Source organism: Ochotona princeps, chromosome 12, assembly GCF_030435755.1.
Source record: "Ochotona princeps isolate mOchPri1 chromosome 12, mOchPri1.hap1, whole genome shotgun sequence".
NCBI lineage: Eukaryota > Metazoa > Chordata > Mammalia > Lagomorpha > Ochotonidae > Ochotona > Ochotona princeps.
In genome coordinates, this window is record NC_080843.1 from 57205850 (window position 1) to 58345950 (window position 1140101).

At 40.5% G+C, this 1140101-nt stretch overlaps 4 protein-coding genes and 2 pseudogenes across 18 annotated transcripts; 2 read left to right on the forward strand and 4 right to left on the reverse strand.

Moving 5' to 3' along the window:
• Nucleotides 1–22199: 22199 nt before the first annotated feature.
• RFC3 (replication factor C subunit 3) lies at nt 22200–57082 on the reverse strand. 2 transcript variants are annotated; one of them, XM_058670866.1, is made up of 10 exons: nt 56934–57082; nt 55026–55163; nt 52231–52298; nt 49482–49579; nt 46136–46317; nt 45460–45596; nt 45280–45378; nt 40651–40720; nt 38868–39068; nt 22200–22258 (listed from the first exon to the last, which is right to left on the reverse strand). In XM_058670866.1, exons 1-9 carry the CDS (start codon nt 57018–57020, stop codon nt 38877–38879), a joined length of 1071 nt encoding a protein of 356 aa, XP_058526849.1. In that variant the 5' UTR covers nt 57021–57082; the 3' UTR covers nt 22200–22258; nt 38868–38876. The 2 variants fall into 2 exon arrangements, with proteins under 2 accessions (XP_058526849.1, XP_004577601.1); XM_004577544.2 differs by lacking the exon at nt 22200–22258 and having other exon boundaries at nt 38775–39068.
• A 43583-nt stretch (nt 57083–100665) lies between these two features.
• LOC131481512 (ubiquitin-ribosomal protein eL40 fusion protein-like) lies at nt 100666–101086 on the forward strand (annotated as a pseudogene).
• A 72376-nt stretch (nt 101087–173462) lies between these two features.
• On the forward strand, nt 173463–667987 carry STARD13 (StAR related lipid transfer domain containing 13). 9 transcript variants are annotated; one of them, XM_058670870.1, is made up of 16 exons: nt 173463–173498; nt 294183–294315; nt 360727–360760; nt 606794–606865; nt 609145–609226; nt 625993–626056; nt 637036–638399; nt 639893–640111; nt 641196–641355; nt 649257–649455; nt 656846–657056; nt 657632–657746; nt 658584–658805; nt 660532–660749; nt 664318–664494; nt 666188–667987. In XM_058670870.1, exons 2-16 carry the CDS (start codon nt 294286–294288, stop codon nt 666303–666305), a joined length of 3285 nt encoding a protein of 1094 aa, XP_058526853.1. In that variant the 5' UTR covers nt 173463–173498; nt 294183–294285; the 3' UTR covers nt 666306–667987. The 9 variants fall into 9 exon arrangements, with proteins under 9 accessions (XP_058526853.1, XP_058526851.1, XP_058526852.1 ...); XM_058670873.1 differs by lacking the exons at nt 173463–173498; nt 294183–294315; nt 360727–360760 and adding exons at nt 429592–429608; nt 588151–588191; XM_058670871.1 differs by lacking the exons at nt 173463–173498; nt 294183–294315; nt 360727–360760 and adding exons at nt 564940–565157; nt 588151–588191.
• A 3321-nt stretch (nt 667988–671308) lies between these two features.
• Nucleotides 671309–672113, reverse strand: LOC101530498 (ribosome biogenesis protein NSA2 homolog; annotated as a pseudogene).
• Nucleotides 672114–707156: 35043 nt separating this feature from the next.
• On the reverse strand, nt 707157–759120 carry KL (klotho). Its single transcript, XM_004577687.2, has 5 exons — nt 758326–759120; nt 717139–717649; nt 715442–715710; nt 709285–710386; nt 707157–708111 (listed from the first exon to the last, which is right to left on the reverse strand). The coding sequence occupies exons 1-5, from the start codon at nt 759118–759120 to the stop codon at nt 707777–707779; spliced, it is 3012 nt and encodes a 1003-aa protein (XP_004577744.2). The 3' UTR covers nt 707157–707776.
• A 216515-nt stretch (nt 759121–975635) lies between these two features.
• Nucleotides 975636–1130485, reverse strand: PDS5B (PDS5 cohesin associated factor B). 6 transcript variants are annotated; one of them, XM_058670877.1, is made up of 35 exons: nt 1130330–1130485; nt 1090307–1090432; nt 1085933–1086136; nt 1082192–1082278; nt 1081995–1082092; nt 1081280–1081406; nt 1069976–1070056; nt 1064781–1064921; nt 1062685–1062800; nt 1058199–1058293; nt 1050322–1050467; nt 1048010–1048161; nt 1046742–1046855; nt 1039974–1040055; nt 1037677–1037725; nt 1034185–1034324; nt 1032243–1032358; nt 1031195–1031300; nt 1028069–1028229; nt 1016733–1016856; nt 1014620–1014778; nt 1010648–1010716; nt 1007990–1008126; nt 1003763–1003886; nt 997738–997942; nt 996094–996208; nt 994343–994475; nt 993595–993714; nt 992656–992718; nt 992006–992151; nt 990480–990585; nt 983481–983914; nt 983280–983387; nt 980201–980339; nt 975636–978407 (listed from the first exon to the last, which is right to left on the reverse strand). In XM_058670877.1, the coding sequence occupies exons 2-35, from the start codon at nt 1090412–1090414 to the stop codon at nt 978372–978374; spliced, it is 4341 nt and encodes a 1446-aa protein (XP_058526860.1). In that variant the 5' UTR covers nt 1090415–1090432; nt 1130330–1130485; the 3' UTR covers nt 975636–978371. The 6 variants fall into 6 exon arrangements, with proteins under 6 accessions (XP_058526860.1, XP_058526862.1, XP_058526861.1 ...); XM_058670879.1 differs by having other exon boundaries at nt 990486–990585; nt 1130330–1130484; XM_058670878.1 differs by having other exon boundaries at nt 983280–983390; nt 990486–990585; nt 1130330–1130484.
• Between the last annotated feature and the right edge of the window lie 9616 nt (nt 1130486–1140101).

Below are 1140101 nucleotides of genomic sequence, written 5' to 3' on the forward strand. Positions count from 1 at the left end.
ATAACATCCATCAAAAACACACAACAACAACAACAATAAAAAGAGAATAAACACACATGTAACCCCACAACTGAACGATGTAACAGAGACTAGACTACAAGGAATCAAGGAAAATCAATGCAATGCATTTCTACTAAGGAATGAAGACAGAGTCAGATTTAAGTTTAAGAGACTGCCTTGTGTTGCTCAGGGCTCACATGGCTATGGGATGTTCTGCACATCTTCTCAGGGAATGACTCTTGTTTCAACTTCAGTTTTATGGTGGTAACTCTAATTATATTTTGTGTGAACTTTACCTTTTTGCACTTCCAAGTTATTTGTATCTTTCTCAATAAGTTCTTTGATGCAATTCATTAATCAATCATCCATAAAAGACTGATTGCTTGTAAATACCTTAGCTCATTAATATCCCTTTTATCACTGTTATTTTACATCTCATGAGTAACAATTCTAGTTTTTAGTGTAATTTCTTTAGTACCACATGGACCATGCACTAGCATCTATTCCTACATGAAGGTTCTTAATTCTTTTTCACCACTGTGGTGACACATTGGTGATTTTGTCACATGTTCATTAACTTCATGTTGATGAAAGTCTACTATTTTTCTCCCTGTTGTGGCTCTGTAGTTAAGGGGATGTATAATAGAAGTGTAGTGGAAATTGACATGTTCAGAGGTGGAGATAAAGAGCAGTAAGTCTCTATGCATACGGAATAAGGATGGAGTCTCAGGGAAATGGCTGAAGATGTCCTCACACTAAGATGCTAGACTCTCCAACACTGTTCATGCCTACGTTGTCAGGAGACACTTCAATGGCAACATGATGAACTTATGAATGTTCAGGAAAGATATCCACTGTAAAACCAGAGGGGAAATCAGTGGGGAGGGGAGGGACCTTGGGGAGGTAAATGGGAAACCCCAGTGCCTATTAAACTGTGTCATAAAACAATACAATAAGGAATGGAATGCTTGAAGAAACTTTATTATTCATTTCAAACATTCTTGAAGGCCATACATAGATTAGAAAAAATATTTATCTCAATATTGTCTCCTAAGCAAATCAAATCCAGTCCCTTTTAGTCATAGTCCTAAGTTTGCTTAGCCCAACTTTAGAAGTTAAATGACTCTTTAAATAATCACAGAATGGAGATAGAGCAAACAAGAACAAATGAAAACATGCTTTATCTATTTTTCAGGTGGAAGCAATCAACCAGCGATCCATTCATTCACTTAGCACTCTGCAAACATTTATTGAGTGCCTACTATATTTATTTTTAATAAAATATAATGTCAGGTTTTCAGAATGTTTGAAAATTGGTAAAGGTCATACAATTTGTAAATATTTTTACTCTCTCTTCCAATCACTCACCAGGAATGAATTTTGGAGAGAGACATGCTTAACCTGTGTGTGGCTGGCACAGAAAGGACTAAACTCTGCATGGTGATGGCCTTCTGTCTCATGAGGTCTCCTTACTGCCCTGCCTTTGCTAACAAGCACCTCCTTGCTGTGAGTTGGCTTCTTCATTACAGAGTATCTTTCAGATGATAAATATGTTTTCTTTACCATGCACTCTGTGTCTATTGGCACAGCCTGAGGATACAAAGTCAAACAAACAAGTAGGCTTGGGGCAAATGTTCTCATGTCTCTTGCCATTGAGATAAAAGGGAAGAACATGAAGGAAGGACAAATGAAATCATCTGCTCTGTGAATAAGGAAAATCTGGAACCAAAGGACTGTGAAACATTGTGGTTAACACCATTACTCAACATGACTTAGTACCAGTAGGTGTGTATTAAGACTCAATCATTACACTGACCACAGTTCTTCAACTCTGTTTTGCTAATATATAAAACAAGGGCCACTTCACTTATCCAAGGGCCAGGAAAATTGAGAGAAGTAAAAGTTCTGTGTCAGGTGGAGAGAACTTCTTCCATTTTCCCTCATTGTGACTTCATGGTTTGGGTCCTTAAGGCTTCTATTTTGTGTGGTTTCTGAAGTCTAGAGAAAGGATACAGAAAGGTGGAGCGATGTGGCATGTGAAACAATTGTTCCCAAAGATAACCATGCATGACTCTTTGGAACTTTATAACCTAGTACTTCACACAGGAAAGAGGCATTTTAATTTAATTATCTTGAAGTGGGAAATTACTCGGATCATCTGACAGGGACCAATGATATCAGTAGGTTGTTTTTAGAGGGAGGCATAGCATCCCCTATAGCAGTCTCTGAGTTTAAGTCCCGGCTCTCCTCCTGATCTTTTCTTCAATGATTTGAACTCTAGGAAGTAGCGTGGCTGAAGTAGTTGAGTCATTCCCATCCATGTAGCAGACCTAGCTTACATGCCAATTTCTCCAGTTTAGCCATTTTGGACATTCAAAAAGTAAACCAGCAGATAGAAGCTGCTTGCTCGCGCTCTCTCCCTCTCTCTCTCTCTCTCTCTTGCTCTTACTCTTCTTTCCTCCCTCCCTCTCCCCCTTCTAACCATCTCCCATTCCAAATAAGTAAAATTTTAAGAATTTTCAAAAGATTGCAATCAGTGGAAGATGGTTGGATAAAAGCAAGACGTTGGAGTGGTCCTGGAAGTGAACATGCACCAAGGAATGCAGGTGTCCTCGGGGCAAAGAAAGGCACAGAAATAGAGCTGCTGGGAACCTCTGCAGGAGTCAACCTCAATGACATCTTGGTTTAAGCCCGGCAAAAGTGATTTGGGACTTCAGAGCTCTTAAAACAGCTATATGGTAAATGCTGAGGGTTTTCACTCACTGAATTTGTAGTCGTTTCTTATAGCAGCCATGGGAAACAAATGGGATGCTGTGTCCCTACTAAATAGAGCAAAGGACTGAGAATGAGTTGATCTTGATGCAGTTGTAACTCATTCACAACCAGTTGGGGATTCTCACCAATCACATTACTTCTGTGAAGTGTGACCTCCTTTTGCAGCAACTTTGCTGTCTGGTAGCCCTGACAGTATGTGACTGACATGGTTCTAGGGGTACTGACCACTTATATCCATGTCCTCCTGTCCTCTTGATGATGTTCTAAAATGTCACTTTGATTCTCTTTTCTAGGTCATTGCACAGGTAACCATAACACCACACCATAAATCCTAGATATTGGCAACGAAGACACAGAATACATAACGTATTTATAAATCTCAGCATATGTTTTCTTAGTGCACATAAGTTTTTTTTTTTTAAACATGGTGCTATCTACGGGGGATTTATTTTGAAAAAAAATATATAGCTTTGCACCGGCCAGACAAATGGCCCAGCTGTTCCACTGTGCCCACTGGGCTTTCCTCCCCTCCACTCTCTGCAGTAATTTTAATGAAAGCCCGGCACCAGCCCTCAGCACAGGTGGTGGGCCCGGCCCACCTGTCTTGCTTCCTGACAGGCTGTTGGACATGGATGCCTTCCACTGACTAAAAGTCATTATTATTTTGCCTCCTCACCCTCTCTGCATTTTCCCCAGGAAGCTATTGCGCAATGTTATATATTTAGAAACCTGATGTAAGCTGTTTATTATTTTGTCACCCTTGAATTTCCCAACAAAATACATCTCTGTGCATCACTCTAGACACACTGGAGAAGAATGACTGCAATAACGGCATCCTGCTGTTTTATCTGCTTCATTTTCTAGGGAATGAGCAAGCTCACCCAAGTAGCTGGCACTGGGTATCAGCTGAGGAGAGCAGTGCAGTGAGACTTTTGCCCTTCACTAGTCCTGGGCAAGGATTTGAAGCTGAGCTGTGAATTGCTTTCAGGCTGCCCAATTCTGTGTAGATTTTCACTGAAATCAAAATAAAAGCCAACACATTCTAAGCGCGCCTCAAACAGCCAGACTATGGGTGCTTAGCAATTCTGACAGGATAATTCTGAGAAGGTTCACTGTGTTTTGTCCACTCCACAAAGGCTGGCTCCCTCCCTTTCTGATGTTTGCAAAGGAGATTTTGGTATAGGGGTGTTTGTTCTGTGTCAACAATCTTGCCTATGTCTGGAGCCTCTGAATAACAAATTGGGGCTTTCTAAAATGAGACTTGAAGTTAACATGGTGACAGAAACTATTTCTGTATTTTAACATGAAAGGGATATGCCAGGAAGAGATTAACCCTCACTGTTGACAAGTCTGATATTGACAAGGCTCCTCCTGAAGGTCAGAGGACAACGATGTCCTTGTCTCTCTCCCCACTTGATGTGCAGGCTCTGAAGCACTCAGTTCCTCCTCTACTGCCCTTCTTGGGAAGCCCCATCCAGCAGTGAATTTAGACTGCTATAAGGACAAAGAGCCCATACTGGAAGCTGGAGATGAAAGGCAGAACTTTGGACACCGAACATGCAAGAGAAGTATTACAATATTCTCCTTTGCCCATAAATACGTGTCTCCTTAAAAAGGTGTATTTCCATTAATGGAAGAGTCTACTTTTCTATGTTTTCTCTTTTCTGTGAAGAAGCAAATGACTATAAAAAAGTAACAATGATTCCTAGGAAACCCTCACTATTCTCCTTAGCTCTTTGTGTATTGTGGCACACCCTTCACAGAAATCAAATGTTATCCATGAGTCAGTCATCTAAAGGTCAATACTCTTTGTTAGAAGCAACAGAGAGAAAATACAACTGATTTAAGCAAGCAGAAAAACTGTTTACTAAAAGAATACTGTGTCTCTAGTTCAATCAGCAGGAAGGCCAGAGGATTCAAGTTAATGTGAAAACAGGCAGGGTCAGAGTAGAGTGGGGTGCCAAGTGCAGTCTGTCACAATGCCACTAACTGCTTACCACTAGCAGCTCACACATGCCACTATCAGACCGTTTCATGTCCTTGTTCTCAGAAGTTGACAGGAGCTGCTGCTTTTGCTGGATTGCTGAATGCTGTGTTATCCTCAAACTAGCCCCTAGACTCATTCCTCAGTCAAATTTGAATCTTAATGTCACACTCCCAGGAATGTTTAAATGTTCAAGCCCGGATAAAAGCAGCATCTCTCAGTAGGGGAGAGGATATCTGGTCATTCCAGCCACTGAGGCCTCCCATTCACCAATTCATCACACTTCGGAGGCCTGTGTTCCGAAAGAAGGGCCCTTGACTACTGAGCAGACACATAATAGCTGGCGGTCAACACAGGTCTAGCTTCCTTCTCACCCAACATCTACATACACAATATCTACAAGGATATTTCACTTTGAAACACCTTTGCTCTTACAATGTGATATTTCTTGAAGAAGTAATTGTATCTCCTTCCCAAGGAAGGAGGGAAACCTAAGCTTTGATCCTGGTGCTTCCAACTCAAAATCTAAAAGCTCTAAGTGATGTTCTGTTGTGTTCCATCATAATATTATGCCATCAACAACCTGAAACATAAAGGTAAACCAAAAAAAAAAAACACTTAAAGATAATATTTATTTAAAAAAAAAAGATGCACAAATTGGTACAGGTTTTGTGGGAAATAGTACAGAGCTTCCGGAAAAAGCTACAAATATAATTGTCCCACTGCTAAGTGCATACCAAATGGAAATGGAAATACTGTTGAAAATATTTCCCAATTAAAATCTGTCAGGGGTTGCGGGTTGGGTGGGGGGATCCCAGTATCTACAAAATTGTACCGTAAAATTTAAAAATTCAAAATAAAATTTAACAACAAAAACAAAAAAAAAGAAAATATTTCCCAATTGTCATGTATATTTCAGATCTTTTTCACAATGGTTAACAGATGAAAATAACTTAAGGATCCATCAGTGGATGAGTCTGATGGAAAAATGGTATATAAATATATATCACATAGTACATAATATGTGATACTACCCAGTCATAAAAAGGATGAAATCTTATATTGTGCAACAATTTATCAAGGAAGTTTGATAAAATAAGCCAACACCCCCCTCCAAAAACTGTAAGAACATGATTTCAGTATTTATATATACATTTTAAATTTTATCTGTATACATGTTTAAATTTTATCTGTATACATGTTTAAATTTTATCTGTATACATGTTTCATGTATACAGATTTAAGATCAAAATGATATACATGTCTACTCTTTTGTGATACAAGCAGGAAGCTCACTCCAGGATGCCAGCACTATGCTCCTGTACTTCTGGAATCATGAACCAATAAACTCCTGTCTTCAACACTGCATGGTGTCAGATACTTTCCTAAGGCAATATAAAATGGAGCAAGACACAAGGCAACTCCCCCAGGCAACAGTGGCATGAGATCAATGAATGAAATACATTCTCCATACTTTCCAAAGATCAATAATGCTTGTTGGAGTAGTTTTGCATATTTTCAAAAGAGCTGTTCTTTTTTTTTTTTTTCCATTTTGAAAGAAAGATTTTACAAAGACAGAAGGGCCTTCCATCTACTGGTTCAGTGCCAAATGGCACCAGTAGCTGGCGTTCAGCAGATCTGAAGCCAGGATCCAGCTGCTCCTTCCAGGTCTCCTACGTCGGTGCAGGGCCAGGAAACCTGAGCCATCCTGTGCTGTTTTCCCATGCCACAAGCAGGGAACTGAATTGGAAGTGGAGCGGCAGGAACACAAACCAATGTCCATATGTTATAACGGTGATGCTGGTAGAGAATTAGCCTGAAACTCCACGTTACCAGCAATGTTTGCATATTTTTAAAAGGAACTTCAGTGGTCTGAATTGTGATTACTCTGTATCCTGAAACCAGTAGAATCCTAGAAACCTGGCTCAGCACATTGGATCCTACTCATCACTTTCTTCTCTGGAAACTCTCCTGGGCTTCTATACCACTTCGATCTAATTGTGCATCTCTTGCTGTTTCTCACCATTACTCACTATTTCAAAATAAGCTTATCTTGCTTTCCTCTGCCCACAATCTAGACAATAATCAGTCACTACATTTTTTTTTTTTACCTATACACACTAGGCTTTCTCTCTCTTTTAAACTCCTATCTCACACCTCTAGCTTGTGCTAAATGTCTCAAAGTTGCATAGCAATGCCTTATTTCTAAGAATGAACCTCCACAGTCCCAGCGCAATAGCATAATGATTAAAGTTCTCAACTTGAACGTGCCAGGGACCCCATATGGGCCCCAGTTCTAATTCCAGTGGTCCCGCTTCGCATCCAGCTCCCTGCTTGTGGCCTGAGAAAGCACTCAAGGACGGCCCAAAGCTTTGGGACCCTGCACCCACATGAGAGACCCAGAAAAGCTCCTGGCTCCTAGCTTCGGGTTGGCTCAGCTGCAGCTACTGCGGCTGCTTGGGGAGTGAATCATCTGAAGGAAGATCTTCCTCTCTCTTTCTCCTCCTCTCTGTATATCTGACTTTTCATAAAAATAAATAAAATCTTTAAAAAAAGAACCTCCAGGAAAAAGAGCTCACCTTTGCCCCAATTATGTTTCCACAGTTGTATTTGTGTTCTCCATTCTTCACAAACTAGTATCAAAGGCTTCAATACACTGTCTCGAATCTCTCTTATTTCTTGGATTATAACTGCATTAATCAGCTTTTCATCACTATCATAAAATATCCAAGACAAGCCATTTATAATGAAAATAGGAATTCGTTGAGCTCGCAGTTTTGTAGACTAGAAGTTCAAACAGCATGATGCAGTATCTGGCAATGTCTCCAGAGTAGATTACAGAGCAAGAGCAAAGGATAGGCCAAGTGCCTACCCTGGAAGCAGGCAGGCAGGAAGCACAGGGCTGTAACTGTTCTTGAGACCTCAAGAGACTGCATAAGGATTGAAAACAGGCTGCATAGGGAATACCTCACATCCCCAGTAACCTAAAGATCTCCCACCAGGCCTTAACTCCCAAAGGTTCCATAAACTGCCAAAGGTTCCATATCACCATTCCAGGCACGAAACCTTGAATCATCAACATTTGGGGAATTCTCAAACTCATGTCCAAACCACATCAATATCACTTTCTGCTAAACGATTTTCAAAGATTTCCCAGTGCTTCAGAAATTCTCTAGTTACAAACTTTATACTATCAGTGACCTAGTCAACATTTTACAAACTCCTTCCTCCTTCAAACAGACCCCCAGTTCACTCACTAACACTCAACAACATCCCCCTCAACATAATCCCAAGTCCTGCCCTGTCATATTTATTCTTCCCATATTCATTTCATTACTGGTTATGCTATTCCTTCCATCTTTCACTTCCCAACCCTCCCCTACCAGGTGGACTATTTAAAGAAACCAGAAGTATATGATGGCAAAATCCTAAAGATGGTTGTCTAGATAGGCTGAGTTATCCCATTAGTCCCTGGGCTCAGTGAGGGAGGGGAGAGGTAAAACCAAACAAAACCAAAACAATCAAAAAAGAAATGGGCTAGAATTTCGGAGACTGGGGTTAGAAAGATTCTGGCCTGTGACCAGTAGATGCTTGACAGTTTAGAAGATCCCAGTGTCTCAGTTTTAGCACACAAAACATCAAAAAGGAGCTACAGCTGTGGAGTAGAAAATCTAGAATAAGTACCTCATATGGTCAAATGGAGTTTGTGTATGACCATGCAATATCAAACAGGAGAAAGATACCATTGTGCCAAGCAGCACAGAAGAGATGACTTAGGACAATCCATCTTATGGTAGGAACAAGGAAGACACATAACTACCTGGGTAAAATGACTCACGGCCACTGGAAATGTGAGATACTCCACTGAGGCATGTGTAGCTAGATAATGGAAACCCAGACAGCACACAGCTTATTTCCATATCTGAATATAGTAAAGACACACCGCTTTCCCCAACCCACTCCTCAGTTATGAACACAACCTGGCAGTGGACAGAAAGAGGGCAAATAGATGACGATATAATGTCTACTACTCAGAAGAGTGGGACCCAAACAGAATTAAGCTCAGATGCAAAAATAAAATAATAAACAAATACATAAATAAATAAAGGAGGTGCATTTATTGACCGCCAGTTTGTTGTCTCAGACTTGTATTTGCACTTAATATTAGTATGTATATGCAGTAATGCATTGCTTCACAACAGCAAAACATTCTGTGATATGTATTATTAGGTAACTTCATCATTGTATAAGCATCATAGGATGGATTTACACAAACCTAGATTGGGTAGGTCAATCACTTGATATGAATTCAATGCAAATATGCGACACCATAAACTAAAGATATATGAACCTGCTTCCAGGGTTATAAAACATACTGTCTTGTATAAACATTCTTTAATATTAGCAGGAGTATACCAATAAATAATAATAAAAGACTTACCATGAGCTAATATTAACATGGCAAATACCTAAATCGGTACCATATTTATTAATAAGCCTACAACATGTATCTAGTGTTATGTGTCACACTTTTATACATATGGCAGTGTGTCTTACAAAAACATCACCACAGACATGTGAGGAATACACTGAACTATATTGTCACCACAATTCTGATATCACTAACATGATAGGAATTTTGCAGCTTCATTATAATTATTGTGTCCTGTTGTTTGTATATATACTATGTTTATACATCTTTTTCTTATTAAGTCATTGTGTGATTATACATATTATGACAAACATAGTCTGTCAATGAAAAGATTTTTATATTAGAAAGTCTGATTTACAAAGAAAAAGAGAGACAAAAAGATCTTCCATCTGCTGGTTCACTCCCCAAGTGGCCACAATGGCCAGAGCTGAACCAATCCGAAGCCATCAGCCAACAGCCAGGAGCTTCTTCCAGGTATCCCATGTGGGTGCATGATCCCAAGGCTTTTGGCCCATCCTCCACCACATTCCCAGGTCACAAGCAGAGAGCTGGCTAGGAAGTGAAGCAATAGGGATACGAACCAGTACCCATATGGGATCGTGGTGGATGCAAGGCAAGGATTTAGCTACTCAGCAATTGTTCCAGGCAAAGTGAAAAGATTTTCTAAGTGGAAGGAATATTGTTTTAAATATTCCTAGATACAAAATCATGCAAACTGACCAACTAAGAAAACAAGCCATGGTCCTCGGCGGGAAACACCCTCCAAAAGGACTGCAGGAAATCATTTTCACAAATTTCCTTAGAAACGCATGTAAGAATGTATCAGACATAATGGAATCTGAAGGCATGGGGAGACAATCTGTAAACTCCATTCCACAATGAAAAAGCACAGGGAAACTTGAGAAAGGTTTAAACCAGAGGACCTTGAAGTGATGTGGAAATAGTGAAGCTCATTTTAGTCCCATATCTTGATTTTCCCACTTGTAAAACTTCAAGACATCTAAATTGTCATTTCAAAAACAAAATAAATGAAAACGCTTAAAATTTAAGATACAAATGTAAAAAATATAAAGATATATACATCAAAATATATGCACACATCAAACTCAGAAATGTACAAATCCATAATACATAAACTTTGCACTTAGACGTATATTTTAATCTGATCAAAATGTGTCTCATTTTCAAAATGTTGTAGTGTGTGCACAGTTCACTGGAAGACATACTGATTTACATAAAATCATTAACAAATGTAGTTTGCTAATGCAGAAAAACAGCCAGAATATAACCATAAAGTATGAGAGTTAAAAACAGGAAAAGTTACGTGAAAATATTGAGGTCGAGTAAAGTCAAGAGAAATCTCTAAGTTCTTATTTCAAAATAACTGCTAAAATATATGTCTCTTTGCAAGCATCCGTCAGCATGCTTCCTCTCAGTCCTTAGGAGTCCATTTTTGTGTAGAACCTAAGTAAAGTGGCTGAACAAACTTTTCTAATACTGGATTTAATGGTCAGGCCTAATTTCTCTGTGATGGAGATCAGCCAAAGACCTGGGAAACATGCTGACAGGAACAGATATCTGAGTGACCTAAGTGAATGGCAATAACAGTTTTAATTAATTCAAGGACAAACTCTTCATCTTATAATGGCTAAAGGTGAGACGTGTGGGACTAAATAAATGTGTAATATTCTTTGAGTATTATTTCAAAAATTCTAAGAAATATCCTTTCACGCTATATAATCTGAAATAGCTTTATGAATGCTTTTACAGGCACCTTTCCACCCTTGAGGTGAAATTCAATGCTTTCAGAAACTTTCAGAATAGGAATTTCTATTGCCCATAGAAACATTCCTTACATTCTCAAGGTGAGGCTTATTGCAAAGGCTGCTGACTGTAATTGTTGCTCAGCTTGGGGATGGCACAGGTAGTGTCAGCAAAGCAGCAGCAGGGGAGCCGCATTTTTCACGTGACAAGCATCTCCGCCCAGCAACAAGCTGGAGTGATCTGCACGTGATCTCCCAAATGTGAAAGCAAGCACCCTTGCTTTATCAAATTCATTTTGCAATCACAGAAAAATTAATACACTGGTAGGAAATAGAGATCATTTTCCTAATATTACCAATTCAATGCCACTGAAATTAAGTTTATTTGCCACTGCCATAAACAGGTCCTAAAATTCACATGCTGCGTTAATTGGTACAACAAGCTTTATGCCAATATGCCTTGAAGTAGTATATGATTTTCTGTTTAAATATGTTTCATTCATAACAAAAGAGATTACAAAAGGTTTTTGCTCCTTTAAGAAGCCTCGGCAGGACTTGTCGGCTTATAAAAATGAAGAATTGCTAACCAGGAAGAAGTTATTTAAAGGGACATAAAATGGCTGTTGCCAAAGTAACATCCCCCTGATTGGAGGAAAGCCACAGCAGGGGAATCTTGCTGTAGAAAGAAATACAACACATCTCATTTTCTTTCTGCTTTCTTTGCTTTGACTGAGAGGGAAAGAACAAGGAGTTCCTCCATCCTCACAGCTGCTTGAAACACACATGCAGTCAAGGCTGTCAAGATACTTCCTATGACTGAGGAACAGACCACAGCACATGCAGAGAGCAGAGAGTCAGCACATGGAGCCCACAGCAAATGCAGAGAGCCAGTGCGTGGAGACCACATCATAGAATGAGTGCTGGAGGCAAAGTGAAGGTTGAGTCTGGAGATATTAGGATGTAGGAGAAACATCATCACTGATCCAAATATTTACACCACTAAATGTAGATGTCTTTAAATGTTATCTGTGTGGTAGGGGTGCCAAGCAGGCCAGTGTGGGATGACACCTTCTCCCGCAACATCCTACGCAGCTCTCTGCAAACGCTGGGTTTCTGTACTGCCATTTCTTCTGAGTGCATTCCTTTATTTTCCTTAGGGGCACTGTTCTGCTACTTAAGGTTTCTATCTCCAAAAAAGGAAAGGACTTCATGCAGCAAGTGGCTTCAATCTGCTCCAATTGCCGTAACAAAATACCACTGCCTGGATGGCTGAAAAACAGACATTTACATGCCCACAGTTCTAGGTGCTGGAAGGCTAACAACAAAGTGTCAAGATGTTTAGTTTCTCCCAAAGCCTCTCTGAGCTCACATGTGTAGACGGTATTATTTTTCTGTCATCACATGCCCTTTTCCCTGTGTATGGCCTCCGTGCCTCTTCCTATTCTTTTAAGGATAAGTCCTAAAAAATTATAGATTCCATCTTCTGACATCATTTAACCTTCATTACCTCCTTAGAGATCCTATCTTCAAATACTAATGAACATCTTGGCAGACAGAGCTTGCTTATACGATTTTGAGAGAGACACAGTCTAGTGTGCTACATGCAACCACATAAGAAGTCTTCATCATCTACCATTATGTAAGGGATGCTATTTGCCAAACCTACAGGATGCATTGCTTATTTCAAACTGTAAATATATACATATACATGAGCATGTACATCTTACAAACTGTTTTAATGTAAAAGTCATGCTCCTTAAAGATAAGAAAAGCATGGAAAATAAGAATCATATGTAATCCTGCCACCCGATCTCTGCTAAAATTATGCTTCCTTCCTTCGTGACTTTTTAAAGTATTTTTACAAATCTGTGATCTTTACACATAATGTCTTTTATAGGACCTCATACTCATAAATAAGTGTGTTCACACACCTTTCCTTAACATGAAGCTCAGTTTCATATTCCAGGCCTGATAAAGCAAAATATGTAAACCACCCAGCTTACTGGCAATTTCATAAAGTTATGGGACCAATTCCTAAAATTGCTTTTACATGTTAAAAATGAAATTGTATCATGTTCAACCCATTGTCATTATTTAGATTGACTTATTAATTGCAGACCAACAAATTAACATATTGTGAAGTGATACAAACTTGACTTCTTCAAGCTACAGCAGGATGCAAGGCACAAATCAGAGAACTGTAGAGCTAAGGATAATGCAGAAGATATTTTACCCTATTTTCTCAATTTGCAAACCTAATGCCAGGGTGAATTAAGACTAACCAAAGGGAGTGGGAATCAAGATGGCAGAATAGGGTAAGGACACGTTTAAATCGACAGAGAAACATTAACCAGTATGAAGCACAGAAGGCACATTCCCGGAAATAGAAGAGGACAGAACAACAGCAGAGGGGTACCTGGATACTGCCAGACACAGGAAAGCAACGAAAACAACAGTGTGGTGTTGCAGTGACTGATGCCCCTGCAGCATTCAATAAGAGACAACCTGAATTACACCAGCCGCCAGAACCAGGTGGAAAGGGACTTTCGTTGCAAGCTCCAGAGCTGAATCTAAAGAACTGTTCATCCTGCTGGTCTGTTTGAATTGGCCAGGAGCAGAGAGAATGGCAGATTTCAGACAGCAGTGCGGGAACAGGATGGATTTCACAGCTCAGTCCACCCCCCTAGAGCCGAACTGGGCGCCATTTTGTTTAAGGAGCAAAAGGCAAGGGAAAGGACTGAGCGTATGCTCAGCTGGGAGTGAACTTATTTCTAGCTCAGTGAACTGCAACAATGTGGCATCCTACAGGTTCCATCAAAGACAGGTCCAGGTATCCCTTAGACCTGTTGGCCAGTGGATCAGGAATTCTAGTCGTGGCACATCAGGCACCATTTTGCACAGTGTGGCAAAAGTTTTAGAACTGCAGGGACAACAGTGAGCTACACACATGCTGAGCTTGGAGCAAACTCACTGAGCTCAATGTATTGCACTGGTCCCACAGGAAAATAATACCAATTATGGCATTGTACAAGTCAAAATAGGTCCCTGTAGCCGTCAGAACTAACAGCCAACAGGTTCCTGCAAGATTACCACCACCACCAACAACGTAGCTATATAGGACACCTAGTGTCTCTCTAATCCTGGGACCTGCGCCAATGGGAAGTGGGAGAAAGCTTGTACAGACAACAGTACAGCCTTAGCACAGGACCAAATTAACACCCAAATTAACACCTAAGCCATGTAAATGGCTTAAGCTCAACCAAACGTCATAGATTAGTAGATTGGATTAAAAAACCTATCTGAGACACATTTCACCAACAAAGATCAGTGGAAACTCTATCTCATGGATTTTGATTTTTTGGTTGTTGTTTCATCTCTTCAAAATACTTTCTTCTGATTAAATTCTTCAGTGACTTATAGATCATACAGTAGCATCATTTTCTTCAAGAAGGTTCTTGATTTTCTTTTCCATTTCTTCAGTGACACATTAGTTATTCAGTAGCATGTTATTTAACTTCATAGTATCGTTAACTTCTTTTTTCTTCCTGTTGCTGATTTTGTTTTGCGGCTCTTCATTAAAGGGGATGTATCGTAGCTGTGTAATGGAAACTATCATATCAAGTAGCAAGTTACTTAACTCCATGGCATTATAAATTTCTCTGTCTTTGTTCTTGTTGATTTTGTATTGTGGCTTTTCATTTAAGCAGACGTATAGTAACTGTGTAATGGAGACATATCCAGATATGTGGATACAATGCAGTATGCATTTCTACTTCCAGACCAAAGGTGGACTCCCAATGAAAACTGTTGACTATGTCTTGACAATAGGAGGCTGGACTCTTTTGCCATTGTCCTTGCCCACAATGATATACATATGACTGTTTATGTAGAACCATAGTATAGTAACAATATAGGGGCATCAGTGATGGGAAGGGGATTGAAGAGGGGGTAAGGTAAATCCCAGGGCCTATAGAACTGTATCATAAAATGATAATAATAACTAATAAAAATAAGTAAAAAAAATTTTTAAAAAGGAGTCAAAACAAAACAGAAAATATGAAGCCAAAATTATTCTTGTTATATCTGATGGAGGTAAACTTGGGGGATTTAGCTTATATGTATATGCCCAGCAACTTTGAATTCAGTGTTAGGCAAGCTGACACAATTAGCCATCATGGCATTAGACCAGGCAGGACTTCTCAGAAGAAGCAAACAGGGAGAATGCATGTTCACTTTCAAGGGCAGAACTGACTGTTCAACTGAAAAAAGCATGTCTTGCTATTGATCCAAAAGGGACTCCCATGGTAAGAATTTTCATGACACTATGTTCCCTAATCAACTAAGTAAGATTATTAAAAAATAATAAAATAAATAAATAAATAAAAACAAACAACAAAAAAGAATTTTCATCCCTCAGAAGCAGTGTTATTAACAAGGCAAGGGGGAGTCCAAGTTACAACTAGTCAGACTCCTTCTGTGAGAACAAGACAGTGGGCCCCACTAGCATGACCCAGTTTTTCATTCTCTAGATGCACTGGGCTTTTTCATGAAGCCAATGGCCAGGCAGAGATGAGATAGACTGTACTGAAGCAGCTCTGCTCCCACCTCCATAGATCACACCCAACATCAATCTCTGCTGTTCATGAGTTTTGTTGTTGTTGTTGTTGCTGCTGTTTATTGTTGTTTTTTTTTTTTTTGAAGATTCAATGCTGGGTAGATTAAATGTCATCCCCTAAATAATCTGTATTGAGTCAGAACAACACATTTAGTACATCAACTTCAATTCTGTTCCATACTAAAAGCTGAACATACATCCTGTTTTCTTTCCAAACTTATGTCCAGGCATGCTATTCACTGTACCATAACAGCAATTCCGTGATAGAATTGTATGCTACCTTGAATATACTTCAGTAATAAAATGCCTCTTATTTGAATACAATTGCCTTCCTATTATTAAGCTCTAAGAAAGATATTTTAGCTTAAAGCTTAAATACCTTTTCAAATTGAGGACACTGGAGTATGATATAAAGTTCTCTTCTACTCTGTGTTACAGTGCAAAGTTAAGTTACAAAATTCAAAATTTATCTCCCCCTCCATGTCACCTTCTACTCAGAATCAGCTGGAAGTAGTAGTTTCTGGTTGAATCAGGTTGAGGTCCCACGAGCAACTGTACTAGTCTCAGTCTGGAATGGATCTGGAGTTCTGAAAGCCCCATGCTTCACAGCAATTCAATGTCTATTCTCTCAGAAGCCTTGCAATCAAAGCATCCAGAATAAATTTGACAGCCAGAATTATCACAACATTGTGTCATGCACAGTTTAGAAAGCCATCTTAATATCCTTAGACCAGTTATGATAGACAAAATTACTTTCCCAGAAATGGAGCTTCCAAGATCTCAGTAAAAATACAATAATGTCAGAATCAAAGGATGAATTTTTAAATTCCATCTCAATTCACTGTCTTTTTTTCCAAGACCACTTGATTGGATGCTGTTATTGCTTATTTAAGTTCAACCAGGAAAATTTTTATAGGAAAATGTGTATTCTGAAATGATACATTTAACATTTTTGAAGATTTATTTATTTTTATTGCAAAGCCACATATATAGAGAGAAGGAGAGACAGAGAGGAAGATCTTCCATCCGATGATTCACTCCCCAAGTGGCCACAACAGCCAGAGCTGTGCCAATCCAAAGCCAGGAGCCAGGAACTTCTTCCAGGTCTCCCATGCAGGGGCAGGGTCCCAAGGCTTTGGGGCATGCTCGACTGCTTTCTCAGGCCACAGACAGGGAGCTTGATAGGAAGCAGGGCTGCCGGGATTAGAACCAGCACCCATATGGAATCCTGGCACATGCAAGGCAAGGACTTTAGCCACTTGGCCACCACACCGGGCCCACATTTAGCATTTTTATTTACGACTTTCATATTTTCAATGAAAAAAATCCATCCATGCTTCCTTCATCTCTACTCACTCCTGCTAAAATAAGAATTAAATCAAGCTAGTTTTATTGTGTGGATACACAATAAAAACTGTTCTCACATTAGGAGGCTTCAAATCAAAAATAATAAGCACCATTTACAGCAGCTAAAGCACAATTTGTAAAGCAAACCGAGGAGTATCTTGGCCTTTTCCAGGATGGACTGTTACACATTAACATTTCTTGCAGAACCAGTAGAATTCTTTGAGCTAGTCTGTCTGTATTTAATTATTTTAGTTTCATTTTAATCATGCTGGCAAGAACATAGGCTTATGTTTTGTGAATGGTTATGATTAGAGCTGGTTGTCAGGGAAATCAGATTGATATGTTTTTGGCTGTGTGGGCATAGGCAATACCTTGTACTATATTACTGTGGTCTGCATTTTCATTCTTCTGTCACAGCATTGTTTGAAGCCTTTCTTCCTCTTTGCAAACCTAGATTACAACATTGGACAGCTCCAAACTCCAAGTTCATTCCAGGTGCTTTTATTCCCCATCCAGCAAGGTAAAGAAAGACCTCTTCATTCCATCTTCCTACAGTTTGGTGTTTCAGACTTCTCCTGCTGTCCTGAGCACTGACTCTACGTGGTGACATACCTTTATTACTCCAAGTTACAATTATTTTCCACCTGGGGTGACATGGCTATCTCTATCAATGTTGGAAATATTTGGGCCATGAAATTGCCTTAAAAGATTTAGTTTCTAGGGGGATGGTGTGAAGGCTTACTTGACTAATCCTCAACCTGCAAGCTAGTGCTAGCATCCCACACAGGCACTGGTTCATGCCCCAGCTGCTCCAAGTCCTATCAAGATCATTTCTGTGGCCTGGACAAGCCATGGAGGGTGGCTCAAAGCTTTGGGCTACTCCACCCATGTGGGAGACATGGAGGAGGCTGCTGGCCACTGAGTTCATATCATCAACTCAGCTCCGACTACTATAGCCATTTGCCAAATGAACTAGCAACTGGAAAATCATCCTGTCTAGAAAGGGTTATTTCCAATTTACCCATAACAATGTCCAATAATAAACTGATTTTAATGCTTCTGAATTTAATTTTTTACTCGAAATGAATGAAGGAATTACCAACAATTGCTAACTCACTGCTAAGCAAAAAGTTCACTGCAACAAGCATCTACAACAAGAAATTCGAAAGGCACCAAATAGATGAGCTAAGTCTGAAAAGGCTAAAAAAAAAAAGTCCCAAGACTAGCATAAAAAGAATAAACCAAATAGAGACCAAGAGAACAATAATGAGATGAATGAAGACCTGCTTCTTTGAAAAGAATCAACAAAATAGAAAAACCAGTTACCAACTTGACAAACAAACAAAAAAAGAGGGAGAAGACACAAATCAACAGAATCAAAGAAGAAAAAAGAAATATAACACTGGATACCTCGGACATACATGGAAAAATCAGGAATATCACAAGAACCTATACACCAATAAATAGAAGCCTATAAGAAATGCATAGGTTTCTAGACACATTCAGTTTACCAAAACTGATTCATGAGATAATCAAAAATCCTGACTTATCATCAGGACAAGGATTGAATCAGGAATCAAATCCCTCTAAACAAAAAGCCAGGGCTGAATGGTTCCATGATTGAATTCTACCAAAGGTTTCAAAAATAGCTTACACCAATCGTCTACAAGCTATTCAAAACAATAGGAAGGGAAGCAATCCTTCATCACTTCCTTACCAAAACCAAACAGAGACACAATTGAATGGGAGAATTACACACCAATATCCCTGGTGAACATACATGTAAACATTCTCAACAAAATACTAGCCAACAGGATCCAACAATACATTAGACAAATAATTCTCCCAAACCAACTGGGATTTATCCCTGGCATGCAGAAATGGTTTAACATATATAAATCAATAAATATGCACATCAATTAAATGAAGAATAAAAAGAATCAAATAATTCTCTCAACAGACACACAGATAGCATTTAATAAAATCCAAACCACCTCTTGCTAAAAACCCTAAGCAAAATAGGCATTGAAGGAACCATCTACAACATAATCAAAGCAATAAACAAAAAACCCAACACCAGCACCATACTGAACAAGAAAAGGTTGCAAGCTTTTCCACTAAGATCTGGCATGAGAGAAGAAAGTCCATTTCACCACTGCTGTTCAGTATCATATTGGTAGTCCTAACTAGTGTTAACACAGAAGAAAAGGAACTTAAGGTAATTCAACATAATAAACAGACTTGGAACTCATAAGAGAGTTTGGCAATGTAGCAGGGTACAAAAATAAACAAATATAAATCAATGGCCTTAATATACAAAACAAGTGCATGATTGAGAAAAAACATGTAAGAATAATTCCTTTTAAAAATATTTAAAATATTTTAAATAATTTGGAATAAACCTAACCAAAGACATGGAGGACCTCTTTGATGAGATTCACAAAAAAAATTAAAGAAACTGAAGACATTAAAGATTAAGAAATTTCCGTATTTCTGAATCAGCAGAATCAAAGTCATCAAAATGACCATATTACAGAAAGAAATATACAGATTCAATGTAATCTCACTCAAAATTCCAACAACCTTCTTCATAGAAAATTCATCTCATACTAAAATTGATCTCAAAACTCATCTCAAAATACAACAGATATTGAATATCTTGAAGAAAAAATAAAGCTAAAGGAATTACAATTGCATATCTCAAGGTATACTACAGGGCAGTGGTCATCAAAAGAGTCTGGTACTGATACAGAAAAAGAGAGCATCACTGGAACAGTACAGAAACCTCAAAAAGGAGCCCGTACATGTACAGCCAACTAATCTTTTGCAAGAGAACTAAAAACAACCCAGAAGAAAAGGTTGCTCTATTCAACAAATGCTGTTGGGATAACTGGAATATTCACTTGGAGTAGCAAGAAAGAAGACCTGCTCACCTCTCACCTTACATGAAATAAGCTCTAAATGGGTAAGGACTTAAATCTGCAACCAGAAATCATCAAACAATTAGAGAAAACCATAGAAAGCACTCTGCAAGAGTGGGGCATAGGCACGACTTAAGAAAGTTACCAAAAGCACAAGCAGTCAAAGACAACAAACAAGTAGGCTACATAAAACTCAGAAGCTTTTGTGCAGCAAAGGAAACGATCAACAAAGTAAGGAAGAAACCAACAGAATGGAAGAAAATCTATGCATAGCACATAACAGAGAAGGGACTGATATCCAGGATTTACAAGGAGCTTCAGAAACTCAATGGCAGCAAAACAAGCAACACTGTTAATAAATGGACAAAGGAAATGAGCAGGGATTTTTCAAAAGAACAAATTCAAATGGCTAATAGACATATGAAAAAATTGCTCATACGCCTTAGGGAAATACAAACAAAAAGCACACCAGTGAAACTGACTCACATTTGAAACTCTGCTAACAATACCTGCTGACATGGATGTGTGGGAAAAGGTACCCTACTTCATTATTGGTGAAAGTATAGACTAGGGCAGCCAGCATGGAAGTCAGTATAGCTCTCAGACAACTGAAATTGAACTACCATATGACCCAGTCATCCTACTCCTGGGATTATATACAAAGGAAGCAAGATTAGCATATGAGGAAGTAACCTGCAACCCTATATTTATAACATAACACAATCCACAAAAGTGAATACATGGAAACAATCCAGATACCCACTGACAGAAGAATGGATTAAAAGAACCATGCTTCATCTCCATAGAATATTACTCACATTAAAAAGAATGAAATTCTGCCATTTGCAACAAAATGATCCCAACTAAAGACCATTATGATCAGTGAAGTAAGCCAATCCCAAATGGACAAATATCGTATGTTCTCTCTGATATAAGGTAATTTACACTGTAGAATGCATCTCTTGAATAACAGGAGAATTAACAAAGGAAACTATTAAATATATCTTTACAATCTGATACTAAGTTTTCTACCATGGCTTATAACTATAATGCCATGATACACTTGAACAGCAGAAGGGTGGACCTATGACTGCTGCTGAAGGACTATATAACCTTAACAATGTGCAATCAGAGATCTTTATATACATCATAAGACTCAGCTTACCAACAGAGTATATGATTTGTGCATCAGCCCACGAGTCTATTCATGGTGGTTACTTCTCAAAGTAATTCATACTGAATGAGGCAATGAGTGAACCTAAGATCCGTATCCTCACAACTGGATGTACTTTACGGAGGAAAAAAAAGTCCAAAATTAACACTAATCATTTCAATACAGTTTTCTTAGGCATGTTTTCTAAATTTACTAATTCTTATTTTCAAAAAATAATTTTATGTTGTAACAATCATGGACATGCTTTTAAATCAATTGGTTTCACTAAAATTCTCATAGATATGATTAAATATAATTTAGTTCAATATTTTAAATATCTGTGCTTGATCATCAACAAAAAGCATAAAACCGATATAATTTTTTCTGAAAGTTAACCAGATTTTTAAAACAATACTTTTCTTAAATTTGGTTGATGTTTTCAAATCAATTTCTGTTGCACTCAGATACTCACAAATACTGACATTTACAAACTGTTTCGATATCCCTCAAATATTTCACCATCATGTCTTATATGAACATAATTTATTTGATTTGATTTAAAATCAAAGCCTTATCAAATGTGAATCTTTGTGCATAATAAGGCATGGGCATCCAGACTAGGTATCAAGTCAGCTAGGACTTCTGCATTCCATTGTCAAACAGACTAGGCTTTTCTTGGTTCCTCACTCATTTCCAGCTTCCTGCTAATCCATACGTGGGTGGGCAAGGAGCAACAGAGATGCTTCAGTAGTGAGGTCTCTGCCACCCTCACAGGATTCCTGGACGAAGCTCACAGCTTCCAGCTTCAGCCTATGCCAGAGCCAGCAGTTACAAGTGTTAGAGAGTGAGTCACAGGATGGGAATCCTTGCGACCCCGTGCTCACATGCACCTCTCTCTCTTGCGACCCTTACACCCACGTGCTCTCTTCTCTTCTCTCTCTTCTGTTTTTCTCTCCTGCCTCTTATTTTTTTTACAATTATTCATATTTTCCACATCTAGTCATAATTGCAGCTATGTTTTGTTTCATCCTAATGCATCATGTTCTTCTAAAATAGGCACATTTTATTATTCACAAAATAACTGTTCATATCTGCAAAGAAATACGCTTGCTCAATTTTTCTCAAATCAGAGCCTTCTTACTTCTCGTTTTGCTGTCAGTTTTGCTAACAGAGCTAGTTATAAGAAAGTGTTCATTTTCCTTACCTCTGCAATTTAAAAGCAAGCAAACAGCTATTTTGGCCGATAGCCAAAATTCAACATAAGGGACCTGAAAAAAGAGGTGAGAAATGAAAACATACATCTAAAAAAAAGGGCAAACTTTTTCCAGTCCAAACTATTTAAATGCAAGAAAGAATAAAAATTTTCTGATTTTTCTAACAAAGCAGAGAAATGCTGTTTTATGGAATATTTGGGGCTTTTAAATATTGCCAAATAGCAAAATAATTTAAAGCAAGGAAAAAGCCAGCACCACATAAATAATTTATGAGTTTGCAGGTGAATGCTAATATGAACATGAATTAATGCCCTCAATCCAAGAACCAGATTGATTCTGTTAGAGCATAAACCTGACCATATCATTTTTCTAATATAATGATTTTCTTTCTCATAAAAAAATGCATAACATTGTTAGAAGTGGCCTGTAAAACCCTACCTTAGAGATGTGCCGGAGAGGGTTTATACCAAGTCATATTGGCTGGCTGTCAAATTTGTGGGGATGTTTGACAGCAAGTTGCTTACTAATAGCTTGAAATTGGCCATGGTGGGACTTGCTATAACAGGGAAATCAGTAAACACTACAATCCACTATCTTTAATTATTTGTTCTCCCAAAGAGTTAACCGTTAAGCCTCTACCAGTATCCCCCAAAAGATGTAAACAACCCACTCCCAAACTCGATGGACCTCTAATATCAACTTTTGAAATCTCCTACTTGTCACAGCCACTTTCCTGGTATGTTCCTTTCTGTCTTGGGTCTCACAAACTCACTACTGTCAGTTGAGACTATGTAAATTACCATATAATTAACTCATGTAAAACCACAAACTCACAACTGCTCAACTGGCACCATATTTTCTCCTTACATGTTTTTTTCTTTGTCCCTCCTCCACTACCCCATTTACCTCTATTCTCTTTGCAGAAGAATGTGAACCCCTCCACAAAGAAAGGAGGTATCAACTTCTACTATAACCAAATGTCTTTAAAAAAAAAAAAATGACCATGACCATGACCATGACTGTGACTCAATGGGGTAAATCGCCTTTTGAGATGCTGACAGCCCTTATCAGCTGCTTGGCTTCCAATTCAGCTTCTGGCTAATACGCCTGAAAGGCAGCAATGATGAGACCACTTTAGCTCCTGCCACCCACATGGCAGACCCAGATATCCCTGCCTTCAGCCTGACTCAGTTCTGACTATTGAGGTATTTGAAAGTGAATCTCTCTCACACACTCTCTGTCAAGGAATATACATTAAAAAATTAACTATTTTTTAAAAAGGCATATAGAAAATGCTCAACAAATGTATTTTCCTGAACAAATGATGAATAGAATTTGCACTTAGTGGTCTGAATACAAAATTTATATTTACAAGGATCCCTTTCTTGCATGGACATGAGCTACCAGTAGGAGCAAGGAAGGAACGGGAGAGTAGGGTAGCAAGTATTATGCTCTTAAAACTACATATATGAAAAAAAACCCTATATATATGAAGTACATGAAATTTTCTTCCTTTATATAACTAAAGTAAAACTAAAAAGAAATGAGCTACAAAATTACATATAATACTGAGAACAAATTATAGGTTTTTAAAATGCACAGCTATATTTAGAATCATACCTATGAATATTTGTACCCTGTTATGTTCATTTGAAGAAAGCCTAATCATGATTCCATATCATCTGCCTGTTACAGCTCTTGTGCTGGCAGGAACACCTACATACACCATTTTATGGAAACAATATGGAGCAAAAGGTTCAGAACTTGAAAACTGACCATACCAAAAGAGGGCAGAGGCAAATTACTCCTAAGTTTTAAACCAGTATCTTGAAAGAAACAAACAAAAAATAGTTTTCCAATGCAAGCAAAAAGCAAAGGGAGTAGCTGATTTAACAGAATAGCCAGTCAATTTGTTTCTAATGCACTAAAGGTTATATTAGAGAACCTAATGTCTGTACACAACTATCATCAACATACGGTTAATGTTTAAGCTCAAAACTTACTTGCCTCATAAAGCAGAAGTGGAAAGGGGAAAAAGAAACCAGAACGTGGTGCAAACTGGCCACTGAATAAGTGAAATCAGATGGAAGGAACTCAAGGAAACTCCTACAGTTATATTGAACATGGAAAGAATTAAAAAAAAAAAAAAAGACAGCCATGAGACAGGATCTGGAAAACTATCTCATTTGGGCCAGATGATTTCAAAATCTCAGAGGGGAACATGACTTAGGTATCTGTGAAGTTCTATGGACAAATGTCAGAAGGCTGGTAAGAAGTATGTGAAATTCAGATTAATCTGCATGCAAATAAATGTATAGTTATCAGCTAATAGGTGGTACCTGAGGCCTTGACCATGGACAAGGTCATTCAGGGAGAAGCATCTTATGAGAATATCACAATAAAACCATATTTGTATGATAAATTTCTATTCCACATCTGAGGCTTGGCAACATGAATAATCAGTTAGAAACAATACTACGAGCCACTGCCACAGGAAAGCCATGGTGAAAGGCTGACTCCAGACAGAGCAGTACTCATTGTTGGACTCAAGGAAAAAGTTCATTACATATAAAGCAAAATTTCACTGAAAACATTCACTTCTCTATCATCTAGACTACACTGATTGTTTGAAGATAAAAACTAAACTGAGGGGATGGCATGATGGCTCAGTGGCTAAATCCTCATCTGGGCACTCATACATATCCCAGCTGCTCCGTTTCCCTTCCAGCTCCGTGCCTACAGCCTGGGAAAGAGTGGATGATGGCCCTAAGACTTGGGGCCCTGAACCTGCACATGGGAGACCCAGAAGAAGCTCCTGGCTCCTGGCATCAGATTGGCACAGCTCCAGGTGAGTGAACCAGTGGATGGAAGATCTTTTATCTCTGTCTCTCCTTCTCTGCCAAACTGTTTTTCCAATAAAAATAAATGAATCAATCCTAACAACAACAACAAAAAAAAAAGCTCAGCTGAAATGGGTTAACATGTTAACATGAGAAATATAGAAGATACGAATGTTTTTGGTTTTGGTTTTGGTTTCTTTGCTTTTTTCGGGAGGAGAGGGAGAAAAGATGCAACAAGATGGGGGAGGATAGGGAACATAAACGCACTTTGGAAAACAGGAAAAATGAAATTAAATATTTCCAAAAACTGAGAAGGAAATTCTGCTTTAGGAATGGCTAGCAAACTTTCCAGTAGGTAAGTATAAAGCCTGAGCAAAGTATAAAAGACAACTGGTACGGACAGAAGGAAAACAAGTGGAAAACAACCGCAAGGCGAGCAGAAGAATAGAGCATTTTCATCTTTCATAGCTTTCAGTCTGAATACTGGCATAGTAAGCATTAACATGGCAGCTAACATTCTTACAGAAACTCTGAACTCTTACTGGCTTTGTTTATGGTGTTCCCTGGATAGGCTTGGTCCAGGTTCACGTCTGCACATAAGAAAAATTTGAGAGAAAGGAGATTATCTCCACGCAAAGCAAATATCACACAAAAAGGAATGAAGGTGAAGTCAGGAGGAACAGCTGCAATGCACAACGTTTGGGGTCATCTTTCTTTACTATGTGAGGCATGGGGCTAGTGTCCATAGCAGGGCCTAACTGAATATTCAAAACAGGCAGAGTTGGAGGTGAGGCTCCCGTATTAACCATCTCTGCACCCTCTTGGATCTGTCATGGTATCATCAAGTGTAGGATGGTAGTGGGAGTGACAACCATGATTTGATAATTTAAAAAAAAATTATTTATTTTTTACTGGAAAGGCAGTTTTACACAGAGGAGAGACAGAGAAGAAGATCTTCCATCTACTTCTCCAGTTCCCAAACGGTCACAACAACCAGAGATAAGCCAATTCAAAGCCTGGAGCTGGGAGCTTCTTCCAGGTCTCCCATGCAGGTGCACGATCCCAAGATTTCGGGCATCCTTCACTGCTTTCCCAGCTCACAGGCAGGAAGCTTGACGGGAGGAGCAGCAGCCAGGACATGGACCAGCACTCAAATGGAATCCCTCTACTTTCAGGAGGAGGATTAGCCAATTGACCCATTGTACCAGGCTTGATTTTATACATTTCAATGACTTAATGAACCTGGAGGTAGAGATTTGTATATTTATAAAGCAACAAAATGACATGCAGCTAATGAAGTAAAAACCATGTTTTGTTCTTATAGTTCTTGGAATTGTTAAAGGTATAAATTAGCCACACATTGTACCATAGGTTATTATAGCGCATACCAATCTTCTGAGTGGTCTTGGATCTTTTTTGCTGCCCTTTCCTGAATGTAGCTCTCAGAATAATCATAAAATACTCTGGGAATGTAATTCTGATCCAGGCCTTGTACTTCTTTCCCTTAGATACATGTTTTTCAAAACCATTTGAAGGTACATTGGTCCTGCAATGCATAATCCAAGGAGGACTGCGTTTTCAGGTCCCTCAACTGTGGTCAAAATGCAGCCTGAACAGGTGAGGTTCTATCATTCATCCAGGGCAGTTTCCTCGAGATCTTGTCAAAGCACTCACAAAGGAGCGGACACTTTTTTTGGTCCTGTGCTGTCTATTGGTAAAACTTGTGTGCTGCGTCTTACCACACTCAAGTATTCGGCAAAACAGTAGCCTTAGCTGTAGTGGATGAAGTGTGTAGACTGCTTTTCCTGATGGTTGGTATAGGAGTGGTCGCTGATAGCTTCCAAATTAGTGAGCCTGATCAAGAAGTTGTAATTACAAACTTTTTTTCAGGAGAAAAAAACAATTTCATGATAAATTCCCAGTTTCAAATCCAAGATGTGTCCACTGTGTTCGAATTTATGTCATTTCTCTCAATAATGTCACACAAGCCCCAATTATTGCTGAATTTAGTACAAATGTGGGTTTTTTAATATAAATCACTAATTTAAATATCTTGAAATAGCTTACTATATAAGATGTAGTTGATCATTACATACTGTTTTTTCTTGTGATCTTACCAAATTCTTTTTTTTTAAAGATTTATTCATTTTATTACAACCAGATATACACAGAGGAGGAGAGACAGAGAGGAAGTTCTCCCGTCCAATGTTTCACTCCCCAAGTGAGCCGCAACAGGCCAGTGCGCGCCAATCCGATGCTGGGAACCTGGAACCTCTTCCGGGTCTCCCACGCGGGTGCAGTGTCTCAATGCATTGGGCCGTCCTCAACTGCTTTCCCAGGCCACAAGCAGGGAGCTGGATGGGAAGTGGAGCTGCCGGGATCAGAACCGGCGCCCATATGGGATCCCGGGGCTTTCAAGGCAAGGACTTTAGCCTCTAGGCCACGCCGCCGAGCCCACCAAATTCACTTTTACGGTAATGGAATTGTTAAGATTTCACATGGAGACAGTCATCTGAGCTGCTAATAAAAAGAATTTTCCTCCTTCTCTTTATTTCTTTATGATTTTGGTATATTTTTCTTCTGTTATTAAAGTGCTCAACATATATGTGCTAACAGCTCTGGAAAGAAACATACTTGTATTAGCTTTTCATCATGACAATGACACAGCAGAGGCAACTAAGCTTATCAAAGAAAGGTTTATTTCATTCACTTTTGTAGTTTCAAGTAAGAAGTAATGTAGAAATACAAATATGTCCTGTGGTTTTGCACAAAATGACACTAGCAGATGGTAATAGTAGAGTGGATTTAGACAAAAGGTCACATGGTGAGTAGAGGCTAGATCCAAACTTGTGCTTTTATAATGATCCTCTCACAAGATTACTTTCTGGGAGCATGCCCCCAACGAGCTAAGGACCTCCCACTAGACACCACTTCCCAAACTTTCATCAACTTCCGACTACACCACCTAGGGAATGAGCTTTATAAATGGGCCTTTACAGAGCATTAAATCACCAAATCATTGCAGGAATGACATAACTCATTTTAAAAGGCATCAAAAGCATAAAACAGGAATAGATACATCAGAAAGCAAGAATGGTTAAGTGTTCACTACAAAACACTGATAAATTATTTTTTCTATTTTTCTGTATTTTTAAACTTTAAGAAAATCAAAACCAAAGCAAAGATCTAGCTGTGAGAGAGGACCGAAGATAAGAAAGAAGACCAAGGACACTGTCAGGTTTTTGAGACAGCCTAAAATTGGCAGACACCAAGGCACAAGTGAAGGGATCAGGTTTAAGAAAAGATGAGCAGCTTCTCTACTGTATCAGGAGAATTAGGATGCACACAAATGTAGATACAGTGACACAGGATGCATACTAATGAAGATAAGGTAATATAGAATGCATACAGATTTAGGCTTGCTAGCTAGCTGATAAGATAGGGTTATTTGCTCCAAATAAAGTTTCAACACAGGCATTGCAGAGAGTTAATCAGAGAAACACTAAGTTTTGGGAGTGTTGACGGTCCATTTCCTAGTTGGTAAATGTTAATATTTACTAGTGCAGAATCCACATTCAGCTGCTTGGATCCAATTTCTAATCTGTAAATAACATCTAGCACACAAACTGTTACAATTAAATGAAAAAACAAAAGAGCGTTTAAAGAAGCTAGCATGGTGATTCACATAAAGGTTCTTGCTGTTATTCTGCAGGTCAGTAGCCTCCTCCCCACACCTACAGCCAGTGACCACACAGTGCTCTCAGGAGGCCACTTAAGTTTCCTGTGCTGCTATTAACAACCAGAAGGCAACTTCAGGGGAGAACCAGCAAGTCAGAGAGCTGCACCGGATACAAGAGCTACCAAGTCAGGAAGGTATCACAGAATGCTTATAAATCAGCACGGAGGTTTCCTTGTAAACCAAGATTGGTTGTTATTAAGACATGCTAGAGACCATTGAGTTCACAGAGATCACTATCACTGTAAGGCTATACAAAGTAGACTTCCATTTGAATCTTAGTCACCGTGACCAAACGGATAAAGAACATGTTGCATAATATCAGTTGAATAAATAATTTTTAGAAGAAATACATGATGAGCCATGTAAAAAATGCTTAACTTCTACAGAAATTAAAAACTGGGACAATCAGCTAGAAAAACGTAGTTCATCAATTTGAGATACACAAATTGATTACGTTTTACTTGAGACGAACCAAGAAAATTGCTGCCAAGAGTTCAATTTTTATTTCTGAAGGTATGTGTTTTTATGATTAAGAGTGTTATAACTGGAAAATAACATTAAAAGTATTAACTGTAATTTTACTTAAACACAGTACAAAATAACACATTAGTAAAACTATGACAAGAATTGTTCTGATATATAATTGTACAACTTCATGATTTCAACTCATATTTAGAAAAAATTAAAACTCGTGGTTTTATACTCAGGGTTTCGGCCTTTAGGTTAGAATCCTAACTTCAAGAATTTCATTGCCAGTGAAAATGTTAACTAGCCTTGTACTGGTTCTCCTACTGTAATTAATTAGAAAATCCTGAAACATATGTACAGTGACTCTACAACTGGCAGTGCAAGACTGCTACACTACAACTCCCTGCTTTCTGCTCAGGACTTTACATCTAGCAGATAGGAAGAGAAACGCCAAGCAGATTGCTGAGAAAAGGAAAAAATTCAGAGAACTTAAGGTGTCTGTGTATACAGGCAGATTTCTAACAAAACAAGCTACAAAGCAAAAAATGTTCCAGAAATCTGTAAAGTTGCCTTCCAATCTTTAAGTGATTTCTAACATGCATATACATTAAGACTCCGTAAGTCCAGAAACAAATCTAAAACAAACAAACAAAAATCAGTACACAAAGATTTGCAGAAATCGTTAGCTTAACAATTCCCAAAGCTCACACAGTACTGAAAGACAATTGAGTTCTGGAGACACATAGCATGACAAGCATGAAAAGGATCAGGATGATAATCAAGTAACTGCTGCCAAAATGAAGTTAACGGGGCCCAGTGTAGGAGCTGAGCAGCTGAAGTCCTCGCCTTGCAGTTGCTGGGATCCAATATGGGAGCCGGTATCTACATGAGAGACCAAGAAGCTCCTGGCTCCTGGCTTCAGATTGGCTCAGCTCTGGTTACTGTGGCCACTTGGGGAGTGAATCAGTGGATGAAAGATCTTTCTCTCTGTATATCTGACTTCCCAACAAAAATGAATAAATAAAATGAAGTTAACAATTACAAACAAAGATGACAAAATTCAGATTCTTGATAACGAACATTGTAATAAACACATAAAGAGACCCAGAGAGGTGGCTGTGGCTGCTCTCACTCCTGCAGGAAAACTGCATTGAGTTTTTCTGGCTTCTGTCAGGCTAATTAACATACCAGCCTCTTCTCAGCTGTTGTAGGTATTTAGGGAGCAAAATAACAGACAGGAATTCTGTCGTTTTTATTATGGCTCTGTCTTAACTTTTTCTTTTTTTTTAGTTGAAGTAGGTAACAAATATGACCCATAATCAGGAAAACATCAGTCAACAAAAATCCAGAAATGACAGAAATAAAGGAAGATACATTTACAGAAAAAGATAAATAGAAACATAAAATACAAAGAAGTGAAAGATCTCCTATAACCTTAAAAACTTATTATCTAAAATGAACAGCTCAGTGAATGGTACTAAGAAAAGTTGAGACAGCACAGAAAATAACAGTAAATGTAAAGGCAACATAAACTAAAAGTGAAGAATGCTGACAAAAAAAAAAAGTTTAGAAAAATAAAGATTCTGGCTTATGAGATATCAAGAGTCACAGAGGGAAAGAGCATATCACAGGAAGAGGACAGGACATTTTTGAAGAAAACACCTAAATTACTTGAAATTTGACATAGTACAAAATCCACAAACCCAAGAAACACAAATTCAAAAGAGTATAAAGCAAAATTAACACAAAGAAAAAATCACATCCAGACTCACCTTAGCCAAACTGCTAGAAATCAAACATATGAAAGTTAAAAAATATTGAAAGCAGTCATAGCAATTTATATACACGTGTGTACATGCTTATGTGCGTACACACACATATGACTGTAGACATCTCTTCAGAAAGAAAGCAATCTAGAACCAAAAAATAAAGAGGGGAAAAAAGACTAAACAGAATTTTCAAAAAAGGTAAAAGATAAACAACCTTTGGGACATCTGGAGTAACGAGTTTGATTGAGGGTGGCTCCACTAATTCCAGCTTCCTATTAATGCACAACCCAGGAGGCAAAAAGCAGCTTTAGCTCCAGCCACCTCAGTATGAGATCCATGAGTTTTTGGCTCAGTGTCAGCTGATGTAGGCATTTGGGGGGTGAACCAACAGATGGGAAATCGTCTCCCTGCCTTTGAAACAAAATAAATTTTTAAGAAAATGTGAAATATTGACATTTTTGACAAAAGAACAAAATAAATAAATAACCTTGACATAATTCATTAACAAATTTGCCTAACACTGAATGTTAAGAAGCTTTTCCAGGCTAAAGGCAAACGATAGCAGATTGAAATCCAAACCTACAAAAAGCAGTTAGGCATCAACAGAGAGTAATTTCTACCAGTTCAAATTAGCTTTGGGTGAAGAAAACAACAATACTATGACGTTCTGGGGAAACTGTTGTAACTTCGTGTGTTAAGCTGCTGCCTGCAACACCAGTAGCAGTCCTGAGGGTTCCACTTGTGACTAAGTACCCTGCTAATGCACCTGGGGAATCAGCAGGTGGCCAAGGTGTTTGAGCCTCTGCAACCACATGGGTGACCCAGAAGCTCCTGGAGCATAGCTTTGGAGCAGCCCATCTCTGGACGTTTCATCTTTTGGAGAGTGAACCAGCAGACAAAAGACTTCTCTATCTTCTCCCTCTGTTATTGCTTATTGCATCTGTGCCTTTCAAATAAATAAATAAAAATGTTAAAAAAAAAAAAAGGTTGGGGTATTATGATGTTCTATGCCAGGTGAGGCAACCATGCACCTGTGAGTAGGTAGAACTTGTAGCTTCATACGTTCAGGGCTGGATGCAGCCACAGTAGCACACTTCACTGAAGAAAGAGAACAAGGAAAATCTGACTTTGCTGGAAAAAGAATGGTAGGCTTCAAGGGGAAAACTGATGCAGCATTTTACTAATCCAAACCTGCATGCCTGATGCATACAAATTAAACACAGAGAACCTAGAAGTGAAAATATGGCTAAGATAAGTCCACATTCAAACCTAATGAATTCACACTAGAAAATAAAATTCGGGCCCGGTGGCGTGGCCTAGCGGCTAAAGTCCTCACCTTGCATGTGCCAGGATCCCATATGGGCACCGGTTCTAGTCCCAGCAGCCCTGCTTCCCATCCAGCTCCCTGCTTGTGGCCTGGGAAAGTAGTCGAGGATGGCCCAAAGCCTTGGGACCCTGCACCCACGTGGGAAACCCAGAAGAAGTTTCTGGCTCCTGGCTTCGGATTGGCACAGAGCACCAGCCATTGTGGTCACTTGGGGAGTGAACCATCAGATGGACGATCTTCTTCTCTGTCTCTCCTCCTCTCTGTATATCTCTGACTTTGCAATAAAAATAAATAAATCTTAAAAAAATAAAAAAAGAAAATCCAAGAGAATACTAAAATCCTCAATCCATGTGGAGCTCAGTAGCTTTATTATTTCATGATTTGTACAAATCCAATATACCTAAACTACTGCCCACTAAACATCCAACAGAAGGGTAAGGCCAGTTTTTAAAAAGAGAGGAACCCAATATTGTTAAACTCAATTATTTACAATGTAAAGATTTCAGCCAAAACCTGTAAAATGCGGCAACAGCGGAGAAGTACAATAAAACATAAAGGGCAGAGGTGAGGGGCCAGATGTTTAACACTTTAAATTAACCTTTATAAATGTTAAAAATTAAAGGAAAATGCTTGAGACAACAGAGAACCTCAAAAGGAAAAGGTACATAGAAAAATGGAAATTAAAGAGTTTGAAATGTACAAACACTGAAACAGAAAACAAGAGGCCAGCAGATAAGAATCTGTCAAGCTAGCAAGCATGAGTAATGGAAGTCTCAAAGATGAGAAAATAGACAGAATATTTGAATAATAACGGCCAAAACTATGCAAAACTGCTAATTTAACACTACTGATAATCTGATGCAAGAAACACAGTGAAGTCCTAACCACATAAACACAAAGAAAACTATAGTAGCCATATTAGAGTTACACTACTAAAAAGCAAAAGGAGAGAGGTGGCAGAGTGGACAAAATGCAGATAAAGCAAGAAGAAAACCAAGTGAAGAAGGAGTAAATTTCCACCAGAAGTACTACCACAGTGACTATACAAGGAAAATTAGATTTACAGCAAAGAATATTATTAGAAATAAAGAAGGTATTTCATATTGATGAAGGAGTCCATTCATCAATAAGACAGAGATCATAATAAGTATGTAAATAACAGTGAGCTTCAGAATGCAGAACTCAATTAGGCTAATGTACAAGCATGCATGGAGACTGTAATTTTCCTCAGTACATGATAAAAAATTAACAAGAATACTGAAAATTTATCTAGAAAATCCTCAAGTGCAGGTATTAGGAAATTTAACAGGTTTCTGACACACCTGCTGTTCAAAGAAAAAAAGTGAGTTTAGAAATTAATATGAACACAAGTACCAAATTTTGTTGGAGAAAGGTATATCAGTATATGCGATGGAAATGTTTAAGCTTTAAATGACATGAGAAAATAATTTAAAACTTTCATGGTAAGACCCTGGAAAAGCATGAAAAATTAAATCAACATTAAGCAACAGATACAAGAGGTACAGAGCACAAAATGGACAATATATCAAGTTAAGGACACAATACAGGAGTAACTTGAACTTTTTATGTTGATTATAAGAATGTGAAGAAATACAACCATTTCAGAAACCATTTCAACAACTTCTTGAAAGTTAAATTCACAACCTATCCTATATCCAGTCATTCCATTTCTATGCACTTTGAAAAATATAAACATTATCTCCATGAAGACTTACACTTTATTTATAACAAATAAAATCTAGAAACAAAAAGCCCATCTACAAATGATTTTTTTTTAATATATATAAATCATACCCAAGGCACATTCGAGGATATAGAAGAGGACAGAATGACAGCAGAGGGGTACCCGGAGACTGACAGACACAGGAAAGCAGCAGAAACAACGGTGTGGTGTTGCAGTGACTGATACCCCAGCAGTATTCAGCAAGTGGCCATCCAAATTGCACCATCAGCCAGAACTCCACAAGCAACCAGGTGGAAAGGGACATTCATTGGGAGCTCAGGAGGTGAACCCAAAGAACTGCCCATTCTGCTGGTCTGTTTGATTTGACTAGGAGCAGAGACAGGCAGGTCCCAGAAGTTCAATGCAGAAACAGGATGAATTTCACAACCCAGTCCGCCCCCAGAGCTATACTGGGCACCATTTTGCTTAAGGAGGCAAGGGCTATGGGGCAGGGCTGCACATGCACGGGGCACAGAGCAAAATCATTTCTGGTGCAGTGAACTACAACATGGCATCCTACAGGCTCCAACCAAGATGTCCGGGTAGCCCTCAGACCTAACAGGTATCAGAACTCCACCAATGGCACATCAGGCACCATTTTTATTGTGTGGCAAAGGCTGAGAAACAAGGGACAATAGTGAGCTGCACATGCGCTGAATCGAGAGTGAGCTCATTTCCGGCTCAGTGAATTACACTGGTACCACATCGAAAATAATACCGACTTTGGCATCCTACAGATCAAAAGAGATCTGGGTGAATATGAGACATAATAATCAGCAGGTTTTGGCAAGTTCATCAACCACAATAACCTAGTTATATAGGACACCTGGTGTCTCCCTAATCTTGGAAACTGTTCAAACCAGAAGTGGGAGAGGGTTCTACAGACAACAGTGAAGCCTCAGCATGGGGAGAGTGGCAAGCCAGGAACTGGGGCTACAGAGACCATGGTGAAAATCTAACATAAGAACCTTGACCTGGAACTTGCTGAAGGGAGTGGCACAAGAGACTGCAAATAAAGAGCCATGTACCAACCACAATAAGTAAAATTGAATTGTAGACTTGTGGGTGACACAGCTTAGAAACCTGCCCAAAGGAGAAGAATCTGCTAACCAGAAGTACAATGACCAAGAGCAAAAGAAGACACAGAGTCAAAATGAATATTACTGAAGACTCCCTTGCAAAGGAGCAAAACCCCTTCCCAACCTCAGAGTTCACTGAGGAAAACATCAAGAAAATGGGGGATAGAAAATTCAGAAAACTCATTATAAAGCTTATTAACAAGGAGAGGTATATACAAGGCACTGAAGGAATTTAAAGAATATGTCACACAGGAAAAAGCAACACTGAAACAAAATCAAGCCAAATGATCAGAAATGCAAGATATAATAAAGCAAATTAAACATTCAGTGAAAAGTCTCAATCATAGAATGAAGGAAGCAGAAGAATCAATCTCAAAACTGGAAGGTACTTCTCGTCACCATGGGGAAACAATCAGCTGGAAACAACTGGGTCAAGTTAAAAAAAAGTATTCACATGATTAAAAGGACAAATATAAGAATTATGGGAGTTACAAAAGGTGCAGAAAGAGAACTGGGTTTAAAAATGTATTTAATGAAAAAATAAAGGAAAACTTCCCTAATCTGGAGAAAGAATTGGGAAACAACATCCAGAAGCAGCACAGAACTCCCAAAAGGGTTGACCAAAGCCATCTTCACCACGAAACATGATAATCAAACTCTCTTCAATCTTACATAAGATCCTTAAACATGCACCTGGAAAAAATCAACTGATCTATAGAGGAATGGCAATCAGACACACTGCTGACTTCTCACGGGAAACTCTACATGCCAGAAAAGAATGGAGTAACACATTCCAGATTCTAAGAGGAAGAAATTGTTAGCCCACAATAATGTACCCAGCAAAGCTTTCCTTTGTCTTTGAAAATGAAATAAAATTCTTCCACAACAAAGAAAATCTCAAAGAATAATCTTCTTCCAGAGCTGCCCTACAAAAGGATACTTACATATTCTCTTGACAGAGTAAAGAAATAGCAGTGACCAAAACCAAAGATACATGTGAAGAACATTCCAGTAAATAAACAGAAGACTGAATCAAATAATGCACAACCCATTACTAAATGACAGGACCAAAATACCACCTTATCATACAAAACCTGAATGTAAAAAGTGTAAACCCATCAAACAAATGTCATAGTTTAGTAGACCGGATTAAAAAAACAAAACCCATCTATTCGTTGCCTGCAGGAGACACAGCTCACCAACAAAGATCAGCCGAAACTATATCTCATGAATTCCAATGTTTTTATTTTTATTTTTTCAAAAGCTTTTTTCTCAAATTCATTGACGCACAGGTCATACAGTAGCATAATTTTCTTCAAGAAGGTTCTTGATTTTCTTTTTCATTTCTTCAGTGACACATTAGTCATTCAGTTGCAGATTATTCAACTTCATGGCGTTGTAAATTCCTATTTTTCTTCCTGTTACTGATTTTGCTTTGTAGCTGTTCACTTAAGGGGCTGTTATAGTAACTGTGTGAAGCAAATTATCATATCCAGATATGAGGATACAATGCAGTATGCATCTGTACTTCCACATCAAAGATGGACTCCCAATGAAACTGTGAAATATATCTTGACAATAGGATGCTGGACTCTGCCACTGTCCATACCTGCAATGATGGACTTATGACTGTTTATGAAGAACTATGTTATTATAATCATATAAGATAAATCACTGGGTAAGGGATTTGGGGATGATGAAAGGGAAATCCCAGAGCATATGGAACTGTATCATAAAATAATAATAATATAATAGAAAAAATCAAATGTTAGCAAGGATGTGATACAAACAGAATCTTTGCACATTGTTAGCAAGAATGAAAATTAACCTAGTCATTATGGAGAACTGTAAGGAGGTTCCTCAGAAACTAAAACAGACCTACCACATGACTTACGTGGTATACTTGAAGAAATGGAAATCAGTATATAAAGGGCTGGCACCTTCACTCCCAAACACATTTAGAGCACTATTCACAACACCAAGATAAGGTGTACTGAGTATACTTAGTGTACAACAATAAGTAAAGGAAACAGGATGTATACATCCAACAGAGTACCATTTAACCACAAATATGCATAACATCCTGACTTGTAGACAAAATGAATATAGAGATCATTAAGCGAAATAAGCCAGAAACAAAAAGACAACTATTGCTCAATCTTTCTCATATGTAGAATTAAAAATAAGTAATAGTTGATGTGAATTTATAGTAGTGATTACTAGGAGCTGGGGAGGGTGGTAAGAAAAGCAGATTAAGGGTACTAAACTATCAGAAGTAACAGCTTTTAGTGGTCCACAGCACCATCAGTGACCATAATTCACACCAATGTATTGTCCACTGTGGTAAGAACCAGAACAGGAACTGGCAAGTAGCAGAGTCTCACTGCCGACTGGTTTACACTGTATATACGTGTTGAAATTCTGTACTTCACTCCATAAATAATGTCCAAGTATCATATTTTAACTAAAGCTATTTAAAAACATGTGGAGAGTGTGGTACAACACAAGGGCCACATAACTCCCATTCCAACCTCTAAGTCAGTGAATGGCAAGTGGGAAAAAGTTTGCATTTCTGGAGTTCTCAGAGGATGCTACTGCTATTCCTAGGATTTACCTCTCAGAAGCAGGGCTCTAGAGAAATACAAATTACAAAATTAATGATGATTACAGGTAATCATCTTTAAATACTGTAAGTCAATTAAAATTTTCAATTACTTTTTTTAAATTACAGCATTCACAGAGTTTTAAATCTTCCCTTCCAGTCATTTCAAGCTGCTACAATAAAAGTTTGATTTACTCTTTACATATACCTTTTAACTTAGTCAAGCATAAATTCATCCTTTCTTTCACTCTGCTAAGTCCTGCTTCTGCTTCCAAAATTAAATGAATTGTACAGGGTCTGCCAGAAAATTGTTAACCAAACCTTTCACTCTATGAACCAAATTTTTCAAACAAATGTTCCAAAAGTGGGACACAGCTGGGGGCCAGGGTGCAGAAGAGGAAGGCAGGGGTTGAACACTATGTCTGCTCACAGAGTAATTTTTACAATAAGCCTTTGCTTCAGAACTGCATGTTGAATATTCTTCAGGAGTCCCCTACACTTAAGTTAATGAAAATATGCTTGCGTCTTAGTCGCGATGTAATACCAATCCAAATCCCTGAGAATCCTGGAAGCAGCAGGATAGCTGCAGCCACCACAAAAATAGTACTTAAAATTTTCTTTATACTCATGTTGTTATGTTTAAGAATTAATTCCTATATTTCCTGCCAAAACTAATTCCCAGCTGGGAGAACATGGGACTAAAGGTAATGAAACGCCAAGTCCCACCATGTATATGAGGCCAAAAGCTGAACTCTAGATGATATGAAGTCACCTTTGCTTTTTGATGTATAAACCTTCAACAGGTAAAGGACTGGATGGAATGTGAATGACAGAATCAGCCCTGAATGCCTGAACACAAACACTTAAATTAAAATCATTTCCCTGAAATCTAGTTTTTCTACTTATAACCTTTTCAATATATCTGAATAATATAAATAATACAAAAGAAATAATTTAACCTAGAATATCATCAGAGTACTTATTAAAAAAAGAAAACCCACATAAGACATGATTAAGTAATTTTATTTTACCCAGGGCTCCCCACATATAAATTGTATAAGAATGCTGACATTGAGAAATAACAGGCAGAATTACCGATAGAAGTCAGAACATCATGCCTTCCAATCCATCCTCCATAAACTTCTTATAAAGTGCCATAAATTTGGCTACAAAGGCTTCCAAATGATAAATGGCCTTGCTACCCAGCTGGAGACGATGTTCATAATAAGCTGCCATCTGGGCCACTTCCCCTTTCAGTTGTCCATCGCAATTATGCAAAAGTTCTGAGAGGAGACCCTAAGGAAAAATAATGGGTGATTTAAAAGGTAACCACTAAAATCAGTATTAGCCTAACATTCTTTAGTACTTTTATTAATAAAGAAGTAAAACTAAATTTGCTCCTTAACTCACTAAGTTCCAAGTTTTTAATTCTAAAACTGATTCAAAACTTAGGACTTATTTCAAAGTTACTGGAAGTGGTATATAAACTGCTCAACTTCAATTTTTTCAGGGTGTCCTATTTATACAACCATGGGACAATACTAGTTCTTGTTCTGTGAATCTGTAATTTTCATTCAAGAGGAAAACTTATCTTTTCTATACTGTAAAGAAGTGGTGGCTGTCTGCCACATTTTAAATGTCAAGCACAGATGGTCTCCGACGTACAACTTTTCAACTTTACAATGGTGTGAAAGCCATATGCCTTCATCAGAAACCATTCCATGAATTTTAAATGTTGATCTTGCCCCAGGCTAGTGAAATGCAGCATGCTCCTCTCAGGATGCTGAATAATGGCAGGGCCAACAGCCAAAGCTCCCACTGGCCAAGGGAGGAAATAGCCAACACTCTGCAATATCCTGTGTTAACCAACTGTGATGTTCAGGAATCACGTTAACTGCATTCTCCATTTATGATATTTCCAACTCAGAATAGCCCTATTAAGACGTAACCCCTCAGAAACAGAACAGCACCTACATGTAATTGCACAAGAACGCAAGGATATAAGCACAAAGATATTTACTGTGGCATTATTTTTGTACTAATAATCTGAAAACAACATAAGATTCCACCAACAGGGATCATATTCAAGAAACTGTGATCCATACAATTGAATTCCACTCATACAATGAGGTAAATTTGCATGATCATATAACATAAGCCATTCTATATTCTTGACTGAAAACAGTTTCGTGAAAGTACATACACACATAACAAAAAAAACAGATGCCTGTGAAAAAGTGGTTATCTTGTAGAAAACAAGGGTGGACTTCATTTTTTTTCATTGTTATCTTTCACAACATTTGACTTTTTTATACTGTCCTATAATTTTAAAAATAGTAAACCATAACTCCCTGAATTTCCGAGTATCTAGCAGACAGTAAATGAAGCTAGAGGAAGTTCAAAGAACAAATTTGAAGCCTGGGCTTAAAATGTTCTAGTCTGGACACAACCTAGCTCTTCCAGGTACTGAGTTTCACCATTCGAAGTGCTTACTGCTTGGTTATTTCATGGTTCTTCTTCTAACCCTCCAAGTCTCAGCTAACATATATCTTTCTCACAAAAGCCACCAGAGGCCTTTCATAGCCCCACATGTCTAGGATTTCACTTAGCTGTATCCTTTACAGCACTTACAACATCCCCAAATCTGCTTTCTTCTGTTTCCCTTTGAATCTCACTAGAACATAACCTACTGAAGGCAGGCCCTCCACTCTCTTGTGGCTTCTAATCGTGCCTGACACAAGAAAACCCTGGATAAACATCCATACAAATGATCAGAGAAAAAGAAGTTACTTTTATTATTGTCCTCCTACAAAAGCCTTGTGATCACACAGTCCATATGATACGGTAATAAACAATTCAAGATGTGAAACAGGGTTACCTTCATTATTATCTCAGGAGGAATGCAATGTGTTAAAAGCTCATAGAGCCTTCCACGGACTTCAAGGAGCCTATACAAAACAAAACAATTGATATTTTACAAGAAAAACCAGACTTTCCAAGTTCCCATTATGTTATTTTACTTTATGAATTAAACAATCAAATTCTGCATACTCTCTTACTCAACTTTATCTCAGGCACACACAAAAATGTTTCTAAATTCATTTTATTTGTCAGAAATAAAAATTTTTAAATGAGATATCAAATCTAATGTTACTAACACTATCAAAATATCACAGAAGTGGTAGAGAAAGGCCTCTCACAGAGCTGGTGTGAGGACAGTTAAATATTTTACTGAATTATTACTAAATTTACAAAAACTGCTGCTGTTTTTTCTAAGTTTTCTTATTTTATTTGAGATGTAGAGAGACAAAGATGGAGAGTGTTCCCATCTGTTGCTTCATTTCCTGAGTTTGCAGTGAATGGGCCTGTACCAAGTCCAAAACTGAGAGCTGGGAACCCAATCCAGGTCTCCCAGGTGAATGGCAGAAACTCAACCAAGAGGCCAACACCAGTGCTTCCCAAAGTCTGTGTATTGACAGGCAGCTGGAGTTTTTAGCTGAAGACAAAGAACCCAGGCCCTCCCCTACAGGCTGCAGGTGTTCCGATCAAGGTCTTAACCGTTATTCTAAATGTTTGCCCTGCTTTAGTTCTTTGGTTCATTTTGGAAAAGTTAAAACCTTTACTTTAGGGCCCGGCGGCGTGGCCTAGCGGCTAAAGTCCTCGCCTTGAAAGCCCCGGGATCCCATATGGGCGCCGGTTCTGATCCCGGCAGCTCCACTTCCCATCCAGATCCCTGCTTGTGGCCTGGGAAAGCAGTCGAGGACGGCCCAATGCATTGGGACACTGCACCCGCGTGGGAGACCTGGAAGAGGTTCCAGGTTCCCGGCTTCAGATCGGTGTGCATCGGCCCGTTGCAGCTTGCTTGGGGAGTGAATCATCAGACGGGAGATCTTCCTCTGTCTCTCCTCCTCTGTGTATATCTGGCTGTAATAAAATGAATAAATCTTTAAAAAAAAAAAAGCCTTTACTTTAAAAAAAAAATCATGAATCACTACTCTGATTTACCTGACGTATGGGACACCCAATGTATCATTTTAGTAAAAATCATTATTTTAATAAATATTAAGAACATCTTATAAATTAGTCTGAGTTACATCAACTTATTATGTAGCTTATTAAGTTTTAGTAAATTAATTCACTTACTGTATCTATGACAGGGATATCTAAATGGGTTGAGAGTAAGACCATAAATCCTTCTATCAAAGAAACTAGAATTGTCTAGAACTCTTCCTTTTAATTAAATGTCCCTAATTCAGTTAGGTCACTTTTGTGTAAACCTGTGTCTAATCATGTGCACAGTAAAGATTTGATTAATATTTTCCTCAGAGGACTGTTACATGAGTTAAAACAGATAACAAAGTATAACGGCTAATAGAATCTTTCACTAAAATATTTGCTGTAAGACAAATTAAATGAAAGTCAAGAATACAAAATCATAACAAGTCCAGGGGGTCAAAAATCATCATTCATCTGGTATCGTACATAGGCCACCTTTAATATTTTTGGTCAGCATCAGAGCTTTCCAGATCTGAGCAAAAGTTCTTTTTACATAGCACAAAGGAATCAAGTCCCCTAGTTTTCAGTCTATGCAGAGCCCTTCTTTCATATGCTCATTTACGAGCTGCCAAACTTAGGGAAATTGAAAGAGAAAGTATCAACAAATATTACAACAGGCAGTACCTAAAAGCAAGAAAACTGTATTACTACTACCACCACTACAAACACCAATTCCCTTCTTTGAAATCAGAACAAAACAAGAAAATCATCTTCTGAGTGGATACAGTTTATAGAAATAAAAACCTCAAAGACATGCTTTGTTTGCTCTGTACCTCTTTAAAAGCTAGTATTTGGAGGCCAGCACTGGCCTAACAAATAAAGCACCACCTTTCCATCACATATGGGTGCTGCTTTGAGTGCCAGCTGTTCCATTTCCAATCCAGCCTCTGGGAAATGCAGCACAAAATAGCCCAAGTACTTTGGACCCTGTCACCAACATGAAAACCCAGCTGGAGTCCCTGGCTGCTAGCTTGGCCTGGCCCAATCCTGGCTGATCTAGCCATCTGGGGAGTCAAAGAGCAGATAGAAGGCCTTTTTCTGTCTCTCCTTCTCTCTTTGTAGCTGTGTCTTTCAAAAGAAAGAAAAGAAAAGAGAAAAGAAAAGAAAAAAAGAAGGAAGGAAAGAAGGGAGGAAGGAAGGAAGGAAGGAAAGGAGGGAGGGAGGGAGGGAGGGAGGAAAACCTAGCTAGTATTTCTTGGGTTTTTGTTGTGACTCAGAAGGCTAAGTTGTCATTTGCGAGGCGAGCATCCCACGACAGAATGCTAGTCTGAATTCTGACCAGCTATTTCTGTTTTATCTCTTCATTAATGCACCTGCAAAAGCAGTAGATGAGGGCTCCATATTTGAGCCACTGGAATCCACTGGGAGACCCAGATGGAGTTCCCGGCTCCTCCTTGGCTTCAGATTTGCCCAGCCCTAGTAGGTGTGGCTGTGCAGTGAGTGAATCAATGGCTGGAGAAGCCATCCACTATCTCTGCCTTTGTCACTCTGCCACTCAAATAAATGAATCTTAAAGGAAAAAAAAAACAATAAAAATAAAAGCTTAGTATTTCTTCACTGATTATGATTATATTATACAAACTTTTCCCTAAAGACTTCTTCTCTGATGAGAATACTTGTGGTTGTCGCTTCTGAAAACTACTGATTTAACTAAAACAGCTGAACTATAAGAATTCAAACCAAGCCCTAGAAATTCCACATACTCACCACGTTGAATTTACTGTCCACCGCAATTATTGCAGGTGGCAGTCAAAGAAAACATATTAAAAACCCTTTGAGTGATCTTTTAAAAAAATGAGGATTTGTCACTTACATCACTCAAAAGGAGAAACGTTATTTTAAGGCAGGGAAGCTTAAACTCTAGTGGTTGCACTCAGTTACTCTAAACCTTCCAGGACACACAGATGGATTCTCAGTTCTGTCAAGCATCAAGGAACAGGCGACTGTGCTTCAGGGAGCCTGAGGAACCTCCTGCACGCTTCCCAAGCACAGTGGGCCATCACACTGTCATTCTTAAGATCACGAAGAGCAGACTGTCCTTCTCAATCAGTGCTGTCATCATTCAAATCAGTAGGTGTTGAGGCATTTTACATTTGGTCTGCCACTGAGTAATAGAGCCACAGGAAGAACAGAAACAAACTTTGGAGCAAATGTGCCCCCCATAAATATTTCCTGTGCACCAACAGTGTCCGCTCAACAGTACCCTTGGCATAGCCTTTCATCTTACATGAGCACAAGTTTTCTAGTGCTCAAAACAGCATCACACAATCTCTTTTGTTCTTCAAAGGCACATGTATCCTTTGCAGAGCAGTAAATTTTCAATATACAAAAGAAGAAGCTGAAACTCCAAAATGAAGTTACCTGATAAAGGACATCTGGCTAAAAAGTCAGGTAAGAACAGGAACCTGACTCATGTTTTGATGTGTTTCCAGCATGTGATGTAACTTAAACACTGTCCTTTTCAAAATCAGAACATGAAACACAATGTGTGAATATTAACTCACTAGGGATCCCAAAACAACCAAAAACCTTAACATTTGCCTCATTTACACTTAAATTCTGCTTTTAAATGCTAACAGCTTGGGCACCTGTGTGGTGGCACAGCACACTAATTCTCTGCTTCTGGTGCTGGTACCCATGAGCCCCATTTCAAGTCCTAACTGCTCTAGTTCTAATCCAGCTCTCTGCTGATGGCTCAGGAAAGTGGTAAAGGACAGCCTAAGACCTTGAGACCCTGTACCCAAGTGGGAAACCAAGAAGTTCCTGGCTCCTGGCTTCCAGCTTCAGACTGGCTCAAAACAGGCCATTGTTGCCTTTTGGGCAGTAAACCAGCAGATGGAAAATCACTCTGTCTTCCCCACCACACCCCCTCGTTGCTTTTTTTTTAAGATTTATTCACTTATTTTTTTAATTTACATAAAGAAGGAGAGACAGACAGGAGGATCTTCTATTCACTGGTTCACTCCCAACTGGCCACAGCAGACAGAGCTAAACTGATCCAAAGTCAGGAGCCAGGAGCTTCTTCCAGTATCACACTTGGCTTCAGGGTCCAACTACACTATCTTCTACAACATTCCCAGGTCACAAGCAGAGAGCTGCATGGGAAGTCGAGCAGCCGCGACACAACCCAGCATCCGTATGAGATTGTGGTGCTTACAAGGCGAGGACAGCCACTGAGCCACCATGCCAGGTCCTTTAACTCTTACTTTCAAATAAAATTAAATCTCAAAAAAAAGGAAGAAAAAGCTTAATAAAATCTTTAATACCACAATTCAGGAATTTATGACTCAATTTCTGAAAGGAAAGGAAATTGACTCTTTGGCTTAATAGCTTAATATTTTGATTCCAGATTTCATTAGAATTCTAAATGGTGGGTTGTTAGTAGAAATCAGCTAGTATGTATACTCTCTTGAGACTTAAACCTTCAGCAGCATCATTTCCCACTGCTCACCTCTGTGGAGTTTGCTGACTGACAATGGCATTCGCGGTCTCCCGCAGATACACCTCCCAGTCTGTCTCAGGGATTTCTTGATCTGCAGTGAAAGGGTATCTACATGACAGGGAGGACACGAGTCAGATGGAGGAAGCTCCTGATTCAGGAAGTCTCCTGTGGCACCCTCCCAGCACTCACTGTTGGACTCTGCATGCTTCGCACATCAGTAGGGCTTTCCGGAGATTTCTGCGGGACTTCTCTGCCAGCCGATGGGCCAGCTGGGAAGGAAGAGTCAGACCTTCTTTCTTGCACACAGCAGTTAACACATGGCAAATCTATAAATAAAACCATTCACAAGAATGCCTAGACATTCTGAGATTATTTCTGTTGGTATCATTAAATATCCTTTTAGCTGATACTCTCAAACATTTTATAAGTTTAATTTCTTATAAAAAATACCTTAACAATCTATACCCAACATAATATCACTTGTTATCACTATTTTGCAAATATTTTTCAAAATCAATGAACAGCAGAAGAGCTATTTAGTATAAGAATGACAAGGAAAAAATAAACCTGCATTAAATGTTTCCTCCATACTCCAGTCTAACCCTACAGCTAATTAAGTTGCCGAGACACTAAGCAATTAGCCCTTCCACAAGTTAACAAGAGGAACATTTTGTAAATACCAGTATCTGGTGTTTACTATCAGGAATATACATTAATTTATGCACTTTGTAATGATCCATATTCACCTTCACAACTATTCTTCATTCACTTATGTGTACCGGTAAGTTTTTACCAAAATGAAAGGGAGATGACATTAAACTTAGAGAGTATAAACTACTGCTGTGAAAGGGTTAAGCTGATTTACCTCTTCAATGCTGGGAGCAGGCACACGAACCGCCAGGCACCTGCTACGAATGGGTGGAATCACTTTGGATGTAGAATTGCAACACAAGATCAACCTGCATGTAGACATGTATTTTTCCATTGTTCTGCGCAAGGCATGTTGAGCATCTTTGGTGAGTTTGTCCACTTCTGTCAATAACACCACTGGGTCAAACAAAAACAAACACACTGGTCACTTGATTTCACTCGAAGAAAAGAACGGTCTTCTTTTCCTCCTAATAATTATTCAGAGTGAGATCATAAATAACACACGCTGGAAACACTGGCATGAGAAAGGTAACACAGCAGGAAGGTGTCTGAACATCCACATCCAAACTATGTCAGATTCTTCACCCAAAACATTCAGATGTGAACAAAAGGGAACAAGCAGCTACAGCTGAAAAGGCTCTCAGGGTGTCAGCACCTATGTGGGAAAACACGCATTTAAACTTAAAGAAAAAACAAACGAACAAAAAAAGATTGAAAGGCAGTTAGAGAAAAACAGAAAAACAATGATTTTCCTTTCTCAAGGTCACTCCCCAAATGGCTCCAACAACCAGGGCAGCAGTTTAGCAGCTTCTTCCTGGTCTCTCAGAGACACATGCCCAAGCACCTGGGAAGTGGAATAACCAGAACCATTGAGGGTAGCGGCTTAACACACTATGCCACAACACCAGCTCCTTGGACAGTCTTAGGAAACAAGAACCCCAAGATCGCCCACAAGAACATACTGGAAAGGAGTGTATGCTACCTTAAAAACAGCCTTCAGGGCAAGTCTGATAGAGAAGTTTGGGGTTTTCTGTTTGGTCGTTTGTTTGTTTTAAATGAAGTTTCCTACCGAAAGTAACGTGCCACCAGACGCAAAAAGCCAATCTAAGCAGATTATGACAAAGAGGACAAAGGAACAAAACCCAATAAAGAGGGAGAGTGGAAGACAGGGAACAGAGCCTGCAAACCTTCTATCCCTTTGTGAGAACAAACACGCAGGATAGCTCCAGGGGCCCTCAATCGAGAAAAACTCTCTCTTCTTCTCCTTCCAGAGCACACAGAAAATCTCACTCCACTTTCTAAATAAGGACTGTCAGGAAAGAATCACAGCTGACTCAAACACAGTTAAAAGGGAGGAAAAAAAAACAGAATCATTTATCTATGGGTACAAAAATAACAAAAATTTTTACCTAAACTATTACTTACTTTTTAAATACTGTTCCTTTAAATTAACAACAAATTTAATAAAAGAACATCTAGTGTTTTCAGAGATGTCAATTCCACTGTAACTGGAATGAAGTACGATTACTACTTCAATGATCTTAAATTGTTTCACTTTTAAAGATTTACAAATTCGGTGTTACTAACTTTTTACTAAAATTGAATTTAACTGCATTACTGTAATAGCAGATTAAGAGCACAGTGTTCCCCAAATATTTAATAAATAATTAGTCCTCTCCATCTCTGGGTTTTGCACCCAGAGACTCAACTAGCCATGGATCAAAAACATAAAAAAATTCCCATTTGTATGGGAATGCATGACACTGGTCATTACTCCTTAAACAAGGCAGTATAGAAACCATAAAGCATTTACCTTGTCGCACTCTAAGCAGTCTAGAGATGATTTGGAATTCATAGAAAGATGTGGGATGTGTGTAGGTTATATATAAAAGCTGTGCCATTTACTGCAGATTTAAGCAATATGCAAGTTTCGGTATCTCTGAAGAGTCCTGAGCCAATTCCTTATAGATAAACTTCTGTTTTGCATAGTGATACTAAAAACAGTGACTGAGTAATAAAGGTAGGAAACAGCATTTTTTTTTTAAATTAACATATTATGATCATGACCAAGTGATGTTTACCTCAGAAAATCAATAGTGACTTTGACATTACCAATGATATAAACATAAACTAAGAGGAAAAATTGTAAAGCCATACTCATGAATGCAAAAGCATGCTTAATATCGCTTCTCGGCCTTTTGGCTAAGATCAAGTGTAGCAAAAGCATGATTAAAATTTTCAATAAGAAAAGAAGCAATGAATACTTTCCTAGTATGACCAGACACATAGACCTCAAAGTCCTGCCACCCACTGAGCGGGGAAGCTGAATCTTCTATTCTAGCATCGTGATATGGATGTCCACTACCTCTAGCAACACCAGGAACAGTACTGCAGCACTGGCCAACATAATTAGATAAAACATTCATAAACAAATTTGAAAGGGAAAAAAACAATCTCTATATGAAGATGCCATGAATGTTTACCTAAAAAACTATTAAAAAAAAACTATAGAAAGACTACTACAAATAGCGAATTACAGCAGGAAATTTTTTTAAGCAATCTGTGACATAAACTTTTAAAAGTATAAATTTACATTAGTAAAAAATTTATTTTGAAATACAAAGACTGACAATGAAAGAAACAGCCTTTAAATACACAGGCAATTCACAAAACAATAAACAGAAATAATGAGCAAAAGGAACAATAATCACAGTCCCAGAAGAAAAACAAAAAAACCACTAATTTCTCAGCTAAACTAATCAAAAAATTATTTGCAGTTGATAAATATTGGGACACTCCAGACACTGCTAATACAGATCAGGTACTGATCTGTATTTCCGTCCATAGAAGAATTGGGCAAAATGTATCAAGACATTAACTATGTTTGCATATTGAGTGTGGGCAAAATGTATCAAGACATTAACTATGTTTGCATATTGAGTGTATGCATATATATGCATAGAAAAATACCAAGTAAAACCCACAATGTTAACCGTAGCTGTCTCTAGATTGTAGCTGACTTTAACAGTTGTTTGGGGACAGCATTGTGGCTTAATGAGTCAAGACACCACATGCAATGCCCATATTCTATAATCAGAGTGTGTGACCTGGGAGTCTCAGATCACAGCAAAGCATCCTGGGAAGCAACAGACAACGCTTCCAGTCCTTTGGCTCCCTCCATGTGGGCAGCACTGATGGAGCTCCAAGCTCTTGGTTTCCTCCTGCTCCAACTCTAACTGTTGTGGTCATGTGGTGAGTGAATCAGAAGATGAAAATCTTTCTATCTAGTCCCCTCTGTCACTCAGCCTTTTAAGCAGACAAAATGTATAACAATGGAGGGAAAAAAACCTTTTAAGGCATGTAGTTTTTTATTTTAGACAAATTTTTTTTTCAGTTACTTACCTTGTTCTAAACTGTCAGTTGTACAAAATCCAACTGCATTAAATCTAAGAACCCATGAACACAGCAATCACACTACTCTTATTCATTTCTGTGGCTCCAAAAAAGCAAAAAGAATTACTGCTTGGAAACGTAATAAGATGAAATACTTTATCACATACCTTTAAAATCTCTTTGAGAGCTTGTTTCAAGTTGCTGTGACTGCGCCACTGTTTTCAACATCTCTTGAATTACTACTCGGTCACTATTTCCAGCATCACTACACAAAACAAGAACAACTGTATGCAGCTTATTTTGAAAATATTATATTTTATTCCTAAAATGCTATTCCAAGAAAAAGTAAGAGTTATTGGAAGAAACGTAATTTAAAATTTTAATTAAAAAGACTTCTCTGATTTTGGTTATATACCTTCAAAACTGAAACATTTTAGAATCAATAAAAGAACAAACAACATTCCATTTGTATTAACATCATTGAAAACACTATGTTCTGACATTAACTTCACAGTTAAGAGAAAAATAACTAACACTTTTCCAAACTCTATACACCCTAAGATTTCTCCATTAATTGACAGTACTACATTAATGTATTTAGTGTGTTTTTCTTGATCACTTTCCCAGCTAAAAAATCAAAACATACCCCATCAGTATGGAGATACTGAAAAACTGAAAACTCGTCCAACCATATGATCTAACTATCCCATTCCTGGAAATATATCCAAAGGAAGTGATATTTGCAAATGAGGTAACCTGCAACTCTACATTACAGCATGACAATCCACACTAGAGCCATGAAAACAACTCAGATGCCCACTGAAATAGGACTGAATGAAGACTCTGCTGTATATACAGAATACTAGTCAGTGTCTACTGTGAATCTACAATTTGTAACAAAATGATCCCAACTAGAGAACACTATGCTCAGTGAAATAAGCCAATCCTCCCTCCAAAAAAAAAAAAAACAAAAAAAAAAAACTAATACCATATGTTTTCTCTGATATAACGCAATCTTCATGCAATATACAAGAGCCAATAGTTATATTGCATGATGGCTTAGTGGCTGGATCCTCGCCTAGCATGCACCAGGATCCCAAGTGGGTGCCAGTTCGTGTCCTGGCTGCCCTACTTCCCATCCAGCTCCTTGCTTGTGGCCAGGGAAGGCAGTAGACAATGCCTCAAAGCCTTGGGACTTTTTTTTTTTTTTAAGATTTTATTCATTTTATTACAGCCAGATATACACAGAGGAGGAGAGACAGAGAGGAAGATCTCCCGTCTGCTGATTCACTCCCCAAGTGAGCCGCAACGGGCCGATGCACACCGATCCAAAGCCAGGAACCTAGAACCTCTTGCGGGTCTCCCATGCAGGTGCAGGGTCCCAATGCACTGGGCCGTCCTCGACTGCTTTCCCAGGCCACAAGCAGGGATCTGGATGGGAAGTGGAGCTGCCGGGATCAGAACTGGCGCCCATATGGGATCCGGGGGCTTTCAAGGCGAGGACTTTAGCCGCTATGCCATGCCGCCGGGCCCAAAGCCTTGGGACTTTGAACCGATGTAGGAGATCAAGAACAGGATCCTGCCTCCTGGCTTCAGATTGGCTCAGCTCTGGCTGTTGCAGCTTCTCGGAGAGTGAACCAGTACACAAGAGATCTTTCTCTCTGTATCTCCTTCTCTCTATAAATCTGCCTTTCCAATAAAAGCAAATAAACCTTAAATTTTCATATATACATACATATGAAAACACTTAGTATCTACATATATTCTCACACAAAAACTGTACAATGGAGACGAGCATACCAAGAAGTGAAGATTCAGTGCGGTATGCATCTCTACTCTCAAATAAAAAGAGGACTCCCAACAAAGCTGTTACATGTATCTGGAAAATAGGATGTTGAACTTTCCACCATTGTTTATACCTAGACTGTCATGATACACTTAAATAGCAGGATAATGGACTTGTGACTGTTGCTGAAGGACTACTCCACTGTGACAAAGGAGAATACGGCAGGGAGTAGAAGGGGCAATCCCTGTACTTGTGGAACAGAATCATGAAATTTTAATTTTTTTTTTCCATTCCCAATCTATATAATATTACCTCTACATTTATAATTAACCCTGTTATTCCAGTCTTAATTATCTTTGATACACTTATATTTCCCTGCCAGGGTTGTTATAATCCACATAAAGCTTTTCATACAATGCGTGCTACAGAACAGCACACACACTTCAGCTTCCTACTCAACTCCTCCTGCACCATCTCGTCCCCTCCCTCTCTCAGAAAGGGATCTGCCATTTTCCACAGGATGCCAGAGCCTGAAAATGCCCTCCACTCTGCTCTTCAAGAGCCCATCAGGCTCTAGACAGGCTTTCAGTCCAACACAACGCAGCACCCAAAATCACTTCTTCCCTGCTCAGCCACATAACTGCTGCTGTCGCACGCCCTAATCTCCTCATCTTATCCTAACTGATACAGACACATCAGTTGGTAGACACTTACAAAACTCTCAGAGCAGTAAGCTGGAATAAAAAAGTAGTAACAAAACATCTGACAACCCAAATCAGTTTCTGAATTATTTACTCTAAACATGAGAAACCTTTTAAATATACTTTTTTGTTTATCATGGTAAAAATTAGTCAATGTAATTTGATAAGAAAATAATCACACAACACACTTTATGTAAAACAATGAGCTCTACAGAGCAAGAAAAATATATATAATCCTGAAATTACTTAACAGACAAGGAAAAGCGGGAAGGCTCTACACAGCATCAAATAGGGCAATTTCATTTCAATCTGACTTGTTTATAGTCTGTGCTCCCATACATATAATTTTTAATTCAAGAACTTATTTTAAAAGAAAAAAGTGAACACCATTTTTCCAAATATATTGGTTTTTATACAGTAGCAATTTACCTGGGATTAACTTCAAGATGGTAATTACTTGCAATGGTGCTGATTTCAATTTTCTTTTTGGATGGAGTCTGTGAACAAAAAAAATCCAACTCTGTAAAATATTTAGTTAAAGCTATTTCCCCTCTATCACGTGGCTTCTTTACTTTTTCTGATATAAAAAATTTATGCTTGCTAAAAAAAGATGTAACCACTATTAACATCTTAATTTCAATAGCCTCATTCTTTTAATTGCAAATGTTTTATTTCTTCCTTCACACTCATTGTCACATCATCACTGTAAACCATCTGGATATCTCCTTTCACAGACAAAGTTAAAAGAATATATGTATCGGGCGGGCCTGGTGCCATAGTGTAGGGTTTAAAGTCCTTGCCTTGAATGTGCCAGGAACCCAAATGGGTGCTGGTTCTAATCCCGGCAGCTCCACTTCCCATCCAACTCCCTGCTTGTGGCCTGGGAAAGCAGTCGAGGACGGCCCAAAGCCTTGGGACCCTGCACCCTCGTGGGAGACCTGGAGGAAGTCCCTGGCTCCTGGCTTTGAATCGGCGCAGCACTGGCTGTTGCGGTCACTTGGGGAGTGAATCATTGGACGGAAGATCTTTCTCTCTGTCTCGCCTCCTCTCTGTAATCTGCCTTTCCAACAAAAATAAATAAATCTTTAAAAGAAAATGAATATACGTATCAAGTGTTAATGTTTCTTATGAAAAAAATAAAGGCAATCAGACACATCTGTGTTTTGCTCTTCCAGCTCAACACCACATCTCGCCATCTCTCACAGACAACCAGTACTATTACAATCGTGTAACAGTCTGTACTGACTGCCCAAGCTAGTCATGAGCATCTTGATGTTTGCTTTTGGTGATTCAACGGCTACACCTGATGTTCCTGTGCCTCCTCTAATGCCTCATGTCATTTTCACTGCTCCGTGAGCCAACCCTGCTCTCAGCTCCTTCCTGAGAAGCCTGTTTGGGATCAGGTGATTTCTCCCCATTATACTGTGCAGCCCTGCCTTGCCCGGTCTGCAGGGCCAGGAGGTTTCGCACACCTGTCTGGATGGGTGCCCCCACACATTCTGATCAACGGCCCCACCCATCAAACCTCGCTCCCTTGCTTGCCACTCCTCTCACATCTGAACATTTTTGCATCTAAAAAACAATTTTAAAAGATATGCTGAATTTGATGGGATGTGTTTTCTGAGCTTCAATAAAGCATGCATGTGTATAACATGTATAAATAAGACGGCTTCCCAAAACAATCCAACAATTCGTTTTTCTACTGGCAATCAACAAATACTCTGTGCTACATTCCCCACATACAGCACATTTCCTAACGCTTCTTCATTTGGGGCAGTTTTGACTCACACTGATGACTACCACAAAAGCCCAACATCGTTACACATGTCCCTTGCCCACTCTCACTCTATTTCTCTTTTGAATATTTATAAATCAACTTAGTACTAGGTTATCTAACTTTCCATTGTCAATTTATTAAATATTTTAACATATTACCAAATTATCAAATATTTGTGACAATCTACAATTTTTCTATTGACTATGTGTATCATCAGATGAACTTTGGAAATTCATATATACCCACGTATCTATTTCTTTTCTTCTACTGTTTCCATGCTTTCCAATGAAAGATACTTGACCCACAGGCAGTAAATGTCCTCTAATACAGACAGTCTGATAGGGTTTTGTTTTAACACTGAAGTTTAATTCATCTGGAATTTACATTTTCACACTTTATGCACACTTTGTTACCGCAAAGAGAACAAGTTATGCTGGTTCATCTTGCCAGCCCACTGATTTTAAACAGCCTCTTAACATTTCTGGGCTCTATATTCAGTTACACTACTCTAATTCCCCATTTCTATGCTAATATAATATAGTTTTAGCCTCACAATATGATTTTCAACCTGGCATAACACAAGCCCCTTCTCTAATCTCTTTCATAATTACTTTATCTAATCTTAGAAATGTATTCTTCTACAGAGATTTTTAAGATCATTTTCTATAATTAAAAAAGAAGTACCTGGATTTCAATCGTAATTTATACTGTAACTGTAACTGAGGGAGAAGACTTCGCAATACTATGACTCCCACTGAGACCATGCCAAACATTACCATCTAATTTTTTCTTGTATAATAGTTTTTCCATCAGACATGTTTTATAAGATGCACCACTGACATCTCAAACTCACTAAACATAGGCTAATTGTAGCTGGAAGCCCAGCGACTCTCCCCAAGATTCTATCAGTAGCACTACCATCCATATGCAGCATAAGGTTTTTCCAGAAATACATTCTACCAGAGGCTATCAAGGGTATTAAAATGAGCATGACAAAACCTAAATATATACATAACTACATCAAAGATTATATGAATAACCATAATCAAGGCAAAACAAAAGTTAAGAACTGAAAAAAAAAAATTAATGTGACTGGGGACAGCACTTTGGAGAGAAGGAGCCACTTCACTTGGTTATCAGGTTTCATAAGAGAAGAACATGACAATGCACTGCACAGCCCACATCACACAGAGCTGCAAGCTTGGCCGGAGCCAGACAACGGGAGAGTTCTTAACACTGTACACCCACCAGCCTCTTCTCCCAGGCAGCTACCCCATCTTATCAAGTCGCTTGATGTCACATATAGAATTTCTATCATAATCACTCCAGTCTTCGTAGTATCTTCACTTTTGTTTTTGCTCCCAGAACAATGAACTAGACAAACCTGAGTTCTAGTCCAGGCTGACACACTGATTTACAATAAAATGTGAACTCTACTTATACTTACTGTGATGGTCTGATGTTCGATTCTTAATTTCTCCACTCCAACACCATAAAGTTCGCGTAGGATACACATAATCCTTGTCTTTTTCCCAGCACCTGAGGGTCCATATACTAACAGGTGAGGAAAGTCACCACACTGAACCTGGGGTGAAAGAACAAAACAAGGCATTTCCCGCTCATCAAACGGAACATCTCTAGGTAGAATCAAATCACTTCTTAAAACCATAGAATATTTTATCTACCATGAAATTCAAGATTCAAATACATATCTGTACTAAACTCCACAATGTTCATTTCCTCTAGCGCTTAGTTTACATAACCTATATGCAGAGCACAGTACATGTCAGATGTAACATTCAATGCTAGAAAAGCAGAAATCCCCAAATCTGGCTACTAGAATCTGTCAGAGAACTTTCGAAAACAAGGAATGTTTGACGACACGGACCATCATCTATGAGCTTAAAACTCTGTACCTCTTAGAGAATGAGGCCTGACTCACTTTGGACTCTTACAACAAGCCTGTGGTAAGAACTGGGGGCATCTAGCTTCTTGGGAAGGAAAACTTCACAGGGGAAGAAGGCACCCAGCAAGTGTACCAAGTCTAAGGGCATTCCAGGCCTGTGGCTTGACTCCTGCTCGGGAAAGTGAGGCCAGTACAGACACTCAGCACGAAGAGGAAGCTGGAATGGGATCCACTCTCCCACCACTGTGCTGCTGAGGCCTTCCAGGAAGACAGCTGGCGGGGGGAAGAGGACTGCTTAGGGAACGCAACGCAGCAAAGTACTAAGTGGGAAGCTGAGTACCAGTCTGTGGGTACCTACAGGGGATGTCAGAACACTGACCGTGTTCTGGGAAAGCTCCCCAGGGAACTGGGAAGATCACCCAGGTTAGGGGAAGGATGTGGACACAGTTACCATTACTTGATAAAGTCACTGGATTCAAAAGCTCTCTAGGTAACCATTATATAGACGAAACAAAAGAGATTCTTAACAGATGTGATTATTACACTGATTTTAACACCTTATGAACTCTTCCATCTCTGGCACCGCAAAGAAAATCTCAAGGAAGTACGCATCTAACAAGGTGCCTTCAAACAGCAAATGCCCACAGACACCTGCTGCTTTTGTCTTTTCAACTCTGACCTAACGAAACACAGAGAACAACCCTTACACAGGGCTCTTGACAGAGTCTCAGGTTCAACAAAAAACCGGTGTACATCTCAAAAGCAACAACGTTAACACCGAAGACCAGTGTATCAAATTGTGGCGCAGATGAATATTCAAGATTTTGTGTAAGAAAAAGTAGTTGTAAAAAAAAATGCTTTCTATGACAAAACCAGAGTCAAAGTTATTGCTGTCAGTGTGTCTATAAAGTATAAATGTATTACACGTGGAATTAGTACAGATGCAATATCAATACTCAAGGAAACTTCACCTTTTAACTTCACATCAACTTTTTAAATGTTTACCAATGCATACAGGGATAGGTATACACATATATATGTATAAATCAGATTAGCTTTCTTTTTGCTTAATCATTCCTCAGTTTCAAAAAGCACCTGTAACTCTGGGAAAAGTGAGGTATTAGAAGACCAGAGAGGGGGGAGAAAATGCGCCCATCGACATCCTATGCTACATTCAGGTTTGCAACCTGACTGAATCATCGGCCTGCGGGGGCTGCAAATAACACCTCTCGGGACGCTCCTCAAGTTTGCTGTCAGGCACTTCGTGCTGGGTGCAAGGAGGAAAACAGTCTCCCCGTTCAGGAGCTGGACCCACGGGCACCTCGTCCCACCAGAGCCAGCAGGGACGCGGCGCGGGAGGACGCGGAGCGGGCGGCTGCCCCGTCGGCGCCCGGCCCTGCCCCGGGTCGCCCGCTCCTCCAGGCTCCCTCGGACTCCCCGGCGACTCACCAGGTTGCGCAGCTGGGCCGCCTGCTCCTTGTGGTAGTCCAGGCGCGCCAAGGAGCAGGGCCGGTACTTGTCCACCCACAGGCTCATGGCAGCTCCACGGCCCGCGCGCCCCGAACCCCGCCAACCCGACGAAGTTTTCCCGCGAACGCAGGGTCTCCTGACGTCACCGGCGGCACGCCTGCGCAAACGACTCCAGGCCGGGCGGCCTACGAGAGCCGGGTGGGGACAGACTGCACCGCCTCGCGTCTCCACCTCGTGGTACTACTTACTACTGGGTATTTCCTAGAGGGGTTATTTTGTTCTGTTCTTGGTATTCCGGAACCTAGGAAGACTGCTTCTCGGCGTCACTCTGATGGGATGAGCGTCAAGTCCAGGAGCTTCAGATGGCACTCCTTCCTGGAGCCCTGTCCTGAGGCGTCTCATTCACTCACTGGATTTATTCCACAGAAGTTCACGAAGCCGCTATCCTAGGATTGTGTTCTTGGTACTAGAACACTCCCGGCTCAGGGTTCTTCTGTGTTGACACGCACCCAGTAAAGCTTCCTGGAATATTTTTAAAATGTTGTCTAATCCTCACTCTCTGCAGTTACCTCTCTTCCTCAACATTGTTAAGGGATTGAAAACCGAGCAAAAGAGCCCGTAAAAATGCCAGCGTGTGGCCTGCGGGGAAGAAGACTGCAGAATGACAAACCATTCTGAGTACAAAATGTTTGAAAGCTTCTGTGCATTAAAACGAACAGAGCAATGTGACACCCTCAGGAAAATGAGTCCTCTGCGAGACCCTATAAAATGCGCCAGTCAGGCTGCACATCGGGCACACAATGCAGTTTCCTACTGGCATGGAATATTAAGCCCCGCTTACTTAATGCTTTCACTTTGTGGTTCAGAATCCTGAGTCCTGTCATTCTTCTGCCGTGTTTTACAGAACAGGAATGGATGAGCCTTGCATCAAAGTGCCCCACCCTTCCAGGTGTTTAATATGACATTACAAGGCTCTCCTTTTAATCTTATTAAGTGAGGTACTCCAATGGGAAAGAACATTATTGTACATAATCACTACCGCCACCAAGACACATTTCAGGTATGGTCCTTGTGCTCAAGTAGTTTCTTGAAACAGGTCTGAAAGTGTTTCTGCCTCTGAACACATTGATATTCAGTGTTAACTAAGCTGGCTCCCTCACTTCCTTTGGCTGGCCTAGCTTTGGTCAACTCCCTGAGGCACCTGCCTGAGCAACTGTAACACTGCACAGATCCTTTTTACACGTCCTTTGCCCCTCTCCTATTGGATTCAAATGACAGGAAAGTTTTGAAGTGAGAAGACCACACATAGATAAGAAGCAATGGTGTTGAAGTGTCATCTGTGTCAGTATGGGAATTATGCAAAAGGAGACAATGCAAAGAATGATTTGACGAAAACAAAACAGGTGTTGGGATGATCGGTGACTCGGCAGAACAGAGTGACTCTGAGCGCAAAGGACAACTTCAGTAAAGAGAAGGAGTTGAGAATGGAGTCATCAGGCAACCAATGGGTTGTGGGTTCCAAGGGAGAAAAAACACCATCGAAGGACAGGACGCAGAGACACAAGAAAGATACTTAGTTCACCCACCATTACCGGGTTTTGGAAATCAAAATGCAGCACCCAGTTAAACTTGCATTTCAATTAATATTTTAGTATGTCTCAAACAATACTTGGAATAAAAAATATATCTGTAATTCATGTCTAGATGTTCTTTCATCTGCCATCCTAATCCAGACTTTTGAATATGTGGGATGTAAGGATGGCTACAATGGAAGTGGAGTCCTTGAGAGGGCCAGAAAGTAGAAATTATCCAAGAAGAAGGCATAGATATAAAGCTAAGCTTAGCAACCTACAGCTCCAATCAATGATTGTGACCCTTGGGTTCTCCAGCTTTAAAATGAAGTTAAAGGGATCTGATTTCCATGGCTCATTTGAGGATTAAATAAGGTGGCACAAATACCTAACACATATTAGACTTTTATTTTGATTAACAAGGACATGGCCATAAATATAGCCATGGAAGGACATCACAACAAAGACGGTAAAAAGACACCGAGGTTACTAGGTTAAATCATCACTTGGCTAACTTGAACAAAAGTGAGAAAGCTGACAATTAACTGCATGCAAACAACATTAACAAACATTAACAAGTGCATGGTTACTTTATTTGGGTTCTTTGGTTAAGTTTAACAGGCCACTCCACCACTTTTACCTGTGGAAAAACCTACATTTGATTGTGCCAGAGAAAGGAGTAAGACCCTTCTGCAGACTAGAAATAATTTTGTTTTTATTCCTTTAAAGGAGTGAAGAAACAAGTTTTAAGGATCTTAAGAGGCTACAGATCAGTTAAGAAGGAATGCACATTATGTTTCTTTTATCCACCACTAAAAATACCTAAAAGGAGAAAACAATAAAACAGTATCGACTAAAACCCTTTGGGGGATGGAGTGTGGCATTAAGTGCTTTAAGCTGCCACCCATAGTGCTGGTGCAAGTCCAAGTTGCAGCTGTTCCCTATTAATGACCTGGAAAAGCAGCAGAAAATAACCCATGTGCTTGTGCCGTCTTCTCACTTCAAAACTTTCAAAAACTTGGTTGGGTTTCTGATGCTTGTGTGGTTAGCCCAGATGAAGCTTCTGACTTCTGGCTTTACTCTGACCCAACTCTGGGCATTGTGGTCATTTCAGGCATGAACTAGAAGATGGAAGATTTCTCTCTCTGTCTCTCTCTCTGTCTCTCTCTCTCTCTCTCTGCCTCTCTCTGTCTTTCCTCTTACCCTTCTTCTTTCTCCCTCTCTTTCTCACTCTCCTTCCCTCCCCCCTTCTCCCTTTGTATTCCCTTTCCTCTTTCTCTATAACTCTCCATTTCAAACAAATAAATCTTAAACAAAATATCTCTGGTTTTTAACACCATTGTTTGATTTTCTTCTTTTTTCCTATGTTGGAACATATTTGGAGATCCCTACGTTGGGATGTATTTGGAGATACCTTTTGGGAAATAACTCAGAAAGTTTTTGCTGGCTTATGATTTCTATTTCAAAGGTCTTCTGGCAGCACCCAGTCATAATTCCATTTCCTCATTCAAGGAGGGCCCATGAGCAAATTCCTTTCTGTACTTCAAAAATGTCTGGCTAATAAATCGTTAGTAGTCAGTGGACTGTACTTAATGGAATCATGAAACCAAATGACTGGGTTCTGGAGAATGCAATATAGGCTACAATGACCAATGACACATGTCATTTTTCACATCTGTATTACAAAATCTGTACAATTCTCCATGGTCTCTGACTGGGCTATTTAATACAAGGAAACAACAGTAAAGTCTGGGTTAGCAGGGGACAGCTGAGGTACTAGGAAGGAAGCTGAATTCCTCAGACTTAGCCTAGGTCACCCTGATAAAAGCATAGCAGGTTGCTTTTTTGAGTGGACATTGCAGTGCAGCAGTTAAGACACCACCTGGAACGTCTACAGCCATATTGCAGTATTTGGTTCAAGTTCCACCCGCTCTGCTTCCAATCTAGCTTCCTACAAATGTGCACCCCACAAAGCAGTAAGTGATGGCTCAAATACCCAAGTCCCTTGCCAAAGACCAGCTCTGGCTGACTTGAGAGCTTGCAAAGGGTGCGTGGATTGGCAAGAAGACAGGAAGGAGGAGCCATGGACCACTACGGCATGATGCTCATAATGGACAACTCAGAAAAGCTGCCTTCTTTATCTATACTGAAATCATCACAAGCTTTTGCACAACATCCAATTGTTCCATTTTTACTTCATGGTTAAAAGAATGGTTACAAAAACAATTCTAAAAAACATTATTATTATTATTATTTTACTTCAGAGAAAACAGTTTCAGTAAACCATTATTCATTCAAAGCTGCAGTCACCCGGCTGACGTCAGGAACTCCACGGCTGGCAGCACATGCGGTTTACTTATATCCAAAATCAATTTTCACTAAACCTAAACCAATATTACTTAAAATAGCAAGAATACAGAATTAAAAGAAAAGCTTGTAAATGAAAGGAATTTATAAAGGCATATATTGTAGATTCTTTTTTAAATCTTATAATCAGTCATATACTAATCACCCTCGCCTTCACCTAGTACTGATTCAGTTGCTATTTGTTCCTTTGTTAAAGGGCAGTGAAAGGGATCAGGGCAGCTCAGGCTTTCTATGAACAGAGGGCCTTTACAAGAAACTTCTTTTTTCTTTATAAACTATTTTCTTACCCTAAATACCAGTGTTAATATAAGGTAGATGTTTTAAACCATTTTTTAAGCCATTTTTTCTTTGGGGGTTCACATTTGTCTCCCTTTAGAAGATGCCCCATATACTTTCTGCAGTGAATATAGGTGTACAAATATCTGCACATACTCACACTTGCAACTGTTTTACAAGTTTATCCAGATATGGAATTGCTGTCTTGTGGTGATGTTATATGTAATGTATTGAGTAGCTGGCATACGTTCCATGGCACCCTGAATCATTACAATCCCACCAGCAATACACAAAGGTTTCATTTTTCTATATCCTCAAAAACTGATAATTTAAAAAAAAAGTTTTTTAGCCACCTTGGTGAATTTATACAGAAATTTCACTACAGTTTTAAACATCTTATCATGTGTTTAGCATAATCAGAAGAGACTTTTTTTTGTAAAATGCCTATTCAAGTCTTCTTTGCCAACATTATCAGTGAAAATTAGTCAACAAATTGAAAGATGGAAATTATACAGTTTCCAGTTTTGTATTATTGCCTAAAGGAGATAAATGCATCTGTGCAAAATGAATAGCATTTCTTTGATTTAGTGCTCCTTATCTAGCTCATTAGAGGAAACCCAACAAAGACAAGATATTTGAGATCTTTCATTAGATTTTGTCTTTCTGTTCACCTGCTGCTCATGATTAAATCTGTTGTGACCAAAGATAATTTGTCAAAGTGGCAACAGTGCTACTGATTTGCTTTTTTCTCTAGAACAAAGATTCATCTTGTAGCTCTTCACATTATTATTAATCTCCTGCTTCTTAGTATCACCAATTTCTGACCTGCTTCTTTAAAGCAGCCATGAACTAGAATGCCAAAAGAAGCAGACAGAATCCATAAATAATAATCCATAATAAAAGAGAAAGAATCCACAGGAACGTCCTCCTTACTTGGACACCCACAGAAAGGATACCAATCAACGATGAAAATTTTTCTATGCCCTGAGAAAAACTCAAGGCAGAGTTTCTTATGTCCTTTCCAGAGAGAAACGATGACACTGTGTAGGCCCACGGAATACACCTTCACACCGGATTCAGCCTGCACCCCTCAGGGTGCCGACTCTGCTCTGATCTCATGACAGATCTTTCAAACTGCCTCAGAAAGAAAAGAAACAGTCCAAACTCAAGTCATGTGTATTGCAATGTGTTACCGTTTGCTTGACCTTGACAGAAACTTCTGGGGCAGGTAAAATTAAAACAGATTAGTTGTCTCAGAGGAGGTTAAGTCAGTTTTTTAACCTTTTAAAAAAGATTTATTTTTATTTACTATGCAGATTACACAGAAAGAGAGAGAGAGATCTTCCATCCACTGATTCATTCCCCAAATGACCACAGCTGAAACCATCTAAACCCAAGAGACAGGTCCTTCTTCCAGGTCTCCCACATGAGTGCAGGCGTCCAAGGCATTGAGCCATCTTCTACTACTTTACTAGTCCATAAGCAGAGAGCTGGATTAGAAGTGCAGCAGCTGGGATGCAAGCCGGTGCCCATATGGGAAGCCAGTTCTTCAGGCTATGTATTAGCCTTTTGAGCCACCATGTCAGTCCACATCCATCTGGATTGTCAGAGATGATTCAGTCCTTCAGCAGTATTGGTATCCAGCAGCTGATAAACTGTTATCTGAAAAGCTATCACGCTGACCTTGCAGGTTAAAAGGCCTTAGCCTGTTTTAGTTTATGAAAAACTGTATAATATAAAATGCATTATTTCTATTTCAATATTTGATGATTAATCATGTTTTCCAGAGATGATAGCTTGCTTACAACTGAAACTCTGTAAAAGCAATGTGCTTCTGACCATGTATTAATTCATTTCCAATACCAATAATCTGCTATGTGGAAATCAATCACCTGTTCCACATCTGGAGACATTCCTTTCATTTATTTAAAGAGATGAGCAATATGCTATACCCAATTGATAGAATCCTGTGAAATATAGAAAGCTTTTGTTATAAACAATGTCAATAAAGAATACAAGAATGAATCAAGGTTTGGCTTCCCTATTGATTATCCTTGTACTTCAATCCTCTTTCATGTGCCTCACACTTTCTGACCAAATATTCTACTACATCTCTCATTCCCCTTACGTCCCAATTTAGGAATGATCACATTTCATAAGAACTTATCTAAAGGGGAGGCTTTGAGTTGCCACAGCCACTGTTTGGTACTTTTGAATATTAGTTACTAGAAATTGAGTTTCAAAAAGCAATCACGTTAATTCATCATCTCAAGGACCTCTTTAGTTTTAGGTCATGTTTTAAAAAAAACATTGGTATCTTAAATTTTTTTTATAATATTGCCATTGAAAATGTTTCTGCAATCTCTATACAGAATTTCATTGTATAAGTAGATACATTCCGGGCCTGGTGCCATAGCATAGTGGTTAAGGTCCTCGCCTTGAACGTGCTGGGATCCCATATGGGCACCGGGTCTAATCCCAGCGATCCTGCTTCCCATCCAGCTCTCAACTGCTTTCCGTCTTCAACTGCTTTCCCAGGCCACAAGCAGGAAGCTGGATGGGAAGTGGAGCTGCCGGGATTAGAACCGGCACCCATATGGGATCCTGGGGTGTTCAAGGCGAGGACTTTAGCCGCTAGGCCACGCCGCCGGGCCCGTCCTTGGCTCCTTTCATGCTTTGTCTCTGCCATTTCAAGGGATGATCTTCAAGGTCATGCTGCTTCATTGTGATGTGGTTTAGAACATAATATACCAAAAATGTGGCACCATGACATATTTTATATTTCTAAATCTAAGAAATTTGAAAAATGGCAGGTATAGGAAGAACTTTGGCAGCTTTCCTGGAGCAGATTATTAGATCCGTGTGTTGAGTATACTTCCTGTACTCCAAGAAGAGCGGTGTCTTTCCCGAAAGACAGAAGTTAAGTTCCTGAGTAGAATCTGAAGGACCAAATCTTGGTGAGCTCCCCCATGTTTATCACTCAGCTCCTATTCATTTGTCTTACCATATTTCCCACAGCTCTCCACTCTCCATCATGCCTTAGACCACCTTTTCACGGAGTCTTTATTTTCTTATGAAGCCTCTGTTATCACATAAAACTTATCTGAATTCACGTGCATCCTTCTCCCTGTCTTACTATCAGTTTAATTTCCAGGACTCCTGCCAATGCCTAAAACAAGAAGTAGGTAAACATTGTTTTTCCTTCTTCACTTTGTTAATCATTTCCTTTGTTATACAAAAACTTCTTGGTGTGATGTAGTCCCATTTGTTTATTTTAGCATTGACTTCCTGTGCTTTTCTAAGTCTTCACCTATGTGTGCATCCTCAAGAGTGCTTGTTATGTTTTCCGCTAAGAGTTTGATGGTTTCTTGCTGCAGATTTAGATCTCTGACCTACTTATACCTGATTTTTGTATAAGGTGACAGGTGGGGTCTAGTGTCTTATTTATGCAGGCTACTTTCTATTTGTCCCAACAGTGTTTGCTGCAGAGACCAAACTGCTTTTCTGGATTATTCTCAGTTTTCTTATTGAAGATTAGTTGGCTGCATATGTTTGAGGTCCCTTCTGGGAGTTGCTAATCTGTGCCATTTATCTTCTCTGTTTCTGTACCAGTACCAGTACCAGACTGTTCTGATCACCACTGCCTTGTAGATGTCTTGAGACCTGCAATTGTGATTCCTCCAGCTTTATTTTCTTTTTCTTCAAGATAGCTTTAGGTGTTCATGGTCTCTCGTGTTTCCAGAATAATTTTTGCATTATCTTTGCTATTTCTTAGAAGAATGTGCTAGGATTTTGATTGAGATGATACTGAATTTGTATATTATTTTTGGTAATATGAGCATTTTGATTCTTACTTCTATTGATCCAGAAACATAATAAAATTTTCCATCTTTACTGCCTTCTTCTATTTATTTTTTTAATGTTTTATAGTTTTCATCAAAGAGGTCTTCCATATTTTTAGTTAGGTTTATTAAAGCAATGAAGCAACTAACAGAATGGGAGAAAGTTTTTGCACAGTACACAACAGACAGAGGACTAATATCTGGAATTTACAAAAAGCTTTAGAAACTGAGTCACACCAAAACAAACAACCCTGTGAAGAAATGGGCAAGGGAAATACGTAGGCACTTTTCAAAAGAACAAATTTAAATGGCTAGGAGACAAATGAAAAATGTTCATGCCCCCTAGCTATTAGGAAAATATAAATAAAAGTACACTGAGGTTCCATCTAAGAATTGCCTACATTGAGAAATCTACTAACAATACCTACTGGCGTGGATGTGGAGAAAGGTACCCTACTGCACAGCTGGTGGGAGTGCAGGCTGGTGCAGCCACTGTGGAAATCAGTATGGAGAGTGCCAACTGAAAACTGAAAACTGATCTACTATATGACCTAGTTATCCCACTCCTAGGATATACAGAAATTGAAATCTGCATATGAGAAAGTGATGTGCAACTGTGTAATTATAGCAGCACAATCCACAATAACAAAGACATGGAAACAACCTGCAGTATACCTACTCTGTGGAATGCTACTCAGCCATTAAAAAGAATGAATTTCTACCATTTGCAACTAAATGGTCCCAACTGCAGGCCATTATGCTCAGTGAAATAAGCCAATCTCAAATGCAAAATGACACACATTCTCTCTAACAATAGGATATTAGATTATTCTACCATTGCCTATGCCTATAATGCTGTAATACACTTAAGTAGCAGAATGATGGACTTGTGACTGTTGCTGAAGGGCTATGCTATCGTAATATATGAGGGAAAATGGGGCAGGGGGTATGGAGTGTGGAATGGAGAATCCCTGTGCTTATGAAACAGTGTCGTGAAAATGAATATAAAGACTGTAATATATAAGAATTTCTTCCCTTCATCTCTGCATAATGACAATAAAAAAAGGAACAACACAGAGGACCGCATTTGGAAAATCTAAATGAGCCAGGACTGACAGTGACACCTACGTTTCCTATCATGGACTAGTTTTTATGATATGGCCACACCTAACTCAAATAGAAGCTGAAAAAAATAAGGAGGTTATGGAAATAAAAGAAAAAGCACCGGTCCCGGCATGTTAGGCTAGCAGTTAATGTCCTCACCTCACACACACCGGTGATCCCATATGGGCACCGGGTCTAATCCTGGCAAACCTGCTTCCCATCCAGCTCCCTGCTTGTGGCCTGGGAAAACAGTCAAGGATGGCCCATTGCCTTGGGACCCTGCACCCAGGTAGGAGACCCAGAAGAGGCTCTGGGTTCCTGGCTTCAGATCAGACAGCTCTGGCTGTTGCGACAGCTTGGGAGAGAGGGTGAATCAATGGACAGAGATCTTCCTTCCTGTCTCTCCACCTCTGTGTATATCTGACTTTCCAAAAAAATTAAACTTTTTTTTTCTTTAAAGTACTAACATAATTTTTAAAAGAGCTTTTCAAAAATGAAGTTGAGGAGCCTTTAGGGAAGCAGGACTCACATTCAAGCTGCTCAAGCTGCTCCCTGGGAACATGAGTCTAGGTTATCTTGACCTTTTAACTCTGAGCTTCTGGAGCAGTTAATTATAGCAGGCCAGAGACCTAAGATGCACATGAAGTAGTTAGTGGACTCTTGATTTATGGACACACAAACACACACACACATATATATATAATATTCTTCATCTTTCATCAATCACATGGCCCCGGCCATGCAGCCCGTTTTTGGCTCCAACAGACAAACGATTTGTCATATCAATGCTGTTCAAACAAGCTCCCACAGTCCCTGCCTTCTTTCAAATACTGAATCAGAGCTATGTGAATCTGTAGTTCCCAAACTGTAGTTTTTAAGGTCTATAATATTCTTCCACTTGTCTAGTTGGTAACCTTGTCTTGATCAATATCTCTATGTGTCCCAGAGTAAGAGACATAAGTAGATAACTTCTGTTTGGCCAAACATTTGTGATTTTGCTTAAATTGCACAATCTTAGCAAAGCTGTTAAATGCTCTTTGAGAAATAAGATCCTCAAGAGAATATTAGATCTCTCATCAGAAATTTCAAGGACGTGCTGATTTTAATGCATAAGCACAAATTTTAGTAAAATTTGTGACCAGAGATCATGTTTTGATAGAAAAGTACAGTGATCAAATAGACTAATCCTCCTCCCTGTGGAGCTTACACCCCATACGGGTGCTGGTTTGTACTCTCACTGCTCCACTTACAATCCAGTCCTCTGCTTTCACCTGGAAAAGCAACAAAACACAGCCCAAGTGTTTGGGACCCTGAATCCACATGAGAGACCCGGAAAAAGCTCCTGGTTCCTGACTTCAGAGCAGCCCAGCTTTTGCCATTAGGAACATTTGGGAAGCGGACCAATGGATGGAAGACCTTGTCTCTCCTTCTCTCTGTAGAATTTGTGTGGGCTGCATGGGGGGGGGGGGGGGGCGGTGCCGGTTGGGTTGAACTAGGCTTTAATGCCCATTGACATGTATGAGAGCTTAATAGGATGTGAGACAGACTGGACAAGTCTGCCGTACATACTGGCAAGCACGGGAACCAGTGCAGCAGGCAGGCCTGGTGGGGTTATTGTGGATTGCTCCAATTAGGCTGCAGCTACCACTGGTTTGTGTGAGGGCCGAGGGTGTGGTAGGCAGAATCAGGCTGGACTGCAAAACCCATTGGTTCATATGGAAGACAGGGCTGGATACAGAATTGACCCAGCAATTGCAACTACCAGCATGTGCATAAGCTGATTGAGGCGACAGACTGTGCCAGACCCTGTACTGGCAAACACACAAGAAGCAGGGCTAGGATCACTTCAGGTGAAGTTTCTTTCGATCACTCCAATCGAACTGCCAGACTCAGAACCGTAACCATGAAGAGAAGTGCAGGTTCCATGGTCTGACCATGGAGTGCAAGTGTCAAGCTGAGTCTCTGAGGACAATGGACGGCATATCCCGATGCACATGGAGGATATGACAGACCATTGGAACCTGCAGAGGACACGTCGTAACACAACAGAGGACAGAGGACAGAATAAATCGATCAATTATCCCAGCCATGTGTTGGCAGTGAAAATCTGGGCAAATGGAGACTCTAAAGTCAAATATGTCAGTCAGTGGATTCTGGAGACATTTCATCATGCTTGAAATGATAACACTGACAGCAATTCAGAACTGCTGAACTATCAAAACCACTTGAGCAGAAGCCTTGGAGCATGTCCCACATTGAAGACCCAGGATGGGCAGGAGGCTGGGTGGGGCTTCTCCCTTTTTCTTCCCACTTACCCCAGATACAGAAAAAAAAAAAAGAGTAATAATGTGGAAACAATGGTTCTTACCCACTTTCCTGTAGCCCTTAACCCTTTGTGTTCTAATCAACTATGTAAAGATTGTCAAAATAAAATAATTACAAAAAAAGAAGAAAAAAAACCTTGAAATTCAGGTCCAGTTCAATTTTTCTTGAGAATCTTGCAATCAACAAATGAACCAGCAAACAACTACACATGAGAGACACTGTGCTAATTTCCTCCCTCCACTGTGGATAGGTGCATTTTTACTCATAGTTTATGAATGAAGAAATTGAGGCTGGCTGGTGTCAATTATGGATATATGGTTCTTCTTCCTGTAGAATTCTGGTGCTTAAGCACTGTGTGATATTCTTGTGAAAGTCAGTTCACACATGCATTTATTCCCAGGCATAAATGTTCTACCACTTTCTTTTTTCCAGGGCTTCAGAGATACACCACAGTTTTATTCTTTTGATATTTCATAGCTGCATGTATGGACAAGATCTGGCTAAGATACAGACTGCTTTTCTGGTCTTGCTACTCATTCTCTTCTTGGCTCACTTTCCTGTCTTGAAGACAGAACTTAACTCTCAGTTTCTTCTTCTGGATAAAGAATCCAAACTTCTCTGAACCAAAACGGAATAATGTACAACCCAGAAAAAGCACAGGAGGGCAGATCTACAGAGCTGCCCAGGAGACTCTAGTTCAGAAAAACTTCAGTTTTGCAACTGCTTTTACTCCCTCTCTCTCTCTTTCTTGTTCACCAATCAGTGCCAGCTTTGTTGTATACCCAGACTTCTGCTTTCCTACAGTTAATTCCACTTTTTGTTTTCATTCTATTTCAGATCTTCTTCGTTATCTCCATGAATTGTTTTATTACTTTTAACTGCTTTTTCCTACCTTGGTTCTTACTACTCTCCGAGCATGTTCCAGGTGTTTTATTCTTATGATCCCTCTGGCATCTTAATTTCTACTGTTCAAAATCCTATCTAATCATGGAAAAGCAGTGCAAAGATTTTTGCTGTCATAAAACATTGCCCCTTTTTCAGACTGCTTCTCATTAGTTGTTTAACATAATATTCATATAGCTATGGTACTTAACCTGCACTACTGTAGAGATTCATTTATCCACTTGAAAGTCGGATTTTCAGAGATTTTCAATTTTGTCCTGAGTAACATGCAGCCATTTCTCGGGTCATGAAAGAAGTCTGATAAGCAACAGAAGATTGGTAGCACAGACTGATTCCAAGAAAAGATAAATGATACGTATTCTCAATGTGTGTATCTACTGGTTATAAGGAGAGGGAATGTGACTCAGTGGGGTGACCAAATGGGGCTTGATTTCTCTCACACAACCAAGAGGCCCCAAGACAGGCAGCTAAGGGATGGTGCAGCAACACCCTGCTGTAGACACAGCCTCGGGCTCCTCAGCTAGTAGCTTTCACCCTTATGCACCCTTATGTAGGAACAGCCTGTCCTGACCCCAGACTTCAGTCCGCTGAGCCAAAGAAAAGGAACTAGAAAGAGAAACTGGAGCAATATTTCAAGAAAAAAAAAAAAAAAAAACCTCTCCCTCCAGCCTCCTAACAGGCAGTTTCATACAGCTCATTGTTTAGAATTCTGTCAGGTAACTATCCTTGCTAGAAGACAGAATCAGAAATGTATTTTCTTCCTAAGCTGAGAATCCTGATGTCCCCAAATAAATTTGAGTTTTAACAATAACAAAACAAGAAAGGTCGTATATTTAGTAGGAAACAACTAACATCTGCCCAGACAGGCTTGGAGTGAGAGTTGAGTGAATGGCGAAAATGACTGGAAAATGAGACAGGTGCAAGAACAAAAGGTCTTTCATATTATGCCCAGGGACTTAAATTCACAAGATGAGATTTATTTTAGGGAGGAATAAACAAAGCCTGGAAGCAGCATGAAGGTATTACGATTGGAACAAATAGATAGTAAAGCTGAGAAACCAGTCAGAAATGCAACAAGAACTTGAAAGCATTGACAGCAAATTAAGTAAATTTACAAGACATTTAGGTGGAATTGACACAATGATTATGAGTGAAGTAATTGTAAAAAAGATTTGTAAACTTCTGTATTCAAATGACTGAGTCATAACAAACCCACTAAATTATAAAAGGTGAAATAAATTTTAAATAGAATTATTTCTATATGTCATCTGTATATCATAAACCTAACGTTATAGCCAAAGCCCTTAGTGAATGTTGCAGATAAACACACGAGAACACGCTCTATCTCTCTGGTTCCCCTTCTACTTTAATTCTTTATTGGCAATTTGAAAGTAAATTTTCATGTATTACATGCTAAAATAAAAATATCATAGAATCTCTGAATAAAGAATAGCTACCACAAGCAATCACTCTAAAGAAAATTTGCCTTCTTTTCCAAGGGAGCAAGTTTTTACCTAAATAATTGTTTTTTCCCCTCAAGAATGTTAAGTGTTATTGGATGAAAAAGTTGAGTTTTCAGTGGATGCCAGGGTGGCTCAATTCTTTTTTTCTGAATTTTAAAGTCGTCACTGTTATTCCTCAAAGTAAACACTGTAATGCAACAGAGCCTTTCAGAAACTTCTATTCGAAGACTGTTTTCCAAAGATGTAGATTACAGCGCCCCACAGTGGCCTGAAACGTAATAAGGCATCTTCCGCAGACACAAAGGAAACCTGTTTACAAATGGTATATGGTAGGAACATATGGTGTTCCTCTCCCGATCCATAGGCTTACTTTCTGCAGCATCAGTTATTCACAGTGAGCCATAGTCTGAAATTATGAAATAAAAATTTCACAAATAAATAATTTGTAAGTTTGAAATTGCACACCATTCTGAATATTGCAGCATGGTTTCATGGCATTCCACCTGGGATGCAATCATCTCTTTGTCCAGTATGCCCAGGCTGTATATGTTGCAATCCCATTAGTCACTTGGCAACAAACTCAATTATCAGCTCAGCTGCCACAGTATCATAGCACCAAAACACAAAAATGGCAATGCTGATAACTTACATATGCCAAAAGAAGCTATAAACTCATTTCTTTCAATGAAAAGGTGAAAGTTATTTTTTTTAAGATTTATTTATTTGTATTGCAAAGTCAGATATACAGAGAAGAATATCTTCTGTCCAATGATTCACACCCCAAGTGACCCCAATAGCCAGAGTTGAGCCGATCCGAAGTCAGGAGTCAGGAACCTCCTGCAGGTTTTCCACGCAGGTGCAGCGTGGCAAAGCATTGGGCCATCCTTGACTGCTTTCCCAGGTTACAAGCAGGGAGCTGCATGGGAAGCGGGTTTGCCAAGATTTGAACTGGTGCCCATATGGGATCCTGGCACATGCAAGGCGAGGACTTTAGCTGCTGATCTACCGAGCCGGGCTCAAGGTAAAGGTTCTTACTGTCATCATACATACATGCATATAGGAAAGTCATATAGCATATATAGCACAGTTTGGTACTACTGTGGTTTTATGCATCTACTGGGGGATCTCCTGCTTATAAAAGGGGACTACTATGTGTGTTTCCTAGAGCTGATGTAACAAATTACCACAAGCCAGGTACGTTATGATAATAAAATGTCATAGTTCTCAGGTCAGAAGTCCACATCAACGTGTTTGCAAGATGTTTTCTGAGCTTCTGGTGGTTAGCAGTAATCCTTAACCTTACTGAATTTGTAGAGCTATCACTTTGTCTCAGTTGGTACACAGTCTTTTCATCTGGATATTCTTGTCGATGTCTGCATGTCTCAAATCTCTTTTTTTTTCTCACAAGGACACAAATTATTGATTTGGGGGCTCCTCACAAACCTAGGATCCTCTAATAACCAGATTAGAATCAAACTTAATTCTAACTACAAGACCATATTTCCAAATAAGGTCACATTCACCAGAATGTGACATCAGGACAGAGTTATAATTTTTGGAGGGGATCCAATGCAGTCTATTAGGACAACCAATACTCAAAGGAACAGCAAGCTTCCTGTATTCAAAGTGAATCCCGCCATGGGATTCCATTCAGCCTTGTTTTCAAGTTTCTCTGATGGAGAGGTCTATTCCAGTATATTTCCTACAGGCTGAATTGTTTTTTTCGTTAAATACTTTAAAATTGATGAAGGGTTTTGAAATTATTGAATCATCAATATTTTTTCTTTCCCTTACAGCAATAAATCAAAGACAGACTATTGCCTAGTTTCCTCACATGCCTTTCCTTTCATTATTGCAATTTCATTCACTAGATGAGTTTACCCTGAACATTTCCATATTTTCAGTTAATTTTTATTTACAGTTTTGAAATAGGAACCTGTGAACCATGAAAAAGCTAAAAAAAATCAACTGAGCTCCTTTGATATTAACCAAAAAAGATGTGTATGTCTCCTAGACATGTAAATAATGTTAAAATACATTATAAAGGCTGAACTTTAAGATTAAACATTTTTTGAAAGGTATTCAATAAAAATGTGTTTAAAATTTGACTCCCTATGGTTGGCAGAGATTTCGTTTGTAGTTGACAAGAACATGGAACACAATTTTGTATTTTAAATGATCGTGACTGATCAAAGGGACAAATAAAGATATTTGAAGTACCTTATATGTAGCTTTGACATAACGAGGTTTAAAAAAAATTTCCCTATAGAGTATAATTAAATGCATTCCAACATTCTGAGGTTTCAAGATACTGTGTACAGAAATTTCCTTTTTTCAAACTCCAGTGGAGTAAGACAGACAGTAGGCACCTGAACCCTTTAGAAGTTGATGAGTACCATGAAGACCACAGGTGATGTGACTGACTGTGACAGGGGTATAAGGTGAAAGATGCTTTCTTCTTTGGCTGATGTAGTTATGGCAGCCCACCTTAAAAGGATGCTGTTAGAACCCAAGAATGTAGAGACAGATTTTTTTTATATCAATACTACCAAAAGGACTGAGAGTGCTATTACTGAGATCAAATTCATTACTCTCACAGTAAGCAGTCTAAAGACAGAAAAAAAAAAAAGTCAATGACTTCAAAATGAAAGTTGAAGCCAGAACATTTATTTCTGTGCTGATGACTCATCCAGAGACCTGACTGAGCTGTACGGGGATGGCCAGAAGCCAACCTGCAGCGGGAGAGTTGCTTCAAACTCAGGCCCTGCGCTCAGAAACAATTTTATTCTATCAGTGCTGACCCTGAGAGAAGCAAGCTCTCAGTAGCACGTAGCTGTAATCACTTAGGCTGGAACTCTGGGAACCCTTGCTGCAGTCCACCACTGTTCCCTTTTTCTGATCCACAACCTGCATAAAGTTCCTTGGGAGGTTCCTGATGCTTGGAAGGATAGATCTAGAATGACCGAGAAAGTGAAGGGAAGGTTTAAAAGTGCCCAATTTGAGGTAGAGAAGCTGATAGAGACGTGGCAGTTCTTAACCTCATCCTTTCAGAGCTGTAGAAGAGGGCTGCCTGGAGAGAATAACCCAGCAGAAGGTCTACACTGAAGTTATAGTCAGGCTTAATTTTGCATCAGAGACCAAGTTTCAGATGCTCTTCAAGATCAACCAAGAGCCACTGCTAGTAATATTTTTAATTGCCTTTCTTCTTACTCTTTAAAAACCAAATGCCTCAGTCACATGCCATAAAATGTGTGCAGTCAGTGTTAACAAATGTGTACACAGAGGCATAAGTGCCTCACAACACAGAAGTGAGCAAAGCCATCACCGCACGGATTATCTTCTCCTGCTTCCTGTTTCATTCCCGCCTTGCATCCCTGGGTTCAAGAACACTAATCTGCTTCTAGATCTTTCCTAGAGGCGCATATAAATTTAGTCTTATTGTATGTGGCCTTTTGTGTCTGGAGATTATCACTCTTGCCTGGAATTTCAGTAGCTCCTTATGTTTGTATTTAACAAATATTCCACTATGTGGAAACACCACAATGTATCCATTCACCTCTCAACAGACACGGGTTATTTCTACTTCTTTGTAGTAAGAATGAAGACACTATCAGAATTCATTCATATACAAGTCTTTTGTGGAAATATGCTTTCATTTTTCTTGCATAAATATCTGAATGCAACTGCTGGGTTGTAAGATCATTAGAAACTCCCAGTTTTCCAAATGTGATCATATCGTTCTGTATTCCCTCCAGTTCTGTACAAAGGGTTCCTGCCAAAATCTAACATCCTGTCTGTATACACATGCAGAACATGCCCTGCCCAAATCAATGTACCCATGCATTTGATTGAACATGTGGTGCTAGTCCCCTGCAATTTGTTTTTATTTTTGTTTCCTGAATGGATAGTAACATTAAGTATTTTTTTTCAGATGCCTATCGACTATTCATATGCCTTCCTTTACGCAGGGTCTGATAAAATCTTTGGCCCAGTTTCAATTGGTTTTGTTCTTTTTCTTAAATTATAGAAATGATTTATGTAATATGAATGCAGCCCCTTGTGATATACAGTATCATGCATATTGTCTCCAAATATTTTATCTCTTTTCATTTTTATTCATGTTCATTTTGATTAATAACAGAATATTCTTTTTCCCAATGTATTGATGATTTTTCATTTCTGTTTTAAATCATCATTCCCCTAATTGGAGAATATCAAAACACTCAATCTATATAATTATGGATTGGTCAATGATGAAATACATATTGGTTACAGCATTAAGGAATGTTTAAGAAACATAAATGCTTATTTTACTAATAATAGTTTTCCACAGCTGCTGTCACAGATGACTACAAATGGAGCAGCCTTTCTGCAATCTCATAGTTTGGTCATTCGGACATCACAGCTGGGTTCAGATGGCTTTCTCCTGCGACGTCACAAGTGTTTAGCAGGGCTGCGTTCTTCTCTAGAGGTTTTTAAAATGAGTCCACAATCAAGTTCGTCCAGACTGCTAACAGTAATCAGCTCATCAGTCACAGGACTCAGCCATCCAGCTCCTTGCTGGTTGTCTGCTGGGGCTCGTTCTCGGTTTCTGGGGACTGCCCACACTTCCTAGGGCTTCCCTATTCCCAGGCTAAGCAATGCTGGTGGAGTTCTTCCCTTGTCTCATCTTTCCTGCCCGTGTTCTCTAGTTTCTCTGACTCTTCTTCCTTCTGCTTCAACTCACTAAGCAATAGATTAAACACAAAATAAGTTTCTTATTTAGTTCAACTGACTAGTAATCCTAATTCCACCTGCAAATGCTTCTTCACTGACATTCCTAGGTTCACGCATGGATGACCAGGAAATGGGAATTTTCAGGATACATCTTTCGAATTCTACCTACCAGATCAATGTTATAGTATATGTAGAAACAAACAAACAAACAAAAACAATATCTGACAGGTTGGAACTAGAAATGTTAACATTTTTACATTGGAAGTGAGGACATGAGACCTAAGAGAAATAATTCACACTGAGGTTAAATTTTGGCTTTCAATGTGAAGATTACAGATGAAGGGCACAGCACAATGGCTCGATGGCTAAATTATCACTATGCAAGCTCCAGGATCCCACTGGGCACTGGTTCCTGTCCTGGCTGCTCCAGTTTCCATCCAGCACCCTGCTTGTGGCCTGGGAAAGCAGTGGAAGATGAACCAAAGCCTTGGGCTCCTTTACCCACGTAGGAGACCCGAAGCAGGCTTCTGGCTCCTGGCTCTGGATCGGCTCAGCTCTGGCTGTTTCGGCCATTTGGAGAGTGAATAATGGATGAAGGTTTTTCTGTATCTCTTTCTCTCCATAAATCTGATCTGACTTTCCAATAAAAATAGGTAAATCTTTAAAAAATAATAAAAACATAGATGTTAGATGAAGAGCAAATTACATTCTACCGAACAGATGGCCATTCTTTAACTACTGTTACATCGCGTGTGAAGAAAGAAAACTCATTTTTCAATTTTGCTTATTTCCCTTTGCTCAGTAATTAATTTGATGAATACTTGAAATAATGATTTAATAATATTTTGAATCCACACACCTATGGTCCTAAGGAGTATGTTTATTGAGAGCTTGTTGACCTACTTGATGAGAAATGCCTAACATTAATGATGGAAAAGCTCCTAAGAGTATCAAGCATTAAAAAAGACTGAAAATTCTCCATCTTTTACCTTTTCTCCCTATCTCATGGAAAAGGTACAGGAAAATAAATACAATGCAATAGCTGGTCAGCTGCTGAACAGGTCTGTCAGAACGGGGGCCTGAAACAACCACAGGGCCTCTTCTCACAGCTATGAAGACTGGGAAATCCAAGGTCAACTGTGAACAGGATTGGCTGCTGGTGAGGCACCTCTTTCCAATTTGCAGTCACTACATGAGACCGTCTCTCTTTGTCCTGTGTGACCTTTTCTCCATATGCATGTGGAAAGAGGTTTTTTCCACTTCACAAATCCATATAGTGATTCTGTGTACACATTATCTCTACGATTGCCAGAGCATCCTACTTAACTGATCTTTTTGATCTTTTGTAAAGTCTTTCTTTTTCACTTGTGACAGTTTTAAAGTCTATTTTTAAAAGATTTACTTATTTTTATTTGAAAGGCAAATTTCAGAGAAAAGGGGAGAGAGAGAAAACTGTCTTTCATCTACTCCCAAATTGCTGCAATGGTCAGGGTGTTTCAGGCTGAAGGTAGGAGTAGGGGAACTCCATCTGGGTCTCCTAGCAGACTGCAAAGGCCCAAGCAGTTGGGCCATCCTCTGGTGCTTTCCCAGGCACGTTAGCAGGGAGCTGAATGGGAAGCGGAGCAACCGGAACTCGAAATGGTGCCCTTGGATTCCACAGTCACAGGCAGCAAACTAACCTGGCACCTACAAGGTAAGGATTTAACCACTTAGTCATTGCGCAGGACCCTATCTTGTCATTCTTTTGTCCCTCTTTCCTCTCTTATTATCTGTAGTGTTGCGGTTTTGTTTGCTTTTATAGTGACATGCTTTGGCACTGTGTGTGTATGCACCTTTTCGGAGTATTTTCTTCATGGTGACCATGGAACATAGATGAAAAATTTTGTGGTTTTAACAAACTATTTCAAACAAACAATGGTAACATTCAATAGCATATGAAGACTACAATTTTACTTCTCTTCAGGCATTATTTGATTGTCATAGTACACCTTTTCATATCGTACATCCATCAGTATACTTTCAAAGATTTTCATACTTGTCTTTTACATTCTGTATTAGAATTGAGTGACTTAGCATCAGTTACAGTATTACCGTGTTCTGCATTTGTCTGTATGTTTGCCTTCACTCGTGTGATTTATAGTGTCACACACATGTTTATTGCTATTTATCTCTTCATTTCAGCTTGAAACACTCTCTTTCACATTTCCTGTAAGAAAGCTACAGAGCGGATAAACTTGCAAAATTCTTTATCTTTCCTTTATTTTTGAGGGCCACTTTTCCCAGATTCAATCTCCTTGGCTGACACTCTGTATTTCACTCTCAGTATTTTGAGCATATCAATGCCCTCCTTTCTGGACTGCAGGATTTCTTCTGAGAAACCCACTGATTCTTGTATGAGACTTCCTATTATGTAAGATGTGATTTTTCTTTTGCTGCATTCAAAATCTTCCCCTTGCCTTCACTCTTGACAATTTGATTATAAATGTGTCTCTGTGTGGATGTTTTCAACTTATCCTATTTCTGACTCTGAGGTTATTAAATCTGAATTCACATCTCCTCTCCCAGATATCAGGGAATTTTATCCAGTACATAAACTTTCTACCCCTTAATTTCTATTTCTTCCTCTGTGACTCTTCTAATTATGAAACCATTGGTCTGGTTAGTGGCGTTTCATATGTCATCAGGGCTTACTTATGCTTTTTTTCAGTTTTACTCCACTGACTGAATCATTTCTAATGACTGGTCTTCAAGTTGATTATTTTGTTTTATTAGGTTCCCTACCAAACCCCTCTAGTGAAATTTTCAACTGATATTTTGCATTCTTCAGTCTCAGAATTCCTGGGTTTTCAAATATCTTTTAATTTTTTGATGAAAAATTTTATTTGCTTCATGTATTATTTTCCTTGGCTTATTAGGCATTTTATTGTAGTTCCTTTGAATTCTTTGTCAAATAATCTTCACTTACTGTTGTTCTTGTGATTGTGTCATATCCCTCTATTTCTTTACATTTCTGGTTACTTTATGTCTGTGATTAACAACAACAAAAAACTGGGCCCGGCGCAGTAGCCTAGTGGCTAAAGTCCTTGACTTGCATGTGCCGGCATTCCATATGGGCACCAATTTGTGTCCCAGTGGTCTCACTTCCCATCCAGATCCCTGCTTGTGCCCTAGAAAAGCAGTTGAGGACAGTCCAAAGCCTTGGGACCCTGCACCCATGCGGAAGACCAAGAAGAAGCTCCTGACTCCTGGGTTTGAATCAGCGCCGCTCCAGCTGTCATGGCCACTTGGAGAATGATTCATCATCGGATAGAAGATCTTCCTCTCTGTCTGTACTCCTCTCTGTATGTCTGCCTTTCCAATAAAAAACAAATCTTAAAAAAAGTCCATTCTATGTGGACTATTTTCCCACAAGGAAAAGTTGTGCCAGTGAGCTAAACCTGAAATTATGGGGGTCTCCTAAATCTTTTCTAGTGCTTGTAGATTCCTAAGTAAAGGGACTTACTGATTTGTTGCCTCAGAAACTGGTAATCTCTTATTCCCACTGCAGTCTTTCTGGTATACCCTGAGTTTTCTGAAATATCAACACATTGCGTCTCTCTTCTGTCGTAGTCTGCTGGCGTTCCAGGTGCCCCCTGCAGAATCAATTCAGGGTGTTTATGCAGGTCAACGAGAAACCAGGGACTTAGGTAACCCTTTTCCTACAAAAATGTAAGCACTGAATGTTTGGCCTATTCTTTTTCTCTATGAGTTTATCTGTTCTTTCCTTCTCTCAAGTTGCTATGCCTGATTGAAGGAGGGGCTATGACTCACCTGGGATGCAGCAGCCTGGTTTCTGGGTGTATCACAAAAGGAAATGGACCATATATTGTTTTTGCATCTATTTCTCAGTAGGAAGAAAGGTGGTTGGGGGCTTTCTGTTTTGCCATACTTGCTGACATCACTCCCAGATCTTTGCAGATTTAATGAAATGAAGATGGGATCATTATGATAGGATCCGATCCAATATGATCAGTGTCATTACACAAAGGGAAACTTTGGATATAAACACACATGGAGAATAATATGAAGACTCACAGGGTGAGCATGGTCATGTGAGTAAGGCGATTGATTTCAAAAGTAAATTAAACATCAGAAGCTAAAGCAAAGAAGAATTTTCTCCTACAGTCAAATAGAGAAAGCATGATTTGCCTACTGATATTTTCATTCCAGGCTTCTGGGCTCAGAATACAAAAAAATGCCAGTTGCTTGAAGGTATTTGATATTGAGGGCTTTGTTACAGCATCCCCAGGAAACTAATACAGAGCTCTTTAACAATCTGAGCTTCTATCAATATTCCTTCTTTCCCACCAAGATACACGCATAGACACAATCACATCTGAGGGCTTTCTATCTTCTACCCAAGAAGAGAAAATGCAAAAACACAGGGGACAGTTGAGCTACAGTGGCCATAATTTTTGAGAAACTTCAAAAGCACATAATTGTTAACTTGATAATATTTCACCAAAACTAAACCATACAGATGCTTGCTTATAATTCATAATCTGCTCAATATTCATCACTAAGTCTGCTCCCCAACATCTGTATGCTGAGAAATTGTCAACATTCTTTTCCTTCTGAATTTTTATTGTGATGAATATGCACATAGGAAGAATATAAAGGAATTAAATTACAAAATTATAGATAGTACAATCTTGACATTCATAAAGAATATGGTTAAAAATGCAAATGTATGGCTATCAGCAAAACATAAAACAGTGAAACAGTGGGCTGATCCATCAGATAGCAATGACGGTATTTAGTCAACATTTAAATAAATTTTTCCATTAAAATAAATACCATTATATTTATTTTCATTTTTCTTGGATTCACACATGTCTAGCAACACTAGTTTTTCTGTTAGAGCAGAGTCAAAACAGCTTAATATTCTACTATTTATATAAAACAATTTCTAAAACTTCCTCACTTTCTTTTCATATACCTTGCCAAGACTAACAGCTGATTTTCTTGAGGGGGTCTGTTTTTTTGCAAAAGAAGAAAAGTTTGACATTTCACAAAGAGTGGAGAAAAAGAAAACATTCAAGAGCCAAGTGATGGATTCCATAATCCAACCTCAGCCTGTATAATAAAAACATATGCAAATCCCAGCATTTCATCAACCTTTGAGGTCAAGACTGTAATGGTAAATGGTAAAACTACAAATGTCAGAGGCTGCTGTAATTAAAGTCAATCCCTTAATGTCAGTGAACATGGATGGATGTCGAGACTTTATCCAAATCATAACGATAAGTTGATATTGTGAGAACTTGCCAGATAGTTTTCTAAGTTCTAAAAAAAAAAAAAGACTGAGTTAATTGTAGCATAAGCACTGCCCTAAGGCTTCTTGGAAGATACCAACACAAAATTTTGTACTTTAATATTAATCTTAGATAGGATTAAAGGGCGGTATAACTAAGCATATTCAAATTTAACCTTAAGATAGACAAAGTAAGCATAGTCTTAAAAGGATGTAATTCTTGTTTAGGTAGCCTTTGAATTTACAGAGCAATTGGAAATGCAATCCTTAAAAGTGCATCAGAATAGAAAAGCAGTAACTCCTGCCCTCCTGCCCCAGATGCCTACCTGGGAAGCAGTCTTCCAGTTTCTGTTCTTTATTAAAAACATTTGTCTTCATGCCAATCAACACAAGCATTTGGTTTTTAAATTCTGTGGTAACAATATGGACTATTAAAAATACTAAAAGTGGCCAATAAAAATATTTACAATAAATGTAAGTTTACTTTAGGAATTTGGTTTCTTTGTGTCATGAAGGCTGATTGTATTAATTGTTTTGTTGGCTGCAACCACAGATCTTTAAAACTTATATCCCGGGGCCTGGCGGCATGGCCTAGTAGTGTCTAATGTCCTCGCTTTCAACGCACCAGGATCCCATATGGGCGCCGGTTTGAACCCCGGCAGTGCCACTTCCCATCCAGCTCCCTGCTTGTGGCCTGGGAAAGCAGTTGAGGATGGCCCAAAGCTTTGGGACCCTGCACCCACGTAGGAGACCTGGAGGAAGTTCATGGCTCCTGGCTTCAGATCGGCGCACCACCGGCCATTGCAGTCACTTGGGGAGTACATCATCGGACGGAAGATCTTCCTCTCTGCCTCTCCTCCTCTCTCTATAATTCTGACTTTGCAATAAAAAATAAATAAATTTTAAAAAAACACTTATATCCCATCAATTCAGAAATCTCAAATCTATCACTTAGGTAACTGCTTAGAGTTCTGCTGAAAGAAGTTGGTTTCTGATTTCTTCCACCAAATGCTGTAAATATAAAATTCAGTGGTCTCTTGATAAAGTACTTCTCCAATCCTACACTGCTTTGGGGCTATTTTCTATTCAGACGCATCAAACAGAGTAACTTTTTCATTGGCAATGTATTGTAAAGGATTATGCAAACTTAAAAGATTGAAGGAATCTACATACGCTGGTTTCCTCATCAATGATAACTGAAAATTCTTATTAGATTGAGGATTAAATCTTTATTAGTTTATGGGATTACTGGGCAATAAGAACAAGATATTGTGGTGATTTTCAGGAAAACCTCTCCTAATTTGCCTTGAAATAATGAACAGCCCTGAAAAAGCAAGAAGCAACCAAAGGGAAAAAGAAGAAAAAAATCTCGCAGTTTCCCTCATATTGGAAGCTCCATGAAAGCTAAGCAGTGCTTTTCACTGAATCTCCTGACAGAGTGTTTGACACAGAGTCAACAAGCCATAAATAACTGTTGAATGATGGAAGCAAAGGAGTGATGAGTATCACAGGAGGCATTTCTACCAATATTTTGACACACTTTTACCTTGGTATTTTTATTTCCACCTAAACATTTCCCTTGCAGTTCAAAATGAAAAGATAGGTGAAAGAAAAAGATGAAGATGGATATTTTTGCCATTAGTTGCACACAATGTTTTGGAACAACCCCATGAAAACCCTATGACGTAAACTAGTCGATACCATGGCACTGATGCGTTGCAATAATTTATTACATATGCTGTAGCTTAGCAAGCTACAACCACGAAAGATACACACTATAATTAATAGCAAATATTATAATGGTCTGTTTATATAGTACTACTGCATTGGCTATTGCTCATTTACACCATTTGTTCATCACCATAACTCATCCATCAATACAAACATACTAGGCTCTGAATATCTAAAAGAAAAAAGACCATTCTTTAAGTTTTATTTAGGTATAAATTATATACCTCACAATTTCACCATTTTAAATGTGAAATTCTATGATTTTTAGTAAATTTACAGTCGTAGAGCCACCAAAATCTACTTTTAAAACATTCATATTGCTCCCAAAAGATGCTTTTTGTCCATTTGCGGTCATTCCTTGTTGTCACCTTCTGCTCTCAAAACAGAAAAACAACAAACAATATTTTAGTGTCCCATTATAAGATATAATTATAGCAACATATGTTTTCAATATTTACCTGAAATTTAAACTTAATCAGCCACTCTGTACTTTCTCTGCCATCTTATCAAGACATAGATCTGAAAGCTATTTTTTATTGTTGATGGATTTATACATCCTTATCCTAATCTCTTCACTAGCAATCAGAAATTCATTATTAAAAGATGTCTGACTAATGATGTATGTTCTTACAAATGTGTGCTGTATTAATCACCATTAAGACAGCCAAGAAGTTCTAAGAAAAGGCATTTCCAGTGAAGTAAACCATCTCATATTTTCCAGATGAGAATGTAATTACCAGGGGACTTCAGACTAGAGGTCACAGTTGGGGCTGCTCTGGGAAGCTATAAAGGTTTATGATTCTCTCTGCTGCATCCTGAGGCAGTATACTTCTACCTTTGGCATTCTTTAGAATTTTAGAATCAGCTATAGTAAACTGCACATTTAACCATGTCTGGAGTAGGTGCAATCGTCACTAACAGGGCGCTTCGTTCAGTAATTCTCAAGCCACGTGGAAATCACAAAAAAGCAAGATCATCTTTGCCCCGTTCATTTCATCACTGTATTGGAGACCTGAGTTCTTACACCAGGACATGAACCTTCAGTTGAAATATTAATGTCAAGACAGCATTACAATGCGGCATATTAAGGCACTCCCAGTGAAGCTGACATCCTATATCAGAATGTCAGTTCAAGTTCCAACTGATTCCCTTTCCCACTAACGTTCCTGGCCAGTGTTTGGAAATCCTGTCACCAAGGCTAGAGACCTGGGAGGAGTTCCACGCTTCTGCCTTTGGATTGGCCCTGTCCCAGCCACTGTGGCCTGTTGGTGAGTGAAAGAACCAGGAGATGGAAGGTTTGTCTCTCTACCCACCCCCCAATCCCTGTTTCTTTCTTCAAGTAAATAAAATAAATATTGAAAAGCTTTGGTAGACTCAACCTACGCAAATGTTGGGTGCAGAATATTCTGTACTGGAGTCTCAGTCCCAGTCATGAGATTCTTACTTAGTGCCTTTTATTCAGTAACTGCTATTGGCTCATCTAGTAAATTTCTCAATAAACACATCCTAAGAAGATGCTGTGAAGATGTACCCTATGCTAGCTAGGGAAAGGGAATTTAAAGATTGTGTTTGTTTTCTTTGTCATTGTGGGCCCATAGCCTAACTCGGTGACCTGAAAGATCAGTACCCAATTCATCCACCCAAGAAATTAATGCATTCAGCAGTAAGAAAAAAGAAACACTTGTTGTGGTCAATAAACTGACTGTTTCACTGATATTTCTCAGCAAAGTTTTGAAGCTCAAGAAAATCAGACCATTTTTTAAAGTTCCAGTTTTTCCTCTACTTTAACCTTCTGCTTTTATTTGCATACTAAAGCATTTTGATTTTTTTCGCTTTCTTTTCCTGGACAGAAATAAGAAGGTAAAAATATTGACTGGGATAATACTCTGCTAGCTCTGTCTTCAGACCAGAGAGGGTATACCTAAGAAGACGTTGAACTTGACTGGACAATAAGATGCTGGACTCTATGTTTGGTGTATGCTTGCAATGGGGGAATCTCAACTGAACTTGAGCTGTGGTTATGCAACAAGGTGGAGGAATCCACCATGGTGGGAGGGTTTGGGGAGGGGTGGGAGAACCCAAGTATCTATGTAACTGTGTCACATAATACAATGTAATTAATGAAGTTAAATAATAATAATAAAAAAATATTAAATATACCTTCCTAAGCCTATAAGTAGCAAATACTAGTAGGCTGAAGTGGTCAGTGAGGGATGCACTGAGGAGAAGTGTGCAATTGGAGAGATGGAACTACAAATCATGAAACAGGTGACTCAAGCAAAAATGCAGAGACAGAACCACTGAGATCATCAAAAACACAGGTTTGTGCTAATATGAGACACAGACTTATTAAAGCACTTTCAAAAATTAAGTGTGTGTGTATGTGTGTGTGGGAGAGAGAGAGAATTTCTTTCTGCCCTCTGAACAGTTGCTAAGACCTATCTATTTTGTCCTCTGCCAGTATCACATTGATTTGGTGCTGGGTTTATGAGAAACATCAAAGAGGTCATAGAAAATGGAATTAGAAAATGAGCTTATGCTGATACAAAAATATTTTTTAAATCCTGCATGTTCCCATCATCCTATGAACTTTTTAAAGATCTTTCAGATGATAAGTCAGAATTAGATAGAGGCTTCTCCAAATGTACTCTTTTTTAAAAAAAATATTTATTTATTTTTTATTGCAAAGTCAGAATTATAGAGAGAGGAGGAGAGACAGAGAGGAAGATCTTCCATCCAATAATTCACTCCCCAAGTGACTACAATGGCCAGTGCTGCGTCAATTCAAAACTAGGAGCCCAGATCCTCTTCTGGGTCTCCCACGAGGTGCAGGGTCCCAAAGCCTTGGGCCATCCTCAACTGCTTTCCCAGGCCACAAGCAGGGAGCTAGATGGGAAGTGGGGATGCCAGGATTAGAACTGGTGCCCATATGGGATCTTGGAGCGTTCAAGGAAAGGACTTTAGCCTCTAGGCCACGGCACCAGACCCATCCAAATGTACTCTTATTTTTCAAAATTAATTAAACTATTCTAGATTTATGCCTTTCCATATACATTTTGGAATAAGTTTGTGTGCATGTATAGAAAAACCTACCACATCTTGATAGGAACTGCATTAAAGCAACAGCACTATTTGGAGTTAAAGTGTCCTCCCATGTGTGAAATTAATTTATTACTTACACTCTGTGGTAAAATTATCATGTTGACAATATACTTTCTCAACGAGATGACGCCAGTTTTCTTTGCCAAGACAAGTGATGAAAGCTATAGATCTCTTTTTCTACAGGAATGGCCCAGATGCAGATTCAAACAGGGACTGGACAAAGCATGGTAGTATAATGAGCACAATGCCACATCCTAGGTCCAGGGCATCAATGTTACCAGTGTCCTACCGCAACAACAGAAAGCAGCTGAACTCAAAGTATCAGGACTCACTTACTGAGGGGATAGTCATTCAACCTCACCCTAGAGAGTCAAGCCTAATTGTCACCAGACAGAGGGGATTGTTTAAAAGCAAAATTTTCTCTTTTTTTGTGGCCTATAATTTCATTTGAATTCCATGGAAATCTTTTTTAAGACAATGTTCTGATGCTTCAAGTCATAATTTAAAATAATACACAACTTGAGAATAGCAATACAGTATATTGTTGAATTTACTGCTTCAAGCTAATGTAAAATACTAAAAGGATAGCCGTATAATACTCTCATGATCTTGTATCCATGCTTTATTATTATTCAATGATTAGTAGCATCATTCAATAGCTAATATCATGTGCCTTATGGACAATAACTTGATGGGAATGCAAAATGTCACAGCCAATAGGCAAACAGTATGATGTTTCCCGAAAAAGATAAAAAAAACAAAACCCTGTTTCAGTAATACCACTCCCAGCTATGCAGAATCTTGAAGATGTATTTCACACCCATGTTCATTGCATCATTATTCACAATTTAAACAGCCTAAATGTCCATAAACAGATAAATGGATTAAGAAAAGGTAAAATAGGGCCCGGCGGTGTGGCTAGCGGCTAAAGTCCTCGCCTTGAAAGCCCCGGGATCCCATATGGGCGCCGGTTCTAATCCTGGCTGCTCCACTTCCCATCCAGCTCCCTGCTTGTGGCCTGGGAAAGCAGTCGAGGACAGCCCAATGCATTGGGACCCTGCACCCGTGTGGGAGACCCGGAAGACGTTCCTGGTTCCCGGCATCGGATCGGCACCAGCCCGTTGCAGCTCACTTGGGGAGTGAAACATCGGACGGAAGATCTTCCTCTCTGTCTCTCCTCCTCTCTGTATATCCAGCTTTCCAATAATAATAAAATCTTTAAGAAAAAAAAAAAAGGTACAATAGACATACAAGGAAATGTCATTTAATGTTTAAAAAGGAGATCACACTATGTTCTACAGAATGGATTAACCTTAAGGGTGTTAGCACAAATAAAACAATCGAGTCTCGGAAACATAGGGACAGTATGACTCTACTTGTGTGAGCAATCAACTTTCCCATAGAAGAATACACTACTACATACAAACAAAAAGTAGAAGGATGGTTGCTTTGAGCCAAGGGGAGGGAGAAACGGGGAGATGTTTGTAGCTACAGAGTTTCAGTGCTACCAAATGAAAAAATTCTACATGCCTCTTGCAAAACAAAGTGAATGTAGTTGACACTACTGAATTGCAGATTTTAAAAGAGATGATGGTAAATTTTATGTTACGTTTTAATCATTTCTTTAAAAGGACAATAGTTGTTATACTTAAACCCAATACTTTTTGAGTTACACAAAGAGGATTGTGGATTTAGCTTCTAAACGTAGTGATCTCCATATAAAATGAGTCTTACTGAGGACTGGACAGAGATTATTTCCAAATTTGCATTGGAAATTGATGCTAATTATGCATCGTGATGTGCAAAGCCTGAAAGGGAAAGTCATTTAAAATAGATTAAACGATGTGAAATAAAACTTCCAAAAGCTGTAATTGAAAGTGTCAGAAACATTAGCTTTGAAACAAATAACATTTAATCACATAGATTACACAGAAGCATACATTTCTACAGGTTGTTTTCTTCAATCAAATTTACATTTTAATCGGCTGAGACTTTTCATCACTTTTGGCTGGCTAGTTCCAGTTTGTCAGAACTTAAAAATTAAGGAAAGGACAATGTATTTTTAAGCTCAAAGACAAAGAATGTTGTTAATTAGAGGACTTCAATACTGTTAGTGTCTGAGAGCGGTGAAATGAAAGGACATTTTGTCTATCTATCCTTATTTAGTTTCGTGAAGTTTAAAAGTCACAATCATCATGTATATTCATAGAATGGCTCTGAGGAATACTAGAATGTGAAATGTTTCATTTGGATACTTGTAAAAGGCAAGAAACTGATGGACCATAAAAGGATACTTTTCAAAATAAGAAAATGGGATGAAAATTTTATTTTGGTGTATAATTTTTTTTTTAACTTTGGGCAATTCCTTTGTGAACCATGACTCAAAACCCGCTAACCACAAAGACTCACAAATCTGATTTTCATAAAAATTGTAAAACATTTCTATAACAAAAATAACAAAACTTTAAAAAGAAAATCAGAAAACAAGTGACAACCTGGGAGAGAGTATTTGTAGTTCTGTTACAGAGAAATGAGCTGTTGAAAAAGACGTCTGTAAGCACTGAAGCTGACTGCTGATGTGGTGCCCTGATGGATTAAGTTGCCACTAACTGTAAATTTTTTTTAATTTTTAAATAAATTTTCAAGAGTTCCATTTTGACTTGCAGATACAACTCTTAGAATATAATATTTCCTCCTCCCTTCCTTCCCTTGCTTTATTACCCTCCTTTTACCTCTCTTTTCTTAATTGAGATAATACATCTTAAAATCTACATTACAGTGAATTAGCTTAATACTTCACCCAATAACTTTAACAAGTAGAAAGCAAAAGAACCCTAATTTAGTGGCAATAAAAAAAATGACTGTAAGCAATATTTAAGTAAGAAAGCATCATTTTATCCATACATAGTAAATGTTAAAGTTATCACAGATCATTAAGACTGTAGTAGTAGGGGCCCGGCGGCGTGGCCTAGTGGCTAAAGTCCTCGCCTTGAATGCCCCGGGATTCCATATGGGCGCCGGTTCTAATCCCAGCAGCTCCACTTCCCATCCAGATCCCTGCTTGTGGCCTGGGAAAGCAGTTGAGGACGGCCCAATGCGTTGGGACACTGCACCTGCATGGGAGACCCGGAAGAGGTTCCTGGTTCCCGGCATCGGATTGGCGCGCACCGGCCCGTTGCGGCTCACTTGGGGAGTGAATCATCGGATGGAAGATCTTCCTCTCTGTCTCTCCTCCTCTCTGTATATCCAGCTTTCCAATAATAATAAATCTTTAAAAAAAAAAAAGACTGTAGTAGTAATAATTTTCTTAACCACTGGTTTGAGAAAGATATAAAACAAAGTTTTACAAAACTATGTTTGCAGTAATGCTGACAGGCAGGCATTTCCTCTTTTGTGTGCTTTTAAATTTTAGCTCCCACATATAAAGAACATGCAATATTTATCTCTCTGCCTTATTTCACTCTAATGTTGTACAGTTGGTGTAGAATTTTTGAAATTCAGGGATATAAAAGGTCTTCAAAAAGTTCATTTAAAAAGTGTATCAAGAATGATGCATGGATTCCAAAATATTTTGCAGAAAAATATCTTAGCAGTCATAGCATATGAATGCTTTTCTTTCCTCACTAAATTAATAGCTCTCTTCTTCTCACTTGAAGAAAGTGCTCCATGTCTTCTCTTAAGACCGTCTTAATTGTCAGTATCACTGCCTTTGTACCATGGGAATTTAAAAAAGTAAGGGTGATTTGAGCACAGTACTGCAATAAATCAACAATGCAATAGATAGCTATGAGATGACCAATGAGCAGATGACATCTACAATGCAGATATGCTGCACAAAAAGATCTTTTTTGCCTGAGTTGGGGCAGGGCAAGACTATTAGCACAAGATCTCAAGACTCTACTGTATGTCATTTAAAACATAGGAGTTGTTTATTCTGGAATTTTATATTTAAGATACACACTCAAACACATACACATATAACCACAGTGGACCATGGTTAACTGAAACTGCAGAGAACAAAACTGGAGATAAAAGAGGACTGTTGTAGTTCAAAATATGATACTTAATGCTTGATTAACATAAGGGCAATTTTATAGTTCCCCATTCCATATCAATAATAATAAATATTAAAAATTAAATTTTCTTGGCAACAAAGCCATTTAAATATTATTGATAAATCAAGTATTGTGTTTGATTGTACCAGAGATCAGGCAAGCAAAATTAGAAAACAGAATTCTGGTCCTGGCATGGTAGCCTAGTGGCTGAAGTCCTTGCCTTGGCTTGCACTGGGATCCCTTATGGGCACTGGTTCTAATCCCGGCAGCCCCTCTTCCCATCTGTCTCCCTGCTTGTGGCCTGAAAATGCTGTTGAGGATGGCCCAAAGCCTTGGGACCCTGCACCAGCGTGAGAGACCTGGAGGAGGCTCCTGGCGTCAGATTGGCTGGCTCCAGCCGCTGCGGCTGCTTGGGGAGTGAATCATCAGAGGGAAGATCTTCCTGTCTCTTTCTCCTCCTCTCTGTATATCTGACTTTCCCATAAAAATAAATAAATGAATGTTAACAAAAAAGAAAGCAGAATTCTTTCACCTTAAACCTTGTTCTCCAAACTTCATTTTCTCCTAAAAGTTCCTACAATTTGAATGAGAATGGGTTTAGCAGATAGCTTTTCTAGGCAACAGCCAAAAAAATAAGCTTGGTGTAGGCAACAAGGGTGTTTAAAATGAGTCCAGTCCTCATTGTGTCTAATACACAGACAGGCCATTAAAATGCAATTACACAAGAAGGACTTAAATATGGCCATCTAAACTTCATAAGGGATATCTGAATGAGAAATGCAGAATTTGGTATACCGAGAGCAACTGATGTTGCCATAGTAGTGAACGTAGATTGATGTTGCAAGTTCACACTTAATGAAAGAAGCATGGATTTTAAGGAGCTGTAATTTTTACATGGCGCGTATTTTGAAAGTGGTATGGAGGATAAAACATTTGCTGATATGAATGCTCAGTTTGAAACTGTGGGATAGGAATAATAGGGCAAGTCCACTAAAAAGGACCAAGTAAGACCCACATCTCAGGGAGGTTTCAGATTTCAGCTCAGACAAGAATGCAAGAGGTTTCCAATAAAAGAAGTTAAAGCTGTCAAAATGTGGTTTACCTCATTCAGTGCTGCAAGGCACAACAGGCAGTTTTCAAAGGGAAAGGGGATGGGGAAGAGAAAGGAAGCCCAATGGACAATATGGTTTTGGTCGAGTGAAGGTATTTACACAGCCACAAAGCAGCACGTAGGGTGAGAACAAGAGAAAGGAGGGACACTCAAAGAGTTTCTGATGCTTTGGATCGGAATGGAAAATGAAGTAGGATTTTCTGTCTTCATCATTGCTGAAAGCATTTGCTCTCAACTTTCACAAACATTGAACACAGCAGTGCCCCTCAGCAGATGGGGCCTCCAAAAAAACGCACACCAGGGGCCATCCGTCGAGGTCTGGCATCTCTTCTTTTCCTCTTGTACTTTATCATACATTTTCTTTTTTTATATTTATATATTTTTATTGGAAAGTCAGATATACAGAGAGGAGGAGAGACAGAGAGGAAGATCTTCCATCCGATGATTCACTCCCCAAGTGACCGCAACGGCCGGTGCTCTGCCAATCCGAAGCCGGGAGCCAGGAATGTCCTCCAGATCTCCCACGCGGGTGCAGGGTCCCACTGGGCCGTCTTCAACTGCTTTCCCAGGCCACAAGCAGGGAGCTGGATGGGAGGTGGAGCTGCTGGGATTAGAACCGGCGCCCATATGGGATCCCAGCACGTTCAAGGCGAGGACTTAAGCCGCTAGGCCATGGCACCGGGCCCTATCATACATTTTCAAGCAATACATATTTATTGGAAGTTTACAGTTCCAGGTAGCTGAAAACTCTAGATGAAGCACATTTTCTGCCTGCTTTGCTCTGAACAGCAATTTGAGTGTAATTATTTCAGCCAAGAAAAAAAGGCTAGGAGACAGCCGTGCAAAGGAACACCCGCAATCGGAAATAAATTAAGCTTTTCAAGTATCAGTTCTTGATGAGTGAAGATCTTAATGCAAGTTGAAACACGAATCCCATTTGCTGTACCTCACAAATTTTCCATGACAGCATCTCACTGCTGTCAAGTGCAGCAGTGTTGAGCTATCAGGTGAGCAAACAGAAGTGACAATGGAGTTGGTGATAGACGTTAGAGAAAAAAATACCTGCACAATTATTATTCCAGTCATTAAAACATCCGCATGGAAGAGCAGAACTGCCAAATGTTTCTCACCTACTTTCTGTTCGGCCTCCACTCATTGGGTGAGGAGGAAGTGTCCTCCTTGGGGATGAAATCCTTCTCTGCTTCCGTACACTGTGCCTTCTCCAAAGAGGACACTCCCTCCTCACCCAAAGACTCAGTCAATAGGCTACTGGAACTCATAAGAGATTTTGGCAGGGCAGCAGGATACAAAATTAATGAAAACAAATCCAAGCTGCAAATAATTCCATGGCTGAGAAAGTCCCTTTTAAAATAGTGGAGAGGAATCTTAAATACCTAGGAATTAAGCTAAGTATGTAGAAGAACTCTATGATGAAAATTACAAAACATTAAAAAAGGAAATAGAACAAGACATTGAAAACTGGAGAAACTTAGCATGTTTCTGGATTGATCGGATCAGCATAATCAAAATGCACATATTACTAAAAGTAATATACAGATTCAGTGCAATCCCAATCAAAATCGCAACAGCATTCTCGGAAACAGAAAAGAAGATACAAAAGTTCATCTGGAAACACAGGAGAACATGAATAGACAAAGCTATCCTGAAGAATAAAAATTAATCTAGAGGAATCACAACTCCAGACCTCAGGAAATACTACAGAGCGGTGGTCATTAAAACAGTCTGGTACTGGTACAGAAACAGAGAAGGTCAGTGGGACAGAATAGAAACAACAGAAGTGAGTCTACACATGTATAGCCAACTAAGCTTTGACAAATTCAACATAATATTCTCTGAATTAAAGATATCACTTAGAGCATGAGATGTAAATAAAATTATTCCATTTATTATCATTGTGTAGTAAAAGCCTAGATATAGTTCACAGCTTATGACATATCTTTTCTCTACCCTCATGGACAGAAAGAGCATGGGGTCTTGCACAATTATATATACCGATATTCAACATATATGAACACATCAATCATTTGAATAATCATACACAGTGATATTCAATTCTGAGACCTGAGTATACCTACACTTATTTGATAAATATTTGTGTAGGCGATGAGATCTATGATAGGATTCAAGTCTCTACCCAGGCATGCTTCTTCCATCCTGCTTAGAATTCTGCAAAATTTCATATAGTCTTTTAACATACTGCCTTCAAAATTTCAGCCATAATTAGTTTCTACTGCTCTTGATGAAAGAACCCTGATACCACAGGCATTTTCAAGGGCAGACAGAGGCCAATGTGACTACTAACAGAAGAAATGCCAATCATGTACACAAAGGTTTCAGTATGAGTTCCAAAGCCTAAGTCGTCAGGGAAGATGTGCCAAAGTATAGGGATTAGTTTGTGATCGTTTCTTCTCACTTGGATTAGTTGGTTTACAAATGAAGATTAGTTACTTTATGATGACTAATAATCATGCTGTAAATGTAGAAGTCAGGTATAACATAATTAAAATTCAAAGGGAAATAAGTGAGGGCACTGTCCTATGAGGGACGCCAGTGAAGTGCAGAGGAACTCCCGGGGAAGTGTGGTGGAATTTGCAGCAGCGAAGTAAGATGAATAAATAATTCAGAACCATGAAGTTAGGAACTTGGAGCAGCTACTAATTCCAAAACATAGTGTTACTGAGGATGAACAATGAGAAGCCAAAGTTGGAAAAACAGGTTACTGCTAGAGAGGCAAAGAGTTTTGATGTGCAAGCATCTATTCTGATTTTAAAAATAAGGTTACTATTGCTATACTCTGCAGAGAACCCTGAACCTCTGTGCGAGGTGAGTGTGACAATCTCTCATGAATTTCTATAATGGACCCTCTGCAAAGGGCACAAAGGGCAGTTTGGAAAGGTTTGCTATATCTGTCGACACAAGCAAAGGCTGTGAAAGGCCTTAAATGTTAACCAATGGGAAGTTACTAAAGGTTGATGAGCATGGACAGAAATTTATCAGAGCAAATCAGCTGCATCAATAGCTTGGAAGTGAATCAATGGAATAAAGGCAAGAAGGCTGGAAGTTGGGGAAATATATAAACATGCTTGTACACTCACACGAACAGGCCAATGGTGCAGGACAGAGAATGCAGAAACAGATGCACACAAATAAAGAAATGAAAGGATCTTTGAATATACGCACGTGGAGGAGAGGCTTGTTCACAAAAGCAAGTGTAGCACTTCACACGCCACTCTAGTGTTGAAGTACCCAGTTTCAAGTTGAACAAAAACAGCTTAGAATTTTAGCTTTACAAAAGTTAGAGAGGCCCATTCTTCATGACTCGCCAGATGTCTCTGAGAGGCTTTTTAATGTGTATGGTTTTTTTAAAAATATTTTTATTGTCATTACTATTCCCCATGATACTGTTTTGTAGGTAAAGAGATTACCCCCCTCCACTTCTTTTCCCTTTCCCATTCTTTCACCACAATCAGTTCTCCCATATTATTACAATAGTATAGTCCTTCAGCAACAGTCACAAGTTCAAATGTATCACGGCATTATAGGTATAGACAATGGTAGAAAATCTAGTACCACATTATCAAGGTATATTTATCAGTTTCATCTGAAGTCCTCTTCACTGGAGAGCAGAGATGCATGCCGCAACATATCCTCACTTCCTGGCACATTAGTCCACACTATACAATTCATCTGAGAGAATATCTGTGTATACATGTTTACCTACACATGTATTTCTTTTATATCTTTTATGAATGTTACCTTATATCAGAGAGACCATATCATATTGGTTTCTTTGGGATTAGCTTATTTCACTGAGCATAATGATCTCCATTTTGTTAGCATAGGGGTACCACAGTTTCTTTATCCATTCATTGTTTGACAGTAATCTGGGTTGTTTCCATGTTTTGCCTGTAGTTTGTGCTGCTCTAAGTAGAGAGGATCACAGGTCACCTTGTCAGATTTCACTTCCTCTGGATATAGTCCCAGGTGTGGGACCGCTAGATCATACAGTAGATCAATTTTTAGTTGTCTAAGCACTCTCCATACTCACTACCTGTTCTAGCCTATATTCTCACCAATAGTGGAGTGGGGTACCTTTTTCCCCACACCGATGCCAGCAGGTATTGTTAGTAGAGTTCTGAATGTAGGCTACTCTCATTCGAGTTAGGTGGAAACTCAATGTGGTTTCTATTTGTATTTCCCTGACAGCCAGAGAGCCTGAGCATTTTTTCCTATGTCTATTAGACATTTGAATTTGTTTTTTTGAAAACTGCCCCATCTTCCTTAACTCATTTCTTCACAGGTTGTTTGTTGAGTTTCTGAAGCTCCCTGTAAACCTTGGACGTAGGCCCCATACCTGTTGTGGAGTGTGCATAGATTGTCTCCCATTCTTGGTATTGTTGATCATCTCCTTTGCTGTACAGCAGCTTCTAAGGGTGATGTAGACTCACATATTTGTTTTAGTTTGACTGTCTGTGCTTTTGGTGACTTTTCCCAATCTTTGCCACTGACTCTACCTTGCAGAGTGCTTCCTATGTTTTCCAGTGATAGTTAGGGTGCAGAATTACTTCCTTGATCCACTTAGAGCTGATTTTTATATAAGGTGAAAGTCAAGGGTCTAGTTTCTTACTTCTGCAAGTGGATATCTAATTGTCTGAACAATTTTGTTGAAGCGATCACACCTTTTCCCTGGGTTATTTTCACTTGCCTTGTCAACAATTAGTTGGCTGTACATGTGTGGGCTCACTTCTGGGGTTTCTATTCTATTCCATTGGTCTTCTCTATTTTGACACCAGTACGGGGATGTTGAGATTGTCACTGCCATGTAGTGTGTTTTGAGGTTTGGAATTGTGATTCCTCCAGCTTGATTTTTATTCTTCAAGATAGCTTTGGCTGTTCATAGTTTCTTGTGTTTGTGAATGAATTTGTCTATCATCTTTTCTAATTCTGACAAGAATGCTGTTGGGATTTTGATTTGCATCACACTGAATATATTTATTTATTTTGATAATATAGACATTTTGATGATGTTGATCCTACCAACTCAGGAACATGATAGATTTCTTCAAGGTGAGGACTTTAGCCACTTGGTTATTGTGCCAGACCTGCAGATGTTTTTTTTGTAAATCATAGCTCTCATTCAACTCAACAGGAAAGCAATGCTTCTCCTGTTCTGCTAGTTCATTCCAATCAGACTGAAAATTTTTTAAAATTTCAAATTTGAAGTGTTGAAAACTAAATTTGAAAGCTGTCTAGAACCTCAAGGTGACAGTCTTGTGAAACTTGTTTTTCCTTGAGACATAACTGGGCCCTACATTACCCACAAATCACAATTGTTGACCAGAGTCAAGAGGTGACGGTTCTCACCCGATTGTCACTGATGTAAGTAAAGTGCCCAAATTGTGTTTGTCTTGCAAGTCGAGCATCTCCTCTCTGCATTTCTGAACTTAACAGCATTTTCTGTGGTTTTTTAAGTCTTCCCCAGTAGAGAGGGTGCAAAAAGAGAAGTACAAGTGCGAACTTCCTCAAACCTTTTATAATTATCTAACTCAGAATTTCAAATTCTATGAACTTTCCCTTTAAGCGAGTCACAAAGCAGCTATTGGGGTTTTATAAACATCTGAGGGTCCTGTGTAGACCCTGCCTAGTATTGTTCTTTTTAAACCATCTATTTTCTAGTTTGTAGCATGGTGTTAAAATGATTGATTGAACAAATAAGTTTATAGTGGTTGAAGAAAGCAATGCTTACCCAGCTGAACCAACTACAAATCATACATCATTTTGCAACACTAAATCTTTGGCCCATTGGAAAATAAATAAAATAAATAAAAAATAAAAAGCCATATGCCCACAATTCTTAATGACAGCATGGAGGGAAGTAGGTGATTTTTGCATCAATCAAATACTGCTGTTTGTTGCAGAAGCAATTCCCAGACCGAAGGCCTCTGTGAAGGTAAGCTGTTGGCAGACACCTCACTTCTTTCTGGTGGTTTCCAGCACATTTACAGTGGTACAAACACATCTTTCATCCTTAATACACTTACAACTGAAGATAAAAAAAAAAGGACAATGCACTATTATTACAAGCTATTCACATCATTCGTCTTGAAACACTACTGAAGCAGCTTGTAGCTTTAACCATACAGAGGAGGTTTCAAGTCAGTTCCATACACACTCATTGAACACCTGTATTTTCCAGTTGTGTGGCTGAGTTACAGACATAAATAAAACGTAACAGAGCCCTGTGCAGCTTTTTTTTAAATCATTTGAGACATACAAGGAATAGACAAGGAAGAAATGACAACACAGTTAAATAAATGCAACAACTTCTGTGCCTCCTAGAGATAAAAAGATTCTTGGAGGGTGGCTGTTGGGGGCTTCTTCCCTACCAGCAGAGGACCTGTCTGGAGGCAGTGATGATCCGTCTAGACTGGAGAATCAGTAATGCGCATGTCTGAGGATGTTGGACAGAGGCACTTGGGGCAGAGGGAACAGATCCACATGTGCTAAGGGGTGAGCAACAGTACTGGAGTTACTATAAACCCTCAGGAAGGAGAGGCGAAGTTCAATCACTGTGAAGTGTGAAGGGGGCCAGGAGGGAGCATTTAAAACCTTGCACAATGTTTCTAGATCTTTGCTTATCCAAACCTTTATCCTCCTCTCCAATTCAAAAAGCACTTGGTTTTGTCTGTTTGGGTTCTACCTACTAGTTAGAAAATCTGCTAAACAGCAAAGGCAGAACTTCCTTTCCAAATGAATATTCTTTATTTCCCCCAAAGAAATTTGCCTGCTAAACTCAAGAGTCAGTGCAGTGTGACCAAACATTGGCAGGTTACTTTAAACTCTCACTTGCTGGGGAAATTGAGCACCATGTACTCACCACAGCTTCTGGAGTGCAGTGTTAGACCACAAATACTGCTGCTGTTATTATCATTCTTATGGTAGTCTCTTAGCATAATGCTGCTTTATTGCCAATTAGATAAATGAACCACCTCAGTGTAAATCTCTACAACTAAGCCCAGTGGAAAGTAGGTTGAGTACTGGGATAGTAAGCAGCACTCTAGGATTCTGGAGATGTACCAGAGAGAGAAGCAACAAGTACCTGAAGACAGGAAGTGCCCTATTCCAAACTTATCCCATCACCCGCTTCCGGCAGGAACGCTTAAGATCCCTAACTGTGTACAACATCCCAGAAGGCTCTATGAAAGTTCTCATCCCATCCCGATGGACAGCATGGAAAATGGTGGCCTCTCAACTCCCACCTGTGCCCAGGCTTTAGGAATCTGGGTTTTCAGTTCTCCCTATACTGTTCTCTTGCTGCAGCATTTGATGAACCCTTGAGCCTGAAATCCACACGGTCCACTGAAAATCACTTTATTGGCAAGATCTTAGTCTACTTCTTCCCTCCAGAAATATCTTCTTAAGTAACCTGAGCTATTTTTTTTCCCAGCTTGCATCCTAGAAGAAAATTAGAAGTTGAGGTCAAAGTGCCCTGATGTGACTATCAAAGCTAATAACCCGAGCATGAATGTCAGCAAAGCAGAGGAAGGAAAGGCCCCTGAGACTGCTATTCCATTATAACTGTGTGTTTGGACATAAATATGTGTAGGATGAGATTGCTGTGGATTCTCACCATGTTTGTTTCCATAGCTTCTCTTTTAAAAAGCATCCTGGTCTTAGGAAGCAGCAAATACCTAGGTATCTATCAGAAATAAAAATGCCTGAATCATTTCTTAAGTGGATTATGCATTGCCAAAATGAAAGCCCACGCCAGCCTGACCAGCTCCTGCTTGTTACTCATGGCCCTCACACACAGAGGCTGCAGGCATGAGGTCACTGGGAAAGCCAAGCTCCAACAGCAAACATCACGAAAAGCACTTTGCAAGGTAAACTCTCTGACTTAGCCAGCAGGGCTCTAAGTCCCTAGTCACAACAAATCCACAAATATTTGATGTGTGTCTATTTGTACACAGAAGTGGTTAAGCACTATGTAAGACGCCGAAGACTAATATGGTGCTCTTTGAGATCTAGAATTTTATGATGATCCTTATGAGAGGGAAAGTCACAGAAATGACCACACCAGACCAAGTGCAAACAACAGAGCTAGAGCAGTGTCACGTCACTGACAACCCTGAAGCTAGCAGAAGTTTCAGGGACATGCTGTGCAATTCAGTACCTGTGAAACTGCAGCAATTAAGTTTGGTTTCTGAAGCCTGTTTTCTCAGCTCTACAACGGTGTTAAACCCACAGAAGAGTTTGAGGCATCAGGTGAAAGAACATGTGGAAATGTTTTGCAAGCCACCATGAAGACATCCATGTTTAACCTCTTCTTCAGGTGGCAGGTGATGCTACTTAGCCCAGATCAGGTCTCCCACGTGGGTGGGTGCCTTGGCCTGACCTAGACATGCCCTCTTCTATTCCCCCTCCAAAACACTCCGTCTCAGGTCTGTTGCCTACCTACAAGTGCAGTTCCCTGATTTGTGGAAGACCCCAGAAGTCACTCTTTTCTGTCAAACATGCCCTCAATCATTCCCACTCCAATACGTCCCCAGACCTCTTCCCTGGGCAATCTGTAGGACCCCCACCTGGACGCTGGTGTGGCATGTCCTCGCACTTACCTTAAAAAAAAAAAACCATGCTTTCCCTGCTTATCATAAAACAAAACAAAACAAAAACAAAAAATAAAATAAAAAAGTAATAGGCAACTATCCTGGCTTATTGGTATAATGAACACAAAATTTACATTAACCAGGCCCAGAAAGCCCGCCAGCTATTAGCTGCTTTACTCCCAGTAATGCAGCAGTTGCCTAGGTACAAGGCAACCACAGCGGTGGCCTGTAGCTAGGGACGGACATTTCCTATGAGCACATTTGCCAATGATCTAATAAGCAGTTATGTTTACTGATCTTGTAGTTAGCTGTTAATTACTCAATTTGAGCATGCAAATGAGTTTGTGTGTAAATAGATACAGGCACAAATCTTAATGTGCAGTGTTGGGGTCTCATTGGAAATTTGGTCATGATTCTTCATTTTTCTATACTTGAAAATCAAGACCTCAGTTTTTAAAGTAGTTCCTGAAACAAAAAGTAAAATTCATGAATAAGCTTAGGTTTTTGATGCAGTTATTCTCTGAATTTTCGGATCTTTTAAAGACATTATCTATTAATTCACTGTTACTATAATTTGAACAAACAGTATGTTATGTTCTGTGTGTCTCAATATTTTAGGTCTAAGAGATGAGTAATAATAATAACATAATAATTATTTTCCAATAACATAATTGGATATATAATACAAAATATAACACAATTTTGTAACACACGTACATGCACTAACTAAACTTCATAGATTTTTGTTATTTTCCTAAGCTGTTGTATGTGGTGATATGACATAGGAAAGGACTTCAAAAGGTGTGTAGGGAATGGAATTAAAATGAAAAATAGAATTTAAAAATTTTGGCTTGCAACAAAAAATGAAATCCATTTATAATTTCTTAAACCATACACATTTTGATGACTTTTTTATTGTAGGCTGGGTATTATACTCAGTGGTCACCACACTACAAAAAATGTAGCAAGGCCTGCTTCCTTAGATACTTCTCCACGACCCTGTCTTTGGGGACGAGGAAGCCTTTTACTCTGGGTCCAGGGAATCTCTTTTGTGTAAAGAGATGATGCCTCAGATGTTACACTTGCCAATTTTGGCAGTGTTTTGGGGGACATTCAGATACATAAGACTGTCAGTGCAAATCATGGTCAAATTATTTAATTAGTGGAGGGCTATGTTCATGATTATAAAATATAATGAAAGTATGCCATCGTAAATATTAAAAGGATGCTGGCGGCTGAGCAGTCACTCAGATGCCAAAAGCAGATCTTCACAAAGCCCTTGACAGGCAACCCCATCACCCTTGAGAGCAAGCCAAGTGACACCATTGAGAAGGTCAAGGCCGAACATCAAGCCAAGCAGGACATCCCGCTTTGACCAGCAGCATCTGATTTTTTACTGGAAAGCAGCTGGAGGATGACTGCACTCGGTCAGTCTACAACATTCAAAACCAGTTCATCCTGCACCTGGTGCTCCACCTGCCCGGGGGCACCATCTAACCCTCGCTGTACCAGCTCACCCAGAAGTACAACTGTCGCAAGGTGATTCATCCCAAGTCTACGCCCATCTGCACCCCTGGACCATCAACTGCTGTAGGAAGAAATGCAGCAACACCAACAGCCTGCATTCCAGGAAGAAGGTCAAATAAGGCCCCGACCCCTCCTGCCCTGAAAGGAAAAAAATTAAAAGAAAAAATAAGAAAGGAAGGTAGAAGCAGGATGGGAATGGGAGAAGGATGAACGGTAAGGTGGGAAGTGTCATGGTGCCTTTAAGTATGTATATACAAAACGATGAAATGTGTTCACCATAAATACATACAATTTTTAAAATAAACCCAATATTTTATAATGTCCTGGTATTATTTGCAGCATTTCAATAAAGTGTGAATATTTTGATTTTCTCCTCACATCCAATGCTGTAAAGTCTTCCTTCTCTTTCAATATAATTTCTTCTCTTTGTCCTGTTTTTCGGTCACATACTATAGTCCCGCACAGCCAGGAGACAGTAGAGGTGGCACAGGAGGGCCTTCAAGGAAGATGGCACAGGATTGTTTCAAAACATTTATTGGAAAATCCTCACGCAGGTGCACCCAGCATCGTGAGCTCCTGCATAAACAAGGTAGTGTAAAAAGTGAAACAAAACTCCAGCCTAACCAATCAGAAGGCACCTGCCAACCTCTAAACAGAGACTCTACCATCAGAAACTACCAACTAACCTTTAACGCTGGACTTGGAGATTTAACCAATTCAGTATTTCTCCTGCTTGTTTCTTTGAAAGCCTGGAAGAAGTGTCCTTTTCACTTCTCCTGAGTGGAGGCCAAATCACCTGGGATTTGACACTGCATCTAGAGCCATTCTTCCAGAGTTCAACTTACTGGGATGGTACAGGTGGGAATACTTTTTATGTATTTTTTAGGATTTTCCATATTAGAAGCAATGGTCCAGAACCTCACTATCTAAAGTAACCAAAAATGAAACTACACTATGAATTTCATTTTACTCACCACTGCATACACATTTTGTGAATTTTGGAAAAGCATTATGTCGCTTGTTGATCAGAATGCCCCTCTTAGGTTTAAACATCTTACTGTTCAAGCAAAATAGGCATGGTTAAAATTGTATGCTGTGCATGCTACAACAGCTGCTTTCCAGTGCACAGGAAAGCACCTTCTCTTGAGGAGATGGGACTGCTTGCAGTCAATCCTCCAATTCTTTTTTCAAGAAAGCTGAAAGGACTATTCTCCAGTATCGCAACACTTTGGTCCCCTCTGAGTCACAAAGAAAATAAGAGAAAGAAGAAAGCGGAAATAGAAGTCATCAGGTCCTCTATTATTTCTAACAGGTGTTTAATACAACCAAAAAACTTTTCCTAGATTCTACCGTTATGAAACAAAAGTTACCCTCCTTGTTTTAGAATTCCCAATCTCTTCTCTCTGTTATTGAAGCTGCTAAGAAACACAAATGCTTAAAAACAAATCATCTCTTCTTACTTGGCTGCTCTATGAATCAAAAATAATGCACCAGATTTAAAGAATCTAAGGAGTGACATACCCAATGAGCTCAAACCTTTGCCAGATAATTCCTCCCTTGGATCAAAGGAGAAGCCACTGTGCACAGTGCCATTGAAGCAAATGGGAAGCAGGGCCTGGGTTGCCTTTCCTTTGTCTGTGTCACGCACCATTCTTGCCTGTAAGTCAGTAAGAGCTACTTCGTGACATCATCTGTAAGACTCTAGATATTTTGGATTATGTGCTGCCAGAGGCTAGCTTTTAACATAATTTCTTGAACTTTACCTTCTTTACTTTTTTAGTAGGCATTTTTAGTAGGAAATACTAAGAACCAAAATTCTAAAGACTTTTTTAGACTAAATAAAACATCTCTGAGAAAAATGAAATTTAGAATATAGGTGTTTTTTACCGAAATTAGCACCTACTGTGTCTCAGTGGGTCTATTTATCGTGTTTATTCAGTCCTGCTGCCATCCCCTTCTTCAAGGTCTGTGAACAACAACTCAGCGGCCCCTCTTACCACTGGCTTACAAGAGCAAGAACACTTACCGCGAACCTCTGCTCTGTAACTGCTTACCATGAACCAAATGCCAGCACACTTCCTTGCGCCACTAGACTCAAAGAAGCAAAACAGAATTCCAGAACTCTAGTCTGGGACCACGACTACAAGCAAACACCATGTCATACAAGAAACAGGCATCTCTAGAGACCATAGTGACAAGCAGCAGTACTAGTTCAGCCTCCCTTTCTGGAACATTTGACTGAGGCTTCAAACTCAGACATGAGTTGTGAGCATGACCTTCTCGCCAGTCTCATTTTTGAAATGAACTAGGCAGTGAGCACTTTCATCTGTCACGGAGGAGACAAGTGTTAAGAAGACATTCTATAAAATAAAGGAAGATTATACATGAAGATTTTGGAGAAACTGACTTGAATCTTCAAGAAATATCACAGATCAGTTTTACTGATATTTATCCTATGGTAATATTTCATTCTCCTATCACTTCTATCACCAAAAATACTTCACTTAGAGAGTTGAGACTCAGAATATAGGCTCTTGGAGCCAGCCGTGGGGTGTAGTTGCTTCAAGCCACCACCTGTGGTGCCAGCTTTTCAAATGGGTATCGGTTCATGTGCCCAGTATTCCACTTCCAATTCAGCAGTGGAAGGTGGCTCAAGTGCTGAGTCCTTGAATCCATATAGGAGACCCGGATGACTGTCCTGGCTCATTGGCCTGGCCCAACCCTGGCAGGTGCAGACATGTGGAAAGTGAACCAGCAATACACAATGCCCCCACACCACTGCCACCTCCAAGTGTGTGTCTAACTGCGCTTTTCAAAATTAATTAATAATTAAAAAACAGTAACAAGCTATATAGGCTCTCTATTTAGAGGTACCTCGTTCAGGTTATGATTCTAAAACACATAAGCAGTATGATCTTCAGCAAGTATTCTAAACTTGCTGCCTCAGTCTCCACACTGTTAAAACACGTCCTATCATGAAATCTATAGAGCATGACAATTTAGAACTACATGATATAATACTGGGGAAAAATGTTTTACTGGGTTTCTGTCTCCTACTGTTATTTAACATTTTCTAATCTCATTTTTCTCATCTGTAAAAACAAGAAAAAAATCATCTTGCCTGATTTATCGTGTTGATGTCAACGTAAGAAGAGAGAAAACGCTTGCCACATTGCGTGGTACATAATATGCCTTTGATAACCATGAGCTTTAATTGATAACTCAGGCTTTTCTGCAAAACTGCAGTCTCTTCAGAACGACCTTCAGAAACACTGCCATCTAGCGGCAGCCCCAAGCACCCTCCGAAATTTCTTCTATCTCAGAAGTTCGTTTTCAGCGACCTTTTCCGTTGTTTCAGGCTTGTTGATGGAGCAGGCTCTGCTCAACTTTTAAAGATGCCCTTCTGAACCGTTGGCCACTGCTGGCCGCTGCTGCCTGCCCTGGGTTCAGGCAGAGTTGGAACAAGAGAAAGGAAAACATACTGGAAACATTAGCCCTTTGTTTACAGAGGTTCTAACAATCCATTTGCTTCTTTCCCGTGTTGACTCAACCGTGGGCACAATATTTCCTTAAGCAAAATCAACCTGCATACTAATGAAAAATCAACAGCACAGCACAGGGCCGAGAATTAGCCAGAGCCTTACTGCACAGAGCTGTAACCCTGTGGGATCAAGTGGAGAGCGGATACGCCGAGCTGGGAAATTAAGGAGCAGGTCCTGTGCGGAAGGTGGTGAGGGAACTATGGCTTAGCTCAGTTCCGCAGGGTGCCCGGGGCTCTGTTGGAGACCTGGGGCGGCTGGGAGCACCGTGCTGGTGCTCGCGTAGGCTAGAACAGGAATTGCCTGGAAACAAACTGGGCAGGTCGCAGCTCAAACAGAAATGTGATAACTAAAGGGTGACCTTTGCATCCTGTGCTTGAATGTCATCCGTCATGTTTTCATGACCTGCTTTTTTGCAGGCAAGCACATTTGCACAAAGAATGTCTCTCGGGCTTTAGCGTCAGGGGAAATTTTCCAATGGACTGATAATTCTCCTGAACCTTTTACTTCAAAAAAAAAAATAAGTAAAACTGTCTTATACATGAATGTGAAAAAAAAATACATCAATAAAACCCTTTGGTTTGTAAAAAGAGCAAGACATGTATAATTCTGTGTAATTATATTTAAAAACTTCAAAACATGCAGTCAGATAGGTTGAATTTTCAGTTTTCAAATTAAGCAAATAATCCTTGGGAGCCAAAGAAATAAGGGGGAACTTCAAAAAGTTCATGGAAAACGAATTAAAATGTATGTTTGCTTTAGTACACATTTTTTTTAATTCATGCATACAAGGAGTCTTTACAATTTTCATGAAGATGCATATTATTAAAAAAGCACGGATTACAAACAGTTTAGAGCATAATTAACTTCCATCTTAATTCTATTTCCCTTGAACTTTTGGAAATGTCCTATATTCACCAAGTCCATTTCCTGCAAACATTCGTTGGCATAAGTAACAATATAGACCTGATGTTATATTTCATAGAAAATAAAGTGCTTTCAGACAATGCCCAACTCACATGAGAGTGAGGATTTGATGCTTTCAAGGAGGAAAGTGGGCAATTGAAGCAAATGAGTGATAAAACAAATTATATATAAAAAAAACCTTAAGAATCTCAATAAGTAGTTCTCAAGTCAACAAACAATATACATAATCGTTTCAAGGTTATTTATTATATATTTTAAATCAGAGACTTATTCTTTATTTAAAAAAACACTTATTTATATGAACAAACAGGATGACAGAGAGCAAATGGAAAGAGAGACCCAGGAGGGAGAGCTCTTCTACCCACTGGCTGGTTCATTTCTGGAGGGGTCTGAGCAGCCCAGGAGAAGCCTGCATTCAAGCCTCCCGGGAGGGTGTCAGGGCCGCCAGGACTCTTCGGCAAATGCATTAGTAGGAAGTTCATTAAAACACAGCAGCCAGAACTCAAACTAGCACTCTGAGAGGGACCATGGGTGCCCCACGTGGAGGCTTACCCCCAGCACCGCAATACACATCCCTGCTTCCTCGCTGAGATTCACAATAATAGCACTGAGCCTATTGTCACCTATTTTGCTGAAAATTCACCAACTATTTTAATATGATAATAGGAGGTGGAGAAACCAACGAGATACTCCTGCTGCTCAAGGGGGTCACACTGAGCTCTACTTGTGATTGTGAAAAATGAAACACAATTTTGTTTTCAGAACATTTTTGGTTAAAAGAACTAATTTAATCTACTTTCACAGAGACGTCAACAAAAATGTGGAAAAACTATAAAGACACGTTTTACTATTCAAGTTTCTAATGCAATTAGTGGTATGTTAGACTGTATCGGAGGACCACAGCAGGCTATGCGATCTGAAGCATTTCTCTGCCTTCACTGTAACGATATTCTTGTAATGGAGTTAGATAACATCGAACGGACACACACACACGGCAGCGGTAGTTTTCATAGGTTTTGTTTGATTTGAGAAGTACAACAATAGTCTGGGAGTCATAATCTAGTGGTTGAAAATTAGCTTTAATTTTCTGGCAACTGTATCCAGCACAGACTCAGATGAGCTCCTGTAAACGTGAGTGATAAAGGCTTAGGAATGTCAGAAAAGAAATCATACTGGGTAGCCAAGTTACAACACCAGGACCCATGATACATTGATTTCTATGAGACTGGGTCAGCGTGATCATTCATGCTTCATTTCAACATGTTCTTTGAATATACACAGAAATGAGAATACAACAAATTACAGTGTACTGGCCGAGGTTCAAGCATTCCACGAGTCCACTGTCTTATGTACCAGCTCTACGTCCTGCATACAAGTTCTAAGATGAATGTACCTGCTGAATAGTATGCATTTACTTATATTTTTTTTTACTGGATTTTTTTAGTCCCCATGATATGATGCATTTTCATTAATTTATTTATTTACTTGAAAGTCAGGGTGAGAGAATGTATATGGAGTCCACTTCCCACATGACCGCAACAGCTAGGGCTGGCACCTGGGGTTTTAAAGCCCAACCAGGCCTCCCATATGGGTGTTGGGGGCCACAGTACTCCTCTCCTGCTGTGTCCCAGATTTTCTTACAGCAAGCTGAACCAAGAGCCTGAAGCAGGGTCCAGCGCGCTGGCTCAATGTTACCTCCTCACCTTGCAACCACCCAGGATCCTATATGGGCTTCGGTTCATGTTCCAACTGTTCCACTTCCCATTCAGCTTCATGCAGATGGCCTGGGAAAGCAGAGGATGGCCCTCAGCCTTGGGACCCTGCATACATGGGGGAGACCTAGAAAAAGCTCCTGGCTCCTGGCTTCAGAGCAGCTCAGCTGCGGCAACTGTGGCCTTTTGGGGTGTAAACCAGCAGATGGAAGGTCTTTCTCTGTCTCTCCTTCTCTCTCCATAAATCTGATCAGCCTTTCCAGTGAAAATCAATAAATTTTTTTTTAAAGATTTATTCATTTTATTACAGCCAGATATACACAGAGGAGGAGAGACAGAGAGGAAGATCTTCCGTCCGATGATTCACTCCCCAAGTGAGCCGCAACGGGCCGGTGCTGCGCCGATCCGAAGCCGGGAACCTGGAACCTCTTCCGGGTCTTCCACGCGGGTGCAGTGTCTCAATGCATTGGGCCGTCCTCTACTGCTTTCCCAGGCCACAAGCAGGGAGCTGGATGGGAAGTGGAGCTGCCGGGATTAGAACCGGCGCCCATATGGGATCCCGGGGCTTTCAAGGCGAGGACTTTAGCCTCTAGGCCACGCCGCCGGGCCCAATAAATATTTTTAAAGAAAAAAATAAAGCTGGAAGTGTCAACCGGATACTCTGCAGTGAGTTGCAGTTACCCCAAGCAGCTGCTTAGTGTGCAGTGCTACAGTGCTGGACTCATGATAGCTTTTTAGCTACATCTGCAACTTCCAATAACCTTACAAAAGCGTTTTCTAAACTACATATGATTCTAATCTACCTTTTAAAATTAATGGTACTATCATGTGACTGATGTACCTTACAGATTACGTGAACGCACCTCAGCAGACTCCACCGCTCATTCCTACCTGGCATATTCTGATTAATGTGGTTATTTTCATGTTAAATTTGGGTGCATGTGTTATATCATCACAAAAGCCAAGGCCATCAACTACTTGTGTTTTTGTCAGTAAATAAAAGGAAATTTTTTTTTTAAGATTCAGTGTTCATAAAGGAAGTATGAAATTTGGTATCTTACAAATGTGATGGCAGATAGATACCTATTTCAGAAAGTCAGAATGAACAAATTAACACAGGGAAGAAGATAGAATTAACACTACAGAAACCGAATTCTAACTGTCTCATCCCACACCAGGGAAACTAGTTAAATTTGAGTTCTTGTCAATTCCCTAAAGGAGTAAGTTTTCTTTTGATTATAATACACTTGGACTTATTCCTAAAGGGCTACATATAATCTAAATTAAAATCAAATTAAATTTATAATAAGCATACTAGGGAAGCAGTCCTCAAACAGACACATAAAATAGATAGTATGATGAACTTTGCATTGAGATTTTTTCCATAGTGTACTGCAAGTAATTTGTCCGTCTTAAAGATATAGTACAAAGGTTTGTGAATTGTTTAAATAAAAAAAAATCTTAGTGGTTGTGCAAAACTGTCTCCGAAGCAAAATCACTTTTATTAATTTGCTATTTGACTGTACTTCCTCATGTGGAATGAAAAAAATGTGAAATATCAATTATCATATTAAAATTTATCTTAGGGGCCCGACACGATAGCGTAGTGGTTAAAGTCCTTGTCTTGCACGCGCCAGGATCCCATATGGGTTCAGTTCTAATCCCGGCAGCTCCACTTCCCATCCAGCTTCCTGCTTGTGGCCTGGGAAAGCAGTCGAGGACGGCCCAAAGCTTTGGGACCCTGCACCCGCGTGGGAGACCTGGAAGAAGTTCCTGGCTCCTGGCTTCGGATTGGCTCAGCTCCAGCTGTTACGGTCTCTTGGGGAGTGAATCATCAGACAGAAGATCTTCCTCTCTGTCTCTCCTCCTCTCTGTATATCTGACTTTCCAATAAAAATAAACAAAACATTTTTTTTTAAATTATCTTAATCCTTATGCTACGGTCATTGTAGCACAGTGTTTTGCTATTTATTCATTTTGCTGGTGTACTTGTAGTCATCGTGTAACAGTTGAGGACGACATTTTTCTCAAAAACTAGGTCTGATGATGGGTTGAGGTGGGAAAAAGTCTTTGGCGTGTGGATGCCAACTTTTATGTGGATTAAGGTGTGAAAAAATAAAATTGATATTATCACATAGTTATGCACATTTAGTACTTTTAATTTTTAAGATTTATTTATTTTAATTAGGAAGGTAGAATTATAGGAAGAAGGAAAGACAGAAAAAAATAATCTTCCATCTGTTAGTTCACTCCCCAAGTGGCAACAATGGTGAGAACTGAGCTGATCCAAAACCAGGATCTAAGAGCCAAGAGTCAACTAGTTTCTTCCAGGTCTCCCACACTGGTGCAGGGTCCCAAGGCTTTGGGCCATCCTCGACTGCTTTCCCAGGCCACAGGCAGGGAGCTGGGTGGGAAGTGCAGGAGCCAGTGCACGAACCAGAGCCCATATGGGATGTTGGCACTGGGGAAAATTAACCAAGAGAGCCTTTGCACAGGGTCCAGCATTTTTAGTACATTCAAATTGTCTGTCTTCTTTGTTCTTAACAGATGGGTCACTGACCCTGGAGGTAAATCTGTGCTCATATAAAGATTCTAGAACTGTGCATTTGTCTCTTGGAATCCATGGCAAATCGGTTTCAGGAATGTCCATACTGAAATCCACAGATGTCCAGATCTGTATGAATGATGTACTGTTTGTAGATAACCTACACACATCCTCCTGTGTGCTTTAACGCATTTGTAATTTACTTGAGAAACTTTATATCCTGTAAATTCCAGGCAAACGGTTATTACACTGGTTCGGAAATAACCAAAGAACAATGTCTGTAACAGTTCAGTATAAGCAAAATTTATTCTCTTAACTCTTTTTTCATCCCATTTGGTTGCCTGTAGATGTGAAAATCAGGTGACATTTGTTAACCTGGTTCTGTCTCTCAAAACATCAATTTATTTCATAAAGCTTAATCCAAAACATCTATAGTTTGTAGGTGGTTCACACATGAGTTAAGAAGTTGACTGGGATGGGGCCCGGTGGCATGGCCTAGCGGCTTAAGTCCTCACCTTGAATGCCCTGGGATCCCATTTGGGCGCCGGTTCTAATCCCGGCAGCTCCACTTCCCATCCAGCTCCCTGCTTGTGGCCTGGGAAAGCAGTCAAGGACGGCCCAAATCCTTGGGACCCTGCACCCGCGTGGGAGACCGGAAGAGGTTCCAGGTTCCCGGCCTTGGATTGACGTAGCACCGGCCGTTGCACTCACTTGGGGAGTGAATCATCAGATGGAAGATCTTCCTCTCTGTCTCTCCTCCTCTCTGTATATCTGACTTTGTAATAAAATGTGAGCAGAACTAATTACATGAATACATTTTTAAAGGGTATTTTTCCTTCCTGAGTCCATGACATTCAAAACAATGCCAAGCTTAAGCTGCTGGGAGCAGCACTCTCCCCTTCTCTCCTCCCTTCCTCCAGATACAGGAAGAAAAAAAAATGAAACAGATGGTCTCATTCAATTTTCCCCATTCCTTGACCCTTCCCACCTAAATCAGTGGTCCACATGAGCTTCCCTTCTTCTCAACTATGTAAATGTCATCAAAAATAAAATATAAAAAAGAGTGAAAAAAATGCCAACCTAACCAGGAAGACATTATACTCCTAAATGTAAAGCCAGAGAACGTAAAACATGATGCCAAAAACATCTCTTGAAAGATCCGCAGGAATGCGAGGAAATGAGAATTAGTTCCAAAACAGATCACTGAAAAGATTTGTATTCTGGCAGCTCCATTTTGAATCCAGTTTTCTGTTGATGGCCTGAGAAATCCCTGGGTGCCCACAAGTACCTGGGAGACAAAGACAAGCTTCTGGCTCCAGCTTTGGATCAGCTCAGTTACGGTCATTGCAGCCATTTGGGGAGTGAAATATTGGATGGAGGACCTCCCTTTCTCTGTAAAATCTGCCTTTCAAATAACAATACATACATTTTTACTTAAAAAAAGCAGAAGTTATGATTATTTCAAGGACATTCTATAATTGCTCGCTGACAATGCAAATGATTCTGATAGGTATGCCCTGAAGTTATTTAGTGATATTACTAGACAAGATTTAGTAGATTCAGCAGGCGTTTACAGTCCTTGCACAATTTTCAGTCATAAATTAAAATGTAGATATACTTATTTTACTCATGGAAAGATTAGGTCAATTGAAAATTCAATTAATAGTGAAGCATGCTGAGTTATTGCTAATAAACTCATGCAGTTGTGAATACTCTTTCAGAATGTAGACAGCTTGAAGGGAGTCTGAGGGCTAAGGGATAATATTCACTACTATAAATATAAATAGTCACTCACATAAATATATAAATATTACAACACCACTTCAGATGATGTTCAGGAGTTTGTTTTAGTAGTAAAACAAGTTTTATTTATAAACAGAAACTTTACCTATTGTGCCACAACACTGACCTGAAGTCTATTGCTTTAATTTGCATTTCTTTTTTAAAACTCTATTTATTTATTCACGATACAGTTCCATAGGCTCAGGGATTTCCTCTCTGCCCTCACCCCACTGATTTCCCCTATATTATTACAATAGTATAGCTCTTCAAAAACACCTACAAGTCCATCATTGTGCTATTTAAGTGTATCCTGACATTGTAGGAATGGCTAACGGTAGTGCGTCCAGCATCCTATAATTTCATCGGGAGTCCATCTTTTATTCTGGAGTAGAGTCAAAGCCAACATAAACAAATGGGACTACATAAAGCTTAAAAACTTCTGTACAGCAAACAATCAGCAGTGAAGAAGCAACTAACAGAATGGGAGAAAATCTTTGCACATTATACAACCAATAGGGAACTAATATTCAGGATTTACAAGAGTTTCAGAAACTCAAGAATAGCAAAACAAACAACCCTGTGCAGAAATGAGCAAAGGAAATGAACAGACTTGTTTTTTCAAAAGAACAAATTCAAATGACCAATAGACGTATGAAAAAATGGTTAAGCTCCCTAGCTTTCAGGAAATAATACAAATGAAAACCACATTGAGGTTCCACCTAATCAACTGAGATCGGCCTACATTCAGAACAACACCTGCCACTGTGAATGCAGGGAGAAGAAATACCATACTCCACTGCTGGTGGAAATGCAGGCTATTTCAACCACTAAGGAAGTCAGTATGGAGAGTGCTGAGAGAACTGAAAATCGACCTGCTGTATGACTGAGCTATCCCACTCCTGGAAATATATCCAAAGGAAACGGAATCTGCATTTGAGAAAAGTGATCCATAATCCTATATTTACAACACAACTTGCAATAGCGAAGACATGGAAACAACACAGATGCCTGACAAAAGAGGAATGAGTAAATATTCTTACATTTACTCTATGGAATACTACTCATCCATTAAAAACAATGAAATTCTATCATTTGCAACAAGATAGTCCCAAGTGGAGACCATTATGCTCAGGGTAATAAGTCAATCCCAAACAGACAAATATCATATGTTCTCTCTGAAATAAGGTAACTTTCATGTAAAATACAAGATAACTAGGTATACAGGTAATCATCCATGTAGATATATTCATCTGGAGAAATTATAAAATAGACACTATCATATTGAGCAGTGAAGATAAAACTAATTTTTATAATATCACAACCATTAGTTCTCCAATAAATGTCATTTTTCATACTTCCTTCCTTTGCACATCAACTGAAATTGAAACTCACATCTTCTATGACACTTTCCCCACTTCAGGTTGAGTCTGAGATACATTTAGGTACAATCTAAGATATATATAAGCACTGTAGATTATTGGGACGGGCCATGTTGAGCTGCTAAGAGCATAGTTGTTGCCCTAGGACTATTCAGATTGAAATCCGGCTTGACCAATTACCAACAACAAGATTTTAAGTAATCTTACTCCAACTTACTCAACTTGCAGGTGTGTCAATTTCTTCACCTGTAAAAGGTGAACAGGAATAGTATCTGCTGGACTGAACATGGTGGTATAGCAAGTAAAGACACCTCTAGGGACACCTGCCTCCCGGGTCAGGGTGCCTGCTTGGAGTTCCACCTCTGCTTCCAATCTCCCTTCCTTGAATTACCTACCCTGGGAGGCAGCAGATAATGGCTCAAATGCTTGAGTCTCTCCCACCCTTGTGGGAGACCAGATGGCATTCTGGTTCCTAGCTTTGGATTGGCCCAATGCCAACTTTTGTGGACACTGGAAGAGTAAATCAGTGGAGGAAAAACCTTTTTGTCTCTCTGTCCCTTCCTCCCTTCTCCTCTCTCCTTCCCTTTTCCTCTTCTCTCCTCTCCTACCTCTTCTCCTCTCTTCTCTCTCATCCTTTCAAATAAATATAAATAAATGAACTTCAAAAACATGATAACATCTGTCTCAAAAGGTTTTGATGAAGATACTTTAATCAGTTAATGCTTATGACATATTAATTATAACACATTTAATATATAAAAAGGAATAAATAATTGTCCCCCCCTTTTTTTTGCACTTTCTGAAATCCCTTGTATAAGGAAGAGAGATCCAGGCCCGATCTGGAGAATAAGGAGAAAAGAACAAATCATTGTGGCAGCATTTTTTAAGAAGAATAGCACTGTCCTGCCCCATGTTAAAAAAAGATCCACATACCACAAGTGTAATTTAATGATATTCTTGCTTATGTAAAAGTACACAGTAGATGCCCACTTGAATTCAAAGTGATTTCTTCTCTCCAATTAATGTCTTTATGAGAGATAAACTAGGGTTGCAGAGGACATATAACATACAACTTCAGAGAATAAAAATGTATGTCAGATACAGAGTTATTAACTAATTTTTCTGAAACCTGCACAAATGAGAGGCATCCCAGGAAGTCAATTAAAGGAAGAGAATGTCTAGGCCACATGGTAGCAGTGCAACCTTCTTTAATTTACAATTTGATAAAGGAAGTAGAAGGGGGAACTACTGGGAGAAAATCTATCATTCCATTTAGGAGATTTGACACATTGTGCTCAGGTGGTAACAGCACATTCCTAAACCAGCCTGCTTGGTTTTACAAGTTCATGGCTTTGCCTTTTGCATTTGACCACATGTTTGGCTGCAAAAGCAGCAGAGAACTGCAGGCGCTCTGTCTGTTGGTTCTGAAACACAGAATGGACAAGCACATTTTACCTTAGAAGCGTTTCCTCCACTCAAACATAGCTGTCACTCTCAGCCTTGATATGTACCCCAAAATCTTTGCAGACTGATGTGAAATAATCCCCAATGACACTTGATGTTTCGTGTCACTTCAAAGACTTTTAAAGCTGAACGGAGCCATAGAAATTATCTGGTGACAGCCTTAAACTTTGTAAGATGAAGAAATGGAAATTCAAAAGAGCTGTAAGCCTTGGCTGGGGTCATGCACTCAGGTAAAGGTGAAGTCAAAACTAGATTCCTAAGTTGATGATGCGAGCAAGGGCCTTGTTCCTGCTTGAGCTCCAGTTGTACATGCTATATAAAAGGTCTTCAAAAATTCATGAAGATTTGTTATGAAAAATGACACACATTTTTAAATATTTGCACCAAAATAAACATATCACTTAATTCCCTTTTTCCAAAAACTTTCTGAAGTATCATTACATACTTTTATACTGCCCTTACTTGAATGACCAATTTGTTCACTGAAAACAACCTAGGATATTAGGAAAGCTCAAACAAGCAACGCAAAACAAGACAAAAATCTATAAAGCAGTGAGGTACTAAGGATTGTTGCTGGCAATGAAGACATAGCAGCCAGGATTATGGCACAGCAGGTAAAGCTATCACCAGTGACTCCAGCATCCAATACGGACACCAGCTTGTCCTGCAGCTACTCAATGTCTGATAAAGCTCCCTGCTAATGGCCAGGGAAGGCTGAGGAAGAAGATCCAGGTGTCTGGGCCCTTGTGTGTGAGCCGTCTATGCAACAGACCCAACTGAAGCTCCTGGCTCCTGACTTTGTCCTGACTCAGAGCGCTCTCTCTGTCTCTCTCTCTCTCTCTCTTTCTCTGCTTTTCACTCTTTGTAAAGACACAAATAGATACATAAACAAATAAATGCAGAAAAACAAACAACAAAAATAGTCAATCAGATAAAAACCAAAAAAGCCTAAAATATAGGCTGCATGTAAAGAAAAACATGATTATATACAGTTTGACTAAAAACACTGATTCTCAATCAGGTTAACATCAAGCATTCCACATTGAGCAAGGAGATCAGTAAAAATGTAGTTTGCAAAAATTTCAAACCTCATCTAAAATACTTACAACCTAAGTCTCATTTATATCACTGACTCCCTAATGATTCAACCAGAAACGCATGCTCAATCAGCCACAAGTATTTCTTTCATGCATGCTATGTACCCTTTAATCTTATTCTCAGTGCTAACTCAAAGCATCCTATTTAAACTCGCATTGCAAAATTAGCTTAAAAATAAAAGCTGTATTTATAATACCTACCCCCTTGATGGTGTGCTGGTTTTGTTCCTAGGGCACAATGTAGTCATATATCAAAGAGAAGACTTCTCTTTGACCAGGGAATCTTAGCTGGTTAAGGCTATTTAGAAGCTTAGAAATTTTTGAATGACAAAATATCTCCTAACAAATCATGAAATGATACATTAAAAATACATAATTTATTTTTTTCAATGTATAACGGACTATAAAAGTAAGCCTTGAGTCAGATTAACTTTTATTTAGATATATTTTATTTGGACTTTTAGCAGCAGCAAGTTCTTGGCTTCCCAAATCCTTTGTTCGCTGATGTTTGGTGGTGGGCGAAGCTAGGAGATTGGATCATTTAGCAGGCAGGCGTGCCCACAAAACCAGAACAGTGCCCCGTTGGAATGCTTCACATCCTTGGTGGCTGTCTGGACGAGTGTTACTGTCTAGGAGTCTGCTCACAGTGATTTAACCAGGTGAGGCCTCATCAAAGCAAACAGAGAGCACCTGGGTTTTTTCTTACTGAAGTAGTAATTCTGTAGGAAAAAAAAAATTCCTTCTATCCACTTAGGCTATGAAATAAATCAACAACACTCAGAAGAACAGGAGAAAAGGCACCCTAGGGAACAGAATAAGCTACTGGTGTAAAAATATGAAATTTTTCAACATTTTGATACCATTTCTAAAGTGATTTATGTAAGGGCAAAAAAGTGATTTATGTAAGGACAGTCCGGTGAGACTGTCCACAGCGGAGATGCACACTTTGCTTACCCTCCAGCAGCTTAATAGCAGGAACTCAGCGGAGCGCGTTGTTGTATTACAGGCCCTCTTATGAAATGGCGCATGTAGTGGGTACTTGTAGGTCAGAATGAATCCCTACCGTGTTACAGCCTTGTGCTGCATGATCCCTATGAAGGCAGACGCCAGACCCTGGTGGTGCCTGCCTTCCAGAAGCATCTGTCAGCACAGGACAGATGAATGAACTCAGCCTCCAATGGATGAAGGAGAGGAGTTCAGGGGAAGCTGTTTTAGAGATAACAGCTTGATGGGCTTGCTGAGGCAGCCACAGAACCACCTCTGTTCAATGGGCATCTGAGGCCACTGCAGCTCCACCTCACTTGACACAGTCAGCTGCCAGTGAGGCTGGTTAGATTTCTAATAAATTGCTCATTTCTACAAAAAGGAAAAAAAAGGAACAGGAGCTTTTCTTTCTTGAGGTTTCTTTCCCACTGCCCTTTCTGTGGAGCAACAGTCAACACAGGATCTCTCTCCTCCACGTCTGCCAAGTACTCTCCCCCCTCAGAGGGCAATGACCCACATTTGTGCAGCAGAGAAAACATGTCTCATTTCTGTCACATTGGGCCACCCTGCTCCCTGTCGGTACGTGATGTGACTCACCATAACTCTCCACATTCATGCTTCTGTCTTTTTATTTCCAAGATTAAAAATGCATGTGGAACCCCTATCGTTAATCCTTGCTGTCAGTCAACCCAACGATGTGTGTTTATGCAGCTGCGGATTCCCAAGTCAGTCCCTTGCAAGGGAGACAAAAGTACTGAATGTACCTTTTTGTAAATCAGTAAACACACCATGTCTCCATCATTAAGGGTTTAAATTCAACAGCTTTGCCAACAGGGGCAGTGGTGGTACATACACTGGCCAATGAAAAGATCTCTGTTCCAAGCCTCCTGACTGAAGAACCAGTGTTTGGAAGGTAGGGGATGTTTTTGGTTCAAAGAAAACTGGACTTCTACAAGAATGTAGTGTTTCACACTCTGTCTCATGCCCACTCTATCTTTTAGCAAAATCTGGAGATCCATTTTGCAGTGTGGGTACCTATCCTTGCTCTGGTCCCATCCACTTCTGTCTTGAATTCACTGAGGTTCTCAGAGCTTCAATCCTACTTCCCTTTTCTAAGCAGCTCAGCAAAGAAAACTTACATGACTTCTGCAGATCAAGCTTCAAAGTAGACAGATGCCCAGAAAAGATTCATCCTGCAGAACCAGGGGCATTGAACATGCTGCCTGAAAATAGGGCATATTGGCTAAGTATTTTTATTTTTAAATTTTTAATTTTTTTTTTCAATCTGAGTATTTTTAGATGAAGGAAATTGAGAGGACCTAAGGGGATGAAGCTCTCTCTGACTTTTCCTGCCCTGTCTCCCCTGAAGTTTGTCATGGGACAGGTATCTTTGCCCAGTACTCAGACGCAAAGACCATCACTCACAGGACAAGATGAATTTGAACCAACAGATGACCTGGCTGAGTACGCTGTTTCTTACAGTCTGATCACCCTCTTTTGCCTCAGTCATATTTCTGCATGACTATCCGAACAAGCACATTTTTTTTTTGCCATGATTCAGAAAACACACATGAAATAAATCTGTGCTCCTTCTGGTAACCTGTATTTTGTTACAAGAGCATCAGCGCTAGCCCCAATGATGAGCACCAGGAAGTCAAGACTTATCAGCAACCACAACCTTGTTCAACGCTTTCATCTTCTCTGCAGGGGGCACTAGACATGCTGAGTTGACACAACCCTTCCATACATGCTCAGTCACCACCTAGTTCACAATGAACTGGGGAATTTTCTATATGGTTGCACCATATCCTCCTCCTTCTTCTTCTTTCTAAAATATATTTGAAAGGCAGAGAAAGAGAGAAAAAATCTTGTATCTACTGGTTCACTCTTTGAATGGCCATACCTACCAGGCCTGGGCCAAGCAAAATGGAGGAGCCTGAAGCTTCAGCCTCCTCTACCATGTGAATGCTGGGGCTCAAAGCACTTGGATTATCTGTGCTGCTTTCCCAGGCCTGTTAGCAAGGAACTGCATCAGAAGTGTAGCAACTCCAATGCAAACCAGTGCCTTTTGGGATGCTGGTACCGCCAGCATGTCACATGAACGTCCTCACCACTTGTCATTTAATTCATCCAGTAAACCTTTATTAGGCCCTTACTCTGCCAGAAATGAGCTTACAAAGGAAGTACATTTTGCTTAAAATTTCTTGAGAAATGGGGAGGGCAGTATGATGCTATAGTATATTAAGCTGTCTCCTATAAGGCCAGAATCCTCTATGGGCACTGGTTTGAGTCAATGCTGCACCACTTGCCATTCAGCTCCCTGCTAATATACCTGGGAAAGCAGTCGCAGGTGGGGAAAGTACTTAGTCGGCTGCTCCCTGTGTGGAACATCTAGAGGAAGCTCTGGCTCCTGACTTTAGCCTGGACCAGTCCCAGCCACTGCAGCCATCTAGGGAGTGAATCAGAGGACGGAAGCTCTGGAGAGATCATTTCTAATAGCATGGCGTTGTGTTCATGCAGTGGGTGATGGCTAACAGTTTTGAGTGAAGCCTGAGTAACCAGCAGGCTTCAGCAGAAAAGAAAATACAGAGAAGAATTAGCCCTTGTTTTTCTCATTTGCTAGCTTGCTGTAAGATGGTAACTATTGTTGTCACTCACAAATATGCCTGTAAGACATGTTTAACTAATCCGCTGACTGCCTGCTTATTCAGTAACAGATTCTTTGCCAAAAGGCAGACAACGTAGTATAAAAAGGGACAAAGCCCTTAGCAATATTTCATGGACTTCTCATCACATTTAGAGTAAAATCCATGTTGTTGTCTACACTACAGGCCCTGAGTTACATGATCTCAGCTTCTAATCCATTTACTAGTCTCTCGGCTCCCACTATGCCACAGTGGATCTTTGCTATTTTCAAATATTACTACCCTGGGTAATTTCCTGGTCTGTTTCCTATTTCTGCTATACATTCTTGGCTGGATTCAGATCTCACCTTCTCTGAGGCCCTTTCTGACTGCTTCTAACATAATACCCAGTGCCTCTTCATCATTCTTTCCTGCTTCATCACATAATTCACATCACTTCTCACTATCTGACCTCTTCTCCTATTTTCCTTTCTTATTGTCTATAATATTGACCAGAATACACAATTCATGAGTCTAATATTATTGACCAGTTTTTATCTTCACTGTCCAGGACAAACCTGGCATTAGCCAAGAAAAAGCTAATAGACAGCAAATGAGTGTATAAACCAATACATAACTTGGAAATTCTCTCATGCTACAGAAAAAAGATGTATTGAGTATGAGCACTTACACACATGATCTGTTACAGAATAACTCAATCAGTGCCTCTGTTGTACTAATCCTACAATGATGTCACCTTCTTTCCTATTAACTGGACAACTAAAGGAGGTTGAATTTCTTAATAGATATCAGTTGATAACTTTCTCATAGGAACTAAAAACGTGGCCTACAATTCACCATGAAATTAAACAACAGGAACTCAGCCTGCAGTTGAGGAGCAGAAAAGGCTTCCCAGAGAAAGGAACACCTACACTGAAACCAGAAGGAAGTGAGGGAGTTGGCTGAACCAAAGAGATGAGCATTTACAGAACAGGAGGCTGGCCTGGAGTCTAGTATTGAGGGAGTTAGGGGAGAAAGAAAATAAAAGAAGATCTATGTATCTGAAATATTGAGAATTGAGCACGTATGACATGAGGTTGGGCAAGGAACTGAATTAAAGAATCAACACAAGTTCATTGATGATTTTTTTTTAATTTATTTTATTTTTATTACAAAGTCAGATATACTGAGAGGAGGAGAGACAGAGAGGAAGTGGAGCTGCTGGGATTAGAACCAGCGGCCATATGGGATCAAGGCGAGGACCTTAGCCACTAGGCCACGCTGCCAAGCCCAGTTCATTGATGATTTTAAGAGTTAGGCGCTATGATCAAGTTTGTCTGAAAACTATCCATTCAGCCATAGTGTAGAGAGTAGGCTGGGATGCAGCAGAACTGGCACAGAAGATCAGTTAGGATGTTAATAACCAAGACAAGCAATTATGATAATTTGGACTAGAGAGGGGATTCACAGATGTTGAAAAGAAAGTTGATCCTAAGACTGGTGAGAAAGTAAGTAATAGACCATGTGGGCGACTGATTGTCCTGGGGAGACTAGGGAAGAGGATATCAGTATTGACGTCTCTTTGTTCTGAGATAGATTGCAACTACTCCCTCCCAAAAAGCACCTATTCCACAGTACAACAAAATATGATCTCATTTGGAAATCTGTTTGTTACAGATGCTAATTAATTAGGCTAACATGAAATCATGCTGGAAGAGGAATAGACCCCTTACGTTGCATGATAGCAATCAATGGAACAGGGCAATTTGGACCCAGATATGTGTACTTAAGGAGAATGCTATGTGAGGGTGAAGGCAGAGACACCTCCACAAGCTGAAGAACATCCAAAGCCTGCCAGAAAACCACAAGAATCTAGAAGAGAAGCATTGAAAACATTCTCATAGTCTTGAGGAGGAGCCAGATGGATCCCTTCATCTTGGATTTGCACCTCCTGAACCATGCTACGGCACACTCTTTTTGTTAAACATGGCACTTTATTATGTCAGTCCTGGAAAATGAGCGTGTTGCCCTCATTGCCAGCCATGAGTCCCCATAGACTGACTCCAGGTCGAATGGAGGGGAGCAGGCTGGGAGACATTGTTCTTCACCTCCTCCTGCCCCCATGGGAAAGACATAAAGAAAGCCAATAGGAGTCAAAGACACCATTTAGATTAACTCCTATCTTCATTCTCCCACCCTACAACCATATTTATTCAGCCTGTATTTCTTTGAGACCTACACTGTTTCAAATGCTGGACAGAACTTGCAGTGTTACCCATGTATACTGAAAGAGACACTTGTTTAAGAGTGGTCAGGACAATGACAGCCGAACTCTCGGATTCAGGCGAGAAGCAATGAGAACATTTGGATGACCTTCAAAACAAGAATTTCTAATTGTGAAGGCTATTATTGCTTAAAAACCTTCTCAGACAATGTGGTAATAATTCTGTAGTTTGAGTCAGAGGAAATTTTGCTGGACAGGATGTCCAAGAACACACTTTAGGGAACAATCGTAAATTATCCAGGCGAGGAGGCAGGATTACTTCATTGTTTCCATATTCATTTTCTATAAATGCTCCTTGTGGAGGCTCCATGCCACGGGTGGTCAAACTATAACAGCTGAATGATACAGAGGAAGATGAATCAAAATGTCATGCTTGTTCTTTTTATTACCATTTCTTACTTTTATTTGTGAACTCTATCCTCTGAACATATTTCTATACAGCCTTTTCAGTTAATAGCCTCCAATTATAAAAAAAATTCTATTTTTATCTTTGTACTTAAGTTGTAGGAATGTTAATTAAGATATGGAAATTACAGACAGTTTGAGGTTCTCACGTCATTTAGTGTAGACATAGATCGTAGTGTTATGGATATAATCAAAGTAGCAGAAAATTTTTCACTTACCAAGCCTTTAATGGTGTTTTATAAGTACCATCCAATTTTCTTACCCAGAAATTAGCAACAAGATAACTCTCACATATTTTGCTATTTTTGATTTTTTTTTCTTTTATTTGAAAGACAGATTTACAGAGAGACAGGGACAGAGAGAGAGAGAGGCCTTTCATCCACTGGTTCACTCCCCAAATAGCCACAATGGCCGGAGCTGAGCCAGTCTGAAGCCAGGAGCTTCCTCCATGTCTCCCATAAGGGTGTAGGAGCCCAAGAACTTGAACCATACTCTCTGATGCTTTCCCAGGTACTAAGCGGGGAGCTGGGTTGGAAAATGGAGCAGCCAGGACACAAGCTTGCACCCAAGTGCATGCGAACACAGTAGGGGAGGTTTAGCCTACCATGGCATGGTGCTGGCCTCATTTTGTGTATATTTTTTATATGTCTACATTTTGCGTTTTAAGAACAGAATTTTAGCATGCTGATAACATTCTTTTAAAAAAATATTTCATTTATTTGAAAGGCAGAGTGACAGGGAGAGGCAGAGAAAGAAAGCCAGCAGGGAAGATATGTATCTTTTTTTCTACCTATCTTAAGGCCATGACTCCAAAGCCTGGAGCTAAAATTAAGCTAACAAAAAGGAAAGATTACAAGTGTACTTAGTATAAGATTTATATGACACAAGATGCTTCATAAGGCTATAAAAATTAAAAGAAACAATTAAACCTGAATGTTTTTATGCCTGATAAAGGATGCAAAGTCAGGGATAAATACAGACAAAAAGGTATGATGAAGAAGAGATGTTAGATGGGTAAGGCCTGTCTATTCAGTTTCCTACTGTTTCCCTCCATTTTTAGAGGTCAGCGGGAGGCCAGAAAGTCCCTTGGAGGTTTCATGATCTGCTCGAGGGTGTTGTAAGGGTGGAGGGGAGGCAGAGTGACTTCCTCCTGTTGCTGCTTTTGTTTTCAAATTCTCTCAGCTTTAAGTTTCCATGTGGCAATGTGCCATATTTTGTAATAGTGGTTCTGAACCCCAGCCAGCCCAAGATTACTATTCTATGGCTTATCTACTTCATATTTCCCACTGTTGTTGATAAAAAGAGAGCTGGTCAAAGTAGAAGGCACAGAAGTGACCCGTGCCAGCATAAGCTGGAAGATGACATATTTCATTGGGAAAATAGCTTGCAATATATGGTTATTACATGGACTAGCCTGGACTAGAACCATGGAAATTCCCTACATTTTCATGTAGGAGTGGCAAGTTATTCAGCGTTGGGATCCAAAAAGAGAATGATGAGGAACTGCAGATATTTGACCTAGCAGTTAAGATACCAGCTGAAACACCTGTGTCCCATCTTGAAGTGCCTGCTTCAAGTCTCTGCTCTGTTTCCAATTCCAGCTTTCTATCACCGTGTACCTTGAAAGACAGCAGGTGGTGGCTCAAGTACTTGGATCCCTACCACCCAAATGAGAAACCTGGTTTGAGTTTCTGGTTCCTTTCTTTATGTAGCCCAGCCTCAGCCATTATAGGCTTTTGGAGACTGAATCAAGAGATGGGATCACTCTCTCTCTCAAGTAAAATTTTTTTTTTTTTAAAAGAAGAAAATTTTTTTTGTATCTTCCTAGTCCTGCTTATCCAGCAAAACAGTCACCCAATATAGATGTTATTAATTACAAATATTACATGTATAGCAGAATATGACTTGGTGATGAAATCATCTCTCACTTTCTCATTACATACTTAAATGGTGTGAGTTCCTTTAATCATCTTTGAGCATGGCCTGAAAATCATCCCTCTATGGCTTCAGTTCTTAAATCTGTAATCTAAAAAGGAAGTGAACAAAACGACCTTTACAATTATTTCCAACATAGCAGTTTTATAGCTGAACAGGCCATTTTGTACACTAGGAATCATAGCATTCTGCAAGGTCTCTTTGATTTAGTTTACAGGTTAGTTGTCTAATCAGGTTGCGTTTGATCAGCTCCCTCCTTCACTGAGTGCCTGGCTCCATGTAGAGAAAACTCAGAGAGCAATCACACTTCGTCTCCATGATCCCCCTTATCACCTCTTCCTGGGACCCATCTTCACTGGAACTTTTACTGTACTGCAGGCCCAATTTCCTCAGTCTGTAAGAAGTGCAGCTCTAATTTAGGAAACCCCATCTGACCCATTTCTTCCCCAGCCTCAATGCTAGAGGACTCTGTTAAACAGCATGTCATTGTCATTTTGACAGAAATCCTCTCGCATTGAATAATAATGTCAGAAGAACAAATTCTGAGTCAAAGAACAATGACACCAAAGTAAAAATTGGCTGATACACCACAGCAATTTTGATAACTATAAATCTTGACATAGAAACAGAATATTTTATAGCATTTCATTACACTTGAATCAAAGTACCTTTAACAGAATGTCTCATTTAAAAATATGAAAGTGCATTTTATTTGCAGTAATCACCTAAGGGCTATATATAGCATATTAAGATAAAATTTCACAAACTGTGCATAAAACTGGTTTTATTGCTATAAAGATCTGTATTAATAGGTACTTAGTCATCATCTGTATGTAATATCATTGTGGATCATATGTGATCAGAAAGTCACATGTGGCAAAGAGGATTAGCTGTCTACAACATTTTTCCTAAGATTCCTCAACCAGTATTGCACAAAACATTGCCACTCACAGCTCTCCTGATTCCCCTCAACAAAGTTTTCTGAAGTGTTCACTGTCTCATCAGCCACCTGTGACTATGTGCTTTTGTTTCATCTTATCAAATCAACAGGATGAGGTTAAAAATGTGGGCTTTCACAGCAATTTTTCTCTTATTTTGGCCATATATCCGCTCATCAAATCACCCCAACTGCAAGCCATTGTCCTATATATCAAGTTCAATAAAGGCAACCTTGTGAAATTACAAGACTGAACTTCTGGTCACTGGATGTTGATTACAGCATTCAGCAATACTATGGCCCCTGCTCAAGACCTTTATCGTAAAGTACCGTCAGTCTTATGCAATCCTGTTGGGTCACAAAGAAAGACAAAAACTTAAACGAGGGACTAAAAAGATTACAGAGAGCTAAGAAAGTGTTTATTGGAAAGGGTCAACCTAATTTAGGTAGGCCAGAAAGATTCTCTGAGTAAAGGACACGCAATTTGAGACCTAGCAGGTGAATAAGTTATCAATATGAAGGAGAACATTTTAAGTTCCTAAAGTAAGAAGAAAGAATGAAGAACTGATCAACCATAGGGCCAAAAAGAGAGAGGAACTAAGAGCTAAAGGGAGAGAAGCCCAGGTGTTATACAAAATGATACTTAGAGTCAGTCAAAAGTAGACGCAGAGAGCTTAAAGTTCACTATAACACTTAAGGAAGACATGGTGTTGTTTTAGTCTAGGATGTAAAGGTAAAGATAGATGGTAGTCTTGAAGACATAGCTACCACTGATGATCTATAATATATGGTAGATGGCGGGGGGGGGGGGTTCTGTCTTGCGCACTTGGGTGGATGGCAGCAACATTCACTGAGCTAGTGGCCATTATGAGAAAATTGAGTTGCTGGGGGTTGAAAGAGGAAATGCAATTGTGGCTTCACTGAGGTTGAAGTGCCAATTAAATGTCCAAGTGGCAACATGGAGTAAAGCGCTGGCCTGGGACTCCATGGAAGATCTCTATGGGATTATAAATTTGATGGGGATTATTGTAGGAATGCTATGTGAGGCTGTAAGTATACATGAGGTTCCCTAAGGAGAACATAGAGAAAGAGAGCTCATAAAAATAATAAACACAGAGTAAGGCTTCTGACCCAGCCTTAAGGAGCCCCAATGTTTTAAAATTGCTAGTATGATCGTATTTTGGAAAAACTAAGAATACTGCAGGATAACAGCATAGTACCCAAGAAGTCAAGAAATATTATCAGAATGGAGGAAATCACCACTGGAATTACACAATTATAAGTCAACTAAATGAGGGATAACCTTTGTCATTTAGGTATGTGTACATTGCTAATGTTCTTACCAAGAGCAGGTGGAGAGTGAATACCAAGAATTGCATAATAACGGCATGAGTGATAAGGGCTGTTTTGACTTGATGGATCAAGTGTCCAGCTTCTTTCCACAAAGTGCCAATATTGCCTGGTTTCCTGGAGCAATTATTAATGTCTCCCTCTTTCGGTCTCAGATGTGTCTTGATTTGGATGATAAATTATGTATCTCCCTCTTTGAAGGGCAGGAGAAGGGTGGCAGCTAGAGTGAAGTTTGCACAAAATAGTCAGTCTGAGTCCTCTGCACAGGAATGACAACACGGATGTTGAATGAGCTCCCATTTGAAGATGGCACAGAGTACAATGCTTACTTCCACTATTTACTGGATGTAAGTTCTCAACTGAATTTATTTAAGCTCTCTGGCAGTTGATAGCCTAAGAGTGAGGATTTCATGTAAAGGCTTAACATAGTGTTCAGCAAAGATGAGTTCCCTTGTCTGCATTCCCTGTAATTTGTCCTTTTGCCCAGGTTGTAACAATTCTACTTCATTTCCTTCCCTCTCCTTTTCTTATTATTCCTCTCTCCTCCTTACCCTAAAACAGCTCAGCATTTCATGAAAGAGGAAGCTTCTTATTGCTGCATTTCTAAGGAAGTACATGTCTTCGTCACATGCTTCACTCTTCAGAAGAGTTGGTGCTCGTAGCTTCAATGCCATTCTTGCTGAGCAATTTTATTGATCCAAGCTTTTGATTGGTACTTAGAGAGTGCGTCTTATTAGTGCTTATACCCCATAGAATGCAGAGAAAATTCATAGACGTATATAAAGTGGTTCCTTTTCTCAAGTGCAGGGTCTTTCAGGATGACAACACACTGCACACCACATACCTGCTGCTATGATTCCCAGTACGTTTGCTCTTGGCTACCATTTACTGGGCACCTGACATGATGTGCTGGGCAACTAGTACTTATTGTAGCCCTGATTGTTGTGTATGATATTTTAATCATGATTCGATTTTACAAATGAAGAAGACTGGTTCCAAGAAATTCTGTTAACTGCTCAGAACTGCTAACTTGGAGTAGCTAATCTGGGGTGTGAACCTTAATCCATCAGATCCTGATGCTCACGTTCTTTCCATCTCTCAGGGAAAGTCAAAACAATAAAATGTCATTCCAATATTTCACAATTGAAAAATTAATGTGCCACCCATATAAATGGTTTAACAAAAGAAATAAAAATCATTTTGCAAAAAATCAACTTTTCTTCATATGTTAAAACATGAGGAAGCTCATGCAGAATGCATATTATAAAAATAAAGCCTGTGTATGCACTTAAAAATTTGTAGGAATCAAAATGCAGTTATCATTTCATTTCATTTTCCCATAAACTTTTGGAGGTGCACCCAGAAGCAGCACACTAGGAGCAAAGTTAAAGAGTGCAGTTCCTGAGCAGACCATAAATCCTCAGGGAAGAATGTACTCAGAATGTGGCCCAGTGGCTTAAGCCGATGCTTGCCACACCAGCATCTCACTTTGACAGAAGTCCCAGCTGCTCTACTTCTGATCCAGCTCATTGTTAATGTACCTGGGAAGATGGTATGAAATGGCCCAGTTATTTGACCCCCCTGACACAATGTGGGAGACTTCGATGGAGATCATGTGACCATTTAGGAAGTGAATCTGTGAATAGATGATCTCTCTTGCTCTCTCTGTGTATGTGTATTGTTGGTTTGATACTGAAATAAATATATAAATTTCAAAAAAAAGTATGGGCCTGGCACACTGACTCAGTGGTTAGATCCTTGCCTTGCAACCACCGGGGTCCCATGTGAGTGCAAGTTCATATCCCAGATGCCCCTCTTCCCATCCAGCTCCCTGCTTGTGGCCTGGGAAAACAGTAGAAGAAAGTCCAAAACTACGGGGAAAATCTGCCAAGGGGGTGGGAATTTGGGGGGAGGGCGGAGTCCCAGTCTGTACAAAACTGTACCACAGAATTCAAAAATTCAAAATAAAAATATGACAAACAAACAAAAAAAGAAGGTCTAAAGCTTTGAGACCTGCACCCATGTGGAAGACCCAGAGGAAGCTCCTGGCTCTTGGTTTCGGATTGCTCAGCTCTGGCCCTTGTGACGCCTTGTGGAATAAACCAGTAGATGGGAAGCTCTCTCTCTGTATCTCCCTCCCTGTATCTATGTCTTTCCAATAAAATAAATAAATCTTTTTTAAAAGAGAAAAAAACCCAATTGCAATCCGAAAGCATTAGAGAAGGCCATGTAAACAGATGAAATTGACTTGTCTGGGAAAATTGGTTAGGACAATTTTAAAGGTGATTATATAAGATGGGCAAAGTGTTGTATAATTTGCTCAATAGAAATGTTTTCCAACAGATTAGATATATACATGTCCACAGTCCCTTCTCTCCTCAGCCTTGACTGTTTAAAGCGAAATCGCTTACATTGTCATGAAATCAAAATGGACAAAATCCATCATGCTACATTCCAAGAGCTCCACACTTCCCTGACCTGAACTCTGAGTTTTACAGGCAGAAGCAGACGTCAAGGGTGCAGTGACGGAGTTTGCTGCAGTTTACCCATGGCTCATTGCTTGCTTTCAGCTGCTGCCTGTAGCACAGAAACGGAACTGCCTTTAGTGTGATTTAAAGTGCGCCTCAGAAGCTTGCTCAAGGATGCTTGACTTTCATCACTGCTGGAAGGGTACTTCAAGCCCGGGCTTGGCAACTCTGTCATCTTGCGCAAATCAAGACTGATTGATAACAAGATTGCCTCACCCAGGCTTCATGCCTTTCATCTGAGCAAGCCTGAAACCACTCTTGGGGAAAAAACCATCTAGTATTTTCCTTTCTTTTCTTTTATTCTTTTGTAGTGTGGTGTGCAGATGCAGCTGGGTCAGGTAGGGAGGTCAAGGTTAGCATTTGAGCTTGGGTCACAGGGAGAGAGGTGGAAGGAGTGCGTAAGAATGGAAGGTTCCCACGTTCATGACCTACAGCTGACATCAGGGTGGGGCCATGCAGGCTTTCTTTGTCCAGCCAAGCAGGCACCATTTTATGGGCAAGCCCTCTGGAAACTGATGATATCATTTGTGGGTGTGGTTCCAGGCACTTTTCCCGCCTTTCTTTTGGAAACAAACAGGCTATTCTTCCAGGCAAGAATTTTCGTTCTAGGCTCTAACGAAGCACCCCATCGTCTGGTGTCTCCTTCAAAACTACAGTTCATGCCACAGAAACTTTTGCAAAGAATGTTGCTTTTCTCCTGGTTTGCACTGAGTCAGGAATATTCTGTAACTATTTTCTCCTGACTTTCAGTTCACTGTGACTTGCAGCAAAGGTCCCAGGATGAAAGAACTCCAGCAGTGTGCTCTGAAGTAGTAAACCCCCTGGAAAAAGGATACATTGTGCTCTACTTGACAGATACAAAGGAGTTTCAGAGAGGTGATGGAATTGATCCCAAAAGATCACTTCATTTTGGTGTTAAAAATTTGAAATACATATCTATGAGGGGGTCTTCAAAATATTTATTGAAAAATCTGTATCTTAAAAATTATTCATGAGTTATTTTTTAACAAATACACTAAAATAAATGTATCTCTTAATTTTATTGTTCATGAATTCTTTGAAATATCCTGATACGTGGGCTGATCACCTGTATTGCAATGCGGCCACCTGAGTGTTTTCTTCCATTTCTCTTATCACATGGGCAATGATTTAGTCACTTGGATAGTTCTTCATATTTATATATCTCACTCCTCCATTAGCTATAAAGCAAGGGCAGTAACTGTAACTGTCCCTGCAACATTCAACTCCAGGAACTGCTGTGATTGCTGTCATGTTATATATATATAAATGCCAATCCCACGCATGTTTGTTTCCCACCCTCAAAAATGGGCTCAAAACCTTTACAATTTGGCTAAAAACATGAAAACTGTTTAACTGTGAGCATTTTGATCTCTCAAAAAATGATTTTTAATCTTAAATACTGCCCTAAGGTATTAGGGACAAAATGATGAAACTTTCTGGACTCAGGCAGAGGAAGTGCTCATTCCCCTGACAGACAAGCTGAGACTCTTGATGCACACAGTGATTTGATACGGTCTGGGTGTCCTCCAGGGGCTGTGTGTTGAGGGCTTGGTTCCCAGTGTGGTAATGTTGGGTATTGGTGAATATTTTAACAGGTGGGTCCTGGGCCCAGCACATCGCTCAATGGCTAAATCCTCACCTTGCAAGCACTGGGATCCCATGTGAGCACTGGTTTCATTTCCCAACCTCTCTACTCCCCATCCATCTTCCTGCTTATGCCTAAAAAAGCAGTGGAGGATGGCCCAAAGCCTTTGGACCATGCACCCATCTGGGAAACCTTGAAGAAGCTCCTGGCTCCTGGCTTCAGATCAGCTCAGCTCTGACCACTGTGGCCATTTGGGGAGTGAACACAGAAGATTTCTGTGTCTCCTCTCTGTAAATCTGCCTTTCCAATAAAACAAAAAAATCTTAAAAAGAAAGAGGTAGGACTAGGGGAAGGTCCATGGGTCACTGGGGTTGCTGCCATCAGAAATCAAGGCAGCTTTCCTGAGACTACTTGGTAGTTTATCTGACAGGGCAGTTATAAAAAAGAGATTGTCTAATCCCTCTCTGTTCCTTGCACTTCCTCTCTCTGCTGAAGATATGATAGCTGGCATTTTAACCATTACAATCTACCAAAAGGTGACAGAGTCAAGAGACAGAGGGCTCTTAGCAGAAATGAACTGATGCAGGTTCCAGACCCTGAAGTCTTCAAAAGAAGGAACCACATAACCTTGTCTTCCTCATAAGGAGCCAGTGCTAAGTCTTTTGCTATCATGATACAAAGCTGTTTAATATAGTGCCCTTAGAAGCTCTGTCAGCATTGCACAGGATGTAGTAGATACTAACACACTAGTATAGAGAATTTGGAACTCAAAGTAGGTATGTGGTGTAAATTATGACATGCCTTGGGATTTCCACATCCCAAATCAGAATGCCTGAAATCAAATATCATTTTCCAATCCAGCTGGTTGCTAATCTGCACCCTGGAAGCAACAAGGAATGACTCCAGTAGCTGAGTTTCTGCCACCCACATGGGAGCCCTATATTGAGTTCCTGGCTCTTTGCTCTTGACTGATCCCTGAATCTCAGCAATTTGGGACATGTGGGGGATAATGCAGCAAATGGGACTCTCTTCTTGTTTCACACACACACGTGTACACACAAACACACATACACACATCCTTCTCTAATAAAGTAACACTTTGGAAAAGAGAATTAGAGGTTCTTAACCGTATCGTCAATATGCCTAGTTTTATCTGCAGAATTCCAGCTACTGAAAAAAAAATCAAACAATCCTATAGAATTATTTAATCTACCAGCTTACTAAAGAGGAGGTGAAATATTTACCATCAAAATGAAAACTTAGGGTTCAGTGATGTGTTGAAACTGATTAAGCTACCACCTGCAACACTGGCATCCCTTATAGGCACTATTTTGAGGTTCAGCTGATGTACTTCCAATCCAGTACCCTGCTAATAGCTTGGGGAAAACAACCAAAAGAACAAACAGCAACAACAACAACAACAACACACACACACACAGCACTCCCACTTGGCAGACTGCCATTCTTAGTTTTGGTCTGGCCCAGCTTTGGCTACTGTAGGCATCTAGCCAGCGAACCAATGTCTGGCAGATACTGCTTTCTCTGCCTTATCTTCTCTGTAACTCTGGAGTTCAAATTCATCTTTTTAAAACAGAGTTTAAAATAAGAATGAAATATTGACAAGCTAACACAAAAATCATTACCAAAATGCACATTTGAACTCTTCTAAGTTAAATAAAGGTCCATTTGTGTGTAGAATTAGAGATTCTTGGGACAGCATTGTGGCTTATAGATTAAGCTACCACCTGCTGTGCTGGCATCCCTTGTGGATACTGGTTGGAGTTCTGACTTCTCCACTTCAGATGCAGCTCCCTGTTAATCCTGGGAAAGCCACAGAGCATGTCTCAAGTGCTTGGGCCCCTGTACCCGTATGGAAGACCCAGAGGAATCTCTTAGTTCCCGGTTCTGGAGCATCCCAGCCCCAGCCATTGTAGCCATTTGGGGAGTGAACTAGCAGAAAAGAAACAGTGAGAAAGAGGATGACATTTCTTGATTATTGAATCTGCTATATTCTAGTGCCATTGTATAGCACACTGAGCCTCTACCTGCAGCTCCCGCCTCCCATAGGGGTGCCATTTTGAGTTCAGGTGACTTCATTTCCAATTCAGTTCCCTGCTAATGTGCCTGGGAAATCAACGGAGGACAGTTTACACCACCGGGTCCCTGTACCTGTGTGGGAGATTGAGAATAACCTCCTGGCTTCTGGATTTGGACTTGTCCCACTTCAGCTGTCGTGGCCATTCGAAGAGTGTCTCTTTGCCTCTCTTCTCTCTGTCCCTTTGCCTTTCAAACAAAAATAAGAGAAACATTTTTTTTAAAAAAAGAGAAAATACAAAATAGAATATATTCTCAGATCAACTCTTCACAATAAGAACTATTTTGAATCCACAACTCACCTTGTAGGAAACATTTTTTTCAGCCTCACATAGAACTGTTATGACAGAGGTTTTATATATATATATATATATATATATATATATATATATATGTATATATATATAAATTATATAAATACCTCTTTTAATAGGTAAATACATGACTCAAAAGCTACCTTTCCAGATACACGAAAACCTTTAGAGAAAATGTTCGAGCACAATAGTGTTAAATACGCTTTTGTTTATCTTCCAAATTTTTGAAATTAAAATTTGATGCTAAATTTTCCTGCCAGTACCGTGCTTACTAAAATGTTAATGGTTAGCTCCACTGTTTCATTCTCCAGTCACCTCTGATATTGTAAATTGCACAGTATGAGAAGGCCAATCATTGATAGTGAACTGAAGTGTTTTCAAAGAGGTCAAGTGGCTGATAATACAATCAGACCTCCCTTTCCACAGGTTCTCTATCCGGAAGTTCAGCTAACACAGACGGAAAATCCTCAGAAAAAGAAAAATTGACCCTGTATGCTGTTTAGATATTTTTTTCCCTAGTCACTATTTCCTCAAAAGCACAGGATAATAGTATCTGTAAAGTTGTTACGTTGCATTAGCTATTATGAGCAAAACAGAAATGATTTAAACTACATAGCAGCTACAGATTCTATACAAACAGGGGACTTGGACATCATCATGTTTTGGTATCCACAAAGGCGCCTTAAACCAATTCCCAGAAAATGCCAAGGAATAACTGTAGTTCTTTCCCAATGAAAATTTAGGCCTACTCCCACACCCTAAGCCACCTCTCAGCCAAAGCTTTTGTCCTGCAGAAAATCTCCCAGCAACACAACACAAGGTGGTGCTGTTGTATTTATGGTAAACTGGGCAGCAGCCTGACCACTTTGGCTGTCTGTAGCTCTAATGTGAAAGTGTTAAATATGTGCCAAAGGCAGGAAGGAAGCTATGAGTGTTCACAGTGTAGTCATTCTTTCAGATAAGAAGAGCTAAGGAGGACCTCCATGCTCCTAAATCTGCACCACGAAATAAATGAAATTTGTTCACCTTATATGAATACAATAACTTAATAAAATAAACTCTTAAAAAAGGAGAGTTTCAAAAAAAAATTAAAAAATAAAAAAAAAAGGAGAGTTTCTTCCTTACCTGGAAGCTTGAGAGGAAATCATCTGAACAAAGGAAAATGGAAGACTACAGAAATGAGTTTCTTTTTGTTATCAAGTGAGGGCTACATGGAAAGTGAGGGCAAGAGGAGATGTGACCCAGCCTAGTTCCCTATCTTGAGACAGGATTTAATTTATAAATTTTGAATCAGCTAAACTTTTCCCTCGATGACAAGTTTCCCAGGGAAGGAGATAACAATCACTCCAAGACAAATGAGCGATCCTCCTTCCCTGGATGCAGCAGTGGTAGAAGGATTTGGATTAGCGACTGGGCCTAGTGAAAAGCATTAAATGAACGCTCCTCGCTGCTCGGCTCAGCTGGCACCCAGAAGGACCTCAGATCGCACATCTGCAAGGCACACATCTGTGGTCTCACCCACGGCTCAGGTCATCAAATCATCTGGAAACTCTTACAAAACACAGATTCTAGGTTCTCTTCCATAAATGTGTTGAGTCAGAAAATTCAGAGTAGGGCTTGGAAATTGTATTAATAAAAGATTTGAGTTAATACTCTCTCTGGGAAACTTTCTAACTGAGGATTTGAAAATGAGACATGGATTTGTAGGCAAGCAATCCACCAGCAGCCCTACACACTGGTGTGCAGACGTTAGCAAATTTGAAAGCTCTTAAATTCCACCTGGTGTTAGGATTTCCATGCATCCTTAACACAATGGTCTTTAGAAAAAAAAAGTGAAACAAGGAAAGTGAATTATCTCAATTTTTGTCCTCCATCCTCTGTTATGATACCATTGATTTTTTTTTTGAAGATTTATTTATTTGTTATTTGAAAAACAGAAATACGAGAGAGAGAGTTGAAAGAGAGGATGCTTCCATTCACTACTTTACTCCCCAAATAGCTGCAACAGCTAAGGCCGCACCAGGTTAAAGTCAGGAACCTGGAACTTTCCCGTGGTATCCACATGTGTGGCCCACATCCACCCAGTTCCCACACCTGACTGAAATCTACTTCTGCTTGTAGTCAGGTTGAAAAAAAAAAAAAAACAATCAGCAGGAGCCGCAGTTCTATGGCTGGGTTCACTCCTGAGTTCCCAGTGAAATCTGCTTTCCCCTGGGCTACAAGTGGAGCTTCGACCTCCACTGGGATCTGTTCACTGCAGCACAGCTCTTCCGTGTCCAGGTGTCCCTGTCATCGGCCTGTGCTCTCCTATTTCCCAGGATTGCTCCTTTCTGCTTCTCTTTTGCTAATCCTTCCATGTCTGCTTACGCTTGTCCTCACTCTACTCCATCATCTTAAAATCATAATAATCAACCTTGGTTAAATTAAGCACTTGGGATATCTTTCATCACATTCTCATGTATATTAGCAGAGCCTGGACGGGAAGTGAAGGAACCAAAATTCAAACCATCAGCACTCCAATAATGGGTGACGGTGTCAAGGGTGGCAGTTTAACCCACTGCATCACAGTGCTTGCCCCGGGAAAATATGTTACCAGAAAAGCCCAGTGGGTTCTTTCCTCAGCTTACTATAGAAATAAAAAGTTGGAAACCAGCTGGAGACAGAGAAGTTTGAGAGGTGACCAGGGGAGAAGAGGGAAGGGGAAAGACCACCCCCCCAGAGAAAGCTGGGAGGTGGGGTACCTCACAAAAGGGGGAGGGAAAGAGACAGACACTGAAGGTTTGAGGAAGCATGTTGGGATTTTAAGTGTTCCCTGACCCCTCCTCTCTAGGCATGAATCTACAGCTAATATGTTCTCTATTGGTGGTACCTTAACCAGTTAGGAAATGGGTGGGCAATGTTTGTGCCACCCACTAGCAGGTGTGGCCAAGACCTCAGCAGGCCTGGATGGTCTTACCTATCCCATGTCTTGAATTAAATTTCCAACACTTTGAGGACTCTGAATGGATCTGTAACCAAATGTCTGTATTTTCAAGCTTGTGAAATCAAGAAATTTGGAATTGTAACTGTGGTTAAAAATATGTTAGTAACAGTACTAATAATATCCGTGTTCAGCCTAACTCTATGAGTTGATTGATACTTATGAAACTAGCATTCTATTTTGGTTTTTATTCTTTTTTGAAAGTCTTTATTCTTATTTTCTGTTTTACAGTTTCGCAAGTATAGGACTTCCCCTTTCCCTTCTTCTTTCCCTTCTGCCTTCTCTCCCACTGTCCCCTGTATCTCACACTAACACCGTCCCTCGGCTGTCCCCTGTATCTTACACTAACACCGTCCCTCGGCTGTCCCCTGTATCTTACACTAACACCGTCCCTCGGCTGTCCCCTGTATCTCACACTAACACCGTCCCTCGGCTGTCCCCTGTATCTTACACTAACACCGTCCCTCGGCTGTCCCCTGTATCTTACACTAACACAGTCCCTCGGCTGTGGTCACAACGGCAGCATTCTGTTCTTTACGTGTTTCAGTCTTAATTCTTACAAAACTAGAAAAGTTAAACTCCTCAAATATCTGGTTAGTATGTAAGTCAGTCAGTCACACACGGGCAACTTCAGTTGTATAGAAATTATTTATAAAGGAGCCTGTTTATGAAAATTTCCAACTCAGACTATTTAGTAACAATGCAATTCAAATCATTCCCACCCAAAGGTTTCATCTGAAAAAATCAGAAACTTACTTTATAGTATAAAATTAGTTAAGTCTACTTTCTACTTCCCCTTGCTAATGTAATGTGACTTCTATGTTATTTTCTAACTAGGAGATTTGGCATGCACAGGCAACTCCTGCAAATGGATAAGTATACCACCAAATGGGAAAGCTACATACTCTGCAAAGCATAACTGTGACATCACATTCAAATACTTAGTTTTTATTATTTGTAGTCTATAAGCCATTTACAATGGTTAAGAATGTCACACTACTATAGTTTTAATGATCTATGATTATTCTAAAATTTATTGTGTATGGGTGAAATGATCATTTTTTCCATTCAATTGTAGTTTATAGCCATTGTCTATATTCCCACTGAATTAGGGTCTTCTGGCTTTTTACTTGGTAAAATTCTTATTTGGTGAAGCATTAAGCCTTTTTATTGTAAACTTATGATGTTATCTCAAACTGAAAAAAAGAAAGGGAAAGAGGGACATTAGGGGGGACAGAGGGCAGGGTGGAAGGAACAGAGGAAGGGACTGTCATAATAATTAGAATTGTACCTATGAACTATGTTAGAGCTGTTAAAAACAATAATAATTAAAAGCATTTTTTGAAAGCCTTAACATTTTACAAAAAGGACATTCACAGGATGTTAACATTGTGGTATGTTGGCTAAAGGCAAGTCTTGCAAACCTGGCATTGCGTATGAGCACTGGCTAGAGTCCTGGCTACTCTGCTTGTGATCCGGTTTCCTACCAATGGCTTGGGAAAGCCGCAGAAGAATTCCCAGTTGTTTGGACCCCTGTATCCACGTTTGAGAACCACATGAAGCTCCTGGCTCTGGCCTGGCCCAGTGCTGGCTGCCAAGGCCATCAGGAGAGCAAACCAGTGGATAGAAAATCTCCCCCCTCTCTGTAGTAAATAAAACATATAAAAAAAATTTCTAAATCTAATTCATTTATTTCTCAACAATGCAAAGATCGTGATTTTCAGCTGCATGCGTTGAATATAAGAAATAGTTCGGTAAATACTAAAATAAACCCAAGCTAAATTCCACTAATGTCTTAGATAATCTGACAACTAAATCTTCAAACCATGTTTCAAAATGTAGTGCTGGGCCCAGTGCAGTGGCCTAGTGGCTAAAGTCCTTGCCTTGAACGCCTTGGGATCCCATATGGGCACCGGTTCTAATCCCAGCAGCTCCACTTCCCAACCAGCTCCCAGCTTGTGGCCTGGGAAAAGCAGTCAAGGATGGCCCAAATCCTTGGGACCCTGCACCCGCATGGGAGACCTGGAAAGAAGTTCCTGGTTCCCGACTTTGGATCGGCGCAGGACCAGCCATTGCGGTCACTTGGGGAGTGAATCATCGGACGGAAGATCTACCTCTCTGACTCTCCTCCTCTTTGTATATCTGACTTTGTAATAAAAACAAATAAATCTTTCAAAAAAATGTAGTGCTGCTACCAGCATTTATCAGCCACAAATCTCCCTCTTGCTCAGTTATTCAATCATGCTGTACCAAACAACGTTTAAGATCTTGGTGTTTTGATTATCCACATAATTACATCTGCATTTCTCTGATTTTCCTTGAGCCCTACTCATCCATTCAAGATCATCTGAAAATGCATTTATTTCCCTTAAATCAGTTTGCTAACACAATGGACCTTTTCGTACTGCAACTCCAAAGCCCCAGTGAGTAAAAATAGCCTGTGTTCCCTGGAATGTTCTGAACCATTTCAGGAAAAAAGAATATCATTGAATCAGTATTACTTGAAATGTCCTCTCAAAAAAAAAATGCTAGAGCTATTTACAACCTTATGAAATACTCAGGAAAATGTCCTCAGAACAAAGTAGCCTTTCTTTATCATGAAGTCTTAACTTACTCCTGGAGCCCCAGCAAATTTTGATCCTAGTCACAGACAGACATAAAGCATGAGGGAATCAGATGACACCTCAGTAGTCAGTGTGACATCATTCTGTTTTGAACCATGATGGCTATTTTCAAGGCCATTACTGCTGCTTGTCTCTGAAGGACTAAGAATGCCTTCTCCCTGGAGACTGAACATTTCATTCCTCATTTACCCCCTCCACAGTGTTGTTAGTTAACTCAGGCTATGATGTAAGCTTGTAATTTCTCAGCTGGCTCTATCTTAGCTTTGTCGTTAGTCAAATTATTGAACTTGCGGTATTATATGTATAAAACAAAAACCATCTACTTCATAATACTGTGTGTATTAAATTTAAAGGAACTGAAACGAAGTAGTTTTTGCTATGAACCAAAAATCCGGTCCCAAGGCTATGGCGCCATGGGGAATTAGGTTATGGGGCCTCAATATGGTGATTAGGTCATGAGACAAGAAGCACCAAGTCCCTTTTCATGCTGTTTGCACCACGCAAAGATGCAGCAAGAAATGACAGGCTGTCAACAAGAAGGGGTGCCTGGATCTTGGTCTTACCCAGAACTCTGAGAAACAAATGTCTGTGTGCCAGTCACCTTGGCATGTTTTACTAAAGCAGTCCAATTGGACACTCCTTCTGAAAATGTATGTTTTATGCATATTTACTTTATGTAACTTACAATCTGCTATGCAGATGTAAGGAATTGTTAAATATAGGTTATTGAGAACAATGACTTCCAAATGGAAAGAGGGGATACTCAACTGAGGCCCAGAAAGGCAATGTTGGAACTTCCATTTGAATTACACTTAAAGAAACAGATAAAAATCTAAAAAAGTATTTTAAGTATGAATGAACTTTAACTCATGAGCTAATGCTACTAATTTTTCTGTCTTCACACGATGTGGCCATGCAACTTGGTTCCTGAGATATTGTGAGGGCCACAAGAGATCTGCAAACATTAGCATGTATACACCTTGTCCTGTGTAACAGGTAGAAAAATAACCTTCAAGGACATCACATCCTAATTTCCAGAACCTGCAAATATGTAACCATAAGTGGCTGGCACACACACACACACACACACACACACACACACACACACACAGTGCTGTTGTCAATATGGATGTTGAAATAGGGAGACACTCCTGAAAATTTAGGCAGGCATAATGTAACCACCTTATAAACTAACAAGGGGAGTTGTAGTGCCACAAAGAACCAAAGATCAGAGTGATGTGCTTACTGGGAGGGATCCCAGGCTTAAGAATGCAAGCAGCCTCTAGAGCCAGAGCAGGCAAAGTGACAGACTCCTCTGCAAGCTCTGATGGAGCTGCCAACACCTTGATGCTAACCCGGTGAGATTTCATTCAGAGTTTGCATTAATGCAATCTCTTAACTTTGTGCTAATATACTACAATAGCAGTAAGAAAGTGATAGAGGAGTCTCCAAAACATTCATGAAAAAAAATTAAATGCATGTATTTTTCAATGTTTGGACCAAAAGAATCTTACCATTTTTTTTTAACTCCACTTTCCCATGAACTTTTTGAAGTGTTTTAGCATATCCTAAGTAGATGAGTGAAATCTGTTGTTTAGTTTTAACTAAGCTAATGACCTCAAAATGGACAAATGTCTTAAAAGAAACTCCTGCAGACATTCTGATGTTGGAAAACAGCTGCATGTGGATACAAGTAATAATTAAAAAGTAATAATAAATAATTGAAGTAATGTGGATACAAGTGAATAAACAGAAGCATCAGAGGTGAATTTCATCTCATGCCTCAGACAGTCTGGAGGTCAAGACAGAGATGCTCCGAATCATGTAATTTCATTTTTTTTGCTACAATTTTGTAAGTAAAAGCAATGTCTTTTTCTAATAACACAAATACCTGTAATAAAACATTATTCAGAATTATATATCTATTATGCCTTTTTAGAATGAATTTTAAAACTTTGGAATGATTACAGATTTGATTCATGTGTAGTTCTTAAAAATACTGCCAAGCCTTCATGTTCCTCTAACCCAGGTTTCAATGATGATAATGTCTTCCTTACTACAGAATACTGACAACTAGAACATAACTACAATATTGACAGAATTATCTTATTCAGATTTCCCCAGTTTTACCAGCACTAATTTCTGCTTTTGTGAATGTATGTGTATTTTAGCCTTACACAGTTAAACTACATAGTAGATTCAGGGAACCACCACTACACTCAACTTACAAGAGTAATTCCACAACCCTTACATTCCCAATTTTAGTCACATCTACTCCTACTGCCCTTAAACTTCAGCAACTGCTGATCTGTTTTTTGTCCCAACCATGCAGTCATTTCAAGAACAGAAAATAAATGGAATCATTCAGTATGTAATGTGTTGAGGCTGACTTTTTTTCACTCAGTTTACTTCCCTTGGGAACCATCCAAGTTGTTATATATCGGTTTTCCATTGCTATTCACCAGATTGCCACACATTTTGTCTGGGGACAGCATGGCGCAACTGGGACCTCTGCTCCAAATCTCAGAAAGTTTGAACCAAAGCCCACTTTCCTTGCTGGCATCCCTGGGGATGTATCTGTCTCTAAGTTTTTTTCAATTTGTTGGCTAAGCTTGGTGTCTTGCAATTGAAGGACGGAGGTCACTGGGTCCACGCTGGCTGTATGATGGGAGGTAAGGTTGTTTTCAGAGTCGGCTTGCATCCTTGCTACGTAGGCTCTGTGGCCTACATCCAGCAATAACAGATTTCCTCCCAGGCTAGGAATCAGACTTCTGTTTCTACATCTCTCTGTCTTAACTTCAGCCACAGAATAGTCTCTGCTCTTAAGTATTCATACAATAGGGCCCAGTGCAGTGGCCTAGCGGCTAAAGTCCTCGCCTTGAATGCACCAGGATCCCATATGGGCTCCAGTTCTAAGCCCGGAAGCTCCATTTCCCATCCAGCTCCCTGCTTGTGGCCTGGGAAAGCAGTTGAGGATGACCCAAAGCCTTGGGATGCTGTACCCATGTGGGAGACCTGGAGGAAGCTCCTGACTCCTGCCTTCGGATTGACCCAGCACTACCCGTTGTGGTCACTTGGGGAGTGAGTCATCGGATGGAAGATCTTCCTCTCTGTCTCTCCTCCTCTCTGTATATCTGACTTTGTAATAAAAAATAAGTAAATCTTTAAAAAAAATCATTCTTTAATACAATAAATACTTATTTTTTAAACATATTTAACACACCATTCTGCATACTGTGACACAAACATAAGAAAAAATCTTTGTCCTAATGGAGCCACAGTCCTTTACGAAAATTCCAGAGTTGTGTGGATTTGTGGTAAGTGAGGTGCTGGATGAAGACGAGAACACTATGGGCACACAGAAGCGGAGGTGCATTCAGGAACCATCTGGGTGGTGCAAGTAAGGGAAATTCGAAGGAGCTACCACAATGGCTCAACTGACTAATCCTCCACCTTTGAGCACCAGCATCCCATACGGGCTCCTGGCTGCTTCACTTTCCTTCCAGCTCCCTGCTTGTGGCCAGCAAAAGCAGTGAAGAATGGTCCAAGGGTTTGGGATCTGGCATCCAAGTGCAAGATCCAAAGGAGGCTCCTGGCTCCTGGCTTCTGGTTCCTGGCTTTGGATCTGCTCAGTTCTGGCCATTGCAGTCATTTGGGGAGTAAACCAGTGAATGAAAGAATTTTCTGTGTCTCCTTGTCTTTGCAAATATACCTTTCCAATAAAAATAAGTAAATCTTTAAAAAGGTAGAGAATGAAATACATTAATGCTACAAGACACTGATAATTTAATATATGGGGGAAAACTACCAAGCATATCAGTAACAGTGTAAGAGTGAGAAGTGGAGTTGTCAAGAGGAAGGCAGCTAGTTTTTTTTTTTTTTTTGACTTTTTTAAAATTAATTATTATGCATTATGTGACAGTTTCATAGGCTCTGGGAATCCCCCCACCCTTCCCCACGCCCCTCCCCCCAAGGCAGCTAGTTTTGCTGCTACTGTTGTTCCTTATCTTCTCAATGTCAACTGATATTCCACTTTGCTTCCTTCTTGGCATTTCTTCTACTCCAGGTAGCCTGGTTTTTATGATAGTGCTTAAGATAACTTAATAATTTCTCTATGCAAGTGGTGGAATATAGATGCTCCACATTGGCACTTCAACTGAATCTACCTCTCTTCTGCTTTTCTCTTTCTTTTTTTGAAAAAAAGTATATTTATTTGAAAAGAAAAATGACACAGAGAGAGACAGATAGAGATCTTGCATTCATTGCTTCATTTCCCAAAAGAGCATCATGCGCCAGTCCAAAGCCAAGAGCTTCACCTGGATCTCCCCTGTGAATGGTAAGGCCCAAGCACTTGAGCTATCTTCCACTGCTTTTCCCATTCCATTATCAGGGAACTAAATTCAAAGCGGAGCAGCTAGGAGAGAACCTGTTGCCCACAGGGGATGCTGGAATTGCACGTGGTTGTTATATTTACTGTGCCAAAACATCAGGTCTTAATATCAACTAACATGGATTAATGTCTTGGGGTTCAAACAATATTCTCAGGAGAGGAGTATACTGGTCTAAATTGGCTAATTAGGCATGGCGAAGAAGGCATTTCCAATGAGGCCTTCTTCGAGGGCCACCGTAATGTTGATTACAAGCTTTTGGGAAAATGCCCTACAAGAAAGGGCAAACAGCAGACTGAGCAGAAATGACACCAAAACCTGGGAAGGTTCATAGCACATTTGGGGCTCCTGGAAGAAAAGGACTGATTTCTGGACCCTAGAGATAGGGGGAGTGTGGAGGCGTCTATGTAATGATGTAATGTTGAGGCTGAAGAGGACAAAAAAACAAAACAAAAAACCAATTATGGGAGATCTTTAAGTAGACCAAAGTTTTGGTGAATTGGTCCTTTGTGCTATAAACCTAACAATTCTGTTGTGTACATCCAGTCACCATTTGTGACCCTATTGACTGCAGACACCTTCTTCATATGACCAGATGAGACCGCTGTGTCACAGCTAATGACACAGGATTTTGTCTCCTGCATCACTGCTGTAACCGTTATTTTCAGTGCCTTCTCTGAATCTTGTTTGACATTCAGGCATACAGAACCACTGCTTCTTACAGATATCCAACATGCCTGGGACCTCTGATGTGTGTGCGCATGTACACACATACACACACATATGAACACACATGCACACACACACCCATACAGCACCGTGACTGAACCACCTTCGTTTATGACAATGTAAATAGAACGAAAGACAACAAATGAATTAGAACAACACATGATTTTAGGGTTTTATTTGAAATTTGTAAGAATATGTAAAGTGAGAAGGTTCCAATATGACATTTCAAACCAACTTGCCTAGAATTAATAAAGGAAAAAAGCACTAAGATAGAGGACATTGACAAAAAAGGTGCCAGCCTAATAACTCAAACCTAGTTGGCATGATGCATTTAATACAAGACATTTCTATAATTTGAAATATATCACAATAATGATTTCTGTTCTCACCCCATTTGTAGAATTTTTGGTTTTCCCAAGCTGCTCCTTGATGCTCACGAATTGTGGCTCCAGATTTCAAAACGTATAAATGACTCTTTCCAATTGGCTCTCCTTTATAATAATTTGAATTTTCTTTTTAGAGTTTCTGGTTACACCCTATCATACAGTCACCATTAAATCAGCTTTATTTAGCTCTGGCTTCCTGAGACACTTTCTAATAAGCTCTGGCCAATTTTTCATAAGATATACCTATTTTTATTGGAAATTCAGAGTTACAGAGAGGGATAGACAGAACAGAGAGGTCTTCCATCTGCTGGTTTACTTCCCAAATGGCAGCAACTTCTAGAGCTGAGCTGATCCAAAGCTAAGAGACAGAAACTTCTTTGGAATCTCCATTGTGGATGCAAGGATCCAACTCTTGTACTGTCCTCTGCTGATTTCCCAGGCCAGAAACAGGGAGTTGGATAGGAAATGGAACAGCTTAGGCTCAAATTGATGCCCATATGGAATGCTGCTAATGCATCAAAGGATTAGTGTGCTATGCCACCGTGTTAGCCTGATTTCTGATCATTTTCATTGTGGACTGTAGAGAGGTACTTCATGGATCTAATCGAAGAAAATCATTGTATCTTTAAGACACAGGAAATGAATAAACAAGTTGGGTGAGTCTTAGTGACAGCTCCCTTCTTCAGTCCCATGTGCCAGTGGCATCTTTCCTTTCAGGTGGCCAAATGCAAGCTCAGGTACAAGGATGATGTTTTTACCTAAAGACAAGTGAGAGTACACAAAGTAGAAGGAATTCTCTGAAACATAGCACTACAAGTCACACCTAGAGTATCAGTTCTCGCAGACAAAGGGACATTCCCCCAGAGGCACTGCTTCCTGGGTGTATGGAAAAATGCACATCTGTGGGATAAATGGGTGGCTCTTCTGTGCTTTTTGTCTCCTTGCTTAGGATGTGGAAAATAAATGCTAAATAATGGTTGAGCAAAACACCATTCCGGGGCAGATCCCTATATACTATCATCTTTAATAATTCAACACACAGAGTCAATTTCGGGTTAGGAAATAATTTGTTCCCACTGAAATTTTAACTTAGAAACTTTAGGAATCTGAATTTTACAGAGAGACGCTTATTAACTGCATGACAAATTTTGAGGCTCTATTGTGCTGCAGCTTTCCCTTAGCAAATTTCTGGTCTTGGCTCAAATCTATCATTGAGCTGACTTTTACCCAAACTGACACCTCATGAATAATTCACACTTCTGGAAGTAAAAAAGTCCACGAAAAAATTATTGTTTTTGCTACTGACTTGAATAGCTGAGATACTTGTCATCTCCCCATATTAATTTTTGATGGCTTGCTCCTTGGATAACAAAAAATAAAGCCAAAGAGTGCTGAAAGGAAATAAAACTCTTCCTTTTGTACTGGGGGATATACAGCAACGGTTTTTTTCTGGTGCATAAATCAACATCTGGAAGAAAAAGAACCATGGCAACCGAGATTGGCAGGTGCCTCGAAAGGTAAGAAGAGTATAATCAAAGCACAGTGGATAGTACAATATATACAAGATAAGTACTAAATAGATTATAATGATTGAGTTATACTCAACGTTTTTGTAAATGGTCAAAAGACTCAGAGCTTGGATCTTAACAACATTTCTCAGAATTCAGGACCGAAAATACATTCAGATGGCCAGAGAGAACTGCACTTTTCCAAAGAAGCCTACCCATTCTCAGGGAAGGGAGGCTAGCTTTCACAGCCTTTTCTGTGTTTTCACGAAATTTGCATTCATCAGGGTTCTGCACCACTGAAAGTTTATTCATTAGGATATTTTTACTGTTTTATCTCCTTTTAACATAGATAAGCATTTATTTGAGAGGTAGGAGACAGATGGACAGAAAGAGAGTTTCCATCTCATCTGCTGGTTCACTCCCCAAAGGCCCACAACAACTGCTGATGGGCCCAGGTTCAAGCCAGGAGACAGAAGCTCTAGCTAGGCCTCCCATGTGAGCAATTGGGATGCAATGAGACAGGCCGTCACCTCGTGTTTCCAGTGTGTGCATTAGCAGGAAGCTAGAGGCAGAAAGCAGAGCTAGAAATCAAATTTGGATGCTTCCATGAAGCATGTGGGTTTCTTAACAGGTGGACTACACACCTATTCTTCCTTCTTTTTGTAGACCTTAAAACTGCATATAAATTCTGCTTTGTATAATTCACAGTAATTTATCCTCAAACCTTCACAGATACCTTCACATTAATTATGAATCACTCCAGACATAGAAATCAGCATAGTCTGACACACCCACCTTTATTTTCCGATTGCTGATCCATGTGATGTAATGTGTCTGCCCTTATGGTTTTTTTTAATGGTTTTGATTCTGAAAAAAAAAACAAGCACAAAGCTTCCAATGACAATTTAGTGTTTTTTTGTTTGCTTTTGTTTCTTTAAATGGAGCTTTGTTGAAAGGCATGATACATTTTTAAATGTTTATTTTTTCTAAGTATCTGTTTACTTGGAGGGCAGAATGACAGAGAGCAAGAACAAAAGAACTCTTCAACCCACAGGTTCTCTCCTGAAGTGGCCAAATGGACAGAGCTGCTCCAGGATTAATCCAAGCATCTGGAGTTCCACACGGGTGGCAAAAGCCCAAGTGCTGAGTCATCCCACACTGCCTTCCCAAGTGTATCAGCAGTGTGCTGGATCTGACGGAGCAGCCAGGCCTTGACTGCTGGGACTCCAATCTGGGATCCTAATATTACAAGAGGCTGCTTAGCTTGCACACTACAATGTCAGCTGCCCAGTGCCAACCCCCAATACCTTTTATTCATCCTGGAGTAAGTTGTAAGCCTCTTCATGGAATGATACATATTAGTCCTCACAGATAAGACCAAAGAATTTCCTGCTTACTACATAATTTTCCAGGCCCATTGTGGTGGCTCAGTGGCTAAATCCTTACTTTGCATGAGCTAGGATCCCATGTGGGTGTCAGTTCATCTCCCGGTTGCCCCGCTTCCCATCCAGATCCCTGCTTGTGGCCTGGGAAAGCATTAAAAGATGGCCAAAGCCTTGGGATCCTACACCCCCGTGGGGGACCTGGAAGAATCTCAGGAGTAATTGCATGAAGCAGTGATTCAACAACATGCAGAACTCATGCAAAAGATGCAATGTGGAGAAGGTCCTGCTTGATTGGTTCTATCCTCACATCTACACCAGGGAAGCTGGCAAACAATCGTTTTTCTCGCAGAGAATTCTCAAACATGTCTCTCACTTGAAAACATTAACATTATTTTTAATAATCAACACAGACATGACGATAACTGTGGAGATGCCTCCCTGCCCAAGTGATGTTCTAATTCTCCATATCTTCTCTTTCTAGAAGTCAGGAGGAAAATACACTCATGTTGCAAACATGTGGTAGTCCTTTGAGATGGAGAGGAAGGAAGCATCGGTGGAAAGGGAATTTACTAACTAGGGTCTCTGATGCAGCCAAAGACCAAACTGGAAAAAGCAGTATAATTGCCTAGATAACTGGATCCAATCCACTGGTATATTGAATTATATGAGCATGGTTCAATCCTTAGTTACAATCCTATTTCAGCTTTAGCACTAGTAAGGTTTAGAAGATTGGGCACTCTAACTTTGTAATTCTGAGGCTCAATCTCCAGAAATCCTTAAACTCTTGTAGGATTAGAAATCTAGTAGGTGGTGAGAAATATAGCCAAAGGTCATTCTGAATACGTACTTCAGTATTTCTGAAGGACTGGAGAGAAGTTCCAGACAGAGCAATGCTTTGCTGTAAAGTGCAAACCTTCCTTTGTGTTAGAAAAACTCAGTGGGTTCTTTCCTCAGCTTAGTATAGAAATAAAAAGCTGGAGATCGGCTGCAGACAGACGAGTATTGCTTGCAAAGTGATCAGGTGAATGTAGAAAGAAGAGAGAAGGGGAAAGCACCCCCCGGGCAGAGCCAGGAGATGTGGTGCCTCTTGAAAGGAGAATAGGAAAGACATGAGATTTTCATAAGGGTCCTAGGATTGTAAATGTTCCCTGAGCCGTCCTTGCTGGGGGAGAAATCTGTGGAGAAGGCGTTCACCATCAGTGGTCTCTCAATCAGTTGGGAAATGGCTGGTCAGTTCTTGTGTGACCCACTTGGAGGTTAGGGCCAAGGTTTAAGAGGGCTTGGAGGGGCTCTCTCTGGAGTTTTCATTTTCACCTTGCTTTCCTTCATGAAACTAACAGGACAGATGGTATTGCAACCTTAATTTATTTGAGAGACAGAAAAAGCTCCATTATGAGCAGTTAGCTCATATTCCCTAGAAGGAAGAGTAACTTGGTAGAAAGTTGAACCCCAAGGCATCCATCAGTAGCCACATCAGTCTCAATCAGTAAACTCCGACATGCTTAAGGAGAGCTATAGAAACCATGTGTGTAAACTGTCCTTTAAATAAACAAAAGATGGGCCCGGCGCGGTAGCGTAGCAGTTAAGGTCCTCTCCTTGAACGCACCAGAATCCCATATGGTGCCAGTTCTAATCCTGGCAGCTCCACTTCATATCCAGCTCCCTGCTTGTGGCCTGGGGAAGCAGCTGAGGACAACCCAGAGCCCTGGGACCCTGCACCCATGTGGGAGACCCGGAAAGAAGTTCCTGGCTCTTGGCTTCAGATTGGCGCAGCATTGGCCATTACGGTCACTTGGGGGGTGAATCATTGGACGGAAGATCTTCCTCTCTGTCTCTCATCCTCTTGGTACATCTGCCTTTCCAATAAAAATAAAATAAATCATTAAAAAAATAAACAAAAGATGAATAAGGAGCCAATTGCAGAATAAAATGTAAGAGTTAAAGCTAATAAAAAAAACTTTTAGGAGAGAACACAAGAGCATATATTTATAACTTGGTGCTAAGTAATGACTTAGGTTTGGCACCCAAAGTGACAACGGTGAAGCATTTTATGCAAATACATATAAACAGTTATATGTATATTTATATAAACACACACACATACATTTGGACTTGGTCAAAACTAAAAGATTTTGTGCTTCAAAAGAAATCCTCAAGAGAGTGAAATGATAATCCAAAGGACGGGAGAAATATTTGCAAATAATATATATATGAAAGTGGTATGTATCTAAACTACATGAAAAACTCTTAAACTCCACAATAAGAGTTTACAAACAAAAACTTACAAATTCCAAAAATGTGTGAATAGACATTTTTATGGAAAAAGTTAGAAAAATGATAAATAAGCCCATGATGATTCTCAGCATCACTGGTCACCATGGAAATGCAGTGAGCTAAAAGGTCAACTCACCATGAAATGCCCCTGCCGAAAAAGGTGAGACTGCTATAACGAAAAAGATAAACAACAGCCAGTGTTGGCAAAATTGCACAAAACCCAGAATTCTCATTCATTTCAGGTAGGAGAGAGAGATGGTGCAGCTGTTTTGGCAACAGTTTCACAGTTCTACAAATGTTGCGTCCTGTGTTACCATGTGATCCATGAGTCCTGCTGCTCAGTGACTACTCAAAGGACTTTAAAACACAAAGTTTTGTCTCTAAATGTTTGTAGCACCATTACTCAAAACAGCCGGAAAAATGGAAACATCAAAATAAGCATCACTTAGTGAATGAATAAACAAACATGATGGAGTTTTATTTGTGGATTTACAGTTGTACAATAAAACTTTTTTCTCTCTCTTTTTTTATGACTTTAAACTGACATACAACAAAAGAAAAAATAGTATGTGTACTTTTACTTAGCTAGAAAGATAACATAATACATACTACACCTTCGAAAAATCTTTGCAACATGCTAAGTGAAAGTCAATGAAAAGGTCATATATTATGTGATTTCATTTATCTTACACATTCAGAAATCAGCTCATATAGCTGATAACACATTTCTGTTAGTATACTAAAAGCTACTCAATGATACACTTCAAAATGATGAGATTTCTGATATGCAAATAATCATAAACTATTACTGTAAATTTTGATAAGGAATCACTTTGAGTGGCTGCGAAGTGGAGCTATAGGAGTGGACAACAGAGGAGGTTCAGTTCCTTACAAATGAAAGAATCTGTACTGTGATCATTTTGAAAGAATGCTTAGTTTTCATGGTCTGTGTTTCACCGTTGGAGGTTACCACTGTGTTCACAGTGTAAAAAGAAAGGATCTCAGGCCCAGCGCGGTGGCCTAGTGGCTAAAGTCCTCGCCTTGAACATGCTGGGATCCCATATGGGCTCTGGTTCTAATCCTGGCAGCTCCATTTCCCTTCAAGCTCACTACTTGTGGCCTGGGAAAGCAGTAAAGAATGGCCCAAAGCCTTGGAACCCTACATCCGTGTGGGAGACCTGGAAGAGGCTCCTGGCTCTTGCCTTCAGATTGGCGCAGCACCGGTCACTGTGGTCACTTGGGGAATGAATCATTGGACGGAAGATATTTCTGTCTCTTTTTCTCTATATATATCTGACTTTGCACTAAAAATAAATACATTTTAAAAAAAAGGGTCTCCTAAGGTGAGGAAAAATGGCATTGTGCATCCAGGTTTGAAAAAAAAAATACCCTGTCACAGATTTCACTCCATAGACTTTGCTCAAGAGATTGGTAGATAACCTGTTGAATTGCAAATATCTAGAAATTCAGGTCAACCCCAGATAATACACTCAAGTAAGGAGCAAGATAAAATTTGTTTCTTTTGTGATTTCATCCTTTTTCTTTACAACATGAATAGCAAAGGCACTGGACTAGCTGTGTAGGCATAGATATTTTGATTAAAGAAATATAATTACATTGATAATACTAAGCATGGGTTAGGATTCAGAGAAAATAGAATTCTTATAACTTGTGGACTTTTGGGTGGTAGCAAGCAGAGGATTGTTTATCACTTTGAAAACAGTTTAGATGTTTTTTAATAACTGAAGCACACACTTATCAATTATTTGAATCCCAAATTATTACATCAAAAGAAATGAAAGCCTATATTCATGCAATAACTTGATGAGAATGTTTTAACAACTTTTTTTTTTTGGTGATTATCCTAAACTAGAAACAACCCAAATGTCCCTCCATTGAGGAAACAATGAACAAATTGTGCTAAATTTCTACCATAGGACCTGACCTATTGGTAAAAGGAACTGCTGATTCCTACAACAACATAACTCCGTTTTAAATGAATTTCTCAAAGCAAAAGAACTCAGACTCAAAGGGCCACAAACGCTGAGATTCCATTAATGTTCCATTCTTTCAAGAATGAAACTACCGGGATAGAGAATAACAGTTGCTAGGAGCTGGGGGTGGGAGAGGACTGACTGACCAAGGAAAGGGACATGGCGGGGAGGACAGTACATTCTACATCTTGGTGGTGGTGGTGCCAGGGATGGCTCAAAATGCTTTAATAAAAGGAGATGACTTTCAATGTACATGAAAGTGGTAAGAAAAGAAAAAGAACTCAATAAATTTACTTAGAAAGATGACATTATTTGAATATAACTGTCCTACAAAATAATTGAGTCAGAAGTGTTGTATTCAAACAGAATACTATTAATTATAATAAAATCGGAGACTTACTAAAAAAACTTTTCATGTTATACACACATATGCATTTATTTGTAATCTCCAGGTAATTCTCAATAAATCATCTGGAGTTGCCTTAGATGAATGATGCTCTTTTTAATAATTCTGCTTTTAATTTTTTTTTTTTTTTTTTGGAGAGGCAGAGGGAAAGAAGAGAGAGTTCCTACCCACAGATTCATTCCTCAAATGCCCACAGTGGATGGAGATGGGCCAAAGGCAGGAGCCAATCCGGGTCTCCCGTGTGAGTTGCAGGAGCCCAACTATTTGATCCACTACTGCTGCCTCCCAGGTGTGCCTTAGCAAAAGCTGGGGTCAGCAAAAAAACCTGGAATCCAATCCAGGCACTCCAACGCGGGATGCACATGTCTTCACCATTAAGTTTAAGTTCCTGGCCCAAAGGACAATTTTGGTTACACTGGCGCTAAAATCATATTTGAGTTTTTTCCTTGGAATAGTCACTGGACCTAGAAAAAAAATGTTATTAATACAACTGTTGGGAATAAATTATCACAAAGACATTTTAGTTTATTCTTGTCCCTATTACAAAAATTCATGTAAGCATGTTATCTTTTTCGTTATGTTCCAGGAGGGAAAAAGTAAAAATAATTAGAAATTTTTAGTCCTAGAGCAGCATTAGTAAGATTTCATAAGTTTGTACAACAGATGGTATATGGTATTTATTAATCCTATTGTTGATGCTTACGGAGTGACTCATGAACTGCCTGCTGAGTAGTGAGGGGAGGAAATGGTATTATCTTGTTTCAAATGTTGATGCACTGCAGCAGGACTACAAATCTCACTCAGCTTTAGTCTCAGCTTTAGTCTGGCTTCTTCCTAGTTGTACTAACAACAGGTAAAGTTTCCTTTACTACGTGACTCAACACCTCTCACTGATTCTTTTACTGTGACTTTTACACTTGGGGTCAAATTTTTACTCCAAATTTTAAAATAGCTGCAGTGATTTTGCAGCAATGTATTGAACTGATGGTTCTCTGTGTGTATGAGGAGCCACACTAAATTTGCTTGCACATTCTATTTGGATTTGAGTAAATCAGACGATTCGTGTTCTGGCTTCCCTTAATCAGAAAGCAAATTAAAGTACAGGGAAATTGAAGAAATTTTTAATAATTTTCATAGGTTTAGGGTAACAGAGGCAACATAGACCCTGTAAACATAAAGAAATGGTTTTAGCAACTCATGGTCATTGCAGTCTATAGGCTAATGATAGAATTTGTGATGATGTTGTACTGCAAAATTTTAATTGTGGCTGGCAGGTACTTAAGGTCAGCCAGTGGTTTCTGAGCTGTTTTGAAATACATTATACAAGTATCTTAATGTAAGAGATGATTTCAAAAGGCTCAGGAAAATGGGATTAAAATGGATTTATTTTGTTGCAAACAGCTATGCAGTTTTCACTTTTTTTTTCAGTTTTTCATAGTATAGACTATGAAAAAACATTGCGTGCAAATAAATATCTTTTAATTTCCTTTTCCCTTGCTCTTCTTGAAGTGTCTGCAAAGATGCTTCCCCCACTCCTCCACTTTCAATATTATTATTGAGCTCAGGTTGTTTCTAGATTGAAATGGATGAGTGGGCTATGAACTTCAGAAGGTAAAGAGAGAATTCCCACATCTCAAGTTTAAAACTTCGAAGATAAAGTGTTCAGTTGAGGAACAAAGATAACATGTTAGATGTTCAAGACTCAAAATGAAGCTGAGGTCTTTGGGGCAGTTTTTCCTACTTTAGGAGAATTTGGTATTTTATTTAAGAAGACAAGTTGAGTACATGAATCTGAATATGATGGTTCCTTCCCTGTTATTTTTTTTTTTTAGAAGTTCTTGGAGCCAGCTGTGTGAAAAATGGCTTTATGGAAATACAGCTGTCATTCTCTGACAACAGCATAATGTCTGTGTATTTTGCAATAAAAAAAGAATCTGAGTGGGAGCATTTGGCCTAATGAATAAGTGCCTGGTTGGGACATTTGCATTTCTGCTCCCAGTTTCAGAGTTACAGCCCCACGTCCACTTCCCATCTAGCTTCCTGCTAATGCAGACCCTGGAGGCAGTGAGGCCTCCAGTAATGGAGTTTCTGGCCCTTGGCTTCAGCCAGGCTCAGCTGCAGACATTGTAAGTATAATATTATGTATATGATGATCATCGTATGAATAGAATTACCCTCTGCTGTTCATTAGAGATATGTAATCTTCCCAGAATTATGACAAGACGGCCATATGGGAAGATCTAGAGAGCCGAGGTCAAAGGGGCCCTACCAATAAAAGCAGGGGGTGCACATTGTCATAACAAAGCTGCCCTAAACTGTTAGCGCCTAAAAGGCAGAACTGAAGTCCAAGACAGAGTAACATTCAAGGAGGAAACATCTCAGAACATGTCAGAATTAGGAATGTCTACCTAGTACACAAGTCAGAAGCTGCAGGCAATAAAATAGTCATATGTCACTACAGGGATGTGCATTTTTAAGTAACTTCATCATTGTAAAAGCATTGATGTGTGGGGCCCGGCGGCATGGCCTAGCGGCTTAAGTCCTCACCTTGAACGCCCCGGGATCCCATATGGGCTCCAGTTCTAATCCCGGCAGCTCCACTTCCCATCCAGCTCCCTGCTTGTGGCTTGGGAAAGCAGTCGAGGACGGCCCAAAGCTTTGGGACCCTGCACCCTTGTGGGAGACCCGGAAGAGGTCCCTGGTTCCCGGCCTTGGATTGGTGCACACTGGCCCGTTGCGGCTCACTTGGGGAGTGAAACATTGGACGGAAGATCTTCCTCTCTGTCTCTCCTCCTCTCTGTATATCCGGCTTTCCAATAATAATAAAATCTTTAAAAAAAAAGCATTGATGTGTACCCTTACAAAATTTAAACGATATAAGTAAAATGCTGACTGTAGTTTCTTGTTGTAATCAAGAGACATGGAAAATACAAGATGGGTAAAGTTTCTTCCAGTGCAACTTGGGACATTGCTTATAGTGTACTTTTTTTGTTTATTAATGATTACAAGGAGTAAACTCTAAAATAATGATGTATAGTTTAGCAAATACCTAAACCAAACGCCCTGAGACTTACAAGATGGACAGTACTAGTCTTGTAACTGGCAACTCTGAGCCCAAATCCTGGTGTTCATTTACAAGACATCAGGATTGAACAGTTTCCTAAGCACATACTGTCAGAACCAGCAAACCAGTCATCAGAGGGTGTTTCTCAACACATAAGGTACCTTTTTCTCTGGAGAGAATGACAAACTGAGCTAGTCTAATTTACACCGCCGTTCTCACAGCCATTGTCACAGTGTCTGCACACACCCCAGCCAGCAGCACCCTGGGTGCTTGACATAATAGCTTGTTGCCATGACCAAGTATTAAAGTACAATTATGAATACAACTGATTGTGCAATACTGTTATGCAACTGGCAGTCTAAGAGGTTTTTATTTTCCAGGTTGAGAGACAACCTTTATCGAGCTTACCCATATGAGAGGAAATAATATCTGCACAAAACCAAATATTTGTTATTATAATTTCTGCATCACAATTGAACTCCAAAATTTTCTTAAAAGCAGTCCACTCAATCAAAACCTTCTGCTTCAGATTCAAGAGCTTCTTTGAAGTCACAATAACACTAAAATACGGTAAAGGAATGATTAACATTTTGTGAACCAACATTATGGTTAAGATCTCACAAAATGATAGAACTACTTCAGCACCATTATCATCTTAAGGGACTATCTTTGTGTGTATCAACATGATCCAAACAGGTCATTTTCTCCCCAATTATCAAGAGAACAGAAAATGTAAACCATTTCTTTCAAAGATCTGCATAGATGCTGAGGAACTAACCAGTCCCAACTAAGCAGGCTGTGGTTTTGTTCAAACCTTAGAGAGTCACTGCTTGGCATGGAAGTCAGTCCCCTGCTGCAGTGGGGACAGACTGAAGCCCACTACCAAGCACTGGCTGCACAGCCAGAACTGAAACTGGCATCCAAATGTGATAGTGATGTCGTGGGTACTGGCTTGAACCACTACATCACAGCATTGGCACCAGGAAAATGTCTGCTCTCAGTGAAGTACTTCCTATATAATATCACAGCACACGTCAGCTAGACATGAAATGTCTAAGTGTGTTTTTGTTTGCTTGTGGTCTAAGCTGGATAAATTTATTGGCATGCTTATCTGTAGCTTTTCTTGATGAGTCTGTTTTTAAGAATGATCATTTCAAAGGTACATAAATCTGTGCAGAGAATAAAAAAGTTAATATTTCCAAGAACTGGTTGAAACTGAGAGGATGCAGAACAAGTAAGCAGAGCTTAAACTGCACACCTGTCTGTGTGGGGTAAACTCTGGATGCACTTAATCCCGATGGATTAATCAACTGACTGGTAAATTTACCCCTTTTGATTTCTGACAGGACTTAAGGTGACAATTAGCATGGCTTAAACGCACAGACCACACGGATACCAGCTAAGGTGTCCAGAGTTTACATTTACATTTAGACTGCATTGGCAGCTTGTTGGATACCCCAAATGAGAACACTAGAACAAACTGTGTAGGTGTCTTCTGTGAAATGGAGGGATATGTGATGGGAAATCAGGGCACTTGTCAGAGCTAGAGGGTTATGAAGGTGTTTTTCTCAAGAAATCCTGTGGTTACAAAGGCACCCTTAGATATGAGTTCCAAGGGGCCTAGGCTAAGTTTACACAGGATTCAATAAACAGGCTCTCATGTGAGCTTGTACATGGGGAACTAGGACAGTTTTCTGTTATTTTATTCTTGCCAACCACTAGCATTTGGGAGACAAATCACACTTTTTATGGTAGACCGGCATTCTCCCGTACCTCAAGGACCTAGAAAGTCAGAGAATTTGGTTAAACTACTCTGGAATTGTGCTTCTCACTGTTTATACACAAGTGTATTTTGGGGGACCAAAACTTCAAACTCACTCCTGGATTACTCATGTTCAACTATCATGATAATCAACTCAACATTAACACAAACTATTAGTTTATAATTATAGTCATTGCAGGCATGACCCTCGGTATTTTATAATGATTATTTCTCACCTTTGTAACAATCTCATGATATAGGTAGAATCATTAATTACATTTTGTAAATAAATATACTGGCAAGAGGCTCAGGCTTTGCTCAGTTTGACTTCTACTTAATGCCGAACCTGGAATTCTTCCCACCACAGCCACCCTATGTATGTGTTTTTTTCTACAGGGCTGAATGCATTGGTGAGACAATTCCTGCTGTGTACTCTTTGTCCTGGAAATTTTTATAGACATCTTTCATTTTGTAAGACATCTAACAAAACAAACCAAGAAGAAAGGTGAAACAGAAAAATCCCAGTGGAAACAGCACACACCCTCCTCTGTATTCCTGATATATACTGCAGATGTGTGTAGCAATTCTACATACCTATGTAAGACTGGATTTTGAAAAGTTCACGAAAAATGATAAGTTTATTTTGATGCAAAAAACCCCTGGAATTCATGCAAAGGTTTTCAAAACACAGAAGTCGAAATTAAAAGTTTGTGTTTCAAAAAATTAACGTCAACACGGTTTTTTCCTAATACACATTTTCCGCGAAGTCTATGGAGAATCCTCGCATATTTATACATTTTACGGACACATACACACTGGCAAAATTCACAAAACTTCAGAATGACCAGATAAGAAAAAGCGGAGGACCTAAACCAAGTCCTTTGGCTCTCTGAAAGCAATGCAAAGGCAGGCTTTCACAGGAAAAGGCACAGAAGAGAGTCTGGAGGACAAGAGACCTGCTCCTCCTGGCCCTGCCTCTACGCTGGGGGCAGCAGGAGCTGCGGGGGTGCACAGGCAGTGTCTCAAACAGCTTCCTCCATGAAGGATTTCAAAACAGAAATCAAACCCGGTCTTCTACTTTCTGAAACTGCCTGCCTCAATGGCTCAGGCTAAGAGAGTCCTTAAAAAAAAAATGTTCTCTCCTTTCATTGAAAAGCCTTGAAAGCTAGAAGAAAGCAATCTTAATGGAGATAATTTAAGAAAATAGCTCAAGTGATGAGCACTCTTGAAGATGTTAAGAAGCACCTTGAAAAGCTGCAGGAAAAAAAATGTGATTTTAGTTTTTTTTTTTTTTTCTTGTTCCTCTAAAAAAATCTCCTTGTAAAGTTGAGGCAGCTTTAAGGAGGGGGAAAATCTAAACCATCGTTTCCTCAGTGGAGGCTAGAGCCGACTGCAGGTAATATCTGTTACTGCTCGTGGAGCCAGAGCAGAACAAATATTCCATTACATGCAGGCAGCTGCTCAGGGTTTAGTGGCTTCTGGTGTCAGAGGTAAAGAACTTCAGTTGAAAATGTTTTTTACTGCAAGGTTTGCTACAAGGACTTGGTGCTGCTTTTAACATGTATATTCTGAAGCATGCAAGATTTAGAAATAAAAAAAAGTCCCCACTGTGAAAATCTCACCCCTTATACATCTCCAGGAGAGATGGTGGCCTGAGAGGAATTCTCTCCCACCCACTTTTCCCCTCTGACCCTCCCTGGACTACTCATATCCAACAGACACTGCATTTGTACGTCCGTCCATTCATCTCCCTTGCTATCACAGAGTACCTGTGGCTGCATAACCTATAAACAAAACAGGCATATACTGCGCTCATGCATTGGGAACCTAGAAGACCTTCGTCAGGAAGCCACATCTGTTAGTCCTCTGGTAAAGCTTTCAGGGCCGATGGGATCCCAACAAGGGGGCAACCTTGCAGTGAGACAGGAACTCAGAGAAAGGGAAGGGCCACTTTTGTTCTTCAATAAAAAAAAAATCACTCTCCAAATAATTAACTTGGGGCTCCCATGAAACTATTGCAACCCCTTCTGAGGACAAGGCCTCTAAGAACCTCCCAGTACGCTTTACTTCAGAAAGTTCTATTACTGTTTACCAGCACACACCGAGAAGCAAAATATTAACCCTTGCAAAATATTAACTCTTGGGGTACATCCTCAAATCATATCCAAGTCATAGCATGGATACCAGGTACTTCAAATTCATGGAAGGGCCCAGCATGATGGCTCAATTGGCAACATCCTCACCTTGCAAGTGCCTGGAAAAGCAGTGGGGGACAGCCCAAAGCTTTGGAATCCTGCTCCCACGTGGAGAGTGCGTTCTTACGATGGGACTTGACTGGATGAATTTGTGTTATCTGATTATTATAGGAGAAAAAAAATTCTTTTTTCTTTTAAAAAGACATTGTGACACACACACACACACATGCACAGAGATATCTTTCCTCAGCTGGCCTACTCACCAAATGACCACAGCGGGTAAGGCTGGGCTAGGCTGAAGCCGAGAGCCAGGAACCCCATCCCAGCATGCCACTTAAGCTGGCAGGGTGAAGCATGTGGGATTCTGGGTCTCAAGTACTAGGTTAATAGGTTGTACCACAACCCTGACCCTTTCTTTTTTCTTTTCTTTTTTTTTTTTTTTCACTTCTATCCCATTAAAATTAAAGCAGATTTGTGTTCTAGTTTATCTGAGGTGACAGATACTATCTATAACAAAGTAAAGATACACACAGCCATGAAAGAAAAGATTTTTTTTTCCATAAGAGTCTAATAAACCTGAGCGTGGTTGTGGCTTGGCTTGCTTTTACTATGATTATGATATTTTTGTGTTTGGGAGCTGTCACATTAAATGACTAGCTTCAACCCTTTTGCAGACCCAAATCTACCTTTCAAGTCTTAACACCTCTAAGGAACAGATACCATGGAGGAAAACATCAAGATGGCAATGAATTTACCAAATCAGATAGAAGTTTATTTTAAAAAAAAACTTATTTATTTTTACTTGAGAGAGTCACAAAGAGAGAGGGAGAAACAGAGACAGAAATCTTCTACCTGCTGGTTTACTTTCTAAGCAACCTGTGTCCAAGCTGAGCTAGTCTGAGCCTGTGAGCCAGGAGCTTCTCCCAGGTGTTCCACATGGGTACAGAAGCCCAATGCCTTGGACCATCCTGCACTGCTTTCCCAGGAAAACAGGACACTTGACTGGAAGTGGAGCAGCCAGGACTTGTACTGACACTACAAGCAAAGCATTAGTATGCTATGCTACTGTGCCAGCCCCAAACCGTTTGTTTTTCTTACAAAATGATGTTAATTTGCTCTTTCAGAAATTATGAACTGGGTCAGGTATGTGGTCAATAGATTAAGCCACCACCATCTGCGCCGCTACCAGTTCATGCCCTGACTGCTTCATTCTGTAGACAGCTCCATGCTAATGTGCCTGGGAAAGCAGCAGAAAATGGCCAAAGTACTAGGACTCCCGGTCCCACACAGGAGACCCAGAAAAAGCTGCTAACTTCAGCTTGGCTCAGTGCCAGTTGTTACAGCCATTGCCAGGTAAAGCAGCTGATGCAAGAGTTCTGTCAATCTCTCCTCTGTGCAACTCTTTCATATAAATAAATACGAAAGTAAGAAAGAGAGAGAGTGAGAAAAAGGAAGAAAGGAAGGAAGGAGAGAGGGAGGAATGGAGGGAGAGAAGTATGGATGGAGGAGAGAGGGAGGGAGGAAGGAAGAAAAGAAACGAAAAGGAAGACGCTAAGGCTGTAGAAATGTGATGGAAAATATAAAGGATTTCAGAAAGCCTGGTAAATTTGTAATATTTTGCTAAATCCCTCTGCACAGAGAACAAGGTTACATTTCTAAGGTTACATTTAGGCCTCAAGGAAAGTGACTGTAATCCTTCCAGGTTCCAAAATGTCACAGTCAGAATTTTCATTCTTGCACAGAAATTCTCTGCAAAACTTCCAGAGCAAAAATTAACTATAACAAAAACCTACAGAATTACAATGTATATATTATATATACGTATAGACCAAGTCCCTATGCATTGAAGCAAACTATAGTTCGGAGTTTCCTTCATTTATCCATTAGGTGGTGTGTTACTATAGCAATCAATTGCTTAAAATAAATGTCTCCATCAGAGATTTGACACAGCCAGAGCAAAAGAGAACACTTCCCATATGTTACAAATCTATCCTTGTTAGTCTTTAACAAGGCACTGCTCCAGTTGTTCTCAAATAGATATTATTTAGAAACATTGTTCTAGAGATTCTTAAGCCATAAAGATTTGTAATGACTTATCCCAGCAGCAGGAAGGGTGTGGTCAAATTTGTAAAGGCATGAATGGAGCAGTAAAGTCAACTAAAGTATCAACTGCTTGTGGTCCTACATCTCCCACCGCAGGAAGGTGAGGAGGACATATCAGCCCTCCCTTTATTGTGGTCTATTCACCACTTCAAGGGCACCCTTTGTTTAACTTAGTCTTCCAAGGAGTTACTCATGCCAAGGTGGAATACTTAGTGAGAAATAAGACTTAAAAGTACTGATTTTCATTTTGTATCCACTCATCTTTAAGGCTGGCATGACCATCTAGAAGTCAGGACTAGTTCAAAAAGCCAAAATCAAGCAGGGCACGGAGAGCTTAGTGTTTGCAGAACATGTCTGTTACTGTAAGACGTTGTTTTCTTATCTGTTGGACTGGAAATAGGGTAGTAGCTGGTTTCAAGGAGCTAGAAGAGCTGCTTTCTGCAGCAGCAAAGGAGGCTCCTCCTTGAGTGCCACGTGCTGGTTTTACACAGGTAGAACCACCAGAAGCTCCGCCTCCACTCACAAAAGGGCAGTGAGAATTCACTTCCTGACTAGGAAAGGGTCAGCGAGGGCAGGAAGCACTTGGTTATAACTGGGTTACAAAGCACAGAGGAGGACAAGTCCCTCAGCCAGAGGAGAGACTTGGGCTTACGCACAGGAACACGCAGGGGAGGAGTCACCCATAGTGGCGTTGTGGGCACCCACAGATGTTCATTTGTATGGCTAAGGCTGTTGGCTGAGCCCACAGTGCTGGAGCAGCTCCGGGTTTGACTGCTTCGGGCAATTGGCTTAGTTCTCTTCCTGTACCTTGATCCAGCTGGATGGCTTACAAATGTTTGTTTTGGGTCATCAGAGGATCTTGTGAAATGGATCAGCACAGCTCCAAGTGTATGTTTTCCTTGACAATGAATTCCTGCTGCCTTGCTGTGGGAAGTACATCCTTTAACAATGAATTATGTTACTCTGAAGGGTCCAGTCGGAGTAATGAAAATAAAACAGAACAAGATGGAAACAAGTGCAAGAGTCTACTCCGGCTCTTCCAGTTGCTACTTATATAGTATGGGTGTTTTACTTACTCTTTAGGTGCCTCCAGTTCCCATCTGTTAAGTTGGGGCAATAATGGTACTGAATATTTATAAAAGCACTGAATCACTACCTAGCACAGAGTAAGGGCCATGCTTAGTCTTTTAAACAAATAAGTACAATTAAATTATAGTCAAGGCACTTTCATATTAAAGTCATATTTCAGACTAAGATCTCAAAATCCATTTTCTTTTCAGTACGTGTTAAATCTCAACTGAATCAAACTGAATAAGAGAAAAACAGATCATTGAAAAGGTTGACCTTATAGGAAAATCAAAACAAATGAGACTTTGAAAATGAAAAAAAATCAATAATTAGATTGATTTATCTACTTGACTGATAAGTAAATACAATAAAATTTACTTAGAAAATTCTATGGAACATAAGGAACACATAATGCTCAATACAAAAAGAAAAATGTTGACTGACTCAGCTATAGTGTTGAACATACCAAGAAAAATCAAGTGAATTTCAAAAATTGCTGGGTGGGGTTGGGACCATCCCAATAGAAGAATCCAGGGTGCTCTGGGTTTTCTAATTTTCATAATTATAAACTATGGGAAATAGCCTCTGGATTTCTAAACACATGTTCCTCATTGCCACTCCCAGTGATAGAAAAAGGATAAGAATTTTAAAGTCACCTTAGGAGAGTTCAAATTTGTTAAAGACTTAACAATGGTTTTCATTGTTATAAATATCAGGAGCTGGTATTTCCCCATGTTGGATCCTTCTGGGTCCAGATCAGCAAAAACAAGGAAAAAAGAAGACCAGCGACTTGCCTCTCTTGCTTTTGTATCTCAGAGCCTGGCAGTATGAAGGAATCAGGCCACAGGCAAGCCCCCTGCAGACACTCCAGGGCAATCTGAGCTACTTTAATGAATGAGTCTGGGACCAGGAAGCTGAACCAAATTTCCTTAGCTACCTTGAAGTCAGAAGACGGGCAGGAATCATGAAAATTGCTGCAATAACCTAAGAACTATCTGTGCAAAAATGCAACAGCAATCAGGTGCTCCCTACAGGCCTAGAGTAGGGGGTATGTTAACTGATGAAGTTCTTCCTTCTCCCCGAAGTTTAGACTGACCGAAGTTCCCTCAAGTCATCTCCCAAGGGACTGTTCTACCTGCCAGCGTTCATATGTCTCAAGCAGGAACAGTAAGAAACTGTCCTTTCAACACCAACTTGACGTTCTTGCCTTCAAATTGGACAAAAGCCCCTTGTGCAATCCAGATAGGGCGTACTGAGGACTTACTGTTTGAACACAAAGGAGGCTGCATAGTGGGAACCACTGAGAGGTTCAATGAGGTAAGCTGGGTGGGGGTGTTGGGGATTAGGGAGGCATGTCACTGCCCCCTCGGCAGGGAGTACCCTGATAGGTACCCACCCAGACCACTGCCTCAGCAGAGTTGGTGGCTCTTCTCAAGTGTTTTTCACATCCCAGTATTGAGCACAAGGGAGTGTGGAATAAAGAGCTGAACAGACTTGAGTTCGTCTCTTGTATGGGCTTGTTTTGTCACCTCTGTGAGTCTTGATTTCCTCATAACTAAACAAGATAATGACATATTTCATGGAGATGTGATCAGAACCTAACATGATAATGTAAAGCAAAGGTCTAGCACAATGGCTGGTGGTCACACAATAATCTGTAACAATTGTTGAGCTCCTATTGCCTGCTTAGGTCCATTCTCTACCCTCTCTTCCTTTGTAAAACTCTGATTGTCTTTACTCTTTCATCCCAACATTAAGGTGAAACAGAACAAAAATAGGCCTCGGAAGATCAGTCCCCTTCTGACAACATGTATCCATCCATCTCTGAACAGCTGGAGCAAGGAATTTTCACACCCTAACCACAGAAGACCCTCTGTTGCCCACATCAACACTCCCACCCTATTAGGACACAATGGATCATTCCAGAAGAGCCCAACACAACTGATGTGTGCGTGTGTATTCTGAAGGGACAGTAGTGAGCGACACTGCCATTTGAGTGTGTTGTGTGTGAAAGAAGCAAGTGTGTTTGTGCAGCACACCGAGCTGGCTGTAAAGCGAAACTCTCCCAGGGAACTGTCCTACCTGCTGGCACAGTTCCTATGTTTAGGAACAGTGAGAAATTGTCCTTTCGATACCAACTTAAAGTTCTCCGACTCCCTTGCTTTTAAATTTGACAAAAGGCCCTTGAGACCAGGGCACTGCCTTGGTCTCAGGGCATTGACTACTAAGAGCATGTTTTAACTGAGAGAGAGTTCTCAGAGCCTGGTAGTATTTTAAGAGAAAATAAACAAAGCAATGGGTAGGGCTGACCTATTTCAATTTCTAAATAAGTTTTCTATCTCAGAGCCATATCTCCTCATCATCTAACCTATCGTGCATCCAAGTCCAGGCACCACAACACCTTTATCTGCTAAACTTCCTCTGTTTAGGCTTTGTTCTCTGATCTGCAAGGTCCACTCTACCCTCACCTGGCCCAGAATGCAACTCTTTGCTATTGTTTCAATTTGGTCTGTTTTAGAGATGGGGGTGGTGGTGGAGTTGATGCTCAATCCTTAGTAATCCAGCCATTCCTTGGTACCTACAGAATCCAAATGCACAGACACTCAAGTCCCTTACAGAAAAATCCAAGTATGTATAACCTATACACGCGCTCCTATATGCTTTGAAACATCTCTAATTTACTTAGAACACCTAATAAAATGTAAACTCAGTGGAAATCTGGAAATCCTTATTCCACTGGGGTGTTTATGGAATCATGATAAGAAAAAAAGTCCGTGCCTGTTCTTTGCAGACACAATTTCACCCCCCAAATATTTTTTTAAACTTTTCTGGGGGGCTGTCTATGACATGGACATCCCATATTGGCACTGGTTTGATCTCCAGCAGCTCTGCTTTTGATTCAGCTCCCTGCTAGGGGCCTGGGAAGATAGCAGAGGATAGTCCTAAGTGTTTGGGCCCCTGTGCCCATACGGGAGACCAAAAGTAAGCTCTTGGCTCCTGGGTGTAGCGTGGTCCAGCCCCGGCTGTGGTGACCATGTGTGGAATAAACTAAGGGATGGACGACTGCTCCTCCCAGCCTCTGTAACCCTGACTTTCAAATACATACATAACATTTAAAACTAATACTTTTTAAAATTTAAACTTCTCTCCTTTTTCTTTCTCTCTTTCTCTCTTACCCTCTTCCTCTCTTTCTTGAGGCTACAGGCACAAGGGAGAAGGAAACAAACCCGACAGGAAGAGGCCTTTCATCCACTTGTTTTGTTCCCTGGATATGTGAAAACCTGGGCCTGGGTCACACAACAGCTCTGAGCTGGGATGAATGTTGCATTTGGCTGCAATGCTTGACTGGATCACTCAGACATCCTGTGCAAACTCCTCCTCCTGGGAGCACTTCTCAGAGCATGGCACCTGGGTTCCAGGAGGCAGAGTCTCAACACGGGCATCTTAGAGAAAGTATTCTAAGAGCCCCAGATGGAAACAAGAACTTTTTAGACCCAGCCCAGGGAATCACAGAGCATTGGGGCCCTGGACATGACAGGCTGAAGCTGACTGTGCCTGCCTAGATTCAAGATCATGGCACATGGCCAAGGCTTTGTGTTGGGAAAGATAGCCACAAACAAATAGGCCTTTGAAAATTGCCCCATTACTCTCACAGTGAAGAAAAAAATAAATCTTGGGCCCGGCAGCGTGGCCTAGTGGCTAAAGTCCTCGCCTTGAACGCCCCAGGATCCAATATGGGCGCCGGTTCTAATCCCGGCAGCTCCACTTCCCATCCAGCTCCCTGCTTGTGGCCTGGGAAAGCAGTTGAGGACTGCCCAAAGCCTTGGGACCCTGCACCCGCGTGGGAGACCCAGAAGAGGTTCCTGGTTCCCGGCTTCGGATTGGCGCGTACCAGTTGTTGCGGCTCACTTGGGGAGTGAAACATCAGATGGAAGATCTTCCTCTCTCTCTCTCCTCTCTGTATATCTGACTTTGTAATAAAACAAATAAATCTTTAAAAAAAAAAGAAAGAAAGAAATACTTAGAGAAATATACAAAAAAGATGACACAGGATATTGGAGAGTTCAGGTTTGAACTCAGGAGTGCATGGTACATTTAATTACATTTTTACTTTTCCTCACTTTATATGCTTACTATATGTATACATATTCTCATAGGTGAGCTGTATCTCGTATACCAGGAAGTGAAGATACTTTGCAGTATGCATTTCTACTCCCCAATAAAGGAAGAATTCCCTGTGAAATATTTAAATAAACCTCAATAATACGATTCTAGATTTTCTGCCTTTGTCTGTACCTACAATGCTATTCTGCAGGTGCATAGCCAAATGTTGAACTTGTAACTGTTGCTGGAGGACTATACTGCTGTAATAACGCAGGGGTGTGGGTGGGGGGATAGTGGAAAGGAATGTGGGGAGGAAGGAACGGACGGAGAATCCCTATACCTACAAAATTGCATCATGGAAAACAATAAAATAAATTTTTTAAAAATACACGTGTGCTTTTTTTTTAAAGGAACCAATATCTTCAATTCGAGAAAATTCTTGTCTATGTTCCTCGTAAACACTGCCTACCCACCAACTTTTCTGTTTTTAAGAAAGAATTCACTAATTCTCTTTAACCAGATCCATGTCAGTCAGAATTAAAACGTTTCTTACTTGTTTGAAAAATTCCCCATGGGGTCCGGCATTTCAGCAGGTTAAACGGCTGCGACTCAGGCATCCCAGATGCGCAACGGTTCTTCACAGCTGCTCCACTTCCAATCCAGCTCCCTGGGAAAGCAGGAGAGGACGGCCCAGCTGTCTCAGCCCTTGCCACCCTGTGCTGGACTCCTATGGAATTCAAAGCTCCTGGCTCGGACAGGGCCCAGCGCGGTCACGGTGGCCACTTGGGAATTACACCAGCAGATAGCAGATGCATTTTTCTGTTTTTCCCTCTCTGGCATTCTGCCTTTCGGTAATAAGTCAACAAATGTTTAAAAATTAGTAAATAAATTTTACAATTTTTTCCACGGGAGCTCCACAGCACGGTGCGAGGTGGCGTGAGCGACTTCCCGGCGGGCAGCAGGGTTTCGCTGCCTGTGCAGCTGCGCCCACGGAAGCATCTCACTGGCCCAGGCTGGCGACCCACGGCGGCACTTCCGGGAGGCAGGACGGCTCCTAGCGGTTGGCGTCCTAGGCTATGTCCAGGCCCAAAGTCGGCAGCTGAGGTAGAGAGGCGAGATGCGGGTCTAGCCATCTGTGAACCAGAGACTCTGGGGAACGAGGGAGGGGCCGCTGTGGACGAAAGGAGGCTGCAGGAAGGATTTGCTACTGCCCAAGGGGACGACAAGGAAACCTTGGGCATACTGTCTGGAGTGGCACAGCACCCCTCAGCAGTAACACCATTAACACCTGGGAGAAGGCCACTACCCCGCTGGTGTGGACAGTGATGCTACAAGGAAAACCAGCAGGCCGCAGTTGGTGAGTATCCGCTATAGTTATTTTTGTTTACATTTAATAACTCGCATGAGAGAGAAGGCCGTCCCGGCGTCCTCCCGGTGAAGCAGGTTCCCAGAGCTGTCTGCCATGGGTTGCAGACAAGTAAAGCCTGTATAGTGTCAAAAACGGTTTACCCCTCACCCCTTATTGGTTCTTTTTCGTGTAAGTGTGTGTTTCAATTCCGCTTATTTTTGTTTTGTCCTTTCTCGAGTTATTATTAATTTTATTTTGTCTTTCAGGATCCCAAACTCAACTGAAGAACTTACCAAACTGGTATCAACTCCAAAGTTCTTGTCAAAATGCATCTCTCACATTCTTACTGAGCTTTTCAACAACAGACTTAGCCGGTGGGAGATGGCACCCAGACGTTGTTTAACCACTGCTTCTGAAATAATGCTGGCCCGCTGCTCCATACCTCCTCCTTCTCCTCCTGCTCCCCCAAGATTGAGCATCATCACTTTGAAATAAGGTTGAGAAAGATGCTGTGCACGGTAAGTATTGCTTTTGTCTGTTTACTGTCCCTCCTGGAAGTAGCTGGGTCTGTATACCATATACTAGAAATGCGGATTTTCTGGGTATAATTTATAACATGTTGTATAACATTGCGAGGAGATGAGACATATCGGCTTCGTCTTGCCAAGTCACAGAGCTATTTCAGAGTGACAGAGGCAGTGTGTGATTCAGAGGGAGACACTCCATGACCTTAAATAGGACAAAATGAGATGAGTGCGTGGCAGAAGCATTTTGAGACTCAGAGCTGAATCAGCAGAAAACTAAAGTGAACTACCATTCAACAGAGTCCCTAGGAAGTGAAGGAATAGTTAGGGCACTGAGCACCCAGGGAAAGAGGTTTCAAATAAAAGGAGGAAGGACGTACGAGCTGTAATGGGCTGGAGGAACCCTGAGAAAAGCAGTTTAAGTAATTGATCATTTCGTTTCTGGTGGGTCTGATTGCTAATTTGAGTTGATTAGTAGAAAAAACTGTCACTGTTTGTACATTCTGAATTTTAAGAAAAGATTTTCTTTGGCAAGAAACAGAAGTCAGATGGGTTTCAGAACCCTACTTATTTTCCCTAAATGGCAAATAATTTCTTGCCTAAATTGGACTAAAATATGATTGGAATTTCTTTTCGTAATTAGTATGCAGCTTTTAGAGATTTTATACAAAACTGGTCAAGGAGAACACTCACTGGTGAAGGTCGTGAGATGGTGGTTTTGATCACAGAAACAATTGCTACAAGTTTCAGTACCAGATTTCTTTAAAACTTGATGACCTAATGTGATGATGAAAGCAAAATGAGCTTGTATGGAATCTTTCAATGAATCAGTGAACTATGATATTCTAGTAGTTACCCTTGAACCTGTTTTTTAATTAATAGACTTTTAGAATAGTTTTTCAGCCTTATCAACAATCAGACATGTTGAGCGGGAAATTTTAAGTTCCCATCTCTGCTTTGTTTCCCGTCCTATTTTCCCACTGACTTCTTTGTTATTGTACCATTTTTTCAACTGATAATTCAATACTAAAACATTAGTATCAAGTAAATCTGTAGCTTATATTAGGATTCAGTTTTTTCAAGCACCTATGTGGGTTTTGATAAATGCATGATAGCGTATATCCCCCATAACTGTATGGGCAGAATGATTTTACTGCCCTCAAAATAGCTTGGGCTCTACTAATTCATCCTACTGTGTACACTGAACCCCTGGTAATCCCTGAATTTTTTCTGCCTGTATCTTTTTTCCTTTTCTGAAATATCATAGAGGAGGAATCCAGCACAGTCTTTAGCCTTTCCAGATTCATTTTTTTCCCAGTAGCAATCTGCATTTAAGATTCGTTTTTGTCTTTTGGTTGCTTGATAGCATTTTCTTTTTACGGTTGTGCCACAATTGTACCACAATGTATTCCTTTTTATGTAGTAAAGAATATTTGTTTGCTTCTAAGTGTTGGCAGTTATGAACAAAAGCTTCTGTTAATATTTGTGTGCAGGAAAATTTTCATCTCATTTGGGTAAATCTGTCTATGGCTAATACCTCTGTGAGCTAACAGTAAACATCAGGAACAAATAATGACCACAAGGCCCTATCATCAAAGATTAAAAAAGAATAAGTGAATCTTTCGATCTCTGTGAACAAAGGAGATAATTAGGTGTTGGTGAGAATGTTCTTGTAGTAACCCTTACCACTTACTGTTAGATTTGCTGACCACCCGTGAAAGGAAAATATCAGCTGATTGTAGAAAAGGATGCAACATGGCATCTGCTCTCAGGCCTTTCCTCCTGGCAGCAGAGAAGCAGAGGTAGAGAGAGAAACTGCAGCAAAAAAGGCAAGTGGGTGAACGTGCAGGCGTTTTTATACCCCTCCGGACACGGAAGCTGGTTCGGGTCCTGCTGCGGTTCCTGTAGGTAAGGAATGTTGACTGAGTCCATCATTGGTCTGTCAGGGCTTTGCTGCTCTAGTGACGTGTGGGATCTCAGCTGCTCTTTCCGGATCCAGCCGCGGACCGAGTGACATATCGGGTCTGAAAGCAAGCCCAGCCTCCCTCCTGCACCCATGGCAGCCACCACTTACCCAAACATGACCCTAGGGTCATCCCATACCTTCCACATTGAATTGTAACTAACTTAATTGAATGGAGCAGAGGTGAAACTGTGAGGATTCTAGACTTTTGGCTTGGAAGGTCTGGCAACTTGCTTGGTACTTTGAGGAGCCCTGAGCTGCTGGGTAGGAATCCGTGGATGAAGAAATTACCTAGAAACTTCCTGAAACTGCCTAGAGAGGAGAGGCCCAACTGATTCAGTGTCATTGCAGCCCACACACAGTCATGTCTCTTAGCCTTCGTGTAGATTTTAGCTTATCATTCCCCCAGAGGACTGCATCCTCAGCCAATACCACGCAAAATAAGACAGTGAAGTGACCTAGTCAGCCTGCAGAACCCTGGACGTTAAATAATAGATGTTTAAGTTAGTAATTTTGGGGACAATTGGCTGTACGACAATAGATACCAGAAATCCTCTGATTCAACTAAATTTAACTCAGTTGAAATTTTGCTTGATTAATTTGAAGATTACTTTTACATTCAAGGTGGTGGCTATCCTTAGTTAATCTCAAAGTGGTAAGTAAAGAACTAGTTCTGCGTGCTCCAGTCATTGGTGCCTTGGACTTTTGTGGCTATGTATACTACTGCTGTCACTGGTGGCTGGATTATTGTCAGGGCTACAAGAGTCACCTTCACTTGCTTTGTTGCATTTGTGAGAGCAACATGGGATTGGAAGACAGACAATTTATGTTGCTTCTCAGCTATACACTAATTATTGCCTAAAGCATTCCCATAGATGGCCATGTGAAGCATAAGTAAGAGTGTTTAGAAAGCTCATTTTGTGGCAAGGTTAGTAAATATTGCAATAAGAAATGTTGTAATAAACTTTGTACGAACCAAAAATCCACTTTAGCATAAAGTTGAAAAATATTAGCTGTAACTCTGAGAAAATACAGCCTTTATAGGAAGAAGCAATCCCTCTAAATCTAATTTTCTTCCAAAGACTTGCCTTATTATCACATTAATTTTACTGCATATATAATATACAGGCTGCCTCTCTGAGATTATTAGCATTCTATCTATTTACTAATTCATTTCAGTAATATTTACTAAGCGCCTTACATGTGCCAGGCATGGACCATGCTAGGTTCTAGAAATAAATAAAAGTATAATCGAGAGGAAAGAGGGGGAGAGAGAGAGTAAGAGAATGAGAAATAACCCCCCCAACAAATTAAGATACAGTTAAAACACTGTACTAAGATGGAAAAAAAGGATTATTACTTTAAAATAGAAGTCGTATGAGAAGTAAAGGAAATTTCCTGGAGAGAAAGGATTCAGATTGGAGCTGAGTTGTGGGAGAGCAGAGGTCTTGCTCACCCATCTCAGTCATGGGTCCAGCTCTGTTTGACAGAATAGTCTAGCCAGGGCAAGGGCACTTCAAAAACTTTGTGGGAAAATGGATTTCAAACCCATTTATTTGGACCAGAAAATGTTTGAAATTTGTGCAGCATACTTCGTCATTCACACGTTCCATGAATTTGTTGACAGTCCCTTGTGTTTACTGAGTGCTATTTGCAAGACACTGGCCTAGGTCCCTGGTGAAGAACTCAGTCACCAAGGATGAATTCACAAATCAGGCTTTCCCTCCCAGGCAGAGCCTGTGGGGCAGCTCGGATAGATTCAGTATCATCTAGTCCAAAACTCACTGGTAGTCTGCCGGAGAAATTTGATCGATAGATAGTTTGTTGTGTGAGGTGTGAATATTTTTTTTGAGTAAGGTTTGATGTGGCTTGAATGAGTCTCTTGAGGGTTCATGTGTTGAGAACTTAGGCCTCAGAATCACAGTGTTGAAGGTGGGAGATGCAGAAGAAGTTCCTGGCTCTTTCGTTTGGCCTGGCCTGGCCCCCTCTTTGCAGCTGTTTGGAGAGTAAACCAGCAGATAGAAGATCTCTCTGTCTCCCTGTCTCTGTCTCTGTCTCTGTCTCTCTCTCTCTCTCTGTTGCTTCCTCTCTCACTCTAATTCTGCCTTTCAAGTGCATAAAATAAATCTAAAAAAAAAACCAGTAATGTTCTCTGTTTCACCTTAGCACCTGTCCAATGAGCTCCCTTCTAAGCCCTTTCAGGTACATTTTCCAATCAGCTGCATCTCTTCACGGAAAAAGAAACAGACCCATGGAGATCCCAAGACTTTCTTGGACTTACATTTGGTTCTTTGCACAACCAAAACCAGATTTGGGATGTTTCCTCCAGGTTCTTTCTTCTTCGGAATGGCATCCCAGTAAGGATGGTTGAATAGCTGAATAGTTAAAGATTCTTGCGAAGAGGAATCATGACTTCGTTCTTAGCCTTCGAATTTTACGGAGATTTAATAATTTTAACTCAGGCTTTTTCTTTTCCCCTTCCCTCTCATCCCTCCCCCTGCCCCATATTCCCCTTCATTTCCCTTCTCTGTTTCATCAAATACTTGTGGCACATTGTAGCAGGTGGATAAGTACAGAGATAAGAATGTGGCAGGCAAATAGCTTTCTGGCAATTGCATATCTTTATCCTATGAAAAGGTGTGTACTTCCTCTTCACAATGGCTTCCGGTTGCCTTGAAGCGAAGAGGCCACATGCAATGTTCAGTTTCATTTTACTGTTGGTTCTGGTGGGTCATAGTTAACAAGCATTATTGCACATATAATCACTAGCTTTCTTTCAATAAAACATCCTGGCATCTCTCATGGAGTAGGCAATTATTTAAGTTCTAGGATGAACCTATCACAGAACCTTCCTCCACACAAGCCAGGAACAGTAGTCAAATGCTAGAAGATACACCTTGCCTGTTATCTCCAGGTGCTGGTAGATACTTTTTCTTTTTTGGTAAGATTTATTTATTTATTTGAAAGTGAGGGGGTGAGGAGAAAGAGAGAAACACTTCCATCTGCTGGTTCTCTTTTCAAATGACCACGATAGTCAGAGCTGGGCCAATTTAAAACCAGGAGCCAGGAGCTTTTTTTGACTTTACCGTGTGGCTGCTGGGCTCCAAGCACTTGGGCCTTCCTCTGTTGCTTTCCTGGGCTCATTAGCAGGGAGCTAGATCAGAAATGCAAAATCTGATACTGTTTAGCTGCTGCACAAATGGGATGCTGGCACAATAGGTGGCAGCTTTTATCCACTAGGCCACAACACTGACTCTTCTGGTGGATTTTTTCCTTCATTGGAAAATCAGAGAAGAAGATCTTTCATCCACTGGTTCACTGCCCAAATGGCTGCAACAGCCAGATCTGAGCCAATCCAAAGCCAGGAGCCAGGAGATGCAAACCGGCATTTATATAGGATCCCAGCACATGCAAGACAAGGACTTTAGCCACTAGGCTACCGCACCGCCCACCAGGTAGATTCTTTCTTTCTTTCTTTTTTTTTTTTTAAGATTTATGTATTTTTATTGGAAAGACTGATACACAGAGAAAAGGAAAGACAGAGAGGAAGATCTTCTGTCTGATGGTTCACTCCCCAAGCGGGCACAAGGGCTGGAGTTGAGCCAATCCAAAGCCAGGAGCCAGGAGCTTCTTCCAGGTCTCCCACACGGGTGCAGGGTCCCAAGGCTTTGGGCCATCCTCAGCTGCTTTCCCAGGTCACAAGCAGGGAGCTGGATGGGAAGTGGAGCTGCCGGGATTAGAACCGGCGCCCATATTGGATCCTGGGGCGTTCAAGGCGAGGACTTTAGCCACTAGGCCACGCTGCCGGGCCCCCCGGATTCTTACTTGTTTTCCTTGTTCTCCAGGAAGCTAAACAACAAAATTCCTCTTTATTTTTAAGGAGTGGAAAAACAAATCTCAATAAAAACATGACAGTTTCAGATTAGCTAGAGCATTTTGTAATCCCTGCCTTCCCCTGGATCTCACCACGAGGTGCCTTGTGAGACTCACACCAAGGTTCATTTGCCACCTCCGACACGAAGAGCATGTGCAGACTGGAACAGGCTTTCGGGGAAGCCACTTCCCACATGTGCTCTCTGGTCTTCTCATTGGTATTCGGGAAGAGGAGGCTGGTTCTTTCAGGGAGCGGCTACTATGACAGCCCAGACTTCAAGAAAATAAATCCTGCACATTTGATGTACTCCTTTAAACTTAGACCTCTTTGGACCTGAATTGGAAAGGTAAGCAGAACTCAGCCATAATTCTTGAACTTTGAAACCGTGTGTGTAATTTGAGTCCGTTTCTTGGAAACTCTTTGTGGCTTAATGTGAAACTTTAACAAGCTGCCTAACCTTCTGCCTTTAAGAGTAACAGCTCACTGTCAAAATTACACACACTGCTTTTTTTTTTTTTTTTAAAGAAAAAAGAGAAAGACACTGCTTTAAAAAATTTAGAAAGTGCTCCATAATGAACTGGTCATGTAGATTTGTGAATTTTTTTTTGTAAGTGTGGAAGTGTCATGACAGGCTGGGTTTTCTCTCTGTTTGAAGTGTAATCATTTTGCTCATTGAAAAATTGTCAGATTGTCTTTGCCTCTTGAAAATGGGTCTGAGCACATGACCAATCCTGTAAAGGTAAAATCTTGTTGGAATTATAGCAAATGTCAGTTGAAATCTGTGAGTTGTTATCCCAGATATCTTAAGTGTCGCATGGACACGGGAGGGATTCGGTTCAACCTGCTGCTCCCCTTGTGTTGGCACTGTTCTGTGAGACGGGGAAAATCTGTTAGGATCAAGTGTTGGTGTGTGCGTGCCAGTTCCTTGTGATTGTAGCAAATTAAATTGTGAAGTTGGAAGCTATTACAGCACAGACTAAGAGCCAGGGATTTGTTCAACATAAAGTGCTGGAGAATAGGTTCAGCAGCATTTATGGTAATTACTTGTCTGATGTTGTTAATGAAGTCCCAGTAGTTCCATAGAAATCTAAAGGACCTTTTAACATCCTTGTTCAAGATTGACCTGACTCTAGAGGCGGAATATTCAGTGCTTTTAGCTTCCTCATGATCTGTTTCTAAGATGGCAATCCTGTGACATGTATAGCTGTCATAGTGGAAAACTAAGAGGTTGAAACTTCTTTTGGTGCTCTGGAAGCCTTACAGAAGATGTAACTATAGAGAAGCTATTCTCATTTATTAAATCTTTGTGCACCCCTTTCTACTCTCCTGCTTTTCTGTTGTCATATACACAGGGACTAAATGAATGGGTCCTTATCTCAAACTTCTCCCTGAGATCTCCAAACTCCCTTTCACATCCTTTACACAGAAAGTACCAGCCTGCATGCTCATGTCCTTGCACACAAGGCCATCAGTTCTTTCTCCACAGCGTTTCTGTCTTGTGACAGTGACAGCATTTTATATTTGTATCTGCATCCATAGTGCACACTCTGCAATGTAGGCTCTCTCTTACAGACTCACAAGAGGAACTCCAGAAAACTGTGGCTAAAGTCTGAAGGTCAACAGCTGGGGTGGGGTGGGGGCTGCAGACAGTAAATTTGGGACCTATCTTTTTTTCCCTAAGCTTTTTGTCTTCTAGGGTTAAGGTGTGATACCTGACCTGAAGTATTCTCATGGGCCTGGGTACTGATCAGCTGCGTAGAGGGCAGTGCAGGGAGTCCTTCACTCGAAGGATTGGAATGCTAGCTCCCTTTGGCGTAGATTCCAGGAAGAAAATGTTCCTAGTAGTCACACGTTCTGGAATTCAGGGTCTCTGGAATTAAGAATGCCTGCCTGAGGATTTTTCCTTATTTTTCTTGTTCCTCTGCTTGCTATTGTCAGCATAAATTTTTTTTAAAATGGGTTCAAGCAAAAAATTGAATATTCCTGAGGAAGTAAGTGAAGCTGGAGCTGTTTACTTTCTGCTATGAGAACACCCAAGATGTAGGCTCTGAAGGATAGCAGTGAACTTGGATCTGCATTCCAATGCCCCCATCTCCTCCCTGGAAGAGTTATTTTTAACTTGACAACATTTCTACACATCTACAATCCAAATACCCTGTAAGTGAGAATAAATATTTAAGAAACATGTTAGTTTCCTTAACCAGGCACCACATCAGAGCCATTCTCAGGCATTTCTTATTCTAATAAAATGAGGAGAAGGAAAAAGAAAAAGAGGGGAAAACAAAAGCAAAATATACGCCTACTGGGTATTATGACATTAAATTGCAACAATTTTCACTGGATTCTCTTATAGATAAAATGGAAAATAATTTAGTCATTCAGCTTTACCCAATGTGGATTAGTAGGTAAAACCAAGTAAAGTGTGATCTAGCACCCTCCTGCCTGATAAGAACAACAGCAGCACTCCTGAACAGTTTAGGAGTGGTTGAGAGGCTCTTTTTGTAACTCCTGCATGCTTTCTTTCTCAGATGGCTATATCTGTACACCCTGAAAAGGGCCAAACCACAGCCCCAGTCCCTGGAATTTCATTCATTTTTTAAAAGAAATAGTAGTAATAATGCTAAGAGAGGCAAGGGAAAAGTAAAATTTGGAAATCTATGCGGAGAGAAAATGTTAAATGAATATACTGTTCTTTAGTTGATTCTTGTGGAAATGCCAGAGACTAGAGAAGTTGAATAATTTCCCTGAGAATCAGTCAGTATGACATGCTAGGAATAAAATGCCTACACAGCATTCTAGCTTACTGTGTCAGCATTTACTTTCAAGTAGGAGATTGTTTCCCATTGGTGTCTCTAAAGCCCTTCAATGGAACATACATATATGTATGCAAAAATTTACACTACTGTAGAAGTTTCTGAAAATGGCAAGATTCTAAAATGGGTCACTGAGGGAATGATTTGCAGAACGTCCCAAAGAGTTGTTCACGGATGCCCAGGCTCCATCACAGATCCATCAAACAGGAAATCATCTAGAGTCACACTGTTTCTTTCTTTCTTTTTGTTTGTTTGTTTGTTTTTGTTTTGTTTTGTTTAGTCTGTTGTTGGCCTGGTAGAAATGTATAACCCATTACTTAGCAAAAAGGCATTTGGGTAAATAGTTTGTTCAACACAAGAAGTAAATTGGTCTAAAATAAATTATATCCCACTGTTAGGTATTCAAGAATATTTCCTAAAACACAGGACAGCTTTACAACTTCTTAAGTATGTTTAAACATTATGTTGTAATTTTAGCACTTTGTATATGCTAAATTGATCTTTGAACCATTGTGTATAATGAAAAATTTGAACAATGAAATAATGGTTTGGTGACAAGCTAAGTTGGTTGTAATAGTGGCTAATTATTTGAAACTAACAGAGTGGCTGAGCAGCTGGCCATGGGAACAAGCATTCAGCAGAGCATTTAAGGCTTCTGAGCTGTATGTGCACATTCCATATCAGAGTGCCTGAGTCTGAGTTCTGGCTCTGCTTCCAGTCCAGTTTCCTGCCAGTGCAGACTTGGAAAGCTGCAGGTGATGGCTCAAGTATTCGGGTCTCAGTTAGACACATGGGAGATGTGGTAACTTCTAGTATTTGCCTTTAGTCTCACCAAGTCCTATCTGTTGCAGACATTTGAGGGGAAAGACCCAGCAGATGAAAAATCTTTCTGTCTCCACTTTTCAAAATAAAAATATTTAATCAACTCCAGTGATAAGTGTTGTTTCAGTCTTTTCAAATGAGCCACAAGTAAACAACATACATTATGATAAAACAATAAATATAAATTAGTAAAACTTTGTGAATACAACCTTGTTCTAGTAATGCCAGACAGTGATTGACCATGAATGGATGATAAACCCCTGTATGCTTTTCTTATGATATCTTAACTATATGATATTTATAGTTGTTGGACATGGCAGTCTGCTAATTAATTGCTGAACTTTCAGATTCTTTCCGTTATTTTACATAAAAGCAATGACTAATTGAAGGAACAGTCTAGAAGTAAGTTAGAAGTAAGAAATCAAACTATTGAAAAAACAGAGACTGATTAAAATATACAAGGTGTAAAGTGGGTGGTGATTCTGTCTAGTAATCATGTACACAAAAATGATCAACTGAAAAAACAAAGCTGATTGGCATTATTCCTTTTTATAAAAATCATTGTTTTAACAAAATTGCCTTTCATGTAAATTAATTTTTGTGAAATAGTTTTAGCAAAATTGTAGCAGGCCAATTTATTGAGAAATAATAATTCAAGCAGAAACAATAAACAAAATACATTTGACTTCAATAGGGCATTTTGTAATCATTCATGGTATCATTAAAGACAAGATTAAGAAACATGCTCCATAAATGCCGTTGGGCAGAGTAACAATTGGTTGAATGAACATACTTAAATAGAATTTATTACAAACTTGATGGAAGAAAGTGACATATCAAAACTATGATTGATCTATCCTAATAATCATTTCTATCAGGTTCTTGGATAAATGTTTAATAAATTTTGGATATTAACCCAAAAGAAATAATATGTTCATGTGTTGTCAACATCAAAATCCAAACAGATTTGAAAGATTGGAATAATGATCAGATATGAGTATACCAATATAACAGTGATTAGCTATAAGGTCCTTATTGTTTGGATCAGTTGGTATAAATGTCCAAGTCTTCCATGGAAGAGCCCGTGGAGTAAGACCTTGTGAAATAAGACCTTAGAATTTTTGCTTGAAAGTACATTCCATATGCAAACACAAAGAAGACAATCTGGCATCTTTAGCAAGTGCATTCAAGCAATATTAATCTGCCTAATTGTATTAGTTTATCACATATTGCTTAATCTTGTGTGCAGTAATACCATGAAGGATTTACAAAATGCCCCATTGAAGCTCAGTGCGAACTTAGGTGACATTATTAAAATCACAGAGGAGTGGAAGATGGGATGTATATCTTGGGCTACTTTGTCCTTGTATTGTGTGTAAGTCATCCCTGAGCTAACCTGCACTACAAATGATTAGCTATCCTGAATGATGAATCTAAAACTTGCTACTTCAAAAATTCTGGTTTAAATGCTGTAGAAGTGTCTATGGGCTAATATGGAAAAGAAGGTAGTAGATTACAGGAGTAATCTTCAAATCGGTAGAAGAGTAAAGAATAATGATTAGACTTTTTGTAATAAAGTAGGATTGGGCAGTCTGGGAGTTTTGGCAAGAGGACTTGGTTAAACATACTTATTTTCATCCCAATGTGACTATGAGCATAGGCAAGCCTCTAGAAGGTGGCGAAACAAGCCATGAAGGTAGACATGGACTGTTTGAGATCCAGGAAATGCCATGTTACATACTGGCCAAAACCAGGCACCAGAGACCCAAGAAGGCAGGAGCACATTCCAATGGGCTTAAGGACTCAGAAGAAAGGGTTGCCAATCATCCACAACTGTTTATGTACTGAACACAGGTGTTGGCTTTCCTTTTGATTTATTTCCACAATGGTCCCTTTCCTATGTTTCTATTCCTTTTCTTGCACTTGCATCTACAGATTTCTGGCCCCATACAGAGTGTGTTTGACTCTGATTTTCCTCAGCATGGTCTGATTATGGTTGTTATGTTTTGTTGTTGTTGTTTTATTTTTATGTATTTTGTTTATTTCAGAGTCAGAGTAACAGAGAAAGGGAGAAACAGAAATGAAGAGATCTTCCACAGGTTGCCTGATGTGGGGGGCTGGGCCAGGTGAAAGCCTGCTTTTCCAGGCACACTGGCAGGAATCTTGATTAGAAGTGGAGCAGCTGGGTCTCGGACTAGCATTCTGACATAGAATCTAGCTTCACAGGTCGTGATGACTCAACTCAGTGCAGCACAATGCTGACCCGGATTTCTGCTGTTGTAAATTTGATGTCATTGTAAAGAAAGTAATTCCTTGGTTTGGCTTAGAGTAGAGTTAGGATAAGATCCAGTCTTGTCATTTGCTAGCTTTGGAAAATGCATATCTCAGCCTTTTTTTCCATGGTTAAAAATAAATAAATAAATAAATAAGTAAAAATAGTATTAACTATTAGAATTGCCGTGAAAGTAAAAATAAAGCAACATTGGTGAGCCACACAAGCACAGTGTCTGGCTAGTTCAACAAAAATGTTAATTGTTATCATTGCTATTTTATTCCTTTTTTCAATGATTTCTCAACAGATTCAACATAGCTTGTAGATACACTCTAAGAATATCATGTATTGCCTTCCTACTGCCCTCCCTCCCTCTTCTATCTATTCCACCCACCTTCCCTCACTCTCTCTTCCTTTCCTTTTCTTTTAGTCTTTGAGATAATATCATATAAATGAACATTACAGTATTTTTAACTAGCTGCTATTAACCCTCTTCCTCATCACCCCTCCCCCTGCAGACAGAACCAACACTGCTATAAAGTAGCACAAGACCTTCCCACTTGGTGCAATTATGATAATTAACCAATTATCCTTGAAATGAAAGGTGCCACCCAGGCAGCTTCAATAAAATAAGGTAGTCAGAAAGACAAGTGACTACAGGGTATAGCATGAAAAAAAAAAATGGAATCAAAATATGTTTATTTGGGGGCAAAAAAAATCTGAGCATAGCTTTTTTTACAATGTACATTTCTATGAACTCTTTGAAGATTGCTCATCCTTCATTCATTCATAGTGTCCCAAAACTCATTCCCTTTCATCTTTTTGGAACATAAGCTCTTGGAGCCCACTCATTCCTAGGAGGCCGTGGGTAAGACTCGACAGATTCAAGGTTTTTTTTATTCTCTGTAGAAGTTCATGAGATCAGTATAACAAGCTGCTATGTTATTGTAATCCAGCTTGAACGGTTACAAACACAGTCTCATCTAGGTAAAGGTAGAAGGGAATGAGTTTTGAGACACTGAGTGAAGGACATCACTCATTGCTGTGAGGGATCTTCAAAACGGAGGCTCCATTTTTTACATGGATATTTGAAAGAATTGGTTGTTGAGGACAAAATACTAACAATTATTCAGGATTCATTATAATAAGAAAAATGTATAATAGACTGCATGGTAAATATTTTTTACCAATGACTGCAGCCCTTTTTATATTTTTACATCTCTAAATTTGGGAAGCATTTTATGACAGATGGCAAGTGATAATTTAATTAACTATATTTTTTTCATTCTTAGAGATATGTAATCTAATGTTACATCTCACAGCGTTGGTATCTTAGAAATGAAGAAATGGGACAGAGGGAAAGCTAAATGGACATTACCTGCACACACACAAATCTATAAAACTGTCTGCTTAACTGCCAGCAAGGCTCTCTACACAAACAAGAAAATGAACCAAATTGAAAGTAAATTGAGTATACAAGCTCTGAGAGAGTAAAGCTGACATTCTAACACACCAGGGTACAGCCAGGAGAGTCTAGAAAGGAGAGAGAAAGCACTTAGGGGTTTTATCCCAAAGGGCACACAAGCGTACCTTCATGAGGATGGAATATGAAGCTTGATTTTTCTCTGGTTCTAGCTACCTGTCCCTTAACTAAACTGCCATTGTCAAATCCTCCTGCCCTTATCATCACTGTAGTCCTCACTTACCACCCAGGCTTTCAGAAGATTTTTAAATGGAAGAACAGAAGTGTCACTGTGTGGTGAGTGTAATAAGAGAGTGAAGGAGGTGGTCCTAAGGGCCAGGATCCACATGATGCAGTTGATTTAGTCAGATGAAGAGCAGCAGGTGCATTTCTATGACTGCACCTTTCCTGTGTTACATCATTTCATAGGACCTAGGACTAGCCACAGTGCCTTTGAGCCACTGGCTGAGGATTCCTTGAACCTCGGTTTCCTCATCCTGAAAACCATTGGACTGACATAATGATGGTTTTCCTGGAACGTAAGCCTTCATGACTTCATGATGGCTTGACTTGTTTTTAAGATACATTTATTTATTTGTTTAAAAGTCAGAGAAATGAAGTGGAAGCCAGGGGGGTGGCAACTGATTTTTCTTCTGCTGATTCACTTCTCAGATGCTGACAATAGCCAGGTCTTGGCCGGGCTGAAGCTCGCAACTCCATTTAGGTCTATGACATGGAAGATAGGTAACTAAGTATTTGGACTGTCATGTCCTGCTTTACCAGGAAGGAACATTAGCAGGAGGCTAATGAATAGCTAGCTGTGAATCTACCCAACTGGTGCCAGTGTCATAAGCAGTGAATTAAGCTGTGATATGCTATCATTTTGTTTTTATTGCTTTGTGAGGACTGAACATTTTTTACAACTTTGTTAAAAGTTTTGTCTTATTACCTGAAGTAGTGTGACACAGAGTTAGTGCTCAACACATGCTGAATGAATTACTAAATGGATGGATGAATTTTAGTTCCCAAACTCTGGGACCATTCCCAGGGAGATTGTACCTTCAGTAGCTGCACATGATCTAAGTACATCCACCGACACAGTGTTTTCCAAATAAATGCTTCACCATTTGTCAAGTGTACAAATTATGCCATGGTTAATAATATCTGTGAAACCGTCTACTTAATGTAATATAGCACTTCATGAACTTCATTGACAATATTAGCAAATATTATACAGCATTTAAGCTTTTCAAACACTTTAAGCTCTTTTAAAGACATTAACCACTTTAATCTTTCCAACACTCCATGCCATAAATGATTCTCCCTATTATCACATAGGAGGATATTGAAGAAAAGAATGATGGAATGATGGAGCTGGCATTCAAATATAGACCAAATGAATGGAGTTTTACTTCTACCAAGCAGTTTCCTTTTAGCTCAATGTAGTAAATTTTTGTCTGGCCTTTGAGATAACTTCCACTGTACAGTTTACTGCTGATAAGTATGTTAGTGACATTCAAGCAGCAGTCCAAAAGGAATCCATAGAAACATTGACCATTTCTCCCTAGATAATTGGAGGCAACCTGGGACAGTAGAGATTTGGAACCATTTCCTGTACTTCCCAGCAATTTTATCAGAAGTTCTTGGGTCAGAGGAATGCTTGGTACTTGCCACATGGCTAGTCTCATTTTATCAGCAGCTTTTCTCACTTGGGAAGTAAGTCTGAAGTCATCTTTTACGTTAGTTTATTTCAGGTCAAGTGCAGAGTCCGTTGACATTCAGCCTAGAGTTTGCATTGGACAAGCCCAGTGACAATGACTTATGACCTTCCCCTTGGGACTCTCATTAGCCAAAAGTTATGGCACGAGAGAGACTCTTAGAGAGTGACAGAGCTTAGAACTTGTTTTATTTTAAGCTTAATGGGTCTCTCTTCTCTCATTTTAGATCAGTCCTTTCTCAATGGCTGCTTCTGAAAGCCAGAAGCTCTCAGTTGGTTAAACATTAGTTTGCCTCATTATGGAAAGAAAAAATGGGAAAGATAGAAAAAGTAGTTTCTCCTGTAAGAGCAAAAAATTTCTAGGTAGTAATCACTTAATTGTCTGAAATATTAGACATTGCCTTTCTGTTGAAGTTAATCAGTACAAAGAAATTGACAGGAAAAGGGAGCTGTAGAATGGGATAACTTAAATAGTTCTATTAGTTACTTAAAAGTGATCATTAAATTTTAGTCATAATATGGTTGTGCATTATTTTCTTATTTGAGAAAAAAGAGAGGGAGAGAAAGCTCTCTTACCCATTGTTATGTTCTCCAAATGGTAGGAACACAGTCCAGTTCTCGTGTATAGATGACAGAAACCCAGTTGCTTGAGCCAGCACCACTGCCTCACAGGCTCTGCATTAGCAGCACTGCCAATCTACGGTCAGGAATGGAAGCTGGGGTGAGAGCTTCTCAACTACTAGGCCAAACACATGCCCCATGTTTTGATTTTTATATTTTCATCAGCTAACTAGCTTGCTGTGTGTTTTATAACCTTAGATCAAGAGTTATATTTTTCATCATATTTATTGAAAGCAAGAAGAATGCTACAGAGCTGCTCTGCTGCAGATTTATAACAGCGTAAAGTGCCAAGGATTTCAGGGATTCTTCAATTCTAACTTCGCTGAACAAGGGGGTGTTAGATAGAACTTGATCAAGAGCTCAACATTAAATAAGAAAATGGACTACACCCTCGAGAAATCTGGGTTCTGTTATTGAATGTTTCCTGGGTAGTTCCCTGACCTTGGCATGGTGACACCAAGAACAGGTAGCCACTTCATTTACTCACCTTAATTCTCATCATTGTGACGTCTGGTTTACTAAAGGGTATTCACATATTACCTCACTTTATACTTTTGGTCAGAATAATACGAGATAAAGATTCAGTGTTTCTCTAAGGTTTGGTAAGTAAAGTTCAAAGCAGGCAGTTGACTTGTTCCAAATTACAAGAACAAGAAAGGAGACAGGATTGAAATCAAGATGTATGAGATTTTTTTTCAAGATGAGAAAGAGCCTTGTTAAATTCCATCACGTGAAATAGGCTCTGAATATCTTAAAGGAAATTTTCACCAAATCCAAAACAACAGTTCTTTTTCTACAATTTTAACACAATTCGTACAAAACTAAATATAATTTGTGTAACTATTGGCTAAATGTAGGACAAAGGTGTCTCCCTTTGTTTTGAAAGTTTACCATAAGATTGTTTTCTGACTGCATACCATTCATTTTCCACATACAAAATGTTATAAATATATCAGAGCAGCTAAATATTTAGCTTGCTTGCAGCATTTTTATTCCTTAAAATGATCCTTCATTTTTTCTTGTCTATAAACTATTTTGGCTCATTTACTTAAATGAGTTCAAAGATTTCTATCACTGAAAGCAATATTGTTGGAAATTAGAAAATTAATTCCTGGTAAAGTTGCATCGAGCCAAACTACTGTCAGTTGTGAATGAGACTAAGTACTTCATCTTACCCTTACCATTATGAGATTTGGTATTGCATCAAAGCATCATTAAATTGATAGATAAAACAGTGTTTCATTTTAACTTGTATCACTGCAAACTACTTTTGAGACTGGATATATTTTCGAATATTCATTTGCATTTTATATGTCCTCTTTAGGAAAATTTTAGGTCTTCCTACCCATTTGAGTATTGTGGTTCTGTCAGTTTTAAAATTAATGGGTATTTGCTTTCAAAATTATTTTTCACCTTTTCTGATGCCTTCTTCTGCAGCAGCCTATAGGGGAGCTGTAGAGCAAAGGGCACCCCTTGCTCTCACAGACTTTGCTGGATTGTTTTCTCAGAAAGAAACTAAAAATTGAGGGTAAAGCCTGCTAGACAGGCAAAGTGTTTCTTCAATGGAGCTATTTGCAAGTCCTTAAAAAGCTTTCCACCCTCTGATTTTATGTCCTCAGTAAAAACTTACCCATGTCTGGACTACATTCAAGTCCATAGCAAACACTGGACTAAGCCATGGAAATGGGAAAATATGAAGGCGGAGTAAATGCACTTAGAACAAAGGAGGGGTACACTGGGCACTTGACCAAGTGCTTCCAGGCTCTTCTGGTCAAGGTTGAGGAAAAGAGAATTCACACTTTCAGGTTCTTTCCAATATTCCCAGTAGTCTTTCAACTGTAGCATTTTTAGACCTAAAGCACACTTTCACTTCTGTTGCAAACAATGCCATTGAGTATGTACATCTAATCAAATTAACAGAGGTTTGATGATTCTAATACTGATTTGGAAACTCAGATAATTTTGGGGATAGACCAAAAATAATTTCACTTCTTGAAGAGATATGGGAGCCTCTGTCTACATTAGAATAGCCATTTTTTTTTTTCCTTTTTGGAAGTTCTTGTCCCTATACTATTGACATCCTTCTCCTTGTGTTCCCCTAAACTCAGAGTACATTCCTCCCTATAGAGTCAGTGCACACCCTACAATATTCAGAACAAACCAGCAGTTAATAATTTAGGTTGGAGTTTGCCTTGTCGTCTTGGTTGCTCTCCCCTTAACTGTCCTCACAAACCCTTCTTTTCAGGTTGATAACCTGATCAACTTTCAAAGGAAAGCCACAAATTGAAATGCAAATTATCTATGTGTTATCTTTTACCTGTAACTCTATCGCTAACAAACAGTTGTTGGAGTCAGCTGGGAGACTCCCGTGTCACCAGGCTCAGCTCGCACCACGATAAGTGGTGGCCTAGTGGCTAAAGTCCTCACTTTGCACCCACCAGGATCCCATATGGGCGCTGGTTCTAATCCAGGCAGTCCCGGTTCCCATCCAGCTCCCTGCTTGTGGCCTGGGAAAGCAGGATGGCCCAGAGACTTGGGATTCCTGAATTCTGGATTTGGATCAGCTCAGCATGTGCGATTACAGCCTCTTGGGGAGGAGTCATTGGACGGAAGAACTTTCACTCTGTCTCTCCTCCTCTCTGTACATCTGCCTTTGCAATAAAAATAAATCAATCTTAAAAAAAATAAATAAGTGGCTTTGGAACCATGCTGTTTGAGTTCAAGAGCAGTTTGTTCTGTTTTTATTAGTTAATGACCCAACCTATGAGATCCTGCTCTTTGTGTAACCTTCTTGAAAGAAATCCAGGGAATGGGTTTACAGAAAAAAATATTTAGCACCTAGTTAAATGTGAATTTTAGGTTAAAAATTTTTAGTGTCTTGCTGTCTTGAGTATCTTCTGGAAACCACTGAAAGACAGTATTTTATTGTTCTAAAATTCCAGTTTAAAGAGGTGACTCATATTTTCCTTTGCTACATTTGACAATTCTACCAAGAAGACAACACTGTCCAGAAACTACCAGCACAGAAGAAGCAGTTACTTAGCATCTTTGCTCCTTGGCAGTGCAGTGAGAGCCACTACCAAGTGTTAGCATCAAAGAAAGGAAGCATACCACCAAGGGCCCATACCTGCCCAGGATCACGGGCAAACACTCAGGGACAATAAGTCACACGAGAAGATATGGAACGTTTCTAACATGGAATTACGATGAGAGATGGTTTAACTACTGTAGAAATTTTAACAATCAGGGAAGTTTGAACATGGGAAGTCTATTACCATGAAACTGTGAGAACAAGCACAGATTATAACTGTATTTCAAAAACACAAATTTTTGCTCAATGTCCCTGTCATCATGAAATGTGAATTCAGTTCAGAAAAGATACATAGGCACAAACCAACTAAAATAAAAATTACAGTTCTGCTTGGGCCAAGGCCTTGTTAGCAGCAGCTTTCTGGGCATACAGCATAGCTGAGCCAACCACACCCACTACCTGGCCTTTACTCTCCTCTCTCAGAGTTACCCCGAGGACCTCTTAACTTTTCAAACTCTCTGTTCAAACACAGCACTGGCATCTCTGGAATTTCATGAAGATTGCTATCAGAGAACAGCATGTGAAACCCCATCAGTGAAGACCTAAACATGCGAACAACCAAGATCTAAGAATTTTATTTTGTTTACAACTGGATTTTCCAGTATGTAGTGTATAGAAAGTTGTGTTTTATCATAAGCTGGCATAGCTGCTGGTAGGTGGGATGTAATGAAGGGAAAAACTTGGTTTGGCTTAGTTAGTCCAATGTCATCCTCCTAGAGAGAGAGAAAAAAAAAGCAAAACAAAAACCAGGAAACAAAAAGCAGCTGCAACTGATACCTGAAAAGTTTTGAAACATGGATTCCCCTAAATTATGAGCCTACTTTCAATCTGTCTCTAATTGCATCCCAACAAACGTGTGCTTTTGTAGTCCTGGTATCTTTGGTGGGTTATGTCTTACTGAGATGAAGAGTAAAAGTATTTGGGAAAAGATCCCCTAGGCTGAGTCAGAACAGCTGCAAAACTCAGTGAATTAAAAAGAAATTGTTTGAGAGGGAACAGTACCATCTGCTGATTCATTTTCCGAATTCCCCAATAACCTAGGCTAGGCTAGAACTAAACCAGGAGCACAGAACGCAGCCTAGGGCTGCCAAATACTCAACAGGGACTCGGTTCTTGAGGCATCATCTCCTGTCTGCTACAGTGTGTGTTGAGCAGGAAGCTGGACTCAGAAACAGAATCAGGACTTTAGGCACTCTGGTAGAAGATGTGAGCACCCCACATGGCTTTTTTTTTTTTTTTTAACTAAGTCAGATATACAGAGAGGAGAAGAGAGAGGAAGATCTTCTGTCCGATGGTTCACTCCCCAAATGAGCACAATGGCCTGTGCTGTGCCAATTCAAGACCAGGAGCCAGGAGCCAGGAACTTCCTCCAGGTCTCCCATGAGGGTGCAGGGTCCCAAGGTTTTGGGCTGTGCTCGACTGCTTTCCTAGACCACAAGCAGGGAGCTGGACGGGGAGTGGAGCTGGGTTAGAACTGGTGCCAATATGGGATCCTGGTGCACTCAAGGCAAAGACTTTAGCCACTAGGCCACCACGCTGCCTCCCCCCCCCAACCCAACGTGGTATCTTAACTGCTGGGTCAGATACCCACCCTAATTTAACTTAGAGAATTCTCTAACCTGTGTTCCTATTAAGCTGCCTACTCAGATTTCCAGGACTTTATTTGACCTGGAAGCATGAACTTAGTTTAATCACTCTTGCTCTTTCTGGTGATGCTTATAACCTAATTTTTTATTTATTTATTTATTTTTTTTTTTTTAAAGATTTATTCATTTTATTCCAGCCAGATATACACAGAGGAGAGACAGAGAGGAAGATCTTCCGTCCGATGTTTCACTCCCCAAGTGAGCCGCAACGGGCCGATGCGCGCCGATCCGAAGCGGGGAACCTGGAACCTCTTCCGGGTCTCCCACGCGGGTGCAGTGTCCCAATGCATTGGGCCGTCCTCGACTGCTTTCCCAGGCCACAAGCAGGGAGCTGGATGGGAAGTGGAGCTGCCGGGATTAGAACCGGCGCCCATATGGGATCCCGGGGCTTTCAAGGCGAGGACTTTAGCCGCTAGGCCACGCCGCCGGGCCGATAACCTAATTTTTTAAATGGTAAACTTTTCAAATATTGTAATTTCAAAAGAGTGTGCTAGTCAAACAAAACTAATGTGTAAGCTGGAAATTTACGTAAGGTATGAAGATTGTGAAAGGTTTGCAAAACTGTTAGGTAGTTTTTTTATACTGATCTTCATCTTTTTTTTTCCTTCCATCCCTTCTATCCCTTCCTTACTGCCTTCTTTTCTACCTTTTTTCCTCTTTTCTCCCTTCCTCCCTCCCTCTCTCCCTTCCTTCCTTCCTTCTTTTCATAAAGAATAACTGAACAGCCACAATTTCCAGGGATCTAGATGCAGAGCAGAGTAAAGCTGACTACATCATGTCAGAATTTAGATTCTGGCCAGACAGGAGTAGGTAGAGGCAGTGAGTAGAATAAATCATAAATCATTAGAATACATAGTGTTAACTACTATGGAGAAAACCAAAGGCAGAAGAGGGACAAGGAGTGGGGTCCTTGTTGCCCGGTTACTGAGATGGGAGTGTAGTGGGAGAAGAGCAAGCACAAGGCAGGAGTAGGGCTGATGAGGGCCAAGAATGGTCAGTGATGTTAATTTGCTTCAGTGTTTCTGTTTACACCCTGTCCTTCTAATTCATTTCTCACTTCATACATATTCTTGCTAATCTCTCAGTGAAATCAACAATATCATTTCCCTGAAGACTTCAGGCCTTCAGTACTACCCAAGCAGTTCTGGGAACCAGTTGCAGGACATCCATCTGGCTTTATGTATCTTAGGCACCTGTGGACATGTACCAACGTTTGCATTTGCTGAGTAATTCATTCATTCATAGGTCTGCCATGTTCCAATTACTCAGAAATCAAAGACAAAAAGAGATGCTGATCTTACCCCTCGATGAGCAGACATCTAACAAACAAAAATAAGCATCTGTGATGGAATTAAATGTCCCGGATGTTCAAGGATATTGTGTATTTACACAACAGGAGCACAACAAGGGAGGGAATGAATGATTGTTCCTATTTGGAGAGATGAGAGTTGGCATGGGCTGGAAAGAAAGGCACTATAAATGTCTTAATTTGAGATCGAAGTAAGGATTTACAAAATCTCCATTAATGAAGACTTTGCAAGCCAATACATTTTGATGATAATATCTCAGCCTTTGGATTGGTCTAGAATTGGTCAGGAAAAATTTCCATCAGTTCTTGCAAATAAGTGTACTTCTTTTCTGAATGAACTATCCATTACTGCAGCTTTGATTCCAACTCAGATCAGATTGTGTTTCCTTTGTATTTGGCCACTGTTAACACGTATTGCACATTTCTTTTTGCATGAGCACATGCTCTTTTCTCTTTTGTGCATAGATAGGAAATGAGTTTCTGGGTAATATGGTCATTCTGTTTTTAAGTGCCCAAGGAAGCCAACTGTCTCTGAGATATGGCTTCCTTATGCTGCTCTCTCATTTTTTCATAGGCTCATCAGCACTTATTATTGTCTGTCTTTTTAATTATGTCCATTCTAGTCGTTATCAAGTAATTTCAATTTGTTTTGATATGCACTTCTCTAACAACTACTGAGGTTGGGCAACAGTGATGGGCATGGTGCCTGTTTGTATGTCTTCTTAAGGAAGTATTTATTTGAATATTTTGCCCATTTTGGTTATTTCTCCTTTGATTGCTGAATTTCAAGAGTTCTCTGTATACCCCTAGAATACTTTCTTATTAGGTGATTTGGAAATAGTTTCCCAATATTCTGGGTTGTTTTTGCAGTTTCTTGACAGGATTCACACTGATTTTTAATTCTAATTTACCTTTTATTTATTTATTTGCTTTGCTTTTTTGGTCTTGGTCCATTATATCTAGAAACATTCATAAGTGACTCTGATATATATGGCACTAATGTATGTGTTTTATGCTCTGGTAAATTGTCTTTGAAAAAAAGAGTAATTTGAAAATTCCTATATTTCTGTATATTGTAGAACCATGTTTCTATTAGGCATTTTACTTTAGTACTCCTTTTAAGAGTGGATTATGAGGGCTTTTTTTAAGTATGAGAAACATCTGTAGAATAACTTTTTTTTAGTAGAATAACTTTCAATGATGATTATCATTTAGCTATCTATAGGTTATGACTCAGCACCTATAAGTGATTATATTACATATGCAGTTATTGAACTGTAGCTGAAGTTAATTTGCACCAAAATATGAACTTTATAATAGGGTAAATTAAGTTGAATGTGATTCAAATTATTGATATTCTCCTGTCTTCTTTATATCTCATGTTACTCTAATTATATGGAGCTGAAACAGAAGAGAAAAGATCTGTATCAATAGCAGTTATTTCGGTTTAAGAAATATGTTCATAGTAGCACAATCAGTAATTGCAAAAACATGGAAACAACCAAAATGCCCATCAACAGAGGATTGGATAAGAAAGCTATGGTTCATCTACTCCATGGAATACTAGTCAGCTATTAAAAAAAACAAAATGCAGTTCTTTGTGGCCAAATGGGCCAAACTGGAAACCATAATGCTAAGGGAAATGAGCCAATCCCAAAAGGTTAAATACCACATGTTTGCCTTGATTTAAGATGATATGATGTTATGTATAACATGTTATGTTTTGAATGTTATATGTTGTGTATAAACTAAAATTGAAGTATAGGTGAGGTGGTCACAGAAGGTGGCTGGGAACTCGCATTTACTTTTAACATATTGGTTACTCATTACTATGTCAATTAATTCCATAATGATGTAAATTTTTGCTGATGGTATGTTGGAGCTTTCAATTGACTGGGATGATACTCTGCTGGCTCTGTCATCAGACCAGAGAGGGTATACCTAAGAAGCCGTTGAACTTGACGGGACAATAAGATGCTGGACTCTATGTTTGGTATACGCTTGCAATGGGGAAATCTCAACTGAACTTGAGCTGTGGTTATGCAACAAGGTGGAGGAATCCACCATGGTGGGAGGGTTTGGGGAGGGGTGGGGAGAACCCAAGTATCTATGTAACTGTGTCACATAATACAATGTAATTACTGAAGTTAAATAATAAATAATTAAAAAAAAAAAAGAAATATTTACTGAATGGTGCTACTATCGTTCTGGTTTTCTGTTGTTGTAGAACAAATACCTGGTGTCTGAAAACAGTAGTGATTTTATTTTATTTCACCATGTTTCTGATCTGGAATTCAGGCACAGCTCAGTTATCATGTCTTTGTTCCATCATGGCTCCCCTGCTGTTCCTTGGATCACTTGCTGATATTCAGCTGGTGGCTGATTTGTCCTGAAGGGTCCATGACAGTTCAATCACATAATGTTGCCTCAGTGGGAGCAGCAGAAGGTGGACTCAGCTAGACACATTCTCGTCTTTTCTCCACTTCTCTTGTAGGGTTGAAAAACTTCCAAATTAATTCAAGCACCCAAAGGGAAGGGCTGCAAATTAGGTTCAAGCTGGTGTAGAATCACTTCCAATAAATCCTGTCAGTCACGGTAGTCACAGGCTGGGAAGATTCTCAGAGAAGGCAACTGGAGCCTCCTCCAGCTGAGCATGATGTCAGTAAGTGTGCATTCGTCTCTAACCTACCATAGACACCTTGTGTCAGACATGGTGTCAGCCATCAGAGAGAGCCATGGGCACTACTCTTACAGGAAGCTCTCAGAGTGTAATGGGATACTGTAAGAATGATAGAATTATGTCCAGATGATTGAACTTATTGTCCAAATCAGAAAATTTTAAGGGTAAAAAGAATGTAAAGAATTAGTGCTCTTGCATAAGAAGCATGAAATTGGACTATCCCAAATTGGGAAGATTATCATGTTAGTTTCTGGAAATATTGGAGTTCTAATGTGTAAAACAGTAGAAAGCTTAGATTTACTTTTTATTTCATAATTCTTTGAGTGTGTGAATTCTCATTTTTAAATAAAAGTTGTTCGGGCGAATAGTTTGAGAGCATTGCAACTATGAGACGCCTGTGCATACCAAAGCTGGTCAATGAAGAAATGGTTTTCTGTTATTAGAAAGGACAAATCTAAACCCTCTCTCTAAAACGGTGTGCTTCTTGTTAAACTCTTTAAATCAGCAAGGAAGGGTGAGGGGCTGTGTTGCTCATCTTCTTAGGGAATGAACCATTCTTGTTTCAATTGGCAGTTTTGTGGTGTCAAATCTAATTATTTTTGCTGTAAATTTTACTTTCTTGTACTTTCTAATTATTTGCATCTACTTTAATAAGTTCTTATGATTCATTGATTGATCATCCATAAGGGACAGCTTGAGGACCCAGCCTAGTGGCTAAAGTCTTTGCCTTGAATGCACTAGGATTCCATATTCCATATAGGCGCTGGTTCTAATCCCTGCAGCCCCATTTCCCATCCAGCTTTCTGCTTGTGGCCTGGGAAGGCAGTCAAACATGGCCCAAACCTTTGGGACTGTGCACCCGTGTGGGAGACCCAGAAGCGACTCCTGGCTCCTGGCTTTGAATCGGCTCAGCTCCAGCCGTTGTGGCTACTTGGGGAGTGAACCAGCAGATAGAAGATCTTTCTCTTCGTCTCTCTTTCCTCTCTGCATATCTGACTTTCCAAAATAAACAAATAAATAAATGAAATAAATAAGTCTTTAAAAAAAAAGACAGTTTGATTTTAAACACCTGAGATTGTAAATGTCCCTTTCAACACCATTTTTGCTACATCTCATAAGTAATGAATGATGTTTTAGTTTTAATTGTAATTTCTCCAGACCCACATGGGTCATGCAGTAGCACCAATTTGTACAAAATGTTTTTGATTTAATTTTATTTTTTATTTATTTATTTTTTAAATTTATTTATTATTTAACTTCAGTAATTACATTGTATTATGTGACACAGTTACATAGATACTTGGGTTCTCCCCACCCCTCCCCAAACCCTCCCACCATGGTGGATTCCTCCACCTTGTTGCATAACCACAGCTCAAGTTCAGTTGAGATTTCCCCATTGCAAGCGTATACCAAACATAGAGTCCAGCATCTTATTGTCCCGTCAAGTTCAACGGCTTCTTAGGTATACCCTCTCTGGTCTGATGACAGAGCCAGCAGAGTATCATCCCAGTCAATTGAAAGCTCCAACATACCATCAGCAAAAATTTACATCATTATGGAATTAATTGACATAGTAATGAGTAACCAATATGTTAAAAGTAAATGCGAGTTCCCAGCCACCTTCTGTGACCACCTCACCTATACTTCAATTTTAGTTTATACACAACATATAACATTCAAAACATAACATGTTATACATAACATCATATCATCTTAAATCAAGGCAAACATGTGGTATTTAACCTTTTGGGATTGGCTCATTTCCCTTAGCATTATGGTTTCCAGTTTGGCCCATTTGGCCACAAAGAACTACATTTTGTTTTTTTTAATAGCTGAGTAGTATTCCATGGAGTAGATGAACCATAGCTTTCTTATCCAATCCTCTGTTGATGGGCATTTTGGTTGTTTCCAAGTTTTTGCAATTACTGATTGTGCTGCTATGAACATAGGAGTGCATGTTGGTTTCTCATAAAACAAGTGTTCTGGATATATTCCTAGGAGTGCTATTGCTGGATCATACGGTATGTTGATTTTGAGTTGTTTGAATATTCTCCGTACTGATTTCCATAGAGGCTGTACCAGCCTGCAGCCCCACCAGCAGTGGAGTAGGGTTCCCTTTTCCCCGCAACCTCGCCAACAAGTGTCGTTGGTGCTTTTATTCATGTGGGCCAGTCTTACTGGTGTTAGGTGGTACCTCATTGATGTTTTAATTTGGATTTCCCTTATTGCCAGGGAACTTGAGCATTTTTTCATATGCTTATTTGCCATTTGGGTTTGTTGGCACAAAGATAGAGAGGAAGATCAATGGAGCAGAATAGAAACGCCAGAAGGAAACCCACACAGATACAGCCAAATAATCTTTGACAAAAAGACAAACGACAATCCAGGCAAATGGGAAGGTCTGTTCAATAAATGCTGTTGGGACAACTGGTTGATAGCCTGCAGAAACAAAAAAATAGATCCACATCTCTCACCATACACTAAGATCAGATCTAAATGGATAACAGATCTAAACCTACATCCAGAAACCTTCAAACTTTTGGAAGAAAATGCTGGAAACACACAGCAACACTTAGGGGTAGGCCCTCACTTCCTAAAAAAGACTCCAGATGCAGTAGAAATCAAGACCAAAATAAACAATTGGGACCTCTTCAAACTAAGAAGCTTCTGTACAGCTAGAGAAACAATCAACAAAGTAAAAAGGCAACCCACAGAATGGGAGAAGATCTTCGCACACGACATAGGTGATAGAGGGCTGATCTCCAGAATATACAAAGAGCTACAAAACAACCAAAATGTCAAAACAAACAAGCCACTCAAGTAATTTTATTTTTTAATGCATTATTTTATTTTTAGGCTACCACAGTGGACCCTTGATTTTATTTTTGGTCACTCTAGTGATGCTTTGATATTTTTGTAGCATGTTTGTTAACCTCATGTTGATGGAAACTTACCCTTTTTTCCCTGTTGAGGACTGTGTTCACTGACTCTGTATTTAGGGTATGTATAATAGAAGTTAGCAGAGACTGATATGTTCAGATATGGAGACAAAGTACAGTATATCCCTATATATCCAGACCAAAAACAGACTCCCAGTGAAGTAGTTGAAATTGTCCTAACAGTAGGATGCTGGACTCTCCAACATTGTCCATGCCCACAGTGTTGGAAAGCACCTCAATGACGTCATGATGGACTTATGACTGTTTATAAAGGACCACCCAATGTAATACTAGAGTGGAAGTCAGTGAGGATGGGGGAGGGGAATGGTAAATCCTAGAGCCTATGGAACTGTATCATAAAACAATTTTGAAAAAAGGAAGTTTCTTAGTAGCATAAGCCCTGTGATAACAGCCAGTATCTGTGGAAATGATTTAACTCCAATGTTTCCTCGATACGATCCATCTTGTTTTAGCGCATGTGTGTTGTCATAGCAGACCCAAGACTGGTCATTTCGAAACAGCCAAAATGTGTTTCACATAGGTCTAGGAGCTGGGAAGCTGCAGATTACAGTCAGACAGAATCCGTACCTAGTGAGTGTTGCTGTCTGCTTTCACAACATCCCAGCTTGGTGGGACACTGTGTCCTCATGTGACAGAGGCAAAGAAAGAGCTCCAGAACTCTCCCTAGCCTTTTTAAGGGTACTTACTGAATTCATGGAAGTAGAGTCTTCACGGCCCAGGCACCCCTCTGGAGACAGCTACCTCTTACAGATCGTCTTGTTGGAAGTTCACTCCTAACAGAGAACTTGGGAGGAGCACATTTGTTCAAAGAATAGCACATTTCCACCTGTGACATTGATTCTGTCTTACCTCTGCAGCACCAGCTGCTGAATTTCATTTGTAGCTAAGTTCTTTTAAGAATACATTTTAGTCTAGGAATTCAACACTCAGAGGTCTCTGGAGTAAAGTGCCTAAGGGCTTGTGACATTATAAGGGTTTTTTTTTTTTTTTCTTTAGTTGCATTCATTCCACATTCAGGTGTTGAACCAAATAGGAAACTGGTACTGCCTAGTGAAAGAAAGGCAATTTGTCACTCTTCAATTCAGTAAGAAGCAGTTGAGGCTGCAAATTTTCTCTACAAGTCTCTGGGTTTGACACTCAAGTGCCTGAGAGTAATTCCTCTGAGACAGAAAAACGAGTATGGAATTTCCCTGATGAATTGCACTGAAAAAATGAAAAGCTGCTTGTGAAGAATAGAACTTCAGACAAGCTATTTTTCAAAAATGACTATTAATTCTTAGTCTCCTCAGGAGTATCTCATTTTTCTTTTTATTGCTTCCAATTAAGTCTTTTAAAGTAAAAGGCCTTCATAGCTACACTTTCTATCTGCATAAGATGCTTTTCATTTGGCACTTTACCCTGACCCCAATGTCATTTTATTTAAACATAAAAATTAAATTGCTAAGACTCTGTATGTGTTTAACAGTCGTTTGAGATATTTCAAGGAAAGGTAATGATGGGTAGATATGTGAGTTGGTAGAAGGATGGATGAGTAGAAGGAAATATTCATTACACTACTATTATTTTGAACCTATGATGGGCCAATTTCTATCTTAAGCTGGAGATACTATAGTGAGAAGATGCCAGGGTGTTTCTTGATGGTGTGTATGCTCTGGCTTAGCCAGAACAGTGTTAGACAAGATAACCACAAATTTGGGCCCGGTGTGATGGCTCAATTGGCTAATCCTCCCCTTTCAAGCACCAGGATCCCATTCCTCTCCCAGTAGCTCCACTTCCCGTCCAGCTCCCTGCTTGTGGCCTAGGAAAGCAGTGGAGAATGGCCCAAAGCCTTGGGACCCTGCACCCACATAGGAGACCTGGAGGAGGTTCCTTGCTCCTGGCTTCGGATCAGCTCAGCTTCGGCTATTGCGACCACTTGGGGGGTGAACCAACGGATGGAAAATCTTTCTCTCTGTGTATCTTCTCTGTGTAAATCTGCCTTTCCAATATAAATAAACTTACAAATATTACAATTACAGATCAACATACATATGATATGAAGGAAATGATTGTGTGGTGCTGGAGACTGCCAGAAACAGCATCTTAGCAGGCCGTTTCTGAGTGTAGACCTATAAAATGGAAGAAAAAGAGACTGAGGCCCAGATGAGAAAGAGTGAAGGAACATTTGCTCAGAGACTGTTTTATGGGAGAACCCTTTTCTGTTTCATGCCCATTTAATTCTTCCAGTATTCTGGACAGTATGTGCTACAAATAAGAAATAGAGCTAAAATAACGTCCCAGGTCTGCATGGATGAGATCTGGCTCCCAACCTGCTGACACTAGAGCTAGTGGTTGACAGCGCAGGCTCCTAAGCCTGAAAAGTACATGTTCAAGTCCTCTCTCTGCATTCAGCCAATGAGCTAATGAGAAAATCAGACACTCTAAGGCTGTTTCCTCATTTGAGAATAGGATTTATATAATTTACCTAAAGGAGTTGTTGAAAAGATTAAAATAGTACTTACTTAAAAATGCCTTCTGTAAGCTGTCAGCACAAGGTAAGCCTTTCATAAATGGCAGTTGTTTTCACTTCCTTGCCTTAAGCAGGTGGATGGAACAGCAGGTGGGACCAGATCTTAGGCCTTTTTTACTGCATGTTTCCCAGAGCAGTTTGCTTCCCATTGGCTTACAGGAAATGAAACTATATATTAAAGACAAATGTATGCGCTAAAAGTCTGATGAAATGTACAGTCAATGTAAATTATTCAGAATAGAAATAAGGAGGGAAAACATCAGTTTATTTTTCGTGTACAGCAGAAAAAATACTTCTGAATCTTTTTATGCCTGAAATTTAAGGCAGAATGCTACAGGACCCAAATCTTTGCAAGCTATTTCCCACCCAGTGTCTTGCATAAATAATTATTTCATCAAAAAAGGATTTCATGATCTAGCTCATGCCCAAAGTCCTTCATGAGTTTCAAATCAATGGAACAGTTGTTGCTAGTGCTAACAAAAACAGTTAAGTATTTGAATATTTCAGTCATGGCAATGGATATGATGCAAGTTAGATCGTTTATAAGGGATGGAGAGCTGTGGGGAGGCAGAGGACGGTGACTGAGCGTTGCTGGCTTCTGTGGCCTGCAGTGCCAGGCTCTCCTGCGCAGTGTGCCATCAGCAAAGTGCACCACAGGAGCTGCTTCTTAGCCACCGGTGTCGAGTGCATTCTTCTTCCTTAAGTTGTAGGAAGCGCCAATGTGAATGACATAAATATTTTCTGAGATAAGATTTCTTTTGAGTCCCATGAAATATGGATGGAGAGAACACTCTGGAGTTTCTTTGTGATGTTTCTTTCTTCCAAGGAGTTCAGAACCTTTTGGTTGTGTCTGAATCCTTCAAAGGAGGACGTAGACAAAATTCCTTCTGTAACTTCAGTCTTCAAAGTTAAGGCAGATCTAACAGCAGCAATGCAGATTTAATGTAAATTAATTTGAAACTGATAAAAAACTGTCCACTTTTAAAATTTATTTGAAAGGTAGAAGTACAGAGAGAGGAGAAGGAGAGATGGAGGAAGAGGTGGAGGAAGGAGAGAGAGAGAAACTATCCATTGATTTACTCCCCAAAATTACCGCAGTGAAATGACCACAATGTCCGGGACTGGGCCAAGCTAAAGCCAGGAACCTGCAGCTTCCTCTGGTTCTTCCACATGGGCACTGGGGCCCAACAACTTGGGCCATCCTCCACTGCTTTCCCAGGCATGTTAGCAGGGAGCTGGACTGGAGGTGGAGCGGATGGGATTTGACGGGACACGGGATGTTAACATCACAGGTCGAAGATTAACTTGCTATGCAATAACATCAGCCTTGATAGAAAACTTTTTGAAAGAGACACTTCATTTGAAAATTTGAAAGTTTATATTTTGAGTAGGCTGCATGCTCCTCTATATAATAATTATATGAGAAACCATTTTCTTACATGATACTGTACAATAGTATACTGTCGTATCATTGATTTACTCACTATTGAATTTTCGATTTTACCCTTGAAATGTTATTCATCCGAAGTTTTGCTTAAAAGTCAGAAGCTTAACCAAAATGTTGTGTGACACCTTTTAATTTCTAAAAGCTATTTGCACATAGCATTTCATTGTTTTGGATTTGGGGTGCATGTAATATCCTAATGCTTTTTGTCCCCCCAAATTGACAGAATTTTGTAATTGTTACAGTTTATTTTAATTCAACTTAAAAAAATTAAACCTGGGTATGCTTGTGAATCTGAATAGTGATACCCTTGGTACTGGTGTCTAAGTATTTCTGTGATGATTCAAACTTACCAATGGTTGTGTTATCCCCAGAGATGCTCTGCGTGACCCACTGCTGAGGCCCTCTAGAGCCAAGGCAGGTGCACGGCAGCCCATTGCCAAGATGCATGGGAGTTTGAAGAACTTCCAAGAGCCCTTGGATTCCCAGTCACCAAATCCAGGAGTGCTTAGTGGACTCTTTTTTTCACGTAGCTGCTGTACTTTGCAGCGATGTTTTTCTCTGTCACCTGAGCACTGACAGAAAAAGGTGAAAGAAACCCAAAACAAAGGGGAAGAAAACAAGGTGCATTTTAACCGTGGTGTATTTTGAGATTTCATACCAGTAGCTTGGAGATGATTCTTCTCAGCTAAGGAGGAAAATGAGTTGGGAAAGGAGAGGCTGCATTCCAGGCTAGCTGCTCAGTGAGAAGCAGTAGGACCAAGCTGGCAGTGCACAGTGTGCACCTGGGGCCGATTCACTTTATGTGTAGAGTGTTACAGGAGGTTTTATTTGTGCAGTTAAACTTCACTGGATTGACCAATTTTACATTTGCTTTGATAACTTTTTGTCCATTTAAAAATCATTATCTTCCTGACAGCAGCTGTTCTCTGTTATTACTCAGACATGTGTTCTGTATAACTTCCTCCAGCTGAAAAATCACAGGATTCATAATTTGCTGCAATCGTTGGCAGAAGAGAAAATCCCATTGCAAGTTTTGCTGGGGAATGATGCAAATAGCATCTGTCCTGTGAGATAGTGGCTTAAGAAGTCAACCCCCTTTTCCACCTATTCCATAAGCACGTCTAAGAACAGGTATTGCACTAAGAGGGAGTATGGCCCCATTTGCTTCTGGATTTAGGAGACAGAACTGAAGGCCAACTCATGCAGCTTATGTTACTAAACATTTTTTTTCTTTACAAGATAATCCACCGGAGATTGCAGCTTCTCTAATTCTACTCTTGGTTAGCTATGTTCATGGGTCCTTTTCCACTGATATACTCTAAAAAAAATAATATCTGCTCACAGTGAAGAAAGTGTTGTGTCCTTATATCAAGTACTTGTTTTTTTGGAACAAAATACTGTATGCTTTTGTGGCTTAACACTACTCATTTCCTATCAATTTATTGTCTCAGTGGTTTGGGTTGAACTCAGCTGGGTGATTCTTCTGCTATTCTTTGTGGTGTCATCTGTAGATGTAGTTATGCTTGGGCTTGGCTATATGTGGGTTGTCCAAAAATGGCCTCAATTGTTAATCAATGGTGTTGTCTGTCAACTAAGCATTTGTTTTGCTGGGTCTTTAATTCTCATGGTGGCTAAGCAAGACCTCCATATATGGAGGACTCAGAATCTAAGAGAGGAAAAAAATGGAATTTTACAAGAAGGTTTGCAGATCTCCAGCTTCATTCCTGCCATGATATATTGGTGAATATAAGCCAAAATTGCAGCCAAGAGTCAAGGAGAAGGGAAATGGTTTCCATCCCTGATGGGAAGAATGGCAAGATCATGTTGTAAAGGATCGTTGCATTTATTGTTGCAAGCGATCTCCTCCAAAAAATCTACTAGCAAAAAGATTGTAACAGAGTCACAACAAGATTTCACGAATCTGAAAGGAAATGGGGTTTCAATTTGCTGTTTCCACCTGAAGATTTTGTTCTCTAATGATGACAATGCATATCTATCCCAAGTGTATTGTTACAGTGGAACCATTTGAGTGCCAGTATTCCACGAAAAAAAGAAACATGTTTAACCTGTTATAGGATGCATAGAAAATATAGAACATTATCTAAAATAAATTTGATGGTAAAACTACTCTGATGTTTTTCAAATACCATTAATGTCCTTACATAATCTTTTTGGACGTGAAGCAACTGTTCCTTCCCTCTCTTGGACAGTTTTGCATTTGTCTTTATTTTAAGTCTCAAGAACAGCTGCGGCACCTGGCTGGTGAGATCTCCAGAGTTCTGAATGTTCCTGTTAGATTTTAGTGTGGTAAAAAAGGGCTATCGGCTGAGCTGCTCAGAGAGCTCCTATGGGAAGGGAGCATTCCAGGACACATACTCATTGTTTTAGTTAGAAATTTTTAGAACAGAGACTGACTCAACTTGCCACAAGTAGTTGCTAGTGAGTTTTTGTTTTTGCTTTGTTTTGTCAAATAACTGTGATTGGAAATCTGTCAGCTGTCCACTCCAGGAATTACCCTCCATCTCTCTTTCTCTATCATTGGTTCTCTCTTTCTCTTTGTTTCTTATAGTATTTCTCTCTCTCTCTCTTTTTTCCTCTCTCCTTTATACCAAGCAGCACTTTAGAGTCATTCAAGTTGGTTTCTGTTTCTTCTCCATGGGTGGCACCCACCTCAGTGCGTGTAAGATAACATCCCCAAGGGCCTGGGATCTTTCTTCAGTTCATAGCTTCTGCTTGCTTATACTAACTGGTATTTATTTAAAACCTAAAGTAAGAATTTTACTGAGTTTTTTTTCAATAATCATGTAATTTAGTTATCAGAACATTCCAGTGAAATGTATTTATGGATGAAGAAATCAAGCATAGAAAGGTAGTATTCTTGTTCCAAATAAAAAACTCAGTTAATGGTCAAAGATGGAACCCAACGGTGTTCCAAAGCTTATTGGTTTGGTCGTCTTTATTCCTCTCCTAAAGTCTGTGTTTTGCACAAGGATGACCCACCATTGTCATGGCATCTCCTGCTGTAAGTTCAGTGCCTATCCTTTTGCTGATTGAGAATTTCTGTTTTCTCAAACTTTTAGCCAAATCCCTAATTTTTTTATGTAGACTGTGAAAGAGTGACCAGAAGCTTTTAGAAACTTTCTCTGTGCCTCCTTTACTAACAGGTGATCAAACTGTTTTTGGAATCTTAGACATACTGATTCATCTACTTTGTCTACATAGAGTCTAGAATTTGCTGGGGAAAGAGCTGGAGAGGACTGGGGAGTAGAGTTGTGTGAGTGAGAACAGTTGTTGACGAAGCATAGGAAGTGTGGGCTGTGAAAGGCTCCAAGAGAAAATGAGGATTCCTGCCGTTAAGAAGGCCTGACTGAGTTATAGAATCGCAGATCTGGAAAAGGGGGTACAGCAAGAAGGGATCTTTTTGGAAAACTGTTTCTTTTCTTGTACCTCATGAATAAAACTGATTTCAGGAATGTATATGTCAGTCCACATTCTCCAGGGACAAAGTCTGATTGGCTCAGTCCTGTCTTGATTCTTGTGTTTCTCATCCAGTCCACAGCCTGGCTGCCAGCACTAGGTGTCTGTCCCTGCTCCAGTCAGCTGTGGCCAGGACAGGGGCAATGGAAATCAAGGAGAAGGCTGAAAGGCCATCCCTGTTGAAGATGCAGTAGGCGGGCAACTAGCCTCATGGAGATTTGTAGGCAAAAATCAACATTCTCTCAGGCCCTAGGGACTGCTGGAGACTGCAAGAGGAACTAGGCAAAGAATGCATTTGGCTTCTCCCTAAATAGCCTCCGTGTGTGTGTGTGTGTGTGTGTGTGTGTGTGCGCGTTGTGTGTCTGTATGTGGTGTTTTATGTGTGTGCAAATATTTGAGAGTGTTGTGTATGTGTGAATTTTGTTTCATGTATGTTGTGTATACATGTGTTATGTGTCTTGTGTTTCATGTGCATTGTGTGTCTGTGTTTTGTGTGTTTATTGGGTGTTATATTTACCTTTGTGTTATGTGTCTGTGTGTGGCTTTTGTCTCTATGTGTTGTGTGCCTGTATCACTGAGTAGCCTGTGTATTTCTGGGGTTGGTATGTAACTATGCGTATTGTGTATCTGTGTTTTGTGTATGTACATAAGTGTCAAGTGCATGTTGTGTGCATTGTGTGTGTTGTATTTCTCTGTGGTTTCTGTCTATTGCTGTGTATAGTTTCTGTGTTATGTGTGTATATGTGTTATGTGTTACATTTGTTTGTTGTATGTGTTTTTATAAAGTGGTCTGTGTCATTTGTCAAGTATATGTTTTTGTGTGTGTGTGTATGGCCTCTGTGTTATATGGGTGTGCATCAGTCTAAAATACCTATCTCACTTTACTAGCATTCCAGAGACTGATAAGGAATGGCTTCACATCTCTTGTGCACACATGCATACCTGTGTGGTAGGAAAGGCACTTATTTTCCTTCCTCAGACAGCTGAAAGCCGTGATCCTTCTAGGTCTTGCACCGGACAGTTGCTTAATAGTAAATATTTACTCTCTGTGATAGCTCTGTCCCTGCATGTAAGTTCATCCCAACCTCTTTCCTCCACCCATACCTATGGTGTTCCTTGATCTCAACTTTATTTGCTCCAAGCCAAATAGGGCATTGCTGTTTGTCAGATTCTAGCATTCTTGTGCAGTGTCTGAGGATTGCCCAGCCCTTGCTTTTCAATTGGCCTTTGAGCACACATAGTGCTTTAGAGCAGGATCCTGGAGTTGGCTAGATGTTACTAAATTCCACCTGTGAGACCCAGGACTGTGTGACTCAGGAAAGGTTCTTTAAGGTTTCTGAGCTTCAGTTGGCCCATTGTGAACAGCACTCTGCATAGTTAACCCATGGAGTCGTCTGGAAAATTTAGAGAAGAACCAGATGCCCAGGGAATGTGTGTGACTATGCTGAGTAGCCTGTCAAGCAGCTGCCTCAGCTCTTCCAATCCTCCCTGGCCAGGGCACTTCTCAGGACCCTGGACTTGGGCTTATACTCTATCTTGTGTTGAACTGTGGTAATTAACAAGGCCTCCAAGTTGGCTTGGTCCAGTATCTTCCCTCAGTGCTTTAAATAAATTCAAGGGGAGGTAACAAAGTGAATAGGAGAACAGGATTTAACAGGAGGAACATACACTCAAGAACAGAGAGAAAGGGAGAAAGGGAGAGAGAGACCCAACATGTTCAAGAGGGAGTGACTAAAAAGTCCAAAACACACTTTGGACATACACTTCAGGAGTATAGGAGTGGTATCTAGATGGGGTTTGATTGAATATTCAAAGGAGGTGGAGTCTGTGGTGGGGCTATAGTACCCTCCAGCTCTGTACCCTTTCTCAGAAACCTCAGAAATGTCATACTCAGGTTCATCGTGGGAGCCAGCCATGTTAATTTTATTAGAATCACCTAAAGTTTGTCACAGGACCCAGCCTGCTGCCACATTGAAATTGTCAGTTGGTGAATGTTCTAAATTGGCAAAATTGTGGAGCTGCTAGTTTTCACCGCATGGAAGGTGGGTGTTTAGTGGTATGCAGAAGATGGGCTCGGAAGGGAGATTTGGGAGATTTGGGTGGTGCAGACCAGGCTGCCACATGGTACTGACTTTTGCTGCTGTGCTAAAAGCCTGGAGCTTCTCCATGGGCCTGGTGAAGCCGCCGTGCCCCAGGTTATGGACTGCTCTGGGGCTGTAGCAGGCTAAGGCTGTCAACCTTCTGCTCTCCTCTGGTAAATTCCTACCTACCCACGTCCGAATTTTCCATGTGCTTTTTTTTTTTTTCACAAGATATGCGGTCCAGCCCTGGAGTGCACATTCCATCCATGTGCTTTTTAAAGTAGTCTACTTTGCAGCTTTCTCTCAGCATTGGTTATCATGCCCCTTTCCCTTCAATATTTGCTAACTCCAGGTGTTTATGTTTAAGACTAGATCTTTACCCATAGTCCTTAACTCCCATATCTCATCTTCCAAGCTATTACCTGGTTACTTCCATGTAACAAAACAAACAAACAAAAAGCAGACTCCATAACTCATTAATACCCTCATTCAGTCGTACACTCAACCACCCTCTTGTGAATGCTCATCATGGAAGTGAACTTTTCAGTGGGATGAAGAAGGAGAGAAGGGAGGGTACAAGAATGCAAAACTGCTGGAATCTAGAAGGAGCACCACTAGTCATGTGCCATGGTTGTATTTTCAAATTAACACTTAGAGTCAGTACTTATTTGTTTTCTTTTTTCATATGAGTGTGGCAAAAGATATAAATATCATAATCCTGTTCAGTTCTGTTCCAGTAATTTGCCTGGAACAGAACATGTTTTTGCTACCAAAAGCTAACTCAAGTGATTTTCTAAAGTTCAGTTTCCTTAGTTCTGCAAATGAAGACAGTACTCAATACCTCAGAGGATTTTTCTGAAGACTAAATTATGGAAACCGAGCATCTAGCATGGTTCCAGAAATACCATACGCACTTAATGGAACTGAGATTCCTTGCTAAGTTTTTTTGTTATCAAGAAAGGGAAAAGAGATCAACGTTTTTTTTCCTGCCACCATCAGATTATCATATTATCTTTAAAAAAAAAATTATCAGCGCTGTGTGGTAGCCTAGTGACTGTGGTCCTCATCTTGTATGCACTGGGATCCCATGTGGGCGCTGGTTTGTGTCCTGGTGACCACACTTTCCATTCAGCTCCCTGCTTGTGACCTGGGAAGGCAGTTGATGACAACCCAGGGCTTTGGGACCTTGCACCCGCGTAGGAGACCCAGAAGAAGCTCCTGGCTCCTGGCTTCAGATCGGCTCAGTTCCAACCCTTGCAGCCACTTGGGGAGTGAATTTGTGGATGGAGGATCTTCCTCTCTGTCTCTCCTCCTCTCTGTATATCTGAGTTTCAAATAAAAATAAATAAATCTTTAAAAAATTATGTATTTGAAAGGCAAAATAATAGATGGGAAGAGACAGAGAGGCAGAGGGGGGAGAGAGAAATCTTCCATCTACTGGTTCACTTTCCAGGTGGCTGCAGTGGCCAGCTCTAGGCTAGGGCTGAGCCAGGCTGATGCAGAAAGCTCGAGCTTCACCTGGGTCTCCCACGTGGGTGGCAGAGATCCAAACACTCGAGTCACTTGCTGCTGCTTTCCCAGACCATTATCAGGGAGCTGCAGCAGAAATGGAGCAGCTGGGTCACAGACCGGAGCCCCTGTGGGATGCTGGCATCACAGGTGGAAACTATATCCACTGTGCCTCAACAGCAGTTCCCAGATCATCTCACGGATCTGAGATTGCGATCGGCAGAATCTGGTGAATTCCATACGTTTCATTGTCTGAGCAGCCTTTCTCAAAATCCTGTTTCTGAGCAGAGACATTTACAAGTCTTCATAGAACCTAAGGATCTGCTCTATGAAGTATCCTGAGTAATTAAGAAGACAAGAGTTATCTGACAAATAACAATGCTGTCTGCTAAATCTATCATTAAATGGCATTGACTTTGAGTCTCCTGATCTTAGAGAAGAAGAGGCTGGCTGGCTGTTTACTTTCCATGAAGCCCTGAACAAACTGCCCCTTTGGATAGGGTAGAGAGAGGAAATTTATATTCTGTGTTTTCCTTAGCCGATTCCTAATATATAAACACCCTCATTTGCATGGACTGCTGGAAGTTATTTATAATGTAATTACAGGTTATTTGAATACTGCATTTCTGTTCTAATTAAAGGGTTAGGTAAAATTTTTGTTTTTAGGAGGAGATTGTTGTTCAAAGGAAAATGGTCCACTTGCAGGCACATGAGGTATGCCAAGATCTAGTATGTAGAAAGAGAAAAGGTGCCAAATTGCTAAAACCGCTAACCCAAGTGGCCTGTCAGGGAAAAAGAAGCAGAAAGAAACACAAAGAAAGTTATAGGAGCATCTTTCACTATAATTAAAATGTTACCTCTTGGTACCTGATGATATGACCTATATCCAGCTATTTTTTACCCCGGGCAATACCACTGGAGGATTGGTTTTACTCAAATGGGAACAAGATAAACTCCTGTACAAATGAGTGTTGCATTGTTAGGTTTTGGAGCTAATGAGCAGACCAAAGGGTATTATGTGGGTCTTCTCTATAGGGGCCTCCTGTGGGACTTGATGTTCATTAGAGTTCAGTTTCTGAAGACGGTCCTGGATTCAACAGACAGTACAGTCCCATCCATGGCTTCCTTGTCTTTATCCAGGAGTTTTCTCTTAGCCTGCTTGTTTGTTCCTGCTCTATCCCAATTCAGAATATAATGCAAACAAAACAAAGCAAATAAAAAACCACTGGATCAGAAGCTGGGGCCATGAAAGACCAGGTCAGAGTTCACTTGGCTGCTGTTAATCATGCAACTCTGGGTGAGTTCTCCCAGGAGGTCTCATGTGACCCATGGCTCTGCTCAGAGAGGCTGGATCATTCCCTTCGTTTTTCCCCTGTGCTGATGCTGCTTGGGGAAAAGCCTGCTGTGTTGCCATGACTCACCCTCTTGCATTTTCCATTCACAAGCTGCTTGGAGAGGAACCTTATTTTCCCCATAAAATGTTACCCTTTATGAGGACAAAAACCAGGGCTGTTCTTGTACAACCTGGATCCCTCATCTCCTGGTCCTTAAGAGGTGCTTGAGGCCCAGCATGGTTGGTGCCACGTCCCCAGGCTGGCTCCATTCTAATGCTTCTTCAGACGTGCATCTATGGCTGCTCTATCTTAAATGGCCTCCTCCTACTCCCCATCACATCATCCATCTACTTTGCTTTCACCTGTATCTTCTGGAATGTTTTTCTTTCTTTTCTCCTGAGGCAAGGGCAGTAGAAGCAGACAGCACTTTTCAGTTTTGGTCACTAGTTTATCTTCAGCCACTAGAAAAATGCCTTTTCAAATATCCACTGAATAATAAAGCTGTGAGCTAAGGAACTGACAAGAGGCTGGGCAGTCATCAAGTCATCAGTTCACAATGTCTGAGTTTAAGAAAAAAAAAATGGGTTCCCTTTTGGAAAACACCTGACCTACCAAAGCTTTATACAGATGTTTTTCAAAGGCGTTATGATGACTTGCTGCACTAGCTTCTTTTGTTTGAAATATCCTTGTGGCTTGAGCTATGTTGTCAACATGCAGTGACCACAGGACCACTTCTGTACTGCAGTCATGGCATTTCAGAAAGCCATAACAATGCTTACATGGATAGTTATCTGTGTAGTCATTAATTTACTTTCTGTAATCTGTTAAAACGTATTTGTTTGCTTCTTTCTCATCTTATTATCCCTACTACTCTTCTTATACCTGATATTTTGATAAAGACTTCGGGAGGGCATATAGGAATAAAGTCAGTGGCAATCGTATAATCAGGTTGGATAGACTTATGATGTGAGACATTATGTAAATGCCATTCTTAGAAAATTTCTGCAGATCTGAATAATTCTTTGTCATAAAAAATGAATTGCTACTGTATGTTTTTCTTAGTCTGTTTTCTGTTGCTGTAATAAAGTACCTGAAGCTGGGTAATTCATAAAGGAAAGACATGCTTTATTTGCTACTGCGCATTTGTCTTTAGTCAGCTTTCTGTTGCTATAACAATGTACACGAAGCTAGGTAACATAAAGGAAAGAGGTTTATTTTGGTTCATAGTTTTGGAGGTCAGGATGTCCAACATTCTGGCATGTGTCTCTGCTTAGTTTCATGCAAAGAAACAAAAGGAGAAGCTGCTGCACAAGGAACAGACACATGTGCGAGGTTGAGAGCTGCAATGGGAGGTATCAGGCCCGCTTTGTAATCCTTTGAAAAAACTGATCAACTCAATTGAGAACTAATTATTCCCTTCACGAGCATGGAGCTCCCTGGACCAATTACCCTGTAAGACTGTGTTGCCCAATGCTGTTACCTTGGGAGTCAGATTTCAACAGTGGTTCTGCTGGGGACAAATCATAGCACTATTTATGAAAATAGTGTCTGTGTAGACAGTGGTTACAGGTTTGCAGATTTTTTTTAAAAAAGTGGAAGAACAGGGCTTGGCGGCGTGGCCTAGTGGCTAAGGTCCTCGCCTTGATCCCGTATGGCCGCTGGTTCTAATCCCGGCAGCTCCACTTCCTCTCTATCTTTCCTCCTCTCAGTATATCTGACTTTGTAATGAAAATACAATAAATCTAAAAAAAAAAAAAAAGTGGAAGAACAGCCAAGCGCCACTTATTTCACACTGACTTTCCTAACATAAAGACAAACACAGTAAAATTCAGTTACAAATTTGGATAAACATTGAAATAGACAACTTTTAACCTAATAATTAAAGATACTATTAGAACCATGATTTTGAGGCAAACCAAATTATTATGTTAAGATATTTGGAAAACTGAACGTAACAGTTGATCTTTTACAAATATATATCTTTACCTGACAGTAAAATTGACTATGAGATTGAAATTTCAAAAGTCAGATTTGCCTTCTTTAGATTTCATGTAAATTTGTGTAGCAATGTAATTCAAATCAGTGTAACTCATGTTTTTTAAAACTTACTGAAATAAGCTTGCTTAGTTCGCTTAACTTTGAAACTTACTTGAATTTCTTTCCATTTGACAAACTGTGTAAGTTGATTAAAAAATTATGTTATGGTCTTTGATAAAGTAATTATTAAATCTCCTGAGTGAACCATAAAATATTCCTAGGTGTTAAGTGTCAAACAGCTTGGTGGTAAGTGCTGGGCTGTTTGAAAGGATGCTCCCATGTTGGGAGGTTGCTGAGACCTGCACTCGAGTTGCCAGTCATTGTGGAGAAGCGCTAGAATGGTAGTGTTTATAATGTTGGCTTTTCCAGTTACACATTGGAATAACATTTTCCAAAAGGTGGTGTATTAAAATAATCTTGTGGTTCTTATTTGCCTTGGGACAAGGTTTGCACTCATCAATAGGGCCAGAAGATAGCACTTTGTGATAACCAAGAAAATGACTCCTTCACCCTCTAAAACTCATGTAAATTGCAGTTTCCATAATCTCTTAGTGAAATCTGGAGGTCTTTGCCTCTCCTTAATGCCACTCATATTTTTATAATGATACAGAGTTAAGAACATAAAGATGGACATCACATTTTCCATATAAAAACACACTTCCACCAATTAATTATTAGTCCTTGCTTGATTATTTCACTTCTCTCAGTGCTTTAGTTTCTCTCTCTTTACAGATACTAATAATACTTGTCTTGGAGGTTTATTTCATGGACTAATTGAAACATTAGCATCCAGCACTTTAAATACTTCCAGAAAAAAGAAGCAAAATTATTATTCATTTATCCTTTCCCAGTGCTTGTTAGCAATAGTGTGTTTCTCACAAGCCAAAATGTATTCTCAAAAGGTTGTGAAAATCTGACTTTATAAATGATAGCATTATTGAAACAATTACTTAAGATTGTTTTACATGATTAAAACTAATTCTAAACTGATAGAGATCTCAGAGGCTCCTGGTGTAAGTGAGATTTTGAATGCTGTGAGTTAAATGCCAAGCAGGACAGTGAACCCCACCTTCTGCCTCCCCAGGGTCCTGGTGACCCAGCAAGTGTTTTTGACATGGATATAGTACAGTATATATAAAGGTTTTTTTTATTGTGACTTATTCTTTTTTAAAAAATGGAATTTCTGGATAAAATTTAAGATACAATTATCTGTTATTTGTGAATGAAAGAATGCCTTGAGCCTTAAACCAGAGAAAAGGTTTATGATCTCAGATTCTTGAGTAGTCTCAGAATGAAAGTGGCCAAGCTCTCAGTTGTTCTGGAAGAGCCCTGGTTCGTGTCTGTTGCTCTGATATGTCAGAGTGTTAGTATTCTGTTTGATGTCCCAAAATATCTGAATGATGGATTTCATGCATTTCTTATCCAACAATGTTTGTGGTAAGAGAAGCTGCTGAGCCGCTATGATTCTTCTTTGTAGGAGAAAAGCTCTTTAAGATAGAGGACTAAGGAGAAAATCTGTGTACAGTGGTTCAATAAGCATCATAGTCACATTTACTACCTATCGTTGAGCCGTTATTATGAGTGGTGATCTGTGCTAAATGTTTTATGTTCATTTTTCTGCAACTTCATGAGCTAGATAGCTAACTTCTATGTGTTGGGTAAGAAAGTTAACCCAAGAACATAGAACAGCATCTGGTAGGAGCCAGGGCAGTCTAGGCATGATGTGGTCCTTGCCTTCCCTTGCTGTCTCTGGATATTTCAAAAAGTTCATGAAGAATGGACTTAGAAGCCCTTTTTGAGGCATCCACATACTGTTCTTCCATGCATTCTACACATAGATGTGAAGGTTTACCAAGTGGAAACTACAAAGGTTTCTCAGCTTTCTGTGGGAACACTTTCTAAAGGAAAAGCAAAAACTAGACTAATTTCCAAAACAAGTCTATTTCCTTTTTGTTGGTTCTGTAATTTATGGTAGAATATTTTAAAATGCCTTTAGAAAGGGCAGTGTCTCAGATGTGCCACTTGACTAGTATCTTCAAGGGAGACTTGGCACTTAATGGTTTTTCCCCGCTCTACATCGCAGATCTTCCGTTTTCCAGGCTTTGAAATGAGGAAATTCTTGGGAAATAATATGATTAGAGCTTTTATAATCCACAAAGCTTGCTCACATTGTACCACTTCACCCCACCCTCCATTTGCAGCTACAGTGCTTTCCCTGAGGGCTGATAATCATTGTCTTTCTCTTTGTCAGTGGAATAATCCAACCTATGAGAAAGATCAGGAAAAGGGGAACATGTGTTTCCAGAAAAAAAAAACGCAGTAATTTAGACATTTATTTGTGGTTCAATACACAGGCAGATTGGTTGATTCTATAGTATCTTTAGATGTTTGAAGAGAAGGATTTGCATCACACAAAATGGCTTTGATGTATCTGAAAATCCATTTCTATAAAAATAAACAGGAACACTTCAGAACAGAAAATCTTTTAGGTGTTCATACTTTTGTAAACCAAACTTTCAAACACTGGGAGTGTAGGTTTAACAACATCTCAGAAGTTCTTAGAGATGTCTATTGATGAACATGAAAAATATTTCAGTTACTTACTGAACAGCTTCTAGTATTGGCTCATTGAAAAATAGTTTAGCTGTGAGGTCATTGCTAATGTGTAAGTTTAGAATTCCTGGGGGTAATTTGGTTTTTAAAGCAGAGCCCTGACATGTCTCTGGCAAAAGCTTTCCGATGTGATAGATTGATGCCATTCAGCATTCTCAAGGCTACAAATCAGGTAGCAGCAGGAGCAAATGTATTAAAACATGTATTAGAAACCTAACTTTCTGATATCAGGTTAGAGGGAAATGAGGTTATGCAAACAGTACACATTTGTATGATGGCCATCTTTTAACGAAAGTTCTTCTTAAGCTGTAAAAACGATTGTTGAACCATCACATGTAGTTTTATCCTCTGATAGAAAACTATTGTGTCAGCTATCTGAAGAATTAAGCTGAATGACAGATGCAAACAAACATGCTCCTGAACTGCTGTACAGAGGTCAGACAGGGAGCCCCAGGTTGTTCAGAGGTGAAAACACGCTCTGCTGTGGAGGATCATCTACCAACACCACCCTGGGCAGAGAGGCAGAGCTGGAGTATTTTGCCCAGGTTTACTCTCTTCCTGGGATGTTGGATGCAGAGCCTAATTCTATTCTGCAATAGCTTTTCACTTAAATGAGAAAATAGGGTGCCTTAGACTAGCCTGAAAGTACATAAAAGCATCTGTTTTCCTACAGTTAAAAAAATACTGTTGTGCAGATGCAAAATCTACTTGCTCTGTGCAGTGATTGCATTAAATATTGTGCCAATCATTCATGTGGAGCTCAGGCGCAATCTGGCTACTGAGTGAAGTTGCTTGTTCCTTCTCCTTCCCCCAGTTTAAATTGGATAATAAGTAAGTAATATATATGAACAGCATTTTATAAAATAAGTATAGAATCAGAGAACAGTATCTGTTCTTTATTTGCATTAGGAATACCTGGAGCTGATCCTAGGCAGGTAGATAGGACACAATCTATGATTCTGTGGATGAGAATTTGGTATAAGGCTCTAACATCCACTTAACAGCTTCCATTTGCATGCCAGAAAAATGTTATCATCTAAGCAAAGAAAAAGTCATATTCTTTGATCAGTAGCTTTTGGAGCATTGGCATGAAGGTAAAGGCTTTCTGAATTCAGAGTGAGTGACATGGCTGTATAATACAGCTGACATTATCAAGTATCTTCTATCGTTAAGGTGATTTATTATCCCATACACAATACTAAATAAGAATTAAATGAGGTTGAGGGAAGAATTTCAAGATAAGTCCATGGCACAAAATGAAAAATAACAGCTTAATCCTGTGACACTTTTGCCCTTTTTGGAATGATAGGGTTGACATTTTCCAGCATTCATGCTGGTTTTTTTTTTTTTCAGGTCATGGGTTATCATTTCATTGGCCATTATTCAATTCTGTGAGTGATCACTTTGCTCATGAAAGTAATTATGTTTATTTTTTCCCCCTCTCAAATATAAATACTTTTAAAATATAGAATATAAGACATCATGGAGTAGTGTTTGATATGTTGGAAAACAGTGAGACTTTATCCTTATAAGACAAGTATGTAGGTTATTGATTTCCTTGTTTCTGCAGTGCATTTTTACAGTAAAGTAAACCTGAAAATAAGAAAGTTCAGCAGTGAATGTGTAGCGAATAATTCGTGTTTTGTTGCATAGCTTTGTAGACACAGGCATGGAGGACGGCAACCAACAAGGTCGCACACGTTGCGGTCTGCATCGCACATCAGAGAAGCTTGGGTTTGATTCCTGGTTCTAGCTCCTGACCATAATTTTCTATTCAGTAAAACTCCACAGAGCATCAGTGGAGGCACAAGTAGCTGAATTTCTGCCTACAATGTGCAAGACCTGTGTCAGGGTCTCAGCTCTAGTTCTGACGCCAGACTTGCCTTGGTGATCACAAACATTTGGGGAGTACATCAGTGGTTGCGAGATCTCTCCCCCTCCGTGTGCATTTCTGTTTCCATCTTTCTGCTCCCAAAAAAGTACATATTTTTTGAAAAGATATTTCATAGAATTTGATATTTACAAAAGTTCTTCCTGTTTGTTTTCCTTGATATTTCCCATCCTGACAAGTAGATACAACTTTCTAAGTAGTCTTCACAAAGTGATGAAAAATGCATGTTATGGAAAATATGTGCATGGATATCAGTAATTATTCATGAAAGTAAACTTACCTTTAGTTCCATTTCTTTAAGAACTTTTTTTTTTTCAATCGGAAAGCTTGATATATCGAGAGAAGATACAGAAAGATCTTCTGTCTGCTGGTTCAGTCCCCAAGTAGCTGCAACGGTCAGAGCTGAACCAATCTGAAACCAGAAGCCAGGAGCTTCTTCAAGGTCTCCCACGGGGTTCAGGGTCCCAAGGCTTTCAAGCATCCACTATTGCTTTCCCAGGCGACAGTCAGGGAGCTGGATGGGAAGTGGAGCAGCCGGGTTATGAACTGGAACCCTTTTGGGATCCTGGTAAAAACAAGGCAGTAACCACTAGGCTACTGTGCTTGGCCCAACAACTTTTTGAAATCTCCTTGTACTAACAATCCAAAGTGGACATGGGTCACTAAGGACTCAAAACTATGTTATGAAACACACCATGGAGAGTGGAATATCTGTAGGAAAAGTACATAAGCTGTCTCTCTTAATAGGAAGTCAGTGTACAGAAACGGCATTGGCTAATTTCAAATAAGTATCAGCAAATGAACTGGTCCCTGGGTTGTGAAGGAAACCTTTCCTAGGGGCACGGAAAGTAGAGGAAAAGGAGTGAAACTGTGTAAAAGCCAGATAGAAGAATCTTTCATGGGCTTCATTAAAATAATACTTAGATAAGGAATGTTACAGATGCAAAGAAATCAGAGTAGCTGGGATTTAGAGGCTAATGAGCAAGATCCTAAGGAACCCTGGCTTTGCAATCAAACCCAGTGGCTGCTTTGCTGGGTCTCTTCAGAAAATTGACTTCATTTCTCTCTTCCTATGTCAACTGCCTTTACAGCAACCTACTCAAACTTACCTCATGAACATGTTGTGAGAAAGATAAGGAAAGCAAGCTTGAAGAATTTTTTTACAATGAGAAACTGATATAAGTGTGAAAGAATAATGAGGAGTGCTGGAACACGTTTTGTAAGTTATGTTAAATTCTATAAAAGGTTTTCATTTGCCTTTGATAAACATTTTATTTCTTATAGTCATAAACCAAGTGACATCAAATTTGTATTCCTGACATAAAAGGTTTTTTCTAACCTTCTGAGAATGTTACAACATTGCAAGCAAATTAAAGATTTACAATACAAGATAGTTCTTCTGGTGGAATTGAGCCAGAAGAGATGAAATGAAAGTATTGATCTTTGGTCCAGCAGTTCCTTGGCTCTTGAGAGCTCAAAAAATGATGTTGAAATTCACTGGCACTGCCTTCCTGTTTGCTTTACGTTCTTACCCATTTAAACATTTCAGTTTGTAGGCTGCTGCCTTAAAACAAAGAATGCCATATGGTGTCACCCATAATTCTCTTAGATACCACATATCTATTTTCAAAAGGATTTAACTTTGAAACGATAATGTTTTCCTAGAACACAGGCATATTATTTTCTAGATATTGGCAAAGGGAAAGCTTGTTAAAATCCACCGTGAATCATTTAAATATTTAGGCTGAGGCCCAGGCACAAATTTGGCTCCATCTAGAAATCTCTTAACAAACAAGCTGGAATATAAAAACTTATGATTGGCATCATTGTTTCACTTCCAAATAAGACAAATACACAAGAGCAGCTCTTGCCAATTTTGTTATTAATATAAGTATCTACTTATATTTTTTTAACAATCAAAATAGCAGTAGACAATAACTCCTTTATATATATATATATATATATATATATATATATATATATATATATTTTATTTTTATTGGAAAGACAGATATACAGAAAGAAGGAGAGACAGAGAGGGAGATCTTCTGTCCGATGGTTCACTCCCCAAGTGAGTGCAACGGCTGGAGCTGAGCCGATCTGAAGCCAGGAGCCCAGAGCTTCTTCCAGGTCTCCCACGCAGGTGCAGGCTCCCAAGGCTTTGGGCCGTCCTTGACTGCCTTCCCAGGCTACAAGCAGGGAGCTGGATGGGAAGTTGGGAGCTGCCAGGATTAGACCCGGTACCCATATGGGATCCCAGCACGTGCAAGGCAAGGACTTTAGTCATTTGGCTACCACGCCAGGCCCTAGAGAATGATTTCTAATTGAAGTGTTGAGGTTCTAATATGCTGTTTATTATTTTATCAACAAAATATGGTCAAGGAAAAAGTGACATATTTTCTTCTTTAAGAAAGATTTTTGGGTCCAGCGCAGTAGCCTAAGTCCTTGCCTTGCATTTATCAGGATCCGAAAAGGGTGCCAGTTCATATCCCAGCTGCTCCATTTCCCATATGGATCCTGTGGCCTGGGAAAGCAGTTGAGGATCGCCCAAAGCCTTGGGAGCCTGTACCCATGTGGGAAACCTGGAAGAGACTCCTGGGTCCTGGCTTTGAATCAGCTCAGCTCTGGCCGTTGCAGCTATTTGGGGAGTGAACCATTGGACAGAAGATATCCCTCTCTGTCTCTCCTCTCTGTATATCTGACTTTCCAATAAAATAAATTAATCTTTTTATTTGTTTTTTTTTTTTTTTTGCTTATGTGAAATGCAGAGTGACAAAGGAAGATGGAAAAGGGAGAAAGTCTTCCACCTCTGGGAGCACTGCTCAAATAATTCTGACAGAACTCCATCCAGGTCCACTGTGCTGGTGACAGGGGCCCATGCACTTAGGGCATCCTTCACTGCTTTCCCATGCACATTGGCAGGAAGCTTAATTGGAAGCAAGGAAGCCACGACTCAATTGCCAGCAGTAGCTGAATCCATTGCACAACACCACCAGCTCAACTGACTCGGCTTTCCCAGCGCAGCAGCAAGTGGGAGACTGATGTGAGATCTGAATGCAGATGTGTCAGACTCAGAAGCCCCTTGTGCATGCATCATCAGTAACGTAGTAATTGCTTGCAGGGATGAATGCACAACCATGTCAGTAACTTCTGTCTGATGGTTTGCCTGGAAGCTCAGGTGTCTGTTGTACTGAAAGAAAAAAGATTGAGATTAGCAGGTGAACCTTTTGAGTTTTCTACTTGAGTCCTTCAGGAGTCCTGAGTTCTCCGAGGTGCTACTTCTTCAGCCAGTACAAGTTGAGTTTGGTCAAGTTCAACTCTTGACTATTACTGTGTAAGATCTGTACAGGGTAAAGCCAAAATTAATTATGTTACTTCCTGTTAGAACAGGTCCATTTCAATGTAGTGAGGAAGACAATAAGAACCCCTTTTGACTTAACCCCTCAGCTTAAACTTTGATGTTTGGAACTTCCTTCTGACCTGGAGAGGTACATTGCCTAGAAGATACACTAGGCAATATACGAACACTAGGCTAGAAAGAACTCATTAGTACCATATATAAAGGGGAAGAAGAAATCAGTTTAAATGGCATCCTTTGTTCAATTTCTGGGGTAAATAAGAGAAAAGCAGTCACATTGTGCAAGAGAGAGAGAGAGAGACTGACTGACAACAGGGGCCAAAGGACTTGAGCCATCCTTTGCTACTTGCCCAGGCTGTTAGCTGGGTGCTGGATTGGAAGTGGAGTAGCTGGAACACAAACCACTGCCCATAACAAATAGATGCCAGCACCGAAGACAGAGGGTTATCCTAATGTGCCACCATGCTGGCACCAGAATAGAACAATTTTAAATGAGGATTGTTAAAATGACTATGGAAGGAATTTATGTTTTAAAATCCTGATAGCATTAGATATAGAAGTCCCGTTATAACCAAGACAGTTAGCAGAATGTCTAATTGAGCTTTAGATATCTTTATCCATTCCTGTGTGAGAGCATATGCTGACATTTAGACGGTTTTTAAAGTTTTGCACAGATAATAGTTACAATAAAGGGCAGGATTGGTTTCTATCCACCCCCTTGTCTCTGGGAGGATATTTTTTATTGTTCTCTTAAGCATGTAGAAGCTAAAATATCTCCCTACTCCACTCCTCCCCTGTGCATGCCCATGCCAAGCTTGCTCCCACTCAGTTCTCAGAAATGGAATCCGAGTTCCGCTCAGTTTCCGGGAGCAGAAGAGCAGGCTGCAGCCAGGAGCAGTGGGACCGGCACTGCCGCCCCGAGGATGGCAGTGCCAACCCACCTTCCACTGCAGGGACTTTGGCAGCCTGCACCTGTGCTTGTGTGGGAGGAAATATTACTTTAAGCATTTACCTCGCTGAATATATCATAAGGAGGTAGTACTCTTGAAGTAGAAAAAGCAGAAAGAACAGCTGGCACCTGCTTAGTCGAGGGAAGTTGGGCAGGTTGCTTTGGATTCATCCAAATTAGCTAGAACTAAGCTAACTGCAGGTGAGGCAAAAATCTTATTCAGCCCTCCAGTCATTTACATCTGAATCATGAAACTCCCTCATGCTTAACAGCACCGAGTATTCTCCTGACCTTAGGGACTCAAAGGAAAACAGAAGTGCAGCTTTACAGCCCTTTGTGCATACTGAAATAGTGAGTCTAAAGTGTAAATCCAATGCTGGGCACATTGTGGGCAGAAACCCTTGGTCTCATGTAATGAATGCACAAGACAACAAATGTTCACATTGCGGAGTCTTAGCGCCTTGCTTTGCCTGCAGTAGGGCCAGCGGTGTCAAAGAGAGGGCTCTTAGACGTTTACAAAGTATCTTAGCAGTGCAAGCATCGGTGATTCACTTGTTTTTATTGATTTTTTTATTATTTAAATAAGCAATCCTCTGTTTATCCATTCTTCTGCTTAAGGATATTTGGAGTCATTTCTGATTTAGATTACATGATTTTTTTCCCTAGAACTGTGCCTGCTATAAATAAAACTGCTTCAAATATTCTTGAAAAAATCCTTTTGTACTTACATAGTATTAAGGAACAGATTTGGTGGAATAAGTACATATAAAATGCATGCATATGGATATATGTAAATCTGTATTTCATAAACAAATACAAAATATGCCCTAAAAGACTGTTAATTATTTCATTTCATCAAAAATGTATGAAAGCTCCAGTCCTTTTACATCATCTCTACCAGCTGAAATACAGTTGTTTTAGTCACTCTGGTCAGTGTGTCATTCACTGCATTTCCTTAATAGTTAATGATATTAAATTCATTTTCATGAGTTCATTGACTATTGTTAAAACTGCAACTGGGAAGTATCCTTGTAAGCCTTTTGCTGATTTTGAATTGATTTAACTTTATATGTATTCGATACTTGAATGTGGATATGTGTATTTATAAACAAATATTTTATCCAAGTCTGTGTTTCATCTTTTTATGTTCTTAAAAAGGATTTTCTTCATAAGCACATATTTTTGTTTCCGACAATGGAGTCAGTTTATTGTTCTCTTTTATTTAGGACATTTTCTGTCCTGCTTCAAAGTAGGAGATCTTGAAAAAAAATGTTTAAAGATGATACAACATTGAAATTGACATTTTGAAAAGATTTAGCTTATCTTTAATTTTCAAGGTGTTTTTCTGCTGGAATATAAACATAAAATCAGACTTCTTATATTGAAATATAAATGGCTATAACATCCATGTTCAATACACTTATTCACATGTTTGGTTCTAATCATTCTTCTTACTTGTTTTACTTATTTTTCCTATTTGTTTTTGTTTACTCTTCCGTTTTTCCCTTGATAGCTCTTTTTGTTTGTTTGTTTTGTTTGTTTGTTTTGTTTTGAAAATCACTTGTTTTCCAAAAGTATTTCCTTTAATTACCTTAGTTCAACTTTTCATTTCATGCAAAGTCCTTGAGCGAATGTTGAACCACAGTAGATTAAGTCACCACTTGGGATGCCTGCAGCCCATGTCTCAGCATCTGATTTGAATCTTTGCTACTCCATTTCTTATTTAACCCTTGCTGCAGACTACTGTGTTAGACAACAGGTGATAGATCAAGTACTGGTGTCCCTGCCACCCACCCACATCTCATTCCTGGATCTTAAATTTGGGCTGGTCCAGTCTCAGTTGTTACAAGAATGTGGGGCATGAACCCAGTGAATTGAAGTAATTCTTTGTCTCTACCTTTAAAATAAATAAAAATTAAAACGCTAAACTTCAAAAATTAAAAGGATTCTCATTTCTTAATTATTTAACATCTGGGCCACTTTTTAGTCTGTCTTGATTGTCTCACTCTTCCTGCATTTCTTTCTCTTTCTCAAATTTAATGATTGATCATGCACTTGACATTATGGATAACACATTATGGGGTCTCCAGTTCATGGAGTCTTTCGTTAAAGGAAGGTTTATTTTATCTGGCACAAAATAAATTACTTGGAATCTTCTCTTTCCTGTCCATCTTGGTTTGGTTTTTTTGTTGGATTTAGTTTAGTCTAGTTTCCTCTTTAGTTCTAAAGCACAGCTTTGGGATGGCCCTTGCTCATATGTTTCCCCATGTCAACTTTTCAATAGTAGAAAACTTTAGGTGTTTTCCAGCTATATCATATGTCAGCAGACTTGGCAGCAGTAACTCTGTCACAGCTGGAAGATGAAGTCAAATAACATTTTTACATGTGTACCCACAAGGCCTGCATGATGTCTGTAGTAAGTAAAGCATAAGCGTCAGATGGTGGGTGCATGTTTGAATAAACACAAACTGTTGGGTTAGTGCAATGACGGGTACAAGAAATTGACTGCATCCTTCTCCAATATTTTTTTCTAGCATTTCTCACAATTTGACATGCTGAATGTTTTATTCTGTCTTTCAAATTTTATTTTGTTTGCTTTTTCTGCTAGAGCATAAGTGCCACAGGGATATAAAAATATGTTTTGTTCACTGATTTATTCATAGTAGAATAGTGACTGGCTTATTCAAAATACTGAATAGCTATTTTTTTTTGCCATAACTGATTGTTAGAATTTAGGTATTGTCTGGCTTACTTGTCTAAAATGCATTAAATAATTAAATAGAATTGGAGAAATATAAAATGCTTTTGTGATAGAGTACTTTTAGACTATTCTATCATTTTAACAAGTGAAATGTTCTTTGTAGCCACACTAGCTCTTTTTTCTCTCCTTTATGTAGGCCAGTTTTGTTCCCATCTTAGAAAATATGCTATTGCATCCTTGCTTTCTGCATCAATGACTCTTTATATCACCCAGAACTTCATTCAAACATACTCGTGTCAGAGAGGACTTCCCTGATTGAAATCAAATCCATCCATATCACATATTTCTGTAGCAACATCATGCTTGATTTTCTCAAAAGATAATATCATTGTCTTCATTATCTTTTTAATTCCATTTTTATATCTTTTTAGTCACATCACCCTCCCAGGTAGTGAGTTCTGTGAGAGCTAGAATTTCTTGGGAACCTCTTCAAGGTGATGTCTGGGACCTAACTAAGTGATTGATCCTCACTGGAGGAAAAAAAATCTCAGCACTGGGTGAACTCTAAGATGATTCCTATTCTCTTACAAGCTCCAGCCCCTGGCATTACTGCTAGAATTATGTCATGTACCATGGCAAAGGGAAAATGAATACTAGGAGCAAATTAGGGTGAAGAATGGGGAATTAGAGAAATGAATTGAATCTGATTATTTGAGCCATTACAAAGCAGATGTTTTATCTAGCTGGCAATACAAGAGAAAAATCAGAGAGATTTGGGACAAAGAGGGGATTTTATAAATCATTGCTGGCTTTGAAGATGGAGAGGATCTCATGCAAGGACCAGAGAGAGCTCTGTCTGAAAGCCAGCAGGAAAATGGGAACAGCTATAAGGAACTGATCCCAACAACAACCTTAACTTACAAGCAGATGTGTTTTTGGAGTCTCCAAGTAAGAACCCAACTCAGATGATACTTTGATTCTAATCTTGTGAGGTTAAAATATACAGTGGAGACTTCCCAGCATTCTGTGTCCATTACAGCTTCCTTCAGTCTTGCCAGGGGTGACAAAAGGCTTTGGAATTGTGACCCATTGACATAGGTCTTTTTGCGATCACAGATATCCTGAGCAATCCTACAGCGAAGTAAGAAGTAAGCACCATTTCAAGTTGCCAAATTTGTAGCTGTTGTGCAGCATGCTATGATCTGAGTGTGAGTCCTCAAAGTTTGTGTGTTGAAAACCTAATCCCACTAAATGTCTGTGTCAGTGGAATTTGCTTGCATATTTTAAGAGATAGTTAGGGTTGAATGAAAGCATAAGGCTAGTGCCCCAACTGATGGCATCAAATAACTTTACAATATGACAGACTTGAACTAGCCCACTTTCTTCTCTCACCATTTGATGCCACTCCCCTGTGTTATGCAGCAGGAAGGCCCTCACCACATGGTGCCATTTTGTTGTACTTCCCAACCCCCAGAAGTGTAAGAAATAAATATATTTTCTTTTTATGTTACTAGGTCTCAGGTATTTAGTTGTAAGAACAAAGCAAACAAAACAAAAAATACGAGCCAAGAGACCAGGGAAGACTAGTTGTTAAGACTCTGTAACAGCCTGTGTTTCATATCAGAGTTCCTGGATTTGATACTCAGCTCTGGCTGTCGACTCCCACTTTCTGCCAGTGAAAATGCTAGGAGTTAGCAGGTGATAGCTCAAGTAGTTAGATCCCTGGCACTGGTACCCACCTGGGATTGGCTCCCAGCTCTTGGTCTCAGCCTTGCCCAGTCCTGATTGTTACAGGCATTTGAAGAGTGAAGCAACAATGAATCTCCATATTTCTTTGCTCATCTATCTTTTCCTTCTCATCTCTGTGTAGAGATAATTTTTTTGAGCTTTGTGCTTTCACTATTCCCTTTAAACAGCACATGCTAAGCCTTGTCAGAATCTTGCATCCTGTGATGTCACCTGTTTTTCCTCAAATCAGCCTCTACTACAATACCAGATGATTCCTATAAAAGTTATCCCTGACCTGTCAAACTTCTTGAAGAGGACTCTTCCACTCACTTCAGCTAATTTTGCAAAAAAAAAAAAATAATAATAATTTGGCTCCAACACCCCATTCACAGCTTCATTTCTCACTCAACCCTCCATTTCCTGTACTTAAGCCTCAGTAGAATGTTCTCTCTGTATAGCATCCTGTTCCTGTGCCCTTAATCATAGTATATCAGGTCTGTCTGCCACAACCCTTCTCCGTTTTCTGCATCATTTGCAGTTATTGAAAATCTGTTAATTAAATGTTAGCCTGCACATTTCTTCATCTAGTAAGCACTTTCTGGTATCACCTTTCTGCTTTGCATTTTATAAACATTTTATGTAAACTGGTTGCTCATGTGTGAGGGAAGTTCACCAAACCCAAACAGTACTTGATGCAGCTGAACACATTATTATCTCATTTAATCCTAACAAAGCCCTTACAGTATATCAACCCAAAATCAGACAAGTACGTGACTTTACCCCAGGTAGCATAAATTTTCAAAAGAAAAAAAAAAAAAAAACCCCAGGAAGAGCAAACTAAGAATCAAAGGACTTGATTCCTGTAGCTCTGTTCTGAATGATGCTCTGTATCTACAATTGGTGGTATTACACTTTCTGATGGATGTGCCTTATCTCCATAGCCAGGTACACGGTTCTTTATGGCTACAATCCATCCTTGTCACCACACACATATTTTTCCTGATTCACTTTTAGCTGTGCTTCATGTCTCTGAAAACAACCCTTTCCAGATATCTTTTCTGTCAGGCCCATATGTGCTTTCTTGTTATGTATCTGCCTATAAAACTAAGCAGTAGTCTTGAATGTATGCATTTTTTATCAATTATTACACATCTAAAGCAAGAACAAATTTAAGGACATATCTCTTCTTCAGAAGTGCATCTTCAGTGTCTTAACAGTGTGGGATGCATGAAAGGCACAAATATAAATATTTCTTGAAAAAAAAATAAATATTCACATACATAGACCAGTGCCTACCTTGACTGTTGTATTCTATTATGGTGACTTGATGAAAATATCTCCTCTATGATGAACTAGCAGATGAATAGATGCACAATTCTCAAAGCTTTCCCAGTCTGTATTTCTGAGAGTGATATTCTAATAAAGGTAAATGCATGGGAGAAAGAGCAGATGACCTTCATAATTGACATCCTTCTGGTGACTGCTAAAATCTTCAGGACAGTACCATCTCTACAGAAATTATGAGAGGGATGACCTTTCTTTCCTTCCTTCCTTTCTTCCTTTTTTCCTTCTTTCTTCTTTTATTTCACCATTCTCCTTTCCTTCTTTCTACCCTTCCATCCTCTTATTTCTTTTATTTCTCTGTTTTCCTTCTTTGATTTTCTAATTTGCTTTCTTCTTTGCTGCCTGTCTTCCTTTTCTTTTTCAAGCCAATCTAATCCTGTCAAGAAATGTGTCTTTCATGTGCTTGGCATGGTTTCTTCTTTAGGATTAGCAAATGTGAAAGATGACAACACGACATAATAGTCTTACCCACTTTCCCATAGCCCCTGAACCTTTTTACTGTAATTAACTATGTAAAGATTGTCAAAAATATAATAAAAATACATATATATATAAAAGAAAGATGACAATGCAATGTAATAATACAAATAATGCAAATCATTATGATACTACATTGTTAAATGTAGCATTAAACTGATTCATTTAAGAGTTGGAGCCATTAAGAACCATTTCAATGAAATTAAACACTTGGAGATAATGGAGAGACACACAAAAAATTATTAGTTGGTCAGAGTAGTACTTACAGCCCATGACTAATTTGTTTTGCCGCACAGGTATTTATTTCTGTGAGGTCACATATAAACTGCGTAGAAAAGCATCTTTGGGAGCAGAGTGATACTTATGGAATGGCACCTGGATGTCATGATGTTGTCTCTAGCCCTGTGGATTCGCACTGCACCAGGCTTCATAGAAACTTAGTCGTCCTATTGTTTCAAAAACAGATTTGTGCGAAGGTCTGGCGCTCTACAGATGACACCAGGTGGTTGCACTGCGAAGTTGATTCTCTGAAACAGATGTGTGTGTGTGTGTGTGTGTGTGATCTCACCATCCAGCTCAAAAATGCAGCCTGTGCTTACCTTTATTCTGTGCTATTTGGCAGCCAACTCTCAATGGAGAAGCACTTTTTTGAGAATGGAAAATATGTTCTTCTCAGTGATGCCAAGCACACAGTAAGCATTCAATGATACTACCTACTGATCTTTTAAGTTAAAGTATCTGTATGTCCAGCCTAAATGTTTTAGGGCCCAGCCACCACTGCTCACACAGCGTCTCCCCTTGCCTCGCTGCTGCTTAAGAGCTAAAAGCAGAAATCTGCTTCCCTCCCACAGTCTCCAGCCCTTGCTTTTGAGTAAACCAATTTCCATGCCAAGTTTTCTTTTTTGCCTATACATTTCACCAGTCTTCCTTTCTCTGTAGATTTCACCACTGTCTACCAAATTGCTCTAAACAAAGAAGTTTTGTGGGTGACACTTATTCTGTAATTGTCCATCCAAATCTGCTAGTGAGTTCTGTAGTTGCCACTAGCCCCAAAATAGATCTGGAATCCAATTGTCATTCAACAGTATACCAGGTAAATATCCTTTTCTGGCCATTGTCTTTGGATTCTGGTCTCCTTAAAGTTTATTCTGTACAAGGAAGCCAGTTGAACATTAGGGTCAACTGAATCCTTTCAATGCTCTGACAGATTCCAAAAATATTTAGAGTGACACCCACTGGTTGGCCCAGTCGCAGGGCCGCTTGTCTACTCTTCCTCCGCATATTCACCCCCTTTCCCAGCTCCATGGTCTTTGGTTATGCAACAGACTGAGTGACTACCAGCATCATGGACTAGACCTGTGTTAGTCTTGCTCTTCAACATGTGTGCCTCCTTGCGACTTTCCTTTGCTTGTCTTTCAAGCCACAAGTCAAACACAACTTCCTCAAATTGCCAGGCCTCTTTACCTGTCAATCCCATTACTCTTTATTTTCTTCAACAGCACTTATATCTAAAGCTGTTATTTGCTCATGTGTCTTGATTGCCTGTTATCCCTCTGATAGATAAGCTGCTTGTGCTAAGAGATATTGTCAATTGTTATTGCCTCCCAGCATCCTGAAGTGGGTGTGTACAAGGTCAGGGAACCCCCATTGGCCTGCTGATTGAGGAAAACGGCAAGGCCAATATTTGCACCCATGGGACCAGGTACAAAGCAATACTGGGCTACAGTCAGTCATAGGAGATATGAAGGAATTGCAATTTTGATTTTCCAGGTAGGAAAGAGATCAAGAGAATGTATCCATGGAGTGATATAGTACATTCAGGCAATATTTGAACTCCCAACAGAATGTTGATGTTTTAAGCCAAGCTGAGGTGCTGCAGGCATCTACTTTGGAAATATGAAACCCTAAGCACCCAAGCCTCCCTCTTTGGTAGTTCTGCTATGATCTGCTTTGTTAAAACAAAACAAAACAAAAACACAACAACAATGAAAAAAACCACACATGTGTTTGTTTGACTTCCCCAAAAAGAGGTATATGGAAAATAGTATTCTAGCAATGAAAATGAATGTTCCTGCTTATTCTATTTTTAAAGGATTTCTTTTTTTGTATTGGAAAAGCAGACTTACAGAGAGAACAAGGAACAGAGAGAGAGATCTTCCATCCCCTGGTTCACTCCCCAAATGGCCACAGTGGCCAGAGCTGAGCTGATTGGAAATACAGAGCCAGGAGCTTTCTTCTTGGTCTCCCACAGGGGTGCAGGGTCCCAAGGCTTTGGACCAGTTTTCATTGATTTCCCAAGCCTTAAGAAGGAAGCCGGATTGGAAGTTGGGCAACTGGAACACAAACCAGCACCCATATGGAATGCTGGTACTTGCAGGAAAGAGAACTAGCCAATGAGCCATCAGTTGATTACATTTAAATGTCCTTTATGGATACTCACAAGTGGAGAGATGATGTATTCCATGTTACCTCACCCTTCTTCCCTGTCTTCTGGCCTCATTTTTTGTTTGAAGATTTATTTACTTTTGTTGCAAAGTCAGTTGTACAGAAAAGAGGAGAGATAGAGAGGAAGATCTTCATCTGCTGATTCACTCCCCAGGTGGCTGCAACAGCTGAAGCTGAGCCAATCTGAAGCCAGGAGCCAAGAGCCTCTTCCAGGTCTCCTGCATGGGTATAGGGTCTCAAGGCGTTGTGCTGTCCTCAGCTGCTTTCCCAGGCCACAGGCAGGGATCTGGAAGGGAAGCAGGGCTACCGGGATTAGAACCTGCACCCATATAAAGACCCTGGTGCATGCAAGATGAGGACTTTAGCCACTAGACTATTGCACCGGGCCTCTGGCCTCACTTTTGCTGTCCTACTTTAGATTCTTAGCCCCATACTCTTAGCCTGAAGAGGGTGGAGAAGCGTCTTTTGCCTCTTTTTTGCTCTCTGAAAACCTCTCTTTCTCTTGTTGCCATACCAGTGTTACTGTTCCTCTACTGCAAACATGAGCTTGTCACCTTGTGGCTCCCTTGCCCACTGCAGTCATGTTACGTACACTGCCCAGTCTGGCAGGGCCTCTGAAATCCTGCAACTGCCCTACACCTGAAACCCTCTAGTCCAGCTGCACTTGACAGGGCATTCAATTAGGCTTAAAGTTTTTCCTTATGCATGTGGCATCTCGCCCAAGCCAGGCCTCTGGCTTGCTGACACTCACCCTGCTTTCTAGGTTGAAGAGCCTGCCTTTGAAGCCCTCCCTCTACTCTTTTCAGTGTCCAGGGCACCAGCCTCTGGGCATCTCCTCCCTCCTCTTCAGTGCCCACAACTCTGCATTGTGTACCGATCTGTGACAGGAAGCAGTCTCCATTCTTCTCTATAGTGTAGCTTCAGCCTGTGTTTACAGAAGGTAACAGGGTAAAGATGTCTACGTCTGGTCTGGCCTCAACTCTTCAGCTCTCAGTTGTTAGGGAAACTTGGATTTACCTTCTCCAACCCTTATCCCCTGAACCTTAAAAGATGTACCAGGCAGTTTCAAAACACTTGTGGATGAATTTGCAACTAAAAGATGAGTTGATTTTGATGCATTTTTAAAATGCAGGCATAGCTTTTTTTCCCCCCAATACACTTTTTCCAAGAAACTTTGGCAAGATTCTTCTCCCATATAATCATGTCTCTTTGTCTCTCTAAAATCTTGTGGGTATTAAACAGTGTAATAAAATCACAAAGAATTAGGAAAGTATAAATATGAAGTACTTCTGTTTCTGTTGGTTGCATGAGGATAGAGACTATTTCATTGATTTTCGTCCATAACCCCGTGTCAAGCAGAGCCCACTCACTTCACTGTGATTCTGAGGAAAAGAGAACAGACCCATTCAGACTCAGACTTAATACTTAAGCTTGAACTTGGAAGCTCTTCATAAGATTCCTTTCTGATTTGGAGGGGGAAATGACTTAAGGGAGAGCTATCGAACTATTTATTAACTGCGAGTATTTGTCGCAGTTTTGGTGTTTTGGGTGATGGATTCAGGTAAGCCTCTGACAGCATGGTCATGAAATGAAGACAGTCTTGGGTTTTCCTGTACTGGCTTTGAGCAGTTCACATTCCTTTGGTATTTTCTGTAGCCTAAGACCAAGCTTAAACTCTATCTTCAGTTTGCATGGTGCCCAGGAGTTCTTGGAGAGAGAATTTGAATGAGAGATTTGGAATGAAATTAAGTTTGTCTGATGGCCATGGTGGCTAGGTATACTCCAAGTCAAGGACTAGAAAGAAATTAAAGGGCATAGGCACTCGGGTGATCTGGTTACTGTAGCCAAGGTTTACAAGCTACACACAGTAGGGGATTCTGAGGAAGTGGTTCCCATCTTGTAGTGATGGATCACCATGTCTGATCTGGCCAAGTTCGTCACTGAATGAAGGTGCATGTTATAAATCCTCATATAGACCATAAATGCTCTGCCTGTGGAAATTCAAGTATCTTAAGGAAGGGGTGACTTTTCTCACTGTTGTGAAGGCACTATCTGGGAAGAAATGTCCTTGAAATGGAGATATTGATATTGGTAGCAGAGAGAAATGTATGATTAAGATGATGATAGCTGAATCTTTGAGCAGCCCTACAACAAGCTGGCCACAGAAATTGGAAGAATCACTGGTCTTAGGGGAGCAAAGCAACCAATGCTGGAGTTCCAGAAGTGATTGTCAGTGCCTGCAGAAGTGGAGCAGAGTCGGTCATGAGTGCAGGGAGAGCAGAGGTTCCCGGCCCAGGGCAATCAATCTCCTACCATGCCCTCTTTTTTATGGTACACACACAGTCGGATTTTCTACACTCCTTTATTCCCATGTGCCCTGCTCTCCACAAAGTCTTTAAAAAAGATTGTGTATTAGCCATGTTTATGCCCTGGAAACCCTGCGTAAGATTTGGCACCTACCATTTATTCAGTAAATCTGTTTGCTTTGTCCCCATGTCTTAATAAAGTTTTATCCAGAGGACTTTCTGTATTTCATTTCCCTATATATTGCTTTTTGTTTTCTTGTTTTTTTTCTAGTGTGTCTATATATTCCTTGTTCAGAAACAAGATGCTTTTGTTGCAAAGTATTTCAGTAAGCAATATAAGCTCTTATTGAGAAATACAAATTATACAATAGCATGTCAGAAACCCTTACAGGCCCAGATTGTCCTGCCCTCCCTCCATCCCCAAGTTGTCACACAGCTTGTGCCCTCAAATGCAAAATACTGATCTAGTCAGTGTAAGAGTTTCTGTTTCAAGCCTGTTTGGCTTTTGAAAGAGCTGCATTTGACTCTTGGCATGGATTCAGTGTTTCTGAATAAATGACCTACTTGTTTAGCTGTCAAAATGTAGATACCATTGGACTCTTACCATAGTCCTTATTCCAGTTTATGTACCCAAAATGGAATTTCTGCCTTTCACACTCAACAAAGTCTTCAGAAAAATGGCTGTATTGCTCAACATGGACCCGTTGTTAGAACCATGGAATATTTACAATGTATTTGAATAATGTAATGCAAAGAATAGGTGGTTTGAAAGTCTGGCAGGAGTTGGAGAATTGGCTGCCATAAATCTGCAGGCCCAAAAATACCTTTTTTGTTCAAATGTTGGAAAGGATTGTGTCAACCTTTTTGCTTCACTGGAATTTCTTTACATTTTCCTGGTAACCAGAAACAAGTTGTACAATTTGCATTGAATTTGGCTTCTTTTTTCAGAGTGGGAGGGAAAGCTTGATGTTATTTTAGTGAGCCCAGCACAGCAGAGTGGAGCATTCAGCACAGTGGAAAAGTGCCAGCAGCCAGCATGGCCAAACCAAACAGGAATTATAATGGACAATGGGAAGATTATGTGGTAGAAAATGGATACCCTGAACGAAGGCAGGAAAGCCAAGCCAATTATCTTCAGCAGAAGTGTCTTTCCCCAGGTCACAAAGCCGTTTCTCTCAGAGTTTTAAGGAAGCTGCAGTTTCATGGAAAGCTCCCTTATTTAAAAAAAAAAAAAAAATCAATGGCAGAGTTGAAGCAAAATGCCTCTCTTGTTACTTCCTGTGCTCCATATCTGGACACATGTCTTGCCACTACAGTGTACTTTCATTTACATTGGTTGCAGTACAACCTAAATGACTCTTCCTGTTCTGCCAAGTGAGGAAGTGACAGGGCCCTGGAGAGGCAGAGGAGGGGCAAATGGACAGTTGTGTGTAGCTGAAGTTTTCTGAGTAATGGTGCACAATGGACAAGCTGATCATCTAGAGCCACAAGGGAACAAAAACAGAAAAAACAAAGCAAAACACAAATGAACCCAACACCTGGGTTTAACTAGGGCCACCAAAGCCCCAATAAGTACCCAATGAGTAAGCTTGCTAGGACTCTTACTGCAGGCTGGCCTCTGGATGATCACTGTTGGAAGATGAAGGTGAAATGACTTTGGTCCATTGCCAGCCAATTCTCAGTCATGGCCAAGGCCCCTGTTGAAAATTAGGAGCTCAGCACAGGCTCAGTCTTGGTCTTGTAACTCAGAAAAGTGAGAAGCAATTGCATGTCTGTGCCTTGTGAATGAATGGTACTTTCCTGTCCCCTCCCTCCCTCTCTCTTTCCCTCTTTCTTTCTCTCTCTCAATATAAAATAAAATGAATGATGTTGTTTTTAAGAGACAATCAAAATGGTTTGTTGTTACTATTCCTGAAAATAGATGTTGTCTTTTATTTTCTTAAAAAATTTTAAAACCCTGAAGAAGTATGGAGAAGAGGAGTGAGTAGCCCTAGGGAACTGTATACCTGGCCGTGGAAATAGAAAATATCTCCCAGCAAGTATAACACCTCTGCAACTGACACAGAGCTTTTTGCATAGACACAGCCAAAGCTCGGTTTCCCACGTCTTTTTGGAAGGCTTGGCATTGTTGTTTGTCTCTGTTGCATTTTTACTTTCTCTTTAGTAAGATAACTCTTATATGTTTAGTAGGAACACAGACTTTGGAGTCTGTTACTTGGAATTGACTCCCAGAATTCTGTCCTTAGTAACTAAGAAAATGACTTAATCTCTCTTTGCCTTAGTTTCTTTATTTGAAAAATTATAATTACAGCCTTCTGTAGGTTTGCCTTAAGGATTAAGAGGATTAATGGATTGATATATGTAGAGCACATAGAGTAGTGCCTGGATGCTATAGATGCTCACAAATATTAGATTTCTTATTTTTGCATTCATTTCCAGCTTTCTTTTTGTGATTTGTCCTTCTATTCTCCTTAAATTTACTCCTTTAAAAAATCTAATTTCTGAATGATGTATTTATTACTGTAATTTTTCAATATATGCTTTTGAAGGCTATTTTGTCATACAATTGCCTCAGCAATTCTGCTATGTAACATTTCTGTTGTGATTGTCATTTTATAGAAAGTTTTAGATTTCCACATACTCATAGTTTTTCTGCTGCTGCTATAAGAAATAATAGAAAATTCTGTGACTTACCTCAGTGCACAAATCTAAAGAGTTCTGTAGATCAGAAGACACGTACTGGCACTACTGGGGCTAATGTCAAGGTGCTTGGAGGACCGTGTGCCCTGCAGGAGGCTCTGGGAAGGATTGTGTTTCCTGATGTTTGGTGTGCCTCTGCGTTCCTTGGCTCAGAAATCACTCAGATTCCTCCCACCCTCACAAGTAGATGTTTAAGGGCTGCTTGGATTATGTGGGCCCAGCTGTTTACTGAAGGTTCAACTCCCTATTTTAAGGAAACACTACTGGCCACATTAATTTCATGTGCTACCTTATTTCCCCTTGTAATGTATAACCTAACATAGCCACAGACCTCACGAATTGGAATATAAATGTTTCATGTTTTTTTTGCCTCTACCATAGCTGTTATGTCTTTATTGATATATAAATTTCCCCAAAATATGCAAAATGTTAGGTTAATCTACGCATTGGTTTTTAGTTTGGTAGCATTTAAATCAGATCATATAATCTATCATTTGTTTAACATGTGATGTATTTGTTTATATTAGGTCATTTGTGGACAGTTTTTATCAGTGATCTATACATGATTGATTAGAATGTTGATATTTCATACATAGAATATATGTTCTATAATTCAACTACCATACACCTGGGGATATATTTTCTTTTATGTTTATGGAAAAATGAAATTAGAAATAGTTTATTTTGGCACAAGATTGTTTGAAATGCATTTACGTTTTTAAGAAATAAAGGTACAGTTTTTAAATTACTTATTTGTTTATTTGAAAGACAAAGGCACAGAAAGAAGGAGAGACAGAGAGAAAGCCATCTTCCATCTATAGTTTCATTCCCAAAGATCACATTTGTGGGCTGGACCAAGGCAAAGCCAGGAGCCAGGAACTGAGGTCCAAACACACGGGCCAGTATCTGCTTTGCAAAATGCAGTTTCTCTACTTGGGGGTGGGAGGGTTACTTTTACCTCTGCCGTTCATTCTTTCCCCCCGGGGATGGCCCTAAGGCACTCTCAAGATGCTCGTAGTGCTGGCTTTATCCTAGGAGGCTCACCTTGCTGGGGCCAAAAGCCAGCCTACTTGGAGTTGGCCTCAAACCAAAAGCCAGAACCGACTCAGCCACTGTGATCGCATTAAGTGGGGTTTCCAGGAGGATTAAAACTGCCTTCCCGGTTTCCTAGCAACAGAAATCAAGGTCTGCTGGCCACAGCAGAAAAAATAAAGAAAGCAAAAATTTTTAACATGGAAGGAAAGTGTTTCATTTAGATTAACCATACCCCTCTATTACAGTACAATAACAGAAGTGTTTACACAGGACAACAATTTTAAATCCCATGGCCTCCAATCTTCTATTATCTGAAGTGCATAGGGTAGTAATTCACTGAAAGATAAAAATAGTTGAATTCACATGTTTTGAAAATTTAAAAAATGCTAATATAATATGTATTGCTTATCATCTAATACAATCACTTTGATTTGAATGTGCCTTTTCCACATTTCCAGTGCTGCCAGTGTGGGGGCATGCTCACTGGTGGGACTTGTAAGAGACAATTCATTAGGCCTTGAGGGCTGCTCACACTTCAGTGGAATTAAAGCCCGTTTGAAAGAGTCTGTACTTGGCCCGCCTCATGCGTGCTGTCTCCCCGCTTGAGGACACAGTGGTCTTCCTCTTCAGAGAATGAGATCCTTACTGGACAATTCACTCTGTCAGCACATTGATTTTTAAACTCTGCATCCTTCAGAACTGTGAGAAAATAAACTTCTGTTACTTATAAATTATTCACTTTCAAGTATTCTGTTACAGTAGCACACATGCACTAAGCAGTTTACCTTTGAAATGTTTCCATTGTCTTAATAGTGTCTTTTGCTGAGTTCTGTAAATCTTGGATTCCACCAAGATTTGCCCTGTGCATTTTTGTTTTCAGTGTATTTGATCATTTTTCTTTGGAGCAGTATCCTCCCTAGTTTGTTTTTCATAACCTTTATTTTTTGAGTCCAGATCAAGTTCCTTCTGGAATGTTCCACATTCTAAGTGTATATGACTATTTGTTCATCATTTGATAAGGCTGATTTATTGCAAGAAAATGACATGGGTGCTATTGAGTGGCTGCTACATCACCTCACATGATAAATTAGGTCAGGTGACTTCCTCGATAATGAGGCTTATGCCACAATTTCTTCACCATGGAGGCACATTTTCCGTTTGTGATTGCTAATCTTCATTGTGAAACTTTGAGACTATGGGGATATTCAGTTTTGCAGCAATGATTTTAGCATCCATTGTTTATTTTACCCAGCTATTTATTAATATTGAGAATTGCAAGGTAGTAATATATTTTACTTATAGTCATCCCTTCCAGTGTTACTTGTTGACATTCTGCTTATGAAGAAAATCTTTTTTCTTCCTCTCTTCCTACCTTTGTTTCTGTCTGTCATGTATCTCTCTCATGGCTACTTTACGGGTGCTGACTCTTTAAACTGTGCTTGGTCGTGAATTTCTCCTTAAAAGACCTGGTTGGGGAAAGCATTTGCTGCTGGCAGGCACACTAATTTAAGCGTAATTGTCTGTGGTACCTTCGAAAAGGTTAACAGAGAAAGGAGAGCTAGTTTACATCACCCAGTCTCCTGGGAATGAAATTTTTGTTTATTAATTTGGAAGTCAATAAACAGTGTTGATAAGCAACAGATGACAATGGAAAATTCTCAATAAAAGGATGAAAAGGAATAGGAATTATTTAAAGGGTGTTGCTGAGATCTGTAGCTGCTCAGTTCTCACTAAGAAAAGGGGCTGACATATTCCAAACTCCATCCAGGAAAGGATCTCATTCAAGAATGATAATAAATGTAGAAAGAGTTCATGGAACATGTGGAATGTTGAAAGGCCAAGATACAATGTTTCATAAATCTCTGCTTTTCAAATAAACGAACCAAGACAAAATAACTTTTGTTTGAGTCAGGATATCTGAAATAAAACCAAGCACATTATTATAAAGACGGGGCTTTTTTTTTTAAGGACAGTTGGAAGAGAATCTATGAGATGATGACATATTTTTATTGAAATTCTCACTAGTGAGACAATCTTCTTGGAGACTTCTCTCCCATTCTGCTTCTTATGTCATAGCAAACCACAAACATTTCCTTAGACTGTTAGAAAGGAAAGAATGCTCCTGGGATCGACATTTGTTATGACCATGACTTTTTCAGGAAACATTTAAGGAGGTGACTTCTTGGCTTGCATATAGAAATCAGTGATCCAAAGATGGAAAATGCCCACCTTTTATCCCACGACACCTCCAGAACTTCTGTCCAGAAGTTTAGGGATGGTGATTTAGAAGCTGGAGTATTTTTTAGAAAGCTGCACTTGTATTTCAGTTTACAATTTTTTTTCTTCAACGCGTCAATTTAAAATTGTTCAAGTGTTCTGAAGATGTCATTACTCAATACTTTTTGCATAAGACAGAAGTATCAGTTGTGTTCATAACAAAGGAGGGTGGTATTGGCTTACCGACACAAATTATGATAAAACTAAGCATATTTCTCCCACACCTTATGATAATATGCCTGTTTTTACACTTGAACAACTGGGTATAAAATAGATATGGTGGTTGTGTAAGCAAAATATTGAAAATATAATGTTATTGGGGTAGATCCATGAACATAGAAGCATGGCAGTACCCAAATAGGATAAACTCATTCATTTCCATTATAACCTAAGAGCCCAGCAAACAGATTTTCTTTTGTGGATATTTGAATAGATATTGATTCATAATTTGATCCCTGTTTATCCTAAAGTGGAATGCCACTGAGGAGCATTTACAACCTGTCAAGCCAGGTGCTCACTTTCTGTGTAATAGTTCCATGGAGAAGTAGCTTCTAAGGGACCATAGTAAGAATAAGTTATAGGATACAGGATTTCTGGTATCAGAAGTCGAGAAATGGTGAGACTGTTAGCACAGCTAAAAGGACAGTGATGTCAGGGTGGGTGAAAATGATCACGAGCCCTCTGATGCTCGTTCTTAATTTGTTTATTTATATAGAGAGAATCTTCCATCTGAATCAGTCCCAAAAAGCTGAACTGAGTCAAGCTGTAGCCAGGATCCAAGAGCTTATCTGGGTTTCCCATGTGTGAGAGCAGGACCCCAAGAACTTGAGCCAAGCATATTGTGAGTTCCTAACCTCAGCCATAACATACTGGAGTGTGGTAAAGCATGGCACTTAGGAGCAACAACAACAAAAAAGGTTATTTGAAAAACAGAGGTACACAGAATCAGGAAGACAGAGAGAAGTTGGTTCATTCTTCAAATGGCTGCAAGGGCCAAGCCAGAGGTGCACCAGGCCGAAGCTGGGAGCCTCACACTCCATCTGTGCAATGGCCAATGTGCTTGAATCATCTCTGCTGCTTAGCTAGGGAAATGGGCAGGACATTGAACTAGAGCCCACATGGAGTGGTTGTCTAAGCCACTGTATCACAACGCTTTCCTCACAAGGAATTTTTTTTTAAGATTTGTTTATTTTTATTGGAAAGGCAGATATACTGAAAGGATGAGAGACAGAGAGGAAGATCTTCTATCCGATGATTCACTCCCCAAGTGATTGCAATGGCCGGTGCTGTGCCTATCCGAATCCAGCAGCCAGGAACTTCTGCTGGGTCTCCCACGTGTGTGCAGGGTTCCTAGGCTTTGGGCCATCCTCGACTGCTTTCCCAGGCCACAAGCAGGGAGCTGGATGGGAAGTGGAGCTGCCAGAATTAGAACCACCATCCATATGGGATCCTGGCACATTCAAGGGGACGACTTTAGTCACTAGGCCACGGTGCCAGGCCCACAGGAATTTTTTAAATGACATAAATATAATTTAATGGTTTAACTTCCCTTGGATGCTTTTTTGCCCACCATAGGATGAATGAAAGCACCTTATTAAAAAATATTGATGAAAATATACGTTTGGTTTTTTATGCTGAATACATGGTATTTTCACATGCAATCAATCTTTTTGTTTGTTTGTTTGAAAGATTTATTTATTTGTATTGGAAGGGTGGATACAAAGAGGAGGAGAGACAGAGAGGAAGATCTTCCATATGATGGTTCACTCCCCGAGCGGCCGCAACGGCTGGAGCTGAGCTAATCTGAAGTCAGAAGCCAGGAGCTTCTTCCAGGTCTCCCGCTCAGGTGCAGGGTCCCAAGGCTTTGGGCCTCAACTGCTGTCCCAGGCCACAAGCAGGGTATACAATAGATGGTATACAAGATATTATTACATGACAAATTTCAAAAGTAATCCTAAAATGCTGTGGGGATTCTTCAGGGAATTAAAGATATAGTTACTATTTGGTCCAGCAATTCCACTCCACAGCATATTCTCCGAAAACAAGACAGGAGCACAGACAGACATTTGTACACCCATGCTCATAGGTACACTGTTTATAACAGGTAAAAGTTGAAAGCAACTCAGGTGTCCATGAGCAGATGAATTCAGTTTGGAATGTACATGTAAGGGCTCTTAAAAAAAATCATGGAGAAATGTAGCACAGCACACTGAGCCTCTATTTAGAATTCCTGCATTCCATGTCTCAGTGCTGGCTTCAAATCTTGGTAGGCAGCTTCAGACCCCACTCCTTGATAATGTGCCATTCAGGTAGCAACTCCAGGCTTAACTACTTGAGCAGCCTGTGACCCAGCTGGGACTTCACATGGCAGGCTGATCCTATGAGGGCCATGGCCCCCAGAATATGCAGCATTGGACCTGGGGAATGGGAGAAGGCGGCACTCCTTGGTTTGCACAAGTGAGGAATGACCTGTAAGGCTGGTCAAGGGGACTGAGACAAGGTCTGGGTGGCTTCTGTGAGACATTGCAGACATTCCTGAGGAGATAAGGCTGTGATGATCCCTCTGGGACTCACCCTCACTCTGCCTCAGGCCAGCATCCTGCTTTGACCAGCATAACAGGAGGTGGGTGACATTTGGTTGTAAATAACATACTTACACTTAATGCCTTTGGTCCACACATTTAAAATAGTCAAAATGGTTTTTTTCTAGGCATATTTTATCATGATTTTTGGAAAAATAATGTTGAAAACTCAATATTTAGTAAGTTCTGATAAAAAAAAAATCTGGTTTACCTCTAACAAATTGTCCAATGAGGCTATTTGTGAGATCTTGTGATACAACCAAAGATGAAATCCTCAAGTAGAAGATGGCAGATCCTGTGTTTTGAACGGCAGGCTTGTTGGTGCTGAATAGGCAGGTGTGGCTGAATTAAAAACCCATGAGCTTTCCACACAGCTAAGAACATTGCTGGTCTCTTCATGTCCAGATTGAATGATTCCAGAGGAATGAGAAGCAGTTGCTATTTGTAGAGCTTGAGCAAGAACTTGGGTAATTGCCCTAAAGGACTGAGCCAGATGGAGGTCAAGTAGCTGGGGACTGACCCCATCTTCAGAGGAATGAGGTGTCCTGGCAGGAGAATCCAGACATCATGCAAGCAAGATTGGGGGCATATGTGAAGGAGGATTAATTTAAGCATGGCTAGCATCAAAGAAACTTCACTGGTATTTAGGGCTCAGGGTCAGAAAATGTGTTCCCTTAAAAATGAGGTGGCCTTCTAAATTCTAACTCCAGTAATAGTGACATGGAGCTGAACCAACACATGAATGTCATGAGTCTGATTATTCCAGAGGTGAGAGTTTAAAAACTTTGGGTGGAGAAACTCAGATTAGGTCCCTAAAGTTCAAAAAAGGTAAAGATCTTCCACTCCATTGTTACCTTGCTGGAAGCTATTGGCCTTAAGTTACAGAGACAGAGATCAGATCTAGAACTGCTGAACTGACCTCTTGCCCCAGTTTAAAATCTCCGAAACTGTTGCCAACCCTCTGTATCAGGCTGCTTCATACCATCCCCGCAACCCAACAGCCTTCCAAGCTCTCTGATATCATATCCCCAACTTAGTCCTCCTGTCTGTCTTCAGACCCTTACCAGCCTGCACATGGGCAGAACTTTCTCGACTTCATGCTTTTAAGACTGCTTTAACAGTCCCATTGCAGTAAGTTTCTTCGATTCCAGTGTATCCTACTGATTGAGAGTTTGCCTGGAAAGGAGTCTGGTACAAGTACTTCATCTTTGCTTCTTTCCTTCTAAAATTAAATTTAAAAAAAAAAACTCAAAAGAGCATTCAAATTCATAAATTTTGGATTTTTGTGGTTTACAATTGTACCTCTGGTTTCTGGTGTCTTCCATTCTCCCGACAAGGGTGTGTCCTAGAGTTGCATCCCATCGCTTACCTCCTAGTCAATTTAGCCATCTTAAGACTCCAGTGCCTCCAAACCACACGTCTGAAACAACCTGTCAGGGTTGTTTTGAGTACATTGTTAATAAAACAGCATGTGATTTAAACATAATAAAATGAGTTCAATAGTTTGAAAAATGATTCAACCTGGGAAGTAACTTAATCTTTGAGTACTACAGGGGATTTGATTCATTTTTTGAAATAACTAAAAAAACTTATCTTTTAAGACAGCTTTTAAAAATTTATTGATTGATATCAAAGCTAATGAAAACAACAAACCATTTGGCTTTGTTGCTTATTAACAAAAATGAGCTAATCCCAGAAAAGGCTTGAAAAATACAAACTTCATGGGCCTGGTGAAGTCCTCGCCTTGAATGCACCGGGATCCTATATGGGCGCCGGTTCTAATCCCGGCAGCTCCACTTCCCATCCAGCTCCCTGCTTGTGGCCTGGGAAAGCAGTTGAGGATGGCCCAAAGCCTTGGGACCCTGCACCCGTGCAGGAGACCCGGAAAAGGTTCCAGGTTCCAGGCTTCAGATCGGCGCAGCACCGGCTGTTTCGGCTCATTTGGGGAGTGAATCATCGGATGGAAGATCTTCCTCTCTGTCTCTCCTCCTCTCTGTATATCTGACTTTGTAATAAAAAAAAAAAAGAAAAATACAAACTTCAGCATAAGTGACAAATTACATGCCTGAGTTCAATTTTGTCTGATTCAAAACTCTGTTGCTGATAGGGTTTCTTTCTTTCTTTCTTTCTTTCTGTCTTTCTGTCTTTCTGTCTTTCTGTCTTTCTGTCTTTCTTTCTTTTAATGTTAGTGCTATGGACATATAAGCCTATAGTAGATGCATATTATAATATATAAAATAAATGGAAAATGCTTAAGTTGGTCAGAGTTTAAAGCCGCCCAGATAACATATTTTTGTGTTTTTTTTTCATATATCTCATGGAAAGAAATTAATTTGTCATGTTGCAGTGTCATCACTTGTAGCTTCATGTGGTTTCAGAGAAATGAACACAGTTTTTTCTGAGGATATGATTACATTGAGATATCAGATGGATTATTTTCTTCTCAGAAAACAAAGAAAGTTAAATTTGTTTGGATGACAGTGATGAAATTACTTAGAAATAAAAATCTCTCTCCCATTATGCTTAGGTTATGTTGTTAGAGATGCCGTTTCAACTTTTCAACTTAGAAAACTTTATCAAGCATACTGCAGAGAATGAAAGGTTGAAAAGAACAGAGTTCCTACCCCGCAGGGACTTACATACCAGTGGAGAATATATGATCCCATCAAGATACACTGATTGATGTAATAACACTTGAAATTTTTTTAGAAAACAATTGTTTCCCTTTTCTCGTGCATTTCAAGACATTAAGACAGAGAAAAATTTTCTGCCTGCTAATTCATTCCCAGCACTGGGCCAGGCTGAAGCCAGGAAACCAGAAATCAATCCAGGCATCAGGGACCCAAATGCCTATTGCCCACTGCTTTCCAGGGTGCACATGAATGAGCAACAAGCTGGAGTCAAGTGGAGCTGGGGGCCCCTGGTTGTGGCACAGCATGCTATGCCACTAAATGTAATGCCAGCATCCCTTTTGAGAATCAGTTCAAGTCCTGGCTATGCCACTTCTCATCCAGCTCCCTATGAATGCATCTGAGAAGGCAGCAGAAGATAGTCCAAGTGTTTGGGTTCCTGCCACCCGTATTGGAGACCAGGATGGAGTTCCAGATTCCTGGCTTATGGCTGGCACAGTGCTGGTCTTGTGCAACCATTTGGGGAGTGAATCAGAATATAGGAGATTTCTCCCCTTGCCCCTTTTGCCCTCCACTGCTTTTCCCTCTCTCATTTTCCCTGTTACTCTTTCAGATTAACAATAACAATAAATGTGGAGCCTAGACTTCGATCAGGCCCTCTAAGATTTGAGTGTTCTTTGTGAAGTCTTAACTGCTAAATCAAATGCCCACCCTCATTCTAACATAAAGAAAGGTTTGTTTAATGAAAAACCTGCAGTGGCACTCCAGATAATTGCTGGTAATTGCATCTTCCCACCTGGAAGATAAGGTGAATGGATGCATGCTGGTGATTGGCCCGAGAGCTCAGAGATGTGGATGCTGAGCCCACATCTGCCCTTGCCTTCCAGGGTAGCTTTGCAGTCATAGGATGGTGAAACAAGAGAGGAGGTACTTCCAGGATGATGCCACAGAGAAGAGCCAGTGAATGCCTGACTCCACATGTCACTAGAATACAAACGTTGAGTTAAATTTTGAAGGACTTCCTCATAATTTTGTCCTGTTATACAAGCATCAGAAATAATTTTAAACTACAGATTATAAGAAAAAAAGTAATGTGAAGTCCTTAAAGTATCTTTAGGACTGGATATATTTAAAGCTTCTTTGAAAGTTTTGATACTGTGTTTCTAATGTAAGAAAGGGTGGTGTGAAAAGTAAAGCAAACCACATAAATAAGAGATTCGAGGGGAAGACAGATGGTGTGAAGTTTACGTAAGAATTTCCTTGCATTTGACCCTTGCATTTGATTGTTTTATGAATCCTAAGATTGCCATCTGAATTATTGGCAGGTGCCTAGAACATTGTTTGTTGAAGGAATGTGCCTGTGAGGGGGTGAATACGTGGGAGATTAAATGACTCAGGGAATGAATAACAAATGAATGAAAATCTGTTGGAAGGTACATTAAATACTGATAGTGATCCTTGAGTCTCTAAAGAAAATAAGTGAATTCTTCTTAAATCCTGTTTGATAGAACATTTGTAACATGTCCCTTACCTTGAGCCAAGGGTCTTCTCCAGTTTCTTGTTTCAGTTGTGACAGTGATACTGAAACAGAAAGTCACCTGCTTTATTTATAAGCAATTTTCTTTCAATCAACTTTTAATTATCTTAAAGGAGGAAGCCAGTGGTGCAGATAATCTCCAAATCTCTTTTCGGAATGCATTAGATGATGGCTTTTCTTATAGCAGTTTGCCTTCCAAATTACCCTTTGATTGGGTTGACGTTACAGTTCCTGAAAATTCCCTTGACAGAGGATCACAGGTCAGGCGAGCTATAAACACTGTGAGAAGTGCTGTGAGGTTGAATAGGACTGACCCTATACTTCAGTGGAAGAATCCTCCCCCCACTTAGACCTTACACTGCTAGGCACTCTGAATTATACAATGCCATAACAGACTTTTAGGGTTCATAATTTACTGGCTGACCAGCATTGAGAATCTACTCAAAGGCAGGTACTTCTGTGTGGACTGGAGATACAAGAAGAATTAAGATGTAGTGTTATACTACAGTGAAGAATGAGGGAAAACTTGGGATTTCAGGTGGTTACTGCTTAACCATCCTATCATGGAGAGGTGATTTTTAACAACACCAGGGGGCTGTATGCTGAGTGATAAATAGAGGATTCAGCAAAATTTTCTAGAGCAGTATTCTCCAAAGGAAATATACTTTGGACCACATAAGCAAATTCAGATTTTCTGGTAGTCAATTTAAAAAGATAAAATTGAAAAAAAATTAAACTAATTCAAATAAACCACTTTAACATTCAAAATATTACAACGTATCAACATAGAATTATGAGAGATTTTACATTATTTTTACATGAAGTTTTCAAAATGTGAGGTTTATTCTATACTTACAGCACACCTCAGTTTGGGATAATGAAGTCTAAGTGCTGAATATCTGCATGTGATCAGAGACTAATATACTGGGATGTACTGATCTAAAAAAGTCTTGCTTCCTTGTTAAAGTTCTGGGTGTCCACTGCACTGGAAGCATTGGAGAAACTGCTGGAAATGTAGCCTCTCAAGCTCTAGCTCAGATGTTATTAATCTAAGTATGCATTTTAGCATGAGACTCAGTTGATTCCCAAGCACATACAATTTGGAGAAATGCTAGGTAAGAAAAGGTCTGGAGAAAGCATGCGGAGTGGCTATGTAAAAGGCAGCCATAATCAGGGCCAAGAATGACTGAAGGATGTACTCTTACCGGCAGCTGTTTTTAAGGGAACAGGTAAACACCATTTTAATCATAATGTTTGTAGCTCAGTCTTCAAAATGAAACAAGCTCTGCCCATTTCGTGGGACTGGTGTTAATTTTAGAGACGTGTAAATAAAAGAACTTACACAGTGCTTGATGACTGCAAATGGAAACTTTCCCTAAGTTCATTACTGATCGAGTCAGATTGAAACTGGTGATGCGAAAATGTGCCTGCTCCAAAGTGCCAAATAGGAATATTTGCAATATATCCCTCCTGTTGCATAGCAGCATTCTGTCTGAAAGGAGTCTCAAATGGAGCAATGTTAGCAGTTTTATCCAAGGTTGGTTGAGAGGACAGTGAACAGCCCTGGGGACAAGAGCAGGTGCTAGGATTCACATATTAGTGCTTTAAGCCATCTCTGGTCACTCTTCATCAAAATATGCTGCATGATTTTGAACATCTGGTTTAAGAAGGAATTAACAGGATGGGAAAGGATTAGATAGCTCATCTTTGTGCTCATCTAACAGCTGACCGTTTCACAAAGTTGGCATGTTAGGTCATGAAACTTAATTCCAGCTGTCGAGGTATGTCAGTCTGGCTGGGAATACTACTCAGCTGTAAGTAATACATTACTAACAACTGAAAACCTGCTCACAGCTTTGTTGGAAAATCAGCAATTTCCTCATTCTTCTAAGGATCATGTATCAAAAATGTCAACTGTTACCAAAAAAGGGTTATAGCTGGTCAGTATCACAGACTTTGAGGCACCTGGGAGCTTTGCAAAGAAGCTGTGAATCAATATGACTGAATGAAATAAGCCATTTAGTACAATAAAGGAAATAACTTTGGGATAACAGAAAGATTCTAGTTCAAGGGTCTTTGGATCATGGGGTTTTAGTTTTAGCATTGCCATATTAGCCAGTAGGGTTTTTGTACCTTCAAAGTTTGATCTTCTTTAGCCTGTGCTTATGTGCTGGTAGAGAATTTTTAATATGTGAATCTCAGTAGCCATCTCCAATTGTATTTTTAATTGACATTTTTATAGCAGCAAAATGTATATGATGTAAATTTTATCATTTTAACTATTCTACATATACAGTTCAATTTTTTAGGTACATTCACAATGTTGTACATCCGTAACCCATATCTGCCTCCAAAATCTTTTCCACCCAGACAGAAGCTTCATACCTAATAACCCCACAGTGCTTCTTCCCTAATAGCCTAGCAACCATCATCTGTTGTCTCTTTTAATTTCCTTTGCTTAGATATTTAATTTATATTACATAATATTTTCCTTTAATTATTGTTTTATTCAGCATGTCTTCAGGATTCAAGTGTGTTGCCTTGTGTGTCAGAATTTCCTTTTTCAAGGCTCGATAATGAGCTATATATGATGTGTATGCTACACGTAGTGTTATATACTATATCATATATGTTTATATGCTAAAATTATACTTATATATACTATATTTTTTGTACCTTCATCTGTCAATAGACATTTACACTGTCTCTTGTAACTATTTTGAATAATGTTGTTATCAACTTGAGAATGCAGAAACCTGTTTATGCTTTTATTTTCATTTCTTTGGACTCAGAAACAGAATTGCTAGATCATATGATAATGGTAAACTCCTTTTTTTTTCTTGAGTAACCCTTATATGGTTTTTCATAGTGATTATACCACTTTACATTCTCCCAAACCACAAAGAGAAGTCTGAAATTTTTCCTGTCTTTACCAAGATGTGTTATTCTGTTTTGTTTTTCAGTAACAGCCATGCTAATACATACAAAGAGGTATCTTATTCTGTTTTCTCTATTATGTATTCCTGATTGATTACTGACACTGAGTGTGTTTTCATCATTGTGTTATTTTAAGTGTTGCCGTTAAGCAGTAGGGATTGTATTAAATTACTTAGACTAGCTTGAGTCCACATGTCCCTCCTAATGAGGTCCATATTTCTGATGTCTCTTGGTATGGTACCCACCAATGAAGGTAAAGGTGAAAGTTCTATAGTTCATATCTGTCATGATGACCAGTATGGGTCATGGAATAGTCCATGCACTGTGGATAGACTCAAGCAATTTGCATGCAGTGGCATGTAATTTGGTGATGTAAGTTGTAATACTGTGCTTCATTGGAACCAAAACTGCTAAGAGGATGCATTAATCAATAAGGTTAATGCTATCTTAAATTAAGCATCAAGAAGACATGAAGAAACAAGCCAAGGTACTGAAAGAACCTCCAGTAGCCAACTGAGGCTGGACTATAAGGATAGAGAAGAAAACCTTCTAAAGGTCCTTAAAACCTGGCAGAGAATCCTGACTCGCTCTTAGTAAAACCAGCAGGTGGACTACAACGTCCACTATCTCCCTGAGATGGACTACCAATGTCACGTCTTTATCCAGTCACAAGGAGTGATTAGGAAGAGGCTGAAGAAAAAGAAGGAATAAGGCACCTTCTCACACCACTGGTACTGTTTCCACATGTGCTCCATCTGGATTTTGTTAAACCTGTTACTGTCAATGAATTTACAAATTGATAAAGTCGAGCAACAGTGACAGTTTCTGTTGAATGAGTCTACTGACTTTTACAGTTCCTGCTGATTTCAAATAGCAAAAGGAAACACAAAGCAAATGCAATAACTTTCCTCATGTCATTTGATTTACAAAATCAACAGGTTTGATTTTCCATAATGCATCTTTGGAGAGGCAGAAACAAATGTACTACCTAGTGGTTCACTACCAGGCTGCCAGCAACCCCGACCAGGAGCCAGACTCTTTCATGGGGGCAGCAGAGACCCAACTACTCAGCCACCACTGTTGCCTCCTGAAGCCTGCACCCAGTGGGAAGCTGCGATTAAGAGCCAGAGATGGACCTTGAACCCAGGTCCTGCGTTGGTCTTGACTGACAGGCTAATGCTTGCCACTATGAAAGTAGTTTTGGATGGCTCCCCAAAGTGGTAGTTCAGAGAACTCTCAGGATGGAGGTGTGCACTAGAGGAAACCAAGTAAGGAAAAAGTGACCTTGTGCATCCCTTCCCGTGTAACTTTATAGTAGCTGTTTGGTGAAGTGTTAGAAGCTGAAACTGGACATGGGATATAAGAAATGAGATTGTGTTTGTCATGGTCAAACCTCTCTGCTTTATTTCTGCTACAAATAGATTCAGGACCACAAGTTTCTCTTGGAAAGCAAAAATATTTCTTACAGTTTAATTGAAATATTACTTCTACCTTTCCAAATTTGGGGAGAGAGAGGAATTATGCCCATGTTTGATGATATAATGATTCTAGATTTTCAGCTCTCAGTACACATTTTTAACAAGCAGTATAGAATGAGTAGAGGTAATAACATGCTTGAAAAAATTCCAGGTTTCCATTTCAGGTCCGCTGCTTATTAGCTGTGTAATGTTAGGGCATCTTTCTTAGCCTCAATGAGTTCATTTTCAATTCTCTGTGTAATGGTAATTTGCTGTGCTCTTCCATGGTAATAGAAAAGAGTGCCTACTATATAGAATATAACAAATGAATGTAAGTAATCTTTCCTTATTGTTTTGTTAAGTTTAGGTGTATCCAGTCTGTCAGGCACCATTGTAATCAAACACAGCCTTTCATCAAATCATCAAACCATTTATTTTTTATACATTACCCTCTCCCTGAAGCATGTTAGCATAAAAAATAATTTATCCTGAGTTCTATAAAATACATATTTCATAAATATCTGTGTTAAATGAATATTTTATTAACATTGGTGCATTTATGGTTTGAAATTAAATATGTATAGTTCATGTAGATAAGGTGAAGAATTTATAAACTGAAGTATCAGTTTTACAATTCATGAGTAATAAAGTCATTTTGAGGACTAACAACTTCAAATGGACATTGTTGGTCTGTTCTTTTTTCATGAAGTAAGCAATAAGGTCACTTTAACTAGTGTAATCATTATCAAGGCACGGTACAGAATTGATCTTGTTGCATTGATAACTCATGGCACCCCAATATTCACATTAATTTGAAATTCTTCAAATGCATTTATGAGTTATATATCTTAACCATAGGATTAATGTGGAAAAATCCTTGGATGACTATTTGTGAACTTTTACTCTAGAATCATTATATTTGGAGAGGAGAAAACTATTGAAGATAGATAAATAATGAATCTGAACTATTACAACCATCATCCTTCTGATCTCAAAATCTAAATTTAAGGAAAATGGACAAGAAGAAAAGGATACTTTAAAAGCTAATTGGCTAGAAAATGTTCTCATTTTGGTTCTAAAGTATTCGATAAATTAAATCCTACTTTTAAAATTGGAATTAGAAACTTTTTATATTAATGTTCTTCTCTTTAGTGTCTTTCAGTCCATTTAAATTTTAATGTTAGAATATTACAAGTATATACTATAAATTGAGTTATAAATTTCTTAAAAATATCAATTTATTATATCTACATTCATCAAATACATTTTGTACTTATTAAGAGAAATGAAATGCATGCTTTATAATGCAGAATATTTCTGCCGTTTTCCTGTGCCCGTGTGGGAGACCCAGAAGAAATGTGTGTCCTTTGGCTTCAGCCTGGCTCAGTGCTACTTGTTGCATCTACTGCGGACTGAACCAGCAGATGGGAGATCACTCTATTTTCTTCTCTAACACAGCCTTTTTAGTAAATACATCAGTGATTTTTTTTTAGAGTTAGAGTACCTTTCTGATGAATATTTATATGAATCATGAATCTTTGGGCCTGTCTGACCCTGATCAATTTTATTTTTTTCCTTTAGTTGGTCTAACTCAGTCACAACTCTCAAACTCCTTTACATGCTGTTCTTTTTTTTTTTTTTGAGGTTTTTATTTACTTTTATTAGAAAGATTTACACAGAGAAGAAGAGACAAAGGAAAAGATCTTTTCATTTGCAGGTTTACTCCCCAATTGGCCAAAATGACTAGAACTGAGCCTATCCGAAGCCAGGAGCCAGGAGCCAGGAGCTTCTTCCGGGTCTCCCATGTGGGTGCAGGGTCTCAAAGCTTTGGACCATCCTCTGCTGGTTTCCCAGGCCACAAGCAGGGAATTGAATGGGAAGTGGAGCATCCGTGATACGAACTAGCGCCCATATGGAATCCTAGAGCATGCAAGGTGAAGATTTAATCACTAGGCTACCATGCCAGACCTGTACTATTCTGTTTTTTTAATGAATTAGATAAGGTTAATATATTTTTCAATTGACATATTTTTTCTTTTTAAAAGTATTTATTGTATTTAGTAGAAAATCCTAGTTACAGAAATATACATACAAAGAAGAGAAGCAAAGGGAGAGGGAGAGATTGATCTTCCATCAGCTGGTTAACTTCCCAGATGGATGCAAAGGCCAGGGCTAGGCCAAACCAAGCCAGGAGCCAGGAGCTTATTCCAGGTCTCCCATGTGGATGCAGGGACCCAAGCACTTGGGCCATCCTCCACTGCTTTCCCAGCTGCATTAGCAGGGAGCTGGAATAGAAGTGAAGCAGACAGGACTCAAACTGGGCACCTGTGTGAGTTGTCTGCATTTTAGGAGGCACGTTTACCTTCCAAGTCGCAATGTCAGCCCCTGTACTTTATTGTTTCAAGCACTTGTAGGTTTATAAAAAAAAAAAAACTTGAATACAAAGGATAATTCTTACACACCCCTTTCCCACCCTCCAACCCAAAATTTGATTATTTCCCACACTATCAGCAGTTGGTATATTTATGGCTGCTGATGAAACAATACTGATCCTTGATTTACTAAGATTCATTAAAATTTTTGCCATGAACTTTCTGTGCATTTGTACAATAAGTACATATTGTGGGTTTTGACAAATACATATTGCAGTGTCCTTCATTATGGTACCATGCAATATAATTTTCTTGTCCTGAGTGCTCTGTCCCGCACCCCCATCCATTCCAGAATCCATGACAACTACTGATCTTTTTATGATCTTGATCTCGATAGTTTTGAATTTTCAAGGATATCGCAGCATTCGAATCATGTGATATAAACATTTTTAGATTGTCTTTCACTCAGCAATATGTAAATAAGGCTCCTCCTTTGGTTTCATGTTCTGATGCATTCCTTCTTTCAGTCACCTAATAATATTTCATTGTGTTGATATACCACAGTTTGCTTATCCATTATCCTACTAAAGGACATTGTAGTTGTTCCCAAGTTTTGATACTAATGAAAAAAATCTGTAGCATTCATGGTCAGGTCTTTGTGTGAACAGAAGTTTTTAACTCATTTGAGTGAATACCAAACAGTATTAATTGCATCACTGTATGTGTAAGAGTAGATTTTGTTTGTTGAAACTGTCAAACTGTCTTCCCGTGTGGCTGTGGCATTTTGCAGTTCTGCTAGAAATGAATGAAAGTTTTTGTAGTTCCACATCTTCATCTGAGTTTGTTGTCAGTGATTTGGGTTTTAGCCATTCTAACAGATGTGAGGTAATATCTCACTTTGGTTTGAATTTGATAATGAAATGATGCATGATGTGGAACAACTTCTCATGTGCTCATTTTCCATCTGTATATCTTCTTTGGTGAGATGTCTGTTCAGATTTTTTGTCTATTTTTGATTAGGTTGTTTGTTTTATTGTTTGGTTTTAAGAGTGCTTTGAATATTTTGCAAACCAGCTGTTTATCAGATAAGTATTTTGCAATATTTTTTTGGCTTGTCATTTCATTCCCTTAACAAAATCTTCCACAGAACAAACATTTTAATGAGTTTTGGTTGACCTATATGATTTGTGTTTTGGGCTTTCATATTCTTAATATATATATATATATATATATATATATATATATATATATATATATATGCATTTATCAAGCCCAAACCTAGATTTTCTCCTACTACTCACAAGAGCTTTATAGTTTTTGGTTTTAAATTTCTATCTATAATGCTTCTTGAATTAATTTTTGCAAAAAGCACAAGATCTATATATAGATATATTTTTCTATTTTTTTGCATCTATATTTCAGTTATTGAAAAGTTTGTCCGTTCCCTTTGGGTTGTGATTGTTCTGTCAAAGATCAGTTGACTGGATCCTTGGGTCTATTTCTGGCCTCTTTAACTTAGAGCTTATTTTATTAGCAGTAGCTCTCGTTATTTGGTTATGTTTGTTTTATAACATTATTCATTATTGCTTCCTTTAAGTTTTAAGTCATGTTAAATATTATGTAAATTTCTTACATTTGATCGATCTCTTCATTTCTTTACATGTGTTAGTATTTTTCGCTGTGATGTTTATACTAAAGGAAAGAAGTTTTTACAAGGTGAAAGCCTGTGCTGTGTAAGCTCATTGTTTGACAGAGAGAGGGTTGCTTCTTTGCCGAGCGTTACCAGTATGATAAAATAGGACACAGCAAGGTTTGGCTCACTTTGCGTTCATTTCAATCTGAGATCTGTGCTCCACAAATCCGTAGCACTTTATGCAAATGATTTCATCAAGAATCAGTTTCTGTACTAAAGAAATGGAAGTAAATTATGCATAGCAATCAGCATTTTGGTAAAAAAAATTAAATGACAAAATTCAGTTGGGCAGGCTTTGGAAAAATGTGACATCCTAAAGAAAGGTTGTGTCATGTTTATTGAATAGAAGGACTTGGAGAGTTTTAAAGATCAGTGTATCTGGCTGCTATCAGACATTTGCTGCTTGAAACTTGCAATTAGAGCATGAAAGCATTAAAAGTTTAAGAATGCTTTTATAAGTGCCTTGCAAAGAAAAGTATTCCACAAAATTCTTTCAAACTGTACTAGGATTTTTTACTCTAAACCATATTGTAGTATATCTAATTGAATTATCTTATGCTATACTATTTTAATTCTACTCTTAGTGTATAAACTGATTCCCATTATATTGTTGTGACTAATACTAATATGTATATTTTAGAATAAATATATGATATGGGTATGTCAATGACTGATATGTGCTTTTCACTTTTCTCAATGAAAGATTTAGTCAGGTGAAGCCAGATTAATTAATTATAGCTATCAAGCATCAAGGTTACAACATGTACAATAATTCAGAGATATTTGAATTAAAACAGTATATAAAGACATTATATTATTTTTTAAAAGGTTTATTTATTTATTTTTAAAGATTTATTTATTTTATTACAAAGTCAGATATACAGAGAGGAGGAGAGACAGAGAGGAAGATCTTCTGTCTGATGATTCACTCCCCAAGTGAGCGCCAACGGTCCGTGCTGCGCCGATGTGAAGCCAGGAGCCAGGAACTTCTTTCTGGGTCTCCCACGCGGGTGCAGGGCCCCAAGGCTTTGGGCCGTCCTCAACTGCTTTCCCAGGCCACAAGCAGGGAGTTGGATGGGAAGTGGAGCTGCTGGGACCAGAATCGGTGCCCACATGGGATCCTGGCGCGTTCAAGGTGAGGACCGTAATCATTACGCTATTGCACCAGGCTCCAAGACATTGTATTCTTAGTCCATCTGTGGTACTACAGCAAAAACAATTCGCACTGAGTGATTTACAAAGAATGGAAATGTATTTTCCTACAGTTCCAGGGGCTGAGACGTCCCATATCATGACTTGATGTTTGGCTTGTGAGGGCCTTCTCGTAGCATCCCTGTGACAAAAGGCAAAAGAGATAAGAACCTTCCTGCCATTCAAGGGGGATGAAACTCCATGGCTAAATCACTTCCCGTGAGGCCAATGTCTTCATGCTGTGACATCAGCAATACTTGTGGTTAAGAGGCACAATCCCATTATAGAAGTTCTTTTAGCTAATCTGCTTTCTTTCATCCTTCAACTACTGTATTAATGCAATCAAAAAAGAGTTCATGATTTCCTGTTTTCCTTTATGCTACCGATGAGCTAGGTACTGTGGTGAAATCAAAATATGCCAGGAACCCACCTGTCCTCACAAGAACTTGGCAACTGAAATGACCAATGCTATATTGATTGTTGGCCCTATGACTTATATGTGTGCATATCTTTTGTATTGAATATTTGGCAATGTGGCCAGCAGGAGAGAGGGCATTCTAAAAGAGGGAGTGGAGTGTGCAAAAAGCTCAGCAGTTTGAGGTGCCTTGACAATCCCCTTTCTTCTTTCCCTTATTCCTCCAACAGATAACTTGTCAGTGTGGATGGACTGTCTTCCCTGCGTGCAGTTCAGTCCTGGTGCAGCTGACGCAGTAATCAGAGAGTGTGTGCATGGGTTCTGTCGGTGCAGAACTCATTGGCTTGGCCAGTTATTTGCTCAGCTGTGGGAAAGAATGAATGACAAGTAAATAAATCTAACACTAGCATTATTATTATTCAGTAAATCAGTGTTGCTTTTGTAAAAGTCCTCAAATAGAAGACTTTCAAACTTTTCTTAAATTATAAACATTTTGTGTTTTCCATAAAGGAGAAGCCAGGTGATGGTAGATGCCATAAATACAAAAGCCCTCTGTTACGCATGAAGTGTGAAGTACATTAGAATAATTGATTTTTTTTTACTCAAGGAAAGTATCATTTTTTTATGTTAAACCTAGACATTTTCCAAATGTTTTAACCACACAGTGCTATTGATCACTGAGTGAACTTCTTAATGTAGACTCTAAATGTGAGTTATAATTTTAAAAAATAACTACGTCTACCTTTGAGGTTTTATGTGCAAGATGCTGCATGGCAATTTCTCTGATTAAAATCAACCATGATGATAGTTATGGGATTAGTTTCAAGAGCTTTAGTATCTACCTAAGTAAGTTCACTATTTAAATAAGTCTGAGGATTAGCTTCACAACTAAACACACATCCAATGTGTTGAGATTCTGCATGAAAGTTGATTCAATCAAGATAGTCATATCTTTCCAAAGCAGAACAACCAAGCCCTTGATTCAATCTTTATGAAATGAACACCACATGGTTCAGAAACGAAAATAAGACCAACTACCAGTGTCAGGCCCATCATTAGTGTCGTTCACCTTTTTATTTTACCCTCTTTAGAAAAGTATTAATGTATCCCTAATATATCAAAGTTTATTTACAAATTATATCTGTTAATTACTACTTTACTGTTGTAAATATTACAATACATGTAAAATAGAACTTTTGAAAGAATGGAAAAAGGCACTGAATAGTATTTTTAAATGATTTGCTGATGTTGGCAATTTTATGCTATCATTAGGTATCACTGAGCTTAAGCCATAGTGTATACTTGCAATGAAGGCATGTAGGAACATAATTCTACATCAGTGTGTAATAGCCATCACTCTACAAGCAATGACGATAAGCTGAGAATATCACAATTGATTGTGACATTATTCATTACTAATAAGAATTTCTCAAACAAATTTAGAAATAGGTTTCAATACAGAAACAACAGTCTTTGTTATTCGTTATGTTTTCTGCATTTCTAAAAAAATGGAAACTTTCCTTTTTTTTGTCATTATTCTAATTTTAAAGTATTTAGAATCTGGTCAGTGTCAGCAGTGATCCAGCTGACATCAGAATCTCCCCAGTTCTCCCTCTGGGCCAAGCTCTAATTTCATCTATTTCGCTACTTTCTGCATTAAAAAGTTTGGTAGGTTTTAATTTCACTTCAGTGCAACAACCATGATGTCATTTCAGGCCAGACACCATTCTTCATTGGAAAAGTACTTGCTGTATAAAAGATTTTGCATTAAATATTAAATATGACTCTGCAGTGCATTTCTTAAAGCAAGACATGTTGGCATGGCCCAAAAATACACACTCATGGATACTTGTCTTCCCAGCTCTCCAAATTCCTTATAATTTGTAGGCCATACTTACAATATATGTCGCATTCTTGTACCATTTATGTTAATAATTTAAGGAAAAACTTTTAAAATTTAATTATAACCTGAGCTAACTACTCAACATCAGTTTTATGTGCCGTTTTTTTCGTAATATGTTATAAATACACATAAAACCTTTATTCGTGCCCACCAGTGGCACGCTTTGGGATAGAGACATGCACAGGTGAGGTCCCAGAACACTGGTAATAGTGTCAAGGGGAAGCCCAGCCAGCTATTTCTTGAACCTGATTTTTCTCAATTGAATTATTAAAGGAATTGTTTCAGCTATCATAGTTGACTTTCTTATGAGATATAATTTATAGATTTTCAGAGTTTACCACCAGAAATATGTCTCAGGATACGTATTAAGTAAATACATATTTACTTAAATACATATTTACTTAAATATGTATTTACTTAAAATACGTATTTACTTAAAATATGTCTCAGGATACGTATTTACCTCAGTCTTGGTCATGGTAATATAGCCCGACTACTAGCAAAGATGTGCAGTGATTTGCATACAAAAGTACAGTGAAGTTTTTCAGCTTTGTAACGGTGTCTAGTCTACCTGGATCTTTAATGGTCTGGGGACTTTAAAAATGTTATTATACATTTTATAATGACTTAAATATTTTCAATTTTTTCCATAAACTGAAAATAAATTTGAGAGTAATTTTAAAAAAATTTTTAAATGAAACCATCATTCTTAAGCAACATTAATTTATATGTGTTATTTTGTTTGATTACCTTAGATTAAACTTAGGATATATGATTATAACATGTTGCAGGTTTTCATAGTCTACCCAGAATGATGAATCTCATCTTCTGATATCTTCCATAAAAGGGAATTATTTGCTTTGAAGGCTTTTCAGACTAGATAAAGTAGCAAAGTGAATAGATAGAACCAATAGGTGAAACATGAAATGTATTGTATTGAACTAATGTAATCCTATTACAGCTAGTTTCATGTCAATTCAAAAATCCATATTATAATTTTTCAGTTATTTCCATTTTTCTTTTTTTAAATTTTACTTATTTTTATTATTATCATTTTATGATACAGTTCCATAGGCCCTGGGATTTCTGTCATCTGGTCCCCCCCTCAAAGAGTTCCCCTATATCATTACTATAGTATAGTTCTTCATCACAGCAATATGTCGATCATTGTGGGCATGGACAATGGCAGAGAGTCCAGCATTCTGTTGTCACATGTGCACATAAACAATCAGTGCAGTGGTGAGGTGTTTTCCTAAACTTTTGTTTAAGATCTGTGAATAGGGCCCAGCGGCGTGGCCTAGCGGTTAAAGTCCTCACCTTGAATGCGCCGGGATCCCATATGGGTGCCGGTTCTAATCCCGGCAGCTCCACTTCCCATCCAGCTCCCTGCTTGTGGCTTGGGAAAGCAGTCGAGGACGGCCCAATGCATTGGGACCCTGCACCCATGTGGGAGACCCGGAAGAGGTTCCAGGTTCCCGGCTTCGGATCGGCGCAGCACCGGCCCGTTGCAGCTCACTTGGGGAGTGAATCATCGGACGGAAAATCTTCCTCTCTGTCTCTCTTCCTCTCTGTATGTCTGACTTTATAAAAAAAAAAATCTGTGAATAAACAGGTTCGTATATATAATTCCAGATACTTAGCTAGAGAACACATTTTCCATCAACCTTTAACCTTTATGTCACTCCACAGATCGTGTATTAATTATGGATATACTGTTTTATGCTTTTAATCTTTATAGTTATGCACTAATTTTTTTTTAGTTATGCACTATTTTCGAAAAGGATTTATTTGTTTGGAAGGCAGAGTTTCAGAGGTGGGGTGGAGAGATACAGAGAGTGAGATCTTATATCTACTGGTTCTCTCCACAAACCGCCTAGATGAGGTGAGACCAAAGCAGGGGATTGGAAATCCATCTGTGTCTTTCACAGGGGTGGCAGGGGTTCAAGGACTTGGACTATCTATTTCTACTTTCCAAGCTAAATAACAGGGATCTGGATGGTGTGTGGAACAGTCAGGACTAGAACTGGTGCTCTTATGAAATGTCATTGTTTTAGCCAGTCATCATATTGGAGATGCCAGAATGCAAATCCTGTGAGCTGGTCCCTTCCTTCCTTCTTTTCTTCATCCTTCATTTTTAAAAAAATATTTTGTTTGCATATTTGAAAGGAAGAGTTACAAAGAGAGACGGGGGAGACATCATCTGTCTGCTAGTCCCCGAATGGCCAGAATGGTTGGAGCACTGCCAGGCCAATGCGAGCGGCTAGTAGCTTCTTCTAGATAGCTGCGTGGGTGCAGGAGTCCAAGCATTTGGACCATGCTCTGCTGCTTTCCCAGGTGTATCAGAGGGGAGCAGGAATGAAGGTGGAACAACTGACAGATGAAAGCATGCCCATGCGGGTACCAGCTCTGTAGGCAGCAACTTAACTTGCTATTCCACAGTGCCAGCCATGCAAGTGAGTATTGAAACAAAGCTTAAGGATCAGGAGTGCATGTGATAGGACTCCCAGGAAAGAATATAAAACTTGGCTCAGCTCTTTTCATATGTAATTGCTTGCTCCCTTATTTATAATTACAAATGGTTTAGTAAGGCGTATACTAACATAGATGATTTTATTTTCCCAAACAGAAAATTCCAGGGTGAATTTCATTAAACTAATGTAACTACTAAATTAATTCTCTATTCAATGTAGTTGAATGATTTTTAGTTTTTAAAACCATTTTCAGTTTTTATTTGCTCTATTTCTGAAGTGCTCTATTGCTATCACTTTTCTGTATAACCTAAATTGAACATTTAATTCATGGAACAATTTTTTTCCATTTCATTTTATCAAATATTGGTAAGAACTGTCAACTATAATTCAACCATTATAAATGTGTGCTTTTAGTAATTAATTGTATGAAGTGCATTTTTCATTATCTAAATATTACCCAGCTTCAGTTCTTGGTCCATTCATTGTCTGCAGAAAGCGATATTTTGTTCAGAATGTCTGCTCTATATTGTGCTTATTGTTTTTACTTTGATTTAATTTTCCCTGGGTCGGTGCTCTCTCTTATCACAAAGATGTGATTTTTCACTGTTCTCTCCCAGTAAAATTCGTCCTCTGTCAGTTTAATCACATGTCTGTTGTGCCTATCAGAATATCTGTTGTTAATTTTATGAGAATGTGAGCTTGTACATTTATTTCTTGGAGCAAAGAGCATCAGTGGTAGCTGTAGATACCCAGCAGGGTCAGAGCATTCTGCTTCAGCAATGTGTCGTTAAAAATATTATCCAGGAGAAGCTTCAAGTGTTGGAGAAAAGTTGATGAGTGCAATAAGGCATAAGAACTGCACTGCAGGAATATTAAAAGGGTGTGGCTTGGCTTGCCTAAGGTGTGAAGGAGTGAGAAATCACTGCATCATCAGACTAGACAACTGGAGAGAAATGAATGCTGAGGCCAAAAACTATTTAATATTCACGCACCTGGTAAATGTGTTAGGTGATATCAGACCTGTTATAAACTGAAGAAAATAAAAGAATGTGGAAGGTTAGCATTTAGACACACCAAGGATTGCTTAGAGAGACGTTGTTTCTGAGAGCAGCGGTTTCCCCCTTGCTTCTCTGAAGGACTTCCAGCAGGTTCAGTTTCTATGCACTGGCAAGTTTTTCATATTCCTCATGTTACATGAACAAATGTCTAGAGGCATGGTGACTGGATATATTCTCCATGCTTTGATCACATAATCTTTTGCACCTCTGGTTTGCAATTTCCTAGGAATGAAATTGAGCATAGCATTAAAAGGTGATGACATTCAGCATTTACCAAGAAAGATGTATGATTATAATTACTAGCTTTTATTGCCACAAACCCAAGAAGCAAGTCACACAGGAGGTCCTTATTCCAGGGAGGAAGGTGGCCATGGGGAAAAGAGAGGAAGAGGGTCCTTTACTTTAGATGAAGGGTTTATTAATCAGGAAGAGACAGAGAAGGAGGGTCTGCTGGACTGCTCCCTGGTGGGTGACAGCCTGAGACACTTCCTCATGGCAGTGTGACCGTGAAGGAAATTGTCAGCCAGGGTACACAGCACTGGGCTTTTGTACATTTTAGGTGTGGAGTCTCGGAGGGAGGCAACAGCTCCTCCGTTTGCACATGCTTGTGACTGTGACGTGTCATCATGATGGGTGTTGATTTTCTGCACAGACTTGGCATTGGAAACATTTCTGGATGAGAGTGTCTGTTTGACATTAGCAAAGATAACATTGAGGCTAGTGAAGCTCTCTTCTGTTGTTGATGGCCAGAGGGGGACAGGAAGGAGAGGGAGCACCAGAACTTGGTCTGCTGCTCAGTGTTCCAGGATTACCAGGTGTTCCTGACTTGTGAGAAGCTTCCTTGTCCCCTGATGTACTCACCTCCTTTAGGAGTTGCTTTTACTTGGCCCAACAATAATGACAGCAGAAAGTTTTGACTATACCAGGCCCTTACATGTGCCAGAAACTGTGCAAAGGATTGAACTTGCACAGAAATTAGGTATCATTTCTTAGTCTCAGTTGGTTAGGGTTAAGGAGTGTGGAAAATATTTTTCATCTGTTTATTCAAGAGATGGACTCCCACTTAAAAAGTGTAGTGAAAGCAAGACTTCATTATCAGTCTTACAAGATTAGCTATCTGATGAGCAGACTCACCTGGCGAATTCATATGCTGGCACACACGTCCTTGCCCCAGTCCTGATTGGCTGAGTACCATGAGTTATGCAATCTTCCCAGATGTTGCCTATTTTACGAAGTTACCTTCCGCCTCCCTTCTCTGTACTTTAATTTCCTCTTATGGGTGGACTATTGGGAAACATCCTGTTTGCCTAGTGACTTTGCTGCAAACCCCTGCACGTTAGCTTACAATGATTTTCCGTTCTGTATTGAAAGTGGACCACCAGACATATTCTTGTAGAACAACATATAAATATTGGAGGTAAGTTCTTTAGTAGATATGATATGTGTATTTTCAAAAGCACAGGACAGAAAGTAATTCACTGATCTTGGGGAAGTATTCCAAAGGAGGTGACTTTGCCTTTGGACCTTAAAGGATTAATTAATAGAAAGGTTCATTTTGGACAAGAAATGACACAAAAAATAGCTAGGATATTTTGGATGAAGCTCCTGGCTTTTGACTAATGCTAACACTGTAATGATGCCCTTCCAGGACATATTTTTGATGTGTTTAGAGGTCGAGTCATGGGCCGAGTGAGTGGTATGCCTGAGCCTGTGCATAGGAGATTAATGTTCTCCTAGGTTAGGAGGGCCACGTTGACCCAAGCACAATGCTATGCAAATCCACAATAAACTTCCTTTCTTTCAGTTTTACCAGTGCAGACTTGTGTTTCAAAACACCTAATATCAGTGTAAAAATAAATAAATAAACAAATAAAAATCCAATTAGCTCCATTTTACCACATTTTCTTGTCGTCATCTCAATCACTTCCATTAAACCTGATGGCATTTCTCTTCTGGATGAAGAAAGGTCATAGTGCAAGGAGGTATTGGCAGGATAAACAAAGCTTCACAGCCCCTGAAGGCATGGCTGTCAAAAAAAAAATTCCTGGCAGGAGTTTCTGTGATTGCTCTTTTTCTTTCCAGTTGCCAACTCTGATGTTAGTGAACTTCCTGTATAGTGCAAAACTTTACCTACGATTAATGGCTGTTTTTATCATTGTACATTATGTATCCATAAATATTCTTACGAATAAATAAATATATAAATAAAAATGAATAAACTTAAACAAATGATTTTTTACCCATAAACTTGATGGTTTGTTATAATTTATTTATGCAGTAAACATACATTGAGTACCTAATATTTTAGGGCAGAGAAGTATAAATGAGACAGGATCCCTAGGGTCGGCGAGTTTAGAAGAGTGTATGTTTTTTAAATGTACCTAAGTAATAAGTATAGCAAATGTGAAGTACTACAGGAAGGTACTTTTAAACATTTCTAGATAAATAGAATCAAAAGTATATCATGTATCCCAGAAACTTTTTCAAGCCCCCGCCCCATATGATTTCAGAAGAAAAATAATTTGTGATGAGTTCTGGAGATTTAGTGATTAAAGTGCCATTTTGTGAGGACATGAATGTTTGAACAAACATTGGACACATGCAAATGTGCCTAACACATTTCACGTTTCCCTTTCAGCCAGAGAGCAAACTTTAAGTAGGGTCATAGGCTGCCAGACTGCAGAATTAATAAAAGTTTGGAGTTTCTTGAAGGCATGGTCCTAAACGAAAATATGAATGATGGTGATGTACATTTACAATTAAAAAACAGAAGGAAAGAGTTAAAATATTCAACCTTCTAAATTTGGATCTTATATCTTGCAGAATTGCCACTGACATGCATTCAATGAAACATTTGCACTGACTGTGTATCACATGAGGAAAAAAAGAGCATTTAAATGATGTTCAGAACCAAATAATACTCAGAAATAAACTCATCTATTATCCTCAAATAGTAATGGAAATATTGTCTTGGCTGTGAGTATGTTGGAAACCCTGAAGTGAGATAATAGTGGGCTAATGCTGAAAAAGATGACCCATGCTTCCAGGCTAGCTGAAAAAGCTGTAGGCCAGAATGTGTGACTTTTCAGCTTGCGGCTTTGGTTTAAGCAGAAAGGGAAAAAGGGGCATCAGTCATGTTGTGGTATGATAATAGCCCCAGGGTGGGGTCATTATTAAATGATGATGCCTTTGGAATTGTTTGACTAATGCTATAAATTATCTCTGTACAAAAAGCATTACCATATACCTTTAAAAAAATCTTTGGATTGTAAGGGATTAGTAAGTGGCTCTGAAAGGCAACTAATTTAGGAGGATTAAATATGAACAGCAGTCCGAAGTTATTAATGGTTATTCATGGTGTTAACTGCCAAGCATTGGCAGAAAGCAGTAAAGAATTGCAAAATGCAATGTGTAATGCACAGCTAAAAGTCACTCTGAAAGACTTTAAAAACTAAAATAGGACAAAGGCAGTGGAGGAAAGGAAACATTTCTAAGTAAAGCAATTAGGAAAAAAGTATTTCTAGAGTGATCAGAATTATACACTGTCACAGGGGGGTAGGTACATCTGTACGTTGGAAACACTTGCAACATGAACAGAACAAAAGAACGTCAGAAAATGGTGTTTATCATAGTGGTAAAAATTTTAATGATATTTAAACGATTTCAAATCCTCGAATAAATCTAGTGACACTTTTTTTAACCTAAATCAACATTCAAGAGTTTATCTTCATTTAAGCTAATATCCATTAGAAATACAGAAAAAATAGGAATCTCCTTGAAAATTATTTGGGTTAATAACCTGCCAAGTTTATGAGACTTTATGGCAAACTAAAAGTAACTAGAAAATGTTGAGATGGTAACATAGAAAGACAATGTTCTTACACTTTAAAAATATTTATCTGTTTTATTTAGTTACTTACTTGAAAGGCAAAATGACAAAGAGAGAGCTCTGCTACCCACCGATTTATTCCCCACATGTCTGAAACTGCCATGGTTGAGCTGCGCCAAAGCCAGGAGCCAGGAACTCCACCTGGGTCTCCCCTGTGGGTGGCAGGGACCCAAGTAGTTTGGCCACCTTCTACTTTACCAAGCACTTAAGTAGGAAGCTGGTTCAAACTAGCAATCCAGATTCAGGATGCCACATTTGCAAGTAGCAACTTAACACACTGCACCAAATGCTGTCCACCCACCTTTTTTTTTTTTTTTTTTTTTAGATTTTTAAATGCAGTGTTGGAAACAGTGGTATCTGAAACCAATAGCACTTTTTTAAAGGATTGTTAATACCTATGCTGAAAGTTTTAAAAAGATGTGCTGTAATCATTGCACAAAATCTAAGTCTGCTGAACTATTGTCAACAAATGACAGGATAAAGAGAGATAGGAAAAACTCAAGCCGAACACAAAATTGTGTCTAATTATATGGGCCATTATTTGAAGTACTCTGATTTTGTGAATCAGCAAATGCTTTTAGTATCATCAAAGTATAACAGCAAAAAGCTGAAATTTACCTGATTTACTGAGTCTGAAATAGTACATTAAACATGGGGAATGAGATAGTTTAAGAATTTTAAAGTGGAGGCTAGAGTTGCCTATGATACTGGCATCCCATATGGATGGTAGTTCATGTCCTGGGTGTTCCGTATTGGTCCATCTTCCTGTTAAGGGGAAAGTACTGTAGGATGGCCCAAGCGTTTGGGCTCATGCCACCCATGTGGGAGACCTGGATGAATCGCCCTGGCGTTGGTTTGGCCTTACTGTGGCAGCTGTAGCCATTGGGGAGTTACTCAGTAGATGGACGGTCTGCCTCCCTGGCTTCACCACTCCATCTCTTTCTATCTGGAATTCTTAACTTTAAAAATAATAAATGCATTTTTAACAAGTACTTTAAAAATGGCAAGCTGTGTGCTTACAAATGAACTCCTTAATTGTGTATTCTTCAAAGCGCTTGACTTTTCCTAAGTTGTTGCTGCCTAAACTTATTCAACTTCTTTTAAATAATTAGAATTACGTGGCCTGGACTGTATGTCAGACAGACTCAGAGATAACAAGACTGATTATGTTTGTTTTTTTTTTCTATACTTTTTATAACACTAGATTCCCCTGAATGGAGAAAAAGCACATTCAAGAATTTGTTCTTTTGAAAACAAATTCTTTCCCTTCAAAATACTTCCCTCTGTTTCTTTAAGATATGATGCTTTGCAGCATTCTAAAAAAAGGAATTCTTGACTCTTGTTCAAGTCTAAACTAAAAAGTATGGATTTAGGTTTTCAACCCAAATGAAAGTTCTGTTCTGGTGGAAATAATACATGTGAAGTGTAGAATGATATTCTGAGTGAAAGGTTAGTGGTTTAGAAATCCCTGTGATGACCTGCCTCACAATAATATTTATAGTGTCTGTGATATCTGCTTATTTTAGTTGAAGCTCCTGGAACATAAAAATAGTATCTAGATAGTCTTGATCAATTTAGGATGCTATAACAAAATACCCTAGTCTGGGTGGCTCAACAACAGACACGTATCTAATAGCTCTGGAGCTGGGCAGTCCAGCATCAATGCTGGCACATTCAGTCCCAGGTTCTTAGACTGTGGCCTTTCTTTGGCCTCATATGGCAGAGATGAGCTCTGGTCTTGCTTCTTACAAGAGCGCTAATGCCATTATAGGTTCCTTACTCTCATGACCCATTCTCATCTAACCCTCATGAATTCTCATGGACCAAAACTCCTACGACCATCCACTAGGATTTCAACGTGTGAATTTGGGAGAGGAGGTCTAGAAATATTCATTCCATGAAACCAAATAAATGAAGTTTGAGGCCCCATAACTTCTCTATTCTACAACTTCATTATATTCTTATTGCTTACTCAAAGTTTTCAAATCTAAAATGTGTTTGAGTTTCATGCTTTGTGTTTAATGGTACTTCTATTAGTCAAATAAAATAATTCTTTTGGGAAGGTAAGAAATAAAGGAATGTTTGAGATAAATGTGGTAGGTTAAAGTAGTTTGGAAAATAGTTCTCGGAAATCACCAACATTCCAGTGCGTTTTTACAAACCTGTCGTCTCATTTGATGATAGAGAGAAAGCAGATGAAGAAACTGAAGCATACTTGTTAATCACTTAAAAAGATGATTTTTCTAAGAATAGAAAGTCAAAACTCAAATGACAGATTTGTTAAAATTTATAACACAATATGCCTATCATATACCTGGAAATGCAGAATTAAAAAGCCAACTATTATTAGCATTGTATTATCTTCAGTCCTCAAGATATGCTCTCATTTCCAGATGAGTGATGTGGTTGGAAAGGGATGGCGCTGAACCAGCAACATGTGTGAATAAAATTGCAGTGTTAAATGAATCTGTGCTTGAGCTCATCAGCAGTAGGTGTTAGCAGACAAAATCGTATTATTGTCACTTTATTTTGTGAGACTAAATATTCTGAATTTGACAGTTTTCTAAAAACTGTGTTTGACATGATTTTTTAGGTCCCAGGCGTTCATAGTAATAAAACCCAGAAAGCGAGAGGAATCAGAGTGCCAAGATGCTTTTCCTTGAAATTTGTTCATTTAAAAGGCAGAGGAGAAAGAGAGAGCAAATGAGAGAGAGGGAGAGAGAGGGAGGGACGGAGGGGGAGAGAGAGAGAGAGAGAGAGAGAGAGAAGGAGAGAGAGAGAAACAGAAAGAAGGAATGCTGGATCTTCCATCTGCTGGTTCACTTGTTAAATGTACAATGGCCAGGGATTCGGCAGGCTGTTTAAGGAGACTGAAACTGCATCTGGGTGTTCCAAGCGGGTGTCAGGGATACACATACATACTCAAGCAATCTTCCTCCGCTTTTCCAGGACCAATAGCAGGGAGCTGGATCTGCAGCAGAGTACCTGGGACTGAACTGGCACTCAGATATGTGATGCGATGTTGACCTCACATGTAACTGTTTAACCTGTACGATGCCCGTCCGCAGAATCCCATTATCTTAAGAGCAAGGAAAAAATTTTTACACTTTTTCTTATATAAAGTTACTTTTGATTTTTTTGTTCATTTCCTATCTTTTGCTCATTTCTTTCTCCTACTGTAGAGATAAGCTAGCTTTTTAAAAATTTAATAAACACACTCAGGGAGTGGACACTTAGTCCAGTAGCAAGCATGCCTGCATCACATACAGGTGTGTCTTGATCAACTCAGAACTCCTGCCCAGACTCCAGGTTTGTGGCTTCATGGGAACCAGTGGTAAAGGCTCAAGTCACAGGTTCCTGCCATCCATGTAGGAAATGTGGATTGACTCCCAGTCACCTGCCTTCAGACCTGCCCTTCCTGGGCGTTTGGAGATGAACCAGCAGATGGGAGCTTGCTCTCTTTCTTCCTTTCTGTTGATCTTTTTCTCTATGTCTCAAATAAAATTAAAAGATATGAAAAAATACACATAGCTAAAATCAAAGTGAGAAAAGTACCCACAAGGTCACACTTAAAATATGTAAGTTTTCTTCAGTACGAATTGTTAAGTTTTAGTAATTGACAATCCTTAGCATTGTCCAGGTTCTACTCCAAGTAGGTCTAAAATATTTGCTGATTTAATCCTGAAGAAGCAGGTGCTATGATTACCATCCCAACTTTATAAAAGTAAGCTAGGACACTGAGAGGTAAGCGCCTTGCAAGTACAGAGTCAGAAAGAATGAAAAGAAAAGATTATGAGTGAAAAAAATGTTGGGAGAACATTGAAATTCTTGCCTTCATAAAGATATTTTCTTCATTGAAGATTGGGGTTATTTCTTCAGCAGAGTTAGAGAGGAAGAGACACTCTTCCATCCACTGGTTCACTCCTGAGATGGCCACAATGGTCAGGGCTGAGCTGAGCAGAAATCAGGAACCAGCACTTCCATCTAGGTTCCCATGTGGACTTGGGCCGTCTCCTGCTATCTTCCTAGGAACATTAGCAGGGAGCTGGATTGGAGCTGAAATAGCCAGGATCTAAACTGGCACTTACACGGGATGCCAGTATTGCACCCAGCAGCTATATAACACAACTCCAACTCCAGAAATGCTTTCTCTCAAACCCATGATTTTTTTCAGTTGTATAAATAAAATGATATTTCCACCTTAACTGCAAAATCACTTACTACATTTGGCTTTTTAAAATCCTGGATTTTTAGTTTTCATAAACTAGCACATTTAGTAGATATAATAAATTACATGGTATTCCACTCTGTTGTGCTTCTCTGTCATCTACACTTGGAAATGGTCTAACTCAAGAAAAGAGCAGAAAGTGAGCATGGTTAATATGGTGCTGGACGAAGACAAAGTCCAGGTCTGAGTTCCCTGCTGTGACAACCCGCAATGCATTAAGGGTTAGGGTCAGGCATAGAGAGAGGGACTGCATGAATGAATATCTCAGGCGTAGGACCAAGGTCCAAGCATGACATTCACGTTTCACATATGCACTAAACACGTAGCCTGAAGGTAATTTTACACAAAATTTTAGTGCTCCTGTATTTTCATTGTGATCCGTCACAAAAATTCAGGTATGATATACTTTCCATTTGCAAAATTATGTTGTCAGAAAGTTTGAGATCTTATAGCATTTCAATTTTCTTATTTTTGTATTAGAGACACTCTACATGTACTTTATACACACACACACATATATATGTGTATAATTGTGTTATATAAATTATCCTAATATATTAGTTTTAAGCTCATTTTAGGGCCATGTTGGATTCTTTCACTCCCATTTTTCTCTTGCAAAATGCCCTAGAGCAGAACAGCTCAGTCTGGGGCTCCAGACGTCAGACTTGGGAATGGCAGAAGTCCACGCTATACCTGCCCTATGACTGAAGACAGCCTGAGATGAACCTGGAAAACCCGAGGCACACTTCTGAAGTTTGCATACTTGATATTTGCAACCCACCATGGGCGTCTTCAGAATAAGCCACACACAACTTTGATCTTAATGTGATTCATATTGGTCAAATACTTCTTCCTGTCCGAGGAATTTGCAGTCTTAAGTTTTTCTGTAATCAGTCACACCCAATAAGCTCAACCTCCCTGTGCCCTGAATCCATGTTTAAAATTGGCACTACAACATCTAACTTATTGGGTAGATATGGAGAGTGAGTAAGATCATGTCTGTGTGTCTTGAGTGTGCCTAAAGAATTCCTGACGGATAACAAATACTCAATAAATACGAGGTATCTTTTCTTCATAGCTACAGGCTAGCAGACTACTTACTGTATGTAGTACCGAGTACATTCTGCGTAATAACTCACACAATTATTATTAGATTAACACAAAATTTTGAGATTTACTGCAAAATTCAAAAAGTAAAAGAACTGTGTTTCCTGAATATTTGATGTTGATGAACTATATTATAGCTATCACATTATTTTAATTATTATACTTTTAAAACATGGCTAAATGTCTAAGGAGAGTTTTGAGGTCAAATAGCTGAAATTGAAGAGAAGATGTCATCAAAATTCATAGAGTTATGTATGTAAGAGATAAACTCATGTGGTTACTGAATTCTTGCTATAAAATCACTAGGATCCTCAAAATAGAAATCATTTACAAAATTTCTGTGATTCCTGAAAAAACAGATCAAACTATGACTTTAAATATTTTATATAATACTAGAAAAATTAAAAAGTAATTTTTGATGATTTTAATAATTCTAAATTACAAATGAAGCATTAAAAAATTTGTATTCAGGGTCCGACACAGTAGCCTAGTGGCTAACATCTTCACTTTGAACGCACCAGGATCCCATATGGCTGCCAGTTCTAATCCTGGCAGTCCTGCTTCCCATTCAGCTCCCTTTTTGAGGCTTGGGAAAGCAGTTGAGGACGGCCTAAAACCTTGGGACCCTGTACCCACGTGGGAGACCCGGAAGAGGCTCTGGGCTCCTGGCTTCAGATCAGCTAAGCTCTGGCCATTGCCTCCACTTGGGGAGTGACTCATCGGATGGAAGATCTTCTCTGTCTCTCCTCTTCTTTGTGTATCTGACTTCGCAGTAACAATAAATCTTTTAAAAAATTAGTTAAAAAATTTCTATTCAAACTATGACTAAGCAAAATTAGTATTAACATATTGGTTATTATTTTATTCAAAATTATTATTTTTGTATATATAGTTATAATCATGTCATTTATCTACTTTTACATTCTATTTAGCTTAATATGAAATTTATAAATTTCATTCCTTATAATTATTCTATATTATTTATAATTTTGGCAGCTACATTATATTGTACTTATGACTTGTAAGTTAATTATGCGTAACTAATTCCTCTACTTTCAAAAAAATATTTTATTTATTTGAAGGGCAGAGTTACTGAGAAAGAGAGAGGAAGCAATAGATATTCCATCCACTTGCTCAAACCTCAAATGGCTAAAAGGCTGGGGCTAGTCCATGCTGAAGCCAGGCGCCAGGGGCTTCATCAGAGTCTCCCATGTAGACGACAGTGGCTTACGAATTTGAAGCATTGTTTGCTGATTTCCCAGATGTATTAGCAGAGAGCTGGATCGGTGGCACAGTAGTAGCTGGAACTTGAACTGGAACCCTTAAGGGATTCCAACATTGCAAGTGGCAATTCAACCCACTTTGCCACAAGGCTGGCCATTTTGTTTCCAGTTTTACATATTGCTAAATAAACCTGCAATAGCGTTTTTGCCTTACTACATTTTAACATTGTTTCCATAAAAATTCTCAGAAGCATAATTACTAAAGGCAAAATTTTATACAAAAAAATTATATTTGAAATGTTGTAATGTCTTTGAATAGGTAATTAAACATGTAAATGCTATATTTCTTGAATATTTTCTGCAATTAGTGTATACTCCTGTCTCAATAATATTAGCTGTTATGGCTTTATGATGGTTTTGTGATATTGGAAAACAAATAAACCCAAGATCTCATTATAATTTTTCTAGAACATTATAAGGTAATTTGTTGGTAAATGACATCTTACGGAATTATTTCTGGCATACAGAAGCACAGTTTTCTCATTTCTATTTTTAATTCTTCAAAGGAGTTGTCACTTTTTATTTATGTAAGTCACACATATTTCCCAGTAAACACATAAAAACATACTTTTTCTGCTACAATGATTGTGATCTTTCCACTGGTTTCTCAATAGGTATAATTCACATGTAAAATCTGTATTCCAAGTCACATACATTGTGTTTTTCTAGTGGATTAGTTGTTCACGCCACCCCACAGTCAGTGTTAGAACATTTCCCTCCTTGTAGACAGACTGCCGTTGCCCAGGCGGTGTCTGACTTGGTACTACCAGAGGAACTGCAGTGAAGGTTTCAGTCTTGCGGTGGATTCAGATGGCTTTCAAGGCCTGTGCGATTATGATGAATGCATCTCCTGTTTTGGTTTTGTAAATTCGTGTCTAACTGGTCAGTAATTTTGCTAGAGCATTTAAGTGATATGACAGTATCCTTCCTGACTTTCTATCTGACTGTTTCCTCAATTACTAAGATTGGGGCATTGAAGTCTTCAACATATCACGTGTATTTTTCTCTTCAGGCCTGTCATTCATTGCTTCATTTTCTTGAAGAAATCGTGTTGATTATAATTATTCCATCTTTTCTGTTGAATTATCCCTTTGTCATTATAAAATGCCATTCCTTATCTCAAGTACTTTTTTCTTTAAATGTGTTTTGTCTGATAACAGTATATCCATCCCATATCATTTTGCATGTTTTTAACTTTAAAACTATTTGAGTCTATTTTTTTTTCCATTAATATCTTCTGATACCTAGCAAAATGCCTTCTTTGCACATACCTTTTTTTTTTTTTTTACAAATCTGTTCCTGTGTGTATTTCATTTTACCAGTATGGTCATTTTTAATTAAACAGTTGGGGGTGGGAGGTTTAAGCTGTCTTTGTTTTATGTGGCAGACTATATTGCAAAGGCAGAGGAAGATCCAGACACCGAGATCTTCCATCCACGGCTTCACTCCCAGGTGACGATGATCAGCCCCGCATCCTACATGTCTGGCAGGGCCATCTGCTGCTTTCCCAGGTGCCTTACCGGGGGCTGGGTTGGAAGCAGAGTATCCAGGCCTCAAACCTGTGTTCCTATGTGATGCTGTAGTCAGGCAACAGCTTAAACCACTACACCATAATACCAGCTTCTAATTAGTGGTTCTTAGACTTCTATACACTTCAGTATCACCTGAAAAACCCACTGAAATACTGACTTTCAAATTTTAAAATACCAAGTCTTGGTTTCAGAGTTCAGATTTAAAATGTTTCCATTAGGAGTTGTCTACAATTTCTGTTTCTGACATTTTCCCAGATGATGTTGAAACCACAAAGTGTTCTCCACTCTAGACTGGCCAAGTTTATTTCTCTTTGCAAAATAATCTAAATTGCTTGTGATTTGCAGCAATTGAGATATCTTAGTCACTTAGCAATAGTTTGTTAGGTATGTTCCTCTAGCTATGCATTCTACCATGTTAAATATGCTTATAAAGTTCCAAAACTCATTTATTTTTGTGTAATTGAGAATAGATAGATGAATGGTTAGGTATGGATCACTCAACAAACATTGTTGATATCAAATAGGTTTCTTTGTATAGCATTTTAAATGTTTTTAAGTATTCTAAGTCATTTTAAGTATTCCACTAATAATTTAAATCCTAAATTGTCACATTTGTGGAAAAAGCACAGTTATTTGAATCAAGGCATACATAATTTTGTACAACAGAAATTATAGCTGGGGAGATGTTATTCTACTTCATACACTATATTAAAAATACATTTTCCCAAGAGAGAATGAATTTCATTTGCTATAGATGCGTATTTTAGAGAGTGAGAATGATGCTACAGCCACATCCATATAAAACACCAGGGCACTGGACATTTAGATGCAGTAAGTTCAATACTGTTAAGGACTAATTCTGACCAATGCATGGCTTGAAAAAATATTAATAAAATAGTATATCATACCAATTTTTAAAATGTGAGAAATACCTATTTTGTCATAATATTTAAGAAGCACATAAAATACAGTACTTTTCGGGCCCGGCGGCGTGGCCTAGCGCCTAAAGTCCTCGCCTTGAACGCCCTGGGATCCCATATGGGTGCCGGTTCTAATCCTGGCAGCTCCACTTCCCATCCAGCTCCCTGCTTGTGGCCTGGGAAAGCACTCGAGGACGGCCCAAAGCATTGGGACCCTGCACCCGTATGGGAGACCTGGAAGAGGTTCCTGGTTCCCAGCTTCGGATCGGCGCGCACCGGCTCTTTGCGGCTCACTTGGGGAGTGATTCATCGGACGGAAGATCTTCCTCTCTGTCTCTCCTCCTCTCTGTATATCTGACTTTGTAATAAACTGAATAAATCTTTTAAAAAAATATATAGTACTTTTCTAGAAAGTTTTGAAATTTATAAATTCATATTTTAATTTTTTATTAAATCTTCAATATCTTCCAATAGTATATGTAGAGAACTTAAAATGAGTGATCCCTCTGGCTGCCATTGTAGCATAAAAACCACTGCCTGCAAGTCTGGTATCCCGTATGGGTGCTAGTTTGTGTCTGGGTGCTCTACTTCTTATCCAGCTCCTTGCTAAAGGCCAACTGTTTGGTAGCTGCCACCCATATGGGAGACATGGAAGACATTCCTGGCTTCTGGCTTTTGCCTCATCCAATTTTGGCCATTGTGCCCATCCTGTAAGTGTATCAGCAACAGAAAACATGTATGTATGTATGTAATTATGTATCTGTCTCCCTCGCTCCCTCTAACTCTTTCAAATACATTTAAAAAACATGCATAGTAATAATATAAAAGGAATGACTGCTATCAATAGTGCCACTTTTACAAACTGAATGATATCAGTGCTGGAAAACAGGTAATCCCTTATTGATCATGAGTAAGCCATGTGATAATTTTGGCAACACTGATTGTAAGGAAGTGTTTCATTGAAATGAGTATTGCGGAATGATTAATTTGTACTTATTTCCAAAGAATATTTTAGCAGAAAAGATAGGTAGTTTGAAAGAGATTTTACAGTGCAACTACCGAGGCAGGAATTGGTCTGGTGGTTAAGACCCACTTTGGAATATTGAGGTTTTGGTCACGTTTGGCTCCCGATTCTAGCTTTCTGGTAATGTACCACCTGAGGAGCAAAAGGTGATGGTTCAACTGACTGAATCTCGGCAGCCCGTGAGAGGGAACCGTATTGAGTTCAAGCCACTGGAGTTCAGGATCAGCCCTGGTTGTAGGGAACATTCAGGAAATGACTACATTGTTAGGACATTGGGAACGACTATGTCCATTTGTTTCTTATTCCTACTTGGAGAAATGTTTCTTTCTGCATTCATTCATTAAATCCAAGTATGTACATATTCTTGGAAAAGATTTAAAAACCCTAAAATAGGACTCCAGAGTAATTAATAATAAAAATTAGCTCTCTCCTCCTTCGTCTGTAATTCTGTATTTCTAATTACTCAAATACAAGGTGTTCCTTTTCTTACAGCAATACCATTATTTTAGGAAAATTCTAAACTTTTTTTTCCTTTAGGTGGAAGTTTATTGATTTCAGAGGCAAGAGAATAAAAATGTTTAGTAAACAATGTTTAGGTAGTAATAGAAAAAATAAGTAAAAAAAATAGCTAAACTGTAATACTTAGCAGTCATAAAAGTACAAAAAGGAGGCTGATGTGATGTCTTCGCAAGTTAAGCTTCCGCTTGCAGTGTTGACATCCTTTTTGGGCAGTGGTTTGTGTACTTGCTAGGAGACCCAGTGGAAGCTGTCAAATCCCAGCTTTGGACTGACACAGCTGCAACCGTTGCAGCCATTTGGGAGTGAACCAGCAAATGGAAGATTCGGTCTCTCTCTCCCTCGCTCCCTCCTTTGTGTGTAACTCTGCATTTCCAATAAAAATAAATCTTTAACAAAGACAGAAAACAAATTACAAAGGGAAACTTTACATAGTTCCAAAAATGTGTCTATGAAATTGGCTTATTCATCTAAGTTCAGGAAATTACCCTTGAATTTTTCAGTAAGATTCTCAAAACCTGTGAGTTTGCATAGCACAAAATTGGTGTCAGGAACCAGTCAGATCCAGAAATAAACAATCCAGTGGATGGATCTTTAGATGTACAAAAAGGAAAACAAGAAAGCTTTTGCGATTAGTAACCTTTTATGCTGCATTTAAAATTCAGTATCAATGAACTGATACAATTTTGTGATAAACTATTCATATTTAAAAATTTACTCATCAGAGATCAAAATGACTTCGTTTGTTTGATCCCTTCATTGAAACTATTGAAATTGTTGATTTATGGTCATCTTACTGCAAAAGTGCCATTTCAGTTGTCTTTATCGATTCTTAGATACAATAATTTAATACATCAAAGAGATATTAGATATTCTGAAAATCACACTAGGGCTAACATTACAAAGTTTTTTTTTATCAGTTTTAGGAATAATTTCAGCTATGAACTTCAATGTACCAAACAATATTTTTAGTTCTATTTGGAGCAAACACAAAAGTCATCAGAGGAGGGTTTTTTGGTTTTGTTTTGTTTTTTTTTTTTTTTTTTTTTTTTTGGTAACTTGTATTTTCATGATTAGCTGAAAGCTCAGAGATTGCTAACACTGTCTCCTAGCTTTCTCCCAACAGAACTGGAAACCCAAAGGAATGAGGATTATCAGTTTTGATCTGGCCAAAGGTGACTCTGGAGAAACAAGCACTTGGCACCCTCTTGGAGCATTGGCTGCTTCCTTGCTACTCTTACAGTGCTAGAAACTTCTGGGGCAGAAGTGTCTTACACACGTCTAAAGGAATACCCCTTTTCTCAACCCACCAGGGATTTGGCTCTATTAGTTTACCGAAGTCTTTATATCTGTACCAAGACTGCTGAAAAACTGAATGGTCATTCTGTTTTTAGATCTTTGAGGAACCGCTCCACTGTTTTCCATAATGGTTGTACTAATTTTAACCTTCTCTAAACAGTGGGCAAGGGATCCTTTTTCTCTACATTCTAGCCAAAGCTTATCTTTTTGCCTTTTTGAAAATAGCCAGTTCAAGTGATGTAAGGCAGTAATCTCACGCTGGTTTAAATAGCACTTCCCTCATTAGTGGCACCAAGTATATTTGAACGCATCTTTGACAATCTGTATGTCTTCCTGAGAGGAATGTCTGTTTATATCTGTTGATTTTTTTTTTAACTGGACTGTTTTTGGCTGCTGTGTTCTTCTCAGATGAAACTTGCAAATATCTCTGCCCATTCTGTATGTCATCTCTTCACTATATTTTCTTGTTACTATGCGGAAATTTCTTAGTTTGCTAAACCCCGTTTGTCTATTTATGCTTTTCTTTCTGCTGCTTCTGGGGTTCAGATCAAAACTATTCTTGCTATCCCAATGCCCTTATGTTTTTGTTTTCATCTAACAGTTTCAGCATTTAGGTGTTTAATCTGTTTTGATTGTTTCATAATCTTCATGTGAATATCCAGCTTTGCCAAAACCATTTATTTAAAAGATTATCCCTTTTCTAATGTTCTGAGTCCCTTTGGCAAAGATCAGCCATCTGTAGCTGTGTGGTTTTACCTCCAGCATTCTATTTTGTTTGCATAGTCTACCCGTTTGTCCTTATCCAAATAGTATGTTTTAATTTCTGTAGCTTTGTAACATATTGTAAAGTCAGGCTAACTCCCTTTGCTTTGTTCTTCTTTGCTCTGGAATGCTTTGCCTGTTCAAGTTATACAAAATCTAGTAGTCTTTTCTTTCAAGTTCTGTGAAAATCTCATTAGTATTCTGATAGGGATTGCACTGAAGCTGTAAATATTTTAAATATATCAATTCTTCCAAATGATGAACATGATTCCTTATACTCCATTGCCTTTTTAAATTAATGTTTTATAAATTTTAATGTAGATATCTCAGCTTTTTGGTTAAATCTATTCCTATGTGGTTTTTTTCCTATTGGAAATTGTGTTTTCTTGATTTTTTTTTCAGATAATCCGCTATTAGCATGTAAAGACATTGAAATTTTCCAATTTCTTACAGCTATGATGAATTTGTATGCATTCTGATTTTTGGGTTTGAATCAGGTTTTTCTATGTATTATTTGCCAACAGTGGTAATTTCACTTCCTTCCTTCCAATTTAGATGCCCTCCATTCTCTCCTAAGTCTTCTGGCTAGAACTTTCAGTACTATGTTGAATGAACATGGTTAAAGTGGTTATTCTCTTTTTCCAGATGTGATAGAGAAAAGGCCTGTGGCTTTCCCCCATTTCAGAATGATGTTAAATTGTTGACTTGTAATACATGGTTTTTTAAAATAAAGGTGTATATTCCTTCTATTCCTAACTTCTTCAGTGTTTCTATCAGGAAGGAATGTCCTCCAAGCACCTGAGAAGTCACAGCCATAATTTTCTAGCTCCACCACCAACTTTTCCTCTGACACTGGGGCCTGGGAAACTATGATGAACGTTTCGGGGAATCATGGTGCATGCTCAAATTTGGGGTTTGTCCTACAGAACGAATGTTAAGTAGGCCAACCATTTAGTGCTAATAATATCTAATCTGTAATTTATGTAACGGAAATTTCATTACAGGATACTCAACACACTATCCCAATAATACACTACAGGCAGTAACTATTATCAGGTCTGCAAGCTTCCGGGAAAATACACGTTACCAAGCAGGAATATATGGTGACTGTGCACACTTTGAAGGAATTTTACAGTTATGTAAAAATAAACACTAAATGCAGTCTAAGACTTCGTAACTAAAATTTCCTGGGCCCTTTTTAAGGCAATTATCCCGATTTCTCTGGCTCTCCGCATCTCTAATGCATACACGGCCGGCTTTAGAATCAACACTAACAGGTGACAGGAATCCGAAGCTCAGGATAAACCACCAAGACAGAACCATCTTCCCGCCGACAGAAATAAGGAACTCCAGTTCTCCCAAGGTCAAGCGGACAATGACACAGAAACCTTGGGGACGCCGTTTGCAGCGACTGTCGCCCCTTACGGAAGCAGTTTCCGCTTCAGAGTCCAGCAAGCTCCCTCCCGGGAGGGCACCCGGAGGGCGGAGACCCGAGTCCCCACCCCCCGGCCACGAAGGCGGAGAAAAGAAAGTTCTAGAAGGTTCCGAGCGAAGCGCGCGCCCCGCGAGCGAGTGCTGGCCGACTCGCCACCAGATGGCGCTGCCGCACCAAGAGCCGGAGCCCGGGCCGCAGGGGACACGGGAAGAGGCGTCACCGGATCCTCTCCTTCGCGCCCGAGCCGGAAACGCCAACTAGTCCCGGATATGAACGTTTCAGAAGCGTTCCCGGGGGAGGGCGGGGCTAGGACCGGAACCGAACATCCACCGGCCGACCTCGGGGTGGAAGCTCCCGGCGGCGCCTGCGGGCTCGAGCTTCCGGTGCGCGCGCTCGCGCCTCCACGGCGCTGGCTTCCGGTGCGCGCGGCCACTCTAGGCGGGAGCGCGACGGCGGTGGGGCGGGGCGTCGCCGCGCGCTTGCGCAATTGGGCGACGTGGGCTTCGGGCTGTGCGTCCGCCTCCATCTTTGCTCGTTTTCAATTTGAGTGAGGCGGAAATGGTGCCGTCATGGGATTTTTTTTTTTCTTCCCTCACGCCCGCCGGGTTTGGGTTTCTGGCCGTGAGTCAGGTTTCTGGAAACCTTTGTGGAAAGTTAATGGTTTATGGAGCTGTGTTTTGCCCGTCGTTTTAAGCGCTCCGAGAACGTGCTGGGTGCGGTCCCAGCATTGGGCTGCTCACAGCCTTTTCTTTTTTTTCTGCCTGTGTCCCGAAGCGGCTTGAGCCGCTCTATGTGTTTCTTTAAGCATCTGTTCTGGGGAAAAGGGGGTGTAAGGGCTGCTGCAAGCAGACCGCTCCTGTGAAACGGAAAGCATTTCTATATGAAAATGGATTTCCTGGCTGCTGCTGTTGCTTTTTTTCCCCTGAAGCAATTGATTTCTTGAGCTGTGCTCTGTCAGAATAAACAGTATTTTAACGAAAGGGATGGCATTGTGCAAATGAGTCCCAAACGATGATAATGTCCCTTTCCAGCAGTTACAAAACAAGCCAGCTTTAATAGGCCCTGATAGCTTAGGGGAGTGGTAGTTTTGTTCTTCGATGCAGAAAAATGAAATCTGACCCTGCCCTCTCACGCGATGTAAGCTTGGTTCTGAGGAGCCAGTTACCCCAGATCCTTTAGTGCAGTAAACTTGCAGTTTCTCTTTCAGGAGATCTTGGGACTCTAGTGAAAGCCAGAACAGAAGTAATAGGCTTAAGCAGAAAACCCCAAAACAGTAGTGTGCCAAGGAGTAAGAGTTATATGTTGCTCTCAAAAGCCAAAATAACATTTCAGTGGGTTTTTTGTTGTTTCTTGCAAAAAAAAAAAAAGTGTGCTTGGTAGTAGGTTTGTGAAAAAAGTTGCTGTAGCCCGAATGGTATGTGTTTATGCAAAATTGTATTATAATATGATTAAAAACTGTCCTTAAGAGGTAGAGAAAGAGGTAAGATACCTAGAAAGAACGGGGAGATAATTAGATGAGAGAGAAAGCTGTAATGACTCCAGAATAGTACTGATATGGAAGACACATCACAAGAGTTTGAAACCTCAAGATGTGAAGGATAGAAAGTAAGTTTGTAGCATTAGATACTGGCTACATCCCATTGGTTTTCTTGTTTTATCCTTTCTGTACATTCTTATCCTTTATGTGTAAGAGACTGCACCACTTGTGCCAATTGTGTTAGCAGCACTAACTTAGCTTCCCTTGCTAATATGTATGTATGTATAGAAGTATACATAAAAACAGTGGCATTTGGAGTTCTTCTCTACACATATCCTAAACTCTTAGTTCTGACTACTAGGACTTGACTGGCAAAACCTCAAGAATAGGTGAACTCTGCATTTATCTTTTCTATGTTTTTCTTTAAGACTGGGTGACACATTTTGCATTCACACCTAAGTTGGCTCATAAACTTGATGACTGAAGCCGTTAGGATGATGCACCCATGGTGGACACCTGAAAGAAGCTGCTGGCTCTTGGTGGATAGGCTCAGCTCTGTCCCTGGCAGCCATTTGGGAATGAACCAGCAGATGGAAGATCTCTGTGTCTCTCCTTCTCTGTAAATCTACCTTTCCAGTAAAAAGCAATACATCTTTTAAAAAACTATTATTTGGGTCCCAGCCTGGTAGCCTAGTGCTTAAAGTCTTTGCCTCGCATGCACCGGGATCTCATATGGGGCTGGTTCATTTCCTGGCTGCCCTGCTTCCCATCCAGCTCCCTGCTTGTGCTCTGTGAAAGCAGTAGGGTATGGTCCAACCCTTGGGACCCTGCACCCAAGTGGGAGACCAGGAAGAAGCGCCATGCTCCTGGCTTCAGACTGGCTCAGCTCTGTCTGTTGCAGCCGCTTGAGGGGGGGTAACCAGCAGATAAAGCATGTTTTTGTCTCCTCCTCACTGTAAACCTGACATTCCAATAAAATAAATAAATCTTAAGAAATTACTTGAGATGCAGAGAGAGAGAGAGAGCTTCCATCTGCTGATTTTCCACTGGTCTTGCCAGGTCATTAGCAGGGAACTGGATGGGAAGTATAGCAGCAGGAGCTCAAACTGTTGCTGTGTGGGGTGCTGTCATTGCAGGACGTAGTGTTAGCCACCGCACCACAATGCCGGCCTTGTTCCCTCTCTTGTTAAGTGAATTTTTGTTCTTTTTCTTTATCAAATTATCAACTTGCTATTCAGCTAATGGCTTTTTCACCTTATACTTAGCAAAAGCCAAGAATTCCATAATATTCTCACACTGTTTTCTGTCTACATCTGAACACCTTTCCCAGTGTTCGAAGAGATGGCAGATCCTCTAACAAATGTCAACACTCACGTTGTAGTCTAGTTTTAGCCATTTAGTTAGTATATGGTATTATCTCATTTTTGAGATATTGACATATCTGTTCAAAACAATCCATTTCTATTTTTCCTTTTTTTTTTGAATTTGTGGTTTTTTTTGCGTGGGAGAGCTGTCCTCCACTAGTTCACTCCCCAGGTGCCCACCAACATGGTTGGACATGTGGGAAGCTGAGAGCTGCTAAGTCAGTGCGGGCTTCCCTCATGATGGCAGCACCCTGGTTCTTGTGCCATTCCCAGCAGTTACGAAGGTGCATATTAACAGGAACCTGGACTTGGGAGTGGATCCGGGACCCAAACTCAGGCTCTCAAATATGAGATGCAGTTATCCGAATGGTGTCATAACTACTTTGCCAACTGCTACTCCTTGCCTGTTATTAAACTGAATTGTTTGCTTACTAGTAAGTTTTGGGAGTTAGAGAAGTAGATATTATGCAAATACTTGCGATAAATCAGAGTATTTATCTCTTGGTGGCATCATTTTGTTTTGTTGAGAAAGTCTTTTGAAGAGCAGCTTTTGTAAGATGTGTTTTTCTAGGAATATGTCCATATTATCCAAATATTCAAGTTAACTAGCATGTTAGAATAAAATTTTAATAATTGCAGTTCATTTCATTTATTCTATGATCAACTTAATTTTTCCATGTGCTACAGTAACATGTTGATACCCTAACATGTGGAAAGATTATCCTTTCCACAATTGAATTACTTTGGCATGTTTGTGAAAATCATCTGATGTTCTGAATTACTATCCTCTACAGTCTCATTGGTGAATGTATGTCTAACCTTAAGCCAGTGCCACACTGTTGATTACAAAAGCTTTGTAAGTGTTGAGGTCAGGTAGGGAAAGACAGCCCCCTTGTTTTCTCAAAATTGCCTTGATTATCATAAGACCTTTACATGTTGCAATAGAATTGTTAGAATTCTTAACAAGCTTAGTTGTATTTTTATTGCAATTCTGGTGAATCTGTTTATCAGTATGGGGAGAATTGGAAAGTTTAAAAATATTGAGCTTTCCAGTCTGTGAGCACGTTCCCTAGCTCCACTTGTTTCTCACTGCAAATTTTAGCATACAGATATTACACATACATTGTTATATTTATCCCCGAATGTCTTGTGGTTTTTATTTTATTGTAAGTATATTTTGCATATATGTTTTTACTTTAGTGCATCACTATTTTTTTTAGTTCTAGAATTTTTCTAGATTTTGATTCTTATTTATAGCCTTATACTTCTCTCATGAATTTCTGTAGTTTATGCCTGAAAACTCCAGTGTTTGGACCATCTATGGATCTTGGTCCTAAACAATTTTTTTGAATTATTTGGTTTCTCAGAAATTTTAAAAAGAATTTTGTTGATGAAAACAAATAATAGGTTCTCCGTGACTTTTTCTTCTTTTAATTCTACAAAGGATTTGATTTTCTTTGTTAGGAAGTTAGGCTAAAAGTACAGTACCTTAATCTGATAGAGGATTGAGATTATTTCAGATAGGCTTTTGGTTTTTATTAGGTTTGATCGATTCCAGTACATTGCTGCTGCAATGGGGAATTGATCAGATTTCCATTACTATACCTGAGGCAGCTAGTTTATAAAGAGAAGGGTTATTTAATTCAGTTTTGGGGTTCAGATGCATGGCAGCTGGTGGACTACATGGTGGATGGTGGAGGTGAAGAGAGTGTCAGAGTGGCAAATGACATTGTTAAGCAGAATGGGACGGGGAGGGGGCATAAAGCAGACCTTGTGTCATAAATGAGCACCTCGATGTACCTCCTCCGCTCTCATAGCTGTGAGCCGGGACATTGAATCCATGCTGTCATGGACATATGCGGTTACCTTAATTAGCTTAAAGTTAATTCCAACACGATTACTAGGTTGTATATAAAGTTAGTGGTTATAGGACATAATTGTTTTACCAAGTCCACATATACATATGCATACGATGATATCTATAGACCATATATTTTGATTGTATCAGCAAGCCATTATAAACCTCATTTTTACAATGATTTCCATAGGAACTACCTTGTAATACCATGCGTTGAGTGACATAAGGATCTCCCACTATGTCCTGTCTTTAAAGGCTAGACAGCCTCCTAGAGTACTGTCCTGGGGATAACTGTTAGGATAAACCTGCTTTGCATTCCAGCTAAAAGCCTGAGGTAGCTTCCAATGTACTTCCTCCTTGGAGGAATCTGAATTCCAATTTTTGTTTTCTCAGACCCATGAAACTCCTGAAAGCTGTGAGTTTCTCCTCTTTCTGCTGCCATTTTCTGCATGTCTCCTTTCCTGCCCACAACAGTTCAAACTGCTGAATCCCGTTAAGAAGAAAAGCGGAGTTGACTTGATTAGCTCAAGGGCCCTTTTTCTGTATTGGTGTCACCACCTTTCTTCTTGAAACACAGAAGACAACAAGGAGCTTCTGTCTTGCTTCTAGAGGTATTTGTGGGACCTCCTGGATGTTGCCCACCTGGCCACATACCCTTAGTTCTCTTTGAGCTTACCTAAGTCTTGTTGTCTGCACAGGGAAACAACCTCTGCACTTGCTGAGTGGTCAGTGTTGTTCTATGTCCACACAGGCGTGCTGTGGCAGTAAATCCAGGCTGTCACATTTGGCACTCGTGTTACAACATAAGCATCTGGTCTAGTCAGGCAAGAGGAAAAGACATCCTTTTCTTTAATAGACAAATACAGACTTCCCAGGTGCAAAATGAGCTGATTATTTTATTGTCATGTCAAGAAATAATTCCATAAAACCTTTGCTTGCAACCCTATGGGAATGCTGTAGAAAAATCACTAGGACCTGATTCCAAATACCCCATTTTCTACATAGGTGGAGTTGTATAAGAGATTTAATTTGAATGAACCTTGATTTCCTTGATTGATCAAACATCTTAAGGGTCCAGTGTGTAATTAGGTTCTATTATTAATAAAATTGTTTTTAAAAGATGTGTTTAGTTGAAAGGAAGTGTTTACACACAGATCCACAGATCTCACATTCATTGGTTCCCACCCCCACATGGCCACTGTGGTGAGGACGACAAAAGACTAGAAATCTACCAGGTCTCCCACATAGGTGACAAGGTGTCCAAGTTCTCAGGCCATCTGGTGCTTCGTCCCCAGGTACAAGAAGCAGGGATGAAGATTGGAAGTGGAGCAGGAAGGACTCCAGTGTTCCATTGGGTACCGGCGTTACAGGGTGTGACTTTACCCACTGTGTTACAACACGGGGCTCAAAAAAAGTATTTATATGAAAAGGCACTTTTAATCTGAGGAGAAATAATTGGCAACAACAGAACCCAGAATAATTTCTAGTATACACTTATTACAAAGGACTTTTAAAATTTTGTACTCAGTAAATAGTGATCAGACCCCATTAGATTCTCAGTGCTACGCTAACACACTAGAATGCCAAAAGAGTAAAAGAGAAAGCGGCCTCAACTATATAAATAACCCATTTCATAAAAAGCCATGATCTGAAATGTGCTGAAATTTAACCATCCATAGTGTTGAAGTATCAGATTCTGTGGTATTTGTTCTCTTGCTTCGATTTAATGAGTCCTGAAATAAGTTTTGTAATCAAAAATATAATTTATTGTATTAGTAGGAAATAGTATTTGATGGTTTATCTAACCCAGAATAGAAGTTAATGGAAAGCAACTCTAGTATGAAGAGCACCCAAGAAAATGTTGTTCCTGCAAACTAACAACAATGTAGCTAGGCAGTTCCTTGGAAGGTCATGTGACAAGAGGGAATCTGAGCTTTCCTTGGGAGTGTTGAGAAGCAGTGTGGCTCTTAAGCAGACTGGAGGAAAGGCTGTCCTCAGACATCACAGGAGAGTTCTGTTCAGCATGCTAAGGGAAGCAATTCCTTTTTTTCTTTAAACAGGAAAAACAAGGTGACTGAATGTTCATGAAAAAATAAATCTCCCTGCCAGTGTTTCTGCTTAAAGAATTGTTCCAGTACTTGGAGAGCCTTAGACCCTTTGCCTGGGAGATGCTTGGCTTCCGTGTTTGTCATGTCTGCTTGATACCCACCACTAACATCTACTTAATTCCTGACTTATCAAGGAGCATATGGATGTGCAGTGAATATGCGCTGATTTTGCCACATTCTCAGATTCATTAGGAGACTTTTCCTGTGACAATATATATATATATATATATATTTTAAAATTGAATATTGTATTTCCCCACATTAATTTTTCTTTTATTTTGTAATTTATTTTAGTTTTTTAATACATAGAATAAGCAAATGTAGTTTTGGGCAGATCCATTTCTTACGAGTTATCACCATAAAAAGATCCAAATTGCGTTACATTATTTGAATTTCCTAATTTCCTCACTTTATATAATGGCATGTGAGGCTAATGACAATTTAATTCAGTCACTTTATTCACCATGGACTTAACAGTCATAACTATTGAATTTATGTATCCAGATACACAACATCTAGTATCAAGCTTAATGTGGCTTTCCCATAACCCTGATGTTTGAATGCCTCAAACCCTAACAGATGCTCTTCTAGGCCATGATGATGGTGAGCTGGGTATTAAATCCAAATGCTACGTGATCTGTAAGAAGCTTCTCAGTTCTCTTACATTCCAATCATTTAAGCATGGATTTTCTGGCAGTCATCTTGCCTTTTATAAAGTGCTTAGGTGGAATTAGTAAAACAAGTGTGCCTTTTATTTTTTGTGAATAGGGTTATTGGAATGAAATAAGAAGAAGCCATAAATAAGGGAGCAAAGTTCCTTTTATCCTCAAAATACAAATAGTCATTGAAGGCTGGAACACATTTACTTCAGCTTTTATGATCAGAGTAAGAACCTAAGTTTTTTTTTATGTTCAAAATAAAGGTAGCTTAGTGAAAACCAATATATTGTAAGACCTTTCCGTTTAAAGCAGGCCCTAAATTCATATGATTGAGTTTTTTAAAAAGAATTTATATATTTTTACTGCAAAGTCAAATATACAGAGAGGAGGAGAGAAAGAGAGGAAGAACTTCCGTCCGATGATTCACTCCCCAAGTGAGCACAATGGCCAGTACTGTGCCGATCTGGAGCCAGGAGACAGGAACCTCCTCCAGGTCTCCCACACGGGTGTAGATTCCCAAAGCTTTGGGCTGTCCTCGACTGCCTTCCCAGGCCACAAGCAGGGAGCTGGATGGGAAGTGGAGCTGCCTGGATTAGAACCAGCGCCCATATGGGATCCTGGTGCGTTCAAGGTGAGGACTTTAGTCGCTAGGCCATGCGGCAGGGCCCATTATTGAGTTTTTTAATCAAAATGATTGATGGATATTTTTCTCTTAATTTTCTGCTGCTTTATGTTCTATTTTAAAATTACTACAAAGATTCTTAATTGATTGTCTTTAACTCTCTAGTAAAACTTAAAATGCAAAGTATCTTAAATGTGTTAATTTGAAACTGTTGTAGTTTAAGGTAATTTCCTATAATTTCTAAACTGCTTTTAAAGCATCAACATTAAGTTGAAATGAAGACTTGGGTCTCAAATTTCCAGAGATTGCTTTTTTTGGTAAACTGCTTATTTCTGGCTGATCATATTTAGATTTATACAATAAACAAGTCCATTTTGCTTCTGTTGTTATTTTGTCCACAACTTGGAAAAAAAATCCTTAATTTCAAAAATGACCATTCATTAAGAAAATTATGCCCACTTTCTATCTTTGGAGTTAATGTTTTGTCATGAAGAATTTGGAAAGTAGATAGCTGCAACTTCTATAATGTTAAACAGGCCCAATAGCTACTCTGATAGATTGAGTAGACTCTTAGTCACTGCAGTAAAAAGAGCAAGACTTATATCCAAAGATCGTTGAAATGTTCCAGGACTCTTTTAGCAGTGTTCTATTAAAAAGCATGTTCTCCATTTAAAGTACACGTTTAAAAATGTACTTTTCCTCGTATATAACGTTGTACATAATCACAAAGTAAAAGCACGAAAAATGTATGGAGCTGAAGGAAGGCTTGAGTTTCAAACAAGAATAACAGGACCAAGTTAAATATTCAGTAAGTGTAAACACTTGGGAAAATGCTGAATTCCAGAGTCAGCGTGTGGAATTACAGTTAACACTAGTCAGTTTCATGCGTTTCTCGTTCTACGTTCTCCACAGAACATTCTTCTCCTTTGCGGCAGGTCTGCACACACACACAAAGGGCCGTAGGGTGAAGCTGTCTTTCTCCCACTGAGCTTCATTATCCTTACAAAAAAGATATTGCAGAGTTTGACACTTCAGCAGAATACATGTTTTTTCAATAAAAAAGACCTCGTGTTTGAGATATGTTATAGTAATGATGAGCAGTTTAATACTGAAATTATGGAAAGTTCAGTGTGGACTCAGCTAACAAAACATGTGATTTCAGGAATACTAATTGGCTCTCCTTGCCTTTCTTATTCCTATTCTGATACTATAACTCCACTTATCTCAATTTATTGATCAGTCATTAATTGGAAAATTCGAAGCAAAGTTTCTAACCACTATTTTCAATGAATAGAAAGTCAGGAAAGTTATTTCTGGGAAGTTTGAGAATAATTACAGAAAAAAATTACTCCTGTAATAGGAAACACCTGGTAATAAACTGCAATTTTTTTTTCTTTTTAAAAAAATATTTATCTAATTTTGTTCGAAAGACAGGGGAAGGAGAGAGATAGGGAGAGAGAGATATAGGGAAAGAGAGAGAGAGGATGAATGAGTCGTCTGTTCACTGATTCACGCTCAAAATGGCTGTAACAGAGAGGAGCCGATCTGAAGGCAGGAGCTTGGAGCTTCCTCCCGGTCTCCCACATGGATACAGGGGCCCAGTTCTTTGCTGCTTTGCCAGATCATAAGCAGAGAACTGGATTGGAAGTGGAGCAGCTGGGACACGAACAGGGAACCATATAGGATGCCAGTGTTTGTAGGTGGAAGACTAACCTGCCACTCCAGCCTCAACAGTGGTATTTTTTCAAACATGGCAGTAAAGAAGGGTGTGATAACAGCTGTCATTTGCTAAGTGCTTAGCAAGTATCTACAGCTTCATACACACCTTCTCTATTAGTCCTCCCAGTCACAACCAGGACTCCGAGAGGAGTCTCCAGTCAGAAGATTTGCTCAGGAGTGGGAAGGTTTGATTGATGTCTTAAATCAGGACAGTATGAACAAAGTTTTTGGCTTAATATCATGTGATCCAATTACGTAGTCCCTGTCCTATTAAAAGTTACATCAGCATACATTTATTTACCAGAAATAATCACTTGAAAGAGAAAGCCCAAAAACTTATTTTTTAAAAGATATTTCTTCATTTAGTGGACTCCTCTCTAGTTTTGAGTGATTTCTCAGGAAGGCCCCAGAGTTTTTTAAATTCTCAAATTATCAAACATCTTATGGCCAGTGTCAGGCACATGGACTTTCCCATTTAACTGTTACAAGATCTCTAGACGAGTTATCATGCACCTCAGTAACTGTAGCTAGCTTCCAGTTGCTGAAACCTGCTTCCGGGGGCGGAGGGGTGGGAGAGCTGCAGTTAGGTTCTGTTTCCTTGTCTTGCTCCACTGCTCCTTACCTGGATGGCTCCCTGCAGTTCAATCCTCCAGGGCTGTAACCAGATAGAAATGACGAGGAAGAAAGACCCAGGTTTACACACTCAGTACTGGAATAACCTGGAATTGACATTCTTGGTATTTCTACTTGACTGACATTTTAGGCACTTCTTTAGAATCTGCAACTATGACATTCTGAACTCTGTCATTTTCCCAGCTGGCTGCCTCACACTTTAGCTGATGCTTGGCCAAGCATGCCTGATTAATTCTCCCCACCCAAATTCTTTCCGTTGGGGATTTCATTACCCCCTTTGCGTGTCTTTCCTTTAAATGTGCTTCTTGGGTCAAGTGATTCTTTGGTAGAGACCTAGTAGCTGAGCTGTCATCTAGAAGGTGTCCATCTGGTGCCTAAACACCATGCGTAATTCCTTGGCTCAACTGCCCTTGGGTGTTCGACAGCTTCCTAACATTTGCTCTCCTCCTGCCCTGTTGCAGTAAGCTAGCATGGCCAGAGCTACACGTTGACATTCTTTCTTTCTGAGTCAGAAACCAGATATGAGTCAGCTTAACCCATAAGTCCATGAAATACAAATAAACAGTTGCTCAGAAGTACAACTGTGATAGCAACAGATTTCTTGTCTGTGTATTCATGAAAAGAGCTTTCTACGTGCAGTATTCCAGGGATGTTAGCAGTGAAAAATTTCTAAAACTTTTAGATGAAAATTAGTGGGATACTTTTAGATCTTCCAGATAAAAAGGCACTAAAATAGACTAAAAGCACAAGTCTAAAAAGAAGAAAACTAAATTCATGGACCAGAAGAAATCTGGTAATCCTGGAAGTCTTCTAAAACAAAAATATGTTCAGTTACACTTTAAAAGGGTTCACCATGTGCCTGAAAATTTCAAACCTTGCTGGTTTAACACCCAGATATTCTAGTCTTTAGAAAGTCATTTATTTACTTGAAACTACTAGGTTTGAAAAAATAAGATATTTCACGTATTGAGAGGGAAAACAGCACGTGATTAATGAGGGATTATAATTAGATCAGCATCTGAATTTCCAAGAGCAATGTATATGCCAAAAAAAAAAAAAAAAGAAAGAAAAAAAGATAGGTTCTCAAGGGAAAAAAAGTACAAATCAAGTGTTGTGTACCAGCAAAATTGACTCTAAAATTAAAAATGCACAAACTTGGTAACAATTACTGAAAAATCAGCAAGAGAAAGAATTTCAGGTATCCAAGTAACCAAAATGACAACAAAAGCTCTAGTGTTGAGCTTTTAAATTTTTTTAAAATCAGTTTTACTATCTGAACTTCAGCGAGATGAGGCCAAGATCTCTTACGTGTTGGTTCACAATCTAAATGCCCCAAACAGCCACAGCTGGACTAGGCTTAAGCCAGAAAGCTAAAACAGTCGGTGTCTCGCCTTTTGGTGGTCGGGACCCAGATGCCTGTATCATCATTGCTACCTCTCAGAGTACACATTAGAAGGAAGCTGGGATAGATTCCGGAGTTGAGGCTCAGACCCAGGAACTCCAATATGGGAGGTGAGCATGGAGAAGCAGCTTATCTGCTGTGCCCAATGTCTGCCCCTGCCAAAAACGTTTAAGTATAGTGTTCTTAGCAGACCTAGGACTAAGTGAAGGCAGAAGGGAACATAGTATAAAATATGAAAGATTAAAAAAAAATACTCCTCTCCCCCATCAAAAAAAAAAAAAAAATGAAGACAAGAGGGAGAATGGAGATGGTGTATAAAACAGCCAAAATGTGTTTTCTGTACTGATGATGGTGGTAATACTAGTTTTGTTATTTTAAGACCATTTCATATGTAATATGAAATAGAAACAAATAATGTGATATTCTGATTTTATCATGGCTTGTCCTTTTTGAGAACCAAGACTTTTCATGTTCAAAAAAAAAAGACATACTAATGTAACAGATGGTGATATAAATAAAAGCTCTGTGGTAGTATCTCCCTGAGAGCCAGTGGTGGTGGCTCAAATGCTTGGGCTCCTGACAAGCTCTTGGAAGACCTGGGTTGAGTTCTGTGATTCTGGCTTCAACCTAGCTCAGCCAAGGCTGTTGATGGCATTTAGGGTACGAGTCAGTGGATGGGAGAGCTCTGTTTCTCTCTCTGTCACTCTGTCCCTTTCAAATTTCATTTATTTATATATGGGATTTATATATATATTTATATATATGGGATATATATATATGGGATATATATATATATGGGATATATATATATATATCCCATTACCCATAGCAAAATGTCACTTCCTTGCTGTATGGCTTAGTATCTGGGGTTCCTCATTCACCTTTCATGCATTGGCTGCTCTCTTTGCTCCCTTAAGTGCTGTCAGATTGAGATAAAAATCTTCGCTATTCTCTGGACAAGTAGTATCCTTTTGTGTTTCATGCCTCTGAGATTTCCTTCTTCTGAAATACTACTATCCTTCCTTCGGAGCTCAGTCTAAAGGTTAACGTTCTTTTCTCTTAGCCAGAATAATTTGCTCTCTTGTATCATTCTCATACCATTTTGAACTTAGGTTGGCTTACATCATAATATGATCTCTCTACATTGCCCTTTCTCCCAGATTACAAGTTTTTAAGAAAATATGTACTATTTATTTTTCTGTTTTCTGGCCACCTGAACAATGCTTGGAAGTAAATGAGTGAACAAATGTGAAAAGAGAAACTAAAAGACTAGAAGATAGTTTTCCTAAAGTAGCCTTGAATACAAGGAAAAGATGCTGCTGCTGCTGTCAGCTATGCACGCATGGAAAATGAGTGTGTGAGACTACAAACATTTGCTAAGAAGAATGGAACATAGCCAGGATTTCAATAGTTCTTGGTTCCTATGCGGGGTGGAATTTGGAGAGACACATGGGTTGTTTAATCTGTGTTTTGTTTTGTTTTTCCCCTATTTGAGACATCAAAAATGTGAGCATTACACTCAGTAGATAACAGAAATCTCTGGTTTCCGGAAGTCCTGGAAATACCTTTAGTAAAATACTCATCAAACAACAACAATGACAACAACAGGAAGTAATAAATAAAACTATGAGTGTGTCTAATATTCTTGTTTTATGCCAATTAAATGGCAGATATTGAGAAATTCAGAAGTCTGCCAGATTCACACAGATCATAAGCAGCAGAATCACAAAGCAAGTCCAGGCAGCAGCCTGACTTAGCTAAACTGAATCTAAGCCCTAAATATATGGCAGGGAACAGTTCTGTGTTCCGCAGTATAAAATATGAGAAAATAGGTATATTCCCACTTTTCTGATCTTGAGTCAAGAGATATCTTTTTAGTGATTTAGTAAGGTAAGTAGATTAGTCCCAATCAGGAAAAACTAGGATTTGAAACATTGTCAAAGATGAGTTCAATACAAATTATTTTAACTCTGCTCAGAGAAACTTTCCCATGTACTCGAATTTCTTCCTGTTGTCAATGTTCCCTAAAGGTTAATCAGATAAACTTTGATGTATAGGAAAGAATCTACCCATGAAAACTAAATGGCAATGACAGCTTTCAGTCTGTACTAAGCTCTGACCTTCAGCTCACTTCATTTATATTTGGGACTAAAAACCAATGTTATATGATTTATATCTCTGAGGTATTAATGATTAGTTAGCTGAATATTGGGAGTATCCTAAATGTTTAAATTATCCATATTTCTTTATAAACGTCACACGTTGCTTCATGAAATTACCTGTGAAGCTCTTTATTTTCCACATTTGTTTGTTTGTGAGATTGTTTGCGAATCATCAGATGTAAGAGTATTCCATTACAATTTTACACATATATGAGTATGAATTAAAATATGTGACCATTTGAGAAATACATGTTTTTATTTAGAATGATTGTGTATGTGTCTGCATTTCCTTTTTTTTTTTTTATTTTGAAGAGAACAGAGTCAGTAAAGCAGTTTGATTTTTATCTTTCTGGATTTTGAGACTCAATAGGTCATTACTAATCCCTTGGTAAATTTACCAAAATGTAAATATATTATCTTGAAGATTTTTCCTAAACTCCCTCCTATGAAATTCTGAAAAAGATTAGGAAAAATTTAATTGTTGATTTTCTGTAGTTTATAATTGATTTCCCAATATGACTTGCTTGTTTATGGTAGAAAAATATAATGTTGATTACATTACTGAAGTCTAATGGGGGTAATATTAATTCCTAGAAAATTTAGAACATCATGGAACAATAGTTTTAAACCATTTCTTTCTTTTTCCTTCTTTCTTTCTCTCTTTTTCTCTCTTTCTTTCTCTCTTTCTTTCTTTATCTGAGAGAAAAACAAATGAAGAAGCATTCTTTTAATAATATGTAAACTACAGTGAGGACGCTATGGATGAAGATCCAGAAAATAATGTGTAAAATCAGAGATTATTTCACACTCATCAAGGGATAATTCTTGTACAGTTATTTTAGAGTATAAAGGCATTAACATTATCCCATAACAGTATATATTTAAAATAATCTATAACAAATTATAATTAAACAATATAATTAAATAAGAGGCTGAAGCATAAGGAAAAATTCTACCAAGAAACAAAACTAAATAAAACAGTTCTCTGGCTGTGTCACTATCTTTCTAAAGAAAAAGGAACTCTGCTGACGCTGGCTTCTCATTTGTATTGGTCTTCATAAAATATTTCAATCTGTTCTCATTATTAGAACTTGCATCATTTGATTCTCAGAGCAACCCAGAAGCACAGCAAGCATTCTCTAGATCGCTAATATTTTGCAGATTGATTATTCTTTTATACTTGTATCTGTCAAGAATGGCTATCATTAATTTATTGCTTATACCATCCACTTGTATCTTATACCATCCACTTGTACCTGTGTAACAGTTGAGGTAAGGGAGATACAGAGAGGTGGAACAGTTTGTTTTTGGTCACACAGCTAACCAAATACTATAGAGTTGCTATTCTTAATCACTCTTTGTTCTGTTTCCTGCCACAGTAATGGAGTATACTGTTTCCTGTCACTATAATAGAATGCCAAAGGCTGCAGAATTTATAAACAATAAAAGTCTGTTATGTTTATAATATTGCAGATTAGGAAATCCAGGAGCATAACCATGACATCTAGTGAGGGGCTTCTTGGTATATCATCCCATGCTGGAAGTCGGAAGGGCTCAAGAACATGTTCAACAAGAGAGCAAGAGAGCACTGTTTTGTAACAAGCTCATTCATGTGATAACAGAATTAATTTATTTGTGACAGCAGAGACCTCATGAACTAATCACCTCTTAAAGGTCCTGCCTCTTACTAGTGTCACAGTAGCAAATATATTTCAACTTTGTACTTTGAAACTGTCATACCATAGAAGGTTCTCAGAGAAGAAACAGATAAGTAAACAATTCCTTGTGCATTTACAAAATGTTTACTGGGTGTTTACTGTTAGATATTGTGATGTTTGGTGGTAAAATAAAGCTTCTCTTTAATCTTATAATATTTACAATTTAATATAGTAGGTGATTATTAAAAACAATAAGACAGGGAAGTAGGTGTTTGATTAAGAATGGATAGGGCCCAGCGGCGTGGCCTAGCGGCTAAAGTCCTCGCCTTGAACGCCCTGCTGGGATCCCATATGGGCACCAGTTCTAATCCCAGCAGCTCCACTTCCCATCCAGCTCCCTGCTTGTGGCCTGGGAAAGCAGTCGAGGACGGCCCAATGCATTGGGACACTGCAACCACATCGGAGACCTGGAAGAGGTTCCTGGTTCCCGGCATCGGATTGGCGCGCATCGGCCCGTTGTGGCTCACTTGGGGAGTGAATCATCGGATGGAAGATCTTCCTCTCTGTCTCTCCTCCTCCTCTCTGTATATCTGACTTTGTAATAAAAAAAAAAAAAAAAGAATGGATAGGAATTCATAGACACATCTACCAGGAGTAAGGCAAAAGCTTCCTAGAGATTAAGATGGCTGGATTAAGTTCCAGTAAATGTCCAGTTGAACTTTGTGTTGAAACTTTCTAACCTAAAACTCAGACTCTTGAAACCAAACAAATCAAAGTAAGAAGAAGAGGGCTATCTTGTCCAACGTGGCCTTAATAGTATAAGAGCCTGGAAAGCAGATGTTTAGCCTAACGATGATAGATTCTTGTGTTCCACTGCAGAGTACCTGGGTTCGGTTTTTTGGTTTGCCTGCTAACTACAGCTTCCTGAAGGAGTGATGGCTAAATCCTGTGAGTTCCTACCTCTTCAAGGACAGATCTTGGTTGTCAAATTTCCACCTCCTGACTCCAGCTGTCCTAGTGCAGGTGTTGTAGGTGTGTGGGCGTGAAGCAATAGATGAGAGCACTGTGTCACATCATCATATTTAATGGTTCTCCTAACAAGGGGGATTGCTTTAAGTATAACAGAGAAATATAATTTGTAAGCAGTGTATTTGAAGATTCTGCTCAGGAGTAGATGTTTGGTGCAGCAGTGAAGATATTGCCCAGGACACCTGTGTATGGGATGCGCATCTGAGGTGCCTGGTTTTGAGTCACAGCTCCACTTGCAATCCCAGCTTCCTGACAATGCACACCCTGGGAGACAAAAGGTCATGATGATTCAGGCAGTTCTTGGCTCCCAGCTCCAACTTGGCCCAGTTTGGGCTTTTTTATGTCTTCTGATGAGTGAGCCAATGAATAAAAATTTTTCCTGTCTTTTAATTACACTGAATATATATATATATAAAATAATATTATATATATATATATATAATATTATTTTATTATATTTATATTATATATTATATATATTATATATTTTATTATATTTAAAGAATTCTACTCTGATTAGGCGTATTGACATGGACTCACATTCCATTGGCCAAATCCCCAAGGCACAAAAAGTGTTGAATAAATGTCAAATTATGATTTTCAGCTGAATTCAGATTTATGGAAATCAGGTCCAGTGTTATATATCTAATGTTTGGCAGTGCAGAGCTACATGTATGGTGTCTTCAAAAAGCTGGTGGAAAAAGTTACATAGATTTAGAAACATTTTTCAACAGGAAAAACTTATCATTGAATTCCATTATCCATGGACCTTTTGAAGGTCCTCTTACAAGGTCCATCTGCTATAGCCTCCCACCCCTCCCTGCCTCCAGAGGAGAACTTGATGATCTGTGAGTAAAACATTGGTTACATGCAGATTTCACATTTCCAAACTTCCCCTTTTCTGGTTGGAATAAGCCACACAAACATTGTAATAGAGCCTTCTAGATATCTTGTGTACTGTGGACACAGAGAAGTAAGACTTTCTGGTGATAGGGAATAATTAGTAAGGCAAAGGTTATTTACTTTGGATTGATAAATATTTATTTAACATTCTGGAAAAGAACTTTGAACTGCATTTGAAACACTTAGAATTTTCTTTGTGCAAATATAGTTTAATCATTTTACTTGCATAGATAATATTCAGAAAAATAATTTTATACCTTACACCACTATTGAAACATGGCTAGAGATAAAAAAGCTTAAAAGAATAATGTGACTGCATTCTCATATTTTGTTTTAATGTTGCAAATTCTTTGGTGGTGAAGGGGTACGCATTCCTGTTAGGAGGGACAAATTAAAAAAAAAGCTTGTTTTACAATTTTGTCACCACAGTGTTATCTAAAAATTGTTAGGAGAACATATTTTAAGTGTTTTTGCCATAAAAAGAATAAGTAAATGAGATAAAACATGTCAATTAGCTTGAGTTAGCTGTCTCATAATGTGTACCTATCTGAAAGCATCCCATATGCCAAAGTATAGACGATTTTATTTCATTTAAAATTAAGCAATAAGAAATATAACTACAATCAGCTTGCTTCTTTAAATGTTTTAAAATATGCAAAAGAATAATGTAGGTTTTTTTGATAGTTTAAAAATTACTTTAATGGGACCAGCATTGTGACACAACATCCCACATGTGCAACAGTTGAAGTTCCAGATGACCACTTCAATCCAGATCTCTGTTAATGTACCTGGGGGAGCAGTGGAGGATGACCCAATTATCTGGGGGCCGGCTAGCCCATGGGAGGTGTAATTGGACTTCCAGGCACCTGGATTTGCCCTGGCTCAGTCCTGTCCATAGTGGCCCTTTGGGCAGTGAGGCAGTAGATGAGAAATCTGTATCTTTTTTTTTTTAAGATTTATTTATTTATTACAAAGTCAGATATACAGAGAGGAGGAGAGACAGAGAGGAAGATCTTCCGTCCGATGAATCACTCCCCAAGTGAGCCGCAACGGGCCGGTGCGCGCCGATCCGAAGCCGGGAACCAGGAACCTCTTCCAGGTCTCCCATACAGGTGCAGGGTCCCAAAGCATTGGGCCGTCCTCGACTGCCTTCCCAGGCCACAAGCAGGGAGCTGGATGGGAAGTGGAGCTGCTGGGATTAGAACCGGCACCCATATGGGATGCCGGGGCTTTCAAGGCAAGGACTTTAGCCGCTAGGCCACGCCGCCGGGCCCGAAATCTGTATCTTTTCATCTTTTTCTGTCTTTCCCTCCCTGTCTTTAACTCTGTCTTCTAAATAAATAATAAATGTTATAAGTTAAATCTATCTGTTTTTAATTTTAAGCTTACAATGACAAGGCCTCAGGTTTTATTAGGGCTGATGTCTCTAAAAATAAATGTTTTTGAAAAAATTTTGAGAATATTCTTAGTTTTATTACTAATTTTCAAACCATCATTATTAATATGATGGTAAGTTACTTGAATTGTTGCCTAGTGTTCTTTGTATGTGGGAGGAAAAAAACCCTGTTTTTCTTTTCTAGATAGCATTCTATAAGCCAAGAAAGAAAAAAAAAAGGAAGTCATCAGAAGAAAGGAATCTAGAAATAAAGCTGGGAATATTCAAAATCTTAATGGTGTGCTAAACCAAATGTCAGCTGCAACACTGTCAAATCCCAAGGTGAGTAACGTTGTTACAGAAGACCTGGATGGGATCATCTTGCCTTCCCTCCGCTACGGTGCTGCTCATCAAGGGAGGGAGAAATCCACATTGAGTCATTATTTACTGTTCTCGATTTGTTTTCTCTTGGTTGGCAATGGACAGTTATTCTAGCGTGTGTTTGTGCCCCACATCTGACTCTTAAAAACAGTTTCCTGCTAAATCAAACGCTGGGAGAAAGCCAGGATAGCCCAGGAGTTGGGTTCCTGCTCCCTGTGGCTGAGACCTGATTGAGCTCCAGGCTCTTCATTCTGTGTGGTCTACCTACAGCCTTCCTCAGTCCCCGCCCGATTAGGCATTCTCTGTCCATATAGCTCTTCTAGCTTCTGTTTCTCAAGTTTATACGTACATAAACAAAGATTAAGGAGTGGTTTTTGCTGTAACATGAGGAAATTTGTAACGAAACATATATGGCTGTTAATATTTGTAAAATTAAAAAGAGCTTTTTTTTTCTATCAGAGTAGATGGTTAGATCATTGTGATGGATAGTGGTATGGCACTGGATTATATGTGCTTCAGTCCATTTCTTCGTTGTTCATGAAGCTTTGTGCCGCAGTTTGTCCTTGATCTACTGTTGTCAAAGGCAGCCTATTGGCACAGTCTATCCCTGTTCATGAACCCAGAAAAGAGACATGATTGGGAAACACATCTGCAAGACATTAGCTATTAATAAACTTTAAGGCATTTCCTGTGCTCTACAAAGCTGAAGAAGACACAGAGCTTGTTGTTGTTATTGCATTTCTACTTATATTAAAATAAAGGGGGGGAGGATTAGCCCAGCTTTTTGTATAGATATTTTGCAGCTTTTAAACACAGATACAATTTTTTTCCTGAATTCTTTAAAATTGCTTGCACTTTTCTTTCATTGAATCTGAAAGAGAATCTTCAGTATGTTTTTGAGACTGTTGGAAATACATTGATGTTAAGCAATAATTTGCAAGATTGTATAAAGTTTTTGATGTTTTGATACTGCTCTGGCTGCTTTATGATGTAAAAACAGAGTAATAGTATTGTAAGTAAATATGAGGGAGAAACATTATGTACCCTCTTGAGAGGAAATAGGAGAAACTTCCCAAATTACCTGAAAAGAGATTAAAGGTTGATGTAAAGCTAATGGGTAGTCCAAGTTGGTAGCCTTCATCGAGTGATATAGCTACAACCAAACTACAGAAGAAGCTAAGGAAGTAAAGATCTAGTTTCTCATCATCTTACCTCTTTAACTCCTCACTGGGATATTAGGAGGGAATGGTGCTCATTCATGCATTGTTTGAAAAGTGTGCCCTGCAGAGTCAAGTGTAAGAGGGCAGAGGGTAGTTTCATGTGGTAGATAGAGAACACTCGGCACACATGATAACAAACAAAACTTAACTAACAATCATGTTGGAATGTGTGCTATGTTCCTGGCATGATGTGAAGTTCTTTACACACTTTGTCCATTTTAAAGATTAATTTAATTTAATGAATGTCTGAGTTAAAGAGAAGGAAGTCTTTCAATTACTGTTTCATTCCCCACAAGGCCACAACAGTCAGGGCTGGGCCAGGCTGAAGCCAGGACCGGAGCTCCTTCAGCATCTCTCATGAGGATGCAGGGACCCAAGCCATCACCCTGTCCTCCACTGTGCTCCCAAGCACGTTAGCAGGGAGCTGGATCAAAAGAGCAGCCAGGATTGGAGCTAATGCAACATGGAATACTGGTGTTGCAGGCAGCAGTTCAATCCACTTGGTCACAGTGCTGGCCCTTCACAGGGGAGTTTTCTGGCTATGTATCAACTCTGTATGACACTACAATTGGGGTCACATGTTGTTTGATATTTGTCAGATCCATAGATTGAACAGCAAGAGAGAAACAATGCAACCATGAACTTTGGGTGGTTATGGTGTGTCAACATAGGTTCCTCATTAGTAATGACAGATCATTTGGAAGGGCTCCGATGTGAAGGGTGGAGAAAGCTGTGCATGTGTGGGAGTAGAGACTTTTGGGAAATGTTCACACCTTACTCTTAACTTTAAAACCTAGAACTCCTCTAAAATCAGGATTTTCGCTAACTTAATTTTTTTTTGTTAACATTATTTTTAACTTTCAGTATAATCATAGGTTTCATGGCTTCACTGAATAAGAGTCCAACAATAAACAGTTAAAAAGTGAGGGTAAAGTTGGAAGGTAATACAAACAAACGAAATTTAAATTTTAAAATAGTAAGAAAGTCATAAAAACCAGCTTATGATTCTTACCAATTTGACCAAGATTTAAAAGATTTGCAGAATACACACATTTATTTTTTAAATAAGAAGTTAAGTCTTTAAATATTCTTTCTAATTTAAAATGAAGAATATAGTACATCTTTATTAGATGTACTGTGGTCTACATTTTGTTTCTTTTTTGCAAAGTAGTGCTGAGAGATCAAAGTTTCATACAAAGTATCCTCCATGGAATATTCCTCAGCCCAAGAACAAAGTGTACATTGCACATCCATTGATTTTTCTTTTCAAAATTAACAATGAAAGTTAAAAAGGAGGAAGCCATTATCTTTGATGTGATGCAATATAGTTCACCGCCTATTACCTCTTGAGGAAATATACATTATTAGAAAGGCATTTGGGACTTGTCTTTGCCCCTTTTGTAATAGTATTTATTTTGTCATTAGTGTTGCTTTGTTTTTACAGTAAGCTCTTAATTCTTATTGGGTAGGTAACTTATCTGCAGCTGAGTTCATTCAGGATAGGAACAGGAAAACTTCATATTTTGCTGTGCAGGGAATTTTAAAGTATTTAATAATATAGCCCTTCATGATATCATAGTTTGCAGCCTCCCATTTAAATCTTAGTGACTCAGGAAGTGGAGAGGAGCTATACAAGAGCACTAACAGTTCTCAGGGAATGGTGTTAAATGATAACTTTATTTTGGTGCAAAAAAAAATATCTTGAGATTCAAATATAGGATGGATTATTCTGAAAGTTCAGGAAAATGTATATAAGACATTATGTGTGGACTTGAACATATTTTTTGCACTTTGAACTGATTTTCTGCAAATTTTTGCAAGTGCTCGTGTTAGTGCTGGGATCTGAATAGCCTCGTGGAATCTCTTTAATGTTGCCTGTTTTCACCATCGATATATGCTGGTAGATATTCTTTCTGAGATTTTCACTTGTTGGCAGTCAGACACCAGCAGGGGGCCACTTGGCAGGGGAACTTGACCAGTGATGTCCTATCTGTGGGTTTAAAGATTTCTTTGCTGTTTTCCTATGCTAAGGAATCACTTCTGGACTTACTTCCAGTTCCTTGGTACATGTCATGAACTAAAAGGCTCCATGATAGGGAAAGATTGCCATTGGCTAAATTTTGACTAAGAAGATCCTTTCATATATATTTATGTTGTTTTTAGTGTTAGTTGATTCTGCTGATTTGCTGTAATTTTGTTATTTTCTCAGGTTAGCCTACAAAATCCAGTTTCACCCATAATGTACATGATGTATACAATTCAAGGTACCACAGAGCACATCTGAGAAAGGTGTGCCTGTGTCTCATTGGAACTCTGTTCTTGCCAAATCCTAAGGATATGACTTCTCCCAGCTCAGGCAGTGTTTCCCTACAGATGAAGGTGTTTGGTCTGTATAACTTGTAAAAACTTCCAAGTCTATTTGAAATATGAACCCTTCTCTTGGTAGGACTCCTTATGTCCATTCTGTCCGGTATCATTCTCTAGGGACAAAATGAAGCATGGTGGGTTATTGGTGGTAGTTGCCTCATACTGGAGACCCACAAACAGATCAGGGTGGGCTTCAACACATTCACCACACGCAGGAGCCAAATGGTCCAGTCCAGAAGTCAGGGCACAGCTGCCATGCATGAAAAGTATGCCCTACCCTAGGGTTATCTTTCCCATGTGCATGTTCACACTTCCAAACACCCTGGCTGAGGCTAGGTCAAAACCAAAGACAGGAGCCCAATCTGTCTCCCAGGGATTGGAGGAGCCCACTTACTTTTGCCATCATCCTTTTTAGAGCCTGATTTGGCAGGAGGGTGGAGTTATGTGCTGCAACTGAGTTTGAACTCAGGCACTGCAATGTGGAAAGTGAGCATCTTAACGTGTATCTTACAGGTTAGACCAAATACCAACCCATCTTTAAAAAGATTGATCTAAGTGTGTCTCTTTCAGTTGAAAACTGTTCATTATTTTACATTGTCTTTGAGGGGAAATCAAATTTCACTGTAGTTTAGACAAAGCCAGGTTTGCTTTCCCATCTCTTCTCTTTTCTCATTTTGACACATTGCTCTTACTGCACCAGGACCTTCCAAATCTTCTCTCATGTTCCATGGATTTACATTAGGTAATCCTGGGCCTGGAACTCAGTATCTTCATGCTGATTCACTTCACCAGATTCTCAACTCATTCACATTGATGCCTACGGTAGGCTGATTTTTCTCCTTTACTTGCATTGAAGACATTTGAGGTACTGACTGTGCCAATTACCTCTGTAACCTCAATGCTTATAGCAAAGTAAATGGAACTAGAAGGCAGTCATGAAATGTTTGAAACTGTCATATATTCTAGTTGTCTCAGCCGCAGGAGTTCCCCTCTGTCGTGGATGAATGCCAAAAGTCGCTCTTCAGGCATATGTGAGCTGACATGTAGGCAAGATTTTACTGCTGGAAAGGGAAAATGAATATATCATCACACTACAAAATGTAAAAAACAAAAAAGGAAAAGTTGAAGAGATAACAGGACAATAAGAGATAACAGGACAATAAGAGATAACAGGACAATAAGAGATAACAGGACAATGCTTTTTTTAGTAGAAATTCCTAGTAGGACCTTCACCTAGGTAAAGTTTCCAGTCGTGGTTTTCTATCTCTGAGAGGAGCAGAGTCTAGGCAGCATGTTAACGCTTCCATTATCATCTCCATTAATCTTAAATGTTATTCTGTTCATCTCTTGACTCCTGAAAAATAACAAGTCCCACCAAGGACTTTTTTTTTCACTCTGCAAGATTTTTAAGCTTTTCCCCAGAAATTATAAAAAAAATTGTGAAAAATAATTAGCAGGGCCTAGTGTGGTAGCTGAATGACGAAAGTCCTCTCCTTGCATGTGCTGGGATCCCATATGGGCATTGTTTCATGTCTGGGCTGCTCCACTTTCCATCCAGCTCCCTGCTTGTGCCCTGGGAAGGCAGAGGAGGATGGCCCAAAGCCATGGAACCCTGCACCCGCGTGGGAGACCTGGAAGAAACTTCTGGCTCCTGGCTTTGGATTGGCTCAGCTCCAGCCATTGAGACCACTTGGGGAGTGAACCAGCAGACAGCAGATCTTTCTCTTTGTCTCTCTTCTTTCTGTAAATATGCTTTTCCAATTAGAATAAATGAATCTTTTTTAAAAATGAGAAGAGTTCTGTTTGATATATATATTTATATAGATTATATATATTTATATTTTATATATATGTTTATTTATATATATGTGTGTATATATTTATTTATTTATTTATTTATTTAAGCAGTCTTGGAGCTTTGTAAGAATTTGGAGGGAACAGGATCAGCAGATGAGCCTGTAGCTTCACTACAGGAGAGGGAGCTAAGGAAGTGGAGCAGAGAAAAGCTTAGGGTGGTGATATCAGGTGGGGAGGAGCTGGTCGTGTGTCACTTGGTCCCTGCAAGGGTATGCATCATGAGTGCCACATGGGTCTTTGCCTGGGATCCACATGAGGGTATGTTTAAAGGAATTTCGTATTGACCAAAGAATGAGAATGAGAAGTGTTTTTGTGTGAAAATACACCCTCAATACAACAAGTGTGGGAAGTAGCTTCTTTCACCACCAGGCTAAGGCAGAAATCCCCCAGGAAATAGTTGTACAAACATGCTGGTCCAGTAAATATAAGCTAGAAACTGTGACAGTTACTGGGGTTTTTTTTTTTTTTTTTTGTAAGTACTATCCCAGTCAATAACATTTTACCATATAATTTGTAATTAAACCATGATTGACTATCAGGAAAGGTTTAGGTCCTTTCTTCTATCACCTGCAGATTTGAGGAGTATTTGCTTAAGCTGCCATGTCCTGAGACGTCGGTCTCAGCAGCCCAGCTCTCTAGAGCCGTTTCAGTAATAGCCGCTGCATCCTTCAAACCCTAACTAAATGCATCTGTCCTTGAGCTCACCCCAGCTACCAACCACACCTACTTCTCCTCTGAATTGTTAGAAATGATTGTAAAATGCAGCATCTCTGGACTAGCCAAGGAGTTTTGTGACCTGCTTTGTAGCCTTTGTGTTTCCACTTGTTTCCCCTGTGTCTTGCTGGGACAAGTGGCATTGATTATTATAATAACATTTCCACTCCACAGAACTGTACAACACATGTTTGCACCAGATGGCAACTGCAAATGATTGGGTATCTTTGCTGAGAGGGTATTTCGAGAAAATCCACATTTATGAGTAAAGCAGGATACAAATTTGCAGTGCTTTTAAAAATACATTGAACCAGTCAGTGTGCAAATATTTACTGAGTGCCTATTTTGCTGTTTTTGCTGTTTGGGTTGTCTGAACATAGACCTTAGAAGTATTACCATACATCACTTCTTACAAGTGGTTTAGAAAAACTGTTTTCTAAAGTTCCAAGTTCTGACCACTGTTAATTCTCTGTGTTAAGAACTTGAACCAGGATTAAGAACCTTTGAACCACCAAGATCAATGTTTTCTGTGGCATTTTTAGTTGCACATTGTTAAAGAAAAACATTTTTTTCAGTTATACTTGAAGAGACATGTAGATCTTGAAAGTAGGATGCTGTAGTGAGGGAGAGATTGGTTTCAACTCTGACAACAGCATTGGCAAGCCGGGTATATACCCTGTGAACAGTATAGAGGTCACTGGATAGAAAATTACTAGGATGAGGTATGATGGGTAAGGGCAATTCTGGCTGAACTTTCAGTCTCACGAAGACAGGTAAAGCTTGTCTGACATCACCAGGATGATGGTGGAGAATGGGGAACCTTATCAGAGATTGTGTGTGATCAGGTATCAAGAGTGTAGAGTTCTTTCCAAGTTGACTTAGAGGTACTGTTCAGATTTCAGCACTTTAAAAAATGCCTGGAAGAACTAATGTGAAACTCAGAGGGCTTATTCTGGCTCAAATTTGGAGGCTCATAATTCACAGTTGGGTGACTCCACTAGTCTGGCATCTGAGAGGAATGAATGATGAAGCATGTACGGAGGGAGGAAACAGAGAGAGAAGAACTAGACAAACTCAGATTCCATAACTAACCCTCTGCTGAAGGCAACCTTTCTGAAGTCAAGCCCCCAGTGATCTCCCTCTAGATCCACCTCCCAGATGCCGTAATTGCATCAAGCCACCACCCTTAACCAACAACTCTTAGCTGTTAATCCAACAATACCCGTTATTCCATTAACCATTAACATAAGACTTTGGGTTTGAGTTGGGGAACCAAATGCTGCTTACACTGTAACTTCAGGGTTCTTCCTAACATCACATTTTATAAGGAACTGCTGTAGTAGGCCTAGGAGAAGGCTCAGTCGGACTTATATTCATTCAAGCAGAGCATCTATTTAAGCATGAAGCATGACCTTCAGTGGTCTGTGACCTGTGGGAAACAGAAGCAACTGGGGTGCTCCAGCTCATGGCTGCTATCAGATCAGGTGCTAGCAATCATTTGCTCCATCAGGAAGAGAACAGGGTCATATAGATGTTAACATCCAGGAAAGTCTATCAAAACACAAAGGATGTCACCGTGGCTGTGCATTCTGGTCATCAACATTGGTGTTCTAGAGTTTGGGTTCAGAAGTAATTGCACAGCTGATCCTGAAGCATGAGAGGTAGAGATAAATAAGTGACTGCTTACTGCTCTGAGACCTCAAGCAGCTGTGGCCAAAGATATAAATTTCTTTCTTCCCAGTCTAGACCATGGCAGTGTGAATTGATATCCAAGGTCAACATCCTCAATTCATGCAGAAAAAAAAATAAAGCTTTGTTAATTATCCTACCTTCACATCATTTTCCCGGAGGATAACAAATTTGGTCCCACGAAAAGAACACTGATTTTGCCCTTCTCAAAGAAATGTTGCCATTTAAAGCTTAGAAATGCTGACACTACCTCGGTTGCCATTTAAAAGGTTATTTGGGTGGATATCAGGAATAGCAGCAGGTAAGCTTTCTAATCGCTTGTTTTGAAATTAATTTTCCGACTGCTGAGGAAGACAAGCACCGAATCTGAGGCAGAAAGACAATTTAATCAAATACATTCACATGATGTGTAAATCATGAAAAGTCCTTTAACATTTTCAAAATATTTGTATTCTTAAAATGCTGTCTTATTCTGAGTCAACCTGTGGTGGAGAGTAATTCTGGCAGCACACCAGGGTGAAATAAAACCAAATCACGCTGAGCCGTGGAGCCTTGTGTCTCAGACAGCACTTCCTCTGGTGTCTGCACTCCACGAGTGGCGGCTGCTTTCTTGCAGCCCCTCGCTGGCCTTGTTTCTAGTCCCACTGGTTCCCTAAAAGCCTCAAGTACTTTTCAAACTAATGGTTCCCAGAAGCAAAACTTGAAAATGGAAGAATAGAGCCTGGCGGGGGGGGGGGGGGGGGGGTAGGGGGAAGAAGCTGGGAGGCAGCCTGCTTTGTACATTTCTGTCATCGTGAGTCAGGGTTTGTATCCATCAGAAACTGGCCATGGTTTCTCAGAAGTGTGTCTGCCTATGCATTGACTCGTCTGCTAAAATATCGCAAGTGTAAAAATAATGGCTAGCTACAGTGGAGAGAATAATTTAGCTGTTGATGTTAAGCACTTGGAAAATATCTAGTACCATTGCTCCCTGGGGCTGAATTGATACTGCCTGTAAACTTCCTTGAGGAAAAAACAGCCAGTTTCCTCATCCATTTTATTAACTCCACATTCTCAAAGGGACCGTTTACACACTACCTTGAACATCAGGGCTACATTTATTACACTTTCCATGTGGAACTGCCTTGTTGGATATCATTTTCCAGGAAGTTGATTCTGTCTTCCAAGACAATGGGGAGAATTTGTAAACATTCTGTCCCTGTTCTACCGATATTCTTTTTAAAAAGTCCAGATATCATTTGAAGGATTTAAAAAAAAATTCCTAATAGAATGGCTTTAGGACCATTATACTTTCTGAGTGGTTTGTGTAGTTACCTACAACCCCAACAGAAATTCCCTAGCTGAAAGCAATTCAGAGGCATTGGGATTTAAGTCAATAAGTGATGATGTTAATGCTTCCAGGAAAAGGGAAATAGATGAAGAGGTTTTGGTTGAATTCAGGATGAGAGAGTTGGGGGCTCTGAGATAAATATGGAATGTGAAGTTGAAAGCCCATAGAAATGACAGGCACTTTAAAAAGGAAAAGGTACAGATAAAGTTAATCAATTTTAGGGGGTCACTTGATGGCTGCACTAGCCAATGCGCTGCCTACAAGATTGGAGTCCTGACTGCTCACTTCTGATCTAGCTCCCTGCTTCGGATCAGCTCAGCTCTTGCTGTTGCAGTCAGCAGGTAGATGATCTTTCTCAGCTTTTCTCTCTGTGTGTATCTGCCTTTCTAATAAGAATAAAAACAAACAAAAAAAGGTAATCCATATTAGTCATACATTTTATCGACACCAGTATATTCCAAACATTATCATTTCAACATATATTTAATATATAAAGATATTTTACGATATTACTTTTAAGTCCTAAAATCTAATGTGAAATTTACATTTATAGTGTCTCTTGAGTGGGGCTAGCCACATTCCAGGTGCTCCATGGCCCTGTGTGGCTGGTAGACAGAGCAGTTCCACATGAGAACCCATGTGTTAGCTTTGCATTACTACAACAAAATCCCTGACACTGGCAACTTAAACAAAGTTTATTTAGTTTACAGTTTTGAAGGTTCAGGGCTTAGGGTCACATTACCTTAGTACTGGTGACGGTGGATAATGGGGCGGAAGCAGGGCGGTACCACTTGAGAGCCAGGAAGCATGGAGGGACTGGGTGTGGTCAGGCTCAGGCTTTTAACAGTGTTCCATGAACTACCTCAAGGGCACTACCCAGTGACCTAAGCAGCTCCACAATAATTCCCAACACCTGCCTAGAGTCAGAATGGACCCCTTGGGGAGCCAACAAACCATACCCTAAACACCAGCAGCGCAGGAAGGAGGTCAGGTGATGACCCAAATCACTGCTTTACCTAGAAATACTTGTGGGGCCCGGTGCTGTAGCGTAGTGTTCAAAGTCCTCGCCTTGCATGAATCGGCATCCCATATGCGCTCCGGTTCAAATCCCAGCAGCCCTGCTTCCCATCCAGCTCCCTGCTTGTGCCCTGGGAAAGCAGTCCAGGACGGCCCAAAGCCTTGGGACCCTGCACCCGCGAGGGAGACCCGGAAGAGCTCCTGGCTCCTGGCTTCAGATTGGCTCAGCTCCAGCTGTTGCGGCTCACTTGGGGAGTGAACCATCGGATGGAAGATCTTCCTCGTGTCTCTCCTCCTCTCTGTATATCTGCCTTTTCAATAAAAAAAAAGAAATACTTGTAAAGAAGCTAAATTAGAGAAAATTTTAGGAAAATGAGAAAAAACTAATTGCTGAATTTTTGAATGTGGTAGAATTTACCAAGTAAGAATTGTGTGAATATAAAGGGGTCAGTTTTTATTTTGAATTGAGTGAACTTCAATTCTGTTTAAAAATGACTTTGAATTTTCAGGCCTGGTATGGTAGCCTAGTGGCTAAAGTACATGCCTTAAACATGCTGGGCTCCCATATAGGTGCCGGTTCTAATCCCAGCCGCGTGGTTTCCCATCCAGCTCCCTGCTTGTGGCCTGGGTAAGTAGTTGAGTAAGGCCCAAAGCCCTGGGACCCTGCACCCCTATGGGAAATCCAGAAGAGGCTCTGGGCACCTGGTTTCAAATTGGCTTAGCCCCAGCTGATCAGAACATTTGTGGAGTCAATCAGCAGATTGAAGATCTTCCTCTCTGTCTCTTCCTCTCTATATATCTGGCTTTCCAATACAAATTTAAAAATAAATTAATTAGTGACCTTATGACCTTGAGTTTTAAGAAAAGCAGTTCTGTCTCTCAAACAAGGGCAGTATTAAAGGTTAAGGCCAAAAGAGATGATTTTCCAACTCCTGCATATATAAACCTGGGGACATCCTGATATGCCACGAAGTTAATAAGCATAATTACTTTCCTAGATCTAAGTGAGTCCCTAAATCTCTATTATGCAAAAAAGTCATTTACTATGTAATAGCATGGTTTGGGAACTGTAACACAAGCAGGCAGACGGTTATTGTCACCAGCTAAAAAAAGGGCTATTCTGTGCAGATGAGCCCCTAGGGAACACCCATTGTTCCGCAGTATCTTGAATTGTTGGAAACTTGTGCCTCCTAGGACACGATAGATAGATAGATAGTGGAGATGAGGGGGACTGCCTTTCTCTGAGTTTTGTTTTATCAAAAACATTTATTACCCATCTTTAGAGCCTTCAACTCAATCATCTCATTATACATTTAATGGGAGGGTATGTTCCTTTTAATAATTAGCTTCCTTCCTCCCACTTATGGGCTTTCAGTGGCTTCATAAAATTGACAAATGGCTCATCTCAGAAGCAAAAAATGGAGATTGACAGGCAATCTAAAGTTAAGATTTCCCAACAGAACCATTGCTACCAAGCAGATCACACCCTGCCTCTTCTAAATTCTGCACAACATTCAACTAAGGCCAGCATTTTTGTAGTTTTCACTTACTGGTGCCTGCAAAGCTTACCTACCCTTCACTTCCTCTGTCCTGGCTGTCTGGACTCTCCCAGTCATGCACCCGTGGAGTATAGAAACATGAACCAGTGCTCTTGGAATAGTCATTCAAACAGCTCTGGGTCTTGCTGAAACCATTGTGTAGCAGTAGAGAAAAACACCATTTTGTGGGGAAGAAGAGAGTGACTTAGGAAGATACCAAAAACATTTTTTACCCCTGGAAATAAATTATTTGACAATGTATTATGTAAATCATTGCAGTTGGAACCTTTGATACGTATTTTTAGTAGCCTGTATAATTATAATAATTATAACAGTTAATATTAAAGTAGAGGATTTCCTCATGCATGATCCTATTTGAACTTCGCAATAACCTTGTTAGGACATTTGAAAGACTCCACTTCTTGGATGCAGGAACTGAAACAAGAATGACACCTGTCGGTTAATGCAACAGCATCTAATGCTTTTGCCTCTGTCTTGAGTTGCCTTCTATCCCTTCATGATTGATATTTTCTAAGTCACACAAACTGGTGACCCTCAGCGACTACACCTTCAATGAATGAATTTTAACTCCAGATCCCACCATTCTAACCTTTCAGAGTCACGAGGCGTGGGAAGGAATGTCCATGTTTCAGAGTGGGATTGGTTGGCTCCACGGTAGCTGGCCCCGATCTTGTGTTTTCAGCCGTTTCAGAAGCCAGTGTGAAAATTCCTGATGCCATGAAGCATCAGGGTGGAGCAACTGAAACATTCCTTGGAACTGAGACTGTCCTCATGTCGGTGTTGTCTCCTGCCTGCTCTGGCTCGAGGTTGATCCAGTGTCCATGGGACTTGTATGGCACTGACCTTCCTTCTCATAATTTCCTTGAGTAGTCCTAGAATCTCCAGCCCACCTGCTGGGCTGACTGTGCCTTCTTTCCTTAGCCCAGTCTTGCCATACTTAAGTTGGTGAAGCATGGGACGGCTGCAGTGTCTCACACATGTCTACAGTTTCTGAAAACTCTCTGAACCAAAACTATAGGTTTAATCCTGAATCAAGGTTGTTTCCTGATTTTTCTTTTAACCCTGTTGTTCTTGCTGCTGCCTCTGAAGGACATCAGACAAAAATTGTGTGCAATAAGTATTTTCCATAAATATTGATGAATCACTTGGGTAAACTATGAGCTGTGGTTGATAGATGAGAAGCTGATTTTTCTTTCTCAGATATGAGAGTACTTTAGAAATTTCATAAAGGGGGTTGGAACCATGGCTCAATTGGATGCTCCTGCACCTGAAAGTACAGCATTCCATGTTGGCAGTGGTTTGTATTCTGGCTACTCTACTTCCATCCAGCTCCCTGTCTGTAACCTGAGAAAGCAGTGGATGATGGCTCAGAGCCTTAAGATCTTGCACGTATCAGGGAAACCCAGAGGGGCTTCTGGCTCCTGGCTCCTGGCTCCAGATCGGCTCAGCTCTGGCTGTTGCAGCCATTTGGGGAGTAACCCAGTGGATGGAAGATCTTTCTCTTTCTACCTCTCCTTCTCTCTGTAAATCCTTTTTTCCAATAAAAATAAGTAAATCTTCAATTGAGACTTCTCTTACCTTGACTGTCTCTGTCTTGCTCTGTAATTCTTTAGGATTGCAATATAAGTATTTTGAGGCAAAAAGTTGAAATGCATGTATAGGAACAATTGGTGGAAAATTCATGAAAAAGTGCATACTATGAAAAAACAATGAATGGTTTTCGATTTTTTTTTTGGCTCCCAAATATGCTTATCTTTCAATTCCATTTCCCAAAAGCTTTTTGTATACATCTAACTCTTTTAATTGGCAATTAAAGAATTTTCTCTCAACCTAGAATTGATTATCTATTTGGGATGGTTTAGCTTTTATTTATTTATTTTCAAATTCACGCATGTGTATATTGTACATCTTTATTGGTTTCAGTGCAATGAGTTAATAAATCTATAGAGTATATAGTGATCGATTCAGAGTAATTGATGTTTCCCTCTCCTTAAACACTTATCATGTCTGCAGCCAACATTGTGGTGCAGTGGGTTAAGTCATATGCTAGCCTCCCGTATGAGTACCAGCTTGGGACCAGCTGTGCTATTTTCTACCCAGCTCCCTGCTAATGTGCCTAGGAAGTGGGAAACCTGGATGGAGTTCCAGCTTCCTGGTTGTTGTCTGGCACAAACCTTGGCCTGTGAAGCCATTTGTGTAGTGAACCAGTGGTTGGAAGAATTTTTTTCTCTCTATTGCTTTCACTGTAACTCTGCCTTTCCAATAAATAAATAACTTTGAAAAAAAGTCATTATTTTGGGAACTTGCAACTCCTCTCCTAGTTTTTATTTGTAAATATATTCTAAAGCTGTGAATTATATTCACTGTACTTTAGAACATATGGCTTATTCCTCCTTGGTAACTGTTTCGGTATCCATTATTTGACTTCCCTCCCCCCTTGCCCTCTTCCTTTCCTGGCTTTTAATGAGCATTATTGTATTCTTTACTTCTGTGAAAAGAAGTGAAAATCGTATTCACTACAAGTGCCTTTTTTATTGTCAAGATTCTCTTCTTTCTCAACTTACATGAATAAAGTTTTTGGCAGCAGAATGGAAGTCTTCATTATTAAGGAGTAAAGCACATAAATTGCCATTGCACTGTGTATATTATTAAGTAAAGCAGATCTCCAGTTAAAATCCACTGAGAAGCTCATAATCTAGAGAAGATTAAGAGAAGATTATAACAAGTTAGAGGATATGCAGATACTCTTAAATATATAATGTCATTGCATGAAAAAACTGTAAGTTTGTATTTGTATTAATGATTTAAAAAAAGATTTATCCCTTTTACTTGAAAGTCAGACTTACTAAGAGAAAGAGAGAGAGAGAGAGAGAGAGAGAGAGAGAGAGAGAGAGAGAGAGAGAGAAAGGGAGAGAGAGAGAGAGAAAAAAGAAGAGAGAGAGACTTAGAGACAGAGAGTTTCCATTCACCAGATGGCCACAATGGCCAGAACTGGTGTGATCTGAAACTGGGAATCAGGAGCTTCTTCCAGGTCTCTAGCAGCTGCGGGGGTTTAAGACCTTGGACCATCCTCTGCTGCTTACCTAGGTGATAAGTAAGGGGGTGCAAAAGAAGTAGAACAGCCAGGACTTGAACCGGTGTCAATATTGGGTGCCAGCACTGCAGGCTGAGGATTAGCATGCAACCACTGTGTCAGTCCCTGAACTATTGTTTATATGTGGTATGGAGTTCAAGAATGAGACTCTCAGAATTTCATCTTCAGAGAGTATACATTCAGAATTTCCTGCTTGAAGAGACTTCAAGAAGGAAATGAGATTTCTAATACGCTTGCTGTGAGCAGGAGGAAGTAGAGGTTTGTGGAGGCCAGTGAATCCCCTCTCTCTCTCTCTCCTCCAGTTCTGAAACCAGGTGTCAGAGTAAGATCAAAATAAATACTTCATTGCTGATAAAGCTAAAATGGGGAGAGTGCCTTGGACTCAAATTGTGTTTGCTGGCCCCAGTAGAATCAGCTAGAGTTTTCAGGCATTTTAATGAGGGAGGGGTTGGTGAGCAGTGCCAGGGTTGGAGTAAATGGGGCGGGGATTGAAAGAGATTTACAAGGAGAATGGACCCCACCTATCCAGTGCCCCTTTTCCCTGACTCACCAATAAGCTAAGTCAAGAAGCAGCATATACTCTCAAGGGCAAGAAAGTCGATATTTTTGGCTTTGAGAAAACTACTCTGCCTTGCTGTTGATAGGTGAGAATAGCTGTAGACAATTCGCAAGTCCATGAACACCCTTGGTGTCGTTTTTCTGGGGATGCCATAGTGAAGGGTTATAGACCTGGGGGGCTTAAATAACAGAAAGGGGTTGTCTCACAGGTCAGGAGCTGGAGGTCCTGGTCTCACAGGTCAGAATCTCCTGGATTCTGGTGGCTGCTGGCAATCTTCAGCATTCCTTGACTTGTGACAGCACCATCTGATTCCTATTGTTATCTTCTATGACGTTCTCCCTGTTGTGTGTCTCTGTAGATATTCCCTTTATCCAAGGAGACTGGCTGTATAGATTCACCATATGTCACTATAACCGGTATTTAACAAACAATTATGTCTGTACTGATCTTTTTGCAGATTAAGGTTACATGTTGAAATTTTTGGGATAGTACCTCAACATATGAATTTTGAGGAGATATAATTGAACCCATGGCAACTGCATTTCAATAAATGTTTATATATAGCAAAAAATAGTGAATTTCATGTTATTATCATGTATGATAGAAACCCTTTTCATTTATCCCCCCAACCATTTGAAAGCAAATATATACAGGCCATGCAAACACAAACTTACCCCAAGGTTACCAACCTAAGAAATCATTCATACATGAGAGCTGAAGGGAGGAAGTAAAGGGGCATTAGTAGGGCTCAGATTCCTATCACTCAAGAGGGTGATTGGAATTGGGATGATGGTGTGGAGTGAGATACAAAATGTCCCACATCACATGGCTCAGAGGACCCTGCCAGTAAGGAGGAAGACTGTATATTGAAGCCAGGTGGGAGACCTTAGCCAGCACTTCACACTAGAAGGTGAGATGCCTGGAAAACAGAGAAGACACTCATTAAGAAAAACATTGGTGGACATAAATGAGAAAACATAGTGAAGATTGGAACTACAACATCTGGTCTTCTTTTCTGAGCATTTCTGAAACCCAGCACACCTCTTAAGGACCTGGTGAACATGCAGTAATAGTTGAGAAGAAGAGAAGAAAGTAAATGTACAAGTAGGAAACTCTGAGAGGAATGCTAAGGCCGTGAGTTTGATCATGAGAATGTGAGCAGAAGCAATGGCTGAAGAGGGAGGAAAGTACTACATCAGCAGCATCTTTCCTGGCTCTGAGTGCTTCCAACCCTCCTTTTCTTGCAAGTTCTTTGTTATGCTTTTCTGCCGTACTTAGTACTCCCAACTCATAAGAGATCAAATTAAGTCTTTAATTTCCATTGTAACGTTTTGCTCGTGTGCAGGATTTTTAGTGCAATTAATTTTCTTTGGTTGCTTACTCTTCAGTTTTCAGCAATGTGCTGCCTCACCATTATTACAAGCCTTTGGAGTCAACTAATGACTGTGAGGGATGGTCTTAGAGGACAGGCCACCCTTATCATTTTTCCTTCAGCATAACCTCTAGTAAATCTGCTCAGATATCAAGTCACACTGAAAATAGTCTATGTGTGCTTTGGTATGTCAACTTCCTTCACCCTCAAATTGCCTTCATAGGTTGACACTTCACTAAAGGGCCTTTGAGCTTTAATTAAGGGTCAGATTCTTCCACAGAAGCCATAAAAGGCCATTTCTGAATCTGTCCTGACGCTTCCCTCATCTTTAGAATTTGGTGCTGGTATATGAAGACAATATAATAGGCTGTTTTTAGACTTCAGAGCTACAAACGAGATCATCTGTCTTTATTTAGTATTTCCTCTAGTTGTGGTAACTACACTGCACACTTTTACCATATTCGTGTTTCTTTGACGTTTTGGGAGTTCAAAGATGAATTTTGTACTTGATTCCAGCAGAGACTCAATCCAGGATTTTCAATTCAACTTTCTTCCCTCACGTTGTCTTTCAATCTTTTTATTTTGAGCTTGCTTTGGTAGTTTTGTTATATAGGGCCTGTTATCACAGAGTTATGAAGCTTTTTGGAATACAGGTAGGATGTAGAGTAAATGATTGTCTCTTACCAATTTGTCTACGGTATTGTCCTCCAATTTAAGTCTTTGTGGTCTTAACTACCTTTCAAGGCCATCTCAGATGACAGGGATTTTTTTTTCTTCCCCAACTGACTTAATCACGATTCCTGTCCTCAATTTTGTATTTATTAAAGAAACAAATATATGTTAGACTTCAGAAATATATCCATTTGTTTTAAAAAGAAATTATTTTGGTAGGTGGCAGTTCGGTTATTTCTCTTTGAAAAAACTAAAATTGAACTTAAAAATCATTGTAATTAGCTCTCTTCCTTAGGATTCCTATGCTTGAAACTGACAGATGCCAGATTCAGTTGCACTTAATCACAACAAGTTATCTATAGACTGGAATAATATGGAAAAATAAGATCGTGTCTGTGTAGCTTTAGGTGTAACTGGATGCAGGAGTTCAATATGGACCCTTTTTGTTCATCTCTTTGCTTTACTAACCGGATGTTGGCTGTAATTGGGGGCAGGCTATCCCCATAATGTAGCAGGCATGACTGGCAGCAGGTTTGGGTTTACGTTGCACCGGCAGCTGGCATTTCTACTCAGAAGATGAACATAGTTTATTTTTCAATCATTGTTAACCAAACTCCCAGGGAGAGCTTTTGGGAGTCTAACTTAGGGCAGGTGGCCATCCCTGGATTTAATCATTGCATCTGAAGCAACTAAGTAGTTAGCTGGGCAGGCTCCTATGACTTGCCCATTCCCAAAGCCAGGAGGTGGGCAAAGTCTGGGATCAAAATTTGAAACAGATGTTCCCCAAATAGGTTCCAGGTGAACACACATAGGTTAACCATTCTGTGCCTTCCTATGTTCCCATCCCTTGGCTGCCTGGCAGCAATACATATCTTTTTTTCATGTTCATAAAATTTCCCAAATGACCCTTGGTTAATGTAGTACAAATATACCTCAATAGGGAAAGCTATCCTGTCTCCATTCTCACAGCGGACAACTGTTAGTTTCAGTCGGTTATTGCTTTGATTTTCCTTCTAGATTCTCATACATTATGGCATTGTCCTTGGTTGGGTCTGTATGCAACTCCTCAGGGCTTGGCAACCTTCAGCTAAAGAGTACACTTGACTCTGCCTATACATAATGGTAGAGAAAACATTATTGGGGTAATAAAACTTCCATTTGCAAAAGGAGAGAAAGGCAGTCCCTGAGTCGTCATTGCAGGTAGGTAGCAATCATCTCATGCTGCTGAGCAGAGAAAGCAAGGACACCCTGACCCTGGCAGTGGAGGGAGTTCTTTGTTCAAGAATCTGGCTGGCTTTGCACTGCTTTCTGGGAAGAACTTCCATTTCTTTTGTCCTGCATAGCTGTGTGGTGACATGGCCAGTCCTTAGGGGATGCTTCCAAGCTCACAGAATATCAGGTCCTCACTCCTCTGGGTAGGGGTTTTGGTATAAAAATCCCCTTATGACTTGAGCTTTCTCAGGTCTGTGTAGTACACCCTGTCATTTCTCAGGCAGTGCGACTGTTTGTCCTGACCTTTGCAGGGGCTGAGGTCTGTTGATTTCCTGGCTGGATCTTCCCCACAATGACAACTAGGCAGAGCTCTCGCGGAGTCAAAAAGCCTGCCTCTAACTCTCACTGATAATTCCTCTTAGCAATTATTCTTTATGCTTGGCCACTCCCTCTATCCATCTGGACCTCCAGTGGACAGAGATCATCCATGATGTCTGTTGAGGATGAGCTGTGACTGTTGTGCCAGTCAGGAGAAGCTGGAAGTGGCTGCTCGGTCCCCTGCTTCAGCAGAAGCCATACTTCTTTGCCATGATTTCCTCTTCGGAGTAACTGTTGCCTGGGACAGAGGTTACCTGCCTGGCATCCAAAAGGCACAGTTATCTGGTATTGGTGGTTTTGTAGTGCCAGGCACAGACAAAAAGGATGAATCTTAGTAAGAACTGAATCTCCCTTCTTTTCAGCTTCCAGGACTGCCACATTAGGGTACAGACCATCTCTTTCTCATATGATCTTATTGAAGGCTGGAAAAAAAATAGTCTACATCATTTAAGGTGTGCACACTTTTTACTGTGATATGCTGAAACTCCGTTTCTAATATTTATGATTTGAGTTCTAATATTCATTAAGCACTTTTTAAAATAGATACATGTGTTTACTCGTTTAGTTATTCATTTGAAAGGCAGAGTGACACACATACACACAGAAAGACAGGAATAGATTTCTTCCATTTTCTGGATCACTCCCCAGTGACTGCAGCGGCTGCTGTTGGGGTTGGACTAAACCAAAACCAAGTTCCAGGAACTCCATTTATATCTGCTACATGCCAGTCAGGGTTCCAAGAAATTGGGCCATCTTCTGTACATTAGCAGGGAACTAATCAGAAGCAGAGTAGTTAGGACTTCTGCAGGCACTCTGATATGGGATTCCAGCATCCCTAGCAGTAGCTTGATGTGCTGTACCACAACACTGGCCCCCATTAAGCATCTTCTTATTGGCTTCTTTGCAGTCAAATGCCTTTTGCCTTTTTCTAGCCTGGAGTAGAGGAATCCTACCCTTCCCTTCAGTTCAACCAATATAGCCTTTTACGGTGTATTCGCAATGCTCACCTTTCTCAGATAGCAAACACAATATAAGCTAGAGTTCATTTTGATACAAACAACAGGCATGCACTTCTTTTAATTACAAGGGATTTATTAGCTTGCATCACTAGAAAGGCCAGAGCTACCATCGTCTCACACTTGTGGGTTACAGAGCTTCATCGTCATCAGGAAATATTTCTTTTTCTTTCATCTTTTGTCACCTGTGTTGGTTACATTCTAAGAGCTTTCCTGCTTGTTAAAACAAAAGACAAGAGAAAGAAAAAGAAAACACTGCAACACTGGACGTACATTATTTGTGGAGCTGGGCACACACTCAGTGTTGTAAATGGAAATATTCCTCGGTTGGCTTGTCTAGGTCACCCGTCTATTCCCCAGTGAGCATATAGTACTTTTACCAGTGAGATTTGCAATAAGGTCAACCTCCTTTGGATCCAGGGAATGCAGTTGCACAGTAAGAATATCAGCAGGCTGGCTTTGCTGAGATGCTAACTCTTAAAGCCAAGACCCTACTGTACGTCATTTAAAGTGGGAAGACAGATGCATACGCGTACTTCCACCTTAGACATAAGCCCTTTTATGCTTACTAAATGCATATTATCTCTTAGCATAGTGCTTCTCCAAGATTTTTGCCCCTGGATATCTTTAATCTTTAAGGCTTGTTAAGAATCCCAAGTGCTACTATTAATGTGGGTTATAGCTTCTGATGTTTCCTTTATTAGACACTGAAATAGGATTTTAAAATGAATTTACACAAATTTATTAAAAAGTAATAGCCCTCTATGTGTTAACATAATGAGAATATTTTAGTAAAATATTACATTTCACAGAAAAGAAAGAAATTCACTGAGAAGCAATTTACTTAAACTGCTTCGCTACTACTGTCTTCTACGTTTTTGCAAGTCTCTTGACTGGTTTAATAGTAGCTAAATATTTTTATTTGCTCCTGTGTCATTTGAAAAAAGATTGATAGTATTTGTTTAGAGGACTAAGAGAGAGAGAAAGAGAGAGAGAATCTTCCATTGCTTGATTGATTGCTCAAATACCGACAACAGCCAGAGCTGGGCCAGGCTTAAGTCCCGAGCCAAGATTTGGCACACAGGAGGCAGGCACCCAAGTACTTGAGTCATCATCTGTTGCCTCCAAGTGCACTAGCATGGAAGCAAACTGGAAGCACAGAGTTCCTGGACCCCAAAGCGTTCCTGGACCCCAAAGCAGTCTGTGACATGGGATGCAAATCAAATGCCACAGCCTAACCCACTCTACCACAACACCATAACACTGCTTCCATGTTTTTCTGTATTAATTTGGAGAAAAAAATTTGACCTTGCAGTTTTGCAGTTTTAAAACACAAGTGTTTAAATAGGCTTTTCAGGAAATTGTACATATTTTTCTTATATACTGCACCATCTCTCAACAAGTATTAATTTTTACATCCATTGAATCTGACATTATATCCACCAGCTTTCCATATCCTGTCATATTAAAATATACTAATAAAATTTGTGTTTTGAATATATCTTGTACCCTGAGGTGATTTGGTAATATCATGGCTTGCTTATTTGGAAAATGTTGGTTGAGTGAGTATGCATAACTTCCAGATGTTGACATATGTACATGTGATACAAGAAAAAAAGTCATACTCAATTTTATCATAATCACTCTTGGAAAAGTGTCAGAGTTTAAAAATAATTCAATTATGTGTTTATTAGAGAGAGGGAAAGAAACTTCTACCTCTTGGTTCATAGCTGTAATGGCCAGGGTTGAACCAGTCAGAAGCCAGGAGCCAAAAGTCTATTTCAGGTTTCCTACATGGGTAGCAGGAGCTCAATAACTTGGGCTGTCCTCTGCTGCTTTACTGAGGCCACTAACAGGTAACTGAATAGGAAGTGAAGCAGCCAGGATACTAACTGGTCCCAATATGGGATGCTGGCTGCTTTGCCCACTAAGGCATAACATTGACCCCCCCACACCGCACGAAAGGCCTTACTCCTAAAACATTTTGTTGAGGATGGCATTGTGGCATTGCACAGTGAGCTGCAACCTGAAATGCCAGAATCCATATCAATGATGGTTCTTGTCTCAGCTGCCCCACTTCAGTTCAGTTCCCTGCTAACGTGCCTGGGGAATCAGCAGGAGATGACTCAGTTTTGTGCCCTTGCCACTCAACTGAGAGAGAACCCAAATGAAGCTCCTGGCAACCGGCTTTAGCCTACTCAGCCCTGGATGTTGTGTCATGTGGGGAATTAAGCAGCAGATGGAAGAACTGTCTACCTTTGACTTTTCTAATGCGTGCATAATTCTGCATTTAAAATAAATACATCTTTTAAAAATAAAATATAATATGATGTTTTGTTGTTTACGAATATTCTTTTTTTCCCTCTTCCAGCCACTTAACTCCTGTTCTGTACTTGAGACAGTGACAAGCAATGGTTGTAGATTAACCTTGTAGGGAATGTTGATCCTCCATCTTTTGGTTCTAAGTGAACATCTACCACATGTGGGCCACACTTGGGTTGCAGGTTTTGGAGATAAATGGATGATGCAGGTTGAAATGACTTAATAGAAATAAGACCTCTCTAGGGTCCTATCTTGGAACAATTTTGTTGCCTAACTTATTTTTTTGTTTATTATTTTTTTTAATTCATTAATTACATTGTATTATATGACACAGTTTCATAGGTACTTGGGCCTAACTTATTTTTTATGAAATGATACAGAAAATTTGGAAGAGAAGTCAGATAGATAGAGGGAAAATGTTGTGATTTATGGAGACATACCTTTTGCAGTTTTTTTCAGGTGTTTATATAACACCAGCAATTTTTTTTCCGGTAGTCCATATGGTTGTTCCTTAAAAAGAAAACATCAGGTAACTAAAATACGCATACTACACTATTATTTGATAATTTCTAAAGCAAGTTTATCTTTATGATTGTACATATTTAAATACAGAAAATGAATCAATGTCTACAGATGAAAGTTACAAGCTAGAGTTGGGGTTAGATTTTCTCTCTTGCTACTTAATTTGCTGAGTGACTCTGCCTTCACAATAGGATCCCTGCCGTTGATTCTATTTTAGTAATACTTGGCACTTCTGGATTCCGTGTACTGCCAAATCTATAAGCAAAAGGTTAGAAGACGTCATCTCAGTCAGAGGCAGACGGAATTTCATCGACACCTCTGTCACTTGTGTTTGAAAAAAGCCAAAGAGCATGCAGAGTAGATTTAATTAGCAACAGGACAGTTTTCCATTGAACATCTCTAAAATGTTATCTCCAGGTGAGGTTCATGATTTAGCTATTAATGGATTGGACAGCAGATGCTAGGAGAAAGTTTTACATATGCTGCTAGGGAAAGCTATGGGAAACTGTCCCTCTCAGTTTTTTTATTGGTGGTTTTGCTAATTCTAGCTTTATTTTAGCTCTTAAGACCTACATAATTCATTTTCGATGTTAAATAATGTCAGTGAGGCTTGATTGATGATTTGGACTGGAAACATGACCAGGCTTTCAAGAATCCTGGACTCTAGTATATGCTGCCATTCAAAAAATTTGTAAACTCACTGTGATGGAAGGAATAGCTGTTGCCCTACTATTCCCTGCCCCAACAAAATGCATATGCCAAAACACCTCCTCCACAGGGATGGTATTTGGACATCGAGAGATGATTGGATTTAGATGATGTGATGATGGTACTCTGATAAGGACTTTAGAGTCCTTAAAACAGGAGAAGCCCAAGATCATTTGTTTCCTCTGACATGTGAATATGCATCAAGATGGTCACCAGTGGCCATCCAGATAAGGGCCCTCATGAGAATTTAGACCATTCTGGCTGCCTGATCTCAGATCTCCACGTTCCAGAACTCAGAAATTAATTTCTGATGCTGATGTGACTCTTCTCAGGCAGCCTGAGCTGACTAATGCACTCATTCACATCACTTCCCTTCTTTCAACCTCAGTTCTATTATCTGCAATATCAAGAGTTTCAGATTAGATCATTTTTGAGGTATATCCATGTGCCAGAGTTTGAACATCACAGTAATCAAAGCAGTTTATTTGTGGTGCAAAGAATTTTAGAATGTTTCAGAGTTCTCTTAATTAATTAGTATTTTTAAAGTATTGTGTATACAATGTAAAAATATGAAAGAGATACAATGTAGGTGTTTTCACCATTTGATAGTGTAGATTTAATCAAAGTTTGCAGTCTTTGAGTCTCATTGCTGTTCAGAACTTTTTTTTTTAAAGATTTATTTATTTTATTACAGTCAGATACACAGAGAGGAGGAGAGACAGAGAGGAAGATCTTCCGTCCGATGATTCACTCCCCAAGTGAGCCGCAACGGCCGGTGCACACCGATCTGAAGCCGGGAACCTGGAACCTCTTCCAGGTCTCCCACATGGGTGCAGGGTCCCAAGGCTTTGGGCCGTCCTTGACTGCTTTCCCAGGCCACAAGCAGGGAGCTGGATGGGAAGTGGAGCTGCTGGGATTAGAACCGGCGCCCATATGGGATCCCGGGGCGTTCAAGGCGAGGACTTTAGCCGCTAGGCCACGCCTTTGGGCCCAGAACTTTTGACTTAATACAAATTTGTCTCTGACATTGCAAAGACACCAGTTAAAATAGCCATTTTATAGGTAACATTTGAAAACCTTTAATAGAAAGCGTTAGATGGGGCCCGGCACAATAGTGTAGCTGCTGAAGCCCTCGCCTTGCAAGCACCAGGATCCCATATGGTCGCCGGTTCTAATCCCGGCAGCGCTGCTTCCCATTCAGCTCCCTGCTTGTGGCCTGGGAAAGCAGTCCAGGACGGCCCAAAGCCTTGGGACCCTGCACCCGCGTGGGAGACCTGGAAGAGCTCCTGGCTGCTGGCTTCAGATTGGCTCAGCTCCAGCTGTTGCAGTCACTTGGGGAGTGAATCATCAGATGGAAGATCTTCCTCTGTGTCTCCCCTCCTCTCTGTATATCCGCCTTTCCAATAATAATAAATAAATGTTAAAAAAGAAAAAGAAAGCATTAGATGCATTCAAGCTTACTGTTTACCTTTCCTACCTAAAGCCAATGTTTTGGTTTTCTAATAGTGTTGTAGAGATCCTTTTATCAGTTGAATATCACAAAAATGCAAATATTTTTAAATGTTTAACTCATTGTCTACTGAAATATTCCAAGATAAAATTTTCCTGAAAATCTCTAATGTAACATGACCTGGGAAATTTGAATTTTTTCCATTTAGCTTTCACTTATATCATTTTTATTGCAACTCCTTCACCGACATGAGGTGACACTTCACAACAGTATAAACCTAGAAAATTCTGAAGTTTTACAATTGAAACTTGATAGTTGTCATGTTGTGTTTATAAATACAAATTACAGCAATTCATATGTTAGTTTAGCTCAAAACCCAGGATTAAATGTGTTATCTTTCTCCATTACAAAGGACTAGAGATCTTTAAAACCAGTTTAGCTATATTGATGGCTTTTATTTGGTTTTGGTGAAATTAGTTCATTGGTGCCATAGCAGTTTTTATCTGCCACTGTTTTAATATTTTATATTGGCCTTGTTGAAACTTGGTTTTATTGATGCACTGGGGGAAGAATTCAGCGTTTCATGTGTATGCTTCAATTATCATGGTACTAAAGCAGCATGTTGGAACCTCAAAGCTAACAAACCATCAGCTACATCACAGATCACTTCAGAGTTCCAAGAGTTATTATATACTCCAGGAAACCCAACACCTTTAACTTCATTTTCACCAACTCACTGGATCTATGAAAAAGACATATCATTTCTTATTATTTTTTTGTTGGCACTTGACAGATGTTGAACTATGGCAATGAACTCTGAATAGAAGAGGAAATACTGACAGTGATCTCTGAAACAGAAAGTAAATCAAATAAATAATTCAGTTAATTTGTCCACCAAATGAGTTTCACAGGTTTCCATATTGATTAGGCAGATAAACAGATAAGTGTGAAGGTAAATGGGAAGAGAGATTTCATGATTAACCTATGACTTAAAACTGAATGCTAATTCAACCAGCTGTTCACTGCATAATTTATGTTCTTGAAAAATTTTCTCACTTCTCTGTCAAAATAGAAACTGTACATGATTACAAGATGATACTTTCAACATTGCTGATATTAGAAATGATCTTCTTTTAGGAGGTCCTTAGGATGACTACTATTCTTCAAAGAAAATAGATGTACATTTAGTCTTACAGAAAGAAAGTGGACCATATGGTTTGGATTATGTCTTAGTGTCTAACACATAACATGTTCATTTGCTCATGAGGGAACACACCCGATCAGCTCCACTAGAACAGTAATCAACAGTAACAAACTAGTGATTTTGGAGACTTAAAGGTCTTAAATATGATGGAAATTATTTGAGGTTATTCTTTATGAATGCATTTATTTGCTCAGCAGACACACATACAAAGAGATGGACAGAGCTTCTACTTCTGTTTCACTGCCAAATGTTCATAAGAGCCAGGGCTGGGCTGGGTTGGGCTGGGCTGGGCTGAAGCCAGGGACTGGTAACTCAATCCAGGTTTGCCAAACCCACTTTGTTACTCTAGTACCGCTGCCATTTAGCTGGAAGCTAGAGTCAGGAGCTGGAACCAGGTTTGGACCCAGGAACGCAACTATAGAATGAAAGTGTCTTAATCACAAGACTAAAGGCCTGTGAGAGCATTCTAATTGAGCTAAATGTATTCTCTGCTCTCAAATTTATAAAAGTGTCCAAGTGCTCTTTATATTTCCATGAAGAATAACCACAAAGAAATCATGTGAAAATGAGCCAAATCTGATTTCTTGTACAAAACATCTGTTTCTTATGTGTTTAGAGGTCAGTTGCAAAAAAAAAAAAAAAAACAAAAAACGGTACTTGTAAAGTAGACAGAACAGAAAGTAGCTTATCATAACCAAATTTTATCCTAAAATGAGGAAGTGTAAAGTTTTTTTTTTAAATAAAAATCTAATAGTATTTGAGATTTTCCATTTCCTGTTGGGAATAAATGGCTCACAATTCTTATTTATCTAAAAGCATGGATGAAATGTTTCAACTATGTTATCACTATCATGAATTTAAGAAGTAGTCTATAAATATAGCTGAGTATTGTGCAAAAAGAATTTAAAATCCTAGATGTAGAAGCTATGTAGATTCTTAACACTTGAAACCATATTATACGTGCCTGTGTGTACAGATGATTCAAAGAAGTGAATAAGTGTCTAACCTGAAGAAATATTCAGGTAATAATACTACATATTAATATAATGTAAAACAAGTGGGATTGTATAATTGAATGGAATGATGAATTATGGCAGAGACTTACATGTTAAGAATGAGCCTTGGAGGAAGTTCCTACCATGAGGATGTTATAAAAACTGACCAGTTATTCTAAAGGGTTTAACAGTAATGAAAATGATAATAACAGTAAAACAGTAAATATTATATTAAGTAGTATTAGCATGCCATTGTAATACTTCATTTTATAAGATATTCTCCCTATTCTAAAATTTTTTTCAGAATTAAATATAGGAGGATAATTATCCCAAAGATGGAAGAATAAAGATAGGGAATAATACAAAATAATTCTAAACCATGCCTAACTTCCTCCTCCTCATGGTTTTATTCTAAGATAATGTATACCTAACAAGAGTTTCTTTCCTGTTTAGAAGATGAGAAAACTAAAACACAAATATTTAAATACTTCAGAAAAGCTCCAGGTTTTCAGTCCCTTAACTTAAAGTCATGCTGACCTTCGTAAATGTTTATTTTTCAGACAATCTACTGAGAAGCTCATATTATTTGTTGCACTAGTGTTTCCTTAATGTTTTTCTGATAAAAAAAGATATGCTTCTAAATTTTCAAAGTTGTAAATGATGCCCAAGAAAATGTTATATAATAGAGTTCCGATATATTTTTAGTTGCCGGATACAATTACTAGACTGGATCAAGTTGGGAAGCAAGTTGGCTTCAGATTTATTGTTTCCAAAGTGCTAAAGTAGATGTACATAGCATGGCTACAGTAAACCCAGAGTTACAGCCGTAGAAGAAGGAAGCAGAGTCAATACCTCATGTCATGAGAATGCATGGTCTGAGAACTGAGACAACGCTCAGACAGAATGTTACCCTGGGGATCCTAAGTGCAGTTCCGTGGGATGCAGTTGTTTTCCTAGTAAAGTGTGTTGAGCTAGTTCTTCTTTTATTTCTATTTGTTTTCCCTTTGGTGTGGCAGCAGTAACATACTAGACATGCTGACCTCCATAGAATATATTGCCTAAGATCTGTATTTGGCAGTTGTCTCAAGTGGTTCCTTGTCACTCACCTCAGTTTTACTTTTTATAGGGAAAAAATGGGGTCTCTAATATCAACTGGAGAGCTATTTTCTGAAACCCCCATCCTTGCAGTTGTACTGGGGTTATTATTTTATTATACCACCCTGTTGACCATTGTTTGATGTCCCGTGATTTTCTCATTGATAATAGACAATGAACATGCAGCGTCAGAAATCCGCAGTGAAAGCTGATGCAGAAAGGCTGGGGGCGGTTGGGCAGGGAGCCTTTAAATGTGACAGGTTCTGCTTGTAAGTCCTTTTCATGTGCTCTCTGTGTGCCAAGAGTCCGTTCATTCATTCAAACCCACAAACATTGGTGCAAAGGCTCACACTTTATTTCTTAGGAATGTAGGGCTCCTCTTTATTTTCTGTGGTGTGCAATAGAGAGGACTGGATCCAGAATTACCATTTTGCTACTGATATATGATGATTGTAGTGTGAAAATAAAGTGTATCAGTCACTTTTGTATGAAACGTGGTTTTTACTGCAGCGCAGTGATTATTTTATTTTGCAAAGTCAGATGAGTAGGGCTGTGTCCTTTGTGTGTGTCATACTTCTTTTCATATTCCTTGAAATTTCTAGTAATCTTTTTTTAAACTTTTTTGTTGGAAAGTCAGATATACAGAGAGCAGAGACAGAGAGGAAGATCCTCCATCTGATGATTCACTCCCCAGATAGCTGCAATGGCTGGAGCTGAGCCGATTCGAAACTAGGATCCCGGAGCCTCCTCCAGATTTCCTACGCAGGTGCAGGGTCCCAAGGCTTTGGGCTGTCCTTGACTGCTTTCCCAGGCCACAAGCAGGGAGCTGGATGGGAAGTGGAGCTGCCGGGATTAGAACTGGCGGCCATATGGGATCCCAGCGTGTGCAAGGTGATGACTTTAACCACGAGGCTACTGTGCCAGGTCCTGATTTCTAGTAAATCTTTTAGTTAAGTTAAATTTTCTCCAAATTAAAATGTTTTCCTTCATAATCTGTTTTTGAAGATTTCATGTCCTAAAAACTCATTGAAATTTTAGTATTCCTTATTTCACATTAGTATCTTCTTAGCTGACACAAACTTCCTTGTTTCTTTTACTTTGAAATAAATGTTGAGTGATTAGTGTGATGCCAGGTGCAAGGAAGCTAATAGTGAGATACTTTGTATTTTATAGCTAAGGTTTATTTTTTTCCCCAATCCATTCTCATTTTACTGGTTGAACTCAGTTTAGAACTTTTTGTTTCAAATTTTCATTCCAAACTGATCAATTATCTGTCACTGGCAAATCATCTAACATGTCATAAGCATGTCATCTGGTCACCTGGAATAATGAATATGTGCTTTTATCTCTCAATGCAAGATGTCAAATAATTTCCTAAAATGAACCTATGCAGGTAGTTTAAACAAAAATTTGAGGTGAGGTTGTTAACCACCATCATTAATATCAATTTATACTGATATGAAATTGAATTATTTCACATTTACTCAAAGATGTATTTGAAAAGACCAGGCGTGGTGCCCCAGCAGCTAAAGTTTTCACATTGCACATGCTGGGATCTCATATGGACACTGGTTCTAACTCCAACAGCCCCACTTCCATTCAGCTCTCTGCTTGTGGCCTGGGGAAGCAGTTGAGAACAGCTGAAGGCCGTGGGACCCCGTACCTGATGGGAGACCTGGAAGAGTATCTGGGCTCCTGGTTTCGGATCAGTGCAGCTCTGGCCGTTGTGACCGCTTGGGGCGTGAATTAGTGGATGGAAGATCTTTGTTTATCTGACTTTTGAATAAAAATAAAAAAGGAAACAAAAAAATGTATTTGAAAGTTTAAAACAATGTTTAATGAATAACTTATTTTGTGTTATCCCCATTCCTTGTTTAACAGGAAGTCCTTCCTTAAACTCAAGGTTACTGATCTATTTGATTTTTGTTCTTCTCTGTAATGGTTCATTTTTGAGAATGATCTTGATAATGACTTCTATCTTCTAAAGAAGAAGGAGTATTATTGGTTATGTTTCTAGCATTGTTCTCTGAGATTACCCAGGAAAATAATGAGGACTAGCAAAATAGCCAGAGAGGAATAAATGAAAAATATGTTGATATGATAAGCCCCTGACTCCTAGCTATTTCTTGAGTTTTTTTCCTTTAATCCAAAGTCTTCATTATTTCGATTAATAAAATAGTACTCATTTTGGCCCTAGGAGAGGCTGAATAAGTAAATTACTTCATACTTCCAACTAAATTCTAATTTAAATACTTTTGTAAAGAAAAAGAAGCTTTAATAGGTAAGCTGCTTTCACATCTACCATGAATTTATTCTGGTTTGTTGTTGTTGTTGTTACTTGAAACACATTTGTCTAAATCATTTTTACTAGAACTTTGTCAGACAAAAATAAAATGAACAATAGTATGATGTCTTCTTAGCCTTTGCCCTAAATAAGTAGAAAAATGTCCGAATACTGAACCACTAAATGAATTTTTAGTTTGGTTTACCAAGAGATACATTTCAGTAATGTTCTCCAAAAGATTTAACTATAGAAGCTGGCAGTGTGACTCAGTGCCAGATTTGACACTGGTGACATATCAGAGCACCAGTTTGAGATCCAGCTACTCTGCTTCCACTCCAATATTATTGTTGCTGCGCCTGTGAGGCAATGCGGGGTGGCCTCCATGCCTGGATCCCTGCCATTCATCCGGGAGATAGGATGGAGTTCCTGTCTGTGGTCTCAATCTGGCCCAGTCCCAGCTGTTGTGACCCTGTGGGGAGTGAACCATAGGCTAAAGACTTTCTCTTTCCCTGTTTCTCTGCATTTCAAATGAACAGATGAATGAATGAATATTTCTAAAGACTTTAGTGAGTCAGCTCTTACAAGTTTGAAACAAAGAAGATCGTTAAGACAAATTGATTTCCTAAAGATTGTGTAACTTGATGTTTGTTCTTCTAAACTTACACACAATTGTATTTTAATAGCAGTTCTTTAATAATTTATTAATTTATTAAAATAATTATAAATATGCACAACATAGAATATTATTCATTTATTAAAATAATTAATATGTCAAAATATAATTCACTTAATTATTAATTGGCCAGAGGTAAGAAGCAAATAGATTTGCTCTTCTGAACTTGTTTATTATCAATGAAGAGAGAAAACTAAATTTAAAAGATCTTTAGAACCTGAAATAAATCAGGAAATGAGATGGAAGGAATGGAAAAACCAAGGCTGAGACCCAGCATTGTCTGTGACTGGCACACAGGAGGAAGATGAAATACAGTCAGAGGAGATATTGAGCGACTTGCGGATTAACCCAGAGGAGATGATGATTGAACAATTAAAGATGAATCTGAAATTCAGGTTTAGAATATGCTAAGCAAGTATCATCTGAATTAAATTAATGTTAACAGAAAGTCTTGTATGATCACTGTCTAAAGAGTGGCTATTTCTGTGGGCTAGTTTAAAAGAAGGCTATAAATAGAAGGTAGTATTTGAATTTAAAAGACAGCATTTCAGTAGATGGACAGAAATCAAGGATATTTCAGGTTGAGGGAATGTCATGAGGAAAGATTTAAAAGCTTGAGTTGCTTGTACTATCAGGAAATGGCTAGTAGTAAGAATAGCAAAAATATCACAAAGGAAGGAGATTGAGGTCTAAAAGAAAATATACTGCCAAGAAATATGGCATTTTAATCTCATTCAGTAGGGTTTTCTTTCTGTTCTGTAAGGCTAACTGGAATCCATTGAAGGATCTTATATAGGAAAGAAGCAGATAATGGAGTTGTGAAATTTCAGACATAGGAATTGCTGGGTTTTGTGGTTGGTTTTTTTTGGTGGGATTAGGACATAAATGCCAGTCAAATTTACTAGAGAATAGAGTTAATGGAAGTGTCATTAATGAAAAAGTGAATCTCCACAGAGAAGAATATTTACATGTAAGAATCCTGAGCTTGAGGAGTAGTGGTCTCCCAGACAAACAGTGAGATTAGCACCTCAGGGGATGTCTGCATGACAGGTAGAAGGAGAAGGAGTAACTACGGGAGAGAAAGCAATAGTGCCCAGAGAGATATAGGAGACCCTGGACAGGGTAGGATCATAGAAACTTCTGGAAACACATAGTGTCAGTAAGGGAAAGAAGAGGGGGATGCTTGGGAGTCGTCGTGGGCAACTGAAGCTGAGAGCAGACTCTGGGTAATAGAGAGAGAGAGGGCATGCAGAAAATGTTTTTAGTAGTGTGATGGGTCAAAACCAGAGTGCTTGCTGTCTAATTTACTTGAGCTTCTAAATAACAGTTTTCACAAAATTTGCTGGAACATTAGGTGAATAGAACACTATGTCAGATATAAATGCTATAGAGTTTTCAGATGATAATTGAAAGAGAAAGATCAAAGACAGTGGCTGTGTCAGGGCAAGACAGGAAATGATTGGGAGAAACATTTTGTATACTCTAGTACCCGAGGGCATTGCAGGAGACCAAGGTTAACACTTTGGAAATGTGACTGTACCAACATCACATGTGGCTGCTCACAACAGGCTCACATCCCTAACCCAGTGTTCTGGGACTTGCTGTTCTCAGAACCTCTACTCTCTGTCAGCATTTTTTTTTTCTCTTATAGGCTATTTAAAACATGTTTATCTGCTCCCCCATTATACGACAAGTAGCCACTCCACTTTACATACATTTAACATTTGGATTATTTCTGTCATATACACATAGAAGGATGTTTGTGAAAACTGGACTTAGTAGAGCCTAGTCACTTTGGAAAAGCAGGTCTGTCGCTCACACAAGGGTAATGGTAATGACAAAATCAGCAATGACAATAGGAGGTCTCACTGCTACAGCAAAAACATCAGCTGCTGGAGAGTCTGAACAGCTTTACATAGAATATCTCACTTTATCTCCATACAGTTCTGTATGTCAAAGACTATTAATATCTACATATTCTAGAAAAAGAAAACAAGGTTAAGAGAGGTTAGGTTTCCCAAGGTCATAGAACTGGTGAGTGCTAAAATAATATGACAGAGATGGATACTACATTTTCTAAAAGGTCATAGTTTTAATAATAAATGGTTATGCCAAGCCAGTGGTAAATTTAGAACAATGCTTTTTTCTTGATTAACTGATTCCCCAACAGAAAGCATCATATTTTTAATAGTGCAATATAGCAGGCAGTACCACCTGTCACAGAAGAAATCTTTCAAAGGTCAAAGATGAACTACTTATCCTACATCAGTCATAGAAGGTCACTGTAGAGGTACTGTTCTTAGTGCATTGGTCCTCTTTCTGGGAAGACACGAGGCAGGCAGTGTTTTGGAGGAGTCGATGGGGAGGGAGACTAGCCACAATGAGAGGAAAAAGCCTGGTGATAAACAGAATTGTAGAAGACCATATGTGTGAGCCATGCAAATCGCATACCTGGGAATAACGCTGATAAGGAATGACAGAGTAATATTGTATAGGAAAGAGAGACTTGGAAATTTTTGAGGAAGCAGCTGACATTCTTGCTAGATCCTGCCTTAAGACTCTTTGCCTTTTGTTGCTTGGCAACTGTCTCTGCCCTGAGAAGCCCATTCACCTTCTATTAGTAGCCCTTGACATCCCTTAAGTAGTCTCCAGATCCAAATGCCAAGAAATCATCTCCAATTTCCTCCTTTCAATAGAGCTGCTGCACGTTGGAGCTGATTTTAAAATGTGGGTGAAGCCTTTTAGGAGCACTTTGATTATGATTTATGAGCAATGTATTTGAAGGTCAACAGTAAATGGTGTTCGTCTTTAACAATCTGGCTTGCACACTGCGTCCTACATTTTAGCTATCTCCAATTCACCAAAGTATACCTGACAATGAATTCATCTTACTGCAGCCCACTCTAACCTTCCTCTGCTTCTCGCATGGACCTTCTGTGCCCTCGCAGTAATTTGAAATTGAAAGGTTGTGTGATAATTCACCTTCTAGTAATAACAATGATAGTGCCTTGTATTTGTATAGACATTCATAGATTGCATTTCCATTACCTCATTTGACGTCATTTGAAGTGAATAATGGGACTTCTGTGCCCTTGGAGAGCCAATTTTGTGAGCTTTGTCTGAAATCAGGAAGATTCAACCCTTTTCTATAGTATCTTCCTATATTAAAAGAGAAACTTTCCAGGGCTGGAAATTGCTTTATAATCTGTGGTGTTTCCCTTCAAAGCACTGATTCTTATTTCTTTTCTAATGAAGTTAGGCTAACAAAGCATTTTTAAAGTTGTGAGCATTAAATATTGCTAGTGGGTTGTACATACTGACAGAATTTTTCTCATTTGTGGAGAATGTTCTAAAGAATCAAATACTTTTAGAACAAAATGTTTTATATTTTCAACTGTTTTCACGCAAAAATTTTTATAACCTCATGGCCCGTTTCACTTTGGTAATTAAAAAAGTCTGAGTTGTAGAAGAAATAAAAAAATAATAAAATTATTAAGCACCGCTTATTTAAAAATAGTATCTATTCAAAAGCGGGAATACAGAGAAAGGAGAGATTAATTTCTTGGTATTTGAATCTGCCATTTTCTGCTTCCTGGGTAGCAATGGTTTATTTATTCTGAAGTTCAGGCAGTAGCTATCTTTCATATATTTTCAGTTACCATAAGTAAAGGTTTCTCTGTGCGTGGTGAACCATAACCTAAACTGTTTTGGAAATAGTCTTCAATGATCTATTCTTGTAACATGCAGCCAAGTCTCAACCAAATGCAAGTGACCAGCTGCTCAGACTATGTTCCAAGATGACAATGTGAGCTGTAACTAAGTGGAATTCTTTTGTACTGCTCTTCTGTTTGCTGTAAGACTCATCCTTTTCTCTGGCTATAAATATAAACTACCCATGTGGCTGAGAGGGAGATTCCAAACTGTTGCCCAAATCTAGAACCACAATAAAGTCAACTATGATTTGTGAAACTTGCTTTGTTGGTTTGCTTTTTAACCTTCTGATTGTCTCAGTATCAGCTGGTAGTCTTATATTGTGAATGGTGAAAAGAAAAGATGCCAGAGTTGAATAAAGTGGCTTCTTAAATTAATTCTTTCAGTGGCGGTGATCTAAGTCTTTGAAATTCAGCCTAAACTTGAATCTGAAAGTATTCTCTTAGGACATTAAGTGCATTGGTTTTTCTTTTCAAATAGATTTACCTCCCACCTTTGTGAGACACTGAACATGCCGTATTGAAATTATTTAAATACAAAGTTTTACACTTTATTTAAGTGTAGGACACTAAGAATGACTTTTTCCCCTTAGGTAAATGTCTCAGTTCATTTCACTTTGTTGTATTTGAAGTGAATAATGGGATTCTGCTTATGGCATACAGAAAATAGAATACTTTTCCTATGGCTGGGGTTTCTGGTAGATTTTAAATGTTCTAATATATGGCCACAATTTGTTGTCAGTTTCAAGTCCTAATCTTCCTGTTTCTTTACTAATTTTAATTATTTAATTGAACCTGTTGCTAACTATACTTGTCATGTTCTAATTAATTTATTTTATTTTTATTTATTTATGTGAAAGAGACACAGAGACAGTCAAAGAGAAATCTTGCATCTGCTAGTTCACTTTCCAAATACCTTGTCAAGCAGACGCTCAGCCAGGCTGAAGCCAGGAGCCAGAATTTGAGCTGGCTTGGTAGACATTCAACTGCTTCAGTCATTCTCTGCAGCTTCTCAGGATACACATTAGCAGGAAGCTGCAATCAAAAGTGGAGCCAGGATTTGAACTCAGGCACTCTCTTGTGAGATGCAGGCAGTCCAAACAGCATTACAGCCACTCCATCAAATGCCGTCTCCATGTTCTAATTTTAATTGACTTTTAAAGTTACCCATGTGATCTGTTTTAGAATAAATGCTCCTGAAAGAGCCAGAGTTTTTCATTCACAGTTAAAATCCATGCCAGTGTTATTATTCAGCAGGTTCTCCATGTGGGTAACACCAGCTGACTCATAAGGATTGTAAACTGCTCATAAAGGATTCTAAAGTACTCAATCTTAGCACTTTAGAATCCTGTTGCTTTCTCACCAGGAATAATTCTACAAGAACATAAATTGTCTAAGTTTCATGTAGTTTAAATCCAGACTTTAGGATGGTGTGGTCTATGTAACCCCAAATTTATGTAAGTCCTGCAACCAGTGTTAAGTTGATCGGTTACCTTCTCTCCATCTTTTTTTTTTGCTTCTCTCCTATCTGTTTAGTAAAAATTTCAGATTAGTTCCTGCTTATATTTTATGTATTGTATATTGTACCTACATAAAAATATTTTTAAGCAAATGGTAATCATTTTGTCATCAGTTCAACAAAATCATAATATAAAGGCTGTTTAAAAGCATTGGCATTCTGTCATTATCATATGTGAAATCATCAAAAGTTTTCAGTATCACTGAATATGTAGTCAGTGATCTTATTTCCAATTCAGATTTAGTTTAAGTTTACTTAAATCAGAATCCAGAAAAGCCCTGAAGTCTTAATTTATGAATTCTCTCTCTCTCAGTATTTTTCCTTGCCAAATAATTTGTTGAAAGAAGTTGATTATGTTTCTATGGAATATCACGCAAGATAAACATTGGTGATTGCCTTTAACATACTTCTTTTCTTTTTGAATTTTCTACAAATTGGTAGTTATATCCAGGTAAGTGGGTTCTGGTTCAATATTTTCAGGAAAAGCATTTTATAGAAGGCATTATTTTCTTCCATATGTAGGCATCTAATAGCTAGTTATTCTTTTTGTGTGATAGTAAATGCTGGAGTTAATCAATGCCTAGACCTATTATTTCCTTAGAATTGCACGTAGTATGCTCTAATTAATCATTAGTATGTCCTAGTTAATGACTATGTTGTTATTTTCTAATATCATTGTATTTGGTTATGGCATAATACAATTCCCATTGGAAAGGTAGAACTAATGCCTGATTCTTATTATTTTCCACGTTTTAAAATAATGTTTTGTTCATCAGCTTGCTGCAGTGGAGAACTGTTATTTATTTTTACTTTCACTAGTAATTCATTGATTTTATACTTATGTCATATACTGTGATTTCCTGTGGTTAATAGGATTTTTGTCCCCATCTTCTCCCTCTTCGGTCAACAGGAACCTACTAAAGTTGACTGTTGGTTCTTTTGACCTGACCTTAGCTGTGTTGCAGTGCTTTCTCCTGGCTTTCAAGGCTTGTCATAAACGTTTTCTGCTCTAGGTTGGAAAGTGGTCTGCTTTCCAAGGAGTGCTCTCCCTTTGCAGTCAAAATAGAATTGGGAATTCATGATTGGGGTTCTCATTGATGCTAGGATAGTCAGTATTTCTAAATCTTTGCAGTGGACAGAGTTTCAAAAAAACAAATATTTGTGTTCTAAATTTATTTTTAAGTCAAAGATAATCACAGGTGAATACTTATGATTTTAATTTAAATTAATTTGATTCTATGGCACGTACACTTTTTTTTAGCTTTGATGTTATATCTGTGTTCTTTTTTCCTGTAGCAAGCATCTTAGTTCTCAAAAACACTTGGAATGATAGAATATTATGTAATAATCAGTTGGTTTTCTCTATAGTATATGCCCATGATTGTAAGAATGATAATACCAATATTACTGTTTTGAATATCATAATTGAGGATAATTAATATTCATTTTTGATAAAAACTTCAAATAGTCTTTCCATTTGTGAATTATATAGGTATATGCAATCCATTTATATAAATTTATTTTAATACTTTGATGTTGTTTAATAATTTGTAATATAATAATGATTCTAAGCTCAAATATACATTACAAGGAAATCCTAGCATCTGTCCTTCTTCCTTTTGCCTTATTTGCTTCCTTCTTTGACAAATAATTTAAAATATGGGATACCTTTCCATTGCTGATTTAAAATTGTGTATATTCACAAAATACATGTATTTTATATGAATGTACATATACATGCACACATATAAAAATATGTATAATGTAAGTATTTCTCTTTACCTGAACTATAGTGCACTATGCATTTTTCTCCCTCTCTTGCATTTTTTATTTAATAACATATCCTGGGGATAACGGCATAGAGGTAGATAGAGGTGTTCTTTCGACCACTCATTGATTTATTTTTTTAAAAAAAGATTTATTTATTTTATTACAAAGTCAGATATACAGAGAGGAAGATCTTCCATCCAATGATTCACTCCCCAAGTGAGCGCAACGGGCCGATGCGTGCCGACCCAAAGCCGGGAACCTGGAACCTCTTCCGGGTCTCCTGCGCGGGTGCAGGGTCCCAATGCATTGGGCCGTCCTCAACTGCTTTCCCAGGCCACAAGCAGGGAGCTGGATGGGAAGTGGAGCTGCCAGGATTAGAACCGGCGCCCATATGGGATCCCGGGGTGTTCAAGGCGAGGACTTTAGCCGCTAGGCCATGCCGCCGGGTCACTCATTGATTTATTGAGTTCCTGCTTGTTCCCAAGTTATGTTAGCCACTGTACTATATATAGTGCTGAGTGAAGACGTTGGAAATGTTGCATGAAGAATTAGTTGAGACAACATAGGGTGGTGGTAGGGATGTGTGTGAGAGACAGCATCAGAACAGAAGTCTGACTCAATTGTCTAGATTGATTAGCTTTGAGGAAGGATTTTCCTGGTTCATTAAAATGATTTGTGAAGTGTATGCAATAAAAGTACACACAAAGAGAGACATACATATTTCTTGTTACAACTTTGACAGACCTTATTAAAAACTCAGCATAATATACATATATACTTAACATCTAGGTTAAAAAAAATTAAGACATGTCCAGTTTCCAGAAGTTCGACTTCCTGTTTACTTCTCACCACTAACATTACTTGATTTTTAACTACGTAAATTGCTTTTTCCTTATTGTTTAAATAGATACGGTAATGCAGTATCTGTTCTTTTGCATTGAAATTTTGCTCAATGTTATTTTTATGTAATTCGTCTAAATTATTGCGTGAGCCAAGACTTATTCCTTCCTACTGCTGTTTAGTATCCCACTGTTAAGAAAGAGACAGAGAGAGAGAGAATTTCCATTCACTGATTCACTCCCCAAAAGGCCACAAACACTGATGCTAAGCCAGGCCACAGCCAATATTCTGGAGCTTCTACTGGTTCTCCTACGTAGAGGCAGGGGCCCACATACTTTGGCCTTCCTTTGCTGCATCCTAGGCATGTTAACTGGGAGCTAAATCCAAAGTGGAGCAGACAGGTCTCGAGCCGGCAACCATAGGGGGCACTTGTGCCATAACCCAGGCTCCTCTGTATGTGTTTAAGATGGAGTTACTGCTGTGTAACAGAAGCTAACATCTCCAGATGTGAAGATACAATGCAGCATGCATATCTACTTCCAAATAAAAAATGGACTTCCACATCAAAGATGGACTTCCAATGAAACTGTTTAATATTTTGATAGTAGGATGCTAGACTCTTCATTGTTGGTGCCTGCAGTGTCAGGATACACATAAATAGCATAATGATGGACTGATGAGTGCTTATGAAGGACTACACTATTTTAAAAATGTAGGGGAAATCAGTGGTGGGAGAATTTGGGGAGGGGCTAAGAGAAATCCCAGAGCCTATGAAATTGTATCATAAAATAAGGAGGAATCCACCATGGAGGGAGGGCTTGCGGAGGGGTGGGAGAATCCCAGTACCTATGAAACTGTGTCACATAATACAATGTAATTAATAAATAAATTTAAAAAATAAAATAAAATAAAGAAGTTTTTAAAAAAGGAGTTACTTAAGGTTGGATCCAGAGGTCGTGTTAGGCCCTTGCAGCGGTCGCTTAAACTAACAGAGTTTGGAGTAGACTGATTCTTCAACATGATATTATGAAATATAGAAATTTTTATATTTCTCTTAAATATGGCTGGGATTAAATTGGAAAAATCACAGAATAAAAAATAATTTGTCTACATATGTACTCCTCAATGTTAGACATGTACCTTTTTTTTTAAAGATTCATTTGTTTTTATTGCAAAGGCAGATATACAGAGAGGAGGAGAGACAAAGAGGAAGATCTACCATCCTATGGTTACTCCCCAAGTGACCACAATGGCCGGAGCTGAGCCAATCCAAAGCCAGGAGCTTTTCCAGGTCTCCCATTCGGATGCAAGGGCCCAAACCTTTGGGCTGGTCTCAATTGCTTTCCCAGGCGACAAGCAAGGAGCTGGATGGGAAGTGGGGCCACCAGGATTAGAACCGGTGCCCATATGGGATCCATGCACTTTCAAGGCGAGGACTTTACCTGCTATGCCATCACGGCAGACCTTGACCTGTACCTTGTTAAAAATTCCCAAGTCTTGTCTTCCTCTACACCTGATTTTAAACCATCCCAAATAGATTAGAAAAACTAGGTAGCTAATGGTGTTTATTGAGTGCATTTTTCTGTGTGACACATCATTCTATGTTTTCATGTTTATTGTTAAGCCAAAAAAGTGCAGTAAGTTCCATAGCACCATCATTTTGTGTCAGTGATTCTCGGCCCTACATCTTCTGTCTGCACTAAGAAGCCCTTGGCAGTGTCTGCAGATGTTTGGATCATTACAAATCACAGCCAAGGAATGATTACCACACCCCAGGTTGCTAGACACCAGAGATATCGCTGAACATCTTAATGAGCAGATAGCTCACTGATGATTACTGATCACTAAATAACTTTCTTGCCCCAAGTTTCAATAGTATTGAAGACGAAAAACCATATTATATGTTTTTCTTTTTCATAGCTGAATTTTGGAAATACAAGTATAAAATGAAGGCGAAGTTTTAAATAAAGACTCAGTATGAAAAGTGAATTAAACAATAGATGATTTGGCACTTTTGAGATTCTACTTAGAATAGAAAGGGATCATTTTTTTAAAGATTTATTTATTTTTATTGGGAAGGAGGATATACAGAGAGGAGGAGAGACAAAGAGGAAGATCTTTCGTCCGATGGTTCAACCCCAAGTGAGCACAATGGCTGGAGCTGAGCCAATCCAAAGCCAGGAGCCAGGAGCATCTTCCAGGTCCCCCACGCAGGTGCAGGGTCCCAAAGCTTTGGGCCGTCCTGGACTGCTTTTCCCAGGCCACATGCAGGGAGCTGGATAGGAAGCAGGCCGCCGGGATTAGAACCGGCGACCATATGGGATCCTGGTGCGTGCAGGGCGAGGATTTCAACCATTACGCTATCACGCCGGGCCCTAAAAAGATTCTTTTAGGTCACAAATAGAGACAAAGATTTTTTTTTAGTTTGCCAAGGGAGAAACAGTCAGAAACAAAGAGAGAGATCTTTCATTCACTGATTCATTCCTCATATGTGCAGTGTCCAGAACTTGGCAAGTTTGATCCAGAAGACAGACGCTTCCTCTCGGTCTCCTTGTGGGTGAGAAGCCCAAACACTTGGGCCATCTTGTACTGCATTCTCATATACATTAATAGGTAGCTGGATCAGAAAAGGAGCAGCTGGAACTTGATTTGGCACGCTTATGGGATGCTGATATCATACGCAGAGAGGCTGAACATGTTATGTCATGGTGCCCCGCTCTTGTTTTAGTTTTAAAAAGGAAAATATGTTGTTTTGCGTTGTATATAGATACAGATAGACACACAATCAGCCAGTCATGTGAAACTTCCTCCTAAGAAGCAAAACGAATAAATAAGCAAGCATGCAAACAAATAAATATCCAGGGAGCAATGTGCCTGAGTTGTGAAAGTGTATATTCTGATAATGAAACACGGACATGCATGTGTTTTTATTCTAGACTGGGTTTTCTAAGGGAAGATTGAGTATTCCTTTACATTCTGCAAATAGACTTCGCATTGTGATCCCTCCAGATAAAAATATGGAGAATTTATTCAGATGGAACTTTGTGTTTAGGAGCACAGAATCAGATATTGTAGTAAACCATTCCTGCATGTACACTTACAGGTTCATGTACAGCTGTCTGCAGGGCTGGTTCCTACTTTGCATAATACAGAAAGATCTTCACAGCACATCTGTAAGCAGAGCTCCACCACTCTGTGACTACATGGTAAGGGCAATTTCAGATCCTTTGCCTGTTCTCAGAGAAAACAGAAGCCTAAGGCTGAGATCTTGTTCATGTTTTAAGATCATCCCAATGGTGCCTCTTTCCAAACATGACAGCCCGTGTCTGATAAATATCACCTGCCTTTATCTCTACCCTGCTTGGAATAGATTCTTTGAGATGTCTAGGTTCAAGTGCCTGACCAGAGTCGTACCTCTGCTCTGTCATTAGCTTGTTGTAGAAGCCAGGAGCCTGGATTGACATCACGTCAAATGTCTCTCTTTCCTCATAAAATACGGGATAATGATGCCTTCTCTTGCTATCTCACGCAACTATTGTGGGCAACTAATATCTTTTTTTCTTAATTTTTAATTTTTGATAATGATTACATGTTTGACCAGGGTGGGAAGGATTGAGGGAGGGTTAAGGAAAAGTGGGTGAAATTGTTGTTTCCAAATTTTCTATTTCTTCTTGTCTCTGGGGGAAGGGGAAAGTTAAAAGGGAAAGCCACATCCAGCCTCCCAGATGTCCCAGTACCCAGGGATGGGGAACAGCAACTATCAACCCAGGGTTCCAATGCAGTGCATGTTCTGAGGGTTCTGACCAAATGGTTTGGATAGTTCTGAAATGCTGTCTGCTTCACCAATCCAAGGGTGAGGCAACCTTCGCAATGTCCATTGGCTGAAATAGTCAACCTCAAGTCTCCATTCACCCAGATTTTTGTTGCTCTTGTTTGCTGGGGAAGTTGTCCAGTTTGCTCTGTTCTTCTTCTGCGATGGTACAAAATGAGCTGCCATATTTTTTTTTCTGTGTATCAGGGTCTGTGTCCACTGCTCCATCTTTTTAACTGATAGGCAGGTCCAAGGACCAAGGCCAGGCAACTTCTTTTCTCCTATGCTCTAATATTACTCCTTTACCAAGTGTCTCTACTTCATAGTCATTGACCCAGTGAGTTGCGAGGTATCTGGTTAACATTAGTCTTAAAATAATTTTTTGAGTTGATATGCAAGGTATTTCAGTTTTATAATTCTTTCTGCCAATAGTCAGAGCAAAGGAAGAGAACTCCATTTATACACTAGACTTCCAGTAAATCAATAATCCTAAATATGGAAAGCATTTCTGAATAGTATAAAGACAGAGAAACTGTAGAACTTTGACTTCAGTTCTTCAAATTACTAGAGTTTATTCTGCAGGAGAGATGTTAAACAATACAAGTCCATAACTGGAGATGGGAATTGGGTAATCCTCAGTTGAATACTGGTTCTGGAACTTAATGTGTATCATTGCATGCATTTGTTAAACTAGATAGATTGGTATTTTTCACAAAATACAATCAGTGATAATAATTCCTTATGGTATGATTCTGAGGCAAATAAGGTAACTCATATAACACACTTAGCACAATGCCTTATGCACTGAAGTTATGTATATTAAGATAGATTTACTATGATTACAAATAGATTTTTGAAACAATAATGACTACATACAGTAGTTGGAAGCATGTGTTCCTGGTTGGCAGGTGGCTCATTATTCTGCAATGTTCATAGATTCATCTCTTCCAGTAACCCTGCTACCATCTAGGGTTCTGTATTTCCATTTGAATGAGAGAGTTGAGAAGACCTTAACCAGGAAGAGATTCTACATTTCCTTTATTTTATTGGTGAAAATGGAGAGGAAAGAACAGATCTGTTTTATGTTATTTTTAACAGAACACCTGAACCAGGTAATTTAAAGCCAACTGGAATTTGTTCTTATAGTTCTGGAATCTGGGAAATCCATAACCAGCGCATTGACATTTGGTAAGGACTTCCATGCTATATCATTCAGTGATTGAAGCCAGGAGCAAAAGAGAAGGCAAGAAAGAGAGCACACCAAAACTCCTTTTACAAAGAATCCAATCTCATGTCCATGTACCCATTGTCATGAGAGCAGCTTTAACCCACTTCTGGGGATCATTTGGTCCTTGGGGATGGTTCTCTCATGACTCAAACACCTCCAGTCAGACCGCATCTCCCAACACCACTTTATTAGAGATTGGGTTTCCAACACATGAGCTTTGGAGTGCATACCAAAACCAGAGCAATTGTTAACTGTTCCAATGAAAGCTTAGATTAATTGGATGGAGGTAACATTAAGAGATAAAATATGAAGGTGCACACCGGCAAGATGAAGACCGGATAGCGGCTGATAGAACAAATAGTTGGGGAAGAGTATAAGGTTTATGAGAGAAAGGAAGAGGAGGCTAGTTGGAAAGTACTGGAGTGAAATATTATTCAAGGGCTTTTTAAAAGATTACTTTTATCTGAGAGGCAGATTTTACAAAGACAGGATAGACACACACACACACACACACAGAGAGAGAGAGAGAGAGAGAGAGAGAGAGAGAGAGATTTTCTGTCCATTGATTCGCTCCCCAAATGGCCACAATGGCCAGAGTTGAGTTGTTCAAAGTCAGGAGCTGGGAGCTTCTTCCAGGTCTCCCATGAGGGTGGAGGAGTCAAAGAACTAGACCTTTACTGCTTTCCCAGGCAAATACACAGAGAGTTGGATCAGAAGTGCAACAGCTGAAAATCGAATAAGTGCCCTTATGGGATACAAGTGTTGCAGGTTGAGGATTAGCCTGATAAGTCACCATGTCAGTCCCAATAGTGAATTCTGGCTTCTTTCTTTATGTGGTTGCATTTAAAACACTTATTTTTAAATTTTGGATTTTGAATTTTATGGTACAGTTCCGTAGAGTCTGGGATTCCCCCTATATTCTCTCCCCTCTACTGATTTTCTCCATATTGTTACCATAATATAGTGACATAATATGTTATAATTCCATCAGTCTGTTATTTAAGTGTGCCTGACATCACCTGTATGGACAATGTCAGAAAGTCCAGCATCCTACTGTTTAGATATGTCCAGCAGTTTCATTGGGAGTCCATATTTTATTTGGAAATAGGGATGCATATTACAATGTATCTTCACATCTGGCTATGGTAATCTGTATTACTCCAGTACTATACATTCCCTTAAGTAAGAAGCCACAAAACAAAGTCACCAACAGGTATGAAGTTAAAACAAAACAGCAACAAAATTTCAGCACCATGGAGTTGGAAAAAATAAAAGAAAAAACCAAAAAAAAAGCAATAGCATGACTCAATAACGCATGTATGGGTGACAAAAGAAAACACAAAAGCAGAAGCGAGACCCACACTTGTCACATTATACAAAAATCAGCTCTAAATGATTTAAGAACCTTAATCTACACCCAGAAACCATCAGACTAATATAGGAAAATATAGGAAGCACTCTCCAAGAAATAGGAATGGGGAAAGACTTCTTAGAAAAGTCACCAAAAGCACAGGCAGTCAAAGCCTATATAAACAAGTGAGGCTACATCAAACTACAAAGCTTCTGTACAAAAAAGGAAACGATTAACAAAGTAAAGAAGCAACCAACAGAATGGGAGAAAATTTTTGCACACTATACAAATGATAGGGGACTAATATCCAGGATTTACAAAAAGCTTCAGAAACTCAGAGGTAGTACAAAAAAAAAAAAAAAAAAAAAAAAACCCTGTGAAAAATGGGCAAAGGAAACAAACATTTTTCAAAAGAACAGATTCAAATGTGGTTGTATTTTATAGTACAAACAAAACTGAGAAAGAAGAAAACAGGGTTTGTTTTGTAGCAAGGTCAATTGCATGGAGATTTCTGTTAACCAAACAATTCTTAGTACTAACATTGGGATAGTTTTTTTCATGTCTTTACTTGCCATTCTATAAAAGGTACCTATTCTAGGTTTTAAATTTTATGTAAACATACATACAGTGACAAAACAGAGAACCCAGTATCACAAGTTCAGAAATTCTATCTCCCTCTTGTAAAAGTCATTCTGAGATTAAAGCTCAAGCTATAAGCACAAATTAAAACAGTTATAAGCAAAAATATTATTCAAAGTGAACAAGTATAAGCATCAACTAAATTCCCATTACGTGAAAATGTCCCAAAAGACTTCTTGCTGTATGAAAAGAATGCAAAAATCTGAAATATCACCTACTGCAAAATCTGGGTACCTCAATGAGGAATTCATTTTGATGAGCCTAAGTTTCCTGTAAAATGTTGATCTGATGCCTGCCTCATTGATTTGTTGGAGGATGAGATGACAAAATCAAATAGCAACCTTTAGCTGTCCTGTGCAGGGTAAACTCTCAGTATGTCCTAATTTCCTCTTCCTTATGAGACATAAATGTCACAGCCTTTTAAAAATATTGAAAGTTTTATTATCAATTTTTGAGGCGTAATTAATATGTAATAAGCTGCATGTATTTAAAATGTACATTTTGAAGAGTTTTAGCATATGCTTATGCATCCAGGACACAATAACATAACCAAGATAGCAGCCATGCCCATCACACCAAGGGTCCCTCAATGTCCTCTTCCCTGACTCCTGTGATCCCCAGGCAACCACTGAGTTGATGGTTTTTCAGAATTTTACAAGCCTGAAAGAACTCCTGGCTTTGGGCTTGGCCATTGCAGCTCTTTGGGGAATGAATTAGTGGATACAAGATTTCCTTTTTCTCTCTTTCCTCTTTTTTTGTAACAGTTTCAAACAAATAGATAAACTTTTAAAAGAAAACAAATATATAGAAAAAATCTCATAAATTATGCATAATACAGTTTATAGCAACTGTACTCATAATATCCCACACTGGATTCAACCTAAATGTTCTTTAACAAGTGAATCAGCAGATTGCAATAACTCTGTGAAATGAAATTCTAATCACTAGTTTAAAAAAAACAGAAGCTACTCATCGAAGCATGAGAGTGGATTATTCTCAAATGCATTCTACTAAGGAGAAGAAGGCGCAAGAACCAGCGTGGGGACTGCATGATGCCATTTTATAGTATTCTAAAGTCTATAGTGAGGGAAAGCCAATCATTTGTAGTCTGAGGATAGGTAGCAAGGTAAGAGGAGTGGGAGAGAAGAGATTGCATTTAGAGGGCAAATACCCATGAGTTTAGTATCCTCATTGTGAGGATAGTGTTATGGGTGCAATCATAAGTTCAAAGTCACCAAACCTATACATTTTATTTTACATCCCTTACACCTCAAAAAGTATATAAAACGTTTTTGGAAAGATGGTAGAACTGAAATTCTACCAAAGGTGTCCTGGAGGTTGTTTTCTACTCAGAGTGTTCTGCCGAAGGAGAATGAGGTCTGTAAACAAGACGCAGATGTTGGCTCATGAGCCTGGACGGAGCAGGCCTTTCTGTAACCTAGTCACCCAGAGGCACTGTGTTTGGGGTGTGTATATGTATACATGAATATATAGGTATTTTTTACCCACGTGTGTTGCCTTATTCTCATTCACAGAAAACTCCTGTTTGTGTTACCAGCAATCTTGCCAAGTTGACATGTTACCATCATAATATTTTATTATATTTTCATATAATTTGAAGATAAGAATCCAATGAGCCTAAGGAATTGCTGGAAAGTTTCAGTACACAGGAAAAATCAGGTCATACAAGGGTCCATAAAAGTAATAAAAACTATGAGGTACACTAAGCAGTTGGCTTTGTTATGCTTCTGTAGACAACATCGGTTAGCTCCGTTATAAAAGTAAAAGGGCAAATTTGTCTCTACCAGCATCCTCTCTTCTACCCTTTTTGAAGTTTGCTTTTATATGATTGCTTTGATGTTGTGAGACTATAACCCTGGATAACTGAGTCATAATTATGAAATTGTTGAAATGCCTTGATTCTAGTTTTCAATAGATTTGGTGCTCATCCTCTGTACTGGTATAGTGATTTTTCTATGTCTCAATTTTTCATTTTTTTATTCCTCTTAGTTGTCTCTGCTATCAAATTGTATTTTTGTGAGATTGCTATGGGCTATTTATGTCACACTTTCCCCCAAACTTATATGCTGAAATGTAGTCTCCGATGTCATAGTATTTGGACAGGATAGATTTGGGAGGCCAGTAGGCTATAATGTTAGAGCCTTCATCACTGGAATTAGGACCTTCCAAGTCACCCCAGAGTCTGTTGTCTCTGCTGCCATGTAAGGGCTCATCAGAAGAATGGCTATGGGGTGGGCACTTGGGACACCAACATCCCATATCAAAGTGTCAGATCAAGTCCAGACTATTCAATTTATGATCCAGCTTCCTGTTGATGCATGGAAAGTCAGCAAATGATGGCTTAAGAACTTGGATGCCTGCCACCCAAGTGGGGGACCCAGATGGAGCTCCTGGATCCTGTCTTCATCCTGGCCCAGCCCTGCTGCAGTGACCGTTTGGGGTGGTGAGGTAGTGAACCAGTGGATGGAAGCATTTCTCACTCTTTCTTTCTCAGCATTTCAAATAGAGAAATTTACTTTTTTTTTTTTTTTAACATAGAACTATCTGTGAACCAAGAAGTGGGGTCTCACCAAATACCAGACTTGCTGATGTCTTACATGAGAACCCAGTCAGTTGGGAAGTTTGTAATCACAGATCAGTTACACCAAAGACAGGTGTATTTTATTCTTATCTGGTTTTTTTTAAGATTTATTTATTTTTATTTGCAAACTCAGATATCTATAGAAAGGAGGAGAGTCAGAAATATCTTCCATCTGATGGTTCACTCCCCAAGTTACCACAATGGATGGTGCTGTGTCTATTCGAAGCCAGGAGCCTCTTCCGGGTCTCCCACATGGGTGCAGGGCCCAAGGCTTTGGGCCGTCCTCGACTGCTTTCTCAGGCCACAAGCAGGGAGCTGGATGGAAGCGGGGCTGTTGGGCCTAGAATCGGTGCCCATATGGGATCCCAGCACTTTTAAGGCGAGAACTTTAGCCGCTAGGTCCTGACACCAGGCCCTTATCTGTTGCTTTTTATCCTTATAGAATAATCATTCACTTTTGTACTTGAATAGGCATACATCATGTTGGGTCATATTTATCTCACCAAGAGTACTATGCACAAAAGTCCACTGTTTTCTGGGACTGAGAATTTTCATCTGGACATTAGTATGATTCATTCCTTAGTGGATAATATCAGTAACTTCACTGAGACTTGATGATACTTACATCAGATTTTCTGGATCACAGCATGATCTACCAAGCAACAAATATGTTTTGTGTTTCATGGAAATTCCCTGGCATTAATTGAATACTTGTTGTGTCCTACTTTTGTTATTATTGTTGTTACTCTGTTCTCCAGCAAAACCAATTTTCCATATGTTTGATTTTTCTTTTTCTTATGAATTTACCCTTTTGGCCACAATCATATTTTGTTTCTTTTTGTTCCTTGTTGTCATGTCAAGTTTGGGCTCAGTTTGCTAGCTTCCTAGCTGTTTTCCATCATTTTTTCCTTTTGTTTTGTGGCTTCCAATGTAATTTTCATGTCTGCATTGTTACTGTGTTTCTCTTCTGGGCCCTGACAGCCATCCTTTGGTCTTTTAAGTGGTTTCATAACCTATTGTTTTAATAACTGTATTTCTTTTTTTAACTTAAATATTTTGAAAGACAATTTTGTCTGTGATTTTCTTCAGACTATGGAGAACTATGATTGCGTATTTTTATTGAGCTTCTCTGACTTGTTTATCTGTGGTGTAGGCTTGTTTTGTTGTCTGACCCACACGTCACACAGACATGTGGGGTGTTTTTTTTTCCCAGATTTCCTTATGTCTGCCCCCAGAGGTTGCTTTGTTGTTATTACTCAGACTTGAATATGAGCCTAGGGCTGAGGTTGAGTATGAATCAGAGCAATTTGTTGTCTTGTCATCAATGCTCTGTCATCTAGTCTGTAATTTCCTTTGCACTGAATGCAACTTCTCTCTCACTTTTTGAAATTCTTGAAAACTTCAGTGGTGCCAAGTCATCAGGTAGTAATTTCTTTAAGCTTTGGGAGCTCTATGGTGGCTGCTGTCTCGGCTGCTCTACTCTGCCATTCTAGAGTGTCATGGACTGAATTCTAACTCAGCCTTAGTCTCCATACACTGCTATTAAAAAAATGCCATGATAGAATCATTTGCAGCAAAAGGAGTTTATTTTTTATGCTTCTGGAGGCTGGATTCCATTTTCAAACACCAGAAAATCTGGTTTCTGGTGAAGGCACACACTCACTGTGCTGTCACATGATAGAAGAGATCAGGGAGCTCCATAGAGCTAATCAATAAAGGTATATAGATTGCATTCATGATCTGATCACCTCCCCAAGCCCCATTTCCTCTAGCATCAGATTGGGGATGTTTTAAAATTCGTTCTTTTCTTTTCTTTTCTTTTCTTTTCTTTTCTTTTCTTTTCTTTTCTTTCTTTCTTTCTTTCTTTCTTTCTCTCTTTCTTTCTTTCTTTCTTTCTTTCTTTCTTTCTTTCTTTCTTTCTTTCTTTCTTTCTTTCTTTCTTTCTTTCAAAAGGCAAGGACAGTGGGATGAAAGGAGGGAGGGAAGAGAGAGAGAGAGAGAGACACTCTGCGTGCTCTCCCTAATGTCCACAACAGCTGGGGGAGGGCTGAGGCTAAAAGCAGGAGCCAAGGACTCCGTTCAGGATTCCTCTTTGGGTAGCTGCAACCCAATTACTTGAGTTTTCACCACTCCTTCCCAGGATGTACAGTAGCAGGAAGCTGAGATCAGAAACCTGAAACTTGAGCATCTTCATTGACATCATCTAAAAGAATTGTTTTGCTTCTTGGAAAGTCAGAGTTACAGAGGAATAGCAGAGAGAGAGATCTTTCATCGTCTGGTTCAATCCTTATACAACTGAAGCCGGGCTTGGCTGAAGCCAGAAACCAGGACCTTCATCTGGTTCTCCACATGAGTGCTGGGGTCCAAGCACTTGGGCCATGTTCCACTGCTTTCCCAGATGCATTATTAGGGAGCGAGACTGTGGGTGAAGCAGTTGAGACTTGGATGGCATCCATAAAGAATGCTAGCTTAACCTGCTATGCCACAACACCAGCCCTAATTGATACATTAAGTGCTAGACCAAACAATCACCAGGTTGATTAAAACCTGAAAGTTGAAGCAGGTACAGACATTCAAATCATAACAACACCCAAATAAGAAATCTAATCCCAAACTTCCTGATTGCTTGTGGATATAGGGCATTTAAAAAGGTCCTTTACATCAGTTGTGCCCCTGACCTGAGTATGCGGTATTCATCCTTCCTCACTGGTATCCTGAGGATGAGGAAAAGGCCACGCAGAGAAAAGGCTGCCTGAGGACACAGCAAGCAGCAGCTGGCTGCCAGCTAAGGAGAGAGGTCTAGCAAGAAAACCAACCTTATGACACCTTGGAAAGCTCAGCCTCCAGAACTGTGAGAAAATACGTTTCTCTTGCTGAAGTCATCCTGTCTGGTATTTTGTTATGGCTGCTCCATCAGACTAATACCTAGCTTGAAAGGAGTCATAAACAACCTGTAACAAATGAGCACGGCTGTATTCCAAGAGAGCCTTATTCACCAACATTGAAAACTGGGTATCATCTAATTATCTCATGTTAGGAAATACTATTCTTTTTCTTGATATTCTTGTTACTTTTTGGACACTTAAAGTAAAACTCAATTGTCAGCTCAAGAAAGAACAAAAAGAGTCAGCGGACCCAGATGTGGCTGACATGCTGTGGTCTCAAAAGGCATTTAGATCCATAGCGAAGTTCAGCAAATATCAAGCCTTTGCAATAACATCTGGTAAACGGTTCTTCTTTGCCTCCTGGACTCCTGCTTCACTTCTGGGGGTGGAGAGTAATATGGCAACTGTTGTGGCCCCGCCTTCCCTAACAACATGCAAGGGTACTCCCTTCTTTTCCCAGACTCTGCTGTTATGGATGTTCTAATTGAATGATCGTGGGTTAGGTCTCGCTTGGAGAAGTCCGCATTCAGTCCTGGCTTCTTCGCGCCATGTCCTTGATTTGGCAGCGCTTTCTGCTGTCATTGACTTCTGTGTGTCACAGGCTGTCGTTTAAGTTTGGGTGCATATTTTTATTTTATTGGTCATGGATGGTTGTTTTTTTCTTCCTCCTGTTTTCCATTATGTCAACTGCAGTTTAGGACTGGGATAAAGTAAAAATTCTTGTATTTACTCATCCTGGAATGGAAGTCAAACAAACGTTTCTACACAGTTGGGAATGTGTCTTTCTCCATCTTCCCAGAGAGCAACCCATGTCCAGGCCAGAGTTGAAATGCTAATCATCTCAAGATTCCCCATCCCTGCCTTCACACATGCCTGCAATTTCCAAAACAGCCTCCTCTGCTTCAGCCTTGCTTCCCATTAATTTATTCTGTACTTTGCAACAAAATGATCTTATTCTGTTGCAGATCTGAGCATGCCACTGTCTTGCTCAGAACTCTTCAATAGAAGCTTTATTCTTAGGACAGGCTCTAGATAGAGTCAGGCACACAGTAATGATTCCATAGATATCTGTTAAAGGGAAGATCATGAGGAGCTAAGATAGCTTATTGAGTGCAGAATTCTTTTTCAACAGCTAATTAAATTTTCAATTGTCTCGATTTTTCTGTCTATAAATAGCTACTTTTGACCATAAAACTAAAACAGGATTGTGCATGAATGTGGTGATTTAGTTTTTTTTTTCCCAGAAGCAGATAGCAGAATAGGATTAGATTGTGTTATACTTATTGAGTAAAGAAGTAAGCAGGTGTGAAGGACCCGCAAAGCTAAGAATGGTTGCCTGATACAGCTGACATCAGGAAGAGGGACGTGGGGGTCAGTACACACTGCCTTTCAGGCAAGGTTTAGCTAGACCAATGGAGAGTCTTGAAGCCAAAACCTGTTTGGTTACCTCTCTCTCAAAAAAACCTGCAAAAGTACTTCAAAAATTTAATGGAAATGGGATTAAAATATGTGTGTTCCCCCAGGCTCACACTTGTCCGGTGTGAGCAGCCTGAAGGAAATCTAGCCTCTGCAGTACAGGGTTATAGGTGAAGAGCAGAAGCTGTGTGTTTTCCTAGTCACTACACCTAGGAAGCCCTTTGAGTTGTTAGGCTAGGATACATTAAAATAAGCACAAGGAAAAAAGTTTCTTTCCGTTTTGCCTGGCCTGTCTATTTAGCCTGCCGATAATACATCGTAAACTTACCAACCTTGCTTTTGGAAGCCTGTTGCTGCCGAGATCCTTTCATCCCTTTTGCCACTCAGCAACACCTTTCACAGAGCTTGGCAGGAACAGAGAAGCCCAAATTCGGGCTGTGCCTCTCTTGTGGAGTTAGCAGAGTCCAAAATCCTCTTTCCCCTGAGTCTTCATTTTCCTTTTAATTTTTGGTGGGGAGAAGGTAGAGTAATGCTTTTCCTTCTCAAATAGCAAAAGGCAGCAGATTACATATGCAAGTGTTTTCATCCAAAGATTAATGTGAATTTACATTGGACCAATATATTTAATCTCTATTGACCTGTTCATAAAGAGTTGGCCTTTTTTTGTGTGGCTTTCAGATTCAAAATGAAAAAGAAACATTTAATACAGGATTCACCAGTGTGTTCTCTTTACCTAGATGAACACATATACTAAGAGGGTGGTTTTTATTTTTTATGGCACTTACCTGGGAAATTACTTGAGCTTGGCCCAGATAGTGCAGTCAGCCTTCCAGACTGTGACAACTCCAGGCCTCTGTGTGCCGAGTCGGGTGACGTAGTTACTCTCCGTCTAGACTCAGCTGAGCAAGTCAAGCTCTAAGAGCTATGAGACATAGCAGGCACTTGAGAGAGTACGTGCATTTTTATTTTGTAACCTACAACCACGGAGAAAAGCATGAAATATCTGGGAATAAATTTAACCAAAAGCGTAGAAGACCTTTATGAAGAAAATTACAAAACACTCAAAAAACAAATAGAACAAGACCTCGAAAGATGGAACAACATCCCATGATCCTGGATAGGCAAAATTAGTATCATCAAAATGTCTATACTATCAAAAGCAATATATACATTCAATACAATCCCAATCAAATTACCCACAGCATTCTTGATCGAACTGGAAAAAATGATACACAGATTCATCTGGAAACACAAAACAACACGAATAGCCAGAACGACTCTGAAGAACAGGAACTTAACAGGGGGAATCACAGTACCGGATCTATGGACATACTATAGGGCGGTGGTCATCAAAACAGCCTGGTACTGGCACAAAGATAGGAAGATCAGAGGAACAGAATAGAAACAAAAGATGGAAACCCACACAGATACAGTCAATTAATCTTTGACAAAAAGACAGACAACAACCCAAGCAAATGGAAAGGACTGTTCAATAAATGCTGCTGGGACAACTGGTTGATAGCCTGCAGAAACAAAAAGATAGACCCACATCTCTCACCATACACCAAGATCGAATCTAAATGGATGAAAGACCTAAACCTACATCCAGAAACCTTCAAACTTTTGGAAGAAAATGTTGGAAACACACAGCAACACTTAGGGGTAGGCCCTGACTTCCTAAAAAAGACTCCAAAAGCAGTAGAAATCAAGACCAAAATAAACAATTGGGACCTCATCAAACCAAGAAGCTTTTGTACAGCTAGAGAAACAATCAACAAAGCAAAAAAACAACCTACAGAATGGGAGATCTTTGCACACTACATAGGAGATAGAGGGCTGATCTCCAGAATATACAAAGATCTCCAGAGAAACCAAAACACCAGAACAAACAAACTGCTCAAGAAATGGGCAGACATTTCACAAAAGAACAAACCCAAATGGCAAACAAGCATATGAAAAAATGCTCAAGTTCCCTGGCAATAAGGGAAATCCAAATGAAGACAACAATGAGGTACCATCTAACTCCAGTAAGGATGGCACACATACATAATACCACCAACACTTGCTGGCGAGGATGTGGGGAAAAGGGATCCCTTCTCCACTGCTGGTGGGACTGCAGACTTGTACAGCCTCTATGGGAATCAGTTTGGCGAATACTCAAACAACGGAAAATCAACATACCATATGATCCAGCAATAGCACTCCTAGGGATATATCCAAAACATCTCCTACACAAGAAACCAACATGCACGCCTATGTTCATAGCAGCACAATCTCAATCGCAAAAACCTGGAAGCAGCCAAAATGCCCATCAATACAAGACTGGATAAGAAAGCTATGGTTCATCTACTCCATGGAATACTACTCAGCTATTAAAAAAAACGAAATGCAGTTCTTTGTGGTCAAATGGGCCTGACTGGAGTCCATCATGCTAAGAGAAATGAACCAATCCCAAAAGGTTAAATACCACATGTTTGCCTTAATCTGAGATGAAAAGATGACAACTTGGAAGATAGTACCTGTATATTGTAATATTAGTGCAATCTCTAACAACTTGTATCCAATGCAATAAGATAATGCGATATAATCTATAAACCAACAATTAATGTCAGAATACTTAAGATCAACATCGAAAAACTGTAAAACCTACTATACCCTCAATACGCTATGTTAACCTGTAATGGGGGGGGAATGCAGGGAAATCTTTCAGGACCATAAAAAGAGCGGGAAAAAAGTACAATATAGCCTATCAAGATCAAATCTGGTAATTCATAGACAACAGACTCAAAGCGGCACTAAACAACAATAAAACTACTATACCAATGCATGAGGGGGGAATCGGGTGAGATCCTGACAACCTCTTAACAGGAGGTCATGTGCGTGGAGCAGGGGGACACTCCAGAATGGAGCAGGTGGTAAGGAGGAAGCTTGGATCCCAACCATGAAGACTCCCAGACCTTCACCACAAACTATTAATATGAGCAACAAGGACTATATCCCAACTGCCAAGGAGGCCACAGGGAATTGGATGCCCTCGGAGGCCGAGTACTCTGAGGTCACCCACCCCCAACCGGAGCTTCCGCAGGGGATGGAAGAAGTCCAAACACTACCATGCAGAAACCAACGTCATCGGAAAGACAACCAGAAGCCCTGAGCGGTCCGCAGAAACAGAAGAACAATAAATGTCCTTCGGGACCAGGGAGGAGAGCTTTCTCTGGTCCGAGCCTGGCTCCACCTCTGGACCCCCGCCCTCCCTCGCAATGACCATCAGGATCGCTTCGAAAACCCCTCACAGCAAACAAACAATCATACAAACTAAAAAAAAAAAAAAAAAAAAAAAAAAAAAAAAAAAAACCCTAAAATAAATAGACAAACAACAGAAAGTAGAGCTTGGAATCTGACAGGAAAGAGCTGACGTGGATTGGCTCATGCCTCGCTGGGTGGGACACAAAGATTAGTTACTCCTCATCATGGTGTTGAGGATTTTCCTGCACACTCCCCACCCCCCCAAAAAAAAATGTTCTGCACCTTAAATGTCGACAGATGTCTTGCTAGAGTTGCAAACCAGTCTAGACTATCCTAAAATCTGCCAAGATCAGCAAAATTATACTTCAACACAACAAATGGCTAAATACTAAAATGAAATAGACACGAGACAGCTGAATGGTACCTTATAGCCATTTTAAGGTATATAGCAGCCGGTCCTGTATATAAACTAAAATTGAAATGTCAATGAGCTAATCATAGGTTGTGGTTAGGACTTGCTTTTTTTTTTTTTTTTTAACATACTGGTTACTCAAAACCATGTCAATTCCATAATGTTGCAGATTGCTGTTGATGTTATATTGGGACTCTTAATTGACTGTGATGATATTCTGCCAGCTCTAACTTCAGACCAGAGATGGTCTCCCCAAGAAACTGTTCAACCCATCTGGACAATAAGTAGCTGGACTCTATGCTTGGTATATGTTTGCAAGGAAAGAATCTTGATTGAATTTGAACTGTAATACTGCATCAAGGTGGAGGAATCCACCAGGGGGGAGGGGCGTGGGGAGGGGTGAGGGGATTCCCAGAGCCTATGAAACTGTCACATAATGCAAAATAATTAATAAAAAAAAGGAAAAGAAAATAAAGAATTGAATAAAATGTGCCATGGTAACCTTAACAGTTGGCAGCAGTGAGCTATAAAAGCAAACCTACAAGCCAAGGCAAATGCGGTTGTGAAGCAGTCCAAACCAAACCCTGGGTTTTGATCTCCCCTCATGGACACCTAAAAGTAAGGTGCTGGGTCTGATTACTAAATGATGAGCCTGTGATGTGATGGAATTACTCTTTTCCATGGCTTCTTTCTTGTTAAGCAATGTTGGAGAGTTCTTCAAAAAGCTCATGGAATATGCATGTCAGGGAAAAACATACATGGATTTCAAAAGTTTTTGCAACAAAATAGACTGAATTTTTTTCTTCTGTTTTCTATGAACCTTTTGAAACCCCTCAATATTTTAAACTTAAAGCTGAAATGAATATAGATGTTCATAAGTGTTCAAGGTTCCCCATTTTTCCTGAATGCATAGATTTAGCATGTTATGATGGTACTAGATTCTACAGATAATAGATAGTATGTAAGCTCAATTTATTTTTCACATTCTTATAATGTGCACATTATTCTCTCCAGTTTATCTATAGTAAAACTAAGACAAATGACAACCATCTGCTCATATAATTGCTGAAAGTTGGATTCATGGCTCAGCTCAAATCTAACACGTCTAATTTAAAAAAACCCAAGTTTGAACCTCCGGCAGGCAGCTACCCCACTGCCTGCCGGGGGGCCTTGGGATGGCCACGCCTCAAGCCTGGGAACACACAGTAGCTACCACGTACACTTGGGGAGCTGCTCCAGGGCGGCCAGTGCGCCATTTGGTGCCAGGCTCCGCCTGCTGGCCGCCCGGCCAGAGAGTTTTTCATTTTTGGTTCATTGACCTGCTGCCTGGGAGGCTCCCTCCTGAACCCACAGTGCTGGGGGCGTGAAGCACTGTGCTTGCTAATAACCTGATCTCTGAACACCTCAAAGTCTCTTTGGGGATCCCTTCAATCAAAATGGAGGAAACAGAATGCTGGCAATGAGGGAATCCCAAATGAACTTGAGGCTTGCACCTAATGGTCCTCAGAGCAACCACGGGCAGGAGCGTGATTTACGGCTAGGAACAGGCCCAAACTGGGAGGTAAGGGGACACCACAACTGGGATGAGGCTCCCACCAAGGAGTGTATGTGCTGGAATGGGGGCTGTGTTCTATCTAGGAAACAGTTGTAGTCACCCGAGGCACTAGTGTGGGCTGGGATTGGATGCACCAGGCCGGTTCAGATCCCAATACCATCTGGTGTTATGGAGAACCAGGGTAGATGTGGGACTGACTAGGCTGGGTCTCACTCCTCTTCTGAGCCATGTGTGAGCTGTATGTGGGTATGGACGAGCCATGGCTGGGCTGAAACATCCAACAACAAGAACCAGAATGGGGTGAAAGCCAGCCAGGAAAAACCACTGTTCTTGCTAGGACAGGAGGTGAACTGAGTAGGGCTGGCTCAAGAACCCCCTGGCAAGCGCAAAATCTGGCATTGGGAGGGGCTCTGATGGAGGAGCCTGGCAACTCCTCTGGCAGGACACAGTCCCTGCAGGTAAGCGCAAGAAGCTTGGTAGGAAACAGCCCAGAATAGGCCATGGAAAGTTGATGTAAGGGCCGAAAAAGACTGGACTGCAACACCCATTGGTTCCAGTGCAACTCGGGACTGAAAACAGAACCAACACAGCAACTGCAACCACCAGCTGATCGGGGTGATGGACTGCGCCGGGCCCTGTGCTTGCTAGAACATACAAAAAACTAATCTGGGAATACCTCAAAGTATCTTTGGAGACCTCCGCAATCGAACTGCTGGACTCAGAACTCTAACCAAGAAAAGACAGAAGACAGAACGGGACAGTCATTCATCTCAGCTATATGTTGGCAGCAAATTATGGGGCAAACGGAGACTTTATGATGGACCATGTCAATCAGTGGACGACCTAATCGAGCGAAACTGGCAGCGATTCATAACTGGAGAACTATTAACACCACTTGGGCACATATCTCAGAGCATGCCCCACATCCGGGACTTGGGGTGGGCGGGAAACCGGGTGGGGCTTCTCCCTCAACATCCCCCTTTACCTCAGATGCATGATGGAAACAATATGGACATAATGGCGTTGCCCACTTTCCTATCCCCCTGAACCTCTTTTTCTTTTTTTTTCTTCTTTTTCCTTTAACTGTAATTAACTATGTAAAGATTGTCAACAGCAATACAATAAAAAGAAAAAAATTTAAAAAAAAATTAAAAAAAAAAATAAAATAAAATAAAAAACCCAAGTCTTTCTAACTCAGGGTGGGTGTCACTGATCTGGAATGCTTGGGACCACGTGTGTTTCAGATTAGGAAATTTTTAGAATTTTGAAATATTTGCGTATATACATGGTCCCAAGTATTTCAGATTAGGTACCTTGGGACAGGTATCCAAGTCTAAACATGAAATTCATTAATCTTTCATATATTCTTTACACACACACCCAGAAGATAATTTTGTATATTTTCTTAATCATTTTATGTATGAAACAAAATTTTATGGGGAGTCCTCACTTCTGCTACCATTTGGTACTCAAAATATTTCAGATTTGTAGCATTTTGGATATTAGATTTTTATATTAGTGATAACTTATAAATTATGCTTAAAGCAAATAGGAGCAAATTAATTCTACAAAAGAAGAGAGTTTTTAGTTCGTGTGGTTTTTGAAGTTTGGGAAAACATCAAAAACTTGTCAAGATGCAAAATTTCTTGGATCATCATTTTAGAAGAAACTTTGTTAACCAATATCGACCCAAGGAAATTCTTCAATCAGGTTTTTTGTTGTTATTAACAGACTTCACTTACACATTCCTTTCTTTCTTCGTTTTTGCATTTCTGGAACTTGACCCAAGCCTATATAAAGCATGCACACACAGAGGAAACAAGTGGCCTCTTTATATAAACTAATTAAGAGGGAAATGAAGCCACCCAAATGTAGTCTAGACCATCTGTGGTCTATGATAAATAGCGGAACTACAGTCATGTTTTCTGCTTAAATGTTGAGTGTAAAACATAAAGTTCTTTTTATTAACACCAGATGTCAAAAACGCTTATTAAAATGCCATGGTTTATTAAATAGCATCATGGTAGACTCACTTTCCTAGTAAGGCCTTTTATTGCACCAGATCATATGTCAGAAAAAATGTATTACTATTTCAAATATATGAACACTAATAATACATAAAGGTACTTTAAAAGTTTATGGAACGTGGAGTTAAAAAATGATTTTATGGGCCTGGCGTGGTAGCTAATAACTGAAGTCCTGGCCTTGCACGCACCATTGTTCCATATGAGCACCGGTTTGTATCCCAGTGGCCCCACTTCACTTCCAGCTCCCTGCTTCTGGCATGGGAAAGCAGTCAAGGACGGCCGAAAACCTTGGGCCCCTGCACCTGCGTGGGAGACCCAGAAGAGGCTCTGGGCTTCTGTCTTCAGATTGACTCAGCTCTGGCCATTGCGGCCACTTGTTGAAGTTCTTCCTCGCTTCTTCTCTCCTGTTTGTATATCTAACTTTCCAATAAAAATAAAATAAATCTTAAAAAAAGATGGTTTTATTTTGATGTAAAAAATCTATACATGGTTTTTCTTCTTTTTAATATGAGCTTTAAGTTCTATTTACTCATTAACTTTTTTTTTAGATTATCTCATGATACAATTCCATAGGCTCTGGGATTTCCCTTAACCCCTTTCTAAAACCCTCCCCCACACTGATTTCCCCTATATTTTTACAATAGTGTAGTCCTTCATAAGCAGTCATAAGCCCATTATTCTGCTATTTACGTGTATCCTGATGTTACAGGTGTGGAAAACAGCAGAGAGTCCAGCATCCTGTTGTCAAGATATATTTAACAGTTGCATTGGGAGTCCATCTCTGATCTGAAAGTAGAGATACACACTGCATTTTATCCTCACATCTGGATATGATAGTCTCCATTACACAGTTACTACACATCGCTTTAAATGAAAAGCCATAAAGGTCAGCAACACTCATTGTCCATGAACTTTTTGAAGACCCCTTGTTCATATGGATTTCAAAATTTTTGCAATAAAATGAACTTCTTATATTTCCATCTTCTATAAAATTTTGAAGTACCTTCACTTACCAAAATTCACATTTATAAATGGACATATTTGTACACTATAGACTGATCTCAAATATAGTAAAAAATGTAGGATACAAAAGTAGATTTTTATTTGATTTATGTTTAAGATTTATCGATATTTCTAGGTGGTACTGAAAATAAGTTCAGATATACAGAAAATAAAAGTAAAGTTTAAAGTTACAGAATGAATTTTATCTATCCTTTTTAAAAGCTTTTGCTCCTTTCTTTCATGCCAATTGTTTCTCATCCTTCCTACCCACTCAGATTACTTCAGCCTTTTCTCTTCTTGAGTGAAAGGTTAGGGAAGGGATGGCTTAGACAACTAAACAGGGACCACTCTAGAAATCTTTGCACAAATACAGAGTTTCATAAGCTTTTCTTCTAGGTCATTATCAAAATTTTGTAAATTAAGTCAATTAGAATTTGAGGTAGTGAAAAAGAAATATACATCTTCATTTAAATTTATCATCTGATATTTTAACTTTATGAATACAATTTTTTGTATTTTATTTATTTTCATTTTATTTGAGAGACAGAGAGAAACACATGAAATACAAACATTCGCACACTGACCTGCGGAGAGGTGGGGGAGGGAGGGGTGGGAGGGAGGAAGGGGCAGAGAGAGTGAGACAGAGAGAAAGAATCCTTCATCTGCTGGTTCATTCTCCAAATTTCTGCTATTGCCAGGACTGGGTCATGCTGAAGCCAACAGCCAGGAACTTTATCCTGGCATCCCTTGTGGATGACAGGGCATCCAGTTACTTGAGCTATCACTGTTGTCTTCAAGGTGACAATCAGCAGGAAGCAAGACTCAGAAGTGGGCCAGGACTCAAACCTAGGCATTCCCTTCTGAGACGTGCACTTCGCCACTGCTTAGTATACATCTGTCTGCCCTTTTTAATTTTGTTAAAACTCTAACAAGCAGGGATTTCTAAAATAACTCTGCAATTATAGATCATAATGCTTTGAAATGCCTTTCCTTAACACTTATATCTATAATTTGTACATGGTTTATTAGTTCACATGAAGGGGATTTAGTAAAAATGCCTTTTTTTTTGTTTCTTTAAGTTATAGTTAACCTAAACAAAGTCAGTCAACCTTAAATTACTCAGGACAACCTCAAATTGTAATAATAACATCCCTTTTATTTGTCTAAGGAAACCAACATTTTCTTGATAATCTGATGATTAACCTTTTCCATTCATTTTTACTCAGACTTTAGTCAGTAATATTCAAATGAGTGTCACCATTGAATGTAATCTATTGAGTTTGAACTGAGCAGGTGGATTCTGGATAAAGGAAAGGGTAAATAGTAAAATAGCTTACACGTTGACCCAAGAATTCATTTACTTGGGATTTTATCAGCTGCTTCGTCTGAGGCTTATATGAGGGTGTTAGGAACAAACCAGCCCTTTGTGTTTCAGAAGTAGCAGGTGTTGAACAGTTTTCTAGTTCAACTCATACAATAATAGTTAATGTATTTGCCCTAAGGGATACAGCCTTGCAATAAAAAGTTATCTGAGTGTTCATATAGTTATCTACTCTAGTTCCATATTTTAATCTGGCATATTTGGGTATGTGGGTGAAGGATACATATTTGGATGGAAAATATTGCAAAAACAATTATATTTTAAATCTAACTTTATCGCAAAATAAACAACTCAAATATTTTATTTTTAACTTATCAATGTGAATTGTGGTTATCTGTAATTACAGTGACTTTGGAGGTATTCGAAAATTTGTAGTGCACTCCAAATAAGGCAAATGACTCCTAAATGTGTTCAAAGGAATTTATTACTAATCAAAAGGGAGTAAAGCCACTGAGATGCATATTGTGACAAATAGTAAAGCTACAGTCATGTTTTCTTCAGGGGAATTATTAGATAATTCTAACAATCCCTGAAACATGATTGTTCTAGAGTTTTTCTAGGGCTCCTAAATTTCTAGGTTGACCCACTTACCTGCTATCAGACATGTACACAGATAAAAACAGGATCAAGAGTGCAGCATAGTGCTGCAAATGTGTATTTCCATGGACCGATTAAGAACTCATATACATTTGCTACATAAAATGTCCAGAGAAATTATCCACTGGTGGTAATTTAATCTGCTGGTGTCAGTGAATAACTCACATAATCCCACATTCTGCTCCAAAGTATACCTTTGTTTATTATTTCCAGATCTAAATATAATTTCATGATTATTAGCTGAGTGTAAATGATTATATGCAGGATGGTAACATTTTCCTTATTACCTACCTATATGTCACATTTCAGATCTTAGAGATAGTGCCTTAACGTGTTATGTGGATGGGGTCTAAAGAGTTTTCATGCTATTGCTTTAATTTGCGAACATATGACTGTGAAGTGGGAGGCAGCAAAAGGTTTACCACAAGTGGTCACAGCAGAATGTGTGTATTTACCGATTTTTTTGAAGAGGTCTTTTAAAAGCTTTTTAGAAAGATGCCAAGTACATGCAGATTATTGTGCAAAAATTGCCATCTTCTTCCACAAAATTGCTTCTTACCTTGGGAGACTGAAACTCTACCCAGCAACAACAGCTCCCCATCCTCTTTCCCCTTCAATGTGGTAATTTGAAATGAATGTTTTTATACCAAAATGCTAGTATGTATTCAAAATGAAGTCTATGTTCATCATCACATTTATGAATGTTTTAAAGTTAGCATATTGTAGAAAATACATGTGAGATATTTAATCTTGTTTCATCAGTTTTCCCAGGAAATGAGGGTCCCTGGACCTCTACTTTTAGCTTTTTAGTTACTACTGAAATACTTACATGCCCCACATGTTCCTTGTCAAGTATCTCTAGCATCTTTGAATGTTAATATTTTCATGTATCAATTAACTTCAGACATTTAGTTTCATCCTACTGGGTTATTTCTATATTATAGGATTGTTAAAACCATATCATTTTATGTTGGGGCTTTAATTGATTGGGATGATACTCTGCCAGCTCTACCTTTAGACCAAAGATGGTCTCACCAAGAAACCGTTGAACTTACCAGGACCGTAAAACGCTGGACTTTATGCTTGGTAAATAATTCCAATGAACGAATCTCAACTGAATTTGAACTGTGGTAATGCAACAAGGTGGAGGAATCCACCATGGGGGGAAGGTTTGGGGAGAGGTGAGGGGAATCCCAGTGCCTATGACACTGTGTCACATAATGCAATGTAATTAATAAAATAAAGGAAATTTAAAAAAAGAAAATTAAAAACCATATCATTGCATTTTAAAAATGCTTATTACTTTATTATGTTTTGGTAACACATCTTTTATTGCTTTCTAATCCACTTTTCACATCAAATAATTATGATGTAAACTTGCTTTCAAACCAGTCAGAACCATTTAAATATGACATGTTATTCCATTTAGATTGGATCTCATTTAGAAGATTAAGTAGCCACCCTCTTACTATTGGAGAAATATGGAAAACATCCTTTGCCTCCCACTTGCCATGGATCACAAAGTCTGAAGTTTTAGCACTCAAGGTTAATGTCTTGATGTTTACAATCAGATGCACTTTCTTTATTTTTAATTTTATTTTTGATGATGTTTACATAGCTGAGAAGGATGCATGCCCATATTGACCACTGATGAGGGTGGAGAGGGTTGAGTTATGGGGGAGGGTGAATGAGACAATTGTTTCCAATTTTCTCTTTAAATATGTGAATATATGTTTTCAGTGTGTGAAATGTGAAATACACATTTTAAATGGTTCTTCTCAGAAAGAGTTTGAGTATTTGCTTTTACCCCAGGGCAAATAAGAACAGCTCTAGAACAGAGAGAAAAAGAGAAACACAGAGAATTTCACAAAGGAGAGAGAAGGTAATGCAATGTCAAGGACAGAGCTTAACCACGTTGGTGTTCTGCCTCCCTGGTTTTCTGACTCCAAAGGAGGGGTATTTGCCTGATGCTCTGAAAAGTTAGAAATGCATAAACCTTTGTTTTGCAGAGTTTCTTTCAGAATAAACAGCAGATATTTGCTGCATGCCTCTTCTGTGCCACACACGGGGCTCAGTGCATCATGCAGCTGATTGCATCTGTTATAACTCAGAGCAACCCTGTTGCACTGGAGAAAAATATGAGGCTGAGAGAAATTTGGTAACTTTCTTAAGATCAGACAGTCAGTAACTGTCTATATGATTATTAAAATATGATCTTAAACACTGAAGTGTATTGATCCTGATTGTACACTAAAATATGTTTATTTTTTTAATTGACAAAATAATTGTACATATTTTGGGGTGTGGTATGCGATCATTCAACACCTTAGGTTATCCATTGCTTCAAGCATTCATGATTTCTTCTTGATGAGCACAAAGACCCCATTAAATTAAGAGGCATGGTGTGCAATTAGATAGTGAGTGATTACATCAAAATAGGTAGAAGAGAGGCTTGTGAATGTTTTCTCACAGAAAAGAAGAATGGGCTGATTATACAAAATATAAGTAAGAATAAGTGTATTCTTACTTATAAGAAGTATGTAGAACATACATATTAAGAATAAGAAGAATGTAGGTAAAAGGCAAGCCCGTCACAAAAACCAGCCGAAACAACAGGAGAGGTAGAAAACACAGAGTGGGAGCAGGAAGTCCAGGAAGGTCAAGCTTCAGAAGAGGAAGACACCTTCATTGCTGCTCTGTAGCTGCTGATAGGTCACGTGAGACGGGAGCTGGCTTAGTACCAGGGAGCCCATTGGTGAATGAGGCAACGGAGCACTGGACACTTATTAGACCTCGGTTTTCTTAAATGGGCACATGGTGTCACCTAAATCTTCAATCAAAGAAAACTAAATGTAATGCATCTTCCCCCATGAGGGTGTTATGTTTATGATTCCAAAAGTCTTCTGTCATCCCTAAAATCATTCAATATTAATATCTCAAATTTTCTTAAATCCCTAAAGGTCCTTTGGTTATAATTTGACAATCTGGTTTTTGTTTCAGACTTGGTGATGAGATTTTTGACTAAAGCTTTATGGTTTTGAGATCTTAAGAATTGTGATTATTGTTTTACAGGTGTTCTTGGACAAACGAAGCAGAGAAAGAGCAGGTGAGTCTCCATGATGGTTTTACCGTTGTTTGTAAAAGTTGTTTGAAGAGCTTTGTCTTTCCTTGTTAGAAGCATGCCACATGTCTTGCTGAGCCACTGGTAGAAGGACGCTTTGCATAGCTAGCCTTTCCTTTGAGAGATGAGTGACAGAGTAAGAATTACATGAAGAAACTGAGTTTGTATACATGCTGAGAAGAAAAGGCCTCTTGAGAATGAAGCATGTAGGAGAGAAGAGGTTCTATTTGTGTGGCTTCTGTATTCAGACATCCAAATACTTTATGACTTTATTAAATTTCTTAATTTAATGACCATGTTCCCAAGCGGCTAATGGTTCCCTGAGTCACTCTTTCTCACCAACACTTTGATAGCTCTTGTTTATCTCTTGATTTGCCCCGCCATTGTGGATAAAATCTTGTGAAATCTGCTTTCAGTGCTTGTTGCACACACAACTCATACACAATCCATACACAAAGGAATCCTTTCCGAATGTCTTGTGTGATGTCACTTTGTGTTTCATATCTTGAAGATTATGTGCTTCTGGACTAGTTCATGTACAAGCTAAAACCTCTGTGTTTGTACCTTGCCACCTGGTTTTCCTGGTTTTTAAATTATCTTGTCAAGGAATGACTCTAAAAGTGAGAACATGATGCTACCCTTATCTGGATTGGTAACTTTCACCTTTTCCATCTTTTTATACTCATTTTCCTATAATCTGTTGATGTCAGTTTTAACTAATTATGCAGAAATTCAAGCTCTCAGCTTCAGTTCCAGTGAGTATCAGCACTGGATTTTGGGGAGTGAGTCATGGGTTATCATCTGGCCCTGGGGAATACTGGCAAAGGGCTCTTTACATTCAACCATGGGTCACAGTGACTTGATCCCATGGAAGGGTCTTCTGTGAGTCTGCTGAGCTCAACAGCTATTCTGCTACCATCACCAAATAAAACTTGTCCCTGCCTTTCTATGAAATCTGTACGGCATCCCTGTGTGTGATTTTTGCCTGTGTCCACTTTCTGTTTTATTTAGGACTATAGCTATATATAATCCACAACCACTTGACAGCCAAATGGGACACAAAGCTCTCTTTCGAAATCACATGCATGTGTCCAGATAGTAAATTAGGCCAAAAGAAGAAGAATCTCCTGTTCTTCATCTTGCTTGTTGAAATTCCAACCTGAATTCAAGGAACGAATCGTGCATTTATGTCAGCAAAGAATGTGATTCATTCCAGAAACGTCCAACTGTGGAATTTACAGGAAAACTGTGAGGATTTAAGACAAAGTGTTTTCCTGGAGATTTGCTAGCTAGAAGGTGGCAGAGCTATTCTTTTTTCATGCTACCTACATACCCAAATTGTTATAGGTAAAGAATATTTTTTCATCCTATAAATGCTGGTCAAGAAAGTAAGAAGCATTTGAAATTCACTTCTGGCCAAAACTGATCAGGATTTGTCCAGTAAATTAAATCTCCCTGAGCAAGTTCAGTCATGGAGGCTGTGTTGGAGTATAAGAGCCCTAGTCTGGATGCAGGGCTTGCTTGCAAGTGTTCAAGCATCCCTTGGTTCACCAGCAATTGAGTTGTTAGCTGCTTAACTACTTCGCTACTTAGGATTTTGTTTTGGTAAAAATAAGTAAGTAAACAGGTAAGCAGACCTGCAAAACCAGGAAAGGGTTAAAGCAATTTTTACATAAATATTTGTGAAAAGCCCTCAGGGAGTAGGGAATAATGGTGAAGGCTCTCTGGGAAAGAGTATTTCTGCATTTGCAAATCACAGCAGAGTTTTTAAATCCTAATTCAAGTTTCCATGCAAAGATACAATACCAAATTTAGAATTTTTCAATTACTCTTAGCCTCTTTTGCTTTTTTAAAAATCCAATCTTTCAAATTAAATTAACTAATTTCAATGATTGATGGTCATTCCATTTTGCTATTGGTAAAATACAAAATTGCTTCTCTCATTTCTCTCTATTTTTAACTTAAATAAGATGCAGAGCGAGCATTGGGCAAGGCACCACTTGAGACACTGAAACCCCAGAGTGCTTGAGCTGATTTCCTGACTGCGTTCACGTTTCCAGTTTCCTGCTAATAAAACCCTGGGAGGCAGCAGATGATCAGTCAAATGCTTGAGTCCCTGTCTCCCCTTTGGGAGATCTGGATTGAGTCCCCGGCTCCCACGCATTTGCAGATTAAATCGGCAATAGTTTTCTCAGTCTTTTGGTGGAGATATCCACATTTCTTACTTGTCTCCCTGTCACGGATTCTTGACTGACGTATCTTAAGAATTTTCCTTCTGCATGTTTTCTCAGAAGTGTAATATGGCAGTCAGACTGAAGAGGCCACTACGTATATACAGTTGAGGGGCCTAGTATAACATAGAAGAAGGATGTGATGAAGACCCAAGCACACTGTGTAGCATTAGAAGTGGACCACCCTTTTCATTTAAAACGTTTCCAATCTACATTCTCCTCTGACTGTAGTTACCGGTTTGAATGAGTGTGGGTTCCCATATAACAGCAGTGTCAAGCAGAGAGCATGAACAATCAAAGGCCAGTCACTGTCACTACTTTCCTAACAGGTGAAGACAGTCACCAATAATTAACCATACTTTTTTCGCTTTTTTTTAATGGCTACACTGTCCATTAGGACCAAATGATCTTAGGCTAGTGATGAAGAACGCATCTACTATGGCAATGGAGTGATAAATTCCTGGAGTTTGTGTCTACCACTCCATGCTTCCATTAGAAACAAGGCACTGTGATGTGATTTCCCTCAGGGAATGAAAAGATGACCTGGTTTTGAACAGTGAGATATATGTTCATATATATGTACATACTTTCAGAATTTAAGCAAGTAATCACGGTTGATTTAGTCTTTGAGTTTCTCATTGTATGTGTTTTCATTTCTTCAATATTGTGCTTAGAAGACTACAGCCTACTTAAGTGTTGCCCAATGTGAGGAATATTTAGGTCTTACATGGCATTCTTGGCATACAACATACTGTTCATTTGAAGACTGTAATACATTTCTCTCTCTTATATAAAGTTTTTAAATGTAATGAAGATGAAATGACATCTGGAAAAGTTCACCTGCTTGTTTTGGTTTCTGAGAAATTTCACAAAAAGCAGCAGGGGCCGCTTCTGTCAGAACAGTGTCCAATGGGGCCAGTGGGGCTCCATGACCATGGTTCTTCATCCTTCCTGCCTGCACTGCAGTTACTTTCCGTCTTCTAGGTTTTGTGTTTTAATTATCCTTGTTCAGCCCATGATCAAAAACATGAAGAAACTGACAATGAAGCAACCTTACAAGAATTATAGATGTTGCAACCAGTCAAAAGACTAACCAGTTCCATTTCTCATGAACAAAAACATGTACAATGGAATGCACCTGTTCTGTTTCACTATGTATAGACAAATGTCTGATTCCAGCATGTTCTGGTACTCTTTAACAAAACCACATTGAAATTATAATTTCAATATTACATGGAGTGTTTACTGAATTTCTGCTGTGTTCCAGGCACTGTGCCAGGCATGAAAAATGCCAGCATAAGTAAGATAAAATGATTGCCCATATGAAAAAAAAAAACCTCCCTGATTTAAATGCTCCCAGAATTTCTTCAGTGAAACTATAGTTTTCAGTAAATGTGTAACTATTTAGCCAAATTTACAGTTTAGTACACTTTTTAAGTGGTGGTTTCCTATAGCTATAGAAGGAGATGGCAATGTGCTATGTGGCGAAGGGAAAGCATTGAATTGTGCCAAGAAGGACCTTGCTCTTACTTGATTGTAATTAGTCGGAATCTGTATTTTGGAAGCAAGAGCCACAGAAAGCTTAAGAGCTTAAAGATCTAGTTAAAATTCAATTTTTCTTTTCGTGTTTGAGTTGTATCAGTTTATTTCCTTGAAAGATATTCTTAGGTATTTAGCTTTGGTTAATACAAGCTGCCAGACTTAAATACAACTGGGGAAAGGAGAATGTTTTTTATTCCCCACTCCTGTCTCTAGCAGCTGGATTTCTTGGTCTTCTCCTAGTTTTCCAAACATTTACAAAAGAGCCCTGAGTAACAGGGTAGTCAAAGAAATTTCCCAGACAGGAAATATTTTGTTAATGTTTTGTTTAAAAATATCTATGTATGTATTTGAAATCCACAAATATGCACAGAGAGAGAGAGAGAGAGAGAGAGAGAGAGAGAGAGAGAGAGAGAGAGAGAGAGAGAATGGAAAGGTTTCATCTGCTGATTCACTCCCCAAATGATCTTAGTAGCCAGTTCTGTGTCAGGTGGAAGCCAGAAGCCTAGAACTCCATACAGTTCTCACACATACATGACAGGGGCTCAAGTAATTTAGCATTCTTCCACTGATTTCCTGGACAGGAAGCTGTGTTGGAAGTGATGCAGGCAGGACCGGAATCAACACTCCAGTGTGAGATGTTGGCATTAAAATCAGCAGCTTCATCCACTGTGCTGCAATGCTGACCTTGCAATTTGTGCTGATTCTTAAGATTTTGATGACTTTGCCTTGCCATTCTCTCTATCATACTGAGTGCCCCAATTTTAAGAGAATAAGCCTGAGATGATACAGAAAGGTCAGTTTTATTGAGTATGTGGTACGTATAGGAGAAACTTGATACATTCCTCCTGTGTGTCCATTCTTTAAATCCTCAGAACAACTCTGCAATGGAGGTAGTAGTACCCTCACCTGTAAGACAAGGGGGCTAAATGGTTCAGTGAGTATCAGTATTGGAAATAAGAGCTACTGTTTATTTCTCAGACTATGTACTTTTTACTAAGCAAATACTCCCCAAGAAATATGGGAGGTGGGGTATGAGTTTCTAGCATCCACAGGCTTCCTCTGTAGGGTTTTATGTATTCACAAATCTTCTTAGCAGGCCCTTAGATTCCTGATGAGGAAGGCAAAGAGGAAAAAGAATGAGAATAAACAAACCTAATGAAACTGTCTTCAATATAGATGTATTATACACATACAGATATTATATTGCTGCTGCTATTTAGTGCATGAACATGGCAGGAAGATTGTTAAATAACCCAAGCACAAAAATACAGTAAATATGGGACAAATTGATTTTGAGATTTGATTGTTTTCAACTATTGTGTATATTCTTGAAGAACAATGGCTTCTTTCTGCTTATTATTTGTTGAATTCCTTTTTTTGGTGAAAGTTTACAGTTATCTTTATAAAATGTATTGAAATTATGTCATTGTAAAAATCAAAAGGAAAAATAAGAAAGAAGGAGAAGGGAAGGTCGAAGTGTGGGCAGGAGGGAGACTAGGGTGAGGAGAATCATTATGCTTTTAAATCTGTGTAAATGAAATACATGGAATTTGCTCACCTTACAGAAATTTAAAAAATGTATTTTAAAAATTGTTAAAGTTAAGGACTTATTATTAATGATGATTGATGAACCCTTACTACTCTTATTTAAATGGCCCTTGTAAAAAATGGATCATTCAAAAATAACGAGTTTGAAGCAAAAACTAAGGAAATGCTTTGATCCCGTGGTGGCTGTCGCTTCACTAGTGTCGTCATAGGAAGCTGGACCTGAGCAAACCTTAAGTAAGGGCACACTGGGAGCTGGTGCCTCGCTCCTGAGGGCTTCTGGGGAAAGGGGATGGTTCTTCTATAAAGTAGGGGATGAGCTCCAGACCAGAAATCAGAAGAGCAGAAAGCAATTGCAATACTTGGTAATTTTTTCAAAGAATTATTTTTTAAAAATTTTTATTAGAAAGTCAGATATAAAGACAGGAGGAGAGACAGAGAAGATCTTCCATCCATTGATTCACTTGCCTAGTGGCCTCAATGACTGCAGTTACGCTGATCCAAAGCCAGGAGCCTGGAGCCTGGAGCCTGGAGCCTGGAGCCCGGAGCTTGGAGCCCGGAGCCTTCTCTGGGTCTCTTGGGTGCAGGGTCCCAAGGCTTTGGATCATCTTCGACTGCTTTCCCAGGCCATAAGCAGAGAGCTGGATGGAAAGTGGGGCCGCCTGAATATGAACCAGCACCCATTTTGGGATCCTAGTGCATGCAAGGTGAGGACTTTAACCACTAGGCTACTGCGCCAGGGCTGATACTTGGTAATTATTTGGCAATAGGCAAAGAATGTTATCTTGTGGAAAGAATTCCTTCTTTTTATAATCAATAATTTCTTCACAAAAGACACTAGAGAATCAATTTGTTGTTTTGTTCAAAGCCATTTTTTTAACCCATAGTAGATGTCTGTTGAAAAAAAAAATCCCTTTAGTCTTACTTTTTTATTTCATGATTTGAGAGAAAAATAAAATATTTTCTCTTTGACAATAAGATTTTATCTTGTGGTATGATGTCTAAAACATTAGTCTTTCTAATGTCTTTTGTTTGTACATTTATACTGGGAACAAAGCATTATTTGATTTTTACATTCTGCAATATACTTAGGGTTTATAGATAATTTGAGATTAGTCAGTTTTATTTTTATTTTTCTTGAAACATCAGTCTATATAAAAAGTACATTAAAGCAAATAGAACAGCAAAAAGGCAGCTATAATTCTGCTTTCAAGGTTTCCTTTTATTAGGCTGGTGCAATGGCTCAATTGGCTGATCCCACCCCCCCATAATGACTCCATGTGGGTGCCAGTTTGTGTCCGGCTGCTCCGCTTACCACCCAGCTTCTAGGTCACCTTAGGAAAGCAGTAGAGAAGGGCTTATAGGCTTGGGACCTTGCATCTGCATGGGAGACTCAGAAGAAGCTCCTGGATCCTGACTCGTGGCTTCGGATTGGCTTAGCTCCGGACGTTTGTGTCCATTCAGGAAGCGAACCAGTAGATGAAAGATCTTTCTCTTTCTCTCATTGTCTCTGTTAATCTGCCTTTCCAACAACAACAACAAAATGATTTTAAAAATTACCTTTTATCAATACGTTGTAGTCAAACATAATTTTGAAAGTACCATTCATACACCATTATTTACATTGTGATTTTAATGGGGAAAAAAAAATAGCCCTATTGAAAATTTTAACTCGACCATCACACTGGCATGTAATGTTATTACTACTACTTCTCTGGTACAGGTTTACCTCCAGAAATGAACTCTGTCTTTGGAAGTACTGGTACATACCAATGATTCATTTCTTGTAGGATTCAGTTGCTTTGTGGAACTTCTCCATATCCCTGGTATCTTACACATATCAGAACCTTATGTATTTTTTGAATGAATAAAATATTTGCGCATTTTATTTCTGTAACAACTCTGCGAGGTAAATAATGTAACTGTTATCTTGATTTTACAAAAACTAAGGTTAATAGTCTAAATCATTTGCCAAATGTTGCACATCTTTTCACTGGTAAATAAGAACTGACACTAAAATATTAGCTATTTTTTCTAGCATGATAAAAATGAGTATAATATAAGTTTTGCTTCTGTGATTCAAAACATCTTTCTGTGGTTTGATTGTAAGGCTGACCTTTTGAAAAGCTGCATATTCCACAACAGTGCAAATAGGAATATAATGCAATCCACAAATGAAAGCAAACAATATAATTTAGAATTTCCTCTTTCCCTTATCAAAAACAGATTAATCTTTTGTTATATTTATTTAGTTTTAATATTTAACATATTTTTAAGATTTTTGCCTCATTCATTTCAAATGAAGACATTATAATGTCTTCATATATATGTGTGTGTGTGTTTTCACAAGATATTAATATCACAAAGTCAGGGATTCAAGACAATGATTATAACATAGAGAAAAAAGTATAATGGCTTTTATATGATAGGATTCAGTGAAAAATCATCCACCTCATTTCACTCTATCTGTATCTCTCCCTATAAAATATGTATATATGTGTCATGTTGACATATTCCAAAATTAGAAAAAAAATATGATGTTTGTCTTTCTGGGTCTGGATTATTTCATTTAGAATAATGGATGGATGGAACTGGAGATTTTAAAAAAAAGATTTATTTGTTTTTATTCAAAAAACAGATTTAAGATAGAAGGAGAAAGAGAAATCTTCCAACTACTGGTTCACTTCCCAGTTGTCACAATGGCTGGAGCTGAGCCAATCTAGAGCCATGAGACAGAATCTTTATCAGGGTCTCCCATGTGTATGCTGAGGCCCAAGGAGCTGGACCATCCTCCACTGCTTTTCCAGGCCACATGCAGGGAGCTGGTTAGAAAGCGGAGCTACCAGGACACAAACTGGCACATACATGGGATGCCGGTGCCTGCAGGTAAAGGATTAGCCTGTTAAGCCTTGGCACTAGCCCCAAGGAGATTAATAACATTTTATTAAGTTATTTATTTCTAAAGGTTAATCTTTCTTTAAATATATCCACATTTCTGCTGAAGATTCAAAATCCAGCAAAACACTGAGATATTCTGAAAAGTCACATTTTGGCTGGTGGCTACCATCTTGGATAGTGTGGGTAAATGATTTGATCCCGGCAGAGAACAGCTTGGGGTGAATCAACTCCCAGTAAAGTCCATCATCACAACTTCCCTGGTAAAAGTCAGCAGAGCTCTCATGTGAGTCACAGTCTTTCCCTCCATACTCTTGATTTAAAATGCTTGTAGGGAATATTGATTTCTTAATGGGCTTGGTGAAAGCCCTCCTGCTTTTCTCTGCATACCAAAATATCATTTTTTTGTATTGTTCATTTGTTAATATAAGACTGAAAAATAGTAATATTTTTGGAGTTGGAACGCACAGTCACTGGAGTCAGAGAAGACTGAAAGTTTAGGCTCCTGGTGCTTATCACCTGGCCTTCCAGGGCACGTCACTTACCTGTTCACGCCTCCTTCCCCGAAGGTGAATGTGGATAATCACATACTGTTCAGCGTGATTATTATGAATGTCTTATGAGATAATAGAAACTTCTAGTATAATGCCTGAATATGGTCAATAAGTAGTTGTGACTTGCACTATTAATAGCTAATTGCATACAAAGTCTTGATAACCGCCTCCAATCACAACTTTGGTTATAGTGAGTACCTAAACCTTTCTTTGCTGATCAGTAACTGAGAACATATGGAGAAGCCAAAAGTTTCTGACATTTAAAGTGTCGAAGCTGATTCTTCATCAGTAAGCAGGAGCAAATCATGTTCTGTTTCCTCAGATATGAAACATGAAAAATAATTATTACAATATGGGAGAATTGGTTCACATTACTCGAACATTTTTTTCTTCCTACTTGAACATTTCTTTAAAAATATATAATAAGTAAGTGTATTGTTTTACTATTCCTAAAGACAATATGCTGAATATATATATATAATGCTGAATATATACATATATATTCATTATATATATAAACAATACAATACCTTGAAGATAATAAGTAAAATAAAAAGGAAAGTAGTTAAAAATTATCATGTCTTTAATAATTAATGCTCATCTTGTCTACCTTAGAAGATACAACAAATAGTCTGGTAGTCTCAATGAGCAATTTGAATTAAAAGAATTAAAACTAAGAGAGGCCATTTGGTGGACGAGTTGTAGATAAACAAAAGATTGGAGAGAAGGGTATAATTACAACAAAATCAGAGCTAGGATGAAGAATAATACACAAGCTTTTAAGCGTGTGATAGAAAGCAGAAGAAAATAACATAAATTAAAGATTAAATGCAAAAACAAATTGTCAGCCATCCAGAGTAAATGAGTTTGATATTCTTAGAGATGAGCTGGTTTTATTTATGTGCAGTGTCACAATAATTAGTTCCCTGTAGTATATGTAACATGAGATAAAGTTGAAAGAAAATAGCACCAAAAATATATTATGTTGCTTGAAATCCTACCCATGTTAATGCAGGCCGTGGGCCTTTTATGTAAAGCTATTCATTTCCTTCTCATGGACAGCATAAAATTGAGGATGAATTACAAAACTGAAGTCTACTGCAGAAAACAATAGCAATGTATAATTGATCTACGGAAACAATATCAAAAAGCTTTGAAAACACAAAATAAATAAATTATGAACCATAGATTGTCACAATCAACCATTTTAAAATAACTGCTACATAAGGATATTTACACGTACTTGGATACGGGAGAAATATCAGTCACAGAGATTACAAATGCGGATTAGTTTTGATGTATTAAGTTGGCAGAGATCACACAAGTGACAACATCTTTACGAACATAATTTTCTTTTACTACAAAGTTGTGAAAAAAAACTTTACAGCTTTTGAAAAATGTACATGTTGGTATCACACTGGAAAACTGAGCATATATTAAAACTGTAGAAAACTGCTTTATGTCTATACATAAAATGAAATTAGAGAAGCTCAGAGAAGCTCACATAATAATTTATAAGGCAAGAAATTTAATAATTTTATTGAATATGGAGTAATTTTTCACTGGACAGCCCTATTCCATAGTTTCACAGATCAGGATGTTTTCTAGTCACTGGCCAATAAATTTTATTGAAAGATCATAATCATTGCAGCAAACAAAATTATGAGCCCTCATAATGTTCCCACGTTCACCCATTCTAAAAAATGTAGAAATCCGAGTTTCAGACTGAGTATTAACTGTGGAATAGGAAGACATAAAAAACAAGAGATTTCACTGCTTTTTTTTCCAATCAGCTCTTGCATAAAGTAAGATCAAAATTTGTTCATCTTTTGAGAGTTCTAATGAGATGTAGAGCCTGCTAGTGCCTATTCTTAGCTTTAAAATTTTCATCAACATCAATCTGTCTCTTGATAATGATCAGCAGCTGAAATGCATAAACTCTCAAATACCTATAAGAAGTTAAAGTTATCTTTCTATTGTGAGAGCAAACCAGTTTCTCTGCTAGAAAATTATCTAAGGGCAAGCTTTTCAGATTGTGTTCATTCTGAGTAACTGTGCAAGATTTTTGAAAAGTAGCATTGAGCCACCAAGTAAGATACATAATAAATGTGAACTTCTAAAACATTTTTACATAAGGGGAAAATTCTCATGAATTAAATATCTAAAATTTTAAGAGCATTTTGATACTTCCCATTTTATCCTCCCTGGTTCTCATCCTTCCTCTTCCTTTCTTTCTTGTTTTTCTTTTAAGTTTTACAGTTATATACTTCTAATTTACTTGATAATCACAAGCATATCCCTCCACGAAATAAAAAATTCGCAGTTGCTATACAGAAAAACGTCTGCTCCCCAAGACTATAGACAAGAACTATAAGTAATTAAATATCAAAATGTCAATTTCTGTTCCCAGTGCCATGGTCTAGCAGGTAAAAGTCCTTGCCTTGAACGTGCCCGGAATCCCATATGGGCACCGGATCTAATCCCGGCAGCTCCACTTCCCATCCAGCTCCATGATTGTTGCCTGGGAAAGCAGTGGAGGATGGCCCAAAGCCTTGGGGCCCTGCACCAGTATGGGAGACCCAGAAGAGGATCTGGGCTCCTGGCTTTGGATTGACACAGCACCGGCTGTTGTGGTAACTTGGGGAGTGAATCATCAGACAGAAGATATTTCTCTTTGTTACTTCTCTTCTCTGTGTATATATGAGTTTGCAATAAAAATAAATCTTTTTAAAAAGTCAATTTTTATACATATTATATTCATTACTTTTTTTAGATTGCAAATTAATTACCACAGTGAAGGAAAACATAATATTTGTCTTTTTTGGAGTACCTCATTTCACTAGGCATAATGGTCTCCATTCATTCTTTTTATGGCTCAGTATTATTCCACTTTGGATATTGACAGTTGTGAGACACCCTAGCACCCCACCCTTTGCCCCATACAAACAGTGGAACCTCATCCATTCTTTACTGCCTGCCTGTACTGCCTTTCTCATACGAGCTATTCAGGCCAGACATAAAAGACACTAAAATTTAACCATATTCAGTCACTTAAAGTTACTTTACTCTCATAAAAATCAAACAAGGTTGATTGGTTTAACGTAATTAAAAAAAAATGCTTATCCCAGATCATGGATGCAATAGGTGTTCCGCAAATATTGGTCCCTTTGTTTTTCCTTTGAAAGATTTCATCCCACAATCTAAAAATGCACTGTCCTTGAGATCAACTCAGATTACATTTTTGTAAACCTCAGCTGAAATTAATCATTCATTTATAGATGATGAGATGTCTAGAGAGATTCAGTAGCTAAGAGCTTCGTAAGTCACAAGTGAAATAGCAGATTTCAACTTAGGTAAGCTGATAACAGAGGCTGTTTTTGCTTTAACACTTTTTTAAAGATTATTTTATTTTTATTGGAAAGTCAGAATTACAGAGAAAGAAGGAAAGACAGAGAAAGAGCTTCCATCTGCCGGTTCACTCTCCAAATAGCCTCAATGGGCAGAGCTGAGATGATCTGAAGCCAGGAGTCATGAGGTTTTTCCAGGTCTCCCACATGGGTGCAGGAGCCCAAGGACTTGGGCCATCCGCTAATGCTTTCCCAGATAATAAGCAGAGAGTTGGATCACAAGTGGAGCAGCCAGAAAGGAAAAAAAAAAGTGCAGCTGGGACATGAACTAGGCCTTGTATTGGATACCACTGCCACAGGTTGAAGAATTAACGTACTATGTTACCATGATGGTGGCATTCATATATTCCAAACTGTAATTTGCACGATTTCACTCATGTCTGTGATACACTTGAAATTTATTTTTTATGTACAGTCAAGGAAGGAAGTCTGATTCTATTATTTTCCATGTGGATACTCAGTCATTACAGCATTATTTGGGCAAAATAGTGTTCTTTTTTCCCCATTGAATAGAGACACTTGTTTAAAAAGAGCCTGAGCTATTAATTTTTTAAAAGAGCCTTGATACTGTTGTTGGTCAGATACCTTCATCTTCATAAACTGAAGTTTTTCCCTTCATCAAATATACTCTTATGCGCTTGCTTGTTTCCTGCAGGCTTCCCATCTAATGATTACACAGTTCTCCGTTTCAGCAGCCCACCAATGTACTGCTGATCCTGAAGATTAGCTCCCACGAACTCCACTTTGTTTAGTCTTTGTGATTTTTACCTCCAGGGGATCATGTAATCTTTTCAGATGTTTTACTTTTATTACCAAAATATTATCTAATTGTTAGTAGTTCATTGGCTTTTTCTCTTCCTTTTGTTCTTCCATTGTCTTTCAAGTTCCTGGCACAGTGTCGAGCACACTTTAGATACTAGGGATACAAATCTTCAGAACTGAATTAATGAAAATGGCCTTAGCCAGGAATATTAGACCCTATAAAAAACTCAGGAAGACCTTAAAAAGTCAAACATTCAATAAATATAAAGTTCACACAAATAAAAACTGCAACTCACAGCAAAAACACTATCATTTTATTCTTCCAATAAATTTCCTGTGGATTTATCATTGCTATAGAATTATTAAGAACCGAAAGTGCTAGTGAAAATTTTACAGGCTGATAAAATGTTTTGTGAGCTAATGCACTTTTCTAATGCATCTTATAGACAGCACAACCAAGAATATTTTTAAATCAACTTTGTTAATGACCTTTTCTCGCTTAGTTTTTATAGTTTATATAAAGAAGATTAAGGATGTTTTAGTTTCCAATTCATAGCACTTTGAAAGGATATGCTTTTGGTCAGTATTTTTAAAGAGAGTTGATTTACAAAGGTGTTTATGAAACCAACAATATCCATATCTGAAATTGATGTCTGCAGAATGTTGTAAAAGAGAAAATAAAAAATGAAATGAAAAGATATATTTCTGAAGTCCAGTTCTAACAAAGAACAACTAGAATGCTTTCCTTTTTGAGGTAAAAATTTTCTCTAATTGGTATTGTACAAATTTTAGAATAATATATGTTTGTGTATGTAAAATATAATAGATGCAGGAAGTAGAAGTCATTTTACCTACTCCTTCTGCCACTGCAAGGAATTCACTTTTATGCACAATGTTCTCTTTTCTTACGAATATTCATGTACATGCGCATGTATCTCAGACACCTCCTGCGGGGCAACCACTTACCCTGAAAGAGGAAAGGGAGGGATTATTGGTAGCCATTTTTACAAATAATCTACTGCAACCATTTACATCACGGGACTGGCTGCTCTGTTCTGAATGGTAAGGAAACATCCTACATACATTACTACAAAATGATTCTTGTTCACAGTACTAATACAGAGAAACCCCATGTATCATCTATCCATTTTCTTCTACTGAAAACATTTCACCAAACTACAGAAACAATATCAAAACCAGGGCATCTGCTTTGGTACAGTCAAGGTAGAGAAAATTTTGCCATGACAGTTTTGCCTTTGTGCAACCGCATCTACTTCCCTCCCGCCATCTGCCCCCAACTGCTGGAAGCTATTAACTCCTAGCTTTTTGTCAACTAGTCTTTTCAAGAATGGTATAAAAATGGAACCATAACGTATGTGTGATCTTCGAAGACAGACTCTTTCCATTCAACAAAAATCTCTGGAGTTGGCGTGGATAGTTTTTTTCCTTGATTATTGAATACTCTTCCGTGATGCGGATTTACCAGTTTGCACAACCATTCACTGAGGTTGTATCCAGTGGTACCATTATGAATAAAGCTGCTGTAAGTATTCAGGTAGAGGTTCTTGTGGGAACCCAAGTTTTCTTTTCTGTGGAGTAAATACCTAGAAGGACAGTTACTAGGTCATACGAACTTGGCTTCTAAGTGAACTTCCAAAGTGGTTCCCAGAGTCAACTGTACTTCTGCTGTACCATTTGTGTTTCTGCTGACAAATCAGGAGTGCTTGAATTTCTCTACATTCTAACCAGAATTTTTAGTTTTATTTCTATTTTTAAAAAAAATTTAGCCATGTTGATAGATACCTTTGAACATTTTATTATCACTTAATATGTTTTTCCTTAATGACTAATGGCATTTCTGTGTGCTCCTTTTCTTCCATTTTTCCTTGGTAGTTCCTGTTTGACCCACATATTATTTGGAAGTCTTCTTTTTTAAACGTTTTATTCTTATAAGGAGAGCAACTTTCCTGTATTTCGTATATAAGCTTTTCAGAACATAAGGCTGTTCCATCCTATACTCTCCTCTCAGCCCTGACTCCCACTAGTCCTTCCCTTTCTTTCGTTTAACTTCTACAGTTAGATACTTTGAATCCACTTTATAGTCACAAGGTTAAACCTGCACTAAATAATTCAGCAAAGAGTCAATAAAAAGCCCACTGTTCTTCAAAAATACAGACACAAACTAAAAGCAAAAACAATCTCAGAATGACAATTTTGTTCCTATGCATTATATTCCTTTTGCACAAATCAGAGAAAGCCTAAGCCTGTCCCCAAAGAAGTCTCATCTTGGTTATCTCTCTGCTGTTGATTTGTAGTTTGGCTCTATGGTGATCAGAGACAACATTTTATACTATTTTAATTCTTTTATTTTCTTGAAGGCTTGTTTTATGGTCCGGGAATCCATATTCTGCCTCTGTTGAGCAGAGTGATTCATAAATGTCAATTGTATTCTATTAGTTGATGGTTTTAGTAAGTTGTTCTATATCGTTGCTCATCTTCTGCCCAGCTGATGTAACAGTTGTTGAGAAGGGGTTTAAGTCCTGCTGTAGCTGTGGACCATCTAGTTTCAATTCTATCAGTATTTGCTTCACTTTTGTTGAAGCTCTGATTTTTGGTGTATGCATATGTAGGATTACATTTCCTATTGCTGGATTCGCCCTCTTTACATACTGTGTTTGTGTGTTTCTGGCAATTTTAATTGTACAGTATTTTTACTGTAATTGTTAGTCTAATCACTTCTTTTCCTGTTGATTAACGTCTGCGTGGCATATCTGATCTATGCTTTTACTGTCAGTGTGCTTTTATTATATTTGAAATGAGATCCTTAAATGCAGCAAAAAGCAACTATTTAAAAATAAACAAAAAGAAGAGTCACCTTCTTTTCTTGTCTTTTAATTGGTATGCTTAGATGGTTGTTTACATTCAATATAGTTGTTGATATGTTAAGGCTTATTTTATTTAATTTACTTTTTGTTCTCTGCTTATGTTGTTTCTCCTGTGTGTTACCTGATGACATTTTCTAATTCACTTGGATTTTTCTGTAGCACTTTTGGTTTTGTCTGTTTGTGTCACTACTTGAGAGATTTCTCTAGCCTATAGATTCCGTATATATAGCACGTAGTTATTGATGTGAAAGCAAGACTGTGGCCTCTCTGTATATACTTCTACTTTCCCTACTTTCCCCTTTAGATAATACAGCTATCTGATTTTTCTTAATATTCAGTTTGAATTGCTACAGATAACAGTATCATTACTTTATCCATTCAGAGAAGCATTTAGAGAAGTGAAGAGATAATGAAGTATTTACTCTTTCTATTCAGTTAACATAATCTTTCCTCCATTCCTTCATTGTATTCTTTCTGTTTAGACAATATCCCTTAGCTGTTCTTTCAGGGTAAGTTGGCTTGTGACAGACTCTCGTACTTCTCTTTCCTATGAGGATGTGTTGATTTTTCTCCCATTTTTGAGAAGTACTTTTGCTGAATGTAGGATTCTGGGTTAACAGTTCCTTTCATACAGCATTTTCAAAACATTGCACCCTTAACATTCCAGTCTCCGTGGTTTCTAACGAGAAGTTGTCTGTCATTCCATCTGTTTTCCTCTTTTAGATTAAGGAGTATTTCCATTATCTGTTACTGCTTTTCAGATTTGTCTGTTTGTTTAGATTCCAGAAGTTTGGTTATGATGCATGTTGGTGTGGATTCCTTTGACTCCGTGTTTATAGGTTGCTAAGCTTCTTGAGTCTATCAGTTCATGTTTTTTCTAAATTTGGGCAATTTGCAGCATTTTTTTTTTTTTTTTGAGGACTTTTTTCAGCTCTGCTGCTTTCATCTCCCTGTCTAGGATTCTGATGAAACAAAAGAAAGGTTTTTTTTTTTATAGCTTTCAGGTCCCTGTGACCCCCGCCTCAACCCCTTTTCCTCTACTCCCACATCCTCCTCTTCATCCAGCTTCCTTCTTTAGTCAATTATCTCCTTTGCAGTGATTTGATAATTTAAGTTTCTACTTGAATTTCATTATGTGTCTTATTTTCATTACCTGTCATATTTTTCTATAGAGGGTTTCTATTTCTCTGCTGAAATCTCCATTTTTAGTTTTCTACTCGGACCTTCCCAGCTGGGTCAAAGAAGATTGCCCTTTACTGCTCATCATGGTCTCTTGATGCTATTTGAAGTGACTAGCTGCCTCATCACTAACTCTGTTCCATACTTCTTCTGCTGTCACTTCATGGCAAGGGCAAGTAACGCCTTATTACTACGAGATAGTGCTGAAAATCCAGCCTCTCTCTCAGTCTTCTCTGATACTGCTCCAATCAGGGGGACATTGGGTGACTTACTTGAATGCAGTGAATGTAGAAGTTTAGGCTCTGCACTCATCTGTTGATAGGTACACAAGCAAACGTGTTTCCCACCTACCCATGTCTGCAACAAAATGACTATTTTGTAAAACTTTCCTGTCATCACATGCTGCTCTTTTTGTGCTTTTTTGCTATGAGCAAGGTGTTGTCAGCTTGCTTTTATCTATCTGTGCCTATTAGTGTTTCCAGGATACAGGTTGCAGTTGCTTCAGCAAGGAATCTGGATATGAGACAAAAACAAAAACAAACACCAAAAAATCTGGATCTCACCACCTTCAGGCTCTCAAGTCCCTACCTGATCTGAATTCTGTGCTTTTGTATTATTTTTGTTTATGTATAAGGTGTGGAAGTTTCCACTGTACTTAGCAGAAAGAGTTGGAGAATGTGTGTCTAACCCCTTTTTATGTAGGTGTCTATATCCTTAGATAAGAATGCATGATTTCCAAGATACAGATGGTAGCCAAGAAGCAGTGCTGTAGGATCAAAAGCCATGTATGTTTTGAATTATAATAGTGTTTGCCTAATTACCGTATCACTATACATTTCCCCCAGCAACATATTGAAGAATTTTCCCTTATCTTTATAAAGATATAGATCTTACCAACCTTATGATATTTCTGTCATCCTAATAGCACAAAATAACATCTCAGTGCTACCTTACACTTTTCTTATCACTTATTTACATGTATTTGTTGACTATTTCTCATCAGTCCTCTGTTATTGGTCCCCTCATATCCAATATTTTGTTATCTCATTGGATTACTTTCTTTTTTCTCATCAACTGGCTAGATTTTTTTTATTATTAATTACATTGCATTACGTGACACAGTTTCATAGGTCCTGGGATTCCCCCCACCCCTCCCCAAACCCTCCCCCTATGGTGGATTCCTCCACCTTGTTGCATTACCACAGTTCAAGTTCAGTTGAGATTCTTTCATTGCAAGCATATACCAAGCATTAAGTCCAGCATCTTATTGTCTAGATAAATTCAACGGCTTGTTTGGGAGACCATCTTTGGTCTGAACATAGAGCTAGCTGAGTATCATCCCTATGAATTAAAACCCCCAACCTAACATCAGCAACAATTTATAATGTTATGGAATTAATTGACATAGTATTGAGTAACCAACATGTTTTTAAAAAAATGCAAGTTCTTGGGCCCGGCGGCGTGGCCTAGCGGCTGAAGTCCTCGTCTTGAAAGCCCCGGGATCCCATATGGGCGCCGGTTCTAATCCCGGCAGCTCCACTTCCCATCCGGCTCCCTGCTTGTGGCCTGGGAGGGCAGTTGAGGACGGCCCAATGCATTGGGACCCTGCACCCGCGTGGGAGACCCGGAGGAGGTTCCAGGTTCCCGGCTTCGGATCGGCGCGCACCGGCCCGTTGCGGCTCACTTGGGGAGTGAAACATCGGACGGAAGATCTTCCTCTCTGTCTCTCCTCCTCTGTGTATATCTGGCTGTAATAAAAATGAATAAAATCTTAAAAAAAAAAAATGCAAGTTCTTTACCACATCCTGTGACACCTTCGTCGACATTTCAATTTTAGTTTATACACGACTGGGTTCTATACACCTTAAAATGGCTTTAGATTACTATTCAGCTGTCTCATGTCTATTTTCATTATAGTATTTAGCATTATATAGCATTAAAGCATAAATTTGCTGAACTTGGCTTTTTTTTTTCTGGGTAGTCTAGACTGGCTTATAACTCCAACAAGACATATGTCAACAATTGAGGTGCAGAACAGTTTTAAGAGGGGTGTGCAGAGAAATCCTCAATACCCTAGTATGATATAAGTGTATCCACACTGACTGTTTCCTGTCTGATTCCAAGCTTTCCTTGTTTTTCTCTATCTATTCTAGAGTTTTGTCTGTTTGTTTGTTTTGAGGGGTTTCTGGAGCAATTCTGATGGTCATTGTGAGAGAGGGTGGGGACCCAAAATTGGAACCAGGCAAGGACCAGAGAAAGCTCCCCTCCCTAGTCCCGAAGGAAGTTTACTGTTCTTCTGTTTCTGCGGACTGCTTTTTTGGAAACGATAGATCCATCATCTACCTCTGCATTATGTGTTTTTTAATGGTGACCTTGCTTATGACATATTTTACCATAAGAATATTTTAATTTTACTAAATCAGAAATGTTGATCATTTTTAACAGATCCTGTTAAATTGTACAGATGAACTCCCATATTTTCTCCTAAAATATGTATAGTTTGTATTTAGTTTTGCAATCAATATTGTGATTTGGCGTGTTTGTGTGTGCATGTGTGTGTGTGTGGTTTGGTGTGTATGTTTTTGTGTGTGTGTGTCCATATATATTTAAGAGTTACGTTCTATTTTCCCTGGGGAACACGGGTCATTATAGACATATGTGTCTCCTAGTCCTGTTATTGCCATCAGCATCAGTCTGATATGCCTGCTTTGCAAATATTTTCACTGAATTTCTATTATTTATTATCCACTAAATTTTGGTCCTGGGTCAGACCTGGTATAATTAATTAATTCTGTAATCTTCTACTTTATTGAAGTGATAATATCTGTTTTATCAGCAATTGAAACCAACAATATTTGCAATTTTTGAGGATAAAATCATTTTCACTTTCCCCAAATATTTACACTGATTACTTAATTTCCCTGTTTTACTAAATTTTCTTGTAGTTGAAATATGTAACTATTTGCAGATTTCATTGAAATAGTTAAAATATTTCAACGTTTTTAGCACAGATTTCCTTCTAAGTTTTCACAAGGAGTCTCCATGGAATATATTATTATTTATGTAGTATGCTTCATGGAGTAAATTATTACTTCCTTTTTAAATGGCTTTTATTTAATGGCTGCTTAATCTGATCAAACTATCTAATATCTTTAATTTTTAAATTGTATACCTTTAATTTTTATCTTCAGCAACTGGGTTTTAAGATTCTTAAAACTTGAATTCTTAATTTAGACTACCCTTGAGTTTTTAGGAATAACTTTACTGGTCATAATGCATTATGATTATTGTATCACAATCTGTAACACATCTCTCCACTCCTTTTTTTTTAACATAATACCTAACTTCAAGGAAGTTTGCAAAAAGTTCCTCAGATGTCCATGTCCAGATCCATGATCCATGATCCACAAATTAAAAGAATGACAATACTACACAAGGGGCTGTTGTAAGTCACTGGGACATTGACACATTGATAGTGGGAACGAAGAACTGTTTAACCACTTTGGAAAGTTATTTGCCCATTTCTTATACATTTTCATTTGTAATTCTGGTACAATTCAACAATTGTCTTCAGCATTTATTCAAAAGAAATGAAACGTTCGTGCGCACACGCATGCACGCATGCACAAATGCATGAGCTAGGACCTGTTCTATTTATCAACCTTTTTCTTTTGACAGTTATTTTCAGAAGCAGGCAAGATGGTTTTCGATTTTGTTTGGTTTTGCACGACATTTTCTGTAGAGAAGTTTTAGGTTCTCAGCAAGACAGAAAGAACAGTACAGAGATTTGAGGAATACCTCCTGACCCTAATATGCTCAGCCACCTCCCCTTTAATCAAAATTTTGTACGATTGATGAACCTACCTTGACAGATCATTATTACTCCAAATCCATGGTTAACTTAGAGTTCATTTTTGATGTAGCACAGGTGAGATAAATGTTGAGTGACCGTAATCACCATTGTAGTAAAATAGAGAGTTTTTCACTGCTTAAAAATCGTCTCTATCCTTCCTATACACCCCTGCCTCTTCTCAACCCCTAGCAGCCAGTGATCCTTCTACTATCTCCAAACTTCTGCTATCAATTTATGAGATGTGCATATTATGTTAAATATAAAATGCATATTAGTAAATTTAAGGAACCAATTTAAAAAGCCTATATATTATATGTTTCTACCAATAGCACATTCTGAAAGTGGCAAATTTATGGGGGCAGTGTAGATTAGTGGTTTGTTTTTCCAAATTTTCTTTCCAAAGAAACCTATTTCTGTCTAGACCCGATGACATCAAGAGCTCTCTTAATTTGTGTCTGAGTGGGAAACGCTGCCCACCTTCCCTGTGGTTCTTGGAACATCAGCCCAGGCATTGCTGAAGAAGTGCCAGTGGAGCAGCCAGCCAGGATGCTTGGGCCTTATAAGGATCGAAAGGAAAGTCAGGGCAGAAACACACTTCAGGAGGCAGGGAGACTTCGGAGAGCAGACAGCTAGATGAAATTGCAGTCACAAGCATGGAATCTGCAGTGAATCAGCCCCCTTCTGGCAAACAGGAAAGGACATGGAGAAGGGGTTAACAGCTGGGGGGAAGCAGTCTCATTTGCCATCTGCCTTATTTGTGCTTATTGTCACTGACAAGAGCTTGCCCTGCTGGAGAATTTTTTAAATTTAATTTAAAAAAATAAAACTATCTGTTTCTATAGGTCATTTCTAATAACAGAACTGATGCAATCCATCTTCCCAATATTTTTGAAGAATTTGAATGGTTCAAATCAGAAGTATTGCCCTAGAATTGATAAAGCCACAGATACTGTAGCAGTAGAATTCTCCCATTCTAGAGCTTTTGCTGATTCAAAATCTCTTTAAAGAATGAGAGTTTCACAAGGAAATATTGTTAAATAGGATGAAGTTAGAGAGGCAGACCCAGAAAGAAATATCCTTAGAGATTGTGAAGGAAGTGAACTATGTTCTCCCTCAAGCTGATGACCAAAGCCCTGCTGGTGTTTGGAGTTGGGCTGGGAAGTGGTGCATCCTCACAGCTCAGTGTGCATGTAGCAGACGTCTTACGTCTGGGGACCCAGACAGTCTGTTGTTCCAGAAAGCGATGCATGCAGGGCAGTTTGTGACTTGCCGGACAGCTTGCTTGTAGGGAAGGTTTGAAAAAGAAAGGTCAAATTTACTTTATTGACAGAGTCTATCTTTCTTAATGCAGGTGGAGAATTTTAATCATCCTTCATGGGGGATTCTTCTTGTAAGGGACATCACACTTGTAGCACAAGTGGAGCAAGAGACCGAGTGATGGGGTGGGATCTGCACATGCTGAGACAAACAAACGTACTCCCGTTAGCAGAAGAGAGTGGTTGTAGAGTAGAAGGTAACGTTTGGTGGCTCAGCAGATTTATAATGTTGCCCTGTGGTTGGAGACACATTTAGTATCCTGAATCATGCTCTCTTGGGATGCTACTGATCAGGCATGGTGTCCCCACTGCATACCTTTAGTCGCTTTGCTCACAGCAAGCCGTTTAAAGAAGGGAGTGTTCAGTAACTGCTCTTCACTGCTGCCTGCTTCTGTTTCCATTTGCATGACCATTAACATTACCCATGGCACCAATAAAATGGAGGCGATTATCCTAGAGGATTTCCAGTAAATCATCTGACAACAGCCTAATCTAGTCATATATCAGAGACCCACTCTTGCAATGGAAAGACCGACACAGCTATTGATTTTTATTAAGCTTGCATTAAGCACTTAGGAGAAGACAGCAATAAATTAGTAATCATGCAGTGTTTTTCAAGTTCAACTAAAATGGCACAAAAGAGGAATTCTGAAATGCTACAGCAAAATGCATGACAATGGTGAATGGCACGGAGCCGGGACAGGAGGAAGGAAAAAAATGCAAACTGAGAAAGACTGGAAAAATTAAACTTTAAAGTGAACATGTTGGGAAAATCTGTAATTATAGTGGTAAGCGTTTGTGGAACATAAAGGAATGATGAAATTCCAGAGTTGTTTTCCTTTCTTGGTAAGGTATCTGCATTTCCAGGAAAGATTGGTAAACATAAATGATCAAATCTCTTTCCCAGAAGGATGTTAGTGTGTCCTGACCTGCTATGTTCTGAAATGATTTTGACTCTGGGAGGGAAGGTACCAGCTGGCGTTCACTGTCCATCCCTGGGCTCTGAATGTGATTTCTAGGTGAAAAAATGTACAAGAGTCCTTCCTCACCCAGAGGGGAGAGGGCAGGGGAAAACCTGCTTCTTCTGTCCTCTGCCTTTGACAGTCTGTCACTCACAGTGCAAGAAAAGGATGACATATAAAAAAGAGAGGAGAAAATTTGCGACTACTTCCTTCTAGTTTTGGATGCTACAGTTCATTTTCTTTCCTTTTTTAAAAAAATTATTTATTATTTTTATTGGAAAGGCAGATGCACATAGAGAAGAAACACAAAGAGAAAGATCTTCCATCCGCTGGTTCACTCTGCAAGAGGCCACAATGATTGGAGATGAACTAATCCAAAGCCAGGAGCCAGGAGTCAGGAACCTCTTCTGGGCTTTCCACGCAGGCTGCAGGGTCCTAATCCTTTGAGCCATCCTTCACTGCTTTCTCAGGCCATAAGCAGGGAGCTGGATGGGAAGTTAGAGCAGCTGGGATATGAACAGGCACCCATTTGGGATCCTGGCACATGCAAGGCAAGGGTCTAGCTACTAAACTAACATGCCAGGCCCTTCAGGTCATTTTCTTTATTCCTTTGTTGTCCTATTTGCACTCCTGTGGCTCCATCACACACCAGCTGGGAGGCCTGCGCCCTTGGTGTTCTTATCTGTCAAAGGTGGACAATATTTGTACCTCTTGGAATCTTCGTAAGGATTAAATGAATTAACATTTGTCATGCTTTTAGAATAGCAACTGATATATAAATAAGATCTCAAATATTATCTGCCACACACAGTTCTAAATACTAGAGCTGCAAATGTGAACAAAACAAAATCCTGACCTCACAGAACTTTATTTATGGGGACAACAGGTAAAAAACAGCACACACAATAGATTATCTGAGTTAGATCGAAGGCTGTTGGAAAGTGTCAAACTAAAGAGACATAGGAGACAGCGCTGTGGGGCTTGTTGCTGTTGGTGGAGGATGGTCAGAGAGGGTCTGTTGAATAAGGAAACATCCGAGCAGAGACATGAAGGAAGGGAGAGAGATACCCATATATTTATGAGGGAGGGACATTCAAGACAAAGGTGCGGCATTGGCAAAGCCTCCATGTAAGCTTGACCTTTTAGGTGAGGGGCAAAAGTAGCCAGAGAGGACAGAGTGAGGTGAAAGATGAGGTATGTCATTAAAAGGTATTTATTTTATTGTCATTTTGATGTCTGTTTGCAATTGGTTTTGCTCCACTCATGCTCATGACAGCTTTGCAAGAAAATCAGTTACCTGCCCCCAAAATGATAAGGGCCGTGTTGTAGTTCCCAGGCCGATGGCTTTCTGAGCAGCTCCTGATTGAATTGATCAATAATAGGAGATATAACCAAGTTTGTTAAACTCAGAGACAAGACTTTGCAGGGCTTATATATAGTTAGCAAGCTTTTAAAGTTATCAGCCCCAAGATGGATTATCTGGCACAGCATTAAGATTCATTTTTGGGCCTGCACATCCCATAACAGGGTAGAGAATATGAGTACCATCTTCTGTGGTTCAGAACCAGCTGCCTGCTCCCTGCCCAAGAGATGGGGCATGATGTCTCAGGTACATGGGTTCCTGGCACCTACGTGGGGAGACTAGATTAAGGACAGGCTCCAGATTTCAGCTTAGTCCAGCCCTGGCTGTTGAGTAAATCAACAAATGGGAACTTTCTTGTTCTAGTTCTTTCTCTGATTTTCAAATACATTAACCAAATGAATAAATAAAGACAATATGCCACTTCACATAAAAATACAATTTCCATTTGAAATGATACTGTCAAATATTATTTTTCAAAATTATGGCTAATAAACATCTTTCACTCATTTTGCTGACAAAAATGCACTAGGAAGAATTGGTAAAAGAAGAAATAAAGACCAACATTGCTGCAATTATAGCCTTATCATTCTTGTTTTATTATGTCTGTCAAACTTAACAGGGATATAATACTATAGGTTTAATGATCACTGAATATCTCAAAATTTACTGTATGTGAGTGAAGTAGACATCTTTTTATTTGATTGTTGCCTATACCCCTTGCCCATATTGCTACTGAAAACAGAAATACAGTGTGCCAAAAATGCAATAAAACAATATCAAAGCCAAAGGGCAACTAGCTAGAGCAGCACTTTGCTCCGTTTCTGTTGGCATCCTCCCTGCACAGTGCTCTGAGCCTTTCTCTCTGCTGTGTTTATTTAGCCACAGACAGCAAGACGGAACTCCAGTGTGATTGCATGGTGAGGGACTAGCGACCATAAACATGGCCAAGGCAGGAAAGTGCAAGGCGATTGGCTGTGAGGCAGACTTGAAAGAGATTTGCATTTCAGTGTTTTCTGAGACTTGTTTTATTTATTTGGAAGAGATCTTCCATCCACTAATTTCATCCCCAGGTGATTTGACACCGCCAAGGCAGGATAAGACTCAATCCTGGAGTCGACTCCATCCAGGTTTCCTACATGGGTAACAGGGGCCATCAGCTGTTGCCTTCCTGGGTATGTTGACAAAGAACTGGATCTGAAGTGAAGCAGCTGGGACTCCAACCAGACACCACATAACAAACAGCAGCTTAACCTGCTGTGCTACAAAACTGAACCCAAAGCTTGCATTTTGGAGAAATCCACTGCTCCTCGGAATTAGCATATTCAGATTCACAGACCAAGTACCTGAAGAGAAAGTTTCTCCTTTTGTGCTTTTTTGCTATGACCAAGACGTTGTCAGCTTGCTTTTATCTATCTGTGCCTATTAGTGTTTCCAGGATACAGGTTGCAGTTGCTTCAGCAAGGAATCTGGATATGAGACAAAAACAAAAACAAACACCAAAAAATCTGGATCTCACCACCTTCAGGCTCTCAAGTCCCTACCTGATCTGAATTCTGTGCTTTTGTATTATTTTTGTTTATGTATAAGGTGTGGAAGTTTCCACTATACTTAGCAGAAAGAGTTGGAGATTGTGTGTCTAACCCCTCTTTATGTAGGTACCTATATTCTTAAATAAGAATGCATGATTTCCAAGATACAGATCGCAGCCAAGAAGCAGTGCTGTAGGATCAAAAGCCATGTATGTTTTGAATTATAATAGTGTTTGCCTAATTACTGTATCACTATTACATTTCCAGGACCCAAGAGGTGGTTTCATGTGTGTGCTGTTGGATCATAGTTTGCATAGGCGAAGATGGCAGTGAGGACTAATATCCTGAGGTGCTGGTTTTTTAAAGATTCATTTATTTTTTAAATTATTTTTTAATTGAGACTCTTATATGTTGTTTGAAGGGTTGTAAAATGTTGCAGGCAGTAAGGAAAATAGTGTGACAATTCCTCAGAAAGTTAACACTGCAGTTACCGTATAATCTAAGCATCCATGTGTTGATATATACTAAAAATAACTTAAAAGTTGAGCAGTAACAACTTTCTCTTCATACAGTTTAACCATATGGTTTCCATCAAGGGATTTATACGTGAGGCGTCTTCAAATGGTGCCAGACAATTGCTTACTATGAATCAGCTATGCACAGATATAAAAACATTTTGCACAAAAAGCTTATCTTTCAATTCTATTTTCCTTGAACTTTTTTTTAGTGCTTGATTACAGTGGATTCTCATTATCCATAGATTCAGTATTTGTGAGTTAGCCGATGGCTAAAGTTCATTTACCACCCCATAACCCATCCCAAAGATGCTTAGTCAGTTGTTCATGGAAGTTCACAGAACAGGAAGTCGCAGCCAAGGTAGAATTCTGCCTGTTTCAGCTCCCATGAGTCTTTACATGGTGTGTTTGCTGTCATAGTTTTGCTTTTGTTATGGCTGTTGGTGGCAGTGCTGATTATTCTACCATTTAACATGTCCCCTAGGTATTGTGCTGCAATGCTGTCCACTCGTCCTGAGCACAAGAAGGCCATGATGTGCCTTTCAGAGAAAATGTGTTCTAAATATGTATTGTTCAGTCTAAAATTATGAAGCTGTTGGTTGTGAGTTCATTGCAAAGCAATTAAACAGTATAGATTTGATAATGCACTTATAAACAGAAACACAAAATATACCAGGCATGTGTGGTATGTGTTGATAAGAGACTCATGCGAAATTAACCCTCCATTTCTCTTAGGGATAATATCCCAATATTCAGTAATTCACTGAATGTACTAATTCGTTGTCCATAGCTCTTCTATAGAACAGAGCTACCACAAGCAATAAGCTGCCTACATTTGAGGACTCAAAGAACGATAAATGCTACTTAATTGGAGAAATAACTGTGTGTAGTATATTAATCAATTTTTCCAGAAAAATATTTTTCTCAAGCTACATCAATTGTAAAACACATTTCTGTGCAATACATCACAGTTCGAGAAAGCCTTATTAGCCTTAGAGTATAGTTTACATTTGGGAACAGATGGGTAAACCATGGTAGACAGGCGTAGTTATGATAGTGGATTTCAGGTTCTCTCTCTTACTGTCCCTGTGATCTTCAAGTCATTTTCTGGACATGTATGGGATTCAGTTGCCAAAGGCTCAGTTTTTCTGATGCTTTCCAGACAAAACTGAGCAATATTAGGTAATTTCAAAAGTTCCTGAGAAAACATAATTGATGTGCATTTATTTTGGTGCAAAAAATAATTTGCAATAGAAGCATAGTTTTAATGCAATATGCAGTTTTTCATGAACATGTAATAGTTTCTGTCTCATAAAATGTTTGTGAATTAATGGCATGATTAGTAGGATTTAATAAACATAATTGCCAGCAAACAGCAGTGCTCAATACATTATAGCTTTATCATTATTTTTCTAAGTCTGATGCAATGTAGGTTTTGGAAGAAAATTTGGTCTCTGAACTTTCATATTGATATTATGATTGGGATTGTTAAGGTAAGGGAGGAAACACAATCACAGCAACATGAAAATGAAAAATTTTGAATCTTCATCTATTGATTACCCACCTCACTAAGGTAGAACATGCTTACATCTTTGTGTTTATTGTTCATTCACCAAAAATGTGTTGTAAGCGCCAATCTAGGACACTGGAAGGTTGCTCTACTGCTTTCTGATGCTTCTGTTTGTGGTGAGCGAGAGCCAGGTCGGTTTGTCAGCTGCAGGGAGGCCTCGAGACAGCACCCAAGCGTGACAACTGTAGAGGCTGCGAGGATTCTCAGAGGAGGCCTCGCGGCTCCTGTGCTGTGGCCTCTCTCGGGCCTCTCCACATGGGCAGCAGCGTGGAGCATAAGGACTGGCTCGCGGCTTCTCCAAGCAGTGCCTGTGTGAAGGGAAGGTGGACAAGAGACAGGGAAGCCTTCGCTCCCTGGCAGCCCCACCTCCCTCCTGATGGGGCACTGGAAGCGTGCAGCGAAAGTCATTGCCCAGGACCAATGGTTCCTGTGGGGGAATGGTCACTCCCATGGGGGAAGTGAGAGTATATACAGGGATAGACAGGGAGGGAATATCAAAAGTTATGTGAGGCAAATGTAGTTTGAAAAAATGCTGGAGATCTGATAGCCCCCACTTCACGCCCCTCAGCAGCGTTGGGGGTTTTCTTCTCATGTGACTGTCTGGTGAGGCAGGGCCTTACCAGCGCCTGGGCACCTGACCGTCTCCGAACAATGCGGTTCTAACTCATTGAGCGTGTTGGGTGTTATTCTAGCCCACACTCAAACTTCACTGCTGAGAGTGACTTGTTCTTAGTCATGCCTTAAGATGGATTATGGACATATCTTAGATTCTCTCTCTGGAACAACACCCATTCCCTGTCACCACTCATGCATTCTGAACATTGGAAATACTCCTGTACAAAAACATCGTACTGCCATTTCTGCTCTTTCCGTCCACAGCCCTTGATTTCTCCTGCTAGTGAGTCTCCATTTCACTCTCTCAGCTTTAATGGCAGAACATTCTCCTTTGATCTTCCTTATTTGTGGAATCGTGGGAACACACACTTTTTTGGACACTTTCTTCTCAAGAGAGTTTGAAATTAAATATTAGAGTTCAAAAAAGAAAGATTTATTTCTAATTAAAAGCAAGTATCCAGTTTTGTGGATTTGTGTTGTTTGTCCTTTTAATTGGCTACTTATCAAGATGTCCTTTGTAGTGACAAGTTCTTCAGCTGTATTCTGTTGAGAGCCCTTACCCATTATCCATGAAAAACTTATCTCAGTATTATCTATTAGATCTATACAGAGCGGACAACTAACAGCCTCTACTGTATGTTACTGCTTTCTTATGACGTTGCTTACTCACCAAAATTAAATATGAAAGCTTGAATGGTACTCGGAGACTTGAAGGGAAACATGTACTAGAAAAGTTCTGGGGTTTACAATGTGGGGCAATGGTTTAAAAGATTCTTGAAATGTCCACGTTCCCTATTAGAGTACCTAGGTTGGAATCCCACCTCTGCTCCCGGCTAACACATATCCTGGGATGCAGCGGATGATGGGGCCATCCATGTGGGAACTGTGTTGCATTTGTGAAGTGAACCAATGGATGGAAGATTGCTTTCTCTGTGTCTGTTTGGCCCCTCCACAATCCTCTCCCTGTCACTTCACTTTTCAAATAAATAGGCGTATTCTTAAAGTCCTATCAAGGAAGCATAGAGAGAAGACTCGAATAAAAAAAAAAAAAACATGTTTGACAAGATTTTATAACAAGATTTTATATATATAAATATATGTACATATATATAAAATATATAACCAGATTTTATAACTGACAGGAATTAATTCTTTTGCCCAAAAGCATGTGGAAGGTATGTGTGTGTTCTGATTACCAATGGGACTATTTTTTTACATTCACAATTTTAATAGTGTGAGTTGCAAAATAATAATCTGGTTTTTATAATCAGTAGCAAAGAGTATTGCAGACTGTTTGAGGAACTATGGCCTAAGTAAGGTTGCTCTTCAAACAATGGGATAATGTCTTTTTGGCTTATATACATGAATACATGTCTAAATTCTACTTCTTAATTATTACTAAATTTTTCACAAAGTATTTATTTCTGACCTATCACATTTTGTTTTTCCTATTTAAAGCTTGGTATCTACAACCTGACAAAAAATAAAAAATTTTACATCCTATCAATTTTAATATTAGCATGGATATCCATGTATAAGACATTAGTTTTCAGAATAGTTTATTCTTTTGCCTACCTGCCACACAGTCTCTTGTCCTCTTCCCAATCTGTCCTAAAAATAATTAGGCTGTAAAACTCATAATGTTCACAGAATCATGTCCAATTATAACCATAAAGAAATGTTGTCATTATTACAACACCCAGTATTTTCTTTTTAAATGTTGATTTATTTATTTGAAATTCAGAGTTATACAAAAAGAGTGTGAGAGAGAAATGGAGAGGGAGAAACAGAAAGTCAGGGACGAGGGGAGATGGAGAGAAAGAGAAAGAAAGGCGTTCCATTCATTGGTTTACTTCTCTGGATAGCTAGCAGTGGGCCTTGGCTAAAGCAGAAGTTCTCTTCCAGGTCTCTCCAACAGGTGGTAGCAGCCCAAACACTGTGACCACCCTCCACTGCTTTTCCCAGAACATTAGCAGGGAGATTTATTTGAAGCAGAGCAGCCAAGAAACAAACTGGCACTCATATGCCATGCTAGGGTTCAGGCTGCAGCTTCACCTGCTGTGCCATAAAGCCAGTCCCAATTACTGTTTTGTTTTTTCCAGAATTTTCACAGCACACAGTGATGTAAACTATCGAATTGTTATTTAAGAGAATATATTTACATTGCTTTTCAGAGTTATTTCCATTCTCCTTGAAGAGTTGAAATTTTGTACTATGCTCCCCACAATAATTTTATCAAGAGTTAAACTATATAGTTTGTTTCTAAAGCCAACTACAAGTCTTACTAGTTTCAAGTTTTTTGTTGTTGTTTGTTTGTTTTTGTAATTCGCTGGTATCATTGCTGTCTTGATGATACTAATTATAAGTACCTTCTGTGTGCAAAATACTATGGGGCATGTACAATTTGATTACAAGGCTACTATCTATCTTGTCACCACAAATAATTTGATTCTCTTGTAATTACCCAATATTAATTCAGTTTATGAAAATGGACTTCTCGATACTGCCAGGCGTTTATTACTCTTGATTGTATTACTAAAAGGACCTGCCATTTGTCAGCTACACTTTAATATTTTAATTCACAACTTGAAGATGTCATATAATAAGTATGCATTACATTTTTGGCCATCACAAAGACAGGAAAGATAACAGATGTTAAAGAGAATTGGGATACAATTTTTAAATGATTTGAAGTGTTGGAGCAATTGACCTGAAATTTGCAACATTAACTTTAATGAGAAAACTAGAACCATCAACAGGCCTTGATGTCCACACAAGATAATCAAACACTGGCTATGTGTTTGTTCATGTCCTCCAATGAAGCTTACAGGAAATTCACTGGAGAAAATGGAGAGCTAACTTTGAGTCCTAGAGAAGAACAGAAGGGAAGGCAGGTTGGGCAGAAGTGTCCTAGGCTTTAATGAAATCTAAACAAAGTCCAGCAAAATCACTGAGGTGTCTTTAAGCCAAAGTGAATGGTGTGGAAGAATTCTACAGTTTTTCGTAACAAGCTACTTAAGTAATCCTGCTACTGCCAACCAGGCTGGAAATAGTCCATGTATCTCCCCACCCTAATTTGATTGGCACAAATAAAGAGGGAAGTCTTCCATTCATTGGCTTACTTCCCCAGAAATAAACATTGTGGAATGTGACAGGAGGGCCCCGTGGCCAATTATTTGGAAGCCTGCAAAGCACACAGGAGAAGGAAATACCTATAGAATTTGGCCTTTCATTTTTTCTTTTGGGATTTATTTGGTTTATAATAACTACAGAAGGGGTGAATAGAGACTAATCTTCCATCTTCCTCTCTGTCTCTCCTCCTCTCTATATATCCGACTTTCCATTAAAAATAAATAAATCTTTTTTAAAAATGGATGAATTTGGAGGACATGATTTTTAATGAAATAAGCCAGATGCAGAAATATGGAACGCAAGTATTTTTCCACTTGATACCCCAATTTTCAATTTTCTTAAAAGTTTCTTGCAAAGAGAGGAATTTGATTTTGATGATGAAGTCTAATTGATTATTTTGCTTGTAGTTCATGGGTTATAAATTCAGAATCCCTCTCCTACCCTCAGAATCGTGATGATTTGATTTTACATTGTTTTTTGAAAGTCTCATAGATTGAGCTGCTACTCTTGCTTATTTTGTGACTATGTAAAGGCAGTGTCTGTGCTCAGTGGTACTCATCTGTATATTCAGTGTTCCAGGACAAATATCAGCATTAATCATTGCAGCAGTACACACCTGCAGTTGACTGCAAGGTGTGTGGGAAACACTCTCCCTTCTCAAAGGAGAGTTAGCAACAACTAGGGCATCAACAGACTCAAGCAGATCTTAATGCAAATATTTCCACAGATTCTTCTCTGCATGACTCCCTTGTCTGTACTTCTCTGTTCCGTAAGTTATAGATAGTTCAGCTTCCTTCAGTTCTTCCCTGTATCTTCTCAATTTTATACAACTGCTGTGCATTTACTCCAGTTCCCTGCATTTGCACCTCAATTCATAAACAGTTTCCATGAGGCTGGCATGATAGCTCAACTCACTAATCCTCCACCTGTAGCACTGGCATCCTATATGGGTGTCAGTTCATGTCCTGGCTATTCCACTTCTGATCTGTCTCCTTGCTTATGGCCTCGGAAAGCCATGAAGGACGGCCCAAAGCCTTGGGACCCTGAACCCACGTGGGAGACCCATAGGAGGCTCCTGGCTCGGGGCTTCACTTAGTTCCAGCTGTTGCATCCATTTGGGAACTGAATCAGTGGGTGGAAGATCTGTTTCTATGCCTATCTGAGTAAATCTGCCTTTCCAATAAAAATGAATCAATCTTTTTTTTTTAAAGAGAGAAAATGAGAACTTTTAGATAGAAATTCAGGGAGATTGCAAGGCTTAGTTATCTATTGCCCTTCTCTCAGAAGTCATCCCTTTGCTACCTTTTTGTAATGTCTCAAAATATATGTATTAAATCTTTTGTCTAAATTTCGGTTGCTTGCAATAGCCATACAACTTTTGTGCTAAAAACCCAATGATTAGTCTTATCATCATGTTGGAAGAAGATGCCCCCTTTTTAATTTGTTTTTCAACAATTTCTGGAGCAGTCATTAACAATTATCAGGTATCAAATGTTTTGCACCACAATACACTTATTTTTTTTTTTTTAAGATTTTATTGTTATTGGAAAGCTGGATATACAGAGAGGAGGAGAGACAGAGAGGAAGATCTTCCATCCGATGTTTCACTCCCCAAGTGAGCCTCAACGGGCCGGTACGCGCTGATCCGATGCCGGGACCAGGAACCTCTTCCGGGTCTCCCACGCGGGTGCAGGGTCCCAAAGCTTTGGGCTGTCCTCTACTGCTTTCCCAGGCCACAAGCAGGGAGCTGGATGGGAAGTGGAGCTGCCGGGATTAGAACCGGGATTAGATCCCATATGGGATCCCGGGGCTTTCAAGGCGAGGACTTTAGGCGCTAGGCCACACCGCCGGGCCCCTCCCTGACACTTATTAAGTCGGTTTTTCCAAGAACTTTTTGAAAGACCTTCATATATATAAAATTGCAATTACCTGCACACCTAAATTAGGAGAGGGTAATATGACATCTGTACTGAGTGAGGTATGAAATGCTTTCTTCTTCCTGTCTGCTTCATGAAGCAGAGACGGCCGACTGAAGGCACTTTCACAGTGGCTAGCAAGGTCAGTCTGTCTGCCCTGGAACCACTGAGGTGAACAAAATCACTAGGGGAGTCATTAGGACTCTCCCGCTTTGAAAATGCAAGTCATTTTCAAATTTCTGGGAAAATGAGAGCGTGACTTCCTTTATGCTCTCATGTACTGCCTAGTAAATGTTTTAGATGTGAATCGGAGTATGTCTTTCTCATTGAGTCACAACCTCTCATATTGATTATGAAAAGTGGTGGCTTACTTCTTCTAGTAATGAGCCTTGGTTACAGACTGGGCAAACACACAAGCATTTAAACCCAAAGACTTATGCTAACAATTCATGTATTGATACTAATAGCTGTGGACTTAGGGTAGAGCCTTGATCTAATTATGGCAGCTAGGAGGCAGAGTCAGTGTAATTAGGGGGCTGCCCTCAGGAGCTAGTTCTCATGAGAGGACTGGTCATTTAAGCTGAGTTCCACCTGATCCCTGGCTCACTACTTGACCATCTGCACATCCACCACCAAACACCAGACTAATGGGGCCTCCCAGTCTTCGACTGTGAACCTCCAAATTGTAAGCCAAAATAAACTCTTTCTCCTGAGGCTTCCTTTTGTTGCTTTTGTGAATGGAATAGAAAGCTGGTTACTATAGACACCTTTCATGACTCATCTAGAAACAGTTTCATGGTCCAGAAGGTTACAGGTTAGGACTGAGGTTGTGTCAGTGGAGAAATGAATCCCAGATTATCCTCACTTATTTTGGCAATGTATTCAAGACTGAATTGATAGAGTGGCAAAAACTAAGAGAACTGTCACTCACTTGACCAAATTTTCAAAATAAGCCAAACACTGACACCATGAGGGTATCTCATTTATCATATTTTCCTCTTTCAGTATTGCATTACTCTTCTTATTTCTTCTGCAGCTAGCCATTATACATCATTTCAACCCTTTCCTTTTTTGGTCTTTTAAAATAAATTAATAACATAACAAAGCCAATCGATGACATTGGAAGTATAAATAAAGTGACAAATAATGGACTTAGACTGATTTTTAAATATTTTTTTATTTATTCAGTACATCTGAACTTTTAAGACCATGTTAATAGCCCATTTGGCCAGTGCATAGATAGCAAAACATAAATTGTCCTTTTAGTATTATTACCATTTACTGCCAGGAAAAGAGTAGTTAAGCTTGAAGTTATTCTTACTTTTGAACGATGAAGTATTATAACAGACAGTTAGAGTGCAGTAGCATTACCAAAAGAAGACCCAGAAGTTTTTCTTTACCCTCTAACCCAAGTCACCCTTCAACCACTGTCACAATTAAAGATCCTCCTAAGAAATGAATGCCAGACAATTATATCTCTCCAGAGCTTGAGCACTTCTGACACCGGTGCGTGTCCTACTAGCAAAACTAAGCCATTATAGGGAAAACAAAGCCCATTAAAATTTCAGTTTAGTTCTAAGCTTCCACCACTTTCTGCCATTGCTTCTCCTGGTTACACAATAACCAGATTAGAGCACCTAATCAAGTGTCCATAGCCTGCCTGGGCCATCTCAGTTGTCACCGGGTCCTTGCTGAACACATCTGAGTGTTCGTATCAGATGAGTTTTCTCTCTATCTCTATATTCTTTCAGAACTTTATTGCCATGAAATGCATCGTGGAACACATGGCTGGGGTGGTATGATTTTCAGCTAATTGGCACAATTAAATCTACATGAAATAATTTTGCAAATCATAATGTTTTGATCTTCTTTCCTGGTAGCCAACTGTAAGTTCCATATCATTCTGAGTTTCCAACCTAAACACACCTTAAAATTCTGTGAGATGGTTACATAAACAATTTGAAAATCCACTAGTCCTGACCAGACCAAGGCAAAGAAAGGATGCTGATTTTACAGAGTTCATCTCTCTGAGGAAGGAAGTGTATGTTCAGCATTCAGTATGATAACCATTAGCTTCATGTGGCTATTCAACCTTTAATGTGTGACTTGTGATGGACAAATTGAATTTTTAACCTTTTATTTTAAATAAGTTAATGTAATTTAATTGATCCAGGTGGCCAATAGGTAACATATTGGACAGTGAAGTTCTAGAATTCTCATAGGCCTTTAAATCAACATACATGGCTATCATCCTAACACTTGTTCCAAGTTTTAACAAAAAGAATTATAATTCAGGAAACAGGCTCTTAAAATGAAGGAGAGGTGAGTGTCTAGTTCAGAGATTAATATCCTTCTGGAAACACCCACATTCCACATCAGAGTGCCTGGGATCAAGTCCCAACTTGACCTCTAGTTCCAGATTACTGCAAATGCGTACCTTGGGAGAGAGCCTGAAATTGTTCAAGTAGGTCCTTGTCATTCACGTGGGTGTTAGGTGGATTTTTGATAAGTTATTCTTAAGTCTCACAATTTCCTGTCCTATAACATAGTGAGATAGAAAGAGTATACAACCCGGTACATTTTGTTAAAGTCTATACTAAATCTTTATACAAAGTGTGTAGCTTAGAACAATGCGCTGGCACAGAGTAAATCATTTAAATTCAGCTGATTTTATTACTCTAATGATGGAATTATATTATTATTTAATTAATATTCTCTCATGTAGAATTTTAGTTGACAAAGTATTTTCAAAACAATCTCATTTAATCCTGAAATAGCCTTTAAAGACAGCTGAATATTCCTTCTCATTTTATGAGAAAAAAACTGAGCCTTGGAAACTTTAAGGGTCTTAACCAAGTGCAAAAAAGCAGAAGCTGCCCACAGATTCTGTGACTCATATTGCCATTAATATTAACAGTCACCTTGCTGCCTTCTGAGAGATGCAAGCCAATTCATCTCCAGATCATAGAATCTAATCTGAGTTTTAGTAAATATTCTTGCTTCCCAGCTATGCTCTCTCCTGGGGTTGCCTGATTTTCCAGATACATACAGCTACTCATGATTGTAACAATTTAATGCAGAGTTAATTGGTTTAAGAGTCAGGGAGAAAGAGGGAGAGAGGAGAGAGAGAGAGAGCCCACTCATGGGTTCACTCTCCACATGTTTGCAGTGGCTTGAACAGGGCCAAGTCTAAAACTTAGAATTGTGAACTCAATGTGTGACTCCCACATGGGTGACAGGAACCCAGTTACCTGAAGCATCACCACTGCTCCCCAAATTAATTGATTTAAGAGGGAGGGAGGGAGGAAGGGAGAGAGAGAGAGAGAGAGAAAAGACCACTCACTGATTTACTCTCCAAACTTTTTTTTCTGCTGTGGTGAGGATTCAGATAGGCCCAAAACTGGGAGTTGAAAATTCAATCTGGGTCTCCCACATGGGTGTGCCTCTGCATTGGCCCTCAGGGTCTGTATTGGCAGAAAGCTGGCAGGCACTAAACCAAGGCACCTCCTTGTGGGATGTGGATTTCTTAACCAGAAACTTAACTACGAGGCCAAAACTCATCAAGCCTACTTGCTATGTCAGGGAAGCAGTGCTTTAAAATATACAGTATTGGGCCCAGTGTGGTGGCCTAGCGGCTCAGGTCCTCGTGTTGCATGCACCTGGATCCCATATGGGGGCTGTTTCTAGCCTTGGCGATCCTGCTTCCCATCCAGCTCCCTGCTTGTTACCTGGGAGGGCAGTTAAGGATGGGCCAAGGCGTTGGTACCCTGTACCAATGTGGGAGACCTGGGAGGGCTCTTGGCTGCTGGCTTTGGATCAGCGCAGCTCCGACCGTTGAGGCGACTTGGGGAGTGGGTCATCAGACAGAAGATCTTTCTCGCTGTCTCTTCTCTCTGTATTTCTGACTTTCCAGTAAAAATAGATAAATCTTAAAAAAAAAGGCAGTATTGGCTTCCAATAACCTTGTCAAATCCATTTTCCAAACTACTATTAATGATTACTAATAACCATATCCAACAAGAAGTACTTATGGTTTATATTTTAAAAAACAGGCTAACATCTAAATATGTGTCTCAAGAAATGTGTGTTTCAGTTGATTTTAACAGTGATTATAAAGACTTTAGGTATCTGTCAAGACCTTTGCCATATTGTAGCTTACGAGCAGAAGACCAAGTCTTCAGAATAACTAAGCAAATCATGCTTTCTACACTTTGTTTACTTAGAACTCCAGTCTGTATTTTTCATGCCACAATAACTAAATGAAAAGGTGTACCCTATGAACTATGGAAGACGGGACTCTTAGTTCATACTCAAAAAGTGCATCTCAGGTAATAATTATTTTTCTCCTTATATGGGTAGATTAGGATGGTTTGACAAAAAAAAAATGCAAAACTCAATGACCACATTCATTTCACTTCATCAAACCAAGTATGGCGATATGGTCAGGTGAACATGGCATCCTTTCCATTCAAAGACAATCCAAGTTCTTCATTCTATAGAGTATTTGGCATTGGGGCACTAGGTATGAGCAGCAAGTTAAGAACGCATACAGACAAACATAATGCAGTTACTGGAAAAACAGCAGGACGTGGAGGCAACACATATCTCATGGCACCATGAGTCCTTGTGCATTGTAGTTTCTGATTAATAAATGTGACTAGAATATGAACTCTAGGGAGGTCTATGTGATCATAGAAAGTTCAGCATTTTTGCTTCTCTGCTTGGGGAGACACATACACACACACACACACACACACACACACACACGGAGAGAGAGCGAGTGAGCAAAGGAAGAAGGAAGACTGAATAATTCCTCTAACAGAATCAAGTGCATACTGTACTAGTTGTTATTTTTAACTAATAAAGCAGTATGGCCAAGTCCCTCCATAACAATATCATACTAGAATATTATGCTATGAAGGAGTTCGAGAGGGTGTTATTTTATAGTTGGCTGAACTTATTTTAAAATAACGTGAATGCTAAGGATTTTTTTCCTAGTTTTCCGAGAGAACTCTCCCATGTAGAGGTATTTCCCTGGAAAGAAAGGAAATAGGAAAAGCTCTGAAGGGTGCTTACATTCCCACTGAGGGCTTGCTAGAGCTTGCAGCCCAAGCTCTATCCAATGTGATAAGGAAATGTTGACCCAGAGCTGGTGAAATATGGCCTCTGCTTCCCTGCTGACTTCCTAAATTCTCTTATATATTTTTTTCATTGTCGTTTGTTTTTACCAAAAATCACTGTTTATTCTGTCATTTGTGAAGCCCAGCTGACTTGGCCTCATCCATAATGAACTTCTTAGATGTATTAAAATGATTTAAAAATCTTTCCAACTGAAATGTGCGTTTGGCTTGTTTATCAGCTCTGTTTATACACTGCACTCTTTTTTTCTTCCTAAGGCAATATTGTGCATGCAACATTGATTCACAGTAATATTCTTGCCTGCAAAACATAACACTTGGGATTTGATTTTAAAACTAAATGCACAGATTTTACTCAAGATTTGGGTTAATGCTGTGAATGTTGAAAGACTAAGTTTGTGACATGTGGTTTGCCTAATGTGAAGCATTTATAGCTGTGGTTTTAGTTTTGCTAATTGTGGACATTGTTCTGCTTTTTCTTACCTTAAGCACACAATAACAACATTGAAATATGTCCATTTCCTAAGAGCTAGTCGTTTTTAAAATAAAGGATAAAGCATTCTTTGTGAATTCTCTTAACAGGTAATGAAGATTTCTTGCTATAGTTTTACTATAACAAGACTCTGGTGTTTTATAGCAACTTAGGAGGGAAAATTCTGTTTTTGTACATTTGCATAATAACCTTCTGAATGATTAATTCACAAGCTGCCTAACAAAATTGAAATATCATGTAAAGGGGGTAGAGACTTGTTTACAAAACTGTTCCTGAAAATAGAAAATTTCTAGGTAAACTCATTTAGAGGCAGAAAAATTGCACATATTTTCAATTATACATCTAGAGTTATTTTCCTTGTGACCCATTGTGCAAACTGAAATGAGCTCTTGCATCTTGGTGGTGGATGGGTCTTCCTGTGCACCAGCCTGTGTGGTGAAGGACAGGTTCTCCTCCACAGAGCTGGGAGCAGATGCCGTCTGGACCGAAGTAATGACATGAACAAAGCGTGTGCCTTCTTACATTTCCAATCATGCTGAAGCATCTTCATGGACTCCTCATCACCCTCTTGCTTCTGTCTTTGGAGCACATGACATAAGTTTGTGAACAGGCTGCAGAGACCAATACTCCCACCCTCCCCACCATCAGTACAAGCAGAACAAGACTCAAGGAGCAAAATGGGATACAGTTGGTGCACTTGAAATCTCCAACTTGTCGTAATAATCTTAGTCAAATAAACTAAAAGGACTTTGGAAAGTGAAACTCAAGTTCCTTCAACACACAAAGCTGAGAATCAACATCCTGTAGCTATTGTTCCCTTTAGTACTGTGCAGAGCAGTTCCCCGAGCAGCTAGGGGATGCTGTTTGTTCTGATTTTGGAAGTGAGTTTAAACTGAGAAATTCTTCTGTTCTAAATGTATTAAATAAGAGGATTGTGTCTTTTGTGTGTATGTGTTAATGATAACTTTTTTCATGCTGTGTAACAAGCATTTAAGACATGTTTTGTATTGATTTTCTGGATGTTTTACTTTTTCCTCACTCTAACATTATCTTCACTTAGATTCATAGGTTCCATTTGTGCTGTCATATATATGATGTTGAAAGGAACTTTTATATCTTCATTTCATTCTTGTACAATAGTAGGATTTGTCAATCTTGTATCTGTTCTTCAATTGGTATTTTTAAGTAAGACTAAGTCAGACTTTTCAGATCTTTAATGATGAAACTCCAAACAAGCTACTTGAATTATGTCCACGTTTTTCAAAATTACAGAGCATTCTTGGTTCTTAAGCATTAGTGCTAGATTATCTGACATTTGAACATCATAAATGAAGATATATAAAATGAAAGCAATATAGTAAGCTGAATTTAATTGTAATTGATGTTATTATTAGATTACATGACTATGTAATATAAATTTAATGGTAGTAAGCCCTCACATTTCATGTATGCATTTATAAGTAATTAAATGTGAACATAATTTAGATAGCAGAAAAGTGTACATTTCTTAAGTGTATTAATTTAGTGTTTTTTTTATGTTCTGTGTAGACTATTACAGGAAAAAGATTTGCAAATTTATTTTATTTTGGAAAACAAAATAAGTAGAGGATGGTAGATGAGAGATGTAAGGAGCAAAGTCCTTGCCCAGCTGACTTCACTTGCTTCCCTGCTCTCTTCACAGAAAATCCCTCCACCTTCCTCTTGTGGAATTCTGCTATCACAGCACTTAGAGGTGTAGAGAAAAGGACCCCTTCCACTCGCCCCTGCCAATCAGTTCAATTTATGGGATCCTGCTTGCTTATATACATTTGCCTATATGTTATGTGGCAGATCTTATCTTAGTAGAACCTCAAACCTGTGAAGGATTTAAGGATTGGGGAGCGTAAATGTAGTGAGGCATCAAGATATTGGGAGCTGGGACTTTACAGTCACCAACTGTAACATCTGCTGGAGCATACTGCTGCTGCGATTGATCTGAGTTGAGGGCAAATCTCAGCCTGCCAGGCTGAGTAATGCTGGTGCAACTGCCAGGCTACAGGGCAAAGAGCCAAATGGGTCATTCCAGGTCCACGTGCTTTAACACACTAGAGCATAGGGTGTGTCTCCAAAGGGAAATTAACAATGCACAGCAACACATTACTAACTCCAACTCTAAGAACTGAGAGAGAAGAGACATCACAGTGATGTTTTAGAATAGATGTGACTTAGCTGAGCTAGCTGAGCTCTCAGTGCAGGGAAGAATTTCAATCAGCTTACCTAGAAGGAAGGAAGGAATCTCAGTATTAGGTAGGATTCGTGCCTTTGAGTCTTCTCAAACAGCTTCTTTGCTCAGAGCTATTCCCAGCTCTCTAGGCTTTAAGCAACAACTACTGTGGCTCAAGAGCCAATCCAAAGAAACCCGCAGTTTCTTCTGTAGAACACAGAAGAAAGGAACTTTTATATCTTTTATACTGATGGTCATACCTTCCTGGAATATGTTCTGCCTGAGATTCTCAAATCGGCCAGTCTACTTGGGATTTTGCCCTCTGCCTGCCGGGAAACTCAAGCCACAAGCCAGGGCTCTTCCAGCAGTTCTTCATCTCTGCCTGTTTAGATAAACCCAGTTATTTTCCCCCCAATTTTCTTTTAGCTCCCACAACCACAGATCTTGATGTTTGTTTGCAGCATATCTTCAACAACGCTTCAGAAACCTTTGAAATCTTCTGAAACCATAGCTTGCAATGACTCTTAGCTTTGTTCAGGCCCTGATTTTGCGATTTCCTGCAGTTGGAGATGAGAAGATTTTTGTGACAGTTGCATCTTGCAGAATAGCACCATTAGTCTCGGACCCTCTTCAGAGCATTCACCCTTGTCCTTTCCCTTTCATTTTGTAGCCCAGGACATGCTCCTGTGCTCAAAGCAAAGACCAATTGAACAGGAGTGGTAAGATAGGGAGAAGTCGCTCCCTTCCCCCACACACTGAGCACTCTTAGAGACCAGTCACTATGTAATTTCACTTTGCATCTCCAGCATGCTAAAAATGTCTAGTACCCAGTTAGCTATGACTGCATGTTTAATGTTCGTTGTAACCCTACGGTAAAGCACAACCATTTTAATGTGTCTTAGCAACAATTCCTTTCTGTTGAGATAAAAACATGAGGCACCAAATTCTTCCACTCCACCTTGCAAGTCCGAACCAAGATACTGGGAGACTTAAGGCTGGCCAAGAAGGTTGTATAAACTCCTGTGGGTTCCCCACAACCCATCACTTACCTTACCATTTAAAAGGGTTGAAGTTGAAGGGTAAAGATGTACTGTTGGTAAGGGAAATCAATGTGTTGCTTCTACCTCACCATAAATAAAACAGGGGACTGCTAGAACTTTGGTGCCAGGACCAGAGAACTTGATCTTTATTCCACGTTGTTGCTCCCAAACCTGGTAGCTGATGGTACCTAATACCTCTCCAAGGACTATACCAAGGAATACAGAAATCTGTAGAAGTGAAATTGAAAGATAAGTCTATTCTAGTGCAAGCATTTTGAATAATGTGCAATTTTCTCATAATGTACATTTGCCATGAACTTGTGAAAACCACTTGTGTAGGCAAATGGCTATAACTTGAAGCACCTGCCATGATGCTAGAACAGAAAGAAGGAGACATTAGGAGCAGTCCTCTCCTGCTGATGGTCGTGGACATGAATGCCTCAGTCTTCAGCTGCAGCAGGAATTGATAGAAGAAGCTACTATGAGATCTGCCTGTAGGGAACCTGGATGGCATAGGCCAAACTCCCATTCCACCCCGTGGCAGTGCCAAAGGGAGCATAAGTGGTCTAAAGAGAGCAAGGTGTAGGGTGAGCATAATGAGAAGAGCAAGGCTTTCACTCAAAAAAGTTTTACATCGCAGATCAAATGTGAAGCGTTTTATGTTTATGGTAGGTTGGATATTTGAATTATGAACATGAAATCTTAGGACCAAAAAATGACCAGATTACTTTTAGCTGGTTGTGTGACTTAATGACTGTAGCACTTCCTGTTTCATCAGAATAGTGAGGAAGAGAAAAGAAAGGTTTGAAGGAAGAAGAATGACAAAGATAGTAAATCTGCTTTCTTCTTGTACACAGTGGAATCATGCGAATAAGCATTGTAGCAGTGACTAAATCATCACATGCAAGGAAACAGTTGCAAATTTGATCTTATTGTTCAGCATGACTCAGCACACATTCATCATAAATTTTCAAATGCTGCCTAGTTCCCCCTTTCAATTTCTACTTATTCTTGATGCTTAATGGTTCAAAAGTCCGCTCATGGCTTGATCATTCTAGGTAAATACTCTCTTTATTGTAGGTACCACTTCCTGTGGCTTCTGCTTCCCTAATTTTCAGAGCTCTTTTCTTTGTGTGTTCAGAGGTAAGGGCATCTGTGGTAAACAAGCTCATTGCCTTTTTCCTTCTCCAAAACTTTGCTACTCTGTCACCGCATTGATACCTAACAGGTCTTTCCTACTTCTGTGTCTCTTTTAACCTACCTCCAAAGTGAGAGCGGGATTGCCAAGTTGGATTGGACTCTTGGACCAAGACTTTCATCAAAGCTTGGAAAGAAGATTGTATATATTTTTGCCAAGTCTCTTACTCTTCACTGTATCATTTTGGTTCAATGTATGGGTCACCTGTACTCTTTTAAAGTTCACTATGAGTACTCAAGATGCTGGAACCAAATTCTTCCTTCCTCAGTGTAAAAACTGTTAGGAAAAAAGGTGGTTGGAGAAAAGAGTAAGAGTATGGACAAGCTGTGGCAATGGATGGACTGGAGAGTTTGAGGATTCCATCCCTGTAGTCAACCATGTGATTATCTCACCATCAAGATAGTTCCAATGTTTGTGCTTAAAATACTTATTGTCCAACTGAAACTACACTGTTCCAATATCTATTTGTTATGCCCTATCATTAATGTAGTATCGTACTTACAGGTTTGTCTACTCTTGTGCTAAAGCACTTACTGGTAGATGTTTACATTTCTTCACAACTTATTAATATCAAATGATTTGATTCAAAAGCATTGGCTTTCTCAGACCAGTGGATACTCTTAAAGATCATTAAAATATTGACCAGTCAGCGTTTAACAAGCCATGCAGAGTGGATTTTAGACCTGGAGTTAGCAGTTGACCTCCCCAATTCTTAGCGTGGCTGAGAAGGCTACATTGTTTTTTTTTTTTTTTTTTTAAGATTTATTCACTTTATTACAGCCAGATATACAGAGAGGAGGAGAGACAGAGAGGAAGATCTTCCGTCCGATGATTCACTCCCCAAGTGAGCCGCAACGGGCCGATGCGCGCCGATCCGAAGCCGGGAACCTGGAACCTCTTCCAGGTCTCCCACGCGGGTGCAGGGTCCCAATGCATTGGGCCGTCCTCAACTGCTTTCCCAGGCCACAGGCAGGGAGCTGGATGGGAAGTGGAGCTGCCGGGATTAGAACCGGCGCCCATATGGGATCCCGGGGCGTTGAAGGTGCGGACTTTAGCCGCTAGGCCACGCTGCCGGGCCCGGCTACATTGTTTTAACCATTGTCTTTAGTAAAGTGAAGAGAAATATTTCCCTTCAGTAATCACAGGGTGCTAAGCAATAAGAATTAAAGCTGAAGGAAGCTTCATATGTTGGTTTCTGAAGCCAGCCTCTCTGTCTTTTGATCTGAGTGTGGTCTCTGAACAGACCCCAGTAAGACTCTACCCTGACTTTGTTTTAGAGTGGAGCTAGCCATTGGGGTTGCTCCCTCAGGGATAATTTTTCTCTCGGGTGACATATACATAAAACCACAGAATCAAAATTTGAATTCCAATCTCATATTGACCACTTGGTCAGCCAAGATTAATCAACAGATATTATGTCCTCAACAAAATGCCCGCTGTATACATAGAGCTGGCAAGACCTCCTTCATTATTGTAGTATTGTACTTTAACTAACATAGAAGTAAAGAAACAAAGGACAAAGTAGATAGGCACACTTAACAGGTGGATGAGTAGGATGATGGTTGACTGCTTTGTTTTCTAAATCCGACACTATGCATCACTTCCACTGATGTTGTAAAAGCCACTGCCAGATTTTCCTCTCTATCATTGTAAGGTGACGCAGCCTTGAAGGAAGTATTGGCTGTCGGTGTGGCATTTCTGTGCAGCACCCCAAGGAAAATCATAGGGGAGTCTACAAGTTTGAGGGTATTTCAGAAATTTCATGGAAAGTGTAATTAAGAAAAGTTTACATTGATGTAAAAATGTTTTGAAATCTAGGCTCTTTTTTTCATAAAATGCATCTTCTATGAATTTTTAAGTACCTTATATTTTGAACGTTTTGTTTCTTAGACTTTTTTTTTTCAATTTATAATGTCAGATCCATCTAAATGTCACCCATCAGCCCAAACTAGAACTACTGGATTCTAAACAGCTGAGTACTGTCTTTGGTTCAATGCCCCATTACCACAAATGGATGGATAATTGGACACAGTTTGGAAAAATCCACAGGAATGATAAAGGAATAGAGGAGAATGATTTATGGAATAAATTAAAGAAATAAACCATGTGTGGAATGGTTAAGTAATAGTGAACAGAATACATGGAGCTAAAAATTTGTGGTGTATAAATGCCGACATGAGAAATTGTGCAGCATATACAAAGAAAGTGCTATATGGAATGCATTTACCATGGAACAGAACAAAAGGTAGGTAGATTTAGGTTGTACAATAATAATAGTTATAGATAATACTTATTTAGCTATCAGTGGAATAGCATTTTTATGTTTATCAAGTGAATATCATTTTAGTACCAATGTAGTAACAGTTGTATTTTCCATGAAATAGCATTTCTCTATTATTTCAAATCCCAAATAGCTTAAACTCTAGACGTGAGACCCAGACAATAGTACCCAATTTGTGAAGTCTTAGAACTGTCATTCTGTTAAATTATAAACTTTCAGTGCTCTTTATTTAATGTTTTTGCACTATATGTTATCATACAGTATTGAATAGAAAGAGTCCTGTGTATATGAAGTTCGTAATCTACTAAAAAGACCTGTAAGAAACATGTAACCACATACATAAACTTAAAACTATGCTGGAGTAGGAAAAGACATGTACTATTCTGAGGATTGGGAGTAGAGAACTGGAAATATTTCTGTTTCTCTAAGATTGAAGAAGATACGATTACCTGTGTGTTGGTGGGGTGGTGTGGAGGGAGTTGCGGCAGAATAGCAGGATATAATACCTATGAATTGTGTCACATAATGCATTGTAATTAATGGAGAAAAATAATAAAATTAAAAAAAATAATACTCTTGCAGGATTGCAAAATCTCGTGACACCAGGGACTGCAGTCAACACTTAGACCTGAATTATTTAAACTGGAGATACAATCTACACAGAAGAAATCCTGAAGTTACCCAGGAGAACACAGGTCTTGTTTAGGAGTATCCAGTTCCATACAACTTAGTGCCTGGAAGATACACTGTGCTACATTCATGACATTGTGGTGCAGCCTACTCTCCTGGTATCTAGGTTTGCATTTGGGCCCAGAAGATCTGTAAACTGATGGAGTCCCTTTTGCCACAGCCACCTTCTGTGGCTGTAGACAAGTCCTTTCTCTCTATATAGGAAACATAAAGGATAAATCCCTGAAGAAATATATGTAATTATTGGATTTTTTTACTTTGATGTAGATAAAAAATTCTATTCTGCAAACATGATATGAAAAAGAACTTAAAGGAAATTTAAGATGAAATATTTGATATCATTTAATCAAGGAATTATTTCTAAAATTCTGTGAGAATACTCTTTTAGGAATGAGACATACGCATCCATATGTATACAGACACTCTAGGATCACACCTTATTTGAGTATTGACATAGGTGAACTGGGAGATGTTTCACGAATGTTTTGTGGGAGGAAAGGAAGCCACTTAATTTCTGTGGTTAATTCAAAGATTAGATATAACGCTGTTAAATGAGCTTCCTTACTGCCAAACTTGTTAAATGCTTAATACTTTTGTGTAAGTAGAAAGCGTAAAGCTCCAGTAATGGAATATGCTGTTTCGCATCTCAAATTTATATCAGAGTACACTTGTCTTTTCTATTGGAATGCACATTCTTCAGAGGGCATCATGCCTGCATACTTGGATAGGTGATAAAAAATAGGAAGAGGAATCATTATTTCTTTTTGTTGAATTTCTTGTCGCTGCATCACTTTTGTAATTACTTCTACAACCTAGTTGACTGTACAAGACTTCATTATCTGGAGTCAGTCTTCTTTCCAGCGTGTCTGCTTTTAACAGTGTACTTTATACTTGAGACACACTGAACTTCTCTCCCATCCCGAATGCTCTAAGCCTTGCACATTGTTCTTTCTTGGAGAACCGTGGGGGCCCCTCTCCACCTGCTCCTGACCCTGGCCTCACATGGCCTTGTCCTTGGCCTATTCATTCAATCTCTCTTGCCCTAGGAACTTTGTTCTTTCTTCTGTTACAACAGTTGCATCATTATATTCTCATTTATCTTTTTATCTGATTCTTTCCTGCTTCTTCTCTTTGAATCTTGTTCTCCAGGGCTGGACAGAAATAGCTCTCACATGTGTGTGCAGCCTTAAATAATAGGAGTAAAGCACATTGGGTATCCAAAGGAAATGTGAATTGTGACTATATGAACTTCAAATATTGTATATGTGCTATGACAGAAATATTCTTTACAGTTTAAAACAGAAGGTCGAACTATAATGTTTATCTGATGAAAGGCTCAAATTTTCTGCCTTGCATGCATTTATTAGCACAAAGTATTAAAATTTTTTGATATTGATAGCATTTTCTTTGCATGCAAGGATCTTATTATACACATTTTTTATCTTTAGCACGTAGTATATACCCTGACACTAAATGAAGATTTAATCAATGCTGCTCAGAGTACATGGAATTAGACCTTGTTCAGCTCCTTGTTGCTTCCCCTGGTGATATAAAGATTGTCACAGCAGAGTGACTAAGCAAGTGTGAATTCTGGGACACAAATACCAGGCTTGAGTACCACATGGTCACCAGCTGTGTGGTCTTTTGCAATGTACCGAATTGTTTTAGTCTCCATTTCCTTATATGTAGAAACAAGATTTAAAAGTTGTTTACCTCCTAGGGCCGTTATGAAGATGAAACTCTCATCTGTATTTGCATCTATTTATATTATGTCATCATCTATTTATTTTAATTATATGGAGCATCATTCTCATGCTGTCCCATGAGAAAGCAGTTAGATGTGATAAACAGAAAGAATACATCCTGTTCTTCTAAATCCCTTTAAATGTCAAAATAGGGATAAAGGTCAGGTCAATAAAGGATTTACCAAAACAAATATGAGAGTATAGTTTGCATTGTGCAGTGACTATTGTAATGATTCCAATCAAAACATGATTGCTCTTGTGGCCATTTGGGGAGTAAAGCAATGGATGGAAAGTCATCCAAGTGCTCTCCTTTTAAACATGATAGCACTTTCATGAGAAATTCTGCAAATGTTACAAATAATTACTATAGGGCATATTTTTAAGATAGTGAGATCATTGGCTTTCTTTTTAAATTTTTTTTGTTTCTTTATTTTATTTATTTGAAAGGGAGAAAGAATTTTTTATGTGCTATTTCACTTTCCAAATGCTTGCAGCAGGCAGGGCTGTCACAGGCTTTTAAGCAAGCCAGGGAACAGGAACTCGATTCGGGTTTCTGAGGAAGGGTTCCAGCTGCCTGAAATGTCACTTGCTACCTCCAAGAGTGCGTATCAGCAAGGAGCCGGAATCAGAAGGTGTACTGGGACTCATGTTGCAGTGAATGCCAACTTAGGGTATACATATATACGCCACATAATTCTGAGAACCACAGTCCAGGGTAAAATTAAGATGGAAGAGACTGGCACCTATGCCTGCTGCACTGTTATCCCATGTAGGCACCGATTCGGGCTCCCAGCTGCTCCACTTTACAATCCAGCTCCCTGGTAATGGCCTGGGAAAGCAACAGGGAATTTCTCAAATCCTTTAGTCCCTGGAGCCATGTGGGAGACCTGGTAAAAATTCCTGGCTCAACTTTGGACCAGCCTGGTTCTGGCCATTGTGGCCCTTTGGGAGTAAACCAGCTAACGGGGGATCTCCCTCTGTCTCTTCTTCTCTCTCTCTCTCTCTCACACACACTCTCTCTCTCTATGGCTCTTTCTGATAAAAATAGATAAATCATTTAAAGGATGGAAGGGATCAAGCTTCATGTGGGCTTTGCCACATAAGAAGAAATAAAGCAAAAAGATTTAAAAAAAAAAAAAAAAAGAGTAAAAGAGCCGTAGAAACAAGAAGCAGCGACTGGAACGTATTTGGCATGGTTGGGCCAGGAAGCTTGCACGTCAAGCTGTAGAGGCTGCATGAGATCAGAAAAACTGAGTGTACTTGTGAAGGATCCCAAGACCATTCATGCTTCCCAATTTTAAGTTTAACCATCTTCTTCCCTGGAAATCACTAGCTGATGTGGCCCATGGATTACAATAGCCAATGAATGTTTGGAGGAGACTCCCCTAGGGATCTACAACCAGAAACTGGCTTACCCCATTAAAATAAGCTTTGCTCAATTGCTGTATTCCAAGCTAACAGCATTATGTCAGTGCTTCAGAAACAGTTAGCCACTAAAATTTTGCCAAAAATTCCTACCAGAGTGGTGTTGGCTACCGCGCATGGCTTTTACATCAGAACCTTCTTCCTTTGGTTACTATTGATTTGTCCTTTCAATCAATTCTCTTTTCCTCTGCCAGGTAAAAATGCTTCCTCCTGGCTTCAAGATAAGTAAAAAGAGAACTACCCATGACCACAGAAGTGATCCTATAGCTTCCTGCTCTAAGTGTAGGCTTTTCAATTCTAACAGGGATTATCCACGTGTCTTGTGTAATCCTCCCTGTTAATGTTGTAAATAGGATGAATTTGCGTCCTCTGCAGTTTCTGCGAGTATGGCCTTTAAGAGGAGGCAGTAGATTGGACTGAAAGGGGTAGGACTGGGAATGATTTTAATGTTCTGCTAAGACTCCTCTTAGTTCCATAAAGCTGAGATTTTTTTTTAATATTGTCACAGAAAAACTTCTAGAACTAAGAAGTGTAATGACAATCTTATCCAGACAAATCTGATGGGGTAAATGAGTTTTTTTTTCTCTCAGTGTCTGATATATTTAATTCCATAAGATTAAGTTTCTATGCCTGTATCTTACTTCCTTCAAATGTCCTTTTATATTAGAAAGCAGATATTAGGTAATATTGTTTTCTAGGATTTATTTTATTGTCATTTGAAAAGCAGAGTTACCGAGAGAAGACAAAGAGAGAAATCTTCCCTCCACTAATTCACTCCCCAAATGGCCACAACAATCAGAACTGAGCTGAACCAAGTCAGGAGTTGTTTCTAGGTTTCCCGCATTGGTATGGGGGCCCAAGAACTTGTTTCACCCCCTGCTGCTTTCCCAGGCCATGAACATGGAGCTGGATGAGAAATGGAGCAGCTGGGAAGCAAACCAACACCAATATGGGATGCTGATGTTGTAAGCAGAGGCTTAGTCTACTATGCCGCGGCACTGCCCTCAAATGTATTCTACTAAAATATGACTTGTTCTGCTGCTTCAGAATATTTTTAGGACACAGTCGTCAATTATAACCCATTTTCAGAGTAAATATGTGATAAAAATTATGCATTAGTTTTTCATGATAAAAAAACAGTGCTATGGTTTAATTTTGTTACAAATCTTCAGGAACAACAAAATGTTTTTATTAATCCAGAAAGTGGAAGTGAGAAATACATATATTCATAGTAGCAAGTTATCATCTGAGAATAAGTTGGACACTTTTAGAGTCATTAACTTTTTCCTTTTGTATCATGTCCGTAATGATATCATGTAACATTTTACTGACCAAGCCTATAACATATGTTGCTTGACTTTCTTAAAGCTAGACTTCCCTTCCTGACAGTGACCATCTATCCCAGAGCTCTCCATAAAGCTCCTTACTTATATCTAAACCAGCAACCATTTCTCTATCAGATTATAATCCCTCATTCTTTGTTCTGTGCTTGACATTGCCCCAGGCTTATAACTCTTCCACCTGGTCCATTTCCACTTCTTCCTCCAACCTCACTAAATAATAAAATCCATGCAGACAAAACTTTCCCCCACCCTGTCTATTTAGGCTCTTCTACTTGAAGGGCAGTGAAAAAGACACATAGAGAAAAAAATGTCTTACATGCTTTGATTCACTCCACAAATGACTGCAACTGCCAGGTGTGGGCCAACTGGGAAAAAAGATCCTGGAATTCTTTCCTTACCTCCAAAGAAGGTCACAACCCCCAAAGCCTTGAATCTTTGTTGAGTCTTAGGATGCATTATCAGAAAACCAGATTGGAGGTGAAATAACTGGAGTTTGAACTAGCAATTCAATATGGGGTGTGCCATCCCAAATGACAACTTAGGCCCCTGTCTCACAGTTCCATCCCATAAGGACTTTATGTTATGTTGTCATTTTTGGTCAAACTTAAATTAGTGCCTGGTGCATAGCTGACATTTGGTATATATGGAATCATTGAATAAATGAATGGGTGCATGGATGAGTTACTGGATGGAGGATGAGTAGACATCTTTCCATATAGGCCCACTACGTAGAAGCCTAACTCTCTGCTGTAGCATGTCAATCACGTGTTTGTTTTGTTCTAACGCTGGTTTTGAGAAATATGTTGTAATTAATGAACTTTAAATATGATTATGAGCATTTTAGGTTTGGATTCTGATAGCTATACAAAGAAAGTTTGAACACACACATAGACTTACCACTCTATTATTGCTCCTTGATTTGGAGCCTTGACATTTTTATAAGGAGACTTTATACATTAATTTCTGTTGTAGGCCCAGAAAGAGACGAAAAATTATTTGTGGGACTCTCAAGTGAACATTTAAATCCCTGTGATTGGAGTGTATGTTTGCCCAGAAGTTAAAGCACCACTTGGATGTCTGAGTCCTGCGCCTGAGTGCCTGGGTTTGCATAGCAGTTGGGGTCTCCATTCCGGATTCTATCATATGCGCAACTGGGAGGCAGCAGGTGATGGCTCAAGTACTTGGGCCACTGCCGTGCACCTGGCAAACCCAAACTGAGTTCTTGGCTCCAGCTCTGGCTATTGTCATCATGAGGAATGAATGGAAAATAAACTATCCATCTGCTTCTCTCTCTCTCTTTCTTTCTCTCTCTCAGTTTTCCTTTCTGTCTGTTTTTCCCACATAAAAAGATAAATAAATATATTTCTGTATGTAGCTAGGAACTGTACCATAATCAAAGATGAGTGGGCAATAGAAAGTAGCTGTGAAAGAAATGAATTTTGCAGGAAATATGGGTGTTTATAAAAATTCAGAATACACCCTGAAGCATGACTGTTGCTGGTCCCATTGTGATCATAATTCTGTCATTGGTAGAGCAGTAGTGAGTGAGAAAGCTGGTGAACTTTCGCGGGACAATAAAAAGAAAGGAGTAGTGTGTTCCTTATCGTTTCTGAATTCCAATACTAGGCTAATTTACAAGCCAAGATAGTTACTAATAATAGCCAACACAGTTCTCTTTCAGTTTTTCTTTCTTACACTCAGCCTTTTTTGCTCTGTGATTTATTTTTAGTTTGGGAACTTTTACAAATTATCTTTAGGTGGGAGAGTCACATTGGTTGTGTACTGCAGGAACCCTGTGCCCTCTGTAGTATAGCTTCATGGAAACTGATTGTCCTGGCTGGGGGGAGGGGACTCCCACTTGAAAGGATTACATAAAACTCCTTTGAATAATTAGGTCAACATCCCAACAAAGAATTAGTTGATTTTTTTTTTTAACAATAAAATGTCAGGCAAAAGAAATTCATTTAGAAGACATAGGGGTCATTTTTATTCTGAGTCGTGAAATCACTTCAAAGGCATGGGTCAAATGCTTTGTGTTTTTATAATGCAGAACATTATAACTGCAGGTCAGTGACAATATCTTCATTGGATTAGCAAAAATAAGAGCTAACTATACTACATTCATGTGCATATGTAAGTGCATTCAAAGGATATGTGTGAGTATGTTAACTGGGATCCCACTTGGCCTTTCATTGTAACTCCTGACTTCATGATGAATGATCTGCTCCTGCCCTCTCAGATATACAAAGCTTACATATGCCCCTCTGCCTCTTACATCTAAGATCTTAAACTCCCCACAGCTGTGTTAGACTCATCCACTAAACTTTGTTTTGAAGTAGTTTATCTGATTGTTTACATTAAAAACAGATTAAGCATTCAGAGTCCAAAGGGATAGTCTGTAGACCTTCACAAGTCTGATTTGTTAGATGTTTATTATAAAATGTGGATGGTGTTTCTGAAACAGTCTTTGATTTAAGCAATTTCATTTGGAGTTGGAGCAGTAATAAGCTTTTTAAAAAAAATAGTCTCAAAAGATTTCTAGTCGGCTTCTCTCATTTTTCAGATGAGGATCCAAATGAGAGCTGTTGGCTTTAAGGGACTGACCTTCCACAGCTCACTCATAACTCCTCAAGGGTGAGAATTCAAGGAGCAGAAAGTATGCAGTTCAGGGCCCTCTCCAAACATTGCTGTGTATTGTCTTTGTCCCTTTCATTGTTTTGATAAGCCCTGCATCAATCAACTCCTGTCTTTTAAATTAGAATTAGAATAAATCATGCATAATGATGGATGCAACAGGTTGGTTTTTCATTAAATGTTGAAAATTCCCTTATCTTAGCCTTCAAAATATGAAAGAACACTTTAAATAATTATTTTTGATAAGATAGGAGTATACTCCATAGTATGAAAATGCATAATAGTTGACATCTGCATATACAGACTGAAGGAGGGTACGGTTTCTTAGAAATGTTTTATAGAGTGTAGCGTTTGGCAGATGTCTAACCAACGCAGATAATAGACAAAAAATCGACTTTTTTCCTCTGGTCTGCTTTCAAATTCAGGTGAAAGTGAAAATTGACAAGATTACTAACATAGAATACTCTTTGCCCCGTGGTAGAATTATTGATATTGAAATGAAAAATGATAACTAAGTTCTTTCTCTTACTGAGAAGAAGTCAACTGAAAAGTTGTGTTAACGTATTTTACTGCAGTTTACCTAGAAATGGAGTAAATTGAATCTGAACTTTGAGACAGATTTGACGCAAAATTAATAGTTTCTTGGAAATGATTATAGTGAAAGAAAATGAATCAAGTAAAAGCAGAGCAACCTTCAGGAAAGAGAATTTTATTCTGCATATGAACCAGAAGTCCATGAAATTGCAACTAACCATGATATAAATACTAGAATTTTTAAGAATTCTGTTAGCAGTCTTTCCTGGAGTAATTATTTCTGGCTTTGTTTCTGACAGTAATTGTCATGTGGGAACCATGATTCTCTATTCCCTCAAACCCCAGTGAGCATGACCCATTCTGGGAAGGTCACAGGCTGTGATATATTTGTTTATAATAGATAAGCATAAAAGAGCCCATATGATGGAGAGTTGCAGATGCTTGGTGGATATGACATGATTTAGTTCTCACAAGTAGTCCCAGAGCTTGGGAAATTGTTATCCCCACTTTACAGATGAGACCAGAGAGAGACCCCCAAGAATCTGTGACTTACTGCAGCAAGTAGCTGAGAACAATTGCAAAATATCTTAAATGAAGGGCATGAACACCCCCAAAAGTAAACAAATATTCTGTGTTAATTTTAAAATGCACATAAATTAAGTAAAAGGCCAGAACAATGTGCTTGTTTACTTTATCTGTAGCTGAAGTCCATTTCCAGTATGTGAAGATATTGTGATTATTTATCTTTTGAATACAAGACTAGTAATATTTAGAATAATTAAAACATCATGAATACATTTATATTTCTTGAACCATTTAATAAATATTTACTGAAGGACAAATGTATACCAAACCCTGGAATTCTCTATTCCATTAATGATAAGTGGATCCCAAAGCAAGGAAAATTTTTCTCCCTACTGCCTTCAAAATAAATTTTATCTGAAGTAGATATAGTGTACACACACACTTTTTAAATGAGAAAGTAGATTTTCAAGTTCTTCTTTGTATCCAAAATCCAGGCAGCAGTTGACTAGAAGACAAATATGTTCTCAAGCTGAATTCTATTTGCATGGAACTCCTAGACCTGTTTCCACACCATTAACTTTGCTCGAGTCAGATAAATAAGCATCCATTAGGATAGTTTCTTGGCTTACATGCAAGCCTTTTTGAAGCATGTATTATTTTTTGTTAGCTAACATCAAGAGTACTTAAAAATGGAATAAAGATGACAGTTTTTTCAGTTTGAAGGGGGAAGACCCCAATAAGACAGAGATGCATTTTCGCTGTAAAAGATCAGATTTAATTTGGCTGTGAAAATCCAGGTGTAGGTAGGGTTTCATCTGTGTCAGCAAAAACAAATAAATAAATAAATATAAGTGGCCTGTGCTGAATGCCTGAATGCATTCAGAGGCTGGCTGAGCATGAAGGAAAGTACTTCTGAATTGGGGTCTAGGATTTCCAATGAGGTGAAACAGAAGTAAAGGAACTGTTCCACTTTATCAGGGCTACCAGATAAATGCAGAACAATATAAATTCTAATATATTGTATGGGACGTACTTAGAGTCAAAAAAGTATTTGTTATTTACCTGAAGGTTTACTTGAATTGCTCATCTTGTGTTTATATTTGCTGAACCTGATATCTGAGTCTGCATAGCACCCCAGCTCTTTCAGTAGGGAATGCATAGACCTCCTTGTGCAACAGTAGAGCATCTGACAGCAGTAGGGAACACGTATGCTGATTGGGTACATGCTGATGGAATAAATAACATCAATACTGAGAGGCCCCTTGCTGGAGTTTGGATGTGCAAACCAAAACTTCTGTGGAAATTTAATTCTCACTGTGAGGCATTAAAAGGTGAGACCTCTAAGAGATAATGGAGCCACAGGAGCTGTACCCTTCATGGATCAATCCATGAATGAATTAATGGGTGATCTCAAGAGCCAATCTGTTACAAAAGCCCCAGTTTGGCTCTGTTTCTTGCATGTGCCCTTCTCACAATAGGATATCCTGCTCTAGGGCTCTGCAGGGTCCTCCCTTGCAAGACAGCTTTCAACAGATGCAGGAACTTTAAATCTGAAAGCTACTGGGACCATGCAAGACATGTTGCTTTTGTTTCTAAATCATCCAATCTGTGCCGTTCAGTTATAGCAATCAAAAACGGACTGATCTCCCAGATGGCCCTCTAGTGGGAGATTGGAAATTCCTGTCCGTGTCATCACTGGGCGCTCCAGGCTAGTCCAGCTTCTGTAATGCTCCTCCTGGCTCTGGACTGGCCAGCTGCCTTCACTTCTACAGCCATCACTTGGATTCTGTACAGGCTGGTGCACACTTTGATAACTTTCCTACTCTACTCCTATTTCAGAACTCTCCTAACACAGGCTGTTTCATGATTTTATTTCCATCTCCAGCACCAAGCACCAAGAGTCCAGCATGTAATATATAGCCAGTAAGTGTTTGCTAAACCTGATGTTTTCACTGGCTTTATATTGGTGCTGTTTTCCATGAATAACATTAAGGAAGAAGCAAAGATACAGTTTTCACCTCCAGAACACACATTTCTCATATTTTCCAAAAACCCACTGAGAAAGACAAAATTGTATTCAATGTCATCACACTGTGTGCCCAACAAAGGTAGAGTCTGCCGCATAGGAGTACTGATATTTGTTGAATGTGTGAATGAATGCTAATTCTAATATTGGAGTACAAAGAGTGCTGGCATAAGATTTATCTACATTTCTCAGAAACACCAGTTCATTGAAAGAGCTTTAGTGTATCAGGCCCTGGGCCAGGAAGGAGTTAGGCAGCTGGGGAGATATGACACAACTAGGAACATAAGCTTGTGTGTGTGTGTATGTGTGTGTGTGTGTGTGTGTGTGTGTGTGTGTTGGGGGAGTGCTGGAAGGAAGTGGGTTCAGGTATTAGTCATGAGTTAATTCCCCTTAGATAAGAGGTGGTTGAAATAGGGGACAAAGAATGGGGATCCAAGCAGTACCAAATAGCAGTAACAGCGGAGGAAGAAAGAAGAAATACCAAACCCTGTTATCAGGAAAGGGAGGAGAGCTCTTAATAGTGACCAGAGCCTCTGAGCACTTTTTACAATTGGCCATATTTCTGGAAATGACAGATCTAAACTGATACACATCAGCACGGTGCTACTCCAACTGTGTGAAAGATTGTCAAGGTCTTAAATTCGCCTGAAACAATACACTTTCTTACATGTAGCTTGGTTTGAAATACTTTCCGCCCTCCACTAAAATATTGGCTGTAAGCAGGGAGATAATTTTGGCAATATGATTTCAGTTTTTTTCTCCCCAAATCTTCTAAAGTTGATAAGCCTTGGGTGAATTTTCTTATCAGGATGAAAGCAGAAACAGGATAAAATGAATGTTTAATGTAATTCAAGATTTAAGTAACTGGATGTTAAACCCAGGATTAAGATCGTTAGTATATGAGGTAAATTGTCCTGTTGTTGTCACTATTTAAAACACTCTTGTTCTTCCTTTTAAGTTATTCAGCTCTAAAAAGATCATTTTTATTGTTTTGAGGGAGAAAACTATATGTGTGGAGAAGGGCAGATATACAGAGAGGACAGAAAGATCTTCTGTGTGCTGGTTCACTCCTCAAACGGCTACAATGATTGCAGCAAGCTGACTTGAAGCCAAAATCCAGGAACTTCCTCCAGGTCTCCCACACGGGTATGGGGTCCCAAGGCTTTGGTCCATCCTCTGTTGTTTTCCCAGGTCACAAGCAGAGAGATGGATGGAAAGTAGAGTTGCTGAGACATGAACTAGTGCCCATATGGGATCCTGGTGTAAACCAGGCATGGATTTAGCCATTAGGCTATCTCACTGGGCCCAGCAAAAATATTCAGCTTGGGTGCATGTTGGAGTCTCTCTGCTCCACTGCAGACTTTATCCCCTACCAATGGACTGGAAAAACAGCAGAGGATGGCGCAAGTGTTTGGGCCTTTGTCACCCACACATCTGGGGAGACCCAAATGAGGTTCCACCTGGCCCAGCACTGGCTGTTTTGGCCATTTGGGGAATGAAACAACAGACGGAAGATCTTTGTCTCTCTGACATAACTAAGTTTCAAATAAGTGAATCTTAAAAAAGAGAAAAAAAACCAGATTTCTTTTTCCTTGTTGAAATTAATGTGAACAAGCTATCTCAGCCAGAATGTAATGAAAGTCCAGCATTGATGAGCTGTTTCCAGCAAGAACAGTCAGTAGCTTTCAAAACTCAGCTTCAGATTTTTAGCCTTCTGTGTAGTTTATTAGAAATAAAGTAAAAGGAGCTCCAGAAACAGCTGGAAACATTCTATTTTATGACCAATATACATTTTGTGAAAGAAAAATGGCCAAGGATTAAGTCACTTGGACCGTGGTATAGCCCGTGCCTGACCTGAGGAAGACAGTACATTTTCCTTTTTTCCGTGATAGATTATCTCCACAGTGACAGAAATCCTAGATGTGCCTGATGTTAATGCTGCCATCAATCACTTAGCTGTACATTGATCTTAATGTATTTTAAAGCAGAGTTATACTACCAGTTGTACTATCAGTGTTTTTATAGAACAAGACAAAAACTCGTTTCGTAACTACTAAAAGCCCTTTACAGAAAATAGACTTAAAGCTTTCATGCAAAATGTTAGCTTTCATAATAGTCCATCTCTGAACCCCAACAACAAGCTCCTTTCACTAAATGTGGATTTAATATCCGGGGTATCAAGTGAAATCAGTGTTTGATGCTTATGAAATGTGTACAACTGTGCAAATACAACTTGTCTTACGGGGCATTAATCCAGACATCCAGTAATATGCACAGTGCAGTTTATCTTGATAGGTTAATCAGCTCACTGCTAAGTGAAATAGCCAGACAATACTATCCTTGTTATTGAGCTGCAGGTGTTAAAAAAAAAAAAACACAAGAACTAAAAGCTAAAACTTAGGAACCACGTGGCCAGAATGAATGGTAGTGAGGGAAACAAATCCTGATTAGTTGGTTAGGCAGGTGTATAGAAAACTTTAAAGGACAAAACAGAAATCTAAAGTCAAAATCATTGACTTATCAAGTTTTTATTATTTTTCTAGAAATAAAATTAGAAACAAGGAAGGTTAAAAGTTTTTTTTTTTTTTCAAAGAAATCTTTTTGGAAGAATAAAATACAAGTTTTGGTGATAATCATACCTTAAAAATTTCTTGTGCCTAGATTAACAACAAGGAAATCCAGTTATCTAAAAACAAATATATTTATTATCAACCTCAGGAATATTTGTTAAATCCCTCTAGGGTCTACGAAAAAATTTTATCCTCTATTCTTTCTCATGCAAACTACAATATAATCTCAGGAAGAGTTAGGTGCCAGCATTTCAACAATTTCCAAGTAAGATAAATATATATGTGTGTGTATTATGCATATGTACATGCATGTTGTCCTTTTGTTTCACAGTTTAAAGTTACTCTCTATAAATAACACTATACCTAGAAAAAAATAACCCTAACAAATAATTTGCTTAAAATAAAATCATTAATAGGTGACAGAGCCCTCCTTTATTCATTCTGACTTTCTTCAACTGTCATGTTTCTCTTATCAACACCCTATAGTGTCTGCTCCCCTATCCTTTTCTTATTTTACTTTTTAGAATCACCCATACCTTGCTCACCAAGAAGTTACATTTTTTCCCTAGTGTGGGAATACTATTTTTACATTATTGTATTCCTAGTCAGAGACTCATAACATACTAATACATATAATTCACAGTTTACTCTTACATGTTAAAGCTAACTCAATAGGGGCCAGCACAATGGCACACTCCTTCTCTGCCTGTGGTGCCCACATCCTACATGGGTACTGATTCTAATCCTGGCTGCTCCAATTCTGATCCAGTTCCCTGCTGATGGCCTGGGCCCCTGCACCCACGTGGAATACCAGGATAAAGTTTCTGGCTCTTGGCTTCAGACCAGCCCAATTATTTATTTATTTATTTATTTATTTATTTATTTATTTATTTTAAATGATCCTACTTAGTTGATTAGGGTACAAAGGATCGAGGGCTACAGGAAAGTGGGTAATGTCATTGTTTCCACACTAATATCATTTTTCCACTGTATCTGGGGTCAGGGAAGAAACAAAGGGAAAAGCCCCACCCAGCCTCCCACCCATCCCAGGTCCCCGATGTGAGGCACTCTCCAAGGGTCCTGCTCAAGCAGTTTTGATAGTTCAACATGTCTGAATTGCTGGCAGTCTCGCCGTTCCAATCGCTATGAAACCTATTCAGAATCCAGTGGCTGACATAGTCTCTTCATGGTTGGGGTTCTGAGATCAGCAGTTCAGTTAGAGGGACCTCCAAAGAAACTTCGTCTGAGATGATCCCAAACCTGATTCTTGTGTGAATTTGCCAATACAGGGTCTGGTACACTCCGTCGCCCCAATCACCTTATGCACATGCTCAGACCAGCCCAGTTCTTGCCACTGAGCTATGTGAGGAATGAACCAGCGGAAGGAATCTCTCTCTCTCTCTCTCTCTCTCTCTCTCTCTGTCTCCCTCTTTTTCTGTAACTCTTTCAGATAAAATAATAAATCTTTTAAAAATGAAACTCTATTATATGTTAAAAACACTAATGAATACATACTTTCACACAGAAAATATAAGACTTCAATTCAGATTGAGGAATCTAATTTGTGTGAGAGAAATTTAATCTGTGACAAGATTAGCTTTCTCCAGTGTAAAACATAGACTTGGGAAGCAAAAACCTAAGTAATGTTTTAAACTATTTCACTTTGTTAGCTATTGCAAGATATTCATACTCACCCATATTTTATTGCTATAATAAATTTCCTGTCATTCTTGATCATTTATAGTAACTGCATATACTAATTTCCAGTTTTTTATAGATTTCATAGGTTAACAATAAGCATTTCAGTGAACATAAGAACAAACCTAGCATTCCTCATCCATTGTATTGCTTCAACTTTCAGTTCTCAACTCAGTCAGCAAACATCTTGAGCACTTGCCCTAACCCTAAATATACAGGGAGTTTTCTACACATATATGATCAAGTTAGCTTACATATCAGTGATTCAGTCTAGTTTACAAATTAGACAACATAAGAGTCTATCTGATCTTTAGGATTAGAAGTGACTAACAGGCAGGTAGTTTATACAGCGTGGACAGGTGTGCTAGACAAAGGAATGATTCATAGCCCTGATGGGTTAAACCATAGCAGTAAAAGATTTCATCATGTTGTTCAGAATGATGTGTGATTTAAAACTTATTGTTTATTTCTGGAATTTTCCAATTAATCATTTTGGAAATTGACTGCCATTAATGATTTTGGACCATGATTGACCACCATTAGCTGAAGCCACAAAGAACAACAACTATTTTAGGCACTGTGTTCTGTACTGGAATCCAGCCACTTGAAACACATTCCCTACCCACAGTGGGGAAGTAAAACTCTGAAGAGTACTTCAAAAAGTTTTTGGAAAATGGAATTAAAAGATGTTTGTTTTCATACAAAATTGTTGAAGTCCATGCATATGGAAGACTTAAAAAACTACAAGGAAAATGGGTACTATGAAAAAGTGCAAAAGTTTCCTACTTTTTACACCAAAGTAAACGTATCTTGTCTTATAATTCCATTTTCCGCAGACTTTTGAAGCACCCTTTATGTATTTGGGCTAAGAGACCTGAACAGGCAGTGAGGTGGAGAGGGAGCATGTATTCAAAGGGCTTACTGCCAGTTGCCCTGTTTCCTCTGTGGAGCATGGGACAACAATTGATATTGAGAATGAGAGAGAGAGGGAGAGAGTTTGCATGCACAGGTCTTGGAAAGAGTGAATAAGGTTTTGCAGTAGCTATTGTGACTGTTCTTAAAAGTCAAGAACAGATCCTGCAGAAAACTCAGCAAAGATTTAGCTGGTGATTCTTACCCCATCATATTCGTGTCACCAATCTACAGAGTTCTGTAGTTCTGTTGGCAGTGTGCTGTGGCCTGGATATGAGTGAACATAAAGGCTTGACCAGGCAGGCATGAAACCAAAACATGTGTGTGTGTGTGTGTCTGTGTGTGATGAAAAAGTAGTTCAAAGTCTGGCTGATATTGCTTAACCCATGGCCAAGAGGGCATGATTCCAGGAAAAGGTTATTGATTAGGTAAAGGAAAAGCAAGACAGACATCACTGGACAAGATGAAGAATACTGAAAGGACCCAAGGTCCTTACAAAGGCTGTGATAAAAGTTCAAGATTTCACAAGAAGTGTGGTGACTTAGCAAGACAGATGATAATTTGGCAAGATGAGAATGTGGCATGAAGATCAAGGTTGCCAGGGTTATAACATGAAGGAGTCAAACTTTCCCGAAGACACTGGATAGGATCAGACAGGGCTTTTGATCTCAAGGGATGCTATAGTGTGTGTTGGCAAATAATGCATTGTTTATTGCTTTACCACATACGTTTATTGAGCACGTACTATATACCAAACACTGTTGTATGTCCTGAGAATTGTCATCCAGAAAGGAAGACAAGGCCTCTCCCATGGAATTTGTGATGTAGTGCAGGGAAAGATCAGTCAAGGAAAAAGTAAATACAAAATACACACATCGGATGTATTATGATCAGAATTAGTGAGAGTTAATCGTAAGATAGAAGTATGAGAGACTGCTTAGATAGGTGGTCAGGAAGCGCCCTAAAGGAGATGAAGGATACACTGAAACTTAAATGTTAAGAAAATCAGCTTCAAAATGTTTTGCCTGTGTACGTCCATACACAGGATGTACAAAGATAGATAAAAGAGAGACCCTGATTTCCACAAATAGAGGTATCAACAGGATCAAATAAATCCAAAAATACTCCCCAGGACTCCAAAAATAATCATTCCCTAATTAATACCAACTATTTTTATTTTAAAGGATAGCTACAGAACATTTTAATTAAAAATCAAGTCATGCCAAAAATATATTATCAGCAATAAATGGTCAACATGGTACAACTGAAGAAAAATACACACGAAATGACAAAAGTAATTTCCATTGCCCCAGCAACCTTTAAACATAAGAAAACCTTTCTATATTTATTATGCTACCACAAGATGCTAAAAGAAAAATATTTAAAAATTAGAACTCAATAACTTTTTGAGCTGTTTCTATTGAATAAACAGAACAAAACATCTTTTTTGCACTAGATTAATCTTCTATCTGTTGATTCACTGCCCAAATGCTTGCAATAGTCTCTTCTGATTGCACATACCACCAAGCACCCTTAATTGATTTTACAACTTGTCAGAAGTTGGAACATGGTGCCACTTAATGGTAAAGTCCCTTATTGAATAAAGCTATTTTGTTTTTAATTTTACATATTTATGTCCACCTTTATTTGAAAGCAGAGAGGCAGACAGACACAGAGGTCTTCCACTTGCTATTTCATGCCCCTAAATGTCCAGGAAATATAAAGTGATCTACATCAGGATAATCTGAAACATAGTCAAAGCTGTTAGTCAGCAATATAAAGCATATAGCTAACACTGAGTCTTATTTCTGTCCAAGTATGGTGCCTGGTGCTATTTTAATTAACAGAATAAAATGCAAAAAGCAATCCTAACCTTTAGCTTTGGAAGACTGGCAGACTCAGCGCACAGCAAGGGGGCTATTAAGAGATACCAAACAGGGCAGGCGTAGATTAAGGACTGAACCAAGACCCCAGCATGAGAAATCAGCTTCTCCAAAAACCTCAGGGGCAGTTTCTAATGAGGAGATAAATAATGTGATATGGCATTCCACAATCTCCCCCAACGAGGCTCTGAAATGGAGCTCAAAGGTTGCATCCTAGGAAAAATTGCTGCACACCCCCTCCCCAACCTTAGGAGAGAGTGTGGGGAATGAATGTCAAAAGCTCTTTGCTCTTGGATCCCACAGCAAAGGAATAGATCCCTGCAAGAACAATTTTCCACAGCAAAGCTAGGAACAACACAGGATAATTCAGCACTGGGTGGGCTCCTGCCAGTGCATTCCTGGTCTGCCATTTGAGGAGCAAATCAGTGAGTAGTGTCTCTCTCTCTCTCTCTCTCTCTCTCTCTCTCTCTCTCTCTCTCTCTCCCTCCCTCCCCCAGCCTTTCTCCCCACCCAGCCTCTTTCTTCTTTTTGTTGCTATGCCCTTCAAATGAATAAATTAGGCCCTTGTGAGTTCTGGGAGGGTATAGGTAATGACTCTAATACCTGGGCCCCTGACATCCATGTGGGAGGCTTGGACTGAGAAAGGAAAGAAGCATGGTAGGAAGGAGAAATGAGAGAGAGAGAGGAAAGGATATTTCAGAAACTTAGAGGAAAATACCTAAAATCATGAAAATTCCTATGTAAACTGTGAAGTGTCTGTTGAATATGGTTTTACATATTTATCAAAAATTGTGCTTTAAATATAAGAATAAATTGAGAAGTTATTCATAATAGATAGCTAAGTAAAAAAATGAAATTTTTAATGAAAATGATTCCTTTCTCTAAAAATAGGCAAAGAAGACATCACAAAGAAATGTTTCAAATGTTACCAGCTCTCTTGTCCTGATGATATCACAGGTAATTTTGATGTTTTATGTATGTAAAAGTGTAGAAAGAGTAAATGAAATGAACAGAAATTATAATTGCCCTGCTTTAACCATCACACCGTGCATACCTTTATCAAATCACTATATTAGACTTTCAGGATCAATTCTAGATTCTGAGGATCCCCAAGTGAATATGGCAGCTCTTACACGGAGTTCCAGATCTGCCTGGGAGACTCTCCACAGCAGTACAGAGTGTCCAGAAGTGGTAAATGTTATAGAGACATTTAACCTGGACGCCATAAGGGAAGGTGGCAGAGTTATTGAGGTTGGGTGGTCTGAGAGGCATCTCGGATGAATTCAGGAAAGATTTAGGCTAGGACAGTGATGCAACAATCACACTATTATTAAACTGGCAGCGGTCAGATCCTGTCCAGGTACCTAGGGAATTTTAATGTACAATACAGTCCTCTAGGAGGAACTGTTGAGGGAAAGAAACATGCTCAGAATCAAAAGGGATCTTTCTCCAGCCATATCCTTATACATGTACATGTTTTGTCTGTACCAAGTTTGACCTTGGGGAGAATCACACGCAAGCTTGGATGAGAAAGAGGAACTCAGGCTAGCTGTCCCCTGGTTGACCATGTCAAGAGGAAGAGAATGATGAGCAGTGTCCAGAAACAGAGGACGGAGAATAGACTGAGTTGCCTAATTCTGCGCCAAACTGCCTGCAATGGCTGAGTGCAGCCAGAGCCCAGAACACATTCCAGGTCTCCATCCACACAGTTGACTGGAACTTGATTACCTGAGCCGTCAATGAGTGCCTCATAGGGGCTGCATTAGCAAGAAGCAGGGGGCATGCATTGTTGGCTCCAGTAGTCAGACAATCAATCTGCAGAACCCAGAACCCACTTCTGGGAGCCAAATGAGGGTATTACTGTATGACACACTAGTATGTTAACCAGTAAGTCGAATGACCAACCTAAGATATTTTCTGTTCCAGGTTAAGGTCTCAGAGGTGAGAGGAAAAGAGAGGTACTGACTACCTAAGGTTCAGCTTTGAGACAGATGATACAGAAAATAAAATTAGATGTGAAGATACTTTGTGAAAAATTGCATGCTGTCCCGAGATTTCCATTTCGTTTGGAACTCTTGCTTTTGTCACAGCTCCATGTGTACAGCTGTGAGCTGCCCTCCAAGAGGGCCAGCAGCCAGGGCTGCAGAGCAGGGCCAGGCTGCTTGGGTACCACCTGTTCAGGGCAGATCAGTTCAGTCTTTTATCTGGCCTTCCCTGGACAGGCTTCAGTCCACAGGCCATTCAACAGCCAGAATGAAATACATTTGCAATGCCAATTTTTCTTTCACTTGAGTCATTTAAGGAAAAAAAAAACCTAATCCAGGGCATCTGAGTATAAAATATGTATCGGAATAGAAAGTAGCAGTGACCAGGATTTTCAGAATTAAATGGCCACTGAAGTAACTTGAATGCTTCTAATTCTGTGTAGTGTTACAATCCCCATCTGATGCAATTAGAGATGGCTTGTAAAAGTCCGATACAAGGCTTCCCTGGGAATATACTTGTTAAACATGTGTTGTGCTGTAGAGAAGCCACTCAAGATAACACCAGTCTTGCAGAGCAGCACTATCACCACTTGCATACAAAACAGAGGATGTAGTGGGTGGGGTGTCTGGCAGGGATCCAGAAACCAGTCTGCATTAGTCTCTAACCCAAAGCCATCCTTTCAAGTTCCTTTCTGATCCAGGCCTCGTTGGCTGGGAGCTGATGATTTTTCAAAGGTCACTAGAATTAGCACAGAAAACGCATATGATGATTCTCTGCTCTCCCTTCAAATAAGAAATGCCATGCCTAAGGCAACAATATAAGGGAAAAAAGACCATTTTTTGTGATCAGATCTCCCCTCCTCATTTTCTTCCAATAATATGAAACTAAATAGTCACAGACAGTGTAGGATTGTAAAAGGAATGCTGTAAGTAACCATTAGTTTCCACTCCTTAAATCAGAGGCAATTTATTATATCCAGGGAAGGAGGATTGAATACTTTCCTTTAAGTGCCAGATTTCCCATGGAACAGCTGAAATTAAACAGTTGGCTAAACCTTGCTTCTTATTTGGCAATTTGGTAGACAGAGGTGTAAAAAGAAACGGGATTTAAGTAAGTCTACTATTTTCAAAAATTAGAAATTTCCTTTTGAAATATTTTTATTCCCTTCATCAAAGGTAGACATGAATTAATTGCATCATCAACTAATTACAATTGTGTCAACGTTGTCTTCACTACTTTCTCTAAGGTCCTCATTCATGCCCTTCAAAAATCAAACTTTAGGAAGCATTGTGCTGACTGAGCAGTTGTAGGTATCGTCCTCTCCTTGCAAGGAAGGGTTGAGACCCAGGAAAATGACTTGGACACCACCCACTGCTATACCATTAGTCTTATTTTTAAACAAGATTTATTTATTTTGATTTGAAAGTCAGATTTACAGAGAGAAAGAGAGAAGGAGAGAAAGATCTTCCATCCACTAGTTCACTCTCAAAGTGGCCACAACGGATAGCTGAGCTTATCTGAAGCCAGGAGCCAGGAGATTCTCTTGGGTCTCCCACGCGGGTGCAGGGTTCCAATGTTTGTGGCCGTCCTCAACTGCTTTCCCAGGCCACAAGCAGGGAGCTGGATGGGAAGTGGAGCTGCCGGGATCAGAACCAGTGCCCATAGGGGATCCTGATGCTTGCAAGGTGAGGACTTGAGCCACTAGGCTACTGGACTGGGCATACCCTATTCTGAGAGAGCAAGAATCAGAGTCAATTTGTAATTAAATAACCACTTTATGTTTTGCTAAAATATCTGAAATGTCTGTTAATATCCGTTAATGCTTTCTCATAGGACTTATGTGTGTTTTATATAAGGTTCCTCACACTTTGGCCTTTATATTTAAACCTGTGTTTTCTTCCTGTGCAGTGGCTAGGCAAAAGCAGTCTGACTTTAGATTGCAGCCAGATAATTATTTCACTGATGAAACCCGGCAGGATTACAATAAGACACAGCAGCAGCAGTGTCTGACTCTTCCAGAATGCTAGCTAAATCGAGTAGCTTTTTTCAAGTTTCTTGGTTTCAGGAAAATGGATGATGGCACTAACCCTGTGACATATTTAAAATGTTTTATCACAGCTGTGATAATGGCAATGTCTGCCACTGGAAAATAGAAGGATTCAGGAAATTGGGGAGATATGGGACGGCCCCTAGTCTCCGGGTGAATCTGGAGAAGAGTTTGGCAGCTGTGGCGCCCAAGGGGACTGGGCTGCCAGGCTAGGCGCGCAAGTAGGGAGAGAGCAGGGCGCTGGGCAGTTCCTGTGACAGCAGAAAGGGAGGAGGGGGAGGGAGGGAGGAGGGAGGGGTGGAAAGCTCGGAGCCCAGGACAGGGGAGCGCAGGGAAAGTGGGGACGGAGGAAGGAGTCCAGTGGAGCGCGGAGGGCAGCCCTGCACCCCGGAGCGCGTGCACGGTGCAGCCTCCCGGCACGGGACAGATCCATGTGGCGCCAGTGCTTGGTACCGGGACCCGGGCGGGAGCGCCGCGTGTGGCTTCTGCCATCACCAGCAGTGTGAACCTGGAGCCACGCGGGGGTGGCGGCGGCGAACCCGCTGGTAGTTATGAGGGCGATCTAAAATGACCAGCAAACGGAAACCTTTGCAAACGCAGCTCAGGAGATCCATCAGCGAGCAGTTACGGGACTCGACGGCCAGAGCCTGGGATCTGCTGTGGAAAAACGTCCGGGAGAGACGGCTGGCAGGTCTGTGACCCTGGGGATTCCTGGACCTGCGGGGGTTGGTGGAGGGGCCGATTGCGCCGCCGGCTTGAATCTTCCACCCAGTGTGGACCAGGGCTTGAGGACCCGGCAAGGGTTTCATACCCAGGGCTGGGCCAGGCAAGCTGCCTGCACAACGCCTGCTGGGCGGCCTGTTTGCCTCGCCCCCAGACCCCAGCAACCCCCCTCCGCCCCCAGCGGATATGGGCTCCTTGCTGGGAGGTACGCTGACAGCCACGCCAGGCTCTCCAGGGACCGCGAGCATGGGCAAAGGGTTACCTGGAGTGTCTTTCTCCAAGTGGCCACTTGGCCACCGCACCTGACCCATCCCACCACAGGGGTGCAGACATTCTCATCCACGTTAGTGCTCCGTGAGAGCTTTCTTCTCTCCCAGTGTCCTCTTTCCTCCTTTCTCAAGCTGGGCATGCCCACTGAGTACGTGGGAGCGGTAGTTAGGGCAAGGCCAGGGAACTTGTGCAAAACTCTGGGTGACCAGACGTTTCGGAGTAGAAGGGGTGAATTTAAGAATACATGAGTGGACAATTGTTAGTGTCCACAATCCTGGCCAGGTATTGATGAGGCTCCAAACTTCGTGGTTACAAAGGAAGAGAATCAAGGGAGAGAAGAGGTGATTATTCTGAGCCAAAGGCCCCGTAAGAATCCATGCTTAAGTCAGAAGGCCAACTCTTCCCCTAATACCTCCACCTTCTGTCACCCCACCTACCTCCTGCCACCTGCCTCCCTGCCAGTCTGTGGCTTCACTTCTGCAGGGCCCCTAGGGCAAAGAAAGGTAAACAGCTGTAGAGCCCTTTAGTCATTGCATCATACCTGCTCCAACCAGGGAAAGTGGCTTAACTTCCAGCACAGTGCCCCTGCCCCGGGGTGGTTAGGGCAGTGGAAGGTTAAGGGCTTCTTTTACCCAAGGGTGAACTGCAGGAAGATGATTTGGGATTTGGGGCAGGTGTGTTCATGACCCACCCCACGCTATCCCCACACGACCATGCATCAGGTTTCTGGACCTTCTTCCCCATTTCTGTCATGTCCTCCATAAGCTCCCAAATTGGAAGGATGTTCCATGGGGGTAGAAGAAGAAAGTTTGAGAGAAAAAGGTGTGAAGTCTGGGCAGAAGGACAGAGTGCCAATATCAGAAAGAAGTGGGAAATTTGACTTTTTCTGGGTTTCTGTTCCTTCTCATAATTCATCTTAGAAAAAGGTACAAAAGTTGGGGAAATGGAGATGAAAGAAGCTCCTTTGGGTGCCAAGAATTTTGAAAGCTATACATGTTTTTTTTTCATAAAGTGAATTTGCCACAGACTTCTTGATCATTCCTTATATGATTTTAATTTTTTTTGCGCCAAAGTCAATTTATCTTTTATATACACTTTTCCATGAACTTTCTTAAGTATTCCCTTGTGAAACAAAGAATTTGCTGATATTCTCCCATTAAACCTGTCCAGCCACGTTGCCCTCTGGGAGTGTTCTGGAGGTAGTGTGAGAATATCTATCACCCAGAGCAGAAGGTCTTTATCAAACTGAGTCAGAAGCAGGGATTAAGAAGGAGTCCAACACTCAATGTTACAAGCAAAAAAATGTTCATGCCACGTTTTCCCTCCAACACAGTGACTCCATTTAGTAAGCACCCAAGAAATAAACAGACTTTTCAGTCTCCACCCAGAAATAAATTGTGGTCACCCAGTAGTTTTGACTGTTGATTTTTAAATACCTGTATGTACATTATAGTCCTCAGTTAAACAACAATTATTAGCTTTCTTTGTTATCATGCTACACTGTATATTCTACATGGTGGATAGGTTTGGAGAAATTTTTGTGGTCTAGTAAACGTTCATTGCTCCGTAACTTCAGAAGGCTTACTGCACATTGTCTGCTTCATAGTTTTTGTTGTTTAAGTTTAAGTTTGTAAAATCAATGGATCCTCAGGAACCAAGAAGTCTCTCCAGGAGGGCTGCCAAGGCTGTGCTGAGTGTTTACTAGAAGTTGGGACCAAGGATGACTGCAGCCCTGTCTTTTTTCAAAAGGAGATCTAAGAAGGAAGAGAGTAAAATGTAAAGCCTTGGAACTATGAAGATTGTCTCATATATTTCCATGAGTTTTGTACATGGCAGGTAGGACAGCAGAGGGAAAAATTCAATTCTGTGAAATAAACTATAGGTAGAGAGGTTTAAGGCAGTTAACACAGAGAAATGAAGACTAAAAGTGGCTTTAGAATGGTAAGTATGAGGGTTCTCTCAGAGTAATGCAATTGTTTTTAAAAATAGCGGTATGGGGTTTCAAACTGTTTAATCAGAATATTAATATCTGCTTTCCCATAATCTGCTTACCACTCTGCAAGCAGCAAATGCCAGCAGGTTATTCAGTTGGGACCAAACAGCCCTCTGCCCTGAGCGAGCTGGGATGCTTGCCACACAAACAAGCCAACTCCATGAAGGAGCTTTTAGATGCAAATTGATTTTCTTGGGTTTTCTTGCTAAGGTAGCTAAAATATGGAACTTTGGCCACAAGACACTGAAATGCTTAGGTTATTAGTGTTGGCATGAATTTGAGGTGAAAGTGTTCTTCATTTGTAAATGTGTTCTTTATATGGTTCATTTGAGAATATCAGAAGAGCCAACCGTATGAATGTGTTTTCAGAGGGCATCTGCCCTGCTCAGGGGATCCAATGAGGCCGCTGTCTTTTGTTTTTGTTTTATCTTTTTCTGTCAGATAAAAGTTTTGTGCTGAAGTCTTCTTATTGGGCCCAAGTTTTCTTCTTATTACACTTGGTCCATGAAACTGTATTTAGGGTGTTTTATAACAACAAACTCTTCCTTGTTCTGTAGAGAGTACTGGAAGCATTGGATTCTCCCCTTGACTTTCTTTTTTAACATTCTCAGAAAGGAATTTTTATTCCAGCTCGCTCTTACTTCTTTTTCTGAGAGAGAATTGTAAAAGCCATAGTTTTGTGGCAGTGTAGTGGAGAAGGAGAGGATCATATACAAAGCAAAAAGCCTTTGTTTTTTCAGCATAGATCACAGTGACATAAATAAGGAAGCCAATGGGAGGATAAGATGCAAATGGTGTTTAGACGTATTCATGTCACTGATGAATTGCAAAATAGTTGTTGTTAAAGAAGAACTGATAGTCAAGAAAACCTTCTTGAGCTTTCCAATTCCATGGCAGCTACTAACTTCCTACTAGATTGTCACATTTTCCCAATGCCTTCTTATTTTTCAGGATTCTAATCCCATAGGGTTAAATAGGAGTTTGGCTCACCTGTCATCTCGATTTTTCAATAATGTTTGTTTATTTCCAAAATGACTAAGTTGGTTAATATTCAAAATGGCATTTAAATTGAGACCATCACAAGTCAAAGGCCATATGTGCTTATCTGCGATCATACCGGACTGGCTTCTTCCTAGTGTTTGGGAAGACACATGGCCACACAGATTGTTCCTGAGCTTCTCTGTTGCTAGCATTATGACAACAGAATAACAAGAATTGGAAACGTTATTCTTTCTTCACCCCTGTAGGGACAAGGGTAATCCCCCTGTACCTAAAATAGTTCGTTCCCCTGACCTCTCGTTGGGCTGGTTAGTGCATGGGCTAACAGATCGGAAGCAGACATATCTAGCTTGTGGGGGACATATGTGGCTCACCTTGCCCACCACCATTGCTACAGCTTCAAGACTGCAATGCTGTTGTGAACCATGAATGCACAATTTGAAGCAGTCATATCCAGCTTGTTGGGGGACCTCTATCATTGACGTTGCCTATCACCATTGCCAGGGCTGCAAGAACAGTGCTGTTGCGCAACAGGTTTCTTCATGAAGGATGAGTGACAGGTTGCTTTGTCTTGCATTTCCCAGCTCCCCAGTCAACCACTGATGAAGAAAACTCCCAACTCTTATAGCATCATTACATTTTCTAGGTACAGGCATATGCTTTAGCTTTTAGTATTGGTAAACAACTTGAACTATTTTCAGCAGCTTGGTCTAAGAAAATCTAAATGACTTTTCTAAAGCTTCCTGCTCCTGTATTTTAAACCTCTACTCTGTTTTAATGGAAATGTAATCTATATGTTTGATGCCTTTATATTCACATAACAATATTTAGATAGCTTGTGAAATGAATTGATGTGCAAACCTTTGCATCTCCTTTATCAGTTCATTCTAACTCGTTTCTCAAAAACACAGAAAGTTGTGTTTCTGCCAAGACTATATTAACTTAAAACACTGGGAAATTTCATGAAAAATATTAATTCCATTGAATTTCAGTGAGTTATTGTTATAACAGGTTCATTCATTCTAGAACTCAGTAGTAGCATCCTATGATATGATGGAAACCTGACTTTGAATCTTTAATAAAAATGTTCCTCATTGAAATCTAAGCATATTCCATGATATCAAAAATACAGGGTAAAACCAGCTGAATCTTTTCATGTATATCCTTTTTTTACTTTACTATATAAAGTAGGCCATCCTATTCTCTTAGGTTTTTGTTGTTGCTTTATAAGCATCTCTGAAGGTAGGACTACGCTGAGTCTTCCTCTGTATCAACAGTACAAAATATTAAAATCATGTGAATATACAATCAAAACCACAGAGAAGTGTATTGCTTACACAGGTGCACTTTAAAAAGTTACTGAAAAAATAAAAATAAAAGGTAATTTTATTTTGGTGAAAACATTTTTGGAATTTACACATAGTTTGCTTTATAATTCACATTTCATTTTCTGTGAATTTTTTAAAATTCAAATTTATGGAGAGAAGGAGAGAAAGAGCTTCCATTTGCTGGTTCATTCCCCAAGTAGCCACAATGGACAGAGCTAAGCTGATCCGAAGCCAGAAGCCAGGAACTTCTTTCGGGTCTCCTGCACAAGTGCAGGGTCCCAATATTTGTGACTGTCCTCTGCTGCTTTCCCAGGCCACAGCAGAGGACTGGATGGGGAATGGAGCAGCCAGAACATGGACCTCTGCCTATATGGGATCCTGGCACATACCAAGCAAAGATTTAGACATTGGGCCACCACTCTGGGCGCTTCTGTGAACCTGTGAACTTATTTCCCTTGATTTCAATTTTGTATGCCAAGATAACCTTAATAATTCCATTGTCCATGTACTTTCTGAAGTACCCTGGTATCAGGGTTCTCAATCTCTGCAAAATGTTCATATGATTATCTGGAGCCTTTCGGAACTACTAGTGCCCTGGACATCTCCAGGGATGCTGGCTCAGTTTACATGGGGACTGGGGACAGCACTGTCTTATCTACATTAACTTCTACATGATAATCAAAATTCTGAGTCTAATGCAAGGCAAACAAATTGAACATTTGTAATCTGAAAATTCTAAATGCTCCAAAATTTGAAACTTTTGGAGTGCTGATTGAAACAACTGAAACATTTCACATCTGACATCAAAAGACATGTCAAAGCAAATGCAGGTGCACAACACACAGTTTATTCAGGATCTGCAAGTGAAAAAATTGCTTTCTCAGTTCCTTTCTGCACTGACAGGCAGTCTTTGTTTCATGTACAATAGATACTTGGCCTATTAAGTTGCCAGTCAAGATGTCTTCATCCTATATTGGACCACCTGGGTTTGAGTCCCCGCCCCACTGTCTAAAACAGACTCTGAGAGGCAACAGCAAGCAATGTTCAGGTAGCTGGGTCCCTGCCATTCATCCAGTAGACATGGACTGGATTCCAGCCCCAGCCAGTGAGGGTCGCAGTGGTACCTGGATGCAGGAGAGGGTAGGGTTCTCTCCCCATCTGTATCTTCTCTGCTTTTTTCTTGCCTGCTCAAACAAATAAATGGACAGTTTTTACAATTACCCTCAGGTTCTGTGTAATTAAAATGTCCAGGCACTATATAAGAGTTCCTAGATGCAAAGGCTAGCTTCACTCAGATTCCAGCTTCCTGCTAATGTAGATCCTAGGAAGCAGCAGGTGACAGCCTCAGTACTGCAGCTGCTGTGATCACTTGGGGAATGAACCAAAGGATGGAAATTCTATCTTCTGTCTTTTTACTTTCTCTGGTCCTTCTGTCTCTTTGCCTGTGAAATACATACATACATATATACATACATACATAAAATATAATTTAAAAGAAGAGTCATGAAATCTGAATAAATTATTTCCTGCAATGATTTAGGTCAGATGGGAGACACGGAGTAAAATATTCATCATGGAGATGAAAAGGATAAATTTAAAATATGTCTTGAAAGTGGAGATAATAATGCTGGTAGATTTATCATTGGTGGTGGGGGAGAGGGACTTCTAGGTTTGGAATATGAGAGGATATATGGAGGATCATGCTATTGGGTAAAATAGGAACAATAGATAGCTTTACAAAGGAGAGAGGAAGAATGAAGAGTTCTGTTTTGACCACGTTGGCTTTGTAATACCAAAGTGAAATAGGTAATATAATACATATATACATATAATTATATCCCAAAAGAAGCATTGAAGAATTAATTTGCAAGTGGCAATTAGGAAGGAATATCAAAGCCAGAGATAGAAATTTGACTACTGTATGAAATTTTAGAGCTGGAAGAGGGTGTAAAGGAAGAGAACATAGACAAAGGACAAGGAGAAGAGACCAAAGATGAAGTTGTGGAACATCTTTTGTTTGGAGCATAACATTTGTATGTAAATAGATACATAGATTATACATATGCTAAATTTCTGGGGATTAGGAAGAGTGCAATCCTGTAAGTTCAGCTTAAATACTAGTGATATTTTACATAGTACTTCATGACAGATTTAGTCCTCTGGAGCCAGAACCATTGATGAGAATTTAAAAACCGTAACTTATTTTTCACTAATAAAAGTGTGTTTTTAATTTAAAGCTTGTATAACAAAATTAAAATAGAAAATTTTAAGTCACATTGGAAGGAAAGACTCCCAAAATTGTTCCCTACATAATATGTTTTATATAAAATACAAACATTGTTAATTAAATCTATGTGTATTTTAATTTAAAAATACCAGCATGAATACTCCAGTTGCTATAACTTGTGAGGACCATGTATACTAGGGTGAGAACTTGTTGTAAGACATGTGATTTGTCAAGATAATCATAAAAAGTGTCATCAAGGAAAGCTTATTCACAAGACAGGATCTGTGCCTTGACTTACCCAACAGCGCATGCAGTTACTAACCTTTATCTGTATTGCTATGCCTACATTAAAGTTGATTGAGGTGAAATTTCTCAGGGAAGGGGCCTGCGTTGTGGTATAGTGGCTGAAGTAGCTGTCTGCATCTCCACTATCCCATTAAAGATGCCAGTTCACGTACCAGCTGCTCTGCTTAGATCCAGCTTACTGCTAACGTGCGTGTGAAAGGGAGTGGAAGATGGCTCAAGTATTTGGGCCCCTGCCACCCATGTGGGAGACTCAGATGAGCTTACTGGCTCCTGCCTTTAGCCTGGCAGTTGTGACCATCTGGGGAGTGAACCAACAGGTGGAAGACTACTCTCTCTCCAGGTGACTTTAACAAAAAAGAAATTTCTCAGGGAAAAACAGCCCGTGTTTTAAATGTTAGTGTTTTTAAGGACAAATAATATTTCTTAAAGGATTTGTTTATTTATGTGATAGGCAGAGTGACAGAGAGAAAGTGAAAGAAATAGAAATCTTCCATCTGCTAGTTCAGATCCTGGCCAGGAGCCAGGAAATCCCTCCGATTATCTCACACCGTTGGCAGGGACCTGAATACTTGGGTCACCATCTGCTGCATTCTCAGTCCCATTAGCAGGAACTTGGGCCAGATGTGAAGTGGTCTGTACTCCAACTGGAACTCTAAATCGGATGTGGGATGCTGACACGGCAAGCCATGACCCAGACTGCTATGCCACAACGCTGGCCTCTGTAAGCAAAATAATGTAAACAAAGCATAACCTGATTGTGATATTCTGGCTAATTCTTAGGGTCAACACAGTTTCTCTTGTAATTGGAACAAAGAAAGATCATGGTCATTCATTTCTAGTGGTTGTTCTGAATAACAAATCTAACTAATTGGCTGAAATTTCTTGAGACCATTTGATTTGATTTTCTGTGAATCACAAATCTTTTAGCCATGCATTGCACTTGTCATTAATGTCTACTTCTTTGTGCTTTCCAATTGTTACATTGAACAAAATGACTTATAAGGAAAATTCCTCTAAAGACCTTGTAGCTTTCTGGAGGTTTATCCAACAGCACATTTCCATCCTGTCATTATGCAAGTTTAGTGATATTGCAAAATGAAAACCAAAGTGTCTGAAAAGTATTACAACATTTTTTAGAGCCCTTGAATGCTTAGTTCAAAATAGCCAGTTTGAAGGACAAACATTTTTGTCATGTTTGTAGTTAGTCAATAAGTATTTATTGAACCATGAAATAGCATCCTTGTCGAAGCATGTTAAAACAGTAGTGCAGGATATTAATTCTGTACTGTGGTATGTCCTGGCAAAGCACATAGATTTTATTACACTGCTAAAATCACTTAACTCATCTCTTTGACCAGAAATAGAGCAAGCTTCTAGATTGCGAAAGGACAGTGTGGAATGTGCCATGACTACACAATGTTATATTGGCAAATCTGCTGTGTCAAAGCATCTTAAATTCACAGGCAGACTACTTCCTTTGTACCTTTTTTATCCAAATGGAAATTTCAGGATGTTATGGTCCTGTTATTTTTTAATAGTAGAGCATGCATTATTTATATTTCATCATGGCATATTGTGTTTGTTGAATATCCTTTCACTTTTTCATACAGGAAATTAAATAAATAGAGATAACTGCACAACTCCATAAAGATTCATGCATGTACTAGCGATGATCTTCAGTTGTGTGTGTGTGTGTGGGGTCCTATAATGCCCTTCTCTTCCTCTGTCCATCTGGATAAAGTGGATGCATTTTCAGATTCCATCAAGAACTTTTGAGAGTTTTTCTACTGAAGTTTAATAAGAAGGTACTTCACAAAGTATGCAGGAAGTGGACTAAAAATTAGCTTGTTTTGGTGCAAAAATATTGAAATCCATGCACATGAAGAGGCTTCAGAAAGCTCGTGGGAAATACGTATTATGAAAAAAACATACGTTGATTTTAATATGTTTTTGCATCAAAGTAAATTTATCTTTTCACTTGATTTTTCCATACATTTTTGAAAGACACCTATATTCATGATTACAATAGCAACATGAAAAGTGCAAATGTTTGAATATCTGGAAGATATACCAAGTATAAGCTACACTGATCTGCCTCTTCAGGATAATGTGTGGTTGGTACTATGACATCACCATGATGATGAGCTGGTGCTTCCCTCCCCTGCATAATGTTACAGTCATCTAAAAACAATGATAGGTTTTACCTTTGTTAGCCACAAAGCTCTGTCCCCATAGTCTTGAAAATGAACTGCGTCTTCCTTTTAGTGCTAAGAGATACTTCCTAAGCAGTAGACCCACAGGAAGAGCAATTGTCAAAATGAAAGAGAGTTTTAAAGTTTGCCCATTCAAACTGTGATCCTATAATCTATTTTTATTCTTTCCAGAAACAGAGACACTCTGTGCTCGGTGTTTGGTTTCTAGCTCTTAAATACATATTAAAGAAATAAAACCACATGAAAAGTATTATCCCTTGATAATGACATCATTAAACTAAGAAAAGGATTGAAGGTTTTTTTTGACATATTATACATATAACATTTTCACTGTATAAACAGTGATTGGCATCTGAGAATTAGTGTCAAGTCAGACATAATGTGAATCTAAATAATTACCATGGCTCTGGCTGCAGTGCTGTGAGCACCGACTGCCTGGGGTCATAACTGCATGAGGTTTGTCTTTCAATGCATGCAACTGTGTGGTGGAGGGTGGAGTTAGGTGTTGTGATGTAATGAGAGACTACTGGCACAGGATCCAGTCACACTGTAGTAGTTCAAAGCAGCCGCTGAAACCAAAACTACATGGGTTTGATTCTGTCCTCCACTACCGTGTAGCCTAGGGCAAGAAAGTGGATTTCTATACTTTTAGTTTCGTAGTCTTTTAAAAGGGGGTTAGCATGGTACTTAATCATAGGGTCATTATGTGAAATAAATGAATTCACATTCGTAAAGCACTTGGCATGCCCTACTCATAAAACTCTAAGAGTTTATTTAGGAAGAACATACAGCTAGCTTTCTATGCCAATCAATCCTGCATGCTTGAGGTCTGCATTCATGGATTCCGCCAACCAAAGGCTGAAAATATTCTTTAAAAAGTATTGATTGTACTGAGAATGTGTAAGATATTACTTTTGCCACTATTTCCAACCAATGCATAGTAACAACTATTTACATAGCATTTACATCGTATTAGGTACTCTAGGTTATCCAGAAATGAAAATATAAGACAGGATATACATAGATTATATGCCAGTGCCACATCATTTTATAAAGGGAACATCTTATATATAAAATATCTGTACATTTTGTTATTTATGAGAGTCCTGGGACCAATGCTCCAATTGTATCAAAGGACAGTTGTAAATATGAATGGAGAAGAGAGAAGTAGTGACATGTCTAGAAGATCCTTATGATCTTAGGGATCCCAGTCTCTTTACTTCTGGGCTCGTTTGTCTAACTTCCGTATCTGTTCTAGATTGCATTTTGAGAATTTTCCAATCTAAGACATTCACTTCACTCTTTTTCCCCTGCTGGGAATTTTAAAAAATACTTCCTGTGTTGTTAGCACAGTTGACAGCATCTAGTATGAATCTGTTAGTGTTATAGCATGAATCATCATTATGCTAGCATTTTTTCTTAAAATCAGTTAAAGGATGTTCAGAATCACTATCAGCTTTAGATTTATTCAACTAAGAATTCGTTCAGATATTCTTGACCTAAGGAAACTTAATAGAGTTTTAATTAAAATGAGACAAGTTGGAGCAGGTAATCACTAAGATCCCATGTAATTGTAAAGATAGATTAAGCTGTAAAACAACACTTTGTGTCTGAAAAATCCCTAAATGTCCTAAAACTTTAAGGCTTCTCTCTGGGTGGATTTTGTGGGACTTTGGATGACGGAGAGGGCAGGGATATGGAAATGTGTGACCTGAAACACCTACCAAGGGTCACTTCAGTGTGGTGTCGGTTGCCTGGACTAGGTCAAAAGCAGCAAATTATTTCTGTACCTTCTGCTGTTGGTCCTTCATCTGCCATAAATGGAGAAGGGACAAGGAGAGGCCAAGTTGGAAGTCCAGGTCTTCAGACACCTCAAAAATACCAACAGTTCCTGCACACCGGTCATAAAGGACTCCCCACAGGGACATGTGACCCAGGTAGTCACCAAGGCCCTGTGCTTCATGGTCTGCAGTGACATTTTTGAAATCCTTATTCATTGTTAAGCAAAGGGTCCACATTTTCACTTTGCAATAGACCTGATGAATGATGCAGCTGGCCATGCACTCTGAGGGAGCTAGCCCCTTGTGGAATGGTGCCTCGACACTCATGCCTTGTCTGAGAGTTCACCTTCACTGCTGATTGCGGGGGGAAAGATCACAGATTGCTAAATCTGGAAGATCCTTTGAGAGCCAGTCCTTGAGCATTTTCAATCTACAATTTACGTCCTGTGTGTCCCTTCTCCAGGAAGCTAAGCTGCCAGGAGAGAAAGGGTGTTTTGCTTTACTGTTGATTGATCATGACAACATCACTATGAAGTAAGACACCAACATTACCTGCTCATGTTTGCAGAGTTCTAATGATTGTGTTTTAGTTGTTAAATTTATTAAAGCAAATGTTTTAATTTTTCCAGAAGTATTGTGATATACTGAGGTGTAATAGGAAATTGGAACAGGATACAATTCTTGATATGGCTTTCAGGTCCTTGCTTTGCAAATTTCTTAATTAAGCTGTCCTGCAGTTAAATATTTATTCATAATGCCTGTAATGGATTGATTCATTAAGGAATTTTTATTAAAATTGGTAAAGCTATTTCCTGAGCAGGTTTCACTTAGTGTACTTATTCAGAAAAGGAAATTTTGAGAGGGAGGAATAAAACCCATCATTTGTCACTGGGGACTTACAGTATGTATCTGCCAGCATTTTATGTTGTCTTTATATCCATTTGTCCTTGGGGAGAATAGTAAAACTGAGAAGTCTAGTCTTATAAAGTCACGGGGGCTAAGCCTTCCTTTACTAACAGAAGCTATGGACAGACTTCCCAATTTTATGATATTTCCTTCATTTGAAAGTTCGTTGTTTAAAGCCAACAATTTCTGAGCAACGAATGATGGATGGAGTGTGTGTGTTTTCATTTGCTCTTAGGGTACTCCACCCAAGAATATGGAACATGGCTTTACAAGTTGGTTCAAAAATGAAATAAGAGGTATGCTACATGATGGGCATTTTGTCCAGTGATTAATTTTGTCCAGCTTAGTAACTGAATTGAATCACCAGCTCTGGGTCCTGTCTCATTCCTGCTGATGCAGATCCTTGGATGTAACAGATAGTAGCCCTTCCTGCCTCACCTTCCTGCCACCTCTGTGTGAGACCTGTATTGTATTCCTAGCTCCTGCCTTCAGTCCTGACTCAGTCCTCCTTGCTGCGTATGTTTTAAGAATGAGCTATTTGCTGGGGCATAACTCTGTATCTCCTAACCCCCTCTAAGTAACTCAAGTAATTTTAGAATAGATAAGCTTATTTTGGTGCAAAATGAAATCCATGCATTTTTTATTATACATAATTTTCCTGTGAAGCTTTTGAAGACTACTTCTAGGTGAATGGTTCTAAGTGGTAAAATAAATAAATAAATAAATAAATAAATAAATAAATAAATAAATAAATAGCTAGATTCTTTTTAGCTGATTCTGGACCATGTCCTAAGAAATCCAGCCTGTTAACAACCAGGCCCCAGGGTCTTCAAAGAGAATACATTGACAATGACTGGATAGATGCTGTATGTATTTAGTTTGAATGTAAGAGAAGCATGAGATGTGTAAGAAGAATAACTGGGAAGCTATGGCATGTATTACTTTGCAGATAAGAAATGCTGAATTTGTAGGAGTACATTAAAGCTTAATACCACAGTCTTGGGTGTTCATTAATTCAAACTAACATCACTGTGGAAAAAGGCTCCTGTGTTCATATTTCAACCTGATTTACTCAAGTGTCCGTATTTGCCCCTTGGCCACATGCTGCTCCAGGGAGTAAGTGTCTTACTCATTGTGAACATGCCACCTGCCCTAGCATAGTACCAGGACATGCATAGTGAATGCTTGTTGAGTGAATTAATTAGTAGTGTGATATTTACATCTGAGCCTGCTGTATGCCACATATTGTGTTTATGGCTTCACAGATTTTGTTATCATATGTCCAGGCTTCTCAGCATGTACTATTAGAATCACTATCCTCACCCAACAGCAACTTGTTGTAATTTGGAAAAATTGTTTCCTGTGTGGGTTGAGGAACTAGAGGAAGGGGCTTATGCTGGGAAAATTCAGCTTCATGGGCCCATGGTTCTGGACTTCATTTCAACTTTCTCAGTCCCTCTTAGCTACTTGCTACCCAGTTGTACACAGTGATCCTGCCCAGAATGCTGTGCATTTGATGGCTGGGCAGTCAAAGCTTGGAGAGGTTAAGGGGCATGTTCAAGGTGCATGCCTTGTAGCTGTGTGCACTGTGACTTCAGAAATGCATGCTAATCACATTCTAGTGCTCATGTCCCACATTAGTGTCATCCTGGCAATGATACTCCCACCTCAGAGGGAACTCTCATGTCACGCTTGAGGATTTCATAGGGGCAGCAGAGAGGACACGAGACCCAGCTCCAGGGAGAGCCTGCTTTGTGACAGATCCCACACTCAGTGCTTTTCTGAATGGCATTCTGAAGTCATGGTCACCACTCCCAGTTTAATAAATAAGGGGCAAGTGAAGATTCTTGGCTGAGGTAAAATAGATGCTGAAGTAGGGTGTATCTTCTCTGGCATCAAGCTTTCTTCACTCGTCAGGATATAGGCTGCTCCATGCCTGGCCAGAAAAATTCCTTTTTAATCAGAATGGAGAAATTCTGTCTGAACTGTTTTTAAAAGATTGATTCATTTAAAAGTCAGAATGACAGACCAAAGACAAAGACCAAAAAAAAGTCAGACACACATGCACAGGGAGGGAGAGAAGAAGGGAAGGAAATAGAGAGAGAACTACATAGAGCATTAGCGAGGGTGGTCCAGGCTGAAACCAGGAGCACAAAACTCGATCTGAGTCTCCCATGTGTATGACAGGAGCATGCTTTACTTGAGCTGCCTTCCACTGGTTTGCCAGCTGCGTTAAAATGGAATTAGAGCAGAAGTGGAGCACTTGCGACTCGAACCCACAGTCCTATATCAGATAATGAATGGCATCACAAAAGATGGCTTAATCCGTTACATCACAATTTTAAAAAAAGATCTTCACCTCCCACTATATAATACATACTATAAAACAACTAGTTTTTGAAGAAATAGAGTAATGGATAATTACTTCTTTTGTGAATCTTGCCTAGCAAACTTCCAGAGGGTGAACTGATATTGGTAAAGGTATTATATTATCTAGGTTCTTTCATATTTAAGGGAATTTCAGTCATCATTCCACCCTCTTTGTTTTCACTAAGAGAACTGCCAGATGTGGGAGCAAACGGAAGAGTTGTGAATTATCTTATCACAACCATTTGTTTTACAGACACTGATATAACCTGAAGGATATGGAATTAACTTGTTCCAGGCCACTTATCTCCTTAGGGATAAATTTGAAATTAGAACCTAACTCCAAGTCACAGCAGGTTATTAGTTGATTACCGGTAAGCAGGTACTTGGCTATCCATTTGTAACTGTCATTTCCATTTCTGAAATTTGCCTGCCACATGGCAGACTTTCTGAAATCCCTGGCAGTACCTTCATTGCCATCCAGAGCAACGCCTTTCCCACATGATGGGTTTTATGCAGGTTTCTTGGCGGCCAGACCCTCTGACTCGGTGACTGATGAAAGGAGTGACTTTCTGACCAAAGGATGTTGAAGACTTCTGTGCGTGCTTCGTCCTAGGTGTTATGCTCACCTGCAGCAACGCCTAGTCCTGCCTGTACTACCATGACCCCACCCCAGGTGTCTGGCACACCTGTTAGCTCTGTGCGATTAAACACGATAACCCTTTTCTACTAACCAGCCTCCTTCTAAGGCACAATCGGAATTTTTCATTTTACAGCTAAAGGAAGCGAAGACTACTGTTGCAATACATGTTAGGGTGGGGAAAATGGATAAGCCTTAGTTGAAATTTAAACATTTATTTGCCATCTGTATAAGATGAAAGTTCCCTTCTAACCATTCTTAAAAAATATTAGAAAGCTAGAGGAAAAATAATCCCCCAAATCTTATGACTGCTTTTATAGAGACTCCAAGGCTCTCACTCAATTTGTTCGAAAATTACTTATTAAGCATCTGTTATGAACATTGCCCCAGCTCCTGGAGTTCCCCCAACATCATGCCTGAATCACATCTTAAAATTCTCCAATCCTCTATCAGGGGTTAAGGTTTCAATGACTGAATTTTGGGAATCACCCACATTCTACAGCAGAAGGTCTTTCTTTGGGGAAGTGGAGTAGACATCATGAGAGGTCTGGAGATAAGTGTGTTGTGCGCAGAAGGACCAGGAAAGGCATCAGTGCTGACACAGGTACATGCGGATGTGCTTGAGGAAAGGAGGATGGAAGTCAGGAGAAATGGATACCACTACTGTTATTTCATGTTCATGGATAATTACTTCTTTTGTGAATCTTGCCTAGCAAACTTCCAGAGGGTGAACTGATATTGGTAAAGGTATTATATTATCTAGGTTCTTCCATATTTAAGGGAATTTCAGTCATCATTCCACCCTCATGGGGGAAAATGGGCAAGGCATAGTTGAAATGTAAACTGGAGCAAGTAAGTGAGAGCAGTAGGGGATGGGATTCAGGTCCTTTATAACTTAATGTGTGGGCAAGAGTCTGGAAATGATCTTGGGTGTGATTTCCTGTGAGCCAGCAGCTAGTTAATGAGGTTAAGAGTAGGAACAAAAGATAATCGAGGCAAAGAGTGCAAGCAAGGAGACCTTTCAGATGCCTCCCTAAGATGTCAAATTCAGTTCTTGTTTCACTCAGTCATACAAAAAAAAGTTTGGTTGCTAGTCACCTAAGGACCCATCATTTAGTTAGGAAGAGGGATGAGATAACCTTTGATACTCATGTCTTTACACAAATAGGAGAAATTGGTTTGATTCAGTCATGCACCCACCAGCAGTTATGGAATGAATATCATATGTCAGTTCCTCTACTGTGCTTTGCACTGAGGGAAAGAAAGATGAACAAGAGGAAATAGAATTCTCAAGTGGCTTGTAGAATAGTAGAAGGAAGAGCAATGTTGAGGAAGCTTTGCCTAGTACCTCTGACTTGGGCGTTATAAGGGAGAGGTTACGCTCTGAGGAGAGAGCAGAGCAGGGCACATGCAACGATGCAGAAGCATGAGGCCGAGTAGGAACATATCTGATATCATGAGGCCTTGGGGTGTAAGGGGAGCAGACCAAGAGTGGAGCAAAAGGCAGAGTCTTCTTGCAGAAGTCTTCTGTCCATAGTTAGCAAGAGAGTCTGCCAATCTGCTATTTAGGCAAGGATTACAGATGATTCCCAATTTAACGACTATTCAGTTTTACAACTGTGCAAAACCCACTCACCTTCAGTAGAAGCTGCACTTGGACTTTTGAATTTGAATCTTTCCCCAGGTTCTCAACATTCAGCCCTTCCTCTCCTGCTGAGCAGCATCAACAGCCACAGCTCCCAGTCAGCTCTGAGGCCATGAGGGAACGTCACTGACACCCCTGGTGCACTGTGCTACCAACAGGTTTTGGAGATGGTGTTTTGTGTATGCACATCACATTATGCCTGCAAGATACTCTCTCTTGTGTGTACATGAGGCATTCAACATTTTAGTGGAAAACAGGCTTTGTGTTGGAGGATTGTGCCCAAGTGCAGTCAAGTGTAAACATTCTAAGCAGACTTATGGTAGCTCTGGTGTCTGACAAGGTACATGCTATCAGTGGATTGCTAACTTACTATAGGCTTTTCAGGACATGGCCTCAGCAGAAGCAAGGAACATCTGCATGTAGGTATGTGAATTCCTATTTCTTTTCTCCATTATAAGCTTCATAAGCCCCTGTTAATTTTCATACCCCTGTTGTCTAAATTACTTGGCCCTACAATTTTAGTAGACTATCTTTTTTTTTTTTTTTTTTTTTTTTGGTAAAGGACTTGAAATGCTCCACTTTTTTTTTTTTACTTTTTTTTTATTATTTATTACATTGCATTATGTGACACAGTTTTATAGGTACTGGGATTTCCCCCATCCCCTCCCCAAACCCTCCCCCCATGGTGGATTCCTCCACCTTGTTGCATTACCACAGTTCAAGTTCAGTTGAGATTCTTTCATTGCAAGCATATACCAAGCATAGATTCCAGCATCTTATTGTCTAGTCAAATTCAACGGCTTGTTGGAGAGACCATCTCTGGTCTGAAGGTAGAGCCGGCTGAGTATCATCCCCATCAATTAAAAGCCCCAACCTAACATCAGCAACAATTTACAATGTTATGGAATTAATTGACATAGAATTGAGTAACCAACATGTTTTTTAAAAAATGCAAGTTCTTTACCACATCCTGTGACACCTTCGTTGACATTTCAATTTTAGTTTATACACGACCGGGTTCTATACACCTTAAAATGGATATAGATTACTATTCAGCTGTCTCATATCTATTTTCATTATATTATTTAGCATTATATAGCATTAAAGCATAAATTTGCTGAACTTGGCTTTTTTTTTTTCTGGGTAGTCTAGACTGGCTTAAAACTCTAACAAGACATATGTCAACAGTTTAGGTGCAGAACAGTTTTAAGAGGGGTGTGCAGAGAAATCCTCAATACCCTAGTGAGGAGTAACCAATCTTTGTGTCCCACCTAGTATGGTATAAGTGAATCCCCGCTGACCGTTTCCTGTCTGATTCCAAGATTTCTTTGTTGTTCTCTATCTATTCTAAAGTTTTGATTGTTTGTCTGTTTGCTTTGAGGGGTTTCTGTAGCGATCCTGATGGTCATTGTGAGAGAGGGTGGGGACCCAAAGTTGGAACCAGGCAAGGACCAGAGAAAGCTCCCCTCCCTAGTCCCGAAGGAAGTTTACTGTTCTTCTGTTTCTGCGGACTGCTCAGGGCTCCTGGCTGTTGCTGTGACGCCCATGGATCCTGCGAGGAAGGATTTGGATTTCTTTCATCCCATGTGGTGGATCCATGGTTCTTAATATTGCTTTTGCTGAATTAGCAGAATCTGTGGGAGATGGTAGAAATTCCTTGTTTCCAACCTCTTGGGGACTTCTTCATTCTTCCCAGCCTGGGTTTGTAGTTGCCTGGGTTTGTAGATTTGAAGTGAATATCAGAGTTGCATATGCTGTATTTCAGAAGCTTGGTGGTCTAACATTTCCACAAATGAGTTGGTGTTTCAGGGAGCTTTGGGGTGGTAGCTATTTTAAAAGGACCCTTTTGAAAGGAGAAAGGAAATTGCAATGAAATTCTGTGTTTATTCATTCAGAAGCACTTACTGATCTTTATGTAAGATTGTGTACTAAGTATTACAGACACAAAAGTGCATCAGATAAAATGTTTTCTTCAAAGGATTTTATAACAATGACTTCTTACAATTCTTATGAGGAAATATAATTTTATGATTAGGATATCTGCAGAGTGATTTTAAGTCAACATTTTTTTAAGTTTATGAAAATATATTAATTTTCAAAACGTCTTTGGATGTGCATAAATTTAGTCTGTCCTGGAAAGCTGAAGGTATTAACTGATCAGTTGACTGGGGCCAGAAAGAGCATCCAGAAGAAAGCGCTAATTCATGCTGCCCAATTTGAGAAAATGCACTCAACAGCTGCATTGTAACACTTGGCCTTTTTTGTTCAAGTGAAGTTGCTCTCTGGAATCCTCAGATACCCATAGTCACCCTGAGGGCTCTTCAAATGTCACCAGGGCAACAACAAAGCCACACACATGAAGTGGGCCCTCTATGGCATTCTTTATGAAAAGCATTGAATTAAATTATTGCATCACAATTCATCTACATATGAAAGGCCATGAACTGCTAGAGAACCCAGCTGCAGACAATGCTGAGTTTGATTCCTCCCTCCACTGACACACTTGGAAATCTTGCTGTGACCCAAGTTCCTTATTGGAATGTGGGGAATATTAACTGTACTCATGACCTTAAGGGAATTATGAGCTAAATTAAGGAGACTGTTGAGAGGGTAAGAAAAAGAAAAAAATCCCATCTGTCTGTTAACACCCATGCCTCTGATCCTTTCTTCATCAATCTTTCAGAAAGATGAATGAATTTCCCGACTCTAGTTGAAATCATTGCTCTCCACCATGGAGACTCCAGCAAAGCTGACAGTAGTTGGCGTTGACTGAGTTCTTGCTTTGTGCCAAAGATGATGGCAAGCACTTTTAATACATATTTTCATATTCTCCTAATGACATATAGGGTCAATGCTGTTGATATTGCCATTTTACGATGCCCGTAGACTAAAATATGAAGTGATTGCTGGCCTACGTTCTCAGAGGCGGAAAAATACTCTGAAAGAAAGGATAGAACCAAGTGATGTGTCTGGGAAGCCCTCACACTCCTGCCAATGTTTTCAGGCAAACTACTTCATTTCACATCCTCTATCACCATTATCCCTGGGTCTTTCTTCATTTACAAGCTATAGATAGAAATCTTGGCTGTAGGAAAAGAACTTCTACAGAGTTAAGTTTATGATTTCAATAATCTCACCAAGCGATAAGGTATTATTGGTTTTGGTTATTAGTTTGAGTGATTCCCAAAGACCCATGTGTTAAAGTGTTGGTCCCCTAAGTCTTAGGTTCATGGGTAATGAATTCACATTCATGGTGCTCTAAGCAAGTTCCGGGCTTCCCAGGCAGCATCTTAACCCATGTGCCCAGTGCCCTCTCTCCAAAGCAAATCCATTCTTAAAATGTAGATATTTGGCAGCATGTCTATATATATTAAGGGGAGACTGTTCTTTCAAATTCTAATTGTTAATTCATTTATAATAAGAAATAGTAACATAAATAAAAACAATAAAACATAGTAACATAAATAAAAACAATAAAAAACCTCATGGATTATAAAAATTGCCCCAGCATGTTTACTGTGTACTTCTAACGCATAATCAAAGGGCTTTCTGAGAAAAATTTCAATAACAGCAGCATTTAAAAAAAAATAAATGTGATTTCCCCAGATAGTTCATTCAAAGAAGTCAGCCGATATGTAGCTATTAAATATATTTTTAGAACATGAGCTTTGAAGCATCACTGACACAGCATGGTGTTCCATTGTTGCAAATAATTACACAACTACTTCTTGGATGGCCCTTTTAAAAAAGTAAGGAAAACCATCATAGTTATACCTTTCTGCATGTTAGCCATGTAAAGGCATACACCTTACTGAATTCAGTACTTAAAACGTACTCCTTGATCAGCATTATATTCATTCTTCATATGTCACAAAATTTACAGAGGCTTAGAAACTTGCATGAAGTCATGTGACTAGAGCATTTATCTCTAAAAGAGTGTGTGAATCCCCCCACCTTTTTAAAAAAATAATAATTGTTTAGGAAAAAAGGCAAGTGTTTGATGCAACAGTAAATATGCCACTTGGATTGCCTGAATCCCCTACCAGAGTGCCTGAAGTGAAGTCTTGACTCCTCTTCCCATTCTAGCTTCTTGCAAATGCACACCCTGAGAGGCAGCCGAGGTTTACTGAAGTTGTAAAATACTTACTGTTTACATGGGATGCCAGGATGCAACTTCCAGCTCCTGGCTTCAGCCTGACGCTCCCCTGGCTGTTGCAAGGCTTTTATTCATTGAACTTGTAGATGGAAGATCTTTCAGTTCTTTTCCTGTCTCTCTCTCATTCTCACTGCCCTTCAAATAGGAAAAAATAAGTACATGAACATTTATGAATACTCATGTACTTAGCCAAGAAGTAGTCAAGACAGAATAATTGCACAGTTACTTCTATCTGAAATGAGAATAAACATATACATTATAATACAAATTGTAATAGCACCACTTGCCTGTTAATTAAGTATTAGAACTGAGGTGAGACAAACCGTCAGCCCTCCTGTCCTCAGCTGAGCAGACTTAACTCACCCAAGGTCGAAACTATTTGAGAAAAAAAATTGCAGGAAATCCCAAAAAGTAAATCTTGAATTTGCCACATGCAGAGCACTGTGCTGTGTGGCACTCCTGCTGGTACCTCTGGCCGCTCACGCATCCTCTCTTTCTGCATCACTGCATGGGCATTGCTCACCTTCCCGTCACTTGCCCAGGGTCAGCCTGCGATGGCTATGTCTGCTGAGCACCGACACACTTTTTTGGGTCATCATTTCCTAAACAATAGCGCCTAATAACTACAGTATTTACATTGTATTAAAATGATCAGTAATCTAGAGATGAGCTAAAATGTAAATGTACAACAGGATATACATACATTCTTTGCAAATACTATGCCATTTTATACAAGGAGCTTGGCATCCACTTGTTCTGGCATTTCAGGGCATCCTGAAAATGATCTCCCACAGATAGTGACGGATGAATATATTTTTAAGATAATAAATAAGATAACTTCCATGAAAACTTTTGCAATCATTTTTAAAATTCCCACATCTCAGGAAGAGTCATTTTGTGGTACTTTTGTTTATAAAACGTGGACCAAAAAGATAGAGATCTTCTATCCCCTAGTTCATTTCACAAATAGTCACAGAGGTTGGGGCTAGTCCAGGCTAAAGCCAGGAGACAGGAACTCCAGTTGGATCTCCTTCATGGGAGGCAGTGACCTAACTACTTGGGCCAACATTTGCTGCCTTCCCACACACATTGTTAGGGCGCAGGATTGGAAACAGAGCAGAAGGAACTCAAATGAGCCTTCTAGTATGGGATGCAGGAATAGCAAATCATGGTTTAACGTGCTGCACCGCAACACCAGCCCCTGGTGTTTTAAATGTCAGTAATCTGGGTTCTACCCATTAAAAAAACTGATTGAATAGATAAAAGGCAAGGTGAATTTTAAAAATTATTATACTTGAAAGAGTTAGAGGGAGAGGGACAGAGAGAGAGAGAGAGAGGATCTTTCCATGAGAGAGAGAAAAAAACTTTCCATGCACTGGCTCATTCCCCAAATGGCTGCAATGGCCAGAACTAAGATGTTCTGAAACTGGAAACCAAGAGCTTCTGCCTGGTCTCCGATGTGGGTGCAAGCACCCACGGTCTGAGCCATCCTCAGCAGTTTTCCCAAGCCATAAGCAGGGAGCTGGATTGGAAGTGGAGCAGCTGGAACTCAAAGTGACCCCCAAATGAGATGCAGGCAGTGCAGATGGAGGTTTAATTTACTACACCATGGCCCAGGCCCCACAAGCTGGGATTTTAAGGCCCATACCTAGGAACTGTGAGCGCTGTGTTGGAAACACCACTGTGCCATGTCACAGACTCTTGCAGTGTGATTTTCTTTCCTGTGCCTAAATGACTGAGTACAGAGGGAAAACCAGAGTTTAAACAAGCAAACTCAGTGGATTGTGTCTGGTTGACATTCTTTTACCCAAGTACCTCAAAATGAAATTTCATTTCAAATAGAGCTTCTAAGCATGGTGGCCTTAATGCACTGAAGTGTTTTAGCTAAAGGAATGAAGCTTTGACGAAAGGCTCCAGTGAGTCAGTCTCTTTAGGGCTGAGAACAAGTAGAGTAATGCCAGGTTGTGATGAAGGGGATTTCCTGTTTATTTGTGTTACCCATTTAAAATGATGTTCTACATCCTGTGAGTCTTACAATTGTTCTGAAAGGAAGCTGACATTTAACTCCGCAGAAATGTGGTGCTTGTGTTTTGGGAGGAAGGGGAGATGGACATGAAACTCTCCTGCACTTGTTAAAAATCAGCTAATATAATAATGAGTTTCCATTTTTAAAGTTATTTGGCAGACAGTTTTCTCAGGAGGCAGTGTATGTGTTTGCTTTTTTTTTTTTTTTCTTTTCTTTAAGTAAAATTTGGATAGCTTAATTTACTACATAAAAAAATCTAGGGAAGGGATTTAAATTTTTCCTGTTTTAAAGATTATTTGAAAGGCAGAGATTGAGAGAGAGAGAGAGAGAGAGAGAGTGAGAGAGAGAGAGAGAATGAATCTTCTACCTACTGGTTGACATCCTGTATGGCCACAACAGCTGAGTATGGGTCAGGCCAAACCCAAGGCCCTAAAACTCCATGCAGGTCTCCCACTTGCTAAAGATGGTCCAATTTCCTGCACCATCTTCCACTTCTTTCCTAGGTAGGTTAGCTGGGATTTGGATCAGAAGTGAAACAGCCAAGATTTGAATCTGCACTCCTAAGAAAAGCTAGCATCTCCGGTAGGAGCTTAAACAATGCACCACAACACTAGCCCCCAAAGGGACTTTTTAAAAAAATACTTCACATAAAACAGTTTGTAAAGAAAGGGATTCAGAATTCTTGGATGTACCAGGTTCATATTTTAACAATTTGTTTGCAGTTTATATTCTTTTTCTCCATATATAGAAAAATTAGTGTATCACTTTGAGCAGAACTATTGGCTGGTGACAGAAAGTCCAGTGTGTGGGAAAGGCCCTCTTGCTATTTTCATGTGAAGCTACGAAGACCCAATTTATCAGCAGTTTAAGTTTTGGTGAAGGATAGAGATAAGAGCTACCTTGAACCCTAACTTTCTCTGCATCAGTAGGAAGTAATATCAACTGCACTAATAGTACGATTGTGCTCATAACATGTGAATTAAGAAAAACAAGCATTATGATACTTGGGCAAATGGTGATGAGTTGTTTAATGTGTCATTACAGAATCCTTTCACTTTCCTTCTTCAGTATACATATTAGATATAAACTTATATAAATATATATACTTCCATATGTGCGTACATATACATTTGTACATATATATAATATAAAACATTAGTTTTTGATGCACTAGAAAGAAATAAATAGCAGGAAACAGATTTGAGGTTCCGCAAACATAGGGCATGTAAAAATGATATTTATTCTGTAACTTGGAGAATTGGAACATATTTTTAGAAGGGAACATTCAAGGGAAAAATGTGAAGTGAATGTAGAAGATCAATATATTAACAACCAATGCAGGTATGTGTTGAAACTTTCATTATACTCAAAGGATGCATAACATCTTTTTATAGATGATGGAAGTAGAGCTTTTATTTTTGGGTGCAGGTCACCCAAATATTTTAAGCCCTCAAAAAAATAGAAATTACAGAAATTGCATATAATGTCTGTTTATTAACACTGAGTAAAAAATAGAAAGCTGTGAGGCACATGCTGGGAATATGAAAGAGAAGAAACTCTAAACATCCCTTTCACTGAAGAATTTACACAAGGATTTTTCAGGTTGTTTTTATGCATAATTTGTGGATTTTTTTTTTAAGTAGAAAAGGACTCATGAGTTTGAAACTCAAAGTCTAATTTACTTTTTGAAATCATCTGTCCATTTAGAGTTCTGTACAGTTGAGTGATAAAAATATACATTTGTAAAATCTGTGCAGAACCTTTAATTCTGGAGAAAATGATCCATTTTCTTAGGTAAGAATCAACCCTCACCCTAGGAATAAAGTGTTTTTGTGATGTCAACGTGAAGAACGTCTTAGCTGGGGAAACGCCAGTTAACAGTCTCAGACAGATGGATTTTGATGAGCATCTGCACAGTTCACACCCCTTTAGCAAATGTTTTTGAATATTCTCAAATCACATGCTTAACTTGAAAACAAATATGGTTGTGCTTACTTTGCAGTCAATACTAATTATTACCATTAGGAATATGTAAAAATAACTATTCTGAAGTTGTGTCTTTACAGTGCTACATTCTTATGTCACATTATATCTCTAGACCTTGTACCTAAAGAAAAAAAATGTAGTTTGAATTTGAAACCAGGCTTTGGCAGAAAATTATTTCAGCTGTTGTGAAATGTGGCACTTTTTTTTCATTCATTGCTCTGGCCAGAATGATCATCAGCTGTGGAAATAGTCTTTCGAAATCCCCAAGAGAAATGCAGGATCTGTGGTTTTTTTATTTACCCATTTCTTAGTGGAGTCTATGCAACCAGACCAAAGGGGACAAAGAGGGGGCCCGGCGGCATGGCCTAGCAGCTAAAGTCCTCGCCTTGAATGCCCCGGATCCCATATGGGCGCCGGTTCTAATCCCAGCAGCTCCACTTCCCAGCCAGCTCCCTGCTTGTGGCCTGGGAAAGCAGTTGAGGACGGCCCAATGCTTTGGGACCCTGCACCTGTGTGGGAGACCCAGAAGAGGTTCCTGGTTCCCAGCATCGGATTGGTGCGCACCGGCCCGTTGAGGCTCACTTGGGGAGTGAAACATCGGATGGAAGATCTTCCTCTCTGTCTCTCCTCCTCTCTGCATATCCAGCTTTCCAATAATAATAAAATCTTAAAAAAAAAAAAGAGTAAGTTGGAAATCAGCCTAGCAGAAGAGATGGCTGTTTGATGGAGTCTGGTGAGGACTGGGCATTTCCTGAACTTGACGCATGTCCCTGGATTGATGGATGCAAAAAGAGAGAGAGAGAGAGAGAGAGAGAGAGAGAGAGAGAGAAACTAAAGTCCATTTATTTGTAATACTAAGATAATTGAAGACCAAATAATCAAGTTGAAAGCAGTGGAGACTGGAAAACAAGAGATTAGAGTTAGTGTTTTGAGGTGCTATAGTTAGAACGTAGGCTTATGTATCAATGTATTGAAATTTGCTCTCGGCTAAGGCACTTTCTAGGGGGCTGGAAATACAGCTAGCTGCAAATCAGGACTCTTCATCCAGCCCCTGGTCTTGGGGTTAGATTGCTGTTATGCAACAGATTGTACTTTTATTTATTTAAACTTTTGTTTTAAGATTTATTTATTTTCACTTAAAAGGCAGATTATACAGAGAGAAAAGGAGACAGAGATCTTCCATCCACTGATTCACTCCTCAAATGGCCACAGTGGATGGAGCTGGGTTAGTTTGAAACCAGGAGCCATGAGCTTCTTTCAGGTCTGTCATTTGGTTTCAGGGGACCAAGCATCTGGGACATCCTCCATTGCTTTCCCAAGCCATAAGCAGGGAGCTGGATTGAAAGTAGAGCAGCTGGGACTCAAACCAGCACCCATATGGGATGCCAAAGCCATAGGATTAGCTTGTTGTGCTGCCATGTCAGCCCCTACCATATTTATTTATTTATTTACCTATTCATTTACTTATTTATTTATTTATTTATTTTGATTACAATTGTAGCAGTGCTGTTGAGGAGAAGTGTGCAGTGTAAGTTCAACAAAGATAGTGTCTCTGGAGTTGGAGAACACAACATGGAGGAACACACTTGAGCTAGATTCAGGAGGCCAGCGTACATTCTTTAGAAGCAAAGCCTAGCACTTACAAGGAAATGGGAACCACGTGTGCAAAGACTCAGAGTCAAGAAAGCACTTGGTCCAGAGCAGTGATGGGAAGACAACATTGGGGCCAGAGCACAGAGAATCATCAAAGACAAGGTCAGTGGGCACCAGGAACAAGGTGTTACTCGTCTTGTGGGAGGCCCTTCCTGGTCTTTTCTGTGGTGCCCTAAACATGGCTGTAGATGCAGTCACACATGTTTGGGCAAGAAGAAAAAATACCATGACTTCAAATTTCTTCTACTCTGTTAGCATCCTTATCCATGCAATGTGAGGCTTTTAATTTTTCTCCACCCCCCAACAGTGTTTGATGTTCTATATCCCATAGAAGAACAAACCTACTGCTTGTTCACTCCAATAAGGCAATTTTAACTGGTTCAGCATCTTCAGGGACCTAGTTTAGGGTAGCATGTCTTTCAAAACTGGGTAACTCATTTCAAATTAATAGAAATGTATACTATCTTTTGTGACTAGCATACATTGATCTAAATTTTGAAAGATGACAGTTCTTTCTAACTTCTGAGAAGTCTGACTTACAAAGAAGACAATAAATCAATTCTTGTCTGTCAAAACACAGGGCTTCCCAGCTCCCATTCCTGAGTAGCTCATCAGTGTTTCTCTGGCATTTACGTCACATCTGTGTGTGCAACAGCTGTTAGGTCATTCCTCTAGCTGTACCATTTGTTCCTACTTTCAGATGTTTAGCATTTTTTTATGAGCAGATGTACATTTTTCAATTTTATCTGAAAACTGCATGCCTTCCCAAGTGGCACAATGTGACTTCTGCTTCATTTCTTGAGAAATGAAATATTAGATTTTCTGAAAGGTAGTTATGGTTGTTTAATGTCACAGCTGAACTATGTATGAAGAATAGCTTAAACATGGGCAAGAACACAGGGCTCTCTCAGCCTGTGGGACAAGATTTTATGGATTGCCCTGTGTTTAGGCTAGCGTTACTAAGACATTGGGCTGTTTATTTGTACAATGTGCGTATTATGAAGAAATGTAAACTTCTCTTGTTGCTTGCTGTCATTGAATCTGACAAGTTATATCAGTAAACACACTAGATGCAGTGGGGAGAAGTTCTGCAACACTGGTGAATGAAGTGGATTTTGAAATGAGATGCACTATTTCTTAGGTGGTTACATATATGCTAATCTGAATACCATGATTAATAAGTAATGAATTGATAGCATTTGTTGAACCTACTTTTTAGAGCATTTTTTGCACACAAGTTGTAGCAGAAGAGTTTTTAAAAGACAATGTAGTCTTTCACTCATGATTTAGTAAAATGCACAAAATAGGCATCCTTGATGATACTTAAAGATTAACAAAATTTATCAAAAATTCCAAAGAAGTGCTCTACAGAATGAGCCATAAACACTGAAAGAATGGACCAGAAAATCTCTTATCAGCCTGATTTCCTATAGCATCACTCTCAGAAAGGCTGCATTGTTGGTGTGATTAGAGAGGAAAAACAGTTCCCTAGGCTAATACCCAGTCATGAGGTCTAGAGCAGAAAAGCCCAGGCCTGTGGTACTACCATCTCTCTGTTGGAATCAACCTTATCACCTGCAAATTAGGACTATAATGGTCATTGGTTTTGATTGGCAAGATAATATGTATATAAATGAGTATATAAATGAGACTAGGAATGACGCAAAATAAGTCTTGATGTGTTAGCTTTTATTGTTTATCATTATTCATCGATTATAAGTCAGGATTTCAGGAATAGAGAATGCAACATACGGAAAAAGAAAGCAACAACTTCAGAGACATTTAGTCTCAAAAATACTCCATTGAGGGGGCATTGCAGTGGCTCAACTGGCTAATCTTCAGCCCATAAGCACCAGGATACCATTTGGGTGCCGGAACATGTCTCAGTTGCTCCATTTCCTATCCAGATCCCTGTTTGTGATCTGGGAAAGCAGCAGTGGAGGACAACCCCAAAGCCATGGGCTCCTAGATCTTTGTGGGAGACCTAGAAGAAACTCCTGGCTCCTGGTTTCCTATCCATTCAGCTCTGGCCATTGCAGTCTTTTGGGGAGTGACCCAGCATATGAAAGAACTTTCTCTCTGTCTCTCCTTCTCTTTAAAAACCTGTCTTTCCTTAAAAATAAATAAATATTTTGAAAACTCATCTTAAATAATATAAATGCTATTTCCAGCAATTATCAGAATATGTGAAGTATTATTTTAATTCTGCAATATGTAGTTATCCTCATTAAGTTTATTGTGTAATTTGTTCATGTCCCTAAAATGTAAGTTATTCTGTGTACAAAATTCTAAGCTAACTAGTCCATAATCAACTTTTACCAAATTTTTGTAATAAAAGAATTGGTGTGTGAACACTTGCATAAATGAAGTATGGCAATTCCTTTTGAAAGTTTGCTAATTTAGTTTTCCACTTGGAGTAGCATCTGTGGGCAGGTGATTGAAGGTTTAAAAATGCCTGTCAGTAAAAATGTAATGTAGAGAAAAATAACATATTTTCAACAATCGATGAGCCATGTGTGTATGAAAAAAACCTATACATGGATTCCAAAAGTTTTTTTCAACAAATAGATTTGTATTTTAATTCCATTTTCCCATGAACATTCTGAAGTACTCTCATATATAAAGCAGTTACTTTAAATTTACTGGGGGAAATTTTAGGGTCTGAGGCAGTCATGTGAATTGAAGTTACAGAGGACACCAGCATCATGTTTTGTTCTGTTTGTTGGTGATGTTAGGGAACACCCAGGATGGAGTGATGGCTGAGAGAGCTATCCCAGTCCGCAGACAAGCATTAATCCATTCATGTGGGTTCTTCTGGAAGATGCCAATGTGGCTGGTCATACTTGGCTCAATGTCAAACAGTTGTGTTCTGTGTCATTTTCTGAGACTAGTTTGCTAATTCCTACATACACTACTCCAAGAAATCTTGGAATACCCTGGAATCCTGGCATGGGGTCCTGGAGGGACAGCAAAGAGCCCTAGGCTTGCAGCTGGGCAGCACTCAGCTCCTGGTACAAGTCCTTTGTTATATCCAAGTTTGGCTCACATAAAATGGATGCACATTGGCCACAAAGAAATCACACTTGCAAAATTCACTGCACACACCTTTGGCTGCATTCTGATCTTTAACAGTTACTCTTTCATTCCGACTGCAACAACAATCTATAATTGCCTTATTTTGTTGGAAGCCTTTATTCATATGTTTTATGACTGGTGTTTTCTATGTAAAAAGTTATCTAATATTTATATTAGCAGGCACGGTTTTATCTTAACAGAAACAAAGGCCAGCTGAGGTGAGGTAACTTGTCTCTGGTTAGGCATTTAGCGAGCATCTGAACAAGCCTTTGAGAGAGCTTGGAGGTTCTGGTTCTTCCCAAACTGTACTGTCTTCCTGCATATACAGAGCCTCATCTAGGTTAGAAATAGAAAAAGGTGTTCACAAGCATGTATTTGGTCTCTGGTGTGGTTATGGAATAATACGAGGTTTGTACACACACATATATACATCATGAGTTATGAAACTGATTGGGCGTGGCATGGTAGCCTAGCAGCTGAAGTCCTAACCTTGTATGCTCCAGGGTCCCATGTGGGCATCGGTTTGTGTCCCGGTGTCACTGCTTTCCATCCAGCTCCCTGCTTGTGGCCTGGGAAGCAGTCGAGGACGGACCAAAGCCATGGGACCCTGCACCCACATGGGAAACCAGGAAGAGGCTCCTGGTTTCTGGCTTCAGATCAGCACATCTCTGGCCATTGCAGCCACTTGAGGAGTGAGTCAATGGACAGATCTTCCTGTCTGTCTCACATCCTCTCTGTATAACTGACTTTCCAATAAAAAAAAAAGACTCCTGGGTCATGTGAGCTTTAAAAAAAAAGAAGAAACAAACTGATGATCTATGAGTACAACCTCTTGTTTTACAGGTACTCCTTACTGACCAGAGAGGATAAATAATTGACCCTCTATCCCAGTAGCAGTAATTTAGGTACAAAGTTGTGGCAGTTACGTAGCTCTTCTGAGTCATACTCTTCCCATCCTACTGTGCTGTTTCTCCAGCTCTCTAAGAGATCATTTACCCTGTTGCTGAAACCACATTGATGTCATTAAAAAAAACTGGGAGTCATAAAAACACACGGAGGAGCTCCTATATGTTGGTTCATTCCCCACATGGCTGCAGTGGCTGTGGCTGGTCAGAGGCAAGGGTTAGGAACTCAATGTTTGTTTGTGATGTGAATGGCAGGGATCCCATTTTTGAGTCATCACTTGCTGCCACTCAGGGTGGGAAGCTGGGACTGGGAGTTGGAGCTAGGAGTCAAACACCGACACTGAGAAGTGAGGCTGGAGCATGGTCACTGGTGTCTATCTGTAAGGCAAAATGTTAACTCCTATGTTCAGTTTTCAAAAATGTTATTGACATAAAATTCGCATAAAAAGCACCATTATAAATTATATACTTCTATGAAGGTTGTGTATGTTCACAGGGTATGTAGTGTGTTCACCAAGTTGTGAAACTATGGAAAAATGTTATTCCAGAATAGCTCATCACCTCAAAAGGAATACCCATGCCTTTTAACATTCTCACTGTGCTGTCTGCTCCCCCAGCTCTTGGCAAATGCATAGCTCATTCACGTCTTTGTGAATGTGTCTACTCTTACCATTTCATATAATTGGAATCATACAGTAGGTAGTCTTTTGTGACTGACTTCTTTCACTTAGCATCATGATTTCAAAGTTGATTCATGTTTTCCCATATATCCAGTCCTTTGTTTCTTTTTATGATTGAGAAATATTTCACTGTGTGGTTATGCTGCATCCTTTCTTATCCACTCATCAGTTGATGAACATTGAGGTTGCCTCCATTTTTGAGCTGTAACAAATAAGGATGCTCTGAATCTTCATATGAAGAATGTTTTTGTAAACATACAAAGGATTCCTCCAAAAATTCAAGGGAAACAAATACTATGGAAAAAACTATACATGGATATTTACACCAATAATGCATTTTTTACACCAAAATATGATTATTCTTAATTCAATTTTTCATTACATCTTTGAAAAACTCTCACATGACTTTACTTTTCTTGGGCAGAGATCTATAAATGAGGTTTGTCAGGTTATGATTCTGTGTGGAATATCTCGGGGAACCGAGAAAGCCCTTGCCAAAGGAGTTACACCTATTTTACATACTGCCATAATACATTAGTCACATTTCATTCTGACAGCTAAAAATGTGGGGGAAAGGAGGGGTCAGTGTCTGTGGATGGTGCTCGTATCATGTATGGGCACCTAGCTGCTTCACTTTCAATCCAGTTACCAGTTGGATCTCCTTGAACCCACGTGGGAGAAACAGAAGAACCTCCTGGCTGCCAACTTTGGATTAGCCCAGCTCTGGCCATTGCGTCCATTTGGAGTAGTGAACCAATGGACAGAATGAATCTCTCTCTCTGTCTCTTTCTCTTTGTCTCTCTCTGCCCCTCCTCCATCTGGAACTTTCAAGTAAAAACAGTAAAAACTTGTAAAGATTTTTTTTTCATTAGAAAGTTATACATACAGAGAGGAGGAGAAACAGAGAAGACATCCATCCAATGATTCACTCCCCAAGTGGCTGCAACATCTGGAGCTGAGCTGATCTGAAGCTAAGAACCCGGAGCCTCTTCCTGGTCTCTCACGCAGGTGCAGGGTCCAAAGGCTTTGAACTGTTTTCCCAGGCCACAAACAGGGAGCTGGATGAGAAGCGGGGATGGGGGGCTGAGATTAGAACTGGCACCCATATGTGATCCTGGTGTGTGCAAGACGAGTACTTTAACTGCTAGACTATGGTGCTGGGCCCAATAAATAAATGTTTTAAAAATTCTGGGAGATACCATTCAGCTGTCTCGTGTCTATTTCATTTTAGTATTTAGCCATTTGTTGTGTTGAAGTATAATTTTGCTGATCTTGGCAGATTTTAGGATATTCTAGACTGGCTTGTAACTCTAACAAGACATCTGTCGACAATTAAGGTGCAGAACAATTTTTTTTGGGGGGTGTGCAGGAAAATCCTCAACACCATGGTGAGGAGTGACTAATCTTTGTGTCCCACCCAGCGAGGCATGAGCCAATCCACGCCAGCTCTTTCCTGTCAGATTTCAAGCTCTACTTTTTGTTGTTTGTCTATTTATTTTAGGTTTTTTTAGTTTGTATGATTGTTTGTTTGCTGTGGGGAAGTTTTCGAAGCGATCCCGATGGTCATTGCGAGGGAGCGTGGGGGTCCAGAGGTGGAGCCAGGCTCGGACCAGAGAAAGCTCTCCTCCCTGGTCCCGAAGGACGTTTATTGTTCTTCTGTTTCTGCGGACCACTCAGGGCTTCTGGTTGTCTTCCCGGTGACGTTGGTTTCTGCATGGTAGTGTTTGGACTTCTTCCATCTCCTGCGGAAGCTCCAGTTGGGAGTGGGTGACCTCAGAGTACTCGGCCTCCGAGGGCATCCAATTCCCTGTGGCCTCCTTGGCAGTTGGGATATAGTCCTTGTTGCTCGTATTAATAGTTTGTGGTGAAGGTCTGGGAGTCTTCATGGTTGGGATCCAAGCTTCCTCCTTACCACCTGCTCCACTCTGGAGTGCCCCCCTGCTCCACGCACATGACCTCCTGTTAAGAGGTTGTCAGGATCTCACCCGATTCCCCCCTCATGCATTGGTATAGTAGTTTTACTGTTGTTTAGTGCCACTTTGAGTCTGTTGTCTATGAATTACCAGATTTGATCTTGATAGGCTACATTGTACTTTTTCCTCACTCTTTTTATGGTCCTGAAAGACTTCCCTGCACTGCCTCCCCATTACGGATTAACATAGCGTATTGAGGGTATACTAGGTTTTACAGTTTTTCGATGTAGATCTTTTTTTTTTTTACTTTTTTAATTAATTATTTTGCATTATGTGACAGTTTCATAGGCTCTGGGAATCCCCCCACCCCTCCCCTCCCCTCCCCCCTGGTGGATTCCTCCACCTTGATGCAGTATTACAGTTCAAATTCAATCAAGATTCTTTCCTTGCAAACATATACCAAACATAGAGTCCAGCTACTTATTGTCCAGATGGGTTGAACAGTTTCTTGGGGAGACCATTTCTGGTCCAAAGTTAGAGCTGGTAGAATATCATCCCAGTCAATTAAGAGTCCCAATATAACATCAACAGCAATCTGCAACATTATGGAATTGACATGGTTTTGAGTAACCAGTATGTTAAAAAAAAAAAAACAAAAAACAAGTTCTTAACCACAACCTATGATTTGCTCATTGACATTTCAATTTTAGTTTATATACAGGACCGGCTGCTATATACCTTAAAATGGCTATAAGGTACCATTCAGTTGTCTCGTGTCTATTTCATTTTAGTATTTAGCCATTTGTTGTGTTGAAGTATAATTTTACTGATCTTGGCAGATTTTAGGATATTCTAGACTGGCTTGTAACTCTAACAAGACATTTGTCAACAATTAAGGTGCAGAACATTTTTTTTGGGGGGGGGGTGTGCAGGAAAGTCCCCAACACCACGGTGAAGAGTGACTAATCTTTGTGTCCCACCCAGCGAGGCATGAGCCAATCCACGCCAGCTCTTTCCTGTCAGATTCCAAGCTCTACTTTTTGTTGTTTGTCTATTTATTTTAGGTTTTTTAGTTTGTATGATTGTTTGTTTGCTGTGGGGGTTTTCGAAGCGATCCCGATGGTCATTGCGAGGGAGCGTGGGGGTCCAGAGGTGGAGCCAGGCTCGGACCAGAGAAAGCTCTCCTCCCTGGTCCCGAAGGACGTTTATTGTTCTTCTGTTTCTGCGGACCACTCAGGGCTTCTGGTTGTCTTCCCGGTGACGTTGGTTTCTGCATGGTAGTGTTTGGACTTCTTCCATCCCCTGCGGAAGCTCCAGTTGGGAGTGGGTGACCTCAGAGTACTCGGCCTCCGAGGGCATCCAATTCCCTGTGGCCTCCTTGGCAGTTGGGATATAGTCCTTGTTGCTCGTATTAATAGTTTGTGGTGAAGGTCTGGGAGTCTTCATGGTTGGGATCCAAGCTTCCTCCTTACCACCTGCTCCACTCTGGAGTGCCCCCCTGCTCCACACACATGACCTCCTGTTAAGAGGTTGTCAGGATCTCACCCGATTCCCCCCTCATGCATTGGTATAGTAGTTTTACTATTGTTTAGTGCCGCTTTGAGTCTGTTGTCTATGAATTACCAGATTTGATCTTGATAGGCTACATTGTACTTTTTCCTCACTCTTTTTATGGTCCTGAAAGACTTCCCTGCACTGCCTCCCCATTACGGATTAACATAGCGTATTGAGGGTATACTAGGTTTTACAGTTTTTCGATGTAGATCTTAAGTATTCTGACATTAGTTGTTGGTGTATAGATTATATCGCATTATCTTATTGCATTGGATACAGGTTGTTAGAGATTGCACTAATATTACAATATACAGGTACTATCTTCTAAGTTGTCATCTTTTCATCTCAGATTAAGGCAAACATGTGGTATTTAATAGCCATTTTAAGGTATATAGCAGCCGGTCCTGTATATAAACTAAAATTGAAATGTCAATGAGCTAATCATAGGTTGTGGTTAAGAACTTGTTTTTTGTTTTTTTTTTAACATACTGGTTACTCAAAACCATGTCAATTCCATAATGTTGCAAATTGCTGTTGATGTTATATTGGGACTCTTAATTGACTGGGATGATATTCTACCAGCTCTAACTTTGGACCAGAAATGGTCTCCCCAAGAAACTGTTCAACCCATCTGGACAATAAATAGCTGGACTCTATGCTTGGTATACGTTTGCAAGGAAGGAATCTTGATTGAATTTGAACTGTAATACTGCATCAAGGTGGAGGAATCCACCAGGGGGGAGGGGAGGGGAGGGGTGGGGGGATTCCCAGAGCCTATGAAACTGTCACATAATGCAAAACAATTAATAAAAAACAAACAAAAAAAAACTTTGGGAGAAACTACTAACAAAGGAAGAAGATGTATTTCAGCTCATGTGTTTGGAGGTTTGAAGTTCAAGATTGAGAGATTCTGCTAGTCTGGCGTCTGGTAAAAGAGTAGATGGTGGAATATGTGCAGATGAAGAATTACAAAGTAAGCCAGAATCCCGCTTTTTGTAGCATTCCAAATGATTGTGAAATGGTATGCCATGATGATTTTTACTTGCATATTTTTAATGTCTAATGATGTTGAGCATTTATTAAATCTTCATTTTCCTGTCTTCTTTGGAAAAGTAGGTTAATGTTCTTTGGCAGTTTTAAAATTGGACTATTTTGCCATTTCATTGTGAGAATTCTTCAGATTTCTCAATACTTAGGCTCTTATCGGATTTATGACATGCAAATATTTTCTTCCATCCCATGGGTTGTATTTTCATTTTCTTGGTGATATTCTGAAAATGCAAGTGTTTTTAATGTTCCGATTTCCTTCACTTGCTTATGCTGTAGCTATCTGTTCAGGTCATGAGATCGATGCATAGATTTTCTTCTAAAAGTTTTTTTTAGATTTAATTCCTATATATCCTCCATTTTGTATTAATTTGTAAATATGCTGTGAGGTCCAGCTTCAGTCTTTCGCACTTATATATCCAGTTGTCGTAGCAGTAATCTTTGAAAAGACTGTTATTTCTCTATTCAGTTATCTCAGCATCCTGTTGATACATCAATTGTTATCTTAAAATAAATACCTATTTTATGTATGTCAGAATGAGTCCATTGTTATTTGGTTGAGTTGCTTCCAAATTGATTGAGCCATAACAATATCAGTGTTGTTTCATGTATAAAATGAGAGTACTAATACTTTAGTGTCATGTAAAGAGTGTGACATCTTGCTAAAGATACAGGCCTAAATCATACAATTATCCAATAAATCACAAGGTTTGAAGCTTTCATTGACATTGATGCTGTTGAAAATCCTTTAATTCTGATTCACATAGTTTCAAATCTTTCTTCAATTACTTACTAGTTGTGTGACCTTGGACAAGACAGTTCTTCCGAATTGAATAAAGTCACATATTAAAATGTTTAATGAAATATCCTATGTATTCACTCATTTATTCATTCATTTATTCACTCAGCAAAAAATTTATCAATGGCTATGATATTATAAAATAAATATATTAAATAGACAAATCCTTTGCTTTTATTGAAGTTTTACTAGAGGACACGGACCACAGACATATCAACAAATGTAACCATGTCAAGTTGGGAGAAATACATCAGAAAAGACTTTACAGTACAAGGAATGAGTATGTGTGTCAGTGTTTTTTTTCAGTGCGGTAGTAAAGTTTCTCAGGAAAGGTGATATTTGAGAATAGATTCAGGAATGAACTGTTAGATTAGAAGGATGAATATTCTAGACAAGGAGAGTGAGAAATGAAAATAGATTCAGGACCATTAAATAGTCAACAGGTAAATGTGTTCATGGCTTGGACCAGGAGTAAGGAGAGGAAGTATGATTGGAGAGTTCTTGGAAGATTGTGCTTAGTGTTTAAAGCCATATCTGAATGGGATTACCTGGTAAATGAGTGCCCACGGAGAAGAGAAGAGGGCAAGCAATTATCCCCGGGGCATTGCAACCTCAAAGGTCAACAAGGGAAAGCTCTCACAGTGCGAACTGGAAGAACAGGAAAATCAGAGCACGAGGATGTGCCAGTAGACAGGTGAAGAAAGAATTTAAGAGAGTCTGATCACAATTTGCAGAAGCCTGTGAAAGGTGAAGAAAGATAAGACCCAAGAAGCTGCCGTTGGACTGGTGTGTTGGAGACCACTGGGGAGTTTGACAAATGCAGCTGTGCTAGTGTCATGGGAACAAATGCCTGACAGAGTCAATTTGAGCTAAAGAGAAGGGTGAAGAAATATACACAGTAGATGTCAGTTTTATGCAAGTTCTGTAGTGTTGCTCCATAAATATCATTAAAACTTCTAATTTGAGAGCCAGTTCAGAGGCAGCACAGTAGAATAGAAAGAGTACAATCTTTGCAGTGAGAACATTTGAATTCAGACTCAGGAATATATTCATTTGGATGATATTCATTTGCTGTATGAACTTAGGCAAATAAGATTTTGGACTTTATTTTCCCTCATGTATAAAATAGATTTTATAATACTAATCATACAACTTTTCTGTGAAAATGGTAGATAGTGAACAACTCGTACTGGGACAGCTTTCACATAACAGTCACAGTTGAAAGTGTAAATCTTGTGTTACTCATTTTATTAATTTATTTTTTTGCTGGATTACTGGAATTCTATGTTGTTTGTTGTAGAGAAATCCATAGCAGTGCAGCCAAATGACTGGGAAGATCTTACCAAAGAAAGGAAGAATCACTTCTGTGTGGTGATAGATTACTGGGAATACAGTTGGATAAGAAGATGCAGGGAAATATTTCTGATGGAAATTTGTATGTGAAAGGTGGCAGGCAATTCTGGATGCTTGTCTTGGGGGAATAAAGGAAGATGAGGCTAGAGAGGAAGGCAAATGGTAGAATGAAGATTGTTTAAACCATGCAAAAGCAAATAGAATCTTTATATAACATTTGAAAAAGAAGTTGTGTGCCATACTAGTTATTTCCATTTTATTATTAACTATCAGTCCTCCTATAGATATGAATTTCAACTTTTTGTTTACTTCCCTTTATTTGACAGCCACTGAGAAAAGAATAGATCAACACAATTCTATCTTGTGATTCAAAGCCCAAACACCCACAAGAGTCAGGATATGGACAGGTCAAAGACAGAAGCCTAAAACCCAACCTGGATCTCCCATGTGGGTAGAAAGAACCCAAGTACTTAATCCATCATCTACCACCTACCAGGGTGTACATTATCAGGAACCTGGATCAGAAGCACAACCAATGGGCCTGACAGGATGGCTCAATGGCTAAATTATCACTTTCCAAATATAGGGATCCCATATGGACATTAGTTCATGTCTTGGCTGCTCCACTTCCCATCAAGCTCCCTCCTAATGCACCTGGGAAAACAATAGCAGATGGCCCTAAGCCTTGGAACCCTGAACCCACTTGGGAGACCTAGAGAAGCTCCTGGCTACTGGCTTTGAATCGGCTCAGCTCCAGCTGTTGCAGCCACATAGGCAGTGAACCAGTGGATGGAAGATGTTTCTTTGTCTCTCCTTCTCTCTGCAAATTTGATCTGATTTTCCAATCAAAATGTATCTTAAAGAAAAAATAAGTAGAACAAGTGGAGCCAAGACTTGAACCAAGAGGTGCAGGCCTCCCAAAATCTCTCCTCATAGATCTGGATTTAAAGCAGCCACATGTACTAGCTCAAAGATCCATGTGGCAAATAGAATTCTGGACAATATAACTAATTTACAAACATTTGGAAACATCAACCGTGGCCTCCAAAATTGTGGCTGCTGAATAGCAGTCTGATGAAACATGATTTCACAGGGTAGATGTTGCATAGGGTTTCACAATTGATATCTTTTTCTTTATTGTTACATGTTCAAAACATTGTTTGTTTTTATAAAATATTGTTCAGTGCCGTGTCATAGCAAAATTCAAAGGCATTTACATCCAGTTTTGCTCCACAGCTTTCTTTCAAAATTGTTACCAATCGACAAAAATCTCAAAGTCTTTGATACTCTGTCTTAAACTATCCCTGACATCTGTAAATGTTGACTCACTTAATTTTGAAGGTATCACAAAAAGTTTCCAATGACTGCTGCTTTATTAGATGATTATTCTACTTATGCCTTAGGCAGACAAAGTAAGTTTCTGCATATACACAAAATGTGAAGTGTGATTATGCAAATAAATTTACAGCTGTGTTGTTTAATTTTTATTTCTAAGTGCTATTGAAAGAGGTTGACAAGAGGCTCACACCATAAAGTCAATTAAGTCCTTCAAGTTTTTTCCTTACATTTGTGACATCAAGAAGGCATCCAAAGGGAAATGTGTTTTAACTAGAATAAGCTCACTTTTATTTATAGCAATGAAAATTATCATATATCTGTTCATTGATAAAATATTTTTAAGTATTGCATAGTATTTCTTTCCAAGAATATTGAAGAACACATATGTCATCCTGAACTACATAATCCTAGGTAACTGTCAATGAAGAAAGGTTGATCCTCCTAAACTTAAAAATGTGTGCGTCTTTTCTTTGAATTCTATCTAGTTCTGTGATTTAAACAATTCTTAGTCAATTACGTACATTCTACAAATAGCATATAAACAGGTGCTATGATTTGAAAAAACTTTGAGAAACAAGAACTTGATGATTCTGTATTAATAATATATAATGTAGTAATAAATGACTAATGCAAGGTTTTCCCAGAGAAGGGCAATGGTTTGGGTTTCCTCACGGATCTAGGTTTGAATTCTGACTCTACCACATAATTTTATGATCCTCTGTTTATATACAAGCAGAGAGACAATACCAATCTTAGAAGATCCTTGGCTGTATTATTAGTTATTATAAGAATTAAATGACACATTGTCTTTCTTTCCTTGGCAAATCTGTATTAAATGTCCACTATTTTCATAAGCAGAAGCATTTAGCAAAGAGCTTAGAATATACTCAGTACTTAACCATGGTTATTTCAGTGCTAATTCTTTTTTTTTAAAGATTTATTATTATTGGAAAGCTGGATATACACAGAGGAGGAGAGACAGAGAGGAAGCTCTTCCATCCGATGTTTCACTCCCCAAGTGAGCCTCAACGGGCCGGTGCGCGCCAATCCGATGCTGGGAACCAGGAACCTCTTCCAGGTCTCCCATGCGGGTGCAGGGTCCCAAAGCATTGGGCCGTCCTCGACTGCTTTCCCAGGCTACAAGCAGGGAGCTGGATGGGAAGTGGAGCTGCCAGGATTAGAACCGGCACCCATATGGGATCCGGGGCATTCAAGGCGAGGACTTTAGCCGCTAGGCCATGCCGCCGGGCCCATTTCAGTGCTAATTCTATGCCTTGCTTTGGTAACTAGCCTGATGCCATAATCTCTTATAACAGTTTCTGCCTTGATAATCTGTCTCACCATTTCACCCTGACCCATGGTATCCCCACCATTCAAATCACTGCTGACTGTGCTCTGTTGGTTGCCTTGGTGTCTGCCCTCATGGGACTCTGCCAGTTGTGGAGTTTCCCTGGCTGTGCTGGACTCACATGAGTATTTTTCCAGTTCTTATTCTTTGGCTTACACTTGGCCTAACATCTCTCACAATTAGATTTTCAATCATTTGATTCCCTGAAATGGGTATCTGCCAGCTCCTGTTGGCATTCCTTCTACTATCAGAGTTGACTTTGACATCACTAACCCTCTGGACTGATAAACTGATGGCAGTGCTAACTTACACAAGGCAGTTATGGCTTGCATATAGCCACAGTCAGGAAGAAAAGATGAAGCGTACATGAGAGATTAGTATACTGGGAAGTAAGTGAACTATATAGGATGTGTCTCTACTCCCGAATAAAAATAGAACTACCAATGAAACTTTATATTTATATTTACATTACACTACTAGGTTTTCTGCCTTTTCCTATGTTTACCATGTCATGCTACATTTAAATGTCACAAAGCGAAGCTTGTAACTGGTACTGAAAAACTTTGCTATCATAATATGGGAACATATTAGGATGGGGGAGATGTAGGACAAAGTATGGGGTAGGATGGATGAACCACTGTGACCAAAATACTATGTTGTGGAAAATAATAAGTAAAAAGCACATAGCTGTCGTATCAAAAATATGATTTTAGAAAAGACAAAGCTTTCTCCAAAGAAAGTTAAAAAGTATTCTAGTATAAACAAAGTGGTTTTTGTAAATACTTGGGAAAAGGGAATAATGGATTGTTTTGCTAGGCAGAAGTGAAAAGATTCAATAGAGTTCAAGTAGGTTATGAAGCTAGTAAATTAAGGAAAATTTAATGATTTCTCTAGAGGAAAAAAACTTGGGTTAGAGTCCTGGCTATGCCTTTAATTGGAAGGATAGGCTCAGTCATTTATAATTCCCTTAATGTCAGTTTCATTAATAACACAGCACGAGGTTATAGAATTGGACTCCATTATAGCTGAGAAAAAAATCAGCTTAAGGTTCTTTGGGATTCTTGGGGGAGCCAGTAAGTTTGAGAAAGATGGAATTTGGACAGGTAAATTGCGATATGCTCTCTGGAACAGATGGTTTCCAGATCCCTTTTTTAAAATAGAAATAGAAATTCACAGAGAATGGTGAAAAGAGAAGATGCCCTGGCAAGCATCAGAAGCATGTGCGAAGACACATGGGCGTGAAAGGACAGCAAGCTGTAAGTGAAGGGTTTAGGGATGCTGTTTAGCCTAGGAGTTAAGACACTACCAAGCGGGCCCAGCGGTGTGGCCTAGCGGCTAAAGTGCTCACCTTGAACGCGCCGGGATCCCATATGGGTGCCGGTTCTAATCCCGGCAGCTCCACTTCCCATCCAGCTTCCTGCTTGTGGCCTGGGAAAGCAGTTGAGGATCTTCCTCTCTGTCTCTCCTCCTCTCTGTATATCCGCCTTTCCAATAAAAATAAATGAATCTTTTTTAAAAAAAGACACTACCAAGCATCCAAGTGCTTGAATGATCCCTGGATCTGGCTCCTGTCTCCAGCTTCAAGCTAATGCAGACTGTGGAAAGTAGCAATGATGGCTCAAGACATCAGGTCTCTGCTCCCAATGTGGGAATGAGTTTCTGGGCACCCCTACCCACCCCCCCCCGCCACCTTTGGTGACATTTGAGAAATAAACCAATGAATGGAAAGTCTCACCTTTTCTCTATCTCTGCCTTGGAAATAAATAGAAAATAATAAATGACCATTTGATTTTAGAAAGGACAGCTTACTCCAAGTGAGAGTGCCTGAAGGATGTACATACTAGAAAAAGTCAGTGAGGTTGGTGAATTCCTATGGAATTCACATGAATTTTTAATTAAGGAAGCAAGCATTTATACGTGCTATGTTATAGTGAAATTTACCCCAGATGGTAACACATTCTTTGGTCCAGATGTCTTTTTTTTATTTCCAAACACATATCCATGGGAATGTACATATGATAAATTCTTTTTAATCCCCAATAATAACGTTATAAATTAAACTTCTCTTTACGGTACACTTACACAGTTCCTCTTTATGTATGTTCCCAGATAATCAACAGTGTCTTGAAAATGTATACCAACAGAGTTGGACCTGTTATGAAGAGATTAAAAGCAAATTATGAGCATGGGTTCAGAACGGCAATTCCTCTAACTAGGATCTAAACATTTTGGAACTTATGATGCTTGGCTTAAAATGGCTGCAACCTAGGAAGAATGTTATTCCTTAGGAAAATAATTTGAAAAGGACAACAACAACCAAAAAAAAAAAAAAAAAAAAAAAAAACCTGATGAAACTAGCTCCACAAATGGATCTTTCTTTGTTGTTGCTTTGATCTGAATGAAATGTTCCAAAATAAAAATTTGTCCCCAGGTCCAACAACAGATATTCAAATACGATTCCAGAGGAGTTTGTGTTTATTTTGATTGGCAGAGGAAAGCCATGTTGCCACACGTCTGCTCCAACAAATTACCGTTACCATCCAAAGTGATTCATTTGGAAGTCCACAGAGCCAAAAGAATAACATATACAGAAAGCATTCGTGCAAAAAACATTGTGAAGTGACAGATTTCTCATTTTCTCCTTGTTTTGGTGAAGTCATCTCTTGACTTTACCTGCATCCTGAATCAAAATCAAACGCTGAAAGACAGAACCACAGAAAATGAGACAGTGAGGTCGGCTGAGTGGAAGAGGCAGAAAGGGGGAAAGGAGCAGGAAAGACATGCTTTAGTGTCTCAAGATAGATATTCAGACACAAAGTCACCCTGGGGAGAGAACTTCATCTTGAAAGAATTCCTTCCCCAGCTAGGTGGCATTGAGAACCTAGGACCGCTAATCAGTGAAAAGGACAAAAAGGAAAATAGCATCTTATCCCTAAAAATGGGTTGTTCATGTTTTAGAACTGTAGGCATAAATATAGAACCTTGGATTTGAAATTGTAAGACAAATAGTAAACATGCAGTGTTGACTAAATTTTATTGCAACTTGTATGTGTGGATTTTGTACAGAAAGAAAAAACACGGGTATTTTATGCAGTGCTTTTGAGCATAAGTTTCAAGGAAAAAAAGCCATTTACTTTGATGGAACTGCATAATAGTGGACAAACCCTGTGACTTTTTCGTAGTAATAGTATTAAATGTTTGTCAGTATTTGAACGAATCATATCCTTTTCCCTTAGTATAAAACTTTCACAAGATGATTGACATAAAATAGAATAGAAAGAGCATCTCTCACCTACCAAATTGCTTCCAGTTTTGTTGAGAGCATTACATGGCCATTCTCTTGGCCTCATCTCCTGTTGTGGGGCTGTCTGCTTTCTATAAGCCTTCCATGGACTCTGCAACCTTAGAACTTTTCACTTCGTTTGTGTGTCTCACATCCTATACGGAATCAATTTTTTTTTCACCAAATGAGCAAACAAATGAATAACTTCAGACTAGAAATGATACAGCATGTGAGAATACAACTCCAATTTATAGTTGAAAGAGCAACTCTGAATTAACACTTAAAACCATAGTATGAGTTACGTGTTTCCTATCTCCATTTTATTAAAAAAAAAAAAAACTCAGAAACCCAGGGCAGTTAAATTGGCTGTCCACAGGCCAGGAGGCTGGCATTGAGGATTAGTACCCAAGGCTTCCTCTTCTGGCACCACCATCTCATATTGGCGCCAGTTTGAGTCCTGGCTGCTCCACTTCTAATACAGCTCCCTGCAAATGACCTGGGAAAGCAGTGGAAGTTGGCTCAGGTACTTGTGCTCTTAAATCCACAGAGAACCTAGGAAACTCCTGGCTTCCGGCTTTGTATTAACTTGGTTCTGTTTGTTGCTGCCACTTGGGACATGAGCCATCAGATGTAAGACCTCTCTGTGTGTGTCCCTCCTCGGTCTCTCTGTAACTCTACCTTTCAAATAACAAAATAATGAATCTTTAAAAAGTTGGCTATCTGGAAGCACAACTCATGAAATGAAGTCACTGAGTTGGGATGGGATTTGAACCCATTTCTTTTTCAAATTTCTTATACTCTGCTACCTCTGAAAAGTTGTTATGAGACTGAAAAGACTTTATCTCATATACTGACTTTTATCCAGGGTGAAATAAAGCATTCTATTCCCAAAAGTTCAGAATATTAATGACATTTCATGAATGGTCATATTCATTGGCTTTGTTATGTTTTATAAACCTGAAAGAAGAAGAACCAGCAATGCAAGTTTGATATCACAAGGGGCTTGGCAGTATTTTACTAACCTGCTCTGCTGTGCTGCCTTCAGTGATGTAATAACTGCTGTTTATCAGTCTAAGCAGATATACTGAATTACAACCTCTCGATGTACAGCTTTCACCTATGAAGAAGGAAGCTGCAGGTAGCAAATATTCTATCGTAAACCTAGGAAACTATTGTTTAATATATGTTCCTTTTGAAATGTCATAATAATTTCCTTTGCTGCAATCTTACCTTTAACTGATTTATCCTTAGATAAATCACATGCATCTTTGTTAGCAAAGAGGCAGTTGTAGCCAGCAGTACCTCTGGCAAAGTGTGGATCCTGTCTCCTAAGAGCTGAGGGAGGCACAGCTGCCTACTGCCACCTAGACTTGCAGATGAAAAGAGCAACCACCAAGAGCTTTGCTCACTCTGGTCCTGAATTTCTAACTGTCCAAAAACTGAAATCCAGAGGCCTTTCCTGCCCTCAAGGGAGCATAAAGTCAGTAGACCCTACATGAAGGTTATTAAAAAATGAGTCAGAAGCAGTCATGTAGAACACTTGTCAATCTCTAAAACTGTGATTCTCTATGCTGGAGAAACAAGAGCAGACTTCTCAGGGCTTAGGAACACATGTTGTTCACATCCCCAATCTTCCTTCAGGAGGTAAACACTTTACTCAAAAGAGACTCCTCCATTTCCAGGTTAGAAAATTAGTATCTCATTTGTAGTATAACATAGAAAAATTGAAAATCATTAGGAAACTGTGACAACTATCCTGAGCTGAAATACGAGATCCTAAAGCACAGGGCAGTTGTTATAGACTAGCACAGGTTACGTGTTAGTGTTTTAGCATCCCTCTTCAGTGTGGAATTGACTATTCTTGTCTATTCTTTCTCTTCTTTCCCTCATTCTGTTTCCAAGACTCGTTTTGTGCTTCATAAATGGGAACGTTGCAGCAGCTCATCTCCTCAGCCTTCTGTTAGCCTTGGTCTGTCTTCTGACACAGTGATCACGTATCTTGACAGGGAGCTGAGACCTGGAGCACAACTCCAGATCACACTGTCACCTGTATTGTGATGTTGCAGACATACTGGTTTCCAATTCAGCAGCTTGTTTCAGGCCCCGAATACATCTCTTGAAGCCCCAAATCTCTAGCCGCACTTCAGATTCATGAAGGACCTAGGGAAAAAAGAGGGAGTGTGTCATCTGAGGTCTTGTAGAAAAGGCAAGGCCTAAACTCAGGCAGTGCTAGGTTTTTCTGTATCAGACATGCCCAGCTAGAGCTTTTATATTTAGCAAATTTATTGAATTCTTGGAATTCAGTATCATGCCTAATTCACCTTCATTATATCAAAATTGCTCATCTGAGATCAGTGTTACATATCCAGAAAGCTGTGCTTATTGTAGAATCAGAGTTAATACTTCATTAAAGAGCCCAATAAGAGGCAAAATGTCCAACATGTCTGTCGGACTCTTGCTGACTTGTAGATAGTGACCAGGCATCATATGGAAGGAACTGCGTCTTCCTGTGAAACAAGGCATGTTATAGCAAGAAATTTGACAGGAAATTAGAAACCAAAAATAAGCAAGTCAATAGAAGGTTCATTTCCAGCACTACCAAGAAATGCAGACATATATTAACAAATGCTTTTCCAACACTTTAGAAATACAGACAGTAAACTCTAGTGTGTATTTCAGCCATGTTTGTTTTAGTATGGCCTCCTGCTCTAGTTTTTCCACACGTTGTCTGTGTATCATTTAAGTATTTGTTAGAAGAAGTAGTCAAAGGAAGCAATAAATAACAGCTAATTGGGAAATAGACTCATTCTAGAGCCATAATGAAGATCATTGTCAGAGAAGATGGCTCTGATTTAATTGTTCTGCCTCTGGAGACTGTCAGTAGTGTGGTTTTGCCAGGTCTCTTGGAGCAAATGCTACTTTAAAGCTCTATGTTGAACAAGATTATTGTCCTTCCAAATGCAGCCTGTTTATGTTGAGGTCCAAGAAATCTGACCAACGAATGAAACAATGAAATTCTAACCAGAAACTTTTGCAAATAACTATCCTTTTGATAAAAACTGATTGGGAAGAAAATACTACAATCAATTTTATTGACAAATAAATGTTGAAAATATGTGATTATGAATGAAATAATATGTGGTAGATGTGTGGCCAACAAGCTTCACATTTTGAGATGTACTTTCCAAAAAATAAATGGTGTAATATAATCACAGAAAGGTTAGCATAAAACCTGAGCCTCTATTGCGTGTCCCAAACTGCAGGAGGTACAGTGTCTGTCTCCAAGATGCAGATGGGGAACACATGTGTCAGCCTTTAAACTGTGTAGAAGCCTTCCCTGTATCCCATCCTGTTAATTTCTCACATGAGTGAACAAAATTTGCCTGGGTTTTTCCAGCGACCCCTGGACTTTAAGAAATCATGACTCCTACAGAAGGGTTATAACATTATGGCGAGGGTCTGTGCCCTTCATTTCTTTGCGTTCAGCATTTAGCGTAGTTCATGGCACTGATTAGGTACTCACTAAATAAATAAATAGATAGATAGATAAATAAACAGCTGTGAAATTAGTTGCTAAAGGGTGTATGATCTACACGATCCATCTTAACGATGGGAGCATTGATTACATGATTTGTATCTAATCCACAAGGTTAATTTTAGCATTTTTCATGAAGTTCAACGTTTATTCTCTTTGAAATGTTCTGCTGCTCACCGTGGGACATATGGAGAGGCAAAAGATGCGATACTCCGCCTAGCCGTAGTCCCACGTTTATATAGAGAACTTCTCTCTTGCCAATTATTTGAGGGTTTAGTGGCTAAGAATAATTAGAAATTTGCTAAATTACTAGTACAGTCTACACAAAGGAATTTCTCTGGCACTTCTGGTCAGTTTGACATCAAAGTACTAGAATAATAGCTGCTGTTTCAAAGTATCTTTCAAGACAAGGACTCTTCAAGATCCCAGAGGCTATTACCCTCAGCGGTTTGTGGTCAGAATTGTTAGTACTCAGCTTCAATGTAGGACCCATGAGGACAGATACTAAACTTGTCCATTTTGCTCACCGTTGTATTCTGAATCTCAAATGCATAGTAGTTGGATAGCAAATGCTTGTGGGATGAATGAAGTTTTTGCGGTTTCCCTTTTCAGTCTATGGATTCTAAAAGCAAAACAACAGTTGTGATGGAAAAATGTAGAGTCAGGGAAAAGAAAAGCAAGGCATTTTATGGGACTCACTTGTGGTCAAGATAGTGTTCTTTTGTGAATGTATGTTATTCCTAAAAATAAAACTTAAAAATGTGAATAATGTCTTTGGTGGATCTTAAACAGATACAGTTTCAACAGGTGCGTGTCTTAGGGAGGGCATTGACTTTTAATTTTTTCCTAAACTCATATTTCAGAGTTACAGAATTCCTTCACTGAGAGATTTGGGGTTTAATAATTATATGGAATTTGTTCTGTATGTCTGCAGTAAAAATCAAACACAAGATGAATTTTAATTTAGTACATGAAATGTTGATACATGTTTCCCTTTAGGATTAAAAGTGGAGGGGCATCAGAATTTGATAACAGGACATTAATGTGAAGCACCAAAACACAAATGTTCAAACATCTGAAGTATTTGGTCCATGAAAATAAACCTTACTTCTTTTCTGAACTAAAGGCCGTCTGAGTCAATAACATGTTCAGGAAACAAAATCTTAATGTTAATTATATTTTAATGATATAAATAAAAACAGTCAAAACAATGCCTAAAACATTCACTTAATCATGTACAACATCTGTGGCTCTGGATCAAGGACAAAATTCTCGAAATTAAGGGTCCTCAGCCTACACTGTGGAGTTAGCTAGCTCTATAATCTGGGGAAAGCCTATACAGTTATCTTCCTTGTTAACAATAAAAAGGAGGCTTACTTTAGAATATTAACTCTTTTTTAAGATTTATTTTTTTTTATTGGAAAGTCAGATATACAGACAGGAGGAGAGACAGAGAGGAAGATCTTCCATCCGATGATTCATTCCCCAAGTGGCCGCAATGACTGGAGCTGTGCTAATCCAAAGCCAGGAGACTCTTTTGGGTCTCCCACGCATGTGCAGGGTCCCAAGGCTTTGGGCTGTCCTCGACTGCTTTCCCAGCCACAGGCAGGGAGCTGGAAGGGAAGCAGGGCTGCCAGGATTAGAACTGGTGCCCATATGGAATCCCGATGTGTGCAAGGTGAGCACTTTAGCCACTAGGCTACAGCACCAGGCCCGAATATTAACTCTTTAACCTCTTTCTGCTCACCAGTCACCTGCAAAGCCTAGTAAAGAACAGGTTCTGATTGACTAGGTTTGGAGCAGGGTCTGAGACTGTATTTCTTAGCAAGCTCCTTGGTGATGCTGTAATGCTGATGGCATTAGCTCAGTAGCTAATTTAGCTCAGTAGCTAAATTTCTGCCTTGCAAGCACCAGGATACCATCTGAGCATTGGTTCATGCCCCAGGCATTCTGCTTCCCATCCAGCTCCCTGCTTGTGGCTTGGGAAAGCAGCAAAGTGTGGCCCAAACTCTTGGGACCCTACACCTGTGTGGGAAGCCTGAAGAAGCTCCTGGCTCCTGGCTTTGTATCAACTCAGCTCTGGCTGTTGCAATCACTTGGGCATAAACCAGAGGATAAAAAATCTTTATCTCTGTCTATCCTCCTCTCTGTAAACCTACCTTTCCAATAAAAAGTAAATAAGTCTTTTTTTTAAGTCAAATCCAGAAGAGGAGAATAAATAGAGATGATACGGCGTAGAAGAGGAGGGATTAAGTAACCATCAGCAAATTCAGTTTACAATTTCTCCTCACTAAGATGCCCTGTGAAAATCACTGAATGAGTCATCTGAATTGGCAGATATTAATCAGTTTAGCTCCCACCTGGTAACACAATGCAGGTCGAAGACTGACACATATACCTCGCTGCCTAAGGAGACAGGGATAAGTTCCTTGAGGATGGTCCATGAGGGTTGAAGGGGAGCTGGTTATGCCACTGTGGGGTTGCTCAATGCTACAGTCCAGCCAGAGAGAACTCCAAGTTCAAAGGCCTTGGAAGGAAAGGCCAATGTTCATGCAACCCAGATACCAATAAAGGGCCTGAGATGTTGAAGTGTCAGAAAAAGTAGGCACAAAACCAACCAAGCACATGTTGGCTCTTTTAATGGAATGTTATAAAGGATCCTACAATCAATGAAACAAAGGGTTTATACTTATAATGTTTGAATCTTTGAAAATTATAAAATTCTGACCAAGTAGAAGGTAACAGTTACCATCTTGAGAGTTGCCTTCCTGAGTTATACTAAAAAAGTAAGCACTTTAAAGAAGATTAACATTTATTCCGCCCAAGGAATCAAAGAACAAAGTTTGACTGTGTTCTGGAGTCATAAAACCCTCTCCAGAGAAAAAAATGTCAGCACCCACCTGTTGGATATCCCATAAAATGGGTTATGTGGCAGAACTGTAAATGTGTAGTTTGGAAGGGCCTTCCCCAGTAGTCTGTGACTTTGCTGATATGGCTGAAAGTCTCTAGCAGGGAGGCGCCTCCTCTCCCGACCAAGGGCATCTGTTAGATCTCTGTATTTTGAAGCTGCTGTAGTGGGCTTACTCCTTTCTCAGTCGGAACCTGCAGGACAGGAGCAGAATACAGCACTAGCCTTCGAGTGTTGTAAAGTGATTCTCCGACAGAATCTACTTGAACCCTCACAAGAGATTTAGGAGGTCTCCACTAACTTTTTAGGGTTTTTTAATTGATTTATTGATTTGAAAGGCAGATAGAAAATCAGAGAGAACTCCCAATTACTGGATCACTGGCTAAATAACCAGGAGCTTAGAAATCAATCCATGTCTCCCATGTGGCTAGCACCGGACCAGCTTACCCGACTGTTTACTTGCTACTTCTCTCAGTACATAATAGCATGCTGGTATCAGGAACAGAGCTGGGGCTCACACCTAGGGCATTCTATTATGGCACACAGGTGTCCCAAATGACATTTTGACCACAGCGCCAAATGCCTACGCCATTCTAACTTTTACAGTGAAGAAAACTGCAATAGAGAAAAATGAACTAATTTTATTTATCTAAGCATCTAATGTTAATAAGTAGCACACCTTGGCTCTGAATACATCAATTTGAGTCAAAAGACATCATTCTACAATTATAATTTAGAGATTTAGAAATTATTGCAAGCATTATGACATCATTTCAAGATCTGAAGTAGTCTAAAGAGCCAGGCGCCAGAGAGTGAACACACTCAGTCTTTTGCATGCAGTTCAGGGGTCGCGAAAGGCAAGCAAGCGATCACAAGTTGAGAACTTACATGAGTGAATGTTCACTGGTTGGAACATAAGCTTCATGAACACAGAGTGTGTCTTCTGTTTTATTTACTGATGCAGTTCAGTCACTCAAAACTTCCCCTATTCAATGATTGCTTGTCAAACGGCAAGAAACAGGTGCCCTGGATGTCAATATGCCTGCATCACATATTGGAATGCCTGAGTTTAAATCCACACTCCACTTCTAATTTCAGTTTCTCATGAATGCACATCCCAGGAGATAGTTAGTGATGGCTCAAGTTGTTGGGTCTCTGCCATTGCATGGGAGACCTAGCTTAACAGCTTCCAATGGCCCAGCCCCAGCCCCAGCGATTGCATACTTTTAAGCAGCAACCCAGCACATCGGATTTCTGTCATCTGTCTGTCTCTATAAGAATGGGAAACTATCTCTGCTACTAAAGAATACAATTGCTAATTAAGAGTAATCCCTAGATTCTTAGAACAGGATGTTAGGATGTTGGAAGAACGGTATGGAGGGGTTACCTCTGCAGAATTTACCAGGACTACAGAATGACTATCTAACCCCAACTATAGAGAACTTCAAGAGATTGCTGAAGCCCAGGTTTCAGAAATTAAGTCCCATGCTTTTTTTTTCATTGTTTTGAACACGTTACTTTAAAATCAGTTTCTTCTATCCTTGGAAGACTAATGATTTTTGACATTTCCTTTTAAAATTAGAATTTGAAGTACACTAGAAATAGTACTTATGAATCGATTTTAGGAAGTGGTTGTATAAACAGTGTTTAAAACATTTTGTCCAAATGGTTCCTAGTGTCACCAGTGTTTTATTAGTTTAAGTTGATTTTGTTCATCATTGTAAAACTAGAATATGCACGTGTTTGTGTGTGTGTGTGTGTGTGTGTGTGTGTGACTCTGGTGTAAATATGAGCTCTTAGGAAATGATTGTGAGGACATTATACATTGTCAATCCTAGATCTTAAATATTGGAATAGCTAAAAGGATGGTTTCCTGTCCAGAGCTTTCATATGACAGCTTTTGTCATATGCATTCAATGTTTCTCCAGCTGGCAACATTTAGGAAGTGACACAAAACCGTCAGCTACTAACTTGCTTTTTGTTTGCTTAGATTCTGATCAGCTGAGAAAGAATAGGAGCAGAACCTGATAATCATTTGTACTAAATCTGCTTGTACATTTACATATACAAGGGCGGTATTTGTGTGTCCACATATATGCATGAGGGTACTTTCAAAGTTCATGCGAAATGGAATAAAAAGCTGAGTGTTTTGAGTTAAAAAGAAAAATAATAGGACCCGCATCGTAGCCTAATGGATAAATCCTCACCTTGCATCTGCCAGGATCCCGTATAGGTGCTGGTTCTTATCTCAGCTACTCCATTCCCATCCAGCTCACTGCTTGTGTCCTGAGAAGGCAGTAGAAGCTGGCCCTTGTGACCCTGCATCCAGGTAGGAGACCCAAAAGAAGCTCCTGGCTCTTGACTTTGGATTGGCTAAGCAATGACCATTGCTGCCTCTTGGGCAGTGAACCAGCAGATGGAAGACTTTCTCTCTCTGTCTTTCCTTCTCTGTAAATCTCCCTGTCAAATAAATAAATAAATAAATCTTTTTTTAAAATGATGTAGTGAAACCTTTGAAAGGATTACTATAAAGAAAGAGATTTTGAAAAAAATGTTTATTTAAAGCTATGCATGGATGTGAGACAGGATTGTTTGTATGCCAAAAGAAACTTGTATTTCAGTTTTCAAAATGTACCTTCATACGTACAAACCATGGGTAGAGATGAAAGAGGAGCTCCTAAAGAAGCTAAGTAATTTGCACATCTAGTAAGTGGCAGTGGCAGATTAGCTGGTGTTGATAAACTGAGGAGCATTGTGTTCTGGGCACATGATAAGACAGGAGCAAATAAGACAAGAGACACAGACAGGATAGTCAGAGATCTTTATGTAGGAGGATCAGACCTTGTGTGCTAGAAGCAGCAATTCAAGAAGGAATGAGTATGGAAGCATTTTGAAAGAGAAATTGATAGGTCTTTGTTTTTCATTTGATCTTTGCTAGTTTTTACTCTTTTTAATACCAGGGTATAATTTTATTCCAATAGTGTAAGACAATAGCAGTCATCTTTGGGCAGACTTTCTTTATCTCTTGCATCTGCCATTCACAGAGGCATCTGGAAATAAGCTGAGACAATGCTGTTTCTCCTCTTCCCCTGATAAAAATTATTGCTTAGGCTCAACCTTCTCATTAGATAAGGAATAATAATTAGTCATGCAACAGAATCTTCAGAAAATAGGAATTTAAGGAATGTCACCCATAATTCCACCATCCTATTAATGGCCATGATCATCTTTTGCATGTATTTCTGGGGTTTTTGTTCATACAACTTTTGGATTCTTTAAAAAATTCAACCCAAATATATACTATTTCATTTTGTGTTACTTGCTTACTCCCTTACAACACTTTGTTGGTTGATGAATGGAATGTCAAGAATTGATTTTAGAAGAAAATCATCTTGAAAATAATCCTAGGCCAAGAACAGCCTTTGGAACTCCCTCCCCCAACCCCCACCCTTGAATCTGAAGGGAATGAGAAGGGGGTTGCTTGTTCAATGAAGGTTGAGAGTAGCTTCTGATATGATCTGTCTTTCTGTGTAGCAAGTGCATTTTTGGTGCTCAGGAAGAATTCTCCTGTGATTGATCGGTGTTGAGTCATCTTGGTGGGGCAGCGTAAGGAGAAGTAACCACGCCTGGCTATCTGCATTGTACTTGGTCTGTTGAAACAGGTCTGGGCTACAGATATGTGTGATTATGGTGGTGCTCTGGGAGGCTGGCTGAAGGCCACTGCATGTTTTGATAAGCAACAAGCTCTGTTGATAAAGGGTAAGAAAGCCCAGGAGAGCCTCTATGTGTATTTATTATACACACACATATATTCTCTGAGAAAGGAGTCCCCAACCCCGAAAGACAATACAAAACAGGCACAACAGTGGATGAACCTGAAGGGAAAATGCAACACAGTATAAACCAGAGAAAGGAAAAAGGTACTACATGATCTCACTTATATGTGAAATATTCAGAAATGGAATTTATAGAATCAGAGAGTAGACTGTTGCTTAAGAAGGGTCTGTCAAATTCCTTGTATCATGAAGTTTTAAAATACAAATCTCTCTTATTAACTGAAAAAAAAGTCATAGGAAATTATTGATGTGTATTTATTCCTTCACGAACTTCTTTTTCCTGATATTTTCTCCCTACCCTCTCTACACAAATAAGCACCCCTCTAGACTCAGCAGTAAACTCACTTCTTCTGTTTCTGGTTTTTTTTTTTTTTTGTCCTGAACTGGATGTCCCACCTGCTTCAACAGCCACCCACTGCATGCCCTCATACTAGTTCCATCAACGCAGTCCTATATATTTGAAGTTACCCTCATCTTATGCCATTGTAAATCATTTTTGAGAAAAGAAATAACACTGTATTCATCACAGGCATAAATGTGTGCCTAGCACTGTGGCTGGAATAAAGTGTGCCTGAGAATAGTCTGTTTGAACTTGCCCAATAACATTTACAGTGATTGCCTAATCATGTGCATCCATTCCTCCTGAGATTCTAAATTTCCTCTTTGGGAAAATTCAACTCATAACTTATTATTCATTCAGTGATTTATTCAGTGAATTGCAGTGTGCTTCTTTCTTTTGCCAAGCCCTGAAATAGCCCTGAGTGGGGAGTGTGAACAGGGTGGACACAGCCCATCCACAGTAGTTTGCTGTGGGAAACCCAGCAACTCAGAGGTCAATTAAAAGCATAGGAGGGGACTTAAAAGTTAGTGGGAGGATAGAATTAAGATGTAGTTTGTTTTAGCGCAAATTTTGAAATTTGTGCATAGTTTTTCATACCACATTGTCCAAGCACCCTTTGCATAAACTCCCTTGCATAGTTGCAAGTTGAGGAAAGTGCTGCCAGCTAACAGATGGGATGCTGTTCTGACTTTGAAAACAGGAATGGCCTGCCTGGGGCTGTATAAGAGAAACCAGTGATGGGAAGAGCTGTGCAAAAAGCATTCCAGACCCAAGGAATAGCAGGTGCAGAAATAAGACGGAGGCAGCAAAGCGGAGAAGGAGAGCAGAAGACTGGGGCATGATAGAGGAGTAGTAAGCAAGTTTACTGTATAGCACCTGGTGGACTAGATAAGGAGTTAGGATTTTGTTCTAAGTACAGAAAACTCTTCAAGTGATATATTCAGGAAAAGTTTAAAATGTTCCAGAACATTCTAGAGAAAAACACCTTTAAGCCATATTTTCAGAGGCCCTCATAGGACTACTGTTCCTAAATACTACTTTGTTATGTATGCTTTTGTTGATACTGAAGGATATGGTTAAGAAGCCATGAACTAGGTTTACCAGCAAATGCAATATCTTTGAGGATGGTGATACAATAAGAATTTGACATCCTAGCATCTAGCAATATGTGTGCATTGAATCACTGTTTTGCTTTTCGTCTTGAGGATATGCTGGCTTTTGTAATTAATCACCTTTTTTTAAAAAAGATTTATTTATTGTTATTGCAAAGTCAGATATACAGAGAGGAATCTTCCATTCGATGATTCACTCCCCAAGCAGCCACAACAGCCAGAGCTGCACTGATCCAAAGCTAGGAGCCCAGAGCCTCTTCCGGGTCTTTCACGCAGGTGTGGGGTCCCAAGGTTTTGGGCCGTCCTCAACTGCTTTCCCAGGCCACAGGCAGGGAGCTGGATGGAAAGCAGGGCTGCCAGGATTAGAACTGGTGCCCATATGGGATCTCAATGTGTGCAAGGCAAGGACTTTAGCCACTAGGCTATCATGCTGGGGTCAGTCATGTTTCCTTTCACTTTTATAAGAACACTTTAAAAAAAAGATTTATTTATTTTTTATTGGAAAGGCAGATATACAGAGAGGAAGATCTTCTGTCTGATGATTCACTCCCCAAGTTGCTGCAATGGCTGGGGCTGAGCCAATCTAAAGCCAGGAACTTCTTCGGGGTCTCCAACGTGGATGCAGATTCCCAAAACTTTGGGCTGTCCTCGACTGCTTTCCCAAGCCACAATCAGGGAGCTGGATGGGAAGGGGGGCCACCAGGATTAGAGCTGGAGCCCGTATGGGATCTCAGCACTTTCAAGGCAAGGACTTTAGCTGCTTTGCTACTGCGCTGGGCCCCTCTAAGAACACTTTTAAGTCACATTTTTATCCAACTCTAGTAAAGGCGCAAGCTTCTACAAATTTAAATTGTTTTCGCCTCTAGCTTTGTAACTTTCCTAGTGTTACTTTATCTTTCCCCCAACTTCTTTTTTTTCTTTTCTTTCTTTCCCCCAACTTGTTTTTTTTCCACTTTCATAATACAAGTATTTTTGTTAGTCATCAGAAATAATATGGCAAAAGAAATAGTTGGAGGACAAAGTTATGAATTGAAAATATTTCGATGATTCCAGTAAATTTAGGGACCCATTTTAAGTTCAAAACTTCACATTTGTAGTGTGCAGAATAGAGATCACTTATCTAAGATCAGATATTATGACCACACACAAAGATCACATAGCTTAAACATTTAATTTGACCATGAAAAGTAAGGACAGAAAAGATAACTTCCTACATGGTATTAGGGCAAGTTTCTTTTCTGCCTTTCTTTGCAGATAATGCCTGGAAGGCAGGGACCACACGGTATTACTTTTGTAGCTTTCTTACTTACTGTACAGCTTTTCAGGCATTCAGGCAATGCTGAATTCATAAATAAGCAAATGCAGATTAAAAATGGAACTTTACATATTGTCAGACTGGATAAACAGGAGCACACAGACCTTAAGGAGTATTTACGGTGTACCCTCTCCCTTTGCAGGTGGCTAAGTGTGGACACTATGTAGGTGAGTTGCCGTATTCTTAGAGAGGAGGTTACTGAGAGATGGACAAGATCCAAAGAAGAACCATCAGTTTAAATGAAGTTGTGTGATTTAATGAAGGGAATGTTTAACCCACATAAGAAGATTCTTTTAAGGCATATGTTGGCTTTCTACCAGCATCAGAAATACAGTTTTGGCTTTTCCAGAGGACTAGATTTATTCTAATGCCAAATTGATATAATTAGAGCCAGTGAACAGAACTTGTAAAGAAGAACATCCTCAAACACTTTGGGGTCTTCTTCAAGATTATACACTCTGTGTACACAAGTAAAGCAGTGATTGATCTCACAGAAATACGGTAGTAGTTGATTAGCTGGATTACAAGATGCTTACTATCCTTTTCAAATTCAACATGTAAAAACTTTATACCCATAGTTTTTGTAATAATCGAATTCCATATGGACATGTAAGAGCTTAATCTAATTAATGTGCCACATAATGACTATTTACAGGTAATAACATGACTAGTGATATGAAAGGGTTTTGTGTGAGTCACGAAATGCTTTAGAAGGCAGTAAGTTTTAATTGAGGCTCATGGGTAAAAAAGTAGAGAACAGCCTTGGGAGATCTGTGGAACAACTGGGGAAAAATGGTAGCACTTTGGTCTGGTTGGCATGGTTGGATATATGTAGTGGTTCCAGTACAACCCAGGAAAGAATATTGGCAATAAGAGCTGGAGGTCACTCTTGTGTACCTGGGGTTGGGATGAGTTCAGTGTGCAAGATCCAAGACATTCCCCAAAGGGAAATGAACCTAAAACGAAAGGATTGGCAAAAGAGAAAAATAAAGGGAATCTTTTACCACCACAGGTCCTTGCTGTAGTCTAGACTCCAAGTTGGGACCATGGCCTGGAATTGGGAAGCTGATCAGAAGAGAATCTGATCTGAACTCTCTGATAGAGGGTTTTAGTCATGCCTTCAAGTGTTAATGTCACTGGCTGGCCTGCACTGGGCATTGAGCCTGTAGTACATATCTTTGGGGAAAGGCTATTGGCCAGAATTGAGCACACAGAGAAAATGAATTGGTGGAAATCCTCCAAAACCAAGCTCCAGAGACCACAGGAAGGCTTTGACATCAACCCACAACCTTTGGGTTCACATAATTTCAAAAGCAGCCCTCCAAATCAGTGCTGCATTCTTCTGCCCGCCACTTGTATCTGAAACATTTTCCTACTTGGCAGAACTACCTTGGCTCCCTCCAAAGAAACTGTTGAGGAGGCTGGAATGTGTGTGAAGGAGTAGAAGGAGCTGTACACAGATGAAAGCACAGTGAGGCAATCCTGGCTTCTGTAAAAACAACTCTAGCTTTCTGCCATGTGTATGCAGGATTCCATTGAACACTAATCTGAGATCATCTGTCAAAAGATCTGAACATTTTAAATGCTCAAAAGTTTTGTGGTGAGGTTGCACTCCAGGGTTTTGATTTTATCAGGGATGGCTACGTGGAGAATGAATGGCATGGGAAAGGCAAGGTGTATGCAGCTAACCTGGAGGATAAGCAGAAAGCAGAAAAGCGCAAACCATCTATGCTGCAAAGGGATCTGTCAAAAGAGGAGTCAAGCTGTGCTTGGGCAGATTTGCTTCTTTCCTTCAGAACTGGGAGCTTGGGTCAATCTCTGGTCCTCCTAAAAGGGACAGAGGCTTTTTTCATTCATAACGAACTCTGACTCTGTGCGTTTTATTTTAAGACACCCAGATCTCAATCCCTTTGGGATTCTAGTCATCCCTTACCTCTGTTTCCATTAAGAGATTTCTGATATCACATGTAATTAAATGAGATTTAGATAATCTTCAGGCCATTCCTTCAAAATCCTCTCTCCTTATCCAGTTTCTCCAGCACTTGTTCAGTGACACCTTCCTCTTTCCTGTCTCTCATGTGATCTGCCTGCCTTTGGAAATAGAAACTACCAGCAGGTTTGGGATCACAGTCGCTCTAAGCTGGCCACATGCACAAGGCCATTGTTTTGCCTCTGAGGCGCCTCTCTTTTTGTGAAATAGGATACCTAAAGGAGGTGCAGTGAAAGTTCACAAAACGAATGAAATAACAGTAGCATCAGTTTTGGCACACAGTAGGTGCTCATCATTGCTAACTCCTTTCTCTTCTTGCCTCTTCCCTTCATTTTTGTTCACTTTGGTTCCCAATATTTCTGTTTCTCTTGTCCCTGAAATAGTCTGACTAAATGTTGCTCTTGATGAGCAAATTAGGAGAGAGGACAAGTGAATGCCAATGAAGAAGCAGTGCCATCCATTTCCCTCATTAGAAAAGGAATCAGATGGGCCCGGTGGCGTGGCCTAGTGGCTAAAGTCCTCGCCTTGAAACGCCCCGGGATCCCATATGGGCGCTGGTTCTAATCCCGGCAGCTCCACTTCCCATCCAGCTCCCTGCTTGTGGCCTGGGAAAGCAGTCGAGGACGGCCCAGAGCACTTGGGACCCTGCACCCGTGTGGGAGACCTGGAAGAGGTTCCTGGTTCCCGGCATCGGATCAGCGCAGCACCGGCCCGTTGCGGCTCACTTGGGGAGTGAATCATCAGATGGAAGATCTTCCTCTCTGTATATCTGACTTTGTAATAAAAATAAATCTTTTTTTTATTGTAGATTTTATATTTTATCATGAATAACACAATAACTACAGGACCTAATATGACTAGTACAAATGACAGCATCTGAAAAAAACAAACATGGTTTGTTTTCCAATAGTCTCCCCAAATGCCTAAAATTTTATCCTATGCAATTTCTGAATCTTCAAATCACACAATAATTGCCATTTACTATTTAAATATTGACAATTAATTAATCTTGTTAAAAAAAAAGAAAAAATGAAAAGGAATCAGAAAGGAAAGAGTACAGCCACTCTTGGGAGATGCACCGTGTCACTGACACTGGGGCCCTACCTGTATTTCTTTAGGTCTCACTTTCTCACCCAAGCGAAACTGCTGTTCTCTCAATGGCATGCGCAGACACAAGCCCAGGAAGATACTTAGTGGTTTTTGGCTTCAGTAGAGCAGGAGTGCCCATCACAAAGGCAATCCTCCTACCACTGGCATTACATGATAAAGTAATGCACTAAAATACTCAGGTCTTATGACAATAACAATCCATTTTCACAGAACAAGATATTAATGACATGTTAATGATAAAGTAGTGTTATCTATCTACTTTAAATATAGTGCTTTGAAAATACAAAATAGGGCCCAGTGTTATGGCTCAATGGTTAAATCCTCACCTTACAGGCACAGGGATCCCATACGGCCACTGGTTTAGGGGTTTAGGTGCCTACTGCTCCACTTCCCATCTAGTTCCCTGCTTGTGGCCTGGGTAAACAGTTGAGGATGGCCAAAAGCCTTGGGATCCTGCATCCACATGGAAGACTCGGAGGAAAATCCTGGCTCCAGGATTCATATTGGCTCAGCTCAGGCCATTGAAGCCATTTGGGGGGTGAACCAGTGGATGCAAGATTTTTCTGTGTCTGCTCTCTCCGTAAATCTCATCTGTCTTTCCAATAAAAATAAATAAAATCTTTAAAAAAAACAGAAAGAAAAGAAAAAAGAAAATCAAACTGGTAAAAATGTGGTGTTCAGGAACATGGCTTTATGGATGATAATTGAACCATAAAATAGAACTTTAGGGAGCCTATGTTTGACATAGGAAAGGCTGAATTCTTTTTATTAAAAAATTTGTTTAATTTTCTATTTTTTGAGATGATTACATGGTTGATCAGGGTGGGAAGCATCGAGGGTTAGGGAAAAGTGGGTGTAATCATTGTTTCCAAATTTGCTATTTCTTCTTGTTTCTGGGGGAAGGGGAGAAAAAAGGGGGAAGCCTAACCTGGCCTCCCGAATGTCCCAGTCCCCAGGGATGGGAAACCGTCACCAGAGCCCCGATGTGGTGCATGATCCAAGGGTTCAGAAGAAGCAGTTTGGATAGTTCTGAAATGCTGTTCATTTCACTGATCCAATGTTGAGGCAGCCCTTCCAATATCCATTGGCTGACATAGTTGACCTTCAGTCTCCATTCACCCAGCTTTTTGCTGTCATTATTTGACTGTTCTGCTGCTTCTGCTACAATACCAGATGGGCTGCCATGTTCTCATCTGCATCAGGGTCTGTGTCCACTGCTCCTTCTTTTTCACTGAGAAGGAAACATTCTTGCAAGCAGGCCCAAAGACCTGGGTCAGGCAACTCGAGCCCTACCAAATCCCCCACCCCAGGTGCTCACGAACCCAGCACCCACCATGCAGGTGGGCCAAGAGACCCAACCCAGGCAACCTGAGCCCCACCGGATCCCCTGTCCTCAGGGCTCATGAACCCAGCACCCACCTCACAGGTAGGCACAGAGATATGGGCCAGGCAACCTGAGCCCTCTTGGACTCCATGCCCTTGGAGCTCACAAACCCAGCACCCACCTCATGAGCTGGCCCAAGGACCTGAAAGGCTGAATTCTTGATACATTACCTTTTTTTGAATCCCCTTATTAAAACTCTGAATTATTGTTTCATAAGTTTAAGCTTTATTCTAGGTTTTTTTTTTTTTTTGGTCAGGAAATAAAAATGCTTTTTTATTTTTTTACTTTAAAATCAAGTCTTGGTCCGCATTGTCATTTGGCCATGAAATATGTTTCATGTTGTTGTGACCATTTACTTGTCTAAGAATACAGGTCTGTGATTTAGTGTTTTCAACAACGTACATTAGGATTCTCAACAAATTGATTATTATGAAAACAGGGAGGCAGTGTAATCTTTTTTTGTAACCTAGCCATAATAGACTGTGATATTTCCTGAGGGGGGAAAAATCATTGCATTTGGTTTTTAAATGCAGCCAAGAAATCAATGAATAACAAAATTGGCATTGGGAATGGCCAGTCCTTCTTTAAGTGTTATTCACAGTTAAATGGCTGCACATTATTTTCTGCTTTTCCTTGCCTCAGTTTAGTTTTCCAGAATACATCCAGTGTTTCCAGATTCCATGCTCTTCAGTCTTTCTTTATACTTTGTGACACTGTCTTCCTGGAAACGTCATAACTGCCAACTGTCTGACTGAAACAAAATGTTTATGATCAGAATCTGTTCCAGTGACGCTAGACTCCCAAGCCAAAATGATGTGCACAGAGACTGATAACAGCCTTCCAATCAGATGGCAACTTCTCCTGACAGTATGAGCTTGCTTAATGGCGTGCACTAGTGCTAAATGCTCTGTCATCCATGTGCATGCCTCTGGCATCCCAGGCACTAGATCTTTGAGCTCTCTCACCTTCTGTAAAGGGTGCTGGGAAACAAAAACCCTTCTAATTAAATCCTGAATAAAGTAGGACATATGCAACATCGCTTAGTGAAATATTTCTTTCCTTTTCTGCTATGATGCCAACCTGCAAACGAGCACTTGTCCAGTCTGGCGTCGTCATTAGAAGGGACTCACAGTTGCTGTGAGGAATTGTATTCAAGTGCTAGGTCTTGGAGACCTTCACTAACATGTTCCTTTGTATAATGTGTGGAACAACTACGCACAGGAGCCATTTCTCAAAGCTGGACCACAGAACATTCCCCTAGGGAAAGATGTAAAAGCTGACCACCAATAGAGAGCCAGAGTACCAAGGACTGAGGCCCTAACTAAAGTCCCATTGAACATTAAAAAAATTTTAAGTTTATTTGAAAGGCAGACAAATGGCAGGAAAGGAGAGAGAGTGAGTCAGAGATGGAGTGCGATCTTCTGCCTACTGCTATGCTCCTCAAACACCTGCAACAGCTAGAGTTGGGTCAGGCCAAAACCAGGAGCTGGAAACCTCACTGGGATTTCTCAGATGGGTGGGTGGCAGGACCCAAGGACTGGAATCATCACTGCTGCTGCCCAGGCGCAGGAAGGTGGAACCAGGAAGAGTCAGGACTTGAACCCAGGCACACCGAGATGGTGTACAGGCATCCCAAGCAGCATCCTACCCACTGTGCCAGGCACCTGCCTCCTTCCTCTTAAGCATGTAACAGAGAGTCCCCATTATTAGACTGTAACTCCCTGGCCAGGCTCTGTTTCAGTTACAATGTGCCAAATGCAAATAAAACCAATGTGGCCCTGGGCTTCCTTATCAAAGAACATTTGTCATTTAGCCCCAATCCCAGAATTTGATAATGCATTCTCTTCACGTGAACAATATTAAAGAGGCAAAAATCCCAATGACTCCCGTATGTATACATCGTAATGGCCAAATTGAATTTTTACAGTTTCTTCTCATGCTCAGCGTGACTCCCAGTTGGCCTGCAAAGCTTTCCCCAGGTGCTACCTGTTAGAACCCCTCCTCTTTTTTTTTTTTTTTTTTTCAAAAAGAACTATCTCACTGTCTCTTCGATCTGGCTTGCTAGGGTCAGCCCAATCTAAAGTAACAGTGCTCATTCAACTTTGCCTTTGTTTTGTTTTGTTTTGTTTTTGAGGCTCCTTTCACACATGTCCCCTTGTGTGATATATTCGCCTTCGCTTAGCTTCCTAATTGAACCTCGGTTGGTATGACATTCTCTTCACCTCTTCCACAATGATTCCTGGTAGTGTCCTCAATGCAACAGGTACTTGGTATGTATTTTACTTCTCAGTGACTGAAAATTGGGGAAGCTGAAGAATTTCAAGGGAGTGGATGCTTAGTAAATAATACTGGTGCACTTTGCCTCCCAAGTCTTATCTGTAAGAGCCCTTCATTTCTCACTTCGTGAGGGTCAGGAATCCGTACTGTATTTATTCCTGGTCAAACGTCCGTTTTTCGCTGGAAGAACTTTGGTTCGTTTCTCAGATACATATGCTGGCTTATTTGAATAGGTATCCTCCCTCTCCCCTCCTCCGCCCCCACCTTTTATTTAAAGACTCTTAGCTCATATTTGTAGCTGGCGGCAGCTGTCTCAGGAAAAAACAAGCCTCCCCTAACTTCTATAGCCTGACAGATTTCCTGTGCCCAGGGCTGGTCTGGTCTCTTCTCACTGGTGCAGCCAGCGCCGGGTGCTCCCTCCGTCAGCTCACAGGCACGTCGAACACTCGCTTGCTCTCCGCACCGTGTGGGGGATCCGCGCTACTGGAACGGCCTCTGTGGGACTCTGACTGGGAACGTTACCATTTTTTCTCCCGTCCGCGGATTGGCTCCCCGCGGTCACGTGGAATTGGAATCCTGAGTTGTGGCTTTTGGCACTCCTTTTTCTTTTTAAAAATCGCTTGGTCTGTTGAGTTCTCCTGGGCTTGGTTGCCTCTGGACTGAGACTGGAGACTGACGGAAACTGCCCCCGGGCAGGCTGAGGTGGCAGTAGACAATCTGCTGGGATGTTCACTCAGGTGCCCCGGACCCCAGCTTCAAGCTGCTACTTTCTAAATTCCATGACACCTGAGGGCCAGGAGATGTACTTGCGATTTGATCAGACTGCAAGACGCTCTCCTTACAGGATGAGCCGGATTCTAGCACGTCAGCAGCTAGTGACTAAAATCCAACAAGGTGAGTTGCCGGCAGTGGAAGGGTGTTGGCGAATTCGGATTTCTCTTGGCTGGATTTCATGCTAACCTGGTTTTTGTCAATGATTGTTTTCATTTTACAGTTTCTGGATTTCGGTGCCGTACTGCACGTAACTTTTTTTTTCTTAATGACATTAGACTGCCGATTCAGGCAGTGACAATGCTCAGCTGCCACACAGCTCAGCATGAAGTACACAGAGAACTTCCCGGGAGGCAGGGTCATAAATTCCTAAACTTACGTGTGCCTCCAGAAGGAGAAAAGTTTGCGCAGTGTATATTTTAACAAGTGGTTTCCTCACCCTCTGTCCCATAGGGAAGGAGGGCATTTGTTTGTTTAATGAAATGGGGGTGGGGGACCAATGTCCACCCCACCCTGAGTATTTACAGCGTCCTGAGTGAGGAGGGGAGAGGCAGAATTCCAGTCTGAAGGCCACTGGGCTGACAACTAGAAGCACGTTCTCTTCCTGTTTGTACGCGTGTGTGTCACTAGTTGCGACTAATTTGTTGATACTGGTTTTCTGGCACAGGATAAATAGGTCTGACCCCATCAAAATAAACACCATTTGTGTGCACAGAGATTCTGGGTTCTTTGGGCAAGAGAATATTGATGGAGAGTGGGTGTTCTCTTTGGTCTTAAACCAGATCATTTTAAAAAGGGAGGAAGAAATCCAGCCTAGAATCCTGGAGATATTCCTAAAACTATTCCAGATATGTTTAAAACATGCTTCTTATAGTGTAGGTCCATAGATAGAAAGATGAGCATTCCTAAGAAGCCTGTGACTGATGCCCCTTTAACTAACACACACACACACACACACACACACACACACACACACAGCTACATACCCCTCCTGCACTAAAAAAAGAACTAAATTATTATCTTGGCAGTACACACGTTGACTAGGAATTTCTAGAGCCATTATAAAAGCTCAGTTACCACTTGATCAAGGAATTTGAGGTTATAGTGAATTGCAGAGGGGAAGTTGAAGTTGGTAATCGCGAAAATCTTGTTGTAATGTTTTAAAAAGGAACAATACGCATTCTAGTGAGCAGCGTTTGATGAGATTGTTTCCTTGGAAATTAGGATTTGTTTGTGAAGGTTCAGGAACTGGGTATGTGTGAAGGATCCTGGTCCTACATACCGGCCCGATTTCAGGAAGGATGTTAGGTCATTCCATAAACTCTGTGTGCAGGTCTTGATTGAATAGAAACAAAAGTAATTATTTCCCTGTGAGTTGATTTAAAAATACATTAGGCATAGACAAAAAGAAAAAAAAGCTCCATTTTGTTTTTAGAAATTTCTGACAATGGTGCTTTAGCAGTTGCCATCATGTCTGTGGACACAGGGGCTTGAAGATGTTGGATGGTCGCCTACAGCCTGTAGATGTTCCTCAGCATGGGCATCAGGTGCATGCTATGTGGAAAACATTGTGCAGATCTAGTTGGAATCACGTTACACATCTCCTCAGATGTATTTCCAAGCATTTATTTCATTTAAAATTTTTGTTTGTTTGGGAATGAGGGTTATTTTCCGCAGATGATCTGAAGTAGTGGACACATGTGCTAGCATCAGAAGCCTCTGTCCGGTGCGAGAGTATTGTAAATCTATGTATCGCTTTAGCTAATTAGACAGTTCGAGGACTCGTCATTGTATACAGTGAAATGTTTGAGGTCAACGAATGCCTAAAAATTAGAAGTGACAGTTGAGATCTTAAGAAGCATGAATGAATGCCAGCAGTCCAATGATTCAGATCATTACTTGTGAATATCATCCAATGATATAGTAAGACATTAGAAAAGCATACACAAAGCGATGTTACTGGGTTTATTGTGTCAGTGTATTGGCTCACTGTTTCAATAGTGAATATGCATTTAGAACTTATGATAGTACCTTAGTGCTAAACTATATTATTATGCCAACTTTAAAGATGAAGACAGGGAGGTATATAGAGTTGAAGTAATTTATCCAGAGTCAAGTGGTAAGATTTGGCATTTTGAATACAACTCTAGAACTGGTGCTTTATAATACACTAGACTGCATTTTAGTTTTTATAATGAGTACTAAGAACTGGAGCTATAACTGAGTTTTAATTGATACAACATAGCAGAAAGTGTTAAGACTGCTGTGCTTGCTGGAGGAGGGTTTGGCTTGTATGGCTTCATCAAAACTGGTCACTCAATATGAAATTTCCCATCAGGTTGTATTTTTCTACAGGAAGCAAAGGAGTTTGTATTTTACTCCTTTTGAATAGTTAGGGCCCAATACTGCAAGATGAAAGGATACCTTATTCACAGCCTTTAATTATTAAAATTAAGTTTATCAAGTGCAAATTATATTAATGGCTGTTATTTTTGTAGTTCATTCATTAGTATCTTGAAATGACAGCAGCATCAGTAAAATTGCTTGTGTTATTCTGCTTTAGATCTTTCCAGGAAGATTTAGCATGGTATTAATATAATTTGGGGCATCATTATTTATAATCATAATTTCTCATGGCTGTTGGGAACAATGCAAATGAGTGAGATGCTCCCCACTGACCTCATTATAGTGAGATAATCATTGAATGGCATGAACATGATTCAACAGCAGATACACTTGTGAGGAGAAAAACAAGGAGGAGAAATAAAGGAATCTTTGATGATACATAGGATCAGAATTAGTTACCCAAACCCAGGATGAATCTAAACTTGCTCATCTTAGAGTGCACTCCAAAATATACATACATCATTTCTCCAGCCTTCTTTTTTTCAGTTCTGCAGTTGTAAGTCTAATTAAAAAGAGATGTTTCAAACAGAGGGCTATTTTGCAGGGTGAAAGTTGATCAGAAGTCATAGTGCCCATAATCCCTACTCCACATTCTTGCTTGAATCAATAGGGAAATTGTTTTAGGGGAGGAGAAGAATGGAAATAATAATGGTCCTTATTGCCCTCGCTGGTAAGTACTTGAGAGTGAAAAGGAGAGAGAAGGCCTAGAGGGTGAAGAGCATGTTAGGACGAGGAAAGGAGGATGAGATAGCTTTCCCCATTTATTATTGTGCTAGAATACATGAAATCAGTTCTCTTTACATTAATAAAAACAAATTTGCCATCTTACCCATTTTTCAGTGACCAGTTCAGTGCTATTAAATACACTTGTGATCTACAATATTGTGCAATCATCACTACCATCCATCCCCAGAATTTCTTCTTGCACGATTGAAATTCTGTAATCATTAAACAGTAACTCTGCATTTTGCCCGCATCCCAGCCACTGGAATTCACCGTTCTATTTTCTGTCTCTGTGATTTTGACTCCTCTGTGTACCATATGTAAGTAGAATCACTGTGTGTGTGTGTGTGTGTGTGTGTGTGTGTGTGTGTGTCTGGCATAATGTTCTCAAGATTAGACCATGTGGTAGCAAATGTCAAAATGTACCTTTTTCCAGGCTGAATAATATTCCATTGTGTGTTTATAATGTCTATATTGATAGTGTCTGCATTTTGGAAAGCAGCCATCCTAATGGCTATGAGATGTGGAGAATTGGACTTCTTTGTCATTATCTGATGGCTGTGATTACTTTGGTACAGGTGCACCATATTTAAAGTCAACACACATGCACAGGCTATTTGGAAAATCCAAATCCAGGAGAACATAGTTACTTGTTTTGTAAAAGAATTTTTATTTTATTTTAAGTGCTTAGAAAACAATATCATATAGCTAAGATTGCAGTGAAATCCAGTAAAACGAAGACAGAGATTCAGGCTTTGCTTGGATACTCCCTTTGTTGCAAAACTTCACATGGCCTCCTTTGCCTGATGGATGAATGCTACGGGTAAACAATGATAGTTTAGATTTATTATTGTTTTCCATTCTAGAATCCCCTCTGTAGATAAGTCACTCAGTTGCTCTTGAACAAAAGCGTTAAAAGCAGGGAAATGAAAACTCAACTTGTTAGAATCTGAAAGGGAAACAGAGCAGTTTTGTTATGTGAATTAAATAAATGGCCTATAAATTTTTCTGAAGTTTGTCATGGAAAAAATGGTGAAGTAGAAATCTGGTTTTCGTTCTGTCTGTGCTATTAATTCATTATATGATCTGATCTAAAGCCACAACTTCTGTGGACCTTCTTTACGTCTTGCTTGTGATAAAGAGTCTAGTTTAAATAATCTTTAAAATTCTCATCATCTCTAAAATTTCTAGAGTTTTCTAATGACAGCTATTGCATTGGGAGACAGTCCTTGTCTATATTGTCCTTACTATGCTATTCAGTATTTATCTAGATATCTGACACCTGCGGGACACTCTCATTATCAATTTACTGGGAATGTTAGGGACTCCAGCCTGGTGGACTATTTAAATATCAGCAAGACTATAATTATAAAGAAACTTTCTTGGGCCTCCAGAACTCTTGGAACTCCCATCAAGTGGAGTTGTTAGGATGTCTGAACCATCACAGGGATCACAGAACTGTGCATGTGCCCCATCCTCACAGCAAGACTTACTTTCTTGATAGAAAATAGAAAATGTTGAAAATTTCACCACTATAAAGGGAACACAAAGTTGGACTTTCACTGTCAATGCCTGTATGAGATTATCTTTAATTAGACAGAGCACCTGAGTTGAACTTCGCTTGTGTGGAATACATTGGTTTTTGTTTTTTAATGTCCCAGCAGATGGAAGTGGGCATGAGTGATGGGTTTTCCCTTATGACTCCCTCATATAATGTCTTGGGAATTTGCCCAGCCTAAGTGGTGAACAGTGCCTACCAGGGTTGAATGATACCCTCACCAACTGGGTAGCATCAGCCTAAATTAGCCAGTCATCTGTTGTTTTGAAACTGCCGTTTCTCTATGTTTAGAAATTTTTTAACCAATTGCTTTCAAAACTGGCAGGAAAACAAATGGAACACAGAAAACAAGCTGAGAATGCATTCGTCATATGTGACTCACATTCTTTTCTAATTTTTTTATAAAAAGTGAGACAGTAGGAACTGTCATAAATTCACATTTCATGAATCACAATTTCTTTCTGTTCAGAGATGTTAACTGGAAGGTCCTGTACAGAAGGGATACTGTTTAACCAAAGCTACAGGAAAATCAGTTAAGCGAATTCAGTCAACTAACTTTGAATAACGTTTTTGAAAGTATTGCATAGTTAAAACTGTGATCTCTCAAGGAATGTATTCTAGAAGGAATATAGCACAATGGAAATTCCTTTGTAAAAGTGAAATTTTATTTCACTTTAACCAAATTGTTGGTAAGATAGCTACCCATCCTTCCTTTCATTAGCTCTAACTTTATAAACACTCTATTTTGGATGTGGGCATTTGCAAGTTTGAATTCTGTGACTTTAAGTGGACGGAGATTCTTTTTTTCCTGTCTACTCTAACCCTGGAAAATGGTCAACTCTTACAATGCGAGATTCCACATTTCCTTAGCAGGTTAACTATGGACAGAGATAGAAACACAAGTTAGAAAAAAATATTTATCAAAGTCACTATCAGAGAAGCCAGTAGAACCTGACCTTGAATTGCACACTAGACATTTGAATGAAATAAGAAGCGTATAACGATCATTTGCTGTCTCCTCAGGGGCAATGAGGCAAAGACATTATACTTTAATTTATATTCTACCTCATTACCTAAAGAACCTGAGATAGTTTATAGAATATGCAATTTAATAAAACAAAAAGGATTAATCTGATTAGACAAAAAATGCTGCCCAATTAAGATAAAATTAGGAAAAGCTATTACATACAAATATAAGGCTTCAAATAATTATTTTAAATGGGCTACAAATTTGATTGAAGCTTCTATAAGCTAAGCAAAGAGGAACACGCAATCAAGGGAAGGTAACACACCAGCAAAGCTTTCCCAGGAGTGAATATTTCGCAATGTTTTCTCATAAGAATTTCATATGTGAGAGCAATTTCTCAAACAAATCTTGTAAAAGTGACATTATAAACTACAATGAATGGTGCGTCCATCCATCGCTACAGCAAATTTATAGCAAGTCTCACTTGAGTATTTCTTCTAACATTCTGCAGTGGAAGTGAGTGCATAACAGCAAATTAAAATCAGTGAAAATATCTTGGAGTGGGATGCCTAAAAATAGGAACATTCGGTTCTGCAATCCCCTGATTCTCTACCTTTATCTGATAAAAGCATGAGACAGCCTAGAAGCAAATTTTCAGTCTGTTTCACAGAACACTAGCCCCATTACATAGACATTGAAGGAGAAAATACTTCTAAGGTTAAATAATTTTGAGAACTGTGTATTCTCTTTGCTTTGTTGGAGTTTTACATTTAAGAAAGTCTGTAAGAAATCCTCAACAAAGAATCTAATGCTATTTAAACTGAAGTCTTTCATTACAGAATCACTTCTCATCTAAACCCCAGAAATGACATTTTGTAAAACCATGTTTGCTTGAGAATACATTTTGGAAATATGGTCTGTGGCTTTTTAGATAATTCTCTTTAAATTTATTTGTTTCTTAAACTGAGCAGTACAAAGTGTAAAGTCGTTTGTTGGAAAGTAACATTGCAAATACTATATTTTTCAAAGATCATCCCCATAGAGTTTAAAAGTCAACAAAAATGAACACCTTCAATAAAAACTAACTGGACAAAGATTCCAGCCTGATTAGGTGTCCCATGCACATTTGGAGGCAGAAAACTGAAGGAATCAGCATATGGATTGAGTTAATGATTATAACATCAACAATACAGCCAGTCCTCAAATAATCCTACGAGGTGAATAACTATTGGGCCCAAAAGAAGAAATGAAAGGTTTTTAGGTCTGGATTTATCCAACCCACCACAGTTAAGTGCACGGTGATTTCTTAGGGGGCTAACGTTAATGCTAGGAAGTACACAGTCACCTTCCTGAAGGAGAACAGCAAGAAACTTGTCAGGAATCTCAGAAGCGGTTTCTGACCCCATGGTCTGAAAATATCACTGAAAATATCACAACTCAGTATGACAGCACCAAGTGATCTGGTGGAATAAAATCCTTTAAATTAGTAAAATCCATTTGGTTTAACATAAACAGCTTATCCATCCTCAGAAGGCCTACAAATGTAATATTAGGATATTTTCTTCCTCTTGGAAAAGAGATAATACACTCGTCTATGCACTGTAAATAGTGCTGTTTGAGAGAACTCATAGACTAGCAAGAAGAATGCATGAGAGGTTAGCCATACTGTGTCATTCGGACCTCTGTGTTGTAAAGTCACACAAGACCACAGCATCACAAAAGATTGGGCCAGTCTATAGCAAGTCAGATAATCATGAAGACATGTATCCAAGTTTGGGAAAATGTGTGTTGTCATTCTCTCTGTCTCTCTGTTGAAGTTTTGCATGTCAAGGAATTTAAATGACAAACTTGGATAATAAGTTTGAAAGTAGAGCATACATTAGAAACAAGAAAATGAATAGAAAATAAATTCAAAGTGTCTTGTCATATTGCTGGGTGATTTCCCTCTTATATCAGAGGAATCCTGACAGTTTTAAAGTACCAGCAGAAGCACAGGTGACTAAATTACAACTGAGTTGTGTTTCTGCCTCTCTAACAATCTGATAGTAGACAGTGGTAAAACACCGCAGAAAAGTAGCAAAAGGAACCCAATTACACATCAGTATTTTGGGCCTTATTTTCCAGCTTTCCAACTCTCTTCCTGGAATAATTTTGAAAATCATATGTATGATGAAAGCCTTTAATCAGAATATAGTCATTGTAAGTGAATGATAGCATTTCACATATATTGATATTCACAAAATGGAACACGGGGGGAAAAAAGTATATACAATCTTACAATACTTTTTACTGAGGCTATCTGTAATATGTAAAAGTTATACAAGAAATGAGTCATCCCTACCCAAAGACCAGAGTTTTTAATAGAGAAATTTATGGAATTCTGACCCTTTTGAGTCAAGCATCTTGAATTTGAACTCTAACTCTACTTTTTTAGCAGAGTAACCTTGTCCAAGTTACTTAACATTACCAAATGTTTTGTTTCCCCATGAGCAACACAGAGCCAATAATAGCAACCATTTCAAAGTTCTTAAAAGGATTAAATGCCTGCGTATGCTGAGTATTTAATATAAAAATAATATGAACATTTTTCATAAACTTTATGGAAAATAAAATTAAAAATAAGTTTACTTAGGTGCCAAAAAAGTATTGAGATCCATACATAAATTTTCATAGCATGCATTTTCCATGAAGTTTTTAAAGGTTCTTCAAATATATTAGGCATCAAGTACATGTAACCCTTCAAAGTAATGCATCATCAAAGAAGTCATTTATATGCTTTGTTTCATAATTATTTTTATTTGAATGGAAGATATAAAGAGAAGGTCTTCCATGCACTGATTCCTTCCCAAAATGGCTACAATGGCAGAGCTAAGCTTATCCAAAACTGGGAGTCAGGAGTTTCTCCAAGGTCTTTCATGTAGATTCAGGATCCCAGGGGTTTAGGCCATCCTCCACTGCTTTCCCGAACAAGGATCAGAGAGCTGAATCAAAAGTAGAGCTGCCAGGACACAAACAGGTGCCCATATGGAATGCTGGCACCACAAAGTAAAGGATTAGCCTCTTGTGCCATGGTGCCAGCCTTTATTTCATATTTTTAATGCATACATACCTAATTGTACATTTTTGGTTTATCTTCAAAAAGTATCTACCACAAGATTACAAAAAAGATTCAATGATTTCTTTTTTCTTCCTTCCTTCCTTCCCTCCTTTGTTTCCTTCCTTCCTTCCTTCCTTCCTTCCTTCCTTCCTTCCTTCCTTCCCTCCTTTGTTTCCTTCCTTCCTTCCTTCTTTCCTTCCTTCCTTCCTTTCTCTTTCTGCTTTTGTAAACTTTAATTCTAATGAAAGCCACTGCCTTTCCCAATTGTAGTTTCCTAATGATAGTAACTCTCTCAGTTGCCCTGAATTAACCTTTAATGGTGGACTTGGTACACATTTCCTACAAATAAACATCAGGGATGATTGACCCCTCCTTTCCTGCTAACAGAGACAATCCTTAGCAGGAAATGATCTGGGTTCTTGGAAACATGAGGTGGTGGAGGCTAAAACAGTAGGGTGCTAGAAGGATCAGTTGTGCTCTTGCTGCCAGAGCGACAAGCCAGGAAATACCAACAGGCTGCAGAACAGGTGTGGGAATGGGATTGGGGGGAAGATGACAGGTTAGAACCAAGGCTGAGACACGCATATTCAACCAGTAATAGGTGGAACTTGACTGATGGGACATTTCACCTTCAAATGATAGTATTCCATAGAAGTTGAATAACTGCAGTGATCTCTTAGACGCGGTCCAATAACCATCTGCCCCCTTTCAGTGATAGCAGCATATGCAGTAGGAAGATCATCAGACTCAGATTTGGAGTGACCTTGAAGAAGTCACCTGTGCCTTTTGGACCTAAATTTCCTTTTCATAATATGAGTTGTGAACAGATCAATCTAAAACTGAAATTCTGGAAAGCCAATTCCACAAGACTGGTGCTACACTAGTCATAGAAAATAACTTCAAAATTACAGAATGTGCTAATGCTGAGTGGACTGCAATGGTTTGTTAGGGCTGCCTAACAAAGTATAAGACTGACTGTCTTCAGCAACTGAAATGTGTTAGCTCACGGGTCTGGCAGCTGCAAATCTGAGGACAAAGTGCTGACGGGTGTGGTCCCTTCAGAGACCTCTCTCTTCGGCTTGCAGGTTGACATCTTCCTCCTCTGTATTCACATGGTCTCCCTTTTGTGTCTTGTCCTGATCTTGTCTTCTTCATCAGTCATGCGGGATAAGGATCCACCCATATAGCTTTTTATCTTAAGAACCTCTTTAGAGTCCCTAGTTCCAAATAAAGTCACACTCTAAGGTATTTGGATAGTAAGATTTCAACATATATGCTTTAAGGAGACACAGTCCAACCTATTACATACAGCAAATACATAATTTGTTACATCAAAAAAGATAAAAGGAAAAATTATTTACATGATGTGTTTATGCTTGCCAGGTACTGTGTTGGTTGCCTCCATGTTTTAGCTAATTTATGTTATAGAATATGTGCACACTAACATTCCTCATCATTTAGGAGCTCCACCACATAGAAGCAACATATATGACATATACAGTCATATATGTCAAAACTAGAATGTTAATCTTGAGCCTTGTAAATGGTTTGATAGGCTGACATATCTGATGTCTGCAAATAGTATATTTAAAATCCTGAAAAGTTATTGGAGTATTAATTCTTTCACTAGTGCTGCAGATGATGGTTTTTTGGGGAAAATCCACACGTATTGTCTCTTTGTGTACCTATGTGAGATGGTGTTGAAATCTTGGACCAGGCAGCTCCATTCCCTAAAACTCTGTTTTTCTGATACCTGACAAATGCTTTGAAATGGCTGTGATCAGGATTTCGTGTTCCACACTCAATTCTATGCTAGCAGAATTTTGTCCTGTGGTAGGACGTGATTCTCTCAGTGGGCTCCAAGAGTAGGAGCAAACTCGCTGTGCTATAATAAGGAAACTTGGCAGCAAGCAGCTGTGATTGTAAAACATTAACTAACAGGTAGAAGAGACATTGTTTCAGAGTCCAATATTTCCTTCCCCCACCCCATTTGGAGTAATATGACTTCCTCACTTCCAGCTCACCAATGACATTTCTGATAAAGTCCCTCTATTTTTGGTTGTTTCATAGTTTTCTCCTGCCATTTTTGGTCTCCTTCATCTCTGGACACCTTGGCAAAGCAGTTCTCAACACTGCAAATTCTGTTTCGTGAAGCTCATTGCTTTGTTCCATCATGTCAGCAATGATGTGTCATTGAGTCAAATGCTTTTCAGCTCATTAACTGTCAGTCACGCTTCCTTAGGGCTGTTTGAGTCTGTGCGGCCTCCCTGCAGTTGGGACAAGCTCTGCATGGGACAAGCAAGAGTAAAGTTTTAAAGTTTTCTTGAAAAGGCAGATTGTCAGTTGAGTTGATGAGCATTTAGATGCACTAAGATTGGAAATTTAGACCTGGGTTTGACCATTTAACTTCATATTTGACACAATTTTTAATTTTGGAACTTTGGCAGACTTGAGATAGTAACAGCAGATGGATAGCTAGTCTTACTGAAGTCTCCCTGTGATGTGTCTGGAAGTGTTTTCAGAACTACATAGATTTCTCTTTCTTTTAATTTTCATGAAGCACTGTGAGTTGCATTTTTTTTTTCATCTGAGAAACAAATGTAGGCAAGCCCAAGGCACAGATCTTACTATGTTCATGTTCCAAATGAGTAAACAAGGTCTCCAAGAGTTAAATAAACTTTCCTGAAGTCACACAGCAAGTTAGGGGTGGAAGTGAGCATTGAATTTGTGATGGGCAGATCTGGGAGCCCACATTACTGTGAAATCCCATCAGCCTCTAATTATGAGGCTGGTCGCTTGGACCCAATCATGAACCTAGTCACTTGGACCCAAAGAAGGTTTTGATTTTGCTTTTCCTCCTGACAGACTCCTTCCACCACCAGACTGTCCAGTTGTTTGAGGACCTCATTATGCCACCAAAACCAACAGAAGCAGCACCACTCACCAACCTGTATTGACTAACCTCCCACTGCCCTTGTGACCGCCACCTGCTCTTTATCAAGAACACTACGTCCAAAGTCAATGTCAGGGCAGCAGAATTCCCTGCCAAGGGCAAGAATCCAGCCTGGCTAGGCAGTACCAGGCATAACAGAGACAGAAAAGATCTTTGTGCCCCCAGCCTCCGAACTCTCCTTCTGATCCTTCAGAATGCTGTTCTTCTTCTTCTTCTTCTTCTTCTTCTTCTTCTTCTTCTTCTTCTTCTTCTTCTTCTTCTTCTTCTTCTTCTTCTTCTTCTTTTTCTTCTTCTTTTTCTTCTTCTTCCTCGGCTTATTTATTTTTATTGGAATGGTGGATATACAGAGAGGAGAGACAGAGAGGAAGATCTTCTGTCCGATGGTTCACTCCCCAAGCGGCCACAACGGCTGGAGCTGCGCCAATCTGAAGCCAAGAGCCAAGAGCTTCATCTGGGTCTCCCACATGGGTGCAGGGTCCCAAATCTTTGGGCTGTTCTTGACTGCATTCCCAGACCACAGCCAGGGAGCTGGATGGGAAGCGGGGCTGCCAGGATGAGAACTGACGACCATATGGGATCTTGGTGGGTGCAAGGCGAGGACCTTAACCGGTACACTACTGTGCCAGACCCATGCTGCTTTTCTTCTTGAAAAGTACGGGGCAGGCCCTGCACATCCTCTGCCAAGTTCTTCCAGAGCTCCAGGAACCCACAGTGCTCAGTGTCTCCACTGCTTCCACAGTGGGCCTTTTCAGGGAGCCGTGAGGGTGAGACATGAGGTGGGAATTGAGTCATTGTTCTGTGCACTGTGGATCTTGGATCTTGAACTCACCAGCTTTATAGTTCACAGAAAGCACATCTTAAACAAAGGTCCTCATTTCCGGAGAGAAGGTCTGGATGGAGATTTCTTCCTCCCCCCGACTCCCCACAGCCTCGATTTTGCAATTCTGACCTCAGTCGTAGCTGAGGCCTACAGAGTCATCACAGTTGTACTCCTCATTTGTAGCTAGAGAACAGTAGCCAGTCAGAAGAAACTATCAATGTTCTGCCAACTTCTGCTGTTTGTGGAATTTTGCCAGAAGCAAAACAGGATCAAAAATAATAAACAGACCTCCTCCCTTGCTGCATGACTGCTATTTACATAAAAAGACTGATGAACTGACTTGCTGGTGACTGTGCAGGGAAGGGAATTTTTCAGAAGGAAAGGTTAATTTGGGGGTGCTTGCTTACATGTGCTTTTAAGTTTTCTCAAATAACTTAGTTTTCAAAGAAAGAACTGATGCTGTAGCTATTGCTGCTTCTCCAGTATAAGCAACCTGAATTGTAGACAAGACAACTTGACATGTGAATTACATGGGGCCTTAAAACTTCCGCAGGAGGAAACTGAATCTTGAAAACAAAGGAGTAATGTGAGCTTTAAGTGCAATATCTATGTTTCCACTGGAAGGAGAAACCTAACCTGTGCAGCAAGTTCAGGAAACTTTAAAGGCAGAGGCCTAGGTTCTAAGACACCTTTGTCCTGACCTAGTGAACATGATCTCATGACACCTCAGGATTTTCATCTATAAAATGAGGATAGCATTATCCCATGCTATTAAGTAGTACTTCTTAAAAATTTTTGAGAAGCCTCAAAACTGAGAGAGGCTGAGCTATTGAAAGGGAGAGCACCCATCCACTGCACACCAAAGGTCCACGGTGGCCAAAGCTGGGAGCCAGGAGCCCCACTGAGATCTTCCAGGTGGATGGCAGGAACCACCTTTCCTGAAACATCACCACTGCCTCTCACATTGACAAAACACTGGATATAGGTTAGCAATGGAGTGAGGAGCCTGCGTCAGTTGCCAAACCCAGGTCCTCTGCAGTGGGATGTAGGCATCTTAACTGGTAAGCCAAACACTAGCCCCCAATAATATTATTGAAAACTAGCCTATGTGATATCAGTTCAGATGGGCTCAATTCTAGAGGCGCTTAGGGATTTCAGCACCTGTGAGGGGTCATGGGTCTTACCTGCATACCTCCGCTCTTCTGCATCCCCAAACACAAAACATCCCCACACTTGCTTCCATTCCTTAGGTAGTAACTCATATCATTCCTCAAGGGCATGGACATAATGTGCCACTCTGTGGTTTGAACTTCATTTCAATCAGTTCCCAAGTGAACAAAGTCTACTTATTTTAGGCTCATTTTAAATTTCCTTTTTATATATTTGATGTCCTATGAATAAATCTATATAATTAATAATGGTCATTCCAATCATAGTTTTCTATTTTTTTCCATTCTAAGAGGTGTCAAGAATTTGTTTTGTGTTGTTTCACAAAACAGCATAATGTTGTTTCACTTTGAATGAAATATTTCTTGTAATTAAAGACAAAATAAAACCTTTTAAAGTGAAAGATACCATGTTATAGCTTCAGGGGGTTGTGACGCACCCAAATGTCATAAGTCATAGACCTGACAGCCGTGGGCTGAGTGCCTAAGGCTGATATTTTGTGGGACTAGCGACTCCTTTAGGCAGGAAAATCTGGTGTAGCTGGCTGGCTACAGGCCTCCAAGAACTTCTTGTGCTCTCAGTGGGTTGTCTGGCTCCTGAAGATGGAAGGAATCTGTACTCAACATGCCTGGAAGGTCTGATGAGAAAAAGAGGCTTATGTCTTAACCAGCCCAATGTATGCCAGAATATCTTGGGAAACTAAGGATAAAGTTATGAGGAACATGCGTACTTTAGAAACATGTTCCTTAATGTGTTTGGCTTTTGTTTGATGGACCTAGTATCAGTTTTATTTAGTTTATCTTGAATTTTGAGTGTGCCAATGATGCTAGATTTCAGGGTATGGGACAGTTCCTAAGCTGTAACTTGGGTGGAAAATCTTCAAAAAAATTGTTCCATGCCCTATACACATGGCTGTTATTTACAAGTTGGACATGAATGAAGAGGGAAGGAGCTAGTTGGGTGGAGGAATAGCTATGCTCATGGAATGGCTTGCCAAAACCTTCTCCTCCGGCAGACACTGAACCCTAGGACTTCCATGTGAAGCAGAGTCTGACTCCTCTCCACCCCCACACAGATACGGTGCCTCGAGCTTCCCTGCAGACTTTGAGTAAAACATTATTTTTGTTTATAATTGGCCTTGCTCAGTGAGTAGGCAGTTAAATTAATTACCATGATAGGTGATTGCTGATAATACTTTGACATGGGAATTGCGAAGCCTGCAGATCCTAAATTTATCAGAGAGAGAATCTCCCAGGCATTTTTTCTTTGTTTCCAGGAGACTGTACATTTTCTGAAACTTCTTTGTATAGGCAGCATGCAATTGCTTGAAAGAATGGACTTTGATGTAAGTATATGGACCTCAGTTCAAACCCTAGGTCTAGCACTGATGAGCTATATGATCCTGAGCCAACCCCAAAACTGCTGTAAGCCCACTCCTCAACTAAAGAATGAATAGTAATAGTAATAATAATTCCAATAACAACAGTAATAATGATGGTACTATCTGTTATCAGAGTTTGTGAATGCTAAATGTTTACCACAGAGCCTGACTCCTATGTCAGGTCCGGTGCATTCTATTCTAAATGCAGAAAAGTCCAACAGAAATCAACAATCCCACCTATTCTGCCAGGGGTGAACTACATTTAGGCAAGATGATCACAACTGAAGCTTGGATAATTGCATAAAGCTAAGTAAAGGCCAAAATCATGGACCTGAAATTAAAGTGTTTAAGCTATCTGCACAGGAGAAAAAGTGTAACAAGAGCAACTTAGAAACTATATAGTTTAGACAAGGCTCATCCTAATCAAGTATATTTGTCTGATGGCTGTCTATCTCTGTATATGATAGATAATAGTTTTAGTCCTCAAACTCCTGCAACTTCAACATATGAACTTCAACTTTGGTGTGAAGTTGGTAGGAACATGACTAACCTTTGAGAATGTCAACTTTTAATAAAGAGTCTGCAAAAATCCATGGCAAATGCATGTCATGAAAAACTATGCATGGATTTCAGAAAAGTTTTTGTATCAGAATAAATTCATTCTCAATTTAATTTTCCATAGAACTTTTTGAAATGCTCTCAATTTTAGGTCCAACAATAGATGCCAAGTATCTAAAGCATTTACTTTCACAGTGTAGTTAATTATGAACTGATTATACCTACCCCTAACTCTGCATAAGAGGAGACAGAACAAATTGAGAGGAAGCCTGTTTTAACTCCCCTCAACCTATCCTTAAGTTTGTAGCCTGTTCCAAAATGTCTAAGGAACAGGGACAACTTACCTTAAAAGCCTAGAATCCCCTTGGCTTGTTTTCAAAGAAAGTCTTTTAAATCTTAGGGTTTTATTAAGTGTTGCTAAATCCGAAACATTGAATCTGGAATTTGTTGTAAGCAACTCCACTGTCTCACTGAAAAATAAGTGCACTTACTGTCTTTCCATTTTTATCTGTCGGACAAGTCATTCACTCATTTAAAAAATAGTTATTCTGTGCCAAGTATTGGGAGATCCTTGGGATATAAACACATTAAAACACCATTCATACCACAAATGAATGGATATACTTAAACAGGTGCCACAGGGTGTTACAGGTGCAAATTGGACACCAAGGAAAGAATGCAGACACAATAGAAGGATCCAATTTCTAATCACAGTTGTTGGCTTATTGTCGTGTTTCACTGTTCCGTTGCTTCAGCTTTCATCCCTTGTTCAGAAAATATCTGTGCCTGTTCTTGCCAGGGATTGGGATGGGATATTCCTACAATCTATGTGAAAAACTTTACACTTACAATCTAGAAACATGGAGCCCTCTCCTTTCCATAAAAAGCATAGGCCAATGGTTTGTAGATACAACAGCTCTGTGCTCAGAGTATTTTTTTAGCATTTACTTTTCCCTGAGAAGTATGAGGATAGTGTAGTTGAGAATATTTCATGAAACCAACTTTGATAACACAGTTATCTCTAGAAAAACTGTCAGGAAGGGCTGCATTTTAGGAACAGAGATCACTTTTTCTGTATCAGCGTCACTAACGTTATACCTATACTAATCAGTACTTCAACACATATTTGTTCAAAATTGATTGTGTGCAAGATCTTTTCCAATACTGTGTATGATGCAAAAATCACATGGCATGTGATCACTCAGACTATCATTAAGTGAGATGAGACATAAATAGCCAAAGTTCAAGGAAGTACTTGGTTTGGTGACTAACAGGCTATCCAGACAGGCACTACAGGGTGCATTGTCAGTGAGACAGAAACTTGAACAATGGAGATCAGTGAACTTGGGCTATGAGAAACTGTTACATCTCCAGTGGACAAAACACACGGGGAGCTACCTTAAACAGAACAACAGAATAAATTGAAAAGTATGATTTGAGAAATTAAAAAACGTAGTTCAAATTCAGTGCAATGTCAGGGTTATAGGAAACCTTAGGGTAATTTAAAAGGTTAATTGGTAAATTTATACTACCAGAAGGCTACTCATGGAATTCAAAATTGTTTGCACAACAGTAAATTTAACTTTTAAATGGTTATTTCTTTATTTTTACCTATCTAATAGCTGGAGAGATAGCCAGATAGCGTGAGCTGTAATCTGCTGAATAACTCCTCAGTGTCCTCAATAGCCAGGATTGGTTCAATCCAAAGTCAAGAACCTCGAACTCAATCTGGGTCTTCCACATAGATTGCATGTATGTGAGACATTTTGACATGAATGTAGACTAATCAAGAACTTGAACCCAGTCATTGTGATATCAGATGCCCAGATCCCAACTACTAAGCCATATGCCAGCCCCAAACTTATTTTTAATTCCATTTTTTTTTCAGAAACTTTTTGAAATACTGGAGTTTAGATAGTGAAGTTGGAAAAAAATTGAAGCCAGATTGCAGTGAATTTGAAATCTATTGATAAAAAGTAGTAGAGAACTACTCAGAGCTTTTGAGTAGAAAAAAGAATAGGATGAGACAGTAAAGAAAGACAAATACATGCATGTGAGTTTGAATTGGTCAGACTAAATACAAAGAGGTAGTAGTTATGGAGTATGTTTAAACATAAAATATAATGTCTTATTTAATCTAAAATGTAACCGGTGCTAGTTATTTATTCCCATTTAAAAGATTAAGAAACTAAGGTCTAGAGAGTAATTTGTTGACGTTAAACAGAAATTACTAGCACAATCAGGGGTTAAACCCAAGGATATCTGATGCTAAGTGTGTGTTCTCCCATGATTCAGGTCTTCTTATAGTTGCTATTGTTTATTGCCATGATTGTTCACTGTGACTGTCCCCAAAATATCATCAGGGAAGAACACTTCAACTGTGATGATAAAAGAAAAAAATAAAGATAGGATACAGGACCTTAGTTTTTCAGAAGGGTAAAATATTTACTACCAGATAAAATTTTAATTTTTCCAATCCCTGACTTATCTCCTCATGCTTTCTCCCCAGTCATTATGATAGGAATCCTTCAATTTGAATTTATTACTATGCCTTTCAATTGAAGCTTTAATTCTTTTTGGAAACACCTATTCAGTGATTTGTGCTGTCAGTAATTCTTGCTCAGTGTGGTCTCGACAGCCACATCCCAAAAGCTTCATTGGAGTATGTGTGTAGAGAAAGATGGATGTTGGCGCAGCCTCCAAGCTATAGCCGGGGACATGCACATTCTACAGCAGCATGCTAAGATTCGCGTTTCATGCTAGTATAGTTCCTAGAGACTGTAGGTGATGACTCAGGCATTCAAGATGACTGCCTGCCATCCACATAGGAGCCCTGGATTTAAATTCCATTCTCCTAGCGTCAGCCTGGCCCTCACCCAGCTCTTATGCACGTTTGGGGAGTGATTCGGTGAATGAGAAACTCTTCTATCTCTCTGAATCTCAAACAGAATATATAAATTTTTAAAAAGCCAAGGAGTCTTACTGATTATAATTAAATTTTATTTATTCCTTACTAATAAATATGTAAATGATTGAGGCATGAAATGAAATCAAACTAAAATGTAATAAATTGAATGCACAGACATTTCAAAAAGTTTATGACAAATGGGAATTAAATGATGTGTATATTTTGGTGCAAAAAAATGTAAATCCATGCATTTTTTCCACAATACGCATTATTCATGAATGTTTTGAAGAACCCTTATATAGGTGGTAAGGAGACTGAGAGTTTAGATCCTCAAACATTACAAATGAGCTGAAGCCATCATGCTTCAAAATTTTATAAAAAGGTTTCTCTAAAAATAAAATGGAAGCAAATATGATTTAATGCCTGATCTAAAAAATTTGGATAAACCAGAAATGAGTTAAATTGAGTCAACTTTGCTAACACAGCTGAAAAAACACAAGATAATTTTGTAAAAAAAAAAAAAAACTCTATAAACAAATGTCCCTATAGGCTGCCTGTTCACATTGTTTATATCACATTCTTAAGGAGCCAGTCAGCATGTTATCAAAGAAGGGAATTTGAAATGAGAACTCTTACAGAAGTAATTTAAATATGTTTAAATATTTAATGAAGTATGAAATCACACAGAGTTACCTCAGGCAGACACCTCACTGATTTGGAATAAAAAATGTTGATATAGGATTTTATAAGAACTATTAATACAAGGTTTTTGCTTCTCTAACTGACTTAGAGTTCCTAGTCTGAATCTAGCCAAAGGCTAAATCCAAAATTAAATGAGATGACTAAAGTACCTTTGAGGACCACTGCTTGTGTGCTTCCAGGAAGAAGAAACCATGTTGGAAAACTGAATGCCTTAAACATGCACAAATGACAGTGAATTATCCACTGTGCTCATCACCCCTGGCCTCCACCCCGTGGACATTCTTCTGTTTGCTTCAAACACTCAGTTTCTTCACTTTTGTTTGAACGCAACTTTTCAGCATTTCTCCTTTTTTCTTTTAAGATGCATTTTTAGATTTGAAAAGCACACATGTGTGCGCGTGCACACACACACATACACAGAGAGAACTTTCCAAAATAGAGAGGTCTTTCATCAACTGGTTCATTTCCCAAGTGGCTGCAATGGCCGGAGCTAGGCCAGGCCAGTGTCAGGAGCTGGGTGCTTCTTACAGACCTTCCACTTGGGTGCAGAGGCCCAAGTTCTCAAACCGTATTTTACCCAGGTGCATTAGCAGGAAGCTGTGGCAGAAATGGAGCAGCTGGAATTCAAACCAGCACTCATATGGGTGCCAGCACTATAGTCAGCAGGTTAACTGGCTATGCCAGAGCTCTAGTTCATTCCCTCTTCTGTTGCTTTTTTTATTAACTCTGCAAGGCACATGTGCATGCACAAATAAAAAAAAAAAGAGCTCCTATCCACTGGTTCACTGACTCAATGTCTGCCAAGGTTGGGCCTGACCAGAGCCACAGACCAAGAACTCAGCCAGCGTTTCTCGTGTTGGGGTCAGAAACCCAATTACTTGTGTCATCTCCACTGTGTCACAGGATCTGTATTGACAGGCAACTGGAGTCAGGAGCCAGAGTTGGACACAGCACTCCCATGTGGGATGTAGTTGTGACTGCTAAGATAAGTACCTGCTTCTGCTTTCATATTTCCTTATCAGGACAGTTCAGTTTGCTGTTCAAGACACGCGAACCTTCTAGTGAGTCAGACACGGACTTTCTCCTTGTAGATCACAGTCACCATCCTTCCCGTGACCCTTCCAAAATGAGAGAGCTAGAAGTCACTGCCCAGCTTCTGGATCAATGCCAAGTTGTTCTCAGAACAGGCTGCCACTGATCCAATAACCATCTGCTGGAAAATAACAGCTTCCCCAGCTCTTGCAGTATCTGTATGCAAATGAAGCTCCCTGGTTACTGGTCACCCTGCTTTGTAGTAGCATGAGAGAAATCACAAGCACTATAACTCCTACGCATCAAAAATCACCTCCCGACCCCCAGAGTGAAATGCGTGACCACAGGCAGTGACAGACCCATCACTCCGGGACTGCTTCTGATATAACCTCCAGCCAAACCTATGCAACAGGACCCACATACTCCATGGAGCACATTGTTTGGACAGCAGTGTTGGGATTTCATGGAGGTGTGTCCCATTCTGGCACTATTGAGCAAGCAGCCTTAATTTCAGTGGCATTGAACAATCATGTTATAATGATCTGTGATTCTGTGAGCCAGAAATTTAGGGGAAACATGGGGCAAATGTTTTGTCTAGTTCATGACTATGGCTTAAGCTGAAAAGACACATGTGGGAGATTGTCCCTGGATCTCTGCATGCTTGGAGGTCATAGGCATGCGGCACACAGCGTCCCATGGGGAGACCCCTGACAATGGATTCAGCTAACCAAGACCTCATCCTGGCCTGACCACTGGCCATACAGGCGAGGATGGTGGGCTACACCCTAATATTTCTTCCATGTCCTTGGATGAGCTATGCTGGTACTTAGAAATAAGGTGTGGTCCACACTACCTGCCAGCCTACCTGATATACATGAACCACAGCCTAACTGCCAGCCATGAGTATTGTACGTGACCTATGATATAGTTGGAGGGTCTAGAGAGATAGACATGCATTGTAACCAACTGCAGTGCCTTGTTGTCTGTGAGGACTGTCAGGAGATGCTCCCTGCCTTCCTCTTTCTTAGTCTATACAAGTTTGTGCTTGCATTACAGTAAATGGACATGCTTGATGAGACTGTCTCCAGCGGTTCTTGCTGCTGCTAAACACTGTCAGCCACTCAGTGGTCATGGGGGCCTGCTGGTCAGCCCCATTCACTCACAGAATGAACAGTTGTTCTTCCTGTCAGGCAGGCCCTCATCCGAGGCTGCCACCTGGCATATGCACACGTATGCCCTTTCTTTGTAATGGTTTACATACTTCCTCTGTCTTCTTTAACCTACCTTTCCATGTTGCACAGTTTCACTTTTTATATTTCTACTAGTCACCAGTGTCACAAAGTTTTGCACAGTTCATGGGGAGGGATGTTAACCCACCACCCAATAGAAAGAGTTGCCCCCAAATTTGAATATATGCAGTATTCTCTTTGCTACCTTACTTTCACTTTGCAGTTTTCATTACCTATGGTCAACTGAAATCTGAAACTATTAAATGGAAAATTCCAGGGGAAAAAAAAGTAGATAAGTTTTACTGTATACTGATCTGAGTACCGTGAAGAAAATCTCACACTTTTCTGCTCCATCTTGTCCAGAATATAACTCGTTCATTTCTCTGACATCAACACTTTATATGCTACCCACCCATTGTCACTTAGTAAGTACAGCATATTGACTGTAGTATTATGGTATTCCAGTGCCTGTGTTCAAGGAGCCTTTACTGTTCTAAATAACAGTCCCATAGCACAAGAGTAGTCATATTGGCCTTTCAGATATGGCCAAAAGAATCTTTACATGCAAAGATATTTCAAGAGTGAAAGCTACATCATATTTACATAGTTTTTATTATAGTATCTTTTTATGGTATAATTACTGTTATTCTACCATTATGCCTGATATATAAGGATGCATATATAGGGAAAAAAACATGATGCATGTAGAGTCTGATACTACCAACACAATACTTTTAAGTACTCATTGGGCCCTTGAAATATATCCCCAGGGAATAAAAGAGCACCATGGAAGTTGGTAACAGGTATAATGTGCATGTGGCACATAAAATAATTCTGAGGTTTTGTCACATATACTGACATGTGGCTGGTACTGGCTGATTCAGTTGACTGATTACTACCACTGGCACCATCACACCATGATTAACCTCCAGACACACAGAGACATTCCATGTGCCTTGGTTACATTGCACTCGTTCTTTGGTTGTGATCGCATGGGTGGCTACAGACTTCTCTCTTTGCAATCTCATCTGCATTCTTTTTTTGAAGCCCTCCCAGCCCTAGGACATAGAAAAGGAAAGCTTACTCCTGTAAATGACCAAGATAAAACAAAGCTCAGGGTCTCTAGGTTTAGAATTGGAGAGCTTCCTGCAAAGGAGGCTAAGTAGTTCTCAATTTTATCATAAACCCTGCTTCCATCCTGAGTTGTCCCAGCTCACTCAGAGCTGTGTTTCTTGATGCTCCTCTGAATTCTCAGAAGATTTAAGATTTCTGTTGATTTGATAAAAAGGAGAGAGAGACAGCAAAAGACCAAGAGAGAAAGAGAGACCAAGAGTTTCAATTCACTGGTTCATTCCCTAAATACCCATAGGGGCCAGGACGTGGCCCAGGGCCGGAGTTAGGAGCCAGAAATTCAATTCGGAGCTCTCATGCAGATTGCAGGACCCAATTGTTTAGTCTACTATCCACGGTTTCCCAGAATCTTCAGGAGGAAGGCTGAGACTTGAATCCTATACTCAAAAATAGGATGTGGGCAGTGTTGCCTGTGTCTTCATAGCTAGTTTAAATTCCCAGCCCCAGAGATGTTTTTGATGATCACAACTGGGAGAGGAGATGCTACTGACTTGTGGAGATAGAGCTCTGGGATACTGCTAAACTTCCTACACTGTACAGACCAGACCAGTCCACTGAAGACTATCCAGTCTGAAGTCTCAATCGTGCCCCTGTTGAGCAACTGTGCTTTACAGGGAGCTTATAATGCCTATAAAAGTAAGGAAGTGGTGCTTAAAGAGGCAATGGCTTGTTCAGGATTCAACAGCCACCAAGTGATGGATCCCAAATTTCCACCTCATCTGAAGATCCATAGTCTCACATCTTAATGTCATTGGGATAGTGTTGCTAGACTTCCCAGCTACCCATCATGGGTAGACTCAGACAAGAAGCTGAGGTTTTTCTCCCTTTTTTGTGTTGGGTCCTAGTGGATGCATAAGGTCCATCTAATCTCTAGAACAGACATTTTTTTTTACTCTGTAGTAGGCAGGTGCATTGCCCATGTGGTATAGTGACACTTTACATTAGTGCTTACAATATGAGTGCCATATAATTTATTTTTCTAAATGGATGCTGCCTTTGTTCTGGAACCTCTTATGGAATTTTTGTGGATACTGTATATGTAAATCAAGGATGGGAATCAGACTCCAACCTCCCAGATTGAGTATTATTTATAAATAAACAATGAAAAAACTGCAGCAAAAGACGTGTGTGTGGTCTGTGTGATGTGGGAGGGCAGTATGATCTTATCCTGCAATAACAAGCCAACAGCTAATTACTTTTAATTTTGGAGATAATTTCTTCTCATTCGGCAAACATGCGGAACAGGGAATTAATCTAAATGCCACAGTTTGTCTCATGTGTAGGTTGTCAGAAAAACTTTCATTCTTCTCTTAGAATCCCCGTCACCTCTGACAGGCAAGGTGAAAATTATAGCATGGGGCACAGGCTTGAGTCCTGCCCCCACTGTGGTAGGGCTTCCTACCCCATACACTTTGCTCACTTTGGTCACTAGAGAGCAAAGGCTGTTTCACGATTGCCAATGCCGAGCTCCAGGCAGGTGAGGTCCAGTCCCCAGTCAGCCCTGAATAATGCCCATCTATTGGAAAGGGTCTCCCTGCATTTCATCCTTTTTGATGGGCCCATTCATCATTTTGCATCCCAGGTCAGTACAAGAGCTGTTTTCCTTCATCTTTGTACAAATGAGTTTTCAGGTAATAGAAGACAGTTAAAATGTCAAGCAAATGTCATCCCCAGTGAAGACTTGGCTGTCCCTGCTCATCTTTCCTCCCAGTTTAAGTCTCGTTTCACTTGTGAAAGGGAGGTCCTCTGCACTCCAGACTGTTCTCTTTTGATAAGACATCTTCCGCTCCTGTCTTCTCACCGCTCGTGGCCCTCTGTTCACCAGGGAAAGCCTCCTAGGCTTGGGCAACAGAACAAAAGGAAAGCCTGCCCCGCCCTCTGCACTGGGGCAGCCCGCACATACAGTGTTTTAACTGTTCTGGAAAGAATGAAGCATTCATGAGCCATTCCATTTTTCAAGAAAAAAATTTCCTGTGACATTTTAATCCCCTTTTGTACTGGAACATTTTTAGAGTTTTCTCCTGCCAGTCATCTCAAATGTTTTGTATCTTTCCCTTTTAGCTGAATTGCATATTATGAGCCGCGACCCACAATAAATAACAATGACGCTGTGATTGAATGAAAGTCTCGTTCTTTGGGTTATTCCGGCCCATGGGTCAGGCTATAAATGCTGACCTCTGAAAGTCCAAAGATGTTATCTGGTTGAGGCTTATGCTGCGAGAACAAAAATGAGCTATGCATTAAACATGACCACCTGGGATTTCTAGTTTATGTTTCTGTGGATAGTTTCTATAAAAGACGTGAATGAGTGCCATAGAATTTGTTTTTCTAAATGAATGCTGCCTTAATTCTGGAACCTCTTTCTGCTTATGGAATTTTTGTAGAGATTGTATATGTAAATAAAGGTATCTCAGCCTTGTCATTGTTAATGTTTGGGGGCCAACCTATCTATCTGTATATCTATAGATATTTAGATAAATATTTCCAAGCAGCAAGAAAAAAATGGCTTTATTTTCTCATGAGAACCAGATCATGCCCCGTTGAAAACTGCTAGTCTAGAAAAAAAGCAAACTAACAGAAAATCAGCTTGATAAAAATGAGTTAAATCCTTTGTTGAATTCCTTTTTGTTTGTTTTTTAAAGATTTATTTATTTTTATTGGAAAGGCAGATATACAGAGAGGAGGAGAGACAGAGAGGAAGATCTTCCATCCGATGGTTCACTACCCAAGCGGCCGCAACAGCCGGTGTTGCGCCAATCCAAAGCCAGGAGCCAGGAGCTCTTCTGGGTCTCCCACGTGGGTGCAGGGTCCCAAGGCTTTGGGCCGTCCTCGACTGCTTTCCCAGGCCACAAGCAGGGAGCTGGATGGGAAGGGCTGCCAGGATTAGAACCGGCATCCATATGGGATCCCGGTGCGTACAAGGCAAAGACTTTAACCACTACGCTATCGCACTGGGCCCCCTTTGTTTAATTCAGTAACATAGATTTTTTGATGCCTGTTGTGTGCCAGAATCTTCTTTGGAAATTTTAAGTTGAGAGATGAATAGATCATCATTATTGCCCTACAGTGACTTTCAGGGAAGGCAGACATGAATATTAGTAGTGGTTCTAGGGATGCCTTCCAATGAAGATGGGAAGGACTTGGCCTAGGACTTAAGTGGAAGAAGTCTCCAGTTTGCTTCAGTTAGCAGATATCCTGGAAATCCTGATTCTCTGTTTACTCAAAAGTACTTTTATTTTCAGGCAAAAAAAAAATGAGTTTATCAGAATAGCATATTAGAATTTCACAACTGGAACTTGTAAACACTTCTAGTGTTTTGATGTGGTAAAATCTGATTCTTCAATGTGGATACCAATGTGGTAATATCAAGGCATGAATACACAAGGCATCCGTATAAACTGATTGGGCCTTAATGCTTCAAAGGGCACCGTCAGTGCTGAGCCTTGGATGCTGTCCAACTTAGGTCTCAGGAAGATAGCTGCCATGCTTTGAAGTCAAGGTGTTTAACCTTTGTTCCACCGCAACAGACAAAAGTGGATGTTTACACTCCCCTGGGCCTCAGGTTTGATAACATCCCCATAAAACGTGGAGGTCGATAAAAGGAAACTACAGTAAACCTGCTTCAACTGTTGAAGCAGCATTGATGATGGTGACCCACCACAAGCTGCAGCAAGAATCATAGTTTTCAGCCTATCCTGCAGTGAAACTCTTCTCTTCTCTTCCATTGCATGTACGTGTGAAAGAAGATGCTGTTGTACGTGAGGGCTTTTAATCTATGCAAATTTATACTTACATGATTTGTATGTTTCAATAATGTGAAGGACAATATGATTTTATCATGAAGAACCTGGGATAGCTAGAGATACCGGGGATTAAAAATCTAGGTCTTACCAGGTCTGGCTGTCTGACCATGGACAAGTTATCAAAGTCCAGGTTTTCTATAAAACTGGAGTAATAGTAGGCTACCTCAAAAAGTTACTATAACGATTATACGAAATGTTAACAGATTTCCTGGTCTAAGTGTTAGACACTTGGGATAGCAGCAATATGCTCAGTAAATTATGATTTTGCCACATACCTGACATGGGTGTTCTCCTGATCCTGTGGCTGAAAACTGTTGTTTTCGATATAGAAAGAAACAGTATCAGGGAGCATTGTAGATCCGCGGAGTAATGCTGCTTCTAAAATTGAAGATCAAAATCTGTTGTATTTGCTTCTGATGTTAAGAAGCTGGTAACCATTCTTCAGTGGAGTAAGCCAGGATTGAGCAGGGTGGGCTGACATTTACTTAAGAGCTGCCACATTTAAGATGACCTGGGACAGGAGAAGGGATTGCACAAGAGGAGATCTAAGTTTGTCAAAGCGGAGAAAAGGGCTGTTCACGTAGACATAAATCAGATCTCTCACCTTTTTTCAGTTCAGATGTCATCTGAAATATGAATAGTAAGTTTGACTTCAGCAAAAGTGGTAATTTTGGGTAAATTATTGAGCTTCACTTCACAAGAAATAGAAGGTTCCTTTGCCCTTGACATTTATAAGAATGCAACCATTTTCAGTGCTCTCTTTGGGTGACTATTACAATGACTGCTATGGGGATGTCAGACAGATGACACATTGTCCACTAAGGTGGAGATTGTGTCAGATCATGGGAAATGGAACCAAAGCAAGTATGAAATTTACAATTAAGATGTTGATGAGAGTCTGATTTTTTAATATATCTTTTTTGTGTGAATATTCTTTCTGGCTATCATCCTTAGGAATGTTTTTTATTAATTCTTGAAAGAGGACAGCCTCTGTGAACATGAGGCTCCTATAACTTCTTACACAAAAGAGAATTTGCCCTAATCATACTCCCATTTATTCATTCAATGTTTACTCTCATCAGGCTGTTTGGAGATGAGCAGCCCAAGATGGGTCTTGCCTTTTATGAGCTTCCATTTCAGCGGGGACAGGAGGAGGGCGCAGGTGTAAGAAGTAAAGGCAATGAAGCATCAGTGCAGTTGTAGGTATAAGTGCATAATGCAGTAGGTACCCAAAGCCCACACCAAATGGCTTGGGAAGATTGCCAAGTTAAAGGAATATTCTACCTGACTTATACCAAGTAAAGATAGGACAGAAGTTTTGTCTGTTTGCTTGTTTGTTTTTCAGTAGTATAGTATGCCATTCAAAGAATAGAAAGATACTTATAAGAGAAATTGCTCTTGTACTGTAGTCAAGTGGCATGAGAAAGCAGTTTGTTCTAGAAAGCAAAAATTGAGAACTTTTCTTTATGGAAGGGAAGACCTAGTTAGGTCACTGCATCTCTGTGTATGTAATTCCTTCAATTATATCACTGCAGCCCTATCTACACCATACTGAATCAATGGGATCCCACTTTCCTGCTTCTCTTGACTTTTTTTTACTGATGTCTCTGCTAGGAATTCTTATTTTCCCTGCCAGCTCGGTGTTTTTTTCTAAGACTTAATTCCCATTTATGGATTTTATCTCCAGTTCAAGAGACTATCTCCTAAATCTACATCTGTAGGTCAGACCTCACACCTCTCTTCCATCTCCATTCAGTTACCTTAACTGAACATCTCTGATTGTAGGGTCATTATCTCTTGTAATCAATAAGTTTAGCAACTTATTGTTATTGTATATTAATTCTCTGCCTGCAACCTTTTCCCATTTGGAGTTATCTTCATTTCTTTTTACCATTCCCTTGATAAAAAGCCTAGGATGACTTTTTTTACACTTCTAGATTTTATACATGTAGTCAGTCTCTAGGGATGACTGCTATTTTTCTTTTCAGTATCACTGTTATACACATAAAAATTGAATTAGTCTATTTCCTTCTACCACAAGCATTGCAGTTGAAATTTCTGTGTACTATAAAATTTTAAAATTTTATGTTTAAATATGCATTTAAATATTTACATTGAATATTTGATTACATTTTACTGCAATATTCATCAAGCCTACTTGCCACTTCTTGATGTGATTGGCAGGAATGAGCCAGCATTTTTGTTTCTGCCTTCACAGGTTAATACGCTTGTCTCATTCAAGCTTGACCAGAAAGGGTTTTTATTTAAGATTTATTTATTTTTATTGGAAAGTCAGATATACAGAAAGGAGAGATAAAGAGGAAAGATCTTCCATCCATTGATTCAATTCCCAAGAGGCTGCAACAGCTAGAGCTGAGCCAATTCAAAGCCAGGAACTCAAAGCTGCTCTGGGTCTCCTACGTGGGTGTAGGGTCCCAAGGCTTTGGGCTGTCCTCAACTGCTTTCCCAGGCTGCAAGCAGGGAGGTGGATGGGAAGCAGAGCCTCTGGGATACAAATCAGTGCCCATAAGGGATCCCAGCACGTGCGAGGCAAGGACTTCAACCACTAGGCCACCGTGCCAGGTCCTGAAAGGGTTTTTGCAGTCATTCTGGACAGCTTCCAATCTCCTCAATGTGAAATTTGTAACAACTCTAAAATCAAAAGGAGTTCAAGGTTTTGTGTAGAAATGTAAGTATACATTGTTTAAAAATTAAAAGGGATGCAAAGGTAGCACAGGTGAACTTGGGATGAATCATTTGTTAGCTGCTAAACTGTCAGAGTGCTAATAGGTGCTGAAGAAATGTGAGTACATTATATTACAGGGAAAGAGTGCAGAGCTGGGAATAATCTGCAAGCAGGGAGGAAGTAACATGAACAAAGTGGCAATCTTGGAATCCCTAGGGTGGCAATTTTCCCAAAAAGGCTGAACAAGTGGAGGTGCATTCGGTGAACTGCACACTGTAGACCTGGGACAGTTCTGCGCATCCCACACATGTGCAAATCTGCATATCACCGTGGTGACAGCTCATGGCTGATGGCAGGTCCAAAGCACATTCAGAAGTCGGGGCTCCACAAAGCAAGCCTGAACACTCATTTTGAAAATGAATCTTTCTGTGCGACTGTTGAGTATTTGCTCAGTTTCTTCAGTGTGTCAGCAGGCTTAGTTAGCAAACACGGTTGGAAAGGGAGCAGGTGAAGATCATCAAGCCTGTATGTGTATTTTTAATTTAGATTTATTATAAAACTAGAGCTGGATATATATATATATGTATATATAATATATATTTATATTTTAATTGCATTAGTCACAAGCTTTTTGAAATATTCTCATATATAACATAAAACTGTGAAAGGCAGAGAGAAAGCAGAAAAGTTAGGAGACTGTGGGATTCAATAGAAGACTTGGTAGTCAGTTTCCTGATTTTTCTTTTTTATTTTAAATTTTACTTCATTATTATCATCATCATCATCATTTTATGATAATGTTCCATAGGCCCTGGGATTTGCCTTATCCCCTCCCCAACCCCCTTTCCCCTCACTGAGTTCCCCTATATTATTACTATAGTATAGTTCTTCATATATAGTCATATGTCCATCATTGTGGGCATGGACAGTGGCAGACAGTCCAGCATCCTATTGTCAAAATATAGTAAAGTTTCATTGGGAGTCCATCTTTGGTCTGGAAGTAGAGATGCATACTGTGTTGTTTCTTCACATCTGAATATGATAGTCTCCATTATAATTACTATATATTCCCTTAATTGAAAATCCATAAAACAAAATCAGTAACAGGAAGAAAAAAGAAATTAGCAACGCCATGAAGTTAAATAAATGCTACTGAATGACTAATGTGTCACTGAAGAAATGAAAAAGAAAATCAAAAACCTTCTTGAAGAAAATGATGCTTCTGTATGATCTATGAGTCATTGAATAACCAGAAGAAAGTGTCTTGAAGAGATGAAACTAAAAAAAATCAAAATCTGTGAGATACAGTTTCTGGTGATTATTGCCGGTGAGATATGTCTCCTGTAGGAAACAAATAGATGGGTTTGTTATTTTAATCCAGTCTACTAATCTATGATGTTTGGTTGATAAGTTTAAACCATTTACATTCAGGGTTAATATGACTGGGTAGTAATTTGGTCCTGTCATTTTAGCAATGGATTTTCAATGATTTAGTCTTTGGTTGTTATTTTATTGGTATTCGCCTTTTTTTTTTTTTTTTTGATAGGAGTTATTCCTCTTTGTCAAGAAAACATCTTGAAGTATCATTTGTAGGGCATGTCTGGAAGAGGCATATTCTTTTAACTTTTCTTTGCTGTGGAAGAGTTTTATTTCATTTTCAAAGATAAAGGAAAATTTTGCTGGGTACGTTATCCTGGGCTGAGAATTTTTTACTTTTAGAATCTGGAATATGTTGCTTAATTTTCTTCTGGCCTATAGTTTCTTGTGAGAGGTCTCATGTGAGTTTAATTGACATTCCTTTATATGTCAATTGATTTTTTTCACGTGTACATTTAAGGATCTTTTCCTTATGTTCGATTGAAGAGAACTTAATTATCATGTGTCATGGTGAAGATCACTTTTGGTCAACCCTGTTGAGAATTCTGTTCCTCTTCTGGATGTTGTTTCCCAATTCTTTCTTCAATGAATACTGTGTTGTATCCTTGTTGTGTGTGCAAGTCTCATTTAGTGTTCGACTTAAGTGCTGTGTGTTCTTTGGAATAATCATTTTTTCCTGGCTGAAATATCTATTATATATGTCTCTCCCAGAGATGTCTATGCTGCCCATTGGCATAATAGATATTTCAAATAATGTGAGTGTTAAGACCTGTTCTTAATTTCTCGAAGTTGAACTCAAGAAAAAGAAGAGTATAAAACCATAAAACCAGTTGAAAGAAGTATAAAGCACCTCTGTTTCTATCAAAATGTAAGATGTCTTTCAGCAAGCCCAGTGGTCCAAAGCCATCATTGTAAGCTCACAAAGTCAGGCTTTTGGCACATCTGTGATGGTGGTGGGCTGAGACACAGACTGTATTCTGCAGCTATAAACACGAGGCTCTTTTAGTGTTCCAGGAAATATCATAGGATACTGTGCTGTGGATATCAATGGAAAAATTGGTTGGTTGTGGCATTTGTGTGTCCCTTAAGTAATTCAAAAATACAAAAGGACTGCTCAGATCATCTGTTCTACAGATGGAATGGGGCAGGGGATTCACCAGTCTTTTGTAACCCAGAAGAATCTCTCCCAGGCAGAGAATACAAATTTTTACCTCTTGTCATCCTCATCATATTGCATACTGGCATGGCTATAAATCTGCGACTTGCACAGAATCCACTGTTATGGAAAAAAACAATACTTTCTGATGAAAGCGTTGCTAAACGATCTCATGTGGGAGTTAGAAAAATTGTCTGAACACATGCTGTGGATGCAATCTTCAATTGTGTGATTTCTAGCAATTTGCCCAAAATTCAAGTGAAACTCACACCTGCTGGGTTGTTTTTCCCCTAGCAGCTCTATCATTGAGTTCGTAGCTTTGTGTATATAGCTCTGGAAGGCTAGACTTTATGAAACAAAAGGTGTTCATAACTGAAACCAGTTGCTTAGTGCATTGGAAAAGATGTGGAAAGGAGGGGCCAGAATGCAGTCTGTAAAGACCTTCTCAGTCACTCTTGAAAACAAATGACAGGGCTGTTGTGTAGCTATTTCAGGGCTTCTAGTGGAATGTCTCACACTCTGTTATCGCTGCTTCCAAAGCTGCCTCTTGAGGCCCTCCGGCCATCCCAGTAAGCCTCACCCTGTTCTCCTGGCCCCCTTGTCAAAAATAGGCAGTAGCTAGGGGTGTGGCAGCTGGGGAGCGAGTAAAGGCAGGGAATTCCAAATAAAGGGCAGTGTCTGAGACATCAAAGCTACTCAAAACCCCTTGGATAAATTATATATTGAACCAGAACAAATTAAATTAGAAAATGATCTTTCCCTTTTTAGTACCCAAAGGCCATCAATGTTGTGGGAAGTATTAAATGCAGTAGTGTTATGAATACCTAATTTCTCATGTGAAAATGTTTATCTCTGTAACCTTTCAGGATGGGTGAAGTTTATTGTTTTGATTTTTTTCTAGTTTATCAGGAGTCTGCTGAGGTTAAGGTTTAGCTAGTTTTTCTGTTTTGAAAAGGGACGTTTGAAATTGTGTTCAGGAGGAGATGGTACTTGTTTAATGTAAGCAGCAGCATTACTTGACAAGCTAAATAGCATGCTCAATCAGGATTGCAGAGAGCTGGCTGCTAAAATCCCTATCTAGGATTGAAAAAATGTGTCTCAGTATAGTTTGCCATCAAGGGAGGGGGATAACCCAGCCAACAGCCAGCAGCCAATTATGTGTGTATGCTTTTCTTTAAGACAGAATTTTCTGGAGCATAAACATGTATATCTACTTACTAAGTGTCTATGGCTTCTTATTTGGGACTGACATAATAATGTCTTGTGTATTTCCTCTTTTAAAAGGCAAAAATTATTGGCACTGAGACCAAAAACTCTGCGAATTAGTGGCTATTCAGCCTTTACAACTGTACTGAAGGCACATGGTTTTCTGATGACAACCACAGCTGGGCTGGATGATTCATCCTAACCTGGCAAGCTGTTTTAGTAAATCTCCCATTTTAGTGAAATGATTCAAGTGGCAGGAAAGGCAATGCAGTTGAGCATAAGTCCTACATATTCCAGCAGAATGAAGTGGCTCAATGCCACATGATCTTGACATGTGGTCATTTTGGAAGCTCTGAAAGTGGGGTGATGGTAGCCCAGGCAACCTTGTCTGCCATCAATAAAGACACTTTCTGTGTCCTAGATATTTAGGCATGTATCTTCTCTTGTAATTATCACAACAACCCTTTGGGGTGATGTTATGATTCACAAATAAGCATTTGAAGCTCAGAGAAGTGACTTCATTGGTAAGTCAATCACTTTAGGTTTCAGATCATGTACTTCACTGTTCCATTATCCTACCCTAGTCTCTTATTTCATCTCCTCATAATGGTTTTCTTCTCTCACTTCAAATCATTTTCGTCCCCTGTTCTATCTCATTTTTCTTTCATCTTTTTATTCTCTCATCTTTCATTTATTCATAGCATGTGACCTTCTCCACCCTTCAGACCCTGTGTTAAATGTGATGATCCAAGAAACAAGACAGACAAAGGCCCTGTCTGCATGTCACTTCCAGTCTAGTCGATGGGAACAGAAGTGTGTTCAGTAGAGACTAACAAGTATGGGGAGTAGGCAGCATTTGTAGAAGGGGAGGGGCCTAGGGTAGATAGTGAATGCATTAACTGAATGACGAAAACTTTTAAATTCTTTCAGTTGGATGGGAAAATGTACCCAAATCACTGGTTAAAATGAAACAGAAAATAAATATAGGGTCTTTCATTTGGGCTCATATTGATATAAATATAAAAAGGAAAACATAACTTCATAGGATTTCAGGTAAGGTTTATAATGGCTGATCTGGCCCAATCTGAGAGCTGAGAATACAATGCAAGATTCTCTTTTATAGCAAAATGAGTGACAAATGACTCTGTCATTTGAGTCACCAATACTATGATCCATGAAGGATTGGTAGAATGTGGTATCAGGAGCTAGAGCTGGGGACCGAACCCAGGTACTACATGATGTGGAATGTGGACATCCTAGTCAGCATCCTCACCTCCAGGCCTAGCACCCATCCATCCCATCAAGTCCCATAAATAGTAAGTAATGCCTTAAAAAAGATTCAGTCTTAGTTTATATTGATACCAGCATGAATCCAAAAAGGAAGACTGACATAATCCCATGTCACATCCAAAACTCTGTACAGGGCTTCTTTTGTTTTAAGGAAGACGTTGGTTACAAAATAGCACATAAGTTTTGAAAAAAATAAAATTTTCCACCATTTTATTTCCACAGCAGATGAGAAACATGCATTTCATTCTTATTTATTCCTCTCTCATAATGAGCTTTCTTGTAGGGAAAATATGATCTCATAAAAGATCACTGGCATCCTAAAATATCTGATTTTTCTGGTCAATACCTAGAAATGTCCATTACTGCAAATATTTAGAGTATAATTTTCCAGAATTATTTCTTTTTTGCAATTTTAGTCTTGGAACAAAATAAGTATGTGTAAAGCTTCTATGAAAGCAGCAATATGCAGAAGTAGCAAGAACACTGACATTGGCATGAAATATGTGCCTTTGAATATGAATTTTGCCTGTGATATTTGTGATACAGAGAAAGTACTTAGCATTCCCAGAGCCTCCAGTTCCTCACTTGTTAAATGATGATGTGAATCTCTGAATCACAAGATTGTTGCAGAGATTAGAAGTAATATCAGTAAACTGCCAGCCAAAGTGCCTATCACAGTGTAAGTGGGTGGCTAAGGAAACTATGAGAAAAGAAATTATGGAAAAGAAAGGAGGAAAAACAGGGAAGAATTCATGTAAGAAATTACTTTTAATGCCCAACCTTATGAAATCAAGGAATGGATATTCTGAGTATTAAGAGATCCATTATAGGCGGAAATAAATGATGATGTAAGGTGCAGACTTTGTATGGATGCTGTTATGTCTTCTCTTGGGGCATCCAAAGCATCATTTAACAGCATATTCCCTTGGAATTAAAATTCATTGGCTTCCTCGTGGATGATGATAATCTCAGGGTGTATGTTGATTACCTTGTTTGTGAATTCTGCTACAATTTGGGGAATGGTTACATGTTATCAACTTATTTTTCTCATTTTGACTTATAAAACTAGCTGACATATAGACTGTCAAATATTTTTGTGAGAATTCTCATGGAGTATGTTTTTGATGGCTGTTTTTAAAATAGAGTGCTCCTTGCTTTTCCTTGATAAGAAATATATGGCAAAGGAACAAAAGCCATATCTTCCTTTCTTTATTAGAAACTACTTCCCAACTGATCAGTGAAGAACAGCTTATTTTAAGTTTTTTTTTTTTATTATTATAAAGAGAACTGTGTAACATGTTCATCTACTACCCTACAAATTTCAGACTATGGGCCATTAAACTCATGCAAGAAAAGCAACTAATAATTTTAAGTATTGTGTAATATGCGAAAAGCCTTGGTGACAAAGAAATAAGTGATTGGAGCGGTAGAAGAAGGAAAATAGAAGCTGTGGGGCAGAAGAGAGGGAAGACATGAAGAAACGGGAAGAATGCTGAGACAGAGGGAAAAAGAGAGAAGAAAACACAAGAAACCGAGACAGCAGAATGTTGGGCTTGTGACTGTTGCCGAAAGACTATCCCGTTGTAGTAATATGGGGAGAATTGGTGGGGGTGAGGAGGTTAGGGAAGGAGGAAGAGAAGGTGGATGGGGGAAATCCCTATGCCTACAAAAACGTATCATGAAAGATAATTATAACAGTTAAACAAGTAAAAAGAAGATTAAAAGAAGAAGAAACACAAGAAAAAAAACAGACATGGAAAAATAGGGTAAAGGCATAGAGAAATGGATAGAGATACCTACCTTATTACCAGTACCCTGCTGTAATAGCTAAACCTTATCTTCCGCACTCTCCTTCCAAATCTTGACCCAATAGGTAACCAAATCTAGAAGTTCACATGAACGTATCTTAACACATTCTCACATGCCAGGTTCTTCTATGTACTGCCTACATTTCCCTTCCATTCACAGTATGCTGAGCCACATTCCCCCTCCTTCCTTTGTTGATCTCTGACTTCTTCCCAGGATTGTCCTGACCCGTTTGAGACTCAAGATCACAATAGGAAACAAGGTTCAAAATACTATATGTCCACTAGGAATGTTTTAAGCCTAGCTGGGTCTAGAAATTTAATACTGTAAGAACCCCTCGGAAGATCACGGAAATTCCCTAATGAAAAATATTTTGCTTTTGCCATCTCAAGCCTTGTTACCAGGTCAGCCATTAAAACCTAAATACCTTGGCCCATTGACTAGGGTGGTCTGCGCTGGAGTAGTAGTATCTACTGTTTTACAAGCCATTCAGGCGGTGTGGGCTGACATGCTGGTAGTGTTGAAAATTGTACTTTTCGGGAAATAACAGCAATGTTTTAATCATAATTCTAGGACCTAATAATAAGAAATACACATGTGTGTTTCTGTGATGGATGTGATTTTTTATGCACACACACATATATACATTTAGCCAATTTCAAAACTACACTGTAGATACATAACATGTATAGTACATATCTACTATACTTAGTAAATTATGAAACTATAAATTAGATATGACATATCTAGTGTAGATTTATATTCAAATGTTTGGACTCCCTTTGAAAAAAGACTTTAAAAGACTAGCTCCAAAAAAATGAAAGGGGGTGTTGTCTGTGGAGCAGTTGTCATGGCAATGGTATTGGACAAGGCTTCACGATGAGTGAATTTCTCTGGGTCTCTAATATCCGGGCATAGGGCTCCTCATGTTACCCCACTCTTTACTAAATTATGCTCTAGCTCCTCACTCAAAGTGCCCTTCATTCTAATTCTCTACCTCTTGGTAGTCTGTCCCAAACCAAATTCAACCACCAGTGCACTTTCTATTCTGGGCTTTTTTCCAGCCATTCCTCTAAGTTAGACCAATCTATAACTTTCTATAACCACATCTCTGTCATTGTCTGTTGGAATTTTATCAAACCTTCAAAGTCCTCTGCCATGAAATACTCCTATTTGTATTAACTACAGATGCTCATTCTTGCCTTGGAACTTCCACTGTTTGTGACTTTGTTGTCTGTCTGTCTGTCTTTTAAATTCGTTTTATGGTCATAACCTGAATGAAGTTTGAGAATATTTTCTCTATCTTTGGATCCTCCTATAAGTCTAACCTGGGACAACATGCTACACAGAAAGTGCTCCACAAACATTTATCAAAATGAAATTAATTTTTGAAAAATAAAAGTTGCATTTTTACTGAGGTAAAGAACTAACTGAGATATGAAATGGTGCATTCAGAGCAAGCTAAGTGAATGACTGCACACATGCTTCATGGCACTCACGTATCCCCCTTCTGTGAAGCAGACACTTGTTCATCCTAAATCACTTCCCCTTACTTCCCTTTGGCACTCATGCCTTAAATTATAATCCTGGGATTCATTTTCTTTTGCCTCAGAAGACAGACAAAGGGTAAATACAGTACATTTACCCCTCCTCCACATTAGGAAAGCAATTACAGTCTTTAAGAAATAGCAGGGCATGAACTTGTTCTTTCGAATATTCCTCTGGATAAGTGGTTCGCCCTTCCCCTTCATGCACCCTTCAAATATCCCCATTTATACAGCGAGTAAAATGAAAAAATTTTTTTGTCTTTTGTATTGTTCTTCTACTGTACATAGTAATCAAGAGTATGCATTTAAAAATAGAATCTGGCCTCTCCAGTTTAGTGGTTAATTTAATCAGTAGCCTTAAATTGCTTACTTCCAAAAAAATGAAAAAATGAAAGAAAATAGAATCTATTTTAGTCACAAAAATGAGTCTGGGTTGATTTTCTTTTCCTTGGAAGACAAAGAATCTCCAACACGAGGACAGAATGACAGTTCCACTTATCTTGGCTACTTGGAAATTAGATCAGTGACATATTTTCTGTTGAAGAAGAAACCTTATCTTAGTGGTTACATTTCAGAATCAATCATCTCTGTTTCCGTCCTGACCCTTCTCACAAGCAGGGAGCATTCTACAATTTGTACATTTTAATTAGGTTGTCATAAAAGAATGAATTGCCCAAGGGCATTAGTTTATTACTGGTACCCAGACATGTTTTCTTTTGCTAAATGACATTCAAAAGGCCGCTACTCTATGCATAATCACCTCAGGGTCCCCCAGATGATTCAATTATAGCTAAAAGTTGTTTTCTTCTCCATGCAGAAGACTCTAGAAATCAGCCTGTGGTCCTTGGAACCTGTGGGATCAGTTTTTGTTTTGTTTTGTTTTGTTTTGTTTTGTTTTTCCTTTCATAAGCATTTCTACAAGGATGTAAGTGTGGATGACCACTCTGTTCCATCTACTCTCGTTGTCTCTTCTCTGTCTGATCTTCTTTCATGATGTTGTGTGTTATGTCAAAGAATCCTCAATTTACCCACAAGTGAATTTACAAATAAGATGACTCAATTGAGAAACATTTCCTTACAGAAAAAAAAAAAGCAGAAAATGACTCTAAATCTTGCACTGATCAATAATACTTAAATTCCAGGGAAAATCAACCCTGCAGTATACAGTGTTTTTTTTTTTTCTTTTTTTAACATCTAGGGAAGAGGAGTCAATGTTCCCAATTACTCGAGATATCTATGGCAGGTACCTCCTCACAGTCTGTGATAATGAGACTTTCTTCGGAGACAGCTTGTGGTGGCATATTGGAGTGTAAGGATGGCTGTGTTACAAACCACCTCTAACTTAACTGAGAACAGCCATCGCATGTGCTGGTATCTACATTGACACGTTGAGCAGGGCTCAGCTGGTGGGTTCTATCTCCTACAGCGATGATGTGCTGACGGCATAGTGGGGTTCAGGGTTCAGTCTTGCCTACCTAAAATGCCTGCTCTCTGGTTTTGGCTGCCAGCGAAACCTATCTCTTGATAAATCCTCTCTGTCAGCCAGTCCTCATTCTTACCCTGGAGTTCCAGGAGGGTGACCTGGGAAGCTGAAGGACCTCTTCAGCTCTAGGCTCTTAAGTTGCACAATGTCTCTTCTACTTCATTTGTTGTCAAAACAAGTCATACGACCAACTCCAGATTCAAGGGTTCTCGGTGAGAGGCATAGCAAAGTAAAATTGCACAAGGACAAAGAACAATGAGAGTCATTATAGCTGTCTATGTCAAAAGAATTCACTATACAGACTTTTTACTATACTTTCCTTCCTAAAATTGAATCATTCCACCTAATCAGAAAAACGGGGTCCTGTGATCCTAAATCAAATTTCAATATTGCTAGTCTGTTCATCACTGAGTAAGACAATAAACCAACAAAAAATGATCAATTCTTACAGGCATCCTGTTTTTCCAATGTAAAAAGTTTTGCTTTGTTTTTTAGCATTCAGTTATTATTCCCTCTGTATTCACTTATTATATTTGATTTCTCCAAGCTTTTCATCATATTGACTCCATCCCTATTCTAGTCACTTGGTAGCCTACGTCCATTATACAAATTCAAGTTGGGCGCAGCACAATGGCTCTGTGGCTAAATCTTCACCTTGTACACGCTGGGACCCCACCTGGGCACTAGTTCCCATCCTGTCTGCACCACTTATTTTCCAGCTCCCTGCTTATGGCCTGAGAAAGCAGTGGAAAATGACCAAAAGCTTTGGGATGATACACCTGTGTGGGAGACCCAGAAGTTCCTGGCTCCTGCCTTCATATTGTCTCAGTTCCAGCTGTTGTAGCCACTTAGGAGTGAACCAGTGGGCAGAAGACATTTCTCTGTCTCTCTTCTCTCTATAAATCTGAGTTGCCAATAAAAATACATAATCTTGAAACAGAAAAAAATGAAATTCAGGTCAAGCGGGTTTTTTATTCTTTAAATCTTTACTCCTATCGTCTGGCATTGCCATTGAAAGTAACCAAGGAGTTGTACCAGCAAAGGAAAGAATCCAAGGGAGAAAGAATTATGTTTGCACTGTTTATTGTTAAATTCTCAAGACTTTATATGGTGTTAGATTTATGTATGAATGAATGAGTAAAAGGAAGGCACCTGCTATCTAAAACAGAATAGTCTTAGACTATCTAAAGTGGAGTTAGTCTGAAGTCACTTGTGGTTATCTGCCATTTACATCAGTACAGCTTATAATGGGATTTTTCTTGGAAATTTTTGAGAAGTGTGATCCAATGAGGGTGAAGAGACATTGGGAGTTTTTGATCAAGAGATCACACTAATGGGTGGTGTGATGAAGAAGTATTTTTTCAGTACAGAAGTACAGGATTACCTAAAGAAGCAAGGTGCTATAGGTAGAAAGATCATAAAAAGTGTCCATTGAGTAAGAACCATAAGAATTGAGGCTGCTCCGTAATGGATCAGTGGTGAAGGCAGAAAGGAGGAATATTACAGAGCAAGGAGTATTTAGACAGAAGTTTTAGATCTCCAACACAAGCATAGTGCCTTTCCCTGGCAGGTCCTCAACATTTTATGAGCCTATCAACCAGGACTATAAAATAACTTCACATTTAAAATAATCTTTTATTCATTGTGGATATGTTCAAAGGTCCAAAGTAAATGTCTGAAATCTAGGATGGTTTTGAGCAATATACATTTATTATAATCCTGCTTTGGAGCCGTAATTAAAGTAAGAGTACTTGAACATAAATGCCATGTAATAACAATCAATCAGATAACTGTGATGAATGTTAAGTCATCATAATTGGGTAGGTAGTATATACAATATGGGTACACTGAATAAAGGGATGATTTCTATCTCTGGCCAACTGGAGCAGGACATAAGATTTCACCATGCTATTTAGGATGATGCAGATTTTAAGACCTGTGCAATGTTTATTCCTGGAATTTCTCATTAAATATTGCAGGTCTCCATTGACTGAAATTGCAGTATATAAAACCATACATAGTGTGATAGAGTAGCTGCTAAAGTCCTTGCTTTGAATGCGTCAGGATCCCATATGGTCGCCGGTTCTAATCCTGGCAGCCCCGCTTCCCATCCAGTTCCCTGCCTGTGGCCTGGGAATGCAGTCAAGGACGGCCCAAAGCTTTGGGACCCTGCACTCGTGTGGGAGATCCAGAGGATGCTCCTGGCTTCAGATTGGCTCAGCTCCAATTGTTGTGGTCACTTAGGGAGTGAACCATCGGACAGATCTTCTTCTCTGTCTTTCCTCTTCTCTGTATATCTACCTTTCCAATAAAAATAAATAAAATCTGTATTTAAAAATGCACACACACATAATGGAGAACCTATATTTTGATTTTTTGCCTACTTAGCCAAGAGGGGTGGTTATAGTAAGAACATTGAGGAGCCAAAGAGAACAAATCTGACTCCTGAGAAAAACAGAGTTCAGGTTCAGTCAGAGTGGATTTGATAGCCTGATAAAAGTTTGAAATATGACACTGAGACTGGAATGAAGATAGGAGAGAGTTTGGGGAGCAGCGTAGAATGAAGGAATGGATTAGGAGATTACCAGTAGGTGAGGAAAGCTGGATATCTTGGCATGGCCGAAATTGTAGAAAGTTGGTGTAAGAAGAAAGAACAGGTTAATATGGGAAAGCATGTAAATTATAACAGAGGGAAAAATTAACAGAGACAATCAAAAGTAAATTAAGAAGAATATATCCAAGAGAGAAAGGAATGTAAGTATAAATCACCAGTCAAGACTGTAGCTCTGTGATGGGGGCGATGGACTGTGCTGGTCCCTGTACTTGCTAGTACATACAAGAATCTGGTTTGGGAACACCTCAGACAGAGTTTCTTTGGGGATCTCCCAATTGAACTGCTGGACTCAGAACCCTAACCAAGAAAAGACAGAGGACAGAACAAGTCAATCAACCAGCTCAGCTATATGTTGGCAGCGAAATACTGGGCAAATGGAGACTCTATGATGGACTATGTCAATCAGTGGATTCTCCAACGACCTCATCATGCTTGGAGTGGCGAGATTGGTAGTAGTTCATAACTGTTGAACTATCAAAACCACTTGAGCAAGTATCTCAGAGCATGCCCCACATCAGAGACCTGGGGTGGGTGGGAGGCTGGGTGGGGCTTCTCCCTCAATATCCCCCATTACCTCAGATACATGAAGGAAACAATATGGAAATAACAGTCTTACCCACTTTCCCATAGCCCTTGAACGTTTTTACCCTAATTAACTATGTAAAGATTGTCAAAAATACAATAAAAGTGAAAAAAAAAAGACTGTAGCTTTGAAAAAGAGATACAAATGTTTTGAATAGGATATACTTGCACTGGCCTTAGAAAATAACCTCAATTTGTTTTGAGATCAATGAATTCTGTAACAAGAAAGTCTTAAGAAAATCAGCTATTGGGTAGCTGATATGAGCCACTATCATGATGCCCCAGGCTTTGAGGACCAATTCATCATCCATGGGCGTTGGTTTGTTGTCCTCTCAAAACTTAGTACTAAAATTTTTCCAATATCAGAGAATTCAAAATAAGAAATGTATCTCTTATCCAAATCACTGAAGTTTATCCATCGTTTTTTTTTTCCTGCCAGTTTTCTTATGATTCATGCTCAATCAAGGAGTTGCTAGGGAAGCAGGTGGGACTCCCAAAGAAGATTGCTGCTGAAAGCTTCTGATTTAGTATGCAAAAGTTTGCAAACCTCTGCTTATGTACAAAGGCTTAAGAGGATAAGGAGGGATGAAGTGCTGAGCCTTCTCAGCACAAACTTCCCTCAAAACTTAACACTCCCAGCCACATGTTTCTACTAGACACAGTGGCCTTCTTGCCCCTTGTCTTCCCTACTCCTATCCACCAAAAAAAAGAAAAAAAAGCTAAAATCATGGGCGAGGTGTGTCCTCCTTGTCATCAAGGCTGATGAGACTGCAAAAGTGATGACTTTCCAAGATCCTGAGACCCACATATTTAATGAGAAATTCTAGGGATAGACACTCCACGGGTTTTTAAATTTGCATCATTAAGCTAACCATAAATTTTGTCCTGTGAGGAAAAAAAAAAATAGATACAACTCATTCTCACAATCTGAAAGATTTAGTAATATAACCATTCAGTTTTCAGACATCCAAAGACATGGCAGGCCCTCCAAAAATGCCAAAGATAGAGCATAAAGTATTCACAAATTATAGCGAAAACTGTTCTGAAAATTATGATTTGAAAGTGACAAAAGTTTGCAGTTTTCATTACTAATTCTGAAAGTCTGGAGAGTGATGCCATGTTTCACCTTTGTAGTGAGTTCCCATGTTTGATTTTCAATGCCCTTGACGTCTTGGAATTTTTTTTTTTTTTTTTTTTTTTACTTATCCAGTAACCCTTGGGTAGCGTTATTTGGTATGGATAGTACCTGTTCCAAAGCCAAAAGAAATACCTGACCGTTGTATTTACTAGCAGTTGTTTATAGTTCCTTAGTTTAAATTCTTAAATATTCTGAAATAGAAAAAAATGAGAAAAGAGCATTTTATTTCATTGCTAATAGCCACGTTTACATACTGAGCAGGGTGCACTCTTTCAACACTGAATGGTTTCTTAAACCTTGGGGAGCAAATTGACTATACTCATCTATATTTTCTGCTATACTCATCCATATTTTCAATTCCCCGTTGATTTTCACACAGAACCTTCTTTTTGCTATGGCAGCTACCAAAAACTCAGCATTGCAAGGTAAAGCCTCATGGAGGAGAGTGGTGTTGAGAGGATCTCATGTCAAAAGTATAGAGGACCTTAAATTTGTCGTTTGTCTGGTGTCTGACAAGTGTCCCGTGTCTCTATGAGTCTCTCAAAGTTTTTGAATATTTCCTGGCACTCACGTAAATTCACGGAAGTGGCCTTGGTGTACCTGTTGGGAACTGAACGATCCAATGTTGCTCATGCTGCTGGTCTGAGGATTCCATTTTGGGAACCATTGTACAAAGGTCCTCAAAAAGTTCACAGAAAATATAAAGAAAAAAAATGAATGAATGGATTCAAAACCAAGTTTTCACTAATATAATTTATCTTTGAATTCCACTGGGGCACAGACTTTCAAAGTAGTCTGGGACAAATGGCTCCTAAAGTCCAAGGAAGGAATGTTCTGAGTTTTTCCAGAATAATACTAAAGACCCTTAGAATGTTGAGAAAATTAGAAATGCAGCTAAATGCACACAGATTGACTACTGATGCCTTCTGGCTTCATTCTGCTCTCTACCCTCAGAGTGACCCAGCATGGGGCTTCCCAGGATGAAGGGCTTTTGACTTTAAAACTGGGGCAAGGCCACAAACAGTTAAGGTGCTTGCGTTTTACATCAGAGAACTTGGGCTTGATTCCTAGCTCTGGCACCTGACTCTAGCTTTGTGCTAATGAAAGGAGATAGCGGGTGATGCCAAAGTAATTGACTTCCTGCCACTCACGTAGGAGGCTTTTGAATATGCTCTCACTCGGCGTTGGCCCCAGCACAGCAGCCAGCTATTGCAGGCATTTGCAGCATGAACCAGTGAATGGGAGCTTTCTCTTCCTCTCTATCTATATGCGTGTATCCCTGTGTGTGTGCATGTGTGTGCACCTTAGCCTCCCCACCTCCAAAAATAAAGTTTTAGAATAATCGGATACTAGGTCACCCTACAACTTGTCCCAATTTAAGTTCAATATCTTTCAAAATTATTGCCCCAGATCTCCTCAGTGGCAACTAAGTTTTATTTTCTCTTTTTGTTATATGCCTACAGCATGCTTGTTATGCCGCTATCTTAGTCCTTGCACTAGGATTCTTTTGCCAATGCTCCAGCTTCCTGTAGCAGACTCTTACATTGTGCAGTAAGACATACCCTCCCTTAGCAGTGTGTTAGATTGGCTGTGAGATGTACCCTCCACCGTGTCTTTCCACACGCTTTGCACATCAGGGGCACTTCACAGTACAATGTACAGATTAGAAAAATTAATCCATCAGATACAAAATGAAAAAGACCGATGTTAGGCATCATAACCAACTAATTAAACAGTGTTTTAAGGGGTAATATGATTCTCAGATGAATCAATAAAAGATAACGGAAAATCAGGGCCTGGCACAGTAGCCTAGCAGCCAAAGTCCTTACCTTGCACACGCCAGGCTTCCATATGGGTGCTTATTGTAGTCCTGGTGGCCCCGCTTCCCATCGAGGTCCCTTCTTGTGACCTGGGAAAGCAGTCAAGGACAGCCCAAAGACCTTGGAACCTTGCACCCGCGTGGGAGACCCAGCAGAGGCTCTTGGCTCCTGGCTTTGGATCAGCACAGCTCTGGCCATTTTGGCCACTTGGGGAGTGGTTCATCGGACGGAATATCTTCCTCTCTGTCTCTCCTCCTCCCTGTATATCTGACTTAATAATAATAATAATAATAAATCAGGAAATCAACTGATATTTCAGCAGAAGAGAATTCGCTGCATCAAGAAGCAACCTTTGACCAGAAGGGTGATGACAAATATGGGTATAGATTGCAAAAGGAGATTTTGAAATCTCTACTCTGAAAATTGTTAAACATCATCCCAGCATCCATGTCTCTTACTTTAACATGAAGCTTTTCTGAAATGAGGGGCTTGAACAAAGTAATGTTGGAGGCAGTGTTCAGGCCAGCTGCCTCCAGGAAGCAGAGCCGGCCAGCATGAGTGCTCCCGGTACTGCCAACAGAGGGGCCACACCCACTCTGCTTTTGAACCAAAGACAGACGTGCACATTCTGTGCTTTTCCTGTCCAAGCTATGATTGTTTGGAAGTCAGGAGTAGGGCAGGGAAGCTAACTAGTAGCAGAGGGGACAGTGTTGTTACACTTGTGGCTGCCCACTTCTGCCCTCCAGGATTTATCTGAGGGCACACACACACAGAGACTCAGTGAATTACCATTTGCCTGTTCTTCATTGAAGAATGACAGCTCCAGTCGCCTCCTCCAACCCCACGAGGACTGACCATCTGCTCACAATAATTGCAAATTCACTTCCAGGGCTCATAAAGTCCCCCTGTGTTCTTGCACATCTTTGAAATGCCTCGGGCCACTGCTCTCCTCTCTAGTGTTGCAGCCAGGGCAGCCACAACAGCTGTGGGACTCACTGGGGTTTGTCTCTGCTCGGTTTCTGGCAGCAGGCACCAACCGCCCAACCACTCTCCAGAAAGCCTGCAAATTGTAAACCCATTAAGGCTTAACTCCTGGGGGACAACAAAGAGAACTGCCTTTGAATGTGGGCTCTGTGTGGATCACAGAGGCTTCTGGCACCCGGCTTGTCCTCAGGGCCAGGGTGAGCTGTAGGGAAAGTTACAAGCTTCAGAGGGGAATATTTTCACAGGTTTGCCAAACAAAGGGCTCTTTCTTCCAGCCCTTCCAGCTCTTTTCTGATTGCTAATTAACCAAACCCAGCGGAAAACAGGCCATTTCTGTGAATACACTGAAAGTTGTATGTGTGTGTGTGTGTACATACACGCACGTGTGCACCCATGGTGCTACTGATGCAAGTTTAATGGTTTTAATGTTTTTGTTGGTTGATGATTGTAAGGGGACTGTCGCAGAAACTTGACTCTTATCACTTTCCCTGTGAATGTGCACACACACACACACACACACACACACACAGAGTCTTACAGCTGCCTTTACATATCAAACATGCCACATGTTTTCTTGAAGTCCTGTGAGAATTGCTTGGATCCTCATCCTCCAGTCTGTTTTTGGCTGCCTCTTAGGATTCTGGCCATATCTCATCTGGCTTCCCTTGTTTACAGCTATTTAGGAAGTCCTTTCTCAGCCCATATGTCTTACATTACTCTGTTGTTTACTTTCCCACCCAGGAAAGTTGTTTGCATGCCTTTCTATTCAGTATGCACCGGAAGATCAGAGGCGCATGCAGGCTGCTGGCAGTTTTTATTCCTGCAGCTTCACTGCCGGGGCGCATTCTTGTACCCAAACCCACCAGAGCCTGGTGGCCTTTTGAACTGTTACTGAGGCCTTCCAAACTTCCTCCGGCTTTGCAGTCATGGCAGAGTGAAAGTTTTACAATAGGGTGCCTTACACTTTTGAAGGAATATTGAATTTTGTTGATTTTATCCACGTTAGTAACACTTATTTTTAGGTCACCCATCGATTTGATCTCTCCCCTACTGATGTTTCAATATTTATTTGTTTTAGTTTCAGCCTTTCTAGTTGACTCTGATGGGGGAAAAAAAGCTCTTCACAGGCCTCTAGTGGACAAGAAGTGGAACTGCGGAAATTTCCTATTCAAGGGAACAAAATGGTAGTTGTTGCCAGTACAGAAATGAGGCAATCACAAAAGTATGTCTTACATAGGGTATTTAATTTAAATGTAAATAATGTCTTGGAGGCAAGGAAAATAAGAGCAGTAGTGGAGTCAAACTCTTACTTGATCTTCTAAAGATCAGTATCAGGTTATCAACTAGTAACTCCTGGCAATTGAGCAGAATTGTTAGAGTCCTTACTTAACTCTTCACTCATTTTTTAAAAAAGATTTATGCATTTTGTTGGAAAGTCAGATGTACAGAGAGGAGGAGAGACAGAGAGGAAGATCTTCCGTCCGATGATTCACTCCCCAAGTGGCCGCACGGCCGGTGCTGTGCCTATCCGAAGCCAGGAGCCAGGAACTTCTTTCCAGGTCTCCCATGCAGGTGCAGTGTCCCCAGGCTTTGGGCTGTCCTTGACTGCTTTCCCAGGCCACAAGCAGGGAGCTGGATGGGAAGTGAGGCTGCCAGGATTAGAACCAGCGCCTATATGGGATCCTGGTGCGTTCAAGGTGAGGACCTTAGCCATTACGCTATTGTGCCGGGCCCTCTTCACCCATTTTTAATCAAAAATATTTATCAAGAACTCTGAATAGCTTCTATTCTAATAGATTCATCATTGCAAAAAGAAATCATCGATTTACCTGTTTCATCTCAAATGAGTTGAAAGCAGCGTTGCTCTGAGAAGAACTGCACAGGGAAGGCCCTTCCAGAGGCAGCCCCATGTGACTGGTTGGAGCCACACCAGAGTTCTCTCCCAGGCTCCAGCGTTTCTCCACGAGCACTACATGTACTCCCCATGCTTCGATGCCTGGCTTTTCTGTTCCCTCTGCCTGAAAAGAATGCCTCCCTTCCCCCCCTTCCTCACCTGGTGCGATTCTTCATGTCCCAACAGATCTAAACAAATGCCTGTTTTCTATTTGCAACTCTACCACCTGTCATTTAAAAGCTGTTTCGCACTGTTCAGTTCTACTGTCACATGTTCATTGGATTATTATAAATTCACTTTGCTTGTTTCTGTTTGATAGGCCTTGTGCGTCTCGCATCAGTGTGTGGGTTGCATGTTGCAGTAGTCTCATTGTTCTTTTTTTTTTTCTTGCTACCTACAACATTTAAGAAAAGTTTTGCTTTCTCAAAAAAAAATATGTATTTTTATTGGGAAGGCACATTTACTGATTCACTCCCCAGATGACTGCAACAGCCGGAACTGAGCCAGGATCTGAAGTCAGGAGCTTCTTCCAGGTCTTTCACGTGGGTCCAAGGTTCTAAGACTTTGGGTCGTCATCCTCCACCACCTTCCCAAGGACCTGGGAGCTGGATGGGAAGTAGAGCAGCCAGGACATGAACCAACACCAAAATGGGAATCCCAGTGCTTGCAAGGTGGAGAATTAGCCAGTTTAGCCATCACACCAGACCCTATTTGTTGTTTTGTTTTCTTTTGTTTTGTTTTAGTTGAGAGGCAAAGAAGCAGAGAAAACACAAAGAGAGAACTTCCATCTACTGGTTCATTCTCTAAATGCTTTTAACAGCTGAGACTGAGCTAGGCCAAAACTAGGAACTAGTTCTCACACACAGGTGACAAAGACCAAAATATTCGAACGATCACCAGTTACTCCCTACAGTGTTTATTAGCAGTAAACTGGAATCAGAAAGGGATCTAGAATTCAAACCCAAGGCACTCTGACATGGGTATGGCATGTCCAGTGGTGTCTTAGCCACTTCACCAGATGCCTGCCACAATAAAACGGGTTTCTGCTGGTTTGCTTGCTTGTTTGGTTATCAGTAGCTTGTCCTGGTAACATCGGGTGTGAGGGAGGAATGCTGCTTCCTGTCTTTGGGATCTCAGTTTGTTCCCAGCACCATGCTGCCTCCTGCTCATTCTCTCTCAATGGTCATTTCAAGCTTGGTAACTTAGAGCTCCGAGCATTTGAAATGTAAGCTTTATCTTGAATGTGAAATGAAATTGGTTTGTCCTAGTGTTCAATAAGAAAAAAAAATTTCAAGGAATTCTCCTAGTGAGAATTATTTGGGAAGATGGAATGCCCGGATCTAATATGTCGTCATGACCATCTTGCAACTTCACTCATGTGTAGAAGAACTTCCTGTACTTTTTAGATTAATCTTGAAGATGGTTTTCAAGATATTGATATGGAAAGTAGTTACAAAACAAAGTAGCTCCTATTCAAATCCATTTGGAGCTGAAGCCTCTGGGATTCTCATTTGGCCTGAGTATGAGCACAGTCATATTTTCCTGAAGTCTATTACAGCAAGACAGACCTTGAACTAGCATAGAAAGGACTCAAGATAAATTTTGGAGAGGAGGATTTTAGATTAGCTATCTGATGTTCCTTCACATCAAAGGACGTAGCAAAGTTTGAGGTTGTGGTCGAAACTGTTTCCAAGTGACAGGTGACAAAGCATTTTACAGTGACCCTTTGGAAGTTATTGAAGTAGAGTACTGAAAAACACTAACTTAGTTTATGTTTAATTTTCACTGGAACAGACATTTTTAATCTAGTGATCCCTTCTCTCCATCAAATTTCAGAGATTAAAAGAAAAAGTAAATATGTATTTTTCATTTATATACAGTACTTACTTTTCTCTTAATTTCTGAAGTTTTACAGGGAGTATCATTTGATTAAGAATGTCTGCTCCAGTGAAAATTAATGTGTGTATTATGTATGTGTACACATGTCTAATGGGGAAAGCATTGGCAAAACTCTTTTATTTTTGACAATGTTTACATAGTTAATTAGGGCACAAAGGATCAAGGGCTATAGGAAAGTGGGTAAGACTATTATTTCCACAATTTTTCCTGTATCTGGGGTAGAGGGGGAGGTAAAAGGAGAAGCCCCACCTAGTCTCCCACCCATCCCAGGTCCCTGATGTGGGGCATGCTCCGAGATACTTGCTCAAATGGTTTTGATAATTCAACAGTTATAAATTGCTGCCAATCTTGCCATTCCAAGCACGATGAGGTCGCTGAAGAATCCTCTGATTGACATAGTCCATCTTAGAGTCTCCGTTTGCCCCGTTTTCCACTGCCAACATATGGCTGAGGTGGTTGATTGATTTGTTCTGTCCTCTGTCTTTTCATGATTAGGGTTCTGAGTCCAGCAGTTTGATTGGGGGTATCCCTAAAGAAACTTTGTCTGAGGTGAACCCAGACCAAGTTCTTGTGTGTACTAGCAAGTATAGGACCCGGTACAGAACATTGCCCCAATCAACTGGTGGTTGCAAATGCTGGGTCGGTTGGCAAAACTCTTAAAAATAAATCTAGAATGGTTAATAATTGATACTTTAAGAGATAATTTTATTTTACTGTATGGCCCAATTAATAAATGTTTCCCTAAGTATTACTTGAATTAGGCTAACTAGTACATTTTTTTAAAGATTTATTTATTTTTATTACAAAGTCAGATATACAGACAGGAGAGACAGAGAGGAAGATCTTCCGTCCGATGATTCACTCCCCAAGTGAGCGCAACGACCAGTGCTGCGTTGATCTGAAGCCAGGAACCTGGAACTTCCTCCAGGTCTCCCATGCGGGTGCAGGGTCCCAATGCATTGGGCTGTCCTCAACTGCCTTCCCAGGCCACAAGCAGGGAGCTGGATAGGAAGTGGAGCTGCCGGGATAAGAACCGGCGCCCATATGGGATCCCAGTGCATTCAAGGCGAGGACTTTAGCCGCTAGGCCACGCCGGGCCCTAACTAGCACATTTTAATGTTACCCAATTTTTGTTTACTCAACATTTCTTTTTTAATTTATTTTATTGTATTGTTGTTGACAATCTTTACATAGTTAATTACGGTTAAAAAAAAGGTTCAGGGGGTATAGGGAAGTGGGTAATACTATTATGTCCATATTGTTTCCATCGTGTATCTGAAGTAAAGGGGAATATTGAGGGAGAAGCCCCACCTGGTTTCTCACCCACCCCAGGTCCCGGATGTGGGGCATGCTCTGAGATATTTGCTCAAGTGGTTTTAATAGTTCTCCAGTTATGAATCGCTGCCAGTTTCGCTCAATGAGGTCGTCCACTGATTGATATGGTCCATCATAAAGTCTCCGTTTGCCCCATATTTCGCTGCCAGCATATAGCTGAGATGAATGATTGACCTGTTCTGTCTTCTGTCTTTTCTTGGTTAGGGTTCTGAGTCCAGCAGTTCGATTGGGGAGATCCCCAAAGAAACTCTGTCTGAGGTGTTCCCAGACCAGATTCTTGTATGTTCTAGCAAGTACAGGGCCCGGCACAGTCCATCATCCTGATCAGCTGGTGTTTCAATTGCTGGGTTGGTTCTGGTTTCAGTCTCGAGTTGCACTGGACCCAATGGGTGTTGCAGTCCAGTCTGGTTGTTTACTCAACATCTTAAATGAATTATTTTAAGTTTAAAAACCATTGTCCAAATATGCTACCATTTATATCAACAATAAAACTTCCTTTGGTTTTATGAGGCCACAATGAAGTAACTAGAATCATGCATCAGATTTAGGGAGCAAATTATTTATAAAAGAACATACATAATTTTTTTCTGTAAGAATAAGTTGTTTAACGGGCCAGAAATGGTCTCCCCAAGAGACTGTTCAACCCATCTGGACAATAAATAGCTGGACTTTATACTTGGTATATGTTTACAAGGAAAGAATCTTGATTGAATTTGAACTGTAATACAGCATCAAGGTGGAGGAAGCCACCAGGGGGGAGGGACGTGGGGGGGAGATTCCCAGAGCCTATGAAACTGTAACATAATGCAAAATAATTGAAAAAAAAAAAAAGAATAAGTTGTTTAGGGAGCCCATGTTGTGAGGCAGTGGGTTAAGCCACCACCTGCAACACTGGCCTCTAAGCACGGTTTCCATTTCCGGCTACTCCACTTCCTATCCAGCTCCCTGCTAATGGCGTGGGAAGAACAGTGGAAGATGACCCTAATGCATGTGAAATGACTTAAAGAGCAGAAATTTATTTTAATAGTTCTGGAGTCTAGAAATCAAGTATCAGGCTGTGGGCATGGTTGGGTTCTGGTGAGAGCTCTCTTTCTGGTTGGCAAATAGCTACCGCCTCACTATGTCCTCACATGATGGAGGGACAGCAAGTTCTCTGGTGTCTTTAAAGACACTAAACCATTGATAAGAGCCCTCTCTTCACCACCCTGCTCTAACCCTGATTACCTTCCACAGACCCTATTCCAACTGCAATCACAGTGGGAGATAGAGCTCCAACGTGTAAATTTAGGGTGCGGGTGGGAAAGGAAACATTTACATTCATATCAGAGCTTTAACAAATCTTTTGGTGCATTACTTCATGTATGTAATCTTCTAAGTTTGTAATCAAACATTATTAGCACACACAAAAAAGTCACATGCCATTGTCTCTCTGTCCACTGTTTTGCTTATCATGGATTCATTAACTTGCAGCCCACTGTAGTCCAAAATTATTAAATGGAATATTCCGTAAATTAACAATTCATAAATGTGAAATAACTTTTATTACAGTATATTGATATGGGTACTCTACTTTTAGCTTTTTGTTCATTTCTTTTTTTAAAGATTTATTTTATTTTCATTACAAAGTCAGATATACAGAGAGGAGGAGAGACAGAGAGAAAGATCTTCCATCCGATAATTCACTCCCCAAATGATTGCAACAGTTGGTGCTGTGCCAGTCCGAATCCAGGAGCCAGGAACTTCCTCCAGGTCTCCCACGCGGGTGCAGGGCCCCAAGGCTTTGGCCTGCCCTCGACTGCTTTCCCAGGCCACAAGCAGGGAGCTGGATGGGAAGTGGAGCTGCCAGGATTAGAACTAGCGCCCATATGGGATCCTGGTACATTCAAAGCGAGGACTTTGGCCTCTAGACCACCACGCCGGGCCCACTTTTGTTAGTTTCTTATTATGCTTAATTTATAAGTTAAACTATCACGGGTGTGTTTAGGAAAAAATATGTAGTATTTTTAAGGATTGGTACTATCGATAGTTTTAGGTGTCTACTGGTAGGTCTTAGAATATGATTCTGTGGGTAAGGTGAAGTTGCTGTTGTATTATTACTAAGGGTATTTTTTTAAATTAAGCAGCCAAATTAAGAGGCAAACACAAGGCAGTATTTTTTGAAAAATTGAAACATCTCAATTAAAAATTGTGCCAAAGGAAATGAGAACGCCACGGGTTCCGTAGCTTGCAGCTCATGCACGTGACACAGTAGCCAAAGGATGTGGCCAAGACCCTGCAGCATCCACATTGTACACTGAAGCTCCTGGGTTTATCCCTAGATCAGCCCTGACATCCTGGCAATTTGGCTTCTTTACGCTGAACTTTGCAGACTGTTCTAACAGGCTCTTAGAGGGTTGCATACTAAAACTTAGAAGGAGGAAGGGACTGCAAATGTAGGTGGACAACAGAAATGTGAGCTGACTTGTTGACAGCAATGGCGAGAAAGAAAATATAGAAAAAGTCTCAAAGGCACTACACAGTAGTCAGAGCTCAGGGATGGTCTCATTCCCCATGTATTCCCAGTATTTGGCATAGCATTTGATATGTGTCTGTTCAGTAAGTGAATATTTTGTTTGGTATTATAGCAGTGTAGTATAGCATCTGCTCTTAATAATGTTGATATTTAGTGATTAAGAAAATACCACATTACATGTGTGTGCTGTTTACAAAGAACAGACTACATCCATGTTTAAATATCACCATCCAAAAGTGTTACTTTTTTTTAAGTTCAGATGTTCTAATGTTAAATCCTGAAGTTCACATATTAAACAAGCAATTGTTCTGATATAGTCATTTCTCTCACATTTGTTTGAAGAATGGTGTGATGTCATATTCTGTTTTCTGTTGCTACAACAAAATACCTGAGACTAGATAATTTGAAAGCAATAGAGTTTATTGGGTTCCTGGCTCTGGAGACTGGGGAGTCTGACAGCATGATTCTGGCACCTGCTCAGCTCTGGCTGAAGGCCTCCAGCTACATCATGGCATGGCCAGAGGCAGCACCTAGTGAGACAAAGCAAGCGTACCAAAGGAGCTCAATTTTCCAACAGAGCTACTCCCATGACAGTCCACCAGTGGATTACTCCATTTGTGAGGACAGACCCCTCTTGATGCAATCACCTGCCAAAGTCCCTCCTGCCAACACTCCTGAACTGGGAACCATGCTTCCAGCACATGACAGCTGAAGGATACATTGAAACAATAACCTTTGGCTTGGGTAACTGGCTGGAGAGTCAAAGGTCAAATAACATCTCATTTCTACAAGGCACAGGGAAGGTTGGCTACACTCAGAAAACCAGTGTTGTGAGAAATCTATAGAGGTGGTGATGCTTCCTGCCACCTGTGTATTTCTGTCAGCGTTGCCATTGCTGGTTTCTGAGAGAACAGAGACCCAACCTCAGAGTGGTCATTAGGGGACACTTAGAAAATGTGCTCCTTGGCATGTTAGGGTATTGACTCTCCTGCTGGGTGCCATGTATCTTGGCCATTTGTGCTATCTGGGGTGAGGATACGTGGCCTACAGTGACACAGGTCACGTTCAGGCAGACTCTTTAAGAGCCACCCCCATGACTGCCATGATCCCTTCCTGCTGATGTGTTTGTTGAGACAAGATGACCTACAGCCCATGTCTCTGAGGAAATAACATCATCCAAGCTTCACGAAAAGGATGGGGAGTTGATTCTTTTTCTGTTGCACTGTTGTGATTCAGAGGCTCTTTGTTACTGAGGCATAGTTTTGTCTGTCCGAACTAATATCATGTATTATAAAAGGAACTTCTCCAAATATAAGACCAGAAAGAAGATTTAGCCTGGGTTTGTGGGAACTGAAATTAAGACCTGGAAAGGTCATTATCTCTATCCTGGGACTACGTGGTATTTCAAGTGTCTGTGTTTCTCTATACAAGTGGTAGGCTACTTTGAGTCAACTTAGTCAAACATGCCCTCTGGTTTCTTCCCTATGCATGATCAAGTGAGACTACGATCTTTTCTCCCTTCCCTAGACTGTGTGCTGGGTCATCACATTCCACAACCCCTGAGCAGGCATCTGATAGGCTCAGCCAAGCCTATCTTAGGGCGTCATGGATCACGTGTCCTCCCTTAATGTAATTAAATGTAGCCATCCATTCAGCCATCTGAAGTCTAGAGGTTTTCTATAGTCAGAAAACATAATGGCTAACATTTAGTGACTGTTTCATAGGTATTTGGTATTGTGTTAGCTACTTATGTGTGTGAACTCATTACTATCCCTACCATGATATGGTGTTGTTATTATTGTCCCTATCTTGCAACTGTGTAGACTGAGGCACAAAGAAGCTGAGCAAATTGGTTCAGAGCACACTGGCAAAAGTGGTAGAGGCAAGATTTGAAGGCAGACAGTTGTCTCTCGAGCACACATACTTATAACTTCATAATGCATTATTAACTTGTTGAAGTGTACTTGACGAACACAACCAGAAACATGTTGCATATGAACTTCTGAGATACACGTAGGTGGTTTTTCGTGTTGTTTCATGACAGGGTGTGATCCATCAGTCTTGGGGAAGCGGAGCTGGAACTCTGTGTGACAATGCCTTGTGTGCACTGCTGTCCTCAAACAGTTCTTCAGGGTCTTTCTGGAGACGCTCAGCACTGGGAATCTAGCACAAACTGGATGCCTTCCACCAAAGATTTGTGCTTATGTTTGTGTGTGTTTCAGTTAACTATGAGATCTTAACTATATTAATCTGTGGTCCGTTTTCGGAAATGAAATTCTGTACTAATCCCAAAGCCTTTGATCCCTTTGTAAGGTATTGTGTTTGCCACTCACTTGATTTATTAGTGTTTCGCGGGCCAGTGGTCAACACAAAATGAATGCAGTCTTGAGAAGAGGCAACCTGGGAAGAAGTAAGAATTACAGCAAGTAGGACTCAGAGCTGTGTTTCCACAAGCAGGAAAAAATTCTCTCTGTGACATTATTCATTCCAAAAGAAGAATTTCAAACACTTTACTGAAGCTTTCAGATGGATGAGCACTTTCAGGGTTTTATCATTTATGCATTGTGTAAATAGTGCACTAACTGTTTTATGCTTTCCATATCATTACAATAGAGAACTGTGAAAAGAAGAAAATAGAGACCTGGCAGAAATAGACATGAAATATGTTATAGGAAAAGCAAGAGTGGGTTCTTCTGAAATTGCTCTGCATCTGTTAATATTCAGTTTTGGCCACATTTTTAGATGTGCAACCATGGAACTGCACAGGGCCTGGGGTTTAGACGGGGGTTGTACTTGCCTTCACGCTCTGCTATTGTCTCCTTGGAATTCTTAATCATTTTTAAGTTGTGACAAAGTTCATATAACATCTTGACTGTTTTTTTCTTTTTTTTATTAATTACATTGCAGTATGTGACACAGTTTCATAGGCTCTGGGATTCCCCCAACCCCTCCCCATGCCCTCCCCACATAGTGGATTACTCTACCTTTTTGCAGTATTACAGTTTAAATTCAGTCAAGATTCTTTCATTGCAAGCATATACCAAGCATAGAATCCAGCATCTTATTGTCCAGATAAATGCAACGGTTTCTTGGGGAGACCTTCTCTGGTCTGAAGGCAGAGCTGGCAGAATATCATCCCGATCCATTAAAAGCCACAACATAACATCAGTAACAATTCACAACATTATGGAACTAATTGACATGGTATTGAGTAACCAATATGTTTTTAATGTACAATTCCATAGTATTAGCTATATACCCATTCTTTGGCAACCGATCCCCAACTTGGAAAACTGAAATTCTGTATCCGTTAAATGATGACTACCACTCCCTTCAGTTTCTGTCAACCACCATTTTACATTATATCTCTGTGTGTTTGACCCCTGTAAGAGCCTCATCTAAGTGGAATCACATTGTGCTTATCTTTTGGTGACTGGTTGATTTCACTTATCATCAGGTCTTTAAGGTTCATCCATGTGGTATGGCCCTAATGGACACAGGCCGAAGACCAGGAGCTTGTTCCAGATCGTTCTCATGGGTGGTGGGGGCCCAGGCACTTGCTCTATCTTCCACTGCTTTTGGTGGGCTAAGAGCAAGGAGCTGGATTGATTGGAATAGCCTGGACATGAACCCAGCACACGGATGAGATGTCACTGTCAGAGGTGCCAGCTTTACCTGCTAGACCACTACACCGATCCCAGACAGTTTGTGTTTTAAGATGAATGTATAAAGCTTAAAAACATAAGGTCATTGTGTGCAACCATATATGGCTAACAGTTTAAATATCACATTTATTCAAATACATTATTCATGTATCTATTAAATGTTAGAATATGAAACAGTATTTCTTCTTTAAAATTTATGTTAAAGACAGAATTGCAGAGATGGAAGGACAAAAAGAGATCTCCCATCCACTGGTTCATTCCTCAGATGGCTGCAACTGTCTGAGCTGGGGCAGCCCCAAGCCAGGAGCCAGGAGCTTTACCTAGGTCTCACGTGGGTGAGGGGCCCACATGGGGGGCGTTGTCATCTGCTGCTTTCCCAAGTGCATTGGCAGGGAGCTGGATTCTAAATGGAGCAGCAGGAACTCAGATTAAGTACCCACATGGGATGCCAACATGGCAGGTTATAGCTCAACCAGCTTTGCCATAACACCAACCCCATAATAGTTTTTTTTTTTTAAAAAAAAAACTGTATACCAACGATTGAGAAAGCCTTAAGTGAAGGTGATTCAATTCATTCATTTATTCCACAGATATACATATGGATATTGTAGCTTTCTAAAGCTGCGTAATATTGTGGTGAATGGGTAGACTACATTTTGTTTATCTGTTCAGCCATGGATGGATGCTGGTTTGCTCTGATCTTTAGTCTACTATGAAAAAGACTGCTATGACCATTGGTGTGCTGGTATCTATGAGATTAAAATTCTTCATAACTTTTGAGCCTTGTATTTGCAATTGTACTGGAATCCACTAGTTTTGTAGTAGTCCATTGGTGGAGGTTGGATGACCATGAACTGGAACTCCAAGGAAGGGTTGGATTGACCAAGCAAAAGTGAAAAAGAGGACTCTAATCAGAGGGTCAACATGAACCCCATCCAGGGGACAGAGGGAGACACACTTCAAAGGATCATTACCTTTGCTCGTAACATTCAGTTTCTAGGTCTGATTACTTGCAAAAGTTGATGATGTATTCATCCTCAAAAAGCAGGGAAATTTTGACACATGGTACAACATGGGTAAATGTCGAGGATGTCAAACTATATGATGTCACTTATATGAAGTACCTCAAGTGGTCATAGTCGTAGAGCAAGTTGAATGGTGGTTACCAGAGGACAACTTGGGGGCTGCTGTTCAGTGAGTATAGGTTCCATTTTGGAAGATGGAAAGTTCTGGAGGCTGTTGCACAAAATGTGTATTTTTTTAATTAGGGAGAGAGGGGTGAATACTATGACGCATTGGGTTAAGCCACGAGTTGGGATACTCCTTTCCTACAGCAAAGTGACTGGTCTGTGTCCAGCCACCAATACTCTGATCCAGCTTCCTGCTAATGTTCCTGGGAAGACAGAGAGTGATAACCTGGGTACTTGGGCACCTCCTACTGACATGGGATACCTGGAGGGAGTTTGTAGCTGATAGCTTCAGCTTGACTCAGTCCCAGTTGATGCTGAGCTAGTATTTGAGAAGTGAACCAACAGATGGAAGCTCTCTCTCCCTCTTTCTACCATTCTGCCTTTTAAGTAAGTATGGAAATCTTTTAAAATAAGTAAAAAAAAATTAAATATCTGCTTAAAACAAAAATGATGGAGGAAACATGCTCTGTAGAGTTCCCGTAAATGTCTGTTTTTAGAGTCATCCCAGTTCTTAGGATTACCATCAGGTTCTCTTTTTTGATCTTACAAGTTCTGTCAGTGTGTTTAGAGCCATGTTGCACAGCACAACCGAGCATGGAATGATGTGATCTAATGCATATTTATCACAAAATGTTCTTCTCGGTCCATTTAATATTGAAATCTCCAAGCTGAGATTCAAGAATACATAAGCTGCTATCTACTCTCCACAGACAGCGAAATGAAAGATAAGAAGATAAGTGATGATAAAGCTGCTTCAAGTTGATCCAGCCCCTGCTGCGGGAAGGTATTGGCAGCATTTCTCATAATGCGTGGTTTAGCAGAGAGGTTAAGCATGTTGCTCTAAGTGACATGAGTGATGTGAGCAGGCATTATGGTGTAGGAACAGCATGGGCTTTGGCATGGAAGGAGATCTGGATTTGAATACAGAGTATCCTACTTTTGTGCAACCTTTGACACCATTTAAATCTCTGCAATTGCATTCTCTCCTCTGTAGAATAGTGTGCGTGGGGGTGAGGATATGGGTGTGAGTGTGGGGATGTGCAGTCGGCTTTAGGTTTTACCTTTAGCAACTGAGAAGCTGTTTGTATCCCTTTAGGGGGGATTATTTCCCAGATTTATGTTTCCTGCGAGGCTGGGAACTTCCCAACAGAAAGAGCTGCAACTTGATTGTCAGCAGTTTCTGGGCTTATTATTTAGTAGTAAAGCTTAATTTAAAAAATAATGCTTACTTTTTTAAAAAAGATTTATTATTAGTGGAAAGCTGGATATACAGACAGGAGGAGAGACAGAGAGGAAGATCTTCCGTCCGATGATTCACTCCCCAAGTGAGCCTCAACGGGCCGGTGCGCGCCAATCCGATGCCAGGAACCAGGAACCTCTTCCGGGTCTCCCACGCGGGTGCAGGGTCCCAAGTGCTCTGGGCTGTCCTCGACTGCTTTCCCAGGCCACAAGCAGGGAGCTGGATGGGAAGTGGAGCTGCCAGGATTAGAACCGGCGCCCATATGGGATCCCGGGGCGTTCAAGGCGATGACTTTAGCCGCTAGGCCACGCCGCCAGGCCCAATAATGCTTACTTTTAAAAATATCTTTAACAAGCATGTTTGTTATCTCCAGTTCAGTAGCATTCATTCCAAAAGGGACAACACTGTCCTAGATTTCTCCTTGAGTCTTTCTGTTTGGGAAGAGCCAGGTGACGCCAAGCCAGTGACCCAGCACAACAGTGATGGGAGAAGCCCTGATGGCAGTTCTCTCCTTACATGCAAAGCCCTATGACCTGTAGTCCCTGGTGACTGTCACTGTGCTTGGACCATGTGTCTAATCAGGGATATCACAGCAGCCATCTGGCTCCTATCACAGAAGATAAATGATCTTCCCATTGCTTGGTGTGATAAGTGGCACATTCGACAGAATCAGGCTGGACAGAGGTTCTGATGAGGCCAAGCAATGGAGATGGGAGGTGGGAGATTCCTGCTCACATCCTGAAGCCATGAGAGTGGAGGCAGTTCATCTGTTTGCTTTCCCCTCCCTTTTCCCAGTTGGTGCAGAAGTTGCACATGTCCTCCAAAACAATGAGCAAGGAAGATGGGAGATGTCTTTGCAAATTTCAAGTCCTCTGGCCCATCATGGATAGTATAAACATTGCCTACAACATTCTTTTTTTAATTGTTTTTCATTGATCCTTAGTAACTATGCATTTTGAGGATTACAGTGTGCTGTTTCAGTGCACATTTACAGTGTGTGAGCAACAAATCAGAGTAATTAAGATGTTCTTCACCTGAACCAACTCACCATATTCTTCACGCTAAAAGAAAAGACAAGCAAACAACAACAACAAAAAAAAATGAAGAAACCAAAAAACATCTTGCCATCTTTGGTTTACTGGTCTACTGTCACATACTTAGGGAAATGATATTCAGCATTCCTTTCCAGACACATGGAAAGCGAGATTTCTCTACTTCCGAAAGTTTTCCTTTCTGGAGCTTCTAAATCCTGCCCATGCCATGGAGCAGTCACATCTGTGGATAAAGAAACTGGCCTGCAGTATGAGCGATGTGTAAGTTTCATTGCTCCAAACCCAGGCTGTGCCATTTTCAAAAGTGCTGTTGAGTCTGGAGTTTTTAAAAATAAAAAGCCATGATATATTACAATGCAAACAATACTTCTTGATTTCCAGAGGTCACTGTTTAGAGACTTGGCTGGGAATTAAAGTAGAAGGTGGATTTTCAGTTTTATTTATTTCTGGTAGACAGAAAGCAAATATTAGCCTAATGACTTGGGAACAACAGGCCCCATGCTCCAAGCAGGGAAACTTGAGCATGGCTCCAGTAAACCAGAAATGTGTCTACTGATGGAAAAAAAAAGTGATCCTTCTTTTTGGAAGAATCCTTGGGAGAAAAAGACAAGAGTCCACCAACAAAGACTGGCAAGTTCAACTGTAAGTGGTCCTTTTCTTTCCCCAGACCCGCATACTATTCCTGAATTCTCTGGCACATCCTCCCCTGAATTGAGTGAAGCATTTTCTTAGTTTTTCTTATTTTCTTATTCTCAAAATATAGCAACAGTATATGTCTTAGGGTGAAAATGTTTCCAAAGGAATTAAACAAGGTTTTATTTCCCTGGAAACCAGGTTCTTTCTTGCTAGATGCACACAAATCTCTGAAGAGATCACTGACCATCATAGCAGTGAAGACCGCCTGGACATTCAAAACACGGTGATGCTCAGGTTGGCTAAAGCACTTGCATACTGTGCAGCACTCTGAGTGCTTGGTCTTAGTTACCATTACAGAAGGGAATGTGTGTGTGCAAGGAGATGGAAAGGAAAATCTGGGATTTATTAAAAAGCTACGGTTTTAATGAGTTCTGCAGTCACTGAAAGGTGGCTGGAGCTGGCTGAGCAGTTATCACTCAGGCCTGATGTTCCTGCTTTTGGATTAAGGGGAGCATTAATAGTAGAATAGCTAATCTTTTGTGGCCAGTGCTGCTTGCCTGTGTTGATAAGTGTGATTAACAACTTTAAAAGTCAAATACATTAGCAAATGCCTTCTAGCTGCCAGGAATGCTCATGGCCACCCACGCTCCACAGCAAAATGAAAAACACAACAAGACGCAGGAGCCCAGGATTCCTAGACCTTTTAGATAAGCATGCCTCCGAGTTTGTTTTTTAAGTTGGTTTCCATCAACTCATGGAGAACCATTGTTAGAGCAAAGATTTAAAAAAAAAATAATAAAATAAATGAGGAATGTGTTTTTTTGCTTGGAAAGTTGTAAAAAGCTAGCATTTGTTGTACTTTCAGGATCTTAAGTCTGTTTTTATGCTGAAGTTTCAAACTGAACTTTGAGAAACTTTCTGGGGCTTTTACAAATTCCATTGCATAGTTGAGTTTTAGACGCTAGCTCTGAGCAGAAGTCAGCACTCTAGGCTAACGTGGGATTGGGTAGGGCAACAGTAAGTGAAGTAGTATTTCCAACAGCGGAAGAAATGAAGCTCTGAAAGCAATCAGCTCGCCTTGCCATGTGAACAGGACCTTATTTTCTTTGCAAACTGCAGCTTCATTGCTGATGTCCATTAGCAGCCTCGTTGAAGCAGGCTCCTGAGCAAAGCATTGTCCTGAAGAAGTTTGTATTCATCTGCCAGGGTAAAGAATCCCATCACTGAAAGTTTCATGAAGTATATGATGTGCTACTTGCAGGTCAAAGGTTAGAAGGCAATAGGGATGAAAAGACAGGCCAAATGTAGCATTAGGATAGACTCCAAAGGAGAGAAATGTAAGTTTCCATGAGACCAATGTGCCCTCACAGCATTGCCCTGAACACAGCGTGTGAAACTGGTTCATTCCAGCCGGTAGATCATGCTTCCTGCCTCACTGTTGACTCTCTCTAGTCTGCAAATGGTGCACACCAGAACCTCACATAATTTCCTTGCCCTGAAAGAGCCAAAATGGGTTCTGTTTCTTGGAATAGGAACCAAGAGCCAGCCCCACAGTGCCCTGGATTTGTACGAGAGATGCTGATATGAACAGAGGATTGGCTTTTTTTTTTCCTTTTTCATTGCTTCTATCCTACTGAGCTTCTATTGTAAACACGGGTTATTCTTGTAGTGCATGGTTTTTGTTTTCTCTTTCACTAGAACTCCCCAAAGTATGGTTGACTTTTTGTTGACAATACTTTCCCCTCATTTCTCTCCTTCTCTTTTAAGTAATACAAATCCAGAAATATATCACTTTTGAAATCTTACCAATATTGAAATAAAAAGCCCATGTGAACAGTGGAGCATCCCAGGAGAAAGCTAGACAGCCTTTTAAAGCTACACCTGCTGTGGGATGAAGTTCTTATTGCTTGAATCCCATGTAGCACTGTAATTGGTCTCATAATTCATCTGTAGAGCCCTGATGCTCCAGATGTTCTGACTTTTTTTAGATTTATTTATTTTTATTGCAAAGTCAGACATATATATATAGAGAGAGAGGAGGAGAGACAGAAAGGAAGATCTTCCATTCGATGATTCACTGCCCAAGTGACTACAACAGCCAGAGCTGCCCAGATCCAAAACCAGAAGAAAGGACTCTTCCAGGTCTCCCATACAGGTTCAGGGTCCCAAGGCTGTAGCCCATCTTTGACTGCTTTCCCAGGCACAAGAAAGGAACTGGATGGGAAGTGGGGCTGCTGGGATTTGGACCGGTGCCCATATGGGATCCTGGCATGTTCAAGGTGAGGACTTTAGCTGCTAGGCTTTTTGGTATTTCTATTTAATTTGTGTTGACTTCTTTGAAAGAGACCAACCAACAGAAAGAAATATCCCAATATAGGTTCACTCTCCAAATGCCTACAACAGCAAAGGCTGGGCAAGGCTAAAGCCAGCAGCCACGAACAGGAAATTCTAACCAGCTCTCCCACATGAGTAGTACGGAGCTACTTGATTCATCATCTGCTACTTCCCATGCGAGTATTAGCAGGAAGCTGGAGTCATGAAGAGGGGCCAAGACTCCAGCCCAACCACTCTGATAAGGATTGAGAGCAAATGAGGACATCTTACCCCACTAGGCCAAACACCTGTTCCTGAAATCTTTTCAGTTAATGGAAGTTCCAAAACTCAGGATCAGTAATCCAAATAACCAAGAGTGTTGCTTTGATTTGCTTCAAAGCAAGAGAGGTAAGGGACAGATGGCCTTGATGTAGAAATATAATGCTCTCCGGGTTGGTGTTGTGGCTTAGTAGAAAGAGCATGCCGTTGGATGCTGTTTCAGGTCCCAACTACCCCACTTCTGATCCAGCTCTCTGCTCATGTACCTGGGAAGGCAACAAAAGATGGCCCAAATGCCTGGGATCATATGTGCAGCAGAGAGCCTAGGGAGAAGCTCCAGGCTCTTGGCTTCAGTCTGGCCCAGCTCCAGCCTTTGTGGCTGTGTGGGGAGTTAACAAGTGAATGAAAGATCTCTCTCTTTGTTGTCTCTCCCTCTCTCTTCTAACTTTATCTTTTGAAGAATCCCTAAACAAATCTCTAAAAAATAATGTGCCACAAAGCTTCATTTTACTCAACAGTTACGGCAATGTGAAAATTTGCATTTTGTAAGGAAAAGTAACTGTTCGCCCCCTCCCCCATTAGAAAAACACAGAGGATTTAGTAATAAATAATAACTCATCATATCTGTTTAGGAATGCAAAATGTTCTAAAAGGGAGCATGGAGTGTTTGTTTTTAGAGAATACTATAAACATGGTTCTGTTTGGTTCTCAACACTGCCTGGAATACTTGCTACCAGAAGCAGGTTGGAGGTGCAAATGGTATCCTGGGTTTCAACAAGCTGCAGCTTGAAAGTGCTTTCCATGACCATGGAGACTGGGAAGTCCCGAGTCCTTTTCATGCAGTCTGCTTCTGCCTGTCCTGCCAGCAGGACTCCTGCATATTGATGCATGCAAACACTTGTTCTACCCCAAGTGCACGTGTGTCCAAGCAGCCCAGGATTCATATCTAAAAGTTGGATATTCCTTCTGAGGAAAGAAGAGCAATTCAGCAATAAAGGGTGGCATTTACATTGTCTGCTTAAAATGGGGTAGAAAACGATAAGCATACTCCATGTTCCTGGGCGCATTCCAGAGGGCTAGTCCATCCCATCAAGAGGTAGGAATTGTAATCTACTCAATTTTTTTTTTGAATTTATGAGTCTGTATGTTCATTCATCTAGTCTCCTTTTCTACCTTGCTGCCCAGAAAGAAAATCTACTGGAGAGGAACAAAAGGGCAGATCTGTCAGCTGCAGGTGACCACAGGACCTCTGCAGAAAGGCATAGCAATGCTTCTGCCACTATTTATGAGCAATGATCCTTTCTTGGTTCCTGCACCCCACCTCATGCAGGAAGCCCCCTGAGATAAGCTAGTCACTTCGTTAATTTTAAAATCTCTAATATATATTATCACTTGATAAAATCAGAGTGGTACATTGCATATAATATGATTCTATTTTGGTGAAAAAATTATGGATATGCAACATAAGTGTGTATGCACACAGAGACATTTCAAAAAGCTTGCAGATTTGAAGGTAAAGTTGATTTTTATGCAAATTCTTAATCCATGCTGTTTTTTTACAATATACATTTTCCAGGAGCTTTTTGACAGACTTCTGTATATCTTAAAAATATTTTGCAGCAAAATAAAATTTTAAATCAGTTTTCTTGAGCTTTTTAAATAAAAGATTGATTTAGTTTTATTGGAAAGACAGATATACAGAGAGGAGGAGAGACAGAGAAGAGGATCTTCCTTCTGATGATTCACTCCCCAATGACTGGTGCCGAGCAGATTCAAAGCCAGGAGCCAGGAGCCTTTCCTGGGTCTCCCACGGGGGTGCAGGGTCCCAAGGCTTTGGGTCATCCTCTACCACTTTCCCAGGCCACAAGCAGGGAGCTGCATGGGCAGCAGGGCCACCAGGACACGAACCAGCGTCCATATGGAATCCTGGTGCATGCAAAGCAAGGACTTTAGCTGCTAGGCTACCACACCTGGCCTTCATGAGCTTTTTTTTTTTTTTTTAATTTAAAAGCCAAAGAGAGAAGTTACAAAAACAGACAGAGTTCTCTTCTGCTGGTTCACTCCCGAAACACCTTCAACAACCAGTGCTGGGCTAGAGCCAAAGTCTGGAGCCAAGAATACAAACCATGTCTCCTACCTGGGTGACAGGAACACAGTTAATTTGAGCCATTGCCACTGCCTCCCAGGGTCTTTGTTAGCAGAAAAGTAGAAAAAGTGGAACTTGGAATCTCTAATACGTGATGTAGCTGTCCTGACCACAGTCTGAAATGCTAGGCCAATTGCCTATGGCTGCAGGAGCTCTTTGAAGTACCATTGTACGTGTATATAGGGATATTTATGCATAGTTCACATACATATAAAATGTGTAGAAGTAGTACACACATACAGAACACATTAAGAAGTACATATGGGGCAGGTTTGACATAGCACATTGCCACTTGAGATAGCCTCATTTTGTATTGGGGCACTCCATTTGAGGCCTAGTTACTCTGCTTCTCTTCCTGCTCATTGCTAATGCTCATGCTGGTAGACAGCCCATGTGGCTCGGGTGCTTGGGCTGCCGTCTTTTAGTTGGGAGACCCAGATTGAGTTCCAGATTCCTGACTGCAGGATAAACCAGCCCTGTCTGTTGCAAGCATTTAAAAACCAGCATCTCCAAGATCTCTATCTGTTGTTTTGCTTTTCAGAAAAAAAAAAAAATGTTTTTTATTTTGGGAAAATGAGTAAACATCACAAAATAGTTACCACCAGAAAATAGTACAGTTATAAACATTACAATATACATGACAATATACAAAACACATTGCAATAATAGTTACTACCTAAGGAATAGTTACTATGCTAAGCCCTCAGTGACTACCTGGGACCAAAGTGAAATGAGGAGTTGGGAGTAAGAATGGAAGTTTTCGTTTGTACTACTGCATTGTGAATTTTTTACAATGAGCATTTCTTTGTGCCATTAAAATATTTTCTTCTGAGAATGTTAAAGACCATTTTTGATACATTCAGTACATCTGTAATATTATTTTAGAATATTTGAAGAAAAATATTTCAAAGCTTATTTTTATAACTTAAAATGTGTTCGATATTCTTTGACTTCGTCTTCTGAAGGCTAACCAAACAGTCTGTCAAAAGTGGATAGATCTATACTACAGGCTAAAAACTATCTTCATATTTATAACTATATTCATGGAGTTAATGCAAATAATGTGTCATACATATCTGGTGGGATTTTTGTTTCACCTTCATTTTACCAAAACTCTGCTGGATTTCTTAGTATCTAAGATCTATACCAGATACAACCAATTTATATCAGATACAACCTTAATTTACTGGGTTCTTTGGTCAAGCAAGCTTTGGAATTTCTGTTGGTTTTCTTAAAGGTCTTTCGGGCTCTGTACTTCATATCGTAACTACCTAAAATGGTCAGGTTTGCAGACACATATCTGAGTTAATGGTAGCTAAAGAACAACTTTTAACGTAAAAAAGCATCAACTACTCTTCTCCCAAACTGCAAAACCAGGTCATACTGGTAACCAAACATAGGACCAAATTCTCTCTATTATTTTGCTATACAGATATTTGCATAAAAGCAAACACACCTTCCATGGGGTGTGGTGGGGAGTGCTTTTTTCTGCCAAAGGCTGTTTGGATATTTTCATTATTTATGTGGCACACAAAATAATCAAATTAAAATTAGCCTTCTATTAGATTTATTGCTTTGGCAGGGCCATGCTAAATGATTTCACAGGCCTTAAATAGCCCACAAGCCAGACATTCCCCATCCCACCCCTGCAACACACACACACGCACTTGTTCATATAAGCTGTGTGCAGGCTTGAAAAAGGCATGGCTCTTCACACTTCCTTTTATATGCTTCAATCACAGCCTTACTTAAAAGGTTCGCATAGGGCTTAAGGCAAGAACCCAAAGGCAGATTCTGTTACCTTTGTAGCTGGTATCAGGCAAGCAGAGCCCTGCAAAGCTCATTGCTGGATACTGGGTCATGGAGGTGTTTACAGTAAAGTATTGTCACCAAAGAGGTAGAAGTTTTATAGGATTTAGACACTGAAATACACTTAGCCAGCCTGTATTTTGGGGATATCTTAATTCTACCAAGCACAATAATCAACACATCAAAACCCATACTTGGTCCTCAGGTGCCAGCTGGAGATTGTTGATGAGAGATGGTGGCAGCCAGTTCTGAAGAATGATTGTCTCGCAGACGTTGAATGCTTGATTAGCTGCTTATCAAAACCTGGGTTAGAGTTTCCCCTACATAAGGCACCACAACATTGTATCATAGTTGCTCAAATATTTTAAGTAAAATATGTAAGTAGTTCAGAGTGCCTGGGTTCCAGTTTCATTTCCTGTCTCCAGCTCTCCTATAATGCAGACCCTGGGCAGCAGTAGTGACAGCTCAGGTGGTGCCCCCCTAAACTACAGGCATCCTCCCCAAAGAACACGCCCTTCACACCTCCTACCTGTCACCATTCTCTCATCCTGTTTGGATGATACCGATTGAATATCCCTAATCTGAAAATGTAAAATCTGTAATACTTCAAATTCCAAAAAGTTTTGAGCACCAACATCACACTTGGAAAATTGCACACCATGAAACTATGTGATGCACAAAAATATTAAAGACGTGGTAAAAGGGAGCCCTCAGGTTCTGTGTATAAGGTGTATAGGAGACATAGGAATTTCATGTGTAAGCCCTTGTCCCATATTCAAGGTTCCCATTTTGTTTTTGTACATATTTGCTAATTTAACACATCTGTAACCCAAACAAAATATGTTTGGCCCCACGCATTTCAATTAAGAGATATTCAATCTGAAGTTATGGATGTCCTTATAAACTTATAAAGTGACAGCCAGGAGCATTCACCCTCTGAGGCATCTGATACAGAGTACCTTGCATATTATTGGAGTGAAAAGTGTTGTTTAGATCAGATATTCATAGTTGGCAGTTTTTCAACTCAGAATTGGTATAAACCTTTGTAAGGGAAGAAGTCACACGGCTGAAGTCATCATGAAAGTAGATTAACTGTGTCATCTATTGAGTCAAGAACACAGCTCGTTTGTCAGTGAGGTGCACCACAGGACATGAGCAGGTGCGTAGTCCATCTTCTCTGCGCTTGCTTCGCCCGGAGGTCTGGCACTACCTGGTAACACAGCTCCTGTGGCAAAGAGTCTTACTGAATTTGCAAAACTGACTTCCTGCTACCCACAGAAAGCAAAGACTTGCGGTGTCATATTGTCTCATTAAAGAGGTGGCTGCAGAGATCCTGGTTTCCTACTCAAGTTCACAGGAAGACTTTCCCCTGGGAGAAACTGGAAAAGGCATTGAGGGGGAGTATAGAAAGCTGGATGAGGTCTGGGATCCCTGGGAAAAATCTCTCCCCTTACTTCTTGGTGACCCAAATGGTCTGTCTCCCTGAAAATACTGACCCTCAAGGAACTTGTTAGATAACACGGAGACTGTCAACCTTGGTGTGCCTGATTTTTCAGTTTTCAGGCTCAGCTTCTCACAATAAGCTCATCTACTCCTCTCAAGTGACACAACTCTAGTTCATGTGCCATTCCTGTGAGCAAAAATGTGAAAATGTGAAGGTATCAACCATTTACTACCCAACCCTCCTCCAATTCATGCTCACCATATATTCTTTCCCCCCGTAGAGTCCAGTTATTCAAAATCTGAATTACAGTAAGCTCAGCATGCACTTTCTACTCTGTGTGTTATTCTCTGAACCCTTTTATCTTTAGAGCCCCTTATCATGGGCTACAATATTTAGTTTGGTACCATCCTTTGCCAGATTAAATATTTATACTGATTTAATATTCTCTGTTGTTGAACAACACAAATGTTGAATAATGACAACAAAGTACTTTATCATCTTCATTTAAGCTTGCAGTCACCTCTGAGGTCTCCAGAGCTTACTCTTTGCCTTTCATGTTCAAGGACACCCCTGAGAAATTAAACAGACTCAAATCCAAATCTTCTGATTCAGTATTCAAATCATTAGCTGTAGTTTAATAACACTCCTATATGCTATTTGCACTCAATGTGTGGCCCCCCACCAGCTGATAAGGTTAAATTACTGTTGACTGTGCAAAATATGCTAGTTTAAAATACATTGTCTGGCCTCAGATTTGTAGAGGAAGGTGGTTATGTTGTCTCCTGTTCAGCTCCACTTGTTAGCAGTTCATCCCACTCTGCAATCATCTCTCATCCAGACCTGTAAGTACATTCTACATACTCTCTTGATGCCATGAGTTCACTGGTGATATAAACACTAAGAAATCCTTTTACATAGGGCACGTCACCATCTGAAGGTGAAGGATGACCTCAGTTTTAGGACAGAAAATTATATACACACCAGTTTTGCAATGTCCTGTCTGAGCATTTTCTCCTTGGAATTGGTTTGCACAACCTTAAGGTGTTGCAAAGCAGTCAGTCCAGCCTGGGTCTGTGTGCATGTTTCAGGCATACACATCTCTTGAGTCTTTTTAGGCATGAAGCAACCTAGCCAGCCTTCTTGCGAAGTTTCAGCCTCACTTCCTGTGGGATCTATTATATAACGTACGTGCTTGCCACCAGTGGTGCGGGGACCTGTGAGAAGGAGCGCCTTCTTGGTGTGTCACAGACTGGCAGTGTTTTCCTCTGGTATGTGCCAGAACAGCAGAGTCAGTTTTAAAAGAGAGGATTTATAGGAAATCCAGCTGTGAGTTTTCATTTTTTCTCTTGGAGCTGGAGGCGGGGCCAAAACCAACCTCAAACCAGGCACACCATTGATCAGGCTAGAATGATGTGAGCCACTCTCAGGGACTACAGCCACGCACAGAGGAAATATTAGCTGGCAGAGATAACGAAGAGGAAACACTCAGGGACAGAGGCACCATCTGTCAGTTTCTGAGGAGCAGTGTTGACGAAAGCAGAAAATGAAATGAAGAAGAGAGTGGTTTTGTTTCAAAGTTACAGCACAGCCTAAGGACATTTTTCAACAAAGTAAGTTTGTGTTCATAGAAAAAAAAGAGACGGTGGTGGTGGGCAAGACAGCAGTTACTTCCTAATTGGATTGTGAGTTTTGTAATTGATAAAGTTTTCTTTGTCGTGGATTTTATGTTCGGAAGAACATTCCTGTAACAAGAACTTGCCTTAAAACTAAGAAGTAATGCTTTTTGTTTTGATTATTCGCTTTAGACGCATTTGTAAGATTTATTTAATTTTGTTTCATCTCAGAGAGGTTTGTTTAATGTCAGACTATAGATACACATAAGGACTTCCTTCATCCCTTTCCTTTTATTGCCTTTCTTTGTCTTCCTTTTTTTGTTGTTGTTTTGAGCTCCAAAGCAGTGTCGTGAGAAAGGGACCCACCTTTCAGACTTAAGAGGATGACAGCAAATACTATCCATTAGGATGCTTAATTCCACCAGAACAGATGACTTAGATAATCAGGAATATGTCCCGTACTGCCTATGGACTTTTTGAATACTAGCTTTGGCATGGACATGGGTTTTAAAGGAAGCTGTTTCTTCTTTAGTTTATCTTTCTGAAAAAGCTCATTACCCTTTTCTGGAACATAGGCTACCCTATGAAAACTATCCTCCTATTTATGTTCAGTACTCTTGCCAACCTATTCATTTCCCAGCAAAGCTGGACTTGTACTGCCTGTAGCCATATGTTATATCTATGTGGTCTGCCTTCAGTGTCAAATATCATATGTTTTACTAGGCTAGGATTTCTCTAATGCTAGAGGAATGATTGAGATGATAATATTTTATAAGCGACAGAAAAAAGTTTTGAGGGACTCACAGGAACCCCTGTGTTGGAAAAAGGCAAATATTTTATGGTTTACGTAGACAAAATGGGGCATATTTTGCATCAATCTTAGCAGCCTGTTTAGTCCAATTCAGAAGTGGAAGCTCTGGCTATAAACTCACAAAAGCAGAAACCACTCAGTGTTATGGCCCAATATGGATGTCAGAGCTCTGTAGCATGTGTGGGAAAATGGCCACAGTCCAACGTCTGGAATCATTTATCTTCTGTTAGAGGCTACAAGACAACTGTGTTATGTATATTACAGAAATCCTCACTGATTGATTTCATTTACATAGAGTGGGTGTAAAGACTGATGGTGGGACAGTTGCAAGTGTGTGTGGGGGGGGTTGGGGCGGTGGTTCCTGATGAATCCTGGACTCATTAGCATTCTTAGCACCTTTAAAAGAGATTGTGCCATTCCTGACAGGGCTTTTTCCTTGCATCTAGTAATAAATAGCACACTTATGTCAGTTCTTATTGGGGAAATCAGAAACTGAAAGTTGAAAGTCTGATCTTAGTCTTTTTCAATAGCTCAATCTGTCTTTACAGCCTGGATTTCAGAACTGAATGGAGAAAAATGATCAATCAGTAGAGATATATGTAGAATCCACACAGTCTTGGAAGTTAGAGACACACGTGTGTGTGTTTGTGTGAGGAAAAGAGAGAGAGACTTCATAGTACTGAAGCATATTGTTGTTGATGTCTAGACTGTGCCAGGAAGTCAGAACTGCCAGCCAGTATAGTCTACATGAGCTGAAATCACATGTGCTGACATATGCTGACATGTGACAGAGTAGCATCCAGGCCTGTTTTCTAATGTGTGAAGGAAGATTTGCTGACTTCTGACAGTACTTGCGTCAGACCGTATGGAGACATTTTAAAATTATGGCAAGGACCAAGTTCACAGTCTCACTATCCTTGGATTTCAGCCGCACCCTTATTCTGCCTCATTTTGTGACCTTGAGAAAGATAACTCATGCTTTAATAAATCCATGTGCCTGTTGCTAAAAAAAAAAAAAGTGGGAGAATAATTCTAGTCATCTCTGTCTACCAGGGGCAGTCCAGATGTCAGTAAGCTATTTATAAGCTATTTTATGCTTTTAGTACCTTAACAAGTTAGGAGATTGTCTCTGTTTCCTTAGAACTTCTACAGGACACTGGAAAAGCTGAGGAGCTCTGAGCCACTACAAATGAAATTCTGTAATCTTAGATCATACTAGCGAACTTTATTGCAAACTAATCCTCAGGATATTTGCACCAATCCCTTCACATGGAATTATTCTCTGATTTTTGCTTCACAGTTCTCAGCATTGAGAGATATAGTTGCCTCCTCAAACAGATTGACATTGTAATAATCAGATTAGAATTGGTGCAATACTGCTTTAGTTTATTATGGTGGAATATATATAATTTTAAAATTTTGTAATGCGAAGAAAATCAGTAATAATGTGAATGAAAGTATCTAATATTTTTCTTCCATTTTATGCATATTATCATGTGATAATAAATATATGCGTATGTTCATTTGTATATATTTCAAACATATTCCAATGAAAAAGAAAGCATATAAAATATGAAAGTTTAGAGTCATGGAGTATTTTCATTTTAAACCAATTTAGTTTAAAATGCATGATGATAGCTTACCACACACCAAGAAGGACTATAGAAGGCAAACCTAGCAGTGACTACCACCAGACACTGGGCTGTACACAGGACTAGACAGACACAGGGAGCACAGGGGCTCCGGGTACTAGGAAGCATGGCAACCTTGGGAGCCAAACCCTTGAGCTTCGACACCTTGGGCAGGTCCCATAATACCACTGATCAGTTCTTCTGATGCAATCTGAATTTTAACAAGTATATTTCTCATCCCATGTGGTTAGTATGAAGGTCAGATGACATTATCTACATGAAGATGTTTGGAGAACATCTTCAATTCACTAACTGAACTGTATCTTGCTTCCTGTTATATTCAGTTCTTCCTTTTCTCCCTAAATCCCACCCATCATGCAAATGCATCTCTGAACTCTTTCCTGGTCTTCTGAAAAGTGTGTTTCTTGTGAGCCTTCGCAGCCCATCCATACTGCAGGGCACTGGGCAGCTTTGCTGTTTCTCACAGTTGACCCTCATCATCATACCCTTGTGCCACACCTCTATGCTCTGCTCCCTGTGGTCCAGGGGGTCTGCTCAGGACTTCTCCAATGACTTTTTAGCATTGTCCTCATCTTCCAAAGCTGCCCTACACAGCAGCATTCTTTGAAGCATTTCTCAACTCTTTCCCCACAGAATGAAGGCCTTCACCAATCATGATTCACTTAGTGTAAGCTTCTGATCAAGTCCTTATCTTACTCTGTATTCCTTATTTTCACATCTTTCTTCCTTCCTAAGATCCTGAAAGATGGAGGAAAACTGTCTTTGATCCTTGGTGCATACCCTGGTTTCTTAGACCTGCTTGGTGCTAGGGAATGAACACTGAGTGAATGAAAAAGTCAGTCTTTCCTTATGATTTCTTCACTATGTACACCTTAATACCTCTTTTGCAACAGAATCCAGGCACTCATATGTGTGTGTGGAATAACTTCACCAGGTAACCATAACAGGTTAATGCAAAGGCCATTTTAAGCTGAAAACCCAAGTTTCCATCAACAGAAAGAGCATATGTAATCACGGAAGATAAACTGTTAACTCTCTAAGTCCTAACCACACCTATATAAAAAATAATTATATACCTGTCTCTGTTCTGGAGAGCCTTGATAAACCTGTGTCTAGGTATGTTTCCAGAGGAAATCTAACCATCTTTTTGAAAAACACTTTTGACAGTTTTTGTTAAAAGCCTCTGAATCAGTAATTTCCTGTCTAGAAAATTATCACAAGGAAAATGGTTAACAAATGCACAGAATGTTCTGAACAACATGCTAAACATGTTACTCATGAATAGTAAGAAAGATGGCAAATATGCTAAGTGATCAGCGTTATTCTTATAATCAAAGTTCTTAATAATCCAAGGATTACTTGGTCAAGCATATTCTGATTGTATTGACTCAAGAGTTACCTTTCACAGAACTTATATCTAGAACCAAGGCTATACTCAAAACCATTTTTTAAATTAATTTCCTATAAAGATTTTATTTTTTTCTACTTTCCCTTTTTTTTAAAATTTAGAAACTCTTAAATATAAAGTACACTTTGAAGTAGACATTTGAAAACTCTTTCACAGAAAAATAATCAGCATCAGAAGGAACCTAGCAGGCCTGTCTTACCCATTTTCATTCAAAAATAAGACTGTCACCAAGAGAGGGAACTTTTTTTCTTGAACCAAGATTAAAAACAGTTAAAAAGGGAAAACTTGAGTCTACTTGTTAAATGAGTATGAAGAAAACTATGTAAATTATGGAAGCTTTTAAAATCGCTCATTTAATCTCTTTTTACATGGAATAACTGGCAGAGGTAAGGACATTTTATCATAATCGTTTCTGCATGTTTTATCAGGATAGACCACAAGAACACTGGAAATAATCTCCTACCAGATCAGGCAGTCAGCTCAACTTCACGCTGTTGTCTGACGGGGCAGTGCCACAGAGACATGAGGACATCCCAAAATGCTCAGGGGAGAAAAAGTGGAATCTAAAGATAAGTCCATCTGTGTATACCAGGGGCCTTGAGAAGTTCATTAAAAAAAAAAAAAGCAAAACAAAACAAAAAACCCTGCGTGTATTTCAAGATTTTTATTTCAAAATAAACTTAATTTTGTCTGAAAGGCACAGAAACAGAGACAGTCACACATCTTCCTATGGCTAGTTCACTCTCTAAAAGCCCACGACAGCTGGGATGGAACCAGGTCAGAGGCAGGAGCCAGGAACCCCCTCAGAGTTCTCCCACATGGACGGGAGAGAGGCATTTACTGGAGCTATCACCTGCTGCCTTGCAGCCACAAATTAGCAGGAAGCAGCATTGGAAGTCAAGCTGGGACTTAACTCAGGCACCCTTGTATGTGATGGGGGCATCCCAAGCAGTATGTTAAAACACTGTGCCAAGCAGCTGCCCCCAAATTTATTATTAATTCCTTTTTCCATGAACTTTCTTCATGCTGTCTTTATTTCTGCATTCAACAGAGCACATCTGCTGTTTCCACAACCCAGGAAAATACTCAGAATATACTCCACACTGATAGCACCACTGCCTAAAGTTCCCAGGAGAGAGGCTAGAGTCAAGGATTGCTGAGGGCAGGCACGTCCCTTTAATAAAGCTGCCCATCTGGTCCCCTGGTTCTAAAAGTGCAAAGAAGCATGTGCTTTCTGTGTGTTTTTAAAATTGTTTTGTTTATTTATTTATTTACAAGCTTAAGTGACAGAGAGGATGATAGCTGTAGAAAGAAAGTGGTGCCAGAAAGAGAAACAGAATCTTCCATCCACTGGTTTACTCCTGAAAAAGGTGCAATGGCCAGGGCCAGGATCCAGGAGCTCCAACAGATTTCCCATGTGGGTGGCATGGCCCAAGTACTCATTGTCTTCCTAGATACGCAAGCAGTAAGCTGGGTTGGAAGCAAAACAGCCTGCCTTCTTAAACGGGAGGCAAACATTACAAGCAGTGGCTTACCTCATTGCCTGTAGACATGGCTAAATGGTTCATTTCAGATGTGTGTCAGGTGTGTTGCAAACTATGAGTGCGTGATGCAGCTCTTCATTGCTTAAATGGTGAAAGAATGTCAGGTTCAGAACTGAATACAAGTGCAGCAACGAAGTATGCAGATTAAGTTTCCAAATGGGCTTACAGCTAAGCATTGCCTCAGATTGGGAGTGGAAAGAGCAGGGAAAATAGAGTCCTGAAAGTTTTAACCATCAGGAAACCTTAGCCTAAATCACCAAGAAGGCTCCTTCCAATGGCGTCTTTCGCCATGAAGTTTTGGAAGGTTGCAGAAAAATGCTTTCATGAGATAGCATAATAATAGGCTTCCACACATACACACAATGGGATACTCCAGGAGAAGGAAGTCACTTCTCTGAGCTTGGCCTGGACTGAGGTAGTCATAGGGGTCAGAATGAAGGAGTGAGAGAGCAAGCTACCTGCTGAGGAAGGACCAGGCATCCTGCAGCCAGGGAACAGGGCTCCGAGTACAATCACAAGCCAAGGGAAAGTAGTGCAAAGTGAGTGCACAATAACCCTTAACCCCTGCAGAGGAGCCTCCAGGGAACCCTCTTTATTCTGCATTCAGCACAGGAGAGGACCCTGTCTGAGTTTGTTGCTTGTGCGTCTAGAATTCAAACTCACTGTACTGCCTCAGTAAAGATTGTGCTATAAAAACTCCTTCAATTATTGGTTCTCTGCTCTTCCCAAGAAAACAATGATTTAGAACAATCCCCCGAGAACTGTTGTTCTTTCTATATGTGCTTATTATCCTGCATTCTGAACACTTTGTACGGGGCCCAGTCAGTGACTGGCTGTATACATTATGGAGGGGACAAGCACAGGGAGGAGAAACCCTGCAAGCAGATGAGATACAATTTCCTAAATTAACCATAAATTACTCCATGAAAAGAACCCTTACGTAACACTGGGGCTGGAGTTCCTTGGGCCTTGCAAGTACTTGAAGAAAACCACAAAATAGTTAAACAGCAACAGTGGAGCTCAGTTTAAAGAAAAGCCATTTATTTTTAGCTACAGATCTAGCTCCAAATTAAGTGGCCTCTCTGTGCTAGGGATTACAGCAAAGAGAAATGAACTACACAAATCTTTAGGGTTTACTATTAAATCTCTGGCTTCATGATGATTTAAACTATAATTTTATTTTTCTTTTCAGTTATTCTGACAGCTACTGATTTGGTGTTGGTGGTATTTTGCAAAGGACCAGATGTGTATCTTGTGACAATTCCCTTGTCTCAAAGTCCACAGCCAGTGACATGCTATATTTCATGTCAATAGGCATTTGCTGAGTATCCACTATGTATAAGAAACTGCAAACAACAATAACAACAACAAAAAAAAAACAACAAAAACCTCAGGCCTGTAATATTCCAAGGGATGTTATAGTCCCATCTTGAGGACCAATGTGGACATGACTTAAAGAATGACTTTTATGCTAAGTTGAGGCTTCTGACAATGGAGCACATGCTTGAATTTGCTGGGAAGAATGGAAAAGCTTCTTGGCTGATGAAGCTTGGCCTGAAAACATCAACTGGTGCTGGTAGAAGGAAAAGTAGAGACAGTCATATGTCTAAATCCCAAAGGAGTTTATAACTGCTGCATGTTCAAGGATAGTTGAGTGAGCTCTACTGTGACTCTACTGTGAGATGTCTAGAAAGCTAGCTATATTGGGAAGCAGAAGTGGAAAGAGATTGGAAGAGGATTTTTTTAAATGTTTAGCTTTTATTTCAGAAATCATATGTAACTATGGAGAACTTAGGTCAGGGGTACTTCTTTTTAACTAATATTCTGCTACAAGATAGGGGTAGGGGGCCCTGGTACAGTGGTACAGCAGGCTAATCCTACATCTGCAAGAACTGGTATCACATTTGAGTGCTGGCTTGTGTCCTGCCTGCTCCACTTCTGATCCAGCTTCCTGCTTATGGCCTGGGAAAGCAGCAGAGGATGGTTCAAATCCTTGGATTCTTGCACCCATGTGGGAGTCTGAAAGAAGCTCCTAATGCCTGGCTTTGAATGGGCCCAACTCTGACTGTGACAGAAATTTAGGAACTGAACCAGTGGATGGAAGAACTCTTTGTCTCTCATTCTCTCTCTGTGAAATCTGCCTTTCCAGTAAAAATAAGTATTTTTTTCAAATGAAGGCTGGTTTAGAGAGGAAGCCATGATATTATTTGTGGGTGCATTGCAATAATTCATTTAGCATTTCATAGATATTAATTGGATGTCTACTTTGCGCCTGGCTCATTTTTTGGCAATAATCATAAAGAAAGAAGGAAAATAGGAAAATGAAGTTTTCCGTGATCATAAAACTCACATTCTGATGCAGCATCAACCAATAAGTTATGTTCACTTCAGTGGCAATTGATAGACAAGGAATAAATTGAGGGAAGGTGATAAATATGTAAAGAAAAAGAGTTAGCTTTTTACAATAGTATCCCCTGATCTGCAGTTGCATTTTCCACTGTCTCAGTCACCTACAGTTAACCTTACACTGAAAAAATTAAATGAAAAATTACAAAAAGAAGCAACTCATGAATTTTAAATTACATATTATTCTGCGTAGCATGACAAAATTATGTGTTGATCTGCTCTGTTCCACCTGGGAAATGAATCATTTCTTTGTTTAGCATATCCATGCTGTATGTGCTACCATCCTGTTAGTTGCTGCCTGAGTTATCAGGTGGACTTTTAATACTGTGTCCAACACAGTATCTTAAGCCACTGAGTACTTGCTCTGAGTCCTGGCTACTCTACTTCTTCTTCAGTGTCCTGCTATTGGGCATCCTTGGCAATAAAAGATGGCAGCTCAAGTGCTTATATCTCTTCCACCCTTTTGGGAGACATGGAGAGCAATCTATGCTTCAGACTTCAGCCTGGCCCAGTACTGGCTGATCCAGGCATTTAGAGAGCAAACCAGTTGATGGAAGGTCTTCCTCTGTCTCTCTTCCTTTCAAATAAAATAATTGCATATAAAAGATAGATTGTTTGTGTTCTAGTAATCCTGAATTGTACTTCATACTGGTCCAATGTCTAAAAGTAGTGATCCTGATCATTTATCAGTCTATTATTTTAATTGCATTGATTAGGCACTGCTGTTAATCACTTAATTCATAAATTAAACTGTGTCATACGCATTCATGTGTAGAAAAAAGCATCATTTATACAGCATTCAGTACTCTCTTTGGTTCCAGGTGTACTCTGGGGATTTTCAGATGTAACCCTCATTACTCTGCCTGAACAAATGCAAAGTAGTCAGGGAAGGCTTCCAGGAGAAGAGAATTGAGCTAAGATTTTGGGGAGAGGGGAGGTTATCAGGGTATCTGTAAGTTTCCAGGGAAAAAAGTGTGCTAAGCCACAGTCACAGAGTGGGCCAAGGCCATGGTGTTATTGGAGAGCCTGGGCTGCTCTGCTCAAAGGGGACTGGCCAGATGAGACATGCTGTACAGAAGGAGAAAAAGGAGAGAGAGGAACGGCTTTAACAAGTGACCGATGTGTTCAGATCATGAGGAATAAGTCAGAGATGACTTGGAGGTCTTAACTCAGACAGTTTAAGGTGACGTTTTTGATGTGGAAACAGTCTTTGAGAATGACCTTGATGAACTCATTCAATGGAGGAATGAAAATCAACCAAGTGAGCAAGTAGTGGGCGATTAAGGCTGGGAATCAGAGGCAAACTTTGAGAGAAGCTGCTGGGAGGGACAGTAGACAGTCGTGGTTGATCATAAAGACTGATGCAGAGTGCATTTAGCTCCGTGGTAGCTAGCATCAAGAATGCATAAGCACCCACGTGTGGATGGCACTGTGCAGGAAACATACACAGGTGAACCATGATTGCTGACAAAGGGGAAGGAGAATACTCACAAATGTAGCAAATTTTCACTCTGATTTTCAGAGAATGGGATGGCGTGATTAACTGTGACAATAAGCCTGTTTGAGATAAGAACAGGTTTTATTGGGTTGATTTCTAAAAGGCCGACTTTCTACATTTGTCCTCTCTCTTGTCTATAGCTAAGTCAGTTAACAAAACAGCTGTATTCTTTAACATTCACCCATGCCCATATCTGTCAGTAGGACTGAATTTTTCTGCGCATGTAGTCTGAGCATGTCTCAGGTAGGGTATGGCTATGGTTTGACACGTGTGTGAGAAGTACAGATCCATTAGCCTCAGGCTGACTCTGGGGTAGCCCAAGCCTTTGTCTGATAAGCTTGGACTGGCAGCATGCTCTCAGAGATGGCCTACAATGAGCCTACTCCATATTCATGCTTCTTACCACAGTGCCCCACCCTTTTTGCACAAAGTTGTTCCCTCACCATCCATGAGAATTGAATCCATAGCCCCCATGGGTGCCAAATCCCAGGAATGCTCAACTCCCATTATATAAAATGATGTTGCAATTACGTATAATCCCACACAATCCTCCATACACTTTAAATCATGTCTCGAAGATTTATTATACCGAATGTAACGTAAGTGTGATGTAAATGGTTGGCCTGAATTGTTTAGGGGATAACGATAAGAAAAAATGTCTACATGTGTTTATACAGATGCAATCTCCTTGAAAAATATTTTCTATCCAAGATTGTTTGAATCCTCAGATATGGAAGCTGTAGATATTAGAAGCCAAATGTATACCCTATCAATAAAAAAAAATTTCCACAGGGTTTGCAATGTCCCATTCTCTATATATAGGTTCTATATGTGTTCCACTATTATTAACATCTCAAGTCATAAATGCCAAAGTTCATCCACAATTCTGTAAGTCTGTATTTCACACAGTCTTTGAGACAGTTCTAAATAAGCTCGACTGGCTTCCAGTCTGCTCTACATTGATCATCCTGCTTGCCTTCCAGATGTGACTGTTCACAGGGGAGACAGCAGTAGGAAAATTCAGCTCTGTTGACTACTCATTGCCAATGATTCATGCTTTCTCTTCGTGGGTTCTCTGCCAAAACTTTTGAAGGCATGTCTCCATCATGTAAGGGTTCACTGGGTTAAAAGTGAGCAGTGTAAGCCGTGTCTCCTCTCAGGTAGCTGGATGGGGACTGTCAGGCGGCATCTTGATGGGCAGAAGTGGAAGCAAGCCTGTCCAGGAGGCTGCTAGTGCCAGCCTTCTGGTTTTACCATACCAACTCACTCAGAGACCACAAGGAGGATGCCTTGTGTCAAATCCTGACAGTCAGCATTGGCATTATGTTTGATTTCTTTGAGTAAAATATTTCATATGAATATAAATGACATTTAAAAAACATCTATTTGTTTCAGAGTCAGAGTTACTGAGAGGGGGAAGAGACAGAGAGGAAGAGGCAGAGATCTGTTTGCTGTTTCACTTCCCAAAAGGCTACAATGGGCAGGGCTGGGCCAGGCTGAAACTGGAAGCCGGGAGCATCATTATCCAGTAACTCAAGTGGATGGTGGGGGCCCAAAGACTTGGGCCATCTTCTGCTGCTTTTTACAGACCATTAGCAGGGAGCTTGGGTCAGGAGCCGAGACATGAACCAGCACCTAAATGCAATGCTGGTATCACAGGTCATCAGTGGCTTTACTTGCTATAACACAAGATTATCCACATAAATTACATTTCTGGTTTACTCGTTTGTACCTTTCTTGAGGACAACTATATATCTGTCCTGTGTATTTCTCCTTAGTGATAAAACAAATACATAAATAAAACCTTGGGGGGCCCAGCACTGTAGTCTAGTGGCCTTACATGCACCGGGATCCCATATGGGTGCATGTAAATTCATGTCCTGGCTGCTCCACTTAGCATCCAGCTCCTTACTTGTGGCCTGGGAAAGCAGTTGAGGATGACCCAAAGCATTGGAACCCTGCACCCACTTGGGAGACCCAGAAGAAGCTTCTGGCTCTTGGCTTCTGGCTTCGGATCCATTCAGCTGTGGCCAATGCGGCTGTTTGGGGAGTGAACCAGCGGGCAGAAGAGCTTTCTCTGTATTTCTGCTTCTCTCTCTAAATCTGAGTTTCAAATATAAATAAGTAAATAAATAAATAAATAAATAAATAAATAACTTTTGGTTCTTCTGTATTTATTGGCCAATCTCAATCATAACAGCCATCCTTTGAAGGAAGATTATTGTCCCCGGTTTGCAGATGAGACAACTGAGTCTCAGAGAGGCTTGTTAACTCTTCCAACAAGAGATTGGAAACCAAAGACCTTCCAATCTTAACTATTACCTTCCTCTTCAGGGGTTTGTGGCAATTTGCATTCTTTATTTGAAGAAGTAACATGTAAAAAATGATGAGTTTTGAGTTTTCAGAATCCTCTGAGGATAATAATGTTGTGGGTGGTATGTGTCAACTTCCTGGCTCAGATTGTAGCACCGTCATGACTGGTTTGTATCCTTTCCACAAATCTGGTTGCTATGGGATCTTTCACATGGGAAAACATCGGTCAGTTCCAGGTGGTTGGAACACCAGACTGCCTTACTATTCGTTCAGAGACTGTCAGCAGTGATTTAGTGGGTGCTAGGGAAAGATCTGGAAGAAAATGACAAGGTAGATCTAAAGACATTTGCATTGCATTTTAGCTAGCTGCATTACAGTAATAGAGATGTCTACAAAGATGAAACTGAAGGCAATGTTCCTTCATTTGGGGGTGTATATTATATTACAATAATGAGTGCATGGACCCAGTGAAGTGAAAAGACTATCTCCAAAGTGATGGTAAGATTGGGCATTTTAACTGCTGGCAATTGATTTAAATCATCTCCCTAGCCTGGATTTCTTCTCACTGAATATGATTGCAGCCAGATAATGCTCTCTTCCAGTAAGAAGGGAAGAACAAAAGAAAGTAAATAAAGCAAGGTTTACTAGAATCTCATAAAAGTTCTTGCACAAGAAATGAAGAAGCATGGGAAAAGATGAGTTCCCTTATAAAAACAAGCATTTCCTTGAAGTCCCTGCAAGATTGCAGTTCACATAACATAGTGGTATGTGTGTGTGTTTACACAAGACGAGGCTGTACACCAGAAAAAATGTAAATCAAAGCCTCTGGTAGCTATGGGCAGTCTTTGAAATGACGAACATTGTATATAATTTTCTGTGTAACAATCAATTTATCATTCACTTCTGACTTTTTAGAAATCCGTTTCTAGTTTTCCAAAGCAGCCTGTATCTGGGAGCTGTGCGCTCTTTGTTTTCATCTTAATTTTTCACTATTTTGAATTTGTCCTGTATTCTGCCCAGTATAAACAAAAATACCACATTGAAAAGTTGTCTACAATGAAATCATATCTTTTCTGTGTTGAAGCAATTTTATTCTGAGCTAGAAACCTTAAAATGTGATGTTTAAGTATAAATCTACTTTCAAAGCTAAAATCAATACTGCTTAACTTACTTCATATAATGTGATTGTACAAAAACCTACTTTTACAAAATACGCCAAAGGTGTGTTTTTTAATGTCAGTGAAAGTACTTTTTTCAAGCAAAAAGCAATAATCTTCTTGATAAACTGAATGTTGTAGATGAATATTTCCAAAATGAAGTATTAACCATCCCTCTATGCATAAATGAAGGTTCATTTAAAGAAATTCACTTGACAGAATTTTAAGGAAATGCCTATTTCTAAAAAGGAAGTATATTTATCGCTCAAACATCATCAAATAAAAATGTGTTTATTAGCCCTAGGCCGTGTTGCCTGCCCCATTCCTGTGGCTTCCCTGCTGAGTTTAGTGCACTGAGTCCAATCCAGGTTGAGACAGAAGAGAAGCGCCCTCTGTGTGTCTGCTTCTATCTACCTCACAAGAATTTTTGCTGTTTCCCCATTTAAGTGAAAATCAGCTTGCCCCATCCTGGGAGTCTCTGGGACCCTTCTGGATGAGACGCTTGTACAGGAAGCACAAGGTGAACACTTCAGTTTCAAAACACTTTGTTGCTTCAGCTCTGAAGGAAAAAATGCATCATCCTGTGACTCTCACTTATCAGTGTCATTTGAAATGCTGACTGCCTTGATAATCACCATGGAGCCACATAGCACTTAGCTGGTAGATAGCTAAATTTAATTAATAGTGCAGATGACGGGATAAGCCTCTTAATTTATTTAACTAATCTGTGTACTTTCTCTCCACGTCCCTAAAGTTCAGCTCCTTCATTCCCCCTCTCCCCATTGTCTGTTTTCCTGCCACCAGGGCTGTGTGGTAGCCAACACAAACACTGTAGCAAGGCGACATGGAGCAGCGTGGCTTAGTGGGGAATCGGGAGGCACAAGCTCAGGCACATCCGGGTTTGCGTCCTGACACTGTCTTGATGGTGTGTGTGTGCCTTCCTTCTGCTGCGAGTTCCCGATTGTTCACCTCCAAATTGGTGAGAGTGAAGTTTGTCACGAAGTGGCTGGAGGACCACAGATCACACAGGGACAAACCTCGGGCTGTGCCTCTTCTGAGAGTGTCTCCGGTGACAACCCCTTACAATGCCCCTCTTTAAAAAACTCCTAGACTGTTCCAACTTTTTCACCTTTACCCTTCTGCAAGGAGTCAAGACTTTTAGAAGGATTCCACTTGTCCTCTATCTGTCATCAGAATTTAACCACCACATCTCCTTTCACTCCTCATACCACCTCATACAATGCAGGACTTACAAGGGGACTTTAGAAAGTCTGCGGAAAATGGAGTGAAAAAAGCTATGTCAGTGTTAGGACCATTGAAATCCATGTGTACCTTTTTACAGTGCATATTTCCTGTAATGCACATTTTCTTATAGACTTCTAGTGACCGGTTGAGGTCTGAATAGATACATGTGGACATTATGTGGGAAAGGTTCTTTTCCTTTTTTTCTTTTTTTTAAATTACACTCTTATTTATAACCTATGCTTTCTCTTGAAAGGATTTGGAAAGCTTTTGCTATTTTCTTATCTCCTTGTTCCCACTTAGGAACAGAGCCACAACTAAAGCTGTCGGTTTGAATTGTGGTGCCCCAATGTATGACCGTACGTGTTTGTTTAACTTCCTTCTGACCTGACCTCTTCCACCATAAGACCTTTCTAAAAGTTCTTGTAAGAATGAAGTGAGCCGGGCCTGGCGGCGTGGCCTAGTGGCTAAAGTCCTCGCCTTGAACACGCCGGGATCCCATATGGGCGCCGGTTCTAATCCCGGCAGCTCCACTTCTCAACCAGCTCCCTGCTTGTGGCCTGGGAAAGCAGTGGAGGATGGCCTAAAGCCTTGGGACCCTGCACCCACGTGGGAGACCCGGAAGAGGTTCCTGGTTCCCAGCTTCAGATCAACGCAGCACCGGCCATTGTGCTCACTTGGGAAGTGAATCATCGGATAGAAGATCTTCCTCTCTATCTCTCATCCTCTCTGTATATCTGACTTTGCAATAAAAATAAATAAATTTTTTAAAAAAGAAGAATGAAGTGAGCCATTGGACATAAGGCAACTAATAGCAACTAATATCATGCCTGGCACTCAGTATGAACAATAACAATAGCAATATCTCTTAGCTAAATATTTGAATGTGTATGAAGAAATTTAGAAAACAATTAAATTGATTATTTTTGAGGACTTATAATTCTTCCCTGTACAGTTTGTATCAGGGAGAATATGTGCAACATTCTAATAAATTCTAGGTTTTCAACAAATACAGTTAACAAATATGGGTGAAGAATAAGATGTTGAGAAGTAATGGAAACCAAGTTACCAATACACTGTTGGTATAAATAGTATATTCCCTGTTTAGGAAATACTGCAGTTATAGGAAATATTTATCTCCAAAGGATAAGATACCTAAAGCTCTCACATGCTCTGTTTCGTTTTTTGTTTTTTGCCTTCTCAGTAGTAGCTAGTGAATTGCCAAGAAGTTTCACCATGCTGCTAGGTGCCCCACACTGCGTCAAGTGCTGCAGGAACACTCAAGTTCGCAGACTCCTTAACTTGATTTTAGAGAAAGCAGTCTAAGGCCCAGACCGCCTGATTTGCAGGCTGAGTGCAGTCTGAGGTCATTTATCCAGACGTTTTAATAATTGTCTTAGAATAGCTGATTGCTTTTAAGGCAGCTTTATTCCAGAATCCTCTCTTGTCTCCTCACTTTTATTAGAAACGGTTTGTAAAAGAAGGAGCAATCAGCAATGCTGCTTTTAAGAATCAATTTGAGAAAGAAGCACCAGGGATAGATGTTGGAGACAAAGGCACAGCAGAGGCTGTGGCTTCTGTGACTGTTTAGCTAGCTAGGTCAGAGACCACAGAATGAAGTCACATCAACCTTTTGGATCGGGGCTTGCCAACTATGCTTTCCTAGCGGCCAAGTGTGTTAGAACTGAACATTCCTGCAGTAGTCATATGGTTTGCTTGGATTCAGCTAGTATGGGTGTGGCCATGACCTACAACCACATAGCCAGAACTTTCACGCATGCTTTATCTGCTCCAGAGTCCTCTGGTACTGTTGTTCCAGCCTAACCTCGCTTCACAGATCTCAGTGCTGTCTGCATTAACATTTCATCTTTAAAGTCATAGGATTTTGTGGCCCTCAAGAACGTTAAGGAGATCTTTTTTTTTTTTTTTTTCCTTTTCTTTTTTTCTTTTCCTTTTTTTTTCTGGCATGAGGATCAAGATGAGGGTTGGTAAAATTTTGTGGTCAGGGTTACACAAGCACCTTGTCAGGACATTTCGTGGCATCTCTTAACTATCTGAAGCAGCAGTTTGCTCTCTTTGTTTTTCAAGAATTTTGTTATTGTTTATTTTTGAAACACGAGAGAGATAGAGAGAGAGAGAGAGCTGTCATCTACAGATTCACTTTCCAGGTACCCCAACAACTGAACAACTGAGGCCGGGTCTGGCCAAAGCAAGAAAACATAAATTCAATTTAGGTTTCTCTTACGAATGGCAGAGACACAATTGCTTTCACATTCACCACTGCCTGCCAGTGCACACATTAGCAGGAAGCTGGAGGGAAAATCCAGCAACGACTTGAACATGGGAGTGTCTCAAATGGTGTCTGAACTGCCGGATCAAGTGCTTGCTCCAGTGCCTTGTGCTATAGAGGTATTTAGCTTCTGCAAGTGCTTTTCCCTCTCGTTTCATGAAGATATACACTTTTAAAAGTCACAAGGGAAGTTCTGTCAATCTTTTGATAGCAACAATAAATGGACCAAGTGGTTTGTAAAAGTTAAAAGCATTTTGACATGATAACTTTAGTATCTGTTTAGGTCATAACTTACTAAAATAGTCATACCTTGTAAACTTTTTAGAAAATCGCAAAGTCTTTTTGGAAACTTCAATATGATAATCATGCACTGAAATAACTGTGGACCTGTTGTTTTTTTTTGTGTTTGGATGCCTGCATGATTTTAAGATTATGTCATTAATTGGGCACAGTGAGACATGAGTGTGGTGCTCCCACAATGCATACTTTATTTCTGGTCTGCTGCAGTGTTGGCACTAAGGGTCATATGTTTCAGCACATTTGGAGTTTTATTTTTCTTGCTCATCTTAGTAAATCTTGAGTCAGCATGTACTTGGGCTCAAAGTAGCAGTATTCAGTGCCCATGATGAAACTTCAGCACTTCACCAAATAGGTATGCTTAGGGTTGAAACCATCATGTTTTACAGCAGCGTTTACGAATGTCTAGCATAGGTTGTGCTGCAAGGAAGGTGAGCTTTAAGGTGGTAAATTTTAATGAAGGATGTTTATGCAACTACTGGTAGAAACCCTGAACACAGAAACTAGGACACAGACAGGGAGTACTGGCGACAAGAACCCTTTTGTAGTTAGAGGATTGGCTGAGCTAAATAAAGAATTGTACTTAGAAAGGTGTTGATTCTCTTTTGAAAAATAACTGTGAACTAGGTATTGTCCATAAATAAGGGATCCAGGACAGATCAAGAAAGGCAAACAAGTTTGTTTTTGTTGGAGGGAGGTTTGTATACAGCCACAAGATGACCAAATAGGTGTCCCAGAGTACTTATGCTGGATTAGCATGGTGCTAGTGGGAAGATGGGAGTTGTTTAGGTAATTTGATAGGATGACGTACTGTGGAATCTCTTTTTACTTTGTTTCCTAACTTTCCTTCCTTCCTTCCTTCCTTCCTTCCTTCCTTCCTTCCTTCCTTCCTTCATTATTTTCTTCCTCATTTCCACCTTTCTTTCCTTCTCATATATCTAGTTGTTAAATGCTAATTTCCAAGATACAGCCACCCTGGAGATGCTAACCAAATTATGAATCAACTCTTAAAAATATACTAAGGGAATTGGAAAAAAATACTAATTTTGAACTCTAGTCTATTACTTTATGCGACATCAGGTTATGTGTGATGTACTTTTAGTAAAAGGCAAGGAAAGGCAAGATTTTTAAATGACAAAAGCGAAGCCTAAACACAGAATATGGGACTCATTGACTTTTGTCTTATGGATGGGTATATTGCCTGTCCCAATAATCAGTGAATTAGAAAAGGGAACACCTAATGTTATGTTGTAGTTCTGTGCTGAGGCCTGAAAGTTTAGCCTCAAAACAAACAAACAAATGGAAAACCAGAAATTTGGGATTGTTGTTCGGGTTAAGTGTCTGCCCATGTCACTTTCATGTGTTAGTCTGACAGGCTCAAGAGCTTTATGGAGATAACAGGAAGAAAGGAAACCTCCCGAAACCAGTGGTCATCATTTTGGAGGACAAAATAATTTAAAAGTCTGGTGTTACCAAGGCATTTATGGCAAGCCTGTGGATGGGATACTGATTACTCCTATTGTGCCAATACTCCTAGGACCCATTTGGACCCATACTCTTTTCCAACTAAATCATTTGATTTAACCTTCAGAAGAGGTAGGGGCCTCTGGCCTTAAGATGTTCGTAAGTTTAACCAACTAAAAGCTGATTTTCCACTCACTCTGAGAAACACATACAGTCTGATGGGGCTCTACCACCTCCACATGAAGCTTCTAAGACAGGGTGGGCGCTGTGCCCCTGGCATCTGGGCACATCTGCTGTTAGAGAGAGAAGGGGAGTGAACAGATTGACTGTGTATCTCTGGCTGTAACCTAACTACAAGGGTGGTTGGGAATCACAGTCCATCCATGTGATAAATCTCTGCTACTGTATTACTCTATGATTCTTATTGTAAAAAGAAACTGTACCATAATAAAATATCCTGTTCTTCAAAATTGTCCTGGAAGCTGAAGCAAGGTCTCAATGACATTACGGTTAGGGGCCTTAGTAAAACTATAGCCATCCAGCGACTTTCCCTTGGTCAGGTCTCACATTTGTCCCAATCAGACTTCTCCAAAGTGTGAAACTGATGGATTTACTTTCATTTTCATCTCTCCTACATTTCTCCCTACTTGCAAATAAGCAGTGGGAGGGTAAAGAGTGGAGTCAGGATCTTGGCAGTAAACCAACCTTTGAATAATGCACAGCTCATGTCTTTATTGTGATTTCTATAGTTATCTCCTTAAAAATCAACTTCTCTAGCAACTCCTCTCTCTCATCAGCCTATAGCGAGAAGGAAGTGGGGCGCTTCTCTCTTTCTCTCTCCGCCTGACTTCCCGGCTACTCTCTCCTTCTGGTCATGGTCATTCCCATCACATCCCACAGGTCAAGGCTCTCATAGAAGGGGAAGTTTAAAGGACAGGAAGTGACTCAGTGGTTCCCCCAGGGGTCAGGTGTGTGGGTAGTGAGAGACAGTGGGAAGAAAGAATTGCAGACTAGAAAAACACCCAGATGGAAGAGTGACCAGGGCTGGAATTTTAGAAATGACAATGACATCAGCATTAGTGATAGATACTCTTCTACTTTTCCCAGGCAAGCATCTCAAAGCACTGTTGTTAGTTACTTCTCATCTATTTTCACACCATGGCCAGAAATAAAGAAATATCAATAGGAAGCCTACAGAAAGGAGTTGTAAACAACAAATGTAGAAATTTGTAGTAGGTTTCTGGTGAAGTTTTCTAGTGGTTTGGTGATACCTGTGGTTGAATAATAGAAGCCATTACATCAAAGGAAATTTTAAAAAATTAAAGAATCTATTTGTTGGAAAGGCAGAGTTAGAAATGGAGAGAGACCGAGAGAGACTCTCCCTCCTCTGGTTCACTCTAACTGGCTGTAGTGACTAGGGCTGAATCACACCAAAGCCAGGAGCCAGGCACTGCAACACCATCTGGCTCTTTCAGATGAGTGATGGGAACCCCAGCTCCTGGGCTGTTCTCTGATGATTCCTGTATGGGGTGCCAATCTCACAGGTGAAAGTTCAACTCCTTAGCCAAAACACTGGTCCTAAAGGAAACTTTTTTTTCTTTCAGTTCACTGTGAAATGTTCTTATAGTGTATTTTTTTGGTTATAAAGGGCATGTAAGAGAAAAAACTTAGAAATTTCAAATAAAAGATTAACCATTGGGCCCGGCGCGATTGCGTAGTGGTTAAAGTCCTCGCCTTGAACGCCCCGGGATCCCATATGGGCACCGGTTCTAACCCCAGTGCCCCTGCTTCCCATCCAGCTCCCTGCTTGTGGCCTGGGAAAGCAGTGGAGCATGGCCCAGGGCTTTGGGATCCTGCACCTGCGTGGGAGACCCGGAGGAGCTCCTGACTCCTGGCTTCAGATTGACTGTGCTCCAACTGTTGCTGCCACTTGGGGAGTGAATCATCGGATGGAAGATCTTCCTCTCTGTCTCTTCTCCTCTGTATATCCGCCTTTCCAATAAAAATAAATAAATCTTTAAAAAAAAAGATTAAACATTGAAACAATAACATAACTCTTGAGCTGTCTTTTTTTTTTTTAGATGATGTTAACATGGTTGATCAGGATGGGATGGATCAAGGATTAGGGAAAATGGGTGTGATCATTGTTTCCAAATTCTCTATTTCTTTGTCCTGTTTCTGTTCTGGTGGATGGAGGAGGAGCTATGTATTTTTGAGTTGAGCGTTCTTTTCTATTAAAGACTCTTGTTGATAATATGAGTAAATTAAACATACTCCACCTTAATCACTTCGTCCAGTTGAAGGCTTTAGTTCATAGGAAAGTGTGTGGTTCTTTCTGTTCCAAATGGAATCCTTTCTCTCTGGTGCTTGGCTTTGAGGCTGTGATGCAAATCCTTGGTGTGCCTTTGCAATGCGAGTGAAAACAATGAAGAAAGGAAGTGTGGAGGCTTGGAATCTGAGCTAAGGCTTGCAAGTCACTGGGGAGCAATGAGGTTCCTCTTCACTGTGAGCAGTCAGAAGCAGGAGAGGGGTGGCTCATCTGCTCTACATTTCTTTGAGCCTCTGTGCTGGAATCATCGTCTGGATTCTCTTAACCAACATTAATCAACCCCCTTTGGGGTGCTGGGCGTCATGCTGGAGCAGGGGATGCAAAGACAGTATCTGAGGAGGAAGCAGAAGAGCAGAGTACACTGAAAATCCCAGTGCCAGGGTAAGTGCTAACTCAGGACACAGATGGTGCAAAGCAGAAAAGGGAAACAGTTTTAGCTGTCATGGCCAAATGGTGATGTCGTGCCTGTGACTAGGGAGGGCTTCATGGAAAAGACAGAGCTATGAATGAAGGGGCTAGGCGGGGGCGGGGGGGTAATGAGGGAAGACTGCAGAATAGAAATTGGCAGAGCTGAGAAGCGGGAGCAGATCATTCTAGAAAAATGCCTGCCGGAAGCAGATCATGATTGTGGAAGTAGGAAGGTGGTGGCAGTTTTAGCGAACCCTAAAATGGGTAGCACACGGTCCAGGTCATGTGGGCAGTTGTGGTACAGAAGGACACGCCAGAAACTTGCGATAAGTAAGACATGCCAGGAGCCCATGCTAAGCTCAAGAGTACAGGATGAACTTAGAAGTGTGGATTTTACTTTGGAGAGACTTGGTAGTCTTCAAGGACCCTAAACAGGGGAGTGAAAGATCAGAATTGAATTCTGTCTTTGAGGTTACTTTAGCACAGTGTTGGTTGCATTTCTGAATAAAATACAAAATAAAATGCACGAAGTGCTTTAAGAACATAAGACCTCCTGCCACTTTATGGAACTATCTTCAAGGACATTCTGTTTTCAAGCCAGTTTGGTATATGGCTGAACAAAGATTGTGCCTTCATTTCCCAATCTTTAGCTTAACCAACGTTAGATTTTGGTAGCTTGTGTGTCTCGGCCCTGTAAGTCAGACTGTGGGCACACCATCATGTCACTTGCCTAGAATGGAGTCAAAATTTACCTGGACCTCACTGTTTCAAGTACTCAGAGAGGCTATTGATTAAAATAAGTAAATATTAGGGTACTTCCAAAAGTTCATAGAGAAGTAGATTTTAAATAGAAGATTAATAAAGTGTAAATTTTTTAAAAACTCCATGTCCAAGATGTTCTGAAAATTATTTAAATTACCTTTCATCCATGCTTGCATAGACTTTTTGAAGAGCTCTTGTGGGGCTCACCTCTTTAAAAGAAGGGTGTTTCTTTTACCTTTGCATCTTCAGTGAAGCAAAATGCACACGAGTGTTTACAAGCTACAGGATAGTTCAGCTTCCTGAATCTTTGTGTTTCCTCATACTGGAAGGAAAGCTTCTTGCTTTGAAACAAGCATGGACACATTATCTCCCAATTTGACACAGGAGGATGTGCTGGGTAGTTTCACTGGAAACATCCTTACTGTCTTCTGCTGTTAAGGTATGCCATTGGTAGTCAGTTCCAGTTATAAAGAGTCGCTCCATTTTTAAGTGCCTCCTCCATGGCAGGAAACATAATTCACTCTATTCAGAAAATGTAAATACCTTGTCGGGTCCAAAACTCTGTGCTTGAGCCCAGGACTGCTGCAGTAAACTAAATGCCCTCCCTTGTTCTGGAGTTTCTCATATCCTTACAGTCCAAGAGCGTAGGTAACATCATGCACATTTTGCAAATGATGACACTGAGGCTTTGAGATGTAACTCGATTTGCCCAGAGACCCCCATGGCAAGCCTGCAGTTCAAGTTCTGCTGATCCTTACTACTGTCTTTCTCTCGGATTGTTTTTATGTTGTTGTTGCCACTGTTTTTTATTTCAACTCACTAGCTCCCTCCTTTTTATCAGGTTCTGGCTTTCCTCTATGCATGGATTCATTTCCTCCCACATGTCTGTCCCGCTATTCTCTCTAAAAACCAACAAGGGTTATTCAGTCATCACCATCATCACCAATCACTACCAGTCATGCCCACATACAACCTGATTTTTATTCCATTTAATGGAGACAGACATAATCAGCACAAGTCTACATAACATCCCTACATTTTGCCAATTTGCTGTGATCAGACTTCGTGTCTACAAAGAGATGGAAATCAAGGTCACATCAAATAGACCAAATAATATTTTTTGAGGTTCAGAAAGTGAGGATGACCCTAAGTATCACAGAGCTTAAGAAAGGCTTCTTGGAGGGGATGTTAGTAAGCTAAAATTGCAAGGGAGAAACTTCATCTAAGCAGAGAATATTCTAGGCAGTTTTAACTAGTTCATTGCCCAGAAAACTCCTACCCCATTGCATCACATGTTTCACTCTGTTTTTAAGATACGAAACAGTCATGGCTGGATGTAGTTGCATTGCTAAGGAAGGGAGGCATTTTCTGCTCTAATTAAAAGCATCCCTATATCTCCGCCTCCCCAGGGTTGCCACCATGGACCTGAGGCTGCATGACTCCATTGCAGGTATGAAGGGGGCAGCCTAGTGGAGTTGGGTTTCCCCCAGGGCAAATACTGCAAGATTTGGGTGGTCCCATCTGGCCTAGGCCTCAGATCTTCCCATGGGGAGACCTAATCCTTTGTTCATCACTCTGGACCAAATCTGACTTCCCAGCACCATTCCAAACCCACATCTGGAATGCCTCCAAGCTGCATGAGATTTCCTGTCATTGATTTGTTATTGATTAAGCCAGGGGTCTGGCACTTAGCCCAGCCTCAGCCCCAACAACAGTAGCAGCAGCCTTCTCAAACAGAGTGGAACAGAACTCTTTGAAAAACCAGCCATGTCCATAAGCCTTAGTAACTCAAACCAGGCGAGAGAAAGCAGACCTTTTGCGTAAGGTGGAAAGTCGCTTTACCAAAGACCTTTGACCAAAGCCATCCCAAGGGTCCATTGTTGGGAATACCTCAAAGGCTGCTGCCTGTTCTGGCTTGAGATTAGTGCAAAGCAGGAGAAACATTTCTCAGCTCCCTCTCATTTAGCCTGCATGGATAACTCCCTGGATGCCAAGTGCCCTGCCAGGCACTAGTGGCACTAATCTGACTAAGACAGCCTCTGCCCTTCAAGGGCTTGTGATCTTACAGAGAAGACAGCTTCTCAACAAAGATTCAAAGAGATGTATAAAACATCCAACCTGGGATGCAGGGGCTGATGTCTTTGCTGAATATTGAAGACAAATGAGAGTATGCCGGGGGTTGGGGAGATATGGAAAGAGTAGGAGGATTGTGACAAATGAACGAGGCAGTAGCCAGAGCAAATGTGGGACCTGAGACAATGTCCTAGGTTGCGGTTTTCCAGGCAATGTCAAGCTGAACATGAATGCCCAAAGCAAATTGTGGCCCAGGCAGTTTGGCACCATGGAGATAGGCACCGAGACACGTAGGTGCATTGTTCTGCAGGTGGCAGGCTGGCATGGAGGAGCTGTGAGGAGAATGCTTATGGCTGCATTTGAGAGATGTGAGGAAAGATCTGTTGGAATTGTGTTGCAGGAAGCCCAGGTCTTACGATGAGAACTGAGGCAGCACAAATAGAGCTGGAAAAGAGATTGTGAGATTAACAAATATGTTTATGAGACAAGTTTAACAGCTCCTGGAGTTGTGTGGTGAGACTATAGAGGATGGAGGGAAGGATGGAGGGGGCAGATGTTCAGTTTAGTAGCTACGATGTCTGTGTCCCACATCTGAGTACAAGAGTTCCATTCTTAACTTCAGTTCCTGACTTTGACTTCCTGCTAATGCAGACCCTGAGAGACAATGGTGTTAACTCAAGTAATTTAGTCCCTTTCCACTCACATCAGAAACTCAGATTGAATGTGCAGCTCCTGGCCCAGCCCTGACTAACAAGGACATTTGGAGAGTGAACCAATAGGTGAGAATTCTGTCCTTCTTTAGCTCTCTCTCAAAATTTTTTTAATTGAAGAGAGAAATGAGAGAAACAAAGAAAGACATTTAGATGTCAAACTCATCTAACTGTGCTTAATTTATTTAGTTTGTCACATAACTGTAGTGTGTGTGTTATCTAAATCTTTCACTTAGGGGAAAAAAACCTGGGAAGTCCTTTAAAAAAAAAAAAGAAGACTTATTTATCTATTTGAAAGGCAGAGTGGCAGCAGGGAGGGAGAGGGAGACACAGACAGCAATGTCTTCCAGCCCTATAGTTCATTCCTCAAATGCCTGCAATGACGAGAGCTGGGCCAGGTTGAAACCAGGAGCCGGGTGTCGCACATGAACGCAGGGGCCCAAGCCCTGTGCCATCTTCCTCTGCTTTCCCAGGTGTGTTAGCAGGAAGCTGACTCAGAAGTGAAGCAGCCAGAGCAATAGATGGGCACCTACATGAGATGCCAGCATCACAGGAAGTGGCTTAGGTTGCTGTGCCATGATACCACCCCAACTAAGTTCTTTAAACTGGGCTCTCATGGAGTCAGTTAGTAGATGATGTAAATGATAATTTTGCAAGGGATAGGACCAAAAATGTCAGACAGTGTTGCATACATAAAGTATAATTTTTGTATGAACTTTGTTTTAGTTTATGTATATGTATGTGCGCATGTATGAGTACACATTCACAATTGTATGAAGCATAACAGGTACTTCCTGAAGTTCGAGAAAGATGCAACACAACCTATCCATAGTTTTTTTCTTTTTTTCATGAACTTTGTTAAAAACCATCATTAGTTGGATTTCAAAGACTTTTTTACTCCAATATAAATGTATCTTTTAATTCCACCTACTATGAACTTGGAGCAGTACCCTCATAATTTCCACTGGTGATTGTGGGTAAACCATTCAAAAGTCCCATGATATCCTTTTTCCATAATTGTGATTGACTATTATCAACTATGAATATGCCCCAATCAAGATTTGTCGACCTTACAAAAGGAGACATCTTCTTTTGTGGGCAACTAGAAACTTTCCTGGTTAGCATTTGCTCAAGACAAAATCTTGCAGTACTCTGCATACTTGCAGCTCCTAAGGATTTGATAAGAGGGAATGAGGATGAGGGCTAGAGGGCCAGCAGAGAGGACTCTGCCCTGTCAGACCTGGGACAATATCCTACTCTGCAGGAAATGGAGCGTGAACATATGTAAAAACACTACTACCAAAATGTCACAGGCAGTTCTCCCGAAAGTGGAATCACAACTAGAAGAATGTTACCTTCATTTCCTTTAAGGCTTTTTGATTTGCAGCCTATAATTTTCCTACATTTTTAAGAACCCTGTGAATATGGAGGGACCAAAATATCTGAAAGGTGTTTTAGATTTTTGGCCTCCAGATCTATAAATATTTTCTTCTTAGTGTAGTTATCCACAGATCCAGTCAACAATCACTAAGAGAAAAGCAACTGCAAGCATCTAAGCTAAGATCTGTGGTTAGAAAGATGCAATCTGTTTAACAATCTGTCATTGTATACCTGCAATGTCATTATTTACAAAATGCGTGTACATGAATGCACGTGGGGGGGGGTGGGCAGAGAGAGAGAGAGAGAGAGAGAAGAGAGTTTATTTCTCTGAGTTCCAGATTTTAAAATTGGTAGCCAACAGGAAACAGAAAACAATATTTTACATCTTCAGGGTACATAAAGTTTTCTCTCTTGAGCTAAATTTGAGTGACTTAGGGGTAGGCTAGCATACACACTTGATGAAATCTATGCAGCTGACCAAAAAGCCACACTCCAGCACAATAATACTGGCATACAAAGGGCTTCTTAGACCTCTGCGTTCCACCAGAAACCCTAGATAAAACTGCCAGATCTTGCCTTCCCCTAAGCATGGCTGCTTCAAACTCTTTAAAATTCACATGCTAATCATTCTTTGCTGGATTTCAATTATATTTGGGCAAAATGTTCAGTGAGGACTGCCTTCTAAATTTTCTGTCCAGTTTTTGGTAGAACTTGGTCAGGAGGAACATTATGTAATCATTTTGGACATAGGAGCAAAACATTGCTTTGCTTCTTAATGGAAATGGCTTGAAGCGATGAAGAATCTGTGAGTGACTTCCCTGGTTGGTCCCTCACACAGTAGATCCCTGGATGGATTCTTAGGATACTTTCAATGCTGACAATGCTAGCAAGGTAGGTTTGGCAAGAAGCCTACCTAGGAGACTCAGGCTGTATTGACATCAGCAACCCTGAGCGCCACATGAATCCTCAACTTTTCTCATTCATTAATACTCAGACAGCCCATATCCCTTTCCTACACTTGACTTGTTTGTTCAATATTCTTTCTCATCACATAGAAAATTAATCTTATGAAAGCACCTCTTTGACTGAAGCCCACATGTGTGACACAGATTTCTTTCCCAAGATTCTGCTGTGTTTGTTTATATTTTAACACAGCTTTGCCCTTGAGATGCCACGTATCAGGCATGTGACAGCTAATATCTTACTTATTAACTGCTAAGTGCATTTGTGAACTCTAATTGCAAGACTGTAGTCCCCAGCTCAGTATTCCCATTCCAAAATTAGCAGCCTCCTAGTGTAAGGCCTTGCCTACCGTTTTCAAAGTGTCACATTTCATTTATGACTCTCACTACATGTTGTTAAGCAGCACTGCATTGTTCTTGCAATACAGCATCATTTAACAGAAAGCATTTGATGAGATATTCTGTGGAATGTAGAAATGGATTGTGTATTACATTCTTGTCATAAGGAGAGTTTGAATGCAGGTTGGTGGATAGCATGGGGCTGAGGGTCTTCCTGAAGGCACAGATGGAACCACTGGGAAGGCCCTGAGTTAATTCGTAAGAAACCCAGCTCCAATATCAACTAATGGACAGAAGAGAGGATGTAGATGGCAGAACCACTAAGCTGACCTTTGGCTCCTATATTACCACATCTGCCAGGCTTTTTCTGGCCACTCTGAGCCTTGGACAACATTGTTCCACTCTAGAGAGCTCCTGCATTCTTGGTTGGTAGGGATATCTCAAAGGGGTCTTGTTTTTTTCTCGGCTTGGATTGGAGACCTGCAGGACAGAACCATCCTGCCTACAGCTGTGCACTCTCCCAGAGGACCCAGCAGCAGCCTTTCCTCTCAGGGGAATCCAACAGATGTCTCTGAATAAATAAATATGACAGATGTTGTCCACTCCTGAAAGCCAAATGAAGAGGAGCTGAATGGGCAGAATCAGAAAACATAAGAGCTACTATTCTCTATTTTTGGGGGGGAAATCACCTTTGCCTTAGTCACACTTACAGATACTGTGCTCCAGGGATGTATCTATTCACAGCACAGTGATTTGCTGATTTAATCTTTATGACAGTCCTCTAAGATGTGGCTCCCATTGCACAGATGAAGGGACTGAAGCATGCTGAAGTTAACCTACCCATGATCTCAGAAGTGTTCAGAGACCCCTACATGTCCCTCAAATAAGGGAATATTTTCTAGACAAGGCAGCAAGCTATTTTTGTTCATCTGTGAAATTATATGTGTGCAATGAGAAAAGGAACTTGGATTTTAGTTAAATGATAAAGATACCGTTGGTTGAGAACAACCTGAAAGCAGAATGGATATTCATGTTGAACTCCCTTTAAAACAGTAACATTCGTCATGCACAGAAGTGAAATCGTCCTTGTCATAAAGAGTTATGCTCTTGGTGAATTTGCTAGTTTCATAAACTTGGGGTCACTTTTTGCTTTTGATTATTTAAATGATTTGAGGAGTCGTGTAGACTCCAAATATTCATGCAGTCACTAAAACAAGATGTAGAGTTTTTTTAATTTAATTTGGTCTCGTTTGTTTATTTTGCTCTGTGTGTGTGTGTGTGTGTGTGTGTGTGTGTGTTTTAAGTGCAGCCTTGAAACTTGGGCAACCAGGAAATACCAATTCGTAACATAAAGTGAGATGTGTCTGTGCAGTTATCTGAAGCAAGTACAACAGCTGTTACATAAAATCTCCATTTCCCAAATACCTATTGCTTCCAAGAAGGAAGAGGTGGGAACAGGGTCCAGGATCTAACCTTCACCTTGAACTTCCTGACTCGTATTAGTTTAAGACATCCCCGTAGCATCATTTAAACATAGTTCTGGTGTATGAATAAACTTCCACTTGGAATTTCCTTTGTGAAGTCTGTTGAGAATATAAATCAAAACCATATGAGATATGTCTTCATCCAGAATGTAAAATAGCATGAGAAATGTCAGCTCAACAGTAATCTCTGAAATACATTCACCAGGAAGCATATTCTGACAAAATTCTTTATTTAGATGAGACTCTCCAGAGAACTGGGTCTATTATTTTTAACCCATGATCATGGAAGCCGAAACTGACAAAAGAAAATGGTTTTTTATGTAATGGCGGTAGGGATATTATTCAGCCATCTAAAATGGTTGAAATGACTTGTGGTGGCATTGTCAAGTGGAAATTTTTATGTAAAGTTTGGGTGAAATGGATAGTATACTTAGCCTACATACACATACACATCTTCATCATAAAAGAATGAGAGACTGCATAGCAGAGAAATTATAGCAATTTTCCTCTCTTCCTTTCTTCCATTTTTACTCCCCCCATTTTTTTCTGGTTACTTGCTAACAGGAAAGCAAGATCACAGCATTTATGATATTACATCTGAACAAGATTTATTCCAGGACCCGTAAGAATACCCAAATCTGCATATGCTCAAGTCCCTTGTATGAAATGCTGTAGTATTTGCCTAGACCATGCACACCTCTTCCTGCATGCTTTAAATCATCTCAAGATTACTTGTTCTACCTAGAATGATGTAAATACTGAGTACAGAGTGATTATATGAGTCCTGTGTTAGAATAAAAATAATGAAAAGGGAAGAAAATAGTCCTGTACATGTTCTATCCAGATGCCGTTGGTCTTTTTTGTATGTTCAATCCATACTTGGCTGACCCCCGAGAGGCAGATTCCGCAGATATGGAGGCCACTGGTGTTTTTATTTGATGTTTGAAAGCAAATACATTTGTCAATCTGCCTTACCGGAGGGCAACTAAAGCTCGGGATTTTCCCCTTGCTCATTGTGTCCTTGGATTGGTTCTGACAGATTGCCAGCCTGTGCAAAATCTAGAGTTCAGTGTTGAAGGATTCGTGTCCCTAAAATCTTGGGGTAGTACCACTTTGCTGGCCTTTAGTAGCAACAGCATCTTTGGCAGTCCTTTTAAAAAGATGTACTCACTTGTTTGAAAGATGCTGTGGCATAGAGTGAGAAAGAGGTTGATTTCCCATCCACTAGTTCTCCTGAAATGCATGCAAGAGTTACCGGTCCTGTATATAAACTAAAATTGAGATGTCAATGAGCTAATCATAGGTTGTGGTTAGGACTTGTTTTTTTGTTATTTTGTTCTTTGTTTTTTTTTTTTCTTTAACATACTGGTTACTCAAAACTATGTCAATTCCATAATATTGCAAATTGCTGTTGATGTTATATTGGGACTCTTAATTGACTGTGATGATATTATACCAGCTCTGACTTCGGACCAGAAATGGTCTCCCCAAGAAACTGTTCAACCCATCTGGACAACAAGTAGCTGGACTCCATGCTTAATATATGTTTGCAAGGAAAGAATCTTGATTGAATTTGAACTGTAATGCTGCATCAAGGTAGAGGAATCCACCAGGGGGGAGGGGAGAGGGAGGGGGAGGGGGATTCCCAAAGCCTATGAAACTGTCATATAATGCTAAATATCAATTAAAAATAAAATTAAAAAAAAAAAAAAGAGTTACAGCTAAGGAGAGGCCAAAGCCAGCAGCCCAGACTTCTATTTGGGTCTCCCATATAGGTGGTAGGAGCCTAAGGGCGTGGATCATCATCCACTGCTTTCCCAGGCTCATTTACCAGAAGCCAAACCAGAAGCAGAGTACCCAGGACTTGAACTAGGAACTCTCATACAGTAACGAAAGCATCCCAAACTGTGGCTCAATTTGTTGTGCCACACCACTTTCCCCTTTTATAGCACTTTTAAGTTACTAACCTCGTTTGTTTTCTTTCTAATTTTGAGCATACTTTAGCTTTGATTTGAATGTATATGTGTGAAGGTTTTGAATATATGATTCTTCCACTAGAATTTGTTTAGGGAGAATTAAAAAAATACTTTTTTGAACGGCAAAGATGGGGCATGGAACCATACTAGCAGACAGACAGAGTTCCCATCTTCTGGTTCACTGCCCAGTGCCTATAACATATAGAACTAGGCCAGGTCAAAGCCAGGAGCCAGAAACTTCATCCTGGTCTCCCACATGGGTCACAAGAGCCCAAGTACTTGAGGTGTCACCTGCCGTTTCCCAGGGTAGACGTTCATGAGGAGCAATCAAGAGGGAACCCAGGACTAGGATCTTGATCCTCTGAGGTGGGATGCCAGTCCCAAGTGGGCATCTTACCATCTACACCAATTGTTGATACATAATCAGGAATTTTAAGTCACATCATCTATTCAAATCTGCTGATGGCGAAAGGGATCCTTTTATAACTGATTCAGTGAATATTTGGGCAAATATATTAGCTTAGATCATCATATTGGCTACATTAATAAAGATCATTGTCCCGCAAAGCTAGTCAGGAAATTAAATTATATTCATACTATATAAGGTACTTCCATTGAGAAGTAATTGTTTCTTTACACAGCATGTACTTCTAACATTCCCTACTGTGTCCTTAAATTTAAAACTTGAAGAGGTTCAGTTAAAGTTTTAATTTATTTTTATTGGAAAAGCATATTAACAGAGAGAAAGATGTTCCATCCACTGGTTCACTGGCCAAGTGGCTGCAACAGCCAGGGCTGAGGCAATCTTAAACTTGGAACCAGGAACTTCCTCTGGGCCTCCCACATAGGTGCAGGATCCTAAGGCCTTGGGCCATCCTCTACTGTTTCCCCAGGAGGCCGGGAGCTGGATGGTAAGTGGAGCAGCTGGGACACTAACCAGTACCCATATCAGATCCCAGTGAATTCAAGATGAGGATTTAGCCACTGAGTCATTGCATTGAGCCCTCGGTTAAGATTTTGTGACATTGCTTTTGGAAGACCAAGTGAAGATTTTGTGCCATTGATTATTAAGGCCTAAAGAATTTCTTTTAGAATTCAAAGTTATCTGCCATTCTGTGTGAACTAAGAATTTTCAAATTGTTAATGTGTCTTAAGTTTTAAAAAGATACTTTATAAGTCCTGTAGCTTTCTTTACCTCTTAAACTTGTTTCATTTGTGGCATGTTGATGAGGAGGTTCAGTTGGCTTTAAAATTAGTATGTCCTGGTGACATGGACAGGTCTGATGGACAAGAGGGTTTCAATGTCCAGATACCTTTTCCACTCTTCATTTGGGAATTTTATCCCTTTTACTCCCAATCAAGTAAAGCTGAACTCATTTTATATTTTGTTTTATAAGAAGTATATAATGTCAGTACCTAATAATGAATTGCAAAATAAAAACCCCAGCACTTACACTGCAAACCTCTGAGCTCGGTGGGCCCTTTGGCCTTGAAGGAAATGGGGGAAAATGAATCTGCAACTGAAAACTGAATAGTAACTCCATTTCTTGAATTTGACTCTTACTTGCTTAGATGAGTGAAAAACCATCAACAGAGCCAATGCCATCACTTGCATTCAGCAGACAAGTATAAAACCTTCCAGAAAACTGACAAAAATGTGTTGAAAAATCTCCAGTAAATATTTTATTTACAATCTGATCCAGTGCCAAGGAATTAAAAAAGAATGTATGCCATATTAAGACTTTATGTGTAGTCATGTAATGAAGATACACTTGAGTTGTGCAAATGTTTCCTTGGGATTAAATCAGGCAAAACTTAATCTTGGTTGATCCAGGTATTTGACAAGCTAAGTGCAAAAAGTCTTGAAAAGAGAGACCAGTGCGCTGTCTGAGTTGTAGCTTGCCATGGCTAACCCTCCAGAAGTGAAAGAATTGAAAGGGGCACAAGGCAGTACTTTATCCCAACAGCGTCTGTGCTCCCTCTTTTGCCTATGCAGCAAGGTTTTCTTGAATGCCATAAAAGTGTCTATTGTAGCTCGAGAGCCCAGAGCAATAGAGAAATTGAGCTTGGGGCTGATGTTGTGTCCTGCTTTCTGTTCATGCACCTGGGAAGGCAATAAAAGATGGCTTAAGTGTTTGGATCCCTGTGACCCATATGGAAGAACTCCACTCAGAGTACCTGGCTCCTGACTTCAGCCTGGAGCAACTCTGGCCATTGCAGCCAATTGAGTAGTGAACCAGTGGATGGAAGATCATTCTCACCACTAGTCTTCCAAATAAATAAGAGACTCATACAAAATCAGGAAAAGAAAACACTAGTTAAGGCAAACAGCAATAAGCTTTTGCCGTGTGGATCAGTAAACATTCAGCTCTGCCTGATATAATCCAGGAGGGGTAAAAATGTGTCAGGACACATGGTAATTGTTTTAACATTTAGAAAGCAAAGCAGAGTACTTCTCATGAGGCAAGAACTCTTGACTGCAGTGAAGGTGTACCTTGCCCAAAGCCCCGCCCTTTGCCTGGCAGGAAATCTTGAGCATGATAGAGAATGCTCAAGGGCCATTCTGATAATAGCAGTTTGGAACCTGCAGAAGTCAAAGCATCTGCTCTGGAGAGGCTGTATCAAGTTGGCTGATGTGGACTCTCATTTATCTCGTTTCCTAGGACAGCACAGTCAGACGAGACTGTCTTCAGAACCTCATGCTCTTATTCTGAGACCACTCGCCAGATGCATGTTGTTGTCAGGGCAGGCTGTCAGCACAGCCGTTAACATGCTGTTTGTAATGCCTGTATCCACATCCAAGTGCCTGGGATCAAGTTCTAGCTCTGCTTTAGACTCCAACTTCCCACTAAGGTGCACCCTGCTAAATACGTGGGACCCTACCACTCATGTAGGAGGCCTGGATTGAGTCACAGTACTTTGCTGGATCAGTCAACTACTGTGGGTATATGGAGGGGAACCAGTTATGGGATCTCTCTCCTTCTCTCTTTCTCTCTCTCTCTTTCTCTCTTGTTACCCTGGCCTTCAAATAAAATGAAAATATAGACATTTTTGAAAAGATACGCTTATCTTTCTTCAAAAGGCAGACTAATTTAGCAATAGAGAAAGATCTCTTCCATCTACTGGTTCCCTCCCCTAATGTCCACATTAGCCAGGAACTTCATTTTGGTTTCCCACCTGGCTGGAAAGGACCCAGCTACTTGGACCATCATCTACTGCCTTCCCAGGTGCCTGATCAGGAAGCTGGATCAAAAATAGAGGAGCCAGGACTCAAACTGACACTCTGAGTTGGGATATGGGCATCCCAAGCAGCAGCTTCACTCACTAGGCCACAATAACTGTCCATAATTATTGTTTTTAAAAGACTGTTGTCTTAGGTCAATGTGGAGGCCAATGCCTGAAGATTCTGACGCTGCTTCTAATTGTCTGAATCAACTCTGCCCACCTTCGGTTCATTTGCTTAACTGACTCCATCTTGAAGAATTTCTTGGGATTTAGTGGCAGGCAGTGGCTCCACAACTTCAAAAAGCTGGTGATATTTGTGCGCCTGTGAATGCATGCAACCTCCCTGACAAATACCACAAGCGCCTGATGGGAACAATCTGTACTAAATGAGAGAGGAGAATAAAGAACTGCTCTGCATCATGGAAAACTTGAGTCAAAACAATCTGGTCCGGAATTATTTGGCTGGGAGAGCATATATTTTCTTTTTGAGATTGATTGGAGTGGAGGTATTCTAAAGGTTTTTTGTTTTGTTTTGTTTTTGTTTTTCCCTTTTAAATACAATTAGTGAAATGGGCATGGAGGATAGCTTCTTCATGCAGTAACAACCAAACTTTCCAGTTTTTTTTTTTTGTGAAGCAGATGTACACACATGTGGATATATGTACAAGATGAGTGTGAAAGGATTGCTTATGATGTTTTTTGAAATTCATATAAGTGCTTCATTGTAGGCTTGGAAGCATAGTTTCTAGCACCAATGATGACTGCAACCACACCAGTAGACATCCAGAAAGCTTCATATGCTTCACACCATATGCAATGAATAGCTGGCCTCTGTGTGAAATTAGCTGATGTTGGACTATCCCACCCTAACAGATTGTTCCCAGGTTTATTTCTTTTTCACATTGCATGTTAGCCCTGGTGTCATAATTCAGAACCTTGTCTGACAGAATAGTCTCTCTCAATGCAATCTCACGGTAAAGGAAAAAGGGCAGGAAAGCTGCCAGAATAAGGTGCTGACCTTTGACATGTTTTGCTTGAAACTGGCATGTGTTACTTCTGTTCCCGTTTCATGTGGCTAAGCTGACATCTGTGGGGTGGGAAGCCTATATGTCCTACCTGGAGGAAAACTAAAAATCATGTGGCAAAAACAAAGGGTGGGGAATCATGGGAAACATATAGGGCAGAAAAAATTTTGTGTGTAGATTGTGTATATGTATATTTTAACTTTAAATATAATACCTTAAGTAGATAATAATGTGTAATATATTTGCTTTAAATATGTGACACATGCATGTTACATGATATTTATTATGTACATACACATGTGTGACTTCCTCAACCAGGCTATTAAAAACAACTATTGAGAGGCAGACATTTGGTCTAGTGGTTAAGACTCGAGTTACGGCACGCATGTCCCATTTGGGGATGCCTCAGTTTGAGTCCCAACTCGAGGCCCTGATTTCAGTTTCTTGCTAATGTAGACCTTGGGCGATAACAGGCAGTTGGGTCCCTCACACCTATGTGGGTGACCACACTGAGGTCCTAGCTATCAGCTGTCAAGGCTCTTACAAGTATTTAGGGAGTGAACCAGCATTTGGGAATTTTCTCTTGCTCCTCCTTCCCTCTTTAATAATTTTGAAACAAACAAACAAAAAAGTAACTAAACAACTCTTGAGTGACTGGGACAAACCTACTGGTGATTCAGACTGCTTGTTCTTTTACTCAAATGGAAATAACTTTAGTAACTGGATTTGCTATGGATCCACCTGGCAGAAGTTATCTTAAGAAGTGGAGAATGAGGCTGACTTAAGAAGTGGAAATGGAGTATTATGTCCCAGTGAATCTATGACTCTTGTCCTTGTGGAAGAATTATAAACACAGCCTGTCATCTTTGTCCCAACTGAGTACACTTGGGTATCACAACAGGGAGTATGTGTTCCAGATTCTTTCTCTGCAGGTTATCTACTTGCTGAAAATAAAATATTTTGTTCCACATGAAGGAAAAAGATTTTAAATCATAAGAAGGCAAAATGGGTGCTTATACATTTTGAATATTTACAGATCAGTAATCTCAAAGTTATCCTAAGTAATCTGTTTTTAAATATGCTTAGTAACTTAGAATATTTACATGTTAATAACAAATATATATATATATATAGTTCACATTTAATGTCTTTTACACTTCAAAATGAACTTCAGAAAATACAAAAAGAAATGACACCATGGGAGCTAAATCAAACTGCTACAACAAATCTAAGTTTCTATCATGCACCTGTGTGATTAAAGTCATAAAGTCTTTCTGGGGAGATATAGTAGTAGTGTGTAGTTCTACAAACTATTAATGATTGTATCACTCATATCCATACCAGATAAGATGACTGTGCTGGCATTGATTTTAACAGAACTGACCCCATCTACTGCAAAAGGAAGCCACCTTCAATAAACAGAGACCTCACCTGGGAAATTCTTTCTGAAGACAAAATGTGTCATTTGTCTTAAGTAGTAAGATAATAATGAAGCCAGCTCAGTTGTGTAGATTATCCTAAGCTAGCATTCATGAGCCTGTTCCAATTTTAATACCTTTGTTATACTTTAATAGTTGTAATTGCACACACTGCAGACACTTTGTGGTATTGAGTCAGCCTCTGTGCTGGAATTGGTAATCTTTGAGAAACATGATGCTCACCAATGGGCCAGTTTAAATGAATAAAATAAGACTAAATCCCTGTCCTCAGGCACACTTTTCTTCATTACAAGAAGGGTGTGTTGTCTTTTTCCCTCGATTTTCCTCCATTTCTCTTGAGTCCTTCTAATGAACATATTAAAAAAAAAAATAAGACCTATTTAGATTGGAGTCAGGTTGTCCATGGAAATTTTAGGAGATTTGCTCTCATTTGAATTTTTGGTCACTTAAAAAAATACCCAATACCTTTGAGTTAGCTATGAAAAAAGGCAGTGTTCTTCAGAAAATAATCTACACCAAAAGGTACTTCAGGCATACTGAAAGCATTGGTGTAGTTTTGTGACTTGACACAAGGCCTGCATCGGGGCTCAAAACTGCTTGTGCTCAATGCCAGTTTCTACCTGATTACCTCCTTAGCCTTGTTTACCTATTTGTTTCACCAAACACGATTTCTTTGAAGAATTCTTATATAAATCACCTCTCATTCACGTAGACCTCCAGTCTCCTGCCACAAGCTGCCTGCATCTGGGCCATTCCTTCTGAACTCTTTTCTCTTGGTCACCTTGATGTTATATCCTCCTCCCAGCAGTAAAATAGAGTTTGCAATTCTTCAAATTGTAAAGTATCTGGAAAATAACCATCATTTCTGAATAATGTTAAAACAAAAAGTAAAGTTGATAGCTCTTCTTTTTTTTTTTTTCTTAAGTATACATTTAGTTGAGCAAGAAACAGAGCAAGTGTGCTCCCATTCACTGGATTCCTCCTCAAATGCTTGCACTTAATTCCTGGAGATGGGCCAGGCAAGAAACTCAATCCAGACCTCCCTCACAGGTGGTAGAGACCTAACTGGTTGAGCTATCACCCCACTGTGTCCCAGGGTCTGCCTTGTCAGGATGCTGGGGTTAGCATTTAGATCAGAAAATCAAACTAGACAGTACAGTATGGAACCCCTATGCCAAATGCCTGCCCCTAAAGATATCTCATTTTTCTCAGTAATACTACTGCATGGGAAAATATCCAGTGTATTACTACATGAAAAGCCCAATCCACCAACCCAAGGCATCATCATATTACCCTTTTTACAAATAACAAACACCAAATTTTGTCTCAGTAATGGAGTAGTAGTTGACTTTTTTCTTTCATTAAAACTTTCTGATTTTTCTTCAGCTTCCCATTACTAGGCATGTATAATTCAGAAACATGATGATATTTTATAGAAAATACTTCATGTCCCAAGCTTTGTTCATGCAGTACTTTTATTCTCACACTCATGATAATGTGCATGATCTTTGGCACTAGCGAGGCTGTCTCCCTCTACCAGATCTGTTTGTGAATAGAAATTACATGTACTAAGCCTATAGTAAAAATGGTTGAGGTGAATTTAGTGACTTTCCCTCAAGAGGAATTTCAGCTGTTTGGCGGAAGAACATGCCTAGAATCAAGCTACCTACTGAACATTTTGTAAACAAGTAGAAATGTTTGCTTGAATTTTATACAAAGTAAAACACCCATGGAACACAAGATATCTCTTTTTTTAACCAGTTAGTTTCCATTCCCAAGTGACAGTTTTGAGTTAAAGTCTAAACTCCTTAGTACCCTCAAACTAAGAAGGAGGAGGTGATATGATCTTTGGTGATCTAGCCAGCAAATATGGTTGGGGACAAGCCTTGCCCCATCATGCAGAAAATGCTCCTCAAGTAGAAAGGTCCTGTTAGCAAAAGAACCAAGCAAGAATGCTGGCAGTGGGGTCAGCGCTATTGCTCAGTGGCTAATCCTCACCTTGCATGTGCCGGAATCCTATGTGGGCACTGATTTGCATCCTGGCTGCTCTACTTCCTATCCAGCTCCCTGCCTGTGGCCTGGGGAAGGAGTCAAGCATGGTCCAAGGCCTTGGGATCCTGCATGCACGTGGGAGTCCCAGAGAAAGCTCCTGGATCCTGGATTTGGATCAGCTCAGTTCCGGCCATTGTGGCCACTTGGCAAGTGAACCAGCACATGGAAGATCTTTTTCTCTGTCTCTCCTTCTCTTCATAAATCTACTTTTTTTCCCCAATAAAAATAAAATAAATCTTTAAAAAAGAATATTGGGTGGGCAAAAGTATATATCTGCTATGCAGTAAAACAAAATAACTGCTACATAGACTAATTATGAAAATGTAAATACTATGTAACCCAGGGGATTGGATTTTCTCCTCAGACATGTTTCACAGTCCATCCTTATCCATGGTTTCAGTTTTGTGGTTTCAGTTACCTGTAGTTAACTTCAGTTCAAAAATATGAAATAGAAAATCCCAGAAGCAACTAGTTCACAAAGTTTAGATTGTGCAGCATGCTAAGTAGCATTAAGGAATCAGTCATACACCATCCATCTTTCTTTCGATGTGAATCCAATTGTCCAGTGTATCCTTGCTGCAAATGCTACCTGCTTGTGAGCACTTAGTTATCATTGTTATCAGACCTCCAAATCATGCTCTAAGTCAGTTTGATACTATCCATAAGGTTTTGGAGCATATTTGCTGCTGATGCAGGCATGGGAAAGACTACTCTAGCACAGTAATGAGTGTGGGGATCTTGTGCCCTTCTGTCTGTGGGCATTCTGTGGCCGCACCCAGACTCAGGTTTTCAACAAGAAAGTTGCTGTGAGTTGATGCTTTTACTTGAAGCTCTGGAGCTGATACAGGGGCAAGGAATGATTGAAAATGGCGAACAAATGCCACTGTCAAAATGCGATTTCCACGGCTCTTAATGCTTTTCAGAGTAGGATACTGGATGGCAAGAGCACAATGGAAAAGAACTTTTCACACTTCTTTCATCAAATGCTATTGAATTCTCATCAGGTAGAGCTTTGTGTCACGATGACACAGGCAGAAATCATTCGTCTCGAATTCTCCTGTTTTTGGTCACTGTCCTTGTTTGTGCCTTCCATGGAGCACAACTGCCTATCTTGCAGATCTCCTGGCTTTCTAGGACTCTTGCTTACCACTACATTTTGATCAAATAAAAATGAATATAGAAGACATGGCAACGATGTCATTTGAACAAAAAATACAGAACTCTGTGCTCCTCCTTCAGACTTGTGGACTCATGCTTACCATTACCACTGTCTATGTTATACTGAAGTAGAAAGGCAATCGGAATTTTGAAAATGTACAAGGTGACACTTTATCTAGGCCTCTGGCAGCTCACCATGTTTTCTGTGTGCTACAAATAGATTGAAGACGCCGTTCTTACTTCCGACGCAATACGTGCTTGGCTATTAAAGCAGAAACTGTCGCAGAAGGACTCTCTCATGCTGACTAATAGAACTCTCAGCAATGCAATTATGGCTCTTTGTGCTTCTGAACGGAAGACCAAATTAGCCAGTGCAGCATAATTCATCTGACATTCCATTTTGAATGGCACCTGCGGATCTCAGGGACTCTCCTGTTGGAATTGCCTTCCAAAGCTTTATTTCCAACTGAGTGCCCCAGGAATTGTTGAGTCACTTGTCCATAGCAAGCATGGGTACACATTAATTCCTTGCTGGTTGAAATTAACTGGAAAACTTTCACGTCAGACACAAAAGTGAAGAATTCGAAATTGTTGGTTCCTGGGGTCGAACAAGTGAGTAGATTCAAAAAGGAGCAGGGGCTCTGGGGGAGGAGCCACCCCCCAAGAGTTGCTTCTGTGAAGTTAGTGACATACTTCAGTCTACAACCAACCAGATCACTGGGACAGGGTTGTCATTTTTGTTATACCTGTTGGGCTTGAGTAAGATCTAGCCTTTGTCTCTTTCCCTAGCATACACTAAGAAAATTTCTGCATTGACTATGAGCTGTAAAGGCACATTCTCAAACCCATGGCTAATATTAGTGTTGACCATTAAAAAATCGATTCATATATTTATTTATTTTACATTTATTTGAAAAGCAGAGGTTAGGAAGATGGAAAGATAATGAGGGAAAGAGCAAGAGAGATTTTCCATCTGTTAGATGATTCACCAAAAAGCCCCCAAATTCTTTTCTGAGTCAGAAGAAATCCTAGAACTCCAAATGGGTCTCCCGCGTGGGTGCAAGGGCTAAAGTACTCGAACCATCTTCTGCTGCCTTCCCATGTACATCAGCAGGGAGCTCGGTTTGAAGCAGGAGTAGAATAGCCAGGACTGAAACACCCATTATAGAACACCAACCTGTTAACAATGACTCCAGATAGATGTTTTTTGTTCAGTGGTCCTATACATACCTGGTACTCTCTGGGTTTGACAGAGGAGGAAAATGAACTCCAGAGTAAATGCAGTGACCTGAGAAGGACCCTTCCGAACAGCTCAGGGAATAGACTGTTTAACTTTGTTTGGAGAAACTGGACTTTTGACAGATGAACTCCTTTTTCCTTGGATTCATATTTATCTAACAGAGTTGTGGTCGGGAAATGATCCAGGATTCACAAGGTCATACAGTGACCTGGTTCACAAAATGTAGACTTCTCCCATCTCACTCCGTGGCTTCCCTTTGTGAGTGGTCGGGTGAGATGTAGGTATACTTACCTCACATTGGTCACTCAAAAGTCATATTAACCTCTTAGGCTCAACTCTTGGGGGTCCTGGCAGTTCCGCCAAACCTAGACCTTAATTCCAGATAATAAGATTTGGTGTTTTACATTGCACTTCGTAGCTTAAAAACCATTCCATATGTGCTTGATTAATGAACATCTTGCAATAATGCATTGGAAATGAAGGTCATTCATGAAATCAAAGAAATAACGACACCCTGGGCTCCTCCACTGTAGTCCTTTGTTCATTTCTCCAAGAGTGAAAGAAAAAGGGAATGTTAAATAAATGGTCTAAGCCTTATCTTTAGAGCTAAAAAAAAAAAATTAAGGATTATCAAGAAATATTTCCTCCTTCTCCCTGGCTCCTTATTCCCTGGTATATAAATAGTGAAAATGAGACATTTTTTACTTCCTGAAGTTCAGCCTTTGTGTTCTGGCATCTGTGGTTTTGTGATTATCCATGTCATTGTGAATCCACCCTGGAGATTATCTCAACTGACTCTGAACAAGGGCCTTTGTATTGCCTACTCCCTTCACGCTCATTTCTGGGTAGGCCTACTTATCCAGACTTACCTAGGAACAATTTTGCCCTATAACTCACACAAAGCTCACCCATGTCTCCTTGCTGAAGAAGGCTGAGTGCTGGTGTGTAGCTGTGAGACTCAACGCTTTTCCCTGTCTCCTATCTTCCAGAAATTGAGGCAAAGGAGGCATGTGACTGGCTCCGGGCTGCTGGTTTCCCACAGTACGCTCAGCTCTATGAGGGTATGTATGTGCACGCTTCCATTTGCTCTTTGCAAAGAGAACAAGTACAGATGAGCTGCATGCGTCCTGCAGTGTGCTTTGATTTCCAGTCTTTGCTCTGCCCTTTGACTTGGCTTTCTTTCTCCCTCAGCCTTTGCAGCACTTACCCTGACATGGATTTAGAAACGAGCGTTACCTCCCAAGCCCATTTCACTTTCTGCTTCCCACCACTAACTTCTCATTTCTCGCTGCTCTTCTTGAAATTACAGTAAATTGGTGCTGTTTCTAGAAGTCATAAGACTAATTGTTTTTGAGATTTATCTTTCATTTCATTTACTTTATATGAATGATAAGGCACACTGTAGCTCAGATGTTGTTCTTTTGAGTAAAGTGCTTTCATTGCCAGCATTGAACATCCATTTGCATTGGTTCTTTGACTGTTAAACTTCAGACATAAATTGCATGGTATCTAAAGTTATAATGAAAGTTTTGAACTGCCTTTTGGATGGTCTTTTATGAAGAATGAATTAGGATCCCAAAAGTCAGCAAAGGGCACTTGGAGATCCCCTGTGGGGTGCGTATTTCTAACAGTATTTATTACAAGGTTGTGTGCAGGACACAGGAACCCGTGAGCGACCATGCACAGGGAAGGAAATCAGAGCTTGAGAAACAGCAGAGCTGTCACCATCATGAGCTCCAAGGGACAGGTTGGGGCAGAGGCTGCCATGACCTGGAGGAAAGACGAGCCTTAAAGCAGGTCCCGGGAGGAAGCACACAGCTGGACAGGAGCAGCAAACTCTCATGGAGAGAACCCAAGCAAAAACTCTTTGACCCTCAGTTCTCTGCTGCATCTCCAGCCAGGGCCACCCCACCAGCCAAGCATAACAAGGAAGTCAGAGGCTGTGGGTCCTTTGCATGCCATTCATCCTCACAGATAGTTATCCCAACAAAGCAGAGTATGGCTGCAAGGGCAATAACAATATCAAGCCCAGGTAGTGGTTCTTATTTCCACCATAACATAGAATGAATCAAGCAAGTTAACCTTAACCTAAAGGGGCTCAGAAGGTGAGGGGCTCTCCCAGTTCTGCAGCTAAGCAGTCAGAGCCGAAGGTCAGGGTAGCTAGGCTTTAATGTCTGTTTCTTGTTATGGCTCCCACCACCTCACTAGCAGAAGGAAAGTCTCTGTTCTGGCACCATCAAGAATACTCACATTACTCTTCCAACAAAAGTGGAAATGTTATGTATCCAACTCACACTAAGATTTTAATACCTGCAAATGGCAAGGTGTAGGCAGAATAAAATGCATGATGATCCAAAGAAAGAATGGCAGGAGAACGATAATGATAAAGATTCAACATTTTGCCTCTGACCATTCCTCTGTTTCAGCAATCTCCAAATTTTTACCCACGTGAATGAAAGATTTAAAACTAACATCAAGTACTGAGTATTACCAGTGACACACATAGCTAGCAAGGAGGGTTTGTTCACAGTCAGTCATGATATTGCATGTTTTTTTTCTTTTGGAATAGAATCAGTTGAGTACTCTGCTGACACTCCAAAGTGACTCACATATGTGCTACACAAGAAGATATTTGAACTTTTGGTATTTTTGAAAATATCTTTTTCAAGAAAACAAAAACAGGGCCCGGCAGTGTGGCCTAATGGCTAAAGTCCTCGCCTTGAACGCCCCGGGATCCCATATGGGTGCCGGTTCTAATCCCGGCAGCTCCACTTCCCATCCAGCTCCCTGCTTGTGGCCTGGGAAAGCAGTCGAGGACGGCCCAATGCATTGGGACCCTGCACCCGCGTGGGAGACCCGGAAGAGGTTTCAGGTTCCCAGCTTCAGATCGGCGCACACCGGCCGTTGCAGCTCACTTGGGGAGTGAATCATCGGATGGAAGATCTTCCTCTCTGTCTCTCCTCCTCTCTGTTTATCTGACTTTGTAATAAAAACAAATAAATCTTTAAAAAAAAAAACAATACCCTGCCAAACAAAGTAGCCAGTTTAGATAAAACGTAAAGATGTGAAACCTCTTGCCCAGGTGTGCATCAGCCTATGCCTGGGACATGGATGAAAAGGATAAGCTACAAAGACACAGAAACTTAGGTTCTACCCAGCCTAAGGTCAGCCTCTTGGCTAGTCTCACATTTGAGATTGTACTCTTAAAAGTAGTTATTGTGATAAAAATAAAATTGCTGTCTCAAACTTTACCAGCCGTGGCAACTGCTATTAAGATCAGATACTTCTGCATATGCCAAGTTGCTACCAACACGAGCCTTTATCTTTCTTTCTCTTTCAGACTCACAGTTTCCCATCAACATTGTGGCTGTCAAGAATGATCATGATTTTCTTGAAAAGGACCTTGTAGAACCCCTTTGCAGGTAAATCATGTGGTATGTTGTTATTTCTTCCCTTGCTAAATCCCCAGTAGGTATCACTGAATTCAACAGTTCAATGTTTATTTATTGAATATCTACTGTGTGCCAAACTAAGTTGTATTCTATACATGCAACAGTGGGCATGATTAATCCATGCTTTGCTGTGGTTTACCCTATAGTAGGGAGCTGCAGAAAACAGATTAGGAGAAGATGGAAAGAAGAGATAGAGTACTAGTGAGAGAAACAAAAAGGGAGAATAAGTGGTTTCAGTAAATATGAAATGATACATAAAAATAAAACAGGAAAAGAATATTTATTGAATAATCAGGCAACCACTATAGCAGCAATCAAGAAGAGCTCTGAAAACACACATCACTTTTGGTTGCAGTCTTTTTGCAAAGCCATATGATTATGTCCACAAGCTGGAATATATAAACTCAAGTAATTATGTCAGCAACTGCTATGTGATAGGTGTTATAAGGGGAAAATATAAATTTACGAATAGTGCTCTTTCCTTAAAATATGTATAATCTGACTGGGGAACCTCATTGAAGAAATGAGACATGAATGCATGACCAGAGAGGTAGCAATTGTTATCTCATTAATGATAAAATATTCAGTGGACTCTATGCCTAAAGAATTAATTCAGTTCTCCATGGGATGAGGTATATGTCTATAGGAATTCAAAGTTTCCTACCAAATGAGTGATGCCAGGGCTAGAATATAAAAATTGATTTTGAAATATGAGTTATCTTACCAAGACCATGCAACTAATTATGGAGTAAAATGCCCTGAAAATCCAGCACTCAGGAGCAGCCTTCGTGATGCAGTGCCTGGGATCGCCATGTTGCCTCTCAAAGTGAATAGGGTGCTGGCTTCTCCACTTGGCATCCTGCTCCCTGCTCATGCACATGGGAAGCTAGGGATGATGGCTCAAGTACTTGGGCTACTGACACCCTCATAAGATACCAGGATGCAGGTCATGGCTCCTAGCTCCTAGATTCAGCCATCCAGCCTGGTCTGATGCAGCCATTCGGGGAGTATGCCAGCTGATGGAAGATTTCTCTCTCACACACACACAATGTATTTAAAACACCAGTACTTAAAACTTTCTGTCCAGTGATCTTCCTACTACACTATGCATTTGACATGGGAAAAGTCAAAAGATGGTAGTTTAAGGAAAAGAGATGAGGACAACACATGCGTAAACCTAGGGGAGAGCGATGCTTGTTTGAATCATGTCTAAATATTCCTGCGTTCAGCTTGCTGAATCTTCAAGCATGTATATTTTTATGTTCACAAATCACTCGCTGTATGTTTTCTGCATCAAAACAAAATAGGCTTGTCCTGAGATTTAATTCCTGAGTGTTCAAGAAAACAATAGTGTGAGTTTTTGTCAGTGGGTGGAAGAGCAAAGAATTCATAAATTCCTAAGTTATAGGAATAGCTTATTTGGAATCCCCTGTAGAAGTGCTGAGTCCAGTCAGAATTATTCAACCAAAAGTCATACTAAATTTTCCATCCTAACTTCAACTAAGTACATTTTTCTTAGTTAGCACTTTTGAAAGAAATAATTTTAATTACTTAATACAGTATACTATGTATCCATTTAATTTCATATATAGGAATATATAGAGATATGAATTTCCTATATATTATAAGAATAAATAGGCCAAGCTTAATATACATATTTATGTTACATTAATATATACAATATATATAATGAAATTCACTGTATTCTGTATTTTCAGTGTAGAACTATTTGAACTGTGGAAAACAGTGAAATCAAGATATAGAGCTATTAAGACATCCGTTAAAACGTCTGTCTCACATTAGAATACTTGGGTCCAATATCTTGCTCCAGCCCCTGATTCCAACTTCTTGCTCTAATACGCCCTGGAGGTAGCAAGTAATAGCTCAGGTGGCTTCATCTCGTACTCCCCACCGGTCATATATAGGTGTTCTAATTTCCCATGTCTTTATTACCATTTGATATTTTCAGTTCATGTTTTGTTTTTACACGTACTGATACCTGTCTCGTGTTGCTTAATCACAGTTCTTATTTGTATTTTAATGAACATCGCTTGTGTACTTATCCTGCAATCCATCTATCCTCATCTGTAAAGTACCTATTCAAATATTTTCTCTATGTTTTGTCCTTATTACTGAAGTTTGAAAGTTTTTATATGACCAAATACAGGTCCTCTGCCACACATCTGCCTTATAAATATTATCTGCAATTTGTCTTTTCAGGTTTTGAACAGTACCTTTTACAGAACAAAAATGTTAACACTTAAAACTAGGTTTGTCTTGAAGTGCAGTAGTATGAGTTCTCCAACTTTGCTTCTCACCAGGATTGTTTCAGTTATTCTAGTTCTTGTGCTTTCCATACGCATTTTAGAAGCAGTTTATTAATATTTAATTTTTAAATTCTGCTCACATTTTGACTTGCATTGTGTTGAAATTGTGTAGCTAACTGGGGACAACCAATGTCTTAACAATGTTTCCTCTTCTGATTCACAAACTCAGTATACAAAAACATCTTGAAAAGCTTGTAAAAAATGGAATTAAAAACAAATTTTTGTTGGCACAAATTATTTTTGAAATCCATACATAGTTTTAAAGTTTAAAACTATGAGGAGTGATACATTCCCATGACCTTTTAGAAGTTGCATTTCATGCACAGATTTCAAACTTTGGGGGGCGGGTAGCAAAACACAATTCTTTAATTCCATTTTTAACCTCATTTATTTAGGTTTCCTTTGATTTTTTAAAAGATTTATTAATTTTAACTGGAAAGCTAGATTTACAGAGTGAAGGAGAGTTAGAGACAAAGATCTTCTGTCTGCTGGTTCACTCCCCAAGTGGCCACAACGGCCACAACTGAACTGATGTGAAGCCAGAAGCCAGGAGCTTCCTCCAGGTCTCCCAGATGGGTGCAGGATCCCAAGGCTTTGGGCCGTCCTCCACTGCTTTCCCAGGCCACAGACAGGGAGCTGGATGGGAAGTAAAGCAGCTTGGGAATGAACTGGTGTCCATACAGAATCGTGGCACATACAAAGCAAGATTTAGTAACTGAGCCGTCGTGGCGGGTTCTCAATTGAGGCAAGAATGAAGCCACTAAGCTATCGTGTCAGAACCACCTTTGATTTTTTTCAACAGTGATTTGTGGTTTTCAATTCAGGGATGGTATATATATTTGATAGTGCTTAAGAATTCCATATTTGTGATGCTATTATGAATGTTATTGTGATTTATTTTTAAAGCTTATAAAAGCATTTTAACATTTTCCAGTTGTTCATTAGTAATAGTATATAATTTTTGTCTATTTTTCTTTGTATCTTGCAATCTTCACTAAATCACTCATTCTTGCTATGCACACTTCCCCATCCATAAAGGCATTCCCACACCCCACATGGGGAAGGGCAGCCAAGCTGGACACTATAGTATTCTTGACAAGGGTCCAGATTCTGTAAAAATGGTTAGAGTGGCAGGAGGTTGTTATAATTGGAATAATTCTCAGAGAAGCTGTGTCTCTAAAAATATTATGAAGCAAGAAAAACATCTGGCTGGAGGTGTGTGAACTTCAGTTTCTCAGGGTGGAGGAGCCACGGGTAGAACAGAAGCCAGAGGAGTTGCACACCCAGGGTGAATGAAAGCACCCAGCAGAGGAGGTGGGCAGACCGAGAGGTAGCTCGCCTGAAAAGAAGCAGCAGAGTTTTATGCCTATCATTGTGATTCCCACCAGCACACAGATTTTCTGCTCTGCAAATCATGAAAGGTAGGTAGAAGAGAAAGCTCCAGCCTGAAGGGGAACAATGGAGCTTTAAAAACTGTAAGATTGATGCATGCTTTTGGGGACTCCAACACACTCAGATGATAAGTCATGATTTATTCCAAGGCAGAAGTAAGGGATTGTAATTGTGTTCTTTTCCTTCCCTAAGCCCTGTGCACACAGAGGTGGAGGTGGTCTCCTGTTTTATTTGTAAAGCTTTGTGGTCTTACACGCTTCTCATATATATTGGACCAGCTGAACTGAAGCAGAATCCTAAATGGAGTCTTAGTCCAAAGGTAGATATCTCCTGCCAGGCAAATGAACGGAGACGGGAGTACTGAATTTCACCCACTTTCTGCAAATGTCTCTCCCTAGTTAGTGTCCTAGATAACTACTCCTTCTTGAAGACTGAGCAGTGGTACCTGGTGCAATTGGCTTGGAAATCTGTATTGCACTGAGGAGATAGCTGGGAGAAAGGACCCAGATCTGACCCACATATGTAAGTGTGTGGCTCTTTTTTTGTTTTAATTTTTGTAATTCTCATTTTTGGGCCCCAGAAATGAGACAAATTTACCTGTTTGCTGAAGGTATAAACCTCCAAAAGGAAAAAAAAAAATTTCACTGTAATGCCAGCAATGTTGCCCTGCCTTGTGCAGCCGGCACTGTAATAAACAGAAAGAACTATTTCAGTCACTTAGCATCATAGTTACAATGATCGTGACTGCATTCTTAATTGAGAATTATTTCCTCCCCTAAGGCATGAAAAGCTCATTTGCAAATATGAGTACCTTAGTGAACTCCTTGAAATGGTAACCTGTCAGAAGTTCGTCACCTTTAAAGCAAACTGCAGCAAACCAAAGATGAGACTCCTTTAAAGGAAAAGCAATGTGTCTTCTTAACACTTTGATTTGCAGTATTCATTTAGGTTGCTAGTATATAGGCTGTGATACTCAAGCAAATCTCTGGCTTTTCAATTTAATACCAAGCTGGTATAGCAGTCACATAGCTTGTGTTGTTAATAAATACTAGCTAATTACAGCACATGTAAAGTAAGGACATTCACCCATTCAGTGTTATTTGGTGGAGCTGTGGAACTGATTATCGTTGTATGAGAGTTACTTAAGTTTATTTTGGTACAAAACAATTTTGAAACCTATGCACTGGTTTTTTCATAATATTTATTTACCATGAACTTTTTGAAGGCTTCTCCTATATTTCACTGACCTTTGTATTTAAAAGAGCAATAAGTGACAATGATTTTCATATGGAGTGGAGAGAGAATTACGAATGATGTTTACAATGTATCTCTCCACATAAAGGGCTATATTTCATGAGTTCAAATAGCATTAATTATAATAAATATCAATTACCAATAAATTTGATATAATATTTTAATTGTTCCCCTGTTAGAATATGTTTATCACAGGTCCTTCCTCTTCTCCCTGGTCTCTGTCTCTCTGCTTTTCAAATAAAATTAATGAATTAATTAATTAAATGATTCGCTTTTGCATGGTAGATAACATTGCTCTGTTCCCCACAGGCATCTGGTCCAGGACAATATACATGCATATCCTCAACTCTCCTTGTGCTCCTGTGTCCTGGGCTGCTTCTCCACCTTTCTCCCACTCCTCAACCAAAGGTGTGGTGGGGGCTGTTTACGGGCTGAAGCTGGGGGTCAGTATTCCTGCTGCCACCTGGCCACTTGCTGGGACAGCCAGAGGGACAGGCTCATTAAGGTAGAGACGTGGCCTCCACTGGCTCTGTGGTGCCTCCTGATAGCCTCTTGCTGACTCCTACTTTTTGTTTTTGTTTTGTTTGGTTGGTTGGTGTTTGTTTTTTGTTGTTGTTTTTTTGTTTTTTTGTGTTTTTTTTTTTTTTCTTTTTAACCTGGAGTTGTCCTGCAGCTCTGTTACCTAAGGTCTATGATTTTTGAAAGGCCCGCCCTGGGGAGTTACATACCAAAGCTATGTGTTTAGCATAGTTTATCCACCCTGCTCTTTGCAATCTGTGTTTTCCTAAACAAAGCCCTCTTGGTGACCTTTCCCAGGCCCTGTGGCCATGCTCCCTGCTGGCTGGAAAGGAGGAGCTGGCCTTTGATCCCCTGGACTTGGTGACCTTAGGGCCCCACCCAAACACTCCTCAGCAGACACCTGCTGCAGACCCCAGGCGGGGTGAGAAGTTCAGGCTTGAGTCAGAATCCACTGTAGGGGGATGAACTCCTACTCCTGGTTTCTCTAATGCTTTTGGCAGGAATATTAGAAATCACACAGGAAATTGGCCATGAATTTAGCATGGGAGACTTCATAACCAGTCTAACCAAGGCCGTTTCTGATGTAACACATGATTCTAAAATGGGAAGGTAAGAGTTCTGTTGTTTCCCTACCCAGCTGCTAGGAGGGCTGCTGTATGTCTCCCCAGACCCGTAGGGTGTGAGCCCAGGCTCCACCAGTCCGCATCCAAAGTGTTTCCTGTGGCCCCCAACTTCTTGCCATGTGTGGCTCACAATTCTCAGCCCCTGGCATAGCCACCTGGCCTTCTTGACTTTCTGTACCAGTTTCTAAGGGCTCTGTGGCTAACCCTGTATGTTACTCAAGTGTTTATCATAGGTTCTTAGTGTTTTATGCCTTTGCAGTGTACAGGACTTCAACAAATGTTTGTGAAATTGAATTGGGATCTGGAAGAAAATCACTTGTCCATTTACCAATTATGCTATTGCCTCTTCATATTAGAGGATATTATGAGGAGATAGATTACTTGTTTTCTCTCCTTTTAATACCTTACATCAGCTTCTGCTGCTGACTTCTGGGCCCATTCAGGTCCCACTCACTTCTCAGTCTTCATCTCCTTGATTGTGACTTCTCTGAGTCTATTGAGTCAAAGGCATCGTTCACTCTTTTTTTTTTAAGATTTACTTATTTTTATTACAAAGATATACAGAGAGGAGGAGAGACAGAGAGGAAGATCTTCTGTCCGATGATTCACTCCCCAACTGAGCACAATGGCCGCTGCTGCACTGATCCGAAGCCAGGAACCAGGAACCTCTTCCGGGCCTCCCACGTGGGTGCAGGGTCCCAAGGCATTGGGCCATGCTCGACTGCTTTCCCAGGCCACAAGCAGGGAGCTGGATGGGAAGTGGAGCTACCGGGATTAGAACCGGCGCCCATATGGGATCCCGGGGCGTTCAAGGTGAGGACTTTAGCCACTAGGCCACGCCACCGGGCCCATCGTTCACTCTTAATTATATGATACAACTAACCTACAACTCCTTCATGTTTTGAGTACTGCTTCTTGGCCTTCAAAGACACCACGTTCAGCTAATGGTTGTTGAACTTTGCCCCTCACCCTATCTTCCCCATGCCTAGCTCCCCTCTTTAGCCCCTGCCTTAAACATTCGGTTTCTCCAGGCTTCCGTAGTTCCTCTGAGTGGTTGGTTTTCATTAAAATGTGCCCTTGCGTTCCATAGATTCCCATCATGAACTCAACCAACCATGGATCAAAAATATTATGGAAAAAAAAGTTACATTTGCACTGAACATGTTTTTGCTGTCATTATTCCCAAAACAATGCCCTGTAACTACTATTTACATGACCTTCCATTGTGTTTTACACTGTTGGCAAGCTAGAGAGGATTTAAAGTGAATGAAAGGGTATGCATATGTTGAATGCAAAGGCTCTTGAACATCCTCAAATCTGGGGGCCCTGAAACCAGTGTCCCTCAGATACCAAGGCACAAGTCTTTGGTGTGTCTTCCATGTGTATCATTGATGCTGATCATTCCCAAGTGGGTCAGGGTGTCACAAGGACTCCTAAAATTTAACATATCCAAACATAGCCTCATCATCTCACCCTTGTCAGCTTCCCTATGTTACTGTATTCTCTATTTAATGGCACAATCACAAAAAGCCTGAAATTTGGGAGCCGTCCTTTATTTCTCCCTCTGCAGCTTTCACACCAACTAATGGTCAGTTCTACACCCTCACCTAGATGCTGCCACCCTTATCCCCCACAAGCCCACCCTTGCCAGCTCTCTCCCAGACACTTGGAATTATCTTCGTCTTCTATTCCTCTTCCTTTCATTCTTTTTTCCTGCCGTCAGTTACATTTCTAATAAACCAATCTGATTATTTAGTTCTCTTGTCTCACATCCGTCAATGGCTTCCCACTGCCCACAGATAGCACCAGGCGTCTGCATTTTGGCCCTTTGTGATTTACCCTCTGCCCACCTCTGCAGACCTGCTCCCAGGCATACATGTGCAATTTCCTGGAGTACAGCATGGGGTAAATACCTGTTTCCTTTACCAGACATTCTTCAAATGGAGCTAGAAGTTTCTCATTGCCTTTCAGACTTACTCAAATGCTAATTCCTCTGGGAAGCAAAGTGGTTTTTTTTATGCTTTCTGGAAGTGAGTTGTTTCTTCTCTTTATGATCATATTTCCATCCATTGGGACTTTAAGATCCTAAGGGACTGAGACCAAATCTTGCTCACCTCTGCTTTCCCAGCACCTGGCCTGTTCCCAGAAGAGAACAAACACCATGGGATGACTAAATCCTGGCTGCTTCTTATTGACTTTCCCATTAGCACCTCAAGGTCCACAGTTAAAATGAGACTACTGTTTCCCCATAACTAATGTAATAGCCCTTCTGAAAGATCTTAAGGACCATAGGTAGAAATTGACAGGTTCTGACAATGGTATCATTGTTGATATTTCTTCTGAAAAGGCCAGACGGCTTTGCTTTTGTTAACACACACATTTAATTTTCTTCAAAGCACAAAAAAGATAGGCTTCGTACTGGATCATGCATTTCTCTTTCCGTGGAATAATTGAAAAGAAGAAGAAAACACTATTGGTAGAGCATCCTGTGCTAGGTACATGACATACGCTCCCATTTCCCAAGCTCTTCTAAAATTCTTGCATAGTGAGGGAAAGACAAATCACTGGACAGGAGGATACCCGAGTTCAGCTGCTAATTAATAAGAGGCTCTCTTGAGAAAGCGCTCTTCTTGGAACCTCAGTCAGCCAAAGATAAATAGGCCAGTCCAAGTGACCCTGGAGTTGGCCAAGCTTTGATATTTCTTTGGCAAACATTTACTGAGTGGAAGTTGCTGAACTGGCACCTGTGCTGGGCCTAACAGGTGCAATTAAGATGCAGTTCAAAGTCTATCATGTTCTGTGTTAGAGAATAATTTTGTTATTCTGATTCCACAAGGTCTACTGCAGTTACACAAAGTCAATCACAATTAAATAAGCAAAGTATGTTCAATTAAAAAACAGAAACCCTTGGGACTCACTATGTATAGAACTTCCTTCTAGACTCTATGGATTGGAAATTAAGAACATTATGTTCTGTTTTTTTTTCTAAGACTCTACTCCAATGGAGGGCATGTCACTCATGTAGGAAAAAAATTTATAATCAAAATTACTTTTTATGCACATGCAATTTTCAAAGCTTTCACATCAGAGCTAAACCAACTCAGATTATCTGTAGGATTTTATGTAATTTGCTATTAAGTTAGAAAGAAACAAATGTTGGTGTTAAGAATTCATCCTAAATGCAGGTTGACTTCACTTACATCAAAATTTCACTGTGACTCTCATAAAATGCAATGAATACTTCTGCTGTGTGACAGATTCTATTACCTGAGGCAGCCAGATCTTGTAGAGGCATTTAAAACTTTCTGGAACATATGTTTTGTCCAGCTTGTTTTCTTACAGATTCTAGCCATTGTTTATTTCACTTGTGTGAGATAAATCTTAGGCCAGTTACACTATAATCTAGAAATCTGTACTTAATCTGAGGCTACATTAAATAATCTTTTTTTCTGTGGCATACGACAAGATTCGTATCATTAGCACCCAAAGCCCAGCTTGCCTAAGATTCATTATGGATATTGTTTATTCTGTGGATTTTGAAAAACTAATGAAGGTATCATGACCATATCATCTTACTGAGTAGTTTAACTTTCCAAAACATCCCTGTGGTCTGCCTGTAAATCCTTTACTACCCCCTTTCCAACTTCTAGCAACCAGTGATCTTTTTAGTGTCTCCATAGTTTTGCCTCTTCCATAGCATTGCGTAGTTGGAATCATATTGCATGTAACCTTTCCTTACTTCTGCTACTGAGTAGTATAAATCAAAATTTCCTTCCTTTTTCTCCCAGAATGATTGCTGAAATAATATCCCATTGTCTGCCTGCAGCACAGTTTGTTTATCCATCCAACTGACATCCTAGTTGCTTTTAAGTTTTGTCAGTTATGAATAAAGCTACTATAAACACACATGGTCAGGATTTTTTCTGTGTGTGGACATAAGTATTTGACTCATTTGTGTAAATACTAAGGAGAGTGAACATTTAGTCATATAGTAAGGGTATGTTTGGAAGTTAGAAACCATCCAACTGTATTCCCACCTACAATACGTGAGAGTTTCTGTTGCCACATTGTCATCAGCATCTAGTGTTGTTGGGGTTTTAGATCTTTGCCAGAGCTAGATAGTGGCAAATTACAGTTGCTTCAAAATATGATTTCCTAATGCCTATGATGTTGAATGCTCTTTAATATTTTCGTTTTCTCTACCTATCTTTCTTCTGTATTTCTTGTTGGTGAAGTATGTGTTTTGCCTATTTTTAAATTGGACTGTTTGCCTCTTTACTATTGATTTCTAGGGGTTTTCACATGTATTTTAGACAACAGTCATCAGATACGTCTGTGCAAATATGTCCAACACCCTGTTGCTTCTCTTAACAGTGTGATTCTCAGCAGAAGCTTTGAATTTTTATGAAGTACAACTTGTTAATGTTTTTCTTTCACAAAAAATGCCTTTTGTTTTGACTCTAAAACGCCATCACCATAAGCAAGGTCATTTAGATTATCTCCTGTGTTGTATTTTAGGAGTCACAGAGGTGTTTTTTTTTGTTTTTTTTTTTTGTTTTTTTTTTGCTTGTTTGTTTGTTTTGTTTTGTTTTTGGAGGAAAGCTGGTGAAATGAGTCCAGGTTCGTGTCATGATGTCAAAGATGATTTATGGGGCCAGTTATGGGGCCAGACATACAATGAAAGTAGAAGAAAGTGTTTTTTTAAAGATTTATTTATTTTTATTACAAAGTCAGATATACAGAGAGGAGGAGAGACAGAGAGGAAGCTCTTCCATCCGATGATTCACTCCCCAAGTAAGCTGCAATGGCCGCTGCTGCACTGATCTGAAGCTGGGAGCCAGGAACCTCTTCCGGGTCTCCCACGTGGGTGCAGGGTCCCAAGGCATTGGGCCATCCTCAACTGCTTTCCCAGGCCACAAGCAGGGAGCTGCCGGGATTAGAACTGGCGCCCATATGGGATCCCGGGGCGTTCAAGGCGAGGACTTTAGCCACTAGGCCATGCCGCCGGGCCCAAAAGTAGAAGAAAGTTTTGTTCAAATTCAAAAAAGAGAGAAATTCCAAACAGTGTGATCAGAGGGACTTATGGAAAGAAAGACCAAACCAGTGAGGCCTTGCAGTCTAGAGGTGTTTATGTTTTTGCCACATTATCTCCAAAGAACAAAGGTGTACTTACACATCAGTTACTGGGAAGATGAGCAGCACCTCACTGGAGCCCTTTTTAGTTTGTTTTTGTCAAAACCCAGATCTTGTCTTGGAAACATAGATCCTGTCATGGAAGCCTAGCATTTGTTACAGCGAGCTTCTGTCTTGTTTGTTCTGTGTTTACATGTGGAGAAGGTGTGGTAGTGTACGTGCTGGCAAGGAACTGTAGGATGGCGTTACTGTGGCCTGCAGTTAGTCCCAGGCTCTCTCAGTTTTGTGTTTACATTGAAATCTAGAGAACTTCGTTTTTGCATGGGGATGTTCAGTTCCAATACCATATGTTGAAAGACTATCTTTTAAACATAGTATTGCCTTTGTTCCTTAGTGAAGGTCAGTTAACTATATTTGTATGAGTCTATTTTGGGCTCTCAATTGTGTTCCACTGATGAATTTGTCTGTTTTCTGCCAATATCTTGATCACCAGCCTTATAGATGGTCTTGTCGATCTTCCTATTTTTTTCTTTCAAAATTGTGCTGATCACTCTAAATCTTTGCCCTCTTCATATAAACTTTAGCATCATTTTATCAATACCCACTGACTTTTAATTTTTTGTTGAAGTGGACATTTTTAACGTTACAGTGTATCTACTCTCAAAATCAAATCTTTGTTGTTGTTTCATGATTTTGCTCAATCCTTTCCCCAAAGTCATATATTATCACTGAAGTCTCTATTCAATTAATTTAGTGCTCATCAAATGAATGGGCAGTTCGTTTTTTAGATACGTTGAACCAGTATGTCACCTAGCCTTGGCTGAGGAGCTCTTTGTGCAAGTCACATAAGGGTTTCAACACTTCAGTGGGAAATTGCCAACTTTGCCTTAGTCTTTGTAGATGATCAATATTAGTCAAGGCTTGGCAATTAAGGCCTTCTCTGGGCTTTCCTCGGTATGCACAGAGTGCACATATGTGCTAGACCCTCTCAATTCCTGGGAATATGTTGGAACTTTTCTAAGTGTTCAAGGAAATCTCACTTCTCCAGCTATTTCCTTTAAGCTTCTTGGTCTGTGCCTTGTTTGGCCAGACCTACATCACAATTCAAGTGGCTGTGATGTTACATAAACGCCACTGATTTTCTTTGACATACACCTTGAACAAAAACACTTTTCAGTGATGAGCTCAGAGTCAGATCAAATTAAATGATTCCTGTGGATGGGGTCTTTCAAGGAACTCCAGGCCACTCAGAAAATGAAACTCTTTGGGAATGGAGAAATTCTGGGAGAACCTAAATTCATTCCATGTCTCTGATGGCAGTCAGGCTGCTGGTTCCCACAGCTACTCTGATTGCAGTGATACTGGATTTGAAGCTTCCTGATGAGCTGGGTAAAAAAGCAATGAAATAGGGCACATTCATATGCCACATTCAAGCATTTATCTTAAATAATTATTAGTTTGTTGTCACCCTATATCAATTTTCAGCTTTTAAAAAGTTGATTTTGAGAATATTTGCCAGCACAATAATTCCTGTTATTTTATGAAGATCATTTTTCATTTTCTAAGCTCAATTCTCTTAATATATAATTTGCATTTTAAATCAACAATTTGAAATCTGTAGTCTCATGAGTTTTTTATATATGCAACTATTACAATCATAATATTAAACATTTTTTGTTCTAAAGAGCATATTATAGTATATTATATAGTATATACTATATTCTCTTTATATTTGATTTTCTTCATTTGGAATAATTGCTTTGAGATTCATCCATTTTTTTGATTGCGTTAGTAGTCAGTGCCTTGAATTGCAGAGTGTTGCTTTGTATATGTACTTGATTTTATTTCCATCTACCAGTCAATAAACATTTGGGTTCATTATAATTTTGACTATCTTATTAATATGTATACCATGCACAATCAAGTACAAACCTTTTTATGACTATATGATTTTTCTGTATCTTGACTACATAACTAGGAGTGGAATTGCTGGATCAAATGTTGAAAATAGGTTATATTTTATAGAAGAAAAAAAGTGCCAAGCTGATTTCCAAAAAGACTGCACTTATTTGGACATGTAGATTTTCTGCATTTTTGCCAACACTTTGTTATTTTGCTTTAGGCATTCTGCTATGTTTATACTGGTGTGTTGTTATTCCAGTTTGCATTTTCCCATGATTAATAATGTTGGATATCTTTTCCCTTGCTTGTTTTTATTTACATATATCTTCTCTAGAAAGTGTCTGTTCAAATGTTTTATTCATTTTAAATATCAGGTTGTCTGACTTATTATTGAAAAATGATCTTTATGTATTCCTACATGTCATCAGATGCTGTGTGTACTTTGCAGTTATTTTCCCTAAGTAGAAAAACAATTGATACAGGCAAATACCTGAGAGCATGGGTAATTGGAGGTCCCACAATTGCAAAGCCAAATCTAGTCAGTCTCTAGCTTTGGAGAATAAGGAGCAGGTATGTGATCTAATGGTTAAGATGCTCGTTATGATGCCTGTATCCAGTATCAGCATGCCTGAGTCTGAGTCCCTGCTCCAGTTCCCAATTTCAGCTTCCTGGCAGAGCAGACCTTAGTGGGCAGCAGTGATAACTGAAGTAAATGAACTCTCCTGCCACCAACATGTGGGTCTGGATGGAGGTCCCAGTTCCTGGCTTTGACCCAGCCCCAAACATTGTGGGCATTTGAGGGGGAAAAAACAGTGAATGGGAATTCTGTTTCTTTCTCTTACTTTCTTTGCCTCCTAAAATAATAATGATAGTGGCAATGATGATACTAATGGGAGTAAAGTACCTGCATGTATCAGAAAGTTTAAAGTATACTCAAATATGTGGTATATAAAGGTTGAATGAACCCTTTCATGTCTTTTGTGTATATGGTAGATCAAAAACTTTTTCATAGAATTGTTTGTTTCTGTTTCCAAACCATAATGAAGGCATCAATTTGTTAGATAAGTAAATTTTATAAATAACAGACAATCCTTCCCTAAACAAGCTTGTTATGGATTTGCCAAATGAGCAGCATCAAGATTTGTTTTGTTTTGAACTTCACACACCACTTTCTGGTAAAGATGTTGGCACATGTAGAACTGGCCAAGAAGCAGACTGTCAGTTGTGGTAGCAAAGGCCAAGAACCCACCAACAACAGCTTCAAGTGGAGCACCAGCTCCCAATCCAAAATCGCTCATTATTTCTGATTTTATCATGAATGTGTACACCAAATATTTCTAAGCCAGTGACTAGCATGATAAAAAAAAGTTGGGAAATGGAATTGGTTTCAGTGTGAACGAGTAGATGTGGTAGTCAATTATGGGTCTGTTATCTGACTCTTGCTGAAAGATGAGAAAGGGTTGAATTAGGACAGAAGGAAAGGAAAGACTCCAAAGATCTAAAAGAGTGTAGTTTATAGGACTTAGTGCTCAGAGAATCTTGGTCTTGAGGAAAGGGAATCTCAAGACAACTGATTTTTCTAGGTTGATTGGCTGATTGATGATGCTATTATCAAGCAAAGACAGTAACTAGGAGAAACAGCTTTGGAAGTGAATGCCATGAGTTCACTTTTTATATTTAAGTCTGAAGAGCCAGTAACACCCTACATTGAGGTTTGAATTTAAAGATGATATTATTAAAAAAAAAACTAAGGAAGCAAATGAACAAGATGTTTATTAACCATACAGGCAACAGAAAGATGAGAATGAAAAGTAATCAAAGTATGATATTTATGTGAATAGTATTTCCATGTTCATAATAAATACTGAATATTCATTTACCAAAAATTATCAATTATAGCATAGCTTTGTAATTGTCCAAGGGTGAGTATGAGTGTGTGTGTGTGTGTGCGCGCATGCATGCAATGATGAGAGACTGAGAATAGATAATAATCAAAGTTTCATCTTTCATAGAACAAAGTCAATAATTACATGACTGAAAGATCAAGAAGTACTAACATAAACATGGTACTAGAAATAACCACTGAAAGAGAGGGTTAAAAGTGTTGTCTCCAAAGAGTAGTGAACAGAAAAGGATAGGAAGAGTCCTGTTTGGCTCTTTGCACCATAAAGCATTCCTAATTGTGATCTTCACAAAGAAATCAAGTAAAATAACAAGCGTGTTTACAACAGAAGAAAAGAGTTTCCTGGAAATTAGATTGTGAAAGATTGAAAATTCAATGAAATTTGATATTCTCAGCAAGTTGAGTAGTGAAAAGAAGGCAAGTGATGGAGTAGTTATACAGACACTTGATGAAAAGATAAGGTTGAAAAAAGAGTAAGAGTTGGCTTGATTATGATTCCATAGGTAGCTGAGTAATAGAGATTATATTTATCTAGGAAAGGAATTATCTCAAAGGGAGAGAAGCTCTAAGGAGAGCCTGCTGAGGGGAGAGGGAATAAATGAGGTACCCAAGTCCCAGATGAAGTAGTGGACATTGAAATCAAAAGCAGGATTAAAGGGTCGGCTTTAAAAAAACAACAGGGCTGTTTTTTTCTTAAAATGTGAAAGCGAAGGGTGGCAGAATAAATGAGCATATAGATGCTCATGATGAAAGAAAGGATTCATAGCAGGGTTCATGACTAATCATTTATATTTTTTCACTGGCACTGGTACCTACAAATAAAGTGCAAGGCTGGCATTTTTGATGGCCTGAGTTTGGGATACCTGCTAAAAACTCAAAATATATGTGTGAGTCAGTATGGGCTGTCATGACAACCTGCCAAGGGGAGGCCTAAATGACAGAAATTGGCCTTCCTATAGTTCTGGAGTCTAGAGTCTCCCATCAAGGTGCTGTCAGGGTTTTGTTCCTACTGAAGTTCTCCTCCACCACAAACAGCCACCTTCTGCCTACATACTCACACAGGGAGACGGGGAAAGAGACACAGAGAGCAACAAGGCTAACTCTTCTGTTTCTTCTGATAAGGACACTAATCCTGTCTGATAAGGACTCCTCCTTTATGACCTCATTTGTCTTTCATTACCCTCTTACTCCACATACAGTCACATGGGGCGTTAGGACATCAATATCAAGTTTTCAGGGACACAGTTTAGTCTACAGTATGTACAATTCAACACTGTAATGTGAATTCTCTTTCCATACCAGAAAGCAGGAGAGATGGTTTAATTGATTCATTTGGTGGGGAATGGGGATGGAGATTAGCAGGAGAGACTTAATGGTGTGTTAAGGTGATAATGCATTGACGAGCTACTGAAAATATGGCTAGAATGGTTGATCTTGTGTTTCAAGAATGGGATAAAGGGAAGACAAGGGTGGAGAGTAGAAGACTTAGTTGCAGATTCTGCTGAGGTCAGAGGCAGAGCACAGACGGCAGCTGTTTTCTGATATGCCATCTGGAGGCATCGTCCTGACACCTGGGGACATAGCTGTGTGTTTCTAGAATTGCAATTCCAATATTGTAAATGAATGATTATGAAATCAGACAAAGGATTTAGAGTGGTAATCTTCATTCTTTTTTGCTTTTAGACGACTGAACACGTTGAACAAGTGTGCCTCCATGAAACTTGATGTGAACATCCAAAGGAAGAAGGTAAGTGCACACACATCATGGAGATTAGGACAATACTCACAGAAGTGGCTTGGCACACACAGGTTAAAATGACAGTAACCCAAGCCAAAATTAGGAAATGTACCCTCCATCCCTGTTTGCTCTTCGACATTACCATTACTTCATTACATTCTTCAACATTAACATTGCTATGGCTGTTATAAGTAAGCCCACAGTAAATTCAAGCTGTGTATTTTACTTGTTCATTTGCTTTAATTCTTTTTAATCAGAGGATTTGTTTTGAGATGTAAAATGCGTCAACTGTTTGTGACAGTCCTTGAGAAGTGGGTTCAGTCATAAATACCAACCCATCTAAAACTCAAATCCTGCACAGTGATCAGTGGATTAAGACAGTTCAGAAAAAGATTTAAGGGCCCACGCCATGTGTCTTCTGGTTCATTCTTTCCAGCAGCATTTTATTTGAAGCACAGATCAAATGTGCATTCCTTCTCAGACAGATTAATTTAATATGGTATTTGAGGGACAGTATAATCGCAAAATACTGAACCTGCCTCATCGTTTCCCATTATCTTCCCTCACAAGGAATTTGATGCATCTTTAAAGGCCTTATGCATCTTTTCCCTTTTGGATTTTGCACCTGCTGTCCCCTCTGTTTGAAAAAGACTGAAGAATTGAGTTTGGATATAAGCTTTGCAGGTTGATCACTGCTAGTATGAAATCTGAAATGCTCCAAATCCAAAACTTTTTGAGAGTCATCCGCACTCAGAAAGGGTAGATTTTCAGATCTCTGTGATTCTCAGTTTCACATTTGAGTTGCTCACCCATTTTAGTCTATGCAAATATTCCAAGATCTGAAAAACTCCAAAAGTCTCAAACACATCTGGCCCCAGGGATTTCTGAATAAGGATGACTCAGCCTGTACTTTGCTTACCTATTTCTCATGTGAGGAAAGGAAATCTTGAGCAGGCTAAGTCTCTTGCTCATGCTCTTTTAGCTAACAGTAGAGCAGGCTTTTAACTTCAGGCAGATCTAACTGCAGAACCAAGGTGCCTGACCACTGTGCTGTGCTAACTCCCTTTCTCACTGAACAGATTCTTTTTTAAAAAACTTCGAATGAAGATCATGAACTGCTCATTCTCTCCCTTTTTCATTTAACTTCTCCACTAAGCCTCAATGTTTTTGAAGAGGCAAGAGAAAGCATTTCTGTCAGAGAAAGTGTTCTTTATTCTGATTCACACAGAGAAATCATTAAATCCAATGGATTTTGAGTCATTCCTGAGTAACCTAACCTTTAAAAATAACTGTAACCTGATTTTCTGTTCTGAAATAGCAGCTCTCTTCTCCTCCAAAAAAAAAAAAAAAAAAAAATTGAATGGATTTTGTTTGACCTCACCTTAAAAACAATTTAGTGTGTGAACTGCGAACCAAAGATTTAAGTTAAGGAGGTAAAAGGTGAAAAACAATATCCAGAGAAATATTAAAACATGAGAAATTTGTCCAGGCCAAAGACAAATTGAAAATGGGGGAATCAGCATCCCAACAGCTGCCTTGCTGAATAGCCCTCTTGAGAAGTATACATTACTATTTGAAGCATGAAGGTCAGATGTTGTTTTGATTGTAACACGTGGTTCTTATTAAGCTCAATGCAGTCATGCTTGTGTGACCCAAGTGAGGTCCTCAGATGGCTGATGCATACAGCTGCCTGCCTAGATATGTAGCTGTAGTTTACCACAGGAGAAAATGGCACAGCTGGGAAGTCTCTGCCTGGGACACCCACGTCGCCCATCATAGTTCCTGGACTGAAGGCTGTGCTCCACTTCTGCTTCCAGCTTCCTGCTGATGTGAACCCTGGCAGCAGCAGTTGATGACGACAGACTACTGCTCACATAGCAGGTGCAGATTCAGTTCAGGACTCCTAGCTTTGGGCTGGCTCAGCTGCTGGCTATTGTGGGCATTTGGGGAAATAAATCAACAAATAGAAGTCTCTCTCTCTCTCTCTCTATTTGCATGTGTGTGTGTGTCACTGCCTTTAAAATAAACACAAGTTTAAAAAAAAAACCTACCTAACGCTTTTTCCTCCACAGAGTACAGGGACTGTTTTTTCTGTGTCAGCTGCATTTCAAAACCCCAAGCTAGATATCCATGAATAATAGTTGCTAGGTTCTTCATGTGTTGTCTTCTCAAAGATCCCCTGGAAACTGGTCATGAGGGAATTCTGGCAGTCCTAATGTATTCCTCAGATTGGATATGATAGGACAAACCTTCACAGCTGCTCCTTAGCTATAGACCTCACAAATGCATGCCCTTGAGTGAAATATTGATTTCACATTTGTACATTGGAGAGTCATGACCCAACTTTTCAAATAAATGGTTCCAGTGTGTCCCATTTGTGCAGCTCCATCATGACAGGTCGGGACCAGCCTCGATGTGGGAAGCTTCGCTGAGCAATGTGACCCATTCCTGTGTTCTGTTCTTACATGAGCCTAGGCTAGTGCTTTAGTTCTATAGTTTCTACCAGGAAAAGGAGAAGAAAAGCTCAGTAGGAGTGAGGATGAGGTCAAATGATCAAAAATAGAAAGTGAGACGTGAGAACTGAGCTTCAACCAACTATGGAATTCATTTATTTAGAGTAAAAATAAGCAGCATTTCCTCTCAGTTTGTCCCCATTTTAAGTGATCTGAGAAACAGAAATAGATTCCCAATCTCCAGTCTGTAAAGCCCCAAATGTGTTTAATACTGCAGCAAGTAGACTCCAAATGGCTTGACTGTCTGGGAGCCATGATGTTTCCTTTGCCTCTGTGACTGTTGTGTTTGTGAAGTGGGCTTGCTTAGCAGTGTGTGTGTGTGGTTGGCAAAGGCTGGCAGGGGCTCCTGTCTTGCAAATAGGAGAAGGCTCCTGTCTTCTCATCTTTGATGCCACATCACAGATACAGACATCAAAGGGCCCATGCCACACAGAAAGAACAGAGGCAGGATGATACTGTGGCCCCATATCACTCCACTTCACCTTCCAAAAATATTCTAAAGTTTGTTGAAGTTCAAGTATAATTTTGGCCATTGGTGTAAGACCCGGAAAATTCTCATATCTCTTTAGCAAGGCATTCCATTAGCTTTTTTTGCTGGTTTTAGAGAGGGGTGCTTCTTTCCACCTACAAGAATACTTCAAAAAGCTCATGAAAATGAAATTAAAGAATGTTTATTTTGGTGCAAAAACTTTCTGAGAGCCATGAATAGCTTTTGTTCATATTCTGCATTTCTCATAAGCTTTTTGAAAATTTGTGTATACTAAAATCCATGGTATATTTGTTATCTTAATGGCAATTTTTACTTAACTCTGAACATTTGGGTGGGCTGACAGGATGATAAAAAGGAAAATTTCCCCAACATGTGAATCTGTAAATGAAGCCTCCTCACTCCTGGGTTAAGCGTGTATTTTACTTACGCATCTAAAGACTCTTGTAAAGCACGCAAGAAAATGTTGCATTGACACCTGCCCTCACTCAAGGTAGTGTCTCACTGTTTTGAAGAAATCCTCTGAAAACAAATAAACTTGTCTTTATTATTTGTTTATTTGAAAGACAGAGAACTTCCATCCACTGTTGACTCCCCAAATGTCCCAAACTGCTGGAGGTCCAATACCAAGAAGAAGGGACTCAATCCAAGTCCCCCATTTGTGTGCCAGGAACCCGATCACTTCACCCATCCCCACCATCTCCCAGGGTGTGCATTACAGAATGCCACAATCAAAAGAAGGAGCAGCGCCTGAGACACATCCCTACTGGAGTCTTAGCCTAAACCAAATAAAAAAAAAAAAAAACAGAGAAAGTGATCATTTAAGGTTCTGAGACCATCTTGTGGTGTTCTTCCATCACACTGAAGGACTTAGTGAAAGTCAGCCCTGAGGCATTTCAGGAGAGCCTGAGGGCACCCGCAGCTGGGCGGCCTGTGGCTGCAGGCTGTCAGTCCCCATAGCTTGCCAAGTGTTGCATTCCTGCCTCAGCTCCCGGGCTGACTCAGCCACTCTGCTCCACTTTACTTGATGGGAAGATATGCTTCCAAATTTTTGTACAACTGCGGATTAGCTGACTCGCAGCTGTGGATTCATGTGGGCTCCTGTTGTCCATGTAAAGATTTGGTCAAATTCCTTTTTTGTTTTTTAAAGCGAAAGAAAAAAAAAAAACTCTCCTGGGGCTCTGGTTGGCATCTGTTTCTGAGGAATATATAGTTTCAATGAAGAATGGAAGAATATTCTCTCTTTTAGAAAAAGCCCAACATCAGAGGTTCATCCGAATTAAAAACTGTGAGGCACAAGCAAGCTGTTCATCCTAAGAAAAGATGTTTCCTCTTCATTATTACCTATAAAACCCTGCCCTGCGATGCCGCTGAGGTTCCCGCTTCGGAGGGTCCCCCGTGTGATGGGGAACATTAGAGTGTAGGTGATGTGATTGTTACGAAAAGAAGAAGTCAAGCCTGTAGACTCCAGTCAAGCTTTCTGTTACACGAGGAAACAGAAAGACACATATATGGGGCCCTTTCCTATCTATCCTCTTTCTACAGCATTAAGAGAAGGTTTTGGTGAAAAAAAAGAAAAGATATGGTTTTTAGAAGGCGAAGAGCAACAAAAAAACCATGACTAACCGTCATCTTGCAGCCAGCAATTCACCCTTGGCACGTCAGAGGAGCTGCAGCTGTTGACAAGGTCTCCCTGAGATCCCTACCACCTCTCTCACTAAGACACTTCTTATTAGATGTCTTGGCAGCTCCAAACAGCAAAGTACAGTGAGAAAAAGCCCAGATGTGTAGCCATTATAATGTTCTCACTTGGCTGGGAGTATGAACAGTCTTGGATTGCAGCTAATTACATGGAAATATCCTTGAATTTTAGTAGGTTTTGAGTCGTGAGGATTCCTCCAGCCGGCTTTCCAGTCTCCCATTACCTCACTGCAAGACTTACTTCTCAGAGCATCCTTCACAATTCCCTTTGCTTCTTCCTGTAAGCTTTACCATGTGATGAGCTCTTTATACAGCAAGGCAATATGCTGTAACTACTAGAAAAGTCTTCCATAGAATAAGCTCAAACAAGTCTAGTGCTTTCCTCTGCAAAAGCTCACAATGTGGACTTTCTCTTTCACGCAGCCACCCTCTGACTCTAGCAGGAACTGGCCAGACACTGCTCCTATTTTTAATAAAGTTTTGTGGGAACACAGACACATCCATCCTTTTCATGGTAACAGTAGAGTTGAGTATGCATAGGAGAGAATGACCTCATGGCCCATAAATATGAACTATTTATGATCTGATCATTTCAAGACAAAGTGTTTTGATCCCTATTAGTGTAGAATAGTTTCCTAAACTATCTATAGTGAATGTGAATTGTTTTTATTTTCACTTCCTGTCTGCCATAGACACTTTTGTGAAATTTAATACAAATGAAGTATTAGAAACATGGATGTTCTTTAAGTAATGTAAAATTTGAAATTATAGTTTTTGTCATTAGACCCAACAGGGAAGATTGCTTTCTAATAAATAGTCAAAACAAAATGGAAGTGACAGATTAAAAAAAAAACTATTCACATTTTTATTGAAAGTGTACATAACTTTGAAGAATTGTGATTGGATTGCGCACATAGTATGTTCAGCTGCATAACTAAACAGAAAGTTTACTCAAATAGAAATGGCACATTTTAAACACTTATATGCATACTTTAATATTGTGATCAACAGCATATAATATTTTAATGTGCTAATGAATTTCTTTTTTGTCTAATTTAGGCTAAATTTATATTACTGCTACTTACAGGGAACAATGTACACCTAAAGTATTTCATTAATATCAGTCTCATAGATCAGTCTCACACAGTATATTGACCGGAGCTATGAAACAAGTGGTTTTAAAGTAGTTTAAAAGCTGAGAATATTCCCACTAAGTTTTTACCTGAACAAAATTCATCTTCAGCTCCTCATAACCAGTTATGTAATACAGTTATAAATTTATAAGTTTAAGTGTGCCTTGTGTGAAGCCAAACATTCTTTGCATTAGATACTTTGGGTTTGGGTGGATAAATTAATCCCCCAGTTCAATAAGATAAGTCCATCGATCTCTAACCTAAGTAACATAAGCCCTGTCAGTGATGCCAAGTTGTTCTAACACTCACTCTTAATTTCTGCACCTATCCCATCAATACTGATAAGTTCAGAGACCTTTAACCCTGGTGCATGTCACTGGCTCACATGATCTACAGTTCCTCATTTCTAACCCAGCATTCCAAGGAGCTTCTGGTTTCTAACTCCTCAGCCATCCTGATTACTCTTTCGAAATGCATCACTGAAAAACATGGAACTTACAAAGAGGTGATTGCTCCCAATGTTTGTAATCATCAGGTCATTGACTTCCCAGTCTTGTGATCCAAGCTCTGGTCATGCAGCCTGAGATTGGCATCCCTTTTCAGTAGCCATGCATGGTTCATTCACAGTAAACTTAAATCTGCAGCACTCTCAAGGCTGTTGAACGAGTTCCATCCCATCCTGCAGATCTTATAATAGTTGAAATGCGAAGTTAAAGCCACTTATATTTTGCTTCCTCAGATTTCATCTCATTGATAAGTCATCCATCAACTCTGTTAAGATCTTATATTGTTGTGCTCTGGCAGATTTGGCAATCACTTTAAGCTTCATAAGATATTTGTACTAATAGTGTTATTTGTTTCCAGTGACACACCATGCAAGGTGTAGAGTGTTCTCATTTTCATTTTCAGTTGAGTTTGTTGAGTTGCAAAGAGAAGGCCTTGCTCAAGATCCGTTAGTAAATAACCTGGAAAAATTCTTACACTTTAACAATACATGTTCTTCTGGCTCTTTCGAGTTGCTCTTATAATTTTGAAGCAAGCCTCTAGGGTTACTTCCCTCAGTTGACTTCAATCTTTTGATCTCTCTCTAGTTCAGTTATTCAACTAAACACTAACAAACTTTTGTGTAGCATCCACAGTAGGTAGCTGCTTCGGCCACAGTATTGTGGACAGCCTTTTATCAGGTGCCTGGCTGAAACTTTGGCATACTATGGTCTACCTAAGCCATTGAGATAGGAAGCTGGGCCATCATTTTCTTTATAAATACATCAGAATCCTATTCAAATGGTCTCTCATGATGTATTTATAAATAACCACAAATTATTTTTAACCTTCCACTACACTCAAAATGATTAGAGATGAAATTGATAACCGCTTAATCATTATACTTCCATAAATACTATTGAGAGGTGCACCATAGTCCTCAGGGGCCCTGAGTGTAGTAAAAACAACTGAAAATCTAGCACAATATATCCAGACAATGCAATTTGGTGAGTTGTCAGATGAATGAGTCACAAACAGTGTAACAGGAAAATGACACAGACTAAATTACAGACTATTCCAGTACAAACAAGAATAATTATTATGGTAAGATTTTTTCTGCCTTAGTATAATATGTACACATCCATTGAGACGTGATGGAAAATGCAGCCTTTGTTGTGTCTCACTGTGATTAATTTGAAAGATCCTGCAATCATGCAAGGAGCAGACATAAAAGTGTACTCATTCTCTTGGGACATACCATGATAAGTGTGCACAGAAGCTGCTACTGGAGAAATACTGTTTTATCATTTTTGTTTTGCTTTTGTTTTTGTTTGCTTGCTCCGGCTCAAACAACCACGATGCTGCAAAATTTCCACCAAGTTCTTTTTTTCTGAGACTTCTGCACTTTTTCACATGCCTTGGTTGGGTTGTAAATATCTTTCTGTTGGCCAAAGCCAGCATAATACATTCTCAGAGCCTAGCCGACTAGGGCAGCATTCCATTCCCCAATCCGTGGTGCCCAGCTTGTCATCTTTTCTTAACCTAAATAAAGGAGTCCTTATCCAACTAGTATGTGGTTTGCTAACATAAGTAACCAGGTTTGAGAGTCATTGGAGCCACATCTAAATATTGTAATTTCCATTTTTTAAATACCTCTATTTTCTTTAAAAGTCTATCCTTTTACAATAACAAAAGCCTTCTCAAAAACTGCTTGCTGAAATGGCCTTTTCGCAATGCCTTCTCAATATCAACTTCTTTTCACTGACTTCCTGAAATGTGATATGAAAAACCACTAAGCTCAACCTTCATCTGTCATAATGCCATATATATAAATAGCTGTCGATTGTAGATTATTTCAGTATCCATCACAGGGTGTGAGCAAGTAGAAAGTACCACAGAGGAAGTCTCCTTGGAGTGATCAGTGTGGAATCTTGCCTATCTTTCCAAGTATAATTATAGTTTTTCCAAGTCTCTCATCAAAGCTTTATACAATATTTTTAAAGATCAAAGCTAAATTTCCCAATGTGATGTCAAAGCTATGGAATTCTTATTAGTACCTTGGATTTTTACATTCTTCAAGTTTGTCATTTATTCCAATCTGTAAAAAAAAAAAAAAATCTAGATTTTTGAAGGAATATGTAAAATGGGAATATTCTAATGGTTTGTCTACCTGTTTACTTTTTTATGGAAAAAGAATATATTGCAAGATTTAGGAGTGTTAGGATTGATGAGCAACTGAACAAACCTTGACAAATAACAAACAAACAATGAAGGACCATTAAGTGCATTACAGAATTTAATTCCCTCAATTAACCTATGAGGCAGGGCCTTTGTTATTGATTGGTTGCTTGGTTGATTGAGTGAGTTAAAAGGTAGACAGAGAGACAGACTGGTAGAGAAATCTTCCATCTGCTGGTTTACTTGCTGAACAGCCACACAAACCAGGACTGCTCCAGACCAAATCCGGAAGTCCAGAGCTCAACCCAGCTCTTCTTCCTAAGGACCAGAAACCTGAGCGTCTGAGCCATCACTTGCACTCTCCCAGAGTGTGTTAGCTGCAAGCTTATCAGAAGTGGAGGCCGGACTTAGATACGGATGCAGGCATGCCACACTGTGTCTTAATGGCTGCAGCAATCTCCTGCCGTAGGTAGGGCCAATTTTAATCTCATTTTTAAAAGATTTATTTTATTTTTTTTTTATTTTAAAGGCAGAGTTACAGAGAGAAAGAAGTCAGAGCCAATTCACTCTCTAAATGACTCCAACAGCCAGAGCTGAACCAATCGAAAGCCGGGAATCAGGAGCTTCTTTCCGGTTTCCCACATGAGTGTTGGGGCCTAATGACATGAATCGTCCCTTCACTGTCTTCCCAAGGCATAAACAGGGACCTGGCTCAGAAATGGAACATGCAGGATATGAACCAGGGTCCATATGGGATGCCAGTACCACAGGCAGAGGATTAATCTATGCCATGGTGTGGCCCTTTAATTTCAGTTTATAAGTTAGAGAAAATCTTAACTTTTGTCTAATCACATAACTCTTAACTTGTACTGCTAGCACTCAGACCAGATCTTAGAACCAGTTGCTAAAGTAAAATAAAATAAATTCACTTAACAAAAAAATATTAAGCAAATAGAACAGACTTGGCACTAAGAAGGAGATATAAATAGTATCAACAGAGATAAGAGCTCTGCTTGTAATAGCTTGGAAGTTCTGTGCAGCCTGCATTGTGGTTCAGCAAGTTAAGCTGCTGCTTGCAACACCATTATTCCATTTCAGAATACCAGTTCAGGGAGTACAAGTTCTCCATTTGCTTAGCTTCTCCATTTCCAATACAGCTTCCTGCGAATATCCCTGTGAAGGTAATGGAACAGACCCAAATATTGGTCCACTACCACCTACGGGGGCAATTAGTAAGCAGTTCTTGGCTCCCAGTTTCTTATGGCCCATACTTGGCTGTTGCAGCCATTTGGAAAATGAACCAATAAAGGAGAAAATCTCTTCTTTCTTCACTCTACCCCATCCCATTCCTTTCTCTATCTTTCCCAATATTTTTGTTGCTCTTTCAAATAAATAAATGAATAAATAGATTTTAGAATTGAGCCTCTTTAGTGAAGGTTTCCAATATGGGACTACTGGCATACCCACAGTTCATATCCAACATTTGGAATGTTCTATGAAAAGCTGTTTAGATTGGGGATATACTGGAGGAAAGGATTATAGCCACATTTTGCTATAAAGGATCCAGAGAGAGGTGGGCAGGGCTTAGGCTAACAGCATTAGAGTAAAGGAAACAGATTTGAAAAGCATTTTCCAGTTGCATCTTGGTGACATGGATGTTATGAACGTGGAAGAATCCAGCAATTCAACCCAGAGGGAAATCATTGATCCTAGGTTGGAGTCTTGACTGGGTCCAAGAATATGGGGAGATAATTGAGGCCATCTCTGTCAGGGATTGCAAACACCAACACAGGTGAAGTCCTTGTGGGAGGTACAGAGTGCATAACCTTAAAGCCATGGTGAGTGACCCCAGTGAGCGTGGAGGAGTCCATCAGACGCAAGAAGCTGGTCCAGCAGAGCAGCTGGTTGGCATGGCCTTCAAATTAGATCTGTAGATTAGCTTCTAAGTCTCTACTTCAAGGAATTCTACAATTTGCTGCAAATTTATACAATGCGAGACGAGGATGTGGGGGTTCAGCTGTGAGAGCCTTGATGTTGAGATTCAGAAGAGGAGAGTTGGATATAATGGTCCCAGGGCACAGCGAAGAATTTTGCTGGGAAAGAACCAAGTGCTCTTTATTGCAGAGTTGCATTTCTTTGTATTAAGCAGGGCTGCAGGTGTTTTATTTGGAGACTGTCTGATCAAATTGAAATTCCCCACTGCTTGTAATTGGTTAGGGAAAACTTCTTGGAGAGGGGGGAAAAAAAAGGATTTAAAGAGCTTACAAAAATGGAAAGGAAGGACACTGGGCAGGTTGACAAGAGAGCCTCCCAGCCTCCGAGGAGGATACAAATATGCAGGAGAGTGAGTGGTAGTCTCAGGTGTGAAGAAACCAGGGGTCCTCTAAGAATGGGAGAACAGACAGAGAGGAAGAGCTCGCCTGTCCTCAGCTCCTCTGAAGTCCCATGGCCCCCACACCACCTGTCATGAGCATCCACCTTGATGTTTTACAGGGTGAAGACTCGGATGAGGAAGATCTCTGCATCAGCAACAAATGGACTTTCCAAAGAACCAGCCGCAGGTGGTCTCGCGTGGACGACCTCCACACCCTGTTCCCCGGAGGGGACAGAAATGGGTCACTGGGAGGCCAGAGGATGAGAAACACCACCAGCAGTGAGAGTGTCCTCACCGACCTGAGTGAGCCTGAAGTCTGCTCCATCCACAGCGAGAGCAGCGGAGGCAGTGAGGGCCGCAGCCAGTCAGGCCAGTGTGGGGCTGACAGCCCGGTCATGCTGGAAGCCACACTGGCCAGCAACAACCTCCCACAGTTGCCCCGAGAGGTCCTAAGCCACCCTTTCCATGCCAGGAATGAGAAACCTAGCAGGGCCAGAGCCAAGTCATTCTTGAAACGCATGGAAACGCTGCGCTCGAAGGGATCGCACGCAAGGCTTAAGGGGACAGGACGGACAGGTGGCCTGGTCATCAGCGGGCCTATACTACAACAGGAGCCAGATTCCTTTAAGGCCATGCAGTGCATTCAGATCCCAAATGGACATCTCCAAACCTCACCCCCCACTGCCTGCCAAAGAGGACTTCCATGCTCTGGTAAATCAAGCGACGACAGCAGCCCCTCAGAAAACAGTAGCAGTGGGGTGAGCACTCCCTGCCTGAAGGAGCGGAAATGCCACCACGAGGCCACCAAGCGTGGGGGCATGTACCTGGAGGACTTGGATGTGCTGGTGGGAACAGCACTGCGGGAGGCAGAGGACCAAAATCACAGCCATGGCTTTCACTCCCAAGAGAACTTGCTGGTGCATATTCCCAAGGATCACAAACCAGGAACGTTCCCCAAGGCACTGTCCATCGAGAGCCTCTCACCCACAGACAATAGCAATGGGGTTAACTGGAGGACCGGAAGCATCTCCTTGGGCAGACAGCAGGACTCAGGGGCCAGAGAGCAGAGGCTCATGGCACCCTGCCACAGAGCAAGCCGAGTCAGTATCTATGACAACGTCCCTGGCTCCCATTTGTATGCAAGCACAGGGGACCTGCTGGACTTAGAGAAAGATGACCTCTTCCCTCACTTGGATGACATCCTACAGCATGTCAGTGGGCTCCAGGAGGTGGTAGATGATTGGTCCAAGAATGTCTTGCCTGAACTGCAAACTCAGGATGCACTGGCTGGGGAGCCTGGCCTATTGCCCTTCCCCTCTCCTAACCAGATCACTTTGGACTTTGAAGGAAACTCAGTCTCAGAGGGCCGGACAACACCCAGTGATGTAGAGAGAGATGGTGCATCTCTGAATGACACTGAGGTCCCTGGGGTCAGAGAAAGGAGGGACTCTGGTGTGGGAGCTTCTCTGACCAGGCCAAACAGGTGGGTTAGCATGTTTTTATGAAGTGCATGGTCAGCCGTTTCACAGCAATCATGTTTTGCTTTATTGCTCTACTAGGCATTGATAAAGTCTGGGCTATAAGTTTAATGCTGCTCTAGGTGGTTTGTGTGGTTAGGAATTATTTAATAGAAATACGCATTTTGTACTGGTATCATGTTAACTGAACCCTTGTGAGTTTACATTCGTCTCTTTAGTGTTTATTTCTATATTACCCTTTTTAAAAAGATGTATTTATTTGTGCTTGAAAGAGTTGCTGAAGGAAAAAGAGGGAGAGACAGAGAATCTTCCATCTACTGGTTCACTCCTCAAAAGATCACGAAAAACAGAGTTGGGAGCCAGGAGCTTCCAGGTCTCCCACATAGGTGCAGGGGCTCAAGAACTTGAGTCGTCATCCTCTGCTTTTCTAAGCTACAAGGAGGGAGCTGTGTCAGAAGTAGGGCAGTCAGGACTCAGACCGGAACCCATAAGACATGTTGGCACTGCAGGAGGACAGTTAACCTGATCAGCCACCATGCTGGCCAACCTTAGTTTAATTAAAAAAAAAAAAAGTTTGAGCCTCTTAACATATAAACCACTGCATGAGACACAGTATCTGGAGAACCTTGGTTAGTGGAAGCCCCGTTCATGCACTCATGGCTCTCTGTACATCCTTGCAACAGTATGAATTCCATTGTCTTATCCCCACTGTTAAACTTTTTTTCATCCCATGAAAAAGTCCTGAGATTTAAGGTGTGTACTTTGTAGGTTTGGTTTTTCTTTAGAATCTCAGTAAGAAAATACATAAATTATCTGTAAGAAGGCCTCACTGGTAGAGGCAGCGCCACTGTGGTGGGCTGCTGGGGTCTGGGTGAGGCAGTGATGTTTGCTGGGGCTCACTGACGGGTCAGTGCCTTCTGGCTGCCTCTGTTGCACCTGTCATTGTCATCATAACCCATCTCCACAACAACAAGGCTTGGAGCTGGGAGGCATGGAAGGCAATGTGAAAAACATCTGGGTCCCCAAACATGTAAGAGCTCTCCATTTCTCTCTCTCTCTCTCTCTCTCACACACACACACACACACACACACACACACACACACACACTTTGTCTCTGACTTGCCCCCTCTGTTCCTCTCTCACTTTGTGTTTTGCCGCCACTATTACCACCCACTTCTTCCCTGAGACACATGCACCCCTCGACAGTTTGGGAATTAATTTGGAGATAAACAAATAAGAAGAATTTATTATCTCCCTTATTTAAACCTCCTAATGAAACAAGCAGAAAATGCCACTTTTTCCATATTTCTTCAGCTTAGAAAAAAAATTCCTTCCTCTGTTTATTCTGCACTTTTGTGTCTCCAGTTCCTTTTGCCTTATGATTTTCTTGGCTCAGAAATGATCTTGATTAACTACTTATACACGGGTGAGATCTTGTGCTTTCCAAATAACAAGTCCACATGGTGACCAGCTTGTCTGATGGTCTTTCCGGTCAAGGCGACTCCGATGGAACAGCTTCCAGCTCTCACACCAGCCCCAGCCCTCACCGGCATCGCCCCACATAAGCAACCAGACGGCTGGCCAGCTGAACCTGCTCCAGCGCTTCTCCCTGCTTCGCCTCACGGCCATCATGGAGAAGCACTCCATGTCCAACAAGCACGGCTGGACATGGTGCGTAGCACGTTCCAGAGAGGGGATCGTTTATCCTAGAGCTAAGTATGTGATGGCAAAAGCTTCAGTATTTCCTTTCTGCTTTCTGAAGAATCCATTCACTGCCTGCCCTGACTAACTCCTGGGAATAAGGCACCGAACTCTGCCTTTCTGGCCAGCCACATCTCGGATGTGATGCAGCCCACAGGAAGCCGTGCTTTATTTGTAGCTCTCAGTTGGTTTCCAGGGAACGCAGTCAGGCTCTGAGAAAAGACAAAAAGACAAGTAAAGGATGATAAATTGTGAAGAGAGGAATTAAGAGCAAACTTGCCGTAAACTAATTCTGGCAGTTTGCAAAGAAACACGTTAACACGAGTCACTTATATTTTCTAGCTTGATGTGGAGTTCACCCCTTAAAGCACTGATTCCTTCAAAGGATAATTAATTCCTCACATACATTTCTGCCTGTATTTCATTAGCAGAAAAAGAAAAGAAGAATATTTGGTTGCTAACAATCAGCAAAGGCATATGTTGGAACTTGAATGTAGCTCTATTACAAATGATTTGGTGAATTTGAAAATATAAAGTGTTTCAATAATTTTTGATGTTATATATCATGTGTATAGAACAATTGATATAGTTACATAAGATTTGAAGTTGCATGATCAAATCAATATATGCTGTGTATTAAAATTCCCTTTTAAAAATATAAATGTGTCTGAGAAAGCAAAAACATAGACAAGGAATGTGGTTCCTCTTCCACTTCTCCTTTTTATCTCCTAACTCCAATGAGGTTGCTTGCTTCTCTTTCAATTTTAAGTTGTGGTTTGGTTGTTTTGTTGGGATTTTGAAGTGTTCATCTCTTGAGAGGTCACTCACAGTTAAATTGAAACGTTGTCCACAGGTCTTGAAAGCAGAGCTACAAATGCAACCTGCTAACATGAATCCTACTGTTTAGTAGAAATAACTTGTACTCAAAGGTCCCACGTAGTACTGCGTGTCTGGTGATGAGCTTACAGAGAATGCTGAATTCCTCCTGTGCCTGTTGGATATTCCAACAATTGCTTGGCTTCCTTCTCACTTACTTCCACAACCTCTTCCCACAGTGCACCCCAAGGGGCTTGCATGACCTGCTTTCTGTGAATTCTAGGTCAGTTCCAAAGTTCATGAAGAGGATGAAAGTTCCTGATTACAAAGACAGGGCTGTTTTTGGCGTTCCTCTCATAGTCCACGTCCAGAGGACAGGACAGCCCCTGCCCCAGAGTATCCAGCAAGCACTAAGATACCTGCGCAGCAACTGCCTGGACCAGGTAGGCTTTAACCCCCAGATAGGGGTTGGAACTAATGGCACTAGATTGGACTGGGCAATGCATGCCTCACCAAAAGTGAAAAGCACTGTGATCTTCTGATGTCCAGTTTAATTTGACCAGGCTGCATCCTCCTCAAATGATTTAAGGTCATTTCTTCTCTGGCAACCTGATTGCCCACCTAGAGTGACCAACAGAAAGTTGATGTTCATGATTTGTCGCTGTGATGTCTAATTTGCATACCCTAAAACCTAGAAGTGAAGTTATGTATCGTATTTCCTGTTTATTATTGTCTCAAATGCAGTCATTGATTTCAAAGCAATCTTTTATCCTTGTTATATTACTTTTGTGAAAAAAAGATTTGATTTTTATGTCTCCCCTTATGAATTAATGTTTTAAAGTAGTGCAATGACCATAAAAACTTAAGGCAAAATTGCTTTTTAAAATGTGTAAATACAATAGCAAAACTGTGCCATCTAAAGAAAGTATCTCCTGGTCTTTAGAGCTGACTAAAAAGCTTATTAAACAAAACATTCAGAGATTATTTTCTGCCTCCAGGACTATGTGGGGTTCAATACACTTATAGGCTATGATGAGTCTGGAGTACCACCCATCCTAAAATTTACAAAGCAAAGCCATTGTCTCTCACATATTCTATACCAAATACAAGCAGTGTTGTTGTTTGATAAAATTGCACCCATGAAGTGGAGTAGAGGTGTTTTATATTGTGTTTTTCAGTCACCCTCTTCGATGTCATATGGAAAAAATCTGCATCAATCAAAGATTATTTTTACTTTCTACCATTGATCTTAACTCAGCAAATAGAACTGAGCTAAACCACATGAATCAAAAAATCCTGGCCACTGTTGCCTATGGAGATGCCAACACTGAGGTTTCCCTAAAAATTGGGACAATCTCTTGATAATGCAGATATCAACATTCATTGATATCCAAGTGAGATAATATAAGATAGCATGTTTCCATATGTAAGTGTCATAGTGAAATGGCTACTGTTATTACTGTTGTACGGGTGATTGTTTCAGCTGAGAAATGGTCCTTATAGTTCGTTTCCTGTTTCTCAGAAACAAGGGAAACCCACACTGCTTTAAAACTAGCTGCTCATCTTTTCCTGATACCCCATGTTGATGGACTTGGGAATGACACCCCAGTGGAACAAATCAGTGAATCTGGTTACTTTTCCATACAATTTCCATTCTTTCTCTCTCTCTCTCTCTCTTTAATTTTTGGAGGATTTTCCAAGAACTCAAATTAATCAAACTTAATGTTCTATGAGTGTTTAGTTGAGAAAAAAAATCAAATAGACTATGTGAGTATGTGGAAATACCTACTGTAATCTCTTTTCCAGTGCTACAAGTACAGCAATCAGGTCCCTTGACACAAGACTTTATGGTCACAACTCTACTATTGCTGGTTTGTTAATGCAGAACCAACAGTGTGTTTTGTGGAGGGTAGCTTTGATTCATTTTTTTATTACTAAGTTAGATATACAGAGAGGAGGAAAGATAGAGAGGAACATCTTCCGTCCGATGATTCACTCCCCAAGTGAGCGCAACAGCCAGTGCTGTGCCGATCCGGAGCCATTAGCAAGGAAGTTCCTCTAGGTCTCCCACATGGGTGCAGGATCCCAAAGCATTGGGCCGTCCTCGACTACTTTCCCAGGCCACAAGCAGGTAGCTGGATAGGAAGTAGAGCTGCCGGGATTAGAACTAGCGCCCATATGGGATCCAGGTGCATTCAAGGTGAGGACTTTAGTCACTAGACCATGCCGCCGGGCCTGGGTAGCTTTGATTCAAACACACATTTTTCCCAGACATCTTCATTTTCATAAGAGTATGTATGTATCAGAGTCTTTGGCTCTACGCTACCAAACACAGGAAATATTTTATTCCAAAAGCACGGCCAACTAATGCTTATCAGCAAAAGCTCCATTAAGAGAAAACAGTGTTTGTTCAGGAATGCTTAAAGGAAATGCAGTCAACTGTGCCATTAGTTTAGTAACAATAATGTTCCTTGAGTGCTCAGTATTTTTTAGGCAGTTGCACTAAGCGTTTTACGTTCATTGCCTCATTTAATCCCAAATCCACCCTGGGCGATGTCATCCGCAGGTCTCAATCCTGGAGCTAATGCTTGCTTATGTATCTGTATAATTTCTTGGTCCATATTTGTAACCATGCATTCTGCTGTCACTTGTTAGAACTGCTTGTCCCCAATGGACTTTGAAGTCAGGCCCTCTCTTCCACTGAGTGAGACCTTAAGAAGTGACTCTACACAAACCACTCATGTCCACTGTCAGGATTTTGTTGATGGTGTTGTTCATTATGTTACATAGTATGTTTTCCATGAGAATGGAAAAGACTCACTTTTTACTCTAACTGTAGTACCTGAAAGCATTGTTTCTTCCGGACATTGCTGTGTTTTGTTTTTGTTTTATATTGTAGAGAGTAGACCCATTCAGCTGAGTGTGTTTTACTCTTGTATTGGCCACTATAGAGCTTGGATCTTGGAGTTTACTGTATGTTCTATCGTAGTTAACTTATCAAAAAGTTCATGGAATTCAGAGAAGCTTATTTCGATGCAAAAAAAAAAAAATGAGATCCATGCATTCAAGGCATCACCAAAAAGTTCATGAGAAATACATGTTTTTAAAAAGTTATGTATGAATTTTAAATTTTTCTGTACCAAAATAAACTTTTTATTCCATTTCCAGTAACTTTTTGAAGTATTTTCTTAGGTAATTTTTCAGTGTGTGTTTTCCACATAAACCTCAGCCCTAGTTTCAGCTACCCTTTTATATTGTCTTCCTTTTGCTGTAATTTTCATAGGAATCATTCTTGACTTACTTGTATTTTGCAGTTCATAGTTAAGATACTTTAGATTCTTTCTTGAATAAAATTGGGTATAAAAACAAATTGCCATACTTGTAGCTCACTCACTCCCAAGTCTCTGGAGTGGAACGGAAAGCACACCTGCCTTCTGTAGATTCTGAATGAGATGCTGTTACTACAATCCTTGCATCTAGAAGCAAAAGTCATAGATGTAATTAGAATATAGTTAGCATCTTAACCTTCTCAATTCTTACTCACAGAAATGTTTCCAGTATCCACTCCTTTTGTCCCGGTTTCTATTTCTTGCAACCTAGTAGACTATCATGATGTAAAGGCAATGTGTTGCCCCAGCTTTGTAGAATAAAAGATTCGTTTCAAGGATATCAGTACTGATTCTAAATGCCACCAAAGTGAATGAGGAGCACTTGTGTCAGAGATGTGTGAGAATGTGGGGCTCACAGGGACTTTCACTGTAGCTGTTTCCTACCTTTCAGACATCCAGTTCTGGTTGAGTTTCTGCTCTGTGTCCCTCCCCTCCCTGCTATGCAATGGGAGCACAGGCAGATGCCATGCTTCTGGTCCCCAGGCAGAAGGAAGAATACCATAGGAAGGAAACAGGGGAAAGCTAGGCACACAGAAAGAAGAACCTGAGAGTGTGTGGCTCACCAAGATCCCTGAGAGATTTGTAGGTTACTCAAAACAAATGAGTCAGGAAAGAAGTGAATGCAAGAGTGAAAGGGTCGAGAAAAACCACAAGATGGATGCTTTTTCTTCACTGACTGCAGCTCCGTGGGGCTGACAAGGATTCATGTCTACACAGGGCCTTAAGATCTCAACCCTAAGTCCTAGAGAACCTCATTGTCTGCGGCTATCTTTCCTGTAAGCCATTCTTGACAAGACATTGACCTTGATCTCTGGAAAGAGGCCATCTACAATGGGCAGTATCCCTTCTGCTGCTGAGTGCTCATCTCAAACCCATCACCATGCACAGTTAAGCCCAGCTACACCAGGCCTGGAGCCACCGCCTGCATCTCACCTGCTGGGCTCTCTGCTGCTGAGCAGCTTCCATACAGTGAGACACATTACATCCGTTTTTACCCTTGCAGCTGGCTGTTGATGAAATGAGGACGTTTAGCCTTCAATTGTGAACCATTTGTATTCAGACTTAGTAATGTGTGAGAAGAGCCCCACTTTGTCATCTAAGCTTTTTAGTTTCGCCCTAAATCAACTGTGCGAAGAAGGATGGGTTAAGCCAGGCTCCTGGTGACTATGAGAGCCACTGCAGAGGGAGGCAAAACCTGCAGCGCTCCAAAGCAGAATCCACCACACGCTCTGCTTATGAATCTCAATGCAACCAACCTTTCTTCATTAGCTGTGCACATCTCTAAAGAAGAGGAAATAGAAATCCTGATAAACATCATTAAGCCCTGAAAGGATTAGCATAAACAGGATGCCACAGAGGAGATTTAATATTATTTAGATGAAATTTGAATTCTAATGCAGCACTCATGCCCAACCGCTCCTTCTAATGGAGCAGTAAGTTTTAAAAGCCTGATTAGGCTGGGAAGATACTTCATACTCAGTACCCAAGGTCCTGTACCCCATTGCCTGCTAACCACTCTTCCAGAACCTACCTCAGATTAAATGAGAGGCGCCTTGGCCCCGGTGTTTCAAATTCCATCTGGAGTCCTCACTTTCCCCCAGCTGGGTTTTCAGGGAAAATGCAAAAAGAGACAGGAAAGGAAAAGTAGGTCAGAAGAGTCTGCTTCTGTCTTAGTTTTGACTTTATAAGGAGAAAGAGAGATCACACACAGAGAAATGCTTGCAAAACAAATGCTGTAGAGCATGTCCCAGCGTCCCCTTTTAGACAGGGCATTTGAGCTCTTGTTTCAAGGAAGCCGAAAGAGATCCATTACACAGTGTGTAGGTCACCCAAAGAAAATGCATTAATACAAAGTGGGGCTGCTTGTTCATGAATTATTGGGATTGGCCAAAATAGTGAACAAGTGTAGGTCACTATGTGATGGCCCAAGTTGCCCACAACTAGTGTAAAAACAGAGAGAAATAAATAACATTCACCTACCTTTAGTTTTCCTCACAACAAAGCTAGATTCACCCACCCATCAGCAGCTGTGAGCAGGATGCCCTTGGAAGCTATGTTTGACTTGGAAAGAACTTTCATTGGAAATGCAAATTTTATCCTTTTTTTGGAAATAGTTTTGAAGAAGAAATAATCTTTGCAAGTCACTTGGGCCATTACCTACCTGCACAGTCTCCTCTGGTCACAGTACTTTGCACCATAGAAAGGTTCTGTTTACTGAGTCCGGGTGCTGCCCACCACATGTAACAGACCCTCTGTCCGCAGTGGCTCATAAATGGGAAGTTCGTGGTCTGATGCAACACTAACAGAATAATCAGGGAAGAGGTTGGTTCTAGAGTAGTTCATTCATCAGTCGTTCATTCAATAGGCTTCCTGCCTGGTTGCTTTCTTCTCTTGGCAGCTGCTCCATCTGCACAAGACAATCTTTTATTTGCTTTTGAAAAGAAATGTTCTTCAGTACTTCCAACAAAAATCCACAGAACCCAGCGATGTTTCCTTTCCCAAATCTTCTGGAAGACCAGGGCAGGGCGGGAAGGTTACTGTCAAACATTGAGCTGGAGCAAATCAATCCCTGGAGACCCTGTGGACATCCTGGGAGCGCGAAGTCAGAAAAAGTCGCCCAGACGCTGTAGCTGGAGCACTCTAGACATGTCTAAAATAATTAAAATAGCAATATTCACGGAAAGGAAAGAGAAACTTGAAAACATAAAATACCCAGAAAACATGAACTGGATGTGTCTGACACAGAGACAGAGCCTGGGAAGACAGATGACAAAAGAAGGATGTACTCCACAATTTAAACACAAACACTCATCTGCTTTCTTCTTTTAATAGATTCCAATCAATATTTCTCTGTAGTTAAAAAAAATTAGGAGTTCTTCTCAAGTTGAATAATACCGACTCACATGAGGATAAGTGTTTGTGAGTCATATTGAAGAATTCGCCTTCGGGGCAATTAGATTCTGGCCTATGATGTGTGCAAACCTGGGCCTCCTTCCAAAACTGAAAAGGGGATACAAGCAAATTGAAGATGCATTCACTTCAGTAATCGCCCATTGACAGCTTGAATATTTCTTTGACAATGCATGCTTTCTTCTCACTCACTGTAAAGAAATTTGGAGGACTTGCAAAATGAAAGAAGATAAATGTTAGATTCTTCATGTGTAGTCATCTAAGTATAGGAAGCACTCATAGTTTATAGACATTCCAAACTTTAAGAACACCAAAGAAAGTAATTGGTGTTTGAGGAGTTACATGCCTTCACAGCCTAATCTGCAGGGATAGGGTATAAGCCCTAGAATACCAACATGTAGTACTAAGGTTTCTCGTTTTACGGCCACAAAACAAAAGTAACAGCACCTAATTTCCCCTCTGATACATTCAGCAGACATACACAAAAACTGAGTCTTCTCTGATGGCTTGGAATTCTTCCCTTGCTGGTCTTGCAGTTTAAAAGAGTTAGGACTGCTTTCCATTCTAAAGTAGCAGAAATCAAGAGAGCCTTTGTCAGACACCTGAACTCGGATCAAGGTCTGTCTGGCACACAGAGCAGGTAGAGAAATGACTTACACTGATGCCCATCTGCAAACACTGAGTGTCCTTGCCTACCTGTCCAACCACTCAGGAATGTTTTCACCTGGCTGTCTCCACCCAAGTGTCCTAACCTATGAGCCACTGTGGCGTGAGATGAATCCAATGTTAAGCAACACAATACCCCACAGGCATTTTAAAAGAGCAAGCATGTTATTTATTTCACCCTAAACCAGAATTCCCAGGAAAGCTGAGTTTTTTTTTTTGCTAATAGAGTCAGTGCTCACACCTTAGCCTACCCTAACCAGTACAGTTTCCTAATTCTCGCTATGAGACCTCTGCTAACATCACTCATGCCTTGTAGAACCATAATCTCCTTAGCATCTTCTTGCTCTATTTATCTGTCAAACAGAGGAGGAGTTTAATTCCTTGAGATGAAAAACTCATACTACAACATTGTCTTGAAGCCTGGAAAAGAGTCATCCAAGAATCATTTTCACTAGAGCAAAAGATACATGATAACTAACCAGAGTAGTAAGTGTCAGGTGTAATGAGAAAAGCAGAAAATCTAGCATCATATTCTTGATGCCTATATAACTTATTTTCTGCCTTTGTCAATATCTGCAATGCCACGGTGCACACAAGTAGCAGAACGTTGAACTTGTAATTATTGCTGGAGGATTATACTGCTTTAATAATATGGAGGGAGGGAGGGGAGAAGAAATGGTAGGAGGGCAAGGGAGAGAGGGAGTGGGAAAAGGGGAGAATCCCCACACCTACCGAACTGTATCAACATTGGTGTACAGAACAGGTACCAAGGATTCTGCAGAAGGAAAGCAAATAAGACCTTTAAAATCAAAATACATGTCTTTTATTATTTTGTTTCATGTTCTCCATAGAATCTTCCCCAAAGGGACACTGGATATAGTTGCTTTCCTAGGATCTTCCCATCTACCATCACAATATTTTGACCCAACCTTCCGTTAGCTCCAAGAAATAGTGAACACTACAGGGTACAAAATTTTGTCTGCTCCATTCACTGGCACTCCCAGGAACTCAGTGTTCTTGATCCATAGTGGATATTTTATCACTACTTCTTAAAGGCATTGCATCATAAGATCTGTAATAGTGTAGGCTCTCCAAGCTACAAAGCACATCCTCACATATTTTTTTTCTCATTTAGTCCCCACAGCAGCCCTGTGAAGTGGAACATTATTCTTATCTTTAACTTATAGAAGAGGAAGTGGGTGTTCAGTTATGATTTAAAATAACGACACCAGTAATTCAGAATGTACTAGTTGTTATGCAATTCTGGCCCAGTTAGTACTGGCCTCAGGTCTTCTCACACCCATCAGGGTGTTGCCCTAAGGAAGAAAGTGTCATTGAGGAAGGGTATCCTGACTAACATGCCCCTTGGCTTGTTTTAGGTGGGTCTTTTTCGCAAATCCGGAGTTAAGTCTCGAATCCATGCCCTGCGACAAATGAACGAGAACTTCCCTGGACACGTCAACTATGAAGACCAGTCTGCGTATGATGTGGCAGATATGGTGAAACAGTTCTTCCGGGACCTCCCAGAGCCCCTTTTCACCAACAAGCTCAGTGAGACCTTCCTCCACATTTACCAATGTAAGTGGAAATAACACGGATCAGCATTCCCAGGAGAGTTCGTTGGTTAAACAAGTGCCTTGCTAAGTAATGCCTGAATCCCTAACAAAGTCTATTTAAGTTATAATCTTATTCTCCAAATGTAATCTCTTGTCACAGTTTAGTGTGAGAATTTTCAGGCCAATAGGTTTGCCTTTGAAAATGATCTTTTTAGCATCCACATATTCCAGTAGGATTTTGTGTAAGATTTAAACCTAACTTGCAATATGCTGTCAATAAATTTAAAATGTAACGGAAGTATAATAAAATTTACTTTTACACACAAGTATTTGTTAAAAATTCCCGTGATTTTTTTTAAAAAGTATGCATTTCTTTAAGGTATAGGAAAATCAAAACCAAGTATTAAAAAGGTTAGAGATAAAGAGCAAATATATGGGAGTCTGACAAAATGTTTTTGAAAAAAATGAAATTAAAAGATAAGTTTATTTTGGTACAAAGAAATTTGAGCCACAGAATTTTTTAATAATCTACATTTTGCATGAACTTGTTGCAGAGTCACATATTCCTTTAATTATTTGAAAAGCACAGGACCAAGTGCGGTAGCCTAGTGGCTCTTGTTCATGTCTTGGCTGCTCCAGTTCCCTTCCAGCTCCCCACTTGTGACCTGGGAAAGCAGTGGAGGACGGCCCAAGGCCTTGGGACCCTGCACCTGCATGAGAGACCAGGAAGAAGCTCCTGGTTCCTAGCTTCGGGTCAGCTCAGTTACAGCCATTGTGACCACTTAGGGAGTTAGCCAGTGGACAGAATTTTTTTCTCTTTGTCTCGCCTTCTCTTTGTAAATCTGCCTTTCCAACAGAAATACACAGATCTGTATATTTTTAAAAAGCATAATCACAGAGAGAGATTTTCCACATGCTGGTTCACTCCCTACATGCCCAAAATAGCCTGAGTAGGGCCGGGGAAATCCAGCAGCAAATAATCCAAATCTCACACATAGGTGGCAGGGCCCTAAATATTATGTCATCATTTGCTCTCTCTCAGGATGTGCAATAGCAGGAAGTTGGATCAGAAGCAGAACCAGGACTGAAACCCAGGGATTCAGAGATAATCTGTGGATATTCCAAGGAGGTTCATAAGCAATGTGCCAACTGGATCCCTTCTTTTTAAATTGGTGCAAATTAAATAAGCCAAATTAACAATTAAGGTTAATTCAACTGATTCATATTTCACGTACAATTTTTAAGTGATGTTACGTCAATAGTTCTCAACAAAGTGACACAACTAAAATAGCCCTTGAAAATAACAGTCTTTGATTTAAAGTCTAATCTTGATAAAGGTAGTTTCAATTGGGAATATTGGAATTGAGTATGCAACTCTTCTTTAGGTATGATTAAGATGATTGATTATTTTTAATAACCGAATCTCAAGTTTTCAGAGCAATGCAGTTTGCACATGGGCTTTGAATCTATGGTAAAACAAATGGGCCTTGACGTGAAATAAATCCAACTTGAAGATCCCTGCCATGCAGCATTCTGCACTAAATGTGTTTGAGGACTGTATAATGTGGCAAAGTCGAAAAGGTTTATAGTCAATACCACTTGTAAAAACAGAATAAAGTGGTAACCCTCTAAATAAATATTATTTTGTCGAAGCAATCAGGTTAAGTTAAATTAACGGTACTCATTGCTGGAAACGCAAACACAAGCAGCTTGTGACGTGGTTGGTGTGAGAGGGAACTGTTTTTCAATTAAGCCTCCCTGTGGTTTGGAATGATCAAATTCTAGTCTTTACATCTAATCTGCTCTTGAATAGAGGTTGACACTAGTCTAAGGCTAAAACCAGATTACTCCCAAAAGATAAATGCGGTTGCCGTTTCTGAGTCTCACAAGCAAGAAGCCAGATGAAAGTACAGCTTTGTTTTAGTTGAATAAACATTTATGAAATGTGACTTATGTGCTGGGCAACATGCTGAGCTGCAGAGTGTGGATGGATGAGGTGGAGGGAGATGATACATAGACACAGTGATACATCCTGAACAAAAGGGACTCATTGTGAGAAACGCATTGTTTGGTGGTTTCAATGCTAAGGGACCAACTAGGAATGGATTACACTAACCTAGATGGTGAAAGTCAGTCACTCAACAGGAATTCTTCTTGTAATAAACATGAGATGTGTGAGACTTCTATGGTGCACTGGGGCACTCTGTTTTACAGTCAGTAAGTAATAGCACCCTCTAACCTACTCTATAAACCAATAGCATAGCCATTTATAATAATTCTGTATAATGTACTATACATAATTATGTTACTACACTTTTGTCTTTGTAGATTTTTTTCCTGAGATTTTTATTTTATATATTTGAAATGCAGATTAACACACAGAGAGAGGGGAAGGCAGAGAGAGAGAGTGTGTGTGACCTTCTATTTGCTTCATTCCCAAAGTGGCCACAGGGCTGAAGCAAACTGAAGCCAGGAACTAGGAACTGCATCTGAGTCTCTCACATGGGTCGCAGGAGTCCACGTGCTCGGGCCATCTTCTGTTGCCTTCCCAAGTACATTAACAAGTGCTGAGTCAGAAGCAGAACAACCAGGACTTGAACTGGCACTTTAATATGGGATCTGATCAGGCCACCAGTGGTGTCGCACCGTGCCACAGCACCAGCCCTTACTATACATTTGTACACTGGCAGCATAGTAGGTGTGTCTGCACCAGTGTTGCCACAAACATGTGAGTCGTGTATTGCGCTGTAGTGTCAGGACAGCTACAGCATCAATGGGAGATAGGAAGTTCTCAGTTTCATCACGGTATTGTGGGATCACTATTATATCTGTGATCCACATTGACTGAAACCTTGTCATGCAGTGCATGGTGGTAAATGCACACAGATTGGAAAAGTTGCATTGCAGAATTACAAAATACAAGAACTTAAGATGAGGAAAGACAGCATGGAGGAACACGTGAGCGGCCCCTGAGCACTGAGATGTGTGAGGAACACATTCTGGGTGAAGGACGTGAGCTGAGCATGTGACAGCAGAGTACGGTCACTTTTTTCTGGCTTCCATGTGTGGTAAATGGCTTCCAGTGTGATACCGGTTGACATGGAAAACTTTGTCTAAAGCCTTATGAATTGAATTTTATGTAAGGGAATTTATCCCTGATTCATTAAGGATTAGGAGAACCTGTGGGTATCGAGGGACTGGTCAGTCAGGATGCTCTCAGATATAAAGATAGAACCCCAAATCCATCAATTAACCATTTATACAATGAAGACATTTTATTATCCCAGATGGCAAGAAATACAAAGTTAAATAATTTCAGAATTGAAAAATTCTACAGTTCAGTGATGCCGGAGCTAAAGCCAGCTTTCTCCCCTGGCTTTCTCCTGGAGGTCACAGTATGATTACCACCATTTATAATTAGCACAAAAGTACCTTCAAAGGCAGGAAGGAAGAGAAAGGGCTTCTCCTTGGGTATATGTATGTTTTATCAGCAAGATAAAACTTGCAGAAGCTTCCCCTAACAATTATCTTAGTCTTATCTGCCAGAAATGATTTGTATCCTTTCCCCAAAAGGACATTTGCCAAGAGGAATAGGATTGCTATTTTTGGTTTAGGCCAATAGGGCTCACCATCAAATTGATAGGAGGTTCTCATTCCCTGAGTATGTTGGAGTGCACATCTTAACAAGATACTGTGTTTTCTTAGTAAGGCAGGAAGAGAGAATGGAAAGTGAGTAAGTTAACAAATTAGGCCTGCCACAATGATGCAAGTCCATCAGACTGTAATGTGTAAATAGTATATGAGAGAAAGAAACTTGAAAACGATGGAAAGTTAGGGAACCAGCATAATAATGGAGATCTGGTTGCCTGCAGTGACTTCCAACAGTTAGAGTGGAAAATAAGACATTCCGTGGGTAAATATAGCATCAAAGTTCCCAAATCACTGTTCGGGGAGATGGGAGCATTTCCTTCTCAGGGCTCAGAGCAACTCTGATTTCAGCTGCCGTGTCTTGAACTTCTATCAAATGACTAACTCTCATGGAATGTTGAAGGAGTTATAAAATTATTTGGGAATCCTGCTGATCTACATGAAGCAGAAAGCCGACCCTGAAGGCTTGGAGACTGGAAGAGCATAGAAAGGGAACAGGGAAAAGTGGTCAGGAGGCTAGGAGGCAGAAAAGAAGGATTCAGAATCGGCAGAATGATGAATGTGAGGTTCCCACAGCTACCCACATGGTCCTAATTGTCAGCACTTGGAAAGGCAAACCTAGAAGCTGTTCCTGGGAACCTCATAAAGAGTAGGAACTCAGAAGGGTCAGCTGTAAAGTTGAAGAGGATTGGATTGAAACAGAATGTCGAATGTAGGGATGAACACTTGACCTCAGATAGCACTATAAGAAAAGAATGAGCTAAAGTATTTTCTGAGGGATAAGGGAAAACAAGTAGGAAAGAAATGGTTACAATGAATATAGATGATAGATGACCCTTCAGAGGAGAAGTGTTGGCATGGAAGAGAAGTTTAGCAATCTAAAATGGAACAATGTATCAGAGTACTTCAAAACACACACGGAAGATTCAATTAAAAGGTAAATTTGCTTTGGTGTAAAAAGTGTGGAAATCTAGGCCTAATTGTTTCATACCATACACTTCGCATACACTTTTTCATGCACCTTTGTATTCACTCTGGGTATCTTACCTATAGCAGAATATCTAGAAGCAGTTAAATATCTCAAGCTGGAGTTACAACGCTGCTTACAAGCTTGAACTCATCAGTAGTAGCTGTTAATAATTCAGCACAAGCTAGCAAAAAAATGATTTTCTATAATTGAAACAAAATGACTCTTCTCCATTAACCCCAGGTACATCTTGTGCAGGTGTGCAGTGGACACGACAGAGATGAGATGGATTTCAGGTTGTAGAGGGAATAGACAGAAAATTTTTCAGAAATTCAGATGTTCTGGCTGGCCAGGAGTGTGGCCAGCCTCAGGACACTCCTGCAGGGTGCTGAGAAGCAACAGAGCAGCCCAACACTGGAACCCAAAACCTTTGCCTCTTCAGGACCTGGGCAAGAGATCATACTAAAGACCCTCAAGGTAGCAAGATCCATATTTTTAAAAAGATTTGCTTACAAATCTGAAAATCAGTGTGTGAGAGAAAGAGAGAGAGCTCTTCCATCTGCTGATTTATTCCCCAGAATACAAATGTGGGGTTCAGCCAGGCCAAAGTCAGGAACCTAGAGCTCCATTCACATCTTCCACTTTGATATCATAGACCCAAGTACCCAGGGTCATCTTCAGCTGCTTTCCCAGATACATTAGCAGACAACCAGGTCAGAATTACAGCAGCCAGGACTTGAAACAGTGTCCATGTTGGATGACAATATTACAAATGATGACTTCACTCTCTATGCCACAATGCCAGCTTTTCCATATTTTTCAAAACATTTACCTATCTATCTACCTACCTACTTATCCATTTGAAAGATAGTGTCAGGGAGTTGTGGAATGTGGGAAATAGGGAGATGTTTTCCATCTGCTGCTTCTCTCCAAAATGACCACAGCAGCCAGGGCAGGGCCAGGCCAAAGTCAGGAGCCCAGAATGCCATCCAAGTCTTTCGCATGGGTGATAGTGTCTCAAGTTCTTTAGCCACTTTCAACTTCCTTCCCCGGCACATTAGCAGGAGGCTGGGTCAAAAGTAGAGCAGCCCTGGGATGCCAGTATCTGAAGCAGCAGCTTAACTGATGTCCTACAACACCAGGCCCATACCTCACATCTTTTATCATATACCCCTATCAGTAGTAAAGATGTAAATGTGTACATTTATTAATAATGTAAATATACTGTGATGTGCTGTGATATACCATACGTATTATAAGGCATGCCCAACCAGTATATTTAATGATGAGACAAAAATGTACATAATTAGAGATCTTGTCTTCTTCCCAGACCTCAAGGGATTGTCATGAGCATACTCCCCCATCCCTTGGCAGTGCAGACAACCTCAGCAGAGACACTGATTTAGAGTGTGTTAACAGAAGGATGCTCTTATGAGGATAACGGCACTGAATCAGATCTGAAAGCACCAGAGAAACACAGCCAGGGGGCAGCAAAATGCAGCACCTAACACCCATTGTCTGAGGTTTTCCCATTTAGTTCTCTTTGAACTGTTAGGACCAGTTCCCTTTTAAGCCTGCATAACCAGAGCCCCTCATTGCCACCTGAAGGTTAATCATCAAAAGGAATAGACTGCAAAGGGCCAAGTGGTAGTATGAGCAATCCCCTTTTATGAAGAATCAACTTATGAATGTGGCCACAGATATGTTAAAGAGTAAGTGAATACAACTCGTAGTATTAGGGAGCATGGGTCCTCTTTACCAAGCACAACCTATTTCCATAAACCCCACATTGCAGAAAGACTGACATTGTTTCCTCACGCAATGCCCTTGAGTGCATCCTCTTATCTAAGCCCCCAGAAACTTTGTAGGAGAGAATTACTAGGCTTACTTTCCAGGCAATGTGCTGTAGAAGCCAGGTGGCAGCTAGTTTGACTCCACCAGTCACGGTCAATTGTGCCAAGCTGGCCTGCTGTTCCAGTGGGAGTGGGTAAAGGCCACACTGTTGTCCTACTACCCAGGGACTTTCAAATCATGCCCCACAAACCTCCTAGCATCATGAGAGGTGCTTCCCAACCAAGTTCTCTGTAGGAAGAATGTGTAAGAGGAAACCCCAGTTCACCTAGCCTCAGCCTCTCATCAGTTTCAATAGAACAGAAAAAAAATCTGGAAACAGATGACTGGATTGTTTACTCAGAGTATGAAAAAGCAGGTGGTGACATCACTTTCTTAGTATCACCAGGACATTAAGACAATGGGCTCTGAATTTAAGTCAGGCCTGCCTCCTGCTGTGAGGTCTAAACATATTCCTAAGTTCTGTGTCTATGGATTTCACATCTGCATATTGCACTAACCACAGATTGAAACTATTTAAAATTTTTTTTGCATGGGCACTGACATTATTGGAACTTTATTTTTGTGTCATTGTTTCTTAAACATTCCTGCATAAAGGCCATTGCATTGTGTTTACATTGAATTAGACATTATAAGTCATCCAGTCATGATTTAAAATGTATGAGTGGATATACATAGGTCCTCTGCAAAGACTATACCATTTTACCTTTGGGACCTGTGCAATGAGTCCCAGAACCAAGAGTCCTAGAGCCAAGGTCTCACCAGCACCGAGGACTGACTTGCACAGGCTGTGAGCTTCTGTGGTTACTGATTATGATGGTGACAGCACCCATGTGTCTAAGTGTGCCTTTGTACCAGGCAGGTGGAGCTCACACACTCTTGCCCTGTGCCCCAGGAGGCTTTCTGCCTGTATTTCTCTCGTGACCTGGTACCTGCTTTCCCTCAGATGTCCCCAAAGAGCAGCGGCTGCAGGCGGTGCAAGCCGCCATCCTGCTCCTGGCCGACGAGAACAGGGAGGTGCTGCAGACGCTCCTGTGTTTCCTGAATGACGTGGTCAACTTGGTGGAAGAGAACCAGATGACGCCCATGAACCTGGCTGTGTGCCTGGCCCCCTCCCTCTTTCATCTTAACCTACTGAAGAAAGAAAGCTCTCCCAGGTGGGTTCCTCAGCCTCAGCCATCATCCCAAACCATGGACTCCCCAAAGCTTGCTAAAACAAAACAAAACAAAACAAAACAAAACAAAACCGAAAATGTTTCTGGCACCGGACTGTAAGGTGAGGGCTTGTCAGCACTTTGTAATCAGAACCCCTTCCCAGGTCACATTGTTCATGGGGCTCGGATTCATGAAGCGGTGTTGGAAAGGGTCAGTGGTGACCCAGAAAGCCTGAGAAGTTTTGTTGTTTTTTATTTTGTTTGTGTGAGTGGGAAGGAGAAGAGCACACAAACTAGTGTTTTCCAGTCTTTGAAAGAATGCTCTATTTGAGACCAAAACTCAGGGGTTTGCAATCAAATCGTTTCAAATTTTGGAAAAAATAGATTCATTTCTCCTCCCACACTGCTTCCTGTTCCCAGTGGGAGCTGGCCTCAGAGTATCTAAGAGGCTTGGTGGTTTTTGTTTGGAAATGGATTCTGCATCACATCTGGTCTGAAAGAAAACACAAGGGGGTGGACTGGGTTGTGTGAGGCTCTCTGCCTTGGGATCTGCTCAGCACACTCACGTTCAATTACAGAGTCATCCAGAAGAAATATGCCACCGGGAAGCCAGATCAAAAGGACCTCAATGAGAACCTGGCTGCCGCCCAGGGTCTGGCCCACATGATCATGGAATGTGACAGACTTTTTGAGGTGAGCAAAAAGGCTCGAAAGCGCCTTCCTTGTAGCTCTTGGAACTAAATAAGACACATAGAATGTCGGCTCCATTTATGGTTAGATCTTTTGGTTCCTGATTTTAAAATGACAATGTCATGTAATTTCTGGTCTTTGCCTCCAAGAAATATGAGAAGCTCTGGCTATGGACAATCAAATCTTTAATAGCTAAGGAAACTTAAGGTTGCCATGATGCTGCTTTTCATGAAAGCAGTAACCTTTGATTAGTTTCAATTCCTCTGTGTGTGTGTGTCTGTGTATGTCTATGTGTGTATGAGAGAGACTGAGAAAAATCTTTTTTACTAAGAATCAATGACAGTTTATAAATAGAGCCACAGACATGTCAAAGAGTAAGAGGATGTAACTTCTGGCATACATTTTTTGTAGTAAAATTGACATTTGCCAATTGGAAAAGTGTGATAAAAAAGTGTGTTTTTTAAAGTCATTTTTTTATATTTCCCTTAACAAGTCTAGCTGCTACAAGTCTATGGGGGATAAAATTGCTTGAACCCACTCTTTGCCAAACTGAACAGAAATATATTAAAAGGAAAATAAGGGAAAAATGGAAAGAATGAATGGGAAGTTATTATAATGTTTTTGAATAGTGAAAATAGACTTAAAAATATGTTTGTATTGCCTGACATTAGGAAGGCCTCTCTTGACCTTGGCATTGCCTTGCAAAACCAACTCCAGCCTTATAGCCCTTGGCACACTGCTTGGACTTTGGTGGTCGGTGGAATGCTCTTGCTTTCTCAAACTATTGCTGTTAGCATTTCTTCAGTTCTATGTTACTGTTTTTTGCATCTGTTGGTTCAGGTGCCACATGAGATGGTGGCCCAGTCTCGTAAATCCTATATGGAGGCCGAGATCAATGCACCAACCCTGGAAGACTTGGGCACGCAACTGGAGGAAAGTGGAGCAACGTTCCACACTTACCTGGAACACCTCGTCCATGGCCTCCAGAAAGAAGCCAAGGAGAAGTTCAAAGGCTGGGTCACGTGCTCCAGCACTGATAACACAGATCTTGCCTTCAAAAAGGTAATCACCCTGCCTGCTTCTTACAGATGTATTTTTGTTAAAGATTTATTTATCTTACTTGAAAGTGAGAATTACTGGGAGAGACAGAGAGATCTCCCATCTGCAGGTTCACTCCCCAGATGACTACTGTAACCAACGTTGGACCAGTCCAAAGCTGGAAACCAGGGAAGTTATTATGTTAGATCTCCAGGGTCTCCCACATGGGTGTAGGGGCCAAGCACTTGAGCCATCCTCTGATGCTTTCTCAGGCCATTAACAGAGAGACCATTAGCCAGGACACAAACTGCTGCTTATACAGGAAAGGCAGGTTCACAGAGAGAAGGAGAGACAAAGATCTTCCATCTGCTGGTTCATTCCCCAAATGGCCACAATAGCTGGAGCTGAGCCAATCTAAAACCAGGATCCAAGAGCCTCTTCCAGATCTCCCATATGGATATAGGGTCCCAAGGCTTTGGGCCATCCTCCACCTCTTTCACACGCCACTGGCAGAGAATTATATGGGAAGCAGAACAGCTGGGACACAAACCAGTGCCGATATGGTATCCTGGAATTTGCAAGGGGAGGATTAACCAACTGAGACATTGCATGGGTCCCATAAACAAAATATTTTTATAGCAGAGGATTGAACATTTGTCTTAGTAGTTAAGATCTCCACATCCCATATTACAGTGCTTAGGTTCAACTCCCTGCTCTGACCACAGATTCTGGCTTTCTGCTAATATACAACTTAGGCTGCAGTAGATGATGGCTCAACTAATTAGGTTCCTGCCACTCTCGTGGAAGACCCCAACTGAATTCTCACCTTCTAACCCAATCCCAGTACCAGCCACTGAGGATGTTTGAGAAGTGAACCAATGAATGGGAGCTCTCTCTTCCTGTCAACTAAACAGAAATCAACATTTTAAAAAAAGGTGATTCTCCAAAGACCATGTCTGACAATCAAAGATTTGTTTTTGCTTCCCAAATAACTGCTCCATCCAAATGTACCATTCGAGGCCCCATCCAAAGACTCATCCACAGGTCTTTCACATAAAATCAGAAACAGATCATGTAGCCCAACGTCTGATCCTCTTCCTGTTTCTTCCTGTTCGCTGTATTCCGTAAGCCTCACCCCTCTCTTTGTGCCATTTTATCATTTGCAAAATGGACACTCTAGGAGAATCTCTTTCATGGGAGACTACTTAAAACTCAAATGGATTAGGACAGTCTCTGGCACATGATGTATTCTGTCTGTGTTGGTATGTTATTTTTTACTTTTATTGTCATCTAAGCTTAAGGATTTAACGGGCTGATGTGACATCTCAATTGGCTAATCCTCCCCTTACAAGTGCTGGCTGGCATCCCATGTGGATGCCAGTTCGTGTCGCAGCTGTACCACTTATCCAGCACCCTGCTTGTGGCCTGGGAAAGTGGTGGAGGACGGCCCAAAGCCTTGAGATGCTGCACCTTCATGGGAGATCTGGAAGAAACTCCTGGCTCCTGGCTTTGGATTTGCTCAGCTCCAGGGAATGAAGCAGCAGATGGAAGATCTCTTTGTTTGTCTCTCTATATATAAATTTGTCTCTCAAATAAAAATAAGTCTTAAAAAAAAGCTTAAGTTGAAGTATGCAGCATCACTCTTTGAATTTGCATAATCGTTGTTGTTTCTGAACACCTTGGGAGTAGGATGGAATTTAGGTGGGCCCAGGTGACCTCCTGTGTGAGCATGTGGTGTATCTTTCCCCAGGTCGGGGACGGAAACCCACTGAGGTTGTGGAAGGCCGCAGTGGAGGTGGAGGCGCCACCCTCAGTGGTGTTGCATCGTGTGCTGAGAGAACGACACCTGTGGGATGAGGACTTTGTGCAGTGGAAGGTGGTGGAGACCCTGGATAGGCAAACAGAGATCTATCAGTACGTGGTGAACAGCATGCCCCCACACCCTTCCAGAGACTTCGTGGTTCTCAGGTAAGGCTGGCTCCAGGGTCTGTGACATTCTGTCCCAAAGGCAGGATGAATGCTACAGATTTAAGCCCTATCTGAAGTTCTCCACTACCTACATCCAGCCTCCACAGGGAACACTAAGCAAGCTCTCCCAACACTGCTCACATCCTGACTTCACTCTATCTGTGGCTGACTTTCTGCTTGTTCCACCCAATTTACAGCCCTGCCTGGCTTCTCTTATGGCCCATCTCCTTGTGGAGCACACAGTTTATTAGGCCATAAATATCATTCATTTCCTTCAGAACACAGACCCGACACTAGCTGCTGTTGATTCTATTGCACTTTCCGCCAAAATATGCAAATTAGAGCTGATTAGTTTTTCTCCTGATTTTTTTTTTCCTTTCTTCCCCTGGAAGGCAAGTCTTCGGTGCATGGAACTCTAAGACTTGAGCATAAATAACTTCAGACCTATCTGTGTAATTCTGCATGTCTGTAAGTCATTGTCATGCAAAGAATCTTGACACAGCCCTTTCCACAATGCTGCCAAGAGGCTGGTTGTGCAGTCACATTTGAGAACTTGATGAGACCTGCTGCTTAGCATTGGGCCTGCCTTTGAAATATTGCTTCTGCTTGATGTATGGGTTGAGTTCCAGATCTTTGCTCTCTGGGTTTAGAATGGAGCACTCAAGCAACAACAGGAAATTTGCACAGAAGAAAGCCAACATTATATCAGAATTAAAAAAAAAGAGTGAGGATATTAAAGAAACTAAATAAACTGTAATTAGATCAATATATCCTTTTTTATTGAAAAGCTAGGCAAACCTTATCTGTTTTCACAGATCAGCTGTATGAAAGAAATCACTAGTTCAATTCCCAAATGTGTATTTTAGAAGAGTGTCTTTATGAAAACTGTTTTGATGGCAAACTAAAGGTTACTTTTCGCATGGACTTTTATGCCTTTGATATTATTCCATGGGACCTTGACTTTGAATGGTCCATTTTCCCAAACTATATATGTGTATCTCAGAAACCTTGAGAGAATATGGGCAGTTATAAGAGTAGCTCCTTACTATGGTTATTGGGACATCAGTCATCTGATGGGGGTTAAACTTCACTCCTTCACCCTCACAGTCAGGAAACTGAGTAGCTGTTCCAGCCTTGGCAGCTAGGTCATTTGTGCTTTGTCGTTCCTTCCTTCTGCCCACACAACAGCCCTGCAGCATGCTTTTCATTAGTGCAGTCATCTTTCTGTATCCACAGGGCTTGGTTCCAGGACTTTCTGATGGATACCAAATCTTTGCACCTCAAGTGCCTTGCAACAAACAGAGCAGTATTTGTACAGAATCTATGCACATCCTCCTGTAGACTCTAGATCACTTGTAATGCATAATGGTATAGAAATTGTTGCTGTGCTGTCTTGTTTAGGAAACAATGAACGAAAAATGTCTACAGATATTCAGTGCCACTGCAGGGTTTTGTTTTGTTTTATGAATATTGTCAGTACACAGTTGGTTGCATCTTCAAATGTGGAATCTGCAGGTACACAGGGCCAGATGGATATCAGTCCATCATTCCGGGGCCAGGCATCATTGCAGGCTCTGCAGTAGCCCCAAGTGAACATTGAAAACCAATACCCTGCTCTTTTACAGGTTTATGTTTTCCTGGGGAGAGAGAAAGAATCAATAAATACTAAGAAATAAAGATAGGCTCACTTGTCCTTGGGGAAATAAATTAGGGAGATATTAAGGATGGAATTTTAAATATAAAGGTCTGGGCAAAGTCTCACTGTGCTGACACTTAATCTAACACCTGAGGGGAAAGGTGAGTGAGCGGTGAGGTTCAGGAAAATCCAGCATTTACAACCACTCAACAGCATGGTTTCTGCCCTCAAGAATCCTTTATGTGCATGACACAGGAAGGAGGAAAGTGGCAGGGTGGTGAGGCAGTCCCAAAGTGAAATGTGTCCTGACCCCAGGGCATTTCTTCATTAGAACACAAACAGCCATGGCTGATGCCTTTAGAAGCACCCTGTTCCCCTCTCATTTGACACCCAGCTCTAGCCCCTCACAAGTTTCCAGTGAGAGATACAGCTTTTCCCATTTTTTTGTTTTTAATTTCTATTGATCTTTGCAATCATCAGTCTTCATTATTTAGTCACATCATCATGCAAAACACAGAGTAGTCACAGCTGTGGGGAAGTGCAGAGCATCTGGGTCAGCCTTCATTATCCCAGGTTCTTGTTGAGCCTTGTAGCCATTTTCTCTGTTATAATAAAACACCTGTGGCCAGGTGATTTAGGCAGAATAGAGGGTGTTTGACCTCTTGGAACCAGAAACTAGGAAGTTCAAAAACAATGGTACCAGCATCTGCTCAACTTCCGGTGAGAGACTTCAGGCTGGGTCGTGACACCACAGAGGGAATCACATGGCAAGACAGCAAACCTTCCAGAAAGATCTCACTATTACAGTAAAGCCCTTCTAGGGAGAGTCCACGCACCCTTTAATCAGTTAATCCATGAAGTCTCACCTTCTTCTACACATTTAAACCATAAACTAGGGGCATATTTAACAGTTTCTCATCCTGGTAAGGCATGACAGTATGAAGTTCTAAATGAAGTGAATAAATCAAGAAATAGAATATAGAAGGTGAACAAGGGAGAATTATAATGATACAATTAATTATGATGCATGCCTATGCTGGCAAGGGACATTAGGGCTGGTTCTGCAAAAGCTCTCCTCACTCCATCTGCAAGCTTTTTCTGCAAGTCCATCTGCAAGGTTTTCCCAGTTGGTCAACCCCTCTGTGCTTCAGCAGCTGCAGTGTCAAGGAACTCACTCTTTCTCAAGAGTGTGCATTTCATTGTGGATCACTTGCAATGTTACACAGCCCTTCTTGCCACTGAATTGAAGCTTGCCTTCCCCCTCTGAATTTTGGAGTCAAATAAACCATATCTTGAGAACCACTCATGTATTCCAAGAATCAGCAGATCCACATGTGTTTCATTCTTTCCAAACTAGACATCAGCAGTAAGACTTGAACTGAGCGTCACCTCCTCCAAGCAGGCTGCCCATTTCCCTCCATGTGGTTCTAGACTCCACCATGCATGGCTACGTCACTGCAATACTGTGGCATTCTGAGGTCTCTTGAGGGTTGTCAGTTTTTCCCGGGCTGTGGATATCTTTGTGTCCCAGGGTACCTTCACAGGGCCTGTCACAGTGATATATTCAGCAGCTGAATGAATGAATTGAATATGAGACTTTTAGTTCCTGAATTAGAAACATCTCCTTCTCCATAATGGGTGGGAACGTCACAGAAAAGCAAGCCTGGGCCTCCATTTGGGGTTCCATACACAAAACTGAAATCTGCACGATAATGGCTGGCCTCTGAGGGTGAGAGCAGAGATGCCCGCTCTGAGCTGCACTGTGGAAACTTGAGACTAACTTATGGAAACCATTGGCTTCATCCAAGTAACTGGCACTGGAATTGGGGCCCGGGTTTTGGTAGGAAAGTTGACATGTAAACTTTAGTTCTGGTGTCAGATGCTCCTTTATCCCTTAGCTGTATGTCTGATGCATGGACTGTTTTGCTTCAGGACCTGGAAGACTGATTTGCCCAAAGGAATGTGCACTCTGGTGTCCCTGTCTGTGGAACACGAAGAAGCCCAGCTCATGGGCGGGGTGCGGGCTGTGGTGATGGAGTCTCAGTACTTGATAGAACCCTGTGGCTCCGGCAAGTCGCGGCTGACCCACATCTGCAGGATAGACCTGAAGTAAGTGTGAGCTCTCAAGAATGCCGGTTAGGGGCTGGGAGGTCTTGGCTCTCATTCGGCACTTCCGGCACCCCGTTTGTCACCTGATATCCTGTTTCACTATACTTTGTTCCTTGCTGCCATAAACACACTTTCAAGGGTGATTCTATGTGCCTCTCTTCTTCTTTCCTTACATTCTATCCCTTCTCTTGCAGCCCTCTTCTTGCCTTTATTCTCCATTTTCCTTGTCTATATTTCATTGACAACTAAACTTTGAGCGTAAGTATACTGGACTGCTAGCATGATGTTTTAAAACGTATGCATTGTGGACTGGCCAAAGCAAGCTAATAGGCATATCCATGACCTCACGTATTTTGTGGTGGGTACATTGAAAGTCTGCTTTCTACTGCCATCCAAGAATACAATGCATTTTTTAATTAGCAATTCAGATATACAGAGAGGAGGAAAGATGATCTTCCATCTGCTGACTCACTATGCAAGTGACTGCGATGGCTGGAGCTGAGCCAATCCAAAGCCAGGAGTTAGCAACTTCTTCCGGGTCTCCCACAAGGGTGCAAGCCCCATGGCTTTAGGCCATTCTTGACTGATTTCCCAGGCAGGGAGCTGGGTGGGAAGTGGGGCTGCCAGGAGACAAACCACCACCCATATGGGATCCTGGCACATGCAAGGCAAGGACTTTAGCCACTAGGTTACCACACTGGGGCTGCACATAATGCATTTCTGTTAACACTAATCACTGTAGCTTGCAGTAGGTCTGTCTATTTAGTTATTCCCTCTAGTGGAAATTTTATGATCCTTGACCATTATCTTCCCATCCCCTATTCCTACCCTCATCCCCTAGTATTTACCATTCTCCTCTCCACTTCCAATAGTTGCACAATTGCAGATTCTGCCTGTGTGTGATATCCTATGGCATCTGTCCTTCAGTGCCCAACTTATTTCACGTAGTATAACATCCTCCAGGCTCACTCATGTTGCCATAAATGAGAGAATTCCTTGCATAAGGTCAGAATAATATTCCATTATAGATAAATAGCATACTGTCCTTATCCGTTCATCTTCTGATGGACACAGGTTGCTTCCATTTCCTGGCTATTCTGGACAGTACACATTGAGCACAGTAGTGCAGACGTCTTTCCCATGCACTGATTTTATTGGCTATATACCAGGAGTGGGATTATAGAGCAGTTTTTTTTTCACTTTCTCTTTTATTGTCCCTTCTATTTCTGTGCTTCTCACCTGGAGCACACACAAGCATATATATAGTAGATCTTCACAAATCTGTGTTCTGTTCTCTCGTGTCTTTGTAACCTGACTGCTCTTGCTGTCCCTTCTTCACCACAGTTACCTTCCTTTGAGAAGAAAGTGACTTACATCCAACTCCCTTCAAGGTTTTCATACCAAGCTAAGTTCTTCATTTTGGTAGGCAGAAAGTGAGTTTTCTCAGTGAAGTCTAGCTTTGGTTATTTTAAGGCACCCAATGAATACTGAAGAGACAGAGTGACTATTGCTGGCCCAGACATTTCCCAAGCACCCAATGACAGAATGAGGCTCTCAGATCCACAAGGTGGCCGTCCCAGGTTGTAGCGGGTGCACTGTTGGCCAGGGCTACAGGATGGCTCTGTCTTCCGTGGAAAAATGCTGAGTGAGAAAAACAGACCTTCCCACTTGCTTTCTGACTTCTTTCCCACAGAGGTCACTCCCCAGAATGGTACAGCAAAGGCTTCGGACACTTGTGTGCAGCGGAAGTAGCCAGAATCAGGAACTCTTTTCAGCCCCTCATTGCTGAGGGTCCAGAAACAAAAATCTGAGTTTTCCCAGCGTGACATTAAACTCAGGGAAGAGGAAGAGAAAACAAATGGTCATGACGGAGAGTGTGCGCATGAGAAAGCCAGAGAGAGCAAGTGGCTGACCGACATGGTGTTGCTTAAGAAGGGAAGCAGTGAAAAGCAGTCGGCATGACGAGGACACAAGAATTTCGAAAGGAACTTTTCTGGCCTTCCTGGAGATGGCTACATCCATATTAATAGAATATTTTTAAATACTAGAGCATTTATCTATATTACTTAAAATCCAGTGGACTATTCCTTGTGCATTGCCTAATTTTCTATTTAAAGGCTTCTAAGAAGCATATACTGCATTGTAAATAAATGTATGTGTAACATTTGTATATATACATGTGTATATCTCCATCTTTGCTGTAAATATGTAAAATACTCATTTTATATATGACTGTTTTGAAACAGAATGTCTGACTCGGTGAGTCCTTTCCTCACATAGCTCTTCCCAAGTTCCTCTGGGCCCCATCTCCCTGTTGTCCTAGAAGCTGAGCAGAACCTGCTGCTAACGCCAAAGTGTGAGAATGTGTCGTCCAACAGTCTGCCATGATGTCTAACCAAAGATCAGCTAACCAAAGGGAAATACCGTTTAAAAGGTTCTGATGCCTTGTCGATTTACTCCTGCCAACCAAGCACTGAGAGTGAAACGTTGGGATGGAGTGAGGGAAAGAACTTACTTCTTTAATGCAAAGCAATGATGAAAAGTCATTACCAAATTGAAGTGGCGATGGCCAACTGGCACTGGGCCCCCCCAGATGTGATTTCAATGAGATGTCAGACACTGAGGGACCACTGTGGGTCGTCCCAGTGACTGAGGCACTACCCTGACCCAACTAGAAGTGAGCAGATCACCCTTCACAGCTTCACGGCAATGACGATCTCTGCATGGTCTCAAGTTTCCATAGAGACAAGGGTACTTCAAAAAGTTCAAGAGAAAGGAGAGTTGAAAGATAATGCACATTTCCACAAGTGTTTTGAAGTAGCCTCCTATATTTTATAATGGTGTTAAATGTTATTCTCTTTGACCAGTGGCCTTCATGGGCACAGTTCATTGGCATTTTCTTACCAATTTTTTATTGCACTGAATTTAACTCTGGACACAGACAAAGGGAGGTGATGATTGTTCAAGAGTCCTAGATCATCATAGCTTCAGGGAACTCATATTTTTTTCTGTATGATGCTCTTAAAATAGAACTCAGTACAGTTCTGCAATCTAAAAGATATTTAATTAGTATAAGACCAAAGCTATGTTCGTTAGTTTTAGAAAATATAAACACGTTTATTAATTTCATATTTCTTCATTAGCCTGCTCAAACTACCTATGCATCTGACCCAATCTTATTTATTATTATAAAGGATGGACAAGTTGACTCTCCTGAACCAGTTGTGAATGGATTTGTTTTTATTGTAGTTCAACAACTGTAAAAGAAAGATAACTTATTGTGTTTGGTTTCAGGGAGAGAGATATTCTTTGGTTGTCTGTGACAGAGATGAATCTCTCTGATGTTAGAAAACAAAAAAGAAACAGTTTAAATGAATGGCTTCAGTTTGTTTCTGTATTATTTCATTTATGTAACGTTTTCTCTTATCAGCAATTATTTTATTGAAATAATGTGCAATTATTTTATTGAAAGGAATAAAAATGCTACATATGAGTTTGGTATGGTGCAAGGCAATCATACTGTTTGAATTATGACCTAGGAATTTTCCATCCCCACGTGTGTATCTGAAAAAGGTGGCAACAACCCTGTAATTTACCTTTTGGACATCGCTTTGTGAGCAAAACAAATCCATCCAAAACCCCTTGAACGTAACTCTATATGATGGGTTACTTTTTATGCATTAACAACATCATTAATGTAGGTTAGCTAAACACTGGCACTGTCCTGAGGACAGGACCCTGTATGTTTGGGAAACACAGAGTGGGCACTTTTCCCCCAACGCAGGTGTACTCTACTCCTAATGCACCCACACTTCCCCCTGGGTGCTTGTGAAGTGCAGACTCCTTGCAGGCGGTCTGGAGTGGGCCTGAAATGCTGCATTGCTCGTGGGCCTCAGGGACACCCACGCTCTGGTCCAAAGACCTCACTCTGAGAAGCCAGATCCTAGAGGACACTTAAAGACAAGAAAACCGAATGTGTTTGTGTTTCTGACTCTCCTCTCTTCAAATTACCTGACTTGTTTTTTGTCGTGCACATACTCATTACATCACTACAGCGTACAAAATCAGTGCATCCTTCTAAAAAAGGAAAAGGGAAAGTGGGGAGTGGAAAGGATGCATCTCACGTATTTGTCGAACACCACAGTGTTTTATTTGTGGTTATCTTGCCAATGGAAATAAAATATAATATTACATTTAAATATTATATTTATACCTCATGTATATTTTTACCTCAATTGTTGGTATCAATCATTAATTGTAAATTGCCAAGGCAAATAAATTTATATACATTAAATATTTCCTATTTTCTATAAACACATGTTGATTTTCATGCTTCATCATATAAAGTGGAAAACTTGCTCCATGAAGGAGAGTTCTTTCCATGGTTGTTTTCTGTGAGCTTGACTCCTTAGTGCTGTCGATAATCAATATTTTCTCCCACATGCAAGGATGCTGGTATTAGCAAACACTAATAATCTTAAAGTTCCTTCACCTGGGCCTCGGGCATTAAACTGATGGGGAAGGATTTTGTGTGTTTGTTCAATTTCATTATTCATCAATCTGGATTTTTTGAAAATGCATTCATGTGATTTTTTTTTTTTCTTTATCGAAGATGCAGTGAACCCTTTGCTGAATTATGTTGTTGGTACATGGACAAGGGATCAGGACTTGACAGAATGAGTTATAACGTTACTCGATTGTAAAGAGGAGCCACGGATGACCGATGCTTGGCCCTTGTAGCCATGTGCCTTGTCTTCCCAGGCTTTACTGCTATAAAATAATGAAGATAGCCCTTCGCCAAGCAGGCAGGAGCTCCCAGACTCAGCTCTAGGCTTCCAAAGCCACAGCAGCCCAACCACCATAGGCCACATCAACGATGTGCCAGCTCCCCTCTGCTCACCTCACACGTGACTTCCTCTGTGATGTGAAAGTTTTGCTTCTGTAGGCAAAGGAGGACTCTCCATGCTCTGTTTTCCTTTGTTACGCGAAGAGATGATTTTTTGCAGCAATAGGTTATAGTTCAAATGTTACTCTGGAAGTGTGGATCATACGAACTCAACTTGAAATTCTTAGATTTGAAAGCATCATATTGCTACTTTCTGATATTTGATACAAAAAAGCCAGTCATGTGACGTCTCATAAGATAATATACAAAGGACAGGAATAAAATAGACCCCAGCCAAATAGAGGATGATACTCTGACATAAAAGTGAAGTCATTGTGTGCTGACTGGAAGTGAAGACAGCTGCTGTGCCTCAGCATTCACAGTGTTGCACCCAATGACTGACATTGTGCTCTGTGAGGCATTCCTCAGGCAACCCCATCCTTTGTAGATGTTCTTAAAGAGAATCTTTACTTCCACTGTAACAAGATGCATCAGGCAACCTGCATGACTCCTTGTGTACAACTGGAACCCCCAGTTGCTAGCAATTCTAGGTCTTTGAGGTCAGATTCCCTTTTTAGACATTTATGCATTAAGCACACATCTGCTAGGAATATGACACTGGCAGGCAGAGATGCTAATAGGAAGAAGATGCTTTGAGCAGATATGGCAGCTAGCAGTCCATTAGCATCCTTGGTAGTTCTGTTCTGCAATGTCTCAGCAAACCCAAGTCCACCAGTGTTGACCTATTGCTCCAAGGAAAATTCAGCCTCTGGTCATGTTTGTGAACCCATCAACATCTAACACTGTGATATTCTCTTTCTATACTTAATATACAACTCCTACAGATTAATTTCTGTAATATTGTTTGGCAACATAACCTTAACAGAGAAGGATTTGTCCTAGCCCTGGGGACATGACTACAATTTTCTTGGGACTTAGACCTCCCAGCATTAGCCATGTCCCTAAGCTTTTCTTAAACCACTCTATCATCTTCCAAGTCCACAAATTCAGTTGCGTTTCAGTCCAACTTTTCCGCAGCTGCATCACACACTACAGATGGCCCGTTAGCACTTTTCTGGAGCAGCCTCACAGCCACATCAGCAAGCTCCCCCTCCATCCTGCCAACAGCACTGTAACTCAGGCGTGTGCAAAGCTCATCCAACATGTTCTCTTTCTCCCTGTACCATATCCTTGCATCCTTGTGTCCAACAACACTAGACAGCACATGCACTACACCTGAGGGACATTTTTAGCAGTGAAATCACCACCAGCAAAGCACAAACATAGGGGAAACATGGTACTCAGCAGACCATAAAGGGACACATGTCTATACTAAGAAGGCATCTGCTCCAGCTGGGAATGTGCACTTCAGTGACACCAACTGTTCCATCTGCGCACGATCATAGTGGCTATGCATCCGTGTTATCAAGCAGGTGAATTTGCAAATACAAAAAATACAGAATCCACAACTATGGAGGATTGGCTATGGATATAATTCTGTGGACATTTAGGGTTGCCTGCACTAAGACAAGGAGCTGGAAGTTCAGTTGAGATCTCTTATTTGGGTGGCAGAAGCCCAATTACTTGAGCCATAATTTGTTGCTGCCTGGGATCTGCAATGCCAGGAAACTGGTATCAGGAGACAGAACGAGGACTCAAACCCAGGTACTCCAACAGAGGGCATGTGTCTGAACTGCCAGGCCAAATGCTTGCTGTAGTTTTTCATAATACAGGCTTTCCATGAAACTTTTTTTGTTAGAAGTGAATCATTTTAATGCTTTTTAAAAGCTTAGTTAATAAACAGTTCTCTTGCCAACTACAGATATGTAAGGCTATTGTTAGTTTCCAGAAATGTCACAGTAATGACAATTTTCTCATTTAATGTGTAGTCTTCTATAATGATTACAAGTTATGTATATGAAACTGCTATCAAACAAGTAAGACTAAATTTATGTATCCATCATTTTCAGGATTGTGAGAACTTGGACATATTTCTCCCATATAACTTGCTTCCTTGTATTACAAAGCCCACTTACTCACATTCACCCCAATAGCAGTACCTTTGGTAGTTACACCCAGAGTTGTATACAATGGGGATGATGGGCTCTGTTTTACACCTAATATTGGCAGGCAGAAGGTGTCTTCCAGTTCTGGATATGTTCCATGGGCTTTTCTTGAAATGTAATCGCCTTGGTCTAATGCATCTTTCCTATTTGGGTGGTTTTCTTGTAAAGCCATCTCCAACAAAGCAGGCTTTGGTAACCATCCTCTTCCATGCCTTCTTTTTTCTTTTTCCTGTTCAAATAACTTGTCATACTTCTGTTTTTCCCTTTAGGCAGAAGGACTTCCCATGTTCCATCTTTCTCTTTTCTTTTTTGTTTAATCATACTGAAAAGTACTTCAGCTTGGGACTGTCCCTCTCTGTCCAGCTGATAGGTTGGTACTGCTCCCTGGACGTCTTTTCATTGTTCTTTTGTTTGCTGTTTCTCTTTTCCTGCATGTTGAGTATCTTTTTCCTCTGCATTTTCCCAACATGGCACTGCTTGTGGTAAAGTTCAGCCTTCAGACCAATCTTTTTTTTTTTTTTTTTTTTTTCTGCCTTCTTTGAGCATTCATGAGCTGTTCCTTTCCTTTCCTTTTTTCTTTTGGGCCCTTGGGCCCGTGTCCTTGGACTTGCATTTGCGTGTTTGATCTGAACAAAGCTCTTGGCCCTGGCTGTAGTAATGGCAGCCATTTGAAGAGTGAAGCAGCAGCAAAAGCTCTCTCTCTCTCTCTTTTTGTCTCTCTCCAATCCTCTATATATCTTCTGTATATCCTCTCTGTATCCTGTCCTCACAGTTTACCATTTAGTGAGCAAACCTCCAGAAAGCAAGACAAATAATTGTCCAGGTAAGCCCTGCAGAGATATTAATGCAGAAGAAGGATGGTGCATTGGGAAATGTGGTAGGCTTGGGATGGAGAACTCTTCCAAAGGATGTACTAAGTAACCATCTTTGTCCCTAGTCCCACTAAAACTGCTTAGTACATGGTTGGGGGTATTGTAGATAACCAATTTACTGAACACCTATTCATTGTGAAAAAAAGAAGTGCAGCAATCCAGACAAATTGTGCCTCTGAGAACTGCGATAGTTTCTGCAAGATGGCTACTTCTTCCCTGTGCAGGTGTTGGAAGCCCATGTGTCCCAGACTAGAATATTCAATTCCAGAAGCAGAGAAGCAATTGTCAAAGAGACAGAAAGTTCCCATCCAAGGGTTGACTACCAAAATGCCTCCAATGGTTGAGCCTAGCCTGCAGCCAGAATTAGAAGCCAGGAGTGCTGTCCAGGCTACAGAGGGGGGCAGGTGGGTGGTAAGGACCCAGCTACTTGCATCTTTACCATTGCTTCCCAGAATCTACATTGGCAGGAAATTCTAGTCAGGAGCCAGAGCTCTCTCATGTGGGATGTAACATCCTAACTGCTACCTAAGCCATCAAACAAAATGTTCACACCTACAACACTGGAGTACCTAAATGATAACAGAGCAATTTCCCAGGTGCTCTGATTGTGAGAAGCTAATGTGCCTCACTAGTCTCCAGAGATATTTAGGAGTTCTCAAGAAAAGTCCCACCCCTGTGCATAAGAGCAGACCCAGAGCACTCAGAATTGATGTCCTTGGCACCACTGCAGGACACTCTACTGCCAGTGGAGGATGCTGTCAGCTCCCTGAATGGCTCCATACCTCTTCTACCTGCTCTCATCACACTGACATGGATCAGGCCTCCCCTTAACACCTCCTGATGGAGCTGATCCAGGATCCTCCTGAAATCCTCACAGTTCACCTGACAGGAGATTGTCACCAAAAATAAGGGCTCATGCAACACCCTGATCTGGGGAGAAGAGAAATACAAGAAGAGCATAACATAAAGCTATTTATTTAAGTGGCTCCTCTTTGAGCACATGGACCCAAACTTGACCTTTGAGGTGCTTACCTGTCCAGCCTGCCCTGCCATCTCATCCTCCACTGCCCTTCTCAGCTGCAGGCAAGGACTTGAGGGACCCGCAAGCCCATCTTGCTCTCATGGTGGATGTATGACAGAATGGCAAAAGGAATATCAATCCATGTGGGAGAAGACCTATTTCACCTACCTATCTAGAGGGTGTGTCTTAACCAAACCTTTGAACCCAGAAGATAACACACAATGGACTTGTACTGATTCATTTCCTTACATCTGTGTTATCTCATTGGAAACACCACTCCATTGTTTCCTACAGGCAAAACTGCAGAGCCCGCCTCCCTCCTGCCAGCCTTGAGAAATGGTCTCGCAGCTTTCTCTGAGTCCTTGTCCTTGCAATGAGGTCAAGAGGGTGACTCTCTGGGTCCTTTCTTGTTCCAGTACATATTTCCCATCGATTAGTGTACAAGTCATCCCACCTGCAGAAAAGCTGACTGATAACATTTTAATATGAATGGATTTTAGAGCTACCCCACTGCAGATTTGCATAATTAAACCTTTTATCTCTTTATTGGGAATCACAGGTTTTTTTCTCCTGTTACATGGATTTCAGGCATCAGCAGGTAAATGGGAGCTATTTTTGGAATAAGGATGAGTCTGAAATTATACTACAAAAAATAAAGTCTAATCCTGAAAGATAACAGCCTTGTCAAATGATAGGAATGGGAAGATTGCTTCTGCCCCAACTTGGGCTCTGCTTCCCTGCGGGATCATCTCAAGGCCAGAGAGCTTTACCTTAGACAAAGATGGAGGCTATTCCTGGCAGCCTCCTGCGGCCAGACCTTTCCCCCTCTTTCGGCACTGAAGCTAGCCACGTTTCATCTTCTGGCAGATCTTCCCAGTATATCAAGCAATTAAGTATGTGGCATCCACTTCACCTCCATCCTTTGAGACATGGCTATATCAGGTACTTTCTGCCAGAGGAAGATGAAGCGAGCATTCACTTTGTGCCCCACTGGCTGTAGCTCAGGGGTCCTGGGGGATGGAGCAAGGAGCAGGAGATAGAATATCTTACATTGTTGCCCATTCTTCTAACGGACGACAAGGCAAGATATATGTGAGGAAGCACCAAGCGGGGGAAACACACGACAAAAACATAAGGCATATTTGTCATTAGTTTCCCTTGTAGTCGCTCATTTTCTCTGTTGTCCTTTGCCAACAAGGGAAATTAAAAGGAATCAAGCACAGCTGCCAATCCTGCTTATGCCACAGTCGAGAGTATAGTATTCCTCCCTTGTCCACTGGTCTGCCTCCTGTAGTCTCAGCTATACATGGCAAACCTTGGTCTGACAATACTAAATGGAAAATTCCAGAAATAGATACTTCATAAATTTTGAGATTCTGAGTAGCATGGTGAAATCTTGCACACTCCTGCTGCTTCCTGCCAGGAATGTGAGATATCCCTTTGTCCAAAGAATTCATGCTGTATGTATTATGTACCCGTTAGTTACCTAATTAGCATTTTAGACATCAGATCAACTGTCACTGTATTGTTAACGTCTTGCTGTGCTTAAAGTTACAAGTTAAACTTCACCAAAGATGTTGATGTAAAGAAAAGCATAGTACAGTACGTGTGAGGCTCAGTTCTGCCCCCATTTTCATCATCCACAGGTGATCTTAAAATGTATTCCGTACAATCAGAGAGATCTACTGGACTATCTGCCCATGAAGAAGGGCAACTCCAAACAGTTTTTGGGCAAATGAAGTAACAGATCTCCTGAAGTGGAGTGTGTCGTCCACAGAACAGTGGCTGGTACGACAACACCACCACTGTGGGGTTCTGCTGGCACTGCCATCCAGGAGGTCAAGCCTGGGACAGCCCACAATCAGAACACACCCTTCAGAGCCATGTGTCTCAGTTCAAAAACAAAAACTTGGATGTAGCAAAGGAATTCAGTCTTAGTTTTCTGTCAGTTTTCAAGGGTCCTTTTAGGAACTCACTGGTGGATACAGGCAATAAACACTCAGGCAGCTCAGTCAGCAAGCAGCTACACAGCACTTGGTACCAACATGCAGTGGTCCTGGCACAGCATGGCTCCCTTCTCAGGCGGTGATGGGGCTGTCATCATCCTCCCCACTGATCTCAGAGTCCACATTTATAATAAAGCAAGCCCCGGAGAGCCCTGATGACTTGAGCCCAGGGCTCAGGATTTAACAAAGTAGGCATCAAGTAGGAAAACTCAGTGTGAAGTGATGAGATTTTAAACAATAGTTCCCACAGCAACAGCTGCTGCTTATGGAACTGAAGAGAAATGGGAGGGGGCTGTCTTTGTCTGAGAAGAGAGAACACTTTGTAATTGCTGCCCAAAGATTTAGGAGGATAAAACAAACAGCTCCTCATGTTCCCACATTCCAGGCTCAAGATGTTGTGCAGAGATTGGAAGTAGATTGCTCCAGGTGACATCATGAGCCATGCAAATCAGGAAGACAGACTTTCCAGAGCTGCAGTTCTCAGGACAGGGTTAAGGCCACGGCACCGTGACAAGGAAATCAAGGACAGAAGATGGATCCAGACCTGATAAATACTGGTGTACCACAGGACAGTCAGAAAATCCCACCAAGCAGAAAACAGGCGTGGAAATTTTCCAGAGCATTCGCCAAGAGGCAATTTGGATCTTAATGAGTGGGAACCACAAGTGAACCTGAACTTCAGACCTAAGAGCTTAAGCAGTAAAATCAAAAGAATGCTTCTAATGCCCTGCGTGCTGTGTGTGCTTTGTGTTTCTGCCTCTGATCATTACCATCAGTATATGGACAACGTTCTAAATTGAGCCAAAGATGAGAAACAGTAAGAGTTGCATGGTTTAGACCAAGGGATTAATATACACACATGGATACACACACACATATAAACATACACACATACACATACAAATGACGATACGCATAGCAAGTCTCTAAAGGGTTTGTGGAAAACGGAATTTAAAAATAAACTTATTTTAATGCAAAAAAATTAAAATTTATGCATATGGAAAATGTTCAAGTTTGTGAAGTGTGTGTATTATGAAGAATTATACATGGATTTCATGCATATGTCATGCATATTTATCTTATAATCCCATCTTGCTGTGAACTCTTTGAAGTATTCTGGTGTATACACAGATTACATATTAGTACATGTGTGGATATGAATTCAATTATATATGCATGTCATTTCTTAAGTATGTATAATTTTTGCAACAATTCTCCAAAATACCCAATCCTATCTGTATGTTTTGAGTGGCACTGGAAGGACAAATGGCTTCCCCGAAATCATTCCACAGTCCTGAAGCCCAGGCCCTGCAATCTTTGTCCTACCTTTGCCCTTAATCAGACTAATGAGCAGGCTCACCTCTGATAGGGTGCGGAAATAAATCATCAAGAGTAAGAGCCAGGAAGCTTGGCTTGCTGTGAGAAAACCAAGGGTGAAATTTTGCAGAATGACTTTTCTTGAAGAGTAAAATGTTGCATTTAATTGCAAACAATCTCCACAATGCAGAAGCCACTGAAGTAGGGAGGCTGCACAGCCAGCTCTCTATGAGCACAGATTTTCCAAGGGTGCTGGACACTTCAGGGAGAGACAACTTCCTCTCCTCTGCCCAGGCAGCTTCTACTCAGCCCTTTCTGGTGCTCTACCTGGGAGCAGAGATGGTTAATGTGATGCCAGGTGGCCCTGGCATTGCTTGGAATTGATCAGAGCTCTGCTAGGTGGCCTGAATGCTGCGCACTCACTTCCATGAGCATACAGCTAGCTGGTAAGCAAAGTAAATACGCACAGCCCCCCTCTTCCCATCCCTTCTGGCCATGGCTCGCCCAGGCATGTCAGATATAAGACTTACACTTAGCATGAAGTCCTTATTTTTACTACAGTTCTCAGGCCTTTGTGCAGCTTTTAATAAAGATATCTTTTGGCTCTTTTCTGCTATTGTGCCTGTGCATAATACTCTCTGGAGCCTGACTGGATCAATAAGAGGTAAGTTCAAGACTTTAGTATATCTGGGTTCCTAGCACTATCTAATGGCATTAGATTGATGCTTGCTTCTTGGAAACAGGGCAAAATGCAGAGAACAAATTCCAAAAAATGGAAAATAACCTTTAAGACCAATGTGAAGATGGCTGAAGCACAGATGTATTGTTAAGAATGTACAGACTGCAGCAAAAAAAAAATATATATATATATATATGATAAATTAGAACTTTAAAGAGGCACACTTATGGCAAGAACAGAGAAGGAAAGGGAAGGCACCTGCTTGACATGGATGGTTTTGTGTCATGGGTGAAAACAGCTGAGGAATATGATGAGAATTGGTTTTCTTATGCATAAATGCCTAAAGAGTGGAGTTGTTGGACTATGTTGTACAGTTTGGTTTAACTTTCTAAGATTTTAACTTTCAAACTATTTAGGCTGCACTATTTTACCCTCCCGTCAGCACATCTTCAACTGCATGTGGTTTTATTCATCTTATGAATTACAATTAGCCTTGCAAGTGTGCAGAAGCACCTCAGTGTTGTTCACACTTCTTAAAGTTCAGCAACAAGTGGTATGGGCAAAGAGGTAGCTAGCATGGAGGAACTGAAGTCACCAGCTCCTCTCTCTAGTCCTGGTGCCTGCAGCCTCACCTGCTCTGCCCAAGCTACTGCCCTGCCATTCATCCAATGTAAGATTGCAGCCTCAGGGAAACTGACACCCTGAAATAGCACTGGGCAAAAATCACCACCATAGCTGTCGGCTGCCTGCCTGTGATGACCACTAGGACATTATAGTTTCATTGTGATAAAATTACCATCGCCGACGCTGCCTCTCCCATCATGTATCTGATGCCACGGCATTTTTGAGATTTCCAAAAAGATATGAGGAATTGGGTAGCACTCATATCCCATCCCAAACTGACCCCTTTGAAAATTCAATTAAAACACACCCAGCCCCATTCCACTTGCCCTTTGTACCTCCAGATGATGTAAAGGATGGTCCAGGAACCTGTCGAGTGTAGCCAGGCATGTTCACCAGTACTTCTTGAGTGAGTACTTTTGTTTTGTCCACAAATCAATCTTGCTTCTTCTTACTGGCTTCTACCTGTGTCTCATCTGCCAATTCCTTCTTGGATCAGAGACAAAGAACCTAAATCCAGCCATCCCATGACAATGCAAGCTTTAAGTGACCGCGTGCATGGGTAGAATTCAATTAATTCAATTTCTCATTCTTTCTCTTTACAGTCTCAATGCAGTTATTGTTTATTTCAAATTTGCAGCTTAAACACACACACACAGAGACTGAAGACTGGGATTGAATTTGGCCCAGAGCAAACCTAACTTCGTCTTGAAATAAACCCAGGTAGCTCTAAATATGTGGATGTCAGCGTCTGACTATAACAAGGGGATCTCTGGATTAACTTCCTAGTAGGTCCAAATGTTATTAAAGACTAAATAATAAAATATGAACTGAGAAGTAACTGTCGCATTTGGTTAGAACTTCGAACAGTCATTATTTTTTCAGGGAGGAATTATGTAGTAATTTCTTTTTTAGAATTGTTTTAGGTTTTAGAATAACCTTAAAAAAACAAAGCAGCATAGATTTTATACTTGTTTTTATTTTTAAATTATTTGTTTATTTATTTCAACAGTAGAGCCATCACAAGAGTAACAATCAGGGGTAGATAAAGAGATACATTTGGGGGCCAAAGCTGAAGATGGAAAGCTTCATCTGTGTCTCCCGTGTGGGTGACAGGAACCCCGAGCTATCACCTGCTATGTCCAAGGGTGTACATTGTCATGAAGCTGACACTCAGACATCAGGACCAGAACGCAGACACTCTGAGAGTAGACACTAGCATCCCAACTGGTCTCTAACCACTAGCCAAAATGTTACCCCCGTTCGTACGTTTCTAAGTTTACTAAGGTTATACAATAATTAAGCTCTTCCAGCTTATGCTCATGGCAGTGGCTCCCATCACCCCTCTCATACCAGCTTTTCTGAGGAGAAAGGGGGTGGGCAAATTCAAGGTATGTGTCTTCTTATTGACTGTTTATTTATTTATTTATTTATTTATTTATTTATTTATTTATTTTACCCAGAAGGTGCATTCTAAGTAATTAAGTTACTAACTTTGCATTCTAGCCATTTGATTGGTGGTTTTTGACAAAAGGGTGGCTTGGTGAGGCAGCACGTGTCGGCCCCCCTTTCCTCCACTCTCACCTGAAATCCACCTGAGCTTATTTGTGCTCCATCTTTCTTATTTAGAACCCTTCCATCACGTATTAAATGAGCATTCCCACAATGTGACCTAATCCTCCACAGACATAACATGAATATGAGAGAAAAAATTCAAATGCACTTCCTACCCGTCAGAGACAATTGTTAGCACAGTGGTGGCGCTGGGGACATCACGGGGATCCCTCAAGCTAGGCAGGCCAGGAGGGCAAACCTCCCCAGAGGCACATGGTCACCTTAAAGCAACAGGAGGGCTCCCAGCATGAAATGAGCAGAAGCTGCGGCCCTAAAACCCTAATAATGTTCCATCAGCTGGGCAGCCTTGGAACTACAGGAAAGGACATTCCCAAGGCAAATGCTGGAAATTCCCATCGGAGACATGACGGGAACATGAAACCAGGCCGATAGCTTCCAAAGTCTACTTCCTCTGTCCGGACTACGCTTTAAGCAAACAGAAGCCAAAGCCCTCCCCGCCCGCCTCTGCCATCAAGATCCCCAAGCCCACTTAATTTTGCTCTGTTCCCATTGAGCAAAACCTTACATGTATCATCTTACAGCCAAGCAGGGAGACTCAGAGAGAGCACAGCATTAGGAACTGTTTCAAGATACCAAAGAGAACAGCAGATACAGAGCTGAAGGGAGGAAATTAGGAAAAGATGGACTAAGGGGAAAGAAGCCTTCTAGAAGGGATTTCCAGGTCAATGGGCTTCTGTGTTCCCTTTCCAGCATTCCTTGAGGCACTGAGCAAACACCTTCCAATTCATCACCAGGTCACAAGTCATGTTAAAGCATGACTATTTCCAACCATAGTGAATATATGCATGGTTGGGCAATCTCAAACACAGGAGCTCAGACACTTTCCTACTTTAGGACTTGGCATACAGCTATAGCAGAGGCACTCTGAATCCATGAGGCCCCTCTGACTCTACAACCTCAAGGCACAGCTACTCACTGAGGCCTTAAGCTCAGAGCACCATTATGAGAATGTAAATCCTCACACCCATTCTTCTTATTGATACATAAACATCTCTAAAATTCAGATGAAGAAAGGGGAGGGGTGAGGTCATGTAAAGTGACAAAACCTACGTGGTTTTGTTACTATAATGTAACATGCGCATTCTTCCAGAAATGGCTTTCTCATCCTCACTTATCCCTGTAGGAGCAGTGTAGCTCTCAGCAGTATGCTAGATATGATTTCCCAGAAGCCCGAAACTTCACAAAGCCTGCTTCTTTAAAAGACAAGACGTAAAACATTGGTGTCAACCCTTCCACATTCGTGAAATTTCAAAATACAAATATTACCTGACTTAACCTTAAACGTATGATTTCAAGGTATGCCTATCTTTACAAACCAGCTGCAAACCCAAAAATACCATTACAAACTCATTGTAAGTGATGAGACCATAGAAATGCCCTAAGTTGAAATGTATTTAATACATATAACATGTTGAACCTCCCGTCATCCTGGAGCATGCTGGCAGTGTCTCCTTGTGACTTCAGGTCTTCCTGGGAACTGTGGCAGCTGCTGCTGCCCAGAATCCAAAATAAGACAGGCCACGCAAGGCAAAACCAGGAAAAAAATTAAAAATCAAAATTGCCAGTGTGATTTCCAGCTCTTTGCAACTATGTAACATCTATAAATGGTAAGTTGTAGAACCACTTACATGAGAAACCATCTGGAATTCTGTAAATCATTTCTGTTTCTAATCACCCTACAAAGCTCATCTTAGGGCACTCAGGTGCCACACTGAGACGAATCTGTAAGAGTGTGATGGGACTTTGATGTGGGGTGGCCAGGCAAAATAACAGGAATGAAACCCAAGATCTCTCCTTCCTATCAAGCTTGAACATATTTTCAGTCTAAAGTATAATGAAGGGTCAAGGTGAGTAAATGTAACAACAAATTTAAATGACCCATGTGACTTACAAGGTGTGAGGGTGGGTTTTCATAAGACCCAAGACACCTGTCAAGGGGGATCAAAGCAATGCTGCTGCACGGGGATAAGGAATAACTCAAACAAGGGGAAAATTGGGAAGAGCAAGGTTCTCTCTAAGGTCGCATTTGTTTTAATAAATATTTTTAAAATTTTGATTTACTTTTTTGTCTACTTGAAAACCAGAAGCAGACCAAGAGCAATCTTCCATCCATTGGTTTGCTTTCCCAAAGTTTCACACAGCTAGGTGTGGGCCAGGCCAAAGCCAGGAGCTGGCAGCCCAGTCCTGGTCTCCTACCTAGGGAAGGGAGTAGTCCTTGCCCCCTCCCCTTTGCTTCACAGGCTGTGTAGCAGCAGGAAGCTAGAACCCACAGCAGAGCTGGATCCTGGACACAGGCACGCCAATGTAATGTCTGTTTTTCCCCCTTAGGAAATTTTATTTTTATTTGCTGGTTCTTTTGAAAACAGATATGGATATATTAATGTCACATGAATGAAATGCATGATAAGAACAACCAAGTGAAGAATAAAAATATAATTCAGTGAAGACAACATTTATAAATTCTATTACCAAAGACTATAGCACACACACAAACATATATATATATTATATGTATATACATGTGTATGTATGTATTTGTGTTTGTGTGAGAATTCTCACATGTGAGACAAAGCAGCTATTATTTGAAACAGTATGAAAATCCATCAAAAAACTAAAAATTCTGGAACTACCACCAAAGGAAATAAAGCCAGCATATTACGGAGATTCCTGCACTCCCATATTTATTTCAGCATTATTTATAATGGCAATGAAATCAGCTTAGATGTCCATTAAGGGATGGTTGGATAAAGGAAATGTGGTATATGTCCACAATGGATTATCATTCAATGATACAAAAAAGAGTGGAATTCTAACATTTGCAACAAAATGCATAAAATTACAGATCAGCACACTAAATGAAATAAGCCAGACACAGGGAAAATATCAAGTGATGTCTTAACCAACCGGCTGCACCAAACATCCACCCCCTAAGGCTGCGTTTGAGGTGTCTGGAGAAGTCAGTACCTCCAGCCGCAGCCTGCAACTTCTTTTTCCTCCCCTTTGAGACACTGGCCTGCCTAAAGCCTTTAGATTTGGTCTGTGGTTTTCTTGATATTCCCAGTGACCAGTTTTCCTGCCAAACCTGCAGGCACAGATTCCTGCTTCTTCTCTTAATGTGGCAAGCTGCAGGAGCTAAAAGCAATGTAGCTGTTTGGAATTTCACTTGTATAGATCTCAGTATTTTTGTTTAATGACCCTATGGAGCAGGCGCAGTCATTGCAGGTTCATTAAGCTGCCAGCTTTGGTCAAGTGCTTGCCCGGTGTTCCCTTTATATCTGTGCTACAAACAGAATCTGACAAATGGAGCAGTCAGGAAGCCTGGAGTCTCGTGGTTTGTTTAAGGCTAGAAATATGAAAAGGAACTCTCCCCAGTGCCCCCACTGCAACATAGTGGCTGACAGGAAAACAGCCACCACAGGCTCAGAAAGACCCCCAGCGCTTATGGAAAATCGAACTAAAAGCTTGCCTGCTAGCAGCCCGAAATTCTTTTTTTTTTTTTCTTTTTCTAGCTCACAAAGAAAACGTAAGTGGAGATCATGTAGATCATGTTGCAGATTGGATTTTTAAATAATTCTGATTCCTGTCTCTTTGCCTTCCTTTCTGTCTTCTCTCTCTCTCTCTCTCTCTCTCTCTCTCTCTCTCTCTCTCTCTCACTCTCTCTTCTCCTGCCTCCTTCCCTTCCTTCTCTCTGGGCTTCCTTCCTCCTCTTCCTCCATCCTTCCTTCCTTCTTTCCTTTCTTCCTAAGTCACACTAAGTTTCCTGTGTTAACAATCTAGTATAATAAACAAAAGCACATGTTCACAAACATAAGAATATTTCAAGGGGTTGGCACAGTGGCTCAACAGCTTAATTCTTCAACTGCAAGTGCCTGTATCCCATATGAGCACCAGTTCAACTTCCAGCTGCTCCATTTCTGATCCAGCTTCCTGCTAATGGCCTAAGAAAGCAACAGTAGATGACTCAAGTCCTTGGGTCCTGACACCCATGTGGGAGACCCTGAGGAAACTCACGGCTTCTGTCTTTGGAGACTCAGCTCCAGCCAATGCTGCCATTTGGGGAGTGAACCAATAGATGCATGAGCTCTCTCTCTGTGTCTCTTCTGCTATCTGTAAATCTGCCTTTCAAATAAAAACAAATTAATCTTCAAAAATACTTGAAAACAGTTGATAGAAAACTGAATTAAAAGATAAGTTTGTGGACCTGGCACGATAGCCTAACAGTTAAAGTCCTTGCCTTGAATGTGCCAGGATCCCATATGGGTGCTGATTCTAACCCAAGCCCCACCACCCCTTCCAGCCTCCTGCTTGTGGTCCGAGAAAGCAGTTGAGGATGGCCCAAAGCCTTGGGACCCTGCATCTGCATGGGAGATCCGGAAAAAGCTCCTGACTCCTGGTTTCAGATTGGTGCAGCTCCTGCTGTTGTGGCCACGTGGGGAGTGAACCATCGGATGGAAGATCTTCCTCTATTTGTATACCTGATTGTCTAATAGAAGAAAAAATAAATCTTTAAAAAGATAAGTTTGTTTTATTATACAATTTTTAAAATTCATACAAAATTATTTTATAATCTGTGCTTTCCATGAACTCTTTTATTGAAAGTCTAATTTTTTTTGCAACTTAAGAGGCAGATTTACAGAGAAAGAGGGACAGACAGAAGGAGAGGGTTCATCTATCCACTGGTTCCCTCCTACCATGGCTTCAGTGCCTGGGATGGGCCAGGCTGAAGTCAGGAACCTGAGGCAGCAGCTGGGTCTCCCATGTGGGAAGCAGAGGACCAATTACTTGGGCAGCATTTTGCTGCTTATCCAGGAGCCTTATGAGGGAGCTGCAGGAGAAGTGGGAGTGGCAGGTACTTGAGCCAGTGCTCCTATGGGATGTTGGCGTCTCAAGTGGTAACTTAATGCACTATGAAAGGCTGTCTCATCCATGAACATTTTTAAGGTACCTAGTATGCATGTATTCTTACAATAAACTCTACTCAGCCTTGGACTAATTTTCAGTCTGCTAATATAATGTAAGATTGTTCCAGCAAATATTAAATTTGGAACATTTTACATCTAATGAGTAATATTGATCTTTTTGTGGTATGTTTATCAGGTTTTAGTAATAAGATTGCTTTCACAAATACAATAAGAACTTGTTGATTTCCTTTTGTAATCTTAAGTAGTTTTGATCATATCAGAATTCCTCATTCTTTAAAGCTCAATAATGTTCAACTATGAAGTTATAAAATCCTGCTAAGTTTTTCAATAATACATTTTTAATCATTTTCTAATCTCACCTATGGTGCTTGGCCTATTGAAGTTTCCTAATTGTTCTTCGTTCAATTCTAACAGTTTGTATTTTCTGAGGAAATCAGTAATGTTTTCTAAGTTTTGAAGCTACTTTTTGAGGTTGAAATCTGTGGTCAAGAACATAATCAACTAATTTTGGAAATACCAGTTTAAAAACTGCATGATTTTTGAAAGCTATAAAATAAATAAGTTTGCATTAAATAAGAAAATCTGTTGACTAAACCTCATCATTGACATTTGCAACAGACTCAGAATATATAGGGCTGCTTTTCACCTGTTTTCCTTGCCCCACACCAAAGTTTTCTAAAATGGTGTTCACCACATCTGTTTTCAATGGCTTGTAACAGCTTTTATGCTTAGGCCTCAGATTGCAATCTGTGCCCCTGAAAAAGTCATCCTTGATACTTTAGACTAGCTTAGGGGAACATCTGACAACATAGAGCTATTTCTTTGCATCACTTGTCTCATTTATAATGATATAGTTATTTATACTAAGCATTATTTACGCTAATCATGCATTTTCTCTTGCTACCTAGTAAGCTCTTGGAAAGTGGGATAACATCTGCTTTGTCTTATTGGCAAAACAGACATGGTAGAGTCATGAGCACCTGCAAGGGCATTTCACCAAGTTCATGGAAAGACAGAATTTAAAAATAAAATTTCTGTGCAAAAAAATTGAAATCCATGCATAGTTTTTTCATAGCACACATTTTTGTAAACTTTCTGAAAAGTTCTCATATGAGTAGACTCAAAAAAATTTGTACCAAAACAAACTTTCCACTTCATTCCATTCTCCACTTTTTGTGGAGAATAGACAGGCAATAAATATGTTACAAATGAGTGAATGACCATATGGGCTGTTAATCAGAGAAGATACACATTCAATAACTGTAACTGGAAATTTTCCACCACGAGGTAGGGAAGCCAGAATACCACATCAAAGATTGTTGAAGCTGAAGCAGACATTCAAGGGAAAAAAAAGCTAGAATTGAGAGATGAAGGAAAACACATTTTTCCTGTCTCTTGAGACTGTACCAGACACCATTTCAAGTTTGAATCCAAGTTTCAGTTGCATCCCATTCCTTGGACTTTGTGCAACTTGCCATTGCCTTTTTATTCTACTTTCTGTTGAAGTTAAAGACAAAAGCAGCTTTCCTTAGTTTTCCTGATTTTCTGTTCCAGAGCCCATCCAGGCTGCCTGAGAGCTTCTCCTGGCTCTTGTTGTTCCCAGACAGCCCTTTGTTTTTGACATCTTTCTTGTTTTATTTGTTTCATATTATGTGTTAGTGCTTCTAGTTTCATGTTTATTTTGTGCTCACTTTGGTTGATTCTGTTGTCTTCTCTTTTCTCCTTTGCTAGTCCTGATGATGTTCATATCTTATTTTCATTACCTTTTTACTCTCGCTAACATTATTTTTCTACTGTAATTGTTTCATAACTACTGCCTTCTCTTCTCTATGGCCTCATAACAAAACACATAATTCTATAACGTTTAAAGAATAAATATGATGTAGTTTATTTCCTTCACCAAGATAGCTTATCCCAACAAGAAGCCCTTTGGAATATTTCTACTTCCCTGTTCTCAACTGTGCCCTTGTTTGGAACAAGATAAAAGCATTTGAAATGCTCTGTTTCTTTTGCTATTCCTTTTTACCCACAACTTTTAGATTTTCTTGGGATGGCTTAGTAGTTTTAGTTCCTGATTATCTTTAGTGTTGCCCCTGTATTTCTTTATTCTCATCCGGAGTACCTACTACACATCCACTCCTGTTCTAGTATCATCCATTAGATCTGACTACATGCAAATACTTGAAAATGATCATAGAAAAATAGAACTAAGAGATAAATGTATCATGGAACAAAAAAACATTTTGAAATCCATGTATGATTTTGTCGCAAGATACATCTCCCGTGAACTCCTACTATATGTGCGTTGGCGACTTCTGCCTGCTTTCTTCTTCACACACTCTTCCCTTTGACATTGACCCCAGCTGGTGACGTGTGGTTATGATGCTGTTTCCTCAGAGTCAAGCCCGGTGGTTTCCTCTGGATCACACTGGACTCTGCATCACAGCACGCACACCAAGGGAGCTCGGTGACACCCCGAATGGGTCACAGCATCTCAAGTCACAGCTCTTTTCTGTAAGTACTCGTTGGCCATTCCACAGTATTCTGTTGAAGTTTTGCACAGGAAACACTGAATCACTCTGATTTCTTTTTTTTTTTTTAAAGATTTATTCGTTTTATTACAGCCAGATATACAGAGAGGAGGAGAGACAGAGAGGAAGATCTTCCGTCCGATGATTCACTCCCCAAGTGAGCCGCAACGGGCCGGTGCGCGCCGATCCGATGCCGGGAACCTGGAACCTCTTCCGGGTCTCCCACACGGGTGCAGTGTCCCAATGCATTGGGCCGTCCTCGGCTGCTTTCCCAGGCCACAAGCAGGGAGCTGGATGGGAAGTGGAGCTGCCGGGATTAGAACCGGCGCCCATATGGGATCCCGGGGCTTTCAAGGCGAGGACTTTAGCCGCTAGACCACGCCGCCGGGCCCCCACTCTGATTTCTTAAGTGACAAGTACTTCTGTGAAGGTCTAGTGATTTTCTCATCATTCCCAGAATTTAAGAATTGCCAAGCTTCTATGATTGTATATTTTTCTCATCCCCTCTGCTTAGAACTCGATGAATAATTTGAGCATGCAGTTTGCTCTTCTCATTTTTTTTCTTTTCATTAGCTTGATAGTTTTGTTTTCCATATTTCTTTTGGATCTTCCTTTATATACATATTCATTTTTCCAAGATGCATCCTTCAAAATCTACTTTTTTTTTTCTCACAATAGTCTTCCTGCATTTTTTGCTATCCATGTTGAGATACAACTATACAAATGCACTTCAAAAAGTTTGTGGGAAAATGGAATTAAAACTCTGAGCTTATCTTGGAGCAAAAAAAAAAAAAAAAAACCAGTGTAAAAATTCTTTCTTGAATAACAGATACTACGAAAAAGCTATGCATGTTTTTCAAAGTTTTTACACCAAAAAGAACATCACTGTAATTCTGAACTTTTTGAAGTATCCTTATATAATTTTTCAATTGAATTTCTGAGCCATTGATGGGACTGACAACATTAACTATCCTCAATTCATTGACTAGGATTTTCACTTCAAACATCATGCAAAGAGTCTTTTTAAAATGTGATTGACACCCCTGCATGTTCTGCAGTTTTCTTTCTCAGGCCCAGCCGCTGAAGTGCTTTAAACAATATCCCCGAGAAGTGCCTCTCCAGTGTGGGCCACGAGAGCAGTCAGTGCCTGAAACTCCTTCTGAGGGTCTACAAGGTCATGGCTAATTTTCATCATAACACCAATATGTCATTTGCAATTTTCAGCGTATTGACATTTGCTCTAATAACACAAAAACCGTGGTATATAAGGCTGCTTGTCCCTTAGTGGGAACCAAAGCAATGTCACCAAAATTAAAGACTTGAGTGGTTTGGAAAGGTCACTGCAATAAAAGGGAAAACTGGGCTCACCCCATCACAGCAGACAGGGAGCTGTTCTGTAATCTCCCTCTCCCTAGGAAACCAGCTGTAATTCTGGAGCTAGAAACGAAGAAGAGAAAAAAAAAACACACAATGAACAAGCCAGTGGTTTTGACAAGAGCAGTAACTAACAGAAAAAAAATCTTCTTTCTTCAGGTTCTCTTCATCTTTGATGTTGTCTAACTCCTAATGAGCTGCTTTGAAACTGGAAAAAAAGCACAGGCTGCTTATAAGCCGAGGCTTGATCTGGTGAGACACCAAGAGGCTGCATTTGATCCCTCCAGTCCACAAGGTGCTCTATACTCCAGCCCTGAGCTCATGGTTTCCTTGGCTGTGTGTCTGTGTATTTCATCAAGAGAAAAGGCAGTCTGGGCACCAAAAGAGAACCATTTCCTCCTTTTCCTTCTAGAATTTTCCTTTCCTAGGAACACAGATGAGCACATAATGTAAAGGGCATTATGCAAAATGAAAATGCAGTATCTGACATAAAAGGAAGGAAAAAATGCTATACAAAAGTATTCATAAATGTTATTCCATTAAAAATTCTTTGTTGCTTACCATAATAGTACATAGTAATAAGATAAATGTACAGATTTCCAAAATAACATTTGATATTATAATTTTCTATTAGTTCAATGAATTATAATATTGCATTAATAAGACCTCTTGATTGATGTAAGATTTTCCCAATTCTGGAAATTCATTATATCATCAATATTTATAAATTTAGCAGCTTTATTTTTTATTACAAGTTTATTCATTTTTATTGGAAAGTCGGATTTACAGAGAGGATTGAAAGAAAGATCTTCCATCTGCTGGTTTGCTCCCCAAGTGGCCACAACGACTGGAATTGAGCCAATCTATCCAAAGTCAGGAACTTCTTCTTGGTCTCCAAATGGGGACAGGGTCCTAAGGCTTTGGACTGTTCTTGACTGCTTTCCCAGGCCACAAGTAGGGAGATGGAAGGGAAGTAGAGCAGCCGGGATATGAACCAGTGCCCACATGGGATCCTGGTGCATGCAAGATAAGGACTTCAGCCACTACGCTACTGTGTCAGGCCCTAGCAGCTTTATTTTTAACACATACAATTGAAAGCAGTGCCAGTTGCTTTTCTAAAAGGAAGATTGAAATTAATCTTTGACGATTTTTAACTTTGAGAAAAATCTTTTTGCATATGCAGATTATTGCATACGGAATTATTGAGAGTATTTTAACAGGCTATGAGAACATAGATGGTATTATTTGGGGATAGATATTGGAGTAAATTTCTGATAAGTTATGCAAAAATTAAACACTTTAAGGGTCTTGATGATTCTTAGTTTTATTTATTTTTATTTGAAAGCCATAAAGACAAAGAGTGAGATGTTTCATCTGCAGATTTATTGTCCAAATGCTGGCAACAGTTGGGGCTGGGCAGACTGATGTCAGTTACCCAGAATCCAGTTTGGATCTCCCACGTGGTGGCAAGGGACCCAACCAGCAGAGCTGTCAGCTGATGCTCCCCAGGGTATTCATGAGCAGGAAGGTGGAACCCACAACTGAGCCAAGACTTGAAGCCAGGCACTCCGAAATGAGGTGCACATGTTCCCAGGCTGTTTCTTTACCCCTGTGTCAAATCTCCAACATCAAATATAAATTTTACCAATGTTGAACTGGTAATTCTCACAAATATTTTTTTAAAAGATGTAGCCCTATAAAAATCAGTTTCATGTAAGTCTGAAATTGACTTTGATTGTGCACTACTTTATATAAAGCTATTTTTTCTATATAATGTTATTTCATTGCTGCCTCTAATATTTCCTGTAATTTGTGTGCTTTGGTTCCTCTCACTTTTACTGATCTTCACTAACAATCTGGACCCAGGTCCTGGTCTGGCCATTTCCTCAGAAGTCTGTAGGACCCTGTCTGCCTTGGCATGCACTTGAGATCTAGGCCAATGATTGTGTGTGTTCATCTACCATATGCCCCTGAGCTGCTGAGGGACCACAACCATCCATGTGCATACTGCTGCCTGGCACAAGATGCATGCTACATTGGTCCATCGGGCGTCATTGCAAACATAATTCAAAGGAAAAAATATGTAACAAATTTTAGGATAGTCACAGAACCACAGTAAAACAAGTACAACCTCCTATGCATGCAGTCACAGGGCTCACACTGTCACAAAGCCAGCCTTGCTTCTGAGTCCCAGACATAGCACCGGCAATCTCTGGTTTCCCAGGAGTGATTTGGATTGGAGTAGTTAATGCAGTTTTTATTGACAATCTAGCAAGAAATGTCTATTAGATTTACCATTACAATTTTTCCTCTTTGATATGCATCTCTAAATCAGAAGTTTTGCCTCTTTTCCTTATAAATTAGGGGGCTACCTTTTCTAGGAAATCTATGTGTGTGAATGCATTTGTAGTCATAATTCAGATTGAATAATCACCAAGTTCTTAAATTAGCCCCGGGACCTTCTGAGCCGTTAGTTTTCTGTTAACTTTGGCAAGGAGAGACAGTGGACTCATCCAGTCATTGAGGACATCATGACCATAAAGGCAGGCTGCATTATAATTCAGAGGGTAGGATCTGAAACACCTCTATTGAAGTACCAATTTTACCTCTGCTTTCCTATTGTGAGCCTTTGGCAGGTTACAGACCTCTGTAAAACTCAGTTTTCCCTTCTGTAAAATGGAACCCACTCCTTGTGCTTCCTTGAGAGCAGGTCCTGAGCTTCCATGTGCACAATAATATGCATTTCACTGCTGTGATGGCTTCCTCTTCTCCACTTGATCACTATCAGCAGCGCCCCGAGAAAGCAACACAGCAAAGTAACATGGAATTAATTGCCCTCCTTACTCACGCAAGATAAAGAATAAGTTTTTTTTTTTTTTTAAACTGGGTGAAACTTTTCAAAATGACCTTACACATAGTCTGACAGCAGGAATCTATAAAAGACATTCAGAATCTAAAAAGAAACTCACATTTAAGTTTCATCCACTCTGCCAGTACAGATGAAAAGGTTAATTGGAGCTGGTTAATCAACTCTGTATGCCAATAGATAAGCATGTTAAAAATTAATTTTTTCCTTGACATACTTCATGAAATGTAAGTGCAAGGCACTTTATAAATTATAAATGTGAAATTAAATCATCAAAAAAGATGGAACTATAACATTTCACTACCGGGATGAACTTCTGAAGGTGTCAGTTGCTGCCTGAGGGGCCTCTGGAAATGGTCGCCACAACTGCAGCCTTCTAAACTTCCCAGAGCTTGTTTTGCCCATTCCGCCAGGATCAGCACTGCTGTCTCACAGTCAACTGTATTAGGGTTGGACCTAAGACAAGTAGAAGACATTTTTACAGCAGAGATGTGTTAGGCCAGGGTTTGGCTGAAAGGGGTAATGGAAACGTTGAGAAGTCCAGAGGAAGATGAGGAGAAAACTTGAGAACAGCAACAGTAAGAAGCAGTGACCTTCCCTGGAGAGCAGGGCAGAGCAGGAGGAGGTGTTACTGAGCCCCTGCAGTAATGTTAACCTGACAGAGGCTGACAGTCCTAATCCAGGACAGTAAGACCAGGAATGAAACGCACAGCGACATCCAGACCAATTAAACTGGAACCACCGCCAATAGCACCAGGCATTGCTGGTTCTGCAGATACTCTCAGAGCTGTCAAGGGGCAGCCACTAACTCGTCTTCAGAGTCAAAATGTGCATTCCTGGGACGGTTGCGAAAAGCGGAGCTGTTGAGATGCCATCCTCCAAGTTCCAGAAACCAGCACCAAAGGGAGCAGTAGACTAAGCAGTCAAAACTCTCTAAGGTATGTCAGAAGGAAAATCCAAGACCTGATTTGATCTATAGAACTTTTTCTTTGTACAAAACATTTTACTAATTATTCTAGAACAGATACTATTTTTTTAAGAGTTATTTATTTATTTGCAAGTCAGAGTCACACAGAGAGAAAAGGAAAGATGAGAGACAGAAAGGCAAGAGAAAGTTTATCTTCCATCTGCAAGTTCATTCCACATATAGCTGCAATGGTCATAACTAGAGCAGGCCAAAGCCAAGGACCTAACATTGCATGCTGGTCTTCCGTGTGAGTTGCAGTGACCATGACCTGGGGCCATCTTCCACTACTCTCGTAGGTGCATAAGCAGTGAGCTGAATTCGAAGTGGAGTGGATTGGATTCAAGCTTGTGCTCTTATAGGATGCTTACATTGTAGGAGGTTGCTTAACCCACTATGCCACAACCACGAGATACTATTTTTATAGAGAATCATATTTTGTTTAATATAGCCACAAAAAAGTGACTAAGCATCACACTATATAGCAATTACAGTAAATCACTACTTAACATAATTGACAAATAAGGCATTTCAAATATTCATTCATGGATTGCAGTAGGATATCATGCTTAATATTTCTATTAACTTGCACAAATGAAATGCATGTTAATTACTTGTTGAATGACCTAATCATCAAAGGAAGATTAACATTCAGTATGATATTACTGTTCTTTTACTCATTCTTAATTCTTTAAAATTCATCATCTGTGATGATACATATAATAAATCTGTTAACTAGAAACAAACATCTTACCATGATGTTTCTTGAATAACTGAAAAGACAATTCCAGATTGTGAACAGCCCCCCAGGTAATCACCACGAACACAAATCATCACCATAAATTTTAGTAAGAAGAAATCATAGGAGCAAAAATTCAGATAATAGAATTCAACTGTGCCTCAGGTTACTGGAGAAGCAGTATACTCCTTTTAAGAAACCATCTACAATTATTTCCTGTGTCATTTCTCCAAATCATTTATTCATACAAGAAATGCTTATGAAGCCATTCACATGCATCCTGAAAAATTGCAAGACAAATAAGAGGAGGCTTTCGCCTTAGAGCACTATAGATGCTAATGGAGAGAGCAAACCATCACTCAAGAACCCAGGTAGCAGGTGCTGATTTAACATTCAGCAAGGTGTGAGAATGACCAGGTCAGAAGACATAAAGAAGGGAAATTTGAGAGTAAATGCCAGCTGATGGTAGGATACCTCTTAAAGTAGTTGAAAAGGAAAGATACTTTTTCTAGAAGGGTTAAAACACCAGTTAAGTCACCTATGTGTGTACCTGGGGTGAATCCCGTGCTCTGATGCTAATTCCAGCTTCCTGCTAATGAAGACCAATGAGGTAACAGTGAGTCTTAGCAACTGGGCTCCTAACATTCACATGGGACACTGGATCAAATTCTCAGCTCCTAGCTGAGCACTTTTTGTAGCCATCGGAAGAGTGAACCAGCAGATGGAAGTCTCTTTCTTTCTTTATTTCTCTCTCCCACCCTCCCTCCCCTCCTTCTCTTCCACATTTTAAAGAAATCTTAAACTTGAGAACCTGGTAGGGTAGCCTAGTGGCTGCGATCCTTACTTTGTATACACTAGGATCCCATGTGGGTTCCACTTAATGAGCTGGCTGCTCCACTTCCCATCCAGCTCCCTGCCTGTGGCCTGGGAAAGCAGTCAAAGAGGCCCAAAGCCCTGGGACCCTGCACCCACGTGGGAGATCCAGAAGAACCTCCTGGCTTCTGGTTTTGGATAGATCAGCGCAGCTCCAGCTGCTGTGGCCACTTGGGGAGTGAACCAGAGGATGGAAGATCTTTCTCTCTGTCAATCCTTCTCTGTAAATCTGCCTTTTCAACAAAGACAAACAAATCTTTAAAAATTGTTTTGAGTATAAATTTTCTAAAATCAAAGATTGAAAATGAAATAAAGAGCTACCACTTGCTTTCTCTCTTTCTCTCTCTCTCTCCTCTCTCTGCAGCTATGGTTTTCAAATACATAATTTTTTTTAAAAAGAAAATAAAGAAATATATTTGAAGAAGGAAGTGACCTATTCAAGATGCGGTTTAATGTGAACAAAATGGACACAAATCAAAAAATCAGCCAGGTTTTATGGGAAAATTTTCAGCAAAAATTCCGAATAGAATAGTTGCAATAAGTATCGAAACAAAGGGTGGATGTTATAGATATTGGAATGGAAAGAATCAGTAGAATTAGCCAGAGAACAGTGGGAATGGAACCAAGAAGAAGAAAAAGCAGAAATATTCTCTTTCAAGCATATTTGGCCACAGGCTTGTTAATTTCTGCCATGAGACACCCACTAGGAATTTACTTAACAACTCCAACCATTCACAGTCATTTTTTTATGATATGGTCATTGTGTAGCATGCATCCAAAAAGAAACACACCACTTATATTCCAAAATATTTTGAATACAGGTATAGATTCTTTGCTTTTACATAATGTTCTTAAAGTTTCCCAAAACAGCAGCACAAGTCGTCATTACATACATCAAATATCAGACACTTTAAAACATTAGAGGATAAATGTAAACAGAAGATAAGCTGATTTTGATACAAAAATTGTTTTGGAAGTTTCAGCATGCTTTTTTCACGTTAAGTATTTGCAATGAACTCTTTAAAAGTAGGTCTAAGTAGGCTAAGGAGAGCTTTTCCCAAAATTGTATTAATTTTTTTGCAGACTTCAAGCTGTCCAGTCCAGCAAATCACTTTCAATACTATCTTCGTTTTGTCTTCATTCTTTGTGTATTTTAGCTGCATTCTTATTAATGAATGAATGAATGTTCCATTAAATGTAAACCTCTTTGCATATGCTCATATTGTCTATATTATCAGTAAATGTGAACATAAGTTTAGATGATTAGGATATGGATTTGCCACTTTTCATTCTATTTTATGAAGTCATATTGAATGTATGAGGCAATTTAAAAAGTTTCTGAAGAGTTATAATTGTATGAAATCTATGGAGACGAGAAGAGGTTTCAAGAATTTTGTGGAAAATACATGTAACAAAATTATAGCAGATTTAAACATTTTTACACTAAAATAAACTTCTCTTTGATTTTGTTTTCCACTTTGACGTCCCCACATACTTTATCAGAAGATGTCTGAGTGCATAGGATAAAATGCTAGTAGATCAGGAAGTGAAGACACAGTACAGTGTGCATCTCTGGTCCCAAACAAAAGGAGGATGCCAATTAAACTGCCAGTTACATCTTAACAATAGGATGCTAGATTTTCTTTGTACTTACAATGCCATAATGCACTCAAATAGCAGAATGCTAAACTTGTAACTGTTGGGCTGTACTACTGTAATAATATGGGAGAAGTGGTAGGAGGGATAAACAGAGAGGAACCTGGAGGAGGCTCTTGGTTCAAAACTTCATATCAGCTCAGCTCCAGCCATTGCAGTAGTTTGGGGAGTGAACCAGCGGATGGAGAATCTTTCTCTCTGTCTCTCCTTGTCTGTGCCTTTTCAATAAAAAGAAAGAAAGAGAAAAAGAGAGAGAGAGGGGGAGGGAGGCAGGAAAGAAGGAAGAGGGAATCCCTGTACCTACAAAACAGTGTCATGGAATATAATAAAAATATTTTTCTAAAAAAAGTTCTTGAGTTAATAACTCTTCTATATGTATTTTATGTTTTGGTTCTGGCAGCCCTAAACTAATGAAATCTGTTAGCTTTCTATGGCATATTGCCCCTTCCTATCATTTGAACAAACAGACTACGTGTTTCTTTTCTAACTCTTGTTATTCCTATGAGAAAAAACTATGTCCATACCTCTGTCAGATATACAGAGAGGAGGAGATATAGGGAGGAAGATCCTCCGTCCGATGATTAACTCCACAAGTGAGCGCAATGGCTGGTGTTGTGCCAATCTGAAACCAGTAGCCAGGAAGTTCCTCCAGGTCTCCCACACGGGTACAGGATCCCAAGGCTTTGGGCCGTTCTCGACTGCTTTCCCAGGCCACAAGCAGGGAACTGGCTTGCTGTTCAAGGTGGTCTGCAGAACAACAACATGTGGGCACTCACAGGAGGTTCTTAGAAACCCAAGAACTCAAGTTCATCCCAGATGTTTGAGTTCAGAAAAGACATTTTACCTGAGTCCCTGGGGAATTCACACAGACATTGTAGTTAGAGAAAGGCTGTTTGAGATCATTAGTTCTCCAGGTGGACTTTCCATTGTAAACATCTTACAAACTGAACCCCATGCCAGAGAGGCTAGGTTAATTGGTCTGGGAAAATTTTAAAGCTCCCAGGTTATTCTCACATGCAACCAAACTCAAAATCCACTACTCTTGATGAACTAATATTCTCTCTGTTTGGACAAGGACTTAGAGTCCCAGTGGGTTGCATGTTTCAACTTATATAGCACATTTGCAAGTCAATTAGAAATTGGAACACCGTTGTCTGGTTTTGAGGGCTGTCTTCTCTACAGAGCAGGCTTCTTCCAAAATCCAGGTTCTCTGATCCTCTGCTCAGGAGCCAACATGACCCTTGCTCTTTCAAGTTGTTTCTAGTCTCCTGTTTCTCTCCCGTCGTAGACCTGCTCTGACTCCTTGGACACACTTGAATCCTCCTGAAGCTTCCCTCCACTTTTCTTTCCTCTTTTCTTCTGCTGGGCCTGCTTTCCTAAGCCTGTAATTCATCCTTAGTAGAATGAGCTAACTCTCTGCAGCATCACTTCTTCTGACACAGTCTTCCTGATGCAAGTTGAAAAAGCTTTACCTCCACACTCTTGCATTTTGACATTCCAGTTTCTGGCTCAACTCACTGTGCGTTCTCATCTTCCTGTGTCCGCCTGAATCTGTTGTGATGAGACTCTTCAGCACCGCCCTGCAGCAATCCATGAACAGGTGCAGCCGCCATTGCCCCAAAAGAAAGTAGGGGCTGTGAGGAAAAGGCCTGGCTCTCTGCACTTTGACAGCAAGTCGCAGGACATCTGTTTGGCTGCTGCTCCACCCCACAGCTCGCCCCAAGACTGCAAGCACTCCAGCTCCTTTCTGGTTTCCTTTCTCTCCAGCCCTGCTGGACTCTTGAAGCTCCTCGTCTAATGGTCTACATGACTTCACTCTGCCTATTACTTGGATCGTTACACACCATGACAGGTTGAGATAAAATAAGGACATGATAGGCTGCTACCAATCTGGAATAAAGACTTGCTCATTTTTAATCTCGTTGACCTTTACTAATAGGATATTTTCAACTGACCTGTCAATCTTCCCTAATTATGGTTTCATTTTGCTCCTCTCTGCCTTGCCACTGCTGCCCCCTGTCAACTAAAATGCTTTGAAGCTTTAGGTTTACTTATCAAAGGACCATCCTTTAAAGGGGAAAAGGTGATTTTTAAACCACATTTCTTACATGCAACGCCATGGCATTGAAAGAATTTTCTGCATAAGAACTAAGGTATAAATTAGTCAAAGCAAGCTAAAAAATACCTTAGACAACACAATGAGTAAAGTTATAATTAGGTAACAATTGCTATAGTATCGAAGGGAGATAAAATTTTACAAACTAATCAATTGAGAATATGAAAGGAACAGAAGATCATGCTTGTCTAGCATTTCCTGTTTTATAATTTATATAAAATAGTATCATTTATCATTGACTAGTTTTACCATAACATAAGCATATTGAAAGATTAAAATTAGAAATTCTGTCAAAAGTTTTGAATAATAAATTTAGTTAAAGAACCTTCCATTAGAGAGGCGAGCCGAGGGCTGTGGGAGAGGACGTCTAGCTCGGATCCCGAACCCAGTCCGCCATGTGCCCATGGCTCATGGCGGGCTGGGCCCGGACATGCCTGGGTGCGGCCTGCTTCCTTCTGGGGTGAGTACGCCGAGGGGGGAGGCCTCCGTGACTGGGCATGTCCGGGACCCACCCACCACCCTCATTGGGTGGTGGGTGAACGGGATTGGGGAGGGGCGCAACCTTGGGCCTGCAGGATTTAACCTCCGGCTGCCAGAGGCGAGCCGAGGGCTGCGGGAGAGGACGTCTAGCTCGGATCCCGAACCCAGTCCGCCATGTGCCCATGGCTCATGGCGGGCTGGGCCAGGGCGGCCAGTGTGCCATTTGGCGCCAGGCTGTGCCTGCTGGCCGCCCGGCCGGGGAGCTCTGGGGTATTGGACATCTGAATTGCTGCTGAGATAGCTCTAGAGTGACCCCACTGTTTCTGGGATCTGAGTCAATCCTAAAGATTCCCAATGCCAGTAACTCTTCCTTTGAAGAACTTCCAATCCCTTAATAATGCTGAGCTTTGAACACCTATCAAGTAAAAGATAAGCTCCGGCTTGTGTAGCAGGCTGGCACCTAATGGTCCTCGGAGCAACCACGTGCAGGTGCGTGATTTACGGCTAGGAACGGTCCCAATCTGGGATGCCACAGCTGGGATGAGGTTCCCACCAAGGGGTGTATGTGCTGGAATGGGGGCTGCGTTCTATCTAGGAAACAGTTACAGTCACCCGAGGCACTAGTGTGGGCTGGGATTGGATGCACCAGGCCGGTTCAGATCCCAGCACCATCTGGTGTTATGGAGAAACAGGGTAGATGTGGGACTGACTAGGCTGGGTCTCAATCCCCTTCTGAGCCATGTGTGAGCTGTATGCGGGTATGGACGAGCCATGGCTGGGCTGAAACATCCAACAACTAGAGTCAGAGTGGGGTGAAAGCCAGCCAGGAAAAGCCACTGTTCCTGCTAGGACAGGAGGTGAACTGAGTAGGGTTGGCTCAAGAACCCCCTGGCAAGCGCAAAATCTGGCATTGGGAGGGGTTCTGATGGAGGAGCCTGGGCAACTCCTCTGGCAGGACACAGTCCCTGCAGGTAAGCGCGAGAAGCATGATTGGAAACAGCCCAGAATAGGCCATGGAAAGTTTCCCACTGGCATGCATTCGGCATGGGTCAGGAGCAGACCAGGCTGAATCAGTTCATGTCATCCTCTGGCAAATCCGATCACCAGAACAGAGTGTGGAATGGGCCGGGTTTGGTTGCGACAAAACCAGTACACATTATGGAACGCCAGGGCGTGGTTGCCTGTACTGGATATGAATGCAGCACCCATCCAGCACACGTGAGATCCAGGAAGGGAGGGGCAGAGCTGGCGGGGGGGTTAAGGGGCTGGTCCCCTCGCTGGACAACCACTCTCACTGGAGAGTGTTGGCTGGGATAGAGACAGACACGACTAAGCAAGGCTACAACACCTGTGCGCTGCATGTGGACAAGATCAGGGCCACAGCATCAGTAGGCAGAAGCTGGCACTGGGGACTAATTCTGTCGAGTCAAATCACAGGACCACCTAAAGAGTGCACAAACCGGGACTGAGAGACCTGGGAGGGAAAAAGTGGGTTCCCCCTTCTTGGGTCACTATTCCCGTGGGAGGGCATGAAAACTAGGACGGGGGCTGGGATGGCTAGATAGAGAGGTACTCAACAATATCTGTGAGGGCTGGATGGTTGAGTTGGTTAGATAAAACCATGCTTTAATACCCATTGACAAGTACCAGAGCCAAATGGGATGGGGGACAGATTGGTCTTCTGCTACACATACTGGCAAACCAGGGTAGGGGGCGGTCTGGTGGGGGTTATTGTGGGTCGCCCCAACTAGGCTACAGCTCCCACTGGTTGATGTAAGGGCCGAACCAGACTGGACTGCAACACCCATTGGTTCCAGTGCAACTCGGGACTGAAAACAGAACCAACACAGCAATTGCAACCACCAGCTGATCAGGGTGATGGACTGTGCCGGGCCCTGTGCTTGCTAGAACATACAAGAATCTGGTCTGGGAATACCTCAAAGTATCTTTGGAGATCTCCCCACTTGAACTGCTGGACTCAGAATTCTAACCAAGAAAAGACAGAAGACAGAATAGGACAATCATTCATCTCAGCTACATGTTGGCAGCGAAATATGGGACAAATGGAGACTTCATGATGGACCATATCAATCAGTGGACCACCTCATCGAGCGAAACTGGCAGTGACTCATAACTGGAGAACTATTAACTCCACTTGAGCACATATCTCAGAGCATGCCCCACATCCGGGACTTGGGGTGGGCGGGAAACCGGGTGGGGCTTCTCCCTCAATATCCCCTTTTACCTCAGATACATGATGGAAACAATATGGACATAATAGCATTGCCCACCTCCCTATCCCCCTGAACCTTTTTTTTTTTTCTTCTCTTTCTTGATTTTCCTTCAACTATAGTTAACTATGTAAAGATTGTCAACAACAATACAATAAAATGGATTATAAAAAAAAAAAGAACCTTCCATTATTTATGAACTAAATAATACATACACAAATTTTAATTTTTTATCCATGTCATTAGATTGTTTCAAATGAGCAGATGGTACAACATAATAATAAAGAAATATCTTCTGCCAAATTACCTTTGGGTTTTTCTCAATTCAACATTTACAAAATCTGAATCCAAGAAAACAGTCAAGTATTATTAAGTAAGTGTGAGGATTAATTATAATTTTAGTTGAATTGGGCATTCTATGAAAATTCTGCATTCAAACACACAAAGTAATGGGTTTTAGGGTGAATCATTTGATTGTCATCATCCCATGTTTTGTATTAGTGAGCTCTAAATATTTGACTTACGAGAAATCTCACACACATTAAGAGTATGTGAAGTTAGCCAAGGAAAAAAATATGTCTAAGGTTGTTACCTTAGTTACGTTCAACAGCATCACTCCCGTTTCCAAGATGAGCAGGTGGGGGTAGATTCAGCCAGGACTGAGTTACTCAAAGAGCACACGAACGTGAGAGTGTTGTAAACACGGGTCAGGTTGACTAAAACTGGGTCAGAAAGAGGGCTGCAGCATTAGCCTCTACATCTTTTCCAATGGTCATAGGTCATGTCATGAAACAGGATTTCAGGACAATTCAGGTGTGCTGGCACTTACTAGTGGCATTTCATCCTTCACTCAAAATCATTAGTTGTTTTTCTTGACCTCATTCTCCTTGATGTTAAACAATAGCATTTACTACAAATGCATAAAAAAAATAATACCCAGGAAATGTTCTGCAACTGTCGAAACTCTAACAATATTTACTGGCTACAAAAATGGAAAGATGTGGGACCAGTGATGCGGCATAATAGCACAGTCACTGCCTGAGATGCTGACATTCTATTTGGATGCCAATGTGTGTACCAGCTGCTTTGTTTCTGATCTAGCTCCCTGCTAATAGCTTAGGAAAAGCAGCAGAAGATGGCCCAAGTACCTGGGCCCTTGCTGCCCACACAGAAGACTAGCACAAAGCTCCTGGCTCCTGGCTGCGTTCTGGTTCAGTTCTGGACATTGTGGCCATCTGTGTAATGCACCAATGGATAGAACATCTCTCTGTCTCTCCCTCTTTTGCTGCAACTCTTTAAGTAAATGAACAAATCTTTAAAAAAAAATGGATGGAGTTGGTGTTGTGATGTAGTGAATAAAGCCACCACTTGCAATGCCCACATTCAAGTTTCAAGTTCCAGCTGCTCCACTTCAGAGCTCCCTGCTAATGTGCCTGGGAAAGCAGCAGGAGATGGTCAAGTGCTTGGGTCCCTGTCACCCCCATAGAAGCTCCAGATAAAGCTTCTGACCACTGGCTTTAGACTGGTCCAGTCCTGACAGTTGTGGCCATCTCATGAACCAGCAAACTGAAAATTTTTCCCTTCTTAGTTTCTCCTTCTCTCTGGAGCTCTTTGAAACTAACTAAATAAATCTTTTCAAAGTAGAAAAATGTAATGGATCTGGAGCAAAAGACTGTATATTCCAGAGAATTACAAATGTTTGGAGGTGATGTGGGAGGTTCCTCTAGAAATGAGCTCTCTCTTTTTATAAAGAATTTACCAGAGTTGGGAAGAACACTGACTAATTAAGAGCCAACATGAATATAGAAAACTTGCAAATTGCCTCCCTTAGGGATCATTCCAGAGCTAGTAACCATAAACATTTTAGCCCCTTATTCTAGAAATGGAGATAATAAAAAGTTACCCTATGTAAGCTTATCATCCCTTGCTCTCAATACCTAGAATTGAGCCATCTGGCATCTAACACATGTTGATTTATTATTTTTAATTACCAATTTATTTGAAAGACAGATTTCTAGAAAGATAGAAAGAAAGAAATGAGGAGAGCTTCCATCTTCCAACTTACTGCCCATTTTGGTCTGGGCCAGACCACAGCCAGGAGCTAAGGGCATCTTCTGGATCTCCCACATGGGGGCAGACGGTTACGTACTTGAGCCCACTACTGCTGCTTTTCTAAGTGCATTAGCAGGGAGCTGGATAGGAAGTGGAACAGCCAGGACTCAAACTGGTGCCAATGAGATGCCCACACTGCAGGCAGCATCTTAACCAGCAAAGCCACAGCAACAAGCCCATACTTGCCTATTTCTGATGGACAATTGTCCCTATGAATTCTGTCTCCCAACAAAGGTAACAGCAATGAGTCAATTCTGTGTATTCATTTATTTCTTTGTTAATTCTTGCATGTATGAAATTAATCAGCAATACTTATTGAAAATATTATATATAAAACACTGTGCTAAACAATGAAATAAATAAACCTGACCTCAGCTTTCCTCTTTAGATCTGAAGTCCTGCTGGCCAGGAAAGGCAAAATCATCCAGATGACTCTTCTTCTCTGGACAGAAATTTCTAGAATCATTGTTCAGTAGGCAATGTTAAATGAAGGTACCATAGAAAATATGATTATTCTACTAATGAACATGAGGGTTGTGACAAGGTGCAACCAAGTGATAAACACCCCTTAAGAGTGGGCAGATGTGACTCCATCTTGGTTCCTTGATTAAGCTTTGATCATAGCTAACCCCAGCTAGCATGCTTGCCAGCTGATTGGCTTAAGGTGTGGTCTGAACTTAAGCTGATTGGATGGTTTTATTACTCACCAACTAGAATGTGGTCCACTGATAGGATGGCTTGAGAAAAAATTCCTGGCTGTTGTGTACCAACGTGAGCTTAAAAGCCCATGCTCCAGGCCTGGTACAGTGGCCTAGTGGCTAAAGCCCTTGCCTTGTATGCACTGGGATCCCCTTTGGCCACCGGTTCGTTTCCTGGCAGTCTTGTTTCTCCCTGCTTGTGACCTAGGAAAGTAGTCGAGGACGGCCCAAAGCCTAGAGACCCTGCACCTGAATGGGAGATGTGGAAGAGGCTCCTGGCTCCTAGCTTCAGACAGCTCGGCTCTGGCCATAGCAGCCACTTGCGGAGTAAATCATCAGATGGAAGATCTCCGTCTCTCCACTATATATATCTGACTTCCCAATAAAAATAAATACATCTTTAAAAAACACGCTAGCCGTGTGGTGTGATGCTTGCTGGAGTGTAACAGGAATTAGCCAAGCTGCTGTTGCTAAGCTTGGCTAATAAACTCCTCCTTACATCCTACCCTTGTGTCGGGTGTGATCTCTCTCACTCTCCATAACAGGGTAATTTGAATTAAAGTCTGAATTTGAGGGAAAAAGAGTATTTCAAAACATTCATGAAAAACTGAATTAAAAGGTAGACTTATTTTGGTTTAAAAAAAAGTTAAAGCCAATGCACATACGGCAAATTCAAAAGGTTCATTGGAAAATGTATATTGTATGAAAAATTCAAAATTTTCAAAAAAATTTTTGTGCCAAAAAAAAAATTTATTCAACATCCCCACAACCCTTGCATGTAAAAAAAAAAAAACTAAACATGTTATTTTGTCTCTGATATTGAAAAAGTAGGTTGCCAAAACTTTCTATCTCACATGGATATTTAAAAACTTTTTAACTATAAACTTACATATGAATTATTTGTTGAAATGAGAATATTTTCAATATATTGGGTGAAATTAAAGAAATCTTAACAAAATAAATGAACTTTACTTAATACAACAAATCAAAACTGAAAGTGATAGGTGGGCACTGTGGTACAGCATGTTAAGCAACTGTTTGGAGTTACAGTACTCCATGTGAGAATATGATTGAATCACAGCTATTCTGAGCTTTTGACCCAACTTCCTGTTAAGGCCCTTTGCAGGCCACTGGATGGAATTCCAGCCCCAGGTTTAGCCTGGCAGAGTCCCAACCTTAGTAATTATGTGAGAAACAAACCAGCAGATAGAAGAGTTCTGTGTCTCCCTCTTCTTTGCCAAACATATAAATAAATAATACCCTTTAATATGAAATATGTGTCCTGCATTGTATTTCTATTGGGCAGCACTGTTATAAATAATGTGCAGGATTGCTTCCAAGGCTCTAGTAGGTTCCAGTCGTTAAGAGTGGAAGACAAAAGTAAAACAATAAATATCCCTAGTGAATCAAAATGACCCTTGTAAATCAGGGCACAGTGAATTGGGGCAAAGTGCAAAGCGTCCACTTGGGACCAAACAAACAAGCAGGGCAGGACAAACGAAAGCATGGGAGGAAACCACCGAGAGGCCTCTGGGAACTGCTGGATTACCACTTGCAGAGTTGGCCGTCTTGTGTCACACGCAGTATAGGCATCCAGGCCTACCTACGGAACAGCCATAGAAGAAACCCTCCAAATTCAGAGACAGGAAGGAATTGAAGAAAAGCACTGGAGTAGAAGGAATGTGGTGCTGATATGACACGGGTGTGTATCAGCCCTTGCTATGTATGTACTCCCCAGTACGCATGCTGGAAAAGCCAATCCCCAGCCAAGTGTTGATGGAGGAGGGCCTTGGCGAGGTAACTGGGGTTAAATAAGAGCATGAGGGTGAGGTCCCATGGCGATCTCAACGGCTTTACAAGAAAGAGAAAATAAGCTAACAAGCTTGCTGTCTTGCCACGTGATGCCGTCCTTCATGCTACAAAGCACAGGACGGCCCTCAAAGGGTGCCACCAGCTTGATACTGGGCATTTCAGTATCCAAAACTAGGCACCCAATAAGTTTCTATTCTTTACGAATTACTTACTCAGTCCATGGAATCCAGTTAGAGCAACAGAAAGCAGATTCAGAGCCCTCTTGGATCAGAGAGATTGTCATGTTATCCCTTTGCCAACTGCCTTTTGACTCTCCAGGCCTGATCAAAGAGGCACCTCTCTCCTCTCATTCAAGATAATCTCCTCCAAGTGTCCACAGGCAGGCACAGCTTATGTGACATTAGCTGAATAGTGTTGGGATGTCAGTTCTCTTCTGCACTTTGGCTTCTCTGTTTTGTCCCTTTCAGCTCTTCTGTTTTGCTCTCCAGCTCAACCTCAATGATTAATCCAGGGCATTTTTCCTGCCTCCATTCTGCAGTCTGGCAGACCACACTCTCACAGTCCTACCTATTTCTTCACTGTTCCAGCCACATATTACATGTCTTCATCAATTCACACTTAAGAATTTTTTTTAAATGAGCTAACAATGTGTCATACAATTATAAAAGAAGACAAAGTTGCAGGTAAATTTATTAGCATATTTTACCAAGGGGAATTACTTCTGTCTATACTTAAGAAGGAAAAGTAAGTGCAACAAGAGAGTTATTTTGAATAATACTCAACTCACAATAACTAAAAAGAAAGTTGTCAAGCAAGTAGAGTACTTAAATAGGGACACATTTCCTGTAGAAGAATTCTCTACAACTAAAAATCATGCTTTGAAGACAATGATGAGGCAAACCGCAGAAAAAATTTAGACGTCACATAATTGTAGATAGCAGAATCCAGTTCCAACAATGTAAAATAAAATACACAGAAAAGGTTAATAGTGGCTACTACTAATAGTGGTTTTAAGATTAAAGGTAATTTTAATTTTTTTCTTTTCATACAGCCTGTATTTTAAATTATTTACAATGAACATATATATTACTCTTATGATCAGAAAAAATATACATAAAATAAACTACTGATTGTCTAGTGTCTGATTTTTACAAGTCTCATTTTAAAAATACCACCCAAAAGCTTATCTTTCATGGAAAAAAATCATATCACCTGTAAAGATGATATATAATACAGTAGAATGTTTAATTGCATGCCATGACCATATGTCAGCGAGGTCAGTTTTGTGTTATTATGTTGGTTTATCTGGTTTAACATGAGAGTGGTTTCTCTACAGAACAACTTCAGGGCATAAAGAGGTTTCCCTGCCCAAAACTCAGAAAACATCAGTCAGATTTATTTAAGGGGCATTAAAAGACAAGACCTTATTAGCCCTTTTAAGAAATCAGTAGCATGTTTCAGTGCAAAAGCTCAAAGTAAAACTAGTTTGAACCTACTCTCACAGTAGTAGCTATAAAAACATGAAGTTTACTTTGAAGACCACAAAGGAAATCTTCCAGGGTTGTCAGATATGACTGCTCTTGAGTTTATGAAGAATTAAAAACAAAAACTAGAATTCGAATAAATCATAGCCTAGGCTAAAGAATAGAAAGTGGAGTCACGCTTCATGGAGCAAGCTGTTACTCCATCCTGATTCTCTCTGGAAATGTCCTTTGATTTACGCCAAGGTCTGCTCACAATAAGTTAGTATAATCAATTAATTACACCGTGATTCCTAACAGTAGGCACTTCAGCCTCCTCTACTCTGTCTGGAGCTACTGCAGTATGCTACATTTCACAGTGGCTTTTACCTTTGAAAGAGCTCAGCATCACACAATTCATTCATTCTTCTGCAAACATTTATCAAAAGTTTCTTTTGATTTGCCCTTGAAAAGGCACCGGTGAGAAAGAGCCAGAGTTTCGAGAGCACCTCAAAAGTCACATCAAATGTAAGTTTCTATGATTGGCTCTCTAATTACATTGTGAATCATATATGCAAATTCTTATTAACAGCATGTGGCAGAAACGCTGCTTTAAAAAACAACATTTTCACCTGGACCTCCTTTCATCTCTATGTTTTCAGCTGTCTTCACTTAACTCTTGCAAAAAGCTCTTCAGAAAAAATGTATTAAAAATATTCCTACTCTTCGGGGCTGGTCCCTGGCAAGTGCCAGGATCCCATACAGGTGCTGGTACATAACTTCTGAACCACTTCCAACTCCAAGCATATGGTCTGAGAAAGCAATGGAGGGTGGCCTATAGCCTGGGGGTCCTGCAGTCATGTGGGAGACCCAGAAGAAGCTCCTGGCTCCTGGCTACAGATAGGTTCAGCTTAGCTCTGGCCATTGTGGCCATTTGGGGAGTGAACCAGTGGATGGAAGATCTTTCTCTCTGTCTTTCCTTTCTGCAAAATCTGCCTTTCCAATGAAAAAATAAATAAATAAGTCTTTAAAAAATATTCCTACTCTTATCATTCAAAGTTTTGTATAAAGGCTGTTGGATATGGTTAGCATTTCCATGCTTTTATTACAGAGTAAGTTACAAAAATTACGGTGCCTGTCAGTTCGTTAATCAGCAAGAAGAGAACAAATTCAGGCACTACTCCTCACATTATTCCATATTTTACAACCACCTAGACCCATTTCAAAACCTCTGTCATATCCCACAAAAGGTTTTTGTATGAAATGCGCAGCTTGACAACTTTGAGAGGTGCAAATGGTTAACAGCACAGTCATCTCCAAACACATGAAGAGAAAAACGCTCAAAACTATTTGTAACTTCTGCTTTTCTTTGAGTAGTAAAAGATCAGAGAAAGAGAAATAATAAAAGCTAACAATAGAGAAGCTAGGAAACCGAGTATAGACTTCCGGGTGTGAAAAAAGCCACACTCAGTGCACACAGTGAGTTTTTCTGGACAAAATCTCCCCTGTGTTTCCGACGCCGGGAAGCCATTGCTGTCCACAATCTTCCTGTAATGTTTCATGGATGGTTTGGGTTCAAACTGATTTGCAGCATAACGATAGAGGCCAAACTTGGGAGCCGAGCGGTCGTTAAATGAGTACGCAAAGTATCCGCGAAGATCGATTCCGTCCAATATATAGGCTGGAAAAACAAAAGGACAGGGGAGGCATTACTGAAATACCTTGCACACCACACATCACTTTTATATAGCCTTGCTGCATCAAGGGAAATCTCAGTATTTTTTAATGAAACTCCAGACTCGATTAGATTTCCTCAGAAAAGCCTTCTTTCATGCAAAGACAAATAGGCAAATAGCAAGACAAATATTGAATTTCCGTTAGCGGTTGGTTCTACATAATTAAGCCTGCTGTGATTCACTTAGGTTCAACCTGTCTGCCCATCATGCAGTTTGCATCATTGTGGGGCCAGCGAAAGCGGAAGACCAGAGAGCCTGTGCTTTGCTAGGTTCAGAGAAGGTGCTGGAGACTTCTGGCCTCCCACTTTCAGCTAACTTTCCTTACCCTGGGGAAATAGAGAAGCAGACTTCAAAACATTCATGGAAAACTGAATCAAAGCCAGGTTAAGGGGCAGGAGGTTGGCACATCAGTTAAGATGGCCATATTCCATATCTGAGTGACTGGGTTCAAGTCCCAGCTCTGCTTGACCCCAGCTGCCTGCATGTGTGCCCTGAAAGGCAGCGGCAACGGCTGAAGCACCAGGATCCAGGCTACCACAACGGACACCTGAACTGAGTTCCTGCGTCCTGGCTACAGCCCAGCCCACTTTCCAGCCACCGTGAGCATTTGGGAAGTAAACCCACAAAGAGAAATTTTCTCTTTTTTTCTCTTTCCTTCCCCCTTGAGCATAGGTGCATGTGTGCATGTGTGTGTGTGTGTGTGTGTGTGTGTGTGAGAGAGAGAGAGAGAGAGAGAGAGAGAGAAAGAGAGATGGAGAGAGAGAGAGAGAGATCTGCTTTTCAAACACACAAACTTTTTTCAAGAAAGGGATACGTTTATCTTGTTGCATACAAGTGTTTAAGCCCATACTATATTTTAAAAGTCCATAGAAAACACATATCACAAAAACATTATACATGGATTTTGAATTCATTTGCATCAAAATAAACTGATTTCTGAATTCCATTTCTCACAGCGTTTTAAGGCACTTCCGTAGGGGGTACCTCTGGGGACTGCTGCACTGTGGCAAGGCATGAATTGCTCTCGGGTCCCCAAGCATGAGGGCACGCCAACAGGCAGATCCCCGTATCCTCCGGTGACCTATCTTTAGGAGGCGGCTGCTTGCTGAGCTCCTTACCTTTGAGTGCTTCATTTACATAGTTCCGAATGTAATACACCCTTAGCTGGTCTTGCTCCACGTGTGGGTCATCATCAATCCCGTTAGCTATGATATACACGGGGAGATCTCCGTACTTCAGCCTCAGCCAGTTCAGTATTTTTCGTAAGCCCCAGGGCACCACAGCCACCTGCCCGGGAGAACTGAGCCATGTGATGTCAGTCATTTCCTGCACTTCCAGGTAGTCATTATATTTTATTGGATCTTCTTTTTCCCAGTCTACAAGGATGGTGGTGTAATGGCTTACAGCCAAAAAGTCAAAGGAACCCTGGATTAGCTGTTTTTCCTCTTCGGTGAAATACGGGAGAAGAAAATTGTTTCTTTGATTCAGCCAGTTTCTCATCACGCTGGGATAATCTCCGGAGCCGAAAATGGGCTCAGCTAGCCAGCCAATGTCAAATTCCAGCACTCTCTCGGCCACCTCCTTGTCCTTCTGGGAGAAGGGGCAGGCGGGCTCTATCCAGTCAGCCTGCAGGGCTATGGATATTTTGCCCTTCTGGGCAGGCCTGAATTTCTCATTGTACTCACGCCAGGCCAGTGCGTGCGCCTTGAGCAGGTGGTGCCCTGCCCTGTAGGTCATGTTGCGCGTGTACGGTTCGTTCATGGTGATCCAGAACTTGACATGGTGGCCCAACTCCTGAAAGCACAGCCGAGCATACTCCACAAAGGCCAGGGCGGTGTGCGGGTTCTCCCAGGCACCCTGCTTGGCCAAGGGGGACGGCAAGCCCTGGTACGGGGCCGCAGGTTGCCATAGGGCCACCACGGGCGTAATGTTGGCACGCACCAGCTCGCTGACCACACAGCGGTAGTAGTGCAGGACCGTGTGGTTCACCTGAGACTGATTGCCCTGGGGGAGAACGAGAGCCCAGTCCAGGGAGAAGTGAAAATGAGTGACGTGTGTTTCCTGGAGTAAGGCTATCTGGGGCCTGATGGCAGCGAAGTCCACACAGTAAGATTTCCTTTTCCTGGTCACAACCCCATCCAGCTTAATGAGCTTCTTGCTGTGGTGGACATCCCACAGGTAAACATTGGGGTCTGTGAACTGAGACAAGGTTGTGTCTACCTATGAAGAGGAAACATTAGCTGTACTTTCTCTGCAAAAAGTGATTGGATGCAATTATTTCAAGACATGCCGCCAGCAACATAAGCAAAAGCTACAACCTTTCTGGTGGTGAATTTTGAACTTCCTATTATAAATTCTAGGTTCCAGAGGAAGCAAGTCTTTAGCTTTCTTTTTTTTTTTTTTTTTTTTTGGATGTGTTTTAGGTTTACTCAGAGTTCAAACTCTGAAGCTAGTACTTTAGTGTTAATCATCATCATCAGAGTTAGGTCTCTCTCAATGCCCACACGCATGACTCATTCACACCTGGCTTGCAGTGTGCTAACAAGGTGTTTAAGATAAGAAATCACACAGGAATCAAACTTTTAACCTAAGAATTAAAAAACAAAAAACAAAACAAAACAAAGCAAATAAAAAAAAACACTTGACAAACGCAAAACATGGAAGCTGAGTGGGAGTCAGAAAAGAAATGTTTTGGAATCCAGTGTTGATCCATAAACCGGGCTTAGAATCACATCCTTGTTGAGTTTGCTCTAGGTAGTGAAAGTGCTATATAAGCTTCTTTGCTGCCTCTCATTGCCTTTGGGGTCAATGGCAGGATTTAAACCTTCCATCTGATTGATGGTGGAAACTACAAGAGGGAGGAGCTGGTAGTGTGGTACAATTGGTTAACATGCTGCATGCTACCCAGGCATCCCATTCATGTAGGAGACCCAGAAGGGGTCCCATCTCTCACCCAACCCTAGCCACTGCAGACAGTGGGAAACTAAACTAGGGGACAAAAACACCTATTCTCTCTCTCAAATAAATGAAAAGTTCACAGAGATGTTTTATTATGAAAAAATACAAATTTCTAATTTTATTTTGGCACCAAAATAAACTTCTCTCTCAGTCCTGTTTTCCACAAGCATTTTGAAGCCTCATCTGTATCCACCCCCCAAATGAAAAACAAGTGTTTAGGAAAAGTGGGCAAACTGTAAAAATGAAAGTTTTGGTCAAGCTGAAAGCCAGGCCACCTATGCCAGTTTTAACTTCTTGCAATAATCAGCCTGATGAGGTTCCTTGGCTTAATTCTCTGTTAAGGCAGAAGTCAGGTGTATCTTGGGTTTGAAGCTCCAGCAGTTTTGCTGCCCTTGGTGATGGAGGGCACAATGGAGTGTTGTAAATACACTGCCATTTCTTTGGAGGAATAAACACTGAGTTTATAAAGGAAGCAAGGAATCAGCGTGTCAGAGGGAAATCAACTTTTCCTAAAGAATGGGGCTGTGTAGCTCACCCACGCATGCACTTCCCCTGGTGCTGTGTGAATGCTGGCATGGATATTTTTCCACTGCGATGCAGACACAAATCATGTTTCCTCAGCCTTGCAAGAGAAAATATTTACATGCTCTTTCAGAGTAAAAGTGGTAGAGCTTGGAGGAATTTTCTGGATTATTTTTATAGAGCTCTGAGTTGATTAAATTCATAACTGTTCGACCATATTATTCCAAAACAGCATTTATTCAGCCTATCACAAAACAAACATGAGAGCTAAAGGCATGAATTTTCATCTGTTTCTGAAAAAGATCGGGCATTTAGAATATGCAAGGAGGCACACGCTAACTAACCTCCATTAATCTGTTGACTTGGTTTTTTACTAAGTGTTGGACCATTTAGAAGGAATGGGCAGAAAGCATGTATTTGGTATGTTTTGGAAAGAACTCTGTCTGAACAAGGACTGATGTTAAAGTTCTATGTGCTCAGTTTGTAGCACGTTCTGTAGCTGTCTTCACTATGCACACTAGTGGTTATGAGAAAAGAGCCAGCTGGGAAATTAGATCCAAGTAAAACGGCTCCCTACAGATGAACCCAAGGTCAGACTTGACGCAGGTTGTGTCTTAATGGGACATGATTCTTAAAGTTGTTCAGATGAAACGCATACTTCAATCAAGATCATTTCAATGGCTTATGAGTCCTCAGGACTCTAATATACAATGTGCTAGAAGTGTAAAGGGACTGCTTGTAACTAAAAACACATACCTTGGCACTGACACAGCCAAGGACTCAGGTTGACTAGCCCATTGGTGAGTGAGCTTGGGAGGGATGCTGCCCACAGAATATAATGATTGGTGTGAAGCCCTCGTAAAGGAAAGCAGAAGGGCAGCCCATTCCATGCAGAGAACTTCCAGAGGAGTTCCTCTCCTCATGGGTCTGAGAATAACTTAATTTTGCCCATCCTGAAGGAAACTGGTGAGTCCTGCCAGCTGGAGGACAAAGATGAGGAGCTAAAAGGATGGGGAAACCTGAGAGAGGAGCTCTGGGCTGCTGAGGGACCATCCCTTGATCAGAACCTCAAACCACTTAGGATGGCAAACACAAACCTCTCATTTGATTCAGTTATATATTTCACTTCCTATCAGTCTCTTTTATTCCTCAAAGGAATAGGACATACTGCTAACACTTTCTCCATAACCACCAATTTCCAACACCAACACACAGTCCCTCGGTTAGGGAGCACAGGGTAGCATAATGTTTCTCTCCGACACTTCCCCCTTACCTCTGTGCTCTAGGTCTGAACAGAGGAGCTGGCCCTGAGACGCCTTACACACTAATGAGGAGCCAAGAGCTACCTGCAGACGCAAGCTGCTCTCAGGAGATACAGAGCAGGAACTCCTCAGGGACAAAAAAAGACAGACGAACTTCAGCAGGGAGCCACAGGAGGATCAGTAGATGGAACAAGGACCAGAGACCCTCCAACCCTTCCTTAGTTCCTGTGTTACTGTTTGGTCTCTGAATTCATGCAGGACTCTAAACCTCTAACTCCTAAGTTCTAACAGGCTGGAAACTGAATCCACCGTGGTGCCTAGGAAGTAGACCTACACCAAGGTCCTTAGATCATTATGGATGTGTTCTCCCACAGTAGCTCTCCTAAGAGAGTTTATAAGAAAGCCTGCATTTGGGAATAGCTGCTCTCTGCTTCCCAGCTCAGCTTGTAATCACCTATGATACTTGACCATTGCCATCAGCCACTCATGGAAAGCTGAATTACTGCACCTGGCCAATCTTGGACTGGAACATCTTAAACCGTTGAACTAAATAATGCTTTTTCTCTCTGTAAAGTAAGCTGCCTTGGCATTTCACTTTATGAATGAAAGGCTGATTCATGCATCTAAAAAATGGAAGGAGGAAAGGATTTCAGGAGGTGTCATTTTCCTTTCCTCCTTTCCTCCTTTCCTCCTACTGCTCACCAGCCTCACTTCTGCCACATCTAGACCTTTGTGAACTGTAGATCCCACCTTGGGAAGTAAAAATTAGGAGAAGGTGGCTCCCCTTGGCCCTGAAAGGAGGTCTTGAGACCAGGCATGGAGGAAGCAGGAAAATCTCACACTGAGCCAAAGACAGCTAAGCCTTTCTATTGTGCTTACAAATACTTGCAAATAAATTTTATGCCATCTTTTAAATTGAAGCCCAGGACTGTCTCCAAAACAAACTACATGATCTGAAAAAGACACAAAAATAATTCAAACCAACAAAAATTATTAAGTGTAACATTGACTTATGTCCTTAGAAATAAGACTTCAATTTGATATTTACTAAAAAAGAATAAACTGTTTCAGCTAGAAAACATTTCTTTAGATTCAAGCGCTCTTCTGAAGCTGTGATTTGTGAATTGGCTAGAAAAACTCAATATGTTAAATTTCACTTTTTAACTAGGAATTCTGAACTTGGTCTCTGTTCTGATCGTTGCTTTCACATCCTATGTTTACTAGCTCTCCCCACCACCACCACTACTACCACCAACCACCATCAACAACAACATACTCACTTACCATCATTTTCTGTTGGAAGTGCACATGAGTCTATTGAGAGTAAATTATGCAGACATAAATGATTAACAGTCAGGTGCTGCAATGCAGCAAGCTGGGGACTTCCACACTGCAGATTGAAGTGTTTATTCTTATTTTTTTTAAAGATTTATTTACTTTTCTTACAAAGTCAGATATACAGAGAGGAGGAGAGACAGAGAGGAAAATCTTCCATCCGATGATTCACTCCCCAACTGACCGCAACAGCCGGTGCTGCACCGATCCGAAGCCGGGAACCAGGAACCTCTTCCAGGTCTCCCACACGGGTGCAGGGTCCCAAAGCTTTGGCCCGTCCTCGACTGCTTTCCCAGGCCACAAGCAGGGAGCTGAATGGGAAGTGGGATTGCCGGGATTAGAACCGGCGCCCATATGGGATCCCGGAGCTTTCAAGGTGAGGACTTTAGCTGCTAGGCCACGCCGCCGGGCCCTGAAGTGCTTATTCTAATCTTGGCCATTGGTTTCCAACCCAGCTTCTTGCTAATGCACCTCGGTAGGCATCAACTATTGCCCGATGTACTTGGGCACCTGCCACCTATTTGGGATAGCCAAATGGAGTTTCTGCCTTCCGACTTCAGCCTGGCCAATTTCCAGCTGTTTGCAGGCATTTGTGGAGTAAACCAGTAGATGAAAGACCCCTTACTCTGTCTCTCCTTCTCTGTCACTATGCCATTCAAACCAATATTAAAAAAAAAATCAACATGATAGAAAACAAATCATTTCAAAATGTATCCAATCAAAAAGAATATTGAGAGCTAATTATATAGTAAATATTCCATAAGTACTGGCTGATCATTTTAAATAATTCTCATACCATTTCAAAAATGATGACTGTAAAGGACATTGTTATCATTGAATCATTGGAGCAAAGGGTTTCTTAGGGTATTGCTGCAAAATTGGGGGCCACACAGTTATGCCTCAGGAGGAAGGTCAATGATTCCTGCCTCAGAAATATCAACAGCTCCCTGAATTCTCCAGTACTTTGGAGAAATATATATATATATTGGGATCTAATTTAAGGTACAAGGTGAAGTCTAGACGGTTTTTTGAAAGAAGGGCATTGTATTCCAAATTTGTGCACTTAGTAGGCTTTTAAGGAAGCAGTGTTTGGCTCAAAGAAAGAAGAGTGTGCCATGACAAGAGCCTAATAAGGAAACACTACTTACTAGTGATAGGGCTTGGTGAGACTGAAGATTGGTTTTGTCAGCTGACTTACTTGAATGTAGTTGTCAACAACTCCCCAAGCAAAGTCACAGGGAAATGTCCCTTCTAGGGGCGAATTTTCAGGTAAAGGAGGGAAGCCATTTTTCTCTATCAGGTTTTGGTAGAACAAGGCGGAAGACTTTGGCAGCAACTTCTTGTCCTGGCTCTGAAAATCAATATAGTAGAGTCCCCGTCTGATGCTGTATCCACGGTGCCACTCAAAACCATCCATGAGGGACCACACTGTGTACCCAATGATATCAACCCCATCCAGCCTGAGAGCTGCAAAGGGAAGACAAAACAAGAGCAACATGACCTTTAGTGACTACTCGCCTTGTGATACAAGCATGTGAAGGGTTCGCAACTTAAAAACATAAATTAAGTTTCATTCTTCTTGCTTGAAAAGCCAATGATTTTTCTTTCAGACTAATGGTTATCATCAAATCTAGATAATTCCACTAAAAAAGTATTCACAAAAATAAGTTATTTTCCAATTTGTTTTTATTGTGTCCTAGCACAGAGAAGAGACAGTTCCTTGTGTCCAAAGGGTGCTTTACAAGGCTGAGAGACATCTTCCAATTTCTGTCCTAGGCACTTGACATTGTGCCTTATGCAATAAAGGAAAATTTTCTTTTAAAAGTACTTTTTGGGGGTGGATAAAACTCTGTTTTAGTGTAGTGGTTAAAGTCCTAGCCTTGAACACACCGGGATCCCATATGGGGACCGGTTCTAATCCCGGCAGCCCCGCTTCCCATCCCTGTTTGTGGCCTGGGAAAGCCGTCAGCCGTCGAGGATGGCCCAAAGCCTTGGGATCCTGCACGCACTTGGGAGACCTGGAAGAGCTCCTGGCTTTGGATTGGCTCAGCTCCAGCTGTTGCGGCAGCTTGGGGAATGAACCATCAAACAGTAGACCTTCCTTTCTGTCTCTCCTTCTCTCTGTGTTTCTGCCTTTCCAATAAAAATAAACAAATCTTAAAAAAAAACTCTATGTACAGCAAAATTGATAAACAAATATTTCTTTATTGAATGTTAATGATATTTACCTTTATCTGTCTGCCTTATTTAACTCAATATGATACCTTCCAGTTCTGACCATTTTACTGCAAATTGTTTATTATAGCTGAATAATATTCCACTATATGTATATGTTTATATATGTATTGTACAATATATACTATATATACCTATAAATACATTTTATTTATACACACATATATATGCCTAAACCACATTTTCTTTATGTATTCATCCAATGATGGATTTGTAGGCTGATTCCATATTTTGACTATTGTGAAAGTGCTCCTATAAATATTGTAGGGGAAAATATATCTCTTTAATACAATGAATTTATGTCTTTTGAGTGAAATAAATGCTTTTATTTGAGCAAAACGGTAAGGACACAAAAACATGTACAGAGATCTACAGAGCCTGAGACTTGTTGTACGCGTTAGCCTAAAAAGCTAGACTAGCAACCCTGAATGTAACATTATAATCCAGTTTTCAAGTAAAAAAATGATTTCTAAGAATTATGTAAGTTTTCCAGGGCTGGGAATAAGTCAGGGTTTACATAACTATACCCCTCCCTTTTCCAAAATGAATTTCTACATTGTGATTAAAAACTATAAATTTACCAAGTTTACGAAAGATAATATTACAGCTTATTTTTCCAGGGGACTTTAGCAGGAAATATGAATTTTACCTGAATCCTACCTTTTAATGTTTCCATTATGAACTTTTTGAGGTAATACATATACTTGGCATCATCTGTCTTGGTGGTCCCTGAGACAAACCAGCCATTTTCCACAATAAATATCTGAGGATGATTGTATTCCAGGTCTATCCAGGAAAGCAACTGCCTCAGGCTGGGAGACTCTAGTTGACGGAACTTCATTTGAGGATCCAACAATTGGAAACTCAAAGTTGGTCCAAAGGAAAGAGCAAAAAAATCAGCTGTTCCTTTGATGAACTTTTTCTCAGATTCAGTAAAATCAGGCAGAAGAGATGAAAGATTCTTCTTCATGCTCTCAGGATAATCTCCATCGATAAATATGGGCTTGGCAAACCAGCCCAGGACAAAGTCCAGAGACTTTTGACATTCTTTAATGTTGTGATCAGTCATTCTTCGAGGAGTGATCCAGTGGGAGCTCAGGGCGATAGACACCCGGCCTCCCTGGGTTGGGCGGAAAGAAGTATTGTAGAGATGCCAGATTTTGGCATGAGCCTGTGAAGAGAACAGCCAGGGTGAATTTAGTTTTGATTGTTAGGGGGAATGTGATACATATTTTCATCGCCAACTCTCTACTTGTTTCTGTTTTTCATAAAACTTAACCTAAGAACTAACCGTCGAATGTGAAAATCAGCTGGAACCAATAAATGATTTTGGATGTGGATCACCTCACACAGAGTTGCTACCATGATTGGACTTGTTTTGCTTGTTTTTCAGCAGTCATTGGAAAATATGAATATCTTGTGTTGACTACAGTTATTACTCATATTTTGAAAAGTAATGAAATTAGAATTTGTTATGCTATCTTACTCCTTAATTGATTTTGGATTATGTAATTTTTAATTACTGGGCCCCATAAAAAGAACCAATCCCACATCTGGAATCAAACCAAGAATTTTTAAATAGGATTATGTTGTTGTTGTTGTTGCTGCTGCTGCTGCTGCTGTTTTAATCCTAAGAGACTGGAAGTTTTTTAACTGACCCAAATTATTGGAGTCGATTTAATATTTCTTATTCATCTCTCATGGCTAAAATTTAAAGACTTGTCCCTGTAATCTTTGTTCATCATGAATATTCAGCACAATAAATTAAAGGGTCAATTCTGATCTGTAAGCCACTTTCCAGAATACTGTCTGACATAGGGCTGGCTTCCCACAGACTGAGACTTAAAGTTCAAGCTAACAGCAAAACTCAACTAAATAGTCTGCAAAGAGATCATAATCAACCAAGTGTTTCCTTCATCCATGAAGAGCTTAGCTTTTATAAAATCAACCCAATAGTCCCAGAAAATCTCACTGGCTTCCAATGTTCTTATTTTCATGTGTTTCCTTTTGATTGACAAAGTTTTAGTCTTCCCTTACCTGTATTAAGTTTCCATTTACTTTCGAATTCTTTGATTTCATTTTCAGTAATTTCTTACAAATTTGAGTGCTATTTATTGGCTTTTTATTTCCATAACATATACTTTTTGAAAACTGTTTTAATTCTCTGGCTAACTATGCATAATCCCTAAAATGATCATTCCAATTTTTATTGCATTCCCTGGTTTGAAGAGGCTCTGTTGCTCAGTGATCCAAATACCCTTTTCATCTTCTCTAAATACATGTCTCATGGTTCATTTCAGCACAGGTGTCCAAGAATGGCCTCATCACCATTCTTATGAGCATTTCGATGGGATAGGGTAGTTTATGTCTAGCTTGTATTTTTACTTTCTTAGTGAATATCTACCATACCTCATTTCTCTGAATATATATCCTTTGCATGACATGAATAGCTAACTCTAAAATAAGAAAGAAATATGGAATAAAATGTTGACCAAAACAATGGCTATCATCTAAGTGATCCAAGAAGCCAGGGACTTAATTACGCCACACTGCTGTCAGCTCTGTAAAGTCTGCTGCCCTTGGGTATCTTCCTCACCCCCGCAACCTCCACACTACCCATCCCCAATGAAAGGAAAGCTTGTTACACAGGAAGGTGAGGGAGAAGTCCAGGTTGCTACTCAGGAATAGTATGTGGTCATGAACAACTCCTTCCAACCTGGAAGACTTGGAGGTGATTCAGAGGGAAATGATCAGGACCACCAAGAAAGGCACACACAGTCAGTGATGCCCCCACCATGTCTGAGTTGTATACCTGGCCACATTTCTTAAGCTAGGAAGGTAAGTTCAACTTTCCTTCTCACAGGGCTACCATGGATAAAATGAGGTCATTCAGGTAAAACTCATAACACCGAGTTTGGGACAGGAGGATCTTCTTACAAGAATGTTTATTCCTTTTCTCACAGAATGACAGAGCAAAAAGGATAAACATGACAGGTAAAGGAAGCACTGCCTACTGAGGCAGTCAGTCCATGGCAGTGACATGATGTAGCGACAAGACCTGGGCTTCACAGCCTAATTCCTTCCTGTGACCGACCCTCAGTTATTTCCCTCTACAAGTGAGGATGGCATCTATTCTCCGTGAAGTTGCTGTGAAAATTGTAGAATGTGATACAAGCAACAATGTCTAAGAAGCAGCTAGTTATTTTAGAGAAGGACTCATTTGCAGCATTGGAAAACAACCTGCCTGCCATTAGGTTTAACAATTCATTCCACTCCAAATCCCTATTGGATGGGCTGTGTGATTATGCTCTACAGCAGCCAGACTTGACCCTCTGTGCACAGCTCTCGAAAATCCCACCCACCCTCTCTCTCTACCCTGAGGTGTGTGTCCCTTACTTGGATGCTGTCCAAAATATTTATACAGTCCCTCCCATTATTTGCTGCAGGTAATTACACATCCCTCTCCAATCTAAGATCCCAGTGGAGTTACTTCCTCACCCACCACATGGACAGGCCTATTGTCTGTGAAACTGATTTGAACTCTGAGTCATCGCCTCCTTATGAGGCAGTTCATTCCACTTGCAGGTGGTGGATCTGAGAAATCAAATATTAGGAGGCAGGCTGTGGGAGTTAAGATGTTGCAACAACTGAGAATGATTAATGATTAATAAAACGGTTATGGATGGCGTTTCATTCTTTCTTTTTTAAATTTATTCCAGGTATATTAATCTTACAAGCTTATTGTCTTAAGATAGAGATTGAATAAATCTATTAACAAGGGCTCAAGGAAATAATTAACTGAAAAAGAATGTTCATCTTAACATTATTTCTAGTTGGAAAGCAATTGAAATGTCCAGTATTGAAATACATCTACAACCAAATGGGAATATTTTAACACATGGAAGTATTACTATTTGAGCATCATAAATGATGCAAACAAACATATAATTGTTTGCACAAAGTGCTTCTAGCATACTAATAACAGGCTCAGGTTACAAAATGGTAAGGAAAGTTTAACAGCATATGTATTAAGAAAAACATGTGCATAAATCTGGGTGGATTTCTAATTTGCTGAAAGACCTTTTATGGAAAGATTATGTTTAGTATACTTGTCTTCATTTTACCTAACTACATATTTTTTTTCATTTCCTACCAATACATGTACTGCTTTGGCAATTAAGACATTAAGATTCAATAAAAGAAAATAGTTCAGAACAGCAGGTTGGCAGGCTGATTTATTAAAAACTCTCTGATTTAACTGAATCTTACCTGTTTGCTCTCAAACTTGACCTCTGGTCTTTACTTTAGAATCCAAGGCCCAGGGAAAGCCTACTGAAGTCCTGCAATTTCTAAAGCTTCCACACTTCCATTAATGCAGCTCCCAAAAGCTGTGTTTGACCTATTCCCATTCCACCCACCTTCTCCCACACTTGAAATCTCAGCTCAGCTACCACTGCCTCCAGGCAGCCTGTCCTGATATTTTCCCTCTCCCCACTCCTAGTAGCTAACTGTGTCTTAAGTGTTTTTGCACCTGACCTCTTTCAAAGATCATAATCATACCTTATTGCATTTACGTGACTGTTTAGATTATAGGCACTTCAAAGACATTGACTGGGCCAGTTATCACTCTATACCCAGACTCTCCCTAAGTATCTGGGACAGATATGGAGGAAAGAAGGCTAGCACTAGAGTCAAAAAGATTGAAATCATGGGTACAGATGAAGCATTCCTCTGGGTGATGCAGAAAAACTCATATTAGATACTGGATTTGTTTTATTTTAAGAATACATGAAGGACAACTTTCAGGCACATGTTTTTAAAACAAATTAGTGCGATCCTGATATGGAAGCATCTGAGAATAATGCTGCATTGTCTCACAGTGTGTTAAGGATCCAGTTGGGGTATAAGTCATTGCTATTTGATGTTCTTCTAGCTTCCTTTCCTTGATGTAGAGTTTGAATGCAGTTTCTGAAATATCTAGGAAAACTTGGACATTATATTTCTTTCTACCAATCAGCTAGTTAGTGTCTTTAAATAATGGAAATCAAGGAAAATATTCTTCATTTCTGGCACTTACAAACTTTTTATCTCTAGCTAAATGGTAAGCTCACTGTCATTGTTATCCTGCACAGAATCCAACACAAGATTTCACAACCATGTAGTTTCAAAAGTGGAGAATGAAGGGTGACATGAGCAGTGAACTTCATGTCCAGTCCTTTCTACTCTGGGTTGTACTCCAGATCTGAATGAGGGAAATGAAACTACAGTGATTTGCGGCACTACCACCAACTTGAGAAGGAAAAAATCAAAGTGAAGGTTGTGGAAGCAAGTCTATATCCTGGAGAAGAGAAACCTGCCCCAGCAAGACCCGGACGTTTGTTGTATGCAGATTTTCTGAGTTTTTAGCTGTTACTGCATGAAGCAAGATTCTGGGAGGCTTAGAAAAAGGCTGCAACTCCTCTGACAGCTGAATGACAAATGTTGTGTAGGGCTGGAGAACACTGAAATTCCCAGGATAGAAAGATGGATGAACACTTCAAGCATTTAGTTGAAACTCAGAAAATTACACCTGCAGTATAAGGACAGAACTGAAATAAACTAACTGTAATAAAAGCAAAAGGCAAGCCTGACATGATCAAGTAAATCCTCTTGCGATGTAATTTTCTGGCACAACAAAAAGGCAACATTCTTTCAAAGAAGACATGAGTTGGACTCTATAATAAGTGATTCACATTGTCTAGGATATAATAAAAAGTACTAGATGTCTGAAAAGAATGGTAGAATGAAATATTTACTTAATAAATAAATAAAGAATTCAAAACAGACAAATCCAAGCTGTCACAGATAATGGAATTAGCTCAATATTTTAAAATAGCTACTATAAATATGCTTAAGAATTTCAAGGAAAAGAGATAAAGTGAACAAATGAAAAAAAAAAACAGCACTTAATTGGAACCTGAAACAACAACAAAAACCCCTGAAGATTACAGAACCAATAAAAACTTAAAAATATTTTAAATGTGATTAATGATAGTAATCCAAAGAAAGTTTTAAAATAAGGATACATTTATAATGTAATTCCTAAAAATCCACAAAAACATTTAAGGTATATCCAGAAAGCCAATACCTTAAAAAGTGAACTACTAAAAAAATGCTTTGTTTTCCCAAAAGGAATTAGGAAGAAAGATACAAAAGCCAGATTGGATAAATATCAATATGCATGGGCCCGGCGGCGTGGCCTAGCGGCTGAAATCCTCGCCTTGAATGCCCCGGGATCCCATATGGGCGCCGGTTCTAATCCCGGCAGCTCCACTTCCCATCCAGCTCCCTGCTTGTGGCCTGGGAAAGCAGTTGAGGACGGCCCAGTGCATTGGGACCCTGCACCCGTGTGGGAGACCCGGAAGAGGTTCCAGGTTCCTGGCTTTGGATCGGCGCGCACTGGCCCGTTGCGGCTCACTTGGGGAGTGGACCATCGGACGGAAGATCTTCCTCTCTGTCTCTCCTCCTCTCTGTATATCTGGCTGTAATAAAATGAATAAATCTTTAAAAAAATATATCAATATGCATGAATGAATCCAATCATATCAGTCAACACTCAAATAAATTACATTAAATGTCCCAACTACACAACAGTTGTGTCAAAGTAGATTTTGAAAAAGTGAACTCTAACTACATTCGATATATATACAGAATATATATAAATATATATTGAGACATTATATACATAAATATATTTAAATATATATGTATATGTTCTATATATTCTATATCTACATTCTCTCTATATATAAAACACAATGAACATGAAGTTTCAGTTTGAACAAAAAAGGGAAGAAAGATATATCATGCCAATAGTAAGCATTAAAAAGTTGGCGTTGGGACAGCGTATAACATAATGGTTAAGATGCTACTTGGCTGGGCCCGGCGGCGTGGCCTAGCGGCTAAAGTCCTCGCCTTGAACGCCCCGCGATCCCATATGGGCGCCGGTTCTAATCCCGGCAGCTCCACTTCCCATCCAGCTCCCTGCTTGTGGCCTGGGAAAGCAGTCGAGGACAGCCCAAAGCTTTGGGACCCTGCACCCGCGTGGGAGACCCGGAAAAGGTTCCTGGTTCCCGGCATCGGATTGGCGCGCACCGGCCCGTTGCGGCTCACTTGGGGAGTGAATCATCGGACATCAGACGGAAGATCTTCCTCTCTGTCTCTCCTACTCTGTATATCTGACTTTGTAATAAAAATAAATCTTTAAAAAAAAAAAGATGCTACTTGGCATATCCACATCCCTTATAAGAGTGTCTGGGTTTAAATCCTGGCTCTGCTCCTTCTTCTAGCTCCCTGCTAATACATCACAGGACATAGCAGACAGTGGCTCAAGTACTTTCATCTGCCACCTCTATAGGAGCCATGACTTAACTTCTGGGCTCCTGCTGTTGGCCTGGCCCAGTATCAGCTAGTGCAGGTGTTTGGGGAGTGAACAAAAAAATGGAAGATGTTTCTGTCCCTCTCTTCCCCTCTTGAATTGTCTATCTTCATTCAATAAAATTAAATTAACACTGGCATAGCATATCAATAGTGAAACGGAATTCAAGACAAGACATGTTATATTGAGATGACATTCCATAATGATGAGTCAATTAATCAATTAGCACACACATACACGCAAACTATAAAGGTAAAGATATTAGAACTTTAAATTCACATAGCAAAATTTCTTAGGGCTGGGCATGGTGAAGCACCAGGAATTGTGGTTTGAGTCGTAGTTGCTCTGTTTCCAACACAACTATGTGCTAATGTACCTGGAATGCAGATAATGTCTCAAGTATTTGACTCCTGCTACCAATACAAGAATCCTGGGAGCAACTCTTGGTTTCTGTCTTCAGCTTGGTCGCACCTCAATTGTTGTGGTTATTTGAGGCATGAACCAGCAGAGAAATTTTCTCTTTATCACTCTTTCAAATACATGAACGAATCTATCTGTTAAAAGTTCATGGAATTATTTTCAATTGGCAATTTGGGTTAGAGATCTTTAACTCTTCTCAGTAACAGGCTGAAGAAGTAGCAAAATAATAATAAATAATAATAATAATAGCAATACATTTATAGACTAACTATTGTCAGTCAACCTGACAGCTTTAGGCCAACACTAAATATTTTGAAGAGTATTCATATACACTTTCAGAATGATCATGAGGGTTCTACACAATGCTCAACTAGCTAATCTTCCCCTTGCAAGCACCAGCATCCCATATGGTTGCTTGTTCACATCCCAGCTGCTGTATTTCCCATCCAGCTCCCTGCTTGTAGCCTGGGAAAGCAGAGGAAGAAGAACCAAAGCTTGGGACCCTGCAACCTGATGGGAGACTTGGAAGAAGTTCCTGGCTCCAGGCTGTGAATCAGCTCAGCTCTGGCCACTGTGGCCACTAGGGAAATCAAACAGCAGGTGTAGGATCTTTCTGTCTTTCCTTCTCTCTGTAAATCTGCCTTTCCAAAAAACAAAACAAAACAAAAAGGCAAATTAATCTACACATATATAAGTAAAGATCATGAATATAAATCACATGTTGGCCCATAAGATAAATTTCAAGAAACAATCAAGGCAATAAAACTTACAGAGAAACTTTGATGAGATTCAACTAGATTACAAACAAGAATACGCTAGAAAATTCATTAACTATTTGGAAATCAAACACACATTTCTAAGGAATCTATAACTGAGAGAAAAAAATCAAACAGAGAATTGGGAAACATTTGAAACTGAGAGATAAAACACCAATCAAAATATGTAAAATGAAGCTAGAACTAAAAATTCCAGGGCTTAAATGTTAATGTTAGAAAATGAAAATATCTAATAACTTATTACCCAAACTTTCATATTTAGATATTAAGTTTAAAATGAGTAAATTTGAGCCAAAATAATGAGAACAATAAAAATAAAAGCTAAAAATGGTGAAATAAAATGAACAATAGACAAAATTAAAGGCACAAAGGCTGTTTGCTTAAAAATATTTAATGAAACTGACTCATTCTTACTTTAATTAAGGAAAAAACCTAGAAAATTTAAGTAAAATTATAGAAAATAAAGCAGGAGTTATTGCTGTACATTTTAGACAGTGACCTGACAAAAATAAATTATGAAAACCTTTTGCCAAGGACTTGTCAACTTAAACAAAATGCACAGCTTTTTAAAAACACGTAAGTTGTTAAATCTGAAACAAGAACATACAGAAACTTTTCATTGATCTATACCGGGTGTATAAATTGAATTCATCATCAAAATTCTAACAAACAAATCTCTAAGCCCAGATCATTTCCTTGGTGAGTTCCATCAAACATTTTAGGAAAATGTAACTTCCCCAAATGCTGTGTCAACTAAGGGAGATGAGAACACTTCCATCACAATCTTTGAGGTTAACTTCGTATAATTAAATCTAGTATGAAAATCTGAAAAAAATATTATAAACAAATTAAAATCCAATGTCCCTAGAGCATATATGCAAAATTAGGAAGTCAAACTCAACACAAGAGGAAAGACAAAATGGGTATACTGAGATTGGACAAAATATAATTTAGGTCAAAATTGTTAGAAGACACAAGAAAGTACATGACAGTTTGGTGAAAGCACTAATCCATACAGAAGATGTAAAATTATGAACATAGAGAACCCCAAATTGTACAAATAAAAACCTGACAGCACTGGAAGAATAAAATCTTACCATTCAAAAATATTTGTTTGAAAATGTAATGCCTCATTTTCAATAAAATATAAACGGAAAATAAAGTTCTTCAACTTGATCATCTTTCAACGAGAGCTGTTACACATGGAATATTCCACAGAACAAAAGCAGAACAGGGGCCTGGTACTATAGCCTACTGGTTAAAGTCCTCGTCTTGCACACACCAGGATCCCAAATGGGTGCCGGTTCCAATCCCAGCTGCCCCACTTCCCATCCAGCTCCCGCTTGTGGCCTGGGAAGCAGTCGAGGATGGCCAAAGCCTTGGGACCCTGCACCTGCGTGGGAGACTCAGAAGAGGCTCCTGGCTCCTGGCTTCAGACGGCTCAGCTCTGGCCGTTGTGACCTCTTGGGTTTGAATCACTGGACAGAAGATGTTCCTCTATGTCTCTCCTCCTCTCTGTATATCTGCCTTTCTAATAAAAAAAAATAAATCTTTTTTTAAAATAAAAGCAGAAGACATGTTTTTCTTAAGTGTTTGTGAGATACTCCCTAGGATAGATCATGTCAGTCCAAAAAACAAATCTTAATCAATTTTTTAAAAGACTGAACTCATAAAAAGCACTTTCTAGTTTAATGAAACTAGAAATCAACAGCAAAAGGAAAATTGGATAACTGATAAGTATAATTAAATTAAGCAATGTACTCTTGAAAAACCATTAGATTAAGGAATAAGCCACAAAAAAGGTGCAAAAATACTTTCATACATTTTTAAAACTAAACAAGGGAGGGCACTGGTAGGGGTTGGGGGAATCCCAGAGCCTATGAAACTGTGTCACATAATGCAATGTAATTAATTAAAAAGAAAAAAAAAGAATGAGGGAATGTGATGTGAGGAGTCAGAGGTCAGACAGGCTAAGAGGCAGTCAAGATCTCCACTGACCCTGAAGTTACAAAGTTACCTTTGTTTGAAGAGCACTTTCTCCTAGTTTCACCTCCAAATGAGGGAGAACAAAGAGATAGAATCAACATACCAGTTCCCACCTCCTAGAGTGATTGTTATGACAAAAACAAGCAGACCTAGCCTCAAGCAGCTCCCATCTCAGTTACTGAGTCAGGAGTCAGTTCCTAACACACTTCCACCATTCCCTCAGGCTTTTCCTCCCCTGAAGCCCCCTCCTGTCATTAGGGATGGAGACCTCTTTCACTGTCTTAAGTAAATCTTGCTTTGCATACTGAAAGAAATGAGTCCAGGATATTTTGCTTCCAATCTGGCTTCCTGGGACGCAGCACAAAGTGGCCAAGTACCAGGGTCCCCTGCTGCAGCTGTAGAACAGGTTTGGGTTTCTGGCTCCTTGCATTAGGATGGCTTAGCCTTGGTGCTGGCATTCACTTGAAAAGTGAATCCGCTGACAAGATTCCCCCTTATTTCCCCCTTTTTCGCTTGGTCCCTCACTCTGCTTTTCAAGCAAACAAAAAAATCTTTTAAGCAAATTGTTATTGATCTTTAGGATGTGTTTATTTTTAAGTCTTGCAGTACATCCTTGGTTTGTTTATTTAAAATCAATTTTTAATATCTGCTCTTACTGCTATAAACTTTCAGCCTAACACTGCTGCTTCTGGGTCCCATAGTTTTTTCTATTTTCTATTTTAGCTTTAATTTGTTGCAAGAAATTATTGTGTACTTTTTAATGAACCCTTGGTTATCGGAAGGATGATGTTCAAATTCAATGTATTTTAAAATTTTATATTTTTACTATTTCTAGTTTTATTTGAAAAGATACATAATTCGATTTTGATTTGTAGATTTACTTAGACATGATATGTAGTCTAATCTGCTCTATTATACAAGATATTTCATCTGCTGATGAAAATCATGTTTACCCTGTAGCTGTTCGGTGAAATGTTTTGTAAATGTCTGTTAGGCCCATTTGCCCAAGAGTATGGTTGAACTCTCACGTAGCCTTGAATTTTTTATCAGAATGATCTGCCCATTTACAAGAGTGGGCCCAACTATTGTATTAGGGTCTATCTCTCCCTTCAAGTCCAACATTTGCTTAATTTGGATAATACTGTGTAGGTACATATGTATTTTGAATAGTTATATCTTGCTGAATTTAACTTAAGAAAAAAAACTAAATAAACAAGTAAGAGATGTAGCATGCCAGGATTCAGTAAAACCAGTACTCAGAGGGAATTTTCATCAGTAAATGGCTACACTAAAAATCAATCATTTGATCTTCCATCTTAAGAAAATAGAGAAAGAAGAACAAATTAAATTACAGCTAGTGGAATAAAGGAGCTGATGATGATTAGATTGGATTAAAAAACAGATATTAGAAAAATTACAAAATCAATAAAATCAAATGCCAGTTCTTTTAAATTGATAAATCGTTACCTGTGCTGAATAATCAAAAAAAGAAAACTCAAAATTTAAAAAATCAAAATTGAAAGTGGAGGCATTCACTACCTTCTCGGTATATTTATTTCTGTAATAAAGATTATGAAAAAAATAACATGACCAATTGATATCAATAAATTAGGTAATACAGATGAAATGGACAGGCTTGTAGACAGTTAATACGTGGAAATCATAAATGACCACCTCCAGAGCCAACATCCCATATGCTTAGTCTTAGCAACTGAACTTCTGGTGTGACTTCCTGCTGTTATGCTACCCACATAAACCAAGATGGAGCTCTTGGGTCTGGGCTTCACCTTGGCCCAGAACTGGCTGTTCTGTTATTTGGGGAATAAACCAACTGGTGGAAAAGTCACCCTCTTCATCACCCCCTTTCAATTAAACAAATAAATAATAAATCTTTAAAAAAAAAACTCATGATCATCTCAACACAGAAGACAAAGTCTTTGGCATTTGACAAAATCCACAGGTCTTTCTTTGAAAAAAAAGTTTCAGAAAATTAGAAATAGATGGGAACTTCCTTAAAATGATTAAGTACATTATGAAAAATTGACAACTAAATAGCACTCAACAGTAAGACTGAAAGCTTTTCTATTGGATCAGAATCAAAAAAGTGATGCCCATTTTCATTATTGCTGTCCTACGTTGGGCTTGAAGTCCTAGCCAAAGCAATTAACCTAGAGGAGACACAGAATCCAAAACCATGAAAGATTACAAACAAATCCAGCAAAATGCCAAAATATAAGATCAACTCACAAAACCTGGCTGCATTTCTCTGTGACAATAATGAGCTAAACAAATACTTAAGAAAACAATTCCATTTATAATACGTTTAAAAAGGGTGATATGTTTAAGAATAAGATTGGGGGTTAAAAAAGAAAAGTCTAGCTGTTTTAATGATTTCTATTCTATTTACATAAACTAAAAAGTAGAGTAAAAAGTAAAGTAGAGAAATGAAAGGCACAATGATGGGGCAGCTGCCCATGGGAAACATGATTTCCTATGTAGATTTCCTAAGAGCTCTTAAAAAAGCTATCACAAATAGTAAGTGAATTTCACAAGCCTCCATAACACAAAAAAATAGAATATGCAAAAGCCAACCGTACTTATCTACAAATAGCAAATAACTGGAAGACACATTTTGTGTGCAATATCATTTGTAATAGCACCAAAATCTTAAAATAATTAGAAGTAACGAACAAAAGATTACAAGACTGCTACAAGGACTTCTACAAAGCATTATTCACAGAAGCTAAAGCAGATCTAAGTAAAAAGGAAAATAGTACTTTATAGATCAGAAGATTCGATAACTCTGTGTTATTAGTTCTTCCCAATAGACTCACTGATTCAAAGCTAACTCCGTAAAAATGGACAAGTTGATTCTAAAATATGTAGGAATAAAGGATACAAAACAGTTAACACAACTGAAAAAATGGAAGAACAAAGTGAAACATTCCCATTGCCTGATTCGAAGACCTACACCACAATACAATAAGCAATACAGAGCGATACTGCCAAGAGGATAGACAGCTAGGTCAAAAAGCATGTCATAGATCATGCTCAAAACGCAGGCATCCTACCAATAACATATGGAATTACTTTAAGCTATCCATATGAGGTGTAATATAAACCACTAATGAGTTTTGTGTTTAGATTTGGGACCCATTCTGAAGCTATCTCATACCAAGGATACAAATATTCTAAAATTTGGGGAAAAAATCTGAAATCTAAATACTTTTAGCTGCAAACATTTTGGATATAGGCATCAACCTGGACTATAATCTTGCTAATCAACAGTAGAGGAGAGATAGATAAAAGATTTGCATGGCCTTTTAGAAGGGAAAGGTCATCAATGGCCAGGAAGCACAAAACTCAACATCAACAACAGGGAAATGCAATTCTAAGTCATGTGGAGCAATCAAAGGCACTAAACTACCTACAATTAAAATTACAGGCAGGGCCCGGTGCAGTAGCCTGGGCTAAAGTCCTTGCCTTGCACACACTGGGATCCCATGTGGTGCCAGTTCTAATCCCAGCAGCCCCGCTTCCCATCCAGCTCCCTGCTTGTGGCCTGGGAAAGCAGTTGAGGACAGCCCAAAGCCTTGGGACCCTGCACCCACGTAGGAGACCAGAAAGAGCTTGCTGGCTCCTGGCTTCAGTTCAGTGCAGCTCCAGCCATTGCAATCGCTTGGGGAGTGAATCAGCAGACAAAAGAACTTCCTCTGTCTCTCCTCTTCTCTGTATATCTAACTTTCCAATAAAGCATAATAAACCTTTAAAAAAAATGCAGGCAACAAACTGGCAAGGACATAAGGCAACTAGAACTTTTATGCATTGCTGGTGGAGGTATAAATAGTTCCTCCACTTTGGAAAACTACTTGGCAATTTCTTATAAAGTTAAACATAGGTCTTCTCCATAATTCTTCAGTTCAATAACAGGTAAATGAGGCCATAAGAAGACTGGGACAATATTAAGATTAGATTGTTTGTAGTAGTTTACTCATAACAGCCAATAACTAAATTTGGTACACATGTCCACTACCAGGAAAATGCATCATCAGTATGGTCTATTTATACAATAGAACAGTACTCAGTACAAAAAATGAACTGTTCTTTTATGGAATGTTATGGATTTTTAAAAAAAATATTGTAAGGCAGAGAAACATGACTCGAAGTGTACACTCACAAAATGATATGATCCCATGTATATAACAGCATAAAATTGGTCTATGGTGATAAGACTGTAACATGAGTCACATAGATAAGCGAGAACTGACCAGGTGCCACAACACCACCTGGCATCATGGTGTGGTGGGTAAAGCTGCTACCTGTGGCACTGGCATCCCATGTAGGGCCTGGTTTGAGTTCTAGCTACTCCACTTTCAATCCAACTCCCTGATAATGTGCCTAGGAAAGCAGCAGAGTGTGATCCAAGTGCTTTTGCACTTGTACCCACATGGGAGACCTGGAAGAATCTTCTGGCTCCTGGCTTCTGACCAAACCAGATAACAAATGAAAATAAGACAGAAATAGAGGAAAGTGTCAAGGACTGGGGTGGGAAAATACATTTTAGACAGGAAAATGTTTTGTGAGGCTGTATTGCTTGAGGACGGGCTAAAAATTAAAGGATGCTGAATAAGACTAGCGCAGGGGAGGCCAACGAAGAGCATCTTGTGCTAAGCTGGGCAAGTGGTTAAGAGTATGGACTCTGCTAGACTTCAAATTCTATACCTTTAGTGGTTGTGTGACCTTGGATTTTTTTAAATATATAACTTTTTATATCCTGGTGTTTCCTCATTTTTAAAACATAAGTAACAGCAGCACCATATGATCATATACTTATGGGGGTTAAAACTCAATGTATGTAAAGCACAGAGACTGCTTCATAGCAGGTGCCACATAAGGGTTTACTATTCAGATGTAGTAGTCATATATTTTAATTACCATTTTTTTAGGCCACTGCTATTATGTGAAGGGCAGATTCTAGTAGAACAAGCATCAAGAAGATGATATCAGGCAGCTATTGCAATGCTCTAAGCAAACAATGATGGTGGCTTGGGCCAAAGAGCTTATAATGAGAAATGGCCAGACTTAGGCTCTTGTTGAAGGCAGAGGCAGTGGAACTTGCTGATGAATTGGGTGTAACATTGGAGAAGGAAATGAATCAATTACCACAGGAAAAGCAAGAATACACAGGATTGAGGAGGGCACTCAAGTTCTCCCTGTATCAGCTTTTTGTTCTCTCGATAAATATGCTCTGTAGATTGCTGGATGTGCAACTCTACTTGGAGAAGATATGGATGGACAGTCATTCACACACATCCCAGGGACAAAACTGAAAGGAATGGGTATTTTGTTACCATTTTTCAGATTAAAAAAAAAGCTGAAATGAAATAATTCTTAAGGGATTAATTTAATCCTATAAATAACCTTGATTAAATTCATTGAGACCAGTGGTGAAAGAATTGAAATACAGCCCAAATACAAAAAAAATTAATTCAAACAGTTCATTGTACATACCCCTATCCAGGAAGAACCCCTCCCCACTCTCCTAATGTTGCTTCAGTTCTAAGACAAAGATGCCTTCTTGTAAACAAAACATGTGAAAAAGGATGGAAAAAATCTCATGAATTACCAGAGATGTGTTTGGTTTGGCTTAGCATCCTTTTTTCTTCAACTTCAAGAACAGTATCACAGTTTGAGGACTTCTATATAAAAGTCACTGCAGCCCTACATTATCATGAAAGTGTGCCAAAACAAACATTTTCAAATTCCACTTTTATGAGCATATATAAATGTTAGTATTTGAGATGACAAGACACAGAGAGAGACAGTCAGAGGCAGTTACCTTCTGCCTGTTCATTCCCCAAATGACCTCAATGACCAGTGCAGCACTGATGTGAAGTCAGGAACTGGGAATGTGATGCAAATGGATTCAGGCACTTGAGCCATCACCATTGCCTCATAAGGCCTACCTTAGCAGGAATTTGGAGTCAGGCTTCCAACTCGGGCACCCTAACTGCTAATCTCAACTGCTAGGCCAAATGCCTGCTTCCATTTCCATGAGTGTCTTTAAATACCTGTGGTAGAATCCCTTTGGAGCCCAACTCTTTTGCAAAGCAGAAAAATTTCTCATTACCCCTCACCCAAGGCTCTATGCACTTCAGTGATGACCCACCATCTGTTTCAGACTTTTTTCAAGAACCACTGTCCAATTCTCTCTTGACTCTTAGGATGATTTTCCACATGTATTCAATTGAAAAATTCTTCGCCAAATTCAACTCAACTCCTATCTTCCTTAGCTGTGCATTTCCCAAAGCACTCTGCACATGTACAGCCCGAGGGAATGCCATGCTTCTTCACAGATCTTCATCAGTTGGTGACTCTTCATCAAACGTGTATGAGGAGCATGGCCAGGCACTGTGGTACAGAAGGGTAAACTGCCCCTTGGGACACCCACATTCCACACCAAAATACATGGAATCAAGTCCTGCCTCTGCTTCTGATTCATCTTCCTTCTAATGAACCTGCAAGGCTTGGTGACCTAAGCACATGGAAACCCTGGGAAAGACTGGGATGGAGTTCCTGGCTCTTGATTTCGGCCCTGCCCAGTCCCAGCAATTGTAGGTATTTGGGGAGTGATCAAATAGATGAATAGGCTCATGTATGCTCTCTCTCTCTCTCTCTCTCTTTCCCTTTCTTCCTCCCTGTCATTCTGCTTTTTAAATTAAAAAATTACAAAAAAAAAAAAGAGTACACAAGGGTGCTTCAAAAAGTTTGTGAAAAAAGGAAATCAAGGCTTATTTTTGATATATTTTGAAATTCATGAATACAATGTTGTCCTGAAAAATCATGGAAAATGAGTTACAAAAAAAGAATGACTGGGCTTCATATAGTCTGCACTAAAGTAAACTTATCTTTTAATTCCATTCCACTAAATTCTTGAAATTCTGATGTTCTGTATACTATCTACAATTGACTTGAATGAAGATGACTTGAGTAACCTATAACATGGAATTAGCCAGTCATTAATTCTTTCCATCAGAAACTTAATTAGTAGGTCTATGTGCCAGTAATCATTCTTGCATTACCTGAACCAACTTGGCAACAATAGAGACTAACAAAAATTGGTTAGGAATGAGTAATTAAGTGGAATAAATTACTTGTTACTGGCAAGTTATTATCATCATTTTATACAGTGTAGGTAACTACAAGTCCATCATATACAGAAGTGGATTATTTATAGAAGTATATATACGTATACAAAATAAATAGAAGTAAAATAGGATTTTAAATTATTTGTATCATATGTCAATATTTATTATTTATTTTCAGTAAACTATGCAGTTTTTTTACATTCCTCTATAATTTGAGTTTCTGACTTTTATACAATGTGCATGTGGCTCTTTTCTAATAAGAAATGAAAGAAACAAATTTTAAGGTCTGGAGAATTTTCGAATGATTAACCACACTGTTTTTTCTGTGCTAATAGTGCCTGCTCTGTTTGTTTGTTTGCACTTTTTTTCACTGGATGGGTGACATAGATTATTCCAATTCATTCAACATTTCCACAGTCAACAACTTTCTTATTCATTTACTAATGCCCTATTTTTATACCTTTCAAATGTTTCAAATCTCACAAATTTGGAACAGCAGTTTCTTACATTATGACCTCTTAGTTTCTGCAGAATGTTTAAAAGATTCCTAGAATATCAAAATTATTAATAGCAGTACATTTTGGTATTTAAGGCATATTCTTTCTTAAAGACTTCTTTATTTATTGGAAAGGCAGAGTGACAGAGAGTAACAGAGTGGGTGAGGGAAGGAAGGAAGGAAGGAAGGAAGGAAGGAAGGAAGGAAGGAAGGAGAAGGAAGGGAGGAAGGAAGACAGGAAGGGAGGGAGGGAGACAGGAAGGGAGGGAGGAAGGGAGGGAGGAAGGGAGGGAGGAAGGGAGGGAGGAAGGGAGGGAGGAATGGAGGGAGGGAGGAAGGGAGGGAGGGAGGAAGGGAGGGAGGGAGGAAGGGAGGGAGGGAAGGAGGGCAACTCTTGCATTAGCTAAAAGGCTGAGGCAGCTGAAGCTGGGAGATGAAGATTTCATACTGATCTACCACACAGGGGACAGAGACAAAGTACTTAGTCATCTTTCACTGTTTTTTCAGGTGCATTAGCATGTAGCAACATAGGAAGTAGAGCAGCTGGACTTAAACCACATTCTGATGTGAGATACTGGCATAGTAAGCAGTAGTTTGATGAATGGCATCACAACAGCTTCCCCAGGATTGGTTTTTAACCAATTGGTCTGGTTGATTCAGTCACGTGTCACCAAATGATTTGTTTTTGGCCAACTTGTGTGTCATCAAATCATCAGGAGTGCTTGAAAAAAAATCCAAATAATTAAGCCACACAACTGAGCTCTTTTCTGGTCTGTGCCACAGCTGGATTGGTGCATTTGGGGCAATGTGTCTTTAAAATAGCTCCTCTTGTGGAACTTGGCTGATACTGAGAGAGAGCAATGGGGAATCTAAGCATACCAATTATGATAAAGGGCAAAGACACAAGAGATGATCAAAGGTGTGGCAAAAATAATGACAGCAGGCTTGCTAGGGAAAAGAATAAATAGTTTGGGCTTTGGATAAATAAATTTACAGAATATGGTTCTAGAATAGGAAATGGTTTATAAGTTGTCTGCATTTGATAGGATAGATCATGATAGATTAGAATACGTTTGTGAGATAGTGATGATGCAAGGGGTAGGCCCCAAATCCCCCCACTGCAGATTAGATTTCTATGTCAACAGCTGAATGCTGATAATTAAAATGGTTCTGCCAAATCATAGATACAATTAGGGTCCTGGATTAAAGTGAACTCATTGGGAAGTAAAGGAAAAGGAAAATCTGAGAGATATTTGGAAACATGGAGTGGGAAGAACATGATGAATTAGCTGCATGCTGCTCACACACTCATTCCTGGTGAGCTTGGCTGGGCTCCACTGAGCATGTCCTCTGATCTCATCTGGCTGATCTCCGATGGGGTAAGCCACTAAGCACTGTGGCATGTGACTCCTCCAACAGACTGGCCTGGACATTTCCTCACAACAATCAGGGCAGCAAAAGAACAGGGAGAAACCCACAGGGTTCTATCACCACATTGGGTGCAACAAGTCACATAGCTTAGCCCAGACACCAAATAGGGTTGATTCTGTCTCCAGAGTGGACTGCACTACAAAGTTGCATGATAAAAGGCATGGATCCAGTGAACAGATGGGAAAATTGGTGCTATACATTAAATTATACTGCACTCGATCTGGATTATAATAAAGTGTTGAAAGTGACTCTATGTGTCAACCTAAACAGGCAACCTAAACAGGAGAGGATATTTGTAACTCTCACGCTATATCTGCCGATTCAGAGATCTTTGCTGATTTTTTCCAAATGACGAACTGGCTAGACAGCTTGGTTTCCATGCCAAGGAATTTAGTCATTTATTTAACAAATACTATTCAACACCTGGTGTATGCCAGACAAATAAATGCTAGGAACATAAAAACAAACAAAATCCCAAGCTTAAATGTGTGCTAAACTGACTGCATACTTCAATAGAAAAACTGACCCCAGTATTCCTGAAAACATTGATGAAAGCAAAGCATCCCACTATTAATATCTTTGCATCTAACCCCCCACCGAAAAAAGCATTAATATGGTCCATTTCATAACATTCTCACTTCAAAATTTGTTAAGCTGTTCAAGGTGAAAGCTATATGTGCATACAACTGCTACAACCCTTTCTTAATTTCTCCAGAAGAGTTCTGTTTGAGATTAGGTGTCCTTTAGAATTACGAGAAATAACAGCACCTGCTATTTTTGAAAAATGAACAATAAGACAGAAAATGGGCTTCACTCTGGTAAAACGCATAACCAAGTTTTTTTTTTCTTTTAATAATTGTAAGCGCATAGCTCCATAATTAGTTCACTGAGCATCCATTATGTACTAGACTCTAGAGACACTGAGACTGAGGAAGGCATGATACTTGCTATCAAGACATTTTAGGGTTAATCATTGTTTTTAGAGAAAGCCTTCCCACCCCTTGGAGGTAATGATGACTTGCAAATACAGTTCTGAACATCTGAAGTCCCTGGAGCAATTCTCCGGTTCTGTAGTCTTCTGGTAGAATCCCTTTTCTTCATCAGGTCTGTTGTAAATGGGGTTACAGAAATGACAAATGCAGTACACAAATGCAGTAGAGTTGCAGGCCTAAATGTGAATCTGTAAGAACTAGTCAGTTAAAGGCTTGTTCTAACAAGTAAACAAGGTAAAAGTCAATGAAGATTTCTTAATATTGTATTTTTGTTAGTTGAAGCAATTTTGTCTATAGGCTTTTCTGAAGAAGTGGCCTACAAAAATGGCCTTATTCATTTGTTTTTAGAGAGAAATTTTGTCAAATGAGGACTTTGTTAATGCATGTTAGATAAATACACCAATAAATCTGAGATTAAATTCCTTCATTTATTTATCTGTACAGCACTAATAAACAACAGTTAAATCATTATATTTAATTCAAATCACACTGCTATCAAATCCTTCCAAATCATAATGCCAGATTGTTAACAAAATACTAGGCTGTGACCAGAATCCAGCTAGCCCATTACTCAAAACATTATATTGGAAACACAGAGGCATTTTAACTCCTGGGAGTTTATCTGTTTTCCTAAAAGCAGCAACATGACAACCACAAGGAAGCAGGTAAGAAGGCGTACATCTTGATGAAGAAAAGGCACAAGATTAAGAATTCAGATAAGTGATCTATTCACAAGATCAGCAAAACATTCTCAAGTTCATTAGTCAAACAGGTCTTGTCAGTAAACCCCCATTTATATAATCATCACAGTAATTTAATAATACCCTCATGAAGCAGTGACTCTTTCAACAAAACTGAGACAAGTGTTTTTCCTCCATAATGCCCATCTTTCTTTCTAAATGTTCCGCCTCTGCCTCTTCGCTGAATTCTTCTGCTTGGAATTATCAGCCGCATAAGCTAACCAACTCTCTAAAACTTTAAGATCATTTATCTGTTCACAGGCTGGTTATAGCTCTTTGCTTTTGAATTAACTCCATTCCCTTAGCTGAAAAGAGCCTTTTTTTCAACCAAAGAGAAGGTGACATGTGGGTGTCTGAGGGCTTCGACATCCTCAGGCAGGGTAAGATTATGCGGAGATCCAATATGCACTTTGGAGGAGTAGATGGCAGAAAGCAACCTGCCGGTCCCAACGCTCTTTCCCATTTGCCTTTCTGGAGTAGCAGGTTCTACTTGCTCTTAAGCCAAGTTTTCCACAGTAGAGGTTGTATGTGTCAGTCCATCCTAGGAGAGCCTCGGAAACTATCAGAATGCACTACCTACAGGAAGGACAACTATTGTTTCATGATCTTTTCTATCAGTTGTGTAAATGTCCACATGCAGAATGCAATTCTTATTGTTACCCAAAGTCACAGGACAATTTCACTGAAGTATTTATTGAGCATTTAGTATGCGACCATCACAGGCCCAGAGCGCTGGAATCAACAGTGAATGCATCAAACAAAATCCCCTACCTACTTGAACTGTGGTTATGCAACAAGGTGGAGGAATCCACCACGGTGGGAGGGTTTGGGGAGGGGTGGGGAGAATCCAAGTACCTATGAAACTGTGTCACATAATACAATGTAATTAATGAATTAAAAATAATAAATAAATTTAAAAAAACCTACCCTCAGGGAGCTTCCATTTTAACAGGATGTGGGACCATCACGAACAGCAAGAGAAAAAATAAACGTAGGTCATAAAGGATGTTAGCAGATAATAAATGCTCGAGAAAATAGAGTGAGATAAGAGGCTTAGAGTACCAAGGAAAAGAGAGGAGTTTTCTTGTTTTTTTGTCTTTTGGTGTTGTTGGTGGTGATCACAAAAACCTTCATTCTCCTTTAATTAAATATGCAGTCATGCTTATCCTTATCATTTCATTGATATCTACAGGACAGAAGCACGTGTGCTTCTATTTCTGTTGGGTAAACATCATTTTCATGCAAGGGAACGTCTGCCCTTAAGGAATATAAATTCCCTAATTCACGACAAACAGATGAGCAGCACTCTTGGTTCTGCAGCCCTGCTCCTCACCTCAACCCTGGTCCCCCAGAATCACAGTCAGAGAATGGGACCGACCAGGCTCAGAGATCTCGGCTCAAAAAGGCACCAGTAGCCCTTCTACCTCATCCCCAAGTCAAGGATAAATTTTCCTTACAATATCCCTTTGTGATCAGAAATAATCTCCACAGATTATTCTTTATCATGAAACAAGCTGGTCTCCTTGGGCTTTGGCTAAATTCAACAAATATTCTCCAACGTGTGCGGATTAACACCATCTAAGCCGCTTGGCCTTCCCATATTGAACAATTGTTAAATCCAAAGAATTAGCTTCTGGCTGGGGATTTCTAAGAAAGAGAGCATTTTTATAAATAGCCACCGGGATGCCAGAGAGGTTTAGTTAGTTAATTTTTAAGATTTGTTTATTTTTGTTGGAAAAATAAATTTGCACAGAGAAGGACAGAGAGGAAGATCTTCCATCTGCTAGTTTACCCCCCAAATGAGTACAACAGCCAGAGGTGCGCCAATTCAAAGCCAGGAGCCTCTTCTGGGTCCCCCACGCGGGTGCAGGGTCCCAAACAAGGCTTTGGGCCATCCTTGACTGCTCTCCCAGGCCGCAAGCAGGGAGTTGGAAGGGAAGTGGAGAAGCTGGGACATGAACCGGCACCCACACTGGGTCCCAGTGCACGCAAAAGTGAGAACTTTAGCCACTTGCTCTGTTTCTTCTCTCTAAAAACAAAAACCCTAGCCAGGGGTAGGGTCCACAGCCAACCCCCAGAAAGTCGTCTGTCCATTGTGTGTGAGGCTGGACTGCTGGGAGAAGCAGTTTGAGGCCGGGTAGTGTCAGGGTGTGCCTCAATGCAGTTATCTGAGAGCACAGGCTCAAGGGAGATAAAGGCACTGGCTCTGTGGTTACTTGGGAAGGGGTAGGAATGGAAAACCTTGCAGACAGAGAGAAGAGAATAACAGGCCCCAAGGCACAAGAGCAAGACCTGCAGTGTGACTGGGAGGCAGGGCAACGGGGCAAAGCCAAGGACCCTGCTGCTTCAGTACCCATGAGGATACTTCCAGAACAGGGGCTTGCAGCACTGAGGGCTCCTGGCTTCGTCTTCCTTTGGGACCAAAGGGAACTTTTAAAAACTGCAGGGCTTAAACAGTAAAGGAAACAAAAAAGAACTTTTTAATCAAATTGGGAATGACTTGGTTTCTCTCTCCCGCATCTACATTGCTTCTCACAGAGTAGCAGTAAACAGCCATGCGTGGTTTGTACTGCAAATCCTTAAAAGAGATTCTTTGATTTCTTGAACTTTTCAGAAATGAGAATTGCAAAAGAAAACAGCAATCTGATTTGAAATGCATCTTTTCATGGCTGCTACTTGAGTTCCTGTGCAATCAGCATCTCATTAAGCAAATATTTACTCAACAGATTATTACGCAGGGCATTGTGAGGGGCCGAAGCAAAGGTCCGCAAAGTAATGATAACACAAAATTGAAAGTCAAAGTGCCAGAAGGCATAGTTTTTTTTTTTTGAAAGTGCAATGCTTATTGAAGGTGGGGGGTGGGGAAGATTCCTTTCAGCTAAGAGAAATCAGAGTAGTCTTCTTGGAGGAGGCTGCTTTTAAAACATACATTGAGGGCCCGATGCAGTAGCCTAGTGGCTAAAATCCTCACTTTGCATGCACTTGGATACCCCTGTGGGCACCTGTTCATGTCCTGGCTGTTCCACTTCCCTTCCAGCTCCCTGTTTGGAAGGGAAGCAGTCAAGGTCTGGAAGAGCAGTCAAGGATGGCCCATGGCCTTGCTTGGGACCCTGCACCCACATGGGGGACACAGAAGAAGTTTCTGACTCCTGGCTGTGAATTGATGCAGCTCTGGCTGTTGTGGCCACTTGGGCAATGAACCACTGGATGGAAGATCTTGCTGTCTGTCCTTCTTTTTGTAAATGTGCCTTTCCAATAAAAATAAATAAATCTTAAAAACATACATTGAAATATGATGTTTAGGTCCTGGGGAGATAGAACAAGGCATTTCAGGCAGATTCCAATGGCAAGTGAGAACACAACATCCGTCGGTGAGGACTACAGTGCTGATCTCTCATCAGCAGTACCGCAGCCCATCCTGTGTGTGCTCCATCACGGACACTCGGTACCAGCAAAGCTTTGGGTGATGGCAGACCACAGGCAAACTGGTCCAGCGAGCTCTGCCCTATTCCTAATCCTTTACTCCTTACTCTGTAAGCTAAACCAGTTTTTTAAAGCCAGGGAGTCTGGTTAGTAACTTTAGTAGGTATATTTGGGCATTGCTTTTTATAAAACTGATCATGATGAGCCCCTGGCTGTTCGTGGAGGTGAAATATTTTGGTGGCAAATTGTTCTCCATTTACAACGCTGATGTGGAGAAGAAGGTGGAGGTAACATGGAGAAGAGAGGTTCAGCACCCACAGGAGGGGTTCAGACACCTGGGCTTTGATCCCAGTTCTGTGTGGCACTTGGCAGCTACAGAGAAGTCAGTTCAATCTAGTGCATCTCTCCACAAACTTCCCTAGAACTTCAGGAACTGTAAAGCAGCAGTCAATGGCCCTGGATTTTTAAAAATAATTGAATTCATTTTTTCATAGAGCTTAAAGTCAAACAGTACTAACTACGGTAGAATTTCTCCACTTTCACCACTGCCCAACCCTACCCACCACCCCAGATAATCGCAATTACCATCTAGTCATTTTCCCCCATGATTGATGCCATTTTCTTAAATACTATGCTTCCTGTGAAATTTAGCAATTCATTAGAATAACGAGAGGCTAGCTCTTTTACATCCTCCAGTTTTCTTTCCTTATTTGCTAAATGTCTGCTCAAACTTAAATCATTATCAGGGTTTATATAACAACTCCTGCATAAATGCTGTCCATCACAGAACCAAAGGTACTATATAACTTCACTTTTCTGCATATTTTTGCATAATCACCTCATTAGTACATTTGCATAATATTCCATATGTGGCTTTTAAAAATGCCTTCATTGCTCCCTATCACACTTTCTGCCTTGCTATTGATTCTACTGAGTCTTCTTGTTCACATTGAGCCCTCCCTTCCCTCCTAGAACGTTCTACTCCCCTAGTCCAATCTGTACTAAATGCTGTCTCGAGTTGTTATTGCCCTAGAATTTTTCCTAATGTCTTAAGAATTGTAACCACACTTTTCCTACTTCTTTATTCAATCACAATTTTGCTGGCACCTGCCTTCCATGAGCTATTTAGGAAACATGGAAAGTAAGCAATCTAAATCCCTACGTATCTTTATACTCATTGTGCTAGAAACTCTTTGAAGAGGAAGTTCATGTTCTGCAGTTCTAAGCATTTAACAACACAATTAATAAAATGATGTATGGGTGCTGATGTTGTGGCAAAGCAAATTAAGCTGCCACCCGCAGTGGAAGCATCCCATGTGGGTGACAATTCCAGCTCCACTTCCATTCTGGCTTGCTGCTGCTGTGCCTGGGAAAGCAGTGGAACACAGCCCGAGTTTTGGGCCCTTGTACCCATGTGGGAAAGTTGGCTAAAGCTCCTGGCTCCTGGCTTCAGTCTGACTGAGCTCGTTGTAGCAGCCATTATGGCAGCAAACAAACAGATGGAAGATCCTCTCTCTTGCGCTCTTTCTCATCTGTCTCTCTCTCCTTCACTTCCTCTGTCTCTGTAGTTCTGCCTTTCAAATAAATCAATACATTTTAAATATTTCTTGTTCATTACTCTGTACTACTTTGGAGGTATTGTTTTTACTCTACTCTTCAAGAACTTTAAGATTTATTTATCTTCACTGGAAAGTCAGATTTACAGAGAGAAGGAGTGACAGAGAAAAATCTAACATGCGCTGGTTCACTCCCCAAGTGGCCACAATGGTCAGTCCAAAGCTTGAAGTTAGAATCTAGAAGCTTCCTCTAGGTCTGTATGTGAGCACAGGGTTCCAAGACTTTGGACCATCCTCAACTGCTTTCCTAGGCCACACGCAGGGAGCTGGATGGAAAGTAAAGCAGCTGTGACATAAACCAGTGCCCATATGGGATCCCAGTGTATGCAAGGTGAGGACATTAGTCACTAGGCTACTGCACTGGACCCTCATCTTTAAATTTTTGCTGAACTTTTTAATCGCATCGTAGATATTGATAAATGTTTTCATATGAGCAAGGTGTTTGGAGTAGCTTAAGATGCTGCTTGGAATACACCTATCCCATAAAGAGCACCTGATTTGGAATCCCATCTACACTTAGGATTCCAGCATCTTGCTAAGACACATCCTGAAAGATAGCAGGTAATGAACGCCTCACGCACTTGGATCCTTGCCACCCATTTGAAAAAGCTGGCTTGCCTTCCCAGCTCTAGCCTCCAGCCTGGCTCAGCTCTGGCCAAGGCATTTGAGGTTTGGGGCAGTAAGCCTGAAAACAGAAGGTTCCTCTCTCTCACTTATTCTCTTACTCTTATGTGTGTGCGTGTGCATATTCTTGCAAGTAATTTTTAAAAGAATTTTTTTCATATTCTCTCATTCTTTTTTCGTTAGTATGTATGTCTAATTTCCTATATAATGTCTTCCCTGGTTTGCTTTCCTATTTGTATATTTTATTCCTGTGTATTTCCTGTTAAAAGCTTCCTTCAACTATCTTTTTAAGTTTTTTAATATTCTTTTGAATATCGTTTACATAGTTGAGAAGAATGCATGCCCATGTGGGCTTCTGGTTAGGCTGGGGAGGGTAAGGTATGGAGGAAGGTGGGTGGGACAAATGCTTCAGAGAAGGGGAGGGAGTGTCCCCAGGATGAATCTGGGCATGCCGTCCACAAATCAATGGGTGCTACAGCCCAGCCCAGGTAACCTGCCACACACCCAGTCCTCATGTACACCAGGTGCTGTGGCCCAGTTGGGGAACCCTCAATAAGCTTACCAGTTCCACTGGCAGCCCCGAGACTGCATGTTCCAGCTTTTGCTATGTCTAGTCCAGCCCAGCCTGAATCCTATCCGAATCTTGTGCACACCCATAGGTGCTGCAGCTTAGCTCAGTTTAACCCACCCCAAGACCCTGCCCTCACGCTTGCCAACAGGTGCTACTGCCTTATTCAGCTTGGCCCACCCCAAGCTCTGCTTCTTGTGTTCACCAGCAGTAGGTACAGCCACGCATTCTCCCAGGCCCAGAGCTTGCACCTGTCAGGGGGTACTGCAGTCCAGCTTGACTTGACTTACACCCAGTTTTGGTACTTGTCAGTCGGTGCTGCAGCCTAGCCATGCCTGGTCTGGCTGCAGACAGACCTGCCCTGAGTCATGGTCCTCACACTCTGCAGTGGGAGCAGTGGTCCAACAAGGAAATCTCTAAGATTCCATACAAGGGCTGCTTCCAGCCACAGATCTTATGGTGTAAGCAGGTGCTGAGGCTCAGTCTGAGACAACCTGTCCCCAGTCTCAGTATTCTCCAGCAATGTTACAGCTTGCCTCAACCCAGTCTGCCTCCAGTCCCAGCTCTCACCAGCAGGTACAACAGTCTAGCACAACTTGGACCATCCCCTAGCTCTTAAGTGAACTGATGGATGTTGCAGTCCATCAGTCCCCCCAGCCTGGCTTATGCACATACCAGTATTGCTGTGGATTGATCCTGCCCAGCCTGCCACCAGACCCAGCTCACACTTGTGCCAACAGGTGTTGCAGCCCAGCTTGATATGACCTGTTCAAAGACCTGGCTCTTCCACTCACCAGTGAGACCTGTGGCCTAACAAGGGAGTTTCCAAAATTTTCCTGCCAAACTAGCTCCCAGGAACAGATCTAACATGTGCCAGCAGGTGCTGCTCCCCAGACATGGCCCGCCCCAGTCCTGGCACTCACTGGTGGCTGCTACAGTCTAGCCCAACTGGCATGCATCCATTCTGGCTCTCACCAATGTCTTGCATTCTCTTTTTATGTATGACTGTCCATTCATAGTCAAGAGAAAAGGCTTAAAAACTGGTAGGTGCAGACATTGTGGTGTAATGTATAGAGCTGACACTTGCAACACTAACATCCATATGGGTGCTGGTTGGTATCCTGGCTGCTCCAATTCTGATGCAGCTCCCTGCTGACATGCCTTGGAAAGCAATAGAGGATGGACCATGTGCCTGGGTCCCTGCACCCACATGGGAGACCCGGAAGAATCTGCTGGCTTTTGGCTGGGCTCCACCAGGCCCAGACTAGAACCTCGTGGCCACTGGGGAGTAAACCAGCAGATAAAAAATTGCCCCAAATCTCCAAACCCACTGTAACTGATTTTAAAAGGAGTAAATAAGTCTCTTAAAAATAAATTGTCCAAAAAAATAAAAAATAAATAAATTGTCCAAATATGATAAGCATGCAGGTACCTTATGGAGGGAAGGCTGCACCCTATTTCAATTTATCAACATTGCATTATAGGTGGGGAGTGGGGAGGGAGATGGGTGTCTCTACTCCCAGATGTTGCTAGGTGAGGTTCTACCTTTAGAACAACTCAAGGTTTTCAGAGAAGAAAAGTCTTCACTTTTGATATGTGAAAGACAAATGTTATCAGCTTACAGGAGTGAAAAAGTTGTTGGAGGTGATAGAAAGTTTGCAGCTTCAGTTTCAACTTGTCCTGTGCCCTACCCCTGCTCTGTCTAGTGTTCCAAACTTCTACACTCTTCAGTTTCTCCAGGAAATTAAATCTCTCTGTCACTGGCCTTGGTGTGGGAAAAGAGTACATATCTTCTGTGATTAAGTAAATTATTGGCTGATTCAACAAAGATCCCTTTATCTCATCCAATAAAGTAAACGCCCATGAATATCCATCATATATGAACTATGGCAGAGTCCAGTAGCTGGCACTATCTAGTCAACATCCATCACCATTAAATTTGGGCAGATTAAGTTCTCTGGGAGCCCTGATCCAGATGGGAGGTGAAACCTGGCAGGATCTTCAGCACCACAGACCCAATACAAAGCCTTGGGTGGAGAATGGTGAATGAGGTGCATTGTCGGGGTGGAGTCTTGCCTGTCAGGGTTTTCATAAGAGCCACACGTTATAAACTCTAAGTCCTAGAGAGAGTTCCTTTGGCCTTTGACATATTTTCTTAGTTACCACTTAAATATCAGGAACACTCATAAAAACTCCTGAATTTCTAACTGTGGAAAACACAGAGAATCCGGCAGAACCATACCTTGTCCCTCTTGACAGAGTTGGACGTATGCTCAACAGAAGTCACATTTCCTGCTCCCTCATGTCACTCAGTAAAATGTCCTTTTGCCGTTGCCAGGAATTAACCCTTCCCAGGAGCTTGCCCAGAAGATCACAAATGTATCAGGAAGTCAGCCCACAGGTTACTCTGAGCTTCCTTACTAAAACTGCATCTGGATGAAAAACATCTAGGGTTATAAAGTGTATACAACAAGTTATAGAATAGATTCAGATGATAACATTTAGTTGAATGAATATATATTTACACACACACATATATATATAGTATATTTCTTTTTTTTTAATTATTTATTATTTAACTTCATTAATTACATTGTATTATGTGACACAGTTACATAGACACTTGGGTTCTCCCACCCCTCGTATATAGTATATTTCTTTTAAAAATATTTATTTATTCTTATTGGAAAGTAAAACAGAGAGGAGAGAAAGAAATATCTTCCATCTGTTGGTTTACTCCTTAAATGGCTAACTTCTTCAGGGTTTACCAAGTGGGTGCAAGGTCCCATGGCTTTGGGCCATCCTCCTCTGCTGCTTTTCCAGGTCATAAATAAGGGGCTGAAAGGGAAGTTGAGCAGTTGGGACACAAACCGGCGCCCGTATGGGATCCCAGCACTTGGAGGTGGAGGATTAGCCAATTGAGCCAGTGCATCTGACCCCATGATACATCCCTGAGGCCTACTTATTACCCTAGTATAATACAGCTGGTTGCAAAGTCAACATTGCTGTCTGAGATCACAGATTAGAGCAGTTCTCTGATTTCCTTAATTCACTGTATTTGGATCTCTTGGAGACTATCAGTTCTGCCCAAGACTTCCAGGTCTTTTTTGGAATGTTCTTATCTAGCATGAAGCACTATTGTAATTATTGTCCCCAATAGCTTTGATTTGGTTACCACTTGCCCTTCTATTGTAACTATTCCTTCTTGAATTTGGGTTCCTTGGCAAGTAAACCAGGAGTCTGAATGCCATTGTAAATCTCTCATCCTCAAGGGTAGCCTAACAAAATAATTTGAACTTATAATCACAATACAGCTACCAATTACCCTGAGAGATCATAGGAAATGAGATGCTTGCAGGAAGAAACCATTGTCTCAAGTTAGAAGTGAAGCAAAATAGGTTTCAGAAACAACAGACTCAGAAGCAAAATTATATAATGGCTAATAAAAGCACACCAATATTTACACTCCTCGACTTACAGTCTGATGAGGCTACAACCCAACAGATTCATCTTAGGTTGAAAACATTGTTCTGTTGAGAATATATTTAGTACAGTCAACCTGCTAAACATCAGAACATCACCTAGCCTACTTCAAATGTGCCAAAACACTTCAGTCAGCCTATAGTTGTGAAAAATCGCCTAACACAAAGTCTATTTTATAGTAAGTGTTAAAAACCTCATGTAATGTATTGCATACTAAAGATGTTGAATGTGAGAAACAGAATGTTTATACGGGTACACTTCCACACCATCATAGAGTAGATGGTATGGAAATTGAGCCATTGTAAGTCAGTGACCATCTGTACTGAAGAAAATATATACAGAAGGCAACATGAATTTGTAGATTAAATCTACCAAACTACCTTTGGATAGCTTTTATTAAATTTATTAATAAGTTAATTATTAAATTATATAGCTTATCTGGTAACACAATGGTCCTATCTCTGTATATAAAAATTCTAGTAATTGACAAACCCCATAAAATTCTTGGGGTCAAGGAGAAAGTACATACAAGATAGCACTCTTTCTGCTTGAAAAGCTATGTTTGACAGTATTTGTTAAACAAAAATGTACTCTGTTTATCAAATGCCAAACACTGACAGATGTTAGAAACATTAATTGCCAGAAGGCCGGTACCTAACAGCAAGTGACTTAACAATTTCCCATGAGGTTTCCTCACAGCCCTATTTCTTTTTAACTTCCTATCATCAAATGGATGAAAATGCAAAACGTGTTAATCTGAAAATGCAGAAATTCTCCAAAGTTTGAATTAAACAGAGTTTTATAGACTAGAAAGTGCAAACTGCATGCTACAACTAGCAAAACTAATGTCTAAAGTACTAGCAAAAACACTAGTTTCCACATTTTTATGTTCATTTAATGTTCATGGTTTAAAAGGTGAGATACATCGTTCTCAACTTCAGCCATCTTCTCAGATCCCTTCCTCAGGAGCTTTTCTCCGTGGTGTTTACACATCTCTGCACACCCTCACTTCAGGCACTATCCATCACCCTCCTGGCATGCTCCATGAAATTTCAGCTCTCACAGTTGAGTTACTCAACTCTTTAGAGTTTATCTAATATCCACTGCTGACATTACCCTGACTCACAACTCGATATTGTTACAAAGATTAGCTTCTTGGAAGTTAATCATTGTAATGTTTTTTGTTTTGTTTTGTTTGTATTTTCATTTTCTTGGTTTTCTTCATGCCTGCAGCGAACTCTTCCCACAATTTCCAATAGCTTTTCAGTACAAACTCTGAGTATGTTTTTTGGAGACACACTTTGGCCCTCTTCCTCCATGCTGCACTGGCTGCAGTCTGCTGCACAGCTGACTTCCAGGGCCTAACATCACCCTCACCTCTCTGCTTAGATCCAGTGAAATAAAAAACATCAAAACACCTGGGATACAGCCAAACAAACAAAAACAGTATGGGTCAGATTATTGAAGTTACACTTTCCATGCTGTCAAGTGTTTTCTCATATATGTCTCTCTTACATAAGGAAACCAGCATGGAAAGTGCATCCAGCCTTTTTAATGCTTAAGTAAGAAAGCTTCTGATGTACATGTATCTATCCAGCTGCTTTCAATGCGTATTTGCTCATTTTTATTTGAAAGGGGAGGGCAACAGAGAGGGAAAGATAAATAAAGAGCTATCTTCTGTCCATTGGCTCAGTCCTCAGATACCCATACCCACAAAAATCAGGACGGGGCCAGCCCAAAGACAGACGCTAGGAACTTCATCCAGCACTCCTTCATGGGTGGTAGGAACACAAATACTTGGACCATGTTCTGTGGTCACCCAGGCTCACTAGCAGGAAGCTGGACAAAAAGCAGGAGCAGGGGTCAGCATGGTGGCCTAAAACTAAAGTCCTCACCTTGCATGTACCGGATCCCATATGGATGCCAGTTCATTTCCTGGCTGCCCTGCTTCCCATCCAGCTCCCTGTGTGTAGCCTGGGAAATCATAGAGGATGGCCCAAATCCTTGGGACCCTGCACCTGCATGGGAGACGCAAAAGAGGCTCTGGGCTCCTGGCTTCGAATTGGCACAGCTCCGGCTGTTGCAGCCACTTGGGGAGAGAATCAATGGACAGAAGATCTTCCTCTCTGCCTCTCTTCCTCTCTGTATAGCTGAGTTTCCAATAAAAATACATCTTTTTAAAAAAAAGGATTAGATCCCAGTTTGGATAGGCTTAGCTGCAGCCATGTAACCACATAAGGAGTGAGCCAGTGGACATGTCTTTCTGTTTTTCTCTTTGTAAATCTGCCTTTCCAATAAAAATAAAGAAGTCTTTTAAAACAAAAACACTTACTTTGTTTTATTTTGCTTAATTCAATGGGTCTCAATCTTTCATGTTAGATGGTTACTTAACATGTCCATTGATTTGTAGCTGTCTATTCGCATTTCATACTGATACTGGCAAACAAAACACTTGTGCATTGCAGGAGCTGTGAAGTGGGCAGTGCTTTTGACTTTCAAAAATGTGTGTTTTAGTCATCTGGAGTAGAACCTACAAGATCAGACAGGAGAGATCTTTCCTCATAAGTTCATCATACACCTTGGAATAAGCTTTTTGAGTTTTCACCTAGATTGTTGAACGCTCTGAGAGCCTGGGGTGGACAGGAAGAGTGGGGAGGTCTTAGCATTTTGTCCCACACATGGTATTTGTGCCCTCACATGTGGCTGCGGTAGCTTGGATAGTAGAACAGCTGTCTTGCACCCAGCATTGAAGTGTAGTAGGTTCAGCCAGTGCCTACCATGGCAGCATCCCATACAGGCCCAGTTCATGTCCTGGCGTCTCCACTTCCTATCCAGCTCCCTGCCAATGAACCCAGGAAATAAGTTGAATATGGCCCAAGAATATGGGTCTCTGCATCACCCCACTTGGGAAAGCTGGATCAAGTGCTTGTTTTTCAGCTTTGCCCTGGTCCAACCCTGACTGTTGAGATCATTTGGGGGGTGGAGTGAAGCAGCAGATGGGAGATCTCTCCCTCTGTCTTTCCTTTCTCCCCCTTTCTATAATTCTGCCTTTCAGATAAATAGAACGGAGTTTAAAGAAAGAGAACAGGTAAACCCCAAAAACTCAAATAGAAGAGCTTGGTCCTCAAAGTCTTATATTAATAGTAATTGGGTGAAGTTACTTATTAATGGATTAGGATTAAGAATTAATAAAATTATGGTGTCTGGAAATGGGGCCTTTAGAAAGTAACTCAATTAGATTGAGCTGCTGGCTTGGGGCCCCATAATCAAATCCTGATGGCCTTAGAAAGAGACATGTAGATAAGGGGGTTGACTGTACTGTTTTGGCTTTCTGTATCCCCACATGAACTTCCCTCCACAGGCACTCTGCCACCTACCACCCTCATCTGATGGCAGATTAACGCAGCCACCTCATTTTGAATAATGAATCTGCAAAAATCTAAGCCAATAAAACCCTCTTCCCTGCCTAGGTAGCCTGAATGTGTTGTGGTGACAGAAACACACACTACTCCAGAGCCTGACGTCTTCAGTCCAGACACCTTCCATGTTATTCTCTGTACAAACTTCACATCTCCCGAGGCAGAAGACAAGCAGATGTTCAGCAGCAAGGACTGCAGTTAGTGATCTAAAAGTCCAGTTGTTTCTAAAACAGATTTTGATCAATTTTCCCATTTTAGCCACTCATGTCCTCTAGTTCCAGGCTCTCTAGACTTGTTATTCGCTGAGCCTTTTGAAGGCTCTGCAACCATCAAATTGTTCTTGGCTTCCCTCACTGCCAGAGAAGCAGCCCACTTTCTGGAGTGTGAGAAGCCCGTAGCATCTGTCCTCTGCTTTTCAGATTCTGAGGTTTTGCTGCTTTTCTGCTTCCTACAGATTTGTGGATCTCCTCCTCCTTCTTCTCTCTCAATTCCTTCACTCAAGGTCCGTGAGGTTTCCAGAGCTAACACAGTCACACGAGTGAATACAATCTGCTATCTTTTTCCAGAAACTGTAATAAGTATGGTGCACAGAAAAACCGGAAAAATCTGAATAAACAGGAAAAAAATCATCTCTAATCCCAGCACCCTGAACAACTAACCCATTGTTAATATTTCCTTCTGTTGCTTTCACATTGTGTGGGTGTTTTGCAGAGAGGCGTTTTGTGTCATTCACATAACAAATATCTCTCAAAGTCCTATGAGGCTCTGAATGTAACATGGAAAGCAAGATAAACATATTCTAAGTCTGCTGAAAGAAGATAAACAAACTGTTTCAACAGATTTTTATTGGAGAGGTCCTACAGAATTTCATGGAAGCAGAAATAAGGCAAATCAAGCCTGGTCTTGGGCTTGACAGAGAAACCTGCAGAATCCAAGAGAAGCCTTTTGTCTTCCATCTGTGTAGAGATACCTGGAAAGACAACCATGGCTAGGAAGGGGTGACTCTAGCAGCACATGTTAGTTAAAGAGAGGCACTGGCATCTTTCATACGGCCCAAGCATCATGCGCTTGGTAGGAAATAGCCATTCGATGAATTGTGTTTCACTTCTGATAATTTCAGAAAGAATTCACATGAGCCCAGAGTGAAAGACCCCACCACCTTCCCCTACCTCTCATCACCAAGGGATATAGGATGCTAAACAGGGGAAGGGACTGAAGGGAGAGGACCAGGTGATACAAAATCTAAAGAGAAGTGCTGTCAAATCAAGAAGCAGAGGAGTACCCCTCAAAGGCTCCCCAAGCAACAGACATTGCCTCCAACCACCCTTTCCTATGTTGTGGCTTTGGTGCCATCTGTTAGACTCTGATAAGGGAGAGAGAGAGAACACCAAGGAACCAACGCACTGTATTCTTGGAGGATTCCAGAGCCTATACCTCTAGCCCACAATAACAAGATTGAGAGTTCAGAGTTATCTTTTCAAATGCTGGATTTGTATTCTTGGGATTCAGCACCACAACTGCCTGCCATACAGTAGACTCTCAAGAAAGGGTCCATACTCAACATCCCAAAGTTTTGCATAAGAGAAGAAGTACTGAGGGATAACATAGTTGCTTTTTTAAGTACTTGGAAAGCTATTGTCTTGGCCCCCTTTCTGTTGCTCTAACAGAGTGCCACAGGATGTTCATTTACATAGAGAAGAAATTTCTCTCATCTTCAAGGTTGATGCGTCCATAATAGAGGGTCTGCAGTTGGGGATAACCTCGCTGCATTATGACATGGCAAAGGCAACACATGGCAAAAGAGGGTATGCAAGAGATGGAGGCGAGGCCAAAGCCACTTGTACAGCAAACCTGGTATCCCAGCTCCAAACCCACTCCAGCAGCACCAAGAAAACACTCACGACATAATCCCCTCCCTTTGGGTCCACACCATCCAATGCTGTTGCATTAGCAAGTACATTTGGAGGGAACAAGTATTCAAACCACAGCAGCTATTTTATATATATTTTTAAAAAAGGTGGGGGAATCCATTCCCTCCACTGAGATTTAGAAAGGCAAAGAGACAAGGAATGGTACATCACTTCACATTTTCATTTTCTGTCCCCTGGGGGAAACCAGAATATTATTTGCTCTACAAACCCACAAAGATTATCCATACTTTGCTGGGGATTTATTTTCATTGTTCTTCCTAACTCTTTAAAACTACTTCCCAGATATTGTGGGAGAAAGTAGACAGCTAAGTATCCAATTTGCAAGGAAAAAAAATGGACACATCAAAGGCAACAGGAAATATTTTACAACCACATTATTCACTTATGAGAAACTATACTGGAAACTTCTTGTTCACTATGGGGAGAAAAGCTACAGGTTTTCTTCAGATCAGCTTTGTACCCAGAACACATGAAACATGAGTATATAAAAGGTGTGTCCTTCTGATTCAGCTAAATACAGGTTACAATTATAATTGTCTGATAATTTTTTTTGAATCTTGGAGGATTCAATGAGCACATACATTGTTATTACCAATGCTCTTCCTAAATCTTCCAAAGCTTATACTCTATTCTTCCTTTACTTTGAAAATCTCCCTTTTGCCTCAAAAAAGTGACATAACTTTTTAAAAGTGCACTTTTTATACAAATTGATTATATCACAATTGTGGTTCAGAGCAACGAGATTTTTTGAAACAGTTTAGAAGGATTCTGTGTGCCAAACTGCTGACTGATTATCTAGTCGGGCAGTGTAGTCATGCATGACTTCATTTTGCACTTGGCATTATTTAAATGTTTGATAGCTTTCATTTTCACTCTTATTGAATTTTAAATAATTGGCATTGGTAAACTGTTGCTATGATTTTGAAAGTCGTAGTTCCTTTTCTTTTCTATTCTAATTTTTTTTTTCTCCTTGGGGCCAGCATTATGGCAAAACTGCCACCAGCCGTGTCATGCTGGCATTTCATACGAAAATCAGTTTGAGTCACAGGGCTCCGCTTCCAGTCCAGCTCCCTGCTAATGGTCTGAAACAAGGAGTAGAAGATGGGCCAGATGTTTAGGCCCCTGCAAGAAACTCTTGCTCCTGGTGTCCGCTTGGCCCAGCTCCGACCAATGCGGTCAACTGGGGAATGAGGCAGAGGATGGAAGATTTTTCTCTCTCTGTAACTCTGACTTGCAAGTTAGATAAGTAGATAGATAGATAGATAGATAGATAGATAGATTAATTTTTATTGGACTGGACTATAACTTTTACAAAAACATTGTGTTCAATCAGAGATTCAAAGAAGAGTGAGTCAAGTACTTTGGAACATATTGTAACTCTCTGATTAAATACATACAGAATCAGCACTATTTTATTACATACACTAACTTTCAACCTAGTTGGCTAATCTAGCCAAATTTTTTTACAGACTTCCTGAAAGTACATAGCATAATTTGAGTGTACCTAATATATCATAAAGTACTAATTCCTTTAGGAATGAAGATTACAAAATCTCTTTCCAGATAAACCACATAAATAAAACCCCATGGTGAAAACATCTTCATAGCACTGAACTGGACTATGAGCTTTTAACTGGAAGTCTTTATAGGAGAATCATATGTTTGATGATAAAGTTTAAATTTGCAGAGAAAATGTGAGTTTTAACTCATTATGATTACTGATTTTCCTACTTCCCAACTGCGATTTGGTGTTCTCCATTGGAAAATGGCTAGTGATATTGATAGGACAGCAAAGCATGAAAACAGGAATCAATGGGGGCAAAATCAAACTCTTCAACAGCCAGAAGCCACCCACTGATCTCCAGCCACAGGAAATAAGCCTAAGTGAGATGAACAAGCTTTTTTCACTAAGATGATTGCCCAGCTGGTAGGCTGGTAAAAGGAGAGTAAGTAGTGAAATAAGCAGGTGATAGGAGGCATCACAATGAAGCATGACATTACAGGGCTCCATGGAAGGGAAAGATGGCATTCAGGTGTGGGACCAAAGCAGCTGCTTCTTGAAGAACATGTGGAATTTTAACAAGCAAGGACTCTCTCCTGTCTAAGGGTCATACTCTGCTGTGTCTACCAGGAAGATTCACCACCAGGACACACTGCAGGGGGTATGGCAGCAGCCAGGACACCAGCTAGGAGGCAGATTCTCCTGGTGGTCAGGACCCCAGCTGTGGCAGTAGATGATAGAATGGATTTGATTCTCTACACATTCAGAAGGTAGGGAGAGCTGTAGGATTTGTTAAAGATTAGAAGTAACATATTAGAGGAAGACAAGGGTTAAGAATAGGAGTCCAACAGGAACAGAAAATGCCACGAGAGAGATTGGGAAAACAGGGGTTTAGTATTAATAGTGTCACATTTGATGTGTTAGACACTGATTGGTCTAGCCAAGTCTCGAACCCAAGAAAAGTCCCACCGGAGGTTCAAAGTTTGAAGTCCTTAGGATACAAAGGGTCACCTGGAGTGAATTAGAGGAGAGCCCTCTTTACAGGCAAGGTGAGGACCAAAAGGCAAAGAGATCTGGAATACTTGCGGGGTATGGAGAGAGAAACTACAGGTAGGGTCTGGAAGCCAAACTGAGGGAGTGCATTAGGAAAGAGGGAGTGGTGGCTTAGAGCAGCCTCACACACAACTCAGCTGAGTGTGAACTTGAGGCTCACACCTCACACCAGTCATGTTCCCACCACACATTAATGCTCAGATTAACCTCCCCTAGCCCACCTTTCCTAGCTGTCTTTTCTGCAGGTCCCCTGCACAGCTACGGGCATGAACCTCCCAGGACTGGGGTTGGGAGGGAAGGGGACTTACCAAGAAGATGCAGCCTTCTTCTGGGTTATAATCAGAAATCCAGGCCACAATCTCAGCAAGAAAATCCTTCCTTCCGTTTCTCTCTCCCGCACTGCACCCCCATCTCTCTCACACACACTCCCAAACACACTATTTTGTCAAGTTCACACCAGGAACCTCAAAGTGATCACTGATGCCTCCATTCTAAGCACCCCTCCCAGCTGCAGTCCCTGGGGCCTGCCACCTGCAGGTCATCAGATCATAACTCTGAATCCCTAGGAGGTCTCCCCTGTCCCCAGAGGAGTCCCTTAGCCCACTTGTAAATTAGGGGTGGCACAGAGAGGAATGGAAGGCGTGCTGGCTTCTCCATACTTCGTCTGCATCAGACCCACAGGCACAAATAAATTCTCTATAGTCCCAGTGGCTCCTAATTGTGTGGGACAATAATAGCCAACCTCCATTTGAAGTTTCCCAGTGCTAATTTCTGCCATATGTGATTTGTTTTTTAGGTAAGAGACAGATTCCCTACACCCACTTCCTCCTTCCACACACCAAGAAAGAACATTGAAAACAGAATGAAAAGATCTTCTAGGATCAAATTAACTAATCGCTTTTGATAAACAACTTATTTCAAAGTAAAAGCACAAGAGTGACCAAATTCCAAATCCAAGCACATTTAAAAGCAAAATTAATATTTTACAGCAATCAACATCGTTTGTAGCATCAGCAAAACCAAGTCAAGTATCCACCAGTTACTGATTTCTTACAAATACAAAGTCCACTGCATTTCTGGAAAGGATGCTGAGTGTTTGGCACAACTTTTGTATAATGTCTCATGAAAGTAACTAAAAAGTTAGTCATAGGGTCAAAAATAAGCACGAGAATCTAAAATCTGTTGATTATTTAAAATACCAAAGTACCAGAGTCATGCAGTTCCTTATCTTATAAATGAAACGATCATAACTCACTATAACAAATGACAACTTCTATATAAATAGAGTCTATTTGTACTTTTAAAATAGGATTGTATGATTTAACTCTTAAGTAATGGCTTCTCAGGCACACTCTGCCAGATCTTCAGCAGGTCCACTGACCTCTTGTTTCTCATATCTATGGGTGATTTGTTTATGTTCTTCAAAAGGTGTAGCATTTCTCGCCACAAAAATAACAGCAGCCATAAACTGCTGGTGTTTATGGTGTTTTCTTCTTCTTCTGGTTCCCTAAAAGAATCGGCAAACTGAAAAAGCTTAAGAATCATTGTTCAAAAGTACCCTTCTGAGAAGACGTACAAGATATCACCAAAATCACAATTTGCCCACCAAGTGAAACCAACCTCTTTTTATGATGAGTAGTAGCGGACAGGTTTTATGGAGCTGATGTACAATCTAATTTAGATATTATTACATTACCAGCATCTCAGAGTCCCTACGTCAACTTAATAATCCAGTACTGTTCTACCTCAATTATCTATGGCTTTAATTAACACTGCTTAAAAATAGTCTTTCCTTGAGCTTGTTCACAAATACATGGCTTCATTTTGAACTTGAACACTGTTCTCCCAATAGCTCCACAAGCCACCAAAACAGTGTACCCAAACTTGCACATTTAAGCACTTTTATTAAAATGTTTATACATATATATAAGATACCCAGATCCAAAACCCTAGACAAAGTGTGCCAAATGACATCACAACACCCAGGAAAGATGACAAGCACAGAAAAAAAAAATAATGGAGAACCAATGTTAGCACAAACATATTTCCTGAGGCCAGAGTGAATGAAGACTTTTGCACGAGGGTGTTAGAATGACTCTCATCTAGTGAATGAGGAGCCCTTTAACTGGACAGAGCACTACGGGAATACAGGTGACACACAGCCAACGTCATGTTTATCTTCTTGTGCCTGGCATTAAGATTGTAAAAAGTGGTCCTCAGACCTGTGGTCACTAAGCAAGGCTGATGGATGCAGACACCCCCAAACATACTTCAAATGTGGCTCTCACCTTTCGCATTCAGCGCAAGTCAAGATCTTAGTGGATGTACACGAGACTGAGTCAACCCAAACCGGAAGAAAGAATGCTATCTTTGGAGCATCCCATGTTAACTTTTTTTCATCCACCTTCATCCTTTCCCTGCGGCTGCCACCAGTTTCCTGTGCCTACCCCAGAACTCACACTCAGAGAAAGAAATTCTTTTCCTTCACTGAAAAATCTGATTCCTGTGTCCTAGGGATGCATGAGCGCCCAGGGGGGCACTCAGGGCCTCACACATTGCCCGCTTCCCCTCCCAGCCTTAATTCCGCCTCCTCCAAAGGAGGTCGGAGCTGGCAGTTTCCCTGAAGGCGTCAGTCCTAGGTGATTTCACCAGTGTGCTCCAGGGAGACCCCATCTGAGCTGGCCTCCCCTGTTGCTCCTGCCACTTCCAAGGGTCTCTCTCTCTCTCTCTCTCTCTCTCTCTCTCTCTCTCTCTCTCTCTCTCTCTCTCTCTCTCTCTCTCTCTCTCTCTGTCTTTCTCGGCGGCGTGGCCCCCAGCACTCACCAGGAGGAGATTGTGTGCCACCAGGTACCCAAGCCGCGCGCTGCCCTGCACACCAGGGGCCAAGCGCCCAGTGGCATAGCCGTGCCAGGCTACCACGTAAGGGTTGTCGATGGTGATCCAGTACTTGACCTGGCCGCCGAAGTGGCGGAAGCAGAGCTCGGCGTAATCCCTGAAGTGGTCAGCCAGGGAGCTGTTGGCCCAGCCGCCGTAGGCGTCCTGCAGGCGCTGCGGCAGGTCCCAGTGGTACAGAGTGGCCACTGGCTGTATGCCCAGCTCCCGCAGCCGCTCCAGCAGGCGCCGATAGTAGCGCAGCCCCTCGCGGTTGGGGGTGCCCGCGCTGCCATTGGGGAGCACACGAGCCCAGGAAATGGAGAAGCGGTAGTGGGTGACCCCGAGCTCGCGCAGCCCCTCTGTGTCGCGGAAAACATTATTGTAGCCGTCGCTGGCCACATCTCCCGTGGCGGGCGGGGGTGGCGACTGGGTGTCCGACGGCAAGGGAGTGTTCAGGGGTGCCGAGGGGTGGTGGGTGAATGTGTCCCAGATGGACGCGCCCTTGCCGTGTTGCCGCCAGCCGCCCTCTGTCTGGTAGGCGGCGCTGCCCACGGCCCAGAAGAAGCCGTCGGGGAAGGTGTCATGGAGGAGGCCCGCGGCCTCGGGGGACGGAGGATGTGCGAAGCGGGCCCAGGTCTGCGCGCCATCGCCCGGCTCAGCGCGCAGGCGGCGGCCGCCCAGGGCCAACAGCAAGAGCAGCAGCGGCGGCGGCGGCGGGCGGCGCGGCGGGGCGCAGGCGGGCATGCTGGTGGGAGCCAGGCGCTGGGGCCCCGCGCCGCGCCCATTTATGCCCCAGCCCGCCACTCTCGCCCGCCCCCGCCGGCGCGCCCAGCCCCGCTCCGTGCGGGCCCCGTGGCAATAATTACCTGCAATCAGCGCCTCCCTCGGCGCGGGAACTGGGGGCGGGGATGCCAAGAGCTAAGGGTACCGCGAGAGAGGGCGCGACGGCGAGCGCGGACAGGGCACCTGTTCCTCTCTGTTCTAGGGAGCCATGTGGGCTGCCTGTGTGGCGCTCAAGTTCTCGCCGCCTGCCCTTTGCCATCAGCTCGCCCTCGCGGGAGAAGCAGAGGAGCCCAGATACCTGGAGGTGGGAAAGCCATAGACCAAGTTTCCCCCGACTTGGACGTGGGTTCTAGGCCCAGTTCTTGCAGAGCCGGCTGGAGAGGAAGCACCTGATTTCTCTTTCCTACCATTCGGAAGCTGGATAACCTGCAGGTTGTCAGATCGGATTAGGACTTGTCTGAAATTCTATGAGGAGAGTGAGACAGGGCAGCCCGGTTGGACTTTGCCATATTAGAGGCATAGACTGCAGAAGGCTTGTCCCTTAGCAGCTGCGCCTCACTCTCACCAATGCCGGAGAGGAATGTACCGGTCTCCTCCTCCGAGGATCCTGGTCTATGAAGCCTTCAGGGAAGGCAAAGTATACTTCAGGGTTGTGTTGGGACTTTGCTTTATTCTCTCTTGTACTGTCAGCATTCTGTAATCATTTCAAACCAGTGTTCGTTTTAAACGAGATCTGTAAGAATTCCCCGGGGCAGCTTCAGATCAGAGTTGTTGGTGGGATGGGAGTGGGAGATGATGGAGAAACCAACAAAATCCCCGTGGAAGATTTCTCTTTGACTAAATCGCTTTCATCTTTATTATCCCGTGCATTTGTCTTCTAAATAATGAACTTTCAGCTCTGAATTAGTAAGTTATTTGTGCAAAACTGTGCCCAAACCTGTTTTGAGTGAAAGAGACAGAGGTCTTCCATCTGCTGGTTCACTCTCTAGATGGCCACAACAGCCATCTAGGCTGGATCAAGCTGAAGTCAGGAGCTTGAAACTCCATCCAGGTCTCCCCTTGGTAGCAAGCAAGTCCTAGGGCCATCTTATATTGGAGCTGGCTGGGCAGTGGAGCACCCAGGACTCCGACCAGCGCTCTGCTATAGGCTGTCTGCACTGCAGGAGTTGCCTCTTAAATACTGTGCCAGTTTGCAGGCTGTGCTCTTATTATCAGGATAGATCTACCCCGAGATTTCAGCAGGGGCTTGGGCAGTGGCCTGCCATCTGAAGATGTAGAATTCAGTGCTTATGTGATCAGTTACTATTCCTGCGATCTGGGCCAACAGTACTAACCAATCACTTTTACTGGGCCAGAGTGTGGCTTTAAAGTCTCAGCATTTCAGTTCCTGGGAAGGCAACTGACTCCTTCTCTATGGATTCATTCATTCATTTATACATTCCACAAATATGTGTGAAGCACCTGTGATGTGCAAGCACTAAGTGTTGGAAATAAAAAGTAAATAAAATGATTTGCCTTCTATTCTTATGGAATAAGGAAACTAAATTAAAAACATCATCTGAGACTGATGCAATCTGTGCAAGGGAAATAAAACGGAGGACTTGTATTTTACACAGTGACTTGAGGCCATGTCTCCTGAGGAGTCAGAGAATTCTGCTCTTATTCTGTGAGCTGCTGGTGAGGCAGAGGCAGAGGAGGAACATTCCAGAGATAGAGCTCTGAAGGTGAGGCTAGGTAGGTTTGTTTCAAGCAATCCGGGAAGCCACATGACTGGACCCGAGTAGAGTTTGGTGCGCGATGGAAGAAGACAAGCAGTCAAAGACACAGTCCACAGAGGGCCCGAGGCATGGGAGCGAGTGTGTGAGCACTATAAGTCTGACAAGGTGTTAACACCCTAAGTAAGCGAAGAGCTCACACTGCTTAACAGCAAGGAAACAAATAACCCAGTGTAAAAGTGAGAAAAGGACTTGAATAGATTTTTCTGCAAAAAAAAAAAAAAAGACTCACAGATGGCCAACTGAAATATGAAACAATGTCCAACATCACCAATCGAGAAATACAAATTAAAAACACTGTTAAAATGGCTAATATCAACAAATACAAAAGGGGCTGACAAGGTGGGTTTGTAGGTTAATCCTCTCTCTGCAGTACCCACATCTGGGCCCTTGCTCGTATCCCAACTGCTCCACTTCTGATCCAACACCCTGTTTAGGGCACAGGATAGCAGCAGAGGATGGCCCCAGTCCTTGGGACCCTACACCAATGTGGGAAACCCTGAAGAAACTCCCGTCTCTTGGCTTTGGATAGGCTCAACTCTGGCTGCTGCAGCCACTTCGGGAGTAAACCAGCAGATGCAAGTTATCTCTGTCTCTGCTTCTCACTCTCTGTCTCTCCTTCTTTCTTTGTAAAGTCTGCCTTTCAAATAAAAATAAATAAATCTTAAAAAAAAATTTAAAATGTGGGCAAAGACAGAGAAAATGCATCCCTTATATACTGTTGGTGTGAATATAAGTTGGTAGGGGGGGAAGGGCCTCAAAAAACTGAAGCTAGAACTGCTGTGTGACTCATGTGTAGCACAGCTATCTGCATTCCATACTGATGCAGCACTAGCACCAATAGCCCCAATATGGAATCAACTATGGCCCTGGTAGTGGATGAATGTGTAAAGAAAAGGCACTGTGGATACATAATGGAATGTTGGCTATAACGGAACTGCTGTCATGTCTGGCAACATGAATGAAGCTGGAGAATATTATGTCAAGTGAAAGAAGCCTGGGTAGAGAGACAAACATGAATCTTATGTGTGAAATCTAAAAATCTTGATCTCCAAGAAATAGAATAGAGTGGCAGTTTCCAGGAGGTGGCAGGAGAGAGGGGAATATAAAATTTCAGATAGAGAGAAGGAATAAATTCAGGAGACCCACTGCACAACATGATGGCTTGAATTAATACTATATTGTTATCTTGAGAATTACTAGAAGATTTTAAGTGCCCTCCCCATCAAAAATGGTATGTGAGATAATGTATGTGCTAATTAGCTCAGTTTAGCCATTCTACAGCATTTTTAAACAATAGTGCATGTGATAAATTAAAATTTGTATCAATTAAAAATGTAAATTAGTTAATTTTTAAAAAGTGGAGGGGAGGGACTGGTTGTCCATTTTCTTAACTGTTGCATTTCCAGTCCCTTGAATTGTGCTAGGCACAAACCACTGATTTACTTAAAGGATAAATAAAGGCAGGGCTTTGCTTTGGGGTCATGATGAGACCCACCATCATCTCTTTGCAGGACAACTTAATCTACCTTTGTATTTACTATTTCCTTGAACAAATAGATTTTTCACCACCAGAAACACATTGTAAGTACCTGTTTTCTTGATGTGTCGCTTCCATTGATTTCTTGTCTCTAATTCCTTTGGCAAATTTCACTCTTCAAATCTCAGATATTGTCATGTCATTTCTGTGGAAACTTCAGTGGCCAGGTCCATATAAGCGACTTTCTCCTTTTTCTGAATTTCTTGTTATCCTCATCAAAACAAATTAAACAACTGACTTATTTTCAATTTTCTTGACCCCGTCTCTCCAGTTCAGTATTGCCGGTGAGAACAGATTGTCATCTGTGTTCTGGGGTCTCTAAACATCTCACTGTTGTCTGGTCCTCAGTGTCTTTCAGTCAGATTGTGCCTGTGGATGGGAACGCCTGCCCATAAGGGGAAAATGTGAGGGCTAAGCCAAGGGCTCCTGAGGTTGGTGCTGTGAGGGAGGTCCAAGGACCACGTGAGGCTCCTCTGCTTTCCAGGGCTAGGGAGGGCTCCTGTGGCTACAGAAGCACACAGGAGGGGCACAGGTGAGAAAGGGCTGAAGGAACAACTGTGGATGGAAGAGGGAAAGATGGGCAGATTGGTAGCCATGCTTAGGTGGTTGAAAATCCACAGTATGACCAAAGTCACTAAGCAAAGTGTAGATGTCCTTTCCTCTGTAGATACCATCACCCACACATTCCAAGTACAGTCCACAAGTCACCTCTTCTCTGTGGGAAAACAAAGCATTTGAAATGCCCATTGCAACTGCCTGGAGGTGGCTGTACAAAGTCACAGCCAAAACAAAAATCAAACACATGAGGAACATCAGTAGCAGCCATTCACACTTTAGGAGTTCAGGACTTATTAACCATGAACAAAACCTTGATAAACAGAAAGTTCTGGAAATAAAGTTTACTTGTTATGTCATCTTTTTCATTCTGCTAAATTAGCTATCATCTGGGAATGTCTGCTTGTAGCTGCTCATGGCTTTGGTGTCAACCATAGGACAAGGGTGTGCTTCATATGCCTCTGAGATGAATACATTTCAAAGGCGAAGTGTATAAGCAGTATGTCCTGCCTTTTAATAACTGCTGTAAAAAAATGGTTCTTTTTTATTATTTTTACTGTCGGTGAATTTAAAAATAACCATAGATACTATTTGCCCTCAGCAGACAGACCACACATCAGTAAGTGATACTTCACCTCAGTTGTTTTCCAGCAGCTCCGGGAAGCCTTTGTAATGAGATGTTAACAAGCTACCACCTTGCAAACCGGCTCATCTCCAGCTCTCAGAGGGACGTGTGATGCTATAGGCTGATGTAGTCACTTTTTACTTCAGCTAAAGTAGTACAGCATTTTTTCATTGCCAAAGTGTCATTGTTTGACATTTCAGATTTATTGAAAATTAAAAATATCACATCAACAGAATAACAAGAGTCTGTTTCAGTCTACTGACTGATTAATCCTACAAATAATGATGGTACATACTTACTTGCGCTAAGACTATTTAAGAAGATACTGCAATAAGTTTGTTGCACTTTTTAAGTGAATTAACACAAAACTTTGTGTACTTTAAATTTATATGAAACAGTGCAGGGATAATCACTAGTCAAGGACGGATGTGATTCCGCGAGGATTTTAGTTATTTGACACCCAGGTAGATGTCCAGGGATTAAATCATCACATCTCAAACAAGCAGGAAAAAATATGAGCAAAGGGGCTTGATGCTACAGCTCAGCCTATTAAACTGCCAATTAGGATCCCTGCATCTGACATCAGTGTGCCTGGGACTGAATTCCAACTCCATTTCTGATGCTTTGTTCTACTAATGTGCATCCTGGGAAGGCGATGGATAACGAACCCAGTATTGGGACTTGAATTCAGTTTCCTCCATCCCAGGCTAGAGCAAATATTTCAGGGAGTAAAAATATTTTCAGGGAGAAAAAGACTTTCTGACTCTCTCTCCCTCTCTCCCTTTTAAATAAACTAAGTAGGATAACTCTTAAAGCAAACATGTGCCACCTGCTCTGACAGGCCCTAAAAGATGTTTCAGGAAGTGACACTGAGATTCTGAATTGTGACTAGCAAATTCCTCATGCACACAGATTTCCAAAATCACCAAATATTCCACACACGTACGCAAAGAACCAGGAAGGCAACAGGGACCCGTTCCTCTTCACTGGTGTATTGTTAACTACTTATGTGTAAGTGAGATACAAGTAAAAGCAATTTACATTCCAAGAGCTGAATTTCAAATCCGGAAGGACCCAGTCCTTCAGAAATGGAAGTTCTGCTACTTTGGTCTAAGCCACTGCTTGGGATACACAAAACCTCTATCAGAGTGCCTGGGATCAAGTCCTGCCTCCACTTCCAATTGAGCTTCCTGCTAATGCTCCTGAAAGACAGTAAATCACAATGTAAATCCCTGCCACACACGGGCGACCTAATGGAGTCCCAGGCTCCTGGCTTTAATCTGGCCCACCCTGGCTGTTACAGGTATTTAGGGATTCTTCTTCTTGTTCTTTTTCTTCTCCTCCTCCTTCTTATTATTATTATTATTCTCCTTCTCTCTCTCACTCTCTCTCTGTGTATGTCATTCTGATCTTTAAATAAATAAAAATAAATGAACCTTAACAAGTATGGGCATTTCATAATTATAAAAAGGTTAACAAATAGAAGTATAAATCTGTATGGATCAAATGACAGGTCATAATGCTATATGAAAAATATCTGTCAAAAAACTAATTAAATGTTAAATATTTTGAGTTTGAAGTATCAAAGATGTAAATGTAGACACAGCATCAAAAATCATAAGGTAGTTACAGATTGAAGACTTGGAGCAGAAATTTTGATATCGGGATAGAGAATAAAATGATGGTACTAAAAGAAACAATTAAAAGTCAAGTGTTGCACTTTAGTATATCTCTCCAATGGGCACAGAAAAAGGCATAGAATAAGAAAGAAAATCCCTCCCTCAAAAAAGAACTCCACAGAGGGATGCACAGACAAGGTGCTTTTCTAGTTTAAAAAATTAGCATAGCATTTGAGAAAGGACAGTTGGTTGTTCTTTTTAAGAATAAACTTAGTCTAGATCATACAGTGTCTTTGGGGACAGATTTACATATATATAAATCAGGTTACCATTTAATCCTTGCCGCGATTCTTTATTAAAGTCCTGCTGCTCTGCTTCCAATACAACTCCCTGTGAATGCAACTGAGAAGGCAGCAGGAAGATGGCCCAGGTTTTGGACCCCTATCACAAATGTAGGAGACCAGCATACAGCTCCAAGCTCCTGAACTGATTCAGCCTAGCTATTGTGGCCATTTGGCGACTGAACTAATGGATGCCAGGTCTCTCTCTCTTCTTCTCTCTCTCCCTTCTTCTCCCCTCCCTCCTTCCCTCCCTTTTGTCACTATGTCTTCCAAACAAACAGATAAATGGATCAACAGGAAAAATAAGAGACATATCTATTTCCAATGAAATTGAAAGGTATTAACGGTAGTACTTCCAAAAGCTCATTAAGATTAAAATATGGGTTTATTTGGATGTAAAAGGTTTTTTGAAATCCATGTGTACAAGAGATCTACAGAAAATTTTATTCAAAATTAGTATGAAGAAACTATATGTGGATTTCAGTTAAGGGGAGACACTTACCTTTTAATTCCATTTCTCAGGGAACTTTTTGAAGCATCCTCAGAAATGAAGAAGAAGTGAAGGACTGATAAAGGAGTTGCTGAAAGAGATACAGATATGAAACAAGTGTTCTACTTGGCATCACTACAGAAGAAATCAGGATCTGTGATACCATGCCAGCAGCAGAGAGAAGGAAGCCTGACTTACACACCCATTTTCTACCTTTACTCAGCATAGTCAGGGACTACTCACACCCTGAACTCTAGTCCCTCCTCTAGCTGAAAGCAAACATCCAACACCAGCTCCCTGCAGCCTTCAGTCTGGAGAGAAATACTCCATCCAGCCTCACTGAAAGGCTGTGATCCAATCACAGAAATGTGCAATAAGTCCCCTTCCCCCTCACCTAACTGCCACACCAACAAAGCTGCTGGGGATTGTCGCGAAAGCCTTAGACATGACCTAAGAAGGTTCTGGAAAACCAAAGTTCATGGGGGTGACAAAAACAAGGACAATAAAGAGAGCCTCAGTCTCTGCCCCCACAGCAGGGTGAAGAGTGGTCATGGAAGCACAGCTGGCTAGCTTGGCAGAAAATTCCCCCACGAAGGCCCATCACCCCCGTTTTTCTTATCTGATACCTCATGCCCAGTGTTTAATAACAACAACAACAACAACAAAAAGAGGTCATGCAAAAAGGGCAAAGAAAAATATCTAAAGAAACACAGCAAACTTTAAAGCCAGATTCCAAATTACAGAAATTAAAATGAAAGAAGCATTTCTTCAGGACAAGCAAAGTTAGTTCTGTGTGAATGTAAATGGTAGAGTATCTATACTGGGGGACTCTAACTTACTCTTTTATTCTACCAGAAGATAGAAACTTTACACTAGAGGACTGTGGTTCCAACTATATTGCACAACCCCATGAATGATTCTGGAAGTGATACCTGAATTTTATTTTAAGCTGTGGTGGCATAATGTCAAGAAAAAGATTTGGAAGAGGAAAAGGGGGACGGCCTGAGGATGGATGGTTTTGTTTAATAAACTTTTCAATTCTACTTGACATTCCCTCTTGTATTAATGTTCGAGGAAATGCATGTCACTGCATCCTGGGTCAGTGCGCCAAGGGTTAGCTCTGGCTAGGAGGAGACCAGAAGAGCAGTGGGTGATGGCTGCGCAGGGAGTTAGAAGCAGAGATGGTGGTGTTGACGGACACATGTTGGAAGACTGACAGAACTGAGCGGGATGGTAGGAAACATCACTAACTCATATCTGCTTGCAAAATGAAAGATTGAGTCAGCTGCTGAGAGTGAGCACAATGAGAAACAAAAAACAAAAAACTCAACTGAAAAAGCCATGATAGTGAATTTCCTCAATAGTCAACAAAAGATGATGGGAACATAGCTGAACAACAGGATGGAAGCTAAGTAGCTTATGTTTTTAGGGGAGCTGCCGTGCAACTAACACTTTGCTCAAAGACTTTATGCAGTATTTAGGGGTGTCTAGGTGCTGGCATTTAAAACTCCTGTGACCTCTTTCATGAGGCAGCTATGCTGCTCCTAAAAAACAAAATCGAATTTGCTATTTCTTTGAAGGCGATCAGGCTGCTCTGTTGATTGAGGTCGGCAGTTCAGGTTTTGGATAGCCCAATTAGCATCCATTAGGCCACAGACTGCCACCCTGTTCCTGACCACAGGCTTGAGATTGGTGTCCTGTGTCACCAGGAGCACTGGTTGGAACAGAATGTGAATTAATTAGTTGGAATGTTTCTGTAGTTTATAAAAACAGCACAGAGCACAGCGTTCCCCGAAAGTGACTAATAAAACCCGCGTGTGGGCGCTGCACCCTTGACAGCCAGTGGTCCTGTGGCCTCACGCTGAGGTATTGTGTATGCCGCTGCTGCACCACGGGGCCTCTCTCTCCCAAGGGAGAACCTAAACACCATGTGTTTTCAGCAACAGCCTCCCACCGCTTTGCTCTCCACAGCTCACTTCCCACAGCATGAGTCTTATACTGCCAGCTCCATGCTCCTCGTCCTTATTACCATCCCCATCTTTATCCTTGGCTTTCTGGTCCTCTCCTGGGTGACGCTCCTGAGAGTCCTGTCATTAACTACAAGGGTGACTCACGGATTTGAGTTCCGTCAGCCAGGACCCGGTCCTTGCCCTCTTACCTGCCTCCTTCAGTACCCACTCACAGTTCAGCTGGAACGCTTCAAGGCACCCTGTCAAAATCATCATGTTTTAAAATACTGAAGTGCCCAAGCAAGCAATTAATATAAGAACAATCAGGGGAAAAATACAAACATGTAAAGACTCAACATCCTTAATGATAAAAGAAATGTGAATTGTGTGAGAGTAGCCCAGGAAATTGTAGAAAGAAGAACTTATATTAATGTTATTAAAGCAATAAGTTACTGGAATAGAAGGAGTGATAAATCATGCAACATACTAAAATGCACAAAACAACCCTGGTTATATAAGGTGATGTAACCTAAGCTAAACTGTGAGGAAAGGAATTTTTTTAAAGACTTGGATGTTGACTTTCATTCTGAAAAAAACAGTGATAAAATTATATCCCAATTCATACTGTACTACCAAGATATTCCTAATCAATTAAGCAAAAATTTCTTTGTGTATCAAAAGTTCAGAAAAATGTTTAACAATATCTTTATAGTCTTGTGGTAAAGAAAACTTACCCTGCATGAACCAAAAGTTGGGTAACATATAAGAAAAGACCAATAGGGTTCATTGTAAATAAAAACCCAGTCATAGAACTTTACAAGTGACAGACGTGGAAGAAAGTATTTGTAAAGAGCAACACCGAAGTGTTCCCAGGAGTAAGAATCCATTCAGTAAGAAAATCATCAAGATGCATGAACAGGCAAGTCACAAAGAAAGAAATGGCAATATCCAACCATTGTAAAGCAAAATGAACTACTGAACTGAGAAAGAGCAACAGAAAAATATGTTAGGACAAAGATAACAGTTTTCATCTAAAAATGGAAAATACTTAACAATAAGTGTTTAAGTATATAGGAAAATGCACATTTTATGGAATGCAGCTACTGTTGGTGGAAATGTAAATGGACAAGTCATTTGTCTCTGCTTGGGAAAAAAATACAATAGTATGTCCTTATTCATGGTGGACAAACTCCACAGTGCCCAGTGGACACTTGGAGAACAAATAGTAAGGATAAACAACAATACAACCATCATAACAATACTGGCAAAACCCCATGTAAACTTAGTCTCTTTCAACGTTTTTTACTGCATTTCTGGAATTTTATATTTAATAATTTTCAACTACTGAAGACCTCAGGTTACCGAACCCTCAGAGAGCAAAACCAGAGATCAAGAGGAAAATGTCTTATGTTTCAAAATGTTCCCTTCGAGGACTCCACTGCAACAACGGAAGTGACAAATGCATGAAGATGTGCTGCACAAAAGCCCAGTGTGGTGCTGTGTGTGATAACAGATGACAGAGAAATCTCCAGGGGCCAGCAGTATGGGAACGTGAAATAATGTCGCAAGTTTAGATTTTTCAAATCACCTGGTTGAAAATATTCTAAATGTTCACCTGGAAGCGTGAAATTGGAAGAGGGGATTTCCTTCATGTTTTTACTGTATAAATACACCTTATAATTTCCCCATGTGGAGAAAAAAAAAGGAATAAAGTAGGCTGGAAAATCACATTAAGATTAATTTGGCTTTGTAGTTCCTGTAGGTACAGACATCCACAAGGATGGATGTTATTTGCATGGAAACAGTCACTGAATTCACTGCCTCTTTTCTTCTGCAACACCACAGGGAAAGCTTAGGCATGATATCAAGGAAAATTCCAAACATGGAGCCCATGTTTTACAAAGGCACTGTCAAAAAAGACCCAAGAGCTGGGGAGTGGTCACAGAAGCCAGCAAGGCAAGGGGAAGAGAGAGGTACATTCTCAGGAAACACATCCAGGAGCCACTAGTCCTTCTTGGGCACCTGCCTGAGTCACTGGCAGAAGCGGCAGTGGCGCCCAGCCTCCACCGAGTTTTGAAAAATGCCCCATGCGTTTTTGATTGATCTTTGCTGTATAGGCCAGCCACAGTGGGTTCTGTCATGTATAGCCCACAGGGACTATGGAGACAGCCAGCCCTCTATACCTGTAGGTACTGCAGCCAACAGATTCAAACCACCTTGATTCAGTTATCTGAGAAAAGCTACATCTGTACGAAACAGATATGTACTTTTTTCTTATTATCCCCCAAGCAATTATTTGCATTGAATTCACAATATATTTGATATTATATGTAATTTAGAGATGATTTAAGTTATATAGGGAGACTATGTTGGTTCTATGCAAGTACTACACCATTTTTAAAAGACTGGTTTATTTATTGAAAAGTCAAAGTTACAGAGAAAGGGAGAGTCAGAGAGAGGATCCTCTCTCTGCGGATTTATCCCTGCTACAGCCTTATCAGCACGGACTGGACCAGGTTGAATCCAGAAGCCAAGAGCTTCATCCAGGTCTCCCACATGGGTGGCAGGAGCCCAGTCACTTGGGCTATCCGCCCTGCTCATGGAGCTGTCGAGGACTTGAACCCGTGCCGGTGCGAATGCTTGCTATGAGACCACAGCACTGGGCCCTACACTGTGTTATAGAAGAGACTTAAACATCCACAGATTTTGGCATCTGAATGGAATCCTAGAACCAGTTCCCCAAAAGTATAGAGAAACAACTGTACTAATCCTGTGGCTTCAGCCAGCTGGGTGCCCCAACTTAAGAAGCAAAACACAATCCTATTCGTAGAAGGCAATATAGGAGTCAACTGCAAACTCCCAATGCCTATGCATACCACTTGCTATGACAGGGAAGGAAAGTTTGACCCGTCGCTGGGCATACAACAAATCAAATTTTATTCCTTCTATAGCATCTGTTCCTGAGTACCTTCAACTGGACGGTCTTGGTTCTGTCCCCAGGAGACAAATTTAGCCACTAGCCTCCAGGCTCTTACCATTTGGAAGAAGCATACATCAATCTCTCTCTGTGACAGCTGCTCAGTGAATACTGGTGGAATGGATAACGAAGGGTAATATCTCTGCCTGGAAGCTCTGGTGACTGCAGTAGGTTTGATTTTGTGACCATAGATTCTTACAGGGCCCCTTCTTCCAACTACTGCTCTTCCCAACACCTGCTCCCCAGGGCAGGAGGAAGGGAGAGGCTGGTCCAGCACCTGGTGGGGACACATGCCCCTGGGGATGGTGGTAAAGGATATTCAGGAGGTAGTGCTGGTAGTGTAAATGGGTGGCTTAGAGAAAGCAGGAATAGAGAAGGCAGTGGAAGGCATCCTTAACTCAGACAACACAGTAAGCTGTCTGAAGCTCTGTACCAGAAGAGCATACAAGACAGAGTGTAGGAGAGCAACTGGAACTGTGTCATCAGACTGGTGTACGGACATATCAATCTGTCACCAAAACTCTCTGGGACAATTAACCACGTGAATGCCAGAAGACATTAGTATACTTGGGTCTAGAATAAAGCTTACTACAACCAGACCAAAATTTGGAATGTACTTAACATTCCATTTGGGAAAAACAAATGGCTTGATCAGTGATTAAAAGAATTTTATTGATCACCTACCATTGCAGACAGATGAATGCTCCCTTCTCACCAAAGCTGTCCACATCCTAATCCCAACCCATAAAAATGGCAAAAGGACTCTGCAGGTGTGCTTAAGGTAGGACATTATTGTTAGTGGTGGGGACATTATTCTGGATTACATTCACTGGTTGGGAAGTGGAGGGAACAGAAAGCAATACAATTACAGGAGTCTTTCTAGGTTAAAAGGAGAGAGAGAGAGAGAGAGAGAGAGAGAGAGAGAGAGAGAGAGAGAGAGAACTATGAGATTCTGCAGAAGGAGGGGAAGTGATCAGGGAAGCAATCATGGTTGTGTGAAGTCAGGAGTCCCAGGAAGTCAACAGACATTTGGAGTCTCAAGAGGAAATGAGTGAGTTTAGCTCAGTGACCTCCAGAAGAATAATGCCATCAATCTATGCTACAATTAGGCCACTACCCATGTGGTGATTTTGTAAAGCTGACACAGGGAATCAATACATTTGCTACATGCTGGACACAGCACTATGTTTTTACATCAAGCAGTAAAACAATATAAATAAAGCATCTACTTTTGTGTCATTTGCATTCCAGTGAAAAGGAGACAAAGTTTAGGCATATGAAGGAATTGCTTTACTCTCTTGTCTGTTGGGAAGTGATATGAGCAATGGAGGGAAAAGAGAAGAGGACTACTGAGGACCCCTGAGGAGTAGTGAAATTTTAAACAGGGCAATCAGTGGAGGCTGCACAAAGAATATAAGCAGACCTGGAGGAAGTGAGAGTGAGCTGTGAAGGTGTCTGGGCAAAGAAGTAAGAATAAACCAGTCAATGGGGGCAAAACATGCAAAGGATCAGGTCTGATGCAATGGCTCAGTGGCTAAATCCTCCCCTTGCATATGCTGGGATATCATAAGGGTGCTAGTTTGGGTCCTGGCTGCTCTACTTCCCATCCAAGTTCCTGCTTGTGGCTTGGGAAAAGAAGTAAAGGATGACCCAAAGACTTGGGACCCTGCCCTCATTTGGAAGACCTGGAAGAAGCTCTTGTCTCCTGACTTCACATCATCTCAGCTCTGGCTGTTGGAGCCATTTGGGGAATGAATCAGCAGACAGAGGATCTTTCTCTCTGTCCTTCTCTCTGTAAGTCTGCCTTTTCAATAAAAATAAATAAAATCTTAAAAAAGAATGCAAAGGACCTTGGTTCATTTTGTATTGCTATACCACATACCTTAAATGGACTGGTTTATGAACAAAACAGTTTGTTTTGACTCACAATTCTGAAAGATTACACCTATAATAGTCTTTTTTGCCTACAGAGTCCTGGCCAGAGACATAGGGATGTGTATGTTTTGTGGTCTCCTTCCCTTTTGAGAAGCTACCATTCTGTCATGGAGCTCCACCCTGATGTCATTACCTAATTCTAATTCCCCTCCAAAATGCCCCACCCCCATAGACCACAGTCGGGTTAAGCTCCCATCCTCTCAATACCTCACAAACGAGAATTAATATCTCACAACATGAAACCCTGGGGATACAAACCATGTCAAACCATAGTAGCTAATATCATAAATTACGTATTCAATTAACTACTGTGAAATATTCAAAATGCCATGATAGTGTAATACGTAATGAAAAAGAAGAAAGTTTGTGACATGTTAATTGCTTTTAAAATGTATATAACTGTAAATAAAACATGAGCCAGTGATACTTTACCACACACACATACACACACACATCCGTGCATAATGTATCACAAAAGTGTGCCAAGAGTATGCCTCTAATGACTTTTCTTTTTATTTCATTGTATTTTGGAGCATAAGAACACAGAGCTGCATGAAATATGAAAAAACTGCCCTGCCCTGAGATTTATCCTTCCCTCATTTCTGTTCCTTTCAGTGATGCTAATATTCTCCTATCTCCAGGCTTTAAACCTCTGAATCATCTTTTATTCCCCTGCCTCCTCTATCTTAACATTTCATCATGTTGGCACTTTATGACAAAAGGCCTCTTACATTTGTCTCTTCCTTTTTTGGCACAGATCTAACATGCTTGTTAGCCGGAGCTAACCATTGCCACAGCCTCCTGATGGGCTTCCATGCTTCAATGCTTCCCCACCCTAGCCCCTGTTGGTTAACCTTGTGATGCTTCCAATAGCCTTTGAAGCACCTCCTCACATAAAGACCAAGACTTAGACTCTTCACCTTGGCATTGAGGCCTCTGTACTATCTGGTCCCATCTGCTGTTCCACATATAATGAGAAAAGCAGCTGCTCAACCAGCTACCTGCCTCAGCACCCTAGAAAGGTCTCCTGAGCAGCCTGTTGGTCCAGCTCTGGTCATGGACGATAAATCAGGATCAGGATGGCACCTTTTCTCATAAATGGCTCAATTAGTCACTCTTCAAAGCATAACAATTGAGGTTACATGAATGACCATATTTCATTCATGACAAGAAAATGTGACAGCAGGAGAAAAATGAAAAGGAAAAGAACAAGGAACACTATGGGAAGGCAGAGGTCCAACAAGGTCCCTCGGTGCTCCCACTTCCTCTTTCAGACAGCTTTCCTCATCTTCCAGGCAACCCTAAGGACTCCCCAAACTGTGGCATCTCCAGATCCCGCTTGTTCCAACACAAACTCCTCCTCATGGAAGACTTCAGCCCTTGGCATGTGGCTCCTCCCTCTGTCACTAATTTTGGCACCTGCGTGGATGATTCAATATTCACATAATAATATTTCTCCAACATTCTAGCTTCTAAATTCATTTCCAATCCTACCTCCAATCTCTTTTAGATTTTTTTTTTCCACAGACCCCATGTCAAACCCTAGACTTTATGATCACTGCCAATATGATCATTACAAGCTACAGCGGGTGTCCAACTCTTCAACTATCAGTGGCCATCTTGCATCTCAATACCTCTTCTTCCCTGGAAACATCTCATCACTTGCATCCTAACACTTCCCTGGCAATGATTTCTTGAGTCTCTGAAGACTCAGATCCTTCGCTCTACACTGCTTTCCACTACCATCTTCTTGATGATAGCTGTGAGCTCTGTTCTCTCCTTAGAGTTTAGATTCCCTTGTCATCACTATCATCACCCTCTCACATTCATGCTCAGTAATATTATCCCTTTTCCTTCAAAACATTGGCCTGGAGGAAAAAATTCAGATTAAGTCCAGTTTTCTAACCACTCCTCTTCTCCTGAACAGCTGTATAGGACTAGAGAAAAACTACACTATGCTGAAGACCATTAATTAAATGAATTGCCACAAAATTCAGATTGACCTTCAGCCCACCCAGCCACCCACCAACATCTGTGCTCGTTCTCTCCAACTCTCTAAATTACACTTTCTTCTTTTTTTCTTAACTTCAACACTTCTACCATCCCCATTCAGAGCTGCTGACCTTGCCGCTAGTGTCATTGGCAAGACTAAAGTGAATCAAAAGCAAATTCCTCAACCTCCCCACAACAAATCTATCATCCCACATGCCTCAGGGTTTATATATTGCGTTGTCATCAAAACCATAGAGAAGCTATCATTCCCCATCTCCAGTGCCAGGTCTTCTTGTTGCTGGATTTTCTGTCACATTCTCTCATGATAATCAAGACCTCTACTCTTGACATTATCTCTCTTTCCTCCTCACGCGTTTCTTCTCTGCTGGGGACTCATTTCCACACCATTCTATGAGCAGAAAATCTCTTTGAAAGAATGAGCTGAGTATATGAAGAACTGTACTGTAGTAATAATATAGGGGAACTCACTGAGGGGAGAGGGAATTGGGGAGGGGATAAGGTAAATCCCAAGGCCTATGGAACTGTATCAGAAAATGATAATAATAAAAGAAGTACAATTTAAAAAAGAAAAATGAAGAAACAGTCAAGGGAATTGAAGAAAATCATTACACACTACATAACTGATAGGGGACTAAAATCCAGGATCTAAAAAGAGCTTCAGAAACCTAGGAGTAGTGTAAAAAAAAAAGTCAAGAAATGGGAAAAAGACATGAACAGATGTTTTTCAAAAGAACAAATTCAAATGGCTAGCAGACATACGAAAAGATGATCAGACTCTCTGGCAATCAAGGAGATACAAATGAAAACCACATTGAGATTCCGCCTAACTCTATTATCTAAACTCCACTAACAACACCTGCTGGTATTGATGCAGAGTGAAGGCACCCTCCTTCACTGCTGGTGGGAGTGTAGACTACTACAGCCACTACGGGAATCAATATGGAGAATGCTTAGAGAATCAAAAATAAACCTGTCATATGACACAGCTATCCTGTTCATGTGAATATATCTAAAAAAAAATGAAATCCACATATGAGAAGGGAATCTGTAATCCTATACTGATGGCAGTACAATCTGCAATAATAAAGACATAGAAACAATCGATATGCGCATCCAAATAAGAGGTGTTTAAGAAACTGTACTGTGGTACATCTATTCCATGAAATATTTCTCAGCCGTTAAAAATAATGAAATTATTCAATTTGCAATTAAAAGGTTCCAACTAAATGCCATTATGCTCAGTGAAATAAATCAATCCCAAAAGGACAATCATCACACGTTCACTCTGACATAAGGCAATCTTAATGCAAATTACAAGATCAATAACCCTTTCAATACTGTTTTTGCTGGAACCCATGGATTTTTTTTTTTTGAAGATTTATATATTTTTATTGGAAAGTCAGATATATAGAAAGAGAGGAGGACAGAGGAAGATCTTCCATCCAATGGTTCACTACCCAAGTGACCGCAATGGCCAGAGCTGAGCATATCCAAAGCCAGGAGCCAAGAGCTCTTCTGGGTCTCCTATGTGGGTACAGGGTCCCAAAGCTTTGGGCCATCCTCGACTGCTTTCCCAGGTCACAAGCAGGGAGCTGGATGGGAAGTGGGGCTGCTGGAATTAGAACCAGTGCCCATATGGGATCTCTGTGTGTTCTAGGCGAGGACTTCAGCTGCTAGGCTATCGTGCCAGGCCTAAACCCATGGTTTTTATATTGTATGAGTTTTCATGCTTTTCTTTTTTTTATTAAATTTATTCATTAATTACATTGTGTTCTAATTTCATAGGAACTGGGATTCTCCCCACGCTTCCCCACACCCTCCCACCATCGTGGGTTCCTCCACCCCGCTGCATAACCACAGTTCAAGTTCAGTTGAGATTCCCTCTTTGTAAGCATATACCAAATGTAGAGTCCAACATCTTATAGTCCAGTCAAGTCCAACTGCTTCTTAGGGAGACCCTTTCTGGTCTGAGTGCAGAGCCAGCAGAGTATCATCCCGATCAAATAAAAGCACCAACATACCATCTGCAACAATTAACACCGTTATGGAATTAATTGACATAGTATTGAGCAACCAACATGTTAAAAATAAATGCGATTTCTTAACCACATCCTGTGACCACTCCATTCACATTTCAATTTTAGTTTATATACGACATATAACATAACATCCATAACATAACATGTTATGCATAACATCATATCATCTTAAATTAAGGCAAACCTGTGATATCTAGCCTTTTGGGATTGGCTCATTTCCGTTAGCATTATGGTTTCCAGTTGGGCCCATTTGGCCACAAATAACTGCATTTTGTTTTTTTTAATAGCTGAGTAGTATTCCATGGAGTAGATGAACCACAGCTTTCTTGTCCAATCCTCTGTTGATCTTATTGAATTTTTCACTGGCTAGAAAGAAAGAAAGTTCGGAGTCCAATTCCTTGCCATTCTCTTTCCCTGTTCCATCTTACATATCTTAAATGGAACATGTGGTTCCTAGAAAAATCAAAGGTGAATTATGTATGGGACATGCCTCATCTACTCATGTAATGACTCTACATGAGCCTGACATCCTCCCTAGGATTTGGTAAATTACCAGAGTCTTCAGTTTATAGATTTTTCCAATCAGCCATCTTCCAGACACAAAGCCATTTCCTCTGGAAAGCATCCCATTAATGTTTCTAGCAAATTTTCTAAAACCAATAACATGGAAATTAAGAAAAATTACCATGTCACTATACCCATTGGTTAATTCTCAATTCTCTTTTCATTGTAAGTCCATCTTTGTCTGGAAGTAGAAATGCATACTACATTGTATCCTCACATCTGGATATGTTAGTCTCCATTTCATGGCTACTGTACATTCCATCAAATGAAAAGTCATAATACCAAGTAAACAATAGATTAAAAAATGGAAATTTACAATGCCATGAAATTAAATAACATTTTACTAGATATGACAGTCTCCATTACACAACTACTATACATCCCCTTAAATGAAAATCCACAAAACAAAATAAATAGCAGGAAGAAAAAATAAATTAACAACACTATGAAGTTAAATCACATGCTACTAAATGACTAATGTGTAGCTGAAGAAATGAAAATCAAGAACCTTCTTGCAGAAAATGATGCTACTGTATGATCTATGAGTCACTGAAGAATTTAATCAGAAGAAAGTATTTTGAAGAGATGAAACTAACAGAAAACATCAAAGCCCATGTATATAGTTTCTGCTGATTTTTGTTGGTGAAATGTGTCCCTTCTAGACAACAAATAGATGGGTTTTGTTTTTCAATCCAGTCTACCAAAAGCATTTAACATAACTGACTCCTCTTTTCTTTTTGAAATAAAAAAACTTGGGAATTAAAAACCTGGAACCAGTGTTTATTTTCTCTCCTTCACAATCAAGATCCAATCCACGAGCAAAATCTGTTGCTCTACCTACACAACACATCCCAAATCTGACTGCTGCTCACCAAAACATCCTCATTCCAGAAACCATTGTCTGGAGAATCAAGATGGCAGAACAGGGTAAGGACATGTTTAAACAGACAGAGCAACATTAGCCAGGCTGAAGCAGAGAGGGCACATTCCAGCAAATAGGAGAGGACAGACTGATGGCAGAGGGACACCTGGAGACTGATGGACACAGGAAAGTACAAAGACAATGCTGTGGAGTTGCAGTGACCAGATACTCCAGCAGCATTCAGCAAGCGGCAATCTGAACTGCACTGGTGGCTGAAACTCCACCAGCAACCAGGTAGGAAGGGGAGTTCACCAGGAGCTCAGGGTGTGAACTGAAAGAAGTGCCTGTCCTGCTGGTCTGTTTGATTTGAGCAGGAGCAGAGACAGAGCAGCAGATCTCAAACAGGCGATGCAGGAACAGGGTGAATTTCACAGCCCAGACCCCCAGCAGAGCAGAATCGGGCTCCATATTGTGTATGGAGGCAAAGGATATAGGAGAGGACTGTGCATGCACTAAGCTGGGAGCAAATTCATTTCTGGCTCAGTGAATTGCAATGACGTGGCATCTTATAGGTTCCACCCAAAATAGGTCCAGGTAACGCCTAGACCTAATGGCCAGGAGATCAAAAACTCCACAAGCGAAACATCAGGTGTCATTTTGTACAGTGTGGCAAAGGTTTTGAGACTGCAGGGACAACAATGAGCTGTGCATACACTGAGCAGGAAGAAAACTCATTGAGCTCAGTGCATTGCACTGGTCCTATATGGAAAATAATATCAACTGCGGCATCTTACAACTCAAAATAGATTCGGGTGGCCCTCAGACCTAAAGGCCAGCAGGTTCTGGCAAGATCAGCACCAACAGTCACCTAGCTATTTAAGACACCTTATGTAATTAATGAATTAATGAAGGAAATAGTAAAGGAGTTTCTCTATTCTGGAGAAAGAATTGGGAAACAACATCCAGGAGGGGCATAGAACTCCCGACAGGGTTGAACAAAAGCGATCTTCACCATGACACATGATAATCAAGATCTCTTCAATCAAACATAAGGAAAAGATCCTGAAATATGTACATGAAAAAAAATCAATTGACATATTGAGAAATGGCAGTTAGATTCACAGCTGACCTCTCACAGGAAACTTTACAGGCAAGAAGAGAATGGAGTGACATATTCCAGATTTAAAAGCAAAAAAAAAAAAAAAAAAAAAAAAAATTATCGGCCCAGATAGCATAACCAGCAAAGATCTCTTTTGTCTTTGAAAATGAAATAAAATTCTTCCAAAAGAAAAAGTTAAAAGAATTTGCCTCTTCAGACCTGCCATACAAAATGATACCTAAACATGTCCTCTTGACAGAGAAGAGAAATAGCACCCACCAAAACCAAAGGCAAATGTGAAGAACATTCCAGTAAAACAACAATAGAAGACTAAATCAATAAACCATCCATTGCTAAAATGACAGGACCAAATCACCACCTATACATATTGACTCTGAATGTAAATGGCTTAAACTAATCAATCAAACATTGTAGATTAATAGACTGAATTAGAAAACAAAACCCATTTATTTGTTGCCTACAGGAGACATATCTCACCAACAAAGATCAACAGAAACTATGTCTTATGTATTTTTATTTTTTGTTAGTTTCATCTCTTCAAAACACTTATTAAATTTGTCATGACTCATAGATCATACAGAAGCATCATTTTTGTGAAATAGATTCTTGACTTTCTTTTTCATTTCTTCAACATGTCATTTAACTTCATGGTGTTGTAAATTTGTTTTTTTCTGCCTGTTGTTGATTTTGTTTTATGGCTTTTCACTTGTGGGATGTATAGTGACTGTGTAGTGGAGACAGTCATGTCCAGATATGAGGATACGGTGCAGTGTGCATCTCTACTTCTGGATCGAGGCTGGACTCCCAGTGAAAGTGTTGGATGTGTCTTGACAATAGGATGCTGGACTCTCTGCCATTGTCCATGCCCACAATGATGGACTTATGAATGTTTATGAGGAACAATACTGTTGTAATGATATGGGTGAACTCGGTGGGGGAGGGAATTGGGGAGGAGGTAAGGGAAATTCCAGGGTCTATGGAACTATATAATAAAATGATAGAACAAAAATGAACTACTGTCTATATGCTAGACTGGACTGCAACAACCACCAGATTAATTTCTGCTTCCATTTGTCCCCTTGATTCTTTAAGTAGCAACCACAGTAATCCTTTTAAAATCTAAAATTGATCAGTTTCTTCTCCATGTCTCCAGTGGCTTCCTATGATGCGCAGAGAAATTCTGAATTCTTGATGTGACCTGCTGGGCCCAATAAGATCCAGACCGGCCACTCTTTTAGACCTCATCCCCCACCATTACTATTCCCGTGCAAGAACTCTCAACTTTTCTTTGCTTCCTTATTTATTTAATTGTTTTCACTTTATTTGAAAGGCAGAAAACAGAATCGTTCACCTGCAGGTTCACTTCCAAAGATGCCTGTGATAGTTAGGGCTGAGTCAGACGAAAGCCAAGGACTGGAACCCAATCTGGATTTCCCAGGTAAATGTCAGGAACACAAGCACTTGAGCCATCAGTGGATTCTTTCCAGGATGTTGGATTGGAAGGCACTCCAACTGGGGATGTGAGCACCGTAAAAAAAATGGCATCCTGATCCTTGAGACTAATGCTCATTCCTCATTTCTTCTTTATAGATTAGGTGCACCCATGACTCAGATCCTTCATCCTGCTGTCCCTCCCCCCAGAACGCTCATCATTAAACATCTACACAGATCATTCATTTTCTGCATTCAAATATTTACTTAGATGTCATCCCTAAGAGAGTCCTTCTCAGGAACATGTTTGTTGCTCTGTGGTTAAGGCACTTGAATGCCATTTTCAAATATCAAGGTGATAATGCCCTGTCGCTCCACTGGTGCTTGGCATGTAATACACACCTAAACATCTGTTGGATGAATGACTCAGAAAACACACACAAATCTCTGTCTGCAAAACTAAAGATTCCTGATAAACATCACAAGTGTCTCACCACGGTTCTGAGAGTAACACATCACTACCTGTGAATACCAATTTTTAAGAAAGCATATATACCCTACTCCACTGCTGGTGGGGCTGCAGATTGGTACAGCCTCTATGGCAATCAGCATGGAGAGTATTCAAACAACTCAAAATCAACATACCGTATGACCCAGCTATAGCACTCCTAGGAATATATCCAGAACACTTGTTTTATGAGAAACCAACATGCACTCCTATGTTCATAGCAGCACAATCAGTAATTGCAAAAACATGGAAACAGCAAAAATGCCCATCAGCAGAGGATTGGATAAGAAAGCTGTGGTTCATCTACTCCATGGAATACTACTCAGCTATTAAAAAAAACAAAATGCAGTTATTTGTGGCCAAATGGGCCCAACTGGAAACCATAATGCTAAGGGAAATGAACCAATCCCAAAAGGCTAGATACCACATGTTTGCCTTAATTTAATATGATATGATGTTAAGCATATCATGTTATGTTATGGATATTATGTCATTTGTAGTATATAAACTAAAATTGAACTGTGAATGGGGGGTCACAGAAAGTGGTTAAGAAATCGCATTTATTTTTAACATGTTGACTGCTCAATATCATGTCAATCAAATCCATAATGATGTTAATTGTTGCAGATGGTATATTAGTGCTTTTATTTGACCGGGAGGATACTCTGCTGACTCTGCCCTCAGACCAGAGAGGGTCTTCCCAATAAGTAGTTGGACTTGTCTGGACTATGGGATGTTGGACTCTATGCTTGGCAAATTCTTGCAGGGAGGGAATTTCAACTAAACTTGAACTATGGTTATGCAGCGGGGTGGAGGAACCCAACATGGGGGGAGGGTGGCAGGGGAGAATCCCAGATTCTATGTAATTACAACACAATGTAATTAATGAATAAATTTAATAAAAAAATTTTTAATTAAAAAAAAAGAAAGCATATATACCAAGATGATAACTATCTCTGTGTGTTGTGAAATTAGGCAATAAAAGTAAATCCTAATAGAATTCTATAGCATCCCCATCAGCAAGAAGGCCCTCACCAAATTTCATACATTGACTTTGAACTGCAAGGAATAAATATCTTTTCTTGGTAAATGATTCACTCTCAGGTATTCTATTATAGTGACATAAAATAGGCTATGAAAACTCCACATCATGATTTTATCTCTCCAGGACTTTCAGGCTCTCTCAGCTGAAGTTAAGGTGATGACTGCAGAAGGATAGCAAATCAACGAAGGAACAACTGGGTATCAGTTCAGCCTAGCTGGGGCCTGAGTTGCCGGGGATGCTAATATCAGTATACAGACTTTTAACCTTCAGTGTACCTGTAGAACCTCAGAACATCAGAGTAGCCTTAGAAAACACATCTATTAGAACTAGTCTCCCCTCATTCCAAGTTGACCAACAACCCTATTGTGATGGGGGATAGAATAACTCGGAACAAAGTGGGTGGTTTTGTTACAGAAATTTTTCATGTTAGAAACCAGTCCTCAGAGAACATAAGATGATGAACAAATGAAAGAACGTTCAGGTGCAGAATTCCCCTATTAGTAAGTTGTAAGGAAAGGAAAATGGTGAAAAGAATGAGACAGGGTTGGGTAGGGATTCAATCTCAGCCTTACTCATTCCAAATTCCTGCAAACGTAAACCCTGGGAAGCTGCTGATGACAGCTTAAATGATTTGGTCCCTGTCACCCACATGGGAGACCAGATTAAGTTCAGGGCAACTGGCCCAACCCCAGTGAACCAACAGGAGAAAGATGTAGTTCTCCTTCTGTCTCTGCTTTGCAAATAAATTAAAATTTAATATGTACTTTGTAATCTTTACAGATCCTCAAAACTGCCTGAAATTTTAATGTGTAAGTTTTCTGTGAACACCTTTATCTATCTATCTATCTATCTATCTATCTGTCCATCCATCCATCCATTCATCCATCCATTTACCTATCTATCTATCCATCTATTTCAGTGGCAGAGTGACAAAGTGGGGTGAGGAAGTGATCTCCCATCCATCCACTGGCTCGCCTCTTAAATAGCCACAAAAGCCAGATCTGGATCAGAGCAAGGAACTTGATCCTGGCTTCCTGCATTGTTGGCAAGGGCCCAAGCATCTGAACCATTCTCTGCTGCCTTCTCGGGTGCATTAGCAGTGAGTTATGTCAGAAGAAGACCAGCCAGAGCTCCAAGCAGCATTCTTGTATGAGATGCTGGTATTACAAGCCACAGCACTGACCCAGTTAGTGACAAGTTAGACTGTCATAACTTTTTCACTGACTCCAGAAGACCCAAAGAATATTTTAGATAATTCATTATGTCTGCCTTGAATTAAAATGTGGTTTGCAAATCTTTTATATTTGACTCAATTTTACTCCTGGATGTTTGTACCTACATAGTTACAACTTCAGTAAATAAATAAATAAATAAATAAATATTTAAAATACACTTGTATTTAATACACTTAAAATATAAGTGTATTTTAAAGGGAACTGCTTAATACCCTCTTTTTCCCAAGTTAACGAGACTGTTTAACTGTATTTTCTTCTCTAAGTTAAACTAAGATAATCTATGTCTATTAGCCACATGTTTCCAGCCTGTATTATCTAGTCTGTTTTCCTGTACCCACTTGATATAATAAAATTATTAATTTAGTAGGCTTTGAAAATTACTTCAAATATTTAAATAAGCATAGCAGTGACAGAAGATATAAGGGAAAGGAAACTAATTGGCTTTAACAAATTGTTTTTGCTCAATTGAATTAGCATTAAATTTTACATAGCTTGAAAAAGCACACAATGGCTTAAAACTATGCAGTTTAATACATTAACAGTGCTGGAAAACTCATCAAACATTCATTCCACAAACATTTGTGTAACATCCACTCTGTGTCTGGCATCTGAGAGAGTTGCTAGGACACAGATGAATCAAGGAAAGCCCAACATCTAATGTCTACCAATGGGGCAGAAAATAACAGCCCCACCTGCTTCTCTGAAACACCACTCAGCTTCCCAAGCACAGGGCACAGGACAGATCCTCCCACTGATTAGGTCATTTAGAAGTATCTCAGATCATCTGGGAGTATCTCGAGGCATTGGAAATCTGAGTCGCCAGAAGGGATGCGTCTGACCCCTAAATCCTATCTGCATTTTAACATGCCCCCAAATAAGCTCCCAACAATCCCTTCTACTCCCAACCCAGATGGTGGAGGTTGTATCCCTTCAGGAGCAAGTCTACAACCCTTCAAGTCACCCTTGCCTTTTCAGCTGTCCTCAGACCACAGCTCCAATCTTCTTGAATTACTTTGAATTCTACAATCAAACAATATCCAGAAGCCAAGTTGTTCTCACTTTCAGTGCTCTGTCCTTGCTTCCATCTGCACAAATAGAATCTGGGACCCTCGGCTGTGCTCAGAATCTTACTCTCAGGTGCAGTAACTACCATATTCCTAAATATTTTGCACTCTTGCTCCTTGGTCCTACTTTTCTGCTGAAAAGGCTCTAAGAAGGGCTAAGAACGACCAGAGGAAGTTGTTCCCCAGGCCAACTGAGTTACAGAAACCAACATGGTGGTATGAGGACACAAGGCAGTGGAGAGAACAGCCTTTCTCCAGATGCAGCATGGTCTCACCTAGGTTCCAGTGTTATACTCTGGAGCTCATAGCCTAGCTCAAAAACCCATTGAAACACAGAATTTGGCTGCTCCCTTAAATTCTCGTTAAAATCTGCAGCCCCAACCACAGGGCAATATCAGAAAGTAACATGATTCCATCATACTCGCTGCCTTTTTTCCTCACCTTACTGTCCCCTGAGCCCTCAGAAACATGACTAATTTCAACAAACACAGCCTCCAGAGAAATATGTCTCCCAGGATGTCAAACACACAGATAATTCTTGACTTAGAACAGCTCAACTGATGACAGCTCAATTTACAACTTTTCAACTTTATGATTCCGGGAAAACCACATGCCTTCAGTAGAAACCATACTTTTATCTTTTAATCTGGCTCATTTCCTGAGCTAGCACCATGTGGTCCAATCTTCTCTTGGATGTTAGGCAGCAGCAACACCCACAGATCCCTATCAGCCTCACAGGCATTATATAACACAGACAAGGCTCTGCAGTGTGCCAAGTGGCCACTCTGATTGTTGGAAGTGAGTGGATGCAGTGCATTTTAAATTTATAGTGTTTTCAATATTTTCATCTCAATTTACAATATTTTCAATGGCAAGGAATACCTGTACATTCCTGCCTGGATGAGTCAGCATCCCAAGGAACAGCCAAGTAGCCAACACAGAGAAATTCAGGGTTCTTCCAGGATACGCTGCTACATGTGCAGGTGTATCTACACCCATGCATACGTTTCAACAAGATAACTGGAAGTAAATGCACCAGAGTATTAATCGCAATTTCCTCTATGGAGCAAGATTGCAAATTATCTTTACTTTTTCTTTGTATTTCTCTTTTATACATTTTCCAGATCGTAAGTTTTACAATCGGGGGAAAAGGTAGCTAAAAACGTGCATCAGGTTTATAAAATAGTCAGTCAGCTGCTCTTCTGATTAGCCGAAGTCAAAGGGAAGAATGAGAAAAGCATAGAGCTTAGTGCAACTCTTCACAGTCTGGGGGTAACCTGGACAGACCTAATTTTGATGGAGCCCGTGGGATGCCAAATCAGTATTATTTTCACAGTGAGATGAGTGCAATGCATTGAGCCAGAACTGAGTTCTCCCCAGCTTAGCGCATGCACAGCTCGCTGTTGGCCCCGCCCTAGGTCTTTGCCACACAGCTCAAAATGGCATCTGATGTGGCACTGGTGAGGGTTTGGGCCATGAAACCCACCCCATTCCCACACTCAGCCAAAAGGACTCTACTTCTGCTGGTGATCAGATTAAAAGCAAACAGCGGGACGGACAATTCTATAATAGTTTGATTCCTCTCCCGCATTCCCAATAATCTCCCCTTTCCACTTGACCACCAGTGGAACTCTGCCACTTGCTGCAGCTCGGCTCCACCATCTCTGCTGCTCCTCTGTAACCATGAGTATCCAGGTGTTCTTCTACCATTGGCTTGTCCACTCCTATTTTTCAGGAATGTACTCTGCTTCTCCATTTATCCTTTGCTATCTGTGTTAAAGTATTCTCACATTATTCCACTATCTCGCTCTCTTTTGGTTATATTTATTTTGTGTAACATTTTTTTTCTCCATAGAAAATAAACGAAGGAAGGGAGGGAGGGAGGGTGGGAGGGAAGAAGGGAGGGAGGGAGGGTGGGAGGGAAGAAGGGAGGGAGGGTGGGAGGGAAGAAGGGTGGGAGGAAGGGAGTGGGGAGGAAGGGAGAGAGAGAGGGAGAGAGAGAGAGAGAAAGAAGAAAGAAAGAAAGAAAGAAAGAAAGAAAGAAAGAAAGAAAGAAAGAAAGAAAGAAAGGAACACAGAAAGAATTCAAGGTTGTGTTGTACATATTAAGTAAGTTGTGAGACTAATATTCAGCAGGATATAAGTGTGCTTTTGAATGACCGTTTGCAATGATATGAGCAATCTTCAAAAACATTGTGAAGGGCCTGGTGTGATAGCCTAGTGGCTAAAGTCCTCGCCTTGCACGCCCGGGATCCCATATGGGTTTCAGTTCCAATCCCGGCAGCCCTGCTTCCCATCCAGCTCCCTGTTTGTGCCCTGGGAAAGCAGTCGAGGACGGCCCAAAGCTTTGGGACCCTGCACCCGCGTGGAAGACCCAAAAGAAGCTCCTGGCTCCTGGCTTTGGATTGGCTCAGCTCTGGCCATTGCGGCCACTTGGGGAGTGAATCATCGGACAGATTTGCCTCTCTGCCTCTCTCCCACTCTGTATTTCTGACTTTGTAATAAAAACAAATAAATCTCTAAAAAAAACATTGTGGAAATGCTTAGTATTGAAAATTATGGAAAATTTAAAACTTTTATTTCAAAATAAACTTCTTTTAACTCTTTGAACTTTCTGAAATCCTCCCAAACATGTGCAGAAAAATTTCATGCAACAAGTAGAATATTTTTCCACAGAACAAGAAAGAATACAAAAGTATCCATTGAGACAATGCAGATAGTTCTTTAAGGATGATAGAAAATGATTTAGTTTAGTACAGTATATAATTTAAATTCACTATTTGAGCTATTGTTACAGCAAGTCACTTATTGAGATCAAAATATAAAGAAATTTAAAATTCATTTTAATAAAACTAGTGTTTTATGAAAACATACAGAATAAAAATCCTGATGCTGATCACTCTGTATGCAAAAACTTTCCAGCAGCTTGGAGCGCGTGAATAGCTCCTCCAACTGCGTCATACTGCAACATAAAAGAGAAAGGACTGTGTGTCCAAGACAGGAAATAATGTGGAGAAACTGGAAGAATGAACTGATCTGTATCTTAGAACACCCATCCAAAGAACACAGAAAATCTCATGTTTTAATTTCCTTTCTGCTCATCCAGCCCAAGATAAATGCCACCTCCTCTATGTAGCCCTCTCCTCGCTGTATAATATGCTTCTAGCAACACTGAGGAGGGACAAACCAACGTGAGTGAGAATTTGGTTTGGAATTTTCACTAATCTCTTTCAGAGCATTTAATGGCTGATAATGAAAATAGTGCCTCAGGAATCCAGTATACCTAAAGTGCTTTCTCATGGTGGCAGCACCTGAGTAAACCACTTCCTGCAAAGCTTGTCCTCAGCCAAGGTCACCAAGCCCCAGGAGGAGAGGTGCTTTGGTGTCCTCAGCTGGACTCCACACCTGCTGCAGCCTCCAGTCCCCACAACCCACCCCAGGCCCAGTGCTTTCTTCCCCTGTCTCATTATTATTCACTTACAGGACCTAGAGCAATGCCTTTAAGACTTACGAGGTTGCGCTATCCTTTCTCTTAAGATAAACCTCACAAATTAAGCAATTTCTGAACCAGTGACACATACCTGAGAAGGCCACGGAAGGCCTGCAGACTCCTTCCGCTTGCTTTAGCACTAACCCTTACAGAGGTGCCGGGAGGATACTGCGAGCAAAGACAGAGGGCCTTGGACACAACGAGCTGGACTTCCCAGTCATTAATCACCATTGACTGGGAAGCACAGAGAAGAGTTTGTAGGGAAAGAGAAACACTACACCCAACTTCCATCGTTCTGTAATTCAGAAGCTCTATGAATTCATCCAAAGGTATGGCCACCCATCCCTCAACTTCCCACTCAACAGGCAGTCCTTCTCTGCATACCCTTCTGACCATGACCCATTTCCGTTTACGGCATGCCACACCCTCACCTGGGGCTGACCAGCCCGGATTTTTTTTTTTTTTTTTTTTTGCAGTCATCTTGTCCCTATTTATGAGTGAGGTATTGTCAGTTATAGCACTTGAGCTGTGATAGGGAAGAGGTGCCTCTTGTCCAATCAGTGAACATGGAGAGACTTCGTCTTGGGTCCAATATGAGTAAGTCGCCCCAAATCAGCAAGTCAGCACCTTTCCAGTAGCCTAATTCCATGCTGCCTGAGAAATGAATACCATAGCTGGCATCAGAAGGGTTGGAAGGAACTTATCTTTGATCATATGGCCAGTCCCCTCTGTGGGTGATGGTGCTGGGGCCCAGTGTGCTTTTCCAGGACTCAGGGATCCCATCCAGAGAGTTACAGCTCTGGTGGTTTGTAGACACCAATGAGTATTAGAAACTCCCAAGCAAAGTGTGTTAGTGGTTCATCAAAGTGTTACATAGTTCCAGGTAGGAATGTGTCTGTTCTAGTGAAAGAACAGTATCACTCATCAATCCCTTTAAGACTCCCTAACCCATTTCTGATCCTTCTCCCAATGATGGTTCAGCACAGTGCTGTACAGTAGAAATAGAATGGGAGCCACATATGTAACTCTTACTTTAGCAAGAGCTATCAAGAAACAAGTAAAATTACTCTTAATAATGTATTTTGTGTAACCCATTATAATCGAGGTATAGTTGATCCTTATTTTCCCGTACTCCTGTATTTACAAATTCACTACTCACAAATATTTATTTGTGCCTCCAGAGTCAATATTTGTAGCACTTTCGTGTTCATCTACAAGCAAGCACAGAGAGGTTAAAAAAAATAACTTAATCTGCCAAGCACACACATTCCTAGCAGAAGTCAACGGAGGCTACCCTCCGCCTCTTGTTTCAACTCTCCCACAAATGTCCTTTTTTGTGGTCAATACAGTGCCATCATTTTTTGCATTTCGTGTTGGTGACTTTGATGTTTAAAATAGTTTCCAAGCATTGTACTGAAGGATTGTCTAGTGTTCTTGAGCACAAGACAGCTGTGTCGTGCCTTAGAGAAAATTCACGTATTAGACATGTTCTCTTCAGGCAAGAATAGTGACACCACCGAGTTAAGTGTTAATGAATGTACAATACTGATCAAATCAGGTGTCTTTAACCAGAAACATGTGTACAATGAACTGATCAGCTGATGAAAATCTTATTCCTAGAAGCTCACAGGAGCCCAAGATGATATTTCAGAGGAGCAATGATTAATTTGCTAAATCAGCCTTCATAGTGAATTTATAACTACCACACTAATGACAGTAAGTTGTATGACCCTTTCAACAATTAATATAGGACATACTAATAACCTCTAAGTTATTTGGAACTAAGTCTTCCAAATATAATGTGAGCTTTGTGCTTAAAGCGCATCTCCTTCAGGGGGCAAGGATCCAGGCTATGATTTCACAAAGCAATCGAAGCCATCAGGCAGAGCTTCTGCTCCTGTATTGCCCACAGATCTGCCCCCTGCAGAGCCATAGACGACCACCTTCACCCTTTTTGCAAGGAGGTTGCCTGTCATCCCTCAAGGCCTTTCTTTCCTTTGCCTTTTTCCTCTCTCTATTGACTGCTTACCCTCAATATATAAATATTCTTGCTTTCCCATATTTAAAAAACAATTCTAAAGCATAATTTATCAGTCTATGTGTCCCTATAGCTTTTGTATATGACTCTGAGATGGGGTCATTTTTCTGATGTATCATTTGTTCATTCATTTGTCCTCTTGACTGGCCTAGCCTTAGGGCAATGACAAATTACTATTCAGATTTTATTCAATCAATAAATATGTTCTATATTGAGCATCTTCTAGACATGTGGCAATGTGAAAAGATCCAAGAATACTATGGTGAGCAAAAATAGACATGCTCTTGCTATAAAGAAATCTGTAAACTAATCAGTGAGTCAAATGTTGTTCAGACAAACCTACAAATAAACGAACAAGCAGAAGCTGTGATCAGTGCTTGGAGAGCAGACGTCACAGAGATTTGAGTGCTTGTAATAAGGAGCCCTGATCTAGTTTGACAGATCAGACTCACCTAAAGAAGGACAACTGAGCTGAGTCACAGTTAATCTACCAGAGACTATGTTCAAAGCACAAAATTGAAACCTGGGGGAAGGCAGAGAGCTTACCGCATCTCTAAATCATTAGTACCAAATCAATGCCTGATGTGGAGTAGGGCCCCAACAAGTTTATATGAGTTAATGGACACTGTAGGCTAAAAAGAGCAAAAGGAGAGGAAATGGGGTGATAAAGCAAGCATGCCAATGCTGTCAGAATAACACATGCAAAGCTCTCAGGGAAGGAGGCTGCATGATGCATACAAGGGACCGAATGGCCGGTGTGGAAGAGCAAGCAGCGTGAGGGAGAGGTTGGAATGAGATGAGGAGAGAAAGACGAGCAGGAGCCTACCATGAAGGTATCACCAACCACCTTGACCACTTTTTTATTTGACTTCAGAAACCAGTTTTTAAAAGGGGAGGAAGGACAGGATGTGAAATGAGAGATCTGACCTCAGCGCAGCCTAAGATAGAAAACTGGATAGATTTAAGGTTGGGTCCTGGCAAGAGATAATAATGCTTGTTTGAACTGTGATGGTCTCTTAAAAACGAGGTTATGTGATAGAAATGAAGAGTATTTGAAAGATCACACCAACAGGAGCTGTTTAAGTGACTGGATAAGAGAAGTGACAGACAGGAAAGTCAAGGATGGCCACTGAAGGTCTGGATTGTGCCCACTAGATGAACAGAGGAGCCCTCCTCACAGAAAAACCTATAGGGAGAGCAACCATCGTAGGAGATATGTTATGCCTTTGGTTTTGACCATGTTGGATTTGGGGTGCTCTTAAGATAGTGAATCTGTAACATGCGGTAGGTTGGAAATTCAAAGTCTGGGATAGAGAAATAAACTTGATTCTGGTACACAGTGAACTCAAGAATGTGGTGTATGATAGATGCTTAACAAGCATGTATCGCCGGAGGGCTATGGGACATGTGGAGTTTGCTGCTAACAAGTAGAAACATTCAGTTAGATCTCTGAAGTGCGATTTTCCATAGACAACTAACTATACAAATAAGTTAAACAACATTTAATCTTCCCTAAATCCATCACATTATTTTTATGTTCTGGCTTATTTTAATTATATTTCTTTTTTAATGGTTTCTAGCATTACTTGAAGTAAAAGCTACACTGAGAATCTCATTTATTATACATCAGGTTGCCCTACCAGCTAAGCACTTAGAAGATTCTTTTTTCCAGTAATTAATTTTTATTTTTCTCCCAGTTCTTGTGGTGCACACATTTTTCTGCCTAGGATTATGAAGTCTCATTTTGTTGTGTTCATAAATCACAGTTTGATTCAGACACGATCACAAAATGCAAATGCAGATGAAGCATTCAGGAGAAAAAATAAAGGCTTAATAAGTGTTTATTAAGCAGAATTGAGTTGAGAGGTCACAGGTACTTTTGCCTTTAGTTCCATTTATTTTGTTTTCTTTGATCCCTGGAACTATTTTCTCTTTACCTCATTGAACACTCTAGGATGCTGAAAGCTTTTGCTTGGCATGAGTTCTTTTACAACGAGTATTTATTGTATCATGCAGATACAAGTATAAATGGAAATGTGCTGTGCATCTTATTGTCTTAGTCCACTTCGTGCTGCTACAAGCATGACTCTTCTCACTGTGTCATTTCAAGGTACACACACACACACACACACACACACACAGAGCAGGTCACACTCTCAGCCTCACACCCTCATCTAAGTTACATGAGCCCAGAGTCCTCAGGATCCAAACACCTTCCATCAGACCCCACCTCCCAGCATTGTTTCATTGAAGATTAAGTTTCCATCACATAGACTTGGATGGGTGTGAAGGGAGCACTCAAATTATACCACTTGCTCTGTATCTCATCTGATTTTATTCAGTACCGTAACTTTTAGGTCTATTCATGGTGCTGTATGAAAATAAAATCTGATGCTTACAACTGTGGAGTGGTCCTTCATGATTATTCATACCTCATCTTCTACCCATCCTCCTTTGACGATGAAGACTTCATTCACCTAGCAACACAGACGATAGAACAAGAAATGCCCTTGTATATACCTCCTTATGGGCCTGTGATAAGAATACCACAAAGCATATCCCAAGATGGCATGGCTGGGCCTTAGAAACACAGTCTGTAAATTGGAATGGACCATAGGATATGTGCACACTACTTCTCAGATAGCTGTCCCACCCGACTTCCCACCAAGGAAGGAGGAGTGTGCTACTATTACACCTTCTCTGACCATAGGTATCATCCAGCTTTCTGACTATAACCAAGTTAAAGGGTATAAACTTTCATCATTTAGTTTTTTTAGTTTATTATTTATATTTATTATTTAATCTAATTAAGAGTTTTCTTTTCTTCAGACTTTGCCTAGTCCTTCCCTTTTTCTAGTTTTCTTTTGGGATGCTTTATTTTTATGGATATGAAGAACTCTCTGGAATTTCAGATATTATACCCTTGAAATACACCATGGAGCAGAATTTTGGAGCAGTATTTAAGATATTGCTTGGGTCTCCTGCATCCAGCCCCCATTTCAGCTTTCTATTGATGAGGACTCAAGTGGCTGCTTCCTGACCATGCATGTGGGAAACTGGGATGGAATGCTAGGCTCCTGGCTTTGGGCCTGGCACAGCCCCAGCTGCTGTGGGCACTTGGTGAGTGAACCAGTGGCTGAAAGGTATGTGTGTCTCTATCTCTATGTGTGTCGCTCCCTGCTTATCAAATATAATAATTAAAAAGAATTTTTTAAATAAGCCATAAATTTACTGTTAGCTATAGTGCTCTGATTTTTACCTTATTATATTTACTACTGTAGATTTTTTAATGGATTAACTTTGCCAACAATAAATTCTGTATTTTCTGTAATGCTTGTTCCTTCTCTTTAAATAATTGTCTCATCTAATTGACACACATAGGAAAATCTAGCACATATTCAGCATCCAATGCATGTAACTGTTGTCATTGTATTTAATTCAAATATATATTTTTCATATGAAATTGTCTCATATCACCTCAATAGTATAATTGCCTTATGAGACACTAAATGATTAAAAATTGGAATCACTATACTTGCCTTGTCAACAAATGATTCAGCTATTTAGTAATATTATAAAAAGACAATGAAGAAATAAGAGAGACACATTCACAGCCCACTTTATCAATTCATATGCAGCCTTCACAGAAGCAAAGGTTAGCTACACCATGGAAATTTTAGTATCTTCAACCTTTTGGAAAATCTAGATGCTGTCTGGCATTATTCCAGCCCATCTGAAAGTATGTTGCATTACTTTCCTCCCTCTGTGACTTTCTGGTTATCCATTTTTCTTCATTCTAGATGTTGAGAGTCACTTTTATATTACAGAAGTTTGCAGGTGATCTGATTCCATCCTCCCTTTAAATTCCCCCAGACAAATGCTATCACAAACAATTGCTGGGACACACAGCCTGCCATGAGAGATGGAAGTGCCTGTGAGAAAGGCTGTCTAGTTCACCTCGTCCCAGGGGACTGCCTTCACTCTGCACCTGTTCTCTCGTAGTCAAAACGCTCAGGTTGGTGGCTGAGGGGACTGGAGGTGGCTGATGTCACACAGAGAGAATGACAGACATGTGCGTGCTTCCATGTAACACAACAGAGTCATTCCACTGAAGCCTTCTGATTATCCTGTTGCAATGTGCAGACAATTGGGGATTTTTTTGTAATGTTTTTTTCAGAAGCTTACCTCAATCAATTAAACATGAGGAAGCAAATGAATTGAACATGATGACAGAAAGGTTTTTTCATAAACTTGATTTTCTATTTCTACAATTCCAGAAATACTCTGATTAACCTTGAGTTGCATGCATTATAAAATATCAGCAGACAGCCAAATATAAATTTTCTCTTTATGTGTGGAGGATGAAGCCACATTGAACTTCATAGATTTTTTCATCATTAAACTAGCTTCCATGTATATATTAGTTACTGCCCAGTTCTTACGCATACTTTTTATGAAGATCAATATTATTTTTAAAATGTACTTATCTAATTATTTACATATTTGAGAGGCAGAGAGAAAAATAAATTTCTTCTTAACGTTTTTATTTATATAAAAGAACAAATTTCTATATTCTGTGTACCCTCCCTCTCTGCCGCCTCTCTCATCTCATTTGCTGTTTTACTCCCCAGTCCCTGTAGAAGCTAGGGATGAGTCAGGCTTACCCAGGAAGTCCATCCAGGTCTCTCTTGCGGGTAAAAGGACACAAGCACTTGAACTATCAGCTGCTAACTCCTTGGATCTGCATTAGCAGGAAACTGAATTCCCAGGCACTGGAATCTGAGCACCCTGATATGGGATTTGGGAATGTTAACCACTAGGCTACATGCCCACTCTACCTAACAGATTTCCACACACAAAATACTATGATGAAGTTCATTCAGTTTCATCACCGTTAAAATACTGGGAGTCATTCAGTTCAGCAAGTTTCTCCTGAAGGCCATGCGTGTAGCTGTTCTGCTAGAAGCATCTCACAGGTTGAAAGTCCCCTATTCAAAGCGCTTGGGACCAAAAATGTTTTGAATTTGGACTTTTTTTTTATATTGTAACATTTGCAAGTATTTAATGAGCTATCTTGGGGATAGAACCCAAACGTTAACACAAGGTTCATTTATGTTTTATATACCGTCTGGAGCTTATTTTATACACTAATTTTAATGGTTTTGTGCATGACGCAAAGTTCGATGGTGCAGTTTCCCACTTGTAGCTTTAGGCCAGTACTCAAAATGTTTCTGATGTTGGAGCACTTAGGATTTTAGATTTTCAGACATGAATCCTCAGCTTGTACTTACTTCCAAATCATGCCAAACAGCTTGGTGAAGTTTTGGTGCCTTTCATAGGATATTCAGCGCTGTGACCGTTTGAATCAAAATGTAAGAGAAAAAGCTCAACATCAGCAATGAAGTTGGTTTAATGCATTGAGAATGTTTTCTTCCTGGTTTTATAAACTTTCGCCATCTGTTCTAGAGTTGTAAGGTCCACACACTTTCTTGCAAGAAAGACACAATGCATCTGCCGACTGTGTCTGTAAGAGCAACTATAATATAAGATCAAAACCAAACAAAAATACATAAAGATACAGAAGGTTCAAAGCCAAACTGAAATCACAAAACTAACATGTTAACAACTTTCCTAGAAATAGCTTTCAGACATTGTCATGGTGTATTATTTGCACTGTGATTTGCTCTGTGTGAGTGAAGGTATTCATCGTAATTATGCATAAATTTTTTAGTATTTGTTACACATAAATTTTCCTTCATAGGAGATAAAAATCTTGGATTTAAAAATTTGGAGCCAAAATAAATTTGTCTCTTAATTCCATATACTGTTTTTTTTTTTTAAGATTTTATTGTTATTGGAAAGCCGGATATACAGAGAGGAGGAGAGACAGAGAGGAAGATCTTCCATCCAATGATTCACTCCCCAAGTGAGCCGCAACGGGCCGGTAGGCGCCAATCCAATGCCGGGAACCTGGAACCTCTTCCGGGTCTCCCACGTGGGTGCAGGGTCCCAAAGCTTTGGGCCGTCCTCGACTGCTTTCCCAGGCCACAAGCAAGGAGCTGGATGGGAAGTGGAGCTGCCGGGATTAGAACCGGCACCCATATGGGATCCCGGGGCTTTCAAGGCGAGGACTTTAGCCGCTAGGCCACGCCGCTGGGCCCAATTCCATATACTGTTTACTCATTGTATAGAAATCCCCTCTAACTCAAGAAGGCAGGTCTTTCTTGTTAGATTTGTGTCTTTAAATGATTAAATGAAATGCTTCAATACTTTGGAAGACGATGTATGGTGCCCAAAGTTCACTGGCTTAAATGTTATTCTCATACAAAAGCACCTGCACGGTGATTCATATAATTAATCATTGTGGGACAGCATGTTAAATTGCTGCTTATGGTGACACCACACTAGGCTCAGAGTGCTGCTTCAGGGCTGGCAGCTTCCCATCCAGCTCCCTGGTCATGCACTTGAGAAAGCAGACGATGATGGTCCAAGTACTTGAGTCCCTGCCACTCACATGAGAGACAACGATAGAGTTCCTGGCTCCTGGCTTCTCCTGGCCCGGTCCTAGTTTTTGCAGGCATTTGAGAAAAGTGAACCAGTTGGTAGAAGATGGAAGATTCTCTCTCTGCTTCTTTCTCTCCCCTCTTCCTCTCTTTTCTCTCTCCCTCTTTTTCCTTTTCTCTCTCTCTCTCTCTCTTCCTGTCTCTTCCCCCCCACTCCTTCCTCTTTTCCTCTTTATTGACCTCTGTCACTCTGCCTTTAAAACAAATAAAACTTAAAAAAAAAAAAAAAGCAAACCAATCCTAGAACCCAGATCATTCCAAAACTATATAGCATCACCAATGATCAGGAAATAATTGTACAGATTGAAAGCTCTTTTCAGTGTTTTTACTTTGTATAGAATCCTAAAATAAGCTAGCAGTTTCTCCTGCTTTTGAATGAATACAGAACACATTTTTCATGACCATTACTCAGACACTTGAAAAAGATGTTTTATTATTTATTTGACTACAGTGCAACACAAATGTAAGCAAGGAAAGAAAACATAGTTAATGTTTTATATTTATGCCACTTCAAGTCTCTCAAATCGAGGGCCACTTGACATTGGCAGGCCCCTGGTTCTGGAATTAGTTGTCCTTGCTCTCCACATGTCTGGAGTGTACACAGCGTGCAGCGAGTGGGTGGCAGCACGCAGCACAGAGATGACTTTACTCTGGAAGCTTGGGAGCAAGTGAAATGTTTTCTCTCCAGCTCGCAACACATCAGAACAAACATATATTTTGTTCCTGACTTGAATTGTTCAAATGAGGCTCATTGCTTTTAATCGTCATAATCAGAACGGCCAAGAATGTGCTTTTAATCTTCCGAATCAAATTTCCTTTTGTTTTACAGGCAGGAAATGATAATTCCACCCCCACCCCCAAAAAAATCTGTATAAGAGAAAAAACTAATCACTCCTATAGAAAAATAAAAACCTATATTACGGGGCTCTGGGGATGAGTGTGTGTTTAGGGAGGAAGTATATAATGAAGATCTTCATTTAAAAGAGATAAAATAGCTCTCAATGTAAAAAAAAAAAAGATCTAAATAGGACTAGACATCTCTGTAACACTTTTTGCACAGTTGCCCTTCAGTCAAACACAGTGATAGCATCATTTATCTTAACAGGACACAAGAACCTATCCCTTGTATCACCTTGTGTCATTTTCCACAGCCAAAGCAAGCTCCCGTGGGAGGCAGAACATTTCTTCCAGGGACATGGAACCTGGTGCTGTCATACTATGTTATCAAGAAAACACGGTGATTGGGTGGACTGACAGCTCTTTCACACCAGATATTCTAGGATGATAGACGAGAGAAATGAAGTGACTTTCTGAGGCTCTGGAGCTATACAGCGTCCAGGGGTGCCATGCAGCACCAACATGGTATCCCCATCTCACCAGTGGAGAAACCACTGGTGAAAACCACAAAGGGAAAACAGCAGCCCTGCGCCTGAGTGTTACCAACCTCAGACAGGGCTGCCCTACAGCCTCTCGCCATCAATAACGCCCAGACTCCCTGTGCGAATTAGACCCCTCCTCCCCTGCATGGAGCACCAAGAGAAATGGCACTGCTGAGCTCAGCAAAGTCCAGTGACAGCTCATTTTCAAGCACAGAGATCCTATCTGCCTCCTATTTTTATAATTTAAAAAACAGGTTACATCAAAAAAGATAGGCTCCTAATGTGAAGTGGTGCTGGTCCTGTGGGAAATAGCATTGCAATTCCTCAAATTAAATGTACAATTACTATTGGCTGTGATTGAGTGTCCTCCCTCTCCCAAAAGCCATATACCCAAAGTCATGGTATGTTGAGATGGCACTTTGGGAGGGAATCAGGATTGGATGAAGTGAGGAAGATGGGGCTTATGAGAGGAAGTGGAAGAAAAATGCAAGACACAGGCTAATGCAATTGCTCAACTGACTGATCTTTCACCTCTAAGACAGGCAGCCCATGAAGGCACTGGTTTGTGTCCTGGCTGCTCCACCTCCCATCAGCTCCCTGCTCGTGGTCAGGAAAGCAGAGGAGGATAGCCAAAGTCCTTGAGCCCCTGCGCCTGTGTGGAAGACACATAAGAGGCTCCTCACTCCTTGCTCCAGGCTCCTCGCTCCTGGTTCCTGGCTTTGCATCAGCTTAGCTCCAGATATTTGAGGAGTGAACCAGGGATTAGATGATTGTTCTCTCTGTCTCTCATTTCCAATGAAAATAAATCTCAAACAAAAAAGAAAGAAAGAAAAAGAAAAATAACTCAAGGTGTCTCACTTGTCTGGCTCCGTATGTGATGTCTTTTGCTCTGTTTATGATGCAGTCACAAGACACTCACCAGATGCTAGCCATGATCTCGGACTTTCCACACTTCAGAAGGGAAATGCATTTCTTTTCTTTTTTATTACTTTATTATTATTATCATTATTATTATTATCATTTTATGATACAGTTCCATAGGCCTTGGGATTTCCCTTCTCCCCTCCCCTAATCCTCCCCACTCCCACTGAGTTCCCCCATATTATTACTATAGTGTAGTTCTCCACAGTCATATGTCCATGATTGCAGGCATTGACAGTGGCAGAGACTCCAGCATCCTATTGTCAAGATATAGTTAACAGTTTCATTGGGAGTCCATTGTTGATCTGGAAGTAAAGATGCATACTGCATTGTACCCTTACATCTGGATATGATAGTTTCCATTTACAATTAGTATACGTCCCCTTAAATGAAAAGCCACAAAACAAAATCAACAACAGGAAGAAAAATAGAAATTTACAATGTCATGAAGTTAAATAACATACTACTAAATGACTAGAGTGTCACTGAAGAAATAAAAAAGAAAATCCATTATTCAATTAGAGCAACAAAGACGGATTAAGACATGTGATCCAGCAATTCCACTCCTGGATGTATTCAAAAGTACTGAAAGCAAAACCTCAAAGAGATATTTATCTACTCCTATTCCTAGATGCATTTTTCACAATAACTAATGAAAGCAACCAATGCCCATCACTGGATGAATAGATACACAAAATTTGGTCTCAGTCAGCTTAACTAGAGTGAAATTTTGATTTACACTAATGGATGAATCTTGACATTATGTTCTATGAGGCATGCTGGACACAAAGGGACAACTACTGCAGATCCCAACACATATGGTGTTTGGAGCAGGCAAATCCATAAAGATAGAAATTGGCAAAAGCGGAAATAGAGAGTATTTAATAAGTTTAATGAATCCAGAGTTTCACTTTTGTAAGGCGAAAAGAGTTCTGGAAATGGATAGAAATGATGCTTGCGTACAATTGTTAAGGTACTCAATGCAACTGAATTGTATGCCCAGAAATGATTAAAATAATAATCTATGTTTTAAATATATTTTGCCACAATAAAAAACATGCTCCAGTGAGATCATTTCCATTCCTGGCAATACAGAAAAAATATTGACAACATCATCACACGCTCTTAAAAATTTTAAGTCTAAAAGTTAAAAATTAGGCTCTGTAAGTCCCCCATCCCACTGTAGGACCCCATTTTATACTACCATCCTAAAATATTAATAAACAGCATATAGCTTTGCTCCAATCTATAACATGCTTTTAATCATGTAAAACCCTTCAAGTATAGTCAGGGGAAGAAATATGACCAAGTTAGCCTGATGACTTTTCATCCAGGTTTTATAGCTAGAATTATACCCATTAGAAACAAGTGCCCTAGACACATTTTCTTCACTTTGTGAGTATTATACATGTCAACAGTTACTAACAACAACAAAACAGGAAGTGCCAGGGGTTGACATTAAGCAAGAATGACCACATATGTCGTTATATATATATATATATATAGATATCACATCATAGAACAGCAAAACTATAGCTATATAGTTTTACTTTGCAGGTTAAATTTTCTAGTTACAGCTGTGCACCATTTTATAATGTTCTGGTCAACAACAGACCACAAGTATAACAGTGTCCCTCTAAGATTATAATGGAGCTGAAAATTTACCAGTGCCTGGTGGTGTCATAGCTGTGCTAACACCACTCATGTGCTTGTGTGATACTGGTGTAAATGAGCCTTTCATACTGACAGTTGTAATGGTGTCCAGTACAAAATACTTGATAAAGATAAAAATAATGGTAAAAAGTGTATACACCCAATAAAAATTTCTTCCACTAACTTTGAGTGTAAAATAAAACTGTGAAAAACATCCAGTGTTGTGTCAACAATAACCTCATACATCAAGAGACCATGTAAAGCAATTGGCTCACACCAGCTATGTTTGAATAGATCCACCTTCTGCTTCCACAATGCTACACTACCTAATGATACAATTCTCAGTATGTACCCTTGTTAAGGGACACAGGAGTGTAACTTCAATAAGGTTATTGGCAAGATTCAGAAATATATTCTCGGGTTGGAGTTAATTGGCACTAGATACAATAGCCATGCACATACATACATGCTTAAATAGATACAAGGAGAAAGTTGGATTATTCTGTTTCCCTCCAGCCTGTTTATACAACTATGCAATCCTTGAGCGCTAAGAAATAATGTCCCTCTGCTCCAAATGCTATCTTAATGAGCCATGGAAAACTCAAGATACAAATCTTTCAGTTGTGTCCAATTCAGCTGCCTGCTTACAGACACACTCTCTATCAATTCCCCCATAAAATGTTCTTGTTGTGTAAAGTCAATATGCTCAATGCAGGAAAAAAATTGTTGATTAGTTATAGTTTAGGATCTTCCACCAATAACTTAATAAAATAAGTGGAAGAGAAAAATCAAGGCAGACAAAATGTCAAATCTTATCAACATGCTATCAATGTAGCTGAATGCATCATTGACAAATATAGTTCTGATAGATTTATTTTCCATTTGTATCTTTTTTCCACATTTTCATGTTTTTTACATTTATTTTCCTCTGGTTGCAAGGATGTTACTGTGTTTTAGATGAGCCACTTAATATATTTGGATATGATTTTAAATCAAATGATTTTTAATTAATAAGACTAGCAAGCAAATCAGATGAATTCATAAACTAGTCCTGCTGGGGGCACCTACTTGAATTTCATAGATTCAGGCATTACTCAGATAGCTCAGGTATAGTAATTTAATTTGCTGATGTAAAACCAGGAAGTTATTCTCAGTGAGCTGAAGTCAGGTTTTGATGTGTTTTTCCTGTTTTCCTGTGTCTCTCTTTTCCTTCCATTACCCCTGCTAAAAGGCCAAATCTGCTTATATGCGCAATGTTGAGACTCTCATCCCCTTCTGGGAACTTCCCTGGGCAAGGATGGGTCTGAGTTCCTTAAATAAATGTGCCATAAAAACAGAATATGTGGTTGGAATTCATTTTCAATCTAAAAATCTCAGTAGTGCAGTCTACCCCACATTGTCAGGCTCTGGTTTGCAATCTACATATTTTTAGATTCTTTATTTTGTATTTTAAGGTAAAGAAAACCTTTAGAGTATTTGGGCTACAAAATACAATATTTCACCATAACCTCTATACATCTAGTTATTTTACACCAATAAATGTGTATTGAGGATTGTTGGGATACCACCACAAGAAGATGTAAAGTAAAAATAGATGGCATCCCATCCTCATGGAATTTGCCATCCATGTGAGAGACATGACCTTAAAGCCAAGCATAAATATATACACAGGGCTTGATTCCTTTTGTTACCAATAATTTTCTTAAAGTTGTACAAATATGCAATTTCTTTGATTCATGATTCTAAATCTGAATGAGTGATGAAGAAATGATACTCAACTCTCCAAGCAAAGTCAGTAACACCACATTCCTTTAACTATGTATATTCCATTCACTCATCCCAAGTACTAAGACTTCCATTAAGGCCTTTCCCGCTTGCTGCCATTGCTGGTGGCAGTCTAGTCATCATCTGCTGGTGTGAGTGTGAAATGGGTGTTTCAGACCCAATATGCATCGCTGTGTGTAACAAATATTAATTGGGTCAAATAAGGGCTCTCGTACCCCCCCCAAAAGAAGACTTCCATCAGAAAAATAAATTCAGGGTTGCATAAGTAAAGCTATCTAAATCTTTCTTGAATAAGACATACATATAGATTCATCAAGAGCAGTATGTACATTTGTTCAGTTATAATAAGAACATCGCATTTCCCATCCTCATGTCAGTCAAACCAGTAGGAGCTAGTCTTGGTTCACTTCCAAAGCTCATACAGGCCAATGACTTGGGCCTCCTGATGGGTCTTCCTGAGCATCCTAGTCCCCTAATGGTAGCTATTGCATCCCCTTGAGCATATTTAATAGAGTAAAATATGGTTCAAATTCTATGATCACGATATATAAAACTGAATATTAGAGAAGAGACGGAGGGGAGGGAGAGGGAAGAAATGTACAACTTCTCACCTGAAGATGCATACCTAGACCCTGTATGGAACTAAAAAAGCTTATCAAAAATCCCAAATCATCTAATGTAAAAAGGAACAATAGATTTTAACAGATGTTTTTCAAAGGAAGACACTCAAGCAGCCAAAATGTAAATGAAAAAAAAAAATGCTCAACATCACCAATCAAAATGAAAATCAATACCACAAGGAGATATCACATCAATCCAGTTAGATTGGCTATTATCCAAATTACAAAAGACAGCCCTGCTGTTGGCAAGGATGTGGTGAAAAGGGAAATTTGCTATACTGGTGGAAATGTAAACTCACATAGCCATTGTGGGAAACAGTACAGAGAGTCCTCAAAAAACTAAACATCGAACTACTATGTGATCCAACAATTCCATTACTGGGACTATACCCAAGGGAAATGAAATTTGTCTGCTGAAGAGACATCTTTATTCCATATTTATTGCAGCACTATTCTTGCTAACTAAGAAATGGAAATAACCTAAGTTTCCATCAGCAAATGAATAGATAAAACACATACATATATGTATATACAATAGAAAACTAGTTGATCATAAAAAATGATGGATGAGTAGACTCTGTGACTCAGTGGATTAGACTGCCACTTGGAATGTTGGCTTTCCTTAGTGGAGTAGCATGTTCAAGCCCCAGCACTGCCCGTTCCAGTCCAGTTTTCTGCTGATGCATTCTGAGATAGCAACTGATGGTTTAACTTCTTGGATGAGAGATTTGGATGGAGTTCAGCTACTGGCTTCAGCCTGACCCAGCACAGCTGTTTGGAACATTAGAGGAGTGAACCAGAGGACAGAAGAACAATCTCTCTCTCCACCCCTCCCTTCCTCCTTCCCTTGTGTCTCTGTGTATTCTTCACTCTGCAAGTAGATGACAATAAATTAATAGACTTTTTGAAATTATGGAATTTTATGCTTATTGTACAATATGGATAGAATTATACAGGTTACTATGCTTAATGAAGTAAACCAGGCAAGAAAGGTGGGTACCATATGATCATATTCTTATAAGGAATTTTAAAAAGCTGATCTCAAATAAGTTGAGAGTAGAATGGTGGTTAAGAGAGGCAAGGGACAGGAGGGCAGGAGAGACTAAAGGGAAAGGCTAATGAACTGATGTTCTAACTAGATGGGAGTAAGTAAACAGTAGGTTTACCATGGATAGTTATAATATCCTGTATGTTTTTCTTTGAAAAAATCTAGAAGAAAGGAATTTAAATGTTTTCAGCATTAAAAATATTAAACTTTTGAGGAGACACATATATTAACACTGACTTGAACATTATGCATTATATATATATATATATATATATATATATATATATATATATCACATTTATATCACATATAGCACATGATATGCCATAAGTATCAATAAGTTTTATGGGTCAGGTAAAAATTTTTAAAATCTAATTTAAAAGGTGTGACTACCAAAGAGATAAAAAAAACCACTGCTGCCCGAGAAAGATCTAGATCCTTCTCCACAATCTTCTGCTGCTGAAGCTCACTGTTACAGGATCTCTATGATTTTTTTTTGCAACAGTACTTTCCCACTGACCAGTCATTCATGTGTAAGATGTCTGTTAAGTACCTTCTAGGCTCCAGGTATGGTGCCAAGTACTCACCCACACTAACTCACTTAATCCTCACAACAGCCCTGCGGGGTAACACACAGCCCCATGCTCAACGAAGAGGAAATACTCACCACATATTGGTTGAATAAATTATTTCAATCAATTCTAGAACACACTAGGGTGGAGCCCCCTTAGGACTCCACAGAAGTAGCCAGAGCACCAGGCTCACGCATGGATGCTTTTACACTGTTTTCCTGCTAACACAGACAGCAGCAGCCAGAGTTAGTGGAATCCATGACTGAGTACATAAATAAATTAAAAGAGAGAAGTGCAACCCATAGGCAAATCGGATGCTGTTCCAAAGCTTTATCTAGCAGTTTATACTGCAAAAAGTTTTTTTTTCCTCAAGGCAGGCTTTCTCTTTGACGACTTTCCTACTGCTGTGCCTGAATAAAACATTACAAGTTCTTTATTTTTTAAAAAAAAATTGAATTTAAAGCTTTTAAACACAACCAGCTTTTGGTAGATTTTTCTCATCATCTTCCCTGCTGCTATATCCCCTATATCCAGAAATGGACAATATGGGAAAATTCAGTTCAAAATATTTTTTTGCATGGAAAAATATAAGCCCAAAAAAGAAAGTCTTGATTTTTTTCCCCAACTGATTGCAGAAAGAAATGATAGAACTGGTTATTTTTGCGTTTGTATAAACACAACATTGTATTTATGGATTTTCTTCTACCCACCTCTATTAGATGTCTCACAGAGTTATCAGTTACCTAGCAAGGAAATTCTATTATTTCATAATGTCACAGTGACATTAAATGGCAGCCTAGCACATGCAAAAGTATAACAGGAAGGGAAAATATTAACAAATGAGTTCATCCTGCTTGTCGTAGACCCGGGGCTTCAAAACTCCCATTCTGTAGCAACAGGAGCAGCCATTGCTCGCGATAATGAGGTTCATGCACCGCCAACAACCACCTTAACATCCACAGTGCTGTGGGCAAAGTAGAGTTTCATTTTCTTGAGAGCTGACTCAGTCCACGATGAACTTGGCCTTTTCCGCAGATGTCCTCTGAGGTCACCAGACCCTGTTAACTTTCTTCTCATATTCCTTTAGTGAATCAGAGGCAGGCAGGTCATCAAATTTCCAAAACTCATTATGAAACTGTTTGCTGCCCAGGGTGATGGTGCAGGCTTGCTTGCTGCTCACTTGATTTCTGACACTGGAAAATAAGCAAATGTGCTAACAAAAGAGAAATCTTTGATTTCCATTCGAGGCTGATTTGTTGGAAAGAAATCCATTCCTTTACCGACTTACATTCTTCAAAATGCATCAATGTGTTTCACAGGCTCTTGGCCCCTCTAACGTTTGACAGCACTTGATTTGTGCACTAATTTCTGTCAGCTTTGAACATTTCTAGTGACATTGGCTCTGCTCAGCTGCACATGATTAGATGAAACACTTTAGATACATCTCGACGGAAAGGAGCCAATGCCTCTGAGCATGGGCAATGAGCCAGATGTGGGCCAGATGCTCTCCATGCGCAAAAGAGGGTGGCTCCACTCAATGAGGTTGATGATGCAGATTTCCAGGGACTAAGTCAGCATCTCACAAGCCATGGCCCATAGGTCTCATGGGTCAGAAACACCTCAGAACTTGTCAAATGAAGATCTCTGAGCCCCATTATAAAACTTCATACAACTTCTCGAATGGGGTCCTGGAGTGTGGATTTTAATATGCTCAGTTGATTTTTATACAATGAAATTTCCTGGAGGAATAATTTATGCCCTGCTTGCTACAAAGGAGAAGAGACCAGATTCCTGCTTAAGTCAGTGGACTCCCAAATCCCTGTCTTCCTTTCAGCTCTACTGCCTCAGCATTTTACGAGTATGATGAACTTGAGATACAAGAGAAACAATAATCATAGTAGCTTTTTCATTGCATGGCTATTTATGGAAAGCTGAAGTAAAACTTGACACTATCTCAGTAATTCTCTCAACACTGTAGTGGAGTCAAACATTATGTTAATTTTTAAATTATGCCAAGTTAATGTTTGTATTTTACAAACTGAGAATTGAAGTAATCGTTTTTAATCCTTAGCTGCCTGTATCTAGGGTGGTATTCAGAATTAGCTTCAGGGGACTATTTTAGTTGAGGTAAAGCAAGGTAAGTTCTAGGCAAATGAAGCTTTTGGGAGAGACTCCTCTGTTGCCTCTCTCAAACAGCCATTCCTAAACTTTTAAACTTCACTAACAAAAGAGAGGAAAGCACGGGTGTTACCACAAAGATTGCAACACACAAGAAAAGAACTAGCAAGGAATGGCTGATTTGGGCTGGAAGAGCTCATGCTTCTCACAGCTCTACCTCTGCCTGTCTCTACCTCTCTCGCTATTCATCTCCCTCACCCCAAGACATCTGGATAGGCAGGCCAAGATGCTGTGATGAAGGGTAAGGTGGAAGATGGAGAATGAGACCAGGAAGAATCTGTGCCTTGGAGTCCTGCCCAGGCCAGGACCATCTGGTCTTTCCTGGTGGATCACAGCTCTTATTCAAGAAGGAAAAAAGCATGCCATTCCACTTCTCTACTTCTAGCAACAATCACAACTATCACCTAAACCTGAAGCTTAACTTATCACTCATTGCTCAAAATACGCCAGCTATAACAATATTTGCAACAGAGTACTCTTCAATTTTAAAAACTATAATGCCTTGCACTGCAAACTAGTACCTATGTCCCATTATCTAAAGTTGAATATTTGGAGAAATAACCTCTAAATGTTGCTATTTAAGCTTTGTGCTGCAATGAACAAATAAATATTAAGGGAAGGGGGAATGAAAAGACTGAAAAAATGTTTCTGTCATTAGGCCCAGCACACTGTGGCTGGGCCATCTGGTAAACCACCATTTTTGTTGTCAGTATTTCTTAAGACCTGTGGTTTATCTTCCTTCCACTGTTCCTTCTTTTGTGTTTTCCCCTCAGGGTTGATGACAGGGACCTCAGCCCAGACAGATGGATAGAGCATCAAGAATCACCTCCTAGATCATACTGAGTTCTACACGCTCTGTTACCTCAAAGCTGTTGTCTAAAATACTTCGCTGTTAACTTGTGCTGACAGAAAAGTAGTAGAAAGAATGTCAGACTTCTTGTCCAGTCCCACTTTTAATGAGCTTAGTGGTCAATGCTTCATCCTAACAAGTGACACACTGCCGTTGGGATCAACCACAATGCTCGCCAAACTGTAGTTACAATTTCAGCCTTGAAGGAGGCTGAAAATTCTGATGGTGGTGTACTGCACTGCACACAAAAGCAGTGTAAGTAAAAAAGAAATATACATGAAGATAGGCAAAATAGGTGAGAGAAAAGTACAGGGTGCTAGGATTAACCAAACACACTGTGTCCACAAAGGAAAATTCCCACATGGCCTCAGAAAACACAACCTTCCAAGGTGATTCCTGACAAGCCCAATTACTTTCAAGTTGCATTGAGGCTGCAAAGGGCTTTCCACACCAGCTGAACTTTTAGCATTCTATGGCTTTTCAGAGAGCATTCTTAGAGTGGAGTCACAGTAAATGTGTCTCAAGTGCCACACAAATGAGTTTGAAGGCACTAACATTTATTGCCGCAGAAGGAAATACATTAGATGCAAGCTTTGGAGTTAAATGTTCCAGACCCAAATTATCTAATTTTATATTGGTGTACAATTGTCAGTGTAATTTTATCAGTGAAGCAGTATAAAGTACTGGGCCCACTTGAAATCAGCTGGGCATTCATCTCAGTAACAGCATATGCTATGAGAAAATATTCAAAATGGAGTTAGTATTGTTAAAGTATAGTCACATTGGTCATAAATGAGATTCCAATGTACTTAAATTCAGAAGAACCATCACACACCAAAACACGCATCATAGCAAAAAACCAGAGTGGAAAAACATTGAAATCATAAGACAAAGCACTTGCTCTAATTTTGGAGAGATAGACAAGTAGATAAGGAGAATCACAGATTACTGGAGCAGAAATCTATGAGTAAAAATCCACGTAGGAACAAATACAAGCTAGTAAACCCTGAACTGTAATTGATGAATTGTTGGAGGCACAGCATGGAAAATATAGAGAGAAAAAGACTTAGGAGGATGGGCAACCAATATTAAGGAGAGAACATACCTTGGTTAGAATTACCTCTAGAAGCTCTACTACATTTTCACAGTGAGTCGCGAGGTGAGTATCTAACCTAGAAGAATGGATATACCAAGTTGACTGCCCATGCAGTCACCATGTTCCACATGCTTTTCAGTAGTGGGAACTGAAAATCGCTAGAGAAATTCACAGCCCAGGGCCACAGGTTTACTAAAAAACTGAGAGATCTAGCCAATGGACTGGAATGCTTCCCTGCTCCACACCTTATTACCATATTACTAAAACCAAGGTACCCTAGTTGCTATCTGCTCAATATATCTTTCCTAACTTTTTACACTGACAAACAATATATACAAAGCATATTAAAAGGCAAAATGCAAAGTCTTAAAGGACAGAGCATAAAAAATTAGAATTACCAGATTAGGAACTGAAACCAACTGTGCTAAGATCTCTAATGGAAGAAACAACCGTACACAGGAACAGAGACATGGAATTTCTGAGAAAGAATAAAAAATATCAGAAGTCAAAAGCACTGTAAAAGATATGAAGAATTTCTCTGATGGGTTGATTTGCAGACTGGGCATTGCTGAAAAAGCAATTGTAACATACACTTCTCAAGTGTAATGTATACTTAATGGCAATGCAAGAAGAAAAAGAAAAGCAAATGAGGCAGTATCTGAAGCAACACTAAGTGAGAATTTTCCCCCAAATTAATATCAAACACCAAACCATAAATCTAGGAAACTCAGAGAATTTCGGGCAGGATAAATGCCATAAATATGACACCCAGACATACTATATTCAAAAATCAAAAAAATCAAAGATAAATAAAATGTCTTGAAAGAAGTTAGAGTGGGGGAAACATTTTACCTTTACACAACCAAAGATGAAATTTATACCTGATGTTGGGCCAGCACCAGGGCACAGCAGAGTAAGTCACCACCTATAGAACTGGCAACCCATATGGGCACCAGTTCACATACTGGCTGTTGCACTTTCAACCTTGCTCCCTGCTAATGGCCTGGGAAAGTAGCAGAAGATGGGCCTCTGCACCCAGAGAGACCAGAATGAAGTTTCTGGCTCCTGGATTTGACCTGGTCCAGCCCTAGCTGCTGTGGTCTTATGAAGAATGAACCGGGGCCCAGCGCAATAGCGTAATGGTTAAGGTCCTCACCATGAACGTGCCGGGATCCCATATGGGTGCCAGTTCATGTCCCAGCTGTCCACTTTCCATCCAGCTCTCTGCTTGTGGCCTGAGAAAGCAGTCGAGGATGGTCCAAAGACTTGGGACCCTGTACCCACATGGGAGACCCAGAAGAACTCCTGGCTCCTTGCTTCAGATTGGCTCAGCTCCAGCCGTTGCGGTCACTTGGGGAGTAAACCATTGGATGAAAGATCTTCCTCTCCTTCTCTCTTCCTCTCTGTATACCCGCCTTCCCAATAAAAATAAATAAATCTTAAAAAAAAAAAAGAATAAACCAATGAATGAAAGAGCTCTCTCTGACTCTCTTCTTCTCTGTAACTCCACTTTTCAAGTAAATAAATAAACAAATCTTTTTTAAAAAATTACACCAGACTCCTCAGAAATCATGTAAGAAAGCAGAGTGAAATATTATACTGTTGAAAGAAAAAAAATTTTGTGCCCTGTAACATTATATTTCAAAAACGAAAAACAGACTTTCTCAGACACACAAAAACTAAAGGAATTTGTTGCCAATGGTTCTAACATGTAAGAGATGTTAAAAACTGTTTAGATAGAAGGATAAGATATAGTTCAAAAATTAAGCTCTAGTCCAAGTACGTCTGAGCAGCAGAGCAGGTACCTTACTCTCCCAGCTGCATTGCTGTGGCTGGGAGAATCCATGCCGCACCAGGATGCCTGCTGGGGAGCCTAGCTCCCCATCTACTGCTGCCTGGCAAGTGGGGGGCGGGGGTCCTGGGCTTCTAAGAAGCCAGTGCACCAACTGGCACCAGGCTCTGCTCGCTGGCCGCCTGGCAGCAAGCTCTGGGGTCTTTGGGGGTATCAATTACTGCCCAGAGACATCCATGGATAAGGCCACTGTACATGTAGGTGAGGAATGAATCCTGAGGAACACTTCATGGCAAAGCCACCATACTTGCAGGTAAGTGAGGGGACTGGGACCTGGTGGTTTGGAGGGGAGAGATCTGAAGATCTTTATGGGTCATACTGACACACCAGCCCACTTGGGAGTCCTGGGTTGGGCTTGTTAGCATGGAACATGGCTGACCATCACATGCCAGCACAAATAGAAGCTGTGGCTGGGGGCCTGTCTGGCAGGGCTAGACAGTGAGTGCCAGACGAGGGAATGTCACATCAGACTGGGCCACGACACCAACCAGCAAGCAAGAGGACCAGGTCCATGGTTGGATTCTATGGGACTAGTGGGCCCAACCCTATGGAACTACAAGTCCCACCAGTTAGGTTGAGAGATGGAATAGTAATATAGGCTGAGCTAGGTGTAACCATGTGACTCACCATTGCTCACTGGTACTGGGGCTGGGAAGAAGTGGAGCAGGTCCAGGCTGCATGGGCACCCTAAAACAGGGTGTAGGGTGGCCCAGGCCTTACCAGCTCATACAAAGGATGGGATGGATGGGGCAGGCCATGCTGTGTAAAGGCCATGCACCTGCTGACATGCATGAGATCTGGGTCTTGGAGTGGCCCAAACAGGGGAACCTGGGAAACTCGGCTAGTGGGTCATATCTTCCACTGATGAGCAAGTGGTTCAGGCCTGGGTGTTGGGCAAGCTGGGAAGGGTAGCGCCATCCGTCGGCAAGTGTGTGAGTTGGATTTGGAACGAAACCAACCAGGCAGAGCCAAGCAAATCATAGCCCACTGGGAAGTACAGAAAACAGGATGAAGTACAGGTCATGCTGGGCAAGGCTGCCACACCTGCTGATTTGCATGAGCCAGAATGAGAGCAGACCGAGTAGGGTTAGGTTGCAGCACCCACCAGTGAGAGCTGGGACTGGAGGCCAGCTGGGCTATGCCAGGCTACAGCTTCCAAAGGCAAGGGCCAAGACAGGGGAAGGGCTATGTGAAGCTGAGTCAGAGCAACCACTGGCACACACATGATCTGTGGCTATAATCAGGCCTGGTTGCGGAGCTAAGGGGACGCCCAGACTTGGTTATGGGTCCCACTGGTGAGCACAAGGGCCAGAGTGGGGGCTGTGGTCTGGTCTCGACATGACTACAATCTCCCTTGGCACAAGCGTGGACTGGATTTGGGATGTGCCAGACTGGGCAAGACTCCAGCACCAACTTGTGATCATCTAAGGCAAAGGCCAAGACAGGTGAGGGGCTATGCCAAGCTGGGTCAGAACAACCACTGACACATGCAAGATCTACGGCTGGGAACAGGCCTATTTGGGGAACTAAGGGGACACCATGGCTGGGTTGGGATTCCACTGGTGAATGTGGGGGCCAGAGTGAGAGCTGTGTTCTGTTCTGAATATGACTGCAGTGTCCCTCAGCACAAGTGTGGACTGGGGCTGGGTGCACAAGACTGGGCTAGACTCAAGCACCCACTGGTGCTCTGGAGAACCAAACTAGATATAGGATGGGCTAGGCTAGGTTTCTGCCCCTACTGAGCCATTTGTGATTTGTGCCTGGGTGTGGACCAGCCTAGATTGGGCTGAAACAATTACTAGTGAGAACCAGAATGGCTTGAAGGCCAGTCAGGAAAGGTTTCTGTTCCTGCTAGGACAGAAAATCGACTAAGTAGGGCTGGCCCATGGACCCACCGGTGTGCGCAGCATCTGGCATTAAGACAGGTTCTGATGGAGGAGCTTGGGGAACACCTTTATTGGGACACAGTCCCTTCAGGTGAGCACAAAAACTAAGAAAGGGAGAAACCCAGACCAGGCCAGAAAACAGTACCCACAAGCTTACATATGTCTCAGGTCTAGGGTGAGCCAGGCTGGGCCAGTTCATTTCATCTGCTGGCAAATCTGAGAGTCAGAATGGTGTGTGGGTCATGCCAGGTCAGGCCGCAATACCAGCCAGTTCACATTAGGGCCAGGACTGAGGGCTGCCTGGGCTGGGCTGGGCTGTAACCCCCACCAGCGTGAGCTGGAACTGGGGGTGGTCCGGGCTGGACTAGGATACAGTACCCACTGGAAAATGCCAAGGTGAGGCGGGCCCTGCCAGACTGGGCCACAGTGCCCAACCAGCACAAGGAGACCTGGGGTACAGCAGGGAAACCCGGTAGGGGGACTGCAAGGAGATCTCCTGCTGGACCACTATTCCAATGACATCACTGCTGGGTTAGGAGGGAAAAATCGAGAAAACTTTGTTACTGTAAGGCATCTGTACCACTTATTAAGCTGTACAGTGTTATTTGCAAGAGGACTTGGATTATTTATAAATGTATTTTGCAAACTCCAGAACTCTTTTAAAATGTACAAAGATAAAATGAGAATTCAGATAGGTTTTACTGTGTCAAGTAAGTTAAATCAATAATTCATAATTTTGCAAAACAGACAACATCCAACACAGATGAATTCACTGGTGAGTTCTACCAAAGATTTAGAAATGAAATTGTATCAGCACCCAAATCAGACAGATATTGTAAGGAAAGAATATATGGAAAAAATACAGAATAAGCTCTCTCATGAACAAGCATAGTTTCTCAATCATTTATTATCAAATTGAATCCAACAGTGTATAAAATGTATTTTAAAAATCATTCCATAGCCAAGTGGGATGTATTTGACATCTTGTGGCTGGTTTAACATCTGGAATTCAATATAATCAATCAAGTAAACATCATATTCACATGATCATTTCAATAGATCCAGAAAAATTATTTGAAGAAATCCAATGCTCATTCATGACTGAAGCCACAACAGCTCTCACCAAAGTAGAAATAGGTAGAAACTTCCTTAATTTGAACATCTACTTAAAAAACAAAAACACTATAGCCAACCTGGTGAAAAACTAGAAACTTTCTAGATAAGATCAGGAACAAGACAAATAAGACAAGGATATTCTCTCTCTTATTACTCCCTTTCAACATCATAGTAAGTAAATACAAAAAGGCTAGAATCTTTGAATGGGAATAAATAAAACTATCGTTTTTCAAAGGACACATAACTACATAGAAAAATATAAGACTCATACAAAAATCCTGGACATAGATGCAATTACAGCTAGGTTACAGGTTACAGTGTTAATATACAGAAGTCAATTACTTTTTTTATTTAGCAGCAATGTACAAGTGAAGCTTGAATTAAATTCACAATGTCATTTATATTAGTACCCTCAAAAAATCAAATATTTAGATATAAATCTCACTAAAAATGTACAAGATCTGTATGGGAAATACAATTTCAAGAAATTAAAGAAGCAAAGGATGGGAAAGTACGCTGTTTATGGCAGGAAGACTCAATTTTGTCCATATGTTAGTTTTTCCAGTTTAAACTATAAATCAATACAATCCAAGTTATCAATACAATCAATACAAGTTATTTTGCGTATATCAATACATTTATTCTCAAGTTCATACGATGAAGTAAAAGACTCAAAATAGCCAACATAATATCGAAGGAGTAAAACAAAACCAGAGACCTGTCACCATTCAAGACCTACTATAATGCTAATGTTTAATTAGCAAAAGCAGAAAAAAAATGTTAATGGAATAGAATGGAGAGCTATGATACAAGCCTGTACATACTAGAAAAATCTGAAGAAACACTACCCTTAAAGAAGACGTAAAAATGACAAGTTAAACTAAGAAAAATATGTTCAACATCGTAGTATGACAGAAATGCAAATTTAAAACAATAACAAGATTCTACAACACACATATTAGAATGGCAAAAAAAACCCTGAACTGTTGATCTCCAGATGCCAGTGAGGATGTAGAATAATATGAATTCTAATTGCTGGAGGGGATGCAAAATGTTACAGCCACTTTAGAGGAAGGTTTGGCAGATTTTTCACTGCCAAACACTCTTACCATGTGATTGAGTCAAAAATCTCCTTGCTGTTTAACCCAAATACACTGAAAACATATAACCACACAAAAACCTACACACACAGAGTATCCTGTGATCCAATTATTACACTGTTTACATACCCCAAAGAATTGAAAGCAGAGCCTTAAAGAGATATTTTTACACTCATGTTTATGATAATATTAATCACGATAGCTAAAATGTAGAAGCAACCTACCTGTTCATTGACTGATGAACAGTTAGATAAAAAGTGATATGTATGTGCAATGGAAGGCTATTTAGCCTTTTTAAAAGGCATGAAATCCTAACATAGGCAACAACACAATAAATCTTGAGGTCATTCCCTTGAGGCTAACAGAAATAAACAAGCCATAAAGGAACAAATGCTGTGTGAATACTTACACAAGGCATTTTGAGGAGTCAAAACAGCAGGCACAGAGAGCAGAAGGTAGTTGCCAGAGGTTGGTGGCAGGAGGAATGTGGTAGCTATTTCTTTAGGGACACACAGTTTGAGTTTTCCAAATGCTGGAGACAAATGTCTATAATGGCTGTATAATAACATGAATGTACTTAGTACCAATGAGCTGTACATTTAAAAAGTTAATATGGCAACTTTCATGGCATTTTGTATTTTACCACAACAAACATTTCAAAAAAAAACCCTAGTGGCCAAAGTCCTCGCCTTGAATGCTCTGGGATCCCAAAAGGGTGCCAGTTCTAATCCAGGCCATCCCACTTCCCATCTAGCTCCCTGCTTGTGACCTGAGAAAGCAGTCAAGGACGGCCCAAAGCCTTGGGACCCTGCATCCGCATGGGAGACCTGGACGAAGTTCCTGGCTCCTGGCTCCTGGCTCCAGATCCACTCAGCTCCAGCAGTTGTGGCCACTTGGGGAGTGAATCATCAGATGGAAGATCTTCCTCTCCTTCTCTCCTCTCTGTATATCTGACTTTGTAATAAAAAATAAATAAATCTTTTTTAAAAAACTGCATGTGTGTATTTATAGAGAAGTATTGTTCATAATTGCCTCAACAGGTGAGTGAATAGGTACCCGTGGAATATCTATCTAACGGTATTAAGAAAAGTGATTAAGCCGTATAAACACATGGAGATAGGGAGATCCAAGACGCCTGAATATAAAAAGGACATGCTTATTTTGACCATAGGAAGGTAACAGAAGAAAAGCAAAGGAAGTATATTCCTCCAGGGAACAACTGTAGAAAAGTTTGCAGTGGAAATTGTACAGAAAGAAGACAGCCTCCGTGGAGCAATGTGGACAGTATAAACACACAGCACGCCCCGACTGCCTTGCAGTTGACAGAGGGCTGTGCTCCCACTTCGGAAGGTAAGGCTACCCCCTCCCCTGCCCTGACTCTACCACAGGCACCTGCACTTAAGTTGCCAAGGCAGAGCACCCAGGGGGAGCTGGCTCTAGGAACGTACAGGGCAGTCCACGGGGCTAACGGTGGGTTTACCGTTCTGTATACCTGTGCGAGACATGCACATTCCGACTGCGGGAATTCTACAACTTCGCAATTGGACGTGTGATACAGTTGAGCCCCTGAACAACCACTGCGTCTGGCTTGGGAAGGTCAAAGTACATGAGTACCTAGGCGGGGTCAGTGCAGATCGTTCTGTGTTCACTTTTGTGTGACTCACGTGCCTGTGTGGGTGGAGTGTGTAGACACTGTGGGCTGACCCCAGGCACTGATCACCTTGGCAGACAGGAAGCATGATACCAGTTGGAAACGAAAAAGCCAATTGACCTCTGTGTGCAAATGACATGAGCCTGTATAGAAAGAAACTCATTCCATTAAGAGACTATTGGAACTCATAAGAGAGTTTGATAAAGTTGCAGGATAATAAGATCAGCACACAAAAATCATTAGCCCTTACATACACAAACAGTTTTGTAGCTGAGACAGAATTTGCAAGACAAGACCATTAACAAAAACTACCAAAAAAGCCTTTAAATACATTTATTCAAGAATGCAAAAGCTCTCTAAAATGAAAATTATAAAACATTAAAGAAATAGAAGAAACAAGAAAATGGGAAAATCTTTCATGTTCATGGATAAATATCTAATTAGTATCATTAATATTATTAAAATCATCAAAATCTTCATAGTGCCCAGACCAATTACAGATTCAGTGCAATCACAATAAAAATGCTAAGGATATTCTTCTGATACGTAGAAAAAATAATGTTAAAATTCATGTGTAAACACGAGAGATGTTTAACAGCTGAAGCAATCTTACACAACAAAAACAAAGACAGGGGTGTCACAATACGTGATGTAAAGAGATACCACAGAGCAACCATGATCAAAATATCCTGTGCTTGTACAAAACAGTAATGTAGACCAAGGGAACAGAATGAAAACCCCAGAAATTAATCCACGCACCTATAATGAACTAATCTGCCAAAGAAGCTAAAACAAATCGCTGGAGAACAGATTGTCTTTTCAACACACAGTGCTGGGAAAATTGTGTCTATGCACTCAGAAGGATGAAACAAAACCCCTACCTCACACCTTATATAAAAATCAACTCCAAAGGGTCAAGGTTCAAAATCTATAGTCTGACACCATCATGTTACTAAAGAAAAGCACTGGAGAAAATCTGCAAAAATTGGCATGGGCAAAAAATGTTTTGAAATAGGACCCAGAAGCATAGGTTACAAGACCAAAAATAAGCAAATGGAAATTACATTGAGCCAAGAAGCTTATAATACAAAGGAAATACTCAACAAGGAGGCAACTGACAGAATGAGAGAAAATACTTACAAACCTACAAACCACGCAACTGATAAAGAATTAATATCCAGAACCCACAAAGAGCTCGGGAGAAACTCAGCAGCAACAAAACAGACAATACAGTTCAGAAACAGGCAGAGGACACGAAGAGAGAATTTTCGGACAATAACACACAAATAACATTCACTGAAAAATCACTCAGGAACAACAGCCACCAGGCAAACACAAATCAAATCACAGTAGGTTTCACCTCACCGCAGTTAGGATGGCAATCATCAAATAATCAAAGAGCAAGAAATGTCGGGGGAAGGTACCGTAATCTACTACTCCTGGCAATATAAACTAGTGCAGCCAATACGGAAGATGGTGTGGAAATTTGTCAGAAATCTGAAAATAAACCTATCCTATGACCCAACCATCTCACTCTTGGAAATGTCCCCAAAGGAAATGGAATCCACATATGAGAGAGTTCTCTATACCTCCATGTTTATTGCATTTCCATTCATAATAGCTAAGATATGAACTCAACTCAATGTCCATCAACTGATAAAATGCGGCAGATAAAAGAGCCATAAAAATTCTGTTTAGTCAAGAATGCAGCCCTAAAAAAGAATGAGATCCTTTATTTTGAAACAAAATGGGTGCAACTGGAATCCATCATGCTTAGCAAAATAAGCCAGTCTTTTTTTCTTTTTAAGATTTGCTTACTTTTCCTACAAAATCAGATATACAGAGAGGAGGAGAAACAGAGAGGAAGATCTTCCATCCAATGATTCACTCCCCAAGTGACCACAACGGCCGGTGCTGAGCCAATCTGAAGCCGGGAACCTGGAACCTCTTCCAGGTCTCCCACGCGGGTGCAGGGTCCCAACGCTTTGGGCCGTCCTTGACTGCTTTCCCAGGCCACAGGCAGGGAGCTGGATGGGAAGTGGAGCTGCCGGGATTAGAACCGGCGCCCATATGGGATCCCAGAGCATTCAAGGCAAGGACTTTAGCCACTAGGCCACGCCATCGGTCCCAAAGCCAGTCTTTAAAAAATACATAAGTTTTATCTGATATGTAGCAAGTAATACAGAATACAAACTATGTGTAGGAATGCAATGAATGATTTCTAGCCCTTGTTTATATTTCTGTGGAACCATGGTCTTCTCTACACTTCACTTGCTGAATATTATAGTTAGTGGTTAATTAAGCCTGTGGACATACAGTGGATTAAAATTATTATGTTTTTGCAAAAAAAAAAAACAGATGAAAGAAAAGAGTGAAGGGAGGGAGGGGAATTGACTGGGGCGAGAGAAAAGGTTGTCTGGTTGTCTTTGTAGAACTGCATCTAGCGAATACATGAAATGTGTTTTCTTTATCAATTTTTTAAACAAGAGAAAAAAACATAGAGGAATTGTAAGTGCATATTGCTCAGTGGAAAAAAAATCCAAAAATTTTACTTCTACTTGACTCCAACTGCAGCAACATTCTGAAAAAGATAAAACTGTGTAGACAATTAAAAAGAGCCAAGGTTGGCAGACTTGAAGGAAAAACACAATCTTGAAAGCAGAGAAACTACCCTGGATGATCCCATATTCATGGAGGAATGCCACTTTGCACTTGTCAAACCCCACAAAGCATACTGCATCAGGAGGGAACCCACCTGTTAGATATGGGATCCTGGGAATAGCAATGTTTTAAGTGCAGGCCCACCACATTATACTGCTAGAGTCAGGGTTTTGATAGTGGGGGTAGAGGGTAGCAGGGAAACCTGTTCACACACAGTCCCAGGGACTCTACCAGAAATCTCTGTACTTTGTCCTCATTTTGCAATGAACTGAATATGTTCTGAAAAATAGGCTTTTTAAAAAATAGTCTACGGCCATACCACCCTGAACGCGCCTGATCTCGGAAAAAATCATAAGAAATAGATGCTCTATTTGTACCTAGAAAGTTATGAAGTGTTTCGCCCAAGTTCTCTTGTATCTCTTTGGAGCAACTCACACCCCTGCCCTCCCATTGTTCCCTTGGCTTTTGTAACATGCAGGCATGGCCAGATGTTGTAATGTACTTTCTATGCCTTTGTTAGCATAGTGCCTTCTTTCTTTTGTAGTCTTGCTGTCCATGCACACCTCAAATATCATCTTTCTCCCCAAACTTCCTCTGCCAGGAAGCACATTCACTTTCAGTTTTCAACGACAACAGCTTGTATGTGGATGACGACCAAGTCAATCATCCAGTTCTAAACTATTTCTAAAACCTACCACCATATGCCACCAAATGTTGCTTATGGAACCCTCCTGTCATCTTGAATGAGCCACATCTTTCAAGCTCATTGCTTTGTTTTCAAAACTAGCAACTCTTCTTGCCTAGAACAACACTGCTCTCTGCTCTGTCTCCTCTGCTTGGAACCGTCCATGATTCTTCTTTTTTTTAAAAAAAAAAAATTGATTGATTTTTTTATTGCAAAGCCAGATACAGAGAGAGGAGGAGACAGAGAGGAAGATCCTCCATCCATTGATTCACTCTCCAAGGAGCCACAATGGCCAGAGTTGCGTCAATCCGGAGCCAGGAGTCAAGAGCTTCTTCCAGGTCTCCCACACGGGTGCAGGGTCTCAAGGTTTTGGGCCATCCTCAACTCCTTTGCCAGGTCACAAGCAAGGAGCTGGATGGAAAGCGGAGCTGCCAGAATTAGAACTGGTACCCATATGGGATCCCAGAGCATTCAAGGTGAGGACTTTAACTGCTAGACTATCATACCAGGCCCTGAATCTTCTTTCTTGATCCCTCCTTTGAATCAGCCATGGAGTTCTATGGAACACCTGTTTGTTTCTTGTCCTTCAATTTCACTGCACCTCAAGTAGACAGCCATTCTCTGCCTTTACAGTCAATCACAGCTTCTTGTCCTGTACTGGTGTCTCTTCTCTTCATCTGTGCTTTGCTCAGCAACCAGGTTTGTCTCCGTTTAACACCTTTGTTTCTAGAAGCCTGTGTCTGAAACCCTGTACCCAGCAACACCTTCCCACAGAGATCTTGGCCTGCTTAGAACTTTTTAAAATCCATCACTCCTTCAACTAATTTGGCTTCTACAATATACTTCCTTATATTTCTGGTTATCTTCTTACCTATACCCCCTATACTTAGATTTTAATGGCAGAGTAAGAGTTTGTGATTATCTGAAAATGTCAACAAATAGAATAAGCCAGGAATCCACTACAGTGATCCTGAGCACTCTTTTTTTTTACTTCTTAGTAACTGTAACTGTGTGCAGACAGTGCTATAAAAACCACTCATGGGGCCTGGTACAGTAACCTAGTGGCTAAAGTACTAGTCTTGCACGTGCTGGGATCCCATATGGGTGCCAGTTCATTTCCCTTTAGTCCTGCTTCTCATCCAGCTCCCTGCTTGTGATTTAAGAAAGTATCTATGTAACTGTGTCACATAATACAATGTAATTAATGAAGTTAAATAATAAATAATTTTTAAAAAAAGATGAAGTTTAAAGATATTAAACTACTCATCAAAAATTAAAAAAAAAAAAAAAGAAATCAGTTTAGGATGGCCCAAAGTCTTGGGAACTCACTGGTTTCTCAAATCCCTTTCACATAAAAGCTGATAGTCTTAACAGTGATAGAATTGTCTTCTGAAGGCATTGCTGAGGTGCAAACAAGAATGTAATCTCCTTCAGTGACAAGGTACACCTTTCAGGGCAGTTTATACGCTAGACCAATGAACAGTCCACAGTGCTTTGTCCCCACTGGGAAAAACGCACCAGTCTAGGAACCTAAAGTGGGGGTGGAGTAAAAAGAGACCTTATCATCTTGTAGACATTTTGCCTCTGACCCCTTCTCCTCCCTAAGCTACCAGTTTTGGGTTCTCAGTATGAAATATAACCATTGGTGGATACAAGAGTTGCACTGAACTTTCAGCTCATTCTGTCACCCAGGTGTATTGGCTCCATATGACAGGGAACCAGCAGGCAAGAGGAGCATCATCCTTCTGACAGAGGCCACAGACCTGGATCACCAGAAGGAAGTCAAGTTGTTGCAAACAGAAGCAGGAATAAATATGTTTGACATCTAGGTGAGCCACATATCCAATCGTGGCCAACCTGACAGTAAGTGGACAAATGCAATATCCACAGCCTCAGAAAGGAGTGCAAACATGTCTGAATCCCTTAGGGATGAGGATATAAGCTCCACCCACCACATAGCCCTAGGTACCAAAATACAAGCCGAAGCTGAGGGGGCTCAAAGAAGCACAGAACATAGGAAAGAGATGGTGGGTCAATTGTCCATCCCACTGTTGTCCATCTCAGTTGTCCATCTCACCAGTGTCCATTTCACTCGCCTTCCTCTTCTAAGCTTTCCCCAGGGGAAAAAAAAATAGTTCCACCAGAGTTCTAAAGGACATAGTTCCAGAACTAAATGAAGGACAAAGATACTAGTCAAAGTGTGAACTATTGTGGGGATTCTTCTTCCTGGCCAGGACCACCATCTGGATGGAAGAGCTTATTTACTCAGCTGTTAGGAAAGTTGTCAGATATCTCTTAGCTATCAGCATCTTCAAGAATGATTTAGGCTGAAGAAAGATACCCTGTCCAAGTCATGTCCCCTTTCCAGAAATACACATGTACAGGGGCAAGTCAACATGAGACAACTCTAAAGGATCATCCCAGCTTCTGCCCTCCCAAGAGCTTGGTTAAGGTCTTGCTATGACCATCACTGCCAAACCTCTCCCACTTCCTGGTCCTGCTTCTTTCCCTTCAACCACAGTTGTCCATCATAAGAATTCTCTCAAATAAATTCCTTCATGTTAATCTCTGCTTCAACATCTGCTTACTAGAGAATCCAGCTTAAAATGTTAGCCTAGCCCCATGAAGATGCTGGCGGCTGGATCAACCTGCACCTACCCTGTGGACCTAAAACTAAATCAAGAGGCTGAACGTGGCGCCTGGGCTCCTCTGAGTCTGGGCATTGACGACAGAAGCGTTTAATTAACTTTACTTTCGTCAAAAAAAAATTTTAAAAACAATTATCCAAAAAGAGTTTTACCACCATAGTAGGGACTGGAGACTAAGATCAGGAGGACTTTGGAATGCAGAAGATGGTCAAAGCCACAGCCTTCGTTGAGGAACCCCAAGCAAACTGCAAGAAATGTGCTGATCCATTTGTCTTAAAAATCCTCTGCGTAAGGCCAAGGCAACATTTTCCTCTTGGCAGCAGCATTAAAAACTTCAGAATGCTCAGCATCTGGAATGCTGTCCTTTTTTTAGAACCTAAATCTCTTAGCATGTAGGGTAATTGCTTCTTTTACGATTCTTATTTAAAAAAAAAAAAAAAACTTTACATTCTGGATCATATTTATCTCCCTCCACATTTTCAGATAAAATCATCTCTAATCCTTTCAGTTTTATCTCAGCAAAACAAAAAACTTCAAGAAACCTACCTAAATGAGTTAAAAATTAATTCCAGGAGACAACTTCAGAATTCCAGGAATCAGTGAAGCTTGACAGGCCACATGACCAACTTGGGTGACCTTTATGGGTTTTTTCCCCCCAGCTGATACTCTTCTAGTCAACAATTAGCACAGATGGTGAGCTTATCCTAGGCCTATGCTTTCCAGAATTCTTGCCTAATTCTGTTATTTCTAACTTGGAAAAGAAAGATCATTCATCCTCATAAGAAAAAATCTCCAGCAGAAAGCTAGTCCAACCCTTTTTGCTCAGGACCATGCACTCTGTATCTATTTGAATGTATTTAAGATAATGCAAAGGCAGTGACCCATGTGCAACTATAGAAGGAACTAATGCTAGACTAGAGGCCTGAATTCAAATACCAGAATTGGCCCCAAAGTGTACGACCTGGGTTAATCAACTTTCTTAGCAGGTTATTTGTTTTTTTAAAAAAATGGGCTGAAGATGTCAGTGGCCTCTGGAAGTCAAGCAATCTAAAGGTGCTGCATGTGGTTGTATGTGGTTTGAATTGGCCCTTCAGATATTTACACACTGGCATTTTGGACCCAAGTGTGTGGTAGTGGAACCTTTAAGAAAAGGGACCTTGTAGAAAGTACTTAGGGCATTGGGGGAAGCTGCTTTCAGAAGGATCAGTGTAGTTCCCATGGGATCCTGGTTTGTTCTCATGAGAGTAAGTTACTGTAAAAAGAAGACTCAACCTTCCCCCTGAATTCCTGTCTCACTACATGATCCCTTCTGTGTGTGGTTTTGCCATTGTGACACATCCTCCATGAAGCTCCCACCAAAGACACAACAGGTAGGGCAGCCCAATCTTGGACTTCCAGCCTCCAAAATTATAAGTTAAAGAAGACTCTTTTCTCTATATAGGACTCACTTCAGACATTTTGTTACAGCACCCAACATGAACTTCCCATGTAGAACTTCCCATGACAATACATCTTTTAGGACAAGTATATGGAACTGACTAGTCCCCTCCCTCTCCACTCCACCTTACTACACTCTCCCAACCAGCTGGTCTCACACACACACACAACTCACTTATTTATGACAATGATCCTCAAGTTTGTTGGGCTGAAGAATCAACCAAACTGAGTTGTGATGGACTGTAGCTGCTGCTTTCTGGGTCTCTTGCCTCGATACTTGGATTTAGTCTAGAATGGAGCTCAAGAATTTGCATCAGTACACTTCCCAGGTGATGATAATGCAGGTGTTCCACCAACTCCACTGGGCATGGGGGGTACAAACTGCATCTTGTTGAATGATTAATATTAAGATTCTGATATCCTTTAATCTCCCCACCCTAGATCACAGCTTATTTTCCAAATGTGAGTCTTCATTTCTACCACCTTGTAAAACTCTAGAAAGTTCTTGTTCATGATGAATCAGTGGAAATTTAGATGATGGAATTTGTTCTGATTTACTGTCCTAGCTTTTCTTATACTACCAAGTACTAGAAAAACAAAATTTTCAACAGCTACTTATTATTATTTTCTCTCTTCCTTCATCCTTGAAAATATGTTGACACCCCAGAGAACCTAATATGTGTTTATTTCAATTGATATTTTGACAAAAATGCAATTAAATAAATCATCCTATGTATCTAATGTTTCAATAATTTACAAAATTTACCTTGTTGTCTTTAGGGGAGGTTTGTTTATTTGTTGTTTGGAAACTCAAATTTGAAAGTCCCGTTCCAATTCCAAATTTCCTAGTGCATCTTTTGACTATTTTTGAAAATACAGTTTGTAGAGTAGTGTTAATATTTCCCAGCATAACTGGCAGCATGATGGGCTTGTGAAAGTTCACAAAAGACCCATTGTAAGACTAGAGTGAAGGTCAATGGGGAGGGGAGAGAACTTAAGGAAGGGAAAGGGAGACCCCAGTGGCTATTGAACTGTCATAAAACAAAATTTAAAGAAAGATTTCCCAGCATAAGAATGTTCTGCATACAAATGCAATAAGGTCAAAATAGAAAACTGAATGGCCAGTTGAAACACTCCTTGAAATGGGCTGTCATTTTATCTTTGCATGTGGCACAGTGGAGCCTGGCCCATGTGTGGCCCTAGAAGGGCCCCTTGCTGGCAGTCTTATTGCCTCCATTCACTCCATACTCAGCAGCCAGATAAACCTTTTAAAACATTCATCTAGGACCTGGCACAATAGCCTAGTGGCTAAAGTTCTCACCTTGCATGTGACAGGATACTATATAGGTGCCGGTTCATATCTTGACTGCTCCACTTCCCTTCCAGCTCCCGGCTTGTGGCCTGGGAAGACAGTAGAGGATGATCCAAATCCTTGGGACCCTGCACCCACATGAGAGACTCAGAAGAAGCTCCTGGCTTCAGATCACTATTGCAGCCACCTGGGAAGTGAACCAACAGATGTAAGATCTTTCTTTCTGTCTCTCCTTCTCTCTGTATATCTGACTTTCCAATAAAAATAAATATATCTTATTTTAAAATAAATAAAACATTAGTTTTCTCTGTTCCCCATTCCCAAATATGATGAAATCTAGTATCTCCAGGTGTGATGAAATTTGAAGATATGGCCTTTGAGGAAGTGATGGAATTAACATTGTATTCATATGTATCCTCCAACCACATCACTTGCCTGGAAGAGAGCATTCCATTGCCAAGCACCCTGCAGCATGTTCCTCCTTTGCCTAGAACATCTTCTCCCTTTTCCCTAATGGGGTCAGATTCCCCCTTGCCCTTGGACCCTGGCTCACATACTCCCCCAGTGAACACCATCACACACCATCACTGTGGCAAACCCCTCACTACAGCTTGCACTATAAATTAGATACACATTTATTCAACTACTTGCTTTGTGTGTCTATCCCTCCCATTTCACCGTGATTGGAGGAGCACAGGAGCCCTGTTTATATTCCAGGGCTTCACACAGCACCTAGCAAAAAGCAGGTGCTCAAAACGAATAGTTGAACAAGTAAATGACCACAATGTACACCCACTGCTGGGGCTGGCGTCATAACGGTCAAGAGCTACAAAGAAAAGGGAAACACACACAGCTCTAAGTACAGGAGGGAACTCAGTCAGAGGCATGAAAGCAGACCCTGAAAAAAGCTTCTCCTCACAGTTGATGAGACACTCCTCAACTACAAGAGTTTGCAAATACTGACTCCATTTTCCCTCCCAGTATATACTCTGAACATGAGACACTCAGTATGGCATGCTGTCTGACCTTGACTTTGGCACCACTTCCTGTGACCTGCTTTCCACTAAGTATTGTCCAGTAACCCTCAAACTTTCACATTCTTCAGCCTTTTATGTATCTTCCAGTCATTTATTCTCCCAGCCCTACTCCTTTCTTCAGGCCTCTTAGGTAGCAAATTTTCTCTTTGAATTTGTCTTTGTTCTCAAACCCAACAGAAAGTAACAATCATTTGGAGGGATTTCGGATAACATACCCAGACCTAAACCTCCAATGCTTCTGAAGTTCATCCTAGAAATTATTCTGCAATTCATCTGAAATTCAGGCTGTCATTCATCTGCAATGAAACATACAATCTTAAGGGGGTTGAGTTTTATAGTGAATTTATTTGGGTAGTTAAAGCAGTTTAATAATCTCCTAATATGAAGATGATATCAAATTTGACAAACTCAGGGGGAGGCTGTAGATGTATGATAGTAACAAACACTTGTATGTTCATCTATGATTGATTACATGCCTTTCCAGCACTCCCATCATTGATTCTCCCAAATTATGAAGGCAACAGAGGACATAACAGTCATTCATATTCATGGGCAGGGAAATATGAATGAGTTTCTTGTCTAGGATACATATTAGAAGTGGTTGTAGGGCCATGGCTGAAACTTCTAAGTGACTGTAGCCGAGCCTGACATCAAAAGCCATTGTCTGCCTTTAAAACTACAACCTAGTGCTTCCTCAATCCCACACTAAATCTAAGTAATATGGTTTGGAAATGGTCTGAGTGTACTTCGCTAGGGTTCACATGCTACAAGCTTGGCCACCATGTGGAGGTATCTAGAGGCAGTAGGACCTTTAAGAGGTGGAGCCTACTGGGAAGTAAGCAGGTCAATGAGGACACTGCCTTCTGCAGGAGGTGATAGAGTTCTCATGGGATCTTTGGTAGGCACACTCAGTTAGAGAGAGCTGTTATAAAAGAATGAGCCTGGCCCCTCCCAACCTCTCTGGCTTCTTACTTCATCCTGTGAGCCCTGTTGCCCACACTCTGCTATCATGCCATCAATTATTCAACTCTATCAGGAGGCCAAACTATCGGAGCTGCCCAATCTTGAACTGTTAGCCTCCAAAACTGTGAGTTCAATGAACTCCTCTTCCTAAGTAGGCAACTTCAATAATAGAAGGCAAATTAACACAGTGGTCTAACTGAAAAGCATTGGATTTTTTTTTTTTCTGAAACAGCTATGAGCCAGGCATACTGAGAACTGGGTACCGAGTGAACCCGCACAGCAGAGAGAGTGCTGTAGGAGAGGCAGAGACCCGTCAACAGCAGGAAGTCCAGGTTCATGGTGATCCTAAAGTAGAGACTGGGAGCATCTCTTTTTAAAGGGTATTTCTTTACATAGATGATCTTCAGGCTAATATACAAAACATAACACCTTTCCAATAAAACTAAATAATCAGAAATGTCTTTTAAACATGAATTTATTGATGCTTTGTAATATCAATGAAAGAACAAAAATACAGAAAGGCTCAAGAGAATTTACTAGTTATTTTTTTTAGAGTTCTAGACAATTTGTGACCTGTGTACCCAGTGCAAGCTGCTTTACTTCTTGTTTATTTCTTTACCTACTGATTGAAAATCACAACAGTACCTACTCCACAAAGTTATTGTAAAGAACAAATAGGTTAACATCTGCAAAATGCCCTTGACAGTGCCCCCAGACAGTAAACCTTATTATCCCATGCAAGTTTGGAAGGCATTCCTCTTTACTTATTATTGCTGAATTTTGTCTTCTGCTCATCATGAGCCCTGAAGTTGCGTTTCTGCCTTTCCTGAGACACAATCAAAATCGCTTGCGATTTAATATCTACAATGAATTTAATTAAAGTTCTGTTAGCATCTATCTCTTCTAGACCATTAATGAGACTTTAGAGAAAATGTAATAAAGATCCCTGAGCAGCCCAGTAGACAGTGCTATTAATCATTATTTGCTTTTCTTCAGCCATGCTCATGCTTCATGGAAATTCCTGTCTATTTCCTGATTTTGGAAATAAAAGTAATAATAGCTACCTCAAAGGGCTGTAGTGAGGATTCAAAGAGATACCATAATGTCAAGTGTTACTTCAAATCTTCCTGTTACTGGGGGAAAAAAGGAGTCGGTTACATTAACAGGGACTGTTTCCAGTGAACAAAGAGCATGTTCCGTAATGCTGAGGCTCAGGGACCCTGCTCATTTTATCTCCTGTGGATGGTTTGACTTTCAACAATACTCTGATTACAAATAACATTTTCTAGCAAGGAAAGTCCCTTAGGTCCAATCAGAAATCCCAGACAAGTTTGCTACTCAAATGATGATGTTTTATGTAAGCAATAACAGTATTACCTCAGAGTTTGGTAGAAATACAGAATGTTGGAACCAGCACAGTGGCTCAACTAGATAATCCTCCACCTCCAAGCACCAGCATCCCATATGGGCATAGCTTGTGTTCTGGCTGCTTTGCTTCCCATCCAGCTCCCTGCTGGTGACCTGGAAAAGTAGTCGAGGACAGCCCAAAGCCTTGGGATCCTGCACCCACATGGGCAACCTGGAAGAAGCTCCTGACTCCTGGCTTCAGATCAGCTCAGCTCTGGCCATTGTAGCCATTTGGAGAGTGAATCAGCAGATGGAAGAGCTTTCTGTGTCTCTCCTCCACTCTCTGTAAATCTGGCTTTCCAATAAAAACAATATTTAAAAATTTTTTTAAAGAAATTTGGAATTTTGAGTTTTGTAACACCCAGAAATCTGCCTTTGATATGGTTATTTATATGTATATTCAGCTTTAAGAATAATTGTCCAACTCAATACCTTTAATGGGTGACTTAAGGAGCAATAGCTTTATAAAATATGTGGAACAGGATATGGGGATGTGTTTAGGGGATGGTACTCAGACAAAGAATTCAAATAGAACTCCTTTCAAGGGCAATGAACTTTAAGGCAACTGTTCTAAAAACAAATAGCCCCTATGCTTGGGAATTCTCACCACATTCTTTTTTACCTTGAATCAATATTTTTCATTCTTTTTTGTACCCCTCTTTTCCACTTTCTGTTCTCCGGGTCACTTGATTTCCCCTGTTTGCTTTCCAGTTCCTGCTTGTGGAATTGCACACTACAATGCCAGGAAGGTTTAATATTTATCTCACTTTCAAACCAGTTCCTGGGTGAGTGAATCAGTACAGCAACCAGTCCCTGTACATAGAGGAGAGGTACCTTGCAGGCCCACGCATACTACGTTCTGTAAACCCGTGACTCTGAAGTCCAGCCAACCCCAGAGGACAGAGTGCAGTCTGGGTCCATCTGGGCTTCTTGCTCTTTTATGGCTATCTGTTAAACACTGGCCTGCAGAACCAAAATCTACCACTACTGTTTAGTGATTTCATTGGTGAAGATCCCGAAGATGGAAACTTCTGAATTCTATGTTTTTTCCCCAGGCTCTTCCCTGCAAATCATCCAACCATAGCCCTCCCCTTTTCTGAATTCCTCTAAATTACATACTTTTTGGAATGTAAAAGCAAATAAAAAACTCTGGGCCAGCATTGTGATAAAATGTGGAAAGTCTCTGCCTGTGACTGGCATCCAGTAAGGGTGCTGGTTTGTGTCCCAGATGCTCTGCTTCTGATCTAATTCCTTGACAACATGCCTGGAAAACGCAGAAGAGAACCCAAGTGCCACTCATATGGGCGATCCAGAAGAAGCTCCTGCCTTCAACTTGATCAGTGTGGCCATATGGGCAGTGAAGTCGTGGACGGACGACATCATCTCTTTATAACTCTTTCAAATAAACAAATAAACCTTTTTTTAAAAAAAATAATGCATCCACTGTTCACAATAGCTAAAATTTGGACTCAGCCAAAGTGTTCATCATCAGATCAGTGGATAAAAAAGTATGGTCTATACACACAATGGAATATTATTCAGCTATAAAAAAGAATGAAAATCTACCACTTCCAGCAAGATGGATGCAACTGCAGGACATTATGGTGAGTGAAATTTGCCTGACCCAGAAAGACAAATATCTCATGCTCTCTCTTATACATGTGAGCTAAAATTTTAAAAACAAGAAAGCAAGCAAGAAAAAAAAGCCTGGGTGTATGAGACTTGTTGCAAATATAATTTTATGTTTGTTTTATAACTTTGTTAACCAGTGACTAAGAATGTTATCCACCACAGTTCTGATGGTCTGTGATTACTTGAAAGCGTAGTGTATGGTTCATGAACCCAGTGTGATAGCCTAAAGCCCTCTCCTTGCATGTGCCAGGATCCCACATGGGCACCAGTTTGTGTTGTGGATACTCCACTTCCCATCCAGCTCCCTACTTGTGGTCTGGGAAAACAGTAGAGGATGGCCCAAAGCCTTGGGACGCTGCACCTGCCTGGCAGACCCGGAAGAAGCTGCTGGCTTCAGATTGGCTCAGCTCCGGCTGTTGCAACTGCTTGGAAAATGAACCAGCAGACAGAAGATCTTTTTCACTGTATCTCCGTTTCTCTGCTTTTCTGTCTTTCCAATAAAAATAAATAAATCTTTAAAAAACTCAGTATATGTGGATAAAAGTAATTTTCCATTCAATTGTTGCTTATAACCATTGCTTATATTCTCACTAAACTAAGCCCTTTTGCTTGTTATATGTTAAACTTCTTGTTTGGTGGAGTGTTAAACCTTCTTACTGTAATGTAAGTTTAAAATATATTACCTCAAAAGCTACACAAAAAAAGAGAGAAAGGGAAAAGAAAGGTGGGTGGGACAGAAAAAGGGAATATTTTATTCTTAGAACTATACCTACAAATCACATTTAATCTGTTAAAAACTATTAAAAACAAGATAAAATTACATCGGTACAGGTATATAAAAAAATATCTCAAGCAAATTACCTAAGTCCTAAGATAAAATACTATGGATTTTCTGAAAGATAGTTCTACTAAATATTTGACTTGCTTTATTTTTATTGGAGGAGTTAAATTGTAACTGTAATTTAAAAATGAGCTGAAAATTTTGCACTTCCTTTACATATACCGCAACATCAAGAAGATTAAGATCAAAGTTAAGTTTAAATATATATATATATAATTTTAAAATGGAATAAGTACATTCAGCTCCAAGTACTTTAAAAAGAAAACACTAACTGAAAAATCATCACAGCCTTCCCCACTAGATTAGAACCTGCTCAATGAGCAGAGACCACATCTCCTACACCCTTCATAAATGCACTCAGGGACACTTAGAGCCCAGAGGGACTGTGCATTCTGTACACCCAGACTTCTTGAGCCTCTGTTTCCTCAGCTTTGAAATGGAAGCAACCGTGGAATAAAACATCACAAAAGATGAACGCCTAGGAAATGTTCCCTAAGCTCAATAAATACCATTGATTGCTCAAAGAGATGGCGTCACCATTTGCTCAGCTCTCTTTCCCAGAGGGAAGCAAGAAGGCAGTAGAAGGCTGCTCCCATGATAAAATATGGGCCCTGCTTCCCTTGGCATTCCCATTAATTTCTCTTTGTGCTTCTAACAATGTATGTCTGCATAATAGCCTTGAAGATGACTGAGGAGAGCTAGCCGTATAAAAAGCAGAAAATATCTAGTACAACCAAAGCAACTCATCTCCATTTTCCTGTTGCCTGAAATGGAGACGGCTTGCCTCCAACATTAAGTCCCCTCCCTATGTGAGAAGAGTATTTGGACTAGGGAGCATGGGAGTGTGGGGGAGGGGAGGGATGTGAGGAGACTAGAGATGGGATACCTGATGAGACAGTAAGCTTGAATGAGATCGAAGATAATTAAATGGTTCTGAAATATCTACATGCCTTCTAAAAACCAGGAGCAAACAGCAATCGGATGTGGCTGGCAGATTGCACCTTGTTGCCTAGCACTGGTCTGAAGTGACTGGGAGTTGCTAGGCAACCATCCTCCAGGGCTTGGTGATCCAGCAAAGAGCAGACAGATGCTTTTCCTTTGCTACTCTGCCACCCCTCACAATTTTCTCATCTGTGAGATTCACACCTGATTCATGTTTCCTCTGGACTTTTTTTTTTTTCCTGCTCAGATAAGGTGCTGCTATGTGCAGGATTGCCTGTGCTACAGCAAGCCTGGCTGCCTACCTAAAGAATGCCTCCCGGCCAAAAATAAATGATCCTCTAAAGATTAAATCCTTCTGAGACTGAGCCTGAACTCTGGAGTGTAAATTGAGAATCTGAAACATTTCTCCCAGAAATTATCAAATCACCATGTGCATCAAGGGCAGATTGCTCTGGGTATTGATTGAAATGTCCTGGGACAGAACACAATTGCCCAAGCTTATTCTCTTGGCCCCACATGATTGGGGCTGGAGGTGCTTTTCCCCAGCAGGGAGCTTCCTGTATCTACTCACAAGATTTACTACACTTTCTAGCAAATCTTCTCAGATCCCATGAAGAAGCCAAATGCAAACAGAAATGATTGAGAAGAGCTTACTTATACCCTAGGCCCCTCTTCCTGGGAGCGCTGACATTATTAGAATGCAAGGTGGAATTTCTACCAAAACAGCAATCTTTCTTCCTCCATTCTTCCCTCACTGCCTTTCTATTGAACATAAATCATATCACAAAAGGGGTGAGCTCTTTAGTGTAAGCGCTCCAGGAGCGGATGATGACAAAAGATAAGAACATATTCACGCAATGTTGTTGATCAGACACTATTAGCAGGAGCTGCTTGCTCCAACGGTGCCAGTTCTTAGATTTAGTGCAGCTTTCTGGGTTCATGAGATGGTGATTCTCATTCTGAGCATGGTGTTGCTGTTTTTTTGTCTCCTGTTTATTTGGTGTTTACAAGCTTTCAAAGTGTTTTCATATCTATTCCTCCACTGTTCATTATCCCTGATTCTATGCTGCAGGTAAGTTAATTTCAAAGCTTTAAAAAGGAAACTGCAGTGCACTGAGGGAAAAACATTTAATGTACAAATCAGGCGAAAAAAAATGGTGCTGTAATTACAGGAATTTGGTGCTGCGTCAAGGTTTGTCAAGAGCACTCTTGCACTCCAGTCTAAGGTAGTTGGTGTTGGCTTGCTCTAGTCCTAGCTCTCCTGATTCCTTAAAGCTCTTGCTTGTTATGCCACAGGTGAGGCATGGAATATGTGCACAGCAATGGAACCCATGGTCCCAGGGCTTCCAGCAGGCATTTCCTCTGAGAGCTACACTACTCCTCTCCTCTCTGATCTCTGCCCCATCCTGTCTTGGCGGAACTCCTTTTCTCGCCTGACTGCTCCACTGTGCCCCACTGGAAAGGATCTTGAGCTATGTGTTCAAGACCTCAATTTCCAAAAACCATTCAGAGCAACTCAACAAATTGCGCAATGGAACTCCATCCAGATCTCTCCCATGGGCCGTCTTATACTGCTTTCCCAGGTGCCTTCTCAGGAAGCTGGACAGGAAATGGAACTGCCAAGATACAAACTGGCGCCCACATGGGACTCCAGTGCCACAGGATTAGCTTGCTGTACTACAATGTTGATCCCCAAGTTTTGGTCTTCATCTCTGACTATATTCCTGTGGTCCCCACAGTGGTCTCATTCTGCCCCATCATGAAGCATCTCTTCATTCTGTTGGTTCTCAAACTTGTGCTCCCAGTTTACATCTCTTTGGTCAGATTAATTCTTGTCCACCCAACTCATACTTAAATTTTTAGAAGCCCAAGAGACATTTCCAAACTAACATATAGAAAACAACTTCCTTAAGCCTTCCTCACATTGAGAGATAATACCACTTTCCATCTACCTCACCTGTCCACAGGCTTAGGATTCATCTTTAATCATCTTTCCTCTGCTGTTTTATATCAATCACTGATCAGGCTTGTCAATTCTTCATGTAAAAACAGATCCCGTTTCTCTTCATCTCCAGTGGGGATTGTCCCTGTGATCTCTCACCTGGATTTGTGGGCTGCCACCTCACCCATCTACCCCTGATCTATCCTTCACACAGCGGTGACACAAATTTTTTAAAAGATTTTTTTTGGGTCCGGCGGCGTGGCCTAGTGGCTAAAGTCCTCACCTTGAAAGCCCCGGGATCCCATATGGGGGCCGGTTCTAATCCCAGCAGCTCCGCTTCCCGCCCAGCTCCCTGCTTGTGGCCTGGGAAAGCAGTTGAGGACAGCCCAATGCATTGGGACCCTGCACCCGTGTGGGAGACCCGGAGGAGGTTCCAGGTTCCCGGCTTCGGATCAGCGCGCATCGGCCCGTTGCGGCTCACTTGGGGAGTGAATCATCGGACGGAAGATCTTCCTCTCTGTCTCTCCTCCTCTGTGTATATCTGGCTGTAATAAAATGAATAAATCTTTATAAAAAATTAAGATTTTTTTATTGGAAAGGCAGATGTACAGAGAAAAGGAGGTACACAGAGAAAGATTTTCCATCCACTGGTACACTCCCCAAGTGACTGCAACAGCCAGAGCTGAGCTAATCCAAAGCCAGGAGTTAGGAGCTTCTTCTTCTGGGCCTCCCATGTGGGTGCATAATCCCAAGGATTTGGGTCATCTCTACCACCTTCACAGGCCACAGGCAGGGAGCTGGATGGAAAGTGGAGCTGCTAGGACATGATTCAGTGCCTTCATGGGATCCCGAAGCACGCAAGACAAGGAGTTTAACCACTGTGCCGTCATGCCAGGCCCAGTCACATGATTTTTATGTAAGTAAGACCATGATCCACACATACAAACCCTGCTGAACATGATGACTATATCATGAGGAAATTCAGTGTGCTCACCATGATTTAGAGGCAGAGGATCTACATGATCAATGCCTCTTCTCTCTCCCACTCACCACTTGCTACCCAGCTGTTTTTAGCCCTTGAACCTGCCAGGTTCTCCCTTCTCTGGGGTTGTACACCTTGACATTTCTTCCACTTGGAGTTCTTATCTCACCATTCAATGGTCTACCTGCTCCGAGAGTCTCCTTCGATTCCAGTGAAGTCTCCTCCCTGGCTATCCTAACCTACATGATCCTGTGTCCTCTATAGTACTTTTCAGCATCTGAAATAGTCTTAGTTACTCACATATTAGACTATTGTGCACAGGTAGTTCCTGACTTAATGATGACTAAGCCACAAATTTTGGCTATGTGATGATGTGAAAGTGACCTGCAATCTATCAAAACCACACTGTTAAGTTTGAGTCTTTTCCAAGGCTGGCTCTGTGCAGTCAGAGTTTCTCTCATTCTGAAAAATGGCAGCAGCCACAGCTTCCAGAAAGCCCCCAGTTATGGATGGGTACATCCACCCTCTAATGGGGCATTGGGTGATGTGTGGCAGATTGAGGAGATTATCTCATTGTTGGTTTAGCATTTTATGTTCATGATGAGTTTATCAAAACATTACTCCAACATCAGTTGAGGGACAACTGTACATGACTAGAATGTAAAGTTCGTGAGTGGGGTTCCTGTGTTGGGCCCTAGAACAGTGTCTGCATAGCCTGGCTCCCACTTTGGGCTGGTGGTCTACAAACCCAACTATCCATCAGAATTAGCAGAGGAGCCTATGATTTTCTCCTGATTAAGCTTTCTTTAAAAATATTGCCTCCTAGGTCTCACCCCAGAATCAAGTCACAGAAAACTTTGATTTTGGTGGACACACATGCAGTCAGATGCTATAGTGTGTGGCAATCTCTCATGAGACCACAACTTTGAAGATAATATGATCTATGGGAGGTAGAATGCTACAACATGCACAGGGAAGGCACAAAAACAAAGATCCAAATTAAGAATCAGAGAACTGGGCCCAGCGTGATGGCTCAGTAGCTGAAATCTTTGCCTTGCATGAGCCAAGATCCCATATGGTCTAGCATCAGCATGTGGGACCTCAGGGCTTTGCTTACCTAGTGGACTGGTATTTGGTGTCAGATGACGTTTTGCTTCCTTCTAGGAATGCTGGGGGAGCGGCATGTCGAATAGCAGGCTACTGCTCTGGCATCTGAAATGTCCATTTGTAGCTTTGTGGAGGAAGGTCAGTCCTGAAGACCACACTGGGGAGAGAATATGGAAACCCCTGCCCTCTTCTCCTAACCTCCATATAGAGGGGACCTTCAGAAAGTTCATGGAAAAGTGGAGTTTAAAGATACGTTTGTTTTTGTGCCAAAAAAAAAAAAAATGAAGTCCATGCATGTAAGCAGTCTTTAAAAGGTTTACGATGGTATAGCCAACCACACACCTAGGCCATGTGGTATAGCCTAGCACAATTTTTTAAAACTTTTTAAACTTTTTTCATTACAAACAAGATATAAATCCATTCATTGCCCTAGATCAAAGCTAAGACCTTCAAGTTCTCTGCCTTTCATCTCTACATCTTGTCTCACGAGAAGGTCCTTAGGAACACTAGCAAGCAGGGAGTTGTCATCTCCTATGAGGACAATACATTCCTCTGGTCACTAACAGAAGAACCTACCCATGGCTGTTTCAAAGTTGACATATTTAGTGAGTAAAAAGATTATACCTTAAAAGCACAATACAGAATATTACATACACTCTACTGAACACATGAGCCAATGGCAGTCATTATTATAATTGTCAAGTATCTTGTACTGCACATAGTTAACTGTGCTGTGCTTTCATATGAATGGTTGCACAGTAGGTTTGTTGACACCAGAATCACTACATACATGTGATTAGTGTGTTGACAATACAGTGGATAGCACTTCACTTGGTGGTAGGAACTTTCCAGCCCCATTACAACCTTAGGGGAACATGAGTGTACTTGTAGCCCACAGCTGACTAAAATGCCTTTACGAGGCACATTACTATGATAGAAGGCAGAATGTGACATGTGCTTAAACAGAGGCCCATGCACAACCCCAAGAGACCCAGAAGAAAGTGCTGTTCAACTCGGCAAGGCAGAATGGGGACATTTTCAAAGAATGGTGATGTGGGAGCTCTACTTTGCTATAAAGATAGAATTTTCATATACTGAAGCCAGTGTGTGTACTGGGGAAAAGGGTGATTTCAAATCAAGGGGCAGCATGGAAAAAATGGCCAGAGGTGGGAAATTACAGAGGATTGACTTGCGCTGATTCCTGGTTTGTCAGCAGAGGAAGCAACAGTGCCTCTCTTCAGCATCTCTGACATTTACTCAGATTCGCAGATCCAGCAGAGCCCAGAATTATATGTAAGACTCAACATATATGCAAGCAGTTCAAACAGTATATGAAAGAGCCAGCGTGGTAGTATAGCAAGCTAATCCTCAGCCTACAGCATCAGCATTCTTGGTGAGCACTTGTTCATGTTCAGGATGCTCCACTTCTGGTCCAGATCCTTGTTTATGGCCTGGAAAAACAGCAGAAGATGACTCAAGTCCTTGGTCTCCTGCACCCATGTGGGAGATCCAGAACTTCTGGGCTACTGTCTTCTGATCTGCTCATCTCTGGCCTTTGCAGCAATTTGGGAAGTAAACCAGTAGATGGAAGACTTCTCTCTCTATCTGTCCTTCTTTCTGTTACAATTCACCTTTCAGATAAAATAAATAAATCTTTTTTTAACTATGTGAGAATGGAATCAAAACATAAGTTTATGGATCAGGCATTTGGCACAGCATTTTAAAAACACTACTTAAAATTCTCATGTCCTATATCAAACTGAGTTTCAGTCCCAGCAGCACATACAATGTCAGCTTCTTATTAATATGCACCCTGAAAGCAAACAGTGGAACTCCAAGTACTTGGGTCCTGCTGTACATACAGGAAACCTGGACTGCATTCTAGGCTCCAGGCTCTGGCTTGGTTCAGCCATATCTATTGTAGGCATTGAGGGAGTGAACCAACAGATGGAAGGTCTCAGTCTCTCTCTCTCTCTCTCTCCCTTTAAAATGTATAAAAATTAACTAAAATTTTTAACAGGCATGTTTATTTTGGTGGAAAAACATCTTATACCGTGACTCAGTAGATATTTGCACATACATAATTGAAATAAGCATTTGATAAAATAGTACTTCCTGCTCACTGCTTAGGCTACACTCTGAGGGGCAAGTCTGTTTGTTCAAGAATTCTGATTGAGGGGCCAGCACCTTGTTATATAAATGAAGCCTCTGCCTGCAACTCCAGCAAATTGTAAGGGCACCAGTTCAAGTTCCCGTTACTTGATTTCTGATCCAGATCCTAGCCAAAAACCTGAGAAAGCAGCAGAGGGTGACTGAAGTCCTTGGGATCCTGCACTGAAAGGCAGACCTGAAAGAAGCTCCTGGCTCCTGGCTTCAGATCAGCTCAGCCCTGGCCATTGTGCCAATTGGGGAGTGAACCAGCAGATGGAAGATCTTATGCTAATTCAGTGTGTGTGTGTGTGTGTGTGTGTGTGTGCGCGTGTGTGTGTGCGTTCTCTGTGTAACTCCCCACTCAAATAAAAATAAATAAATCTTTTTTTTTTAATGTTGATGAGATCCACTAATTTGGTAACCCATCCGTGGTTTGAAAAACAATACTCTAGTCCCCCTTAAAGGAAATGTTGGGTTTTGTGGGATACAGAACACAAAGATCTTTTAAAATGTTATGATGGTTAAGCTAATCACTATTGCCTAAATTTCAAATGAAAAATGCTGCAGAAAGGGGATTAGTCATTAAATCCAGACCTCAAAATCTCAGTGCTTGTCTTAATAACTTAGGGCCCATCAACCAAATTATTAATAGCAAGGTCCTTATTGTCATGAGACATTTATTCCCTCACTTAATAAACATTTATGGAGCACCTATGGCATGTCGATTTCTAGAATTGGTTCTGAAAACCACAAGATTAGCTAATCAGGTACTTGAGCACAAGGAGCACCCATCTAAGAAGGGACCATATCAGGTTGGGTGCCTTTGGCTGCAAATAAGAGAAGATTCACAGTAAAATGAATGAAATCAAAAGGACATGTGTAATCTCACATGTATGTGAAATAAGGATGGGAAGTTGCAAGGCTCCAAAGTTACAGTCAACAAGTAGCAGCATCTCTGGCCCAGACTTTCTCCACCTTTACTTCCTGCCCTCCTCATCACAGCACATGGCCTGTTTCCTGGGTGGTTAACAGATGTAGCAGCTGCAGGCTACACACTTCACAGAGCTGATTTTGAAGACATTCTAGACCCTGATCTTCTCTTCTGTCTCACTCTAAAAGGAACATTTAACTTAAAAATCTTCTAGCTTACTACTCAAAGTGTGGTCCTCAGACTGGACTTGTTCCTATCTAAGAAAAAATGCAGACCCTCTGGTCCCACCCACAACATACATAACCAGAATCAGCCTTTGAGTAAACTCCCTGGTAATTCCTTGACACAGTCAAGTGTAGAAAATGCCTCTGAAGCCCGCCTCCTTTCAGGGCCAGGCTTCTATCACACTTGACCTGAAATCAGTCACTGGGTGGGCATGCTAGAGTTACATCCTTGGCTTAGGATAGTCAAGATTCACCACCCAGGAGCTGAGAAGGCCCAGCGTTCCTCAAAGCTGGATAACAAAACAGCAAGATTCAACCAGTAAGAAGAACGGACTGGGTACAATTTTAAGCAGGCAACAAAATGTGTGCCCCAGGAAAGCTGACAAATAAGCTGGTAAGTTACAGAATACTGTGATAAGCACTATAATAACATTATGTAATGTCCTGTTTAAACCAAAAGAATTGGCTAATTCTCTTGACATACTAGGAAATTTGGCAGAAGAGATAACATTGCCTGAGGATTTTGAAGGACGAAAGGAGGTTTTAGGGCAAATAATAGGGTGAAGGAATTCCAAGCCAATGGAACGGTATGTCAAAAGCCAATGTGCTTGGAGCACATTTTCATTTGCAACTCTGCAAAGTCCTTCTAGGGCCATGGTGCCATCGCCACCAGCTCCTCGTGGCTGGAGAACAGGTCCTGTTGGGAGAGACGGCATGTGCCAGGAGAAGTGGTTGGAGAAGCACATACTGCTAAGAGTTGGGCTGTGTCACTCTTCAGAGGAATGAGACCTGCTTTCGTCCCCCAGGAATAACTTCCCCATCCCTTCACCTCATACAGGAAGTGATGCTAGAGAATGTCAACTTTCACCCAGATGGAGTCACTTATCTCCCTATGTTAGATTCACAGAAGACAACATAACGAGTGGACTTGGAGATGCCCCTCCACCTAGCACCCATACCTGAAACTCCTGCTCTCATGCTGCTTCCTCAGGAGGTCAGGCGTCAAAACTGTCCCTTATGGACAGAGCTTTCTTGAGGCTCAACTTCTTCTCCTCTTCTCCAACAGACAACAGGTAACTGGGAGATACATAAAGTCAGGAGCCTTCATATGGAGTCAGTGAATCGCATCACAGACTTGACATTACATTGGGTGGAAAGGTTAAAAAAAATGGAACATGTTAGCATTAATCGAATGTCTAAACTGAGTCATGTTCATCTTCCAGAAATTGACCATTGTCCAAATGACCTAACTATCTTTCTGGGCCTATACTTGGAAAACAGAACAGTTTACAAATATTTTACAATGATGTAGAAACCAGGACCTGCTGAAAGTATTCTGTTTAACTAAGTGAGGAGACTCTGCTCTTCTGGAACAAGTGGGTTTTTGACGTTACACTGTCTCTTAGAAACAAGTAGGGTATGTTCTGCATGCACCACCTCACCATTATTAGTTCTAGATGAAATGGATATTGATGCAATTTCAGACCATTGAATAAAAATTGCCACTGTGCTAGATGACAGGGATGGAAAGCAATGAGCCTAAAGTACTCCTGGCCTGGGGAAACCCACTGTCTGGTGGTGAGCCTGGAGAGAATGGCAAAAACCATCTAGCAAAATGTGATAAACACTATTCCGCGGTACAAGACATCTACTCCAATAACCCCTGTCTAGGTTCTGCACAATCTCTTTATCAGACTGTGTTAGCCATGGCTCACTGCATGCCTGCCTTCTCTGTTAGATTCTGTATGTTTTAAATGAAAGTTGGGGTGCACATTGGTACAGAAATTGAGGCTCTACCAGGTGTCCTGATTTGACTCACCCAACCAGCCCAGTTGACAAGTCAGAGCTCAGGTTTGTTGCGCATCCCTGCAGCCACGTCTTTGCATCTCCTGCTTACAGGGACAGCATCTCTGAAGCTGCTCAACCTGTCACAAGCCCATGTGTGTTATGTCAGGTCGTAAGTTGCCTTCATTCCAATTAGCTACTCTGACTTGCCTTTTGCAAATGCCCCAATGGCAATAAGTTTATAGAGAAAGGAGATCAACCATTCTGTTATTTAACAAATATCTATCAAAACAGTAGTATCTTAAATAATAAAACAAGACATATTCAAATACTAATAATTCTAGATCCAAATACTGATGCAAGTTTTCTATATTAACTTTAAATACATCGTGATAAGCAACAGGTGTTGTAAACCCTAGAGCAGGCAATAAACATAATGCAAAGAAATATACCTAAAATTCCAACAGATCAACCAAAATGATACTGAAATACCTTTGTTAACAACAACAACAAAAGAACAGGAACAGGGAAACCAAAAAAAAGAGAGATGATACAAATTAAAAAGAAATACCTGGGGTGCGCCTCTGGTCTGGTGATGAAGAAGCCAGTGAACGTGTCATCTTTCCACACTGGAGCACCTGGATTTGGTACCCGACTCCGTTTCTTACTCCAGCTTCCTACTAAGGCACACCCTGGGAGGCAGCAGCGAAAGCTCTAGTGATTGGGTTCTTGCAACTGGTAAGAGAGATCTGTTTTGAACTCCTGGCACTGACCTTCAGCCTGCAGCTTCTGAGCTACTGCACGCATTTGTAGAGAGGGTGGACCAGCAGAGAGGAGTGTGCTCGCTCACTCTCTGTCTAGGCAGAGAAGAAAGGAAAAAGAGAAAGAAGGAAAGAAGCTTTTGTCTGTGAAATTATAAAGCACACACAAAAAAATTGGTGCTAGTTGTAAGAAATAATAATGATAAAATAGCATTTCTAAAACCAATCATATCAATGACAATGAATGTAACCGATTAAGCATTCTGATCAAAAGAGATCTTCAAACTGGGTAAAAAGTGACACCCACCTATACACTATCTATCACAAGAGCAGTTTAAATAGCGGCACAAATGGTTTGAAAATTAAATTATAAAGCTACATCAAAGATTATCCTACAGTAAATGTAACATAGATGTAGAGATTCTATTCATATCAGATAAAATAAACTTTAGCACAAAGCAACTTTACAGAAGCAGAAAAAACTTGATATACAACAATTATACTAACAGAGCTCCCCAACACAGAGAGCAAAAGCAGACCAAACTGAAACAACCAGTAGTTCCACATTTTTCTCACTCCAATCTCAGTAATTTACATAAAAATCAACAAGACTCTTAAAAACTTGGCTAACACTATTAAATAACTTGATCAATTTGACCTTTATTTAAATTCCACCCAACAATAGCAGATTTATTAAGTGCACATGGAAAACTTACCAACTAAATCATAACCCAGACCAAAAAACTCAATGTAGTTATTTATATGTAATACATGCCCAGAAATTTTCAAAGATGACTTCTAATGAACATTTTTAAAATAAGTAATACCAATGTTGCTCAAAATAATATACAGGAAAAGGGAAATGCTGCTTCTGTTAGTTTTTGAGGCTGCTACAAGAACTCACAAAAACTAAGTGGCTTACAGCAACAGGAGTGGATTCCCTAGAGGCCATGAAGTCATCATTACTGGACCAAATTCAAGATCTCAGCCCAGCCTCAGCTCCCACAGAGGAGTCAGAACAGAATCCTTGTCTGCCTCTCGCACCTGAGGACTTCCAGGTCCATGACTAATCACTGCCTCTTTATAATCACACTGTCTTCCATGAATGCCTTCTTCCTTTCTGTCTGTATGAAGTCTCCTCAGCCTCAACCATGCAAGCATTGTGGTTATGTTGAGGGCCAACCTTGATAATGTGGCTAATTTCTGCATTTCAAGAAGCTTAATAAAAAGATTTTTATTAAGGTTACAGATTTTGGACAGTAGGACGTGGACATATCCTTGGGGTCCATTATTTAGCTTACTACACATCTCAGCTCATCTTAGAACCCAGTACTACCAATACCAGCAACATTCAAAGATATCAAAAGAAAATAGCCTTTAATATTTATCAGCAAATTGCATTCTGCTGTGCATACAAAGAAGAATACATTAAAATCAAAGAAGTTTTTTGATACAGGATACAAAGTTGATTTAATGCCTGAAAATTAATTATCATGATGTATGATAATTAATACTGCAGAGTGGGAAATAGCCGATCATCCCAGTAGATGCAGAGAAAGTATTTCATGAAATTAAAAACCTACTCACAAGAAAATTATTTTTTAAAAAAACATCCATTTATGTAAAAACTCTGATTAAGCCAGAAAGAAAGAAAAGTTTCCTCATGCCTCCTACACTGACATTATATGAGAGTTCTTCAAAAGGCTTGTGAAAATGGAGTTAAAAGCTAAGTTAATTTGGGGACTAATTTTTTTTAATTAAGTTTTTTCAAAATATGAATTTTCTGTCAACTTTTTAAACATCCTTGTGTGCATGGATTTAAAAAATTCTTGTACCAAAATATTTATTTTTTAATTTGTTTTCCATTAGTGTTTTTTAAGATTTATTTTACTTGAAACTCAGAGTTGCAAAGAGACAAAGAAAATGAAAGAGCGAGATCTTCCATTCTCTGGTTCACTGCCCCAAATGGCCATAATGGCCAGAGCCGAGCCAGTTCAAAGTCAAGAGTCAAGAGCGTCCTCTAGGTCTTCCATGCAGGTGCAGGGGCCCTGGGACCTGGGCCGTCCTCTGTTGCCTTTGTAGGACCATAAGCAGGGAATTGGATTGAGAGTGGAGCAGCCAGGACTTGAATAGGTTCCCATACAGGAGATTGGCGCTGCAGCCAGAGAATTAGCTTGTTGTGCCACCATGACAGTTGCATCATCCCCTTCATCCCTACACTACTTTTTTGACATATCCCCATACTTGATAGTAAAAGACAATAGATTTTTGTATTCTAAATAATAAGACAAGGATTTATGCTCCACCTATAGGGCCTCAACATTTTACTGTAACTCCTAGTCAAACCAATAGGCAACAAAAGCAAACACAGGGCATCCAACTGGGGAAATAAGTTAAACTACCGACTATGTTCTCAACCTAACCATGTTTATAGAACTTCCCAAAGGGGCTACAAAATACTAGTAAAACTAATTGGCTCTGTTAAGGCCACAGATATTAGGAGAAAAAGCAAAAATAATTGAATAAATGTTCCAATACTCCTCCATAGACCTATTAGCAAACTGGTATTTGGTAGGAAGTTATAAACGGATTCTAATGTTTGTCTTAGAATACAAAATGCCTAGAATAATAAAGTATTACTATAAATAAAAAGTGTGGAAACTTCCATTGTGTAACTCAAAACGTTGGGAAGGTGTGGTAATCATCACAGTGTTGGCACAGGATCAACAGACTGAAGTCCAGAAATAGACCCACATTTTTACTTTCAGTGGATTTTTTTAAAATTTTTATTGGAAAGTCAGATATACAGAGATGAGGAGAGACAGAGAGGAAGATCTTCCATCCGATGATTCACTCCCCAAGTGACCACTACGGCCGGTACTGCGCCCATCTGAAGCCAGGAACCAAGAGCCTATTCCAGGTCTCCCACGTGGGTGCATGGTCCCAAGGCATTGAGCTGTCCTCGACTGCTTTCCCAGGCCACAAGCAGGGAGCTGGATGGGAAGTGGAGCTGCCGGGATTAGAACCGGTGCCCATATGGGATCCCGGGGCGCGTTCAAGGCGAGGACTTTGAGCCGCTAGGCCACGCCACCGGGCCCCTATTCAGTGGATTTTTTACAAAGTTGCCACAGTAAGCTAAATAGGGAAAGGATTGTCATTTTAATATTTTATGCTGGGTAAATTAAATATCCATATGGGAAAAAAATGAACTTGGGCTCCTACCTCACACAATGCATAAAAATCAACTTGTACTAGCATTTGAATCCCAACATAAAAGTTAATATAAGAAACAGTCTTTGTTAACTCGAGGTAGGGATGGAGTTCACTAAGCAGAACGTGCACATAAAAACGTAAATCATAGAAGAAAATATTGATATAATGTATTTTGTCTGGATTAAAAAGCTTTTTGAATGGTGTCATTAATAAAATGGAAACCTAAATCACAAAATGGAGGAAGATTTCTTGTAAAAATATAACTGACAAAACCAGAACTCTATAGCATAGCACTTCGTAGATGAGCAGTCTACTAAGGATGAGTGAAAGACGCAGGGAGACTTCGCAAAGGAAGATTTACTATGGCCAAGGAAGACACAAAAAGATGCTCAGGTAGCAGAAGAAGCAAACATTAAAACCACAAGATACCTTTCTCACACATTGAAATAAACAAATGTGAATGAGATGACAAATAGCAGGTTCCTCTGAGATTTTAAGCAGCTATGCTTTCTACACATTGTTGGATAGGAAAGCAAAATAGTACCAATCACTTCAGAAGAGAGTCAGTATTTTCCTATAACATTCAATATGCCACATGACCTAGAAATTCCATTTCACAGTATGTATCTGAGAAAATAAAAGCACATGTGCATGCGCTGTGCAGGAATGTTTATAGTACCATTATTAAGTACAGCTCCAGACTAGAAACAACTCAGGTTTCCATAAACTACTAAATGGAATCTATCCAATAATAAAAAGGAAAAACTATTAACATACATATGATACAGATTAATCTCAGACAGGAAATAAGCAAGACACAAAAGACCAGGTACTATACTAAATGTAATTCTAAAAAAGGTAAACACGTAGACTCACAGGAAGCAAATCAGTGATGACCTGAGGCCAGGAGTGGAGGGCTAGATAGATTGCAGAAGCACAAAGTTGGGGGCACTGGGCCTGTCTCCATCTTAATTGTGTTGATTACGTGGATATACACTGGCCAAATCTCCTCAGACTGTACACTTAAAATGCACAAATTTTATGTAAGTGAACTGCTCCTTAAAGAACTTGTTTAATATTTAACATATGTGGACATATAAACATAGATGGACTCAGCTTACTAATAATCATGGCTACTATTTATTGGCTGATTCTCCCCCGTCGTCTTGCATTCTAGGACTCAATCTGGGGAGTGAAAAATGCCCACAGTTCTGGTGACCACTTGCTGAGAGCCAGCTGTGCGGCTCCACACCTCACATCTGATTCACTCTAACAAGCAGTCTGTGAAACACACACCACTATCAATTTCATCTTACAGATAAACAGGTTCAGAAGCACCACCAAGTCTCCAGACTCCCTCAGCTGGGCAAGTGCTTTGGGGACAATCTGCACCAGCTCAGCCCTAAGCAGTGCATGGTGACAGGCTTAAGGCAGTATGGTCGCTCCCTTCTCCTTCCTATGGGTGATGATTTGAATGTCTCCATCAAAACACATGTTGGAAACTCAGTATCTAAGATCATCTGTTGGTGACATTTGAGAGGCAGGTTTGGGGTGGTGATTAGAACATCGGGGCTCTGGGCTCATAAATGAACCACTTCATCCATGGATTAGTGGGCCAATGGTTTGCAGAGAGAGGGCACAACTTTGTTCTAAATGTGAGCTCTCTGATTTCTCCCATCTCACCATGTGATGGCACCTTGGTGAGAACACCCTTGCTGAGTATCAAGACCAGACTCTTGGATTACCCCGCCTCCCGTACAGAGCCAAGTAAGCTTCTCCTCTTGGTAAAGCGCCCAGTGTATGGTACAGAAAATGCAAGGAAACACAGGGTGAGGCTGGATGAAGGCTAGTTCAGCCAGTAAGATATGAGAGGAAGTTGGCCAAAGGGCTTCTGGGTAAGGATTCCCTTCCTGATACAGCCACAACTTGAGAAGAACCACTTCTTGTAGACTTGGCCACGTCTCTGTCCAGACCTGGACCTGTGGCAAGCATCTTGGCGCCATGTCAGAGACCAGCTAGTTCTCTGAACTTTGCAGAGCAGTGCAGGCCTGGTGTGGTAGCCTAGCAGCTAAAATCCTCACCTTGCACACACTGGGATCCCATATGGGTGTCAGTTCTAATCCCCACAGCTGTGTTTCCCATTCAGCTCCCTGCTTGTGGGCTGGAAAAGCAGTCAAGGACAGCCCAAAGTCTTAGGACCTTGCACCCACCTGAGAGACCCAGAAGAGGCTCTGGGCTCCTAGCTTTGGCTCAGCTCAGCTCCAGCCATTGCAATCACTTGGGGAGTGAATCAGAGGATGGAATATATTCATCTCTGTCTCGCCTCCTTTCTGTATATCTGGCTGAGCCAATCGGAAGCCAGGAATCAGGAGCCTATTCCAGGTCTCCCACACGGGTGCAGGGTCCCAAGACTTTGGGCTGTCTTTGACTGCTTTCCCAGGCCACAAGTAGAGAGCTGTATGGGAAGAGGGGCTGCTGGGATTAGAACCAGCTCCCATATGGGATTCCAGCACATTCAAGGTGAGGACTTTAGCCATTAGGCTACCAGACCAGGCCTAAATCTCGCATTTCTATTTTCGCCTAACCTCACCATCTTGCTTCACTTCCGGGGGCACCTGTGACCTCCCACCTCCCACAGTCCTAAGCAACAGGACTGGACCGCTGGTGTTAATTCAACATCCTAGTGCCTCACTTCATTGCAGCAGCTGCTGAGATCTCCTGAGACCACTTCTTCAGACAGAGCTTAGCCTGAACCACTGTGGGCTGCTGGCTGCATCTGAACAACTTGGCTCTTCTGGGCTCAAAGGAATGAAATGTCAGAGATGCAATGACCTCGCCTTGACTTGTTGCTAGGTCTTGGACCCCAAGATATCAGAGGCCTCAGTTTAGCTGAGTTAAATGCAGTTTATCCAATACTGTTGGTCTACAGTTAGAGCCAGGATCCCCAGGATCCCAAGGTCACTCTCTGCCAACCCTCAGTTTACCATCCTTTTTCTGCCTTCTCTTTGTGACAGAACTCTGATGCTATGAGATGCCAATATTGCCAGCTAGAAGACTGCAGTGTCTGGTGCCCCAAGCTCCCTGATATGATCATGTTGCCAAGGACTGCCCTGCCTTATCCTGACTTCCCAAGCAAATAGAGCCTGAAACAAATGTGTGTTCACCACTAATTTATTAATGAATGCAATTCAAGGGATTTAGGGGTGAAGGAAAAGGGGAACTAAGGCAGGGGAAAGGAGCTACTCTAAGTGTGTGTGTGAGCTTGCTGGACAGAGCAACTGATTGCTCAATTTCTGGGACCCTAATCCAACAGGTAAATGAAAACTGCTACAGCTGGGGTCATTCATCCTGAGTTGGGAGGGGAGGACACCGAATAAGAGAGGATGAGAGTTTATACCTTGATCTTGACACGGGCAGCTCTCATCTCTCCATCACGTTACCCTTCTAGATCATGCATGCATGTATGGCCCGTGGACGCTGCAGCTCCAGGAGGAGGCCAGGCATTGCCGGGCTGGGTCAGAGGCTCCAGAGTGGATCCGGTGGCTGAAGGCCATGGAGGTAGGCCAAGCCTAGAGGGGGCCAGTAACAACACGGTCAGTTGTTGGGTGTGATTTCTGGGAAGGTTTCCCAAAAGAAGCCCAAATGCGCTTCCTTCCGTTTCCTCCTTGAAACAGAGACCCGGGGTTGTTGGAGTGCTTTCTACCTTGCGCTATGAGGCAAACTTGAGAAGAAAGCCATTCACCAAAAACAGAAGAGCAGGAAGTTGCAAGAGCCCGAGGCCTTGGCACTGTACCGAGCCACTTGGCTCAGGCCAACCTCTATCCTTCTCTTACCGCTGAGGAAATAACCCAATTTGCTTAAGCACCAGGCTCAGGTCTCTGACTGACAGCTGAATGTACTATCTAAATGATGCAATTAATGTCTGAAAACATCTTATTATTTCTTTACCTGTGGGCAAATAGAATAAAACAAACCTTTCTGGATGAGAGGAAAATACAAAATCAGAAACATGAACTTCTATTTAAAAAGAGAGTCAGTTGAATGAGAGGGAAATGATGAAGCAAATCACTTGGACGGACTGCAAGTGTTTTGTTTATTCCAGTGTTCTGCAATAAATGCCTTGCCCTGTACTGATAAGGAAGCTGAATTTAGAGCTTATGAGCAAAATAATTTTGAAAAAAATTAGTTGCAAGCTAATCGTACTGAGGCAACAGTCTCATGTAATACAAGACTCCACTTTTCTTTTGCAAGTCAGATTCCTTCCCTACTGTCTGATGCAAAAAGATACAAAATTATTTCACTACAAAAGCCTATCTTTACCTAACTGAAGTGTATATTTCCTGTGATTATACATGCTAAGATTTGTGAAACAATGTGTAAGTTAAAGAAGGAAATCATGAAACATAAATAATATAGGTATTAGGAAAGTATGGATTTAATTTAACAATAATTGTCAAATATGCAAGTAAGTTGAAACGAACTCACCAATTTTATTCCCTGTTTCCTGACTTAAATTGAGTCACTTATTTTATATTCACTACAAAAAATCCTAGTTGAATTTTTAACATTTTGAGGCTGTTATTTTGTGCTGAATGTTTATTACAGTTATTTTAACAGATGCAAATCAAATAAGAATGTACCCAACAGATTCAAATCCGAAGTCAAAATGATTTTAATTCCTCCACACTGGTTTAGGTACAAGAGCCCTTCAATTTGTATGGAAAATTAGTCTCACACTCCACCAATCTCAATACCCTTAGCAGATGCCACTAATCAACTGTTGCATGTTTCTGTTGAATTTAACCATACCTTCACAGTTCTCCTCCAAGATATACAGCAGAGCTTCAAAAAGTTCATGAAAAAACAAAATTATAAGTTTATTTAGGTGCAGAAAATTTAAGTCCATGCATATAAGGAGTCTTCAAAAACTCATGGAAAATGTTTATTATGAAAGTAACTGTGCATTTCAAAATCAACTGGAGTTTTAAATAAAATTGTTTATTTAGTTTTATTTTATGTGGAACACAAAGAGACAGAGGATATTTTCATCTGCACATAAGACCACAATAGACACGGCTAATCCATGCCAACGCCAGGAACTGGAAAACCTCATTCAAGTCTTGCAAGTGGATGGCAGAATCCCAAGTACCTGAGCTGCGACCTGCTGTCTCCCAGGCTGCACATTAGCAGGAAGCCAGATGGGAAATGTAGGTATTCCAACTGATATAAAATTATTACTAATTTGTCAATAATGTTTTGAAGTTCTTGTGTGTGTGTGTGTGTGTGTGTGTGTTGAAATTTCTGAACAATAAAGTTTCAAGAAGAGGAATAAAAATACTTCCCTGCTTCCCCTCACTAAAAGTGGTCATCTGATGTGTTAAGAGTTCAGCATATATATCATTACTTGGAAAAACACTCCATCCCCAGAGACTTCTACTAAACTCTACAGCTGAGCTCATGACTGATTCCTACACATAGGCTATCAGACAGAATCTTGAACTACCAACATTGGATGTCATTCCCAACATATTCATTCATAATGTTATTCAGAATATGAAGTCCTGCGTTTGTCCTTTGTTGCTATAACAAAGTACATGAGACTGTGTGGTTTATAAAGAAAAGAGGTTCATTGAGTTCATGGGTATGAAGGCTGTGAAGGCAATAACTGGGATACCACATGAGAAAGTGGGGCAGTGCAACACCCTATGGCAGAGCACTCAGAGGTAGCTAGTATTGGGAACAATGAAGAAACAACTATTGACCAATATTTCTGATGAACACAAATGCAAAAATCCTCAACAAGATTCTAGCCAATCAAATCTAACAAAAAAATCTTAAAGATCCTTCACTAAGACCAAGTGGAAATAATCTCTAGTAAACAAGGATGGCTCAATATATGCAAATCAAATCAATAAATGTAATACGTCACATTAATAAACTGAATTAAAAAGATAAGATTATCTCAGTGGATGCATAAAAATCATTTTTAAAAATACAATACCCATTCATGACAAACAAAAAAATAGCAGCTTTTAGCAAAATGGGTATAGAAGGAACATTTCTCAACACAATGAAAATCCCATGGCCATCATAATATCGAATAAGGAAAAACTTAAAGCATTTCCACTAACATACAGAACTACAAAAGGATGCTCAACTGTCATCACTGCTACTCAATACAATCCTGAAAGTTCTAGCCAGAGCTGTTAGGCAAGGAAAAAAGAAACTCAAAGGGGTTTAAATTGGGAAAGAGGAAGTCAAGCTATCCTTATTTGTAGATTACATGATTCTCCAAATGGAGAAACCAAAAGACTCTACTAAGAGACTGTCGGACTGCATAAAAGAGTTTGGTAAAGTTGCTGAATATAAAATCAACACATAAAGATCAATAGCCTCTGTATACATAAACAATTCCTGGCTGAGAACAAAGTTTTAAGATCAGTCCCAGTCACAATAACTGCAAAAAAATGTTAAATACCTGGAAACAAATTTAATCACAAACACTGAAGAAATAGAAAGACACCTAACAGTGGAAAAAGTCTCCCAGGTTTATGGATTGGCAGAATTAATATGATCAAAATGTCCATACTATTGAAAGTAATTTGCAGGTTCAGTGTGAATCCAATCAAAATAGCTATGATATTCTTCACAGATCTAAAAAAAAAAGATGCAAAAATTGACATGGACACACAAGAGACCTCACAGAGTTAAAGCAATATTAAATAGCAAAAACAAAGTTGGAGGCATCACAATAACAGAATTTAAAAACATACTACAGGGCAGTTGTAATCAAAACGTGCAGATCAATGGAAAACAATGGAAATCCCAGAAACTAACACACACATTTACAGCCAACTAATATTTGACAAGTGCACTGAAATCAATCCAAGGAGAAAGAACAGTGTCTACAACAACCGGTGCTGGGAAAACTGGATCTAGGCATGCAGGAGTATGAAACAAGATCTCTGTCAAACACTTTATACAAAATTCAAATTTAAATGGATCAAGGATCTAAATATAAGACCCAACACCACCAAATTATTAGAGGAAAATATTGGGGTAACTCTGTAAGCCATGGGCGTAGAGAAAGACTTCCTGCAAAAGACCCCAGAAATACAGGCAGTTAAAGCAAAAATAAATACATGGGATTACATCAAGGTAAAAACCTCTGCACTACAAAGGAAGCCCTCAACAAAGTGGCAAACAACATAATAAGAGAAAATATTTGCAAACCAAGCAACGTAGAGAGGATTAACATCCAGGATCTATAAAGAGCTCAAGAAACTCAACAACAATAAAAAAATAAATAATTCAGTTAAGAAATAGGCAAAAGACATGAACAGGCATTTTTCAAAGGATGGAATATAAACAGCCAACAGACATGAAAAAATGTTCAGATTTACTAGCCATCAAGGAAATGCAAATAAAAACCACAATGAGGTTTTGTGATCAAATGTTATCACACAGAAATCTGGAAACAATACATGCTGGTGAGTTCTCATGGGGGTTCGGAGTTTTCAGAGCTAAGATGTGAAATCAACCCACATGTCCATAATCTAATGACCAGATAAAGAAAAAGTGGTCTCTATATACACTATAGAATACTACCTGACTATAAAAAAGTAATGAAATTTTGTCTGCTGGAACTAATGTAATTGCAAACCATTTTTAAAAATATTTCTTGATTTTTACTCAAAGGAATTATAGGGAAAAACAGAGGAAGATAAGAAAGATTTTCTATCTACTGGTTCACTCCTCATATGGCTGCAACAGCCACAGCTGGACTGGTCTAAAGCTGGGAGCCAGGAGATTCTTCCAGGTTACCCTTACAGGTGCAGGAGCCCAAGGCTTTGAGCCATCCTCCCGTACTTTCCCAGGCCATCAGCAGAGAACTCGATGAGAAGTAAAGCAGCTAGGACTTGAACCAGCACCCATATAGCATACCAGTACCACAGGCAGAGAATCAACGTGCTCTGCGACTGGGCCAGCTTCAGTTATAAACCATTTTGCTTAGTAAAAAATGCCTGTCCCCCCAAAAGACAAATATCATGCTTTCCCTAATCAGTGATAAGTAATGGACAAAGTACAAAAAATGCAATTCAATATGGAAAAGTTTGCATTTTGGGTATATTGTTTATACCCTTTATTTATACTCCTAAGAAATGGAAGTTTTTTTTTAATCTATTGCTCCCTGTTATGTGTTGATATCTTTTCCTAATGGAGTGTTAAGCCTGTGATTGCAAACTGAAATAAAAACATGCCTTTGTAAAACCTAGGCAAAAAAAAAAAAAAAGAAGGAAGAGAAGGGTGGGTATGAGGGAGGGTACAGTAAGAGGTATCGCTGGACTCTTCAGTCTGTATTGTGAATTGCATGAAATTTGTCCATTATATGTTGTTTGTTCACTATATATATTGTTCACGATATACATAAAATTTATATACAAATTTCTTGGAAAAGAAAAAAAATATGTTACTGCTTCTTTAAGTGTATAATATTTGCCAGGGAAAGGGCAATTTAATCCAACAGTGTGTCTGGGTGTCGTCACTAAAGGGGAATCCCCAAATGTGGTAACTGTGCACTGGATGCGAGACAATGAGGGCGTCTCCTGGCTTCACTGAGATCTGACAGCCCAAGCCACAGGCCAAGGCCTGGGGTCTGCACTCTGGCCCTCCACATTTCATACAAGAGGTATGTTTCTCTGAGACACACTCCCCATTGCTGAAATCAAGTGCCAAGTGAATGAAAATCTCATGTGATCTCTTCTAATGTTCATCTTAGTTGCCCTACTTCAACCTGGAAATAATATTCTTGATGGTCTTTGAAATCAGATGCCAGGGAAAATGCCAGGAGGAGGGTTTTCTCAGGCAGGTACAGTCCCACAGCACACAATCACATTTCAGCCAACTATAGACCAATTCTGCAGAGGGGGTCCTGTTGCACTGTAATGGAACTGAGCAACTCCTATAGCCTGATCAGTTTACTATATCATTCCTGCGATTGATACATAATGCTGTGAGACATAGCCTCGCTGAACCACTCAGAGACTCGGGAAGTGCAGTGAAAGCAAGACCTTATTCATAATCTTGCAAGATCTGGTGTTTGGTGGGCCAGTACATCTGGGGGATCTGCTGCAAGCTCTTTATTTCCTGACACACCGGTCCCTCCCCTGGTCCCCCATTGGCTTAGTAACTACAGGGTTACTCTTGCCAGCATTGACTTCAGCTGTTTGGGCCACTAATTTCCTGTTTGCCTAGGAACTCTCAGGTACATGTAACCTAGCAGTCCATATTAAGCTTGCCCACAGTATTCAGCAGAGGAACCAGCTGCACTAATCTGTAAGCTCGGAGCAGATTATTCCCAACAGCCCAGGCATACAGTCAGCTCTACTGTGATGTTCACACAAAGTCCCCTAAACAGACACTTCTCAGAATGTACCCTCATTGTTAAAGTGATGTGTGACTATATATTATCTGCAGAACATTTCAAGGTACACACATACATTACACATCACACACATAATAAAATACACACAAATATAACTGCATACATAATGTAAACAATTATAAATTATGCTTGCGTACATTTACATATGCATGAGGCTTTATGTGAATATTTGAGTTAAAAAAATGCACACAACTTTTGGGTCTTCTTTTCTACATTCAATGGAGGCACTTGGCCCCTCCTGAGAGTAGGAATGCCCTTCGAGGAGAGGGGAAAACCCTCTTCCCCAGCTCAGAACTGCACACAGCCAGGCCCAGCCCTGTCGCTGTTGACCACTGCATCTTCTCATGGATGTGTGGCTGCTTCCTCACTTTCAGCCAGTCTTGCACAGAACTGTCTGCCATCCCCAGGGTTCCCAGCCAGTGGGATCCTCAGGGCAAAGGGGACCCCTGAACATCCAGAGACGAGGTGAGAGGAGACCACTGTTTTTGGTCTTTAGGTCAACACCACTGCCACTGTTTTAGAGGGAAAATTAAAACCCCCAGTATCAGGTAAGTAGAAGGTAGGACAGGACTATGAGGCATCCATGGAAATTATACCAACTTTCCTCACTGTTAGTTTGAAACCAATCATATTGCTAAAAGGCTGGTGCTGTGGTGCACTGGTGTGACACCAGTTTGTATCCCGTTCCTCTCCTTCCCATCCAGCTCTCTGATAAAGGTCTGGGAAAGCAGCAGAAAATGGCTCAAGAGTTTTTGAAGACCCAGATGAAGCTTCTAGTGTCGGAAGATTATGCTTTCTCTGCCTTTTAAAGAAATAAACAACTCTTAAGAAGGCAACACGGCTCTCAGAGACTGCTTGTCATTTTTTAGTCTTTGTATTAACATTACTTCTGATGGCTGGGAAGCTGTGGTTTTCTGTGCCAACCTAATTGGCATTGCCTCACTCCTGTGACCATGGAGTGAATCAGCTAATTATTTCTGATGCGTGAGGTCCCATTGTGGGGGAGCCCTGAGGGGCCCACTGCCGCTGAAGTGGAGACAGTGAAAAGGCCTTCCAGTCTCTCACGGCATTGCTAAGAGATTCCTCCTCACTCCAGGAGAAACAGAGGGGCAGACACCCACAAGGACTTCTGATTCACTCGGTACCCTCTGAAAGGAAGCATCGCTGCGACATTTATCTATAAATTCTCTTCTCTTCACAGGAACTGCCTTTGGATACTAATAATTTATGTGTCATTCTCCTTGCAGACACATACTTGCCTGCTGCAAAAGTGGCAATGAGAAGAGAGGAGACAGCCTCGCTGCATTCCCAAGCCCCTATCATCTGCAATTCTAGCTGCCTGTCCAACTTGATATTTGTAACAAGAAATTGCTCGTGAGGATGAGGGAGTACCATGGCACTCCCTTTGGGTGGTTTTAGTACTTTTCAAGCATGACAAAAAATGCAGTTAGTAATCCAAGGCAAGGCTGAAGAGTTTCAATTCATCCACCCACTTTATTGATTCACAACAACATTCAGCATTTACATTCTTCATGGTTTTCTGGAATCCATAAGCCCTCAGTTGTCAGCTCTCAAGGGTCACCTTGCTTCAGAACCAGCAAATGGCACTGTGGGGCCAGAAGTGAATCATCTGAAGGGCTGGAGTGGATCAGCAATGGGAGGGAGAATGGGAATTAAAACTCTTGGGCCACTCCTATGTAGACTTGGAAGAAGAGTCAGGGTACTGGGCGCAGCAGAAGTGACACAAATGCAGCTCTTTCATGTTCTTATCTTCAACAGGACAAGCCATTCCCCAAATGGTGAGTTTTGTCTTTGCTAGCCCCACTGCAAATTGTTCATTTGTTGATACACCGAACCTGTGGAAGGCGCTTGTTCTGCACTAAGTGCTGGGTTCTGTGCTGAAGAGCAGCAGGGAGTCATAACTCAGATACAAAACAGAGTGATGAAAAGTCATGGGGACTCTGTGAAAAGCTCTATCCCTTCCTCTAGGTTCCATGGGTAGAACTTGCACACCATCCTGATAAAAATAAGAGGAACAGCACCATCTGTTTACTTACACAGTACACACACACATAGGAGAGCTCAGTAAAGAGCAGCTCACTTGGGGTATTAGAAACAGGGGCTTAGAGCTAGGCTCTTGCACCCACTGGTCTGCATGAATCAGGGATGCTAAGCCACAGTCTCTAAGGCAGAGGCCGGGACAGGTGAGGGGCTGAATCAAGCTGAGTCAGAGCAGCTACTGGCATGTGCGTGATCTATGGCTGGAAACAGGCCCAGTTGGGGAGCTAACGGGACACCCTAACTGGGTTGCGGTTTCCACCAAGGGGCGTGTGGGCTGGAATGGGGGCTGCGTTCTGATCAGGAAACAGTTGTAGTCTCCCTTGGCACAAGTGTGGACTGGGACTAGACACACCAAGCCAGGCCAGACCCCAACACTGTCTGGTGTCCTAGATGACTAGGGTAGATATGGGACAGACTAGGCTAGGTCTCAACCCCTACTGAGCCATGTGTGAGCCATATGTGGGTATGGACAAGCCGTGGCTGGGCTGAAACATCCAACAGCAAGAACCAGTTTGGGTTGAAGGCCAGTCAGGAAAAGCCACTGTTCCTGCTAGGACAGGAAGTGAACTGAGTAGGGCTGGCTCATGGACTCCCTGGTATGTGCAAAATCTGGCATTGGGAGAGGTTCTGATGGAGAAGGCTGGGCAACTCCTCTGGCAGGACACAGACCCTGCAGGTAAGCGCAAGAAGCATGATATGAAACAACCCAGAATAGGCCATGGAAAGTTTCCCACTGGCATACATTTGACATGGGTCGGGGGCAGACCGGGCTGAGTCAGTTCATGTCATCCACTGGCAAAACCAAGCACCAGAACAGAGTGTGGGTCGGGCCAGGTTTGGTCGTGGCAAAAACCAGTCCACAATACGAATGCCAGGGTGAGGTTGCCTGTACCAGATGTGATCGCAGCACCCAACCAGCATGCGTGAGAACAAGGAAAGGAGGGGACCGAGTCAGCAGGGAAATAAGGGGTGGTTCCCTTACTGGATAGCTACTCCCACTGGAGAGCGTGAGCTGGGATGGGGGCAGACCAAACTAAGCAGGGCTACAGTACCTGTGCGCCTCATGTGGACTAGATCAGGGAAAAGCCAGGCTGGGTGGATTATTCCTACTGGTGCAAACAAAATTAGAGTGGGTGAGGGTTGTTTGGGCTTAGCCGCAGCATCAGCTGGCAGAAGCTGGCACTGGGGGCTAATTCTGTCAACTCAAACCACAGAACCGCCTGGAGAGTGCATAATCCGGGAGTGAGAGAGACCTGGGAGGGAAATAGTGGGCTCCTCCCTCTTGGGTTACCACTCCCACAGGAGGGCACGAAAACTAGGACAGGGGCTGGGGTGACTAGACAGAGAGGCACTCAACAACACCTGTGAGGGCTGGATAGTTAAGCTGGTTAGATAGAACTAGGCTTCAATACCCTTCGACATCTACGAGAGCCAAATGGGATATGGGACAGACTGGACTAGTCTGCTACACATACTGGCAAACCAGGGTAGGGGGCAGGCCTGGTGGGGTACTGTGGATTTCTCTGACTGGGTTGCAACTTCCACTGGTTTATGTGAGGGCCAAGCATGTGCTGGGCAGAACCAGGCTGGACTGCAACACCCATTAGTTCCAGTGGGAGTCGGGGCTGAAAACAGAACCAACCCAGCAATTGCAACCACCAGCTGATCGGGGCGATGGATTGTGCTAGCACATACAAGAATCTGGTCTAGGAACACCTCAAAGTTTCACCCAATTGCAATGGCGGACTCAGAACTCTAACCAAGAAAAGACAGAAGACAGAACAAATCAATCAACCACCTCAGCTATATATTGGCAGTGAAATACTGGCCAAATGGAGACTCTATGATGGACTATGTCAATCAGTGGATTCTTCAACGACCTCATCATGCAAGATTGGCAGCGATGCTTAACTGGTAAACTATCAAAACCACTTGAGCAAGGATCTCAGAGCATGCCCCACATCCGGGACCTGAGAGGGGTGGGAGACTGGGTGGGGCTTCTTCCTCAATATCCCCCTTTACCTCAGATATATGAAGGAAACAATATGGAAATAATAGTCTTACCCACTTTCCTATAGCCCTTGTACCTTTTTACCCTAATTAACTATGTAAAGATTATCAAAAATATAATAAAAAAGAAAAAGAAACAGGGGCTTAAACACCATTTAACAAAAAACAACAAATTTGTGCAGATATGACAAAGAAGAGGGTTGGGCTTCTAGAGTTGGTCAACAGGGACATGATCGCCAGTATGTGGTGGATACTAATGGAAGATAGCGACTATTTTCATAAACTTCTTTGTGTAGATCAAACTTCATGCTGACTGACCATCTCTGGTGATAACATTTATTTTTCATCCTTGTAAGACAGGAGAGGGGACAGGGAATATTTCACAAAAAGAAATTAAATATTCAGCCTTTACGCAGAAAGGGCTAAAGAGTTTTTCCTGTATCTGCCATTTCTCAATCACCTTCAGCTTAAAATAAAACTCATGTCAAAATGGCATCTTTCAGGTTGACCTATCCTGATCCCTTGCCCTGCAGTCTGCTCACAGTGTTACAGGGACACAGGATTGGGAAGACTTAGTTCACCTTGGAGATGGCAGGGAGCGGGCAGTAACTTTCCCCAGGGAAGGAACAGTTAAGAAGATCATGGAAGGCAAGTCTGACATTTTTTTTTTAGGCAGAAAAATGAGAAAAAGGTATACTGGTAATGGGGACCACTTGAGCAAAGATAGAGCAGTGTGGGAAAGTTTAAGATCCTGGGTGTGTCACACAGGGAGAGCCCCTCAACATCACTGGTCAGCTTGGCTCTGGGTTCCTGCGACAGGCTGCTGGCGTGGGAGTGGGGACAAATGGAAATGGTTGATGGGAAGCTAGAGGACGGAAATCACACCGCAAGGCACTAGGAAAGGACTGAGAAGCAAGAACAGGGCACTCAAGCAGCTTGACTACAGAGAGAGGGATCAAGAGGGTTTCCATTGCCTCTGCTACACACCGAGCTGGCTTCAAGCCTGATGCTTTCACAAAATAAAAAGGAAAGAACATAGCATCTTCTCTAACTTCTCATTATTGAAAGAAGCTTTAATTCTAACCTTTAAAAAAAAAACAGTTCATGGGACATATTCCAATTTGCATTTTCTGAAAATATATTATTATAGAGATTGACCTTGGTTAGTCTCTACTGAGCAAATTGAATTTTACGCTGCCATGACATCCCTGAAAAGCAAGCCAAGTATGCCCCACTATCCACAGCTGTCAAATACGGCTGAAACAACCACACTTCTAGAAGAAAGAGGAGATGGCTCTGCCTGCCTGTTGTCATCAGAGATCATATTGCAGATTTTAAGTGTCTTGGGAGGGAAAAACATTAAATAAAATTGGGAATGATGTCCCTGGTTAAGCTCAGCATAGCCTAAGGAGCTGTCCAGAGAACACGGCAATGACACGGCTACAGACACACACCAGAAGATTCTTTCTGAGCCAGGTCAGGGCCAGTTTGCTTTCATGACAATTTGCCATCAAAGAGCCAATTGTTTTGTACCTCTCAGGTGTTCAGAGAAGGGACAATGGAGCCAAAAGCATCCAAGCTCAGGGCTCTCTCCCCGGTTTTCTTGAAGGAACATGCGTCTGGTTCCCAGCCTCCAAACCCACCCTCCAGATGGAGTTCCAGGCTCCTGGCTTTGGCCATTGCAGCCATTTGAGAAAGATATTCCTCTCTCTGCCATGTTATCTTCCAAATAAATAAATATTTTTGAATTATAAAGAAGAGAAAATTCTCCACAAATCCAACCCCACAGATATACTTTCTGAGATAAGTTACTGTTTACTTAATTTTTCCTAACAGGTATATACAAGTGCACTAGGAATTTTCAAAATGCTTCTGAAAAATGTGTATTGTGAAAAAAGTTACATAAATTTCAAAACATTTTTGCAGCAAAATAATCATCACTTAATTCTGTTTTTCTTTGTATTTTATGAGAGGCCAAACAAAAGAAAGATCCTAATTATAAATTGGACTCCAATTTATCTACTTAATATATCTGGATATTTTTCCAGAAAAGACTGTAGATTCTTGCTTTCTTTTTCAATGAATATATAATATTCCACAATGTGAATTCTGCCCCTGCTTAATGCCAGGTTTGTGCTAACTATACCAGTGTGCCAACATAGTTGCCTATTCTATTTCTTTTTTTTAAGATACATGGGGGAGGCAGGCAACACCAGGAAGGGGCATGATATTCCAGCCCCCAGGTAGGGGGACTGCACATTGCCTGGGAAAGAGGGTCTGGTGGCTTATTGGAATAGGAGTGACTGAGGGCATGTTTGACAGGCAAGGCGAGTTCTGAGGTACTCCATGGACTCCATGGACCAGGCCACTGCATTTGCAGGTAGGTGAGGGAGCTGAGACAGAGTAGTTTAGAGAACAGAGACCAGAGGGCATGTCTGGGTCAAACCAAGGCACCTGCCTATATGGGAGACTTAAGCTGGGGTAAATAGCATCACTGTTGCCCACTGGTGTACAAAAAGCTGGGGCTGGGGTGGGGCATGCCTGGTTAGGCTAGGCCTCAGTATTCACCCTTGAATGTCAAACCATGGGTTAGGCCACATCAGACTTGACCACAGCACCTGTTGGTTGGCATAGAAAGTTGGGGTGGTGACGGGCTAAATCAGTCTGGACCTCTAGATGAGGTTACAACTCACTGATGGGAACTCACCTGACACTCAGAGGGGCTGGAGCTAGGAGGAGGTCAGCTAGGGTCAGGTTTTAGCACCTACCAGCACATGCAAAGGACAGAACTGAAGGGAGACCATGCTAAGGAGGGTGATGGCATCCACCAGCACATTGATATCCTGCATCTGGTAGGGAAACTTGGGGAACTCTCCTACTAAGCCACAGCTCCCACTGTTGAGCACAAGATTCAGGGTTGGGCCAGGCCAGGCCAAACAAGACATCAACACACATCAGCATTTGTGTGGGTTAGGCCTGGAGGCAGACTAGTCTAGGACAGGCCTTAGCACATGCTGGCATGCATGAGAATTAGGACAGAGCATTAGCTGTGTTTGGCGAGGCGAGGCTGCAACACCTGCCAGCAAGAGCTGAGACGATATGTGGGCCATACCAGGCTGAGCTGAAGCACCCACCAGCATGCACAAGATCCAGGACTGGGAACAGACCTGGTATGAGAACTTTGGTGACTCCCTGCTGGTTATTGTGAAAGTTGGAACTGTGGACAGACTAGGTTGGACAAGGTTGTAACTCCCCTTGGCATGCATGTGGGTTGGGTCTGAGGTCAAGTGAGATGGAGCTAAACTGCAGCATACAGTGGGCACTGATGAGAGCCAGAATGTGTGTGGGCCAGTCAGCCTATGCCACAGTACCCACCAATGAATGCCAGGACTAGGGATTGGCCATGTCAGAATGGGCCACATCACTCACAAGCACACACGAGATCTCAGACTGGGAGAAGGCTTGGTAAGGGACCTTGGAGAAGTCCTCTGATAGACTGTAGCCAACTGGTGTGTGTGAAGACCAGGTCTATGGTAGGCTGGACTGGGCCACAGCACTTGTCAGTACAGGTAAGAGATGGGACTAGAGGCAGAACTGACTAGGCAGCTGTATTCACCAGTATGTGTGTTGGCTGGTGCAGGTGACCAAACCCGGGCAAGCTTTCTTGGAGGACTCCCCAGCTACAGACTGGATTCAGACACCAGCCACAGGGAAAAATCACAATATATGTGGTCCAATCTTGGAGTGCAGGTGTTGGGACTGGGCCTCCTCCATTGTTGATGCCTGTGCAATAAAGAACATAGCAAAATGGACACAAAAGACATGAGAGCCAGTTCATCTAGGCCAGCAGAGAATGTTGAGTGCCTTGTAGAGGATGGAAGCAGAACAGATTGGAACACTGTCCTGACCAAGCTTTGCAACATATAATTGCACTTGTGGATGCAGAAAGGTGGGCTTGGTCTACTAAAGATCTTGCAACTGTTTTCTCAACCCTGGAGCAATGAAGCTGACAACATCTCAGAACTATCAGCACCACCACAATAACATCCTCAGAATACTCTTCCCATATTGGGTCTCTAAGATATCATCAAATGATGATGATCAATCACCCCCTTCCCCTGTGCTGAAATAGTTTAACAGCAAAAATTGGCACCCCTCCCCTTCCCTTGCTGTGGACACAGGAGGAAAAAGAAGATAGAAACATTTGTCCCACCCTAATTGGGGATCTACACGGGCATGCATCGCTCTCAACTATGTAAATACTGTTAAAAATAAAATTAAGAAAGAAAAGTGGAGAAGCCACTCTGAAATCATCCTTGACAGATGCTCAAAGCAAAGAACGGAATTGCCCAGCAAAGTGAAATCATGTCTCAAGAGGGCTACTTGACAAATCACTTAGGTGGACAGGGACAATGGAAAGAACATATGATTTGGAACCCTAAGCACTGATTCTAAGCACTTCCTCAATATAGAGGCCACATGTCCTTGAACAGCAACCTTCCTTGGCCTCAACAGCTTCATAGGAGTAATATAACATACCCCTCGGGTAACTGTGAACTTTAAACAGAATAAAGCACACCAAATGTTAGCTCAGGTGCCAGATAACAGCTATCTGGTTCGGATGAGGCATTTTTTTGGCTTTTGCAGCCTCAGAGTAGTCTTGTGGCAGCAAAGGAAAATAAAAATAAAAAGCACAGAGCAGGAGCCTCCTCACCAACAGAGCCCTTGCTCATCAGTGGAGGAAACACAAATGCAAAGGGCTCCCAGGACAGGAGAGCAGCCGGGGGCCATGGAGAGGGGTGGTGCGGAGGCAGCTTGACCGTCTGATTGCAGGCTCCCTTCTCCAGGGTCATCCCAGTCACCAGCCAGGACTCCACAGGTAGATCAAGCTGCTGGCCCACGTCCTGTCTGCCTCCAGGTCCCAAGCCATTAATGTTTAAACAAAAACGTTCCATTATGAATCACTTGAAGTCCCGGTGATGATTATTAAAACCTAACAGACGGAGCCTTACTTTTAACGCTTGATTCTTAATGACTAAGGTAGAAATCACAACGAAGAAGACATGGAGCACCTTGGTTCTCTAGAGATTGTTCTCTCAGTGAGCCCAGCCCCGGATCATCTCCCGCTGGATCCTTCAAAACCTGGGGCTGATTTTCTGCCCCCTACACACCCTTCCCTTTGCACAGCACTCCAGCCTCAAGGCTGTGGGCAGCACAGGAGGCAGGTGCAGCTTGCCTGCCCCCAGCACCAACCCCTGAGCCAATGCCGCCAGTGCAAGGGAATCCCAGGTACAAGGTGCTGGACACTTGGAAACCAGCTCGTGTGTTCACTGCTGGTCCTTCCTGAGAGTTTTGGGAGGTTGACTGATTCTGCGGAGACAAACAAAGAGAAAGCAGGGATGTGGCCCAGCCCCTGCCTCCTGCACAGCAGAGCTTCCCTGCACAGACCCTAGGGAGAGCAGTCACAGAAGCTGCCTGGCTTAGCGAGCCTAAGTGGAGGAGGCAAACAAACACCCTTTAACAACAATCAAGAGATCTATAATTCCCAGGAATCATGTTTATAAGCCCCTGCAGGACTTCCGTGAGGAAAACACTGAGATTCTACAGGGACACAGGAAGTTTGAATACAGAAAATTATACCCTTTTTAAACGTGTTCTCTAGTGTAAAAACAATTCTCTAAATTCCATGCAAATTCCAATCAAACTCTTCTAGGATTTTTTCCCCTTTGATATGAGAAAATAAGAGTGGTTCCAAAGTTGTTTTTTTTCTGAGACAGTAAACACATGTAAATAGCCAGGCAAAATAATAAAAATTAATTTGTCCTACTGGCTACTGAAACAAAGAAATGTAAGCATTAAAAAATTATACAGGGGCTGGCACCAGGGCTCAATACACGAATTCTCCACCTTCAAGTGTTGGCATCCCAAACGGGCGTAGGGTTTGTGTTTCGGCTAATCCACTTCCCAGCCAGCATCTTATTGTCAAGATATAGTAAACAGTTTCATTGTAAGTCCATCTTTGTCTGGAAGTAGAAATGCATACTACATTGTATCCTCACATCTGGATATGTTAGTCTCCATTTCACAGCTACTGTAGATCCTCTTAAATGAAAAGTCATAATACAAAATCAACAATAGAAAGAAAAATAGAAATTTACAATGCCATGAAGTTAAATGACATGTTACTAGATATGTCAGTCTCCATTACACAGCTACTATACATCTCCTTAAATGAAGAGCCACAAAACAAAATCAACATCAAGAAGAAAAAAGAAATTAACAACACCAAGAAGTTAAATAACATACTGCTAAATGACTAACATGTAGCTGAAGAAATGAAATTCAAGAACCTTCTTGCAGAAAATGATGCTACTCTATGATCTATGAGTCATTGAATGATTTAATCAGAAGAAAGTGTTTTGAAGGTATGAAACTAAACCGAAAACATCAAATCCCATGTGATATAGTTTCTGCTGATTTTTGTTGATGAAGTGTGTCTCTTCTAGACAACAAATAGATGAATTTTTTTTTTAATCCGGTCTACTAATCTATGACATTTGGTTGAGCTTAAGCCATTTACTTTCAGGGTTAATATGTATGGATGGTACTTTGGTCCTGTCATTTTAGGAATGGGTTGTTCATTGGTTTAATCTTCTATTGTCATTTTACTGGGACGTTCTTCACATTTGCTTTTGGTTTTGGTAGGTGTTATTCCTCTTTTCTGTCAAGAGAACATCTTGAAGTATCCTTTGTAGGGCAGGTTTGAAACAGGCAAATTCTTTTAACTTTTCTTTACTGTGGAAGAATTTTATTTCATTTTCAAAGACAAAAGAAAGCTTTGCTGGATATGTTACTCTAGGCCTACAATTTTTTTCTTTTAGAATCTGGAATATGTCACTCCATTCTCTTCTTGCCTGTAGAGTTTCCTGTGAGAGATCTCCTGTGAGTTTAACTGGCATTCCTTTATATGTCAATTGATTTTTTTCACGTGCACATTTAAGGATATTTTCCTTATGTCTGATTGAGGAGAGCTTGATGATCATGTGTCTTGGTGAAGATCACTTTTGGTCGAGCCTGTTGGGAGTTCTGTCCCCTCCTGGATATTGTTTCCTAATTCTTTCTGTAGATTAGGGAAATTTTTCTTTATTATTTCATTAAATATATTTGTAAAACCAGTTTCTCTTTCTGCACCTTCTGGGTCTCTTAATAGTGTCTTTCAGTTCTTGAATACTTGTTTTGGCCTGATCCAGCTCTGCTTCCAGCTTTTTGTTTGCTTCTCCCTGATAGAAGGAAATATCTTTCAGTTCTGAGATTCTTTCTTCTGCTTGTTTCATTCTATTTTGGAGACTCTCCATTGTACTTTTAATTTGCTCTACTGTGTTCTTAATTTCTCATATATCAGCCTTGATTTGCTTTATTGCTTCCTTAAATTCTTTGAACTCTTGTATGTGCTTCTCATTGTTGATCAGAAGCTTTAAAATGAGTTTTATAAATTCTGTGCCCTCTATTTTCTGGATGTCTTCCTCAGTTAACTCTGAGGTTGGCAAAGGGTTTTGCTCCCATCTTGATTCTTCCAAATCCATACATTTTAATGAAAAATGCTAAAGAAAAGCATAATAGGCTTATAATATCACAAGTAATTTGCTTTTAATATGTGTATGCACTTGACCACATACTTCGACATTGTAAAGTTTGCCCTAATTTCTTTATTTTTAAGAGTTTTTTTTAAATTATTATTATTGGCAAGTCAGATCTACAGAGAGCTTTGATCCGAAGCCAGGAGCCAGGAGCTTCCTCTAGGTCTCCCATGCGGGTAGAGAGTTTTAAGGCTTTGCGTCATCTTCTACTGCTTTCCCAGGTCACAAGCAAGGAGGGTTGGAAGGAAAGGTGAACAGCTGGAATACGAACCAGTGCCCACATGGGATCCTGGCACATGCAAAGCGAGGGCTTTAACCACTAGGCAACCACGCTGGACCCATGGGAATTATCCTTAAGGATGTAATGAATCCATGTATATGCTACCTGGACTTGTGTTTTCTGCCCATCAGCAGACATTTGTACCGTACAGGCACTTGCTGTGGTGCCTTGTCACAATGCCTACATGGTTCACCTTGCAATGCCGTCCAAATGCCTGCCGGAAACAACTGATAGTCCACGTTGCAGCACCTCATGCACACCAGAGGCAATTCAGGGAAAGCTCTTCATCCTCCTAGAGCTACAGGCCAAGTTTTTATGTTTATGCAAATGAGCAATCCATGAGAGGCCATGGCATCTACTGCAGAAATCTGTGGTTCCTCCATCTCCCCGCCCCATAGCGGGCCACACAAATTATTTGCGTTAGGGCTGTAAAAAAAACATCAGCTACTCCATGAAACACAAAAATCATGAAGCTTCAGAGACTAGCCTTCTACTGATAGCACTGGGACCAAAATCACCAGATGTCGCACCCAGTAATGACTCTTCTTCTACTTGAATAACTCAAGACAGGATAAATCTTTGTGACTGACTTTGCACTGTTCTAGTCAGGCTAACTAGCCCTCAAGATTCCCTCCAGGGAACTGGGAAATAAGAGTTATCTTCAATCCCTACCCTGCAGCACTATTGCACAGCAGCTCAAGGCACAGACAGCCTGTTGTCTTTGGTTGGTGGAGAAGGAGAGCAGTGCTTTGTGTTACTTGAATGGACCGTGAGAAGAAGTAGGGGACTCGTTTAGAAGTAATTAAAATATTTCTCCAAAATATATTTCAACATGGGGCATAATTATAACATATAATTGTAAATAGTTATCTATGAGTGATTTTCTTGCTTATTTTTTTGTTTGCCTGAGTTCTTCTGGAATAAAGACGTCTGTATATAACAAAAATGGTTCAATTTGCTATTATAAACCTTTAAGGACTGTTTATTAAAAATTATTTTAGGGATGAACATTTGGCCTAAAGGTTGATCTGTCCATGTTTTACACTGGAATTACCGGGTTCTAAACCAGCCTCCTGCTAGTGCAGACTGTGGGAGGCAGTGGTGAGAGCTTAAATCATTGGGTCCCTGACACTCAGCTGGGATCTGGATTGATTTCCTCAGCTCTTGTCTTCTCCCTCAGCCCAGCCCAGCCCTAACTGTGGCAGGCCTCTGGGGAGTAAGATGGCACATGGGATCTTTGTCTTTCTCAGTATCTGTGTGCCTTTGAAATAAAGAACTTTTAAACATTAAAAAACTTGTAGGTCAACTAGAAAAGTTTCATGGAAGTCTGAAGTTACGGTGGTTTATAAGGAAGTGGTTATTTGGTGAGGATGGAAGGTGAGAGTGTAAACTGCTTAAAGAAGTTCACTCAAAAGAAAAGAAAGATGAGGAAGTTCTGCAACAATAAAATTATTTGTAATTTAGCACCCAATAGAGACACAACTGTCACCTTTGTTTTGCATAAGGAAAACACAGACATGACACACTGGAGTCATCTCTTTAATTAAGTCCAATAAACTCTAAAAATAGAAACACTGAGGCATTCCTGTGACTGTAACAGAAAGATGATCATGGCTGCTAACAGGGAACTACTTGGAAGGTTGCTGATTTTAGATTCAGAGGAATTGAGTGAGAGGAAAGTTAAAGACCAAAGGAAAAAGTACATAAATATGCTGAGATTGTTTTTCTAAAATTCAACTTTAAGAAAATGACTTGCTAATGACTTTTTAGGTTCAGTGGTTTTAAAGGAAATTACATGTTTCCTGATTATGTGTAGCAAAGATTATGGCCCTGTGAGACTCGAAAAGAAGTGCTCCTATGGCTCTCAGTTGACACCTGTGCTATCTATCACTTGGTGACAGTCTGTCTAAATTGCAGGGCGACAGAAAAGAATATCACGTTTAAAAGCTCTAGCCAGGAAGTAAACTAATCCTACAGCGTGAAACATTTTGTACAAAAACTCAAAATATGTACATATACATGGATACTTCAGCTGATTTGTGAAGAAATTAAGTTTATTTGGATAATAAAAAATTAGAATACAAGCATACTGTTTTAATAATATGAATTCTCCATAAACTTTTTAAAGAGCCCTCATATGCAGAGGCTTCAAAAACATTTTGCACCAAAATAAATTTATCTTTTAATTACATTTTTCATGTCCTATTTGATATGCCTTCATACAGTCTAGAACACATATATACTGTTCTGGTAACATCTTCCATTCTGGGTACTTTTCTGGGTACACGTCCTCTACTCATTTCTCTGGCATATATAGTTATTCTGCTTTTGTATTTTTTATTTTGTCTTTATTAGCCCTTGAGCACCAAGCTCTAACAAAATAGCTAGCATTTAATATTTTTCAATACTAATGCATTCCCCTTGAATCTGTTTCCCTAGAAACAAATAATGGAACCACCCACCTTGCTGACACACAAGAACTCCTTAATCACAGATGCTAAAGCAAATCTTCCTGAAATCCACTTGCACGGTTATAATGAAGGTCCCTGGGGAATCAGGTAATCCTGTGCCTGTGTCTCTTTGGTCCTCTCATTAGACGATGTCTCTTTCTCCATTCTTTAATAGATTGCCTTGGGATTCAATAGAGTGCAGCACAAGTAACATTATATAAGTTCCAGAGCTGGGCCTTAAGTCACTGAGAATGCCATGCTGTGGAAAAACCCTTTCTAGACTAGTGCAAGTAAGAGGCTCAATGAAAGAGAACAGAGACCCCACCAACAGTCAGTAATCAGTAACATCACGTTAGGCCCTCAACCCCGAAATGTCAGACAACACCAGGCATGAGTGAGCCCAAAGTAATAGAGCCACCCAGATTTCCCTCCATCAGAACCATGGGAGATACTACAAGATGGCTACTTTTAGCTCCTGAATTTTAGAATGGTGATATCCTGTACACCTCTGAGATACAATATTTATTGACGGGTTTCTACCTAATGGTTGAGGCACTGGTTAAGATATCGCATCCCACATCAGAGCACAACACATCTGCAGTTCCTTATTCCAGCAGATCCCGGGAGGCAGCCATGATGGTTCGAGCAATTGGATCCCTGCCACCCACAAACGGCACCTGGATTGAATTCCTAGCTCCTAGCTTTGGGGGTGTTCCATCCTTGGCCTTTATGAACATTTGCATAGTAAATAGAATCTCTCTCTTTCATGTAAAATGTTTAACTGCTCAAATAAAGGAGAAGTAATCATTACTTGTCCTCCTTTCTTTGATCTGCTCCTCTTCCCAAGGCCCTGTTTCCACTCTCCTATGGTGCTGCCCAGGAATATGCCCTAAACCTTTGTTCTTGGGTGTGAAGCATTTGCTCTGGTTTTTCTCTCAAATGACCCAAGGATTCTTCTCTAGCACATCTTATGCTGATTAATATGTGGTTAAGGGACTACGGAAATGGCTAAGCTAGAGCTCCAGAGAGTAGAGAGAATGTATTCAAAGACCGTGTGTGTGTCCAAGGTAATGCTCTGGAGGGTACACTGAGTGAATGTTGCTTGGAAATGACAATAAGAGGACAGGTGGCTTGGAGAGACAGTGAGTTCTGTCATATTTAGGACTCACAAGGCATCTTTTCCTGTGTAGTGTGGCCTCGAATACCTAAAAGAGAGAGCTAGGCAGAGGCAAGATTGGGTTGTAATATTTTAAGGCAAGCAGCACATCAAGTAGATCCTGACACATTTTCAATTTATTCACTTCACAAATGTGAAGTACATTAGTAATTTGCCATGAGGGAGAAAACAAATCCTCTAACAATATCTTGATGCAGGAGGAAAGTGCACTTGTGGGGAAAGTGCCGGATGTTTCTTTCAATGAGGAATGATGTGCAAGACTCAGATAATTCCCAAAGTTTCAAAGTTGTGCTGCAGAAGCGTGACTTAAAACTGAAAATCTCCTGGCTTCTTTTAATAAAAATCACTGGGGGAAAATGAACAAAAGTTCTGGAAGAATTATTCTGAGAAAAATTTAGGTTGCATAGCACAACAGTGAAACATGCACAGTTCCTATCCCAACTAGCCAGATTTCTCACTATACGTGCTGGATAATTAGAAATTAACAGGGCAGCAATTTTTGTTACAGTTATAGCCTCAGTTCTTTATCAGTCTACCAGTCTTTGAATGGCAAAGCAAACATCTAGAAGCAGCATTCAAATATAGATCACTATTGGAATTGGATTAGTCGAGTTGAAACCAACTTCTGCTTAGAAATGACCCAAGTCGGCTTTTAATTGCTCGGGATGATACTCTGCCGGCTCTACCTTCAGACCAGAGATGGTCTCCCCAAGAAGCCATTGAACTTATCTGGACAATAAGATGCTGGACTCTATGCTTGGTATATGCTTGCAATGAAAGAATCTCAACTGAACTTGAACTGTGGTAATGCAACAAGGTGGAGGAATCCACCATGGGGGGAGGGTTTGGGGGGGGTGGGAGGAATCCCAGTGCCTATAAAACTGTGTCACATAATGCAACGTAATTTAAAAAAAAAAAAGAAATGACCCAAGTCAGAAGTCATTCTAGGGCCCATTTCCTGGCAAATGAATGAGATCCTTATTACTATGTTGTTGATGTTGCATGTTACTTTTGGGGGTTTTAGTGAATTTGGGGGGGTTTGTTTGGGTTTTTGGTTTTGCTTTTGCTTTAGGTTGGAGGAGGACAAGGTGTGTGGTTTTCCCATTTTTCTTCATGTTCAGCACATTTTGTTCTATTGCTAGATGTTGAACATTAGGCAGCTCCCTGAAGTCTATATTCTGAAAAATAATAACGTGTAGACCATCAGCGCTATAAAATAATAACAAATAGAATCCCCCAAAGCCAAGTTCATGAATTTATCAGAGAAGGAAACACTAAAATTCATTCTACAGCCATTTAAAGAAAGAAAGTGAGGGAGTTTTAAAAATAAATATTTACTAATTCTTGCACAATGACAGAGAAAGAGAGAAAGGGATAGAGAGAGAGAGAGAGACCTTCCATTCATTGGTTCACATCCCAGATGGCCACAACAGCAGCACTGGGTCAAGCCAAAGCCAGGAGCTTCACCCGCAACTCTGAAACACTGGAGCCATCTTCTGCTGCTTCCCCAAGCCATCAGGAAACTGAACGCAAGCAGAACAGCCAGGACTCAAACAGACACTCCAAGTGCAAAGTCAAAACACAAGTGTTGACATAACCCTCTGCACCACAAATACTGGCCCCACTTCAGGAACTTTTAATCTAGAAAAAGGAGCTCTTGGTAGCTAGGTTTGATCACTAGCACTCTAGATAGAACCCAGGAAACCCAAGGGTCGGACCTCATTCATACAAATTCAATTATTGGACGTGAAGAGGATCTGTGGTTGGGTTCAATAAGGGTGTGGTGTCTGGATCCGCTTGAAGTGATGAAAATCCATTAGACGTGACATAGCACTTAATGAGGATAACTATAAGGGCAGCTGCAGCTCAAAGCACAGGGTTTGCCTTTACAACTTCATCTGGCTCCTCCTCCGTGCAAGTGCCATATACAACAAATAAACGCATCAGATTCATCTTACATGTCAGCTTGGAACTGGGCGTTTTGGAATTCCACAGGCACCTCTAATGAATGTAAAATGCATACAAGGCCATCTCTGTCAGTGTTGATGAGAATTTGTTCCAAAGACCCTCTGTGGATACCAAAATCTGCATATACTCATATTTTCATATAACCTATGCATGGCCTCTCAAATGCTTCAGATCATCTCTAGATAGCTTCAAATACATGGCGTAATTTAAGCAACTGTTTTTGCTGCATGCTTACAGAATAATGACCAAAAAAAATCTGTGTATGTTCTGCACAGGAGAAACTTTTTCTGCTTATTTTCACCTTGCCTTTGGTTGATTCCACAGAAATAGCCAAGTTCACATGCTGACATGTTCTCCCTGACCTACTCTCATGCTACTCCAGAAGTTCCACGTTTATTCAACACATTTTGAGAGCCAAAAATGATGCATCAGCAGATCAGACACTCTAGGTTGACTGCATTAGTTCAGGACCCCTTACCCAGAGTTCTTCAGGGACATAGCTGCACAAAGGTCAAAGAAGACCTCTACAGCAGAGCAAGCAAGGAGGAGCGTGTGACAGGAGAGGCAGAACAGAATGTGGGAGGGTGAAGAAGGAAAAAACATGAATTGATATCATTGTGGTGAAGATAATGGAAGAATATTTTTAATAGCTTAGGAGAAAACAGAGAACTAAAGCAATCTGGCTGAGCCAAGGCATGAGAGACTAGAAGGCCAGAGGGAAACTGCAGCAGCTGGCCAAAGCTGCCAAGCTAAGCAAGTCCATTTTGCAGAGACTGTGCAGGAAAATGGCTGTTGGCTATAAGAGAAAATAGTGTGATTTTGGTCCCTACTGATGCTTCTCTGGGATCCTGCCAACACTCTACTCTGAAGAGCCAGGAACTGAATAAATGGACTAATTTATTCAGATGTGTCCCTTTAGTTTTCTCCCCAGAATGGTGTCAACCCTGCCCAGGATACTAGAAATTTCTGTGCTTTGGATGACAACACATTAACCAGCATGTCCCTCTCCATCCCACAACACCTGCTCCTGCAAAAGAAGTGTTTGCTTCTTGCATGCAAACTGCTTTTTATAAATGAGGCATCTAATGAGCATTCTTGTGAATTCCCCCAGAGCAGGTAAGACTTACATGAGTCACAAACTCAGAAATGAAAAAGAAACTCATTATGTGTAAGCCCAAAGCTAAGCATTTGCTGCAGAACAACTGTTTCCAAGTTTTTCTGTGAAGATAATTAGTATTTCTGCCAACATCTCTGTGAATATTTGCCCATGTGCGGTCCCTGGAGCCTTTCCCCTGTGCTCAGAATCAGTGTCAGAACTTCAGGAATGTGGAGCAAGCATTTAGCCTAGCCCAGTCTAAGAGGCCTGTATCCCACATTGGAGAACCTAGTTTTAATTCCTAGCTTGGATTTCTGACTCCCACTTCCTCCCAGTGGAGACCTTGGAAGGCAATAAGTGATGGCTCAAGTAATTAGGTTCCTACCACCCACACAGGAGACCTCGACTGAGTTCCAGACTCCTGGCCCACAGCCCTGAGCGATCTTGCTCATTGCAGACATTTGGGGAATGAGTCAGTGCAAGAGGTCTCTCCCACTCTCCCGGTCTTTCTCTCTGTCCCTCTTCACCCCCAATCCCCTTATCTTAGATACATAAATAAGCAAATATAATCTCAAAAGTATTGCAAAAATATCTTCCAAATAATTCTTTATCCATTTGAAAGGCAGAGTTAACAAAAAGAGAAGGAGAGACCGACCCGGAGAGAGAATCTTCCGTCTGCTGGTTCACTATTCAAATGGCTGCAACAGCCAGGGCTTGGGCCAGGCCAAAACCAAGAGCCTGAAACTTCCTCTAAGTCTCCCATATGGATACGGAGATCCTAACACTTGGGCCACCCTTAATTGGTTTTCCAGACACATTAGCAGGGAGCTAGATTGGCAGTGGGATGGCTGGGACCAGAAACGGGGCCCCTATGGGATGCTTACAACTCCAGTGAAAACTTAGCCTTTAATGCCAAAACATAGGCCCCAAGAACTGCAAAAGCCTTAGATTATCTAGCTAAATACCTCCCTTTTTAAGAAGAAGGCAGGAAATCCCAGAGAGAATAAATTACTCAAATTTATACCACAAATTAGGAAAATGTCTCTTAATTCTCAGCACAATGTTCTTTTCACTGCACCGTGACACACGCCTTCATCCATCACCCACACTCGGATCCACCTTCACTGTGTACCCTGTAGAACACATTTGGCTGCCAAGCAGAAGATCTGATGCGTGGCAGAGCAAACCACAAAGGGATCAGGGCTTACTTAGCAAGAGGCTAGAGCTAGCCAGTCCCAGGGTTTGCTCTAAGGTTCAATAATGTATAAAAGAAATATAATTGTCAAAATAATGATGGAGTCATTGGTGTCAACAGAAATAAAAAGAGAGAGGTTTTCCAAAGGCTAATATTTATTTGGGAAGAGCACAGCATTGTAATGGGAACACACCCCCTATGAATTATGGGTGTTTTCAAAGAGGTTGAGACAAGGGGGAGTTTTTTGTTTGCTATTTGTTTTTTAAAGATTTATTTATTTTCATTGGAAAATCAGACATACAGAAGAGCAGAAACAGAGAGAAAGATCTTCTGTCCTCTGATTCACTCCTCAAGTGGCCACAAAATCAGAGCTGAGCTGATCCAAAGCCAGGAGCCAGGGGCCTCCTCTAGGTCTCCTACATGTGCGTTCAGGGTCCTAAGGCTTTGGGTCATCCTCGACCGCTTTCCCAGGCCACAAATAGGGAGCTGGATGGAAAGAGGGGCTGCTGGGACATGAACCAGTGCTCAGATGGGATCCCAGAGCATGCAAGGCGAGGACTTTAGCCTTAAGGTACCACGCTGGGCCTGAGGGGAAGTTTTTAATGGCAAAATTTAGGAGGGTTGCATCAGAAACTGTGAAATAATACTCTTTGACCACATGATTACTAACCAGGGTGACATGATTTTAAGGCTGAATAGAGTTACTGGAGCAAATGTCCTTGTGAAATTTTCTTTTATAGGATTATGGTGGCCTCTATGTAATATAATTTGGACAAGCTCCTTTTGTTACTGTTATGATCGGACAGATACGCATAGCAGCTTTTTCTTCATAGCTTCCTTGCTTTATTTACTTATTTTGTGTGTAAGGCTTACATAAGCAACTCCATCTGGATTATGAAAACTTTCACAAATGCAATCAGGAACCCAGACTTTTCTCAGCCTTCTGTGTGTGCATCCCCAACAGCTGTCTGTCTCATCCTTGAATCTCTGACTTCATAACAAAATGACTTCCACAGTTCCAGAGAGCATGTAGCTATACCAGAGCCAAAGAAAAAGAAATGGATGCCCCAGCTGTGGGCAACAGCCTAGGTTGCATTGTACCTGAGAGAAAAGCAAGTAATAACTGGCAGGCATCCTGGCCCTGATTAATGCCAAATCTGTGTTAACCATACCAGTGTGCCAGCATACTCACCTAGCCTATTCTGTTTTTTCTTCTAAATATACATTTTGGGGTGCCATGTCCATGAGCCTGGAGGGTAGGGTGTCCAGCAGGGCTCAGATCACCTAGCCTGGGTCCTTAGGTTCACCTGTGTGGTGGGTGCTAGTCCATGAGCCCCAGGAGTGGGAGCCCAGGAGGGAGGCCCGGGGCGCCAGTGGTACCAAGTAAAGGCCACTGACCACTTGGCAGTGCACTGGTGGGGACTTGGGATCTGAGGTTCCATGGGATCTGGGAGAGGGCACAGGTAGGGGTGTGCAGGGACCTGAGGGCTCATATCCAGGATTGGTGGTCTAACCATAGAGTGTGTGGGCCTCTATAATGGAAAAGACAGAGCAGTGGATGGCAGGCCAGATGCACATAGAAGATATTGCAGCCCATTGGGGCCTGCAGAGGACATGTGGTATTACAGCAGAGGAAGGGGGACAGAACAAATTGGACAACTACCCCACCCAAGTGATGACAGCAAAGATCTGGGCAAATGGAGACTCTCAGGTCGAATGTGTCAGCCAATGGACATTGGAAGAATTTTCTCACCTGTGCATCAGTGAGGTTGACAGCATTTCAGAACTATCCAAACCACTTAAGTAGAACCTTCAGAACATGCTCCGCATAACGGATCCTGGGTTGCTATCAGGTGGCCATCCCTATCTCTGGGTACTGGGGTGGCTGGGAGTCTGAGTGTGGCTTCTCCCCTTAACTTACCCCTTCCTCCAGATAGAGGAAGAGGAAAAAAGAAAAAATTGGAAACAATAGCCTCACCCACTTTCCCCTAACCCCCCCATCATTCTTACCCTTATAAATTATATAAATATCATCAAAAAAATTTTTTTAATTTAAATTTTTAAAAAAGTGGGAGGTGAGGGACTGGTGCAGTGGCGTAACAAGCCAAGCCTTCACCTGCAATGCTGGCAGCCCACCTGGGTGCAGCTCTAGCTCTGACCACTCTGTTTCTGATCCAATTCCCTGCCTGTAGCCTGGGAAAGTGATAAAGAATGGCCCAATGCCGTGGGATACTACATTCACATGGGAAACCAGAAGAAGCTCCTGACCCCTGGCTTTGGATTGGCTCAGCTCTGGCCATTGCAGCCATTTGGGAGTGAATTAGCATAGAAGATCTTTCTCTGTCTCTGCCTTTCTCTCTCTGCAAATCAGTCTTTCAAATTAAAGCAAATCTTTAAAAAAAGAAGAATTACTTTATTTAATCAGCGAGAAAAATGTTTGCAAGAAATAAGATTTCTTTTCCTGTCTTCTTAGCATAAGTAGGTCCCACTATCACCTCTAGCTTCAAGAATATCTGGAAAAACACATGCAGGTGATAACCAAAATGACTTGATTGGCTTCAGTAGGAAGAATGAGGTTTGTGGCTGTTAGGTAGGTATATCAATTAACTATGTGTAACAAACCTCCTCCAGCTAAAATCATATATGTTTTCCCCTGGGATTTGAAGCTGCTGCAAGCTGGCTCATTTGGGTTGCTGTGCTCATAGCTGAATTTATTCACAGAACTATGATTCATTGGGATTTCTGAACTGTTTTAGCCTCTGCCGCACATGTCTCTCCTACTTGGTGAACCAATAGGCTGCTAAGGAATTCTCTTCTCATGGCAACAACCCAGGACTTATACAAGGCATAGTGCTACACTTAGGTTGGGGGCACTGTCACTCCTTTCCTTAGATCGGTAAAATCCACAGCATTTCAGAACTATCCAAACCACTTGGGCAGAACCCTCGGAATATGTACACATTGAGACTCCGGGTTGATATGAGGTAACGGTTCCTCATACCTGGGACATGAGATGTGTGGAAAGTCATGAGTGGTTTCCCCCTTTGTTTCTCCATTCCCCCCAGGAACAAGAAGAAATAGCAAATTTGGAAGCAATGAGTTCACCCAATTTTTCCTAAACCTCTATCCTTCCCACTCTGATCAACCATGTTATCATTATTTTAAAAATCAAATTAAAAAAAAGAATTATGTCCTGTAAAATTCTAGTGTTGAAGTCTCGCCACCAGTGTGATGGTGTTTGATGAGGTCTTTGAAAAACAACTGAGTTTAGATGAAGTCATGAGGGTGGGGCCCTCATGATGGAATTAATGCTTTGGTAAGAAATTACAGAGAGCTTATTCTCTCTCCTTCACATAAATGCATCAGCAAGAATATGGCTACTTGGCAGCTGACAAACCAAATAAAATCCAGCACTGCCATCTTGGACTGCCCAGCCTCTAGATTTGCAGGAAAAACAAACTCCTGTTGATTAAGCCACCCAGTCCACATGTGAGCCAACTGACACAGGCAACGAGTTACAAGGAACATAACATAAGGGGAGAGGCCTTACTGAGGTGTGGATTCTTCATCGATCTCACGAAGTCAAAAAGGTCAGCTGGTCATGCAAAGATGTGGGAGCAGGAAGAAAAATGAAGTGGCAATGTCCTATGAATGAAGAGCAGAACCAGGCAGCATGGCTGGAGTTTAGAGAATAAGGGAAGGGCAATAAGAGAAGCAACCACATCCCAAGTCATGCAGGAGTACAGGCAGAGAGCAAGTCAAGAAGGATGTGTAGGAACTACAGGTAGTGGCTATATTCAGATGGTGAGAAAAGGCATGGTGTAAAGGCAGAAAACAAATGCTATGGTTCTTATCATCTAGCCTCCCATTTGAATTTTAATATTGAGCATACACTGATTATATAATCAATAAATGTTTTCTTCACAAATGCCCAAATATAAAGTGACTCCAATATCAGAAGATTATGCTTTCCAATAAATATATACCTAAAAAATAATTGGCCTACTCGAACACAGAGCCTTAGGGATACAGCAGAAATAGTCAAATATCTGTTTAAAATGTGTGGTACATTACTTACACACTTCTGAGAGGTACATTGCTTTTTTCTAGTCATCTAGTTAAGCAACAACTATAAGTAAGTTTTCTCCATTTCTTGCTGTACAAAATCAGCTTCCAAAAAATGACTATCGAATCATCTAAAAGAATTTTCAAAAGAATAATCTCTACTTGTAGTGTGTGCTGCTTGAAACATAGTTCTTCACAGCATAATTCTTATCATGTTTAGAAGAATTTTTGTCTTTTGAGTGTTTTTCAACCCCTTAAGAGCATATGGCAGGAAAAATAATGCCCCTTATCAGACACATTAATCCCCAGTACCTGAGAATGTGCATAATGGCAATGGAGAATTAAAGTATCAGGAAGAACTAAATTCACTAAACATCCTTCATTAGATTGGTTACATAAATAAGGATAGTATGCAAAGTTATCCAGCTACACACAAAGTAATCCAAAGGCTTCTTTCATGCAGAAGAGGAAGTTAGAAGCATAGATCAGAGTAGCACTTTATGGAAATGGCCCAATTTGCTCTGTAGATGGAGGAGAGCAACATGAGGCCAGGAATGAGGTGGCCCTAAGATGTCTGAAAACGTATTTGTTCATGCAGACACAGCCCTGTCTATACCTGGATCTTAGTGTAGTGAGACACTTCTCAGACTTCTTATCTCCAGAGCTGTGAGATTGTAAATTATTTTGCTCTAAACCACTCAGTTTGCGACAGCATAAAGTGATTTGTAATCAATTTGTTGTCATTTGCCTTGCAAAATGATGGCAATGATACAGTCCACAGTCTGCATATTCTTGATCTTCACAATGTAAATCTCCACATTCTATCTTATTTTATTAAGTGATATTTAAAGATCTTACTTAAAACAATATAGAAGACACTATCGGTAAATTCATTTGTCCTGGGTTAAAATACTAAACTTTTGCTGTCTGATTCTCCCAAATGATTCATATTTATCCAAAGCTAGTACTAAAAGCAATCACTTCAGCTGATAATCCAATAATTCCCCAAAGACTTATGGTTCAAAATAAAATAAGTGAGCATATAAAAACCTTTTTTGCTGTTTTCTGAAGGGTGTTTTGAAAGCAAATTCTAATTTACTAAGATTTTTACTTATATACTTATAGCATGTTGAATACAAAAAGTTGGAGTTCACCAGAAAACCATTTTTGTTTTTCTCCTCTGGCCCCCCAGCCCTATCTCTTCTGTTACGTGTTGACAAAATTCTAATACTACCCTAATTTTATCAGTATGTCTCTAGGATGCCATGGTTTTCCTCAGAAAACCCTGGGCCCCTTAGTCTATTGGTCCCACCAAGAGCCAGGGAATTTTGGCTCAGTCACTAAGAAAACAAAGGTTTGTGCAATGAAGGGGCTATTCACTCTCTACTAACACTTCCATTAATTCTTCCTGGGAGATATTTCCTAAAGCAGCTGGAAATTTCTCCCAAGTAAGAGACAAATACAAATTTCACTTCTGGTGGGCCACCCTCTAGTCAGCCAGCTGGCCATAGCTATTTTACAGCTTATTGTTCCCCACTGTGTAAGAATTATTTATGGATGGCTCTACTTCCTCCTCTTGACTGTAAATTACTGGATGTTGCATTCAGTGTATCTTTCTTTCTTGTCTGTAAAATTTATTAATGTTCCCAGCATCTTGAAATTTATTATTTCACTTTATCCTTAAAACCACCTTGGAGCACTAGAATTAATACTCCCCATTTTAGTGATAAATGAACTAAAGCTCATAGAAGAGAAATAACTTATACATAAACACATTGGATTAGTAAGTAAAAAAGCCCTACTTTGGACTGAACTCTGTCTTACTCCAAAATTAATTCTCATTGAGTGGTACCAAACTGCGAAGGTGCTAACTATGATACCTTAGGAGGAAAAAAAAAAAAAAAAAAGACGAATGACATGGGTCCCAGGCATTGTTTCTTTAGTAGAAACAGAATTTAGCTCAGCATGCTTCACATATGTTAGTCAACCATATGAAATAGTCATTTTATGGATTAAAAATAGTCTCATGATGTAAACATGTAACTCAATAGGCTATCTGTTGAATTATAATCAGTCACATTAACTGAGATGTATCTAAGAGTATTTTTCAGAGTACTTTCTGTAATCTAAGTGCAATTTCTACTTCTGCCTCTTGCTAGCCATGTGATCTTGGGTAAGTCAGTTAACCTCTGATACATCTGCATTTCCTCATCTGTAAAAAATGGGGTAATAATTTTACCTTGATAAGGTTGTTGTAAGGTTAGAGGAATCACTACATGTAAGTCACCATATAGAGTAAGTGACACACAGTAAATGCTAACTGTTGGAACTCTAACAACAGTGAACCAGTTCTGTACTTGGTCAGTTGGGTATGTAGTTAAAAGGGTGGGAGCGATGGAGAATGAGAGAGGAAAGCAGAGCTAAGAAAACGACAGATTATGAGACGAGGCCATTCATTAGGACCATCTTAGCCATTTTACAGATCATCTTCACAGGACCCCAGAATCAAGACTGGAAGATTTAATTCCCATCTGACCCTTCCCAACCATAGCCCCCACATCTAGAGATCTAGGGAGATTTTTTTAAATCATCTTTCCTTTGCTGTGATCTGATAGCAAACGCTCATGAGCACACAAATGACCACTTAGTTGTCACAAGCAAGCAGAACCATCAGAGAATAAATCGTTCAGTTGGGAAGTTGGTAGAATATTACTGTACAACAGTTTGCCATCCTCCCCTTTGCAAAATCCCCATGGGTTTTCCAGCAGCCTCCTTCTCCTTAGAGAGATCCCTGCAGTGTGGCTGAGGTTTCCACAGAAAGGGGCAAAGGCAGTGTGGGAGGTGAAGAAATCCCAGAACACAACAAAGACAAATTCATCATTTATCAGGAGCCACATGCAAAAATAAAAAGCAGAGGACAAATGGAACAATAAACAATGAAATCCACAACTAAACTAACATATGTGTACCCTGAACCTGGAAGATGATGGTGAGAGTCCCAGGAGGACTAGAAATGAGCGCCACCTGCTAAAGAGACAGAGACCAGGAAAACTGCTTAATGGGGTTGTGTATCTATATAAGTCTGCTTGCTATTACTATAATGAAATCCCCAAGACTGAGTTACATATATTAAAGAAAAAAAAAAAACATAGCTTATTTAACTCACAGCTCTTCAGGCTGAAGATCAAACACGATGGAACCACTTGACTATGTCATATCATAGCAGACGGTATCATTGGAGGAGCACGTGTGAGAGGGGGCGGTCATGTGGAGGGACTTAGAAGCCCAATGGGAAGTGGCAAGTAATGACCTCCTATCCAGTGCTACCTCTTAAAGCTCCCATCACCTAACCATCACCATCCTAAGGAAAAAGCTCTACTCAGGTGAAGCTTCAGACACACTCAAGCCATATCCAGACAAAGGCAGTTTGCGTGTCTTGGTGGCCTTGTTCTCTAGCCAGAAGTTGAGGGGAGGCATAAAAACAAAACAAAGGTTATACCAAGAAAGAAGAGAATGCAAATGTAAATCTATAAATCGGACACAGAAGTTCACTATCCACATGAGGAGCTTGCAGTGAAAGTACAGCACTTACAGAGTTTGTAGAGAAACCCTCTCCTCTCAGTCTATTAAGACCACCCCTGTGGCCTCGTGTGACAGCCTAGTAGCTAACTCCTTGCTTTGTAGATGCCAGGATACCATGTGGGCACCAGTTTGTATCCTGGTTGCTCCACTTCTCATCCAGCTCCCTGCTTGTGGCCTGGGAAAAACTGTGGAGATGGCCCAAAACCTTGGGACCCTGTGCCCACGTGGGAGACCCAGAAGAAGCTCCTGGCTACTGGCTTCACATTGGCTCAGCTCTGGGGCCATTGCAGCCACTTGGGGAGTGAATCAGCAGATGGAAGATCTGTCTCTCTGTGTGTCCTTCTCTCTGTATATCTGCCTTTCCAATAAAAATTACCAAATATTTTAAAAAGAGAGAGAGAAAAAATAAAAAATCTTGCTTCCCCACCATTTGGCATTTTCGGAAACAGGAGTTCCTCCAAGCTTCTGGTTTTACCTTAAAGAGTAGCAACTGGGCTGTTAGGTGGAGCCCCTATGGAGATGTGATGTCTACCTCCCTGAATTCCACTTTTATCATGAAATTTATGAAGGGTCAGAAGTCTCACTGATCATTGGCCAAAGTGTCAACATCCATCTCTTTGAACTTTTATCACGAGGAAACAAATTTTATCATGAGGAAGCCTGAGATTTCAGCTTATCATGGGAATGGGAGGAGGGGCAGCCAGGCACACCCTTCTGATGGCCTTTTTATCCTGAGCAGCTTACACAGGATTAGAATTCCAGCCCGTAACTATTGTTCTTAGGTTCTCTCTCTCTTTCAAAATTGTGCTTCAAAGACACCACTCTTTGCCCTTTGCTCCCTTGGATCCCCCTCCAGTCATTACGGCAGGAGATCTCGCTCTCTTAAATAAATCTCGCTTGCATACTGAAATTGACCAGAATCAACGCTGCTGTTGTCCACATTCAAGTCCCTTCAACATTTCTTCCATCTCCATGTTGAGCACACAGTCGAGATAGTGGTTGCCCCATGCTCCTGAATCCCAGAAAGAAGACATAGAACAAAATAATTCTCCAACACACAAGTCATATGCATAAGGAATAAGCTTTTGTAGAGTAAGTCATGAAGTTTGAGGGGCTGTCTGCTATCCCAGAAAAATCTAGTCTATGAGTCATCCACCAGTATATATTTTTTTAGTTATTTTTTTGAACAGAGGGGAAAGGTTTTATCAAGGCACCACTTACACTCTATTTACTAAGCCATTATTGCTCTAATTCAGGAAACATTTATCCATTGGTCACGACAAAAACAAGGCCAAGAACTCACGTCACAAAAGTGGTTAAGACCTAGTTTGTCCTCCCAGAATTGGCAAGCTGAAGAAAGAGGTGGCCTAACCCTGGAGGATCATACAGGATATTAAGACATTGAAATATTTTCATATTGTTGGAAAGTCATACTTTCCCAAGACTCTCAAATGTAGACTCATGAGGTGAACATTTAATACAGTGGCTAAGATGCCACTTTGAGACAGCTGCACCCCATGCCACAGAACCTGGCCTCAAGTTCCAGCCAAATTCCAACTGCTTACTAATGTGCACATAAGGAGGTCATAGGTGACAACTCAAGTACTTAGGTCCCTGTTCTCCATGTGGGAGATGTGGATAGAATATCAAGCTCCTGGGTTGGGCCTGGTCCAGCCCAGACATTGCAGGCACTTTGGGAGTCAACCAGCAGATAGAAAACATCTCTCTCTCTCTCTCTCTTTCTCCCTCCCTCTCTCTCACTCTCTCTCTCTCTTTTACACACACACACACATACACACACACAGACACACAGTCTAGGACCAAACACTAACAAGTTTACCTTAAAGGCACAAAAAAGAGACCTCTAACAAAGTTGAATCATTCATTCTGGTTGATCTGCATTGATATCTTTGTTAAACAGCTTTAAATCATCCTTGGAGACATCAACATAATTTGGTACTCTAAGTCTGCAGTTAGAGAGGAATTCACATAAAAAGGTCTTACCTATAGCCAGCATAAAGTCTGCTTGCCCCAGTAACTTCCATTTGAAGCATTGCTTAAATTAAGGTTTTCTTTCCAGCATGGACTCAGATTCCTCCACACGGCTTCTCTATTATTTACACTTGTGGGGATATATGCAGAGACCACACACACATATACACACGCTCCCTAGAAATCTGTGTATTAAGCTTCTCGCTTCTAATTATTAAGCAACACAGTCAATGTCTTAATGGATACTGTCCTATCCTTTCCCATCAGGCAGAACAGATTTTCTTCCCCTTAACCACAGCTTCACTGACACTGCAGTACATATCTCTGTTGTGAGGAGTGGCTGGAATATCATTCCAGAAACTGATAAGACCTGCCATCTTGGACCCGGCATCACTTAAACTTCCCACTGCTCACAAAACTTGTGCCTTTCCAGCAGCCCACCGATTGGTGGTGGCCTCATGGTGCCCTTCCTGACAACCCCACCCACCAATCTCTCAAGGGCTCTGTCCTAATCCTCACCCATTTACTAATCCCCTGAGGCTCTGACAGTGCCATCCACCAATCCCTGACACCTGCTCTCCCATCCACCTCCTCTCCCTCCCTCACTTCCCTCTCCACCTGCACATTCTGCAGCTTCCCCATGTGGTTCTCTCCCATCCTCTGTCTTGGCCTCTCACCCTACCAACCATCATGGCAGGAGATGTTTCCCTTCTCTCTCTCCCTGCCTCTGCCTCCACTCCCGTCCTGGTACAAAGGACATCTTAAGTACCTCGCTGTATCTGGCATTTTGGCTTATGACAGCAAGCTTATCCTGAAAGAGAACTTGGCTGTGGGAAATTAGCTGTGTGGAAGGAATTAACTGCACCCAAAGACAAACACTAGCATCCTGGTCTGTCTCTAACTCCAGATCTGGTGTGTGCGGTGGGGTCAGGGATTGTGTCTCACTTCTGTGTTCCCAGCATGAACATGGTACTGGGCACAAAGAGAAAAGATGGCTCTCTATTGGACCCACGGGCAGAGATGGCCATGGCTGAAGTAAAGGAAGGGAGGACTGAGAAACAAATTCTCCAAAATATCAAAAAGGAGAGAAGAGGATTCAGCAAGGGAACCAAGAAGAAGCAGAAAATTGAGGAGATGGGGTTGCAGATAGACCAATGGAGAGAAAGCAGTGGACAGTCAGTGGCACGGAAGTGACAGGCCCATCTATGGCCAAAGCAGCAGAGATGTTGCTAATGGCCGACTGCTGAAGATGGATCAAGGAAGCTGTCTTTTGAAGAGCACGAATGACCTTGGGAAGAGCAATGTAGTGGTTATTTGGAAAGTGGAAGGGATGCCAGATCACAGTGGGAAGAAGAGTGAACAAGAATGGAGACTGCACAGATGACAGCAAAAAGCTCTGAGCTTTCCAACATTCGGAAAGTAGAAGAATGAAAGCTGTCAGTCAACAAAGAGGAAAAGAAAGCTTGCTCAGATCAGGGAGTCCCTGCTGGGCCTCAATCATGCCCTGACCAGCCCCCAGGCTGCCGTGAGGTGCCCAGGCCCTGACTCAACCCACAGGTTGCCGTGAGGTGCTCAGGGTTGGTGTAGCACCAGGCATGGGAGTTATACACATTGTCTGTGTTTGAGGCTCTCAGATTCACAGTGTAAGCTCCAGTTTGAGAGAACATGCTTGCTGTCAACAACAGCTCCAGGTAAGCGGAGGAAGAGAACACGCTGACCTGAAAGAGGCCCATCCGAAGTCAAGCTGCTCTGACTCTCCATCAGCAGGAACAGGAACAAAGCTCTGTATTATTACCTGTGTGTTGTCCTGCTGTAAACAGCCATGCTGCTGGTCTTCCACACCATGCCTCATTTTCAGTCATGATAAATGTAATTTTTCACATCAATAGAGCAACATATTTCCTTTTTATAATCTCCCCTTTTGGAGCCTTTGGCTCTTTCAAACTCAAGAAAGTTCTCAGGCGGCAAGGGCTGTGTCATGCTGTGTCTCTACGTTCCTTACCTGATGAACCTTGCCTCTGAGGAAATACTTCAGTCAGTTTTCTCCAAACAGCTTAGAATGAGTCATTTCTTCCCATTTGAGAAAATACACTATTAAAGCACTCTCCTAAGTGATTATTGAAATTATTCAGATAGAATGATGAGAGTACATTATAGCAGTGTTACTTAGCAACTGAAGGATATAAAGCTCCCTAAAGATTAAGATGGAAAAGTGAGGAGACATATTTCATTCAAAATCAGTTTTCCAATGATCCATTAAAGCAACCAGAAAATCAACATGATGAATCAAATAGAGGCAACAAGATAGACGGACTTCAATTATGCATTAGAGGTCATATGCAGGCTCCTGAACACGCAGGAGTCGTCACAGTCATAGCAGACCTTCCCACGTGTGGGCCGAGTCACGGGGCCATGGCAAAGGATCTGATCACCCCTCAGCCTCCTTCCATCTCAGGCTCCTCTAGCTCTCAATCCTAGTCTTTCCAATGTCTGCCTCCTCTACCACCAGTGATGTGGCTGCCTCAGAGACCTCATCTGGTCAGGGCCTGTGAATGAGTCAACAGCCAGCTTCACAGATAGGGTGACCAGGGAGCCCTTGCACTTAGAAGCCAATTTGAAGGGTTTTATCTCCAGTATCAGTTTCATCAAGGGTGTTGTCCTTGGTCAAAAGGAAAACCAAAACACAGCTGTGGCATTCACACCACATCTGGTGGTCAAATGACTGAAAGGTCATGCTTGCTGGAAGAAGGTTAGGAATGCCAAATGTGTGCTCAGGGTACTTGGGTCTGTGTGAACAGAACTGGTGCAGAAGCTACTCCACTTGCCTAGCACAGCAAACACTGTGCACCTATTTTTAAAATGTCTTAGCTACAGTAGGTTCCTGGACTTTCAAGAGATACTAACATGCATGGATGCTAAAATCTCTTGTAGAAAATGGCATCAGATGTTCATTATTTCTGTGTAGTATATCCCACAGACACAGAGAGCTGATGGTAATCATGGATTTGCAGAAAATAGCCATGGAATGTACAAGAAAGTTCTGCATGTCCTCCCAGCCCTAGTGTTAACTAACATCTCCCACAACTTTAGTACAATATCATAATCAAGAAATTGTCATTGGTTAGAAAAAAAATATGCAGGCCTTACTCAGATTTCACCAGCTCTGTATGGTTGCATCACACAGAAAATCAACATTCTTGGTGAACCAGGAGGAAACATGCTCATGGAAGTCAGTGTTAGTAGAAGTTGGGACCTGGCTGTCTCTAACTATAAGGCCAGAGGGATTGGGGCATGTCTGGTGGGTTCTTCTTTAAACTCAGATGTACTTTACAGTGAAAATAATAATAGAATTTATTCTTATACCAATTAGTTTCCACATCTGAAGAGAGAGGGCCATTATAATAGAAAGGATTGAGTGGAAATTCTAAGAACAAGCCTGCCTCTGCAGCCCCAACTTTTAGCCAAGATGATAAAGCAAAGGCAAACTAGGTAACTTAAGGGATTGTCGAGATTAATGCCAGCCTCAGACACTTGTGAGCCCCTGGAGTTGGTTCCTATCACACCCTTAATAACTTGCTCTCTTGGCCAGCACAGAGGTCAGATTATCTGTGATGAATGACCATAGATTAGCAAAGGCAGAAATCAGTGAGGGAAACAGCAATCACAGCTGCAATTCCTTTTGTGATATGTTTATCAGCAGGGTCAACACTTGCCTTCATCCCACCCCTGACCTCATGACCATCACCTATATACATATAGTTTGGGGAGATTACAATCATTTGGTTCTCGCACAGGATGTCATTCTGGTCCTTTATTTGATGGAAGCATACTAACTGGCCTTACATAACAGGTCATGTCAGGCACCCAAAGTAGCCAAGAAAATACTTGCATGACAGTTAGGAGATGACCGCTGTGAGTGTTAATATGGGCCTGTAATAATGGTTTTTCTAAGAGTGCAGTGGATTGGAGTGTGTGTGGATTTCCTTCCAAGTAACAGCCAAGTTCCTGAACCTTGTACCATCTACCACAAAGAAAGGCACATAACTTTGGAGTCTTTTGTTGTGGGAAGCAATATATACTTTGTGTGAGCATGTGTTTCTCCAGTTCATTTATAAGACAATCCATAACACTGGAATTTTTGATTGAGCCAGAAATCAAGAAAGGTATATTCAGTAGTGCGAGCAGTGATATAAGCTGTCCTACCATTTAAATCTTATTCCATAGAATGATATGTATGAAGTGTCTGTGGAGCCCTCAAACCACTCCTCTGCTGATGATTCTTCTCCACTCTGAAAGCAGACCACATCTGACCTTGGTAGACAAGCTACACCTCACCAGTGACTATATGCTAACTATAGCCGAACCATCGATCATGAATTAAACAAATCACCAAATCGTACGTGCACTCACACTGGAAGTGGCAGACAGTGTACTTACTGGCCTAAATAGGTCCATTAAACACAAACTATATGAACAGTTAGCAACAAGGTAACTTTGATTCCATAATTCTAGCTCCTACTATTTCACCACCACGTCTGTAATCCACACGTATGGTTTCAGGTTGATGAAACTGTGTCCAGTTATAAGAATATTAAGCATAGTCCTGTGTGTGGGTGTGAATACACACAGCATACCGGCATGAGGCAGTAGTGATGCCTACAGCACACATTGCACTCGATGAGGACCTTAAAAGGCAGTGATGAAGGGAAAGTATCTTGGTAGATAGAACTTTATTCTATTGATATATTTGGTCATTCACTTCATGCATATGAACAAATGGCCTGGTGTAGGAATTTGGAATGTATTACTCACAGCAACTAATGGTTTGGCTGCTACTCAAAGACTTTGGAAGAATTCAAAACTTGGTGACAAGGAAGTCTGGGATAGAAATGTATGACTCTTTCAGAATGAACAAGGAATACAAAAAGGTTCATGACCCACATACATGTGACCAGAGAAAGACAATTGTAACAGAGGAGCATCTCAGTGATAAGGTAGACCAGACAGTCCATTCAGCACACACCAGTAGACACATCCCTAATAGCATGGTCTTCACTTTAATCCATCTAACCCATGTAACCCAATCTTCCAACAACAAAGTCCCCAAGATGCTTTAATCTTCTGGAAAGAACACTATCTTGCCCTCACATGCAGACACTTATATTAAGGATATGAATTTTTCTCTTAGCAATGCTGCTGAGACACGCACATACCTTCATCCATCCTCTAATAATTTCCTTCTTGAATTGCATAAATGCATTTATGTTTTTATGTTTAAGAGAATTCTAGGGCCCGGCGGCGTGGCCTAGCGGCTCAAAGTCCTCGCCTTGAACGCACCTGGATCCCATATGGGCGCCGGTTCTAATCCCAGCAGCTCCACTTCCCATCCAGCTCCCTGCTTGTGGCCTGGGAAAGCAGTCAAGGACGGCCCAAAGCTTTGGGACCCTGCACCCGCATCGGAGACCTGGAAGAGGTTCCTGGTTCCCGGCTTCGGATCGGCACAGCACCGGCCCATTGCGGCTCACTTGGGGAGTGAATCATCAGATGGAAGATCTTCCTCTCTGTCTCTCCTCCTCTCTGTATATCTGACTTTGTAACAAAAATAAATAAATCTTTTAAAAAAAGAGAGAATTTTAAACATATTTGATGTCTTAAATAAGTAAAATGGAATTTTCACTTGTCCTTCTTTAAACGAATATTTCTACAAGACAAAACTCAAATCCATGTCTTTATTTGTGATTATTTTCAAGGTTTCACCAGATACAGAAGTTGCAAAGTCAAAGACCTTCTTTCAATATGAAATATAAAGCTTTAATTCAAGTAAAAGCACCATCAAAACTTTCCCACAATTCAACATATCTCAAGGTAAAAAGAGAGTAATCCAAAATTAAAGTTTAATATTATTTGAGTTTTCATTGTTTAATTTGTTTTGATTTTAGCTTGCTTTTCATAAAGATAATTCTTAATGCTTTTTGTTTGCAAGTTTTTTTCTCAAAAAAAATGTAATTCACCAAAAGTTCCAAAAGTTGATGTTTGAGCTGTTATTGTACAATGACTCTAATTAAAAAAACATCAACTGATTTGGAATAACAAGCAACCAAAATACATCAGAACCACTTATAGAGAATTCAGGGCCATTGTCGAACATAGGAATGGTTTGTTAAGTCATCCTTCAAAGGCTTAGGCATAAGCTAAACTCTAAATCATGGCTGGCAGCAAAGAGAAACTGGCACAATGTTTTGATGAACTATAACATTTCTTCATCACAGAAATTTTGTACCTCACTTTCTGCAACTGTGATAGTGGATAAATATTTGTAAATTTTGACAGTTTCTGCTTTTATTAACAAAATACTGCAGCTTAGTTGAATGAAGTTGCATATTATGAATGTGTGACAATCAGTTACCAGTACGTTCTCCATAATTTTCTTTAAAAAAAAAACATTATGTATCTTTGTTTTAAAGGCAGATTTAGAAATACAAGGAGAGACAGAGTTCAATCTTCCATCTGTTGGTTCACTCCCCAAATGACTGCAACAGCCAGTGCTAAGCTTATTCTAAGGCAGGGGCCAGGAGCTTCCTCCAGGTCTCTCACGTGGTTAGAGGATCCCAAAGACTTGGATCATCCTCCACACTTTCCCAGGCCATAAACAGGGAACAGGATTGGAAGTGGAGCAGCCAGGACTCAAACTGGTGCCTATGTGGTATGCCTGTACCACAGGGTGGAGGATTAACCTACTGGGCCATTACACTATCCCTTCTCCATAACTTTCTTTAGTAAAAACAAGTGGCCTAACCAAAATTTGTATTTGTTATAAATAAGCACTATAGAAATAATTTTATCTCTAATGTTAAACTTATAACTAGATTTACATGGCATTCACAACAATGTTCTTTTAAACAGAACAAACATTCTAAAAGCTTTATTTTGATTCCACGAAGCAAATGAAAAAAATACAGATATTATTGGAATGAACTGATTCTGAGGTATGGAAAATGAGTCATTTTTCATTGAACTGTTTACAAAGCCCTTCTGCTAGGGACAAGAAATATGAATGTTTATCTTTTCATTTTCCATGAAGGGAAAATGGAACTGAAAACAAACAACATTAATTTAGAAGACTCTCATTTGATCTAAATGAGAAACTTTGGTTGCCTGATTGCAAAGCACCTTCTGCAACTTCAGCAGACAAAACATTACCCTTGGGGGCGGGGCTGAGGCAGCCTGTGGCAGAGCCCATACAGCCACCGCCTGCAATGCCTCCATCACACAGGGGCTCCAGCCAGAATCTTGGCTGCCCCACTGCCCTTCCAGCTCTTTGCTAATGTGCCTGAAAAAGCAGCAGAGGATGGTTCAACTGCTCCCCATGTGGGAGACCTGAAAGAAGTTCCTGCCTCCTAACTTGGCTCTAAAATGACACCATGTATGGAGTAAACCAGCAAGATAGAAGCTCCTCCCCAGACCTCTGTGTGTGTGTGTGTGTGTCCGTCTCTCTGACACTGTGCCCTTAAAATTAATAAAATAAATCTTTTTTAAGATTCCAAAGTTAGTTAATATGCTGATTGGAAGGCAAAGTCTAGATTAAAGTTGTTTTCTACAAATGCCCGTTGATTCTTCCACCCTGCCAGGTTACTTCACTGTAATGTTTTCTTTAAAATAGAACTTCTTTTCCACAATACAGTTTATAGGTATAGGGTTCATCCACTCCACTGCTCTTCCTCTCTCCGCATTGTCCCTCCCACCACTTGTCCCTGTGTTATCATGATGGTATAATCCCTCAGTAAAGGTTACAAGCTTAACTTGCTGATATTTAAATGTATCATGACATGATAAATACAGGAAAATGTAGAAAATCTAGGAAAGGTATATTTTTAAGTTTGATTGGGAATAGAAACACGTACTGCTTAATACCTTTAAATCCCAATATACTAATCTCCCTTGTACAGTTCATGTATATGTATATATTTTTTATATTATACCTGTATATATTTTTACATTGTATATGTATGTATATTATATTTCATATATTAGCTGATTTAGAACTTATGATATTTTTCCTTAGGGACTGGCATACTTCACTAAGTATAATGGCTTCCAGCTGGGACAATTTTGTTGCAAACAATAAGATTTCATTCTTTTTTATGGTTGAGTAGTATTTTATAGCCAGATGTACCACAGTTTCTTTATCCATTCCTCTCTTGGCAGACAGCTGGGTTGTTTCCATGTCTTAGTCGTTGTTAATTGTGCTGATGTCAACACTGGGTTTCAGGTTGCTCTTTCAAAGGCAGATTTCGTTTCATTTGGATACATTCTCCGGAGCAGGACAGCTGCATCAGTTCTCAGTCATCTAAGGATTCTCCACACTGCCTTCCGTAGTGACAGTAATAGCTTACATTCCCGCCAATAGTGAGGAATAGAATACCTTTCCCCACATCCTCACCAGCCATGTTGTTTGTTGATCCTTGTTTGTATGCCATTCTCACTGGAGTTAGCTTGCAACCTCATTGTGGCTTTTATTTGCATTACCCTGATAGCTACAGAATCTGAGCATTTTCTCATGTGTCTATGAGCATTCTGAATTTCATCTTTTGCAATACATCTGCTCTTGTCCTTTGCTCGTTTCTTAACAGGATTTTTTTTCTACTGTTGAGTTTCTAGAGTTCTTTTCGAATCCTGGATATCATTCCCCTATCTGTTGCATAGCGTGTGAAGATTTTATCCCATTCTCTTGGTTGCCTTCTCACTTTATCGATCATTTCCCTTGCCATACAGAAGCTTCCTAGAAAAATAAATAAGATAAATCTTAAAAATGCTACCAGCTGGGCTTGGCACAATGGTTCAACTGGCTAATCCTCTCATTGTAAACACCAGGATCCAATGTGGGCATCAGTTCATGTCCCAGATGCTCCACTTCCCATCCAGCTCCCTGCCTGTAGCTTGGGAAAGCAGTAGAGGTTGTTCCAGGGCCTTGGGACTCTGTCCCTTTGTGAGGGACCTGCAAGACGTTCCTGGCTCCTGGCTTCGAATCAGTTCAGCTCCTGTCTGTTGTAGCCATTGGGGAGTGAAGCAGCAGATAAGATCTGTCTCCCCTTCTAGTCGCAAATATACCTTTCTACTAAAGATAAATAGAGCTTTAAAAAAATGTTACCATCCTTGGGCATAGACTCCTTGAAATAACTAAGTTTTGAGGTAGATGTTGATACCTGCGTGACGAAACTTGGTCTTTCAGTTTTCAAGTTGTCAAGAGCATCATTACAGGCCCATAGTGGGCGATAAATGTTTATAAAAATCTGGGGCAAATTATACCTTTAGAATCATCAGCATTCTTAAGAAATGAATTACTTAATTTTTCATTTAAATGCATACTCCCATTTTTGTGAGTAGTCGTCCCTGGATCCGGGCTTCTCTGGCCTATGCCAGAGGCCATGAAGGCTTGGCAAACTGAGACACTTTTTAACCTGATGGCTGACAGGCAGCCTGGGACCAGGCATACATATCCTGTTTTCCTCTGCTTGGAAGGTGCCCACCTTGCAGTGGGGAGATGAGAGAACCAATCAGGGGTTGCTGCAGGGGTAGTGAGGCCAATCAGATTACTGCTGCTAATGCTCTGGGATTCCTGTTTATCAGCCTGTATATAAGCTTCATTGTTAGACTCAATAAACAGACCGGTTCGCTGGTCCCTGTTGGTCTCCTTTCTCCAGTGGTCTACTGCTAAGCCTCTGTTGCCTCACCTTGGGATCTTCCCTGAACACTGCAAAACAACGGCCCCACATTTTTTTGTAGATTTTTTTGCTACAAGAGAATTTATCAAACACAAGGATTGGTGTTGTGGCACAGCAAGTTAAGCTGCAACCTGCAAATCTGGTAGCAGTAGAATAGTTTAAATCTTAGCTGCTTCATTTCCAATCCAGTTCTCTTTCTGTCACTTGCTCTCTATACATTTTTGCCTTTCAAATAAATAAATAAATTTTTCTTTAAAAAAAAAGTATGAGGCAAGGGGACACCTTGGAGTAAAAGAATCTTAGAAGATATAATAGCTAAATGTAATATGAGGATCTCACTTAGATGCAAGTGCAAAACATCAATAATTAAAAGCCCTTTTTGACACAAACAAAATGTTAGAAAGTCCAAGTTATTTTTACTTTAGGTGTAACAGTTGTATTTAATTATAAAAGAAAATGTTCTATTTTTATAAATTTCCACTTAATTAAACTGTGAATACATAACTTTGTTTGTATTGGAGAGACAGAAAACAAAATAGATAGAGCTCCCATCCGTTGGGCAATTCCTCAGATGTCACACAATGGCTAAAAAAGGGCCAAGGAAAATCGGGGGTGGGCAACACACCAGGCACCCAGGTAGGGGGCAGAAAGCCAGCTCTGGCTGACTCATCACCACTACCCTTAGGATGTGCATCTACAAGGAACTGAAGCCAGAGCTGGGACGGGGAATCCAAGCACTACAATGTGGGACACAGGCATCAACCCCCAGGCAAACATCTCCTCCCCCGACCTTTTTGAGATTTGCCCCATACCTTAGCAGAGAAAATCAGCTGGACAGGCTGTTCCAGGCTGGCACAATCACAGCACATCTAAAGCCCCCAAGCAGTGTTAGGGACATGGGAGGTTATTATAGCCATTCTTTTCTAACAGCATATTTTATATTTTGTTTTTAAAATCAAAATTTTAAATGTTGACCAAGGAAAGACCAAGAACAGATCCATGAAGAAAGGGTTTCAAGCCATTCCTCTTCTTTTTGACCAATCCATTAGTCAATACTTCTTGAGTTTGGTAAACCCAAGAGCCAGAATTCTATCAAACTGTGATGCTTCTGTTTTATCACCCTCTGGAAGAGGTACTAGCAACACACATCCCTCCTTTTCTTCTTGCCACTGCTTTAGTTAAAATGTATTTTTTGCTCTCTATTTTCATACAGATAACTGCTTTTTACCTGCCAGGTGTTCACAGTAGTCTCTGTTTCCTACTTCGTCCTTTATAGAGCCCAGCCAAAATCACAAGCACTATACTAAGTTTTAATTGATAGCTCGCTCTTTGCATGCCTATTGATATTTGCTTATGTAAGAGACAGACACAGAGAGTTCCCATCCCCATGAATCTCCCCAAAGGTTCATAACAGCTGAAACTGGGTCAGACTGAAGGCAGATCAGAACTCAATCCCAAGTCTTGCACATCGTGGACAGGGACCCGGGTACAGGAGCTACCACCTGCTGCCTACCAGGGTAGACATTAGCAGGACACTGAAGTCTAGAATAAAGCCAGAACTTGAATCCGGGTACTTTGACATGGGACATGTTATCCCCCAACCCAGGGCTTAACTACTACACTATCTTTCTGCCTCACTCACTTCCTCCTGTGTTACTGGGAACTGGCTGATCAAGTTTAATTTCCAAAGGCTTCCTTCCATCTCCAACTCTTTCATTTGACATCTCTTGACATCACGTAGTTGGTGACCCTTTCTTGTGTGTTGGAGAGGTGGTTTCCTAACAGTAAGGACCATAACCATCAGCTTTCCTCCTTCCCCATTCTCCCTGATCTTCTAAAAAATGTCCCTCGCTCTCTACCAGTTCTGTTTCTTTGGGATCTATTCTTCTATATGTCATTTCTAGCCCATTTCATCTTGAAAATATAGATAAGATGATAATTGTTTAGGTGTTTCTAAAATCTACAAAGTTTTGTCATCCTTCATACTCTGTGCATTGTATAAAATTATCTGAAGCCAGAATATTTCTATTCCTTGGTTCTTTATTTTTGTCTTTCTGATGTCAGCCTTGTTTCTTCTCAAAGCACCAGCAGGGGCAAGTGTGTGCTGTGGTAATTAGGCTGCCACTTGGAAAGCCTGCATCACAGGTTGGAGTTCCTGGATTCCAGCCCCAGCTCCACGCTCCCTTCCAGCTTCCTGCTGGCACATGCCATGGGAAGCAGCATGTGATGACCCACAAGAGACCCAGAATGAGATCTAAACTCCTGGCTTCAGCATACCCAGCTCTGGCTGTTGCAGATGTTTGGGATATGAACCAGCGGATGGAAGAGCTCTCTGTCTCTGTTCTTCCAGCTTTCAGTTAAAATAAAAATAAGTAAATCAATTAAAATAAAATAAAACAAAACCCCAATAACTTTCTTGATCCATAATAGATGTTACATTCATATCTTCTTAACAAGTGAATGAATGAAATTATCACAAATTCCCTTTATTCTGAAGCAACCAGGATTAGAAGTGTTCTCCATCTCTCCCCCCAAGAAATGCTGATTTAAGGCTATTACAGTCCACTTGCCAATCTCCCACGTAATACTCTTCCCAATCTGTCGAGATGCATTTGATTTTTAAGCAGAATCTTGTCCACCTCACCCCTCAAATAAAAGTCAAAATTCAGAAAACTACAGTTCTGTTGTTGTGTGACCTTGATCAGGTTGCTTCACTTCTCTGTGGCTTAGTAACCATGGAAGAATCATTATCTACTTCATAATAGTCAAATGAGAATGCATATAAAGCCTTCAAAACAGTGCCAGAAACAATAGTAATTCTTCAATAGATGTTAGCATGCAGTATTTATTACTCAAGTCACTAAGCTGTTATGGCTATCACACTCGGTTGTTTTAGTCTTTCACTAACATGAGGGAGGTTTTTATTTTTTTTTCCTTTTATTGGCAAAGAGATGTTAAGACAATGGGGACAAAAAAAAATCAAAATACAGAATACAAATGCTAGATTAGCAGAATTCCGGGACATGTGCCAATCAACCAGCAGGCAGCACCAGCACTTCATCCCTATTTTAAAAACCTGCTAATCTACAAAGTGAGTGTGTAAGCTGTCTCGGGACACAGCTGCAGGTCAGCTGTCCACAATGAAAGGTTATTGGACAATCAGGACACCCCGCCCACTCAACAGTTAGCAGAACCCGTGAAGAGAGAGCAAGCTGAGAGACCAGAAGAAAACATGTTTAACTTGTCTAAAAGGAAGAATTCAGTCACCCCTTCTCCTAGATGCTATTTTCCAGGATAGCAAAGACAAAGAGGGTTATGTGAAACTGTCGATTGCCAGCTGTGAAGATTCTTGACAGGCATGTAAGCAAAACTGGAGGAAAGTTTTCTTCTAGAAGCGTTACTATCGGAACTAAAGTAGACCTAGATATCATCTCACTACCCTCTTTCACTTTCACTTTCCAGATGAGCAGAGTGCTCCAGCAGACCCAAATCTTTCCTTTTCCCACTCTAAGCAGCCACTACTGAGGCTCACTGCAGGAGAGGCAGATACCCATCAACTGTTTTTCTACCCTAATATGTGGGGGAACAGGACACAAAATATCAAGAAAACATTGGAAGGCGGGCCCAGCGGCGTGGCCTAGCAGCTAAAGTCCTCGCCTTGAACGCACCAGGATCCCATATGGGCGCCGGTTCTAATCCCGGCAGCTCCACTTCCCATCCAGCTCCCTGCTTGTGGCCTGGGAAAGCAGTCAAGGACGGCCCAAAGCTTTGGGACCCTGCACCCGCATCGGAGACCTGGAAGAGGTTCCTGGTTCCCGGCTTCGGATCGGCGTGCACTGGCCGTTGCGGCTCACTTGGGGAGTGAAACATCGGACGGAAGATCTTCCTCTCTGTCTCTCCTCCTCTCTGTATATCCACCTTTCCAATAATAATAAAATCTTTAAAAAAAAAAAAAAAACATTGGAAGGCACAGCTGGAACATGACTCAATATGAATGCTGCAATGCAAAACAATTTCTCAAATTTTCATGTGTGTCTCCTAAGCACACGGTTTCCAGGGAACTTGTGTCCCTTTCTGCTGGATGATCTCAGTGGACTTCAAGTTGCCACAATCGTTTCCAGTGTTCCTCATTGCTGTCAGAATCCTAGCCGGAGGCTTGACTCACTGTGTGTGACCCCTGCCAAGTCTGACAGCTAAGAAGACCATGGAAAGAGAGATGAGATAGACATCCAACAAACTGTTTAAAGACAAAGTCATTATCTATAAGCTGTTTCTTTCAAAGGGACTTCAATTCCTGATGGGCACCTGAGTGGGTACACCAGTATGTTTAAGACTTGTAGACAACTGCCTAGGTTTCCTTGTACCTAGGCAAGGGTTTCACCACTGGGAAAAAGAGCAACCAATAGCTGGTGGGCATTCTGGGTCTGGTTAATGCCAAATTTGTGCTTACTCTATCAGTATGCCAGCATAATTGTTTATTCTATTTTGTTTTCAAAGGTATGTGGGGAAAGTAGGGAAAAGCAGGCTGGGACATGCCATCCTGGGCCCCACAGATGCTGCAGATTGCCCGGGAAGGGAGTTTGGTCCGTGTATTCCACGGACCCAGTCGCTGCAAGGAAGCTGAGACAGAGTGGTTTAGAGGGGAAAAACCGAAGGGCATACCTGGGTCAGGTAAAGGCACTGGCCTACATGGGAGACCTAGGCTGGGGTAAATAGCACCACCTGCTGCCCACTGACACACCCAAAAGCTGGGGCTGGTGGGACATGCCAGCTGGGCTAGGCCACAGTGTCCATCTGTGAGTGTCACAGCAGGGGTGGGCCACATCAGGCTGGGCTGCAACACCCATCAGAATGCAAGAAAACCAGATCTGGGGGAAGATTCTGTAGGGGACTTGTGAGCTCACCTCTGAGGGATTGCTGCACTTGCCAGTTTATGCAAAAAGCTTGGGGTGGTGATGGTCAAGGCCAGACCACACAACTCACCTGACAGGAACCCAGCTGACACTTTCAGGACCCTACGCTGGAGGAAGACTGAGTGGAGCCAGGCTGCATCACCCACAGGCACATGCAAAGACCTGGACTGAGGTCAGGCCATGCCAAGCAGGGCCTCTGCACCCACCAGCATGCATGGGATCCAGGGCTGGGAATTGGCCTGGTAGGGGAATTTGGGGAACTCCCCTTACGCTACAGCTCCTTCTGAGAAACACAAGAGCCAAGGCTCAGGGCAGCCCAGTCCAGGTTGGAAGACCTTAGCGTAAACATCAGCTCCTCTAGCTACCAACTGTATGATCTTGGATGAGGCGCTTAATCACCATATGCCTCAGTCTTCTCGTCTGTGAAATAGGCATACAAGAATTTAGCTCAGGCAGTTATTGCATGCACTTAAGCCTTACTTACTACTATCCAGAGATCACTCGCCTGCCAATGACAGCTACCTGGGAAATTGCCAAAATAAGCGTTCTGGGAAACCAGGGCACTAAGACTTGGCTTTCAAATCGTGGACAAGCCTCACTGACTGCACACTACATCCTAACAAGTCCACCAGATCTCCCTGTACAGCAACTGAAAACTGCCGCATCTCCCTCCAGTTGCCAGCCTCCAGTGAGCAGCCCCATAGTACTTGCTATCTCCATGGCTGGCACACTCAGCAGGCCAGAAAAACAACGCTGTGTAGAGAAACTGCCAGGGTACAGAAGAGTTAGTCAAGTAGCTGCCAGGTAAGCAGCAGATTGGGGGGGCTACCTGTGGCAACTGGGCAAAATAGAGAAGCAAGTATCATTTTAGGGTGTAGGGAAGAGGAGAGGGTATGGGCCATGGAATACGAGAAGCTAGAGCTGTCAGTACACATTTAAGAGGAAACTCAGGTTCAACACATTCCAAGATTCACTACCACCAGGCAGCCAGAAATCAAAAACGGTTGTGAGAAGTAGCCATGCTGACGCAAATTTCTCTGTAGAATCAAATGGAAACCCCCCCAGGCCTTTAAACTCACTGTCATTGACAGTGCTGCACTGAGTCACCACCGGGTTCCTTCAGGGCCTTGTCTCCTTAAGAGGAAGACCTGGGCTTTGGAGAGCACCAGGATTCCTCCCATTTTTCAGAGCTGTGGGGCCCTGTCTGTAACTTTTGCCATCGACCCACCAGTTGACGCATATGAGGATTCACAGCTCCTAAACTGTTGACTCATGCGTTTAATAACTTGTGATGTCGATTTCCCCAGCACAGTCTGTACAGTGATTTATGATCCAATGGGAGAAACAGTGACGTGGAGCAAGGTCGGATGAGTCAAACGTCCCAAGACCCACTGCTACTAGCGGAGTCTAAACTGCCCAGTGACTACTTCTACATCCTGGTCGCTCACAATTCAACTTTATAGAGATCAGCATGTTCATCAGACCTGCAGAGTTCACAAGAAGAAAAATTACAGGAGTCATTTCCTTACCGTGGTGGTTGATAAGAGCCGCCCAGAATCAGCCCCTTAGAGGTACTCTCAGAACTGGCCCTGTCCTCTTCACAATCCCAGTCTCCTCTTTCTCTCTCAATATTTATGCATGTATTTATTTATTTACTTGAAAGGCAGATCCTCAGACAGAGAAAGACAGGGAGAAAGAGATCAGGTGTTCCCCAAGGGTGGCAGGGATCCAAGCCCTTTGGTCATCTTTGCTGTTTTCTCCACAACATTAGCAGTGCACCAAGTAAGAAATTTGGCAGCCTAGACTTCAACCAGCACAGTTCTGATATTGCAGATGGTAGCTTAATGCAGGGTGTCACAACTTCAGACCCTCAGCTTCCTTTCTTAAAGATTGATTACTTATTTAAAAGGCAGAGTTTGAAGAGAGGGAGGGAGATTGAAAGAAAGATCTTCCATCTGCTGATTCACTACTCAAATATCTGCATTGACAAGGAAATCATTCAGTCCTTGGATCAAAGGACTACTTGGGTCTGGAGTTTGATATGAGGTCAAGTATAAAAGTTGATCACGGAGATTGCAGGCAGATGATGATTATCTAAGCCCTTGGCGTTGGGCAATCAATATTTAAATACTAGTCTGCCCATGAAGGTTTTCAATGCAGTAAGATGTTCCAGTTCAAGGCCATTGGCCTGAGAAACATTCTCCTGCAGGTGCCACTGGTCCCTTGAAACTCGGCCCTGAGATCAGTTAGAAATGAAGTAAGCTTGTATGGGGTAGAGGGAACTGGAGGAGATGTGCCGCCATTTGTAAAGAATCTTTGGTGGAAGACATTAAAGTCTTGGCTGCACTTCTGGAAGATGCTTTTGTTCCAGGAAAACCACTTAGATGGGCCATTTCAGAACATGAATATCAAGCCAAGATCATAACGGGAGAAGTTGTTGATACTGAAATCCTTGGTGTGATCAGAAAACTTACTGTATAAACACAAAGCACATTCATCACTCTGCACATTTAAGTGCCACTGGACACATCAGGATATATCTTGAAAAATCCAGAAGTGAGACCTTGCTCTTCAGTTCTGACTGGGTTCTCCTGCAACCAAAGTCTCAGCTTGGAAAGCCTTAGAGAACCTCCATGATGAAAGCATGGATGTTCTCACCAGGAACATCACCACAATGGCTGACAGCTTCCAGAATTTAGTGCATTAATTAAAGGAGCTAAAGTCTTGAAAGACAAAGAGATAACTCCTTGGCAAAGACATTGACATTTTCACCAAGAACATTTGGCATGCTTCAGGGTCTTGGACATTGATTGAAGAATCATTGAGAGAGAAAAAGAATTTGATAGATGCTTTCTGAGCAAATTCTGGAATGCCATCTTGGAATCACTGAGAAGCAAATGACATTTCTTTGAGGGATATTGAGTTCCTATTAGTTGGATGAGGGTTATGGTGAAACTTATACCGACCCTGTTAACTTTGAAAAGATGCATGCTTTTCTAGAGCTATTCTATTCCCTGTCCAACTACAAATAGCTATGGCTTTTGTTCTTCTGGTTACCTGAGTTTGGTGTTTAGTTATTTCCTAGCGGTATTTGTCCACTTGTCTTGGAACCCAAAAGTAAGAAGTACTGGTTGCGATCAATGAAAGAGAAAGAACTACAGAAGACTGACACCCCTGGAAATATTGTTCAAAAAAAATACAACACAACAAAATGAAGTGTGTGACTAGAAAATCCATGCAACAGGAAAATCAAAGTAAAAACACTAAATAGAACTATCTCAATATGGGTTCTTCCAGCTGCTCTACTTCCCAGTCAACTCCATGCTTATGGCCTGGGAAAATAGTAGAGGACAGCCCAAAGCTTTGAGACTCTGCACCCACGTGGGAAACCAAGAAGAAACTCCTGGCTTCTGGCTTCAGCTCAGTTCAGCTCTGGCCATTGCCACCATCTGGGGAATGAACCAGTGGATGAAAGATATTTCTGTCTCTCCTTTTCTCTATAAATCCGCCTATTCAATAAAAGTAAATAGATCTTTTAAAAAGAGACAAAAAAGATTGTCTTTCATGAGTGCAAACTGCTTCTGGTACAAGAAAAGGAGATGAGTAGACAACACATTTGCCAGATGAATGGCATATCCCATGAGCCAGGGGCCTGTTAACTTACACTAGTATAACATACCAATAGCAGCAGCAATTAAGGCTTCTTAGCCATTGTAGGAATCCACTTCTAGAATCCATCTGGCTTTGGAGAAGCACATGAAAAGGAATGACCACCCACACACCCCTCAGATCTCTGGGTGATGTGGATCACCACTCCAGGACACAACATGATTCTTTAATTTACTGGTTCTTTCATATTCTTTCATATAGAAGTCTTCCTCACTATACAAGCTTTCATAGCATGGTTCTTTTTCTTTTTTTTTCATAGCATGGTTCTAAAGGTGAGAATTCTTTCAACTATCAAAGATATCTAGTTCAAATATATATTCAGCGACTAACGAAGTGACCATCAGATGGACAGCATGGGTCTTTTAAAAAGTTGTGAAATGAATCTACACCAGGACTCTATTATCTAATCTCTACATGCCCCCCACCCTCACAGGGTCATGCTGATTACACAGCCACCCTTACTGATTATACAAACCAAATATCTGACAGTTGTTGAAATGTTTGCATGTATCCAGTAAAAAAAATTACCCAGGTACATGCCCATGATGTCCCTTAGGAGAAGGACTGGGGATCAATTCGCTTTTCATCACTAGAATGAGAAGCTTGGGGCAGCAAGTTTTGTCTAATACACAGTTTCCAGAGCAGGCAGTCCTACTGGCTAGATGTCTAGGCCTACTGGCAGAGCACACCCACAGGAAAGACCACACAACAGGGGCGGGGGGGGAGCAAAGAGACAGTATTTGGACCTAAACTCTGGCTCATATGGTAGCTCTCTCAAGAGAATCCTCTTCCAAAGACATACCTCCAATGACCTAAGGACTTCTCATTAGGGCTACTTCTGAATGGCTCCACTACCAGCTCCCTAGAGATGCAACTTCCAACAACAGGCTGTTGGAGGGAACCCAAACTGATTTCCAAGTCATAGCCAACTGGAAGACAAACCATTGCTAGGTTGTAAGGTTGTTCTTCCTGGAGACCAGGCTTTCTGTCAGTCAATGGACTCTGGGACTGCAAGCAGGTTCAAATGAGGAAACATGGCAAAAATTATGGTATCTCATTGAGGAAAACTGCCTTCGGCTGCATGATAATCTACCCTTGATTGATTTCTCTTGCTGGCAGCTCATCTATCTCACCCCTAGGACACCATGTCCCATTACTCATCTCCATTGCTCTCTGTACCTTATGCCTGCAAAGCAGCCACTCCAACTGCGTGGCTCATTAAGAACATTGTGCCATCTGGCCTCTATCACTTAGGGTTGAATCTTCCCTACTGCTACCAGGGAGTCCTGAACTTGAACAAAATCACCCACCATCCGCTCTGCCTTTCTCACCAGTGTATTCCTGCACTACGTGCTAAACTTGCTGCCCTCTGAGCTCTCCTGTAGAGCAGAGGTGGTGGGTGGGTTTTCTAATCACATGTGGGATATGGGTAAGGGATATAGCTTTACCACACCCATAGATCTTCCAGTCAAAGAAAGTGGAAGAAGTCGACTATCTTCCATGGAATTTCTGTTGTTTCTACTTCACACTGTGTGGAGAAATTACATCTTCCACGTATCATCTTAGCAGCATGTTAGGGAATTGCACCTGGTAATCTTGAGAGGATGAGCGGAAATGAGTAAATTACCCTTTTTTTCAAGTTCGTATTCTATTCACAGATGAATTCTCTTTGATTTCTGTCACATTGCCCACACTCACATTTCCGTTGCTTAGCACCTTACCTCCTTCAACAGATCCAATCTGCCGGAAGTCAGATTGTTATGTACAGTGAGTGATTGACAGAGGTGATATGACACCCTGAGAGGTATCTGAGAGTGCCAAAACATACACAGGAAATGGGACTGAACTGTGGTGCCCATGTTCCATGAACTTTGTGAAGATCCTTCATACGTTGAATATTTAAACAAGGGGAGAGCTAGGCTTTCACACAGATTAGTGGCTCCAGAAGATTTAGGGAACTGTGCAGATTCAAAGTTCTCAAGGATACCAACCTAACTGTTCCCATTTCAAACCTGAGGGTTTTAACCTGACCTTGGTGTTCCAGACTTGATGTGTCAAAAAATCAACTTACCATGAAGTTCGGGAATGCTTAGACTCAAGGTCTAAACCCGATTCACAGTTATTTCCTTCCTCTAGCTCCGGGAATGTGCTACCCTTTATGCACTGCCAGTGAGGCTCTTTGGTTTGACACGCAACCTTCAAACAGTGGTTAGTCACCCTCAGCCTTTGACTGCCTCTCTCCAATGGATAGCATCCAGTGAGTTATCCAATTCCAGTGTTCTTGCACTCATTTTTTCTCTAGATTTCTCAGAAGCCTGACAGCTGCTCCCACTAGTATATTCCCTACATGTGTCCGACCCCATCTTGCCACAAGTGAAAACTTGACAATCGTACTGCTATTGTCTGACAGGAGCTCTCAACCCCTAATTCACCATGATGGGTTCCTCACTGCCAACTAGACAAGACATAGCCAGTATCCAAAACCCCACTGCTAGCACTGCATGTGGCACTACCCATTGTCTTAAGTACCTTAACAAACAGACTGTACAGGAGGCTTACTAAGAAATCCTTGTGGGAAGACCTGGGACATCATGAAGAAAGTAAAGGGGCTAACACTGTGGCATAGCAAATAAATCCACTGCCTGCAATGCTAGTATCTATTATAGGCACAGGTTTGAGTTCTGTCTGCTCCACTTCCAATCCAGCTCTCTGTTATTGTGCCTGGTAAAACAGCAGAAAATGGCCCAAGTGCTTTAGCCCTGCATCCACATGGGAGAGCTGGAAGAAGCTCCTGGCTCGTGGCTTCAGATTGGCCTAGCTGCAGCTACTGAAACCATTTAGAGAATGAATCAGTCAATGAAAGATATTCTGTCTCTTTGTAACTCTTTCAGATAAATGAAGAAATCTTAAAAAAGAAAAAGAAGGAAAGAAGCTGTCTTGTCTTTCTTGGATTATAGGATACACAAAATAGATCTGGCAAATACTACTGGAGACTGGACTACAAAAATTTGCTCAATAGATTCATGTGTAAATAAATATTTCAAAAAACTACATAAATTATAGGGGTAAGAGCCACAGTACAGTGGTTTATCCTCTGTCTGCTGTGCCAGTATCCCATAAGGGCACTGGTTCATGTTCTTCTATTGCTCCACTTCCCATCCAGCTCCCCACTTTTGGCCTGGGAAAGCAGCAGTGATGTCTCACCTGCACCTGCATAAGCGACCTGGAAGAAGTTCCTAGCTTAGAATCAGCTCAGCCATCTGGGGAGTGCCCCAGCAGATGAACGAGCTCGCTCTCTCTCTGTCTGAATCATCTCTCCCTCTCTCTCTCTGTAGCCCTGTCTTTCAAATAAAATAAATCTGTTTTTTTAATGACATAAGTTATAAAGACTGTCAGAAGGAGAGAAGTACTGTCACAAGAAAATAAATAAAAATAGATTAGTATTACAACACTTAAGATCTAGGAAAAAGATGTACAGAGAAGTGTGCAGACAGAAATAGGAGACACATATTAGACCTAGTTACATTTTGAAAATGACTGGATGGATATGAGGAACTGAGCCATCATGATGTCTAAGGGAGAGAATTCCAGATGAAGGGAGCATGGGGTACCAAAGAGGTGGGAGCAAGCCTGGATGTTTGAGAAGGAATAAGAATGCCATGGTAGCTGGAGGTGAGTGGGCAGAAGGCAGTCAAGAAAGACTCCTGGAGGGTAGTGGGACGGATGAAGGATAAAGGGTCTGGTAGTGTGTGGCAGTGGATCTGAGGGGAGAGACATCCATGAGAGTATCCAATCCATTTCTTGAGATTCTACAAGTGAGGAAAACATACAGAGAATTTTACACTTCACTTTCACTGATTTCACCTGCTCAGTGCTTGACAACTTTTTCATATATTCTCTCTTTGGATAAACAATCCTACGCCCTCTTTTAATATGTTTTTCTAAACTCAAAATAAATCAAAGATCATGAGTTAAACACAAATCAAGGCAATGGACAAAACACATCTTTGTTTCCAAATTCCACATTGCTGCTTGGATATTGCAATACAGCATATCCATCTCACCTCATCCACGTCTCTCCCCATAGGTTTATTTTCTTGACTGTGTTCCCTTACACATCATCTCATGGGCCTCAATCTGACTAAAATGTCAAAGAACCCTGTCTTCAATTTTGGTAGGCTGTCCATCACTTTCATTTAACCACAACACAGAGCTGCTTCATAGTAATTTACTAGGTGAATTACAGATACAAACCAAAATTTGAATTCATAAACCAAAATTAATAAGTGGCTGCAGTTTACTGAGGCTATTCATTTAATATTCTAAAAATTCTGGCAGCTATACAATACTTGGCAACCAAAGCTCATGGGTGGAGACATGTAATTTCGACAACTTTCTGGAAAAACTGCTACCAGTGCACGATGAGGGTTGTCTTCAGCTGATTAGTTTCCAGTTGCTGTTATTCTTGATTTGTAATTACAAATTACAGTTAGTCTGGTTTCATCATTATCTATTTAGCTTGTCATAAATTATTAGGCATATTTGTATAAAAAAAGTTAACTATAACTTTTCAAAAACTTTACTTAAAATCATCCATCCCTGTAGTTTAACTGGAAAACACCTATACCCTCTGCTAAAAGCAGCATAGTGTAACCTTTCCAAAACTTGGAATGCAGACATAGTATCAAATAGCACTAGTGAAAGTGATCTTTGTCTTAGCCATAATTTTAAGAAAAAGTGTTCACTGTTTCACCAATAAGTATGAAATTAGATATGTATTTATATATATATATATATATATATATATATATACTCTGAAGTTTATCAGTTTGAAGAGGGTATCCTCAACTCCCAATTTTCTAAGTATATCTATCATAGGTGTGGAATTTTGTCAATTGCCATTTTTGAGTTTATGGAGATGATAATATGGCAAACTCTTTTATGTACTAATGATTGATGATCAATGTTTGAATGTTAAACCAATTTTGCATTCCTTTGTCTGATTTTATCTGGTCATTCTCTGTGATTTCTTTGTTGAGTTAAGGAGTTTTCTCTATTTGTAAAGTATTTGATTTATAATGTTCCTTTCTTGCAATTTCTTGGTCAAGTCCTGGTAACAACATTATGTCAGCCTCATCAAAGTTAGAATATTCCCTCTTCCTCTACATACTGGAATAATTTGTGTAAGATTGATTATGTATCTTTCTAAAATGTTTTCCACCATTCACTAATAAAATTCTGTTACAAACCTCCTAATGTGTTATGATGTTTTGTTTTCAATTTCAGCCATATTTAGAGCGATTAAAAAAATAGTATTTTTACTTACATAGATACTTTCCATTTTAGTCTCTTTTCCATTTCTTTTTTTTTTAAAGATAGATTTATTTCACTTGAAAAAGAGTTACTGAGAGAGAGGGAGGGAGAAACAAAATGATCTTCCATTCATTGGTTCACTTTCCATATAGCTACAACACTCAGAACTTGTTCATATCTCTGGTTTATTGCTCACTCACTCACTCGATCTTTCTCCCTCTGTCTGCCTCTCTTCTTCTCTCTGTAATTCTGCCTTCCAAATAAATAAAGAAATCTTGAAAACAGAATCACAGTCTAACTTTACCTCTGCCCAGTGCCTTGTATATTTTTCCGGTTGATAATTGTTTATATTGGATACCAATTATTCTGGAGCCTTTCCATCTAGAAAAGGAGGACTCCTGTTTTACACATACTTAATTTTTTCATATTTACAATCACATGAAACAGGTACTACCATTTTCACTTTTAAAGATGAGGAAAGTGATGTTCATTATTCACAAGCATTTTGCACCTATTCATACAAGTTGCAAGTGGTAGAGATACAGTTTGAGCCTGGATTTTTCTTATGGCTAAAGTGATGAGTTTGTCATTATGCCAAAATGCTTCAAAACAAATTGCATTTTGTAGTTTCTGTTAGAAAACATGGAAATCTATCTTAAGTCTCCATGTCCAGGGCCTCATGAATTCCCATTTATATATCAGTATTTCTTTAGGAGGGACCATTTACTATAAGGGGTCAGAAATACGTAAGCTATTTCATGACAGGAACAGTTCCCAATGTCAGGCAGATCTAGCAGAATTGCCAAAGGGAGAAAGCTGCAAAGCACTTAGGCTGATATGGGCTTGTTGAAGTGAGGCTGATGAAAGACAAACTATCCTTAAGGGTGGGAGGCTGATCAGGAAAGCACTAAGGGAAGTAAGGCAGAATTTTAGAAATGTCGACAATGGTACAGCTTTGAGCTCTCGCCGTTCCGCAGCTACATCCAGTCTGATGAAACCAGAGACTGAAAGTCCTGAAGAAGTATTAAAGGAACCCCCAGTTTATGACCTGAATGGCAAAATAATCAGATGGGAGATATGGCAAATTAGCATTGGTAAAAATGAAGAAATAATACTAGCCACTGGTGGAGAAATCAGTAACATGGAAAACGGTAAAAGCCGCAACAACAGCATCACCACTCGCTTCTTTCTACAAAAGAATTGCCATCATTAATCCAGGGCAGACCCTCTCCTTACCAAACCAAGGTGAGGTTATTTTCAGAGAACTCTCAGTATTCTCCTCCAGGTACTTTTTAAATTAATTATATTTTTTATTTGATGATTTTTACATAGGTGATTAAGGTGCAAAGGGCCAAAGGCCACAGGAAGGTGGGTGAGACCATTGTTTCCACATTCTCTTCTTTTCCTTCTCCTCCAGGTACTTTAAGCAAAAGCTTTCCTCCATCCCTGATACATGAATTTATAGCTACAGTTCTGTGTAATTACTCCCCTTCTGACCTTTTCATGATGTTTGAGTTTCCCAAAAATGTATTTATTCCTTCTTCTTCATTTTTTAAATCGTATCATCTTATTTAGATTGTCCATCTGTGAGCAAACTTAGATATTTTTAATAAGGTTGGGTAGGAGTATATAACTGAAAGAAAAAAATGGATGAAAGTCTGGAGGAAAGATTAAAAAGGGGGAAAAAAACGGGTTAAGGTCATACCATGATTAAACATAGAGATGGAAAGAGGTGGAATTCAAACTGGCTTAAAAACACACCACACTTGGGTTCAGCGCAGTAGCATAGTGGCTAAAGTTGTCGCCTTGCATGTGCAAGGCCCATATGGGCGCTGGTTCATATCCCAGCTGCTCCACTTTCCATCCAGCCTGTGGCCTGGGAAAGCAGTCGAGGACGGCCCAAAGCCTTGGGACCCTGCACCCATGTGGGAGACCTGGAAGAAGCTCCTGCCTCCTGGCTTCAAATCAGCCACTTGGGAGGTGAATCAGAAGATGGGAGATCTTTCTCTCAGTTCTCCTCTCTGTATATCTGACTTTCCAGTAAATTTAAATAATTAGAGAAAAAAGGCATGCCATACTGATCACTTCTAATACATTCTAATACAAGATTTAAGTTTCAATGCTCTGCAAAATTGTCAGGAAGAACGCTCTTCCCTGAAAAATATCTATGCATAAAATAAAAGTGTGACTGTCAAGTTGAACAAGAAATCAGCTCAGCCTATCTCAAGCAGAACAGGGTGTGTCTTCAAATGCTGTGCTATGTTCTCCAAAAACCACCTGTAGACTTGTCCAAGACTAAGAAAATATCCCAAATTCACCACTTGGGAAATGTGAAGATAAAGAAAGTCTTGTCTCTGCCTTTATGTTTGACAGGGGGAGCTAGATCTGTGGGCAGGCACTGAGATCCCAAACACAGATTACAGCCGTTTCCACCATCACGCCACATACGTGCTCCTGAAAATCCTGGGATTCTGCCAAAGCTCACACTGAAAGGAACAGCCTTCTCAGAGAAAGGAGTGAAAACAGGATCCACTTAAGAACTTTGTAATGCTGCAGCCAAAGGATTTGTCAAAAAGTAATAAAAAAAATCCTAATATAACCATAAGACTCTCCCAGGGCTTGCTCCTGGGGTTAACCAAAGCTTTGCAGCATTCAGCCCTGACTTACCATGACCTCTTTCAAGACATAGACTCTAGGGGCCATTGGCATGCTTCACAAATCAGTTCTTCATCATTACAATCTGACTTGGGTCCGACACTTAGCCTAGCGGTCAATATGCCAGTTCAGATGCCCACACGCTGCCTCGGAGTGACTGGGTTCGATTCCAAGCTCTAGTTCCTGGCTTCACTTTCTGCCAATGAGCATTCTAGGAGGGAATGGTGGTGAATGAAGTAATTGGCTTTCTGCTGTCCATGTGGGAGACCTGGACTGCGTTTTTTGGCTCCTGGTCTTGGTCCCCACCCAGCCTTGGCCATAACAGGTATTTGGGAAAGAGTTAGCTGAAGAGGGGGAGGATCTGGGTAGATGACAAACAGATGATAAAGATTGATGATAGATTAATAAATGGTAGAAAGTAGACATACATATTGCACACATACATATGTATTTGAGAAAGATATCCCCCCTCTTAAATAAATAATAGCTTTAAAAAAAATCTGACATAAGCATAACGGACTTGTGAAAATTCACAAAAGACACCCGTTGTGAGACTGCAGGGGAGAATAGAAGGGAGGGAAGAGAACTTGGGGGAGGGGGAAGGGAGACTCCAATGCTAACTAAACTGTATCAAAAACAATTTAAGAAGAAATTAATGTTTAAAAATTATAAAAATCTGACATAAGGTATGGCCTCCTTATCAATCCTCTGTTACAGCACATGACTAAATGCCTTTGCCACTTCATCAACGCCAAACAGCTAAATGGGGCGGCAGGAGAGGGGCTTGAGGCCACCAAACCAGCTCTGATATGCACCAAAGATAAACACTGCTATGGATTTTCCACTAGTTCCTTAAAGTATTCATATACTGCTAAGAATTTCTCTGTAAATGACCTTTACTCCCAGAAAATAGTTGCATGCTGAGAAAATTTACAGGGAATATCACAATTCCTTCTGGACTGAAATTCTTGCTACTTTCACTCATGCTTAACTATGTTATCACAAAAGAAACTAGTGCTGAGGCAGAATGCACTATACACACAACATTTCCTAAGAATCTGAGAAAGGGTTTGAGGGAAGAAATGACATTTCCCTTCAACTTTGAAAAAATACGCAGCAACTCCACTTGAGCACATATCTCAGAGCATGCCCCACATCCGGGACTTGGGGTGGGCGGGAAACCAGGTGGGGCTTCTCCCTCAATATCCCCCTTTACCTCAGATACATGATGGAAACAATATGGACATAATAGCATTGCCCACCTCCCTATCCCCCTGAACCTTTTTTTTTTCTTTTTCTTGTTTTTCCTTCAACTATAGTTAACTATGTAAAGATTGTCAACAACAATACAATAAAATGGATAAAAAAAAAAAAAAGAAAAAATACGCAGCAATTCATCCGCTGAATTTAAATAAAAGATATTCTTCAAAGTACAGGAAAAAAAGACACAGATGACAACAGGGAGCCTGAAAACACAGCCAGAAGCCAGGCAGGAATCACCTGAGTAGCATGCGTAGGTATTGACTTCATCATATATGAGATGATTTTCAGGCATGGAGTGGCATGATCAGCGCAGTGGCAGCAAGTCGTACTGGCCAGAGAGGATAGAAAAATGGGAGTTCAGAAGACATTACAAATCATGTCAGCTCAGGCCTGCTTATGCAAGACGAAAGTTGCCATGTCTTAGTTCTTTACTGGAATTCAAGCTATTTGCACACAAAGCTGAACTGGACACAGAGCTCATTCCTTCTCTTATCTTACTGCCCAGAAATAACAGACCAAAGTGGAAAATCTAGTTTTTCAATAACCATGCATTAACTAGGTATTGCTTCACACACTTTACCTAATGCCCTCCTTACATGACCAGTTCTGCGCTTCAGGCAGAGAACATGTTCTGGAATCCAAGAGTAACTGGAGAGCAGCAGGGCATTGTCTTAGGGATCCACCGGTCCCCTTCACTCTTCCAGGGATAGTGGGCAAATGGAGTTCATTCAGCAAGTATTTGGCACCTGACTTCTAGCCACTATCTTGAATGTAAAACTAAACATTCTTTATAGTTGTTACCCTTGAAAAGTCCACAGCTTAGACAGGAAATAAACCTACTGATCTATAATTACCATCCAACATGATCCATAATATCATGCAGGCATGTGTTAACAGCGTATAAGAACAAAATATCTAATCTTCAAGAAAGATGACAACAACTGAAATTGATGAGGTTGAAATTGCAATCTGAAGAGTAGCAGTCTCACTAAGGGCTCCACTGTGGTGGTTTTGCCCTCCCAAAGCTCATACTAAGGCTTTATTTCTCATTTGTAACTTTATCAGTTGGTGGCACCTCTAAGATGCATTTATGGTCATGAGGAATCCACCCTCATGAACAGATAATTTTTTTTGAGATTTATTTTTATTGGGAAGTCAGATTTGCAAGAAGAGACAGAAAAGAGGATCTTTGGTTTGCTGGTTCACTCCCCAAGTGGCCACAATGGCCAGAGCTGATCTGATCCAAAGCAGGGACCCAGGAGCTTCTTTCAGGTCTCCTACAAGGGCACAGGGTCCCAAGGCTTTGGGTCGTCCTCTACTGCTTTTCCAGGCCACAGGCAGGGAGCTGGATGGGAAGTGGAGCAACCAGAACATGATTCAGTGTCTACATGGGATCCCAGTACATGCAAGGCGAGGACTTTACTCACTGAGTTACCACGCCAGACTGAGATGAATGTGTTTCACAAAAGACTGAGTCAGTTCTCCTGAGACTCTCGTAGGTCTTTGTCAGGCAAAATTCCTAGATGTGTTAGGGTTGTGTAATTCGGACTTCCCAGCCACCAAATTGTGAGGCAAGTAAATAATTACAAGACAATTAAATAATTGTGATGCAATTAAATAACGGTGAGGCAAATAAATCCCTTTGCTTTGTACATTACCTAGTGCCAGGTGTTTCATTATAAAAACACAAAATGAACAAGAAACAACTGTAGAGAGGAACCCCTTCTGGAGGAAAGGCCCAGAGGAGAGAAGATCATCCCAGATTCTCAAAACATGAATTCTTCCATGGACTTGAGGGAAAGGCAAGGGATGAGGCAGACAAGTAAAAGAAAGTCAAGAAATCACGTGTATTAGTCTCCTAGGGTTCCCATGTCAAAGTAACAAAGTGAGTGGTTTACAACAATGGGAAGAACTCTATGATCTCATAGTTCTGGCAGCTTGATGTGCAAGATCAAGATGACAGCAGGAATTAAGAACAGCTACCTCCAAAGGCTCTAGGGAAGATTCTTTCCTTGCCTGCCCCTGGTCTCTGGTGGTTGCCAAACCTTGGCATTCCTTAGCTTATAGACACACGTCCTTCATTCTGCCTCTGGCTCATGTCACCTTCTTTCCTGAATGTCTTCTCTATATCCAAATTACTCTCTTCTTGTAAGGGTAATACCCATCAAATTGAGGATTGCCCTAAACCAGCGTAACCTCTTAATCCAATTGTATCTGCAAAGATTTTATTTCCATATAAGGTTCCATTTGTAGGGAGTGGAGAATAGAACTTAAATATATCTTTTTTTAAAAGACTTTATTGTTTACATTTTTGAAAGACAAAATGACTAAGAGAAATGGAGAGACAGCAAGAGATCTTCCACTCAAGACAATACTTTCAAAAAAGAAAAATAAGAGAGAGAGAAAGAGAGATTCCACTCACGGGTTCATTCCCCAAATCACTACAACATTCAGGCCTGAACCAGGCCAAAGCTAGGATTCACAAACTCTATCTGGATTTTCCACATGACTGGTATAGGGGACCAAGTACTTGGGCATCTGTTGCTTCCTTCTTAAGCACAAAAGAAGGGAGTTAGATCAGAAGTGGAATAACCAGAACACAAACTAGCAGTCTGATGTGGAATGCCAGCCCCACAAATATATCTTTTTGGGAACACACTTTAGCCCATAGCTTCATGTTAAACCATTTAGACTTGAATGGTCATTTAGCCTAGTGGTTAAGACACTGATTGGCACATCCAATCAGGGGAGCACTCATTCCACTCCTCATTCCAACTTCCTGTAAAGGCAGACCTTGACTGACGGCAGTGATGGCTCAAGTGCTTGGGTTCCTGCCGCCTACCTGAGAGAGCTGGATTAGATTAGGACCTCCTGACTTTAGTCGGGCCCGGGTGCTTAACTGGCAACCAGTGAGTAAGAGCCTGTCTGTCTCCATCTTTCTCTTTCTCTTTTCCTCTCAAATAAATAAATACATTTTTAAAGTTTACATTTTGTTTCACAATTATGGAGAACAAACAGTTTTGCTCAGGAGTTAAATTTGCAGATTTAGATTTTCAAATTAGAAAATCACAGCTATGACAATGAGCAGGTTGGATGGAGTATAGATGGAGATACACTTGTGTGACAAGGACCACCTGCAGGAAGGTTAGGTGAAAAGTTTTTAAGAGGTCCTTTTACTAATTCAGGAGAAAACGGAAAACGCTTGTCCTGGAATAGTGACGATGGACTGTTAAAGGGAAAGTGGCAGATATGAAAGGCATGGAAGAAAAAGAAACAATTAACATGGTGACCAATTTGGAAAGGAGTGATACAAGAGCAGAGCCAAGGTTGACATCAGGCTTCTAACTTGGATGAACAGGCAGATACCATTAACCAAAGAAAGAAAGAAATGGAAGACTTCAGACTTGGAGATCCTTAAGAGTTTAGCTGCGAACATGTGGAACCTGTCATCTCTGTGAGACTGTCATGTCGATGTGCCCAGTAGACTGGTAGGTGTGTAAGACTAGAGCCCCCAAGAAGTGGGGAAGCTGGGGATGTGTGCTGAGAGTCACCCACAGAGAGATAATTGAATTGGAGGAAGAAGGAATTGAGCAGTCAAGGAAGAGGGAGATAGGGAGACCCCTGATATACATTAGATTCAGGGATAAGATGAGGCAGAGGAAGCAAGGGCTCAATCAAATTCCCAGATAGAGACGCAAGAAAAAGAAGGATGTCACAGGACCAAACTGATGCTGTAGACAGTCCCTCACTTCCAGTGGTTATGCATCATCATTTTCATCTTCCAGTGATGCAAAAGTAAATCCATACAACCCTTGTTTTTCATTATCAGTACTGTATTCAATAAGTTAGGCAACATCAATACTTCATTATCAGACACACTTTGCATAAAATTATTGTGCCCAACAGTGAACTAATAATATAAGTGTTCTAAGCATAATTAAATGTTTTAGGCTGTATCCAGTGCATTTTTTAATTAGGATATTTTCTAGTAAAAATGAGTTTTTGAGCTATAGCTCCAGAGTAAATTAAGAAGGATCTATGGTTATAATCTTTAGCTCTTGGCATCTCAACCTTGCTGTTTTTCTTCTATATTACAGTTCCAAAAAAGTCTATACAATAGCTGTGGAGCAGGTGTTTGGCCTACTGCTAAACACACTGGCTGGAATGCCCCATCCCATATCAGAATACTGTATTCAAGTTTCCATTCCATTCTCAGTTGCAGCTTCTGGCTAATGTGTACCTTGGAAAACAGAAAATGGTGGCTCAAGTAGCTGGGTCCCTGCCCCGCACATGGGAGACCTGGATGAAGATCCTGGCTCCCGGCCCAGCTGCATTTAGAGAGGTACCACAGTCCCTTCCAGGGGCCTGCAGCCTGACTCTGCTGCAGAGTTTCTCCTTTAAAAAGTTAGCAGGCCGAGCAGGAGGGCAGCAAAGAATGTCTCCTGGTGCAGAATCCCTTCAGGAGACAAAAGGGGCTCCTGACATGAGGTTCACATGAAGGCCCAGCCTTCTACTGACTGAGCTCCTGCAGAAACAACCTCTTGATATCTGACGGTCTTGGTGCAAATGTCAGGGAAGTAAGCACTTCCTACTGAAACAAACAAAGACAAACTCAATAGGCCCAAGAATAACTTCTTATGTAGATCCAAGCTTTGGGGGCAGATGTTGTGGTACTGAAGAATCTCAGTATCAAAATCCCAACCATTTGTTCATGGCTCATTGCTACTAAGAAACTGTGTGAGCTTCTGGCCAAACAAATGACCTATGTGACCTTTAGCACTGATGGGCCCCAATTCTTACGAATCAAGGCCCACCTAAGTCTGGTTATCTCACAAGTGGCTCCAAGTAATTAAGTGGATGCTTCTCTTAGTTGCTGGAGGCATGGGCTGTCTAGCTGAGATAGGTAGAGAATGTGTGGTATTTCTCCTCACCTTGCCGGCTATTGTGGATTGCCGTTTTTCAAGCTATTGAGGACTGCCCCTATAAAAACCCTATGAATGTGCTATTTGGGGCCACACTCCGGTAAGGTGTGTTGGTCCCAGCCAGCCAGCTCGCTGGTCGGTCAGCCAGCTGCCTGCTCTCAACCAAGAACCCAGGCTTGGGTGTGCTGAGCTTGAATAAACAATACTTGTGCACTTGGATCAACTTCAGACTCCTGGTGATTTCTGGGGATCTCAAAATCTGGGCACAACAGTACAGCACATTAAGCCACTGCTTGCAACACCAATATTCCCTGTCATAGTGATTATTTGAGTCCTGGTCACTCTACTTCTGACGCAGCTTCCTGCTAATGTGTCTAGGATGATGACTCAAGCACTTGGGCCCTGCCACCCTCTAGGGAGACCAGAATGGAGTCCTTGACTCCTGGCTTCACTGTAACAGTCACTTGGGAAGTAAAATAGCAGATAGAAACATTCTCTCTTTATCTTCCCTTTAAATAAATGAATATTTTTTAAAAGAAGGAAATCCAAGATTCAATCCAAACTACCTTGTGCAGAGCTCTTGGCCTCCAGAAGCCGTAGCAGACCCCTCTCCCAAGGCCTGGCCTGCGCCCTCCAAAGCCTCTGGTCCACAAGCTCATAAAAGAGCAGATGCAACCTGGTCTCATCTTTCTCAGGCAAAATGAGCCTCTTGGATCATTTTAAGGCTATTTATAGGATAATTAATAATAATAAATATTTTACCACTTTGCAGTTCTCAACAATATCTCATATCTAATCTCCATCACAAATTGTCTTTCTGGAGCTTTTGGAAATGAGTCACACGAAAAAATGAGTGATTTATTGATGTAAACACTAGAAACTGTTCCTCAAGGAGTCTTGATTGCCTTAGCAGAGAGAAAGGTATATTAAAATGACACTGGGGGCACACTTGACCTTCACCCCTGATGGCCAGCCAGACAAGGCATGGGAGGAGAAGGATGCCTCTGTGGACGAAGCCCGACCCAGGGCAGGAAAAAGAAAGAGAATCTAATTTGGAATTACTAAGGTCACTGACACCAACAAATAACTCTTGGCTGCCTCCCACTCTTTTCAAAATCTAATCTAGCTTTTCTTAAGCTTTGATGAAAAAATTGTCTTCCTATTGGGCCTGTATGACTGATGTGTAAGCCTCACTATTATATCTACAGTGAAATAAAACTGGCTCTTTCCAGACAATCAATGGTCTAGGGCTTAGACAGGCAGGTGCCTTGCATCCCCTGACTCTGCCCTAGACAACCATTGTCAGATGGGCCCAACTTCGTTGGGGGAGAGAAGTGCCTGCTCCAATGCTTACACAGGATCTCACATCAGGTCAGTAGGTGCTCAAAGTAGTTACTGAAGTGAACCTAAATGAGGTCCCCCTTTGTCTGAGTCCATTTGCTCTCACTAGACAACAAAATTCCCCAAATGAGTAATTTGTACAGAAGAGATATTTATTTGGCTCCTGATTCCGCAGGAAGTCCATGGGCATGTGCCTGCTCCTAGTGAGGACCTTCACACAGCAACAGAACATGGCAGAGGACATCACACAGTGAGAGAGCAAAGGAACCAAAGAGAGCCACTTCTATGACAAAGCTAAGCTTGTTCTTATTCATTAATCTGTGAACCCATGAACGTATTCATCCATTTATAAGGGTTCTGTCAATTACTTCCAAAAGGCTCTGCCTCCAAATCTAACTAACATATGAATTTGAGTATTAAGTTTCCAAGAAATAAAAATTTAACAAACATATGCAAACCACCCAGCATTTCCTTCCAGAATCACCCAAAATCCTCCAGCTCAAAGACAACACTGAAGACTCAACAACCCTGAGGGTAATGTTTCTCTGACATCTGCCTGCTCAGGCTGTGCCTTGGTTCTGCACCACGCCCACTCCCATCACCACCCAGCCCCACATCACCTGGCCCCTCCCCAGGGAGTCCCCCAGACTCCCAGAAACCTTGAAAGTCAGATTTCAAATGCTAACTAGAGCCCCAGGTGGCCTGCTGGTATTTAAGGCGTAAGAAGCAATATTTGGGGAAGGCTGCCCTTGATCTCAGGTCAGTGGTCAAGAGCCTTCACACAAGTACAGAAGTTATCTATGCTGCACCTAGCTTCTTGAGGCTATCATAAACAAACAGCAGAGACCAAGTGCTTCAAGCCTTGGAAATCTGCCTTCTCTTGGTTGTTAACACTGACCCTCTAAGATCAAGGTTTTAGCAGCACTGGCTTTTGCTCCCAAGCAGCTCTTCTCAGTAGTCACAACTCCTGCCTGGGATGGCTACTCTGACATGGGGCCCAACCACTGCGTATCCCACAGGCAGAAGATTTAAAACACACATACATCAGCAATGCCTAGGTGGAGCAGCTAACCATTTCCGCCTTGGCTGGGGAGGGTAGGTGAGCCAGGAGGTAATGTCAGCCAGGAGGAGATGCCTCCCGAACAAAGAGCAGCTCTCCCAACTTTTCAGCTTGGACATTTCTGCCGCAGGTGAGCCTGGACCAGGCCAAGAGCCAAATGAAGTCCCCAGCCCCTGAAGTCTGTTAGAGGATAAGACCACTAATCAAATACCCTACTTTCATTCACTTAGCCAACAGACATTTGTGAGGTCCCCCCTTTGTCTGTGCAGGTTCAGTCACTGAGGACACAGTGTACAAGAAAACAGATTCTGTCCTCAGCCAGCACTGGTGGCAGAGGGGTAAACAAGTGGTTGATGCTGCAAGGATTGCCAATAGGAGACTGACTCCCTCAGGAAACACTCCCATGGCTAAGTAAGCATTTATCCTATTTGCTTTTATATATTTATTTATTTTTTAAAAAGATTTATTATTATTAGAAAGCCGGATATACAGACAGGAGGAGAGACAGAGAGGAAGATCATCTGTCCGATGATTCACTCCCCAAGTGAGCCGCAACAGGCCGGTACGCGCCGATCCGAAGCCAGGAACCAGGAACCTCTTCCAGGTCTCCCACATAGGTGCAGGGTCCCAAAGCTTTGGGCCATCCTCGACTGCTTTCCCAGGCCACAAGCAGGGAGCTGGATGGGAAGTGGAGCTGCTGGGATTAGAATCGGCGGCCATATGGGATCCCGGCGCATTCAAGGCAAGGACTTCAGCTGCAAGACCACGCCGCCGGGCCCTGCTTTTATATATTTAAAAAATTGCATTTTAAACTAGATTTATTGATTTAAAAAAATCGCAAAGATAGGCCACAGTTCCCATTCACCACACATCCAATATCCCCTATCATTAATATTAGTATGTGTAGGGTCTGCTGTGATGGCTTAGTGGCTAAAACCTCGCCTTGCACACAGCAGGAACCCATATGGGCACTGGTTCACATCCCAGCTGCTGCATTTTCCATCCAGCTCCGTTTATGGCCTGGGAAAGCAGTACACGATGGCCCAAAACCTTGGGTTCCTGCACTCTGCATAGGGTACTCGCAAAAAGCTTCCTCCACCCAAGCCCCGTGGCCAAACACCCCCTAGGCTCCTCCCATGGCAAGGTGGTGGGGGCAGTGCGGAGCCAGGGACCTAATCCAGTTCCCGAAAGTCTCTCACGGCCTATTTACCATAAGCGGAGAAATCTCTCGGGCCTGGACAAGCCCAAGACTCGTTCCCCGTGTGGCAGTGGTGGCTGTGGCCAGGACCCCAAGGATTGAATCTGACCTGGCTCAGGTACCCCCAGCAGCAACCCCCTAGGCTCCTCCCCACCACAAGGTGGTGGCAGCAGGGTGGAGGCAGGGACCTGGCTAAATTAGTGCTTGCCAAACCTGTGCAGGTAAGAGCTTCTCTTCCCTTGGAAATAGAAGGTAGTCCTTGGGAAGATACCATTAAATCATGTGTCCATCCTATTCCTTAACCACCTTTCATTCCAATGGCTTTAGGCTTTATTCATGATCCAAAGTGATAATCAAATAGTATGTGGGCAAAAGCAAGATGGCTTTACTATCCTTCTCTAGAATTAAATCTACCATTTATTTAGGAGCATATTTCAACGCACTTCATGGAAAACAAAAGATAAATTTTGGCACAAATGTGTTTTGAAACCATCCATAGATTTTTCAAAACACTCTCATGGGCTTTTTGAGAGCTCCATGGATGCATTTTTGTACCAAAATAAATTTGTCTTTCAACTAAATTATTCATAAAATTCATGAAGTACCCTCATATAAGTTGACATTCTTTTAAAAAGTACATTTTAGGGTTTCAGCTAAACAGTGAGTAAGGCTTGACCAAGCAAATGGTCAAGAAGTATTCTATGTGCAAGAACTCATGCAGGCATAGAAGGAAAATGGTGACATTGAAAGAGTGAATAAAAGCACCAGTATGCGATTTCCCCCCATCCCTAAGAAGCAAATGAATATGTATGAAATTAAAGCAAAGAGAGGGATGGGCAGGAGCCAGAGCACGTGGGGCCTCTTCAGTCACATTAGGATGCTTTAAGAGCAAAAGGGAATCATTAAATCATTCTGAGTCTCGGAGTAATATGATCACATTTTACTTTTTAAAATGTTTTGTCTAGTAGGTGGAGAACTTACTTGAGTGGAGCTAGAATGAATGGGGAAAGGGAGGAAACCAATTAAGAAGCTGCTGGAATAAGTCATGCAAGAGGTAGTGTAGCTTGAACTGCAGCAGAAGAATTATGAGACAGCTAAGAACTAAATGATGGATTAGATACGAGAGAAGAAACTGATTTCATGGAAGCCAAGGAAGAGATTATTAAAGAAGATGGGAGGGATCAACTGTACTGAAAGCTACATAGGGCCCGGCACCGTGGCCTAGCGGCTCAAAGTCCTCACCTTGAACGCCCCGGGATCCCATATGGGCGCCGGTTCTAATCCCAGCAGCTCCATTTCCCATCCAGCTCCCTACTTGTGGCCTGGGAAAGCAGTTGAGGACGGCCCAAAGCTTTGGGGTCCTGCATCCATGTGGGAGACCTGGAAGAGGTTCCTGGTTCCCGGCTTTGGATCGGCGCAGCACCAGCCGTTGCGCTCACTTGGGGAGTGAATTATCAGACAGATGATCTTCCTCTCTGTCTCTCCTCCTCTCTGTATATCTGACTTTGTAATTAAAAAAATAATAAATCTTTTTAAAAAAGAAAGAAAGCTATGTCAAGTCAGTAAGGTGATGATGATGAAAGTTCTTGACTTCATGCCAAGGAACCTGTGCCAGTCTGTACCCTTTGAGCTTTTGGAAGGTCCTTCCCCACATCTGCCCCCCATAGAAAACCACCTGTGACTTTGTTCTTCGTTCCTAACTATGCACAAGGTTTGGTTGCCTGGTTCTTTCTTTTTCTACAGAACCAACGCTCTGAAAAACTTGACGGGGACTAGAGCTGCAGTGCAGCCTCTCACCTGAGTTCAGCAGCATTTTCCGGCTCTACAGAAAGGAGCCGACATCATCTTGCTGGAAGCAAAGGATGTTTAACTCAGTTCAACCAGAGAGAGCCCAGAATACATGTTGGCATGACATTGAATAACACCCACTCATTTTCTGACCTGCTCAAATACTTTTAGGAGGCAATGAGGAAAGCATTTTCTGCAGCTCTCTGAAGCATGGAAGTGAAAGTGAAATTCCTTTCTCTTGCTGCGCCAAACAGGCACACGTTCTTGCTGTCGTGGCTTCCCCCACTCCACCGTGCTGTTCAGTCTCAATGCCTGAAGACTCGGTTCTCTCAAACTCTTCACCACTGTTTGCACATTCCTGGCAATGTTCTCAGGAACAAATTAATGGAAAGCCCCAGCACGAGGCTTCCAAAGGAGTCTTTATCAGAATTAACAGGAGGGCTTTCAAATCACACATATTCTTGGTCTCACTCCAGAACTATATTTAACAGGCATCTTGGAAGAGGGTGGGGTTATCCACTTTATAAACCATGCTTAGCCCACAAATTCTGTGGCTTTCTCACCCCTTGGGATTTCCCATATCCCTTCAGCCATCTGCACCCATAGACAACTTTGTTGCCATCCTCAAAAAATTCCGTATTTCTTATGTTTTTGCATATAAAACATCTGATGGATTTCAAAAAAAGTAATATAACCCACAGTAAATACTGAACACCTTACGTATTGTGACACTTTCTCCACAGCACTCCTCTCCTAAGTAAATTAATAAAATATAGTGGGGAATTTGATGTACCATAAAAAATGCGAAGAGACAGGGCATTGCAGAGAACCGGCTCGGGCTAAATCATAGTTTATCTGCAGAGGAAAAGTGTGCAGTAAGAATGAGAGGTAACGGCATCCCTCCAGCATCTCTGACATTTGCTCAGACTTGCAGACTCATAGGAGAGAGGTACTGCATGCAGGACTCAGGATATACAAAGGTATTTTGAAAATTTGGTGGAGAAATGGAATTAAATTTATGGGGCAGGTATTTTGAGTAGCAGTTAAGATGCCACTTGACCCAATGTGGTAGCCTAGTGGCTAAAGTCCTAATTTTCTGTACTGGGATACCAGATGGGCCCGCTTCCCATCCAGCTCCCTGCTTGTGGCCTGGGAAAGCAGCAGAGGACGGCCTAAAGCCTTAGGACCCTGCACCCACACGGGAAACCCGGAAGAGGCTCCTGGCTCCTGACTCCTGGCTCCTGGCTCCTGGCTTCGGCTCAGCTCAGTTCCAGCTGTAGTGGCCGCTTGGCGAGTGAACCATCAGATGGAAGATCTTTCTCTCTGTTTCTCCTCTTCTCTGTATATCTGACTTTCCAATAAAAATAAATCTTTAAAAAAAATATAAAGATGCCACTTGAATCACCCATGTCTTGGCTCTGCTTCCAATGGCGCATTTCTGTAACACACACACGGTGAGGCAGCAGCTGATGACTCCAGCGCTCACATTGGAACCTGGATTAGGTTTACCATTCTTGGGTTTGAATCGACTGGCCACGGTTGTTGCAGGCATTTGCAGAGTAAAGCAGTAATTGGAAGATCTCTTTCTATATGTCGTGTGTGTGTCTTACAAATAAATAAATGAGAATAAAGAGGAACAGGAGATAAGCCACCACTGCACTTTACAGGCAAGCAAATTCCCCACACCCTCCACTTTCCTGGTTCATCTCGAAGACAGTGTGTATTATACACATGCACCATACACTCACACACAGAGAGAAAATGAAAGTTCATGAAAGCCACATAGCAGGAAGTTCTTTTTCTCTGTTTTGTAGATCTCAACTTATTTGAAAATATAAAGAGAAAAAGTGTTTGGAAGAGCTGCAGTTTTTTTAAGATAGAAAGCTAAATAGTTGTAACAGAGAGTTCAAAGTATACAGCAAATTAAAAGTAAAGAAATTATAGTCCATAGTTCCTGGGCCCGACTGAGGGGCAGTTCTCCTCTGCACCATCATTTGTGTCTCTTGGTTACCCCCACATGCACATTACCATCTGCTGGGCGTTTAGACTGCTCTAAAGCTGAGTGCAGAGCTACACACATGTGCATCTCACCAAGCTTGTGCATCTTGCTGTTAAAATATCTATAAGGCCAGCTATATCTTGATTGCAAAACTACAGCAGGACACAACCAAAAATAAAAATAAAAAAAAAAAAAGGAACCTACAGAGAATTACCCCTCATGGACATCAATGTAAAAGGTACTAATTTAGAAGGCCTTCTAAATTAGTATGCAAGGATGGTTCAGCATATACAAATCAATAAACAGAACACTTCACATCAATAGAATAAAGAACAAAAATCGCATGCTAAGAGAAAGCATTTAGTAAAATACAACATTTATAATTTTTAAATGTTATATCATTTGGCATATAGTGATAAATATTGCTTCACTGAATCATACCATTTACATGACAATACACCCCTTTTTCCCTCGTATTATGATCATTGTCATAAATTCCCCACTTTGTGAAATTAATATCTCTACTTTCAAGAAAAAAAAATAGGATATACATGAAGCCAGGTCCAGGTGGTGCCCACTTCCCGAACCCCATCTCACAGTTCCCTATCTGTACACATTGGTTGGGCTGGCTATGCAAAGCAAGACCTTGGAGTTGCCAGGACAACCAAGGGTAAGAGAGTCTCACTCCTGCTTCTCTGCCCAGACCTAGGGAACGGGAGATTACAGGCCATGCTCCCAGAGGAGGACAAGACAGCTGCTTACTGTTCTCATTCAAAACACCTCTCCATCAGCTGAGACCCATGGTCCCCCTATGTCCTTCTCTATGTTCATGGCTGTAAGAAAAGGAAAAAAGAAAAATAAACAACCTTACAAAGACCAAACGATTTCCCTTAAACCAGTATCCAGTCGGACACTCCACTTCCCTACTTCATCATGGGGCAAGGCTTTCCTATCACTTTGTTATGAATAAAGATTCTGTTACACTTGCACTTGCTTCTTGATTTCATATTTTTATACTAAGCTGAGGAAAGAACCACTAAGCTTCACCAGTAATAACATGTACAAATGTGTGTGTGTTTAAATGTGATAAAATGTTTAAAAATGCTAAATTTTAAAACCACAGTAATTCAAGAAAAACATAAGACAATAAACAAGCTAGGCATGGCAAGAACATATCACAACACAATAAAAGCTACATCTGACAAATCTACAGCCAATACCATACTTACTGAGAAAAAGCTTCAACCATTTCCAGTAAGAACTAGAATCAACCACGAATGTCCACTCTCCACGCTTTTATTTGATATAGTTGTGAAGATTCTAGCCAGAAGAAACAAGAAAAAAATGAAGATATAAAAATAGTAAAGAAGTCAAATTGTCCATGTTTGAAGGTGACATGATTCTGTATTGAAAGAAATCAACACACTCCACCAAGAGATTATCGGAACTGATTCGTGATCAGCAAAGTTCAGGATATAAAAGCAACACACAAAAATCAGTAGTATTTTTGTACATCAAAAGCTATCTCAACAAGTAAGAAGCTAGGAGAGTAATTTACTCTAACTACAAAAAAAAAAGTTGAACACTTTGGAAAGAAATTTAACATATGAAAGACCTCCATGGTGAAAATTAAATAACACTAATGCAAGAAATTGAAGAAGACATGCACACACACACACACACACGCAAAAGGAAGGACTTTCAAGGTTCATCGGTTAGAAGAGTTCATATTATCAAAATGTTCATACTGTCCAAGGTGATTTATACATTTGATTCAATCTCCCTTAAAATAACCATGAAAGTTTTGACTGAAGTAGAAAAAAAATCCTAAAATTCAGAAACACAAAAGACACTGGATTGCCGAAGAAATCTTGAACAAAGGAACAATGCTGGAAATGTCGAGACATGCCACAGGGCTATTATAATCAACAGAGCGTGGTAGGCAATGGAATGGAACACAAACTCCAGAAATAATCAGCGCACCCACAGCCAACTTACCTTCAACAAAAGTGCCAAAAACACTTCCTGAATAAAGGACAGTCTCTTCAATAAACAGGGCTGAGAAAACCAGGTTTCTTTTTTTAAGATTTCTTAATTATTATTATTATTGGAAAGCTCAGATATACAGAGAGGAGGAGAAAAGGAGAGGAAGATCTTTCATCCGATGATTCACTCCCCAAATGACCGCAACAGCCAGAACTGAGCTGATCAGAAGCCAGGAACAGGAGCCTCTTGCAGGTCTCCCACGTGGGTGCAGGGTCCCAAGGCTTTAGGCCGTCCTCTGCTGCTTTCCCAGGTCACAAGCAGGGAGCTGGATGGGAAGTAGGGTGCCAGGACATGAACTGGTACCCATGTGGGATCCTGGTGCATTGAAGGAGAGGACTTTAGTCATTAGGCCACCGCACCAGGCCCGTAACCACTTTTACCTCAGCCTGGAGCGGAGAGCAATTAGGAGGGTTGGAATAGGGAAATCACATTGCTTTCGCCTTCCTCAACCCAGCACAGCGTCACACTCACCAGCAGAAAGCAACACAGCCTGCTTCTATTCTCCTACAGTTGGCTAGCTCTCTTTCAACTGTGTCTGCTCTGCTATTGAAGTCACATACTCATTTCTTTCAAAGGTTGCATTTTCCTAAAAGATCTGAGTAATTATTTCAAATCTATCATAAATTTTCTCATGGTTTTAAATCCTTTTAAATATTTAACCACTGAAATATATGTAGTTAGACCATCTTTCTTTTTTTCTGTAATGCCTATTTTTTCTCTTTCTTTTTATTTTTAATTTTAAAACACAATGGCACAGGCTCTGGGGTTTCACATCAGGATATGACAGTCTCTATTACACAGCTACCATATTTGCTTAAGTGAAAAAAAAATTGTAGAAAACAGAATTGCAAAATAAGTTTATTTTGGATACAAAAAAATTTGAAATCCACACATAGTTTTCTCATAATATAAATGTTCCTGAACTTCTTGTTTTTAATTTTATGCTGCAGTTTAATGGGTACTGGAGGCTCCTTCCACTTCCCCATGTTCCCCCTCCCCCCTGTTTAAATGACAATTTGTAAAACAAAATCAACAACAAAAAGAAAGTTAAAAAAAATTTACAACACCACGCAGTTAAATAACATGTCACTGAATAACCGATGTGTCAATGAAGAAATGAAAAAGAAAACAAAAGACTTCTTGCAGAAAATGATGTTACGGTGTGACCTGTGAGTCAATGAAGATTTTAATCAGAAAAAAAGAAAGTATTTTGAATAAATGAAAATAAAAACAAAGATATCAAAACCCATGTGTTGCAGCCAAAACAGTATCAAATGGGCTATTGATCTTATAAATTGCATGAAGGTTGTCTTATATCAGACAGAACATAAGGTATTTGCCCTTTTGGGACTGACTTACTTCACTGAGCATAATGGCCTCTAGTTAAGACCATTGGTTGAAAATGGTAGAATTTCATTCTTTTGATGGCCTAGTAGTACTCTATGGAGTAGATGTACCACAGTTTCTTTATCCACTCCTCTTTGGATGGGCATCTGGGTTGTTTCCATGTTAAATACCTAGGAATTAACCTAACCAAATATGTGGAAGATCTCTATGATGAAAACAATAAAACATTTTTAAAAGGGAAATAGAAGAAGACATTAAAAGATGGAGACTCTCGCCCTGTTGCTCAATCGGCAGGATCAACGTCAAAGTGTCCATATTACCAAAAGTAATCTACAAATCCAATCAGATCCTAATCACAATCCCAACACGTTCTTCTCACAAATGGAAAAGAAGGTATAGAAGTTCATCTGGAAACACAAGGGACCAAGAATAACCTATCTGTTCTGAAGAATAAAATCAAGCTGGAAGAATCACAATTCCAGATCTCAAGACATACTACAGAGTGGTGGTCATCAAAATCGTCTAGTATTGGTACAGAAACAGAGAAGATCAATGGAACAGAGTAGAAACACCACAAGGGAGCCTACACATGTATAGCCAACTAATCCTTGACAAGAAAATGGAAAACAATCCAGGGGAAAAGTCTGGTCTATTCAACAAATATTGTTGGAACAACTGGATAGCAGCTTGCAGGATTAAGAAGCACGACCCGTACCTGTCACATTATACAAAAACCAGCTCTAAATGGATCAAGGACCTAAATTTACACCCAGAAACCAGCAAACTATTAGAGGAAAACATAGGAAGTACTGTCCAAAATCAAGGACTGGGGAAAGATTTCTTGAAAAAGACACCAAAAGCACAGGCAGTGAAAGCCAAAATAAATAAGTTGGACTACTTCCAACTAAAAAGCTTCTGTACAGCAAAGCAAAAGATCAACCAATGGAATGGGAGAAAACCTTTGCACACGACACAAGTGATAGCGGACTAATATCCAGGATTTGCAAAGAGCTTCAGAAACATAGGCACAACAAATCCAACAACGCTGTGAAGAAATGGGTGAAGAAAATCCACAGACTTTTTTTGATTTTTAAAGATTTATTTACTTTTTATTGGAAAGGCAGATATACAGAGAGGAGGAGAGACAGAGAGGAAGATCTTCCATCTGATGGTTCACTCCTCAAGTGACCACAATGGCTGGAGCTGAGCCAATCCAGAGCCAGGAGCCAAGAGCTCTTCCAGGTCTCCCACGTGGGTGCAGGGCCCCAAGGCTTTAGGCCGTCCTCGACTGCTTTCCCAGGCCACCAGCAGGAAGCTGGATGGGAAGTGGAGCTGCTGGGATTAGACCCAGCAACCATATGGGCTCCCAGCGCATGCAAGGCAAGGACTTTAACCACTAGGCTATCACGCTAGGCCCCAGACTTTTTTTTTTTTTCAAAAGAACAAATTCAAATGCTTAATAGACATATGAAAAGAGGTTAAGGCTCCCTAGCCGTCAGGGAGATAAAAGTTAAAACCACATTCAGGTATCAGCTAATTCCAGTGAAGTTGGCTTACATTTGAACTCTACTAACAACACCTGCTGGCATGGATATGAAGGAAAAGGTACCCTCGTTCACTGTTGGTGGGTATGTAGGCTAGTATAACCACTATGAAAGTCAGGATGCAGAGTGTTTAGAGAAGTGCAAATAAACTCACTATGTGACCCAGCAATCCCATTCCTAGGAATATATCCAAAGGAAATGAAAACTGCATATGAGAAAGGATCTGTAATCCTATATTTACCATCTTCCATAGTTTGTCACTCAAGTATGTAAAGCTGTGGAGGCTAAACCTAATTTTTATTGCTTGCACTGTACAAATATATTATGTCATTGGATGGAGGAACATATCCCCCCAGAGCGTTTTTTCCTTCTTTCTTGCTGAGAGTTCCAGCAACATCCCCAACCTGGTACCAAGTTTTATGTAAGCAGTTTTGTCGCTCAACTATATAGGTAGTCAACTGCTTCCAAACCTCAGTGGAAGTCCAGCCCTGAGTGATGCCGTTGCAGGATCGAGGAGAGCGTCTTTTCTTCCTTTTTTTTTTTTTTTCTTTCTTTCTTTTTTTTTTTTTTAACGACTCAAAGCCAGGAAAGCTTCTTGACAGCTTTCTGTGCCAGATCACAGAATTTTCTTATCCAGCCTTTCACAAAGCATCTGGAGCACGGTAGGGGTTGGTTCGTGTTCTGTTCTTTTCCCTCATTTTCCCTCAGCCCATGTCTCACGATTTCTTGCCACATGAGCTCTAGGCTCAGCTCCCTGGGCCACAGACACTGATGACCGCCTTTGCACTGGTCCAAGCCTAGACAATAAACAAGAACTTAGTATTCTGATGTTTGGTTCTCTGTGCTTCTAAAGCCAGGGAATCTCCTCTCTTTCCAGCAGACCTAGCTGGTCATTCCAAGAAATCTTGGCTACATTTTGTTCAGCATTTCTAGATGTTTGCAGAGGGACTGGAAATTATCTAGTTCTTTGTATTTCTAGAAGCAACCTGCCTATTGAAACAGGCGTTTCCTCCCAGCTTACACTGCCTCCAATTCCTTTCCACTGTGACCGTCTGGATTTTGCTTTCTTCTCTCAAATAGCCTCTCTCCACTTTAGGAACACCAAGAGCATGCACTGAACAGATCTCTTTGCCCAGCATGCACCACACCATTTTGATTAAATTCTTTCCTACCTTTTTACCTGTAGGACATAGTACATATTCTCAAAGGAACTCCTCCATTAAACCTTTATCATCCCATTGCCATGGTGCTTATTTCTATCCACCTTACTATAGCATATTGAATGCCATTTTTACTTTCTTTCCGCAGTAAGATCCTTGAGGTCTGGCACCATGTTTTAATTTGTATCCCCCAGAAGCCAGTATAGCACCTGACATGTAGAGGGGTTTAATATACTAGTTAATCAAGTCAACACCAAAGATTCCATGATCATTGCTTTTAAGTAAAGCAATTGGTGCCTGCACAGTGGTACAGCAAGCTAATCCTTCACGTTGGGTTGTTTGAATCTGGACACTAGTTTGTGTTCTGACTACTCTACTTAGGATCCAGCTCTCCACTTATGGCCTGGGAAAGCTGTGGAGGATAGCTCAAGTCCCTGGAACCCTGCACCCACATGGGAGATCTAAAAGAGGCTCCTGGCTCCTGGTTTCAAAATAGCTCAGTCTGGCTGTTGGAGCCAATTGAAGAGTAAACCAGCAGATGGAAGACCTTCTCCTTCTATTTCTCCTTTTCTCTCTGTAACTCCACCTTTCAAATAAAAATAAACAAATATGTTTTAAGATGAGCTGAGCTCATCTGAAGCCAGGAGCCAAGAGCTTTTTCTGGGTTTCCCACATGAGTGCAGGGTCCCAAGGCTTTGGGCCATCCTCTACTGATTTCCCAGGCCACAAGCAGGGAGCTGGATGGGAAGTGGGGCTGCCGGGACACAAACCAGTGCCCATATGAGATCCTGGTGCATGCAAGGTGATAATTTAGCCACTGAACTATCACACCGGGCCAACAAATTTGTTTTATAAGGAAGAAGTTTAGCAGTCCCTCCGAATGAAGGAAAACTTCTAATCCCCTGAAAACATTTGCGCAAGACTGTAATTTGAGGAATAAGAGCTTAGAACACCGCATAGATGAGATACCATGCTCCCTTCTTTCAAGAATGGGCAACTTGTGGGGGTGTATCAGGCTGATCCTTTGTCTGCAGCACTGGCATCCCACAGGGATGCAGGTTCAAGTCCTGGATGCCACAATTCCAGTCCAACTCGCTGCTAATAGCCTGGTAAGACAGTGGAGGATGGCTGAAGTTCTCAACCCTTGAACCCATGTGGGAGACCCAGAAGAGGATCCTGGCTTCAAATCAGCCCAGTTCTGGCTAGTGCAGCCATTTGGGGAGTGACCCAACAAATGATTCTCCCTCTCTCCTTTCCTCTCTGTAATTCTACCTGTCAAATAAATAAATAAGCCTTTACCAAAAGAGTGGGCATCCTGAGATAAGGTACAGTATGCAATGAAAGGCAACAATCAAATTTCTCCAATGACTTCCTTAAAATATAGGAGGACTAAGCCTCAGCTTGTCATTCAAAGTCATCCAAAATCCAGCACCGAGTCTCCCTTTTCAGTAGCATCTTCTGCTATAATAAACTCCTTCATTTTCCCCCAAATTATTGGGCATCTCAAATTATCGTATCAGCACCCCAGTTCCCAAGTCCCTAGTCTTATTATGCCAAAGGCTCAAACACAGATGATCTTATTGTAAGCATACAGCTTTATTTGGAGTTTTTACTATTGAATTAGTTCATGCCTTTAGGTATATAGCAGAGGAAAGAGAATGCATTTAATTTTGTTATTCTTGGCTATACAAACATATATATCCTTTGCTCCTCTTGCATGTTCTATCATGATGCTGACTCTGAGTCTAGTTTGAAACAGTCCCCCACACTCCACTCTCAGGGAGTTGATCAGGAAGGGAGAGGGGGCTAGTATTTCAGGTCCTCCACAGCTCCACCTGTTCTCCCACAAGCTCCCGAAGTCAAGGGTAATAAACAATGTGGGCTGTCTGTGGTCTTGAATGATCACTTTCCTCATCCTGTTGAAACCGTTTTAAATGAACCGATGACTTAAGTATGTAATGATTTTCACAGTCAACTGAGACAACATCTTGGGGGAAATCAGAGCAGATGTTGCACAAAAACAATTCCATCCAGCAGACACAGGAGCACAGCGAGGCGCCAAGTACCTTGCTGGCTGAGGAGTTTCAGACAGCTGCTGGTGCATAGCTAGCTCCAGCTGAGAGAGCATCCCAGCCTAAAGGAGCTTCTGCATTCTGCTGGCACCATCTCCTCCTAGTGCAGATAAGGAAACCAAGTCAGGGAAGAGGTAAACCTAGAGCCTTCATCTGCTTCTTCATTCTACTTCTCTGAAAAACAGAAATTACTAACAGTTCAAAGAATTGCTTTCTTTGGCTTATCCTTACCCCAAGAATACACATCCTAATAAAGCATCAGAGAAGCCTTTGAGCTCCATTAAGTGATTGACAGTCAGAATGTCTTCTGTCCTAGGCATGGACAGTTGTATAAAGGCAGAATGCTGAGCACTGAACCATGAGCACTAAACAGAGTACTGAATACCAAATGCTGAATACTGAGTGGCACGTCAGCCCTCCCAGGCTACAGGGATTAAACTCAATAGTAAAAACACCAAACTGTTTGCTTGCAACAAAGTCTTCTTTATTTGAGCCCTTGGTGTTGCATGACTTAAGAGGTTAGGAGCAGGGGTGCTAATATGATAACGTAAGATATGCAAGAATTTGGGGGAGATGAATGGGGGATGTATAGCAGAACTCATTGGCCTTGTGGAACACATTGGCAGGAGAGCGATCAACCCCTAGCTCCTGCTCACTGCCCCAGCTCTGCAGGAACACATCTGGAAGCCTCGGTAAGGTCATGGATCTCGTTGAGGTTCAGATCACCTTGAAAGTATTTTCCAACCCTTATTGACAGTTCACAGCCTCTCCACAAGCCAATAGCATTTCAAATTAATCTCAAATCTCTAGAGTGTTACAAAAACATGCTGTCCCTCTTGATGTTCCTCCACTTCGCCCTCCCATGGGAGAGAGCAGGCTTCCAGAGGGCCTTCTATAAAAGCTGGTCTGCACATCCAGAAAGCCTCCTGTCTGGCCCCAGCTACAATTTCTTCTTCCCTTCATTTCCCAGAGCACTTGGAAAACTTGTAATCTAACACAGCATGCCTGCACCCACAGAGTTGGTCCCAGGCAAACTCTGGGTTCCCCATAGAAAAAACTGAGCCACAGCACCTGGTATCCCAAGGAACCCAGCATTTCACATAAGAGACTCAAGATTTGCATAAGCAGAGGCACAAAGATGCAGGACTGTTTTCCTCCTCTGCACCCTCCTCCTGCCCTGTTCTCCAGGCTCCCCTTCCAGAACCCAGGCACCCTCCACATCACCACTCCTTCCTCCGAAGCCCATCAGTGCAAGAGCTAATATAAATGGCACTGCTCTGCAGGGTTTAAGCCTGTATTTCAAGTCCCAGCTTCCTTTCAACCTTCGCTGTGACACTGAGCCACTGATTCTGGAGTTATTTGCATCAGTAAGAAAATAGATCAGTCTCAGTCTCCTGCGGTTCTAAATGTAAGCTCCCAGCTACAGCTCTGGATGCCACAGAAAGCTCTTTGAAATTAAAATCTAAGGGCTCTGGAAAGTTCTTAGAAAATTTTGAAGGCAGCAAGACTGTCCGAGAGGGGAACAATTGTTTTACAGAAGGACCAGTGAAGAGTCTTGTTTTTTTTTCTCCTTTGAAGAAAGGATGCATTCATACAACATGGACTTGTCTCTTTGTTAGTTGGAGAATGTCCAGAGGAAAACTCCAAATGTTTTATCCCACACATGTACCCCCAAAACTCACATGGGGGCATATTTAAGGAATGCTCACTTTGCCTTCTAACTTTCCTGGCCTGTCTTCCTTGCCTGCAAATATGGCTTATGTGCCACCCTGGCTCCAGGCTGCTTAACCTACCTCTTTCAAATACAATAAAAATCTCTCTCTCTCTCTCTCTCTCTCTCTATATATATATATATATATATTTTTTTTTTTTTTTTAAACCTCTGGGATATTTAAGGAAACATAATGCAAAAAAAAGGAAACTGACAAACTTCTAAAATTCATATGGATTTGCAAAGGACTCAGAATAGACAAAACAATACGAAAAACAAAAACAAAATAGGAAGACAATGAAGAGTCAGCATAAAAAGTGGCTGAAGGATTTCATAATGGCCCACAAACATATGATAAAGTATCTAGCTTCCACCAGCAGGGAAGCTCAAATAAAGATCACAATGCCATGTTACTACATGCACACCAGAGAGACAAACAAAACTAAAGTTATCCCAGGTGTTGGCAGGAACAAAGAGCAACTGGAATAAATGAAATGTTGGTGAGAATGAAGTAGCACTTTAAAAAACTGGCAATATTTACTGAAGTTGAACATCGAAGGCTACTTCAAAATGCTGGTGGGGGGAAAAATGAAATTCCAAATTTTCCACAAAACCTTTTGAAAATCACGTGTATACTGCCCATGAACCAGCAAATTTCTTTTTTTTTTTTGATTTAGACCCAACAGAAACATTGAAAAAGACGTATAGCAGCTTGCATTCATAAACGTTAAAAACTAGAAACAATCCAGATAAATAAATGTTGGATTGTCCATATAATGAAATACTGTACAGCAATAAGAATAAGCCAGCAGCTGTAAGATATAACAACATGGAAGAACTTCATGAACACTGTCAAAGGAACGAGTGAGTAGGTGTTAGATATCAAATAATGGCTCTCCGTGGGCAGAGCAGAGTGACCGAGACAGGCTGCCTAGCTGCCGTGCTTTCAAAATTCCATTCCTCCATCCGCACACTTTCACAGATGTGTTGGATCTGCATGCCAGGATTTTTCTATGTCTCTTTGTGCTTGTTATGCTTCAGTAAAACTTATTCTTTTGAAAACCCCAATGGTAAAAAAAAATAATAATAACAAGTCTGACTGTAAGATTAGAAGAAAATCCAAGTTCGTCAGTGGCCCCCAAACCCTACGTGATCCTTCCTGGCTCTTAGCCCTGTGTCCTCTACATCCCCCCTCCCCCCTCCCCCGCCCTTGCTCACTGAGCCTGACCACACTGTGTCTTTTTGTTGCTCAGATGCCAAACACAAGCTACCCACGCAGGGGCTCTGCACTGGCTCAGCTGTCCTCCTCGCCCAGGTAACGGCACACCACCCTCCACTCCTGCCTTGACTCGTTCACAGTGCTACCCTTTAGGAGAGGTGTTTCTGATTATCCCACTTCCCAAGACACATCACCACCTACTATTGTTTAATATCCTGCTAAAGGCTGCATAAGGGAGGAAATTTTTCTATTCTGTTCACTCTGATACCACCCTGGGTGTGCTGAATATAAGAACAAATGAAATCCACACTTGGGGATGGTTTCTTATTCATCTTGCACCCCCGGAGCCTAGCATAGAATTTAAGACATGATAGATATTCAATAAATGTCTAATTGTTTGGAGCAAAAAAAGAAAATCACATTGCCATGAGACCTTTCTGTGGGAAGACCACAAGTCCCTCTTGGACACCCTACACATGCTTCTTCCTATGTCATGCTCTGAAAAACAAAGCAAGGTTCTTAATATTTGCAGTTAGACCATATATACCATTGTCACTTGAATGACACAAAATCAATCATAAGAAGGCAGATAATTGCAATGAATAAACATCACTATCTCCTAAGGAAGTTTACAAAAATATCCTTTTTGGGGTCCAACACAAAGGCTCAATTGGCTAATCCTTCCCCTGCAAGCGCCAAGATCCTATATGGATTCTGGTTCATGTCCCAGCTATTCCACTTCCCCTGCAGCTCCCTGCTTGTGACCTGGGAAAGCAGTGGAAGACAGCCCAAAGCTTTGGGACCTTGCACCTGTGTGGGAGACCCAGAAAGAGTTCCTGGCTCCTGGCTTCAGATTGACTCAGCTCCATTTGGGGAGTGAACCAGCAGATGGAAGATCTCCCTCTCTACCTCTTCTTCTCTCTATAAATCTGACTTTCCAATAAAAATAAATCTTTAAAACAAACCAAAAAAAAAAATGATCCTTTTGTTTGGTAGGAAGTTTCTTGCCAGGATGGGTCTGAGTGACAGGGGGTGAGAACACAGCTCAATGCTTGGTGCCCTAGTTACAAAGGTACCCTGCTTTCAGCATAGTGTTAACACACATGTCTTCAGAAGAACTGACAGGCAGTCAACTTTTCCCTCAAGAGGCCTCAGTGACTTCCGGGGACTTTCTTTCTGGACTGCACCATGAATGTAAATACCACTGTGTGGCTCAATGAGAGGTGGCCTACAACTGCAACAAAGCCAAATCAAGCACTAGCAAGTTGTATGGCTGCCAAAGGCATGTCTTTTGCCCAGCAGTGTAGTGAGCAGGGGAGCAGGTGCTAGCAATGGAGTTTGGTTTCTCATATTCCTCCCAGTCACCTGCACAAACAGCCCTTGCCCCAGGTTAGCCACAGCAGGCTCCCTGCCTCCTCCTCCAGGGGATCCCGGTGAAGGAGCTCCCAGCCCTGCTACCCTTGCGCTATCCTGCCCCCCACCCACCTCCACATCATCATTCTTTCTGAATTTCAGTCTGTGGAAATCATCCAAACTCCTTCACACAGAGGAGAAGACATCAACACTAGTTTAAACAGTTCTCTCAACTTGGCCTGGAGCAATATCTCAGTGGTTAAATCCTTACCTTGCATGCTCTGGAATCTTATATTGGCCCCAGTTCGAATCCCAGCTGCTCCACTTCCCATCCAGCTCCCTACCTGTGGCCTAGATGGCAGAAGGAGCTGGTCCAAGGCCTTGGGACCCAGGACCCTCCTGGCTTCAGATTGGCTCAGCTCTGGCTATCGCGGCCTGGGGAGTGAAACAGTGAACAGAAGACCTTTCTCTGTGTATATGCTTCTAATTTGAGGTTTCCAATAAGAATAAATAAACCTTTTTTTTTTTTTAAAGAGTTCTCTCAACTAAGGTTAAGACATTGTAAACTTTTTTAGGGGGTGGAGAGGCTAAAATTTTAGTTGCTTAAAATAATTTTTAACTATGGTTCTATTCATCTACTCATTCAACCTCAAACGTCCAACACCTTTAACCAGGTATGGCAAGTGTTTAGCCATTCTTGTGCATATATGGATCCTCAGCACGCAGCATATGCCTATGTCCATGAATATTTGTTATCTTCCTCTTGCCTGAGAATCACAGCCAAATCATGAATTAAGTAGGGACAAGGGCCCCCAAGGCCGTATCCATCTCCTTATGCTCTATTCACACAGCCAGGACAGAACCAAAGCAATCCTCAAATAAATGGCATTTCACATCACTTGCTTCAAACTTTCCTAAGATTTTCATGGGCTAGTAGAGCTGAATCCATAGTTTAATCCTGGCATTTAAGAGAAATGTCCTATAATACTTGGTATGTCACTTAGATTTTTCCCCAGAAAATCCTAAATATTAAAGGCTTAGAGTTAGAGAAGGAGAGTGAAAATGTAGCTCCCTGCTAATGCACCTGGGAAAGCAGTGGAGGATGGCCCCTGCACCCACGTGGGAGACCTGGAAAAGCTTATGGCTCATGGCTTCAGACCAGCCCAGCTCCAACCACTGCAGCCATTTGGGACATCTCCAGCAGATAGAAAAAACCTTTTATTTTCTCTCCTCTTTCTGTGTAACTCTATCTTTCAACTAAATAAATCTTATTTTAAAAATTTTTTAAAAAGATTTTCAGCAAAAATTGTTCAGAATGTCATACAGATACACACACCAGGATGCCATATGGGTGTCGGTTCTAATCCTGGCAGCCCCACGTCCCATCCAACTTCCTGCCTGTAACCTGGGAAAGCAGTCAAGGATGGCTCAAAGCCTTGGGACCCTGCACCTGCAAGGGAAACCTGGAAGAGGCTCCTGGCTTTGGATTGGCGCAACTCTGGCCATTGCAGTCACTTGGGGAGTGAATCATCAGATGGAAGATCTTCCTCTCTGTGTCTTTTCCTCTCTGTATATCTCTTCCAATAAAAAAAATAAATCCTTTTTAAAAAGTCTTTAAAAAATGTGTGGGAGAGAGATAGAAAGTCAAAGATCTCCCATCTCATAAAATGCCCGCAGCAGGGGGAACTGGGCCAGCTGGAAGCCAGTAACCTGGAACTCCATCCAGGTCTCCCACTTGCATGGCAGAGACTCAAGGACTTGGGTCATCATCATCTGTCCCAGGGTGCATGTTAGCAGGGCATCTGGATGGAAAATGGAGTTGGTACTCAATCCTGGACTCTCTGATATGGAATGCAGGCATCCCAAGCAACAGCCCGTGCTCACAACTCTAAAGATGGTCAACTGCACCTAAAAACATTACTGCTATTTGTCTGGCTCCCCAAATTTCTTGCCTTAGAAACTCAGTTCTCAACGCAACAGTGTTCAAGATGGGCCCTACTAAGAGGTGATGGGGTCAAGAGGGCTCCGACTTCATAAATAGATTACTATCAGCACAGCAGGGGTGGGTTAGGTATTGAGAAAATGGACTTGTTGTAAAAGTGAGTTTAGCCTCCTCTTGCTCACTCGCTCATTCACTCTGGAATTCTTTGCCCTCCAGCCATACAATGATAAAGCAATGAACGTTCTCACCAGGAGCCAGCCCCTCAAATTTGGTCTTCCCAGCTTCTGGAGTGGTGAGAAATACATTCCTTTTCTTTATTAATTGCCCAGTTTGTGATATTCTGTGATAGCAACATAAAATGGGCTAAGATCAATGACTTAGGACAGACAAAACCCAGAAAGCAAGACTAGAACAAGGTAGTGGAGAGGAGGAAGCAGGAACCAATCTTGTGTCTTCCCAACAGACTTTGCTGTGAGGTTACAGGCATGAGCCAGACCAACATTCGGGGTCTCCCTAAAACACCAACACCCTGCTCTTGGGCCCTTGCACACAGCAGAATGCCTGCTGCCCACGTTGGGCTATACAGCTCAACTCCACCTGCTCCATGCAGTCCTGATGATAGCAAATACGTCATAAAGGCCCCAACAGAGGAGGCCAAGAGGGCAACTCGGAGGCATCGTTTGCACTCCTCTCACACAGTAGACTGCCCACGCCCAGAGACACACACCGTGTGGGCTGCTCCTTGGATTCCTTGCAGCTACCACAGCTTCAGAAAATGAAGGTAGACAATGGGCTGATTCTTAATGATGTGCTTCCTAAGCAAACCAAAGAGACCCTTTCCTATTTTTGTCTTTATGACATAAAAAGGGATGCTAGATGGGGCCAATGGTGCAATAAATAATGCATCTGGCTATAGATGAAAAAAAATAAAAAAGATGCTAAGAATTCTTCCAGCTTTGAAGCCCAGAGGTGCTTACTGACTGGATATTATCATCAATAGACAGAAATGAGAAGCTATGAGCCTTCTGAACCATAACTGCTCACACACACACAAACACAGTGAGACATTAAGACATTTGCACGGAAAATAGTCATTTTGTAATTCTCAGATGTCAGCTGTCTTAAGATTTGTCAGACATAATCTAGAAATGGGTGGTTTTCAATTTGCTTTTTGCAAGTATATTGCTGGCTACACATTTGTCTATGGTGACACTGGAAGCAGCTAACCAAGGACTTACATGCATATTTCATTAGTAGATAATTATGTTCCTTATAATTGGTTTCTAAATCAGACCATTTCACACAATTATGGTGTTCTCTTTGCCTATTCAGTCAATCGAGAAGATAGTAAGAAAATTCTTTGTTATCAAAAGGGCATATTCTTAACCTCTATTATGGAGTGAAGGAGATAAACTAAAATAAAAATACACCTATTTTGCATACATAAAATGCTTCTTATTAAAATGCATGTCAGATTCAAAAGAATGAAGAAAATGACAAAGATGTTTCTAAATATGTTCCAAGTAACAAAATACCAAGAGAAGAACATGATGGTGGGGTAGATTTTTTTAATCAATAATGGAGCCATGCTGCTTAAAAACTGAAACCATTTTTCACCCAAAGGAAGGGAAAGTGAGCCTTAATGAAGGCCAAAAAATAACTAATAAAGGAGCTACTCGGTCTTCTATTTAGAAACATGTAAATGCAATTTTTTAATTGACTCAATAAACATTTTTGGAGCACTATGCTGGGGGGTAGGACAAGCTACTGAGCAAAATGAAATAAAAGACTCAGCATTGTTGGGGCTTACTGCTGATCCCTGGACCCAAACACACACACTCTCTCTAGCACACACACACACACACACACCCCACATGGCTTAATGAGGTGATGTTTTGGGGACAGTAGGGAAGTTCTCAGCAAAAGTAAGCAAGGCAGAGCCTGGTGCAGCAGACTAGCAGCTAAAGTCCTGTCTTTGCATGCGCCAGGATCCCTTATGGACACCAGTTCCAATCCTAGCTGCCCCACTTCCTATCCAGCTCCCTGCTTGAGGCCTGGGAAAGCAATAGAGAACGGCCCAAAGACTTGGGATCCTGCACCATGTGGGAGACCTGGAGGAAGCTCCAGGCTTCAGATCGGCTCAGCACCAGCCATTGTGGATATTTGGGGAGTGAATCAGCAGATGGAAGATCTTTCTCTCTTTCCTCCTCTCTGCATATCTGACTCTCAAATAAAAATTTTAAAAATCTTTTTTTTTAAGTAAGCAGGGCAATTGTTAAAAGCACAATCTAAATACCCGCCTTACCAATTAACCTTGGTCAACTTACTGAGTCTCAGCTTTTGCATCTGTAAAACGGAGATAATACAAGGAAACCTACTTCACAGGGATGTTGCAAAGGCTCCACAAATTAACAAGTGTAACACAGACATCACTATAAAGATTAGCTACTAATTTCCCCTTTGAGTATTATACAGCTTTTTTCCAGGGTAAAAATAATGCCATAGAGCTTCCTGGGGGCCCTTGGCCATTCACTAACTCTCTCTAGTCCCACAATCACATTTGGATTTAACTCAGCACTTGGCAAACAGCAGGTATGCAATCCCTGCTGATTCCTCCTCCTTTCAACTAGTTCCTCTCAACTGCAGAGAAGAGGACTTCATAATCCCTCTGTCCTCAGTGGGGGAAAGGAGGACTATGTTCATGGAAAGAATTTGCTTACATTTCCACAAACATGTTTTTATTAAATTGCTTTTTCCCTTCTATCTCTAGAAAATGCAATAGAGAATAACATGAGATCGTAGCTGCATTAACCCAAAATTTAGTATTTAGTATTTAATTTTGTTAAACCAAAGACAGGAGGCCTTTGCTTTGTGCTAAACTCTTGCACTGTATTCCAACAGATCAGAAATAAAGTCAAAATGGAGTCACCATGAAAAAATTCCTCTTCATCAATGTGTTTAACCTTTTAAGAAATTACAGCAATGGAAGTCCACATTTCCCAAATGGGACAGTTTTGATCAGCATCATAACAAAGTTCCCTCTAATTTATCCTTACACAAAAGTAACCTGGAATGACCTGATGCTATCGATCCATTGTTCTCCTACTGGTCCTCTCCCTACCCGTGCCTTACAAGGAAAGTAACTTTGACAAGACCAGTCAAGTTTATCTCTGTTCCTGCCTTTCTCAACTCTTCTCTGCATATAGAACCAAGTTCCTGTGCTCAGTCCATTCGAATCTGATTCTGTTTCATGGTTGAAAGTATTGTCTAATTCTAGAATTCCAAAATAGGGCAATTGGAGGTTGTTGATTTAAATATGCAGTAATTTGGGTTTTTTAAATTTATTTATTTTTATTGGAAAGTGAGATATACAGAGAGGAGTAGAGACAGAGAGGAAAATCTTCCATCTGATGGCTCACTCTCCAAGCGGTCACAGTGGCTGGACCTGAGCCAATCCGAAGCCCAGAGCTTCTTCTGGGTCTTCTACATGGGTGCAGGGGCCCAAGGCTTTGTGTCTTGATTTTTGACAGGCCTCATAAGGATAAGATAAATAAATAAAAGGTATAAGTAGATAAATAAAAGGTCACCTTTTTAAAGATTTATTTATTTTTATTGGAAAATCAGATATACGGAGAGGAGGAGAGACAGAGAGGAAGATCTTTCATCCGATGATTCACCTCCCTAAGTGGCCACAATGGCCGGAGCTGAGCCAAAACCAAAGACAGAAGCCTGGAGCTTCTTCCAGGTCTCCCACGCGGGTGCAGGGTCTCAAGGCTTTGGGCCGTCCTCAACAGCTTTCCCAGGCCATAAACAGGGAGCTGGATGGGAAGCAGGGCAGCCGGGACACAATCCAGCACCCATATGGGATCCCAGCATGTGCAAGGCAAGGACTTTAGCCGCTAGGCTATCACACCAGGCCCAGCCTGTTTTTTAAACAGGTTGGGGCATCACTATTTGAGCATGTGATGGTAGATATTAGAGGTGTGATTCCTGTGAGCAGAAAGAGGAAGAGGAATTATGGACTCAGATACTATGGAAAGCAGAGCCATTGCAGTTTCAAAGAGGCCAGACTGGAGAGGGTATGATTTTATAAATCAATGTGGCAAGAATTTTCAGAGAGCAGAGTTAATTTAACCAAGGACGTGAAGGAAAAAAAATCTGTATGTGGGCATTTCAGACTTCAGGGCAGGAGTCTGCCAGGGCTGCCTAATTCTGCCTTTGCCAGTAGCCAGCTCTTTCCAGGCCAGCATGACAGGGAAGACCTGTTCCAGATGGTTGCAACAGCCAACACTGGACTAGACTGAAGCCAGGAGCAGGGAGCTTCTTCCAGATCTCCCATGGTGGGTGACAGGGGCCCAAGCACTTGGGCCACCTTCCATTATTCTTCCCCAGCCATTAGCAGGAAGCTGCACTAGAAGTGGAGCAGCCAATCACATGGGGTGGTGGCACCACAGGCAACAGCTTTACATGCTACTCCACAACACCAACCTCTGTTTTTTAAGATTTACATGTAAGTGGGCCCAGCGGCGTGACCTAGTGGCTAAAAGTCCTCGCCTTGAACGCGCTGGGATCCCTTATAGGTGCCGGTTCTAATCCCGGCAGCCCTGCTTCCCATCCAGCTCCCTGCCTGTGACCTGGGAAAGCAGTCCAGGATGGCCTAAAGCCTTGGGACCCTGCACCCGCGTGGGAGACCTGGAAGAGGTTCCAGGCTCCCGGCTTAGGATTAGCGCAGCACCAGCCATTGCAGTCACTTGGGGAGTGAATCATCGGACGGAAGATCTTCCTCTCTGTCTCTCCTCTCTGTATATCTGACTTTGTAGTAAAAATAAATAAATATTAAAAAAAAGATTTACATGTAAGTGAGGTCATCGAAGAGTTGTCTTTCTTGACACCCACCGTGAGACTGGAGGGGAGAAAAAGGCGAAGGGAAGGAACTTGCGGGACGGGGAAGGGAAACCCCAGTGCCAACTAAACTGTATCCAAAAAACAACTAAAAAAAAAGTTGTCTTTTTGGAGTTAGCATAATATCCTCTGGGTCAAGCAATGTTACCATAAAATGGTAAGACATCCTGCTTGTTGAAGGCTGAGTGATATTTCGCTACAGTCATACAATCTTCATAAAAAGAGAGGCTTTTTAAATTAACTTATTCATATAAAGTGAGCAACTGTCATGTATTTGACATCATAGTTTTAGGAGCACAGTGAAGTTTCCCACCCTTGCCTCCCTCCTGCCCATGATCCCACCCTCCTCCTGCCTTACTTATCTTTATTCTTTTTTTAATTTTTACAATGCTACACTTTCATTTCACTTCCTAATTACAGGCTTAACATCCACTGGGTCAAGACTTCAACAAATAGCAAGTAGGAAAAAACCTTACTAGTCCTCGGAGTGCAAAGATTGTAAGCAATAATCAAATTTCAAGGTGCCCCTGCCCACACATCCCATACCCCCTTCTCTGAGCAGTCCACAGTCTCCCCGCCCACAAGCGCACACAGGTCCCTGAGCAGAGTCTGCGAGTGGCGTAGCATGCAGCATATGACCCTACCCCGCTGCCTGGAGCGTCCTATAATCTTGATGGCAAAGCTGAGTCTTACACCAGGTCTCACAGAGGTGGAATCGCAGAAGACAAGAGAGGCTCCCAGAAGCAGAGACACCTGAGTGAAGCGCTGAGGCAGCTAGGAGCAGCACAGGTCCTCAGACTGCGGAGAAGGTAGACAAAGGGACACGAGAAAGGACTGGTGCAGAACCAGTGTCTAACTAGTAAGTGCTATGTGCTGGGAAAGCTCTCCCTCATTGATGCTTCCCAGAATTGTTCTGGTGGAAACCGTGTTCTTTCTCTCATTCATGGGTGAGAAGAGGAAGCAGATACTATTTATATGAATTTAGTGAATCTAGTGAATTTAGTGAATTTAGTGAATCCTATTTAGTGAATCTATTCACTAAAACATATTTTTATCCCCAAATCAATACTTGCAGTGCCTTCACAGTCTTTTCTGCATGCCTGAAGATCATTTTTTTAAAAATATGACTTCCCAGCTGAGGTTCAATATGGCAATAACCTGCCCTCTTGTTGAAGATCTAATAAGGCAAGTCTTTGTTATTTTAAAGATGTATTTTTATTGGAAAAGCAGATAAGATTTACAAACAGAAGGAGAGACAGAGAAAAACCTTCTACCACTGGCTCGTTACCCAAAAGGCTACAACGGCCAGAACTGAGCTGATCAAAGCCAGGAGCCAGGAGTTTCTTTCAGGTCTCCCACGCGGGTGCAAGGTCCCAAGGCTTTGGGCTGTCCTCCACTGTTAACCCAGGCCACAAAAAGGGAGTTGGATGGAAAGCAAAGCAGCTAGGAAATGAACCAGCACCAATATGGGATCCCAGTGCATGCAAGGTGAGGATTTGGCCACTGAGCCATCATGCTGGACCCAAAAGGCAAGTCTTTTTGAAAGCTCATATGGAAACCAGCATCGCACGTGTGTAGCTTCTCACTGCTACCCAAGTGCAGTGGTCTCCAAACCACTGGCTAGTGGCTAGTGTGCCTGAGTGCAAGCGGGCTGTGATGTGCCTCACAGAGAGAACGTGTGTGCTGCCTAAGCTTCCGACAGCACATCTGACCATGCTATCAGCCATGAGGTCAGTGTTAATGAATCAGTGGTATATAACAAATGAAGTGTCCCTGTAGAAAAACACACGGAAAAGAAGACGCCCTATGGGTCAGCTTACAAAAATGCAAACACTCCCAGGAACTCGTGTTTATTCTAGGAGCGATGCCTCAGCACCCTCCAACTCACTGCTAGAAGCAACTCTACAGACTAACTACCATAAACATTGAGAGTCAGTTGTCATGTATTCAAGAGCTTGGGTCTGGATAACACCCTTTATCCAACTCCAAAGACAATGCCCTTTCCCCCTGTTTCAGAAAATGGAGCTCCTTCCAGATTACCCCAATGTGAATGTTACCATCCACCTACACATGTTCTAGAGAACATTTTCTAAAGAAGACAATTGTCAAACTTCTGGGCCAAAAAAAAAAAAAAAAAGTTCCTCCTCTCTAAAATCAGAAATATAAAACTACTCTATCGGCAGGAACCAGTTCTTTTATCCTCTGCCTTTCAACAGCCTCAGTGAAGCATGCTCCGACCTCTGCAGGTCCCAGAGGTACTTTCTTGTGCTCCACAGAGCAACGGTTCTTGGCATTCACAGGGCTGGTTCATCCTCTGCCAACGAATTGACTGAACTGCTGAGTAAAAGTGTCAGTAACACTGTTGTCTGCAGGACGCTGGGCCATCCAGCATGGCTCTCATCATTTGGATGTCAGAATGTGGGTTTCACGCCCGTGATCAAGACAGGCAAGCCCCACTCATCCACAAGAGACCATCAGCCAACAAGAAACGGCTGCACTTCCATTCAAGGCAGAGCCCAGGAGTCGGAATCCAGGCCAAAGGCAATCTACAGGATCCTCTACTTCTGGCCCAACCCTAATTATTTGGGAGATTTCTTTTCTTCTCTCAGCAGAGCACACACTATTGCAAGTCCCTCCTGGTGCAAATGCCCAACTGTGAATGTTGAACCTCAGTGATATCCATGGAACATTCACTAATCTGAAAGAAACCTTAGTTCATATACATCGCATGATGCAATGTCATGCTTTCATAAGTTTAATGCTCTTACAATTAGATCCAAACTTTTGCTGTAATTATTTTCTCAGAAGGAGCATTATAATGTGTTAGCTAGGAATCCATTTTTTTCTCTGTTGCCATTATAAGCTAATTTAACTGCATTAAAATCCTGCTGGGAATGTATCCAGCCATATAAAAGAAAATCAAGACCAACATTATCTGCCCTGGAGACTAGAGGTACTATTAAATACACTGCCATTTTCCTCAGCAACCACACATACACACTATAGATTAATTTCATAAATAAAAATGAACTTCTTATTCCCAGCAAATTCAAAGGTGAGTTGTTGCGAAGTTGGATGTGTCTCCCAAAAGGTTCAAGGGCACTCACAATAAGAGAGATACCCCATTTTTGAGGATCTCACTTTCTTTCTTTTTTAATTAAACATTTGTATTGGTGCAGGAAAAGCAGCAGTAATGCTGTGGACTAGGGAGGGCTGAATACCCCTTTTCCAGGTTCTTGCCTCCTATGTAAAAAGCATTCTAAGTACAGGCTCTAATACAGCTGTCAAAATAATACAGTTATTTGAAAGTTTAGGAAATCATAGACACACATGGGCCATGTCCAGGTATAGAGTGATCCAGGAAAAGAAACGTGGGAGAAAAAGATGTTTTTACCTTGCCTTCTCTGTGCCCACAGGAAGAAAGACCCTCCCTGTGGCCAGTATGGAAAGGGGAGTGGTTATGGGATACCATAACCACTAGGCTCCTGCTGAGATCTGACATAGTACTTGCTGTTGGCCATTTAGGAAGTGAATCAGCAGGTAGAAGATTCTCTCTCTCTCTCACACTCTCCCTCCCTACTCCCCCCATTTCTCCTCCTCCCCCATTTCTCTCTCACTCCACCTTTTGAATAAATTTAGCTAATTATACAAAGGATTAGAGCAAACATTTGTGTAAAGAACATACAGAAATTAAGTCATGAAAAAGATGCATGACAAGAGGAATATATAAAACAAAACCAAATGAGATATTGCTTCACAGCCTCTAGGTGGATTATAGTAAAAAAGACAGACAATAACAAATATTGACAAGGATGTAGAATTACAATCCTTACACACTGGTGGTAGAAATGGAAAATGGTTCAGTTTGGCAGTTTTGGAAAAGGACAAAGAGCTATGGGGTGGGCATTTGGCCTGTTCAATTTCTTTTTTAAGTGGTTTGTAGTTTTCCTCAAATAGGTCTCCTACATTTTTGGTTAGGTTAATTCCCAGATACTTCATACTTTTCTCTGTTATTTTGAATGGTATTTTGCTGGTTAGATCTTTTTCCAACTTGGGGCTGTTTGCATACACTATGGCTGTTGATTTTTGTTCATTAATTTTGTACCCTGCCACTCTACCAAACTCTCGTATAAGTTCTAGGAGTCTCTGTGTTGAGCCTCTTGGCTCTTCTATATAAAGAATCATGTCATCTGCGTATAGTGAAAACTTGACTTCTTCATTTCCCATTTGGATTCCTTTGATTACTTTCAGAGGAAGGCATTTGGCCTGATAGTTACAGTGTTGGCTAAGATGACTGCGTACACACCTGAGCTCAAATCCTGCCTCTGCTCCTGGTGGCAGTTCCCTGGCATTGCATCCCGTAAAGCAGTAGGTGACAGCTCAAGTACCTGAGGCCCCTGTGTACCAGAAGGGAGACCCACATTGCATTCCCAGGTCCCACCTTCAGCCTGGTTCAGCTCAGGCTTGGCAGACAGTTAGGCAAGAAACCAGTGGATAAAATCATTCTCTATTTTTTCTCATAGAAAAAGAAGATAAACATTATTTCCTTTAAAATTGTTTTTAATTGTTTTTAATTCTCTTAATTTATTAACTTATTAATTCATGATACAGTTCTATAGGCTTCAGGGTTTCCTTCCAGCCCCAAATCCTCATCACCCCATTAATTTCCCCCATGTCATTACAATAGTATAGTCTTTCACAATCAGTCATATCAGTCATGTGCACCTCTATTTCCAAATCAAAGATGGACTCCAAGTGAAACTGTTGAATGTACCTTGACAATAGAACGCTAGACTCTTTGCCAATGTCTGTGCCTTCAATGTCAGGATACACTTAAATAGCACAATGATGGACTTATGAGAGGGTTTTTTTTTAATTTTTATGTATTTTTTTATTGGACAGATAGATTTAAAGAGAGAAGAGAGAGAAAGATCTTTCATCCCCTGTTTCTGGCCATAATGGACAGAACTGAGCCAATCCAAAGTTAGGAGCCAAGAGCTCCCCTCTGGGTCCCCCACATGGGTGCAGGGTCCCAAGGCTTTGGGCCATTCTCCACTGCTTTCCCAGGCCACAGGCAGGAGCTGGATGGGAAGTGGAGCAGCTCAGACATGAACCTGCACTATCAGTCCATCATTCCACCATTTAAGTGTATCATGACAAACATAGTGTTTCTTAAGTGACATAACACTTGTATTCCTAAATAAACACCCAACAGAACTAAAAAGATACGTCTTCCCAAACACTTGTGCATGAATATTTAGAGACATTAATAGCTAGAATGTAAAAATAAGTCAAATGTCAGTTCATTGATGACGCAGAGATGAATTATATTGTGACAGACTGAAAATGGCCCCCTAACTAGCCATGTCCTAATTCCTGGAACATGTAGCTGCAACCACAGCAAAATGACTGCGGATGTGACGAAGCTGCACGTGAGCTGGGTAGCATGCCCTGAATTATCCAGGACCCTCACCTCAAAACTGACTTCAGACCTCCTCCTTCCAGAATTATTAGCAGAACAAATGTGTGGCTTTAGCCACCAGTGCTGTGGTAATTTGTTACAGCAGCCATAGAAACCAACAATTTTATTTACTTATTATATACGGAAGAGGCAAATCCATGGAGGGAGAAAAAAATTTTATGGTGGCCAGGGGCTTGGAGAAAGGGAAAGTGAGTATGGGGTTTCTTGTCCGGGCGATGAAAGCAGCACTTTGGGGATATATTAAGCCTACTGGTCTGTATGCCATTACTGAAGGTTTATTTATTTCTTGGAAAGGCAGAGTGACAGAGAATCTTCCTTCCACTGATCTCCTTTCCAAACAGCTGCAATAGTCAAGGGTGGGTCAGCCAAAACTAGGCACAAAAAACTCCTTCCTGATCTCCCACACATAAACGCAGGAGCCCAAGAATTTGGACCATCATCTGCTGCCTTCCCAAACACTGTAGTAGCAGGAAGCTAACGAGGAACAGACAAAGCCAAGACTTGAACCGAGCACCTAAACATGGGGTGATAGTGTCGCAAGAGGCAGCTTAACCCACGGAGCCACAATGATGGCTCCAAAATTTTATAGGTGTGTCCTTTATGATAAAAGACTTAAAAAAAACTAGGGCCCAGTGCGATGGCTCAATGGCTAAGTCCTCTCCTTGAATGCGCCAGGATCCCATATGGGCACCAGTTCATACCCCAGCTGCTCCAGTTCCCATCCAGTCCCCTGTTTATGGCCTGGGAAAGCAATACAGGACAGTCCAAAACCTTGGGACCCTGCACCCATGCAGGAGACCTGAAAGAAGCTCCTAGTTCCTGGTTTTGAATCGACTCAGCTCCAGCTATTGTGGCTATTTGGAGAGTGAATCAACAGATAAAAGATCTTTTTCTCCTTTCTCTGTAGATCAGATTTGCATTTCCAATAAAGAGAAATACATAAAAATAAAATAAAAAGACACAGATTACTAACCTCAATATCCACAAAACAAAAATCAATTATCAAGGGCTTACTAGATTGAGCTGCTTTCATTACAGGCAATATTTTATTTATATCTACATTAGAGGAAAAGTTCCTTTTAATGTACCTTCCACCTTTCATTACATAGGTTATACCTACTTAGACACCAGAATAAAGAGAGCACACTTTACATGGCATTTGTCCTAGCTGGATAGTGCATGTACCAAAAATTCTGTTTAATTAGATGTGATAAAGTTCATGGATAAAGAACAAAGTCTACATTTACACAGAGGATGATACTCACAAAGTCCTCCAAGGAAAGTTACTCTGCGACTTGGGACATTTCAACCTCACAGATGGTAAAGAGTTTCATTTCCTGGGAGTCTCAAAGAAATGGCACTGAAAGTAAAGCAGATCCTTTTCACAGGTAACAAGCATTTTGTAAAGTCTAGACAGAAGTCAATTTTAAGAGCTTTAAAAGCATGTGGCCCAGGAATTAGCCAAATGTAAAACCAGACCAGTTGTTAGATGTAATTCACTTTCTATTTTATCTAACCAATTGAATTGGGGATTTTCTTTTACTTGCAACCAATGGTGAGCTTAGTAGTAAAGACCCCAATTAACTATTCTGTGACCTCCAGGTCCTGGTGCTTGGCATAATCAAGCCAAATGAAAGGAACCAACAACTCAAAGCATGCTGAATGCTGCACTTGCTTTTGGAGCTTCTCCAAAAGGAAGCATGTAAGGGGTCCTCAGAAAGTTTATGGAAAACAGGTATTATTTTAAAAAGTGCGTAAGATTTCAAAATTATTTTGCACCAAGGTAAATCTTTTCAATTCCATTTTTCATGAACTTTTTGAATAAGTATAAATAAAAGGAAAGGGTGTGGCAGGTCATGTAAAATGATGTGCGTTGAAAGCCCCTAGTCCCTGCAGGTGAGCACAAGAACCATGATAGGGAGCAACCCAGACCAGGCCAGAGAATGATACCCCACAGGCATACATTTGGCACAGATCGGGGGCAGACCAGGCTGAACCAGTTCACATCACCCGCTAGCGAATCTGAGCACCAGAACAGAGTGTGGGCATGGCCAGGTTCAGCTGCAACACATACCAGTGCACATTACGGAATGCCAAGGTGAGGTGAGCCATACCAGATTGGGACGCAGCACCCAACCAGCACATGTGAGAACCAGAGAGCGAGGGGGAAAAGCCAGCAGGGGGAATGTGGAGGGCTCCTCTGCTGGAAAACCACTCCCACTGGAGAGTGTGAGCTGGGATGGGGGCAGACCACATTGGGCAGGGCTAAAACACCTGTGGGCCTCATGTGAGCTACATCAGGGAAAAGCCAGGCTGGACTGACTGTTCCGACTGGTGCAAGCATAAATTTGAGTGGGTGAGGGTTGGTTGGGCTTTGCCACAGCATCAGATGACAGAGGCTGGCACTGGGGGCTAATTCTGTCAAGTTAAACTCCAGAACCACTTGGAGAGTACATAATCTGGGAGTGGGAGTGGCCTAGTAAATAAACAGGGGGCACCTCCCTCTTGGGTTACCACTCCCACTGGACAGCATGAAAACCAGGACAGGGGTAAGGGTGGCGAGACAGAACAGCATCCACCAGTATGTGGGTGAGCTGGATAGTAGGGCTGGTTAGGTTGAACTAGGCTTCAATGCCCATTGACAAGTACGAGAGCTAAATGGGAGGTGGGACAGACTGAACAAGTCTGCGGTACATACTGGCAAGCATGGGAACCAGGGTAGGGGGCAGGCCTGGTGGAGGTTATGGGAGTCGCTCTGACTAGGCTGCAGCTCCCACTGGTTTGCATGAGACCCAAGTATGAAGTGGGCAGTATCAGGCTGGACTGCAACAACCATTGGTTCTCACAGAAGACAGGGTTAGAAACAGAACTGACCCAGCAATTGCAATGACCAGCATGTGCATAAGCTGACTGGGGAAATGGACTGTGCCAGACCCTGAACTGGCAAGTACACACAAGAATCAGGTCTGGGATCATCTCAGATGAAGTTCTTTGGTGATCCTTCCGACTGAACTACTGATCTCAGAACCCCAACCATGAAGAGACTATGTCAGTCAGTGGATTCTGAATGGATTTCATCGTGTTTGGAAAGGCAAGATTGGCAGCAATTCAGAACTGTTGAACTATCAAAACTGCTTGAGCAGGACCTTCAGAGAATGTCCCACATCGGAGACCTGGGATGGGTCGGAGGCTGGGTGAGGCTTCTCTCTTTGTTTCTCCCCCTTCCCCAGATACAGGAAAAAAAAATTATATTAATATGGAAACAATGGTCTTAGCCACTTTCCTGTAACCCTTGACCCTCTGTGCCCTAAGCAACTATGTAAAGATTATCAAAAGAGAGAGAGAGAAAGAGAGAGAAACAAAAGAAGAGAAAAGAAAAGAGAAGAGAAGAAAAAGATAGCCACTTTAAATTCAGGTAGAAAAAATCCCAGCTTCCCCCAGGAAGTATCAAGAGGGAGATGAGCTAACAATCCTAAGGGTTACGCTTAGAGGGTTATGTCTAGAGAGACTGAGAAGTCAGGATTCACAGAGGCATCCTCCGAAACATGTAAGGCTTTCACCTGCTCTAAAGTCTGAGCGAGATGAAACTGCATCTTGTGATGCGAGACAGCATAGTAACACCCAATGTACTTTTCTATGTTTTTCTGAATCAAAAAGTATAAAATGTTGTACTTATTAAGGTGTCTGGCCGCATGTTGGTGCTCAACATGCAGACTGTGGATTCTAGAGGTGCATACAGCAATACCTACAGACATGTATCTTTTTTTTTCTCTACATTGAGTTGAGATGCAGAGGCATGTAGAGGGACAAAAAGAGACACCATTAATTTAAAGAGCTTAGGGCAAGCATTTGGCCTGGCAGTTAAGACACCCACATTCCACATTAGATTCCCTGGTTCCTGATTCCAGCTTCCTGTCAGTGTAGATTCCCAACCCCCAGGGTTGGTGGAACAGCCCAGACGATAAACAATGGTGACTGTAACGCTAGATCTCCTGGTATTCCAGGACATGTCCATAACCTCGGGTTCTCAGAAAGTCCCATAAAGGAGTTAGAGTTCTTATCACAGTATCTCATTCCAGATGAGATTTTGCTTTTCTTTTACAACTCACACAGTAAGTTGATTGCCCCAAATTGGTTTCTGTATATGGAATTGGAAGGACCTGTTTGCCTGGTTTAGTTGTTTTCTACTGGACAGCTGTAGCTCTTACTGATTGTCTAGTTTAGAGTATACGATGCTTAAAGTGATTGGTGTCTGTGTTTCACACCACTACAGTTGATAGAATAATTTGTATTGCACCTGATGTGAGCTTGGCTGATTGAATGATTCATATCATGTGCCAATGCTCTCTTAGTTGATTGGATGTTTGTTGCTTAAAATCCTTGAACACAGTTGGTCAAGGCTGTTCCCCTCTTCCACTTGCAGTGGTATGGGACAATCTGCCCATACTTCAGCCCAGGCCAGGCCAAGCTACCATGGGCATCTGGGGAGTGAAACAACAGATGCTTTGTTAGCAAACAGAAGCAAAACAGAGAGAGGGATGGGGTAAGAATTCATAGCCAACTCAGATTTATTAGCGAAGAGAAAATCCCGCAGAGGGTGACCAACTATTATCTGTGTAGATCGATCAAGCAATTGGAAGGGACCTAATCTTTCTGCAGACTGGGCTTTTTATGGTTGAAATCTTGGGGATGTTGCTAGGGTGGGGGAATTCCAAGAAAATGAAGGAGTGGGAGGGGAGCAGGACCAGCAGCAGCGGGTGCGGAGGAAGGAGTGTTCCCCTGCACTTCAGCTTTGGTAGGTCTTGCTTCCTGTAAGGAAATGCGCAAACTGGGATTAGACTGGGGTTAGACTGGTCCTTTGAAATGCAATGCAAGAGTTCCTGGTGGGAGATGATATACTATTCCAAATGCACAAAGGCTCAGATTTGTGCTCTTATGCCTTTATGTTTGTCCCTCAAATATTAATGGTGATTTTTTAAAGGCTTCCCTAAGAGCTACATGTCTATATGTTACGACCAGTTTACATACAACTAAGAACCCTAGCATTTCAATAAATCTGTTCTCATTTTTTTTTCCTGAGAATGCATTTTTCCTATTAGGAAAACACATTAGACATTATCTTACTACTCATCTAGGGCACAGGTAAAAAAAAATACTAAGACCAAGAAATATTATCCTGTGACATTTTCAGGACTTTGGGCCAACTTTATTTTTTTAATCATTTTTTAATAATCTTACTTAGTTGATTAGGGAACAAAGGGTCAAGGTCTACAGGGTGAAAGTGGGTAATACCATTGTTTCCACAGCAATATCATTTCACCCTGTATCTGGGGTTAGGGAAAAAAACAAAGGGAAAAGCCCCACCCAACCTCCCACCCATCCCAGATCCCAACAGGAGGCGTGCTCTGAGGGTCCTGCTCATACAGTTTTGATAGTTCATCAGTTCTGGGTTGCTGCCAATCTCTCAGTTCCAATCGCAATGAACCCTATTCAGAATCCACTGGCTGACAGTCTCTTCATGGTTGGGGTTCTAAGATCAGCAGTTCAGTTGGAGGGATCTCCAAAGAAACTTCATCTGAGATGATCCCAGGCCTGATTCTTGCACCAGTTTGCTAGTACAGAGTCCGACACCGTCCGTCACACCAATCAGCTTATGCTCATGCTGGTCATTGGGATTGCTGGGTTCGTTCTGTTTCCAGCCCTGTCTTCCTTGTGAAGCAATGGGTGTTGTGGTCAAGTTCGATCCTGCCCACTTCATGCTCGGTCCTCACGCAAACCGGTTGGAGCTGCAGCCTAGTCAGAGCGATTCCCCATAACCCCCACCAGTTCTGCCCCCTACCCTGGTTCCCATGCTTGCCAGTACGCACCGCAGGCTTGTTCAGTCTGTCCCATATCCTGTTTAGCTCTCGCACGTGTCAATGGGCACTGAAACCCAGCTCAACCCAACCAACCTACTATCCAGCCCATACACCTACTGGCAGGTTGGGTCAACTTTAGAAAACAGATCTTTACACTTCTAATCTAGAACTCTTTCCAATACACCCCAAATATACTCTTGTTCCCAATAAGCCTAATTTAACTTCTTCACATTATGGATGTCACCTTGAATTTGAACTTTATGTTCTAAGATATAGCTTCTAGCTTGAGCCCCCTCTTTTTGGAAGGGGGGTCAATTGTAAAACTTAAAATAAATATAAGTACCCTCACAATAAATCACAAACGAGCTAAATCGAATAACATTTAAACTGTAATGAAATGTGTATTTGTAGTGTGTCTCCTCATAACACTAGGGTCTTCAAAACAAATTTCAGAGGACTCCGAAGCAGTTTAAATGCTAAAAATATCCATAGCAATGATGCCAATTAACATCAAGAGTTATCCTCACTACACATGTATTATTTATGATCAGAACATTAATTCTCTAGCCCCACAGAGATTAGGCAGCCATCAATGGTTACGCAATGTTGACACAAACTTAATCACATTCTAATATGTAGCCCAACAGTGCTCCTATAATTAATGAAGCTGCTGCTTTCTGGAAAAAAAAAAAAAAAAAAAAGGACATCTACACACTTCCCACGGTGAAACTTGACCTTACAAAGTACAAACTTTACACACCCAGGCATATGCTTGAATGATGAAACTGCCATTTCCACATTTCAATGTATTTAGCAGCCTCGTTTCAGGTTATCTAAGAACTTAAAGCTGAAAATCTAGCCATGTCGCCTACAGAGACTATTATGAATCCTCAAATTACAGAAAAACTCCTTGCAACAGACTTTAAGAAATGTTTCCAGAGCTTCATGCATAGACATGGCTTAACAGGGTGACTACAGGGTGCCAGGATCTGACATGCCTTAGCTACACAGAGATTCTCATTTTTGAATTAAATTGAATCTTCACAATTTGAATGGAATGAGACCCTTAAGCTTTTACCATCAGAATCAATGAATAGTTGCTCCTGCATTCCAGCATCATCTTATATGCTCTTTATGTGTAAATACACTTAGCACAAATAAAATGCCACTTCTCCATTTTCAAATCAGCCTATTCAGTTTTTAATTAAATTTTGAAGAGCACTTTGTCAACCTTGGCATTTATATGAAAAACATTGATAATCATGTGAAGATCCTTAACAGATTTATTTAGAATGTGTCAAGTTAAGCAGCACAATAACACAAAAAGGGCAAAATGAAAAGATAATGAGTCCTATTCACATTCAGTTGAGCTTAGTCCAAAAGAAATGATTCATGCTCAGACCAACCAAGGGAGGATGAGCAGCCACCAAGGAGAGCATGCTGAAACCAAGGCCACCACAACAGTCCTATTAGAAAGATGGCGGGACATGAGACTAGAGGGAAGCAGAGTTGGAGAGAGAGAAGGATAACTAATGCTGACACTATGTGAGCCGATCAACAAAAACACAGCAGCTTTAATATTCGCATTCTCTTAAATACAGACAGATCATATCATCTGAGTTGATGCTGCATAGGTTAGGCGAGAAATAGCTGTGGGGTGGGTATTTGGTGTAGGAGTTAGGATGCCACTTGAGGGGTGGTGCTTTGGTTCACCTGGCTAACCCTCTGCCTCAGTGCCAGCATACTCTATGGGTGCCAATTTGTGTCCTGGCTGTTCCACTCCTGATCTATCTTCCTGCTTATGGTCTGGGAAAGTAGCAGAGGATGGCTCAAGTCCTTGAGCCCTTTCACTCACATGAGAGACCTGGAAGAAGCTCCTGGCTCCTGGTTTTGGATGGGCTCAGCTCTGGTTCTTGTGGCAATTTGGAGAGTGAACCAAAGGAGGGAATATCTTTCTTTCTGAGTCTCCTTCTCTCTGTAAATCTGCGTTTCCAATAAAAATAAATGCATCTTAAAAAAAAAGATGCCAGCTGAGAGGGCTACATCCCGTGCCAGAATGCATGGATTGCAACCCCAACTCTGTTCCTGACTCTGGTTTCCTGCTGGTGCACACCTGGGGGGCTGGAGGGGAGGGTCAAGGACGTGGGTCAGTGCCATCACATGGGAGACCTGGAAGAAGCTCCTGGCTTCAGATCAACTCAGCTGTGGCCATGGCAGCCATCTGGGAAGTGAAGCTGCAGATCAAGGATCTCTCTTTCTCTCTCTCTCTCTCTCTCTCTCTCTCTCTCTCTCTCTCTCTCTCTCTCTCTCTCTCCTTCTCTCTGCCTTTCAACTACAGATAAATAAATCTTTTTTAAAATTAATCTATGTAGTGTAATAAACAAATCAGTGCTCTCATTAAAGTTGAAGCTACAATTATGGTTACCAGAGGGTGGGGTGGTAAAAATGGAGGTAGGGATGGGGAAATGTTGATTGGCAGACATGAGAGGACAGCTAGACAGCAGCAAGGAAGCTGGGGTTCTATAGCAGGGCAGGCTGAAGACAGCTAAGGTTAGTTTACTGTATATTTCTCTATTTAAAAGCTGGAAGATGGAGCTTGGGGAGGTTTTTCACCATAAAGAGAGGCTAAAAGCATGAAAGACTAAATGTATTTGCTCTGAGCAGACATTACACAATGTATATAGATAATACAACTTGACAGCATAGCCCAAACACATACACAAAGCTTTTCCTTATGACACACTCTCTCAGTTACCAAATGCTTGGAAATGTTTAGCTTACCTTTTTGTGGTGTTATTCTCCGAAAACAACATTCTTTGAGTGCATTTCAAATTCTGTTATGAAGCAATAAAATGTCAATTTTTGTAAAAATTCCACATTTGTATTACTGAAGTATGTTACCCATCATATTAACCATTAAGAGTTTTGTCCAGGTACCCTGTACCTTTACTAGCTCAACTCCATAACGGACAGAGAATGAAGTTACATATCATAAATTTGTCCCTTTCTCTCATTGCCCACATCTGTTTTTCCACGTATTTTGAAGATGTTTCAGTCATGCACAAATTTCGAATGATTATGGATTCCTGGTAGAATGAACACTTCCTCATAATCCAGTGATGAGGCTCTCCGTCCTAAAGCACCAGTTTTTCACATACCATTTCGAACTTTGATTGTGCTTTTATTTCTCGGGTACATACTGCATCTTTAAAATTCTAACCTATCCTTGAACACAACTACCCAGGACACAGAACTGTGTATTTAGAAATGTTTTCTATTTAATCCATAAGCTTTGGATAGTTCTAATTTAGGAATTTTTTTTAAAGAAAAAGAACAATGAAAACAACAAGACCAATTTATTAATAGAGCTGTGACATTTCATAGAACAAAACTTTGTATAACTCAAGGATCTTTCCTGGGTCTAGTAACTATTTAATAAAAAGAAAAAACAGGATAGGATGAAATCCCAGCATTTCAGATCAACTTATTACATACCAAAGAAATGCACACTGCTCTGGCAAACAATTTCTCTGTCTCCTTCTAGAGCTCCATCCTGATTCATCCCAGGAGCCTCTACTTGCAGCATTAATAATTTAATTTATACTTTTGGGGTAGTGCAACAGTGGACTGATTTCTGGGCCAGCTTCTAAAACCATGTGAAATGAGAAGGAACCTAACTTAAACATATGCTGAGAATAAAATGAAAAAGTTAAGAAAAAGAAAAAATAAAAGATACTTTCTGGGAAGATCCAGACCATTTAAAGGAACCCTAACAGTCCCAATAACATTTAAACCCTTTCATATAAAAAAGAAAAAGTTTGGGCCCACCACAGTAGCCTAGTGGCTGAAGTCCTTGCCTTGCACACACTGGATCCCACATGGGTACTAGTTCTAATCCTGGCTGCTCCACTTCCCATCCAGCTCCCTGCCTGTGTCCTGGGAAGGCAGTCTAGGACAGCCCAAAGCCTTGGGGCCCTACACCCAAGTGGGAGACCCGGAAGAAGCTCCTGGCTCCTGGTTCCTGGCTCCTAGGCTCAGATCAGCTCAGCTCTGGCCATTGGGACCACTTGGGGAGTGAATCAGCGGATGGAAGATCCTCCTCCCTGTCTCTCCTCCTCTCTGTATACCTGACTGTCCAATAAAAATAAAATAAATCTTTTTAAAATTTTTTTTGTCCTCAGATATTTTTAAAATATTCATATATGAATTTCTTTCATACACACATTATGTGAATTTAATGAAAGGAAGTCACAGTACATTTTGGACACCTTTGCCAATGTAAACCTGTGTTCTTCCCTCTTATTTTTAACATGTGTTGGAACCTAAGGCTCAGACACATGTAGGCAGTTTGGAAAGTGAATGGCATCCAAATCAAGCAACACTTGCGTCCTCACCCATTTTGAAGGTTGGAACACTGCAGAGACCTTGGGGCTCCTCCCCCAGCCCCAGTGGCCCCAGCTTCCGCATGGGGTGCCCAGTGCTGTCGCTGCACAGGTTACGTGACCCGCAGCCTAATCCATCTTGTGCAGTCTGGGTTTCTCGCCTCCTTTCTTCTCCTCCTTCTTGTCCTTACTTCCTCTTTCCTCTCCTTCCTTCTCCTTCTTTACTCTTTCTCCCTCCTCCTCAGTCCAGTGATGGCCTTAGTGCCGGCTTTTGAGCCTTTTTTTGACCCCTATTGCACCCAATTTGCAGGGTGGTGAGAGGGACTGGATAGGATCCAAGGGCTGAGGGCTGCAGCTGGCCCAGCAGAGGCTGAAACAGACATGGATGGGATGGGATGGGATGGATGGGGGCTTGAGGAGACCACCGCTTTCTAGCTCTAGTCTCGAGGCTGTGCTCCAGTGCTCGCTGTGCAGGCTGGGCCCCGCTCCTTTAGCACAACCTCACTGCTCTACTTCCAACCAGTTGGCAGATGTGAAGGAATCTGAGAATTTCAAGGCTCCAGTGAGGGCACATGCCCGGACGCCGGAGGGAGACCTACTTAAGAAATTCTCCTGCATGTGACCCAGTAACTGGTGACAGTGACTGGGGGTGCTTCGTTTGGAACGACAAGGGGAGGCCTCACACTTCGAGGCCTTCGCAGATGGAAAGGGGGGCGGAGGCGTGTTCCTCTGAAGAACTTTCTGGTGGCTGGGACTACTCTGAGCATCAGCGCAATCTCTTGGTGGCATTCTTAGGGTCTCAGCTGGATGACCGTGGCAGGAGCATGACACTGTGCCCTTTCACCCCATACTTGACTGTGGGCCTGGTTTCAGAGGAGGCAGGGGCCGATGAAGATGGGGGCTGTGCAATGTTTTGGCACCCGTGCCACGCAGATTCTGCAGTGGCCACATGGCCACCTTCGCTTTCAACTCTCCTATTAACTGCCTTGCTTACCCTCAGATGCTTGTGAAAAAGTCTTTCTTTTCCAACCCCACGTGATAGCCTAGTGTTTAAGTCCTCATCTTGCATCCACAAGGATCTCATATAGGCACTGGTTCTAATCCTGGGTGCTCCACTTCCCATCCAGCTCCATGCTTGTGGCCTGGAAAAGCAGTCGAGGATGATCCAAAGCCTTGGAACCCTGCACCTGCAAGGGAAACCCGGAAGAAGCTCCTGGCTCCTGGCTTCAGATCAGCTCAGCTCTGGCCATTGCAGCCACTTGGGGAATGAACCAGCAGATGGAAGATCTTTCTCTCTGCTTCTCCTCTCTGTATATCTGCCTTTCCAATAAAAATAAAAATAAATCTTAAAAAAAGTCCCCCCAAACCAAAAGGTTTAAATAAGAGAAAAAAAGAAGTCTCTCTTCTTGGTACTTTTACATTTGGCCACTTTATCCTGGTTCTCCCTGGAAAGAAAGAAACGGGACTTTGTCCTGGTATAGTCTGGCTGATGGGCTTTGGGGACATGAGGAGTTTTTGGAGACAGAATGGCTGGTACCTTCACCCTTTGAGAACCTGTTAAACAAGAAGAACATCCAGGCTGTCAGGCTAGGGCCAGATGTTCTCTGGGAGATCTCTTCAGCAGTGACCACAAACAAGACAAGAGGACACCAGCTCACACCCAGATGAGGGTACTGGGGCCTTCCTTGTTCATTCCACTGGCAAGTGCCCATGCCTTGGGGAGGACGCATTGAGTCAGTGGGGTCCTTGGAAAATGCCTCAGGGAAATGAGGGTGACAGCAGAGCGCTGGAGGTCATGGGGTTCTGGAGAGCTGCACCCCCTCATTTCAGGAGAAAGGAAAGGTCCCTGTCGCTGGGCTCCGTGATGCGGAGCTGGGGGATGGTAGAGGGGGCGGAAGTGGATCTGCGCCTTCTTGGGCTTCGAGATCACTCTCTTTTTCTTCCTTATGGCTCTTTTCTTTGTCTTCATCTTTCTTATTGATAGACAGCAGTTTTTCTTGTCTGTCTCTGATGTGTTTCTTTTCCTTCAGTCCCAGAAAGCAAAAAAGCACTCAACAGTGTGCTGCCATTAATTCTCTAGTAAATTTTTCCATTCAAAATCCCTGCCAGGGGGCCGCTCCCTTGACAGAGCAGGATAAGCTTCCATCTGGCATCCCATATGGGTGCAAGTTCAAGTTCCAGAGGCTCCACTTCCTATCTAGCTTCTAGTTATGGCTTGCAAAGGTAGCAGAAAATGGCTCAACTCTTTGGACCCTGCACCCACATGGGAGACCTGGTTCCCAGTTTCAGGTCAGCCCAGGTCACCTGTGCAGCCATTTGCGGAGTAAACCAGCAGTTGGAATACCTCTTTCTGTCTCGTCTCTCTCTCTGTAACTCTTCCTTTCAAATGAAAAATGATAGCTAGATACATACATACATACATACATACATACACCGATGATAAATAAATGATATAGATAGGTAGATAGATAGATAGAAAGAAAGAACAAAATCCTTACTAGACATCATGTTGCAGATGAGGTTCTCTGCTTCCAACAGGTTAATACAAAATCACATCACCTTTATCCAAGGATTTCCAGTATTTGTTATCTGTCTGTCTTCAATTTCTTTGTTGCCATAACGGAATCCCTGGGACACAGCCATTGCTAAACAACAAAGGTTGATTTGGGCTCACAGTTTTGGAGACTAGATGTCCAACTTTGAGTGGCTCCACCTGTTCAGCTTCTGGTGAGGGTACTGTGCTGCCCCCCACATAGCAGAAAAGCAGGAGGGCAGACAGGCCTGTGCAGAGGGAGAAAAGGGAGATCGGCTTGCTCAGTTAGTCAGCCGTTTCTTCACTCAGTTGAAACAACACGCACGCACACACACACACACACACACACACACACACATGAATCCACTCCCTAGGGCTCTGCCCAAACGACCGACCACAAGGCCCTGCTTAGACCCCACCTGCTAACGCTGCTGTGCTGAGGAGCGGAGCCTCAACACGGGCTCTGGTGGGGGCAAAGCTTCACAGTTACCTAGGATTCACAACCTGCACCTTCCCCTTTCTGCCCAAGCATTCTGTAACTTCCAGCTGCTTCTATGCTGAGCCAATCACCGTGTTCTGCACATTTTCGCTCTGGGCTCTCTCCCAAGGCCCCACTTTTCATGGCCTCATCAGTGCATTGCCAGAACGGCAGCCTTGTTGCCACCACCAAATCCTGGTAACCAGGAGGAGAGACAATGTGCCAAGCCCAAAGAAAACTCTCGGTAAGTGCTGCTGCTTCATTTCTCTCCCTGTCAAGTTTGGATATGGTATAAATAATTTCCATCCTATTTTATTTCCTGCATTTATTATTAGATTAAACCGTAACGAATCAGGTTAAACCATATGAGACATAATCCCCTATTCTATTGTACAGCAACAGTAATTCCATGATGCCACACATCGTGCTTTTATATTATCAAATATTTTTTGAAAATGATTTTTGGTGACAGTAAATTATTGCATCAGTTGAAAAACTGATTTACTCAATTCTAATCCCTATTCTAATATATTCAGGCTGTTTGTAATTTTTCATTGTTTCATATTGGCTTCCAGCTAGAATGTCATTAAAGTCTATTGGTGAGGCTTAAAACACTGTATTGTGATCATGCTTTGTGCACCATAATATTTCCCACAAATCCTAATACCTATTTAACTCACAGAGCCTCTAATTAGTCTGCCGTCTCCTCAGCGCGTCCCCTCTTCTGCCCCAGTGCACCACTAACCAGATCAGTGGATTGGTTCTTCCCTTTGCTCCTTTGCAGCTTTGTTAGATCTCCACTATGAGCTGTGGAGGGTAGTGCGTGTGTGTTGGGTGGGGAGACCCGGCACTCTGGGTATAGACATAGAACGATATTGATCTGGTGTGATTAGGGTGGGGTTTGCGGTCACAATACATAATCACTGTCTTTGTCACCCCTGAGCCTCATGCCTAGTTATAAACAGTGGGGAAAATAATTGCCCTTTTCCAAGGATGAAAATTTGGGCAAACTTGTGGCCTTTCCAATCACTGTTAGATATCTTGTATAAAATCCTCTGGTGCAGCCCCAGCACGATGGCCTAGTGGTGAAATCCATGCTTTGTGTGTGCCATGAACCCATACGGATGCCAGTTCGTATCCCGGCTGCTCCACTTCCCATCCAGCTCCATGCTTGTGTTCTGAGAAAGCAGTCAAGGATGGCCCAAAACCTTGGGACCCTGTACCCGCGTGGGAGACCCAAAAGAAGCTCCTGGTTCCTGGCTTCAGATCAGCTCAGCTCTAGCCACTGGGACCACTTGGGGAGTGAATCATCGGACAGATCTTTCTGTCTCTCCTTCTCTTTGTAAATCTTTCCAAATATATATATATATATATATATATATATGCATATATATATATTATATATAAACAGAAATCTTTTTTTTAAAAAAATCCTCTGGTGCTTTTATTCCTACACCTTAAATTCACATTTGACCAATGCATTTCTTTCTATTCACTTCCCTTCTCTCTGCCTTCACCTGCCAAGCTAAGGCTGGTGGGAGGGAGCCTGCTGTAGCAAAGGGATCTACTCAGCTTCCTCTTCTGTCCTGCCCATGTCTATTCTGCTCCCTGCGCCTGCCATTTCAGATGGCCCAGAGTCGAATCCCAGGGGGTGGGGAGGAAGGAAAGATCAGAGAAAAGAAGCTCCATCTCATAGCAAGGCGGTAGGAAAGTTCTCTGTGCATGGCCACTGCTTCTAGGACATTCTATCCTTTCATAGGTTCTGCGTTCTGCCGCCTGAGCACTCCTTTCAGAATGCTGGTCCTTCACTCAGTCCCTCCAGTGCCCTCTCCCTCAAATTTGAGCCTAGGAATCCCCCCAGTTCTGACTGGCAGTCTTCACGCAAGCAGACCACCTTCGTAAACAAAATCTTCAATCACCCCAAGTCTTCCGATTTCCTGGGTTTCACATGTCATTCCCAGGAGCCAGCACTGCAGACCAGCTGGGTCCACACAGAGGTGAGGGAACACGGAGCTAGAAGCAGGTCCGACCAATGCCATTCCACAGCTCCTCGTCAGCACCTATACATTAAACAAAACAGCACAGGCGTCCATTCTAAAAAAACATTTGCCAAAGACAGGTTTTAGATTTTGGCAAATAAAACAAGTTTAAAAAGGCTGCATTAAGAGTGCTTCTGCCTTTATAATAGCGATTGTAGAGCCATTATGTTTGCTCTTTGCACATGACAGGTTGAAGACAAACAGTCCCAGACTGTGAGAGCAGCTGCTTGGTCTTCCATTTATCTGGAGCTTTCTTTCTCTTGGATTCTTCTCTTTTCAACATTGTATCTGATCTTGACTCCAACCCCGACTCATGCCAACCATTTTCCCCACAGTGGAGGGAATCACTTCCTCTGGTCTGTCTCCTGTCTTCCTTGTGTCCCCGAGGGCCACCTCAGCTCCCTCCAGCCTAGGCCAGACTCCAGGCCAGGGTGCTGAGTCTCCCATCATCGCATGGGGGTGCGGGAGACCCAGGGACTTACCACACAGATTTTTTTTTTTCCTGAGGAAACAGTTATCTACCTTGTATATTGCCTTACCAACCATGCTTCCCCTTCAGAGAAGCACATGACGTGTGCTCAGCCTTTCCTGGGGTCTTACTGGCTGTGGCTCCGTGTTTCTGAGCTTTATGCAGCTCTGCATCCATTCACTGATTTCTAAACACAAAACACAAGAAAGGAGGCTCCATATTGGAAATAATCTCTTGGCCAAGTACATAAAGCACTTCAAGTGCAAAACACTTCCTCTCAAATGAATTGCTTATTGAGTTTGAATTCTCTGGCTTTAGGTTTCCTTGGAAAGCAGCAGGGGAAAGGGGAAAGAGAAAACCCGACAATGGGATTAGCTACATCCATTGCACTTGCCATTCTGATTAAATGACTGTAATCACAAGCAATACTTTTTCATAAGGTCTGCAGACATATTAAACTGTCAATAACACATGAACTGAGGGAAGCAGTGGAGGGGACACACACACACACACACACACACACACAAGCCAGGGGAAGAAAAGTTGAAACAGCTGACAATGAGATGGGACAGGGCAAAGGGTCAGGAGTCAGAAAGACTGTGGAAGGAACATGGAGTGAGGGGTCAGAGGCTAGGCAAGGGGACAGGAATCAGAGACATGTGATCTTAAGCAGCTAGTTCAGGGGCATGAGTGAAAGCCACAGCTCCCCGTCTGGGTGGTCCTTGCTGCCCACCGGTGACGCTCATCTATCATCATCTGGAAGCTGAGAGGGAGTGCCATTCCTTTGTGGCACAACCACTCCCCTCTCAGGCCCCCCAAACGGCCCATGACTGGTTGCATGCTTCTGTCACTCTTACTCCCTGACTCCTGGCCTTCCCCAGTACCTGCGCTTGTGCTCTAGCTCTCTCCATGTGTAGACTCCAAGGACAGGTAGCCCCTGAATATGGTCCCTGTATGTCCCTATTCCTCACCCTCTGTTCACTGCTGTGTGCGTCAGTAAAGGTGTGAATGCTAAGATGATTTGTATTTCTAATTTGTGTACTTTCAAGAGTTCCAGGAGAGGGAGGGGAGGCCTAGCTTTAATGAAATGTGGACAGAGAAGTCAGGAAGAGATGACTGTTTGCAGCTTTGTAGGGGTGTCCAGGTTGCTCACTACATGTCTGTCAGGATAAATTATGTTGCTGGAGGAGCTGGGACATAGGTCTTCAGTTTAATGGATGAATTTCACGGTAATGAACATTTGTTTCTCTCAGGGCTTCAATTCATAAGATCTGCAGACAGACTGCCACGGTGACTTCATTTACTGATTTCTAGTGTACACGGCCATCACCATGCTTGGTTACTGAAGACTCCATTACACATCTACATTTGTCTGGTGTGAGCTCTACTGTACCCTACAACAAGACTAACTGCATCTCCCAGAGCCACACCACACCACCGACACTTCTCCATCCAAGGGTCAGTCTGTTACCTTGGCTGTGGGACAGTCAATGGTAAATGTAGAATAAGGTACATTTCCAAACATCTAAATATTTAAAAAAAATTTTTTCCCAGGGCCTGGCACAGTAGCCTAGTGGCTAAAGTCCTTGCCTTACATGCACCAGGATCCCATATGGGCACCACTTCTGATTTCAGCAGCCCTGCTTCCCATCCAGCTCCCTGCTTGTGTCCTGGGAAAGCAGTCGAGCACAGCCCAAAGCCTTGGGACCCTGCACCCTCATGGGAAACCTGAAAGAGGCTCCTGACTCCTGGCTTCGGATCGACGTAGCTCTGGCCGTTGCGGCCACTTGGGGAGTGAATCAAGAGACAGAAGATCTTCCTCTCTTTCTCTTCTCCTCTTTGACTTCCCAATAAAAATATCTGACTTCCCAATAAAAATAAATCTAAAAAAAATTCCCTTAACCTTCTCTTCAGAATTTATTTTAGAATGAATTCCAGCAAAATAAGAAATGCTTTAGAAGAAAGTGGGGTCTAGGGAATACCAGATTTTAGCTAGGACAACAGAGAGAGTTGCTCCTGGGCCTGGTTTACTAGGGCGTTTTGTTAATGGTATTTGTTATACAGGTCAGGGTTAGACTAATTTAGAGACCTAAACTGGCTATTAAGACTCCAAACAGAAAATAGGCTTTAAAATGAAAATTTAAATCTGTACTTTAAGATTTAATTAACATATATATTGGCATCATTATAACAAAGAAGATATTTATGGTCTGGTTATAACACAGAATTTTCAACCAGGGAGCAGCCTAGGATCCTATTTAACTCTGTCTCTAACTCAACTTTGTAACTCTAGAAAAGCCTGACTTCCCTTTTGTCGGTTTAGCATGTGTAAAATGAAATTATTCTGATTGTTTTTGCTTTTTCACTTGAGAGGTCTAGGGAAAGACAGAGCTCACACCTGCTTGTTTAGTCTTCAAAATGCCTGGTGGAAGTATAGAACCTCAATGTCTATACGATGCCTGGTAAGGATTTTGCTGTATTTATTTATGTATTCAATATTTATTTGGAAGGCAGAGTTAGAGAGAGAGAGGAAGATTTTCCATCTGCGGGTTCAGTCCCCCAAATGGCTACAAAGGCTGAGTGGAACTGCAGCTGGGAGTTGCAAATTCAGCCCAGGTCTCCTCCACGGGCAGCAGGGATTCAAGCATGTGAACCATCACCACTGCCTCCTAGAATGTACATTCACAGGAAGCTGGCGCACGGGATGCTGCAGAGAACCAAGCCAAATCCAGGCACTCTGAAGTCTGCCAAATGCCTGTCCCTAGAATTCTTTTTGTTTGTTTAAAGATTTATTTTTATTGGAAAGTGAGATAGACAGAGAGGAGGAGAGACAGAGAGGACGATCTTCTGTCCGTTGATTCACTCCTGAAGCAGCCGCAACGGTGGGAACTACGCCAATCCGAAGCCAGGAGCCTGGAGCCTCTTCCAGGTCTCCCACGCAGGTGCAGGGTCCCAAGGCTTTGGCCCGTCCTCAACTGCTTTCCCAAGCCACAAATGGGGAGCTGGATGGGAAGTGGAGCAGCAGGATGTGAACTGATGCCCAAATGGGATCCAGGCACTTGCAAGGTGAGGATGCAGCCACTGCGCCAGGCCCTGACCTCCACTTTAAAAGGAAAATTGTTCAGTGGATAACGGGATCCAGAAAACCACAGCAGAAACAGAGACCAAGTAAGGAGCCGCTTCAGGTACCCTGGGTTCTCGGATTGACTTGTACCCTCTTCTGCTTACGTTTTGAAAGGCTTAACTCCTGGTACTTTCAAATATGGCTTTTTAAAAAAAGTGATAAGCCCTTTACAGAGGTAATTGCTTTTAAAAAGTTTTATTTATTTGAAATAAAGCTACAAAGAAAAGGAGGCAGGGAGAGAGATCTTTCACCTGCAGGTTCACACCACAAATGGTTGCAACAACCAGATCTTAGTCTGGCCAAAGCCAGCAATCTGTGACTCCATAGGGGTCTCCCACTTGGGTGGTGGGCATCCAAGCACCCAGGCCGTCTTCTGCCGCCTTCCCAGGGATGCTAGCAGGAAGCGGAGCAGCCAGAACTTAAACAGGCACTTAAGCATGAGATGCTCCTACCGCAAATAGTAGCTTAACCCTCTGTGCCACAGTGTCGGTTCCAAAGACAATTAAGTTAAGCTGAGGCCAGTAGATAGTCCTAATCCTGTAGGACTAGTGACTTCTAAAAAGGGATCATTTCAGTAGACAGTCACATGAGGAAGCTGTGGGAAGATGGCCATGAACAAGCCATGGAGACATCACAGATCCTGTCTCACAGTCCTCAGGATTCAAACCTGCCATTACTTTTATTTTAGACTTCTGGTTTCCAAAATTATAAGTCTGTTGCTTCAACTATCCAGGTGTTCTGTCTCCGTCCTCTCCATTTCTCAAAATCTTAATGCATAGCCTTAAGCAATGAAAGAAAGGCATACATTTGAAAGAAGATTTTAGCTAACAACATTTAAAATTATTCAAGTAAGTGATGAGTAGGAAGTTATATATGTACGTATAATTTGCAATACCTAGAAAGAATACTCATAATTATTAACTTCAGTAATTTCATTCAGAATAACTATAAGACATGAAGGACATTTAGCTTTGCATTTTACTTTGGTTTAAATTTAGTCATTTTGATTACTGATCAAAAACAGTAAACGTATGGAAATGGATTAGCTGTGGCATAATCAAATGCTGCAATGCTTTATAGCAATTAAGAGGATTAATTGTATGATTTAATCAAGTGTAGGATAACATCAATTACAAGCTACACCACTATTCGTCACTAAAAAAAAATTATGTCCAAAACCAATGATTTGAGCATCCCAATTACAGAAATGCTAGATTGGGAGGGGAAAAGTAGGTATCAACATGTCAACAGTTTTTACTGAAAAACTGGCTTAAGGCCAGCATTGTGACATAACCAGCAGAGCCACTGTCTGTGACACTAGCATCCTATGTGGGTTCTGATTCCAGCCCCAGTTACTTAATTTCTGATCCATCTCCTTGATAATGGCCTGGGAAAACAGCTGCAAAAGGCCCAAGTGCTTGGGCCCTTGCTATCCATGTGGGAGATACAACTGAAGCTCCTGGCTCCTGGCTCCTGGCTTTGGCCAGACCCAATCTTATCTGGGGGAGAAAAGCAGAAAATCCCTGTCTCTCCCTCTTCAACTGTCTCAAGCAAACAAACACATCCTTAGAGGACATAATGAAAAACAAGTTGAAAAATGACAGATGCAGGGTGGCACAGTGTACTACCTTAATCCTCTGCCTGTAGCCAGCACCCCAGATGAGTACTGGTTAGAGTCCCAAAGGCTCCACTTCCAATCGTTATGGCCTGGGAAAGAAGAGGATGACGGCTCAAGTCCTTGGGCCCACATACCTACATGACTCACCCAGAAGAAACTCCTGGTTCCTGGCTTTGGACCATCCTAGATTCATTTAGTGAAGTCATTTGGGGAGTAAACCAGAAAATGGAAGATCTCTCTTTCTTCTCTCTGTAACTCAGCCTTTCCAATAAAAAATAAATCTTTTTTAAAAATTACTGCTGGCATGGCACAGTAATGGCTACAGTCCTTGCATTACACACGCCGGGATACCATATCGCTGCTGCTTCGTATCCCGGCTGTTTCACTTCCCATCCAGCTCTTTCCTTGTGGTCTGGGAAGAGCTGTGGAGATGGCCCAAAGCCTTGGGACCCTGTCCCTGCGTGGGACACCCGAAGAGGCTCTTGGCTTTGGGTTTTGGATTGGCTCAACTCCACTTGCGGCCCCTTGGGGAGTGAATCAGTGGACGGAAGATATTCCTCTCTCTCCTTTCTATGTATCTGACTTTGCAATAAAAATAAATCTTTAAAATGATAAATGCAATGTCTTTTTTCACAAGAATGTGAAGAACACAAGATAGTTCAAAATATTTCAATACAGGCAAAATGAGAAAAATGTACACAATTATCAGGTTATCTCAGTAAAAAAAAAAAACAGGCTATAAGGGTTTTATTTAATTGCACCTTTTACTTTTTTAATAGAAAGGATTGAATTTATTCAATAGTCACGAGGGGGGGGGGGGTTGCTCATTTCCAGCAGCTGGTTCACTCCCAAAATGGCTACAACTGCCTGGCTACGTGTCTCAAAAGTGAAAAAGGGATTTCAAATTTTGCATGCTTTTGTTACATCCTGAAAGTGTGAGTTTTATCCTTTCCACCTAAGGAACAATGCCAGATCAGTGACCCACAGCCTCTGTGACACACACAATTACAAAATGCTTTCTTCAGACAGCTTAAAAACAAAACAAATAAAAACACATCATTGGTTAAACAGTCCTGAGGGATTTCACTGCTCACTCACAGACTGGAGAGAGAAATCTGTGTTGGAGGTTGAGGGAGAAGAATGAATTTCTGTGAACTGAAACAAAAATGCACAAGGGACAAGATTTTTCAAACTCTGGGAATGGGACCATGAATATCCATTGTTTTATATATGTGTCTTTTTTTATTTTTCTGAAATATTTTTGTGAAAAAATTTAAAAAGTTTAGAAGCGCCATGTATGATTTTAAGGATGAATTCCATCAACGTTTCAGGAAGCAAATAACCATTACATTATATGAACTGTTATGAAGAAAATTATCGACAGCTTTCCAACTGATTTTAGAAGGCTGGCAAAATTCCATAAGCCACTGTTGGAATAAGGATAGCACACCAACAAAATTATAAACCTCTTTCAATATGAAGAGTACTAATATTAGAATGTTCAATCTAGTAGCAAAACCAAACTAGGTAAATTCTACCGAAGCAAGGGTGATATCTGTATGTAATTATTAGTCTAATTCATCATATATGGACTTCTTAAAATTTATTGGAAAGGCAGATTGATGGAGAGAAGGAGCAGAGAGAGAAAGATTTTTCCATCTGCTGGTTTGCTTCCCAAATGGCTGCAATGGCTGGAGCTGAACCAATCCAAGCCAGGAGTCAGGAGCTTCCTCTGGGTCTCCCCCATAGGTGCAGGTCCCTAGACTATGGACCATTCTCTATTGCTTTTCCAGGCCACAAGTAGGGAGCTAGATAGGAAGTGGAGCAGCCAGGACACGAACCGGCACTCATGGGACCTACTGTGTGCGAGGCGAGGATTAAGATTTATTTTTAAGTGGAAAAGCAAATCCACAGAGAGGCGAGACAGAAAGATCTACCGTGCACTGATTCACTCCTCAAGTGTCCACAATGGCTGGAGCATAGCCATCTGAAGCCAGGGGCCAGGAGCTTCTTCCAGGTCTCCCAATGGAAAAAAAAAATGACAGCAGCAATATTACCAATTAAAACCCTTATTTTTTAAAAAAGATTTAATCATTTGAAAAGCAGAATGACAAGGGGGATTTGAAATGGAACTTTACTCCCCAAATGCACCACAAAGTTGGTCTCCATAAAATATATATAGATTTATTTTATTGGAAAGGCAGATTTACAGGGAGAAGGAGAGGCAAAAATTTTCCATCCACCGGTTCACTCCCCAAATGGCTGCAACAGCCAGAGCTAAGTCAATCTGAAGCCAGGAACTTCCTCCAGGTCTTCCATGAGGCTGCAGGGTCTCAGAACTGAGCCCTCCTCCACTGCTATCCCAGGCCACAAGTAGGAAGCTGGATAGAAAGTGGAGTAGCCAGGACACGAACTGGCACTATATGGAATTCTGGCACTTGCAAGGTAAGGATTTAGCCAACTGACCATTATGCTGCCCCTTCACCTCCAATGCCCCAATTTTTTCTTTAAAAGGTGCAAAGTCTATTCTTTTTTTTTAATTCATTTCTTTCTACTGGAAGGTCAGATACACAGAAGGAAAGAGGAAGATCTCTGTCCATTGGTTCACTCCCCAAGTGACTGCCAACGGCCAGAGCTGAGCTGACACAAAGCTAGGAGCCAGGAGTTTCCTCTAGGTTTTCCACGTGGGTACAGGTCCGCAACTGCTTTCCCAAGTCACAAGCAGGGAGCTAGATGGGAAGTGGAGCAGCCAGGACACGAACCTGTGCCCATACAGGATCCTGGCACATGCAAGGTGAGGATTTAGCCAGCCTGGGCTGACCTGTGTACATTTTTTAAGTAATGAAAATTTAACTGTTAACTTTTAATGCTGGCTTGATGACTACAGAAATCAGTTCTAACAATTTCTAGCTAAACATGCATGAGTCTTGAACTCTACAATCACTTAAGAGGAATCTGCCAAGCTAAGCTCATCTATTTTTATTAGTTATCTAATCTGCTCCCCAATTTCAGTCCCTTAGTGCTGTCACACACCTTTCCAAATCTACCATGTTGAATCATAACAGTTTCATATATTCATTTTTCCTCTTAAAAGATTTCAGTAGCTTCCCAACCCAGCTTCAAAGGTTAAGGTCCACTGCTCAAAACTACTTTTGCAAGAAAACTGTCCCACTATTCAACAAATCAGAAAGTGTTTTGCTGCAGTCAATATGTTCTCCTCAGTTCCCAAACATACACTATCTGCACACAACTCCCAGACACGCAGACACCATTTTCAAGGTGCTTAGCAATAGTCTCACTGCTTCAATAATCTTTTTATGTAACTATAGGTACCCAGGGGGCACAATGCAGAAGAAAACGAAAAAAATGTATGTCCAATAATGTTAGGTATGCTAAGTGAAATTTGTATTTTCATCATTCACATCCCAATATTTCAGTCATGAAGTATCTTAAATGCTTTCAATGAATAGACTTAGGTGAACTGTTTAAATTTTAATCCAAATTAAATATTGGTTAAAATCAGTAACTTGTATTAATCCCACTCTGTGATCTTTGGACAAATTAGTAAAAGTGCCAGTTTATTTGTAAATGTTGGCAGAAACGTTTGTCTCAAGCAGTTACGAGATTTTTGGGTAAGGGGCTAGCACAATGGCACAAAAAGCTAATCCTCCACTCTGTGGCACCAGGATCCCATATGAGCACGTTTGTGTCCCAAGTCTTTGAGACCTTGCACCCACATGGGACAGCCAAAAGAAGCTCCATCCAGGCTCTTAGCTTTGGATCAGCCCAGCTCAGCTTTGGTTATTGCAACCATTTGGGGAGTAAATCAGTGGATGAAGATCTTTCTCTGTAAAAACCCACCTTCCAAATAAAAATAAATCTTTAAATAGGTGGCATAGTACCCCGTATGATGTGACCTACGCTATCTGGACTATATACAATTTTCCCCAAAATGGCCAGAGTTAAACTGATCTGAAGCCAGGAGCCAGGAGCTTCTTCCAGGTCTCCCACATGGGTGCAGGTTCCCAAGGCTTGGGCCACCCTCCATGGCTTTCCCAGGCCACAAGTAGGGAGCTGGATGGGAAATGGAGCAGTTGGAACAAGAACCAGCATTCCTCCAGGATCCTGGTAGATGATGCAAGATGAGGATTTAGCCACTGGGCTGTCATACCGGGCACCAATCAGCTTCCTTCTTCTGGCTACATTTTAATACTTTCAGGTTATATCTGGGGCCAGGATGCTGGTGCAACAGGTTAGGTCACTGCTTGCAACACCTCCTAGCACTGACTACTCTGTTTCAGCTCTTGGCCAGTGTGCCTGGGAAGGCAGCAGATGACAGCTCACATGGGAGACCCAGAGGAGGTTGGAGGCTCCTGATTTTGACCTGAACCAGTCCTAGTCATTGCTGCCATCTGAAGAGTGAACAAGCTGATGGAAGATGTGTCTTCTTATTTCTGCCTCTTGAAAAGTAAGTATTTCTAAGAAAATAAAGTTAGATTTATTCTGTAAATTTCTTGAACATTATGTGTAGAAGGCACTGTGCTGAACGCAAAAGATAAAATAATTTAAAAAACTATGTTCTTTATGTGGCTTACCCTAATTGGGCACAGTAAGATAGGCATCAATTAGTATAATCTAAATATCAACTAGCCCAAATGCTTTGGAGAACTAGGAAGCTAAAGGGTAAAATCTGACTAATCACAGAAAACAAGATAGGTTTCCTTAGTGAAAATTCTCATCGATACTGAGTAGGCAATAATTAGGCAAAGCAGAAGGAAGAGTGCTTCAGGCAGAGAGAATTACAATGTGCTCAACTTTCACATTCCTGTATACTTTTATTTCCATTGGAACAGTATGTTCTCTGGAAACTGGAATAGTTCCCAAGGGACTGAAATAGTGTAGCTGGCACCAAACATGAAGGAGTAACCAAAGACGCACGGCTTTCACAACACCACACTGAAAACAAACATGAGGTGCAGCAAGAGTAACTATGTCAGTGAAGACAGTGGCTGCAATGCCAGCATCTCCTGAGTGACTAGGTAGAGTTCCAGCTCCCCCACATCCAGTTCAGCTGTCTGCAGTGTTTACCTGGCAGTCGTGGCAGGATGCCTCAAGCGTCTGAGATGCTGCTACACCCATGAACTAGTGGATGGAAGATGTCTCTTTCTCTCTCTCTCTGTAAATCTGCCTTTCCAATAACAATAAATAAATGTCTAAAAAAAAAAATAGAGTAAGAAATACTTAACCAAGCCAAAAATAAGGGAATAGGAAGATAACTGCAGACTTAACACTATCTCAAGAATGACACTAAAAGTACATCAGCTAAACATTATTAAAGCACAATAATTGTGAGAATAGATAAAGGAACAAGAACCAAATACAAATCTTTCATGACACACACTTCAAACCCCAAAGCACAAATAACTGAAACTCAAAGTTTTCCCACACTAATCTAAATAAAGCAAAAGTGGCATGCTATATGACTCTTCAGCAGACATAAAGTATTCATACATATGCCAATTATTACACCTATCATGCATCATGAAGGTAGCATAGCTCTAGATAACACAGCTTCAAAGTATAGAAAAGCTTTATCATCTAGTTGTTTCTACTCTGTATTTCTGCTGTTACTCCCCATCTTCTTTCTGTTATTGTGTTGCTTATTCATTCAGCAACAGCAGGGAACTTATCCTGAGCACCCTTTATCCTCCCTGAGAACGAATAAACTGAGTGCTAAGCACTCAATAACTGTTAGCTGAATACTAAAGCTGACACCACCAACATGTCTGCTTGGGGCTTGTTTTAAACGTTTCTATTATACAGTGATCCTCTTCATCTGTACAACCATTCATTCAACTTAAACAGTATCAAAAAATCTCAGGCAAGATTTAGCATGAGAATAAAAAGTAGCTTTGAGAATCTTTCTGGGGAAATAACTTTCTTCATAAAAGCAAGACTCCAAAACCAAAAACCATTACTATGTGCCAGTCTCCAGTAATATTTAGATAGAAATAGACTCACATAAGTAATACAATTATGTTAGTTTTCATGTTTATTTAGCTTCACAGAAAATCCAAAAATGTCTCTGAAAACTGGTATGTCTACCTAAAAACCAACTGTTCATTATGGTGACATAATACTGTGGTGGTAGCAGAGATGTCTAACTTAAACAGACTATTCAATTCCTGAACTTCTTCCAAGTGGGCCAAAGGACACCTTAAAAATCAAGCTTACAAACTGTAAGAAGATATAGAAAATAATTGAAACTTTAATACCTGGAACAAATTTTACAGCCACATTTTTAATTTACATATACAGTGGAGACCACTGAAAAACCTTCCTGATGCACTGCAGCAAGGAATTTTATTAGAATGTAGACAAACAGATTTGCCACAGAATGCAGCAAAATAACCTCACTGAGGAATCCTAAGATTTTCATAATGGAGCTTGTTACAGAGAGTTAAATATTATCATTAACGTTGTACAGCACATATTTTCTAAATGACATTTTCACTCAAGAGTTTGCTAACAACTGTTAGCAATCAATGTTTCATACATACTTAATTTTACTGCAGTGAAAGTGTGTGGCTCCCCAAATGTTAGTACATGAAATGTTTCGTGTAATCATAATCGTAGGATAATCTAAGATGGAGAATCAGAACATCAAAACTTTGATCATTATTGCATCTACATTTCCACAGAAGAAAAAACGAGAAATTTACACCATATTCCTCCTAAGACTGAGTAGATAGGTTGTAAAATAACAGACTTACTGGCATTGAACATAAAATCTACAGGGAACAATTTCTGTGAACTGATGTACAGCATCAATGTGCAATGAAATTGGGTTAACTGCGATCATGCAAATAAAAATCCTTCACAATCATTTTTTCATGTTTTATAAAATGGTCTTAAAGATATATTTCCATAAATATTTCTGGTGCAATTTAATTAACAACAAAAATACAAAGCTATCCCTTACTCTCTGTTACATATTTTAAGACATGCCATTGTAATGATGAAATAGCAATAACGTGTTTCATAGAATCCAGTCGGTAAGCCATTTAAGGACCAAGGTATCTTGAGCCCATATTAGTTACCCGATAGACAGCAGTCTCCAATAATCACTGCTGTCACTATGGTTGTAAATGAAGAATAGCATTAAAATTCTGAGAGATAAACACACAATTCAAAACATTTTTTTAAAAAATAAAAGGCTGTTTCATCAACAAGAAATTTAAAAGGGAAAAACAATTTTATCAACTGTGATATACACTGAAAAATAGTAAAATGTCATTTCCCAAAATAGTAGCTTCTTTATTATATTCACCATCTATGATAACCAATCTTGGAAATATACCTTACGCAATGTTGTACTACATAAAAATGCTTCATTACTCAATGTGATAAACTGAATGGGTTAGAATATGATTTTCATTTCTGGTGTTAACAATTATGAAAAAAACCTAAAAGACCAGCACCTGAAATACTAAAGCAAATGTAGGTATTCATTATGTAGTAACCTATATGTTTTGGTTTAAAACAGTTTACACAACTGTATAAACGATACTGTCTTAAGTAATATGTTTCTATATTTTGCAGATTACAATGTAGAAAACAATGTTTTGTTCTAAATCCAAATAAATTCCCACTTCTCCCAATAAGCATGGAAGAGAATTTCCTTCCAAGTTTATATAAGACTGTCATCCACAGTAGTTGATATAGTTGGATATATATAACTTCCACCCTGTCCCTCCCTCCTAAAATAATTTTTTGGCTCCAAAATAAAGTACAATAAACTCTTGATGAAAAACTATGTTATGGGGCAATCTATCATATACTATGGCTACATACGAATTTACAGAAAAGAGCACATCCCATTTTCAGCACTTTTTTCATAAACATGCAACTCACTATAAAATACAAAACACCTGGCTTTCAAGAACAGCTTTATAAAGACACACTGCATCAATAAAATCTTTTTCTTTCTAATTAACTTTGCTGTTATGGAGAACTGGAACTTTTCTAATGTGTATAGACCAGATTTTGTATCATAGCATAATAATTTGCACTTTCTGAACATAATGCTCAAGAGGAAATACCTATACACAATAACATTCTAGACTATTAAAAACTCATTCAAATTACAGAATTTTATTGATACAGCAGATTAATAAAAACTGAAATGGGATGATAAAATGGAATAAAGAATTCAGTACATTATTTTATAACACACTATTTTAAAATTAAAATATTTTAAATCTCTTTCTTAAAATTTCCATTGCCATGAAAAGCCAGAAAAATTCTGGACCCAATACTGAGGTGTGAAGTAATCAAACCACTCGAGGACTATTTCACAATTTGCTTGGTGTCCTCTCCACAGAGGCCTGGCTCTGGCAGAATGGCGGCCAACTGAGCACCTCTCAAGAGGAACGGTGCCAGGAAGAAACACTGGATAAATACACAAGGGAAAGAGACCACTGAATTCTCCAACAAATAGTGGCATCCAGAAAATGACACTAATTGTTGAAAACATTTTTTTTCACAGTAAAACTGCAGAGAATACAAATACAAACACTGACAGACTGCTGCTTAAGATCTATTCTAACAAACTCTTTCAAATCAATAGATCCAATAAACAGTTGGGTCCTGTCAGTTTAAAGCCGCTGATAAAAGCTATACAAGCACTTCAAAAGTCAGAAACATTTAAAAAAAATAGAAACAAAAAAGATATGTACAAGTTTTCTCTTTAGGTGATGTTTACACAAGCCATCGCACATTCCACTTTCACAAACTCCATAGTCAATACCACCATGCGTATGGCTGATTCGTGTGACCACAAATAAGTGAGTCATCACAGGCATGTCCAACTGTCCAGTCTTCAGCAGTCCCATTTTGTGCATTAAAGGCTTTTATTTAGCCTCAAGCTTGACAAAAATGATTTTTCCAAAACTTTCACACAGAAAGTGACTAATAATACATTTGTTCATCGCCTTTCTCTTTTAGAACTTCGTCGCCGTACCTTAAGAGAAAAATCAGATGTTTAATTAAAGTGAGTGCACATTTATAAGATACTGTAACAGTTATACTGATTTTTAGTCATTCTTTATCCTCACTTATTCCTGATTTACTTCGATTCTCTTTCCCTGAAAGTTTTTCCTTTTATGTTCTTACCTTGGCATCACTGATTTTGGTCTACGTATTACTGAAACCCTTACAAGACCATAAAAAGCCTTTCCCAAAATAGAAGAGTGAAAATCTGACTTGTCTATTTAACAAATTTAAAGATAAACTCAGCATTGAAACACAGTTGCACAGAGACTGTCTTTCTACTTACAGTGCCATGGTAAAAGAAAATATGTGATATTATGATTGTACATTACAGCTGTGTTTCTTGGGAAAGTAGTTACTAAATTTGGATCCTAGCACCTAATCAAGTATCCATATCTATAAATAACCTGAAATTCAAGCACATTACCAGTTCCTTACAAGTACTGCTGAAAACTTAAACTTTTAGTTTAAAATTAGACAGAACAATATGGGAATGTGAGACAAATGGGATTTTGTTGAACTTACTATGTATTTTTTCTCTAATGACTTCAACCACTAGAGACTATACAGCCTTATTTTTATATCCCAAAAAGCTCCCTTTAAAGGAACTAAATTTGAGACCACAATTCAGCATTTTTTTTTATGGCCTTGACTTAGAAGTTGGGAACCTTTTTCTGGCAAGGGCTATTACGAACATCATTTGTGAGCCACACAAAATTATTTGCAATCTAAAATTTAGCCAGCTATAGACAGATCTACTGAATTTCAAGTATAGCCTGCAGTTGTCTTAGCAAGGCCAGATCAAATCACTTTGAGGCCCTTTTAAGGCCAGATTTTCCCAGAGCTGGTAATGAATCCTGTAATAAACAGGACTGCTGATTCTACTCAGTAGGACAAAGCAGCAGAGACTAAACTAAGGTCTGGTAAGCAGGATGGATAGCTGAGCTGATCTAAAGACTCAGTATTAATTAGTGTATCAGAACAATAACTCTTCTTTAAATGTGTTCATTTTTACATTCCCAAACAGAAATACCTGAGATATATTACCTAACAAAACCTCTCATTACTTTTAAAAAGAGGGCTGTGGGGTTGTGGCATTGTGGCTTAATCTGCCATGTGCAATGCCAGCATCCCATATGGGTGGTTGGTTTAAAATCCGGCCATTTGTTTCTATTCCAGCTCGCTGCTAACAGAGAAGCAGCAGCAGATGGTACAAGTTCCCATAAGGGAGACTGTAGTGAAGCTTTAACTCCAGCATGGCCCAACCCTGGCTACTGTAGCCAAGTGGGAAATGAACCAGTGGGTAGAAGGTGTTGATCTCAAACTCTGTTTTTCAAATAAATAAATAATAAATCCTCAATAAACAAATAAACTGTGTCTCGGAAAGGTTTATGTTCCCACCCTGACCCCCAACCCCTGCGAAGCATTTATTACAAATTTTTAAGAACTCTGTCAGCTTGTCCTGCAATTCCAAAGGTTGAGTAACTCACTTTCAGTTCCTATTGTGAAAACCAAACAGAAGTGCCAGACAGAATTATGAACTACAAATAACAACACACTATTGAATACCAGCGCCCTAAAGTCAAGGTACAACTGCAAGGCGTGTGAGCCAGCCTAGAGCTCTCTACATTCAGTCCAGGCTGGACACTGACACTCTCACTAGGCTAGGCTGAGACATTATTCTCTCAGTTGCAGGTTTCAATAACCAAATGTTTACAAACTTTATTTGTTCCCCCCACCATTAGCAGTTTGATAAATACATACATTTACTGTAGAAACTTCCTCTTCCTCTGTTTCTTCCTGTGGAGCGTCGTCGGGGACAGGAGAGCTACCCTGGAACACCTCCACTTCTTCACTTGAATCATTTTCTTTAGTAGCTGCTTGTTTGGAGCGTCCTACACGGCTAGAGTAAAACACATAAAAAATAATGTAAACGTTTTAATCTTTACCAAGAACATATCACTAGAGGAAATGTGTGAAATAATTCGTAAGTTCTCATTGTTTTTACCTTCCATTACTTCATGAAACAAGATGCCCACCCTACCACTGAATGACAAGCACACATACAAAAATCTACCAAGCAAAAAAAGTTACATGGCTGTAAATGACATTAAAACATTAATCCCAAATCTACCCTTCCTTTTATTTTTCCAACTCAGTTAAAGATATCTACTGAGTTGTTTAAACATATTTTGAGCAGAAAGTAATAGTCTCTAACTTACCTTTTAGATTTTCCTTTCATTCATTTCTCAATGCCTCCATTGCTACCACCTAAGTCAAACCATTTTCATTTAATCTCTTTACACTGTAACTGTTTAAAAGTGTAACAAGAGTGCATGTCACTCCTGGCTAGCCACACTTTCCACTTACCTGAAGATGATTCTGTAGATCTCCTGCATGTAATACAAAGGCTCTGCAGACCCTCCTAGTCTGTGTCTGCTCTCATCTCTTTCTACTCTCCACCTCCCAACAACTACAATACCAGCTAATCTTTGCCTTCCCTGGGCCCCTTGAATGTGCCAAGGTTTTCCCCACTTGGGACACTTTAGAGTTCTATGCATCCGGAATGGTTCTTTCCTATTATTTGCCTGTCTAAATCCTATTCTCAAGCAGTCTCAACTCGATAGCTCCCTAGATATATGCCTGCAGTGCATATTTAGTAACAACCCCATATTTGTATATTGATTATCTAAGGACTGCATGTTCACGGTTCGCATGAAAATAAGAACTAAATATATTGTGATTAATTTTCCAACACCTCATACTCTTTAACACAGAGAAGATAATCAAAAAATATGGCTTAACACCATTTACTCTAATGGATCCCTCTTGATAAATATTTTTAAAATTAAATACATAGCTTATCTCTTCTCTAAACTATTTAAAAAATTTATTCATGCTCAAATAGAGTAACTTTTAATTTAGTTCAGTTTTGTAACATAATAACCAAATGAAATGAAAAGCAGCAACAATCTGTTTCAATTCCGTTAACAGCTGAACCCCAACAACAGACACATCCTAACATGCAGTGTTATTCTGACTCTAAACAAGGTGCTTCAACGCAATGCCTGGCCTAATGTTTAGCTGCCCAGAGCTCCTAACAGAGGGCCTGGGTTTGCTTCCCAGCTTACCATGGGAAACAGCGGTGCTGGCCCAGGTGATCATGTTCCCATTCACATGGAAAACAGGAGTAGAATATTCTAGGTTCCTGCTCTCAGTCCCAGCCAGATATAAACTGCAAGCATTTGAGGAATGAACCAACAGATGGGAACTATCTATCTGCCAAATAGATTTATTTTAAAAGAGCTTCCAGATAAAGGAGGACAGAATGCCAAAATAGATCATAAACTCTCCTGTACTGATGCTTTTTGAAATAAACACTTCTCACATTCAGAACAGTCATAGGAGGACTTGTATGAATTCAGGAGACAGTGCAGTAAACACTTAATCCCTTATGTTTAGTGATCAAATACAACCTAAAGTTACAAGGTTCAAAGATATTTACTATTATTTCCTTGTTACAGAATTAATCACAGCGATTTAATATTCCTTATTTTTTTTTTTAAGATTTATTTATTTGTACTGGAAAGGTAGATTTACTGAAAGAGAAATAAAGAAAGATCTTACATCCACTGGTTCACTCCCCAAATGGCAGTAATGGCTGGAGCTAAACCGAGCCAAAGTCAAGAGCTTTTTCCAGGTCTACTCCCAAGTCTCCCACATGGGTAAAGGGTCCCAAGGCTTTGGGCTGTCCTCCACTGCTTTTCCAAGCCACAAGCAGGGAGCTGGATGGGAAGTGGTACAGCTGGGACATGAACCAGAGCCCATCTAGGATCCCAGCACTTGAGGGGGAAGATTAGCTAACTAAACCATCATGCCGGACCGGATACTTAACATTCCTGATATACAGTGACTTTCCTTGACTGAATCCAAATACAGCTCTGAAGTAGCCAAAAAAATATACCTATCTTTACCCTTAACTTGAGAGGAAAATTACATGGTATAACGCATGAATACCAGCTCCACATCCAGGCCTGGCAACAACTGTAAGATAAACTAAGCATTCAAATCACAGTGTGTTGGCAACTACTGATCTAATTATGTAATGAACTTTTCTCAGAAAAACTGCACCCAATTTCTGATTAACAGAAGACACACTATTCTACTTCCACTTTACATAACTGAGGAGAAGAATATTGCCAGCCCTACTTCACAGCAATCATCATCCTGTGACATTAATAATCTTGGATATGTTACTATACTGTTTCCATAAATGTGCTTTGGTGAACATCCAAACTATATATAGATACATTAGATCAGAAAACAAAACAGACACATAAAAAATAAAGTATGTTTGTATGGATGTAGAAGAAATTGTGCCTATTATTTCCTACTTCAAGCTCAAAGAATAAAAAATACAAATAGATTGGAGAGCCAGGGAAAACTGCTGAGGGGAAACGAAGAATATTTGAGGCGTGATGAGGCAAGTGGGTCAGTGTGTCGTGATTATTATTGTTTACATTTAAGGTAAATACTCAAAAATGCTTTCAAAATAGAAGTGCCTTATTATTTCTTTTGATACCATAAAATCTGCATAGGAAATAAAAAATTATATGGTATCAATTAACAAATATTTATGCTGACCTGTAAAAATGTATAAATATATAGATAAGGAAAACTGAAATGTTAATCGCCTAGGATAAATTTATAAAAATCTTATTTTACATAGCATAATGAGTCAAAATATATGGAATTAAAATATAGCACTATTGTGTATTCATAAATTTACAAACTTTTGCAAAATAGTTTGAAACTGGTTTCAAATGCAATATTTACAACTTACACATTCTTTTTGGGTTGTGATGGTAATGGCGTTTTTGATGGTCTTCCCCGTCCTTTCTGTGGTGTGGAGTGTATGGATTCAACTGCACTAGTTTCTGGAGATTCTGCTCTGCTTTGGGGAAGACCCAAATGTGGACAGCATCAAATTATGATTCATAATACTGTAACTGCACACACCCAGTTCAGAATTGCACACTCTTACCTCTGCTGTGCTCTCCTGGATGCCCGGTGCTGTTTGCTCTTGGACTTCTGCTCGCTACTGCTACTTTGTCTTTCTTCTTCCTCCTCCTCCTCTGCAGGTCCTGATTTTTTTTTGCTTCCTTTTTTAGAAGTTTTCAGAGTTGGTTCTTCTTTGGGTGTACCGGCACCCAGGGGTTTTGGAGGGCGCCCTCTTTTGCCCTTTTTGGGCGGGCTGTTCTGTTCATCCTCGTTTTCCAGCATGTCCTCCTTCAGCCTCTTGTCCTCAGGCCAGGGCTGCTCATCGGACTCCGAGGTCGCATGTCCTCGCTTCCGTCCTCGTTGAATGCCTTTAGGCTTCTGTTCCTGCACCAACTTAGTTAGGTCATCCATACCTAATTTTTCCTCTGCATCTGTGACAGGAGTTTTTTTCCGACTTCTAGGTTTTTCCAATTCAGACTAGGTGGGAAAAAAAAACAAGATTTTTAAATACAAAATCGTTAGAACGCATATTTTGAAGAATGAAGAAAAAAAGTTACTTATTTCTGTCAGGAGCATGTTCCCAAACATTCCCTATACACCTACACAGTTTTTACATAAGAACCACAACTATTTGCTGTACTAATTATTGCTTTTGATATATTTTTCATTTTAAAAAGGTTTTCCAGCATAAGAGTATAATCATTCATACTTTCAAGTTATCAGCAAAAGGAAACTCTAAGATCAGCATTTTATTAAAATGTAATTTTCAATGAGGAGCTGTATTTACTGCAAATAAACACTCTAACTTCAGTGCTTGATTCCTAAAGGAAGTATCTGTTTTGATAATCAATTTTGGTAATTTTGATGTAACTACTACAGACTGCAAAATCAGACATACTATCATGCTTACAAAGGATCTAACTTAATAAACGAAAACTGTTAAACATAAAAGTTATCATCTACTAAACATTCTGGAAACCCTCCTGAATCAGAGACACTACTTCTCTAAACACAATAAATTAGTAAGAAAACCAATGATAAAAGAAAATACTCTCCTTACCAGTTTACAATCTTAAAACTCAATGAAACCAAAAACAATTGGAATAGCTGTTAATTTTATATTTTTAATAGCTGCTATGCATCCTGTGAACTGTCCAGCTATGTCCTTTAACCACTGTTTACCAAAATCTTAGGGGTTATACTCATTCTTTCACTTTTTAATGTATGATTAAATTATGTTTCCTGTGTCCTATGGGCTGAAGAGTGAAACTTCCCCACTCCCTTGCTGAAGCCCCACCCCCACCCCCGCCAGCGTGCTTCTGGGATACGGCGTCTGTGGGAAGTAATATGGGTAAGAGCAGCAGAAACAGTCCTCCCAGCATGCCTGGTGCCCCTGAAAGAAGAAACATCAGACACCCATGTTCTACCTTTGCCTTCACACTTCTAAGATCTAAGATGGCATAAAGGAGAACAGCCAAGCTGCCTCAGGGTACAAAAGAAGGAAGGAGAGACCAAGTTTCTAGAAGGTCTGAATGACTACAACAAAGAGTCCAGGGACAGGAGTAGACAAGACTGGAGACACCGTTGCCGACAGCCATGTAGTGCTGCTATCTTAGCAAGGGAAGGTAGGAACAAATCGCCATAAGCCCCACCCCAACATCTGCAGTTCTAGCTGGCAAGAGAACTCCACAGCCACCCACTGACTTTTCCTTCAACCTGAGGGCTACCTGCCAGGCTGGAGAAGGGGAGCTGCAATGCTTCATTTCTCTTCCCCACAGAGCTCCAGACAGGGCAGTGAAAGCCAGCCTGTGCTCTGTTCCTTCTGGAATCAACCAGAGTCAGAGGCAGTCAGGGCCACAGGACAAGGGATGTGTTAGCAAGGGAAGTACAGTGCCCCTGCACCCTGAAACTGTGGGGTTTGGGAGAAGATGAGCCCCAGTGCTACATTCACACACTGTGCATCAGAACCAAAGAATTCCCCTTAGCTTCTTGGGGCTAGTACTAGAAACAGCACATTAAAAAAAAAATCCACCCCCACCATGGGAAATCTAGGTAACCCTACTGTAACTTACAATATCAAAATTACAACAATTATTCCTAAATTTCTCATTCCACTAGAATCTACCTGCATCCCATGCAGGTTTGATTCACATCCTCTGGTCTCAGGACCAGAGCTGCTGTGTCAGAAGCCAGAGCCTCAGCAGGACTCTCCTGAGAGAGGGGTCATCCACATCAGAGACCTAGAACCACAGTAAGTGGGCCACAAGCCCTGGCACCACTCTTGCCTGCCAGTGGGACAAGACAACAGCCAAACAGAACAAAGCATTGGCTCTCACAGTCCCTGCAGAGGTGGACAGAACTCTGAATCAAGGATGCACGCTGTTAAGAAGCCCATATTCATGGCGAGATTGGCAGCAATTCATAACGGTTGAACTATCAAAACCACTTGAGCAAGACCCTAGGCGCATGCCCCACATCAGGGACCTGGGATGGATGGGAGACTGGGTTGGGCTTTTCCCTTTATCTCCAGATACATGAAAAAAAGCAATGTGGAAATAATAGTCTTACCCACTTTCCTATAGCCCTTGAACCTTTTTGCCCTAATTATGTAAAGAATGTCAAAAATAAAGAAAAATAAAAAGAAGCCCATATTCATCTCAAAGCCACAGTTCTATCCCTGCAAAGTGCAATATGCCACTGCACCATTTATAGACTATAATTGTCATTGAGACAAAAGAAATCACCGAGACTACACTCTCAAACTCACCTAGAACAAAAGTCAAAGCAACAAGCCAAGGAATATCCGGCATTCCAGCTAAATCACTACCTCTTTCCCAACAAAATTTACTCCATAAAAAGGGACATTACATCAGGTACATGGACATCATTTTAGAGAAAGATACCATGATGCCTCCAAAAGACCCAAACAATTCAACAGAATTAGATCCTGAATTAAAGACCATCACTGAAATGACAGATGCAGAATTAAAAATAATGATTGTAAGAAAACTCAATGAGATACAGAATACAGATAGCCAGATTAAAGAAATGAGAAAATCAAAGAGTGAGTTGAGTGAAAATACTAAGGAAACAGAAATCATTGAGACAAACAAAATAGAAATTTTAGACATGAAATCAGTCAGTAAAACAAATATGATTAACAGCTTTAATAGCAGAATCTGCCAAGTGTAGATTCTTTCTCTCTGTCCTCAAGGATAAGACTTTTCAAATAACCCAATAAGAAAATGTTTAATTAAAAAGAATGAACAAAGTCTGTATGAAATATGGAATTTCACTGAACACTCAAATACTTGAATAAGGAATATTCCTGAAAGAAGAAAAGGAAATAGCTTCTTGGCCTTTTGGCTAAGACAAGTGTAGAAGAAAAGGGAAAATGTATGGAGAACCTGCCAAACGAAATAATACTTCAAAATCCCCGGCGGCGTGGCCTAGCGGCTAAAGTCCTCGCCTTGAACGCCCCAGGATCCCATATGGGCGCCGGTTCTAATCCCGGCAGCTCCACTTCCCATCCAGCGCCCTGCTTGTGGCCTGGGAAAGCAGTTGAGGATGGCCCAAGGCTTTGGGACCCTGCACCTGCATGGGAGACCCAGAAGAGGTTCCTGGTTCCCGGCATCGGATCAGTGCGCGCCGGCCCGTTGCGGCTCACTTGGGGAGTGAAACAACAGATGGAAGATCTTCCTCTCTGTCTCTCCTCCTCTCTGTATATCCGGCTTTCCAATAATAATAAAATCTTTTTTAAAAAAAAAATCCCCAGGTCTTGATAGATACCTGGACATCCAGCAATAAGAAGCTCAAAGACCCCACACCAGTTCAACCAACAGAGATCCTTCCCAAGGAATGCTGTAATTAAACCGGCTAATGTTAAAAACAAGTAAAGAATCTCAAAAACAGTAAGAACATATGTTACAATTAAACGAAAAACAGTAATATTAGACTTCTCAGTGGATGAGGAGGGGGGTATATTTTCTTCAAAAAACACTTTGCACAGCGAAGCTACGCTTTAAAGTTAAGAAGAAATAGGGAATATTCCAAAAAAGCAAAAACAGAGAACTCATCACAATCAGACCATCTTCACAAGAAAACCTTGAGGACTTTGCATCAGAAGTACACATCACAAAAACACATGAAATCACCAAAATCACTAACAGAGCAGGTATACTTGGCATTCAATCAACAAAATAGCACGTGTTATTTATCTATCAATATTAATCTTAAATGTAAAACGTATAAATTCTGCAGCCAAAGACTTAGGTTGGCTGAAGGAATAAACCTAGACCCCACTATATGCTGCCTGCAAGAAACTCGCTTCATTAGGATACACAAAGACACAAAGTGAAGAGCTGGAAAAAGATATCAGGCAAATGGAAAACTAAAAACAAACAGCAGTAGCTATTCTGATACAAGATAAAAACACTTTAAAAACTGTAGAAAAAGATAAAGAACATTTTGCTAAAAGGTTTGATCCACTAAGAATCAGAAATATATATACACCCGGCATAAGACCATCCAGATATATACAACAAATACTATTAGACCTACAGGGAGAGACAACTCCAATATAGCACTAGCAGGTAACTTAAGATCCCTGTCTCATTAGTGGGTAGATCACCCAGACAAAAATATCAGGCCACATTCTGCACCCTGGTGGGCCGATGAGAGTCTGGGATGGCAGGCATGCAGGCAGCCTGGACAACACAGTCAGCGGGGGCATGGAGGGACTTGGGGACTTGCACCCAGGTGGGTAAAACGTGCCTATGGATTTCCCCATGTGCTTGGCCCCAGGTGGAGTTGCAGGAGGGGAGAGGAGAGACCTAGGTTAGCATGCTGGTGTGGTGTGCTGGTGGACCAGGCTTAGGGAACTATGATCCGGCCTAAGTCTTAAGTGTGTGGAGGGCTAGGGTTTTGAGTCAACACACACGCCAGGAGCTTGGGACCCTGGTTGGCAGACAGAGCTGTGGGCCAGCACACCACCCCACTGGAAGATTGGGCTTTGGAAGGCTGGGCTGAGAAATCCAAACATTCCCAAGCACAGGAACTGTGGACTGATCAAGGGAAAAGGCAAGGGGATGTACAAAATACTGCTGAGGGATGGTGCTGCATGTGAGGAGTGACTTCAATCACAAAGCCACTGTACCTGCAGGTAAGCAAGAGGGCTGAGCCCAAGCAGTTTGGAATGGGGAAACTAGAAAACATTTATGGGTCAGACCAATGCAAGAACCCACCTGGGAGACCTGAGCTGAGTTAGTTAGCATGGACCACAGCTGCACACCAAAGCTAGGACTGGGGGCCTACCTGGCAGGGCTAGATCACAGTACCTGCCAGTGAATCAGAATAGGGGACAGGTAATGTTAGGCTGGGCCATGACACTAATCAGCACACCAGACAACCAGATCTGGCGATTCTGGGGGGATATGTGTGCCCTGTGAAACTGCAATTTCTGCTGGTTTGCTTAAGAGCTGGGGGTATGGGCTGAGATAGGCATGAACCTGGAACCTCCGACACTCATGGTTACTGGGGTTGGGAACAAGACTGGCTGGTCTAGGCTGCAGCACCCACAGGTGCACCCAAGAATAGGGTGGGGTATGGGCTGGGCCACAACATCCACTAGTTAATACAAAGGTCAGAATGGAGGGGGCAGACTATGCCAGGTGGCCACCTAGCACCCGCCAGGACATGTGAGATCTGGGTCCAGGGGGAGCCTGGTAGGAAAACTTGGGAAACTCCCCTGGTGGGCCACAGTTTCCACTGGTGAGCATGTGATTCAGCTCTGGGCGTTGGTCAGGCTGGGCAAGGCAATTCCATCAGTTAGCCACTATGTAGGTTGGTTCTGGAGGAGTATGGGCCAGGCAGCACCAGCCAACCTTAGCCCACTAGCACATGCACGAGCCAGGCTGCAGTGTACATCATGTAGGGTTATGCTATCACATCTACCGGTTTGCATGAAAGCCAGGGAGGGAAGCAGATGGGGCAGGGCTGAGCTGTAGCACCCACCAGTGAAAGCAAGGACTGGAAGCTGCCCGGAACAGGCCAGGCTGCAGTATCTAGGGCTATGCCAAGCTGGGTCATAGCAACCACTGGCTTGAACAAAATCTGTGGCTGGAAAAAAGCCTTGTTGGGGAGCTAAGGGGATGCCGTGGGTGGGTTGTGGTTCCCACTGGTGAGTGTGAGAGACAGAATGGGGGTGGCGATCTGGAACGGACATGACTATAATGTCTCTTGGCATGGGCATGGACAGGATCTGCGATGTGCCAGAATGGGCTTGACTCCAGCACAAACTATTCAGGGGCTGGCATGACAGTTCAAATGACTAATCCTCTACCTGTAAGCCCCAGAATTCCATATGGGAGTCAGTTTGTGTCCCAGCTGCTCCACTTCCCATTCAGCTCCCTGCTTATGGCCTAGGAAAGAGTGGAAAATAGCCCAAAGCCTTGGGACCCCGCACCTGTATGGGAGACCCAGAGAAGGCTCTTGGTTCCTGGTTCAGCTCAGCTCAGCTCAGCTCAGCTCAGCTCCAGCCATTACAGCCATTTGGAGGAGTGAACCAGCAGATGGAGATCTGTCTGTCTCTCCTCTCCATAAATCTGCCTTTCCAATAAAAATAGAGAAAACAATGATAAAGAAATCAACTAAATGGAGGAGCTGTTAAGGACTTCAATTCGTTTCCTTTTTCTAAAGCTAAAGCTACACACAATTATTAAAAAAGGGGAGGGGGGCAGACAATGACAAAAAAAACTCCCAAACAACAATCAGAGTTGGTGCAGGGGGTTAGTTTTGAGCATGGAATTGGCATGTTTGACTACAGAGAACAAAGGGATTAACATTATTATCAGAATGACAATATACATTTAATATAGGTAAATCACACAGTAGCCCATCATCATAAATGTTAAACTTGTAGTTAAGTCCATTAAAAATTCAATATTAAATGTGATAATGTTAATTGGTTCAGTGAAAAAAAATTACTATTTAAACAGTAAAATTACTGTTACAATTATTTTAAAAGTTAAACCAAATATCTCACCCTTACAAGATCAGAGTCGTCCCTCTTGTCACTTTTTTTTCCAGGCAAAGGTGAAGACATTGTGTAATCTTCATTTTCACTGTGATCCATTTCCGAACTATCGAGCCTTTTAATACAAGCATTTGTAACTGTTACTGCACACACACAGGCTCTCCAGGGCCGCTGTATCTCAGTGAACAGTACTTTCTCAAGCTGAAAACTCAGAGTATAAAAGTGCAGCTGCATTCTATCTCCCTAACTGTTCACATACAATCAATCCATCAGCAGGACCATTCGGGTCTAACATCAAAATAAATCCCAAATTAGACTATCATTTCCTCCCTCTTCATTTCTCCCTTAGAGTACTACTAGTTGAGTCACAGGGGAAATATATTTAAAAGCAGAAATAAGATCTCTAGACTTTCCACCAGTATTTTCTAACTACAATTAAAATCAAATAGATTCCATATCACAATCCACAGGGTTCAAACATCATCTGGCTTCCTCTAAACTATCTATCCCCTAACATTATCCCCTCATTCCTCCTCTCCAACTGATGATACACATCAAACTCATTTCCTTGGAAAGAATCTTACCAACAGATTTTACAGGGAAAAGAGTAATAAGATAGATTGGTCAAAGGATGAAGAAGTTTAAGGAAAAAGTATACTAAAAGTGAACATTGGACAGTTAGTACACAAACAACGAGAGAAAGGACAGGGCAAAAATCTGTCTTGAAAGCAAACAAGGAGAACTAATTAGGATTTCTGAGCAATGGGGTGACATGAACACAGCAGCAGCATTTTTGAAAAAGTACATAGTAGCAATATAACATTCACAGTGAGATATTAAAACTAATACTTACAACTGGAATTAACTACATGAAGCTAACAGAAAAGGGAATTATAAAAATCCGTAAAATCATTTGATAAAACTAAACAAATCAGATATAGGGGAAGAAGTCAAACATAATTTCAAGGCAATAAGCCTTAGTGACTAGATAAATAAGACCATCTCAGAATATAATCAGAAAGTTCAGGAGAAAAATCACTAACTTCCCACTCTCTCTGCTATTAGCTTATCATGAACACTGTTAAGATTTTTGCATATTCTTCCAACAGTTTTCTAGGCACACAGCAAAAGATTTGAGTATAAACTTCTATTTTATACACTTTTTTATTCAATATAAATATGGCATAAAAATTATCTTACACTAGTTCAAATGTCAGCATTTTTAATGACTACATCTTCCACCATATAGAGGCAGCATCATTTAACAATGTAACAAGTGCCAGACATTGCGTCTAGAAGCAGTTTACTTATACTAACACAAATTACCTCAATATGCTAAAATAAAAAGCTAAAATGGCATACTGTCTTGAAAATGAGCAAGCAAATGAACATGAACTTGTGACTACGTATATTAAACAGGAAAGTTATAAATTAATTTTCATTTTACTGATAGTGAAAATTTGTAGTTTTATCCTTCCGTCTCTCCTAGCCCGTTGGTATCCTTAAACACACGTCTGATTTTCTCATGCACTTACCTCCCCTTTATCCTTCCAGGAGAGCTTGGGTTTGAGCTGCTGCTGGCATTGCTTACAGTTTCCATCCGTGATGATTTGGTCTGAGACTGCTTGCCTGCTGATGAAAGTGGCTTATTAACAGCTCCTAGAACATTGGTTGTTTTAGGCTGAAATGAGAAACGCATGTTCCATTTGGGTAAAACTCAAACTTACATGTAAAATATCCTAAATGTTATCTCTGCAAAAATATTTACAAACAAATCATTACAGGAATGCACATTCTTATGCAAAATTAGAATTACAGATTATCCCGAGTAAATTAAAAACTACACAGACACCCCAACAGCTAAGATTCCCAGTTATTTGGATGAAAAGGCCTACAAAGGCAGAAAATGGATGAAACGCATACTCAACAAAGGAAACAGGTAATTAGACTTGCTGCAGAATGACACAGATGTCTTGATTTAATTGCTATTAAGTTAACACGTTCAAAGATCCATTAAGGCCACTTGGGCTTCGTTCCAAGTTGAAATATAAGTTTATGCATATCAGCTTGCATCTACATAGTAAATATAATTTCTTTCCAGTAAACTGAATTAATTAGTAACACAATTATGCCCATAAACACAGAAAAATAAAACTACCACACGAAAATGATGGTCAAAACTTACTTTTCCAGGAGTAAAAAATGATTTCATTTCTGGAGGCAGATAATTTTTGGTGTTACTGAAATTCTACAATCGAGGGAAAAAGAAGCATGAACATGGGAACATTTATGAAGTGATTCAAAAGCCAACAAAACATAAAGCAGCTTTTTGTTATATTTATTTATTTAAATCAAACACTCAACAGAAGCAAAATTTCAGTCATTCATTTTATTATTATAGTAACTTTAATAATACTAGCTGACCTCACTACAGACCCAGAAGCTCACTGGAAAACACCGGCTTTGGGAATAAACCTCCAGTGAGGACGCCACATATGCTCCTGCAGCTGTTCACACCAAGCTAAATGCCAAGTAGACAGGTCTTGAAAATATGGGACAAATTTATATGGTTGTTCTAAATTCCTAATATTAGTAACATATTAATTCATATTTTGCTTTAAAAATAGCAAAATGATAGTAGTCATTGCCAGACTCAGAGTTACTCAATAAGCTTACATAACAATTTTGGAGAAACCTTTCACACCCCATACAACACTTGCATTTTTCAGAGAGGTTTGGGAAACTCTGGTGATATTCCCAAGGTCCTGGTTCTGTTCCAGTATCTCTTTCCTCATTCAGTTACAAATCTCATTCAAGGCTTTGTGACTTCTACTGTATCTCTATCAGAATTTTCTGTCTAGTTTTTTTATCACTGAACACTCAAAAATCCATTTTGATCACATCATCTCATCTCAGATTGGCTTAAATCTCTGAAAACAACATCCTCCTCTTCATCTTCAGCCCATATTCATGTCTTGCACCATATTTTTAAAACTCATGGCAGCAATTCCACACCATCAGTATTGGGCCAGTTCTTCATACTAATCTTTCCTAGTCTTCCCAAAACTTAATACTGAAAACACACTGTATTTCCACTTATACAAACAGATCCAAAATTAACTACCTTGTCAGGTTGAGTGAAAAAACGAGCTGGTAGTACTGGGTCCTTTGGAGACTCCAAACTGTATGTAGTACTCTTTGACATAATTATATTCATGGCAACATCACATACAGTATACAGTTTCTGCAAAAGCATAAAGAAAAAAATTAAGTGTTCATGTTGCTATCCTGGCATTCTGAAGCAAGAGTAATTTTAGAATATGGACGAGTATAAATAGTAAACTAAGTAAAGCCACAGTCAGTGTAAGCACTTTGGCTTACACCATTGCTTTTTATTAGTTTCAGAATTCCTTGGGGCTGGTGTTGTGGCACAGCACATTAAGCTGCCTGCTGCAATGATAGTATTCCATATTGGCACTGGTACAAGTCTTCTGCTTCACTTCCAGTCCAGCTCCTTGCTCATATGCCTGAAAAAGCAGCAGAGGAAGGCCCAAGAGTTTGGGTCCCTGCACCCACATCTAGCTGTTGGTTCCTTGCTTCTGCCTGCAGCCTAGCCCAACACTGACAGTTGTGCCCATTGGAGGAGCGACTCAGAAGCTGGAAGATTTCTGTCTCTGGCTCTTTCTCTGTAACACTGCCTTTCAAATAAATAAAATAAACCTTAAAAAATTTACTTCTAGCTTCTTATTAGCAACTCTAATTGCTACCAACAGAAAAAACCTGAGGTTGTCATTATAAAACAAAGTTGCTTATCTACAATTCCAACATTTAAGTCAACACAGAGCTACAATTATTCACAAAGAACTACATACCTCATTCATTTTTGCATCATCTGGTCCTTGGGCATCTTTCGTTTGTTTAATATTTTCTACCATCTTTCTGATAAATGCATGACTGTTATTTTCATTTTTAGCCATTAATATTTCCAAAACAAACCAAAGACATCTAAAAAATAAAAAAGAAGTATTTTATAGATTATAATCCCAGGCATGTAAGAATTAAAAGAAATAACCTACAAATTAGCCCTCAAGGGAAAAGGCTAAGGCACAGAAACACATCCTAACAAGTAATACAGATGTGAGTGTACATCCCTTTCAACATCTCACTCAATCTCCCAGGTGGCAGATTTAAAAACTAACACAAATAATGGAACAATGAAGAGACCTTAGCCCCGAGCGGTGGGAGTCAAAGAAGGCCGCTTGAAGGACCAGTGGCTCACCAACCAAGTGAGACCTTTGAGAACCAAGACTAACTCTAGTTACTCCAGATGGGCAGTCTTCAACTGAATGCTTGTGTCACAGAATATTCACTGGAAAAAGTCATGATTAACAACTATACATACGCATGAACTGACAATACATTACCGTATACATCTCGACTTCTGAACAAAAGATGTACTCCCAATGAAACTTTAGGATCCTGGACTTCCTACCATTGTCTATACCTATGATGTCATGATATACTTGAATAGAAGAATGATGAACTTGTGACTGCTGCTGAAGGATTATATTGTTGCTATGGTGGAAAACAGTGGAGGGGGAGGGAGGGGAGAGATGGGGAAATCCCTGAGCTGAGGAATTGCATCACAAAAAATTAAAAACACAACTATATACCTAGTAACTGCTTCAGTAAGACAAAAATTGAAGTTTTAGCAGTCCAATTCTAAAATTAATTTCATAAGCTGAGAAGGTATTCAGCCCAACAGTCAATACACCAGCACTGCAAGCCATTTTGCTCAATGAACTATGTCAGAGACAGAAACACAAATACCACAGGTTTTACCTTATATGTGGAAACTAAATTATATTTTGAAATAAACAAATAAGTAAATACATCAATCCAAACACAATGATGACTACTAGAGGCTGAGAGGGGTAGGAGGAAAAAAAGGAGTTTAGATTTTTTAAAAATACTGGAAACAGGGTATGGTTCATTAACCATAACAAGAATACTTATGTGAGATATTAATAGGGGAAATGGGCTTAGGAATTATGGAGAATAATTTTTGTTTTGTAAGTTATAAACTATTTTGAAATGTTACCAAGAAGAAAAGATGGCAAGTCATCTTTTATTGCAGCAAAAAAGAGGATCAAGCTGTCAAGTTTAGAAAACCAGGCTGGTCTAAAGACAACTTCGCTATTTACAGCCATCTTCCAATAATTTCTGAAAGAATTACTAATATCATGAACCACACAGAACTTATAACAAAGTACGAAGAGTAGCTCCTTAGTCAGGAACTTTGCTTATTAAACGAGGCCATACTTCCTACGGCCTCATTTTTCTTTACATAAAAACATGTTCACTGCATGACTGAAGGAGTTACTAATTCACTTCAGAAAAAAATCTGGAGTATCAGAAGCACAGAAGACAAGTGAAACAAATTTTAAAGAAAAGGAATGCCCAAATCAGAGAAACAAACCACAATACATACACTAAATTAAGTTTTGTGAAATTGTATGAAAAATATGAAGAGCTGGCATTAACAAAGAAATTAAATAAACAAATTACAATTAAGATACCATTACATATGGAAAATAAGACAAGGAGATAGAAAAAGTCTTACTCTTTAACATCTTTAAGTTGTTCAATATCTTGGACTTTGACATAATCTGGGTCATGTGCCAAAAGGTGAATTGTATATGGAACAACATACTCTGGTAGAAGAGACAACAATTTCTCTGGTTGGGACGAGGATGGAAGGGGAGAGAAGAAAGGATATGAAAACAAAAGAAGAAGCAAAACAAAATATCCACATTAGAAAATCAAATCTCACACATTTTCTTTCATATAATGTATCTTACATCACAAAAGTTTACCCCAAAATGGACAAGGGAAAAAAATACTGAAATACCTCATACTGATGAGGTCTAAGATAAACAGTTTATTCATCCATCAAATGCCTATTAAAAACATCACATGCTGAAGCTACAAATACTTGTTTTCAAAAGCAAATGGAAACAAACTGTATTCAAGACCAAGAGACATTCACTCATCCTCATGTGCTAAGTAATCTTGCTAATACTCTTGTGAGCTACTGCGCACAATTTAAAACTTGTGCTAAATCTTTCATAGCATGGCATAAAAAGTAGAAAGTAATGACTAATCCTCTTCGTTGAGAAGAGTTTAAATAAAAAGCTCTGAAGTTTGCTTATTTTTACTGCTGATGTTGAAGAGTAATTAGTTTTTAATATTCAGATACAGAAGGAAAAAAGTAACGAGCTTCAAAATTCAGATTACATACTATTAATATTTATGGTGTTCTTACCGTTTCAGGTCTTTATTAGATTCTAAACTTATGAAGATAAATAAGAGATGAAGAGTATTTATAGTACAGCAGAAATAGAGGCTATACTTCGACATGGAATGGACCCCAAAATAAGAACAGTTATTGCCTACTGTTTTGGGCCATGCATTTTTATTTATAGCTTTTTTAATTCTTTCAACCACCACAAGAAATGAGCATATCAATTTTATCAATCAGGAAACTAAAGCACAAATTAATCTAGGTGAGCACAACCAGAAAATGGTAGAAAACTTCTAAACCATCATATTTTTCTCAAGATTTGAAGGAAGAGAAGGAAGGATCACAGTACTGTGCTAATAACAAAACCATATTTTAAAGGACTCCAAAGGTACAAACCATACTCCATGGTTTTGTTTGTTCGTTTCTATGTCTGGAAGGTGGGAAGAATTTCCAGAAAGAGCAAAAGAAAAACTGCAAATTACGAATAATCCAGAATACACGGAGCCCCCAGTTCCCAGTAAGAAGCTGGCACACAGAAGGTGTAACTCAGGCTCATGCCATGGGGAGACATTTCAACACTACCCGAAGAGTAAAGAACACACAATGTGGAGTCAAGCAAGGCAGTACTGTGATCTCATCTGAGAGCAATGGCACATGAGGAGGTCATGGACCAGAGGCAGGGGAACAGTCACAACAGGGAAGAAGTCAGAAGACTGTAGACTAAGTCAAACAGCAATGTGGGAGACTACAGGATAGAGATTCAACATATTCATAGCAAAAAATGAATAGAAACTGATGACTGATGAGGAGCTGGAGTAGAAAAATCATGCCTCTGTTTTCTGACTTGGATAGTTGGTTATACCCGAGTAATAGCTTATTTGCTAAGTAAGTCACAAATGTCAAGAAGCAGACCAACCAACCAGGATGTGGCAGAGTAAGCAGATCATTCTGCAGTATGCTTACCACTAACAGCGGCATGCTGCTTCAGATATTCTCGTCTCACATTTATATTTTTTACCAAACACTGTCTAGCATGAGCTCGTCTCTCTTTCACGGGATCTTTTGCACAAAGGGCACAGATTGCCATATATTCAAGTGGAAGGCGTAATCGGGACAGGCCTTTGTGAAGTTTCTGAGCAAATACTTGTCTAACTTGATAGCACTCATCCTGTAAAAACACAATCATATCAATTATTAGCCATATGTCAGCAAACAGATTCTCAAATGAAATATGGCATTTCAGGAATAGGGAAGAGTAAAAAGCAGCAGGTTTTCTGCACAACCAGTGTTTCATATCCAAGATTGATACACTGTGACTTCATCAAATTTCAAGGGTGGGCTATATCTGGTCTCTAATAGCCACCTGCTACATGTGTCAGAACCACCTCAAAGGTACTTCTAAAACAAATAAAAAGGGTAAATACAAGTCCATCCAACTTAACACATTTTTTAAATCGAATTTAAAGCTACCACATATACTTACTACTTCTCAATTAAAGAATGTAAGAGTCCACCCAATTTAAAAACTTTTATTCTATCATTTAAAAATATACTTGAATTAAAACACACAACAATGAAGGTTAGAGATATCCATCAATGTCATTATTCCTCTTTGCACCTCTAAGTCTAGAAAAACACAAAGCACACAAACAACCAAATTATTCTTTTAACAACAGGGGAAAACACAAGCTATTCTAAGACACAATAACACTTTCAGAATTAGACTTAATCCTCCAGCAGTTAGCCTAAGGTATTGTACTGTATACCTTAACTGCAATTTCATGTATACTTTCCTTCTACCTAGAATAATCATTTAGTTTTTCCACAAAGTATTTGTAACAACATCTTGTCCATAACTTTACTTGTATCTCTGACTTAATTTAAACTTCAGGTTATTATACCACCAACTATACTTTTTACAGTACTCTATGATAAAAATATCCATCTATATGCCTTCACATGCAATTAAAAAAATTAAAAGGCAACACACAGCTTCTCTAGAAGTGTTGCCATGGGAGAGGGGTCTTCAGCTTACAATTTTCAGTTAAAAGCTATGTAAGTTAAAGCCAGCATATAGAAAATGAATAACTATTAATAAATTAACCATTAAACAAATGTGCCTAATTTCTACTTAAGTTATATCCCCAACAAAACTTTATTTTGTCCATTTTCCATTCATAATTCAGGATCCAACAAAAGAAGGGAAATTTATTATAAACTCAATCTGTGAGTCATCCCAAAACAGAGTGATTTTAGAGAACTGTCAAATCACAGGCAAGACAACACGAACAATAAGAACTGGAAAGGAAAAGGGAAACTGGCAAGCATGAGGACAGGTACTTCAACAGACCATCTGAATAAAAAGGTAACGAGGATGCCACTGGGAAGTGTTCAAGCTTTTTTGCAAAGATGATTATGATTTTGACTGACAAAACTGAAATAAATATGAAATGAATGATCAACTAATACAATTTTGCCAGAAAAAAATGCACTCAAAAACCCAAACACTTGATGTGTTCACGTTTACAGTTACAACGATTATTTGGAAATGAAAACACCAGATAGTGTCTGATACTACACAGTTATCCTCCTACCCTTCCAGGCAAAATTCTAATCAAAGCTTGTGTTTATTGCTGTGAAATTACTTTTGGTCTACATCTTCTTAAGTAAACTTCTTTATGTAGCCTTTTTTAGAAACAATAACACCTTTTAAAGAACTCCAACTGACAAGTTACGAAAATAAACTGCAAATACATAGATACAGGCAGAAGTTTTATATGCATCAAAAAACTGCAGAAAAAAATCTTCAAGGAATTAAAAGAGGAAAGAGACTTCTCTTAACAGTTAAAAAAGAACACATTGTATTCAGAAGGTTGTGCCTGAGCATTGATTTGCTGAAGGAGCTGGACATGGAAGAGCACAAAAAAATTCAGAAGCAGCCAAGTGTAAAGGGGAAAGAAAACTGTTTTGCTTCACTGAATTCAGGCTTAAGCAGAGGGCCATAGCTAAGAAAGATCTGCGAATGTAGTTAGGGCCAAACATTAGACTGGCTCAAACGCCAGGATGTATCATATTCACATTTTTTAAATGAATTATATATTTTTTATAAGGGAAAAAGCATGAGAACTATGATTAGGGAAATCTATGCACAACCTGTAAACTACAGTCCTGATGAAAGCTAACAATGGTCACAACATACTGAACATGCTTTAAATATTGCAAGCATAATACAATGCGGAATTGCCTAGATTGTTGCCAATACGGAAAAGGACAATTAGTCAAATCCATTTATAAGTATGTAAATATATAAAATAACAAATATTGTGTATTGTGATGGTAGGTATACCTGAAATGTTATGCAGGTTTATGTACTATTCATTCACAGATGATGATGTTGGGGCTACCTTGTCTCAGTCCCAATCACTAGAGGTACGTGGACAGTGAATGTGGGAATAGGAATGCACTCTTGCTTTCCAAAAAAAAAATTAACTTTGAGTTCTTTTAAGCCTCTGAAGTGGGACAAAAGATTTGAAAACTCTTAATGTTGCTTGTATAGTATTCACCTCACTTACATATAAACTTAGATAGTCAAGGAAGAATTATGCAAGAAGTTGCTCCCAGACAGTTCCTCATATAAGACATATTTTTAAAGGAAAATGGAAATGCAAAGTAGTCAAAGTAAGACAAAACCCAAAAGAATTTCAGCAAGGGGCAAGCATTCGGGGTGCCAATTAAGTTGCCAGCAGTCTACATCAGAGTACTAGGGTTGGGTATCAATCACCAGTTCTTGAGTCAGGCTTCCTGTTACCCTGGCCTTGACCTGTTCCCTCTGAGGGCATTTAAGAGTGAACCATCAGATGCAGGCGTGCCATCTTTAAGTATCTCACATTCAAAAAATAAAGAGCTAGCTACCCAGCACAGTAGCCTAGTGGCTAAAGTCTTTGCCTTGCATGCAGTGGGATCCCACATGGGCATCGGTTCCTATAGTGACTGCTCCACTTTCCATCCAGCTCCCCACTTGTGGCCTGGGAAAGCAGTAGAGAACAAGCCAAAGCCTTGGGACCCTGCACCCATGTGGGAGACCTGGAAGAAGCTCCTGGCTCCTGGCTTCAGATCAGTTCAGTTTCAGCCACTGCAGCCACTTGGGGAGTGAACCAGTGAAAGGAAGATGTTTCTGTCTCTTCTTCTCTCTGTAAACCTGACTTTCTAATAAAAATAAATAAATCTTAAAACAATAAAGTAACAATCTACAAGAATGAGCTCTATCAAACAACACAGAAGACACTGAAAACTATGATCATTAATCATTAAAGAATTGGGCACTTTTAGAAGACAATCCTAGGCTGTGACCAGGCTACAGTTCCCACTAGTTGTACGTGGAGGCCGAGTGTGTTGCAGGCTACGTTGGGTTGGGAAATAAATCTAGAAGTTATGAGCTCCCTAAAATTCCATTTCTAAAATAATTATGTGCAAGCTCTGAACAGCAACTAAACTGAAAAAAATTACAAATAGGATTTAAAATAACTTTTTAATATTGAAGCAACAATAATTGGTAAAATGTTAATGTAAAAATATGGACAATTGTTTAAGTCTAGGCCTTATACATAAGCAGTATGTTTTTTGGGAGGGGGAGGTAAAGAAGTACTGGGGTGGGCATTTGGTACAGTGGTGAAGATTCTGCTTGCAAACCCCGTACTCCTATGAATACCTGCTTTGGTTTCCAATGACTCCACCTTGGAACTCAACTACCTGTGAGAACGCGCTCTTGAGGCAGAGGACGGAACAAGTACTTGGCTCCTTTCTACCTACGGGGGAGACCTGGGCTGAGTTCCAGGCCCCTGGCCTCAGCCTGGCCAGCCCTGACTATTCAGGCATCTGAGAAGTGAAGCAGCTCATGGAAGATACTTTTTACTCTTTCTTTCAAATAAAAATGAAAGTTAAAAAAAAAAAGCCTCCTTAGAAAAATAAAACCAAGCACTAGAAAGAGATGAAGGGAAATAGAGAGAAATAAAAAATATAATGATCCCCGAGTTAAACTGAAAAGCAAAAAATCACTGAATTTTCAAAGAAAAACTCAAGATTATATGTACTTCTATGAAATTCTTTTCCCCTCCCACAGAAGTTTTATTTATTATCTTGAATGCAACTATAATTCTAAAATCAACTGTAGTCTCCTGGGATGGCAGCATTTTAGCACAAATACTTGGGGCCCTGTTATCCTGTTATCCTGATTCCTGTTTTGACTTGGCTCAATGCTTTTTTTTTTTTTTTTTTTCTTTTTTTGGTTGTTGTTATATTTTAAAGATTTATTTATTTTTAACTGCAAAGTGAGATATTTATAGAGGAAGATCTTTCATCCACTAATTCACTCCCCAAGTGGCTAAAACGGCCAGGGCTGAGCCAATCCGAAGCCTGGAGCCTGGAGCCTGGAGCCTCTTCCAGGTCTCCTACACAGATGCAGGGTCCCAAGGCTTTGGGCCGTCCTCGACTGCTTTCCCAGGCCACAAGCAGGGAGCTGGAAGGGAAGCAGGGCCACCGGGACACAAACCAGTGCCCGTGTGGGGTCCTGGCATGTTCAAGGTAAGGACTTTAGCTATCAGGTTACTGCACTGGGCGCCAATGCTGTTTTTTCTGGGCAGTTGGGAGTGAATCAATGACTGGAAGATCACCATCTCTCAAGCTCTCTTTTACCTCTCTTCCTTGCTCTTCCACTCTACCTTTAAAACAAATGAATTGTGGGAGCAGGTATTTGTTCCAGCAGTTAAAACATTTGTATTCCTTGTAAGAAAGCCTGGTTCACCTCCTGCCTCAAGTCTCCTGATTGCAGCTTCTGGTTCACGCAGACCCCAGGAAACAGGAGTAATGGCTCAGTAACTGGGCTCCTGTCACTCACAGGGGTAGACCCGGATAAACCTGTTGGCTCCCGAGCAAGCTAGTGCTGGCACCTGGGTTCTGTGCTAGCAGCTGGGAGCACTTACGCAAGCTTGCTGCTTTCTCTTCGCTGCTCAGAAACATTCTTAAAGAATCAGTGTGGAAATGTGCTTCGAATCAGTACAGCATCAGAGGCCTGCTAGTCTATGTCGCAAAGATGCTAAAAACTTGTGAAGTAATCCAGTTGGAAGTTACTCTAGGAAATCCACAAAATAGGAATACGAATGTAGAAGTATCATGGTTCACAATCAAAATTTTTTAGTTCCTGAGCAGTAAGAAAAACTTCTGATCTCAGGGTAAAGCTTACACTGTATTCTCAGATTCCACATTTAGGAATTTGCCTACTCGTCAAGTTTATTAGTGATCCCCCCAAGTCAGTACTCTGGGCAATGTCATGACTATTTGAGAGTAAATAACCAGAGTGAAGTAAAGATCAGGAAAAAGCAAAAGCAGTCTAATGTGCACATCCCCATCCAAGGACAACAGAGGCGGCACTCCTCCTTATCACCCGGTTCAGTGTAAGGGCCCCTTTTGCAGTCTGCGTAACACTGTATTTTTCATTTTTTTGATTGTTGAGAGTTTTTATTAAAATGGCTCTCAGGCCTGATGTTGAACTATCTAGTGTTCTTAAGAATAAAGTGTGATGTGCCTTACAGATGAAGAACCTGTGCTAGATAAATCTCAGGCTTGAATTATAAGGCTCTTGGTTTTGAGTCTGGTGTTAATAAACAGAACTACATACAAGACAGAAGTGTATATTGATCGGCTGATGAAAATGTTTTGACCAGACGCTTGAAGGAATATAACCTTTTATTTTCTTAAACAGAAATAGTGTAGCACTGGCTAATTCAGTGTATGCAGTAACTTTAAAGTACCATCAACTCACTATGTCAGCAACTCAAATCAGTTTTGGAACTCTATTTTTCAATATAATCTAATTTTTATACAATATTATTTTTGAAAGAAAACTCAAGACTTTCACATATGTATCACATGGATGTTTTTCTAAAAGTTAAATACCATATTAAGGAATTTTTTTCATCACCATTTTCCTTACATTAATAGCTAATGCACATAGCTGATACTGTTCCAATGTGATGATTTCATGATAACAAGGTTCTTGTGCTAGCTTCACAATCGCACTCCCAGCAGCCAGTCTCAAGCGCGACATATCTGGTTTACTGAAAAAAAGCAAGAAAAAGTACATATTCTTAATAAGACCATACTTAACAAATTTACTTTTGCAAATATCCTTTTAAAGAGGCTTGATAAAATTAGTGCTCTCTGCAACACGAAAAGACAGCTCAAGGTTCAGCAATCTGCAATTCTTTATAAGATAACCGTCATCGGAATCCAGCCATGCTGACATCCTTGTATTGACTTCTCAGCCTCCAGTTACCAAAAGCAAATTTCCCTCACTTATAAGCAGCTCAACCTGTGATACCCTGTTATAGCAACCTGAACAAACTAAGAGAAAACAACTTAGCTACTGAGCACCATGGTATGTTCACTTCACTGGGGAAGCTTCTGTCTTACACTATGAAATGCCTCTCTGAAACATAACGTTAGGCTAGTACCATAGCATCATTGTAATTTTATCATCCTAAATAGAATATCTTAAGTCTAGAAGAAACAGTGTTCAGGGTTGTTAGGTTGTAGCTATGCCACCAAGGATTTTAGAGTTATGTTAACTTGCAGCTACTGTTTAAAAATATCCTATTTTGTTAATATGCCAACAATTATAACATAAAGAACAAAACAAGGGGAATGAAAGTAGGTACAGCAGGTAAAACATTCAAATTCTTAGCTGGAATTCAGTTAACGAAAGGATCCTTTAAAGTTTCATGAAAGAAATGTGATGAAATGGAGCACACCTCACAGAATTCTAAACCAGTAAATATATCTAATAAATTGTCCTTCATGTAGTGTTACAAGGAAAAACTAACTCCTTCATTATCTATTTTGTAGTCCTATGGTGAAACATTAAGTATCACTCTGTTCATACAACAAATACTGCACCATATAAACAATACTGAATGGGGTTTTAAAAGAAATGACGGTCTCGGCTTCCTTAGCTCTAATAATCTAGTGGGTTCAAGATCCTTTCTTGGGGCTTTGCACAGCAAGTAAAGCTACCGCCTGTGATGTCAGCATCCCACAGAAACAGCAATTCCATATCCCACCTGCAACATTTCCAATCCAGATCCTTGCTAATGTACCAGGGACAGCAGTGGAGGATGGTCCAATGCTTGGACCCCTGCACAAACATGGGAGATCCGAAAGAAGTTCCTGGCATAAGAATGGCTCCAGCCACTGTGGCCATGGGAGAACGCAACCAAAAAATGAAGATCTGTTTCTCTCTCTAATTCTACCTCAAATAAATAAGCTTTTTTAAAAAAAAAAATCCTTCCCTTACCATTATAAGGATTATGTAAAAATATTGACTGAATGCACACTATAATTAATAAGGTTCTGAAATTGCAAAACATATCCCAAAGGTGCTTCCCATTCATCAACAGCAATACTCCAAGTAGCTACTAACAGATGAATGATGGTTTAGAGTGTATCAGTCTGCTAGCAGTTAATGCTTTCTGCACAGCAATATACATGCTACTTATATATTTGTCCCTACAATCCTCTATATAAATCAGTGTTTCGTATTTAGCTTTTTTCTTTTAGCTTTAAAAAGCAGAAATTTTCCTTCAAATATACAGATATTTAAGCTGTAAAACCAAAAAGTGAGCATCCTATAAGACAGACACTGATGCCAAAACCCACAGCTGTACCTGCTTTGTTCCCAGCAGTAATCCTTACTGCTACTCCAAGCAGCCCTTAATGTTTTAAAATGTCCTATGGACTCCTCAGAACTCAGCTTATGATATTTCTTTATTATTGCATCTTTAATATGCACAATCCTTATATAAATGCTCTAAGAAGATATTTATAATCCTTACTTTACAGAAGAAAAAAACAGAAACAAGTCAGTCAAATAAAATGATAAATAAAAGTGGATAAATGATGGAATTTGAACTTGAATGTGTGGAATCTACCTTCTTTGTGCCTCCATTCCTTGACCACTGATACATAATGCTCCACTAAAATAAGTTAATAGGGCCTGCCAGTAGCCTAGCGCCTAAAGTCCTAGTCTTGCATGTGCTGTGATCGCACATGGGCGCTGGTTCTAATCCCAACGGACCCGCCTCCCGTCCAGCTCCCTGCTTGTGGCCTGAGAAAGCATTCAAGGACAGCCCAAAGCCTTGGGACCCTGCACCCATGTGGGAGACCCAGAAGAAGCTCCTGGCTACTGGCTTCAGATCATCTCAGCGCTAGCCGTTGCTGCCACTTGGGGAGTGAATCAGCGGATGGAAGATCTTCCTGTCTCTCCTCCTCTCTGTATATCCAATAAAAAGAAATAAATCTTTATATTTAAACACTGACCTACAAAGGGTACTTCCAAAAGTTCAGAGAAAAATATTAAATGAGCATTATTTGGCACAAGAAAATCCACCTGAAATCCATACATTTTCATAATACGCATTTTCCATGAACTTCCTTCTTTAAAAGAATTTACATCTGTTTCTCTACATATTTATCCATTCACTCATTGAAATGCAGAGCAAAAGAGATCTTCCATTAAATGATACATTGCCCAAATGATACAAATCATTCCTGCTTTTACTTAAAAGGAACAGAGATCTTCCACCTACTGTTTCACTCCCCAAATGGCTGCAAGAGCCATGGTGGATCAGGCCAAACCAAGGAGTATGCAATATCATATGGGTGTTCCACAAGGAGAGTTAAGAGCCCAAGCACTTGGACCTTTGTTGTTGTTGGTGGTGGTGGTTTGTTTTTGGTTTTTTTGCTGCCTTATCAGGCACATTAGCAGGAAGCAGGACTCAAAGTTGAGCAGTCAGAACTTGAATGGGTGCACTGACACAGGATGCAAGCATGACAAGGGGCATTGATCCCCTGCGGCACAATGCCAGCCCTGTCCCATGAAATTCTATACTCCTCACGTAATTTCAAAAATATTTTACACTATATAAAACTTACTTTGCTTTCCATGAATTTCTGAAGAATTCTCACGTAAATTATAGAAGTATACACAACAATCAGATCGAAGTAGATAGATGAGATCCATTAACAGAATATTAAGCTTTCTTTGAAAAGTGTATGTTACAGTACACAATGAGTAAAACATACAAAAACAGAAATGAAAGAAATGTACAAAGTACTTGGCAGTCATATTTCTATTTTCTCATCAAAGTCTTTAGATATACAAACTGGAAGAAAATTATTTTTCTACTTTGTATTAGTAGAGACCCTGAAAAGTATTACATGTACATAAAGGGAAACCTCTTAATTTTAACATTGACATAATAGCCTCTACCCCAATCAGTGATTCTAATCACCCTATGCTACTTCACAAGGGATAAGTGTCATGTACAACAGGTTAGTCACATTGCTGCTTGAGTTATCTGCAGTCCAGACTGGAGTACTCCTTCAAGTCCTAGTTCCTTAGCTTCTGTTTCGGATCCCTGCTGATATGACAGGAAGGTAGTATACAATGGCTCAAACACTTGAATCCCTGTTACCCACATGAGAAACATGGAATGAGTTCCTGGCTCCTGGTTTCAACCTAGCTCAACCCCAGCACTTCACATTCGGGGTGTGTACCAACAGACAGGCAATCTCAGTGTCTTCCTCTCTTTCTGCCACTCTTTCAAATAAATAAAAATAACATGTACATGTAAACTACAATTAAATGCCTTAGGAGAAAATATTTCATTATAAAATAATAGATAATATAGGTATAATCATTATTTTTATTTCACAGGTGAAGAAAAAAAGAGATTGAAGAAAATTACTAAAGTTCATTTAACTACAGAGTAGAAGACAAGATTTGAATTCTAACTCCAGAATCCAAGTTTTCAATCATTGTACCAGATTCATCTTTCAAACAAAACAAAACAAACTCTGTGTTTAAAATCATTCACATTAATGCATTTTATAACACCTGAATTCACATACACTTCTGGAAACAGATTCACTAAAGTGCCCTCTGATCAGTGGGATCTTTTTCCTTTAGACACTGAAGTAAACAGAAAATTTCAGTTATTCATGAAATATTGACACTTTCACACAGTCCCAAAAGAAAGCATCTATATTCTGAAATATGTATAATGTTCAGTAACAATCAGAAGGCTATATTAATATCAGTACTTTCAGTAGTTACACCAGGAGTTAAAATTTTGTGCAAGAGAACTCTGAAATAATTGCATACCTAATTTTCCCTTGTTCTGTCAAGTCTCCATCACTATGCAGTATTGTTGTTAACAATCTCAAGGTAGAAGTTCCTGATTTACTGTGATTGTTTTTCATTCCAAGTAGCCATCGAACCATCATTTTAATAGCCTGAATCTATTTAAAAGTTAACAGACAAAACATTGAGACTTTAAATTTCTACATCTACATTAAATAAATTATTTTTAAATGACTTAAGAAAAATCACTCACATATGTATATATGTAAATATACAACTGATTGTTTTGTATTACTTTCACTTCCCAAAGGAGGGACAAATGACTTAACTAAGGATCTGTTTTCCTTCCTTTCTGTAATACTTTTACAACATGTATCCACCTTTTAGTACCTAGAATAAAATATGCTATTTTCCCTATCAATCATATTTAATCTTTTCTATCTAATATCAATATCCGTTTGTTCTACATTACATAATTATAAAGCAAGATCTTTACATGGGTATTGCCTTAAGTGTTTATAACAACCTCTTTAAAAAAAGATCATAACACCTCTTTAAAAAATAATGTACATTAACCATTTGGCTTACTCATTAAAATGTAGTTAAGACACGACACCCCACACTGAAGTAGCTAGGTTCAGTCCCTGGCTCCGGCTCTTGATTCCAGAACGTGGGCTACTAGAGCAGTGATGGCTTATGTAGTTGGATGCCTGCCAGCCACATAAGGAATTCTGAACTGAATTCTCAGCTCCTGGCTTTAGCTCTTCTGCCTCAGCAAGCCTTTGGGAAGTAAAGCAGAGGACAGGAGCACTCACTCTCTCTACTTGTATCTTTCACCCTCATAAATAATATTTTTTTAAGAATTAAAAATTAGGGCCCAGTGGCGTGGACTAGTGGCTCAAAGTCCTCGCCTTGAACGCACCGGGATCCCATGTGGGTGCCAGTTCTAATCCCGGCGGCCCTGCTTCCCATCCAGCTCCCCACTTGTGGCCTGGGAAGGCAGCCAAGGATGGCCCAAAGCTTTGGGATCCTGCACCCACGTGGGAGACCCGGAAGAGGCTCCTGGTTCCTGGCTTCGGATTGGCGCAACACGGGCCATTGTTCTCACTTGGGGAGTGAATCATCAAACAGAAGATCTTCCTCTCTGTCTCTCCTCCTCTCTGTATATCTGACTTTGTAATAAAAATAAATAAATCTTTAAAAAAAAAATTAAAAATTCTATGGGGGCCAGCGTAGTGGCGTAGCAAGGTTCAAATCCCAGCTGCTCTACTGCTGATACAACCTCCTGCTTGTGGCCTGAGAAAGCAACAAAAGATGGTCCAAGTCCTTGGGCCCCAATAACCCATGGAGGGACCCAGAAGAATCTCCTGGCTCCCAGCTTTGGATTGGCTCAGCTTCAGCCATTGCAGCCATTCAGGTAGGCTGGATGAAAGATCTCTCTCTGTGTCTCTCCTTCATCAAAACAGATAAAATCATAAGACAAACAAAAGTGTTATTATCTTTCACATATCATCTCAACTAAGAGGTAAGATTTAAAGAGCTAAGACTCCAAATCTAAATATGACTTACATAGGCAGGTGACACACACTCAAAAAATGCTTTTGGTGGGAATCTGGTAAGCATAAGCATAATGGCAGGTGCCTGCATTCCAGGCCAGCTCTGTTACTCAACCTCACAAAAACTGCTGCTTGAGATCAAGGCTGAGATAACAAATTGACACTAAAACTCAAAAGTATTAAACATCATTTAATTATGCCAAAGATCTATCTGCTCCTGAGATCTGCAGAAATACTTTCAGAATCTGAAGCAGGAAGAACACGAATAGGTAGGTCCAAATATGAAAAATAAACACATGCAGTCCAAGTCCAAAAGGTTTACAAAAAATTGCAACTAAAGATCACAATTTATATTTGCTCTTGCCTTTCACATTTTAGTAGTTGGCTGAGATGAAGTCTAAATTACAGACACAAATGGCTTTAAATAGATTAAAACTGCCCATTCTGGGGAAAATTAATGTTTTCATGTAAACCTTTTAATTCAAGAAATTAAAATTTTTACATTTTAATTTTTACATTTTAAATTTTACAGCAATATTTTTACATTTTTTCATTTCTTTAAGAGGCAAGGTTCACTTCCTAAACGCCCCCAGCAGCAGCCAGGAGCTCAACGTACGCCATATCGGTGGCAGGACTCAACTACCTGAGCCATCACTGCTGCCTCCCGGCAATCTCTATTACCAGGGAGCTAGTGTCAGCATTTGCAGTTACGTATTTAATTCTGGAACTCCAATATGGGACAGAAGTGCCTTAACTAACATCTTACCTTCTAAGCTAAATACCTGCCTTGAATTAAAAAACAGAATAGCTATATTAAAGCTTGTAAAAGATGAACAGTCTGAAATCCAGACTGTCATCTTTATTCAACAGTTAAAAGTCTGTAAGAAAATTACCAATGTCTTTTGCAATAAAAGAGTTATTCTACAAATCAGATTACACGCAGTTGTCCAATAAGCCCTGCTTCTCGGTATTACCGCACATTCCTACAACACATGAGATAATGTTACTTAGTAACTACAGTAGTTGATTTCTTGCAATCTCGCCTTTGTGACAAGAATACATTTCTATGCTCTTCATAATCCTGCAATATATTAAAATCTGTAAGTACATGAATGTTACTCACTTTGACCATTGTTTCAGGAGAAACTTCTTCATCTGGAACCCAAAGTTTAGTTGTCTTTTTCCCTGGAAGCTAAACAAGAACTTAGAACTTTAAAACATAAATATAAACATTCCTGTTCAATTAATATTTCATGAATGAATGAAAGCTGCACCTCCCACAGCAACAGTCATCACACAAAACAAAAATATTTCTTCTAACTTGATTTATTAAAAAAGGCTGAACATTTCTCCTCACCAACACCCAGATACACACTAAAAGACCCATCATGAATTAGTTCTTAGTTATGTGGTATAGCTAACTTTAACCTCTTAGTTCCTTGACAAGAACTAGGACAATCAATCAATCAATAAATTAAGTGAGCCAAGTGGTGTTGTTTTTAAATACGAGGATATTTTTAAAGCATCTTTTAAAATGACAAAACATACACACAAATACATGCATACCTATTAGCAGGGCAGGGCCAGAGTCAACAGGGGGAAAAAATGCACCTAGACCAAGAAAAAGTTTCAGGCTCCTGGCTTCTATGTGGCACAGCCCTAATTGTTGTGGTTACCTGGGGAGTGCATAAAGATCAATCCACCAAACTCTCTCCTGCCTTTTACTGTCTTTGAAATAAATTAGTGCTAAATTGTAACAACCATTTTTAAAAACTCAGAAATTAAATATATGTAAAAATGTGATTTATCAATTTCATGCACAACAACACAGTCTAAAGAAATTCCTGCTCATAAGCATTAGGCGGCCACTGTAAGGTTTTAGTAGTAGAACTGTTCCAAATGAAAAAAATCTAAAAATGGAAATATTTCAAATCCACTCTGAATAAACAAGCACATTTTATTTTCCACAATGAAATAATATAATGAATGAAGCACAGCTAGATTTAATTACAGATTATTTCAGAAATGAATGTTAACTGATAAAAGCTAGACACTGAAGACTTTAGATGGTGAAACCTAATTTTATTTTTCCCGGTGAGGTGGGAATAGGGCCCTCAGCCAAGCTGGGCAGGAGCAACAGCAGTGTGAAACAATTTTGTAAGTTTTATAAACAGTTCGAAATAGACCACACACACACACACACACATGAGTGCTTTTAAATGTATATATGTGTGTATATATAGTGTGTGTAAAATATATATATAGTAAAATTAGTATGGATTTTTAAGTTAGGGAAAAAGGAATTAAAACTTTTGGAATGTGCATACCAGGACCAGGAAAGAAATATGTAGAAAGAAGGACTGGAGAGTAATAAAACCAGGAGATGACACTTCACAGGTATTATTATTATAAAATGATCATGTAAATTATAAAAATGTTACATATGTTCCTTTGTAAATGCCAAATGTAACATTAAAATGGCTAATGAGTTAGAAAAGGTGAACCTCTATTCCTATAGAAGCCGACTAAGCTATGATGAACTAATCTTCCCACCAGAAAGAACAGGAAAGCTGACCCAGCCTTCTGTTACTATCACTGGGAAGACTACAGAGTGACCACAGCAGGGACAACTGCAGAGCAACGTTCTAAAGAGGAGGTAAATCAACGATTTGAACCTGACACTGAGACAGTTGCTCCTCGATTTAGATTGTTGGTTCTCAAAGGGAAAGAAGGGATTATAAAGTTGAGGAAAGCTTTCATTACTATCACAGACGCCAAGGATGAAAATTTGGAATTCTGGGCCCAACAAGGACTAGAAACCTTGTTAAACAGCACAGCCTTTTGGGTAGATTCCAACCAAATATACCTAAACATAAACATGACCAGAGAAAGCATCAGACTTCAAAGTCCAGCTTTCAACACACAGAGGTACTCTGACAGCCCAACAGCTGGCCAAGAGCAAACAATTCTCTCTGGAGGGAGAAATTCCCAGCCAAAAATTCAAATAATCCCTCAACTTTTTATACAAAAATGCTACTATTCAATATAACATGTGCAAGGTAAGACTTGATGAAAAAAATCCAGAGGAAAACTAGGAGAAACAGATACTGAATGAACCTAATAGATTAGTACTCAATAATTTAACTACAATGGAGATGTCCAAGGATTAAATAACAAGATAATTCTGGTAGCAATCAAACACTATTCTAACAAACAGGAACTCTGGAACTGTTTGTACAAATAAAAACTTAATACACAAGTGTGACATGAGACAAAACTTGGAGAATGAGTGAACTCAAAGGTAAGTGAAAAGAAAACAAAATCCAGAGCAGGAACAAGATCTGGCAGAAAAGTATGTAGAAAATCATGTCAAGACTGCTGGGTCGCCAGAACCACCAGAACAAAACAAAGCATTTTTCTCAACCTGTAAACAGAGCAGACAAGTAGTATTTGAAGAGATGACAGTGAAAAGTTACTCAAATTTATGACAGATGCCAAGCCATAAATTCTAGAGTTACAAGTCCCAAGTACACTATGAAGAAAATATACTCAGATAAGTCATATTAAAAGTAGAAATGAATACAAAGCAGGAAAGTTTAAAGTCTTCAGCACAAAAAGACAGATATGCCTAACATAGTACTTGTCTTTCTACCTATTTGTTTCTCTCTCTCAAGCAAATGAAAATATTTTTATTAAAAGCATGAAGCAAAAAAAAGACATTTTCAGACAAAAACTGACATGACCAATTAGCAAAAATTCATCACTAACTGATAAATAAAGTAGTTCTTTGGGTAGAAATAAACTCATCCAACAGAAAATAATGAAAAAGGACAACATGTTGGCAAATTTAAATGAGTATTAATTATATTAAATAGCAAATAGGAAAGGTCCCAGAACAAAAACACCAAATAAACATTCTAGAATTCCCTATGCTATGCCCAAAGTTTAAAACACACTATTTTATCTGCCTCCTTAGCGCAGTAGGCAGCGCATCAGCCTCATAAAACACACTATTTTACACCATACCTTAGTAAGTCAAAAAGCTCATATTGTATCATCCACAGCAACTACTAACAGAATAATATAAAACTAACAGGTTGGTAAAGAGATGGTGGCAGATGGTGGAGCCAGGGCCTGCCTTTGCTCCCAAGAGACCCCTTCACAGCATATTTACCATGAAGGAAGAAACGTCTTGGGCCCAGGTAAGCCCAGAACTCACTCACCATGTGGCAGTGGTGGCTGTGGCCAGGAACCCTGGCATTGAGTTCAACCTGGCTTGGGTATTCCCTCTACCCTACCCCGAGGTCGAACTCCTCTAGGTCCCTCCCGCCACAAGATGGTGGCAGCGGGTCCAGACAAAAATCTCGAGGGATGCAATCTACACAAACATCTGTACCACTGAATCTCCACAAGCTACTCTCCTGGCTTAAAGGAGCACAGCTTTAAAATGGAGTAACGGCAAGCACAGAAATGGTGGAGATGACACATATGCCAATACGGTGAAGCTACCTTGTTAGAGAACAGAAAGTTTACATTATAATTCTTTCCATTCTGGAGCAAGCCTAGAACAGTGCTGGGGACACAAAGACACAAAATTGATGTTTACACAGGGATCTATGTTTAAGTACATAAGTATGCACATTCACAAAAATTCATCTGACTTTAAGTTGATTTTCCCAGACACAAACACACCCTGCCCATTTACACACAATCAGGATAAAGTCATTCATTCTTCCATTATGTTTTTGCCCATGACTTTTGCTTTTTAAGTTATATATGTATGGGAAAGAAGAAGCTACAGTCATAACTAACTGGTAAAAAAAAAGCTTTTCTAATACAAATTGAACACCTATAAAACTGAAACAGAACCAGGTGAAATTTTTTTTATTTCTCCAAGGATGTATTTAGGTTATATACCAATGTTTAAAACCACATCTCAGTGTGACTCTACTTAAAATGGAGATAGAGCATATTTACTACACTTGGAAAACATAAAATACATAACCAAAGGGAAAGGTGATTAATATACTTTGTTTCACATAAAAAGTTTTAGAAGACAACATTACCAAACAGAAATCTAAAAAACATAAATTACCCGATCGTTCATGAGAAGATCTTTCACAATGAAAGTAGCTACCAAAGACTTCAACGGCGCAGCGAACTGATCAGGTGCAAGGAGAGCAATGTGACCAATAGTAACCAAGGGTGTGATGAGATGTTCCAGGTTGCTTGGATCTAGACTTTTATGTAGAGGCTGAAAATGAGAAGAAAAAATATCTAACCCTATACATATGCCAACAAACAGTTTGCGTATTTCACCTTATATGATCACCACTACACATTATATACACAAGCTATCACCATGTGGGTTCTAAGGGAGTACATTAGAGACTGTTGGGGCTCACCAACAACTTTCTCTTCTACTTCCTGTACATCTGGAGAGTTCTACCTGTGGGTTTCTCTGCAGATAAGTGAGGGTAGTCAGGCTGTTTTGGTCAAGTAGAGGAACTGAAAGCTCAGAGCTCCAGGCCTGCCCCGAGACAACAGTAAGGTCTTCTCAACAGGCTCGGTTTATTAACTGGCTGCCATAATGCTAAGAATTCAGTAAAACTAAAAAGAGAATTACTCAGAAAAATGGTAGGAGGTCATTAAAATAGACCAGTGCACTTCTGGAGTAAAAAATTAAGCTTGGACTGTCTAGTCGCTTGCATTTTGAGAGGGATGAATATTAAACATCATAACCAATGATTTTTGTTATTCAACAAATTCAACTGTCGATATGCATTTTGTTGTGATAAAAAAATGAACATTTACAAAATGACATAAAAGTAACGAAGGAAGACTTGACAAAAATATCCTATCACTGACACATGCATATGAATAAAGTATCTGAAAAACTCCCACACTGCATACTAGGACCTGAAAGGAATATGACCCGTTCTTATCCAACATATTAGGGCAACAGGAAGCCTCATTTAATCATGGTTATATTTAAATTAGTTTATTTTGTGTCCCTCTGACAAGTTCCCTTAATATTTCTACTATACATCTAGTTAAGCATGAGTTTATTCTTCACACTGCAAACTAATGACGTGCAAATAGCATTTAAAAGTTAGTTTTTATTAGTTTGCTAACTCATCACAATAAATAATTTCTGAAAAAACAAAATTTGTGGCAAGATTCTAGATTAGTGACAAACTCTGAGACAAATTCTTCTGTGAAACCCTTCTCTGAAAGCCAAAGAAGCAAGTATACAACAGGAGTATGACTAGAGCAGTATAACTACATAGCATACAGCAGACACGACAACACAATGAAAATAAAATAAGTTATATCAGTATTATTTTGTAGGGAACAAAAAGGATACTGCAAAAAAAAAACTATGCTATCAGTTTCTTACAAACCAACATGAATTTCTTAAAAGCATTCCAATACACAAAGCAGATTCCTGAAAACTACATTCCTTGCTATGTACAGTAAAGATCTGGCCTAGAAAATAAAACTACATTCTTTTTTTCCTTAGTTCATTAACATAAAACAGAAAAACATTACAGATTAGCCTTAGTTTGTAAAATTGCGATAATAAGTCAAAATGTGTTAAACAGCTTTGGCATAATTGCCAAATGGTTTTGATTTCATTTAGTTGATTTGCAATAACAAAGCTAGCAAAGGCAGCTAATTTTAGTAGCTTTCAATAAAACTACAATGCACAGGTAACATTATAAAAATATAGAAAATAAGCTAAAATATGTAGTGAAAATATTTTATATCTACACATGATTAGATCAATTATAGAAAGCACAAATTTATTTAAATTGTCAGTCAGTACTGACAAAAATCGGACAATATTAAAAAAACAGCATCTCAAACAGAATTCAGTTTTTCTGAACCTATAAACTGACAGATCATCTATTTCCTACTATAAAAATTTATGGCTTTATATGTAATTATTTGTTAGTGAAAAATAATCTCCAAATACATATAAATATGAAGCTGTCATTAAGTAAGCTTTGCTTGCTGAATTTCTGTTAGCAATAAATAGATCTCAGTAATCAGACATTTTTATAACCACTTGTCAACGTTGACTTTCATGCAAGGTGTGAAAATATACAAAATGATAGATCACCAAATGTATATATTCTGTACAATCACCAGCAGCTGCTTTTTTTTTAACTACAACATATGAAACAATCTTTTCTTTTTATTACCTCAAATATCTGAGCAAACTGGGTCTCCTTGCTAGAAAATATTGCATGGATACAGTGAATTGCATATTTAGCTTGACGGGGGGGTCCTTTCTTAGATTTATGATGTAGAACAGGTAGCAAGGCTCTAAAAAACAAATGTAGGATTTAAAATCAATAAACCAGAAAAACCAACATGATTTATACTAGATAACTTAGCAATCTCATTTTTAAAGTAAAGTTTTGTAAAACCAATAAATTACCAGGACCTTCTAATCCATTTTCAAGCTTACAATTTTGTTCCATGAACATCAGTGTTAAAATACAATCCAAACACATTTTTTACTCAATAATGACAAATATAATCCAAGTAGGTGGACACGACCTCTTCTCAACATTTCCATTTAGGCAGGCCTCACAGCCATTATTCCAGCTAAGCTTCTACACCTCACACAAAGACCATTACAAGGGTACATAACTGTACTTCTTCTTCTTCAAGGTTCCATTGCTTGTGACACATCCTTCACTTTATAACAGAACAAGTTCATTAAAGAAAATCTGATTAATCAATATTTATTAAGCAATCTTACATGTCAGGCATTTATATTACATGCCCTATATTCCTGCTCTTTATCATATAGCACTTTAGAGATGATCAAATAATAACAGTTTAACAAAAATACATATTGTGTCACACTGTAATGCCTGCTAGACAAAGGGAGAAAAAAGGACATGAACAGAGTATGGAAAAGGATATGTATGAGTGGAACAATTTTAACCCGAAGACCTCTCTGATAAAGCAACATGAGCAGAGTTCTGAAGGTGTTGGAGAGTGTGTCTGGGAAGCCTAAGGATCAGACATCCTTCTTATCACTGTATCTATCAATCAACAACTGAAAGTGAATACTGAATAAAGCAAGAACTCTTAGATTAACTATTATTCTAACATCTCACAGCAAGTAACCCTCTTCATTGACAAATATCAACCCAAAGCTCCAGTAATGACAATTTAGAGATGAGATAAAGATACAATGAGAACTCTGTATATTTAAAAATATAACTCTGCAATTAAATTGTTATTTAAGAATAGGTCCTTAAAGATAACAACTATGATAAAAGACAAATTGAGAAGGATTTTTTAAATTACATACTGCAAAGAAAGGTTAATATTTCCAACACAAAAGACCTTCTAGGGCTCAGCAGCGTGGCATGGTGGCTAAGGTCCTCACCTTGATCCCATATGGCTGCTGGTTCTAATCCCGGAAGCTCCACTTCCTCTCTGTCTCTCCTCCTCTCAGTATATCTGACTTTGTAATAAAAATAAAATAAATCTTTAAAAAAAAAAAAGAACTTCTAAAAATAGAATGAGAACAGATCTACAATAAAAATCCAGTTTTATGCAAACAGGTAGAAAGCACTTTGACAAAAGACAAACTGCACTGAAATATATGAAAAAATGTTTCCTCACTGAATGAACAAAATTGCAACAGAATGTCTGCTTCAAATTATGATGGGGTAACTGTAATCAGATTTAATCATCCAGAAAATAAGATAAATGCATTAAAATGAGATAAACACGTGAAAGGTTTCAGATGCCAGGCAACAGGCAGTACAATACTATGTATCCAAAGAGGTAAGAGACAAACTACGTCATCCTATGTTTACCCTAGTGGGCCCCACCAACTGAGCCAAAGTGGAGGGAGACACAGAGGAGAGCCAGTGAGTCCAAGGCAGCTCTGACTTCTAGGGAAGAACAACAAAGAGGGGCAGCTAGAGGGCAAGGAAGAGGTTACAAATATGTTGACCCACCATGAGCTACACCCAAATATGGTTAGAAAATGACCTGTCATACTCAAGAAACAAAGAAAAAGAACAAAATCCTGAACCAGGGAAAAGACTTTAGGAAAGCAGGCAGACAGCAAAGTCCTTCAATACACAGGGGTGATAACAACTCATACTTCATTCAACCATGGTGGAAATATCTGGTAATAAAACCCGGGTAAAAGTTAATTAAATAGGGGCCTGGCTCAATAGCGTAGTGATTAAAGTCCTCGCCTTGAACGTGCCAGGATCCCACATGTGTGCCGGTTCTAATCCCAGTAACCTGTTTCCCATCTGGCTCCCTGCTTGTGGCCTGGGAAAGCAGTTGAGGATGGCCCAAAGCCTTGGGACCCTGCACCTACGTGGGAGACCCGGAAGAGCTCCTGGCTTTGGATTGGCTCAGCTCCAGCCATTGTGGTCACTTGCGGAGTAAACCATCGCATGGAAGATCTTCTTCTCTGTCTCTCCTCCTCTCTGTATATCTGCCTTTCCCATAAAAATAAATAAATCTTTTTAAAAAAAAGTTAATTAAGTAGCACCCAGCATAGCAGCCTAGTGGCTAAAGCCTTTACTTGCATGTGCCAGGAACCCATATGGATGTCAGTTCTAATTCCGGCAGCCCTGCTTCCCATCCAGCTCCCTGCTTATGGCCTGGGAAAGCAGCCGAGGATGGCCCAAAAACTTGGGACCCTGAACCTGCGTGGGAGACCCAGAAGAATTTCCTGGCTCCTGGCTTCGAATCAGCTCAGCTCAGCTCTGGCCACTGCGGCCGCTTGGGGAGTGAATCATCGGACAGAAGATCTTCCTCTCTGTCTCTCCTCCTCTCTGTATATCTGATTTTCCAATAAAAATAAATAATTTTTAAAATTAATTAAATAGAGAGGTGATATAGGATGTGCAAATACAGCTAGCACAACATTCTCAAATAAATAAATAAATAGGTCTCCCCTTATTCCCCCCCCCACTTCCCTGGGATCCAGAAGAAACGGAAAACTTGGAAACAATGGTCTCACTTTCTCCTAACCCTCAATCCTTCCCACCCTGATTAACTAAGTAAAAAAAAATTTGTAAAGTCTTACATGCCCAAACAGAAACGAAAAACATTAAAAAAAAAAAAAAGATCTAAACGGAACTGCTAAATGTGGGGGAGCTGACCTGAGAAACCAAGATGATCAACATCAGATTCCATCTTGCAGAAAATCAATAAATTGAAGACAGGAACAAAAACTTAAATGAATTGACAAAGCACAGCAGTAGGCAGATTACTGAACTTCCAAAAGGTTCCTGGCACAGCTGACACAGGCACTGGCCATGTACCGCCCCGCCCCCACTACTAAGATTCCCAAGGGAAGGGTCAGGTAGGCCAAAGTGGGTGGTGAAGTAACAGCCCAACAAGTGATGAAAGAGATGTGTAAATGTTGGCTATATCCATTCCTTTAAACTTCAAAGCAAAGCCAAAAACGACTGCAGAGGAGGATAAGTTACAAGTGAAAAAAAGAAAAAAAAAACAACACACACACAACAGTAGAAACCATACCAGTGCCTAATTAAGATTTTCTAGTATTTCCTTTAGCAAACAGTGAAACTAAATACGAGAATCCAACTCTGATGAAGCAGAAAAGTATCCCATACCACATGTAGCTAGTGGCACCTATCTCCTAGTTTGTACAAGAGAATTATTTTTGTCAACTACTGTGTAAGCAATTTTTTTTTCCAGTAAGTAGCCTCAGAAACATTTTTAAGGAGAATCCTAAAGTTAGGGTTGAGGGCAACCTGGCATACCTAATTGGGGGGCATAGATCACAGTGCCCACCAGTGAGTGTTGGAACAGGGGACAGGTAATGTTACGTTGGCCATAACACTAACCAGCACACCAGAGAACACAGTTTGGTGTCAGATTCTGTGAGGGACACACGGGCTCACACCTGTGGAGCTGCAATATCCACTGATTTGCACAAAAGCTGGGGGTAGTGACAAGGAACCTTCCAACACTCATGGATACTAGGGTTGGGTACAGGGTGGAATGGTATGGCCGCAACCTGCAGGCTCACCCAAGAAGAGGGTATCGAGAGGGCTGGACCACAACATCCACCAGCTCACACTAAGGTCAAGACAAAGGGAGCAGTCCATGCCAGATGAGGGCCTACACACAGCGGCACAGGACAATCCTGGGTGTGGGAGTGGCTCTGGTGGAGGAACCTGGGAAAATGACTGGTGGGCCACAGTCTCCGCTGGTGAGCATGTGATTCAGCCCTGGATGTTGCTCAGGCCCGGCCAGGCCAGGCTACTCCATTTGTCAGCCAAGTGTGTAGGTTGGTTTGGGGGAGGTGGACCAGGCAAAATCAGGTCAAACACTAGCCTACTGGCATGTGCAAAAGCCAGGATGGAGAGTGGCTAGACTATCACACACATCGGTTTGCATGTACCAGGGATGGGGGCAGACTGGACAGGACTAGGCTGCAACACCCACCAAGGCCAAGAAGGGGGACTGGCTAATGCCGAGCTGAATCAGAGCAACCAGTAGCATGTGCAAGATCTATGGCTGGGAACAGGCCTGGTAAGGGAGCTAAGGGGACACCCTAGCTACGTTGTGGCTACCATTAGTGAGCACAAGCCAGAATAGGGGTGGTGATCTCAGCTAGACATGACTGCAGTGTTCCTCAATATGGAGTTGGTCTGGGATGTGCTGGACTGGGCTAGACTCCAGCACCAACTGGTGCTTACAAGAGCCAGAGTGGGTGTAGAATGGGCTAGACTAGGTCTTGACACCTGCTGAGCCACATGAAAGCTGGGTCTGGGTGTAGACCAGACACGACTGGGCTATAGCACAGTAAGAGCCAGAATGGGTGTGGGCCGGTTAGGCAAGGCTGCTGTGTTTTTGTCTGTTTTGCCATTTTTTTTTTTTTGCCCATTTTAATAGTTTTAATCAAGTAATGTAGCTGTTTGAGACAGGAAATTTGAAGACAGTTCAACAGAGCCAACAGAAGGATTTCCTCTATCAGGATAACCTCTGCAAAGAACACTCCGATTATGTGAATTTCAATTCCACTGGAAATTTGGCACAAGACTGAACATAGCCCAAGCCAAAATCCTCTTTAGTGTTGAGATACTCTAAATGTATTTTCCTTCAAGTTTAAGTAGAAAGCTCTATAAAGAGAACCTCATTACTTTGACAAATTAGGCTGGGCCAAGAACCGACCGGTGCGTGCAAGATCTGCCACTACGATGTGACCCGATAGAGGAGCTTGGGGAACTCCTCTGTCAGGATGCAATCCTTGCAGGTGAACACAAGAACTAACACTGGGAGCAGTCCAAAACAAGGTTATAGTACCCAACAGCATAGTGCAGTATGGGGCAGGCCAGGCTGGGCCAGTTCACAGTACCCACTAGCAGTTCTGAGAACCAGGATACAGTACAGAACAAGCTGGTTGAACCGTAATACCTGCCAGTTCACATCAGGGCTGGGACTGAGGACAGTACAGGCTGGGCTAGACTGCAGTACCTGCCAGTAAGAGCTGGAACTAGGGGCAGGCCATGGCAGGTTGAGTCGCAGCAAGAAGCACGCCTAATGCTCGGGGGAGGAAGGGGATTTGAGTCTGGTAAGAGGCCAGCAGGGGCTTTCCTCCTGGGCCACTGCTCCCACTGGTGAGCATGAGAATAGGGATGGGGCAGACCAGTCTGGGCAGGGCTACGATACCCACTGGCCTTCATATGAGCTCGGCTGGGGGAAGATCCAGGCTTGTCTATGGGATTGTAGTCACTGGTGCATGCATGACCCAGGATACGTGCAGGCTGGAGGGGCTTTGCAGCACCATCAACTAGCAAGTGCTGGAACTGGGGGCAAGCCCTGCCAAGCTCAATAGCAGTATCACCTGGAAGAAGCAAGATCTGGGGCTGGAAGTGTCCCAGGAGGAAAACTATGTGCACCCCTCTGATTGACTGCAGCTCCCACCAGTGAGCATGAAAACTAGGGTGTAGTGGTGGACCTGGCTGGGCTCACCAGCAAAGTGTGGGCTAGACAGTGGAGTCAGTTCGGCTGAGCGAGGCTGCAGTACTCTATGGCATATACAGAAGCCTAATGAGATGCAGGACAAACCAGGTCAGTCTTTTGCATGTTACCAGCAAGCACAGAAACCAACGCTGGGAGCAGGCTTGGTGGTTGGTTATTGGGGATCGCTCTGACTGGATCGCAGTTGCCGCTGGTGTGCGTTAGGGCCGAGCGTGTAGTGGGCTGGGTTGGGCTGGGCTGCAACATCTACTGGTTTGTGTAAAGGTTGGATCTGGAGACAGAACTGACCCAGCAAAAGTTTGTGCGCAGATTGATGTGGGTGACAGACTGAGCCAGACCAAGTATTGACTGGCACGCATAGCAGTCAGGTCTGGGGTCACCTCTGGTGAGGTTTCTTCAGAGACACCCCCCCCACCAACTGAACCCCTGGACTCAGAACTCCAACCACAACGAAAACTGCAGGATCTGTGCTCTGACCATGGAATGCATGTTCAGAACTGGGCCTGCTCAGTTACTGAGGACAGTGCAGTGATGGCATGCTCAGATGTACAAGAGGGAAAATGCAGTTCACTGGGGCCTGCAGAGGACATCTAGTATCATAGCAGAGGATGGAGGACAGAACAAACTGGACAACTCACTCAGCCAACTTTTGATAGCAAGCATCTAGGTGAATGGAGACTTTAAGGTGGACTATATCAGCTAATGGACCTTGACAGGATTTCCTCATCCTTGGATCCGCAAGATCGAAAGCATTTCAGAACTACCGAAACCACCTGAGCTATACCCTCAAAGCATGCACCACATTAGGGGTCACAGGATGACATCAGGTGGTTGCCCCCTCCCTAGGTACTGATGTGGTTAGGATACTGGGTGTGGCTTTTCTCCTTCTCTCCACCTTCCACCAGATACAGGAAGAAGAAAAAATCGTAGACAATGGTTTCATCCATCTTTCTCTAGTCTTCAACCTTTCCCATCCAAATCAGTGGCCTATATGGGCATGCACCCATCTCAACTATGTAACAATCACCAAAGATAAAATTAAAAAAAAGAAAGAAAGAAGGAATCCTACCACTTCTTAGTTTAACTACAAATGATTTTCAAGCAGGTGAAATCATTCGCTGGTAGTTATTTTGGTGCAACAGAAAATAGTGGGCAATTAAATTATGGAAGATTGTAGAACTGTTTACTAATGAAGACCACTCCTTACTGATACCCTGTTGAAGCTGTGTCTCTGGTTGTGGCTTTCCAGCATTCCTAATGATTGTTAATATGTTGTGCAAGATTAAAAACTGAGAGTATTTGGTGTACATGATACTAAAGTGTGAATACATGGGATTTATGAAATGGGTTATCAAGATTTGAAGATATTGATACTTAACATCCTCATATGGAAAATGTGTATCTAAATATGAAACTGGGGGCCCGGCACAATAGCACAGTGGTTAAAGTCCTCGCCTTGCACATCCAGGATTCCATGTGGTCGCCGGTTCTAATCCCGGCAGCCCTGCTTCCCCTCCTGTACCCTGCTTGTAGCCTGTGACAGCAGTTGAGAATGGCCCAAATCCTTGGGACCCTGCACCTGTGTGGGAGACCCAGAAGAGCTCCTGGTTCCTGGCTTCACTAGCCGTTGCGCTCACTTAGGGAGTGAACCATTGGACGGAAGATCTTCCTCTCTGTTGCTCCTCCTCTCTGTATATCCGCCTTTCCAATAAAAATAAATAAATCTTGGGGCCCGACGGCGTGGCCTAGAGGCTAAAGTCCTCGCCTTGAACGCACCGGGATCCCATATGGGCGCCGGTTCTAATCCTGGCAGCTCCACTTCCCATCCAGCTCCCTGCTTGTGGCCTGGGAAAGCAGTCGAGGACGGCCCAAAGCACTGGGACCCTGCACCCGGAAGAGGTTCCAGGTTCCCGGCATCGGATCGGCGCGCACCGGCCCGTTGCAGCTCACTTGGGGAGTGAAACATCGGACGGAAGATCTTCCTCTCTGTCTCTCCTCCTCTCTGTATATCCGGCTTTCCAATAATAATAAAATCTTTAAAAAAAAAATAAATAAATAAATCTTAAAAAAAAATATATGAAATTGGAAAAATCACTAGAAAAATATTTAAACTGGCCAATGCTGCATATTCATGTGCCAGGATCCAATATGAGCACCAGTTTTTGTCCTGACTGCTCTACTTTCCACCCAGCTCCCTTGCTTATGGCCTGGCCAAGCAGCCGAGGATGGCCCAAAACTTTGGGACTCGGCACCCATGTGGGAGACCTGTAGGAAGCTCCTGGCTTCAGATTGGCTAGGGAGTGAACGAGTAAATAAACATTTTGTGTCTTTCCTTCTCTCTGTAAATCTGTCTTGCCAATAAAAATAATCTTTTAAAAAAACATGAACACATGACTTTTAAGGTCTGTTTACAAACTGAAATGAGTACTAGTTCTCAGCAGGAATAAAAATCTTAATTTTGAAAAAGATTAAAAAATGTAAGTGAAAAAATGAACCTGGAAGATAACACACACCCAGAAGACAAAAGGGCAGCAGGGGGGACAGGAAAAGGACATCTGAAAAAGAGCAGCCAACGCTTCCTCTAAAACCTCAATAAACATCAAGCAGGGAAACAAAGAACCAGAAAACTATTCCACTGCATCATATCATTATCTTTCTCCTAAGTTACTGCTCAATAGGAAACATTAAAAACAGAGTAGAAAAAAAATACAGAGGAACAAGGTTTGATGAGACTTTACATCAGAAAGTGCAGTTTGAAAGAGAAAATAGTGGCAACTCTCAGATACTAAATGAAAGCAACTGCCAAGCTTGAATTATGCTCCAAGCACAAATATCTTTCAAGAATGAGAATAAAATAAATGTTTCCGAAGAGTTGAAATTTCATGTACATGATCTACAAGAAATATTAAGTTTTTTAAGATGAAAATAATATCAGATGAAAAGATAAACATCAAAAAAATGAAGACTGACAGAAATGGCAATTTTGTGTGTAGAAGAAATTTATCATTATTCATCGGAGTTACACTATCATGAACAAAAACACCAAAAGCATACTGTAGAGTTACAATATACACATACACACAGTACAGCCCCTGAGCTCAAACAGTATCTATGAGAAATTGCTTCCAGGCACCCCTTGTCACCAAAACCCAAGCTCAAATCTTACAGAAAATGTTGTATGATTTGCATATCTTATAATAACTTCTCATTTTAATTTAAAAAGATATATTTATTATTTGAAAGAGTTGCAGAGAAGGGAAGAGACAAATTTTCCATCAGCTGATTGACTCCTTAATGTATGCAGTGTTTGAGGCTGGGCTAAATCAAAGCTAGGTGCCTAGAACTCCATCTGGGTTTCCCATGTGGGTGGCAGGGGCTCTATTATATTCTTGGGCACATTAGTAGGGAACTGGATCAAAGTGGAGCAGCAATTCCAGCTTCCTGTTAAGGTATACCTTGGGAGGCAGAGAGTAATTCTTCCAGACTTGGGTCCAAGACACCCATGCAGGAGACCTGGATTAAGTCCCAGGACCCCTGGCTATGGCCTGATTATTGCAGACATCCGGGAGGGAACTAACAAATGGAAGATTTCTCTTTTTCTGTCTGCCTCACTTTTAAATAAATGATGAAAAGACAAATTTAAAGGTTAAAAAAAACTTTGTGCACATATCAGCTATTCAGTATTAAGTAAGATAATTGCCATCATGAGAGAGTTGAAACATACTCAGAATAATTCAAATAATTTAAAGTACTTAAGTTCCATATTAAGCCAGTGTTAAAATGCCCTTGTATATTCCAAAACAACCAGTTTTCAACCTTATTCTCCCATAAGATCATCCATGTTTCTTTAAACATAAGGAGTGCTAAGATAAACAATCTACCAAATAAAATAATAAAAACCTCTAGCATAAAAGTAATACTAAAATCTGCCCACAACTATAATTTGGGATGTCAGCATTTCAGCACAATGGGTTAAGCCACTTCCTCGATACCTGTATCCCATGAGCGCAGAGTGTAGCCCTAGTGGCTGCATTTTCTATCCAGCTCCCACTTAAAGCAGAAGAAAAACAGTCCTAGTGCTTAGACTTTTAATACACACATGGGACACCTGGATGGAGCTCCTCTCTCTGAATGCCTACCTTTACCCTAGCCCAGCTTTGGCTCAGGCAGCTGTAGCCTGAGTGAACCAACAGATGAAGAGCTCGCTTGGTTCGTCTCTCTCTCTCTCCCTCTCAAATACAACGACTCTTTAAAAATGAAACTATAATAAAGAAAGCAACTGTTGGGTCTCATACAATGGCTCATTTGGTTAATCCTCCCCTTACAAATGCCAGGATCCTACACGGGCTAAAGTTCATGTCCCAGTTACTCAGCTTCCCATTCAGCTCCCTGCTTATGGCCTGGGAAAGCAGTAAAGGATGGCTCAAGGCCTTCGGACCCTGAGCCTGCATAGGAGACCCAGAAGAAGCTCCTAATGCCTGGCTTCAGATCAGCTCAGCTCCAGGCATTGTGGTCATTTGGGGAGTGAACCAGCAGATGGAAGCTCTTCTCAAAATAGAGGAAGATGAATATAGAAGAGCAGTGACTTATAAGAAATCAACACTTATTCTTTTGAACTAGTACACAGATTGTATCTTTTTTTAAAGGTTTGTTTATTTGTTAATTTGTTTATTCAGTAATTCACTCAAAAGGCAGAGTTCATTCATTTAAAAGGCAGAAAAAGGAACAGAGACAGACATCTTTCATCTACTGGTTCACTCCCCAAATGGTCACAATGGCTAGGGCTGAGACAAGCCGCAGCCAAAAGTCAGAAGCTTCTTACAGGTTTTCACTGTGAGTGTAAGGACAGAAGTATCTGTGCCTTCCTGCCCTGTTTTCCAAGGTGCACTAACATGGAGTTAAAGCGGCACCCAGAACACAAAAGCACACCCACATGGGGTTCTGGCATCCCAGATGGCAGCTGAAGCCACTGTCACACAGCAGCAGCCCCTACAATGTATCTTTCACAATAATCAATCACTACCAGCCCTATCCAAGAGCTCAATTTCCAATTCTTGGGAAACTGAAGTACAGAAGAAAGTGTATTGCAGTCAAGCATCTCAGGCCTTCCTAAGTCCCTGTGTCAAAGCACTGACTTGGGAAGCCTGTTGTAACTACACATATCACAGAGGAAAACCAAACAGTATTATAGAGAGTTCCATTGAAATCTATTAGGACATTCACAAGGTTCCTTAAATTCACAAGAACTGTGTATTTTAGGCTTGAATATATCAGGGGCAGTCTACACAGAACCTTTAAACAAAGCTAACGCTTCAGAAAGATATGCCATGCTTATCCACCACAGCCACTGATTTTCTGAAATACCAATCAATGCTTTCTTCAAGGAAAGGTGAATCTAAACTGAACACTGAACACTTAAGATAACATAGAAAATTTCTCCATAAAACCTGAGATTACAACCATTATATAAATCAAGAAACAAGTATGTTTCTGGTATCAGGAACATTAACTAGAACAAAACCCAACTCACGATCTGATATGTGGGAAATCTTCTTCAATTTTGCTTCCTGTATTTTTGAAGATTTGTAGTGCAGCTTCTGCTACTTTCTCATCATCCATTTTCAGGCACGCTAGGAGTGACTCAAATGTTTCAGCAGAATGAAATGAGATGGGATGTGTAAATGAGAGTACCTACAAAACGAATCATAAAAATGGTTTGCAAACACTATTCATCATATAATAAAATTGAAAACTGACACAAAAATATTTATGCTAAAATTTAAGAACCTAGTCAAATACATCTCATGTAACATTTTATTATGTAGGAAAACAATATAGAGAAGTAATTTCTTTTGAAGTTAATCTAAAAAATTCTAAAAAATAATTTGGATTTTGATGACTGAAGGTTTCCGTAGGAGTTGGGGGTAAAAATAGGAGAAAGTGACAATAAGAATATAACAAAAATTAATATTCTTCCAAAAAAAATTATGACAAAAAACTAGCCAAGAACAAACATCTTGGATATGAAGAAAAGCACTTAGCAGACAAGTAACAGATACCAGAATCATAAAGCAGAAGTAAAACGATAAACAGAGCTTCATATGTATGGGAAAAATTAAAACAATTATACAGACTGAAACAAATATACAATGCTAGAAAAACTAAGAAGTCATCAGGAATTACCAATTCAAATTAGATACACCCTTTCTAGTCCTAAACACTTTCAATACATTTCAGGTGAGTTGTGATTAAGATTTCAAAAAACAAAACATGAAAAAACAAACACCATCCAAACAAGACAGGTTTTTAAAGCAAAAATAATGATAAACTGTGGAGTTGAAAAACAAAAATCTGAAAATAAACTGAGCAATTTGCTGTTTCAAAATATGGTTATAGGCAATAAAACTAAATAGGTAATAAAATTATAGATCTAAAATTCAGGAAAAGACATTTAGGTTAGGGATATGACTAAGGGAAAGTTCATTCAGAATTCCTACAATATTCTCAATAATTCAATTTGAATATTCTTTTATTTTTCATAGGACTTACACCTAATAGACTTGTATTTGTTCTCAACTAAAAAAAACACTAAAAACAACCAAAAATGATCATCTCAAAAGACTGAAATGTCAGTACATGTACGCACAAAATATAAAAAGATCTCACCGTGAGAAAAGCACAGATGAGAGGTGGACTTCAACTGCAATAATTACCCAAATTCAATCTTTTTACCAGACTTTAAATTCAAACTTACAGTATTTCATGATAGAAATGATTAAGAAAGATAAATTAAATATGGGTATAATTTTCCAGAAAAGGTATTCAGAAAGAAAAAAGTGCGTATTTATATCTCAAATTTTTGAAATGATCATTTTGTTCAACTCAGCAATGTCGACAACCCCCTCCCCCAAAAACAGACCTTGCCAAGAGATCTTAAGAGTATCTCAGTACTGCTTATAAAATTAACATTACAAAAATCCAAAGATCAACAATAGGAAAATAATGCTACTGTATGCCAAAAGTAGACTAATCATAATTTTTAAGTTATTCATTTGTTTCTACCAAGCATAAAAATTTCTATACATTATGATGATCACTATTACTCTTATCTCCATTATGTAAATAGAGGAAAACAAAAGCAAATGAGTGCCAACAATCAATTTGTTTCTGGCATTCAAACACTGTCTTGGTGGCAGACATTTGGTGTACTAGTTTAGATTCTCTTGCAACTCACTGGAATCCCACTCTAGTTTCTGTTACTGAACACCTTTGGATGGGAGCAGTATGTGATACTCAAGTACCTGAGACCGTGCCACCCACCTGGAAAACCCAGACTGAGCTTTAGGCGCCTACATTTCACCTGGCCTACCCCAAGGGATTGCAAGTATTGAAGCAATACACAGCAGATGGAAGATCACTCTCAATTTCCCTCTCCAACTTTCAAATTAAAAAAAATTACATTTTTTAGCCTCTCCTAAAAATACTGAGAAAATGTTGTGTTTTGATAAGGGTGCAAAACTGTATATTTTGCTTGATGCCAACTATACAACACTGCTTTTTTGAAAGACACAAAACACATGTGGTTGAAGCTCCAGGCTACAGCACTCGCATCCATATGGTCACCAGTTCAAGTTCTGGCTGTTCCATTTTCAATCCTGTTCCCTGCTGTGGTGCCTGGGAGGTAAGTGGAGAAAGACCAAAGTAATTGGCCCCTACCCCCATACAGAAGCCTCAAATGAAGTGCCTATTTCCTGGCTTCAAGCTGTCCAAGGCCTGACCTTTGCCTCCATTTGGAGAGTGAACCATGTTTAAGAAGACATCACTTTGTTATGTCGGGCTTTTAACTGATCGGGATGATACTCTGCCGGCTCTACCTTCAGACCAGAGCTGGTCTCCCCAAGAAACCGTTGAACTTATCTGGACAATAAGATGCTGGACTTTATGCTTGGTAGATGCTTGCAATGAAAGAATCTCAACTAAATTTGAACTGTTGTAATGCAACAAGGTAGAGGAATCCACCATGGAGGGGGGTGGTTTGGGGAGGAGGGGGGAAATCCCAGTGCCTATAAAACTGTGTCACATAATGCAATGTAATCAATAATAAAAAAAAAAAGACATCACTCCCTCTCTTCCTCTCCCTCCCTATGACTGCCTTTCAAATAAATAAAACTTCATTTTGAAAAAAATTTAAAATTAAAACTTTATATATGATGGGTTTATGATTCTAAGTGGCTGACAATGAACTGTTATTTTTCTAATCAGCAAAATGTAGCATATTTTAACTAACAAAATGAAAAGTACAGTTTTAGAAAGATTTTGGCTCATCTTTTAGAAAGATTTGGCTCAAAAATTTTGGTATAGGGTTATCAGCACCTGCAGTTCCCAAATGACATCGTAAAATCCATTCTTCTAATGTAATTAGTCTTAGGCTAGATTACAGAATTTAATCCTGAAAATACTCAGCTTAACAGTCTAAATAAATATACAAATTTCAAATTATCTAAAACAGTGTAAATTTTACTTTAGATACTATAAATGAAAATTAACCTCAGGAACTATCGCTTCTTGGCCTTTTGGCTAAGATTAAGTGTAAGAACTACCTAAACTCTACCTACTTTCTAGTTACCCAAGTAGGCAAGTAATTTCATGGATTTACCTTCAGCAGTTCAAGGCCTGCTCTGATGGCTTGATCAGTTGGAACTCCCTCATCTTCATCATCAGCTGTGCCATCTATTGATTTGTTAACTTGCTTAATAAGAGCACTAAAGTGTGACAAAAAGTAGAACTGTCATTTTGTTAAACTGTCATTCAGTAGCAGTATCGAAGAAGATACTAAGTATTTCATATACATATACATATATATACATACACACATACCATCTGGATTCTACATAGCTATTCCCCCAAAAACTACAAAACAAACAACTATAACAAAATACTTCAAGATGCTTCTTCTCAGAAACAGTTATTTTTCCTTGGTCATTCAAATGAATCAAATTGTTATTTCCTTTTTATTATATCCACCTAGATCTTTTTCATTATCTTTTCCACAGAAGGCCTAATCCTAAAGATGGAAGTGACAGATCATTTACCTGAAACTTATTATTGTTAGTCTATAATGGGTAGTATCAAGCACTATGAAACCACTTAACAAATCTGAATATGCTTCAGAAGTCATGTTGCATCAAGTTAAGAACCCGCCACCTAAGACATGAGCACTACTTCCAGTCCCAGCTGTTCCACTTCTGGCAGTGGAAGATAGCCCAATTGCTGGCAGCCCTGTAACACATGTGGGAAACTCGGATAAAGCTTCTAGCGTTAGATTGGCCCAGCCTTGACCACTATAGCCATTCAGGGAATGAACCAGTGGGTGGAAGATCTCCCTGCCTTTCCTCCTCTCTCTAAAAGTATGCCTTTCAAACAAAAATAAGTTAAAAAAAAAAGCTGTTGTTCATTGTACAGAGCAAATACATATATATATACATAACTTAAGATGAAAATTTCTTACACTGCTGAAATCAACAAATTTTAAGAAATTAACAAGAAAAACTAAATTTCTACATTTTAGAGAAGGTATGTTCAAAAATGTAAGTACACATAGATGAGTAGCTAGTTTACTCTTTTGTACAGAAGGTACCTCATTATTTAGGAAAATACCGACAACAATGAGCAGAAATAAAAATGTAATAATTATATGCAAATACCTGATTGATTCAGTATCGATGTGTACAGGTGCTATCCTCTCCAAGAGAAACTTTATCATCTCCAAGAAAGGATTTGTAGGTTGTTTGGGATTGCCCAACTTCTTGGTTATCTCACGCTGTAATGTAGATATTTTTAGATATTACAAAATACATTTAAACAAATCATTACATTAAAATTTTAAGAATCTATAATTAAAATTGTAGTGCTGGTACTAAACAAATTGATGAAATCCACAGAAAGTATTAAGAATTTAGCATACGAGAAAGGTAGTATATAAAGTAAAGAGAAAGTATTATCCAATAGACTGTACTGATATAACTGGAAAGTTCATATTTCATAATTTCATCATTCCGAAAGAATGAAATGCAAAATAAGAAAACCAAAGACAGAGACCACACAAAGTACAGGTAACAAAATTATCAGAGGAAACTGGGCCCAGCGTGGGACCCTAGCATGAAAAGCCCTCCCCTTGCACGTGCTGGTGTCCAGCTCCCTGCTTGTGGCCTGGGAAAGCAGACAAGGACAGCCCAAAGCCCTGGGATCCTGCAACCCTGTGGGAGACCTGGAAGAAGCTCCAGGCTCCTGGCTTCGGATCAGAGCAGCTCCGGTCACTGCAGCCACTTAGGGAGTGAATCATTGGATGGAAGATTCCTCTCTGTGTATCTGACTTTCCAATAAAAATAAATCTTAAAAAAAAATTATCAGAGGAAATTGTTAAAATGACAGATTCCTGAGTAGACATGAGGAAAGAAGCGACATTGATAAGTGACACCGGTTTCTGATTTGGGCTTTGGGTGTTTCCACTCACCTAGACAAGCAGCACATAAAAAAAGACAGGTGCTATGTAAAACCAAAACATAGTCTGTACTATCTTATTACCTAATATTGAAGCTAGTTTTGGGTTTGTGTTATGAATAAGGTTATAAATGAAAATAAAAATGACCCACAGATTCCTGGAACTCACTATGCAAATAAATTCTCATTTAGTCTACCCATGCCACGTGGAGTCAAAAATCACCTTTCTCTGAAAAGTACCTCAGAATATCCCTTGGTAACATGTTAAGAAATGCTGGCATTAGTAAATACTGGGATTGACTTGCAACAGATTACGATTTTGAAAGCAGGATCAAACGCAAGAAACAAAACTACAATAATGATGGAATCAACCACAACCAGATGCTATGGTAAAAGGATAAACTACAATTGGCACAAAATTACCTGTAACTTAGTGAACAGATAATGCCATGAGACAAGCTAATAAATTAAGCTAATACATGTCTCTATAAAAATTAGAAAAAATTCACAGAATATGAATGGCTAATAAAAGAAACAGAATCCAATATCTAGCAACTGACAAATACAAATGTTGCCACAAAAATGATGATTTTTTTTTATTGGAACTTTTCTCCAGCATTGACACAAGCTTAGTGTTACATCCCCGGTAATGAGGATAAAATGAACTCAGTACTAGGGAACAACCTGCAATCACATACTGGAATGCTTACAGATCTTTAGCCCACAAAACTGTACCTCTATACATTTATCCCAAACAATACAAAAATGTAAACTTGTTTAGCTACAAGGATGTTAACTGTATCATCTGAATACTTCGCAAAAAATGAAAATATTTAAATGTATAAATTAAGGGATTACTCAAAAAATTACACTACACATAGTTACTGCTTTACTATTTAGCAATATATATATACAGCATTAAATATAATGCTATAAATAACTGCATAGTAAAAATAATAAATATTCTTTTGAAAGGACACCATAATACTAAAGCAACAGTTTCTATTAAGGGACACTTATCTACATTGTTTTTTCTGTGACATTTTCTGAATTTTACACAATGAATATAAATTCATAAAAAAGAGATCAACAAGAAATGATATCAGGTCTTTTTAAAACAGTAGCTCTTAGAATTTCTCTCCTTACCACACAACCTTCAGCCTGCTTGCAGGAACATGTTGGACTAACAAGTACTTCTAACTGTTTCCTTATTTTCTCATCATCTTCTAACACCTGTGTGAATTTCTTCATAAAATCTTGTGCCTTACCAGGATCTGGCAGATTCCCTTAAAATAAATCAAGAGTTAATAAAATTATAACTTAAGGACTTTACTGGTGATAAAAGATCAATATTTTTTTCTATCACCTTTTTTATTCATTATAATCTTGGCCTACAAATTTAGCATAGTTTAATTAAATAAGTAGAAAATCACTTTCAATAGTTAATTCACAAATAAAAATGTACTTTCAAGAAACAAAGAGAATCACTAAAAAAAGGTAACATATTTAGGGCAAGATTAAACTATTTCTAAATAGGGCCCGGTGCGATAGTGTAGCAGCTGAAGTCCTTGGCTTGCACGCCCAGGATCCCACACAGACCCCCAGTCCTAATCCCATATGGGCACCCTGCTTCCTATCCAGCTCCCAAGAGACTCTGGGCTCCTGGCTTCAGATAGGCGCAGCTATGGCGGTTCCGGCCACCTATCGAGTGAATCAGTGGAGGGAAGATCTTCCTCTCTAAATATCTGACTTTCAAATAAAAAATATAAAAATCTTTAAAAAAAAACTATTTCTAAATAACTCAATACTTAAAAATAGTAAATGCCAACCTCAAAATATCAATTTTTGCCAAACTTGCACCATATATTGTTCTCTTTTAATTCATAGTAAGAGATTAACCAGAGATTCACCTTTAAGATATATTTTCTGCAATAATCTCACTTACTAAGACAGTCCAGAGACAATTCATATGCACATGCATGCCATCTGGCACAGACACATAGTGATCAACTTGTTCCAGGAGTTACTTACTGTAATGACTGTCATATCAACACTGAATGAAAATCAAAAATTACTTTCAGGGACCAGTGTCATGTTGCAGCAGTTAAATCTTCACTTGATCACTAACATCCTACACAGCCACAGGTTCAAGGTCTGGTTGTTCCACTTACAATCCACCTCCCTGCATTTGGCCTGGGAAAGCAGCGGGAGACTATCCAACAGCTTGGGCTCCTGCACCTACACCGGAGAGCCGAAAGAAGCTCCTGGCTTTGACCCAGCTCTGGCCACTGTGGCCAGCTGAGGAGTGAACCAGCAGGTAAATGATCTCTATCTCTCTCTCTGTCCCTTCTCTCTCTTCAACTTGTCTTTCAAATAAACAAATTAATCCTTTTTTTTTAACTAATCCTTTTTTAAAAATGATTTTTATACTAACTCTCCTAATGTGCCTCTGTAGTCACACACTTATGAGAGGCTGATTCTAATATCTTTTTTCCTGGCTACCTAATTAGCCATTATAGAGAACCAGACAAAGGTAACTTAAAAATTTTAGTACCTATTTAAAAATAACATAAATTCCAATCAATCTTCAAATATGAATACATATAGTCTTCTAGACCATACAGAACTCTGAAATTTCACTGAAAGTCTTTCTTGAGATTAGGTCAATCATTGTGGTAACATTAACCCTTCTAAATATTTTCTGTATGAACTTTTCATGTTTCTGGAATAAAGAAAAAGTACAGCAAAAAGGATGCACACTATCATTTATACCAAATTTTTACATAATAAGTTTACACACAGAGCATCTACAGGCAGCAAACTGAAAACTGCATTCTAAACATCACTAGCAGCTCACTAGAGTTTAGCAGTGCTCAGAAAAATGTACTGTTTCAAATACAATGGAAGAATGCCACTGTACAGCCCCTTAATTATGAATAGCCATATCAAAGGACACATAAGGGGCTATTATTTAACAAAATAAAACAGGGTTTGGCACCATGCCTTAGCAGACCAAGCAATGCCAGCAGCACTGGCATCCTATGCGGGTGTCAGTTCATACCCCAGCTGCTCCATTTCTGATCGAGCTCCCTGTTTCTGGCCAGAAAAAGCAGTGAAAGTTGGGCTTCAGTTTTTAGGCCCCTGCACCCACGTGAGAGACCCATCAGATGATCCTGGCTCCCAATCCATCCAGCTCCTGCCACTGCAGCCAACTGGGAGGGAACCAGTGGATAGAAGACATCAACCTCGACCTCTCTCTCCTTCTCCACCTGAAACTCTGCCTTTCAATTAAAATAGCATAAATCTTAAATAAATAAATAAAGCAAAGGGAAAGCTTGGGAGAAAAAAATTCTTTAATCAAGCTTCCACAAACATGTATGAATTAGAACCCTTTTTAAAAATACTACTCATATCTGCAGGACACTAGCATTTCTGAGCAGAAATTTCTTCTGTACTTATTGCATTTGTGTTGTATTTGCTGAAAGAAAATTAATATGGAGAGAAACAAAGAATATAAGGGACAATCTCCTATACTCACAGCCAAACTGCTGAGGAGCTAGCTATAAAAAGCAGCACAAAAACCACTCGCTCAAACAAGTTTGAAAGGCAGTTTGACCAGCAGGACTGAAAACATTCTAGTCTTAAAACTCTACCCAGGCCAAGCTGATAAAGTGAGTTTGAGCTCTTCCATGCCTAAGTACAGCTTTCATACACATTTGACAGTAGTAAACATCTCAGACCCATCTTAAAATCTCGATCCTGAGGCCTACTTTGTGGAGAGCAGGCAAAGTAACTGCCCTGTAACACTGGTCTGACACCTGGGTGCTGGTCATCCCACATGGTGCTCTACTTTGGACACAGCTCCCTGCTAATGCACTGAAAAGCTGCTGGAAATGGACCAAGCTCTTAGGACCCTGCGCCCATGTGGGAGACCTGGAAGAAATCCCTGGCTTCAGCATGGTCCATTCCTGGTGTTGTAGTGCTTTAGGGAGTGAATCAGTGGGTAGATTTTTCTCTCTTGCTATATTTCAAATAAAAAATCTTTAAAAACGAAATTCTCATCCCCATCAAATTCAGAACAAACAGCTACTCCCGAAAAACTAAATGACTTGCAAAAACAGCTGCTTTTTCCTTCTCTTTCACTGAACAAAGAAATGCTATACCTTCTTCTATATCTACTGTTAAGTGCAATTAAATAACCTTTTACTGAGCATCACTAAACGCTAAAGGCTAATTAATATTTTTCCAGAGAAGCTATTATGTACTTAATTTGTGCATCTTTCGCTATAAATTCTGGCTTGGAGCGCAATTAGTGTAAACAGATTTCACATTACATCAAGCAAAATCAAAACACAGATTAAGCTTTTATGGTAAACTTATGCAGTCATGATTTGACTGAATTCCCAACAATATACTCATGTGATAAATTCATTTTCCAAATCTTGCTCATCCAAGACATTGAAATAATTTTTAAAATCTATACACTACACAAATTGAGATCAGAAAAAACGGAAAGCTGAAGCTATTATCAAAATTCTGCCATATTATCATAATCTACAATGAAATCGCATGAAATACTGTAAATTATAGGAAATTTTAATTAAGTCCTAAAATTTTCATAAATGTAAAGTTACTTACTTGTAATAACCATCACTTTGGAAAATATGGCCTTGACACTGGCATCAGTCTGTAAATCATCAAAATGTGAAAAATTAAAATTCCCTGACAAAAATCATACACTTTTCAAAAAATCAAATTAGGTATTACATATAAATGCTCCAAATTAATTTTTGCTGCTACAGTATCCTTCTTCAGCCAGTATTAGGCCCTAAGTGAACTGGGTAGGGATGGAAATGAACACATCCTCCTGTCATTCTCACTCCCTCTGTTTTGTCATACTCGGAACAAAAAACTGCTTCATGTTTAGGGACAAGCAAATATTTCTGGCTGTTTTAGCAGTCACAGAACAGGGTAGCCAAGTTCAGAAAAGGAATAAAACACTAGAAGCAGCTTCTTCTAAATAAACTCATTATAAAAGGTCACTAAGAGCCCCAAACAGTTATATTTGATTACAAGGTCATACAACATGTGTGTTTAACATTTAATCCACACAATTAACACACTGGCTACTCTCATGGCCATCAAGAAGACTTAAAATTAAAAATAACTTTATACACATGCATAGAAAAATGCCTCACATTTTTAATTAATACTTTTGATCTCGGCTAGCTAGAAGTCAATTAATACAGCTCTAGGCAGTACACAGGGGCACTTAATCCAGACACAACTGAATAAAACACACTTACTGACGCCAACGCATTAACACCGTGGCTTAAGAGAAAGGCAACAGGGAGTACTCTTATTTATCTCAGCGAATGCGGACTTGGGCCTCAGGCTCTATACATGGCACAGGTTTTAACACACAGCCCAGTGAACTTCAAGTCTTTTCCTCTCCCCATTCCCCCACCCTTTTTAAAAAAAATATTTACTTTATTATTTGAAAGGCAGAGTTGCAGAGAAACATATGGGGAGATGGTCTTCCAGCCATGTGCTCACTCCCCAAATGGCAGCAACACATAGCGATGGGCCAGGCCCAAACCTGGAGACAGGTGCTTCATCCGGGCCTCCCAGGTGGACAGAAAGGACGAAGCATGCAGGCCATCCCCTACTGAGTTCCCAGACACATTTGAAGGGAGATGGAGAGCATAGCAGCTGGATTTGAACAGGCACCCACATAAATGCCAGTAACACAAGTGGCAGTCCTCCTAATAATATCACAATGCCAGCCCTATACACAATTCATTATATCATTTACAACCATTCTAAATATCCAAAACAAAAAGATATAGTTACTTTACAGATACCATCAATAAGATTTTTATTAAAGTTGGCACCATGACATAGCAAGCTAAGCCTCCACCTGAAGTGCTGGGATCCCATATGGGCATTATTTCCAGTTCCAGCTTCTCCACTTTCTATCCAAGCTCAATACTAATGGCCTGGGAAAGCAGCAAAGGACGGCCAATGTGCTAGGGCCACATCACCCAAAAGAGCGACCCACAAGTTATTCCTGGTTTCAGAGCACCCTATCTTCAGCTGTTCAGGACATCTGGGCAGTGAACTAGCAGATGAAAGAGCTCTTTCACTCTGTAACCCTGCACTTCAAATAAAAGTAAACTTCTTTTCTTTTTTAAGGATCATAAAGACTGGGGTTCACATTAACCAAGCAGGTTAACCCACTGTTTCCAAGACTGCAACTTTTAAAACTGGCATCAACACCAGCTGCTCTGCTCCTGATCCACCGGCACTGATGGGCCTGGGAAAGCAACTGAGTGAGGATGGCTCAAGTAGCTGTGTGGGAGAGCGAGGTGGAGCTGTGGGCTCCTGGCTATGGCTCAGGCTCCTCCCAGGCCCAGTCATTCTGGCTGTGTGGGACTGAACTAGAAGACGGAAAAATGTCTTTCTTCTTGCTCTCTATCCCTTTGCCTTTCAAATTCTTACACACACACACAGACTAGCTAATACATTAAAATCACTTAACTGTAAATAAAATTACCAAAACGCATAACACAATTGTTGAAACTTTCTAAAGTCACAAGAATGTACATCTTGGGAACATCTTAGTGGCAAGATAAAATGTACCTTTCTCGCATTTCTTATGCATTAAGTATTGTTGAGTTATTGCTATGTACTTACTTTACGTACTTGAGTACACTGAAGTACATTCTCTTCTCTATTACATATTAGCAGATACAGTAAACATTTAAAATTATTCTATGTGATAATATTCCAAAGTTACTTTTCTAGTAAAGTCCCATATTCAGAAATTTTCCACACATTGTTACACAAAACAGCAATGATAACCATTAACTAAGACACATGAATTTCACAGATCTGAATATCAAAGGAAACATTTTATTTAAAATTCAACTTACTTTAGGTTGTTTAATTAAGTCAAGTAAATCCTTTACTTGATGTCGAAGTAGATTTTGACATTTCCACATTTCATTCAATGCTCTGAAAAAGACAGACAAACTTGAACAACAAAACACAAAGTCCTCCTGAACATTCTGACAATGTATAATAATTTTAAAAAAACATAAGAAAATCATCTGTCCTTGCTGTCTTTCTTACTAATATATATATACATATATAGATATATATGTACTCACGCACATGTGTGTGCGTGTACAGGCAAATCTGACTGAAGAAAAAGACAAAGAGAAGACGCCCCAAATGGTCACCATGGCTGCAGCTGAGCCAATCAGGAGCCAGGAGCTTCTATTCAATGGCAGGACTGCAGGATCGTGTGGTAGTACTATTTTCAGTTTTCTGAAGACCCTCCTCACTGTACCAACTTATATTCACAGCACGCAAGGGATCACTTTTCTCCATATTCTTGCCAATATTTGTTTAAATTTATTATTTGGAAGGCGGATTTTACAGAAAGAGACAGAGAACCCTTACCCGCTGGATCTCTCCCCAAGTCTGCAGCACCAGGGCCTGAGCCAATCCAAAACCAGGAGTCAGGAACCTTTTTCCAGGACCTTTTACCATAGGAGTAGGGTCCCAAGGACTTGAGGCTTTCTCTGTTTATAAGCAGGGAGCTAGATCAGAGGTGCTGCAGCTGGGACTAGAATCAGCACTCACATGAGACACTGGCACTGCAAGTGGAAGATTAGCCTGCTAAACCACTGCATTAGCCCCTGTTCAATGCCTTTCTAAACAGTCGATCAAAAAAATTATACCTGCAGGGCCAGTGCTCTAGCACAGTAGATTAAGCCGCCACTTAAAGAACCAGCATCCCATCTGGGTGCTGGCTCAAATTCTGGCTGCTTGACTTTGATCCAGCTGCCTGCTGATGCATCCAAGAAAGCAGTAAAGAATGACCCAAGTCCCTAGGCCCCTGTCGACCAGGAAGAAGCTCCTGATTCCTAGCTTCAGCCTGGCGTACTCCTGGCTGATGAGATCATTGGGGGCAGATGAAAATTCTTGCCTCTCCCTCTCTAACTCTGACTTTCAAATAAATAAATCTTTTCTAAAAACTTTTTAAAGAAAGTTATACTACGAGCCCGGCGGCGTGGCCTAGTGGCTAAGTCCTCACCTTGAACGCACCGGGATCCCATATGGGCACCAGTTCTAACCCCGGCAGCTCCACTTCCCACCCAGCTCCCTGCTTGTGGCCTGGGAGAGCAGTCAAGGATGGCCCAAAGCTTTGGGACCCTGCACCCGCGTGGGAGATCTGGAAGAGGTTCCTGGCTCCTGGCTTCGGATCGTCGCAGCACTGGCCGTTGAGGTCACTTGGGGAGTGAATCATTGGACGGAAGATCTTCCTCTCTGTCTCTCCTCTCTGTATATCTGACTTTGTAATAAAAATAAATAAATCTTTAAAAAAAAAGTTATACTAGCAGAAGAAATACTACCCAAGCAAGGTTAAATCTATTTATTTGAACTTAAATTTCAGTTCTGTCACCAAAAAAAAAAAAGAAGAAGAAAATGTGAGAACTCTGGTTAAGAGACTGATGTTTGCTATCTGACATTTTGCAGACAACCAATTCCCAAGGGCATCTCCTAGTTACCATAGCAACTCAAAGAGACATCTATCCAGCTTTCAGATGGGGACCTGTCCAAAATGCTGAAAAGAATCTCTCCTCCAATCTACTGCTCCCATCACCCCTGAGCCTCACAAGTACGGAACTGTCTACAAGAGAACCTGCTCACAGAGAGAAGATCGCAACCAAGACGCCTGATGCATCTCCCACTCATGAACACTCAAATGGCTGAGAAACCAGAAATACACACCATCAGCACACAGTATTTTGTTTCTACAATCAAGATATTTAGTTTAGGAACTCTTTTACAGACTAGTCTGTATCAGAACATCTAAAATATGGAAATAAGAAGTCACTTCCATTATAAAGTATCCACACAATGAAATATATGGCTCAGTAAACCAAAAAGAATTTTCACCAACTTAGGACCAGAAATCTCCCAGCCAAGTACTACCTTTCAATTCTTAGACTAACTAGAGGCCACAACATTTCCACAATCTGTGGGCCAGAATGGCAACTTAAATGAATAAATAAGGTAGTTGTTACAACACAGAGAAGGCTACAGTAAAATATTAATACATCATAAAATGATGAAAATACCAATATTACTAGTATTCAGGAAATTCAATGACAAAATGTGATACATTCAAACAATTAAGAAAAAATGATGTCTGATCCCATATGAGAGTGTATGGCTTCCATATTGGTTCTACTTCCAGTATCAAGTTACCTGGAATGCACACCACAGGAAGCCACTGACGGTACCTTAAGTACTTGATTACTGCAAAGCACATAGGAGACCTGGACTGAATTATGGGAGCCTGGTTTCAGCCTAGCCAGTAAGAGCTGCTTGGGAGCACTTTGGGGGAAGTAAACTATAGGATGGAGGAATCTTTTTGCCCCTTCTGTGTCTTTCACATAAAATAAAAATATTGTTAATTTGCTAATTAAAAATATAAACTTTGTTTCTCAATACAGCACCATCAAGTACAGGGCACTTTTGTAAGTAATGATATAATCCATTTAAAGACTTGATTTTTTTTTTTTTTTAGATTTTTTTGCTGTTGTTTTTATTGGAAAGTCAGATATACAGAGAGGAGGAGAGACAGAGGAAGATCTTCCATCCAATGGTTCACTGCCCAAGTGAGCCGCAATAGCTGCACTGACCTGAAGCCAGGAGCCAGGAACCATCTCCAGGTCTTCCATGCAGGTGTAGGGTCCCAAGGCTTTGAGTCAACCTCCACTGCTTTCCCAGACCACAAGCAGAGAGCTGGATGGGAAGAAGGGCCACCAGGACACAAACCAGTGCCCATATGGGATCTCAGGTATGCAAGGCAAGGACTTTAGCTGCTAGGCTACCACGCCAGGTCCAAAGACAGGCTCTTTTTTACATTACTAACTGAGGGCAAATGGGTAACCATTAAAGACATTTTCTTGGACTCAGAAAACAAAACCACATTAGAGGGACATGCATTTGACACACTGATTAAGACGATGCTTGGGACCCTTGCATCTCACAGCCAACAGCCAGGGTTCAAGGCCTGTCTCTGCCTTCCTGTTAACACCATGGGAGACTAAGACTTGGTGTCCCCACAGCCCACAAAGTAGACCCCCATCTGGGCTCTATGCTCTTGGCTTTGGCCTAGCGCAGCCCAGGATGTGGAATTTAAGGAATCACCTGGAAATAGCAGGAATCTCTCAATCTCTCTGCCCTGTAATTAATTGGGGGTAAAATTAGAAAGACATATCAGCAGCTGTACGGGCGATACTTCAGTATTTTTCTAATTAAACTCTTCCCAAAAGAGCCCTTGCATGACTGACAAGGATGAGCAGGACTGGATAAGGGCTCTCTAGTCAAGATTTTCTGGGCATTTTCTGCTAATGCCTTGGCTAGTTTCTGAAAAACGTTCTCCTAACAAACAGACATTAGCATTCCCTGACCTAGCAGAAGTCATAGTAATATGCTCCAAGCATCACCAAAAAAGCCTCATGACACTGATGTTTCTGTTCATGACACTGGGACCACTTCTACTTCTGGAGAGCCACTGCTGTGGCTGTTCACCTTCAGGATCACACTGGTAAATCCAAGCTTCATCCTCTGTCACAATGCTTGGTAAAAAACGCTTCAAGATGTTGCTCTCCCTTGTTTAAAACATCTCTTGAAAGTGTGGTTCTTGCCCACAGCTGACTGGGGCACATGAGTTTTGGCACCCTTACTGTACAAAGTTGGTTCAACTTCAATTTCTCAGTCAAACTCGTGTCAGCTTAACCAAGATGTCTATGATGCTACTATTTCTGCATTATCAGTCCTCTTCAATTAGAGCACAAACAGTAGTAACTTCTCATTAATTAATGTTGCTAGCCTGACACTGTGAATATAATCTTCAGTTTTCGTTTCAATCCTTTTTAAAATGAACCATCCATTGATCAAAAAAACTAATTTATTTGGGCATATTTTTCCCCATAAGCCTTTTATAAGGCATGTCACCATTCTTCAAATTTGATGCTCTTGTTTCAACTTTATCAGAATTCAGACTGTTCTGTAAGGGATCTTCTGAAACCCCTGCCTTATTCTTTTTAGTGCTTCAAACTAGAACCTGTTCAGCTCTGTTATAAAACTTAATATAAATTTATTTAATGGCAAAAGAATTGAAATCCAAGCATTTTTCATTACTCCTCATTTTTACAAACCTTTTTAGACTCCTCATAAATCCACTTGAAGGAATAAGCACTAGTTCAATTATGTTGGAAGACATTTGACCTTACTTATAATAATTAAAATGTACATGGGTCAGTGATTCCACTCCCCAATGTATACCAGTGATTTCAAACCTTTTTTGTTGTCCATTACAATTTCCTGAAATGTTCTCAAAATTTCAAAGACCAACCACACATGTGACAAACTAAATGAGAAGAATCTGAAGAACTGACTTAAGTGTTGGCACTGTTTAAGCCTCCTGTAGCAATTTTGGTAAACAGCCAATTTTAAGAACCACTAATAGATATGCCTTCGAGAATCCCTCCACCACGTATACTAAATCTAAAAACACGCAAGAGCAGCACTATTGAATGTTGAAGAACAGCAACAACACAAATGTCCATTCACGTAAATTTCTAATTTCAAGTTTTCACTAATATCTGGTGTCTGGTTTTTGGGTTTTTTGTTTGTTTGTTTTGGGGGTTTTTTGGTTTTGTTTTGGCTCTGCTCAGTTTGGAATATATGTTCTAATGTTTTTCTCTTACTTAGGTGTGACTGTCAAACTTGACACAGTCTAAATAATCAACATGTCGTCCCTCTAAAAAAATAAAAAAAGCTTAACAAAATGTTAACACTCATATTCCTCTACTATCTTACATGTTGTTAAATCCGGTAAGATCCACTTAGTATTCACTATTTACTGCAAAGGTAAGGTCCCATCAGTCATAATAGCAGCCAAGGAGGGGTCAGACTCTCCTGGAATGCCCAGGCAGTGCAGGATAGTAGCTGGAAGACTACAACAGCAAGGGTTCCACTGGCACTCAAGGGAGTGCATATGCTGTTGTAGGGAGTGTGCTGGCCAAACATCAGTTCCAAGGCTACCTACACTTTTTGATACAAACTTCCAATCTCTTGCAATGAAAACTTGATTCCTGCTGTTATTGTTACAGTTCTTGACTGGATTTGCAAAAGTGACTTATTCTTGTTACTTCTTCTATCTTATTTCCTTTCCTCTAGATTTAATTCCCTCTGCCACACATACAAAATTCTTTATAATGATTTTATCAAGCACAATTTTTTGCCTGAAATCATCCTCATGTTTACTCTAGAATAATAGTTGAGCTGAGTCAAAGATCTAGATAACTAATTTTTCAGCATTTCACTTAAAATAGTACATATATATAATTTTTAAAGTTTATATTATTGTATTTCAGTCAAGTAAAATCGCATCAATAGTACCAAGGGGGTGGGGGGAGACTAGTGGGAGGCACTGTGACAAATCGACAATTTAAAAAGTAAAATTCTAAAGAAAAATGTGTAACATAACTAATCATGTTAAACAACATAGAAAATATTTTACTCTATTTAGTAGAAAAATAATGAGTTTTTGAACCAAACAGAAATGGGTTCAAAGCTAACATTCTCACTGTGAGTCTGTGGAAGCTAATTAGCATCTATGTAATTTAGTTCAACATGTGCTCAAAAAGAAAAGTGGCATTTAAACTGTCACTTGGCAAGACTTTTCCATAAAAGGCCACACAACAGTATACTAATGTTTGTGGCTGACTGGGTATCTTTCACAACTATTTCTTTGTTGCAGCATGAACGCAGTCATGAATATTCTAGTGCCTGAAATATAACGGTATAAAGAAATTCACACTGCTCATTTCTACAACCTTTTCCTCATCACTTCTACATAATATATAAGTAGCTCGTACAACAATTTCCATGGGACAAAGTCAAAAGTCCCAAGAAGCAGCACAGCAAAAACTGTACAAAGCTTCCTAGATCTCCAACTTAATCAATAGTTGGAAACTAAGGGTCTACATTTCCTAATACCTACAGCAAAAGTCATTAGGCCTCTATTTGTTAATCCTTAAGATGATTCCATTAAATCAGCACTATTTCCTTCACGTCTCAAATGCCAATTCCTGACCCATAGATCCAAAAGGCCTTTTTGAATGAAGCACTATAATAAAAACATGTTTGTGCTTATCCTTGTGCCAAATGATAACACTGTATTCAGGCTATGCAACATAAAAATTTGTGCCCTAAACGTCATAGTTTAAATCAGTACCAGGTGAGAATAAGAAAATATTTTCATAATATAGACCATCCTAACACCTTAAGGAATATAAAAACAGAGAGAACAGGTATATCAACATTTCTTAAGTCACCAACAGTATGAAAAGATGGACATAAAAATATCATATTCTAAAAGATTCCACGTCAAGCAACTCTATCTCTTGCTTTGCTTGCTTACATCTGCGTTATCTCATGGATAATAGGTAGTGTTTCTGAAAGAAATAGCCAAGTACTTAATTACGTCTTCATCCTTTAAACAATGTACACATGATGTGGTTGACAGAGCTAAACAGTTTTTGTGGGTTCTTCTCACAAAAATCCAATAAACTGCAAAAGGTGTAAACAACAGTTTGACATCTGAAACATACTTCACAGCATTTAAATCCAGTGTGGCATACAAGTAATACAAGCACTTCATCCGCTCAGTGGTTTCCAAATTATGGGGGACCATATATTGGGCAAAGATCCGTTCAACAAGCAATCTACAAAAAAAAAAAAAAACACAGAGAAGCCACTATTTTATTTTTTAATGTACTAAATTTTATATAAAATTCCAGAACACATAAGGAATGCATCATAAAAAGAAGTTCCTGCTTTTATGAGTGGAAATGAGATTTCCATGTCAAAGTCAGAATTACCTATAGAAAGGAGGTACAAAAACAGATTTTAGCTGGTTGTTATCAGAAAACATCTTGCACCCAGCCAAGATAAATTCCACTTCATGTTCTTGGACAAGGATTCTATTTACTTTCAAAGAAGGTATACAAATCCTCCCAAGTGCCTAATCAAAAACTTCTATAATTACTGGCTGCAAAAAAAAATTTAAGATTGTTCTGAGTTTGCAAAGCAATCATCATGAAAAACATTTACTTGAAAACACTAAAAAATCTCAAATCATAATGTCGATCTTCGTGTCCTGATATCATACACTCAAAAGTCTAAATATTTCAATTTTACAAAAATAACTATCGAGTTTCTCAGATAATGTGAACCAAAGGCACCCAATCCTAGTTCTTGCGTCTCTTAAATGTTAACATGACACACTGCTTCTTACTATTCTCGTCCTTATTTACTTAACACAACAGAATTTGAATCCCCCAACAATCTGTCAAATCAATTCAGACTGTAAGGATTCTGTTAACTTGTAAACTGCTGAAATTCACCCAAGACCTAACCTTAGCCTTTAGTACGAAAATGGTAAGAGGATATTCAGACAATGGATTTTTATACAAATGTACAAACTGGTATCAGCCTTAAAAGGGAACTGATTCTATTTAAGATGCCTAAGATACACCTGAAGGACTGTCAACTGAATTCTATTAAAAAACTAAACAGAATTCATATAACATAATTCCTAAGCAAAATTAAAACCACAACTACATACACTCAAACTTCTAAATACTATCGCTCAGAATTAGTATATGAAAATGAATGTAAAAATCAGATTCATCCTTAAAGTTATTTTAACTGTTCTATCATGGAAACAGTAACTAGGAGACTAGTCACCCACTCACAACCTTGAACCATGAACACTGAGAAGGATGCTTCAAGTCATAAAGGAAACAGCTTTCAAAAATGACATATCAACAAGTTATACATTACCCCAATCACCAAACACATAATGTCCTTAACTTACCGATCATCAATACTATTTTGATAATATATATGTAGTAATTTGTCTTTGATCCATGATATCTGTTTTGCAGCATCTTTTCCTGCTGCTGATTGTAAGGCATATTTCTTATAAATTTGGGCAAGTCCCATCATGGCTTCTTTGCGTACTCGCCACTTAAAATTAGAACAAAAAAGTTTTGTTTATAACGTAAAAATGCTCCCAATACATAAATCCAGCAAGTCCATGTTTTAATTTTCCTTCCCTTAACACAACATATTTTCTACAAGCCTCAGACCCTAAAAACTGACTTATAACTACTCAGGGAGAAAAAACTATCACGATTTAAAGTTACAGGAGTTATAGAAACAAGCATTCACAGCTTTAATGCTTTCACATCTTCAACCTGTCAACTGCTCCCAACTCAGCTCAATCACAATCTATATAACATCACTTAGAAATAGTGAGGGAAGGGATGCTATCAAATTTTAAAAGGCCCCCCCCACCAAAAAATAATAACTGTGAACTGCAGCTTATCTCTAGGAATCAAGTTCAGGTAAAGGAAAATTCATTCAACTCTCTGAACAAATGTATACTAACTACACGATATCCCAAGGGCTTTATTATCTTGAAGTTTGTTCTTCAATTCTACATAAATATTACAGTATAATCAATAGGAAGTTAACAGCTGAAAAGTCATACATCTGCAGAAAATATTTTCTCCTTTGTAGTCTGACTTTCATACTTCCTTCAGTTTTAACTTCACTTCTAACAGATCAAACAGTCCTGTCGCAATTATCTACCAACTACATACTAAAACAAGATTTCTAAAACTCTTTTAAGATTTCAAGTTGCAAACACTTATTTCTAATAATTGTCATTTCTAATTCTTAACTATCTAAATTACTGTTTCCAATAGCATTTAAACATGCATCATAATCTAATACTCCTAGAGACATGTATTTTATTCTATTATTCCAGTAATATATTCAGCTAACCAAAGAACAAATTTAATTATGACCACAAAAGCTGTAAGAATTTATCTCAAATACTAAGTGTAGCTAATAAAACAGTTGCTACTTTAAGGCACAGAAGGCTGTATCCCTATGGATGATGAAAACAACCTTCTTTCATACTCCTTTAGGCCCCCAGTAAAGTATTCAATAAGCAATTTATTGAATATTTGTCAGTGAAAACACTACTGAGAGCATTAGTGACACAGTGGGGTAAAGTAGCTGCCTGAAATGCGGCTGCCCGAGATGCTGGCACTCCATGGCTAGCACATCACATCAGAATGAAGGTTCAAGTCCTTGTTATACCACTTCCAATCCACTTTCCTGTTACTGTACACTGGAAGATGGCCCACATACTTGGATCATTCCAGCCAATATGGGACAAAAGGATGGAGCTCTTGCCCTCATCTTGGACCACCCTGGCTGCTACAAAAATGAAACAGCAGATGAAATCTCTCTCCCACCTCTCTCCCCAACTACTCACCTACAAATAAATAAATAAATCTTTTTCAAACAAATAAATTCTTCAGGTTACAGACTGACAAGAAAGCATGCAACTCCTGTCTAGTTACAATCAGCATTATCAAAGACAAAAATAAAACAATAAATATGAAACAACCAACCTTGAAAGACTGTCAAAACATTGTAGTGTTTACCCAAAGCTATTCGCAAGTACCAGCAGCACCCCCAAGTTTCTTTGCTAAATTTTTCCTATATACACCAAAGAATGCCTTGCTTTCACCAAAATTACCAATAAAGCCTAGTGAATGAGGGGGTGGGGGAGATTGCCACAATGGAAGGACTGGGAAAAGACAGGGTGTTGGCTGAATATTCACTTAGGCATTTACTGAGTCCCAATATCTTCTGGGCAACATGGAACCTAAGCCTAGCAAGACACACATCCTCTCCTAAGCAGCTCACTGATTCATGAGTGCTTATCCACAGCTGCACTGGGGTGCACAGAATAGACTCCAGTTTAGCTTTATCAACTTGAACACATTCTTCATTTTCCATTATGTCAAATGCATAGAACAATCAGTAAAAAGACACCAGGATCACACCCACAGAACACCAACAACATAAAAGAAGTTGTATCTGAACCCTTTACAAAACTTTTGAGCAAGCTAGACACCTGATTACAATAAAAAACTATGTCATGCTTAAAGTAATAAAAACAGAAAAAATATTAATGCAACAAGTAAAATCTTATTAAAAATTTTTGAACTGTCTCCCTGAGTTTAAATTTCAAAACTTTCAGAAAAAAAATACTATTAAACGTCAAGCATTTAAAATGACACTCTACTAATAAGCGTTTCTACTTACCCGTTTGTCTAATGTTCTCTCTCTCACAAAATTAAGTAAATGATCATTGACGAGAAGAATGTCCTTTCGCGCAGCTGTAACTATGGATACGATTACATCATGTCGAATAGCTTCCTCGGGGTCATGTGACCGAACTTTAAGATACTCTGAAAGATAAAGATTTTTCCTTAATCAAAATTAAAACCTCAGCAATGTTCTGAATGACTACATAAGACCTTTGAAAGCAAACCACAACAAAAATAAAAACTAAGTGTAAGGTGCAATGTTTCAACAAAATTAAGACTGAGGTAAAAGAAATATGAAAGGGAGGAGGGGGAGGAGGACTCAAACGACCAGAATTATGCTTCACCGCGGAATAGTAAAATCCTCCTCTATTTGGTAGGCAGACAGGTTGATTCAATAGTTTCTAACCTCATCAGCTAAAAAATATAAATGAACAACTTAATATCCAATTAAACATTTTTTGTTTGTTTTTCATTTAAAGGGATAAAACATCCAAGTCATGTGGTAGTTTTGGGAAAAGGCTAGAGTATTCCATTTGTATTCTATAACTAGAAAAACCTGATTAAAGTTATCGAAGGAATAACCACCAGGTGCAAACAAACAGTACAAGGAAAATCATATGGCAATTCCACTTAGCTAAGAAATGCCAAAGGAAATAAAGGAGAAATGAACAGATTTAAGAATGATAGTGGGAAAAAAAACCGATGATGGTGACTGGAAGAAGTTAGTTCTTAAAGTCAAAAACATGGAGTTCACACCTGGTACTAAGAAAACTAAACAAAAAAAAACTAACAAACCGAGCAAATAATTACATCTTAAGCTAAAGAAAAAAATCTGAGAGGAATCTAAAAAAATCCTCTTTTTTTTTTTTGTTATAAGACCATTAAGATAAAATTTGATTATTCGGAAATGGATTACTAAAAATATCTGGCCCACAAGAAAAGATTAACTTTTGCTTCTCTGTAAATTAAAAGTTTAACAATTATAATGCAAACACTGATAAAAAAAAAAAATCACCCAAGTCTCAACCTCTCCACCTTGAGCATTCTCTAAGTAATAAGAACCAATCTGGGCCCGGCGGCATGGCCTAGCGGCTAAAGTCCTCGCCTTGAAAGCCCCGGGATCCCATATGGGCGCCGGTTCTAATCCTGGCAGCTCCACTTCCCATCCAGCTCCCTGCTTGTGGCCTGGGAAAGCAGTCGAGGACAGCCCAATGCATTAGGACCCTGCACCCGTGTGGGAGATCCAGAAGAGGTTCCTGGTTCCCGGCATCGGATTGGTGCGCACCAGCCCGTTGCGGCTCACTTGGGGAGTGAAACATCGGATGGAAGATCTTCCTCTCTGTCTCTCCTCCTCTCTGTATATCCGGCGGCTTTCCAATAATAATAAGATCTTAAAAAAAAAAAAAAAAAAAGAACCAATCTAAAAAACAAAAAATCAGATAAATAATATATTGCTAAAAAAATTCTAAAACTGCACCTATACTATAACCTGACAAATAAATGATTTTAGTATTGATTTCAAATGGAATGGCAAATAGTTCTCAAGCTCACTTCCTCAGCAAGATGTAGTTTTACACCTCACTGTATTATTTCAAAAATACCTAGGTATCACTATGAAAAATAAGTCAGTATCATACCATCAGCTTTAAGATGCACGCTAATTTCTCTAAGACCAGTCTTTGATGTTGAAGAGGTAGGTGTTTATGTATTACATTTATAAATAGGCTATGGATTCAGACCTCAGATACAGCACATGAAGACCAAGAGGTAACAGAAAATTCTCAAAAGCATGACAAAGCACCTGCTGATACACTTCACCATACTGGTATGTCCCTTATAGCTGAAGTAGAGGTGCAAGATGACATTTGTTCATGCAACAAATATTTATCTCTGAAGGCACTCAACAACATCCGTGAGGGCTGGATAGTTGACCTGGTTAGATGGAACTAAGCTTTAATACCCATTGACAAGTACGAGAGCCAAATGGGATGTGGGACAGACTGGACTAGTCTGCTATACATACTGGCAACCAGGGTAGGGGGCGGGCCTGGTGGGGGTTATTATGGGTCGCTCGGACTAGGAAGCAGCTCTCACTGGTTTATGTGAGGGCCGAGTATGTGATGGGCAGAACCAGGCTGGACTGCAACACCCATTGGTTCCGGTGGAAGTCGGGACGTAACACAGAACCAACCCAGCAATTGCAACCACCAGCTGATAGTGGAGATGGACTGTGCCGGGCCCTGTGCTAGAACATACAAGAATCTGGTCTGGGAATACCTCAAAGTTTCTTTGGGGATCTCCCCAATCGAAATGCTGGACTCAGAACCCAAGCCAAGAAAAGACAGAAGAAAGAACAACTCAATCAACCACCTCAGCTATATGTTGGCAGCGAAATACTGGGCAAATGAAGACTCTATGATGGACTATGTCAATCAGTGGATTCTTCAACGACCTCACCGAGCTGGGAGTGGCGAAAATGGCAGTGATTCATAACGGGTGAACTATTAAAACCACTTGAGCAAGGATCTCAGAGCATGCCCCACATCCGGGACTTGGGGTGGGTGGGAGACTGGGTGGGGCTTCTCCTTCAATATCCCCCTTTACCTCAGATACAGAAAGGAAACTATATGGACATAATAGTCTTAACCAGTTCCCTAAACCCCTGAACCATTTTACTGTAATTAACTATGTAAAGATTGTCAACAATAAAATTTAAAAAAAAAGGAAGCATATCCACCAATCCTTGACCTATCCCATTCTAATCAGTGGTTCACATGAGTATGCGTCCTTCAGAGTTAAGTGAAGATCATAAAAAATAAAATTAATTTATTATTTAAAAAAATATTTGTCTCTGATAACTCCAAACCTATTAAGATGTTTTTTTAACAGGTGAAGAACAGAAAGAACAGCAAAAGAAATTTGTCAACAAAATTTTGGCAGGCAGAAAGGTAAATGCCCCAAACAATGAAAAGGGATGAAATGCAGACAAGAAACAGTAAGCCAGTGCAGTTTTAGAATACAACTCTCAAAACCGGTAGAAATCAAATTACCATAAGAAGAGAGAGGACTGTAGCTGGGAATCTAAGAAGTAGCCAGAAATGTGCATGAAGAGTAAGATCTGTAGTTTTTCATGACCAACTCTTAACCAATCACAAAAAGATTCAAATAGGTGTCCCATAAAAAATGACAATATCCCCTAATTAGGTAAAGCAAAACATTTAAAACAACGGTAATGATTAAAAGGTAAGATTATTAGACACATCTAAATATTTTAGATGGCTAACTAAAATAAAAACACTGATCTGTTATCATTACCAATAGTAAACTCAACATGAGTATCTGACTACAGAGGAAAAAAATAAACTTCCTAGGAAACAGCCCAGAACAGGCTATGGAAATTATCCCACTGGTATATAAATGGCATGGATTGGGGGCAGACCAGGCTGAACCTGTTCACATCACCCGCTGGTGAGTCCGAGCGCCAGAACAGAGTGTGGGTTGAGCCAGGTTCGGTTGCGACACATACTAGTACACAATAAGGAATACCAAGGTGAGATGAGCCGTACCAGATGTGGTTGCAGCGCCCAAACAGCACATGTGATAATCAGGGGGAGGAGGCAAAGCTGACAGGGGAATGTGGGCTCCCCTGCTAGACAACTACTTCCATTGGAAAGCATGAGTCGGGATGGGGGCAGATCAGACTAGGCAGGGCTGTTACACATGTGGGCCTCATGTGGGCTAGATAAGGGAAGGGCCACGGTGGGCTGACTGTTCCGACTGGTGCAAGCAAAAACTAGAGTGGGTGAGGGTTGGTTGGGCTAGCCGCAGTACTAGCTGGAAGAGGCTGGCACCTGAAGCTAATTCTGTCAAATCAAATGCCAGAACTACCTGGAGAGTGCATAATCCAGGAGTGAGTGTGGCCTAGAAGGGAAATAGTGGGCACCTCCTTCGGGGCTACCACTCTCATTGGACAGCACGAACACCAGGACAGGTGCAGGGGTGGCTGTACAGAAGGGCACCTGCCAGTAGGTGTGTGGGCTGGATAGTAGGTTGGTTGGGTTGAGCTGGGCTTCAATGACCATCGACACGTGCGAGAGCTAAACAGGATGTAGGACAGACTGAACAAGCCTGCGGTGCGTACTGGCAAGCATGGGAACCAGGGTAGGGGGCAGAACTGGTGGGGGTTATGGGGAATCGCCCCAACTAGGCTGCAGCTCCAACCGGTTTGCATGAGGACCAAGTATGAAGTGGGCAGGATCGAACTGGACTACAACACCCATTGGTTCACGAGGAAGACAGGGCTGGAAACAGAACGAACCCAGCAATCCCAACGACCAGCATGAGCATAAGCTGATTGGTGTGACGGACGGTGTCGGACTCCGTACTAGCAAACTGGCGCAAGAATCAGGCCTGGGATCATCTCAGATGAAGTTTCTTTGGAGATCCCTCCAACTGAACTGCTGATCTTAGAACCCCAACCATGAAGAGACTGTCAGCCAGTGGATTCTGAATAGGATTCATTGCGATTGGAACTGAGAGATTGGCAGCAATCCAGAACTGATGAACTATCAAAACTGTATGAGCAGGACCCTCAGAGCGCGCCTCCTGTTGGGATCTGGGATGGGTGGGAGGTTGGGTGGGGCTTTTCCCTTTGTTTTTTTCCCTGACCGCAGATACAGGGTAAAATGATATTGATGTGGAAACAATGGTATTACCCACTTTCACCCTGTAGCCCTTGACCCTTTGTTCCCTAATCAACTAAGAAAGATTATTAAAAAAAATAATTAATAAAAAAAAAAGATTTTTACTTGACCTGGGTTTAAAAAAAAAAAAAAAAAAAAAAAAAAAAGATGCCGGGCGGATGCAGTGACACTACTAGCTGATCTAAGCACCAGTTCATGTCCCGACTGCTCCACTTCCCATCCAGCTCCCTGCTTATGGAATGGAAAAGCAGTGAAGGGTGGCTCAAAGCCTTGGGACCCTGCACCCATGGGGCTGTAGTTAAATCGTGCATGGATTAACTTGGCATAAACTGCTATGCATTTTTTAAAACCACATAAAATATAATAGTTATAATAAAGGACTATAATGAGATTATTATAAATATTTGATCATTAATGTTCCAGAAAAAATATACCGTACAAAAATTATTTTGTACTCAATTATTTCAAATTATGTAACTTCCTTAGCAATAAGTTAGAGGAAAAATATTCTGCAAATATACCATATCTAAGCTCACAAAGATGAAGGGGTCCCGGAAAGCAGAAAAACAAACGTATTTTTCTAAGTAAATAAAATCCCAAAGCCAACACAGAATAAACTCCAAAAGGGGATCTTATGATAACAATCCCAAAATGAACATAGATTACTTTCTTTTCTCTACAGACAAAAGCAATTTATTGACTTCTAACTTCCACACAGAATACTCCTCTTGGCAATCACAATCACTGGAGAGTAAACTAACTAAAAACTCAAGTGCTGGTTTTACACTTCAGCTGGGCTGTTGTATTGGCACATCTCACCCAGGTGCCAGTTCACACCCTGGCTGCTCCACTTCCAATCCAGTCCCTTGCTAATGTGCTTAGGAACGGCAGCAGAGCAGAGCCCAATTGCTTAGGTCCCTATCACTCACAGAAAGACACACATGAAGCTCCTGGATTCTGGCTTCAGCCGGGCCCAGTCTCGGCCACTGTGGCCACCTGCGAAGTAAGCCAGCAGATCAAAGAGTTCTTGCTTGCTCTCTGTAACTCTTTTTCAATCAATAAATAAAACTTAAAAAAAAAAAAAAAAAAACCAAAGGTGTAGCTCAGTCAACAAACCACCCACACACTCAGCTATTTCAATAGCTTTTTATTTAGTCCTCCAGTTTTAATCATAAACAGATAGCTATGGAATGCCAAACATTTGAGGAAAGTTTCTAACACAGAAAACAGATTTAAAAGCAAACAGAAGCTGAGAAAATTAACAGAAACAGACATTGTCTTTGAAACAATCTCCCCCCATTACAACGACCACCACACACACACACACACACAAGCATATTTATAGTCTCAGTGAAAACGTTAGTAACACATGAGAAGGATGCTTAAAAAAAGGAACCCGCAAAGGAAGAAAAAGGAAAAAAAAAAGGAACAGGAGAGACAAACACACCTACACAGAGAGAAAATGGAAAAAGCTAAGGAAAGAAGGAAGAATGGATGGTGCTAAGATCAGTACATACAGATGCAGTCTACAGAACAAGCAATACGGGCAGTCCAGGTGTAAGATGACAGAGGGTGGGAACACTGTTCGCTCCCTGTGGCTCTTGTATCCCATATAGGCATCATTTCAAGTCCTGGGTGCTCCACTTCTACTCCAGTTCCCTGTCAATGACCAGGGAAAGCAGTGGAGGAAGACCCCAGCATCACTCACACAAGACACTGGGTAGAAGCACCTGGCTCCCAGCTTCAAACAGGCTCGGCTCTGGCCATTTGGGGAGTGAACCACCAGATGTCTCTTTGCCTGTTTTTTTCTCTCAACCTGATTTTCAAGTAAAATAAATAATGTGTAAACAAACACTCAAAACAAAATAAGCAAAAAACAAACAAACAAAAACAAACCAGAGGGTTCCCAGTGGGATGTTTCCTCTAAAAAAGGATGTACTAGTAAAAACACTTGCTGTTTTAGATCCATTAACAGAAATCCGATATAACTGACAAACTACCATTAAAAACATTACAAAAGAATTTACTTGACTAGTTGTCCTTATCAAAACAAACTTAGTAGTAGTATAAAGATTTATGAATTGGACCTGGCACGGGAGTTTAGCAGCTAATGTCCTCACCTTACACGCATTGGGATCCCATATGTGTGCCGGTTCTAATCCCGGCAGACCCACTTCCATGCTGCCCCCGCTTGTGCCCTGAAAATGCACTCGAGGACGGCCCAAACCCTGGGACCCCGCACCCACATAGGAAAACTGGAGGAAGCTCCTGGCTCCTAGCTTTGGATTGGCTCAGCTCCAGCCATTGTGGCCACTTGGGGAGTGAACCAATGGATGGAAGATCTTCCTCTCTGTCTCTCCTCCTCTCTTTATATCTGACTTTCCAATAAAAACAAATCTTTAAAAAAAAGGATTTATGAATTAATGGTAAACCTGAGTAGAATTTTGTTTAAAACCAGCTAAAAAGGTGCCACAAGGAAAATTAAATATTAACTAAGCAAAAATGTAAGAGAGAAAAACAAGCTAAAGTTTGAAAGGGTCTTTAATTGCTCAAAAAAAAAGTTAGAATTTTAACTCCAGACTTTCTTCAATGTGGCTGTGCTCTATAAAAATAGAAAGGAAAGTAATAATTTGTGAGGGAACGTTTTTCTTTAATCTTTTAAACAACAGAAAAAAGTTAACATTTATGACAAAGACTTCAGTGGATTTCAGTCTCAATTTTTTGAACCATTTCAAATTTTTTAATAAGCTAGCAGAATATTAACAAGATACATGATAACCTTCTGCTACAAAAGCATAAAGTGCTAACCTTTTATAACAGATTTTTCTAGTTACCTCCATTTAGCATGTTTAAATTAAATAAAACAATGACTTTTACCTAATTTCCTAAATCATTAAAGAATATTAGTCTTGCAAACAAGATGGTTATATTCCAAATGATTATTTGTAGAATTGTTATTAAACTAGGAAATTAACTGCTCCTGAAGATACCAACATATTATACAGATACTTTTCACTCTAAAACTTCTCACTTCAGAGAATAATTTTTGTGATGATGAAAAGATGACTTCATCTATCTCAAAGACAACAACAGAAGGCTTTTCCCCATAAAACTAAATTTCTTCACTCGAGAGCATCTAGCAATATTTGCTGTTATATGCATATAGTACCTGTCAAATCCTTCGCTAAATCAGGATGGTTCATGAGACAATGGCTAGCAAATTTCACACATTCCAGGCGGATTGGTACATGGATATCATTAAACCTGACAAAATATAAAGGCACAGGGTGATCTTTAAATTAAGAAGACATTTTTTAACATACACTCAAGTTATATTAATTTCTCCAATTAAAAAACAACTTATGTAGGACAATTCAAAATGCTGTCTGATCATTTTAAGAAAGCTTTTTCGTATAATATATATTTCTACAAATAATCTGGAACCTCTCTATTGAATTAGGGAAATATCCTGTGAGAACCACTTAAAGAGTCTATTTAAACAACAAACATTTTGCTCAAATGTAAAAGTGAGAATGACAAAATATTACCTCCACTACTTCATAATACATGACTCAAAAATTATAACTAAATTACTCCTATCCAGCTAGCCATAATTATTACACTAACAGCAATGTCAATTTTATACTGCATATATAACCTTGGTCATGACATATAAGATGCTCATCATCAGGCCCGGTGGCGTGGCCTAGTGGTTAAAGTCCTCGCCTTGAACGCCCCGGGATCCCATATGGGCGCCAGTTCTAATCCCGGCAGCTCCACTTCCCATCCAGCTTCCTGCTTGTGGCCTGGGAAAGCAGTCAAGGACGGCTCCCTGCACCCATGTGGGAGACCCGGAAGAGGTTCATGGTTCCTGGCATTGGATCGCCGCAGCACTGGCCATTGAGGTCACTTGGGGAGTGAATCATTGGATGGAAGATCTTCCTCTCTGTATATCCAACTTTGTAATAAAAATAAATAAATCTTTTTTAAAAAAAGATGCTTATAATCTCATTTCTTCTCCATCTCTGGTTATTTCCTTTTGGGGGAAAGAGAGGAGAACTTGTTGGCAGGAGTGAAATGTGTATGTGGGTACAAATTTGGGGACAGTGACAAAACTACTTATTTGATTTTGCTTATTGTATCAATCTCTTCTCAATTAACCGTTTTCCCTTTCTTCCTGATTCCTACAAATCAGAAACTAGATCGAGACCTGACCATAATGAGGTTTAATTTCCTTTAGCAAGAGAACTTTATCATGGCATTATAATTCATTAGAAAGCACATTGTGGGGACAGGGGTCAAGCACTGTGGTGAAGCCGGTTAAGGTACTGCCTACCCAGGTCACTGGCCATCTGGGAAGAACTGTCTCTCCCTACCTCACCTTTGATAGTCTGCCTTCCAAATAAATAATAAAATTAATGTTAATAAAAGAAAGCGTCTGATAAACACTTGTCTCACAAACACTGATTTCAAAGTCTACACACATGATTAAGGGATACAGAGAGTAGGAATTCTTTTTAGCTATTAATAGCATTGAAATTAAGCCAAGAATTTTCCATCTAAGATGTGCATGTCTTAATTGTGTGGAATGAAAAAGGCTCCCGAATTTTCAAACAGCAAACTCAGAGAAAAAAAGTTCAAAACCAGTACCAAATTACTAAAATAAGATTCTTACTAGTAAAAAGTATTTATTCTACCGTTAGAACTTTCTCACACATTGAGAAAAAGTTATAAAATCTGGCCTATGTTCCAAGACAAACTTTCATGAGTGTTTTGAATACAGACACTCAAATCTACACTTAACTGTATCTCAAACTAACAAGGATAACAAGATTTAATATTTCAAAATATCAAGGTACTTCAAAACGGTGACAATAACAAGTAAGTTTGTAACTAATATTAAAAGAAAAAATTACAATGTAGCTTCTTAAATATTGAAATTCAGATTTTTTTCCTTCTGCAAAACTGTTAAATAAATTCTATCTAAGCCAAGACCCAACTGCAATATACAGTAAGTACATCTGCACAATATGTCACCTAAACACATTTTAGTGCATGGAGGATCACACGATGGTCAGCTCAGGATTGCACGCAGCTGGAAAGCTCCTAGCATCTAGTGAATTCACAACTGTTGCAGTTTGTGTAAATACACTCCATTACATCCACATAATAGAACACTATCTAACCACCAATAAGCCCATTATTTGGCAATGCATGATATATATACTAAATGTATTTTTGATTCAAAACATTAAGTAAAATGAACTTTAAATTAAGGTAAACAATTGAATTAAATTGAAAAAATATTGTGCTCTACCACCCAGCAATCTTCCATAATCTTTCTCTGCCTTTTTTTTTAAGATTTATTTATTTTCTTAAGATTTATTTATTTTTATTGGAAAGTCAGATATACAGAGAGGAGGAGAGACAGAGAGGAAGATCTTTCATCCATTGGTTCACTCCCCAAGTGAGCACAACGGCCGGAGCTGAGCCCATCCAAAGCCAGGAGCCAGGAATCTCTTCCGGGTCTCCTACGCAGGTGCAGGGTCCCAAAGCCTTGGACCGTTCTCGACTGCTTTCCCAGGCCACAAGAAGGGAGCTGGATGGGAAGCGGGTCTGCCGGGATTAAAACTGGTGCCCATATGGGATCCCAGCACATTCAAGGCGAGGACTTTAACCACTACACTATCATGCTAGGCTATCTCTCTCTTGCTGTCAGATAGACAGACAGACAGACAGGCAGGCAAAATTTGCATCCACTGGTTTAAATTTTTTTTTTTTAGAAAAAAAAAGGGACACAGGGTAGTATGGCAGCCTAGGTGGTTAAGCAGCTGCCTCCTACATAAGCCTACGATATGGGCAGTGCCTGGTCGATTTCTGGCTGCTCCACATCCACTCCATCTCTGGATGGGAAATAGACTTGGGCAAAGCAGCAAAGGAGAGCCAGAGCACTCGCACTCCTGCAGCCCACCTGAGAGCCTGATGCAGTGGCCATCTGGGGAAGGAATCAATAAATAAAAACTCTCTCCATCGCTTCTTCTAACTCTTTAAAAACAGATAAATATGTCTCTTTTGGGGGTGGGAATTGACATCAAGCTTGTAATTTCTATTCATTTGTTTATGAGTTGACTACATTTTTTTTTAAAGATTTGTTTTTATTGGAAACAGATTTACAAAGAGGAGAGACAAATGGTCATTCCCCAAATGACCATAACAGCTGGAGCTGAGCCAATCCAAAGCCAGGAGCTTCTTCTGGGTCACCCAAGCAGGTGCAGGGTCCCAAGGCCTTGGGCCATCTTTCACTGCTTTCTCAGGCCATAAGCAGGGAGCCTGACTGGAACTGGAGCAGCTGAGACACAAATCAGCACCCATGTGGGCTTGAAAAGGCCCTTGGCTACATTATTTAATTCAAAGGAAGAAATAATTCTATTCCAAAATTAAAGCAGCACTTCAAAAAATTTTTTTAAGTTTTTCCAGTTTTTGAAAGGCAACGTGAGAGAGCATGGGGGAGGAGAAAGGGAAGGAGGAGAAAGAGACAGGGAGAGAAAGATGAGATAGAGATCTTCCATTCCTTGGTTCATGCTCCAGACGGCCTCAGTGGCCAGAGCTGAGCCAACCCAAAGCAAAGAGGAGCCAGCAGCTCCTGACAGGTCACCCAAGAACATAAGCCATCTTCTGCTGCTTTCCAAGGCTGTAAGGGGAGCTGGATTGGGAGAGGAGCAACTGGAATCCGAATGGGATGCCAGCGCTGCAGTAGAAGCTTAGCCTACATTAGAGCTCCAGCCCCACTTAAATACTTTCAACATCAGGAATCTTTGTAGAAAAGGTTATGAAATACATCCCTCCACCACAAAGCAATACATACATCACTAAAAGTTCTAAAATAAAACTCAAGAATTTTGTAGATTATTAAAAGTTTACACAGAACTCAGAATATCATTTTTTTCAATTAAGAAAGAAAAAATTTACAAGGAGAAAAAAACAGTCATTTATTTACTCATTCAATAAATACCTTTTCCCTTCAACAGTTCTAAATAATCTAAATACAATTTTTTCACAGAGGATCTTTGGGTCTCCTAAAGATCTATTTTCAATTTGAATTGATCTCTGGTTTGAAACAGTACAAGTTTCACAGCCTTAATACTACTGTATTTATAATGCTATAATCTTTTAAACACTACTCATGATGGGAGTTGGTGTTGTAGTTCAATGAGTAAAGCTCCTGCCTGTGATGCCAGCCTCCCACAATGGTGCTGGATTGCATCCTGGCTGCTCCACTTCTTATCCAGCTTCCCTGCCGAGGAGCCCAAGTGTCTGGACCCCTGCTACTGGCATGGGAGCTCCTGGCTTCTGGCTTTGTCCTTACTCAACCTGGCCAGCACAGCTCAACTGCGGAGTGAATCAGGAGATGAAACATTGCTGTCTCTCCCTCTGACTTTCAACTAAAGAAGTAAATCTTTAAACTGCCTAAGTAAAAATTACTAAGGACAAAATGAGATGGGGGAAAAAGGAAATTAAGCATGGCTAATCAGCAGAACAGGGAGATTTCAACACAAAATCCTTCATTTTTATGACTTAGAGATACACAGCTTAAATATATTGTTTTTAAAAGCAACAGATAGGTATAAACATACGTTAGTTTCAGAATCACCTACCTGCCCAAGTAGCACTGCCAAAGTGGCTTGTTTTGAGAAGCCAATTCGGAATCCTTTGCCCCAAACATTTTTGCAAGTAGTTTAACAACCTGTAAGCGTTCTTCATTATCATTACTCTATAACAAAACATAACACAGTTTTCAAACTTTGAGGTAGATACTCAGAATACAATAAAACACTGGCCCATGATTTCCTTCACTTTTTCCTTTACTTATTTTACAGAAAACCTTCCATAAATTTCAAAACTTAAAACTTCATAAAAATGCTCACTAGTCAAATTAAGCATCACCACAAATGCTCTAAACATCTCTAACTACACTGAGTAGTACTCCTAAATCAAAAGACATCTAAAGGTTTGACTAAATGTCCCGTCCAAACATGTTTTTTTTCCTATTTAAAATAAAATACAGCAGTAAACTCTTATAAACTCTACAAGGAATTTTGAAAACCAATTTTTTAAGAATCAGTTCATCTACAGCCATCACATACTCTCTCTCTGAAGAGAGTAGCAACTTAATGAAGCCTTCTTGCTATAAAAAAAAAAAAACTCAATTTGCTTTAAAGGCTATATTGCAGGCACCCTGGGGATAAAAACATCATTAAACAGTAGATTCTGGAAGTACCAGTATGACAATGGTTGGTTGGATGAGCCAGACACAACACTGAACTGAAGTATGGCAATCCTATCAAACAGCACTAACATTCAAAGTGCTATGGAAAGCACGATATAAAATTTTTCTTAAAATTTTAAACCAATGATTCAGCCTGTCATTAGAAAGCCCCCACAATGTTCTCTTATTCACCTCTACTCTTTATTTCTCTAAAACGTACTTTGTCAGCCCATGCTATGCACAGAATCACTCCTAAAATTTGCAAAAAAACGAAACAGAAAAAAAAGATTCCTAGACTGTTTTCAGAAATTCTGACTCACCTAGTCTAGTTTAATGCTTAGTTGTCTACTCATCAGTAATGGCTCCAACAGATTCTAACATGCAGCCAGGAGTTACTTAAACTTAACTAACGCTACCATCTAAACAAAATTCTTCTTGTTCAACAAATTCACCAGCACCTTCCTACCTCCACATGCTTCTGCACGCTGTTTCCTTTGCTTCAAGTATCAATTATAATATCTGGCCTCTTATTAGATTTGGCTATTTTTCCTCTTCCATTCATACTAGATGTTAAGTTTGTTTAAAGCAGGGATAATAATTTTCCTATTTTTATATTTCTCATAGGGTGCAGGAAAACACATGCAACATTTATTCAACATTTTTACTAGAGAAAATCAAATAAACCAACAAATAATTAGAGATTTAACTACTACCTGCCTCATCGAAATCATTCATCACACTGAAAGTGGATGGGGAGGCCAGTTAGTCCAATGAATCACTTGAGAAATACACCAAACATGTGCTCCAGGACAAAAATCAGAAGCATTCACTGACAATTCGGTATATTTACATGACAAATTTGAGTTGTTTTGCTTTTCAAAGAGATAAACACTTTAGAAATAAGAAATGTTAGCTGAAAACCATACAAATTTGGCTGGGGTTGTATACTGAGATTTAGCAAAGATTAATTATTATAACCAGAAATGTTTAATCTTCTGTAATGATATAAGAGAAAGTATTCCGCGAAGGAAGCTCAATTTCACAGTATAATTTCATATCAAGACAATCGAAATTCACTACCAATAGATTTCACAGAACTATGCAAAAGTCAAAAAGCTCTTCAACATGGGCATATGTCGTCAATATATATATACTGTCAACATAAAATAAAGTGAAAAAAAGGAAAAGTGAAAAGGTGAAGGAAACTGTTCTGAACTGTGCCATGAAAACTTAAGTTCAATACACCTCTAAAGCCTGAAAAGCTACAAAACAACAGGATCATATGGAAAATATCATCCTCCAATCATTTATTAAGCAGGCACTGTCTTCTAAAGGCACCATGCCAGGCAATGGAGAGAGAAACAGGTAAATATCTAACAGCAATATACTCCCTCACTTGTTATATTCAGGCAAAATTACTATAAGAATTTGAAAGCCAGGTCTTTGCTAACTCAATTGACAAGATTATATTTTTGCAATAGTTACCTTTAATTTAAATTCAAGCTGGGGTAAAACAGAAAGCAGCAAATGACTATCAATATTGTAGAGCTCCAGAATTAAGTCAAAGACATGCTCTGACAAATCACTGATGGAGGTCTTCCCAAGCATGAGAACCTGATTAAAAAACTTTTTAGAAAAATTAGTTATTAGTATAAATATCATGTATAAAATGTATCTCATAAAATCTTAATTACTATTCAAATTATTTCTAATTGCATACAAAATCAAGCTTGGCAGTGCAAAAACATTTTCTAACAGTAAGTGAAAAAGCACTACATTTTGCATAAAAAGACAAAACCCAGGATGCATAATATATATAATAAAATGTTTATGGATTTCTCAACACCACACTGCATCTTCTAAATACATTCTGTTTCCTACTGATGTTACTTCCTCTATTTTATCACGTATTAAAACGCAGTGTATTACAGTTATTTGTGCATATTTTGTTAGTAGTTTATTTTATGTATCAAATAGACTAGATGAAGGGATAGCTAGACAGCTGATAAAACCTTATTTACGGGTAAGTCTTAAATGGTGTTTCTGGAGCAAGGGCTGTGGCTCAGGAGGATAAGCTTGTACTTTCAAACACCGACATCCCATGTGAGCACCAGTTTGTGTCCCACTGCTCCACTTCCCATCCAGCTCCCTGCTTTGGCCTGGGAAAGCAGCAGAAGACAGATCAACTCCTTGGGCTCCTGCACCCACGTGCGAGACTCAGAAGAGCCCCCTGGCTGCTGTTTTTGAATTGGCTCAGCTCCGGCCACTGCAGCCATTGGAGTAATGAACCACTGGATGCAAGATCTCTCCGTCTGTCTCTCTTTCTCTCTGTAAATCTGCCTTTCAAATAAAAATAAAGAAATCTTTTTTTTAAGGTGTTAATGAAGAAGGAGACCAAATGAGAAAGATCTTATCTTCAGTGTGGATGGCCATGATTCTGATATGGTATCTGAATCTCTCACTCAATAAAATCCTTAAGTCACATCTTGGTCACCTTAGCATACATGGAGAACAAAAGCATGAAAAGACAGTGCTCTTGACCTTTATAATAAGAGCCAATTCTGTTTAAATACATAGTTTAAAATGTTTAACACATAACTACTACGTTCTAATTTTTTTAAATCACTTGTTAACACTCCCACAATGTAAAGTTTCATACTAAGATGCAAAATGCCCTTTTTTTCCTCTCAAGTGGTCAGTGACCCCTAACTAGTTTCAGTTTAATATTGAAACTGGTAAAGATACATGCCGTAACGACCAGGTTTCTACCTAATATCTTCAAATATAAAGCATTAACCCAGTACAAACAGCACACAGCCTCAGATTCCATTTTCTCTCTGCAGAAGGAGCTAAGGATGCTTTATAAAACAGTCTGTCCTAACCCGTCTGAGTTTAACACATAACTCGCCTTAATCTGGCTTTACTTTCCATACTGATATTACAGAGTCAAGGATTTCACATTTCTACATCTTTATGCTTAATTTTTGGATCCTGTACTATTGTTAACTCTATTTTATTTATGAGTTGCAAAAATTTGGTATTCCTTTCCATTTATCTTTTTTTTTTTTTTTGAGAAAACAATTTCATGATATAAAAAAAGTACTGTTCAGGTTGAAAATACAATCGCTTCGTTTCCATTCACAAATTTTCTCATATCTAAAAATCAGTAAAATAAATTTTCCCAATCAGCCTTTCAATAAAGAACAATAAGCATTTTCAATCTAGCCATCATGGTGGTCAAATCATCATCACGGTCTATCAGTCTGGGAAAAACTCCTTCCCCTATGGGAAGGAGTGCCTGGTTCTACTCTGTCTCCAGTCCAGGTTCCTATCTGTGTGTCCTGTGGCAGCTCTAAGACTTGGCTTCCAGCCACATTCATGGCAGACACACTGGGTGCTGGGTTCCTGCCTTCAGCATGGCTCAACACCGGCTGCTACAGAGTTTAGGGGATGTGAAACAGCCAATGGAATATCTCTGACTTTCAAATAAAATGGAAATAAATTTTTAATCATTTCAATTTTACGTTTTACAAAAACCAACAACATATTTACTGGGGATGGGTATTTTACATAATGGTTCAGACACTGCTTAAGACACCCATTAGTTCTACTGTAAATCCCACTTTCCGGTAATGCACACCCTGGGAGGCAGCAGGTGCTGATGCCTCAAGTACTTGGGTCCCAGTGACCTGTAGGCAAGACATGGCTTGAATAGTTTTCAGCTACTGGCAGCAGCCATCTGGAGAGTGAACCAGCACATGAAAGATTGCTCTCTCTCTCTCTGTCTTTCAAAAACTTATTTAAATGAAGAAACATTTATAATTTCCAAAATGGCAATAAAACGAGTCTCGCATAGTATCTGACAAAGAGAAGACAGTCACCATGTATTTGGTAAATGAATGATTTCTAATAGAGACTACGTATAAATATAAGCTACAACCTTCCTAATGTCTTAAAATTTAGTGCAAACAGATTTACACTTGATTAAAATATTTTCTTTCAAAAAAACCTTTCATTTACAAGCAGATGAATGTATATACTGTAAATATTTTTATATTTGCCTCCTAGTAAGTCTCAATTCAGCAATGCTACTTTAGATTTATACAAGCGTTTTCACAAAGATAATATCTTCTATTACCACCCCAATTATTAATAGTCCCAGTTTACCTATTTGAACAAGAATATAATATTTTTTAAAGATTTATTTATTTTTATTGCAAAGTCAGATATACAGAGAAGAGGAGAGACAGAGAGGAAGATCCTCTGTCTGATGATTCACTCCCCAAGTGATCGCAACAGCCAGAGTTGAGCCGATCCAAAGCCAAGGGCCAGGAGCTCTTCCAGATCTCCCACACGGAGACAGGGTCTGAAGGCTTTAGGCCATCCTTGACTGCTTTCCAAGACACAAGCAGGGAGCTGGATGGGAAACGGGGCTGCTGGGATTAGAATTGGTGCCCGTATGAGATCCCGGCACATCCAATGCAAGGACTTTTAGCCAGTAGGCCACCAGGCCAGGTCCAAGAATATAATACTTTTTAATTCAAAATATTTTGTCACATCTCAAAACATATTATTAAAGATTCAGTAAATAGGAATGGGAGTCAAAGAAAAGAGGAAATTAAAAGTTGAGTTATTATTATCAAGTATCTTACTCCTTGCTAGATAATTCTCTACTAGCAAGGTAAATGAACAAAAACGACTTCATCTACAAGTCTAAAAAGGCTAAGAAATGTTAACCCCACTAATTTTATTCAGAAAGTAAATTTCACACAAGTTTAAAGATACCAAAAATAATTGGTTTTTTCTTTAATTTTACTGTAAATATGTTCAAAAAAAAAGTTGAGAATAGAAATAATCAACCTAAAGACCTTTTATGAAATATTATCGTTTTGTGAGAATTTTTCCTTTTAGCTGCCCCAAATATTCACTCTCTTCATTTTCAAACAGCAACATGGCACAACATTCTTTTCCTGTTATGCCAGAAAAGGGCATCAAAATCTCTTGGCTGGCAATATCCATTTAAATAAATGACCACCAGGAGGAGCTCAACTTGTATGCTCTACTGGGCCATGAAAACAGTTTTTTAGGGGCACCTAACAAGGGAAAGGGGAAGAGCAATTAATAGCAAAATGCTTACCTCAGGGAGTAAATACTTCAAACATCATTAAGCCAAAAATGGAAGGACTCAATCTAATAAATTTATCTCATCTGATAATGAAGGCTCACAAAACTACAGAAACTAGTCTTTGGAGTTCCTTCCCAGTCTTGCAGGTATTAGATGATGGAGCTGGATGGTACAGCTTCCAACAGCTTACCCTTCAAAACAGTTTCCTTTCAACTGAAATTTATTTTTCTCAATCATTATATGCTTAGGATTCCTTAAGGCCATAAACTAGCAACAAAAGCTGGGATTTACCAAGAAACTGCTTTAGGACATACATAACTTTTCAAAGTACATCTTTCCACAGTCTATTTCACATACGGACTTCAAATTGTTGTATGTAACTTAAAAACCTTTCCAAAAACTTTCAAAAAATAATTATAAAAGGCTTTTTTCCTAATGTTTTCCAAAGGGATTTATATCTTCTATTTATTTGGAGCTTAGTCAAAGTGGAAAACAGAGACAGAACTATGACACAGTTTCAGAGACTTAGCATTAACACTGTATTCTGTATCTGTATTTAGAAAGACTGCACACATACTAAATCTGTCAGCAAGCAGAGTGCTGACAATGTAACAAACTGTGGAGGAAAAATGCAATTTACTACAAACTTCCAGGAGTGAACCTAACAACTGAAAACTACTTATTAAATACACTACATTTGGGGTGATATTGGAAGGATTCAATTTACTGCAATTTTTCTTTCTTAGACTAGGAAGACTAATAGGGAATCTGTCAGGTAGAACAACAGTAAGCCGTTTGCACCACACTGCTAGCATCAGTCAAACTTCTACCAATTTTTAGGTCTTGGCCTTAGTTGATGTCCTCTATTCAAACTAATTTTTATCTCCAAAAAACTGTAAATTAGGGCCCGGCGGCGTGGCCTAGCGGCTAAAGTCCTCGCCTTGAACGCACCAGGATCCCATGTGGGTGCCAGTTCTAATCCCAGCAGCTCCACTTCCCATTCAACTCCCTGCTTTTGTGGACTGGGAAGGCAGTCAAGGATGGCCCAAAGCTTTGGGACCCTGCACCCGCATGGGAGACGCGGAAGAGGTTCCTGGCTCCTGGCTTTGGATCGGCGCAGCACTGGCCATTGAGGTCACTTGGGGAGTGAATCATCAGACGGAAGATCTTCCTCTCTGTCTCTCCTCCTCTCTGTATATCTGACTATGTAATAAAAATAAATAAAACTTTAAAAAAACTGTAAATTATATGCAGCTTCTCTTGATATATTAACTTCCATGTTCTATCCAATTATATCTATTTCTGACATTACAAAGCAAACAGTATATCTTGCTAAAAACCAAGAGCTATTTTCATTCCTAGACAATTTGAAGGAAGCAAACCAATGAACAAATAAGCTCTAAGTGACCAGAAAATAGTGACCAAGAACCATTTTAAGAAAAAGAAAATTACTTACTGGTTAGAACAAGACAAAAAGGTACTTAACAAAACCCTCCTACTTAGTGATCATTGGAATTTTGGCTTAAACCTTCTGAAAACCACAAAAATAACTTACATTGGTAATATAGGGTTCAATGGCTTGAGCAGTCCTCTTCAGTAAAGCTTTTGCCAGATCATATGCTTGCTTGTTTAAGTTCTGAAAAACATCAATAATAATGTAATTATATTACATATATCTTAACTCTGAAAAGCATTACAAGTTTAAAAGACTACTTTTGAATAAATGAGACTTCTTTCCCTAGAACTGAAAAGGTCATATAATCCCTTATTTTAAAAAATTACTTATTTTGACTGGAAAGGCAGATCAGATTTTTCAGAGAAAAGGAGACACAAAAAGAAAGACCTTCCTGTTGATGGTTCATTTCCCAAATGGCCGCAATGGCTGGAGCTGAACACAGCAGCTTTCTCCAGGTCTCCCATGCTAGTACTGTCTCTAAACGCTTTGGGCCGTCCTTCCCTGCTTTCCCAGGCCACAAGCAGGGAGCTGGATGGGAAGTGGAGCAGCTGGGACATGAACCAACACCCATTTGCAATCCCAGCATTCACAAGATGAGGATTTAGCCACTGAACCATTGCACCAAGCCCCATATAATTCCTTCTAAGCAAGAATACTTTCTTCATGTTTCACTCAGAACATTAATGACATGTAAATTGTTAATAAATGTTTATTAGATAAGAAGAGGTACTTAACTCATTCTAAGTCTCACTCCAAAGTCAAATCAGTTCAGCTGAACACAAATATAAGCTCTTCTATTTCATGACTAGAAAAATCATAAAAAAAATCAGAAAGAACTGAATTCTAGTGTTTTCAACAACAGGAGACCCATGAAAAGGACAAAGACATTTTGGGACACTTACTGGAAAGTAGATTTTTTTACTCAAGCACATCTCAGAACAACGGTTAAAATCAAAAGATAGGACAAAAATACAATTAAGTGTGGTAGGGGAGAGATGCAAAAAAAAAGCACCGTTTGAAAAGAAAGTGATTCATTTCATTTATTTCCAACTGAGAGTTACAAAGATAGGGAACGATGGAGAGGAATCTTCCACCCCTGGTTCACTAAAAGAGCCTGGGTTGAGACGCACTGAAGCCAAGAGCCTGGTATGTCTTCCGAGTTTCCCATGAGGGTGGAGGGACACAAGCAGGGCAGCAAGACACCTGAAGTAGAGCATCCAGGACTGAAGTGGCACCCATACAGAATGCTGCCAGTGGTTTTACTTGCTACACCACTACACCAATCTTGAAAAAACTATCTTAAGAAAATATTGACTCTGATGATCAGGAATGGAATAAAAAATGTAAAACAGAATCACTAATCTGGTTTAACCGTATTCCAGTGGACAAGAAAACTGTACAAATTCTTAAGTTCAGGCCCAGCAGGAGGGTTTAGTGGTTAAATACTCGCCTAACAACTACCAGGATGCCCTGTGGATGCTGGGTTGTGTCTCAGCTTCTGCACTTCCCATCCAGCTCCCTATCTGTGGCCTAGCAAAGCAGTCGAGGACAGCGCAAAACCATGGGACTCTTTACCCATGTGAGATATCCAGAAGAAGCTCCTGGCTTCAGATCAGGTCAGCTCTGGCCCTTGCAGCCACTTGAGGGTGGTGAAACAGTGGATGCAGGATCTGTCTCTCCTCGCTCTGTAAATCTGCCTTTCCAATCAAAATAAATAAATTTTTTAAAAACACAGTTTAAACCTTAAACTCGCATTCTATACTTCGTACTTTTAGACTCACTAATCTTGAAGCCTGTTTATATTTCGCTCATTTGTAATCGCTGTTGTGAATTTTGCTGTATAATATACTTCCGTTTGGGGGCTGGCACAATGGCTCAACTGGCTTCTCATTCACCTGTAAATGCCAGCCTCCCATAAGGAAACCAGCTCCTGGCTTATGAGTTAGAAATCAAAAGAGCAGGGGCCCGGCGGCGCGGCCTAGCGGCAAGGTCCTCACCTTGAACGCGCCGGGATCCCATATGGGCGCCGGTTCTAATCCCGGCAGCCCTGCTTCCCATCCAGCTCCCTCCTTGTGGCCTGGGAGGGCAGTGGAGGACGGCCCAATGCATGGGGACACTGCACCTGCGTGGGAGACCTGGAAGAGGTTCCTGGTTCCTGGCTTTGGATCGGCACGTACCGGCCCATTGCGGCTCACTTGGGGAGTGAATCATCGGATGGAAGATCTTCCTCTCTGTCTCTCCTCCTCTCTCTGTATATCTGACTTTGTAATAAAAATAAATCTTCAAAGAAAAAAAAGAAAAGAAAAGCCATAAGCAAAAAAAAAAAAAAAAAAGGAAGAAAGAAATCAAAAGAGGATGCCCTAAAGCCTTGGGACGCCTCCACCTATGTGGGACACCCAGAAGAAGGTCCTGACTTCTGGTTTCAGATTGACTCAACTTGGGCAGTTGCAGCCATTTGGGGAGTAAACCAGTGGATGGAAGATCTTTCTCTCCATAAATCCGCCTTTCCAATAAAAAAAATACGCTTTGGTGAAAAGTGTTCTCCTTTTCACATTAGGTTTGTGTTTGAAAGGCTCTCATGGTAGAATGAGCTCTGTGGCACAGCAGAGGCAGTCAGCAGCTGTAACACCAGCATCCTGCATAAGTGGAGACTCTAGTCCCAGTGCTCACTTCAGTTCCAACTCTCTGATAATGCACCTGGAAAGCAGGGGGAAATGGTGCAAGTGATTCTGATCACGCTGTCGACGTAGCAGAGCCAGATGGATGTATGGCCCAGACTTTGGCCTGCCAAACACTGGCCATTGTAGCCACTCAGGGAGTAAAACAGTAGATGAATAAGCTCTCTGGAACCCTGTCCTTCAATAAATTAAATTATTTTTTTAGAAAAAGTCCTATGTGCACATGAGCTATAACCTCTTATAAACTCTGCCATTTTTCCTTTTTATCTTCTTGCATTTACTTATTTATTTGAAAAGCAGAATTAGACTAAGGCTTTGTCAGTCTAGTCTATATTTATCTTTTCATAATGTTTGTAGTATCTAAAAGCATACAAAAGGCTAATTTAAATTTAGTAAACTATGTCAACCTTTTCAATCATGGCTGTATCCTATATTTTTCTTAAGAAATTTAATACTGAGGTTGTAATGATGTTTTCCATTTTCAAATAAAATGTTACAGATTTACCTTTCATATTTAATCTTTATCCCACCAGAATTTATTTCTATGTATAAGAAACTAGTATCTTTCCATATGGGTAGTCAACTGACCTAAAACCACTCATTATTCCCTCCCATTACTCTAATACCCATCCTCTCACCTTTTATATAACCATGCAACCATTTATAAACTCTCCATTATTTCTACATGTCCCTTTGTAAACTAGTGATGGCAGAAATTTAAAGAAACACATGAAAATAACATTTTGGCACATTTTCCCATTTATTCTTCAAAACTGTATACTATTATTGATCACCTGCTCTTCAATGTAAAATTCAGTTTGCCACAACATACTATATTTTGATAAGATTATCAATGTCCACAAAACTGACCTTATTACAGTACCAAGTCTCTCATCAACAACAAATCTCTCACCGTATATTCTATTATACTTTCAGCTAATCATGAAGTTTCACATATCAATCATGTACTTTGTTTTATATGTAAAATATATATTATATATTTTTATATTATTTATTACATATTTTGTGCATATATTATATATTGTATACATATATTTTTATACATTATTTGTATTTTATATCTTTGGTAAAACTACGCTGAAAACTTTTGAAATTGTTCTAACGAGTTTTATATATTGATATTTTAACTAGCAATTCCCTCATTTGTACTTTGTGTTCCATGTATAATTATATGGCCCACGAACAATAGTCTAGCTTTCTTTTCCTTTCTAATCTTTTCATACCTTGTCATTTTACTCAACTAAATGAACATCTTCAGCACACTACTATTTAGATGTAGCCATTTGCCTTTTTCCTGAGTAGAAGTAACATTGTTACAGTGTGTCTAACTGCAAAGCCTCCACATTCCATCATTAAATGTAGTACCATACATATCCGTATCAGTTTTAGATCCTTTCCATTTCAAATGCAATGCGGCACGCTTTTGCAACAGTGAAAAACATGGTGCCCGAGATGACTGTATCCCATTATCAGAGTACCTGGGTTTAACTCCTAGCTCCCTTCCCGACTCCAGCTTCCTGCCACTTCACATCACATCATGCTGCAACAATTCATGTCTCCAGTAATCAAATCTCTGCTTCCCATGTGAGACCAAGAGAGGTCTTCTGCCAGCTCCAGGTTTGGACCTGGCACAGTCCCAACTGTGTCAGGTACTTTAGAAGTGAAACAATGGATGGCAGCTCTCTCTCCCTGTCCATCTGCTTGTCAGCTTGTTTATCTCTACAGTCCAAGTAAGAAAAATAACAAACGAAAAAGTGTGCTTACAGCTTTTATCATAAATTGCAACCTTTCTGTTAACACTTTTTGACTCCTCTGAACTGCTGGTTTGGCCTTATCCTAATGCTAACATTTAATGGTGTTAATCTACCCTTGTATCCCTAAAATGAAGACAACTTAGTAATTATCAAAATTACTTTATACCATTCTGGAAGTGGTCAATAATTATTTCTTATATTTATTTAACTATATGCATAAATGAAATTAACCTAGGTTCTCTTTTATTGCTTTCTGGTTGTTGATTTTTTTTCTAGAGATAAAGGTGTTCAAAAGCTGAAGTGTGGAAAGCCTGCTGAACATCACGACTATCTGCCAACAGAAGTACCCTTTGGCAGCTTTAGATCCTGTTCTTGTTACACTGAATTCTGCTAATGTTACTGGTATTATGTTTGGGAGAAAGGGCTCTATTTCACATGGACATCCCTAAAAACCAATGAACTTACGGTTAAAGGTTACTACAAATTTTTTCTGTCAAAACATATTTGACAACTTATTTCATAAGATTTTAAATATGTGTGCATAAAATATTATTCATGAATTGTCTTTTTTTCTCAAGCTATCTATTCATTTCATCATAAATTTACTGATACCAACTCCTTTTCTTTTTTTCTCTTTTCTTTTTTGTAAGATTTATTTAGCTATCTAAAACTTCAGAGCTATAAAGAGAGGTATCTTTCATCTGCTGATTCACTTTCTGTACAGCCACACAGTCAGGACTGAGACAGGTCAAAGCCAGGAGCCACTTCCAGGTCGGCTGCCCAGGTGCCAGACCATCTTACACTGCTTCCCAGCCCATCGGCAGAGAACTGCAGCACGAGTGGAGCAGCCAGTACAAGAACATGAGCCCCTAGGGGATGCCAGCACGGCAGAGCAGCGTTCCTCACTACTCAACATTGGCTGTCCCATCTCCCCTGCTTTATCCAACCTGCCAACCATTTATTCCCTCAATACATCTTTCACATTATCAACTTTGGGTGGTGAGGGAATGTTACTATAAATTCTAGTTTATTAATTCTGCTCTTTGCTACTCTTCAAAATATTTTATTATTACTATTATTTTCCATAATATACTTTTAAAGATTTATTTATTTTTATTACAAAGTCAGATATACAGAGAGGAGGAGAGAGAGAGAGGAAGATCTTCCATCTGTTGTTTCACTCCCCAAGTGACCTCAATGGCCAGTGCTGTGCCGATCCAAAGCCAGGAACCAGGAATGTCTTCCGGGTCTCCCACATGGTGCAGGGCCCCAAAGCTTTGAGCCGTCCTCCACTGCTTTCCCAGGCCACAAGCAGGGAGCTGGATGGGAAGCAGGGCTGCCAGGATTAGAACTGGCGCCCATATGGGATCCCGGTGCGTTCAAGGCGAGGACTTTAGCCGCTAGGCCACGCCGCCGGGCCCATGGTATACTTTTTGTAGGTACAGGGATTCTTCCTTCCCCTTTCCTCCTACTCTCCCTATCTGACCCCCATATTGGCAAAGTAGTACGGTTCTTCAGTAACTGTTAAAAGTTGAACATTCTATTATTTGAATGTATCATGGGCATTGTAGGTATAGGCAAAGGTAGAAAATCTACTATCTTATTGTTAAGTTATACTTAACTAGTTCATTGGGAGTTTTCCTTTTTATTAAGGAATAGAGACATACTCAACGTATCTTCACTTCCTAGTATGCTAGTCTCCATTATGCAGTTCTTCAGTGAGTAAAAAAACCTATATTCACACTGTTCACCTACATATCTATTTGTTTTGTATTTTGTTCTTATGGACTGGGTTGCTTTACTAAGCATAATAGTCTCCACTTGAGACCATTTTGGTGCAAATAGTAGGGCTTCATTCCTTTTAAAGGCTGTCTAGTTTTCCAAAGGGCAGATGTACCAGTTTCTTCATACATTCCTCTTTCTACGGGCACCTGATTTATTTGTTTGTCTTCACTATTAAGGACTCTGCCGCTATAGGGGTGGCAAGACAGAAAGGCACCTGCCAGTATGTGTGTGGGCTGGATAGCAGGTTGGCTGGGTTGAACTAGGCTTCAATACCCATTGACAAGTACCAGAGCTAAATGGGAGGTGGGACAGACTGAACAAGTCTGCGGTACATTCTGGCATGCACGGGAACCAGGGTAGGGGCAGGCCTGGTGGCGGTAATGGGGAGTCGCCCCAACTAGGCTGCAGCTCCCACTGGTTTGCATGAGGGCCGAGTACGAAGTGGGCAAGATTGAGCTGGACTGCAACACCCATTGGTTCCAGTGGATGACAAAACTGACCTAGCAATTGCAACCACCAGCATGTGCGTAAGCTGATTGAGACAGCGGATGGTGCCAGACCCTGAACTGGCAAACTCACGTAAGAATCAGGTCTGGGATTATCTCAGATGAAGTTTCTTTGGAGATCCCTCCAACTGAACTCATCTCAGAACCCCAAACATGAAGAGACTACGTCAGCCAGTGGATTCTGAATAGATTTCATCGTGCTTGGAGCGGCGAGACTGGCAGCAATTCAGAACAGTTGAACTATCAAAATCGCATGAGCAGGACCCTCGGAGTGTGCCTCAAATCGGGAATCTGGGATGGGTGGGAGGCTGGGTGGGGCTTTTCCCTTTGTTTCTCCCGACTCCAGATACAAGGGGAAAAATATTAGTGTGGAAATAATGGTATTACCCACTGTCTTGTAGCCCTTGACCCTTTGTACCCTAATCAACTAAGTAAGATTATTAAAAAAAAAAAAAAAAAAAGGACTCTGCCGCTATAAACAGAGGGTTGCAGGTCACTTTGTCATGTGCAACTCTCACTTCACTTGGATATACTCCCAGAAGTAGGATAACTAAGTCGTATGTACCAGTACATCAACTTTTAGCTGTTTAAGCACTTTCCATATTTTTCTTTTCTTTTTTTTTTAAAAAAGATTTATTCATTTTATTACAGCCAGATATACAGAGAGGAGGAGAGACAGAGAGGAAGATCTTCCATCCGATGATTCACTCCCCAAGTGAGCCACAATGGGCCGGTACGCGCCGATCCGATGCCGGGAACCTGGAACCTCTTCCAGGTCTCCCATGCGGGTGCAGGGTCCCAATGCATTGGGCCGTCCTCAACTGCTTTCCCAGGCCACAAGCAGGGAGCTGGAGGGGAAGTGAAGCTGCCGGGATTAGAACCGGCGCCCATATGGGATCCCGGTGTGTTCAAGAAGATGACTTTGGCCGCTAGGCCACACCGCCGGGCCCCACTTTCCATATTTTTCTTAATGTAGTTATACATTAATACTGTATTTTAAAAATGTCTTGAATCATAAACTTAGTTACATTCAAAAAAATAGTTTAAACTGCATCTCAGATTTTAATATGCATCATTTTAACTACTATTTAAAATTTATCATTATGATTTTAATGATTTCTGCTCTTTAGCTTAAAGTTTTCTATTTTAAGTTCTCAATATTTCTAACTCGTGATTTGAAATCACTGGAAGACATGTTAATCTCTCCTCTAAACTGTGAATTTGTTTCCCTCCCCCTCTTCATAATTTCTTCAACTTATGGATTATATTTTTAGGCTGAACACAAGTTTAAACCTCTTCCTCAGAAGTTAACCTTTCATTATTATGTAAAACGATTCTTCATTCAGTAAAAATCACTATGTGTAATATTATCAACTACCTCAGTTCTCTTTCGGTTTCTATTTTCCTAGAATTTTTTTTCCATCTTTTTACATCCAGTCTTCTAGAGGGTATATTTTACTTTGATCTTATTAACAACAATCAGCTGAATTATTGTCAAGCCAATCCAATGTGGCAAATTTAGGCCATTTACATTTACTGTAATTTTCCCTTTGTCAGTAATCCTTAAAACATTAATTTAAGTAAGTCGTTTCAAGTTCAGAAGTAATCAACAGCTCAATTATGACAGTTACCAGAATCAACATCACTCCATTTTAAAATCCATTAAATTATCTTATGCAGTATTTATTCAATGGGCTGGGATTATTTTGTTAATACTTTTTTGTTGTTAATACTTTGAAATAATCTATCACTGCTACTATTTTGTCTCATATTTTAATTCTTACGTATAGAGTATTTTTGCTCACCATTATTCCTGTATCTCATCTCTTGCAAATTCAATTTTGTTCATCCTAATGTACTCACATAGCAGTTCTTTCAGGAACAACCTATTAATGTATAAATATATAACATCCTCATTTAACTTAAACTGAATACACAATTCTTGGTGGATAATTATTTCATCCTTAACACTTCTGAAATACATTCATTACCTTCTGGCACCTATCATGGCAACCAAGAATCAATTTAAATTATATTTCCTAGTAAGGACTATGCCTTTTCATTCTGGATACTTTACTTACAAATTAATGTTTATCAATAATTCTGTAATATTTAAGCTAATTTGTACTTGAAAATCACCTTCTGTACACTGTCATCTTGAAACCACCACTAAACCTATCACTCCTTATGCTGTCTTTATCTCACTTTTTTCAATATTATTTCCTCAGCTATCTCCTAATGCTCCAAATAATTCACATATAATCCAAATACAGTTTAAATTTCCAGCCAACATTGTGGCATAGTGGGTAAAGACATTGCCTGCAACACTAGCATTCCACATTGCTACTGCTTCAAGTTCTCAGTATCAGTTGCTCCACTTCTGAAGAGGCTTCCTATTAACAGCCTGGGAACAGCAGTGGACCTGGACCAAGTGCTTGGACCCTTTCCAGTCCTGTGGAGACTCAGCTGAGGCACCCACCTCCTGGTTTCAACCTGGCTCAGCCCTGGCAGCTACAGCCACCTGGGGATGGACCAAAGAATGAAAACCTCTCTCTACCTCTCTCTCTTTTTCTGCAACTCTTTCAAATTTAAATTTCAATGATCATTTCTCACTTCTAGCAAGTTTTGCTCATGACTTTTGTTAAAGATTTATTTACAATCCATTTACTTATTTGAGAGGCGAAACAACAGAGAAGAACAAAGAGATCTTCCATCTGCTGGTTCACTTCCCCAAATGTGTGCACAGCCCAGATGTAACCAACATGAAAGCCAGAGTGTCAAGACTCCATCTAAGGTCTCCCACAGGAGTGGCAGGGGCCTGCTGCTTTCCCTGGCACACTAGCAGGGAGCTACGCCAGAGGCACAGTAGTAGGGATGCCAGCAATACAGGGAGTGGCACAAACCACTGCACAACAAAATTTTCCAAATTCTTTGATGTCAAATCATTAGTTTTTTTCACTCTAATTTTAAGGTATTTAATCCCTTTAAATATAGTTTATCATTACTCTCTTTAAAGTTATTTATCATTCATTGATATTTTGGAATATTTTTAGCCACTGCCATAAGAATCCACTAAACTCCAGAGTTGAAACTACATACAACAGAAGCAGCCTTGGAAAATTCAGTCTAAGCTAAACTGATAAAGGTTAGAAATGAATTGTGAAGTCACTGAGGGACGATTGCAGCTTCTGTACTCACAAACAAGGTATCAAGTCCTAGGCTTCTAGCATTTCAAAGTTTACAGACCCTCCACTACTGCATGGCCAAGCAAAAAATGGGTGTTAAGAAAGCATTTTCTGAACTTTTTTTCCCCCACTAAATAAATGAAGCACATTGCACCTCTGGTTAGCTGCTGGCGTTTTACATCTCTGGTAGTAAACTGCTGAGTGCAACAGACAAGCTGGATACTTGATCCTGGTCTAGAAGAGTCCATCTCAGGGTGGGCTAGGTTGGGAGTCTAGTTAAGCAGAGCCACTCCAGGGACCTACTGATATCCTCTGGGATCCCAGTCTTCTTACTAAGGACACCCTGTGGCTTAATTCACAAATGGGCAGTGCTAGTCATATCAAACCAGATACTTCTGCTCAGGTGTCCCGCAGCAGCAGCTGGACCCTAGGCCAGTTTTATAGATTAGTAATAAAAGTGGTAACAAGAATCTTAACCACATGGTGGTACCAAGGCAAAGGAAACAGTCATACATATCTCAGAGGGCTGGCTTGCTAGTTCCCACCTTCCCTCTTACATGACTAGGGACAGAGGCAAAGACAAGCTGGGTGGAGCCAGATTACTGTACTCTGTCCAGGTGATGCAGTCCAAACCAGTCCCACAGGAAATGACATGAGACAGAGAAGCAGCAAACTGCAGAGGCTGAGAGCCCATAACTCAGCAGGGCCTAACTTCTTAAATGATAAATATACTTTCTAAATAACTGAGTCTAATCTTGCTATGAATAATGTCTGTTGACTTTTGGTATTGATAGACTATAGAAAGTGGAAATTTTAGATTATGAGTCATTTTTGTTGAAATATTTTCTGCATCAATACTACATCTGCATAATGAATTGCACCTTGCCAGATCGGTCCTAAATTTCAATCGATCTTTAACTGGTAATTCCTGTGCTTCCCACCTAAACTCAGATACTTTGCAGACCAACAGAATGAAATTTCCAAATGCTTAGGAGAGTCTCATTTTTAAACATCAAAACACAGACTATGGAAGAAAATACAGAAACAAACATACCACTTGATCACCATCATGCAGGCAAGAAATACTGTCAGTAACATATCCTCTGACAATCAGTACACAGCCCTTAAACTAATCCATGCTGTCACTGGCTTCTAGCTAAGGCCCCAGTTGGTTCCACCTGCCACTGAAGCTACATAACAGAACCCAAGGAGCTATCACTCACTCCCTAAAATATGTCCTATACAAAACTGAATTATCACAGATCTATTCATATGAATTCTATTATTTCTCATTTAATGACTACTAATTGCATTACATTTTATTACACATTATGCAATAAACACGTATTAATACGAATCAACCCATGTTCTCCAAAGTCAGATTAAAGAGGGAGGAATTATATTTAGAAATCTTTTGCATAAATTCAGGACTTTAACATTGATGGGCTTTAGAAACACCACATAATGCTCTTACCTTATGGGCAGGTACCAGATTTACTAAAACTGTATCCAGAAGCTCCTGAGATACTGTATCACCTTCACAGATTATAGAGCTCATGAGGTCTACCATGTGCATATGAACTTTCTGATTATGGCCATTACTGAAATTCAAACAGATACATAAGGTATAACTGATATATTACACACTGTTCAGTCAGATAAAAATACCAACACATTTTATAAAAACGATACTAAAGTACTAAATAAAACTCTGTATTAATTTAAACATTCCCCCCTCCCAAACCCTACAATGTACTCGAAAATAGAATTTTAACTTACGTATTTTAGGTTACTTTAACCAATATTAACCAATCTTGTCATCAAAATGTCTCAGTTTTGTCTGAAATTCAGAAAGCCTAATTGCTCTAACTGGCTTTAAAGTTAACTCTAGTAAATAATTCTAAGTACACAGAAAGCTCCAATTTCTACATGAATTACAGCTGGCATGTCATCTAAGTAAAAATATAATCCAAAAGTTGTCTTTATGTCACTCTTCAAATCAATAGCTCCTCACAGTGCAAACTGCTTATGCTTTTACAATTTACATTTACAAAATTAAATTTTTACGCTCAAATTTCTAGTCTTGTAATATCCATCATAAAAACAGAATATTTGAATTCATGTATCATTTAAAAATTCTTTACTTTCACACTTTTAGAAATGCTATATATTTAGTAAAATAAACTTACTTTATCACTGAAAATAATGTTCTGTATAACTGGGTAAAAATTTCATTACTATCTTCTAATTCAAAGCATATGTTATATGACTTGACCCAAGCAATGTTCTAAAATAAAGAAAAAGGTGAAAAGTAAATACTTCAACTGACAAAAGTATACAAGTACACACACACATGTAAAACAACACTTTAGGATATACAGCTTACCTCAAGCAAATAAAAATACCTATTGAACTGTGGGCTCTTTGTATCCTCCAGCCCTTTCAACTGCCGTGTTATAAACATAAATATATCCTTTAAAAAAAAAAAAGATGGTTTAGACTATGAATGCTAAACTAAAATATACAGTAAACTAAAGCTAATTCAGCACTTACGTGTGTATTCATTCCTAAGCACGCGCGCGCACACACACACACACTGCATGATAAATTACAAATAGCCAAGAAAATTGTATTTGGCTAAGTATTTTACCACCCTTCATGTGAAATCGTCTATCATTTACCATGATCTTAACGTAGATAAGCAAAAATATCTTATACCAATTACACAAATCGATCCAATTAAAAGTAATGCTATCATTAGAATTAAAAATGCTGCAACTGTAACAGGTTTGCTGGAACAGCACAAAATGCAACAATTAATTACACAGCAGGAGTACAGTTTAGGAAGCTTAAAATTCCAGAATAAAATTGTTTATGACAAGAAAATAAATTGCCCAAAGAAATTTAAAAGATTCTTACAAGTCACCTGGTCAAAGTTCCTAATTAATGTTATCACTAATGTTTCCTCTACTATTCCTCAGTCTGTTTTCATCTCTTACTTTAATATCCCCCTTTACACCTCAGTGAAAATAGATTGTGTTGATTTGAGTAAAAATTTTATGGAAATGATTGATGACAAATGGAGATATTATTGCATAATTTAAACAAAGCTAAAAGTTAACAATGCTAATGCTGCAAGATAAAAGTAAAAAGCATGCTATCATCAATAAAAAGCTTCCCTGTATGCAAAATAATAAACCTACTTTTACCAGAAGAGATCCAATGTGTGAATGATTTAGTAGCTTTTCAAGGAAAGTGCTATGAAAAGTCCATCTTTCAAAAATGATTGCTTTGACAGTAGGGTGTATAAAAGAGGTCATCCAAAAAATGAACCGTTTGTGCGTTACATAAAAGAACACTGGATCTTATCTGGACATGAGAAGACAAGTGTCATTCAACCTTTCCAACAAGTGCTGACCTGCCAGATGTATAGAAAAAAGCTTGCTAATGACAACAAACTGAAAATACTAAGGTGAAGATCAAGATGTCACAACGAACTTGAGGCTAACTCAAATACAGTGAAAAATACCCCATACATATTTAGAAAGTACCTTGAAAATCAGTAAGTTTTTAAATATCACTGCCCCAAAAAAGAAAAAATGCAGTATTTAGAATCAGTCCAAAGCAGTACCAGAAAAATACGATATTTCAAATGTTTCAGCTAGGGAATAATCCACCAACGCCATTATTGAATCTCAACTCTTCTAAAAAATTGTAACATTATAAAGTGAAGACCTGCAGCTATAATTCTGGGAGGATTTTCCATTAACCCCAAAGCCCTGAGACAGGTCACTTAAGCTAACAAAAACCTACCAGAGTTAAGTCAACTGTAAGGCAGCAGTCTTAAACTGCAAGACACTTGGTAAGCAAGAGTCAAGGTCTTTATCCAACAAAAGTAATCATCCTTTAAAACAATTAAGATCTCAAATCAGACTCACAATTAGAAATAAAGCTATACACCTGGGAACAAAGAGCTCTGGCTCAGCCCACATTATTTGAGTCTACCATTCTTGATTCTTACAATTCAATTTTACATGCAAATAAAAAATATTCCCCTCTTCCCTTCCTTATCCTATGACGCTTTCTTCAATCAAAATACAACATACGGATACTTAAACCAGTCTGAGTACTCTGTACTTCAATTTTGGCAGACTTGACCAACTACACTGATTTCCTCATTCCAATTATGAAGAATTAACTTCAGGAGTCCAGGAAGGACACCTTTTCCCGTCACTACTGCAAATCCACTCATGCATAATGAATATCAATATTTGCTGAATAAAATAAACTGCCATTTTTCCGTGCTCTGGATTAATTTTTTTATGCACACACTCTCTAATCCAGGTTCCACAACCATGAGCTATTTCTTAAATTCCAACTGCCCTGAGTTACCATCATCCTGAACAGACTGAACACGCTACCTCCATTTCGCATCTTCTAAAGATGCTGCACTCATCGGGCCCATGAGGCGTGGAGGCATGAGCCACGGCTTGTGACAGCATCATCCCATACTGGAATACTGATCAGGTCTCAGTGGTCCACTTCTGCTCCAGCTTCCGTCTTAAACGGCCTGGGAAGAGGGTCAACAGGCCTTGGGTCTCTGACACCCATGAGGGATACAAAGATGGGATCTGTCACTCGTGGGTTCAGACTGGCTCAGACAGACTTGACTGCTGCAGGCATTTGGGTAAGTGAGCCAGTCAATGGAGGATCTCTTTGCACTTCTATCATTCTCTCTGCCTTTCAAATAAATAAATCTTCACAATAATATTCACTATGGTCTTCATTATGGATTTTTTTTTTTAAGTAGGAGCTTTGGAAAAGTGGTGCTTTATTTTTAACCTACTTCTACTGGAAAGTCAGATTTACATAGACAAGAAGATACATAGAGAAACATCTTCCATCTGATGTTTTACTCTCCAAGTGGCCACATAATCAGAGCTACGCTGATCAAAATCCAAGAGCCAGGAGCTTCTTCCAGGCCCCACACTCAGATAAGGGTCCCACGGCTTTGGGCCATCCTCTACGTTATCCCAAGCCCCAAGCAGGAAACTGGATGGGAAGTGGAGCAGCCAGGACACAAAATGGTACCTATATAGAATCCCAGCAGTTGCAAGGTAAGGATTTAGCCACTAGGCTATCATCCCTGGCTCTCAAAATATATTTTTTAAAATGAAAAGCAACTCGAGCAATGTGCAGTGCATTGAGTTAAGCTACCGCTTGAGACATCAGCATCCCATATCAGAATCCCCTAGTCCAAGCTCCTCTTCCTACCCAGCTTCCTGCTAATGTACTTAGGAAGGGCAGTGGAGCGCAAGGTGGGCACCTGGACCCCCACCACCCATGGTAAACTAGATGGGGTTCCCAGCTCCTGGTATCACTGGAAATCCTGTAGCCATCTGGGAACTGGACCAGCAAATGAAGAGCTCTTTCTACCTATCTCTCTCCCCTTCTTTCAAATAAATAAAAAACAAATCTAAAAAGTAGAGAGGAGGATTTACTCTTAAATGCAAAGACTGAATTAACAACATAATATAAATAGGATACACTATATAATAAGTTATTGTCCTTAAAATAACTTAAAATGTCCTGAAAATAAAGATAATAACATAGTTAAGATCAGAAATTGTTTCTAAAGTTCTAAATAAGTTTCACAAAGGAAAAAAAAAAAAAAAACCCTGTTACAGATGGACTGGCATTGTAGCATAATGGGTTGTTCCACCTTCTTCAACATCAGATCCCACATGGGCACCAGTTTGAGGACCAGCTGCTCCACTTCAAATCCAGTTCCCTGCCAATGCTTGCTTCTAGGAAAGCAGCAGGAGATGGCACAGCTCAACTGGCCCTGCATCCACACACTAGACACTGCATGAAATTCGAGCCCAGCCCCAGATGTTGTGGCCATTTGGAAATGAGCCAGCAGCTAAAACAGCTACTTCTCTAACATTGCCTTTCAAATAAATCAAATAAAAACAAAATGAAAGCTATATCATGTACTTTGCATTTTAAAACACTGCTGGAGCTAATATCAAAGAATCCCAAGAAAATATCTACATATTTTAACTCTCATTTTAGATAGATAAATCAGTTTATTAGTAGTCACTTTTGACAGTTCTTTAATACTTGCCTTTAGTTTGTCAGGGGATGTATAAGGAGCTTCAGGAGCATAAATCCTGAAAATATCTGCAAGGCAACAGGCTACCAATAAACGAACATCTTTATCAGGATGCTTGAGGAAAAAATCTGAAGCAAGATGTAAAGCTAGGTTTAGGTAAAGCTCCTTTTCTTCTTCAGAGTCCTGGTCCATATCCATGAACGTTTTCACAACCATCTATACAAGAAACAAAAGACTGGTAAGATGCGTCACATAAAACCTCAGTCGTTCAAACAAACACATTTAGCCAAGAAATGAAAGGGCCCCATTGTATCATGCTGCATGTTAGCGTTCTGGCTCCAACCCATTGCCAGATCCAGACACCGGAGAATGAACTAATCAATGGGCCAATACTCATCCTCCCTTCTCTCCTTCTCTCCTTGTTAAAGATTTTTTGAAAATTTTAAATACAAGTATTTGAAACAAAGGCCATATATATTTGAAAGGTTAACCTGAAATAAATACACTATGCTTTTTCTTTACACAAGATGTTGCTTAAAAAAATCAGTGTAAATAACTTTTCTTTAGAAGAGAATCTTTTATTTATATGTTTATCATAAGTTTCAAATTAGCCATGTACAGTGTACATTAATGCAAGAATAACAGGTATCTGTTGAAACTTCTGCTCTCACTTGCTCATCTGAACTAAAAGCAATGTCCTCTTTAAAAATATCATCACCTTTTCTATAAAATTTCTTTTCATTAATTTTCAGTATTAAACTAAAAGACAACAAAGATTCAAGAAAACAAGTCAGAAGATGTATCTTTGGCGGCCAGGATGATGGCATGGCAGTCTAATCCTCCACCTGCAGCACCAACATTCCACATGGGCACCAATTTGAGTTCTGGCTGCTCCACTTCCAGCTCCCTGCTAATAGCCTGGGAAGCCTTGGGACAGCCCAAGGTCTTGGGTCCTTGCATGCATGTCACGTATCCAGCTTAAGACCAGCTCTGGTGATCGCCATTTGAAAAGCGAACCAGCAGATGGAAGGTCTCTCTTGTCTGTCTCTCCCTCTCTGTAACTGGCTTTTAAATTAAAAAAAAATCTTAGGCCCCAGCTCAGTAGCGTAGTGGTTAAAGTCCTTGCCTGGTACGCACCAGGATCTCATATGAGCACCACTTCTAATCCTGCAGCCCCGCTTCCCATCCAGCTTCCTGCTTGTAGCCTGGGAAAGTAGTCGAGGACAGCCCAAAGCTTTGGGACTCTACACCTGCATGGGAGAACCGGAAGAGGCTCCTGGCTCCTGACTTCAGATCAACATAGCTCCGGCTGTTGCAGCCACTTGGGGAGTGAACCATCAGACGCAAGATCTTCCTCTTTGTCTCTCCTCCTCTATATATATATTTAAGTTTCCAATAAAAGTAAATAAATTTTTAAATAATCAAATCAATCTTAAGAAAACATGCATCCTTAAATGCTGAAAAGCAGAATGAAGCAAACATCACACCACCTAAGAGTATTTTTTGTGCCACAGTAGAAGAGAATATCATGAGAACAGCTCATTGATTAGCTGGCACACACCTTGGAAACAGATGGAAGCTACAGGAGATGCATGTTTTTTCAAAAACATCTACATAAAAAGAATATGTTAACAAGAATGGAGCAAAAAGTTTCAATCTGTGAGATTATCCTAATTTCAGTATTAGTTACAATGATGACCTCAGTATGTGCTATTCCTACTTAAAACAAGATTTAAAATTGCTTAACTTGACAGGAAGATACTTAAACTCCAATGCAAAAAATGACTGTATAGCAGCCACTAGGTGGTGCTACAAATACTAAGCAATAAGTAAGCCCGGTTACATTATTAACCATCAATGTCTATGCCTTAAGGCTTTCCTACTACAAGCATTTCCATTTACTGTACAGATAGATACCTGAGGAATAAAGGATTCCACTTTGTAATGAATTATCACAGTAACAGAAAAATACCCTCACAGGACAATGCTCTACTTCTATTATATACCAAATGATAATAGAATCAACAGTGGGCCAATCCTTCCAACCTGGTGGTGCAGTTAGTTTTAGGGTATGATGTCCAGACTGCTAATTTTTACATTTTACTACTTTTCTTTTTCTTTTTTTTTTTTAAAGATTTATTTTATTTTACTTTTATTAGAAAGTCAGATATACAGAGAGGAAGAGAGACAGAGAGGAAGAGCTTCCGTCCAATGATTCACTCCCCAAGCAGCCACAACGGCTGGAGCTGAACCAATCCAAAGCCAGGAGCCAGGAGCCTCTTCCAGGTCTCCCACGTGAGTGCAGGGTCCCAAAGCTTTGGGCCATCCTCAACTGCTTTCCCAGGCCACAAGCAGGAAGCTGGATGGGAAGTGGGGCCACCAGAATTAGAACCGGCGTCCATATGGATCCCAGCACGTTCAAGGCGAGGACTTTAACCACTACACCATTGTGCCGGGCCCTAATTTTACTACTTTTAAGATGTTACGTTTGGGGGTTGTTTGATATATCAGGTAAGAGACCACTTAGGAAGCCTGTATCCCATGTGGTTCAAGCACCAGCTCTCCTACCAATTCTGAATTCCTGCCAATGCATACTCTGACCCAGCAGGTGCGTGTACTTGGCTCCGGTAGCCAAGTACCCTTACAAGAGGCCTGGATGAATTCTCTCTTTCCAGCTGTAATCAGCCCCAGCCCCAGGTACCTTAGAACTTAAGGGGAATAAACTTAGAGATATTATAACTTAGTCAGGCAGTCAGTCTTTCTCAGCTTTTTAAATAAATACAAATAAAATGCAATGTATGTTTGGGTCACATATGTGTTTTTCCAAAGACACAAAGGGGAAAAAAGAGCTGGCTGTACAGGACTTTTCTCTCTAGAATCTTCACAAGACTAGGTGACTCAATATAATTTTAGTAAACTGCTACAGGAAAACCAGAAATCACATAATGTTACTTTGTACATTAAACTGCTGTAGTTTAAAATTTACGACGGTATTTGCACCTATCAAAATTTATAGCCATCCCATAAAAACCTTTTCAGATTTGTCTAAGAAGGACTACACAATAAAAAACAAAATATAAATTAGAAAAATAAATAAGGAAAAACTATATAAACTTCCAATTACTGTCAGACATACATGTCTACAAAATAATGAAGCAAACTGCAACAATAAATCCAAGTACTGTAGACACTGCTCTATCAAGACAATGGAGCTTCCCAAGCTCCAGTACTGGGACTTCCCACCACTGTCCACAGTTCAAATGGTGCATTAAATTCATTAATAATCCTTAGGAGACCTCTCAAGATGTCTGAGAACATACTCTCTCTAAGACACCTACTATGAATAAGCTTGTAAGTGTAGGTACTTTCTGTATTCAAGATTTGCTTCTAAATATAGAGTTGAGATGCTTACCTATCATTCATGAAACAAATAAATCTAACATTTAATCTAATCAAGTCTTGTCCTTTGAATGAACATCTGTTATCCAACATTTCAATACCTGATAAAGTTCAAATGCATAATATTAATACCTCAAGTAAACTGTAAGGGTATTAACAGCTTTTCCTCCTTATAAAAACATCATGTAGCAATATAAAATATACTTGATTTTAAGGTTCCTGGGCTTTCAATAATTAAAGAAAGTATTCAAGCACTGGCATAAAAGAAAATCGTTAACATATGAAGTAACATAAATGTGTTAGTAAACACAATTCAGAATAGAAAAAATGCTGAAAACTAAAGACCACCTAATCTTACTGAATGTTAACATTCTCTTTGACCAAATGCTTCTCTAATCATTCTAACAACTACACGGACTCTACCATCGTTCAAACACAGAGACATGAGCAGGTGGCTGTAGCCAACCAAAGATGTTCACCTTCAATCTCGCTCGTGGCTGCCTGCTGTCCAGAGCAGTGGGAGGAGCTAACTGTCAAGCTCTGTGACCTACTACCAAATCACGTCCAGGAAAGTAAAACACAGCCTCAGTACTAAGTGTAAAGACCTAAAACTTCCTTTCTCAAATTGAAATGGTTCTTTTCAGAAGATATAGCAGAAAAAAGACCAGGCAAAAATGAAACTATATACAATTTAGTACAGACAAAAACGAATGTTAAGAGTATATAGACTTAGGAAAACAAAACAATTTATGGTGGACTTTTTTTTTTTACACCAAAGGGTGGAAGAAGGTAGAAAAATTAAAGTTTCACCTTTCTAACTGCAAGAGCCAAGGAACCCCTACTTCTCTTCATTCATTCTGGTTCCTTAAATTCCTTATCTGTCCTATGCTGCTCTGATTCACTTTTCAACTTCTACTAATAAAGTACAGCCCTGTGTGACTTCCACAGAAGACTCCAAACAGGTAGCAAACACGTAATTTTACTCACCTTTAACCGTCTCACCATCTCCTCTTTAGATATTTTGTCTGAGATCTCCTTGACACCAGGAGGATAAGTAATTTTTCCATCATTAGTCCTTGTCTTTGAGTGAGCCATGGTGGAAATATCTTACCCCTAAAACAAAAAAATTATTAAGTGTGGAAAAAAAGGTAGGTATAAACAACATTTATAACATAACTTGTCCCACCCCTTAAGCTTTCTAACTACATTATAATTTGCAGTAATCCACTTAGTTAACTTGAAAATCACTCCGTTGAACATTTTCCAAAATTACTTTCACAAAATACAAAGCTTATTCTCCTTTCATTTCTAACACTGGCAAACAATGCTACCACACAAACACTCCAACAATATCAAAAATACCCAGGGGAAAATCAAATATTTTGAAAAGGACCACAAATTACTGACATCACATTAGGAAATAGGAACCCAGAGAAGTGAGGAGAGCTCTCAAGCATGCTATCTACTAATGCTCGAGGCGTGTCTGTCACTCTGACAGTGTCACAGGGCACAGTCAGAGAGACAGATGTCCTTACTGTTAAAGGACAACAATATCTCAACCCAAACACAAACATCTGCAAAGGAGAGAGCAAACCAAACACCAGCATGTGCCCCTTACACCCACCTTCTACTTGCATGGATAAAGCTGCTCTGCTGCTAAACCCAGCAAGGTAATAACAAATTGAGAGCACAGTGAATTACTTTCTAGACATGAAGCAACATATGTGCTAAGGTTCCCTTGACCTAATAGGCCAGGTCCAAAGAACCTCAAAACATGAACTCAGTAACTCAGTGAACCGCCCCCCCCCATCCCAACTGGAAGTTTTCCCATGCACCTAACAAAATCCTAGCCCTACCTAGAGAAGGGCAAGTGACAACCTAAGCCGCTACGAATTCCTACTCTGATTTTCTAGACTACGAACAGTGTATCAAGTCAAGAAAAATAACCATACAGCTAAAAAAAAAACTGAAACATAAGCAAAAACCTGCAAACATCCCAGACACCAAAAACAGATGCAGAATTCTGGATATACTAATAGATCGGAAAACTACCATATACTTATAACCTTAAATTTTAAAAATTCTGAAAATTATTTACAGAAAGTAAAGAAAATTTAAAGTAAGCTAGGATAAATGTAGAATAATAAAGGGGAGAGGGTTCAAAACTCCGCATAAGAGTTCACTGGCAGACAGTAAAAACTATAAGAATGAGTGAACCAGAAAAGAGGAAAGAAAAAATGTTGAGAGTACAACTAGCCATAACCTAAGATTCATGGAAATATCAGGGAAGAAACGAGGCCAAAGACCCATAAAGAATACCATAAACCACCCATCCACGAGCTCTCAAAGCCAAAATGCATTAAATTTCAAATACTAGGTCAAGAACAGAAACAAAATCTTAAAGCAATCATAATACCTCATAAGCAACAGATTTTAAACAAGTGTCTTTAAACCTAAAGAATGTTTATTTTCCATGAAATTTGAGAAATCTCATATACACAAACAAGAGACAATTTTAAAACTTTAATACAGCAGTGTGAAAGTAATTTTTACTTTCCAATAAAAATAAAATAAATCTTTTAAAAAAAAGGTAACTTTTTTTAACATTCATTTATTTTTACTGGGAAGGCAGATTTAGAGAAAAGAAAAGGCATAGAGAAAGATCTTTCATCCACTGGTTCACTTCCCAGATGGTCACAACGGACAGAGCTCAGCTGATTCAAAGCCAGGAGCTTCTTCCGGGTCTCCCACGTGGGTGCAGGGTCCCAAGGCTTTGGGCTGTCCACGACTGCTTTCCCAGGCCACAAGCAGGGAGCTGGATGGGAAGTGGAGTAGCTAGGACACAAACCAGTGCCCATGTGAGATCCCAGGGCTTACAGGAGGATTTGCTAATTGAGCCATCTCACCAGGCCCCAAAAGACATAATTTCAAAATTCACAAATTAACTTTTGGAAGCAAAAGATGGAAAAATACACCATACAAACACCAAACATGCTAAAGACCTATTTTGACAGAATGAACTCTTAGGACTTGTTCCTTGCTATTTACTTAATAGGAACATGAGTACAACTCTGTAATAAAACAAAACAAAAAAAGTTCACAAAAGTACCTTTCAGAATAGTCAAAACAGAAAACACGAAAGTCCACCAAAAATAAAATGAACAGGTAAACTGTAGCAAATTTACACACTAGCATGCAATACAACTATACAGATGAATTAACTATGATTTTACATATTATACGCTTACTTCAGAAAGTTAACAGGAAAACTAAATCAAAAGTTCAGTTTATTTCGGTGCCAAAAAATATGTTGACTTGTATGCAAGCAGTCCTAAAAAGTTAACGGAAACAGGGCCTGGCGCAGTGGCCTAGCGACCAAAGTCCTCAACTTACACACGCCGGGATCTCATATGGGCACCGGTTCTAATCCCGGCAGCTCCACTTCCCATCCAGCTCCCTGCTTGTGGCCTGGGAAAGCAATTGAGGATGGTCCAAAGCCTTGGGACCCTGCACCTGCGTAGGAGGTCTGGGAGAAACCCTGGCTCCTGGCTTTGGATGGGCGCAGTACTGGCCATTGCAGTCGCTTGGGGAGTGAATCATTGGACGGGAGATCTTCCTCTATGCCTCTCCTCCTCTCTGTATATCTGAGTTTCCAATAAAATAAATATTCAAAAAAAAAAAAAAAAAAACAGGTCAACCTTACAAAGTTAATGACATAACACTTGAAATTTAGATACAATACATACATTATCACTAAAATTAACTCAAGAAGAAAAAAAACTATTAAATAAAACAAATAACCAATAAATCTCTCCACAGGCAAAAATATTTCCCTCTAGACTACTTTACTAGTGAGTCCAACTAACACAGCTGGAAATGAAGTCATTTCAGTGTTACACAAAAAACTCTGAGGAATAAAGAAAAATGATATTTATTTATCTATCTAGTTACCTATTTATTTACGTTAAAAGCAGGGAGGAAAATACGCCTATCCATCAGTTCACTTCCCAAAACCAAAGTAGGAGCCAGGATCCCAAAGCCAAGAACACAACTCCTGCTTTCCACAGAGGTGGCAGCAGAAGTACTTGCATCATTACCTCATGCTTCCAGGGCTCCTCTATTAGCACAAAGCTATAACCAGCAGCAGGCTCAGAAGTCAAGCCGGCACTCCAACGCAAAATATTTTAAAAAATGACGGTAACTGTCACCTCTGGGATTTTTTTATTTGAAAATCCACAAAGTGACATTAAATTCTCAGTGACAAAATGAAAATAAACTATTACTAGAAGTGTTACTTTACTATGTCAATTAAAAGCTATCTACACTGAACTCCTCCCCTACAGGGCTGTTGCTTTGACTAATGAGCATGAAAGCTGGGGCTGGGGGCAGGCTAGTTTGGGCAGGGCTGGCACAAAAGAGCCACAATGAGCATGGGTCGGCTGGTCTAGGCTGCAGCACCAGCCGGCAAGTGGCGGGACCAGGCACAGGTCATATCAGGCTGGACCGCAGTACCCTCAGGCGTATCTAGGTTTGGGAGCATGCTGGGTGGTGGAACTGTGGGCACTCTCTGTCTAGACTACAGCTCCCACTGGTGAGCATGGATGCCAGGGCTGAGGGCAGACTAAGAAGCACAAGGTAGCAGTAGGCTCACATGTGAGCCTGGCTTGACAGCAGGTTGCACTGAAATAAGCTGCAGCAACCATGGGTGTGCACTAAAGCCAGATGGGATGTGGGATGGACTGGGCTAGGCCACATCACATGCCAGCACACACAAAAACTGTGACTGGGGCTGGGCCTGGTGGCAGTTATCAGGGAACTTCCTGATTAGGCTGCAGCACCCACAGGTGTGTGTGAAGACGGGGTCTGTGGCAGGCTGGGTTGGGGTAGGCTGCAGCACCTGTGAGTTCATGTGAGAGATGGAACTGGAGGCAGAATTAATTAGGCAACTGCATCCACTGGTTTGTGCACTGCCTGCTGCAGGTAATGGACCAAACCAGATCCTGCACTGGTTGGCACACACCAGAGTCAAGTACAAGGTCACCCCACACAAGGTTTCTCAGGGGATTCCCCAGTTAGCATGCTGGGCTCAAATCCAGATCCCAGGGAAAATCACAATATATGTAGCCCAACGTTGGAGAACAAGTATCAGGACTAAGGCTCCTCAGCTGATGATGCTTGTATAGTGAACAGTCCACTCAGCTACACACAGAGGACATGGCAGCCAGATCATCTAGGTCAACAAAGGATGTCAAGAGCCTTGTTAGAGGATGGAAAACAGAACAGGTTGGACCACTCTCCTGGCCAAGATTTGCAGCAGGTGTCTGGGTGAACTTAGAAACAGACATTGGTGGGACCCGGCGGCATGGCCTAGAGGCTAAAGTCCTCGCCTTGAACGCCCCGGGATCCCATATGGGTGCTGGTTCTAATCCCGGCAGCTCCACTTCCCATCCAGCTCCCTGCTTGTGGCCTGGGAAAGCAGTTGAGGACAGCCCAATGCTTTGGGACCCTGCACCTGTGTGGGAGACCCGGAAGAGGCTCCTGGTTCCTGGCATCAGATTGGCGCGTACCGGCCCGTTGCGGCTCACTTGGGGAGTGAATCATCGGACAGATGATCTTCCTCTCTATCTCTCCTCCTCTCTGTATATCTGACTTTGTAATAAAAATAAATAAATCTTTAAAAAAAAAAAAAACATAGACATTGGTAAGATTTCCTCAATCTGGTATAATGAAGCCAGTAATACCCAGAACAATCAAAACCACTCAAGTAACACCCCAAGAACACTCTTCCCCACACTGGAGTCTCTAAGGCTTCATCCAATGACTGTCCCCATCTGCAGATGCTGGCGGAGTTTGACAGCGAAGAGCACCCCTCCCTCTGCAGGCCAAAAGAATATAAAGAAGTGAAACATTTGCCCCATCCATCTTCCTCCATACCTGATCCTCCCCATCCTAATCAAGAGTCCCACATGGGTGCACAACCCTTTCAACTATGTAAACACATTATAAATAAAATCAAATTAAGAAAAAAACTCCCCCCCCCCACGAATTCTCTCACAGTTTGGAATTGATCTAAAAGGAAAATGTAAGATTCTGTCAAGTCTGATAAACTATAGAAGACAGTCTTCCTCAAAACTGGTACCTCTTACAACCAGCAGATGGTGCCCTCCATAAAGGTGATCCCAGCACATATTAATTAAGCAGTGCTAAGTCAGGCTTATTCTTATCAAGGGATAACAAATAATCTAATGATAAAACAAATTACACTCTTCTCCACTGAGTGCCTTAGGGTTTCATTTATATAGATTCCAAACATTGAAACAAAAAAAGATGCTTTATTCCATATACAGTGTTACTTCTAATCCAACATGCAACTTGAATTAATCTTCACTAACTCAAATTAAGTCTATCTAGCACTTATTTTGTATTCTGGTAAAAAAAAAAAAAAGAAGGAATGTGCAGCAGGCTCTCGTAAGCATGGATTCTACATTAGCAGACACTCAATCTACCTCAGATGGAAAATATTCACACAAAATAATTAGTGATAGATTTTTTTCATGCCACTACTCTGTAAAGGATGGTGTAATAATGACTGTCATAACATTCACATTGTATTTGATATGATCCAGATTTTTTACTTTATAAATAAACTTGAGATTACATGCAAATTCTATGACATTTTATAAGAAATCTGGACATCAGATTCTGATATCCAAGCGATGTGTGGAACTAGTCCTCTTCAGATCCGAAGGGACAGCTGTAATTTTCACTAATGCTTTGGTGAATTCTTTTAGAAACTGACTTAAGTTCACATTTTTACCAATGTTTATAAAAGGCCAAACATGATCACTCCGTTGCATACGTTTTTTTCTAGAACCAGCAACATCATGGAAAAGTAAAATTTAACTGGCTCAAACAGAAGAAATGTTTCAGCTTCTGAAATTTCAATAGGTATCAATTCTAATGCAGAGAAAAAAGTTATAAAATCTATTTAAGGTAATTTTATATTAATATTTATACTATCTTACTTATTAAATTGTTAGTTCTAGTCAGTAACCAGCTCAATGTCCCACCGTATGCAGGATAAAATTATGTAATTTCAGGGATCACTGTGGCATGGCAAGCACAGCTACTGACTGCGACAGATGTCCCATGTGGGCACAAGTTCACTTCCCAACTGCTCCAATTACAACGCAGTTCCCTGCTGACAGCCTGAGAAAAGCAGCAAAGAACAGCACAAATGCTGGGGGTCTTGCCACCATGTGGGAGGGAGATCCAGAAGAAACCACTGGCTCCTGGCTCCAGACTATCTCAGCCAGGATCATTGTAGATAGGTGAGCATCAACCACCAATGGAAGATCTTTCTGTCTCCTCACTACGTAGCTGTTTCAAGTTTTTTCAAAAATTTATTTTTAACTACTTTCTCTATTCACATCAAATCCCAACTACTCACTGCCCTCTACTAAGCAGACGTGACTGCAGTGAGAAGACCAAAGCTGTCAAACAGAAGCTTCCTGTGATGAGAAAGTAAAAAGTCCTCCTCAAATCAACATTCCCTCCCAAGCTCAGACTCCATCCTCTACAGGTTTCTCAGACTCACTACATTAGTAATCTCCCCTTTCCTTTGCGTCAGCATTCTCTGTGCCTACTAAATCCTATCTAGGCGTTCAAACATTCTGCTCTTGCACAGTTAGGAAGATATTCAGGCAAGAGGGTCAAGAAAATACAATGCGTGTTCTTGGACTCCAACACCTTCCAACTGTTGTCTTCTCTCTTAAATTACCTTCTACCACCATGCTTCTCAGAAACTAATCTACATTTCTTACCTTCAAACCCCAGTCACTTTTTTTTTAAAGATTTATTCATTTTATTACAAAGTCAGATATACAGAGAGGAGGAGAGACAGAGAGGAAGATCTTCCGTCCTATGATTCACTCCCCAAGTGAGCCGCAACAGCCGGTACGTGCCGATCTGATGCCGGGAACCAGGAATCTCTTCCAGGTCTCCCACGCAGGTGCAGGGCCCCAAAGCATTGGGCTGTCCTCAACTGCTTTCCCAGGCCACAAGCAGGGAGCTGGATGGGAAGTGGAGCTGCCGGGATTAGAACTGGCGCCCATATGGGATCCTGGTGCGTTCAAGGAGAGGACTTTAGCCTCTAGGCCACGCTGCCGGGCCCCCCAGTCACTTTTTATACTAATCCAATCTGGCTTCCAGAACAGCCCCTCACTTTTAGCCATCCTTCACCACCATCATCAGCATTAACTGTGACAGATTATGGAAGATACAACCAAATCCTCTCTTTCTTTCCCCTCCTTGGATTACTACCTCTTATGATTTGACTTTGTGGTGTCTCCCAAGAGAAAGAACAAGTGAGAGCAGGAATTTGATCTGTTAGACTCCTGTTACGGTAGCTGTGCTTGTGTTTGTGTGTGTGTGTGTGTGTGTGTGTATGCACGCACACACTAAGAATTTAAGATTTACTTATTTTTATTGGAAAAAGAGATAGATATACAGAGAGGAGGAGAGACAGAAAGATCTTCTGTCCATTGATTCACTCCCCAAGTGACCACAACAGCTGGAGCTGAGCCAATCCGAAGCCTGGAGCCAGGAGCTTCTTCCAGGTCTCCCATCCGGGTGCAGCGTCCCAAGGCTTTTTGGACCATCCTCAAATGCTTTCCCAGAACACAAGTAGGGAGCCGGAAGGGAAGTGGAGCAGCCGGGATTAGAACCGGCGCCCAAAGTGTATGCAAAGCAAGAACTTTCGCCGCTAGACTGCCGTGCTGGGCCCAAGAATTTTTTTTATTTGAAAAGCAAATTTTACAGAGATGAGACAAAATTGTTCCGTAAGCTGGCTCACTCCCCAGATGGCCACAGCAGCCAAAGCTGAGCTGATCTGAAGTCAGAAGCTTCTTCCAGGTCTCCCAAATGGGTGCTCAAGACATGCTCTGTCGCTTTCTTAGGCCATAAGCTGGATATGGAGCAGCCATATGGGATGCTGGAGCCACAGGTGGAGGATTAGCCTATTTGCCAGCACAGCAGCCCCCTCATGTGGAGGTGATAGCAGACTCTGGCTTCCAATTCCAGCCTTCTGCCAATACTCAGTGTTGGAGGCAGATGACTAGGCTGGGGACCTTCCACTCACATGAGAGGCCTGCACTTAGTGGACAGTCTAACTGGGACCATCGGGGAAGTAAAGCAGCAGAAGGGAATACTCTTGTACTTGCTTGTGCATCAGTGTCTGTCTATCTCTCTCTCTCTCTCCTTTTTATCTCTCTCTCACACACACACACACATTTTAAAGTCAGAAAATGTTTTGAAATAGTCTTATAACTCACAAGAAATTGTCCAGCTTAACTGGTGCTTAATTCTCTGGGTTTGTTGACCTTCTCCTCTTGTAACAGGTGAACAAACCTAAGTTATCCCACTAAAAAACGAAAACTCGAATGTGGCATAATGGCTCAATGGTTAAGTCCTCGCCCTGCATGCGCTGGAATCCCAAATTGGCACTAGTTTGCGTCCAGTTGCTCCGGTTCCCATCCAGCTCCCTGCTTGTGGCCTGGGAAAGCCCTAGAGGATGGCCCAAAGTCTTGGGACCTTACACCCACATGGCAGACCTGGAAGAGTTCCTGGCTCCTAACTTCAAATCAATTTAGGTAAAACTGCTGTGGCTACTTGGGGAATAAGTAGATGGAGATCTGTCTCTCCTTCTCTCCGTAAATCTGATCTGTTTTTACAATAAAAATAAATAAACTGATAGTAATAATAATAATAAAAGTCATGTGGAGAGAGGTTGCAGTTAACTCCAGTTAAAGTCATCGAGACTAAGCCAGCCTAAGCCAACAACCAGATAATCAGTGATGTGTGTGTGAAGACATCAGCAAGCCAGGCTGAGATCAGCTATGTCTAGCCCAGGATCTTTTAATAAAATTATAGACAAGGCAAACCCAAACTGCCAACCTACAGAGCTGGGATGGTCGCTTTAAAGCAATAAGTCTTGGGAATGATTTATTTATATAGTGAAAGGTAACTAAAAGTTATTATTGATCCCTACTGCCATATAAAATGAGAAATATTCTAATTCTTATTTTATTATCTCAGAAGTATGATAAAGTTAAACCACAGCTTTCCGCCTGAGACACAACTTTCTCCAGCTTGTGATTCTTCTATTCTGCCCACTCCTAATTCCCTGTACCCTACCTCTAAACAGAGCTGTCATTCATCATAGCTCAACACTAACCCCTTCACACTCTTCTTACCCTCCACCTTTTCTCCTGAGGTTTCTGCCTTAAGCTTTCCTTCAAAGACTTTAAAGTAATAAATATGCACTCTTCCAGACCTCGCTTGAACTCCAGGACACATACACAATGCTGTTTGCCATTTCCACTCTGATACTCTCGAGACACCATGAACTCAACACAAAGCGAAGTAACAACCTCCCTATTTCTTCCCCCTGGCCAAACAAAGCTCTCACTCTTCAGTCTACTCTCAGCATGTGCCACCTTAAGAATTCCTATTCCTTCTCCTTAAAAAAAGGACAAGAAAATCAGCTAGGAATTACTCCTTACAATTCCCTATCAATTAAAAAAAAATCAAGCAAGTCTTGCAAATGTTATCTACAAAATCTAAATGAAACCCACCTGTACTTCTGCTATTACCATACTACAATCTGTTACAATTTGTCACACAGCAGCCAGAATAATCTTAACACGCCGAGCTTTCCAAATCACCGCCTTACTTAAAATTCCTAAAGAGTTCCACAGCTATTTGTTTAAACTTCCAAATATACTCATCTGACCACTTTCTCATTACTCTCTAGACCGATTTCTATTCCTTAGCAACACATCAACATTTTATGTCTCAAAGCACGTTACTGCTTGTGCTTCAGAAGTCCTCCTCTCCTTTCTGGTTGTCATGTCCAACAAGTCTCACCTGTCAATCAATCGGGAGGCAGTGACAACTACCCAACCAAAAGGAAAATTCTAATATATGCTTTCACATCACCCTGCACTTTTCCTTCAACAAATTTATCATCAATGTGATTCTCCAGTAACTGCTTCCCCCACTAAAGAGTAATCTGTACTAGAGTAGGGATCCTAATTACATGTCTAACACATAAAACTGCTGCTTAAAAAGGAGGACCTGCAAATTGCTCTCACACTTGACCTTAGCCAAAGGCGTAAGAGCAATTCAGAATTTGCTTAACAATGACAAATTATATAACTGTGTCCATTTTATAAACAAAAGCAGCTAAGGTTCATAGAGCTTAAACTGCTGTTAAAATTACTCATCCATCAAATGCGACTGATCTGCATCAGATCCCCAAAGCTGATGCTCTTAACCTGAGAGTGCCCAAGTTCTGAAGCATACTTGAATTTCCCAAGATACACCTTCGGAAAAACCTCCACGAGTGTTTTACATGCCAAGCCAAGTTAACAATGCCTTAAACATTAAGACACACTGCCAGTAACGCCCAGCATCCACGTACGCATTTCTGATACATATGTAAGCACAGCAGCTAAAGAAACACATTTTCAAAGTTCTTTCATGTACATAACTTTCCTCATAACTCTATAAAGTAAAACAGGTTATTACCCCATTCTTTCTTTTTTTAATTATTTTTATTGGAAAGGAATATTTACAGGGGGGGGGGAGAAGAAAAAAAATCTTTCATCCTCTGGTTCACTTCTCAAGTGGCTGTAATGGCAGGAGCTGAACTGATCCCAAGCCAGGAACCAGGAGCTTCTTCCAGGTCTCCCACAAGGGTACAGGATCCTAAGACTTTAGGCCACAAGCAGGGAGCTGGATGGAAAGTGGAGCATCTGGGATACGAACCAGCACTCATACAGAATCCCAGCACATGTAAGGGAAGCACTAGGCTACTGCACCAGGCCCTATTTTACTCATATTCTAACAGATAAAGTAAAAGAGGTTCAGAGAGTTTACAAACCTACACCCAGTCGTATGTGACATGGCACAGCCAAGACAAGTCATCCAGCTTTCTGGTTTCTACTACAAGCTCAACAGAGTATGAATTCAACAAAACATGCCTGTGCCCTCGATGCAGCAGGCTAGGGGCCAGGGTTCTTAGGTCGGGATGGGGGTCGCTTTAGGGCTTTGGGAGCATGCAGAGCTGCCATCACAGGTCTCCCCAGGCCAAGCCACTGTACCAACTGGTTTATGTGAGAGGCAGGGCCACGAGTTGGCCATGCAATGGAGTCCTAGAGAAAAAAATACCACAGTCCTTTCCCGGTCTGGCCACTACCCCTGTCCAGGTGTGCAACACCCAGGCCTAAGCACACAGTAGAGTTCCCTGAGCCAGCACTGCCGCTGGAGCAACGGGGGAGACACTAATGGTTTTGGGTGTCAGCAAGAAACCTGGGCTTTCATTTCATGTTGGACTCAGACATGTCAAGATCTCTGATCTCAGGATCAGACCCCGTGGGTCTGGCCCCAGCACACATGTTGCATGGTAAGGCCACCCATGTTGGCAACACCTGTGCAAAGAAGCCAACAACTTCTCACAGTAAAGATGAAGGGGTGGGGGGAGTCTGGGAGCTGCACCGCTAGTGGATTCCCCAGCTCCAGTGAGGGATGAATTAGGTAAGCAGAGCTTCACACCTCCAACAGGCCAGCCCTGCATCCCTAGTCAGCAAGAAGTAACTACAGATGTGATGAATCTGCACCCCTCAGGGTCAGAAACCTTTGACGGGGGAATGAAAGCGGACAGCTAGGTAACTAGCTAAGAGCGTGAGTTGGAAGCTCCAGGTAAATCCCACCCATCAATCAAACGATCCTGTCCTTGCCCAGAACAGACTTCCTCTCACCAGGAGCCTGGTGTGATGGCATGTCTGGCAACAGGCAGGAGTGTGGGCTTGTCTGCCCGTGAACACTGCAGGGAAGGCACAAACATGTCGCTCTCTCCCACCTTGCCCATCAGCCAATTCCACTCTACCCCTGAATACGGTCCACATGAATTATGTCATGGCCTCACCTTTTAAACAAGCTAATTTTAAATGTTGCAAAAATAGTTTATTTTTTTAAAAAAATTAATCAAAATAATGTAAAGACGGGCCCGGTGGCGTGGCCTAGCGGCTAAAGGTCCTCGCCTTGAACGCACCGGGATCCCATGTGGGCGCAGGTTCTGGTCCCGGTGGCTCCACTTCCCATCCAGCTCCCTGCTTGTGGCCTGGGAAAGCAGTTGAGGACGGCCCAATGCATTGGGACCCTGCACCCACGTTGGAGACCCGGAAGAGGTTCCTGGTTCCCGGCTTTGGATCAGCGCGCATCTGCCCGTTGCGGCTCACTTGGGGAGTGAATCGTCGGACGGAGGATCTTCCTCTCTGTCTCTCCTCCTCTCTGTATATCTGGCTGTAATAAAATGAATAAATCTTAAAAAAAAAAAAAAATGTAAAGCTGGGGGATGGGGCATTTGCCACCAAGGTTAAGACATGTCTTGAGACATCCACATCAGCTATGGGAGCGCCTGCTTTGAGTCCCAGCTCCCATCCTTCTGAACTAGCGTACAGGAATTGCACTCAGAAGGTGCCAGGTGGTACCTCAAGTACCAGGGCCCCACCTACCCATTTAGGCATGGGAGAGAATCAGATTAAGTTCTGGGCTCCTGGCTGCAGCCCGGCCAAGCACTGGCTGTAGCAAGTACTTGGGAAGTGAATCAGTATATGAAAGATCTGTGTGTATCTGTCCCTTCATCTTTCTAATAAAATGAAAATAACTAAAAACTGAAGAAAAATAAAGAATATTCCAAACTCAAAGCAAATGAACAAAATAGGAATGTATCATCCAGAAGGTCAAGATTAAATATCCCTTTTGGTTTTGTCATAAATATATATATATATATATATATATATATATTTTTTTTTTTTTTTTTTTTTTTTTAAACTTGGAAGGCAGAGTTACCAGGGAGAGGAGGAGACAGGACTGCGATCTTCCAGCCACTAGTTCAGTCATAGATGATCACAACAGTCGGAACTGCGCCAACCCAAAGCCAGGAACCTGGAACTTCTTCCGGGATTCCCAAGTGGGTGCAGGAGACCACGTACTTGAGCGATCTGCTATTGCCTTCCCAGGGAGCTGGGTCGGAAGTGGAAAAGCCAGGACCACAGCTGAAGCCCAAAGGGATGCTGGCACCACAGCTGCAGGCTTAACGAACTACATCCCAGTGCCGGCCCTGACAGAAGAATCTTTTAAACATAATAGACTAATAAGATGACTGTAAATAAAAAAACTATAACAGGTGTCAGTGAAGTTCTGAAAGAACAGATCTTCAGAAACTGCTGTGGCAATGTACACAGCTGCAGCCATTTTTTAAAGCCATTTGACAGACTCTTAAAAAGTTAAATATAAATTTATGATCCAGTAATTCCACTCTTAAATAAAAACCTACATCCATACACATATTTTACAGGAGTTTTCGTAAGAAATATTCACTATATCCAAAATGTGTAAGTAACCCAAATGTCTGCCAACTGATGCATGGATAAAATGTGTGTCCATACAATGCAATGCTAGTGAGCAATAAAAGGAACAAACATGACGCATCATGAATGAACCTCAAAATCATGATCTAAGTAAGATACTAATGAAAACAAAATGTATGACTAAATCCTTTCAAAACATTCAAAAATAAAAGTTTATGGAAACAACAGATTACAGTAGTTTACCCTTATCCGTAGCTTTACACAGCTTCATTTATCTGAGATCCAAAAATATGAAACAGCATATTTTAGAAATAACTCACAAGCTTTCCAGGCATAAGCCTTCAGCTGCACACCATAACGCACTGTGAGGAAACCCTGCACTGCTGCTTCAACTCCATCTTGCCTTCAGCACAGGACCATTACGGAACACACTATCAGCCCATTAGTCACTTAGTAGTCATCTCGGCTATCAGATCAACTGTCATGGGACGGCAATGCTTGTGCTCAACTAACTTTTACTTCACTTAGTAATGGCCACAGATTACAGGAGAAGCGATAATACCAAGTCATTTATGCCTCCCCATAAAAAAGCCATGAAGGAGAAAGCGAGGCACAAGATAGTTCTTAGATAAACATTCACATAACTGTTACTGTAGTATATGGTTGTATGGTTGCAATTATTTTACTGCTGTTGCTATTCATCTCTTACTGTGTTTGTTTTATAAATCATGTCTTAGTATAAGTATGTATATAAGAAAAATATGCTATATACACAATTAAACACTATCTGAGGCTTCAGACATCCACACGGGTCCTGGAAATCATTCCCTAAGAGGAACTGGGGTTGGGGCTAACAACACTGAATGGAGACACTTCAGCTACAGACCCTAAATGTCATAAAAGCCACAAGGAAAACTGTTCAGTCAACAAAGATGGCACAGTAAATTGTCAGCAGCACATCAGAGAAAGTTTCAATTTAATCTACAGACAACAATAAAAACAGCAAGCTAAGAATTCCAAGAGGATGTGTTACGAAGGTCTGAAGAATGAAAAGCAGCACAAATGCTACAACCGGTGTGTTTCTAGAGAATCCTCATATTGCGTAAAATCACACCTCCAAAACAATGGGTACAACGGCACATTAGTAAAATAAAACCATCTTCTCTAGTGTTCATTTCCACAGTTTGGCCTTAAATCTTGGAGTTCAGGCTTGTCCCTTCACAACTGTGCTGAAGTTACCTCTGACCGAAAAAGCTTTACAAAACTTAAAATTCTAATTCAACAACATATTTCTCCAATGTTCCTGTTAAATACCTTACAGATGTTTGCTTCCTCTGCTCATGGAGTTTCACCAAATATTTAACACAGGAACATCAGGCATTTTCACTTCCATACTATTAAGCCCTCTGAAACAAAGACAATTCAGCACCAGCATTTTCAGCTTCTTTTTGCATATTTTCATACCCTGTTGCCATATTCTTTGGAAGACAGACTGCCCTTGAATGCTTTAAAACATTAACAATGTGGTGGAGGTGTGGAGGGCGATCATTACCACCAGTGAGACTTCTGTGTTGCATGAATTCCACTGTCCTTATTACTCTCAAGAATGAACTGATATTACAGAAACAAGGGTGATTTAGCCAGAGTCTGTGCACCATGGGTGTGTGTGTGCGCATGCATAAAGTGCTGAGGGTAAATGTAAAATTGGAAGCAGTCCCTTTAATGCTTTAAGGTTCTGATAACACCGGCAGATGCCAACTGTTTTCCGAAGAACAGCAGTCAGATTTGTACTTCACAAACAGAATCTCCAAGGGTACAAATATACCCAACAGTACATGGCAAGACTGCGGATACCGAGCAGGCGCTTGCAGCAAGTCACAGGAACACTACAGGCAAAAAACAACTGACACAGAAGTAAGAACATTCAAAAACAGAATATAACAAACTGTCGAGCAGAGAAAGAAGTTAGACAGAAGTACGCAAACTTCACCCAAGAAGGACATTCAAGTCTCGCTCAGATGACAGCATATCACGCACAGTCCTATCACTTTCCTTAAACGTTCTGACATGGAGGAAATCCACAGGGACAACGTTGCAGAGGGTACTGTGGTCGGCAATAATGTATACTGTATGGAATAGCAACTGAGGGAGATGGACACTAGTAACGCAAAACCCAACAGAGTATAGTACCATACAGTGTATCTCTTTAAAATGGCAATAAAATAAATGTAAATCTACTATTTGCATTTATAGTGAAGGACATGAGGTACCATATTACACACAGAACAAAATAAGTATAATTGCTGTCTAATCAAACCTGGCATCCAGGACAGAGTGCCCTGCACTCTGGATCCCAGCCTCAGTGATGGTCACCTGGCTGGGTTCCTGCCGCGGCCACTGGGCATACTTAACTGAGTTCCCTGTTCCTGGCTTCCACCTGGGCCCAGACACAGACACTGAAGGGGATGTTTAGAGGGCCAACCAGTAAATGGGGATCTCAATCCCACTCTCTTCTGAATAATAGTTTTTTTAAAAGTAGCAATATTCACAATGATAAACATATAGCTAATTTGCTTTAAAAGTTTAACAAATATAATTTGTAGACAGCAGAAAATTAGAAAAATTGATAAATTTCTCAAGTAATTTCTCTATAATGGGAAAGATACACAAAATCAATAATGACATAATAAATTTAAATATAAATTCCTAAAGATAATTCTAAGAGAGTATACAAACATTTTAATCTAGACCCATTAGTGTTAACTTTTTTTTTCAGCTCTTAAGCTTATATCGCATTTCATTTTATCCATCAAGCTTAGAAACAGGGACACAAACACCTTTCATCTGTTGGCTCCACCTCTGAACACCTACAACAATTAAGGCGGGGCCAAGCCAAGGCCAGAGGGTACTAATCCAACTCGGGCATTCCAGACGGGTGCAGGAGCCCAACCATCTCAGCTGTCATATGCAAACCCCCAAATGAGCATTCACAGGAAGCTGAAATCAGAAATGGAGCCAAACATCAAACTCACTCCAATACGGGATATGTCCTAAAAAACTTCTTAACATGCACATATTGGTGGAGCTGAACATGCTACTTAACCACTGCACCAAACACTACATGCACGCACGCACACACACACCATTATTCTTATCTGAATTACATACATTAATTGCAAACATAAGGAACTGATGAATTTTATTTTGCCAATTTAGGGAAACTATGTATCACCCTGGCCGAGAAACAGTTTTCATAGCTGTACGTGGTTATGACAGGTATATGCCAATACTGAGTTTTTGTTCTAAAATAAAAAATTATGTCACGTAGTAGTGTTACCCAAACATGGAATGGATACCTGGTTTTGAATTTACTTGGACTGCTGTTATGAAGGTCAAGAGAGCAGAGACAGAGAAGATCCTACCCTCTTCCCCAAGAGGAGAAAGAGGGAGGGAGGGAGCCGGCGGGGAGAGAGAGAGCAGCGTCCGGGCATCTCACACCGGTAAAGGGGACCACAGACTCGGACCGCCTACACCTGCTCCTGAGGCTGGCAGCAGGGACGCAGACAGGAAGTGCAACACCCAGGACTCCAACCTGCACGCAGAGGATGGCAGCATCACAGGCAGCAGATTTACTCAATATACACACAACCGGTGCATTTCTGTCATTTTTAGGTGAACAATTCAGTGGCATTAATTACAGTTACAATGTTGTGCGTCCATCACCACTACTTCTTTCCCAAAGTTTTCATCACCACAAACAGTCAGATATTTGTTCAGTATTAAGCAATAAATTCTCATTCCTCTTCTGCCCAGGTCTAGAAATCTCCAATCTACTCTAATGTGAATGTGCCTATTCCATCTCTACTCAACACGAAACATACAGAATGAAGCTAATTTCACTTAGCATAATGTTTCTTAAGACTTATTTTTATTTTTATTGGAAAGTCAGATACACAGAGGAGACAGAGAGGAAGATCTTCCATCCACTGGTTCACTCCCCAAGCAGCCCCAACAGCTAGAGCTGAACCAATCCAAAGCCAGGAGCCAGGAGCCTCTTTTGGGTATCCCACATCCTCAACTGCTTTCCCAGGTTTCAAGCAGGGAGCTGGATGAGAAGCCGGGCCACCAGGATACAAACCAGCACTCATATCGGATCCCAGAGCATGCAAGGTGAGGATTTTAGCCGTTGGGCTACCACACTGGGCCCTAGCATAATGTTTTGAGGTTCATCAACGTTGTTTAAGAACTGCTTTGCTTTTTATGACTAGATAATATCTGTATACCCCATTTTGCTTCCTCATTCATCTGTTGATGAACATGTAGATTGTTCACACTTGTGGTTATTGTAAATAACACTGCAGTGAACATTCTTGTACAAATGCTTGTTCAAGTAAATGCCAAAATCTTTTCAGTATATGGCTAGTAGTAAAACTGCTAACCCTGACAATGTCCATTCGCCTTTTGAAGAACTACCACTCTCCCCCTAGCAGCAGCTGTCTACAGCAGCAAATCAAAGTTGAGATTTTTCCTGTATCTCTTGCAAGACTGTTATTTTCTGCATTCTTTTCCCTCATCACAGCCACCCCAGGAGGTGTTAAATATACTCTCAACGTGGTTGTCATTTGTAACTTTTCTAACTAATGGAATTGAGCATTTATTACATGGTTATAGGCCATCTTTCATTGAAGATATTTACTTATTTCTTAATCATCTTTTTTGTTACTGAGCTAAATGTACAGTAAGTTTATTAAATATGCAATTTGCAAATATTTTCCCCATTGTGTAGGCTGTATTCATTTTCTTGATACTGTCCACTGGTGTACAAGTTTTTAATTTTTAGGAAGCCTATTTTTAAAGTTATTTCAAAACCTTTTTTTTATTTATTTAATTTTATTGAAAGATTCACAAAGAGGAGAGACAGAAAGAAAGACCTTCCATCACTGATTTACTCCCCAACTGGCCACAACATCCAAACCTAACTCAATCTAAAGCCGGGAGCCAGGAGTCTCTTCTGAGTCTCCCACACGGGTACAGGGTACCAAGGCTTTGGGCCATCCTCGACTGCTTTCCCAGGCCACAAGCAGTGAGCTAGAAATGGAGCTGCCGGGATTAGAACCGGCACCCATATGGCATGTTAGTGCTTGCAGGCAGAGAATTAGCCTAAGCCACCATGCCAGCCTCGACACTCCTTTTGAAGGTATCGTATCTTTCGAACCTGGGTATAGGAGCAGCTGATGTGATAAAAAGTAATTAAAGGAAAACAGCAACTAAGAGTGTCAATATTCAATCTGATTATAAGATCTGAGGACCAATATGTGTCCAAAAGGCACATATAATCTATCACTAACTGTTGTCATTTAAGCATTAGAAAATATTTTCATCTGAATGCATGACAAATTTTTAAACTTACTAACCCTATTACTAGTCAATCAAACAGAACTGTAAGGCTCTATGAAAAAAATGAGATACTAAAGGCACCATTACCAGACAGTGTTTGTAAGAAATTCTCACATTTGTAAGTTATCCTGTGGAATACCTTTACTCTTTCTTTAATGAAGACAAGGGCAAAGAAAATTTCAGAAATGCAAAGACTAAAAACAGGAAAACCAAGTAGAAAGATATGCTGATCGCTACGACATTTTGTTCTTGAAAAGGAAGGGGCAAAGACTGAATAATTTTAAAAACACAAATGCTTACATAAAAACTAGTTAACTGAGTCTTAAAATCTTAGTCATAAAACAATGGCTTTTCAACACTGCTCAACATCCAAATCTTTTTGAAACAAATTTACCCATCAAAATATTAAGTTACAGTGCAAAAACAAAGGTGTCTTAGCCTTCCCCCTGCATGCCTGCAGCTTCACTGGGACCCCTAACAGCTCATGAGCTCCAGCGTGCAGACCTCCAACTAGGGCCGCTCAGCGTCCCAGCCTCCTCTACAATCCCAGACCCTCTGTGCAGTCGCACGACCCAACGCCTGAGACTAAGATAAAGACTTCCAAACTCCCCCAATACAACCCAGGAAACATTAACACCCTGGGAATGCTGCATTAAATAATAATATTCTTGGGTCCATTTTATTCTGAGATTTCTTTAATTAAAAAAAGAGAAAGAAAAAGCAGCCTATGGGCCACAGTTTTCTGACTCTCTATGCCAATAAATTTGATATACCAGAAGACCCAGTTTCCTAGAAAAATCTAACCAATGCTCACTCAAAAATAAACCTGAATAAATCATTAAGTGTTCAAACATGGAGCAACTTAAAATATTTCCTTTTAAGTGACTTTAAAAAATATTTTTTTAGAAATATAGCATCCAGGATTTAGATGAACATTCACATAGCATGCCAACATCAAGGGGTGACACAACTTGCTAAGCCACAACCCCAGCCCAGATATAATTTATTTATCAAGAAATCTGAGTTTCACACATTTTAAAAACATTTTAATATTTTGAAAACAAAAATCTACCTCTGAACAGATAATGACCATTTAACAATTACTGTTAACAGCCATGTGATACATAGTAAAAACAATATTCACTAAGCACCTATTTGCAGGGACTACATAAACTATTTTTATGGCCTTTGTGTTTTTAATTTTTTTTTCAGTAGCCCCAAAATATAATATATACATGCTTACACAGCAGAAGCAGCACAGCCAAAGATCAGAGTTACAACACTTAAGAATAGAGCTAGAATTTAATTGCAAAGCTTTTGCTCTCACCATTGCACTAACATGATTAGAAGTTCAAAAATATCTCAAGTGTACATTTTTCTCATTCATCACACCTCATAATGTCTCAAACTGGTAAGTACAGGAACCCAAGGAAAGGCAAAAACAGAACCAGCCCAGCACTGTCTCCTCTTGTCTCAATATACAAACTTTCATGGCAGTCCATTTCACTGTGTTCACCATGAATTTCCCCTAACTCTACCAAAATTTGAATTCCCACAAATAATTTTATTCCAAATTTGGACAATATAATTTCACAATCAGCTAAAAGATTATCTAACGAAAAATGAAGGCAATATACAGCAATTTAGTATTGATTTGTTTCTTAAGGGTACCAGTAGTTTCGCTAATAAACTACACTCAACAGTATAAATTATTCTCACAAATACACTGATTAAGTCAGACACAAAACACTACATAGGGCCCGGCGGCGTGGCCTAGCGGCTAAAGTCCTCATCTTGAACGCACCGGGATCCCATATGGGTGCCGGTTCTAATCCCGGCAGCTCCACTTCCCATCCAGCGCCCTGTTTGTGGCCTGGGAAAGCAGTTGAGGACGGCCCAAAGATTTGGGACCCTGCACCCGTGTGGGAGACCCGGAAGACGTTCCTGGTTCCCGGCATCGGATCGGCACCCACCGGCACGTTGCGGCTCACTTGGGGAGTGAAACATCGGATGGAAGATCTTCCTCTCTGTCTCTCCTCCTCTCTGTATATCCGGCTTTCCAATAATAATAAAAACTTAAAAAAAAACAACTACATAAAAGCATGAGTTCATTCAAATAAAATTCAAAAATCGGCAAAGCTAACATTCTGTTTTAGAAACCAAGACACAAAGTGTCCTTTGGGACAGTATTAAGGGGATGGGTGCATGTAAGTGTTAGTAATGTCTGTTCATCTGTAACGTGTGTACTTCACACATATTTGGCAATAAAAAGTGAGAGCCTGGTCCCAGAGCAATGGCTCAGGGGCTGAAGTCTTCACCTTGCGCTCACTGGGATCCATATGGGTGCCAGTTCTAATTCCAACAGCCCCGCTTCCCATCCAGCTCCCAGCTTGTGGCCTGGGAAAGCAGTCGAGGATGGTCCTAAGTCTTGGGACTCTGCACCTGCGTGGGAGACCTGGAGGAAGTTCCTGGCTCCTGGCTTTTGATCAGCACAGCACCAGCCGTTGCGCTCACTTGGGGGAGTGAATCATAGGACGGGAGATCTTCCTCTCTGTCTCTCCTCCTCTCTGTATATCTGACTTTGCAATAAAAATAAATAAATCTTTGAAAAAAATTAACTTGTAGAGGTTGAAAGTAGTATATGTAACTCTTTCCTGCTTTAGGCAAACAAAAATATCTGAAACATGTATCACACCTAGTATTAGATGCTAACAGCTACCTGTCCATTCATTTATTACTCACATTTCAACGCTTATACCTCTTTCAATTCAAGTAATATTCATGTGCTGAGTCCCCTTATTAACTTCACAAATATTATAAGTGCCCCTCCTATATTAATCCATAGTACGCACACTGTTAACTGATAACTGCCTCTTAAAAAAATTATTTTTGAGAGGCAGATTGACAGTGACAGAGAGAGAATGCATCTTCCATTCACTGATTCACTCTGCAAAACGCCACTACAGCAGAGTTGAGCTGATCCAAAGGTAGGAGCTTTCTCTGGGTCTCCTACATGGGTGCAGGGGCCCAAAGACTTGAACCATCCTATGCTGCCTTCCCAGGCGATAAGCAGCAAGCTGAATCACAAGTGGCGCAGCCAGGACTCAAACCGGTGCCCATATGGGATGCCAGCACTGCAACTGGAAAATTCCAGCCCTAGTGACAGCTTTTTAACTAATACGCTTCTGTAACACACACACACACACACACACACACACACACCTTAACCAATACACTCCCCTGTCTATTCCCGTTACAAGAAACTGTCAGTGCCCCTGAACAGGTCGGTCTTCCCAATGCACGTGCGCGCACACGAACACACACACAAAAAAACAGCATTAATTTTGATATGCTAACTATGTGATTGTTACACATTCCATACATACATGCACTGACATGCCAGACTGTATCCTATAAGTATGTACAATTGCTCTCAAGTAAAAAGATTTTAATAATCAAATAAAAATGAAAATAAACAGCTGAATGTTGTTTTAACGGCTTCTAGTCAGAATATTTGCTCTGTTTTGTGCCTTGGAACTTTAAAATTTGCTTGTGGGTAGCTTGGCAAGCAAGCTGTAGTTTTCTGAAAAAGATAATTTAAAAAGGCAGAGTTACAGACAGAAAGAGAATGAGAAATCTTTCATGTACTGGTTCACTCCCTAAATGGTCTCAACAAGCCCAGGCTGTAACCAGGGGCTTTTTCCAGGTCTCCCCTTCAGGTGACAGTGGCCTAAGCATTTAGCCTCTTCTGCTTTCCCAGGCACATAAGCAGGGAGCTGGATTGGAAGTGGACGGCCAGGAAAGAACCAGTGCCCATATGGGATGCCAGCATCACATAACAGGGGCTTCATCCACTATAGTACAACAGTAGTCCCACAAACTACATCTTAATCAGCAAAACTGAACCATGCTTACTAGTTACATGGTGAGTTCATAAGAAAATGTCATAAACCGGCCCAGTGCAGTAGCCTAGTGGCTAAAGTCCTCACCTTGCATCCGCCAGGATCCCATAAGGATCATGTCCCAGCTGTTCCACTTCCCATCCAGCTCCCTGCTTATAGCCAGGGAAAACAGTCGAGAACAGCCCAAGGTCTTAGGACCCTGTACCTTAATCGGAGACCTGGAAGAAGCTCCTGGCTCCTGGCTTCTGATCGGCTCAGTACCACCTGTTGCAGACACTTGGGGAGTGAATCAACAGACAGAAGATCTTTCCTCTCTATAAATCTGCCTTTCCAATAAAAATGAACAAATCTTCAAAAAAAAGAAAAGAAAAATGTCATGAAAGAAAACAAAAATAAATTATTTCCTAAAGGCCCAAGTTCAAATTTTAAAGCCTACCTTCTTACCAACATTTAAAAGAACAGAACGGGCACTTTCCAAATATACGGAACAATCAAAAGTTAATACATCTTAATAAACGCACTTAGACCTGTGGGGTCAGCATTGTGGTACAGCAGGTTACGCTGCTGCCTAGGATGCCTATATCCCAAACAAGCCCCCCGTTTAAGTTCCAGCTGCTCCACTTCCAACCTAGATTCTTGCAAATACACCTAGGAAAGCACAGAAAATAGCCAAGTACTTGGGCCCCTGGAAGCACACGAGAAACTCTAGGTTCCTGGCTTCAAGCAGGGCTGTGAAGAGCCTTGGTCTGACACAGCTCTAGTAGCTGCAGCCTTTGGGGAGCAGCAGATGGACGCATACATGATCCATCTCTCCACTCCTCACTCTCTGAAACTCTGCATCTCAAATAAATGAATCTTTAAAAATAATAAATGCATTTACATTAATGTTATCTTTGGACTTTTGCTAGTAGCCTGATAAACTTCTCAGAAGACACAGATGCCATCTCTCAAACCAACTCTTTATGTTCCTTCTTGAATATACGTATTTTTAAAATCCACTAAGTTCAAGTCAGAGCCATCAACAATTATTTGTAAACTGAGCCTCCATGGTGCTCTAGACTTCAGCTTACCCTAGCTAATCATTTAAAAATAAATGTCTGTGCTGGAAGCATGGCGCAGTAGGTAAAGCCAGCACCTGCAGGGCCAGCATATGATATGGGTGCCAGTTCAATTCCCGGCTACTCCAGCTCCTTGTTAATGTACCTGGGGAAGCAACAGAGGATGGTTTGGGCACCAGTACTCACGTGGGAGACCCTGAAGCCCCTGGCTCCTGGCTCCAGCTTGGCCCAAGTCTAGCTTGTGATTACTTGGAGAGTAAACCAGTGCATGGAATCTCTACAAGCCTCCCCCTTTCAGCCACTTGAGTTTGAAATAAATGAATCTTTGGTGTTAATGTCCAACAACTCTAATCTATTTCAAGACAGAAGCAATCCAGGTACATTCACATTTCACATTTTTATTTACTGTTTTATTTTCTTAATACTGTTTACATAGTTCAGAGGGATGCATGTCCATGTGGGCCTCTGATTATGGAGGAAGATGAGTGGAGCAAGTGTTTCTTTTTTTCTTCCTCCTGTGTCTGCAGGGGTGAAGTGGAGGTGAGGAGGCAATTCCTTGCTATGGAACCGCCACCGTTGCCCAGGGATCCATGCTGGGCATGTGATGGCACCCAGGAATCCAAGCTGGGCATGTGATGGCACCCAGGGATCCGAGATGGGCATGTGATGGCACCCAGGGATCTGTGCCGGGCATGTGATGGCACCCAGGGATCTGTGCCGGGCATGTCATGGCACCCAGGGATCCGTGCCGGGCATGTCACGGCACCCAGGGATCTGAGCTGGGCATGTGATGGCACCCAGGGATCTGAACTGGGCATGTGATGGCACCCAGGGATCCGTGCCGGGCATGTGATGACACCCATGGATCCGAGCTGGGCCTGTGATGGCACCTAGAGATGCCATTGTGGGTTGGCGTTCTGAGAGTGTTACTTGAGCAGCTTCAATAGTGCTGAGACGTGTTGGCCTTATTGCACCAGGTTTGAGAAAAATTTTTCCAAGGTCTACTGGCTGACAAATCCCACCTTGGTGCATCCACAGACCCAAGAACAAGCTGCAAACCTTGGCCAGAATTGTCCCACATGTTCAGCTTTCCATCCTGATGAGGCACTCGACGTCCCCCACTGCCTTACATGAGCTGGCTATCACGTCCCCCGTGTGCATGCAGATATGCTCTCCACTGCACAGGCATGAGCAAATGAGGTCCAGTCCCAACACATGCATTCCAAGGTCAGACTAGGGGCTGCGTCCAGCAAGCCAGCTGTAGAGTCCCCAAGAAAACTCTCCGAGGGTGACTTCAGATTTGGCTCCTGTGCACTAGCCAGTGCAAGGTCAAGTTTGGTCCATTCCCTGCACTAGCTAATGCATATTAACAGTTAATGTGCTGCCTGGTCAGTTACACTTTATTCTCAAAGTAAAAATACCAAGAGCAGTAAAAGACAGCTGAAAATGTATGATTTCTTTGAATATCATCCCGTAACATGTGCTCCAATGCCTACAGGTAACTGCTACTAAAGATGAAAACAACCAACTTGAGAATACTGCTGGCCCTTTCCATCAGCCTTAATAAACACACTTCAATTCCTGGATTCCACTAAATTATCTATATCAACCATATCTAAAAGCAATGGTGAGTTTCTATCTCATTTTAAGTATAAAACAAGATGTGTGAAGTGAAACAACTATGTTTAGGGCATCCACTTTAAACAGCTCTGGAGAAGGTGAATGGCACTAACCCTTCTACAGATAACAATTACAAAACTTGGAGAACACACATTTTTAAGAATGATTTGAAGGCAGGGATAAACAAAGCGCAGGCAGAGATTAGAGACTTGACCAATTATAAGAGTACTGGGCCCAGCATGATAGCTCAACTAATCCTCCGTCTTCAAGCACCGGGATCACATATGGCCACCAGTTTCAGTCCTGGATGTCCCACTTCCCATCCAGCCCCCTGCTTGTGGTCTGGGAAGACGGTAGAGGACGGACGGCCCAAAGTCTTGGGACCCTGCACCCACATGGGAGACCTGGAAGAAGCTCTTGGCTCCTGGCTTCAGATCAGGAGGAAAACTAAAACCTTGGGATTCTGCATCCGTATAGAGAGCTAAAAGCTGCTCCTGGCTCCTGGTTTCAGATCAGCTCAGTTCTGGCTGTATGGCCACTTGGGAAGTGAACCTACAGACAGAAGATCTTACTTTAGATAAATTTTAAGATTTATTTATTTTTATTGGAAGGGCAGATGTACACAAAGGCACAAATGCAAAGATTTAGCCGCTGAGCAATCACACTTGGCCTAATAAATAAATCTTTATTAAAGAAAAATACAGTGGGAGAAATTAAGAAGCAGACAGCTTTTCCCAGGGAATTCCCAGAGTTCAGCAGCTGCAACTCAAACACATGGGTTTGATTTTCTGGAGCTCATGACTACAAAGCAGCTGCAAATTCAGAAGGGAAAGGCAGAAAGAGTCATTGCAGGGGAAACCTCAAAAAACTGATCGCAAGTCGTCCAAGTTCTTCATTAATCCCTTCACTTTACATAGCTAAGGAAGGTTACAAGCAGACATTAAAGTGAAAAGCTCAATCACTCGCAGCACTGTCACTGCTGCTCACTGCAGTGACAGGAGGAGGAAGACTGAATCGGAGCCAGTGAGAAAGGCTTAGGAAATGCTTGAGGCTTGCTACAAAACCAACTCAAAGAGAATCCAAGTTTCCACAACCTCAAGAGGATAAACCAGTAATTTAGCTATAGGGGGTATTTCAAAAATTGTCTAAAAACCTATTTAAAAGTGCTGGTATTCAAGGCTGACATTGTGGCACAGCAGGTAAACCATGACCTGCAACACTAACACCCAACAGGGTGCAGGTTTCTATCCCAGCTGCTACACCTCTTTCTCTAAAGATCTAATTTTTTTTATTGGAAAGACAGATCATATACAGAGAGAAGGACAGACAGCAAGATCTTCCATCAGCTGGTTCACTCCCCAGCTGGTCACATCAGCCAGAGCTGAGCTAATCTGAAGCCAGGAGCTTCTTCTGGGTCTCCCACATGGGTGCAGGGTCCCAAGGCTTTCGGCTGCACTTGACTGGTTTTCCAGGCCACAAAGTAAGGAGGTAGATGGATGGGAAGTGTAGTAGCTGTGGAACCCTACCACTTGCAAGGTGAGGATTTAGCCCTGAATCTTCAGGCCAGGTCCCAGCTGCTACACTTCTGAACCAGACCCTTGCTAATGCACACAAAAAAGCAGCAGATTGGGCCCAGCACTACAGCCTAGTGGCTAAGGGCCTCATCGCACATGTGCCAGGATCCCATATGGGCACCAGTTCTAATCCCGGCAGCCGCGTTTCCCATCCAGCTCCCTGCTTGTGGCCTGGGAAAGCAGTCGAGGACGGCCCAAAGCTTTGGGACCCTGCACCCATGAGGGACACTCGGAAGAGGCTCTTGACTCCTGCCTTCGGATTGGCCCAGCTCCAGTGGTTGTGGCCACTTGGGGAGTGAATCAGCAGACAGAAGCTCTTCCTCTCTGTCTCTCCTCCTCTCTGCATATCTGACTGTCCAATAAAAATAAATCTTTAAAAGAAAAAGAGCAGCAGAAAACGGCCCAAGTGCTTAGATGCCTGCCACCCACGTGGGAGTCCGGCTTTAGCCAGGCCCAGCCCTGGCCACTGAAGGCCATCCGGGGGAGTGACCAGAGAATGAAGCTCTCCATCCCTCTCTTATAACTTATTTAATTTTTAATAAATAAAATGCCTATATTCTCAAGAGGATAAAAAGAACTTAGAAATATGATACATCACACACAAAGTGAGTATTTGATGCAGTGATTACGGCATGGTTTGAGATGCCCACATCCCACACTGGAGTAGCCATGTTCAAACACCAGCTCTTCTACCGATCCCAGCTTCCTGCTACGGTGCATCCTGGGTGGGATACAGCAGCTGATGGCTTCCATGGTTCAGCCTCTCCCACCCATGTGGGAGGTGCAGCCTGAGTCCCAGGCTCCCGGCTCAGCTACCGCAAGCATCTGAGACATTAACCAGCAGGTGGGAGATCTCAATTGCTCTCTTTTTTTCCCCCTTCCTCTCTCTCCATCTCTCCATGCCTTCCTCCCACCCTCTCCCGTTCCTCCTATCCTCCCATTTTCTCTGCTTTTCAAATTAGATATTTTATAAAGCTTCAAAAAACACTACCAACCCAAATTCTGTATCCAGCAAAAATATCTTTAAGAGTAAGATAGACGGGCCCAGCACCATGGCCTAGTGGATAAAGTCCTTGCCTTGAACACGCCGGATATCATATGGGTGCCAGTTCTAATCCCGGCAGCTCCACTTCCCATCCAGCTGCCTACTTGTGGCCTGGGAAAGCAGTCAAGGACGGCCCAAAGCCTTGGGACTCTGTACCCACATGGGAGACCCCGAGGAAGTTCCTGGCTCCTGGCTTCAGATCAGCACAGAACCAGCTATTGCAGTCACTTGGGGAGTGAACCAGTGGACAGAAGATCTCTCCTCCTTTTTGTATATCTGACTTAGCAATAAAAATAAATCTTAAAAAAAAAAAAAAGTAAGGCAGACATATTCAAATATATCAAAGCTGAGAAACCATCACTACAGACTTGAACATTATGAGACACTAAAAGCAGTCCCTTGAGCCTGGCACGGTAGCCTACCAGCTGAAGTCCTCGCCTTGCACACGCGTTATCCCATATAGGTGCTGGTTCATAGCCCGGCTGCTCCACTTCCCTTCTAGCTCACTGCTTGAAGCAGTAGAGATCAGCCCAAAGCCTTGGGATCCTGCACCCCATGTGGGAGACCCTGAAGAAGCTCCTGGCTTCAGATCAGCTCAGCTCTGGCCACTGAAGCCACTTGGGAAGTGAACCAGTGGATACAAGATCTTTGTCTCTCTTTCTCTCTGCAAATCTAACTTTTCAATAAAAAATAAATCTCTTAAAAAAAAAAAGTTTTTCAAGCTGCAGAGAAATACCAGACAAAACTTACTACAAATAAAGCCCAAAATAACAAACATGTAATTACACACAAAAGGTCATCTATCTTGCTGTCAAATTCTTTAAAAGGCATTATATGCATGATATAAAAAAGAGCATTATATAGATGCAAAATTGTAACACACCAATAGAACAAAGTTAAATGAACTATGCTTTGTAAAGTTTTGCACTTTACATAAAGTAGCATAATGTTAATGCTAAATAAACTGAAAGTTAGTGATCAACACTAATTCCTAAAGTAATCAATGAAGAAAACACAAAGCAGCAGAGCTTTAAAAAAAGTATTTCAAGTGAGGTATCAGAAAATATGATTGACCTGGGCATTTGGTCTGGTAGCTCTGATGCCAGCTGAGCATGGCAGCAGGCGAGGACTCAAGTAGCTGGTTCCCATTTACCCGCGTCCCTGGCTCCTGGCTTCAGTCACTGCAAGTCATCTGGGCAGAGACCCAAGGAATGGGAGGAGTTCCCACCTTCCTCTCTCAGAAGAGCATCATTAACTGGAAGACACCCACAATCCACATCAGAGTCCCCGGTTTCAAGTACAAGCGCCAGCTCCTGACTCCAGCTTTCTGCTCTTGCAGACCCTGAGAGACGATGGGAAGACAGTTCATCATTGTGTCCCCCCACCCATGGCGGTGACCTAGACTGGTTTCCTGGCTCTCATCTCCAGCCCTGGCCTACCTACCCCCAGCAATTGCAGCTCTTTGGTGAATGACCCAGGAGATATGAGATGGCCTGCCCGTGTTCTTTCTTTTCTCTACTTCCTCTCTCAAATAACCTTTTTAAATGAAAAAGTACAGTCTTAAAACATATGCAAGATCTCTATAGAAAAAAAGTTACTTTACAGCATGTGTATATCTATGTTGCTATCTTAATACATCAAATATCAAATTGTATATGTATATATAAACATATGTTTATATATGTTCATATATGTGTATATATATATAAATTTTTATAAATGAATAGATGTATGTATATATTTGTGATTAAAATTAGTCTACAGAGTTCAGCACCGTGGCCTAGTGACTGAAGTCCTAACCCTGAACATGCCGGGATCCCTTATGGGCACCAGTTCTAATCCCAGCAGTCCCACTTCCCATCCAGCTACCTGACTGTGGCCTAGAAAAGAAGTCGAGGACAGCCCAAAACCTTGGGTTCCTGCACCTGCGTGGGAGACCAGGAAGAAGTTCCTGGCTCTTGGCTTTGGATCAGTTCAGCCTCTGCGGTCACTTGGGGACTGAATCATCAGATGGAAGATATTTCTCTGTCTCTCCTCCTCTCTATATATATCTGACTTTGCAATAAAAATTTTTTTAAAAAAATAGTTTACACAAAAAGTACACAACTGTAGGACCAGTGCATTAGCCTAGCACCTAAAGTCCTTCCCTTGAACATGCTGGGATCCCATATGGGTGCCAGTTCTAATTCTGGCAGCTCCACTTCCCATCCAGCTCCCTGCTTGTGGCCTAGGAAAGCAGTCCAGGACAGTTCAAACCCTACAGCCACTTGGGAGACCTGGAAGAGGCTCCAGGTTTGGATCAGCTCAACTCCAGCCGTTGCAGCCACTTGTGGAATTGAATCAATGGACGGAAGATCTTCCTCTCTGTCTCTCCTCTGTTGATCTGCCTTTCCGATAAAAATAAATCATTTTTTAAAAGTATATTAACTATTTGGTTTTGTTTAGTAAAAGACTTATTTTTACTTTCCACTACTTTCCCAGGACACAAGCAGAGAGCTGGATGGGAAGTTGGAGCAACTAAGACACCAACCAGCACCCATATAGGATCCCAGCGCTCGCAAGGCAAGGATTTAGCCATTAGGCCATCATGCCTGGCCCCACAACTGTATTTTGTGATCTGTTAATATGCAGTAATAAACCCCAAAGTAATATTTATTGTATCACAGCTTCTACAGGTTCAGGAGCCTAGCAGCAGCTTAGCTGGTGGTGGGTCTGGCTAGGAGTCTCCCAGGAAGCTGCTTCCAAGTTCACTAAAGGCTGTTGGCAGAAGTTCTCTGCCCTGTGGCTGCTGGGAAGCAATATTCCACGTACCTTTTACATTTCTTAGAACCAACGCTCTAACTCCCCTTTTGTTCCACAGTATCTTTTCAAGGATAACTAAAAGTGAACAGAACTGGATCAGGTAGCCAAGTGTAGTTACTATCCATTAAAAATCCTTATGTTCTCTCGATTCTGGATTCCTGCCCTGTAACAGCCCACTGCATGCTGAGGAGCCCTGTGACCCTCTGTGCAATATCCAAAGTGGACTGGAAAACAAGGCACTGGGCACCAAAATGTTGATCATCCGGCTACTACTGCTGCTGTAACAGCAAACTGTGCTTTCACTCTGAGCCCTGTCTTCCGCTCAGATCCATGGAAAACAAAACCAGAAGGTAGGCTGAAAACCAGCACTGTGGCATAGTGGGTTAGCTTTCTCCCTGTGGTACCAGCATCCCCCATATGGGTGCCAGTTCCTCATCTAGCTGCTCCACTTCCAATCCATCTCCCTGCCTATGGCCCGGCAAGTCTCTGGGCCCCTGCACCCATGTGGGAGACCCAGAAGAGGCTCCTGGCTTCACATGGACTCAGTTTCAGCATCTGCAGCCATCTGGGGTGTGGACCAGCAGACGGACCTCTCCCTCTCTCTGCCTCCCCTCTCAGTAAATCTCTCAAGGATAAATATTTTTAAATGTTTTCAGAACAAAAAAAAAATGAGGAAGTATTCAAAAAGTTCACAAAAAAAGTATAAACACCATGCATGATTCAACAACATCTTTCTGTACCAAAATAAACCAGTTTTTTAATTCTAGTTTTCCAAACTTTCTGACATACCCTCACAAACTTTAGCAGGACAATTTGCTAGTCTGCAAGCAAGGTAACATCAGAGATGTTTCAGCATCTTGACACTGGGCCCCTCCATGACAGGGCACATGGCTGTCCCTGGAGAGGGAGCAAAGAGGGACTGAGACACAAACCACAGTGACTAATCTAATCTCACACAGCAGAACATCATCTTGCCATTCAAACCAACCCTGACACAAACGTGCAAAGGGCGAGTTACCAGAAAGGCGGGCTCACCGGGGACCGCGTCAGAGGACCAATACTCATAAAGTCAGTCCTCCTTAGATCTCCTTTAAGGTTCAATGCAATCTTACAGAAATGAACAAAACAGACTTAACAAGGTCTCTGGTGAGGAAACACCCCAGCACAGGTCAAGCTGCTGGGTAGGGCAATTCCATCCCAGGATGGAACGCTGCTCCAATGCTGAACACAAGATGATGAAAATCCAACTTCAGGACATGCAGACAAGCAGAAAGGACTACTCAATAACCAAGGAAACTGACACAGAAACAAAGTGTCTAATCCAGTAAGAAGCTAGTAACAATTCAGTGTCTGCAGATTCAGGAAACTTGAAGGAAATAAAAGAAAATGCTCCCAAGATAAGTATGCAACATGATAATATTAAGCATTTGGATTAGAGGTAGTGACAAACTACTAAATCATTTTATGCAAGAAATGAGACAGTTAAATTTGTAATTAGAAGTATCTGTTATCAACATGAGCAACATCAAGCCTAGAAAATAAAAGCAATAAAACACACATTATTTTGCTTTTAGTAAACCCAGCTGATGGCACAGAAATTTTTTTAAAAATTAAGAACCTACCCAAATGGGCAGGAAATTGGAAAAAGATAATTTTTGGAAAAAAGACAATTTTCAGAAAAATTATTCAAGCAGTCCAATCCAAGCCTCAGTAGTTACACCCATTTGAGGAGTAGCAGAGCAGTGGATGAAACATCTCTCCACCAGGGCCCAGTGCGACAGTCTCACCTGACATCCACCGAGATCCCATAATGAGCTCTGGTTCGTGTCCCAGCGGTCCCACTTCCCTTCCAGTTCCCTACTTGTGGCCTGGGAAAGCAGCCAAGGACGGCCCAAAGCACTGGCACCCTGAACCCGCGTGGCAGACCCTGGAAGAAGCTCCTGGTTTTGGATCAGCTCGGCTCTGGCCACTGTGGTAACTTGGGTAGGGAACCAGGAATGGAAAATCTTTCTCTGTCTCTCCTCTGTAAATTTGCCTTTCCAATAAAAATAAATAAATCTTTCAAAAAAAAAAAAAAAAGACCTATCTCCCTCCCTCCTTATAACTCTGCACTTCAAGAACTTTTTTTTTAGATTCTTTCTTTGTTTGGGGAGGGGTCAGATGTACAATGAGACACAGAGAGAAAGATCCTCCATCTGCCATTTCACTCCCCAAGTGGCAACAGTGGCCGAAGTTGAGCCAATCCAAAGCCAGGAGCCAGAAGCCTCCTCCCAGTCTCCCATGCAGGTACAGGTCCAAAGGCCTTATACCGTCCTCCACTGCTTTTCCAGGCCACAAGCAGGGAGTTGGATCAGAAGTTGAGCAGCCAGGATTAGAACCAGCACACATACGGGATCCCAGCTTAAGAAATGCTCTCCAGGCAGCAAGGCGGGGCCTGGGTGATTGCCCACATTCCCTTCTACTTTTGGAACAAATTCTATCACAGAGACTTCCTCCATAAGGGCAGTCATAAGTCCTGTGATTCTACGATGTTGGTACAGACATTTGAGGGCAAAAATTAACATAAGAACATCATATGCTATAGCATCATATTGCAGGGAGAATGCCTGCTACAGCAATGTTGAATGTCCTTGATATGAGGTCCAACACACCGTGGAAATTAAAAGCTAACTTCAACAGGGACCAGAGACCCTAACTGCCTATCAACCATCTGGCTCCTCATATCCCCCCAGGAGAATCGACCCTAGCAGCTGCCAGGGAGCTGGATCAGAATTTGAGCAGCCAGGATTAGGACTGGCACCCATATGGGATCCCAGTGCGTGCAAGGTGAGGACTTCAGCTGCTAGCTCATTGTGCCAGGCCATATTAAAGAAATGATTAGGGCCCGGCGGCGTGGCCTAGCAGCTAAAGTCCTCGCCTTGAACGCACCGGGATCCCATATGGGCGCCGGTTCTAATCCCGGCAGCTCCACTTCCCATCCAGCTCCCTGCTTGTGGCCTGGGAAAGCAGTTGAGGACGGCCCAAAGCTTTGGGACCCTGCACCCGTGTGGGAGACCTGGAGGAGGTTCCTGGTTCCCGGCTTTGGATCGGCGCGCACCGGCCATTGCGGCTCACTTGGGGAGTGACTCATCGGACGGAAGATCTTCCTTTCTGTCTCTCCTCCTCACTGTATATCTGACTTTGTAATAAAATGAATAAATCTTTTAAAAAAACTTACTATGAATTACAATTTACAAAAACACAAAGCAGGAATTTTCAAATTTCTTTGGGCACCAAAATAAAGTTATCCTTCAAACCCACTTTTCCATGAACTCTGAGGTACTCTCATGTGTCTAGGGCATATAACTGCCTCCATTCCTGATACTGACCCACCAGACGCCAAGAGCATCCCACTTTCCCTGTTCATAACCACTGAAATGTGTCCAGACATTGCCAAATTTCCTGGCAGAAGGGGTGGGACAGCGTGGACATCAAAAAATCACCTCAGTTTAAAAACCAATGCCTAGGGTAACATGATGAAAGGGCCAGCCATTTGCTAACAACTATATAATACAACCACAGATGGACAAGTCTGTCAACTTACGCAAGCCAACTAGAAAAACTATTTCATAAAACAATGTGAAGATCGAAGTGGCAAGAGTACAGTACACAGGAACTGCACAGGAACAAACTTCATGTAGTCTTACCAACATTCTAGATTCCTATACAGCTCAGCACATAAGACCTATGAACTCCAACCCAGCGGTGGGGAAGGCCTGGCCTGTGGGCCCTGTAAGGGCTGCAAAACCAATGGTGTCACACTCCAAGGCAACCACAGGCACACTCAAAATCTGAAGCAGGCTGTTAGCTGCTCAGTTGGTCATACTGAATGACCCACAAACGATGGTATAAATACCCAAATGGCCCCTGGCGGAAAACAGGTTCTCCTTGCTACAGAGAAGCACTACTGAAGGCCATTAGGAAATAGATGGGAAAGACACTAGCTATAAATGGCTTCCTTTGACTGGTTCAAAGGAAAAACCAAGTTTCCCATACAAGAAAACCCAACCCTAAATCTCTGGGGAAAGTGAAATACCAAGATCCAGGTTGCAACCCCTTGCAAGGAGGAGAAACACACCAACAGTCTAAACAAAAATGAAACACGAGTAGGTAGGTGGCAGAGTAGGACAGACACAGCCTGGCAGAGCCACACTTGATCTGAGTGCCTGGGCTGAGGCCCCACGCCTCGCTACATCTAGCCGCTCCAAACACTCACCAGGGAGGCACAGGGGATGGTTCAGGTACCCGGCCCCGCTACTCACATGGGAGGGCACGCTGGAGTCGCAGGTACCTGGGTGGCCTGGCCCAACCCTGGGCTGTTGCGGCGTGTGCAGACTGAACTCAGCAGAAGGTGTCACTCTCCCTTTCTATGCATTTTGAATAAAAACTAAATTTCAAACATGAAATGACCGCTGAAAAGAATGGGGAGGTGACAAGACATGATGAGCAGACAGCACAAACTGAGCTGACTATGCAGAGCGTTTTTACCCTGACTCAAAAATCTTCCTTTGGGTCACCTCTCTCTTCACTAACTCCAGGACAAGGGCTTTGAGTACGCTCCTGGACACCATGCTGCTCCAAGGCGAGCCAAGGCAGCTCTCAACTGGTTCCAAGAACCTTACTCTTCCCTCAAAGTCCCACCTCTCTCAACACACCCTAGATTCTAGCTCAGGGGAAGTAACGGGAAGGGGTGGTGTTATATCAAGCAAACCAAAATACCCGAATCACAGGATGTGCAACAAGTGACCACCTCCCAAACAAGGTTTTCCCTCACTCATAATCAAAGAAATACAAACTCCAAAAAAAAAAACAAGACATACTATGCACAACAATTTGGCAAAACACATGAAATTTGAGGAAGCTCAATATTGATAAACATGTGACAAGCATACTCCTGTTGCTGTTACTGTAAACTGATAAAACCATTATTCAACAGGGCAAAACAAAATAGACTACACTTGTATTAAAATGCCCTAATCACCTTTAACTATGCCAATATAAAGAGTTCTGCAATACTACGAAAAAAAGCTGCATTAAAAAAATTAAGCAGGGCTAGATTTGTGGCATAATAGGCTAGGCATCCACCTGCATTGCCAGTATCCCATATGGGCACCAATCAGTGTCCTGGCTGCTCCACTTCCCATCCAGCTCCCTGCTTGTGGCCTGGGAAAGCAGTAAAAGATGGTCCAAAGCCTTGGGACCCTGCACTTGTGTAGGAGACCCAGAAAAAACTCCTGGCTCCAGCTCCTGGCTCAAGCTCCTGGCTCAAATCAGATCAATTCTGGGCAATGTGGCCACCTGGGGAGAGAATCAATGGACATAAGATAATTGTCTCTGTATCTCTATCTTTGCAAATCTGCCTTTCCAATAAAACTAAATAAATCTTTAATACACACACACACACTCTCACCATCAACTCGCCCCACCAGTCAGCCCACAGTTGAAAACTAACTGAAACTGCTCAAAAGAATTTCAGTTAAGAGATACATTTAGGAATATGGAACTTTCCTTCACAATCACTTCACGTCACTTCCTCAAGATCCCCTCTAAGGAAAAAACAAACAAACAAACAAACACCAAGAGTGCATAAATCCCCTTCACTGGCTAAGGAACCACAAGTTCTCATTCCTTTCAGATCCCAAAGCATCCTCTCCTAGACACTACCAGGGCTGTAATCCCTCCTCCATCTCCTCTCAGCTTATTGGCTCATCTCACTCTCCCACGGATGCAGGAAAGTCGGGGTGAGCGAAGAGGGGCGGGACCTCCTGCTCTCCCCAGAACAGTAGCAGCAGGGAAGCCTCACACTCGGGTCTGCTCTCCACCAGCTGAGAGCCAGTGGCCAACGGCCACCCTCCCACAGGCCAGGTGTCTCCCTTCTTATCTCACGTGTTTAGGGAAGCTTAACGGGGAGCTCAATCTAAATGAGCCAGTTCAGAGTCCCGCTCCAAGGCCCAGCAGGTGAGTGAGCTGCTCCAAGGGCCGCTAGCCTCCTCAGCGGAGCGGCCTGCCTGATTCACTCTCTCCACCAACCCCTCCACTGACTTTCAAGTTCTGCAGCCACACACCAAATATTTCTAATTATTGCTTACCACTGTTTCATCATCAGAGTACAATCATCACTGCGGATATGTTTAATGCTCCATATTAACGGCTTTTGGTGTAAACTAAATTTTATGCATTTATCATTCCAAATTTTGAGTTAATTAGTAAGAAAAGATCATAAATCCTAAAAATTTTTCAAGTACCACAAGGAATGATTAGGATCAGGTGGTTCATAACAATAGCATGAACTTACAGCAAGGTGTTGAACCCTCCAAAGAGTCCAAACCACAAACCTGTCGCTGCTGCTTAAATAAGCTTAAAAGTTCACTTTTACACCACATATTTTTGGAATTTATAACATTCCTAAACAAGAACACTCAACCCAAACAAAATGTCTAATGTAACTGGAAGTGACAAATGATCTGTATAACAATCTGATCCTGAAAGAAAAACACACACACATTTTCTCTCTTTCTCTCTCTCTCTTACACACACACACACACACACACACACTCCTTAATAACAAAGTTCAATACTAATTTCTCCAAATTACTCTGGCTTATGAGTCTCACAGGAATAAACAAACACCACGTCAAGTAACGTGATACTGAAAAAGCAAGCAGTGCCAGGAGACAGACGCAAGGAACACCTTTAAACAACATACAACAGGCTGAAGACTGGACAGAAAAGCTGAAAAGCAGTCCCTGAAACAGACGGTCTAACCTGAATATGTACTTCTTGGTTGAAAAAAAATGAGACAGGAATAGAAAAGAAACTGATATCGCAAATTATGTTAAATATTGCCAATTCTTGAAATTAAACAAGACAGACCACCGGAAGCTTGTACCTAAAGGCTGCCCCACTCCCACCAAAGGAGGGACTGTGACCTTGGATGAATCAAATCAGAATCACAATAGTTTCACATGTAATAACCTCACATATCGAATATCTGATTGGAAATCTTCCCGAGTCTCTGGGCGGCTAACAGAAAACCAGAATTGCTCTTTCTAACACAAGCTGCGTCCTTGTCCCTTAGCGTCCACACAGCCAGCCAGCGCCGTGTGAGATCACAAGCACTGAGCCAGAGGACAGTCCCCTCCTTTCTAGCAGGGACAGGCAAACGGGACACAACCTCCCAAAAAATACTGCCTCCCCAAGTTCCACTACATCCCACTCATCCCCGGGCCAAGCCCTAGCAGGGGTATCACCCTTTGTCTCTGTTCAATGGAACTAGAGAACAATTTTAACTTCAATATCAACACAACTTTCATCCAACACCCAGCGCAGTAGAATCTCAGTACACAACCCTCTCCTGGGACGAGCAGGGTGGCTTTCTGCACGGAACCCTGCTCATTCCTAGGGACGCGGGGAAAGGACACCGCAGAGGAAGAGTGACAGGAAGAGTAACAACTGCTACAAAAGCAGAGGGGGAAAGCTGCCACTTCCAGAGCGTCCCAAGTGCATCTTCCATACATTTGTAATGTTACATTATGTAGGAATAATGCTCAAACGCAGGATGTGCTTTTAAAGCTGTTTTTGAAAACAGATCTCTTTTAATCTGAGGTCCCACGTAGTAAGTTCCCCCCGCACATTCAGATGCGGGGTTTTCTTGTGCCTCCTACATGAGTTGCAAGATTAACTGTTCCACAAACTGCACACCCGATAGGAATACTCGAGTCCTAACCATGCTCCACAGCTTAGTTCTGTCACTGCATGGGTTAAAAGAAACGCTTTGTCAAGCCCACACCGAACACTGCATCTCTGCGACCTGACTGTCACGGGCTAACACACAAAACTGTCTTGACACCTCTATAGGTGTTAACAGAGAACAATGATTACACCGCCGAGCAGCTCGGAATAATTACTTGCTTCCTGTGCCTAAACCCAGGCGCGGTTAATGGTTCCTAGGAGGACAGTACAGGATTCCTCAACTTCAGGACCCACACCCATCTTCCAAGGAACTGCTATCCCCCAAACTTTCCCAGAGTATCCCCAATCAACGAGGGCACCAGTGCCCAGTCCATCACTTCCTCGGAAGGACGTGAGAAGAACCCTCTCCTAAATCACGGAGCGGGGCGCCGGCCAGCGGCTGCCCGCAGTGCCGAGGCCCGGCAAGCCGCGTCCCGGGGCCCAGACGACCGGCCGAGCCGGGAACGTCCACGCCAGAAACGCACAGTGGCGGCCAACACCCCCCACCCCCACCCCCGCCAAAAACAAAAAGGGGGGCTGGTGCGTGTGGGGGCGGGGGTTCGATGCTTCTCCAGACCCAAAACTTTTCAGAGTGCCGACAGAATAACCCCCGCACGAGGCTACCCGTGGGCGACCGCACACCCACTTGGCGGCCGGTCCTTTCCAAGCGCCCCGAAGCTGCCGCCTTGGGGAGGAGTCGCTAGACGCCCGCGCGCTCGGCGCTTCCTCCACCCCGGGCTCTGCGGGCTCCGCGGGCTCCCCGGGCCAGCAGCAGCTGCAGCTCCGAGGGGCGCGGGCCGGCGCGCTTTCCCTCCGGCCGCTGCCCAAGTCCCACCGTGCAAAATGTAAAGGTAAAAAAAAAAAAATGTCACTGTGGCAGCCCCGCCGAGGCGGGAGGAGGGAACGAGGGCGCCCGCCCGGAAGGCGGGGGGAAGACCCGCCTCGCTGGAGGATTCAGCAGGAGCACCGCGCCGCCCGCCTGCAGCCCGGGAAACAGCCGCGGGGCCGCCGGGCGGCGGGGGAGGGGCGGCGGGCGCTGGCCCGGGACCCCCGGGACCCCCGGGACCCCCGGCCCCCCGCGCGCGCAAGGTCAGCGCCCGCCGGCCACCCCGGCTCCGACCCGAGGGCGGCAAGTTTCATTTGCAAGCGGGCTGCGGGGCAGCGCTCCCCGAGCGGGCGTGCGGGAGCCCTCCCCGCCCCCACCCGCAGCCCCCGAGCCCCCCGGGGCCGCCGCCGAGCCGCCCGGCCGAGCCGCCGAGCCGCCGGGAAGCCGGGCTCGCCTGGCAGGGGAGCGGGCGGCGCTCCAGCCCCGCCACACACACACACACACACACGGGGCCAGGAAAATGGAGCGCGGCGAGCAGAGAACAGGGACATTTTCTTTCCGTTAGCTGAATTGTTTCCTACCTCCGGGTGCCCGACTCGCTTACTCCTCTCACTCGGCTGCTCTCTGCGAGGTCCGCCGCCGCCGCCGCCGTCGCCGCCGCATCCAATCGCCTCCCGCCCCCCTCCCCTTCCGCAGCCAGCCCGGCCGTTCCTCCTCCTCTCCGCTTCAAAATGGCGCCAAGCGCTCTCCGGCCGCTGCTCCAATCGAACCGCCGCCGACGGCGCCCGGGGGGCAGGCAGAGCGCGGCGTGAGTGCGCAGCGCCCCCTACCGACCGCCAGGGACCCGCGCGCGCGCGCGCTCGGCCCGCCGCCCGGCCAAGCCACCGCCCCGCCCCGCGGGCGCGCACGCGCAGGCCCCGCCTTCGCCCCGCCCCGGGGGCGGGCACGCGTACACGCAGGCCCCGCCCCCGCCCCGGGGGCGCGCACGCGCGGTCCCGGGCGCGCAGCCGCGCAGGCACGAGCCGCAGCTGGGTCGTTCAGGTCGCGCGGGTGTTTCGGCCTGCTAACCGCACACACGCCTCGTGACTCCCTTAACTTGGCCATGTTTGCAACGCTGACGTTCAGTACTGTGTCAGTGTCACTCACTGGTGGTATTCATCACCTGGCTCCTTGCCTTAGTAACTCTAACTCAAATACTCAATATGCCCCCTGCTACCACTACTTTATTTCGAGGGAGGATGGCGTGGGGGGCCAACTGCACCCGCCTGCAGAATTCGACGAGTTGTTCCGCAGACAGCAGCAAAGGGGGAGACAAGTGTTCCACCTGTAACCAAGCATCCTTGTCAGACTTGAACTTGTTGAGGCAGACCGCCGCCTGCAGGACGCGAGGCGGGGGGATTGCTCCCCTCTGCACCTGCTCAGGCGCCTCCCGGGTGCGCGGCTCACCTGCCTGGGGGAAGGTGTTCGGACTGATTGCAGGGTTGCCTGGGCCTCTGGTAGAGTGGGGAGGGACCAGATGTGCAGAAAAGTGGATGAGATAAATTTTTTTTTCTCCATGTCCAAATTTGAATGGGGAGGAGCCCTCCTTGCTGTTAACCCGCAGCCTGGTGTATTTTGTTACTCAAAGTTTCTTCCAGAGAAAATGTTGTTTCAATGATGAACACCCCTGAAGGGAACTCTGGATCGAAATAAACAGAACATAAGCAGTGCTGATCTAGAAACCAGCGTCAGCATGGTAGAAACGATGTAATAAAATGGTGGGGGCGAGGGGGACTGCAAATCCCGAGCCTTATTTATTCGGTTTCCGGTAGGTTTCCGTGGGGGCAGTTCTTCAGTCCCTTGCAATGTTTCTGAGACCTGAGTTACTGTGATCTGAGGTGTTGCGATCGACTGCTGAAGCTTCCACCCATTTTGCACATGTTAGTTAAGTCAGCTGTGCGTTCTCTCGGGCCCCTCTTACACTAGCTCAGGAACTGTTCTATTTTATTCCATTGTTACAGCACCATAAGAGAGATGCAGAAGAAACTCTCCCGAACTCTTATTCCGTTTTCATTCTCTTTCTTACTGTGTGCCCTCTTCAATTCTCCCACCTCTAAAGACACAAGAAAGAGCCAAAAGATGGCGGAGCAGGGTCGAGATTTCTTTACCGTTCCTTCCCTCTTTGCCCCTCGCCCCCATTACTGGCACCTGGAAGGCACACAGATGTTCGTGTTGCGGCTGTGTGAATTGGTTAGGAGTGCCCCCCCCCCGATGTGCCATTGAGTCCTGAGATGGCTAAAGGTGTTGTGCAGTGTTGTGGGCGGTTTTGTTCACTTCACCATTTACGATAGCATGCAATGCCGTGTTGTCAGTGACAGCAGTGGAACCCGGAACATGTGTTGTTCATTCATGCTATCAACACCGCAGGATTGAACCCAAGAAAATAATGGGCCAGAAAGACAGTGACGTTCCAGTCTTAAAGTGAAGAGCCATGGAGAGTTAACACTAGGGCTGATTCTGAACTAACTTCTAGCTATCAGCACAGTAGCTCAATTGGCTATAGCTGCTGCCTGCAAAGATTGGCATCTCATATAGAAAGCAGTTCCTGTCTCAGCTGTTCCACTTCCCATCCAGCTCTCTGCTTAAGGAGTGAGAAAGTAGCAGAGGATGGCCCAAAGCCTTGGGACCCTGCACCCACGTGGGAGACCTGAAACTCCAGGCTCCTAGCTTCAGGTCAGCTCAGCTCCAGCCACTGCAGCCAGTTGAGGAGTGAACCAGCAGATGGAAAATCTTTCTCTCTGTCTTTCCTCTCTTTAGGTCTGCCTTTCCAATACAAATAAATAATTTTTAAATAAGCTACTTTTTTTTCTTTTTAAGATTGAAGGATCCCAAGCCATCCTCTGGCTTTACCAGGCCATAAGCAGAGAAGTGGAGCAGACGGAACACAAACCGGCACCTCTGTGGGACCCCAGTGCTTGCAAGGTCAGGATTTAGCCAGGCCCAAGTAACCTTTTTAAAAAAAAAAAAAATCAAAGAAAAAGTATTAAATAACTTCTTCTAAAGTTTGCTTTTCAAGAAAGGATCTACTTTTGTACAACAGCAAGTGGGTTTACAGGAAGCAGAGATGCAAGCCTTCGTTTAATGGGCCACTGTCTAACACTGATCCGTAAATAAAACTGTCTTGGCATTGGAGATCTAACGATAACCCCGTGGTAGTTTAGCTGGAGCAATATGATTCATTATAGCACATGTAGACACGACCATCCAAAACTCAGTGTGTTCCACCCCGGGAAGGAAGACTGGCATGATAGGAAGAGCTGCGTTTCAGTAGGAAGGTTTACCAGCCCGGTCCTCATAGATACTATTTCTACTGCTGCCAGAACACACAAGCGCCAAGTTAGTGGCTTAAAACAACACAGATTGTCTGACAGTTCCGCAATTAGGAAGTCTGGCACACATCTCCCTGAGCTAAAATCAGGACATCTGCAGGCCTGAGGTCTTTTCTGGAGACCCTGTGGGAGGAACTGCTTCTTGGTGTTTCCAGTCTCCAGAGCTGCCCACAGGCTGTGGCTCGTGTCCCTTTTCCCGTCTTCAGTGCCAGCATGTCTCCAGCCCTGCCTCCAGCACCGCTTCTCTACCTCAGTCTCTTTCTCCTTTCTTTATCCACTTTAAAAAAAAAGATTGATTTATTTATAAGTCGGAGTTACAGAGAGAGACAGAGAGAGGGAGAGAGTTTCTGTTGCTGCTCCACTTCCCAAATGTTTGCAATGACGAGAGCTGGACCAGTCTGCAGCCAGGAGCCAGGAGCTTGTTCCAGGTCTCCCACATGTGTGCAAAGGTCCAAGCCAGAGGCATCTGCACTCACATGTTGATTGCATTATTCCAAGATTTGGAATAAAGCCAGATGTCCATAAAAAATGTGGTATGTTTGCAGAATAGAATATTACTCAGGCAAAAAAGGCTAAATGTTGTCATCTGCAGCAACACAGACAAAGAAGGAAAATGCATGTTCTTATTTATATGTGGAAGCTAAGAAGTTTATGTCATAGAAGTGCCCAATGGAATAGTACTTGCCAGAACCCAGGAGACCATAGAGAATGATAGAGAATGGTTAAGGGGTACAGGGGTGTAATTGGATGGAAGGATGCAACACTGTATAACACAACTGTGCTTGGTAACAATTGTACCTTTCAATTGTTTTGGAATGTTCCCAACACAAAGAAATGATAAGTGTTTGAGGTAATACATATGTTATAATTACTCTGATCTGATCATTGCATGTTTTTTGCATGAGTTGAAATATCACTTGTACCCCCATAATATGTACTTTGTATCAATTAAAATAAAAATACATTTTGAAAGCTATTTCTGCCATCAGTGGATTTCCGGTTGTCTGTATAATACAGTTGATGTAGTTATACAGGGAAAAGCAGGTAAAATGAAACTCACCCAATACCAAGAAAAATCATCCTACAACCAAGGCTGCTGCGTATAAATCGGGTATTTTTCTTCCTTAAAGCAATGTCACTAATTACTACTTGTATAATAATATTTGCTGTTAAAAATATTCTGAGTGGGCCGGACATGATACTGCAGTAGTTAAAGTCTCACTTTGCAAGCGCCAAGATCCCATTTGAGTGCCGGTTCTAATCCTGGCAGCTCCACTTCCCATCCAGCTCCCTGCTTGTGGCCTGGGAAAGCAGTCGAGGACGGCCCAAAGCCTTGGGACCCTGCACCCCCGTGGGAGACCCAGAAGAGGCTCCTGGTTTCCAGTCGATGCAGTACCAGTCATTGTGGTCACTTGTGGAGTGAATCATCAAACAAAAGATCTTCTTCTCTGTCTCTCCTCCTCCTCCTCTCTCTCTCTCTTTCTCTCTCTGGCAGATATAAGTAATTAAATATTTTTAAAAATAAAAAAATAAAATAATGTGCCTGGGAAGGCAGCAGATGACAAGCTTAGTAGTTGGGTGCCTGTCTCCCATATATGAGACCTAGATGAAGTTCCGGGCCCCTGGTTTCAGACTCGTCCCGCCTTGTTTATTGCAGGCATTTGAGGGGTACCCAAGCAAAATAAAATGTTACTTTGTCTTTAAGAAAATAAATCAAATGTTAGGAAATGTTTTGAAAAGACAAAAACAATATATGCATAATAAATAATATAATCATATCATATATGTACATATCATATTATATATGTATAGTGTTATATGTACACAGGTGTGTGTGTATATATTTTGCTAGCTTTTATTTTTGTCTAGAATTTTCCATTTTTAGCAGTAATATCATTGAGTCAACCAAAAAGAAAGAACACGAGAATTATTTTCAGGAAAATCATTGCAGTCCTCAGTGGTAAACTTACTACCAAAGTCAGATTTATTCTAGTAAGACACAGCTCCTTTAAACGCATTTTGGGGTTTAGAATAATACATCTTAATGTGTTTCTGGAAATGAGTAAGAGAGCAATCAGACTGGAGGAGTAAGTAGATGAACACGAGGTCTCTGCCAAGTGGTGTCTTCATGTTCTGCTCCTGGTGGCATGTCTAGCCTTCCGGGGCAGCTCCTGCTGCTGTCGCTGAGCCTTGAGGGGATGTGAGGTCCTGGACTGGCCCAGGCCACCAGGCTCACTTATTGGACAACTTCTTGTTCTTGACCCCAGACCCCAGCCCCTTCAGTCCGTGACCTTCCCCACGAGTTCACCTGCTCTTCATCTGAAATTTCTCACCCTTGCTCCTTGTCCTACTCATACCATTTACAATTACAGAACAATTTTTGCCTTACTTTTTTAAAAAGACATATTTTTATTGGAAAGTCAGGTATCCTGAGAAGAGAAGAGGTAGAGAGGAAGATCTTCCTTCCATTGAGTCATCTGCCAAGAGGCCGCAATGGCCAGAGATGAGCCCATATGGAGCCAGGAGCCTCCTCCAGGTCTCCCACACGGGTGCAGGGTCCCAAGGCTTTGGGCCGTCCGCGACTGCCTTGCCAGGCCACAAGCAGGGAGCTGGATGGGAAGTGGAGCAGGCCCACTTCACTTATTTTTTAAAAGGATCTCTATCTCCCCCCCAAATACAACATGTATTCTGTGTTAATTATACATGTGTATTCAAATGTTCAGGCCTGTGCTTTTTAAATTCATGTCAGTTCTTCCTGTGGAAGAAGCAAGACTTCATTCTTTATCATCAAGTTTGCATACCTAATAGTCCATTTTAGTTACTTGATGGTGACTTTTGATTTTTTATTACCAAATTTTCATATGTAATGCCAATATCACAAAAAGAATTAAGTGTGTCAGAAAATTCTTTTTAAATATAGATTTATTTTATTTTTGATAATGTTTTTTTTTGTTTTGTTTTTAGATTTATTATAATTGGAAAGCCGGATATACAGAGAGGAGGAGCGACAGAGAGGAAGATCTTCCATCCGATGTTTCACTCCCCAAGTGAGCCGCAACAGGCCGGTAGGCGCCGATCCGATGCTGGGAACCAGGAACCTCTTCCAGGTCTCCCACGTGGGTGCAGGGTCCCAAAGCTTTGGGCCATCCTCGACTGCTTTCCCAGGCCACAAGCAGGGAGCTGGATGGGAAGTGGAGCTGCCATATGGGATCCCGCCAGTTCAAGTTGAGGACTTTAGCCGCTAGGCCACGCCGCCGGGCCCCTATTTTTGATAATGTTTACATGGTTGAGAAAGATGTATACCCATGTGGATCACTGATTAGGGTGGGGGGTGTCAAGGTGTGGAGGAGAGTGGATGAGACAATCTTCCAATTTCTTTTTTCTCCCTGCATCTTGGAGTAGCAGAGAGAGAAGGGGAGAAGGATGCTCCCAGCAGACTAACCACATCAGTACCTGGGGACGGGGGACAGCTACTTGGATCCCCAAATGTGGAGCATGTTCCAAGGGCACCACTTAAGTGGTTTTGACAGTTCTGAGGTATAGAAAAAAAAGTTCTACAGAAAGACTTCCAGGGCCCGGCGGCATGGCCTAGTGGCTAAAGTCCTCGCCTTGAACGCACCAGGATCCCATATGGGAACTGGTTCTAATCCTGGAAGCTCCACTTCCCATCCAGCTCCCTGCTTGTGGCCTGGGAAAGCAGTCAAGGACGGCCCAAAGATTTGGGACCCTGCACCCGCGTGGGAGACCCGGAAGAGGTTCAAGGTTCCCGGCATCGGATCAGTGAGCACCGGCCTGTTGCGGCTCACTTGGGGAGTGAATCATTGGACGAAAGATCTTCCTCTCTGTCTCTCCTCCCAACTGTATATCTGACTTTGTAATAAAAATAAATCTTTAAAAAAAAAAAAAAAGAAAGAAAGACTTCCAGAGTCCGGTGTGGTAGCCTAGCAACTGAAGTCCTCACCTTGCATGTACCAGGATCCCATATGGGCACCCGTTCTAATCCCAGCAGCTCCACTTCCCATCCAGCTCCCTGCTTGTGTCCTGGGAAAGCAGTCGAGGATGGCCCAAAGCCTTGGGACCCTGCACCCACGTGGGAGACCTGGAGGAAATTCCTGGCTCCGGGCTTCGGATCGGCACAGCACCAGCCGTTGTGGTCACTTGAGGATTGAATCATCAGACAGAGATCTTCCTCTCTGTATATGTGACTTTGCAATTAAAAAATGAAATAAATCTTTAAAAAAAAAAGAATCTTAAATCTCATTCTAAATCACAAATATACTTGAATGCCTTTATGTTAAGACCCACATAAGTCAGAAGTAATACTATAAACTTGTGGAGATATTGATTGACTTATGAAAACACAAGAAAAATTGAAGAGGTATTGTTTCAAAACATTCCTTCAAATTGGTAACAAATGTTTTATTTTTTGATAGCTTTTTTTAATATTCCAAAGATAGATGACTGAGAGATTTTTACACAAAATATGTCACCTCACCTTATCATCCAAAAAGGCCATTTGTGTTTAGGAAAATATTCATCATTAGTTTAACAAAAGCAATGTCAGTTGAAGAGTTAAATAAATAATAATTTAAAAAGTGAATTGTATTTCTGAATATTTCTGCAAGGGTAAATGAATTCCTGAAATATGATATGCTTCACATATCATATATATTTTATATATATTCAAATACAATCATTCATCGATGTTACTTATTTTTGCGCAAGTAACAAAATCAACTTTCTAGAGTACAGTGGCAAAAATAACAAAACAACCTTTTACTTTCACATTTCCATTACAGGCAAATGTCATACATATATATGTGTATATACATATATATATATATATATATATATGTATGTATGTATTTACTTATTTGAAAGTCAGAGTTACAGAGAGAGATCTTTCCATCTACTGAGTCACTCTCCAAGCAGCAGCAGGGAGCATGGCTAGGCTGGGCTGAAGCCAGGAGCCAGAAATTCCATCTGGCTCCCCGTGTGGGCACGGGGATCTGAGCGCTGGGACCATCTCCTGCTCCCTTCCCAGGCACAGCGGCAGGAAGCAAAGGGACAGGGTTTTCAATGAGCGGTACTCAAACATGCAAGACTGTCACCCCAAGCGACAGCTCAGCTGACTGCCCCAGTGCCCGCTCATGTGTCACTTCTTATTCCAGAAAATTAGCTTTTCGTGGATAGATAAAAAGCATCATTTCTTTTAACACAGGAATTTAGTTTTTTCTATATCATTTGTAAACACCACAAAGCTTGGTAAAATTTACAAATTAAGTTTTACACAACAGCCAGCAGATGGCGCTATTGAGAAGCATTGATTTTTTTTCCTGCTACAAATCAGTTTAGATGTGTATTTTTAATTTTTGCTGTGCAAAAAGCAAAGTGCTCATTATATAGGAATCTGAAAGTATTGGTAAGATTTAAAAGGGATTAAAAACCTCATCATTATGCCACCAAGGAAATGACTATTAATACATAGACATTTACCAGTCTGGAATATATTCTATTCATACAATTACATATACAGTTTGCTTTATAAAATAAACTATACATTTCTATAACAAATGTATTTTATAGAAACATATATTTTTCCCTAAAAATTTACTCATCTAGGTGCAGAAATCTCCACAGATAGCATCTAAGATACAGGACAAGCAAGGACCAACCACTACAGGTTCTGGCTGTGGCTTGAGCAAGAACCTGTTGCTTCCTGTTATGCCTTCACACTAGTTAAGGGGTGATGTGTGGATTCTGTGGGGATCCCAGGAGAAAGGTTGGATGCCCACGGCAGGAGTGACTTTAGAGAAATGACAATGGAACAAGTGTTTCATTATTTTAAGATTTGTCTATTATTATTTGAAAGGCAGAGTTATACAGAGAAAACGAGAGAGAGAGCTTCCATATGCTGGTTCACTCCCAGCTCATCTGAAGCTAGAAACCAAGAGCTTCTTCTGGATCTCCCATGTAGTGGCAGGAGCCCAGGTCCTTGGTCCATCCTCAGCTATTTTCCCAGGCCGTTACAGGGAGCTGGATTGAAAGCGGAATGCCAAGACTTTATCCAGTGTACATATGGGATGATGGAGCCACAGGCAAAGACTTAAAGGTCCCATTTTTTTTAAAGATTTATTTATCTTTATTGCAAAGTCAGATATACACAAAGAGGCAGAGACAGAGAGTAAGATCTTCCGACCGATGGCTCGCTCCCCAAGTGACTGCAATGGCTGGTGTTGCACCAATCCGAAACCAGGAAGCTCTTCCAGGTCTCCCACATGGGTGCAGGGTCCCAAGTGCTCTGGGCCTTCTTCGACTGCTTTCCCAGGCCACAAGCAGGGAGCTGGATGGGAAGTGGAGCTGCCGGGATTAGAACCAGCGCCCATATGGGATCCTGGCGCGTTCAAGGCGAGGACTTTAGCCGCTAGGCCACGCCGCCGGGCCCAACAATTTTAAGAGACACTGTGTGACGCAGAAATATGGCATCCTGGGAAGGTCAAAACGACCCCAGTGTTTTTGCTTTAAAGAAGGATGGATAACCTGAATCAAATCAGGAGCAAACAACAATTCTAGTGGGAATTTGTATTTCAAGAAAATTCTTTGAGGCGAAGAGTTAGCTTTGGTATGCCCTCTTGGTCATATGTTTATTACATAAGCGAATGTGACGAACCCAGCCTGTGATTTCAACTGTTGTTCTTTTAAAACCAAAAACGTTCTGCTATGTCAGTTGGTGGGGCGGAAGAAATAATTCTTTGAATGTGACATGATGAGCAATTCCCCTAGTAGCGACCTGAGGCAACAGGGAAGCCTAGCGAGCGAGTTGGGGTGAGCAGGGCACAGGTGCCCTCAGGACTTGCCAGCTGCTCAGTATTTTTAATTTAACAAACACACTCCACTGCGTCTACCAGGCACTGGGGGTCCCTACCGATTTTCACCTTCTTGGAAAAACCGATAATCAGTCTTACTTCCAAAAACAGGATAGAAG

What these genes read in the sequence shown, in the direction of transcription:
- PDS5B (XM_058670876.1), bottom strand. Translation starts at nt 1,090,414, where the DNA reads ATGGCTCACTCAAAGACAAGGACTAATGATGGAAAAATTACTTATCCT. An exon ending in ATGATGCAAAAATGAATGAG is followed by an intron (nt 993,715 to 994,342) that starts GTATGTAGTTCT and finishes ATGCTTTTGCAG; the next exon opens with AAACTGTATACTGTATGTGA. An exon ending in TTTTCACTCAACCTGACAAG is followed by an intron (nt 992,719 to 993,594) that starts GTAGTTAATTTT and finishes CCTCGATTGTAG; the next exon opens with AATTTCAGTAACACCAAAAA.
- RFC3 (XM_058670866.1), bottom strand. Translation starts at nt 57,020, where the DNA reads ATGAGCCTGTGGGTGGACAAGTACCGGCCCTGCTCCTTGGCGCGCCTG. An exon ending in CGGCCCAGCTGCGCAACCTG is followed by an intron (nt 55,164 to 56,933) that starts GTGAGTCGCCGG and finishes CTTTCACCCCAG; the next exon opens with GTTCAGTGTGGTGACTTTCC. An exon ending in CTCTCAAAGAGATTTTAAAG is followed by an intron (nt 46,318 to 49,481) that starts GTATGTGATAAA and finishes TGTTTGACCCAG; the next exon opens with TGGTGTTATTGACAGAAGTG.
- KL (XM_004577687.2), bottom strand. Translation starts at nt 759,120, where the DNA reads ATGCCCGCCTGCGCCCCGCCGCGCCGCCCGCCGCCGCCGCCGCTGCTG. An exon ending in TTGTTGACAACTACATTCAA is followed by an intron (nt 710,387 to 715,441) that starts GTAAGTCAGCTG and finishes TCCTCTTCATAG; the next exon opens with GTAGACACAACCTTGTCTCA. An exon ending in TGTAAATGAAGCACTCAAAG is followed by an intron (nt 708,112 to 709,284) that starts GTAAGGAGCTCA and finishes TTGTTTTTCCAG; the next exon opens with CCTATATATTGGACGGAATC.
- STARD13 (XM_058670867.1), top strand. Translation starts at nt 493,964, where the DNA reads ATGTTCACTCAGGTGCCCCGGACCCCAGCTTCAAGCTGCTACTTTCTA. An exon ending in ATCGTTTATCCTAGAGCTAA is followed by an intron (nt 640,112 to 641,195) that starts GTATGTGATGGC and finishes TGTGAATTCTAG; the next exon opens with GTCAGTTCCAAAGTTCATGA. An exon ending in ATCTGCAGGATAGACCTGAA is followed by an intron (nt 664,495 to 666,187) that starts GTAAGTGTGAGC and finishes TCTTTCCCACAG; the next exon opens with AGGTCACTCCCCAGAATGGT.